This window comes from Strigops habroptila, chromosome 2 (genome assembly GCF_004027225.2).
Source record: "Strigops habroptila isolate Jane chromosome 2, bStrHab1.2.pri, whole genome shotgun sequence".
Classification (NCBI taxonomy): Eukaryota; Metazoa; Chordata; class Aves; order Psittaciformes; family Psittacidae; genus Strigops; species Strigops habroptila.
The window spans coordinates 84898683-86052115 of NC_044278.2; the positions used below are offsets into that span (position 1 = coordinate 84898683).

A 1153433-nucleotide genomic window follows, 5' to 3' on the forward strand; every position below is an offset into this window, starting at 1 on the left:
ACGAGGATGATAGAGGGCTGGAGCACCTCCCGTATGAAGACAGGCTGAGGAAGTTGGGGCTGTTCAGCCTGGAGAAGAGAAAGCTGTGTGGAGACCTCATAGCAGCCTTCCAGCATCTGAAGGGGGCCTATAAGGACACTGGGGAGGGACTCTTCCTTAGGGACTGTGGTGGTAGGACAAGGGGTAATGGGTTCAAACTTTAAAAGGAGAAGTTAGATCAGATATAAGGAAGAAGTTTTTTACAGTGAGGATGGTGAAGCACGGGGAATGGGTTGCCAAGGAACTTCTGAATGCTCCATCCCTGGCGGTGTTCAAGGCCAGGGCTGGACAGAGCCTTGGGCGACATGGTTTAGGGTGAGGCGTCCCTGCCTGTGGCAGGGAGTTGGAACTAGATGATCTTAAGGTCCTTTCCAACCCTTACTATTCTATGATTCTATGATTCTATGATTCTATGATCTAGATTATCCACATGTACCCAACACATTCTGTCAGAAAAGTATAGAGCTGGCCACACACACATTCAGTAAATGGAAGTATTATGGTATTAATCCTTAGCATTTGCAGTTTTCGATTATCAAGTTACATGAAGCTGTACATACCTTTCAGCATTAAAAAAAAAAAAAAAGCTAACTGAATTTTCTGACTGCCTTTTATAAAATTTATGATGCCCTGGAGACCCTTCCATCCATAAATGAAGAAAGAAAGAACACACAGAATATTTGTAGCTGTAACCGATCCCCAAAATATGACACATTATAAAAAAATAAAATATTTTTCTATGTCTAAACATGAAGATATTAAACACTGTCGTGGTTTAAGCCCAGCCAGTAACTCAGAACCACGCAGCCGCTTGCTCACTGCCCCCCTTCTTCTTCCCCCTGCTCCCAGAGGAATGGGGAGGAGAATCGAAAGAATGTAACTTCCATGGGTTGAGATAAGAACAGTCCAGTAACTAAGGTATAATACAAACCACTACTGCTACCACCAATGATAATAATGATTACTGAAATAACAAGGGGAGAGGATACAATTGCTCACCACCCGCCGACCGATACCCAGCCCGACCCGAGCAGCGATCTGCCCCTTCCGGGTAACTCCCCCCGCTTTGTATACTGGGCATGACGTGCTGTGGTATGGAATACCCCTTTGGCTAGTTTGGGTCAGGTGTCCTGTCTCTGCTTCCTCCCGGCTTCCCCTCCTCCCTGGCAGAGCATGAGACTGAGAAAGTCCTTTGTCAGAGTAAACATTACTTAGCAACAACTAAAAACATCGCTGTTATCAGCATTGTTCCCAGGCTGAAAGTCAAAAACACAGCACTGCACAGCTACTAAGGAGAAAAAATGACTGCTACAGCTGAACCCAGGACAAACACTGTGACAAAATATCAAGGGTAGAAGTGTAAAAGCAGGTATATTATTGATACTATATTATGCTTTAGTAAAATATGGCATTAGAACATAACAATTTACAATGAATTGCACCATACATGAGGTAGGTTGTAGGGACTTTCATAGTGTACAGTGTCACGCTAAGTAAGGCAACAGGGACTGGAGTTATCTCAGAGAAAGTTAGGCAACTTTATTTTTCAGTCATATTAAGCTGGAGCCCTAGTTCTTCAGAACATAACTGACTTTACTGTGAGGATGGTGAAGCACTGGAACAGGTTGCCCCTAAGAAGTGATAAATGCTCCATCCCTGGCAGTGTTCAAGGCAGACTGGAATTAGATGATCTTAAGGTCCTTTCCAGTCCTAATTATACTATGATTCTATGATTCTATGACATTGTGATAAAATCATAGGGGTCTTATTCTAGACTCCAAACACAATGTCATATTATGTATGAGTTCCTTTCAAAAACCTGATCTCTGAATTAATGCTCACCCAGAGATTCAAGTACCACTTACTGAGTCAACAGCACCATTTCTTGTCAATATGTTAGCTTTTTTTATTCTTTGAATTTTCCAAGAACATTCTACTAGTGAGCAATTTTGATGTTAGCTAACCTACATAACTGACAGAAATGAACCAAGACGGAAGTGTTAAAGCTGTGATTCTTTAGAGCTGATCACTACGTCTTTGAAACCCTAACCAAAGTCTGAATTCCCATTTAGATGCTTCATTATAAAAGTATGTCCTGAACCAAACAGGACACTGAATTAAAACCTGCACTGCTTAAGAGTCTAATGTTAATCCGCAAAAAATAAAATAATAATAATTAAAAAAAAAAAACCAAAAACCAAAAAAACCCAAACCACTACTATTAATTTCAAGCCCATTTCTGGACCAGATCTAAGAAGCATAACTTCTCCCTTTTACAAACAAGAAGTGGTTCTTCATGCAGCAGTTTAGTTCATGAGCTTCAGTGAAAAGCTCTGAATGAGCAAAATGTTATCCTATCTCGATCATGGCCAGTTTGTTATCCAGCAGGGCCCCTGGGTCCAGATATAAATGATAGGACAATATTTCACATTACAATAATCTTGTTTCAAGTTTTGGGCAGGCACTGATTTTTTAGAAAATTCTTACCTGCATTAAGTATGTGCAAAGTTCTTAATTTTCATTCCAGTTGGAAACTAATAAATTCCACCAAGGAGCAGATGTCTTGTCTTTCAGCCTGTGGAGCATTTCAATCATAGAAAGCTCATCAAATTCATATATTTGAATGAGACAATAATATCTCCAAGGGTGTAACTGGTCTGTTTTCCATTAGACATATCTGAACGTTTTGATTTGACTAGTCAATAGGAAGAAACAAGGAAATCTGGGCACAGCAGTTTCATCTATTGAAAATAACCATGAGGCAGATGTCTACTTAGGTACCTCTAAGCATCTGTCATGGGTGAGGACAGAGTAAGTGGCAACCCACCATGGGTATAGATCCTGAGGTTTATTTAAGAACCAAGCAGATTAGAGCTTTTACTCCACTTCTACTCACTCACACATCCACTCACTCCTCTCCAGTGTTATGTTCAATAGGTCTTGACATCACTTTGCTGCAGGGAGTTCACTGCTGGTCCAGGAAGATTGGGCAGAAAGTCATGTTTGTTCTTGCCATGCTGCTGCTCACAGTCACCAGCCTCATGTATTACTGCCCAGCATTCCTGGCCATCCTCCATCATTTGTCTTCACACAGCTCTCTGACCTCTAGGATCTTCCCTGTCATGGTTTAAGATCAACATTGTGATGAGTGACTATTAATCCAAAACAATGAATGCTTATCACAAATACGATTAGACACACTCTGGTCAGATCTGTTGTTACCTCAACCCTTCGAGCCCCATGGTGGGCACCACAAAGAACTGTCGTGGTTTAAGCCCAGCCAGTAACTCGGAACCACGCAGCCGCTTGCTCACTGCCCCCCTTCTTCCTCTCCCCGCTCCCGGAGGGATGGGGAGGAGAATCAAAAGAATGTAACTTCCATGGGTTGAGATAAGAACAGTCCAGTAACTAAGGTATAATACAAAACCACTACTGCTACCACCAATAACAATAATGATAAGGGAAATGACAAGGGGAGAGGATACAATTGTTTACCACCTGCCGACCGATACCCAGCCCGACCCGAGCAGCGATCTGCCCCTTCTGGGTAACTCCCCCCGCTTTATACACTGGGCATGACGTGCTGTGGTATGGAATACCCCTTTGGCTAGTTTGGGTCAGGTGTCCTGTCTCTGCTTCCTCCCGGCTTCCCCTCCTCCCTGGCAGAGCATGAGACTGAGAAAGTCCTTTGTCAGAGTAAACATTACTTAGCAACAACTAAAAACATCAGTGTTATCAGCATTGTTCCCAGGCTGAAAGTCAAAAACACAGCACTGCACCAGCTACCAAGAAGGAGAAAAAATGACTGCTGTAGCTGAACCCAGGACATTCCCCAACTTCCCAGATCTTTCTTTCAGACAAGATCTTCACCTTCTTTCAGAGAGCACTTCTTCCTAAACCTAAACAGTTGGTGTGCAGAAGCACAATATGTGATCAGCCTCCTGACTAGTAGTTCTGTCTCATGTCGTCAAGTGGAAGACTCAGGACGTGCCACTTCTGTTCAGTCCAAGGTCTGGCAAAATTTTCAGACACACATACACTCAATTATCTGCCATGTTAGCATTCACATTTTAAGCTGGTTTTTCACCATGTGGACAGGGCCTTAGAAGAATATTAGGGTTTTCACAGTCTCAGATTATAATATGCTATGAACAGTTCTGAAAGAAATGCCAGTATTCTGGGTGATTCCTCTATCTTCAGAATGTTGTTTTTTCTGATTAAATTTTTGCTCTGTCTCTGCAAACGTTGCCTTTGGCAGAATACATATTATTTTCTAAAACCTGGATTTCACAATGCAAGTAATTTCTGAGTCTTCATATTGTTTGCCATCACTTTTTGCCTATGCCAGATGATGCAGTAATATAGTTGTAACGAGACAATTTATCAAAGTGAAAGCCATTAACTCATTTCAGTATCTAATCACCAAATAAAAATTGACTAAGCAAAGCAGCAGTCAAAAAAAAAAAAAAAAAAAGTAAAAAAGTAAGTTACTTAGATTCAATAAAATGGCTATGTCTGGAAGCCAAGACTGAGGCTATAACTTGTACTGAAGTGCTTAACCTTTTCATAAGAGCCCTGCAGGGCACTATTCTAACAATAATCATTCTAGAATTCCAGATACCAAGAGCTATAACTAAACCTGTGTGTTAAGGTTCGGGGTTACATAGGAATGGTTTTATGATAAAACAAATGTCAGCTTAAGACCTATTTATAAATTTAAATGCCATCATGACAAATTTACAAGATATTACAAAATACTGCATGACAGAGCAGCTGAATTTTACAAAATTTTATGTTACTAAGGCTAGAGTGTTCCGAAATCTAGACAAAAAGCAGTACCATTTTGCCTCTCAATTTCTAGTTCGTCACATTCTAGCACCCCAAATGTTCTGGATGCCAAGACCCAAGTCATTATATGGCTGATTGGCCTAAGGGTGAAAAATTCTGCCTGCAGAAAACACAGGTAATCCATGAAGCAGTACTGAAAACAAGAGTCAGAGAAGGGCTGGCGGATGGTTAATTTGTTTGATGAGGCTCAGTGCAGGTCAAATAGACTTGTGTGTATTCGGTGATCATAATTTCTCTGAAGCAAACAGGCATCTCTCTGCTTGTTTTTTTATCTTCTTAAGGAGACCTGAATAGAGAATATGTACTGTCCAGCTTAGAATAAAATGTGCTTTCTGTACCCTGTGATCATGTATTGGAAATGAGCAGGATGATTTTAGTTGCAAGGTCACTTGAAACATCCAGCCAATACAAGGAAAGTTCAGGGAAACAGTTTTGCTTCTCTGTTCTCTACATTGCACAGCTACAGAATTTCGGTATTCTTGCTTTATTAGTCACATTTATAGATAAGGACATAACAAATATTTCTTCTTACAACTGCCACAGCCTTTCTCATTGCAGAAGAATCACAAATGATCACTCAGCTTAACTGATACGTACACTAACAGCTGTGTTTGAATCCTTCCTCCCTTCTTCTAAAGTTTTTGAAACTACCAGACTGGCCCTTCAAAAAATTAAAGGTATTTTTAGGCATAGCTATATCATTTATTCCTTTTATGTTTAGTGTTGATAATGCAGAGGTCTGGTAACCTTCAAGGGGTGGAGGAAAGCACATATCGGGTACTAGCAGCGTCTCACAGAAAACTATTAAGGTTGTGCTGTTGCAGCATTTCTCTGCAATTCAAACTGCACTCTTCAACAGTAGTTTAGCTGGCAGAATTTTCAACTGAAATGAATTACCACTGTAAACCAAATTGATTTTCAGTTTGTAAACATATGTCACAAATATTTCACACTTTCAAGTGATGGGCATTTTTAGTGGATTATTATAATGAATATTGATTATTACTAACATAAGCCAGATAAAATTAGTTTAGAAATGTTTAATGCAGAGCAGATAGAATTGCTAGTGTTTTATTTTTTATACATCTTTTATATTCTAGCATTATATTTTTATCTAGAAGTGTATGACTTATATTAGCTCCTGGATATATATATGCTGGCGGCTTGAATGCTTATACCCCCTCTGCAAAACCCTCTTTTCTTCTCAAAGGAGTTTATTAGCTGACTGAGAAATTAAAGTCTACACTGTCAGCTGAAAATGAGACAGAAACAGATCTTCGTGTTGAAGAAACAGATCTTTGTGTTGGAGTGTTCATTTACCTTATTACATATATGCCTCATTCATGTCGTGTTCTTGCTATCGAGAAGTACATTTTACATTTCAATTTTCAAGATCTATTTGTTGACGAAATATTTTAAAATCAATATTGTCTTGAGTGTTTCTACCTCTCTTCAATTCCTGGTGGCTTTGCTATTGGATTTCAAGAATTAGAAGGTGCAATATATTGGATGACACTGTCAGCCTTGTCAAATACATTCAGCTTTGAAGGGCATCTGTAACATTGCAGATTGGAATAGATTTAAACTCAAATAACATTTTAGTATGTAAGTGGATGGATCAGATCAAAGAAAATAAGAGGCTCACATCTGAGACAAACTAAATCTGTAAAAGGATTTCATTCACTTCGGTCTAATTTCATACAATTTTTTTTTATACACTCTCTTGTTTTCAGGGTATGTTTCTTTGGCCCTTTGTGAGAGGGGCATTTGTATGCTTCACTTTCTGATGAATGGATATTGCATGGAAAAAGCACCAAAAATATGCACAAAAAAAACCCCAAACCACAAACACAGGTTTTATTAGCCTAATTTCTGTGCAGTAACATATAAAGAAAAACAGCACCAGAAAACATTGTGCAGGGCTATACTGACAACAGTGGTCAAAAAGCAGAATCACAAAATTAGTATCACATATAAAAGCTGTAGCAAGTTTAAAATTGTATTCGGAGCGGGGGGAGAAAGAAAAGAAAGATTTCACAGCTCCACCCAGTAAAGTGATGATCACTGTTTAAATCATGTGTAACTTTTAAATTAAGGACTTACAATAATGCTTAGTTAAATCTGATCTTGAAAGCATAGCTTCTTCTCAGTTCAAGTCCTTAAATGACACAAATTGTTTCATATAAGAATTCTGAGAAAAAACCTGTAACATAAGAGTGGACCTGTCCACATGTAAATATGCTTTAACCTCCAAAAAAGTGAACTAGAAGAGTAAATCATAGACCCATAGAATCAGCTCAGTTGAAAAAGACCTTTAAGATCATCAAGTCCAACCACTAACGCAGGACTGACAAGTCCACCACTAAAGCATGTCATTGGGGGCCTCATCTACATGGTTTTTGAACACTTCCAGGGATGGTGATTCCACCACTTCCCTGGGCAGCCTGTTCCAATGCCTGAACACCCTCTCGGTGAAGAAATTTTTCCTAATATCCAATCTAAACCTCCCCTGGCACAACCTGAGGCAATTATCTCTTGTTCTATCACTTGTTACTTGGGAAAAGAGACGAACCCCCTTCAAGAAACTTCACTACAACCTCCTTTCAGGTAGTTGTAGAGCACGCTAAGGTCCCCCCTGAACCTTCTCTTCTCCAGACTAAACCACCCCAGTTTCCTCAGCCGTTCCTTGTAAGACTTATTCTTCAGACTCTTCACCAGCTTCGTTGCCCTTCTCTGGACCCGCTCCAGCATCTCAATGTCCTTCTTGTAGTGAGGGGCCCAGAATTGAACACAGGATTTGAGGTGCGGCCTCACCAGTGCCCAGTACAGCGGATGATCACTGCCCTGGCCCTATTTCTGCTGTTTCTGACACAGGCCAGGATGCCCTTGGCCACCTTGGCTGCCTGGGCACAAGCTGGCTCATGTTCAGTGGCTGTCAATCAGCCCCCCCAGGTCCTTTTCCACTGAGCAGCTTTCCAGCCACTCTTCCCCGAGCCTGTAGCATTGCATGGGGTTGTTGTAGCGCAAGTGCAGGACCCAGCACTTTGCCTTGTTGAACCTCATACCACTGGCTACAGCCCATCAATCCAGCCCGTCCAGATCCCTCTGCAGAGCCGCCTTATCCTTCAGCACATCAACACTCCTAGCCAACTTGGTGTCGTCCGCAAATTTAGGGTGTTCTTGATCCCCTCATCCAGATCATCAATGAAGATATTAAACAACACTGGCCCTAACACCGAGCCCTGAGGGACACCACTAATGACTGGTCGCCAACTAGATGTGATACCATTTACCACCACTCTTTGGGCTCGGCCATCCAGCCAGTTTCCAACCCAGTGAAGAATCTACCTATCCAGGCCACTGAGGAGCCAATTTCTCCAGGAGAACACCATGGGAGACAGTGTCAAATCCTTTACTGAAGTCCAAATAGACAAGGTCCACAGCCTTTCCCTCATCAAATGGGTGAGTCACATCACCCACCAGTCCTCTGTTTGTGAACAGCAAATCTAGTCAGGCATCTCCCCTAGCTGGCTCACTAACCAACTAGGTTAGGAAGTTATCTTCCACACCCTCCAAGAACCTCCTGGATTGTTCCTTCTCTGCTGTACTGTTCCTCCAACAGACATCTAGTAGGTCGAAGTCCCCCAGGAGAACAAGGGCAATTGATCATGAAACTTCTCCCAGTCGTCTGAAGAACACTTCATCTGTAGCTTCCTCCTGGCTAGGTGGCCTATAACAGACTCCTATCAGGATATCTGCTTGGTTGGCCGTCCCCTTGATCTTCACCCACATTCAGCCTTCCCATTCACAACATTGATTTCAAGGCAGTTGATGCACTCCCTGACATGCAACACAACCCCACCATCTCTTTTTTCCTGCCTGTCCCTTCTGAAGATCCTGTAGCCATCCATTGCAGCACTCCAGTCATGTGAATCATTCCATGATGTTTCTGTGATGGCAATTATGTCATGATTTCCCTGCTGCACAACGGCTTCCAGCTCCTACTCACAATCACAGATTGTTCACTATGTAAAATTCATTTCATGCATCATACAACATACATTTCATACAATCAATACAAGATGTGAACTCAAAATAAGTTTTTATATGAATATATTAATAGGGTAAGTTTTCATAGAGCTGGCAATGCCAGTGCTCTACAAAGACCAAAACAGAAAAGGTCTGTATGAAAGAAACAAACTGTTTTGCAAAAAGCTTCTTAAAATTGATAAACCATGAGGGGAAATAATAGCCCATTTTTGCTATTGATTACTAATAGATTTTTCATTATTTAGATTTCTATAAATTTGTTAATTTTAATTGTTCGACAGACAATATATGTGAACAACTGCAGCCTGGGGATTTTTTCCCATAGCTACTCAAAATATGCTGTATGTGATTAGTCATCACATCACATGGTATTGTTTCTGCTCTTGGTATAGTTGACTGTAAAGAGAACAGTAGAGAATAGCAAACAGTGAATAAAAAATACCTATGTCCGTCTACGAATGTCTTTCTTATATGAGTATCTACAGAAAAAATGGTATTCTGAAGCATTCTTACAAGCAAAAACTTGTTCCTGTAAATATTTAGTTTGCAAATAAAAGCAGCTTGAAAACAGTTAAAGCAAACACCCATCTGGAAGTTAAACGAATACTTGTAAACATTGTTTTAATACATTTCTCCCTATCTGTTTGCATACGTATCTTATGATCTTACACTTTTAAAATGCAGAGGAAAAAAAGAAACATATGAACCATGGAGCTTTTAAACCAAATTTTGTATTTTTTTTGTATTTATTTGCCTTATTCAGTATATGTAATAGAGCTAATGTTTTCTACAGATGAACCTTGATTTATTTTTTTTCACTCATTATCCTTATATTTTCAAAACCTGCAGCAAGTACATCATATCTCTCTGTGAACATTATTATTATATTTCCTGATTGTTGACTACAGAAAGTAATCAACTATCATTTTTTATAAAAATCACAAGACTGTCATATATGCTGTAAGAAAGCAATTTCCTGAATTCATTGGCCTTTCAATTGATATCATAACAGAGCATAATCAGTAGGCATTCAAATTAGCAATGTAACTCAACATAGACAGGTAACAGTGAAATCTCAAGGGTTTGTTGCCTGAACAAGATCACAACACTGCAGATAAAAGGGTAAATGTGCTTCACATTTAGGGATGACCTTTAAGTCCCACAGCTGCCTATCGTACATCTTGTTAATCAGCCCTATTTTATCTTTTTTTTGTGGGAGAAATTTGGGTTTTAGTCAGGTCTGTCACTTCTGCAGCACAGGTCTCGGTGCTTTATTTTATCTTAATCTAGGCTCACAGTCATCTGCCTGATGAAAATGCTCAGGCAATGAAAAATAAAATTTATTTAAAAAAACTTTATTTTTTAAATGAAATGTTCAAAACAGAGAGAGTTTAATAATGTTTCTTCTTTTGACTTTGATTAATAGTAGGATTCATCCAACAGAATTTTAACTTCCTTAAGGTTAAACATCTAACCTAGCTGCTTATAGTCTGAATAGCCAACAGAAAACCAGCACTCCTAACTTTTTCCAGATACTTTAGTACCTAATCAAAGATGAGGCAAAAGAATGTCTAAATAGAGGTGTCTCTCCCTTTCTGTACTGAGGATAGAGGGCATCAGTCTCTCTCGAGAAGGAAAACTTGACAAGCAAGGATAACTCCAGAACAAGCCTTTAGAATGGGTCATTTTTGAGTGAAGAATTAAAGGTTTATAATGTTTTGGTTTTAATAGTGCCTCTTCCATTTGTACTTAAGATCTGACTGAGGAGATGAAAGTCCACCTGCATGATTTCCTTTGTCTGGACCAGCAAAATTCAGCTTGGGAGCCTTTGAAATCATATATACCTGTGTACAGAGACTGGATATACCTGGTAGGATCATGGTTCAGATTTAATCATGTCCCATGAAAACAGAGGAGATTATTTAATTAAAAACAAAATTAAACCAAAACAAAGCAAATGATTGACTTAAGCAGTACTAAAGTCTATGAGGTCATATTCCACAGCCATTGACTGCAAAGGTTTTGGAAGCAGCCTAAGGAGGTTTGTTTGATGAAGGACTGGAAAATTTGATTCACTGCTGTCTGACACTGGTATCTGAAATGGGTTTGGGATTGCTTTCCAATCCTTAGCAGTCAAGTGCTCACACCACTGAAACACCCTTGGCACCGACAAGAGAGATGATGAGTGAATGTAAAAGGCAATTGAATAAACATTCTTATCCCGTAAGTCACCTCTTCTGGGCAATTCACAGCTATATTTTTGCTCCAGTTGAATTTCTGATGTCATTCCTGCTTTTTACAGAATGAATTCTGGAAATCTAAATGAAACCTATTTACTCACTATTACTACTGATTAGCTGACAAGCCCAACAAATCTGAGATGTACCAAAGTAATGTCCCACATCAGCTGAAAATACATGACACTTGCTAGCCTGAATAAACAGCACTACCAGAATGTTCCTCTTTGTAAAGGAACACAAGCTAAGTGATAAAATTTGAGTTAGCTTCCCTTTTAATTGGGGGAAGATCTACAGTTTTGTGTATACAAATCACTCTTGTTAATCTACTTTTTTCCCGCTCTAACGCAAACTTTTCTAAAATAAGCAGTAATTTTCAGCATTTATAACATTCATTATCCCCTCTGCTTATCTTGTGTAGCAGGTTTGTGCTTTTTAAAAGGACATTTTTCTTCTATTGCTGTTTACTTCTCACACAGTACGTTTACAGAGAAAATGTCACATTGTGAAGTCTCCAGGTAACCTCCACACAATGGTTTTTTAACCACAACTTTGTTTTACAAAAGGGCTTTTTAACAGCAAACCCAGTTCAAAACACTGAAGAGTTTGGAAACAAAGTTCCACAGTAAAGAAAAATCAATGATTTCAAATAAATCAAGATTAAGTCAAATCAAGCCAGCTTTAACAGAAGATTTTAAAGCCAAACAGTGACTTGGCTTACCTGATAGCCAGCCACAGGTATAGCAGATCAAATGAATATAAAGGCAGTAGTAAATGGCAGAACTCTCTATACCTATAACAACCTGTAACAACTAGATGTTATAAACAAAAAGATATTGAGTCAGCTCCTGTCACCTTTATCTACCATTGTCAAACACTTATTCACAGGATGCCTTATTTCAGTGGGACTGAACTTAAAATAAGATGTAGTTTTATATAAGGTGGCAGAAATTGGCTTTTATCATGAATCAGATATATCACTTTGAGTAACTGTGAAGTACTGAAAGTCAATAAACATTCAAAATTCCAATTAAATATTAAAACGGCTAAATTGAAATTCAGTAAGCTGTTCCAAAACATGCAGGCCTTAACTTCTGTTTGCACAAAACACATGCTAGATAATTCTTTAGAATACAGTGTCTAATTAAACACTATATTTATTCGTGAGGAGAAAGGTTTATAGCACAGACAGCAAGATGAGGAAAAATATTTGACTTGAACTTGTACATTTGTTCTTACACTGTAAGCGATTTTGTCATTTATAAACTGATTCTTTTTCTCTAAATCTCAGCTAAAATGCCAAGCTAGTCATCAGCCATCTATTTCCCTTTCATCAAAGTCTTCTGCCCAGTGTTGAACTTGACATGTTAGACAGTGTGGTGACATTTTGCATACATGCACAGCCTTGGTTTATTGTTTTAGTTGCCAGCTAAGCATGGCTAGTTTTGCACAAAATAGCACATCTGATTTGTCAGTTCAGTCATAAAATATAAAATGATCGCCATAACTGAAAGACATGAAGCTTCTTTTTAAGCTACCTCCAATGCTGCTGGCAGACAGGTAGCTCAAAATATTAAGTTCCAGCTCTCTGATGATAGTTCATAGTTTACGATCTCTCTTGGGTAGTCTAATGTTTCAAATGATCATGATCAGGGTTTATATCACAAGGGGGAAAAGAAGAGATAAGCCCACATTTCATTAATAAAATGCTACTCAAATGTTCCCAGTGAATTCATCAGCCTCCCTAAAAGCTGTCAAACAATGAAAAATAACTGGATATCTCTAGCCATACAAGAATTTAAAACAGAACATGGGATTCATCTCACTTATCTTCATTAACGTGAAAGTTAGGCATCTAAATTTGAGCTAGTCATTCACAACTATGCCTGGTACTGTTCCATGCAATGAAGAAAGAGGGCTTAGAATTTAGATAGCCGCTTTTTGCATACCAGAATGCAGGTAAGGATAAATATTTTCATTGACTACTGATATCAATAGATTTAGTAGGTATTTATGTCCACCTCACTGCAAAGTAACACCTCCAGTCTCATCTCAAAGTGCTGCTTTAGATTCTTCTCTCTGTACCTTATGGCCCTAGCACATATACACGTATTTTGTGGCATGGACTGTTTTGTTCCCCAGCTAGACGCTGATATCTATAAAACAAATTATCAAGTTAATTTTCAACTCATCTATATTCATTCATCTGTATGATTACTCCTCTTCAATAATTTCATCTGGTTAGTGCCCTAAAACAACAGAAGAACATATATGTCTTTACTGAGTATCAGGCATGATGGGTCTTTCCTTCTTGGTTTTGCTGTTCATGTAGTATTTTGAATCCTCACAAACCACTGTTTGTTCTTACTGACTTTTATAGTGCCTTTATGATGATTTGCTATGTGATTAGTGGTAACTTCAGAACAAACATACTAAACTTCTTGCAGAAAATACTGCTGAATACTGGTATTTTTCCCAAAGCTTCTGCTCACTGGTGGCTCTTTTCGGTTCAATTTTCCAATGCAGATCATCTTCACAACAGCTGCCCTAATAGCCAATACTCCATGCCAGGTCTTATTTTCTGATCCACAGAACACATTAAATCATTTTTACTCACTAGTTTGCCAATTAGGTTTTTCCATTGGATGACTTTTCTTCATCAATTAAAATTATTGGTGATCATCTAAAATAATTTCCTTAGTTCATTGCCACTATTTCTGTGCCACTATTAAAGCTGGCACATTATGCCTTTGCCAGCTGCCTTTAATCTGCCTATTGGTCTAAACAGACCAATGTTGATATTTAAGTTACAATGCTGGGTCTCAGTCTTGCACTCAGTAACGTTTTGGAATCCACTCAAAATTTACCTTTTTGTTCCCTTTATTTCTTCTGCTTGTTGGGTCCTTGCTTTTTCCACACCTTGGAACTTGTTTATCTTCTGTCACATTAACTTGATCAAACTCTTACCCTTTCTTGATTTTCACTGGCATGTTTACTGTGTAATACAGAGACAAATCTAAAACTTGTTTCATATAAATCTCATCTAGCAATTTCATGATATAAAAAACAGCATTACAAGCAAATATAAACAACCCAAAATCATTATTTCCCCTCACTTTTCTTTTTTACAAAGCTAGTACTCAAAAAAAGATTGAGGCATAATCATAATGTTAGTTGAGTAAATCTGAAATATATGTGACCAACCATTGAGGAATCTCTATTAATCAATCACAGAATATGAATACATGGAAAGTGTTGCTCCAGCCCCATTCCTATGCATGTTTTTGGTTTTCTGTTGTGTTTTGTTTGTTTGTTTTTCTCCTGAGTCACTTTCAATGTTTTCCCTATTTTAGCTTCCTTTTTTTTTCTAATTCTTTTTTAGGATTGCTGTATTTTCTTGGTGCTTCAGGAATTTGCAGAAATCTTGTTCAATGCCTGAAATGTGAGAAAAGACAGGAGAAGTATCGTTAGGCTATTCAGCACTGAAAAAGCAATCAAGCAATGTTGTTCATTATCCACTGCTTCTGAAATTCATAGTAAAACTATTCAAGAGTAAAAATTAAATGAGAGATTTAAAACTAACCTGATCCAAATTGCTTTAAATGAATAGTGACAATATCGACACCACAGGGCGGGTGTGCTTTACAGTCTTGGATCTATTAAGTATATGATCTGGAACCATCCCAGATGCATGCCAGAAAGACACCTGGGTAGGCATTCTGTCTCTGCACACTAAGGTTTCCTTTGGAAGGAAACTTGGGCACACAGAGAAAGAACCACAGTGTGTTCCAGTCTGGATGACTGGAAAAGCAGGTGCATGACAGGCAACATTTGCTCAGCAATATAGACAGCAATTGTGAATGCAAAACAAACAACTTTATCTAAACCCTCTACCAAAGTTACAGGTATCTTTCTTTTACCTTGCCTGGGATTCCAATTTTCTTTCCAAAAGAGAAGATAGTTGGCTCTGCCATTGACCAAGATATCTTTTTCTAATATATTACTATTTTCTAGTCACAAATAGAAATATTCAGGGGTGTGGGTGGTAGTCTTTGGCTTCAGTGCAATTTATAGTTTCTTTATCCCACAGTTGAAACTGCTAACATTGTTTGCAAAGTGTGCAAGAGCTGAAGCTGCTAATATTGCTTACAAAGTGTATATGAGTGAACTGAAAGTGTATTAAACCACAAATATTACTAGTGTCAACTTTCATTTTCATTAGGAAAGCATTACTTTTAGTGTAGACTAGGAGTTGCTAATAGCAGCACCAATCAATAATCTGATTCAGTTTAAAATATATACAAAAAATCATTTATGAAAACCCTTAAAATGAAAATTTTTAATGAAGTAGTTTAACTTCTCATGAAAGTGCTAAAGTTTCTCTTTCCTCCTTTCTCCTTTTTTTATATTTCATACTATTCAATGGCACCAGGAACACAGAGTAAAAATCATGGCATTGTCCCTCTTTTCCAATGACTGCTTACTTCTCCACTATTCCAAGTTTTGGAAAAGCACAACAGCAAAAGGAAAACATACTAAATAATACCAACAATGAAAAAACTTTTCTACTATACATATTGTTAGTAGCAGAACCAAGAATTTAGAATATTAAAAAAACCAAAACAATCAATTTTAATCCTCTAAATAGAATTCCATTTTTATGCATTGATTGAAAAAAAAAATTAATTTTTAAAGCGCTGTAGTCACAAACTTCTATTACAGCCAAGAAACTGAGATGCAAAACTTTCTACATGTTTGTAGGTCTAACTATAGGTGTTCACTGTCACATTCTCAGATCTGGAAATTGATTTAGCAATTTCAGTGAAGTTTCCTCTAAGACAATGACAAAGATCTTCTCCAAGTAAGACAGTTCTCTTTATCGGTGTCAAAACAGGTTGGCTACATATTTTTCTGATTTTTTTTTTTAATCAGAATGCTATCAATTTCTGGTTCAACAAGACAGAGTTCATCCTGAAACATATTTTATTTAAAAATAAGATACATAACAATATACCTCCTAAAGTAATGTAATTGTCTAGGGTAGCTGAAACTTCTTATGTTAGAAGAAACCACTGAGTCAGTTTTTATTAACCCAACCATAAATTTAAGATTAGACTGTAGTGGCTAACCTGCATGCGGTAGGTTGACCTTGGTTGGATGGCAGGTGCCCACCAGGCTGCTCTATTACTCCTCATCCTCAACTGGAAAGGGAGTAAAAATACAACAAAAGTCTTGCGGGTTGAGATGACAGGGAGAGACCACTCACCCATTACTGTCATTAACAAACCAGACTCAACTTGAGGAAATTGATTTATTACTAATCAAAACTCAGAGTAGGGTAATGAAAATAAAACCAAACCTTAAAACATTGTACTCCCCAACACCTGCCTTCTTCCTGGGCTTAACTTCACTCCTAATTTCTCTACCTCCCTCCCCCTTAGTGGCACAGGGGGATGGGGAATTGGGGTTGCAATCCGTTCATCACATCGTCTCTGGCACTCCTTCCTCCTCACTCCCTTCCCTGTGCCAATGTGGGATCACTCCCACAGCAGACAGTCCTCACTGAACTTCTCCAATGTGAGTCCTTCCCATGGGCCGCAGTTATTCATGAACTGCTCCAGCATGTGTCCCTTCCACAGGATGCAGTCCTTCAGGAACAGACTGCTCCAGTGTGGGTCCCCCACGGAGTCACAAGCAGCAAACCTGCTCCAGTGTGGGCTTCTCTCTCCATGGGCCACAGGTCCTGCCAGGAGCCTGCTCCAGTGTGGACTTTCCATGGGGTCACAGCCTCCTTTGGGCACTCACTTGCTCCAGTGTGGGGTCCTCCACAGGCTGCAGATGGGTATCTGCTCCACCATGGACCATCATGGGCTGCAGTAGAACAATGCCTGGAGCACCTACTCCCCCTCCTTAAAGAAGTAAACTTGATGTCTGGAGACAGGTTGTCTCACATTTACCCAGTCCTCTCTTCCAGATGCTCTTGTGCAGCATGTTATTCCCCTTCTTAAATACATTATCCCAGAGGTGCTACCACTGTTACTGATTGGTTCAGTTTTGTCCAGGGACTCTACTGGACATAGAGGAAGTTTCTCACATCTTCTAAAAGAAGCTCCCCTGTAGCTTCCTCTGCCCTCTCCCCCCCAAAAAAATCTCCTTACCATGCCAGCCAAACACAACACATTACTTCAGAGCAGAACAATTTTCTTCCATGCTTCTAAACAGAAAAATAAACACCCTTATTTTTCACTGCAGCTGAACACCAATAATGTAACATGATGTCACTCGAAGCCTTGAGTGTGAGCTCTCAGACTGTTACACAGGTATTGGGCCTCCATTCAAAAAACTGTATAAACACTAAGTCATTCAACAATGTAAGACCTAAAAAGTTACATGCCTCATCAGTAATGAAATATCAAACATTGAATTATGTACTTCCTTTCCATTTATATCAAATGCAATCTGGAATTCACAGCAGCCATCCAGGTAATACCCAACAGATCCCTAGCAAACAACAGTAGATGCACAAAAAGAAGTTGTCAGACCCCTCTCACATCAACTCTCACAGCTCACCAGAACATGCATTTTTTTATTCCTCTCAGACAGGGATTTAAAATTTAATGTTTCTTCAGGTGCCTAGGCACTGAAGTGATGCTTCTAGACTTGGGTAAATGGATCACTGTTTCTCTAAAATACAGTTCAGGATATACTCTTGCATTGTACTTCATGTTATACTTTTTGTAATATCTGCACATCATACTCTTAGCATTAGTTCAGTAAACTATTTTGTGACCTTATATTCATTTTATGCTAGATTATTATTAGTTTTTCATAGAATCATAGAATCACATAATGGGTTGTGTTGGAAGGGACCTTCAAAAGTCATCTAGTCTCACTACCTGCAATGAGCAAGGACATCTTCGACTAGATTAGGTTGCTCACAGTCCTGTCCAGTCTGACCTTTAATGTTTCAGTGTTTTTAGTATCTTTGATCCTATTTCTCCCTTCAGTGCCCTCATCTTTAGGTTAAATGTTGTGCAAACAATGTGAAAGAAAGTAATGAGGTTCTCCATTATTGCTCACTTCAATTTTTCAACACATAAATAGGATTAATCTTTCCCAGGATGATAAAAATAGCCCAAGAGTCTCAATAATTCTAAAGAAGAAATAGAAACGAAAACTGGAGCAGGAACAGGAAAATTTTCACACCATGACAAAGCTATTGCATATATCTGAGGTATTCTAAGAATATTGAGAATTTATTAGGTTGCCTTGTCATGTTGCACATTCCCAAAATGAAAGCATCATCAGCTGCCCGTTTCATTTTCTTGTAAAAATACTAAATTTGACTAGTTAATGATGTAGACCATTCAGTTTCCAAGCATTTTTAAAATGGAAAATGAAGGATGTCTTAGAGATGATGTCTCAGAATATATTGTTAAGCTACTCTGGGAAAGGAGAGTCTGGTCCTAGTATCGCAGATCAATTCAAACACTGCATATACTTTTTAACACTTCTCAAACTAAGAAAAACCCTGACCTGTATCAATTGACAAGCTTTATAAAGTCAAAAATTCTGCTGTAAGTCACTTAGTAAGCGTGTGGCAATTTCTTTCAGCAATTTCATAACAGAATACTTAATGATCACAGGCACAAATACTATCTGTTGCTACAATTTAGGATGCTTGGTCATCTTCTTTCTTAAAGAACATACACAATGATGAAGTCGACTGCTGGTCTGGATGCCAACAGCTTTAGTGTGAGAAAGGAAGTGATTTCATTTATAAACCAATCTGTTCTTGTAGTAACAGAGCAAGAAAAACAAAGATGATAAACCAAGGTGGTTGGTAGGGCGTTTAGGTCAGTGCAAAATAAATCCATGTATTTACAAAAACCGAATATTTAGTTATTTAAAAATACTAAAGGATATGATTTGACAGTAGTCAATTAACACAAATAGAAACAAGTTGTGTATTTGTGTGTGTGACTGACCAAGTAGATGATCTGCTACCTAAAATGCAAGCTCTGGGGCCTATTCTGGGAAAGAAAGAAAACAACAAGAAAAACGTTTATATTTCACATTCTCTCTTTTGACAATGTATTCATGGAGCAGATCCTCCTGGACACTATGCTAAGGTACATGGACAATATGGGGGTGGTTGGAGACAGCCAACACGGCTTCACTAAGGGCAAATCATGACCAAGAAATTTTGGTGGCCTTCCATGACAGGGACACAGCATTGGTGGATAAGGGAAGAGTGACTGGCATCATCTACCTGGACTTGTGCCAGGCATTTGACACTGTCCCGCATGACATCCTTGTCTCTAAGATGGAAAGGCATGGATTTTCAGATGGACCACCTGGCGGATACGGATTTGGCTGGGTGGACGCATGTAGAGAGTTGTAGTCAATGGCTCAAGGTCCAAGTGGAGATCAGTGATGACTGGTGTTCCTTAGGGGTTGGGGTTGGGACTGCGTGGTTTAACATCTTTGTCAGTGACAGGGACAGTGGGATTGAGCGCACCCTCAGCAAGTCTACTAATGACACCAAGTTGTGTGGTGCAGTGGACACACTGGGAGGAAGGGATGCCATCCAGAGGGACCTTGACATGCTTGAGAGGTGGACCCATGCAAACCTCAGTGAACTCAACAAGGCCAAGTGCAAGGTCCTGCACGTGGGTCGGGGCAATCCCAAGCACAGATACAGGCTGGGCGTAGAATGGACTGAGAGCAGCCCTGAGAAGAAGGACTTGGAGGTGTTGGTTGATGAGAAGCTGAAATTTTTTGAGTTGCAAGGCTGGCTACTTCTGACAGCTGTATTTCCAAAAGATGTGAATGATTCTCATGTTTTGACTAAGTGTGCACTAGTAGTGGATTGTAGTAGTCAAGCACCCACACAGTCACTCGCTTTCTTTCTGGCCCCCGCTCTGCCCAGCAGGAAAGGGATGAAAATATGAAGAGGAAGAGCCAGAGAACTCATGGGTCAAACCAGAAAGTACACATTCTCCAGTTACTTTCATTGGGCAAAACATTTAAAACATCTAATTACTAGTTCAGATCTCAGGAAACAAAGACAAACATTTAGACACTTAGGGAAAGCACCTTTCTTCCCTCAGCTTCACTCCAAACTCCCTGATGTCCCCTTCCCAACTTCTACTCTCCTCGTTAACATCACGGATTACAATCCGTCTCTTAGGTGAGGCAACAGGCAGCTCAGGAGGTTCAGGTTAGGGCACAGCAGTTTCTTTCTGCTGCTCCTTACCCCTTACTCTTTTCTTTCCTTCCTCCTTCCTCTTTACTCATTTTCTTTGCTCCAGCTTGAGTTACCCACATGCTGTAATCACTCTGAGGGTGAACCTGCTTTGCCATGGAGCACCACCTACTACTCTGGCCTCTTGGTCCTCTCTCTTGGCATTTTATACTCTCTCTTAAATATGTTTTCACAGAAGGGCCATAAACCCCTCCAGCTGATTTCGAGATGTGACCAACTTGACTGATGGGCTCACCTATATGTCCTGCAGTGGGTCTGTTGTAGAGCCAGCTGGAAACAGTTGTATCCAGCACAGGGCAGCACATGGCCTCTTCTCTCAGAAACCACCCTGACCCACCCTGGCTACAAAATCTTGCCACAGACACCAAGTACTGCTTTGTGGTAACCTTGTGTTAAATTATATTCTTCACAATTAGATAAAATTCCTTTTGCTTAGGCCATTTAAACTTCACGTCATGGAGTAAGCATGATTTCTAGGGACACGGTGAAAAAAGGAGAGCAGTGAATATCAGCTTTTGAGAAGGAAACTAAAAAACTGGAATTAATATTCCAATTTCTTCTATATACGAAAATAAACTTGTTGATTACCTCAGTAATCTAATATTAAATCTTACATTCTTAGATCTAACGTGATTGTACCTTTTTCACAAATAAGAACATAGAGGCACAAAAAAACAATAGAAATTATTACTGGGATAAACCCAGATGTCCAAGTCCCATCCTAGAAAACAAATCCCACAGATGTCACCAAACAGTTTAGTCACATGATGTCTCTTAACAATGAATAAAAAGAAAAGAACACTTTTTCTGAAGCAGCTATTATGAACAATTTTAATGCCTGCCTTACAATGAAATGAATCATGCCCTAGACTGCACTGACTACATCAATCAGATTTTATTGACTGGGAAGTAACACCTGCATGAAAAGCTTGGATAGACACATCCTAATTCTATACTTAGTGAGACAAATTCCACCTAAAGACTTAGAAATCACTATGCAATGTATTAAACACTTCTTAGCTTCATTCCTCTTCTCTAAAAAAAAATAAAATCATTGGAAGAAGTGTCTTTTTTTCTTGATCGATTTAGATTGCTGCGTTGCCTAGTGGTTTTTGCTGGATTTTTGGTTGGGCTTTGTTGGGTGGTTTTTTGGGGGGCTTTTTGGTTTTGGGTTTTTTTTTCTATTTTTACCAGGAGATTAGTAGCCTAAGAAAACCTAAAGCAAGAGATAGTATAGCAAGGCAATTTTTGATCTTTCAGTAAAAAGTGACATATTTTTCACTGGAACCACTTATAAAAATTATTTTAGCTTGTTGTATATTTGCTAGATAGTTATAACAACAAATTAATTTGATTATTACTGCTACTTACTCCTCTTTCTATATGCTTCGTTCCCCCTGTGGATTTCAATATATGCAAATATCAGCCTATAATTTCTTTATGCACCATAGAATTAGTACCTTGTGATGGAATGCTAATTTAACTGAACTTACTTCAACGTGGATGTTGAGTTGTCATTCCAAGCAAAGTTTCAATAAATCTTGTCTAAATCCTGTATAGTTCCTTAAGAATAATCTTTGCAAGCTCAGAAACCTCTTCATTAATTTATTTTTATAGGTTTAAACATCGCAAGAGAACTCATTGTATCAACCACTTGTACGAATATAAGTTGTCATGCTCCAACTCAACTATTCTGTTCTTTGGTTCAGTGTTTCCAAGAATATGAATGTTATAGAGTCAATGTGCATCTGCTACTGAGGTAGACGGATGAAGAAAAGTTTGTATTTCAGAACTAACTACTGTACCTGTTATTTGTGACTAGGCCTCTATAAGCCACTTATTCGAAAAAAAAAAATGAGCACAAATTGGACTCTCATGTTGTATGTTGATGGAAGAATGATTTCTTACTCTCCTGGTATCATTTTCTAGGACTGATTGGCTGGTTTTATCATTAAAGTATAACTGACTGACAGCACCAACTATTCATGAGTCTTGGAAAGGTCAACCAGATGTATCAGGAATACATATTTGCAATTGAACTTCTGCTTGAAAGGTGAATTAAAATGATGGAACTGTAAATAAGGAGGTGTAACAAAATATAAAGGAGAAAGAAACTCTGAAAGACACCTGAGAAGTTTCTTTAGTAGGACAAGAAAATTACTTGTATCTAAGGTACCTATACAAGCATTAATTTCCAAATTTTTCAAACTAAACCAAGCATCTGAAATATGGTGTTTATCTTTTCATCTTTTCTGCCATAGCAGCCATGAAATTTCCCTCCTATACTACACCTATAATTACAAGATTTTTCATGTTCAGTATTATTGCCCAAAATAGAGAAACCTGTAAGAATGAGAGATTTCATTTCCAAGCAATAAGAGAGAAATTCTCAGAATACATAGACTTCGTAACTGAAAGGCTACCATACTGAAGCTGAAAGTTTCTACCTTAAAGGGCAGTACTTTGTGCAGCATCTAGAGAGGCTGACATGAGAGGGATAATGGCAGCTTACAGACACTTCCAAGATAAATAGCCATTTCTGTACTTACAGTGATCCTCTAGCAAGTAGATCAGCATAAAATGAAATAAATTTTTGGGGTTGTTTGGGTTTGTGCCCAAAGAAACACAGTAAAGATGAGCTGGAAGCAGACTCGTGAGAAAGACTGAGCAATAGAAAAGAGGAAATAAAAAAAAAAAAGCTAGGAAAGTGCATTAGTATCATTATCACATAAAGTGGTAAGTGATGAGTCAGCCCTGACAGGACTTGAATCTGTGATCAAAGGGGGCACATAAACCAAAGTTATTAACGGTATAACTGAAGCAAATACAAGTAAATCTAAGTATTTCCCCAAGGATTTTACTGAAAAGAATACACAATGTCAAGTAATGCTTTCCAGCTATGAATATTCCAACCCCCCACAAAGACTCTATACTTGAGTAAAAGATTTATTCTGTGAACACCAGAATGTTGATGGCTCGGCTTGTGGTATTTTCATTGATTATTACTGTATCTTTGCACAAATATTTGAGAGTGACTGAAAAACAAATGAATATTTGAGTTCTGAAACCATGGTTATTATATGATATTATATGATATGCTATTATATGCTATGCTATGCATATTACATTATACTCACTGTATTTCTTGTAGTTATTATATTATTTAACACCATATATCTTTGTATGTGTGACATTTTTACATTATATGTGGACTAATATACACAAGAGATTTTTCTCCTACGTGTTGCAAACTATTCTTGAAATCCCAAATATATATATATTGTTTCAATGCATCAACCACCAAAGACTAACAAAGCTCCATTTAATTTTTGCTAGGTTCTTATTAGATGCCTGTAATTAAATTAAACTCAAGTCAGTGCTTCAGGAGAGCACAGATTTGGATTACTTTAGTGGAAATCTGAATGTCATATATTGATATACTTTTCATCAGCTCATTAAATATTGACACTACCTTACTCTGACATAAAGAGTTAAACTTTTCTAGGATACACTTACAAGTGACAGTTACATGTAACTGTAAAACGGAAATTTTCACCTGTGTCTAACCAGTGAAAATAAACACTGTATCCCATGGACCCAGTGCCATCACTTTTCAGATGATTACTCTCTTCTTGTCAGACTCTTCAGCCACCTTTCCAGTAATTCCAGCTCATTGCTATTTTTTTTTTTGGTCTATTTATACAAGTAAAGTTAAAAATGTTCATTTAATCAAAGTAATTATTAATATTACCTTAAGTAAAATTGTTGTGAGTGCTGCAATATATAGCTGTCTCATTACAAAACACAAATAATCTTTGTTTTAACTAAATACATTTCTGAAACTTCTTGGTATGTATACCTGAAAGTTCTTAGCAAGTCCAGAATTACTTTTCTTTTCTGATGATTTTTATTCATTGTAATGAATTATGAGACACTTTTCTTGACACCTACTCTTTTCCAGATTGTCTCCAACTGGTGCATAACTTTCTAGAGATATGGTAACTAAAATGAGACAAAACACCAAATTGAAAACTTGCCAATCCTGGTCATGTTAGCCAGTTATTTCACCTATTTTATAGATCATACTATTCATAGATCACAATATTAGGAAGGGGGTTTTTTCTGTGCAAGCATGATTTTTTCCCATGCGTGTTCAGATTGTGATCCCCAACAACCCCATTACGCTTTGCTGCAACGCATGGCATCAACTATCATTCTACGTTTTAGAGAAGGAATCACCAAGAACTAGATCTGCAGAGCTGTGACACATGTATACCACTGAAGTTATTAATAAAATTACTAAATTCTACCAGACCCGGGAGATACCATGCAGAATTCATCATAAGAATGTTAACCTTCAGATAACTCACAAAATGGTTAAGGTTGAACAGGACCTCTGGAGGTCATCTGGTCCAACCCTCTGCTCAAGCAGGGACACCTAGAGCAGAACCATGAGCAGATGGATTTTGAATACCTCCAAGAAATGAGACTCGCAAGCTTTCTAGGTAACCTGTGCCGGTGCTTGGTCATGCTCACAGTTTAAAAGTTTGCTGTCATTCAGAAGGAACCTCCTGTGTTTCAGGTTGTGCCGATTGTGCCTATTTCTTCTGGTCCTGTAACCGGGCACCACTGAAAAGACCTTGGCTCTGTCTTCCCTGCATACACCCTGCTGGTACTTTTATATATTAGCAAGAGACTCTCGAGGCTTCTCTTCTCTAGGCTAAATAGTCTCAGCTCTTTCAGCCTTTCCTCACACAAGAGATGATCTGTTTCAGTAATTATCTTTGTGGCCCTTCGTTACATTCTCTACAGTATGTCCGTATCTCTCTCGTACTGGTGAGGCCAGAACTGGACACACTATTCCAGGTGTGACCTCACCAGTGCTCAGCAGAGGGAAACGATCACCTCCCTCAACTTCCTGGAAATACTTTGCCTAATGCCGCCTAGGACACCATTAACCTTCTTTGCTAGCACCCTTCTAGCTCATGTTCAACTTGCGGCCCACCAGTCCTTTCCTGCCAAGCTGCTTCTCAGCTGGGTAGCCCCCAGCATATATTAGCGCATGGGTATTCCTCCTCATATGTACGACTTTGTACTTTTCCTTGTTGAACTTCATGAGAGTCCATCAGCCCATTTCTCCAGCCTGTCGAAATCCCTCTGGATGGGAGCATGAGCTCCTGGTGTTTTCTATCACTCTTCCCAGTTTCATGGCATCAGCAAACTTGCTAAAGGTAGACTCTGCCCCATCACCCAGATCATTAATGAAGATGTTAAACAAGACTAGACGTAGTACTGGTCCTTGAACTACTACCGACCTTCAACTACACTTGTTCCACTGATCACTACCCTCTGGGCCAATCCATTCCGCCAGTTTTCAGTCCAGCTCACAATATGCTCACCCAGGCCATACTTCAAAAGCTTCTTTATGAAGATCTTGTGGAAGAAAATGTCAAAGGCCTTACTGCAGTCCAGGTAGACAATAACCAGTACTGTCCAATGAATGGAAATTAACAGGTTGTAAAAAAAGGTTAGTATCAAACTGTGTTTGATACTAACTTATTACCTGTTGCATAGAGATACTGCATTCCACTGAATTCACAAATAAACATTGAATTTCATTGGAAATCCAGCTTCATTTTCCATCTTTAAAGCCACTGGTATGTGTAGTGCTTTTGGGTTTTTAAACAGATGTAGAAGGAAAATGAATCACACTGCTGAATTAACAAAATTAATAGAGAAATATAATCTCAGATTGAATTTAAATGGTAAACTAGCCATGTAGTGTACTCCATACAATTAAGCAAAAATAAGTACAAACTGTGATGGATTTGACCCTAAAATAGACACTAAAAATTGCACAACAGGAGAGCGATAGTAACAGAGATAAAATATTTCAAAAAGTAACAGTTTTGCATGTTTTGTAAAATATATAAATGGTAGATCAACTAAGAAACAGCATTTGGACTATATGTGCTTTGGTAGGGAAACAGTTGCAGCATATACACCTGGTTCATTTACCAAAGGATTTCTGAATAACCTTGCAAATGACAACACTCAGTCCACTGAAAAATTATAGCAGCTCTCCAGCTGTTTAATATAGGATAGGATAAATGGCATGCTGTTTGGATTTCTTTACAAGTAGAAAGGATGAGATTTAAAATCAAGCTGAATATCTATCTGCTCTTTCTGTAATTTCATAGGAAGGTTGTCAGAAACTCTTCAGTCTGGACTAGTTGAGGAGAAGTTCATTGCTGTTGGAAATAAGTATCTGTGAAGTAATATTTCATTTCAACCAGGAAGACAAATTGTTCTTTGTCTTATTCTTGAAATAATCACAGTAATGCCTATACAGAAAGGAGATAATATGTGAGAATATGCAGTTAAGTGTGCTATGTGATGTTATCCCTATGAAGCTTAATGCATTCATACAACATGAACTACATAAAAGACATTTGAGAACTGTGATTCATTCCTTAGCAACTGCTCTGCAATGGCAGGACTGATAAACCAATCGAGACTGTAACAAAATAAAGTCATGGCTTATAGCAAACAAAAGCATTTTTGCACTCTTGGGAATAGCAAACTGATTTTTTTTTTTTTTTTTTGTCATAATTTTATACCAATATGCAGTAATCATTACTATGTTTTACAAAAGCCTACAACATAAAGTCTATCCATATCTCTAGTCAGTTAACACCAAGAAGGGCATAGACAATCTGAAAGCAGGATATCTTTGAAGAAATTATATATGGAAGAGAAGTCTGGATTCACCATCTGTTAGAATGGAGATTGCACATCCTAGATATCTATTTCTAAACCAGAATGGTATGAGGTTTTTCACACCTAGAAGTAAAACCATTTTGAAGGGGTTGAAGAATTCTCTTTCCACCTTTATTAAAAGCTTTGTTTGGAAGTGTCAATGCCTGTTTTCACACAATGACTGCACTTTAACCCATCGAGAGCCAGCAGTTTGAATAATATTTATAATCACCATCTAAAATAGAGTTTATGTTTAGTATCTTTTCATTACCAACTGATAGATTCCAGATACTTTCACTCTTCATAGACTTACATGAGGCTATTTATGGGTATTGAGATGAAAAACTGGGTGATATTTTATGCTATTTTCAGATCTACTTCAAAACATCTGAAATTCTTGCCAAAGTAATAGAAAGGCACTTTCACAGGAATATGTTTCTGCTTGAAATGGTTGATTCCTAGCACTAAACAAATACACAGAGTAGCACAAATAATAGTGATTATTTGTCTCCATTCTTTATATTTTTGTGATCTTTGTATAAGGAGTACAAAATAATTAAACTCTAATTCTTTGATCCTTGATCCCGACCGCAACAGAGCCCAAGAACTAAAGAAAGAGTTTCTACTAGAACTAACAATTATGACATAAAGAAAGTGCAAGATTTCAGGAAAATTCTTATCTGCTCAATTAGAGCAGGTCATACTGTACTGCTGCAGGTGCTGGAAGAAGCATTACAGAAAAGATCTGTTTCATACGCTCAGAAATCAGATGGCTTCATTGCTTAAACCTGGCCAAGAAATAATAAAAACTGACTGCTAAGCACAGCAGCAATCATAGGTGCACATCTGGGTCTTACACAAATCCCAGTTATACCTACGTAAATTCGAAATAACTTGATCGAGGTCATTACATTTAGAGCAATTTAAAACCAATGTAAGGTTAGAATAAGGCCAGTCACTAAAAAAACCAGTAAAATTTATCTAGCGAGAGTATACACTGCATAGACTTTTTTCGTCTCTTCTTGACTCATTTCCTAAATATTAAAGATATGTTTGTGTAACATATATTAAATGGTGAATCTTTTGTTTGAAGCTCTCCAGTCCTAAACCAGCTCCACCACAACACATGCTTGGTTGCTCCTTTAAAACAGGTTAGAGTATTCCACAGCACAAAATTGTATACATGGTAATTTAAGCTCTAGATAAGACTTGCAATGAAAAGACATGTTAGAGGTCCGATACAGACAAAAATCCTGAGCCAGCAATAAAAAAAAAATAAATATTTCATTTCACCTGAAAAAGTATATTTATATTACACCTATGCTTCCACTCCTCACTTGAACACTATTCATGAAACAAAAAAAACCCCTGCTCTTAATGAGCAGCATGTGTTGGCAAGTCTGCACCACTTCCCATATCAATGTAGCCAGTATAGTCATACCAGCCTCCAAAACATGTGCGAGAAATGATGCAGTGGTCTGTATTTCAAAATACCCTTGCTCTATACAAAACAGCTATTTTGTATAATTATAGTTTTATAATTATAGTTTATATTTAGTTTATATATTTATATATTTATTATTTAGTTTATATATTTATAAATATAGTTTGTATAATTATAGATTTATATTGGCTAAGCTCTCTGGTAATTGAAGATTCTTTTTCTAATAAAAACACTGCACAACTTCAGAGAAAGCATCAACCATCCTTGTAGCCATGATCCCCCAGTTTCTGGGGGTCTTTTCAGGTGATATGTCCCGCCTTAGTCTTTCAACATGTGCACACAGACAATATTCAAATGCAAAACAATTTATCTCAACTCATTCACTCATTTGCTTAGCCTAAATCAGTTTAACAATCAATTGGTCTATTACCGAAGTGTAACTACAGTACAGTTGCAGTACACTAGAATCTGAATTGTAGTAAGGTACCTTACAAAGGCTACATCTCATCCCTCAGGCTGGGCATTACAAGACTAGAGATTCTTCCTATACGTAACATTTCATAAATGATTCAGAACATTGTTTAGTATTTTAGAAATAAAGAAAAAGTCATATCTTTTAAAAGCATACAGTTAGTATGCTTTTAGTATACAGTTCGTATAGCCAGTTCAGGGAAGACAAATTCTGTTTTTCTAACATCAACTGAAGCGTAGCCATGTGGCTTTCATTCAGGCTTCACCAATTGATTGTTATCTTTTCTGGAGTTGAAGTGCTTGCTATAATTAATGCTGCCCCCAGGTAGTTGTAAGTTTTACAACTAGCATTTACTCAGCATGTCATCATAGGTCTCACTGGCCATGACAGCAGCATGGGGTCACATTAATACACATTAAATGGTCTTGAAAAAGTTCTTCAGTATTAAATTTCTCTCTCCAGCTATTTTCTCTTACAAATACGTCTGTTGTAGAAATAGGAAAAGAAGAAAAAAACTCACTAAGTGCAAATAATGTTTGTCATCTTCCAATTGTCTTGAAATACCAAAGTGTTATTCATACCTATTCTTGTCTTTATTTTTTATGGATCAGGCTTCATCTTTGAAGTGCTGTAAATTCATAATAAGGTTTTTTAATGTAGTATTTAAAGTGCCTACACTAGAGTACACCATATTTAAGTGGCTGCTCACACAGCCAGAACACTTGTTGAACTGTCTTCTCGGTTTCAACAGTATGTACTTCACTATTCTTTCCAGTCCATCAAATCTCGTTTCAACCACAGCAATGTAAAATTCACAATGCTAACATTTCATTTGCTCTTTTTACTGTACCTGAAAGTACAAAGATGGGATAACGCATCTTGTTTTCACCCCGGTTACCCGATGAGAATTGAAGAGCTGGTGGGTATGTCTACAGTTTTGTGTCCTCCTGGAATAGCTGCAGAGGTTTGCCCAAGGCAAAAAGAAAGACACAGTACCAATAGAGTATATCCGAAATCTATCAAGACACAGCTGATGTCTATGAGCAGCTGTTGCTATTGAAATCTGTAATTTAAACCATGCCCAAATTTTACTAATAATCTAATTTAGTACTCCTAAACATCACTTCTTTAAAAATTAGCAGCTGCACTGCTTATTAAATAGTGATTTTTCATGGAAGTGGGATTTTACACTGTTGATAGTCACTGTACTCCAGCAAAAAATGGGACATTAAATCCACAGCAGTCATGGAGGCATCATTTCAGTAATGACTCATGCCATTGTTCTGGTGTTCTGACCTCACTGTGCCTCCCTAGATCAAGTCTGACATTATGACACTGATATCTTTAACACTAACAGCCCTCTTGAGACCAATTGAGGCAGCTTGAGATGATCTCAGAATATTCAGCATCCTGAATAACTTCTGATTCATGAGGAGGGTACTTCTGACAGTCAAGCACTCTCCTCCACAGTGAGCTCTAAGTCTCAGAGATGGTTAAAAAGCGAAAAAGGCAGTTAAAAGCCAGAAAAGATTGAGCCTTCTTTGTATGATACTTGGCCTGGTTAATGTTAGCAAGTATGTTACGGGCCAATAGAGCAGTCACTCACAAATTCACAATGCTTTGATTTCGAGTTCTTCCCATGAGGTTAGGATAACTTTGTTAGTTTAACTTAAAAAAAAAAAAATAAAAAAATAAAAAAAAAAAATGACAGGTGCCACTTAGGACACTCATTCATTGCACTGGTGGAGAGACACAAAATATGAGTTTTGCAACCTTCCTTTTATGTAGTTTGAGTCCTTGACCAAAATGAAAGCTGCAGTGTACTTGCCCTTGTACTAATAATGAAGACATTACAACTGAAATATTGAAAGCAGGATAAAATCAAGAGGTTTTGGGTTTTTTTTTTTCTTTTTGCAGGCAGATAAGAAGGTACAAAGTAAATAGCAGAAGGTTGGAAAAGATTTTGTCTCAGAGCCAGATACTCATTTTACAAATCTTATGCTAAATGAAACAAAAATGGGGCACAGGGGAGAATTCATCAGTACTCTGCCATAGAATATTCTTAGCTCATGGTGTTTAAAAGGACCAAGAGGTTAGTACAGGCTTCCCACTAGTTAGCTCTCTAGAACTTTAAATTATCTAATCACAATAATAAACTAAAGCTCAGTTTTAAGTGCTCCTATGGGAATGGATGCTTGAACGGATTATTATGAGTTTTGAAGACAGTGACCTCTTAGCCATCCATTTGAATCTAATTTGGCTAAGTAATAGCAATAAACTGTTACAGTCCAATGAATATTTAATGGCATAAACAAAATTACATGTGCATTGGTTTTTCTTTTTGATTAATGACCCGATTCTCCTTGACTCTTGTAAAAAATTGTCATACATTCATATTGCCATTTATATACAAATACATTTTAAAAGATAGGTCCATTCCATTCTAAATTAGACACAATAAAGGACTGCCTTAGAAGACATATGAAGGCAAAGAGATGGTGATACACCAAAGAGAAATGTGCTTCTTTCCTCTATACACCAATGTTTATAAGCAAGTGCTGTGAATGCTCTGCAACTTAGTAGTAAAGTCATAATCATTAACTCTTGCCTTTCCTCGAATTCTTTGAGATAGTTAACTTCCTAGAATGTAAATTCTAGGAAGTTTTGTGACAGAAGGAAAGAAAAAAATGAGGCAGCTACTTATTCTCCCTTCACCTACTCATCCAACTGAAAACAAACCTTAAATTAAACCCTATGAGTACATTTATCATATGGGCCATTTTAACTGTAGGTCCACTCTTGAAGAGGTTGTCTCTTGAAGATCAAAGGTTCCAGCTGCTATATCACTGTCCTTTTTAAACCGCATTGTTGCCTAGATGAGTTACTAAGCAAACATTTAATCCATGTGTTTATGGTTTTGACTGTGACAGTCAACAGAGACCTTCAAAGAACAGCAGTAATTATTGATCTGCATCTTCTCACTATGAAATTTCAATACCATTCACTGAGGTGATGAATAAAATCACATATCTATAACACTTATAAAAGTACTTCTGGGACCTGACTGGTGCTCCAGAAGATGTCTGCATAACAAAACAAAGCAAATGAATGCTATTCTCAGAAATCTGAGTAGATCAAAGATTTCCAGATGCTTCAAATCAGCTAAATCCCAAGGTCACTGCATGGCACTTCATAGAACCATAGAATGGTTAGGGTTGGAAAGGACCTGAAGGTCATCTAGTTCCAACACCCCTGCCATGGGCAGGGACACCTCACACTAGACCATGTCACCCAAGACTCTGTCCAGCACACTGCCAGGGATGGAGCACTTACCACTTCTTTGGGCAACCTGTTCCAGTGCTTCACCACCCTCACTGTAAAGAACTTCTTTCTTATATTTAACCTGAACTTCCCCTAGTGAAGTTTGAACCCATTACCCCTTGTCCTATCACTACAGTCCCTAATGAAGAGCCCCTGTCCAGGATGGCTGTAGGCCCCCTTCAGATACTGGAAGGCTGCTATGAGGTCTCCACGCAGCCTTCTCTTCTCCAGGCTGAACAGCCCCAACTTCCTCAGCCTGTCTTCATACGGGAGGTGCTCCAGCCCCCTTACCATCCTCGTGGCCCTCCTCTGGACTTGCTCCAACAGCTCCATGTCCTTTTTTTACTGAGGACACCAGAACTGTACACAGTACTCCAAGTGAGGTCTCACAAGAGCAGAGTAGAGGGGCAGGATCACCTCCTTCGACCTGCTGGTCACGCTTCTTTCCATGCAGCCCAGGATACGGTTGGCTTTCTGGGCTGCAAGCGCACACTGCCGGCTCATGTTCAGTTTCTCATCAACCAACACCCCCAAGTCCTTCTCTGCAGGGCTGCTCTGAATCTCTCCTCCGCCCAACCTGTAGCTGCGTCTGGGATTGCCCCGACCCAAGGTGTAGGACCGTACACTTGGCCTTGTTGAACTTCATGAGGTTGGCACTGGCCACCTCTCAAGCATGTCCAGGTCCCTCTGGATGGCATCCCTTCCCTCCAGTGTGCCAACCACAACACATATCTAATTGTCATTGGCAAACTTGCTGAGGGCGCGCTCAATCCCACTGTCCCTGTTGACGACGATGATGTTGAACAGGATCAGTCCCAACACAGACCCCTGAGGGACACCACTTGTCACCAGTCTCCAGTTCTACATTGAGCCATTAACCGCAACTCTTTGCATGCAGCCATCCAGCCAATTCTTTATCCACCAACTGGTACATCCATCAAATTGATGTCTCTTCATTTTAGACAAGGATGTCGTGCAGGACAGTCTCAAATGCTTTGCACAAGTCCAGGTAGATGCCTTAACTGCTTTGCCCCTGTCCACCAGTTTTGAAGCCCCATTATAGAAGGCCACCAAACTGGTCAGATAGGACCTCCCCTTATTGAAGCCATGGTGGCTGTCACCAACCACCTCCTTGTTTTTCATGTGCCCTAGCATGGTTTCCATGATCCTGCCAGGCACAGAGTTGAGACTGACTGGTCTGTACTTCCTCAGATCTTCCATCTTCCTCTTCTTGAAAATGGGGGTTCCTTAGTACTTTATTTGCGTAAGCAGAAGAGGCTTGGGGATTTGCTCATAGTCGTCACAAACAGAAATAAAACAATGGTGCCTCTTTTTTCTATATAGCACCTTTTTCAGAGGTTAGCAAAATGCATAAATAGTTGAGCAAATCAGCAAAACTACAACCTTTGCAGCAGTTTCTGAGAGCAGAATCATAGGACTTCAAGTGCTACAGCATACTGAGTACGAAATGTTGAACAGCAATGAATGAAATGGTATCTTGCACTGAGGTTTACCGCACATCCAGTGCTGCTGTACTCTGCCATATTACCTCATGTGTTTAAGTACGTATTACACATAAAGAATGCTTAAAACTGGGCAGAGTTTCTTCTTTGCTACTGTCATTGTGTGAACTTTAAAATGGGCATAAATATCTATGAGAATTATTACTGACTTTAGTGCAACATGAGAGACATCAGAAAACCTTATTTTTTTTCAGCAACTTCTAGATTTAACTTGGGCTCTGTTTGTGTAGTTCATGATTTCTGCCTAAGCTAATACCTTGTCTTGCTCCTAAGGAACATGCTTCTTTTAATTCAGGCAGTAAGATACAAAGGTGATCGGAAAAACAATGTTTAAAAAAAAATTAATTAATAATATTTGAAGTGGAAGCTAAATAGATTTTTATGTGCCTGTAACCAAAAGTCATGAAAAATAATGAAAGCACTGTACAAGGTGTTTTCTAGTTGTTTCCAAAAGGTTAGGTTGTCACTATTGTTTCAAAAATAGTTAAATACTGCTCTAGAAAATCAGAATCTATCATATCTCTACATTTAGGGTGGAAATCTATGCATTTATAGTGGAAGATGCTTGCCAACCCAATTTGAAATTCAGGAATGAATCCCAGAAATTGTCAGTAAGCAGCTTATGGTCAGTTTTAGCTACCCACTTTTCTCTAGAATTAAAGTGAAGCTTTTCATACCTAACACTAAGAACAGATTTATCTTCTTTATTTGAACACAATAGAACATAGTTGTTTAAATAATCCACGACATTTAGAACCAGCTATGATGAAACACTGGTTTTTAACATTCATGTATTACTGTAAGTTAAGGTATGACTGCAATGCAGTTGGAGCAGAAAGTCAGGTGTGTGGTAAAAAAATTCCCAAGCAGCTAACCTGCCACCATGGAGTCTGAGAGAATGTATTTTTCATTACAGCAAACACATATCCTTAGTTTTCTGTTTATCACAACAGTTCTAAAAGGCTATGGTTCACTAAGTTTTTGAACAATTACGTAATGCTATGCAATACTATGAAAGCATTTAAAAGAAATAAGTAATAATTATTTAAATTATTTAAATTCTTAGTTAGAACTTCTATCTCAGCTTTATTGGATAATTTTTTGGAGTAGCACTCTGGGGTTACTGATATAAACACAGAATTCCAGCATTTATTTTTACCATGAAGTATCCTTTCTTCTCTGCTATTGTAGGCATGCGGAGGATCAAAACAGTTTTACTGTCATCATATATTTCCAATAACAAGAGCTTAATAATATTTTTTTTTTTAGAATCAGCTGGTTGGAAAAGACCTTTGAGATCGTCAAGTACAGCCATTACCTCAGGACTCACAGGTCCACCACTAAACCATGTCACTAAGGGCCTTGTCTACACAGTTTTTGAATACATCCAGGGACGCTGATTCCACCACTTCCTTGGGCAGGCTGTTCCAATACCTGATCACCCCCTCTGTGAAGAAATTTCTTCCCAATATCCAATCTAAACCTCCCCTGGCACAACTTGAGGCCGTTACCTCTTGTTCTATCACTTGTTACTTGGGAAAAGAGACCAGTCACCTGCTTGGTCCATCCTCCTTTCAGGTAGTTGTAGAGAGTGATAAGGTTCCCCCCTGAGCCTTCTCTTCTCCAGACTAAACAACCCAGAAGCTATGGCTTTCTCCAAGACTGCCTGGAGTCTCTGGCCACACTCTTTTACTTTCACTTCTCAGAACAAAACATCACCTGCACAGAAATTACCTCTCCTTACACAATAAAACAAATCTGTCGCATTTCACAGCGATATGCAACCAGTGCTGAACATCATGCAGCAGTCAGAGGAAATGGTATTTTCCAAGAAACTATACAGTGTGCATAAACAGGAGGTCCATTTTTCTACGGTAATATGCTAGAACCTGGATGCCAAACAAATTAGAAAATACCTGGCATCAGCCTTCTCTCAAAACATTTTTCCTTTTCTAGGTATTTGGTTGTTTTGAGACTATCTATAGACTCAGTAACACATTATTATCTTCTTAATTTCTCTGTAATTTTGCATTTTTCCTATGGTTCGAAAACAGGAAATCATATGAAGTAATTATACATTTTCTCTTTTATCTCTGATATAAAGATTAAAACAAAATGTCCTCTTTAAACTCTTATGGCAAACTTTCCCAGAATCTTCATCTGTGCTGTCTGCATTCTCAGTGGTTTTACTTTCATTTATGTTGAAGTCAAGTGAGTGACCACATTTAATCTAATTATTTGTGGTATAGTTGCTGTTAAAAATTAAAAAGTACAACTTCCTCTATACATTGGCCCATATATTTGTCTTACACACATATATGTGGACAAAATAATCGGATTAAGACCCAAATAATTATCCCTCCTCATTTTTATTACTTATAGATCTTTTAACAGTACTAATGTCATTATTTCTGGCACCACACTGCCTTCTGTACCAATTTAAATTAGTACAGTTCTTACATATTTTTTCAGCCATTCCTTCACTGCTGTAACATCTTATAATTCTTCTGAACCAATGATACTTTATCCACTTTGTCAATAATGCACCTTCTGTTGCATTACTGCACCAGAATAATGTTGCAATAAGATACTTACAGTCTCTTATGGTCATGATCATTTCCTCTGTCTTTTCCCACATGTTAAGTGTTGACCTGGTCCTCTGCTGTGCAGAGTTTTGGATGGACTCCAGTTTTGAATTTCCTGTATCTTTCTCTTTCAATATCATTCTTCATAGTATATTCTTCAACACTTCAAGAATCCTACCCATTCTCAATCACACTGGGTTTTGTTTGGGTAATTTCCTTTGCTTACCAAATTCTGCTTATTTTGTTATCTACATTTTTTTTTTTTTTATGATTTTTTAATGTTTGGCTTGTGTTTTTGTGTTTTCTTGTGTTGGTTTTTTTGGGGTTTTTTTTTCATTGTATTTCTATTTGAGAATAGGGGTTTCCAATTACTACCCCTAATTGCAAGATGAGATCTTATCCATAGATGCATTACAAATTTCTCTCTGCTTTTAATAAACTCTGTTAAAAGCATCTTTCTATCTACTTTACATGAAGTGCAGTACTTCTCATTTGTATAATAGTTATATAGTTAGCCTCCTCTGCTTGACTTAACTGAGCAGTACTAAAATTAAGTAATCCTTCAGAAATAGCTGCTTTAGAAATAAGACTGCCTCTAAATGTCTTCTTTTCTGCTATCACCCATTTATTACACATTTCACGTGAAGTTTAAATCTTCCACATTTCCGAATACTTTGAAGTCTAGTGAAATATTTCATTACTCCAGTCTTCTTCTGCAGTTCTCATTTAAACATTTTTTTCTTGGATGCTGCGCATTGTTCAGTAAACACTGAAAAGCGAAGTGTCTGAGTGGTGGGGTAACTTGAGTCACGCCAGGTTTCTAACTGATCAGCATTGTGAAGCATGATCAGTAATCAATCAGAGGGTCATTGCATCTCATAACATTCAGTGACAACTAATTAAAGATTGCACACATTTTTCAAAAGGGTAGAAAGGAGGACCCTGGGAACTACTGACCTGTCAGCCTGGGAAGATCATGGTAGATCACAGATCCTTATAGAAGCTATGCTAAAGCACATGGAGGGCAGGCAGAAAATTCGAGACAGCCAGCATGGCTTCACCAAGGTCAAGTCCTGCCAGACCAATCTAGTAGCCTTCTATGACAGAGTGACTACACTGGTGGACAAGGGAAGAGCTACAGATGTCATCTATCTGGACTTCTATAAGGCCTTTGACATAGTTCCATACAAAACCCTTCTCTCTAAATTGGCAAAATTTGGATTTGATGGTTAGACTGTTCAATGGATAAGAAATTGATTGAATGGTTGCATCAAGAGGGTAGTGGTCAATGGCTCGATGTCCAGATGCAGATCAGTGACAAGTGGTGTCCCTCAGGGGCCCGTACTGGGACCAGTACTGTGCAATATCTTCATCAATGACATAATGGGATCAAGTGCACCCTCAGTAAGTTTGCAGATGGCACCAACCTGAGTGATGCCATCCAGAGGGAACTAGACAAGCTTGAGAAGTAGGCCCATGTGGAGCAAGTCCAGAAGAGGACCACAAGGATGATAATAGGGCTAGAGCACCTCCCACATGAAGATAAGATGAGCAAATTGGGACCGTTCAGCCTGGAGAAGAGAAGGCTGTGTGGAGAACTCAGAGCAGCCTCCCACTATCTGAAGGGGGCCTACAAGGATGCTAGAGAGTGACTCTTCGTTAGGGACTGTAGTGATAGGACAAGGGGTAATGGGTTTAAACTTCACCAGGGGAAGTTCAGGTTAGATATACGAAAGATGTTCTTTACTGTGAGGGTGGTGAGGCACTGGAACAGGTTGCTCAAGGAAGTTGTGAATGATCCATCCCCGGCAGTGTTCAAGGCTAGGTTGGACAGAGTCTTGGGTGACATGGTCTAGTGTGAGGTGTCCCTGCCCATGGCAGGGGGATTGGAACTAGGCGAACTTCAGGTCCTATCCAACCCTAACCATTCTATGATTCTATGTGAACCTCATGAGGTTCAACAACTCCAAGTGCAAGGTCCTGCACCTGGGTCAGGGCAACCCCCAGTATCAATACCATCTGAGGGATGAAGGGATTAAGAGCAGCCCTGTAGAGATGGACTTGGGGGTACGCATGGATGAAAAACTAGACATGAGCTGGCAGTGTGCACTCACAGCCTAGAAAGCCAACCATATCCTGGGCTGCATCAAAACGAGAATGAACAGCAGGTTGAGGGAGGTAATTCTACCCCTCTATACTGCTCTGGTGAGACACCACCTGGAGCACTGCATGCAGCTTTGGAGTCCTCAGCACAGAAGACACGGACCTGTTGGAGTGGGTCCAGAAGGATGGAGCACCTCTCCTATTATGAAAGGCTGAGAGAGTTGGAGTTGTTCAGCCTGAAGAAAAGGGTTCAGGGAGACCTTTTTGTGGCCTTTAAGTACTTAAAGGGGGCTTATAAGAAAGATGAGGATAAACATTTTAGCAGTGCCTGTTGCAATAGGACAAGGGGTAATGGTGTTAAACTAGAACAGGGTAGATTCAGACTAAATATAAGGAAGAAAGTTTTTATGATGAGGGTGGTGAAACTCTGTGTGGTGGCTTGACCCTGCCTGCACGCCAGGTGCCCACCAAGCTGCTCTATCGCTCCCCTCCTCAGCAGGACAGGGGGAGGGAAATAAGATGGAACAAAACCCTCATCAGTCAAGATAAAGGCAGTTTATTAAAGAAGCAGCGAAGGCCACATGCAGAAGCAAAGGAAAACAAAAGATTTTATTCTCTACTTCCCATCAGCAGGCAATGTCCAGCCACTTCACAGGAAGCATGGCTTCAGTACGCATAGGAGTTGCTCTGGAAGACAGAACTAAGTAACAAATGCTCTCCCCCCTGCCCACCCCTCAAATCTCCCCCTGCTCCTCTTTTCTCTTAGCTTTTATTGCTGAGCCGATGTCATACAGTATGGAAGTATGGAACATCCCTTCGGTCAGTTTGGGTCAGCTGTCCTGGCTGTGTCCCCTCTCAAGATCTTGCCCATCCCCAGCCTACTGGTGAGGGGGAATGTTGGAGACACATCCTGGATGCTGTGCAAGCACCGCTTAGCTGTGGCCAAAGCACTGGTGTGTTATCACCACCTTTCCAGCTACCAATACAAAGTTTGCCACTATGAGGGCTGCCATGGAGAAAATTAACTCCATCTCAGCCAGATCCAATACACACCAAAACAGGTTGTTCTGAGATTGTAGATATCCCATCCCTGGAAACACTGAAGGCCAGGCTGGATGGGGCTTTAAGCAAACTGCTCTAGTTGAAGATGTCCGTGCTTACTGCAGGGGAGGTTGGACTATATAACCTTTAAAGGTCCCTTCCAATCAAAACTCTTCTATGATTCTATGATTCTAAGATGGAATATTCTTCCATGGCATCCTAGTTTAAGCACGCACTTTTAACAACTACCTTAAAAAAAAATTAGGTATTTGGCCCCATGGGGGCAATTCAGTCTATGTAACATAAAGTTCTTTGTTGAGTCAATGAAGGAAATCCTTTAAAGACAAGCAGAAAGACATACAGTCCATCCACACACAGTGCTTGCCTTTTTTCATTGAATGTATAAAGAACCTTCAAATGAGTTCTTTCAAAAAGAAACTAATTTAATTAGGTCAGCTATCTAACTCTTTCTACTAGAGAGAAATTATAGGCAATTACTATCTCAAGTTTCTTGGAACTCAGTTCATCTACCCTCTTCACTATAAGCATGGAAAAAAGCACTTTTACCTAATAATCTATGAGTTTGAGCATGTACTCAAAGAGGTATTTGTGAGGGGACTTAAGCCATTTCCATAAAGGCAAAGGTGGGTTGCAACCACAATTACATGGACCATTGTTCTTCCCTCTATCATAATCATCTAGTATCATCTCTTCTGATTATGAAACCAAGCACACAAGCACTGTAAGACCAACCGGAGGAGAGACTCTGATTAATAATACATACAGCCGAGTGCAAAAAAGACTGATGGTTCCAAATTTGCTCTCAGGACCCTTTTTAAGGGCCTTCCAACTGTAGTTCGAAACGAAATTTTACAATTGGACAAAAATTGCCCATCTCAGTAGAAAACAAATCTCAAGCGCGAATTAATAAAAGTGGTATTTTTCTGCCAATCAACCAACCAACCGACTGACTTAAACATTCTTTTCAGTTTGAAAGACTTGGAATACTTGGCTAACAGTATTGTCTCTCTCGTTTTTATTCAGTAGTGTGACATCTGCTACATTTGACTATCTGCAAGTCATAACACTTTTTACCACTTCTGCATAATGTTTTTGGAACAATATGAAGCATCATTAGTGTATTTCAGTTCCCAACATTATTGTCTCATGTTGCTTTATTACCATAATAAACTTGTGAATCATAGTAACTAACCCAGTAGGGCTCCTATAGTGAATTCATTTTCATAACCTCTTTTGTTATCATAAATGTGATCCAGAAAACTGTAAAGTCAGCAGTTCTATACAGCTTATTAATAAAGCACATTACAGGGATGCATTAAAGCCTCAACAGCTGTATTATAATGAAACACTCTATTTATAATTACAATTATGCTAACACTTAATAATAATTAGGCCTCTGTGTAGCTCATTTGCTCAATAGGAGATTGGGCCTTGTCAGAAGTAGCCATTCCCTCAGCAGGTGACCTGGTTGCAAACATAACAGAGTTTAAACAGAGCATGAAGTTAGTAATGGCATGAAAAGGGCAGATCTGCAGGTGGTGTTACCATCTGTGAGAAGGAAAATGTGAAATAATGAGAGATATGGGTTTCTCTCTTCGTGGAGATCAGCTATCCAAGGGTGAAAAGAGGAGAAATAAAGATAATGGATGAGAGAGGGAACAAGGTAGACAGGTGAAGAAATATCCCGACATGTAATGCACAGCTTGCTACCATTAACAATATATAGGACTACAATGATAAGAGTAAACAACTAGTTACATATGTCCCATTAATGCTACCAACTTTCTTTCTGAGGTAGAAAATTAATTTGAGAAAACTAGGAGTTTATTGTTGAATCCCAACTTTCAGTTCAAGGGTGACAGCAGGGATCTTGGAGACAGATAGACTATTGTCCATTACAGCTTCTTGGTCTCCAGCAAGAAAGACACTGCTAAACTCTTATCTTAATCAAGAAACAGCAGCAGGAATCAAGCTGCAAAGCTATTCCTACTGTCTAGAGACATAGCTGTGTAGTCTGGAAACTCTTATGTTCCAGGTGGTAGCAGGTTATTCACAAGAGGCCAGCACTTCTCCAGAATGAAAAGGAGTGTTTTGCATCCAAGAATTTAAAGTAACAGAGACAACTCAACTTTGTATGCTTCATTATTAAAATCCCTACCAAATTACCAGAAGCAGACGTAGTGCACAGTCTTCCACTGTGAGGTGAAGCTGCAGTTCCTATTGCTGCACCAGCCCTTATCTAGATCAAGGCTGCACCTGCTTTTGCACTCATCATGGAAATATGAAGAAGATTCCTGGTTCCAGCACAAGAATCTTTACATGGGATTATCCTTTCCCTAGTATTATGAATAGGCTTGTTGTGTTTATTTTTTTTCAGAAATACACACATTGTGAACTCTTTCAGACAATGTGTGGAAATAGTGACTACACAAGCATGTCCTCCTGTACTATATTCTAAAATGACTGACCTGTTTAAGGAAGGTCTCTCCTATCTTGTGGAAGAGTGACTGAGAGTCACTGGAACATTATCAACTACTGGTCTACTGCTAATGGGACAAAAATGTCCCTTCCATAGTCATTCTCCAAGGTATAGTACATGTGGTCTCCTTAGAAGGTCTCACCTTCTCAGTGTGAGTGCATGGCATGGGAAGAGGAGCTTATCGCAAAACAGAATGTATCCTTTGCAGAATCTTCCACTGCAGTTAAAGACATGTTGGCAAGATGAAGAAGGAAAAATTCAGATCAGCCTGAAATACTGGTGAATCTCTGATTCATGAAAGGAGGGGAAGCTGACAGCTTGCTTGTAATTCTCAGTTGACTTAATAAAAAGTAGAAATAATTGAAATGGTGTTTTCTGCTCCTAACTTTACCTTTTCTTCCTGCCAAATTTTCTTGGAAAAGAAGATAAGAGAATATAACTCTTGAGAAAGATCTGAAAGAGAATGAGGAAGTAATGAGGGAGCTCAGGAGCTTTGAAGTACTTAATTTGAAGCATACAGAGGCTGGATCACTGAAGCAGCATCAGGCATATAACTTGAAGTCAGGATTGTCTATCAGAGAAGCAGAAACAAGAACAGTAATTTGCTTTAGCTTATGCATCTATCTTCAGCTAGGACGAACGCTTGTTTGTAGGTATGTATTCCTCTTCTTGGGGAGGTTTACATACCTCGCTTAGACTAATGTTCACCTGCCAAGGAGTACAGGAAATAAAACTCACTCCAGGCAAAATGCTGAAAGATGATAGAAGAAATAATCTCCAGAAAAGGAAAAATGCATGAAAAGTGATTTTCAGATACTGAAAAGACAGAAATGGGACCATACACACCCAGTATTGATTCTTCTCTCAACCTCTCAATGACATTCTGAATTAAATAATCCAAAAGTCTTTATGTCAGTCCATGCTGGCCTAAAATAAGTGTCTTAACACCTGTCGTGGTTTGAGCCCAGCCGGTAACTTGGAACCATGCAGCCGCTCGCTCACTGCCCCCCTTCTTCCTCCCCCCGCTCCTGGAGGGATGGGGAGGAGAATCGGAAGAATGTAACTCCCACGGGTTGAGATAAGAGCAGTCCCGCAACTAAGGTATAATACAAACCCACTATTGTTACCACCAATGATAATAATGATTAGTGAAATAACAAGTGGAGAGGATACAATTGCTCACCACCTGCCAACTAAATACCCAGCCCGACCCGAGCAGTGATCTGGGCCTTCTGGGTAACTCCCCCTGGTTTATATACTGGGCATGACGTGCTGTGGCATAGAATACCCCTTTGTCTATTTTAGGTCAGGTGTCCTGTCTCTGCTTCCTCCCGGCTTCCCCTGCTCCCTGGCAAAGCATGAGACTGAGAAAGTCCTTGATCGGAGTAAACATTGCTTAGCAACAACTAAAAACATCAGTGTTATCAGCGTTGTTCCCAGGCTGAAAGTTAAAAAACACAGCACTGTACCAGCTACTAAGGAGAAAAATGACTGCTATAGCTGAACCCAGGACAACACCCCAGGTATATCTATTCCTAGTGGAATATTTAGAGCTAGAGAGATCTGGGGTCTTTATTTAGTGAAGTGACTTAGGCACCTTTAAAAGATGAATCTGTACTCCTACATGATGTTCCTACCTAGAACTAAAGTTGTGAAGACACAGTTGGTGATCCCTCAGAATTACTCCTAAATGCTGTTCAATTAAGCCCACAGTACGCCTTTCTTAGGATATATGAATATCACGATTCAAAAAAGCATGCTGGTGATATGTTGCTTTGATGGAACTTTTGAGTCCATCACTATATACCGTCAAGTATTTTAATTTCTGTAAGGGGTGGATATAGCATAAGTGTCACACACCCATGCTGCTTTCAGTAGAAAATATTGACAGTGTAACACTAAGGAGCTGAGTAAACTGGCATATTTTGGATGGAATGAGTGTTCACTGTACTCTTGTTTGCTTATGGGGAAATAAACTAGAAAAAAAAACCCCAAACCTTTTTCGGCTGTTCTCTGGAAAGAGGTATCTGGACTTACTGAATAAAAATAGAAGGAGAGAATAACTTAATCTTCTATGGAGAAGTGAATAACGGGGTTTGTTTATAGAGAAAAGCTTTCAAAACATGGTCCCTATAAAATGCTGAATACAATTGTGGTTTTATGTCTTACCAATGTAATCTTTGATTCAGCTCTTAAGCATTCTTACGCTATCTGAGATATTTGTATTAAAAAAGTAACTACTAGATTGATGTCTGGTCTTCTTTTACCATATAATATCTGCCTTCACAAACTGTCCCACCTACTTCTGTGAAGTGTGTCATATAGTATTCACAGAATCACAATTTTTCTCATGTATCTTATGGTGCACTAAAGTCAATAACATCCTGCTACTCCAGGTCTTGTAGGGAGCTAAGTAAGCTCTCCTCATGAGATGTTCTCTAGACCCTTCCCCATCTTCACTGTGTTTCTAATTTGCTATTTCATCTGACTTAAGAAAGATAATTAAAATACCAAACCAAACCAAAACAAACAAAAAAATATTATATTTTTTCAAAAGACATTAGAAAGCATAATTACAACTACACATTAGTAAAGCATACACATTAATATATTTTTAATCAAATTATTTCTGTAACTAGTAGAATAATGTACATGTGATATTACAGAATCATAGAATACCTCCAGTTCAAAGGGACCTATAAGGATTCAACTCCCTGCTCCTCGCAGGACTACCCATATGACTAAGAACATTGTCCAGATGCTTCTTGAACTTTGACAAGGCTGGGTGCTGTGATCACTTCCCTGGGGAGCCTGTTCCAGTGAAGAACCTTTTCCTAATGTCCAATCTGAACTTCTACTGATGTAGCTTCATTCTATTTCCACGTATCCAGTCACTGGTCATCAGAGAGAGATCAGCATCTCTCCCTCCTCTGCCCACCTTGAGGAAGCTGTAGACTGCAATGAGGTCACTCCTCAGCCTTCTCTTCTCCAAGCTGAACAAACCAAGTGATCTCAGCTGCTCCTCCTGAGTCCTCAAGACCTTTGACTATCCTGGTTGTCCTCCTCTGGACACACTTTAATAGTTTGGTGTCTTCATACTGAGACACCCCAAAATGCACATAGTACTCCTGGTGCAGTGTGGGGTGGGACAATCAACTTCCTCAACCAGCTAGCTATGGTATGCTTGATGCACCACAAGACAGGTTGACCCTTTTGGCTGCCAGAACACACTGTTGCCTCATACTCAACTTGCCATCAACCCAAATGCCCATATATCTTTCCACAGGGTTGGTCTCCAGCCTCTCATTCCCAAATTTGTACATATAACCAGGATTACCCCATCCTAGGTGGACAAGTTGTTGCTTGCTCTTGTTAAATTTCATATGGTTGGTGATTGCCTAGCTCTCCAGGCTATCCAGATCTCCCTGTAAGGCCTCTCTGTCCTTCAAGAAGTCCACAGATCCTCCTAGTTTAGTATCAGCAGCAAACTTAAAATACACTTGATTCCTACATCCACATCATTTATAAAAACATTAAAGAGCACTGGCCCTAAAACTGAGCCCTGGGGAGCCACACTGGTGACTGGCTGCCAGCCTGATGTAACTCTGTTTACTATCACACTTTGAGCCGACCTGTCCGCCAATTGCTCACACAATGTATCACGGACTTGCCTAGCTGGACATTCTGTCCAGAAGGATACTGTGAGAGATTGCGTATATGAGAGACATCGATACATATAACACTGAAATATACTATTGGAATATATGTTCTAAATTTTCTTCATCTTGAGTATTTTCCCTAATGAACCAGTGAATGATGGGAATAGATTTGAACAGGATTACATGAAATGGTACTTGCTGTAATTAAATTTAGTCTAGTCAGGAAATAACGCTGTCATACAAATGTCTTTCATCTGATAATAATCATTTATCTTCAGGTTTGAATGATTAAGCCTGATTTACCATAACTGTAAGTGAACTGTTATATTTTGATTTTCAGGTATTAGGGAAATGTATTTGCAGATTTATATAACACTATATGACCTTATTTATGGATTTATAGATATTACAATGTTTAAATACATCCTTCACCTTTTTAGATTTAGGCTGACTTACTTTATATAAAGCCCTTCTTTGAAATATGCCAGTGTTCAGTTTTGATTGTTCCTTCAGTAGATTTAGCATTCAAGAAAACATTTTCTTATTAGCTAGACTCTTCACTTAAGAGTGCTGTAATTCCATATCAGAACTCTCAATATTACTACATCATTGTTCACACATTACTATTGATTATACAATTTAGGGGCAGATATGGCCCTTATGTTTTACATCTTCAGACTACATTGCCAAGCATTTCACTGTTATGATTGACATGTCTGCAATATGGTCAAATGCTATTACTTGAGTCCATCAAAACTCAGTACATTTTTATCCAGAACTGGTAATGGACTCTTCTGCCATTCCTTGAGGAAATGGAAAATTGTTAGCCAAATAAATAGCTTCTGGATTATTTTATAGCTGAAAACATCTGTCATTAAAATCTAAAAGGTTTCCTTTAATATATCATAATCTCTTCATGACAGTTCAATAGCTTGTAAAAAAAGAAAAAAAAAAGTAATACAAAGGAAAACAGTGCATGCATTCCACTGCTCAGCTTTCATATTGAAAATTAAAGCAAATTCTAGGGAAATTATCTACCAAATTCTACTGGATTTCAGGTTGCCATCCCATTGGATTTCAGGTTGTCATCCAATTACATCATAAAACTCTTTGTGCAAGAACTGGTGCACCCTCGGTGTCCTCACATTGCATAGAAACTTCACCCAATAGAAACTTCACCCAGAATAATTCAAACACCTTTTGTTTAACTTTCAGAATAATATATTATTCAGTACACATAAAAACATGAATGTTTAGGAGGTTAAAAAAATAAATAGTATTTTAAATGTCTAAGTCACTAAATAATATATAAAACTGGTTTCTAGCTCTTGAATTTTTTTCATTTTTTTCAGTTACTCGTTTTTAAAGAGTATCTATGTTCTTTCTATGTTACTAGAGACACCGTTGTATTTTCTTCTTAATAACTGTTGATGACATGGCTCTCACTTGTTTCCCCCTTTCACAGCTTGGAATGAAAGTTAAGTAATTAACACCAGCTAACTTTGTCAATTAATATACATATTTTAAACTCAAAAAGCATATTACAGCTACATTGCTGGAATATGTGCTACATTAGTAGAAACTTTAGGGGTTTTATGTTGTACAGGAACTGTCAGTATACAAAAAAAAAAAAAAAACAAGTCAGGAAAAACTGTGAAGAAGTACATAAAGAGATACCACTTCCCTCCATAGACCTTTTAATGCAAACAAGGTATGATGTGTAGAACTAGAACAATTTTGTAAAATAAGCTACTAGTCAGTAGCATTTTATTACAGTTTGAAGGAATTCTACTGTTTACAAATTAAAGGCTTTCAATAATAAAATCTAAAATTTTTATCATCATTTTTGTGAATTTAAATTGAAGTTTCATCTGCAATATGAAAGTCACATTTTACAATATAGTGTATCACTATAATGATTCCTAACTTTGTCATTATTCCTGAATAGTAAAATACATTATTTCGAGCTTACGGGTAGTAGTAATAATCAGTATATCAGTATTATTCTAAAAACCCCTATAAATATTACGTAAGGTTCATTTTCATGAATTCTCTGTTAAAATAGTGTCTTACAGAGAGAACATGGCTCTATAAAAGAACTATGATTTCACTGGTCAAGAGTGCCTGATAATGTACTTTTAACTTTCCCGTAAGGTATTCAGAAGACTTCAACTAAATATATCTAACCATGCAACATTCCAATGATATCACTAATATACATTTTGCAAAATACTCAGGATGATATTATATACAGCAAGTTAAAGTATGAGAAACATATTAAGAACATACCAAAATAAAAAGAAAAAAGTGAGATTTCATAATTTTAGGTGTTATCCCTTTAGATATTCAAGATTCTTCTGCACAGTGTCTGAAAACAGAAACACCTAAATTTGATAGTTCTTTTGATCATTTAACAAAAAAAAAGACTGTTTTTCAAGCATCACAGGTTTCTCTTAGAATTCAGCAGAAGCATAGGTAAACTCATAATAGCATTACATGATATGAATATATTACAATTATTATATTAACAGCCACTCTTGAATCAAAATTGAGGTTTTTCCACTTCAGTGAGAATATGAATTCTAATAAAATATGCATACTTAAGTATGTAAGACCTAATGAGCAATTTAACGCTACTCCAACACAAGTCACTTACTCTCTTACTTTTTTTGTGTTATCTAGATGTTCAAAAGACAACTTCAGAAATCTTTTAAGTAAATTTACTGTCATAATAAATGATCATGTTAATAGCAATTTTGTTTGGAACATGCTTTTTAAAGCTGCTTGTCTGACTCACAGTACGCTGTTCTCACAGGTTCTGAATTTTAGTATTTTATATTAAAAAAAGAAACATTAAAAAGTAAATACACATAGATTGTTATTTATAGCAGTTTCATATTAATTTTTTGGCTTAATCAATGAGTATTAAAACTGGACGTAGCAAAACAAGTTCGCACTTCTTTCTCCTTCCAAAACACAAACAGTAAATCATAAACACGCATAATTTCTGCTGTTATATATTAGAATCATAGAATAGAATCATAGAATCGTAAGGGTTGGAAAGGACCTTAAGATCATCTAGTTCCAACCCCCCTGCCATGGGCAGGGACACCTTGCCCTAAACCATGTGGCTCAAGGCTCTGTCCAACCTGGCCTTGAACACCGCCAGGGATGGAGCATCCACAACCTCCCTGGGCAACCCATTCCAGTGCTTCACCACCCTCACTGTAAAGAACTTCTTCCTTATATCTAATCTAAACTTCCTCTGTTTAAGTTTGAACCCATTACCCCTTGTCCTACCACTACAGTCCCTAAGGAAGAGTCCCTCCCCAGCATCCTGGGTAAAGGTTCTGTTTATACTATGAGCTGTGAATTAGATTAATGAGTTTTCTCAGCACCATAAACCTCCTCCACCAAAACAGGAGCTAAATTGCCATAAATCACTGTTTATGTTCACGTATTTATGGGACAGCAAAGATTTAGAGTTCCTCTATAGAGAAAACTACCCCAACACAAGAAGAAAAAAATTACAGCTTCTGTATTGCAAGGTGGATGAACAGGGGCAAAAGCATGAACGTTGTTTTCACCTCACTATAATAATGCCAATAATTTATTAAAAGCAATTTCTAGAGCAAAGCTTTTTGCCAATGCTTCAGCCAAAGTGACAATACTCCAACCCAGTATGTTTTCTCCTTTTGTGCCACAGATCAAAACTATTAAATTATACAACTTTTTACATTATTCTTGAAATAAATTTTTTGTCAAAAAATAGTGATGTTATAAATAAGCTGTATTCTTTATGAACTGCATACATTAAAAATTTCCTTACACGAGCTAGAACAGTATTATTTATTTCTACACATTTACATTCGTGATTTCAGACTACTGTGGCTGTGATTCCTAAATGTATTCCTCATACGAAAGTACTGAATTTTCTCCTTTTCTGCATTTTCCTACACTAGTCTTTCACTCCACATTTTCTTCAATTACCCAGAAAATTTTCTATTATCTGTCCAAAAGAACAATCTTATTAAGCCCTCTATAACTGTTTGGGGCTTTTTTGTTTGGTTGGTTTTAATATCTGGTCTTAAAAAACAAACAAACAAACATACATACATTTTCATTGGAATCTAACGCAAATACACCTACTTTCAAATGTCTATAGCAAGATTTTCTATTTATGGAGAAACATCTGAAATTACAAGAAGAATGTTTTGTAGAGTTACTATTTCTTCCAACAGCTTCAAACAGAGGAGCAGTTCAGTCCCCTGCCCAGGCATAAATCTTAAGTGCCAGCAATTAAATGTAGTTAACAACCACCCTTTAACATAAACACTTGCAGTCAAGTTTTCAAAACAACAAAGAAGGGGGACATTCTTATCACACCATGCATTGTTAAACTGTGGAACTGATTTTTATAGAATATAGCAGATGGCAAAAATTTATACAAAATACAAAAGTAATCTGATAAGTTCAAAAAAGAAAAAGATGCATGAAAAGGAAGCTCTGTTAAAGTGATATTTTGTGCTTCCTACATTACAGCTTTCTGTTCCAACACTCTTCTCTAAAGCATCTATTATTTGCTATCAACAGAGACGAAGTATGAAACTGTATGCTTCTTAATTTACGTAGTACGGTTTTTAACCATACAATGGTTCTTACAGCTCTTATCTTACATCCTTACACAATTGCAATGTCTTCTTCATTTGCTGCAGGAACCAATCTGCTGCCACCTCAGCTGAGAAACAGTAAAATGGTGGTAGTTACTGATTTTTTTATGTAACTGGGAAAGTGAATGCAAGACCTTTTCCTAGAAATAAAACCGCTAATTTTAAATTGAAGTGATGAGTTAATAGAAAGTAAGGTTCGAAGGAAAAACTGTTTAGTTTGGATTTATATGCAGAAGGTGGCACACAAAGAGACATGATACTGCAAAGGTGGATTTCATTTTCAAAACTTTGAGAACCACTGTATTCATGGAAACATGTTGCTATGCTATAGATACTATTTCAGGTTTGTAGCTTCTTAGGGACCAGACATGTCTTCTAAAGAAAATGAATTTCAAACCCTTAGAATCCATACTTTCTAAGAAGAAAGTAATTTTGTTGCCTAATGCAGTACATTTCTGCTGCTCTTCCTTCTCCCTTCAACCTCCTCAGCAAATTTACACATCATACTTATTTAAAAACACTGGAAAATGTCACTTATTTTTAGTCAATGAATTGAGATGTAAGATCTTCTGATCTCTGATGATCGTATACTTCAGGATGCTACAGCCATGACCTTACAAGTGCCTATTCTTCTTCACTGATGTAAAAGGAGCATAAACTCACTACCTCAAACATAGCTGTCTTCACAATGGGAGTCTACATGCAGTCAGATGACTGCCACCAGAGGAACAGTAACTCTTTAATACAAAATGAAGAAGCACAAGCATTTCTTTTGACAGGTAGAGGGTTGAAAGTAATTATGTCTATTCTAGAAGCAGAATGGCATGCTACGTAGTCTTATTCAGTTCAAAATTAACAAATAAAGCAGAGAAAAAATCCCCAGTTAAATCACCGCTTCCAAATGTCCTTATTCATGTCACTAACTCAGAGCAGTGTCTAGCACAGGTAGGTTTATGGCTACAGAGGAAGTCAGATAAAAGATTCAAGGGAGAGTTAATTCCTTAGACACACTACAATAAGTCATCTAATTGCAATATTCAGCTACTCCATCACTCTTACTGGGGCAGGGGAAGGGGAACGGTTACTGCTAAGACCCTGCACATCATAAAAAACCAGAGGAACAGTGGAATATTTTCTATTCAATAATTAATTATACTGTTGATCTGATTCATCAGGATCATTCTGAAAGATTGATACTTCTTAACAGTTTTTAAATTAATTTTCTCCTTGGAGATAGCTACCACGCTAAAAAACCATGTATGCAACTTGATGTAAGGGTCAAATTTACAGATCCCCGTTTGTACTGGGTAAACCACACTTCTTAAGCAGAGACCATCCTTACATTTTTAATCTATATGATATTGACCAAATGTTGCCACAGATGTCATAATTTCTATTCTACAGCTACTGTTCCCAGGTACAGCATGTACTTGTCTCAGACTCAGTTTTCATCAACATTGCTGACGAACATCCATCTCCTTATTGCTTAATTAAGATACCTCTCAGTCATCTGTATATGCCGATTAGTCATCTCTGCAGTTTTTCTGTAAGAGTTAACCACCCAAAATCTGTTTTTAACATATGTCACATGAGGGGGGGGGGGGATTTTCTTGACCCCTAGTGTTTAATATCTCAAAACCACCACTAAACCACATCACTGAGGGCCTTGTCTGCATGGTTTTTAAACACTTCCAGGGATGGTGACTCCACCACTTCCCTGGGCAGCCTGTTCCAATACCTGATCACCTTCTTGGTGAAGAAATTTTTCCTAATATCCTATCTAAACCTCCCCTGGAACAGCTTAAGGCCGTTACCTCTTGTCCCATCACTTGTTACTTGGGAGAAGAGACCAACTCCCCACCCCACCTTGGCTTTGAATATTATAATACTCACCTCCTTTCAGGCAGGTTCCATGCATGTCAACCGTCCTGAAAGTGGCAACTGTATTTAACCCTAGAAAGGTTTCTATAATACTACAACTTCTGTTACACCCCTGTTTTCTCTAATTTCCCCCACAGTTGATTTTCCCACAGCATATAAAGGCTTACAAATGTATCCATCTCGTTAAAAGCAAAATTTCAGGAATATTTATAGACTTATCAAATTTCCAAGCTGTGCTTTTTTTTTTCTCCTGGGATAAGCAATCGGTTATCGCATTTTCTGGCACCAGAAGAAGCCTTGACTAAGGCTTCTTTCAAACACTTTCGCAATTTTTTTCCAGTTCTTAATTGCTTTGTGCACGAATGCTGACCTGATTCCTAATAGTTTGGCTAACTAAAAAAGAAACATAAAACACAGTATAAGTGTAACTGTGCTGGCTGGTTTTGTGAAAATTTTTTTCTTTCTCCAAGTAAAATACAAATTTCATTTTTATTGTATTGCATAAGAGCAGTCTCTTCCATTATAAAGAAAACTAAGGAAAATACACTAATAGAGGGAAGAAAAACGTAAAAGTTATGTTTGTAGACTAAAATTTCATTAAGCTCCTTTGTATTTTGCTTTACTTTACTTGATAATCCTGCTGCTAAAGCTGTTATTAGTTACATCAAGTAAAAACATGTTAGACTTTCTCCAGCATAAAAAGTCCTCATTTTACAGTTCAGGTCACATGCAGAAGTGTTAAAATAAAGAGTAATTTAATTTCCATGGCAACATATACAGATATCTATACTTGATAAAACTCGTGTCATTTCAATGTAACTTAAGATCATGACACTGGTTTTCCTAGGTTTCTGCCCTTTAAAAAGCATTATGCTCAGAAAATATCTTGCATCCATTTCTCATGAGGAAATAAATAATTTTACAAGACAAAAGTTTCTTCCCTTATGTTCTTTTGTGTTTGCAAGTGTATCCCAGTTGCTATCTGGAGAAGTAGGTTGTTTCTCAGGGAATGGAAAACCACGTACAATTTAAATGTCCAGACTGTCTCACCAGATAACTGAGGTATTACACTAAAACCTAGATGTCATCTGACATATTTTATTATGATTTATGGACAATGACTAGCAGCTTGGTGTAGAATTGTAATGTACTGACGGGTAAATAGAAGGAAGGATAAACAGTCACAGGATGGCACTGCATATACAGAAGAGAAATTTCCAACTGAACGATAGTGACCATTCTCTACCCTACCCTTTATTACATAAAAAAAATAAGGAAACTGTGTAAAGTACTCTCTAGAGAACTGCAATTGGCTATGAAATTACTGATTATCTTATTGGATTTCTAAAAAGGGAAGTTCCTCTTTTTCTTTTTTTTTTTATTTATAGTTATTCACTATTTGGTGAATTAGTGCTATTAAGTCATGCATTAGCTTGAACTTGATCATAAATCTCTTTCTGATGTAAAATCTGTAAAAATATTAATAGTTAGTACAGTGAAACAATATGAAGCAGAGTCTGCCAAAATCATATTCAATTCATATATTGGAGGCTTTAATTACATAAAGTACTCTCAGAAAAACAGAACGTAGTGTTTACACCACAATCCTCTTTGTGAATGCTAGGATAAGAAAGTGGTTTACAATGTGCATTGTATAAAAAGATAATCACGGCTGCTGCAGTGCTGCAGTCATCTTTGGCCAAGAAAGGAACTTCGTGACATTGATTGTTACCAACAATGGCTTTTGAGTGGAATTGATTCCCTTTTCATTTTCTTCTAGTAAAACTTCTGGAAATAGCAACATTTAGGACCTATGTAAGAAGTACTATGAGGGCATTAGGTCATCTTTCAGCTGGTATTTTTGCTTTCACACCAGGTATAATCTCTAGCTGATCACTGTTTTGCTATTTTGAATTAACTGAGTCAGCTAATTACTCGACAGAAAGATTTTTGACATATTTGTGAGTTCTGGAAGCTGGAGGATTTTATCTCTCTCAACATTTCTTCCTACAACTAAACCACTTTCTAGCTATGTCTTTCTGGATTATCTGTTTTCCCATGGGGCACATTCTTCAGGGGTTATTCAGGGCTTCTGTTGTGTTACTCACTTTATTTATCACACATTTATTTTGGAAAAGGAATTATTAGACAATCTTGCCCATGGTCAGATTATAACAAGTATGATCAATTTATTGTAATGATTAACTTACTATAGCCCCCTTAACTTAGAATAACTATCTGAAAGATTAGACTTTGCATCTAAGCCATTTAGGTCACTCAGGAACCAGAGATAAACAAATATGAAAAAAAAGTTACTCAGCCCCTCTTAAAATAGGTGCCTAAATTGGATAACTCATTATCTATGTGGCCCTATCTTCCCCCATTAACCAAATACATGGAAACAAATTAAACACTTTGGAGCTTTCTGTAGAGTGCTATTTATACACCTCAGCATCCTGTTCCAACAAGTTTCTTGTAAGTATAAACCTAAACCAATAGATGAACCCGGTCTTGCTCTGAAACTGGACAAGAGGTAACGGCCTCAAGCTGCACTAGAGGAGGTTTAGGTTGGATATTAGGAAAAATTTCTTCAGCGAGAAGGTGATCAGGTATTGGAACAGGCTGCCCAGGGAAGTGGTGGAATCACCGTCCCTGGAAGTGTTCGAAAAATGTGTAGATGAGGCCCTCAGCGACATGGTTTAGTGCTGGTCTTAGCAGCCCTGGGGTAATGGTTGGACTTGATGATCTTAAAGGTCTTTTCCAACCTTATATTTTGATAGAAATGACAAATGTCATAAATAATATAGATGCTAGATTTGGCATTTCAAGTATTCTGTTCCAGGCTTTTTCTAACTCTGGGACTCCTGTTGTTTTAAATAATAAGCAGATAAGGTAACAGAAAAAGTAAAATACAAAGAGTACGAAATAATTGTACTAAAGAGATAGAAAATACCTATGTGTATCTATGAAAGGAGAATCTTAATTGTGACCTAGTTGGTTTTATTAGAGTTAATTAGGTCAGTGGAGCTGACCTAATTATTTAATTAATAAATTGATTCCAAAGAAACAGATGAAAATATTGCCAGACTTCCATAAACCAGGCAGGATAATTACATTGTAGTATAAAACCAATTTGTAACCACTAACTTTTCATTTGAGTAATTAATTAGGTTCTTCTTAAACAACAGTTTTAAACTACACCGTAGTGCAACTGTAGTGTAACTATAGTATAGATGGTACTGCTTATGGAATGTATATAAATGTAAACCAGCAAGTACACGTTTTTTTTCTCTCTCAAATTCTCTAGTCCATACTATCTGGGAAAAGTTTATAAACAGATAGGGTTTTTATACTGTTCCCATATATTACCACATAGAAAATGCAGATAATTTTATCAAGCAGAGGACATTATCAAAACTGTGGGTATATTTCCTGTATTTTTTTTCTAATAATACCCTACAATTAGTATACTTATTCTTTATACTCGATTCCTTTACTGTTATTTTAATTATTTTCATTTTTATATTGCCTTAGAGAAGATGAGGTATTCCCAATAATTAGATGGCATTTTAATTGGCTTTGAATACTATAAATCAATCAGCAAGGTTCTTCCCTGGGAAAAAAAAAATTGTAGACCTGATGAACTGTTTTATGGTCCCAAATGAATTCTGAACTCATTTAGGTTAAATTACTACTAAGATTAAACAATTTTTTTTTTTTTTTTTTATGCCTTACAATTTAAAAACTGGTTTTAAAGAAACTAACATACAGAAAAAAAAAGTTTGATAACATGAGTAAGAATGTTCATATTATACCATAACATCAGATCATTTTCTCTAGGGGAATATTTTAAAATGTGCAATGGCCGAGTAATCAGAAATCTTTTATTAGCACAAGATTTGAAGCCAGCTAATTTCTCGCTTCACCTACTCAGTCTCTGCTCCATCTAGTAAGGTCCATTGCAAGTTCTTACATAGTATGTAAAAGATAACACTTTATTATGTGATCTTTCTACACAGGAGAAGCTATATAATTCTGATTCTGCAATGCCTTATACAGGATCATCACCTGGGAACTCCAAGTTCACAAGTTTTTGAGCCTGATCTCTCAAATCCCATCACACAAAACCTCTGTTGACATCCTGGAATTTTAAGAAATACAGAATCTAATACTTAGATATGTATAAACTATTACATTCATTTCAATACTATTTAGAAATATCTAATTTTTGTACCTCCTAAGATTTGCCCTGCACTATCTTCAGAAAGCTACAAGAGATGTTGCCTGTAATATTTCTGCAAGACAAATACAGAGTCCAAAGACCAAGAACTCCACATTCACAGATAAATTAACATGTATTCATCATATTGTTTTGGTACACTAACTCTGCTAATAACTGAGATATGTAATAAGATAGGTATTTATTTGGATAAACAATTATTTTTAACAGTAAGAAACAATGATTTCTATATACGACATTCAATCATATATATTCTATATATGATATTCTGTATCATGGAGCATGATATAGTGGATGAAGCAATAGGTTCTGAGTCAGGAGAGAAATTCTATGTCACAGGCTGGCTGTTACCATACACAAAATGTTGACATCACTTCACTGCTCTGTGCCTTTGTTTCCTTTATTATAAACTGGAACTTGTTTGTGTAAACCACACTAAGATATTTTGGTATCTTAATCATTTATAATGTCCATTAATAGTTCCTGAGTTAGGGAAATGGTTGTGTGTTGAGACCTTGGTCAAGAACGAACAACCATTTCCAGAATGAGGGCATGCTCTAGCCTGTGCCCATCAATGCCTTCCCAGTTCTTCAGATTATCCTCCTGACACTCAAAAATGTCACTGGTACAGTTAGAAGTTATAATGCACAGTAATGTGGCAACAGGAATAAGGATTTTTAGACATATGCTATGAGTGAAACCTACCCAAAAGAACTACTCAGACAAAATGAATTTCGAACTCTAGCTGCCTGGTTCCAGCTCTTAAGATTGCTCCACCACCCACAGGGAAAAAGAAAGAAGCAATCACAGTTGTCATGGGCAAGCTTATCTGAAAGCCCTAACCTGGACTACACTGGCCCTGCTTTAATGGCTTAGATCTGCACAGAAAGACACACAGAAGCACGGGTTAACAGTTAACAACATTACTTCTTTGAAGAGAGACTTGCCAAAGTGAGTATCTCCAGAGAGGACGCCTTTAACACCGGAGCGGGGGGAAGCACAGCGTCCCGGAGCCTCAGGTCGGAGCGGCAAGAGCGACCGAGGGAGCCTCAAGTCCTCGACAGGCCTTGCCCAGGAGCCGGCAGCTCAGCTGATGCAAGCAGCTGACTCACAGGGAGCGGCGCCAGGAGTGACAGCACCAGCCCTCAGTGGGGAAAAACCCATCCCACAGAGTGCGAGCAACCAGAAGCGCAGCGAACAGGGTGTGGCACATCAGTCAGGGTGTGGCGCGGCAGTTTGCGCAGGCACGGCGCGCGGGCAGCGAGCGGGATGGTGAGCACTCGCCTCAGGACCAGGGCCCGCTCTGGGAGCTCTGCCCCGGCGGAGGCCAGCGTAGGCACCCAGACAGAGCCGATGAGAGGGGAGGCTGCGGCGCAGACCTCGGAGTGTAGAAAGTGCCTCGACTGGTCTCTTGAGGCGAGGGTGCACAATGGACAGGGCTGCACTCAGTGCGCCCTGGTGGAGGTCCTCCTGCAGCAGGTGGCTGAGCTGCGGGAGGCTGTTGGAGAGCTAAAAGATGCCAGGGAAGCTGAGAGGAAGCTGGGCTGCTTGCTCCAGGCCCAAATTGCGCAGGGGCTGCAAACGTCTAGCACTGCTCATATAGGAAAGAAGGAGGGCAGCAACCCAGGAAGCTGGGAATTAGTCACGAGAAAAACGAACAAAAAAAGGAGGAAGAGGACAATTAACGACAAGGGGCTTCCTCCTAAATCTGATGTCCCCAACCAGAACCGCTTCACGGTTCTGCAGGGGGCTAATGAGAAAGCACCCACCACACCTAATGAGCACCCTGCTGATGCACCAGTAAAGAGGATCGCTACTGGTGCCTCCAGGAAAAAGAGGAGTGTTATAGTAGTAGGGGCCTCTACTTTGGAAGGCACAGAGGCACTCATCTGCCGGCCTGATCCAGTCTCGAGGGAGGTGTGTTGCCTGCCGGGGGCTCGGATCAGGGATGTTGCTGAGAGGCTGCCTGCTCTAGTAAGTCCTGCTGACTATTACCCCCTCCTAGTGGTCCATGCGGGTGCTAGAGATATAGATAGCAGTAGCCTGGAGAACATTAAGAAGGACTACAGAGCCCTGGGAGAGGTGGTTAGGGGCTCTGGAGCTCAGATAGCTTTTTTCATCGATTCTCCAGGGCAAAGGGGAGGACCTTGAAAAAGCTAGGCGTGTTTGGCAGGTTAATACATGGTTAGAATGCTGGTGCCATAGTCAGGGGTTTGGCTATTTAGAACATGGGGCTCCATTTGGGAGGCCAGATCTAGTGGAGGCTGGTGGAGCTGGTCTGACAAAGAAGGGGAAGAGCTGTTTTGGTAGGAGGCTTGCCAGGCTGGTCAGGAAAGCTTTAAACTAGATGTGTTGGGGGAGGGGAGCATTGATCCATCCCAACATTCCTGGTCAGTTGCCAGCACCTATAATAAGTGCTTGGAGCGATGTAGAGATCTTCCAGCTGCCCCAGCCATTGAGTCGGCTTCATTTGGAGCTCAGCTAAGGTGCCTCTATACAAACGCCCGTAGTATGGGGAACAAGCAAGAGGAATTAGAGATGTGTGCAAGGCTATGGGAATATGATGTCATTGGTATCACAGAAACATGGTGGGATGGCTCCTATGACTGGAGTGTCGGAATGGAAGGTTACAGGCTGTTTAGAAAAGACAGGCCAGGCAGACGGGGAGGGGGTGTTGCTATCTATGTCAGTGATAGGCTAGAGAGTATGGAACTCTGTCTGGGGACGGGTGATGAGGTAACAGAGTGTTTGGGGGTCAGGATCAAAGGGAAAACAGCAATGGGGGACATTATGGTGGGGATCTGTTACAGGCCGCCTGATCAAGAGGACTCTGTGGATGAAGCGCTCTACAGACAGATAGGAGCAGCCTCACGCTCGCAGGCCCTGGTCCTCATGGGGGACTTCAACTATCCTGACATCTGTTGGAGGGATGGTACGGCCCGGCACAAGCAATCCAGGAGGTTCCTCAATTGTGTGGAAGACAACTTCCTCTTTCAAGCAGTAGAGGAGCCGATGAGGAGAGGTGCCATGCTGGACCTTGTGCTCACCAACAGGGAGGGACTGGTTGGAAATGTAACGCTCCAGGGCAGCCTTGGCTCTAGTGATCACGAGATGGTTGAGTTTGAGATCCTCAAGACAGTGAGAAGAGCGTGCAGCAAGCTCACTGCCCTGGACTTCAAGAAAGCAGACTTTGGCCTCTTCAGGAACCTCCTTAGTAAGGTTTCATGGGATACAGTCCTAGAGGGCAGGGGGGCCCAAGACTGCTGGTCGGTATTCAAGGATCACCTGCTACGTGCTCAAGAGTGTTGCATCCCGACTAGAAGAAAGTGCAGCAGGAGGGCCAGGAGACCTCCATGGATGGACAAGGAGCCGCTGAGGAAACTTAGAGGGGAAAAAAGAAGCTTATAGAAGGTGGAAGCGAGGGCAGGCGGCCTGGGAAGAATATAGGAGCATTGCCCGGGAAGCTAGGGACCAGGTTAGGAAAGCTAAGGCCCAGCTAGAATTAAGTTTGACAAGGGATGTAAAAGATAACAGGAAAGGATTCTATAGATACGTAGCAAATAAAAGACAGACTAGGGACAATGTAGGCCCTCTCCAGAAGCTATCAGTAGAACTGGCTACCATGGATTTGGAGAAGGCTGAGGTTTTTAATGACTTCTTTGCCTCAGTCTTCACCAGCAAATGCTCTGACCACACCACCCAAGTCTTGGAAAGCAAATGCAGGGACTGTGAGAACGAAGACCTTAGGCCCACTGTAGGAGAGGATCAGGTTCGAGACCATCTTAAGAACCTGAACGTGCACAAGTCCGTGGGACCTGACGAAATCCATCTGTGGGTCCTGAAGGAGCTGGTGAATGAAGTTGCTAAGCCACTGTCCATCATATTTGAAAAATCCTGGCAGTCAGGTGAAGTTCCCAATGACTGGAAGAAGGGTAATATAACCCCCATTTTCAAGAAGGGGAAGGTGGAAGACCCGGGGAACTACAGACCAGTCAGCCTCACCTCTGTGCGTGGCAAAATCGTGGAACAGTTTCTCCTGGAAAACATGCTAAGGCACATGAAAAACAACGAGGTGGTTGGTGACAGCCAACATGGCTTCACTAAGGGGAAATCCTGCCTGACCAATTTGGTGGCCTTCTATGATGGAGCCACGGAACTGATGGACAGGGGCAGAGCAGTTGACGTCATCTACCTGGACTTGTGCAAAGCGTTCGACACTGTCCCGCACAACATCCTTGTCTCTAAATTGGAGAGACATCAATTTGATAGATGGACCACTCAGTGGATAAAAAACTGGCTCGATGGCCGCACGCAAAGAGTTGTGGTAAGTGGCTCGATGTCCAGTTGGAAACCTGTAATGAGTGGTGTCCCTCAGGGATCGGTGTTGGGACCGGTCCTGTTCAACATCTTTGTCGGCGACATGGACAGTGGGATTGAGTGCGCCCTCAGCAAGTTTGCCGACGACACCAAGCTGTGTGGTTCGGTTGATATGCTGGAGGGAAGGGATGCCATCCAGAGGGACCTTGACATGCCTGTGAGGTGGGCCAATGCCAACCTTGTGAAGTTTAACCAAGCCAAGTGTAAGGTCCTACACCCGGGTCGGGGCAATCCCAGGCACTGCTACAGGCTGAGCAGAGAAGAGATTCAGAGCAGCCCTGCAGAAAAGGACTTGGGGGTGTTGGTTGATGAGAAATTTAACATGAGCCGGCAGTGTGCGCTTGCAGCCCAGAAAGCCAATCGTATCCTGGGCTGCATCAAAAGAAGCATGACCAGCAGGTTGAAGGAGGTGATCCTGCCCCTCTACTCTGCTCTTGTGAGACCTCACTTGGAGTACTGTGTACAGTTCTGGTGTCCTCAACATAAAAAGGACATGGAGCTGTTGGAGCAAGTCCAGAGGAGGGCCACGAGGATGATAAGAGGGCTGGAGCACCTCCCGTATGAAGACAGGCTGAGAGAGTTGGGGCTGTTCAGCCTGGAGAAGAGAAGGCTGCGTGGAGACCTCACAGCAGCCTTCCAGTATCTGAAGGGGGTCTACAAGGATGCTGGGGAGGGACTCTTCCTTAGGGACTGTAGTGGTAGGACAAGGGGTAATGGGTTCAAACTTCAACAGGGGAAGTTTAGACTAGATATAAGGCAGAAGTTCTTTACAGTGAGGGTGGTGAAGCACTGGAATGGGTTGCCCAGGGAGGTTGTGGATGCCCCATCCCTGGCGGTGTTCAAGGCCAGGTTGGACAGAGCCTTGAACCACGTGGTTTAGGGCAAGGTGTCCCTGCCCATGGCAGGGGGGTTGGAACTAGATGATCTTAAGGTCCCTTCCAACCCTTACGATTCTATGATTCTATGATTCTACAGTGTAACATCCATGTACAATTGCTTGATTGGCTTAACATACGGGACAAGTCAAGGAGATTGGCCTGAGGCCATGTGAGAGACCATTGGGGGCTTATCCGAAACAGTAAATAGTTACAGCATTAGATCCTTGGAAGGAACTCATCCGTGGATGTCCAACATCATGCATAAAGCTAAACTGGAGTGGGAACAGCTGCATGTAGGGGCCAGGTTGCCAGCAAGCCTCAAAACCCATCAAAAGGTCAGAGTGGGTGTCCTAGTCCACCAATTTTATAGTGCCAGATACAATGGGACCAAAGGAACAGGAGCCTTGGCTGGCATGAATACATTTGCACAGAGTGTATTCACTCTGTACAAATGTCCCAGGAATCCTAGACAACAAATTACTATACACCCACTATACCTATCCTGCTTAGTAAATAAATTTTAGATTTTATGTTTCTGAATGGTGTGGTTTGTTCTCATAGCCACTCCACTCTGTTCTCCTGTGATGGCATACTATTATGTGTTGCTGTGTACTATAAGTAACACTCCTGTACAGAAAGAGGCAACATGGCATTAAGTCCATATAACATATCAAAACTCCAACCTCATGGAAACTCTCCGTAGAGGTAGACAAACACGATTTAGAGGCAGAACAGTGTCTCCCAATTCCCAAATAAAGGATATTTATCATCATTGAAACCAAGAGCTGGTGTTACTACCAGGAAGCTTGACAGCACATATATTTATTACTTCAAAGTAAGCCCATGGTATAACTCCACTGACGATGACAAGACCACAGGTTCTTCCTGGGATTAACTGAGTTACAAAGGCACAGTGGGTCGACCCTGGCTGGACACCAGGTGCCCACCAAAGACACTCCATCATTCCTCCTGCTAAGCTGGACAGGAGAAGGAAAATACAATGAAGGACTTGTGGGTCAAGATAAGGACAGGGAGAGATCATTCACCAATGACCATCATGGGCAAACCAGACACGACTTGGGGAAAATTAATTACATTTATTCCCAACTGAATCAGAGTAGGATTATGAGAAATAAAAACTAAATCTTAAAACATCTTCCTCCCATCCCTCCCTTCTTCCCAGGCTTAACTTTACTCCTGATTTCTCTACCTCCTTCCCCAGGCAGTGCAGGAGGACGTGGAACAGGGGTTGCGGTCAATTCATCACACACTGTCTCCACTGCTCCTTCATCCTCAGGAGGAGGACACCTCACACTCTTCCCCTGCTCCAGTGTGGGGTCCCTCCACAGCAGACAGTCCTCACTGAACTTCTCCAATGTGAGTCCTTCCCATGGGCTGCAGTTATTCATGAACTGCTCCAGCGTGGGTCCCTTCCATGGGGTGCAGTCCTTCAGGAACAGACTGCTCCAGTGTGGGTCCCCCATGGGGTCACAAGTCCTGCAGCAAACCTGCTCCAGCATGGGCTCCTCTCTCCATGGAGCCATAAGTCCTGCCCAGAGCCTGCTCCAGCGCAGGCTTCCCACGGGGCCACAGCCTCCTTTGGGCACCCTCTGCTCCAGAGAGGAGTCCTCCACGGGCTGCAGGAAGATATCTGCTCCACTGTGCACCTCCATAGGTTGCAGGGGGAGAGCGTGCCTCACTACAGGCTGCAGCGGAGTATCTGCTCCGGCACTGGAGCACCTCCTCCTTCAACTTCTTCATTGACCTTGGTGTCTGCAGAGCTGTTTCGCTCACATATTTTCACTCATCTCTCCAGCTGCAATTGTGCAGCATGTTTTTCCCCTTTTTAACTATGTTATCCCAGAGGCGCTACCACTGTCACTGACGGGCTCAGCCTTGGCCAGCAGTGGGTCCATCTTGGATCTGGCTGGCATTGGCACTCTTGGACACCGTGGAAGCTTCTAGCAGCTTCTCACAGAAGCCACCCCTTTAGCCCCCCGCTACAAAAACCTTGCCATGCAAATGCACTATAAAAGGAGAACAAGCATGATGTAGGCTTTTCCTTAGAATCCTACCAACTTACTCGGGTTTCTTCAAGATAAGTATGTCCTTAGGGGAAAGTAAACTTATGTGGTAGGATGCTTTCTTTCATAAATCTCACTATGCTTACTAGTATCATTTTTTGCTACCTTCGCCCTGACTTCTGACTACATTACTCCCCAGCTGCCCTTTTCATGAACTTTAAATTTTATTCGTAACTCCTTAGTAACCGAAAACATCCCTAATCAACAACTAAATATGAAGTGGAGAATGAAATGTGAAAAGGTGAAAAGTAGAAGCAATGCTTTAAAAATTTAGCCGAATATGTTATCTTTCTAGCAATATGTTATCCTTCACTAGCTATCTATCCTACTTCTGTAACATTCTTAAGTGTAGTATTTTAGTTCTTTCCCATCCCTTCATTGTCAACTATCATAGCTTTTCATAAAAATTATAATTTTAAAATTATTCTTATACCGTGTGCTCTCTTCACACTTTGAAGACAATAAAGTTGCAAATTTCTTTCTGCATGGTGTACAGCTCACACTGTATGAAAACACAGGAAAACACAGGAAATCCTTTGCATTAATCTTGATAAAAACAAGAACTTCATCTTACCTGCCTGCGTATACTAATTACATCTGACTATTAGAAATAAATGGAATAGAACGTAAGTATGATGTGATAAGGCGTTATCATAGAGAATACTAACAAAAAAAGAAAGTGAGGGTTATTATGGGGGTAATAAAGGGTAATTTTGATGGGGAAAAGTCTCACAAAGTAGCTCAAAGTGTTCTTCCTAACCATGAACCAAGCCTCTTGAGGCTTTAAGCAGCTGGCCCAGTATTAAGGTCAGAAAGTCATAGCACACATTGGAAGAGAGACATACAGAGCATAGAGAAAGCAATCCTATTTCTACATAGTTGTGGGGTAAACTTCTATGGGAAAAGTTTAGAAATTATGGGGAAAGTAAGTAAATTATACATAGTATTCACAAATGTTAAGCTTGCTTTCTTCTTCTTTTTCCTTTCTTTTATATTCATGAATCTTGGGTGAACCACTAAATTAGGCGGTTTTTTTGCAAGAGTTTTTGCCATTCATAACCAACCACTAACATCAATGTGAAAGAGTTCACAGATGTCAAGCTCTGCTATGCCTGCTGTGGTAGTATGATCAGGAAATACGCGGCTCAGTGCAGAAATCCAGCCTACAAGTTCTGGAATGATACAGTGCCATGCAAAGAGGAATGAAGTGACAGAAAACCTTTCCCAAAGGAATATACTTTAGTGGAACTGAATTACTCTGAAGTTGTATCTGTACAGGAAATGGGATATGCTAATGTTGATTTCCTTGCTAGTACCACCTCATTTGTCCCTGCAGTGTTGAACAGCAACTGCCAAAATCAATGCCCCTTTTCAGTCACTGACAAAAAGCTCTTTCTTGAGCCAGTTTGTAGAACAATGGACCAAGGACGTCAGCAGCAACAAGAAGCTTAGAAACAACAGTGAGGAACTGAGTTCCTCCTTGTGTTGTTCTGCAACTCTTTTCATGTCTCTCTGACATGATGGGCACATTTTAAAAATACATAGATAATTTAGAAATCATGCAAAGACTCCAGCTGACTTGGGTACCCATGTACTCTCCCTCAATAGTAGGAACCTGAGCCCCCGATTCACAGAACAATAAGTTATTGTCCTCTAACCAAATTATTTATTATCCCCAGTGACAAGACAATTTAAAACACATGCAAGTCTACATAAGAGTTCTAATTGCTGTATTTGGCAACAAATTTAAAAAAAATATAATCTTTATCTCAAGTATACAGGATCAAGCAAACAAAAAAAACCAAAACAACAGAAAATCTCAAACCAAAACCACCACTGTTTTTAAAGAGAAACTGCAGGTTTTTACGCTATGCTTTATTACTCTGGCATTCTTTTTGTACTTTGCAGAGTAAAAATTCTTAAGGATTACCTTATTCATGGAACAATATATACTACAAATGAAACATCAAAAGAATACCTCTCTGTAGCAGATCATATTGTAATGCTTGCAAATACATTGCTGCAGCCTAAGATTTTTGTACCTCTATCTTAGTTTTACAGGCAAGGTTGATAATGACTGTGCATGTAATATATTTTATTTGGATTTGTAGCAAGTCTTTGATCAACTTTTACGTGACAGGCCTCAGCTTAAAACTACAAGCTTCAGAGATCCAGATTAAAACGCAGAAAAGGATAAAGAACTAGTTAAAAAATAGACTAGTGATTATGTGGTGGAAAAAAATAACTTACTGTGGTTTTATGTGGGTCACATTTGAAAGTGTTAACATCTGCAGAATGTGTGAGGTTGAGTAAGAACACCTAACTAAGTGCCCATAAATGCAAGGATGACACAGAGTAAATTGAGAAGTGGGTGGCAGCTTCCCACAGGAGAGGTTGTGTGAGGGGAGAAGGGGCACATTCCCCTCAGGAAGCACAGTTGACTCTTCTCAAGGTAATCTGGGTGGTACAGGTCCACTGTCGCACTCAGGGGTGCTAGCAAGTACATCTGGCATCCTTACTTTACGACTGGACAGCAGCTTATCAGTATGAAAAGCTGTTATCTCTGTACATGCTTAAAACATTTGCTTTCCTGCTCACTTTCTCATGACATGCATCACTGGCGTGGTCACTAGTGCTGTCCCATGTGCTCTGGCTGTCCCGTGTGCTCTGCCATGAGGCAAGGAGGGAGATAAGGATACGTTATGTCACTGAATTACCTCTTCTAGGTGAAAGTCCTTCAGAGAGCTGGATAAAGTCTGTTAATTTATGTTCACTAGTGCTCCCCACAGGCTTCTTTTATATGGGGGGAGGGACTTGGCTACCATTGCTCCTGAATGCACGGAGGTCTCGTCAGCCAATGTCACATGAGCTATAGCGTCCTAGCAGCTCTCTCCTGCCTCCTCCTAAGGTTTCCCTGGTTCAGAAAACTCCCCTGTGCACACTAGGCTGCTCCACTGGAGCTGTTCACCTCAGTGAATTGGGTTTACTACATTCAGAGAGCTTTGTATATATACGCTTAATTCTTTTTTAAGAAAGCATGTTAACTTCATTTAAATTTTCCAGCACAACTACATAATAAACACCGGAATAAAGATGGACTACAGATCTTTGTAGGTGTCTACCAATTTGTCAGACTAAAATATGTCCATGCATGCTACGTAGCTCAAGCACAGCGTCTCTCACCCAGCCAAGATGGTGTGCAATCTGCTGCCTACAGATAGACTGTTCATTCATAGCAAACCTTACGTGCCCTGAAAATCATTTACATGTTGTGGTGGGTAGGTCTTGGCCAGCTTCCAGACGCCCAGGCAGCTGCTCTTTCACTCCCCTCTCCTTAACAGAACAGGTGGGAGAAAGGAAGATGAGAAAGCTCATGAGTCAAGGTAGAGACAGAGAGACCACTTACCAATTACCATAATGGGCAAAAAAGACTTGACCTGGGGAAGATTAATTTAACGTATTGCCAACTACAACAGAGTCCAGTGGTGAGAAACAAAGAGAAGTAAAACAACACCTGTCCCCCAGCTCTTTCTTCATAGGCTCAACTTCACTCCCTTCTCAACAACTCTACTCCCAACCAGAAGGGTGCTGGGGAATGGGAAACAGGAGTTGTGGTCAGCTCATAACACTTTTTCTTTGCCGCTCCTTCCTCTTTATGCAGCTCCCCTGCTCCAGTGCGAGGTCCCTCCCTCAGCATACAATTCTTCACAAACTTCTCCACTGTGGGTACTTTCCATGGGGTGCAACTCTTCAAGAACTGCTCCCGCGTGGGCCCCTTCCATCGGGTGCAGTCCACAAACAGACTGCTCCCGTGTGGGTCCCACAAGGGCCAAGGTTCCTGCCAGAAAACTTGCTCCAGCATGGGCTCCTCTCCATGGGCTGCAACTCCTGCCAGTAGCTTGCTCCTGTGTGGGCTCCCACAGGCTGCAATTTCCTTTAAGGGCACATCCACCTGTTCCTGTGTGGGGTTCTCCACAGGCTGCAGGTGGATATCTGCTCCACCATGGACCTCCATGGCCTGCAGGGGCACAGCCTACCTCACCACGGTCTGCACTACAGGCTGCAAGGGAATCTCTGCTCCAGTGCTGTGGCAGGTGCACCTGATGCATACTATTTTGTTCATTCACTGAAGTGTGAATCTTTACACATTTTTTAATCCTATTACGCATTATTATTCATATAGTCCTTGTCTTAATACAAATGATATCTAATAGTGAGATTTATTCACCAGCTAGTACTTCCTCCTTGCACAGTGAAAAGTTATTTTCACTGCTTTTTAGTCTCGTTGCTCATCAGTCCTTGCATGTGAAAGCAGATCATACTTAAGAATTCAGTTTACTTTTCCTTTGTTGTTATTGTATGTGTTCCTCTTAATTAATTATCAGCCAAAACTGCACTGTCCCACTGTGCTTCTCAAATGTCTTCAGGTACATTTCTCTCTACCTTAGAATACTTGCACTTCATGCAAAGGATATATTACAATTTCTCTCGGAGAAATATCCCCATTTCTACTGAGGTTAATTACTTTATGTAAGTTTTCTCAGAAATTTGTTTTAGAGTATATTCTTTTGGATTTCTTTTAATCATAGAGCAGATACTTTCACCTCAGTTTCCATGTGATCAACATCCTCAATGCTCTTAAACCTAAAGGAACAGCAATATACCCACTTAAGCCCAGCATCTATGCTTATGATATCGCATGGAAGCCTGAGACATATACAATCATTCATATAATGGCTGACATTGCCCATTCTGCTTTAAAAAAAGAGAAGAAACTGCAGAATGCTCAATAGCATAGGCCACAGAATAGTGTTGTATTTCTACACATAACATAAATGGAGAAGGATCTTCTTAAAAAAAAAATAATACTGGGAGAACATTGTTAGAGGTTTGATTAAACCTCTCCAACCCAGTAGGATAAATTGCATCTTTTATCAAAAATAGCAGAAATTATTACACATACCAGGGAAGCCTCCAAATTGAAACAAAATAATTGTAGTCACTTAGCCACTTGAGATTTTTGGACAAAATACCTCTGGAATGCAATCTTAAAATTACAGAGGTCAGAAAGAATTGAGAATAGTAAAACACAGAACAGTAAAAAATGGGGGAAGAGAAGGAAAGAAGCAATCTAACCATCAGATTAAGTGTAATTCTTAAAAAGGACTACAAAGATTTTGTGGCAAAATGAGTAAAGAAAATATGTCTCAGTAAGCCAGGAAACAGTCACTTGTAATTTAATTTCTCACACTATTCAGTAAGTCAACATTTTGTACTGGTTTTTGGAAATACCTTAAGGCAGCACTGGATGCTCTCAACATGTTCTCCTCTTAACTGCAATAATCTACAACATCTCAAACCCCTTAGTGTCTCAAGTAAAAAGATATATTACAATTAAAAAAAAATAAAAATCAGGTGCTGTAATTTCTTTTCCTGAACACCATTCAAATGAGAACACTCTTATGGTCTTTGTTTGGATTTTCACTGGACTCCTTCCCTACCCATATTTACCAAAGTTAATGGAATGAGCACTAACAAGTTAAGGTTAACGTTTATTTAGGTGCAGAAAAAAAGAGTTCTAAAGTACAGACACATAGAAGCAGCACAGTGTGTTTTCATCCCAACAGAATCAGTAATAAGTGACAGACAACTAGAACTTCAAACCAGAGCACAAGAACTTTTCAGGAATTTGTCCACCAATCCAAGCCTCTGCACTGTGGCACGTGTCCTTCAGTCTCGCTCTCAGTCTAGAAACCATTCAGGTGCTCCATCCCACATAACAGTACTTCAGAAGACAAATGGCATCACTCTGAACATCCAACCCCACCCCTGCTTCTTTCTTCCCCCAGCTTTATAAGCTGAGCATGACACCATATGGTCTGGGATTCCCTTTGATCAGTTGGGGTCAGCTGTCCCGGTTGTGTCGCCTCCCAGCTTCTTGTGCACTCCCAGCCTACTTGCTGGTGTGGTGGGGTGAGAAGCAGAAAAGGCCTTGACACTGTGTAAGCACTGCTCAGCAACAACTGAAACATCACTTTGTTGTCAACACTGTTTTTGGCACAAATCCAATACACAGCCCCGTAACACCTACTGTGAAGAAAATTCACTCTATCCCAGCCAAAATGAGCACACCAAGGCCTCTGTGATCACCCATGTCTCTATTCCCACTTCTATTCTCAGCCTGCAGCCTGTCACAGGCAATAGCAATCATGTATTTACTGGGTTACGATGCTACAGATTTGCAGTAAAGGAATTTCTGGTCCAATTTCACATTGAGTAAAAATGTACTCGTCCACAAAAATAGTACAGTGCTTTGTCTCAAAGAGAAATATTGAACTGACATTGATTAAATAACATATTTACACTCCCAATGTCAACATCTTTTTCATCTAGATGACTCTAGTAGCTCAATAGTTTTTGACTAGAGATTTTAACCCGTTGAAAGAAAATTAAAAGAACTTTTGTCAATGGTATCCCATATAACTATTAAATAAAACTCCCAAAACTGAATGCCGTATTTCCTGATAACAATCGTATTTTTAGTGATTTTATTTAGCTCCTCACAAGTGTAAATATCCTATGATAAATGTATTTACTTAAAGTTTCTAAAATCTATAACCCTTGTTATGCTACCTCTTTTTTAGTTAGATTTAATGCCACTTTTATTGTCAATATTTAAATAGGCGTGAATTTTTAAATAAAAATTTTATTAACTTAAAATTCAGCAGATATTAACAACAAACATGGTATGCTTTATTCAATACTTCTGGTTTATACCATCTTTATGCTAATGTCCTTTTATCGATCACGACTACTCTTCAAGATATAAAAGCAGTTACTGGCTAACCATGATCTTTCCCACTGAATTAATGAAGCTGGTCACACTACCCGCTGTGGTTAGACAATGACATTGAGCACCAGAGTGGTAACTTTTGTGTAAACAGAAGTTAATTTAAGAAGTTTCAAGATAAAATGAAATAATTCTTCATTTTTTCCAGATCACCAGCAATACTATTTCAACAGCTCTATGCTTTCAAAAATGGATGCACTTTCAGAGAGGGTTTTTTTATCACTTTGCCATGGTGATAAAGAAAATCTTGAAGATTGCAATCCTTGGTTCAGAATATTATAGAGCCTCTGAAATAAGAAAGTCAATGCTTATTAGAAAAAGAGCTGACAGAAGAGAGAAAAAGCAAGAAACTAAAGATACGGGAAACAACAGGATGTTGCTTGTTGAGTCTAGTGACCTTATTTGCTGCTCTTAATATGCTAGCAATTGTGCCAATCACAGAAATAAAAGGGAAAAGAACTCCTTTTAAATTAAATTTTTCAGCACAGTGGTTGGATATTGTTGGGGTTTTGTTTCCTGCATCGGTTTTCAGCACTTTTATTTTTTCCCCTCAGGGTAATATTTTAAAATGCAACCTGTAAGCTGAAATGAAAAAAAAAACAAAACAAAAAACCACCCTGATTATACATCTGTAAGTTATTATTACTGACATGTATGCAAACTGCTAACTAGTGCTGTGTGCCCTTCTTTCAGCTTGCATTATTTCCTTGACAAGCAGCACCAAAATGACTTGGGAAGAGTGAAATACAGCCTTGAACTAGTCTCAGAGCTTATTAAATATTTAATAAGTAGTAAGAATCCATCAAAGGATGGACTTTACCTTACCTATGACAGCTGGAGGCAAGAACTGTTTTACAACTTGGCCTGAAAATTGATTCTCTATGAAAACGACATGAGCATAAGAGGCAGGAAACAGGAAAAACTATTCTACTGCTAGCATTTAAACACAGAGTAATCTATGAATAGCTGACTTACTGGCTTTACATTTATTATTATGAGGCCCCAGTAGCTAGGAGATATGACTGCAGACATAGTTATGTGCACTTACCTGTGAGTATGAGCTGAGTAACGGGGAAGGCTTTGATCCAGTTTCAGCTTAAGTTTCATCTTTCCTGCTTGGGCTACCAACTATACCAATATCTGAAGAGTTTTAGTGCTGTTACTTCACACCTAATTACGAAGGAATATGTAGTTCAGTTCTACTTTTGGTAAAACATACATATATTCAGCATTGCATATCACTACCCTTATCTTGAATAAGAAGCATAGAATTATAGAATGGTTTGGGTTGAAAGGGACCTTTAAAGGTCATATAGTCCAACCTCCCTGCAATATGCAGGGACATCTTCAACTAGATTAGGTTGCCCAGAGCCCATCCAACCTCACCTTGAGAATGTCTTCAGAGATGGGGCATCTACCACCTCTCTGGCAACCTGTTGCAGTGTTTCACTATCCACATCGTAAAAAATTTCTTCCTTACATCTATTCTAAATTTTCCCTCTTTTAGTTTAAAACCATTACCCCTCGTCCTATCGCAACAGGCCCTGCTAAAATGTTTGTGTCCAAAAAGCCTGGGTTTCAGTGAGTATGCTAAACTTAAGAGTTTCTTTCCCATAACTCCCGATCTTGTGCAAATCTGGACTACCAACTCGAAGAGCCTCTTAACACTTCTGCAGCATTGGAAACTGTTCCTTTAAACATTTTCGGCTGGAGGAGGTAAAAATCGAAAAAGATATGAAAGTTCCCATCGAATTACCAACTTCAAAATAGCTTGAAGTAGAGGACAGAGTGACTAAAAACTGTATCTATGCTGAAAAAATCTCTGAAAATGAAGAAGATATCCAGGTGCATTAGTGCTTCACCCAGGGTCTCTAACCAACAAGCACCAGTGCAGAAGAACACAAAGAAAGCAACATTACGCCATACAATTACAAGTCCCATTTGCATTTTTTCCCATTAAATCAGACAAGGGGTACTTTAATAAGCAAGACATTCTAGAATTCCAGCACTCTGCATATAATTAGGCATGTAGAAGACAGAGTATCAAACAGTGAAATTAAAAAAAAAGTGTAATAAAATTTTTGAATGTCATAACTCTTTAAGGCATGGAAGAAGTCATTTATCTCTTATAAGTGATAAGAATTCACCAAGTACTAGAAAGGGGTCTAAGAGATTCCTGAATTAAAATTAACCCTTAACAAAGTAGCTAAAAATTCATCAAGCAAATTAAAATATAATCAATAATTAAATCTATAGAAAGTACAGAAATACTCTGACAAGACTGAAAATTCTAATTTAGTGAATGGAATGAGAAAAACTAAGTATCAGAGTGTATATCTCATCAGGCAAACCTCTCCAGTTGTTAGGCACCCCAGTTCGGGATTAAAATAGAAATTCCAGCCTGCTTCTGGTTTGCATCCAGAACCTTGGATAGACCACTGTTCAGAACTAATACAGAATTCAGAAGATGAAATGCAAAAACAAATTATAGCCACTGATGAGCATTTACCTGACAGGAGTTTGGTCTCTGTGACTAACTTTATTTATTTTCTTAATTAGTCACCAGATAAAATGAGTTCTGTTGTTTGAAGTTGTCTAAAATAATTTTGGGCAGCTGAAATGTATTAAAGACAAAAAAAAAAAAAGTCAACTGCAAGAACTGGGGAGTTGACAGTAACTTCCAATAAGGGATAGAGAGTGGCCCTTTTTTACCATCACAGAGCTAGAAAAAGTTGTGAACTTTTGGTATGGAGAAGGACTGAGCACAACCTAGCCAGTTACACATGCAGCAAAGTGTCTGTTAAGAACCCTGAGAGTTCAGTAAATATTGATCACTACATATGGCTCCCACTGGACTTGAAAGCACTCTGAGCTTTCAATGTGTGACATTCATTGGGATAACTACAAAAGAAGGTATATAAGCAGTATGTTGCAGTTTTAGTGTCTAGTGATATAGGTAACTTTCTAGTGAAATTAGGAATACTTCACATCTTTGGCAGAGTTTTCCAGACGTCTCTGTGGTATTTCTATTGAAGGCAGAAAGATCCAGTGTTCTCATGAACTTTTTCACCTTTTATGTTGGAAAAGTGAATTTACATATCTCCAAGGGTAAAAAGGCTTAAGCAGCTCCAGGTAGTGCTGAAGAGAGAGCATACCAGGGATAAGTTCAACTTGTCTTTACTAGACCTAGACTGTTCTCGGACAGACGTTGTCCATAATTGACACCATTCTGATTGATAACTAGTTTAACAGGGTCCTAAGAGGCCCAAAGAAATAAGGAATTCCTCATCAATGTTTAGGCTTTTTTGTTAAAAAAGGTAACTGTCAATCTTGCCAAGATGATGACAAAGTAAAATTCTTGCGCTTTATCACAGATTATGCCTCATAGTGGTTTTCTTTCTGCTAAAAATGCATCATGGGTAGTGCTGTGTTAAAAAGCATTGCACATTTTCTGTGAAGTATACTAATTATTTAATATATTTCTTGGTAAAGCAGTGAATTTAGTATGATGTCTGTTGTTTAACTACCCAACAGCGAACAGCAAGTTAAACAGAAACTACTAACAAGTGCAAGGTACTTAGCAGTGTTTTCGTGGAGTAAAAAAAATGTTCTCTCAGCCATTCTATCTCAAATGCAGAACTGACTCGCTGAGCATAACTAATATCTTAGCTACAGAGTCTGAGATCTAGAACATTGCTAACATCTAAGCACATGATTTCAACTCACTTTAATGGGAGATACATACCTGAATGTTTCTTGAGATTTGGCCTGCTCGGCATACCCATAGTTACATAAAAAACCCACACTGGTAGATGGATGTTTCACATCCAAAACTTGTGCCCTAATAATTGAGCCTGACCTCAAAATTATTTTTAGATCTCTGAAAAATAAATTAACCATTTATAGTTAGACAAGTTTCTGCTGGAGAAATCAGTATGTGAGACAGACTGGAACAGAACTATCCTTTGTAGCCTTCACTACATGCTGGGGAATTACATTCAAGTGACTATCTTACTGCAAGAAAAAAGAAGAGATCGTGATGAAGATTGAACGGGCATTATTTTAACCGGTTGCTTCTTCACTATGCTTCCCTGATAAAGGTGTTAGCAAAGACAGCTGATAACATAAAGCTATATCCACACAATTTTGGCAATAAGATTTAAAGGGAGGAAAAAAAAATAAAAAAATCAGTGTTTAGTTTCTATTCCTTATACTAAATTTGGCAACAATTTCCAACAACAAAGCAACAACGTCTGAACAGATATTACATTTTGTATAAAATAAGGATAACGTTAACAAAAAGATTCCAGTAAACTGAACATTTATGTATTTCTGAAAATGTAAATTTCAGCAGTAAGAAGGGCAGTATTGTCCCCTTCTATGCTATTTTTACCTCTACAAAATAGCATCTTTCAATGTCAAGAACGAAGATGTTTGTTGTTTTCCCTTTGTTTTAACCATGCACCAAGGGCAATCTTTGTTAGAGAAGCAGGTGTGGTGTAAAGAATAAATAATGAATTCAGGAGGAAGGATTCACTGTGTACTTACAGTAAAAGGAACTTTCTTATTCAGTCTTTCAGGACCTGATCCAAGACTCACTGAAGTCAGTTTGATTCATTACTCTGATTATTCAGTACAGAATCAGCAGGGACAAAGTAAACAAGACACATCCTAGTAAGTTCCATAGGAGCTACCATCTTGTCTAAGGAAATCGATGCAACTTCTGTACCTGTTTCTCTCTCACTGTAGCCATTGTGCAATGAGTATCTTCTACCCTCTGGATTTAGACACTGAGAGCACTGATTTCATCTAGTCATCAGCGCATCAGTTCTCAAAATCCCTGCCTGCTGAGAAATCTCTAGTACAGCTGAACTTCACAACCTGCAGCCTTCCAACATTTTCTGCATCTTCGAGTTTCTGAGTTTCTGATCTCACAGAAAATGCAGAACTTCAGCGGATTCAGAAACATAACCCCTAGATACGTCAGTATCCAATTCCTTGGAATATGGCCTGCTAAGACTTATTGCCTTACGTTGCCCATTTATACCATGTTTGGCAACACCACGTAAACAGGTAAGTAAACGTGGTGGGTTGACTGTGTCCAGCAACCAAGCCCCCACCCAGTCATTCACTTAATTTCCCCTCAGTGGGATTGGGAAAAGAACCAGTATGACAGAAGTGAGCAAAACTTGAGAGAAGAAGAAGAGGGAAAGGAAGAGGGGACAGAAGAACAAGAGGGAAAGGGAGAGGAAAGGGAGAGGGAGAGGAAGAGGAGTAGACCAGCGCCCACACCTTCCAACTAATGGCAACTAATGGCAAAGACTACGCCCTGGTTTTACTGCTGAGCACATCACATGGTATGGAATACCCTTTTGGTCAGTTCGGGCCAGCTGTCACAACTGTGTCCCCTCCCAGGCTCTTGCCCATCCCTATTCTACATGGGGGCAGAGTGAGAAACAGAGAAGGCCTTGATGCTGTGCAAGTACTGCTCAGCACCAGCCAGAAAACTGATGTCTTATCAACCACATGTTGTTAACATAATCGTGTTTTATGTTTGAGAAAACATGTATCTAAGAAAACTACAGTCTGTACTTAGAGATTTCCCTTTCACAGGGCTATTTCTATATTTTAACATATATAAAAGACTGAACCAATCTTACACTTGTCAACCTATTTATTGACCAGTGAATCTTGAATTCTACGTGCAAAATAGCGCAGCTTTAGGCACTGTTTCTACCTGCAGAAACTGTGTACTGTTGTTTTAAGAATATGATCATGGGAGATGCACGCTGATAAACTGCACATAGTGGAAGTAATGTTTAACAGAAGAATCAAGAAAATTTGCCTTTAAAGAGGCAAATCTATACAATCAGAGTTTATCTACACAAACTGCAATTGGAACAGATATATCAGGTTTAATTTACTGCTGTATTTCAAGGTTAATCAAGGGATCCATCTTGTCTTGTAATGACGTAATTTGATAAAATATTTTGCTAATGAAGGCATAAGGGTCTTATCCTGAACTGAACCACTGCTCAGAAGCAAGAGAACTACAGAGTCTCTTAATTTTTTTTCTTTCTCTTTGAGCATGTATGAAAGATCCAAGGACAGTCTAACTCTTAATTCTTGTCTAGGTAATTACCTCCTAAATAAGTTAATCAGCTTTCTTACCTACTAAAAGGATGCATAAGTAAAAGGCAATTTTTGACACTAACACCTTGACATGAGGAATAATGCAAAGTGACTGATGGAACAACATATATAGCAATAAGCCACTAAGAAGATTCATTTTTTGGTTCTTGCAAATATGGTTTTAGATCATGAGCAGTTTCATTTCTTCAGCTACACTTTTTTTTGGCACTATAAAAACTTCTGAAGTACAACTTCTACATCTTTGACAGCTAGTGATGCTGTATGTTGTCTTTTGCTGCTAATTATCCAGCATAATTTTCCTGGTCTATTAAAACTATTTACAACTTCTTACTAAATCCCTGTTTCCAGTTACTTTTTTGTTATTTTTGGGTGCTGCATAGCACAAAGAACATTCAAAATGTTTACATACAGTAAACTTCATGAGTGGTTATCTGAGAGACCGTGTTCCTATCACAAAAGAGCTGATAGCTGCTGTGCTGAACCTTGACTGTACCTTGGCCTGGCTCTGAGGGACACCACTAAGCTGCAGCTGGCACACCTGGCAGCAGCACATCTGCTAAGCTGAGCAGGCTAATGAGAATATCTCACTCCAGCATGCTTTTCTTTATGGTAGATATTATACGTCTTCAGCAGGGGAAAAGTCCTTGTCCCTATCTGCAAAATCCAAATTATCTGCGTGGCTGCCACAAGCCTGTTCACTGCTTGCCCTGAAATGACAGCTGCACTTAGCATGCAGCACTGCATACTGAAACCCTGTATGTATTTATCTGCCTTCCAAATACTCTTTTTCAATTCTTTGTATATTTTTTTCATAGAATTCTAAAATACAGGTGTGTAAACTAAAACTAAAACTGTATGTCTCTCGCTACTCTACTTTCATAGGTACGAAATGTTATGAATATTCCCCTCAGGTAGCAAGTATACAGCTGGTCACCATGGATTATGAAAATGGTCAGTCAATATTTGCTCACTTTCATGTGAGGAAGGGGAGAATGGTTAAAAACTAAATGACTCCAGCAGACTTTTCCATGTCACTTGCTGATCAGCTCTGAAGAGCCATACACTGGCAAAGTCATACCATGTAAAGTGTCACAGACTCTGGAGAAAGTGGGGTTTTATAAAGAGCCTGTATATTATGTATGGATATATTTAACACAACAAACACTTTATTAAATATATATTGAATAAAATGTGTACTCATTTTTCATTTTCTGACAAACAACTACTGGTTAGTATTTTATTCTCTTCAAGAATAAACTATGGATCTCTAAGATTTCAGTTAACAAATGCCTGGGGTGCAACTATGTGAAAAAAGCTTCTCCAATGTTTTTTTTTTTATATATATTAGGATACCCTAGGTATTAGCTACTTACGTAAGTTTTGTCTATATGTTCCTTATTGTATATAATGATTTCTTATCATTACTCCTGTATCTGGTCTGTTATTAACTAACAAACCTTCCTCATATTGTCACTGAAAATTAACTATCAGAACAATTTATAAACTTTATTGAAAACGAGACAACATTGGAACTTACGCACAGAAACTTTGAATGATAGCTCTAGCAGAAAAGTAAATACAATGACTGTGTAAATAGAACTATTCAACATTTCCTTTTATATAATTCAACCTAATTAAACAGGCTTGTAATGTTAACTGTGTGTAACTGCCTGATACTTCACTTGTAGATTGATTAGGACACTGTTTTCATGAACACTCTGGAATTTTGCCCGTATCGGCTTGAGATATTTGTCTTTCTTTTATACTTTTCTAGCATTAGAAAGGTCTGAAGAGACAAAAATGTCTTAGTGATGGAAGTCAAAGTTTCATAACCTCCAAACTGCACTTTTTTTTTTCCCCCAGATACTCTGTAAAGAGGTAAGGGAGAAGTACAGATTTTAAAGGTTCTTATTAACATACATTAGCTGGCAATTACTGAGTTTAGAATGTCATTCTCTAAAGTGATACTCTGAAGTAACTTTGATGTCCTTCAACTTCTTAGATTGTTTCAAATCTGTACAAGTGTTATAAAGCTGATTATTAGTAATTTGGTAAGATAGATATTTACTTGAAAGTAATACTTTTCTTTCCACATCTCTGTGAACTCTAACAAAACTTATTTGAAGTTAAAATACATGTATTTGTACGGCTTTTACCCCACAAAATGATTTTCAGTTATAGTATTAAACAATAAGCTAGAAATTGGGTGACTTGTAAATAGTTACTCTAAACCTCTATCAAAAGAAAAAAAACCCACATGTACCTTGGAGTTCATGGAGTGCTCTGCTGCCTCAGACATTCTTCTCCCTAACTTTTTAAGATACTTAAATACTAATACTTTTGTATCATGTTTCAGGATATTTCTTGTAACAACCTGGACTGAAGAAAACATACTTCTTGTATATTTAGTATTCCCAAAGTTGCTTTGAATCATTGTGAAAATCTCACTGTGGCTGGAATGTAACTGTTCATACACTTGCTTGTACTTTTAGGACCTGACATCACCAATTGTACATCACTGTATTTCACTAAACAGAAAAACTACCACAGCATTTTGTGTCTCCTTGAAAAGCTAAGGAGCAAACCAACAATGATCATGTAAATTCATAACCAGACAATGCTTACATCAAAGATCCAGGTTGGATGCAGATTGCAGAAGTCACCAAGTTAGATCAGTTATTTCACTTAATCAATCATTTCAGTAATGTATTCAAAAAAAATACACTTCAATGATGTTTCAACCGAAGTTTTTACACATTATTTTAATATACAGCACAGAACTGTCATTCCCTGGCAAAGATCTCTACGAGCATATCGAGTTTATTGGTTTACTGAAACAGTGTCAGTGGCTGTCTTAAGCGAGGGGCTTGGGAGCACTGCCCTGAACCAATGCCTTCTTGCACATACCCAGAGGAGGTCAACATTTTATGAACATCTCTGTTCAGTCTCCTCTTTCTTGTTCTGCAGGTTATACCTGAGGAGGCTTGGGCACAAGTTAGGGAAGAACTTTAGGGCATTGCTTACATTGCACCAGTATCTCCATCTGAATTCAGTCAGCATAATATAGTTAAAAAACAAAGCAGAGAAAAAAAGAGTCATAACACAGTGATTCCTGAATCATCAAAAAGATGGAACTACTAATGGAAACATGCCAGCATTTTGAGAAAACTCAAAGACTTCCAGTAAATTTAAGTATTTTTAGAGCTGCCTTCCAAACTAGAAATAAACTTTGATCCTGAAGGCTTGGGTGAAATAGATGAAGTTTTATTTGTAACCCAAGACTTCCACCTCTCTGTAAGACAGTCTGAAAGGTTAGTTCATACCTGAAACAGGACTTTTAAAGGTGTCTATGCTATGATTAATTGAAGGTAAAAATAAGTATTTATTTCTTTTGTAAATGAGGGTTGGCCTTCCCCTGGGTGAACCAAAGTTTATTGAAAATGAAAATGGGTGATAAACAATGTCTTCTCCCTTATACCATTATAGAAAACCTTTCATTTCCCAAAGAGGAGAACAGAAGCTGCTTTAAAGAAAACACAGCATAGATGCAGTAATTTAGCTGTAGGCTATGCACAATTGAAGCTGGACCCAGTTCTGCTTACATTCATTCTCTAAGCATGCGATACAAGCTAAGAAAACGAATTTAAAGTGCTCCAGTCAGGGTCGCAAGGGAATAACAACAAAGCCACAGGTCAGCATATTCAAGATACTGCTTTACAGTATATGATATAAAAACCATACATGAACAGAGAAGCTTAGTGCTTCAAAAGCCGAGGCTGGTACTGGGTACACAGCTTTCAGCAGCTGTCTCAAACAGGCTGTTTCATTGGGAACCTGCCTATCACAGTGTGGTAGTAACTCAGGATTGCTCCGGCTCATGAGCTTGAAAGCATACAGAAAGCGTTGTTGAACAGCGATTGTCAGTGGAAGAAAATGAAAATCTAAATATTACTTTTCTGCATCTTACTGCATCCAGTAGGTGCACGTAATGCATCTGGGTCTGCTTCAACTGTACTTCAGGCTACTTCCCACTCACCTATGCACTTTCCTGTGAGAAAAGTGCAGCTTTGCTTACTCTGCTGATGACAGTACACACATTCCCTGCTATGTATGAGCCTATTAGCAAGTGGTGTCAGGAAAAATCTGGGCTCTATGGAAATCAATAACAAAGCTTTTCATTGATTACAATGAAGCTGGATTTCACATTACAAACCAGAATTCTTACACTTTAGCTTATTGCATATCTTTTCATTGGCGATCAGGAGCTGAAAGGATTGATCTCCTGACACCTTTTATTTTTAATTTACTTATGATGGAAAATTCTTTAATTAAAAGCCCTTCTTTGGCAAAGGAAGAATTGTGGAAACTTATTTATGAAATTAGATCTCTTCATATACACCCTGGCTTACTGGAAAAGCAGTTAGGACCTTTATGAATGTATTAAAACGTTAAATAAATTTCAAATCAGGCTGAAGACATGAAGCTACAAATACTTGCCTTGTCTTGCTTACTTTGAGCAGGTGTAAGGGATATATGATAAACAGACAAAATTACAACCACCACTGAAATATATCTCTCTTTTATTTAGTGTCCAAAGTGTTCAATGCAGACTCCCAAACCCTGCTTCATTCTTTAGAATAAAAGCCACAAATTTTCACATTTATTGTTGAACCGATGGCGTTAATTTCAACAGAGAAAAAAGAAAATTCTGGTTATTTAAATGCATTTTAAATAATTGATCTGTTTGACAAAGAAACAATAGAATGATATTGGAAAACTAGTATTTAGGACTGTAGAAGCTAATTTGTTCATTTGTTTCTTTCTTAGCATGTTCTATTACTTCACTGAAGATAATTCTAAATTTAAACAGAAATATAAACTTTTGAAATTAACAGTCAAAAGAAGAGTCCAAACACATTCATCCTAGACCATCAAAAGTGTTTCAAGTAATTTGATTTTTAAAAATCTTATTTCATGCTTTATTAACATAGATACCATTAATACTTTTACCAAGTATAAAAATTTACATTAAAATACAATCATCTACTCTGAAATCATGAGTTTTACTCCTTTATTGCTAGTGATAAACCATTATGAAATATTTATATTCATAAATGCATTTAAACTTAAGACTGTTCAATTTAAAATACTGGAGTCAAATCTTTTTAAAAATTATTAGATAGGAAAATGAAAGGAGCCAGTCTTGATCCTGGGTCTGATCCAAGACCAGGATACTTCCACTGATTCAGCAGTGGGTGCCATCACACAATGGGATGTCTTCTCAACTGATTCTGTCACCTACAACTTAGATACCTGGTTTGAGTTGGCTAGATCACACTCCCTTTGTAGTCAACTGACAGAAAAACAAAAATTTTAGGCTGTGATTCATGTGACCACAGCTGATGTGCTTTCTGCACAAATACCATAGGTCTTCACTGCTTCATTAGAAAGGGCAACAGACTTCACACCAGTGACCCACATGTGAAGGTATGGAGAGATACAGCATGGCAACAAATACCCTGCAGTGAATACATGAAGCTCTGAAGACAGACGGATCTTTATTTTCTGAAATACTGAGGATAGACTCCCAGGTTCTTAGAGCACTGGCTACCAACATATGATGCACTGAAGTGCAGAGCTGTATAAATGCTGCACAAAGTATGTCTTTTACACAGTGCTTCCCTCTGCTCCAAGATACACCAGGACAGAAAAGCCTGGCTGTTAGAGCACCATGGAATGAATACAGATCCTCAAAGGAAGTGACCCTCATTTGCAAACTGCCTGTTTGCATGTTTAACGTAATTTCTAGTTCAGTACTAAGGTCTGGAGAAGAATGATTCAGATTTTGCTCATGGGTTGGTTTTTTGTTGGTTTTTTTTCTTTTTGGATTTTTCTGGGGGGAGAAGAGGGGACATAGTACTTAGACCTGGTCGAAAATGAGATTGTTTTCAATGTACTAATAAGAAGGCAGGAAATTTGAGAGGAAGGAAGAATTTCAATGAGTTACACACATTTCCAGCCACATGGGTAAAAAGATCTTAAATACATCATCTAATCTACCCAAAGATTTTATTTTAGCTTTCCACATTTACAGTAACAGGCACCTTTCACTCAAAGCTTAAGTAATCTTAGCCTTAATAGCTTTTCACTGCAACATGAATCATACTTTCCTTTACTCATCCCCAGCAATGGAAATGTGAATTTGAATTACTGGAATTAGAAAATTATAGGTAATTTATATTTGTTGTAGTCCTGTTTCTACAATTTTGAGAGAAGATGGCCACAATCTGTAGCCCTGGTAACCCGTTACAGGGCACTGCAACATCCATTTGTCAAAGCTTATCCAAGAAACTGCTTGTCCCTCTGTATTTTAGTTGGAGGAAAAAATTAAAAAAGAAAGAAAATGAGATTAACTCATCATTTGGGAATTTCCTTGTTGTTATTGTTTAATTATTCAAATAGCATTCAACAATGAAATATCATAAAGGGATTTCATTAATAACTGCTTCTGCTGGAGCTATTTTTAAGTGACTCAATAGTAAAGAAAAAAATCATTCAAATAATGTTTCTGGAATATTCACATGATAACGCAACTATCCATTTAAAACCACTCTTGATTTCATCACATGCCTAATATCATCTATTCAGATTGTTATCTAAGAGCTGGTTAAACAATTAGGGTTGTGGTAAATCCAGACCAAACAGTGAGAGTAACTGCACATGACCTGAAAAAAATACCTACAATGACCCCAATTTTTTTATATGAAAGATCTGGATCATGATTCTCTATTCCCACTGTAGTAAACAGAAATCAAAGTTCTTTAAAGCCTACAAGAGGTGCTTAGTAACTTCTAGCATCTTGTCCTTGATCAGCATCAGTTTACAGCTGAAATATTGGTCTGTTAATTTAAATTGATTTGATGTGATGGAACAGACTGTGTTCTAAATGCTTTTTCCTAAATCACAGTCAATTAAATATAAAGCTTGTGATGTGTTGACGTGATATCAGTGCCCACAAGCTCTACAGTTTGTCTGTATTATATAAACTCTTCTTTTTAAAAACAAAACGTCGATCTCTGTACTCCTCTATGATATACCCTATGAATACCACTGTTGAAAGCATATCTATCCCCTGAAACATTCCCATTCTAATGACCACATTCCATTACACACCTTTTTTCACAAGCATGTTGTTCTGTCTGTGAATCTAGTGTACCTGTTACCCATCACCTCCCTGCATACATCCAATTTCACAGCCATTTTGCACAAAGTAGTGAATTCCATCCTGGAAGTCCATTTACCACGTATTTCTTCAGCTCTTAAATAAAACATTCAGTTGCCTAAGCAACTGTCACACCACTGAACTTTGCTAGCTAGAAGAAAACGCATGCACCTATGCACAACCCCTATACTCTTTTTTTTCTTTTTCTCAGGTAGACAAACAAAACTAAAACCCCTTTACTGATACAAAGATATGTCAAGACTATTTAATTCCACTCTATGCCACATCTGGATTAAATCACTGGATCCCATACATTTCTACATCTTCTAATCCTAGTTGCTGGCTGATCTTAAATTCCAGAAAACTTTCTTGGACATACTTCTTCAATGCAAAATCAAGTTAGATCCTCCTTATGTAACGGAACACCATATGGTCCTGCTGTTAACACTGTAAAACCTGTGTATCAGCCTCCTTGAGACACAGCTCTCTCTAAAAATCTGACTTGAAAATTCTGGACAAAAATTCCTGTGCTGCAGTGTAGTCCGATTTCATGATAGTAATATTAAGGGACAATGCACAAGAAAGGGAAGAACCACTGGCTCAGCTATGCAATTTCTCAAATATGTATATATACTTTCATACTGTACTGCGTACAGTTCTGGTGTCCTCAACATAAAAAGGACATGGAGCTGTAGGAGCGAGTCCAGAGGAGGGCCACGAGGATGATAAGAGGGCTGGAGCACCTCCCATATGAAGACAGGCTGAGAGAGTTGGGGCTGTTCAGCCTGGAGAAGAGAAGGCTGCATGGAGACCTCATAGCAGCCTTCCAGTATCTGAAGGGGGCCTATAGGGATGCTGGGGAGGGACTCTTCCTTAGGGACTGTGGTGGTAGACAAGGGGTAATGGCTTCAAACTTAAAGAGGAGAAGTTTAGATTAGATATAAGGAGGAAGTTCCTTACAGTGAGGGTGGTGAAGCACTGGAATGGGTTGCCCAGGGAGGTTGTGGATGCTCCATCCCTGGCAGTGTTCAAGGCCAGGTTGGACAGAGCCTTGGACCACATGGTTTAGGGCAAGGTGTCCCTGCCCATGGCAGGGGGGTTGGAACTAGATGATCTTAAGGTCCTTTCCAACCCTTACTATTCTATGATTCTATATTTAAAAAAATAAAGCACATCTATCTATACCTAAACATCCCAGAAAGCATTTACCATTCCTGTTCTTTTAGCAACAGAGTGGATTCAAGATTTAGGCTATATCTAAGAGGTAAACAAGACTGTGGCCTACTTGAACTGCTCACCTGGCTATGGAAGAAGAAAATTCCCTGTTTGCACAGAGAACTTTCCCCTTTTAAAACAGCCCGGGACTCCTTTCAACCCCCTGTGCTTATGCCGCAAATTTTCCAGCTCTGACACGAACATGCACCCTTTCAGCTTCCGAGTAGAGAGTTGTTCAAAGTCAATGGCCCTGCTGCTAGCAAGCCCATTGATCCACTGGTGTAGAGCCATTAAGTGTTGATGGCCCTTGATTGCTCTATCAAAGCTTCCCAGCTATAGTCTTTTCACTATGTGTCAACCTCCTGCTTTAGAATGAATGCCCCAAGCTGCACTTAATGTTACCTTCAAAAAGAAGTACAAAACACAACAGGGTATTCGCAAAAAACAAATAGGAATTATACAGTGACAGCGACATAACCCCAAACCCTCACAGCTTTTATTGCTAATTAAAAGAATGTCAATTACTCTTTTCGTCAATTAGAAGACTTTAAAATCTAACAAAGAAAAAGAGAAGAGCAGAGTTTGAAAGACTACTGCAAGTGTGAGAATGGAACAGAGAAGTGCTTCTCTGAGAAAATGCATGGATAATAGTGCTCTAACTTCACAGCAAAAAGAACGACCTCTTACCAGGGCTGATTTGAATGAAGGGCTATAAGACTCTTAAGTATTGTCAGTCATGTGGCTGAACTATCTTAGAGTCGAGTTTTATGTAAGAATCTTTAATGAGCTCAGCCCGACCCACTGTCTGGCACAGTTCATATGATGATTTGCACAGTAAATCGATGAGTAAATTCTTATACTAAATTATTGATTTATTTAATCCCATTTCACCCAGTCAGGCATGTAAGTACTCACAGTTCTTTAAAAACAAGGACTTCTTAAAATCCAAATAGGTATGTAATCACCAGTGCTTCTCAGATTAGTTTTAATCTCCTGACTAATAACATGTAGATTGATATTTCAACTCAAACAACCCCCTCTTCATTGAAAGAATATAGCTATACTGAAACAGCAAATGGATTTTATATTTTATCCTCTAAATAGATGCCAGACAGTCAGCTGGTGTCACCTGGTACAGCTCTATTAAAGGCAATGTCAATTTATACCAGCTGGTCCATGTGACTGCATGTCTAGGTGAAAGTGAAATTTTGTTATTGTACATAAAGTTCTTTCTTCCACTTACTTGATTCTTCTTTAACGATTAGAGTCAGCTGCATATGTTGTTTTGGTTTAAAAATAAAATGTACAGTGTAATGTTGCCTTTATATTTGTCAAAAGAGCTGCATTTCTAAATAATACCCAGAAAAGGACAGTTATTTCCCCCATGAGAAAGAGGGGCAGTTTTCAACTGAGTTAAAAAGGCAAGTGAAAAGAAACAGAACAAAACAAAACAAAACAACTGTGTGGGAGAGCACAGGAAACTCTAGAAGGACTAAAACTCAAGAGCAGGAAAGCTCACGCAAAAAGAGCTTCAGTAACAAGAAACTGCACTTACAATGAGCTGCAATTTCAGATGCTTCCATACACATTTTTTTCCCCTCTGTGTTTTCAAGAATTACATGAATATATACAATAGACCGGTCTATCCCAGTCCTATATATGAGGTTCGGTAGGTAGCTTCTTGTCACTGCTTTGCAGTTGTTATTTTCAAGCCTCTTTTATGTCTCAGTTTGATATGCAAGTAACAGAGGCTCAAATGTTAAATCACCTACTAAATAACATGACAATCTTTCTTCATTTTACCTTTCAAAACATCCTTTTCTGGTTTTGCTTTTTTAAAGGCAAAAATCTCTTCCATTCAGATAAGAAACAAGGCTCCGAACTAGGCAATGTAAACTAATGGGATGACACCAAGATAAAACCAAGTCAAGAATTTAAACACTTTAACAATATTTTTATAAACGGCAAGGTTTTCACAAAGCATAATTATAAATAGAAAAAAAAAAATATACAGCTAAGTGATCTAAACAGTGTAAGATTGCACTGAGACCAACCTTTCCTCAGACTCTAAAAGAGCTAAATCTCCTCAGTAGAATTTTTGTTCCCCTTGCTTTTAAGATATTATTTACATACACATACTGAGATTTATGGTAATGCATTTGTAAGTGTTGTGGCCAGAAGAGTAAAATAAATGCATCTGTTACCTACTCACATAAAAAAATACCACAAGACTGAATGCCGGCTAAGCAGAGAAGCCCTATACCAGTGTGAGAAACCACCCCTGAAATAAGGACTGAATGCAAGTGAAAAAGCTTTCATAGTATCAGCTGAAGTTGTGCTGCTGGGACAACCTCTTGAAAAACACTCTCAATATGACTCTCAATTAATAGTTCCACCAATGGAGGTAACAGAAGTCACCAAGAACTGGTGGCACCATCACAGGCTGACATGCCTGTGACTACATATATTCCATATATATGGAATATATATAGTCACATATACATACATATACACATATGTACATATGTACATACACACACACATATATACATATAGTCCTGTGACTATATATATTCTGCCCAGGAAATTCCTCAACAGTGTATGCTGAAAAATCATGTTCTCACAGCTGTTCTATATTGCCCTTTCATTTTTTAAGTGAGCACTAGACAACCCATCCTGCCCCAAAGAACTTTGGGTAACTAGGCAACAGAGACAGGCTAGTTATCAGTTATCTCACAATTTGCCAGTAATCACTGCCTATGACATCAAGGTTTCCTTCTTGTCCTTGAGTAGCTCACATATCACAGCATGCTACTAACTGGCAAATACTAAGGGCTTTCCTTTATGAGTAGGGGAATACAAACAAAGCCAGAGGCAATATTAAATTGGAAATAATTAGCCATGGCAGAACAACACTAACATAAACAAACCAAAACAAGTAAGGTCCAGCACCTCTAAAAAAGATCATGAGACATACCTGAAGGCACTCAGCAAACCATTCGGACAGAATAAGAAGACTAATACTTTATTCAGTTAAAACTAGCAAATGAACTTCAGGGGGCAGAAATCAATTACTTGATTTGGAATTTGGCTCGGCCACACCCTAGTTACGTGGCAGTAGTATATATCTTTTCTGGCCACAAACAGGTGAACTTAAATCTTACAGTTCACGGACCTCTACTGGGATCACAGTATCTGCTTAAAATTTTTGTGGGTACTTTATAGTCTATTTCAATGCTGAAATTGCAAAGCAACTTGAAGATCAGTACATTAAAATTTTATGAAAGTGGATCAAAAAGATTATTTTAAAAGTTCTTCTGGGAAATGCTTATTTGTACGTTCAACATTACAATATAAATTACTGTAAGTGAGTTAAAAGATTCTAAAAAAAGAGCATACCAAATGCTCAAAAAAAATTAATTTCCCTATATCATCACCTGTTCAGGAGGCATCTCTCCCTTGAGTTTTTAAGTGTAGTTGACAACTAGTGAAATATTGCACAACACAGGACCACCTGTGCTCTTCTGCCTAAAATAATCGGACTTCAACTGAAGTTGCCAAATTTACATCCACACTGTCCAGAGTAGAAACTGGACCTCAGATATCACAAAAGTTGTTAGAATTATTTTTTTTAAATATTATTTACTCTGAAGATTTGCAGACTTCCCAGTGGAGGAATTAAAAAAGAAAAATCTACTGCTAGACAACTCTGACAAGTATATACAAGATGTTTTTCTGTTACCATGCTATTATGTCTACCATGCATTGGACAGTATAATGTAGTCCATCGTGCCTGCAGCTCTCCTCAGCCTGCAATTTGTAATGTTCTCTGTGGTCCTGATTATACAGCCTGCAGCCACTAACAGCTGCTGAACATGGTTTGGAAGTTCAGTATTTGAGCCTTTCTTGCTCTCTGACAGACACTGAAAATGCTGTCTTTGGAGTCAGTCATTCAGTTAAAAGACGATGTAGATATATGTACCTATATATGTGGTACATATATAGGTTTTCTTGAGGTTTTCTTAGAAAGAGCATATTTATTTCAGAAGAAACCATACGCACTTCTCAGCTGGAGGGATAGAGTGGCTCAAGCTTGGGGGATAAGGAAATATTGGCAGAGAAGAGGCAGAAAGATATGTTTTGCAGATAGTTTGTTTTACGAAGTTTAACTGGGTGAACTATCTAACCTGACACTGTAAAATTTTGAAATGGGAGTATGTAATTAGGAAAATGATTCTACAATTCTATGAAACATAATCAGATCTGCCTGACATGAAAACTGCATGAGTCACCATTTTCTGTAAGCAATTAGTGCACATAGTATTTCAAATATAAAGTCTAAGGAGTGCATACACTGTCTGCAATATACATTAATGATTCTAATCTTCAAAATGGGTGTCCAGACATTAATGGGGGAGTAAATAAAACTGTAACAGGTAGTTGTCATTTTTCACAGCATTCTAGTTAGGGAGTGCAAATGTGGTATGACGACTGAGGAGCTGCCACTCATGGGAGTGGTTTTTTTTTAATGTTATACCGTACTAGAGTGCTTTTATTTTCTACTGCTTCACTGGACTGAGGTGAAAATTATATATAGCTTTAAGGGATGGAGGCTATCTGTAAATGAGTGTGCAAACGTTAAGGAGATCAGAATAAAAATAAAACACTTGATGTATTTGTGTGAGAGCAGTTAGGTCTGCAAAGCAGTATTTTTGCTAGCATTAATAGGTCAACATTAATGGTATGTCCTCTGCTCCAGAATTAAGCTCTCTGCTGTGGGAATATATACTCCTCCCTGATAATGTTTTTTCCCTCCTTGACTATAGATTATGTTCTTTGTCCAATGCACAGCAAATGGCTTTCGTCACTATAAATGTTGTATGTCTACTTTAAGATATGCATGATGATGAGTGTGTTTTATAACACAGATAAATTTTTGAAGAGGTATAAAATAAAAAGAATGATTGCTAATCATGCAGAAATCAAGATAGGGGTAATTAATTTTTCAGTTCCCATTTATCCGTAAAAATATTGTGTCTCTTATTAAAGCTCTTTTATGCACTTCAGAAAACTTATAATATGTTTATCGCTTGAATTGTGTTTAAGTTATGATCAGCAACATTTATTCTGAAGAGTCCACATTTATATGAACTCTTCTACATGCATCTTCTTGATGCAACTGCATGGGATTAAGTTTTCAGCTATACCTACTATTTATATAGAAACATTTATAAATATATTGAGAGAGAAATTCTGTGTCTCTAAAAGCAAACAGATGAGAAAATAAATGACCTGCAACTACCGACTTGGTAATCAAATCTATAGCATCATGTCTTGAAAGAGAATCACAGGATTGCATATTAAATACTTGACATTATTTTATTTTCTCCCAGAGAGAATATGACTTTCCTGTGCAAAGCATTCAGACTGTAGTTCGCGTCCTGTGCTCTCAGCCCTTCAAACTGTTTAAGACTTTAAAATTTAATCAAGGGATTTCTTAATGGAGGTGAAGGAAGACTAACATCAGAAATACATTTGACAAAAGGGTAACAAATTTCTACTTAATTATTTACAATGGCCCTATACTGCTACGTAGACACACAAAGTAGTCAGACTCCTGAGCATCAGATCCAACAGTCTGGAAGGACAAGGGCATCAATTCGTCCTCACATCATGCAAGCAGTTTTCAAGACTGCATTTTGTTGATCTTCATGAAATTACAAGTTTAGGATGCAGCATGCCAGTAATTTATGATCACAGGTCACTCCAAGCTGAATGTTTTCAGGGCACATCAAACCTACTTGTCATTTGCATGCAACTCATTTTATCACCTAAGAGATGTTTTTCATCAGACCACTGGGCAGACATTTGCAGTTCTGGCAGGCCTGCATTTAAAAAAAAAAATGACCTCTTTTCATCCATCACAACATTAAAACAAACATCAATGCAAGATGTAATATTAAAGCAATTAACCTATTATCTTCAGGTCAGGTGTTTGTTATTTTGCCATTTACAGAATGACAAACTCTTCCACTTGGCTGCTGCTGTTTGGACTGGGCCAGCTGTCTGTTCTTTCTAAATGCTGTTTCAGTTGATTATGTGACTATGAAGTGCCCTTCTTCCTGCCATTTGGGATTATTTCTAGTTAACTCTACAGCCAAGCAATTTTCCCTACATTGCTTATTCAAGGAAAAAAAAAAAAAAAAAAAAAGGCAAATTCTGCATCTATAATGTTACATTGTTCTCACCCTGCAATCTCTTGGACAGGTTTTCTTTTCCAGAGGAATCTGTCATGTTCCTATGTACTAGGTGGAAAAAAAATTAAATTCTTTGATATTGTTATTTCTAATGTTATGCCACTCACAGGGATCACAGGGTTCCTATAAGAATAATAACAATTTAGAAAAGGAAGGCAACATTTCTCAAGACATTTCAAAATTAAAAGCTAAATGATAGAAGCTCCATATAGACTTCATGGAGCAAGTTTAAATATTCGAATAATTCTGATTTTGGGGGGTGTGGGGAGGTGTGGAGAGGGGTTTGCAACAGGAATAGAATTTATTTGCACTTGCTTAGGCATCTTCAGTCTGTGTCTATGCTAGACATACTAGCTTTCCTTGTAAACAGCTCCAAAAGGGAATTCGTCCCACCCAATGATAGGCATCTAAGTTAAATCTGAATAAGAGCCTCTTAAGGGTTCCCGTTTCTGTCTAATGGGGGGAGAGAGGATGATTCATTCAGGTTCAGATACAGAATTGATGGGCCTCTGACATGATGATGGATGAATCCTGTATCAGGCTTATTCCTACTCTATGTGCAGATGGCCAAGTGGGTCAAATCTTTGGTGTGGCTTTGATGGTTTACCTCATCAGCTTTCATGTTTCAGGTACTGTAATAAGACAAGTATCTCTCCCTACCTTTTGCTATTTCATGTAATAAGGCAAACAGCTCAACCAAACTTTCTGTCATGTCATCTTGTTAATCTAAATAAAATAAGATGGGGAACAAAAGTATCTCCTTCGCTACCACTACCGAAACCACCACACAGACATCATATATAACCCAGGTCATGTAATTTTCTCCAGAACATTTTCTGCAACATTCACAGGAGATGAAAGGTGCAAAGACCATCCAAGGATGAATTGTCACCTATAGGAGGAATTCAAATTAGTCTTTCGAAAGTGTAAGGTTTGTTCCTAGTTCATATGTTTTCCGAGTGAAAGACCAAGTATGCTTGGACAAAGAAGTTACTTCTAACCTCCAGCAAATGCAAATAGGTATTATAAGGAAAAAATAAATAATTCTTGGTGTTCTATTTTCCTAAAATATATGCCTATCAAGCTCTGAGCAACAGTACCAATTAGACTAACTGCAAAAGTTTGGCATTTCATGTTGAAACAGATAATAAGGGAACACAAGTGAAACCTTTTTTAGGCAAGTGAGGAAACTGAACGAGTCACAGCACCTGGAAACATCCATTGACACTGTATGAGACTTAAAAAACAAACTGCATGAAGATTATAAAAATATAATTTTTTAATGGATGCAGAAACTTGGGTGCGGTGGTGCCATACATCTGTTTTATAGACTGCTGAATAATTTACTAATGAATTTTAAAATTAGAATACGTTATGAAGGGCTATTAATATTGCATGAAGCATTGTTGAATTACGTAGTATCAAAATTACATCTGTTATAGAGTTTTTCTTCCAGTAATGGTCAACTATGTTTATACACAGTCACTGCTTTTCTTAATTGTAAGTATTTTAGTGATGTTCTGGAGAGCGAAATCAACAGATGTTATATAGCATATAGCTCTTCCAGATGGCGAACACTCCTGCTTTAATAGGCTAAATCAGCCCCTTTTTTTATCATCAATACCAAAACCATCACTAGAAAACTCTGTTGTGTTTTTTTTTTGCAACTACTAAGTTGGAAAAAACTTGTCATAATTTTTTGAGTGTGCCCTCAGAAAGATGACAAACGCTGAAGTCTTAATCCTGTAAATTTCTACTTGATTATGGTACACATCTGATTTTTCTCTGACGTTCCCCAGGAAAAGTTTTAGAAAGTGTGAAAACTATTGCTGTTGAAGAGAAATAGGCCCTATTTCTTTCTGTACCTGACCAAGCGTCACCATCTTTACGTTTAAACTGCCATTCTTCTATGCTCTCAGACAAAACCACAAGGCTTTGTGAAACAGCAGAGAATAAAACTTCCTCTTTGTTGGTAAGATATAGAAGAAAGATGTCTTATACAGTAAATGACTTTCTACTAATATGATAGACAGGATCATTTTATAAGGATGATATTGGCCAGTCTTTATTGCTACTACTTATATTGATTAAAAGATCATTTCTCATATTCTTTTAGTGAATGCAGTCTTCATAACATGACATACATTACTCAAATAGTACTTCGAGATACTAATAGACTCTTTAATTAGCATTTGAGAAGTAATAAAAGTTTTTGCATCTGACCCTTTTGGTTCAGAAAGGCACAACCGTTGGCACAGCTACCACTACCTACTTTCCTTATTGAAGCCTAATTACAGAGATTTAAGTATCTGCCTTCCCAAATACAAACCTATATTCATTTTGCTGTAATATTACTGTCAATCTCATCACAGCTGTGAAATGTAACAACCCAGCTTGCTGTACTAATGAAGCAAAGAGCTTTATGTTTAAAAATTTCTAAGAATTATATTCAAGCCCAGCTTTTTTTGGTTGCTATTAAGGTAACTTCTATGCTTAGTCACTGGCTAACTATTTACTTCACCTCCTGCTTCTTTAAAGCTCACTGAATCAAGCTGACTTTGCAGGCTTCTAACTAGTTAGTTAGCATGGATGCATACTGTTTTCTTCTCCCACTCCTGCCTCAAAACACAATGTCATATCTCCATTCTTCTGCCCCTTGATGGGTACTCTCCAGACAAAATATGCTATGTAGCCATCTGTTTATTAACTACCAGCCTTCTGCAAAATGCATCTGTAAAAGAACCTAGATTTTTTTAGACACACCAACTAGCACTTTAGAAAAACTATTTCAGTTTTCTGCACCCCAGTCTTGTCAGTGAATTCCCTCTACCGTCTGCCTATTTCGACCTTCCTGACTGAGCAAACATTGATCTTTCCCTTTTCGCTTCTTGAGTGAATAGTGAATGTTCCTCCATTTCATGTATTTTGTCTCTGCTCCAAAGTCTTTGCTGACACAATTATTGTGGTAATGCATCCAAGACTTTCTGAAAGTTGTTTCTCCTGTCTGTGACTGAATGCATACTGAGTATAAATCATTAAAGAATTGCAGCGCTAACAGAGGTCCAATTTTGGAAACTAAACTGCCATCTTTGGGATACTGCAAAGGTTCTTCACTGATGCAAGAGGGTGGAAGGGAAAAACAGAACCACTTTTCCTTCTTTGTGACGTTACAATCCCCAAGATTGAATTTGTCCCCGTATTAAAAATGTAAGAGCTCCTTAGTCCATTTCTTCTTGGTCTGATATATGTATGTGTGTGTACAAACATATACAAAGAGAACAGTTGACTACAGGCAACAGAGTGTGTTCAGAGTTCAAATTCCTGGGCATGTTCCTTCAGCTGTTACTGCCTGTCATTCTGCAGTTCCCAGTATCATGGTTCATAGGTGCCCATCAGTTACTGTCTTTGACTGGAAGTAGATATACACCATACATTTTGGCAGTGGCAAAAGTTGGAGGGAGAAAAATGGTGGCCTTTTAGAGGGAGGGAGTGGAAACTTCCCAGGCATGATTCTTGTGCAGACAAGAGTTTTAGCAGTAACTTACAAGACTGTCTGTAAAAACAGATGAAGAGAAACAGATGAAGAAAAGTACTGTCACACCTCATTTGCTAGTAACTATATTATGTCTTTTGGGTTTTGGTTTTTTTTTATAAACAGATCATTAGGAGTCACTGCATTCTTCAACAACCTGAAAGTCTCAAATTTTAAGCAAGTGAGAGGGGGACTAACTTAAAAAATGTATGATTAATATTATAACCAGGTGTCCTGTTGATAGAAATAGGCATCTGTTGTAAGACAGGTGTTGAAGATCAGCAGTATTGCTAACTTCAGGGATCAGACCATAAAAATAGCTGACTGTGGAAGAGTTAAATAGACAATAAGCTATAGTGAATACACTGTGAGCTGCAGTTATATATAATACAGCAAACTAATTACCATGGCAGGTAAATTACTGACAATCCCATGTCTTACGTGTGTCAGAGTGTAGGTAAATGACCTGAAAAGGCTATTGAGGTATTCTATGAGTCATTTTAGTTAAGACTTGATGAGGAGAGAGAAGGTGGATGGTGCATGCTACAGATACTGACAAAATCCATTCTTACAGCTAATCCACAATTCAGTAACATCCTGAGTGTGAGTACTTCTATACTGAATCTTAAATTATCATGTAGTTATATAAACATATCATATAGCTATGTATCATACAGATTATACAATAATCATTATATCGCATTAAAAGCACCATAATCATGATACAAATGACCAAGCACTCCATTTTATTGCAACCCGTACCAATATTCAGTAGTTCTAAGCTGCAAGCCTCAGGAACAAAATATGATTTTCACCCAGATTATTCACACAGCCAGGGCCTAGCACTCTCAAAGGAACCTCTTGTGGACAGGGTCTATGTAGTACAGAATATAACTGAAATAAAATATATGAGAGCTCCAAGGAGAAATAAAAATGTCTTAAAACACCTCTAGGCACAGATATTTTTTACATGAAAAAAAATGCAGTAAAGGTCTATCAAACACTGCATGGAATGGCCTTAATTTTAATTCTTCTATGTTAAATTCTAAATGGAAAATACATCAGTAATGTGTGTACTCTTGTTTACTTAGTACAGGTCCATAGCCTTCATTACCTTCCAAAACATTATTTGCTGCTTTCTGGATTTGAATTAGCCTCTCAATCTTCCTCCAACAGAAATCTACCAGCTGTGACCATCAGCAATTCCTCCTTTTTGTCATAACAAAACATGTAGTGCCATATCCAGAGATAAATTAGTCTGGTGGGTTCAGAGATGGGAGTCAGCAAAATTAAAAAATGAATAAATTACCTAAGAGTAGAATAACAAGGTTGACAACAAACCCATGCTGAGAGTGTGTGGCACAGATAGATGTACAGTGTAATCAGCATAAAACAAATAAATGCTGTACTTTTAGCTGAAGAGACTCCAAAATTTCTGTCCAAACAATATAAATGAACACTGCTTCTTCAAGTTTCTGGACTTTTTCTAGTTTCTGACAAGTACCCGTTATTATTAAAATTATCTCAAATTTTAGCAGGCAATTCATTTTTTTTGTTTCCATTAAGCAAAATTGATACGTGCTTTGTATCCCTACAAGAAGAGATATCAGTTCATAAAAAATAATTGTGGTGTATTTAAGAGAAAACATGCTTTACACATCTGTCGCCACCTCAAATTTGATGCAGCTTCAGAGACTATGTCTTCACTGACAGAACTTACCTCAAAAACTGTTTCTGTAACGTAAAGATCTATTACTGACCATTGATCTGCAATTTTATAGACAGAAAGTTGATATAATGATGTCATTTGGTGGGAGAAAGCAAGATGACAAACCTCACAAGTCGAGATAAGGATGGGGAGATCCCTTACCAATTATCGCCACAGGCAAAACAGTCTTTTGACCTGGGGAAAAGTAATTTCACTTATTGCCAACTAAAATAGAGAAAACAAAACAAAACTGCACTAAAAACATACTAAGAATTTCATTTAAAACTGAGAAAGGAGCAGTGTGTCCATCGGTAACTCTGGAAGACACTGTGAGAAAGAGATGTTTTAAGAAACACACCCATGCTCCTCAGTTCCTCCAACAGAATGGTAAATTTCAGTTGGTCTGATCTAGCAGCAAACAGCAATTCCCTTTACAAGACAGAGCTGTCTTGGACACTGCACTGAGGAGTGCAGTTGACACTCAGCTTCCTTCCTACTCATGCCTCACCCGATTTAGGAGGGCAGGCACAGTGAAAAACGTTTATCCCAGCTAGTTGCAGGTACCTAACCAAACACTCTTCCCATCAGCTTTTCACATAGTCAGTGGAGATCTGAATCACTTTTGGCAGTTCTGGTCATTACTTCGGCACTTAAGTTAGGTGTATAAATTTAAATGAAATTAATGCAGACCTGACAACCTGCATTAATGGTTGCATAGAAGTGGTCTCCCAAGGACAAACTTCAGGCATAAGGCGTAGGAGGGAAACTTTACTCCCATGGGCAATGTTTTTGTCCAAGACATTCAGACGTGTTACTAAACAAATGAGCGTGCACTGTTATAAATATGGAGCTGTCCCAGCTAAGAAAAGTGCTGGTGCCTTAGCCAAAAACTGAAAAATAACTTTATTAACAGGTGAGTTAACACAGATTCTTTTATTGTATTTTGTCATGTGTCATGTAATTGAAAACAGAGTAACTGAGCTGGCTTTAGTAAACACAGTCCCCAAAGTACTTGAATTTCACTGATTTTCAACATAAATGTGGACAAGGTTTAGTTAGTCAGCATAATAGCGGTGTTTTTTCTTGATATGCAGTAAGTGGCAATATCAGCATAGTGATAAACACAGACCTATCTTGGCTAGTATTTTTGCCCCCATTTCTGAATACTCTGTCAGACATTCTGTCTAAAGCTTTCTGATTTTCTGAAATGGATGATATTATGGAGCTGTGGTAGTCATTCCATGGCTAAGGTTGTAAGTACCTTCCATTATAAGCTCAATTTGGCCCTTACATCAATTTTAACATCAGACTGTTCTATTAGAAATTTCTTTTGTGTGGTGTTCTGAAAGATTTTTTTCCCCCTAGAAAGTTTAAGAATAATTGGACAAGGCATTTTTGAGCTTTGAGAAGCTGTAAAATCAGTGGTAATTTGCATTTGTTACATTATCCTAATGTACTTCAGAACAGCAGATCTCCAAAACAGCATGTTACAGAAACAGCAAATGTGGCTTATTCTCTTGTCTTCAGTGAGGAGTTTACGAGCTTTACAGGACTATGAAGAACTATCAGGGCTAGGGAAGAAGCAGAGCGTAAAAGGTTCATAGGAGCCAGGCTGCTGTCAGAGCTTTTTTTTAGCAGGTACTCAGCAAAAGCAGGCCTTCGGAACATCTTCCTACGTGAGAACACTTTAAAAGATAGAATTAGGAATAAATAGAAATATGAGATAAGTTTTCTCTTACTAAAAATAACAAAATTCCTTTAAAAATCAGAGACACTAATTTTCAGAGATGTCACTCCATTAGTTTAGAAAAAAAACTTTATAGAACATTCTGCGTGAAATAAGAAATGTGAAAGTCAGCAAACTGTAGTATCCTAAAAGAAGGTTAATAAAACCTAAAGATCAGAAACTTTAACATTCTTATGTAAACTACCAATAACTCACTTATTTCTTTCTCCTAGCCTTGATCACCATCATGTAACTTTCACATATAGTTCAAATACCATATATTGACCTAGACTTTTAGCTCATGATCACTTTACTAAGTAATAAAATACAACTGCAAAAACATAATGTTAAAATAGAGGTACCATAAAGTACAGAAAAAAGTATCACAAATTTAAGCAAAAAGAAATCACACTTTTATGCAGTTCTATCCCCCTTTCTCTAGCTTATGAAGTATTCTCTGTTAAGCTCTTGGAACACACACATATATATATAAATTACATAGGCTAAGAAACATGGATTTAGAGCAAGTGCCATATTATAAGCCTGTAAACTGGGCAACAAAACATAGTCGTTATAAGTTGAAGACCAAAGCTGCCCTCCAATTTGCTTACAAATCAAAAGTTACAATATTATACACACTGTTCTTCATATTAGTATTTTACATACCTTACTGCAGGTTTAATGTACTGTATTACATATAATTTTCAGTATAATTAATGGAACATATAATTATACTACAGAGCAGAGGCTAGTATGGAAGCAAGTATGGAAGGCATGGAAAAGTAATTATTACACCTAATTTCAGTCACCATGTTCAAAGTAGTTGTCCCAAACTCTATCCCACGAAAACATGTAACACCTCCAGAAGGTAACTAATCCCCTTTGAAGAGTCAAAGACGAAATTTAGTTGCCTCAAAATAACAATTCTTTGAATCAAGTGTCCTAGGATACCTAAGACATCAAGATCTTCTTAGCAGACATGATCCCTTTGGAGATCCCTTTGCTGCTGCTGCTGAAAGTGAAACAAAGCATATCAAGATATTTAAAATATTACTAAATGTTTGGGGAACTGAATTCCATCCAGTTGTAAAGTTTAAACTAAATAAAAACTTTTCTTGGTGACTTAAATTAGGTAAGAGTATTGCCACCCACACTCGCAGACATAAACCTAACCCTAATGGGTGGGTTTGCTAGTCATGCGACTTTCTTTTAAATTGCATTACGTGGAAAGCAGTTAGTACGGGTCTGCCAATCTACGCTGCAGATGCAGTACAGTTGTACTGTCACAGAGATATAATGAAGGTATAATGAGTGACTTTTACACCAAGGAGAGCAAGCACAGAGAGTCCTTTGAGTCCTTAACTTGTGAAAATACCATCATTTAGCAAAATAATTAACCATGTTCTAAAAACATGTTTTTCAGTATCATCGACTTTAAGTATATCCTTGAACTTAGCAATTGCCAAGCTTTTTCTGAATGAGAGCTTAAAAGATAAACACAAGAGAGATAAAAAGAGATCGCTGGGAAAAAAAAAAACCTGAAGAAAGCTAAAAATATTTTCTCTTCTCTAGAGTAAAACATTTTCTTGGAAACACATAATGATCTAACTACAGTGATGCTCCTCTTACAATGAAAATTTATTCTTAAATGATTTAGCAATGGCAGTGTATGATGAATAAATTATACATGAAGATTACGTAAGGCAGCATTAGGGTGTTAATTGCAACTTTTTTTTTTTTTTTTAACAGAATTAAATGAGGGTTCTAACATTTGTAAAAGCTGTGAACAATCCAATAGCTCAAATGCATGAATCCAGTTTTACACAGACAATTTAGCAGTTCTAACCAGAACCGGTACTGTTTGATGCATCATATGGAAGGCATTCTGAAAAGAATTTAAGATAAGATGTTATTTTTTCTCATGAAGATAAAAATCTTGAGGTCTAGAAAGGCTCCTAGATTTTTTGCAGATTTTTGAGGTGCTCTGGGTGAATTTTACCAATCTATTCTTCCTCTTCATGTGTAAATGATGCCATATCAATATTTGAATATAATTATAGGAGTCTACACACTTAGTGGACTACTGGAGCACTCACTGCTAACCGGCTGATTTAGTCTAAAAGTTTCTGGTACCATGAAAGAAATCTGTGCAACGATTCGAAGTCCTATTTACAACTACCCTTCCAATTCAGTAATTCAGTAAACCATCTGACTCTTGTAGCTTTGTCATTTAAACACCGAATGAGTGATACGTAAGCTTCCTTGGTAGTCAGCGGGTGACAAGTGTATTTTCAGTTAATGGGATGCCCCGCATGCAAGCGTGAAAAATGTATTTTTTTAAAAATGCTTCTGTGTTCTTTAATGGTTTCCTAAATCAACATGGCAGGTTTTGTTCCGTAGCATCACTCATCTTTCTTCAAACAATTCTAATTACTATCTCCTACCAAAAGACTAACAAAGAGAACTCATCTCAGATCAATTTTTAATGACAGATGCTTTTAATGATTGCTATCCACAGTACACAGATTTTATTTGTTAAGCTGACACAGAAAATTAGCTCTACCTTTCCTTTAAAATCCTCTCCCACAAACAAATGACACTGAATATCAGATAGCAGAATAGTAAATATATCCTGGGAAACTGTGATTCTTTAAAACAATGTATATTTGATTGATAGGCATTAAAAAGATTATTAAATCCCTCTCCTTTTGCTATTTGGCATGACCAGACTAAGACATCTAATTTTACTATTTATTTTTTTTTTGTCTGTACACTAAATGAAACCAAAGAAATGGAGGACAGACAGCTCTTCATTCAGAGACTAATAAGCTCAATAAGCCATAAGCCCTGCCTCAAATGAGCTATCATATTTCACTTTTCTTAAACATCTGGGAGTCATTAACAAATTTTTCCTGGGAAGGGGACTTCTTTCCCTATCCAAAGGAATTATATTCTTTGTATAATGTCTAAATAACAAGCCACTTTACGTAAAGTATAAGCTGAGGAGCTTGTGTGATATAAGTGCTACATGCAGGTTATATGTGGGTAAAAGCCCACCCACGGTGAGAATTCTACCTCTCCAGTTTCCTCTAACTGCAGGAATCCTCGACATGGATAGAGATTCTGATGTCTTTCTGAAGTACTGTATGGTTGAGAATTTTGATCTTTTACTGTAAATCTTCACTTTGCAACATCATGCTACAAAGCGTTACATGGTCTGTGATACACAAGGTCATATAAAGTAGATGTGCTGTAGACCCTGTACAGGACACTTACCTACAGTTCGTAGGGTTTCAACTGAATTATTTCTAGGTCTTTTTCCACCCTATGACCCTACTATTCGACCTACACATGACAACATGTAAGATCTGTTCCAAAGGTGATACATTTCACCTCTAATACCCAGAAAATAGCTTTGTCCAAGTTTTCAGTCCTATCACTGCACCTGCACCATGCTTCTGAAGAAAATGGTAAATTCAAAGGGTTGAAACTTTGATGACTAGAGCTGAATCTGAGGAGAAAATCTGGTCCTGATACCTAGGAATGTGAAATTCCATGTCTGAGAAGGGCAAGTTTCTAGAAAGCTGGCTATCAATGCTGATTAAAAAGCATTTTTTACAACTAGACAAAGAACTGTGCTGCTCTACATTTCATTGCTATAGTCTGAACATTCACTTGGTTAAATAAAAAATAACATTCCCATTTATTTCAGCGATTGTCGGACTAAGCTCCCAAGAGGACCCTTGTCATACTCTTCAAATACAGGGCAAACCCTCGCAGCAGCACACACTTCCACTTACAGTTTTAAGAACACATTATGCCTTACAGAAATTACAAATCAAAGTTTTTTCTAGTTTGCCTTCTCCTGATACAGTTTAGTCTCAGAAATGATAATTGAGCCATACAGAGCAGAGAGTGGGTGAAAAGGAAATGCCACAGCAAGAATACAAAGGCTATCTGATACATGATGCCTTTCCCTCTGTCAAGGCCCTTGCGAAATACTGACTGGTACCTTAAGGAAATTAGTATGAATTACAGTCATGGGGAGCAGAGGAAAAGAAGGATGTTAAACTTGTCTTTCTTGCTTTAAAGGTTATTTCTAATCTTTCATTTAATCTCCTTAATGAGATGCCTGTTGTTGCCCTAGCCATACTTACCTACTTCAACAGGTGACAGATTGAACCCCAAACTTCAATTAATAGAAGGTAATAGCTAGAATCATACAGAAGAAACCCAAGTGTTCAGAGAATTTAAAATGTTCAGGAGTGACCCATTCCCGAGTTTTAAATGTTAATTTTATTCAGTGAATTTTCAAAATAAAAGCATATATGCTCCAGCATAAAGCATTACATGGATATTCAATAGCTTTACCAGTGAATACATGAGGATGTTAAGTTATTTACAGTTTATGGGCTATGATTCATATTCAGTACCAGTACTAAGTGTCAGATTGCAAAACATCACTTTGAACCTGGGCCTTGCATGCCTTCTGCTGACTTTTAGCTCAGCACTGAGCTAAATCCCACAGGTGGTGTAATGAGAAATACTTGCTTTTATCACAGAGCAGACAACAAGAGTCATTAAACTTTGATGACTTAAATGGGATAATGTTCAACAAAGAGATGCATGCAACCCAGAATATTTTTCTTTTAAGTTCGAGTGTGAAAGATAGCAATACTTGGTAACAAATTACCCTGTAAAGGCTTTGGTAACTTGTCTGAGAACTATGTGAAGAAGCTGGTTGACAATTATAGCAGAAAGGTTTACTGAGAGACTCTTCTCTCCAATATGGGCACACTCCATAATAAACCTCAGAGTCCATGCTCACCAGTTATCCATAGGAGGGGACCTGAAAAAAGAGCACAGGAGCTTTCTCTAGCCATCAACTTAACTTTCATCCACAACAACCAATGCGTTAGTGAAACAAGGGCATGCAGCCAGGCCTCCTTCCATTATGTACATGAGAATCTCTCCTGAGTTAGTCAGTTCACATACAGTCTTGTATGACTGGAGTGAGACAGACGGAAAAGAGAAAAGTCAGCTGCTGAAATGCAAGGATATTTCATGTCCTGGAAGAAATACTCCATGACAGAAGAAACTCAAGAAGGGTCTTGGGCTCTTTTACAAACTTCTACCCAAAATCTAAGAATGCTCACCAGTCATGATAAAACAAAGAGAAGCATGTGCAGGCATTTACTGGTTTACATGATCTGGTCCTTCATTAGCAAGGCATGACATGTTCATATGTGTCTCTGAAGATTGACTGTAAACCCAGAATGTACTTGTTATGTTTTTGTGGGAAAAGGTGTTTAAATGACACTGGAGGCTGAGCAGGAGTGATGACACCTAGCAATGTTGCATCCTACTTATGAGAAGCAGTAACAGTGAGAGAGACCAAGCCCTGAAAGGATGCCAGACGTTACATCTACACTGCTAAATGCACCCACCCCAAGGAGTGGACCCTGCCTACAGACCAAGAGGCAGAGAATAGTACTCCATACTGCTGAGCACTAATTCACTAAAGCAGACTGGCTATACCCACAATACCTACAAATCAGTGCTGGATCATGTCCAAGACTCATGTAAGCAAGATGATTTTTTTTCCCCCCTCCCTAGAGCAAAGTGAATAATGTGAAGATTCTACTGCAGCTCACCAAAGTGACCTTTTTACAGCATGAAAATGAGGCCATGTCTTGCATGCATGCCCAGGGGTGTGTGGTTAGGGCATGTATGAGGTTGGGATAATATTGCAGGGAAAAAACAGAGTGCTTCACTCTTGTCTACAATACCTTTAAAAAAAAAAAACCACCAAATCTGGCTATATTTGGGGGTCAGCTGCTTGATGCATTGTGAGCTTCAGCATGAATTGCCATTCATGCAATCTGGAGTGGCAGGGGACCTGTACATCGGAGGGAACTTGGAACTGAAACTGATTAACACCAGAGACATACTGTCGTGGTTTGAGCCCAGCCGGTAACTCAGAACCACACAGCCGCTCGCTCACTCCCCCCCCCCACCTTCTTCCTCCCCCCGCTCCCGGAGGGATGGGGAGGAGAATGGGAAGAATGTAACTCCCACGGGTTGAGATAAGAGCAGTCCCGCAACTAAGGTATAACACAAAACCACTACTGCTACCACCAATGATAATAACGATTAGTGAAATAACAAGGGGAGAGGATACAATTGCTCACCACCCGCCGACCGATACCCAGCCCGACCCGAGCAGTGATCAGGGCCTTCCGGGTAACTCCCCCCGGTTTATATACTGGGCATGACGTGCTGTGGTATGGAATACCCCTTTGGCTAGTTTGGGTCAGGTGTCCTGTCTCTGCTTCCTCCCGGCTTCCCCTCCTCCCTGGCAAAGCATGAGACTGAGAAAGTCCTTGGTTGGAATAAACATTACTTAGCAACAACTAAAAACATCGGTGTTATCAGCGTTGTTCCCAGGCTGAAAGTTAAAAAACACAGCACTGCACCAGCTACTAAGCAGGAGAAAAATGACTGCTATAGCTGAACCCAGGACAGACAGCAACAGACAATGTGGCTACTCCAAGCACCGCAGCCACACCAACCCCAGTGACAAGCACAGTAGCTACTCAAACCCCGACAGCAACAGACAATATAGCTACTCCAAGCACCACAGCTACACCAACCCCAGTGACATGCACAGTAGCTATTCAAACCCCGACAGCAACAGACAATATGGCTACTCCAAGCACCACAGCTACACCAACCCCAGTGACAAGCACAGTAGCTACTCAAACCCCTACAGCAACAGATAATGCAGCTGTTGGTGTTACTCAACTCCCAAGCACAACAGCTGCACCAACCCCAGCAATAGACATTGCAACCACTCCAATCCTAGTGGCAGACACTGCAGCCACTCCAACCACAGTGACAAACACTGCAGCTAAACCAAATGGCCAGTTTGTGACAATGTCTGTTGCCCCTGTAAGCAAAAGCAGACGAAAGGCACAAAGAGCAACCCGCGAAGCGAAGAAAGATGAAGACCCAGTGCCATTACTATATGCAACAGCACCTGAACAAGAGTTACTACTACGTGGGTCAGAGGAAGAGGAAGAAGAAGAAGAGGTCACTTCTCGACCCCGGACCTCAACCGAACTACGGAATATGCGAAAAGATTTCACCCGTCTTCCAGGGGAGCACATTGTCACCTGGTTGCTCCGGTGCTGGGACAATGGGGCCGACGGTCATGAACTAGAAGGTAGGGAAGCCAAGCAGCTGGGATCACTTGCTAAGGAAGGCGGAATTGACAAAGCGATTGCAAGAGAGAAGCGAGCCCTCAGTCTTTGGAGGCGGCTCCTGGCAGCTGTGAAGGAAAGGTTTCCCTACAAAGACGATATTACGAATCGCTCAGCCAACTGGACCACGATAGAGAAAGGCATCCAGTCCCTGAGGGAATCAGCCATTATAGAGATGATCTATCGTAGGCCGGATTCCAGGAACACATCCGTAGACCCAGATGAAGTCGAATGTACACGACCCATGTGGCGGAAACTTACACGGAGTGCGCCATCATCATATGCCCACACATTGGCATCAATGACCTGGAATGACGGAATATCACCAACATTGGATTTCCTGATTCGTCAACTCCGAGAGTTCGAAGACAATCTCACCCCTTCCATCATTTCAGCTGTGGAAAAACTGTCCCAGGAGTTCAAACAATTGAGAGACGATTTATCCGATCTATCCAGCTCTCCACGCGTACCAACCCATGTCTCAGCTATTAACAGAAGGCGCCCTACTGCTCGAGAAAGAAAATATAGGAGGTACACGCCACGGGCCACCCTATGGTTTTACCTGCGGGATCATGGAGAAGACATGAGAAAGTGGGATGGAAAACCTACTTCAGCTCTGGAGCAACGGGTGCGTGAACTGAAGAGGAGAACAATGGTCAAGAATGATCCTCCCAGGAAAGCTGCTGCTCCAGTCTCTGGCGAGCAGTTTCCCAGATGGAGCGAAAGAGCTGATTTTACTCCAGCTCCTGTGATAAGGAATACTAATCCCTTTCTACAAGACAGAAGTGGAGAATTTTGTGATCACTATTAGAGGGGCCCTGCCTCCAGCCAGGTGGAGGAGAGGGATAATCGGGTTTACTGGACTGTTTGGATCAGATGGCCTGGCACATCAGTCCCACAGAAGTATAAGGCTCTAGTAGATACCGGTGCACAGTGTACTCTGATGCCATCAAGGTATCAAGGGGTGAAACCCATTTCTATTTCTGGAGTGACAGGAGGATCCCAAGCGTTAACTATGCTGGAAGCTGAAATCAGCCTGACTGGGAGGAAGTGGCAAAAGCACCCCATTGTAACTGGTCCAGGGGCTCCATGCATCCTTGGCATAGACTATCTCAGGAGAGGGTATTTCAAAGACCCAAAAGGGTATAGATGGGCTTTTGGTATCGCTGCCTTGGAGACAGAGGAAATTAAGCAGCTGTCCACCTTACCCGGTCTCTCAGAGGATCCTTCTGTTGTGGGGTTGCTGAAGGTCGAAGAACAACAAGTGCCAATTGCGACCACAACAGTGCACCGGCGGCAATATCGCACCAACCGAGACTCCTTGATTCCCATCCATAAGCTGATCCGCAGACTGGAGAGCCAAGGAGTGATCAGCAGGACCCGCTCACCCTTTAATAGCCCCATATGGCCAGTGCAAAAGTCTAATGGAGAGTGGAGATTAACAGTAGACTATCGTGGCCTGAACGAAGTCACACCACCATTGAGTGCTGCCGTACCGGACATGTTAGAACTTCAGTATGAACTGGAGTCAAAGGCAGCCAAGTGGTATGCCACAATTGACATTGCCAATGCATTTTTCTCAATCCCTTTGGCAGCAGAATGCAGGCCACAGTTTGCTTTCACTTGGAGGGGCGTCCAGTACACTTGGAACCGACTGCCCCAGGGGTGGAAACGCAGCCCTACCATCTGCCATGGATTGATCCAGACTGCACTGGAACAGGGGCAAGCTCCAGAACACCTGCAATACATTGATGACATCATCGTGTGGGGTGATACAGCGGAAGAAGTTTTTGAGAAAGGGAGGAAAATAATCCAAATCCTGCTGAAGGCCGGTTTTGCCATAAAACGGAATAAGGTCAAGGGACCTGCACAGGAGATTCAATTTTTGGGAATAAAATGGCAAGATGGACGCCGCCAGATCCCCACAGACGTGATCAACAAGATAACAGCAATGTCTCCACCAACTAACAAGAAAGAAACACAAGCTTTCTTAGGTGTTGTGGGGTTCTGGAGAATGCACATCCCAAATTACAGTCTGATTGTAAGCCCTCTCTACCACGTGACCCGGAAGAAGAATGATTTCAAATGGGGCCCTGAGCAACAACAAGCCTTTGAACAAATTAAACGAGAAATAGTTCATGCAGTAGCCCTTGGACCAGTCCGGGCCGGGCCAGATGTGAAAAATGTGCTCTATACCGCAGCTGGGGAGAATGGTCCTACCTGGAGCCTCTGGCAGAAAGCTCCAGGGGAGACTCGAGGTCGACCCCTTGGCTTTTGGAGTCGGGGATATAAAGGATCCGAGGCCAGCTACACTCCCACTGAAAAAGAGATACTGGCAGCCTATGAAGGGGTTCGAGCTGCCTCAGAAGTGATCGGAACTGAAGCGCAGCTCCTCCTGGCACCCCGGTTGCCTGTGCTGGGCTGGATGTTCAAAGGCAGGGTCTCCTCTACACATCATGCAACTGATGCTACATGGAGTAAGTGGGCCGCACTAATTACACAACGAGCTCGAATAGGAAATCCCAGTCGTCCAGGAATTCTAGAAGTCATCATGGACTGGCCAGAGGGCAAAGATTTTGGGATGTCACCAGAAGAGGAGGTGACGCGTGCTGAAGAGGCCCCACCATATAATGAACTGTCAGAGAGTGAAAAGCAATATGCCTTGTTTACTGATGGGTCCTGCCGTATTGTGGGAAAGCATCAGAGATGGAAGGCAGCTGTGTGGAGTCCCCTGCGACAAGTTGCAGAAACTGCTGAGGGAGAGGGTGAATCGAGTCAATTTGCAGAGGTGAAAGCCATCCAGCTGGCCTTGGACATTGCTGAACGAGAAAAATGGCCAGTACTTTATCTCTATACTGACTCATGGATGGTGGCAAATGCCCTGTGGGGGTGGTTGCAGCAATGGAAGCAGAGCAACTGGCAACGCAGAAGTAAACCCATCTGGGCTGCTGCATTGTGGCAAGATATCGCTGCTCGGGTGCAGAACCTGGTGGTGAAGGTAAGCCACGTAGATGCTCATGTACCCAAGAGTCGGGCCACTGAGGAACACCAGAATAACCAGCAAGTGGATAAAGCTGCTAAGATTAAAGTGGCTCAGATGGACTTGGATTGGCAACATAAGGGTGAATTATTTTTAGCCCGGTGGGCCCATGACACCTCAGGCCATCAAGGCAGAGATGCAACATATAGATGGGCTCGTGATCGAGGGGTGGACTTAACGATGGACACTATTGCCCAGGTTATTCACGAATGTGAAACATGAGCTGCAATTAAGCAAGCCAAGCGGTTAAAGCCTCTCTGGTATGGAGGACGATGGCTGAAGTACAAATATGGGGAGGCCTGGCAGATTGACTATATCACACTCCCACCAACCCGCCAGGGCAAGCGCTATGTGCTTACCATGGTGGAAGCAACCACCGGCTGGCTGGAAACATACGCTGTGTCCCATGCCACTGCCCGGAACACTATCCTGGGCCTTGAGAAACAAGTCTTGTGGCGACACGGCACCCCAGAGAGAATTGAGTCAGACAATGGGACTCATTTCCGGAACAACCTCATAGACACTTGGGCCAAAGAGCATGGCATTGAGTGGGTATACCACACCCCCTACCATGCACCAGCCTCTGGGAAAATCGAACGGTACAATGGGCTGTTAAAAACTACACTGAGAGCAATGGGTGGTGGGACTTTCAAACACTGGGATACACATTTACCAAAAGCCACCTGGTTGGTCAACAGTAGGGGATCTGCCAACAGGGCTGGCCCAGCCCAATCAGAACTTTTACGTACTGTAGAGGGGGATAAAGTTCCTGTGGTGCACATAAAGAATTTGTTGGGGAAGACAGCCTGGGTTATTCCTGCTTCAGGTAAAGGCAAACCCACTCGTGGGGTTGCTTTTGCTCAGGGACCTGGATATACTTGGTGGGTAATGCGGGAAGATGGGGAAGTCCGATGTGTACCTCAAGGGGATTTGATATTGGGGGAAAACAGCCAATGAACTCAATTGTACGCTGTTGCCTGCTCTATAACACTTTTATAGCCCACCAGCTAGATATCTTCAGGTCGCCAGCCATTGACCCTGACTTCCCTCCGATCATCACCTCAACAAAGAATGAATTTTGAGGAAACCAGACGAGCTCAGCAGTGACCAGATGAGTTTGGCGGTATCATCAGCAGGCAACAACCCAACACTATGTACCGTCCCTCCTGGCCTGAAAGACTATTACAAGAGATGGAGCCTGACATCATGGACTGGATGAGTTCAGCAATTTTACAGGGATTGGTCCATGGACTAGGGAATGATATCTTTCTCTGTGTGTGGGTGTGGGTGTATATATATGTGTATATATGGGACAGGGGTGATGGTGTGCTGAGAGATGTGGGATCTGAGCATGACGTGAATGGTATGGAATAAGGGGTGGATACTGTCCTGGGTTCAGCTATAGCAGTCATTTTTCTCCTGCTTAGTAGCTGGTGCAGTGCTGTGTTTTTTAACTTTCAGCCTGGGAACAACGCTGATAACACCGATGTTTTTAGTTGTTGCTAAGTAATGTTTATTCCAACCAAGGACTTTCTCAGTCTCATGCTTTGCCAGGGAGGAGGGGAAGCCGGGAGGAAGCAGAGACAGGACACCTGACCCAAACTAGCCAAAGGGGTATTCCATACCACAGCACGTCATGCCCAGTATATAAACCAGGGGGAGTTACCCGGAAGGCCCAGATCACTGCTCGGGTTGGGCTGGGTATCGGTCGGCGGGTGGTGAGCAATTGTATCCTCTCCCCTTGTTATTTCACTAATCGTTATTATCATTGGTGGTAGCAGTAGTGGTTTTGTGTTATACCTTAGTTGCGGGACTGCTCTTATCTCAACCCGTGGGAGTTACATTCTTCCCATTCTCCTCCCCATCCCTCCGGGAGCGGGGGGAGGAAGAAGGCGGGGGGGGGGAGTGAGCGAGCGGCTGTGTGGTTCTGAGTTACCGGCTGGGCTCAAACCACGACACTGTTGGGGTTTGAGTAGCTGTTGTGCTTGTCACTGGGGTTGGTGTAACTGCTGTATTTGAAGTTGGAGTAGTTGCGTTGTCTGTTGTGGTCAGGGTTTGAGTAGCTGTTGTGCTTGTCACTGGGGTTGATGTAGCTGCTGTACTTGGAGTAGCTGTGTTGACTGTTGTGGTCAGGGTCTGAGTAGCTGCTGTGCTTGTAGTTGGCATAGCTGCGTTGTCTGTTGCTTTGCCATCAGATCCAGAGACATTTTTTTCCCTTTGAAGGTGCTGGATAGTGTTGAGCAGGGCTCTGTAGGCATAGGCCAAGCCCCAGCATGTTGCCATGATTTGTCCCTCTCTGGTATAACCAGGACGACAGCACACCTCGTTTAAGTGTTTTACTAGTTTTTCCGGATGTTGCACTTGTTCAGTGGTGAAGTTCCAAAGCACTGGAGGGGCCCACTGGCCTAGGTACTTGCCCATACTATCCCACACACCCTGCCACTCATAACTGTCCAGCCTCAGGGAAAATCTCCTGGTGGTCCTCCTATATCGTCGTCTAACCCTAGACCAGATTCGAACCTGATACTGCTGAATTTTTGACATTAAACGAAATAGGATGTTCCTACGACGGGATGGCCGTGGGTAAAACACACTCCGTATGTTTGCCAACATGCTGATCCCCAGCACAATCAGCAGGCAGGTTTGAAGGGTACTCAAAGGCCATCTAACACCTTCAGAACTCTCAACTGCTGTTGCAAATAGGCTGGTGGGGGAACGGGGGATGAAAGAGAATGCTTCCTTCGTAAGTTTACCCCCCGAGGAGAAAAAAAAAGATATGCAATTGCTAAAATATTTCATTATATACCTCCCAATGTATAGTGGTGATGGCCACGCTGGAAGCACAAACCAGACCAGTTTCATGATCAATGAGTCTATTGTATTACAAGTCATTACCATGAAGTACAGTGAAACAAGAACCTTAGTCCAGGCCCCCCAGCCAATAAACGCTAAAACAGCAAATAGTGGCTGTAAGTAAGGTACAACATGCTGAAATTCTGAGATCAAGCGCAACAAGTCTGAGAGCCAAATAATCACCATTGTGACGAGTAGTAACAATGAATGCTTATCACAAATATGATTAAACACACTCTGGTCAGATCTGTCGTTATCTCAACCTTTCGTGCCCCACGTTGGGCGCCAAAAAGAAATGTTGTGGTTTGAGCCCAGCCGGTAACTCAGAACCACACAGCCGCTCGCTCACTCCCCCCCCCACCTTCTTCCTCCCCCCGCTCCCGGAGGGATGGGGAGGAGAATGGGAAGAATGTAACTCCCACGGGTTGAGATAAGAGCAGTCCCGCAACTAAGGTATAACACAAAACCACTACTGCTACCACCAATGATAATAACGATTAGTGAAATAACAAGGGGAGAGGATACAATTGCTCACCACCCGCCGACCGATACCCAGCCCGACCCGAGCAGTGATCTGGGCCTTCCGGGTAACTCCCCCCGGTTTATATACTGGGCATGACGTGCTGTGGTATGGAATACCCCTTTGGCTAGTTTGGGTCAGGTGTCCTGTCTCTGCTTCCTCCCGGCTTCCCCTCCTCCCTGGCAAAGCATGAGACTGAGAAAGTCCTTGGTTGGAATAAACATTACTTAGCAACAACTAAAAACATCGGTGTTATCAGCGTTGTTCCCAGGCTGAAAGTTAAAAAACACAGCACTGCACCAGCTACTAAGCAGGAGAAAAATGACTGCTATAGCTGAACCCAGGACACATACCCACAGTAGGCAGTGAAGAAACATATTCAAGCTAAGAGAAGTTTAGGAGTACATATTCTCCTGTGTATCTCAGCAAAACGTACCTGGGATAGGTAATAGCTAATTATCCTTTCAACATGTATCCTTTCCTTTGAATTCAGTCTTACTTAATACTAAGTGATTTCATTTCCATGATGATATGAGGCAAAGTTTAATCCCACCAGAGCAGGTACAAATCTTTAGAGGGGAAATCTGAATGCAAGGAAATGGTGCTTATTATCACTTAAAATGTTTTATACCAATGTGCAAGAGCTTTCTGGATTTTATTTTTTTTTTTTAAACCTTGTAAAATTTCATGACATAGTAATTATACTTTCTCTCCTTGCCTTGTCGCCATATATTCAAACCTTCTCTCCAACCACCCATTAAGCATTTAGGTAGACGATGACCTTCAAAATTCAAAATCTATTTTGCTCCTTTTTTTTTTTAAGTACAGTCTCTGCACATTAGTGCTAAATAGAGATAGCCTCTTCTTACAGACAGTGCTCTGAGCAATACAAAATTCCTGTTTGTCAGCAGACAACCCTGCTACTTCAACGCTTATCACTAAAATGAGATAATAATAATAATAAACACCCCCCTTCTTTTTTAAGGATGACACACTCCTGTGGCATTGTACCCTCTGTTGGCACCATATGATCAGACCAAAAGAAGAGTGACTTGAGGGAGTGTGGAAGAGCAAATGATTCATAGTGAATAATTTAATAACATTTAGCCTCTTTTCCATGTGCCAAGTGCCCACAAGTAGCTTAATACTTTCTCAACTACATTCATTACCTGTGACCTATTTTCTCTCAATAACATGGATTTTAAATTTTTCATTTGAACTGTTTATTCAAATGCAGTATTGTTTTTCTTGACATACAAATTTTGTTCAATGAATGGATAAATGCAAATGAAATCAGGTATCTGGTGGAAATATCTTAGATTAACAATTCATAATTTACTCTCTCAAATATTTGCATGTGAGCAGTAAACATATTTCTAGTAGCAAGTTTTCACTAGAATGCCTGCAAATATTGTAAGTACAACTAGAAGACATTTAGTAACTATATTCTGCTTCTTAAGTTAGCCTCCTAGAATGGGAATGCAAATCAACAGAAAAGATTAACCCAATTCTTCCCCCACCCCCTAGAAAACACCCCAAAGCAAAATAATGCCAATATTAGAAAAAACAAGTCTGATATTAATTTCTCTCTTAAACCAGTTTTCTTCTGCATAGTCTTTAAGGTTTTGGGCTAAGCTGTGACGTCTGTTTTCCCTCTCTTTCTCAAAAGCACTCAGACACACACTGAGCAACCTTATCTGTGAAAAGCTAGCTATAACAGCATAGAGGATCAGCCTCATCCCTTGGCCAGGAGACCCTGGAGCAGTATTTTTAGAATTGTAATCTGGCCTCTTTTTTTACTAGCAAATGTGACAGCCCTTTGTCAAAACTCTCATAAGCCCTCTCCCTTCTCATTTTGAAGTGCTTTATTTATTACATGTTGCACAGTCTTTCTCTAAAAGCTAGTTCAGCAGGAATGATCAAAACAGATACTAAGGCAGTTCACCTGTTCTGTGCTCCTTGCAGCATTTCATGATGGCAACGAGGATTTTCATAGAAGATTACTGAGATGTTACAGTGTTTACTAGTACCTACCGCTTTTCAATCCTATTGCTTTTTTGCAACACGCAAAACCCATTGATCACTCATTTGCATTGTGCATGGACTCATTCAAGGATACACAAGGTTGAATTCCCCCAGCTGTTACTACTCTGCTTGACCATGAAGGAGAAACAGCTCATGCATGACCCTCCTTTTTGTAACAACTCTGATGTCTGTGGCATTATTTTTCTTTAATATCATCTGCAAAGAGGACCCAAAGTTTATTTTACCCAAAATGAAAAAATCACTGTAAATCTAGGTATGGATATCTGCAACTGATGGCCACAAGGTTAGTAAAGGGGTGAGGGGCTTAGAGGGGTCGTTCCTTTAAAGCCATTGTAGAGAGAAGGCAGCTGCTGCTGCTGCCACCTTGTGCACTGACAAAGGCTCTAACTGTTCCTCAATTTCCTTTTTGTAGCTATATTCACAACCTTTACATTGTTGAGACTTGGTCCCTCCTTTCTTTCATGCCTTTTATTTTATCCTTAACACTTCAGTATCTTAAGAGATTTGCACGCAGGTTATCACTGCAGCAGAATTCTCCACGTTTTTATTCTTATCATACCCATATCCTTCAAAACAGGAAATGCCTAGTTTTAGACCAGTAGAACAGGCCTGGCGATGACAACCAGGATCAGCAAAGAGTCCAGGTCCCCAGGCAAGTCTGTAAGGATAAGAAACATCCAAGGTCAAGCAGGGAGGCCAGATCTGGAGATGGAAAGAAGCATCAGACATAGCCCAGCGATTTCTGGGCAGGTTTACAGTGAAGACGTAGATCTGAGATCAAGCCAGAAATTCAAGTCTGCGGTATGCTGCATTTACTCCTGTTTTATTTAACTTTTTGTTCATTTGAGATTTACTCAAATTACAATCATCATCACCTATATTAATGAAGTGGGAACTCCAAACAAATAGCTTGACTCCCATAGACAATCTCTTTTTTTCTTACCACACGTCTAGCCATACTCAGTGGTAGCTACAATGAGAAAGAAAAGTGTGAACTTTCTCAACACCACCTTTTTCATAACATATTCACAAGGCAAACACTGCAAGGCTGTTTCCCTGCTAGCACCATGGTATTGCATTTTTTTCAGGTCTGTGTTTTGCCTGATTCATAGCCATATTCTGTTCTTTTTTCCCTAAGTATCTTCAGTATCATCCTGCTACTATCTATTCTGAAGCAAAGTCCCATCTTCTACTACCTCTCTAGTGAGGGGATATCACTCTGCTTCTTGTGCTATCGCCAAAGTCATTCTTTATTGCAGTTACTGTGTTTTATAAACAACAGATGCTTCATGCTCCTTGTCCATCTTAAACAATTGCTGTCAAGATGTAGCATCAGAATAGGCCACCTTGGCAACAAACAAACATAAAATCCTCGATTCCGAAGTCTCGACTACAGGTCATGCATTTCAGTGCTAACTGCTCTGGCTAGAGATGTAAAGACAATTCCAGCTCTTCTGCCTTTTCTCTGGGTTTAAAGAAACAGAGTTCCCAGAAGACTCATAATTCTAGCAGAAGAATTCATTTAATGAATTATGCTCCAACTAAACACAATCATACATGTAGTCAGTGTGTAAGATTCATACCCACAGCAATGCAAAAGAACAGCAGAAAGTAAAATAAACCCTTATACTTTTGAGTTAACTTTCTTCTCTTAATTCATCCCAGAATTGTTTTGGCCATGAACTGAAATAAAGAAAAAAAAATCTCCAGCATTAAGAACAGCAGTTTTCTATCTTTCACCACAGAAATTCAAGGGACTATATTTGGTTATTATAGGTCAAGCTTTAAGAAGGAATGCAAAGATAAATAAAGTTGTCTTACACCTAGTCTTACTGACTTATCCTTAGGTTCTGCTGGTAGTGTGGAAATTGGTACCGGTTTAATTTCTAGTTTTTCCCAGATTTTGATGATTTCTATTCTCAGACAAAATTTTAAAATATAATTGTGTTTTTCTCTTAAAAATCTACATTCCAGTTATGTACTTTTCAGCACATAGTTTACAGACACTTGCAAATTCAAGAAAGCTAGCTAAGGGAAGAAAGCTGTTTTGTTGGAGTTTTTAACTCTGGACTTTACATTTTCATTGTGAAAGTGTGCAACGGGCTGAAAATCATAAAAATGACTGTCACTTTATTCCCTCAGTTATATCTATTACAGCTGAATCAAAAATTATTTCAGAGTCCCATGGCCTCTGTTAAGTCCAGCAAGTTTAAGATGATCTTTTCTGGCCTCAGAAGGTATGAACCTATGAAATTACTTCTTTGTGATCTGTTGGGAAGTTAGACCAGTTTAAACCTTGTGCCAACAGAGTTTATTTTACATATAAGCTCACCCCTTTTTTTTTTTTTTTTTCTTTTGTACAGATACATAGTTGTGAGTTTCCTTTAAAGCAGACAGGAGAAAGCCAATTCGCATGAGTTAGCATGCCAAGGACCCCGAGGACAATACAGGTCAAACAGACTCCAAATTTACTTTAACTTACACCTTCTTCTGGCCTCCTGGCATAATGATTGCACCAATTTACAGTCCTTTATACATCAGCAGAATGAAAGCAAGTAAAAAAGATTCCAAGTGAGTTTAATGGGAAGGGCTCTAATTTAGAAGACCTTATGAATAATTTTTGGACTTTCCCCATAGAAATTAATGGTGTGGAATGTCTATTAATTCACCTATTCTATTCCCTACAGTACAATAAATCTACCCTTGCCTTATGTGGGTCTGTCTTAGAGGAGAAAATAATGAGAAGCTGTCTTAGAAAGCACCTACTTGGCCAATGATTTGGGAGAAATTTCTGACCACATAGGAGGGAAATATATGACAGATTAATTTAGACATATAACTCAAAAGTAATTTGCTGTTCAGGAATAAAATATACATAGCATTCAGAAAGCCGCCTGATCTGTCTAATTTTATTACGCCATTCATAACAGAGATTGCACACAAACTTTAGCCATGTACAATCATTTCTAATTTTCTAACAACCAGGTGCCACAGTGATTACACTTTGAAAATATTACTAAGATCTGTTCACTTCTTAAATGTTTTAGAACATGATATTTTATAAAGCAAGAAGTGGTCATTGTGATCATCTACCCTCCGAAATGTGGAATCTAGGAAGAGACTGAATTGTATAAGCTACTCCACCATTGCTGAATGTAGAGTGCAGTCCCAAAACCAACTCAGTATTGTCCTGCTTCTGTATGCAACATTCACACCAGTTCTTTCAGTTCAAGTGTCTTAAGGGAAGCTTAAACACAGCTGATGAACTCTACAAATAACTGAATCAATTCTTCTCCAGTCACATAGCTCTGAATATAATTTCTTATTTTCCAATTTATCCAGTGTGCCCACAGTTTGGGCTTGTTTCTAGTTTAGAAGCATCCATTTAACCTTCTAGTAAAAGTTATATGGATGGTTTATAGATTAGATCATTCTTTCCATTATTTAATACTTTCAGTTTCTTATCAGTCATGTTTTATTCTATATTGTAAAGGTACTGTGAGACAGATGCATGCAAAAATCAAAGACCGTATCTACACATCAGATGGCTAGGTGCAGATCTCCATTCTCCAAGCCAAGATTAACGCCAAGACTGCTTAAACATAGCTTCTTGTACAGCAGATTGGCTATATTCGCAGTCTGTGGTATCCCTCTGACCCCAAGGCATAACCACCATCACTACCTAGAGAAAAGAAAACCAGATAAGGTATCTGAAGTAATGTGAGAAATGTTTTGCACAGTCACTTGAGAAGGGGAATGGCTTAGTCAACAGCTGCACCCAGTTTGGTGGTCTTCTCCGACCTTCCAAACATACTAGTCATTATTGGGCGCTGCACTTTATTATTACATTTTAAAAAAGAAGCCAAGATCTACATTAGTTATGGTACACCACCCAAAAAACACTTCTACTTGCTATGTAAGCAGTCTGGTACCTTCTTTTCAAAGAGTACCTATTAAGATCATCATTGCATATATTTTTAATTGCAGCACAATCAGCAACTGTATCCATGTTTCTTCTAATTCCAGTCTATAGCTACTGCTTATTAGCAAGGAGATTTAAAAAACATTGACCATGTCTTCCAACGCTAAAAATTTACTGGAAGCTTTTAAAACTATCAGGTTTTTTGTAGCAAATGAAGTGTACTGCTTAGAGAAAGGTAAACGAAGCTAAACAGGTATTTGATATTAATTCAGTCTACAAAGCAGATGGCAACATGGATGCAAATAAAGTGCTTGTCCTTTTATTATTATTAGTTAATATTTACATCACTGGAATGCCCAGATGCCTCAGTCAGAAGCAGAGGCCCATTATGCTAGACACTACATAAATACACACCAGAACATTTTGTTCCAGTATCGTCTTTCTAATGCTGCACACTAAATTCATTGATGACTCATTTGTATTGCCCAGAGAGTCATTCAAGCATACAGAGGGTTGATTTCCTCCAGCTGCTCTGAAAACTTTATAACCTAAGCAGCAAAGGAAGGGAAGAAAACAAGCTTCCAAAACATAAAATTTCAAGTTTTTGCCTTGCATTTGTTCCAGCACAGATGTGTTGGAATACCCCTTCGCTTTCTTCTCAGATTCCCTCTTCAGTTTCCCACTGCTCCACTGTTCTACTCATTTTCTTAATCCTGTTTCCTTCCTTTTGCTGCATTCTCTATGCTTTTCCCCCACTGCTCTCATGGCATATACTTTTATCAGGACATCATCCTATATCCTCAAAGCCTAGTAACACACTAGGAGCTATATAAAAATAACGAAGTATACGGTGCATGGTATTCATTCGCTAACAAAGACATCTGTAATTACTAACTAAACTGGTGCATTTAATTTTCAAATTCAAAATGTTCCACTGTTTTCATGCAGAGTGCGATGTATTTTAATTATGGCAATTAATGTGTTGCTGTATTGTATATGATACAACTGATTATTATCATCATTTCTCCAAAGAAAAGCCTGTTTGGCAGTAAGTTTTTATCTGAGGACTATTTCTACCAGGTAACAGGAACAAGCACCCCAAATTCATCTTTGCCCTCAGCAGGTGCATCATTCTGTCTCTCACAATTAAGTCCTAGAATAGTTTGAAACTACATTTCAATCAACTAACTGCTCTCTGGTCGTGTGGATGGGTCTCAACTATATTGGTATACAAAGTTTTTTCATTCATCTTCTTGTGCTTTCTCACCTCTTGGAAAAATTGAAAGACTTTTTCAGAAGTCTACTACCTGTTTTGATATTGACGATTGAAACATGAACTCACTATTTAGCTCATTTCAAATATAGTAGAAATCCAACTACCTAAAAAAAATAGTTTTTAGGATTTTAAAATTGAAGAGAATCAGGCTTTGTATGGAAATTCTGTTGCAGCATAAACTACAATGTACTGTAGTTTACGATACAATAAATTTTTACTGTAAGTTAATTAGAAGTTTATGATATCATAAATCATGTTTTTTAGCTTACAAAAAATATCTTAAATGCAAAAAAGTATTCCTTTGCAAAATGAAAGCATTTAAAAATTCAATTAGTATTAAAGGAATATTATCAATATAATTTTGATGTCTTATAAGAAAATGATGAACTGTGGAAAAAAACTTAAGTATTGCTTAGCCCTAGTGTTAAGAATCTGTACTTCCCAAGGCAATTAAGTGTTCATTGCATTTGCAGTCAGTCATCATTAGGATTCAGAGTTAATACCCATAATGCTAACATATCTCTTCAAAAAAGTCACAGATGGTGATTTGTGCATACAGTGTCACAAAGCATTTATTTGATGAAATATTAATTAGTTTTATTGCTAGTAGCATCTTTCTTTAGTAACTGTTGTCGCTAAAAGTAAAACTATGACCAGTACAACTTAGTGTAAGACCAGTACAACTCCAAGATTAACTAAAAAACAGTAAGTATGTTTCTTTGGGAACTTTTGGCTAACATCAGGAAGCACTGAGGTCTGCTAACTGTTATTACTGAGGTGATCCTTTGACTCCTATTTTTGTAGAGAATAAGCCATTTTAGTAATATCAAACCTAGGGATAATTAATTACGCACAGTCTTCATCAGCTACTCTATGCAAGATTGGTAACACTGCCCCACTGTCCTACACTACTATTAATGTGCTGCACTATTACAGGAAATGAGAAGCACTACAATATTCCCACAGAGAAAAGAAGAATATGTTGTTCCATACAAATACTTCATTTGTACTGATACTACATTTTGTCAGGGGCTACTGCTTATAAAATATTTCTGGTAGGACTATTTAGTTAGCTGCATTTACTGCAAATCAAATAGAAACACTAGGTGAAGGTCTCACCTGGCAAATGGGACGGGGGGAAGTATTAACTGCCTATGTTTGATAAGTAGTAATTCCTGATTCTTTAGTAATAATTTTGATTTTTAAAAGAATGGGAAATAATGCAAAAATTAACCTAGAAGTTAAGATAATGGGAGGGGAAGGTTGATCTACAATGGAGTGGCAAATAATAGAACAATGTTATTTGTGAAAGTTCCCACCTACCTCAGGATGTTTTGATAACAGATACTGCCTCATGACTGTGAAGACATGTTGCTATTCAACCATTATCCATCAACTATCCTTCCTTCTATCTCCCACAGCTGATTGTCCAGTATTGGTAATACACATTTCGAACAAGAACACCTCTTGTCTGTCTGACACATGCTGCTCCAGAGGATCAAGCAAAATGATTATTGCTCTGTTTGGCAAGGTTGCCTACAGAGAGTTTTTTGGCTTCAAACAAAGCATTTCTAACTTATCTGAATATTGGCTTATAATACTGTCATCTTATTCAGGTCTAAAGACATTATAGTATCAAGTTGGAGACTGTAAATAGACACACAAGCAATACATGCCCTAATGAGCCAAATATTTCTCATTCATTATGGAATACAGCTTTGGATCAAATCCCACCAAGTAGCTCTAGTGGTACCAGTTACATGACTGGATTCTCTTTCCCAGTTCTTCAATTTTTCTTCAAGTTTGATGCAAGCAACAATTCTGGAATTCATTCCCAAGCCTTGATTTTTGTAATTAAACATGAATGTGGTGGTCTTGATGCACCAAAAATGCCTTAGAACATGTGCTGTGAACTACACATGTTCTCCAGAAGTCCCCAACACGAAAGCATTTTGGTATCACAGTGTGTTACAGTAATTACAACTCTACAGTCAGGAGCCTATTATCTATTTCAGAGGAATAATCTCAACTCTGTTCAGCTGGCATTTTTGGCAGTGGCACACGTCTTATCAGAAGTTCTTGCTCCCCAGCTCATGCCAACTATGGTAATGCCATAACCCCTCACCGACAGCCTTGATGACCTTCCTTTATAGGCAGTCCAATTGCACAAGGTAAAAAACGGGAATGACAAGAACGTTGTGTAAGGTCACAAATTCAGATACTAGCAGTAAATCATAGGCTTCAAATGCCAATAAAGCTAGAAATAATTGAATGCCACTGATAGCAATGAAAAAGTTATCTTTCATGTTTTTTGGAACAATTAAGTATGGTTTTAGAAAGTCAGACAAGCTTATTCATGTGATGCAGATAGCAGTAGCCTCTGCAGCAAGGAGGTCAGATTCTATTCTTGTTTATGTCAAGGACTCAAAACAGCATTCTAGGTTCACATTGGAGGCAAGGAAGAAAGAACATGATCCTTAAATGTCTCTATTAAAGACAGGACAATGAGTTTCTTGTCAAAGACAAGACTTATTTTCAACCTGTGTGTAGTTTAGCCTAATATTCTTATCATAGTTCTAGATTGCAGACATAAAAATACCACTCTTCTGAACTCCACTATGACTTATTTTAACTTTATTACAAACTATGTGTAATTAATGTTTATTTTACAGTACAGAAAAAGAACCTCAGATAATTTTTTGATGTATCTATCCTGTATTGAGCTTGATCTATAACACTGCTGGTTTTTTACCGACACCAATTCAAACAGATGAGTCACTCTTACTTTAGCCTAATCTATATAAAAGAACAAAGGTTCCAACAGTATGAAAAAGCAGATGTAAGGCAGACTTATGCTGCTAGTATGGGTTAGAGGAATTTTCTTACATATTTTGGCACTCCTTTTGCCAAAAAAAGTTTTAATATGTTTTGCTGCTGAAAAAGGGACGAAAGGCTATAGATTGTTTTCTGTTACGGTACTTTGTAAGCCACATATTTGCCATGTGTCACATTTGCCAAATAATGCTTATTAATCAAGACAGTCTTGAGATATTGGCTAATTCATCTGAAAATTCCTTAGCACCCACACATAATACAGCATTTCGTAAGCGCGAGCCATTCACTTAAACTAAGGATATGTTTATGGCAGTGTAAAACATTAATTAGTTATCAGTCTAAGAAGATTCCAGGAATGAATGTTCAAACTCCTTGAATTTTAACAGATGACAAAGATTAAGTCAAGTAATTAACCTTCATATGACAAAAAAATGTCAGAGAGAACAAGTCTTTAGTGTATCTGTTAAACAAAGAGAATGAGCATGTAATGCTGGCAAAAATCTAATCAGCAAAAAGAGATGCAGTTATTTCTACACAGAAATATATTTTACATTGGATGTCATCTGGGGTACTTCCAGCCTTCAGTCTATGATTCACATTGGTTGGGCAGCATGTGCCAATGCTGCAGCAAATTCATTCCTTAGATTATAGGCTGAAATAAAACAAATTTTATATTATGGTCATAGCTTACTAACCCATGTTAAGTAGTATGATGTAGTGACTCTGCATTGCCTTTCATTTTGATGACTGGCTTGTCCTTGGTTAAATAATGCCCTTGTAAAATTGCAAGGCAAAAAATAAACTGTTTTAACTAAACAGATAGCCTTGTGATGAGAAATTACTGAAAAGATGTGATTTGGGGAAATTACAGTTCCTTGCTTGGTATGTATTCTGCATGCCCTACAGCCTTCCCTAACCAGTACCTCCCAATTTCATTTAAATTGTAATGATTTCCTTTAAGGACAATTACGTTGCCTAAGAGCAATGCATGCATAATAATGCTGCTTTGGCATGGTTCGGTATAGAACAAGAGTAATAACTGTTTATTAATATGATAATTAACTGTTGATGCTTAGCAACCTAATTATATCTGTTAAATAACTTACATTTTTTAGCCAAATTCCAGCAAAAAGAATTCTATTAAAAATAATAAAAAGCTATGAATATTATAGCAAAGGCACAGTTACACTTTAAAGTGCTGGATTTTAACTTCATTTACATGAAACAAATTTTGAATTTCTACATACTGTGAACAAAAGTGGTTTTAAGGCCTTCCTTGTTCTAATAGGAAATAGCTCAATGCTAGATTTTTATGGTACTCATGGTTCATTGATGCACTCCCCGAAATAAGCCCCAAATTCTATGTAAAAAACTCTACAGAGTTACTAAAAGTTTAGAAAGGTAAGAACTCTTTTAGCAAGAGCTGCATATTTCTCCAGTGGTGATCTTTGTAAATTTTATTATTACTTTTCCTTTCTTTGGTGTAGCTAAAATAACTGCCTTGATAGTGAACAAACATATGGAGAAATACAGCCCTGGCAAGGTCATGGCTAGGAGCAATAGAATTTCAATGCCATACTTCAAAAACATGGATTAAGAGATCCCATTAGGAGTACTGTGTACAGTTCTCATGTCCCAACATAAGAAAGGCATCGAATTGTTGGGGCCACGAGGATAAGGGGGCTGAAGCACCTCCCATACAAAGGCAGGCTGAAAATCTAGGGGTTGTTCAGCCTGGAGAAGGCTGCATGGAGACCTCATATTAGCTTTCCAGTATCTGAAGAGGGCCTAAAAGGATACTAGAGAGGGACTCTTCATCAGGAATGCAGTGATAGGACAAGGGGTAATGGGCTTAAACTTCAACAGGGGAGATTTAGGTTAGATATAAGGAAGAAATTCTTTACAGTGAGGGTGGTGAGGCACTGGAACAGGCTGCCCAAGGAAGTTGTGAATGCCCCACCCCTGGAAGTGTTCAAGGCCAGGCTGGGCAGGGCTTTGAGCAACCTGGTCTACTGGAGGTGTCTTTTTCTCCAGAGCAGTATAATAGGGCTATCATTCCAAATTTACAAAATTTTAAGTAGTGGCCTATGAAGAGATTGTTTGCATTAATTTGGCCAATTGTTCTCTGAAGTACTATCACTGCACTTAAAATATCTGTGCCATTTGATTATCTCTCTTGCTATTCACTGCACGTGCAACCTGTGCAACAAAAGCTGCATTTTCACCTCTGTGGCTGTTAACTTTTTACAGTGTTCCTTCTCATTTCTTGACCATACAATGCTTAAAAACATGATGACTGCAACTTCCATTATCCCTGTTACATAGACTTTGGAATAAAATCTCAGGAAATAATTCACTTTGGAATATCTAGAAGCATGGATAAGAATGAATCTAGTTATCCCAAAGACAATGAAGTATCAGGGGATTCTGTTCTTTAGATAACCCATCCTGAAAACATTTGTTTTTGATGGAAGTGGAAATTCTCCACCTTACTTTGTTTCCTACAGCATCTTCTTTTGCCCCATAGTTTTGAGGACTATTATTTTTTCCCATGTGTAGGACTGACATGTAAAACAGATATTTGTCTCAACCATTGCTCTCCATGAACTTAGGACTGATACGTAAAACAGGTATTTCTCTCAACCATTGCTCTCTGTGAGGTATGAACTGTAGCGAGTGTGGCGAGACAGTTCACCCCTGAGAAAGTGACTTTATTGCTCTCTGAAACAATCTGTGCATTCGGCTCTATTGATTCAGCTGCTCGTCCCTGCACAGGGAGGAGGCTGAGATGTTTCAGTTCTGACAAGCGGACAGGAACATCCTGGCAAGAAACAAAAAGTGGACGGGAATGTCCTTGCAGGAACAAATTGTATGGTCAGCAGATAAAAAACCTGCTGAAACACGCTATTCACAGATGCAGCCCATGTCTGGTCACAGCTGTTGCACAATGATGGAGCAACGGCTATCCCACCAACATCCGGACACAATATGGTATAAAGGACCACATGACCACCGGGTAGTTGGAAGACTTCTCTCACCGATTTGGACGATGGGACGCCATACGACTCCGTGGTGGTAACTTAACTATTTGACTCTCTCTCTCTCTGCAAATCTGCTTCTGTCGGGTTTTTTGCTACTCTTCCTCTTTTCCTTCTTCTCTTTTATTCTCTTTTGGTTTATTTTTTACAATAGTTTTAGACAATAAATTGTATTATTTGGACATTTGACCTCGTTTGTGTCTTAACTTCACCCCGTGAGATCCGAATCCTCTTTGTACCGTCCACCTGGATGTGACCTTTTTTTTTTTTTTTTAAAATGTCCCACATTAAGCCTTCGTCCATAACTTTATATTATATTAAGCAGTCTTTTGGCAACCCTGACAAGCCCTAATAAAACTCAGTAAGAATTTTCCAGATGTTCCTTTCCCGAGCCCTTTTCTCTGCTCATCACTATTGAGTCAAAGAAGAATATAATGTAGAAAAGTTGTATGTGATCCTTTTGATCTCCTTTGGATAGGACTTTCATGGTTCTGAAACTGGTTTTACAACCTACCTCCTATCAGCTTCATTATCATAATCTGTAATTTCATTATTCAGGATAACAAAGCTGGATTCAGTATTTCAAATAAGTTCTCCCTGTGCGTGCAAACACAAGTCATTGAAGGTTTCAGTAATCAACAACAAGCATTTGAATTTAAATTTGTTCCAGAATTAAGACCAACTGTCATTTGCAGGATAGTGTCATACTAGCCAATGTCACATAGTTGGCAGATAGACACTTATTGAACCAGTACACTTTTTCTCTAGGCATCACTGGCATGCCAAGGTGACATGAACAGGCATGCTGAAGAATAAGAATGGTAGGTAATACAGGGACTGATTCAGAATCCACTGTAGTGATCCAGAAGTTTTATATTAACTCACTAGACACTAGATTGGGCTTTACAATATGGACATTAATAATGCAAAAAATAAAAATATATCTTAATAATGGTCATGTGAATCACAAAGATAATGGTAGGAGAACTGACTGACACAAAGTGTACTCTCAAATGTCTTATTAGCCCTAGAGAGTTTCATTTGTAAGAAATGAAGGATGCAATAAAGGAACACTGAAATTTGTGACCTTTCATCACAACTGGAATAAATCAACTCTAAAATGAAAGGGCATAACACTAGCACTCCGCATCCTCTACACTGAGGAGCCTCATCCATCTCTTAGAAGAGAAATGGATTCTTGGCAAACTGAGCTGGCTGACAGTGTTCTGACTTGTTTGAGCCAGCTATTTCAGGGTGATTCATTAAGATCTATTAACATAAAATTTAAGATCCCTGACTTTTCACTTTTTATTTCAGAATTAGAAATTCTGCTGCAGACAGGTCAATTAAACCCTGTATTATTACCAAGCTGAGAAAGTAAAAAAATACTTTTATTTTCCTTTAACTCATTTATGGATGGGGCAGGCCGATTACACTGAGTACTACAACTGTACTGCAGTAAGAATCGGGAAATTAGGGAATCACTGGACTTACGTCCATAGCTCTACAAAAAATACATACACAGAATATATATATGCATGAAATAACTATTATTAGCATGTATCACAGTACGATTTGAGTGTTTACCCCCTTCAGGGGAACTGTGCTTGTATCCCTTCAGTTCTTTGTGATACATCAAGAGAAAGAAGACAACAGTTGCTTAGAGGAATCTAAAGCACTTGATGCAGTTCTGGTTAGTGCCTATACAACATGATGACCTGACCCTACTCTGGGATGAGGTCTCACCTCATCCCAGAAACAGATACCTGGCCCTAACAGAGTGGCTCACAGACCCTAACTGAACCGTCTTCACAGACTATTTTGCAATTACTAGATATAGCCTGAGAAAGATGATCTACAAAAAAGTTCTGCATTTGTTAAAGTGCTGCGTAAAGCTAGTCAATAGGAAACACTCCATGCGTACTTCTGGATTCAGACTTCCCTTCTCAGAGACAAGAAGCCTCTGCTGATCCTGTTAAGTTCGGGGGTGTAACTGAGCAGGCTTATGTTCATTTAAGAGTAGTTATCAGCAGTGCTCTCTGACTGGATATGCTACCTTAGTGGCTAAGTGCTTTCACCCAAACAGTGAGGGACCTGTGCTGAGCTTGCAACTCGCCCTGCAATGCACATCTGCATTTTAGTCTGTGTGAATGAAACATTTGGCTTTCATGTGTAGCCAGATGACTGTGAAAAGGAATGCAGGACTCCTGGTGGCAGGTGGAGAAGAGGAGATGACTCAGCAATCAGGTTTTGAGTGTCTACTGCTTGGATGTGGAGGAAATAGCCTGCATTTCAGTGGAGCTGTCTATAGCTCTCCTCTCCAGAGAAGGTCCATACCCAGGGTGCGCTTGAGGAATCCTGCGAATACTGCTGTGGGGACAGGCTCACCCAAGGTGCCCATCTGTCACCAGTCCAGGTCATGATGGAGGTCAGTGCTGGTCACCTCACTCCCCAGGGGCCACTTCCACTGGGCACGTATGGGCACATATAAAACTTCACAGCTCAAAATTAAGGCATTAAACTAGAGTAAACGAGTGATTGTGTCCTTTTGGGATACATTTCCACATGTGCTGGGGTTTGTTTTCCTGGTGCTCACTCTTCCTGGTTTGCACCACATCAATAGCTTCTTAATCTCCAAGCATACAAAAAAAAAAAAAAAAAAAAAAAAAAAGCCACGGAAAAATCCAAACGGATAAAAGTGGCTCTCCCATCCTTCAGTCTCATTCTACCCAGAGGTCTAATGCTCTTCCTAACAAAACCAAGAAAAGATTTAATTGCATTATTCACAGATCACTGGTCACGTAATTTTTTTTGTAACCTGTCTGCAAAGCACCACTGGAGCGATATAAACAAGGAGAAAGTAAAAATGAAAATCACTCAGTGGTTGATATAACCCTTTCCACATTTTGTACCACTGAAAAACTTTTCTTGTCTCTCAGCAGTTTTTTTTTTCCTAAAAAATAGTACAACTGGAGAAAGCTTGGGCTGTCATATGTCAACCTCTCTAACAGACTTACTCAGTATCATTTAGTCAATCACACTGGACCCCACAAGTATCCCAGACAATATTCTCTCTTGTTATCTACCGTGTTGCTAAAGCCTGTATGCAGCAATGTGTAGATTACAAAATGCAAGGCTGCTTGGCACTCCTCAGCTGAGTGAGACAAAAATATCATCATATTCATAAATTAATACTAAAACACAAAAAAAGACATAGAAGTCCCAGCATAGAAAGAAAAAAAATAAAATCACTGCTTTATTTATTATTTTGCTCATAATGCTTTTCTGTCTTGACAAGAGTTTTCTTAGCACACAAAAATACTGACATGATTAAAATCATTGATGGCTTAAAAGGTGTAGGAATACAGGCATTGTGAAGGAGAAGACTATAACATGACCTGAAGAGATGGGGCAATAGGTTGCGGGAAAGGTACACAGAAGTAAAAGAAAATATATGGAAATGGAGGGTAAAATTACTTAAAGGCTTACAAAGTAAGATCCTTGCAAGAGACACATATTTATGTGGGGGGGGGGGGAATATGTACAGGAACTCCATGTAAACAGCAAAAATTAATACTGTGCCAATGTCCTCATCCATTTTATGCTGGTGAAGGATTTTAGAACAATAAAGCAGTATGTTCCTCAAATTTAGAAACAGTGCAATGTAACTACTGAGGCAGAATAAAGAGAAATCTATAGCTGGGGGGGGGGGGGGGGGGGGGGGAAGGGATTTCTTAGAGAAAGTACTTCCAGTCTGCAAAATGGCAGAGCAGACTGTTAAAAAAAAAAAAAAAAAAAAAGTTAAAATCAGTTAAATCCGTTTATAAATAAAAGTATTCATGATAATGTGTGGCTATATTAAAAATCTTGAGATGCTAACAAAATGTTCTCAGCATCTCATTGTTGTTAATTTTGTACCATCACTGTAAATTAGTTTTAAGCTCTTCTTAGAAAAAACAGTACCATAGGTAAGAGTGTGTGGAATAATTGTCTCTCCACAGCTGAAATTGACTTTATCATCGATCACTGTCACATTTTAGCCATAAATATTTGTACAATGTCACAGCTGTTATATGATGTCACAGCAACACATTACCATTATGAGAGCTGAGGGTCACCAAACAGTTTTGAGACTTTACATTTGCAGCACAACTTTTTGATCACTTGGGGCCATTTGGTACTATTTTCTCCTGATCCATCCATGAACAGAGAAATACATTTGGTAGCTGCACCTGAGCTAATCACACTCACTAGTCTTGCTTTAAAATCAGTGCAGAAACTTTCAGACCATCATTCATCTAATTTTAAAGTAAGCATCTAAAATAGGTCAGAAGTATTGTACCTTGAAAGGTCATATTTCTGTTCCTTGATTAGAAAGAGAGCCTACAAAGGCTACATCACATATAGATGTCTCCACTGTAGGTTTCTAAAGCTAAGTGAGATTAATTCCACTACTACATTTTAAATCTTTATTTTTGTGTCAAAAATTCTGGTTACATGTGTCCATACGTAAAGGTAAAGCTTCTGTGAGCACCAGCGCTCACTTTGCTTGTTTCACCAAGCCTCCCAAGATTCTGCCAAAGCAGCATATAATATTCCAAATATATGTACACTGCACCGTCTTTAACATTTTGGGTCTCAGTCAAAACGCTACTGTCTTCAAGGTAGTATTTTCTGAAGGGAATTAATTATTCATATCATCAGAAAATGTTATGATGAGGAAGAACAGCTTATGTCACTTAACTTCACACATCTAAAAGTTACAGATATAAGACTGAGCCAGTCACCCTAAGTTCCCTTGGCAGTCACTGGAAAGAAATCGGCACCTCCAAAGGGCAATCCATCTGACCTATCCTAGATACCACTCTTAGGATGAGATGAATCATTCCCTTGAGGTGCCCATTTCTCTTCATTGACTATAAAGAAAGAATAGGGTGAGTTACTTTTTTTTTTTTTTTTCTCCTTTTAATGCCTAAACTAGGGCAAAAATGTCAGGCTACTTTGTACAGAAAGTTCCTAAGAATGTAATGGGCCAAACTGAACTCTGTTCAAAACAGAGTTTTTACAGGCTAAATTTACCTGCACTCTCAGAGTAATAAATTAACTTTTCTGATACTGGTGTTATACCCATAGAAAAGATTAAAGCCAAAACCCACCCTGTACATAGGAGACTTTCAATAAAGAGACACAGGCTTAAAGCCAAACGCAGAACCTGATCTACAGTGAATGCAGATTTGGAAGCTAGTCAGGGTTGGGTGGAGAGGAATGGTAGGTTTGGAAGAAACTGACTGGAATATAAGAGGAATAACAATTTTTTGCTCAATTAATTCACGAGAACTATCCTATATCAATTAAATGTATATTTAAAACTTGTAATTGAAATTGTTCCTAAAATATGGAAATTGCTTGTAAAGTAGGAAAATTTATTTTGTCCTATCCTGAGTTTCCATTGCTCTAACTTGCCAAATTGGGCATGAAATGATTTAAAGCTTTTTGTCAGGGTTCTGTGGTTGTGGGGTTTTTTTAAATACTAGCTTAAAATATAAACATCACACCTTCATACAAAGTGCAAACAAAGCAAAAAAATCGTAGAACTTTTTTTTGTAACCACAGAAACAAAAAAAAGCCCTCCTCATATGATAATATTTAAAAATCTGTAATAAAGGCTAATGTATGGAGGAAAAAGAAGGAAGATTCCTCGCATTCTTCAGCTAGATACCGCATAAGGTCAGGCTGGAAGGGGCCCTGAGCAACCTCATCTAGCTGAAGATGTCCCTGCTCACTGCAGGAGGGACTGGACTAGACGATCTTTCAAGTTCCCTTCCAACCCAACCTATTCTATAATTCAATGATTTTCTAAGCTAGTATTTTCATAAATGTGTATGACTTTCTGTAGAACAAACATATCGAATAGCTGTCCTGAAGTCAGCAGCAACATTTCCAAAAAACTGGTTAGGGTCAGGCTTCCAAATGGCTTTGGGTGTATCGAGACTGTCTTTTACCCAGGCTATTGCACTACAGGTGTTCTCTTCCCTCACTCATTCTGTTCATTATAGTGACTCTCATTTGCGCAATGCAAATAGTGTATCTGACATTTTACTGGAGAAAGTCAAAACTTGCTTTGGCCAGGTGTCGGGCAGGAAAGAAGGGACATGCATGAGCACTAGGGATTGGGAGAGAATTAGGATAAAACCAAGGACAGATGAGTCTGTGCAAAGTAGCATCAACTGAAGTTTGTACATCAACTACAAGATTAGTATCATGAATACCTTGACATCTAAAAAACTTCGTTATCCCTGGTTTTAAAATACATTTGACTACATTTAGAATCATGATGCTGGGGAGGGACTCTTCATTAGGGACTGTAGTGGCAGGACAAGGGGTGACGGCTTCAAACTTAAACAGGGGAAGTTTAGATTAGATATAGGGAAGAAGTTCTTTACTGTGAGGTGGTGAGGCACTGGAATGGGTTGACCAAGGAAGTTGTGAATGCTCCATCCCTGGCGGTGTTCAAGGCCAGGTTGGACAGAGCCTTGGGTGACACGGTCTAGTGTGAGGTGTCCCTGCCCATGGCAGGGGGGTTGGAACCAGATGATCTTAAGGTCCTTTCCAACCCCAACTATTCTATTATTCTATGATTCTATGATATACCTGGGGTATCAACAACCTACACTGAAAAAAATATATTTTTTTTTTTTAATTCTGATTTTATAAACACATTTCTCTGATGGAAAGTTAATACTCTAAGTTGTTCTTGGAAATCTCATTAAATCATCTTTCTAAACTGTATTAGATAGGAACAACATCTACACTTCTCTCCTCCCTCCACCCCCCCACCCCCCCCCCCAGCAAAGTCAAGCTATCAAAAAATTTGTTTTTAAACCCTGGTGAACATAAGTACGCTTGCAAAAGGTTACCCAGAGTAAGAGTATATGGCCTGATGCATTGACAAAAGACACACAGAGAAGACTTTACCAAAACTTTGCATACAGAGACTAAAGCAAAGACAGCATTATACTATAATTCTGGGAGCACCACAGGGACACTGAACTATGTACAGTATGAAAGAGATGATGCAAGACTCTATTTTTTCACTTTAGAGTTTATCAAACATTATATCAATGCTAACTAAATGAGATTAGGAGTAAAATTTTCCATAGCAATAATCTTGTTTCATAATGGCTCTTTCTAAGTGTCCACAAGGGACACTAGAAGAAGGAGGCCAGGTCAGATAAGCCACAAGTCAGATACAATACAGTTATTTTAATGGTGTAATGAGGAAGACAAGAGATATGATCCAAAAGGTAGGAACTGAGCACAGAATTCCCATAGACCAGACTGGTGCAGGAGCTGAAAGAATAAGACAGAGAAAGCTGAAGGGAAAGAAGGATAAAGGATATATTTGGAAAACATTTCAACGTTAGACAGTTCAGCATTTAACTTTCAACACAGCACAGGTAGAGGCAAGTCCAGTCAGGAATATTTACCTACCTGAAAATACACACTTATATGCAAAATGTGCTTTTTTTTCTAACATCAGACTTAATGCAAGAATTCATCAACAGCATTAACACTTCCATTTTACAGATATCATTGCTTTCATGAATCTTTCTTTTACTTTTTACCTAAATACCGTATTCACAGAACTGTCCATGGTCTTTCATAATGCATAAGCACACAAAGGTCACAGACACAGGCTCCACACCCAGCTGAACGACTCCGCAGAAATGCAGCTGGACGTGGAAACCAGTTCTGTTAAATTCAGCAGGTGTCCCCCAAAGTCAGTAGCTGGGAACTACTTATTTGATGCAGACCAGTTTCTTTAATTTCATCCTTCCTGTGCACCACTGATTACAACAGGCCTCACAACCAACCTCCTATAACGGAGAAGGCTTAATGAGAAAATGAAGCCAATGTTCTGGATTAATGCCTTCCAAAGTCACAGGCTGTTAAGTAGATGCCCAGAACAATTTTCAGACACGTTCTGTAATCATCAAAAAGTCCTTAGTACCTAGGAAATAACCTCAAGCATGATTATATTAATGCTTATCATTAACTTATTGCTACTGCATCCAGGTTTTGAACAGAAAGTTGCTGCCAATCAGCCTTAAAATAAGCTTAAAAATTTTCCTACCTGTATGAATGTCAGTTAAACTGCTTATAATATTTGATGGCAGGTTTTGACTATGAAATTAGAAAAACATTGGATAATGATGTTCTAGTAAGCACAGGACATGATTATAATGATGGTATTTATTACCACAAATGCTAGGGTATACTATCAAACAGAAAAATTGAGGGCGAGAGCTTAAGAAGGAAAGATTTGAAGTATATTCTTTTCTTAAATAACATGCTTTCTTAAATGTAATACATGTTTCTCATGATCACTGTAGAGGAAGTTATTCTCTAAAGGAATCTGAATACATAAGAGCTGGTGGTTGAAGACTTGCTGACACTGGAGGAGATCTGAACACGAGGATTGGGTGGAAAAGAAGTAAGGAGAACAATAGAAGAAGGAATGAATTGGGTATGAAAGAGAAGCAAACTGGGGGCGATTAGTCTGGAACACTGCAGAGAGGCCACTGTTCCTGGCTAGGACATTTGCTGAGACTGCATATCACGTATTTATTTATTTCTGCTGATCTAGCCTTCTAAGTAATAAAGTGCTGCAAGGGCACAGACCAAGAACAGTAACATAATTCATCTGAAATTAAGTCACAGCAACCATCTCATAGATAAATAGATAAAGAGCTACATATTCTCCTGGCATAGATTAGATGCAACGTCATTGGAGTCAACGGAATTGTGTCATTTTACATCAGGAGAGAATTTGCTCTACAACACAGCAAGAGTTTTGGCAGTTATGTCCCATTTTCAGCAACACCAAAGCTACAGAAAAATCCCATTTGCAGCTTCTTGTTGATCTGTCTAGTAATTCTATCTAACAGCTGGAAAGGTCCCCCAAGAATTAAAAAAGAAATCAATTTCCCTGCTGGTGACATCTGAAGATAAAGTTATGGAATGAAATTCTGACACTATTTACACCTGGAAGTTTCACTGAGCTCAAAAGCACCATTTTATGACACAGAACTTTGGAACATTTTTTCCTATAGTTCTTTGTCATTTAAATGTCTGAATATTTGTGTAGCAATAAATACGATATCTGCACAAATGTAGATTCTTTGACACCTTTAGCACTGACATTTCCTCCACATAGAGCTTGATCAATAAAGGAGTTGGTACAACTTGTCCAGATTGAACATTTAAATAGGTTTATTCCTTAATGAAATTTCCATATTGTTTTTTTCTTTAAGCATTTAGAAATTATGTTGCAACTTGACAATAAAAATGCTTTATTTCACAAATGGCAGAATTTCACACAAATCCCAAAATGCTTCAAAAAATTAATTTAAATACTTTTCTCTGCTGAGGCACTGCAATTCTTTCTTGCTCATATTTTATGTGTTTGTTTCTTTCTTGTTATCATTTTTTGTTGTTGTTCATTCTGATGACTGGTCAAGTCTCTTATACTTGTGATCAGCATCACACAAAACGCTTTTATCCAGTAATTTAGTAGTCTCCTAGGACAGAGACTCTGAGAATTGAATCCTCACCTCTAACCTCAGCCTCCTTTGAAATAAGTACTCTATTACTACATTGAGAGTGGCTGGGACTTTTCTGTGGTCTTTCTTGTTCAGTTTTCATTTGCCAGGTTTTGGGTAGCAGTGTGTACAAGAGGTGTCTCAGGCTCTTACATAAGAGAATTCTTGTGTCAGAGAAATAACATCTTCCTGAGGAAGGGGTTGAGGTCCTACCCTTCAGTATTTTCAAAAAGCTTGACTATTTCATGTGAACACTCTTCAGCTTGCAAGTTTCTGTGACACCTCACTTTCCCCATGCACTGAAAAAGGAGAAAATACAGTTTGTCTGCAGAGCTCTCAGAAATTAGGTACTGCAGCACTTAGAATCTTCTGTGGATCCCTATCAATCTTTGATGACCTGGGAAAGAAGGAAAACATCCTGCATTTATATCCAGCACAGCATGTGAATTCCAACACATTACTATACTATAATTGCAGTTAGGTACACAGAGATGCAGATTCAAGATATCCATTTCTGATGTTCTTATATCCACACGAAGAGGTAATTGAAATGTCACAGCCGTGCAGAATATGCTTCCTCTTTATCAGTGACCAATATACAGTATTTTTAAGTATTAAAACATTTTATGTCCAGTCCTTCTCTAGGTAATGATGGTTTTCCAAGAATTTAATTCACCCTCTTTAAATGTGATAAAACCAGTGGAGTCTCACCAGGAATATATTTGATTTGTTAACAACCACAACAGCTTCTTTTATCTTTGTTTCATTAATATCAAAGAATCCAAACTCCTTTATAAACAAAGGAATGAGCTCAGATACTAATGAAATGCAATCATCCATAGGTGAAATGCAACAGATTTCCTCTAAAAAAAAAAAAAAAAAAAAAAAAAGAAAAAACAAACAAAAAAACCAGCAAAACAAAACTATTCAGCACTGGTAGTGGGAAAGAATCTCTGAGGTGAGAGAAATAGTCTTTAACTGATTTTTTCCTTTTTTTTTTTTTTTTTTTTTTTTTTTTAAACTCCCCTGAATACAGCAAAACAGCTTGTGAAGTTTCAGGTTGAACTACAGCCAGAGTTTTAGAAAAGAGGAAGGCTGAATTAGGCCCTTAACACAAACAAATGTATGAGAAAGATGACTTACAAACCACTGATCACTAACTGTCTCATCTATTTGAGAGATGCTCAATGAGCCACTTACTTGGGTAAGGACACATGACTTATTAACAGAAGTATATGTAAGGAAAGAAAAAGCATTCTCACAGTGGAAGGGTTTAAGATATAATATAAAGCACATTTACAGCAGTTACGTTAAGCAGTTAACTGTGATTCACAGTTCTAAAAGCAGAAGTCATTTAGCTTGCTAATTACAGTAACAGCTGCAAAATTGAAGTATTCTACAACTATTTATGAGGTACAAAGACAACGTGTGAAGATAAAGCATTAGAACATTTGAGATCTGACCATTAATGGTTTTCTACTAAAAGAGTCTCATCTGAGTCCAGCAGAGTCCCTCCAAAGGGACTTTAGAAGCATCTTCAGTCTTTCCTGCTTAGTCCCCATCTTGTATTACAATTTTAGATGCTGCTGGTCCTACAGTTGATTGCTTTAGCACATTGGCTGGGTGTTCAGCATGTGAGAGACCTCAACTGGATTTGTGAATTGAATTCTTATATGCCCGCAGAAAGTTTGATTCAGTGAAGTAACAAGTCGTTTTACAGGATGATCAGGCCACAAACCACAGATGTCTAAAATAATTCATCTGATCCCTGTGGCTTCTGACCCCTTCTTTTCTGCAGATATCACAACCATGAGAAAGTGGGCTATGACTTATACAGCAGCTCCTGGTGAACCATACCCAGGTCTATTTCTTCCTCCTTTCTTTTCTTCAATTCCCTCATTCTCTTCCATTTTCTCTACAGATATGATTCTGTTTTCAATCAGAATACATTCTACTATATAACCTAGAAGATAAACAGCCAGTTCTGTGGTGGCATAGATACATCTGGTCACGCCCCTACAAATACACCAGGAATGATCTGCACACAGTTTACGTTTATCAAGACTTTGAAAAATTCCTCATGTCTTTTCGCAGCAAGGGGGTTAAGGTTTCTTTCCAAGGAAACTTTAAAAGGGTCATTAATCTGTTTTTGAGGTACATCCAGATAGAAAAATTTAGGAAAGCTACCCTCTGCATAAGGAAGCAGCAGTTAAATACACAGTGAAGGAACTTGAAGACACTTTTACACAAAGCTGATCTGAGTCGATCTCACAGGATTACAAGTTATATTAAAAAGCAGTGCAGGGAAATGAAAGCCAAGGCACGATGTCCATCAAAGTAATGTAGCAAGGTATAGAAACAGCCCTTTGATAGCCATCAAGCACTGAACGACGCTGCAATGGCACTGGCACTAAACACAATAAAATCCTGTAGTGGTCATCCACAGTCATATGTTGGGCAGTTTCATGCTAAGTGGCATTGTGCATGCTGTGCTGTCCCTACGAAAATGAAATTAACTCTGGAGCCTTGTTCTTATTTCTCCTATGAAAAGTATTTCCAGGGGGAGCATATGATAGAAGCCACTCCTACAATTGTCTGGATAATACCTGAGAGTTACTCTTCTATGGAATAATTAAGGGAAAAGAAAGAGTTAGCTGGCAGATACTCCCTCTGTGCCTCCCAAGAGCACCTGGAAATCAGGTTTCACTCAATACATCTCCTGTTGCCTATCTGCCATCTTAGCATGTTTTTCTTAACAGCTATTACCTCTCATGCTTCCAGAATAAAGACTGTAATGAAATCCAACATCGGAAACAGTCCTTGTCCTTCCATTTTGCATCCTCATTGGTTAAACATTTTGGGGTAGGAAGGGCCCCTCTGAGTTCCTTTTCTGTCCACTGTCCATCTCTTTTCTGCCCACCTGCCAGTCTATCTACATGAGTAAAATCCACATTAAATATGCAATGGTGCTAGCAAAGATGTACTGGAGAACTTGCCACTAAGTAATGTCATTTAGCTAATTAAGTCAGACTGCTAACAAAGCTAATGATAGAAACAATAGTTTTGGCAACAAGAGCCAGGAACTGTGGAAGAGAAGGTGATTGCTACTTGGATCATATTCACCTTTTAAAGTGCCATTTTGATGTTCACAAAGCAAGCGCAGCTTGGTGGGAAAAGAGAGTGCTTTCAGAGCTGCACGGATCAGTAATAAGTACAGAATTGGGGGATTAAAAAGGCTGTTTAAGATTCTGGGTGTCTCTCACGCCAAGCTCTGCGTTCTCCAGAGAGTTCAGAAGCTTACAGTCGGCGTCTTCTGGAAATGTGTCACCTTCGGTTGCTATTGATCAGTAGCTACCTACTGTTGTGCTGGAGATTCAGCTCACCAGCAACAAAGTACTGCTGGCACCAAGGGTGCTACACAACAGTGCAGAGAGCCTTTTGATGACTGAAGTAAAGAAAAAGATACCTTTGAATAAGGTCAAAAATTACTCAGTGATAACATGTTTTCATGTTATCTGTGAAAGCATCACCACGGCTCAGTTGACAGAGGTGAGAGGCTTCTCCAAAACACTGAGAAACAATCACATAGGCTAACTTAGGGTTTTAATAGTGAAAAAAGGAGCTTCTTTCTCTTGTTTTTATCTTAACTTTTACCAAACGGAACCTGCACTATTTTACTTAATTTTTATGCACTAATAAGTTGTGAAAAGTGACTTAATATTTTCAAAAGGTGGTCTTTTTAAAGTACAAAAAAAAAAAAGTGCAGTAATTTCTATTAAAAAAATGAAGATTGTCTGATATGACTATAGATTAAAAAAGTTAAGCCTGAGCAAAAAAAGAACTAAAGATATGACAAATGAGATGCACACAAGTCACGAAAGTACACACCAGCACATCAGCTCAGTTTACAGTCTAGCCAACCTGTGGACTTTCTGCTCAACTCCTTCCCTGGAAACCTGGGGGCTGCAAGGTCCGGAGCTCGGCTGCAAGTGTCCGGCTGAAGGGGGAACTGATCTTTTACCACACTGTGTGGTTCGCAGAGAAGCCACGGGTCCTTCAGAGCTTGAAACATAAAACAACCATTAATTTTATTGTAAACTTCCCCAAAACTGCGTCAGCAGGAACAAAAGTCTTGGCAAGGCCTTATTCTTCGAAAAAATCAGAAGGAGAAAGGAAAGAAAACAAAGAAGCAGGCTCACCACTTCGTGGATCCAGCAACGTCGTCTTGGCCGTCGAGGTGAAACCCTTTCAGTGAGCTGAAATCCTTCCTGTTTCAGCCCGGACTCCCGCGGCGCAGGAGCTCGCACCACGCGGCTGCAGCGCAGCCGTTGCCCTTTCTACCGGGTCAGGCTCTGTCGGAGCCCTCCCGCAGCGCAGACTCATTCCCACGCCTGCACACGCGCCGCGAGTTGCTCTGGAACGTTCCAGGCGGTGCCGGGTCTGTGGAGAGCCCCGGGCCCGGTCACTCTGCCCTGAGGCGCAGGGCGGTGCCGGCAGCCGCGGGCTCTGTGCTGCTGGCGCCAGGCCTGTTGTTGCCGGGCGCGTTGATCTTCGCGGCCTCAGGGCAGACACCACAGGAAAACCATCCCCCACCTTCGTGGAGCCGATATGTGCTCTGCCCCTGACCAACAGCACGCTGCTCACCACCGGCAGGCGCCCAGCCTCCCTCAGCTCCTTCTGTCCTTTGAGTTGTTGAGACACACGCACAAGACAAGACACTATTATTTTTGTATCCTCAGAGGAGGGGAAAACCTGTGCAAGTTGCACCTCTCTATTCTTCTCTGCAGCTCCTAAGATCAGGCAAGGTTCTCGTCAGTCCTCTCGCGGGTGGTAGAAAAGGCCTTTTGAGACCATCAGTTACAATACTGAAGCAGAAGTCTGTCATGCTTTGAGTAATCGTGTCTTTTTTCCTTGAGGAATCCCTTACAAACCTATCACAGAGAGGCAAAGAGGAGGTTGTAGAAAAAGCAATGTTGAAGTCACAAGAGAAGACACCAGTGCTACTAGGTGCACACAGTAAAATGATGCATAGATACTTTATCTCAAGTCAGAATTGCAGTGGATTATTTTACGCATTGAATCATAGAATCACAGAATGGTTTGGGTTGGAAGGGACTTCAAAGCTCATGTACTTCCAACTCCCCTGCCTCAGGCAGGGACACCTACCTCTAAACCGGATTAGTGTGGACTTTTCTGAAGGATGTATCACCATGGATCCGATTATCTTTTGTCTAAGTTTCTGCAGTTATTTCCCATGTGTTTTACTCCAGCATTTACAGAAATCACATTCCAGTTAGGATAATGTTAGCATAGTCACTATCTAACTGGTTATACTTAACTTTGAGAGGGGCAAAGTTACTGAAAGGCAGTATTTTTCTTTCCTATAAGCCTCAGTTCTGTGACCAGCGACTGAAAGACTTCCTTTTACTTTTATAAGGGTATTTTCATGTTTATTCACTTTTCTAACTTTTCAATGGCAATTAGGAATGGTTGTATAAAATCTACATCAATGTCAGGCTATTAGTATGTAATTAGTAAAGGTGTTTGTGCTTAAAAGCACACATCTGTGGGAAACCAGGGAGTGAGGGGTAAGGTTCTTAAAGTCTGAGGTCCAGTCTTAAACATATGCTGTGTATTTAATGGGGGAAACACTGAATTATTTACAAAGCCTGGAAAGTTCTGCAGGCTGCTATTACAGGAGGCAATGTTTGCCAGTCTTAATAAAAAGATGTGCCCTTCAGACTGCTCTCAGTTTGTCCTATCATGTCTTTTTCTGTCTCCTGCCTTATAACATTTTCTATGCCTTGCAATCTGATAGGAATTCATTTCTCAGTGGTCATACACAGAGGTTAATAAGCTCCCAGCAACAGCTGACTTGGCACTAGAGAAGAAATACTCTCCCCTACATCCAGTTCAGAAGCATTACCTTCATATCCCCTTCCCTGTTTTGGGAAATAGTACTGACAGTAAGTCTTTTTCCACCTCAGTTCTTCTGGATATAGACGGGCAATGCAGTGAGCTTTTCCTCTTGTCCTGTAACTGAGAGACTGTTCATTGTCCGAATTGCTGGTCAGTATGATGTGACACTGAGTCAGCCAGAGCCATGAGGTAGGGGGTAGCGACATTATTCCCTATGTCAAACCACAAAATAGGGCTTTCAGTGTTAAAAATAATCGTTCATTAGGTCAAAGTGTAGGACAAATGTTACAATAGAGAAAAAGAAGATTTTGTAGGGGAAACACCTTAATTTAAACCGTTTAAACACCACCCTATCCACTGTGTCTGTCTTTCCTCATGACCTTGTTCTCCATCCAGCAGTTTTCACCTTGGCTTGCAGCAGACTCCTGTCTCAGAAAGTTTCCTTTCTGTGACCTCTGTCTGTGCTCTCTGCTTTCCCGCAGCTCGCACGCCAGCTGCAGGCTCCCTGCCTGCTCAGCCCTGCACTTGCCAAAGGTTTTCCAGCAAAGCCTCTAAGCTCACTCTCAGAGGTAACACCACCTCCCTCTCCCTTCAGAGGGTGCAAAATCCAGGACAAAACAAAGAGGCAGATTTTGACCTTGCTGCCCGGCACAGCCTTTCAACAAAACACGCTGCGCACAGAAACTGTGAACAAACAAATAACTCAGGCTGTGACAGGGTGGTGAACAGTAGGAAAGGCTAAAAGAATTTAAGGGATTATTGGAGGACAAGCAACTAATCCCATGTGTATTTCTTCCACATTTCTTACATCGTAAAATGTCATTCACTTCTGCAGGTAGGAAGCAGAGAGCTTGCTTGTTTAAGAAGAACAGACCAGGAAGGTACTGAGGATATTTATTACTCAGAAGGATTCCTTCTAAGGTGATAAAAGAACATAGTTATCTGTACTGGCACAAAAAGCAAGGCGTCTCTGCCTTGTAGTATTAGAGCCAAAATATGACACTTTCTGTGCCTTAAATTCCTTTCTTTTTTTTAATGCTCAGAAGACATGTACAAATCCCACCATAAAATAAATAGGGTTTTGCACTGAGTGCTGAGAATGTTAGAGGTTAAAAATATTTTCTACCTCCTGCCTCATCCATGCCCTGCCATCTCTATATATTTTCATACATATGCAAGTTTATGCTGTAAAATGTTCCTAGCAAGAGATTGCTGTTAAAAATGCTATGCATTATACCTGATAAAATGCTGAGATAAAATGGAATTACAAAAAGCTGTGAAATACACCTTGGACAGTGTACAATGCTGCACTGGGAATTGTACCTCACAGGAAACTACAAAACCTGTAACCTAAAGCATGGCACCAATCAAATCTATGAGGAAAACTAAAACGCGTGATGCCTGGGTTTCGTGTCCTCAGCAAGCATATTCACGTGATAAGGCTTTTTATCATTTCAGTATGCTGCACCAGAATGGAAAGAATAAAAAGTACACTTGTCACCAGTTTGGAATGAGGTCTGTAGCAGTCTGCTGGAAAGGAAGCAGACCATAAATGGGGGAGAGGGAGATGTCTAAATAGGCAAGGCTGTCTACGAAGAAAAACCAACACCTGGAAGAATGAAGACAATTGCTATAGATTATTCTTTTTGCTACATATTTTTTTAATTGTAATCCTCAAAAGATTCGGAGACAGTAATTAAGTAAATGTTGAAATGTCCTCAATTTACCTTCTTTTTATTTTTTTGCTCCTTGCAATTTGATACAATAATATGAGCAATGTTGATAAATTTTTTCCACCTTTTCCATTCTTCCAGATCCTTGGTTCCTTAAACAGTCATGAAAGCACCAAAAAAAATACTAAGCCCTGTAGTCTTTCTAGTCTGCCACTCTTCCAACACTCAATTTTTTTAAAGTTAAAGAATTCCTTCTTTCACTATTCTGAAGCTTTCATAGGTGCAAAGTTAAGAGTATAAAAATAAACCTTAACAGAAGTATAACTCAGTATATTGAAACAAATAGCAAAAATAGTGTAGGAAGACAAAGGACAAGTAAGGGAAGTAAAAAATAATAATAAAAAAAGTTAAAATACTTTTTTCAAATTAGCTGCTTTTAAAAATGCATATATATATGTATATTTTGCTTGTGTCCTTTCTTCTAGTTTGATCTTTATAGCACTGGAAGAACTGCAATACACCATTTATTTATGTTTTTGGCTTTGCACAAATGTTTCTTTGCTTTTCAATAAATTCTACTCATACCATGTAAATATCTGTGGCCAAGACTATCCCCCCGGAATGATACAGGATGCATTACTAAGCAACATTTTTTGAGTTTGCTTTGGTTTTGTCTTTTTGTTCTCTCTTGGAGTTCTTTTTGTTGTTTGCTGTTTACCATATGAATGCACAGGGAAGTTCCACCAGGGCTTTTCTGCACACAGGTATGCACACAGCTATGTAAAGACTTCAGATTTCAGATACCCCATGAAGAAGACCATGACATTTATTAACTAACTTTGAATCTGATGTTCAGAAGCAGAATCCCACCAGAATGTGGGAATAGAAATCTGGAATATTTCCACTCTATATTACCATTGCTCTCTAGATGGTTTGGTCTGCTGCAGGCTCACTCCACAGCATAAAATGATGAACTTCTTTTTCTTACTCAGCACTTTGCATTTTTTGAAACAGAAATCTGAGCACATAAACTAGAATGGAGCCACGAAGCACTCCAGCAAGATCCCTTAACTGGGTGATCAGCCATGACGACTTGAAGACATGCTAGATTATGCAGTCTTTGACCAACTCTTGGCACAATTTAAGCTTGTCTGAATCTCACGTAACTAAAGACAGAACACACATGCAACAGAGCTCCTCATATTATTGAAAAGCTAGTATGAGCCTGAAGGTCTAAAATGTGTATCTCTGTACTTAAAATGTTTGAAAACTATTAATGCACATATATGCTCTAAAATTACCAACTCAAACAGCAGAAATGTAAGCTCTCTTATGTTCATAGATCTGGATTGTACAAAGTGTTCCCAATACAGAGTACTCTGCCAAAAGCTAAAAAACGCAAAATCAAACTTTTTGGCAGTTTCCTTAAGGGGTGGGGAGAAGGGTACAAACTGCTTCTGAAGCTGCCATTTGAGGATATGAAGCTACTCAGTTTCTTAAATCATAACATATCTTCCTGCCTTGCTCTTTCATTGAGACCCACATTTTTGTTGATGCCAGTGTTAGGTATGACAGGGCATCGGTTTCAGATGGGTGTGCAATGGACCAGTAGCAATCAGAAAAGGTAAGTTTCCAGGTGTTTATGACAAAACGCATCTCTACAGACAAGGAAATCTTATATTGGTATGAGACCAGCAGCTCCAAGGCAACCTTGACATGAATTTTCAGCAAACATATTCCTGTCATTGCTAGCTGTGCTATCCTATCAATTCAGTGTGATTATCTAGTCCAATACCAGGAATCCACCTTTAATAGATGGTTCCAGCAGCAATCCTTTGACACCATCAGCTAAAGCTTGTTCTCACAATCTTCTTTACCCTCATCTTTATTGCTGTCTGCAAGACAGCTTCCCAGTTCCATGAATTGGTATGTAAGGGCAGGTATTTGCTTCATAAACTCCTGCTGTTTCTCAGCTGTTTGTTGCAATGGAAGATTTTCAGTACACCATGTAATTAACTATTACTGAGCAAGTAAAAACAGGAGTGAGAAGTGTTTGTTGTTGAAGTGTAGCAGAGAAAAATGTGATTTTTCAGGGTTGTTCTTTCCTACAGTTTTTAAATTGCACCATGTCTTTCCCAAAAACGAATTCGTGAAAGACTATGCTATTTTTACCAGTCATCTCTACTAGTGGAAATGGAAATGCCTGGCTGCCCTCCAGAACAATAAACTCTCTGTGAACAGAAACCACCCCCCAACACTGTAACAGGGCAGCAGTGCAGATGATTACAGGACACATAGGCATGGCAATAAACATGGACATCCCTACACATTTTAACACAAATATTCATTTGTAATGAGCTAGCAAAACTAATTTGGGACAAAAGTTACATTTTGGGAAGTAGTTACAATGTGAATTTTATTTTGAGGTTTCACACTTGGGGCAATTGTATCTCTGTGATCTTTTCAACTGAGCACAGAAACCCTTTTTGAGAGTGCTGAAGCTATTTGGTGGGGACGGTCTGAGACACTCTGGCAATGCCTTTCCCACTGAACTGTGTTGTCCTCTAAGGGCACCAGAGGTCAAGGCATTAGGCTACTGACAACTTGGTGACTGTACAACTTTACTGTGATACTATGAAATAACAGCATGTATTGCATGTAAATATTCATATTGAACTAGCAATTAAGCTTGAAAGTATGGTTGTATAATCACCAATTAAAAAATCTTGGTTTAATTATACTGAACTTACATAGATGCTGCTCTCTTTCTCTTTTTGTTTCCTAATTTATATCCTCTCTCATGGTGTTGCCTTTGTTTCTGCTTCATTCTTGGCCTTCCTGACTACAGCCTTTTCTTGTCAGAATACTCCCAACATCTTTTGCTACCTAGTGCTTCCTAAACGTCTATCATCTCTACAGCTAAACTGCATAAAGCATTACTTTGCTACCAAAAATATCTACTGTGAGGGATCTCATTTTGCTATTTGATGCTCCTATGGACCGTTTCCATTTCCCCAGCTATCTTGAGATAGGGAGACCAGCTGTTTGCTTTTTTCACTTCTTTCATTAGACTTCACACTTTACCTCTAGATACCCTGCTAGAGCAACTGTCTTCCTACACCAAAACCCTCTGGAGATGTAGAAACATTAGTGATCATGTTAGGAGTACTAACGTGCAGAAACTTACCCATATTGCATATGCTGCCTCTAGAGTTCTGCACAGGGAGCAGTCAGTCTCACAGTGCTCCTCCATCTGAAAATGAAAGAGTGGATGAAATAAGAAAGGTTCTGTGCAACTGCAGGAACATATTTGTTTTCTCCTTATAAACACATTTACCAGGCAGACATCCAAATCCAGCAGAGTTCTGCCTGACGAAGCACTCGTCTTTGCGGGGCCATGGTTGCTGTCTCTTCAGGAAGAAGCTTTGGATGCTTCTTCCCATCCACTTCTGTCCCTCCTAACTGGGTATGGTGTCAGCTCTGTGGTCTCTTCCTTACCTGAGAAATTAAGGTCTTTTGATTATGTAAATGTGAACTTTGATTACTGTTACTACTGTTACTTGATCACAAAGATTGTGGTCGTATCATCCTTGTCACCAAAGTTTGTGAGAGAGTCACTGAATAGAAAAAGCATCATCTGACACATATCCTCTTTCCTTTAGCTTCAACCCTGCGTTTGCAGCTTGTCTTGTCAGGCAATAAGGTGCTGGATGCAGTAGTGTTTTTAATTACTTCAGTCACCATTCTAATACTATCATTACTCCCATAATATGTACCCATATAAATGCAAGCTTACTGTTGAATGCGAGTGATGTCAACCTTCAAAATGGATGGTCTCTTTAATTATAACAGTATTATAAAAAGAAAATTGCTTTTTAGCCAATATTATCCTGTCAGAGATTTTATCTGTAACTAGTTAACTTGACAGCTTTACGGAAACTTTGTTATAATTAAATTTCTGTATCATGTAACTGTCTTGTTTGATTTTATTTCGTATTACAGTTTTTAATTCATTTAATTAACATTATAGCTTCATTAAGCAATGGTATGTTTTTAGTGCAGCTCATTTGTAAAACAGATATTAAGTTACATTGCAATGGACCCATGGCACTCAAGTTCTCTGCAGATTGCACCCTTGCCTGACCCATGACTGAAATTAGATACAGCCTGAGATATTTAAATTCCTGCAAAATAATATGAAACTGTGATAAGCAGGAGTGGATAACACTTGTAAGTCCTTCTTTGGCAAAGCAGGCATAGCAAAGAGTTGCAGGGTTTTTCTGTGGCCTAGTCAGATAAAAGTGCAACTCCCGTTAAGGCAAACAATAACACTTTTCCTAACAATTTGCTGCTTACATATATGTTTTTTGGTTGGTTGGTTAGTTGATAGTAGTTCTGGGGTTTTGGGGGTGTATTTTTTGGTTTTTGTTTGTTTGGGGTTTTTTTGGGGGGGGGGTGGGTGGTCGTGGGTTTTTTTGTTTGTTTGTTTGTCTTTGTTGTTGGATTTTGTTTTAATAAAGATTTTAGCCCAGAAAATGGCAGAACTGAAATATAAAAGAAGTGACAGGAAGACCTCTGTGACTCATCATCTGTTGATGGAAGGAGGCTTTGTTAATTGTTGCCACTCACTGCATCTAAAGTTGGAGATAGATACCTCATAGTAATGCCAAGTTGTCAATTTAAGATGACATTCAAAATGTGCCTCTCTTTTAAGCCCTTTCAAAGAGATTGTTTCCTACCATAGGTCCCATAGCATGGTTTGATGAGATAGATAAAAATTATTGTTTGTTGGGTTTAGTTAGGTTTTAGTAACATTTTTTATCAATTTCTTAGTGCAATTTGAATTACATTATATTAAGCAGTAAAGGCAATTATTTAAATATGTACTGGTCAAAACTACATGATAGTACACATTATTCCCTTATTTTCTCTTATGTTAATTTTATATAATAGATTGTTGCCTTAATTAAGCTAAAACAAAGATTCACAGTAATAGTGGATGTTAGCTTAATTCTTTACATGCCTATGATTAAATAAACAGCCTCTAGGAATCCAGGTATCTTCTTGTGACAGTGTATTAGTCTTTCTGGTGTCCTGAAAACAGAGTGCGTTCAATACTTCTTTTTTTAAATACAGAATTAGGAAAAAAAAAAAAAACCACACAAAAAAACCCCACCCAAAAAAAAGATAATTACTATCACAACTGTCTAGCTTCATCCTTTCTGTTTGCTTGTCAAAGTCTTCGTAGATGTTGTAGATGACATGCAGTACTTAAAAATATCCTCTAGATGACACTGTTTACTGCATTTAGAAGATGTGCAGGCGTTTTTAAGAAATAGCTGTAAATTGAACGAAATATATTTGACAAGTACTGTTTGAGCCTAAGCCTGCTCTCTTGACGTCTGTGGCCAAGATTTAAGCAGTTTCAGTGAAAACAAGAAGAGCGTCTATATTTATATATAAAACTAGACAAAAATCTTGTACTTTTCTTTCACAGAAAGGACTGCTCTTTAAAATACAATTAAAATAGTTTTCATTGCATCCTAAGCTATAAAATGTAACATAGAAATGCTTCCTAATTACTGAAACGTCTTCTTAGATACACATGGATACTTAATTATTCTTGATGGCTTTGTTTAAAAATGACACTGTATAAATATCAATCTTTTTTTCCAACTATTCTTTGTTCCATAATCTACATTCATTGTAGCACAGTAAATTTGAGTTCATTAGATCAGTTACTGCTATTTAGATGTAAATGTCTTCAAGGAGGATTAATTACTCTCTGATTCTGTTTTGGGTTTTGTTTTTTTTTTTTTTGGTTGGGTTTTTTTGGTTTTTTTTTAAAGTCAGGATAATGAAGACATTTTCTGACATTTCCCTGATTAAAAAAAAACCCAAAACAAAACAAAACCAAAAAACCAAAAACAAACCAAACAACTCCTCATCTACCTCCATATAATACAGTTCACAGTAGATAAAATTTTGGAAAGCATCTGTGTAATTTTTATGGTACTTGGCCTAGTAAATTAGGTTAGATTGATCTCTAGAAAGCCATTTAGTGGTTGAAATATCCATGCTCAAGTCGTGTGTTCCCCACAGGGGCACCTTGGTTGCCTCTACAACAGGTGAGAAGAGTGAAACATTCCAGAGTGCTGTCCTTCAAAAATGAATGAGGCCACTCTTTTCTTTAAACAAGTCAGAGAAGAAGGAACTGTGACACACATAGAGCATGTAGCTGTGCATGTTGCAGTAATATTTTGAAAAACTTTTCAATTTGCACATCTTTACAGATTCTCTTAAAGAACAAGAGAGCCCTGTTCAGAAAACGGAACGTATCTGTTAATAGGAATGCTTTTGAGCTACCTGTTATAGACCTTTTAGAAGTGGTAAATGAACAGCCAAGAGCTCTTGAGTCACAGGCTGGTAATTCCTGACAGTTCTTCAAGGAAGCACGAGAGCCAAGAGCTTTTTTCCCTCTGTCCTCTGTGATTCGAGCATGCACCACCCTTCCATTAGCAGAGTATCTTAACCTGCAACTCATTGCTTATTTGTGGAGGGTCAGGATTACTGACACTATACAGAGTTTTCTTAAATGATAGTTTCATGCAAGGGACATACACTTTCTATGGAGCAGGGAATGTAAGCCAAGACATTTGCTCCAGTCTTACCAACTATGCTCCAGAGTCAGCACATACACACACAGCCTGTCCCAGTAGGGCTTTAACCATCTTTTCAAAGGGCACAGCAGCATCAGGAGATGCAGCTAAGATGTTCCTCCAGAAATTAGGAATTGAGATACTGAGTCTATAAACACAGTAACTGATTAAGTGCCTTCTGGGCTAAAGAAATATTAAAACCATTTAAACACAAATTTCATGGTTAGGCTTAAAAATAAGGTAGAACAAAATGCATTATGTTTTACACAAAGATTGATTTTGTAAGCATGCACGGCTTTATCCAGTAAGAAGAGAAAAAGCATCTTATTCATAGGTCCTGGTAGGGCTTGATACATGTGTTGCTCAGACAGGCCAAGACTAAAAGGCTTTTGAACAGTCACAAAAGTACAAGTTTAGCTTCTCAGAAATTTTAACTATGTAAATTGAAGCAAGCTGTGGAGAAACTTCCTCCAGTTTGATGACATTTAAGTTCAGACTTTGAGGACTGTATTATGAGGCAGATGCCTATATACTGTCCATAATTTACTTCAGACAACTAAGATCTTTTAAAATCTGTTTTTTGAGTCTTTGCTTTTTTTACCACCTATCTTCTTAGTAGTCTTACAGTATTACGCAAGATTCACTTCACATCAGAACAAGCAGTATCAGTGTTAATAAGAACAGAATTTGTGCCACTATGCTCTAAATCAGAGCTGCCTTAGGCTATGTGGGAACACTGACATAATCATTTGTAATGGTAACTTAAAGAAAGAATGCAGTTAAAAAAAGAACTATGAAAATAAGCCTCATGTCTGTATTTTGTGGGTAGGAGCTGTGTTTTCAACATTACTTCCTCTTACTACTAGCAAGACATGCAGGTCCTGATATTGAAATGAGTTCCAAGCACCTTAAAACCCATGTTCAGGCACAGCACATTCCTGATCCAAGACCATTCCCCCCCAGCCTCCCATTTAGGAAAGCCGAAACATATGAGCTTCTGAAAGAGAACCAATTAGGTTCAATTTCTGTATTGAAACTGAATACTCGCATCTATTAAAAAAAAAAAAAAAGAAAGAAAGAAAAAAGAGAGAGATTAATCTTTAGCCATAGAATGCCAAGTTTTGCCAAAAGCTTTGATTTTTACCTTATAGCATTTTACATTAAATGCTTCCAAGTGACAGATGGGGCTGGCTGAAGAATACCTGGGTAGGTTTTCCATAGACAAAGTATGGGGCGCTGACCTACCACGGACCAAAGTGGGATAACAAACACTTTTATCAATGGAATGGGGGTTTTTATTCACATTGAAAGACTCAGATTCGAGACCAAATACTTAATGGGCAAGAAAATTGAAGGCTTACAACTCCACTGGTTCTCTTGTAGTAGCATAGGTATGTGTACAGAGAAAGATTCCTGCTATGCCATCTGTAAAAAATATGTATCTCTAGGGCTAGCAGAGACAGTCTCTTCATTCACTTAAATGTAATCATCTTAATAAGAATTTCATAGTTTCCAGATTAAAAAAATTCTTATTTCTGTCAGTAATGAACAGCATATTATTGTGCTGAATACAGCTGGCTACTCTCATTGTATATCCTGAAGTCCTCTGGCACTCACGCTGTAAGAAAAAAAATCCTCTTCAGTAAGACTCCCTACATTCCTCAGTTAAGGATCAGCTGAACAATAATGTAAATCAAGCAACAGCTGAAGTTCACCTCTGAAATGACTGGTGTTCAGAATATGAAGTTCAATAAATTGTGCAGGTGTTTTAGGGGATTGACAGCAGTGCAGCAGTGGGGGGAAAAAAAAAAGGCTTTGTAATTACTACTCCTCACTGGTATGGTAATAGCATGGGCAGGGTGGATCTGGTTTTATAGTGACTGACATACTTTGTAATGCCTGAGAGTAAACGAAATGAAATAAACTTACCATTTTTGTATTACACCTTCGTGTATCTTCTTCTAGCATCACATGCATTTCATCTGAGCGTTAAATCCAAGAAAATCTGTAGCTTTCTTTTTTTATTGCATAAACTTACTGTCTTTGGTGACAAACAGTTACATAGATATGTACCGTACAGAAAAAGATTGTCTAAACAGGACTTTGAATAAGCTTGAGCCACTGTTTTCCAAAATACTGTATCTTGGAAACAAGTATCCTCTCTTCATCACAGGCCTGAGGTTTGCAAGCACGGATATAAGCTAATCAGCCAGAAGGCCTTCAGTCTATCCGAGCTTTAAAAAGATAAAGGGGAAAGACAGAGATATGAAAGGGAATCTAAACAGTGATCCCCGTAAATCCATCTGAAAACAACAACTTTCTGGCCTATGACAGAACAAACTTTGCCAGGAAAAAATTATGGCACTTCCAAGTGATTCCTAATTTTGCATTTTTCCGATCCTAAGGCATCCTCCCTGGGTGGGAGGATTTTCACTGCTTATGCAACCTGAATCTGCCCAAGCCCAGTTGCTGCGCAGAGGAGATGGGTGCCTTGTTAGGCTTTGCTCTGGACCACTGTGGCACCCTCCTGCCTCTGTTAGGGCTAAAAGCAATCTAATCTACCTGTCTAGACAAGGCTTTGCTCTGGTCTGATCCCTCTACTTGGTGTTGCTTGTGACATCCAGAAATTTGACAAAGAAAGCAATTATTGATCAGTCTGAGGTGTGTTTTGCTGTGATAGTTGTCTAAGCATGACTGAGTGATGCCCTGGTAGATAGGTGCTTACTTATTTCCTGAGGCATGTTGTCCTCAAAGCAACAGAAACATTGATAAGGAAGAGGACAAAATTACTAACTTTGATGAAGTTTGCGTTGAAATATCTGCTGCTTGTCACCACAGGAGGCAGAGGCAGTGATTTATTAGTAATAAAAAAAGAAAACCGATGACACTCTCTTATTCTTCTCCTGAACTATTTTTCTGACTATGAATGCCCAGTGACCTCTCCTAAAGAGAAATTACTGCACCATTATTTGTGTATTTTTACTTTGCTTAAGTTATAACTTACCACATACATGATAACACATAGTTTACTTTAAGACTTTGAGTAACTTCTGCCTATTAAGGAACCTTGCCAGTAAAGTCACTGAACAGAACAGTGAATATCGATGGAAAAGTCAAATTGTGGTCATTTAGATTTGCTTTCTCTTGTTTAGAATCTAAATATTTTTAAGATACTGAACAGAATATAAATGAATGCAAAGATATTTGGTGACATTCCCTATTCCCTGAACCCATACCAAACACAGACCTTTAATTTGCCCTGCGGAGAAGGACTTGGGGGTGTTGGTTGATGAGAAATTTAACATGAGCCGGCAGTGTGCGCTCGCAACCCAGAAAGCCAACCGTATCCTGGGCTGCATCAAAAGAAGCGTGACTAGCAGGTCGAAGGAGGTGATCCTGCACCTCTACTCTGCTCTTGGGAGACCCCACTTGGAGTATTGTGTATAGTTCTGGTGTCCTCAATAAAAAAAGGACATGAAGCTGTTGGAGCAAGTCCAGAGAAGGGTCATGAGGATGATAAGGGAGCTGGAGCACCTCCTGTGTGAAGACAGGCTGAGGAAGTTGGGGCTGTTCAGCCTGGAGAAGAGAAGGCTGCATGGAGACCTCATGGCAGCCTTCCAGTACCTGAAGGGGGCCTACAAGAATGCCAGAGAGTGACTCTTCCTTAGGGACTGTAGTGATAGGACAAGGGGTAATGGGTTCAAACTTAAACAGGGGAAGTTTAGATTAGATATAAGGAAGAAGTTCTTTACAGTGAGGGTGGTGAGGCACTGGAATGGGTTGCCCAGGGAGGTTGTGGATGCTCCATCCCTGGCAGTGTTCAAGGCCAGGTTGGATGGAGTCTTGGGTGACGTGGTTTAGTGCGAGGTGTCCCTGCCCATGGCAGGGGGCTTGGAACTAGATGATCTCAAGGTCCTTTCCAACCCTAACTATTCTATGATTCTATGAATTTACCCCCATTGTTTTAATGAGAGTAATTTCATTTGGATTAATCCTTTTTTTCGGGCTCATCTCTGCATGGGCACTCTGCAGAATTCTGGCTTCCATATCAAAGGTGGCTCTAAGAGGAATTAGCCTCCAGAAAGCCAAAATGACATCAAAGTACTTCCCTAGAATATGGGGGCATGTACAGTGTTGGGGTACTGACACCTATAGGAGGAAGTCACACATCTTCTCTTTTACCGCTCTTGAGCCTTGAAGAACAAAGCTTCTTTAGAATCACAGCCATGCTACTGGGGCATGGAAGAGCGATGCAATTCATGAATCCATGCTCTTCCCTTCAGTGCATATGCATGGTAAATAGATGGGCATAATCTGATCTATGAAAGGGTGTCGCTCTTGACATATTTCTACCATGAGAACACAAAACATACCACCCCCAAAATACAAAACCTCAAAACCATCGATCCCTTGGTTTAACTGGAATCTTAAAAGCAGAAGTGGTAGAAATAAGAACCTATCATAACAGCACAATGCTTTTAAACAGAAATTAGTCATCTGTCTGCCTGCCTATCTGTAACTTAAAGAATGAAGCTATGTCTATGTCAAATGAGTATTTTTTTTCCCAGAGGACATAGAGTTTAATCAAGCTTCACTACCTTAGTAATCTTTTGTAAATGGTGAGGCATAACTGACTTCAGAGTAGGACTGAAAAACAGAAGATATTTAGGTTCAAATCTGGATGTAAAGATGTCAATCTCACTAACCCAAGTTAGTGTGGATATATATATTGATTTTAAATTGAGCATTTTCTATTTTCTGTGCAAGCAAGGAGCAGGTCAGAAGTTGAAAGCAGAAAAGCAAAGTAAATGCCTGAAGGAGGTCTCATTCCACGCTTTGGGTCTCATTCTGATCCTGTCAACATTTCATCAGCATAACTCCATCAGTCAGATTTACATTACCGTTTTGATGGAAATGAAAATGCTTCAGTAAAGCTTTCTTCAGACATTGTTTTGGTCTGAAAACCTTTAGACTTCCTTTCTTTTCCTGTCTTTTTCCTTCTCCCATTTTTAAACAATAAAGCATCAATAAGACATCAGGTTATTTGCAGGTCTTGGAATATTTTCACCTTACACAAAAGCACAGTGGTTGGAATCTGCCTCTATATTCTGATTCATCAGCTACTTCCATCATAATAAATAACATGAGGGTAGCAAAGAATGAAACATTTTTTTCTTTTTGTGCCACATGCAATTACACCTCTTTTAAGTGGTCCAATAATTGCATTTTAAATGGCACTTGTTTATTATTCTCTTTTTGCCATATCCAAATTGATTTTCATTGTTTTACTAAATACTAAAGCCCTGTGAGGGAGAAAAAAGCCCCACACAATTTCAAGCAAGCAATTCCAGTCTGTAAGTTAATCTGTACCTTTAAATAAACAGCAATAATTAATGGGTGTTCAGCACCTTGATGTACTGTGCAGTGACAGGGATTAAACACTGGCACTGCAAAAAAAACTTCAGTTTGTGCACTTGTAGACCCTTCAGACCATGAACTGACATCTGCAATCTTTGTCAGACCAAAAAAAAAAAAAAAAAAATGGAAAATCCTGTTAAATTTATTTCTGCCATTGAAATGGAATGAAGGTCATCACCTGCCCCTTCTGTGATCTGATTATCCAGGGACTGAGATTATTTTTCTAAAGAAAGACACAATAAAAGGGCCCGATTCTGCAACTGTTGCCCCATCTCAGCAGCTCTATTCGCTTAAATTATTCATCATTAACTGACTTAGCTATTGCTGTTTATTTAAGAGTGCAGATTAATATATAGTCCAGAACTGTTTGCTTAAGTGTTTTTCCTTTGCTAGAGCTCTCATAACCATTCTGAAAAACAATTAAATATATTTTGAAATTATAATAATGAGTATATTAAATAAATATAATTTATAATTCAATTACCTGGCTTTTTGAAATGCTGTAGTTATGTATGGTTTACATTACCCAAGATATTTTTATTGACTTCATTTAACTACTCATGTAAATAAAGACTCCAGGTTCAATCTCTACACCCAAGAGGAGAAGGAAACTCTGAAACAAGCTCCTGAAATCCAAACTATTAGGTGTATAAAGTCCGGACAAAAGCAGCATGCTTGTAAGGAGAAACATGCTTGTAAGGATATGCAGAAAACATGAGCTCCACAATCCTCTTTGTATGCTGATCCCACCTTTGTGACATTCTCATCTCTTGTATTCATAGACTCCCGAAGTTTTGGGGATAAAGAGGGTGATAAGCATCATTTTTTGGCCCAGTACTTCTTGTAAGTGGATTTTTCTGAGGTTACCCTGAGACTGAATTGTGGCAGGAGCCTGAGTCAAGGACAGAGCAACGCCAGTGCTAGTCTGAGCAGAGCAAATGTCTGTCTTGGGGAAGTGGACTACTTCGTGGATTAAATACTAGCCATAACAGGGGGAGTCCTCACTTTTTACCTGCCGCGCTGAACTCCAAAACTCCTCTCTTCACGGGGACAGTAACATCAGGAACAACCTGAAAGATCTCAGCAGAACTGGCAATTTGGCCTTGAGTATTTCCTACAGGAGATGGGACCAAGGCTGTATTTGCTAATGATTTAAGCAACATTTGAGACACAAGGCCTCCAGGGATAATATTAAGGATTGCTAAATAGCTAGCACATACCTCTATTTGAACACATAAGCAAATGTTTATAATGCATTTTTTCACTGTGCTGGACTGAAAGGTACATGCTATAGGTGCACCATAGGTCAGGTTCCAGCATTGCTGTGCGATGGCATGAAGTAAAAGAGCTCATTCATTAGCATATGAATCAGCTCTCCATAGAAAGTGGTAAAACTGCAGGAGAGGAAAAGCGATTTTGCTTTAATAATAACAGCCTGTAAGAGGCAATCCCAGGTACAAAATGATCAAGTGACCAGAGCCAGTTCAGTGAAGAATGACAGCATTTTATGCTCAACACTTCAAGATTAAAGTCTTTAGTTAGCTAAGCATAATGTGAATCAGTTTCATGTATAATGTATTGTGTGAGCCTGTAGCCAGTATGATACAATGTAAGCAATTCCATTTAGTGCAATTTGACTGTAGCTAGTACAGAATAATTGGAGTCAGTTTCTAGCATGCTAGAATTTGAATCAAATATGATATGGAAAAGAATTTGATACATAATAATATGGAGGCGAAGATAACAAGCAATGATGTGGATGAATAGTTAATATGCTATAATACAGAAGTCCTTTTAATAGGTTATGATGTGATTAGGAGTCCAGTGTTCTTATATGCAGGTGAAAGCCTAATACCTCATGGTAAAGAAAGGAGACTATTAAGGAACAGTATAAATAATGGTACATAGTTGCATTTGAAGAAAGCGCAACATCAAATACTGCAGTTTTCTCAAATGTAGAAGCGAGGGAGTAAATATTTACTGGAGGATAAAACATGGCTACTCAAGTGAACACGGGAAATGTTTCAGAGCAGTTCCTCACATTTCAGGGGCAGCGTAATGCGGCACTGGGTCATTCCAACTCCTGCTCAAAAACCTGGCCCTTTCTGTTCATTTTCTCCCATTATCAGAAGCAGTTCTGAGAGTGGTAACCCCTTTAATACTCTGGGCCTCTATTTTGCAGTCTGCTGTGCAAATACTACAGTCTAAAGACCTGATTCTTCCATGAGGTTAATAACATATGAGTAGTTAAAGAACTACAGCGCTTCATAGCAAGTACATAAACATTAACATGGCAGATCCACATGTAAATATCGTTAGCTTTCTAAAACAACTTCAGAAAAATGCAAAAAATATGCTGCTGTTTTGACTGTGTTGGGCTTAAATCCAACAGCCACTAGTTCGTTGAAATTTTACTTTTTTTCCCTCTTCCTAACTTTTCATGAGGCTAACCCTGTGTACATGGGAAGGGCTCATTTGTAAGCATGTGCTAATCAGTTCTGACTACAAGTTAAAGTCATCCCTGAGCAAACAGAAAACTATTCAGCTTAGCAATAAAGTTAAATAATTATTACCAGGCTATGTGATGTGACTACAATGTGACATTGAAATGACTATGGTGTGATTAGAATAAGAATGTTATATGTCTGGGATGTTACTAGAATGAGGCTATAAAATGTCTGTGATGCCATACTGCTGTGATATGACTAGTGTCAGGAAAAATGTGTGCATTATTAATGCATACATAAACATGCCATATTTCAGAAGCAGTCTGCATTACACAGAATGCTAGTAGTTCTAATTATCTTCGTTATTAATGGCTGTTCTGCTTTGGATTTTAAAAGACAAAAAGAATTGCATGCTTAATTCATTCACAGAATTCTTTGCCTAAGTGGTTTGGCAGTAAGGTTGCTCCTTCATGTCACTTGCTTGACTTTCAATGCTGGGGCTCTAGCCATCCTTCCTGTATTACATAATGAACATTTTTCTTGAACTATTATTAGATTCAGTTCCGTTTGCTACCATTACTTGATGTCATCAAAACCAGGATCAATTTTTCTATGTGTATCTGTAACAGGAATCTTTTGGACACAAATACAAAGCACAGCAGAACTGAGAGTGTTTAATCTTTACACATTGTGGGATTACAGGATGTGCAATGTTTTGCACATACAGCATCTGCATCTGCTCGACTAGCGAGAACACGTACATTTATCAGTATGTACCTCACAATACCAAGCCATGCAAATTACTGATCTCTGACAGATAACAAGCAGCTTCCACCATCAGTTAACAGTGTGTCATATGTGCAGACTCATATAGGAGCCTGAAGGTAGGAGCCTGCATCTGAAAACGTAAAATCTTGCAGGTAGAAACTCAGATCTTTACCTGGCCAATGTGATGGGCTGAAAATTAGTAAATTATCTGGATATAGTGCCACATACAGAAAAAGTCAAATGCCGATCTTATCTTTGTTTTTTGTATGCATGTATATTTGAAAGCAGCAAACAGAAGAAGCAACCAGCATGGCCATGTACCTGGGCATACTGAATTGGGTAAGTACTGTGTCACGCGGCTTGGAAGTTCAAGCTGAGAAAAGCTAGCAATAAAAGCACAATCAAACGAAGGTTCATTCATGCTTCAGAAAATATTGAAAAAGGCACTACATATAATGCACTAGATATAATGCACTATAATCATCATCTTCTTGTCACACTTTCGAGGTCACTCATATTGCAATACATTGGCATTTTATTACACTGTCTTCCAGACATGTGATGCTTCTTTGTAGCTAGCTGGGCAATTTACCTGTGTCATTTATGGGGAAGGCGAAACGATCACTTTTATTATTTATCAAACCGGAGAGAGGAAGGTTTCCCCGTTCATCGTTTAAGCAGACAAAACCCAAACCAGCAGAGCAGCTCTCCCCCTTCTTCGGCGCGCATATCGGCTGACCCTTCGGGAAGGGGAAGGAGGAAGGTGTGCGGCCGTAAATGGGAGCCGAGACGGGGCTGGAGTCAGAGCACTGTGAATTATAGATGAAAAGCCATGTATAAAACATAAACTCGCACCGCGCGGAGGAGGGCCGAGGCACGGTGCATCCTCCGGCCCTGCGCGGCGCCGGGCGGCGGACCCGCGCCAGGCCGCGGAGGATGCGCGGACACCAGAGCTCCGCGACGGACCTGCTTCCGCGCGCAAGGGGGACCCAGCACGCTCCAGATCACACGCACGCTCCCCCAAAACCCCCACCACCAACCCCAACCCGCATCGAACCCTTATTTCCAGGATCCCCCCGGGAGTACTCGCAAGCCCGACGACCCTTTGCGCCCACCGGGGTGGCACCGGACCCTGCGGCGCTCCCCTTTCAGTCTCCCCTCGCGGTCCGCGGCGCTGCGCCCCCGAGCGCGGAGCGCCCTCCCGCCGCGACACCAGCGCCGCGCCCGCCCCCGCGTACTCCCGTTTCCCTCCATTCCCTCCCTCCCCCCCCAGTTTCCGCGGCACGGCACCGCACGGCACCGCGCGGCACCGCGCACCTCCCCGCACCCTTCCGCGCGTCGCGGAGCCGCTGCGCCACCCGGCAGCCCCCCGCCGCCCGGCCGGCCCGGGGAGCGACGTGTCCTGCGGCCAATGGCAAGGCCGCGCTCCGCCTATGCCCCGCCCCGGACGGAGCGGACCAATGGAGCGCGGCGGGAGGGGAGGTCTGGCGCCTCTCACACCCTCCCTCTGGGCTTATTGAGAGTTATATCAAGAATTTCGGCTCAGAGAGAGGCGAGCGTGTTGTAGGGAGGGAGGGAGAGAGGCTGAGAGGCTGAGAGGGAGGAGGAGGAGGAAGAAGAGGAGGCGGCGGCGGGGGGAGAGCGCCTCGCTTCCTCCCGTCACTAGAGCAACAACCTATTAGGATTTCATTTTTTTTTTTTTTTTTTTTTTTTCTGAATTCGTGGGCAACTATCGCCCCAGAGATAAAGAGGGAGAAGAGAACCACCGCCAGACCAACTCTTGTCATTTCCAGTAAGAAGTTGCAGACTTCACGTAGCTGCCTCTTGCTCTGCTGAGAAGGGCATGGGAATTGCGTGCAGTGCAGAGTGGAAAATACCCCCGGTCTGAAGAAGTGCACGGGATTCTTTTTTTTCCTTCTTCCTCTCGCTGTTTGTTTGGGTTGTTGCGTTAAACACCCAAAGGATCGCCGCTTAACGGGAATGAAACGTGGGGAGGATGACTAACGACAGAACTGAGAATTTGTTCCCTGGAGTTGCTGCTTTGCCACCCCGAAGCAACACATACCTCGAGGAGGAAGCGTTTGGCTGCTGCTGATTTCTCCAAAACTGGTGGTTTACCAGATGCATTGTGCTGTATCTGCTGGAACAGATCACTGCTTAGCTGCAGCAGATCCTCAAAGGTAGACGACCAACGTAAGTGCAAAGTTACCCATACACCGTGCTGCATTTCATTTTAAGAAAGAGAAAAAAGAGAAAAAGCCACCATGCAGTATATTTATCTAGAGAAAGAATCAGTGTTTCGGATTCAGTTGAGGTTGGTGGTAAATGCTCACCTACTCGCTGTCTGCATCCCTGCCTGCATCACTCTGCTGGAAGTAATCACGGGCATCAGCTACTGTGCAGCTTAATGCAGATAAGATTAGCGCTTAGGGGCTGCCCCGTTCCGCCGAGCTGTAGGTGCTGGCAGCCTTGCACCCGGATAATTCGTGGTTAGCAGAGCATGCAAGCACAAGTCTGTCTGTCGCTTTCTCTTTTTTTTTTTTTCTTCTTTTTTTTTTTCTTTCCTTCACCTGCATTATTAGTCTGCAGTATTTATGTGTGGCAGCTGCTAATAACATCCTGAAGGGAGATCAGTGTCAATGGGGGAAGGCTGCACCTTTTTCTTCCTCTCATCATCAGAAAAGATAGTCCCCCCCGATCTGTAAACATGCTGACTGCTTCTAAGTTACATTTGGAATTTCCAGCCTCCAGATTTAGACTATGTTTAAAAACAACCAAATGAAGTTTAAGGTTATTAATCAGGGAGAGAAGTATCCAACATCTGGAGGGGAAACATTGAGCTGAGAGTGTAAGAAACTGTAAGTCCTGTTATTGTCTCATCAGTTAACAGGGATATGAAGTAGCCAGTGACGACTGCTGCAGCAGCAGCATGTCCGGGTGGTTATTTCCCAGTACGATAGCTATAGAGAGGCATGCAAGGCACAAGGAGCAGAGAAAAATCTGGTTAGCAAGAGCTAAAAAATACGTGTGGAAGCAAACAACAAATTACATTTGGCAGCTGACATAGCAGTTAAAATCCAGAAGTAGTGCGAGAAGATTTTTCACTTGCACCAAATGACTGGGTGGAGGAGGGTGGAGGGGGAATGCATGTTATGGATTACACGGTGTGCCAAGAAATTATTCAGAAAGTACGTGTCGAAACGGTAGCTACCCTTAAACCTGCAAGTAGTCATTTCCATCCTCACTCTGTGCAAATACAGCCGACAGGATATTGGTGCATTTGTCTGGAGGGATTGCTTGTAAAAGGGAGCAGTAGGAAAATGTACTGCTGCCAGTGTGCATTGCAAAAACAAGTAGTAGTTTGAGATTGTGGATTTGTCGTGCCTAAAAAAAACCAATAATGCTGTTCTGTGTGGTTGTGTTGACAGTGCTGTCTCCAAATAAGAAATGAGATGTAATGCATCCTGCAGTCCATGCATGCCTCCTCTTGCAAATCGCGCATCATTCCTCTCTGGAAACCTTTAAGTCCTAAAATCCGGGAAAAGAGAATAAAAACATTATCATGGACCTGAGGGATTTTTACCTGTTGGCCGCTTTGATTGCCTGTTTGAGGCTGGATTCTGCTATAGCTCAAGAACTTATTTACACTATTAGAGAGGAGCTGCCTGAAAACATACCCATAGGGAACATACCAAAGGACCTGAACATTTCTCATATCAATGCTGCCACGGGGACCAGTGCCAGCCTTGTCTACAGACTGGTGTCTAAAGCAGGGGATGCACCTCTGGTCAAAGTGTCCAGTAACACTGGGGAAATCTTTACAACATCTAACAGAATAGACAGAGAAAAACTCTGTGCTGGAGCTTCGTATGCAGAAGAAAATGAGTGTTTCTTTGAACTTGAAGTGGTGATTCTCCCCAATGACTTTTTTAGGCTGATCAAAATAAAAATCATTGTAAAGGATACTAATGACAATGCACCTATGTTTCCATCCCCTGTCATCAATATTTCCATCCCAGAAAACACTCTGATCAACAGTCGCTTTCCAATCCCATCAGCAACAGATCCTGACACAGGTTTCAATGGTGTGCAGCACTATGAGTTGTTAAACGGGCAGAGTGTCTTTGGACTGGATATTGTAGAAACTCCAGAAGGAGAGAAATGGCCTCAGCTGATCGTGCAGCAGAACTTGGACAGAGAGCAAAAGGACACCTATGTGATGAAAATCAAAGTGGAGGATGGAGGTACCCCCCAGAAATCCAGCACAGCCATCCTGCAAGTCACAGTAAGTGATGTCAATGATAACAGGCCAGTGTTTAAAGAGAGTCAAGTAGAGGTTCATATACCAGAGAATGCCCCTGTAGGCACCTCTGTAATTCAGCTTCATGCTACTGATGCAGATATAGGAAGCAATGCAGAAATCAGATACATTTTTGGTGCCCAAGTCGCCCCTGCAACCAAAAGATTTTTTGCTTTAAACAACACCACAGGGCTGATTACAGTTCAGAGGTCCTTAGATCGAGAAGAGACTGCTATTCACAAAGTGACAGTGCTCGCTAGCGATGGTAGCTCTACACCTGCCCGGGCCACTGTTACCATCAATGTCACTGATGTAAACGATAACCCTCCTAACATAGACCTCAGGTACATAATAAGTCCCATCAATGGCACAGTGTACTTATCTGAGAAAGATCCCATCAATACAAAGATTGCTCTAATTACAGTTTCAGATAAGGACACTGATGTGAATGGCAAAGTGATCTGTTTCATTGAGAGAGAGGTCCCCTTCCACTTGAAGGCGGTTTACGACAACCAGTACTTGTTAGAGACCTCTTCTTTGTTGGACTATGAGGGCACCAAAGAATTCAGCTTTAAAATTGTTGCTTCTGATTCTGGCAAGCCCAGTTTGAACCAGACTGCCTTGGTAAGAGTTAAACTGGAGGATGAAAATGACAACCCTCCGATTTTCAGCCAGCCTGTAATTGAGCTGTCAGTTTCTGAAAACAACCAGCGTGGTCTATACTTAACAACTATTAGTGCCACAGATGAAGACAGTGGGAAAAATGCAGACATTGTGTATCAGCTTGGCCCTAATGCCTCCTTTTTTGATCTGGATCGAAAGACAGGAGTTTTGACAGCCTCCAGAGTTTTTGACAGAGAAGAGCAGGAGCGTTTCATTTTCACTGTTACAGCCCGAGACAATGGCACCCCTCCTTTGCAGAGTCAAGCAGCCGTAATTGTTACTGTGTTGGACGAAAATGACAACAGTCCCAAATTTACTCATAACCACTTCCAGTTTTTCGTATCAGAGAACTTACCAAAATATAGCACAGTGGGGGTGATCACGGTGACTGATGCGGATGCTGGGGAAAATAAAGCAGTGACTCTTTCCATCCTGAATGACAATGAAAACTTTGTGCTGGATCCATACTCTGGAGTTATAAAGTCCAATGTTTCCTTTGATCGAGAACAGCAGAGCTCCTACACTTTTGATGTTAAGGCAGTGGATGGAGGGCAACCACCTCGCTCTTCTACGGCGAAAGTAACCATAAACATCATGGATGTTAACGATAACAGCCCTGTTGTCATCTACCCACCTTCTAACACTTCTTTTAAGCTAGTGCCACTCTCAGCAATTCCAGGATCTGTGGTAGCCGAAGTCTTTGCTGTAGATATAGACACTGGCATGAACGCTGAGCTTAAATACACAATCGTAAGTGGAAATAACAAGGGTCTGTTTCGGATTGATCCGGTGACAGGTAATATCACTCTGGAAGAAAAACCGACTCCTAATGATGTGGGGCTGCATCGCTTAGTTGTCAACATAAGTGATTTGGGTTATCCCAAATCCCTGCATACTCTTGTGCTTGTGTTTTTGTATGTAAATGATACTGCTGGAAATGCCTCTTATATTTATGACTTGATACGCAGGACTATGGAAACACCTTTGGACCGGAACATAGGAGACAGTAGCCAACCCTACCAAAATGAGGACTATCTCACGATCATGATCGCTATCGTGGCGGGTGCCATGGTTGTCATAGTGGTGATATTTGTCACTGTTCTCGTTCGCTGTCGCCATGCATCCAGATTCAAAGCCTCTCAGAGGAGCAAGCAAGGTGCTGAGTGGATGTCTCCCAATCAGGAGAACAAGCAAAACAAGAAAAAGAAAAGGAAGAAAAGGAAATCTCCGAAGAGCTCTCTTTTGAACTTTGTGACCATTGAGGAGTCCAAACCTGATGATGCAGTACATGAACCTATCAACGGGACAATAAGCCTTCCAGCGGAGCTGGAGGAGCAAAGTATAGGAAGATTTGATTGGGGCACAGCACCACCAACAACCTTTAAGCCTAACAGTCCTGATCTTGCCAAGCATTACAAATCTGCCTCTCCGCAGTCTGCTTTTCATCTCAAACCTGACACTCCAGTTTCAGTGAAAAAGCACCATGTGATTCAGGAACTCCCATTGGACAACACCTTTGTTGGTGGTTGTGACACCCTTTCCAAACGCTCTTCCACTAGTTCAGATCACTTCAGTGCCTCAGAGTGCAGTTCCCAAGGAGGCTTCAAGACAAAGGGCCCCTTACACACCAGACAGGTAAACGAGCACTTTTACTGGTCTATAAGTACTGCATACAAGTGCCCAGTCAACCAGTATTAAAAGTGCCACTGTGTTGTGGTTTGGTTTTTGTTTGTTTCAGTCTAATTTAACTTAGTTACATTGTGGGGGGAACAAAAAAGTCCAACAAAATAAAACCAAACAACCAAGCAAAATTGGCTCCTTTATCGTTTACCTGGGGCTTAACCATGCGTTTGTGAAATGCCTCTGATACCTTGGGTTTCGAAGAATACTGATCGTTAAAGGACTATTATGCGTCCATGCATGTGCACATAACATGTGCTTATGCAAAACTGAAAAATAAAAAGACTTTTTTTTTCTCCCCAGTATTTGTCCAAATGTAAAAGCTATTGAAGAAGAAAAACTGTTTCCTTATATGCTAAATTTCAGTCAGGAAATCTGACTATTTCAAGATTGAAGGGATATGTACCTTCAGTTTCAAATTTCAAAGTGAGTTGGCTTGAGTTTCTTTTACAGTCCAAGCTGATTTGGAACCTTGCTGAGTTAGTGTTACTAAAGGGGTTAAATTCCCCCCCCCCTCAATAAAGACAGCCAAATCTCCAAGCTACTTCATCTGTGAAGCACGTGGTTTGTTGGTAGAATATAACTAAGCCATACAGAAGTCTTCCTCTGTTCTGAGTTCAAAATGATTTTGTTGTAACAGGTGAAAGTTGGTATCGCATAGACAGTTTGTTGCATATTTTAAAAAATGGCCAAAGCATACTTTTGAAAGGAGCGCGTTCTCTGAATACATCTGAATTATGCAGGAAAAAAAAAAAGTTAGCCCATTGTAAATATTTTCTCATCTTAGTAATGCATAAGCAGTCTGTCATAGCTCATTTTAAACTGTGAAATGCACCATATGAAGAGGGATTAGGAGGCTGAGAAACTCATATTTCAACCAAATCCAGCATTAGGTGTCTTTTTCTTTTTTTTCCCTTCTCCTTAGTCTAATAATTCCTTGCTAATAAAGATTTAAACGCGGTGCTGTCTAATTTATTTTGTTGGTGCTTGTCTCTTGGCGCTGGGTCGTGGTGTCCGCTCAGCCTGTAGATGGCGCTGAGGTACCACGTCGCCAGCGCTGGCCCGGTGCCAGCCGTGCAGTAGCTGGGGAAGGGGGGTCGTAGGGGGAAGGGAAAGGAAAAGAAAGGAAGGATCAAGCCGATATTGCAGCCAAAGAACCTTTTATTTAATGAGAGTTGCACTGGAGCGGCCAGTAGTTAAGTTTGTGTGTTTGTAAGGCAGCATCCTCAGCGCTTCGCTTTGGCTTGCACCGACTTTGTAGGTGTTTGGAGCCGCGTTCATATTCCCACTGGTGCCGTACCCTCCAAGTGATGGTGATTTGTCTGAATTTATTAGCGATATGAATCCTAGAGAATCAAGTGAGACACATTTAGGCTTGTCTTTGCAAAAGGATTTTGACAGTAGCTAAGTTTAGGATAAAGTCATCCTCTTGCTGTTGCATTAGCCTTATCTGAGATGAATGTGACGTTCCCGGAACTGTCTCTTGACTTTGGGTTGTCTGTAAGGTGTCACACTAACAAGATGCTAAGAATGAAACAAGCACTTTTAAGGCAGTTCTCCTAAAGTAACTGCTCTAAAACAACTCGTACTTACAGTGAGACAGTGAAAACTTGCAGTAGATTCTCATGAAACCTTAACCTTTCTAAAGATTTTAAGGGTAGACTCTCTCAGCTGTTTTCAGGCTGTTACACAGCATCATACACATACAGTCAGCATAAGTTAAAAAAGAAGAACCAATTTAGAAAGATAATCCCAAAATTTGTAGAAGAGCTCTGCATAACCTGTGGATAATAGGCTGAAGCTTTCTCCCCAGTTTTACTTACAAAATGTTAACACCCTCAACCCACACTTCCCTTTTCTGTTCTTAAAGCTTAAATTAGGTTTCCAAGCTATATTAGGAATCTCAAACTTAATCCCCCACAACATCTACAGGCAGTTGAGACCCAAAAAATTATTTACCTGGCAGAATGTATAAACTCCACACAGTGCAATTGAATATGGGGGGGAGAAGGGGAGGGGAAAGCCAAACAAAAAATACTGAGAGTATTTTCAGATTTACCTGTGTTAATTACATTAACATGTACATGGTTTCAGTTTAATAATAGTGTCAGTCATCATACCTGTGTATGGACCTGATTCAAATTCCACTGAAGTCTTATAGAATCCCTTTTGAAGTCAGCAGATACTCATACAATTTAGATCACTCCCTGCAAAAACTTACTGAAAATATAACTCTTTCTTAGGTAGACACTTATCTAAACTGAGCTGCTGTATTTTTATTCTGTAGGGAAAGGAGATAGTGTCCTTATGTTACAGTACATAACATTTTTCTGCCCTCCTGTCACTTTTGGCTGGAGGAGTATAGCCAGCAATGGTAGCAGTCATTAGCAGCCTTCCTATTATTGCCTGTAATTCCTGAAATTAGGATGCATTTTAGTTAATATTCAGTTAGCAGAGGAGTTAAATATGCTTTCATAGGTGCTTTTGGGTTAGATTTGTGATAGAGTATGGCTTTAAGCAAAGTATTCAGACTTAAAAATCTTACTGAATAGTAGTGTGTGCTAATAACGTAATGTCTGAAAAACATTTTTAAAATTTCTTTAGGAAGAGCTGCTTAGTCCTGTGCCACTGTACTGTTTTCTTGAGATTTAATATAATTGATTTCTCTGTATCTAATGTTAGAAGTTGAACTAAGTTGCCTATATATTCAACAAGTTTTCTTTATGTGTTTTGCAAAGGGTGCAGGAATTGTGAAGGATGTTAAGATAGGGAAAGAAGAAACATAGGATTAATATATATCTAAGAAATACTAGCATCCTCCATTTTTGCTTAGTTTCTTTCAGTCCAAGGTAAATACACATGCAATGTATCTATTTTCCAGATACATTAATACTAATAGAGAGCTGAGACCTAAGTGAACACTTGGACTTCATTCAAGCAAAATCCCCTTACTTTTAATGGGAGATTGGCCCTAGAAATCTGTTAAAACTGGGTCTTAAGTCAAAAAGCTGTTAGAATTCACAAATAAATACTTCAATACAGATTTCTTAGTTGCTATTTGGAGGGGTTTTTTGGTTTGGGTTTTTGTGGGTTGGTTTTTTTGTTTTTGTTTGGTTTTGTTTTTGTTTTTGCTGGGCAATTTCTGTGCAATCATCAAATTTAGTGGAAATTCTATGGTTAAGTCTTCATATGTCACTTTGAATTGCACAGGCTGATGTTTCACAAGTACCCAGCATAAAAACCAAAGCCGCCTTCAAGTGCCTATCTTGCAGTAAACCTGGTGGATGCTCTGAAAAGAGCATTTTTGAATACTTGAACTTGGGATTGTTCTAAATGCTAATTCACATAATTAGGAGTATGGAAAGGATGTTGAACACCACCAGCTTTTATAGCTCAGTTTCCAAAATCAGTGTTATGACTCATAAAGAATACTGAAATCTATGCAGGCTTCTCAATCAGTGTTCTTTTCAGTATTTGATTGAATTTTAAAATGCATTTCAAATTAGTAAGTCACTACACCAAACAGCTACATAGAAATACAGTAGAAGACAACATGTTGTAGTCTTCTCTGTGAAAGACCTCTCTCTTATAAAAAGCAAATAAACAGGCAAAAAACTCTGACTCAGTGTCATTAGATTAACAATGGATTAAATGATAGAAGAAATTAGGCCCAATTTACTGTGGTTATCCCCATGTTAAATTTTAACAACTTCATTTAATCAGATTCAAAGTACAGCAGCGAACAAATAACACACACACACATGAAGTATCAGTATGAGTTATGAGCAAAACCTTCAGTCTTCATTCCGAATCAAATAGCATTTAGGCACGTGCTTAACTTTCATTTAAAGTGGTGGGACTGAAGCAGATCCTTAAAGTCCAAATGACTTCAGATGTTGTCTTCAAGAAAGACAGCCATAAGCACACTCTTAAGCACTTTTCTGAATCAAGATGATAGTTTATAAATTTGGGAAATGTGCACAGTTCTAGTAGGTTCAGGAAAGCTAAATATATGTTAACAGTGTCCTCTTATTTCTGTGCTCTGATGTCACAAATTAAGGATTTGGGGCTTGACTGACACATTAAATGTATTCCATACTAAGGTATATTTTTAATCATATAGTCAATAACATAACCTCTGTGGAGCTTGCTTTACTCCTTTTTCAGTCAGTGGACTTCTTGCTTGATCAAGGAACGAGTAGCCGGCTTCCCCTGATCAATGCACATCACTTAAGCTTTCTGTGGCAAATGTAATTGATGTTGTCCTACTCTGTAGTTTTCAAATTTATAACTTTGGGGTTTATGTAAGAGAAAAGACAAGCTGAAAACATTAATGACTCTTAATTTGATACACTTAGAGTGGCAATTTCAAAGTGCGTAAGTTGATGGAAATCTGCATTGGAACAGCAATGCAGAGCCTACGCCACCTGCAAATATTAAAATTCTGTAACCATAGCATTCCATAATTCTGTGTGTGGTATTATTTTTAGTGGCCTTGTTTTAACACTTAGTATATTAAGAAAGAGAAGATTCTGTTGTTTCTTTTTTATGCTTAATTTGTTTTATGTGTTAGCATGGATATTAGTCTTGGGTGAGGACTAGTCACCCAGAAAAACCTCTGCATGTGAAATTCAATTGTTTTCTAGTTCTGTATATTTATATATCTATATCTATACTAAAATATTAGAAATTGTGAAAATGTACAGTGTATTTTTCTATCCTTGTGTAGCTGAAAAATAGGTTAGCATATTTTGCTCAACTGTCTAAAGAAATTCATCTTTGAGTTGAGACCAAGCATGGAAAATTTCAGCTGAAAAGAAGAATTTTTCAGAAAGTTAAGAGCATGTGAAAACTGGGGGTTATAATGGAAATCTGAACATAACCTTAAGATATAATTCCGTTTTCAATAGTGACAGTAGAAATGCTAAACTACAGTAGGGAACATTTTGTGTATACAGATACAGACAGTAAAAGCTTAGCATGCTTCATTTCTCTTTAAATGTTTCCCATGCAAAAGATTTTTAGCAGAATCACTGGGGTCTCATCTGTCCTGAATGTGCAAAGCCAAAGTTTCACAAATGCTAATAAATTTGTGCCACACACAGGAGTGAGAAATGGATCTTGAGAGTTTAAGGCTATTGGAATTTTGTGATAATGTTCTTTTGTATATAGAAACAAGGGAGGATCTTTTTAGCTTCCATTTCAGATTTTCACTTCCAAAGAATCTGTTCTTCTAGCACAGCAAAACTGTATCAGCCACACTTTATTGACAGCAATTTTATTGTAGCTAGAGGCTTACAGTAAGCTGTTTATTGTTGTTCCCTAACTCAGTTGACAGCAATTTTCTTGCCCCTGGTGTGCTTTCTTGGGTATAAACAACAGATGTTAAAGATACAAAAACTGTGACCCATTTGCATTCAGCAACTCTTTACGGGCACAGTCTACCTGTCTGAAATGCAGGTTTCAAGTCGTAAGTAAGAGTGCTTCATCAGTTCTGGGATTCTCGGTTTTGCAGTAGAACTGCTCATTTATACATATTCTGCACAAGGGCAGATGCATAATACCTAATGGACCAATCTTCATCTAGGCAAATTCAGTTTAAGAATAGCTGAGTTCAAGTCTCATTTATTTCAGGAGATGCTGTATCTTCTTGCTCTACCATTTAATTGCACTGAGCATACAGAATATAACTAACAAAATGGACATACCATGTCCTGAAAGATCTAACAGGAATTACAGGTGGTATCTGAATTTTTGTTATCACTTCTCCCACGAAATATCATGGTTGTCTCTAAAATCTATACTTAAAAGTTTTCTCAGTTGCTACTGAAGTACAGCCATCTCACATGCGTTCTGTAGCGTCCGTGTCTTTGCTGAAGGAAAACCAAACAAACACATACAAAGTCATGTGTTACTTTTTTCTTTTATTACTGCGTTGACTTTCCAGCCTGTGGTGTAAGGTATGTAAAGCGATTTATCCCAATAGACTGATGTGGACATTTAATCAGTTCATTTCTGGTTTACATGAGATAACATTCCATTGACTGAAAAAAGATTTCCCAGGCTGTAGATAAGAAATAAATGGATCCTATAATAATTTAGTGAAGTATGGGGTGAGAGGGCATCTTCTATTCATTTCCATTGGTGTCTTTTAGCAAGACATTTAAAACATAAGGGGCTTTAGCTTCTTACCTAACTGAGATTTTAAAGGCCTGTCTAGATGCAAAATAAGTATCATCTTAACTGTTCCTTTAAAGTATCATACAAAAAAAGTTCCTTCTAAAATATTTGCAATAAATTTGTTGTAATGGATTGTGTTCTACTGAGCTATAAACACTCTCTGGAAACAGAACTAGCCATAACTGACAAAAGACACCTTAAATTGGTACTACTGCACTATTACATTGGTCCTGCAATTATGAAAACTTCAAATAAATGAATAAATGAGATGATTGTTTTGCATAGCAACACTGTTGTAGCCATACAAAATCATGTGTAGATTATTCCTCGTACTGAAGGATTCAGATAATTTTGATATTAAAGTCATATTCATCTTACTAAAAAAATCTGGACTTTCAAATCTTTGAAAGATTTGGCCTGCGTTATCAATTTAGTTTTCAGTTCTTGTTAGTATCATGAATCATGCATGATAATGCAGAGAAAGGTGATTAAATATCTGATTTGTAGACATACTAAGGTGTCTAAATTGTACCAGTCTCAAAAGTTGCCCATTCTTTGTTTCTTCTTGTTTCTTTTGCGGCTAGTGAGTTGCAAGGAGATTTGTTTTAAGGTCTTGGCATGGGTTGTCCTGCATCTTCTGTTGCACAGACGGAAAATTATGTAATTCAGTATTTGTCAGGATTTGTTGGTGTGTAGAATTCGTAGTTTTCTATGAGCTGATGTGTAGTTTTGCCATTTCTTTTGTGAAATGCCACACTGATTTTTTATCAGAAATATTAATATTATTACTTAAAAGTTGTTTTGGAATATGCACACTTCTTGCTACAAGAGAAATATAAGGAGCCCTTTTTTAGAGTAGTATTTGAAGCTAAATCCAAACCATGGTAAATCTGATTTGCACCATATGCAGCTCTTCCTGATGTTAACTTCTTCGTAAGAGCAATAGGATGATGTTGAGATAGTATTTCCAAAATCTAAAAATACATAAAATTAATTTGGAGTCAAGTGAATTAAAAATAATGTTATTCTGAGATGAATTAGGTAAAATGCGGAGGATCAGCTGTCAGATTTTTCTTCTTTCCTTGTTTCTTCTCCCAGGTTTGCAGAATCAAGATCTAGGTAGCATTTTAAAACAGCAACCTCTCCCCACTCCAAAAAAATTAAATCAGATATTCTCATTGGCTGATAGCTGAAAGAGGATTGCTATTGATATTGATTTGTAAAATACTTAGTAGCCTCAAACTGATACTCATCCATTCTCCCTCATTCCTTCCAGCCAAATTCTTAGATACAACTACTTTTATTTGTAATTTTGTAGGATATTCTTAATACCTCCTAGGCTTTCATGTGTTACTAGTAAGAAAACTCTGTGATTGGTTTTCTCAGTTGGTAAAAATTGTTAAATAACTGCCTATACAATATTTTTGATCAAATGAGCTACTTTAGCCTATGCCTTATATGGTCATATAGCCTTTAAAACATGGGGGGTGGGGGGGTGGGGGGTGGGAAGTAAGAGGAAGACCATGTTTCATTTGTTGAATGATATTTGCCAATGTTATAGCCTCTTGTTGATTGGTAGCTAGCAGAAATCTCTCTTAAATGGCTAAACCCGATAAATGTAAATTTCTGTCTCATAATGTGTGCTCCTTCAAAACACATAAGGTTATGGAGGAAATTATGTTTCTGGTATAAGGGCATCTATAGGATACATATGTTTCTATATGTGACCTATATGTCAGGTTATTATAGGGATTATTCACTCAGATTCCTTAAGAGAAATAAAGGATTTGCTATTGAACTTCATGGCGAAATACTTTAAACACTGAGGTTTATGTGGGTCTCTATCTTCTCCTACCAGTATTTTTTGGAAGAAAGTTTTAACAAAAGTTTGGTTTTACAGGAAGGGAGCCAGGAGCTCCAGAAAAGGGTGCGGACTCATGAATTTCGATTTAAGAGATCACGTCCTTCCTGCATAGAATAAGATGCAAAGCCTGAGAGGAAGTGATATTTAACATCTGGTTTTAGTAACTTTCCATTCAGTGGGGTAGGTGTTAGCAATACTGTTGTTATGCCAGTCCCTCTCCTTGTAGCACATAATGAATATACCTGAACATTATGGTTGCTTCAGGTGCCCAACTTCTGATTGAGGATCCAGTCTAATTTCTGGAAATGATGTTCACAAAGAGTGTAATTTGTATAATTTCCAACAGCATACTTAGCTGGTAGCACCTGTGCACAGAATACCTGATTTTGCTTCTCTTCACATTAGGGTGGTATTCATCTTGTGAGTTCTAATCTGCTTCACTGGGTTCATGATTTACTGCACCCTAAAGAAAATACGCTGGTTTAAACTGGTTGCCAAAGCTGATGGGTACAGTTGGGTGAGATGCATCCCACACCAGTGAAGAGTCTGATCCAGTGTGATCCATAATCTTCACTTTACCAGTGAAGAGCGTGATCCAGCCCAGTTTTCTCACTGAGGTCAAGAGAAGGGTTTTAAGAGTATGTATTTCTTTAAATAAAGGTGCTATTTGAATAGTGTATATGCACACAAAAATGTATAATGTGCACAGTTGCCTTTTGGAAAGTCTTTAGGTTATGGCTCAAATTCAAAAGCTCCTGAATCAGCAGAAAGACTCTTACTGACTTTCTAATAAATCATTATCTGTCCATTTGTACAGCTGTCTATTTTAGAAAGATGGTGCAATGAAAAACCAGGTTTTTTGTTTTGGTACTGTTCCGAGTATTTCTGGTTTTCCTCAGTGCTGCATGCTCCTTGGTACCTCATTCTGTGAAAGTGAATAGGGAAAAAAGGAAATTGTAAACTTTTGATCTCTACCCTCCGTCATATCTGGCCATTCGCATTATAGTGTAAAAGTGCTTCTTTTACCTCTCTGGTTTAGATATGTGTCTCTAGCAGTATGAATTTGCAGTCACTTGTCAGATTATTTTACTTTCACCATTTCAAAAATACAGGTCAAAATATCAGTGAAGTGCTAGTGTTACCAGTAAGAGAATTTGAAATTGCCTTCAGCTTGTGACAAGTGTCCTGAAATACAAATCACACTGAAGTCTCTGGCATTCAGAGCAGCAGGAGGTAGACTGTGCACCAATAGCAAAGCCCTAGTCGTCATCCATATTTTTAACAACTGCCAGATAAATTAAAAAAAAAAAAAAAAAAAAGAAATCTGCATCTGTCTAAGGACAGTAAACCTTGCCTGTTGAAATTTAATGTCTCCCCTGTACAGGAGATGGACTTTCCTACTTGAAATTTCATCAGTTTTGTTTCAGAAAGCTGTTACATCTGTCAAACATTTCGGTTTGAAATGAACGCCTGGTTTTTTTGCCTTTGTATGCTACAAGAGCACCAGGTTGTCAATCAGGAGAAATACAAAATAAGATAGGTGATCCACTACTGTGATTGGCATTTTATTTTTATTTTACAACATCTTTTTTCTTCCTCAAACTGCAGTGACTTAAAAATGGCAATGCTTGTCTATACTGTGGAATTGGATGAGAAACATGGATATAGTGAAGGGAAGCTACCCTTGGTACACCTCGATTCTGTTTGTTTTGACTTCTGATGGCCATCCTTTTGAGGGTACTGGTACAGTCCAGGTGGACAATGAAGCTGTAGGTGACTACTGGTATGAATTGTATGAATGTCAATCTCATGTAAATGAGATGAAAATATATTGTATGAATGAGATTTAAATAAATACACTTAGTTTTGCTTTCTTCTTAGCTATGGAATTAATACATTGCAACAAACCTCATGCAGTTTGTAATACTTAACAGGTAGAGTGGGACCACTTTTGGGTGGGCTGTGTAGGCTTTCAGAGTGCCTCCAGGCAAAGGAGTGGTCCAGAACCTCCAGCAAGTAATTTGTATCACCTAATATTTTTGTGGGGTGTTGTTTTTTGGGGTTTTCCTTCCCCCTTTTTTTTCCTTTTTAATCTGCTTCCCCTGATTACAAGTCAGAACTTTTGTTTCTTAATAGGATTTTTCAAATTCTGGACAAAGAAATTGTCAAACGATAGGCATTTTTCAAGAGTTTTAAGAAACTGATACACTTCTGTGGTTCTGTGACGTGTCTATTGATAGCATACGTGCTGAACGTCCCTGGAGTTCTCTACTACTCATCTTTGCTCAAATCTAGGCTTTGGCCACCTTCTATGCTTTAACAGTTGATTAAGAAATATTCTAATCCATCACAGAGTACCAAGAAACTAATGGTTTGTGGAGCATTTTAGTCGTCAAGCTTCCACTATAAATTATATGAAAAATCATAGTTACTTGGCTGATGCTTAAACATCTCTTTCTTTTATGAGAAATTGTCATTGTCCTTTCTTATTTCTCTTTTTAATCTCATCTTTCATTCTTTGAGCACATTCTTGTATGCACATATTAGAAATCTGAGATTTCACCTCAAATGAATACTACCACAGTAGAGAAGTGGCACATTTTGTGTATGATCTGCTGTAGCACACCAAACTCATAACCACACATTGCTGTAGGTAAGGACTTATAATGAACCAACTGGCTTCATTAAGATTCAAAGATCTGAAGCATTTGGAAGCATGTCTGGATAGAAGCATAATATTGGAAGTAAAACACATCTAAACTAGATAGGTACTTGCTTTGACTTATTCCAGCAGATTTAAAAGAATCAAATTAGAATGAATTATAGTTATTAATACAAATCTGAGAAGAAAATCCATTCCTGCAATGTGTAACACACATTTGCCCTCTGTATCTCAGTGGCATACTACATTTGAGTTGCAAAACTGAGCTGAAAGTTTGGCAGAGGAGAAACTAGGGCCTAACTTCATCACTGTGGATTTGCAGAGATGTTGGCTGGGACAGCTTCTTCTGGTTGTAACTAGAACTGAGGGAGTCAATGTATCTGGCCCTAAGCTGTACAGATATACAGCATGTCAGTGATCCTGGAGTCTGCTTTTTTAAAGCAGCATGCTGAGCACTTTTCAACAGAGTAGTTTTCATAGATGGTGCAGATCAGGTGCAGACAAAGTACTTCTTGTTGCCATTTATGATTTTTATCTGTCATAAATATGTCACAGAAGTAATTCTTCATTTCAGAACTTTCCTTCTTTGGATCAGTGGTGACCACATTAAAAAATATTCTGTATTTGCTAGCTTGCACTTGGTATTTTTTAACATTTTCATGTCCTAGTGCTGAATAGACAAGCCTAGCTGGTATTCAGTGTTGTTGAAGTTCATTTTGGGAAGCCTCTAGCTACTGTAGAGTGTTGTATCTATCTTACTTTCTTCTGTCCTCAGTAAAGATAGCTGGGGATCAGGATAGCCCTCTGCACTGTGTGCTACTTCTTGCTACTACTCATAACATTTGGAGTCTGACAGGGATGCTGTGATAGCACCTTCAATTAAAAGCCACAGGCCACGTAACAAAGAGAATCTTTAAGACTGCTTAGCATTATGCCATTGCCTTGACTAGAACAAAACCAGCACACGAGTAAATTTGCTATGTTAGTTTACCTAGGTGCTGCCCATGAGACCTTAGACCTGGCAGAAAACTCTAGATGGAATATGAAGGGGCTTTTTCTGAGATTGCTTAAATAGCGTATTTCTGTTAGAAAACACTAACACAATTCTATTCCAGTTTTAAAGCCTTAAGCTTTTGCTACCTGTTTTGGGTTTTCATTACTTTTACATGTATACAGTTACACAGATAATGACGAACTTACAAAATCTGCATATCACTGCATGTAACAACGCTTTGCAACTATTTACCACCTCGTTAGTTTTTTTGATAGCAAAGATAAGTTAGCATTCTGTCATGAAATTTGAACTGCCATCACATCCAGCTGAAGCTTATTATCACGGCATAATAACTTTCACAAAGTGCATTAAGTCTTGCACCAGAAGATGCAATCTTGCAAACACACACAAAAAAATTCATATGACTTTTTCTATATGTGAAGCAAATTTGTATGGCATTTTCTCCTGTAAATTTTTCTGCTCTTAGAAATCTTTTAAAACACAAAAGGAGAAATTTAGGTTTTGTGTTATTCTGCACAACTCAATTGGCTGAGCTGGACGATCTCATTTACATTTGGACTGTGCTGTGCACACATTACTTTTTAAACACGTGCCTTTTCTCATTTTTGTTAAGGCTCTATCCTCACTAAAAAAAAAATAAAAAATAAGAGGTGTGTTTTACATCAAGATTACTATGGTGAGGTATCTGTCTAAATGTAAAATCCTTGTGGAGACAAGAAGCAGGTATTACATACCTTGATGTAGCTGGTTGAGGTCAGTCCTGAACAATACACCTGGGTTTCATCTCAGCTGGCTGTGTACAGGTGAAACTACAATATCTTATCATTAGCAGGATTTTATACTGCACTACCTACTTCAGTGTAAAATCATGTTATACTACCTTGCAACGTAAAGATGCCTTTGAGGATATGAATTACATGTGTACTTATTCTAGGTCCTTTGACACTTCTAAAATGATGCAAAGTGAATCTCTGCCCTACTGCCTGGCAAAACCATACAATTTGGTCCCACGGCTGAATTAAAGTCCTTGCTAGACTTTTACATATATCCCTGGTGATCCTAGCAGTGATAACCCTAGTAGTTCCTGCCAGTAACGCAGTTCCTTGTGTTACTATCTGGTATAGTTCCAATGCATTTTCATACTTTCTTCAATGTTGGTGCTTCTGTTTTGCAAACTATGCATGATAGCATCAATGCAGCTGCATACAGTGGTTATAACTGTCATCCCCCAAAAGTGGAGGAATATGAAGCATCAAAAATCAAACATTAATTCAACATAGGCCATTAAGTTATGGTGGTGATAGTACAGATGTGCCTGTATTCAATTTTTACTTCAGTAAACCATAGCATTGTGGAGAAAACATGATCAAAATAAAACATTTAATTCACAGTCTACTCTATGTTGACAATAAATGAGTAGAATAGGATCAAATACCACTTCCTTTGTGAGCAAGGTGAGCAGTCCTGATCATGAGTTGCCTTCTCCATTTTTTTTTGTGCTGTAATTTGAGTCTGGCCACTCTTGAGAATGCACTTTTCAGTCTATGTGTCCCACGTTTGTTAGAGCATCTCTTGAAATTATCCATTGGTGCGTCAACTGAAGTGTTACCATTCCTTTAAAGCCACATTTAAGATGTGCTGTTTATTTTAGGTAAGCGATCTGGATAAACAGTTGTTTTACACCTCTTACAATGTTCCTCATATTCTGCAGAGATGCTTCACCTATCTAAGGATCCTCTCATTTTCAATATTCTTCTTGTTTCTTCTTATTTTCCCCTACAAACCTACCTGCAAGACCACATATTTGGTTCAGTCAGTAGTTACTCAGTGGGAGACATTTCCCATTCACATGTGATACCTCCTGGCTGCTGCTTCCAATTATGCCATATGCTGTAAAGCTGAGCTGTTGAAGTATTGGAGTTAATGTTACAATCAAACTAGTTAAGAGGGTAGCAGTGTGTCTCATGAAGGGTTCTGGACAATATCTGATTTCTGCCATAAGCAAAATACTGACACATCCTGCTTTGTTTTGCTGCTTTTTCAGGTGGTAAAGAGCTAGACATACATTCATTATATTGTGAAATCACAACCTTCGAGATCTTGCTGAATCTGCCCTACAGCTATTTATCACATGATTGCAGGGAATGAAAATAACATTTTTCCTTCTGCTAGGAATGTGTTGCTAACCTTGAGGCAAGATAGTGCATAATTTTATGTGTGCCTAGTCTTGCTGTTATATATAGAGCGTTTGGGGATGAAACAGTGTTATCGTTTCCCAGAATTTAGCACTCATGCTTTACCAGAGCCAAGGAGATTTCATATACTTAGGCTCTTGGCTGCAACAGTGACCAGGAATCCCAAGTCTGAGTCACATTTACACTAATACCATTTTATAGTCATGGAAAAAGGCCAAGAAGATGATAATATCATTTACTTCCAAGTTAAATTTTTATTGTTGATGTTAGAGTTGCATGTAGTAAGCTGCTCTGAGTAAAGGCTACCGGAGCCCAATTCTGATTTCACATCCCTTGATTTTGTATTTGTGAAATTGCAGCTATTTCACTGATGTTTTTGCTTGTAATCAAGAGTCGAATCTGTCTCCTCATGTCTGTGCGATAATCCTTCTTTCTTCCTCCCACAGCAACAGTCAGCAGGAGACTCAGAGATTTCTAAGACCTTTTTTTTTTCCCCTTCTAGAGGCACCAATCCTTCTCTTGCAGCTTCTTGAGTAATCTCTGTGGTTTTTTAGTACGAAGCATTAATTCACTTTAAATAGCAAGAATTAGGGAAACTGGAGCTTAGTCCCTCTCCACTGTTACCAGTTTAACCATCAAGTTGGCTGTGTGATGCTTTTATGGGCATAGCTCTACTGTAGCTGTGTACCTAGCACATAGCTCTGACTTCTTGGTTTACTTTGTCCGCAGAGTGACCTGCAGCAAGTAGTTTTAAGCACATTGAAATAATTTCTGATACTACATGGACACTTTCTGTCATGGCCCACTTCTGAGCTACTTATGCATGTAGACAGCATTTTTTTAGGTATTATCTAAAGATCAACATTTCTGGAATGCAATTTCCAAGATTTATAAATTGTGTTTCAGTTTCTAATACCTGTGATACTTTAACATCTGAAGAACAGCAGGGCATCATTAAATTAAATTTATAGAAAGAAAATTGAGGCATATGCTGATGAAAACAGTTGCATATGTAAATCAGGTGACATTCACAGTTTTAAGGAATAAAATACTTCTAATTGTTAGGATTGTCTGTGACCTTAACAGGAACTTGTACAGTTATAAAATAGATGTCATTATTTTCTAAGCACAGGGCACAAAAGAATCACATTTCTAGTTCATGGATCTGTGGTATTTTGAGGTAGCTTAACACAACAGTGAGATTCATTATACATAAACCAAACCCACTGGAGCTTCAGATTATGCTGTTCCAACTTGCTGTCTGAGTTTTCTTTAGGGAATTTCTAGTTGATAAGACTAGAAGGCTTGATAAGGCTTGATAAAAACAAACATCAGAAAGGGAGAAGTTTGTTTTTACTCTGTTCTGGATCGGGGTAACTGTCCAAAAATTTAGGTATGAAAGCAGCAATCCTCTTTTGCAGCCTAAACTGAGGCAAAAATATAATGGTAAATTCTGCAGAACATGGGCAAAATGCCTGTTTGTTTTATTGAGAATTTTGCCTGATTAAGACCTGTTTTCCCCTTATCTCTGAGTTTCTTGGACAAACTGTGTTGACTCTGATCCAGTAAAGCAGAACAAGCTTCTTAATCTGGCACATTAAATAAAAGCTCAGCTGGGAAAGGAATGGCGTATTTAGTCTTTGCATTTCAATTGAGTTGAAACTTCTCATTTTAAGCTTAGGCTATGAGAATCACCTCCGAGCAATGTAACATCATTTACAAAGTCAGGTGATAGACATTTGAACTGAATACAAGTATATGATGGGACACCTCTCTCCTGTTAATAAACACAAAAATAAATAAATGCAGCATTCAGTTCTTTGAAGCAGCTCCATTCTGACTTTGGCATCCCTGCTGTGGCAAGTCATGGACCTTTATTTTAACATGGACAGAGTATTATGCTAATCTGCATGCTGGGCAAAAGCCCAGTTGAGAGTAGCTGAAAGTCTAAAAGAGGTTTCACTTTTGACCACATCCCTGTTTTGAACCAAGATTGCTAATGTAGAAAGGCTTGCTACCTCTAGAGGTGTGGAGAGGGTCTTGCACCTCTTTCTTAAAACTCTGGTGTCCTTTTTTTGTTTCCTTTTTTTTTTTTCCTTTTCTCTGGGGAAATTACTCTTTATTTTGCCAGTGCAATAACAAAAAGAGTTGCACTGTTTATTTCTAAAGCAAACAAGCATTTTTTCCCCACTCTTACTGAGACTTTAATCTCTGCCAAAAACCTGAAAAGAAATCACCAACTGTTCTGTAACTCTTCAAGAAATTACCATTGTATACACACACTATGGTTTAAAATGCAGCAAGTACATAAAACTTCAGCAACCAAAATCTAGCATAGTCATAAACAAGTAACTGATGCAAGTACTAACATAAGTATTTTTGATGTTAATACATAAATTATGAAATACATGTACTTTGTCAGTAATCCCATGAGTGGTTTAGTGTATCATCTTATCATATGGTGAATGAGGGGAGGCTGCATTTACACTGAATGCTTGTAACGTACTTTATCTCCCAGGAATACTGAAAATACTGAGTTTAATAGCAGAAGTATTTGTTAAGAAGCTTACCAAAACAATATGGTAGGCCTAGACGAAGATCATACCAGAAGGTCCATCCTTCAGTTCTCTGAATCATAAGAAGTAACAGATTGTGTCAAATGGGAAGTGAGAAATAACATAATCTAACCAATCTGCACTTTGGCAGAGTCACTGTGGGTTAGCTGAGGTGTCTTGCCTCTTCTCAGTTTATGTGGGTATTTAACACAATACTGGAGAACTGACCATTTTAATTGTGAATGTGCTTTGCTCCAAAGCAAAAGTCTTAGGTTCGGAGGAGTCTTTCGCATTGGGCTAATTGCATAGTGCTTCTCAGGGTCAACCAGCAGGGTGAACCAGTTGGTTGCATCAGTACTGGCACTAACTCCCATTTGGGAACTGCAGTAGTTCCCAGAGAGAGAGACCAGGAAGAAATAGATACTTGCTTCCTTCACAGTTTTTACTGCTTCCCCTGAAGCCTCCTGTTCATGATTCCTGTTGATCTTTGAAGTCCACGAAATTTTCTTCTGGGGCTTGGGAACTATCACTGTTTAGAACTTTGTTGATGAAAGTTTTGTAAGTCCTGCTCTATTTTTCCTGAGGCTGCAGACTTAAATTTCCATCTCTTTAAGACACTTTGGCTTCTCTTCCTGTTGGCTAACCAAAGGTAACAAGAGTATTCTTACTTTTTAATCTCTCTCTTGCCCTGACTGCAGGCTTACTGTTTTTCACCGTTGCTTTATTTCACAGGAGAGTGAGCAGATATTCCCACAGAGTAACCGTTATTATGAAGTGAATCATATATCCTTTGCATGTTATTGGCTTGTGCTGTTCTAGCAACAGTTAGTATTAACTATGTAGGCTTAATTAACATATTTCATTTAAGAATCTTAAACTATAGAGCTTTCCTGTTTGGTAAAACAATCCATTTAATTCTGTATGAATGCCAGCTACTTAAACAGAACAGGCCAAAATACTTACATGGCATATAATGATGCATAGCTCCTAAAATAAAGAAATTTGTTTATATAAATGTAAATGTTCTAGACTAGAGAAATATCATTATTGCTATTTCAGTAGAGGGTAAACTGAGGTATAGAGAAACCATATCTTAAAGGCGACACTTATTTTCAAAGCCAAGAATAGAACATAAATTAAAGACTGTGTACATTACATGCAGTGGCCCTTATGCAGAATAGTTGTTGAATTAGATATTAAATTTTGATGTTTTCATGGAGGACAACATAACAGTTTTAGAAAGCTGAGAATGCCAGTACAACGTCAGCAGTTATTTGCATAGTATTGTCAGGGACAACTATTCTGGAGACAATTCAGTGAATTAGAGCTGTTCGATTAATCAAATCAAATCTCTATTGTAGCAATGCAAAGAGGTTATGTCTGCTGGCAGTCTGATTTGAAATCAAATGTTTATAGGTTAATGAACACAAGACAATTGCTTCTAAGCCTCTTTTCAAGCAAAATCTTAGGTCTTTAGAAATGTGGTTAAGTAGGGAATGATTAGCTGGGTCTGACAGCACAAGTGAGTATTTATCCCCTTGAACATACACTCTTTACAATTAAAGAAAATCCAAGCAATTAAAAGCAGCCAAAATAAAGCAAAGAACAAAATTTACAACTTGTGTTTGTTATTTTATTAACATATGGTAATGTAAGCAAATTGTAATCATAGTTACATTACATTCTAATTGAATGATAAACTTAACAGAGCTATATCATTTCATATCAACTAAGAGTGTGTCCCACAATCTGCTTTTTAAAAAGCAGTCCAGGCCTCATCTTCAGATGGCCGTTGCACTTTAATGTGTTGAAAAAAAAAATAAAATCATTCTTTCTTAGGAGTTGTTGTTCATTATATTATCTTTAAAAACTGTGAATAATGGGCATATTATAAAAGGCAACGTGTAATCCATTTGAGCATGAAAGAAAGTTCTTCTGCTTTTATAAGTATTGACTTAGAAATAATTCAGGTACAATTTTGTGTTCCTTTTGGTCTCTTTCTTCACTGAGAAGGCTCTCTGCTTTGGTTTAATACTAAATTAGTTCTATCAAATGCCGCCTTTATTTCTGCCCCCCCACTGAGCTTAACAGTTAATTTTCCAAGCTAGAATAAAGAAATCCTTGATTTCGTATTTTATCCCATCCCCATGGTGCAAGTACACCAATAAGAACCATATAGTTCTTACTGAGCTAAGAGAATAGGAGCACTTCTCTGAAGAAAATTGGCTGGCTTTCACATGCTGCATAAAAAAATCATCAATTAAAAACAGAAACAGCTGGAAATTAACATTTTCCTCTTGTTGAAGGTGAATATTAAACTGCTCCCTGATTTGACTTTCCCTTTATTTGTTTTAAGATGACCATCACTGTTGTGCAACAACTCTCTTACTTGCTAATATAACAGCAGTAGCATTATCTGCTTGAGCTTGTTTTTGGAAACCTTGACTGTGCATAACATTTGATCTACAAGTAGCTGTGCTGGCTTCTGTGCACAAGGTAGTGGAATCCTAAGCTCATAGGGGGATGAAATTTTTATCAGAACAGTTTAAGTTTAGCAAAAGACTCGCATTAAAATCTGTGGGAATTTTACAATTGATACTAAGTGCTTTTGAAAAGCCTACTGTTTTGCCTCATGTTAAACTCATGAGGTTCACAGAACTAAATCCTAAGGGTGTTGCCTGCTACTTCACCTGAGAGGTGATCTAATTTGGAGGTTAGAACATTTTAAATGGAAACATTAGTGATGACAGTAGTTAATCTGAGAAAAAAAAAAAAATAGCAAGACATCAGCCACACTGTCTTAAAACTGTAACAGGTAGGTGCTGTTTTTTACAAGGAGAAACTCCATGAACTGGCGACTTTACTCAAGTTTCATAGTATACATCCTCATCCCAGGGTCATGATTCTCTTAGTGTGTAATAGTGATTCATATTTTTTAGCTGCTTATTTTAGTTCTATCAATTTTGCTTGTTTGTTTTCGTTACTTTAGTTAGTTTAGTTTAGTTGCATTAGTTTAGCAAGGCCTAAAATAATTCAGTCAAGGAGAATATGATGTCACTTATCAAGTTGCCTTGTCAGTATGCATCAGCATGCATAGATATGTGTACAGATATACATGTACTTGTTTGTACAGGATTGTATATACTTACTGCAATATACTGAGGATTCTTCCTTAAAGAAAAGACACAATGCTAGCCAAAGGTAAATTATTCATGTTGCCTAAAGAACATGCACTGGTATATAGTTAATAGCTAAAGAGTCATAGGAAGGAAGTTCAAAGTAGTTTTCAACACTTCCAGAACTGCTTTGCATTTTTGAGTTGAGAAGTGAACAGAGTCTTCAGGTAGTAGTGTTTATGAAAACAGCTGAGGATCTAATTTAATGACCTGAAGATTTATTTTACAGGATAAAAACAGATGCCAATCATTACAGTGAACCATCTGAAAATCTAGTGCAGTTGAAGTCCAAATCATTGTGAATCTTATCCCAGATACCTATGGCATATAAACGTCAGAGGTGAATATATTCTGTAGGAGTGTCTTTAGACAAAAGCATGATAGAAGCCAGAAGAGATGAACAGTTTGTAACTGCCAGGCTCTTCCTTAGCAAGCACTTCCATGACTCTATCCCTTCTACGTACAGTCTGAATGAGAATTAAGCCAGCTAGGGTTTGTCATTAAGGCATCATCTAGCATGTGATTTTACTATTTGTTTCTTGATGTGAAAGTCTTGAGGATTGCAGCTGTATTGGTTCTGTACGAGCTGGGCAGATATTTTCAAAAATTCAGTCAGGGAAACACATGCTGGTACCAAGAGTGAGCTGTCAGGTATCACAGTTTCCATATGTGGGGCTGTAGCTCTCTTGCACTGTGCTAGAAGACAAAATTGTTGTCATCAGCATGGCTTCTGTGGTTGGTGGCATGGTTAGGTGCTGCCCGTGCTGATAAGAAGGCCTGTCCTGAACTTCTTCTTAGGCAAAGTCCATGTGTAAATGTAGTTTGGGCTAATGTTGGGCAGCAGTGCAGACTGGTGTGTCTTGTTTTGAAGTACATGGTAACTGCTGCTACTGGTATGACCTTTAGAGAGCTGATAGGGTAAGAATTAGACACCCAAACCTTCTTTTTCAGTCAGATTTCTCTATCAGATATTGAATGTGTATCATTGCTCAGCATGCATTAAGATCTCTTAAACTAATTGCATTGAGCCTTTTATTTTCATGTAAGAAATTGAATTTTGCTAAGTAAGTGTTTTACTGTAAGAGTATCCTGCTGTCTTGAACAGTGTTGCAAGGACACATGGCTGGTATTACTGGCAGATCATTTCTGATTATATTTAGTATTGTAAATGTTGAAATTCAATAGTGAAATCTCAACTATTTTTAAAACTAGTTATAGAAAATAATTCCAGTTAGCCTTTCAGTATAGAATGTGTTAAGCTTGGATTAGGCTTCAGTAGTCCCATCAAGCTTAAGTATGATTCTTCTGCACATATTTTCTATGTGCTATACTCTGTGTATATCAAAACAAACAAAACTAGCACAGTGATCTGGAAGCAGAATACACTGCATCCATGGGTGAGTAAGTCTGATTCATGTAACAGCTAAGAAACATAAGTGGTGTGTGGCAAGCATGTAGATCATGTAATCACACTCAGGACTGCTAGTCTATTAGATCTTGCTGGATTTCTGAAAGATGAGATAGTAGTGAAAGTACTTTGGAAGTACAATTCTTCCAAAAGATGAATCAGATCTGAGAAATAAAATGTTACAACTTTTAATATCTGAGATAACTAAGAAGAGATTTATTTTAAAATTTCCTCTATTTTGTGGATGATTGTGAAGCTTTGGCTGGTTTGTTTTTGTTTTTTGGTGATTTATTTGCTTGTTTATTTCCCTATTTTTTTTTTCAGAATTAAAATATCTAAATATTTAGTCAGCATTATTCTTAATTGAAGAGTGTTGTTGGATATGTCACTGAATACAGACCTTAGCACAACTAATAAGTAAACAAGCTTTTTTGCAGAGGCCTCACCAGATAATCAATCACAAATCCTGACTGGGAGCTTGTAGCTGTTGCTTTTTCATGTCAGTAGAATTCAACCAAGTTTACAGGTTTAAATTAATCAAGCTGATGAAAGACTGGGTTTTGATTATTTGTTTTCAAAACAAAACCAAAATGCTGAATTTGACTTCTGCCTATATAGGGAAAAGAGGAAAGATAGGGATACTCATACTTGGGATAGAAACCCTGCGTGTGTGCACATGTGCGTTTGTGCACTTTCATGTGAGAGAGAGAGAAGATCCAGATAAACAAATTACTTTGCAGTGTAAAATGTTGAATTAAAAAGAGAAATGCTGGTGTTTATAGAGAATCTTGTTTTTAGCAAGAGCAGCCCTGGAAAGAAATGCTCCCAGCAATCTCTCTTTAACTGACTAAAGTGGAAGAAAGCCAAGTTGTTCTGTTGCACAATAGTTGCAATCATGTGGGAGAGTTCCCAGTTGGGAGTTGAAAACTGAAAACCTGACATGCATAAGTGAATGAAGCTCCCCTACGTGATGTGTTGATTTAAGATTTTTTTCTTCCTCCTTAAAAATACAGCTGTGCTTCTGCCTTTGTCTGGGTACCGAGAAGGCAACACTGTGAGACACAAAATTAGTTTAAAATTGACATTTGGATGTCAGTGATAATTTGTCCTGACGTTATGTCTACTGGTTGTGATTGTGACAAGCAGGCTTGATCCAAGCGGGCACTGTAAGAGCCAAATTTGATAGACGACCATTGTGATTTTCTGCCTTGTGGATGGCAGAGACTTTCCAATGTTCCTTCCTCACAATAATCAGGGATTACTAAATAACAAGTCCACAGGATTGGGGGAGGATTGAAAGGATTAATGGAGTATGACAAAATTGCACCTGAGGAGGAAAATCTGTAGCGGTTTTTGTATGGTGATGTGGTACATCAGGCAAATTGGCAATTGCTACTGATCTTTACACATGCATGTCTTCAAATAAACTGTGTGAAAGTCAAGCAGATGCAACTATGTGGCTAAGGCTGTCATAAACATTCATATCATCAACTGCATAAATCACTTAATACTATCGTTTTAAGTATTTCGATGATCAACTATATTAAGCATCAGTGGATTGTAGGCACTGTACTAAATCATTTTCTTACTCCACTATAACCTCTTATCCTGCTAAACTAAATCCTAAAAAAAGATTAAAAATGGTGGTTAGTCCAACCTTTCTCTTCAAAGATAATTAAGGAATACAGTTCCTGTTTAGAAAGAGTGTTTCCAAGTTTTAGAACTTAAAAAAAAAAAAAAAAAAAAAAAAAAAAAGAGTGTGTGTGTGTATATCTATATATATAGATAGGTTTGCAGTCTGCATTTTTGTGCTGACCTGATGTTAAATGAACCCCCTCTATCCCTTTGGTAAATACCCATTTCAAAACAATAATAACAATCTTAGCCCCAAGTTCTTATGGGATATTAACAAGTTTTTAGTAAACTGTTTACCACTATGAAACATTAGCAGCTTGTTAACAGGTACATAGTTTCTTTTCACACTGGTTTAAACCAAGAATCCCACCACTGACGGCAGTGGATTTACATGAAACAGAAACAAGGAGAAGCCATAAGGGAGCTATTCAGCTTTATTTTTAAAACTCTAACTTTTCTTTGAAAAGAAAAACTTGGGAGTATTTTATTTACTTAAGTGGAAGTTTCAGATTTATGTTGTATTCATGATGATAGCTGAACTTAACCTTTACAGCAAAATACTTTTCCTTTCTTCCCAGTTTGGTATAAACACTTAGTCATGAGGGAAAATAGCAGCTGGTGCAAATGGCTAAACTTTTCTCTATAGTTCTGCAGAAGAGAGAGAAAATTAAAGAGGAAAAATCACAAACACATTTATAAGTTGCTCTCTGGGGTCATCTCTCATGTATTGTGAATTGTTTAACGAAACGCTTCTTCAGCAGCGTTAACTGAAGGTCCTGTTGTTATTTAGACTTTTGACTAGTGGAACAGCAAACGATTCATTAATTCCATTAGCCATTCTTTCTGCACACTGAGAAAAGCAAATGTAATTGTTAACTATTCCTACTGTATACTTAAGCTGTCAAGGATCCTGGAAGGCTTCAGTTATCCTCTTTGAAGGTATGGAAGGGGTGGGCTATTTTGTGTCTTTAAAACAGAAATAGGGAAAAAATGTGCCACATAATGTAAGCTAAAAGATTTCTTTTTAACCTAAAATGGCACTCTAATACAGAAACATTGGGCAAGTTTCTGACTGGTAAAGCTTCTGGTTATCATTAACTTTTTTTTTTTAAAGAAGTCTTAAACTACAGCCTGTCAGCATGCCATTAGTGTTGTCTCTAAACTTGTCTGCAGGAGCCACACCAGGGACTTCTCATTTCCCTTCCCTTTACGTTCCCAAGGCAATCCATAGGTCTCACCCTGCATGATGCTGCATGTGGTGGGCAGGCGAGTGTAGCATGACCAAAGTCAGTGGGCATGCTGCACTCTTCTTCCACAGACATTAGGCAAAATTGGGATACATATTTTTATAGCTTTTCACCATGAATGTACTAGTGGGTTAATGGACAGCAAAAATGAAAAACATCAGGTGGATGGGCAAAATTATTAGCATTTCTTCCTGCTGTTAGCAGGGATGACAGCTGAAAGCTTAGTCTACTACATTTAGCATGAAAAAGCAAAGAGGTTCCAAAAAAGCCAAAAGTGGATTACATGTGAATTAGAGTGTCTGCCCTCTAAGTGATCACTGCTGTTAGGTAGTTTTTTCAGAGAGACAGTAAAATTTTTCACCATAGAAGAGGCAGTTATATTGAAAAGTAAGTGGGGCTCTTTGTTGCAAGAGGCTTCATTTTAACTATGGTGAAGAAATCCAGCAAACATAGGTAAGCAAATCCATGTACAGGGGATTTATGTCCACCCTACCTGTGTGCTTAAAAGAAATAGCATGCTCTGTTCTGCAAATCTTAATGATGTCCCAGACATCCTTGGTGGTGGTTAAAAATCCACCATCGGTTATTACACACTTTAGAATATTCCTTTTATTTAGGCAATAATGAATGCAAAGCTGTCTTGTCCCTTGCAATGCTTTGAGCTGTTCAGATAACACATTGCAGAGTGGTTGGACACAAATCACATAACCCTACTGTGCTCTGTTTGAAAGGAAAGTACAAGTTTTAATTCATTATTGGCTAGCTAATTTTCTGGTATGATTTTCCCACAGTTTTGAGTGACAGTCCTACACCCCCAATATATGGTTTGTTTAATTGAGGTGCTGAAAACTTGAACTTTCTTTTTAAAGATATAATTTTACATCCTGATTGTAAAATAATTAATAGTTTGCTGCTTACTCTTCGATCCTGAAAAAGGAAGCACATTCTGCATACTTCGCAAGATATAACTTTGTCACTGTGTGATGATTTTTCTCTAAAATATGAAGAACTGTGGAAAAGGAGGTCCATCTGTTGGGAAAAGTTTTGCTCTATGTGTGATGTAATGAGTAATCATAAATGTAAAACATTTGTTGTGACAATTTCCTATATAATGATTATGCAATAGTTAATAGCCACAGTATACTATATTACTCCTGTTACGTATTTTAGAGGTGGACGCTATGGATTCATAATATGGTTTAACTTGTATAAGTAGTATCAGTCCATCTGAGGGATACTTTTCCCCTAGGTTGAGAATTATGAATTTACAGTGTTGATTTTTTGAATCTTATGAGCCACTACAGAGTGGAAAATATTTAAAGATAGCAGTGTATGTACTTTATATGTTACTGAGTGTTAAAATAAGCAATTGATTGTTGAATAAACTAATATATATATAATGCATTATATTTATGCAAAGAATAGCTGCAAAAATCAGGTGAAGTGTTTCACTTTTATTGTAGTAATAGGCACCATTGCTATGTATTTATCTATGCATAGTTTAGGAGAGAAGAAGATGCTGTCAATGATTCTGTAATATTTTCTTCATGTAGTGGCCATTGAGTTGAATAAGAGTTCACTGATATGTATAGTAACGAATCTTTAAAACTACCATTTCTAATCAGTGTTGGACACTGCAAACAAACAGCTGTCCTTTAAAAAATGGACCTTTGTACACTTTGAGTAAAGAACTACCTGAAAAGTATATAAAGTAGTTGTACATTCAAAATGTATTAAATTCAATTTTTTCCTTTGCTATATTTTGTAAAACATTTTCCTTGTAAACAGTATGCCTCTTATACATGTCAAATCAAAACTCTTTATTTTAAAAATATATACTTAATGTAATTGGAAGCTTATTGCACTCTCATGCAATGTATAAATTGTGACTTCAAAAAGTCTGTACTGAACTTTGCTTAAACTACTAGTATGTGGATTTCTTTCAAATTTATTTTAATAATGATATTAAGGATAAGATCCTTTCTAAAATGTACTTTAAAATTCACAATAAAGTTTCAGAAGTTGTTTTGTACAATGTTGAGGCTTTGTTGTTGAATTTTCTGTTTGAAATCTTTTTTAAAACTGGTATCTTGAATAAGTTCCACATTCCTCCAAGTATGTGTAAATCTGTGTTTAATATCATCCATGGTTTAAATCAGGTGTGCCATATCACAAAATACAATATCTCCACTTACTTAAGAGCTATCTTCATTAAATTAGGGATTGCTGCTTCATTGAACACAGCGTCTCCTGGAACTTCTGTAATATCTGCTGGCAATTCAGCCTAGATTCAAGAAACTCTCTGTATTGGACTGGAAGGGTGAGATAAAATGTATGCTCTATTTTGTGTGTCAGCTCAATCCAGGAGACAGTACAAAATGAGTTGGATGAAACTGTAGGGTAAACATAGAGAAAAACATGTTTATTTTAGAATATCTGAAAATCTGGTTTATAGCTCCCAATGGAAACAAAAAAAAAACTATGACAATATTGGAGAAAGATGCAGCAGTACAGTATACAGTCAAATCTATTGCAAGCTTTCATTTTTATTCTCTATGTCTTTTGGTTTTAATACTATTTTATTATTGGGTGATTCAGTAGTTACTGAGGTAAAAATGTTTGTGGCCTTAATGGGGAATTTGCCTAAGTAAATAGGTAATCAAGCTCTGTAGAGCTTGGAATAACAATTATTTTTCATGTCTGTCCTTCCCCATCTGGGAAAAAAGCGACAATTGTTTTGCCCAGAAATGGAAGTTTCTATTTAGCTATATGTTTAGCAATGACTGAAAAGGTTAAACAAGGGGATGGCATAATTTTTCTTTTGAGGATAAAAATAGTCTATTCCTCATGAAACTCACTACCACTTAGCTGTTTATTTAACCGGGAGAGGATTAGGCTTTTAATGTTACGAAGAAATTCAAAAAATTGAGCCTTGTCCTGTAGATGTCACTATAAAAATTGCTGGTGCAACAGTTATAGTTCATTTATATACGTTTGACAACCTGATATGGCATACCTGTATTATCATGAATTGTAGTTTTCCAAGATGCTTTCATTGGAACCGTAGATATGACAACATATATAGCTTGATAGTTCCCATTCAGAAATCCCAATATAGCTCCTTAAACCTATGGCTAGCTAGATTTTTGCACATTAAAAATGTTATTCTGATGTCAAGCAAATCTGAATTTGAGAATGAAACTACAAATCTATATGTCTTTCAAAAATCCCTTATTTAACTTGTCTGTTTAAATAGGTAAAACTCTTCCAGAAATTACTTCCCACTGCAGAGCTTCAACTAAGGTCCAAGGCAAAATTAGACCTAATTATCTCAATGGCAGATAATATCTCAGCTGAAACACTTTACTTAAGAAATGTCTTAAATTTAATGGTGCTATTCCTACAGAAAAACAGATCTTTCTTTCTGAGTGACTCCTTTCATAAAAGACTGAGGAACAGTTTTGAATTGCCTTCGGAAAAAAGAATTCTGAAATTCGGGCCTCTAAAAGAGAGCCCTCAGACTCTAAAGAGATTGATAGTATTCACCATACTGTGCTATTTTTTTTTCAGTCTTTAATAACATTTATCTTATTAAAGTTATCTGCAAATAAGGCTAACTCAACACTCAATTATGGTGAAGCACTGATACTTCAACGAGAGAACCATTTTCACTCTTAATTCTGGAAATGGAATGGATGTTCAAGTATTCTCATGTGAGGAACACTGAATGACCAAAAGGAGGTAGGATCATGTATTTTTTCTTGCAAATATAGCCAGAGACCAGAACAGTACACCAACATGATTGCACAACAGAATAAACAGAACACTCTCGTAGCCATCAGGAATGGAAGTCGGTGCATTGTCTCTTGCCTGGTTTGATGCTAGTCATCGCCTGCTCGGCTTGCTGGCATTTGAGACTCAATTGTCTCTTGATGTATGACTTTCTGTCTTTTTGCTAAGGTTCACATCTTCACCTTCTCCCATTATGAATTGTGGTTTGTTTTTTTTTTTACTGCAATACTAATGCCAAAGTTAAATGATTAGACTAAATTTAGAACCTGATTGTGTAACCCAGGCTCATGTTAACTGGCAGCTAAATCTGCAAGGGGCCCTGTTAGTTTCAGTATTGCACAGTGCACTCTTGCAATATTTCGCTCGTGCAAAAAACCCCTCGGCATGCCAGGGGTGGTGTCATCCAGTGCTGAATAGGTGGATTACCCTGAGCAGAATCTGACTTTAGCCAAGGTTGAGGGCCCCTTGCATTTATTTTTAACAATTTTATCTCCGTGACAGAAAAATTATTCCTGGTGCCCATAAGCAGAAGTCCCATCCTGAATTTCATTTTTAAATAGTTTTATAATACTGCAATATCTTGGTAAAATGGTGGTAAAACAAAAAGTGTAGTCAAATTAGGGTATGTTAACTTTCCTCAGGTAGACTTCTTGTATTTTTTTGTAAGATTTTTTGTAAGAAAGATCTACCTGTGAGACTGACAAGCACCAGTTTCTATGCAGTTATTCATACTGTATACTATACACCAACATAAACCTTGTCTAGCTTAATAAGATCCAGCTTCTGGAAAAAAAAAACCAAACAAAAAACAGATGGGAGCCATCTGTAGCAGGAAGTGGGGTAAGATGAACTAAAATCTCTTCCACTGATAGCCATCATCAAAGGAAAAAGAAAAACATAGTTTATTATGAACCCAGGGGAACAATTTAGTTTAGTTTTTGAACATAGATAAACTTGAAAACAATACCCTACAGAAAGAGCTCTAAATTAAATGTTATTTTGATCTTATGAACATTACATTTTTTTAGTGGTTGCAGGCTTTTATATATCAAGTGATATGACCAGTCCATGAAGTTAGCTATTAAAAGGCATTTAGCAGTCCGTCTCAGCCAGTTATTTCTATAGGCATGTATTTATTTCAATTTTATTTTCTTAATAGGAGTAATTATTTTGATGATGAAGTTTCAGGAAGTGCTCCAACATTTTTACTTTGCAGCTTTCTTGAAGAAAGCCAGTGTTGAAATATCTGATAAGAGTCTGCTTCATAAGAAATGGAGTAAAATGTTCTTGTCTGAAAAACTCTTCATCTCTATTTTTGATGGGGAGCAGATTTGCTGGAAGAACTTGTTCAATTTCCTTTCTGCATATTCACCTTGCATTAATACAAAATGTTTTCTTGCTTGCAACATGAAGCAGGATCTTGTCACTGCAACTGCAGAGGAAAATATGTAGTGGGCTTGGCATTCCCCTGACAATATGCTTTCATTAGAACTTTAAAAATGTAAATGTTGGAGGACACAGGTCATATCCCATCACAGAGTTTCACAGCTATTGCATTCATTGCCACTAGTATGTGGCAGAGTTGTTCTTCTTTTTATAGCTTGCTTCCCTTGTAAATGTAACTTATACAGTGAGTTATATTTGGGAGTGAATGTTTTGCCAACCTTAGCTAATCAATAGGAGTCTTAGTTCCAGCTCCATTAGATCATCAGCAGTTCAAATTAGTAACGAATGGTTAACAGATTTTTAACACCGCAATTTTTCTCCCCCCAAGTTCTTTCTCAAACTTCTTTGCAGCACTATTTTCAGGTCACCACTCAATGTCTTATCAAAAGGAGTGGGTGGATTAGAATTCAGATACATGAGAAATGTTAAATGGAAATTGCTCAGTACTGCTTTGACTATGGCCAGAAATATGTTAATTAAAAACAGTAGAGAACATAATCCTTTTCTGAATCCAAATGGCTATGACAGTTCCTACAGTTAGGAGGCATGGGACATGCTTTCACCAGTTACAAAGCTATTTAGATGGATAGAAAATATAATGTAGAAAGATTATACAAGTGAATCTAATTCCAGAAGTGTCACATCATCCCTCCTTTTGCTTTTAGTTTCTTATTTTAATGTTAACACTTGAAACATGATCTATCATTTGGAACATAATTTTAATTGCAGAATAACGTAAGAGCTCATTTTTCTGTCAGAAACATTACTTTTTGGTCTGATAGTACAGAGCAGTATGCTCAACAATTGCATTATCAGTGTTTTGGAAAGCTTATTTTGCTCCAGATTCTTTCAAACTAGCCCTTTCCAAAGGCATGTTCAGAGATCACAGAGACAAATCTTTTTCATCGCCAGAAAATCATACGTTCCTTAGTAAGAGAGGGTGACCATGGAGGCCAGTAGCAGAGCCTGTCTTTTAGGATATGTTTTTTTTTTGCAAACAGGAATGTCACTGCTCTGTCCTTTGTGGGCGATAGCAGTGGAAGGAGTTGGAGTTTTGTGTGTTTCAATGGCAGGGCTAGGAGACATCATTTTTGCAGCCAGTACACTTGGTGTTTATCTCCATGTGTACTTCTTAAACCATGGTTCCAAACTAATTATTTTTGCAATTTATGTGCTTCTTTTTATAGAAGTCTCTGATAGGAGACTTACAGCTCTGTGGTGCATACCTGCATACCATAGGGGTACAGTGAGAAAGCTTTGACAGGTTAAGTCTCCATGCTTCTTTGTGTTTTTATGCTTTATTTTAAAAAGTATTTGACATGGCTTTTTGTGGGCTTGTTTTGTTGGTTTGTTTTTTGGTTTTGGTTTGTTGTTCTTTTTTTTTTCCTTTATCTCTTCTCTTCTGCTAGCCTAGTCTTTCCAGACTTGCAAAATTATTGATTTTTTTTTCTTCTAATTAATATTCTTATTCAGACAGTTTCTTTTGCTGATATAGCTATTTTTTCAGGATGACAGAGTATTGTCTTCTTAGAGGCAAACCTAAAGATATACCTTTAAAAATGAAAATAGTATATTACTTTTCTGATCCTAATCACTATAAAAATACCATTGTAACATCTTTGCTATAGACCATGACAAGAATTAGGTACTCTGTCTTTGTAAGTGTGACAAGAATGTCAAGCTACAGTAGAAATAAATGGGAAATCAGAATTATTTAAGAGAAAAAATAACTCACTCTCATATCCAACAATAAGTGGTTGCGAAAGCAATATTTCACTTAGGGCTTTGAGCCTTCTTTAAACAGAGCTATTTTAAGGATTTTAAGAAAAACAACAAAATATTTAGATTTATCAATAAAATTACAAACTTCAATAAAATAATTTTAAAACCCTCTTTAAATATTTTCTCTAAAGAACTGGTGGCACAAAATGCTATGTAATAGGAATGGTTTCTGAGAAATAAATGCTGTCCTCTAGTATTATCAGCTTCTTGCTTCTGCAATTATCTTGGATTAAATTCCTCTGACTGAACAATCGAATCACCTAGACAGTGTTTATAGTTAGTGGAGAGAAACAAACAATTTGGAATTTGATTGATCTCATTTCATCCTGAAGTAGGTTCCCAAAATCAGTCCTGTGAATTTAACCCTAAATGCTAAGTAGCTCATGTGTAGACATGAACTCTGTAGAGATTTAAAGCTAGATGAGATCAGGTTTTTTCAGACCTCCTCTTTCTTTGAGTGTTCTGTCTGAGTATTTCCAATCTCAATATTTCTTTGTCCATGGCTGTGAGCTCAATATATAGAATAAAAGTCCTTACTTGCAATGAACTTCATTTAGAAATGTGTAAGGAATAGAATTAAATGAAGCTGAACGTTTTCAGTGATGCCAGGCTGAAGCCTCGATAGTCATTGTGATTGCAGTACCTTAACAAAAGCATAAGTGATGATCCTAGAATTTCAGTTATTCTTTTAAAAGTAATGTAAAGTAATATTTTATGCCAGCTTAATTACAAGTGATTTATGACAAGTGATTTATATGTTGGTCATTATGTCCTTTGAAGTGGGTGAAGGAGTTAATTCTTAGGCCATTTCTAAGACCAAGCCCTCTAACCACCAACTGCTTCTTTGACCTAACTTTTAGTTAAAGAAAAAAAAATGCTGAAAAGCATCTCTTTTAGCTTTGTCACCTGCAATCATTGTCTTGCAATGACAAGTCTGACTCGAGTCTAGCTTACTCCTATAAATTGGTATTTTTCTAATGGCCAGACCAGAAAACAGATCTGAATGATGGGCTAGAATTCTTTATTTCTTATGCATCATCACCAATTACATATGAGTCAGACTAAATTGCTCAATCAGGTTTATGTGTTTTTCTTATTCTCTGAGGAATTTGTGCCTCTGTAAGGCTTTCCTCACAGATTTCTTTTGTTTACTTTTTCTGAACTGGCGAGATTGGCTTCATCATTAAACCCTAGATACTGCGACTGGGATGGATGAAGCTTTATTGAAATAGTTCTGGAGTTTTCTTCCAAATTTCACCTTACTGGCACATTGCTCCACAGGGTATGGATTTTTATCTGTGAACCTCAATGGCAGCGCAGTCCTGCCCAAGCCCCATCTCTGTAACATCTTAAGGCACTTTACACCTTAGGCCTAGCTGGGTTTCTCTAGGTGTCAGGGATGCTTGGGACAGGGCTACCTTGGTTCTTGTATTGTTCTCAGCATTACAGCTTCAAATCCACTGCTTCCACTCTTTTTGTCTCCAGGGTGAAGAAGAGGATTTTAGCTTTTGATGACAGCAATAACCATAATGATAAAAGAAAAAAAAGAAAAAAGGAAGAGAAAACCAATTTCAAGCATAAATTATGAGAGATCATCAAGCTTATGGATATGTAATTTCAAAGACCTATAGATTTTCAATAAATGCACTAGCAAAATATTTACTTCACAGTAGGATATGATCAACAGCTTGGAATTTATAAGAGACTCTGAGCTCTCAATCCATTCTTTTTTTCCAGCTGTTCTGCTTTTGGGAGCAGTGGAGCAGTCTGGAAAAGACTGCAACAGATGAATCCAGAGAATCCTTTAGGAATGTAGCAATGAACAAAATATATCAGCATTTCTCTACTGACAATATGCAGTAGGTGATCTTTTTCAAAACTCTGTTACTCACACAGTATTAAAAAGACATTAAAAAGCTTAGTGTGCCCATGGGGCTTGGGAGTCAGATTATTTCTCTCAGTGAGTTCGCATCCGTAAGTTAAGGACTGTATTCTGGATGTTAGCTTTGTTGGTATAATAAAGTCTCATAGAAGAGAAATATATAAAACTAGATCCATTACCATGGAAATAGTGAAAGGTCATTTCCATGGAAACCATGGGAAACTCTCATACTATAATTTTGAAGAAGCCTGTCTTTGAAGCTACAATGCATTTATACGATGAGCCTTGTTTTAAATTAAATTAAATCTATACATGTAAAGTGATAGACATTTTGAAAATTCTAACTTAGTACAGCCATTTGCTGGAAAGGGAATGAATATCAAAGCCAGACATGTTACTCATTTTGGCTATGGGGAAGCTGTTTGGTATCTTTTTGTTCTCGTGTTGTAAATACCTGGGCTTTCTTACTGAGAACAGTAACCTTTTAGAATTCAGGACTCAGGTTTCTGTTTTCCATGGTTTAGTTTTCTGTCTAAGCCTGATGTCAAACTTCAGCCTCAGGTATATATACATATGTACTTTCCAGTATATATGTATATATTTGTAATTTGAGAACTCATTTAGGCACAGTGGTAAGACGATTTGCAAGGACCTGACTTTATGAAGATACTCTATAAAATTAGTAAAAAGAGCAGGGTTCTGTAGAAGTGTCTGTGAAATACTCTGTGAGCTAATTTACCCCAATTTTTTGTTCCTTATCATCCATAAGGTCCTTTCCAACCCTAACTATTCTATGATTCTATGATTACCACAATATGTTTAGATTTTTCTTTATACAGTTCTGTAGGTAGTCCTTTTCAGAGACTTTTGAATAACATTTCATAACAATTAAATAGACAATCAGTCTATAGATGTTTAAAAAAAACCTTGTATGAATAAGTAATCCTTCAATAATTCTGATTTTTTTTTTATAGTGAAAAAGAATTTACTGTTTCTCTAATTTAAGTATGGAAAGGTAGATGGAAAAAGAAGAACACTAGGGTTTTTAAAGGTTTTTTTTAGGATACTGGAACACACATATGCTTGCCTTCAGAGTGGATTTCCAAGCAAATACAAAGTTTGTGAAACCTTTGAAGGTTTGCTAAGCTAGCTTTTTATTTAAAAAAGTAATTCAACTTCAGTATCCTCGAGCACTGGAGGTTAAGAATCTTTACTTAAAATAATTTACATAAAAACATAATGAAGGTTGGAGCCAGACTACTTTCTTTTTCTCTTATCTCATCAGAATCACTGAAGCAAAAGTCAGGGCATCTACTTTTACATACCTGCTTTAGATTTGAGACAGTGGTAAGCTTTCAGACATCCTACTCCCCTGGGTTGCCTATGAAGTCAACGGAAAGAGTTAGTGATATCTAATGTTAAGGTAGGCTCTCCACTGCAGGTCCTGCCCACAGAAGTATTTAGGAGTCTATGCCCCATTAAAATCTTTGGAGTGCAGTCACTTAAATGCCTCCCCCAATCAGACTATGCAGTTACTTGATTAGAGAGGAAACCCAGTGCTGCAGCCTGAGAGGGCCACCTGAATCTCCCTTTATCTTAGAAATAATAGCAGTTATAGGGCTGTGACTGCACTTTTCTAGAAGAGCCTCTGGATATTATCCATACTTTCTTTCTTGTCAGGATTTCAAAATGCTTTCCAAACATTAAAACTTTTATCTTTCTATGTCTGAGGGAGTTAAGGATCAAAAGTGTAAGGCCAGCATTTCTAAGTTTCCACTAATTTGATGAAGATTTATTAGCACTCATTTTGAATAAGCTTTGGCCTGACTTCAGTCTAAGAGTCTAGGAGTCTAGGACAGGGCGTTCTTGCTCAAAATAGTGTCTGCTAGCATCTACATTAACTGAAAATCAATTTAAGTTGTTTATCAAAAGTTTTTTATCATTTACAAGTGGGAAGGAAGAAGTGATGTATGGATTTGATGCACTGGTCACTATGAAAAAGGTTTTCCTGATTTGACATCCTGACTTTCAAGGTGCTGTTAAACTGAAAGAGATAAATGAAAACTTTGTGAGTTTTCTGCATTATCTGTCATGTCAAGGGGAGAACCTTGGTTGGGGTCGCCATACAGTTTGTCACAAAATGTAGCACAGCCGTACACTTCAGACTTTGAAATCGGAGATTTCTCAATCAAAACATTTACATTTTTTAAAATTCATATTCAGTGAGGCAATTGCAATGCCAGATCTTGCCAGGAACCAGCTGGTGCCATTAAATACTCCAAATGCATAGAACATTTTTTTTTTTTTTTTTTTTGGTCATTGTATACATGTATGTAACTCCATCTGGGAAAGCAAATACTTGAACTCATTCAGAGCATGTGTTTAATTTATATTTATTCAGTTCAGTGATACTCTCCAGGATACCTCATCTTTTTGGCCAGTCCCAGATTGGCCAGATGAAAAGTTGTGGATGCTGTTATGTAGAAAGTCCACTTTGCTCCTTGATTGGCTGAAGGAGGTTTCTAAACATTGGAATAGTGTGGTTTTTTTCTTATTCTTCCTCACTGCTGCTAATTCTTCCTCACTTGCTGAGCAAAGATACAGATCTTGATAGCAGAAGATTCTTTTGACGTGAGACCACCACAGTCTCTCTGCTGAGTGACATTTAGGTTGGGAACGTTAAAAAGTTCTACTCACATCTCATCTTTATTCACTTGTCTTAGTTTAATGTATGATATAGAAGTCTCCTTTCATTTTTTTAATTAGTTGAGTTGTCACTATCATCCTATGGCATCTATCAGAAAGTGTCCTGCTCTACAAATTTTCTGGAAATCAAAAAAAATATTTTAAGAAGTAAGTCAGCAGCAAGTAAAAATCAGTCTATCTTTTTGTCCTAACTTTGGCTGGCATAGTGTTAATTTTCTTCCTAGCAGCTGGTGCAGTGCTGTGTTTTCAACTTTAGCCTGAGGACAATGCTGATAGCACACTGATGTTTTAATTGTTGCTCAGTAGTGCTTACCCTGATCAAGGACTCTTCAGTTTCCCATGCTCTGCCAGTGAGGAGGGGCGCAAGAAGCCGGGAGGAAGCAGAGACAGGACACCTGACCCAAACTAGCCAAAGGGGTATTCCATACCAGAGCACGTCATGCCCAGTATATAAACTGGGGGAGTTACCCAGAAGGGCAGATCGCTGCTCAAGTCGGGCTATGTATTGGTCAGTGGGTAGTAAGCAATTGTATAGTGCATTACTTGTGGGTTTTTTTTGAGGTTGCACTTTATTCCTTCCTACGCCTCTCTAGTATTATTATTGCTATTATTATTATCATCATCATCATGACCACCGCCATCATCATCATCATATTTTACTTTTATTTCTATGATTAAACTGTTCTTATCTCAACCCATGTTTTTTTACATTTTTTCTGATTCTCCTCCCCATCCCACTGGGGAGTGGGGGGCAGTGAGTGAGCAGTTGCATGATACTTAGTTGCCAGCTGGCAACTACAACACTTTTCTATCCAAGATCTTTTGCCTTAAGTCTTGCTTCTCCAGTTGTCCCCACTGGGAAGTTATGTTCAAAGTTCTAATTTTTTGGCAAGAAAGTTCCAAACTGCATGTAACAGAAAATGCATGTATGCTTTTAAATTATTTTATTTCATTTAACCATGTACTGTTGCCAAGGAATTCTAGTTATCTAGTATGTTTTCTTCACATTTGGCCAGATCCAGAGTAGAGTCAAGGGAAGACTTGGAGAAGTTTCGGTGGGCTTTGGAAGAAACTTGTTTCATTTGTATACCACTAGAAATATCATAAAGTAGTATTTGTCAGGGTTTCCACTGACATGAATCAATCCTAAGGTGAATATTGCAGTTAGAGCATTTCAGTTCATATTTGTTGCCTGTGAAAATAGCTTTGAAGTAAATTGAGGTGTAGTAAGTAGATGGGAAAAGACACACCAATGAGCATTTGTACAGGATTCCCTTTGTGTCCATGAACCAGCTTTTAAATATGTAGATGACTTTCTTATTTTGTGTAAATTATTATTATGCTACATCACAATTTGGCTACTTTAAACCTTCCCCACTTCCCCTCCCCCCATTTTTTTTTTCTCCAATTAGCTTTTTGAAAGACTAAATTTAGTACAGTGGGTCACCAGATAGATAGCAATGGTCAGTTGGCCCAAGCCTCCCCTGGCTTTTACAATTTCCACTGCTGTAAAAGTAGTATTCTTACATATTTCCCAGCCATTCAAATAAGGAATGAAGCAGAACCTGATTCACTTTGTCTAACTTTCTGGGCCCAATCCAAATCTTCTGCAGATTTTCTCAGTGACAATATTAATAGCATGATACACTTTTCAACTTTTGCATTTGGAAGTCCAAGATCTGGTCCTTTGTTTATTAATTTTTTAAAGCATATTATTAATAAACGCATAAAAATGGCTCTGCATTTCTAAAATAATCATTTGCATCAAAGGAAGTAGGATAAGTCATTTGATATCATTATAACTGATGGTATTTAATTGACATTTTTGAGATTAAAAGAAAAGGAAAATAGTTTTAAATTATTAAAATGGGTCAAATGGTAATTTGGTGTCTTTAGCTGAAGAATAAGAACCAGAACAGTATTTCTTCATGTATTTCCTACTCTTGATGATTTGAAAGTGGGAAATTGGAAAATATAAGTTTGATTTCTTTAGAGGATATTTATCTGCTGAAAGGTCAAACAAAAGGTTATCCTGAGATGACATTTTTGAGCATTATATGAAAAGAGGGATGATAAAGATTGTAGAAGGAGATGCAAAGAGTGAAGAAGCTTTATAAAAAGCATCAAAAGAGAAATTATCCACCATTTCAAATTTCCAAGAGAATATATGCTAAAATGTCAGAAGACGAATGTTTATTTTAATTATCAATTTATCAGTAAAAGAGATGACATACACCATCACCCATGATTATTATTGTCTGATTTAGTATTTTGATTACAGACACTGTTTATATAGACAATAACTTCAAAAGCATATTGTCACAGTCAGATCCCATGTGCCTTGCAGAATATCTTACAGCACTGATGCCAATTCTACAGACAATCACTTTTAGCAAATTAAAGAAAGTTGTGTGTATATGTGTTCCAAGATCAAGTCCCCAGTTGAGAAGTAACTCAGACAACCAGAGACAGAATTTTGAGTATGTCAGGTAATAAAAAAACAGTAGGAAGACACAGCTGGCAGAGAATTTTAGACTAAAAACTGCCCTCAGTCTGTTTTGTATATCGTATGAATGTCAAAAATTCTATAATTAGGGTGGAGATCAGAGAAGATTGGCCTTGAAACACAGAAGTTTATCGATGTTTTTGAGTTGAGGGCATAATAAAAACAACGAAACTATAGTCATGCCAACAGAAATGAAATCTAGCCTCATCCACTCTAATTTAATGTAATTTATCAATTGTGTTCATAATTTTTTTCCTGGTAAGAATAAATAAATATAAGTTGGGTGCATTTAAAGGCTAGCAGATGTGAAAACCAATATTCTATTCACAAAGAGCCAAAGAATCCCAAACAATTTTCTCCAGCTCAAAATGTGACACTGGTCTCCTGCTAGGTGTAGGAGAAGGGCAGAAGTGGGAGCACTCAACAGTAGAGGCCTCCATTCATCCTGGGCTTATGAAAAGCAAAGTGGCATGAATTTGAGCTGCCTACTATGCAGCTGAGGGGGCTGAGATCAAGGGACCAGGAACTTGTTTCTCATCACCTATCATATCTTCACAGGGCACAGGGAAGGATCAAAACCAAAGAGATTGTTTATTAGTACATGTAGTTACTGGCACTAGGCAGACCAACATTTATCTTTACCCAGTTCTCCTCTGACATAGTCTACTGCCCAGAGGTCTGACTGAAGTATAAACATGTATGCAAAATAAAAATCTACCAGCATTTCAAAGTTACCTATTAGCAGACAGTCATAGCATTGTCTGTGAAGATACATTTCTTGTTGCACTGCCAGTGCTAAAGGAAGTGTTATTAAGCATAAGACCATCATATCCTCAAGATATAAGGCCCACTTCTTCCATCACTGAAAAATCTGCTGAAGTTGATAAAACCATGCCTAGGTAAATTTGGCTTCTCTTGTCCTTTCACAATATGTAAATACTGGATACACAATGAGGTGTTACAGGATCCTAAGGATAAACTTCTGCCAAAGATCACTTTCATGTCTTTTATAAGTCACTAGCATTGCTGTGCATGAACTGTACAGTGCAGAATTTATTTTATTTAATGTTTGGTATAGTTTAGTTCTTCCTTTAATATATAATAACCAGAATAAGAACCATTTGAAAGTTTGTTTTGTGTGGTATCCCCTAATCTTTATATCTATTTCCACTTTAAGGGTTTTTTTAAAGTCTTTTTGTTTTTTAAATTCCTGTAATAATCCATTCATTTACAAGGTTTTATAGTTTTGGCATTACTAGCAAAGTGACTAAACATGGAGGAAATTAGAAATCCATATCTTATTTTTACATCATATATCCTTGTGTATAACAACCTTATGTATAACAACACCCTTTTAAAATCTGTGTGGGTGTGTGTGCATGTATTTTATAATTTAAGTAAGGTGATATATTTGGTTTGGCTTTACATTTTCCCCATCCAGGTAAGTAATTTACCTACCTTTTTGTTTCAAAAAATTGTTACGCAGTTTTGTGCGACCTCCTCTCATAAGGTTCCAGCTCATCTGAATGACCTTGCAGTTTTTGTTGTGCAGGCATTATCTCTATTTTATAAATACCAAAGACTTTAAACCCACTTTTTTTCCTGTTGTTTTTATTTGCAAAATGAAGTAACAACTGTCATGTTCCCACTGATAGTAATAGGGATTTTGTAAATGATTGCTGTGGGATCTGGCATACTGGTGTAACACATTTATCTATATCATCCAAATGGCATTCAGAATCCTGCCAGAGTTTGTTGCATCCATGTCCAATCCAAATTACACAGTGCAATCAGATGGTTATAACTACCTACGCTGGAGTCACTAAATTTGTGGAGCACTGACCTGATAAGTGCACCAAGAGCTAACATATCTTTGTAAATAAGCATTAGAATTACTGTGTTGAGGATATTTTACATCCTTCTGGATATTGGTTGTCATTTCCATCACTCCAAGTTGTACACAAATATTTTAGAGAGATAAGATTGCTGGTAATATGATCAGAAAAATGACTCTGAAAAACCTGTGAAGTCCTGTACTTCCTCTCAATGACTTTCCTATCAGTGCAGGTAGGAAGTCAAAAATGGCTTTTCTAATTGCCAGCTCTGCGAATACTATATCTGAAAATCCATGATTCTGACTTTCACATTTAGCTTACTAATAAAAATTCTGCAGTTCGGATTTAGATAAACAATTTTGCTGATGATGCATAAGAGAGAACATGAGAGATGCATAAGAGAGAACAGAAAGTCTGTCACTTGTAAATGAGGTCTAATTCTGATAGTAGTAAAAACTGGGTATTTATTGTTAAAGGAGACTTGCATGATTTTTAGAATGGCTGGGCTGATAGATCCTTATGAGGGGGAAGGGCAAGAATTTGTCAAACAGTGACATTCTTGAGTTTACTTTTGAATAGTGAATGTGAAAGACCTGACCTTCAGCCTACTGAAAAGACCCTCTCTAATTTTAGCAGGCTTTGAGTGTTGGACTGATTACAGATTATACATCACTTATTTCTTGGTTCTTGTAAATGCATTTATGAGAGTTTGTAAGGTTGTGCATGTACAATATGTATCATCTTAATACCCTGCTGAGACCAGACACTTTGAAGCTGTCCTCCATCATCCTGATTCTGACTATGCAGATGTGAGGCCCGGTTACCACCTGGCCTTGCCTTTTTCAACTTTAGAAACATCTTTATCATATTTTAGACTTAATATTTTATTATTCTGTGAGAAAATACTTTTTGAAATTAAATTTGCTAATTAAAGCACAAGATTTTTTCATGCCCTCAAGGAGTGGAACTTTGAATTGAGTGTACAAGGAAGGTATGAAAGGCAAAATACTCTTTATAAATAAACATCTGTGCTTCAAAAATAGTTTGATGGAATCAAACACTTCTTTGAAATAAAGCTCGAATATGCGTTTGATACAACAATTTCTAACGGCCAGAGTCCATGGGTGTCATGAGACCTTCCTTTTCCCACTTCTTGGCAGTTTATAGCAACTGATCCTGTGTAAGTCAAATCCATCAGAGGACACCTTTATCTGTCCTGCTGTTGCAGAGCTCCCTAGGGTCTTTAGAGAGACACGAGGAGAGATGCTTATTATGGGCTTTATTTATTGAAGAAAACAGCTCTTGCATTTAGTGGGAGGATCACAGAGACGCAGTGAAACTCAGAGAAGTCCCTCAGTTCTAGATTTTAAATCTTCCAAGCTTGTTTGTTCTTTTATTTGTCTGTCATTGTGCACAGAACAGCATGACCACTGTTTGCCTCCTGAGTCACAGCTGCCAGTGGGGGATAAGCAAGAGGCTCAGCACAGCAGAGGGGAGGCTGTTTATACAGACCCAGCCTGCCTGAAGTTTATGCAGGAGGAACTGCTATTGGAGATGTATAAAAATGTTAAAAGGGAGGATAGCTTGTCATCTAACATGGAACTTCCTTAACCTCTGCCTTGCTGTCCTTCTGCCTTGCAGGGCGAGGGATTCTCCACCCTCCTCCAGCTCCGCTGAATTTTCTTTAGGTGAAGCTGAACTGATGGGGAATCTGGTTAAGTGTTAAAACAAGCCAGGTCTGTGTTCCATTGGGCAGCTGAAGAGCTTTCTGCTCAGCATGGGCAGTGAGGGCTCATACTGCTCAGTTGCAGTCTCTCCCCACCCCTTCAGTAGTCTCTCCTCGGCCTTGTTTCTCCACCGGTGTTCAGGCTTCTCTGAAAATGCACCCCCCCCCCCACTCCTTTATCCCCTCTGTAGCTGCCGTTCCTTCATCACTGATGGTCACTACAGATTTTGCAGCAGTTACTAGCATGCAGCCTTCACACTGTGCACTTCAGTTTCTTGGGAGTGGCACACCTTTGAATACACATCCCAGGAGCCTGCGGGACACAGTGTCAGTCTCCAGAAAGGTGTAGTTCACTTCTCCTTAGTCACTCAGCAACTGCAGTGGGCTCTTATCATCCCTCCTGGACACCCAGCGGTGTAAATAAACAGCAATCTCTTTGCTCCCCTGCGATACTCTGATTACTGCCGTGGGTGCGCAAGGAAGAGGGAAAACCCTGCATGTGATCTCATGAGTGCTTCAGCTGCAGCTTAGCCTTTTGCTTCTTCAGATAACCGAACAGTATATGTATAATACATTTGTATTTTTTCTCTAATATGCTAATTTATGTAAGCATGCAAAATTCTACTCAGAGATTGTATCACCTGTTTATCGCCCCACCATGTTCAGGGTAGGCTTCATCCCAGCTAACCCCAATTGTCTACAACTTAGATATTGTATCTGAGCCCTGTATATATTTGTAAAGAAACAGGAAATAGCGTGTCTCATACTTGTTGTTTTTAGCATCACAATATGACCTACAATTCCTTATTTTGCTCCACTGCCTAAGCATACTAATGCTGTAGCATACTAATATTTCTTGCAGGATCAGATTATTTGGGTTTGATCTGTTTGATCAGAGAAGGGCGTGGTTCAGTGTAACACATGTATGTCATAACACATTCCCTGAGGGAATATTAATTGCATTTCTAAAAACAAGTTTAAAGTTGGTTTGGTGGTTTTTTTTAAAAGGTGTTTGTAATCTAGAGCAGCTATGTTGTATGGATACATTTTCATTTATGGCATGCATGATATTTAAAACTATGCTACTACAGTGGTTTTATAACCAAGCACAAGCTTTTCCTCAAATTGAATCACTTTTTTGTCTCCATTTCAAGCATGTTTATCTTTCATGCCAGTGTATTTTACTTGCCTATGGTTTCTTTCTCACTATTTTATCTGCCAGTCTAATCTGTCTAACCTATTTTAGGCCTTTATAGCGGGCTTATCACTACATGATCTAGGCATTAAATGCTTCAATGCGTTTCTGAAGGCTTTCATTTTACTTAAATGCATTTGAACACACTTAGGAAGTGTTATTAATTAGGATCAGCAGCCCAGTATAAATTCAGGTACTAATTAGACATTGCCCTTCCATAAATTTTTTAGAACTTTCCTACATACACAAGGTTTTAGCTAACTCAGTAATTTGGAGATGGAGAAAACTACTGTATGTGCTTTTGTCAATCTATACTGCATACACAAAGGATATGACCTGCATAGATTAGAGCTTTTTCATAGCAAGCAAACATAAATCTTAAAAATAAAGAAGTTTTGTGTTTCCAATTTGGATTCCTTCATGGGGGATTTAATGAAGACAGTGAACTTTAAAAGCAGTCATCCAATGACAGTTTAATTCGAACATTTTGTTTCCTTTTATGTTTGGTTTGATTTAAAGGGTTTGTTTGTTTATCTATCTCTTTTACCTCATAGAATTAACATTTAATCAACATTTCCTTCTTCAGAACAGTATGACTGTATTTATACAAGTCCTGTAATTTTCAAGCTGAAAACTCAATAGTGGAATGGTAAATATAATGTCCAACCTTAATGTGAGTATGACAAATTGTTCCATTCTTGGGTATTATGTCAGTGTTCCTAGCACAAAGCCCGGTTAGTAAAAGTTGAAATGCTTTAAACATCTCAGAAAAGATCTTACTGGGTATTGAAAGCTAGGCTACCACTGGGAACTAACTGAAGCTGTCGTTACTTCATTGGAAAGCAAAACTTCCTTTGCGCTGCTACAGCAGGTAGAGCTACAGAGCTTGGATGTGCCTTTTGCCACTCAGGGTCTGTATGAGTTACTGGCAGCGTAATGCTGTTGGACAAGTTTGCCTTACTCTTATTCTCACCTCTTGAGCTATATCTGAATCCTTTCCCCAGAGGTTCAGTGTCAGGGTTGTTACTAGTGATCCACTAGCTGTAATCACACTTTGCTGGCCTTCTCACCAAGATAAGGAATGGATAATAGTTTCTCCTGGTTGTGTTTGAATAAAAAAAGAAGTCAACTGTGAGAGACTTCAGTTACATGCATAAATGCTTTCCTTGGCATTTTTTTAATGTGGTGCAAGTACTTGCAGGACACTTCAACAGATCATGTGCAGTTAAGAAAATAAATTGGCCTAGTGTTATAAACTCAGTGGGGAAAAATACAATACATGTGATCTGCTTTAGGTCAGATTCCACACTAATGGGCTGGAAGAATAATTCCTCTGTCTTTTGTGCTGTAAATTTTGAATGCATTTTTTTAATTTTGAAATTGTTATGTTAGGAATGAAAATTGGATGTTAGGTGGAGTAAATGTGAGGCTGTTTATGACATGAGGCTAGAATAGATTTGCTTAACTGAAACAATAATCTTTTATTTGCACTGCATTAATCTTTACACCAGAACTCTATTTCTGCCTTGCTTATTTCTTTTCTGATATGAGCACTCAATATTGTTTCCCCCAAATAATTGTGTGAAAACCTGAGCCAGCTTGCTACATTTGGACATCATTCAGTTTCTTACGACCCATTTTTAAGACTTTTTTTTTTTTTTTTTAATAGGCCCTGTACTCCATGTACCTCATGAAGTCAGACAAAAGTGAGTTTATTCTATGATTAAATTTGCAGCTGGTATAGTTCAGCCTCTTGACACAAGTTTAAAATGAACAAGTTTTTAAAATTATTTTATTTTCCATTACTTAAGGAACAGAACAAGTAGATGTGCTCAGCTTATTCTCTTTCATGTATCAGCATTACAGTGAGGGATATCCCAGTGTTCAAGCTGAAGCAAAAAAATCCTTTCTAACAGTAGCACTTACTGGTCTTGAAAATCAAAGGAGATTCTTCCTACTATGTTCACTATGAAGAGTTCAAGAAATAAGCTTGCAAGACATTTACACTTTAATTAGATTTTGGCTAGAAATTCAGCACCAGCATTTGTCAAGGATGGACCCACAGTGTCTGCAGAGGCCAGACCAAATCATTGCCTTTGTTAAAACCATGCTTAAAATTGCATCTCTATAATACTTGAAATTAATTTATGAATCTCTGAGGAAAATGGTAGTGCACTTGAACACAACTGCAGAGCAACATGTCAGTTCTAAAGATGACTCTCTCCAGAAAGTTTTGTCTCAGCAGGCTGACTTCTTTACCTGAAAATAAAAGAATCATAGAAAGGCAGCACAGTGATTTATGAAATAAAACAGGAGCTGAACCTCAGATCTCAGAAATCTCCACATAACCTCTGCATGTCTACAGCTATTCCTGAAGTCATGATGCTGAATCCTAAAGAGCTAGGAAAGAAAGCAAGCTTTTGTCAGAAGCGGAGCCTTTGCAGTTCTTCAGGAAGGAAGCTTTTGTTCAGCTCAGTGCAGTGAGTTGCAGCTCAGCAGAACTTTTTGTACTTTTTTTTTTGGCTGACATTGGACTTCAGCTGTGATACAGATACCTTTTCAATGGATCTTTGCTGAACAAAATGGAGGTTGAGACAGGGCAAATACTTTTATGAGGTCCTCGGGGAAGTAGGATCCCTGGAGGAAAAGAAGTGATGATCATAAATCCACGTAGTAATCTGACATTCACAGTTCACCTGAAATCTGAACTTTAAACTGAAGGACATATAGGTCACATTTAGTACATGGAGTGTCATGACCACAGCATCTCTCTTCTCATTACTTCCAGTACAGCATACCATGTACACAGCAATTTAAGTGAATCACAGCTCCTTAGTCAGATTCTTATGAAATAGCTGCTCTTCTCCTAAATCATATCAGAATGAATTCTCTTGTCAGCAGACCACCAGCTTTACACTGTCATTCATACACGGAGACTTACATGAAGTAGTGATCTACAAGTCTGAACTGGGCATGTATCAGCCATTGTACAATGCATTGTGTGTGCTTCCAGTTGTGGTGTTTGACACCAAAGCACATATTACTTCTTCTGATGCTCAGAATACATACCAGTGCACAAAGAAATGCTGTTTGTGTCAATGTATACATTTAATGTATTTTGGTATGTATGTATGGTGTATATTTTGGTATGTATGCCTACATTTCTGATAAAATTCAACATTGTGGCTATGCTTTAAGAATGAATGTAAATTAGCTATACAAAATGAAAAAATCATCACATTATATAAACTGTAAACTTAGAAATACCCAACACATTTCCAGAAGAATACAGTTGTATGTGTTTTTTAAATACATGGAAACTTCTCTCACTTTACTGAAAAGTAGTGTTGGCTAACGACAACAGACATACAATGCAATCTGGGGAAAATTAGTTCTCTGGGGGTGAAAATTATGTGTCTAATCGGTAAGAAACTTCTCTTTCTTAAAATTGATTGCTTTATTTATTCAGTTTAGTAGAGCAAGTCTTTTTTGTGCAAATTGCATGCAAGTTGTTTGTTATGCCCTTTTTTATTCCGCACAGATTTCTCTTGGTTTTTAGCAGAAAAGACATTTTCGAAAGAAAAAAAAAAAGGAAAAGAAAAGTAATTCTACATTTAATCTGTTCCACCATAGTAGAGTAGTTTCTCTTGAGTGGAACTTTGAGTTTGGGTTGAAAGAATAAACCTTCCTTCATTTAAGAAAGCCATTTCAATTTTTAAGACGGATAATGTGAAAAATAGTTTTACAGGTCAATCAACATGCATCTCAGCATTGCAGGGTTGCTTTCCTTCGAGTGTGGATGAAATTCATTAGATTTTAATGGCAAATATGTTAGAAATGTAGGGGTTCAGTGACCTGTGCTTTGTTCAGGGCAAGTTACTTTTTTCCAGATCTCACAGGGATCAGTGAGAAGGATAACATGGATAAGCATTCTTTCAGAAACATACATTTTTATCCTCTCCATTCTGACTACTTTGCTCCTGGGTGTTGTAGTCCTTGTAAACAGATGTTTGCAAAATTTGAGATGAACATGACTGAGAAAGATTCCCTTTCTTCTCTGTGTAATAAATACCAGAAATTCCTACCAAAAGAATGTTTTTGTATTTCCTGTAGGCCTAGGTGACCACTGGTGTAATAGATATATCATTACTTAGGAAAAAGGGAACTTTCACCCTCTTCTGGTTTTTTTTCTTTAAAATTGTTTAAAAGACAGGTTTTTGTTTGTGATGACAGGAAGAATACACAATATTTTTCAAAGAAGTCTCACTGGAACTCTAAAACTTTCTGATGTCAATGATTTAAAAAACTCCAGCCAGTTCTCTGTTTATCTTGTCCAACATATAGAAGAAACAGCTTAAAACATCATTCCTACTGTCATACCTTCACCCAGCCCACCATCCACATAACTCTTTAGCATGAGAATTTGATGGCCAGAACACCTGGATGAAAAGCAGTAGCAAGTAGACTCCTGCTATGTCTCTCGGACATTCCCCAGATAATGTAGTATCTCTTGGTTGACATCATCCTAAAAATGCACCTTGGATGGATATATTTTTTTAAAGTGATAATTTCCTGTACAATCTGCTCCATCCTGGATCCAGTTCAGTATGGAGGAAGGTAATTTATCATTCTGCAGACTGATATCATAAAATGGCATGGGTTGGCTCCTGTGGAGTTAAATTACTGCAGTGTCTGTAAATACTAGCACCTGGGAGCGATGGCCTTGCAGTGATCTCATGCCTAGTGAATTAGGATTTCTAGAACTCTCCAAAGAACACTCATCTTCCAGTCCTCTTCCCAAAAACCTGAGCCTCAAAAGACAGTACCCTGCTGCCAAGGCAATAGCTGTGTTTGGAAAACTGGTCCAAACCAGACCCAGTGGCATCATGCTATTGCATCTTGATGGATAAGCGGTCACATCTACTGTTCTGGACCATCACTGTCAGGTCTCCACTTCCTCAGATGGAAAGACTGTCCTACAAAATGCCCAGGTTCTCTCTGTCCCCTGTTCAGTCTAGAAAGGAGGGAGCATGGCTGTGATAAAGCTGACTCTTTTAACGCCTGAGAAGGTCTGTCATCCTCAGTGGTTAGCAAAAGAAAGAGAATAAATGCTGTTATGTGATTAACGGTGGTTATGAAACATCTAAAAGATCCTTCTCCATAGATTTTCCTGCTCTCCAGTGGGAATTAGAAATGGTTGCTCACAGAGCTTTTCCTTATATGGCAGCAAAGCCATCACACATTTTGTTTCCCAACAATTTTGGCTTGTATCAAATGTGAAGCTGGCTCAGAAACAGCTTGTAAAAGAGAGAAAAGTAAGACTCTTAGCTCCAGTAAGTGCCTGAACAGTCTTTCTCATTAACTTGGCAGGAGTATGATGGTGTTTCAACTTGACATTGACATGAAAATTTCAATGGCCAGACAGTAAGCTCTCAGATAAAGCCATTGTCTGACTAGGAAACAAGGCTCTTTTACAGGGCAGCCTCTTTATAGCAGTTACAGTAAAAATTAACCTTTTTGAAGTTAAGTTTCTGTTTGAGGGACCAAAACAAGGACTGAAAGCAAGGATTAATTTCCCAGCAACAATCTAAAAGCCTTTCTTTTCAAATGAAGATAAAACTCAGATGGAATTTTATAAAAGATATTTAAATGCATGTGAAAATATCAGTCTTTTAATTTTTCTAATTAGGCTCTGCTTCAGATATGAACACAAACAGAGTCTTACCTGTGGAAACAACCCTTTCCAAACCTTTGGAAAATTCAAAGCAAAATAAAGAAGAAACCCACACAGAAAATAAGTTTTTTAGACTATGACAAGCTTGAATTTTTAGGAATAGACCTTGACAAGAGTTGCCTCATTATGCTTGGTATATTTTGGCTGGTAGTTTGAATATAGCACTCTTTCTGAGTACACTGCATAAAAACACAGCTTTGTATGGGTTAGAATGTCTGTTCCGTGGTTGTCTGTGTGTTTCTTAGTTTTGTATTAGTTGCCATTGTGTGTTTTTCCAAAATATGCATGCAAGTCCTTTCATCTGCCTCTGCTTCTTCCTGCTTTGTTTCCTTCCCTTTGGTTATAAGCATTTTATATCAGCCTTCTGGATCTATGTTACTATACTAGAGCAATGCCATAAAGTGATATCATCTGGAAGTTAAGTAGAGGCATTATATATTGAAATGATTCCTAAATCATATATTCCACATCAAGAAGAATCTGGGGAAATAAAATTTCTGTCATGGCTTGTACCTAATGTAACTAATATGCAAAAGACTTGCCCAGTACTGTCAGACAGTAAGTGATATCCACAATGAGAGTCCATCATATTTAGTTTATCAGTTTGCAGTCCTTTCAGTTATGCTTTTTCATTTGAATGTTTATTATCAGTTGCTGTACATTTACCCACTTATTTAGGTTTCAGTCTTCTTCTCTCTGAATGTATGATCTTAAACCATTTATTAATCTGAAGATCAATCTGCTTTTAAAGAGTACTTTTCCCCTCGATTAACATCAGGGCTAATAGCCTTATTTCTTTTGGTTTTAGATGAATGCAAATTGGTTTTGTTTGTACATGATGGCAAACTAGGACTTCTGCCAGTTCCCTTCATTGTTTTAGAGAAATTCCAGACAGCTAGAAAGTAGAAGCTCCTTAATGCATGTTTAGTATTTTAAGTCTCTCATTCATGGTGCATTAATAGCTGTCATCAGAAGTATCATCTAAAAATCTTGGTGTCAGCAGTGCTACACCTAATGGCAGTCTCCTTGTGAACAGACTACAGAGAGAGGTGAAAAAGGATAAATGATTGGTTTAGGCCCTTGTCCTTCATTTAGAGGAAAAGAGGGGTGAGACTGTCACTTTAAATAATAGTTTTCTACTTCAAGAGATAGTTTGTTAGTTATTCTTTCTTCATGTCAGGCCAAAGTTGATTTTTGTGTACTGAAGATAATAAATGTAATGCGGGAGCCTGATACATATTCATAATTTTGCTCTAAGGCTAAAGTGCTTTCCTTGTAAATTCATCTAGCTACAGATATTGTGAGCACCAAAAGCAATTACTTCACCCTGTCAGTGTGGTCGAAAAAAGAATAGCATTAAACTACTTGTTCTGTATTTATTGTTCTAACAGGAAACAAGAAGAACATTCTGCTGAGATACCCGTGCAAGAACCAAAATTAGGAGGCTTTTATTCAATTATATTTAACAAAGCTGGACACCTTTTTTTCCAATCTGTAATGTAGTAAATTTATGTACCTATCAAAAACAATTCATAGAGCTCTCCAGTGTTAAATTGTGGTAAAAAATTAAGGCTAGGCAAATTTAGAAAAATAACAGTATGCTTTCCATTTGCAAAAGAAGACATGAGACTATTTTTTCAAGTTGGTGTTTCTATTATCTGTTTTATCACTATATAACACCTAGAAACAAGAATCCACTGATTGGGTTCTGTACAGAGATAAAAAGGATGTGTCCTGCCTCCAACACTTACATGTAACACAATTAAAATTTTATGAAATCAAAGAGACAGTGAAAAATGAAAAAAAAAAAAGAGGAGTTATTTTATGGTAAAGGACAATTGCAAATGAAAATTTAAAAAAGAAGAATGGGCTAGCTTTCTAAGCGGGTAGCTAGGAGGCATTTCACAAGCTTGATACACATATAGAGAGGTATTTATTTGAAAGTGAATAGAAGGCAGAAACTGGGCTCACAGGAGCATCAGAGACAGTGGTCAGACTCTCAGTATGGAAGAAAAATTTATATTAGAATCATAGAATCGTAAGGGTTGGAAAGGACCTTAAGATCATCTAGTTCCAACCCCCCTGCCATGGGCAGGGACACCTTGCCCTAAACCACATGGTCCAAGGGTCTGTCCAACCTGGCCTTGAACACTGCCAGGGATGGAGCATCCACAACCTCCCTGGGCAACCCATTCCAGTGCTTCACCACCCTCACTGTAAAGAACTTCTTCCTTATATCTAATCTAAACTTCCTCTGTTTAAGTTTGAACCCATTACCCCTTGTCCTACCACTACAGTCCCTAAGGAAGAGTCGCTCCCCAGCATCCTTGTAGACCCCCTTCAGATGCTGGAAGGCTGCTATGAGGTCTCCATGCAGCCTTCTCTTCTCCAGGCTGAACAGCCCCAACTCTCTCAGCCTGTCTTCATACGGGAGGTGCTCTAGCCCTCTTATCATCCTCGTGGCCCTCCTCTGGACTTGCTCCAACAGCTCCATGTCCTTTTTATGTTGAGGACAGCAGAACTGTACACAATACTCCAAGTGGGGTCTCACGAGAGCAGAGTAGAGGGGCAGGATCACCTCCTTCGACCTGCTGGTCACGCTTCTTTTGATGCAGCCCAGGATACGGTTGGCTTTCTGGGCTGCAAGTGCACACTGCCGGCTCATGTTAAGCTTCTCGTCAACCAACACCCCCAAGTCCTTTTCTGCAGGGCTGCTCTGAATCTCTTCTCTGCCCAGCCTGTAGCAGTGCCTGGGATTGCCCCGACCCAGGTGTAGGACCTTACACTTGGCTTGGTTAAACTTCATAAGGTTGGCATCGGCCCACCTCACAAGCATGTCAAGGTCCCTCTGGATGGCATATTAAGGAGGAAGGTCAGATATAATAGCTCTTCAACATTAGAAATAATAATTTCTATGACAAAGTAAATGACACAGATGAGACAATCTTTAAAATGAGCACAAAACAAGGAATATGGTGAAAGCATCTGGCCAAATCAATTATCTTTTGCACAAGTATTTTTTATGACTGCTAGTGTGTCAATATCGCAGTTGTTGGTGCAAGGGGCGACTGTGAAAATGTGAGATGGGAGAAGCTGGATAATTCTTTTCTATGTGCTTTGAAAGATATGATGTACAGATGTTGGCCTGAAACTATCCTAATTCATGGAGCTGCCTACATTAATAACTTAGTGGTCACCGATTCACTAGTCAATGGACAGAAGCACCTCCAAAGCATCACCAGGCAGGCAAAGTAAATGAGATATTTCATTTTTCAGGAATTCATGGTTGGGTTGTTTAGGTTGTTTTTTTTGCTATAAAAGGCAATTTAATGACTACCCTAAGTTATAAACATCTTGTCATAACATTATGCAAAATGAATCTTACCAATAGTTGGGTGGTAAATGTAGACTTTTACTGCAGTACTGCCAGAAGGCTTCACACTATGTTAAAAGCTTGTTGTGCAGGTGCTGTAAAATAGACCACCTAAAAGATATGTGACGAAGAGTCACATATCTTTCTGTGCATGCATCATGCATCTTACTTGGAGACTTCTGAAGCAGGAGTCTTGTGGACCAGAGGCAGAAGCTTTATGAATTGAACCTCAAAGAGCTTTTGAAATGTTTCTAAGTTGAATGAATTGTGAGCAAAGATGTTTATAGGCCTTCTTTCTACTCCATTTGATGGTATAAATTTCGGAAACTGTTTTTCTATTTGGGAATGTAGATAATGTGAACTGCAGCAAAACAAATTGCATTAAATATATTTGTATACCATAGCAGATGAAATATATAATTAAAATTACATAGTTACCATGAAAAAAATGATAGTGAAAAAAGAAAATTGTTTTAAAAACTAATTTAACTGTTTTTTTTTTTTCTTTTTTTGAGTACTGCCAGTTTAGAGCTGGTGTATGCAGACTTAATATCTCCAGCTGTCTTTTTTTTAAAATGTGTTCTAAACAGTTTGAGAGTGTCTATGAGGGAGTATTTGTACCTAAATAAGAATTTAATACATGTGGAAAGAACATATTTCAAAGTATATACAAAGACAAACCCCTATTTTTACACACATTTTTATTTTTTCCTGCCTCAACACAAAAATATTTGCTATGGGGAATTAGAATTTTCATATTTAATTGTTTTATTGTTTTTAAAATTAACCTCTGGACAAAGTAGTTTCCTATGCAGCACTGGACTTCTAGGTTCACTTACTGCTGAGTAAGAAAGAGATTGTGTCACCTAGATCTATACCTCAAGAAAGGACTCTCCAGAGGTTGAGCTACGACGTGATGGTGAGGAATGGATGTATCATCTCGGTGGCGTCAGAAATGTGGTTAGAATATGTTGTTGCCGTATCACTGTACTATCTCCGCATGACAGTTTGAATTTAGCTGTTGTTGCTATCTTTTGTGAAATAGGAAGTTGTCCTTTCCTCTGAGCTAGCAAACATACTGGATTAGGTGATTTGGCCAAGGTAGCACAAGAAATTTGTAGCTATAGTAGAAAATAAACACATGCCTCCTTAAATCTATTCAGTTTCCTATCAAATCAGATCGTTAAAAAGAACCCAACACACACACACACACACACACACATTTTACTTGTTTTTCATTAAGACAGGTGTCTCAGCGGTGCACATAGAAAAAGACTTTGAACTTTGCTGAAGTTGGGCTTATATTCTCATAATTCCTAGAACCTAATAGCAGAGATACGATTTTATGAGACGGGTTAATTTAGGAGGAATGTTTCTACTTGGTGTGATAACTATGAAAAGGAAGACTTTCCTAACTATTAAGTAACTGGAAAGAGGAGCAGAGGGCCTCCTGTACTTCTGGAAACCCTTACAGTTAATCTAGGAGGGAACAGATGTATATCTTCATCTGTTTGTCATGGTTTGGTTCTTGTGGTTTGGTTTTTTGGTTTTGGGTTGGTGGTTTTTTTTTTTTGGGGGTTTTTTTTTGTTTGTTTTTGGTTTTTGTTTTGGTTTTTTTTTTTCTTTTTTTGGGTTTTCTGGGTGTTTTTTTTTTTTGTTTTTTGGGTTTTTTTTTGCTATTTAAAGTTATCATTTGGTTTTCTATGTCAGTTTTAAAAACATGATTTCAAATCCCGGTTGGCTTCTCTGTTCTTAACAAAGCTTCCCACCCAACACATTACCATCTCAACATGCTTTCTGCCTGGACACCCATTACAAGGTCTCCTTCACATGGCAGGATGCATTGCAAAAGATCTGTTCCCTCATGTGTCCACGTGCAAAAGGACTTTTTTTGCTGCAAATGCTTCTTGTTTTTTAAGCAAATTCTTGTTGGTGTGAAAAGGATCTGCCTGTGTCAAGGTGGGAATGAGAATTAGATTTGACTGTGAGTGTCCATCTGAAGTAGGTAATTTGAAGTTTTGCTTCTATTCATCAGCTGTACTGGCCATCCATTAGTATTCAGGAAATATTTTGGACATTAACCTCTGTTGCTTTAGTTACGTCTATACACTAATGAAAATTCCTGTAAAAATCGCAGGAAAAACTATCACTGGTAAATTTGTGATAGGAGAGCTTTCTATTCAGTGCTTCTAGTAAATTCAATAATATAAGAAATAAAAAAAAAAAAGTCTTTTCCATGAAGATGCTGTAGTGCAAATAGGATAGTTACAATGAGCTATTGCAGCCATTGTCAAAAGCCGTTTAAAATAAGATTAGATCATTTCATTCTTGTACCATTTTCAGTTGGCAAATTGCAACTTTGTTTTAGAAGGCCTATTTAATATACAAATTTCACTGGAACTTGAAGGAGCGAAGTAATAGTTGTGATCATTTAATATTAGAAGTGTTTGGATAAACACAGATTATAGTTGTAATATATCTGAATTGTCACCTGAGATTGCATAACCTGATTTATCATTTCACTGAAGAAATGCAGATAACAGTTTACAATATATTTTCATATGTGGTCTTGTCATTGTTTCCTTTAGTAAACTATGCTCCCCTGTATGACAGAAACAAGAGTTTTATTTTGTCCTGAGGCCATATAAGATTTATAGAAAACAGTTATTTTCTAGGTAGAAGAACTGATATTATTTGCTCATTCACTTTGATACAGGGAGGGGCAGTTATGATCTTCATGTACGTATTTATATTTAATGCATTTTGTTGCTTCTTCATGTTCTGGAGTTGGTAGAGTAACTGCATTTATGAAAACTTGCAGTTAATTTAATTTCCATTTGCCAAAGTTAATAAAACCACTCTAAGAATATTGCTCTTTGCCAACCTATTCTAATGGTGACTAGATAGGTCATGTCTCTTAGGTTCTGGAATCAGAGAGAGACAAGAAAGGACTCTGGTAGGAAAGTATAGTTTGTGCAGAAGTGGTTTTGAATAAGTATTTTTGCATAGATTTCCCAGCCAACTTTTCCAAACTTTATTATGAAAATTTAATGGCTTGTTTAACAAGGATTTTCTGTTTCAGTGGTCATGAGTCATAGTTATTTTCTATGCTCAAAGCAGCAGTTTGCTTGACAGCAGAGAGCTCTTTTTGCTGAACACATGATCACAGAGAGCGCTGCAGATGAACGAACATGCAGTCACTTTCCATCCTCCTGTGGAGTGCGTATAGCAGCACAAGGGCAAGGTTGCACCTTATTTTCCTCATTCACTCGGGCCTGTAGTCTTTTTATCAAGGGCACTGAAGTATGTCCAATTTTTATTTTCTGATGCAGTTTCCTGCTGACTGAGATCTAGGTCAAAACCTTGTGACCTTACTCCACGTGCAGTCTTTCTGCTTCTCAGCAGCCGTGCTGTTTGATGGTTGCACCAAGAGCTCTTAGATCGGCCACTGAGAGGCTCATGGCATCGAATGGTTTTGGCTGCGCCTGAAACCGTTGTTATAAACCTTTCTTAAGCAAGAGCTCAAGACTTAATTCGCTGCCTGTTTAAAAACATCATATTCCTCAGTGAGTGCTGAGGTATTTCAGTAGTGATCCAGCAGTATCTCCTAGAAGAGGAAAATACCTTTCTGGGGTCACAGCAAAGGTCTTGCTTCTGGCAATGGATGGCAGCGAGTGTCAAAGGAATGGTATGACAACGGGCAGATCACAGAGGTGACCTGAGGTAGGGGGTTATTTATTTCTTGCTGCTCCATTCACAGCAGTTAGCATTTAGTACAGGTAGGAATCAAATCTCCTTCGTTTGATAGAAGGGGAAGAGGGAGTTAACGCAAAGTAATGGGAAGTAGAACATGAATCAAGCAGGAGAAATATAGCTTGAGTATCAGAGAAACTACTTAGTGGTAAGCTGTATTACAGAATGAGGCAGCTTCCCAAGGAGAGATGACAGATTTGTATTGCTTGTGGTATTTAAAAGTGAGCTGCACACAGCACATGAAATGTGTTAAGAGGGATCTCACCGTCTCTAGCAGAATGAGAGATTAGATTAACATCTCTAGATACAAATGTGTTGCTACTCAGGAGAAGATTTAAATAATTTCCACGATAGCTTAAATAAACACAACAGAAATGAAATACATTAACTTTTCTTTGAGATTGTAAAAAATTTCAACTTTTTTTCCTGTTCCTCTTGCAGAAACTGCCTTCCTTCTGTGAACTACAGTTTTGCATGTATAGCTTCACTTTTATAACACTTGTTCAGTGTTATAAAGGTCATATAATAATCTGCATAGAATCACATGCTGCAAGATGTATTTAAAATGCATATGCATTTTTAGAGCACTGGGTGACTGAAAATATCTTGCATAATTTTTTTTTAACAAAACTAAATTGGTATGTACTGTATTCTAGCTAATGCCAAACAGTATCTTACACCAATCCTAGCTCCATGGAAGTAGCATACTGTTCTATCTAAATAACTGTATCATAACCTGGGCTTCCATTTTAACCAGCTGAATGCATCTGCCTTGTGTCTTTTAATGAATACTTTGTCCAGAATGTCATACACCCTCTCGTGAATTAAATTCTCCATAGTCTGAAGCATTTACTTTTAAAAATATTTAATATGCAGCTGCCAGCTAACATACGTAGCAAATCTCCATGTCAGGGTATTGAGTGGAAATAAGGTGCATAAAAACTTTGAGGCATCACAGAATTTTGCCACTGAAGGCAGTGTAAAGCTCTAGGCATTTAGGTAACTTAATCTTTATATGAGGGAAGAAAGAGACTTAGGCATTCAGAAGATGAAGTCAGAGTGCTGTGCCAGGTGTTTCAGCTGCAGGAAAGCTTAAAGCATGAAAGGAGCAATGTAGCAGCAAAGCAGACCTGCTGAAAAATTCATCACTGTCTTAAACACTTCTCCTGCTGTACCATTATTTAGGAAAGAATATTATATTGTTATTGATTACAGCACTTGCTGACACATTTCATTTGCTGGGAGGTGTGCGTGCATGCTTTGTATTTCCAACACTTCTACCACCTCCATAGAAACTTATGTATGAGCTTGATTAAAATTTAAGAGGCTGGATGTTATATGCACACATGCATGCACACACGCATGCACACACATACTCAGCATTTATCCCTAACACTCTCAGTTTGGGGAGGGAGAGCTTGTTTCATGTTTCAGCGGAACATCTTCCCACAGATAGTGTTTTTGAAGTGATGAAAAACGTTTCTTAAGGGCGTACAAGCAGCTTTGCCTTTACCATAACACCGCTGGGAAAGCGGTTCCTTCATTATACCAACCTGCCACCCTACAGCGGCACAGGAGCGTGCAGGAAAGGACCCAGAATCATCCTCTGATGCAAGAGCTGGCCCTGCTGTGCTGTGATCACGAACAGCGCCACTTATACAAGCCAAACCCCAAGGGTGCCCTTTACTTAGGCTGCTGCAGTTGCTGATACAAATAAACTTTCGCCTGTAGTTGGCTAAAGGCCAGAGAAACTTGATGGCTGCTGCAGCTAATACATGTTATTTGAACAATGAAATGAAATCCTGTTCCTTTCATGCTTGAAAACAAATATATATATATGCATGCATGTCTATATATAGAATTGAATATGTACATAGGATATGGATAGAAGTGTATACAAATATATACATATACACGCACACATATATATACACATATATGTGTGTATATATATACACACATATATATATACACAACCCTGGCAGTGTTCAAGGCCAGGCTGGGTGGGGCTTTAAGCAACCTGGTCTAGTGGAAGGTGTCCCTGCCCATGGCAGGGGGGTTGGAACTAGGTGATCTTTAAGGTCTCTTCCAATCCAAACCATTCTGTGATTCTGTAATAGATATAGGGCATTATTTATGCTTTCAGATTTATACTGGAGCGTTGAGACAGCTTTCATTTTTAGACGTCTGAAACAGTGAAGCGTATTTTCCCCAGTTGAAAAAAGGGGAAGGGAAGAAACAAACAAAAAATTTTTTTCTGATTTTGTTTTTGTTTGTTTGTTTAAGGGAAATCTGGTATAGATGAAAAAGGTATTGTGACAAAATCTAGATTATCTAAAAACAGTATTGAGAAGATGTCAAGTGGCTGTGATGAGCTTTCTCTCAAATGTTGAGCTTGTAGGGGATTCCGTCCCAAATTCTGAGCAGCACTGAAGGCTGATTGATAGAGAATAAATTGCCCGTATCCTAGAGGAAACTCTTTCCTTACCTCTTTTTGCATGTCCAAATCCATAAATAGCAAACCAAAACCCCAAAAAACCAAAACCAACAAAAAAAACCCAAACCAAACCAACAACAAAAAACCCACAAAACCCAACAAAAATCAACAACAACAAAAAAACCCCCAAACCCCACAACAACAACAAAAAAAACCTATAAAAAACAAACAAACAAAAAAACCAACAGAAAAAACCCACCCAAAACTATAAGCAGAAGACAAGGGACCCTGAATGCTTTACTGAAAGAATAATAAGGTTTTTTCCCCATGTTGAAAATGAACTTGGTGGAAATTAAATTCATTTTATACCACAGTATGATACCGATCTGTTGAAGCAAATGGATGCCCTCTCAATGATTTTGAGTGTCAGGGCTCTTTCCAGTTTTCTCAGGTGACAGTGATTAGATTCATAAGTATTTGTTCAATAAATATTTGCATCTGCTCAGATTTTGAAAGGGGCAGTTCACATTTAGCAGGTCCACAAGCTTAGCAGATTACATGGTCCCCCAACCCATCAGTCATATATACACAGCAGATACCTGTTTGATGTATACAAACTAATTTTGCAGAGTTTGGATGTTTTTAGTTCTCTAAATACTACATGAGGTCTACTCACTAAAATATTAAGTAATATGACTAGCAAGTGTTACTTTCAGGCTTGTTGTTTGGTTGTTTTTCTCCCCTTCTCTCTCTCTTTCCTTCTTTGCCAAGAGGAGAATTAGATGGACAGGTAATATTTGATTTTGTAGATCTGTTATTTTACTCCTTAAAAGGCAAGACTGAAGTAAAGCAGTGTGCTTGGAAGGGAAGATTTTAAATAGATTTCTCGTGGTTTGTGTTTGTAGGTGGCTCTGTGTGGATATTGGATCAATAGCTGAATAGAAATTTGTGAATATAATTTTACAAAACCATTCTTCAAAATGCTTGGCCTTTACTATGGCAAGAATGGCTGAATGCTGCAGATTTAGAAATAGGTGCTTCAAGGCTTTGATACTTTTGCATCAAAGACATCTCTTACTTCCACTATTTAGTTATTGTGCTTTACCTAGAAGAAATCCATACACAGATTTAGTGTTTTGATTCTTGGCAGATTTAGTCAGTGTTTTGATTCTTGGTAGCTAGTTAAAATAAAAAGCAATAAATCTCTGAAACATAATAAGAATGTTAAAAGGTACAACTTAATCGTTATTTATTGTCTAGAGCTTTTGGTATGTCTGATTAATTTTCAAGATAAGTGCCAAAATAAAGGAATGCAATGTATCTTTTACAAAATGTTCAGCAAACCTCACAATAATATGGTACTGATTAGTGCAGAGCAATGCTTACAGGAATCATATAGTACCAGTGATTATACTTCAGATCCCCTATGAAAACAAGCTGTTCCTGATGTGCTCCTCTAAAGCAGGACAAAATGTTCTCCATTAGTCTGTTGCTACTTAACATCTTTCTCTACGTCACGTCTTAATTTTTCTTTCATGCCATCTGCAGAAAAACATGTCTCTCAACCTTCTAGTTCCTGAGATGGCAATATTCAGAGCTGTAACTGGAATAAGGCCGTGTGAAAAGAGAATCTTGTCATGGTGGTGTAGAGCCTTTTAAAAATATACAGATAGAAAACAAAGTTGCCAGCACTGATTTTTTTCTTCAGTAAAAGTAATTGTACCATTATTCACATATAAAGCCAAATATAAATTCACACATAAAATTAAAATATAAATCATATTCTGTGATTTCAATCTATTTTTGCTGCCAAACTATACAAATGTTTACACCTTCAATCTTGGCCTTGGTCATTACGTTTTAGAGCAATGTGAGAACAAAAAACATTTTGGGGCCAGCTGAATGTATTTTATTTCTCTAGAAATGAAAATATTTCATAAAGAATTACATTAAAAAAAGTACTCATTGTGAAACGCATTTTCGTGTGTGTATATACTATTTATATTCCACAAAGAGGACTCCTACTAGGAAGGGAACATTGTGGGCCAATCTGACAATCTGTGTGTGCTCCCTTGCCAGCATGTCCTCTGCAGAAGAATGCTGATGAAATAAGCCTGGATGTAGGTGTCCTGCTGGACTGACACCATGGTGCTGAGCATCCCACCATCCCTGGCTGTCTCTAGGGGCTGTCTTGTACATTTTCGGCTGCTTTTATAGCAGGTGAAGAAAGAACAGGAGTGTGTTTTGGTAGTGGGGCAGCGCTGGGACCTCTCAGGACTGGTTGGTGATGAATGTGGAGTGGGAGCAGTGCGGGAAGGACTCGAGTACCACACCTAAATTTTCAGAAAGAGGAGCACCCGCGACCTAGTGACACAGTGAATGGTGGCATTTTTCGATAACATGCGTTGCTTCCTGACATGATAATGCCATCTGTGCCCTAAAAACTAATGCTGCTCAGTTACACTGAGCATCTTGGCTTAAGAAGCTCAAGGTATTATTCCATCTATGAGAAACAGGGCTGGTTTGGAAAAGATTAGAGGCCTTAGTGGAGCTCAAAATTGAACTCTGTAATACACTGACAAACTTGAAGCTTCACAGTGAATTATAACTGTCATGACTGTAAGGAAGCACCTACGGACAAAGAGTCAAGGCAGATGGAAAACTTTGAATGTCTTTGCTGAGTTGAGAGAGGGTGAAAAATAATGGGAGATGCAACTAAGGATCTTATGACAGGCGGAGACATGGTATGATGTGAACTTTTGTTGAAGTCAGTGACAATTGGTGGAGCTGAGCATTAAAGGAACATCTCACTCACCATGCATCCATGCGGCATGTGGCAAATCCCCGAGACTTTTAACACATACAGTGTTCTTCTTTGGCTCTTTTTCCTATTTCAGACATGCTACCTTTCTCTTTCCCATGCGCCTTTAGTTTTCTTTTTACAGTAAGTTTCTTCTTTTGCTTAACAGTGAATATTTGATTAGCAGCTACTCAAGTACTATCCGATTTCCACTCCAGGTAGCAACAGTCTTTTTTTCCTTTTTTTTTTTTGTGTCTTTCACACTGGCTTTTTATCCTGGGTGTTTTTATCAATGCTTCATTTTTGCAACTCTCACTGTCATCACCATTTTCTTTTTTCCTATTCTGTTTTACTTTCCATTCTATATTTCATTCAGTACTGAGAAGGAAGATTGGCAGGTAATTTATGCCAAAATTTAAAGGGTTGGAAACAAAGGGTTTTACAGAAGTGGATAAAATTATTTATTGCTGAAAAAAATCTCAGTGATCTTTTAAAATTAGTTGAAATACCTGCAGTACTAGAAGCCCAAATATCACAAGGTTATGAAAGAGCTTATCCTAAAGCAGACTGATGCCAATACAAGGATCACAAGTGACTTACAGCAAATTGATATTACAGCTGATTGGAATTGTGACACTTCTGTGAAAAAGATGTCCCTTTCTCTGGGATTAGCTAGCCTTAAATTATATTTACAGTCTGAATATAGCTGGTGTTGCCATACGATATGATTGCCTTTCATATTCTGAAATGTACTATGGCATGTACTATACTATATTATATAGCTTGAGTTTAAAGATTTTTCTGTTTTCCATTGTACAGTTAAGAAATGAGGCATGCACTGCTTCCATGGCTTGCTCAGGGTACCATGTGGAAGTCTGTTTCAGAGCAAGGACTTGAATTTCAATCTTATGAGTCAGTGCTTTATCACTCAAACGGTTGCTACTCTGACACTTCTCTAGTAATCAAAGACCAAAAAGTGGAGAAGGGTAAAATGCATATGGTATATCAGTCTTTATGTTGAACAAGAAATTGAGAGAAAGAATTAACCTAAAAAAACCCCCAATCCTTCTAAAATGTTCTTATTCTATTGAAACTGGGGCACTTGTGCACCCAGGGATTCAAGATTCATAGATTTAGGACAGCAAACACGAAGGTGCTTGGTTGTACATTGTAGTGGCAGAACAACTCTCCAGGGATACAGGAGTCTTAGAGATTTGCTCATTGCACTGTTCAGACATTTTGCATTAGAAAGTTGTTAGGTAAAGGAAAAGAAAGGAAGAATAATAGAAATTAATTTCCCCTCCTCCTCCTGAAATATGCTCAAGTTAAATTTTAGGGGTAAATGTAAGATTTATTCTGCATTGTTCTTGTGGAATGAAGATTCCTAAGACTGCTTGAATGAGAGCTTGCAGGTATGCTCAGAACAAATACCTAGAACTTGCTGTGATATATATTCTCTGTACAGATGAGACTGATCAATTTAAACATTTTTCATTATTTATGCAAATATTTTATTCTGCATTTGTCTTAAAGATGTTATTTGTGTTTGCTGTGCATAAACCACGTACAATTGTGTATCTGAATAACAGCTCTCTGCAGTTTACCACGTAACTACGCCTCTGAACATGATGGATAATGTATGCAGAGAGAAAATATGGTTGGCAATAATGCTGTCTCTTTAATTAATTTCACATCAGTACAAGTATATATGGACATGTGCCTTCATGGACATGATTCCCACATAAGAACTGTAGAACTATATAGGAAAAATGTTACAGCTTTAAATTCTACTGTCTTATAATAAATTAGACATGGTTAAACCCCTGGGATTAATCATGGATGTCCAGAACTCAAAGTCTGTGGATGCTAACTCAACTGCGGATCAGACCCAAAAGGGACACTTGGATATGGGGTAAAACAAGCATGACTGACCCTAGGACACCAGGTGTGTTTGAAAAGTTTTGAGAAAAAGTGGCCATACCTGAAGAATTAAAGTTAATATGCTTAATATGCACTGTCTGATAATTCTGAATGTATTGACAGGTCTAATTACAATAGTCACTGTTAAAAAACAGAGCTTTTTTTTTTTTTTTTCCGATAGCTACGTATATACATGCAGCCTGGATGCATTAGCTTGGTAGGAATCTTCAATGAGTGAAAAATAGTGAATAGCACATACCTATATATCCTCTGTATATATGTGTTTAGTTTTGAAAGGGGAAAGTGTTAGTCGCTTTCAGACATTGAGATGTTTTCTGTAATCTAATTGTATTCTTTTGTGGAGTGGTATTTCTTTTTCAGAGGTATCCCCTCTTTCTCTGTTTTCCTATCTTGTGTTACAAAAGACACCAGTATTCGCAACATATATTGCTGAATATTTTCTATGTACTTATGGCTACTTGCAAAATATTAATATCTATTAAAATCCTTATTAAAAAACTTACTATTTGTTCATAAGCACACATGCACGTTGATATAGAAACACACTATATATCTTCCTCCTTCCTTCCCTTCTTCCTTCCTGCCTGCCTTTCTTCCTTTCTTTAGACATAATGCTTGCAGATTGCTCTCCGGTCTTGCCATTCAGCAGGTGCATCAATCATTTTGAAGCTGAAGGTATTTTCAGGAAAATACTTGGGTCTTTTCATATTGAAAGAAGCTTGATTTAATCAGAGATTTGAAAACTTCTTTTACCTGTCCATGGAATCTATGAATTTGACTGCCCTTATGTTGTCACTGCAAAATAAAAGCAAAAAAAGGTCCGTGAAAAAGGCATTCCTTCAGTTTTGCTGTTTTATCGATAAAGCAGCTTGAATGGCACAGGATGGCTTCAGATACTAAGGGTACATAGCTCTGAAAAGTATATTGTTATTTTCATCATCTCAGAGAGAACCAGGCCTGGAATTCATTATTCCATTTTGGCACTGGAGCAGAGAATTAGGCTGGGGCTGGCATCTGCATCTACGTGGAGTCCTCCGAAAAGACTCAGGACTTCATGTTTGAAGCTAGCTGAAGGGTGATACTCTCAGCCCAAAAGAAGCAGAGTGTGTTTTTTAACTTTTGTGTATTTGGTTTGCTTACTTTTCTTCTGAATGTAACAGTGTCAAATAAGGCAGGCTCAGGAGGTTTCGAAGTTCTGTGGCATGGTGTGGCTCTTAAGTTTATCTATGATCATATTTACATAAACATGCTTAATTTTATCCAGCAAACATTAAATTCATATCCTGTTTGAAAAGACAGAGGGTCTAACTAGTTCTGTAGAAGTGACATGATATGACATCTGACGGCACCGTTAAGTCACCTAACTCAATACTAATGTGTAGTTTCTAGAAATACCTCCACTATTGACCTCTACATGCCTTTCTTCTTTTCTGACTGAACTCTTCCTGAAGTGAGATATTTTTCCAAAGTAGCATAAAGTCCCTCAGAAAAAATAGTTATGAAACCTTTAAAATTAAATCAAAACAGGATCCTGTCCAGCTAAGTAGTGTTTTTCCCACTGTTATTGTACATTATTGCCTTCTTGTTCTGTCTGTGTTGTGTTTCCAGACTCGAAACTTCTGGGGTGAAAAATCTGGTTTTGCTGTTACTGTCTCCTAAAAAAAAAAAAAAAAAAAAAGAGAAGGGAAAAAAAAAAAAAAGTAGCTTACAGTGAGCAATGATAAGTCATAATATTCACTGATTTAGAAAAAAACCCAAACAACCCTCTGTGATTCCACAGATTTGGGCAGACTGGTGTTATTAGATTGAAATCTTTACAATCATTTAATTGGTGGGATACCACAACATTTAATAGAAGTCTTATCCTTATTGCATTGAAGCCAGTTCACACTCTCAGTGACTGCTGCATGAACAGGATCAGCTTCTATGCATGCAACAAGCTACAACTACAGTGCTTTTTTTTTTTTTTTTTTTAAATAATGTTTACCTCTCTGATAAAACCAAAATTGAATTAATTCGCCCAGTTCTTTTCTGATACAGTAGTGGTGATAAGTCATGACTGTTACTGAAAGTCTATTTAAAAGCCAGTGACTACCAGCACTTTAATATCTCAGTTATCACAGAATTTCTAGGTTCATAAAGAAGCAAGGATACATGCTGCTCTCCTTGAGTCAGTGAGAACTTTGCATTGATTTTGAGGGAAGCAAGATGAAGGCCCAAGTGCGATAGCTTGGACTGTACATTCTGGTTATCAATGATAAATATTGACTTCTTTCATGGCAGGTACTAAAGAGTATTTTCCCCATTTTACAAGTGACAAAAATCAAAGCTGAGAGGTTAAATGCCTTGTGTTCAGCCACAGGTGAAGAACATGGAAGAACTCAGAGGCTCAGGGAGCTCTTGACAGTCAGCTCTGAACTGAATCTTCCAGAAATTTGGCAGATGATAGATAGAGCAGGCAGCAGATGAGAAAGGAGGCATATACTGACAGAAGGTCCAGGGAAATGCATGGAGATTCTTAGTGCATCAAGTGAAGCATGGACTAAAAAAAGGCCAAGAAACATATCCATGCATTCAAACTGCAGTATATGCTGTTCCTAATGAAGGTATGGAGGAGCCACTTCAAAGTCACAACTTCAAGGGTGTGGAACACCTGGCTGGGGATCCTGATCTTCATGTTCGCTATGTGGTGAGGTTTGACAAGGTCATGCTTTCTTCACTGGCACAGTGGGAAGTAAAGTTGCAATGTGCACATACAGAAGCACCAAGCAAGCCTGCCTGTCCGGTATACTGTGTTCAGGGAGGCTGAGATTGATTCAGACAGGTTTCTCTAGATGAGAAAGAGCTGAATGAGCAGGTTAGCGGCCCTTTTAACCTTAGAATATGAAACCTTTTGCACTGATGAACTTTTCCAGAAGACCTCCCAGTGAAAAAGAGTATTTCTTTAGTATTAAATGATGTAACTAGCAGGATGAACAGCCCAAGGGGGACGATTTTGTTAGCCTGTTGCCTAGAAGAGTTTTGCTGCCTGGAGTTTCTGCAGAAGGGAAAAGAGGAAATAAATAATGGCTATAGGAGCTACAAGTTGCACAAGCTAAATTGATATGTTTCAGATTTCTGTTTTTTTTTCATGAGGGTTCTAGATTACAGTAAAAATTATCTATCATATTAAAATAGGTGATAAAAGATTACTTACACAGAGCTAGAAAGAATATAGTGTGTTTGCTTCGTGTTTCCCATGACACATGTATCATCCTGTTACCTAGGAGAGGAAGGCATGTATGTTAGGTATAGAAATTAGAAGGAGATGGGAAATATCTATAATTGGTCCCTAACTGTCTGTGAAAAGAGGTGTTTCAAACAAGGAAAATGATCTTGTTAGGCAGTGGTTTTGCATCTTCATTAATAAAGGAGAAAAAAACCAACAGAAGTTACAATTCTTTAAAAAAAAAAGATCTGAATATACAGTCATCAGCCATAAAGTGTGATATGCATTTCACATGTATGTATATGCATCCATGTATAACTACTTATAAATTCTCAGTATCACTGAGAGCTACTGGGCTGCTGAAGACTTACATTAAAAAGATAGACTTGAATTTAAATGCTGATCTCAACTTTCCACTAGGGACCACTAAAAAGTCTTTCAGTAGAAAAGGCTGGGATCAGCAAAACATGAAATCATTATAGCTGCAGACTTTCTAGACCTGCTTTGTATTAAGCTTTTGAAAGGGACATTTGTTTAAGGACAAGATAGTTTTATCTCCCCTCAAATGCTTAATCTTCTTCTATGGCAGAATCCTGATGTTTTCACAGCAAGGTCACTGAACAAGGACTGGGGCACATACCTGTCCATCCCCTTCAAACTGAGACCTGGCACCTCCTACTGCAATCTGACTATTAAAGGATGCCTACACTAGGAAACCTGGAAGTCTTTGTCTTGATTCTATTGTTGTGTACATCATCATTTATCAAAACAGACCTGTCTTCAGATGTAACATGGATTTAAGACAGGTGAAGGGAAGCCAGGTGAGAATTTACTAGGGTGAGTGCCTTAGGGAATATGCCAGCTTTTTCCTTCTTCACTTTCTTTACAAGCAAAGCCAAGGTAATATGTCCACTGTTGTGCAGTTGGTGTGACTTTTTTAGGTTGTTAGGGTCTTTTTGAATTCCATTATAATTTGGGTCATACAATGATGTTGTCATTTCCCTGTGGCAGCAGAGTGAGGTGCTAGCATGAAGTGACCTGCAGCACAAGGGTGACCTGCTGTTAAATATATGAGTACATAGCTCCAGAGAGGAAGGAATGTCTGCCCGCCCTTAATTAAATTATGGGCAAAATAAAGTACCCATATTTGGGGTAGATAGTTTTTTTATTTGTACAATATGAAGCTTCACTGAAGCACAAAAGGAATCCCATACAATGTAATCCTGTGGAAATTTGGATAACGAATTGTAGATCATCTGGGCTTTACCTGTGAGTTGTTTTATCCTCCAGCTACACTCAGGTCCTTGGGAAGATTTGCAGACCTGGGTGGTCCATAGAGTCTGCATCCTATAGAAGACAGAGACAATTCTATGAAGAGACAGTTGGTAAGGTGATTTAGGATTTGCAGACATAAAAAACATTCAGAAAAGCTATAATATGAAAGTAAATACTGTTTAGAGTAACATTCCTCACCACCTCCAGTGTGTATTTTTGGAGTTAAAAAACCTCTTTGTCCTGACTTCTTGCTGCCCATCCTTTTCACCTGTCAAGAGATAGCTCCTCATTCTCTTCTCACTTCTTCACTTCTTCGTGGTTATTGAAGAGGTAGCACATTCCAACACACTTTTTTTTTTTTTATATTCATCACTTCTATTCATCCTTAATATTTGTCTTAGATGTCGAGTTCTTTGAAACAGGGATTTTCTCTGGATATCTTACCCCATCCAAATTCACCCATCCAAGACTCAGAAAAGTTTAAGTAGAAACCACAGCAATTACCATGACTTCATAAGCAAGCTGATTCTTGCTCAATTCTTCCAAAGTAAGAGTGGATGGACTTCTTCTGAAGTAAAAACTGTGAATAAGAATGACAGATATACTAAAGCAGGTGCTAAAGAAGAAAAACAACGATTGCATGTATGTAGTAAGCACAGATCTCAAAGAAAGAATCAGTTGTCTCATAATAGCCATATGTCACAATGTCTTTGATTTGTTCCTACACAAAACAAGACTAGGAATTCAACATGTTAAGAGTGTAAGAGATGAGCTTAAATTCAGTTGCTGGTTTAATACCTGCATGTATTAAAAATAGCCACATAGATGTTGATTGTTTAAGCTGCTCAGTGATGCATGCCATGTATCTGAGTCTATAATTTGGCATCTGGGTTATAAAAACTGTTCTCACTAGAAGATTTGCTTATAATCCAAGGATAAATGGCATAAGGAGTGTCTTTTCCTAGAAGTGAAGGGTGGCCAAGGAAACAAGCTCTGAAATCCTCAATCTCTTCCCCTTTTTTACAATAACTTTGAGTCCACTGAAGTATTCATGTACCTGACAAATGCTGAACAGGAACATTGTGACAGAAAGTGCACTACTTGGTAATCCAAATGCTTAGAGGTAGATTGCATCTCCTGAGATGCTGAATTTTAGCTGTGTGTAGGTGGAAAGTAACAGAGCAATGTCCATGTAGTTTGTGCACTAGTGTATAATTAGCCAAGCTTTTCTTTTTATTTATGGTCTTTTACATGTGATATGTAACGTTCTGTACATAAAAATGAGACAAAGTGCTCTCTACAATTCTTTCAGAGTATTTCCATTTATAGAGATGTCAAGAGAGCTTTTTTGTTATAATTCTGAGGAACATGAATATCTGAGCCTCTGAACTGATTAACATCTCATGCATGCAAATCCAACACAAAAGAATCTATTTACAGCTTGACTTCACAGCAGATTGCTACCATATTAGCAAGCACCTTTAAGAAATTTGAAAGAAGTGATTTGTTATTTCCTTTGGGCTGTGTATCTCTGAGTTGTATGTGGCTGTTTTTTTCTCTCTTTTTTAATGATGTCCGCATCACCACCACCACCACCCAAAAAAAAAAAAACAATTCTTTAATAGTTTCTCCCCTTGTTCCCCATGTTGATGGATAATATACACGAAAATCCTTTAAAGTGTGGCTTGGAAACCAATTACTTCAGTCTATCTGTGTTTGTCTTTAAGTTTTTACAGATGGCTGTAAGACAACTCATAGAATCTTAATTCAAATTAGAATTTCAATGTGAATATGACTGAGTATGAACAGTGTGTGTAACGAAATACATCAGAATAAATTACTAAATAAAACTGTTTTTAAAAGATTTTTAAAACAAGTTTCTGTTTAGCTGTCTCTGCTGTACATTCATTATCAATTTAATACTGGATCAATTCAATTTCTGCTGTATAGGTAAAAATGTATGTGCATCAATTAGCTTACAGACAACAATAAAAGGAAAGCTGAATGAGGGTTGAGACTATTTTACAATCTCGTGCCTAGGAGTGGTTATTTTGGGTCAAGGATATTGTGGAGGAGAGAGCAAGCAAGGACAAACAAGAAAGCTTGCTCACTGCTCCTATGTTGTGCCTGCTCTAAATTTGGCTGTTTTCAGGGAATTCAATCCTAGCATGTTCAAAAGCAGTGCTGAATGAACAAAAGCATGTCTGGGAAAAGGGGACCAGTTTCTTAGATGATCTAAGTTATCACAGCTGCATTGGCACCTATTAAGCTGCTGGTTGCAATATACAATGTAATAGGAAACACACACAATTGTATATTATATATATGTATATCTTTGAGCTAAGATATTTATATTAATGGAGAGGAAGAGGAGGAGGGAATCATAAATGTTTGCATTTGTAATGGGCACGGAGAGGAAACATACTCAAAGGTAACACAAAAATATTTTTATAGTTAAATATAGCCTTAGAAGTGGGAAAATAAAGACTACTAAATGTTTCATAATACAGTTGTAATGTAATAGAAATTTCACAGTGAAATAGAAGGAAGATTAGTTTTAAGACTCCGCTCTCAACTTTTATGAGCTGCTTCCAAGCTGTCCAAAACAATATGATGTGAGGAATTGTTTGGTGTAAGAGTACCTTAGCTAAAACCAATGCCTCTCTTGAAGAATCTGCTTACTCTTACTGATATAAAAATGATACTATAAAGAAAAAGTGAAAAAAATGTAAGAAAAATATGTATCACAAAATACATGTCATCGTCATCCTTCAGATGATCATCTTCCTTCAGATGATGATGGATGTGTATTTCCTTGTGTACCACCATTATGTCACTGACACAGTTGTGGTTTGGTGTTGGTATTGAGAATGCCCAAATGACAAAATAACATGTTGCGATACTGTCGTGTTATGGTGCTGTGACCATAACATGATGTATTGCTAAAATAAATTCATACAGCACAAATGGTGTAATATTTAAGTTCTAGGACTGATTCCTAGCCTAACTAAATGGAATACAGTGAAATTGGATGGTTGGATATTTAACTTACTGTTTTATTGGTCTGTCAAACCATATAGGAGCCTTAGTCTGGAGGTGGATTCAATTGCATTAAATGTTATCCAAGCACTGTTAAGGCCACACCTGAAGTACTGTATGCAGTTCTGGGCTCCCCAGTATGAAAGGCATGGACATTGAGTCCAGGGAAGGACCACTAAGACAATGAGGGACTTTGAGTGTCTCTACTGTGAAGAAGGGCTGAGAGAGCTAGAACTTCTCAGTTTGGACAAAAGAGGGCTTGGGGGGATCATACTAATGTAAATAATACCTGAGAGTGTGAAGAAGAGGGAGCCAGGCTCTTTTCAGTGGTACCCAGTGACAGAACAAGGGGCAATAGGCACAAACTGAAACGGGAAGTTCCTCCTGAACATGAGGAGACACTGTTTCACTGTGAGGGTGACCAAGCATTGACAAAGGTTGACCAGGGAGGTTGGAGATATTCAAAAGCTGTCTGAACATGGTCCTGAGCAACCACCTCTTGGTGTCCCTGCTTGAGCAGGGATGTTGGACTAAATGACCTCCAGACATTCCATCCAACCTCAGCCATTCTGTGATTCTAGGCAGATAACTGGTGAATTTTTGAAGGTTCAGAGCTCACTTTATGGTGCTGGATTCTTGCCACAGTATAAAATGTGAGGGCTATGTTAGGCATCCATCTGAATTTATCTATTAGAAGACTTTTGAAAACTGAAGGCAAATAAATGATTGTCTAATGCTAATGTGAGAACTAGTCTTATAACACTTTATGCACAGTGGAAATTATACTTGTGCAAATAGAAGTGTAAAAGATATAGCTGTGCTAACTAGCATGTTAATTCCTTTTTTGGTAGAAGAAACAAACCAGGTGAAAATGAAAGCTAAAATTAGAGACTTCACTTGAATGAAAAACATTGCAAGACTGGGAGGGAGCCAGTGTTTCTAAGAAGGATGTGAAATAGCCAGAACTGAAACTGAAGCTAATCTGTGCTTGAATTTGAACCTTACCATTCCTCCTTACATAAGAGGTCTGTTTCCAGTAGATAATGCCATTGAGACCATTCTATGGTAATAAGAAAATATAAAAACATTGTATCCTGGAAAACGGTCATATGTGTGAGATTTTACTGCCCTCTCCCATACTTCTACCCATGAAGTACCTTAAACTACGAAGTATGAAGAGTAGGATGGAAAGAGCAATCAGAGGGAGCAATGCTTGTGTGAGAGGCTGACATCACAGCTTTTTCAGGTATCTCTTGAAGAGACTGAATATGGAAGCGAAGAGCAGGTGTTCATTTGAAATAAGGTCACCAACGAACAGAATACCAGACACAGTTTCACTAAAATTGGGTCTGACTCATTTTGGAACAGTATGAAATTTTTTTTTTTTTTTCCTCAAAAGAACCAGTTCTTAAAAGGATTTTTCTTCAATGAGCTGGTTGGTCAATCCGCTTTTAGAACATCATATGAAGAGACGAGGAGTTGAGAAGTGTTGTCATTAAACCATTCAAGTTTTCATTATAAAATCTTTGCTCTTTCTGTCTTCATGAGAGTAGTGAAGGTTTGCTAGCATGACAAAATGATGCTCAAATATTTCGTCTTTTCAGTTCTATTATATTCTGTTCTGCCACACTTCAATCTATTGTATGCCTACAGAGCACTATAAATGTATCAGAATATAGTTTGCGGTTTATCATTGTCAAAACATAATGCAGCTGTGATTAGTACAATAAATGTTGAAAGCACTGAAACCCAGTAAATATTACCAAATCTTTAACAGAATTCCAAATTAAGATGTTCTAGTTGTTTACAAAATGTAACTGTGTGTTTATTGTCATACGCAAGAACGATGCTAAGCAATTTCTAACATGAACAGACCTTAATGATCGGAGATTTAACAAAGAAGGATATATTAGGCTGCCTTTTAAAAGATAATTTCTTCTCTGTGCCCATCTGAAAATTATAGCTATTACTCAGTCAGACATTTTGAGTAACCTAAACATTGGAGTAAGTCAGGGAACTGAGAAAATACGCTAGAGCATGGGAGGTAAAAGAGTTTGAACACCTTGTGGTACAGAGAAAATTGGTTAGGAGAGTTTGCAGTTATGACTAAGCAAACAGTTTCCTGTGAGGTCCTACTTCTGAATTCTTATCAATCATATCTGCTGATTTAATTTGCTGGCCTCTCATTCTTAATCCTTGTTCTCAATAAAGTCCTTCAAGATACTTAGATTAGGGTGTTGGATTTTTTTGTTTATTCTAGCCTAGTTAAGCTCAGATAGCTGTTTCTTATGTTGACCTGGCCCTCTATTTACCTCTTGTGCTCATAGTTTTAATTTTTTAGATTTGTATTCTGTTTCAGAAAATTGACTAATGCTTATTTAGCAGAGCAAAAGTTAATGGAGCATTTCAAAGCAATGCAGATAGCCTTTTTTTTTTTTTTTTAATTTTGGCAATATCAGATGACATGTTAAACAGCTCTTTAAAAATCTTGGTGTCACCTTTACTGACATTACTTTTAGCTGGTCTTGTTTTATTACTTGTTTCAAAATGGAAAAAGACCTCCTTTGAAGAACTTCAAAATTGGAACAGCAGAGATGGAAGGGAATCCATGTCTCTGCATTATTCTGCAAATCATAATTAGAAAAAAGAAAATGCTAACTCCGTTGACATCTTGATATATTTTACATTGAGACCATTTTTACATATCAATTTTACATTGATTTACATTCCACCCTCAATTTTGATTTTTTTTTAAGTATGTAAATTAGCTACTAATACAGTTATGCTATATTCATGAATATTTTCGGTTTTGTTGCTGCATGTTCAGTTACTGATAAATTATAAAGGAGATCATCCTAAGTATGATGTCTTTTACTTCTGATTAGAAAATGCAGCTGTATGTTTCCACTCAAATGAGATTAATATCTATATACTGTGCTAGGGAATTTTCTTGTTAGCATGTTGATGAAATCTGTTGAGTGTATAAGTCATTCATAAAGTTTCAGTGAGCTTTTGGATTATACCCATATTGAAGATTAATTTGCCTTATAAAAATACTAGAGACTATTCTTATTAAAGATGAAATTCCATTTCTAGCTATTGAAATACCTCAAATGTTCCATCTTAATTTAAAATTCTTAACCTCTTGCTACTTTAACTGATAATTAGTAATTTCATTACCTGTGTGAACCAGCAAATGGCAAACCAGCATTTCATGACTTTTCTTTTAAAATACAAAAATGCAAAAAGTGAGATGATATAACATTTGACTCTGTTTGCATTTGTATTTGAGAAGGTTGACTTAGAAGGTGAAACTGGATTTGTCAAAAGCATTTTGTCTCTCGTGGAATTCACTTAGAACATAAAAAGAATTTAGCTTGAACCATGAGTAAAATCCTAATCCATTGCAATAAATTCTAAGAGTGCTTTGGCTTTAGAGTTGACCACTAATTTATCCTGGTTGCCTAAAGAAAAATTTCCTGAGAACCATGAATGTAAACACTCCTAATTAATTTACATTGTGATGACAACTTAATCTGAACTAATCTTGTAGTTTGTATCATTTTCTTCACATACATATTTTGTGCTTTGACATTTCCCTTAAATCTCTTTGGTTTTAGGAGAGGACCTTTGTGGCTCGAGATACTTTCCTAAGAATGTCAAGGAGTTTTATTATGAACTTACTCAAAAATTTCAAGCATGATTTAGCATTTTGAATTCTTCTATTTGTCTTTGCTATTGTATTTCAGTCAGTCATGTCCTCAGCCTGGATTCTCTGTCAAGTCTATGGACTTTGGTTTCTACAGGGAGATACGGACTGTTAGAAAAAGCACTCAGCTGTATGCCAAAAGCTGCAGTTATTACTTGGAATTAACAATGTTGGAAATGCAGTGGTTGGGGTTTTTTCAGTACTTATTTTGGTTCTGTTTGAAGGCACAAGGCCAAAATCAGGAACAATATGAAAAGCTATAGTTCTATTGATGTCAGTATATTCAATCTTCTAACTCTGAGGCTAGATTGGCCCATTGCCTATGCATTTTAACTTTCAGAGGATCTGATCCCAGAGCAATGGACATTGAAAGCATTTGTCTGTCAGTCTTTTTCAGTTACTTGAGAGTCAGTATGGTATATTCTTCTATAGCTGTAATTATAGTTCTGAAGGGATAGTCAAGACACAGAGCTTTCCTTTCAGTCAATGCTTGTTGCCTCAGGGGGGAACAGTAAACATGCAGATAGACAGCCACTGCCACTCACAGTAGCTGTTCCTAGATGTACAGGATCATAATGCTGAGGAATTGTATGGTTTGTTGTAAGGATTCTTTTTATATAGATGTCAGCAGCCTCAAACTGCAAACTAGTCCAAAGACTGTATTCATTTATTAAACTAGTATCAATAGCTCATTGCAATGGTAAAGAGAGTCTCATAATAGGTTCACAAATATGCATACATTGCAAAATTAATTTCAAAGTTAGCCTTATCTGCCTGGCATTTCTCTTTAAATAAACACTTTTAGATTGGTAGGTATAGCCTGAAGGTGAGACATGGATTCTACTGAAGGTTCCCTTCTTCTGGGCCAAAACTTGCTCACACACTGGGTAGAGCATAAGCAAAGTCACCCAAAAAATGATGGCCCTATGGTGCCTTTCTACATTCCCCCTGATGATCAGTCACGATTGGCTAGGAATAAATGCTGGAACATCTTAGCACAGAGACTGATGGGCTCTGTCCTCATCAAATACAGCTGAGTGCAGAAACAAAAGACTCAGCTGTTAATGGAATCACTTTGCTGTAGGATGCTTGCATGCAAGCAAGGCAGGCCTGGATACTTGGTCTTGGGTGCCAGTCCATCAGCTTGCTGGCTACTGCAGATAAGACCTTGGTGCCAGAATGAGCTGCCCTCTCCATCTCCCTCTGTATGTGACAGTATGACCTGGCTACAGGAATCAGAGATAGAAATGGAAATGGTCTGTCATTCCTTGTCATAGGCAACTGCTGTTCAGAAAGGAGAAAAGAGGGTTATAATGTGGAGGCAAAAGTGCATTCCTATTATAATGTCATTTATTTAAATACCAGGATCACTGAAAGGGTATTTTATTCATTTTCTTGCTTTTGAAAAATTAAAGGAATATGCCTGAGAGTTTCACCTCAATGATTGCAGTACAGAAAGCTAGGAAAAAGATGTCAGCTGTTGGTTGTCGGTTTTCTCGTTACATTATACATCAGAAAATGAAGCTCTCTGTGATCTACAATTTGTGTTGTTTATTGCTTTCATCCAGTTTTGGAAAATCCATTTTTTAAAAATTAGGGTTAAAACCTGAGAATCCTTGATTCTGTCAGAATGTAAGTAAATTAGAAGAATTCATAATGAAATTTTTATGACTCCTGGTTCTGAAGGTACCTTGAGTACTGTTGCTAAGGCATTCTTTCAGGCAGTATAATGGTTATTAGTGCAATAGATTCTTTATCCAGTACATTTTGTTTAAGGTCTTTGTTCTTTTAACAAAGACAAGAATCTGAGAGACTGATTACTTGCATTGTCTTGGCTGGAAATTACTAAATGGATGACAGTTTTCAGAGGTGTGTTTGAATAGGTTTGGACTCCTGTCACAGAAGTCTACACCTTTTCCATTCACAGAAATCCCACAGAAGCAATGATCCTAGTAACTTCGACTCCTTAAAAATACTTGAATGACTCTGTGTTCAGGTTTGTCCTAAGATTTTACTGTGACCAACCAAGCCTCTGTGTGACTAGAGTGAAGGAAGACTGAAAGGTTTCTTGTGTCTTTTCTTCAAAGCAGTACATCTTCCTCTTCATGGGACTTTATGTGTATGCCTTTGTGTTCAGGACAGAAATGGTTTGAGGATGAATGCAAAGGAAAGAGGGATTGTCTGGAAGACCCATGTGGTCTACCTTTATAAAAATGATGACAAAAGTGATGACAGATGTGAAAAAAGGTTCAGGTATTTTTAGGGATGTATAATTGCTCTACTCACTCTTTCTATAGATATCTATGAATGAATAAGTAGAGAATTAGGTTTTGAAAATTCAGTATTGCAATTTTTCCAGTGTAAACATGCATCTGTGGGTTGTCCACTGTTCTTCTGTAGAGGCAAAGGAAGTAAGGGAAGGAGAACAAGTTAGAAGTCTGCTGTGAAAAATAATGAGCATAATATAGTTCTTCTCCAAATCTGTGTATGTAGTGCTGCATTGAATGTCCTTGTTTGAAAGATGAGATTTGGAACAGGAGAAGTTATTGTGGTCCACAGCTGAAAGGCAAGGGAGATCAAATTAGGGGCTCCTGAAAGAAATAGAAGTATCTGTTATCAAAATTAATCTGCATTGTTTAAGCCCAGAAGATAAAATTAACTCAGTCCTGCCTATAAGAAACATAGTGGATGGATTTAAGCTCAATTATTCTTAATTTCTGACACATTTTTAACTGGTGAGGACAGTAGAGCTTTGCTACCCGAGACCTCTTCACATCAGGTAAGTCACTGAAGGATCGAAGTATGTGGGAAAGAATCTAGTCTTATTATACTCATTGTTTATAAATTGTTCAGAGTATCTAGATGAATGTCTCATGCTCTTTAAAAGAAGGAGACTCACAGTTGCTTTTTTTTTATTATTTAACTGCTAAACAGTTAAATAAATAAATTCTGTATTTGTCTCTCAATTTTACTGTCAGACGGCACTCATGTGCCCCGATAAGAAAGAAGTAGAGTGATTTTAAAGATTAAACTTCTGAAATAAGACTTCAACTATGTACAATCAATAGTGTGCCTGCAAAGTTCAGGAGCCTTATTGATCATACGTAGTTTAAGTCCCATTTCAGAAGTTTCTCAGAATTACTTGTAAAGTATTTATGAACTACCATGGAACTAAAATACATAGAACTTAGACTAAATGTATCCTTTATTTTTGAATACCAATTTAAAGCACCTGGTAAAAAAATGAAAGAAAAAAATCTTTTCATATCAATAGAATTTTAAAATTTTGGTAGATGTTAGTTTTGATCATGAGTTTCTTTAATTGTTTTTAATATTTTTTAATATTAAAATTAAATTTTGAAATTATATCATTTAGATAACACCAGAACTCAACTAGTTGGCCAGTCCCTTAGCTTTCTAGGAGTTTGGTTTTGGTGCATTCATTTGCACCTCTCCTTCATGGATTACTGTCCATAACTAACTTCCTTCACTTCGGTACAAATAAAATAAACTGCTTTGTTCCCCCAAGTCGATAGCTATGTAACCGCATGCCTTCTCCTCATATTTATCTGACTGTCGATCAGAGGGCCGGAGCACCTCTTCTATGAAGGCACGCTGAGAGACTTGAGGTTGTCCAGTCTGGAGAAGAGAAGGCTTCAGGGAGACTTTTTAGCAGCTTTTCAGTACCTAAAGGGGGCCTACAGAACAGCTGGATTGGGACTTTTTACAAGGGCATGTAGTAATAGGACAAGGGGGAACTGCTTTATACTGAAAGAGGGGAGATTTAGATTAGATATTAGCAATAAATTCTTTACTATGGGGGTGGTGAGACACTGGAATAGGTTGTCCGGAGGAATTCTGGCTGCCCTATCCCTGGAAATGTTCTAGGCCAGGCTGGATGGGGCTTTGAGCAATCTGGTCTAGTGGAAGTTGTCCCTGACTATTCTATGATTCTATGACTCTACATATTGTTTTACCCAGAAAATACCAGCTTTATATGCTTATCTATATCAGCTCACATATATTTTTGTTTTGTTCTCCTGAGTCTTAAGCCATATATGTAATTTTTTTTCTTAGAAACCATCTCCCAGAGAGAACTAGTTTCTTTAACGGTTGCCCCTTTCAAGGTGACCCACTGCAGACAGACTCAGCGACTTGACTTTAATTTATCTTTGACTTCCCCAGGCAAAGCAGAGATCACAATTCAGTAGTCTGCTGGCAAGAAAAACAGACAGTGACAACCTCAAGCACTTCTCAGAGAGCATTCAGTGTATAAAAATAACCAAGTTCATATTTATTTTGTTTGCCTTTTGGTTTTAGAACATTGTGAGTCCACTTGGGTGATATTTTCAAATTCTTCCCTGCAACTAGGGGGCTGCATGTATATTTTATTTACAAGCCACATGGCCTTCTTCCCTCAAAATGATCATGCATTCTTATGGTGAAGAGCCAAAAAGCACAGAAAAGGCTACAAAATATATGATAGATCCTGGAAGCTGATCCAAAGCAAATTTGAATTGCACAACATCCCTTGGCTTTCGTATTCCTTCCCCTTATTGAGGAGGGAGAAAAAAAGAGGGGAGCATATTTGCAGTCCTTTACTCTGTCATTTTATTCTCAATTCTGCTCCAGCAAAGGTGAGAAAAAGGACAGTTTATCACAACAAATAATCTGTTGTTAGAAAAGGAAGCTTTACTTGTTTCAATTAGTCATATATACAAAACAGAAATTGAAGTTCCCCTGTGCAGATATCCTCATTGTATGATTCTTTCTTTTTTTTTCACTTCAGAATTGAGCCTGAAATAAATAAATCCAGTGTGAGTGAGTATAGTGTAACAGAGGACCACAATATGCTTATAGTAAATGGAAGAAAATTCTAGAAAAAAAGACTCTCTACTTTCCTATTGCAGGTAAAACTGAAGCTGAGAGAGTTGCAGTGGTTGCAGTGATGCTACCTCTGGCATTGCAGAATGGGGAATTGGCAGGGGGAGAGGAGAAGGGAGAGGGGTGTGACATGACAGAAAAGCAAAATAATTTGAAGTCCCTTTAGACAGCAGAGGCTATGAAAGCCAGCATAACAGGATGGAACTGTACAGGCATTTCAAATTGTGCAGCCCTCTAGTGTTTTAAGATCAAATACTGTGAATAGTGGGACTTAACAGCTTTCTCCAGCTAAGGGAGCTTTCTGCTGAGCCAAACAACTTTTGCATTTTCATTATTAGCTGAAGTGTAAAAATAAAGAGATCTGATTCAAGTAAATTACTCACGCATCAGCAGTTTGCATGTATGTTACTTATTTGGAACAAGTTCCAAGTTCCAGCAGCTTTTATAATCAGTGCAGCAGCTCACTGAAGAAGACATACTTTGTGCAGACAGATTTTGTCATTTATTCTGTCAGTCGCATAGTTGCCAGATATGGTATACCACATAAGATCTCTTTCTATTATGGTACTTTACTATAATCCTGAATTTTGTTGCATTTTATTGAAAGCAATAGAATTGTGCTCTTTTACTTTCAATATGAATTTGACCCATTGATCTAATTTGGTCCATTCTGTTTCATCAGCCACTTCATGTACCAACTTTCTGAGGCAAAACATTTCCATAAGGTGCCTGTGCACACATTATGGAAACTTTACAAAAGATAACACAACAACCCCACCACCACCACCACAAAGCCCACACAATACAGAATTTTACCTACTTAAAAGCACACAATGAAAACAGTAAAACAGTTAAGAAAACTGGCATGACACATTTTCTTTTTTGCCTCAGAGTGGAAAGGACATATTCTCAGGGCAGAGCCTGTATCTCTGAGGGCAATATTTAAAGCATTGTGTATGGTTAGGGTATTATGTGCTTTAAATAAACCTGAACTGAAAAATAAACAAAAGGAGATTTATAGGTAACAAATTAGAAAGTTATAATTTAATGCAAATTTACAAATAATGAAAAATTAGTGGAATTACCTAAATACACATACAGAGATAATAATTTCCTCAGTTTAAAAATTTCTTTGGAATCTTTGTCTTTGTAGAATAACTAACTTTGAGTTCCTAATTTTAAAAGTTTTTTTTTTACTTATACTACCAAAAAGTGGTGAATCCATAGCTACTGTTTTAGTCTCATATGGCACAGTAACAAGGTATGTTTGAAAAAGATATGATAAACCAATACACTAAGACTGCTTTGTTTCAAACATTTATTTGTAAATCTGTGGTTGAAAAACATTTTATACATCATATTACTGTGAATGAAAAAGAGATGTTGAAAATGCCAGGGAGAGAAAAAACAAAGCAGTTTTGGCTTTTCTCTGAGTCGAGCTAAGAAACCAGAACCCTCTCAAGCTCCTGAGCGTGTCTATGTGTTGGCTCTGTGTGTGGGGTGTTTTATCTGTGATGTTGGTAACCTCATGGCAAATATCATAAAAGCTGTACCAAAAAAATGAAAATGAAATTGTTGGCAGGGCATATGTAGTCACCCAGAGCAACAGAGGGGATTGTTCTAGGAGAATGACAGTTTCTCCTGGTATATACTGATTGGGAAATAGATACATCAATGCATTTGCCACCTTGTGTGTAATAAAATACCCTTCCAGCCAAAGAAACAAATAAATGCTTCCTTCCTCATTCCCTCTCCAGATAATAAGCAAAACTGAAGTCAAACTCATTTTTTGTCTCCCAGCAATCCCTCAAATAAGCAGCAGAGTCCTGTAATTTGATTCGGTTAAAAACTACCCTCCATTCCTTTATTCAGAATGTCAAATCTAAGGTTACAGGAGAAGGATTTTGAGTGAGGGTGGTTTTTTACATGGGTAAGGTTTCTCTTGATTTTACGCACAACGTAATCTAAAAACAGGCGCAGTGGATCTGTAGCCAGTGCGTGACCTGCGTATGTGGGTTTGCATCTCCACATGGTGTGCACAGTATGTGCAGCCCATACAACAGGGTGCAGTCACACATTAGCAAACAATACATTAATTGAGTACTCACTTCAGAGAGTACTCCTTAAGTGAGTGTCCAGCAAAGCTACAAATTCAACTTCATATTCCGACATAACCCTCTGTAGTGGAAGCTACTGTAGCACTGGACAGACAACGCCCTTGTCTTGGTCTGGGCCATCTGTCTCTTGGAGTTTATTACTCCTGGCATAGAGGAATTTATGCAAAGACAGTTTGTGAGTTTCTCAGCGTTGCCACATTGAGCTTCCATCTGTTTTATTCCTGTACAAGAACACATGTTAGTGCTACCCCAGTGAGTATAGGTAACTCTGAGTTCAGCCTGGTTCTTCAGATGTGCCTTATGGGAAGTGTCTAGCTGTGCTGAGGTTACCTCAGTTAGTTCATTTCCATATTGCTCTGTTTAAAGAAACTTGGTGGAATTTGGTGCATAAGAGTTAAGCAATACACACTATTTTTTTTATTTAATTTAGGTTTTGGGGCTTTTGCAGTCATTGGCAGTGCTAACAAAACATATGTAGTATAAACTAGTCTCAAAAATTGTGTTCTCTATAAAAGATTTGTATGAAGGATCACTCCGAGCTTCAAAAGCTTCAAAAGCTCTTTATTTTTAAGACAATCCTGTTTTCTCTTGATCAGAAAAGTGTAACTAGAAGCCATTTTGCTGTATGCTTAAATTAAAAAAAAAAAAAAGAGCTGGAAGAGCTAGAAGAGAACTGTTCTGATTGTTGCCAATCATTTATTCTTATGTTCTCTTTTTTTTTTTTTTTTTTTTGGTGGGTAATTAACTTTTTTTTTTTTTTTGTGGGTAACTTCTGTTTCTTTTTGGAAATCTAGTTCAGTTAATCTGTGAAAGTAAAGACAGGGGAAAAAAAAAATCATAAATATCTGTTTTCTTCAGGAGATAAATTTTGCTTTTCCAGTTATGACTTGTTATTTGACAGTGTCTTAGTTCAGAGTGTTGCATCTTGAAAGCTCTACAGTCATTTTAGACCTTTGAAATCTCTTCATGAATACTTAATTCTGCATTTGTAGAAGAGTCTGTGCTGGAGAGATCTGTAGTACTGTTCAATCTGTTGCCACTAGCTCTCAGTGCAGATTGTGCAAGGCTGCAGAATAAATTAGTATTATTTTGAAACATCGTTTGTCCACCAGAATGTCACCCCTTCAGATCCTTGCATGGAGCACACAAAATAGCACCAGATGCAGAGTGACGTGTGTTCCACTCTGGTTCTTCCAGTTATCATCATGAAGCTCTCTTGCCTGCATTTATGTTTTGTTAGAAGAACAGAGAACAGCGCTGGTTCCGAATGCATGTGTGTGATGGATGGCATTTATTGTTGTTTCTTTATTCCTCTAAAAAAGGAGCGACTAGGTAGGATGGAGGTATCTTTGTTTTCTTGCATAGGGGAGATCCCAGAGCATGTGGCATGAGGCAGCGGGAACCTGCAGCATGGACAGAAGGCAGGGAGCTGAAGAAGAATGCAGAGAGCACATGTGCTGCAGAAGGGCAGATGTGATGGAAAGAAAACTTTTGAGGGACCTAGAGGGTACTGCACCAAGTGTGCTGCAACCCAAATTGAGTCATTTGGTCTGAAACAAAGCTTAGAGAGAAGGAATTGCTTTCAAACATATGATTTAGGATACACTGGAGGGAACATTCTTTATAATCCTGTTTTATTTCTGTTTTTTTACTTAGCTGATTCTGAGTTTTCTCCAGTAAAAAATATTTGGTCTAGTCTTAGTTGAAATACAAACTTGTTTTAATGATTAAGAACCTGTTGGAGTTTTTTGGGTACTTCTTATATAGAAAGGGATTACCATTTCAATGTAAGTAAAGGGAGTACTTTGAAGGTCTGGCTGCCTTTGGCTCTTGTCACAATAGATTGAATTTTTCAGATCAGAAATGCATATTTTTTATTTTTTAAACAACCACCCTGAATTATTTGCTCTAAAAATGGATTCTGTAATCATTGAGCTATCAGGGTTGGGCAGATGTAAATCAAGAATGGCATAACCTCTGCCCTAGATTTTTTTCCTCTTCTCCTCCTCTATTTTGCTTTTAACTATCTAGAATTTTTCCAAAAGAAGAAAAAGGGGCAAAAAACCAAACAACAAAACAAAACAAAACCAAACAAACAAACAATCAAAAAACTCAAAAAAAAAAAAAAAAGGAAAAAACCCCCAAACCACCCGAAGAGTCTAAATAAACACCAAAACCTGGTTAATGTGCAAGGTGTTGCTCTTTATGTCTGTTAGAATTTGTGCCTTGAAGACCCTAATCTGCTTCTGGAAACTGTAAAAATAAGCAGTAAGGAACAAAAAAATGTATTAAATCATTTCCTCTTTTTCATAACTTCCAACAGAATTCACTTGTTTGAGCTATGCATGTATGGCATCCTTAATGTACTGAATGCCATGCTGTTTAGGCAAACCAGAACCCATAATAAAACAATTCAATTAGACAAAACACGTAACCACTTTACCCTTAAGTGTAAACTGATATGTGAACTCGGCGGAATTTTCCCACTGAGTTCTGTTGTGCTGGAATAGATAAGATGTTATTGGTTTGTGTACACGTCTTAAAAGTGAGGGGGTTTGACACACGCTACAGCAATTCTGGAAAACATTCCCTCTCACCCTCTTTTTTTACTTTTGAATTTCCTGAGGGTCCTAGTTAATAAAGTTAGTAAGAAAAGCAGTCACAGTCTATCAGTGTCCCTAATGGCCTTCCATTAGAAGGGAGGCCAACTTCTTGCCTGTTTCTGATCCTCAGTATATTGGCTACAATGTCTGGTTTGGATCTGAAACCTTTATTTTCTTTCAAGATTTCTGTAATAATAAATTCCTTGCCAGACAACTCAATTTTCTGAATTTCATACTGAGTTATGATGTCTTTACAACAATGTCTTTTTTGGGAGGGTAAAAGTTAGGGGGCTGTGTGGTCACAAATCTTCTCTTGGGTTGCAACTAAACAGTTAGCTTCTTAGCCAGAGCACCTAAGAGATGCAGAAACCAATATATTTACACAAAATGCTGGCTATGCATAACTATAAAATAACAGTTCATGAGCAGAGCTCAAGTATAACCTTGGGGTTGGCTCTGTAAGAATGGCTTGTTTAAAACCTCATAGTAATTAAATAATAATAAATACTTAGTTCTAACTTTGGCATTTATTTGAGTAGATTTAAAAGCTTTTTGTAGGAGGTAACCTTAACTAACCATGTTTTACAGATAGGAAGAGAAGGCTGCAGCTCTCCTAACTTTGCTGAACAAACCAATAGCAAAGTTACAATTAGAAATTCAGGGCTTCAGGCTGCGTGTCAGGGCCATCTATGCAAGGTCCCACTTATAGGCAATAACGTAAAATGAAAGTTGTCTTGGCGCTTATTCTGAATTCACTATTATTAGTGTTGTGTATTTACAGAGGTTTGCGTCCTTTGAAATTTACACACAGGAGTCACAGTTTGCAATAGGTGCATAATGTAACACCAGCAACACTAAAACAAATGCAAATGACTGGAAACTAATGGGGTTTATGGCAAAGACACTTGGGTGGCTCTTGTTCCTGCTTCATTAACCATTGAAAGAGAGAGGGAAAAATGCAGCATGGAAGAAGGCAGAAAATTGACAGTTATTGATAAGGGTAAAGAGCAATTGGCAGAAATTCTGGAGGAGTGTAAGTAGACATCCAGGAGTGTGAGGGGCAAAGTCCAAAGTTTAAGTAGTCATAGACAGAGGGGAAGTACATTGACACAGCAGTATTATTTGAGTAACAAGAGGGAGGAGGTCAGAACGGAACAGTGACATGGCCACTCTGGTTTAACTCAAATGAAGATTGAAAAGCTAAAGGCAACAACTGGTATTTTCCTAATAAAGCTATGTGGCATTCCTGGCTAATTTTAATATGAATGAGAGTAGATCCCATGGTCAAGGTTTTCCATGTAACTTTTACCTAAATCAGTGTTAAATTTAAGTTCAGTTATGATAATTTTTCTGTACATAGCAAGAAGAGCACACATCAGGGCACTCCTGCCCCAAAACCAAGCAGTGAGGAAGGACCTCTAGCAGATTGGATAAGACAGTGGAGTTTAATCTTATGGCCAAACTGGGGACTGAACGTGAATCTAGCAAGCCAGATTCAGAGTATTGGGTGCAACACAGCGTGCAGCCAGTTGCTGGCAGCCCTCTGGGCTCCATCTCTTGAGGGGAAGACCAAGCACTCTGCAGTGGAAGGGAGAGATGATTTACTACGGAGGCTTAAAACTGTATTCAGTTTAGGTTCCATTTAACATCCAGGACCTTTGTGAAGACAAGAGGCACAGAAAATAAGGAGTGAATAAAGAGAGAAGGGAAAGGAAGGATAACTGAGTCAAAAGTGGATATAGGATAAAATGAGTAGGACAGTAGAGAGGATGAAGTGGGAGAAGGATGGCAAGGAGGAGAGAGGGGACCCTTTTGTGCTAGGGGAGAAATGCAGAAGTTTCCTTTTGGAAGTTTTCCACCCAGCAACATCTAAGGCCCACAATAAAGATTTCATTATTCATCCTACTTTTAGTAGTACTAAAACCTAACTATAGCATCTGGGCTTGAGCTTGCCCTGCTGCACAGTGTCCATGTGGTGAGCAGTGGGTGAAGGTGGCTGCCCCCCTGCACCTCGTCCCTGCCTAGTGTAGGCAGTTTGCCCTAGGCTGCAGGCACAGTGCAGCAGGAATGTGACCCAGGCACCGCAGGGCTGTGAACTGAGGGTGGGGCTGGGACTCTGTGCGGAAGTGGCAGCGAGCCAGGGCTCTTGCCGTGGTGGGATGCTGGGGCACTTCTCAGAGGTGCCATTCAGAGGTGGAAAGGAAGCAGAAATGGCTGCTAGTTGAGTGACTCAGAGGAGCTCCGCCCTTTCTCTCAGCTGAGGAGCTGTCATATTTTTAACCATCTTCACTATTTTGCTGCTTCACTCTGGATGGACTCTTTTTTTCTTTTCTTTTCTTTTCTTTTTTCTTTTTTTTTTTTTAATTCTGCTTTTTGAGGCAAGGCAAGAACATAGACTATTTAAGGTCACTGTATTTAAAGGCTTTATTTTCATTATTGTTCTCTCTTTTAGTACTCTGAATTCTTCAGGCCTTAATAATATTGTTCGGCTTTTTGACTTCTGTTGTGCATGGAACAAATGGTTTTATTGAACTGCCCAAAATACTTTTCACATCTTTTTCTCTGAATAGGTACACTTAATTTAGAACCCATTTGTACATAGGGGCAATTCACATTGTTTCATCCAGTGTGTATTGCCTCTTGTATACACTGAATTTTATCTCTTGAGTTTCTTAAATGCATAACTTTGTTCAGCTCTTCTGAAGTTCTCCTTGGCCTTCTCTAATCTTGAGTAACCTGAGCCACTTTCAAAGTGAGTTTTAAAAGTTCCATTAATACTTTAAGCAGTTTTTAATTTTTTGTTTTGTTTTGGAATTGGCAAGGCAGTATCAGAGGTACATTGAGAATACCTTTGTTCAGCAGAGCTGCAGTAATTGCTTCTGTCTCTTGTAGTTTGAAGAAAGTGAAACAAAGTGAAAATACCCATTCGTAACAAGAAAATGTAAAGTCAAATAAGCACAAAGTTTTTAATATTTAATTTTCCACATTATAAAGCAGACTCTTCTTCTCCACTTTCCCATAAATGCAGAAATGGATAGGATTAATTAAACATTAAACCATTATTTTTCCTAAAATAAAAGTCCTTGCTGGTCATGTTTGATATAATATATTCCCAAGATGATCTTTCCCGCATATGAAGTTTCCCCATCAGTGGTTTTAAAAAATAATTAATAATAAAGAAATAAATATTTTGTTATAATACTTCTCTTATCTTTTCACTGAAGGAGAAAGGGGTATTATATGGTAAGTCTTCCTTTAATTAAATAATTGACTGGAGGACTGATTCCATAATGGAAATGTGTGACATTCAATACAGGCAGTGATTTAGAAATGAGACAGTGAATCTGCAGAAGTAAAAAGGTTTCTAGGTCCTTAGGCTTTAAGGAAGAAGCATATTTACTTTATAGACTGTTTGCCTTCTAGAAAAGAGACGGAGCAGGGAATGAAACGAACAGAATACAGCCACTAGCATTTTTAGCTAATGCTATTCAGTGTCAAGAAGATGCTATTTTGTATCTATCTGTGAGGTATTGCTGTGGGCTGACAGAATAAGAAAACAGAAACATATGAAGTAAACTGAAGAAAGCAAAAATATGCCATCCAGGAAGAAAATGAACCAAAGAATTCTCTCTTTTTTTTTTTTTTTTTTGTATAAAAGTAAGTCATGCTTGCTTAAATTACTTAAGGATTGCATTTTGCTACTATGAGCATATGAACATAACTATTGCATTGTCTATATCCTGTATTCTTTAATTTATCTCTATTACTAACTTTGTTATTTTGCAGAGTGTGCTTAGGCTAAATGGATAGTTCTGGATACATTTCAGCCATAATAGCACTGAAGAAAAATGATAGTTACTAACATATTTACACAAATTAATGGGAAAAAATAGTCTCTATAGACCTACAAAATTAGGGCGTTGGTAGGGTGGTAAAAGAAGGAGATATGTACATGTAATAATTTCCTGAGGTGATACTGGTAAATAATGAATTGGCAGGAACTCTCTGGATTTAGGGAGATATAAACTCTAAGAAACAGTTAAATATTTACCTACTCTCTTTATTACTCCATGGAAGCTCGGAGGACTTCTGATATTTTAACTCAGACTTTACCTACTCTCTTTGGAGCAATAGTTATACAATTTGTAGCACTTTATTTTTATGTCCCAGTAGTATATTTACTACCTTAGATCATATGTTAACAGCACAGTGAGTCCCAGTGGAGGAAAAGGAAGACCTATTGTCTCTCAGATGTGTGACACCTTCTCTCAGATGACATTCATCAGTATCTTTCTAAAATTAAACTAAAAGAAGAGTGACAAATGATACAAACTTCAGGTGCAAATGTCAGTGGAAGAGGAAGTGAAAAGCAGAGAATGGACCAATCACTGCTGTGACTACAAGAATTGAACCCAAGGTAGGGTCTTTCTAGCTCCCAACTGCCATAACTTTGATTAACCTTGCAGTGTTTCAGCACAAGGTCATGCTATCCCGTTGACACTTTTCCTTTGAGATGTCAGTCACATTTCAATAACTTCCTGGTGTGGGCTTGTAAGTCCTGTCTCTCCATTGACTTTGAATGAGGCAGATTGCTTATGAATGCAGCTAGAAGCGTCACTCAGATATTCTTGCATTGTGTTATCTTTGATTGACTTGCCTGGAGTAGTGAAAAATTCAGGGTATCTAACTGCCCCTCTTTTGACAGTGAGGACGCTCCATATTTTTATATTTTTATTTTTATTTTTATTTTTTAATTCCTGTGACTCTTTCACCCTTCTGATGATAATGAGATTTGGAACTGCTTCTTTCTTTATGCTATTAACAAGCACAGGAGAGTCCTATCCTGCATGTAACATCTTAGCATTTCTGTCTGGAGTTTAGGTTCTCACAGCGTGGAAAGCGTAAGCTCCACTAATGGAAGATAATACGTTAATGATAGTAGAAGAAGCACCGGTTCAGGAAAGGGCATAAAAGAAATTCGTATTGGTTTAGCCTTCAAGATAGCTTTTAGTTTATGTCTGGCTGTGTAATTCCTAAGAGTTAGGCCCAAAGCTATTTAAAAAGGGCCAGCAGGAAGGAAGAAAAAGCATTTCTAGTTTTTCAATGTTTATTATTAGCAACATAGACTGTAGCTGTTTTGTGCAAGTTTTGCTGTGTAGTAGAAGGCTGTGTCCCAGAACAGTGATTATTCCAAGGCTATGTTATTCAATAAACTGATTTATAACATATGATGCCAGTTATAATCCAAGAGTTTCTCCATTTGTTTTAAACAAAATAAATATTTCTCTGCTGTAGCCACTTGAGGTTTATAATCTTGCTTTCAGGAGTGCCCTGGTTCACATAAATAGACTTAGGCCCCTTCCAGTGCTAACAGAAAATGCAGGATCTGTGGTGGAGGAGGGGAAAATTCTGTAATATAAAATAGTTTGTATCTGTTTCATAGTGTTTCATAAATCTGGTTCTCAGGCAGTAGAGGAAAATGAATAAGAAGCGGTTTTGTATTTTTTCAAGCTACTACTATTGCTTTTTTTCCCAGCTGGATGGAAAGAAGTGTATAAAAACAGCTAGTGCTGGAAACTAGATGTAAAACAATAGCAAACAAAAAACTCTTTAACAAGCATAATCTGTTGTCAGTGAAAGGCAAAGACATCATTAAATTCACAACAGTGCTTATTTATCTAATGTAAGTTATGGCGGAAGCAGTCATGCTGAGATGTGAAAAAGGAAGCAAGGGCTGTATCCTGAGCATTGCCATGCCAAACTCTTGCATGCATGTCCATCTCCGAGGTCGAATCTTGGGTAGATCTGGGGCCACCCATGTAGTGCAGGGAGACTGCCTCGTCTGGGGTGGAATACACAAAATTTACTCCAATGAGGAGAGAGCTATTTAAGCAAGCTAACAGCAGGGAGAAGGCAGCATCTTATGAATCATCATGTATGGATTCAGGAGCAGGAATGAAAATACCCCACCATAGCTCATACTCTGATGGTTATGGCACTTTGCTTGGCTATAGAAGTTGGAATACTCTTGAAAGACAATTGAACTTTATCCTCTCACATGTTACATCAGCGCTTGAACTACTGGAAAATTTGGACCAATGGTCCTTCCTGCAGCTAGGTTTAATTTTTTAAGTGGTGCTTACAGTGGAACTCTGTATAGACCTTAATCTGCTATAGGTGCTTGAGAGTGCGTGTAAGATCAAGCCCTCAGAAAAAAGAGGCAGAAGAACATAGAATCATAGAATGGTTTGTGTTGGAAGGGACCTGCAAGGTCATCTATTTCCAACCCCTCTGCTGTGGGCAGGGACAACTTCCACTAGACCAGGCTGCTCAAAGCCCCACCCAACCTGGCCTTGAACGCTTCCAGGGATGGGGCAGCCACAGCTTCTCTAGACAACCTGGTCCAGTGCCTCATCCTCATAGTGAAGAATTTCACCCTCATAGTGAAGAATTTATTGCTAATATCTAATCTAAATCTACCTTCTTTCAGTTTAAAGTCCTTACCCCTTATCCTATCACTACTTGCTTTTATAAAAAGTCCCAATCCAGCTGTCTTATAGGCCCCCTTTAGGTATTGGAATGTTGCTCAAAGGTCTCCCTGGAGTCTTCTCTTCTCCAGGCTGAACAACCCCAACTTTCTCGACTTGTAGGAGAGGTGCTTCAGCCCTCTGATTATCTTTGTAGCCCTCTTCTGGACTCGCTCCAACACGTCCATCTTTTTCTTATGTTGGGGGCCCCAGAACTGAATGCAGGGGTCTGATGAGAGTGGGAGAGAGGGGAGAATCACGTCCCTTGAGCTGCTGGACACTCTTGTTTTGGTGCAGCCCAAGATATGGTTCACTTTCTGGGCTGCAAGTGCATGTTGCTGGATCACATTGAGCTTCTCATCAACCAATACCCCCAAGTCCTTCTCCTCAGGGTTGCTCTCAATCCATTCTCCACCCAGCCTGTATTTGTGCTTGGGATTGCCCCGACCCATGTGTAGGACCTTGCACTTGGCCTTGTTGAACTTCATGAGGTTGGCATTGGTCTACCTCTCAAGCATGTCAAGGTCCCTCTGGATGGCATCCCCTCCCTCCAGCATGTCAACCACAGCAGATAGCTTGGTGTCACTGGCAAACTTACTGACGGTGCACTCAGTCTCACTGTCCATGTCGCCGACAAAGATGTTAAAACAGCACCAGAAGCAATACCAACTGTGGAGAATTGACACTTGTCACTGGTATTCACTTGAATATTGAGCTGTTTACCGCAATTTTCTGCATGCAACCATCCAGCCAATTCCTTTTCCACCAAGTGATCCATGTGTCAAACCCATGTCTCTCCTATTTAGAGACAAGGATGTTATGTGAGACAGTGTCAAACACTTTGCACATGTCCAGATAGACAATATCAGTTGCTCTTCCCTAATCCACCAAGGCTGTAACCCCATCATAGAAGGCCACCAAATTTGTCAGACACGATTCGCCCTTAGTGAAGCTGTATGCCTTATCATAGTTTGCAGGAGGATCTGCTCCAAGATCTTGCCAGATACAGAGGTGAGACTGACTAGCCTGTAGTTCCTCAGGTCTTTCTTTTTTCCCTTTCAAATATGAGGGTTATGTTTCCCCTTTTCCTGTCAGTGGGAACTTCATCAGACTGCCACAACTTCTCAAATTTGATTGCTAGTGGCTTAGTGACTTCATCTGTCAGTTCCTTCAGGATCTGTGCATGCATCTCATCAGGTCCCAAGGACTTGTGCACCTTCAGGTTCCTTTGATGGTCTCACACCTGATCTTCCGTGTCTAGCATGGGGCAGCCCTGGTCTCACTTCATAGAGGATGCCCCTGCAGCCCTCCAATATCAAAGCCTTGGCACATACACCCAACATGCCAACATACGGCACCTGAGAAAGATAAATAGTAAAAACGTAGGTAGTAGAAGTGTTCACAGATACTGTAGAAACTGGGTTTTCAGGATTGTTATTTTGTCTTAACTACCTTTAAAAAATTATCCAAATTCTGTCTTGAGGTCAGGGGAATCCCAGCCTGAATTTGTAAGAAATAAGAAGACACTATGTTAATTAACATACGTTTAACTTACTATAAAATACTGAGCTAATAATTTAAAAATTCTACCCAGAAGTTCCTCTTCTCTTTCTCTCTATATTTTCTTTAATATTTACCAGAGGAAGTTCATGAATCTTAATTAATCTTGCAAAAGCTTTGAGAACTTTGGGAGAACCAGTAAGTTCAAATTTGACCAAAACCTAGTCCTTTGAGTGGAAATGCCACCTTCTTGTAAAACACATTGCAAGCAGATGTTATTTTTTAGTATGTGTCACTTAATGGTACCAAGATTAACCTTAGTATCCTTTCCTTATGGCTTACACACAAACTGATCTACGAAAATGTAACAGGTACATATGGACATTAGTCCATCGGCTGGCTTGGCATCATCGTTTTTAGGCGAAAAGCAGATAGATGCATTCACAAATACCTAGATGCCCTTGCTAGTAATTATTTTTTATGGTGATTTCATTTCCAAGAGTAATTACACATTAAATTTTTTAATACTCTGATGCCTCTTTAAACACTTTGGGAAATAATGTTTGCATGTTTTCCTTGCAAGTACCTTATTTTGATTTTTATTTGTGTATTTTTATATAACACACTGCATCTAATGTTAGTGCAAAAATATGTAGTCATGCATATGTGTTCATTTGATGTGTGTGGTATAATATGCATAATATAATGAAAGCACTCTTTCAGCAGCACCATTATGGCCACCTCAGTGACAGGAGCTAATACGCTCAAGAAGAGACCTTTCTAAAACATACTGAACCTCCATGTGATACTGACTTCAATCTTCATTCACGTGTCTTGAAATGTAGCAGAGCAATAAGAAAATAAAAAAAGGTGGGGGAAAAAAAGTGTTTCCCAATGGATAGCCATGAGGAAAAAGACAGAAAGCTGTGACATGACTCAAGATATCACATTGGGGGCCTTTGTCTAACTGCTTAGGTCTGTGTATTATCACAATAAATGACTGTGGAAAGCCTTTTAGTTATCTTTCTGAAAGAGGTATTCAGGAGCAATTTTCTAATGTCACCATCTAATTTGTGCTTTAATATTCGATACCTACTCAACCTTATGTGCCTGTATTTTAATGCAGTCACAGAAGAGATTTAAGGTGTGTAAGCAGGCAGAATCTCTCTGTAGGCCTATGAAGGCACATAACTTCTCTTCATTGCTAAGTTAAGTTGCTCCTAAAAGCCACTTAACATTCTTTAAGAAGTTGGATTTGTCAGATACTCATGATGTAGGTGTACATAAGTTGTTAAGTTAGGTTGAGTGCTAAGGATTGCATTTAACTAGCATAGTCAAGTACATAATGAATACTAAGTACAGGAAAAAAAAAAAGAAGGGAGAGACTAGATTTTTATGTTAGTCTCTGAGTGGGAACATAACTTTTCGTTTTTATTTATTAGGAAGAATTTTCTAGGACTTCAACTTTTTAGAATTGTACAATTTCACCAGGAGATTTAGCTTATATCAGGATGAAAAGAAAGATATTAGAAGACATCTGTCTGTATCCAGTACTTTTTACTCTTTGCAGCTCCCTGCTTTCTAGCAGTTTGACTAGTTTGTCTGTGTTTAAGCCATTCTTGTCAGGACATCACCTTCAAGTCTGGCAGACTTGGTATCGTTAGGATGTCTTCCCTAATATTTTGCCAGCAGGGCTCTACTGAGGCTAGCAGGATAGATCTGTAGCTATGGGACTGTACAACTGTACTACAAACAAACAGTTGCAAGGTGGTACACAATTCTGGGGTAATGGCAACAAATACTTCCTGATAATTTTGGAAATGAGTGAATATTTTTCCTTTCCTTTCCTTTCCTTTCCTTTCCTTTCCTTTCCTTTCCTTTCCTTTCCTTTCCTTTCCTTTCCTTTCCTTTCCTTTCCTTTCCTTTCCTTTCCTTTCCTTTCCTTTCCTTTCCTTCTCTTTTCTTCTCTTTACTCTTTTCTCTTCTTTTCTTTCTTTTCTTTCTTTTCTTTTCTTTCTTTTCTTTTCTTTTCTTTTCTTTTCTTTTCTTTTCTTTTCTTTTCTTTTCTTTTCTTTTCTTTTCTTTTCTTTTCTTTTCTTTCTTTTCTTTCTTTCTTTCTTTTCTTTCTTCTTTCTCTTCTTTTCTTTTCTTTTCTCTTCTTTTCTCTTCTTTTCTCTTCCCTTCTTTTCTCTTCTCTTCTTTTCTCTTTTCTTTTCTTTTCTTTTCTTTTCTCTTCTTTTCTCTTCTTTTCTTTTCTTTTCTTTTCTTTTCTTTTCTTTTCTTTTCTTTTCTTTTCTTTTCTTTTCTTTTCTTTTCTTTTCTTTTCTTTTCTTTTCTTTTCTTTTCTTTTCTTTTCTTTTCTTTTCTTTTCTTTTCTTTCTTTTCTCTTCTCTTCTTTTCTTTTCTTTCCTTTTCTTTCCTTTTCTTTCCTTTTTTTCATGATTGTACCTGAGAGTATGCAAATGCTCTTTGACCACTGGCTGTCATCTCTGAATTCATAACTCTGGACCATTAGCCTACTTTTCCAACCACCTCTTACTTGTGCTGTTTGTTGGATGCAGCAATGATGTAGTAGTGAAATGCTACTATTAGGTTAAGCTTTTCTTAGTTTAATTCCACTTTACTTCACTGTATAGGTTCTATAACTTATGCATGAATATCTCTCTGGGAGAGTATGAAACACTCATCATTTCGATTCCCATCACAAAAAATGGCTTCTGCCCAGTTCACAGTATGTGCCCTGACCTGTTAGATGAAACAGCAACAACTATTTGTGCACAGTACCAGATTTGTTAGATGTGATCCAGGAGTGCTTACTACCCAAGCTCATCTAGCAAGCCTCCTTAGTGAATCTGGATGGAGTAGAGACAGAAGCACTAAATCCTGAGAAGTCAAGGGAATGGATTTCATGCCCAGATTTGACATGTGGCTGAGTTATAGAAGGTTCATGGTCACTGCATATCCTCTGAGCTTCAATAGCAGACTCTGTGAGTACTCTTAGCCAATGTTAATTGAAGTGTAGTTTTAGACATGATCCATTGATGTAGCTCAGCTCATGTGTGGTATATCTTTATACTAAGGTCACTTTAGAGTGCAAGTAAGACAACTTAGATAAGAAAAAAATACTGATTTAAAATAGAAGGAAGGCTTTTTAGATTAGATATTTAGAAAACTCTTCTGTGGCAAAGATGGTTAAACAGCAGAACTGCTTTGTTATATTGCTGTCACTGTGGATCTGGAAGACATGAACATGTTAAACATAGAGAGAATTTTTTTCTTATGGGAAGAGGTTACTTCCAGTTCTAGGACTAAAAGGCCCAGAAGAGAATTTGCTTGCCCTAACCCATTTAGAAGAAGTTATATGGTAAGCCTGGGGTGGAAGAGGGAGCCTAATTGTTGTTTCCCAAACCCTGACTTTCATTTGAACAGAATCTTTGGTCTATAGCTTTTATTTATAATTTTTTAGATATTTTTTCAACCTGTCTGACAGTATTTGTATTTCTATCCCATATACACATACTTCTTTCTGATTTATATTGGTTACTTAGAGGTTATCCATCCAAATTCTGAGCTATGATGGTTTTGCTAAATTGTGGTTGCCAGAAGAACTGTGAGAATAGGATACATATTTTGTTCTAGTTCCTTCATTTAATCTTGAGGGTAAATAAAAGTATTTGCCTCTGATTTCAAGAAATGTTCAGTGTTTTAAGCAGCAACTGTTGTTCTTACCTTCCAGAGGCACATATGCCTCTGGAAAGAATAGCTCTGAGAAGTACCTTTTTCTGGAAGTCCCAAAGATTATTCTGGCTGGAGTCTAAGTGCTATAATCACTTATGGCTTGATTCTCACAATGCATTTACCCTAGGGCAAATATGGTTTCAATTTCAATAGCATTTGCTTTTTGTTAATTTCACTTCATTGTATATTTTCACTTTAATTTGGTTTGGGCTTTCTTTTCCTACAGAAAAGTTGTGTAGAAACTAGAAAATAAATTTAAAAAGAATCACTGACACACTAGGAGACACACAGCTCAATAACTCATTAAGGTTTAGAGATGCTTACTACATATATTCTCAATTTTCATTCGCAACATGCAAAGTGCAAACTCCATCTCTCTTTTGATACATTTTACTGTTGGTAAAATGTATTACATATTTTCCTTACACAGGATATATTGTCTATTGAGATCTATGAAAATAAAAACAATAAAAATTCCAATGAATTGTTACTGTACAGAGCAAGTCGTTGCTTTTAAAGTCTCGCTATGTCAGCTGCATTAATTGTAAAAGCTACAGAGTTCAATATTTTTTTGAGGAAAAAATTAGGAACTTGTTTGAATTATTCATGTTTTGAAAATGGCCTGTATGACAGCTATTTTCATAAGTCATTTTTACTGCAAGTTTAGTATAGACCAAAACTCCCACTGAATTGAGAAATTAGGATAGTTATGATTTTACCTAAAGTATAAAAAATATATTTTCATGCTTTCTTTTAAAGAAATAGCTTCCTTACTGTTTATGCTTCATATAGTCATGAATGGGGAGCTACAGACCTATGTCCTGGGTTCAGCTATAGCAGTCATTTTTCTCCTTCTTAGTAGCTGTTACAGTGCTGTGTTTTTTAACTTTCAGCCTGGGAACAACGCTGATAACGCTGATGTTTTTAGTTGTTGCTAAGTAATGTTTACTCCAACCAAGGACTTTCTCAGTCTCATGCTTTGCCAGGGAGGAGGGGAAGCTGGGAGGAAGCAGAGACAGGACACCTGACCCAAACTAGCCAAAGGGGTATTCCATACCACAGCACATCATGCTCCGTATATAAACCGGGGGGAGTTACCCGGAAAGCCCAGATCACTGCTCGGGTCAGGCTGGGTATCGGTCGGCGGGTGGTGAGCAATTGTATCCTCTCCACTTGTTATTTCACTAATCATTATTATCATTGGTGGTAGCGGTAGTGGTTTTGTATTATACCTTAGTTGCGGGACTGCTCTTATCTCAACCCGTGGGAGTTACATTCTTCCGATTCTCCTCCCCATCCCTCCGGGAGTGGGGGGAGGAAGGAGGGGGGAGTGAGCGAGCGGCTGTGTGGTTCTGAGTTACCGGCTGGGCTCAAACCACAACAGTTCTTTTTGGCGCCCAACGTGGGGCACAAAAGGTTGAGATAACGACAGATCTGACCAGAGTGTGTCTAATCATATTTGTGATAAACATTCATTGTTACTACTCATCACAATGGTGATTATATGGCTCTCAGACTTGTTGCGCTTGATCTCAGAATTTCAGCATGTTGTACCTTACTTACAGCCACTATTTGCTGTTTTAGCGTTTATCGGCTGGGGGGCCTGGGCTAAGGTTCTTGTTTCACTGTACTTCATGGTAATGACTTGTAATACAATAGACTCATTGATCATGAAACTGGTCTGGTTTGTGCTTCCAGCGTGGCCATCACCTCTATACATTGGGAGGTATATAATGAAATATTTTAGCAATTGCATATCTTTTTTTTCTCCTCGGGGGGTAAACTTATGAAGGAAGCATTCTCTTTCACCCGCCATTCCCCCACCAGCCTATTTGCAACAGCAGTTGAGAGTTCTGAAGGTTTTAGGTGGCCTTTGAATACCCTTGAAACCTGCCTGCTGATTGTGCTGGGGATCAGCATGTTGGCAAACATACGGAGTGTGTTTTACCCACGGCCATCCCGTCCTGGGAACATCCTATTTCGTTTAATCTCAAAAATTCAGCAGTATCAGGTTTGAATCTGGTCTAGGATTAGACGACGATATAGGAGGACCACCAAGAGATTTTCCCTGAGGCTGGACAGTTATGAGTGGCAGGGTGTGTGGGATAGTATGGGCAAGTACCTAGGCCAGTGGGCCCCTCCAGTGCTTTGGAACTTCACCACTGAACAAGTGCAACATCCGGAAAAACTAGTAAAACACTTAAACGAGGTGTGCTGTCGTCCTGGTTATACCAGAGAGGGACAAATCATGGCAACGTGCTGGGGCTTGGCCTACGCCTACAGAGCCCTGCTCAACACTATCCAGCACCTTCAAAGGGAAAAAAATGTCTCTGGATCTGATGGCAAAGCAACAGACAACGCAGCTATGCCAACTACAAGCACAGCAGCTACTCAGACCCTGACCACAACAGTCAACACAGCTACTCCAAGTACAGCAGCTACACCAACCCCAGTGACAAGCACAACAGCTACTCAAACCCCGACAGCAACAGACAATGTGGCTACTCCAAGCACCGCAGCCACACCAACCCCAGTGACAAGCACAGTAGCTACCCAAACCCCGACAGCAACAGACAATACGACTACTTCAAGCACCGCAGCTACACCAACCCCAGTGACATGCACAGTAGCTATTCAAACCCCGACAGCAACAGACAATATGGCTACTCCAAGCACCGCAGCTACACCAACCCCAGTGACAAGCACAGTAGCTACTCAAACCCCGACAGCAACAGACAATGCAGCTGTTGGTGTTACTCAACTCCCAAGCACAACAGCTGCACCAACCCCAGCAATAGACATTGCAACCACTCCAATCCTAGTGGCAGACACTGCAGCCACTCCAACCACAGTGACAAACACTGCAGCTAAACCAAATGGCCAGTTTGTGACAATGTCTGTTGCCCCTGTAAGCAAAAGCAGACGAGAGGCACAAAGAGCAACCCGCGAAGCGAAGAAAGATGAAGACCCAATGCCATTACTACATGCAACAGCATTTGAACAAGAGTTACTACTACGTGGGTCAGAGGAAGAGGAAGAAGAGGTCACTTCTCGACCCCGGACCTCAACCAAACTGCGGAATATGCGAAAAGATTTCACCCGTCTTCCAGGGGAGCACATTGTCACCTGGTTGCTCCGATGCTGGGACAATGGGGCCGACGGTCATGAACTAGAAGGTAGGGAAGCCAAGCAGCTGGGATCACTTGCTAAGGAAGGAGGAATTGACAAAGCGATTGCAAGAGAGAAGCAAGCCCTCAGTCTTTGGAGGCGGCTCCTGGCAGCTGTGAAGGAAAGGTTTCCCTACAAAGACGATATTACGAGTCGCTCAGCCAACTGGACCACGATAGAGAAAGGCATCCAGTCCCTGAGGGAATCAGCCATTATAGAGATGATCTGTCATAGGCCGGATTCCAGGAACACATCCGTAGACCCAGATGAAGTCGAATGTACATGACCCATGTGGCGGAAACTTACACGGAGTGCACCATCATCATATGCCCACACATTGGCATCAATGACCTGGAATGACGGAATATCACCAAAGGTGGATTGCCTGATTCGTCAACTCCGAGAGTTCGAAGACAATCTCACCCCTTGCATCATTTCAGCTGTGGAAAAACTGTCCCAGGAGTTCAAACAATTGAGAGACGATTTATCCGATCTATCCAGCTCCCCACGCGTACCAACCCATGTCTCAGCTATTAACAGAGGGCGCCCTACTGCTCGAGAAAGAAAATATAGGAGGTACATGCCACGGGCCACCCTATGGTTTTACCTGCGGGATCACGGAGAAGACATGAGAAAGTGGGATGGAAAACCTACTTCAGCTCTGGAGCAACGGGTGCGTGAACTGAAGAGGAGAACAATGGTCAAGGATGATCCTCCCAGGAAAGCTGCTGCTCCAGTCTCTGGCGAGCAGTTTCCCAGATGGAGTGGAAGAGCTGATTTTACTCCAGCTCCTGTGATAAGGAATACTAATCCTTTTCCACAAGACAGAAGTGGAGAATTTTATGATCACTATTAGAGGGGCCCTGCCTCCAGCCAGGTGGAGGAGAGGGATAATCGGGTTTACTGGACTGTGTGGATCAGATGGCCTGGCACATCAGTCCCACAGAAGTATAAGGCTCTAGTAGATACCGGTGCATAGTGTACTCTGATGCCATCAAGGTATCAAGGGGTGAAACCCATTTCTATTTCTGGAGTGACAGGAGGATCCCAAGCGTTAACTATGCTGGAAGCTGAAATCAGCCTGACTGGGAGGAAGTGGCAAAAGCACCCCATTGTAACTGGTCCAGGGGCTCCATGCATCCTTGGCATAGACTATCTCAGGAGAGGGTACTTCAAAGACCCAAAAGGGTATAAATGGGCTTTTAGTATCACTGCCTTGGAGACAGAGGAAATTAAGCAGCTGTCCACCTTACCCGGTCTCTCAGAGGATCCTTCTGTTGTGGGGTTGCTGAAGGTCAAAGAACAACAAGTGCCAATTGCAACCACAACAGTGCACCGGCAGCAATGTCGCACCAACCGAGACTCCTTGATTCCCATCCATAAGCTGATCCGCAGACTGGAGAGCCAAGGAGTGATCAGCAGGACCCGCTCACCCTTTAATAGCCCCATATGGCCAGTGCAAAAGTCTAATGGAGAGTGGAGATTAACAGTAGACTATCGTGGCCTGAACGAAGTCACACCACCATTGAGTGCTGCTGTACCGGACATGCTAGAACTTCAATATGAACTGGAGTCAAAAGCAGCCAAGTGGTATACCACAATTGACATTGCCAATGCATTTTTCTCAATCCCTTTGGCAGCAGAATGCAGGCCACAGTTTGCTTTCACTTGGAGGGGCGTCCAGTACACTTGGAACCGACTGCCCCAGGGGTGGAAACACAGCCCTACCATCTGCCATGGATTGATCCAGACTGCACTGGAACAGGGGCAAGCTCCAGAACACCTGCAATACATTGATGACATCATCGTGTGGGGTGATACAGCGGAAGAAGTTTTTGAGAAAGGGAGGAAGATAATCCAAATCCTGCTGAAGGCCGGTTTTGCCATAAAACGGAATAAGGTCAAGGGACCTGCACAGGAGATTCATAAAACGGAATAAGGTCAAGGGACCTGCACAGGAGATTCAATTTTTGGGAATAAAATGGCAAGATGGACGTCGCCAGATCCCCACAGACGTGATCAACAAGATAACAGCAATATCTCCACCAACTAACAAGAAAGAAACACAAGCTTTCTTAGGTGTTGTGGGGTTCTGGAGAATGCACATCCCAAATTACAGTCTGATTGTAAGCCCTCTCTACCACGTGACCCGGAAGAAGAATGATTTCAAATGGGGCCCTGAGCAACAACAAGCCTTTGAACAAATTAACAGAGAAATAGTTCATGCAGTAGCCCTTGGACCAGTCCGGGCCGGGCCAGATGTGAAAAATGTGCTCTATACTGCAGCTGGGGAGAATGGTCCTACCTGGAGCCTCTGGCAGAAAGCTCCAGGGGAGACTCGAGGTCGATCCCTTGGCTTTTGGAGTCGGGGATATAAAGGATCCGAGGCCAGCTATACTCCCACTGAAAAAGAGATTACTGGCAGCCTATGAAGGGGTTCGAGCTGCCTCAGAAGTGATCGGAACTGAAGCGCAGCTCCTCCTAGCACCCCGGTTGCCTGTGCTGGGCTGGATGTTCAAAGGCAGGGTCTCCTCTACGCATCATGCAACTGATGCTACATGGAGTAAGTGGGCCGCACTAATTACACAACGAGCTCGAATAGGAAATCCCAGTCGTCCAGGAATTCTAGAAGTCATCATGGACTGGCCAGAGGGCAAAGATTTTGGGATGTCACCAGAAGAGGAGGTGACGCGTGCTGAAGAGGCCCCACCATATAATGAACTGTCAGAGAGTGAAAAGCAATATGCCGTGTTTACTGATGGGTCCTGCCGTATTGTGGGAAAGCATCGGAGATGGAAGGCAGCTGTGTGGAGTCCCCTGCAACAAGTTGCAGAAACTGCTGAGGGAGAGGGTGAATCAAGTCAGTTTGCAGAGGTGAAAGCCATCCAGCTGGCCTTGGATGTTGCTGAATGAGAAAAATGGCCAGTAGTTTATCTCTATACAGACTCATGGATGGTGGCAAATGCCCTGTGGGGGTGGTTGCAGCAATGGAAGCAGAGCAACTGGCAACGCAGAAGTAAACCCATCTGGGCTGCTGCATTGTGGCAAGATATCGCTGCTCGGGTGCAGAACCTGGTGGTGAAGGTACGCCACGTAGATGCTCATGTACCCAAGAGTCGGGCCACTGAGGAACACCAGAATAACCAGCAAGTGGATAAAGCTGCTAAGATTAAAGTGGCTCAGATGGACTTGGATTGGCAACATAAGGGTGAATTATTTTTAGCCCGGTGGGCCCATGACACCTCAGGCCATCAAGGCAGAGATGCAACATATAGATGGGCTCGTGATCGAGGGGTGGACTTAACGATGGACACTATTGCCCAGGTTATTCACGAATGTGAAACATGTGCTGCAATTAAGCAAGCCAAGCGGTTAAAGCCTCTCTGGTATGGAGGACGATGGCTGAAGTACAAGTATGGGGAGGCCTGGCAGATTGACTATATCACACTCCCACCAACCCGCCAAGGCAAGTGCTATGTGCTTACCATGATGGAAGCAACCACCGGCTGGCTGGAAACATACGCTGTGTCCCATGCCACTGCCCGGAACACTATCCTGGGCCTTGAGAAACAAGTCTTGTGGCGACACGGCACCCCAGAGAGAATTGAGTCAGACAATGGGACTCATTTCCGGAACAACCTCACAGACACTTGGGCCAAAGAGCGTGGCATTGAGTGGGTATATCACATCCCCTACCATGCACCAGCCTCTGGGAAAATCGAACGGTACAATGGGCTGTTAAAAACTACACTGAGAGCAATGGGTGGTGGGACTTTCAAACACTGGGATACACATTTACCAAAAGCCACCTGGTTGGTCAACACTAGGGGATCTGCCAACAGGGCTGGCCCAGCCCAATCAGAACTTTTACGTACCGTAGAGGGGGATAAAGTTCCTGTGGTGCACATAAAGAATTTGTTGGGGAAGACAGTCTGGGTTATTCCTGCTTCAGGTAAAGGCAAACCCACTCGTGGGGTTGCTTTTGCTCAGGGACCTGGATATACTTGGTGGGTAATGCGGGAAGATGGGGAAGTCCGATGTGTACCTCAAGGGGATTTGATTTTGGGGGAAAACAGCCAATGAACTCAATTGTACGCTGTTGCCTGCTCTATAACACTTTTATAGACCACCAGCTAGATATCTTCAGGTCACCAGCAATTGACCCTGACTTCCCTCCGATCATCACCTCAACAAAGAATGAATTTTGAGGAAACCAGACGAGCTCAGCAGTGACCAGACGAGTTTGGCGGTATCATCAGCAGGCAACAACCCAACACTACACACCATCCCTCCTGGCCTGAAAGACTATTACAAGAGATGGAGCCTGACATCATGGACTGGATGAGTTCAGCAATTTTACAGGGATTGGTCCATGGACTAGGGAATGATATCTTTCTCTGTGTGTGGGTGTGGGTGTATATATATGTGTATATATGGGACAGGGGTGATGGTGTGTTGAGAGATGTGGGATCTGAGCATGACGTGAATGGTATGGAATAAGGGGTGGATACTGTCCTGGGTTCAGCTATAGCAGTCATTTTTCTCCTTCTTAGTAGCTGGTGCAGTGCTGTGTTTTTTAACTTTCAGCCTGGGAACAACGCTGATAACGCTGATGTTTTTAGTTGTTGCTAAGTAATGTTTATTCCAACCAAGGACTTTCTCAGTCTCATGCTTTGCCAGGGAGGAGGGGAAGCCGGGAGGAAGCAGAGACAGGACACCTGACCCAAACTAGCCAAAGGGGTATTCCATACCACAGCATGTCATGCCCAGTATATAAACCGGGGGGAGTTACCCGGAAAGCCCAGATCACTGCTCGGGTCGGGCTGGGTATCGGTCGGTGGGTGGTGAGCAATTGTATCCTCTCCACTTGTTATTTCACTAATCATTATTATCATTGGTGGTAGCAGTAGTGGTTTTGTATTATACCTTAGTTGTGGGACTGCTCTTATCTCAACCCATGGGAGTTACATTCTTCCGATTCTCCTCCCCATCCCTCCGGGAGAGGAAGGGAGAGAAGAATGGGGGAAGTGAGCGAGCGGCTGTGTGGTTCTGAGTTACCGGCTGGGCTCAAGCCACGACAACCTATGAGATCACGTAATGCTTTTCCTAAATTCATCTGTAATGTTTTCTCCTTCTTAGCATTATGAGGATAGGTTTATAATTAAAAGATTTTTGATCTACTTTTCTCTGCAATGCAGGGAAAACCTAGACACCCATGTAAATGGTAGTTACATAATACAAGAGGAAACTACTAGCAAAAAGAGCAATATTAAACCTGAGGTAATTGTTCTGGTTTTGGTTTGTAGAAGGGGAGCGTTAGAAACTGAAAGCTGTCTCACTCTCCTGTCTCTGTTCTCCCTCCTTAAACCACATGGAAATAATTAGGGAAGGAGTCTTGATAAACTTGGGTACAAAGAGGGAGAAAGAACTGAGGGGCAAGGTTTTTTTCTTTTGGGACCCAAGTTACCTGATACATGCAGATTAGACTGGATCTTGGTTCATGCTTCTCACAGCCTGAATCCAAACACTTAAGTTAGCAGCTGGAACCCTAATATCCTCCTTGGAAGAATGACGCTAGATCGGTATTTATTCAGCACCTTTTTAAGAATCTCATTTATGCAATCAAAAAGGATATTTTACTTCCAGCTTGCCACTCTGCTGTTGCAGCAGCAATGTTTTTATCCCTGAGTACAGCCAAATTAATAATTTCTTGATATATGCCAGGTTATATTGCTCTTTCCTGACCAAATAAACTGATTTAAATATGTTGCTTGTTCTACACTTGGAGGCTGACCCTAGTAAATTGTGGTGACATCCAGAAAATTACTCATTAGGAAGAGGTATTTAGAACAAATGAGCTGTAGATCGAAGGAGCAAATGCGCTATAAATCTCATTTTTTAATGTGTTTGACTTAATTTACAGTCCTGGTTCTGGTCCATCTTCATCTGGATATTGCTTTCTCATTAAAAGGAATTTGCACAAAATATACATCCACCTAGCAGGATATTAGGAATATGTGCTTACCTTTGAGAGACCCTAGGCTTTAAAGGAAAGTAAGAAAAGCATGTTTGCCCTAATGAAGGGACTTTTTTAAATAAAAGAAACCCCCTTATTTCTAATGAAAAACTGCTAAACACTAAAAAGGGAAAAAAAAAGAAAAAGGAAAGAGAATAATGTGCCATATGGCAATTATGCCAAAAGATTGAATTTATTACCAAATAAAACTGTTGGCTTGTGCATTTCACAGTTTCCTCCATTCTCAACCAGTGTGTTTTTAGAGGCTTTATGTAGGGTTAGTTGCCCAGACTTCTGCAAAAACAACAGTTTGTCCTTATTGCAAGAGGTGTTAGGAAATCAAATTCAATTGGAGCACTGAATGAAATTACAGACTGGTTTTGTCCCAGTTGCATGACACATGCCAAGAGCTGATTTTTTCAGTGCAGACATTTAAAGAAATGAATACAGAATTCTATTTGTTCTCCTACTGAATGAATTATCCTTATTGTGTTTTTCATACTTCAGTATACTATTTTATATTTCAGCAAAGTCCCTGTTTGCTTTCACCTCAGTGAAAATGTTTTTACATGTCATGTGTTCTTTTAATAAGTGATCTTTTAAAGAAATAAAAAAGTAACAATCTATGTAAAACTTGAGTTTGATTACTGAATAATGTTTGTGTGTGACAGACTTTTTGTATCAGTGGTAGCCAGATGATGGCCATAATGACTTATAACAACTTCAGATGTGACATGTTTCATTGTTGCTGTTGTTTTATTGAATGACATATTTTCTACCAAAAAACCCACCTATGGGATTTCAGAATGATTCAATTACTGGCATTACAGAAATTTCCTGTGAAATTTCTTCTAATGTTCCCTGGTTTCTCAGAGCCTGCTGATGAATACTCACATCCCAACATGATTTTGAATCTTTAAAAATATGTGTTTAATATCTGAACCTCTGTGCTGTCAATTTCCTTTATAATCTACGGTTTTAATTAGGTAACATTATGGAAAGTATTTCCCTGCTTCCTCCCCCTCCCACCTACTGCAGCCGTTCATCTGTGAAAGTGGACATTTGCATTGGCACCTCAGATAAGATTTATAGAACCCTGAAGTTCTGAGGCTGAGATGCAGTTAGCATGCATATTTAGACCACATGCATGTAGATTGCACCCAAATTGCATGTGAACCGACATTTTTACTTTTTTTGTGCAGGCACCTACTGAATGAATGTTCTTAATGTGTTCAGCAGTGCTTACTGCTTTCAAATTCTATTGCTGAAAGAGGGTGAAGGGATAAATTTGAAGACGTGAGATCTCACTTCCACTTGGGCGTGCAGTGTGACTCTCACAACTAAGTTGACAGAGATCCTTGAGATATGAAAGGGAATTCTTCAGCAAGGACAACGGTGTTTTTATTTGGCAGTAGGAAAAGATGCAAGGGAACACAATTAAGCTCCATACTCCTGCGCTAAATGGCTTAATTCAGCTATGTTTGTTCACCAATATTTCACTCCTGTTCCTCTGATTGGCATGCGGAGGAATACAGGAAAATGAGTCCACAAAAGCTCTGTTCACAAAGACAACTTACTTATCTATAACCTGACAAATCCACCAACAGCTGATGTCAGTGTGTTCAACCCTTTCTGAACATACTTGCACAGTTTGTTCATCAGGTTAGTTCTCTGAAAAGAACTCATCCTTGAATCTCTCCCGTTTCTCAGGCCTCTCCTAATTTGCCGTCTTTGACATTTAACGTCAAGGAAATAGTATAATGTGAATTTGTGAAATATATTTTCAGCAAGTTCATGCTGATATAGAATTTCCCTGAGAGGCAACATTAATAATGGGTTGGCACAACACATTTGCTGGAATGGATTTGATGCCTTGATTGAGCTTCTGTGGTGCGTTTGTTGTTGCTTTGGGGAACATGCGGATATTGGGTTCAACAGACCATAGAATTCTGAATTAACCTCTTTTTTTCTCTTCATGAGTATAATGGCTTTGCAATCTGTTCTTTCTTTGGCCTTTTATTTAAGGGAAAAAAAGAAGCTTTGATTTAAAAAAAAAATCTGCCATTTTTGAGAGCATTATGAGGAAAAATAAATATATGTAAGGAAACATTGATTCTTAAGAATACTTTTAGCTACTTCCCCACAAGACTTTCCAACACTGACTCTCTACAGGATATTCAGTTTAGCTCTAACATGCAAAAGATGAAAACCATTAGCACAAAGTTCAGATGTGGCAGCTCCAGTTATGTCCTTTGTTTAGGAAAAGCCTATGATGACTTTCAAGGGTCCTGTTAAACACTGTCAGGGGTCTCATTTTAGGTTATTTCTTTTTTCCTGGGAGTCATAATTGAATAATGTAATTTTACAAGGTGAAGACTGAAAAAAAAAAAAATAGAGAAATCAAAAAGAAATAAAAACTAAAAAAAAAAATAGCTTGTGATAATATTACTATTTAAGTTTTCAGTTTTATTTTAAAGAAAACCTGATATGAACAGTTTTTCAAGTTTACTAGTTTACCTCTACCTCAACAGAAAGCCATTGGCATATTCCTGAATGTTCTTTCCATCTCAGTACTGGCCATGATTACAAAGAATTAATAAAGCTGTTTCATACTTTAGCAATTTGTTTCCTGAGATCCTCATTCAAAGTTGTATGGGTTTTAGAGAGTGAGTTAAATTAGGGAAAATTAAATTAACCTTCGGGACAGCCTGTCTGGTAGCCCATACTTGCAGTAAATAATTCGGGTGAAATTTATTTACTCTAGGTATTAGCTGAAATCATGCTGACCATAGTTTAGCTCCTAAGAAAGTGGTGTTTAAGGCTTTTAACACGCCTTCTTTTTCTCCACACCCCCCCCCCCCCCCAACAGAAAGGCCCAAAAGTGGCAGATTGCTCCTTTTGTTTATAAAACACTACAGAAAGCATAAAAAGGCTTTCATTGGCTATTGTAAGCATCAGGATTTTTTCAAAATTTTTTTGTTCTCACTATTTTAGCTCCATTTTTGGTAACAGAGAGGAAAGCAAGAATCAGATAAATAGGTCTTTGCAACAAGACAAGCTCAAAGTAGTGTAAGCATAAGGTGAAGCTGGAGGAGTAGGGGGCACTGTGTTATTACCAACTGGCTTAACATTCCTGCTCTTTTGCACTTGCCTTTGCCCCTACCACCTCCACAGCCTAGAGTCAGAATTAGTTGTTGAATGCACCTGATTTTCTGAATGGCCAGCACCTGTTACTCTAAGTAGGGTACAGAGAACTTAGAATCCCAGCAATCCTGAAAAAAGATAATAAACATTTCTTAAATACTGTCTTTTCCACTATTTTTCCCTCTATGGGGCTCAACTGTACAGTGACAAAGGAAAACTTTAGCAAAAGTTGTCATGATGTTGCCAATCCCACAAAACTGCACTTGATTTGGTAATCCAACTTCTTGCACAACACAAAATGTGGGCAGTTTTGATATCAGAAGATCATGTTGCTTTTTTACACTGAAATAGAAGGCACTTAGCTTGTCACCATATGGAGCAAAAGTAATTACTGAGAATGAAAGGAAAGGCAAGACAATTAGCAAGCTTCTTGTTTGTCAAGAAACAACCTTCTACATCTCAAAATGCTGTAATTCAGGTTTCATGATGAGGATTTTTGGGAATGCACCAGAAGAAGTGATTTGAAAGATTTATTCATTTATTGCAGTGACAAATGCAATGGGAACCTGTTCAGAGGCTTGCTTTATACTCAATTGCTTCTTGTAACTGATTCATTTATCAGATATTTGACTGGGAGAAACTCAGTGTAGCATTATATTGATGTAGATCAGTGTAGAACAAAATATGTTGAATTTCATAGGCTTGCCTATGCAACAGAGGTAATTATAAGCTCTATCTTAAATATCAGGTATTTTTTTTAATAGGATTTGCCACCTGTTGAGCATGATTTTTGTGTAATAGTCTTATGGCATGGTAATTTATAATTATAAATATAAAGAAATTTTAGATACATAGAAACAATGTAAAGAGGTTGCTCCTAATTTCCTGATTTCTCTCATGTAATTTCTGTCAAGGATACAAGATGAGGTATCCTTTTTGCCTTGGCAGAATATTGAAAAGTGAATGTGCTTTAGAGCGTATTTTCACATGTTCTCTGATCTAGATTCAGCAAGACCAGTTCATCTACATAGGATAATCCAACTTTACAGTCACATTATTCCTTCACTTGTTTTCTTCTTCAGGGAAGCTTCAGCTCTTACAATCATGATCTCAGCAAAAGTTGCAGCAGAAGAGTTTGTAACTGGCCACACAGAGAGAACAGGTTATCTGGCTGCAGTCCTCATGATCTATATTGGGTGCATTGATGCAACTCTGAGAATTAGGGACTCTCTTAAACCCTCTGCTACTGCAGGTTCTTCAATCCTCAATGAAAAAGAAAAAAGTTGTTAACCTGATATGAAACTCTCTTTTATTTGGGCTGAAGTCTACCCTTTTCACCCTGCTCAGGAAATGCCCTGGCATTTTCTCCACCTGCTGTGGTACATTGCTTCCTTTTAGGAAGGAGTAGGGATAAAGAATCTAGGGGCAATAAGAAATCAGGAATCCAGTGAATGTCTTTACCTATTTCAGAAATTTCCATGTCACATTTGTAGGATTTATAGGTACTTTTTTCTGAATAATCCTTTCTAATTTTGGGGTAGTGAATATTCAAGCCATGTGTTTAGATGACTGTACTATTTTACTTTGTTTCCCTTTTCTTGTTACAATTTTTTTCTTAAATGTAAGGTTGCATTATATTCCCCTGTGAATGTTTCATATATGTAAAAATAAGAAGGAGGAGAATTAGACAGAAATCAACCTTTTTGAGCCTTTCTTACTGAGCAGAACATTTTAATAAATTATATGGAGCATACTTATAAAATATTATCTGCTAATTATGAAATTATTGAAATATTCTGAAAACAGATATTATGCACTGAAGTTAAAAAATTAAGAATGTGATTATTACCTTTAATAAAAAATACCAAACTCGATTGAAAAAAAAAATTAAAGCAGAAATTTTGTTGTATTCAATTAGTGTTCTGAAATGGCATGCTGTACCATCACGTACAAATCTGGTTCAACCCATTTGTATGCCTGCATGTGTGTATAGCTATTACTTATGCAGTTTTTATAATACTGGAGTTATGACGAGAAAATGAAGCCAGAGAGCATAGGTTACACACACAAAAGGATTATTTTGTAGTTGACCTAGATGATGTAACTGTTGGTACGCTAGTTGCCAACAGAGCCACAGTACGTTTTTGATTGACTTGCATGGGAATAGCGGCAACTTTTCCAAGGCTTGTGTTTTTGTTTTCCTTTTGTATTTCAAAGATAGCAGCCTTAATTAAGATTTGTGTGATGACTTTAGCTGAATTTTTCTTCACTTAGTCAAAGCCTTTAAATTTCTTAATAGTGCTGTTTATAGTATGCTAATTTGAGTTAATTTTACTGCACTAGATGATACACTGATTTAGAAATGCATGTAATAATCCAATTTTGAGTGGAAGGAAACCCTTTCTTGCTTTCTTCTTGTAGGCACGTATTGCCTGCTCTGAACTGCAATTCATGTAATAAATCATTTTTAACACTCGCATAGGTGTCCTTTTGAGTTTAAGTATGCTTTCCGTTCATATTGTCTGCTATATTTTTTTCTGATGTATGGCTCATTATCACATCATTCTGTGTGCAAGTATTTTTATAGCATCAGCTTTTGTAGCTGTTTCTAGTTTCATAGCTGAATTTCCTATACTCATTTTTGAGTTTCGTATTCAAACTGTATGCAGGAGCTTTGAAATACCGTACTTGAATCATTCTTATAATTTTTCAGGGAAATTTGAATCTGTCTCAGCCTGATTTATTCTTCAGTCTGAAAATAAATGGTCTGATCAAGTAATGGTTGAGAAAGTATGTCGTGGTTTGAGCCCAGCCGGTAACTCAGAACCACACAGCCGCTCGCTCACTCCCCCCCTTCCTCCCCCCGCTCCCGGAGGGATGGGGAGGAGAATCGGAAGAATGTAACTCCCATGGGTTGAGATAAGAGCAGTCCCGCAACTAAGGTATAATACAAAAACCACTACCGCTACCACCAATGATAATAATGATTAGTGAAACAACAAGTGGAGAGGATACAATTGCTCACCACCCGCCAACCGATACCCAGCCCGACCCGAGCAGTGATCTGGGCCTTCCGGGTAACTCCCCCCGGTTTATATACTGGGCATGACATGCTGTGGTATGGAATACCCCTTTGGCTAGTTTGGGTCAGGTGTCCTGTCTCTGCTTCCTCCCGGCTTCCCCTCCTCCCTGGCAAAGCATGAGACTGAGAAAGTCCTTGGTTGGAATAAACATTACTTAGCAACAACTAAAAACATCAGCGTTATCAGCGTTGTTCCCAGGCTGAAAGTTAAAAAACACAGCACTGCACCAGCTACTAAGAAGGAGAAAAATGACTGCTATAGCTGAACCCAGGACAAAGTAGCAAAGAATTCCAGAGTTCTCGATAAATTCAGATATAGATAGCTACCTATGGCATTGCAGCAGTGAGGGCTTGACTCTGCAGAAATGATTTATAGTAGTTCTTAAACATACAGGTAGTATTTCTGGCAGGCTGTGTTTTTACAGGACTACAGGACTTTCTCTAAGAAAAGTAATTTATGTTTTTTTCCTTCAATTTGAACTGGAAAAAAAAAAATCACAAAAAATATTATGGTTGATGATCCTGTCCCTTCCAGTGCAAGAGCAACTATACCTAGGTCATTCTTAAGGTCCTTTCCAACCCTAACTGTTCTATGATTCTATGATTCCTCACAGATGTTTGTTTCTTAAAGACACCCAACTGTGGGAACTCCGAAGCTTGATTAGCAACCTCTTTTAGTGTTTCAGTAATTTTCCTTATGGTTAGAAAGATTTTTCAGCACCTTGCTAGAATTTAATTTCATTAATTCTTTATCATGGACAGGCATTCCTCTTCAGAGCTACCTTTCATATATTAAAAGATTGTTATCATCTTTATCTTCGGCCTCCTCCTCTTTAGCTTTAACAATCTCAGGTGGTTAAATCTCAGACCTTTCCATGTTGGTCAGACTCATGGTAGTTCTCCTTTGGACTTTTTCCTGTTGGCTCATCTCTCTTTGAGCTTCCCAAAATAGGAAAAAAACAGTCCATCTCAGGTTTTCCCCAAACTGCAGCAAAGCAGATTTCTCTCTTTTGTATCCTGTAGGTAGTTTTCAGTTTTACATATCCAAGGATATGTTTCTTGCAACAGGAAGACACTTTTGATTTATTTCCACATTGGATCTCCAGATCCTTCCCTGAGAAACCTCCACACACCCAATTTTTCTGTATCTTGCATTTGTACAGATTTATTTCTGCATTTTAGAATTTTGCATTCCAAATGACCTTCCAACACACCGGCAGGCCCAATCATGTGTCTTCTTTAAATGCAGTAAGCACTCTCTTCATCACTCACATGATTACTAAAACTTTAAACAGGCCTGCTAGAGAGAAAAAAAAAAAAAGTAAAAGAAATCAATTTTTACAAATAGATTAGTCATGATTGCACTGTATGTACAGTTATCTAATCAGTTTTACACCCATACTATATTAGTACCACTTATACAAGCTTTCCCTTTTTTTTCTTTTTAATATGTTTGAGAATTTTCTATAAGGCAAGAGCTACATAAATGACCTTGCTTGCAACTCATGTCTCCACAAGGTCTGTTACCATTTTATGGAGAGATTTAATTCTGTTGACATGATTTGTTCTTAAAGGATTGACTATTTCTTAACTAATTGATTTTGCCTGTTCCTTACCTCCTTTCCATATTTCCAGCTACTTACAAATTATGTTGTTCATTTATTCCAGTACTTTTCTGAGACTTAATAGCTAATGGAAACATTTGTTATGCCTAAGCTCCTGCTTCCTTAGTTTTTTAAAGGTGGTTATTGTGTTTTCATGTTTTCCATTTTATTGGTACCTCATGTGTCCTTCAAAGACTGCTTTCTGATGGCAACACAGTTCTGAGATGACTTTACCAGTTCTCTAAATACCCTAGAAAGAATTTCATCAGGCACATCTGTTCTGAAAACCAATTTGCTTAAGTACTCTTTAACCTTTTCTGTCTGTTTTTTTAATTGAAAACATTCCTTTGTTGTTTGTATTAATTATGCTAGTCACCTCCTCATTGTTGAACTTTTTAATTATAACAAATGCAAAAAAGACATTAAATGCTTAGGCCTTCACAGTGTCATCTGTCAGTAACTTTTTTTCTCTATTGGATAGCAAAACAACGCCTTTCTTTGTCCTTCCCTTAGTCTGAGTAGATTCAGTTTGATTAGTGAAGGATATGGATATTTTAATTAAGTTTTATCCTCCCAGTAGGTCAGTCTAAATTTCCACAGAAGGGATTTTTGTTTTTCATTGACCTTCCTGTGTCCATGTTCATGCCAGAAGTCAAATCGCTGGTATTCCTGGAAAGTTTTATACATGTAAATACAAATTATTTAAAAAAAAAAAAAAAACAAAAAATTCAAGCCAAAATCAGGAAAAGTCAAACTCCAGAGACTTCACAGTTTCATTTGGTGAGTGACACATTCAGCCCCTCATTATTCACACACAATGAAAGTGAACACTTCAGCAACTGGAAATCACTTTGGCATGATCAGTCAGTCAGAGTCTTTGATGGCGTGAACATTCCCAATTCTCTAGTAACTACAGAGGACTTTTTATATGCTGGAATGCATCCAGCAATTTTCAGTCATTACTGTTCTACCACGAGATATGAGAATATCAGGAAACATGATATTAACACGAAAGTATTAAAAAGAAACAAGAATAAAAATACCACAATCTTATCTCTTTCAAAATTAACTTGAACTAATTCTCCTTCACTTGTTTAAATCTCATGATTTGTTAATGTCATCCCTTTCCTGATATTGTTTAAAAAAAAAAAAAAAAATACTGAGAAGATGTTTTTCTTTGTAGCCAGTGATAAGACATGTGAGAATGGTTCAAACCTGTGCCGGGGGAGGTTCAACTGGACATCAGGAAACATTTCTTCACCAAGAGGGTGTTCAAACACTGGAACAGGCTTCCTATAGAGGTGGTCGATGCTTCAGGCCATCTGCAATTGAATTAATACAGATCTTAATAAACAGTATGTTACTGTATATACGTTTCTCTTCCTCACATTGTCACTCCACGGCATGTTCTCAGAATTTACATTAAAATCTTACTAGTAGAATTAAAAATAAACAAATAAAAATGGATTTAGTAATAGCTGTGACAACACTTTCTGTAACACTTCAATAGCATCTGTTTGACCTTCTAGAAACAACTGTTCCTTATGGCACAGTAGCATTACTACAAAGATGGCTGAAGATGGTTTAAAGCAGTTGAGTGGGGACACTTAGGGAATATTCAAGAGTCCTTCAAAAATTTCTTTACCACCTGAAGCAGAATGAGCTTTTACTATTGTATGTGCAATTTGCAGGCTGCCTATGAGCTGAAGAATGGGAAGGTTGACAACCAAGAGGATATATTCCTGGATCCTTTTTACTTCAGATGGGATGATAGTATTGAACATGATGATATAGACTCTGTAACTATCCATATTTACTATTAGTCACTGAAGAGGAGTTTCCTGACTAGAGGACTCAGTGCTGAAAATGTATTAAATCTGCCCTGGTAACTTAAAGGAAGACTCCACAGCTAAAGGAGAAATCATTTTTTTGAGTGTGTATGGGAGGGAAATTACTGTGGAAGAATATATGTAAGAGTTAAGTCGAATCTTTCAACTTATAATATATGTTCTTCAGGATGAATATATCAAGAGGCTTTTATTAGATATATAAGTAAAAGGACATAGAGCATCAGATACTCACGTAAAATACTCTGTTATCAGGTCACAGGAGATTTCAGGATGTTTTTGTTGTAACTAGACAACTTGGAAGAAAAACTTGCCCTTTGTTATAATACGGGTTGTCAGTGATGCCAGGGCTGCTAATGTACCATAAGCACTTACAGGCAATTTAATAAAGCTCTGATAACTAAATTTCATGCCAAAGATATCTGAATTATTTGTGAGATTTTAACAGTCTAAAATGTAGCTACAATATGTTCTAAGGAATTAAAAATAAGAGATTTTATTTTGCAGTGACGGTAAATTTAGTCTAAGAGGGTGAAAAAATTAATTCAGCAGTATCTGAGTAGCATAATATTATTGCCACCAGGGTGGAGCTTTATTTTTATTTTATTTTGTTGGTTGAATCCTATTAACTGCTTGCTACTGCTTGGTTAGGTATGTAAGGTGCTAACTTGCTGTAGGCAGCACAGCAAGTGAAATGAGTGAAATGCTGTTACAGCCTAGGGCACCAAACATCCATGCTGTTTATTAGCATCATCACACAGGTAATTCTAAGTGTAGATGATATTAACTTATCATAGTCCCACATATCACAAAGGTGAAATCAGTCTCTCCAAGCTAATCCTGAAAGAGTGGACAACATATGCTAGAGTATGTGTTGAAGCTTTTAGCATTCTGTACATCAAATACCATTTTGAATAGTTTAGAAAGCAAACAAAAACCAATCAACTAATAATAAAATAACCCCCAGTTTATTTTACTTCCTGGTGTTGTATTTCAGAAAGCATACTGTATTAATCCCTGCATTGTAGTCAGATTTACAACATTCTTTCATTATCTTCCAGAAAATTTCTAACTTTTCCACTAAATTCAAGAACTGAGTGGAGGCAACAGTCCCATCAGCCTCATAACTGAAGACAATCTACCCCACCTAAACAAGGTCTCAGATTTCATTGTTTATTTGGGGGCAGTGTAGCATAAGAAGACATTTCGCAAATCCTCCATTCTTCTTAAAACTTGCTTGTGCCTCTACACTCCCAGGTCCTGTTCACCTAACACCCATCCCCACAGCAGTTACGTTACAACAGAATTTTTAAAATTTAACATAGTTTGTGCCTTTTGCTTCTGGAGGCTTTTGCATTTCTTTAGTCTCTGTTTGATATTGTACCTTTCCAAGGTAATTCTGAGTAAGAAATAAAATAAACCAAACTGTATGTACAATTACATTAGATATTGAACATGCTATGTGTAAAATTACCAGTGCATAGATCATCATCTTAAGAAGATTTTATTTGCATAGGCCAGAATTTAGTGAAGTAAACTTCAGCACTTTGAATGGTGGAGCATTAAGACCTGCTACCCATATTGAGAAATCCTGCCTTGTACTGATTTTATTTTTCTTGGAGAAAAATAGTAATAAAAATGCATTCTAGAATAAATTTAATTTGCAGGTTTATTCCTTTTCTGCATAAAAACATCCATTTTTAACTGTTAAAAAGCTGGCCGTCTTATCCATATTTCTGAAAGAGAACACTCTGCTGTTAAATTGCAGCTAAATCTCTGGTATAACTGTATTTTTATGGAGGTAAAAGACAGCTAGCTGAATTGGAAATGAGAGAACATTTCTTTCTTTCTTTGTTGATATAAAGGACTCATTAAATCTCATATCAAGCTTGCAGGCACTGCAGAAGGACAGACATTTCAGAGATCTTCAACCTCTTAGGAAGTTTGGAAGCTAATGAGCCATCCCATAGTTATTATTTTGTGTTTTATCAGGGGTTTGCTCTGGGCTTTTATTTGATTTTCAGATTGTAGTGTGATCTCCTGTGTGTGAGGGCTGAATGACATCAGCTCTAGAAAAGCTATGTTTTCCAGTAATGATGGGCTATACCAAAATCTTTTAATGCTATTTGAATTTTTTATGATCCTCCAAGTATCTCAACACCATTAAACATTTCAGACAAGAATCAATAGGGCTTTGTGGAGTTCTTGAGACACGCAAGGTGAAGTCTGTAGCACTAGGATCTGCCAGCTGTATTGGGACCTCCAAATATTCTGGTATCTAGCCATAGCATTAATAATGCTTCATCTCCTTCAAAGCACCCAGGCAACCTCTGGTCCCATGCTTGTCTCAGAAGTGCCCTGTCAGAGTCATACTGATATCAGGATGAAGGGCAACCAGTTAATATAGGGAGGAGGACATAGCTGCCTCCACTTCCTCACCCTTGTCCCCAGCAGTCTGGGTTAAAAAAAAAAAAAAAAAAAAAAAAAGAGACTTCTACTGAATGTTATAAGACTATCACATTATTGTTCTAAAAAAAGCTTCCATTAAAGAACTATATCAGAAGATATTTAAACATCTGACAAACGTGAACCCACCTCCTCTACGGCTTAGAGCACCGCTACAGTCTCTGGTGTTACACCATTAGTGTAGCTTGATTTATTCAACCTGCTTATGTAGACCCGTAAAGCACAGCAGTGGTATCACCATTAGAAATGATGATTTGCCTTGCTCATGTTATATGTTTGAACTAGCAGGTGTATGTCAGAGAAAACTGAAGTTCATTCCTGGATTAATCCAGGTCCTTTAGACATAACACTTAGAAGTCAGTATGAATCTTTCCATCTCCTACTTTGAGCTTTTCATCAGAAAATCAGGGTCGATTTTCTTCAGCTAGAAGCATCCTTTTGGAGAATTTCAAACAAAACTCAAAACTATTCCTCTTCACACATTCTTTCTACTACACTGCAGAAGTCTGTCCTTTTTTCAGAGACTTGTATTCAAGTTTCTCATCTGACTGGTTTTGGTTACTTAAATAAAACCAGAAAAACAGAACAACCATGCTTTTTCTGAAAATATATTTCTCTTTTGAGGTAAAATGAGTACTGGAGTTCATTATCTTTTGAACCTAAGTAAGAAGTTAAAGAATGAGAGTCAGATGAGTGAACATTTTTATTTTTTTCTTGGGGTGGGAGGGTTGGGGGCTGTGTAAGGAGGTGAGGAACTAAAAAGACATTTGTTTTATAGCAATCAGGCCTTCTCATGCTGACATGCAGTGTTTTTCCACTCCAGTTGACATGGTTAGACATCCTCTGACACCCTGGGCGATGTAAATCAGAGACTGAGAATTTTAGACTTTTTACTCTCTGGCGATATGTACCCGTATTTTAATGATTATTTATTTTTCCCAACCGTATATTTGCTAACATGCATGTGGGTTTAAATATGCATAAATATATAACCCCTCTCAAATCTTCAGAAGACAACAAACTTTAGCCTGTATAGCTTATCATTTTCCTATACATTTTCCAGAGGTGTACTAGGAACAGCCTGATGTACAGCTGTTCTTCTCCAGCTGAACAGGTTCATAGGGAATGAAGAGCTTAAAGCAATTTGTAGGCAACGAAGCAAAAAGAAAAATCCACAAAGAAGGAGCTGATGTTAGCAGCTTTTAAAGAGACTGAAAGAAAGCTGAAAGAATAGGGAGTCAAATGTAGAACAGAAAGAAAGAACATGGTTTTGGAAGAAATCTGAACTACTATTTTTCAAAACCAAGGAGAAGCTACAGTGCTTACCTTATAAGCCATACTTTATCCTTTCATGCTTTTTACTGCTTGCTGAACGATATCTATGCTTAGAATATGCAGACATTAATCCAACTCTTTACCTGAGTTGCACAAATAGCTAGGAGCTGGAGACTGGCAGCCAAAGTTTTGTTTTATAGCTATGTCACTGACACACACCTAGGCCTCAGTCAGGAAAGTGGTTAGAATGTGTTAAATTTTAAGCACATGGTTAAATACCACTACTTGCAGTAATACTTCTCTGGAATGAAACCTGCATATGAAAGTCTGCAAACCAATCTTGCAATGCCTGTTTTCCTATTTGTAAGCTGGGAATAATACCACCTAGTTTCTCTGTGTGTTTTGTAGCTTAACTCAGGGCATGTACACCATGCTAAACAAAACTCTTCACATCAGAGAATTGTGGTTTATTACTATATTTTATGATCATTAATAGGAATTGTGATATGTGTGTATTTCAAAGAGATAAACCTCTAATTTTTCATGGCATTACACAATACTGAGAATTTTAAAGGGAAGACTGTCAATAGTAATTGTTGTTAAATCAGTATCACAGAGTCAAGTTCAGCTTCTTAGCTTACATCAAATCACATGGGGATTACTTCAACAGATACTTCAGTGCTTTTTTTTTTTCTTTAGTTATTTACTCACATGTAAAGTGAGTGTGAGATAGTAACAATAAAAATCAATATAGAGTTTACTTTCCAGAGAGGCCTATGAACTAAGGAAAGCAGGATTGAGGTGAGAAAACCTAGGGACAAGATGTAAAAGCAGCTGTGAGAATACTAGATATTTTTATTTAGGTGTTTTCATACAGACATTATTTAGAAAGCAAATGAATACTTCATGATGTACAGATAATTTGATAAATCATTAAAGAGCAAAAAAAACCAAAACTGTGAGAGGAAGAAGGAAGAGAAATACTTCAAAATATTGTGGCTGCTGCAATTTTTAAAACACACATCAGTGATTTTTAATTCTCCATAAGAGTGCATTTGATATTTGTGAGGTATGTAATAGATGTGATGCAGTGTCCTGGTTCAGAGGGACCCATTATTATATTGCATTGGTTCCTTTATTACCTGAGGGTTAGCATGAGCAATAGAACAAGGTGTCAAACTTACTTTTAACCTTTGATCTTAGAAGAAGCTAAATGAACGGTTTAAGAGTATTTTAAGTTATTATCCTCAGAATTGTATCTCTCTCTCTCTGTTTGCAACTGGTGAACATGAAAGTTACCCAAATTGTAGTGTCAGCCCTTTATATTGCATTCCACTTAGACCTGTTGTTTTCACCACAGGTCCCTTCATGCTTTTTCCTCTGCTTTGTGTGACAAGCTATAGATTGTGTCAGATAACTTCAACATGATTCCTGCTTAGGGAGAAAAAAATGTAAAAAAAGAGAGAAATGTTTCACTTTTGGGTGATGGTAAAAAAGCATGAGACTGGCATATTTTTTTGAAACATACCCAGGTCATAGATCAGACAGAGGAGTGTAGCAGCCATTGTTCGAAGGAGGTATAGACTGTTTTTAGATACTGGAGGATAAAAAAACCTAGAGAAAATGGCAGAATATCCTTCTACTGCAGAAGTATTCTGGGTGTATTTTAGTACTTGCAATGTTGCTAAAGCTTGTTCCTGAGTGAGCTTTAGATATAAACTGTGAAGGTCAGACAGAGGGCAAACCAGCCTAAATCATGCCTCTGCTTTAAAGGTGGCACATGTACAGTGGGCCAGGAGAGCAGGAAAATTAATTTTACTGTAAATTTGGAATGTAATCAGAATTATGTATTTTCTTCCACTTCCCCATCTGCATACCCTTCTCACAGTCTCCAGTCATCAAATGTGAAAAGTAATGATGGAGGCTGACGGATCAGGGACCACAGTGCTGATAGCTCTCTTCTCTGAGAAATTTGTGTTTCACAGTAAGATATTAATGTGAGGATGTTAGTGTCTCTTAAAAACAAAAAATAAGAGAGAATAATGTACAGAAAAATAATGCGGAAGACATTTTTTTAGCAGCTTTAAGGTTTAAGGAGCAGTTTCAGAATCCATTATTATAAGCCAAGGAGACCTCTTCTGTGTTGGGCAAAAAAAAATACATAAGATCCTCCTATAACTTTGATGTTAGAAAGCACTGAAGGTGCTCATAGCACTGAGAAAAGTGATAATAAATATTTTACTACTGCTAATTGCTTAATTCAAATTCATATTTTAGTATTTAGATTCATTATTTTATTTTCCTTGACTGACCGTTGGTTTGGGGTAATGAAGAATGGAAAGTGCTGAAGTCTCTCCTCACTGAAACTGATATCATTAAGTGTCCTAGCCTTTACTCCATACACATAATTCTGCCTATAGTTTTGTTAAAGTAAAGCCAGCTCAGCAACAAAGACAATTATTTTGAGAGAACAGCTCTTTATTTTACTGCCGAGGGTTCTCTGTGTTTAGTGACTCCATCTTGGGAATCCACCTAATTTCTTGTATGCAATGACCTTTATGTATATAATGTTTTATCAGTTTCCAAGCAGTCAGTTGAAGGTGAATGCAGTAGTATTAATATATTTATCATCAATTCACATAACCTGAACATAATTCCTTATCCCCTCCTAGACCCTTTCTATTTTAAGCAATCCTGTAATGCATTTTGTTGAAATCTAGGGGAAGTATTAGGTGCATTGCTTTTCAGATAGATATGAGGTTTTATGATTTTAGTCTTCTATTGTAAATGTATCAGTTTGCCCTTTCTATTGTTGTACACTATTTTTTCCCCACTAGTATTTTGAACTCATCTAATATCTGTTGATCATATCGTTGTGTTACTGTTTCATCCTTAATACTAAAATGAGTAATACAGTATTCTGGTTTTTCTTAATGTTTTTCAACTGCAGATCTGAGAGTACTTTACAAAGGAGTTCAATATTTTAGCCACAGTTTACATATTGGGAAAGTGAGATACAGGAAGGGAAATGACTTGCCTCAAATTAAACTAAGAAAGCTAAGACAGAACTGGGTATAGAGGCCACATTTCCTAACACTCATTACCTTCTTCTCTTTCCAAATCATTTGTGTTAGTATGTTCCCATGCAGATAAAGAAAAAAGAACCATTTAAACCACTTCCCTTTCCTTAATTTTGTCTCTCAGTAGGATAGAGTATCCTTGCTTATTTCTAAGGAGATCAACTTCAGGTTATTTAAAAAAAAAAAATTATATTTGTATGGATTTCTCCAAATATTAACACACACTGGACAATAAGCAGTGTTTTAACTTTGTTTTCATTTGTGTCTGGCTTTTTGCTTCTTTAATGGGGTAAAGATGAACTGGAATAAGGCCTTTGCTATGCAGGCCTATCTGAGAATGTACCTTGTGTATTGTCTAAATAGCATTTTACAACACAAAAAAGAAAAAGAAAAGGATATTTAAAATCAGCTGCAAAAAGCATACACACCTCTGTTTGATGTGGCAGCGCCTCTGAAGCATTATCTTATATTGCTAATCCTTTAAAAACAATATAATTTCATTTTTAAAAAAACAGTCAGTTTACTAGAGATATTTAAATGGATTAGTGCCATGTTGTCTCTGTGATATATTATGGTTGTCAAAGTTTAACAAGAAATCACATACCAAAACACAATCCGTGTTTGAAACAGAACGAGGTTTTGGTAATAATTTAGTAAAATTACATTTAGTTCACTAAAAGCTTGTTTATATGGAGACTTGCAGGAAAATTAATCTGTAAAAACGGATTTAAAGTGGATTAGTTAAACCTAATTAAGTCCCTGTATAGATGTTCATTCAGAATAAAAATTGCCTTGATTTGGTTTAACTGAACTCCCTTCCAAATGAATTACAACTACCAGAGATTTAATGTAGTTTAAATAATCTACTTTAAAAATTAAATGCAGAATAATTTTGCTGCATGTCTCTGTGTAGACAAGGTCCCTGGGAGAAATCTGTCTGTCTGACCCTTTCCTAGATGTTAACATAGGCGTAGACATTAACTGCATTCCAAAGGTAGTCCAAAGTCTTGCAAAAGGTATTCAATCACTCTGAATTCGGAAATGATCTTTTAGAAAAGGACAAGATACAGGCGAATAAGCTGTTTAACAGGTACGAACTCATGATAGGAGGAAAGGAATATCTTCTGATGATGCCTGCTTCCAGTAACTGGGGAAAGTCTAGACTTCAGCTTTCAGGTCAACTTTCAGTGGGGTGAACATGACTTCTGTCCCTGAGAAGAAATAAATTGGATAGGGTCATCCTGTATAGGACGACAAGAAGTTAGAACTTGTCTGGTAGTTATCATAGTTATCTGTCATCTGTTTAGAACATGATAGCTTCCTTATTGCGAGATTCCTGTTTGGGTACCTCCTGGTAATAATCCTGAATAACTGATAAAGTATTTCTATGGTTCTTTGGCTATGTGTTTTTTAAAAGGCTGGCATTTCTTTCAAAATTTTAGTGTCACCACATACCACAGTTTCTGAATGACAAATTACTTAAGCAAATGTAAGGCCAGATAGATTACTAAAGAAAAATAACACCCATTTCTTCCATAGCTGTGTGGTGCTTAAATGAGCATGGAAGCGTAGAGAAACATATAGGCACGGTCAAAATGAGTTTTGAAAGACGTCTCCCATGAATGAGCTTCTTAGTGTTTAAAAATAAAGTCTCTTATGGGCAGAAAGACTTTCATAGCTTTTGTGTAGATGATTTCATTAACTCTTTTGGAACACTGTAGGTAACTTCTTCCTGTCTTAGTTTTTCTCTGCCAGTTGTGCAAGATGTTGCATGATTCCAATACATTTCCTGCAGTTGTAGTGGATTTTATTTTTTCACAAGGGACTTAGGAACCAGCATGATTTCAGGTTAAAATGTTTTGATCAGTGGCAGATGATCTCCCCTTACTTAAAGCAACAGAAAGAACGATGCTTCCTATAAGACCTCAACTTGGCAAACTTCCCAGTACATTGAAGATGTTACCATGTTATTAGAACCACTGTAAATTAAAAATATGAGGTGGGGGGAAGAGGGTAATTATTGAAACTTAACAGAAAGACTGGCAGTTGTGTGTATACGGTAAGTACACGATGATTCCAGATATAGGTGATTTCATTTTCTAAACATCAGCAGTATTATTGTTCCCTTGAATTGATTTTTTCATGGAACAGTTTAAAAGCTGGGTTTGTTTGTCTTCACTTACTTAGTAAAAAAATCAGCAGAGAGCAAACTTCCAATCACTATAATGAGATGTGTCACTGAAATGCTCATTTCAACACTGCTAACTTTACACACTGATTGCACTATTGGATTTTGAAAGAAGAAGGAAAACCAAAATATGGAATAGTAATACAAGGAGAAAACAGAACGATTTTGAGAATTGAGAACTACCTGGTAATATCCTTCATGTTTCACCTTTATGTGAAATAAACCACAAAACTGTAATAAAAGCCATTATTGGTGCATAAATGTACTTCTTCACACATGCAGACCAACTCTGGAGTAACTGAAAAAAATTATAATGGGAAAACTCAAAGTTAAACTGTGCAACTGTGCAACTGCAAACAAACTTGACGCTTTCAGAAGGGGTCAGTCCCTGGCAGTATGAACCCGCAAAACGTGCCCTGCAGAGGTACCTCCTCCATCGCCCTCAGGTACAAGTCCCCATCCTCTGCTCTGTTTGACCTCTGTGAGCTGTTGCTGCTTGAAATGTCCGCAGAAAACAAACCATACTGAAACAAAGTAAGTAATTTTTTTTCTGGTTGTGAGGGCTATATATGCTTCTTGGAGGTCAGGTGAACACTGCTATTTGCAGATGGAGAAGAGTGGGAAAACCTGCCCTGAGTGAAAGGAGAAAGGCCAAAGGGCAGTTTAAGCTGCTTTGGAGTATAACTGAACATTGAGTTTTGGTACAAATATGAAAATGTTTGTTGTCTATATAGGTAGATATTTTTATTGTTCTTACATAATCATGCAATACATCTGAAGTGATATATGTGGTTACTTCACATTTGTAACTTCGGAGTTGAAAATACTTCTCTTGGGTTTGGGGTTTTTTTTTTTGTTTTAGTTTTTACTTTTGTTTTAGTTCAGCATCTACAGTAAATATCTCTTTGCTAAATATTTTCTGAAATACTGAATTATTAAGGCATAAATTAGATGATTTAAGAGCAGAACATTGTTTATAAAAGTGTGCTTGTCAGTGTTCAGTTGGTAAAAATGAATAATCCTACCATGACAGTAGTCCCTCGGGAAGACCTTACCTTCCTGATAGGATCCATGTTTCTGGTGGTTCAGAACACTTGTTAAGCTGAAAGAGGGGAAGAAAAGTGCATGACATTTAGACTTCTTGTAACATAAACCATTTTTTATCTCTCCCCTCAGTCCCTCTCCTCTGTCTCCCTTCTGTCGTCTCCATTTACAATTTCACTATCCCTCCTGCCTCCTGGGACTGTAACCTTAGTGTAATTTTTGTTCTTTTTGCTTCTGTCTGCATATCTAAGACAAACTGTTTCTATTTTTTTTTCCTAAGTCTCAAAAAATATCCACAGTTCTTTCTGCCAGAAGCCTTGTTCGTTCTTTTTGTGTTTTCAGACTGAATCTCCTATCTCATCTTTCTTCTTCACAATTCCCATATTAGCCATCCCATGGGGCTAAAATCACAGGTGGCACTACCAGTGCTACCTGCTAGTTCTAGTTTGGATGGGATTTTTTTGTTATAAAGTGGGTATTGTGCCATCTGATTGTAGAACTGAACTCCTCTATTTCTTTTCTTTTTCCAAAAAGACAACCTGAGAGATATTTAATTATGCCAAAAAGCACTGTTCTTCCAACCTGGACTGGTTTTATCAACTTCTCAAATATTCATCAGCCTTTTTACTTACATTTGTTAGCATATTTCATGATTTTCATATTAATTAGACATTTGGCGGTATAGGTTTTCATTTTTCAAATACCCAAGTGAGCAAAAAGTTGTTTGTCAGGATTTTCCCAGAAGTACTGCTGTCTTGGAAGAGCAGTCCAACTTGCACTTTACCCTATTTAGATTTACAAAGTAAGCATTCTTGTACCTAAATCCCATGGAGGTCCAGTCTGGGTAGGTGCTCTGCAAGGGAGTTAAACACACACAGACAGCAGTGAGTTTAGCTGCAAGTAGTCATGACCACAGACACTTTCACTGAAAACACATTTAGAATGTAAAGTGGTGCTGTCTTTCTTTTGGAGCATTTCCCCAAGTGACGGACTTGGGAAGACCTGCATGTTGTTAACTTCCTTTATGGATTTCACCCTCAATTCTGTTGCTTCACTTCTTTAAAAGAATAGGAACAACAATAGTTCATATTTTGCAGTGTCTTAAGATCTTCCATGAAAGAGAACTCTTTAAAAATATATACAGATTTTAAAAGAAGTTTTGAAGTGTCCATAGTTTTGTGTTAGTAGTTCTGTATTAATGGTTTTGAGGTTCAAATTAATGCTGTTATAAATGGCACCACTTAGATATGCCTTGTATGTTCCTAACTTTGCAGTCACCAAGCAAATGCAGTAGTTAGATATGGCAATTCTATGTGGGAGAACAACTAGAAGTATGAAGTTAATGCAGCTAAATTAAGGACCATTAAGCTTCTATATGGAAACTTTTATTGAGAAGTAGAGTGCTTAAGGGAGGATTAAACTACAAAAAATAAAGGCATTTTAATTTAGAATGAGAACATCTACATATAGTTTAATGTGTTTTAATTTCTCTGCATTAACTTCATAGTTTTAGTCGATTCATTTTAACCATCCCAACTGCAGGCAGTCCCAAGCGATACTATTTTTTTGCAAAAGTACATCTGTGGAAGTCTTCTCTTCAAAATTTTATATCCTTCTATCCCACTCCTTGCAACTAACCCAGGAAAATTCTTGTTTAAAAAATAAATAAAGAAGAATAATAATATGCATTATGTCATCAACTGATTATGGCAGCAGACCTGACCATTGGAGTGAGAAACTACTTTACCATATTAAAAGAAATATATAAGCTAAATGTAATCTCATATTTTACAAGTGGAGGTTAAAAGCTTAAGGGGAATTCAAAAGTTCAAGAATGATGGACACAATGGAAAATCACGGAAAACAGCAAAAGAAAGACCAAGATACTAAAAGGCATCACATACCTGCCTGCTGAAACTGAATGTTCAAACCTGATGATTACGGTTGAAGTGAAAATACAGATGTCTGTGTGTTTGGCACAGCCCGTGGTAAAGAAGCACATGAAGCTGTGCTATGCCAAAGCTGGGATTCATCCTGTTGCTCCATGCAACTTGTTCCCGAAAGAATATTTACCTTTATTTCTATGGTGTCTCCTCAAGCTTTACTAACTTTTAAGGGATTCAGCCTGGCTGCTTGGTTGTCATTTTATTATGTCTTAATTAGAAATACCAGCTCTGTGTAAAGAAGTATGTAAAACTGCCAAATAAACCATCCCACATCTTATACTCCATAGTCAATAGAAAGTTCTTCTCAGTCATTAACTTAAGAATTCTGTAACCTTTTCAGCCCTAATAAGGCTGCACCATGGACATGAGTATTAATAACTCTGTCCACTGGAATCAACACTATTTGGATTAGAATTTAAATAATTAAATTTTGGTCCTATTTTTAAGTGGCTTCCAAAGACTAGATTTCCAATTTATTCCCTTCCGCAGCATAATTTGTAAAAGTTTATGGACATGAACAGAAGTGTGGTCATGCCTACTGGCAGAGTAGGTGGTTCTAGTTACATTCTTCACTGACATTCATGTTATGCTGGTTATGAAACTTAAGTAAATAGAAAAACAACCATAATGGTGGCAAAATACAGAGACATCAATATCTCACATAGAAAGCAAGCAGAGTATTTTCTAATTCTAAAAGTTACTAGATCTGTGTAGGACGAAAGCCCTGCTGGTTGCTATTGCGGGTTTTAGATCCTAAAGGACCTTGCTAACATCACTTTAATGTATTAGAATGCCATTGATTTTTAAAAATAATAGCCTATGCAGTTAAGAAGATTAGAAAATGCAAATCTTCTGTAGTTACTAGAGAGGTTTCTTATCATAAAGTATTGATATGGTTGATGCCAAGTAGATTTATGTAACTTTTTCACTATTATTTTTAAATATTTAATTAGATATTAACAGTAGGCAGTAGGGAATAATATTTGACAGCAGCACAGCATTTCAGTTCATCATCACATAATTAAATTTCAGTGAAGATCTTTAAAAAAGTGTCCTGCTACAACAGTCTTCATAGAGAAATGCCAAATCCTGTGCATTTACTTTATCATGAGTTACAGTGAATGGCCAGTCCTGGGGCTAGTATTTTTCCTTGTTCATCCATGCATTTTGTTGTTAGAGTTTGTAGACTTGCATGCTCCATTCAGAGAAATCAATGCTTCCTTCCATCCCCCTTTTTCTCCCTACCATTTTTCTTGTCAGTTTGCTTTCCCCATTTCGGTTGAGCAGCTTATGAGAAATAAACCACTGAGGCACATCAAACCTTATAAGGCGGCCAGGGCAGTAATTCAGTGGCTGAGTTTTTCCAATCCATTCTCTTCAAGTGTCTTGTTTAAAAGTAAACAACAGAAATGAAACCTTACAGTGCCTCTTGTTCATATTTAAGAAAACTATAGAAAGACCTTTTGCCTTATTAATGCCAGTGACATGCATTTTGTTTAGCTTTCTAATTATTTATTTATAGTTGACATGAAAATGCTTCCCACTAGACATCACTAACTGCATGAAACCCAGTTGTGTATTGGTTTTGTGAGACTTTCCTTATTATAGCATGATTAAAATAGTACATTAATTATGCATCCCGCTATAAAACTGGATATAGCAGAAGAAATAAATATATATTAATAATACACTAGTTGTTAATCTGTATATTTGTCATTTGAATGAGATGCAAACTGCTACATCTTTAGTTCCTGAAGACCACCACTGCTCTGTATTTAGGTCCACTTACATCACATTACCATAGAAGGACAAGTTTTTGTAAAAGGTCACCTTGTGCTACAAATGAGTAGTCCTAAGATTAAGTAGCCAAAACAGCTATGTTACAAAGTGAAAATTTTACGTAACTGTGAGACCTGGTGGCAGCGTAATAACCAGGTTGTCCACTAGGCTGGACCATGTGCAGTCAACTTTTAATCATTGAAAGTGTTAGAATTCATGGTCATTACAAAGGAGACACCTTTCTGAGCCAACAAGAGTGATTTTGACTTTCTATTCAGAAGTGTCCTTGTACTGCTGGAAAGGAAACTTTTATACTAAAGGGAAACCAGCTACAGTTTGCTGAATTGGTGAAAAATATTGTAAACATGGGTATTTAAAAAACAGTAGGTCTTCTGAAGTACATCATGTGATTGGATTGCCTTAACAGAAGATGGTAAGGCTGTGTGTGGACAACTCAAATGTGAGGAAGTTGCACCTATATAGCAGTAACACAAAGGGTTCCTAAATCTTTGCACATCAAGCTGTCACTTAGTTAAAGGGCAAAGCCAACAGGTTATGGAGTAAAATTGAAGCCAATTAGCTGCAGCAAACTTTTATTAAGAGAAATCATTTGCTTTCTTTTTGGCTCAAGCTAGAATGAAAATTAGTTTATTTAATGTAAGAGCTGCTTGGCAAGATTTGCACTAGGAAATTAAATGTGCCTGTGACTGTTGAAGCCAATGAGGTCAACTGTCATGGAGTGACCCATGTCTGTACTATTAAAATTTGCTAGTCTACAAAAGAAGTGAGAGCAAGCAAATTGACTGTGGAGAATCCTGTTAACTCCTAAAGCTTGCCTAGAATATATTTTAGGAGAGGCCTAGCTGGCCAGAAATAAAACTATGCTGGAGAGTATTTGTGTAATTTAATAGGTGGTTGAGTTTCAGTCCCTTGGTACATTTGCTAGCACTAGTTTTTTTCCTGGTAGTAGTAGTGTTGTTGAATGAATGCCCAGAATATAGAGTTGTCCAAAGATATGTTTTCGTTCAAGATCTTAGTTCCATCATTAAATGGCACATGTATGATTTCCATATTGCTAAGAGGTTTTAGATATATTTTAATTATAGGGCTAATGCATGTGAAGGAGATATTAAATACTTATGCTGAGGCTAAATTACAAATAGACATAAAATCCTCAAACTGTCAGCTACATTATGGCTATGTTTTCACATTGTCTTAATATTGAATAAAGACAAATAGAAAACTTCACCATGGGCGTGCAGTTTTAAAAGTTGTTTGATCAGCTTTATTTAAAAGTTGAGTTAGCGAAGACAGGTTAAAATAATTAATACTAATATTAGTAATAGCAATACAAGAACAACAATAATAATATGTAGCTCTTACTTGAGATTTGCACCTAGAAGCACATGAATGATAAAGTATTATTTTGTGGACTGTGAAAGTGCGACAAAGTCAAGTGGATTGTCTTGAGCAGAATCGCCTTTTAGGTCATGGGCAGCATCAGGAATAGCAGGAATAGAATGTAGATCTCTTGAATCCTGCACTAAAATGCTGTTCACTGTAATGACACCTGTGGTTCAACACATAGGTTTAAATTTTTTCTAGATAAATTCTGAAGAAGGTTCTGAGCAATGCTACATGGACAAGGCATCTTTAAGTGTAGATATTCAGAACAATATGTGAATTTTTATTACTTAAAAAAGGGCTTTCTCTATTCCTGTCTCTCCTTTCTTGTATTTTTATATCTGCTTAGTTATCTCTGACAGAAGACAGAAAGGATCACGCAGTCAAGAAAGCTGTCTGCCAAAAGACAGATTCACCTGTCTATAAACCCTTCCAGATAAATATTTTATACAGAGTTTTTGAAAAATTTCCAGTGGGAGAAAATAATGGTCTCTTTTTATGTAATGTTTTTAGTGTTTCATTATCCTTACTCTTGAAAAGCAGGATTTTTTTTTGTGTTAGTGTCTAACCAACATTTCCTTTGCTTTGAGCCCACAGTATCTTCTTCGTAACTGGCTCTCTGCCTTCCCTTTTATAACAACTCTTGATATATTTGAAAACTATTAGTGATCTTAAGTATGGAAAAAACCTGACTACTGAGTATACCAAAGAGTGGATCTGTTCCTTCTTTCACCATTATTTGCAAACCTCTCCATCATTTTCATTAGAATATTCAGGAAATATCTTAGTATTTTGCCTTGAAAATGTTGTTATCTATCTATCTTCTTCCCTTCTAAAAACACTCTGTTTACTACAGCGTAGACCCCTCTAGTAAATGAAAACACATGAATACTGGTGAATACCAGCTTACCAAAAAAAAAAAAAGCAAGCTGAAAAAACCCAACACATGGATGTTGTAACCATTCAGCTGTTTTACTGCTGAAGTTCCTTAATTTTAAAACAATGTTGCACAATTATATATTCACTGTTTGCTTTGTTTTGTAAAAACCCTAGAGTGATTTCTGTGAGAGGAAATGAGATGATCTGGCTGGCTGCTGAATGCTTTGGCTGCTTTAGGGCACTTTGGTAGAAGTGGTTTTGCATTAACTATTTGTATTCTTTTTTTTTCCCTTCTTTATTCTTTTCCTTTCCTTTTTTTTTTTTTTTTTTTTTTTTGGAAGGGCAAGTCATAAATAATTATACTCCAAAAACTTGATACCAGAGTATTTCTATAAGAATCATGTCCTGCTCTTTGCTAACTTTGTATAGCAACAGTTCATTCATTCAACTAGCTTACAGGGGTGCTTTGGCAGTGCTGTATTTTCATAAATGCATGCAAATCCTCCTGTTTAAAGCACTAGGCTTTCTTAACTTCTTCAAATACTCTAATGGTGGTGTAGCTGACAGAGCACAAAAAAAATCAAACAATATCAGAAGAGTTATCCCTGAATTCCCACGCTGTTACAGGGATGTTTTTATTGTTTAAACTAACTGTTTACTTGTGTTTACTTTGGTAATGTTTATATTTATGATTAAAGCCCCTCCCAGTTTTTCTGCAAGTTGTTGATTATTCTGCAGTCATCCATCAAGATTGGTTAACAGTAGAGAAAAAAAAGTTACACTCCTATTGGTGTAGGAGAGGAAGTTGGAGCCATTTCCCTGGGGCTTTATGACATTCCATTAGTTCCAGAAATCCATATATGTCCTTCAGTTAGACCATTTCTCTGGAGCTATCGCCAAGGGTTGCTGTCTATATGTACAGCCATTTCAAGATGCGGGGAAATGAGCAAAGAAAAACAACACGTGTCTCAAACAAACTTGAAACCTCTCTCTAATTTCAAATAGAAAGTGTTCCAGTTGTATCTCAAGACAGCACAGCTTTGATAAATCTTTTCAAAATCCAGTTTGAGGGGAAGTTCTGTGGCACCTCTTTAAAATTTGCTCGGATGACGATGCTGAAAAGTCTGCAAAATAATCTGTAGGGCCTGGATAGACTAATTACAAATTCTTTGTAAAGCTAGAGGGAGAGGGACTGGAGTTTGACAGGCTTCCTGCCTTATGCACTGATTTGAATGATATGATACTTGTTTTAGAATACAGAGCAGCAACATAACCTTCAGGAGTTGAAGGTTAGGTGGTGGTCATATATGGGATATGAACTTAAGGAATATATTTTCCTGAGGATTTGGAGCGGTTGTTGCCCTTCCTGCCTGCCTCTGCAGCGAGTTAGATTTCTTTCTTGATACCATCTGTGGCTTCTAGGTTTTATGTGCCTGGTAAGGTCACAGACATTTTTGGCTGGGCATCATTGTTACATGTACACACATACATGCAGACACACATGCACACACTCTCTGTGCCTAGGAACCACAGAAGAGATGCCCAGTTGGTCTAGTGATAAAATAAAAATGCTATACAAGTGAAACTACTGCTTTGTGGTTTCTTCATACTAATGCTTTGACCACATGCCAAGGCATTGCAACTCAAGCCTGAGATACAAACAAATTCTGGAGTGAAAAAGGAAGGGGAAAAAATAACAATGTAACACTGAAGTGAGCTGAATGTTATTCTAAGAGGTGCTAGCAGCCAAGAAAGGAAACAACAGTACAATATTCCTCTTTTATTTTTCATTTTTGCTTGTTATCTTTCTGTTTGCTTAGAACCCCTTTTTATGAGTGAGATATGCTCTGGTAAAGGAAGCGATGATACATGAAGTAGTGCTGTGACAAAGCGTCAGTGCCCTCACTTATCCTCGCTGTACTTTCACACTGTTAATAGTGTAACTAAAAAAGACTTACTCTTCAGATCTCACTTTTGTGCTTTCTGCAGTAGTGCCATACTTGAAGAGTGACAGCCCCTGGTAATGCACTGCAAAATATTAGGTAATTCTCATAACATCACTCTAACCAGATGCATCTTACTATTTCCCATTGTGTAGAAAGGTTAAATGACTTGTTTCAGCTCAAACAATAAGTCAGTGGTGATCAGGAATTCGTATACTTATTTTGGTACTTAGTTTACTTAAAATGCCTTTATAACATTAACAAACATAAAAAAATAACTCTGCATATTTGGCAGTCGAGGCAAATTACCAGACTGTGATAACTAATTTTAGAATTTTTTACATAAGCAATTCACTTATCTATGTAAAAAATTTTAATTCTCTTTCTGCTAATACCGAGATTTCTTTTTCTGTTGCCTTCTCTTCATTCTCTTTGGTCTGTTGTTTTGTTGTTGGGTTTTTTTCCCCTCAAAATTCTTTCATCCCTTTATCCAGGATCTGCTCCAAAGTACTTTGCTTTCAACAAGAGACTGTCTTTTTGTAGTAGACACCAGTTCCAGTCAGTGGGATTGCAAACAGAAAGCACCTATGACAACTGATTCATCCCCCACAGAGACCATACATTGTACCTAGAAAATGTCTGCACTTAAAAGAGTGGATCCTATCTCCAGCTCAGGTTTGCGAATCAAAGTGCCAGAACAGGTGCCAGGAGCATTTATTTTGGCTTGAACTTCATGAATAAGCTAAGGTGTGATGAGGAATGCACTCTCCATTGACGTTGCTACCTGTGTTCTGGCTACTTAAAGAACAGAGGAGCAAGCTTCAGTCCACAATGTGTGATCATTTCCCTCAATACCTGATTTAATATAGGACTCATTTCTACTTACACCATGTCTTCCTTTTGAGAAGCTCACACTCTACAAACATAAATTAATTAAGCTTTATACTCCCTATGTGCAGCACAGGTAGACTCAGGAATAGAGTAGTTCAACATTATACTTCTGTGTCAGTTGGGAAATACCAGAAATCTAGTTTTCTTACTTTCCACATGCCCAGGGGCATATTCAATGAGTGCCTTAAATACAAGGTTATAAGAAGACTATGAGGAATGTGGTATTGATAGTGCCACTAGGCTTACAGTTTAAGACGAGGAGCCCTGCTTGGAAGAGCTGGAGTGTGTGTTTGGCAGTGAAGCAAAGGATGATTCCTTGTGAAAAGGTGTATGCCAAATCCTGCTGAGGTACACAGCCTTTCCAGTTGTCCTTGAAGAGACTATCTGTTGTAGTGGTCTGTACAGTTCTGCCTTGTTGCTTTCTCTCAACTCAAACCAAGTAAATTAGAGATACATCTTCATTATGATGGTTTCCCTAAGATCAAGGTTGTGGCTGTGTGCAGTTATGAGTTTCCTGGTGGGACTGAAAGAGTGAGAGCACTTCCATTTGGCATCACCTGCTATGGCACATACTCCTCAGGTATGTGACAGCTGTAAACGACCTGGTCAGTCAGAATGGTACTGTGCATACCCCCTGGTATGTGACACAGAACAGCCAGTTGAGCTTAGGAATCCTGTCTCCCAGTTTTGTTACTATTAAAATTTGTCTAATAAATACCCCCCCCCCCCCCCCCCCCCCCCCCCCCCCCCCCCCACTTTTGAAGCCCTATTTTTTTATGTGCAGCAACTTTTGGTTTTGTTTTCCAGAATAGCAGCTCTGCACTGTACAAATTATTACCTGAGGCACTAGGACACTGTTGCTAAGAAAGCAAAAAGAGACTGTAAATGGGTGTGAGAAAGAGAGGGTTTCTGCATTTTAAGAGTAATGGCTAGAAGACAATTAAGGCCTAGCTTTTAAATCATAGGGCTAGGCCAATGTATATTGGGACTGCAAATTGGAATTGTTGCATTATTTTTAAGTGGCTGAATACCTACTGCAGCATCCATAACAACTGTTACTTCTCTAAAGCTGCATAACTTACTGCAGTGAAAAAAGGAATGAAATTTAATCTACCTAAAGAGAATATATCTTGACATTTACCCACCGTTAAGCATACATCCTAATCCCATGCTATCTGTACACTTTGATTTACAAACAAATGACTCAATTAATGTCTCTTAAAGCCTTCTGGGAGTGAGACTGGAGGACATGCACTGCTTGAGCAATGGTTGTTGAAGGCATTTTGATTACTTATGCTTGGAATAAGCATCATATCGCAGCGTGGGGGGTCCTTATGCCCTGGCAGCGCTTTCTCTTCTCCTTCTGGAAAGTGTTTGCTGCAGTAACTCAGGCTGTTTACTAATGCCCAGAGGGAGGCTGTGGCAAAGCTGCCACCCAAGAAGATAAAAGCTCCTTAGGTCACCCAATACCTAGGGAACATGAGGTCCTCTCCTCCCTTTTGTGCCTACCCAGTGTCCCCATACATACATCTCTTTCCTCTAAAGTACAAGGGGCAGCAGAGGCCTTTTTTTTTTTTTTTAAACAAAACTGAATAAAATCAAGTTGTTTGATTGTTTTAGCCATTACAAGTCATCAGAGATTAAATTCCTGGAACTAGCATTGATCCTGAGCTAGCATTTCAGAGCTGGAAACCACTGGTTTCTGAATCATAGAAATGGGTTCCAATCCTACTTTCTCTCACTTCCCAGGTGAAGCTGCCCATCTGCTTTTAGGAGGCTTTTTAAAGTCTGACAAGCAGCAGAAAGTTGTTCATTATTGTTTGCAGAAGTGTCTCCTCTACTGGTGGCCAGTTTGATGCTCCAGTTGGCCAGTTATTTGTTGTTAGGCTGCCTGTGTCTGTTCTATTACTCCCTCCAGCTGGCAGAAGGAACATCCAGTGATGTGAAACCTCTCTTTAAAAGCTCCAGTATGCGTCTAGCACAGTTATCCAGGATTACAGAGTCCCATTGTACAGTATAGGTCAGGCTATGTCTAAATTCTTTTTGCAGTTCAGGTCTAGCCGGAACTTCACGACAGACTTAAGGAGGTAAAAAACTGAGTCACTCTACCATCAAAGTCAGTTTGCCCATCCAACATTACTATAAAAGTGATTGGACTTGTCAGTATGCTTTGTAGGGGTTCTGCTACTGGCATGCACCAGCTTGTCCTAAATGGAGATCACTGGCCTAAATCAGCATATGTAGAGTTTTAATATCAACTATTCCTTCTGTCACAGAATGAATCCTCCAAGGGAAGCAGAACTCAGAGAGGAAATGTGTTTGAAGTCTTCTATTATACATGTGATCGCTGCAAACTCCTTGAACAACACAAGAAGAATCTTTCTAGAACCCTTCGAAAATTCTAGTCATGGTTTTACTAAAACTATTTCTTCACACTTCCAGAGGTTCTTGAGCAAGGGATTCCATGTAATACCTACCAGACTGCTTTTTAGTGTATGCAAATTCACTGACATAGATGGTTGGTAGCTGAAAAAAAAAAAAAAAAAAAGTAAAATCTTTTAGAGTTTGATTTCTTCAAGTTACTTCTGAGTTAAAGTTGCTACAGTCTGGGCATCTCTGCTCAGTTAGTTTCCTGTTTTGGTAGGCAATAGTGTTAGGAGGAGATGCTTTCATTTGTCAGAAAGTAAATCTAGTGTTGTAACTATGCCATGCTGAGGTGGACTGAAGCGGTACAAAATGAAAGGGAAAAAACAGAAAAATAAGACTTTATGATGTCAAATTCCCAAACTGATTTTGAATTAGAAGCAGAAATATGCTTTGTTTTATAACCATGATTCAATTGCACCACCCCAGTCCCCACACCAAAGAAGATTGTATTCATTCTGTTGAAATATGGAAAAGTGGAAATTCATTTTGATATTGTAAGAGGAAATAAAAGGGCTGAAAGATTAATAATAGAATGTCACTGTATAGATGTAATCCATATTTGAACCTGAGGGCAGTCCTTTCAAGGAGTTGAATGACATCTGTGTGTAATTTAATAAAGAACTATTATAACACAAGTGGAGAAGCTCTCAAGCACATTGTTTTTGTGTTGATTGCTCAGTTCAATTACTGTAAACAAATAATGTAACATTATAATAGTCACTGAAATAAATCTAGCCTAAAAGGGTTGGAAAAAGGTTGGAAATATCAAAGCTACGTTCATCCATAATTCAATGATTTGATGCCAGACTCACCTAAAAATAAAAGGCCATCCTTCTACAAGTATATCAGTGGCAAGGTTACCAATTTCTAGAGCTTAATGACAACTTTTAGCTGATGGTTCAAATAGTTATTTTTTCCAGCATAAAATTGAACATGTTACTATAGACATGTATACACTTAGCAACAGGTAGACATTAAATGTATTAATTGGTAGGCTTTTCCTTCTATTTACAGGCACGCCAATAAACATCATTATTTACAAAGAAAAGATAAATGAACTAAACGGTAATTTAAAACTAAGCATTTTTGTTTGTTTGTTTTAATTTGAAATAACCAGGTGGTTCATTAGATAATAAACCAAATTCCAAGTCCAATTTCCACTTAACACAGCGCTCCAAAATAATCTTTTCCCATTCTTCTTTTGCCACAGACTACCAGCTTTATTGTTTTGTTTTTAAAAGGTTTTATTTTGTTCAGTAGATCTCCATGTGCCTGAATTTTTCATGCCCTTTCACCCCAGAGTTTTCCTAAACCTCTTGCATAATTTGGTTACTTCATATCCCCCAGCAGCAGCCTTCCATCCTTCTCACAAGCTAGCCCTACCCAGAGCAATGCGTTAAGGCTGAGAGGACAGGATGCAGCTGCCTCTAAAAGCCTGTCAATGATGCTTCTTTTTAAGCCACTGGAGAACTGCTAGCACAGCTGCATAGTGAGGTGGATTACACTTTATACTTCCTCCTCCTCCCCCATATGAGAATTTTCAAAAGCTGTGGTAGAATAATGAGTTAACTGGCTGATGCGTGAAGGCAAATGAAGACACTGCCTTATGTTTAATGGACAGCCCAGCTTTTTCGATATAGTTTTTCTGGGTAGACATTGTCTAGGTCAGTTGCTGGTGTTATTCTTTACAGGGAATTTGAGGTGATTCTTAACTTCAGATGTGACAGTCCTGGAATAGGAACAAATTTAACTTTGTTCAATCTACAGCTTGTATCTTATTTTCTTTGAGCACAAAATTGCTTCAATCTTGATGGCTCATGCAGTACCAGTAGACTGCAGCAAAGCAGTTAATTCTGGGCTCTAATTTATGAGTTATGATGCATTTTAACATCAGAATTATTTTTATACAGAGCAGTAGCTGGTGGCCTTAGTGACCAGTGTGCCCCCCCTTTCCCTGCACTCCTCTTTTCCCTGCAGGCTCCATTAGTGACTAGCTTCATCCACTCTGAGAAAAGCAAAAGGCAAGGGAGCAAGCCTGGCAAGGCTGCAAGCTATGTTTCTTTGCCTGCTTGCTTCCACTTTCCCTTTTTCTGTTTATTAAGGCTGTAGCTGTCATCCACATGGCAGCTGTGCCTGGCTGGAGAAGGACAGCGAGGGCAAAGGAAGACCCAGGCAGTAACAGCAACGAGAGTGGATGCCACTGGATGTTTGTTGCAGTGGTTAAAAATTCCAAATTAAAAACACATCGTAACATGGCAAACAAAAATAAGTCTTTCTGTAATTTCCAGCTGGGCTGGTTACAAAAGAATCAAACGTACCTTTGATGTGATAAAGAGCTTCTGTCCAAATGACAGGAAAAGTGGGTGTACGGTTTGGTACTGACTGACCTAATGAGTTGAACAGTATCTGACTCAGATATATAGGAAGAGGCTTGAGTTGCCCCTGCCCACATTTATTCAAAACTGAAGCCAGGTCTTCAAAACTGAATTCTGATCTTAAAAAAAATAACAAATTACAGGCATGTGAGTGAGTTTTTCAAGGAACTGCAAGCAAAGGATTGTATTTAAATTATCTTAATTCTACAACATTATTACTGTAAGAGAATCTATTCAGATTTCTGTTTACAAAGTTCTGTTTAATACAATAATGTTTTTCAATATGCGTAATGTTAATTTTTTTCATTATTTGTGTTCTTGTGCTACTGCTTGCGACAGAGGAAGTTGCCACCTTTAAAAGGGGATAACGATTTCATTAAAAAAATCTCCTATTGCAGAGATCAAACCCTTTGCCTTGTAAACAGACTGGAGAAACATTCTCAAGATGATTAAAAGGTCTTTGAAAATGTAATTCTAACAATCAAAACCAAATTAACTACCAGTTAACATGATTATGTGGCATTAAAAGTGAACTAGAAAGTGTGAAACCAGCAGCTTCATATGATGATAAGTTCATAAAAAGGAGACATTAAAGAAATCCACAACTATAAAATATTAACAAAATATTTGGAAAATTAACTTAAGGTTATACTGTAGGTGGTTTGAATTAATTTAAAAATTATTTAAAAAGAGATGTTCTGACTTGATTTTAATGAAAACACTTGCTTTAGTGGCTTCAATAAACTGGGATTAGTTGGTAAGAAAACATGAAATGTCAGATGCTCCAACATTATAGAAAATATCACCTTTCAAACACCCAGTGGAATTTCAGAGTAGCTACCAATCTGTTACTTTGCTAGTGCTGGGAAGTGATTGCTGAATTTCCAAATGTCATCAGAGTAGTTTGAGTCATGCCATGCACAAGTAAATTTCTGAATATTCTTATGAACTCTTTTAAACAACTGAGTTCCTCTGGCTTTGGCAATTCTCAAACCCATTTTTTAAACACCCCGCAAAGTGAGCATTTTGGTCTAAAGGACTTTAGCCACTTAAATCACAGATTATGTGGGTACCTTCAGCACTTAGGTGGGAATGGAATTCTGAAGATTCTTGATAGCTACAATTGTGTTGAAGTCTTTGTGTGCCAAAATACCCGCTGATAAAACCTCCAACACTGCTGCATCAATATATACAGCTGTTCTTGTACTGAAGATTTTGGCTTGCTAAAAGCCCTGCCTTTTGCATGTGGTATTCTCTTGTCTTTTCTTATCCTGACCCCCTTCCTATCAGCTGTCTTAGGATAAGAAGACAGACTAAACCTCTACTCACTTGTCCAGAGAATGTGTCAACTAGAGCGGCTGCTCAGGACGCGGTATGCATGCTTGCATGGAAAAGGAGAAGTAGCAAGGACAGGTAACATTTCCTGTTCCTTAGCTTTGCTTAAGAATTAAAGACATGACTTGACTCCTACTCCCTTTGGAGCACTTGACTCCAGAAGGGGGAGGGAGTGTGCTAGGAGGCACTACAACCTCATGTTAGGTGACATGCTACCTGAGAGGTGGGATTTACTGATCCCTTTCCCCTTCTGCATCTCCTTGTTCAGGCTGCTGGCTTTTGCAATGCTATTCTCAAGCACGACAAGTGCAAGAAGAACCTGACAATGTAACACAGATCTATCCAGTCCTTCAACTGGGTGCCAGACAGATATGTCACTGCTGAGTATTGAAAAGGCTTAGTCCTTCTTTCTTTTATCCTGAGCTAATTAGCAATATAATTAGAAGAGTGACTGCAGGCCATGACTTGCACTGCTGTTACTAGTGATGGAGTTAGACCAATATAATAAGAGAAAGTATATTCTTCACCATTAAACCTCCTGTGAAAAAGGCAGATTTTACTGGCATGTGAGTAAAAAACCCCAGTGCCCCTTTCATGGAACAGCGCTGCGTGTTGTTCTGGCAATGTTATATCAGATAGTGCACCTGCTGAGAAAGCACTGGATAGGATTTGTTGGGGCAGCTGCCTTATAGAACTACCCAGCTTTAAGGGAAATGGTTAAATCTCTCAGCTTTGGTACACAGGATTCCCAGAAGCAGCCAGCACTAGGAAAAAGGCTTAAGGTTCATATACAGCAGTATTAATTTTGGATTGCTCTTTTTATTAATAAATTAGGTGCTCAGTAGGGTGAAGGTTTTTTTTCTGTCAAGAAGCTGGCATGTACTTTTGTTTGGAACAGATTAGCAATGTGATTTCACAGAGGAAATGTAATCTCATCTTAAATATTTACAGAATGCTAATTTTATGCTTATATGTTGGCAGAAAAACAGAATAGCATGAATTAGTCTGAATTATTTTCTAACAGAAACATGTTCTCTCCCTTTGGCTAGGAGTATATTAGTAAAAAACCCAACTTCTTTGGCCCTCAGATAATGCAACACAGTTTGCATCCATATGTTTAATTTCTTCCCAGTTCTTCAGCCCTCCTCTAAAAGAGGATGCCCTGCTTTGTACTGCCAGGTGGAAATTGCTACTGGTTTCTTCTATTTCACCTAAAACACTTAAGCACTACCTAGGAGATGCTATTTGGCATGACTAAAGGAGTACTGATAATGAGTGCCAATGCTTGACCCCATGTGTTTTATATTGTAACTGTAGAGAGAGCCTGTGGCAGATGCCTTATGACCAGCACACAGAGCTAATACTGAAGGAATAGCTAAATACTTCTTTTGAACCCAGAACTTCCTTCACTGACTGCCTACATAAATGTTAGATAAAATAGAGCATTATATCATACTTTTAACTAAAAAGATTCTCCAAGTATTGAGATGGGTTACACAGGAGGCTGTGAAATGCCTACTTCTGCAAGTTTTAAAGTATAGGTTAGGCAGATATCTACTAGGCATCCTGCCTCACGTTAAGGAGATGGACAAGCTGATGTCCTGAGGTTCTAACAGCGGTAGCTTTCTATAATGCTGTGATGTTAGGATGCTTCTTTGCTGGAAGTTATGGTATGTGTGGAAAAAAATTTGCAAGTCTCTCTTGTACTGAGTAAGCAGTTCCTAGGGTTTTTATGCTCATTGGCATGGACTTACAAAATAGTGATTTTTTTCGTTTTGGTTTTTTTCATCTCAGAAATACTGCTGTTACAAGAGATTCCTTCATGTATTTTGATACTGAGACTTGCTCTATATCTATAGCCATGGATACAGATTAATTTTTAAATAGCAAAAAAGAAATTTAGAACTTCATGTGTGCATTTTTCTTTGATAACTTAAGTCTGCCCAAGGGAATACTTCCTATTCACATAAAATTCTTAAAAAGGTAAAATGGTTGATGGATCCCTTACAAGGAAAAGCCATATAAACAATCGAGTTCATACATATTTGATATAAATGTTTCTGATCCATAAACCAAAATCTCTTCATGTTAATCTCCTATTTCTTCTTCCTACTTCCCCCCCTCTCCACACACATATAAGCTTTCACACAGGACTGTCTCAGGATACACAATGCTAGGAATCAGAAGTGTTGCTCTTCCCTGTAAAATTATCAGTATTTTGGGATACAGCTGATATGTAATAAGTCACACTTTTTGGTTAACCATCATGATTTATGTTTTCCTGTTTTACAGAAAGATTGCTTTAAAACTCAGTTGTAGGTTTAGTGAAAAAAATGAGCCCTGGAATCCTAAGCACAAAAATCTTACCCAAAATCAACATTAAAAATGAACTTTAATTTTTGTGTTAGTTAAACATCTGATACATTTTATTGCAGTTTTCCTTTTGTGAGCATAAAATGTTAGAAGCTTCTCAGATGGTGTTTAGTGTTCATAATGCATTTGTCTGGGCAGATGTGCCAGTAAAATTACCAAACCATGCAAAGTTATAATCAGTTCAAATAAAGCTTGCTTCATCTATGTGAAGGAGACCGATACCTTCCTCTCCGGGCTTCCTAGAACACAAACATTATTACTGCAGTTTAATGGATACCACTGTTGCATGTGGATTGTGACTGCTTGTTCTCGCTGCTTTTTTTTGTTCCTTGGTATGTTTATTTGTAGGGGAGTTATGAGACTGTGATTGAAGTTAGAAAAGACTGTCCCCTTGGGCTTCAAAAGTGACTGACCCCAATCAGCAGGGCTTGTTGTCAGTGATGCTGGAATCTCTTCATGAGTGAGTGGAAAGTAGTTTCCTGTCAAGTTTAGTTAGGATTGGGTTTTTTCTTTTCTTTTCTTTTCTTTTCTTTTCTTTTCTTTTCTTTTCTTTTCTTTCTTTTCTTTTCTTTTCTTTTCTTTTCTTTTCTTTTCTTTTCTTTTCTTTTCTTTTCTTTTCTTTTCTTTCTTTCTTTTCTTTTCTTTCTTTCCTTTCCTTTCCTTTCCTTTCCTTTCCTTTCCTTTCCTTTCCTTTTCTTTTCTTTTCTTTTCTTTTCTTTTCTTTTCTTTTCTTTTCTTTTCTTTTCTTTTCTTTTCTTTTCTTTTCTTTTCTTTTCTTTTCTTTTCTTTTCTTTTCTTTCCTTTCTTTTCCTTTTCTTTTCTTTTCCTTTCCTTTCCTTTCCTTTCCTTTTCTTTTCTTTTCTTTTCTTTTCTTTTCTTTCTTTTCTTTTCTTTTCTTTTCTTTTCTTTTCTTTTCTTTTCTTTTCTTTTCTTTTCTTTTCTTTTCTTTTCTTTTCTTTTCTTTTCTTTTCTTTCTTTTCTTTTCTTTTCTTTCCTTTCCTTTCCTTTCCTTTTCCTTTTCTTTTCTTTTCTTTCCTTTTCCTTTTCTTTTCCTTTTCTTTTCTTTTTTTTCTTCCCCTCCAACATAAACAATCTTTGGGTTTGTGTACAGTGTGATTCCTGTACTGCCTTAAAGATATGAAGAAGAAAGCTCTGTTTGAAATAGAGAGACTATTACAGCTAAATTTTGGTTCAATGGAGTTGTCACGTAAGAGCTTTCTATGCATCAAGAGATAGATTTCTCTAGCAGCGAGTCCTGTCAGGGACCCTTAAAAAGTAGAAACTTATGATTGAGTTTCTCATCACAGTCTGGTCTGCTTTATCTTCTGCCTCTGCAGTTTGAAACTAACTTTAATTGTGTCTTTGCACGATATATTGTAGAGGTGATATGTAAGGCTACACAGGTAGAAAGCAGAGATGTGTCTGATGATGCTGTGGTTGGATAAAGGAGTAAAGAACATGCCTCTGAAGAGGGACATTTTCTTCATTTTCCAGTGAAGCAGCTGAAAGGAAAGGGGAAAAATATCCAACAACCCACCATGCAAAAAAACAAACAAAAAATCCCAAACAAATAAAAAACCCCTTCAGTTTTCCACACTGTGGAAATTGGAATTGTTTCCAATTAAAAAATGTGAATTTAGGGTTGTGGTTTGCTTTTTTTTATTTATCTGTTAAATAAGTTTACAAAAAAGATGTACTTGAGTTGAGGGGGTTGGATCCATGCTTGACAAGACATTATTACCTCCTTCTGAGAGTGATTTCTAATTTCCTTTCCACACTCCTTCTGTAAAAAACCATTTTCCTTTGAAATATTTTTCTCAGTATGATGGTCTGGCATTGACCCTTTACATTTGGCAGAACCAAGCAGGTACAGTTCTCAAGTAGCCATTTTATTTCTGGATGTTACTGGCTATTGTTCCTTTCATTGTTCCAGTTGTGAATGACTTAACTCCTGTAATTTTCCCACTCTAGCTTCTGGTTTGGGGGCGGGGTGGGGGGAAGGAGAGAGAGAGAAAAGGAAATGACTGAGGGAGAATGACATTTTTCACACTTACTTACTTTTGATGGTCAGAGAATTTATTGAAGTGCTGTTCTTGACAGGATGGTTTCAACTGCAATTCAAGCCTAGCCTCATATCTGAGTCAGAGACTGGATCTGATTAGGACAGAGTGGGTTTTGCTTAAAACTACAATCATAGTTTCCTTTTTCTGAAGTTTTTGAAGTTTTTGAAGATTGTTGTCAGACTTGGCTGTTAGACTCAAGTGCTCCAAGACAAATGGTGTTCTGTTTAGAAGTGCCAAGTGTTATTAATTATTAGTAAAAGTATTTAATTAGATATCACCAAGTGATCATCCAAGAGGCAGTCTCTGAAACGGTTGGTACGTAAGTGATTTGAAGCTTTTTTTTGCAGGATTTTGGCCCATTGTCACCAGGAATTTTGCTGCCGTATGAAAAACCAAAAATGCTACAGTATGTTAGAGGTTTGCTTTTGTTTCCTGCACATCTCGAAGCAACTGCTTCCCTCACCCTTTGCTACATTTTGACATGCTTACAGTGAAGATTGATTGAATATCTGATTAACATCACATAAGGAGCATTTTTCCCAGTTTTCTGACGAGATGCTGAACCAGCCCAAATCCCTTGAGTCTTATGCAGGAGGTAATCCCACGATCCAATGTCAGCATAATCCCCTCAAGACAGCTTAAATACTTGTAGTTCTTTCTTAAATCAAGAAATCCCTTGCGGTTTATACCAATCCCAATTTAAAAAATGACTTGACCTGAAAACCCTGGAGGAATGTTTGAATGAGGTTGTCTTGCCTCTGGTTTCTTGGCCAACTTGCTCCAATGAAATATGAATAAGATACACAAGTTCATAATTTATAACATGATATGAAAATTATGCATCCAGGGAAAGGCTAGGGGGAAAAATGAAGGATGGCAATAGTGGCAAAGACAGCATTTATTGTGATTACTAGAAAGGGGCCTTAGTGGGTTGGGATTATTGTACTTTAAGTGAAATTGATTTTGTTCATGATTTGATTTTAATCTAGTTTAGATGAATCAAATTCTACAAGGAGCAGATATTTAATTTAGTATATTAGGATGAAAAGGACATCAGTTCAGAGACATTTAATGCATATGATGTGATAAAAGCAGTATCTGATTATGAGAGGGTTTTTTGTAGTAATTCCTTGTTATTTCATTACTTCTTGGATATTTTTTTTCTCTCCACATAATATTTTTTATTAAATCCAGCCAAGATTCTAGTCTCCTTAATGATATTTAGGCCGATTGCCTGAGCGAAAAAAATAATAATACTAAAAATTGGAGGAGGACAGGGAGGCAGACAGAATTCCAGACTTATCACATTGATTTTTGCTAGAGATCTACTACTGGAACAAACAGAAGGTACTCACTTGCCTCCTGGGCACATGCTGCAGGCAAGCTCCTTTGCAGAATGAGTCCTAGGTGTCTTCTTACAGAGTGCAGTTGTAAACAGAGAGTCTGTAGAAACCAATCTCCTGCAATTTTCCAGTCTACTGTTTTCTAATCTAGGGGAGGTGGAATGCTTTGCAATTTGGAAGAAGTTGGTTGCTGTTGAACAGAGGTCTCCTGCACTTTAGCAGTCAGGACCAGATGGATCTCTTTCTTTTCTTAGGTTAACACTAGAGCTGGGAAAGCCATCCGTGCTGAGAATGCAGATAAAGTTCAGCTGATGTGTGCATATATATCTATATCTATATCTATATCTATATATCTATATCTCTATGTATCTGTGTGTATGTGTGTGTATATATATGTATAGCTTTGTTTTTCTTACAGAATAATTAATGTGAAAATATTCCTATTTCTTTCTTCCCTGATATCCGATTACTAGCAGCCTCTTCTTGTAAGAAGGAAATACTGTGGGTTCACTGGCTTCCTTGCACCTTTTTAGCACTGATGAATCAGCAAACAAGTTTCCTCACTGAGAAATGTTTTCTGTTTGGATGTTTCATGAACAAATCTTTGTATGTTAGGAAAATATTTGCTCTGACAAAAGGGCCTTTCTATCACCATCTACATTTACAAAGATCGGCGTGGGTCATGGTGATCTACATGGGAATATAATAAAAATGAATAATGAAGGAGGATTATATCAGAGATGCAGAGCAGGAGTTGGCAGAAAAGCATTTTAATACATCAGTCTGGGAATCCTTGGTTATGTGTCACCTTGCTGTGCTTGCTTGTCTTAAAATAAATTAAGAGTACTTTGACTCTCTTTGTAAAAAATATGATTAAGATTTTTCATTTGCTGAAATGTTTCTCAGCAAAGGCAAAAAATGGAAGAGGAGGAAGGAAAAAAAAAAATTGCTATATGGGTCTGACATTCTGTGTCCAGAAGATGGAATCATCACTTTCAATGCTTAAATCTAATCATGTGTCTCAGGCAAAACTACAATCCCCTTCCATATAATAAGTTGTTCCAATTTAAAATGAATTTGGTTAAACTGGGACACTGGTAGATAATTGTCAGATGCCTCCTATTTGGAGGCAGAATTCGCTCTAGAGAAATCTCTGGAGATGGGTTTATATTGACATAAATGAAATTAAGATTTTTAAAGAGTGCACACTATCTGTAAAGAATGCATTGGGTTTCCCCCTTATTATACTGTTTTAAAGCTAGTACCTACCACCTATTGCCCTGGTCCAAGAGCTGCGGTCATTGTGGTTCCCCATCAGAGGCTGAGAGCCACCATAGAAGCCATTTAAAGGACACATGGAGAATGTGGTCTGGCATGACAGACAAACACTGTCTCCCTTTCTGGTTTGGAGGCTTGGCTCCTTGGAATATCCAGTAAATAACACTCCCTGAGAGTCTGATGAATCAGCACACTAGATATTTTATGGTTTAGTATCTTATACAGACACTGTGCCAATGAGTAAATGTATTGTTTCTGTCCTTAAATACTTGTGTGTTGTAGGCAACAACTGCAGTTTTAGCTTGTTGGTTTAAAGTATAATGCCTTTATCCATCTAGATTGTTTTCTTTTCTGTAATTGACGAACTGACATCGGCAAACAAGGCTGTATAGTTTTGCTTCACCTGAGGTTTTAATGAAGTATGATTTTGTGGTTCACCTGAGGTTTGAATGAAGTTGTGTTAGACATGGTAAGAGATAGAGCGCTGACTTTGCTGTGTGCCTAATCTTGGATTTCTACCAACTGCAACAACTATAGTTTCACTTCATCTCTTGCTTTTTCCTTGAGATGCTGGGAGTAATGAGAATTTTGTTGTCGTTACTGACTATAAGTCCTGTACTGAGATTGCATCAGTTCATTTAGCAAAAGCTTTTCAGGGACCTACTGGCAGGAATTGATTTCCTTATTTTGGTCCTTCCATTTTGTGGATTCAACCCAAAAAAAGCAGTTTTCAGTGAAAGAGGTTCTAGTTTTATATATATTTAAAAAATTACCAGAACATGTTATGCTAGGGAATCCAAGTTTCTTTCTATGCAAGTGTATTTTAAATTTGCTGAATGCATTAAAACATTTTATTTCCCACTGCAATGCTATCTATTGTGTCTTTAGGAAGAGAAGGGTAGAAGGGAGCAACGTAAACATGCAAATCTGGACATTGCATTGAGGAGATAAAATAATCTGGTGCAGTTGAAAACCTGAGCATATTCTTATTTTTATAGTATCATATTTCCTAGCTCTTACTAGGCTTTAAACTGCCTGAAACCATGAAAGGCTATATTCAATGTCACAGATGTGTGCAGGAGAATGCAAACGGGTTGACATGTACTTGTCAGTGTCAGCTGAGAAAAGAGCTGGCATGGGTTGTTCAGTGGAACAATGAAGGAGGTGGTGTCTCTGGGACAATAGCATTAGCTGGCAGAGCAGATGGACTGCTAGCTTGGGAGGTCTAACTAATCCTCTGTCAGAATAAAGAACAAGAGTTTATGCTTTACTTGGCTAAACTCCACTAAAGTGAAACAGAAATGTGGATGTATCAGGAATCCTGAGTTAGGGCCATCAAGCGCAATCATTTTGCCTGTAAACAGCCTGTAAAGGCTGTTTGAAATGTTGCAGAATGAGTGTATGTGTCAGCACAGGGATTCATTACCATTAAGAAAATCCAGAAATTTTAGCCATATGAGCAAACTGTTATAGGTGAAGTAGTAACATAATTTCTTGAATGAAGGACCTTTCATTAGGAGACTGTCTTCAGTTCTTTATAACTTTGCCAAAATTAAGTTACCTGACATTTTCCTTTGCCAAGATCTGCCTAGGCTCAGACATTTTAAAATGTCTAGAGGCAAAATATATTACTAAAATAAAATTAAAACACAAGCAACCTTCTTGTAACTATTTACTAGAGGAAATTCAGTACCTCTGTACTTTAGAAAATGAACCTGAAATTGGTAAGAATGTATCTTTTGCTCTTTCTTTGGGAAACCCACCCACATTTAGTCCACTCATACACATTTGGGAATACCTCGGTTTGCCCTGGCTCAGTAGCAACATTAGCATTTGGCAGCTAAAGTCTGTGATTTGTGTCTAAATTGAGCTTGCTTTATCTCTCAGAAATCACTGGTGTGACCTGACTGCACATGAACCATCCCTAAATAGCTATATCCATGTATACCAGGGTGAGCAGCTCTTTTCTTCCAGTATGGTATTCGCAGAGGGCTTTTGGCTTCCACAGGGAGATTCTCTTCCATGCTTTCAGTATTTGTCCATTTGATGTCCAAACAGAACTAGGAATTGCAGTCTAGCTTGGTTGCAGTGTCGTGAGGAACAGACATGTAGTAGACATATGAGGAACTTGGAAGGAAGACATACTTTGGTGAGCAGGAAGAAGAGATGGCAGGAGCCGCTTGAGAGGCATAGGGTGGCCCAGGGGTGCTGCTGACTGCAGCTGCAGGTAGGCAGGAATGTGAAAACTGGAGGTAAGAACAAGGGTGACAAATTATACTGGCAAGTTAAACAGGGTTTATGAATCCAGGAGAGCAGCAGCAGAGACTGGACAGGAACAGCTACTGAAGAAAATGTAGGTAGACAGGTCGATGAGAAGCTCAGAGCTGGAAAAGAACTATGAATTAGAAACTCAGAGTTAGAAAATATTCATGAGGGCTAATTGGAAGGCTAGAAGCTTGCTTCAGTAGGATCACTTTGATGGTGAGAAAGCCAGATAGGCTGCCTGTGCCAGATATGCTAAGTTGCCCTCTCCATTGGCTAGAAAGGAAATTTAGGAAAGAGAACTCTTTTTATGCCCGAAGTTAGGCTGGTGACACATGACTTAAATGAAGCTTTCATTTCAGCAAAGGCTTGCTTGCTGTGCTTTTCTTATTACCTGTGAGACAGCCTGCCATGCACTGAATCTGCTGTGCAGAATGCCCTGCATTTGCCCTGGCGGCTGAGGCTGAGGGGTATCTGTTCAGAGACTGTGGGAGGCTGTGCAGTGCCAACCACTGGAAAAAGCAAGGCCATGGAGCTCTGAAACTTATTTCACACATCTCTGTTTCTGGTTTCAGCAGATGCACATGAGCTTTCCTTCATGAAATATGCCCAGCAATGCTACTGAATATTGCACAGTGAAGTTGTGCAGCTAAATCTGTTAATATTTAAAAAGAACTAAAAAGCTATAGTAAGAGAATCAAGAACTCTTGAGGAAGTTAGTATTTTGATATCAAGTCATGATTTGAACAACATGCTGGAAAGGGTGTATGGTGTATTCATTAAATAGTGAGCATAAAATAAGCACAGATTAGTCGCTATTTAACAAGCAGTGCCTCATCTGTGCACTCAATGAGAAGCAGGAGATGTCATTTACAATATTTATGTACAGAGAGGGGAAAAGAAAACAGAGCAATTGTTATTCTGGTGTTCCCTAATTTCTGGTTACCTGATTTTGAGGTGTTAACAATCTGATGTATTATTTCAGCAGTGCAGCTTTCACTAATGTTCAGGATAGGCCTACCTACTCATCTTCCTTACTTCAGAAAGCTCTTAAAAAAACCCCCATAAACCTACCACAAAAATCCATGTGTGCTGGGAAGGGGTTAAATAACACAAGCCTTTTTTCTGTCTACTTTGCTAATCTGGACACCGTGTTAGATTCACAATTGCCTATAAGGTTATCTACCCTGTAGAAGCTCAGAAGAATTTTCAGTGATGCTCATTTGTAGTAATACCTGTTGGGGGAAAGAAAGAGCTTGTGCAATTACAGCTTCTCTTATAGCCATTGCTTATCTGAGTCTGCCTCCGAGTCAGGAAGCCTTTTTTGGCTTGAGCAGTGTAGTGAAGAATGACTCTGCTGCCAGCAGAATGGAAACTCAAAACAAGATTGAGTTTAAATCCACAGCTGGGACTTGAACACTTGGCACCAAGGATCATAAGGTCATTGCAGTAAGACAGTGAACGTTCATGCTTAGTGTGTAAGAAACACACAGGCTTGCCAGTCCTCACTGCAGATTTTCACTATCCGGTATATGTGTGCTGTACAATAGATGCCCATCTTTTCAACCTGAAAAAAACCCCAAACCTCTGTATGGATTTTTTCTTTTTTATGGCCAGACAAAAATATTTACCTGCAGTAAATATTTATTTATTAGAGTTGTCACTTCCAACACAATGGAAAATGGATTTCCATATTCTTTTTGACAAATAAAAGATATAAGGTGTCCTATGAAATATGATTACATTGCTCAGGATATCAAAACTCACATAACTGAAAGCAATTGTTCTTTCTTTTTTTGTAAAACATTGTTTGGGATTTGTGTGTATCTTTTAATGCCTTGCACATTCAAGATTACATGGCCACTAAAGTTATTAATAATATTAAATTCAGAAAAAAAACCTAGCCAAACAAGGGTTGTTTGCAAAAGTAAAGCTATAGTAATGGATAGCTACGGTCTTATAGATTTTCTTTTCGCTGTTTATTCCAGGTTAGGTGTATTCTCTTGCACAATTCTTGATAAATTCAAATGACCAAAAGAGAAAGTTCTTCTTTTTAAAAAGCCACTGTGACCTCTGAAACTAGAGGTGCATATTAATCTTATAGACAATAATCCTGCCTGAAAAATACATAAAATGAATTTTAATAGAATCAGAGGTAATAATTTCTTGCTGTGAAGGAAAGGTGAAAGCTTTGCTGAAACAGAAAGCAGAAACCAGTCTGGCTTCAAGGACTTAGAGTAAAGCTTGGTACAGTACAGGGGAACAGGCACAGGAGCAGATTTGGGTATCAATAGAGGACTGAGTTTGTAGGAATAGAGTTGTCTGGTAAGAATTATTAATGGAAAACCCCCAAATATTTAGTTGACATGATTTCTAAGCTCTTTATAATTTTTGTAATTACTAATGCACTAATCTCTTAGACACTGAACATATTTTATCTGTCTTCTGATAAATATAACAAATTTGTCAGAGGTTAGATGAAGGTACTTCATACAGTATATAAGCTATACCTTCAGACATCCAAATCCTTACAGGAGAGAACTGTTGAACCTCCTAAGCTTTGAAAATTAGAGTTTTCATGGAGTAATTGAAATGCCAGACATAAAGCCATATTAAAATGGGCTTCATTGGTTAAGCCTCTCGCAGAGCTACATATGCTGTATAAAACCTAACTTTTGCTTTCAAATGATGATTGATAGGTTTTTATGGTAAATGAGGAATAACTAGGAGCTAATAATGCAAATATTACACACCAAAGACGGACTAAATGTATGAAGAAAACCATAAGCACTACAAAAGGTGGAGCTGAAACCTCTATCATTTGATTTAAATAACCTCTAACACTATTAAGGAAAGGAGTCCAGATTTGGGAATCTTGTGGTTTGAGGAAAAACTTCAGTCTGAACTCAATGAAAAACAAACACTTTTGCAATTTGCTGAATAAAAAAAAAAAAAAAAAAAAGGAGTTTCAGGAGTGCTGGAACATAGAGTTTTGAATTTAAATAGGCTCCCTGAAGTTGATCAGTGAAGCTGGCATTCTTGACAGACCAGCAACTTCTGTTTAATGATCAGCTACTTTGGGTTTTAGGATCTGTGGCTCTGATAGGAATTAGGATACTTGAGGCTGCCCCACTGCAGAATGAGAGATAAATACACTGAGATTTGGACCTCTCAGCGCTTTCAGTCTCCAGGCTCCTTCACAGAGGACCCCGGCATGACTAAATGCCCTGATGGGAGCCCTTAAAACTCTCTTTTGGTTTCATCAGCAGTTCATCTATTGCAGTAAGCATGGACCCCAATATTTTTTGGGATCAATGAGTACACGGTCAGAGGAACCCCTTGGGGAAGCTGAATAGAACTTGCAGTAATAGGAAAAATGTCACATTTCAGCAACTTTCCTGTCATTCTTTTTCTGTTTTACAGTAGTGTCTTCTTTACTCCCCTGGACAAAGCTTCCCATCTAGTCTAAAACTATTCAAACTTTAATTTACACTGAAACCTTTTTGAATGACAAATGCAGAGTTTATTTAGTAAGATGAAACTTTTCTGGCCATTCTATGTCCTCTCTTCTTTTTTTTTTTTTTTTTTTTTTATTTTTCCTCTTGGCAGGACAGCTCTTCTGGCTATGGCTTTTCTTGCTTGTCAAAATGGTAATTAAAGACTCACAGCTCAGATACTGATTTACTGTTGAAAGGTCACACTCCCTTATTTCAATTAGGTGGTTTATCCATTCCTTATCACTGGATGCGGTCATGTATATGTAAGTTTCTCACCCTGCTTCCACTTAGATCTGTGTTGCATCACTCACTGTCAACCAAGAACCCTCTAAATAAATAAGTAACTCTGTTTAACCTTCACTTTACACAGTGTTCTTACAAAATGTGCTTTGTTATTTTAAGGGTTGTTCTGCCAAGTGAATAACACCCAAAATTTTCTTAAGTAAGTCTTAAGGCTAGAAATATGGACTCTTGTTTACTTGGCACTACATTTACCTTGGCAAAATGAAGATCAGGTTCTTAAAATATGATAGGACAATAACCGTTTAGCTCCAACCTCCTAACCTTTCATTCTGGCTTTCCATCTTTATGTAATAACCACAATGCTTTCTTTCATTCTGATTTATTTTTATTGTACTTTTCCAGCAGGCTTGCAATAATGCCGCTTTCTGTGGCTTCTGTGTGCAAAACATACACTTTTGCAGTAATCCAAATTTTGTTTATTCCATTTCAGGAGCAAGCAGATTTGAAGTACCATGATGGCTAATTCTCCATAGTTTTATCTCACATCAGGTTGCATATAATCTTTCACTGCTATTGTAGTCAGAAGTAAACTGTAATGACAGAAAAGTACTGTTGTATGAAGGAATCCATTAACTACTTGTGGCTGTGATTTTTCTCATCTATGATGTGCACATTTCAATATCTATTCTGCTGAACAAACCCATAGCTCATGCACACAAAACACTTTCCGATGGTTTCACTCATACAGAATACTTTTGCCTGCTAAAACTACCATGGAATTATGCTGCTGACATTTCAGCCATTGAAAGTGGCCTTTATTTGCTCTAATGAGGCAGCTGAGACTGTCAGCTTTTTCTATGGAGTGAAATTTCTATGAGATTTATGGTGGCTTCTTCTTCAAGAGGAGCTAGGTGAGAAGAAAAACTTGCCACTATATGAACTGTTCAGGTTGTGCTCGAAAGTGTGAGGATTTCTGCTAAAAACACTGGTGCAGGGTGGATAGTTGGTGTGGCTTTGCCCAGCCAGTACAGGCAGGGTAATTTCACAAAGTCTTCAAACACTGGTTGTATACATCCCAGGCTTGTCCTGTGAATACAACAGTCAGGGCTACATTTGGCAGCACTGTGGGGACTTTCATGACCATTGGCAGGATATACTCTCTAGACTGCAGTTAGTCATTGTATGGAATAGGCTTCTTTTTGGTGCTTTTCTGGGGTCTGAGGTAAAAGGCTCTTCACAGCCCCTTCCTTCTCTGAAGCACTGCATCTGTCCACCACATGGCGGGATTTGCTAGGTCTCAGCCTCTTGGGTACTGTGATATTGCTGGACAGTATAAAGAAGGAAGGAAAGCGTTAATCTGCTGAATTCCCCCAAATACCTCGTCTCCTATTTGCTTCACTTCGAGTCAAGTTTTTACAATTGTTGAAAGAACAAAGCCTGATAAAGTTTTCAATTAAAATAGACAGCAGGGTGGTATACTAGCAGGAGTTGTTATTTTGTTACTGATAAGGAAAATGCAAAAGTGATGTATATGAAAATCAGAGCTCAGAGTGTATAGTGTATGTAGTACTACAAGACTTACCGTGCAACATATGTTTCTACTTGTCAGTGAGACTGAATATTTAGGTGCAGATGATTTGATATTTAAAACAAGACAACTTGCCAAAGTCATTACTTTAGTATCTTCTTGTAGATACACTCCCTGTTCAAATCAATAAAATACCCATCCTCAGCTTTCATTAAGCATGAACCAAATATCACCATCTCCTGGAGCTCTGCTCCAAGATTGCAGTATGTAGCTGCCTTCTGCTTATACATGAGTAAGCTTGTGATAAATTCACTTTAAACCAAATTTTCTTCTTTTTCTTCCTTGGCTCCTCACCCTCCTTTCCTTTTTTTCCCCTTGCTTGTAAGGGTTTAATTTTCACTAGCTTGTCAAAAGCATAATTATACTTGCTGCATATAAATACTCAGTGGAGATCAGAAGAGAAGACAGGGAAAGTAATTTTTAGAATTCTAAAAAAAATTGCAAATGTAAACTCAAAGTGCCAACAGGATTGGAAGTGTGTGGGATGGAACACTAATTTCCACTAGGGTAGGTTTCATTCAAGGGGAAAATGTGGTTAAATTAGACACACTTAGGTAATGAATTACTGCATATCTCTAATGAGCACTTCAGATTACCTAATATTAGAATTCTAGTACACCCAACCTAAATTTGGATGGGATACTGCCTACACAATTCTCAATTTCAGGAAAAAGAATTTCATTTACTTTTTAGTATACTGGCATTTCATTTGACTTAAGATGTTATGTGTCTTAATCTAAAATGCTGTCGTTTTATGTAGGAATTAACTATACATAAGCACAGAAAATACAGGCTACATTACGTGAAGAGTCCTTGCTCTTTGTGTTAAATTGTGATTCCCTGACTTCCCATGAGGCAACTTTAGCGGATTGAAATAGCAACATCCCAATAACTTTTAGCATGCTCTGCTTGCGGATCCGTGTTTGGAAAAGAACAGAGTAGTTCTATACATTAGTACATGCTAATTTTAAAGTTGTCGGAGCATTCATTTATCACTTTGACCTTTTGCAGAAGGTATGGACTGTAGATTGGACAATGAAATTGCAGATACACAGTTTACGTTATTTGAAGTTATGATGATGTTTTGACACAGCTGTATTCCTGTTAGCATGGCTTAAAGACAAAGAAAATGACTTCAGATCTTCAAGGTGAAATTCATATGATCTGATCAGAAATTCCCTGTAATCAATGAAAAGACTCCTGTCAATGCAAACAGACTTCATATTGGACTGAAAACCACCTCCTTCAAAGCTCTTCCCAGCTCTGCAGCCACATATTTTTATAGATTGCTTTTTCTTGATTTCTCTTTCCTACACAGTGTCTCTTACTGTTTTCTATTTTGTCCTAAAACCTTTCTCCTTCTGGGCTTCTATTCTGGATCTCACTATTAACTTTTGTAGACTTCTATTCATGAGTTAAATCACTGTCTTTTGTCTTCATTGAAATAACTATTCAAAACTCATCCCTTTTATGGAGCCTTTAGGGAGAAACCATTGACTTAAAGAAATCTGAAATGCAAATAATATACTCTGGCAAATTTACAATATAGTTAATCACTTTCAGTGGAAAGCTATGGTTTTCCAGCATACTTAGGAATATTCTTATTTCCCATGTGGTTTTTCCATATGCCACTTTTTTTGCATTCCCCATTAGTTTTTTGTTCATTTTTGTAAAAGAACTTCTGCATCTGGTTTACTATAACTAACATTTTAAAATTTTTACACAAAGTTCCTGACCTTATTTCCCTAGAATGTGTATGATTCACACATGGGGCTAATATATCTAAGTATATAGAAACCTGTTAGATCTTATGCTTAAAAATGTTCTGCTGCTGAGGTACTTTCATACTTTGTTTTTATCAAGCCATCATATTTTAAAAACACATATGCAAATTTGCATGAATGTCTGACCAAGGTCAGAAGTAAAATACATGTTAACATTGCAAACATTAATAAATTGTTCTGTAATATTTTCTGATTTTTTGAATGTTTGTTCGATGTTGCTCCATGAAAGCATAATGAAACTTTTCCATTACCTTCTATGAATATTGCCAAAGGGTTCATTAGAAGAACACTGACAGGAGGATAGGAATACATTTTAAACGTCTCTGAATATACAAAAGATGAATAAACTAGTTGAAGATAAAATGTTTCTCTAGCCTTCTTGTATGCTTTAAAATGCATGTCAACCTTTCCCTGTCTGTGTCGGGTCATAAGTGGCATTTGAACAGTAATTTTTGTTCATATGTGGCATATCTAGGCTGTCTCTGGATTTCTGTTTAAAAATAAGAACAACTTCCCGCCCTCCACCAAACTTACAAACCCAGAACAACTCCATAATATGCCATTTCCAAAGCCCTTTGTGTCGCCACTAGAGGCAAATATACAAGTGATTCTTTGTTATATAGAATCAATATTGTGCAAGAATTTTTGCATGTATATAAAGATCATTTTGTAAGAAACAAAGATTACCAGCATCCTTTTAATGCTAAAATGTTTCAAATATATTTTTTCTATTATCATCAGAATAATATCATCTCAGTCTTTCAATTTTTAACAAATACAGTTATAGGTTAGCTATTGGTTTATACCTTATGATACCATCACAGAAAGAAAAAAACTACTAATTTGCACTAAGATCCTTTTTTTTGCTTATAATGCTTTAATATTAAGTAACTCTTTTCTACTGATACATTGCAACCAAAGTTAAAAGTAATAAACATAGAAAACAAATGAAATCTAGAAATATTTGAAATATTTCAGGCTCAGACCTTCTTCAGCTGGGTTAGAACTTAGAGTTAAATACAAAGGGGTAATTATGAATCTGCTTACTGATAACTATGATTATCACAAATGAAAAGAATTATTGTTATATTTGTTTTGCATATGGGTCCTCACAAGAAAAGCTTGTTATCTCAGGGCCCATGTGCAAAGCCAATATAACTGGGTAGTTATTCTAATAAGGCCTACTCCAGCAACCTTATTCTTTATGAAATGTGTGAAACCAAACTCTTATCTATGAAGAAAATATAATGAGAAGAAAAAGTAGGGCTGCTTGGCATAAGATAATATTAAATGCAAGGCGCATGATGTTCTCTTCAAGATCAGAAACTTGTTGGTTATTGGGTAAGTTTCAACAGGAGGTCTGTTTTTTATTTTTGTCTTGAGAGATGTTTCTCTTTACAGTTGACATCAGGCTTTCACATCAAACCTTCACACGTATAAAGAAGATCAAAAGTTTTGAAAAACTTTAAATTCCTCAGTCAGCATCTCTTTTTATGAGCTCAGTCATAATGTTACTCTACACAGTATGGTATGCCTGTTTTCCCTGATTCCTTTTAGTTATTTTTCATAACCATGTGAAAACATTAATGGTGTTGCAACTTGAGAAATGGAACAGCATCAGAAAATGGGGTAAAAGAATGGTCTGGATCAAAAGGCCTGTGTGTAAAAGTATAACTTTCATGGATTGATAAGGAATAGACAAAATGATTTGGATTGTCGTACCCTGCTGCTTTTCAGTTCTCAAACTGCTGTGTTTTTTAAGTTAAAAAACAGTGGATCATCATGTCTAAACCTGCATCTTGGGTAATCTATGCAAAATCAAAGCTAGAGGCAGGGGGATCAGCAGCAGGGGTGCTCCTGGCAGGCAAAGGAAGTGGGCTGTAAGGGATTGACATGAAAGATACTAAGGAAGGGGAGTTTTTATGTTAAATTCTTCTTGCACAATCACACATTGCTACTTTGCAGAATCCCTCATTTTGTTTTAGTTTACTTTTTTTATAGATAACCACAAGATCAGAAAAAGAAAAAATCAGTAAACCTTTACAAATTCTATGATGTTTTCTGAATACAATGTGGTCTAGTCTGTCATTGAAGAGCCAGCCTTTTTGCTGGTGTGAGCCAGTATGGTTCCACCAACCTTATGGAGTCACTGGCAGCATCAGCAACAGTGGAATTCCAGGGATTTACATCAATTAAAACTGGATTTGGAACTGAATTCCTTAGGTTTGTTTTACTTCATTTTGCCTTAATCTGTACAGAAGCTGTTTTAAGTACGATTGTATATTTCTTCCCCGTGACTGTCACGTTTGTCTGACCTCAAATAGTTAAAGCTGACACCCAGATAGGATTTTCCTAGTGCACAAGGCATAGTGATATGTGTTTAGGCGTTTTCTGTTTCCATTTTACTAACTTGCTGTATAGTTCATCTCATTTTTCTGAGTTGAGCTGAAAGTCTTGTATCAGGAGCTGTAGCTATCAGTGGAAGTAAATGAGTTGCCACTAGTTACAACACTTTTTTTTGCCCCTTCAGCAGCAGTAGTCAGGAAGCCTGGGACATGATAAAAAAAAATCAAAATAATTGGATGTAAGAAATCTGAAGGTACAGCAGAGACATCATTTTTTTTTACAGGTAACTGTAGAATTTGAATAATTTAACCTTTAAAATATTGTTTATTCTGTTATGATCAAGAGGAAAAAATGTCACTCCTTTCTTTTGCTGATGCCATTTACAGGGTATGATTAGAGATGCATGGTGTAGGTGCTTGTGTACAAGGAGCCTTCATCTCAGTAAGGAGCTTTGCTGTGCGAAACATATCAACTAGAACAATTAAAAAAGAAAAAAGGAAAATCGCACTTGGATTTACCTAGCATCACTCTGGGCAATTACAAGGTGAAGAGTTTGGCTTGTGAAACCATATAAGAAAAATCTGGCATAAACTAAGATCTTTTAGGTTTATCACCAAAATCATGACCACTTCTTTGCTTTGTTAAATAGCTATTTGTGTTCAGCCCATCTCTTGTCCTCTGGAATTGGTGCTGCCTGAGTACTACATGGGACAGTGGCTCCCTCTGGGCTGGGGCTGACAGCTGGGGATCTCCCCGTGGGGTTGCAGGGCAGGGCCCCACTTCCCCATGAGCTGGACAGCTGGGAGACAACAGGCACAGCCCCAGCCCCGGGCACTGGGCATCTCCCTCAGGGCTGGCTGAGGCCAGGCTGGGAGTCAGGCCAAGGTCTGGGCCAGCAGGAGGAGAACTGGGTGCAGGCAGGGCTCTTGACGTAAATGGTGATGATGAGTGGTAGCACCTGCTCTTCACAACATGTTGTGCCCCACTTGTGCGTCCTTTCCTGTGTGCGCAGTGATGCACACCATTGAAATAGCAGAGGTGACCAAAAATACATTGGGATGACTGGTTTCAGGCGCTATAAAGTAGCCTGGTTTACATTTTGCAGTCCCCTGAAGTTGGAAAGTCAGTATTCTCTTGCCTTTCCTTAAGGAGACACACTTCAGACTATCATTGTCTGTCACACTGCATAGTAGCAGTGCTAAGTGCTGCCTGGTACTAGTCATTGCAGAGCTGGGAAGATCTTTACTACAAAGACCCTTATTCATAGAGTCATACCCATATGCGCTTTGCTAGCACTACTTCACCAATGGTGGGGAGATGGTGGTGTGCTGGCTGTCTTTAATATTCCTGTGCTGGGAAAGCCAACAGAAATCTGTTCATGCAAGAGTGCAAATAAATCAAAGAACTTTGTAGTAGAACTTGTGCACTTTAAAACACCACTGATAGACTCTGAAAAATGGCCTCCCGATGTGTTATCCTTGTGCCTTTCAGAAAAAAAAAAACTTATTTTCTGGAACATATTGCTTCACCATGTCTAAAATATATTTTGTTACGTTCTGTGCCACTGCAGGTAGTCCACTGAAACTACTTTGCTTGCCTTATGAAGCATGGCCTGTAGCATGCCTTAGGGCATGGCACTTGTGGGGCTCAAGTGATAGCTAAGTTACTGTATACGTCCTGTATAGTTGCTTAAACTTACTTCAACATAAAACAGCACATTTACACATTAGACAAGCACAAAATGGTCCATGTGGAACTACTTTCACTTGAGGCAAAGTGTCCTTGTAGACGTTTGAAGTGTGAAGTGAATTTTATCGTTTTAAATTGTACAAATAAGCAGAAAAGAAAGTTAATTTGGTTTTTGTTTTGATTTTTTTTTTCCTGATTTAGGGCAGTCAAGGGGAAGGTTTTCCTCTTTTTTTTTTTTTGGGGGGGGGGGAGGGGTAGGAGAGATAAGCCAAATTATCTTTTCCTTAAGGATGTAAGCCAATTTCCAGGGAATATAAAATATAATAAAGAATGTGGGAGAGCAAGCCACTCGAAACTGACTTGGCATGTGTGATGAGTAAACTTATTTTGTGTTTTATTATGTGGAGCTCTTTGTTTAGATGAGTGGAAAGTAAAAAAAGAAAAAATTGTGTTGAGTTCATGGTCTATCGAAAAAAGTCCTATGCATTTCTCTTTCCCTGGGAAAGCCCTAGCCATTGGACATACCAGTTGTGTATATGAATATATTTCCAGATGAATCTTACAGGTTGTATCATTTGCATCTTACTTGAAACACTGGCATATGCAAAGGGGTAGTGCAGTGTGGCATTTAGCCCCTTACCTTACAGTTTTTTGGGCAGGCTTGCTGTTCCTGGGAGTTTTTACAGTCTTTTTCACATTTTACGATCCAGTTCTTTTCATTCGAAATTGTATTTTTCCCTGAGGAGCTTTCTGAGAGATGCTCACCAAAACATAGTAAACAATTTGAATTACTTGGATTTAGTGATTCAGGTGGAAGTGTCACCAATGTACATTGAAAGATCTGAGAAGACTGTGATACATGAACAGTAGCAGAGATTCAGAGACCAAAATCTGGTCCTTTGAACTTGGATTTTGTCAATGCACTATGACTTGCAGAGAAGCAAAACTGAAATCTCTCCATGGAAGGCATTGGAACTACATCTAAGAGTGAAGCCACTACATCCCAGTCATCATACTACAATAGTATGCTGCACGTAAAATGCCTGCTGAAACAGCTGAGGAGTCTTCTTTTCACCGTGACTATGAAAGCTTTGGCAGTTGCCTTTTCAAACCTACAGTGTCTGAGTTTCATGGAGAGCTCAGGAGTGCTTAACGAGGGGTGGTCTCTACAGCTGCCTAGGCCTGAATAGACGGGGCAGTCTGGAAATTAGCCTCTCTAGTATGTAGTTCACCATGTGTTAAGCCCCCGTTTTAATTTATAGTCTGTAATATAGTTTCTTTGGCAGGGATTCGTAAATCTCCATTTCATCTGTACGACTGCTGCATGATAATGGAGTTTTTTCTGGTACTGCCTCTATCTCCATGAAGCCTGCCTCTTAGGACATGCAGAATTCAGCAGTAGGAATATCACCCTATGCCAGTCCTCACAGATGCCTAGCATTATTGAAAATGTGCTGGTACCTCACATTGCTATGCAGGTCCATGGTCATTAAAATTTTATAAACCCTGCCATCTGCACCAAAGAGGAATTGAGAGCCTTAGCAGACAATGATCATGTATTTTATCAGAATCTTCTGAAAGGGAAAAAACAGCAAGTTCAGAGCAGGAAGGAACCAGAATAACATTCTCTTTAATTTAAATATAACATAATGTCAAAACCCTTGAAATTGACATCTGTCTACTGTAGTTCATTTGAACTTTTTCCCCAGAGTGGCTCAGTGCCCCGTGGTTGCACAACAGTTCAAACCAGTTGCACATGATGTAATTTTCATATGTTTCTCCTGCAAGGCAGATATTCATCAAAGCATGCAATAGACAGCTAAAGCAAAAGGCAGCAAGCTATAGATTATAACATCGATTTATCAGGGGTCAGACTGTCAGATTAGTAGGTTTAGAGGCTAGGCCACTTGTGATTCCTAGCACCGATGAAGATAGAAACTGGAAGGCAGATAATTAGGCAGAATATTTTTCAGGTAAGACAACTATGAAGTTTCAATTTAAAAAAAAAAAAAAAAAAAAGAATTAGCTAAGTCATTTATTGCCCAAGTTCTTTTGGTTTCTTGTTAGTGAAGGATCAAATGAAAGAATTTTGGACTGCTTGTGGTTTTACCAGGATTCTTTTTTATTATCATAGAATCGTAGAATCATAGAATGGTTTAAGTTGGAAAGGACCTTCAGATTATCCAGTTCCAATCCCCCTGCCATGGGCAGGGACACCTTCCACCAGACCAGGTTGCTTAAGGGCTTGTTCTTAATATTTTTCTTGTGTATGTACACTTTCTTTTCCAGTTAAAATTAAAAAGAGATTAGAGAAAGAACATTAGAAAATTAATTACTTCTTAAATATATAGGAAATATTTAGGAAATGCTTATTCTGGATTAACTAGGAACTAGGGGAACATTTTGAAATTTGACAAAGGCAAGTGCAAAGTCCTGCACCTGGGGAGGAACGACCCCATGCACCACTATATGGCTGACCTCCAGGACAGTTGCTCTGCGGAGGCAGATCTGGGAATTCTGGTGGACAAGAATTGTCCATGAGCCAGCAATGTGCCGTTGTGACCAAGAAAGCCAATGGTATCCTGGCCTGCATTAAGAACATTGCCAGCAGATCAAGGGAGGTAATTCTCTCTCTCTACTCAATCCTGGTAAGGCCTCACCTAGAGTGCTGGGTCCAGTTCTGGCTTCCCAGGACAAGAGAGACATAGAGCTCCCGCAGCAAGTCCAGCAAAAGGCAATTAGAATGATTAAGGGTCTAGAGCATCTCTCATATGAGGAAAGGCTGAGGGAGGTGGGCCTGTTCAGCCTAGAAAAGACAAGGCTCAGGGGGAGTTTGAACAATGTGTATAAGTATTTGAAGGGAAGGCGTCAAGAGAATGCGGACAGACTTTTAGCAGTGCCAGGTGATAGGACATAAACAAGCATAAACTGAAACCTAGTTCTCCCTGAACATGAGGAAGGACATCTTTCCTGTGAGGGTGACTGAGCATTGGAATAGATTTCCCAGAGAGGTTCTGGAGCCTCCTTCCCTGGAGATATTCAAGAAGCACCTGGGCACAGTCCTGAGTAATGTGCTCTTGGTGACCCTGCTTGAGCAGGGATGTTGGATAGGATGACCCCCAATGGTCCCTTCCAAACTCAACAAATCTGTGATTCTGTGAAATATGTGAAAAAGTTGAATGTGAGCTAATTTTTGGTAAGTGATAATCCTTTCTTTTTTTTTTTTTTTTCCCAATCTGAATACATATCTTGAGATGATGGATATACAGAAACTACACCTAGTTCCCATTTAAGACAGAGAGTCTTTCTGAGTTTCTCAGCATGTCTTGTATTAATATCTAGTTCCCACAGAAAGAGTACTCAAAATGTAACACTTTTTGAATCCACAGCCTGTTGGCAAATTTCAGATTCACTGGTTTGCCCCTAATGAGAGTTAAGGTCCATAAACAAGAGTTTCTGGATGATAACCTGTATTTAGGTAAATAAAATATACTTCTTTATAAAGCAGAAAATACATATTCATTTACAAGGGCCTGTAGGGATAGGAAAAGGCAGGGTGGCTTTGAACTAGAAGAGGGTAGACTTAGATTAGATACTAGGGAGAGGTTCTTTACTGTGTGGTTTGTGAGGCACTGGAATAGGTTGCCCAGGGAAGCTGTGGATGCCCCATCCCTGGGAGTGTTGAAGGCCAGGCTGGAGCTTTGAGCAACCTGATCTTAGTGGAAGGTGTTCCTGGTCATGGCAGGGGGGTTGGAGCTTGATGATCTTTAAGGTCCCTTTCAACCCTAACCGTTGTATGATTCTGTGAAAGACAAGCACAGATCTACTACAGCTAAAAAGTATTTCCATTCTCATATTTCATGCATACACGAACTATTTCAGTGTTAGGTGGACTTCAAAGACTAACGAATTCAGCAAAGGCAAATTGCAATTTTCCTAGAAGACGACTGGCATCTAACTGTTTTTGCTTTAAAAGCTGAAGAGGGGACATTTTTCTCTAAAGCATTAGGACTAGTGCCAAACACTTCAAAGGTACTTAAAAGAAGCACAAGTGTTTTCATTATTTAATGAAATTAAGGAGCAAAAAAAAAAAAGTATTTTCTTAATGACGAGTTAATGTTTATCCTTAGAATTAACAACTGTGAGTATTACATGAATGTTTCTTCTGGATTTCTTCAAACTCTTCAATGTACCATTGGCTTTAGATCAGATGGCTAGCTAGCAAGTTCTTACCTTACCTTCATAAATGTACATATAATCACACTGGTTTTATTTCACTTAGGAGTTAAAAGTTCTTGTTTTTTTCCAGCTCTTAGTTATCTTCTCTATCTCTTTTTTTTTTTTTTAATAGATGAGTGCACCTTTGTTTATTTCTATGTCAGGCTAGCTTTGTGTCTTGGTTTTGGCTGGGATAGAGTTAATTTTCTTCCTAGTAGCTGGTACAGTGCTGTTTTGGCTTTAGTCTGTAAGTAATGCTGATAACACACTGATGGTTTAATTGTTGCTAAGTAATGCTTACCCTGATCAAGGACTTTTCAGTCTCATGCTCTGCCAGTGAGGAGGGGCACAAGAAGCTGGGAGGGAGCAGATACAGGATACCTGACCCAAACTAGCCAAAGGGGTATTCCATACCACAGCATGTCATGTCCAGTATATAAACTGGGGGGAGTCACCCAGAAGGGATCTATTGCTGCTCTGAGATGGGCTGCACATCAGTCAGCAGGTGGTGAGCAATTGTATTGTGCATCACTTGTGCTTCTTAGTTTTATTTTTCTGTCTTTTTCCTTTCATCATCATCAGCATCATCGTCATCATCTTACTATAATTATTGTTATTATGGTTTACTTTATTTCAGTTATTAAACTGTTCTTATCTCAAGCCCTGAGTTTTATTTTTTTCAGATTCTCTTCCCTGTCCCACAAAATGTGGGGGAAGTAAGCAAGCAGCTGCTTAGTATTTAGTTGCTGGTTCAGGTTAAACCACGACGCTCTGTTTAAATAAAAGTACTTTTTTATGTTGGCTTGCCCAAGGTTTTTTTATGACTTAAGCAAAAACTTATGTCATGGAGGGCCTGGCACAACAGTGAGCAAATGCTGGGAAAATACAGACAAGGAAATATATGTTGATGTTCAAAAAACTATCTGTCCTATCAGAACAACTTTATATTCTGAGCTGTGGGGGTTTTTTCTTTCATATTTTTTTTTAAGTGGGTGATTCTGCACATGTGAGAATTACTCACACTTTTACGATTCTCTTGAAGCTCTCGATAGAGGATGCAAGTGGCAAAAGGACTGTGGAGTCACCATCTGTGAAAAGAGGAACTGCTTCTTCCAGTGTGAAAATCTCCATAGCTTCATCTTTGTCCACCTTCTACAATAGAGGCCCTCTGAGAAAGGAGGGTGGCAGATAGACCAAAGGCTTGAAAAACTTCAGAGGAACTGGTTGGCTTCCATGAGGGCCTGCTTCTGGTATCATTATTGCAGACCACTGAACTTATATGTATGAGTTCAAATGCATTAGAAATAAATGATCAAGGAATTCTGCATGAGAGATTTCTGTTTACTTTTCATCTTTTACTGTGCTTTGTATGATCTAGCTTTTCATAGGGATAGTAATTATCTAGGTGAGTATTACGAATCACCTAATGAAAGTAAAAAGTTGCTCTTATCTGTTAAAAAAATATCTGCTATCCTTCCTAAATATGAAAAAAACAGAAGAAATTCTACCATATGCCTATTCTCTATAAAAATCAGCTAGATAATGATACCTCTGCTCTCTGATTAGTATTTGTTGACAGAGTTGCTATCAAGTGATTTAAATCTGAAATTTGCAAATATTTTGTCACTGTCAAGGTTACTCTCCAAATATTTGGAACATTTTTTTTCTTGCTCGTGCTTGTAGAAATGTTTCATGTACTCATAGCTGAGGTCCTTACCAAAAAAGATATGCCATATTTTTTTGAATGCATATATAACCTTTTGAAACTTGTAACTTGATGAAACCTATTTGGACTTGTTTTCATGGGTCTAGCAAAATGGAGTTCTGTGGTCTTGGTACTTCTTTGCTTAGTATCAGACTGTAGCTAAAGCCTTCATAAGGCTCTTCAAAGAAAGTATTAGAAGAATTCTCACTATGAGAATTTACAAGTTGCATAATTCCAGTGAATTTTTTTTAGCTAAATGACTTGGTTCTTATTTGTTTCATTTTCAAAACCACCACCAACAACAAAAAAATCACTGGAATATTTTGTAAATCAAGTCAACACAAACCGTCAATTAATAAAATTCCTGAACCAGTCTGATTCAGATGACAGGCATAATTTTGGTTTCATACACTAAAAGTTTCATTAAAGTGTAAGTAAATGAGAACACAGCTCTCTCTATGTTCTAGGAAACTTGGCATCCTTCACTAGGGGCATTTCTACCAGCTATAATCATATTATTATTATTATTTCTTGCATTCCCTTAGCTGTGGGAAACATGATGAGTAAGAGCAGTCTTATAATGTATGTTGATCTTCCAAGTATTAATCTACTCAAACAATATTTACCATTCACTTAGCACTTTTCATTTCTTTAAACATTAAAGCACTTTTAAAAGTCTGAGTAGGTCTTTATTTTTCCATTTTACTTACGGAGAAAACCAAGCAGAGCATGTCTAAGTGACTTTCCTGAGTCATGACCTCAGAAAGGTGAAGTGACTTGGGCGCTCACGCTCCCAGGGCTGGAAGAGGGGACAATCTTGGCCAATTTCTCAAACCATGGTTGTGCCTGCTGTTTCTGTGAAAGCACATTCTGTGTAAATGCCTCTCTAGATTTTATTCTCTGAAAATAACGGCTTCTTCCAAGCTTGTTCTATCTCTCAGGTCTTTTGTTTCTACCCATCTTCGTGCCATTTCTGGGCTTGAAAAATACATGCACACAAATCAATCATTGAAGATTTCTAGGGCTGAATACGAGGTTTTCTTGTTCATCCTCTTGATTGTGGCATACAGTCAATCTTAGGAAAAAGTGCTTGTGAGGAAGTCTAGTTCAGCACTTCAGCTTTACCAGAGGTAGTACTTCATTTTTATCTCTTTCAGCCAGTACTCCAGCAGGAGTTTTCCAGGGGGCTGGGACAATGTTTTGCACTAGATAAGATAATATAGTGCACACACACTGATTCCTAAAAAGTGTGCTTTCTAGCATATGATGTTGATAGCACAGCAAGTAAAAAACAATAACTACCTCTCTGGCATATAATTCCGCAGCTATCGCTAAGGGACACTGCCATCCAAAACCTTTTCTTTGCACAGCTGGGCATGGGCACTGTGATTTATGGTCCACTGACTGCAGTTCCAGCTCTGCAGTTCCAGCTAGCCTCCTTTGAACCAAATTTTGCTTTTAAAACGACCAGTCTCTGCTTTGTTCTTTGTTTGGGGGGGGAAGAAAAAAAAAATCAACCAAGTTTTCCACCAGATTTCTAAAGTTCCAAATCCTTTTGTTTCAGTGACAAATACTTCTTCCATTGAGTCCTTTTACATGTCAGGGTGGAACCATCTCCAGGCGGATTTAAAGGCAAAAGACAGAAATGGGCCACTCCAGGCTTGCTGTAAACATTCAGAGGAGAACAATGTGCTAACAGTTCCATGCAGTTTTCAGAGGCGTCTGATTTGCTGGATTGCTGAGTCACTGACAAGCTGTCGCGTGAACGAGACAATAATTTCTTTCAATTAGAAACTCATACAGGCAAAAATATCCTTCAAAGAAGAATGGTAAAATGAAAATTTGGCTCCATTTTTGGAAACAGATTCCTCTGCTGCAGTAGAACAAGCAGCAGATGATGGAACCATGTATCTACTTGCAGACATCAAACTTCTTTCCTTCTTTTCTTTTTCTTTCTTCCTTTCAGCATTTCCTAACTATCTTTTCTAAATTCATTTTACTGTTGGCTGACTGTCACCGGTTACCATAGCAACAACCTCTGGTAGCAGCAAGTCTGGGATGCCCGGTGTGAGCATCTTCACATTTGAGCCTTGCCAATGCTAGCTATTAATCCAGGGTTATATATTGGCTCAACACTGTAAGATTGCTCTATTTTTCCCCTTTAGTTGGCTGCTGGTATGCTTTTCCTGAGTTGGTTACTTCTCTTTCCTCACATACCTACTGGACAATCTGGTGTTAATTTTCAATTTTTGATCTTTCCATGTTGGTTGTTTTGGAGGACTGCTTAGCTTAAATATCTTTTAACAAAATAACATACAACAAGGTTGCATTAAAGAATCTTCTTTTCAGTATGTTTTTTAAAGAAAAAGAAGGATTTAAGGTAATATTGTTCTTTGGACAAATATTCACAGTTTATGTGAACAAATTTCACTTGCAACCCATTTAAATGCTTTGCATGGTGTAACAATGTTTAGTTTTTTTATTAGGGTAAGGGGAAGAGAAATATATTTAATGGTAGCGTGTTTGGAGACAGGCAAGTAGTATGGAGCAGATGTGAATGATGCAGCACTTAATGGCATGCATAGACTGGTATGACAGTCTTTAAAATTTTTTAACCCCCCATATCCTTACCATAAAACAACCCCTAATAGAAGTTCAAACCTTCCTGTAAAGCAGAAGTAGCTAAGTGGTTAAGAGTACTTGGTTGGGAAATGAGAGCTGAAAGAGAAAACTGCAGTGCAGTGATTGGTTTGATTTGCTGAATAAATTGCTATGTTCAGATTCAATTTGTATCAATAAGCAAAGCACTGTACACCTGCAGAGCCTGTCACACTTCGTATCCAAAACTCTGACACAGTTGGTCTTAAACAATCTTTTTATTGTTGTCAGTAATTAAAGCCAACCCTAAACCACCCCACCAAAACAACAACTACTAAGCTTACAGTATTTTCATTTTTATTCCATATACATGAAAAAAAAAAAAAGTAATGTTTCTTTGGGGTATTTCCTTAAAGAAACACAATACTTCTTATACATACATGGAATATTGCAGTATTCTCAATGGATTATTTTAAAAGTAGCCAAGGGGTACTGCTCATTCAGTAGAAGGATTTCTCTTTATTAAACCTGACTGAAAGCTAGAAGCATAATATGCTGTCTCCTTAATACAGTGGAAATTGCACTTTGATAATTTGCAGCTACAATGTAAAATGGGTAAATGTGAAGGCTTTTACATTTGCACCCAGGCAATTGATGTTTATCACTGTCTGCAATCCTTGTAGCTTTTCAGGATTGAGAATAGCTGGTTTCTAGGGAGTGCTTTTCTTGTTTTTTGTTTTGGTTTATTTCATTGTTTTGGTCTTCAACCCCTTTGGACATGTTCTGAAATGAGCAATTCATTCAAATATGAACTCTCCATTTTTTGGTTTGGGTGTTTTGGGGTTTTATTTTTTGTTTTTTGGGGGTTTTGGGGTTTTTTGGATTGGGTTTTTTTGGTTGGTTTTTTTTTGTGTGTGTGCATGTGTGTGTTTGCAAAAATCCCTGCAGCTTTCTTTAGAAGTTTGAGTTCAAACTGCTGTGATGGGAGTTTTCAGGAGAAACAGGACTGAACTCTTATAAATGATTGATGTAGAATAATATTTCTGGATAAAGAGGAAGGATGGATCTTGAGAGGAAGTGTAATGGCTCCAAGGTGTAAGGTTATTTGGACCAAGCCTAGTAGATTTTTGGGGAATTCCTCAGGTATTTAGAAAGTTGCAGACCTGACCGAGAGGTGTATCAGCTTAATATTTTCTATTAGGGAATTCCATTTATTTCTAGGAGTATAGAAAAAGGGTAAAATAATTCTTTGTTTGAGAGAGTAAGTAGGCTGAGTTGATGCTCAGCACCTTTTGTCCTGACATTTTGTGCTGCTACACTCATACCTGATTTTAGTCACAATCTTGCAGATTCTGTTTCTTATTGTAGACATGCATCTTTTTGTGCAGCCCAGCACTACACACAAACTTTGAAATGTTGCTTATTAATTACAGTTCACATTTGTGAGCTTAGGGTCAGGCTACTTTTTGAAAAAAATGCCTGTATGGCAAATTTCAAAAAGCGTTTTTGGCAGTTGCAACCCAAAAGACTTATGGACAGTTCTATAAACTTGTTTTCAGCCTTCCTTAATACTAGTTTAACACTCCAATATTTAATCAAAGTGTTTGATATTTAAATATTAAACATTGCCATTTTCCTCTGGACACTTCATATTAATATTAAACCAATATTAAAACAGAGTGAACATAGTGAGCATCTTGTTTAACTATTGTTAATGGTCCAGGCAAATTCCAAGAATGAAATACCAGCAGTTATTACACATCTAAAGGAAGTGTGACTCTATTTATTCTTGGTGACAGATATTTTCAACAGGTGAACTTAAAATACTTTGAGCAGCTGTAGCCATCTTCAGTAGATAATTCCTTTACACTGGAGGGAAGTGTGGTGTCAGGATGAAAATGATGCTCAGTTTTCGATGACTGGCAAAAAGAAGGTCTCCTTCCTAACATAGATAGGAGTGACAGTCTGAATTCAGGAGGATATTATCAATTTGGACTAATTTTAAAGAATTTTTTAAAGAAAGACATGTAGTTCTACCCTGCACATAGTAGGTTAATAGTTTCAAAAATACCCAAAATATTATGTAAAATTAGTCTTAGAAATTTGTACTTCCATGCAAAAAAAATATATTTTAAAGGCCATATATAACTACTTGGATTTACTGGATCTTCTGCATTAGTGGGGGAAAAAAAGTGAACAAAAAGAGAAAATACAGGAGAATAAAAATAAAAAAACCCCCAACAACTTGGTTTTCAGCAGTGGAAGAAATCCAGAAGGCAGTAAAAAAAGGTATAGAGGAAAGATCTTTGGCAGTGGGTCTGACCAATCTGTTAAAATGTATTAAATTAAGTTCTTTAACCTCAGTCTCTAATTTTGTTCACAGACCTAGTTAAATTGGTGATTAGACTAGCTTACCGTATTTCCTTCAGGCTACACAGAAGTGACAATTAAACACTCTTTTATGTAGTCACTGCTGGAAACAGTAGAATTGTGCCACAAAGTGGCCGCAGCAGAACTTGTACCTATCCACCTGAAGAAAAAAAAGGTATTTCTGAAATAGAAGTTCAGAGGCCAGTGGATTTACTGGCTGCAGCTGTGAAGGTGAGTGGCTGAAAACAGAAGCAGTAGACATGGCCATTTGGCTGTGAAGTTGCCAGAAAGGAAGAAAAAAGGAAAAAAAAAGGCAAAGCTCTTTTAGTGTTCTAGGGATTTTGATGTTGGGTTTGGTTTTTTTTCTGGTAATGTTTATTTCCGAGCATGAAAGCTGCATTTTGTATCCAGTTTTTAGACAAAGTCAGATGTCCTGACATTTTCTGTAAGTAAACAGGATAGTGTGAAGGAAATATTTGATGACTCCTTTGTTTCCCCTAAGAGAAACAGCAAACAAGTTCTCTAGTAATGGCAAAACATTCAAGATAAAATATGCATGACAGTATTAATTGCTGCAGTATATTAAAACCTAGATGGATTGTTGTACTTGTGTCATGTTTCAAAAGAATGATCTTCTCTTACACCGTTTCTTATACATGGTTTTGTCAGAAATGCCATGGATATGCAGCACTTGCTGTACAAAGAGGCGTTTGCCTGAGTTCCTGTCAAATCTCTGTTCATTTACAGAAATATTTAGGGCACTTTAGCCAAAAGGAATTTGGTCTTATGGTGCCAGTATGTGCTGCCAGCTTTTATTGTTCTACTATTATACCTATGTTCTTCATGAATAGGCAGTTCTCTGTCATCCTCTGCTTTTAGGGAGCTTTGCTGCTTTCAACTGTGTTGTTAATGAAGGTGAGAAATCTCTTCCTACACATCTTTATTGACTCTCAGGCTTTGGAGCAGAGTAGAGTCCTGAGTTTTGATTTCTTGTTTTTAGAACAAGCAGACAAGAAGTATTGACTTATTGAACAAAAGAGATCAGACTTAGATGATGATGCAAATGATGATTCGGAAGAGGTTTTAAATGAAATGCCAATAAATATGATCACAGGTCATACCAACTCAGCTATTTCTTGATCAGTTGGCATAGGTCTGTATGTGTTTGCTACCCAAAGCCATTAAACAATTTGTTTGCAATGAAGACAGTTAAACTGTAGAAGCCAAATGCCTGAAACAGAATTAGTATGCTATTCATGCAAATATTCCTTGGTGTACAGAGACAGACAGCTTCCTGCGGCTGTGGCTTCTTGATAGGTGGGTAAAGACCTACAAGTCCAGAAGAAATTGAGAGGATATTCAAGGATCTTTCTGTTTTTCTTGTTTGTGAGGGAAAGGATAAATAATGAATAACAGCAAAATAAGTCTAGTAGTAAGAGGTGAGTGGCTTTTTTTTGCCAAGAGACAAACATTTGCTTCATTCATGCATCATAAGTCTGCAGCTAGTTGCCAGTGTTTTCGAGTCTTCCAGTACAGAACCCTGAAGCATACTCACACTACTTGTTCTTGGAAGTATATTGAAATAATGACTGAGATTCACGCAGCAGAGAGTGAAAAAGGGAGGGACTTCTAGTTTGTAGTGACTAGGTAAGTACTGTTCATGAGCTGGCATTTACTTGCTCTTTGCTAAGATTTTCCTTTTGTTGGTATTGCATTTTCCCAAGGTGCTACTCTGTGTCTGCTGCTTTTTATTTTAAACCAGAGAGAGACATTTCCATCACAGGGAGTTTATGAGGAACAACTCTTGCAACCTGATTTGCTACTAGCTTTCTTAAACACTAATAGATCAAAATAGTAGTATTTGCATTGCCAAACAAAAAAGCAAAACCCCAAGCATTAATGTAAGCATTTTCTCATTAACCTTCCTGGACAATAGAAGATGCATCAGTTCTTGCAGAGACTGGGATGTGTGGTGCCGGAGGGAGTTTACCTAGGGTTTCAACATGTCTGGTCAGTGAATTGGTGAGCTTTCTGAGGCGGATGGCTTATACCTATGAGAGGGATGTGTTTGCTTTCTCCCAGTTGTTGGATTTGGGAATGGTTGCAGACGTTGGCCTTCCTCTAAATTCTGCTCCCCTAGACGGCTGATACTGCTGCTGTGCAAAACTCCAGTTGCACTTTCTTTATCACAGGAATTTTGGGATGGAGTCACCTGGTAATTCTCATTGACTTCCAAAGAGCTCATTTGCAACACACGGTCGTTTTAGGTACTTGACAATGATTTGATTGGTTATTATTTTGTTTCAATCAGATCACATATTGCATGTTACAGCAAATTGAAAAGATTTTATAAACACCTGTTCCAAATTGTGGGTTTATGAGTTAAATTTAGATAAAATATTTTTTTAACCATGATTTTTTATCATCTTTGGTCTTTTTTCTTCTTCTTGTTTCTTAATGGGATTTTTTTTCCCCCTTTAATTTGCACTGTTGGGTTCTTTCTAAATTCCCATTAAATACATAGGATTTTAATACAAATTGAGAAATAGAAATGAGCTACTTGTTTATGAGTGTTAGTGATCTCAGGTGATGGTCACCTGATTTTTTTTTTTACATTATGTTCTTTTTAGTTTTAATTTTATTTCACTCTATATCTTTAATTGCCAGATAACATTATTTGCAATAAGTGATGAAGGCAGTGGGTCCCACTAGTGGCCGTTACCTGCCACTTGTGCCCAGTCCACATTCTAATCCATTACTAACAAGTGATGTTATAGGTTAATTTACATTAAAATGTATTTTGAGATTTGTAGTCCAGTAAGATATGCCACTTTAGAGAATGTAGAGGTTTACAAAATTCCATGTTTTAAAAATAAAGGGAGAAGCTTTCCAAGTTCTTTTCAAGCAACTCTTTGCAGAGTGAAAGCAAACTACATACACATCAAGAAAGCAGCATATGATAGACATCAAGGAAAACCTGGAACATTTCTGGGGTTTTTTTCATCAGATAGTTTGAAAATGTCACATAAAGGCTATGTTGTTCTTTTCATTTTAACTGGAAAATTCTCAGCAATACCTAGGTAGCAGGAAGAAAATGTTCATGGGTTATGTTATAGTCACAGTTTCTTTCATTTCCCAAAATGCACAGCTGCTGTGCCATTTAAAGATTTAGAAGTCATCGCATTTACGTTTTAACGATCAATGGCAGCTGTTGATCTGAGTCATTAATGAGATTTTGACTGCATCTGCATTTAAACCTTGTATATTCTGCAAGAGACGGAGTATGCTTGGAAAATGAGATTTCTGTCATGGTAATAATGAAGAGTTTTACATGCTCGAGCTGAGAGGATTCAATCCTCTGCGCTACCCTGCGGAAGGTTACACAGTACAAACTTTCTGTTAAATGAGAAGGGGCAGAAGGAGAATTCTTGCTAGGATTTCAAGTAGAGCCCCTTGGTCTACAGGCATATAGAAAATGGTCCCTAAGTGAAGGTACCTGCCACTGCCATGGTAAGAGTAAAGTAATAGGAAAGTCTCCTCAAAGTGAATTATGATTTTGTAGCTCACTTGTTTATTAAAGTGCTATCTATTACTTCCTTTGAGGGCAGCAGAATACCTTGATAATGACAGACTGAGTGTGTACAGTGTCACTTAGGGGATGTCTAATATAATGTTATAGATATTTGGGTATAGTTAAACTGTTCTTAAAAATTGCGAATAATGACCTTCTCAAACAATGTCCAAATTGTAATTCTATTCCCTAAAATCTCTCCTTATAATCAAGTGTTCTTGTATTATTATTTTTTAAGGTTGTAAGAATCAGTTTCTGCATTAGTAATAACTTGCTTACAGGTTAGCAGAGAAAAAATATAAATCCTTTTCAAACTACAGAGTGAATTTCTAACAGGGCTTGCCTTCTTGCACACTGCCTTCTCTGTTGTATATATTTTATTAACGTTTCTATCCTTTCAACTCAGAGACTTCTGTTTACTTCAAATCCTTGGGAAATTCATCTGGTTAATTTCTCCTTGCCAATAGGGTAAATGAAATCCCCAATATAATAAAAAGACAGAATTTTCCAAATTAGGAGTTGGGGAATATGTGCAAAAAACCAGAGTGAACCATGATAAACTTTTGTAGAAGTGCTATGATGTTATATTTAGTCCTACTGAACAAGGAGTAGTTATAGGGCCTCACTGGGTCCTTAGTATAAAGCTCTATCTTTTTCAGGCAATTGGTAATTAGAGCCTAACCAGGCCAATTACTGCTGCAAAGCCTGAAGTACTGTCCATAACACATGTGAGAAGTAGCTCAGAAGAGCTATAGAAAGATGCTGACATGTAATTGTTTGCAGAATGTTGGGACCAGTCTACTATTTCAAATATCTCACTCTCATGAAGACTAAATCTGTAAATTGCCCCAAATGTTAAGTAGAGAGGTAGCAACACAGCAAAGTCACAAATCAACTAAATACTAGCTTTCTTTCAGACAATATATACCTGCTACTGCTTCGTGGTAAGGCAAAGAGTCAGTCATAACCATCACTTTAGAAAAAAATTTGCTAAAACATCCTAAGTCACAAATAATGGTTGCGTTATAGGTTACTGATTATTTGGAGTTAACTTTGGCTGGCATGGACATTTTAGGAACAGATAGTACTTCTAATCTGCCCAGAGAAATTAAGGACAATGAGAGATAATCTTAAGGTTGACAAGAACAATAACATCTTTTTGTCGTCTCTTTCAAAAATTATCCACTGCTGATTAAGATCCTTTCTTTGTTGCATTTGTCCTATACAAATCTTCAATTTGGCCACATGCCAGCTCTCAGTTCTTCAGCATCATCATCTCGTTTACAGCAAACAGCTTATCCTTTGGCTTTTGACATTCTACGTTGCAATTGAAGTCTCTGTTGGCACTAAATCTTGCCGCTTGGGCACTGCAGAACTTAATAACTAGTGAGAATTAAATAATTTCATACAAATAACTACAATTGTAGCAGACTCATTCCCTTGGAGAATTTATGACTATGTGATTGCGAGTCTCACTTCATTATGAGCTTGGGAAGAGGACAAAATATCCATAGCCCGAATGTACCTCACCTCAAAAATCCAGATATTAAAAAATTTGGACTGTAACGTGTTTAAGACTTTTTCCATCTCTACTCTTTCATTCCATGTCAGGAGTTCATAGAATCATTTAGGTTGGAAAGGACATTTAAGATCATTAAGTGCCATATCTACATGTCATCCAGGGATGGTGATGCCACCACTTCCCTGGGAAGCCTGTTCCAATACCTGATTACCCTCTCTGTGGAGAAATTTTTCTAATATCCAGTCTAAACCTCCCCTAGCACAACTTGAGGGTGTTTCCTCTCGTCCTTTGTCTTGTAACTTTGGAGAAGAGACTGACGCCCACCTTGCTACAACCTCCTTTCAAGTAGTTGTAGAGAGCGATAAAGTCTCCCTTGAGCCTCCTTTCCTCCAGGCTAAACAACCCCAGTTGCCTCAGCTGCTCCTTGTAAGAATTGTGCTCTAGATAATTCACGAGCTTTGTTGCCCTTCTTTGGGCCTGCTCCAGCAATTCAATGCCTGTCTTGTAGTGAGGGACCCAGAACTGAACACAGTATTTGCAGTGCAGCCTCACCAGGGACAAGTACAGGGGGACGATCACTTCGCTAGTCCTGCTGGCCACACTATTTCTGATACAAGCCAGAATACTGTCCTGGGTTTGGCTGTAACAGTTATTTTTCTCCTTCTTAGCAGCTGGTGCAGTGCTGTGTTTTCGACTTTAGTCTGAGAACAATGCTGATAACACACCGATGTTTTAGTCGTTGCTAAGTAATGCTTACCCTGATCAAGGACTTTTCAGTCTCATGTTCTGCCACTGAGGAGGGGCACGGGAGGCTGGGAGGAAGCAGAGACAGGACACCTGACCCAAACTAGCCAAAGGGATATTCCACACCACAGCATGTCATGCCCTGTATATAAACTGGGGGAAGTTACCCGGAAGGCCCAAACCACTGCTCAGGTCAGGCTGGGTATTGGTTGGCGGGTGGTGAGCAATTGTATTGTGCATCACTTGTGCTTATTGTTTCCTTTTTTAACTTTCTCCTTTTAGTTTTATATTCTCTCCCCTTGTTATTTCCCTTATCATTATTATTATTAGTGGTAGTAGTAGTGGTTTTATATTATACTTTAGCTACTGGACTGTTCTTATCTCAGCCCATGGGATTTACATGCTTTTGATTCTCCTCTCCATCCCCTCCAGGAGTGGGGCGGAAGAAGGGAGGGGAGTGAGTGAGCAGCTGCGTGGTTCTGAGTTACCAGCTGGGCTTAAGCCACAACAGTCCTTCTTGGCTGCCTGGGTACTAGCTGGCTCATATTCAGCCAGCTGTCAAACACCACACCCAGGTCCTTTTCTGCCAGGCAGGTTTTCAACCACTCTTCCCTAAGCCTGCAGCATTGCACGGGGTTGTTGTGACCCAAGCGCAGGACCCAGCACTTTGCTTCACTGAACTTCATACCGCTGGCCACAGCCCATCAATCCATCCTGTCCAGATGCCTCTGCAGAGCCTTTCTGCAATCAAGCAGATCAACACTCCAGTCCAACTTGGTGTCTTCTGCAAACTTACTGAGACTGCACTTGATCCCTTTGTCCAGATCATTGAGAAAGACATCAAACAGATCTGACCCCAATACTGAGCCTTGGTGAACACCACTTGTGACCATCAGCCAACTAGATTTAACTCTACTCACCACCACTATTTGGGTCCAGCCATGCAGCCGTTTTTTTACCCAGTGAGGCATACACCCTTCCAAGGTGTGATCAGCCTGATTTTCCAGGAGAATCCTGTGGGAAATGATGTCAAAGACTTCAGTCAAAGACTGAAGTCCAGGTAGGCAACATCCACAGCCTTTACCTAAGGTGACCACTAAGCAGGTCATCTTGCCATACAAGGAGATCAGGTGAGTCAAGCAGAACATGACGTTCATAAGCCGATGATGACTGGGCCTGATCACCTGGTTGTGCTGTACGTGCTACATGGTGGTGCTCAATGTGATCTGCTTCATAACCTTCCCTGGCACCGAGGTCAGACTGATAATCCTGTTGTTCCACAGATCCTCCTTCTGGCCATTCTTGTAGATGGATGCCATGTTTGCTAACCTCCAGTCAACTGGGACCTCCCCGATTAGCCAGACTGCTGATAAATGACTGAAAGTAGCTTGGCAAGCACTTTTGCCAGCTCCCTCAGTATCCTTGGGTGTACCTCATCTGGCTCTATAGACTTATCTGTGTCTAAGTGGTGTAGCAGGTCACAATACCCTTGGATTATGGAGGCTTTGTTCTTCTCCCCATCCCTGTCTTCCAGCTCAGGAAGCTGGGTAACTGGAGGACAACTGGAAAGGCTGAGGTAAAGAAGGCATTTAGTACCTCAGGAGTTACACTGAGAAGTCACAGAAACCTCTTGTGATAATGGTGTCCACTTGCATCCTCTTCTGGTGAGATAATGGCTGCTTTCTACTTTGAGATCATTTGAAAGAAGCGAGTGAGCCAAAAAACCTGTTCTTATGTCTGTACACTAACAGTTTTGGAGGCTAGGAGATTAGAGAAATGAGTTTTGAGTTCAAGAGATAGCTTTGGTTACCATAAACTGAAAATCCAATTAATTTCACCAACTAATTAAAAGAATGATCCAGAATGTCTATCTCAGCAGTGGTTCAACAAAGTCATATTGCCCCAGAGATTGCTTTGTTTTTTTTCATAATTCCTTACTAGCAATGATAATGACAGGGAAAAGAAATAAACAAACAAGAAAACAAACATCCGATGTAGTAACTGTCCACTACATAACAGAAGATGATCACTCTGTAATGCCCCTTATAAACTTAGAGCTTAGAAAACTGACCTTCCTTGTTAAACAACTACTGGCTGAAAGCAAAATCATTATTTCAGACCTCATCCTACAAACACCTTACACATGTAAATAGTGAATATCATGAAATTAACTATATGGGTAAGGTTTGCACATCTGGGCCCTTGGATGCTTAGGCATGCTGAATAAAGGATGATTTTGAGACATGAGGAGGTTTGTGGAAGTCATTACAAATCTGATATTACCTACATTTTAATACTGGAAAATTTTAATGTTCATTCCATATCAAACAGAAGATGTGTACAAAGGAAATAGTAATAGATCATATTTTGTGCAATAATACCCAGAATTAAATTTATGCTGGGACAGTAGAAGCAGAGAATTTGTTATTATCTTTGCTATTCCTGGGACCATATGGTTTATTTTAGAATTAAAAAAAAAAAAAAAAGAAAAAGGTTGTATGAATAAACCATATATTTATATTAAGTATAAGTTACATTTATAAATATACTTGAGTATTAGCTATGTTTAGACTTGTATTAAGTATGTTTAAGCATTGCCAATTGTTAACCATTTTCATAGAAAAGTAGCTTATGTTCTGATAAAACCTGCAAAATAAAAAAGCTGTCCTTTAACATTGGTATCTTCCAATCACACCATTCCTGATTGAAATGTCTGAGAAAAAGGAGCTTTTCAGCCTTAGGAAAACCAATTCAGAACCATTAAGTATAGCTCAATCTCCTGTACTGAGGGGGGAAAAGAAGTCACTTTTGGATTGAGGATAAAGTGTAGCATATGCCAAATCCCAAATAATGTGTAGAGAAAGCTATGAGCAAATGAAAGTGTTCTGCATAGAATTGAATATGATTGTGTATACTATATAGATAAAGTTGTAATAGACTGGAGAGCTTAAAATTCAGTAGGCCTTTGTTTCAGTATGCCTAAGAGCATCCCTAAGTTTTACCTTTGGTACTGAAGCCTAACTTGTAATTGTGTGGCATCTCCAGGTCTGCAAGGTTCACTTTTAAAAAGTGCTGAGTGAGGTCTTGCAACATTTCTCACACTCACTTTTTTGTAATTTAAAATAGGCATGAATTCCTTTTTCTGTTTTAAGAAGGTATTTGCTATAATGGAAGCAGATGTGATATACTTCTCATTGGTACTTCTTCCAAAATTCATTTCAAATATACAGTGACACAAAACAGAACAGTGTGCCCTTTCTCCAGCTAAGATGCTAAAATCTATCCCATCCATATTTCATTCCAACCACAATTCTACCTAATCTAATTGGATCTAAACTTCTAATATGAGAAGATTATTTTAATGGTAAGAGAAGTATATTTATTTGTCCATACCAGGCACAATATATAACAAAATAACACATTCCTCATACAGGAAAAAAAGCACAATATTTTGTTTAGATTTAATATGCAAAACAAGAAGATAGCATGCATTTGTGTAACATGAATGAGGTAATGTGGGAAACCTAATTTTGCATAGCCATAATGAAATACTGTATCTTTTATTTTAATAGTTGACTGACATTTATGCTTCTTTGCTAAGAAAGGGAAACTAAATTAGTTGGAATAGCTTTCAGTAATTGTGTAGGTTTCTCATATGAAAATAATATTTTACTTCAGGCCATGCTTTTTAACTGATGACAAAATTTAGAACAGAGAACTTGACTTGAAAAGGTAAGCTGGTGTCATGGTTTAACCCCAGCTGGCAATTAAGTACCACTTAGCTGCTTATTCTTTTTCTCTTGGTGGGATGGTGGAAAGAATTGGAAGAGTAAAAGTGAGAAAACTTGTGAGTTGAAATAAAGACAGTTTAACAGGTAAATCAAAAGTCATGCATACAAGCAAAACAAAACAAGGAATTAATTCACCACTTTCCCATGGGCAGGCAGGTGTTCAGCCGTCTCCAGGAAAGCAGGGCTCCGTCACTGTAAAGGTTACCTAGGAAGACAAACGCCATCACTCCAAACATCCTCCCCCATTGTTATTCTTACTCCAGCTTTATATGCTGGGCATGACACCATATGGTATGCAATATCTCTTTGGTCAGTTGGGGTCAGCCGTCCCAGCTGTGTCCTCTTCCAAATTCTTGTGCACTCCCAGCCTACTCACTGTTGTGGTGGTGTGAGAAGCGGAAAAGGCCTTGACTTCATGTAAGCACTGCTAAGCAGTAACCAAAACATCCCTGTGTTATCAACACTGTTTTCATCACAAATCCTGCCAAAACAAAGACAGCTGGCAGACTTGACAAGGTAACATGCGCATCTAGGTGAAAATTTTTTGTTGCAAACCAGTGATCATTTAGCTAAATCTGCTCTTCCCGATTCTTTCATGATATGAAATATTAAGAAAGAAACTAGCTTAAAATTAAGTGGTTGTTAATAAAAATTAAATGGCCAAAATAGAGCTGGAATACAGTATTTATGCAGCATTAGGGTGTATTTTTTGCATTTGTGTAGTACTTCATAAAAAATATAGTACACTCTTTTCCCAGTAGATGGCTTTAAAATTACAGGTATTTAATTGTTTCATGATTGTGGAATTTTTATCAATGAGTATTAAGTCTCAATAAAAAAGTAAAAGGTGAAGAACAATACACATACCAATTATTTTGAGCTCATGTTTGTAAATACTCATAGGCTGGAAACACCTTTCACATTCCTGTGAGACCAACAGTATTACTAGTTTTTATTATTGCATGTAATATAGGATCCATTTCTTCTAGGCTTTTAAAATTAAATTCCTTGTTGCTGGTAATCAGCTCCTCCTCTTTTGCTATTGAACGTTGTACTACAATAGCATATTTATGCGAGAATGTGTTCAGTGCATGTCCTGTAGACTGGATTCAGCCTAAAACCAGTCTTGCAGACTAACTGTAAACCCTCAGACATATCTAAACCATATGGTGAGTGCAATGTGGATGTCTGAAAAGAGAGCACTGACACAAATGTGTAATCCACATGGTGCTTTGTTGTGTTGTGCAGGATAGGATACACCAGCTTAAGATGGCAAGGGTAGAACATACACTTTTTATGCTACTTTAATATTTTTTTCCCAGAAAAAAAGAGAAAATAATGATAGGACCACCTCTGGTTAGTGAGGCATGCATCTGAAAGTTATGAAAAATAAACAGTTTGAAAAAAGAGCCAATTTGTAGAGTCACAGAACAGCTTAGGTTGGAAGGGACCTAAAAGGTTACCAACCTTTTGTTGGGGAAAAAGGAGCCTTGATGAGATTACCTAGCACTCTGTCCAATTGTGTCTTGAAAACCTCTGGTGAGAGAAATCGTGGGGAAGGAGGGAAGAAAAAGCACACCACATCCTTCTTTGCAGTAGCTAGTCCCATCTTAGCTAGAGTTGGGGCTGCCCATCTTCTCTCAAATGTTATGCCTGGGTCAGGTATCTTCACTGTCTCTCTACAGTGTCCATTTCATGAGCATTGTCTGAATTCAGCTTTTCTTCAACGCAGTTACAGCCCTCCAGTGTTTTGTTCACCCAGCTAGCCCTACAAAGGCAGCTGATCTATGTGCCCTCACACCCAATATCTTCACTTACTTTCTAGTGAAGCTCAGACCTCCACAGAACTTACCAAGTTTCGTAGTGGGTAGGTGTCAGATGAAGCAATGGTAGGAGTTAATTGAACCTGTATAAAGATACCAGTATGGCTTATCTCCCTGCTATCTGGCTTAATAGCTTCTGTTGAATGAGGCCTCTGACAAGTCAGTTGAATTCAAATCTTTGAAAATTGTAGGTGATTTTAATGCTATATAATTAAATTGGCTTTCAGTATAATACCAATGATAATAAATAGACTACTACCATTTTCCTTCAAAACCTCTACCAGATGATACTTAAAATACTTCAAAGTTTTCTTCTCCCCACCCCCTGGCTTTGAGAATGTAATCAAATTAATAACAGTGGAAGGAAGAATTATTTGAGAATACTGCTCAAAATCAACAATCCTGATTCTACCAAGTATCTTTCACACTATCTTTCTGATTCAGTTGTCAGTTAATGCATTTGACTTGAGGAAAAGCTTTTTTATGCTTGTGCCTGTCATTATTTACTTGCACTGAAAGTCTTCGTATAGGAAAGAGCTGGGTAGAGAAAAGCTAATGAATTAGAAAAGAAATGGTTTAAGAACAAAAGAGGGAAGAAGAATACCTTATCTCTGAGCAGCAAGACAGGCAAAAGGGAGAAAAAAATGTGGTAAGGAAACTGGAGAATAAGAAGAATAAGAAGCAAACTGGAGACATTGCATATGTCTTCCAGCTGCAGGATGTGAAGCAAGATGTCAATAGCATAGCTGAAGGTTAAGGTAGGGCTTGAAGAAAATTGAGACACATGGAATCAATTGCATAGCTGTCACAGCAAAAATATGTTTGGTTCTGCGTCTAGAAATATCACAGTTGCTTCTAACACATGCATAGTGCTATATAGCTTACGACAATGGTTGTACTAATTGACAATGGGTGACAAACCCAGTCAGCTAACTATAACAGAGTGGAGTGGAATACAGTGGAACATAGGACAACTATTCTGCAAAAGGGAAGACTAAAGTACTAATCCTAGGATTTCATCGGAGATACTAAGATACTAGTGTAGTACTAAGATAATAGTAAATGAAGCAGAATAGTGATTCATTATTACACAGTCTCCCTCCAAGACTGCCCAGATGTCTCCAGAGAAAATGCAAACAAAACAAGCAGAGCAAAGAACAAAATAATCAGATAGCCAGACATGGGAAAATCCACTTCCATGGAACTTTTATCCAAATTCTTTCTAAAAGTATTGTCTTTTAAATCATGAAACATGGCACATAACCTTTCTTTCAAAACTTTTTAACTGTTAGTCCGCATGAGATTCCCAAGAATATCAAGAGTTGTAAGTGCCAACTCTTTGAATCTTGGTGAGGTCTTGACATCAGTGACATCCTGTAGCATTGAGTTCTATAATCTAATTATGTACTGCATTAGAAAGTACGTCCTTTTATCAGATTTGGAACTGATGCTTTTCACTTTCACTTGGTGTCCTTTTGTTCTTGAATTACAAAATGCAGGATTACAGAAGCTCCTGATCTATTTTCTCTTTGCCACTTACCATTTTTATACTTTCATCATATCCTTCTTTATTCATCTTTTTTTATTCTAAGGTTAATAATTCCATTTTTTTTTAGTCTTTTCATGTGAAGGCTTCTCTATAAGCCTAATTATTGCAATCGCTCTTCTCTGAATACCTTCTAATTCAGTAATATCCTTTTTGTGATGGGGTGACCAGTACTTCAGACTATTCCAGAGGAAGGAAAACTATTGATTCATGTAATGACATTATCTTTTCTTTCTTATTCCCCAACTCATTTCTTATGCATCTTAACATTTTACTTGCTTTTTTGACTGCAGCTGCACATCAAGCAGGGCTCTTCATTGAGCTATCTCCAGTGAGACCCAGGTGTTTTTCCTAAGTTGGCACTTTTAATTTGGATCTCTGGTAAAGAAAGTGATTTTTTTACAGGCTAGTTTGGGGTGGTTTTTGTTGTCATTGTTGGGGGTTTTTTTGTTTGATTTGTTTTGCGTTTTGTTTTGTTTTGGTTTGGTTTTTTCCCCTACCAAAGTGCATTACTTTGCATTTAAATAAATGATTTTCACCTATTTTAAGATGGCTCATCCATCTAGCTTGGTCACTTACCTCTTACCTCTGAAGTTTCCTGTCTTCTTCAGACTTGATTAACAGAATTTTTTTTGTGTGATCTGCAAATTTTGACACATTGCTGTCCACTTTTTTTTTCACATTAATTAATATATTTTGAACAGTTGCTCCTTGTATGGTGCCTTGAAGCACCCTGCTGTGAACTTTTTGCTATAATGAAAATTGACAATATATGCACGTTTTTTTATCTTCCAGAAGTTTTGCTTCATTTTGCATCCCATCCCAAAATGACTTAGTCTCTGACTGAAGTAGAGACTGAGTCAGTCTCTTGAGAGGAACATTGTTCTCGCCACATTTATTCAGTTACTCTAACAAGGTTAAGAGCCGGATACCCTCACAATTAAATCTAAATCTTTGAGAGACAACTCTGCTCTTTGTGACCACAAGTAAGGAAATTTAGGACAGATGATGGAAAAGTAGTTAATTCATTCAGTATGTTGGGCAGACGTATTCAAAATTAAAATGGGAGCAAGCTTTCAACATAGCAGTTCTTAACACTGTCTTGGTAATTCCTAAAACCCAGGAATATAGTCAGTCTAAACAGACAGGAGTATAAGAGTCTACTTCTCACACCTAAGACTTTGTGTGAAAATAAGGCTTAAAAGAAAACTAGTGATAAACTTTGGGCAGCTGTTAAGTTTTCAGACTTCCTTTCAAAATCTGATATGAATCAAGATATTTTAAGATTTGGAATCCCCAAAGTTCTTGTGGAAAAGGGGAAAGGCAAACTTATTTTGAGGCTTTATATGTCCTGACATCCCCTAGGCCTGCTTATTTCCTGGTTTCTCTCTCTCTTTCTCTCAAGTGTTCTCCATCCTCCCCCTGAGAGAGTCTATGTCTGCTTCATCAACCCTGACTGCCTACCGTATGCAATAGACTCCACCACCTTTCTTCACAAGGAAGATTGCTTGCACAGAGAAGGGCTCCTCCGACTGCTTGGGACACCTTGCACAGGTGCATATCCCTGCCTTGAATTCAGAATGGACACTAAAAGAGATTCTGAATATATTGGTGGAAATGTGACCAGTCAGCTGCAACTCAGACGCTACCTGTTTGATAAAGGAACTAAAAGGACAACTAGAACTTCTCGTGATACTCACAAAGTTTTATTGGAAGGAAATACAATATTTTCCATACCATAGTCCACCTAACCCTAAACCAAACTGTTCTGGGTGGAATAGAGGTTGACAACAGGTATCAAGTCTTTCTTTTCTGAACAAGCCTATTAAAATGCTAGTAACTCCTCTACAACTAATACTGGAGCCTAATTTGAGGACAGAACATGGAATATAACCTATGGGTATCTGTGGACCAATTATAAATACATATATTCACACACACATATATTTCTGTCTGTCTATATGACTATATATACACTATATATATTCTTATTTCTTGAGCAAGCTATTTTGATATAGTCAAATATAGGATGCTAAATTATGAGAGTTACAGTAAAACTTGCCACCTTGACCTTTTTTCACCCATATCAACACAAAAATTATCAGTATAATAATAGCACAATCAAAAATATAAGCAGAGTTTCTTATTTAAAGAAAGAATGGGAAGAAAACTTGGTGCTTTTCACTTAATTTTGGAAGGTTCTAAAATACCACAGTGCTTGTGCAGCCTAAGAAAGTGGCAGGGGTAGAACATAAGTTATAAAGTCCCACCTGTTAATCAACATAATGTTATATTAATGACACTTTTGCATCAAATATAAGAACAGAAACTGTACTGTGTTCCATTTAGTAAATTTAGAGAAAAAAACACATGTATACCAAAAATATGAGCTCACTGCAGTGAACAATGCAAAGCTGAATGCTTTTCAAAGTATATTTGCAAAATAAGCAGCAACCTAATAAAATGTTTCATAAGTGTGTAGAGTTTGCCAGCCGAACCTAAGAAGATGACTTAGCATTAAGTGATTGAAGGCTGAGTTTTGCAGAAACAATGCATATGGAAAACAATGAGAATACTGTGCCTGCTGCTGGCTTCATACTAAAAATATCCATGCTTTGCATTTGCTTTGGGTTAATATATCTCTTGAAATGTGTGTGTATTCAGATAGTAGTAAGAGATAAATACATACCTTTTTAATGGCGCATTGCCGTTTGGGAGAACATCACAGAATACTTTTCAGCATCTCTAGGTGGTTGTCATTTATTAAATGGAACCTGTAGCCCACTATATTTCATGTAAACCCACCATGATAAAATGTATCAATAAAGAAGAATTAAAATGCTATCCGAAATAAATCTGTATCCTGATAATATTGCAGAGCAAAATTGCCATATTTTTTTCACAGATTTTTTTTCCTGTCTTCTTCTCTAGAACCTATATTAAAATTAATATGAATATAGAATAGATTTATCAGTGCTTTACAGGCAGGCTTCTTGGTTCTCTGCTTCCCTTAAAACACTGTGCATCCACCTGTGATCTCCATACTTTAGCAGGGTATTAGAACCCACAAGAGATGCTGCATTTTTCAACGAAATGTTTTAATAACTTCCCTCCCTGCATCCTCTTAGTCCCCGTTAATGACTTGTTCTTGGGAAACAGTATCAATGGTTATAATTTTAATGTACAGGATAGTAAGCGAAGCAACACAGTGGGAATAAACTGTGAAGGATTATATTGGCTAATATAGCTATTAATTTAGAACATCCTGTTTCATATCCTTACATCTGTGAAAAGAAACCCATCAGCTTCAGGCCATGAGAGTTTCTGTAACTATTGGGAGCAGGCTTGGGTGGTGTTTTAGTACCTCTGCATTTCATCAAAATCATAATGTTGGTTTTTTTTACACTAAGCAACCTAATAGGATTATAATGCACAAAACGTAACCTTTCTGAATTTCAGCTGCTTTTCTTTTTTTGCCACTCTCCCTCCCCCCTCCCCGAGATTCACAGCTGTAAAGAAGCTTCTGTGTAAGAGCCTTACTCAGCTATCCTATCCTTAACCAAGAACCGGGACAATGTACTGTTGCTGCCCTTACTGGGGATTTTCCGCATGTATACAATCATAGAGACATAAAGATGCAATTGTTCTATTCAGTTCTTACAAATTCACTTGAAGGTAAAAATTGTATCAGTAAAAGTCAATAGGACTTTTTTTTTTTTTTTACTTGAGTGGAACTCAGATTTCATCCAAATGTGACAGATATAGTTGAAAAATGTTCAGTTGTTTTTTATGAACACTCTCCAATCACTTGTGATTTCACTTTTTTTTTTTTGTGATGGCACTCTATTTTTCAAAGACATTGACTTTTTTCCTGACACTTTTAATTATACTTGTCTATGTAAGACAAACTGTGATCTTCAAACCATCCAGTGAAAACTCTCAAAGCAGAATTATATATGGTTCCCAGAAGGGAACAACTGAAAACACTAAAGCTAGATGGACAGATACATTAATTATTTTATTAACATCAAGGTTTTTTTTTTTCCATACTGATTCCACTTTGAGAAATGGAGAATCTACCAAATCAAGTATTTGACAGGTAATGTACAAAATGTCATGCCATTTATCTGTCAGAGAAGAAAATACTCTCCTGACTGAATCTTACTAAAAGATACTTCGTCTTCATACTTACACAGATTTCATAAGATACTTAAGCCTTGAATATGCACAAGATGTGCATATTCTATTCATCCGTATTATTATATTAGTGTATTGTGTATTATATTAGAAACGTGAACGTCAGCAGGTGTTAATGTTGCCCACCCCTAGAGTAGATTGCCTTTTGAAAACATAAATATCAGAGTGCTTCCTTTAAATTTTTCTAATTGATATGGAACCCAGGGCTGAATTAGAGGAAACATTTAAGCCTTTCCTATAACTATTAAATATAGTGTTGCAAATTCTTATGATATATTCCCAAACTCTTACTGACTCTTACTAACCATTCATTGTGAAAGCATATCAAAAGAGTACACTAAAATTCAAGATGTTCTAGTTTGAAGTATTAAAAGTATTTATATTTTCAGTTTTGTAAGCAGGATGCTGCCCTATGAATAGTAACTTTATTTTAGAGATGAGTCTTTATTGTGTAACTTCACAGAAGTTAACTGCCTTTTTATTTAATAGCAATGGTCACTGCCATTGTTTCTCTCTCTAATTTGTTTTTCACTGTTCATCTGTTTTTTGTTTAATTTCAGATGTCACTGATTTTGAACAATGAAATCAGATTGGTTTTAACTTTTAGGTTCCATTTCATATTCCATTGAGCAGGTGTAACACAGTGCCACTCATGGAATAGTAAGGGCTACAGAAGCAGGGAGGGAGAGGAGAATAACCCAAAATATCAATGTAATAAATTTGGTACTGTCTTTTTCCTTAAAATATAAAATTATATTCGTTCAATTAACTTCTTTCATAATGTCAAATATTCAAGGTACTGGAAATTTTTGTCCCAGACTGATTTTAGGAAAGCAATTTAAAGATTTAGGGTACAGCCAGAAGTGTTGATAATAGTATTAATGTTGCATCTTAGCTTGCTATTGTACAATATATTTTTTCTCACCAAAAGAAAAAACAAACAAACAAACAAAAAAAACCCCACAAACCTGAAAAACCATAGTACTATAGTACTTAATTTACAAAGGAAATGACTGGTAAAGAAACTTTTTTAATCCCATGCCTAACTGTCAAAGAAGAATTTTAATGAAGCAGTAGATAGTTTGCATGCAAACATCTCTTAACTGCCTTGTAATTTTTAGCCAATGTTTGAAGTTTGTCCATAACATAAGAAATGTGAGGTTTAAAATAAGGTTTTTTATATAAATTCTTCCCACCTTCCAGGAATTGGTAAATCCAAGTAAGTAGCTGTATTATAACTGTCAGTCTGTATGCCTTTATACAGATTCAATTTAAAATACTTATACTTAAATCTGCTTGGTCAGATCTTGCAGTTCTCCCTAGATGGTCAATTCCTAGTAATTACTGTGGTGGAAAGCAGATCTGATTAGGAAAGAAAAACAATGTTGTGTTCAGTAAATCTAATTCCACTAATTTTAATTAAACTTTTCATAAATAGGAATTAATAGCAATTGCTAGATGTACATTTTTTTGTAAATTTAAAGAACCGCGGCTAGAAATGCCTTATTTCTTTCAAAATCATTCTTTGTATGCCTATGTCAGCTAGATAATTTCCTGTACACTTTATATGATATCGTCTATGAGATCACCAATATGTCTCCTTTTAATGAACGTTCTAATATAATCCCATAGTCTTTTCCCTACCGTTAGTACACAGCACACTGCTTTTTTAGACTGTGGACAGTCCATATTCAGTTATACATTGTTTTCATCTTGCCTCTATAAGTTTTGTCTAACATTGCACTTATTTTGCAACTGAGGTAGAAAAAAAAATTATTTTCTTCCTATTCTGTCTCTCATCACCTTATTACCTTTAATACTCTTTCTTTAACTAAATGAATTGATACATATGTTGATCACAAGCCTTTTCTTATGGCTTGGTTGAAGGGGAGGCTTTCAGAAGCTGGTCTTGAATACCTGGCTTGCTGCTCTCAATATGCTGAATTAGGATGTGTAATATATGGCTGACTTAATTAGTTGTCATATGTGGAAACAAATAGTTTTAACATTAAAGTTTGATATAAAAGAACTTAATAATTCTTAGATCCCTTAATTTGTGTGAGAGATGATAAACTAAAAAAACCCAAGGATGTACCAGGAAATCATTCAGCCATTTACAGTATAAGCTTTTCTGTGTCTCAAGAGATCAAAAGAAAAGTATGCGAGTGGTGCACTCACTTGCTTCTCACCTTGAGACTTACCAAAGTAGTTGTCAGTTGAAGATGTGTGTTTAGCCAATCAGCAATCCAGTGTTAAGCAAAATGTATGATCTTTGTCCCCTTGGTAACAGTTGTGTTTAGCACAACAGAAAATGTGTTGCTCTAATCATTGCTCTAATTGGCACCTTTGTTGACAGTCTCAGAAAAAAGGTCAAGATGGTTAGGCATGGGACTGATGTACTGCCTTACACACAGCTGCAGCCTCCTTGGCTGAATGCTGCAATTTATGGAGCCACCATGTGCTTTTAAAATTCTACTAATGATTTAGTGAATTCCATGGGTAAATACCATATGCATTTAATCTTTTTATTTTCGTTTTTTCTCTTATGCTTTCGTTCAGATAGCGTTCTTACTGTGTTAAATCTAGGTGAGAAAAAAGGAAAGCGAGGTGCTAAGCTAGTGAGAGAATATATGCAACCCAAACACTTCATAAAATCACTTACTGTTGACAAGCAGGGTTTTATACAGTGGAATATTAACACCACCTAGGCAAAGCTACTTTGGGTATGTGAAGAAAGTACATATTAGAACACCTAAGTTTAAAAATGTCTATTCCATATATAGTCATATTCTATGAGGTTGACACTCCTAGAGGGTGATTCAGAGCCCTAAATTAGTTGACTAAAGTTAGACGGTGTGAATACCTCCCACAGTAGCAATATGTTGCAGAGGGACAGAAAGGAGACGAGTGAAAGGAGAAAGGGAGGAACGGAGTGATAAGGACTATAAATGAAGTGAGTTTATAGTGAACTTTAGGAACTGCTAGAAATGAGTACAAGTTTTTTGACAAAAGGGAGATCAGTTTGCTTGGTATAGCACATACTCCAAACCGAGTAGCATCTTCACAGGTAACTGTAACAACAGCATAAATACGACACCTTCAACTGTGAATATCCATTCATACATTTATTAGATCTGTATTACAGTTGTTTCTGGAGTCCCCAGTCAATACTGGAGGACTAAACTACATACATATAAATAATTCCTGCTTCAAAGAGTTCATAAAAAAAATAGGATTCATGGGTGAAGAACAGGAAGGCAAAGGGGTGAAAGAAGAAAGAAATTACCTGCCCAAAGTCACCAAGGGTAGTAATTCTTTCTTACTATAACATGGACTATAATCTATAACCCCCATAATTTCTATGTGTGAAAGCATTCATAATACACACAACTTTTCGGAATTCATTTGTTCAAAAAATGTTTGCTTTTAGTAAAAGAGAAAGTATTTATACTCATGTGTAATGGTACCAAACAGTCTAATTTATGTTCATAAGGGTAGGGTAGAGCTCTTGAAAACCCAGTATTTATGGCTCTTCTGGTTTTGCTCAAAATAATTCATCTGGGTTGTAGGCACCTTTTTAAAGAGAAATCAAGAATTCTGCATCCATTTTTCTGTAAATTTATTAGCTCATTAGTCACTGTACAAGTGGATGGCAAATCTCAATTTTTCATCCTCAAAACCAAAGTTAACTAAAGGACAGACATCCTGCATGTCACAAACTTTTGATCTTTTAATTTGTATTTAACATCCATTAGAAGTCTTTTTGGCATTTAATGGGATTGCCAAGGAGCTTTCTAGTCATGGGTGGACATATATGCACACACATACTAATACTTTGTATCTATCCATTTGCCTATCTACCTATCCATCTCTTAAGCTGTGTAGGGTAAAAACATTTGACGTGTCATCATCTATTGAGAGCCATATATTGCTGAGAAATTTTCCGTTAGACACTGTCATTATTGTGCACAAGATAAAAAAAAGCTATTGTGGTTTGGGGAGAAATGGGAAGCAAATTCTTCAATTAAAATTGGTAAAGCCATTATTTCACTTGCTGTTCTCTTTGATGGACTTTCACTTTGCTGACTCACTGTAAATTGGCTCAGTAGCTAAACTATTGACAGTTCATATCTTTAGTTTTGCTAAAACTAATATGCAAGTCATAGGTTGCAGATTCAGGGGTTTCCATTTTGAAGTACTGATAGTACAGACAGTCTGATATCAACCTGTGTCTAGAGACTACTCTTACAGAAGTACACTTTATTGGAGTAGAGCAATAAATTCTTAATGGTATGTGGATTTCCTAAGCTGCATCATATATTAGATTTGGGGTTAGATTTGGCCTGGACCAACTGTTGTAGACATAATTGTACTATATATATTATAGTGTGGATGAAATTGAGCATCCTATGCTTGGTGTTATAAGTCTATTTGATCTTACTGGACAGAAGGCTTCAGCTGGATACTAGCAGAGAAATACAAATTTCAGCTTGCATTCTTTCATTTGGTAACAGGCAAGAAAAATTTAGGCAAGTTATCTGCTGCCTGAAAATATTGAAATTAATTTATATGGCCATTTATCCTATTCAACAAGAATATGTGATCTTTTGGTTGGCTACAGAAAATGCACAGGCTGTATTTGGTATCTGATAGCTATAGGTTTCTTTAGACAGACTCACATATTTTGCCTCAGTAGAGAGAAATTGAACTAACACATGTTACAGTGTCACATATTTAGCAATGTGAGCTTTATAACTACTGAATATTGAGATTTTTACAGTTCTAGAAAAAGTGCTAAATGTTAAAGCACTAGAAAAAGATTAAGATGCACTTATTATTGTAACTATCGCTTTTTAATCCCTCCCTTGCCTAACTTCCCATACTTTTTTGTCAGTTTAACAGAGTATTCAGATAAATTGGATTGCGAGTGTATCCTTGGGTAACAACTGCTGCAATCAGTCACTTTTTCTTTGTTCTGGACTAGAGAGATAAGCCCTTTCATTCCACCACTATCAAACTTCTCTTCACTCTGGAGCAGGAGCCAGACACTACGAATATATCTATAGCATTGGACATATCAGTCCTGCAAATTTCCAAGTCAGGGAGCACATTCCCAACAGGGTGCAAAGTTCATATTTTGGCAACAGAAGGGCATCTGCCATATCCCTCTTCTCAGTGTCCTGATAAACCTGGAAAGGAAAACAGGACACATGAACTGGGCAGAAGATGAAGTCATGTTCCAATAGAGTAAGTTTACACGCAGCTGGAACATTTTGAGCTATTTATGCTGTGCTTGATTTTCTGCTGGGTCAGTTGAGGTCAGCTGTCCCAGCTGTGTCCCCTCCCAGGTTCTTATGTACCCCCGGCCTACTTGCTGATGAAGCAGTGTGAGAAATAGAAAAGGCTTTGAGGCTGTGCAACCACTGTTCAGAAATAGTTAAAACATCTGTGTGTTATCAATAGGGTTTTGGTGACAAATCCAAAGCACAGCACCATAGAGGCTACTATGAAGAAATATCCAAGCCAAAACCAGCACAAAACTAAACTTCAAAATGTTAGTAATCTCATTTAATTGTTGAACCCTGTGTATTCTTCACGTAAATATGTACAGCATAATAGTTTCAAAATCAGCTTCTCTTCTTGAATCCAGTGCTGTACACTTCAGGAAAGCCCACTAATGTCTAAGTTATTATCTTCACAGAATGAAACAGAAAAAAAGGACATTTCTGTCTCATACCTTTTCCTTCACATTTTGAATACCAAAATAAAATTTCTGTATAAATATGCAGTTTCTGGTTTTGATGAATAAAGTCCTCCTAATTTTCTCTCACATCAGCTATGGGACTCAGAAGTGGGGTGGCAAATGTTATGTAGTTAGATCAAGAGTACAATGTATTTAGAACTTACAAGAACAATTGTGGGCTTTGTTTTGTTATTCACTTTCTTTTTTATTGTTTACATGCTGGTAATTTGCTTCCTGGCTTTCTGGAAAAATGCCAGGTTCAAAGGAAGTTTTTCTTCCTCTTCCTTTTTACCTTCTTGCTCAAATGCTCTTGTGCATTTAGTGGGAGGATGCCAGCTGCATGAATTCGAGAAGCGCAAACTGCAGAAGACATTTTCAGCATAACTCCATGCTCTCTGCAGCTTTGCATGTTGCATATTGGAACCTGTTGTTCTTATGCTGGCTGACAGCGTAACGTGTGGCAATGTGAGATAGATAGCTATTGAATACCAACATTTTAAAGTCCTGTGAAAAAAAAGCATGCTAAGTATATTTTTTTAATTATTATTCACAAGTGGAGGGAAGGGTTTCTTTCTGGCAGTTCTAACAGTCATTCACAATAATTTAGTTTAGCATCTATAGAAATATATAGCACAGCTCAATTATGCTGTGAAAGCCTTTCATTGCTTTAGTGGTAGTTTTGAGCTGTCCTGCCTTATGTAAGCCAAATGTTTTCAAAATGGAGATGCTTGCAGAAATCTTAGGATGTCTCTGGAGGGATATGCCAGGGCAGGAGCATATTAGTTTTGACTAAGGAACTTGTAACCATTTTTGCTAGCCAAATTATATATTCCTAATGACAGCAGTTCTACAGGGAAACGCAAGTGAAGGTGCTGTAGATAACTGCAGAGGAGGGAGAGAATATATCATCTCCCTGCCTTTTATTTTCAAAGTCTAGCCTTAGAAAATTAAGGGACAGGAGAAAAATAAATTATTAACACTGCTTATGAAATTTTAAACGTACAAACGTATCCTGAAATATAGTAGCAGGAGGGTGATAAGCCCACACCCTTTCCACTTTTTTTCAGTGGTGGACACGTTTGTACAAGAGCCCTCATGCACAGCTTCTCACTGCAGGTGCTTTTCCCATTTTGGGAGTTCACTGCCCTTGTTTTGTTAGCCTCAGCATTTTGAAAGTGTTGGCTCACCCGCAGTGCTTGCAAGTATATCACTGTCCATGCTGCCTTTGCTCTTTGTATTTACTGGTGTCTTATGCTTCAGGGTTTCAGATGCCCTTGAGAGGCTGTGACCATTTTTTACATCTGAAAGAGTGCCAATTCATTTATTAAGATGGAGTGAGGCCTGGATAAATTTATTCTATCTAACATTTAATAAAACATTAAATTAAAAATGTGACTTATGCTCTGACATACTCAGCGCTATCCTTCCAAGGTTTATATTTGAGTGTTGTAAGGCCCCACTCTCCAGAAAGTAACATGCTATCAATCTAGCACTGAGGTGACAAGGCCACTGATGTTTTCCTGTGGTGGTTGTTTAATAATTAATTTTTTATTGCTAGTGTGTTCAATGAATAGATTGCAACATTTAAGACCAGTTTAATAGGTGTATAGGTTCCTTATAAATTCCGATAATGATAATAGTTAAGAAGAGAATAATGAATTTGTGCACAAAGATCTCAGTATCAATCAAGCAAATTAAGTCTGGCCTACGCCTAAGTTGTGGCTGCTGGGGTGGATTTTTTGTTTGTTTGTTTAGGGTTTTTTTAACTGTAAAATGTACCCAGTGTGGATAAGCCTATCTGGTGATTTGTTGAATTTCTTAGTGTTTCATTTGTCATATTAATTTAAATCTTTAATCTGAGGACGTGGCAAGCATATGAAGTGGTGCATTAAATCAATATTATATTGCAGACGATGTCTCTGAAGACGTTGGCATTGTGTAGGGGAATGCAGTAATAGGAATAATAAAAAGAAATTGCATTTTGATCTTTCCACATATGTTATTACAATGCTGTTTACCCATTTAAAAAAACATACAGCTCTGCTTGTAAAGGCAATCCCTTGCACAGTGCTTTGTCACATACTCAAAATGCAAAGTAAAAAAAGAAAAAAAGAACAAAACAGAGAGTCCAGATGGGGAAGTCTTGCCAATTGCTATTAGGATTTGAGAGCATCAGCCTTACGAAGAGGGAGTCTGTTGCTTAACAGGCGTTTGCTTGGCATTTAAAATAGATGGGTTTTGGTCTCATTAGAGTTCCTGATAGTCAGAGATAACCTCATTAAGAAAGTTAATAAAGGAGGAAGGTACATTTGTTTTATCTACTTGCTTTATGTCTCATCCAGGACTTGATTTTCCACTTCTTTTCAAACTTTTCTATATAATCGCTTGAACTGGGGTGATTTTGTTGTTTCACAGCCAACTCCACAGCTCTTTATTACTGAACACACAGTGGAAAGGGATTCAAAGCACTGTTATCCATTCCTGGCTCTGCAGCTATCTTACTGAGCACCCATTCACTTCATTACCCATTTTCTACACCTGTAAATTATGAATCAAGCTCATGACCTCAGTAAAATGTTTGGATTAAAAATGCTGGGTAAGAGCATATTATGTGAGATACAAAACAGTGGGAAATTAGGGCATTTATTTTTATAGAACTTTAGGATCTGACTTAACACAGTTTTTTGCCAGTTCTTTTTTTTAAAAATAAGTCTGCTTAGACAGGTCCAAAATCTGTGGTATAACCTGAAAAGCATGGGTGGAGAAAAAACCCAAACATGACAATCACATCTATTATTATCTAGATTCTAAAAATATAAACCTTAGGAAAACCTACATATTTAAACCAGCCCCTGGGACCCAATAATTCATGTGACATATCAAGGCATTTCTTTGGCCTTCCTCATTTTTGCCATAAACCAAGGGTACCATGTCTCAAGCTTGAAGGCAAGGAAAAGACAGTGAGGTAGCAACTAATCATTGTCTGGGCAGGAGTTAGCTGTGGCTGCTGCTCGAGTTTATCGGCTGAACAACTTTTAGAGATCCTAGGCTGGGTACCCTTATGTAAGTGGAGGAAAGAAGAAAAGAGCTTGGAAAATGCAGCTGTTGTGGTTATTGCAGATAAAAAGATATGCAGCTGGAAAATTATGTTGCACTACTGAAGACAGAGTAAGAGTGGGAGGATACTGCAGCAAAATGTTGGAGAAAACTCAGGCGTGGGGGTGTCATAAGATGATAAAAAGAGGTGAATGGCTGACAAACCTCCATTGCTACAAAAGAATTATTTAGGCTTGATTAGTGGGGACTCCATGTATTTAGAACAGATACTACTTATCATTAACTGGTAATAGCCTGTTTCCTGTTACAAAAGTAAATATTTTACTACTGTGCTGCAAACAGGATTTGCCATGCCACAACTCATCAGTGCCACGAACCATTATTACAGTATTTGCCATTTTCAAATTTGGACACACAATAACTGCTTATCCTGTGGCAAGAGATCATTGCTGACCCATTTCTGCACACTGAATTTGCCAGTCAGTTACTGGCAGTGACCTTTTTCTCCCAATGGTGAACAGTCATCACTGAGAAGCAATGGGCACTGACCAGTGCATGCAAATTGCACTTAACTGCCATAGCAGCTAACTGTCAGGGTATATTCTGTATAGGATATATTATCTGGGGGCAAGGAGCTGCAGAAAGCAGTTACTGTTTCCTGCCAGCTATAAGTCCCTAATTAGTTTCTGCAGTGACTTTGTGATTCACGGCAGGCGATGAGCAGTGATAGTTTACTAGTGGAGTATGTAGTGGCTTTGGATAAGAAGCCTGAGGCTGAGGAGATAGGAAATATAGTAGGAAAATGGGATTATTGTAACTAGAATGGAATCAGGTAGCACTTTTTTTTTTTTTTTTTGTAAGACTGAAGATGTAACAAACAAACTAGTTAAAATTTTGAAATAGGAGGAGAGAAGAAAGGAGGCAGGAAGAGGGATTACAGCATGGACATCTTAGGTTGAAATTTGAAGTGGCTCTCCCTTTCATTTGCCTCATGCACTCTCATTTAATCTAACAAATGTCTTGATATTGCTGTGGCCGAAATCCACTTAATATTTGTTCTCTGAAGACCCATGCAATTTCAGTGAAGTCATTCCTGGAACCCAGTGGAAGATTCAAAGTCAGTGCATGTGTGTCTACAGAACAGTCGCTAAATCCCAAGAAATGCTATTTTCTGATGGATGGAAGGAGCGGTGGTGGGTGGCCTGACTGAAGATAAGCATTCAGAATAGACATGATAATGAGATATCTCCTTGATGTACGATAAGTGCATAGAAAGAATGGCAACCACAAACCTATCAAGTTTGAAATATTTAGGGGAAAATCAGAACTTTTAGCAACTATTCTCTCTCCCAGAAACTGCAAGAAACATTATTAAAAGAAGAATCTTTCTGATGGCTCCATATAGGCAAATGGGAGAGCATAGTAATTTGTTTAGCATTTCTTTTTTGCCTTCAGTTTATGAGGTTAGCAATAACACTACAGTGATGCAGAATGATATGTGCAAATGTTTGCATGAATTAATGGCCCTTTAAAATTTATCCTGATCCTACAGAAGGCAGGCAGGAATTTATCACATTATTCCTTATTACTGAAGAGAATTTTACTTGGTGAGAAAGATATCTGTTTTGTAGCCCCAAATAAATTTTGAAGAGGGGATGAGTAAGAAGTTGTATTTCCTCACCTGTTAGAACTGAAATGAAATAACTCAGAAGAAATCAGCAAGGTGTGAGTTTTATTTAAATTGTACACTCAGTTTATTCCCATTCCCTAGATACAGGATAATAGAATAATAGAATGATTAGGGTTGGAAAGGACCTTAAGATCATCTAGTTCCAACACCCTGACATGGACAGGGATGCCTCACACTAGACCTTGTTGCCCAAGGCTCTGTCCAGCTTGGCCTTGAACATTGCCAGGGATGGAGCATTTACCACTTCTTTGGGCAGCCTGTTCCAGTGCCTCACCAGGCTCACAGTAAAGAACTTCTTCCTTATATCTGACCTGAACTTCTCCTGTTCAAGTTTAAACCCATTCCCCTTTGTCCTATCGCTACAGTATGTGCAATTAACATCAGCTCAATTACAGTATGGTCACTTTTAACATTCTTTCTCTTGGAGCTAGTTATTTTAGTGAATCTGGGAGTGACAAATCCTATTCCTTGCTCTCTGCCCAACACTGAGATCTGTGCAGGAAATCTTTGCTGCTACTGACTGAGAGTCCTTCTTAGTCTATACAAAGTACATTTTTCCCTTAGGGCTCTCAGCCTGATATAATTTTACTTTCTCCAAGTTGATGTTAATATTCATTCATTTAGGATATGGAGTCTTATGTCTCTCCTTAAATACCTTCCATGGTTGGACATGCTATTTAAAAACCTGGGCTTGTTGTTAATAAAGTATGGTATGTTAGGTCTCAGTTCATTCTATTTTAAGATTATGAAAAATACCATTTCAGATCTACAGTGTTGTACATTTGAAAAATGCTGACTTGTTAAAGATAACCATTGCATATTTCAGCAGAGAATGCTTTGAGGACATTTGCTTTTAGAAAAAAATCAGGTTTTAGGCAGACGAAATAGTTCTTCTAACTCCATGTAAATTATTTCTTCCATGTCAGTGCTGCTTTCAGCAGACTCTGAAGGTGTTTAAATGCCCACATAATAAATCTGATGTGCGTTATTGGTGCCCCACTTTAAACTAGGGATCAACAAAACACTTTTTATTTTTCAACAATAAATTTGCAAATAAGATATAGCAGTTAGTTAGGTTTTTGTTCACTGACTGGATTCATTGATTTTCAGGCCATGCCATGGAGGATCAGAGTGGTACTCGATCTGCGTCCTATTTTAACAGTAGACCATGTCAGAGGGAAATTAAGGGAACTACACAAAGCTCTAAAATGGAAATGTATCAACATTTCCACTGAGCCTGTTTCTATCCCACATTTCTAGTAGCAGAATTATGCACTGAAATATAAGAGTGTATTTTCTTACAAAAAAGAATATATACTGTCCAGTGTAGCAGTTGCTGGTCTTGTTATAAATATCTAAACCTCCTTTGAATCTTTCTTAGCTTTGGTGATGTCTTGAAGGAATGTTATAAAACATGTTTCCTGACACCAACTTTCTCTTCTTTTGGGAATGAGCTACTCATTATTATGAGAAGGTGTTCACCATGGTCTGGCTCTGACAGACCTGATCAAATACCTTTCTACCAAAAGTGGCCAGCCTCTTATTCCCTGGGACGGAAAAAATGTGCTTCTCCCTCTCCACTCTATTAATAGTGTTTAGATACTAATGGATTGGTCTTGTGAAATTGAATTCATACCTGCTGACAGCTACCAGCTCAGGCTTGATTCAGTCAGCCATATAGATCATTTATAGACCATGGACAGATTCAGGGCAGTGCTTCTTCAAAAATAAGTAAGAAAGTATGGTATGAACTCTGTATAAATCCACATCAGACTTACAACAGGTGTGTTGAAGTAAAAGTAATTTAGAAGAAAGATTGGTGTACATTGCAGGAATATGCAGATTAATGAAGTAATAAGGACAGAAGGCCAGATCCTCAGGGTGTTGTAAATCATCATCACTTAGCTGAAGTTACCGAAGCTATGCTGATTTACGACACCTACAGAATTGATCCAGTAGCAAATTCTTAGTGATAATGTTGGTGTTTTCTCCTGGTAACGGAACTGCAGGCATCAGGGATGACAGTTGGTTTGTGGGGCAAGTTTAGAACAGAATATAGAGAAAAGACAACATGCATAATTACAGCATGTGTGGAGCTTAAGGCTGGAGAAGACCTTCTGGAGTTTCTATGTTCAGTTCCTTTTTTTCTGGTGCAAGCAATGACATCTAATCATCCCATTCAATTTTTTTCTTAGAAAGGAAGTGGTTAGTCAAGGCAGAATGATATTTTAAGCACAGCTTTACTCTGAAAAACAGATTGAATAGAACTTTTATCACATGCTGCCCTCTGGTTTCTTTTATGATCACTTTTGCATCTTTCATTTGAAGAAAAGAAAGAAATCTTATAGTAGAAGTGGAGTTGTTTGTGTTTTGTTTTGGATTTTTTTTTTTCCTTTGCTGTGGTGCTTTTTCTGTTATTGTGGGGTTTGGGTTTTTTGGGTTTTTGAGTTTTTTTGTTTTTTTCCTCCTTAATGCTATTGTTACCCCTGTAAAGCTGGGGGAGTTGTGGAAAAGCAAAGTGGATGGTCTTCCACTTCATTCATTTTTCAGGATGTTAATAATGTTCTCTTTTCAGAACACATTTTTGTAAAGGCTGCAAGACCTATATACACTGGCTAAGTTGCTAGAACTGGTAGCACTGAAGAACACAGTATGAATGTGCTAGTGACTTGATCCTGCTTTGTACTGCAGCATGGAGCTGCACTGAATTTACCATCTGAATTATCTGTTAATCTGGGAATGTCCAGCCACCCCAGTCCACTGTGCGGTGTCTACTGAGTGAGGAATTTTGTCTGCCAAATCTTTAGTGCTGGCAGCAATATATGAAGCCAGAAGGACAACAGCTTGGCTTACAAGTAGCATGCTGAGTCTGCAAGGACTAGGTAGATTGAAAGACTTGTCCCTTGACTTGTAAATTAGAATATTTGATAGTGAATCCTGTGGCATACTGAAAATGCAAAAGTGTTGTATGTTGTTTATGAATCTAATTTACAGAATAGGATTACACTTTAGGTGAACATCAGCTTTTTATGCAAAAGTTTTGAATAAACTCTGAAATTTTTTTACTAGCAATGAAGTATAACCTCAGCTCCAAAACCATTTGATATTGTGTGTTGCTGTTTTTACCTAGAGATTTTTATTTGCTTGCGACAGTTGCTAGAGGAGTGCATACATGATGATGTCATGTGGCGTAGGGGGGAGATGTGAGAGAAGAAGAGAAAGGAGGACTTTTTTAATTTTCCAAAATGCAGTTCCTGATGATAACTGATACACCATATAGCATGGATAATCATTTGATGTTCACTTCCTAAGCTCAATCTATTGTATTTGATTTTATCAAAGTTTTCTTATCTCCAGGGAAGAATGAAAATTAATATTTTGCTGAGAAATCTTTTATGATATTTCTAGGTGGGTTTGTGGGTTGTTTTTGTTTGTTTGTTTGTTTGTCCTGGTTAGCTTTGAGAGCCTCTGGGGTGTCTTTTCCTGATGTTTACCAAATGTAGTCAAGGTACTATCAAACCTCTGCAAAGAAACACATACAGAAATTGGCTGCTATGTGACACTAATAAAAGTTATCAAGCTTGTTGTCCTTCCAAAACCCTGTGTTCTTATTTTCCTGATCAAATACAGCATATTGTCAATGGGAGCTGCTTTATTTATTCAACTAAATTGTTTTGAAACAACAACAATAAGAAAATATTTCTGTGAAATGTTTTGCTGGAAATCTATATTTACTCCTTCTAGGAAAAAACTGGGTCTCCAGCAGAGGAATAGTTATCAGCTGTTTAAGGTTTGGAGATAAAGTGTACTGACATTGAAGATAGCATCCCTGTGGTAAATGGGTTAAAATATCTTCATATTTAACTGCTGAGTTTGTTTGTTTGTTTGTTTGGTTTTTTTTTTTTTGAAAGGGAAGGTGGTTTTTTGTTAGTTTCTTGGGGTTTTTTGTAACAATAGGCCAGGGAATTGGGGTCGTGAGGATGTTCAGAGCAATAACTGCTATATCAAGAGTTTTAGACAGGTCACTGTGTCATATGTAGGAATAACATAAATTCAAACGATATTTTAAGTATTGGTAGTAGTGCACATGTTCACTGGCTCGGTATTCCTGAAGAGGGTGCACCAGAGCAGACAAACTAATCTAAGTATTTGGGAAAGTGGCAGTGTGAAGGAGTTTCAGAGGGATATGGGCTATTTATAAAGTGCTACTTCCATTATCAGACAGTTGCATTCATTACTAGAAAAAATTAGTTGAGGAATGAATTGCATAGTTGTTTAAAGAGATTACACATATGAAAATACAATTTGAATAATGAAATCTAAATTTTGGAATCTGTTCACTAGCTGTACAATTTAACTAATGGAAAATGGAAAATGGAAATCATCAGCAACAGAAACACCCAATAGTTATTTTAGGATATTGCCCAATAAAGGGCACTTTTTAGACTTATGCAATTAAAGTGGTTAATTGAACCAAATTGACTACACCAAGGCAAATGAGATTAAATTGGTAAACTTGACTATTGCATAGATATGTGAATAGGCTCGTTATTATAGACTGAAATTCCCTTTTTATAGTACATTGCACTAATGTGAACCTGTCCTAGTCTGCAGGGTGATGTACAAATTGTCTTCAATTCCCCTGGCTAGTACCCACCAATGAGAGTCTGTCTGTGAAGGTGTTTCTGTCTGTGGCTTCTACTGCGCAAGACAGCAGTGGAAATGGGTCTGCTGTACTTTTGTATGGTACAGAAGTTTTGATACTGTAAATACCAACAATTCATTTGGAACAACACAATCCACATACATATGGAAAATATTAGATGCTTGTTCCAGTTGTTCTGTGATTATCTTGATAAAAAAAAAAAAATATGTAATTAATTAGCCAGTATAAAACCAGTGCTACAGATATGCTTAGAAACATCTGAGAAAAACAGGCAAACAAGTTAAAATCTCCGAAGAATTAAATTAGGATAACACAAAAAAAAAAAAAAAGAGATTAATTCAGTTCATTGATTCTACAGCTTAATAGAATATAATCTTGTAGATCTGTGATTTTAGTATCATGATTAGTAGGACATTTAAAACAAGTTATATGATAGAGTCGCTGTAGTAAATGGTGCTATTAAAAGCACTATAAAGATATAAAGAAAAATAAAAATCTGGAAGAATCCTTAAACTAAATTTCCATTTAAAAGTCCTTGTGATAGAATATTTCTGTTTTATTTATTTTTTGCAATTCACCATAGTATATTTCTTTGAAAAGCTAGCAACTAGGCAGTCGAGAAAAAGACTTGCTTTGCATTGATCTGGCCTTTGCACTTTGGTTCAGGTGAGCATCTGCAAAGATAGTTTACCCCTTTATCCCTTTGCTGGGAGCAGCCGGGCATTGAGTAGGAGGAGAGAAGGAACAGGAAAGTGAAAACGAAGAAAGGAATTTGCCATGCAACAGACACCTAGAGTTTGCTGGGCAGAGCAGGGAACAGAGGTGTGGTCAAGTTGTAGGAGCGATGGAGGGAAAGGTTGCTCTGTTTTTTTCCTTTTTATTTTCTTCCCTAAGGGTCAGCCACTTCTACAGAGATTTTTGTAATATGGCAAGCTGTTGCAAGATAGCTGACCTGAGAGGAAAGCATGAGGAAGAGACAGAGCAGGCAAGAGAGAAATTTGTCTGTACTCTTTTCTTATTTCTGTTACATTATGAGTTTTTTCCAGTCAGTGTATTTGTTTTTCCAACTTGTTTTCTAACACAGCCCACTCTAGAGAAAAAAAGAAAAAGAAAAAGAAGAAAAAGGAAAAAGAGAAAAAAAAAGAAAAAAGAAAAGAAAAGAAAAAAGAAAAGAAAAGAAAAGAAAAGAAAAGAAAAGAAAAGAAAAGAAAAGAAAAGAAAAGAAAAGAAAAGAAAAGAAAAGAAAGAAAGAAAAGAAAAAAGAGAAAGGAAAAAGAAACCTTGTTTTGCACTGCATTTAGAGGTCACCTGAAGGAAAATGAATGGGCAAGCTTAATTCCAAACTGTTAATGACTGAAGTCTAGTCATAGTAAAAAAATCCCACAAAACAAATGCAAAAAATTCCAGATGGTGAAGCCTTGGGAGGTTTTATCCTGATTACAAGCAGTATGGATAGCTGACTCTGATAGTTACCAAGACACCGGCCACCATATCTGGTGACTTACTTTCTTCCTTACCCTCAAATGGGTTTGTTGTAGATGTAGGTGGAGAAGGGAACCAGGCTTACTGCCAGTGCCAGTGTTCTGGGGGATTGCATGTTTCCCCCAGAGAACTGACCACTTAAGGATTTCTTTTCTTTTATAAATGGATTTTCACCTGGCACTCTGGGTTGGTGAGTTGGGATGGTGTCAGGATATTGTCTTGGAACTTATTGTCAAAAATCCAAATGCTGTGTTAGTCAGTTTGGTGCTATGTACAGTGCATGAGTTAATTGGGAGCAACCAGCCATGTCTGGTGACATTAAGAAGCATGATAACTTGGAAGGTGTCTTCCGCATGTGACATTCCAGTATTTTGGGTAGATTAATATCCTAAGAATAGGACTGTAGAGTCAGCACGCATATGGATGTCTGTCTTTCTCTCTTTCCATAAATGATGGATTTAGGGTAGTTTTCTCAGGGTTATTCTTCCACTGGAACTGACCTTTTTAAGTCTGAAACAGAACAGAAAAATACCGTACTCTTTATACCTCCCCGTGCACGCCAGTCAGTTCATAAGGGCAGGCTACTCTTTGAGAGGCATTCGAAGTAACAGCATTATTTGTCCCAGGTATTTACATGAATTCTAAAGCACTAAATCAAGAGTGGATTTTATGTATTTTTATTAGAAATGTAATTATATCTTCATTTAGATATAGACTTGTAATTAATGGGAATGAAAATGAAGGATGATTTTATATAATTTGCAGCTAGACAATTCAGGGAGTTGAGTAGGGGAGGATATGTTCTCCATTTTTTCTGTGCAAAGGGTATTAAGTCCCAAATAGGTTCATGGTTTAAAGCCTTTTCCTGCCGTCTATGAACAGCAATTTTCATTCGCTGTGATTAGGACTGAATTTGATATGATATCAGCAGCAGATTCACTAAGTTGTTTGACCTCCTTTCAACCTCTTATTTCAACACTGAATCCTGTCGTTTTTATCTTTTGCACTATCAGATGCATTCACATCTCTGTTATGCTTAGAGGCTTTTATACAACTTTGTGGTTTTGTTTAGTCAACAGTGCTCCCTTCTATATATGTATGTATGTCTATAAATAAACGTGTGTATTTACAAAAAGTTAATTCTCTTGTGACATAATACTTTGTATATTAACTGACATTTTGTCTCTAGAAGGTAAAGATAGTGTTTCCCACGGAAAAGCCAAGCTCAGGTCCCACAGGTGTCTCTTATGGTGTGCATGCATCTATGCTAAATCGCTTGATAGTTACAAGGAATCCAGAACCTTTCTTGCAGGCTCTGTGCAGCCTCAACCCTATAAAAGAATTGTGACAAACTCAAAATTTATGTATTACAGAAAATTTGTCAAATTGACTTTCTATTTGAATTCTGGATAGGTAAGAGGGCATTTTTGTTTGTTTGTTTTTCTCCAATTTCATTTTATCTTATTTTATTTTATTTTATTTTGTTTTATTTTATTTTATTTTATATATTTTGGGAAGATTGAAATGAAATTTTTAAATGGCTGACAGCATTAGGGAAATCTGGCACTTTACCAGTCAGCGTAGATTTCATACTTTTTCTTTCTGGATGTTATAACATTTTTGACCAAAGCTACACGTAAATAAGCATTACAGGTCTTGTTCTTCCAGTTTACTTTCTTTATAGTTTGTGATGCTTGGAAGTGTGGTAGTGTGCATATAAGGATTTTACTTTGGATATTCAAAGTCTTGATTGTCTGGGCAGATTTTTGCTCTGTAAAATTGGTCTTGCTGAAGTCAATAGGAGTACTTGTATAAAGGTAATTGTTGTATTCTTTTTCTTTTTTTATTACATATATATTATAGTATTAACGAATATAATTTAAGTTATTGAACCTGTTAATTCTTTGGGTGAGTTCACAAAAAGGGCACATTGGACTGAATGAAAAGTTGTAAAACTTTAAAGTAATCAATAAACCAATTAATGTATCAACCGTATACACTATTAGACAGCAGTGCAGTAATACTAATCATACAGCAGTCTGTAAAGTTTATTCTGGATGATGAATAAGATATTACTGTTCTTGTTTGTGCTGCTAATTCTTTTTAAAATAAATTGATGTGAGAGTAGTGGAAGGTAAGAACAAGTTTCTTTGAATTGCTCTGTTTGAATAAATTGCTTTTTAATAGGTCCTAGATTAAAAAACAACAAATATAAACAATGAAAATAGTGTAATTTAAGAGATTGCTCCAGCTTCTTAAACCGCGGTTTGTTTAGGAAATTAAATGCCTATTATAATATTCTGAGTGCTATCAATGGAATTAAGTGAAGTTTTTATTTTCAGTAAATGACAAGCTGTGTAGCAGACTATGCCACACCCTGCAGTTTGTCTCCCCCTCTATTTTAAGATTAAGAGCCTCAAGTATCATTAACAATCAAGGCAGGCTTTCCTACAAGAACAGTATCATTACAAGTAAGTAGCTTAACACTCTGTGCACGTTAATGCACAGCACAAATCCTAGCACTGATTTGCTAGCACTAAAACCCATTAGAACACTGGCCCCAAAAGGGGCACATCACTGAAAATGTGCTAATTATGAGTAGGCACTTCAGGAAGATTTTGGGCCAGCGCCAGGCATTATTAAGATTTTCAGTAAGTTTAGGCTGTTTTCTGTTTGGTTCTCTGAAAGAAACTTGTAGGTAGAGAAGTTGTTTTGTGCATATGTAAATTGAAACCGTATGGAGTTATGGAAGTTTTTGTGTTAAAATAAAATCCCCATCTAGTGAGTTCCAGTGTACTGCTGGGATAGGAAGTGCTAGCACACTGTGGCATCTCTGAAACCTATATTCAGCCTGTGTTTGGGTCTTGAACCTGACCCAGCTTATATCACCATTGTTACTTGCCTGTCCTCTGTCAGAAAGCTGAAAAGCAGTCAGCATAAAATAATAAATGAGCAAGTGTTTATGCCGGTGTCATGGCTGGTGCACTGCAGACTGTCTGGGGAGGGGAGCTTGTCTGTGAAAAATGGACAATGTGTGAATTTATGGTTCTGTCAAGTCATTTTCATGGCTAAGGGAATGGGTATAGTGTTATTGACCAGCAGAGAATTTATATCTAGGATTGACTATCGTTGGTGAGTACAATGGATAGTTTCTCACATGTCTCATAAATAATGTGCAGCTTTTCATTCAAACTGACGAGTATTCTAAAAAGGTGTATTTTCTGCTTTCCCTCTGTGTGCTGTTGAAAGAGTGATGACATCTTGCCACCTTCTTCTGCTGCTTTTACATGTATGAAGCCTGGGAGATAAAAGAAGATAAATAGCTATAGAAGCGCCTACTAGCTATTTTTTTTTTTTAAGCAGTCAGAAGCCATCTGTTGGAGGATGTGTACTGACACTGTCTCTCATCCCTGGCTGAGTCAGTGGTGGGACTCAGTTCTCCACACTTTGGCATCACAAGATGAAAATGTTCCAGGAAGGTGGTAGAAATTGAAGTTTCTACTAAGTAAATGGGACATTCATTGGCTTCAATGAAACTTAATTCATTTTACAGCGCAGGATAGCCTGACAGGGTCTTTAAAGCACATATTCCTTCAAATAAGCAGAGAAAAATCATCCTATAACTGTTTAGCCATGTATGAACTGATAAAAGCCATCATGGTCAGGTAAACTCATGCTACCTAACTTGAATAATTCATCATTTACCCTTTCAGTTAGAGGACCGTAGTCCATACTACTGTTCCTTTCAGCTACATTCATGGGAGCAGGTGAGAATGGGAGGAGACAGGGAATGCTTCAATTAGTCGTAAAAATTTAGTGTAGGCTTTTCCAGCCTATGTTTTTAATTTGCGAGCAGCTTACACGCAGGTAGTGGCGGAAAATGTGGACCACAAAAACTGTAGCTTTCATGGATTAATGGCAAAATCAGATGTCAGTGCTAGGTATTTGGAGCTTCTCCTGGTGTGACTGGCCCTCTGTCCTCTTCAGAGCCAAGGTAGTATTAACTCCTTTTCTCTGCTAAGCCACTCAGATCCCAGATCTACCTTCCCACTTAGTGCTTGTCTAGCAACTGCGTACCGTGGCGGGCCACCTCTGTGGAGATACAGCAGCTTAAACATTCCCAATTAGCTTGAAGTGAGCCAGCTTTGCTTTTGCTAGCAACACAGCCATGAGCACCACAGTGGGAGGTATTTGCTGAAGTGCTTACTCAGCATCTGCTAGGTGGGGCAGTCCTTAATGGACTGATATAATGGATACACCATTATGTAAAAATGCGAGTGGTATCAGTTGTGGCATAGTTTACACCACAGTGGTAGTATGTCTTGTGGGAATTTACACCTCAAAATGCACTGAAAGATGTGTAGAGATTTTGCAGTTGGTTGGGTTTTTTTGTGGGTTTTGTTTGGTTGGGGCTTTTTGGCTTTGTTTTGTTTGCTTTTCCCTTCAGCTTCATTCTCACTCAGAACAAAGACATACCCATTCTTAATATGTAAAGCTGTATCCTGTTGTGTTTCTCTCAGGAGGAAAATTCCTTTCTACCAATTTCTAATTCTTTACCTGTATTACTGTACCAATGAAAGTACTGCATGTGTTTATGTTAGAAGGCATTCCTCTTGATAATAAAACCAAGTTTGATTAAAGAAGGTGTGAAGTAGATAAACAAATAGTTTTTTTCCTAGTGCTTTATTATAATTTATTTTAGTATTCTTCAAATGTGTTTTAACTGCTATGTATTAATTTGGATTATTTTTTTTCCATACATCTTTTTGAAGGTAGTTTGTCGTTGCAGTTGCAGTAGATCACCAATCAACACTAAAATGTTTTCCCTGATTTTCGAATTCTTAATTTTGGAGCTAAGAAATAGTTGGATCTGCTTTTGTTTGAATTATTTCTTCCTGCTGTTTGAGGAAAATACAGTTAAGGTTGAAATAAGATCTTTTTTGCTTAATAAAGGGAGAACAGTGTGTTCAATGTATGTATCTTTAGTCTCAGAGTCTCAGAAGTGAATTAATTGAAAGGGAAACTAAACTAATGATTCAGTGACAAAGCAGCATGCTTCCACATGGAAGATTTTTTTTATTATTATTATTTACTCAAATTTACGTCTTTTTCTTCATGTTTTGAGGTAGCTGTTACTAAGGACACATACTGTAATTTTGTCACGAGTGGAGTCATGCACTTTACTTGCAAGAGAAAAGCAACAATATACTTTATTGGTATAACAAAGTTCAATGGTAAATACAACAGTGGTGTAATGAGATTTGATGGCAAGGTACACTTGATTATTTACTGCATAAAGGACAGGGTCAGACAAAACTGTCAGGAAGACCCTCTCACTGAGTCGTGGGGTTCAGAAAGGACCCTTTTGCTTTCTAAACTCCTTCTTAGTGCAGCCAGATCCACTCATAGTCCCAGGCTTGGTCAGCGGTTTGTATCAAAAAGATTATATGTGCACAGTAAATCACTTTATATCACTTAGCTGCTGAAACCTATCCAGGAGTTCGTGCACCAAGCATCTGCTGTCCCATGGCAAGGGATCATGCTTATAGAGATGCTGCAGAAGTGCAGGGTGAAACTATTTCTGAATGCGTGTTCAATGTTAGCTATGTAAGGCATTTTTATATTTGGATTTGTGGTTTGGTTTTATTGTATTTTCACTCGAAAAGAGAACTTAACTGTAGCTGAACCATAATACTTCACTAGGCTTTGCTTGCTATAGCCAGCCAGACATAGTTCCCTTGGGAACAGCAAACTTCCCTCAAATGCCTTTGAACAGCGAAGATTTCTTTTCCTTGACCTATGAATTTGATCCCAACTGACAGAAATCCCAGGACACCAATGATACTCTTGCCCTTGATCCATCTGGAAGCAAATCCTGCTGCTATACAGCTGGTAGTCTTAGGCAATGTACACACATAGAAAGGCTCAAATAAAAGTCACCATTGACCTTGTTTGCTTATTTTAGCATGATCTTTTGTTGTCCATTATGAAACTGATATCAAATGCACAGTAGTGCTGAAAGCGGAAGGTTTGTCATAGACAACCAAGGGGATGTGTGTCCAGTGATGATTATCAGTAAAAGAGCTGCATCTTGCTGATGTGATACGGAGTTAAATATGCCTCAAGATCCCATATATTTGAGTGACAAAGAGGCCGTGCCATCCTTTAATAAGCCTGATCCTTTACGAATTGGTATGCTTTTGCTCAGTGTAGTACTTCCTTGCTGTATCCCCTCTGCCAGTGTAAATTTTGCGTTTAATCCCCTGGATTCTATCCATGTGTCTAAAATGCATCCCATAAGCTCTGTGAGAGCTTACATCCAGTATTTTGAATAAGCAAGTAGGATTTCTTGACTAGTACTTCATTTGTAAGAATGTCCATGCACGGTTCTGTGGTCAGAATTGTGTTGATAGCATACAAATTTCTGAAGAGAAGAAAGATTATGTGTTCATGATTTATACAGAAAAATGATTCTTCTCTCTCTTGATATTTACCTGTGGATTGTTTGCTTGTTTGTTTGTTTGTTTGTTTTCCAATAGAATAGGTTGTCAATTTAGAAGAGGCTGCAAGTATGTGTATTTTTAATAGTATAATAGATTTGATATTGTGCCACTCAGAAAAAGGATATGCTGATAAAGCACTGGGCTGAGATCTGGTTTTCAGTCTCTAACTTCTTTAAAGATTTTTAATAACCCTTGGTAACTCACTTATCTCTGCAATTAATTTCACATCTGTGAAATAAAACAGATTCTTACTTTTTCTATTCCTTATATATTTCACTATTAAGGTTTATGACAGAATTTTTTTTTAAAACATGTTTCTATTGAACAAATTGAGCTAGCTGTATCTTATCTGGGTTTTTCAGTTAATCATCTAATTTAGTCAAAGGAGAATATTAAAAATAAGAATTAGTCCCTTTTCACTGTTGTGAAGCACAAAGGAGAAATATAGTCTTTTGAAGTATAAGACAAGTAGGAATGATTATTATGATTGTTTTTTTTAATTTATTTTTTTTTTTTTAAGAAAGTTTTATTCCTGCATCAGGGTGAGGACAAATCTTACTCTTACTCCAAAGTCAAACCCACTTTTCTATTTGTATCCATTGATCAGTTTGGGTTTTTTACACATAAAAGAGTATTGCTCACTAAGATTAATGTGTATTTGCATTATATAGAACAACATATACATTTTTAATGCCTTGCATTCAAATTCTAGCTTAGACTATTTTTATAGCCTTACTGTGAAACTCATATGCCATTTCACCCAGTGGCTGATCCAGTCTCTGAAGTCTGGTGAAGAAAATTAACATCTAATGGCACAATCAACAACAATGTTGTACCTTTCAGAACGGCAATCTTATCCTTAAATCTAAAGTTTGTCTTCAGAGGACTTGATATAAAATAGTGCATTGTATTTCAGTCCTGGAGCATATTGTTACTAAAATGAGCATTCGGGCGGCTTAGTAATGAGTAAGAGAAAAGCAAAGATCTAGCATGTTGTCCCAAACCTAGCAAGTAAGTCCCTAAATAATCAAATACTGGGGTAGATCTGGGAATAACTAATGATCTCTAAAATGAAGGTTCGGCCACACCTGCATAACATGGACACTTTCAGTGTTTGACTCTATCTGGGAAGACATTTTTAAAATTGTACTTTTGTACACAGGCACCTAACTTTTACTTTAAAAATGTACTTTACTTATTTAGGTACAAAACCCACTTCAGCTTCAAACATAGTCTGCAAATAAGCATTTATCTCCAACATACATTTTCTTTTGCCTTTGAATATGTGGTGTGTCTGAGCAAAAGTGCTTTCAGTGACTTTAACTGTTGGAATTATGCCAAAGTAAGGTTTGGATTATTATATAATTTCTTGATATTAGTCTGAGAGCCAAGTTAAAATGCAAGAGCTAAACTTTCTAAGATCTTACATCCTATTTGGCAATAGCATATATATATATATGCTTCAACTTCTAAATCTTTGTGCAAAATTGGAATTTGATAATCCTGTATGACAAGCATCTATTCTGTATGCTTAGTGATCAACATTATTACTGCTGTGCCTGCAACAATTATTACTTATGCTACTATTATTTTAAAATAAACATTATGGAACAGAATAGTTCAGTTGGAAAAGACTCACAACGATAATCTAGTTCAACTGCCTGCTGGACTTGGCTCTTTGATATAACTCAGGCTGATGTTGACAGAACTAGGTAAATACTTAAAATACGTAAAAATCTTTATTTAAAAAGTAAATATTAATACAGTTATAGAGATCAAATATGTGTGGATGGTATTTGCAAATGATGCATTTCATACTCAAAATTCAGAGCATCTCCAGAAGCTACCTGTTGGCAAGGCCAAATTGCACAAACAAACAACTTCAAGCTAATTGGAAAAGAGGAACAAGTCCAACTGCAAACTGTTTACCTTGCACAGATCACTTAGTTACTCAGCTAAAGGCAGTGAAATATTTTTTGGCACATACTGGTATAAAGATTCCCTGAAGTTAGGCAAAGGTTTGAAAACTAGATCTAGATTTTTTGGGTTTTGCTTTTGGTGGATTTTAATTGTGTAATTGCCAGCATCTCAAAATTCCTATTGTTTGTTATAGAAGATCAGTCCTTGGCTTGCAACTATTCTGATTTCATGCGTATTACAACCTTTCAACACACGTTGGAGACTGCAAGTCCAATATCACCATCAGCAAAATTGGAGTCCTTTTTACTTTCAATTTCTTTCTCTTATAGTAACTGCTATGTATTTGAATACTGAGCCTTTTATCTCTGGCAACATTTGGGATAGATAGAAAGCATAACATCATGTCAAAAGCAAGTGGGAAATTTTAGAACATGCTTGCAAGTCCTGGCTCACCAAGTGCCTAAGTCATTATCTGGAGATAATGGAGCTGTGGATATGGAGGATAGATGTGTTGGTGCACACTGAGAAGCTGTACAATCATAGAAGTTCTAGTCCCTGGTCCCTAGATGAGAAGTTACATAGCTTTATAACCATACAATTGCACTTTTTGTTTTGTGTCATGTTTCAATCAGTTTTAAGAATTCGATATATTTCACAGATGTGATTTTTTCAGCATCAGTGATCTTCCATACATGGCCAACCTTAAACTAGCTATTACACTGGTTTGATGGACAGGAACACAATAGGAAAACTTAGGTTAGCTTGGAATTTGCAATTAAATAGTACATCAGCTAACTTTAAGGCCAGTGACATCAAGCCAGTGCTGTATTAGGAGGAGTGACTTCAAAAAATATGTGATATCTTGTTTCAAATTGTTTCCCCAGTGTCCAAGAAGATCATCTTCTCTATGATTGCATATGTTGAGTAAAATTTGAGTCCCCAGATAGTTTGTCATTATTAATTCTCATGGAAACTATTGAAACTACTATTTCTTTTTAAATATCTGATCTTGCACAGTTTAGCTGTGCTCTGTTTTTATCACTACTATATTTTGGTTTGGTTTTGTTGGTTTTTTGGGGTTTTTTTTTTACTGATATACTTTATTCTTATTCTTCAGTTACTCTGTAAATGATGGATTTCAGAACTTTTTTGAAAAATGAAAACTTAAAATTGTTCTTTGGAGAGTTAATTAATGCTTCTGTCCCTGTGTCCTCTCTACCATGCATAGTCTGAGATTTATTTTTGCAATACGACACTTGAAAGTATTGCTATGGGGCTCATACCATGCTGCCTGTTCCTCCTCTGTCTGTGGGAAGTCCTGGTTAGGCCTCAGGCTTGTCACACATGCACCAAATTGTCATTTAGAACAAGAACACAATGTGTTCCTATTGCTCAAGTGTTAGCTTACATTTTAGCATCCTTCAGTTGGAGGTGCTTTAATTCCTGCTAACTCAGTGGGCATTTTTTTGTAGGACCTTAGAAATCAGGCTTCATAAAAGCCTATGGGATTTTGTAGCATCAACCTCTACTATAACAAGAATTTTCTAGACCGATTTGAAAACGTGAAATCCCACATCAAGCAGCTTCTGCCTTTCACCTTACTAGATTGGGTTTTCTGTGGTTGAAATCTCTTTTTTTTTTTTTAACCTTTGTTTCCTTGCTTGATTCTTATAGTTACCCTTCAAACAGATTTTTTTAGGTATCTATCTTAACTATTTTCTTGGGGTTTTAAGCCCTCACCTTAGAGGCTGGTATTGCAAAGCAACATATTAACAAGAACTGAAAACAATTAAATATTGGAATGCTTGGAATAGGGATGAGGTATAATTTTCCTGACTTCAGGAGAACTTAATATTACCAATAAAAGTAGTATGCACATGTATTTTAACACATAAAAAGTTTTATTCAAAAAACCATATATGCTTTCACAATATATATTAAGTAGTATGTAAAACTGTCAGCTACTAGTGGATATTTTAAAGTTGTCATATATTTTGAATTTTCTAGTGCTGATGAAATGAGATAATTGATGAGACAATTTGTGGTACAGCACAAATATATAGCATTCATGAGATAAAAATGGTTGCTGAGGAATTATACCATATTTAGTAGCATTAACTTTTTTGCCCTTTATATAATGGAATAGAAATGCTTCTGGAATGAAAATGGGTCTTTCCTTGAAATATATCCTCCACTAATATTGCTTGTAATTTCTGTTATGTATCACCAATTTTATCTTGGCACTTTGCCTATCATAGTGGATATGCTGTTACAGTTGCAAAACTGTTTCATCTAGAAGACCTGGTGGCCTGGAACAGTGCATTACATTTACAATGCAGAGAGAGGATTTAGGGAGAAATGCAATTTTCCAGAAACTCTTGCTAATGGGGGTTTGATGCCTACCAGAAACGATGCTAAGGAGATCTGAGGTAAGAGAAAGACAGAGAGAGAGACCTTCCGCTCAGTTGCCATTCAAGCTGTAACCTGCGATGACAGTTGTCAACACTGCCCTTTCTGATTTCTCCCAGTTGTAATCCATTTATTATATGCACTTCAAAGAGATGCCTGCTGGGGAATCCAGAGGAGAGTCACTGCAGGAGTCTGGCTAACAGATTTAGTCAAAAGTATCTTTGCCTCCTGCTATGAGCAATAATTTAGCAAGCATTTCAAAAGAACAATATCAAAATACGTAAGCCGCTTGCTTTCAGTAGGGGGAACAGGTGAGAAGAGTGGGCTTCCAAAATGTATCCTGTGTTTCTGCAGCTGGGATCTGGGCTGCTATCTATCTTTTGCCTTCTAACAGTTAGCAGAGGGCAGAAGTTAGTTAAAAGTTTGACCTGCTTTACAGGATGCATAATGTTTGAAAGCAGACAAACACTGCAAGGTTTTCTTACTGGTTCCCCCAAGCCAGTGTGTATATAAATATATGTGTATTCTCTTTGAAAATGAAAAAGATGTGAGAAGGACTGTTTCTGAGCAGTTTTGTGTAATCTTGAAGGGAAGATGCATGTTACTAAAGCAATAGGCAAAGGGTAAGATAGAAATATCAAAACTGTTTTGTGGAATATCAGGTAAAAATGAGTGGAATAAACCAATACAAGTCCTGCAGAGTGTGGGAGAGGTGTTTAAATAAAGTTAGTAATTCTACTTACAGGGTATCTGAGTGGCTTACTCTGGTTAAGAGAGAGGATCCTTGTACCCTCTTACCAGTACAACCTCTTGCAACTCCATTTTGCTAGAGCTGAAAAAAATACATAGCCAAAGAATCACAAAACATTCTTTAGAAAAAAGCAATTTCTTGTCTGAGAGCAGCTGAGCATGACTGTCTGTGGTACTTGTATGGGGGAGCAATGTTGGTCCTTCATTTAAAAAGACACCTCTGAAAAGTACATTTTAACTTCAGTTGAAGCAGTGGAGCTTTACGGTGCAGTAATTTTCCAATATTGTGCAATAGTTGTTCAAATTCAGGTAAAACAACTAAATGACTTCTAAAAGAAATTCACAAAATGTGCATGAGCATCAGCAGAATCACCCAGTGGAGTACCAGGAAAATAGCATTGCTTGGTGAAGGGCTATGTAGCTTTGCAGTGAAAAGTTATTTGCATACAGGAATTGTTATTTATTTACATATCTAGTTAATTGTCTAAAATACGAACACATATCAATACCTGGCACACATTTCACAGGCACACACTTAATCATTTAACTTTTGAGCCAGAAAATTATCCTTGTATTAATATCCTATATACTCGTTATAGACCAGTGCCTGTTCTTTAGGTTATTCATTAAAGTTTACAAAATTTGTTGTTCTATGATCCTAATGTAGTTTCTTTTTGAAGAGAAACTGTAGGAGGCCATCACCTCCTATCACTAATATGGGGCAAGCTGTTACTAATACCAAATCAGAAGTCATTAAAACACGGTGTTGGAGATACCAGTCCATTATTAAAGTCAGGTTATGCCAGTGCATTTCTGTCAATGAAGAAGGTGAATAGTTCACTTAGGGTTACTAGTGCAGTTGCTCATTATTACCCTACAGGATGTTGAAAGTCAGTTTGTTATATCTTCAGACTATTTATGCCCCGGGGGCCTGAAAATTCAGTTTAACATATCATATAATGGACCTTCCTATTATGTTCCACCTTGTTTGTTTCCTCTTTTCTCTCTTTCTTCCAGTGCAGAAGGAAATCTCTTCTTTAGTTACTTATCAAAATGCCTCTTTTAATTCAAAACAGCATTACTGAAATGAACTTGATCAATCTCATTTTCTCACTTTTTCTGCGTCCTACTATGACTTTTCAGCTTCACAGAGAACAGACAGCTGGCTTTATATCTTGAAGGAGTGTGGATATCATTGAGGTCTAGATAACATTAATGTGACTGGGAGTTAATTTGCTTGTCTACATGCTCTGAATTGTGGGGTACATCTTTAGGTTAAACAGTGGTGCTGGAAAAGCTTTCTGCCTTCAGAGCTGGGTAGTATGAATAAGAGGAGATAAGAGGATTCACAGCCGGAGTAATTTCTTAGTGATGCTGTTATACCTTGATTTAGGATATTTCTGCACAGCTTGGCCCATGCTCGCGAAATGAAACTGGTGGACTGTGCTGAGATCATAGACAGTGATTAAACATTTATAGTTAACCGTAGTATACTATGGTATTGCTGCTGCCCAGAGGCAAAGCATTGTAATGCAGATTCAGTATCGCTGCTGCAAGATCTCTAAAACAAAAGGGGACCTAGAGTCTCTTCTGCAGTATTGGCTCCTGGCTGTTCTCAAAACCATGTATTTCTGCTCTATTCTTCTTTATTTTAGTAGGGGGGAATGGAAAAGTAAGTGGAAGCTGCTACTAATGCTTCAAAACCGGCAGCTTCTATCCTTCGTCTGCCTTCTGCTTAAAGTTTACTCTTGTGTATGTTAGGTTACTCTGTTTTTATAAACTGGTTTATGCAATTAAATTCTCTAATCCTAATGCAAGTATGTGGCTGTGTTCTGTTGCTCAGTTGCAAGGTAGATTAATTAGAATGACTGCTTGCGGAGGGCCACCATTTGTTAACAATATGGGTGTAGACGTTTGTATTTTAAATGCATTCCTGTCATAGCTGTGAACCCTTTAGGTGTGTATATGACAATCATGTTTAAAAGAGGGGGGTGGAGGGTCTTGTTTGGTGTTAAGTGATTATATGAAATGATTTCTTGACTGCCAGCAGCAGCTGCTATTATTCAAGAGTTCCGTGTTTTGCTATGTTTGTATTTATTTGCATACCAGAGACTACTGTTTGCATAATAAGACCATTTTTCATTTAAGTCCCTGTACGCATGATTGCACACACATCGTAATGTGGTAGTTTTTTATGGTATGTTGAGATCCAGTTCAGCTTTCTGTCTTAGAAAGTGTTGACTTGTATATGTTCCCCGTATCCGAAGGAAATAGTAGGCTCATAGCAACATACTTTTGATTGTAAGTGTCGTAATTGGTATACTGTGAATTTCCTGATGCTGGCAAGTTGGTGGAAGAGGGAGAGAGAATGGGACTTAAAAGATGTAGATAATCACATCTCCATTATGCACATGTAGCAGTTCAGATAAACAAGTGCTAGTTTACTGCAACAAAAGGCACTGAGGAAAGAAAAATGGTTGTCTGCTAAAGTCTCTTAGAGGAGGAAATTCTAAGATGAGTTCTTGTGGGATATACAGAAAATACTTAAACCTGTTTTAGTCTGCATTTACTGCTACCACATTGGAATTATACTTTTAAAATAACTTGTAAGCATGTATACGATGTTCTTAAAGAGGAATTTTATGATGAAATTCCATAACCTGTGATATAATTAGCTAGTACCACACTTGGGCCTAATAATGGATGTGATTTTAAAAGAAGAACCTGCTGGGAAAGCATCTACTGGGGGGGAAATTGTGCATCAGTAAGTTCTTAATTCACATGCAGCTGAATGTAAGTATGTCTGAAAGCTGAGCCTGAGCTTTTCTCTGAAAAGGATTGGGGATTTCAGCTGATTTCTTTGAGGAAAACATGGTCTGATTGGCCCCTGTATCAGACAAATGGCACCATCTCATGGAAGAGGTATTGCTGCTATCCTTTCTGGTGTTTGTATTTTCTATGGAATTTAGTTGCCCTAAGAATTCCTCGAGTGGCAATGGTGTTTCATAAGCGCTTGACTCAGGTCAGCATTTGAAAAAAGGAAAAAGTACATAGGTCTTGGCAAAAAAGAAAAAAAAAGGCAATATAAGGCAACATGTTGTTTTAATGCAGTGTTTTGAAAACAGGGATGACCTTTCAAAGTTGTATTGTCTTTTTGTTAACTTATGACAGAATCTATACAAGCCTGATTTGTCACAGCACACTGTCATCCATTGAGGAGAATTGTGGAATTGCTTGGTGTTGCTTGTCTTGCTCTTTTTCATCTTTCTTATTTCTTTCTGCTTGTGTGTTCACCTTTTCGTTCAACATAAAGACACCTTAAGGTTTATCCACTGGGAGGAAAAGCAAAGAAGACATGTAAAACCACATCTGTATGAACATCAGCATGTCAGAAAATTGGACGTTTATGTGAGAAGAGGGTTAATGTCTCTTTTCTAGCACCTGAGGAATAGGAAAAAGAGAGATGGAGCAATGCATAGAAAAATAAATGAGGGCCTTTACTGATAATGCTATTGCAAAGTGTGGGTGTGGCTCAAGTGTTAAGTCAGGGGTTTGAGAATTAGGTCTCCTTGAGACATGAGTTTCTTCAATTGACTTACCATTGACCTTAGGTGACTTTTTTGAAGCTTGACTAGATAATATGGGGTTGTTTGTTTTGTGGATGTGGAGGGAATTGATGGCTTGAAAAATGCTTTGAAATTCTCGGGTGGAGCCAAGTGACTCTTAGTGGAGGCAGTTTGCAACATTTTTATACTTGTGTTCTGCTGAAAAATGGCAAAGGGCAGGTAAAAAGTAACGCCTTTCAAACCTGACTTTCACTGCCTTGTGATGTGTGGAATCGTTTACTGTGGTGTAAAGTGAGTGTAAAAATGCTACTGAACTAGAAGAAAACAGCATTTTATGCTCATTTTATCCAGATACAAATCACAACACAATGATCAAGACAGTAGCAAATCAGGCTTTCGTGGTAGATATAGGATAACCATGCTCAACAGGGTATGCTGCTATGCCTGCAAATTCCCCTGAGAAACCCTCTATCTCCTCGAAGAAGATGTTTCTCATGGATAGTTTCTAAGCAATTGGACAACAACTTGTCCTCTTTCTGTACAGTCCACCTCAGTGATGGCTTGAGACCTCATCCTGAAGGTGGAGCAGGAGAACATGTCATAATTTATGAGCTAACGGTTCCTGAATTAGCACTGGTTGTGAATCTGATTTATTGCCTCCTCCTTGGTGTGTGCTGTATCTGGTGGAAACGCTAGGTTAGGGTCTGTGATGAACAGTATGCGCTATGATGAACAGTAAACCTGTGCTTTCCATTTCTTGCAGAGCTCCAGACTCTCTTCTCCAGGTGAAATGACTATAAAAATGTGGTCTGACAAAAGAGGCAGCGCTTTCATGCATCTCCTTCATTGCATAATGATGTGGGAGCAAACTAATTGCATTCTTTTATCAGCTAGAATCTGTAAGTCAGTTTGGTCTCTATACAGCATGGCTGGAAACAGGCCCAGAGAGGTGGAAGGCTACAGAGTTAGCAGAGTCTAGAAAAGAAACCATTATTTTCAAATATTAGTCCCACATTATTTTTTTTTTTGGGTGGGGAGGTGTGGTCTGGTTGGTTGGTTGGTTCGTTTGGGGTGGAGTTGGGTTGATTGGTTATGGGGTTTGGTTTTTTTGGTTCAGTTTGGTTTGGCTTGATTTTAGTTTGGTTGTGTTGTTAGTTTGGTTTGTTTTTTTTTTTCATGATTGTAACCTACTGTCTATATGTAGTGATCTATAAACTGTGAAGACATGGCTCCAAATATATGGAAAATTGCCTATGGCATGAAGTTTTAATTCTCCAGTAACATTATCAAATAGCACCTGTGATTTTATAAGTTAAGGTGGGCTAGTTCCCTTGAAACTCCTTCAATATAAGAAGTTGTTAAAGACAAACTGTGTCTTAACCTAACATCATAGTGTGTTCTTCAGGAAATGCAAATTTCAAAAGCTTTCCAGGTGTATTTCAACCCAATAGTCAATATTTAGAGCGAATGCCTATTCTATAATTGATTGTGGTGGGGTTTTTTTGGGTGTTTTGTTTATATGACAAATAGTAGAACTATGTTGGGAGAAAGAGATGATGGATGCTGTTGATCAAAGCACTGATATTTACATAAGTCTTCTCTGTAAAGGACTCTGAAGTTACTCTGCATTCTAATTCATTCACCGCTTTCCTTAGAAGACAGCTTTGAGAATGGCAGTGTTTTACTTATTGGTGAACAATATTTTGTTCGGTTATCACTGGATCTCAAACACGATAGGATCCCAGCCCTGGAGGTCAGATTTCTTTGGCTGATAGCTGACTCTGGTTGACTGCTTTCTGCTGTGATTCTGTGAACCATATCAGTATTGATCAGAATAAAACTGCTTTCATGTCTGTGATCTCTGACTGTGCTGTAGAATAACATTACTTTAGTCAAATTGTGCTTAGGTGGTTTGCCAAAAAAGTTTTTCTGTTTTTTTAAAATCTTGCTTTTCATAGAATCATCATAGAATCGTAGAATAGTTTGGGTTGGAAGGGACCTTAAAGATCATCTGGTTCTAACTCCCCTGCCACGGGCAAGGATAAACCAATAAACGTGGTTGATCAAAACCCAATCCAGCCTGGCCTTGAACACTTCCAGGGATGAGGCATGATATCTATATTGATATTTTATATATGTATGATATTTTATCTGTATGATATTTTGTATGATATCTGGTGATATAGGCTATATTATTTGCATAAATGGGCAGCATTTTCTCCTCACCAGTAGGCTGAGGGTCTTGGGAGGGTACACAGCCAGGACAGCTGACCCAAACTGACAAAAGGGATGTTCCATGCTTCCATACTGTATGACATCGGCTCAACAATAAAAAATTAGAGCAAAGAGGAGAGGGGCGGGGCATTTGTTATTATGACATTTGTCTTCCAGAGCAACCACTACGCATACTGAAGCCCTGCTTCCTAGGAAGTAGCTGGACATCACCTGCTGATAGGAAGTAGAATAGTCTTTTGTTTTCTTTTGCTTCCTCATGAGGCTTTTGCTTTTGCTTTATTAAAATACGTTTTTCTTGACCCATGAGATTTTTTCCATCTAATTTTCTTCACCCATGTGCTGCTGAGGATGGTAGTGACAGAGTGGCTTGGTGGGCACCTGGCGTTCAGCCATGGTCAACCCACTATAGTCATTGGTGGGTGCCCAGTTGTCCACACTCTGTAAGGATGTTTTGGAAAATTCTGTTGAAAGAAAAAGGTTGCACTTTCAGGCATGTTTTTTAGTGTCTTTGGAAAGATACATATGCCAAAATGACCTGTTGTGAGTATTGGCATGAAGAGAAAGGAAAAAAATAACGTTAGTGAGTGTAAATCCCCACAGTACAATGCTTAGGGAGTACAACGCAATGTTTAAGGAAATGTTTCATGGGTCATCTCACTCTCTGGGATAGCAGGTTAACCAGTGAAAGTTGGGGTCAGATTCTGAGGTGATCAGTGAAGCTTTCCGACTGTCCGTGAGAGGAGCACATGGCATCATACTTTTGCTTACCTGAGTCCCAGTATTACTGCCTGGGCTGGAACTGCACAGTTTTTCAGTGGCAGATAGTGAGATGGCAAGTTTAAATAAGGATGTGAGGCTTGATTATGAAAAAGTGCTCCTTAGGAAATAATTGAAAATTTGGATAGTGAGAAGTCTTCAGATGGAAAATGGTTGTCAGTAGCTACAGGGATGTTTTAGAAATCATCTGTGCCATGTTTAATGAATCTCTCTGAGATCTCTGCCTGGGAAGATCAGAACTAAAAAAAAGAGAATTACTCAAAATAGGAGGCAGAAGAGCCAGGGCAAACCTGCTGTAGTTGTTCAGATAAAGCTTTCTGACTAATTTATTTTATTTCTTCAATAGGTGTAAAGGAACAGTTTGGGGATCTGCTAGACCAATTAAGATGAATGTACACATGTTATCTGTATTCTAATGGTGTATGGTTAACTGTGTTATGAGCAAATTCTTTTTCTTTGATTTTTTTTTTCTTTTCAAGAAAGTCTAGGGGATACAACCCAGGTGAGCTTTACTTATTTATTAAAAAAACATAAAATTGAGAAGATACCTATTTAAAACAAGCAGCATGACTATATAAAAAATAACCAACTTAAGAAATGGGGTCAGTTATTTAAAGGTGAGATAATGAATAAATAGATACAAGACTTGATATTGAAATAACAAAGATAAACAAAACATTGTCCTTACTCAAGCATCAGCAATCTCTGAACAAATTATAATTTTTCTTGGTTCTCTATTGAAAAATGTTGTTCTCTAAGCAGTGTGCTACATGGTTTACAGCTCACAGGTAATAGCAGCATCCTTCTTGCTGTAGAGCAGAGATCTGTTTTTTACAGCCCTAAGTAGAGCAAATGGCAACTATAGGCAGCAGTAAAACAGGCAAGGGTGGTATTTTTTTCCAACAAGAATGACTTTTTAACTTTATATTGATAAAAAATGCGCTTTCACATAATATTAATGCTGGAATGTTTTTTTTGGCCAATAGATGGAAGGGGATTATGAATGAATGTTAATGAAACTATTACAGGCCATTATTAACATCTCCATGACAAAGTATGTATTATTGTAACTGTACTGTATATACACTGGATTTGTTTCAAAAGCTTCTTTGCCTTTGTAGAGGTGTAATGGTCTGTGCATGTTGCTAGTTGAGAATCTTATCCTTAGGTATGCAGTTCATTTAACAAGAAGCGAAGTACTCACTTATGCACGTGGATGTGACACAAGTACATATCTACTTTGTATATGAGGTTTTCTAAAGACATATACAAAATTTCACTGTTTATTCTTTTCTGCTTAAAAAGTGATCGTGAGAGGATCTTGTCTCCCAGTGTTTCTTCACTATTTATTTATTTATTTTACTATTTTCTTCTGAGGGTAGTAAGCTAGGAGATGCATACTGTGTACCATGCTGTGTTTTCAGTTGTCACTTCGTGATGATCTCCAGACAGTAAGGTCAGACGAAGAGCATATGCCAAATGGGCCAGACAGAAGGAAGCTGGTCAAATGAATTAAAACCAGAATACATAGATAAATATTCCAGACTTGTAAAGTGGTTGTCTTTCATCTCTCAACCTTCTTTATTGCTTTTCTTCTCCTCACATACATAATTCTTTTGAGCTAGCAGGTATACTGCACAGTATAAGAAGTTTTCATTGAGGCATCAGTTAAGATTTATTTCTAAATCTTAGAAATATCAGTATGTTCATAACTTTATTATTTTACACGTTAAAGATTTTTTTTATATTTTTTGAATTTTAGCAAAAAAAAAAAATTTTATTTGTGCTTTGTATCATTTGAATAAAAGATGTGCTCAAAGATTCCTTAATTAGTTAATCTGAAAATCTCTCACTTTTTCAGAGATGAATAGCTATTCCTACCTAAACATTTCAGCTACCTCATACTAGGAAAAATGTATTATACATCCACAAAAAAAAAATCCAATTTTTCTCTAACTCTGCATATCTAGGACGCATGCATACTAAAGAGTGTAAAGATGAAACTTAAATTTAAAATATAGCCATCCATATATCTATTTTTCTATCTTTTCCTTTTTTTTTTTTTTTTCACCTCAATGGTTATGGTACCAAAGCAGCTTCAGCTATTACTGAATTCCAGGCCCAAACTGCGCAGGGGCTGCAAACCTCTAGCACTGCTCATATAGGAAAGAAGGAGGGCAGCAACCCAGGAAGCTGAGAATTAGTCACGAGAAAAATGAACAAAAAAAGGAGGAAGAGGACAATTAACGACAAGGGGCTTCCTCCTAAATCTGATGTCCCCACCCAGAACCGCTTCGCGGTTCTGCAGGTGGCTAATGAGAAAGCACCCACCACACCTAATGAGCACCCTGCTGATGCACCAGTAAAGAGGATCACTACTGGTGCCTCCAGGAAAAAGAGGAGGGTCATATAGTAGTAGGGGACTCTACTTTGAAAGGCACAGAGGCACTCATCTGCCGGCCTGATCCAGTCTTGAGGGAGGTATGTTACCTGCCAGGGGCTCGGATCAGGGATGTTGCTGAGAGGCTGCCTGCTCTAGTAAGTCCTGCTGACTATTACCCCCTCCTAGTGGTCCATGTGGGTGCTAGAGATATAGATAGCAGTAGCCTGGATAACATTAAGAAGGACTACAGAGCCCTGGGAGAGGTGGTTAGGGGCTCTGGAGCTCAGATAGTTTTTTCATCGATTCTCCGGGGCGAAGGGGAGGACCTTAAAAAAGCTAGGCGTGTCTGGCAGGTTAATAAATGGTTAGAATGGTGGTGCCATAGTCAGGGGTTTAGCTATTTAGAACATGGGGCTCCATTTGGGAGGCCAGATCTACTGGAGGCTGGTGGAGCTGGTCTGACAAAGAAGGGGAAGAGCTGTTTTGGTAGGAGGCTTGCCAGGCTGGTCAGGAAAGCTTTAAACTAGATGTTTTGGGGGAGGGGAGCATTGATCCATCCCAACATTCCTGGTCAGTTGCCAGCACCTGTAATAAGTGCTTGGAGCGATGTAGAGATGTTCCAGCTGCCCCAGCCATTGAGTCGGCTTCATTTGGAGCTCGGCTAAGGTGCCTCTATACAAACGCCCGTAGTATGGGGAACAAGCAAGAGGAATTAGAGATGTGTGCAAGGCTACGGGAATATGATGTCATTGGTATCACAGAAACGTGGTGGGATGGCTCCTATGACTGGAATGTCGGAATGGAAGGTTACAAGCTGTTTAGAAAAGACAGGCCAGGCAGACGGGGAGGGGGCGTTGCTATCATGTCAGTGATTGATAGGCTAGAGAGTATGGAACTCAGTCTGGGGACGGGTGATGAGGTAACAGAGTGTTTGTGGGTCAGGATCAAAGGGAAAACAGCAACAGGGGACATTACAGTGGGGATCTGTTACAGGCCGCCTGCTCAAGAGGACTCTGTGGAGGAAGCGCTCTACAGACAGATAGGAGCAGCCTCACGCTCGCAGGCCCTGGTCCTCATGGGGGACTTCAGCTATCCTGACATCTGTTGGAGGGACGGTACGGCCCGGCACAAGCAATCCAGGAGGTTCCTTGATTGTGTGGAAGACAACTTCCTCTTTCAAGCAGTAGAGGAGCCGACGAGGAGAGGTGCCATGCTGGACCTTGTGCTCACCAACAGGGAGGGACTGGTTGGAAATGTGACGCTCCAGGGCAGCCTTGGCTCTAGTGATCACGAGATGGTTGAGTTTGAGATCCTCAGGACGGTGAGAAGAGCGTGCAGCAAGCTCACTGCCCTGGACTTCAAGAAAGCAGACTTTGGCCTCTTCAGGAACCTCCTTAGTAAGGTTTCATGGGATACAGTCCTAGAGGGCAGGGGGGCCCAAGACTGCTGGTCGGTATTCAAGGATCACCTGCTACGTGCTCAGGAGTGTTGCATCCCAACTAGAAGAAAGTGCAGCAGGAGGGCCAGGAGACCTCCATGGATGGACAAGGAGCTGCTGAGGAAACTTAGAGGGAAAAAAGAAGCTTATAGAAGGTGGAAGCGAGGACAGGCCACCTGGGAAGAATATAGGAGCATTGCCTGAGAAGCTAGGGACCAGGTTAGGAAAGCTAAGGCCCAGCTAGAATTAAGTTTGGCAAGGGATGTAAAAGATAACAGGAAAGGATTCTGTAGATACATAGCAAATAAAAGACAGACTAGGGACAATGTAGGCCCTCTCCAGAAGCTATCAGGAGAACTGGCTACCATGGATTTGGAGAAGGCTGAGGTTCTTAATGACTTCCTTGCCTCAGTCTTCACTAGCAAGTGCTCTGACCACACCACAAAAGTCTTGGAAAGCAAATGCAGGGACTGTGAGAATGAAGACCTTAGGCCCACTGTAGGAGAGGATCAGGTTCGAGACCATCTTAAGAACCTGAAAGTGCACAAGTCCATGGGACCTGATGAAATCCATCCACGGGTCCTGAAGGAGCTGGCGAATGAAGTTGCTAAGCCACTGTCCATCATATTCGAAAAATCCTGGCAGTCAGGTGAAGTTCCCGATGACTGGAAGAAGGGCAATATAACCCCCATTTTCAAAAAGGGGAAGGTGGAAGACCTGGGGAACTACAGACCAGTCAGCCTCACCTCTGTGCCTGGCAAAATCTTGGAACAGTTTCTCCTGGAAAGCATGCTAAGGCACATGAAAAACAATGAGGTGGTTGGTGACAGCCAACATGGCTTCACTAAGGGGAAATCCTGCCTGACCAATTTGCTGGCCTTCTATGATGGAGCCACGGAACCGATGGACGGGGGCAGAGCAGTTGATGTCATCTACCTGGACTTGTGCAAAGCGTTCGACACTGTCCTGCACGACATCCTTGTCTCTAAATTGGAGAGACATCAATTTGATAGATGGACCACTCGGTGGATAAAAAACTGGCTCGATGGCCGCACGCAAAGAGTTGTGGTAAACGGCTCGATGTCCAGTTGGAAACCTGTAACGAGTGGTGTCCCTCAGGGATCGGTGTTGGGACCTGTCTTCTTCAACATCTTTGTCGGCGACATGGACAGTGGGATTGAGTGCGCCCTCAGCAAGTTTGCCGACGACACCAAGCTGTGTGGTTCGGTTGATACGCTGGAGGGAAGGGATGCCATCCAGAGGGACCTTGACATGCTTGTGAGGTGGGCCAATGCCAACCTTATGAAGTTTAATCAAGCCAAGTGTAAGGTTCTACACCTGGGTCGGGGCAATCCCAGGCACTGCTACAGGTTGGGCAGAGAAGAGATTCAGAGCAGCCCTGCAGAGAAGGACTTGGGGGTGTTGGTTGACGAGAAGCTTAACACGAGCCGGCAGTGTGCGCTTGCAGCCCAGAAAGCCAACCGTATCCTGGTCTGCATCAAAAGAAGCGTGACCAGCAGGTCTAAGGAGGTGATCCTGCCCCTCTACTCTGCTCTCGTGAGACCTCACTTGGAGTACTGTGTACAGTTCTGGTGTCCTCAACATAAAAAGGACATGGAGCTGTTGGAGCGAGTCCAGAGGAGGGCCACGAGGATGATAAGAGGGCTGGAGCACCTCCCGTATGAAGACAGGCTGAGAGAGTTGGGGCTGTTCAGCCTGGAGAAGAGAAGGCTGCTTGGTGGCCTCATAGCAGCCTTCCAGTATCTGAAGGGGGTCTACAAGGATGGTGGGGAGGGACCCTTCTTTAGGGACTGTAGTGGTAGGACAAGGGGTAATGGGTTCAAACTTATACAAGGGAAGTTTAGACTAGATATGAGGAAGAAGTTCTTTACAGTGAGGGTGGTGAAGCACTGGAATGGGTTGCCCAGGGAGGTTGTGGATGCTCCATCCCTGGCGGTGTTCAAGGCCAGGTTGGACAGAGCCTTGAGCCACGTGGTTTAGGGCAAGGTGTCCCTGCCCATGGCAGGGGGTTGGAACTAGATGATCTTAAGGTCCTTTCCAACCCTTACGATTCTATGATTCTATGATTCTATGAATTTACAAAATGACGTAATCCGACATCTGTCACCCAAGCCACGCTGTGAATGCTACCTCATGTAGTAGTGTTTGTTTTATTGCACAGGGAGCATCCCTGGTCATTCGCTCAGATCCACAGGGCAATGTAAATGTGTTTATGCCAATGCCTTCAGCATGGCAACAAACGGAAAGAGCTGGAAGCCATTGTGCAGCAGGGAAATCATGACATAATTGCCATCACAGAAACATGGTGGAATGATTCACATGGTTGGAGTGCTGCAATGGATGGCTATAGGCCCTTCAGAAGGGATGGATAGGCAAGGAAATAGAGGTGGTGGGGCTGTGTTGTATGTCAGGGAGTGCATCAGTTGCCTTGAACTCAATGTTGTGAGTGAGAAGGTTGAATGTTTGTGAAGGGTAATCAGGTATTGGAACAGGCTTCCCAGGGGAAGTGGTGGAATCACCATCCCTGGAAGTGTTCAAAAACTGTGTAGATGAGGCCTTCAATGGCATGGTTTAGTGGTGGTCTTGACAGTCCTAGGGTAATGGTTGGACTTGAAGATCTTAAAGGTCTTTTCCAACCTGGTTGATTCTATGATTCTATGTTGTATATCTGAACACGTTGACAGAATTTCTTCACAAGGAGTTAAGTATCTCAATTCTGAAAGTATACAATGATCAGCTTCCCATCAGAGAAAATAGCCTAATTATGATATTTTCATATGGTCTGCATAAATGAAACATCAGCAGCAGGAGTAAAACTCACAATCTGCAGCAGCTAAGGGTTAAACACATGTCCAGACAAGAATAAAGTTATCCTCCAATGCTCCTATTGCAAGTGGGCTCCTGCCTCTCATCCTTCATAGTCTGCCCCCTCTACTACAATGACCCCTTCTGCTGTGATTAATTTGTTTTTTTAGTAAGTAGGTTATCTGAAGTGCTGGTTGTAAAGAAAATTGTATTTTTTTAAGATAAGGGGGTCATAAACTGTAAAACATTGCGCAGTTCTAGCAGTTGTTTGTCTGTTTGTTTTTTCTTTATAATGAATTTGTTTCTCAGAGGATAAATTAAATTCTCTACTATGTAAGTATAGAAGAATACATATGAAATATGTTGTTTACAACCCTTACAAGTGCGATGCCACTATCTTGACAAAAAGAAGCCTTCCTTACAAACAGAATACCGTTCATACTGCTTTCCTTCCTAAATTCTGGTTTGACACGTTTATTCTCCCTTCTGGATTAGAGTTAGATTTTACATAAAATGAAACAGATTTATATTTATAGGTTAAATGAAGATAGGCCTATCTGGAGTTTCAGATTTTAAGACTAGTCAGAATGAATATCCAGCAGAACCTGCTTCTCTTTTGTTTTAGCAGCACTACAAAGGAGAATAACAATTCATTTTAAAACTGCAGCACTAAACTATCATCTTTAAAGTTCATATTTTATTTGATTTAACAAAAGCAGAAGACTGCTTTGCTTTCAAGCTCATGTCAGCTTTTGTTTTCTCTTATAGAGCAGAAACCTAAGTGGTTAAACATCACCAGTTTCTACAGTTCATTGTTTTTTGTGAACAGTGGAATGAAACTCTCTCACCTGCCTTAAATGTAGGACACTAAGACTCTATGCTGTAAATTTTAGACCAACAGCATTCAAACATCCTTGAGTTGTATCATTATTAGAAGATAAGTCTAACATCTATTTATGAGATATATGGAGACACAGGAGTATGGCAAAAGTCCTCAAATGCTCAGTTTCCTTAGGTGAGAGGAGGATGCCTTTCAAGCAGGCTGTCATCTCCCCACCAGATAATGTAAATGGCATTTATTTTAGATTCCACTGCTATAATAATTCATTCCTTTGTCATTATAATGTAGACACTTTTAAAGATATCTGAAGAGGTTATCATTCAGGAAACTTTCCTCATTTCTTAAGTTTTTAGAGATGCATGTTCCACTATGGAATTGAACATGAAGAAAACTGAGAAGTGTGTGTTTTTGCTGGAATCCACCACTTCATACAAAATCCACACATTGTGCTGTTCACAGTTGTGTAAACAGGAGTGCTCAGAATGTGGTCAGGGGGCTTCTGGAGTGTAGTAAAAATTATTTTCTCTCCAGTCATGTTTGCCTCAGTTTGACCCTTAATGTGTCAGCAAGTTTTTGAAATCACGGAAACTTAGTCTGAGGAAAAAGGAGAAGGTCAAAGAGCAAAAATTTGAGCGAGATAGGATATAGAAAAGCCACAAGAAGTAGAACTGATAGAACATATTAAATATTTATAGGAATTTCTTAATTATCATACAGTCACTCTTTTACAGACTTTCCTGTACGCAGCTCTTGATGTGTAAAAACTTGGGAACGCGCGTTCATTAACCTGCTTGTGTTCATAATGGTAAACAGGTGAAGTTTCTCAAAGGCAAAAGTCTTGAAGGTTTGAATAGTTTTCAGCTGCTGATGGTAGCAGAAACTCTGGTGAGGTAGAAAATAGAAGTTATGACTGTTGCTATCTAACTACCACAAATGCACCGGTATGACAAGGTGCTTTCACTTGAAATGTATACTTGTATTTATTCTTTACCAATTTATCTCTTCTTTAGAGCACAGTCAGTTTTCAAACTTCTTTTCTCACTTATTAACTTGATTAATTTAACTACATTAAGTACATTTCAAAACACAGCTTTGGAGATGGAGATGTTTTAGTTGTCTGTGGAAGTCAGAAGTTGAGGGAGTACTGAATATTAAATATTGAATGTAGTGTTGTTCTGGCATACTGGAGCTAGAAATCTTACTCTTGTCTTCCTCATGAAATGTTAATAATCTACAATTAGTACATGACATTTTTTTGTCACCTTTTACTTTTTAAGTAAAGTCAGAACTGGTCTGTGAGGGGATGTCATCCTTCAGTGGAAGGGTCATGTATGAGTAATGAAAACTTTAGAAACAGAAGTTTAAATAGCCCAGTTTAAAACCTGAAATACATATTCAGCTGATAGCCCAGTCTGGTAAATGGGCTGCTTTAAATATACTGAATTTATTTCTCAAAGAATAAATTAAATTCTTTACTATGGAAGTATAGAAGAAAAACATATGTGATATGAACGTGAATCAGGGCTGGTGCTCTCGGATGGATTGTTAATTAATTTTTAGCACACAATTACGCATGCAGTATTACGGTTAAAGTTCCCCAAATACACTGCCCAAATTCCTTTTAAAGTGACAGTCGGTATTTCATTTACTGTGATGTAATTAATAAATAAATAAGCAACCCTCCCATCTCTTTTTTTCCTTGTCTGGAATCCCGTTCCTGACATAAGAATCCAGTGACAGTAAAAGGTGATATTCAATATTCATGTAAACTGTTTCACAGGGGAAAGACTAGTACAAATACTTGGTAAAGAGGAGGAGTCCAAGCAACAGTGGCTAGAAAAGCCATAAATTCTACAAAGAAAAAGCGAGGAAAGCTTTTATATTGCTGTGCTCTCTCATCTGTTACTCTCCACCCTTCTTAGGGCAGGATGTCAGAACGATTTATTTCTAGAAATTTATGGTTAATAGATTGAGATGCTTCGAGATAAAGATAGACTCTTTTTGGAACAGATATACTTAAATCTTCAACTGTAGGCTTGTAATCAAATTCACATCGATGGGAGCTGGAGAAAATACCTCTTCAGATAGTAATGCTTTTCACTGTTTATTAAAAAAAAAAAAAAAAAGAAAGAAAAAATCAGAATTGTTAACCTGTTCCATAGCACAGCTGTATGCTCTGGTTCAGGAGCTTCAAACAGTCATCTTGATTTCTTGCAGAGCACAAAGTTAAGTATGTGACTGAGCTATTGCTGGGGTAGAGTCTTAGCTCCAGCTGCTTCAGGAGATGAACTGTATGTTCTTATGAATTTTTACCTAAAATATCTTTTTTCCTCTTTAGCTGTTAGCTGCTTTCCAAGAAATTCATCTGCTTTTTTATCAGACTGAAAGCTTGTGAGGCTTCATTTGGTGTTAACCAGTAAGGTCTCTTAGATAAATAACCAACTTTTTACTGTAGTAAATTCTATGAAAATAATAATTTTCTTTCTGGAAGGGGAAAGAAAATAATCATTTTCTTTCTGGAAGGGGAAACAGTATCTTCAATATCATCTTTGTATGTTAGTTGTAAAGAAACTGTTATACATTAGAAATTCACGACTCCAGGAATTTTCCACTTTTTTCTGCTGAAGATAGATAATTAAAATTCGTGTAACCAGACCTACTGTGAAAACAGCGTAAAGTCTGAATAACACAGATCTTCTTTTACAATAACAATGTTGTTGCATGTATAAAAATCAAGGTCTCATTTTAGTATTAAAAGGCAGAAAACTACCAAGTATTAATGTTCCCAACAGTCTGTCAGTAATGGTTTCTAATAAAGCAAATGACTATGTATATAACCGCATACTTTCCCTTTACATATTAGGCAGTGAATGGGAAGTGTTAGCTTGGAAGGATTTATTGCTCATCAGTTCACAAGTTAAACACAGGGATTTGATTAAACTGCTTAAGACAATGTTGTCTAAAGCCAGTAACTTCCTTAGCTCTTCTGCATGGTTTTCTGGAAGGCTATGCATTATAGTTGCAAAAAGATTGTTTCTGACAGCAATGTTCTTCATATTGGAGCATTGTCAAAACAGGTGTATACATAAGGACAAGAAACAGCTGAAATATATAGCTTGCTGAATATACTGCTGGGCATGCTCAATCTGGCTGTGCAACTGCATAGCAAAGCTCAAAGCAGTTACACAACAGATGTAGTGACTTTGGGTGGTGAATCTATACCATTGGAATTTATTTTTTTTTTTCCGCAATAACTTTCAGTGAGGCTTGAAATATGTAGTTCATATTTGGGTTAAGTAGGAGAAATTAATCTTATTCACATTAATTCACATTCAGCTTTCATATTTTGACCAGAATTGTTGCTCTGTACATGCTAAATGATGGTGGAAGTGTAAAAAAACAAAGAGGAAGTAGCCTTTCTTACATTTAATTTCTGAATTGATTTTGTAACTTTCCCATGTAGCCATTGAGTCACATATTTACAGCATGGCTGCTTGAGGATTTACATTCATTATCATGCTGATTAGACAACAAAGAGGCAGGATTGAGTTAGCATAATTGTCATATACCATCCAGGTACTTATTATCGCTGACTGAAGTGAGGATAGAAACCTGTTTTTCATCAATAATAGAGGAGGGACTTGTTTTAGATTTCTCTCTGAACTGCTTCTGACTGTTCACACTCAACTGGGAATCTAGACCAATCATTCTTTTTGTCTCACAAAACTTGACCTTGTCACTTGAGCGTGTTGTCTTTAACTTCTGCTCCAGGAAAAACATCTTAACATTTTTATAGTCAGGTTTAGTAGCCAGCAGAGAGATAAAATTCTAAGACAATCTCATCTTGACAGAAACTTTTGAACATTTGCTAGACATGTTTTGCTTAGGAAGCCAGTTTTTTCCTCTCTAGGAGGGTAATAATAATTAACAATATATGTAGAGATTAAATGGACTTTGGCAGTGTAGGCAGTGTCTCCAATACCAACTGCAAATATGTCTAATATGGAAATGCTTTAGTTTGCGCCTGAGAAAGCCTAATAAATGTGAGTCCTTATCTCAGGCCTATAGAAGTACACGTGTGAACATTAAGTTTTTGGATTTCTGAATGCCCAGAACACTCTTCTAATCTGTACCTTGATCTTTTCGTGCCTCAGTTTACAGGTCTGAAGTATCGGTAGTAGTAACAACTCTAGGTTGTTTTGAAGCATAGTTAAGGAGGCATAGAAAGGAAAGATTACTCATTACTAGACAGGATCTATGTGCCCTATTTAACATGTAAAGGAACAACCTGTGTTCTTTCTTGGATCTGATGAGTTGGGAACTGCAATGGCAAAAATAGACAGCCTGGCTTAAGTGATTCTGTTCCTACCTCTCCAGTACAGACCCTTCTCTATTGCAGACCCTCACTGCCATTTCTCTTCCTACCTCAGTTGTATCCAGGCAAAAATAGTTGAGCCACCTGGCATGGCATATCTGCAAGAATCAGTTTTCATTTCCCACCGGCACGTGAGCATCCGCTCGCAAGGTGAGTCAGTGAAACCAGCTGCTCCTCTGTTTGAAGCAGTGCATGAATTGCAAAGTATTACTGCTGTGTTGTGAAGTGGGGGGAGCAGGTTCATGTAAGTATCAAAAATGTCCATTTTGCAAGCAGTGCTACTGTAGTTAGCAAAAAGTCACATTAAAGTGCAATAGAGCGATCTGTATCCCTGATTTTCCAGCCTGTGAAGTGCATTGTGCTTTACTCAGTAAGAAAGGATAGTATGGTACAGCCACCTGTCAGCAGCCTGCTACTGCACATGAGAGTAGCTGGTAGAGCTAGTATTCATCTGTGAAAACATCTGTGTAATTAAGATGAATGCTGAAGAGTATGAGAGTTCAGATGACAGCAGAAAGCTTCAAATATACCCTTAGATACACAGATTTGGTTATCACGTGGTTTTCCCAGACTTGGCTACGTAGCTCAGTAGGCGTTGATAAATTGATAGGTATATATGGCAAATGCATTAAGAAATGTTACATCATAGAATCATAGAATCATAGAATCCTAGAATAGTAAGGGTTGGAAAGGACCTTAAGATCATCTAGTTCCAACCCCCCTGCCATGGGCAGGGACACCTTGCCCTAAACCACGTGGTCCAAGGCTCTGTCCAACCTGGCCTTGAACACCGCCAGGGATGGAGCATCCACAACCTCCCTGGGCAACCCATTCCAGTGCTTCACCACCCTCACTGTAAAGAACTTCTTCCTCATATCTAATCTAAACTTCCCCTGTTGAAGTTTGAACCCATTACCCCTTGTCCTACCACTACAGTCCCTAAGGAAGAGTCCCTCCCCAGCATCCTTATAGACCCCCTTCAGATACTGGAAGGCTGCTACGAGGTCTCCACGCAGCCTTCTCTTCTCCAGGCTGAACAGTCCCAACTCTCTCAGCCTGTCTTCATACGGGAGGTGCTCCAGCCACCTTATCATCCTCATGGCCCTCCTCTGGACTCGCTCCAACAGCTCCATGTCCTTTTTATGTTGAGGACACCAGAACTGTACACAGTACTCCAAGTGAGGTCTCACGAGAGCAGAGTAGAGGGGCAGGATCACCTCCTTAGACCTGCTGGTCACGCTTCTTTTGATGCAGACCAGGATACGGTTGGCTTTCTGGGCTGCAAGCGCACACTGCCGGCTCGTGTTAAGCTTCTCGTCAACCAACACCCCCAAGTCCTTTTCTGCAGAGCTGCTCTGAATCTCTTCTCTGCCCAACCTGTAGCTGTGCCTGGGATTGCCCTGACCTAGGTGTAGGACCTTACACTTGGCTTGGTTAAACTTCATAAGGTTGGCATTGGCCCACCTCACGAGCATGTCAAGGTCCCTCTGGATGGCATCCCTTCCCTCCAGCGTATCAACCGAACCACACAGCTTGGTGTCATCGGCAAACTTGCTGAGGGCGCACTCAATCCCACTGTCCATGTCGCCGACAAAGATGTTGAACAGGACCGGTCCCAACACCGATCCCTGAGGGACACCACTTGTTACTGTTTTCCAACTGGACATCGAGCCATTTACCGCAACTCTTTGCGTGCGGCCATCGAGCCAGATTTTTATCCACCGAGTGGTCCATCTATCAAATTGATGTCTCTCCAATTTAGAGACAAGGATGTCGTGCGGGACAGTGTCAAACGCTTTGCACAAGTCCACGTAGATGACGTCAACTGCTCTGCCCCCGTCCATCGGTTCCGTGGCTCCATCATAGAAGGCCAGCAAATTGGTCAGGCAGGATTTCCCCTTAGTGAAGCCATGTTGGTTGTCACCAACCACCTCGTTGTTTTTCATGTGCCTTAGCATGCTTTCCAGGAGAAACTGTTCCAAGATTTTGCCAGGCACAGAGGTGAGACTGACTGGTCTGTAGTTCCCTGGGTCTTCCACCTTCCCCTTCTTGAAAATGGGGGTTATATTACCCTTCTTCCAGTCATTGGGAACTTCACCTGACTGCCAGGATTTTTCGAATATGATGGACAGTGGCTTAGCAACTTCATTCGCCAGCTCCTTCAGGACCCGTGGATGGATTTCATCAGGTCCCATGGAAAAACATCAGGTCCCATGGTCTAACATCGAAGTTAGAATAAAGAGAGAAAGAAGTATTCTCTTTAACAAATACTTTACTGAAAATATACGTCATCCTTAGCTTCTGTTGAAATGAGAATTATGTGGCTTTCTACTTTTTGTTCCCGGTTGCAATTAAAAAAAAAAAAAAGTATATGATTTGTGGTATAAAATAAGGATTCCATTAAAATAATACTGTTTAATCTTACAAATAAAAGTGTTCTCAAGCAAAAAATATTATTCCAACTGCACTAATAACTTGCAGGTGGTGCATACTCTCACTATATCTGTATTAAGTGAAGTATCGGTATGGTGTGCATAAGATAAGAATACCAGTGTGTATGATGTGTGATTGCAATATGTTGGGTTTTGCGGAATGTAACTTTCTATAAAATACCTACAGATGTTTTAAAAGAAACATGATTCTCAGAACACATGCTTTCCTGAAGATTAAAAGTGCATACAGCTGTTTGGGCTTGTTTTTATTTTTCCTTTTAAATCACAGTTACATTTTAAGGAATTGTGAAAGTCTTACTTTAAGGATTAAGCCGAGCTGAATATTAACTGAGAGTTGTTGTTTTCTTAAAAAAAAAAAAAAAAAAACAAACCACCAACCAAACCCGCAGATTTTTGTCTAAAATAACGAATTTTAACTCTCTTATAATGTATCAGATTCAGCTGGGAAGTTAGTGAATATGAGCAGATGTGAGATGAGGTTTGTGCTACTCTGAAGTTTTGCTGGGAACTTTCAATAGGACCCCATTTAGGAGAAAGGCTACATAATTATTCATTTATTGCTTTTTTTTTTGTAACATATTGCAATGATACTATTCATGTTACAATTCAATTTCTCCTATTCACATTTTAACCTCTGAATATAGTCAAGTTTGCTATTGAAGAGAACTGTGTAGTGTTCCAGTAACTCATCTGCTAACATCGTTGCTTGGTTTTGATGAATGGGCTCAGTCTAAAGGATTCTCTACTATGATGTGTGATACCTCAAACAAATAGAAATGTGTCTTTCATCAGCAGATTGGAAGGAATCACTTACATTGTCACATATGAATGACTTGTTATAGAATGTTGTGTTTCCTCTGTTATATTGAGCTGCTCATTTGAAGTGTGTAGAGAGAGCTTACTGGGTAAAAACTGTTGTTCAGCTAGGTAATGATATCCCCAAATATGTAAAGCAAATCAATCTTGTATGATATGGTGTTTGTTTGTTGGTTGGTTTTGTTTGTTTGTTTTTTGTTTTTCTCTTTTTTATGGAAATGACAGTTCTGTTTCTACTGGCATTCTGAGTGGTGTTGAAAACTAAGAACAGTGGCCTATCTTTTAACATTACACGTTAAATCAGTATTAAAACTTAGATACTTTGACATGCAGAACAGGCAAATACCTGTGGTTTCTACTTTAAATATATGAACATCAGAATGAATGTCTGAACTCAGAGATATGTGTTAATTAGCAATGTTGAGGATCACTTTTTTTATAAAGGCTTATCTTGACCTCGGAAATATATTTATAATGTAAAAATGTTTGTGTCTGTATTTCTTTTGTCAGTGGGAGAAAAGCCTGATGTATGCAAACAGTATTCCTTGTGCAATTAATTAATTTCCTATTCTTTTTGTTAGGTAGAATTTCTTAAAAACATGCACACACACACTCATCTGGTTTGCATTTCATTTTGATACTTGCATAAAAATTTTCTAGGCTTTCTGATCTTCTCTTTTACATAATTAGTTTTCCTCAGATGCTGAGAAGGTACTGTGTTGAGGGAGTCAACTGTCACAATGACCGCAATTAATGATAAACCTTCCCTTGTCGTTCTTTCTCTGCATCGTTGTAGACATTTATGAGTAAAGTTGAACATAGTGTAACTGTGCTTTGGATGTAAAATCCACCACTTCACCTTTTCGTCCAGGGAGAAGACATGTAGTTGAAGGGACAGACCAGGACAACCGATGTCACTAAGAAATTCACAGAAACCTTGCTGCTTTTCTTTTTCTCTCTCATATTGATTTATTTTTAGTTGTGGGGTTCTTTTTTGTTTGGTTGTTGGTTTTTTTGTTGTTTTACTATAATATTTGCTCATAATTAACAAAAGCATTTGTAATATTGTAGTTTGAGTCCTCTTGGGGATTTTTTTTGAACGGGATGGTGTGAATAAGCCTTCACATGCATTTAGATACTACAACTGATGTCAACATGGTATCACAATACAGTTGGCTAAATAATGCTAAATGCAGGCTTATAATGTTTGGGGTGGTTGTTAAATGTTTGCTTGAAGATCCTGTACAGCAAGGTGGTACATTTCCTCAACATTTCCTCTTATAAACATGAAGAAATTTTTTTAGGATTGATCTGATTGATGTTAGCGTGGTGTGTATGTTCTGTGCTTCACAGAAAAGCTCCGAATGACTCCTGTGCAGAGAAAGATTTTGATTAATGTTTAGGGCTCTATGTAATGCTTCTTGCATTGGTCATGTTGCCTCGTACCAATCAAGTTCCAGATTCAAAATCCAGTGAAGTCAGTAAAATACTTTCTTCTTGCTTCAGGACATTTTTCAACTAGTATACTCTGATTTTAATGCTACTTCTAGGGTTATAATTTGAGCCTCTAAACCAAGACTTAAAAAATATCTAGAGAGCCTTTAAGGTGAAAAGAGATTTCTTACATTCTAGCAGCTATCACGGCTTACAGTTAATTAGCACTGGCTTTCAGATTTTCAGTGAAGAGAAGAAAATAAAATTAATCTTCTGATTCAAGGTAAAGAAAAGAGTGCATGGACATAGTATATTCTAACTCTGATTCTCTGCTGCAAATTATAACAATGGCCGGTAGAAGGACCTTTCCCAACTGTAGAATGTGGTTTTCGTACAACATGATTTTGTTTATCATTGAGTCAATGGCATGTAGTCCTCTATGCAGGAAGTTTTTTACCTTTAGAGAAGAGGGACTGTGTCTTAATGATTTGCAATTATGTGGTGGTGCTGACAAAAGAAAAGAACTGTTACTAGAAGCATAGTATGACTTGTCAAAAGATTCATTTTCAGTAGATTTAGTAGATTTCTTGACTGAAATCTTGACAGATGCTGGCTCTATGAAATTACTAATGTAACCTAGTTGGTACCTGGGTGTGTTATACAGGCTGTGAGGCAAAAGAACTATGACAAAAGGAAGCCTGTAAGAAAACAACATCACTGAGACTTATATTTTCTGGAAAAAAAATATACTGTTTTGCAAAATACAGGTTGTGACATACGCAGTGGGTAGCTTTCACACATAACAATCACGTTCAATATAAATAGAGGACAAGGTGTTAATACCTGATGAATCAGTCTTCACATTGTAACAGTTCAGGATACTAGGATATAACATTTTAAAATTATTTATTTCTAAACATTTTATAAAATCTAGAATATATTAAGCCACATTCAGATTGCCTACTATACATGTCTAAATTTATATTGAATAAATATGTAGGGACCATCATGGATGGTGATTTCAGTGACTTGCTCTTTTGAACTGAGTATCTGCTAGTGGAAATAATACCTGAGTACCATACCTATCACTTTCAGTGTCTTGTCTAGCCATATAATCCTGTTAGAACATTAAGTAGTTGGTTTTAAAAGATGTCCCTACCCCATGGTTGTTTTGTGCATGTTTAGAAAAGCTTCTGTGGAACCTGTTTTTTATCTGTATTAAATTCTGTTGTATTTTTCCACTGGAGCGTTGTTTGCCGGTTGGTTACTACCACAACCATTTATGGTTATGAACTATCAATCAGAAAACACTGTAAAAAGGGGAAATAAAAAGCAAACAATACAGCAGAACTGGATGTGTGCAAAACCTATGGCCTTTTTTGTACTGTGGAAAGGACACCTATCAGAATGCCCTCATTTGTTTGGATGCAACTGAGCTTCAAAAGGGCAAGACAAATGTGGTATTTTCAGGAATCTTAATTTATTGTGTGACACAGTTCATAAACCAGCAGCTAAATGTAAGAACAGAATGCATTTTAGGGCCTGCTCAATGCATATTTACTTTCTCTAGAAATGAAAATATTTCTTTTTTTTTCATGCTCCTAACCTTCCACACTTGAGATGCTGTGACATCACAGCAGAGTGGAGAGCTTTTTCTGAACGATGTGCCAGGATGCTGTCTGCTTGGCTGGGGTAGCTCAGCACTTCAAAAAGCTGGATAGATGGGGTGCCATCTCATGAGAGGTAGCATGCTGTTGGGCTTCAAAGCAGTTAAGAATTGAAGGTGTGTCCAGTTGACATACCAGTTCTGCTGCTAGCTTGTGTTACAGGAGATGAGAAGATGATGGCACCAAAAAAAAAAAAAAAAAAAAAGAAGAAAAAGAAGAAAAGGTATGCCTGTTGTGTTCTGTCTCTCAAATCTTTATACTAACAGTTTTAACAGGTAGGACAAGTTTTGGAATAGACCTTTACTTCTTCCATTGTCCTACTTTCTCTGTCTGGTCCTACACTTTCTGAGTGCAAATGTCCAAACTAATACAGAAAGAACTTTCTCAATCCTGAATATCTGAGAATCTGTTTCATTTTTGTGTTTTCATTACTATTCCTATAAAATCCTGATGTAGTTTCCCATTTATGTGACCTTTATTGAAACATGAGCTGTGGTTCCTATACTTCTTCATTCTTTCTGTACTATTCACCAGCACAGCTTTTCCGCTTTTTAAAGCATTTGTATAGAAAGTAATCAGCTGCATACAAATGGATCTGCAGTGATGTACCTTCTGCTTGCAAACAGCATAAGGCAGCCAAACTTCTACAAGAGATCAAAGAGTTAGGTTACATGGGTAAAGGTGCGCACTGGAGACAGAGCAGCTGCTCCAGAGTCTTTTGAACTTTTATTTACTATATCTCCCCCTTCATGAGCATGGTATCATGGCAGCAGTATTTCACAGCTGTCAGAGACTGAATTCTTTCTGTTACCAGATCTTTGATATAAGACCTATGGCACATGCTTGTGCTGTATAATTGCAATTAAGCATGTTTAGGGCTTACGCAGGTTAAAGTACTGAGGCCCAAAGTTAACTCCAAGTGAAGTCACTGGAAGCAGGTAGTGTTCCTGTATGCGGAAATGGCTCACTGTTCATTTGCTTAGCTAAAAATCAATCACTTCTTCCATTCATACCCTGGTATAGTAGTTCTGAGTTGTCTGAAGGAAGAGATATTAAAAAATAACACTTTGTATTTTAAGAAGTTATTTCATTTTCTTTCCTTGGTTGCAATTTGGAAAAAACCTGGGAGGCTGTTTGCTCTTTCCTGAGCGACTTGTGCCTACAGCACAGTCCAGTGGCCCTCTGCTGATGTGGGGCAGTGCACACAGCTGATTGTGACTGGAAATGAAGATGACTTTGTCTCTTCTGTCATGTTGAATTCCAGGACTGGCATTTAAGAAGCCCTTTTGAATGAGTAGCTTCAAATTGATCCAGTTTGTTGAAAAGCTTGAGGCCCACTGAATTGAAAAATAGCATTTGGATTGGAAAAAAATGATAGATTTCAAGTCACTATGCAAGCTTTGTGAGACTGAGATTTTGCATTACAGCAGTCATTTAGAGTGTGCAACTGCTTGTTTCAGCATTCTTTTAATTTAGTGACTTTTCCCCCACTAAACTTAGAACAGAAAAATATTTCTGTATGTGTATATGTATATACGTGTCTTTGTGTGTGCATGTGCATGTTAGTAACAGCTATGTATAAGAAATAATTTTGAAATATCTCCTAACATTGAAAAAGAGTTAGAAGCTATTTCAATGCATTTTCTGAGCATGTTGTACTTGTGAATACTATGTATTATGTATGGCCTTATGCACATCTGTAGAAGTTGCATTATGTGGTAGAAACTCATGGTTATAAACCAAAATGCTGAATTATTAGATCTGTAGATAATCAATTCCTGTGGATTACAAATGTATTAAGACATTAGGAATGTATCAGCTGTTAATAAATTCATAAATTATTAATAGTGTCATGTGAACACACAGTATGATAATTTCATTTCTAGCTTTACTATTTTTCCTTTATGGAAATCTTGTGACTAGAATTTTGCATATTTTTTTCTAATAGTAACATCATGAATCAGCAATTAGCCTTCTGTTTGCAGAAAAGCTTCAAGCTGTGCACTTCAAAATTAGATGTGGAAATTTTTCAGTAAGGCTGCACAGTGCGTTTATTCTCTTTTTTGAAAAAAATCTAGGTATGACAGGGACAGTTAAGGCTTACTGCTTAAACATTAATTTAAAGTCTGTATTTCCATGTGTTGTCCATTTCACTAGAATTTGTTGGGTTTTATTAGAAGTTAACAAAAGGATTTGGAAAATTCCCTTCTTCAAGTGTCATAGCACTGATCACAGCCATACACCTAAATATTTATTGTCCATCTTCCCTGTCTGTCTGTTCTCCCTCCCCAGAAAAGGTTGCCTGCTGGGAAAGCAGTCTCAGGCCATACTGTTGTCTTGAAGTGCTTTAAGGGATTGTAAGAAGTTTTCACAGTCCAAACAACGGACAGTTTACAAGCTAGTGAATGGTTTGACCATGTGAACAGATATGTGCCAGAGATCAAGGCTGTGACCTGCTGCTGTTCAGATTACTTGGATAAACGTAGCCACTGGGACCAAGATTAGCAATTTAATTAGAACACCACGTAAAATTAATGTCACCTGCTGAACCTATATCATTGTATATCTGTTATATCACAGTTAAAGGAAAAGGAAAGTCAAATTGTATTTATATAAACAATATAATTAGAATAGTTTTGTGGGTATCACATCATAACCTTCAGGTTTTATAATTTGCATGTCTTGCCTGTGTTTAATCACAGCAACACACTCCAGGATGAAATGCTTTCATGGAAAACAGTAACAATTTGGCACTGTCATGTATTACAGTTTGACATCATAAAAACAAAATGAACCCTTAGAAAGTTTGTAGACATTTAAGAGAAGAGCAAGGATATCAATCATCACGATAAGTAATGCTAGCAAGAGTAATATTAGGGATAATATTCCTTATTTCAAAGTTTAAGCTAACTCCTCACAATTAAAAAATAGAATGAAAATATGGCAGGGGTGAGATGGCCTCAAAGGTGCCTAATTGGTACAATGGGTTTATTCTGCATGATACTGGCAGCAGCTTGGAACAAGGTGCTGCATTTAAATGACACATCCATTTCCCTGAAATTTTCTTACCAGTTGTTAAATTCCAGAATGAAGCTGAATTTTGTTTTCTAAGGTGGGCCAGTACATTTTATAGCCTACAGACTGCTGTCATAGGTAACTCTGTTAACTACCAAGGCTCTCCAGACTTCCAGCTGCTAATGACGGGTAAAGCTTTTGCCTGTCCTCAAACAGTGACGCTTGGTCCAGAGTGATCCTTGTACAGAAGGGAGACACATAGTAGGACCACGGGGAAGAAAATGCAATAGTTGTGTCAAAGAAGAAGTTTACTATGGCTGCAGAAGGTGCTGTCCTGCAAAGATTTTAACTAGTTGCTTTACACTTTTTGCATTTATAGCTGCAATATGCCTGAGAAGCTGATCAAGGGAATGAGTTGCAATCTTGTGACATTTGTTGGCTATACTTAAATAGAATAGTTTGCTCCTAAGTGTCATACTTAAAATTTGATATTTTTCTTTTCAAAATGAAAGAAGCCTTTGGCATAAAATTTATGCAGGGTCACATTTCACCCATAACCTGTTTTTTTTTCTTTTTCAAGCCTGTACCTAGTTACACTTTAATATTTGCAGTCTCTCTAGATTGTCAACATCATTGTATAATAACCAATTTATTATAGAAAGCAGCAAATGCCATGCTGCCAATCACTTGTCCATCACACTAACAGGTACACTGCCATTGTCAGTGTCAGGCTGAATGCTTGGGATCAGTTAGACAGGTGAAGTAATTTAGTCATCTTGTAGTGGCAGAAGGGGACACCTTATCAAGGAAAAGAGAGAAGCATCTTCCCTTGGTGCATTTGGTATGTGGCTATATAATTTGGGTTTATAGTCTCTGTGTGGAAACCGATGCACAGACTAAATTTTACTCTAAAGGTGGGGGGAGTTCTTTTAGGTATCATGAAAGAATATTTGTTTTTCCTTTCTGTTCACTTTATCCACTGTCATTCTCACCCTCTCCCTTCGACCCCGTCTTGAAACTTTTACTATTGTCAGCTTAACAGACTGCTAGATGTTAAATCCTTAAGAGATCTGTCAGTCTATTGGAATAAAAAGAAAATCAAACCTCAAACATCAATGAGAATGGTCAATTCTGTGCATTTAAATATTTCCTACTGCCATTGTTTTGGCAGTGTTTGGAAGAGAGATAGCCAGAGCATGCTTTACCATTTCATCCGAAGAAGAATAAATGTAAGAGTTATTATAGCAGTACTGACGTCAGTCTTCACCCATCCTGATCTCTGTAGCCATGACAGCTGCTGGTTAATACCTGGAAGTTTCTGGGGACAGTGGAGAAAGAAGTTGCTTTATTTACCTGTCTTTGTCTGTTACCATCAGTGCACTGGACAAATTTTCCAGTATCATCTGTGATGTCCTGACTGGAGCTTTAAACAGGAGAGCTAAGCTTGGTGTGTTTGTACTTGTAGCTTCTGACTAAAGCCATCTGTGGTCAGGTACAACCAGTAATGGCCCAGGCTAGGGAATAAAGCTATTACTAATAACAGGGATCTATGAGTCTTCAAAGTAGGAACAGTAGAGGCAGCCTCATACTGAATGGTGGAAAGGAAGAATTCCTGGCAATGGTTTTGAAACCTCACTTTTATTGCAGCACAGAGAACAGTGTCTGGTTGATAGAGAAGACAGACTGGAGGTTAATTCTAATTTATTCACAGAGGAATTGGCAGGAGTACATGTATGCTTACACTAGAAAATTTGGGGTTTAAACAAACTTCAGCTTGCTAAAGTGTCAATTTTCTTTAGGATACTGCTAATAATAGGCTAGACCTGTGGGTTGACAAGGCAATTTGTGGTGCATTGACTCTCATAATCTGCAATTCCATCATCTAGATATATAGTTCATCAATTCTTGTAAACAGCAGAGCTTTCCCTTCTTCTCGTCTCTGTCTACCAAAATGTAATGGACAGTGCTGAAACTTCAGATGGCCTTGGGCATAGTATCACATTATACCTAATCTGATGTAACTACAGGCTGCTGCCAACAAGGATGCTCCCAGCCCTTATGCCCTTGTGCTTCCTGTTGCTTATCTTGTATTCCTTAAAAGGAAGAAAAAAAGCTGTTTTCCACTAATCGGAAAGAACCAACTATCTCCCAGCTGCAGGAGTGCTGAGAGATGAAGAGGATTAGGATTATCTTTTTCAGTGGCAGGCAACAATTAGGTAGAGGGTGAAACTGCACCTGTGCAGTCCTTTCCAGCTGTGCATGCAACCCTGTGGCTAGACACCTAAAACTTCCCTCTGTTTAATTTGCCATTATTCCTTATAAAGTGATATAGGCCCATTACCACCATGTGTAACTTCTGAGATTTTTTGGACAGCACTGTAATGTTATCTCTGTTTAACTCATATGATGTTTACTGGTATTAAAAAGAATTTTTTTTTTTTTTTTTATTTTTATTTTTAGTGTCATTTATGAAGTTCAGAGTCATTGACAAATTTGAAGAAGTTGATCCAGAGCTTTTTCTTTTAGGCTATTAATTTGAAATTCAAGTTGCTCTACAGGAAGAACAGGAGGCCATTTTGCATAGATGGAAAAATAAAACAAAAGACAAACAATGTTGAAAATAGCTCTTACAGTGGACACTTAAAGGAAACATTTGGTTTTCTCTTATACCCATTTTGTATTTTAAGTTGATATTCTTGCACTGTATTAGAAAACTGGACTCAGAAACAGATCAAGGTCAGGCCCTGAAAATGAGTCTGAGGCTTTAGCTGCACAATGCCCCAAAGCTGGATGCATGTATTGACTGGTCACATTCTGACTCTCCAACAAAAGCAAGCCCTGCATACTCGAAGCTTTTGCTCTTTGTAACCCCTTTCTTCTGAGAGAAAGGAAGCATCGGTGCATACCCTGAGTGGATGCTAATCTGTATGATAATTTTATAAATTGTGCCCCTGAGGCATACTTAAATGCATGCAGCCACAAAATTTCCATCAGCATTGGGACTTCTGTCTCTGCATCAAGAAAACCAGAAGCCAGGTGATCCCCAGCTCCAGGTGGTTTGCACAACAGGGCTGTCAACATGGAACTGAAGTTCAGTAGAACACAAGACTTAGAAACAGGAGAAATTTGGTTTCGTTTAAGTGCCATTTTGGAAAAATAGATGTTTTAGCACTTCTGTTTGTTTGAGAAAGTATTTGAGAAAGTATCTGAAACACTAAGAACACCCTCTAAAGGTTTAGATCAGGAAAAAAAATAAATTGCTGTTTATTAATAATAAAATGTTCAACAACAAAATTACTACAAATATTTAAATTAGATAAGGAACCTCCACAATGACAAAGACTGAAGATTTAGATTTGGAGTCTCCTGTACATGTTTTCCTCACTCACTTGAATGGAGATTGCAAAGATTATTTCAGTTATCACAGCTATATTAACTTTCTTTTCATCTTCAGAGGTACTTTTAAAGGTAAATTAGGCTATTCACTGACAATAAGCATTCTAGTGTTCTTTGCTGCTTGCAGTTCTCTCTGTAGACAAAAACTGTCTCTGAAGCTGGCAGTCCAGCTCTTTTCATGACAGCTAAATTCCCCTTTTCTCTCTCAATCTTACAGTTCAGTTTCGCAAAAAAACCCCACACCACACCATCTCTTTTTCAATGCCTTTTAAATATTTCTTCTATTTCTGCTATGTAGTACAATCTAAAAGGAACACAGTCTTTCACCAGTTCTGATATTACGGTTTCCCACCCAGTGATACAATTTTGTCTGAACTATAACCAAAGCTTTCAGATCCAGTGTGTAAAGCTAAGTGTCTGCACCCATAGTGAATTGAATAAAAATTGCAGTTAAATATACCCCACATGGATTCAAGAGCTGAGCCGTTAAGTGTCAGGTCTGAAAATGTTGGTCTGCGTGTTCTGTAGCAGTGAGGGGGAGAAGGAAAGGATAACATTCAGGAAAAATAGTAAGGATTTTTTTTTTTTTCTTTTTTTTTTTTCTTTTTCTATTTTTTTTTTAAATCAGAATACCTTTATGATGCTGTCATCAAAGTGTGCATGTGGAAGAGTCTCTTTAGAAAAACCGAATTCTTTAACTACATGCTGCTGCTTCAGTAGCAAAGCTGCACTGTAAAATCCTAGGAAAATCTTCATCACTGGATTGCTTTTATATATTCATAAAAGCTCTAATAATAACTTTATTTTTTGAGCTCAGTACACATTGTGGGATTCAGGTGGTGCTTACCACAGTTCAGAGGAGCTGTATATAGCATGGCATGTTAAGGCACGGTTTTGTGCGTGGTTTTTGTTTTATTTGTTTGATAGAGCAATGAATAGAGACACCAAATTTCAAAGGGTTTCTGGTTTAAAGAGTGAATACCTTTTCCTACCTGGAAATTTATATTCAGAAATCTCTCTGGCATGATAGGGAAAGTAAAACACTTAGGATATGTAACTGTTCTGATCAAGATATACCCTGAAAACTTAATCTGGTGGTTAAAGCACAGAAGGCTGAAATTTTGCTTATATAGCTAAGATTGTTACAAGATTGAAAGCCCATAGGTCAGCTCCAGAGAGGACCATGAACTCAGCTTATGTATGTGTGGTGCTTCATTTTTAAACATATTTTTCAATAATTCTCCATTTAGATGTTATGACACGAAGAAAGGCACAGGGGATTTCTTATTTTCTGTTGGTAACTTGAGGTGCCATACTGGCAACTGCATGTGGAAATGTACTTTTTTCCTTTTTATTTATTTATTTATTTTAGAACTCAGCTCCCTGCTCTTAGAATACGTTTTAAAAGAGGTGTCTCGGTTGCAGTTTTTTGGGGGAATGCTTGTATTGCTGCCAGCTTACATGTCCCACTGGGAGCCACTGTGGAGCAGGGATTACCTCGAATAGGTTTTAGCAGATTAAACAAGCCACCAAGAAATCTTGTCTTCATTTTTTTCTTCCTCTCTCTCTACAAATAACACGGTAGGCAGGAGGGGATGAATTACAATTTAGTGTGTCAACCATAACCAGCCTGTATCTCAAGAGGTTTTTTTTCCAACTTTACTGAATAAAGTATCATTTGAAAACTCTTCAAAATTATAGCAAATATATATATGATATCAAACTTGTAGGAACATGCAGATTTTGCTAAGTTCCTGCACTGTGGCTACATTGTAATTTTGCATTTCTATTCTCAGGCAAATTTTCTCTTGTTTTGCCCCTGCTTTCTGGGACAGAAAGACATTTAAATTTTGAAGCAGTTTATACTGACACAAATCAGGTATACTAAACAAGATTTTTGCTGAACAACAGGTTTTACTTGCTTTTACAGTGAAGTAAAGGTCTTTTCTTTTTATTTCATTGGGAAAAAAAGAGTAAAGTTTGTGCCTGGATGCATGGGCTGTGGTTCTGTAGATGCAGTTGTGATTCCTGTTCATTTGTCTCCAAGGGCTGCTGAAGCCAGCTGATGTTTTTTCGTTTAAGTTGATCAATGAGTTTCAAGACTGAGAAAATGTTGCGCATATGTACTTGGAGCACACCTTCACCTGGTGTAGAGAAATGTAATCCATATTGTCTCTCATGGTGTACAGTCACAGATCACTGCTGAGTTTCTATCCTTAAATGTTGCTCTGTGTGAATAAAGCAGATGTGGCAGAGCATCTTTGAAATTCTACTTGGAGAGTAAAAGTAAAATTTTATTTGAAAATAGATCACATGCAAAAGATTTTATCTTGTTAAATTGTTGACTTGTGTCCTATCTGTGTGTAACCGCAGGCATTTTTCCACATCATAATATTAGCTTCTCTGTTCTAGCTGATTCCCTGTTAGAATCTGTAATCAGTTTCACATTTGTCTCCAACAGAAATCTCTTCTTCAGCAACTCCAGTCATTAAAGCGGAAGTGATGCAGCTGGCTTCACTGATGTGTGATTGCAAATTAATTATACAATACAAATTCGTATTGTTGAAGACACTATAGGATTGCTTGCATTTCCCCCCTAAGTTAATCAAGGATGGGTATCTTCTGTTTCTTCCACAAGCTTCATGAACAAATTATAAAAAAATAAATATTCCTAAGCCTTTCAGAAAAAAATATCATTCAACTAATAAAAATATTTCCTGTTTCTAAAGAAGTAAAAGGTTTAAAATGTATGCTTAAGGTCTAGTTAAAGATTCTCACAAATTTTTTTGCAAGGGAAAAGCAATCACTTAATGCTTTCCAATCCTGAATTACTATAACAAGTGCCCTGCAAACAATATCAGTTTCTCTCAACCTTTGTATTTGTGCACTCCACATATTTTATAATAACATTCTTTATGCTGCTGTTGGTGATATTTTATATTTTAAGTAAGAACAAGTGTAAAGCATGATTGCTAGTAAAGACTGAACTGGCGAAAAGGAGAAAACCATTTAATTTTCCCCAAAACTTGGCCTAAGGTTCTGAAAATTTTGTTTTTAAAAAAGTTCCTTCATATTATTTGGAAATTAAATTAATCTCTACAGCAGTGTTGTTTATTGTGGATGATTGATAATGGGGTTAATGCTCATACACAGAAAGCATGACACTGTAAATCATGTCATTCTTGAAATGAAGTTACAGTCAAAAGGTAACTATGTGAAAATGACTGTATGGAGTTCCATATTTATGCTTTCTCAATGACTTCCCAATTAAATGTGTTTAGCTTGCAAGTCAAAAAATACCTTTTTCTAACTGCCAGCTGTTCACACTGGGTTCGAGATCTTAAAGCTGTCTCTCATCTCTTACCCACAGAATAGAATTTACTTGTTGAAACTTCCTTTTTGGTGATGGATCAGGCAGAATAGGGCCTTGCTCGTTCTTCCATGTGGTAGCTGGCGTGACATTACAATTGAATTTTCATACTTAGTATGAAAACTTTGGTACATGAGGAAACAGATGCAACTCTGTAAATAGAAGCTGTTACGTGAACTAGAAATATGTCATTTTTACATCTTACATTTTGTTTGTGCATACCAAAGCAAATACAGGTGTCGTTATATTTCCTTTATAAGGAGAGAAAATACAGCTGGGAGGTAGGAAGCTAGGTTATCCAAAACCACACAGACTTTTCATAGTCTAATATGTATCACTTTAAGACTGATTTGCTTATCTCTATGTCTAGTGATAAGCAAATATTTTACCTTTCTGAGTAGTTGCCTTTCAAGATAGAGCAGCTGTAAATTGAAGGGTTGTCAAATGGTACTTGCTTGTCTGGGAAGCGTATCTTTATACTCATTTTTATATGCACTGGGGTCTTTTCTATCACTTTCCCTTTCCAGTCCTTCTTAGTTTTCCCCCAAAACAGAAACCATACCATATCAATCTCTTTCATCTTGTCTTCCCTAGAGCAGCCAAAGCCTTCAGGTCTGAGTATGACTAGAATTATGGAATTTTGTAGTTTTAACAAGCTGGTACAGCATCCATCATGTTTTGTAGGCTCCTTTTCTCTCTGTCACTTATCTTATTTTCCCGGTAGCACAACTGGGCCAGTATTTGATTCAGTAAAACATAAAACTTCCAGTCCACACTTTTCCTAAATATTTTGCTTGGCAGAAGCTTCATTACACAATAAATGTGTCTTTTGGAAACAGGCAACTGCTTCATATGAAGCAAACTCCTGTTCCTTTATTGCTTTCGTGGGAGAACAATGAAAATTCACTGCTACTGGCCACATCAACCTGAATGAAAGCCAAATAGGAAAATTGAAAATGATTGTCAAGTTCATAATATCTAATACAATAGAGGCAAATTAGAGTTATCTGCAGCAGCAGAAGTAGCAGCAGATTGCATTATAAATCATCATATCATTGACAGTCAATTACATTCAAAACTTTTCAAGCATGAGGCAGCGGCAGTGTTTATCTACTAACAAACTTATTCAAGCCAAAAAACACAGTGTGGGTGCATAAGAAAAATTTCTTGGGGGTCTGAAGGGTTGTGTTAAAAAACAGAATTTCAGCAAAAATATATTTCATGAAGGGTAGAAAGGATGAAGCCTGGTTTGTTGCAAAATTACATCTTTAAACCCAGTCTGCCTTTCTTCTTCCACTGCAGTAAATCCAGATTTGCCTGTTGTCTGGGAGAGCCCTCCAGTAATGACAATTTCTCTCCAGTCTTCTCTGCTTCATTACCACTTCTGCTTTCACAATACTTCTAGGTCCCTTCTGAGTTTCCAGCATTTGCCCCCTTCCCTTGTCCTTTTGTTTGTTTGTTTCTTTGCAATTTAAAGTACATTTTTAGTCTGTCTCCTTCAGGAACCACAAACTTTCTGTAAGCTATTGAAAGTAAGTAATCTTGGATTTTGAGGAATCAGTGACTCACGTAATGGATAATGTGATTTAAATTAAAATAAATTCTAATCAAATAGATTATATAAAAATTAATATTAGTTAAAAGAAAAGCCCTGACGGTATTTTACCAGCCAGTTTATTGTACAAACTCTGAGAATTGGACTGAAGTCTTAGGATTAAATGCATTTTTTTCTCTACTGGAAGTTGCAATGCTTATACTTTCTGTCTGTTTCTATGGGCACCAGATAGAGCACAGAGCAGGAGTAAAAACTTCAGGCCCTGAGTGGAGGGTCTAGAATTTTGCTATAGTGGAAAAGAAGGGGAGAATGCTCCGTATGATGGTCTGTCTACTTTTTTGGTAAGCATAGAAAGCCCTGAAGCAGTAACAGCATGTAATGCAGGATTAGTATTGATCTTATATCCACACACCTGTGTGGGGTGGGAAAGGTTGCTGGGGTTTGGGAAGAAGGTCTTTAGATTATATTTATTTTTTGTAATTGAATCTGAATAAACCTCCAGAGGCTCTTGTTTACAATCAAGTCTCCATATTTTCAGAGTGATTTGAGAAAACTATCATGCAAAAAAGCAATGAATTGCTCTAACATTAAATTGGGTAAAGAGTTGAGGTTGAGAGCTGCGCTGCTGTTTTGCAGAATAAATATTTCATTTTTAATAAGAAATAAGAGACTTCAGGTCTGAGGTCTTCCTGCTGCAAGAGCTCTCCTTTGTGCTCTGAATGCCACTGTCTCCATCCCACCAGTCATCTGACTCAAATCATATCGCATAGAGACAAGCCTGTGATTTATTCTCAATTTCAGCCCTAAACCACCAAGCAACTTTTATCATTAGCCACCCAGCCCTTCATGTATCTGAGATAAGAGGAGCATGAAGGTGAAGAACCAGCTTATTACAGTTGCCACATATCTCTGCTCAGTCTTAGTTTTGCCACAACTGAGAAATTATCTGTGGGTCTCTCTAAAATTAAGTAGCTAGCTGAAGTTGCTAACTTAGCATTTCTTGGATAGTTAAAAGGAAAATAGTAGTAACTGCAGAAGGTGGTTTAGATATTAAGTGTGATAAATCATGCTGAGAATCTAGAACAAAAAAGGAGTTAATGTAGGTACCATAGTTAGTTGCCTGAAGATATGTAGGATGAACCTATTAAGGGTAAGATCAGAATGAACACAAATAGAAATTGTTATGCTGGCATTATTTTAAAGCGCTAATACATTAGCTGAACAGGTAGGAAAAAAAGGCTTGTGCATAATAGTGAAATCAAAAGTGTGTGTGCAATTTTGCATGTCTGGAAACAGTAAAAAATTCTCTTAGCTATTTGAGTATCAGAGAAGTAAGGAATAAAAATGTGGGTGCTTTGGGTGGTAATCAGATGCCTGAACATAGTTGTCTCATGCAGCTTGGGATGCTCAAGCATACTATGAGTATAATTCTCTTCTAGAATAGTGTAGCTGACCTAGCAGTCCTGTGCTCGATCTGCGTTATGACACAGCAGATATGTCGTAATCTGCCGTGTCAGGTTGTCTCTGAGGCATTTTGTATGGCATTAGACATTTCTGTTCAGGTAACTGAATCTCACCTTGTTTTTGGACTGTTGTCACATTAAAAAATGCCAACTAAAGAAATAGAAAAAAAAAATAATTATGCAGTCAGTGCAGCTGTTTGCTTTTGTTTTAGTAGATGTTTCATTCAATCTGGCCTGAAACCTAAATTTTTGTGGGTTAGAAAAGTTTAGCATATTTTCAAAGATTTTCAGTTTTAGTAAGTACTTCATACAATTCCAACTGTAAATCATATCTTTATTTATCAATCTTCTCTGCCTCTTTTAGCTTTTTATGAAACACTCCTGCACCCACTACTGAAATACAGCGTACTATATTTAGCATGTAGGTGGTTTTGTACAGGACTATTTTCCATATTCTTACCATATTAAGAAACTGTGGTTTTGGCTTGCTTGTTTGCTTTAAAAATTCTTGACAGCTGAGGTATGACAAAAAAGCTTTTCTGTATGCTTGTTCTGAAATTTTTTGGGCTTACATTATCCACTAGCCATAAATAAGCCCTATTGAACTAGGTTATTTTACATTTGCTTTCACAAATTTCACATACTGAGTTCTGCTGTGTGCTTTATTCCGAAGGAATAGGCCATGGTTATATCTCTGTGGGTAATATTCTGAGAATTGTTTACACCAGAAATACTTGATTATGTTTACAAACATGTATTTCAGTAACCATCATGAATAAAATACTAGATTTCAAATTATGTTTTTGATTACTTGAAATTGAAAGTTATTACCATTTTGTTATCAGAAATACAAAAGCAAACTTGTGATAAGAACATTATTTAGGATCAAGAGTAGTGATTTGAGCTCAACAGCATAAAAGTCTATTCAAATCACAGTTTGTTTGTTGTGGGTGTTTTTTTCCCTTTTAAATCCATTGTTCAATTTCATTAATCTTTTGGGATAGTTTTTCAGTGGTTTTCTTTTTAGCCATGCTCATAGAAAATAAATAATGTCCATTTTTTCACCTGTACTGAGCTACATGATCCTTCTAGTATTGACTGAAATTAGTAGGATACCTATCTTGCTTAATGCTGTATATGACCCCTTATTTAAATACTGGAATTGGTTTTGGAAACCCAATTTTCTGCTTACTAGTTTTGAATGTTTAGTTTGATTTAATGTTCTGAGCAGATGCAGACAGGGCTTTTACAAAGCAGTTCTGACATATTGTTAAGTAGTATTTAGATTGTAGGAACCCGTTTGATACTTTGTTCTTGCTCTTATTGAAGTTTATATACTTCCAACTTGGGATTATGTTCAAACTCTTGAACATATCAAGCCCTGAAGCCCATCCCATTTCAAATTAATGCATCCTGCCTTATCATAAGACTTTGTATTACAACATCTTTCCTATAGTTACAGGCCCTCAATGTCCATCTTTACTAAATGCGACATGACCCAATTCCTGTGCTTCCAAGGAAAAGTTTAAGAAAAATCTTCAGTTTTGTAAAGTGATGCCATCTTTGTGAGTTCATTTTGGATTTCTTGGTGGATTGGTGTCACAGTGGGGTGGGGATAACTACCTGTCCTTATTTTTAACTGCTTCCCAGTGGGAAACATCTTATCTGTAAAAAGTCCAATTGCAAGCTACAGAAATGCATATGTTCTCAGAAGTCTGTAGTGTGTAGACAAGATGCACAATTTATGTAATACATTTTGGATCTGCACCTTCTTTCTATTATTTCATAGGAAGGACAATGATGGATTGTCAAATCATGCTACATGTTTTAATTTTTGATAGAAAGAGCAAATGTGTTTATACGAGGTCACTCAGCTCCTGTAAAAAAGGTTAGTAATGTGAGAAATTATTTGCTGAGGTAAACCACCTTTGTTAGACAGCAAAATTCATCACTCCAGTCTTGTTTAGGCGTGTACAAAATACACTGTAAACTTTAAAAATTCTAGGGAATTAATGTTTTATACAAAATACTTTCAGGCTATCCTAATAGTAATGCTGGGGATCCAGGAGAACTGGTTTAGATCATGTTGACACAAACAGTTCCTCCAATATGATCCAAGGTTTAGGTTGCCAGATGTCAGCTACTCTATGGTGACATGTAGTTGAGTGTGCAGTGACCCCATGGAATGTATTTACCCTCCTCCCATTCACAAAGGAGTAAGACCAGACTTGCAGGTAGTTAATGTGAAGTAGGTAACAAGAAAATGTACCTTATAAGACAAATTATTTGCCTTCTAATAATGCAAGATTTCTAGTATACTTATGATTTTTCTTGTTTTTCTTTAGATAAATTTGCCTTTCATGTTGTGCTTGTATTTTAAAACACTTTGTAGTTTGTCTGGCACCCAAGTCAGTCATCTGGAGTTCCATTATATTAGTATTCATCTTGTTCCATATATTGGGTTCTCAGTAGTTTAAGGAAAACAATGTTGGGGTTTTTTCCCAGATGCTAACAAGTATGAATACTTGTTTCCCAGAACTCCTAAATTCAAATTGCAAGTGAAGCTTGTTCAGGATGGTGGTCACAGAACAGGATGCCAACCGTGTCTACTTATCAAATGTTTTTCCCTTTAGATAATACAGTACCAGTACTTACACTAGTCAGTTTTTGAATGCTCAGCCATTAGTATTGAAAGGGGTGAAGGTTATTCTGTGACACATGGACTTCCTGAAAAAGAGCCAAATTTTTGCAAATTAAGAATTGGTGAGATAGGGTGTGGGAGTATCATTCTGACATTCTGAAGATCTGAGTTTATGATATGAGCATGACAAATGTTCTGACCCTGTCCAACTGCCTAAGACCCAAATTTTAAAACATGTTTGAATAATATGTTGAATAAATGTTGGAATCTGCCTTCATTCTTCTTCCTCTCAGAGAGGAAGATGTCTAACAGTAGAATGTGTACAATGGACTTTGACAAATTTAGGGAACAGATACATAGGCTCCTTGAGGAAAGATCATCTTGAGGTATATTGAGAACTGGAGACACAGACTCTGGTGGAAATACAGCTGCGAACTGTTTTGAGATGTGCAAAGGGACAGGAAACACCGTATAATACTGTTTTGACTGCATCAGAAGCTCTTTGATAACCTGAACCAGAAATAATAATATAAAAATGGAGGAAAGTTATACATAACTAGACATAAGAATTGGAAAAAACACTGGAAATAAAGATAAAATGTATTAGTGCAAAATTAAAACTATATTTTATTTAGAAAAGTTTTTTGGTAAATTTTACATTCAGAAAGGAGAAATTAAATACACCAAGCTGAAAATATCTGGCTAATCAGGTCATAGTCAGTCAGAAATGAAACATGAATTAACAATGTGATCCTGTAGAATATATGAACAGGATTCCTATGTACAAGATGTGGAAAATAACTATTCAGGTCAGTGCTTCTGAGCCATATCTGATATGTTGTTTAGTTTTGGTCATCATGGTTTAAGGAAGAGCTGAGCAGATAAAGAAAGTTCAAAAGAGAAGAGTAAGAATGATGAGGGGTTTTGAAGACATAACCTGTAAAGAAATGTTGGATAGAATTGTTTATTTAATCTAGACAAGACTCCAGAGAAAATATGAGGTCTCTGTTATGCAAAAATTTGTTGCAAAACAGGACAATGATCATATGGCTTTTTCTTGGCTACTGAAATGAAAGAAGAATAAATTTGGGTTAATCTATGAAATTAAAGGTTAGAGTAAAAGACATAAAAATTATCAGGCAATAACCCAGTGGAATAAATTAGCAATAGGTATTTTTTTCCTGGAGTTTTCCTGAAGTTTGACAAATGTCTGACAAATGAGTTAAGTATAAATGGCTTTTCTTTCATTTTATTTAGTGGAAGTAGATGTTCTGTGAGATCCATTTCCCATTACAAATAATAGTATGGATCAATAAAATTTATAATTTTTTGTATAAGTTTTCATTTTTATTTTTTTTTTGCATTTTTGTGTCTCAGTTCTTAGCCTTAAAATACAATAATATTTTTTCTGCATTTGGTAGTCATAGTGGGAGTATATGTACATGAAATATGAGATTGCTTGCATACTGAGACAATGGAAGCCATATTACGTTTACACTGTAGAGTGATAGACAGCTACTCTATGAAGTCATTGTGAAAATTACATTTTTTTGCCTTGAATTCTTGCTTTCTGTTTCTGGAGATTGGAAGATAAGTGGCTTCACAAAGTTGTAAAGGAAGTATCTAACCTCAGTTGTGCCTCTTGGGACCCTTTGGACAATTTTTGGAGAAGTGTTATTGCATATCTCAAATCAACTCTTTGGCAAGTACGGGAAAATTTCCCAGCTGCCAGTTTTGACAGCCACAATTCTGGCAGCTGTTAGTCTTGAAGAGGAAAGAGGAAAAGAAAGTAATAGCTTTGGTATTTTTGTAGATCTTGGGTGACATTTAATATTACCTGCTGAAAATAATAAAAAAAAAAAGGCATATGAATGAGAAGGAGAGAAAAGGGTTCCAACTCATGGAGCAGAAAATAGTAATTTAGTATTTTAAAGCAACTCCTTGACTATTTCATCTCTGCACAGTTCCACTTTCAGTTTGTTAAATTGAAAGTGGAAATAAGAAATTACAGGCTGAAGGAATGGAGTTAAAAATAATCCTCAAGTGGGCTGCAACTGCCAACTTCTTGGGGAAAAGTAGTTAGCTAATGTCAGTTTTCTATTGTAATTTTCACAAGAAAATGTCTGGTACTGTTAAGTATTTCTCAAAAGGGAAGTTACTTTAATATAAAGGTAAAAATGTATAATAATGATTATATAGAATAAATATTTTTTTGTTGTTTGAAGGATTTAGACACAAAACTTTATGAAAGAGAGACACTGGTTTGTATACTTTATTTTTACTTGCAATATTTGATTGTACTTCTAAACAATAAATGAGACTTTTAAACTTTTCAATTAACTGAAGTGTAATTTAAAAGAGAGATCACGATGTGGCTTGGCACTATTTTTAGTGGGATGTGTATTTTCATTCTCTAGGAGACTACAGTCTTTGAATGCAAAACTGATATTATAAGAAATTTTGCTTGAGTAGTAACCACATAATTTGACCTGGAGGTCAAATTAGATTTTCTCTTGTATTGAAGTATCATGGATAGTATTAATCTGTATTTGTCTTTTGTTTTCTTCTGTATGTTATCATGATGCATTACCATTATAATAACAAATAGCCTGTCAACACATTTACTGGACCGCAACCCTCTTGGGATAATCACTGAATTTGCATCAAGACTGCAATGATTAGTGTTTCTGATTATGATAATCAAATAACTAATTAGCTATCATGTTTCAGAAAAGACATAAAATTAAAAATATTTTCAGAATGTGTGAAGACTTAAGTTTTTTATCTATTTCTGCTTGGGTTTTTTTTGGTTTTGTCATTGTTCTGTAGAGTTTTGTTTTGTTTTGTTTTCTGGAAAGCTTAGAGCATGTAGGAAGAATTGGAAGTTGCTAATTTTTATTGAAAAGGAGCCGAGCTGTTTCTCACTCTGTCCTGCTATGGAAAGACCTGTATGCATGTTCCTTCCCAGTATTTTTGAGCAAAGCTGATTAAAAAATATGATGAAATAACTACTGGACTACATAACACAACACATTTTGTTTCTGGGGTTTGTATGTTTCTTTTCCCTTTATGTTTTGCGGCCTTTTTTTTTTTTATTGGTGAATTTTCAGAAATGTTAAAGTCTGATTAGACATCAGTGTAGAGGCAGAAAGAGATCTCATCTTCACAGATTGCCTCACAGCAGTGCTGCATTGTGGTGCTGAGATGGTGGTGTTCTCACCTTTATGTGTGCTTTCTCTTTTTGTATTTGTACATGGTGAAAGCTTGTGGTGGTGTTTCGTTCAGGTTTCCTGCCTTCAGGAGTGAGTGTCTGACTAGAATTTCTGCAGTTTGTCTTTTCTGCTTTGTTTTGCTTAGTGGTATAACAGAGAAAGAAGGCAAGACAAAGAATGCTGGAGTTTGTTAAAGGATTCATTACATGCAGTTTGAGTTCCTTGCTCATTCTCAGAACTATTGTTGGATCCAGATACTTGTAATTGCATTATTTTCCACACTGTCCTTCATCTGGTCTCATTTTAATGTCACAGAGAGAGGTGGCGACATTATGCTAATTTGTAATGGATTCCAGTGTTACATTGCCCCATTTTTTTGACCTCAGCAAAGAGCACTTGCTGAGAAGAACAGAGGATGATTACCACCCCTCTGAGCATGAACTAGCTGCTATGGCTACATGACCTTGGATTTAAAAAATAGACTCTAAAATTGCTGGGCAGAGGTTGTACAGGTTTTGTGCCTAAAACAAAAAAAAAAAGATTTCGAAGAGATTTTTTTTCCTCTCTGTGGCTGAATTTATAGATTCTTCCTTATACGGTGTATGTCTCATTCAAAAATTCCCTCATCTAAGTTTGTGAGCTCAGTTTTCAGTGGATATGAAAGGAAATGTGGCTCACATATATTTAGGATATACTGTTTAAGAGATACCAAGCTTTTATAGGGGAATTAGATGAAAGGCTAAGTATTGCAGTTTATTATGAGTTTGTGGCTGGAGTTAGACTGTACCTGTATCAAGATAAGAATCTTGCCTGAAAGATTGCTGTGGTTTGATCCTCCTGCAGCCTAAATGCAGGAATTATTGAGCTCCCAACAACAAAAAGACTCTCAAAGCAGCCCTTGAAACTATATCAATTCTATACTGCTAGAATATAAAAAAAATGGTGGCAGGATCAAAGGCATTGTTCAGCCATTACTGCTCCTTTTAAAAGAGAACTGAACAGGGTCATCTGAGAGGACCCTATGAATGGTGGAATTGAAGGAAGATTTCAATCTCCCTTTGAAAATACACTGGCATTAATATGATTTTGAAGAGCATGAATAAGAAAGTGTACAGTCAAAGCACTGCTGGAGGAACAGGTTTTTGGCCTTTTTTATATCAGCTACAATTACACTGGAGCTCCAAATAAGAGGTGAGTCAAGCCTGAGGACATGATTCTGCATTCATTCCTCACCCAAAACTCCCCCTCATGCTCAGTAGGGGCATGAGGGGGAGTTTTGTGTTATGCGACACTGCTTCACTACTTGATTTTGGTTCAGAGTGAAAGATACATCCATTGTACAACTTCCTTATTTCTCCTGAATCAAATAAATCAAAACCAAAGAGAAAAATCCAGCAAGCAGATCATAATTCCTTTTGGGAAAAATACTCTGGCTTTCTCCAGATGTGTCTGGTACTTTGATTTTAAAAGATTAGGTACTTCACACTTGGTGAAAATCAGAAGCTATTGAGCTCTGTCCAAGGGATAACTGACATTTTAATTTGATATTTTAATTTAATACCTTTGATTTTGTGTCTTGACACTTGTTATTTTATTTTCTGTTGATGATTATCAGATTGTTAATGGTGGTGAACTGAAATCTCGAAGACTATCAATAACCTGATGGATTTGATTTTTTTCTGTCAGCAGAATAGGAAAAGTAGAATTGTGCTGTGAACAGATGCAGAATGAATGTCACTTGTAAGTTACTGTAGCATTTTTCTTTCCATCTTAAAGACAGATTTTATTTGTCCTTGAGGAAATAGACCTTAGCTTTGGTACCCCTTTGGGCTTCATAGATTTTAAAATTTCAGAGCAGGTTAGACTGTTTTGTGGATTGACATGAGGGAAAGAACAGTTATCTTAGCAAAAAGACCCAAGCTTTTCTGTCACACTGAATGTCTTCCTGTCTTCATATTTAGTATCCTTTTCCCCCCTTGTAATGCAAGCTTGCTTGCAATTGTTTGTTCTGCTAAGTTCGCAGAGAAGAAAGCTTAAGACAGTATAGAAAGATGATTTTAATGTTCATTACATTGTAATGTTATAACCCAGGTTCATGAATCACCTTATTTCAAAATGTCATCTTTATCCTGATCTTATCACACTCCATGTCCTAAGATCCAAATAAAGAATATGTTCTCTATCTAAAATCTAAAATGAACACTTTTGTGGGTGTGCATATGTATTTGTGTAGGTAATGAATGGAGGAGTGGTTTTGTGTGCTCAGAACATCTCTAATTTTAAGACCCGAATACATTATTAAAATCTACTAAAGAAAATCATACTTCTGTTAGCTTTCTTTTCCCATAAATTTCTAAACTTATTTAAAGAAAAACTGTAGTTTAAATTGTTTGCTTACATGTGCAATCATATATATAACAGCTGCTGAAATGCATCTGCTTTTGAGTGGATAGTGGTGGGTGCTTAGAAAGGTATCTTCCATTTAAATTGTATTACAATTTTTATAATGAGAGGTAAATTTGAACTCTCAGCTAAAATACAGCTAGTTTCCATATTTAGACAGGCAATCACTTATCTTAATCAGATACCAGTATTACAGTGTTGTACTTCACCTGTTTCAGAAGTAAATTTCTGTTGAAATATACTGCACAGGAGGTTGTTTTTTTTTTTTTTAGCATTGCAGTAAAGTCATATTTCATATTAAATATGTAAAAGGAGTTAATTCTGAAGTGTAAAGATAAGTTCATAAAATTGTACAATGTGAATGGTATGTTCACTATACTTATAATGCTTCAGTTCTTTAGTAGAGTCAGTCTACGTAGCAGCAAATGGAATGAATTCTTTTAGCTATTAATGAAAATATCTGACGTATTATTCCTAAGGCAGTCTTTGGACCAAAATGGCATTTATATTCATCTGATTCTAAAGTTACAAATGCCTACATTTCTTGTCTCAGCTTATTTAAAGCATAATGTTGAGGAAATCACAGTGGCCTGTAATGAAGATCTGTAGAGCCAGTCCAGCATGTTATCTTATTGTAATTTGAAACCTTTCATTGCATTTTCCTTCTACGAAATAATTTTTTTTGCAAGACTATAACTGTATGTGAGCAAGTAGCAAGGCAGATCCCATTACTGTTCAAAGTATATTTTGATGAGAATTTTTCTTAAATGCATATCCATAGCAACTTGGTTAGACCAGGGCTGTAATATTCAAATATAGTAGTTACAAACCATTTATACCAGAGAAACAGGCACAGGACATCTGAAAAGTGTGATCCATACCAGTGTTTCTGCATTCCTTCTGTTCTCAGAATAATGATTTGAAATTGCGTCTAGTTTGGATATAGTAAGATGGAGAGATGGACAGTAATTGAATGGGAACAATCTTTGCAGATGGACTTTGAAATGCAGGATTGGCTTTCCTAAGTGCAAAATTTTGCTTACTATTCTCCAATCACTTGTTTTTCTGCACTTTTTTCCTTGGTACACTTAATGCTTTGTTGGATTTTAGCTGAAATAGTATCACTTGTATATTACAGATCATTTACTAGGAACCTGCTGGGTTACTTTCAGAAAGGGTGCTGTTCTTAAGTTCTTAGTTAAATCACCAACAATTCAATTGTAATTGTACATTTAATGTATTATTTGTAAACTTTTGTCAGACGATTTTCAATGGATAACTGAAATAGTGGTTTATTTTGTATTTCTGCAGTGTGATGGCTGTTACATGTGCAATAAACACAGCTGAACTTGAGTCAGTTCTAATTAAAGCATTACCTGGTAAAATTAGTTGATTTTTTTTTCTCTTTTCTTACTCACTTGAAAAAAAATTAAAAATAGCTCTGGTTTAAGAGTAATTTTCTCTAATATTTTTAGGTATGTTTAGTTATGAACATATGCTGCGAAGCTAAATGTTCTAAAAGTATTCTGATTAGAATACAAAATGCAGTGGAAAAGCCATTATCAGTATTTGACATCTTTATGTCTCAATTCAGTTTTACTATCACCATTTCAGAGTTAAAGGAATAGAATTATTCTTATTATGACAAATATCCCTCACTCAGTCCTCCTCTAGTGCTGGTTGTTGCTTTCCACTCTGAACACTGTCCCTCTTCCCAGAGGCCTGAAGGCCCTTGTTGGTGAAGACTTGGGCAAAGAAAGCAATGAGTGCCTCAGCTTTGCTTGTGGCTGCTGTCAGTAAAAAACCTGCACTATTTAGTAACAGTCCCACATTTTCCTTGTTCACCCTTTTACTATTAGCATGGTAGGAGCAATTCTTCTTGTTGCCCTTGATGTCCATTGCAAGTGTCAGTTTTAGGTGGACTTTTGGTCTCCTAACACCAGCACTTTGTGCTCTAGAAGTGTTTCTAAATTGCTCCTTTTGTAATTCCCTCCTGCTTTCACCTCTTGTAAATTGCTTTCTTTTACATTGGAGCAATACAGTCTTGTACAACTGTATAAAGTTATGCAATACTTAATTATACAAGTTTATGATAATAAATGTATTTATTTGGGGTGGGATTCTGCTGGTAAAATTGCGTTAGGCCAAAAGGTAAAGGCAAATTTTGACTGACATTTGGTTGCTTCGCTTCACTTCACTTTGGTGATAAATTCTTTCAAATAATTTTCCAAACAGATATACTACTTATTTTTAAATGTCCTTTAGTGATACACTATTTAAAAATACCAGTCATTTTGCATAATGGAATAAGTAAGTTTTTATGACAACAGGTACAGTTGCAAGTTTGACAGGTTTAATTGTAAGGAAAATGTATGCTATTCTTCTGTGATTCATCCTATTTCTGTCAGTGTATCTTCTTTCTGAGACTATCTTTCCAGCTTTAAGAAAACCTTGAATGCTCGTTTTAGCACAGTGTTAAGCATCTTTCCAGAGTGTGAAATAACAAACTTGCTACTACAAAAAAAAAAAGGGAACTCACTGCCAACAAACACTGTGAGTTTGTTCCTGTACACCTAGCAATTCTTGAAACATTCAGTAGACCACCTGACAGCTTCCTTAAATCATCGTGTTTTACATAATTGCAGGAATTTTTTTTTGCCTTCTACCCAATAATAATCTCATAGCCTTAAGGATTTATAGACGTGTTTGTGCATACTTAATGCTTCTCTGATCTACAAGGCATTGATAACAATTCTTAATAAGACAACATTCTACAGACCATACGTGCAGATATGTAACACTTCTAGTATATGATACTAAAAATAAATTACAGCTTTGAAAATATTCTGCCTCTTGGGCTATTATTATGCTGTGATATTTGCAACGATGTAAGTCAGAGCATGTTTACTTATATTTGTTTATTTAGTGTTATGGTCCAATAGCCTTTCGTGGTATACTTCAGTCTTTGTCTTAGTAATTGTGTGCTTACTGAGATTGGTTGGGATGTATTCCAAGAGTATTTAACATGAACCAAACTTGGCTGAGTGCGCATCAGGCGTAGTGGATGAGAGTCCATATCTTTTTACAGATAAACACATAACCTGGGAACTTTGTAAGAATTGTTACTGACAAAAGTTATTACATAACCAAAATGGAAATCACAGTCTTCCATCTTAAGGTTTCAGTCCTGCAAAAATTTAAAGGTCAGTTATGTGATTTGCAGGAGAAAGTTGACTATTAATGTTAGTAAGATCCTTTTCAGGTGTAAAACTATATAAACATATACATATGGGGTGGTGTGTGTGCATGTATATATTTATATATAAACATACATAAATGGTTATTTGATTCACTTCCTCCTCCCACAAAAGAAAGCTCTATTTTGATGTCAATTTAATTTTGAAGAGATTTCCCACTTTGTTTTAGAAGGGAACTTGAGGTATATTCCTTACCTATTCACTCCACCCAATGTTCTTTAAACTCTGTTTCTTCACCAAAGGAAGAAATACATTTCCTGCAGGGCTCTTAAATTTAGACCATGGAGTTCTTAATGAGTGAGTAGAAATCAGTGGTGCTTGAAGCAAATAAATAAATAAAACATGGTTTAGTGAGGAATAACTTGTGTAGCTGAGACAGTGCTAACTCAGTTCTAATACCTGTTGGTAGTTTAATGAGTCCTGCAGCATAAATATAAGACTTCTGCCTCCTTAATTATACCAAACACATTTTACAATGGTTCTACTGGTCTTTTGTGAACAATGTTGATCTTGTAAGAAGGATAGGTGGAGCAACTAAATAACAACATACACTGCTATTGCTTTCCAGCAGGCTAGTGGCACTGAAGTTCTTCTTAAACAAAAATGTTCAATTATTAGTGTAATTGATGTAGAATGTGTTTTCAATATTCTAAAAAGTAAGTGAATATCATTCTCAATTTCATAACTTGGGCTGTTATCAGCTTCTGTCATTCACAGGAAATTACATCCTAAAATCTCAAAAGATAACATGTAGCTGCTGTAAAAGTTAGTGAGATGAGGTAATGCTATAGGTATATAGATGAGGTAGGCAGTACAGATTGTCCCTGATTGAATACAGATTGAATATAGCACTTGGAAAAACTTTTGCCAATCATTGAAAATAGTCATTACATAATTAAAATTAAAGAAATGCCTTCCTGGCTTGAAAGACTTTTTTTTTATAAGGAAACTAATTAGTGATCTTAAAATAACAATGAATTTCAAAGTTGAGTAAACGCTTGCAGAAAAGTGGTAGCAAGGATCATTAAGTGCAATCAAATTCAAGCTATTCTACTTTTCTTTCAATCACTATCAACATCTTTTTCTCCCAGAAATGCTCAGTTCCGGTGCTGACAAGGAAATCTCTGAATTTGGTTAGAGAAACAGTTCTTTGTATTAAGCTATTTTGAATTACTTATTAGATATAATAGTTAATCCTGAGATACAAACCATAGAGCTCTATAATTTTTTTTTCTGGTTTTGCATACTATATTTTCTTATTTAAGGAGAGTTTGGAAACACAAGCTGACTGCATAAACTGTCAAATATCTCATTCCAAGAGACAGACAAAATCCTTCTGACATTACTCACAAGGGGTAGTTTTGCATAATTCAATGAAACTGGAAAGAGTATTTGATAATAAGAATAAAGGTCAGAAGCATGGGAGAGAAAAATATCTCCCTTTTGCAAACAAAAAGCAGAAGTACATTATGTGCCAAATATCATGCGTCATTGGATAGGGGAATGAATTGTGTGGGATCTGACAAGTTTCCAGCACTGTCTAATGGTATTTTAAAACCTCATGTTTTATTGTGACTTTTCAGAAATACTGTTTGTTACAATTTAAGCAGATCCTTCAGAGAAATTACATGGTCTTCAGGAAAATGAGCAGTTGTAACAGGCAAGAATACTTGCTTGTACTATTGAGGCCTCTGAATTCATTCTGTCTCTCACAAGATAGAAAAGCAGCAGCATTTCAAAAGAAAACATTTAGTTTTATAATAATGCTGTAAAAGCACACTTGACTGGTGACAAAGTAGAACCTAAGGGTCCTATTCAGTGACCTTTAATGCAAAGCAAACCCTACTGAAGCTGGTAAATAATTTTTGAGTGTATTTATCATTATGGAGTATTCTTACATTATTGTAGCTATTGTTAAAAATTCTCTATCACAAGAAAAAAATGCTGCAAAACCCATGAAGACTGACAAAAAGTAGGTAGACTGGTGATCAAGATACCATTTTAGGAGAAATTTGATCTGTGTCTGGCACGGGCTTATTCATTCTAAATGAGAAGGGATTTTTATGGTGTCCTTTCTTTCGGTCTCCAAAGTCTTTGCTGCAGTTGTTAACTGAGAATAGGAATTGTTTATAAGTTTGCCATAAACTAGTGGGGAGGATATAAGTCCTAACTGTGTTCTCTTCAATGCTGAGTCACACTTCTGTTGATGCATGTTGAGTTCTTGTCTGCCAATAATTTGGACTACTGTAGGGTCAAAACTGTCATCTTGGCCTTGTGTCCTGCCTGTTGTGACAGGCCATGACCCAACTATATATTATCTCTCATATTTTTGAGATTCATATTATTTGTGGGTTTAAAGATTGCTGCCATCTGAATAGAAGTCAGTAACTGATGTAAATAGGTCATCAAATGCTGATAGGTTTTGGATGGAGAACAAAGCCTTGCCTTTTCAGCAAGATAGAAATAGGAAGGAACAGAATATGTGAGATGTTTGGGTTTATGTATTCACTCATTTTCTTGGGAATCAGGCAGTAACATTTTGTACTAGTGCAAGAATTGCAACATATAGCACTGTATATGGTAAATAACAATAATCTAGTTGGACTGTTTTAAAGGTACATGATTTCCTAGATATTTGGCAGTGAAGAATTTGTGCATAGTCAGTATATAGTAATGCAGGAAGGACTAGGCAGAACTCTAACAGAGATCCATAATCTAAAGCTGAGCTTTTATGAACAATTCAGCTTTCTTGTGTAAAATTGTAAGGCTTTCTGACTTACAGATATGCTCAGTGATTTCTGTGGCTTGCTTTATCTGGAGCACTTGATGTTATTTTTTTCTGCAGTGAAGCTCGTTATTGATAATCACCTTGAGCTGTGAGTAGCTGACTAGTTTTTCCCAATCATTTGGCAATCAAATGTGGTACAACTCAGCCTAGCTAAGTTGACAATATTTTTCTCACAACTGTGCATGAAATCCCAATGTGATAATTTCTCATTCACAGAAAACTAGAAAAAGATATTATGAGATATTTTTCTAGGGAGTCTTCATGTTTGTGTCACTGACTTTCACCTTGATCACTTGGAGTGTTCTCTTTTATGTTGCTGTTTCCTCATTAAGTTTCCTGCCATTTTCAACCATCAGTTTTTTGCAGATTTTTTATTTTTTGTGTTTGTGTGTGTGCTTGAGATTTTTTTTTTTAATGATGTTTCTGTACACTATTACTTTATTCATACTGGTTATATAAAACTAAACAAGGGAAAAATATTTTACATTACTGCCATGGGGTAAAATCGTCCTGAAAACATGCTGCAGAAATACTGCTTTTCAGGCAAACAGTTCTAGGTACTGATTAAACTAGATTTAGATTTATTAGATTCCATAGTTGGAAATTTCTTGCAGAGGTAGGTTAGTGCTTTTTTATTTTATTTCCACTTTATTCAGGTTTTAGGTTTTTTTGTTTGTTTTGTTTTTCTATTTAGCTCAGTAATCTGATTTCCCGAACACTCTGACAAATGACCACTGAACATGTCCAGGCCAGCTCCACATTACATGATCAACAAACACATTGGGCTCACAGTACTTGTCATTGAAGGAATGGGATAGTCTTCATTTACACAATAATTTTAAATGTTTATTTAGACTGTACAGTTTATTGGCACATGCAGTATAGGTCTTTCATAAGACCTCCCAACATTAGCAGATTTGCCAGTAGTAACAAAATCAGTTATCTCATAAAATATTACTGTTACCCTTTCTTGGTGTTCTTATGTCATTTCATTAAAGACTTATCCTTGAATTCCAAGTGCTTCCCAAATCTCAGTCAAAGTTTACTTATTTAACACAAGATAGGACAAAGGGGAATGGCTTTAAACTGAAAAAGTGTAGTTTTAGATTAGATATTAGGAAAAAAAAATCTTCACTATGAGGGTAGTAAGACATTGGAACAGGTTGACCAAAGAAGTTGTGGCTTCCCCATTCCTGGAAGTGTTCAAGGCCAGATTGGGTGGGATTTTTGAGCAACCTGGTCTAGTGGAAGGTGTCCCTGCCCATGGCAGGGGAGTGGAACTAGATTATATTTAAGGTCCCTTCCAAATCAAAGCATTCTATGATTCTATGAAGATGGAGGTATCTCTATTTAGCTTTTTTTCTTATTGGAGAAACTACTAATGTAATGTGTTACTTAATCCATAAAGGTGTCAGAGCAAGGTCATTCTTACCTATAATTTCCACAACTTCAAATGTGTTGTGACAAACCTCTAAGTTTCAAATTTAGTGTGGCAATAGTGTCAGTGTAAACCACCATAATCCAACTGTAAAGAGAGTCTGTGTCAGCAGGCTTGGAATTTCAGAATATACAGATTAATTTAACTTTTCAATTTTTTTCACTTCCTTTAATTTAATCAAGTAGTTCAGTCTTAGTTTATCATTTGGCATTTTCAGGTTTTTTTATGCTTATAAACATGTCTTACCACAAAAAGTTTTTCTTTTATGCAGCTCTTTTGGTCCACAAAAGACATTCAAACATGAAAGGCTGGAAACCTGGAGATAAAAATATCCAGCACAAACCTGAAAGTAATATGAGTTCTGACTCCCCTGGACTAATTTGAGCTTCCGGAGTTCATCTACGCATACATGTCCAAAAGTAGTTTATATCTCTGTAACTAGGATTTTTTAGAAATGCTTAACTGGGCATTACACAGATCATACAGATCACCATGGTGATCTCAGCAATGGCAGCAAAGGAATGGGATGAAAAATACATTATAGATTAATTTGGGGATTGGGTTTGTCTGTTACCATTGCAGTTACAGGAGTATGAGGGACACAGTTTGAGTATAGATTAGCCTTCCCCACTCCGTCTCATGTTGGAGGAAGAATAAATAAACAGCCCATACACCAAGGGTGGTATCTCAGGTTGATCTTATACCTCAGTCCAACAATATGGTTGCAGCATATACATGCATGCCTGATCAAGTAGCTATCAGTTTAGCTATGGCAATGTTTGGTTCATTTTGAGCTGAAATATTCTCACCCCTCATCCTTTGGCAGCTTGGGTAGACCAGTCTTGCAGCTCGACTGATAGAAAACACAAAAGGACTTCTTTTTGTGTGTATTTTCTGTTTGATTAGTATAAGTGTGTTAAATGCTCACTAGTTTAGAATTTCCAGAAAAATTAAGATCTGTTTCTGTTTACTCAAAACCTGAAGTACACTCTATGAAATACAGATTATAAGCCACACATGCACATGCACATACTTTCTCTGAAAATTTGAAAAAAATTCCTCTGCCTCTCAGAAGTTAGTCTTTTCTTGTATTTTCTCACCTTTGTACAACATTACGTTAGTGCAGTTGTCTTATCCCCCTTTACTACATTATTAAATATTCTTCTCAGCAAACCCTATTTGGCAACAGGTTCTACTGCATGCTAAAATAAAAACCAGTATGGAACAGCATATGAACACAGTATAATATCTTAAAGTGTGAGTTAGAAACCTTCAAACTGAGTTTGTTGCCTTGCCATTTATGGAAATATACATAGAGATCCTATTTTAATTGATGACACTGTTTGCTTCTCTTACACGCTTACATAGTGAATAAAGTATAAAAAAATGGATTTCTAAGGAGATCTGTCCTGTAATAAAATATAAGGTTTTGCAATAATGACCAGTAAAAATATGTTTCCTTTTCATTTTCTTTCCAACTCAAAGTTATACAAGTCTTCTATTTAATATACTGTTAATATTTAATAAAACTGTTACAGGATATTTGCCTTTTGCTGATATGGCATCTAGGCAATAGTAATTACAGATTAAATATTTCATCTTTTGAATATTGAGTTCTTATTACTTTGCAGTTGAGTATGTATCATTAAACACCATGCCTTAGAAAAAAAGTGTGAATGTTTATTGTTGTTCTTTTATTTTAAACTAATTACTTCCATGAAGGGTTTTCTTTTTCATTTTTTTAAAGAAAACATTGCATTGATCTTCTGTTTTGTACAAACTTTTAACAAAATGAATTTTGTAATAAAAAAAAATTTAATTTTTATTTATCTCAACCAGATAAACAAGGAGTCTGATGATCATGATTAATTACCACCAGTCTGAGTTAAGAATTCATTTTGAATTCCATTTCCTTGAATCACTATTCAGAAACACGACTTAGAGATTTTCTCGGGGAAAAAAAAATAATTAAAAAATCACCGTACCAGTTTTGCCAGTGAAATAGATGACACTGTCTAAATTTATATACATGGGATACTTCCAGTTTGGAGAACATTTGGCTGTATCTCATTTCTCTCAAAGGACAGGACCTCAGTAGCTGCACATACAGTTTGCTAGGAGACCAGCACACATTTTACAGCCTCAACACAGTGAATCTTTCTATGAACGACAATTTCTTCTGTGTTTGAAGGGGGCTAAATCAATTCCTTACGATTGGAAGAAATAGGAGACACAATTCAGAGGAACTGAAACTAGATCATTATAAGCTGAGTGGGAGCTCTATGTAAGTTTAAGCACTTATGTAAATGTTTGCCATAATGGGGCATAATCAGGAGAGTCAAACAAAGTGTGGAGATCATAAAATTAAAAATCCAACATCAAAAGGGTTCAGAATTCATCCTGTGAACTCCAGAAGTGCTTTAATTCTTTTTGTAATGTCAAGTGGTCTGTTCTTTATCTAAGAATGTACTTTTAATTAGGGATCACATCACTGTAGTAGCTGGGTGAATCACAAGTATTCAAAAATAGAAATCCTTGCAGATTTATAGAATAATGTTTATTTTCAGGAAGCTTAAAGGTATGTGAAAATTAATGTAGTTCTCTTTACATCTGCGAACAAATAGAATTTGAATGCAGTGTAAAACTGGTTGGAAAATGGGGAAAAAATACTATTCTACTCCCCTCACACCCTTTAAGTGGGATTCTTTTTTTTATTTAATGGCCATTTCTAAAGCTTCCTCTTCTTCTCTTCGCTTCACAGAATACATTATGTATCTATTCTCCTCACTCCTCTTTTTGTCAGAACAATCGTATTTTTGGTTTTCCAGTAATTGTTCCTTGGTTCAGCCTGTGTCCTCTGGCAGTTGCCACAATCTTTGTATTTTCAGAAGATTCAAAAACACAGTTGTAGTGCTTCTTCCATAACTGCTACCTCATTCTGTTGAATTTTAAAAAGGCACTTTAGAAATATGATGAGCAAATATTTTAGTTTTCCCCATCACAACACATTCTTTATCATTGAAGATATCAATGAAAGCATGAAAATTTATGTTAACTAAAATAACTTAATTAATCTTGGTATCCATCTCTTTTGATTGATCTATTAGCATACGTAAGAATGGCAAGGCAGAACTTTGGCCAATAGTTGATCTAGCCTATTAGGTGGCCTTCAATAAGAACAAAACAGACCCCTGGAAGACCTAGAAGGTCAGGACAAACATATTATGTATGTATCACCTATATTTGTTTGTGTAGAGATTTTTGTTTCTCTGGTTTTTTTTTAACCTTTTTAATCTGTGGTTTAAGTGCCTGACGGATCAGGGGCTCTATTTTAGTTTTGTATTCTGTGGATCTGGATGGACTTCCATTCTACATTTACATGTGGAAAAAGACTTCATTTTCTTGTTTTGTTTTTCTGTGCATTTAGACATACGAAATCTTACGTTACGTTTCACTAAATTCAGCTGACAGCTGAAGTAAAATAGTTGTTTCTCTGCTATTTCTGTATTTCTGAATTGTTAATTTTCATCTGGGAGGTAAAATACATGCACTTCATTTGTTTTCTGAGGTACTTTTATGAATAACAACTGAGCAGTATATCCTGAGAGTATGTAACATCATACCATTAGGGTTTTTTTGACAAAGCTTTTAAATCGGCTATTTGATAACTGTGTTGAAATAAAAGACAAAATATAGAACAATTTTATACTGTCCATGTTAGGCAAACATTTTGAACTCAAAGTGAGTAACGTTAGGTAAAATACTCCACTTTTCCCAAAGGCAGTGATCTTAATTAAAATCCCACTGGAAGTCACATTAGGCTGTGTTTCAATGGAAGTAGCTGTTCCTTGTCACTGTCTTTGATGCTTCAGGGAAAGCAGTTTTACCAAGTCATCCACTGTGCAGTGTATGAGTGTCTCTGATAAGACATTTTCCTTGTAGGGATAAAATCAAGAAAATCAATGTCAGATGGAAATCAAAGTTCTCAAGGTTTGAAGGATTGATGGAAAGAGATTTTAATGAGTGAGAATTTCAAGCTTTACCTTCATAAATTTGGCAGAAAGGGCAAGCATGAAATTCCTGGGTGCAGATGCCTGGGAGAGAGTTTTGAAAATAAGGAGGTTAAAAAAAAGTTTAAATGAAAATCATTTTGATGGAAAGATAGAAATATTTTTTCTGTATTTTGTGTGAAAATGTAAGTCAAATGTTGAGGAAATTAAGTATATGCTTGTATGTTCATGAAACTGGATGATAACCACATTCCAATTACCTCTCAGTAATAAGCATAAAACTTAATTACTTCTATTCAAGTAGCTATTTCTTCTAATTTAAAACAAACAAAAAAATCCCACCAACCAGAACAGGGTAACTGAAGACACAGCCAAGTTGACTGATTGAAGTCAGTTGGCTGATTAAAAGTAGAAGACTCAAACAAGTGAAAAATATTTCTGGGAGATAAGGGAATTTAACCTACTTTATTTTAATCCTTTGTCTTTTTTTTTTTTTTTCCTTTTTTTTTTAATTTCAGTATGGCATCACACAAAATATTCTGAAAGCCAATGTTAATTTTGTCAGTGAGCAATTATAGCCATGAGGAAATTAAACTCTTTAATTGGTAGTTCTGCTGAATCCATATTTTTTAATACAAAACATATTTTTTAATAGTTCTATTTTGATATTCTCCTGTTCAACCCAGTCCAATTTTTCTTTGCTAAAAATTGTGTACTTGTGCCATACACTGGATATTGGCATTTGAGGAGCTAATCTTAAACTGTGCTAGGCAAATAATTCAAGTGAAAATGAAGGTAGTTGCTCTTTCTTCAGGTAACTGTATCAAATGAAAAATGAGTAATAAAATCAAAGGAGAGAAGTAAATGGGAAGCTTATTTATCACAACAGTTGGGTTCCATAGCTGCCAATTCCAAACCTGAGATTTGCTGCTTTCAAATATTTACTCTGAAATAAAAAAGTGATTAAGAAACAAATGGGGGAAAAGAGTTTAACAAAATTGCTGCAATGAGAAAACCTATTTGGAGCAGGGTATATGCTCTACTGAAGTAGGACCTTGATCTTTTTGATATTCTGGATATTTATTTTTTTTCTGTAAATGTTGCATTGAAAACACATAGACTTAGCACAGTTTTCAGAAGTCTGTGATAAAGATGTCCCTTTCTCACATGAACTTGGGCAACAGCTATGCCTGTTTTGTTAATAAAAGGACTTCACAGATAGTGAGGGTTTGAAAAAAACTCTGCATGCCACAGGCGTATTCTTTTCCCAGGTGTGACTTGAAAGAAGAGGCATTTTGTACTCAGCTGCACGAAGCTAAAACTGGCAATGGAGAATCTTCATCCTTGGAGATTCCCAACACTTGACTAGACAAAGCCCTGAGCAACCTGGTCTTGCTCTGAATTTAGTCTCTGCTTTGACTGGTTAGAGTAGATGATTTCCCAAGTTCTAAATTATTTTACAGTTCTAAACTGTACTATATTTTAGTATTTGTCATAATGGCTGTGTTCAGATTGCATCTTCCCTATGTGACAGCACCAGGCCCGCACTAATGGCCATAGCTAAATATTATGCTTTACCTCTGGCAGTTCAAATGTCTAAAACCCATTGAAATTAAATAAGGCAGCTCCCCATGGACATCCCAGAACCTTATGCTTTACAGTGACATAATCAAAGATTTACTTTCTTTTCTTGTTCCCGTCTACATTTTTGTCTTCTTAAAAAAATGCTCCTGCAGCCCACAGCTTGTCATTTTGACTGGACTTCGGCTTCAGCTAATTAATTACATGTGCTTGTAGTCCTCAGTGTATACTCAGTAAACTTTGCCGGGGAAGTTAAAAAAAAAATTTGTATGCTCTTAGTTGTTATTTACTGGAAATACGATTTTGGGGGAAGGGAGATTAATAGTCTTGTAGGATAGTTTCCAAAAAATGTGATCACAAATATAATGCCAATTACAGGTGTATTAGCCTCTCTTTCTACAAATAAATTAGTCTATCCCACCTTTGCATTTTGTGTCTTGTTTTGCTAACACAATTGTGAACTGTTAGTAAAGGAGCTAACTAGAAGAGACAAAGCATATGCATAGAAAGGGTGTTAATAGGTATGAAACACTGGCAGAGCCTGACCCTCCACTTTCTACTACCCATACTCCACCATCTTTCCTTAGCCATGAAAAGAGGCTTTGCCAGCCCCCCTAAATGAGGAACCAAACATGACAGCTGAGCTGATGGTGTTGACATTGGCAGCAGACTTGATGGACAGCACCAAACCTTGCTGTGGCCTATCTCCTGCTAATTAGCTGTTCGAAAGAACTCTGTGTGCCACAGGCACAGTCTTACTGGAAAAGGACATCTTTGCTGCTCACCCTGACAGCTGTGATGCAGCTGTTCATGGAATGAATTGAGCATGGAGGGGGAGGGTAAGAGGTGGAGGAGGAGGATTTAGAACAAGTGACAGCTCCAGTATCTTGCACGGAAGCCATCTTGAGCTATAACAAACAACTGGAATGGAGAAGTGGGAAGACAGGAATCGAAATTTATAAAATGGGAACATAGGTTAGTCATGGAACAAGAGGAGGAGTGAGAGGAAGAGACCATGACTGCCCCATGAGAGTTCTGTAAGGCAACTGGAGCTGTATGCTCTTGTGATTAATGCAGGCTGGAGGATTTAACATACAAACGTTTGCGATTTCTATAGGTTGTGTGCATGTCTGTGGATAGTAATGGGGATTGGTGCCAAGAAGTCCCACAAGTGAACAAGATGGGGAGCAGCATAGGCCTGACTAATTTATTGAGGTGCTATAGATCTGATGGCTTTAGAGACAGACTGAGGGATAAAAATAAAAAGTGCTCTGAGTGATTACGAATGAGGAATAAGAAAGTCTGAAAAAGTGATCCTACTGCTTTTCAAAACAAATACCCTTCCTGGTGCAGAAACTCTAAGTGGAAAAATACCCTGTTGTAACTTTCTTATTCAAGCTTGTAATGTGTAGCCTATTGACACTTTTGAAGACATGTCTCGCTTAGTTGAATGTTAACTAGATAGTACAGAAGTAAAGGTGCAGATTTAAGGATGTAGAAAATTCATTTGAAACAGTGGCATTTTAACTAATGTATTTTTGTTAGTTCCCATGAAGTTTTATTTTCTAGTAGTCCATTTTTTAAAGGAGAGAGTGAGACCAGACTTGAATCTTTTGGGATGATAAACTATCAGTTTTAAATTTACTAATTGTTTTATAATGTAACTTGAGAGGGCCAACAGAGTGCATGTTTTGCAATTAATTTTTCAGATTGAAGTGAGTTTGCAACTTTTCAAAAAGTTGATCTCATTTGGAAGGTAAAACAATAGTTTAGATTAAATAAGTGAAATAAGGTTGAGAGCAACATTCCCTTCCCCAGAACTCAAACTAAACATGTTTTAATGCTGTGCTTAAAAAAAAAAAAAAAAAAAAAAAAAAAAAAAAAGGTTATTACAGCATCAATTGATTTTCCTCTATGTTTTCTAGAAGCAGAAAGATTAAGACAAATATTTTGCTTGCAATATATCTGTCCTATGCAAAGGAGTGTTAGCTTGCCTGGGAAAACTTGCTTGTAAAAAGCTTCTGGTATAATTTTACAATTGAGTGGATTAGATAGTGATAGCATTGAGATTTGGGATGTTCCTGCAAACTAATTCGTTGTAAGGTTTTCTCTTTTTACTGCTGATTACCTATGGGGTTTACTACAGGCAACTTCTCTTTTCTCTACTGACATATAGATAAAATAGCTAACAGTGTGCTGTAGTCAGTAGCCAAAAATTTCCCAAAGCAAATGTTTCTATTGTTACAGCAAAGAAACCACACATATGCTTATACACATCATCAATACTTTGTTTTTACATTTACTACCATGCTTGCTATTACCTCTTATCATGCACATCTTTAGTTGGCCCAAAAAAAGTAACTCATAGACTTAGTATATATATCAAAGATTATTTTCTGTATTTATACGTATGTATAAAACCAAACCAAAATGCTTAGAGAAGAGAGAAGGTGAACTTATACGTCAGGGACTTTGTCAATCAAAAAAATACTGATTCTTACTCTACTTTGTAGCAGGACTGCTCCTATAATTTTTATTCATGTGTTTATAATGTCTCTTGTACCATATTTACAGAGACATGCAATGTCTTATGGTGACATTTTATTTTTGCTCCTGACTTGTAAGGTAATCCCAATTATCATACTGAAAACTTTAGATAGTCTTCATAAATATTTGATGTGCCCACATAACCTGAAGTTTATCTTTCAGATGTTATAACAATCTAATGACAAATGAGTAATACATTTTTAGTGAAAGTGATTTTGCTCAGTAAAAAAAATAAATAATTCAAGTGTTTAAATTTAACTCTAAATAGTTTGTCCATTATTTCTGGTATTTTGTTATGTTTTTTAATTTTTAAAGAATGCAGAATACCATTTACAAGTGAGTGGCTGTTTATATTTCTCCCACCAGTACTTTTTAAAATTGTACAAGATTAGTGGTATTGAGTGTTTAGGTTTTGACGTCTGTTCTGTGTAAATGATCACTCACCTTAATAACTTTATTAGTAAATCTTATATCAGTATCTGTTCATAATGGATTTAAGTGTTCATTGTGCAACTTGAGATTTGGAAAATGCTTAATTTTATGTATTTTTCAGATTTAGTAGTAAGATTTAGAGGTCTGCATGTACTATCATACTACTACTACTTCCTGTGTTCTGAATTGTTGGAGTTTGCCCTTGCACAGAAAATTGGTGTTTTTGTAGAGGGGATTTTTTTTTGTATCTCTATGTTACTGGTCTAGTTCACTGAAAGTAGACTAATTTTGCATCTAATTATTTTTGCTATGGCTATTTTTTTTTCTTTTCTGTGGGAAAATTGTTTTATATTCATCTATTTTTCAGTTGTTGATATAATGCAATTTTGTGGCTTGTGCATGGATGGCCACAGCTGAACCTTTGCACACTGTGCTGTATCAACAACATAAAATTAGACTTATTGTTCTTAATGGGTAATTCTTGTACAGGAGATAATGATATGTTTCACTTTTATTTGGTTTATGCAGAAGCCAAGACAATATTCATAGGTTCTTCAGAGGTATACCTTCACATATCTTGTGAACTGAGAATGTGTTTGATATTGAACAAACTTAGAAGCTGGGAATGTTAACTAAATCAAAAAAACCCAACAAGCTAGCCTTAAGGTTTATGCAGAGTTGGGCCCAGAAGATGAATACAACCTTCTAGTCATAAAAAGATGACTTAGAACAGCCTTTTAAGGTTAATGTGTTTAATAGTCTTGTTGCATGAGAGCATGAGCAGTGTGGCAAAAAGAGGAGGTTGCGAATTTTTAGCTTTGTTATACTGTATAAATGACAAACCAGTGAGGTGAAAGGAGTATGACAGTTCCTTTCGTTCTGTTTCTACCACCAAAACAGTTTCTTTACTGCTGATGTGACTGAAAGGCAGCAGAAAGACATCCTTCTAGATACTGGCTATTAGCCATACTTAGGAAAAACAAATACATCAGTACAAAATCTGGTTGGTTGGTTAGTTGGTTGGTTGGTTTGTTTAGCATTCTTATAGTAGCTAGTTTTGTTTTAATCTTGCATCTTTTTATTGGAGATATTATGATAATCCACAAACCACTGATGTCTACCACAGTCATAAACTTTCAGATTTCTTCTTTCTCGGAAATTAAAATGGTGCCTCTGGATGCTGCAGATACAATCAATTTGTTGGCATGTCTATGAGTTTCAAAGATATGAACAGGAAGTTGTTCAGAGAAGCACAGATTTTCATCTAATACATCAGATATAGCCAGCGTCCATTTCAAAATCATATGTATTTTCAGTGTAGTTAATAGATATATATTAGGAATGCAGTTACCAGAAACACTAAAATGCTTTTTTTTCTGAATAACATTGTAAATAGTAATAAGCCGCAGAGGGAAGTTTCTGTGTCTTTTTCAGGAAGGGATTTTCCATGTTTGGTTTCTCCTCATTTATTTTCCTTTGTCTTCCTTGTGCTCTTATTTGCTCTCAGTCTCACTTTCTTTCACATGTTGCTCTGCACTATTCCTGTCACACCTGTTGCATGCGATGTTATATGCTCACATGCTTGCTCGCTCTCACTCTCACTTTCTCAAGCACACTCAAGCAGACTTTCATGTGCTGTCTTGCATGTGCTTTCCTCACTCAGTGTCTTGCTTGCTCATTCTTGCACACTCACTTTCTTGTTCACTTTCTCTGGCTTTCTCTTCCTCTTTCTCTCTCACATGCACCCTCCCATGCCCACTCTCACTTTCTCACTTTCTCTTGTGTGCACTCTTTACCTTATGCTCACTCCCTATCTCGCTCATCCCTTTGTATTCTTATTCTCTTTCTTGCTCCTGTGCACTGTCTCTCTCTCTCTCTCTGTCTTTTGTTCTCTGACTCCTCTCAAACTTATTGTATCTTATTTTTTCTAGGGTAAATATGTCCTTTTTGTTACCTAGCAAGTGGTCAGGGATTAGCAACACAAGATAGTTCAATGACCAGGGATAATACTGCCTTATGAACCTTCTTAACTGAATTCATGACCACAATTTTTTTTTCCCTTTAGGGTGTCCCCTCCCGCCCTTCCTTCCACCCCCTCCCTCTTTCAATCACATCATTGCTTGGAGGCAAGAGAGCATGGGGAGAGGGGAGAGAAGCTCATTTAGCAGCCCTGGTAGACATAGGCATCACAGTACCCATCTATCAACACACATGCTTTCCCACTGAGACTGCCCTGTGACCTTGAGGAGTGTGACAAATGACTTAGAGGACAGAGCAGACAGAAGGTTTGTGATAAATCAAAAAATTATGTTCTTCTGGACGATGAAGAAAAATAAAAATGAAGAGTGAGGGTAGATAGATACATGATTTGAACAAGACTCGATAAATTCTGTTACTACCTTTTGCTGTATTGGCTGTGGTTAGAGGAGTTTACTGTCATGGTAATCAAGACTTCTTCAATAAGCCTCACTGCAGTGTTTACAGTACTTTTTTGTTCAGTACTGCAGTACTTTACGGCTCTGAGTCCTCAACTGTGGCTGGAGGTTGTAGCAGTTATTGATAACACATTCCAGAGAAAATATCTCATCAAATTCATGTTGAGGGAAAATAAGCAGCAGAGTGAATCACTTAACCTGGATTGACTTGACACATTATGAAATCTGCAGCATGTTAACTCAGTCCTGAGAAGGTTATTATTAATTACAAATGTTTGATGCATTAATAAGTGCAGCAACTTACAGTCTGGCTGCAGATACACTTTCAGCAGATTTTTAAAAAATAATTTTTACATACATTGTATTTTTTTATTTTTTTAATAGAGCAGCTGGTGTCAGCAATCTTTATATATCTATTATGTATCTTTATCTAGTGTAATATGGGAGAAGGGGTGCATTTTCTTGCACCCATCAATGTGTCCTCAATTACTGATTCCTACTTGTTCCACTTTTCTCTAGTTCTAGTTCCTCTGACCCCTATCAACATGACTGTCTGTATTCATCCCATGTTAAGTCCCTAGTAACAGCGGTCACTATTGCATATTTCAGCCAGCCAAACCACTGATACTCCTGGTTCTATACTTAGATTTCTCTTCCTTGCAGCTCGATTAAAAAGAAGTGGTGACCTTCTTGTTGAAAAGCAGACTGCCAAATATACATCAGAGGTCAGCAACACTTGTTCTCCACAGTTGTCATTGCATTCAAATCCACACAGAACACAAACCTGCCTTTCTAATCTCTTTGGCAGAGTTTAGAAAGCTATTTCCATTCTGACTTCCTTTACTTGTTCAGGGAAAAAGAGGTCTGTTGTAAAAAAATTTGGAGAATATATCTTTTCTAATGACAGGATACACTTCCCAATGCAAGAAAAGGTATTTTAGTTCATTCAGCTCAGTATCAGTGCTAGTAAACCAAAGGCTAAATGAAAGGAGGTGGCATGTGTTTGGAGAAGCAGGCAGTAAAGTGCCATCATCCTTCTAATGATATTGAAGACGGTCAGATTTGCTGGTAAAATGCCCAGATCTCCCTTGTAGCAGCCATAACCCAGAATATGTCTAATGTTTTATAGTGCCAGATTTGCAAATCAGAAAAAAATGACACATTACCTCGCGGAGAGTTGAAATAATTTAGAGAAATATAATCCACTTTAAGGAGGAGTGAATGACAATCACTACAAGGTGACTAGAAAATTGCAGGAGAAAACAGTCTGTTACTGTTTCAAAAGACTTGTGTTAAATTTACCAACAAGGGATGTGCTATCAGAGGGCAGCAGACACATATCAGGGGAAAATTCAGGAAGCTGATTGTTCCTGGGGCTTTTAATGAGGTCAGTAACCCGGTCCTATAGAACAATTAATTTCTTCAGCATCTTGCTGAATGTAATTCTGTTTTGAAAGTGCTATGCTCTTGTCCCTCAGCATATTTAGCTTCACTTTTCGTTCAGGTAAAGTCAAATTGGTACTGTGTAACTTTGCTGTCCCTCATTTGCTCTAATGAGGGCCTTCAGAGTGGATCTGACAATGGAAAATGACAGACAAGTAGGATTATAGATTAGTCTGAGAAAAAAAAAGTAGAGAAGGGTTTAGGTTGTCAGCCGTTAAGTATGAATTGTATTGACTAGATGCTATGCTCTATTAATATGAGTAACTATTCAGAAATGTAGAAAGCAAGACTTTGTAGCTTTCTATCCAGTAGATGTTTCAAATTCAAGGTATTTTACCTGAAAATATTAAATTTCGTTAAATTAAATTTTCATTAAATGGTTTTCAAGAGCTTCTGCTTTTCCAAGAAAGCTGGTTTTTTGGTATTTTTTGTGGTTTTTTGTCTTCCACCCCCCCCCCCCCCCACACACACACACACTGGATATTACGTTGAAATGTTGTCCACTTGGAATTAATTTATTTTAGTTGGATCAAGTCTGTGTCTACCAAAAGTAGTTAACTTAAAAAAAAAAACACCTTGAAAGTATCTTCAAGGACAGGGAAACATGAGTGTCTGGGTATTTTTATTAGTTTGGTAACACAAGTCATGTAGCTATGTGTCTCAAAGAGATAAGGAAAATAGAACAGAGACTTGAACCCAGGTCATTAAAGCCCTAAGATAACACTTTAATCATTGTACCTATCCATCCTTTGGAAAAAGATTATTAATGCAAGTGTTTTCATCTTTTGCTTTTAAAAGTTAGTTTTCTCATAAAATAGCAATACACCTCAGTGGAGAGTTTCTGCAGCTCCTGCCTGAATTTAATACAAATTAAATAATAGGTTCTTTGTGTTATCAATGCCAAAAGCTTTCAGACTGCCTTGTGTTTTGGTTTATCCCTAAAAAGAGAGGTTAGCACATTTGAGAACAGAGTACGTATTTCTTTATAAAATTTGTATTTATATAGCAGAAATATAGATCCACTTGGCTCATTCAATTTACTGTTGAAGGCATGAAATACTAGAGGCCAAGTTTTGAGACACCTATATAGTCTATTTAATGTAAACGCACAATTTTGCAGGGTGAATGCAAAGTCTGAATTTGGCTTTAAAACTAACAGTAACTCTGGGAATTTTTAATTATGCTTTTACTGAAAAAGAAACACAATTTTTTAGGTTTTTTTTGGTAGGGGGGATAAAATAGAAGTTGTGAGAGGAAAGCACAGGTAAACCAGTGCTTAATAGACTAATCCTGTTCTTAGTGCTGTTGAACAAAACTGTATGCACATCCATTTACACAGATAAACTTCACTGTAGCGAGATTTAGTTCATAGGAACATTATGAATCATAGTGATGCAATGTTTGTTAGAATGTGGTATTTTAGGTATAATCTAATTTTGTGTGTCAGTTATGCTTCTCATAGATTTATAACTGTGAAAAACTGCTATATGTGGCAACATAGAACCAAAGCAAACAAAGACATTCGTGATTTCTGGTATCAGAAATCAGATTTTGTGTTTTTCTTTTTTCCCTCCAGTGAATACGTCCAGTGACAAGGGATTCTGTTTGGTGCTTAGTAACATTTAGATGATTATTAAGCTAGAATCACCATGGCTGGGTAAGGGTAAATGGGTAAATAACGAGGAACCGAGAAAGAAGAAGCCAATATATTATCCAATCAATGCTGACATTGATTCTGAATAGAATTTCTTAAAATAGGTGCTCAGAAGAAAGCACGTACTGGTGTCATTGCCAGCAAATTTAAATCTAAGATATCAGTTATCTTGTTAATAACAGATTTAAAGAAAACCATAAAAAAGGTTTGTGATCTATGTTCATGAGTCAAACCTTTAAGAAAGAAAAGAAAAAGAAAGACTCTCAAACTGTAATGAAATGAATTTTATTTTGCAGGCATTGGGCCCATGCCATTTCATTTCACTACCAGGACACGCTGAGCAGCCTGGAATTAGCAAGAACTACAGGCAATGCAAGCTGATGATAAGCATTTCATCATTGCCCTAAACATATTAAATTTTTAGCTATAAATTTTATCAACAGCATCTACATGGCTGGATAGCATTTCCCCCCTTCTTTCTTCACCTGCACCCCTGTTCTCTTTTGCTCTGCAAATACAACTTGTACTTGGCTGTTCTAAAAACAAATTTAAAGAAATCAATAAGTGAAAATACATCTACAGTTTCGAGCTTACTCGTCCAGTAATTATCATTCACGCTATCTTCTGTACTTACTGAAAATGGGAAAAGAAAGTTACAGCATGAAAAAGGTAACAATAGAAGAACCTCATTAGGTTTTGTGACAGTCTAAAGAAGATTTCTTCCTAAAACTGATGGCATATCCCAGGGGAATATTTTTCAGTTGAAGACCTCATTCCCAGATATTTGGCCTTTATAAAATACTGATAAAGAAATAAAAGGTATAAATCTAAAAGAAAAGGTTGTAGATTTGATATTTCTAATAATATAGTCAATAAAATTTTACCAATTTCAGCTGGCTGTAATGGTTAAAGGAAGTATACAGAAGTATACAATAATTTTTTTAATTAAATGTTCCTAAGGATAAGGACCAGGAGAAAACCTAATCCTCTGCATTACTAGGTGATATCCCAGTAATCAATGACAGAAAAAAGGGAACATAGAACTGTGAAACAGAGGAAGCACGTGATCATTTTGGTTTAGTCTGGAAATGGGCTGGTCTTCATAAGCAGTACTCTGGCTAACTGTAGTAGCATTTTTAATGATAAGAGAAAGAAAGGTGCATATTTGGGAACTCTCAAGGCGTAACAACCCTGGGACTGGTTAGAGACTAATTAGTTTCAGAAGTGAAGGCCCTAGAGTAGCTGAGGGAAATTCTAATTGTATTAATAACAATTTCTGTTCTTACATAGTGCTATAGTATGGTTCATCATCGGAAATGTGGTTTTAAACAAACACGTTCTTTAAGTTATGCCTGATAGATAATACCAACTGAGTGGTCTGCTGGGGAAGATCACACTCACAGATACATTGACTGCTAAAGCCATCATGTCCAATATCCTGACGTGACTCAGGAAAACCCGAAAACTCAGTACATTGCTCCTCCACTAAGCTGTATAAACTTGTTTTGAAGCTTGTAGTACAAGAATATAGGGGTCAAGAAATAGGTAGGAATGATAATTACAGAAGCAGCTCATTGGTCATGTAGACATTCAGGGAGTAAGTAAGGAAAATGCTTCGAGATCCTAAAGAGGTTTGTAACAAGTGTGTACAGCTTCTCCTTTTTCTTGTTCTCATCCTTTATAAGGAATTAATCCTCTCCTCTATCTGGTATTTCTGGTTCCTATTTTTACTGTTAAAAAAACCCCAAAACCTGCTTGCCTGTGAGCAAGTAAGGGCTGATAAGCAGTGACAATTGGAAAAATTGGTAGGCATACCTGGATTTTGCTTAGGAAAACACCTTGTAGTTTGAGAAAAACTATTTTACATTAGGCCTGGAAATATGGCTAGAGCAGCCTTTTCTGATAATACCTACACTGTATTAATGTAATCATTTCTTACAGTCAAAAGTAAAAAAGTTGCATTGTTAATGGAAAAAAAAAAAACCAACCAGAATATTAATATTTGTCTTTAAATAATGTATTATTAATTTTGGGATGTTTTTTTTGTGTTATATAATATAGCTTTTTTGCTAGATTTTATTGGTACAGCTCATCCTGTGCATATTGCTATGCCTGATGTAGGGGACATTTGTACAGGTTGTTTTGCAAAAACTTCAGGAAATAGCAGTTGCCATTACAATTCTTACAAGTGGGCAAATTATTCTTGAAAGAAAGTAAGGAACCTATCTACCTTCTAATATGGTTTCATCATTGCGGTATCCAAGTGTTTCATACAAGTAAAGACAACAATAAAGGTTTTTCTCCTTCTTCCTTTCCTAGTGGGAAAAATACAGCAATAGCTTTGTGGGATATCTGTCACAACAAATAGTAAATGATTAGAGCAGTGTCTATCCAATGAGTTTATCAGGCATTGGATCAGGCCCAATGTGGCTGCATCACATTTGTCTCTATGCGGGAAGTTTAGCATGTAAAAGGCTACTGTAAATAGGGAAGGAATAGCCTGTTCTCTATGTCCGGGGTGGATATAAGAAGCAATTAGCTTAACCTGGAGCACTGAATACTCAGGTTAAAACATTCTTCCTATAATAGTAGTGAAGCATTATCTGAAAATAGATTATCTGAAGGGACAGACTTGTCATCATTGGAGGTTTATTAGGGACAGAGTTGGTAAATATCAGTTAAGAACACCACTGAGAGTTTGTCATGTCCTGGAGCAGGAAGAAAGGGGATGGTGTCCTGCAATTCATTCTACCCTTTTAATTTCAGGACTCATCATAACCACTAACTCCCTCCTACCTGTATTATAAATTCAAAGATTTTTTTTTTTCTTTTTTTCACCCACTAGCTATTCAATCAAAAAATTCAAGAGCAGTAACCATCAGGTTACTCAGAAATACTACCTCTCAGTGTCCTAGCTTATTAACAGGTTTCAGCTTCATGGCCAAACTATCTCAAAAGAAGAGGCAGCAGAATTTAAAAGACTGTTTCTTTCATAAAAATATTTTGTGTTTTCCTTTCACCTGTGGCATATTAATAAATACTTGAGCTGTGTCTTTTTCCTACTCTTTGAAGCATCAACAAGGAAAAATTTCTTCCAGTACACAGGAAAGCTTTTTGAAAAATAGGTGAAAGTTTCAGGCAAATGGAAGGTGCTTCAATTTAGACAGTGGCCAGGGCAAAATGAAAAATTATGTAACTCTATCTAATAATTTATTTGTTAGTCTTGTTTCAGAGGCAGGTAAGATCTTTATTGCACATGTCCTTTGATTTTACTGGAATGCTTTTCAATTGAAAAACAGATGAAGTCTTGTGTGTTCCCTATCTTGTATTGAACTCTTGACATATATAAAACTGCAATTAGTAATATAGAAAACAAAAGAAAAAGTAAATAATATTTTTAATGAGAAAATTCTTAAGAAACTGAAAGTGATTATTTGGTTAAAGAATATTTAAAAAAATAATCTATATGAGAAAATAGTTTTGCATTCTAAGATGTGAAAACCCTAAGTTTGCCTTAGGCTAGCCTGATCTTTGTCATTCATTCAACCTCTTCCTAAACTCGTCTGTCCTTCTTTCTTTTTGCTTTAGTAATATCCTGGCCCAGCATTCATTTCTCCTTTCTGTTATTTCTGTAATTTTCAAAAGGCAAATTAAATCTAGTGCATGACAGCCTTATGTGACAGTTCAGTAGTTTCACAATTCGAACAAATATTCCAAGTCTATTGCTGTCATAAGTGATGCTCTTCTGTGTGACTTTCAGAGAGCAAAAGCTTTTTATAGGTGGCTGTGTTAGTTGTCCTAGTTTCAGTTCTTCAAGTGAGCACAGTGGAAGAATTCTGTTCTGGTATGCCAAAACTCCACAAGAAATCAACTCATGCCCATCATGGATTTTACACCTCCTTATGTTGTGCAATCCAAATCATCTCTTCAATTTCCACATGTTTCTGCTGTGCCTTTTGTCTCAGAACTTGTTTGGTTTTATTTACAAAAAATTGGGGTTTGATGCCTTCAAAGCAAGGCATCTAAGCGTACCTGCAGTTGAATGAATTTCTTATTATTATCTCACATTTACTTCTTTTCTCTTAGGAATAGCTTTTTTTTTCTGTGTTACTGATGTTAACATTCTAATAAGTATATATTTTTAAGTAAATGACTAGAGTTAGATTTTTTGAGGACAATTTCAGTTTCCCCTGTTTTTATTGCTTTTTAGTGATATAGTTATCCATATGCAATTTTTAAATATACAAAGCTACCTGGCAAATATAATTTCTAATTTGTCCTGCTCAAGTTAGAGAAGGACTAATTAGGCTATTCGCATCAATGTCATTTGTTGAGTTATATAGAAGTATCATTTCACGGAATAAAACAGCATTAAACATATGAAACTCCTTTGCCACTCTCCAGATGCTGTTGTTGTTCACTTCTAATGAAAGCACTTTGAGTTGTGGAAAGGAAAGATGAAGTTATGGAAACAAAGTACAATAGATGGTGGCAAACCAAATCATCATCTTGCAGGCTGTCAACCATCCATATTTTATCTGAAAATTTAGGAAATGTTGGCTTCTCTCTCTGTGAAACTAATTTTTAGATCAAAATAACTATTTTTAGGTCATAAGTCCTAAAACAGTTGTTACCAGACTTCACTGGTTTATTAGTAATTCTGCTCCCCTTCTGTACCCCCCTGCCTTCAATATCCCCTTTGCCCCAAAAAACCACAGAGATGCAAATTACTACATATATGAACTACAAGCCTCCTGTCAGTATGATTATGTGGTATTTTCAGTTTAACTGTCTATCTATCTAGCTAGCTAGCTAGCTATTTAGCTAGCTATCTTCTATCTATTCATCCTTATACATCCATGTCCTGGAGTTTCTAAAATAGTAGTGTAAGATACTGACAGTGTTGTTAGATGTTGAGAGATGCCATATAGACACAACAAGCATTTTTATTGGCCCTCAAACATGACTTAAAATGTGATTACCATCTATGTGTCATACAGCAGTGACTGAATATCTATTACCTATTTTTACCCTTTCTGAATAATACCTTTTTAAAAACTGAGTGATAATACTAATGTAAAAATGTAATAATAATAATAATATGTTAATAATATTAACAATACATGAGTCTTGACATGACCTATTGCAATCTCCTGAGTTTTTCAACATCCCTACTGATGCAATCTCAACAATACTGAGTAAAGGAGGATAGTAACTTGTAGCTATAGTGCTCCTAATGTATGCAGTTTGCCTTATTTACCATGAGATGCACCTTCCGCCTGACATCAGCCATAAAATTCGGATCCCTTTTAGCAGAGCTGTTATTCAGCCAAACACTTTCCAGTTTGCATGGGGTTTTTTCTTAGAGCTTTACATTTTCCTTTGTTGAGACTCGTAAGTTTTCTGTTGGTCCAGTCCTCAATTTTATCCAGGTTCTTCTGGATCAAGTCTCTTTCATTTGACATGTCAAGCACTTGCCCAACATTACTGCCATCTTCGAACTTGTTGAGGATGTAGTCTTCGTCATAGTCCAGTCTGTAAATTAAGGTTTTGAAAAATATGGGAACAGATAGCAAGCACTAGGATAATCTGCATGTAACCAGCTATTAGCCAGATGCCTGCCTTTTGTTTCATGGTAGTGCAACCAACTTTTGTCCCACCTAAAAACCCTTTTTTCTAGTCCATGCGTCTTCAGCTTTCATTTGAAGAAAGTGTGGGATGTTAAATCTGCAGGCTTACTAAAGTCAAGATAGGTTACATCCGCTGTTCTTTGATACCAGACATTTCATCAGAGCTATTAGATTGGTCAAGCATGACTAAATATTGAAAAATCCATGTTGCACGTTCCGGATTATTTCTTTTCCTCATGTGCTTGAAAAAGGATTCCAAGGAGACATATCCCATGATGTTTCTATTGTCAGGGGCCTAGCTGAGGCTCATATCATTATTCTCTGGGTCATTTTCCTTGCCTTGGATGAATGTAATGATAGCATTTTTACAGCCATCAGGAACCTCATATAATTGCCATGCAAGTTATTGACAATGAACTACAGTCACATCAGCCAGCTTTTACAGCAATCTTAGGAGAATCCTGTCAGGTCTTATGGATTTGGATACATCCAACTTGTCAATATTGTCCATAAACTTTTATAAGTTTTTCTTTTGGTGTAATACATAATTTCTCGCTTGTTAATTATGTCATAACTTCCCCTTCTTTTGAATTTGATAAAACTGATTTTTTTCTGTATTGAGGTAAATTGTTCTTAGCAATTCATTTTCACAATAAAACTGTTATCTTGAATGCTATTGGAACTAATGTTCTGGATTCAAGAAACTGTCTCTACTACACAGCATTGCATGCAAAAATAATGTCATTCATGTGATTTTTTTTTCATGTGCAGGGTCTCCTCCTGTTATACTATTCTTTTGTCCTTCTTACTTTCCCCCTCCCACCCAAAGGCTGTTGTCTTTTGTCACCCTGTTTGTAGTATTGAAACATCAACCTAGGCTGAGAACTCGGGATTCTGCAGTAACCCAGCGCTGTTAATAGATCAAACGGCCTGGATTATTAGGTCATTGTTCTCAAATCTCATATATTCTCTGGAAAGTCAATGTTTATATTCTTCCGCTTTTTTCTTATTATTTTCAAAAAGTCAGTCAAATGACAGGCAGAGTTGATTAGTCTGAAGTAGCCTGAAGTGTACTCTTTCCCCTACTCCATTACAATTAATAATTTGCTAGGACACACATGCTACAAATTACATCTTTTGCCTCATAGGTATGAAAACATATGGCAGTACATTTTAAAAGTACACTTTTAATTCTGAAAATTTCTCAGAAAAATCTGATTTAAGACACATTCACATCTGAACTTTGAACCCTTCCAGTTTTGATGCCCAAAGTGTAGATTACCAAGCATTGCATTTCATATGTAAAATTTGATTAACACAGTTGATAGTTTATAGTAAATCATCTCATCAAATGCTTTGCAAAGTTTGTTATGGTTTGCAATGAGGAATTTTGTAAACATTGTCAATCCTGGATTGCTTTTTTTCTTCCTCTCACATTTCCATTGAAGTACAGACATTTGCTTTTATAGTTACATGGAATAAAAATACTTTTACCATCAGGACTTTTACCATCTCATCTATGGTAGGTGCTTGCTTCTCTTGAATTGACAATACAGAGACTACAGGACTTGTTTTGCTGCAAATGGCCCACAATATAGGTATGGCCAGAAACCAGACAAATGCCGTCCATACCAATTTAATTAAATGGTCTCAGATGTTAGTAACTTCTTAAATTCTCTTAGTTAAATGTTACAGTTCAATAATCCAGTGTTCAGAGGTCAAACTCAAGGTGGTAATTTTGGATTAAATGTTACTCGTTCTGGTTTGCTCTTCTTACGGCTAGCAAAATAGAATTGATTGATTTGCAAAGCAAGGTGGTAAGATTTCATGTCTCTGGCATAGATGCAATAAGCAGATTTCCTAGATGTCTGAAGAGACAGAGCATAATATGAAGAGAAATTGAAAACTGAGAAGTAGGTTCATTTCACTGGAACAAAAAGGGAAGTCATATAAGGGGGGCATGAGAAAAGTTAGAACCCAAAACTATTAGGATAAAGATAGTGCATAATAATATAAATAAAAAATCACTCTGAAAATCTCATAATTTCATTCTTTCTTCACCACTCCCTCTACCCCCAATATTCTTCATAGGAACCCTTGACAGTCATGGCAAAACTTTCGTTCTGGCCAACACTTGGACATTTTCAGTGTATTTCAGCATTGCTGGCATCTTTCCTGAAAGTGAAAACTGTGACATTTTTATAACAAGACAAAAATAAAAGAGGAAAAAAGTATCCTATTCACCCATTTCTCTGTGTGGAGGTTTCACATTTGCGGTTTTAATGCAATTAATCAAAGACCAAATGCGTTTGTATTCTCTGAACAGTTTGGGAATACTTTCATATATTCTCAGTGCAGCAGTGTGAAATGGTGCGGGATGCCAATGGTAATAGTTCTGGGAAAGCTATCTTTCATGCTAGGACAGTTCTTATGGGTTTTATTTTAGATGATGGATTGCAAGTTCTCGTCATTTGCAAGCCACAGGCTTTACATGTGCTGTCTACATCATCAAATTTCTCACACAGTTTGAAAACCACAGCATTTTAATTGGAAGGAATGCCAGACCTTCCTGCCATATCATTGTAGAAAGGTTCTTAGACTCTGAGAAATAACCTTCCCACTTCAGAAAAATGAAAATATACCATGCAAATGTTTTTACCTTAGTAATCAATGGGGCTGAAAGGTGAGTTGGCACACATTCAAGTGCAAAATATCAAACAGTGAACCCTGTGCTACAAGGAACTCTTTTTAAATTCACTGACTTGGAAGATATTGAATATCTGAGGGCTTAGTTAGTCTAACAATGGTGTCAGTCTCCCTAGAACTGCCATAGAAAATACTTTCTCCTTTGAGGCTAGTTTCAGTGTACAATGGAGATTACTGTTCTGTTTCAGTAAGAGAAGGGATCAGAACAAGAGAATTGGTCATTTGTACAGCAGAAGCTCTAAAATCAGATTAGTGCAGTTCATCAAATGGTGGAGTTTAATTTAGCTCAGAATATCACACTTAAAAAAACCCCACCTCAGTAAGAAGTGAATGCTTTATGGCCTTGACACTGTGAAATGTCTTAAGATAAGCAGAATGTAGGATTTCAGAATAAAATAGGGTCTCTATTTGCATCCACACTGCCTTTTCCAGTGTTGGAAAATACTGCCTTTTTCAGTGGTTGGAAAGTTACTTCTAGAATGGCAACGTATACATAGTTTATACAATGTTTAGGCATAACTACTGATTTACGGGTTTGTAGGTAATGAATGTAACTTCACAGGCTGCTGCTCATGTTCTGGCTCCCCACTTCTAATCCATGTTCTGAGGACATACCTTTGACAAGTTATTTTTATACCCACTTTTGGAAAAGCCAAAGCTTATTTCAGTTGAGAAAGAAGATCTGTGAGGATCTCTGGAAATATGAAAGCATTATTTAAATGTTTATTTTTCAGATACATTTATTACTTGATTATACATTAATGTTTCTAGAGTATATTCAGTGTTTGTCAAAGAAATGTTTATGGCATTTATTAAGACATTAATTTAATAATTGTGTGAACAATAAGGCTGACACTGAATTAGGGAGAATGACTAAAAATGAGATTGAAACACATCTGGAAAAGTTTCAGGTTTTGCATCTTCAGGTAAATAATACCTACTATTGTAAAATTTGACTTTCTAATAAAAAAAATATTTAAAATAGACGTCTAAATCAGAAGGTTTGACAGCTGTTTGCAGGTGCAATCTGAAGTCTTATAAAACGTAGAAATGTACACACCTTGTAAGTTCAGCTGTAAGATTGTTTTGATGCAAATGTCTCTTTCTGGAAAGAAAGACTATAGTATGCCTCCGCCTCCAAGCACTTATTTGAAGAAGTGGTTTACTGATCCTGTTCAGTAAATATTCAAGGTAAACAGTTAAATTTGCGGTGTTTCAATTAAGTAAATTTTCCAGAAGTACACTTCCAATAATTGTCAGGGGTGGACCACTGATAGGAAAAATAATGACCTTTTGTTCCCAAAGGTTCTTTGCCATGTTCTGCTTGAATCAGGATTGGTATTAAATGGCTTATCTATTGCCTTAATAGAGACATATTTTCATTTTAATTCTTCATGATTTTTCTCCCATTAATGTGAAATTAGAAGTCATCTAGTAGACCTGAAGAGCGAGCACTTTGTTTTGGTTCTTTTCTTTAAATGCAATATAGGTACCTTTTATGGGCTTTATTGTGGGAGATGTTTGATGAACCTTTTCTCTAATAGCTCCCAAAGGAACAGCAAAGTGAATTCTTTGGCAGGTGCTCCTGACCAAATCCTCTGGTTCTGGGGCTACTTGTTCTTTTAAAGAACTTGTTTTCCTAAGTTTTAAAAAGTCAAGATCCCCTTGTGGAATGATACCTTAGCTTCCAATACTGTAAATCATCAGATCATTATTCCAGATAGTGGATGGACTGGTGTTATCGGAGTGTATAATAAATCTAGTTCTAATGGGAATTCATGTTCGTCGCATGCTCTCCCAGTTCAGGAGAAGAATACAGAATGAGATAGAGGTCCTGTCACATAATATTCTAGCTTTCTCTTTGATCTCTTAGCATCAGTTTTGACCAAACTACTGCCAAAAAGGCAAGTCATGCTCTTTTGCCTGTCTCTAGCTGTCTGTTCCTGCCATCTCTCTTGTGTCAGCACTAGTGATTGTTCAGCTGTTCTGGGAAAAATAATAATTTGGGGAGGCAGGTCTAGTTTTTAGTCAGTTCAAAGGACTGACATAACTGGTGAGCTATGTGATTTAAGTAAGTACTGATAGCAAAGGTTGTGTCCAGCTAAAGAGAAGAAACTGAGGACTGTCTTTCTGGTGGCAGTGCAGGCTAAGATCACACAAATCTCAATGCAAGTTTACAGAATGCAAGAAATTCCCTTAAAAAAGCTTTGGATGGAATTTGTGAATGTCTGCTAAACTCTGGAGTTTAGCAAATGGCAGCTGCTTAATTCTGTTGGTATCTGCCACTTGTTTTCAGTCTTAGTGTTATCTGAAGATTTCTGTTAGAACAAGTCAGTTAAGCAGTCAGGTTTGGGGTTTTTTTTATATTTATCAATGTAAGCTGATTCAATTCTTGATTCATTGGTATGTAGGAATTTGCAAGAGAAAACTAAGATTTTGCTTTAAGTTCTGAAAATGCTGAAGCTCAATTTTTCTGGTGAAGTCAACAGAAGGAAGAATGGAAATTCTTTTTAATACTCTTGATGCCTTCTGGTGGTACAGTTTGCTTTCAGAGGAGCCTGGTTGTCATGGGAGACACAGTGGGAAATGTAGTGTTTGAGGACATTCTGTAGCATCTATCTGTAGCATCTGTAACATCTATCTGTCGAACTCTGTAATAGTGACAATATCACTGTATAACAATACTAAATTAATATCAACTGGACTTATTAAAATCATTATTTGTTTGGGTTTTTTGTTACTAAATGCTAAAGAGTAATACTTAAGAGTGAAATGTACAGTTTGAGTCATTAAGTAGTAGCCATTATTACAGACAGAATTAGAAACAGACAAATAAAAAAACGTACCCTTGAGCCTCACAGTTGCCTGTATAAGCCAATTCAGCTTTAGCTGATTTTTTTCTACTCATATGATCACTTTTATCAGTTGTTGAAGAAATTATCCTGCATAAGTATGAAATATTGAGAAAAGTTGTGGGTTTCTAAATATCTATCAATCAATCAGGCTGATTTTCAAATAATCAGAAGCTGAGAGAAAGCCTGAGGGATGCTTGCTTTTCTTTTGATTTTTATAGTGACAGCATGAATTGTTTGTTGTAAATTATGGGTTTGGGTCTGTTTTCTGACATGAAGAACTGTCTGTTCTTTTTTTTCTATAGAAGAAGAACCATTGCTGCATAATGTATGCACACAAGAAATTACACATTTATTTTAGACCTGTGAAGGGATAAATCTGCTGTAGATCCAGATATGTGAGTGTTCTTAAGTTTGTACTCAAGTAATTTCACAAAAGTTGCCAAGATGGTTGGAGACAAGATACTGAGCCAGGCAGGACCTTGGCCTGAACCAGCATGGCTGTGCCTCTGGAGATAATCTGATCCAACAATCCACTACCTGTCATGTGGAACATTCAAATATTTATAGCTATTGTGGGGGGGATTTGTGTTGATTTTGTTTGATTTTAATTTTCTTCTATTTTGTTTTCCTTCTAGTTGGGGATACTGAGGGAGAAACGTGATGAGATGGGGTTGTGTTAGTCATGGCACTCAGTTATGTTGCACATGCCTGAATCTTGAAGCCAGGCAGTTCAACTAATTTCTGCAATTCTGAAAAAGCTTGACTGACTCAGTCATAATTAGGATCGTAGTACTTACTATAAATTACGTAATCTAATGCTAACGCAGTAAATAAGTGATGTTGGCTTGAAAAGCCACACTAGAAAATTTTGAAAGTGAGAGGGTCATCATCTTTTTTACCTAATCTTCACAGAGGATTTTAAAGACTCAGGCAGTTTAATGTGGATCATTAGCTCAAATTGTGAAGTCTTGCTTTCAACTATTGAGGCTTTCCTTCAGTCACTAACATATTGGAGGCCAGGAATTTTATTTCTTCCTCCTACTTATCCAAGTACAGATGAATAAGTAATATATGTATATAAAAGAGAGAAAACATAGGTTGAACTGCTTCTTATAACACTTGAAATAAAAGCTATGTATAGAAAAAAAAAACTTAAACACTTGGTGATTAGAATTTTTTGGGAGTAAAACAATTAGTTGAATTATCCATATAATTAATTGGAAGAACTGCAGCAAATGCTTTTTAGTAGAACATGCTAGACAAAATTTATGCAATTAAAAAAGTTAACCTATATATTTCTCTTCCGTCTTTAACTTCTAACATGATTTTCACAGTTTTTTTCAGACCTCATCAAACTATTTTCTTTTAGCACATTTGTATTTTAAGTTAAGGATTTCAAAAACTTCATTTTCCTAAATTCAGAACTTCTTAGAAGATTCTGTGCAAGGAAACATAGGAGCTGTGTCATAACACTAACTGCAATCTACCTTTGCAAAATCTGACGTAAGTGATTATCATGGTAAAATGGATTCTAAATTCATCAGAGTGTTAATATTTTCTTAAGATGATATTGAATTTTATGAAAATAATGAAAAAGTTATGTTAGATTTCAGAGTTAATAAAAGCTTTGAATATGTTGCTATGTTATCAGCTGCTATATTACATCAGAGGATTCTGTATCACATCAAGGAATATTGGATTTGCAATAGGACACTAAATGTCAATGTAATACAAAATTTGCACAACTGATATTTTTTCAAGTTGTTAATATAATAGACTAATCGAGTGAATGATTTTTATATTTTGTCAGTAGCTTAAAAATAATGAAGAGGCTCATCTTGCCTGCTTAAGCTGAAACTGAGTCACAGAATAGTATCGTCCTGGTCAGTCCAGTTCTATACAATTGCCTTAAGCAAACGAAGGGAAAGGAAGACTCATACATTGTCTCTCTGTATTTTCATGTCAGCTACCATAGAAATGAAAGATGTAATAGATGTCTGATTTTCACAGGCTAAATGATCCTTACATAGTGGGGATCTTGAAGGATTTTTTTTCTCCTTTTTAGGTGGAATACCTCACTATAGGAGGGATGACTTAATGATGACCCTGAATTCAAGGATTATAATTGTTGCTCATTTTAGCAAAGTATTACTACCTGTTAAGCATCAGCCATTTAAAATATAAAAATGTTAAATGAAATCAAAGCAGGACAAGCAGCAGTAAAATTTCAACTCAGCCCCAGAAGTGGAAACAGATGATTGATCTATCTATGTAAGTGTAGGAGAACGTTATTTGAAGGTAAAGGAAAGGATTCTGTTTAGGATGGCTCACCCTTCTTTTTCATTTCCTCGGTTTCCCAAGCAAGACATAAAATTTGAAAGTCAGAAGTTGTGAGTTTTGTTTCTCAAGATTATGACTTCAGTAAAATGATTGTGAAGGTACTGATAAGTGGGAACATATAAAATATTTAATACAGCCATGTAACATGAAATTTCCTTCAGAGAAACTGTGTCAGTATACCCATGAATGTAAACTTCCATTAATAATAGCCATAGCTAAGATTGTGCGTGCTTTCAAAGAAAATCCTAGAAATCACCACTACAACAACTATCCAACACCACCCCCAAAAAACCCCCAACCCCACACGTTCATATCTTTGCTTGCAGTACCAAACTGTAAAAATTTAGACTGAAATATTCCATGAAAATGTTGACATAAAAACATTTGAAGAACACCAAGTTTAGATGGTTCCACTGTTTCTAAAACAGAAGATTAGAGAAAAATCTGGTTTCCATCTCTATATAATTTAACCTGACAAAACAGACTTTTATCTAACCTCGTATGTATCATGCAACATGGTCTAGGGTGAGGCATCCCTGCCCATGGCAGGGGGGTTGGAACTAGATGATCTTAAGGTCCTTTCCAACCTTATCCATTCTATGATTCTATGATTCTGTATCATAGTGTTAAGGATACCTACTGTCTTATTAAGCTAATAGTTCCATACAAAATGGAAAGTGAATAAAATCAGCCAACTGATTGATGGTATGGAAAATGTCTTTGAAAAGTGATGATAAGATTCCTCTTGCTGAACTTCCCAACAGCAAAATGATAGACACTGAAGTTCAAACACTTATGCTGGACTCCGTCTATGTGAAAAGGAGTAGCACTTCCAGAGGGCAGATTAGCATAATGCAAATGGGAAAATTGAGTTACAGATCATAGAATCATAGAATCATAGAATCATAAGGGTTGGAAAGGACCTTAAGATCATCTAGTTCCAACCCCCCTGCCATGGGCAGGGACACCTTGCCCTAAACCATGTGGCTCAAGGCTCTGTCCAACCTGGCCTTGAACACTGCCAGGGATGGAGCATCCACAACCTCCCTGGGCAACCCATTCCAGTGCTTCACCACCCTCACTGTAAAGAACTTCTTCCTTATATCTAATCTAAACTTCCTCTGTTTAAGTTTGAACCCATCACCCCTTGTCCTACCACTACAGTCCCTAAGGAAGAGTCCCTCCCCAGCATCCTTGTAGACCCCCTTCAGATACTGGAAGGCTGCTATGAGGTCACCACGCAGCCTTCTCTTCTCCAGGCTGAACAGCCCCAGCTTTCTCAGCCTGTCTTCATATGGGAGGTGCTCCAGCCCTCTTATCATCCTCGTGGCCCTCCTCTGGACTCGCTCCAACAGCTCCATGTCCTTTTTATGTTGAGGACACCAGAACTGTTAGTGTTTCTATCATCACCAAAAATGTAGCATTTGATGTAGGGAGTTGGGTACCCACAAATTTTGGTAGGATATGCAGCAAAAATACTTTAATTTCATTTTGGATTTGGTTTACATGGGTTTTTTGGGGGTATGTGTGTTCTTTTTTAATTATTGGTGGACTTTAGATGCTTTGGATCAGACCTACGATGTCTATCCTATGTATTTGCTAAACTGCTCTGTTTTCATTCCAACAGACCCTGTTGAAATGCTGTCAAAATGAGGTTTTGTGCCATTCAGAGAGTTTCCCCCTTTGAAAATAAAAAGCATTCACTGCACTGTTTGTTAGAAATTTTTTAAAGAAGAAATTCATTTGATGGTGTGGTACCTACAACCCGAGCCCAGCCAGCATTAAATACAGACTATTGAACATATGCTTGCCTGGCTAGCAGTCAGACTTCTTTAGCAGCGATTCTTTTACGCACACACTCCCTTTGAGCTAATGGAATAGTGACAACATGTTTTCTAAAGAAAACCTGTGTATGAAAAAATTGCTTAGACATGCATAATCTTTTTTCAAGAAGCTGTCAAGGATTTGTATTGACGCTTGATGGTATGTTATTAACATGCTTACAAAAATAATTTAAAGGCAGTAGAGCAGGGCTGTTTATACTATTTGTGGTAATATTGCCATTACTAATTACATTATATAGTTATACTCACTGATACAAATCAAGTGCTGGCAATGCCAGGATTAGCGGGGGATGGTGTAACAACCCAAGATTTTAGACCTTTGAGTTTAGTTTGGCGTTCTCTTGTAGAAAAATGCTTTTTTTAATCTTATTCACTAACATGAGTGGGACATATTTGCTATCCAAATTACTGCAAAGACAGCATTATTTTGTTGACTTCTGTTTTCCCTTTAAGCTTGGCTTTTGTAGAATTAAAAAATTGTAGAGATGGAAGATTATATTGTTTATTTTTAAAAGGAGTCATGTTTACCTATTAGAAGCACAATAGTGACGGTGTTACTTCTTTTCTTAATATGGAGATAATAGATGACAATGGGATCAATACAGATCAGTAAAGATATCTTAGGGTATGAAGAGCTTAGGGAATATCTTAAGGTATGACATCTTAGAGAAAAAAAGAAAAACCTGGGGAGCTGCAGGCCAGTCAGTATCACTCCTGTGCCTGGCAAGATCTTGGAGCAGATCCTCCTGGAAACTGTACTAAGGCACATGGAAAATTAAGCAGTGATTTGTGGCAGCCAACATGCATTCACTAAGGGGAAATCATGCCTGACACATTTGGGGGCTTTCTACAATGGAGTTACAACATTGTTGGTTAAGGGAAGAAGAAATGATGTCATCTACCAGGACTTGTGCAAACCTTCTCATACTGTCCTGCACAACATCCTTGTCTCTAAACCAGAGAGACATTGACTTCACAGATGGACCACTTGGTGGATAAGGAATTGGCTGGATAATCATAGAATCATAGAATAGTAAGGGTTGGGAAGGACCTTAAGATCATCTAGTTCCAACCCCCCTGCCATGGGCAGGAACAACTCACACTAAACCATGTGGCCCAAGGCCCTGTCCAACCTGGCCTTGAACACTGCCAGGGATGGAGCATCCACAACCTCCCTGGGCAACCCATTCCAGTGCTTCACCACCCTCACTGTAAAGAACTTCTTCCTTATCTCTAATCTAAACTTCCCCTGTTGAAGTTTGAACCATTCCCCCTTGCCCTACCACTACAGTCCCTAAGGAAGAGTCCCTCCCCAGCATCCTTATAGGCCCCCTTCAGATATTGGAAGGCTGCTATGAGGTCTCCACGCAGTCTTCTCTTCTCCAGGCTGAGCAGCCCCAACTCTCTCAGCCTGTCTTCATACGGGAGGTGCTCTAGCCCTCTTATCATCCTCGTGGCCCTCCTCTGGACTTGCTCCAACAGCTCCATGTCCTTTTTATGGTGAGGACACCAGAACTGTACACAATACTCCAAGTGAGGTCTCACAAGAGCAGAGTAGAGGGGCAGGATCACCTCCTTCGACCTGCTGGTCACGCTTCTTTTGATGCAGCCCAGGATACGGTTGGCTTTCTGGGCTGCAAGCGCACACTGCTGGCTCATGTTAAGCTTCTCAACAACCAACACCCCCAAGTCCTTCTCTGCAGAGCTGCTCTGAATCTCTTCTCTGCCCAACCTGTAGCTGTGCCTGGGATTGCCCTGACCCAGGTGTAGGACCTTACACTTGGCTTGGTTAAACTTCATAAGGTTGGCATCAGCCCACCTCACAAGCACGTCAAGGTCCCTCTGGACAGCATCCCTTCCCTCCAGTGTATCAACTGAGCCACACAGCTTGATATCGTCATCAAACTTGCTGAGGGTGCACTCAATCCCACTGTCCATGTCGCCGACAAAGATGTTGAACAGGACCGGTCCCAACACCGATCCCTGAGGAACACCACTCATTACAGGTTTCCAACTGGACATCAAGCCGTTTACCACAACTCTTTGTGTGCAGCCATTGAGCCACTTCTTTGTCCACTGAGTGGTCCATCTATCAAATTGTTGTCTCTCCAATTTAGAGACAAGGATGTCATGTGGGACAGTGTCGAACGCTTTGCACAAGTCCAGGTAGATGACGTCAACTGCTCTGCCCCTCTCCATCAGTTCCGTGGCTCCATCATAGAAGGCCAGCAAATTGGTCAGGCAGGATTTCCCCTTAGTGAAGCCATGTTGGCTGTCACCAACCACCTCGTTGTTTTTCATGTGCCTTAGCATGTTTTCCAGGAGAAACTGTTCCAAGATTTTGCCAGGCACAGAGGTGAGACTGACTGGTCTGTGGTTCCCTGTGTCTTCCATCTTCCCCTTCTTGAAAATGGGGGTTATATTACCCTTCTTCCAGTCATCGGGAACTTCACCTGACTGCCAGGATTTTTCAAATATGACGGACAGTGGCTTAGCAACTTCATTCGCCAGCTCCTTCAGGACCCGCGGGTGAATTTCATCAGGTCCCATGGACTTGTGCACGGTCAGGTTCTTAAGATGGTCTCGAACCTGATCCTCTCCTACAATGGGCCTAAGGTCTTCATTCTCACAGTCCCTGCATTTGCTTTCCAAGACTTGGGTGGTGTAGTCAGAGCATTTGCTAGTGAAGACTGAGGCAAAGAAGTCATTAAGAACCTCAGCCTTCTCCAAACCCAGGGCAGCCAATTCTCCCGAAAGCTTCGGAAGTGGGCCCACGTTGTCCCTAGTCTGTCTTTTATTTGCTATGTACCTATAGAATCCTTTCCTGTTATCTTTCACATCCCTTGCCAGATTTAATTCTAACTAGGCTTTAGCTTTCCTAACCTGGTCCCTAGCTTCCCGGACAATGCTCCTATATTCTTCCCAGGCTGCCTGTCCTCACTTCCACCTTCTATAAGCTTCTTTTTCCCCTCTAAGTTTCCTCAGCAGCTCCTTGTCCATCCATGGAGGTCACCTGGCCCTCCTGCCACACTTCTTTCTAGTCGGGATGCAACACTCCTGAGCACGCAGCAGGTTATCCTTGAATATCGACCAGCAGTCTTAGGCCCCCCTGCCTTCTAGGACTATATCCCATGGAACCTTACTAAGCAGGTCCTTGAAGAGGCCAAAGTCTGCATTCTTGAAGTCCAGGGCAGTGAGCTTGCTGCATGCTCTTCTCACTGTCCTGAGGATCTCAAACTCAGCCATCTTGTGATCACTACAGCCAAGGCTGCCCTGGAGGGTCACATTTCCAAACAGCCTCTCCCTGTTGGTGAGCACGAGGTCAAGCAAGGCAGCTCTCCTTGTTGGCTCCTCTATTACTTGAAAGAGGAAGTTGTCTTCCACACAACCGAGGAACCTCCTGGAGTGCTTCTGCCAGGCCGTACCATCCCTCTAACAGGTGTCAGGATGGTTGAAGTCCCCCATGAGGACAAGGGCCTGCAAGCGTGAGGCTGCTCCTATCTATCTAGAGAGAGTTCATCCACAGAGTCCTCTTGATCAGGCGGCCTGTAACAGATCCCCACCGTAATGTCCCCCATCACTGTTCTCCCTTTGGTCCTGACCCACAAACACTTTGTTAACTCATCACCCGTCCTCAGACAGAGTTCCATACTCTCCAGCCTATCACTGACATAAATAGCAACTCCCCCTCCCCATCTGCCTGGCCTGTCTTTTCCAAAGAGCCTGTAACCTTCCATTCCAACACTCCAGTCATAGGAGCCATCCCACCATTTTTCTGTGATACCAATGATATCATATCCATGTAGCTGTGCACACATCTCTAATTCCGCTTGCTTGTTCCCCATACTACGGGTGTTTCTATAGAGGCATCTGAGCCAAGCTCCAAATGAAGCTGACTCAATGGCTGGGCCAGCTGAAACATCTCTACATCGCCCCAAGCACTTATTACAGGTGCTGGCAACTGACCAGGAGTGTTGGGATGGATCAATGCCCCCCTCCCCCAACACATCTAGTTTAAAGCTTTCTTGACCAGCCTGGCAAGCCTCCTACCAAAACAGCTCTTTTCATACCAGCTCCACTAGCCTCCAGTAGACCTGGCCTCCCAAATCGAGTCCCATGTTCTAAATAGCCAAACCCCTGACTATGGCACCAGCGTTCTAACCATCTATTAACCTGCCAAATGCGCCTAGCTTTTTTAAGGTCCTCCCCTTTCTCCTGGAGAGTTGATGAAAAAACTACCTGAGCTCCAGAGCCCCTAACCACCTCTCCCAGGGCTCTGTAGTCCTTCTTAATGTTATCCAGGCTACTGCTATCTATATCTCTAGCACCCACATGGACCACTAGAAGGGGGTAATAGTCAGCAGGACTTACTAGAGCAGGCAGCCTCTCAGCAACATCCCTGATCCGAGCCCCTGGCAAGCAACACACCTCCCTCGAGACTGGATCAGGCTGGCAGATGGGTGCCTCTGTGCCTTTCCAAGTAGATTCCCCTACTACTGTGACCTGCTGCTTTTTCCTGGAGGCACCAGTAGTGATCCTCTTTACTGGTGTATCAGCAGGACATTCATTAGGTGCGGTGGGTGCTTTCTCGTTAGCCCTCTGAAGAACTGCGAAGCTGTTCTGGGTGAGGACATCAGATTTAGGAGGAAGCCCCTTGTTGTTAATTGTCCTCTTCCTCCTTTTTTTGTTAGTTTTTCTCGTGACTAATTCCCAGCTTCCTGGGTTGCTGCCCTCCTTCTTTCGTATATGAGCAATGATGGACGCTTGTGGCCCCTGTACAGTTTGGGCCTGGAGCAAGCAGCCCAGCTTCCTCTCAGCTTCCCTGGCATCTTTTAGCTCACCAACAGCCTCCCGCAGCTCAGCCACCTGCTGCAGGAGGACGTCTACTAGGGCACAGCAAGTGCAGCCCTGCCCATTGTGCACCTTGCCTCAAGAGACCAGTCGAGGCACTTTCTACACCTCCGAGGTCTGCACCGCAGCCTCCCCTCCCATCGGATCTGTCTGGGTGCCTACGTTGGCCACCACCGGCGCAGCTGGAGCAGAGCTCCCAGAGCAGGCCCTGGTCCTGAGGCGAGTGCTCACCATCCCGCTCGCTGTCCACGCAAACTGCCGCGCCACGCCCTGACTGACATGCCACGCCCTGTTCGCTGCACACCCTGGGGCGGGTTTTTACCCACTGAGGGCTGGTGCCTTCAATCCTGGCACCGCCCCCTGTGAGTCAGCTGCTCGCGTCAGCGGAGCTGCAGAGTCCTGGGAAAGTCCTGTCGAGGCCTTGAGGCTCCCTCGGTCGCTCTTGCCTCTCTGAAGTGAGGCTCCTGGACGCTGTGCTTCCCCCCATTCCGGTGTTAAAGACGTCCTCTCTGGAGATACTCACCTTGGCAATTCACTTAAAGAACTTAAAAGAAGAGTACTTAAAGAAGAGTTGTGGTCAAAAGCTTAATATCTAAATGGAAGCCAGTGAGAGACGAATGGTGTCCTTCAGGGGCTGGTTTTGGGACTGGCACAGTTCAACATCTTTGTCGGTGACATGGACAGTGGGATTGAATGCATCCTCAGCAAGTTTGCTGGCAATGCCAAGCTGTGTGGTGCAATCAATATACTGGAGGGAAGGGATGCCATCTAGAGGGACCATGACAGGACTGAGGTGGACCCATGTGAACCTCATGAAGTTCCTCAAGGCCAAGTGCAAAGTCCTGCACCCGGGTCGGGGCAATCCCAAGCACAAATCCAGACTGGGTGGGAGTGGATTGAGAACAGCTCTGCGGAGAAGGACTTGGGCATGCTGGTTGACAAGAAACCCATCATGACACAGCAGTGTACATCCGCAGTCCAGAAAGTGAACTGTAACCTGGGCTACATCAGAAGAAGTGTGACCAGTAGGTCGAGGGAGGTGATTCTTTCCCTCTGCTCCACTCTCATTAGACCCCACCTGCAGTACTGCATACAGCTCTGGGGCCCCCAACACAAGAAGGATATGAACCTGTTGGAACAAGTCCAGAGGAGGGCCACAAAAATTATTAGAGAGCTGGAGAATCTCTCCTATGAAGACAGACTGAGAGAGTTGGGGTTGTTCAGCCTACTGAAGAGGAGGCTCAGGGGTGACCTTATAGCAGCCTTCCAGTATCTAAAGGGGGCCTACAAGAAATCTGGAGAGGGACTTTTTACAAGGGTCTGTAGGGATAAGACAACAGGGAATGGATTTAAACTGGAAGAGGGTAGGTTTAGATTAATTAATAGTAAGACATTCTTCACTATGAGATTGGCCAGGCACTGGAAAAGGTGGCCTCAACAACCTGCGGATGCCCCATCCCTGGAAGTGTTCAAGGCCAGGTTGGATGGGGCTTTGAGCAACCTGGTCTAGTGGAAGGTGTCCCTGCCCATAGCAGGGGAGTTGGAACTAGATGATCTTTCACGTCCCTTCCAATTCAAACCATTCTGTGATTCTATGATTCTAATCAGCCTTTCACAGATAAGGTAGGCAGCTGTGTTAATTGCATTACTAAGTATGTAATGGGTTAAACCTCCCAGCAACCCCTTCCTCTCATAATATTAAAATCAGTGTAAAAGAACTGGGATAAGATTTATGACATTCAGACAGAAGAAAAAACCAGATTAGACTTACTAGAAACAAGATATATGAATAATTGAATAGGAATGTTTGTAACAATGTAGGTTCTTTATGTAAATCTTGACTTTTTTTTTCGTTTTATGAAAGGGAAAAGTTACTAACTGGGCTCCGTCAATCATATCCTAGGCATTGTAATCAGGGTTACTTCGAAAGTTTCTTTCAAGCATTGCTTTGTTTCTTTGATATCCTGATGGTCTTCATTACTTTATCACTATTCTTTATGGTGAAAAAAATAAACTGATCACAATAAACTCTTTCTGACTTTCTTCTGATTATTGTCAGAAGTTTACACTTACTTTCTTTGAATAGCATCAATAATTAACTGTACCACTCTTCCTCAACCAGAGGCTGCTTTGCTCTTCATAGTTTGTTCACTTCATAACAGAGAGATGCCCTGCTACCTGTGCAAATCATTACCAGAAAGTCTCAGTGTATATTTATTCCCGGCATGGATTTGAGCTTATACAATTCACAGGTTTTGAATCAAAGCATAAAATTGGGAAAAAATTAATACATTGAGTCATAGTACCAATTTGAAAACTGAATAACATCTACCTTTGGGATTTTAGTAAAACGTAGCTTTGCATGACTAAGAGTCTTCCCACCAGACTAAAGTCCCCTTCTGAGGTGCGAAGGATTGTCCTTTGCAATATAATATGCTGCCTTTGAGAGAAGAGAAAAGGTAAGAGAGATTTTATTGCTTTCAAAAAGAGATTCTATCTCACTTTTCTTTTTTCCTTTTTTCTTTTTTTTTTTGTTTATGTAGCATACTGTCACTTAGCATTTAGAAATACCTGAAGAGTAAAAAAAAGTGTGATTTTTTTTTTCACTTGCATATAGTTTGCTAACTTTGTGCTGCAGCTGCTAAAACAATCTGTCCCCTAGATGTTGCTACCCTTTCATATAATTGACCCTTCTGTAGTTTCACCTGAAGAGACTGTCAGTTGTAAGAGGTGATATATAGACCTTTATCATCCATTTTTGTCTCAGTGTATCAACAGAATAGGTGCAGTGCAGTGAACAGTACTGCAAAGAGCCAGTCAACTGTTGGTCAGGTAGTGGTTTGAATCTTTGATCTTTTTGACCTTAGAGTTACCAATGAGTATTCTACTTGTGGTTTTTTCATAGATAAGTCATATCTACTTTGAGCTAAATTGAAACCACCAATGTATTTCATGTAGGAGTAATCCACACAAGCCTAAATAGTGGTCGTCAGTTTCTCAAGAACCACACATTATTCTTTGTCTTACATGACCATGTCTTTCCTTTGCTCTTAGGATGATGGTGGAAGTCTTCACAGTTGGATTATGTTGTCCTTATTTGTGGATTGCAGTTAGATGTCTATGTTCAAAATAAGCAAAGTCTTCTGTTGAAATTATATATTCAACACCCTACATGTGGTAAAGTTTTATACCTTTCAAATGGCCTCACGTAAGGATATCAGCTTTAATTAGACATTACATAGACCATAAATAGACAAAAGCAATGAATTTGCTATAGAATATGAAAGATGAACCTGCTGCTATGTTTGCACTGTCTTTACATCTCATTTTAACAGTTATTAGTCAAATACCAGAGACTTATTTAGCAAACGAGTGTAGGACAAAGGCAGGGAATATAGGTCTGTGAGGCAAAGGTTACTAAGAGATATGACTCTAACAGTAAAATTTTGATAGTATAGCATATTATACTGCAAGTACAGAGGTTGCATGGGGGAATGCACATTCTTTAAGAATAGAAATTGAATTATGAAGACTCTTTCTGCTTTCTTCTGATGGAGTAGAATTTCTCTGTGATCTCCAAGACATTCCTCTTACTAGATTTTGTGTGTTCGGTATTCACTGCTAACACCAGTACGGGTAAATTTTAAAGCAGTTTAAAAAAAAACCCAAAACCCAAACAAGTTGGTTTCTATATCTAACGAAATGTTCATTTGTCTTTTTAAAACATAGTTAATTGCTAATACAGGAAAATAATCGTATGTCTTGTAAACCTTTCAGTTCTAACACTGACATTATATTCTTACTTTCATTCTTTTTAATAAATTACAATTTGCATTTCAAGGTTTTATTTCATCCTTTAGGAAGTGACTGTGCCTATGTGGGGTTTTCTGCTGGTTTTGGTTTTGAAAAATAGCAAAATTGCTTCTGTCTGTAACTGATGTAGTTGCTGCTTTTACTTTCTGGTGGTTTTTCCCTCTTCCATGATGAGCAACCATCACCGTAGGTATTATTTATTTAATATTTTTCTGTGTGTTTTTAAGTCCTGTAAATTATAGCATTTAAAAATAAAGGCAAGCTGTAGGCAAAAGAATGCTGGAGTCAATTTAAACCATGCCAGCTGGCAAGAAGAGAACCCAGTGAGCTGGCAAGGACTTATCTGGTGCTGCTTCTTCAACTGAATGTTTATTGTGGAGGTGTTTTGTGTGTGTATTAGTGTGTCAAAATGCAAATCAGTCCATCATCTTTATTCTTCCTTGTTTCTATCATCTGCTAGATCTTTTATTTCTTCACTGTAATTAAAAGATCAGTAGTTCATTATGCTTGAATTCATCATAAATAAAGGCAGTATTACAGTATCTTCACAGGATATTGCAGCATCTTCACAGGAAGGTATAATCCTATGTAAGAATCTGTGCAGAACTGTATCCTTTCTAGACTGTATGCCAGTACAGTACACTCACAGGCTCTCTAAATGAGCAATTAAATGCTGTGCTGTCCTGTCAGTTCTCTCATATATATACACTACGTTGCTGTTGAAGTGTAAAAATGAACAAAAGAAATTACCCTTGCTAAGGTCTATTAATGACCAGCCATAAACAAGTCTCATACTTTTTCTTAGGACACTGTTATTAGTACTACCTGATCTGACAGGTTACAGTGTATTTTATTTTTATTTCTGTGCAAGAGCTTCCTATACTAATTCAGTGGAAGAAAATTGAGAATTATGGTCCAGTAATGATGCTACTGTATTACAGCCAATAAGACAGTAAATTCTTTTGAATACAGAAATTTCTTGGTAGCTTTTGTTGTGGTGGTGTTGGGTTTTTTTATAACTCTATAAGAATTGTCATTTTCGTGAAATGAGTAACCAACAGTCTGCAAATCAAAGTGATTTATGAAGACATACAAAGAAAGATTTAATTTTATTCTTTTTAGGCAATATCTGGCATATGTTGCAGGTTGTGTGAGTCTATGTGGGAGAAATGGGCATTGAACCTCAGGCCCCTAACTCCTTATTTGCTGGGAGTGAGAGACGAGGTTGTTCAGACTCTCTCATGGTTTGGTCTATTAGTTGCAGAGAGGTTTGCCTGATGAGAAAGTTTGTGTACACACATTTCAGTTGTGTAATTCAGACAGCTTAACTTCCCCAGGCACTGTGCAACACATCTCTATGAAAGAGGCCAAAATTAAGTATTAGGAGTTCAGGTAACCAAAGTTCTTCAGAATCAGGGTTTTACTTGTGAAATTAAGCTAAGCTTTTGAGGATAACAAAGTACAGAGGCTTTCTTTCTCAGGGAGGGTTATGATTTCTGGTGTCTGAATTTCCTCATATACAATTCTAGCAGGAAGGGAGAGCAAAAAATGAAGAAGTTTGATTAATGGAAGAAGCTTACAAAGAACTGTTCAAGGACTGATCTTAGGCTGGGAAAAATGTCCCATGAATTTTACTGGGAGTTTTGACTGCATAAGGACTTTCAAGATCAAGTGCTTTCTTGTTCATTAAAGGATAGAAGGTAATTAGAAATAAAGCACAGGAAAGATTTTGTATAATACTGCTTTTGTCAGCTGAAAAAAAATCCATATTATTGTAGGAGTTTTAGGCTAATCTCTCTCCCTTTCTTGCACAAAATGATGACAGTAGGTTGTTTGCATTGCACTTTGAGGTCTGTGGTTCTATCTGTTCATTTTATTGGGAAAAAACAATTGGCAAGTTTTTTTCTGTGTTATCTTCCTTGCTGTTGGATTGCAATCTCATCTATGATGCTGACTTTGTCATTTCCCTCCTCCATCCAAACTGTTTAGCTCTAGATATTCCCACATTTTTGTTTGTAAATGTTGGATGATAAATGAAATAAAAAAACAGTATGCATTTTGGTTGAAGGATTTTGCCAATGTCAGCTCATGAAATAGAAGAACAATTGGAAAGAAAAAGATAAAACTGTACTAAGTTTTACAGAAACAAATCTTACATGTTTTACAATACTTTAAATTAGGTTGACTTTTTAACACCTTTTGGGGAAGAAGCTATATATACTTTAAGACCTCTTGAATCCAACCCTAAATTTTAAATCTATGGCAGTAATGAGCCATTTCAGGAATCATGAATTTAGGTCATCAACTCGTCAGAGTACTTTCTACACTGACCTCAGGGACAAGCGACTTATCTCCTGTTAGGACTTCAAACCATTTTTTGTAATACTTAAAAATGCTTTTCATGTTACCTGTTCTTACAGCTACTTTATTTCTTCCTCCTCCTACCTACCCTCATCAGAACCTTTTTTTTTTTTTTTTTGCCTCAGCCTCTAGCTGTAATTATTTGGGTGAAGAGTATGGTCCAAGTTTAATTCCAGCTGAAATTGCCACTGGTTGCAAGACTGAGAGCAGGATCCACTTTCTTTACAACTTTCTACCATATGCTGGTGGGCATAGGGAAGCTGTAGAAGGATGGGGAGCCAGAGAGGCTGTTGTGAAGCTGTTGCTTCCCTGGTTCTCCTTGCTTGCCTTGCAGTACATAATGATCTTCAGCATTCCCAAAAGCAAGGGAAAGTGAGAAAGGCATATTTACCTTCTGATGTGGCAGTAGTCTGCTTTTTGAGAAAGAAACTATGTAGAAAAAAGGCATCATATTTAATGATGCCATGCATTTGTCTTTTCAAGCTGCAATTGTTTATATGAATGAGGTTTTATTCCTGCTCAATCGTTTTGCTTTGACAGTCTCCCTAAGCTTTCAACCAGCAAATATGATATGGAAAATACTCATGGTTTGTTGTTATTGAAATTACTCTTGTGATTCCTTTCCAATTATTTTCAGGAAACAATACTTCTTATTTCTGTGAAGGTGACTTATTTTTGCAAAGGTGACTTTCTAACAAATAAGAATGTTGTTCGGTAATTGGAGTCTGCCTTTAAAAACTCATCACTTTATCAAAGTAGATAATATTGTGCAGCAATACATCCTAAAGAGAGCTTAATCCACAGGGACTCCTTCTTTGCTTTACTTACTAGTTTTAATTCTATTGCCTTTGGGTGTATTGCTCTTCATTTGTACTCATGTAAATGAGGAAAACCATCATATGTAGATATCAGAGGAGATATAGGCAAATTTTAAAATGAGCATTCTCAGTGGCTTTTACCTTTCTGTTAAACTACCACTTACTAATCTCCATGGATTTTTGAAAGTGCTTTTTCATTCAGAGTGTAAGACCAAGTACTAGTGTAAAGCATTTGGTTTGGGGTTTTTTTTGTTTTCGGAGGAATTTTAGATGACAAAGAAGGGACTTCCTGAAGTTAGTTGGAATGTGACTTCAGATACCAGAGGAGAATAATTTTGGTAGATAAAATACTTTAGACGACTTTTTGCTTTCAAGGAGATTTCTTGAAAAAGCGTTCAGAACTGTGAAATAATTCTCCAAGAACACAGAACTTGTTGAGAGATATCAGAGGTAACTGTTGGGGGTACTTTGGAAGAAACATGTGTTTTCCGTTGTGAGTAAAACTATTCACGTGTGAGGTAAAGTTTTCTGAGGATTTGCTCACTATGCAAATGGTAAAGAAGTAGATAAACCACTCCATACAGAATACTAATGTCCTTTCTGGACATGGTGCACAGAGTGCTTGTTTGCAATTTGGACATATTACTCTACAGAGAATGGATTTTAAATTGTCCAACTTTCCAGAAACATTCCTCTTAATGTAATTTTCTCTCTCTGGGAAGCTTTCTTTTCTCAAATAAAATAGAACAGTATCAAGGCCTGGTGCTGGGTTGATACCTGAGTTTCGGACTGTCCTTCCAAATGCATGTGTTGTTGGCTTAGATTTTTTGGAACGGTTGTGGTACTATTCTGCTGTCAAGTTGGATAACCAATTCAGTTTCCTCTAGGAACAGCAGGTTTGAAGGTTCTGCAAACTTGGTAACCTACCGAACTTTCCCTCCACAGTTCTCTTAGAGTCACATATACACCGGGTCCTTATGACTGGAGTCCTTGGAGAAATGGTATTTTGGGATGTCTGAGTATTATGCTTAGGAGGGAACCGGAAGTACATAGTGCTATTTATATGCAGCAGTTAGTGACAGAGCATGAATATTCATTAATGCTCCCACATTAAACACAGTTTTAATTGCAGTTTTAAGGATATGCTGGTTTTGCTTTTTAGAGTCTCAGGGTTGATTAATAATATCTTAATAAAAAACTTAATAGTGCATTAAACTAAAAAAAAACCAACCAGTGTCTTATTATAAGACAGCGATTTCACTTGGTAGTTCCCTAAGGAGAACAATAAAAACACATCTGAAAATCTGTTGCCTGGCTGCAGCAAAATGTTGTACAATCAGCCTTCAGAAAACAAACTGATGTTTCATGTAGCATTTTAAATGTTACCATGCATACGTTTGGTAACACTAGGCTATGGCCTCTGAAGTTTGGGAACTCTCTTAAAAAGTTATTTATCTATCTATCTTCAGCAGAAATTTGTTCACATTTCTCTTCTATATTACAATATGGGGCCACTGGGGAGGTGGGTTATCTGAAGATCTCTAGTAAGAGTTACACATCTTTTTTATTTAAATATTATTGCTTTTTAGGCACTGAATTTTGGAGATATGCCGAAGTACTTGTGGGAGATTTGGGTACCTGACAAACCATGGGTGGTAAGATACCAGATCCACTAAAATAAATAAAATAAACATGTAATTTTAAGACAGGCATTTTGGGCCCTGCTGTCACTGAATTCAATGGGCAAAACTCCTACAGGGCTCTTTAGAAGTGCATTACTGCAAATTTATGCAAGTGTGTTTTCATTCTTTTCAATATTGTCACACTGGTGTGAAGTTGAAGTGATGCCTGTAGTGAACTAGAAATGTGTGGTAGTATCTGACAGGGGGAAGAGAGAACTGCTCAGCAAAAGGTTATAAGAAGACCTTTTCTCTTATCTTTACTCAGACAAACAAGTGGTTAGCTATTGCCCATCAGAGCAATTCATGGTTCACAGCTGGGCCTACTGAATAATACCTTTCTCCAGGTATCCTCTTGTTAGTCTTATTTAATGCTTCCTCTGGACTCCAACATAGTAAGCCAAGGAAAACAAAAGTCCTCTTGAGCACCATGTGAACTTCTCAGAAAATTAACCTGGTAGATGCTGTCTGTCCTCCGCTTTCAGAGGCAGTCATCAGAGAAGAACCAAGGTTCAATATTTTGGTTTCTAAAGCTCTGCAGTAAGGAGAAGCCATGGTCTATTTAGATGCATTTCTTCTTCTCAGTGCAGAACTCTAGTCGATTGGTTTCAATGCTACTTTTTTGTGTGAAAAAGGACTGTCCACTCTCTGTGCTTTCTGAAGAGAGTCTCTCCAAAATTAATAACAGAAAACTTCATATAGAAGTTCAAACTTTCAAGTCTTTTAAAGGTTAAAAGTAATAAATTCAATTTAAATTTAGCTGCATCTTATGATATATTTAGTTACGTTTGTTCAACTATTCAAACTGCAAGATTACAGTAAAAAGTTGTTTACCTTTGTAAGTCTTTCCCCAAACTTAAGCACTTCTGGCACTTGCTTTTAAACTACATTAGAAGAAGCGAATTCCTAGAAACAGGAGTTTTCAGTATCAGACTTTACATTTAAAACTGTAATTCCTAACTACTTACTGGGTAGTCTACTCTATTCTACTTCCATTCTACTCTACTCTACTCTACTCTACTCTGCTTTACTGTACTGTACTCTACTCTGTTCCGTTCCATTCCATTCTGTTCACTAGAAATTCAGGTGCCTATATCTATATATAAATTATTATTTAAGGTAATGGAGAATGGTTAGACCACACTGGATTCAGGCAGTGGAGTGCCATATGAGACTAAACATGCGCTTCAGCTCTTAGCTCAATTTTGGGATTTTTTTTTTTTGTTTCAGTACTAGAATGTAGTGTTTTAGCAGAAGCTGTCACATCTAATATTTTATTTCATTGGATATTAATTATAAAACAAAGAGTTCTGATGTACTGTTATTTAAAGCTCTAAGAACAATATATATGTAACGCTTCATGGTCAAGTCCATTTTTTTTTGAGGGAAAGTATATTATTCTATACCTTATGTTGTAAAAGCTGATCTTTCAAGAGTTACAGGTGTTAAGGAAATCTTTTTCATGGAAGTTGGATGTTAATTATTAGAAAGTAATATCTAAAGTAACTAAGCAGGAAGTTCCAGACTGTTAAGCTGATTTCTAGAAGATTTTATGGAACTCTCTCAGCTTTTCCCTAAGAACTGTTGTCTCTGTGAGACAAACCTTTTCAGCTAGGGGCAATACTTCAAGAGAGTTAAACAAATGGGTAAAGGATTCCCCATACCTGCTTTAGGTTTTAAAAAATATAAAAATTTATTTTCCTTTCTCTGCAAGATGATACTGGGCATGGAAAACTTTGGGCTTTTTTTCTAGCTGACAACAGCAGCCTGGGTAATCAGTTTAATTAAAGCTTCTTTTCCTTGCATGTGAACGTTAGGCTTTGAAAAAATCGTCTAACCCTTTACTTTTGGAAAGCATTTTGAGTGTTTTATTTTTATCATTTTAGTATTAATAGATCTTCACAGTCTGAGCAATAACTAAAGAGTGTTGATGGTCTGTAGAATGAATAAGGACTGCTCATTTTGCAATGCATTGTTGAGTATGAATAAAGATGTATTGTTTTTAAAAAACAGTTGAACTACCTGTGAGTTCTTTGCTCATCTAAATAGCAATTACAGTCTCTTTCTAAAGGATTCTTGGCAAAGCAAATTTCCATTAACATGGTATGTAATAGAATCTAGAAAACTCTTAAAAACAAGTTTCAGACCTAATGGATTTTCTATTTCTTGAAGTTAAATTTTAGTCATCACTTTTTATGCTGGTGGTAACTGGACCTAAAGATTAGATGCAAGAGTATTTATGTAAGTGTCTGGTGTACCTGATTAAGCAGTAGATCAGACAGCACGATTTTGTGGGGGAACTGGGCTGGGGTGGGATGGATGCAGGAATGGAAACACAGCACTCAGTGATGAATAATCTGAAATGTATTTAGCATGTGGGAGGGATGGTAGCACGTGGATAGCAATTTCTCTTTTAAGAAACCTGTTTTACAACATTGAGGTTTCTATCACTGTGGTTTCCCAACCCAAATGTGTTACAGAAATGTGAAGCCAGCAACAATCATATGATGGAGTTCAGCTAGTGCAGCTTTGTTTTCCATCTCATACCAGGTTAATTTAGTTATTTGCAGATGGGCAGATGTAGTCATGGTCTCATTTATCTGAACAATGCTTTTGGTTAGACTCTATCTTGTGATGTGTGATCAACATGATCCCTTCTAGGAATATAATGGTACTTTGGCATCAATAACATTAACATCTGTTCCTCTGGGGTGGAAACATCCCCTCCCACCCCAACTCATGAACAAACAAATCTGAGAATATGCATATATAAGAAGGAGAAAACCTGCATAGAATAATCAAAAGCATGAGGCAGATTTGTGAAGGATATATTGTGAGAATGAAGCTTATGACTGAGCTTGTCCTAAAGTAACGTAATCCTTCTTCAAGGGAGGAAAGATGCAGAGCTGTAGGAAATGGTCTAAGGTTAAATGAAAGAATCTGAGACTAATCAAATATCTCATCTGAGTATGTTCCATACAAATGACTTGGTTTTCTCTTGTGGGTTGATCCCGGCTAGATGCCAAGTGCTCACCAAAGCCACTCTATCACTTCCCCTCCCAAACTGGACAGGGGAAGAAAATAAAACAAGAGGCTTGAGGGTCAAGATAACAACAGGGAGATCACTCAGCTATTAGCATCGTGGGGACATCACTGGGGAAATTAGTTTGATGTATTACAATCAAATCAGAGTAGGATAATGAGAAATAAATCCAGATTTTAATACCACGTTCTCCCCACCCCTCCCTTCTTCCTGGGCCTAACTTTACTCCTGATTTCTCTTCCTCCTCCTCGAAGCAGCAAAGGGGGATGAGGAATGGGGATTGCTGTCAGTTCATCACATTGTCTGTGCTGCTCTTTCCTCCTCAGGAGAGGACTCACACTCTTACCCTGCTCCAGTGTGGGTCACTTCCATGGGGTACAGTCCTTCAGGAACAGACTGCTCCAGCGTGGGTCCCCTATGGGGTCACAAGTCCTGCACAAACCTGCTCCAGCATGGGCTCCTCTCCCCATGGAGCCACAGGTCCTGCCAGGAGCCTGCTCCAGCACAGGCTTCCCATGGGGTCACAGCCTCTTTTGGGCATCCTCCTGCACTGTTGTGGTGTTCTCCATGGGCTGCAGGTGGGTATCTGCTCCACTGTGGACCTCTATGGGCTGCAGGGGGACAGCCTGCCTCTCTACAGGCTGCACCGCAGGGAATCTGCTGCAGGGGAATCTCTGCTCTGGTGCTTGAAGCACCTCCTTCCCACCTTTACTGACCTTGGTGTCTGCAGAGCTGTTTCTCTCACATATTCTCACTCCTTTCTCCAGATGCAGTTGCTTCTGTGCAGTAACTTTCTTCCCTTTTTTAAATACGTTATCCTGGAGGTGCTACCACAGTTGCTGATGGGCTTGGCCTTGGACAGCGGTGCGTCCCTTTTGGATCTGGCTGGCATTGGCTCTACCAAACACAGAGGAAGCTTCTAGCAGCTTCTCACAGAAGCCACCTCTGTAGCTCCTCCGCTACCAAAACCTTGCCATGCAAAGCCAGTGCATTTTCAAACAGTAGGTAATGTAGGAATATTTTTCTTCTGTAAAAAGCAAGAAAAAAAAAAGGAAAATAGACATGGCTTTTTCTCTGCTGTTCAAGATAGATGATAATAATTGCTTCATTCAGGATTCTGAGAAGAGGAATGCCCTGTACATTTTATTTTTTGGAGTCTGCATATATAGATATTGTCATTAATCCTAGCAGAAGTTCTTACAATATGCATTTTGTGCTGATCATAATTCTCTGTGCCATTAACTGATAAATGAAGTCTCTTAACTTGGATGTAATTCAGGGATGTTGGATGAACACTGATCTTCTTTGTAATTAGATTTTATTATGACTTTGTTTTCAAAAGTAAGCCACTTTTTAGTTTAGAATCATCATTAAAATTATTTGTGAAGCAGCTCATTTTCAAATGAGTCAAAATAGATGCTGGTCAATGAGGTACTATTGTCTCAAATGTAGTTGAAGTGAAACAGAGCAACTTCAGGTTTATATGAAAATAAATGTTTACAAATATATCTTGACTTCATTTTTCTCTCTAATTAGTAGCATGCAATGTACCATTCTGATTTTTGATTCACCCCTTTGGTGCCTGTGCCTCTCCTTAGGGATCCCAGCTGTTTTCCTCTCCTGCTGTAATTGAAATCAAACTTGTTGCAGCCTGTAATTGATAGTCAATCTAACCATCTAATGTTTTCTACGAGATAGATGCACAGCAGAAGCACATGAAGCAGCATATGGAAAAACAAGCGTCCTACCAGGGTGAAGATAGATCCACTGTTGTTTTGTTATACAATATTCCAATACTTTAATCAACTAGTTCACCTACAATTTAGTAAATTGAGTGTGAAATTCAGAGTATATATGATGTATTAATTGAAATTATAAGGACAAGTCTCTCTGTCTTTATGAAGGACTGCGCCTCCAGACTGCTCTTCCATATTATCCTCTTTGCCTGCTCTTTTCTCTTGAGGTGTTAGGAAAAAGTATTCTATTGTCTGCCTGAGTGTTGTTATGACAGGTCTAATGTCTCATACGGGATTGTAAATCTAGATGTTCTCTCACCCTTGTTTTGGCATCTAGTGCAAATCATAATCTTGTGTAAAGAGTGCATATTTTTGTCTCCAGATGAAGACATTTGCTAAGAATCTGCCATTGGAAGCAGGATGCTGCTGTCTGTCAGTACTTCAATATATACCTGTTTTTCTTTCTCTCTTAAACAATATAATGCTTCCATTCTTCAGGAATAAAAGCAGATGTTCCTCAATCCTATAGTTCTCTGTCTCACTCTCTGTACGTAGTATGCAAAAGGAAAGAGCACCAGTCATGAATTTTTATATGTAAGTAATGTATTAATATTTAAAATGTGGGGTTTTGGTTGTTTGGTTGGTTTTTTGTTGTTATTGTTTGGTTTTTTGTTTTTTGGTTTTTTTTTCTTCTCTGTTTGTAATCTACTCTAGTTCCTACACTAGAAGGGTTATATAGTTTTAATAGAATTCTTCTACCTCTAGCTGATAACACAATATTCAGTAATTAGATATAGAACTAAAGAGAAGTCGTAGGTTAATAATAGCTTCAATGGCTGCTGGATTTCTTGAGATATTTTTGAGGCATATTTTCTTAGCAGAAATAGTGTAATAGTCCCCTGTGTGGATTTCCTCATATCTAGTTTTGAAAGGAGCCTTATGTGTTCCTTCTAGTGCTACCGATAGCGAGGTTGTTATCCATACATCTGAGTCAGGCAGATTTAGGCTTTGAGTGATTGCATCTGCAACTATATCTGAGACCTAGCTTAAATCAAAAATCACACTTATTCTGTACTGTTCTTGACTCTAAATATGGTTGCCCTGTGTAAAGTTCAGCAGGATTTCTCCTGGGGTAGCAAAGTTCCTTTGGGTATATCTAAATAAATATTAGCTTTCTGGTGAGTACTTATAAAGAGATTTGGAGGAAAGCTAGTTATTCTGTAACTCCTTAGATTATACCTGGTTTCTCAGGGACTTGAAAAAAAAAGAGGAGAAATTAACTTTGCACTGTTCAAAATCACAGTGGAGATTATTCTTATTAAATATTTATCCATCATGGAGGAGGAAAAGAGTTGAGTAATCAAACAGTTGGTGTTAATTTAAATGTCATAACCACAATTAGAAAAAAAAACATCCTTGCAATCCTTGCAATCAAATTTTATTGTGGTTTCCCAATCTGTGTCCTGAAAATACGCTTCACTCAAGGATTTCCACTGTGAAGGAAGAGAGTACAATATGGGTTTGACTCAAGTTTCCAGAACTTTTTTCCTCTTTCTCGGAATTCCAGACACTTTCTGTGTTTCAGTGATCCCTTTATAAGATGTACTGGGTTAACATGGGGTTGTCAGTTGTTTCCTGCAAATAGATTTGCCTCTAACTTTATCACCCTGTACTCTGAAAGAATAATCTGATGCCACTACTTGTACTTTCTATGTGACCTTAATGAAACCAATACAAGAGAGATCAGAGGGAGAAGTTGGTGTGTTTTTATAATTGATTGTCATTGTCATTGTTTGTTGTGGGTTTTCTTAGGATTTGTTTGTTTATTTTTGTGGAGATGAAGCTCATGTACCCAGAAGGAAGTTTTTTGATGTTATTACCAAATCAACTAATTTCATACTTTCTCTGTCAGATTATTTATCTGATGCTATTTCTAATAGCATTATCAGAACAGTTTAAGTAGTTAAAAATAGTTCTAATATTAAAATGTGCAATGTGTAAATAGATTAGCTTTGATGTATGATTAGCTTTTTTGTATATTACACAGAAAAAGATGATTTATGATCCACTGAAATATTATATAAATATGAGAAGTGCTAAATCTATTAAGGCTAGGCATGTGATTATTCTTAATACTTTTGCTATATGCATGGGGTACTGTTCTATTAGCATGGAGTAATCAAAGTTGGAATGGACCTTCAGAGGCCATTTGATACAATGTCTTACATGAAGAGGGCTAATTTCACATAAGTTTTTACAGGGCCTTGCCCAGTCAAGTTTTGAATATCTCCAAGGCTATGTCCAATGCTTGCCATGGCCTCACTGGGCAGCCTGTTCTAGTGTTTGATCATCCTTGTCATAATATTTTCCTTTCTATCAAATTAGAATTTTGCTTATTCCAACTTGCCTCTGTTGCTTCTCATCCTACCACTGTGCAAAAAAAGTCTGGCTCCATGTTGTCCAGACCCACCCACTAAGTGTCTAAAACTGCAATAACTTTTGTATGTTGAGGATGAGCACATGCTCTCAGAGGCCTACTTGATACTCTCCACCCCCTGAGGCCGTGTCCAGTCTTCTACTACTGAATGTGCCTAGATGTAAGTTCCAGAAGGATTTGCTGAGTAGGAGGGTAGACTAACTGGCCTGCAGTTCCTGCAATGATCCTTCTCCTTCTCTTCAAAAATGGGCAATTTTTCCAGTCATCAGAAACATACCCCAATCACCCAGACTTTTGTAAGACTGTAAACAGTGTCCTTGACATTGTCTGGCTTCCTCGGCACTGCTGGAGGCATCCCATCTTGTTCTATGTCCAATTTACTTAACTGGTTTCTACCTCGATCTTCTACTGTGGGTAATTCTTCAGTCTCCCAGATCCTGGCATAGGGTCAGGGGACTTGGGAGGCTTGAGGCAGTACTTTCCAGTAGAAGCTGAGGCAAAGAAGACATCTAGTACCTCAGATATTTCCATTTCCTTTGGCACTAGGTTTCCTACCACTTTGAGTGGCAGTCCCACGTTTTCTTTTGTCTTTCTTTTGCTAACAGTGTAACTTTATGCTTCACAGTCCTCACTCGTATCAACTCCAAGAGAGTATTGGCTTTTGTACTTTAGCCGAGCTCAGTCAGGATTTCTCCATTAACATGCTGAGCTTATGCTTTGCTTGTTTGACTTCCTGGGCATCATATTGGACTTTTCCTGAACCTTGAGGAAATTGTTGCTGATGATCAGTTGGTTCTAGTGAGCTCCTTTACCCTCCAGGGTCATCTCCCATCAAGCAGATCTCTGAAAAGGTTTAAATTTGCCTTTCTGAAGTCCAGGGGGTTTTATTTGTTGGGGGTTTTTTTATTATTATTATCATTTAATTTTATTGGGAGGTAGGGGGCAAATAGGTCCAACTGAGTATCTCCTCAGGTCAGTTTGTCAGCCACCTGTACACCTTTATCAAATAAATTGATTCTTGATGCTTCACAGAAATCTCTTGAAATGTTTGTACTCCACCATTTTGCCCTTTCAGACAATATTGGGGTTGTTCATATCCCACCTGACAAACACCCTTGTGATTGTGAGGCTTCCACTGGCCTTCTAAAGGAGGCTTCATTTCCTCTTCTTGATCAATCAGTCTTTATCAGACACTCGTCACTACACCCACCCTGATCTTGACCCATCTGCTCTGGACCGGTTGGTCACCTCCTCCAGTGCAAAGCTCCATGAATTCAAATTGTCCTTTTCCATAGAGCACAACCTCTCCTCCTCACTCGCCCCACCAGCTGTGCTGTCTTTGCAAAGGACATTCCCTGTGTGTCATGCTTGCTCCTGGGAACTTTCTCACTTTCTCTTATCCCTCCTCTAAGTCTCAGATCTTATGTCTACCATCTCCAGATGTTGAAAGCCCCTTTCACTAGATCAGCAAGCTTCTCTGCAAGGCTGGGTCTTGGCCCACTTTATTAAATATACCATAACATAAAAATATTTTCATATATATGTTTAATATATGTTTAACATGTACGTACAAAATATCTATGTTTGTATTTAGTGTGTGACAGTGCTTAAATTTTGTATGCAAGTTCAGGAAGAGAACAAGCACTTTGTATATATTGCTATGAGTTTTTGTACAGCAAGAGAAAGAAGAGAATGTGAGAAACTTCTAAAAGTACTGAATAATTATCTTTTTGTCTGGGAGTATTGTCTTTAGCTCTTTATCTCCTACATGCTTTACTGGCACTCTTGTCTTTCAGTCTGATTTTTCAAATGGTACAATGTGTTTTTGGTTTTTGGTTTTTTGAGTATCACTGAAGTGTGAAACAGAAAATGGTCATATATGCCTGGTCAATTTGGTGGTGATGGTTTATTCTTCTTTGTAAAGAAGGTGTTGTAACCTTTTGGAAAAGCTGGTCCTGTATAGGGATTTAAAACACAAAAGTTAAAGAGATGCAACAATTTTCATGTTCTTTATTCCAGAACTATAATAATACATAAAATAAATTTTAAAAATCATCAGCATATATTGTTATAAACATATTTGAACCATAGTACTGAATTATACTATCAGAAAAGACATTTTAAATACTCCCACAGATTTATTTTATTTAAAAGCTGTTTTTCTTGGGGGGGAAAAAAAAAGATCATCTTCATGTATCTGAGTATTTTAAGGAAGATATAACTACTATTTAATGTTACTAAGATGCCAGTCTTTTTTTGTCAAGGGGGGTGCCACAGAGGTTATCCAAGTGGTTTGGGGTTTTTTTTGATAGTATATTTGTATGAGAAGTCTCTGGGACATTCCTGTTTGTATACCATTGCTTAGGCTATTTTGTTTTCTTAAACCAATAATTATCATTGTAGGTGACAGAAGTGAGAAAGTATGCATGAGAACAGTTTTTCACAAATTTTCTTCATCTGTTCTATACCTATTAAAATAAATTTACATTTCATACTGAAGGAAATGCTTTTAGTTGCATTTTCCGTTGGAAGAGGAGAGAATTAAAAAGAACATTATGTTCCATAATTGAAAGGTTTTAAGACCTAACATTGAATGCAAAGGTGGAGTAGGATAAAAAAAAGGTATAATTGTGATTCATAGCATCAATTTTACTTTGGTTTTTTTTTGGGGGGGTGAGGGGGGGTGGGTGGGGTGCATTTCCTTTGGTTGAAAAATTATGGTGTCACAATTTTTTTTTTTCCTGTTGATATTTACATGTTGATATTTACATTGTTGATATGTTGTTTCTTCGGTATCCTATCTGATATTGAACCCAGGACAATGCTTCTAAATGGGTAGTTGACTTTATTAGCGAGCGTGCAGCATTCTTTATAGTATCATAAATATTAGCGGACCCCGTGTTTAGACAACTGAATGAAGTCTTCGTACTTCATTGCCTCAACTGGAACTTAAAAACCTATATTGTGGATGCCTAACTTGGGGTGTCCAAGCCTAGAGTTGAAACACCAGTCTTCAAATTCGTCCTTTTTTTGTTTTGGTTTCTGGGGTTTTTTTTGTTTGTTTGGGTTTGTTGTTGTTTTTTCCAAATCATATCCAGTAAATTTGTTAAAAAAAATGGGTAAAACTCTGCTAACAGATATTGAAGTGGTGTATGGATGCCTAACATTTTTTGTCCATCTTTTTTGTGCCATGTGATATCAGACCACGTCCTCAGCAAGACCTATAAGACAACAGTTCACATGGTTGTCACTGAGGACAGAATGTGATAAGCTTTCAAATGCAGAAATTGAATAAGGACATGAAATGTCAAAATAGGCTAGCACGAGTGTCTTGTGGGATAAACAGAAGTGATACGTACAATGTAATTCAGCACTATCTTCGTCAATGACTGTAGAAGCATAGATAAGGATATGTTTATCCTGATTAAAGTCAGCGAACGTTTGCCAGTGACCTTCATAATGCTTCTGTATTTTACCCACTCTATCTGACTGAACTGAAAGTTGGCCAAGTGTGTGCTGGTGATTCCTCCCATCTGTAGAAATTTAGTCTGTTCTGGTAAAAGCTTTGTTACTATTCCCTTCATCAGGGTGAGATTCACAGACATCACTTAATAGCTTTAAAAAGATTTCCTCATTTGTGATGATTCACCTGATTTGAGCAGAGTAGGATCAAACATTTGCAGTGAATTTAGTGGCCTCTGAGGATCCAAAATATGAATAAGAAAGAGGTTTTGAATTTTTTTGCATGCATGATGTATCAGATGATTAATTGTTTCTAGTTTAGGATTAATGAGGCTTCATGGATAGGGATAGAGTCAGTGATCTTTGTAGGAAATAATGGAAAGTATTTTATTCTGAAATGTTTCAACAGTGCTGATTCTTTTAAATCCATTTTCTGGGTTTCATACAGTGCCGTTTTGAGCTGTCATATTTCTTATGTATTGCAGCACTGTAAATGCTCACATCCTGGACCTTCCTTTAGAAGATTGGATATATACGCTTGGGTACGTCAATGTAGCAATCAGGAAACAACACAAAGTGAAATGGCTGTTACTGCGTGTTCTTCAGCATGACAATGTAATGCAGATCACAGGGATTTATTACATGAGGGTTTCTTTTGCTTTGTTTTGGTTTTCTCTTGGTTTTTTTTTTCATCTTCAGATGATCTCCACTGTGCTGTTTTTTGGGTTTGGTTTTTTTTTTGTTACACCGTTCAATTGTCAGAAGCAGTAAATCCACTAATAACTACACTTCATTCACTAACTAGTTCCTTAACATAGAGTAAAATAAAATTAAATTTTGAGTAAAATAAATCATTACATTTTGGTTGATACTCCTGTTTCCCCTCCTCCCAAAAAACAACCTAACCACAACCAACTTCTGTTAAGCCCAGAATCAGAGGCTTTGCAAAGATGAAAGCTGCCAAGTATATTTGCTAGCATTTCATTTGTACACTTTTCAATTTACAGAACCAGCCCTCAGTCTCAGTTTTTAATTTGGTGCTTTAGATGAAATCCTATTTGGGAAAATCAATGAGAGGTTAACCAAATCCTAGGCAGCTGCAGTGGTTAGAAGTCAACAGCTTTGATTACATGCCAAACTGACATCTAAGTTCAGTTTTTCTATTTTATTTATTCCTCATTCTCCAGCCTCTTGCCATATCATATGACATTATTATATTAAGCTTTGCTACTGGGAGGAGACAATTAGTATGCTTAACAGAGCTTTGCTTGTTACCTCATACTGTAATTCAACAAAGTTGGAAATATCAAATAAAAAAAAAGAATATACAGCAAAAATTGATATTTAAGACAGAATTTCTGACAAGGTTCCAGCCACTACACCTGTTACTCTGACACCCTTCACTGCTGCTGATTTCAATGAGGCGAGTGATTAAATCATATCATAGGTGAAAGGTAAAAGGCCAAAAATGAATTTATACAACACAAAATAGTACATACAAAAATATATTATTCATATACACTGCAACTGTCCAAATTAATGTTGGACAGTTCATGTTTTTCACAGAATTTCATTACCTCCTTTCTGTTAAAAAAAAAATTTAAAATGTTCTTGATGATAAATTAATATGGTAGTTAAACTGAATGTTAGCAATGAAATTAAGAAATTAACGTAACGTGATGTAAATTTTCCTCTTCCATCTTACTAATAGATTTAAGGGGAGGAAAGAAAAAAACTAAAACAAATAAAGACAGTTCTCAGCTATAGTGTTATCTACATATAGCCATGTATAGAAGTTATTATTGTATATGTTATTACTCATGTAAAAGATAGTATGCTGAGATCAGTTGAGAAAGTGAGCAAAGTGTCCCAGATACTCACTAATAGGCCTGATAACAGAACCCAAATTTTCTGTGAGTCTTACAGTGCCCATACCCATTTTACCATGTAATTCCAGCCTCCAGATGTCCGTGGTACAGAAAACCAGGCACTGTAAACAGCGTCTAACAGAGCAGCTTTTATCAGCGTTACAGTGACAGAAAGCAAAGGCTAGTGAGACAAAAATCAGATGCTGGGAGAAGGTGGGAGCAATGGATGCCTGCTTGTATCAAAGATCCTTCACTAACTTGCATGAAGGCCCCTGACAGATGTGCAGCACAATACTCATTGCAGCCATGGGTTATGAAATACAGCTTTGTGTCGAAGGCAAACACTTTTGATAACACTGTTCCGTTACGGGTACAACTAACATTAAAGGCTCTTTCAGGGAACCTCTTACATCATGCTTTTATTTTATTCCAGTTGGCTGAATCTTTCTAGCTGAAAGTAGGTCTGAAGGAAGAGTAGGTGTTTGATCTTGCTCTGATTAAAGTCAATGCAAAACTGGTTTTGGGTTTAACAGCATGAGTTCAGTCTATAGAGAGAAAGCATTTAAGCCCTTCCAGCACATTTAAAATATTTCCAATGCAAAATGGGAACTCAAAAAGTGAAAGCTTACGATTTTTTACCTAAACTTCCTTTTTGCTAGGCATTCTTTAAGCAACCAGAGAATGCTTTGATATGCTATTATTCACTGTAAGTTTGGAGTTAGTGGAATGAAAAGCCAGGAGCAGCAGATACTGTATTTCTTACTGTACTTTAAATACTACCTCAATATTAATTCTCTTTAAGATAAGACCGTAGTGTGGTTTTCAAATGGTAGCCTATATACTGCTGGTGACCCACTGTTTCAAAAGTATGCAAAGGGTAAAACTCTAAGAGGTTAAGTTAATTATATAAATATTGAAATTACTCATCATTGTGGCTACAGCTGGCTGTGCTTTCCCATAGTTTTGTCAAAGAAGTTAAGAATTGATATTAAGTACAGTATCAGCAAGAAGCTTTTCTTTAGTTTTGGGGGCTGGGGTTTCTGGGTTTTTTTCCATGAACATAACAAATCTAGGGTGATTTCTCCTTTAAAAAATTACCTAGTTATCTTAAATTATTATCTTCCACCATATTTGTGGTTTGGTTTGGTTTTGTTTTTAATGACAACAGAATGTACATTCATGTAAGCAGAGAACTGCTTATATTCATCAAAGTAGTAACTGCTTGGCATGAAAATTTGCCTTTCATCTGAGGTTGGAAGTATGACTAAAAGTTGGAAAGACTATAGAAACAGTGAGAGCACAAATTTCCAGATGAAAATTGATCTTTAAAGAGGTTAGCATCTAAGCTGTAGAAGGCAATTTAAAGGAAAACCAAAACAAACTACTTTATAAAATCTATGCTGGAGAGTCTGTAAGTACGTAAGGTTTTTTAGGTAAAGTTTCTATATCTGTCGTGGTTTGAGCCCAGCCGGTAACTCAGAACCACACAGCCGCTCGCTCACTCCCCCCCTTCTCCTCCCCCAGCTCCCGGAGGGATGGGGAGGAGAATCGGAAGAATGTAACTCCCACGGGTTGAGATAAGAGCAGTCCCGCAACTAAGGTATAATACAAAACCACTACTGCTACCACCAATGATAATAATGATTAGTGAAATAACAAGGGGAGAGGATACAATTGCTCACCACCCGCCGACCAGTACCCAGCCCGACCCAAGTAGTGATCTGGGCTTTCCGGGTAACTCCCCCCGGTTTATATACTGGCCATGACGTGCTGTGGTATGAAATACCCCTTTGGCCAGTTTGGGTCAGGTGTCCTGTCTCTGCTTCCTCCCGGCTTCCCCTCCTCCCTGGCAGAGCATGAGACTGAGAAAGTCCTTGGTTGGAATAAACATTACTTAGCAACAACTAAAAACATCAGTGTTATCAGTGTTGTTCTCAGGCTGAAAGTTAAAAAACACAGCACTGCACTAGCTACTAAGAAGGAGAAAAATGACTGCTATAGCTGAACCCAGGACAATATCTAAAAATCTGTCAATGTGGATGCACAGAGGAAACACCCAAATTGCTGAACTAAATATTTTATTGTCAAACTTGTGAATTCCACATATGTTTAGGCACAAAGTGGTCACCCCTGTGAATGATTCCTATGAGAACATATATCATCCAGCAAGTGGATTTTGGGAATGTGTAGCATGTGCTGTCTGCACTGAGTACAGCAAGAAGCTGTACCAGCCATCACCATTTTGCTTGGAGATATAGATGAAAGCAGACCCCATGTGCAATAAAGGACTCCAGCACGGTGGTGTGCAGCATTCTATTGGGACAGAGCAGAGCACTGTCCAGGGAGGACATGACCTGTCACATAGAATGATCATAGTGCACATCCTTTTACTTCGTATGTGAAGAATTACAGTTTTGAACCTATTGTATTTATTCAGTGAAATTGTATTGGGCAATGGATCTGGCGTCACAGATGCTTAGTGCCTTTCCTTGAAGCTAATGCAGTTCCTGTATGACAAGGAACCCAAGGTTTGTGGTGTAAGAAAAGAGGGAGAGCTCAAACAAAAATAAAAGGAATCATGGCTTAGTAGCACATTATCAGTCATTCTGGCATGTGTGTGCTCTTCATTTTCTGGGTTCAGTTCCAGTACTGTTACTTGCCCAAAGATTCTATTGCAAAACCAGTTTTAAGATTGGAGGTATGATGAAGTCCAGGAGAGAAAGATGCATCTATTGGGTGTTTCCTATTGATCGACATAACTCTTCTCCTCCATGACTAGCACTATCTGCCTGTCCCATCGCACAGCTGCAAATTCCATCCCAAGAAGTTCAATATATTACAGAATGTGGGTGTGCAGTTTCTTCATGAAGTCTGCCTCAGGAGTAGGTACCTACACAGCTAATGTCCTTTATAGGTCTTTACTGAGATCTATCGCAAATTTAGAAACACATTTCTCATTTGTCAGATTACAAATTTCTATTTTAATGCTACTTAAAGATGCAGAAGCATGGCATTAGGAAGCCTTTGAACAAAACAAACTAAAAAAATGAGTATTGTTTTTTCTTATTAAAGAGCCTAGAATCTCTGCAGTTAGGATACTCCCAAGTATTTAATTCTTATCTAATAAGTAATACTGATTATGAAATCAATTTGATAAGTTGAAATAAAGCATTAATCATTCTGAAGATTGTTTTACACTGCTATTGCAGTGACTACACTGACATTTACAACTGACAGAAAATTACGAAGCACATGAACCTGCCCCAGATCTTTATCCTGATACTGCAACATTCAGAGGGCCTGAAATGACTGTCTGCAGATTATATGCAACTTCCACTAGGTCAATAGCAATTTTTGACATGCTGTGTAATGACACCCAGATGTACAACTTCAATTCTGCATATACTTTGTTATATTGTATTATGTGATATTTCATGATTCTTTTCTTGGAACTAGCTGCTTTCTTATTCTATTTGTACAGGTCATGCTGTGTGATCCACAAAGATTCTGTTTTCTTTGCTTCTGTGAGGAAAATATAAATTAGTTAGTTGTGAAACCAAAATACAGCTCTTAAGATGCATTCTGAATTACAAGTGTTAATGATGTTAGGTTTACAAACACTGGAAGATATGTTGAGAGAATGACTGCTTGGGGTCTCTGAAACTAGTTATTGAACTCCAGAATGCTAGCATGAAATCCATGGAAGATTTATCATGGTTTTTATAGAATGTCAGATTGTGCCTGAAGAAAGATGGACAGCTGTAACTCATAAGCACCATAGTAACAGATAAATTGCAAGGTCAAATTTCATTCTGGAGTAAGACACTAAGATGATTTTTATTTTTTTTTTAACTCCACCTAAAGATTAAAAAATAATGAAATTAGATTTTCAAGCTTATGTAGGAATGTCCATAAAGTGTAAGGGCCTTCTCAGAAGTCTTCTTTATGTCAGTGTTTCTAAGTGTTGAGTCTTTGTGGGAATATAAATGAAGATGACTTAGGAGAGTAAAACTTCTGGGAATGGTGAACATCTGTAATTTTAAAGGAATGGAATTCATGACCAATTTTCTTGCAAGTTTTCATGTGCAAAATTTAAACTCATACATCGGTTGTACAGAATATATTTACAACAGCTCTATCAACCTGCTCTCTCTTGAAAAACAAAATCCATAAAAATTATATCAGCTGCATACAGGGTGTCACCACAAAAGAGTTATATTATATTTAATCCCTTAATACAAGGGTGAGTAATGAACTAAGTAATCACCATCAGATACTTCTGCAAGTTTAGATTAAATGATCTGACCTCCATTTAAGTCCCAGAAAATACGATATTCTTACTGCCCTTTTGTTCATTTTGGCAACTTCTGACAGGCCAAATGAATAAATTCAAATATTCCTCCATCCTTCAGATCCCATTTCAGGAATGCTGAATCTCGTGCTTGATCCATCTGTTTGGGGCTTGGCACAGGATCTGGATAAGGACAGCTTTTCAATTCACTTGATCTGTCAGCTGATCTTGAATCAAAAGCAATCAAAGGAATTGCTTTGTGACTGGGTCATCTCTGAGCATGAAAGGAAATTGCTTGCCATTTCAGGTATTCTATTCTGTATTATTCACAGGCTTTCTCTATAGTAGGCGTAAACTTTCAGGGAGTGTTTCTTTGCTTCTTTGGTAGGTTCTTGAAGATAACTGAAGTGCTCCAGGAGTGTACTTGTTTCTAGCACAAAGTCCAGCTTTTGAATGTCTCAGGTCAGCTAAATCTCAGCCTGAAAAATTAATTTAAAACAATAAATGGTAAATGCAGTGTAACTGATTTTAATACAGAGTTGCTGTCTTTGTCACTCGCAAGTGAGAGAGAGGTATGGAAGTAGCAGAAAAACTGAACCAAGTCAAACACTAGCCTCTAAACCAATTTTAAAATAAAATAAACATAGTTTTGCAAAATGTACTCTTAGAGATTATATGATAGAATTTCTGGTGTCATTATTAAATGAGGTTACTAATTTGTTAGTCATAGAATCATAGAATGGTTTGGGTTGGAATGAACCTTCAAAGGTCATCTAGTCCAACTGCCCTGCAATGAGCAGGGACATCTTCAAGTAAATCAGATTGCTCAGAGCCCCATCCAGCCTGACCTTGAATGTTTCCTGGGATTGGGCATCTACTACCTCTCTGGAAACCTGTTCCAGTGTTTCATCACCCTCATAGTAAAAAATTTCTTCCTTATATCTGTTCTGAATATATCCTCTATTAGTTTAAAACCATTGCCCATTGCTCTGTCACAACAGGTCCTGCTAAAAAGACTATCTTTCTTATAAGTCCCCTTTCAGTACTGAAAGGCCACCACTGAAAGGTCTGAAACTAGATTAGACAAAGTTCTCAATAATGCCCTGTGGGAAATAATTTCCTTTAGAAGAATAAGAGCTAAATGTCAATATTTATTTGTATACTATTCTGTGGCACTTAAAATTAAAAATCTGTGTCTTTCTTACAGTTGAATCTCAGGCAAAAGGTGAAACTGTTGTGAGAACTAAAAACCATATCACATTTCATTCCAGGTCAGAATATTAACTGTCCCTTAAATAGCAATTTAGGGAGATCACTCAGTTCATTTTTGATTGTTCTTTTGATATGATACTTTCCAAAGCACTGTGTATTACATGCTCAAGACATTAAATATCTGCATAGATATTTAGATATAAAGACATATCTGCCCAGAATTTCTTTAATTTATTGAATGGCAATTTGTTGAATGTCGCTTGTTCTTTACACTGGTAAATGTCATCATGTATGTCCTTTTCTTTCAGGTCTGTGGTTAGGCTAACTGTAGCATACATTCACAGGTCTGTAAGGCAAATGCATGTCTTACATTGTGTCTAAATCTACCTCACTGGCTGATATTTTGGAGTAATGTTTGGGCTAAGATTCAGAGAAGTAGTAGCTATACTTGTGAAACTGTTGTTCCGGTGTCACTCTTTTTATAAAAACAAACTTTCTGAAGTTCCAAACAGTTACCTCTGTGGAGGTTTTATATATTCAGGCTTTTTTGGCTGTGACTTAAGGCCCCGTTAACAAGATTTCTTCCAATCTCTATTGCTGCATCTGGCACAGATAAAGAAGTATCTTCCAAGGAAGGTAAAATCTAAGCCGTGAAGGTCCTCAAAGATTGAAATCAACAACTTCAATTATTCTTCACACTAGTTCAGAGTTAAGTGTAGTTTAATCCTTGTGACTACCTCCTCTTAACAAGTGAGTCACACATTTTGTATCACATGAAAGCTATGAGCATTCTTAAGTGTAGCTGAGGCTGAAGCCATCATATATATCTAGTTCAGCTGGACATCAGTATGACTAGTTTTTATGTTGAATTAGTGCACAAGATTTTTGCATGATTTCAGAAAAAAAGAAAAAGTTTATTTAGTAAAAATAAAAATTTGGTTTGGTTTTCTTTCAGTTTAGAAGTTTTTTTTTAACATACTGACCATGCCTGTAGTGTTATTTAAGAGTATACATGGTTAGCTATCCAGCTTTGACACTGAGTGGTTCATGGCAACAGCACTTATGCCTACAGCCTTCTGTGGCAGATCTGCATGTAAAGAGATTGTTGAAACTGTTTAGAAGAGATTCAAAATGTAATATAGAAATGTAATTGATTCAGGGTCTAGTATTGGAGGCTGCTTTTATTTGTTATACAAATACATTGTTATGCAACATGATAAATGGTTATAAATTCTTGAATAACAACTGTATTGAACTATATTTCAATAATTAATACATGAAAGATTAAACATTAAGCATTTGATAATTTGTATTTAGCAGATCCTTTTTTTTTTAACCTTGTTGTTAATATAGCACTTAACCCATGTACATTTCATTTCACTTACAAGTTCAGCCTTCCAGAGGTACTTATGCCTGGCCATTGACTGAAAAGGAGATTAGTCGACTAGTCATCTGCCTTAAGTAAGAAAGGCTGAATACATAAATTAGTACTTTTGCTCTTTTCCCTTTCAGAGTCTTCTCCCATCATCCAGACCCTTCTGTTATACAGAGAACTGTTAACTTTTACTTCTTTGACAATACAGAGAAAGTAATTTTTGCAGAAGCTATAAGTGGAATGACTCCCATGCAGCAATGTGTTCAGCACCTTATAAGAAAACCTCATTCCAAGCATACTAATTACCAAACAGATCATGTAAACATATTTGTCTGATTCCCTCAGTATAGCTGCAAATGCTTAGTCCCCTATCTAAGCAGCTAGAGCTGGACTAATATATTGGCAGATGGCATGCTGGTCCTTTTCCAGTAGAGTCTGCCAGCTCCCATGGCTACCACCCACTCCCTTCCTCTTTCCCCCACCTTACACCTCCTGTATCTTTTTGATACCCTTGCATCTCCCCAGAGCTCTTGGAAGGTGGTATATTTAGAGAAAGGACAATTTCATGTTCCAGAAGAATTTAAAACTGTAGCCAGTTATGGCATAGCTGGCATGCTGCAGTTTGCAGGAGCATCTGTCTATAAAATATTCTGACTCTACATCTTACTGATCTCTGTTGAAGGCTTTGAGGGAAAGCTTGCAGTTCTTGTTCTACAAACTAAAAAAAAAGAAAAAAAAGAAAAAACCCCCAAAACCTAACTAAAAAAAAAATAAATCTTTAAAGTACTTGAAACTTAATAGAAAACATATTTTTCTGGTACCAAAAAAGACAGCTGCAAGGCTACTACTCTATCTTCTTTCTCCCACACACCATGATTTATTCTAAGAATTTGTGCCCTCAACGGAAAATTTGGAATAGACTCTTTTCAGGATGAAGGCTCTGGGAATAAAGACTGTTTAATATGTGAAGTAAGAGTAACACTTTTACTGTCCAAAAGTGGATATATAAAAATTTAGAAAGAAAACATGGGCAAAAATTTGGTGTCAGGAAGTTTTGTTATTCTCAGTTAAAACCATTAAAAAAAAAAAAAAAATAAGGCTTTATTTTTAAAAGTATTTACCAGCTATTAAAGAAACTTTTGGGCATCTCTATCAAATGTAACAACAATTTTTATAGGCAGAATAGGTTTGGTGTTTTTACGTTTTAGTTTATGGTGCTCCTAAACTTCATCCACTATTTGCGTGAAAAAATGTATCATTACATGAAGGTAATTAGGTATCTGTCATTGCCAGATGCTGTTCCCTTTTAAAGATGGTGACATTTCAGCACTGAATAATGGCTGGATTTTGAAAAGGGAGTTACAACAGACCTTCTATACGCTACTGTGTTATCATACAGAACACTGTTCCTAAGTAATTGTAATTTTCTTCTTACCATTTGCAAGGACTTTTGTTTAGGGTGGAAAATGGAACTCAGAGTTTTTGAGGAAAGATGGTGCTTTAAAGGTGGCACAAATTAAAGCTGCAGTTATGGCTGAAAGTTGACAGAGATATACTATGGAGTAGTTTGCTCCAGCATGTCTATCCCTGCAAGATTGGCTTCATTATTGGCCAGCAAAGGAGTAAATGCAGTGAAGTATTAATCAAAGCAATAATCTTATCTTCCTTTACTTAGAATTTTTCAGTGAATAAATGCAAGAAATCATATGAAAAATGTGATGATCACTGCTTTGGTGAATTCCTGTATTTAAACACAGGTTGCCTGACCAGGTGGGGCTTTTCTTAGGGAAAAACTGCTAACTTACTCCTTTGTGTTTCAGTGAAACCCAAGATCTTGTAAGCAGGTTATATTTTCTGTGTCTATGGAAGCAGAGATCAAAGAAATATTCTTCATCATCTCTATGCTCCATTTGAAAAGTTGATGAGCTATAAAATATCTTTTTGTTTTGGTTGGTCTCCACGGCAGAGTCTTAGCTGGGCATTTGCTTCATGTGACATTAACAGTTCCTGTAGGCAATGTTTTAAATCCTAGAGACTTTGAAATAAGATACCCAAAATGAAGGTGGTGTGTTTGCTGTTTTGTTTTGGTTTTTACGGCATGCAACTGAATAAAACGTGGCAAACAGAAGACTGGGATGAATGACTAATACATCTATTGACTTAGCATTTCTAGTTTTCATATATTGAATCCAAAAGACACTTGGTTCTACTTATATCAAATTATCATGATATGTCTCTCAGTCATTTTCTGGCACGATTTCCACTGTTGTCGTAAAATTGTTAGCAATGTGTAGGGTTCATATAGTAATATCTTCAAAAATAATTAGTGGCTTTGAGTTCAGTTGTCAATATTTGCTTTTTAAGCCTGTTTCTTTTTTTGAGTGACTGTGGTATAGTACTATATTTTCACAGGTGCATAGACGGTAAAAGTAAACACCTAAAGAGAAAAGTCCTATAAACTGTACGTAGTTGCTTGCACTCTGCACCCTCACATCTTGTAGTCACTGCTGGCTCTGTGGGTTTCTAACCACCTTCTAATTGCAGCTGCCTTCCTGAACAGCTTTTTCTCTTCATGATGCAGGTGAAATTCAGGCCTTCACCACAACTCCAAACTGTCTTTCTTAGGCTAGGTGTTGAATTTGGGAAAGCTTTTTTGTATATCACTGCAGTTCTAACAGTTATGTTACCCTAGTTACAGATTTTCAGGTATTGCTGAAAAAGAAGTTAATGCATGAATTTGTTTTTAGCTCTGTCTCTTTTAAAACAGCAACCGTACAAAAGTGTAGTGAGTGCAGTAGTAGACACAGTTTCACCAGGTCCATCACAGGATGTGAAGTTTGCTGTTTGACATCATATCTTTATTAAAATGCAAATGTTGGCATTTTCCCAAGCTGGCAAATCCTTTCCACTCAACAGTGTGAAGCAATAAAACCCACAGAGCTGTATTCAGAGAGAATGTAACATTGCCAGGGCAATTTGCTAAAACCAGTAAAAATTTCAAACATGGATAAAGAAAAATCATCAGAGTATTCTAAAGGGAAAGAAATGAAATCATAATCTGGTTTTCAGCATTGTCATTCACCTACCTCTCTTACTCCTCAACCAGTATTTTCTCAGTATTTCTACTGTTCAGTATTGACCTGCATGTTTTGCAACTATTCTTCAGAACAAAATGACTCAAATAATGTCCTAATAATTTTTGACAACAGCTTACCAGTGTTCTAGCTCATATATACTTGAATATGGGTTACATAAATCGAAAGAAATTGTACAGTTACATTGTGAATTGTACAACAGAAGGAAAACGGGAAACGTTTCAGTAAAAAGGAGTGGTGTTTGACTAACTGGATGGCCACTGAGGAATTCAGCATGCTATATGGAAGGAAACAGAAAGCGCATTGAATTACATTCCCTTGAATCAATTAATATCTCTGTTATCAAAACCTTTTTTTTTTAATTCAACTGGCAGAATTGGCTTAATAGCATCTAACAAGCAGTTTACTATTAAAAAAAATTTACTATCATTAAATAACTACACAAGTCATGTATTTACTATCATTAAATAACTACACTACATCATGACACAAGTGTGAAGAGTTACACAAGTTAGAGAATATCTAGCTAGTCTTGAAGAAATGAGATTGCATTTAGCTTAAGTAGAGACAGAGGAATAGTTACTGGTCAGAAGGTCTCTAGTTTACAAAGGAGTGAAAAAGAACTAGAGGGAAGTTCTTAATGCTTCTTAACCTGTGCATGTGGAGTACAGTACCACAAATGAACAGGAAATTAGTCCTCAGTCTGGGCATTATGTGCTATGATAAGATATAAAGTAATGCTAATTAATTATAGGTAAGACTGGGCTAAATTGGTTGGCATGCTCTGCTGCAATTTATACAGGCGAGTCAAAATATTATTATAATGCTAGAATCACCCAAAGCTGTTAAAATCTTATTTAATAACCGAAAAGAAACATTAGAGCTCTTTTATAGGATGCATTTGTTACAAGGCACGCTGGATTGTTTAAAAAATATTATAGACACACCCTTGCTTTGTTTCTGACTTGTTTTAGAATCAGATGTTTGTGCGATTTACAGTTACCAACATGTGTATTGTTGGATTCTGGTAAACTCTTCTGAAAATGGAGACTGAATGGAAGGACTACCTTTTCTCATTAAGACCAAAAGGATGAAATGAGTAGTGTCTTGGCTGTGTTTCTCTTGGCAAAGAGACAAACAGGGTTCTTAGAGAGTTAGGATGATGTATGAAGAACAAGAAATAACATTTTAACTAAACATGTAACATGCAAAAAGGATTACCCTGTATCTCCAGTGACTGCTTTTACATTTTTACAGCCAGACGAGACAGATGGAGAAAGAAGCTGATTTAAGGACTTTAGTCTTTATTTCAGTCAGGATAAACCAGACTTTCACTTCAGTGGAAGGGCTAAACTTTCCTGTGCAACAGCTTAACATTGAGGGTGAAATAAATCACTGCACTTTTAATAATCGGAAACTGGCAGATGAATAGAACTGTTGCAGGCTTCACCTAATAAAGAGAAGAATACCCTAATCATATCCTCATAGAGTCCAAAACATTTAACAGGCATTAAAATTTTCAGCTCATTAGATTCTTTCAAATTGGGTTGTAGGAGTACTGGAGACTATACTTCATGCTTATTCCCACCTTCAGGAAAACAACACATGCCCTTGAATAAATGTGCTGTTAAAAATCTTAGAAAATGGAACAATTCAGCATTAAGCTGTTTTGATGAAGCAGTCTGATGGTGTGATAATGGCATTTAATTTCCATTTTCAGGACAGTGGTTGTCAATATAGTCTACAAATACATATATTTAAAGTATAAGGTTATCTTTGATGAGGTCGGCTCAATGTTTCAAGATCTTTCAAATAGAAATTGTATACAGAAATCTAAGACATTTGTATTGTGACACAAAGCCAAGCGGTATAGTGGCAGGTTAATCTTCATTGCCATGGAAGATTACACTTGGATTACATAATGACTGGATTTCTATAAGTGGAACAAAACATACCTAAAACCCCACCTGTGTAAAATGTAAAGTCTAATCATCACATGATAAGTCTGCAAAACACAGGGACTAGTCAGGTATAGAAAAGTTATTTTATTAGGAGAAGAAATAAGCGATTACCAAGAAAATGGGTAAGAGAACCAAAGGGAAACAAAACCAAGACATTTAATCTCCAATTGGCAGTACTGACATCAAATCCTAAGAAATTTTTAAGGTATTTAAAGTAAAACTATAAACCCACTAACTAGAATTTCAAGTCCTTCTCTACTGAAAAATAAAACTGAAAATTCTTTTTCTCTCACTTTTATCAAGACTCCAGACTTTGATATTCCAAGCTTCATGTTTCTAACATGCATACATCTTTCAAAAGTTGACAGAACAACAGAATTAATCAAGACTGGTGTGCCCTCCTTTCATCTAGTTCCTTGTAATCCATCAAAAGTGTTTCTGTAAAGATTGAATTAGGCTAGAGGGAATCCTAAAAAGCTGCAATTCATAAAGACCATGTGCTTGAACTACCAAAGTTTAAAAAATTATGCATATATACATAAAAAAAAAAAAACAAAACAAATTTTTGGAGATGAGATATTATACCTTTGGTGATTTTATTAAATCAGTTATAATTTTATTAATCTGCTATAATTCTTTAAAGTTATTACAAAGTAGTGATCCTTTATATTTATTGTTTTAGGACGTGAACAAAACAAACTTCAGGTTTGAGTGTTATAGTTCTTTTTTGAAGTCCACACCCATCTTCCTTATTTCATCTCTTACTCAGTTCCAGTTTTCTCTATACTACCATCTTAGATTTTAACACAAGAAAAGAAATTACTCCTCAATATTACAGTTTTAAGAACAGAAAAAAAACCCAAAACAAAACAAAACTAAAATTGTGTTCCTGAATGTAACTGTTAATTAGTTTGTGCACATGTACTAATCATGCTTCTTCTTAAGAGCCATATATGCAGTAAATTTATTTTGTCATTTCTACTTTCATGTATTCTGTACAGAATGATATTATATCTATTATGTTATATCTATTTTTGTTATATCTATTTTTCATTTATACTGTACAGAATGATGGCAGTGGGAGATTCCAGTATCAGTTTCTGTCATTATTCATGTTTGTAATTCAGATTTTTTCTTCTTCCTCCTCTGTAGTCACCCAAATAGCTACTGCCTATCCCTATGACCCTTTTCTTCCCTTATGATTTTTCTTTCTTAGTTATATTTTATGATAGTTTACTTGAAATTATTTTTATAATTTTTAATTCACACAATCTTCTTTTTGTTTGTTCATCTCAGAGATATTAAGGCTTGTGTCATGAATATATCTTCCACAAGAACAGAAAAAATGTTATTATTTTCCATTCAACTCATTTATAAGGATATTTGCAGATTTTTTTTCTGCCTCCCTTTCTATAACCCAGCAGAAAGTTTGTGGATTGTTATCATAAAGTATATATTAGTCTCAAGAAACGGAGAAAAGGAATTAGGAAGTATGGAACATTTTAATGCGTTTTAGTGTGGAACATTTTAGCTGTACAGGAAGGCAATGAGCATTATTATGAAGGTTAAACGAGAAAAAAGCCTTAAAAAGAAACCGTCTCTTAATCAGTATTTTCCCAGATGATAAAAAGAAAGCCAAAGAGATGAAATTGACAAATGTAGCATATAATGGTCCTCCTTGGAGCAGTACTACAGGGGCCTCATTAGTAGACATTTTAGTACAATCATTTTTACCCCTGTGGCTGTCACTTCAGACTACTCAGAAAAGGTGGCTGTAGGAGCTAATCACAGCAATGCCTTTCTCAATTTTGTTTTCCTTGTAAAAATGAGGCACAAGAGAGCTAGTAAGTTCTAATTGAAATCAGAATTATCACTGCCATGGATGCATGCTGTTTCTGTAGAGTATGTTTGTACCAGTGGACATTTTCCTTTCTCCACATAAAGTTTGTGGGCTTTAGACTTAAATGTAAAGAAGTGCTGAAGTCAATATTAGCACACATTTATTCTGCTATTTTCAAGAATCTTTCCATCTTGCTGAGGAGTACAGTTGTCCATTTATGTTTAACATTACTAACTATGGTTGATAAGGGGAGGGACAGACTTCAAGGAGTTGTGCCATTTACATTGCACTTTAAAGTTTAAATGGGCTCTCTCTAGCATGTAATTACTTTTCCTTCAATATTCCTCAATTTCTCTTACAAAAATAACTTGCAGTTTAATTGTCACCTTGACAGACACTGCAAGATCTCCATTGCTCAAGAAATTGTGTAAGGCCAAGGCAAAGTATTGTAACAACAGTGTTTAAAAATGGGGGAAAAATCTCCATTTTATTCAGCTTCAGAGAAGTATCATCCTGTAATGGTCCATCATGCAAATACCAGTGAAAAAAACCCAACATAACACCCCCCAAAATTCCTGAAATTCTATTTCTCCACGATTGAGTTTATATGCTAGTGATTCAGCAATAATCACTTGCTGTAGCAAGTATTCAAAAATTTTCACCCCTTCTTCTCTCGGAAAATTGGAATTTATTAGAAAGCGAAACAGAGAAAGAAAAATTGGTTTAGAAACTTTTGAGCTCCATTGAAAATGTCTTTTAATCTCTGTTCATGTCCTACAAATTTCTTGTTTTGGAGGACTTTCTAGTTTTGAGGGACTGACACATCTACATCCTAAAAGGAAGGAAAAAGGAAGATTCCCGTCTTACTGTATAAATAACTGATGATGAAATGTAAACAAAACCTTGCAGCATTTCTCTCTGAAAGAGGATGATACCACAGTTAAAAATAGATGAGTCTCTATGAAAACACAGGTTAGATAAATTGAACCTTGCTTTGTTTTTAGTACAGTCTTTTGATAATTGAGAAAATGAAGATTAGACCTCAGAGACCTTTCCACTCAAAATTTTGTGTGTGTGTGTGTTTAATCCAGTTTAACCTATCTTCTAATATCTGAAAATGTGATTTAGAAGTTACGAAGATTTTATTCTATGTTGTTATTCCTTCTGGAATTAATCGTTAAATGTTGTCATAACTAAACATCTGAAAGTAAAACCACATGATTAACCACATGATTGTCCTCTAAGTTTTAGAAATCGGAAAACTTTCAGTAATTTAATGAACTGTGATTTTTTGATATAAGGGTAAAGAAAACACTATGGCACATGTCATGGTTTAAGCCCAGCCAGTAACTCAGAACCACGCAGCCACTCGCTCACTTCCCTCCATTTCTTCCCCCAAACCCAGCTCCCAGAGGGATGGGGAGGAGAATTGAAAGAATGTAAACCCCATGGGTTGAAATAAGAACAGTCCAGTAACTAAGGTATAATACAAAACTACTACTGCTACCACCGATAATAGTTATGATAAAGGAAATAACAAGGAGAGAGAACACAAAACTAAAAGGGGAAAAGAAAACAATAAACACAAGTGATGCGCAATACAATTGCTCACCACCTGTCAACCGATACCCAGCCCAACCTGAGCAGCGATCTGGGCCTTCTGGGTAACTCCCCACAGTTTATACTCTGGGCATGATGTGCTGTGGTATGGAATACCCCTTTGGCTAGTTTGAGTCAGGTGTCCTGTCTCTGCTTCCTCTCGGCTTCTTGTGCTCCTCCTTACTGGCAGAGCATGAGACTGAAAAGTCTTTGCTTGAGGTAAGCACTACCAAGTAACAACTAAACCATTGATGTGTTATCAGCATTGTTCTCAGACTAAAATTGAAAACACAGCACTGCACTAGCTACTAAGAAGGAGAAAAATAACTGTTACAGCTGAATCCAGGACAGCACAGCAGTTAAGTGACATTGCTATCAAGCAAAGCTTGTTTAAAAAATGAAAAAACATGAGGACAGAAATTCTGACAGTATGCCATCAGTAAAACGGATATTCACTGCACGTGGTTCTTGCTAAGGCTGACAGTTGAAGAGAAAGGCTGAAGCTCTTGATGAAAGTTGCCATCAGAATTATAACTAAACATGAGCCTTTTAGACGTCACTTAAAATCATAGACTCATAGAATAGTTAGGGTTGGAAAGGACCTTAAGATCATCTAGTTCCAACCCTCCCTGCCATGTGGCTACTTTATCCATGATCTCTCCATCTTTGGTGAAGGAAACAAAATTCTGTTATGGAGTAATAACTATGGTAGAGCAGAGTTTTTCTGAATGCTTCTAATTATCCAGAGTGCTGTTGAGGCAACGATAAGCAGAGAGTGTGAAAGCAACTAGCTGTAGAAGGAAACTATTTTTCAACTTTAACTGAAACAGGCAGTATTACATGCTTTTTGTGATACTGACTTTTGTGGAAGTGAGCATCAGGAGTGATTAACCCAAGAGGTTATACTGACAGAGCTTAAATTAAGGTCAAAAGAAGTGCAATATATCTGTATGTTTCATAAACGTCTACGTCCAAGCACAGATATTCTTAGCGGTTTTATTTGTGACCAACAGAACTTTTAGAACTCTTTTTTTTGGGGGGGGTGGGGCAAGAAATATTGTAGTGATGATTTCCTAATGTTTTACATGTTTGGGGGAGCTGAGAGAAGTAATTATAAAGCTGATGTCTATAGGGATAAACACAGCTTCCAAAAAACCTGTTGTAATTAAGACATAATTATTTGTGTGCCTAATCTACCTGGACAAAAGAATTTAGCTAACAGGAAATCATGTAAATTAAATTTATTTATGAATTGTAGACTTCTTAACCAATCTGTTACATAATTTTATAACTGCTATATATTTAAAAGTAGAAACATTCTGTTACAAAAACGCTTGTGTGTCTAACTACTTATTATGACTGAAGATCTCTGTCCAGATTTTGGCTGGGACAGAGTTAATTTTGTTCCTAGTAGCTGTTGCAGTGCTGTTTTGGGTTTAGTCTAATGGTGATAGCACACCAATGTTTTAGTTCTTGCTGAGTAGTGCTTACCCTGATCGAGGGCTTTCCAGTCTCTCGTGCTCTGCCAATGCAGAGGGGCACAAGAAGCTGGGAGAAAGCAGAGACAGGGCACCTGACCCAAACTATCCAAAGGGGTATTCCATGCCATAGCATGTCATGCTCAGCATATAAACTGGGGAGTTGGCTGAGAGCCACCGATCACTGCTTGTGATGGGCTGGGTATTGGTCAGTGGGTGGTGAGATATATTACTGTGCATCACTTCGGGTTTTTTGGTTTTTACTCCTCTCTCTCTCTTCCCTATTATTATTCTATATTTAAAATAATATAATACATATTATATATAATGTAGTATGTAATATTATATATCTATTATATATAATTCCAATTATTAAACTGCTAGAGGTGGGGGTAAGCAAGTGGCTGTGTGGCACTTAGTTTCTGGTTAGGGTTAAACCATGACAATTTCTCAAGTAATTGAGAAATTTCTTATAAAGCCAAAACTGATTGCCTAAAGCTGGTATAAAGGCCTATTCATGGTGTCAACTATATATCAACAGAATTTTATTAACAAACAAAACATTAAGAATGGAAAATTCAGTTCTAAGGCATGGGAGGAACAAGTGGGAGTGCTTTTGTTACTATTAAACTTCAACGATACTTTTAAGAAGTGTTTAAGTCAGAGTTAGAAATAGTAAAAGGTACTGTAAGCAAGATAAGTTGGTACTTCAGGAATTAGAAATGAGAGACAGACTTCTTGTTCTCTTTTCACATCAATATGAAAAAAGTATCAGAAAATGATCCAAAAGATGTAGGAATAGTCTATGTGTTGAGGAAGCTTTGGGTGTCATAGAAGGAGCTGGAATGAAGAAATCAACACAGAACCCTGCTAATACTGTTTCACTTTTATTGATATTATGGATGATGATATCAGTGCTCAACTGACTTTCTAGTCATCTGGGTTTTGTGTCTGAAAAACTAAATAGCATTCAGACTAATTTGGTCCATTTATCTGCCTAATCAATTGTCTGGTTCCTTCACTCAGTGCAGGGAAATAGCGTTTGTATTTTTTTCCATTTGAGATCTAAGCCTTGTAGCATGGAACACTCTTATTATCCTTCCATTCCCTGTTCTTCTATGAAGATGGACATGGTGAGAAAAGTGTTTGAAGCAGTTCTGTTATGGATAATAAATTATGTTTCCTACTGCCTCCTTCCCCTAAATCCTGTTGTCCATGTGCTAACCTGAAAGCATGAATAATTAAGAAGTCAAGTACTACAATGCTGGTAAGAATTGATTACAAAATTTTTTTGTAGGAAGAAACTACATAGTTTACAGATGTAAATCTTCAAAACCAAAATGTCTTTCTCTTGAATTTCCTTTTAGGTTTTGTATTAAATTGTTGTTCTTTACAGAATAACAGAAAATGCTAAAATGTCACCAGCATTATATTTCTGTAATGAATTTTTTTAAGAAAATTTTGTGTTGTGATATAAAGTTATATTTACATATAGCAGAGTCATGGTAAAGATATGGGGCACAGATACCATGAGCGTTGCATTGGAGGAGCCAAGCAGATTCTTCCCACATTCTTGTTCCCAAGTTGCATTCAGTGTCTCTTCGTGTGCTTTATTTTGCATGCTTAAACACATTTGTAAGTAGGACAGATCTCCGTGTGGGCTTACATAGAAGATTTTAATGATTTTTTCCCCTCTCATAATAATTTCTTACTGGAGGAATGTTCGTGGAGCAGTTTGGGAATATTCTTTATCCAGAAAGTAGGTATTTCCTCCCTTTCTCTTTCTTTAGTTTTAAGGCAAATAATGTTAATAAATTATGCTTGTATCACACAGCCATGAATATCAGGAAGGGCTCTGTACTTCATAGCAATTCCAGTTTGTTTCAGAGACTATGTAAGTTTCAAGCGTCATTCCTCAGCCTTTGGATAAACAACCACAGCATGTAATGTGTATTATTAATGATGCTCTCATATGCTGTCTCTCTTGAAAAAAAAAAGGAAAATTCTCAGTTATCAGAATCACATTAAAAGTGAAGGAAGGGAGGGCAGCAAAGGACAAAGAGCTATACTCCACACTACAACTCTATATTCTGTTAATGCAGATGCTGTAATTCATCTTTCAAGTCAATTATCATGCTGGTGGCTTATGGGGAGAGCATATACATTAATATTTCCAATAAAACTGATTGTAGTCAGATGAAATTTCAAACAGTTTTCAAGCAGGAAAAGAAATTAGGTCAGGAGAAATAGCCACTACAACTTAACAAGCCCACTGATAGCCTCACCATTATCATCGCTATTTCCAAAAACTATTCCAATGATGTAGAGTTAAATATCAGACACTATTTCACTGAGTGAATAAGGAGAAAATATAGCATTTATATCTAGGGTTTTTTAGTTTCTTTTAATACACTGGAATACAGGTGGAAAAGCAGTATATGTTTAATGTTGCTTCTTGCTCTACTGTGATGAATCATTAAGTATTTAGAAAATTTTGTGAAAGTCTCATGAAAATTTAGAATGTAAACATAACATTGCAACTGAATATAGGTAGGTAGACAAATATACACAAGGAAGAGAGTTGTGTGATGGGAACGTGATGGAAGAAGATTCCAAAGCCAGCCAGCTTCAAGTTTCAAAATGACTCCTGACTGGACTGACTGGATTCATTAACAAAGTACATTGCAAGTTGTTAGCTCGTAATCACTAACAATCATCCATAACAACCTTAAATTAGTTGCAAGTGTACAATGCCACTGAAATGATGCAGGTTTATTTCATACTGGTAGCTATAATTCATCAGTCCAAAGAACAATTTCAGAGGGAAAGCCAGAAGAGAGTCTGCACCTTCATTCCTACCCATCCTTCCCCATAAAACACCGTTGATGTTCTGTGCTCCTCTGCCTCCTCCCCAGAAGAAAATTGGGTGATCTCAGCTTCTCTTGATATTTATTTTTGGGATGAGGACTTGTTCTGGTTTTGCATATTCTGCAGGATTATTCTGGTTCAATCAGACACCCTGCCTGCCTGCTCTGCAGGATTATTTTGGTTTTACCAGACATGATTCTTGCCTACTCTGCATCCTTAGTTCCTATCTTGCAGAGTTAATACTTGCACATTTTTTATACACCCTGTTTGTGCCACTGTATCACAACTCCATCTACTCCTTTGCAATTAAGGCTATTATTTATATATTAAAGCTGAGCTTCATTGCAAGATGTTATGTTTTTACAGTGTTAAGATATGCTTATACACTGTACCTGTTTATGCTATTTTAGTGTGCTTATCTCTGTGCTGTCAGTAGATACTTTTCTTGCTTAGTAGACATCTAATTACTGCATGCAACAGGCCTTCTTTTTGGCTACAGCATGTCATGGTTTAAGCCCAGCCAGTAGCTCAGAACCACGCAGCTGCTTGCTCACTCCTCTCCTTCTTCCCCTCCCCGCTCCCAGGGGGATGGGGAGGAGAATCAAAAGAATGTAAATCCCATGGGTTGAGATAAGAGCAGTCCAGTAACTAAGGTATAATACAAAACTAGTACTGCTACCACCGATAATAATTATGATAAGAGAAATAACAAGGGGAGAGAACACAAAACTAAAAGGGGAAAGGACAAAAACCGATCAACGCAAGTGATGCACAATTCAATTGCTCGCCACCTGTCAGCTGATACCCAGCCCAACCTGAGCAGCGATCTGGGCCTTCTGGGTAACTCCCCACAGTTTATACTCTGGGCATGATGTGCTGTGGTATGGAATACCCCTTTGGCTAGTTTGAGTCAGGTGTCCTGTCTCTGCTTCCTCTCGGCTTCTTGTGCTCCTCCTTACTGGCAGAGCATGAGACTGAAAAGTTCTTGCTTGAGGTAAACACTACCAAGCAACAACTAAACCATTGATGTGTTATCAGCATTGTTCTCAGAATAAAGTAGAAAACACAGCAGTGCACCAGCTACTAGGAAGAAGAAAAATAACTGTTACAGCTGAACTCAGGACACAGTAAAACCAAGTCACAGTTTGGCGGCAAGAATATTTTAATTTAGGTTGAAACTCAATCCCATACATGTATCAAACAAAGGTTTAATCACTAATAAAGTTCTAATTAAACTCAATATATATTAAAAGGAGTGTCACATCATAACTTACTCAAGTTTCAATAGGACCTAGGTGGTGTATTTAGCAGACACAGACTGAACGTCTCCTATATTCTGAAACCGTAAGCAGGTATGAACTTTCTTCACCATGCTAGAGCATGAAGTCTAGATGGCAATGACTGAGTTTAAAACAGAACCCTCTTTCCCTAAGCAACAATTCAAAATCATGAGAGGCTGAGAGAGTTGGGGCTGTTCAGCCTGGAGAAGAGAAGGCTGCATGGAGACCTCATAGCAGCCTTCCAGTATCTGAAGGGGGTCTATAAGGATGCTGGGGAGGGACTCTTCCTTAGGGACTGCAGTGGTAGGACAAGGGGTAATGGGTTCAAACTTCAACAGGGGAAGTTTAGATTAGATATGAGGAAGAAGTTCTTTACAGTGAGGGTGGTGAAGCACTGGAATGGGTTGCCCAGAGAGGTTGTGGATGCTCCATCCCTGGCGGTGTTCAAGGCCAGGTTGGACAGAGCCTTGGACCACATGGTTTAGTGCAAGGTGTCCCTGCCCATGGCAGGGGGGTTGGAACTAGATGATCTTAAGGTCCTTTCCAAGCCTTACTATTCTATGATTCTATGATTCTAATCAGAAGCAAGTAGGAATAGCTATTCTGAATATTACTCTAAAAACTGTGTTAACACCTTTTTTTCTTTTTTCTTAATAACTGTTTATCTAAAAGGGTAATTTTTAATTCCCACAGATCATTTACTTGGACAATCGAGGGAGAGACTTGGAAAAATGTTGTTATTGGAAGAAATGGGGAAACTGTTGTTAATAGTAAGCAACTTGTGGTTTTGAACACGCTGACTCTCCTGTAGAGATTCTCCTGTAACCTTGCAGAAATTGTGTGCATAAGTTAAATGGATATGCTTAGGAGACAACTTACAATCACTTGAGGCAGCCGAGCATCAGATCACCTTTGGCTGTTACTGTGTTTGGCTGTATTAGCATGTCATATCTGCACATAGATATTCAAGCTGATTTTTTTTCTTTTCTACAACTAGCATTGGGCACATGCAGGCTTTCTTTCTCATTTCGTTTTCCCTTCCCCCCCCTTTCTTCCTCTCTATTTTCTTTATTTTAATATGGCAGATATGTAGAGTTTTACCTTTTAACTTTTTTATTAGGATAATGTAGGTAACTTGTAAGGGCTCTCACGTGAACACAGATCAAGGTAAGCAGCTAACAGTGCAGTACATCCTGATTCAGAATGGAAAATTAAACTGTTGGTTTCAAATTATGCAAACAGAAATTTGGAAATCAGCTGCAAATCACATTAGAAAAGCTGTAGTTATTTTAGAAAAGTATTTAAGGTTTCTCTGCATGTTTTGTGTTCAAAGTGGAGACTGTTCAATATACAGTGAATGCTTGAATTGCCAACCAACCTTCTGATCTGTGATACTCTGCTGCTCATTGTAAGACAAATCTTTTACTTACAACATTACTTGTTAGAGGCAGCTCAGTCCAAGCTACCTGAATTCTTAGAGGTGTTTTTTACACCCAGCTAAGTGACAGAAACCCTTGAAGGATTTTCCTGTTCTTTTTCACTGTTTCAGGCTACAAACAATTGAGCATCTTGGAACATCAGTTTGAAGATGTGTAAAATAAAAGCTTAGAATCATAATTAATTTCATTGTAACACTGAGATGCCCATACAGAAGAGTGTTGGAAAATTTTTGTAAGAAGTGTGACGGTCAGGGCTTGGAATCATAAGTTTTTTTTCATTATACTGCCAAGGCCAATTAGGAAGGAGAGGAAAATTTGCCCCCGTATGCCAAATGACACAGGGAACATGAAAGATCTGCTTGACCAGCAAACTACATGACACTTACAGTTTTATAGACAAGTAAACTCAAAAATATTTATAATTATTATTCTTACATCACATTTATACCATAGGGAAATATAAATATCCTTGTATTATAGAGGTCATATATTGGAGAATTGGCTTCACTGGAATAAAGGTAAAAAAATCTACCAATTTCAGTGAAACCAAGACTTGAGGAAAGCTTATCAGTGCCATGTTGTAAGTGAAATTTCAAGGAAAAAGAAATTCTTGTCATCCCTGGATGCTTTGTCCTTTTCTTAGACCAACATGTTGGGATTTTACATGCTTTGAGCAAATCTCCATGCTCTGCGAGATATAAAGTGAAAAATGAAAAGACACAAGAAATAATACTTGAATAGAAACATTTAACTTGTGGAATTTTTCTAGCTTTAGTAGCATAGAATTTTATGTAAGACATATTATTTTTCTCCAGAAGTAATTTCAGTTTTAGGGAGAATAAGGTTGATTGTTGTTACTGTGCCATGAGTCTATTCAGAAAACATATTCCTAAAACATGTTTCCATTATTAAAAAGTACAGAGGAGATGCTGAAAATAACACTTTGAACACTGGTATTGGAAGATGTTTTCCAGCTTCCTTTCACTGGCAATAAATTCTTTCAACTAATTTCAAGAATATGTATAATTACCTGTATGAGATGTGACTTTTTGTGGCAGGTTTTCCTAGAAAAATAGGGTTGCATCAGGTAGGAAGGACTGGTGAAATTGCTGGAAAATCTTTCCAGTTCAGATTTAAGAATTCACGTTTGAGGAATCACAATTTGTATACTTTGTTTGAGTAAAACAATTTGATATCTGCATTGAAATGTATTTTCAGTTAGTCTTTGTCTGGAGGGCAGTGGAGTGCTGTGAATGTTGAATGTTTTTTGGGTAAAACACCAAGTACACACCACAGCCATTCCTGCTGGGAAAAAGATACATACTCTGAAGTTAAAATAGTCAGAACAGGTCCCCTACTTGATAACAGCTGAGTGCTGTAGTCAAATACAGCTATTGCAGTGAGATTCTATTGATTTATACTGGACAAAACTGGTGCTTTTATCAAACGGTTTTGTGGCTACTCAGCAGTCTGTGTCAAGCCATAGGCAAAGATTTTCAGGAAGTTCCTGGCATCCAGTGAGACAGAGAAAACTGGTTATTATACCAAGCAAATCTCTCAAATCATTTATCAGCGTGGCTGCCTCAGTCAGATGGAAAGCACATTCACATTATTTGGATTATATTGCAAGCTAGCACAGCAGAAAGATTAGGCCTCATAATTTTCCAGGTAGTGTTTAAAATCTTTTCCCCAGCTAAAGGATATAGCTGACAGTTCACACTCCAGAGTCAAGTTAATCTGTAACATTATCCACTCATTTTGCACTGAGCAGTCCCCAAAGCAGTTTGTAATATGCTTATGAACTGAACCATTGTTGTGATCAAATTTTAAATACCCTTGTGAAATGGGAAAAAAGGAAAGATAAAATAAAACCCTGCTGCTCTTATACTGAAGATTGACAGCTAAAGGAGAAATATTGCTTCATTGAGTGCATGGCTCTGGCTACAGTGGCTGCATTAAGTTGCTGGTGGGACTTCCAGTCCCTCCTCTAATGCATGGCTAATAGCTCTACATTAACTCTGTAGAGGTAGGAGATGAAGCTTTTCTATTTCAGAATATTATGAAGTTGCACTGGTGTGAAATTAGAGTGATAGTTATCATAAATTTGTTTTGAACAAGGGTACTTGGTTAATATAGCTCATGAATGTAGTTTTGTGTGGTTGATGTTTCACAGTAGCTCACTACTGCAGCAGCAACACTGCGAAGCAATAGCAATATATATTACATTTTCTGAATTCTATAGAATAATTTTAAAATTATTTCTTGTATTAGGGATCACACATCTGTTTGTTTGAAAACGAGAAGAGAAATGGAGCACAAGGAAAAAAATGCCATTATGGCAGAAGGTAGAAAACAACACATCCTTGTTCGGTCTTTTGCTGGCATAATGCCCTTTCCTAGAGTGGTTGACGCTATAATTAATTACATCCATTTCATAGTAGTGAAATTCACTCCTGACTTTACTGTGTGCTCAGAATTTATCTCATTGGTAAAACTATATAATTCACTTTAATAACTTCAACACCATCAGCATGCCATGAGATTAGTAAAAGTTTCTGTACTTTATGACTATCTTGTTAAAGTAAAGAGCTCTTTGTTAGTGTATTCTCCAGTATACAGGGTGAATTAAAACCAGTAAAGCCAGAATTTGTATTATTGTTGTTAATATTTTAGTTCCTTATCTGACTTTGTAGCAGTTCAGTTTACTTCTTCTTATTGTTACCTTTACTATGGGTTATTCTCCCAAAATGAAAGTTAGAAGAGGATTATTTTTCTCTCTTTACATTACGTGAGATTGGTAAAACACAAGTATGTATCCAGGTTTCCCCGCTGAGCAACAGAGAAACCTAAGACATGTTTCCTCCAACTTTCCTAAATTATATTTAAAGTACTATTATGAAAAATTATGTCTCTGTTATTTGACAGACTGTTTTAGGAGCATGTTGAAACAATTTTGCAATTATAACAGAGAACTGATGTATGATTTTACTTTGTAGAACCAATACTGATTATTCAGTATTAAGATGATTTTATAACAGTTTCTTTTTTCCCAAGACTTCATTGGAAATACAAGCACGTTCAACTTTTGGTCCTGCAAGTTACTTGTATAAACATCACATAAACAATTAAAAAAAAGCTTATAATTTCTGGAAAAGGGATGCAAGCAGTGGTGTAGCTTCTACTGACTATTACCTGATCTTAGGCTTGGTGATATAAAATGTATGATGAAGTCAACAAAAATATTCAGTATCAGTTTGCTTTGAACTGATAAATTAGAATTATCTATGATATGACTAACATGAGTTGTTACGAATTCCAAACCAAATCCAAATGCAGTTTCTAGAGGTAAAATTGTAGGATACTACTGAGTTTTCATAATCATTAGAAATTGGTCTGAAAAAATAGTGTTGCCTAGTTGTGCAAAGCCGTTACTTTAGGATTTTGTGGCATGTGTCTTAATTGATTTACTCAATATTGTGAAAGTCTTTTTTATGCTAATATTCATGTATTTTATCTTAAAATAAATAAAAACTTTGTTTTGCCTTTAGATGGAAATTTGTTAGAGTGCAAATATAACTGTGTATAATTGTATTAATCAGTCCCAAAGAGTATTTGAGGTTACAACATACATTGTTATCTTATTTTTGACCTATAGTGGCACAATATGAAATTACTATCATGTCAGAGAATGGGTTTTCTAATATTCCTAACATCCTGCTCTACAAATACAGTTAGAAGCAACTGGGTTATTTTGTGAAGACTGTTACCTTTGTTGTTATCTATCTGAGTTATGAATTCAGAAGAATTTTCCCTACTATTTTCTGTTTGAAATATGGGAAAAGAGAGGGAGAAGGACATAAAGAAATTACTTTTGAGAGAGAGAATTAAACTTTGAGAGATATATTTTCAGAGCAACATTTGATCACTCCGAATTTTGGGGTTCTTTATTTGACTATGAATATAAACCTTATTTATTTTGCTTTTAAACAAGGTAATTCTGTATGCACTTATACAGGTGATAATGAATGGAGTTGCATGCCATGTATTTATATTAACATGTGCTTATGTACATGTATTTATATTAAGCTTAAACTAACTCACTTTCTAAGTGAAAGTGGGCAAGTGAGTCCCTGAAGCTTGTGATAATACGGATTTCTTGACTTTTCATAGGTTCAGTGGGAAATGTACAGTGTGAAAGAATGGTAAGCTAATATAAACCAAACATGATACTTGAAAGGGTTCTTCTAACAACTTGCTAATGACCTGTATTCTATGATTCTAAAATATGCCAATATAATGCTGAACCTGCTGCGTATTGAAGATGCATTGGACTTTGCCACTGCAGCTAGTATTTACCCTTGTCTCTTACCTTATAATTGTAGAATCAGAGAATCACTTCGGTTGGAAAAGACCTTTAAGATAATTGAGTCCAACCATTAATCTAATGCTGTGAGGTCTACCACTAAACCTTGTCCCTAAATACCACATCTACACATCTTTTAAATACTTCCAGGGATTGGGCCTCAACTGCTTCCCTGGGTAGCCTTTTTAATGCCTTTTTAATGCTTTAAAGCCTTACTATGAAGAAATTTTTCCTAATATCCAAACTAAACCTCCCTTGGTGCAACTTGAGGCAGTTTCCTCTTGTGCTGTATTGTTTCTGGATTGTCAGGAGAAAACAGAAAATTAAGAGAGAGCAAAAGGTACATATACTGCAGAAACGTGGGTATCACCAAAAACAATTTGGGAGATCAGCAAGTAGGGATACTTGCAGTTCTCAGCAGTTCTTCCTGGAAGATTACCACCTGCTGAGAAGAAGAAAGACTTGTATCACTGTAGGAGGACATCATGGAAGTAGGTCAAATGCCCGCACGTGACTGACCAATATGGTTATGTAAATACATGGATCATGCTCATACATTTTCTTTCTGTTTGTTAGGGACTTCGGTTTCTGGGTTTTGTTTTGGGGTTTTTTTGGTTTGGGGTTTTTTGTTTTTTTTTTTTTTTTGCGAGTGTCTTAATAGTAGGGTCCTTACAGCTTGCTAGCCATCTGTCATTTAGGAGAAGTCTTGATAGCAGACTACTTGCAGTATGCTAATCCCTGCTTGTTATTCAATCCAAGTACTCTATTACTTGACCTTTAGTAGTAAAAACTACATACAGTATTTTCACATGAAAGGACAAGCTGAAGAAGTCTTGTTTGAAAATTATATTTCATGTTAGACAAGTTAGCTGGAATACCAGACTTGTCAAATGAGGATTATTGTTATTGAAGCCATAAGAAAATGATAGCTGCAAAGGTTATTTTTATTATATCAAGATATCTTGCAAAGGTAATTTCAATCACTGAACTGTTACAGATGTAGTTCCTTAATAGCTTGTATAAATTCTAGCACTCCAGTTATGATTAACTGGAGCAGCTCATTTAGAAAGAACTGATCAAAAGAATGTAGGATTTTTCAATAGAATAAACAATGGAAGCAGTGGTGGAGTTTATGTACACTCTGATGTTTAACAGCCATAAGCTTTCAGTTTCATGTGGAAGAAACAAAACAGCAAAATAATTGCAGCACAAATACAGATAAGAATTATGTTCTCAGATCCAAAGTATACAGGTTACATTAAGCTTTTACTGTCATCTGGTTTCAAGCTTTTTGATTCTGTATTCAAGATGGTAGAAATGCAGTTCTTAGCCATTATTTTGGACACTCAAAAGTTTGTAGTGTTTTTTAAAATCTAAAATCTCATGTTGATTTAACACAGAGGAAAACTTTGATCTTGTCTGATCATATCTCAGCACCAGCTGTTTAGGGGATCCCTTGTACAGATATAGCACCCAAATCTCTTTTTCTATCAATAAATGAGATTCCATTTAACATCAGTTCAGCTATGCCTATCTATTTTCATAGACGATTTGCCCCACAAGAGTCATCAGAGGAACTTCAGTTTTGCATTTCTGTTATCGCTCAAGCTAGAGAATTCTTTTTTCTGCATAGGTGAATTGGATTTCACCTGTGGAAGGCAGAACTGGTTTTTACAGCTGACCTTTCAAATCTGTTCTGATATGTCCAGTTATAAAAAAGGAGCTCTCATAGCACTGTTCCTTAATTCGAACCTGTCCCATTGTATATAACTTCTCTAACTAACAAAAAAAAGAATAAGATAAACCAGGAGGAACTCTGTGAAGTGGCACTCCAGAAATCGTGTCATATTAACACTGTCATTTGTGTATCACGAAAATCTCCCTAATCTTTTCCAGTGCCATTTGCTTACCTGAAAATTAATTGTATAATATTTTCAAACAAGTCTATGCCCTTGTCCTCTTTTCCTTTTTACAGCCAATGAGCGTGATAGTGAACAGTAGGTTTCCCCAGTTTACTTTCCAAACAGGAGATAAGTTTGACTTGGCAATGCTGCCAACAGCTAGGGCAGGCTGGTGGCACAGCTTAACTGACTGTCACTAATTGAAGGGAGAAGACTAATGGCTACATGTAATATTTCCACAGTAATGAGACCACTGCGCTGACACTGCTGTGTTTTTCTGTGAGAGTCTAAAATGTTTTACAGGGATGGCAAGGCAGAACCACTCTCAACCCCCTCCACCCACACAGCCTAAATGTCATAATGTAGTGAACAAGCTGACTTGGCTGAGGAATTTCAGGCTGCTTCTTTTCCAATTCAAAATGCGAAGAAAATTGGGCCTAGTGGAAAAACACTGGCCACCTACAGCTCAATGCCAGGAGTGCTGCTTAACAAATATCTAATGACAACCAAAAAAATGTCCCCACGCAGACCACAGCGATTACAGAGTCCTAGCGATGTCATGTTAACACGATTGCTTAAATTACTTTTGAAGGTATGCCGCACTGGTGACAGAGACATGATTTCACCAATAAGTAACCAATGCAGTAAATTCAGTGTGAAGAGGAAGAGAGGAAAAACCTGCCCCAATAGGTTCAGTGTACAAGGTAAAGGCTGGACAGCATCCACTATCTCCCATCAAAGAAATGAATAGGTTACGTATTCAGGAAGCTGAAACAAATCACTACAATATAGCAGGGAGGGAGGAGGGGGTAGAATGGGAGGGGAGAATTGTCTCTTTAGGCTCTCCAAAAGGTACTGTTTAAAAGCTTCGGTCTACACTGAGATTTACTATAAAGTATTTTTTCTCAATTGTACACTATAGTCTGGCTTAGAAATTAATTTTGTCAACATAAGCATGTTTACTGTTGCTTTCAGACTCTCTACCTAACTGGCTTGGCAGACGGGCAGTTCAGCTATTGAGAAATATGGGACAGTAGCTGCATCTGCCTGCCTGCTTTATAAAAAGAAAGGAGGAGACTTCATCTGAAACTTTATAGCTGCTCAGGGCATTCTCACTGATCATTGTCCACCCTTACACATGTCCTGTTCTAAGAAAAGTAATGAAGAGAATAATAAGGTGTGAATGGTATATTATGATGCATGAGTTAGGAAAAATGAGGAGGTTGTGTTATTCCAGGTAATTTGGACAGGGTTATACATTTAGATATCTATCAGGAAGATATTCAGCTAGCAGAAAATTTACCTTCATAATCTATATTCTCATTGTGTTTCTTTAGCCCTGAAGACATTAATCTTTTAACAACCAACACATTACCATTAGAAACCCCTTGCCAGGATTTTAAAATAGAAAGGTATTTGTAATGTTCATTTGGCCCTCTCTGGTCGTAGAACTGATTGAGTGCTAATTCCAGGATAAGGAGAAGTTGTAGCTGACATAAATGCTTCTTAATTAATGCCTTAACATCAGAGAAAGTATAAACCAATGTTTATGTACCAAAGAATAGTCAAGGTCATATTGTTTGTGGAAGAATTTGGATATCAAATCCCACAAGGGTACTTGCATGATATTATCTCCTCCAGTTGGTCCTACTGCAAGACTTGAACCTGCCTCATATTTTAGGATTATATAGGTCCCCAGTTGAGGGAAACATTTGAACATGCTTTAAATGCTGTTCTAAAGGAAAATATTTTTCTATCTGCTACTCCAACTTGAAGGCCACCAACTTATACATTTTCTCACAGCAGTATTGAGATGTCACCCCTACGTCAAAATCTATTATCTCTTCTGAGTTTGGTCCTGTATTCTGTAAAAAAAATTCTTAGATGTATTGGTTCATAAAAGACATATAATATGGTCTGTGGCACTATTTATCTTTTTTTTTTTTTTTTTTTTTTAATGAGAAGTAGAGATTAATAAATTGTACTTTCTTGGAAAAATATTTTTTAAAATCTTTAAAATAACCCCATTTTTGTTAACTAATAGATAAATTAAACCTGCATTTTTATACTATATGCATTTGTTATTAATCTGTTTGCCATATTATCTGATTAACAGCTTTATCAATGAAATCTAATTTAGAATTAGTGATGGTGTTAGTCCTGTCTCTCGAGATTAGAAGTAAGCTGCCTGTAGGTTTGGACATAGTGCAAGGGTTGATGTTTATATGCATGCAGTTTTTGCTCAGTGTACAACATGCAGACATTTGTTTGACAATTATTTGCTGTAACACTTTGAAGAAGTGGTAGGATGCTACTGACAAAAAAATTTGCATGATGGACAGTTACTGAATACATGTAGGATGAGGTATTCTCAGATTTAAGCTTAAAGGACACCGAGAATGAGCTGGAAGTGATGGGATACCCCTAGCTGTTCGTCAATGTGGTCTACACTTAGCTCTAAAAGACTGATAGAACCTCTGGAGGGGCTGGATGATAGTGGTGACTGTTATCCTAAAAAACAGATGGCAAAGTGAGTGACACCTATAAATGCGCAGGCTGTGTTACTTCGCTGACAAGATGCTAAGCCCTTCTGGCACTAAAGTAAAAAGACAGGTGTTTCTGACACAAAAAAGTAGTATTGAAACTATGCCTCAAGCCATGTGGAGAGTTGGAGCCAATTTTTCAAGTAAAAGTAACTAAAAATCTAAATTGGGGTATACATGTAAAAGCACGACAGCTTCAGACCTTTCCCATCGATAAATTTTTGACGAGTGCTAGTGCCTGTCTCATGCCTGTAGAATTAGCCGATCGCCTTTCAAATAAAACTTTAATTTTCAAGGTTTGAATAGATAGTAGCTTTGCTCTGCAAATCTTGTGCAACTCATTTCCAAGTGAGTGAAATGGCAAGCAGTATTTTTGGGCTTTTGTGATAACACCCTTTAAGTTTGGTGGTAGAATCCCTGAATTACCTTTATGTCTGCCTTAAATATAGTATGAAGTTAATTAAGTGTTCACATACCACATATCATAATTGAAATTATCAATGTCAGGTTTAGAGATTCATGTGGCCAATAGGGAAACCACAATAGTGTAAAACTCTATGTAATGAGTATATTTACTTTAAGATCCATTATCACTTGTTTAACAGATTACTTTGTTTAAAAACGTAGTAAAGTTAATAGCATTTATCTACTTGCTGGAATGTAGTAGTATTTTTCAAAAACCAATGAAAATAAAGCTTCAATAATAGAGCACTACCAGATGGTAAAATCTCCAGTGAAATTCTTTCTCAGAGAAATTAGGCTTTTATCTTTATTTCTGCTTTCAAATTTAAAACACCTATTTATGTTTATGGATGACAGGAAGCTGTTAAGTAATAAAAACTGCCTTAGGTATTCACCAAAATAAAATCCAGTGGAACACACTTGGAAAAAAAAAAAAAAAAAAGGAGAAAAGAAAAGGCATAAAAAAATAATAAAAAAGAAAAGGCAAATGTGCCTTCTGCTTCTTGCCATGAAGTGAAATTAGTTACATCCAGTAGTTAAAAAGCTTTTCCGCATTTGTATGACAAGGCTTTTACGTATCCTGTGGTCTGCTTCTTGTTTTCTACAAGTGCAATGTCCAGTAGAGTATACTAAAATAATCAGTGCCAGAATATCCTGTTCTACTTCGCTCTTGTCTGTTACCTTCATTTAGCCAGTGTAGTTGTCTTCTTGGCAAATAGTCTCCTTGCACATTTAGATTTGTTCCAGCTGGATGATTATTATTACAGTTGTGGTGAAAACTCTATGCCCAGTCTCTGTGTGTTACTGACAGCAGGGACACTTTGGCAATGTATTGTATTTTGCTAAGAGAATTAAATGAAATTGTGATTAGTGGGTATCGCTATTTCAGTGGCAGGTACAGAGCAACACATGCAGTGAATGATATGCTGGTGACCATTTGCACATTAAAATAAATCTCATGTTCTCATCCAATGTCAATATGATAGAAAAGTGACATTTAATGCAAAGAAGATTTATGGGTCCAAAAGAACACAACAGAAGAGAAAGCATGGCTCCATTGTCTTCTGTTGGGATTACTAAGAGGGGGAAATTCATTCAAGGCTGGGGCATGAGGGGGGTTTGGTTTGGTTTGGTTTTTTTTTGAACTTCTATTTGAACGGCACTGGATAAAAATCTGGGGAGTAGGGACTACAGCCCCAAATAGAGCAATTCTGCATTCTTGATTTTACAAGAGCTTTCTATAGGAAGAGTAGAGAATACTTATATTCTAGCCTAGTGATCAGGATGTCCTTCAGGACTACAGTATAGACTGGTAGGACCAAGTTTCCTGTTTCTTGAGTAACTCTCATAACCACATAATTACCATGCTGAAGCCATCATAACCACCTCAATTTTGTGATAGCCATGTTAAAACAAAATAAAACAAAACAAAACAAAACAAAACAAAACAAAACTGGATTTTTGCTTGGGATGACTGTAATTTAGTGCATCTCATCTACTGAAATTCAAATGAATGAGTATTCTAAGAAACAATTTTATTTTCACAGCCAAAAGTTTATATATGGTGAAACTAACCTGCTTTTACTGCCATTACTAATACCAGTAAGTCTCTTTCCTGATTGTTTTTTACATCTTTCTTTTTACTATTTCTGTACTTCTGTTACCCACAATAATGTTTCTGTTGAGTGTTTGAAGCTTTATATACTACCCAACTCATCACAGAATATCTTTCAGTTTGAACATGTTTTTGTTTGCTTCTTCAAAGAGTGCATAATATATTGATATGTTTGAAAGATCAGTACCCTTCTAGCCCTCAGATAGTTTATTTCCTAATAGTACCCCAGCCAGTAAGTGTCAAAAATGTAGTATTCCTCATGAAAAAGTTATTTCCTTTTCATGTCTTATAATTTTTTCCTAACAACAACAACATGGAACAAGAGACTTGTTTCTCAGCCATCATCTCTTGTAAGACTGAGATCTTCATATGGATGTCTTTTGGATTAATGTTAAATTTGAAGTATTCTGTGATGCTAGTTTCTTTTTCAGTAGTTGCAGACTTTCATCTGTATTATCATTCATGGCATTCCAAGACTAACTAGAGGGAAATACAGCTTTTCAAAATGCGAAATTTTAATTTGACCAGAAAGAACACTGGAATGCTTCTTCATCTGTCTTCTGTACTTCACCTAATTTGGCTTGGTAGACCCAGCTCTTAGTGAATGTACTAGTTACCTGTACGTCAAGACTTTGGTGTGAAATTAAGTCCTTCATTGTGTGAAAAGTCACATTGTCTATAATACTACAAGTTTCTAAGATTTCAAGCAAATGTGTAAGCTTTAAAATATAAAATTCTCTCTGAATTTTATTCTGAACAGATCTGGCAGAAATATGCATAAGTAGCAGTCATAAAACCATAAAATATTTTAGTTTGGAAGGGTTATCTAGAGATCCAAAGTGCAGCTCAAAACGAAGAGCCTGAAACTGGACATTGTTCCAGATAAGGCCTCACAAGTGCTGAAAAGAGGGAGGGAATCCCTACCCTATTCAAGCTGATTACATTTTTGATAATACAGCCCATTATGCAGTTGGTCTTCCACGTTGCAAGGCCACACTGCCAAGCTATATTTAACATATTTTCTTGGAGCTCCCCTCAGCTTTTTTTGCCAAGTCACTTTCGATTCAGTTGGCCCCTGCCTGCATTGCTGCATGAGGTTATTCCTTCCATGGGCAGAACTTTGAGTTTGACATTGCTGCACTTCTCAAGGCACCTGTTGCCCATTTATCTAGCCTGTCAAGCTCCTTCTGAATAGAGGCCTGTCCTAGCATGCAGAGCACTTGTCCCCAGCTTGGTCTCATCTGTGTACTTGCAGAGGATGCACTCTGCCTCAGCTTATTAGTCAAGATATCGGATGCAAAGGCACCATTGGCCCCATTATCCAACCCTATTAACCAGTTGCCTATTGGACTGTACACGTCTGAGCTCAACCCTTTGAACCTTGCAGCCCAAGAAGTTTTTCCAGGCACTGATAGTCCACCAATCCAAACTTTTTCTGACCAATTTATCTGTAAGAATACTGTGGGTAACAGTGTCAAAAGCCTTGCTATCATCACTGTACACCTTTTTCACCAAGGTAGCCACCTCATCACAGAAGACAATCAGGTTGGTCAAGCACATTTTGTCATTGGTAAATGCATGTAGGCTATTTCCAGTCTCCTCCTCCTATTGTAGATGCCTGGATGTGGCTTCCAGGAGGATTTGCCAAGTAGTGATGCTATGTTGACAGGCCTGTAGTTCCCCTGATGATCTTCCTCCTCCTTGAAAATGGGCAGGAGTGATGCCTTTTTTTTTTTTGTCAAGAACTCTGTCATGAGTGGGCTGCATTAACTTACGGAGGATTCTTGTTTCTTGGAAAGATGTGTATGTTAAACCTGAAACCCCAGTTGACTTTTATGCTCTGAAATGTACATGGGATTTTTTTAATTGACTAGTATTAAAAAAAAATAAAACAGGTAATTCATATGTACTTGTTTTTGTCTAGAAAAGAAAGGCACTTTTTGTCTAAAATTCAGCCTTGAAGTGTCTTTTTGTGAAAGGGGAGAACAGAGGCTTGGATTAATCTCACAGTTATTTAAACTTCCTCTGTAATTACGGTAATGATGCAAGTGGATCTCAGATAAATTCTAACAGGTTAGGTGGTGGTTTACTTCTGGAACTGTGTGTTTTTTCTCCAAAGTCTAGCTAAGGATATTACCTAAGTAATAGATAATAGCTTACACTAGGTGTCTTAGGTTGTGACATCTAAAATAAATTAAACAAAGACTATGTTTGAAGTTTATTTTATTTCACTGACTCTGGTCTTTCTCTATTCTAAAGATATTAAACTGCATTTTCTAGTGTTTCTGTAGGAAGCAGCAATGCTTCATTAAGGGTAAGAATTTTGTAGAAATTATTAATATTTTTTTATAATTAATTCCCAGCTGCTATGTCAATGGGCAGTCTATACAGTAATTGATTGTGTTGTCAGATAAATAGAAGTTTGGGGATGTCTGAGTTGAGCAAAATTTAATTACTAAAAATGAAGTTTGCAAAGGTCACCAAGTCTAACACTGATAGTACTTTTTATATGGGGAAATATTTCATGAGATTTTAAGCAATCCCCAGTGATCTGGATCTTGATTTTCTTTCTTATTTGAGAGATGACACATTAGCATTACACTCCACTGTCTATCATTGTTCATTTCTGAGCATGTTGTCACCTTGCAACTTTCTTTTAGACAAAGAGGTAGATACCAATGAAATATAACATAGCCTCCTGGATCACCCGTATTTCCACTGAGAGTCTTCCATCCTAGTATTTGCTGATCTGCATGGCATATAATTTAAGGTCTGACTCCCTATGCAGATAAAGTATATTCTCTTTAAATGCTGTGTTTTGAATCTCTTGGTGATAAGACTATTAACCTACCATTTGTATTCCTCAATAAGGAAGTAATATATTTTTATAAACGTATTTTATAATTGCATTGTCTTTACACACTATAAATTATTTACAAATAAATTATGCCGAAATCAACCTCGGAAATGAAAAATTCTAGTTGCATTTCATTCGATTGTTCTGTAGAGTAGAATGAAGTCATTGCATATATTGACTAAAGTGTTACCTTCAATTTATTTAAAAAATGGAATAACACCTGTGTATCACTATTACCTTTTAAGGAATGTAGATCATGACATGTGCACAGACATTATGTAGCCATTATGTACGTCAATATTTCACCAAATAAATTTACTAAGATATTGGTGATATGCTATATCAATGGGCGGTCTATAGAGTAACTGATTGTGCTGTCAGATAAATGTAAATTTGGGATGTCTGAGTTGAGCAAACCTATGTTATCTTATTTTCTTCGTATTCACTTCTGCCTTATTTTTTGTGTCTACATCCCTACAGATACGTATTACTTTGCTTTGAATCAGAATGAAGTTGACGTCTACAACCTGTTCTTTTCTCTTTTTTTTTTTATGAAAAAGCCCAAACTATTTATAGAATATTTTTGCCTTTTTGTCTGCTTTGACTATTCTACCATGCCAGTCACACCGTGATGCTTTTAAATTGAATGTCTACTTCTTAAAGATGTTTTCCCTTCTGTTCTAAGTTACATTGTAAAAGGAATACTACTGTCTTTCTTGATCATTGTATCTTTTGGATTCCAGTAAAACATTTTTCCCTTTACCTGAATCTGATCCGTTTAAAGGTATCTATCTACTGTCTATATGGTGTTACGTATGCAATGAGCATGTGCTATGCTCATAGCAGAACTGAGTTTTTAGCATGGAAGACAAACTAGAATTTTGGACAATTAATATCTCTTATGCATAGCAGGGAAAGATCATAGATCTTCAGAAGAGCATATTATGAACAAAATATTCAGCACAAAGCTCTGCATAAAATTATGGTGCAGCTTCCAGTGCATTAGGCCAGCCTGTTCCTGATTCACCCTCACAAAACTGTCCCAAACTCAGTATATATGAAGTGATTGCAGAGGCACTTATGATACCTTATTTCTTCCCTCAATGACCCCAAACTTATAATAATAAAGATGAAGAAAAGGTTAGCGCTCTTAGCATAAAGATCGCATTGTCTCTACAGCTTTCCACTCTTGCAAACAAGAGCACAGGAAGCTGTAACAATCACAGTTATTCATGACCTCTTTTATTATTATGTCATTTCCAAAACACAGTTTAGAACATTTGGCATCATGATAGTAAATTGGCATAGTATTCCAGGAAGTGATGAATACTGTAACCTGTTCAGTCTAGTATGATAATTCAGTTAACTTTTTTAGGCATAAAAACGTGAGTTTATAATAAAAGTGCTCAAAAGCATACCGTTAAGTGTGTATAAAGCTATCCTGATATATGCAGGATTTTTTTTTTAACTGCTGCTCTGGTTGCCACTGATCACAAGCTGCTGCTCCATTTGTTCTGCCTCTATATGGTCAAAAGTGTTATGTCATGCTTTTGGCTGATTTCAGTGAGTATTGCATCAGGTATAACAGTTGAGTTAGATATTTGTAAGACTGTGTATATTTTTAAGAGATAGAAAACAGTTATCATAGTTAGTCTGCTATGTGTTTCCCTCTGCAAACCATTTTTCACACACCAGAGACAAAATTTATGTTCTGAACTAGTAAGTCCTTAAGAGATAGAGTCCTAATTCTAATTTCCAGTGCTGCTTTTTTATTCTTTTGTAGTGTCACTAGCCATTTTAACACCTTGTCAGGCAATCAGGAACTTCCATCTGTGCAGCCTAGAGCATTTGTGAAATAAACCCATCTGTACAGCTGATTAAAAGTTGGATGTAGTCCATGTTTTGTCTTTATCCTAAAAGAGACAGTATTGCTGCAGCAGTTGTTGATGTAGGGCCTGAATACAGAGTGGAATGCACAAAGCTAATGGAGCAAAATAGCTTTTAGTGTTTTCATTTGTATTTAATAATTGTTTAAAATAAAATCAGAACAAATTAAGTGTGACAAGCAAGACCAATTAAAAAGCTGCAGAGTTCAAGTCTGTAGTTAGATGCAGGAAGCAACTCTAGAATTACTGTCTTTTCAAGTATGTGTTAAACAGCAAGGTGAATCCAAGCAGACTGGAACTTCATGTACTCTTCTTACTCCCCTGCAAACATACTTAAACTTATTCTAGAGTGCATGTGTTTTCTTCATTGGTGTGGTAGGCAGTTTCAGCTGCATGCTTTTAGAAAGGTGGAGGAATGCACAATTCCTTACTTGCAAAACTAGGTCAGTAGAATAACTGCGTTTGACTACTTGATTTGCATCTATATTTGGTAATCAAAGATACCACCTCTTATGTTTCTATTAATAACTTAATGTCACTGCGAAGAGTTTTATGGATGCAAAGTTGTACCTTCAAAAGGTTTTAAGGAGCATCTCATCTTTATAAAAACAAAAAGAAACAATGAAAAGCCACCCAGTCAAACAGGTTACTAAAAATTTCAGATGAGAGGACATGGATAGGGAGTAAATTATCCTCTCAAATGGGCATATGGAAAACAAAAAGGAAGAGAAGGAGAAAGAGAGGGTAGTTTAAGAGACAGAATGAGAATTTTTGTCTTGTAGTTTTCCAGTATCCTCAGGACAATAGTTATCACACATCTTTCTCCTCTAGCATAGAAATGCACACCTACTTTTGAATGTCAGGAGAGGTATAACAGAAGATACTAGTTCCACACTGAACTAGGATGAAAGTAACATAATGACATAGGTTCTCACATAGGGATCTGTGAACTAATGTTAATGCAAGCAAATAAATCTGCATCAGATGGCACATCACCATGCAAATGTACTAGGTCATATTTCACTGGTGCAATGCCAAGGACCTCTTTCCTCAGCATTGCATAAATGCGTCTATGTTGCTAATTTTTCCAAAGGTATTTCAGACAATGCTAGCTCAAGGATATATGTCATGTGTTTGCTTATGTTGTATAGGCAGGCTCATCAATGCTCTCTAAATGACAGGGGGTATAATATAGTGATAAAGTAGTATTCATCACTGGATGCTCAATTTACTGTGAGACCCTTTAATCCTATTACACCAATAAAGAATACCGCATGGTCTTATATATGAAACCACATCTAAACTTTCTGAGCTATGAGTAGGTCTCTTGCCCCTTATTCCAGCATAAGTATAGGGTTTATATCCATTCTACCTTTCTACGAGGACTTCCAAAGCCTGTAGACTGAGAGAATTTTTCTGGTTACACAAGTATAATTAAAAATGACACAGCCTTAGGTGTTTAGGTAAGAAATATGGAGGGGTTTAGCTAGCTAAAGATTCCAACAATACTGCATAAAATGGCATAACTCTTAAACTGGAGCACCACAGTCTCTTATACTGCTAAAATAAAAGATAAGAGTAAGGGCTTTTTGCTTTTTTTTCAAGGCATTTATAGTAAACAACAGAGAAACATGACCTTAATTACCATGTAGATGCAGCTGATAATTATATTTGGTAGCGGTGTCATATATTCAAAAACCAAAACAAAAGAAACGCCAAACCTCAAACCCCAGAGTTACTCTAGAAAGGAGGGAAAATCCAGATGTTTCAATGAAAGAGTACTATACGCGGTATTTATTCAAAGAATCAAGATAACGAATTGTTTAAATATTAACGCTAACCTCTTTAGGTGTTTTGAGGGGTGGAGAAATGTGGGTTTGATGTTTAGTTGTTGTTGTTGAAGTTGAAAAGTGAAAACACATTTAATCCTGGGGTGGGAAACAGCAACTATAATTATACACTGCAGAATTTCTGCCCACTGAGTACTGTTTTGTTGAATATGGTTCACTTTTGGTGATAATAACAATACGTCATTTGGTGAATTGTGAATTCCCTCAAGGAATTTATGATACAACGCTGGACCTGAACAAATCCCAAGTGTGGGTGTCTGAGTTAAACTAGGTAAATGCAGCTGCTTCGTATTTAGGACAAATGTCACTAAAATATTTTAAAAATACTGTGTCTAGAATTTCAGTTTCGGGTTGTCCTGTTAAATTGTCTTGAACTCACTTTAAGTTTTATTTTGTATTTTCTTTTCTCCCAAGGGCATAGTTTAGTAATCTGTAGGTGAAAAATGATAGACATGGTTTTCCTCTCCCTTTTCAAACACTTTTTTTGATCTACACAGTGCTGAGCCATCAGCTTCAGTTGTATCATCTGTAACTTCTAATAGGTGCAGAAGGCGACTCATTCAGGTATAATCTAATCATTACCATTATTTGAGGAAGTTTTCCTTAAAGTCAAGGTACATGAATGGTGACTCATATTCTGGTTCCTTTAATAGACTAATATACAGAAATCTTTCTCATTGTGAACTGAATGACTAAAGGTGCTCCAGGGAAGTACTGTACTGAAGACAACAGAAAGAAATAATTTAAGCAATGTCATATGTAAATCCCCATTGCCTTGTCACACCAGAATGCTAATTCTAGGGATATGTGACCCCACTGGAGATTGTGTCAGTCTCAGGCAGGATAATATAGAGGTATAACACAACTGAGGGAATAACTTTTAGATTTGAATAACGCTGACTTCAATATAATATTGACAAATTCACCAGTGGTTTACAATGGTGTAACATAAGATATCATGTGGGTTGTGAATTGTATAATAGAGAAGAACTTGTCCCCATGTTTTTGCATGAAAGATAAAGACGGCAGTTTTGTATACAGTGTAATTTATTCAGTTCAGTGTCAAATTAAGCTGAACATAAAAAAAGCTTTTGGGCATCCCGTTTGCAATCGACTAAATTTAAAGGGCTAAAACTTAACATTTATGTTCGCCTTCCTCAATATACTTCCTGAGCAGACATCTCTTTTAGCCAAAGTATTTGAGGAGCTGATCCAAACTCATTAATGTAACAGTATTTCAGCAAAAGTCATGCTGATAGCTATTGGTTCATTAGTGCCTGAATCCAGAAGGCACATAGAAATAGAATCAACTGACAATCTTGGCTTCAAATGCAATGCACTTATAAATAGCTTAATGATGTTTTGGAGATTTTTGCCTGTGTTTTGAGAGATCAAAATTAGTTGCCACTTATCAATGATGTGTTTATTGTTATCTTACTAAGTCATGGTATTATACAAACTTTAGCACACAATTTCATTGACTAAAACGACATCAGTAGTTAAGTCAATTGCTCCATGGTGTAGTTCTAATAAAATGAAGCTGTAGACTGTTTTGGAGCTAGAAAAGATCATTAACAAGAAAAGTTGTAAAGTATGCCAATCCAAAGGGCAAATTGTGAACATAGAGGCCAGAAGAATCAACAGAGAAGTAGGGGAACCAAGAAGTCTGCCAGTCTGTATGACGTGATGATGGGATGCCATTGGTCTGAACAGCTTCTTCCACCCCTGTTTGATCTTCATCCTAGATTCCTGTTACTAGATGGAGTTTAAAATAAAGAAAAGGGAGGACCCTGAGCTATAACATCAGGAGAGAGGAGATATGGTAAAACAGACAAGAATCAAGGCACATCCAAGCAGCATCTCAAACAAAGAGCAGTGAGTGAAATTCCCTAAGATGCTGGTTAGCTGAGGTAGCCATATCAGGCTTGTAGGATAGTTCTTAGTCTTCAAGAAACTCATCATGCCTAAATGGATAACTACAGATTAATTATGCAGGTAGAGCCTGACAGCTGGAGCTTGACAGCTTGACAAAGACTGGGACAAGATAAAAGGAACGTGAATCAATTTCACCAAAGGAATCTTAGGCTTTTTTTTTTTTTATTCTAATCCTAGAACGGCTTGAGACCTCCTGAAAATACTTTAGTAAATTGAACCGATGGCCACAGACCATACCATGTGTATTCAGAGAGGCAGCTTGTAACATGCTTACAACCCACTGAAATACACATCTCAGAAACAGTCTTCATACTTTTCTAGGTTAGATTTTTAGGGGTGATTAATTACACTGATTACTGTCTGGATTCCTATGGACACATAAGTTGTTTTACATCAAAATTATATCACAGTAAATCCCATCCCATGTGTACTTCATGGTATTTTAAAACATTTACAGAATTCAACTTTCCCATCTATTGTATATAATCTCAAAAATAGAGATGATGACTTAGTATTGAAATCAGTTATTTCACATGCAAATAAAATTTATAATTGAAAAGAAATTGTATTTATTTTGAATGCTATAATTTAGGAAGGAACATACAGTGTTTCTCAAAAATATGTAATTTCTTGCATCTTCAGGTGTTTCCTAACCCAAAAGGGGAATGAAAGTGGGAACTCTGACCACCTTTCATGTGGTATTAGTAAAGATTTCCTACTCTGCTTTCCAAGTTGTCTAATGGACACACAATTCCTCAGCTGGATGACAAAGTTTCTATGACACTTGTAATATGGCATTAAATTGTTTCTGTTTCAAATGGTTTAACTAAAATTAGTTCTTGGAGCAATTCTGAGGAGCAGTTATTCTTTGCAGCAGTTTACCAGGTCTTTAAATTCTTCTTTCTTCCTTTTTTTTTTTTTCCTTTTTTCTCTTTAATTTAGTGTAGTAGTCTTGGGGTAGATTTCTCTTGAAGGACATGGTTCTACTTCAGAAACTATCATGGTGTATGGATGTGTTAAAATAAGAGCTCATTTAAACTGTAATCACAGAGGGTGAAACCATATTTGAACTACTAATGTACAGAGTAGCTATATGTGGTTTATAGGTCAAAGTATAACAGTGTGAGCATTTTTTGATTGGTACAAATTGTAACCACGGTTGTCAACTTGGCTCCAAGAATCCCATGCACTTGGGGAAAAATAATAATGTGGTTTTTAACGATGCCAAAGTACTTCAGGATATTGCTTCACCAAATATTAATTCTTCTGTGCAAGTTCCACTTTCCTCTTAGTGCTGCCCCCAATTAAAGCTTTAAGCACTTAACCTGTAGTTGTGAAAAAAGCAGTTTATGATGGGTGTAATCTTACTCCCAGAGGTCTAATTATCTCAGTTGGTTCCCAATTAATCCATGAAGTTGTTAGGTCTTCCTTTTAATTAGATCTGTTCTTCCTGAAGAACAGTTTTATTTTTCATATTTCATTTTATTATTTCCTTCACTGGAACCCTGCAGGGTGGGAATTCTACTTTGAAATGTTCTTATTTGTTTGATTGCTGGTTGATGCTTAATGAAGATGATGTTCTTTACCCACAGCTTTCATTAAAGTTCAGTTTGGAGTCCTTTAAGCATGAAAATTAAATGTAAATATGTACCAACTGAGAGAGTGAACACTTCCTTTGTTCTAACATGTTCTAAAGCCATTCTTTTAAGTGATTTTTTTTTTTTTCCTGTTAAGGCACAATTATCTTTGGTCAAATCTCATAAAATTGAAATATTACTGAATTTTCTACATTTCACTGTGGTTTTGTGTTGTGAGGGGTTTTTTTCTACTTGGCTTTGTTTTGGTTTGGTTTTGTATTTCATTAATGAATATATTTAAGAGCATGCATATTGAGAAAGTTGGCTATAAAGCCATATTTTCCTTCTTACTTTCACCTGCAGGGATCTGCAGGCAGGAATAGAAGCTTCATTAAGTAGTGACAAAAACATCCAGTAAGTGGAATATTATCTCAAGACTGACGGGAATTTTATTTACCCCTCCACTCCTGTGTCAGTTTTGCATTGGTTTATCTGACAGTGTCCTTTCCTTTGTTGTGTCTCAGTGATATTCCCTCACTGTATTCCATAAAAAAAACCCAGTTTACCCTCTGGAACTGTGACACAATTCTAAGGAAAAAGTGGTCATCTGTGGTCTTCTTAGCTGTGGAATTTAGCCAGTCAATGAGACTCAATTTCATGTATGTGTTATGACTGAAATATTATCTTACCATGATACACAAGTTCTGTTCTGAAACCTGCATCAGTTTGGTAGCTGTTTATTTTTGTATTAGTTTTACAGATAGTGAAATAACTGTCCATTCAGAATTAACTATACCATTTAAGTTGGTCATTAACTATACCATTAACTATACCATTAAGATTACTTAATAATCAGTTGGTATTCTTTACGTGAAGTTCAAAGAAGAAATCAATATTCAGGAAGACAGGAATGAAAATAATAACCAAAATAGAATCATAATTATTGTTCATAGATTACATTCACCTCCACAGACATGCATTTTAATGAAATTACATAGGCTACATAAATGAAAATTAGAAATAATTGTTATAGAGAGAAGATAGATATATTTTCTACAGTAGTTGGTGGTAGTGTAGTGTAGTAGCGAAGTAGTCATCATTTTGTGTTTTTAGGAGGAAAAGTGTAAAAAAATACTGGTTTAGCGTATGCCTGGTTCTTAGAAACAAACGAAATGTTTTTTTCTTTAATCAGAAATTAAGAGTAAAAAATAATTTATAACTCCCTCAGATTTCATTGTAACCTTTTACACCTCAGCCTTTGCAGAGACCCTTTATCAGGTGTTGTCCGTATAGAGAAGGTGGTGGTATTTAAGTGACTAGAGAGAACAGCAAGGAAGAGCCAAGAAACGTACGTTGTCCTCTTCCTGGCCACTGGATATTAGTTAAGGGGTGGAAATCTGAAATATTGTTTCTACTTTTTATGTTTTGTGTAGGTCTGTAACAGCTTCTGTGACTTCCATAGAGATTGCAGTCATTCTGGCAATATCTAGCTAAGTTTCTAAAGGAGAAAATGATTATAATCCTGATTTGAACAATCACCATGAAAATCACCATGATTTAAAAAAATTAAAAATTAATAATAATAATAAAAATTAATAGTTAATTTTCTGCTGATGTGATCTGCCTTTCTGCTTTGTGCAAAAATTACTTTATTCTTAAAAACAAACCAAGCAAGTAACAAAACAAAACAACCAACCAAAAAAAAAAAAAAAAGGACAACAAAACCTCCTAAGCCCTACTTACCTTCCTTTTTTGTTTTATTTTGTTTTGTTTTGTTTGTTAGGGTTTTGGGGTTTTTTTAGGAGCTCAAGTTTGCTATTTTACTCTTTCCCAAAGTATGTGGGCTACATCTAATATTATCAAGTAGGGTGACACAATAGACCACCTTAGAGAGAGCACCTTATGCTGAGGCATTGAAACCTATAACCTATAAATTTTTGGAATTTTGCTAGGTCTGTCTCCTGTCTGGTCCTGTGCTGGACTTCCTGGATACAGGAGCACATTTTACCATTCGGCTGAATTCACCAGAAAGCTAGTCTCTACAATTCCAAACCTCCACACACTGTAAACCAAGGCTCAGTCAGTGAACACAAGATGTATGTCCATTTCTAAAACTCGCTCCTGATTCAACCCAAAATGCTTACATAGGTGAGCCCCTAGACACATGCAGATTTCAACTTATCTAAATATAATGTGGATTTCTGGCAGTCCAAAAACATTTAGTATGGTTCAACTGTCGGTACCACATCGTTAGTTTTCTTAAAAGCTGTATGTTACCTGATATTCCTGCTAATGTGTAGTTAGTTGAACACTCTGCAAGTAAAGTAACTTTTTAGTTTATAAGGTGAATTTTTTAAATAAACATTAAAAATAAAGATAAAAAAGAAGTTTTATGGGCAGATGGAACTGTGTCAGAAAATCGAATATTGTTTTAGCTACATTCTGAGGAATAAAAGCACGATATCACACTGCATTGCTGTGAAACAGTACCTAAATGTTTAAAAGGAAAAGGTAGTAAAATTCCCCAACATTTTTTCCTGTTGAATTTCACATATTTTAGTGGCTGAACATTTTAAAGAACAACTATACTAAATATTATAATCAGGTTAATTAATGTGCGCAACATAGGTGTATGAATATTCTGCTAAACTCCCCAGAAGTCAAATTTAATATAACATGAGGAGAATGAAGGGGGCAAAAAGCTGGCAGTGTAATAGAGACTGCTGATACTGGACCTTGCTAATATCTAATCCCTGGTCTTTTGACATTATGGGAAGGCCTTCCGTTCTTTTCATCTACTCTAATCTTAAACTTTCACCCTGTTATCATGATCTCAGGTCTTTAGGCTAGCAGTAATACAGAAGTATTTTAGGTAGTGCCACTGGTGTACAAAGCAGGTGGCACAAGGGATAAAATAGGACCAGCTGTTACAGTTTCTGTCTCCATTAGAAATAATATCTTTACTGATACTGCTGCTGAGAAAACTTTGAGGGAAAAATGAAGCTTATAGAAGGTGGAAGTGAGGACAGGCGGCCTGGGACGAATACAGGAATGTTGTCCAGGAAGCTAGGGGCCAAGGTGAGAAAGCTAAGGCCCAGTTAGTTAGAATTAAATCTGGCAAGGGATGTGAAAGATAACAGGAAAGGATTCTATAGGTACGTAGCAAATAAAAGACAGACTAGGGACAACATGGGCCCTCTCTGGAAGCTATCGGGAGAACTGGCTACCATGGATTTGGAGAAGGCTGAGGTTCTTAATGACTTCTTTGCCTTAACGAGCAAATGTTCTGACCACACCACCCAAGTCCTGGAAAGCAAATGCAGGGACTGTGAAAATGAAGACCTTAGGCCCACTGTAGGAGAAGATCAGGTTCGAGACCATCTTAAGAACCTGAACGTGCACAAGTCCATGGGACCTGATGAAATCCACCTGCGGGTCCTGAAGGAGCTGGCGAATGAAGTTGCTAAACCACTGTCCATCATATTTGAAAAATCATGGCAGTCAGGTGAAGTTCCCGATGACTGGAAGAAGGGTCATATAACCCCCATTTTCAAGAAGGGGAAGGTGGAAGACCCGGGGAACTACAGACTAGTCAGTCCCACCTCTGTGCCTGGCAAAATCTTGGAGCAGATTCTCCTGGAAAGCATGCTAAGGCACATGAAAAACAACGAGGTGGTTGGTGACAGCCAACATGGCTTCACTAAGGGGAAATCCTGCCTGACCAATTTGGTGGCCTTCTATAATGGAGCCACGGAACTGATGGAGAGGGGCAGAGCAGTTGACATCATCTACCTGGACTTGTGCAAAGCGTTCGACACTGTCCAGCACAACATCCTTGTCTCTAAATTGGAGAGACATCAATTTGATAGATGGACCACTCGGTGGATAAAGAACTGGCTCAATGGCCGCACGCAAAGAGTTGTGGCAAACGGCTCGATGTCCAGTTGGAAACCTGTAATGAGTGGTGTCCCTCAGGGATCGGTGTTGGGACCTGTCTTGTTCAACATCTTTGTCGGCAACATGGACCGTGGGCGTGAGTGCACCCTCAACACGTTTGCTGACGACACCAAGCTGTGTGGTTCGGTGGATACGCTGGAGGGAAGGGGTGCCATCCAGAGGGACCTTGACACGCCTGTGAGGTGGGCCGATGCCAACCTTATGAAGTTTAACCAAGCCAAGTGTAAGGTCCTACACCTGGGTTGGGGCAATCCCAGGCACAGCTACAGGTTGGGCAGAGAAGAGATTCAGAGCAGCTCTGCAGAGAAGGACTTGGGGGTGTTGGTTGTTGAGAAGCTTAACATGAGCTGGCAGTGTGTGCTTGCAGCCCAGAAAGCCAACCGTATCCTGGGCTGCATCAAAAGAAGCGTGACCAGCAGGTCAAAGGAGGTGATCCTGCCCCTCTACTCTGCTCTCATGAGACCCCACTTGGAGTATTGTGTACAGTTCTGCTGTCCTCACCATAAAAAGGACATGGAGCTGTTGGAGCATTTCCAGAGGAGGGCCACGAGGATGATAAGGGGGCTAGGGCATCTCCTGTATGAAGGCAGGCTGAGAGAGTTGGGGCTGTTCAGCCTGGAGAAGAGAAGGCTGCATGGAGACCTCATAGCAGCCTTCCAGTATCTGAAGGGGGTCTATAAGGATGCTGGGGAGGGACTCTTCCTTAGCGACTGCAGTGGTAGGACAAGGGGTAATGGGTTCAAACTTCAACAGAGGAAGTTTAGATTAGAGATAAGGAAGAAGTTCTTTACAGTGAGGGTGGTGAGACACTTCAGTGGGTTGCCCAAGGAAGTTGTGAATGCTCCATCCCTGGTGGTGTTCAAGGCCAGGTTGGACAGAGCCTTGGGTGACATGATTTAGTGCGAGGTGTCCCTGCCCATGGCAGGGGGGTTGGAACTAGATGATCTTAAGGTCCTTTCCGACCCTAACTATTGTATTCTATGATTCTCTGATACCTATGCAATTGGAAATATTGGAAAAAAAATAATTTAGTTTGAATAAGCATTGGAGTTTTCTAAGACAAATCATTGGATTTTGTTTCATATAAGCCTGGATGTGAAACTTGCCAGTAGATGGCATGACCCTGCCCCTCACTTATCAGTGCTCCCTAAAGTAAATGAAATATGAAAACAAGTTCAGCCCCAGAGCGATGATCCGTGAAAATTAAGTACGCTTCAGGGACAATATGATAAAGCTGAGGTTTTGGCTGTTGGCAGGTAGATTAAAAGAAAATGGAGAAAATAGCAATTTTGTATAACTAGAAGAATTTATACAAATATTTAAAAAAACCCAGGTAACTTAAAAATATAATTTTGTGGTGTGTATGATTTCTATTACATGTGAAATTTTTAGGTTGATTTTTATTAAAATGGGGTTCCTAGTTGTGGAGCCTAACCTCTGAAATTGCTCTAACAGACCTTTGTTCATTAGGCAGTAATTAGAAAGGCACCATTAGCATCTATGCTGTGAACTTTTCAGTGTAGTTCAGGACACATGGTAGTATAGCCAATTAAAACAAAAACATTTAAGTGGATAAGAAAAATATTAAAGCCAGCTCATTAGACCTGCATATTTTGGGGTCAGTGGTACAGAACATGCACATCAAAGCAGAAAAAGCTTGAGTTGCTAATATGCCCCAAAGCATTGAAGTGAGCAGCATTGCAGATTGTGAATTTGAGAGGTAGGGCAGCCTTAGGGTACTGATTACATTGATGAGGATATGGTAATGACTTAAGCAGCTGTCAAGAGTTACAGAGACCAAAATCCACAAGGATGTGTGGCTAAGTAACAGATGCCTTTAAAACTGCCTGTTTTGTTACTGTTCAGTAACTTACAGCAAAACTTTAATGAGGTGACCTCTACAGCATTTTGCACGTAGATTAGGGGGTTTTTAGTTTTTGGAAGCCAGGTTTCTTACAGCAGTGGGTGAGCTCGGAAAGTTCTGATTTTAAGAGCTACCAATACTTATGTCAGATCAGAGAGCAGAAACAGGGGAAGAAGGTGATTTGGAAGAATGCTGAATAGTAAATTAATTCAATCAATACAGGGCCTTTTCAATGACTATTCAAATCCAGCTGAGATTTGAGAGCAGACAGCAGCGATCCTTGAAGATTTCTTTTAAGGCCAGCGTTATGCTGGACAAATGTGGTCAGGTTGGTCTAATGTCCAGTCATACTGCAGATACCTCTGACAATCTGAACAAAGCCTGCAGACCAAGAATCAGACATAGAAGCAGGTTGTTCAACAACTTAAAAGAATCTAATGACTGAAATTATAATTGGTTTTCAGAGTAATTTTCTCTCAGAAAAATTAGCCATCTAAAAGTTAGGTGCTAGGTCCAAACTAGTCATCCTACGTGTGTCTATGGTCAGTGCAGAAAAGCAAGCATCTCAAGGGGGTGAATCATGCTGTCCAGGGCATCTAATTTCTGATGTTTGAATTATTCTCTGGAGGATCATTCTCTTTTGTCTATAGAGGTGGACTGGATGAGTAATTTAAATTGGATGCTTAGCTTTCAGAAGGCTAAAATAACAGACAGTGGAAAAGGAATTAAATAATACTGTGCCTGTGACAAAATATCCAGTTAGTATGACTGTATAACTATCTGCACATATCCTACCCATTTTGCTATATTCACATATTCCAGTACTTGCAGACTACGTATTAAATATATAGAGTCAACTGTCTTTTTTTTTCCCCCCATGTTGCAGTTCCTACAAATGTTCCACCAGTAAAACTGAATTGTGCTATTTGGACGGTATTGTCGGTAGTGGGGTGCAAAGTGATATTGGCCTCATGATACGTGTGGGGAATCACTGACATCTGACCTCAGTTAAGCTTATACAAAGTGCTGAAAAAAACTCATACTGGTTGTAATAATTCTTCAGGGATCACCATCCTTCCCTCCTGCAGCTCATGTGCAGCTCTTTTAATGAGCAGCTCAGTGGTCTTATCCACAGTGAGGATAGAAGTGAAGAAAGTTGAGAACCAATCAGCAATGTGATTAATCACTGTTAACATAAGAGCAGGATACTGCTGACTGTTGGTATGCACTGTTTGGTTTGAATGCATTTATCTGGGGAGGTAGAAGTCTCTCTTGACTCTGACTGAAGTGACCCCGCTGCTTCCAACAGCTGCTGAAATCAGGCATGTTTCATTGCTATTAATTCAACACAAGAAATCATTATCATTGTCCTGAGGTGCTGTACACCTGTTATTCTTTCTTGTCTGAATTCTAAAGTCAAATTAATAGGATTCATAAAATTTTACTAGGTAAATGGTTTTGTCCTGGTCAGAGTTCAGTATGGCAAAATGATGCAGGAGGTATTCAAACTAGTAAGACTCAAGAGTAAATTAATAAGTGTGTAGTTCTTTATATCAGATGTGAATAGCCCTCTATGCTGACACACTGTGCGATAAAAATCAAGGATTTACCTATCATTCTTGCATCTCAAAATTACATTGCCTTTTCACTGCTTTTTTTTTTTGTCAGAATATCATTAAGATTTTTTTTTTTTTTTTTAATGCTTTGAATCCTCATTGAAGATGGTGGATTGTTACTTCCTTTTACTGTCAGCTAGCCAGTGAAAAACTATTTGAGAGGAGAATATAGGACCAAGCTCCTTTCCATTTCATGGAGTCTTAGACTTTTGACTGTGAAAGCAAGCATTAAATCTACCCTAACCTATTTACTGTAGGCTGCTGTCCATCACCCTGGTGTACGAGTGCTGTTTAAATTAAATAAACGGCAGTAAAGAGTCCATAGCTAAATGATAGCAATCTCCCTGTTTGAGATAATTAAAAACCCCACCATGGTCACAGAACGTTTTTATTGTTTGTGGAATGATTTGCTTTCCCCTCCCCCATATTATTAAAATCTAGATTTTTGGTATTAAATTCCATTTGTATACTGAAAAGCCTTTCCAGACAATCAGTTTGTAGAATTTTATTTTGAAGAATTTTATGAACTAAAGATATTCAATCTTTATATTTCTGTGTTCTTATGAGAACCTCTTTCATAGCCACCCAGTTTCCAAATGGTATTTTGGACTTATACCCACTGTCATAATTTGGGTGTACCAATCACAAGCAACGACTTACATCATTATGTGTTTTGGTGTTGGGTCGGGGGTTTTTTTGTTTGTTTGTTTGTTTCTTATCATGAGACAATGAATTAAAGTAAAATAAACCAAGCTTTGTGCTAATTCATGCAAATATTACTTTAGAACAAAATGGAGAGTTTGCTAATTTGCTAATTTTTTATTGCTATTTTGACTTGAATTTTTTTATAGCTTGGAAGCTTATACTTTTGTTCCTGAATAATTAAAATCTATAAGGTGGTTATTGTTACTGTTGCTTTTATTATTATTGTTCTTGTCCTTGTTTTTCTCCTTTAAAATAAATGCTGTTAATTTAAATTATCATATAGGTGGCATCTGTACTCTCAACTGACTAAAGAATATTGCTGAGGTAACAGTTTTGTTTGCATATTCAGGGGAATATCATCAGGCTGCATGCAAAAACTTGTTCTGCCTTCTGCTTTTGATAGTATGTAAAAACCAGGAATATTTGATTTATACAGATATTTTATGGTTTTTATTTATAATTTCAGTTCATTAATTCTTGTCTTTATACTTTTCCTTCATGTGGTATTAGCCACAGAATCCACAAAATTTTGACTGTTTCGGGTGAATGGTGTCTTTAACCAGTTATCTGTAGATTGAAAGATGTTTTTCTATTATTTTATCCCACCTCACCCCTTTCTTAAAGTGTGACACTGAGTAATCTATGCAGAAAAGTAGAATATAGAAAACATTATAGAAATTCAAATATAGTTTTTTACATTCTTAAAGCAGAAACTTAAGAAGCCCAGCTATCCTGAATACCCTAAATAGAAAAGTGAATATAAACATTCATCAATGTGTATCTGAAGTTTTATGTATATATGTTTTGCCTGCAATATTTACTTGCCTGCAACACATACCCATTGCTGGTATTTCTTGCATGTCCCATGTCCATTTTCTACTGTGTCTATAGCCATTTAAGTTGTTTCGTTTGGTGCTCTGGCAGTTTAGAACAAATAATATGAAATGTTAATGAAGTAGGTAGTAACAATAATAGGATAACTGTTTGTACTTTGATTGACAGATCAGTATATGAAATAAAGGAAGTCTCAGTCAATAAATTCACAGCCATTTGTCTGGCGTAAGAAAACACAGTCTATTAATGCTTCCAATATTTCTTAGAACACCAGTACCAGACTAGTAAGTACCTTGTAAACAAAAATATGACATATAATGGAACGTTGGCCTGTTTTCATGAAAACTCAAGCACGCTGCATTTGTGGACTGCTTAAATGAACTGATTCAGCAAACGAAGATCATAAATAGTAATTATATTGGGGGTTACTGGTAGTATCCATCCAGAGCATCAGCAACCAATACCAAGAATGGTTTGAAAGAAAGTTTTTGATATTATAAGGGCAAACAATCGGTGTTGCAAGAGGTAACCAACCTGTTTTCATAAAACCTAGGCTGCAATGTCTCTGTTGTAACTCTGCTTAGAAGATGCACTTAATTCAGATGGCGAAGTCAAAATTAGATGTCCAGGATAATATTTTTTAAGGATTAGGAAGTTAGATTTCATTTCTAAAGGTAAGCTTGGAGTCTTGGTCTCCTTAATACTGGCACTGTGTGATTGAGTTCAAAATGCTGTGAATCACCCTGTGTCTGAGTTCCCTTTAAGACTCTGCTGACTTGACCACAGTCAAGTCACGATACAGAATAGTGTGTGGCACTTCGGATAGCTGATGAGCTTTGGCTGAAGTATGGCTAGAGTCTTCATTTAAAATAACATTACAAGTAACATGTGGTAAAAATGAGATTCTCAAAGTTGAGTGTAGTTTTCAACTCATTTAATTTTTACCAGCTTTTGAAAATGTGTTTCTTGTGGTTTAATTTTCAAAATTATGCTCAAAAAAGGAATTATTCAGTATCTTTTAAACCAGCAGTTTTATGTAATCATCTAAATCTGAACTTTAGAGAATACTGAAAATGTTTGCTACCTGATCATGAAAATGTTGTCCTTTCTTTTAATTTCATTTTGCAAATTAGAAACGAAAAGAAGAACAGCCTGTTTCTAATTGAGTATATGTATTCCAAAAGAATATTATAAACAATTATTAGAAAAGCATTTGTATTTCTTTTTCTTTTTTTTCTTGTTTGTTATCAAGGAAAACTTTTGAAAGCCATAACCTTAGTTATGCAAGTTTTCCTAATTCTGGGGGATTCTTCCTGATAATTTGAAATAGCTATATGGCGATTCCTAAATTACTTTCATGTTTTAAATCAATCCATCCATTTCTCATTCTCTGTTACAAGTTTTCAGTTACAGTGCATACTAAAGAGCTGAATCTTGGGATGTTATTAAAACACCCCTTCAGAAACTGTTACTGTATTTAGCTTTGATTTGACAAATGTTATCTCCTGACATCTTGAGGTTTGTCAATAACTCCTTGCATCCTGGAATGTACAACATGCTTAAGAACTGCGACTATTTAATGATGCTTCATTAATTTCAGTGGAATGCTGGGAGGCATATTTTCAAAATGACATACTGATATCACTGTTCTGGGAATACATCATGTTTTGCAACAATTACAACATCCACAGGGCAATAAATCTGTTAACGATACTTCTCTAGGCCCAGAAAATGAGTTAAATTGCTGTTTCAGAAACAACTTTTCCCAAGCTCATTTAAAATAAGGACAGTTGTAAAGGAATCATCAGTACAGGAATAAATGGAAAGGCCAAGTGAGGTATATATAGGTACAATAGAATTGCATCATGGGGACTGTGAGCAGGATTTTTTCTTTAACAGTATGCAGCTAGAGATAATTACAAAAATGTGCTGTAAATAATGTATAACTATGAAGAAAACTGAAATAAGAAAATAAAATAGGTATTTATGTTCTCTGTATTTTGATGAAGATAATGTCTTCAGTGTTCTTCCAGCTGTAGGGGTAGAAGGAAAAATAAAACCAAATACCCTGGTCAAAAATTCTTTTAACTCCCGATGCCCCCTCTGTCCATGATATTTTCTACATTTGTATCTGTTTAAAGGTTTATAATCTCTGTGAAATACTGCAACATCCTGAAAAAAAAAAATCATTGAGTATCAAGGAATATTAAAAAAAACAACTCCTTGATTATTCAAACACACACACACACACACATATATCCACACATACATATACATATATATGTATCATGGACATGCGTGTTTGTGTATATATATAATTGTATAGGGTTTTTTACTAGTTTTTCCCAAAACTTTCATGTAACTCTGCTTAATGTAAAATTAATTGCCAGGTAGTTAAAAAAAGAAAAATAACCCATTTAAATAGGAACCATTGTAAGCTTAGAACAACAATCTTTAGTGTGAGATAATGCATCATAATTAGTATGTATTATAATAGTATTATAACAGTATTATAATATAACAGTAAAGTAATATAACAGTATTAGAATGCATGATAATACTGTTCTGCTTGTGAATCTTGGGGCTTTTATTTATTGTGGGGTATGTGCGTGTGTGTGTGCATATACATATCTATAAATGTATATGTATATTTATAGATGTGAATATATATACACACACATATATAGCTATCTATATATATAACTTGCTGAAGTTCATTAAGGCTGCCATCTTAGAAAGTCATACTTTAACCACATTTGTGCATCCACACACAAATACAGAAAGCTCCTAAATTTTATTAACCTAGGGACAGGGACTCTTGTTAAGTAATTTAGTATCTCACAGGCAACAGAATTACATATAATATGCAGGAAATATGTCCAGGGCCTGCTTCACCTTTTATTGTTAAGTAAGCAAAAAGCTGTGAAATTAAATAAGTTTCATAGGTGTAAAACCAAGATATCGGTACAATTGTCCACTGTATTTAAAATACAGGAAAAAACTGGAGCATAAACAACTGAAAATGGTATAAATAAAGTGCATATTTCCAGTTTAGTGGGCTGATAGTGGAGACTGGGAAATGTATCTGCAAAAATATTGACAATTTGCTGCAGTTCTGAAGACTGGGTAAACTGCAAATATTTCTTCTAAAATAGGACACAGAAATAGATGTGGGATGAGCAACATCAACATTTCATTGTTTAGTTGGACTTAACGAAACTGTTAACATGATGGAATCTCCAAAGTACCTGTGTTTCCAAATTTACTATATTTACTGATACAGTGAGAAATCCATTTTATCTCTATTTAGCTAATTTAGCTCTTGGGGAGGACAAGTTAATATATTTCAATAAGTCCTTTTCATATGTGAAGCTGCTTGCAGACCTGTTAACTAGTCCCTGGAGTTATTGATCCCTTTATAGGCATGTCAGGAGTGCTGCCAAAGGGAAGACTCCTTTGAAATATTCAACCAAACTTTCAATTCATTCATTCAGTACTGGGTGTGATAAGACCTACATAATCTTGCAAAATATGTGCTTATGCTAGGTTCCCTGTTACCATAGTGTGTAAGTCTGCCGGATATAATTAACAAAGTACACCTATGCAATTCTATGCATATAGCACATGCAAACTGCAATGACACCTTTGGTAGAAGAATACACACACCTGTCTTCCCCCAAACTGCATGTGTATAATACATAGAATCATAGAATAGTTTGGGTTGGAAGGGACCTTCAAAGGTCATCTAGTCCAAACCCCCTGCAATGAGCAGGGACATCTTCAACTAAATCAGGTTGTCCAGAACCACATCCAGCCTGGCCTTGAATGTCTCCAGGGATGGCACATCCACCACCTCTCTGGGCAACCTGTGCCAGTATTTTACCACCCTCACTCTAAAAAAATTTTTCCTCATGTCCAACCTAAGCTAATGGTTTTAGTTTAAAACCATTACCCCTAGTCTTATCACAAATGTAAGTATGTATACACTAAAAATTCGCCATGAAATATTACAGATTTTTTCTTTCTGTTTTCCTAGCTATTCTGCCCTTCTCTTCATGTGAAATTAATTCATCATCTTAAATTAGCCTACTTGGAAAATATTATTAGAATTAAATATATATAAAAGTGCATGTGTTCAGGCACTGTCTGTCAGTTAATTTAAAAAAAAAATAAATTATTGTTTGTGAAAAAATACATAATTTGGAGCTTCTTACTGATTGGTACATTTCAGTCATTAGAAGTGTTGCTGCTATACTGTCCTTAATGCAACCAAGACTTGAGTCCTTGTAGGACTTTGTGTCAATCTGCAGTAATAACCCAGACTGTGGTACATGTAGAAGTGCATTTTCTTCTTCTAATCTGGGAAATGCTGGCCATTACAGGTTTTCTGTACAAAGACTGGGTTTACAGAGCATGCATTTGATTTCTGATATTAGATAATTGAAAGGATGAGGCTCAATTGGTGACAATCCAGAGTAGAAAGACATGGACCAGTTGAAAAGAGTTCACTGCAGGTGAGCTGTGAGAATGATCAGATGTCTAAAGAAAAATACAATCCATGAGCAAAGTTGTAGAGAACAGCAGTTGCTCAATCTAGACAATACCAAACTTGTGTGGGCATAACAAATAAAGACTAAAATCAGCAAGGAACGTTTAGATTAGACACTAGGCAATATCTTGTAATGGTAAGGTTGCCTAAGCACCAGGTTAGAGGTTTGAGGAAGGTTTTGAAAACTTCACTGATAAGAGTTTTTGAAATTAGACTGACATCAGCTAGGATAGAAACAAGGGTTAGTTTTTTTCTATAGAGGAGAAAAGGGATAGAAAATATGAACTTTTGAACTTTGTAATAGCCTTTTTTCTTGTGTGAATATATAGTCTGCAACTCCTCAGGATTGCTTTCAGTTCACTGAATTAAGTAAAATATAGAGGATTTTCTTTGTTAGAGGGAGAGGAAATGATTTATTTGGTGTTTTTACAAAGAAACTAATGTTCTATATGTAGCATTGTCACCTCGTGTCTATTGTTACCTCATGTCATTCACAAATGGAAGACTGGACAAAACTATGACACTTAAAAAATTACTTTGGGTAAGTGTATAAACTAATTTATTCATTGCTGTTCTAATGAAATTTGCAGGTAGCTGTATTCTGCCTTCTATTATCCTTTCCTTGCTGCTTTTCTTATAGTTAGGAGAGATGTACTTTTGATCTGGTTTCTTTTTTTTTTTTTTTTTTGAGCTGGTATTTTTATTTCTTCCTCCGGGTTCATGATAATGAAGTGTACATGAAAATAAATGTTTGGGCATTTGAAGTGGTTAGCTATGAAAAAAGATATTGAAGATGTGACTGAAATTCTATTGGTACTTTGAAAAAACCAGAAATTGATAATGATGGTGTTTTGCAGCAGAATTCCCTTGAAATTCCTCATGGACAGAGCTGACTTAGCAGTGCGGGCAGTTCAGTTGGATCTGAACTGTTGAACAATATGGTACATCTAGGATGAGAAACATGAACCAGCAGCAGGATAGCTGCTTTTTATCTTTCCCACCCTTGTAGTAATTCCTAGTCAAAATGCTGCAGGAAGAAATATGGTTTATATGTAGTGGGTAGTAGAACCAGCCTGTGGCTGAATAAGAAAGAAGTAACTTAAACAGGGAAGCTGAGAAGGGGCTTTTGTGACCTGAGTTGGATATTGGGAGGTTAAAGGGCTAGAAATTGAATGAAAGACTGTAAATACTGATTTGACAATGGATTGACAGTGGTCTGCAGGTTACAATTTTGGAACAAATAACTTACTGATTTTTTAAATGGGATTTTATGTTATGCAGACATCCTTTCACTGATGTCTGCATTTTTCCCAGTCAAATAATATTCTGCATTAATGTGGCATGTCTGTTTTGATTTGGTTTTAAGGGAGCTATGCTAGGGATTTAAATCGAGCAGTGAAATTGCTCCTGTGCTGTACGCAAGTTTGTAAAAGTGATTAGTAAATAATATAAATACCTATTTCTTTCAGTTAATTGACACAAGTATAAGGTTATACAATTGCAGAGACAGAAAAAACCTCAAGCAAACCAAATGTACCAGGTAATTATTTTTCCAGAGAGGTAGATTATGTCTGAACAGCAAGAAAGTAGATAGAGGAGACTTGTCAAGACAGAGGGGAAAACCGTCCCAAGTGGCTGAATGATCACAGAAAATAAAGGTTCTACAAAAATAATGAGATTGTGTGAAAGGATGGAGATGCACCTTAGTTGGTGGAAAGATGAGAGATAATCAGAAAATTTAATTTAGACCAAGTCATGAGGTTTTTATTTGTTGATTGGTTTTAAGGAGTTGTGTTTTAATTTCAGCCTTTCTCCCTTACAAATAATTAAGACTGAGTGCTCTAATGCTTTTATGGTAAGCAAAATTTTAACTTCTGAATTTAATAATTTTTCAGTTTATGTAAGTTAAACTGTATTTCTCCATCTTACAGAAAAGATTGGCCTATTAATAGCATCCTTTTCAACATATGGTATTATATTCTGTCAGTACTTAAACAGGACATGGTTCTTTTTTTATCCTGAATCGCACTTGTACTTCTAAACTGATGATATAGAGTTATCAGCGTTAAATTTGTTACAGAAATCTTGCCAGATCTTTCTCATCGCCTGATTATCTGTACTGTAGCTTGTATTCTGTCAGTTTCCCAGAATTCAGTGTTCTTTTAACCCTATTGAGTGATTTATTTTTGCACTCAGCAGGCTCTGAATATTCATTTTTTTTATATTACAGAATTGGATTTTTACATGAGTCCTTTTTTGCCATTTTTTTAAAGAAATAGAAATATGTACAGCCTCTTTTAGACTGTTTATGGTCTTTTTGCAGAAATCCTCCACATCCCCTCTGATTCCATCACAGGAAGGATGGAAAGTGTGTCTAAACAAGTTGCAAACCGTGATTTTTATATTTACTTGGCTTCTTTTAAATAAAAATATAAAAATAAAAATTTATAAAATTAAAAACCACAAATAAAAATGAAAATTAACATTAAAACAAAAATGAAAATGAGACTAAAGCTAAAACAAAAATAAAATAAAAATAAATATTTCTTGTTTCTTGAGCTAATTGTATTTTCACAACATTTAGGAAATTATGCTTCCTCAAGAACATTCATCCCGTTCCTGCATCATCACTATCTTGCTAGTTTTGACAGTCAGGCCAATAAACTGTTAAGTTAAAGGCCTATGGCTAATTCTTGTAAAATTCTGTTGAAGGTTTATATATAATGCATAAGCATGCTGGTGAGGAAAAAATCATGTAGCTTACACAAGCAAATGCTGATAAATTTATATGGAGCTAATTAATGCACGTATGGTAGTGTCAGTCCAATATGTGATGGATAAAGAATAAATACAGACTAATTCATTTACTAGTACATGGGGAAATAGAAAAGCCTAGGTATGGAGGGGTTTATTTGGTTGGGGTTTTCTCTGTAAATCCAAAAACTTCTCTGCAGATGATCAGGAACTAAGGCAGAGGGCTTTTTAAAATATTTGAGATAATAGGAGAAAAGAATCTTAGGATCTTCCATTATTTTTAAATAAACAAGTTGATGAGTCCAAATAAAAGTTCAGTATTGGAAGAGTTTGAGTACTTGGTAGTAGAATGTTAAGAGTTTTGCTGGGAAAAGAATATCCTTAAAATAAGCCTGAAGATGATATGATAATGCCATTTCTTATAATTCAGTTTGCCAGATGTAAATTGCTTGGTGTTTCAAGGGAGGTGCTGTTCAGAGCAAGAAGAGTAACTGATGTAAACTTTTAACATTCTTATTCTGTTATAGATACTTAAAGAAATTTACCTGGAGTTATGAATATCTAAAATTAAACAACCTAGTGTGCCTGATAATAGCTAAGGGAATCAAAACAGAAGTCACGCTTTTGATACAGTATTGTTACGACAAGTTCACCAATACAAGGTTAGCAGTAGCTTTACAGTGTTCATGTTTCTACTGACTAATCTTTATGCCAGGTTATGAGCACCGTGGTTCCTGATATGGGAGACTCAGAAGTGTAGATATTGTAGGGTTTTTTGAGATTAGTAAGACAGCCTTGACCTATGCTTTTGGAAAGTAAAAAAATATAGAAAAACCTCAAAGGTGTGATTTTTGCAATTTATACAGATACTGTCCCTGTGATTAAAATCTCTGTGGAACTTGCTCTAGTTTCTTCCTGAAGATGAGAAGTAATCTTACTCCATCAAAATACTCTAAAATATTATTCACGGTAGAGGTAGGATATGAATTCACAATTATAGGAATCAACAGTAATTTATAATAAATGTACCATTAGTATTTGGCACTTCCAGATATTAAAAAATCCTCCAAAACTCTTAATCCCAAATCAACTGAAATCAAATGAACTACCATGATTTTAGTGAGCTTCTCTTGCACCCATAATACACCACATTACAAATTGAAATCCTATTCTGTTGCATTTAAAAGCAGTTCAGTATCTTTGCTACAGCATGCTGGAACATGGTTTTGTTCCTTTGAAGTGAAACATATTTTCAAAGCCCTTTTTGTCTTCTACAGCAGTTCACGCAAAAATCGTGTGATTTCTTGTCTGTATCAAAAATGTTAGATTTTTTTCTTACATGCCCACTAGGATCTTGGTCACAAACAATCAGGATTATACAAAACTACTAAAGAACAGATAAGCACAAAACAAAAAGTAAAAATAGTAATACATATGAACATCAAAATCACTGGTGATTCAGTTTGCAAAGAATTCTTAAAATAAAATCAGCCTTTACTTCTCCAAGACTCCAATGCATCTAATGTAATTACAGTATCTCTTTTCAGTGGATAAGATGATCAAATTCTAATTTTGATGTTGTGAGTGAGGAATTGATTTGTATTAATCAATGAAGTACTTTCAACAGGGTGCTCTGTGGTAGGGATTAATGTATTTTTGTATAGAAAACAAGCAGTTTTCCTAACTTTTGCATAGCAGTCACTTTTCCTAACTTTACCTTTGTTCTGCTTTCAACATTACTTTTATTCTACAACTTTTTTTTAGTAGCTACTAAGCAGGAGAAAAATGACTGCTATAGCTGAACCCAGGACATGAGCCCACCTACAGTATTTGTCCCTCTCAGCCTCCAACTGTCAATACAACTATGGGATTCAAGGTTTTCCGTCCTGAAGTATACCTTAAAATAGCTTGACTATTTGATAAAGATCATGGCAAAATAAACAAAATTGAGTCTTGGAAATGCATGGAAGTTGGCATGAATCTATCAGATTTTGACAGATCAGGATTAGATGACTGACTTTTAAAAGGGATTTGTTCTTCTCATCACAACTATTTCCAGTTGTCAGGTTATATTCCTGGTAGATTACAATTCTGAGTTGTTCTGATGTTTCAAAAGAATGGAAAATAAAATCTCTACTATATATTTCATATGCTTTATTGTTATCTTTTACCAGCTTGTAGTTCAGAAAAAATTCTGTTTATGGAGAAGAGCTATCTACCCCTATTTAATTTTATTTTATTGACTGGTTGCTTTTTGGGTTTGCCTGAGTGTTTAGCTGAATGTTTTCTTTTGGCTTTGGCTCCTCTGTGGAGTCTAAATAGCTCCAAATTGTGTTTAGAACTATTACTTGTGCAAAGCAAGTGTAGAATTACAAATAGACACAAATAATTATCCTAAGCCTGTAGAATACAAGAAAGTTTTCATCTCTTGTATTTGATATAAGTGAATTGTGTAAGCCTCTTATATTTTAGGTAATTTAAATAGATACTCAGTTTTAAATGTGCCAATTTTCTTCGGTGGACTAGTGAGCTTCCTTTTAGGATCAAAGATGTATGGAAAATAGAAATACATAATTTTAAAAGCTGAGAGGAAATACATTATTGAAGACATACAAAGAGATAGAAATTACCTTACTCCAGAGGCAAATTAAAAAAAAAAGAAACCTGGATAACTTGGAGGCCTCTGTTTCTAGATATTGGAGAAGGTCTTTCACAACAATTTTAGGAGAATATACTGCCTTGGGCTGAAAATGTCTGAAAAGCATAGGTGGTTTGAGATAGAGTGACAAATAGTGTTCTAAGAAGAGTTTAATTTAAAAATTCACCCTAAATAATTATTAAAATTCCTTGATTAAGAAGTACATAAAAAGATTCTCTTCTATTGTATTTTCCCCTTACATCTTCATCATAATGACATTTAAAGCCTCATTATGTTTTTAAAGAGAACAACTTTGTCTTAAGATGTATGAGCATGACAGAATGATGCTGTAAGATTTTCCTTTGAAGTTTGAAAAGATTTTTCTCATCACATTATGCGACAATTTCTTGATGAGAAGATGTTGGTGGAGTAGAAGCTCAATGATTTTCTGTGTGAGCGGCAAGGGTTTCCTTTGAGTTAAAAAGAACTGTGAAAGCAAACTGTAATGTTCATATTGATCTAGACACTATCTATAGATGTCTTTATTACATTTGCTCATTTTGCCATGATTTATTTAGGACTAAATTACTTGGTGGAGTCTCAGGAAGACCAAAAAAGGATTTTTTTATTAAAAAAAACCAACCCACAAACAAAACCACAAAATCCTTCTCCAAAACTTTTTTTAGTTGTTAAAAGCTTTACTTGTATAAGAGGAAATTCAAAGGGGTAAAAAGAGTGGTTATGAAAACTATGGTATGTAAAAGACCTGCCTCAGCGTAAGACACAGTTAGCAATTGGTTTACTTAGGAACAGATTATAAAATTTTATCTTGTTCTAATGAAATCTTATCATTACTGAATTATTTATACTTTAGTTTGAAAAGTAAATAGATACTGAGGGCCTCATACTTTTCTCTTTCTTCTGAAAAGACAAATATAATCTCCTGCTATCAAAAGCTCTGTATCATGTATGAACTAGATTTCAGCCAGGTTTGTTTTAAAATAAATTGTTTAATATATTTTATACACAATCTGGAGACCAATGCAGGAAAATAAGTAATCAGTTATTCACTGTTTCACTGGAAAAATCCAGCTTTATATTATCAAAAAAAAAAAAAAAAAAAAAAAAAAGTCATTTGGGCCTAAGCTCTTCCCATTCAGCTTTATGGTAATTCTTAAAGACAGTATAGAGCTGCAGATCCTGGAGTTACAGTGTATTATGATGGGCAGATGTTGATACTAGCACTTGACACAGTATTGGGCCCTTCATGAACAAATACCAATTCCCTCTTCTGCAAAACCACACTATAGTTAAATGTTTTGACATGGTCTATCCAAGCAGCCTTTCTGTGAGGTTCTGGGGCTTGCTAGGCTTGGTCTGTTTGATTACCATTGGACTCTTCTTTGCTCTGCCAAGTTAGGCACACCTGTGCAAAGCAGCTGAGATTGTCTCAGGAGCAGATCTTCTGCTCACAGTAAATTATCACAGTGCTATTGACTTCACAGTAGCTATGATAACAGTCGCTGCCTTGTTTGACTACTGTCTTGTTTGAGAGGATAATCTAATTTAGCAGTGATTTACATTGTCTTTGCAGGAGTGTAAACGATTGCTCAAGCTAAAACACCACAGAGGATCAAGTCTCACTTCGTGAGAAAGCTACATTGATGAGAAAGGCTTTTTTGACACACACGGTGGAATTTAATACATAAACAAATGCCTTTCCGATGTACATGCTTTCCAATTAGTTTTTATCAGAGTTTCACAAATAACTTTTTTCGTGATCACATATGATAAAAACCTGCAACAAAAGGAGGAAAATTTTCACTGTACAATATCTTTTCCAAAATAAGTACTTTTTTCCTCATTACATGAGGCTTCAATTTGTATTACTTAAAGCTACTTACTGGGCGGTCAAAGACATAAGGTGAAAATTTCATTAGGACACTTTACACTATAGCTAAACACCCTGCTATTTTGTTTCTGATTTTCACATTTTCACTGCAGTTCCTCATTGCTTTGGTGAGCTGTGAAATTATTCTTTATTCCTATAAAATGAGGTAATTTACTATAGTTGTTAAATGGGAGATATTTTTCTAAGTTCTGATTTCAAAGTTCGGTGTTTACACTGCTGTTTATGTTTAAAAATAGTCTTATTTCTACTTTACAACAAAATAAATTAATAGATGTCATCATTCCACTACTTATGCCACTCTGGTTGAAGTGCATTCCCTCTGGTGTCAACCTGGTTGAAGTAATGAATGAGTCTAACCTGCAGTCTCAGAATGTGCCCATTAACCAGAAGATCCCCTCTAAAGGTCTAAATCACACAAACAAACAAACAAAAACAGAAGTCCAATAAGCTAACCTACAAAGTAGCTTATTTTAGAGTTTGCACTACTGCCTGCAGGGTAACAATTTTCTACAAAGATTAGCTTTTAAAATCCTAGCAAACCTTCCAAACTCTGGGTTGGTGCTTAGTCTGTTTTTTTCCTTTGGAGGTCTGTAGAACTAATTTTTTGATGTGGTTTAAATCAAAAGTTACTAAAGATAAGGGGACACTTTAAAAGGAAAGCAAAGAAAATAAAAGCAATGAAAAAAAGAAACCTATCCAACACTGTACATTACAAAGTTGACTTTGCATCAGTTTCCCTCTAGCAAAGAGGAGATATCATTTCTCTAGAAATTAGTTGCCTCTGATTATCCTGGGTAGGATTTAACTCATGTCAGTTGTCTAAGAATTGTTGTCAAACTGTAAACTGGACATGTAGCTCCTCCTATGGTTGGTGGAAAGAAATTGACACAAAATGATAAATACCCTTCAATATCAGGTCTCTGAGAGTGGTGGGAATTGTCTGGAAGTCTTTGGACTAGGTAGAAAAGGAGCCTTTATATGTAGATAAGCCTTAGATGACTAATTTTAGATGAGTAAGGCTGAAATGCTTTTTTGTCAATTAAATGTAATACATCCCTTGCTGCATATGCAGTATGTCATATTTAAGATATTTAGCAAGTACTTGGTATTAGAACTCAGTATCATTTTGCAATTGGGCTGCAGGACTAATTCAGAAATCTATTTTAGAATACCTAATGGAGGAGACGTCAAGTATTTTTCCTTTCTTTCCTAAAGTATCTCTAAGAAGTTTGCCACTTTACCTCATGTTCAGAATTTTAAAGGAAATTTTGCCTTCTCCTTCCTATCAATGGGGTGTGGGTGTGTGGGTTTTTTGGGTTTTGGTTTTGTTTTGGGGGGGGTGTTTTATTTTATCTGTACTTGGGATTTTTGGTAATCATATGCTTACGTTGGGAATATCTGTTTTCAGATTCAATTGGTCATAGAGTATTCATATCTGTCATATCAATTTTCCCCATTAAAAAGTATAAATAATGGATTCAAATGCCTTTGCCACATAGATATTTGAATATTGCCATGATAAAGATATTTACCATTGTATAAAGTATTCATAGTTTTTGCTAAGGAATACTTGAAAAAACACAGGTTTGAAGGGGAAGGAAAGATAAGGACGCTAACTTCATAGAGGTAATATACTTTTACACACTAACAGTTGAGAGCAATTCAAGAATTGCTATATTGTCATAGAAGTGATACACCTGTATTTAATTTCACTGTTGTGGTGGGAGAGCCTTGGCTAGGGGCAGACTCCCATCCAACTGCTCAGTCACTACTCTTTCTTTGTGGGATGAGGAGAAAATCATCTAAGAAAGCTGGTAGATTGAGATGAACACTGGGAGGTTGCTTACCAATTACTGTCTTGGGGAAGATTTAAACTTTTGCCAATTAAAATAGATTTGGGCAGTAATAAACAAAACCAAATATTAAACCAACACCTTCACTCCCCCTTTATTCATGTACAACTTCACTCTTGGCTCTGCTACTTTACCCTGCTACCATGTAACACGCAACACAGAATTAGGAATGGGGCGTGGTGGTCAGTGCCTAACAGCTCCTTTCTACCACTCCTTCCTCCTCGCACTCTTCCTCTCCTCCAGTTTGGTCCTTCTCATGGGCTGCAGTTCCTTTAGGACAAATCTGCTCCAGCGTAGGCTTTTCTACCGACTGTAGGGGAATATCTGCTTAGCTGCCTGAAGCATCTCCCCTCCCACCTTCTTCTCTCACTTTCGATGTTCATAGGGCTGTTTTGCACACTTGCCCCCGACCCCCTACTCTCTTGTCCAGTGTTTTGCCTTTCTTAAACATGTTTTTCTCAAGGCACCACCAGGTTGGCTGATGGGTTCAGCTATGTCCTGTGGTAGGTCCATTCAGAGGCAGCCGGAACTGGCTGCATCTGCCACAAGGCAGCCCACCACTACCAAAGCTTTGCCATTTGCAGCCTGTCCATGGGAAAAATTATGCCATGCATAACTACTTTAAGTATTGAGAAAGTTCTGAGTGAGATACCCTTGTTGTAGCAAATGGACCCCTCCTGGCATGAAAAAAAATTAAGAGTGAGGTTGAAACAAAGGCAGCATGCATTTCTCAGTGCATTTGTAGTATGAATTTAGAATTCAGTCCTGTTAAATTCTCAGAGTAACAAATTACTCTTTCATCAAAAAGACCTGAATTTAGGATGAAGATAAGGCTGTAAAGTATTTTCAGGTTTTGCAGTCATTTGTGGGTTTGGGGTTTTTTTTTTTTTTTTTTTTTTGTTTATTTGTTTGTTTTTTCTGTTTTAGATAGTTATCTCTGTGTATGCAAAGAATTAAAGTCTCTGATCCCTGTAAGTAATTTTTCACTCCATTGCTGGAAGAAATGTTGAAGTAATTGCAGTTTCGGTAATAGTATTGGGTATTTGTTATTGCAAGCTTTGTGACTACTACATAGAACCATATATTAACCAGTATATAGAACAACATTCATATTTACCTGGTCATATATTTAAGAAATTATGGAGTCCCTCAGTCACATTTAAAGACTCTGCAAAACCAGCCGCAGTTAACATACTCCCCATCCCCCCAATAAAGAAGAAAAGAACAGTAGTACTATGACTATTTAAATGGGGCAAAGGGCATAATTTACATTCATTAACCTGATTGGGGTTGGGCAATTAATTGTAGCCGTCGTAAATGTTGTCTTTTACAGAAAGAAATTTTCGGTTTGCACATGTTGTAAGATTGTGTTACTGTATTGCTGGGTAACTTTTTTTCTTTCTCTTACACTTATGTTATAAAAAATATTCTATGATTCTATGTTACAAAAAGATTGTGAATCTAATAGTTGAAGAAGAAGTGACTCTTTGTTATTCATCTCAGAGACAAAAGAAATCTCCTTGCCCTTGCCTGTCCCTCTGAAAGCAAGTCTAGCCTAATCATGTATATTTAAGGTGGGTGACTCATGTGCAGTTGACATTTATAATGGTACGTCTTAAAAGCACAAGTCTTTTCCAAACTGACTTAGTCAAGATTATAATGAAAGTAGTAACATGATTAGACCTGATATTAACATCATCAGCAACAACATCTTAGAAATGGTTTAATTGTTGGTGATAATAGGAAACCTTTGTCTAAATCTTAAAACATCTCCACGTTCAAAACTATGTAATTAAGGCAGTGACAAAACATTTATAGCTATTCCATAGGTATAAACTGTATTTAAATGCAGATCATTCTCCAAGTCTTGTGGAATGGTTTTTTTTCTTCATTTGTACAAGTTGTTTTAGATGGACAGCCAGATGAATTGAAGAAGAAGAGAGTGAGACATGGAAAACAACCAAGGTATTTTCCCTTTCCTAGGTAACCTTTCTAAAATCATGCTTGATCTTCAGAAACAAAATGAAAAGTGTTCTCTTCCATTAATATTGAGAAAATATTTCCCTTGGTATACAAGAAGTAGTGATAGATTTAAATAACATTGTGCATAAAAGAATTCTCTGTGGGAAGCTTTTATTTCTTCTTGCAAGTAGCTAGTATATTATCTCCTCGGTAACTATAATGGCTAAGTAAGTAATCCATACACATGCACAGCGTTTTTAGAAGGTGTGAGCCAGTCCATTCACAGAACAGAAAGAGCACACTTGAGGCCCAGATTCATGTCACTTAATATGAGGCACTAACTGAGACAGATGAAACATGAGCGCAGGTGCTCCAAGTTTCAGTGGTCAGAGTGTGACTGAGAACTGAATTGACTCATCGAGATACCTCCCTGTCCTTACTGGCTAACCAGGAATCCAAGGAGGAAAAACTTTAGTATTTTTAAAGGCTCTGCTTTGATGTTTCCCATTCCAGTGATTTTTGGCTTTTGCTAAAAATATCAGGAATAGAATGCACTATGATTTTGTTTTCCCCTAACCATCTGATATTGTCGACTTAACAACAAAAATAACAATAACTGTGTTTGAGTTAATCTCAAGGAAGTGAGTCTGAGAGCTGTATCTCCAAAACCTCTTTAGTTAAAGGTTAATGTTCATTAGCGTGGAGTCAACAGCACTCTGATAAACCTCTTAGTTTAAATTAAATGACAGAATAAGAGCTAGTAGTACTCTAGTGAGCATTACAGTAAAACATGATGCATTGCATTTATAGAAATAAAAGCAATAGACTTTAGAAAGCTGGATGATGCTTATATTTGCTATATTACAAGTGGAGTTTTACTCACATTTCTTCTTGCAGTCTTATATGCAACATTTCTGATGCTTAAATTATATAATAAATGAGTACTGGATTTCATTGTTTAAGATCAAAATATGAGACCCGGGTGGATAAAGGTCAGGAAATGCATAGGTTAGCTCACAGTAGCCTGTGAAAGAGTGGTAGGTTTGGAGAGGGGGAAGAGACAGCGTGTGGTACATTTTCTCAGTTCTGTAGGAATACACGACTGACTTGCCAAATGCAGGCTATTTGGCAGATCTGCTCTAGCGGTGATTTAAAGCAAGACAGGAACTAACTCTAGGAAGAACAAAGCAAATGTTCTCTACACTGAAAAAAGTATCAATTTAAACTAAGTGTGAGCAAAGACTAATGTTTTTCAAATCTGAATGTGAGCATTTTTTCTAGACAGTTACTGGGATCTGAACCCCAGATCAAAAATAACTTTTAGACTGAAACTAGCCAGCATTTACTATAGCTAGTCAGCATGATAACATTTTCTTGAATTACCTTACTAAAAATCTAAAAGCACAGCAATCATTTTCAGAGGTTCAGCATGGAATAGGAATGAAAAATAAGAAAGACTCTGAGAAATAAGAATGGCCTAGGTCTGAACTTAAAATTGGTTCTGGATTTCCATCTAGGACAGCTCAAGTTTTATTCCTGTTTTAATACTTCAGAACTATAATTGGTTAAACAATAAAGTTCTAATTCATAAGTGAGGTGATTTTTTTTATCATGACTCCTGTAACTCATGAAGGAGATTATAACGAAAAACAGTTCTTTCATGAGATGGAAAGGGATCATGAGAAGTGGGAGCTAAGAAACAGGTACAAAGATAAAATAAAGCTGTTGCTTTGGTAGTTTGGATGAAATCTCACACATATCTAGCTGTTCACAAGCAGAGGTTAAGTGCCTATTCCAACTCCTGAAATAATCAATAACAACAAATATTGCACTCAACTTTCTGTAATAGCTTCAGACATTTCAAACCAAAAGTACACATAACAGAACTCTAAATATTTTTAAACACATTGCAAGTAAAGTAGTATTTGTTGATTATTTGTGTGTCCAGTAGAAGGGACTTGAATGGTTCATTTGAATAGTACATTTATTTGAAATAACAGTTTTAAATATCACAGATTATTTTTTGATTAATAGTTGAAGCCCCTCAATGCCTTTTCACTTGAAAACCTGAAGAAGTAGAAAATTTCCTCATGAATCCCATTCAGCTTTTAAGGAGCTCCCACAAACTGCTGCTGTATTTTTATGGCTGATCTCCTTTGATTTCTTTCACCCAGTGTGCTATATTGAAGACTTTGGATTCCTTTCTCATTTTAGTAATTTAACCTCACATTTTTACTCCTTGTTCAAACAAATTTTTAAAGCTGAAAGCATGCGAAGGCCTACTTCCTCTCTAAAAGACAACAGTGTACCAACAAAAAAAGGAGGAAGAGGACAATTAACAACACGGGGCTTCCTCCTAAATCTGATGTCCCCACTCAGAACTGCTTCGCAGTTCTGCAGGGGGCTAATGAGAAAGCACCCACCACACCTAATGGGCATCCTGCTGATGCACCAGTAAAGAGGATCACTACTGGTGCCTCCAGGAAAAAGCGGAGGGTCATAGTAGTAGGGGACTCTGAAAGGAACAGAGGCACCCATCTGCTGGCCTGATCCAGTCTCGAGGGAGGTGTGTTGCCTGCCAGGAGCTCGGATCAGGGATGTTGCTGAGAGGCTGCCTGCTCTACTAAGTCCTGCTGACTATTACCCCCTTCTAGTGGTCCATGTGGGTGCTAGAAATATAGATAGCAGTGGCCTGGAGAACATTAAGAAGGACTACAGAGCCCTGGGAGAGGTGGTTAGGGGCTCTGGATCTCAGATAGTTTTTTCATCGACTCTCCAGGAGAAAGGGGAGGACCTTAAAAAAGCTAGGCACATTTGGCAGGTTAATAAATGGTTAGAATGGTGGTGCCATAGTCAGGGGTTTGGCTATTTAGAACATGGGACTTGATTTGGGAGGCCAGGTCTACTGGAGGCTGGTGGAGATGGTCTGACAAAGAAGGGGAAGAGCTGTTTTGGTAGGAGGCTTGCCAGGCTGGTCAAGAAAGCTTTAAACTAGGTGTGTTGGGGGAGGGGAGCATTGATCCCTCCCAACACTCCTGGTCAATTGCCAGCACCTGTAATAAGTGCTTGGGGTGATGTAGAGATGTTTCAGCTGGCCCAGCCATTGAGTCAGCTTCATTTGGAGCTTGGCTCAGATGCCTCTATACAAACGCCCATAGTACGGGGAACAAGCAAGAGGAATTAGAGATGTGTGCAAGGCTACAGGAATATGATGTCATTGGTACCACAGAAACATGGTGGGATGGCTCCTATGTCTGGAGTGTCGGAAGGGAAGGTTACAGGCTGTTTAGAAAAGACAGGCCAAGCAGATGGGGAGGGGGCGTTGCTATTTATGTCAGTGATAGGCTGGAGAGTATGGAACTCTGGGGACGGGTGATGAGTTAACAGAGTGTTTGTGGGTCAGGATCAAAGGGAGAAGAGCGATGGGGGACATTACGGTGGGGATCTGTTACAGGCCACCTGATCAAGAGGACTCTGTGGATGAAGCGCTCTACAGATAGGAGTAGCCTCACGCTCGTAGGCCCTTGTCCTCGTGGGGGACTTCAACCATCCTGACATCTGTTGGAGGGACGGTATGGCCCAGCAGAAGCAATCCAGGAGGTTCCTCAATTGTGTGGAAGACAACTTCCTCTTTCAAGCAATAGAGAAGCCAACATGACAGGTGCCATGCTTGACGTCGTGCTCACCAACAGGGAGGGACTGGTTGGAAATGTGACGCTCCAGGGCAGCCTTGGCTCTAGTGATCACGAGATGGTTGAGTTTGAGATCCTCAGGACAGTGAGAAGAGCATGCAGCAAGCTCACTGCCCTGGACTTCAAGAAAGCAGACTTTGGCCTCTTCAGGGACCTCCTTAGTAAGGTTCCATGGGATATAGTCCTAGAGGGCAGGGGGGCCTAAGATGCTGGTCGATATTCAAGGATCACCTGCTACGTGCTCAGGAGTGTTGCATCCCAACTAGAAGGAAGTGCAGCAGGAGGGCCAGGAGACCTCCATGGATTGACAAGGAGCTGCTGAGGAAACTTAGAGGGAAAAAAGAAGCTTATAGAAGGTGGAAGCGAGGACAGGTGGTCTGGGAAGAATATAGGAGCATTGTCCGGGAAGCTAGGGACCAGGTTAGGAAAGCTAAAGCCTAGTTAGAATTAAGTCTGGCAAGGGATGTGAAAGATAACAGGAAAGGATTCTACAGGTACATAGCAAATAAAAGACAGACTAGGGACAAAGTGGGCCCTCTCCGGAATCTATTCGGAGAACTGACTACCATGGATTTGGTGAAGGCTGAGGTTCTCAATGGCTTCTTTGCCTCAGTCTTCACTAGCAAATGCTCTGACCACACCACCCAAGTCTTGGAAAGCAAATGCAGGGATGTGAGAATGAAGACCTTAGGCCTGTTGTTGGAGAGGATCAGGTTCGAGACCATCTTAAGAACCTGAACGTGCACAAGTCCATGGGACCTGATGAAATCCACCTGCGGGTCCTGAAGGAGCTGGCGAATGAAGTTGCTAAACCACTGTCCATCATATTTGAAAAATCATGGCAGTCAGGTGAAGTTCCCGATGACTGGAAGAAGGGTCATATAACCCCCATTTTCAAGAAGGGGAAGGTGGAAGACCCGGGGAACTACAGACCAGTCAGTCCCACCTCTGTGCCTGGCAAAATCTTGGAGCAGATTCTCCTGGAAAGCATGCTAAGGCACATGAAAAACAACGAGGTGGTTGGTGACAGCCAACATGGCTTCACTAAGGGGAAATCCTGCCTGACCAATTTGGTGGCCTTCTATAATGGAGCCACGGAACTGATGGAGAGGGGCAGAGCAGTTGACATCATCTACCTGGACTTGTGCAAAGCGTTCGACACTGTCCAGCACAACATCCTTGTCTCTAAATTGGAGAGACATCAATTTGATAGATGGACCACTCGGTGGATAAAGAACTGGCTCAATGGCCGCACGCAAAGAGTTGTGGTAAACGGCTCGATGTCCAGTTGGAAACCTGTAACAAGTGGTGTCCCTCGGGGATCGGTGTTGGGACCTGTCTTGTTCAACATCTTTGTCGGCAACATGGACCGTGGGCGTGAGTGCACCCTCAGCACGTTTGCTGACGACACCAAGATGTGTGGTTTGGTTGATACACTGGAGGGAAGGGATGCCATGCAGAGGGACCTTGACACGCTGGTGAGGTGGGCCGATGCCAACCTTATGAAGTTTAACCAAGCCAAGTGTAAGGTCCTACACCTGGGTCGGAACAATCCCAGGCACAGCTACAGGTTGGGCAGAGAAGAGATTCAGAGCAGCTCTGCAGAGAAGGACTTGGGGGTGTTAGTTGTTGAGAAGCTTAACATGAGCTGGCAGTGTGTGCTTGCAGCCCAGAAAGCCAACCGTATCCTGGGCTGCATCAAAAGAAGCGTGACCAGCAGGTCAAAGGAGGTGATCCTGCCCCTCTACTCTGCTCTCATGAGACCCCACTTGGAGTATTGTGTACAGTTCTGCTGTCCTCACCATAAAAAGGACATGGAGCTGTTGGAGCAAGTCCAGAGGAGGGCCACGAGGATGATAAGAGGGCTGGAGCACCTCCCATATGAAGACAGGCTGAGACAGTTGGGGCTGTTCAGCCTGGAGAAGAGAAGGCTGCATGGAGACCTCATAGCAGCCTTCCAGTATCTGAAGGGGGTCTATAAGGATGCTGAGGAGGGACTCTTCCTTAGGGACTGTAGTGGTAGGACAAGGGGTAATGGGTTCAAACTTAAACAGGAGAAGTTTAGATTAGATATAAGGAAGAAGTTCTTTACAGTGAAGGTGGCGAAGCACTGGAATGGGTTGCCCAGGGAAGGCTGTGGATGCTCCATCCCTGGCAGTGTTCAAGGCCAGGTTGGGCAGGGTCTTGGGCCACATGGTTTAGTGCGAGGTGTCCCTGCCCATGGCAGGGGGGTTGGAACTAGATGATCTTAAGGTCCTTTCCAACCCTTACTCTTCTATGATTCTATGATTCTTTATTGTCTCTCTTCCTTATTTTAAGGAAATAACCCAAACCGGTACACAACAGAACTCTAATACAAGACTGGTTTTGGGGTGGGTTTGGTTTCTTTTGGGTTTTTTTTTTTTTTTTTTTTTTTTTTCCATTAGGAACTGTGTAGAACAGTATAAGAGGATATTGTCTCAGCTTCAGGAGTGAGGAGCATTGAAGAGTCAGTGTATGACAAGTATTTTGGTGCTGAGTTCCTTCGAAGATGAGAATTAGTTGGTCTTTCAATCGCTTTTCATTTCTTTGTTGTTGTAGTGGAATTGTAATTGGTTTCTGTAGGCCTCTCTTATGCTGCAACATTGCCTTGCACATATAAAGGCAATGTACCTGTTAATATAAAAATAAATGTAAACACACTCCAAAAGTCTTTTTATTAAGTACTTCCAATAAGTAGAGCCAAATGTTATATCATTCTTTCTCTGTATATATTTATATATTTTATAAATACATAAGAAGTAATTCTTTGTATACCTCTGTATCTCACAGCAACAGCAATTGGCAACCAAGCATTATTTGTGTACAGTAAAACTGTCCTTAAAACTTAAGCTGTTCTTAAAACTGAATGGTTTAAGTAAAGACTCTACTGACTAGAATAAGTTAATTTTAATTGGATCACCTATCATCAGTGACACACAATAGCATTTTCTGAATGTGGAGATACTTTTTTTAAGTAAGTGTTTTATGATGTTCTATCCTCTGAAAATAATATCTGAAACACATTTCCCTCTGATGTTGAGACATTCCACTTCCATGGGTATATAAGAGCATATGTGTGTGCATGTGTATATTCATGTATAAGACACTGGTATTTCTAATTTTGTATATTAATTGATTTTTTTCAGTCAGTCAGTGGGAAAAATTAGATTCTATAAACATCATTTGTAGAATGTTCAAACCTAAATTGGTATGTTTTCTTAAAAGGGAAACTCATCTTGTTGATTTGCGCACTCTGAGAGTTCCTCTGTTTAACCAGTATGGGCTTTTTTTTCAAATTTTTATTTCTTTTTTGATGTGTGTCTAATACTGGAGCATGCATAGCAAATCAAGGCAGTTAGACTTTTGCAACTGGAAAAACCTAAGTATATCACTCACAACACTTCCCGCTGATACTTACTTTGTATGTTCTGAGCTTTGCTGAAAGCAAGTAAGTTCTTACACTAATCTTGCAAGATTGTTCCAAAAACAAATTAATTGTCAGCAATTCATTTCCTGGTGTTTGTTTTCTTCAATAATATTTACCTGCTAGTTTTACTAAATGCAGCATGTTGCATTTCCATAATAATTTCAGTATTCCTTTTGCTTTTATATAGGCTTTTACATAGGTTTAAAATTCTATATACACTATAGGCACCTCTCCGTTCTGTGAGCTTCCTTTCAAGAAAAGGATGATGAACATAAAACTGAGCTACAGTCATAGTAAGCTAGAATGGAAAAGAGAATATTTTCTTTGTATTCCATAGTGCTTTTGTTACCAGAGTCTAAGCAGTATTCTGATCTTCTATTACAATAAGGTCATCTGCGATTTTTGTTACCTACTTACAAGGATAGTACAAAATGTTATAAACCCCCACACTGTTCTGAACAAGAGGAAATATTGAGCTGTTATTACCCAAAGCTGTCCTTTCTTCAACTATACTTCTGTTGCTAACTCAAATGACACCAAAACATATTTATCTTCCAAATATAATTGTTTTCATGTGTTTCCTCACAGGACCTTTGCTGTCCCACCTTCTGGTTTCTTTTCTCTGTTTAAACATTAGAGCAGCTCTCACGTTCAAAGAGGTATTAATAAGGGGCACCTGCCACTGTGACTCATTTAAAATGTCTCTGTACAGTCTAAGATGAGAGATAATAAATATGTCCAGGCCATGGGGATCAGAGAGGAGCCATGAGACAGTATTGGTCAGCATGATGGGCAGTGGTCTCAGCATGAGAGCAGCTTAACCTTATGCTCCGTTATTCCTCTGTGTAAACGCTCAGCAGATGTCACAATCCCATCCATACACCCTAAGCAGTTTGTGGCAGGTACCACATGCTGTTGTAGGTCTTCACATAGCCACTGCATTGTTACCTTTTAGCAAACACTTCTTGTTACCTCCCAAAACATTTCTGAACAGTTGCCAAAGTACCTTTTACCAAAAAGATCTTGGCGCTTCTTTTGTATATTTTTGATATAAAGTTAGACTTGCTTTTATTCTTGAAGGAGAATGGATATGCCTCTCCCTGCTGTATTTTTTACAATATTTATTCATTCAGTCATACTGCTAGCTCTAAGCATCCCTAGCTAAATTACTTCAGCTACTGTTCCTTCTATATGTTCAGTGCTTTTTCTGGAAAAGTTTTCACAACATTTTCTCTTTGATGATAATACATGTTACCCCTTCAATATACAAATTTTATTTACTTTAATCTAGCATGCAGATAAGGAGGATACAAACAAGCAGTGGATAAAGTTTTGTAAAATCTTTATTTACTGAAGGGCATGGGGAAGGCACTTGTTTTCGCAAATGGAGGACATGTGTCTGTTTCTCACTGAAATTTCATTATGTATCCAAAAATTATAAAAAAAAAGTAAAATAAAATCAGAACTATTGTTTAACAATAATGAACTAAAACCCCCAAATAAATAAAATTAAACAAACCCAATACCCACCATAATTGGAAAACACTCTGAGAAAAAATGAGTGCTGCTGTAAAATGAAATAATTTTTATTCTTTTAATAAAATGCAGTAAATAATATGGAATATTTTCTGAAGTCTTAGATTGAACTTTCTAGTTGATTTTCTGGGGGTCTGATGTATGCCTTCTATTTATTGTAGTATATTTCTTCTGAAGTTTTGTAAAGTTCCTTTCCAAATGCTCTTGGCGTTAGAAACAAATTTGGAGAATAGAAATCTGAAATAAAGTAATATGATATCTTAATCAATCCTGAATTTATAAAACATAGGCCACACAGCAAAGTCACTGCCATAGGAAGGAATAGTTCTTAAGTTCAAAACACTTCCTACTTCTCCATATCAACTTCCAGAGAGCAAGGATTCAAAAAGGGCATCAAATTCAGTCTGACTTACACCATCGAATAAATTTTCTTTTTTTTGTGCAATGTGAAAATTACATTCCTGTAGAAATTCTGCCAACTTTGCTTAGATGAAACACTGAATTGGCAATAGCTGCAAATTAAGTAGTGTGGTATGATATATATTAGTGACACTGCTCATATAGTAGATAAAATTCTTCTTCTCCTCAATTTGAGTGCTAGGAATGCTATTAGCCTTAGAAGTATTATCTGTCCTTTGTGAAGTCTGTCTGACTGTAAAGTAAATGTTGGTTTTATTCTACTCTTCTCAGGCAATCATCTTCTACTTTCTATACCTCTTTCTTTAGGATGTCACTCATCATTTGGAAATGATCAGAAACATTCCTTGCTGCTAACCCAACCCAGCCTAACACTTTTAGAACTTCCTTCTGTGCCTCTGGAGAGCTAGCAGATAATTTGGGTTATTCAAGTACCCTGATTCAATGACTGAGTGTGGGTGTTCATTCCTTTCTTACCAATAAATGCAAAGATGGTGTTTACCCATTAGGAAAAATGTCTTTGTCAAGTGGCCATATAGGACATTTCAGGTGAAATGTTATTTAACATCTTAGGCAGGCTGTGGTAAAAGGGGCACGTTACCAGTAAGACATTTTGTGGTATTTTCCTACTTCATTATATATTGGTTAGGAAAGAAAGGAAGGCAGTGGGGATTTTGTTTGTTTGCAGCTTCAGCTTGTCAGGGAAGTACAGTGGAAGTGAAGTGTAGTAAGGGTCTCATGTAGCAGAAAAAGATAGAAGAAAAGGATCTCAGAGTTATTCTATATGTTAAGTGCCTGTGACTGAGATGCAGTTAAAGAGCAATTGCATCGTTTCCGACCAGAACTACTTAGAAGGTTTTTGTCACCAATCCATTGCTTCAGAATAAGCCTTCTTTTCCTGAAACAGTATATAAGTTGTCAAATGCTATGATCAACCAGCTCATCCAGGCTTATGGAAAAATTAAAAAGCCCATGGGATTTTCTTATGGCTAAAAGATTCTGTGTCACTTTTGATCACATCCCAGAATATACTGCGACCTCTTAAGTTGTGACAAGGCTGCTTCTACTTTGTCAGTTTGTGGGATTATGATTGACTTCTCAACCCAACCACCATAAATTTAGTTGGGGATAAGTTTCAGTCAGCAAGCTTAGTTTCACTGAAGCATGTTGAGTCCTGCATGGTCTCACTAGAGGCGGCAGATGCCAGAGTTTTAGCTGTAAGGTAGAGTTTTCTGTATATAGGAGACTGCATCCTTCCCACTTGGATGTGGTGCCCACAACATAATTCTAGGTTAGTTATCCCCAAGGTATTTTTCATTTTAACACACGTTTTTCCATACTGTCTGCTTGTGTATGAGTGTATTCTTCAGTACATACAATGTGTGTGTATATTAAGTTCATGAGCCTGTGTCTACCCACATAGATAAATTGCCACATAGGAAGCACTGTTTACTCTTCTTTCACATCTTCTGAAGTTTCATTGCCAATAGAAGTGACTTAAAAATATCATGTTCACAAAAATGATCAAATAAAGTTGAAAACAGTTTAAATATTTGTCCATTAAAACAAATGCTTCCACTGTATTTGCTTTCTATGAACATTAATCTCTTTGATTTCCTGTACTTAGACTGTTTGACTCTTTTGCTATGCCAAACAAACACCTCTCAAAAAAGGCAAGGGGAACGCAATTTGAAAAGGAAAAGGTACATAGGCTGTGTAGAAATCAGAGCTGGTGTAGAAATGCTAAACAATTGTTCTTATGACACATCCAGTATGATGAGACTACATTTTCTTTTGGTCTTAATATTAGCATGATTCTCAGAGATATCCAGTATATAGTCTTTACAGAAATCTGCCTCAGACATGTCTTGGCTAGGTATTTTTATTTGGGTGAAAAATAATTCCTCCCCACAGATAAGCAGAGAGACTATTTGAGACAACTGTCTATATATAGCAACTTCTGTTCCTCTGCCAGCATTTGATGGTTGCACATCCCTGTGTAATTGTTTGTAGTGTTTCATGAAAAGCCTATTAATCCCTATGGGTTGTGTAAAGTGATTCCCTGTGGATGATCAAATTGAAGCAATTAAGGTGGGTTTATCATCACTGTTTAGTAACTGGACCCATAGCCTTCCTGTGGTATTCTCAGATTGAAAAAAAAAATGCTGGCTAGAAAAAGTGATAGGTATTTCTTCTTTACAAGTGTGAAGAAAATTAAATAGTATCAAAACAAAGCTGATAATCGGGTGAGTCAGGGGTTAATTTGCAATTAGAAGGTTTTCAAACATATTAGCTAATTATCTCTTAATTTAGTTTCTGTTGAAGGTCAGTTTTTGCCTTGATGTTCTCTTTATTTTATCTGTTAAAAACCCATGGGTCTGATAAAAGGTTTTACTGAAATCCAGAGCAGAGCACAGGGAAGACTTAAGGGAGCATATTAGCATGTAGAGGTGAGGGATTCATCTCCAAGGTGACAAATTTCATAAAGTGTTGTATATTCAACGAAGTCAGTGATAAATGGGCCCATGCTGATTAGGCATACAATGCATCACAGCTGTAGTACTGTGGTACTGCCCATGGCCTACGGCCTTAGAGGGACTGCTAACATGAAACTGGACACCTTGGTGCCACTTGCTCCTTTAAGCTTTACTGGTACTATTTTGTTAGGTTAACTATCAGGTATATTGATATCAGAAGTCGCTTTTTATCCAGTAAATATATGTCTGTGATAACACACAGTTCTTGTCTTAATATTTTGTCTTTCCATTTTTAATTTAGATTGCCTCTCCACAACAAATGCATTAATAATATGTCAGTAAGAGTCAGTAGGAATGAGTTCCTAACATCCCTTCCCTGGTCCTTTTGTCAAAATCGGGAGCCTAGGCTGTCACACAAAACTTTTTGGATGATTAAATCTAATTACCTGCATATAATACTGAGTTAAATGCAGTCTTCAGCCTAATAGACACAGAATGTTTTAGCTCATTGAACTATTATGAAGGCCTTGCAATTTTTGGTAGGCTCTAATGCACTCTTGACTCTTTTTAATCTCAAAATGCTATTGAAAACAGTGTATTTATAGTGTGCTGAACTAACTGCAGAGCCACTTTGCCTGTGAATAGCCAAGAACTACTTTTAAAAGCTTGACCCCTAACTAAGACACATCTGTATTCAGGGTCATGTTTTCCAGGGTCTGTATTTCTTCAGGGACATGTTTTCTATTGGAAAAAAACCCCAACCAAACAGTACAAAAGCTCTTAGCATGTTGAACAAGTTTTGATTTTTTGAATTGCACTTAGCCTTGCACAATATTAGACTTTTCTTTTTTTCCAGCTTAATTGAAAGAAATTTTCGTCCTATTTGCAGTTCGTTACATAAATGTAAATCATCAATAGCTGCACTACTGTCAGAGAAGTTATTCCATATTAACAGTTTGTAGTCAAGAGAGAGAATTTGGCCTCTAACTGGATTTTTTTTGTGCTCTTAAAGACCTTCAAGATACAGGAGAAATTGCTAGTCTGAAACAATTAAAATGGACACATCTCATTAATGTTTTTAGTCAACTTTTGTAGCATCAGTCCTCTCTTGATTTATCTGGGAAAAAAACAAAGATCTTGAGTAGGGATTGTCAGAAAGATGTGCAACTTTTTGTCTTTTAAACAGAGAATACCGACAGCTGATATAATTTTCTTAAATCTCTGACTGAACCTCCTTGGAATTACAGTTAGGGGCAAAATTAGAATAAAAAAACCCTTTTACTATAAACCACTCCTACTCCCGTTGCTCTCTGAAACTGCAGGTGTGAAAGGAGGGGAACAGTAAAATGCCCATAGCTATACTATTTTCAGAAATGTAAGACTTTGGAAACCAGCCTGGCTGTAGCTGGTCCCAAAAGAGTTCTTGTGTGAACATCAGAGGGTGTGTGTGCTAGATGTCAAGCTTCATCTATGAGCAGTTTTCACTACCCTCACTCTTAGTGATGGCAGCAAGCCAGAGCTGTTTACCTTCTGGCTTTCTCTTACAGGTTTACTCCTGCCCCTGTTGCAGGATGATCAAAATGTTTGTCTTTCATGCTAAGGGCAGTAAAAATTAAATTTCACCTGATATCCTGAGAAGTGTTTAGATTGCTCTTGTTAGCTTACAGTGTTCGGCTGGTATGGTGCTGGGTCCATGTGAACTCATGGAGATAGGTGGAGATGTTCTCTTGTGTTTTGCATAAGTGCTCTCAGGCACTACACAAATGAGCACAAAATGTGCAATAGAGACCACCACTGCAGATCAGAACTTTGCAGCAGCATTGAGGAAGAGATTTTTACCTTTACAGATAACTTTCCCTTCCATCCAAACCCCCCCTACATTATCTCTGTTTTGACCAGGAAAGAAACAGTGAAATAACTTACACAGACTGTCAAGCCTGCTGTTACTTAATGCAGCTAAAACAGTGCATTCTGATAAATCTTTTAAATAATATAAAAGCAATTCTGTATGTGTTGCTTTTTTTAAAGTGATGCTGAGCATTCATAACAGCGTTGGAGCAGAGAAACTTTGATGTCTTTTCTGTGAAGTATAATTCTAGAAACTTGATATAACATAGTCAAATCTATTGTTTTACAGCTCTGAATCTCTGTTGACCTAGCTAAACACTGTTTATCCAGGTTTCAGACTGTAGTCAGTTTTTGATTCAATTTTTCTTGTAATATTGAATGACTGTATATAGCTTCTGTGTGCTGTTCCTAGCTTTCATGTGCTGTGCAGCCATTTCAGCAATAGGTGGTTTCCTCTCTTTCTGTATTTGCAAGGCAGAGTTTCTGAATTAAAAGTAAAAACACAACAAAATATTGTAGAATGTGAAGGTATAATATTGTGAAAGAAACAGAAGCAGAATAAGAGATTATTTTGAAAATCTTCATTGACTAATGGGATTAAGATACATCAGATAGTCTGTATGAGATTTTGATTGCAAAGTTTAGGTTTTACACATTCTGTGTGCAAATAAATTTTCAAAAAAGTTGTGAATCTATTCAAAGATTGATCCTTTCTCACTTTCTCACTAAGTTTCCTTACCTGAACTTAGACATCCAAATGTGAGCCAAATGACCCAATCCATGTAAAGAAGTAGGTGCCTACCAACCACAATTCGTCTCATTTTAAGATCAGTCAATTAAATTGCAGGAATCATCATCTGGACACACCTGCAAAAGAAGGCAAGCTGGCTAGCTTGCATTGAAACACACCTTCTAGACATTTAAAGTTAGGTGTATTGTATCAAAGTATTGCAAGAATGTAGGTACATATGAAATGTGTATGAAATTTGTGTTTTAAAAACTTAGTGATTATTCAACGGTCTTTACTGGTCTTCTTTGGTCACATTGAGTATCCTGAATTTTAAGGATATTTGATGGAACCAGTATGATGTACAGCTGGAAAAAAAACCCAAAACCACTGGAAAAGATGTCATTTTATTAAATATACCTTCCAAGTTGTACATAAAAATCTGCCACATGCTGCTACTTGTCAAGGCCACTGCTATCATACTAGGCCAGTAATTCCCTACATCATCATGTTAGAGGCATAAATATCTCATTCCGTTTAGAATCATAGAATCACAGAATCATAGGTTAGGGCTGGAAAGGACCTTAGGATCATATAGTTCCAGCCCCCCTGCTATGGACAGGGACTCCTCACTCTAGACTGTGTTGCCCAAGACTCTGTCCAATCTGGTCTTGAACACTACCAGGGATGGAGTATTTACCACTTTTTCGGGCAACCTCTTCCAGTGCCTCACCACCCTCACTGTAAAGAACTCCTTCCTTATACTCAACCTGAACTTCCCCTGTTTAAGTCTAAACCCATTACCCCTAGTCCTATCACTACAGTCCCGGATGAAAAGGCCCTCCCCAGCATCTTTGTAAGCCCCCTTCAGATACTGGAAGGCTGCTATGAGGTCTCCACTCAGCCTTCTCTTTCCAGGCTGAACAGGCCCAGCTTTCTCAGCCTATCTTCATACAGGAGGTGCTCTAATTCCTTGTTAATGTTTTCATGCAAATGCATTGTTCTACCATACAAAGACACACAAAAGTAATACAGATTAGCCATAGCAACCTGTCTAACTAGAGAAATTGCTGTTACAATTCAACCAAGTTAAACAAAGCTGCAGGTCCAGGAAAGCTCAGACAGACCTCACGTGACAAGCCAGGTTGGACAGAGCCTTGGGCGACATGGTTTAGTGCAAGGTGGCCCTGCCCATGGCAGTGGGGTTGGAACTAGATGATCTTAAGGTCCTTTCCAACCCTAACTATTCTATGATTCTATGATTCTATGAAGCCACAGTCCAGAGGCCTTGCAGATTTAGTACAAAGCTTACTCCTGTTGCTGTCAATGACAATACTGTATTACTGGCCTATACAGTTACATGCAAATGAGAATGATTAAATGAAATTATGGTAAATAAGGGAAAATAATGACTAATGCGTATTTGATTGCAAAAGAACATTCACCCCATTCATTTTATTGCTTTACAAAAATATCTGCTTACTACATTCCATTTGCAGCATAGATTTTTTTTTTTTTTTACATAATTTTATGTGTTTTTTTGATGTAAGTCTGTACAAAATCCACAAGGAATTGTCTGTAACAAAGGCTCCTAAGCTTTTGGTATAACAAAATATTGACTATGGTGCCACTGTCTTACCAAGGAAAATGGAGTTGCTTATTTTTGGCTAATAAATCAGATTGCATTCTTGCAATTTGAACGGCTGTACAAGAAAAAGTTATATGTTTAAAAACTTTACCATTAATGTTGCTATTCTGCTACTGGTTTCCTTTTTAAATGTTACAGTGATGACATTGAACGTGATTCTTTTCTCACACAATTGTAATAATAATATTGATTTCAGTGGAATTATTATTCATTTGCCCAGTGCAGAGAATCAGATTAATTCACAAAAATTATTTTCTTGCCATGTTATAGGAGCTTATTACTTTTCCCCTTCAGACATTATCGTAATGATTTTAGTAGGGAATAGGTTAAAATAATCTTCATCTAGTTGGGCAAATAGAGTCAGCCTGCTGCTGTGTTATATAGCCCGTCTGTTCTGCCAACTTATGTTTTATGATCTTCTTAGAAATAGCTGCTTTTATGCCAGTGACTTAGGGTAGGATTGTCTGTAATTATGCTCTTAGTAACATTGCAAGTATAAAGAAAGAAGGCAAAAAAAAAAGACATAGGTCTTTTATGGGACCTCTTGTAGGCTTCTGTCTCATTATGTTAACAATCTGCCTAGAGAATGGTGTCAGATTTAGAGAGCAGACAAGATTGATTTACTTTCCAGGCCCTTCTACCCAGCCTAATTATTGTGTTACAAATGGCGAGTCTTTCACCCCTCTGAAGGAGCACTTTGATTAGTGTCTACAATGCAGGTGCCAGGGCTTCATACGGTAAGTGCATGTCAACTAGTTTCTTTCATCACATAGTCAAACTGTAAAAAACAGCCATTGCACACAGGAGCTGATACATGGTTTTACCATAGCTTACATGAGCTTAAAATTGATAGAGATAGAACAGCTATGAAATTTGCCATCTTGTTTTGTTTAATGGTTTCTTTTGTTATTCTAGTAAACACAGGAATAACGGGTAGATGTGAAATAGAAACAAAATTAGTGTGACTAGATACTTTACCATTGTAGAATTTTATTTAAAATTCAGATCAGATTTCTCCCTTCTCCCTGCTTGATTGAATGGTTCTTCTCACAAATTAAGGTACAGTTTCAATATTACAGGCCCTTTTCTTTGCTCATGTAGTCGGTGTCTTGGCTTATTGGAATAGTTTTGTTACCAAGCAATAGTCGAATGATGTTATTTTTAGTTGGTTAAAGATTCATTTATAAATAGCTTTTTTTTTTTTTTTAGCAGTTGACAATGACTAGATAAATATGGGCTTGGAAGTAAACAGAAACACAGGATTTTATAGTTAACTCTAATTACTTTAAGAATTAAGAATCAACATTCATGCCAAATTCACAGGATTCACATCAGACACTAGACTTCCCATTGACTTATTACTGTGTTTGTCGCTTGTTTGATATGGTACCTCATTTACCAGAGAAAGTTGTATTTTTTTTTCACTTTCTGCATACTAACAGAGAAAAATGTAGATGATAAACAGTGTAAGATTCTTTCCTAAATAATATTAAATAAGCTAGTACTACAAATCATGGGAAAATTGTAGGAATGCTGCTATTCTGAGTGGCACACAGAGGTGAGTCTTTTGAGATCACTGAAGATAGTATGATGTTTTTCATACACCTGTGCATCTAAGTTTTTGACTCAGAGAACACCAGCTTCTTCCTGAGTGACTACATTCCCCTTGGATCCTTATTACGAATTCTTGTCAGTTCTCATCCCACGTTTAACTAGCATTGCATGTTAATAGGTGCAGGCGTGTTAATCATTTACACCTCAAACGACTTCTCCATGTTCAATCTAATACATGTTCCTTTTGAATTATGTCTTAATATGTTCTGAATTATGCAAAAATTGTTGAGTCTGCTTCTTAGCTGTTTGGTGTGCAATGTATTTAGCGTAATTATCAGGAACTGTATCAGTAATCATTGCAATATTCATTACTTATATAACAAATATATCCAATGCCCATTAATAATGCTTGATCATAAATTCTGCGATGGATCATCATATGGCATGTACCTGGCAGAACTAGTATTTGTATTATAGTAACACAATTTTTCTAGTTTTAATAAAATAAATGGAAAATGCAAATATCAAAAGTTTAATCAAAAATATACAACCTGTTGCCTTAATAAATTGTCCAATCGGGCTAAGATCTCACACAATATACCTGTATATTGTTGGCAATTCAGTAATTGATTTTAATGTATCCAATAAAAATTTTGTGTTTTCTTAATTAAAATAAACCAATAAGATTATGTTTTCATATCTGAACTCACTGTAGTCACCTGTGTTAAACACAATACGGTCTTAATGTACATGTATAGACTTGTTGAAACCAGACATTAGTGATGAGTAAGAATATAAGAATTTAGAAATGAGAGTAAGTATTTACAGAAAAGTATTCCTGCCCACCCATATTTTAAAATTAGGCTACCCTAGCAATTTCTTATTTGGTTACAGTAATATTGACTCCAAGAGTTGTACTTCTATGTTAATCTATTAAAAATTTATTTGCATTTTCTCCAATATCTAGATCTCATCAAATTGCATTTTTTAAACCTGGAGTATAGCTGTTCATCCTTCTGTAAAACATCTCCTTTAAGCCATGAAAGCCTGACTTCATCCTCTTCAACTTTTAAATTTTTTTCCCCTGCATCGAGATCATTACCAAATCATGAGGCAACTTTCTTATGGAACTTTTTTTCCTAAGAGTTCTTCCCATTTAGCTACACATTTGAAACATTTTACATGTTATCTCTGACCTCATCTCTAAATCCACTTTTGATCACCATGCTCCACTGGGCTGTGACGTTCCATTTCACCCAGATGTGTAGCACAACCTGTTTGCACAATTAAATGGACAGCAGTGAATCTGAATTCTCAATCACTGCAAATAAGAGTACACTAAATTATTTAGTTGGGATCTTGTGTAAAAACTTTATATGTTGTTGTAAGACTTAGCATCAACTGTATTATCACTAGTTATTTTTCTGTTTTTATGGTATTTTATTTTATTTTAAATGTCTGCACAACTAGATAATGCTGTATCTTTAGCTCTCAGCCTGTTCCTGTGCACTGAATAAATATGGTCTAAAAGAATTCCAGAAGTGACAGGTGAATTTAAGACTCTATATTGCTAAATAAAAGAGACACAGAGACTAATCATGGCCCAGAGGCTGAGTCAACATTTGAACTGTGTAAGGGTATTCCTTTTCTACAGCAGATTTCTCTTGGAGATCCAATAAATTTGGATTTTTCAAAAATAAGACAGCAAATGGTGCCTGTTTTGAATGCTTCTTGTAAAATCCTGGAAGGTGATTGCAAGGTACTTCGCAGATTTTGGGGGTTCTCTTTAAGCTTTTCTTTTTGTTATGTTCCAGAAATCCTTAAAACTTGACAATTTTTGTTCTGGATAAAAGTTACGGAATAAAACATGATATTATAAAATATGCCTTTCATAAAGGAATTCAGTACTTTGATAAGCATGAAGGAATTAAATCTTTCACAAACATATCAGAGGCTTTTAATGTACTTTTGCAGGCTGGAAAGAGAAGCAGATCAATGTGATCTGAACACCAGATAGTTAAAGGGCTATTTAAATGGTAACAGTATACAGAGGTCAAAATTTGTCATCCACTTTAAAAAAACAAACAAACAAACAAAACAAACAAAAAACAAAAACAAAAAAACAAGCAGAAACAGGAATATAGGAGATACAGAGTAAATGCAAAAAAAGTGACAATTAAAAGATTAGGAAGTTGGACGGAGTCTTGGGGGACATGGTGTAGTGTGTGGTGTCCCTGCCCATGGCAGGGGGGTTGGAACCAGATGATCTTAAGGTCCTTTCCAACACTAACTATTCTGTGATTCTATGTGGGCTACTGGACATTAACTCTCCTAAATTTCGCTAGTAAAATGGTAACTGTAACCTTATCCTTTTGCTACTTTTTACTGCGCTGACTCACTAAGTCATATGTAGTCTATGATGTAGATAGTTTTAGCTTTTGGGGATGGTGTTTATGCTCAGAGTGTTTGCAGAATGTGTGTCATATACTTGAGTATAATTTATAAAAAACAATCATAAAGGGGCAGTGCCATTCTGACATGTGCATCTAGCAGCAGAATGAGTTTGAAATTTGGTTTCATAATCCCTTAATGAAGTAGTAGTCAGGAATTTTGATAGACTACACATTCTCACATATACTGAAGAAACCTTACAGTAACAGAATATAATTTGACTGTGTATTTTCAGCATTTTAACTAACGAAATAAGAAAATCCAGCTTAATCTCCAGACTTGTGAATTTTAATTCAAACCTTTGATTCAGATTAGGCAGTTGCTATCTTCTCAAATTAAAGTATGAGGAGTTTCAAAGCTATAGCAACATATTATCATGCTTGCAACACTAATTACAACGTAGCTTTTTTCAACAGCATGAGATCATCTGTGTCATCATTCTTGCTTGATGCATAATTATGACCCAGTGCTTTAATTTGAATTGTCCAAAGGAAGGTTGAATTAACTTCCTTGCTGGTAAATACAACAGCTGGGATTCTGTTAGTTCCCTCCAGAGATCTCCAGGCAATAGTTATCAGAAATTTCAAGTGCAAAATAAACTGTTGTGCTACAGCAGTCAGTCTGCACAGTGTTATGTGTACAGCTGTAATAAGTGGCAATATACAGTTAAACAGTGTGAATTCGATCCTGTTACACTTCTCCTATCAGTAATTCTTGCACATTTCAAGTGTTGTGATGCACAAACCTTTCTCTCATACATACAATTTTTATGGGAGTGTGTAGCTGTAACTTTCTCCTCCTGTAGAAACCAACTATGTATCATGAAGTTCTTTCCAAAAAAAGGAGTTAATGATGGTAACAGAAACATTGATGCTTGATTATCTCTGTCTTCATTATATAATTTCTGATTTGCATTTTTATTCACCTGTTCAGATTTGTTAATGTGCTTTCCTGTTCTTATTTTAAGTATACCTTGAAGGTTGGCCAGAGAGTCTTGCTCTGGCTTTCTAAGGTTAGGAGGTTTGAAATGGTACTCTTTCAGTCCTGCAGAGACACTTAAAAGTAATAACAACAGCAACAACTACAATGACATTATTATTATTAATAATAAATTAATATAATAATAATAATAATAGCAGCAGCGGAGCTGTAGAAGCGAGCTGCGGCTCTGTGGCGCTCTGTGCCAGCCCAGCTCATCTCCAGTGAGTTGAACTGTTTTGTCAACAGCTCCATCTGCAGCCCATGGGCAGCCGAGTGCAGCGCACTGCCATCCTGGGATGTGCTCGCTGAACACTGTTGTCTGTTAAAATTATATTTGAAAGGCAACACCTTTAAACACCTTTTTGCGGTTGAAATTTGGCACTGTCAGGTTTTATATGATTTCTGAGAGTATAGCCGTAGGCTCTGTCAACGGAAACTCGCTGGGAAAGAAGCAGGGAGGGAGCAAAAGGAGAAATGAGCTATTGCTCTTGCTGAAGGCTTGCAATCAGGCTTGCAATGCAGTCAGCTGTTTAAATATGTACGCCACAAATTAACCTGAATCTTCGATATTGCTTTTTTTTTCCTCTTTCCTTTCTGTGAATATGCTTTTATTTGCAAAGACTACTTTTAAGCTTTTGGCCACTTGGTGCCATCTCCCTTGTGATGTGAGAGTGCGAGCGGTGTGACTCATTCTGCCAGAGCTGTGACTTCAGTTGTTCAAACAACTTGTGTGCCCAGCAGTGGCAAAGTCAGCAGGGTTTCCTTCAGGGTGGGGGGCAGAAATTAGTGTTGCTTTGGTCTATTTTTAGCCAGGGTCTGTAGTTTGGCAACACTAGAGGGCTGTAGAAGTCTTTTCTAGTCACCTACAGGTGACAGGTTTTTTGGTTTGATTTAATTTGTGGTTGTTTATGGGGTTTTTTTTAGGGAGGGGGAAAGTGGTGGTGCTAATGAAAGTGCTTGTGCAGGGCAGGAGACATAAATGCGCATGCTAAACAAGTTTCGAACCAGCATTATTTTTAAATGTCTTTAAATTATCAGAATGAAAGTTTAGTTATCAGTGCAATTAGAACTATCTTTTTATGTCCTGACTTTTAATAATGTAATTATTGTCAGTACTTTATAGAATCATTCAGCATAAAATTTGCCTCTTCCTTACTTTATTTCATACTTTGATTAATAGGAAGCGAGTGTGGGCTTGTGGGGTTTTTTTGTGGGGGGGAGGAGGTAGGTTCACTTTCATACACCAAGCTATTTCTAATGCTACCGTCTCTGTATATATAGTGTTAATACTCTGCATGTTGTCTTCAGAACACCTTCAGATATCTTTTTTGACCTATTGGTGCTCTTGACAAATTAAAATGCCATTCACGATGGACAGGAACATTAGTCAGTAGGCAACAATAGTTCCCTGGCCTCAGAAAACAGTACACAGAAAACCTTCCCTTCCCCTTTTCACTTTTCATGACAGCAATCCTACCTACATGTCTGTATAGATGAATGGGGTTTTGGTATATTCTAAAGATTAACAAATTTAGATCACTTCAGGTAGGTGTGGAAGTGAATTTTGCAGTGAAAAAACACTCGTATACTTTGTCATTGGTTCTCTACCTTTCACTCAAAGGTGCTTCAGTGCTGTCAGTAATCTTAACACATGGGGAGTGAGTCAGTCTCTCAAAAAACAAGCTTCAAGTCATTTTGGGCTTTATAGGTCAAAACCAGCACTTCAAACTCCACTTGAAAAACAACAGGCAGCCAGAGCAGAATTGGAGAGCAGATGTCAAATGCTCATAAAGGGATACAAAGCATATCAAGCAGACTGGCACCTTCCTAGAACAGATTGCTTCCAGGTTGATTTAAGGTGCAACCCAATGTAGAGCTCATATAAGTAGCCAGATTAGTTACTTCCAAAAGACATGTTTGCAAATGCTATGTTATGATAGCATTTTATAACACAGAAATATAATTATACTTTAAAAGAAGCGTTAATTCTCATCCTTTTGTGTCATGTAAGATTGCATTCAGAAGGGAGCAATACTCCTCAGTATACTTCAATTTCACCTCAAAGAAAAGCACCAAAACCCCACTCAGTTGGCATTGTTATTGCCATTGTCTCTTTGGGAAAGGTTCAATGATTGTAATATACTTCCTGGGAGATCTCAAATAAGACTGGAAGAAGTCAGGAGCAGAAAAAATGATTCCTACATGTTCTTCTGATCTTAAAGACTTATTCAAGTATTTGCAGAGTTGCAAGTTTATGTGTATTGTAAGTAGAACTGTTTTTTTCTGGGAACAATGGCCCTTAGTTTCAAAGGTATAGAACTTAAAAATAACTATTCCATTTCAAACATTAGATTTTGAGATCACTTAATAACATGCTATATGAACAGTACTGGTGTATTCGGATTCTTTTCTCTAGATCAATCCTTCATTTTAAATGCAAATGTATTTTTTTCCCTTTGTATCCCTTTATTGTTGCAATAGATTTCGTTTAATTTTATACATCCGTGGAATTTTTGGAAACTGCAACAGTGTGCTTGGTTTGGTTAGATTTCTAAGGACATACGAACCATGGACAATTTTCAGAGCACCTTTCCTAAGAGGCCCTAGTATGTTTTATAAACTCAGACAACCCGTGCTTATATTATTTGTGATGCCATTTTACACCATGATGAAAGCCAGATATCTATCAAGAAGAGAGTGTCAGGTCTTACGAATGTATATTGATGTTATGCGACAGTTTAAAATAGGAAGTAAAGAATGCAGCATCCAGTCTGCAATATGTCCAGTATGTCTTACTATGGTCAGCTTGTTAACAATGTTTTTTTCTTTTGTGGATTAAAATCAAATGGATTTTGTTTTATACTAGCATATAATAGCAAAGATTTTGCCACTGTTTCCAACTGTCAAAATACAGTGCTAGGATTTGTTATCCACTATTGCTGCCAGGTATTCATTACAAGAAAGGAAAAAAGTAGGTACTCAATCTGAGCAAAGGGGGAGAAAAAGAAAATCTTACAAAGCTGGTAGCATAAATCAGAGTTAGTGCTATCCCAACAATTCTCTGTATTTTCTTCCTGTTAGGAAAACACTGTAAAATTTCAGAAAAGGGCTAGTTAGAAATGTATAATAGATTCCCACTATCACTGCAGCTAAAAGGAAATCTGGGGACAAATGAATCAGGAAGGCATTTGTGCTGCATGAGGGAAATTGGTTCTTGTTTCTCTGTTCCTTTGTGTGTTGAGGAATTAAATCATAAACTCAGTGATGATAGTTTTCTGGTGCCACATAAGGTTGGTAAGTGATTGGTAATAAAGACATAAATGGCTAATTCTGATCAAAATTGTTAAACTGATATGAATTCCACTGTGAGCACTGTAAAATCCTAGGAAGATGGACCATATTTACAGATGGGAAACTACTGCTTCAGGAAAGCAGTCAATTTCACAAAGTGAAAAGTTTGCAGAGAGAAATACTGGATAAACAATGGAATGTAAGCTCACAAAAGTGAAAGGGTTTTAGAGATGTGGCTATGCAAATATTGAATAAGACCTAACAGATTATATTGCCCCAGTTCTTGGCATTAGTATGGCTATTTCATAAATATTGTGTCCTAGTCTGGTGCCATCAGTTAGGAAACCAAAACACTAAATGTTAAAGAAGCACAAAGAAATGATTGAACAGACTGGAACATGTGCTTTGCAATTAAAAGCTGAGCTAACACTGAAAAAAAAAAAAAAAAGGAAAAGAAAAGAAAAAAGCTATAAATAACTACATGGAGAACAAAAATTTGTTAATGCTGGTCTATTAAGTCTGTAGGCAGGAAAATGTTGAAGTGTAATGGCTAAAAGCAGAACATCGACCAAATCAAACTAAAAATAAACTGGATATTTTAACTAATCCTGGAAACTACTTTCTGATGCAACTGATAGATTTTCTGTCACTGGAAATAAAAATGTGATCTTTATTCATTTTCTTCTCTTAAAGATATAGTCTAGATCAAGCTTAAATATTGAATTAGAAGCAGAAATAATTAAGGTGTAGTATCTATAACGTACAGGAAGTCAAATAGCCACAATAGTATATCCTGTCCTTAGAAGTGCATTAACCTAAAATAGAAAGCATGCACACTTTCTGTTACTTTTAATTTCCTTTCTATATCCTAACTGTTAAACTACGTGCCAATTTGTTGTCTACTGCTGAAAATACTGTGTGTAGAGAGCTTCCATTTACGTCAATAAGATTAGGGGATATAAGGGTCATACCCTTATATAAAATATGATTTATTTGGATATTGGCTATCTTCAAGTTGACACCATAACAAATTCTACTTACCTGAAAGCACACAGATTTTTTTTCCCACTCAAGAATGTATAGCATTGCACAATTTACCAAGTATATTATGGGAGAAGTTCATCTTTCTATAGAGGATGAAGTACTACCCTTCCCCAGAGGCAGAATGCCAGACTGATTTGATGGACCAGTTTACCATAGCAAATTGCATATTCCAGAAGCACTTTCGACCAAGAGTTACTGTCTGTAGTGTACCATCTGTTAAATGTCTGATATCTCTAAATTTAGATGATCGGTGCAGTCAATTTGGATAGTAAATTATTCATTTAAACATTGTAGTGGACACTTCACCACATGAAAGCCTGCTTCTGCTTCTTCTAAAATTTTAGTTAAGTAGGATAGAAAACTGGTGGATAAAAGCAAATACATTCTTAGTACTTTGAACCTATACAATTACTTACATCCATAGAAACCCATGTGTCAGTAGAATTGTAATTATAATATGAATACACTAATTTGACACTCAGCACAGTAAGTTGAGTAATGAAAAATGAACTCAGGCAGTGCAAACTAATGGCACTGTGACTACATTACTTTGGGATGACAGTTTATAGGATGCAACATCACACCATGTATATCTTTTAAACTGTTCTACCCTGAGAGCAGGGGAAAGCAACACAGAATGTGCAGCTGCAGATTTTTTCAGTTTTTCTTCTCTATTACCTATTTGTTCTTGTATCCGATGGGGTGTCGTGTAACTCCTTTGAGAAAAATGAGTGGCGACAAGCCTGACTTGCTGGTTAAGCAGTGTAAATTGACAGTGTGTCTGGGCTAGACTGGTGCTAGACCAGTAGTTTGTGACTGCCCGTTGGGAGAAAAATACAAATTGAATGTGTCTCATAGCCTTGCCATCAAAACTGAAGTTTTCTTGATTGTGGGATTTGCAGACAGTCCACTCCTATACTGCAACATCCTAAACCCAAGTTTAAATGACAGCTGCAGACTGACCTAACAAGTTAGCAGTTTCCACAGGTACTATGGGTTTTGCTGGTAACATTTTTCTAACATTTGGTTTCTAAATAGGCTATGCACCAACAAATTAGAGCAGACCAGGAATAGTGAGTTGGGTGTTTTATTTCATTTTGTTTCTTCTACACTTCCTCTTGACAGCTCTTGAGACAGGATGGACTGCACCCTCTCATGTTCTCTCTCAGCATTTCAGAGTTTGCCTTTTCCAGCTCTCCGAAATGGGCTTTACTGGTACTGTGGAGACATACATAATGCCTATCAGCAGCTTCAAACCCTTTGTAAGCCTCATGTCTAAGTAAAGGTGGCATTTCTAAGTAACTTTGAAAGGTAGAATTAAAACACATGTAGTACATTAGGAAATTCCAGTGCTGTTTCAGATACAATTCATGCTGAGGAATTAAGGAAGTAGCTCAGAGCTGATGATATTTTTCAGTATCAACCACAGGACCAGTGATAGTTTGTTACTCAGACATATGCATGAAAGCAGGATAGGCAATACTTTTAGTTAGTGTGATAGAGACAGTAGCTCCATATCACATAATGTACAGCATTCACAGGCTTGACTGCCTGTTCAACAGTCTTGCACTACAATTCGCTATTTTTAAAAAATTCCTGCTATTAATGACTGTGTCACCTGTACGGTAGTATAATATATTGCTAGTATGGTGTGCTGGATCTGGACTCTATTGCTGGGGAGAAATTTCTCTGAGAGAATTTTCAACTTAGGAGTGGCGATAGTTTTAAACTAAAACTGTGCTAGTAAGAGGTTTTGTTTGAAGTGATGTGGTGAATACACTGGAATATCAGCTGCTGATTTGGATACATGTGTCACTGATAGCTAATAAATGCGAATTTTCCCAAAGGTGCTAAACAAAAATGTAAAGATAATGTACACAGAGTTCAAGCAATCATAAAAGCATAAGTCAGAATTCTGTAATGTTTAATTTGTGTGGGTGCTTTTCTGTTTTCTTTCCTTACAGATTAATGATGAAAAATATTGGTCAAATAAGAAATTTTCTTATTTAGATTAAAAATGAAAATAACGATAATATGTGGCTTGTGGTGGGGGTTGTTTTTGGTTTTTTTGGTTTTTTGTTTTTTTTTAAAGTACCTAAAGACTGCATGTACATAATTATGGAACACTAATTACTTAAAGGTCACAGAAAGAGTTTCCTTTTTTTATATATCCCATGGTTTCCTTTTTATAAAGCATAGTAATTAAATTCCCTACCAACCAATTTCACATGGTGTTATTTCACTGCATTATTCTAAATGGAAATATGCAGAATTCATGCTGATATAGGATTTCTTATTCTGTTATTTACTCTTTTTACTGATTGACACATGTCTAGAAGACACCTTAAGAAACAATATAATTAGTCTATTTGCATTACCTGGAATTAGGTAACCTTTGGTTTTGGCAGTAATTAGACTATCCCTGCTGTACACTGTTGCTTGCTGGTAGTCACTAACCAGGCAGAAAAGGAGTCCAAGCAGCTCATTTACTGAGCCACAAAAGCTTTTCAAATGTCATTAAAATGAATGGGAAATTATAATTAATAGTGCAGTATCATCTTTTGAAGGTGTCCCACAAAAAAAACCATGGCTGGAAGCAGCTATGTACTTAGCCAAAAAAAACCCTAAAAAAATTAAACCAGTATTTTATTGGGTACAATTTCTGTAGCCTCTAATTCTACAGTTCTCCAGTGCTACCAGCACCTAAGAGCATGTGCCCGTTCTGAATGTTTTCTTCTTATTGTGTATGTAGGCATACATACGGAGCCTAATTTTTACCAAAGGTGTTTATAACTGGTTCTCTAAGGCTACTCAAAAATTTATGTACCTGTGTATATTATTTATGTAATCCAATGCTACATCTCTTTCATAATATTTCAATGTCATTAATTTTTTTCAGAGAAGATATTAAAAGGCAATGTGGTAAATTTTGGAATAATATTATTTTACACTATTCACAAAGGCTCAGAAAAATCACTAAGAACCAAATTTCCAGGTACTTGAATGCTTGATCATATACGGATGATAACTTCCTGTATGAATCCAGCCCTGCAATAAGATAAATCTGGATTGCCATTACAAGAAATTGAAGGTTCATGCTTTCATTTCTAGCAGTTAATTGAGGCACCCAAGTTGATAGCCTAGATTAAATAGACTCCTAGATTAGGCCTTGCTTCTGTGCTTCAAGTTGCATGGTAGAATGAATCAAGATTGTAAGATTCCCATAATAAATGACTCACCAGAACTGAATTTTACACAGAATATCAGGACTGTGTCGAAGATTTACCAGTAAGTAATGACTGCATTTCATCACCTGGTTAAAATAATTGATCTATGCATTTTTGTGATTGGCTTGTAGTACTGTAGCATTAGAAGACATATGAGGCATATTGACAGGACAGTATTAAACTACGTAAATTACCATAGCCAACCAACTTCCATGATATGCTCTCCCCTCATTAATCATAATGCATGTAAGTTAAAAGTTCTATAAATTCAGGAATGCTGAATACCAACAAAGAAGATTCTGGGTTGGGGTTGGGGGTTTTTTTCAGAGGATAATTGAAACCTTTTCTGAGGGGGTTTAAAAACATTAATCCTTAAATTATTTTTTTTTTGTATGCATTATCTATTTTTATACATGTCAAAAGAGTTATTCTGTATTAGCTGAGTGCACTGTATGTATATATAGTTTTGCACACAATTTTAATGTCTCTGTTTTCATAAATATGCACCGGATGTTGAAAATGTCTTTTAAATTCAAAATAGTTAATATAAAATTATATACTTTTGAATTAAGCAATTTTTAAATCTAAAGTAGCAGATATGGTTTTCACTGCTGCCACCACTGCTTCAAATACTCAACCTGTAAGTGGTGTGGAAAGGTGAGCAAGGTGATTTTTCTTTCTAGGAATAAAAAAAGGAAAATTCCACTTTACTTTAAACATTTAAGCCCTACACCTTAGAAGAGTCATCTTTATGTGGTCAGAGAAGATAAAATAGATGCACTGTTTCCTAGAGATGCCTATTCCTCTAACTACTTTTGCCTCTGAATAAAAACTTAAGGCAAAGTTATCCAGGATGTCTAATTTCAACTTAAACATCTTATTCTTATATTTCAAGACTGAAATACATTGATCACACTGTTCTCTAAACTTTGACAGCTGTGTCTGAGTATCATCAAAGAACTCAGCTGAAAGAAAAGTTAACTTCAGTACCTTACATTGCTGTTCTGTCGTTAAACCCCCCACCGAGTTCACTGAGAGAAGGCTAGAGACCCTTATTACCATGCTACCCTTGTCTTTCACTTGTTTGGGGATTTTTTTCCTGCCTCTTCAAGAAGCCACTTTATTAGAAGTATGGGCACACATGTTCTTGGCTTGCTTGTCTGAAAGAGTTAGAACCTTACAGTGTCACAGCTAAGATTTCTGAGCACTCAGAGAACCTCAATCAGTTTTGACAGTAACAGTAGGCAGGTGGCCACAAAAATGAATAAATTCATTTAAAACATTCAGGATTTGCTGTTAAAAACAGAAGATTGACAACTTGCAAACTTTTTTTCTCAGGCTTGAGAAAAATCTTACTCTTGACATTTCGTAGTCTTTTGAAACACTAGTTCAGTGAGATGTCAAACCTGTAAACGTAATTTTCAGTACAAAGTGGTTATTTTCACTTTTTTTTCTGAGTTAGCAAATTTGATTTCTTAAAAATACTTATCACAGAAACATCCAGTTATCAATAAAATTACATCATGTGGATGCCCACATAGAACACTGTTGGCAGACAGCTAGCCTTTAATAGATTCAACTGTCTGAAAAATTAGACACCTTACAATTGTCTGATGAAGTAGAAAGATATAGGCACCTTCACAGGCTGCTTAATCTCACCCATTTTAGATATATTTGTATCTAAATACAAATACATCATAAACTTTGCTAATTTTTAATCATTTTTTTGACAATGTGTATCAGTTACATTGAATTAGGTTTGGATGATTATCTGAAATCAGAGCCTTAATTTTAATACCTATTGTTAGCTGAGATGCATGCCACTCCAGAAGTTTCACATTGTTTAGCTGCCAGTGGTAAAATGTGTGAAATTTTGTCTCTCATTCAAAGTATAAGAATGGAAATCAGCCTTATACAATGTGATTCATCCTAGCGACAGTGACATTTGGTTATAGCATTTCATTAGTTGCAAAAAATATTCATCAATCTCTATACTGAAACAAACCTGAAATTCTTAACTGAGGACTGCTCTGAATGATTTCCTCTGACCAGATCTGGACAAACAGCCACTACTTGGCTGAAAAACAAAACACAGATTTTTTTTTTCTTTCATTTTAGTAAATTAATAATACCTCTCAAGTTATGTTAGGAACTTTCACTATCCAGCTACACTGTTTTAGTTTATAAATTGCCAAACATGGTGGTGATGTTTCATTTTTGTAGTACAAAGTTATACAGTGCAGAAGTGAAGGGCAGGGAGTAAAACTTTAGATTAACTGACTGAACACCATGTCTTGTGACTTTCCTTCATGAACAGATTTTTATGTATGTTTGTCATTTCAAGTTTACTTAATCCCTCATTTCATGAGCTGCTGAGCAAGGTAAATGATGTTGATTTGCCGACTTTAAAACAAAGTTATTAAAAAAAACCCAGAAAATATTTGGCTACCTGAATGTTAAAATATTACAAACTGTTACGCTTTTCTATCTATATTATTATTCTTGCAGTGTTCCCTGTATCTGTGTGTAAATGAAAAGAAACACCCACTCCATCACCTACCCTTTTTACAGAAGCCAAAACTGTCATTTCAGTACCTTCCCTGGGTAATGAAACACAAATATAGTACTGTATGAATATTTTGTATAATATAAAATATTTGTGCACATTTCTGAAGTATAGTCTGTTTATCTACCTATCCATCCACATGTTTACAAAGACGTTTAAATACACAGATGTGCTGTGCAGGCACAGATATATTGTCTGTGAAACTGAAGTATTTTTTCAAGTGTATTTTAGGTCAGATTTTTTTGTGAAGTTGTGAATAAAAGCTATCTAGATGTAATTAGAAAAATTTTTTATATATATATGCACAGTGAAACAAACTTTAAAAATTTTGAATTTTACATGTATAGTTAAGAAGGGTTTGAAGGATATTTTTGGTTCTTGTTTGCTTGGTTTTTGGGAAAGAGCTTATTATCCATGAACAACTCACTGGAATCGTCTGATGTTGATGTCACAGTTATATTAATGCCACACCTGTTAAACCCATCAAGATAACAGGTGCAGACTGGCAATTTGATGAGCATCAAAGGTGTTTGCATTTCATGCGCGCAGCATTTATATTTAAGTTCAAAATTGCTTCTGGGATAATTCACATACAATTAACATTCAGTATTTCAAATTCATAAAGAGCAAAAGATACTTTCTATTCAGTACTTTTAGTTCAAAATGTTTCTAATTTATTTTCTTAATCAACATCTTAAGATATAATCTTCTTGTTTATAAAATAAGGTGAAATTGTCTCTAACTATAGCCCACAAAAGGTTCTGAATGTTAAAATTACTAGAAAACTACACAAAGTCCTATCTACAGAGAATGGCCTTTTCAATTTCTTTATATTTCAGAATTGTTACAGGAGAAGCAGTAATGGGATATGCTTTTATATAGAAGTCCTAGATGTACTGCAAAGATAGTTGTAGGAAATGATCACAAAATTGGAATTTTTCTGTGCATAAGTGACGTGAAAAATTTCCCCCCCAAAAAATGGATGAAAAAAAATCTGGTTTCAATGATACTTAGAATGACACTAAGTTCATCTTGCTTTAATCATTAAAAAGAAAAAAAATTAGTTTCAAAAGTAATGTGAGTCAGTGGGAAGTGTAAAGGAAAAGCTTTGTGTTATGCTATGAGTTTTCTAGTACTCTAGAAATACCCACAAATGCATTTGTGAGACTGTCTTTAGCTCAGAAGTATTTGTAAATTATAAACCTGTGAAATTAGGAGTTTAGGAAAAAAAAGCACTTACTGACCCTTAGCTACTAAGGTATCTAAATCCTTTATAAAATTCATTCGTAGCATTATAGGCTCTGGAACTGCTGAGAAGACTATTATGGCCATATTTTGGCTCAGGATCAGTTTTTGAAGTAATGATGTACTAGCATTATCTGAAAGGTGTTGCAACTTCCCCAAGCCCTGCAAAACAAAACAAGAAGTCAATATCGAACATAGTATTATCCTCAGATTTTAGTATCTTTATTCCTAACAATGAGTGGAATTTGCTCTAGCTAAAACATGGATCCGTACAAGCTATCAATTCTATTTAAATTAGACATGGAGATAGAGTACTTCATCTGCAAACATTTTTCCCTTCAATATTTCTCATTTCTCTAGCAAGCAAGAAACAGAATACTTACTTAGAAGTTCTTTGGGAGTTATTAAAACAAAGTGTCATCGACAGCCTAAGATGTTAAAATAGAAAGTTGTCACTGACATTTTATCTATGCAAAAAAGATTTTTAATCTCAAGATGTGGAGGTAAAAATGACAGATAAATGGTAAATAGAAGTACAGTATAAAGGTGTCACTTCTTTTTTGCATCTCCAGCTGCTTTCCTTCTCAGCCTTATTCAAATTTATTGTTGATTTTTCTCAAGGCTATAAAATCTTGGAGTGTAACACAACCACACATAATGCTTCCCTCAACTTTTATAGCAGAGGTATGATTTACCATTGCAATAAAACTCTGCTATCAAGTATTTTCTAACTGCTTTTATCTCTTCTGTTGTTGAATAAAATGTAAAATGAGATTCCCATATGAATATATAATTTAAGACAAAGTTACTTATTGCAGACTACTTTGGGAAGCGAGATAGATTTAGGTGTTAGTTTAACACTGACACAAAAATGTCTCACAATGCATAATTCTTATCTTTGATACCCAGCAGCCTCAGAATTTATGCAGACTGGTAAAACCTACAGGACTTCGACTCTGGAATCACAGAGGCATACAGTAATTTCTGTGTTTGACTTCTGTATCAAACAATTGGATCATTACTGCCGTTCTGATAACAGAGTTCAAATCTGATCCAAAAGCAATATTACTCAAGCTGTTTCTATATATTTCAGTTATGCTTCACTATTTTTGATCAAGAATTACATTTCTAAATGCTAGAATTCTGAATTCTTTGCAAAGAAAAAAGACGTAAAACATTTTATTAATACAAAATATTGTCATGTACCAACAAGCATAATAGATTTTACACTTCCTCACTTTCTTTTTTGTTCATTACTTATTAGCTTTGCAATACCCTTCTCAGTTGCATGAAGATAAACATAGAAGAATAAAATGAAGCAAAAATAAAAATAGAGAACAATATTGCATGTTTCCTCCAGATGTGAGTGCTTTAAATGCCACATCTTAGAAGCTTTGGCATCCATTAAACATTGCTGCCCCCTGTGGCTTAAAAGGAAGTTTGGTTGATCTTAAATTCAATGAGTTTTTTTCACAGGCCTGTATGGTGGAGTTGCAGTTTAGCATAAAAGAACAGCATGCAGTCCAAACTATGAGGCATGAAGAAACTGTCAGATGCACAATGTAGACACAGAGAATGGAGTATGTTCTAACTTCTTTGTGCAGGGATTTCTTCATGGAACTAACCCAGGCACGAATAGAGATGGTAGCATACCATGCTGAGTTGACTTTTGTGCTTTTATTGCAGTGCGCATACTAGACTTACATACTGTTTCTCTGCTGGTTTCTCTTCTCAGATGAACAGTGGAAACTGCGCTTACTATTTGCTACCAATTCTTCTGTTTGCTGCTTTGTCAGATTTATTTGGAAAAATTTTCTGAGCAGTGGAAAAATGCTATAAGAAGGCTGCCATTTAAAAGAAACATTTTTTTAATTAGTTTTTTTTAAGGCCTTTTTTTGATTTCAATGATCCCAAGTTTTTGAAATGTGTCTTCATTCTGAATTGGAACTAAATCTGAAAATTCGTAAAAATGGATTTTGAAAAAAGTATTTTCAGACTAATCACTTTTACTTAAATTCTATTTTGTACTGTAATACACAGAATAATATAAATAGAAAATAGAACAGGATGACATTTTATGGCTGCCTATGACAGCATGGTTTTGGATTTGCTAACCTAGTAGATCTCTTTCAATTCTATGAATAGTAATTTCAGAAGAAAGGATTAAAGACAGTTGACACCATCAACTTTTTGCTTCTTAGAAACAAAATTTCAGCAAAATTGCAACAGTGTGAGCCATTTCACTGTTCTAGTAGAAAATGCCTCCAACATTTTCTCAAAATACATTAGATGTCTAACATTGTTTTAAAAAGTTACTCATAGAAGTAATTAGACTGCCATTTTGTAAGTAAGGCATATGCAGAACAGCACTTATGTTTTCTGCTGGCTTTTTACTTCAGTGTGAATTACTAGAAGGTGAAATTGTGCTTCTGAACTTGAATGCTCTTATCATAACTCAGTAATCCTATGACAATCCTCTACCTGCATTTTTCTTCCCCTTCCTATGGAGTTTTATTTTAGATTGAATGAATGGACGATCTCATTCTTGGTGTCATTTTTTAGTCAACTGTGACATTAGCAGACAGAAAAGGCAAGATGCAGAACCAGAGGACTACTGTCTTGTGGCACAGTGGACCTAGCAGAAAATAGCAAACAGCAATGCTATACTAAAGCATTGTGCCACTCAGACTTTTCCTAAGCATTACTTAAAGACAAGAGGTTTCCATAAGTACTTAAGAAGTCTATCTCATGAGCAGTGTAATAATAACCTTTTAGAAAGGAAATTTTAATTAGAACTATTTCAGAAATTAGAACCTGGGGCAAAGGGGAAGGTGCTTGTCTGAATCCAGCAACCAGAGCAGGGTATAAAATTCATGTTTCCCAATTTTTAGCCACTACTGTGAATGCTTTCTTAACACCAGAGAAGGTGTGTATAAATCACTTATCTCACTTAATCAATTGTCTGCCATTGCAGAAGAGTTTGGATTGGTAGCATCTGTTTTTCTCATTTTCTCTCCGCCTTTGGCAAAAAGCTTAGTCTTCTGAGAACTGGAGTGCTAACTAAAGTCTTTGGGCTTAATTTAAGAGCTTGTGGGTGAAGCTTAATGGCTTAAGATATATGGAAGGTCAGAGCAGATGATCAAATAGTCCCCTCTCACCTTAAACCATATGAAACCATGTGGATTCCTGAAATATGATAAAGCTAGTGCCAGTGTCACAGATCACTGTGATAAATGCTGAACTAAACCTTCTGCTTGGCTGCAGCCTGAGAAAAAGACTGACAATGAGCATCCTAGTGCTGTGAAGAGACTCAGCCTGCTGCTGTATGCCAGAGAAGAGCAGCAGTGAAGGAATCTGAAATAGCTGTACCTCATGTTATATCTGGCATGTTTCGTGAAAGAATCAAAACTGTTGGAAAGTAAACTCATACTTGAAAGAAGTATGCCAAACTACATTTGAGAGTGTGGCTCACCTAAATGAAAAGCTCACAGTTGTTTATTTTGTTTTGATTTGGTTTGGTTTGATTTGATTTGGTTGGCTTTTTTTTCCATGGAAATGAGAACGGTTATATATGGAGGGCACTAATTCTTTGTTGCAGAGTCTTTTGGTTTAGCTACGTATGCTTTGAACAGGTTCTCTTGAAAGAGGTTACTACTGAATCCCTCATGGTCAATGTGAGTGGGTTTCCAGAAGGATCTGAACCTGTTTTCGTGTTACCCTGCACCCTACATGTACCAGTGAAAAGTGCTGCTTGAGAAAAGGATTGCTTGTCCTTGATGACAGGTTGAAGAGTGTGTTTCAGTCACAGCTGGCTGGAAGTTGGAGGCATCATTGAAGATTAGTGAAAAATTGCTGTGGAATAGAAGCTGATTAGAAAATGTCTCAGGGATGGGATAATTTTGATTTGTGTGGAAATATGCCTCCTTTCTGTATGCATATTCCAGACAGGAAAACAACTGCCACTTTCAGATGTGTAGAGACAAAATAAAGAGAACTGAAAAACAGACCTAGCTCCTGAAATACGTACAGATGCAGCAGTATTGCATTTCACTCCAGTTGTTGTCATCCTTTTCCCCATGCCCTCTCCTTCAGTGAGCAGAGTGACTGCTTTTGCTATTGCTTTGAAGGTTTACTCAGCAGGTAGGTCTTGTGATGTGGGATGCTGCACTGCTAGCTCTGCTGCCCCTGTGCAGTGAGAAGGGCCTAATACTTTATGAAGATCAACAGGCATGCATTTAGGTGAGAAGAATTTTATGGATAAGCTTTATTATTTTCTTCTCATTTTAATTCAAATTCTCATTTATTTTCATTAAAGCATAGGTAGGGATAATGCAGTTAAATGATATTTGTGATAGTATTCTAAATGAAAATGAATGGACCAGGACTTCATCTTAGAAAGTGTGAGGAAGAGATGTTGCTATAATCAAGGCATAAGATAAAGAGATGGATAGGGATTTTTAGTTGTGCAGACATAGCTGAGAAATGTCTTTTTAAATGTCAGACACAGAGTCCTTACATTTAGGCAGTATTTGGATGTTAAAAACCCAGAGAAAGGAATCTAAAGAGAAACATTACCCAGAAGATCATTATTTTAAGTGACACAATAAAAATAAGGAAAGCAATCAGAAAATTGCAAAATAACAAGAAACTAGCAAATTCATTTCCCCATAGGTCAGTTCCTACATGCAAATGCAAACTCTGAATGTACAGAATTCTTCATATGGAGATTATAATATTCTTAAGAACTAGAGATTGAAAAAGGATATTGTCCTACCCAGAAAAAAAGTTGTTTAAGAAAAAAACAAAACAAAACAAAAAACCATTACACATTTATGTAATGAAACACAAGTAAATGTCTTTCAGGAACACAATACTTTCCCTGAACACCCATATTGACTGAGAGACTGTAGATCTCTTAGTCTCAGAAACCAACTAAAAATATAAAAGCAGCTTCATGGAATAAATTCTCAACTGGCAAAACTGGGATTTTGATGGGTTTTCAACAACATATGCTTGGCTGACATAAATATATTCTATAGAAAATTTTCTTCATCTTACTCAGAGTTTGTGCCTAACCAGATCTTTAGTATCTTGTTGTCCAGCTTCTTCCTTTCCAGTCTCAGTGCAGATGAAGACCTGTGCCATCTGTGATCTCATTGTGACTCTGCAGGTCGGTTAAAATCTGCTTGGAGGTGCTAATACACCTTCTGGCTATATTAGAAACGGATAATTGAAACAGTAAAATTAAACTGGCTAGTATGGTGCAAAACCACTCTCCTTATTGTCATATGGGTCTGTTACAAGTATTTTATTTAAAGAATGACAATGCTGTGAAAGGTGAGGATTTAGGGAGTCTTTGGGTTTTGGGTTTTTTGGGTTTTGTTTGTTTGTTTGCTTTTTGCAGGCAATTCATCATTATTCCTATTTGTCACTATCCAAAAAGGAAGAAAAATATCTACATAAAATTGCACATAAAAATTGAAGACTAAACCACATTTTTTTTACCTAAGCATTAAACCTAGTGTTGACTTCTATTTATATAAGTGTACTGTAGTGCAGATAGAGAAATCTTATGCTTATATAGAGAGAAATCTTATTCAGCTAAAGAAAACAAGTATCATTGAAGGGCACATTAAAGCTCCTTTTGCTTTTTAGCGTCACTAAATATTTACCAGGGGTTTTAAGGGTTTCCCTAGCAATGTCACCCTAGCTAAGGGAACCACATCCCTCCCTAATCAAACACCATCAATACAATAAGTCTGTCTTGCCATGATTTTGTGGAAGTTACTCAGCCCAAGACTCCCTCTTAGATTCCAGGAAGAGTGATTTCCCTGTCAGCTTTTCTGATGATGAGGGGTTTTTCTCACTCTCTGTATTTAGCAGCCATCAGGCAACAAAATGACTTCTTACGTATGTAGTTGGGATTCACTTTTTGTGTCAGCATTATGGCACTTCAGTGTGTCTTCACTGAAGCGGTTTTGGGGTGTATGTGACTTTTATATCCAATCCCACCTTACATTTATAAGAATTAAACCTCACTGAGGCATCCTATAAGTGTAAATCAGTTGTTATACAAACGAATTTTTGTGAAAAATTTTCTCTTGCTTCCCCATAAACATGATTTTACATTTACTGATAGTCCTTTGCAATTTTCTGCCCAGACAGCATATTAGATTTCCTTCTCATGATTGCTGACTGCAAAGAAATTGTTAAGCCAATGTGGAGATACTAATTTCCAGCTATAGAGGTAGAGTCTGAACCATGGAGTATAGCTTCTTTATTCATAGGAACATGTATTTTGTGTAAACATGCATATATTGACAATCACTGGTTATGCATGTAAGTTATTATAGGATTTTGGCTAAAATAACACATCCTGGTATCTGAGCACTTTGAGGTAATGGTGGGCCTTCACTCAGAAGAAGATAACAAAAAATTTCATTAGATTTATTTCTGGGTATGACACAAACACTAATGGTCTTGCGTTGATAACAAAAGACAACCCCTGTTTTATACAGAGTGTGTTGCATTTGTTCGGTGCCTCATATATTATTAATCAAGAGGTAGACATGGAATCTGACAGGGGCAGATGAAGTTGTTCTGGAGATATTCTGTTTCTTCCTTGCCGGGATGAGATACCAGGTAGCAGAGAACAATTGCTCACCCTCCATGAAGGTCCTCTTGCACATGGGTTGACTTAATTAACTTTCCTGCTTAATATTTGAGGTGATGTAGTGAGTTGATTGAACAGGTGGTACCTCTTAACAGATGGATAGTGCATGCTATCTGCCTTTAAACAACTGAAGTGGTGATTTTGATTTGCTTATCTAGTATCTTGCAGTAACTGGGTTTTGAATGAGGTCATCGTAATTATGAGTCATTTCACAGCTGACTGACTTTATTCTACTCTTAGTAAGAGTGATACTAGTCCTCCTTATTCACAGGTATGTCTGTTACTGCCAGCAACTGTCCTTTCTTCCACTCCAATAGTTAAGGTCTTTCTTTCTAGCTGCTATTTGTTTGAGCACAGTAAACAGAATAAAACAGCCTCTGCTTACTATGTGTGGGGGAGGAGGCAGAGGAGAGAGTAGGAGCTCTGTGTGCATAGGTGAATTTCAGCCTTATCCACATGCAAGAAACATATTCTTCCCAGCACTGGATATTGGGAATTCAATGCGAATTGGTTGATACCTTTATTTCCCCAGTCTAAAGAGAGCATGGAATAGTATACAGGGCAAATAATTCTGCTGGTTCGTGTAAGATTAGAAGTTTGTGAAAAGTAGGTATGATTTTATAGTTTACCATAAAATTCAATTGCATTTACTGGTGGGTAAAAATGTTGCGAACTAATTTCACCAGTTCATTTCAGACCTTTTCATTTAAACTGACAGAAGCAAATTATGGTGCTATAGCTCATTCACCCATGATTTCATGCTCCTGCACTGTAGGAAACAAGAGGCAAATCTCAGTGGGTTTCACCGTGGTAAAACATTTTTAATTAGTAAATAATTCTGAAGCTACAAATTGAAAACAAACCCTCACAAAGCAAGCCATATTGTCACTTCCAATGACAGCACTTTCAGATTTCTCAGTGACTGCATACATAGGTTCACTTTTCACAGCAGCTTTTTCTCCAAAGAGTGTCCTGAACGCTGTTGTTTCTTGCCAGTTAGACTAGCATACAAATTGAGCCAAGTATGCCTTTGTGGAAGCACTTCAGTCTGCAATCCATGAAACTTATAAATAGAAACTAAACAGTGAGTGTTGAAAAATGTGAGGGAATCTCAAAGAAATATGCATTTGGCTTAATGCAAGTATGGTCAAAACCAGTGTTTTCTGGTGATGGCTTTAACAGGCAGAGTGAAAAACAGAAACTTGAATGTCTTTGTAATGTCAGTTTGGTTTTAATTCATAAAGAAGCAATTAAAACTCCTGGTCTAGGATAAAGAGGATATAAATAAAACAAACAGGGAAATACTGAACCGTGTTTCCAAAAGATTTAAAAAGACCTGGCAAAGATGAGTGAAAAAAAAAAATGTGTAGCAGACTTAGATTTTGTTTCCAATTACTTTGATCTTCTTAGCTCTAAAAGGACTATATCTCATACTGTGTGGATGTCTAGGAAAGACATCCTCTCTCCCTACCTGTTTTCAAGTTGCTGTGGTATATCCAGTAAGAACAAAGTATATTTAATCATCATTTTAATGTTGCAGATTCTAGCCAGCATTAATGTTGCTACTCGAAACTCCATTCAGCCCCCCTGTATGTAGGAATTAAAACGCAGACTTTAATTACCTCATCATATATCAGTCATTATTTCCAAAGAATCTTGATCCTATTCAGTGTGCAAAATATTCAGTTCAAGTTAATGAGCTAATCTCAGTATTTCCTTTCCTTCTTGTTGTTCACTATATGTTGATGTTATTTGTTGCAGTCTTCATATCCTGTTTTCAAGAGAGCTATTAGCTTTCTCATGGAATTTGCTATGACATTTATCATTATTGTATCTGAATGCTTTGCAAATATTAACATATTTATTCTTCAGTGCAAAATCAAAAGGGTGTTAGTACCCTTTGAGGCTATGAAGAAGTGGAGCATAAGCCACTGTTGCACGCATGGTCTCAACTCTCAGACCCTAAATTAAACATTCAGGAAATAAAGAATGGAAACTAAAGGTAAAATTACCTGACTTCAGTAACATTTCATCTTATTTAGAGGGGGTCTTGTAGACATTGGTTTTAGTAATGGAAAGTAAGTGGCACTGACGGGAAGTGATTTAAACCATCTTAACGATGATGTCTTAAACATGGCATCCTTGGCAAATGCCCACTTCTCTCCACTGACTTGAAAAGAAATACATTCTTTTCACCCTAATTGGTCATTTGTAGAGAGGGTAACAACTTACTAGTATCATATACACATTTTGTAGGGAAAAAACAAGGTTGAAACCTAATTCAGAGTGGGATTCATCATATAGCTTTTCTAGAGGACATTTTTTAATCCTTTAGTCTCTATATTGTAACACATAGATTTGAAACACATTATCAATTTCTGATCACTGTACTACTATTCACTGCTAAATTTTGGTTTATTCCCAGGAGAGTTTTGTCCTATTGCACTCAGACAGGGAGCGTTTTCTTGTAGACAGTTTCTTTTCTCAGTGGATTTCTCCATGTTGCTTCCATCCATTTCCTAGTCCTAAATGTGCAGGCCAGCTAGAGGCTTTTCTCCCAATTCTTTGCCTGCTTCCTTTCACCAGCTTCCTCTTCTCCACTGGTAAATGAGAACTGATATCTATTCTTGTTTTGTCCTTGGATTGCCATAAAGCCTTGGTCTTATCTACTATCTTTGTGCTGCCTTTCATTTTATTCTTCTGTCCTACTTAACAAGTTTCAAACTGTTTCCTTGATTCCTAACCTCCTCTTTCAGTCCAGTTTCAGTCATCCTCTGGTACATTCTTATTTCTAGACTCAGCTTCCTTGCCACTTCCCTGGTCACAAGGTACATGCCTTGCCTCCTTTACGGAGGTCTAGCTCATGTCCCCATGACAGTCTAACTATTGCTTCTTACATCTTGTTCCAAAAGACAAAAGAAAGCATTTCTCCACAAATGACTATACTCTGGAAAAATGTAATGCATCAAAAATGACATTCAGGTGTTTTTTGGTTTGTGGCTTTTTTTCGCCCCTGGATTTTTACTGTTCAAATGAGAGAAATCAAGAAGTTAAAATCAAAAAACAAAAAAAAAACCCCAACTAAACAAAAAAACCCAAATCCCACATTTAAAGACATTATGAACTCTGGTTGATAGAGTAGCTGCCTTGCTAACTCATGTCCCCCAGATGCTGCAATATACAGGAACAAAGCATTCTTATACTGTTTACTTTCTTCAGGCTTCCATAGTCTAAACTGCTGCAGAGCAAAATTAACATCCTTCTCGTCAGTCTCCTACTGCTGAGAGAGTTTTGAATAGCAGCAGGAAAATATGACAAAAGGCACTTGTCAGTTTTAACTCTGCTGTAGCCTGTCAAATCTTTGGGTTACAGCAGTGGCACTCCAGCTGTCAGTCTGCTGATTTGGAAAGCAAGCACCGCATTGCCTTCATTCAGTTCATAGTTTTGAGACCTTCTTTTCAGAATTTTTAAAAAAAGCTTAGGTTCTGCAGAAGCTGATAAGGGCCTGGAAGGAATAAATATATTCACTAATAACTCAGAGCAAATTTCCAAGTTGACATTAATTTGATTCACCCATATAAGTGGACTCAAATTTAAGTACTACATCGCATTTTGATATCCTGATATTTCTTTACGATGAATATCTCACAGAGTGTAATGAAATTAACCCAAGTACTAGAAACATCACAAGAAAGTGATCCTGCTGAGTGTTCAACTGAATGAACACAGATAGGCAAATGGGCTCTTTTAACATCTGAGTGTGTCTCAAAGGAATTATGTAGGCGAGTATTGGCATGTAGGAAGCTAAAGCATTAAGCACTTTCAAAATACACTGCTTCTAAGATTTTCAAAAGATTTTTTCTTTTTCTGCCTGTACACAGTTATGGTTTGTATTATTGACATCACTTGGAGGATTGCATACAATGATGCTTCATGTGACTATCAGGTAGAATCCTCATCTTGAAATCCTCTATTGCCTGTAACTTTCTTGTCACTTCAAAACAAAATGGCAAGTGGAGGAAGATCTTTACCCTGTCAGGCTTCACTAATGTATTGCAGCTCCTGTAGCGTTCTACTAAAGTGTCAGAATGCTGTGCTGAATGTCAGCACCATAAAAAAAAAATCAGCTAGTTCACTAACCCCCACACCTATCCTTTACTTTAAAGCATTTTAGAAATAAGCTGTTGTGTTGGAATTGCTTTGCACAAGTCCTTTAAAGACAACAGTTGCAAAGAAATCAAACTGCCGTCTCTCTCCTTGGCCTGGAAAGACCTGAATATTCTAGCTGTCTCTGCAGCCGGCTCTGCTGGAATTTGAAGAATTTCTTCAAAGTTTGATTGTCGGTATCCCAACCCCTGTTAAACTCTGGACAATGCTTAGGGAATTAATTTCAGAGCAATTTTTAGGGTCTAAAGGAGCATGTCTGTTTAATCTGGCAAAAGCCATCTCAGCAGTATTATTAAGCCACTGAGGGAATTTTCAAATGCTGGTTTCTTTGTTCTTCTTTATTCTGGTGTCGGTCCTGAATTGCTCCCAGATCAGAGAGATGTGAAAGTCCCTTGTGATTAAGGGTCTTTTTGTGAGACTGTATGAGTGGTCCTGTGCCAGACCGCTGCCTTTCATTTTTGTAAAACCCCTCACCTACAGATGACAGTACAGTGACTGAGTGATAGTTGTTAGAAGAAAGGTGAAAGAGAGAAAGCTGTCATCGGAGTGTTGGCAGATTCACAAATATGTGGCTATTCTTCCATGCTTATCCCAGGCAAGATAGTGTCCATTGAACTGGATATTGCTTTGCAAAATCACTGCCATTTAGGCACTGGAAGATAGAAAAACTTTTAGGCATCTCAGCTCATCTGCCTTAGTTAGAAGCTATCCTTGCTATTTTGCTCTGCTGGTGCACAGGGTGCTGCAACTTGCTGTTTTCGAGTGTTGGCAAAGAAAATTTGAGAATAGATGATGCTATTGACTATAGCAAATAGGGCAATGATTGAAGCTTCTGACATTCTACCAGTTCTGTACTCAGCCAGCTCTACAAGAAATTGAAATGACACTGTTGGATTCATAGATTTTCATGCGGGCATCTGTATACTGTATACTGTACGCTATATAATTAATACATCTTGTACTTGGTAGAAATCACTTGTCTGGGGAAAAAAAAAAAAAGAGAAAAAAAAGAACAGCAAGGTTTAGAACAATGTTTAGATACCCTTACTTTTAACATATTTGTCTGGTTCTAAGTCATCATTGCCTTCCATTGCAACGCATGGAAGCTGACATATTATGCATTTCATTCCCAAAATATGCCTAAAAGATAGGAAACCTATTTCTGGAGTTTACAGGGAAATTATTACTAGGCAAAAGGATTAGGAGTTTGCAAAATATTTTTGGTCCATAAATGCCTGTGTTTCAGCTCAATCCTGTTTCTTGTCAATCTTTTAAAAAGTGTTATTTGTATAAGGTTTTCAGAGATACCTGTGAACTAAACCTTCCATCTCTTGCATTATCTATTCTCTAGGTGGGTTTTTTTACAAAAACAGGTGATGCTTACTGGTTCATAAGTGAGAATCTTTCCTGATTTGCTTTAAAAACAATCAGACCTGTATTTTCAATACAGTTTCTAATCTAGAAGTTTTAGGGAGTTTGATCAAGATCCTCGTGTGGAACTCCTGTATAAAGTTGTAGAAACTATGGTTTTTGTATAGAACTGTGCCAAAATCATTGAAATTAGGTACACAGATGGTTTAGTTACAGTTATTGGTAAAAAATCCCAGAGAAAACAAACCACAAACCACAAACCACAAAAGATTGTGTTAGACGGTATGCAAAAAAATAATCAAATTTTCCTCGAGGGCAATCTTGAAAGGAGTTTACTGATGTAGTACTGTTTATGAACCATATTTTCACTTGAAAGGTGATTTAAACATACAATTTTCATTTAGATTATATTCTTGCGAGTGGATACACTTGCTTCTTTGACATAATTGTGATTCTGTAGATGTGCGTGTGTGTAGCCATAGTCTTGATCAACACATTATTTGTAAGTGCACGCAGTGCTGTGCTGTGTAAGCACTTTTGAATTCAGGACTCTCTCCATCATGGAGAATAGACTTGTTACGGAAAGGAAAAAAAAATATTTCTAATTAATAGAAATAAAAATAAATCTGGTTGTTTCTCCAAATCAAAGCATAATTGCTGAGAATAGTAAGTGTTCTAATTGTAATTCCAGAAACCTCTCATGGTATTTCTTATTTATTTATGTAGCAAAATGCATGTGAAAATTTCAACTCCCTGATCTAATTAATTCTGCTTACTAAGATTCTGATTGGCAAGTCTTCTCCAGGCTGAGCTTTTGTGGTTTTGCTGTTCATATTTCTTAATTATTTTGGCCAAAAAACTCTCTCTATGCTCATTTGCCTCAATTAATTTCACTCAGTTACGACTGGATCCCAAGCAAAAGTCTTTTAAGAAGAATTTTAAACTAGTTTTTGCTTTTTTACCCTCTAGACTCTTTCACTGGTTTTGCCAACATGTCTGCTTTTTTGGCATACCTGCTTTTGTTGCCTAGATTGTGTTAGTTCTTCTCTCAGAATCAATCGTGAGCAGCTTGCAACCAGATGCCTGATTAAAAAGTTAGCAGACCTTGAGTGCAATTACTTCTGCTCTATGGCATTCATGCATTAAACCCAGTGTTAATTGTTTCCCATTTTTGTAACGATCCTTATAATAGGATAAAACCAGAAGAGATCATTTCTTGAAGTTAAACTAGCAGAAAATAAAGACATTTACTCTGATTAATCATTTCGATATGAAATTAAACATAATCACAAGTAAACATAGAAGGTCTTCATGTTAGATACCAGTGAAATTTGACATTTTTACAGTTTGAAGTATTTATTCACCAAATTTATTATTTGTTATATTTGAAAACAGGATTGAGTAAAGTAGTTTTTGAATTGCTGGTTTGAAGGAGTTTCACACCATTATTATATAAGCAATATTTGTATATTATCATAGATAAACATCCATATCGTGTACTGTTTATAAATGTTCATAATTTTTCCAGAAATGAATAGATTTATGGTTTCACTTGGACTACTCATGTATGGTATTGCATGACTTTAGTAATGATTTTTGTATTTTTGGAGAAATCCTAGTTAAAAATATCTTTGAAGTGACAATAAAGGATAACCTGGAAACACAGTTAGCTGAGTAGTATCACAGAATAATGACCTCTTTTAAGATTAAAGCAACTCCTGTAATTATTGGAAAACTTACATTTAGGTATTTTCAGAGCAATTTAATAGAAATTTTTATGCAGAGTATCGTCTTCTTGCTGTTATTTTATAGTGGGTCTTGCTATGTTTATTTTGCCAAGGATGCCCTACCTATTTGCAGGTAAAATACCACCAGATTTTACAAGGAAATATGAAAAAGGGGGAGGAAGAAATGTAATTTCTATTTACGATTGTTTTAAAAATCAAAGCCTGAAAAGGCTTACTGTGAAAGTAGTCTTTACCATAAAATTAAAATTAGGAGATTAAAGAAAAGAAGCCAAGGAAAATCTGCTGCTTTTTGGTTGGGTTTTTTTTTAAGAAGGAGAGTACCCAGAAAAAAACAGAAAGCATAACGATTATGATCCATCAAGCAGGACACAATCACCAACCATAGAACTCATGTGGAGCTGTTCCTGCTACCTTTGTTATTTCCCTATGGCACTCTTGTTGTCTTTACTTCATCCAGTCTTCAATCAGATTGTAAATTTTCTGAGGAAACAGCATTCTTTCCTATTTGAGTGTTTTCACTCCTATTTGAGTGTTATTTCTCATAGAGCCAGTCTTCTGTTTTTTCTTCCACCCTTCCCCTGCTAAGTGTTAAGCTTTTTACAATCAGCTAAATTAAAATTATAAATTTATTTCTTCCATCTCAAATTATAAAATAATAAAATATTTATGTTTTGGATAGCATTTGCCATCTGAGCATCTTAAATTCATTTGCAAATATCATGTTAGCTTTCATAAGCATCATGCCTAACTGAAAAAAAGAAGGCAATGATCTTTCCCACATACCAATAAGCAAAAATGTTGAGTGTTTCACATCACTGGCAGATGACAGCAGCTGGCCACTGTCAGGAGGTTCTCCGTACCTGGAAGATAGACCCCAGGTACCTGATTCTGAGTCTGATTGGAAACTTTTGATTGATTACAGAGACTTACATGAAATCTGTCGCGGAGTCAGTCTTCTAATGCCATGTCCTGTACTTTAACCACATGATCACCTTCCATCTCCAGGGTGAGAATGACTAGTTATATCCTCTCACATTAGCTTCTCTGTCATTTTCAGTTTTGCTTAGAAACTCAGTATCATGAATTCTTTAAGATGCTACTTGTCTGACCTGGCCCCTGATTTTAATTGTTAAGATTCAGGCTAGCATTCCATATGGTGCCCTCTGCAAGGGCTGCACGAACTGGACCTGGTTGGTGTTTTGCCATTTCTAAGGAAAGTGCCAGCTGTTAGTCATTTTGCTTGTTACTGCATATCATTTGAGATGATACTAGTGGGCAAAGACCTAAAGGATATTTGGCCTTACTGCTCTGGTGAATATCTGAAGCCAGTGTTATTGAGTAAAGAGTTTCATCTATGCTTGAAATCTTATTGGGGAAAAAAAAAAAGATGAAAGAAAAAGAAATCAAGAAATTAGAGCACATCTGTCTTTCTTTTCCTTCCATCTGTCAATGCAGGACATGTACCATATCATTTTTTTCCTAGTGTGGAAAACATTTGGCTTCCTCATTATGAAGTTATCTACGTACAGTTTGATGTTGGATTATTTTTGTTACTTTTGCTGTTGTTGTTAGGACTGCTATTGAAAATACATTATCCAGAGGGTTTCTAGTTCCAATTCCACAGATTTTGAACTATGTATTTTCCTAAGAAATAATGATAAATAACCTTGCCTCTACAGAGCAAAGCCCATACCCTCTGGCCTTTTTCAAAGTGCAAATAAGGCATTTCTCTAATCTGTTATACATACATGTTTTAGGCTCTTGTTTGCATTAGATGCAGAATTAATTATTTAATCTTTTTAATTGTTTTCCTTTCAATAAAACTAGTTACAATAAATGTTATCTATGACTATTCCCATAGAAAAAAGTAATTTTGTGTTGAGCACTTACCCAAATCTAGTTTTACCTGCTTTTTTTCCTAATTCTAGGAAATATTTCAGAGAAATGCCTGATACCAAAGACTGATCTAATTAGCTTACCTGCTGTTTTATTTCATTACATTATTATAGCTGTTGTCACTTTGCGTTGGTGCAACGTCTGTGCTGTTTTACGGAGCAAAGGTAATACATCTGTGCCAAGTGGGACTTCTATGGCTACTCTGTGACCTGCATATATATGTGGGGAATGGTCTGACCAAATGTGATGCATGCTTAACACTTTAGTAGTTTGGCAAGTCTGTCATTGTGTAATGGAAGTTTTAATTGAATAATTACCTGTCAGTAAAATCAGCGATCCTTACTGCAGTGCAAGGCCTCCATTACCTTCTGAAGAATAGCTGCAGGATTTGGCCTTTAATGAAACCTGCTGTCGTTTCATACTGAAATCAAGATCTCACTTTGATTGCAACATAATTTCTGACTATGTTTTTTTTGGCCATTGTGTAATTTGGAAGTTGAGGGGATGCTTCATATATGGTTGATTAATTGCACATAAGAATTTGATCTCCATTTAGAAACTAGAAAGATAAGACATTAAAAGGCTATATATTTCATTGATTCTAGGAAGTTCAAGCACAAGAATCTGCACACGCAGAGAAAACATTGACACACAAACCACAATGTCAAATCTAAGTGATAATTTAATATGCTTAAAGCTTGTTTAAGAAGCCATAATCAGATTTAATTTTTTATATCCAAAGAACACTTATTAGCATATACTGGAAAAGAAAATCCAACGCTGCAAGGCAAAAAAGTAGATTATGTATGATGAGTGTCTTCAGTACAAAAGATAGTATCTGTGAGTGACGTGATTTAGATTAAAAGGGTTGGTAAAGTCAGAGATATTCAGAACAATGACTGTTAAATGACAAGAAAAACTTGGGATTTTATTAGCTTTAATGTTAGTGAAAGTGCTAATAAACAAATCCTAACCCGTTGATATCAGTGGGAAACTTTCCAGTACCGTTACTAGGTTCTAGGTTAGGCCCATGTTTATTCCTTCTACAAATGAAATTCAAAGTTCTGTGAACAAGTATTGAAGTCTCTATTTCAGAAAATTTTCTCAGCCTTGAAGTTGTTTTGCCTGCTCTTTTCACTGCTTTTTTATATTATTAGTAACTGTAATGTAATAATGACAACTTCTTCCTCTGCTCATTCTCTCTGAAAAAACCAAATCAAAACAAAAAATAAAAACCAAACAAAAAAAAAAAAACCCCCAAAAACCAAAACAAAACAACTTTCCATTTTCAGATTTTTGCTGAAGTAGACGTGGTTATCTGCCATTTTTGACTAGTTATAACCCTACTTGCGGTTCCTGTGGAAATACATCAGACTTACATATCTTTGATCTGTCAACAATAGAGCTCAAACCAAGGGGTTGAGATGCATTCTTTATATGCCTTGTCAACTCGTGAAGACTGAGATAAGGTGGCTTCCACAGGTACTGAGTTCTGTGATGTATTCTGTAGTTTGATAACACTTTAAATCTCCAAGTACCACCATGCATTTTATTCCATCTGTCACAGTAGCTCATATCAGAAAGGATCCTGACCTACAGCTATATGAGAAATTGGTATTAAACCAATAATGTAACTCGGTTCAATTTGCCAATAGATATCATTTATTTAGTAATTGTTCTAATGCTGAATTCTCATTCAGAAATGTGTCCTATCTGTTCTGTAGATAGCTAGTAATGTAACACAGAATGTATCATGACATAACAGCAATACTCCTGAACTATTGGTTTAGGTTTAGATAAAACATCTTTGGACTTCTTTTTTTGTTATTCAATGAAAACCAAAGAAACACAGGCCATATGCATATACAATATTCTTGTAAAGTGCAATTTCATTCCTTTGTGGCTCTGTTTTTCATGCCTTTATTTAGATTAGTACTGATGCATGAAATAAAACAGAAAGAGAAACATAAGGTTTGTGCTTGTCAGTTTGCTTACTGAAAAGCTGTAATTTGCAAAATAAATATGAAATACCCTTGAAATATTAGTGAATGTTGGACCTAAAAGTCATCAGTCTTTGGCTATCTGTATTAATAGAAGTAGTCACGTGCTCCAGTTGTAAAGTGCATAAATAAGTCCATCACTTTTAAACACTGGGATCAAAAGTGATGGCATCCAACAAATTATATGAAATGAGAACTTGCTAGTATGTACATTTGGAAAAAATATGCACTAATCACTAAATGGTTTACATTCAAAATAACTGTCCAGTGTCCTGCTTTCTTCATTTTGTAAGCAGATAATGTTAGAAAAGTCACAGGGCAAGATCATTCGAAAGTCTGTGGTTTCGACTATTTGACTTGAATCTATTTCCAACAGAAGCTAAGCAGAAGTAAATGGTTATTACCACCAGTCGATGTAACTTGAAAGACTTCTGTGAAGTGATTATTTTAGACCACTAAAAGAAAGAAAGAAATTCAGCAGTGTGAGTTCACTTTACTAACACTAAACTCATCTGGCACAAATTAAGTTAGATCATCGATACCAAAACATGAACACAGACTATCAAAATTACCTTTTGGCTTGCTTATTCTAAGAGGACTCAGGGCATTGGCAACATTTTTTAAAACTATTCGTATGATTGTTAGAGTTGTTGTTTTCCCTGTAACTTTTAATGTGGCAAGAGCATGCCAGATGTAGTTTGTGGAAAATACTGAAAGTTGGATGAAGTCAAATAATAATAGTGATTCTTGTCAGCTTTCATTTAGCTTCTACCTGAGGCCAGCAGAAATTATATTTCTAACTACTCTCACAGTAAGAAACCTATGAGAGTATCTGCTGTTTTGATAGTACAGTAGTAGCACTGTCTTCTCTGTGTAGCTGATTTCCATTAAGTCCTTACTTTTTCCGCTTTCTTTTTTTGTCTTGTTTGTTAAAAAATGAGGTTTTAGCTTTCTAACTGGCTAAGCTGCTGAAGCATATTTTATATTTTTTTCTAGAAGTCTCTGTGTGGAATTACCTTAATATGCTTATTCTTCATTATGCATCTGTAGCAGAGATTTGGTCCAACAGTCAACATAGCATAGGAGTGAAAGACCCGTTAGCAAAACAAAAAAGCCTACTCAACCACTGAAAGTCCTAACATTCTCTGTGGATTTAGTTTTTTGAGCGTAGACATCATAAGATATTACCAGGCAGATGATGTATGTGGTGGAAGAAGAATTTGTGGTTGGTTTTTGTAATACGTGTTGTTCTCTACAGAATCCTAAGTGAAAAGCTGGGGATTTGGTTTTGTTGCTTTGGGTTGGGTTTTTTTTCATTTTCTTTAGCACACTTTTACATATGCAAGATGAAAACCCCAAAGCTTTTGGAGTTCAAATAAGAAAAAAAAAAAAAAATAATTAGAAAACTGCACTTAGGAAAGCAGTTCTTAAAGACATTCTGTTCAAGTAACAAAATATAGGTAATACATTATTGCCTAGTTCCTTTTCTAGTAGAGATGCAGATATTTTTTTGCAGGGGTGTTTTATTAACTTATAGCATGTGCAATCGATTGGGATAATAATATTAGTTTCAAAATTAAAATATTATAGAAATTGCATCTTTCCCAGGATGCACCAGCTTAACTGTATTATCCTTGACAATTGTGTCCACTTTCAGCTCTTCCAATGTGGATCCGTTTATCTAATGTGACAGGTATAGTGTCCTTTTTGTTAATAGATGTACAACTGCTTTCTAGACTCACAGCATGTAAAAGGTCTTATCTTCAAATGGCAATGCTGCTGCTGTTTCTGCTTTCCCTGCTTGTAGGAGAAGACATGACTGCTGACTCAGAATTAATTGTAACCAGTGAGCTGTCGGTGACAGATACCCATTACACACCCTAGTACTAGTTCAGAAGGTGATGTTCTAAAGTACTATTCTCCCTACAGCATCCCTGCATTGAGAGCCTCCTTCCTTCCTTGCCTTCCTTCCACCCCCATGCTAATACAGGATATCCTTATAATCTTTATGAGAATTCATTTTCTTTTCTGCATATTTTAATCCTTGCTTTATTGAGGAGCAATATCATCTTCTTAATTGAATTTCCTCTAATTCACATAAATATGTGTGAAGATTAACATCACAATGTCACTAAGAGTACTGGCTGTTTCAAAGTGTGATCATTTAAAGGGCTTCAAATTTTTCTTTTTTTCTTTTTCTTTTTTTCTTTTTGTTTTTCTTTTAAAACGCTGTTAATCTGACTACCTCTAAAGCCCTATGATACAAATCTTCCTAATGGACAGCTGGTTGTTTGCTCCTAAATGTGTGGATTTTGAAGTATGATTTTCTTCCTTTTATATACACAGTTAAAACCAAGGTATTCAAATCCTGAGGTTAGTTCTAATACAGAGTGAGAGCTGCATCACCCCATACAAAAGATTACTACCTTTACACAAAAGCTGTGGCCTACTCGATTTCCGATGTCATATGCCATACTAAAGGAATGGAAGAGAATGCGAAAGTGGTCTTTACATATCTTTCTTTTTCCTGAAAATCACTGAAAACTTTCCTTTTTCTTGGTACTCTGCTTATCTGCTGTAGTGACGGAAAGTGATGAAAGCATAAATATACAGCACTTCTGTAACAAAATAATTATTAGGTTTGACAATAAGATGCAGTATCAAGAATGATTATTGACATGGTGCCACATCTATCAGTTTAGTCAATACAATTAAAAAATTTTAGTTGATGTGATAGTTCTGTAAGTCATTAAATATTATAAAAATAATTTAACATTATAAATAGGATTGCAAATATAACAGTCAGTATTTTCATAGATAAAAATACTAGGGTTATTTTTTTAAGCAGCCTCCAGATAATGCATATTCCTCAGATGGGAAATATTCTCAATTGTTTTTTCTCATATTAAGAATGTAATTTATCATTAAAAGAAAGTCCCTGAAACTTTATTACAATGTTCACACTACTGAAGCCAGATGAGTTTTAGAGAATGTAAATCAGGACAAATTTATTATTATAATCAAACTTGTAAAATTTCAGCAACCGCTGTTTCTGCATTTTAGTTGTTAACATACATTATTGATCAACACATGCTTTTTACTAATGTAAAACTTCTCAGAGTGTAGAGAAGTTATGCTGGTTATTGTTATAATTGGTATAGTGCTTCTGCAATGCTTCTTCAATTGAGTGCACTTGTAATCTGCATTATCTGTCTTGCAAGGAGGAGCTCATCACCAAAATCAAACTAAACAAAACAATTGAAGTTCACTGAAGTCTTTAAGTTACTAAAGATCACATAAAATATAATTCTATTACAACTGAATTGTTTATATGTCAGCTTCTTTGCATGCTGTAATACAAACAAGCTCTTAGAAAATGTGCCAGAGCAACAGGTAAATCAGTGTAGTATCTTTTTGACAGTGAGATATGTTTCTTCAGTTTCTTGTATCCTAAATACTTAATGGCAGCTACAATTTCAAGTGTGGCATGTCTAAAGTCAGGTGCCTGAATAGTTAGGAGCGGAGTACAAGATCTACCTTTACTCACTAGTAGGACAACTTTGGGCATTTAAATTTTTTAGATTTTCATGTCTCTCTATTGTCAAGCAGTATATCAGCACAATTGTCAAAGAAATTAATGTCTTAAGTCTTCTAATATGTAAGTTTACCTAGTCATCTCTAGTCAATGAGTACAGACATCCCAAAAAGGCATTTTACTGTTATTTTACGAACATGTGTCTTTTTAGGATGGAACAAATGTTCACTAGAGCTGCCTGTCTTTCTCCATTAACCACAATGTGTTTAGAAAACTATCCCACATATAACACTAATTTTTAATAGGTATCTACAAATAATTGCGTTTTCAATTAATCCCTTCTCAGTGTTATTTTCCACAGAGTTTCTGGTAAGAGACATGCACTAATATAAGAAACTGTAGTTTACTAATGTCTAGCCATTTGGGTGAATAATGTTTCTGAACATTAGCTTAGTTGTTTACCAGTAGCACACCTAGCTATTTTCTTTTATGTTTTATTGTGCACAGCATTTTCCATCTCTTCCCCCCACTTGCCTTTCCATGTATCTGAGATAATAATTTGCATAACTGTAGGCTTAGAACTCATTTCCTGAGTCTCAGACAATTAATTCAGGAGAAAGGGGGCTAAGACTCAAAATGTTGAAAATTTATTAGTATTTTACCAGACTTCCATGTTGAATAAGGTAACGCTCTGATTTAGACTAGATTAAGTTGTAACACTCTGCTTTCCTCTTAAGTCATGTTTACCTTGCAATCAGGATGATCATACATAGGTAACAATGCCCATCAGAAAAAGGAGTATTTGCCTTCTAAGTGGATATTAGGAAGGAAAAACTTAAAATAAAATATATGATAGCCCTGTGTTTATTGTCTTTAGCTAGAGGTTTGTCAGTATTCAGTCTCCAATTAAAAAAAACCAAACCAAACCAAACCAAAACCAAAAACCAAAACAACAACAAAACCCAAACCCAACCAAACAAAAAAACCCCCTCAAAACATAAAATCTAGTAAAACTCAGGAATACTTTATGGCACAAAGAGTACAGTTTCGTGAAATAAAATGAAGGAATATCACCACAAAAGCAAAAAAAAAAAAATGTTATTACAAAAGAAAATTACTAAAACTATAGGATTTGACTGATTTCAGTGAATGAACTCTTCATTCACTGTCTCTGCAAAACCAAAACAACACCCCAACCAGAGAGGCTGTTTGTTCTCCACATTTAAATGCACTTGGGACCAGCAGGCAGTCATTTCCTCCCCAGTCAGTGAGTAGATTGTAATTGTAGTGTTGTAATAGTTGATTATATTTATGTGTCCTTTTAATATATTACAGAGTAATTTACTGATTTATATGAAATTTTAGTATTGCAAAACTAAGCAGAAGAAATCAAACGATTGTCTGGTATAACAAAAATTTACATTCTGAGATCAGTAACAACATCGTGACCTTAGGGGGGAAAACAAGTAAATACCTATCCACTCCAGCTATTTATATGGGTAGCATAGTATGAAGATGTAGCATGAAGATACAGTAGGAATTGCTTTTTCTTTTTTCGTTCTTAGTTTAGCCTGAGAGATTGATGGAAACCTTATCTATCTCCATTATCTTGGTTCTGTGGGGAAGATATCAAGATGGGCATGGAGAATGGATTATCATGTGATGCAAGTAGGATCCTTGAATAAGGACTGTCATGGGGACTGCATGAGGGAGTTCAGTTTCCATGCAGCCAAAAAAAAAAAACAAACCCATTTTGCTTAGTAAATTGCAGGGATCTACAGCACAATTTGTACATAACACAAAGTTGAGCCAGGATTACTGGGAGAAGCAAGAGAGGCTTTTACAAAGAAAGTAGAATGATTTTGTCTTGGATTCATATTCTTTTGTAAGACAGAGATATAGATAGTAACCTGGAGAACATTAAGAAGGACTACAGAGCCCTGGGAGAGATGGTTAGGGGCTCTGGATCTCAGATATAGTTTTTTCATCGATTCTCCAGGACAAAGGGGAGGATGTTAAAAAAGCTAGGCACATTTGGCAGGTTAATAAATGGTTAGAATGGTGGTGCCATAGTCAGGGGTTTGGCTATTTAGAACATGGGACTCGATTTGGGAGGCCAGGTCTACTGGAGGCTGGTGGAGATGGTCTGACAAAGAAGGGGAAGAGCTGTTTTGGTAGGAGGCTTGCCAGGCTGGTCAAGAAAGCTTTAAACTAGATGTGTTGGGGGAGGGGAGCATTGATCCCTCCCAACATTCCTGGTCAGCTGCCAGCATCTGTAATAAGTGCTTGGAGCGATGTAGAGATGTTTCAGCTGGCCCAGCCATTGAGTCAGCTTCATTTGGAACTCGGCTCAGATGCCTCTATACAAACGCCCATAGTACGGGGAACAAGCAAGAGGAATTAGAGATGTGTGCAAGGCTACAGGAATATGATGTCATTGGTATCACAGAAACATGGTGGGATGGCTCCTATGACTGGAGTGTTGGAAGGGAAGGTTACAGGCTGTTTAGAAAAGACAGGCCAGCCAGATGGGGAGGGGGCGTTGCTATTTATGACAGTGACAGGCTAGAGAGTATGGAACTCTGTCTGGGGACGGGTGATTAGGTAACAGAGTGTTTGTGGGTCAGGATCAAAGGGAGAAGAGCGATGGGGGACATTACGGTGGGGATCTGTTACAGGCCACCTGATCAAGAGGACTCTGTGGATGAAGCGCTCTACAGATAGGAGTAGCCTCACGCTCGTAGGCCCTTGTCCTCGTGGGGGACTTCAACCATCCTGACATCTGTTGGAGGGACGGTATGGCCCAGCAGAAGCAATCCAGGAGGTTCCTCGATTGTGTGGAAGACAACTTCCTCTTTCAAGCAATAGAGGAGCCAACAAGGAGAGCTGCCTTGCTTGACGTCGTGCTTACCAACAGGGAGGGACTGGTTGGAAATGTAACGCTCCAGGGCAGCCTTGGCTCTAGTGATCACGAGATGGTTGAGTTTGAGATCCTCAGGACAGTGAGAAGAGCATGCAGCAAGCTCACTGCCCTGGACTTCAAGAAAGCAGACTTTGGCCTCTTCAGGGACCTCCTTAGTAAGGTTCCATGGGGTATAGTCCTAGAGGGCAGGGCGGCCTAAGACTGCTGATTGATATTCAAGGATCACCTGCTACGTGCTCAGGAGTGTTGCATCCCAACTAGAAGGAAGTGCAGCAGGAGGGCCAGGAGACCTCCATGGATGGACAAGGAGCTGCTGAGGAAACTTAGAGGGAAAAAAGAAGCTTATGGAAGGTGGAAGCGAGGACAGGCAGCCTGGGAAGAATATAGAAGCATTGCCCGAGAAGCTAGGGACCAGGTTAGGAAAGCTAAGGCCCAGCTAGAATTAAGTTTGGCAAGGGATGTAAAAGATAACAGGAAAGGATTCTATAGATACATAGCAAATAAAAGACAGACTAGGGACAATGTGGGCCCTCTCCGGAATCTATCAGGAGAACTGGCTACCATGGATTTGGAGAAGGCTGAGGTTCTTAATGACTTCTTTGCCTCAGTCTTCACTAGCAAATGCTCTGACCACACCACCCAAGTCTTGGAAAGCAGATGCAGGGTTGTGAGAATGAAGACCTTAGGCCCACTGTAGGAGAGGATCAGGTTCGAGACCATCTTAAGAACCTGACCGTGCACAAGTCCATGGGACCTGATGAAATCCATCCACAGGTCCTGAAGGAGCTGGCGAATGAAGTTGCTAAACCACTGTCCATCATATTTGAAAAATCCTGGCAGTCAGGTGAAATTCCTGATGACTGGAAGAAGGGTAATATAACCCCATTTTCAAGAAGGGGAAGGTGGAAGACCCGAGAAACTACAGACCAGTCAGCCTCACCTCTGTGCCTGGCAAAATCTTGGAGCAGATTCTCCTGGAAAACATGCTAAGGCACATGAAAAACAACGAGGTGGTTGGTGACAGCCAACATGGCTTCACTAAGGGGAAATCCTGCCTGACCAATTTGGTGGCCTTCTATGATGGAGCCACGGAACTGATGGACAGGGGCAGAGCAGTTGACGTCATCTACCTGGGCTTGTGCAAAGCGTTTGACACTGTCCCGCACGACATCCTTGTCTCTACATTGGAGAGACATCAATTTGATAGATGGACCACTCGGTGGATAAAAAACTGGCTCGATGGCCGCACGCAAAGAGTTGTGGTAAATGGCTCGATGTCCAGTTGGAAACCTGTAACGAGTGGTGTCCCTCAGGGATCGGCTTTGGGACTGGTCCTGTTCAACATCTTTGTCGGTGACATGAACAGTGGGATTGAGTGTGTGCTCAGCACGTTTGCCAACGACACCAAGCTGTGTGGTTTGGTTGATGCGCTGGAGGGAAGGGATGCCATGCAGAGGGACCTTGACACGCTTGTGAGGTGGGCCGATGCCAACCTTATGAAGTTTAACCAAGCCAAGTGTAAGGTCCTACACCTGTGTCGGGGCAATCCCAGGCACAGCTACAGGTTGGGCAGAGAAGAGATTTAGAGCAGCCCTGCAGAGAAGGACTTGGGGGTGTTGGTTGACAAGAAGCTTAACATGAGCCGGCAGTGTGCGCTTGCAGCCCAGAAAGCCAACTGTATCCTGGGCTGCATCAAAAGAAGCATGACCAGCAGGTCGAAGGAGGTGATCCTGCCCCTCTACTCTGCTCTTGTGAGACCTCGCTTGGAGTATTGTGTACAGTTCTGGTGTCCTCAACATAAAAAGGACATGGAGCTGTTGGAGCGAGTCCAGAGGAGGGCCACGAGGATGATAAGAGGGCTGGAGCACCTCCTGTATGAAGACAGGCTGAGCAAATTGGGGCTGTTCAGCCTGGAGAAGAGAAGGCTGCTTGGTGACCTCCTAGCAGCCTTCCAGTATCTGAAGGGGACCTACAAGGATGCTGGGGAGGGACTCTTCCTTAGGGACTGTAGTGGTAGGACAAGGGGTAATGGGTTCAAACTTCAACAGGGGAAGTTTAGATTAGATATAAGGAAGAAGTTCTTTACAGTGAGGGTGGTGAAGCACTGGAATGGGTTGCCCAGGGAGGTAGTGGATGCTCCATCCCTGGCGGTGTTCAAGGCCAGGTTGGACCGAGCCTTAGACCACAGGGTTTAGGGCAAGATGTCCCTGCCCATGGCAGGGGGGTTGGAACTAGATGATCTTAAGGTCCTTTCCAACCCTTACTATTCTATGATTCTATGATTCTATGAAACATGAAAGGAGTGTACAAGTGATCTTTAAGCTAAATTATGCAAAGCCCTGTTTAAGGTGCTTTGTGTCCTTTCTGCAAGATACATTACAACTACACACTTTGAAAGAAACTCACAGTCCAGAAGTACATTTTCATTAATCTTTCCAATTTGGAAAATAGAAGGTAGATTGTAGATTTTAGAGTTTTCATTAAGTCAGTCAGAATTGAAAAAAATATGTAACAAACTGTTATTTATAAAACAAAGTAATAAACAACATGTTATTTCAAACACCTTGCCAGTTCTTTCTACGGAGCAAATGCATAGATATTTTCTGTGTAAGTTTCCTATTGTATTTTACTTTAAAAGGTGTTTCCTTATCCCAGATCACACTCTTGCCACATTAAAAGATGCACTGTTTGTGCTTCCAAAATAGGGATTTAAGAGAAAAATGTGGTTTATCTTGTGAAAAAAGAATGCTTTAAACTATAGTGTACTTGGTTGGGGTTTAAACTATAGTTGAAAGCTTGGTGGTGCCCAGCATATCTTTCCTCTTCCCCTCTGAAACTGTTATTAGTTGTCATTTTGTGGCTTGACTTCTATTTACAAGCTTGATCTCACAAAAAAATAAATATATCCATGTTTTAGTACATGAACCAAGAGACTTTGTTTTGATCCTGTGAGGAACAAACTTTATCAAACAGACATCTTCCACAGAGGATCTCCAATAAAGCATATTTTTTTTCTTGTGTCCTGACAACATTGTCTTAAACTTGTGCACAAACATAATTTCAGGGTGTTTATCTACTGGATTTTTTAAAATAAGTTTCTTCTCTGAAGAACTAGAGTGGGTTTTAAGTTTCAGTAAAGTATTTCATGTATAGACTCTTCGTTTATCTTCCATAAAGGTAAATTGTTTTCTCAAGTTTCTCTTTTAAGCCTCCATTTCAACATTCTTTCCACAAGGGAAATATTCCCAGAATGTTGTGGCTTTGGTTTTTTTTTTTGTCTTTGTTTTTCCTGCATAATATTCCTTTGTCATCTTACACAAAGTATGGCATAGTTGTTCAGTAAGGAAAGCGAAACAATTTTTGTTGAAGAAAAATCTCCCTATCTGAAATAAAAGATGTGTCATGCTTGAATATATATTCTGATATGCAAGAGCATGGACCATTCTGTAAAGCTTAATTTGACTTTCTGTGAATTAGGTGTTTTGGTGACTTCTGCCTGTCTGGAAAATCAAGGACAAAAACCAAGGCTCTTAACTTACAACTATAACAAGTGGAGGAGAGGGCATTTTGTTTAAAGTACTGATTTGTAAACTCAGAAGCCAGCTCAGCTGATTGATTAAAATTCAGCAGGTTCTATTTGCAACAACCCAGTGTAGAAATGTTTTTTTAATTATAGCTTGTTTTATAACAATGGATAGGATCTGTAGCCAAATCTGCCCCTGTGAGACATTCAGCAATGGAACAGTAGTATAATTATTTCTTGGATCCCTGATTAGCAAAAACAATACAACAGTTGTACGAAGCTTGAATGTCTGGTTTTCAGAATAAAACAATCTCACCATGCAAAAGCTCCTCTTAATGCTGATTTCTGTAACTTGTGGTTAGATTCAAACCCATAACAGGAAGTAAAATGCATTTTAGAAGCTAGCATACAATGGAAAGCACTGAAGAGTTTTTGAAAACCTGTATTTATATTTCCTACGTGAAAGTTCTCTTTCCAACACAACTTGTAACTCGTCTGCTGTAGGATATTTCAAACACTCAATATCACATGGCATGATCTTTCCTCTACCTTAGAAGTTCAGCACTCAGGACCACAACATAATTTACTCTATTTACAGCCCAATTTCTGCCTGTGTATGAGGGTTTCTGGGAAAATAAGGCAGCAAAAAGCTTTCTCACAAGCAGTGTCCAAACCTCACTGGTACTGGTCCACCTTCTCTAGAAATCCATGCTGTGGTAAAATTCCTACCAATTATTTTGCTTAAGTAAGGATTTCATAATTGTATCTTTAATGCTCTATGCCACTTTCCAAAGCAATAGATTTGTATGGAATGAATTACAAATTCTGGTATCAGAATACACTTCATGCAACTATGATTGTCCGAAATACTTTGGTACAAAACTTTTTTCAGCACTCAAAAATTGTGAAACTGCTTCAGATGTTTCTAGATTTTTCCTTTAATTTTCAATTAGAATTCAGAGAATCATAGAATCACTGAATTAAATTAAAATTGGTAGAAAGTACTAGGTATGCATTCGGTTTCATTGTAGCACAAAAGAAGCAGCTAGATCAGTTTCATGTGTGGTTGATTTGATATAATTTGGTTGTTACTATGATTAAAGAAAGTATCAGCTGGCTGACCACTGGTATGAAAAGAAAAAAAAAAAACCCACGTTCCTATTATGCTTGGACTGTCCTTTTATCAGCACCAGTTTGCTATCCTTTATCACTATCTAAGATTCAGAATTAATTCTTCTCTATACCTCTTGTGGGTGTGAAGTCATGCTTCACCTGGATGAGCTCTATAGAATCTGCTGAATTGGTGATTGAAAGAGCGATTCCATGTAACTGGTACCAGTTGTGGTCCTGATTTCTAAACTCAGCCCAGCTTCAAAACCATACTGAGTCAAATTGTTCTGAATTATATATTGAAATTACTTTGACACAGATTAAAGACCTATTATTTTGACTGAATTTTCCTTTCTATTTTGGGCTTCATACAACAATGATGTGATATTTCCTGATTAAAAATAAAGACTGAATGTTTTTCAGGACCTGAAGAAAACCCTTCTTTTTCCCCCTCTAAATGATGTTTTATGATTGAATATGCTACAGATCTTAGATTTGAATTTTGGCCAAGTGTTGCGGACCTGAACCATAACCCCACCTCATGCTGTATATAATCCTGCATATGTTGCAGCATAATGAAGATTGTAATTACTTGTTATCGTTTGTACCAGTATTGTACCAACTCATTACTCAGAATAACTTGATCCCATCTTTAGGTTAAAAAAAAATTCGAAGCTGCATTTGGTTGCAAAAGGAAGAAGATAAATACAGGCATAGTCTAAGCATGCTGTAGGATTCCCTTCTGAAAGAAGAATCCCTGATACTATAGTAGAGACAAGAAATTCAGTGTAAAAGTGAGGGGCTCAGCGCTGGATCAGGACCATGGGTCACAGCCTGACATTCAGCCTGTGTGCTGAATGCCAGCTGCTGGGGGCGTGCGTCTGTACCCTCCCCAGACCAGGTGTGCATGGTGCGTGAGAGTGAATTCACTGGCAAACTCCAAGCTGCACCAGCCAGCGAGTAGGAGGCGCTGGGTCTGGGCAGGGCTATCAGGCGGGTGGAGGGTCTGTGCTGGTATCTGAGGGGAGCTGTGACTGTAGGGTGCCTCTGGGACAGGTGTGTGAGTGCTGTGTGTGCAGCAACCACCCAGCTGGACCAGCTGGAGAGTCAGGGACCCAAGGGGCAGGTAAGGGTGGCTGGGATCTGGGCAGTGGTGCTGGGCAGGCAGAGGGGCTGTGCTGACACTTGGGTGATCCAAAAATGTGGATGTGCTGGTGAACCTGGGGAGTGTGGTGTGCGAGCTGCACTAGTGACCTTCTGCCTCTGCCAGCCCAAGAGGAGGAGGGGATGTGGCTGTCTGTGCTGAGTCTGGTGTGAGTCCTGAATGTGAGTGCTGCTGAAAGCAGTGCCTGGTCTGTGGCGCTGTGTTTCATGTGTGTGTGTTTCATGTGTGTGTCTGGGATACATGCTGTTTTGGTGCTGCAGCAGCTTTGCTAGCTCAAAGGGGAAAGTGGCAGACATATTCCTCAGCCTGGGCAGAAACTTGGGTCCCTGGCCATTGGGCTGGGCTCCAGTGGCCAGGCAGGAGGATCCTGGACCAGGCAGCCAGAGGAGGTGGCTGTATATCATATAACTTAACACCATCATAAGCTCTCAGTAGGTTGAGTGACAGTCTTCCCTTGTAATTAATGTATATGCCTAAGCCTAAGTATTTGCTTCTAGTGTCTCTTTGTAGAAGGCTTTTTCCCCCCCATTGCTTTGATGGCATAGCTTAGTCTAAAGTTTCTTGGTGGACTTGCTGTCCATTCATCACCTCTGGAACTGGATCACTGTTTACTTGACCTTTAGATTTATAGTTTAAAGTATGGATTTAAAAATTTATAGCACCATCAGCAAAGAAGTTGCCAGTATTGGTGTTAGGCCTGTGTCACTTTACTGGCTGACTGGTCCCTGTCAGTGTAGAGTCAGAGCAGATTTTGACGAGTATGAGGATCTTTTGTTACCCAAGATCATTATTTTTAATACATAACTCATGAAACTAGCCATTTTTGTAATTATGTCTTTTTCTTTTTGTTTAGGTGGTCAATTAATTATAGGGGTTAATTATTTTGCAGAATCTTAAACTGAAATGTTCACAACCTCCCTTACTTTAAGGATTTATTTTCTCAGTCATAATTTCTCATAGAGTTTTTTTAGTGAAAAAAGTAAAAGAAAATAATCTCCTTTTCCTGTGCCTTTTACTGATTTTCCTAGTGACAGAAGGTCTTACTTTGGAAAAACAGATCTCTAAATTTGGGTTACTGAAAATAAATGCAGAAAGAGAAGATTTTAAGCTCTGTAGTTAGCTATATTTCTATTTTGTTCATATTAAAAGGAAAATGCCTGCTAGCAATTCCAATAAAATTGTTCAGGGTGGCAATTCTAGAATGAAAAAGCTGTAAGAAGGTAAGAAAGCAAAAGTTTGCTTAGTGATAGTATATAAAGTGACGGTATATAAAGCGATAGTATATGAAGCTAGGACCTCTGTTGATGTAAATGAATACAACTCAATGACTGAGAGTATCTATTTGGTTTTGCTACCACTGGATTCTAATCCTAAAGCTAGAAAAGGAACTTAAACGAAAAATGCTAATTATAAAACCACAGCCCAGAGCAAGTAGTATGACATTTATTTCTATACTGAATTACACAGTAATCCAGAATTGACTTAATCAACTATCTATGTCCACCCAAGGGAGATGAATAAAAAGAAACCTGGTAGAGGATATTGATCATCATATAAAATGGTAGCAATTACCATTAACAAATGGTTTTTAATAAGCAAACAGACAGTTAGTACTATTAACTTGAGGTTTTCCTCATCACAAGAAAAAAAAAAAAAGTGAGGAAAAAAAAGAGTCAGGGCCTGATGCTTTTTCCATTAATTTCAGGAAAACTTACTTGAATTTTGGATGGCTACAAGACACCTGATTTTAATTTCTTTAAAAATGGTAACTAGTGGAAGATATCCGTATCTTCCTAATGCTCTTTTCTCTAGTGACTTTGTAGAAATCTTGAATGTTTAGCTTAGATATAACCCTTAACTTTCAGATAGCTGATATTGATAAGAAAGCAACCACTAAACTAAACAGTTATTAAGCTGAAGGCAAACTTTATGAATCTCTTCTTTATTCTAAAACGATCTAGCTAACCAGACCACCCAGGCTCCCTGCTGCTGAAGCTGATTTTTGTGGGAAGATGTGCTTAACTTAATTTAACCACTCTCTTGAGATACTCTTGAACTAGTTGTTTCCACTGCTTCAGAGTTGCAGTGCTTTGATCCATGAAGACCTATAATATTCTTTTCATGAATCCCACAGTTGTGGTTGCTAAACAATTCTCAGCAGTGCTATCGGCTCTGGAGCTCATGGGGAATCACTGTATCGTTATGTGGCTACAATTCACAAAGTCAGGTTATTTCTCCAGATGAGACAGGTTCAGATCAATAACAGTTAACTAATCCAAGTGTATACTGCAGGTTCTTTTTTTTTTTTTTTTTTCTTTTGAGATGACTGTGGGTTTGGTTTTTTTAAAATAAGTTCAGGAAAATTTGTAATTCTGTCTCTCATTCATAGTGGTTTTTGAACAAAGTATGCACTGCTTATTTTTCTTTCTCTTACAAGAGTGAAAATTACTTATTCCATCATTGCATTCTATGATTCTTTGCTGACCATTGTAATTGCACAGATATATTATCAAACCGAAATGTTTATTTTAGTTTGATAATTGATATCAGTTAAATTTCCTTATAGATATGCATTTAGATATCCTCCTATTCCTGCAAGATGACAAAATTTTTTATTGGTTTGTTTAACTTTGCGAACTTTTTTTTCCTGTATGAATAGTGATAGTACAGGTTTTAACCTCAGAAATATATTCTTATTACATTTTCTGATATAATTAGCTTTTCATAACATAGTTTGCAACAGCTTCTGGTTCTTAAAGAGAGTTTTTATAGATCATACCTTTAAAATGATGAAAAATATACCTAAATACTGATAATTTTCTTATGAGAAGCTTACTTCACAGATGAGCATGTGCAGACCTTTGAAATTTGGCTTTCCTGCCTGCCATCTTCCCTGGGTTGCTGTGAAAGCAAGTTAAAAGAAAAAATAAAACAAGCAAATATGATATTAACAATTGCCTCATATGCGTTAACAGGAATCTATTTGTATGTCAAAAGCTAAAAAAAAACCAACCAACCAATCAAAAAAAAAAAAAAAAAGGAAAAAAGTCAGGAGAACAGAAGAGCACTAATCAGTGTGTCCTATGCTCTTCTTTGTAGTCCCAGCGCCGTGTTACATTTCACCTCCCTGATGGCTCCCAGGAAAGCTGCAGTGACAGTGGTCTGGGAGACCACGAGCCGGTGGGTGGTGGAACCCTGATCTCACACCCTCTCCCTCTGGTTCCGCCGCAGGACGAATTCTACGACCAGGCTTCACCGGACAAGAGGACTGAAGCTGATGGCAACTCCGACCCCAACTCGGGTGAGTCACTATCAGTGCTCTGCTTATCTGAGTTGCTTTAGTAACTGGGTTACTTTCTTTTTTATCCCTTTGAGCTCTGCAATGCTAAAGATGTTTTTAAGCATGTGCATGAATATTTGGTCTTGTCAGCTCATAATGATTGTTAGGAAATAATGTAGTTTACCTGAAATGCCTCATGTTGTAGTTTAACTGTAGAAACAAAAGTATATCCAGTAAGAAAAAAAACCTCCATACTAATTGCACAGTAAGCGAGAACAGCTGGGAAGAAGGGCCTCCTACAAGGTAGCGGGTTTTTCTTGGTGAATGCAATGCCGTTGCTATTTAGCACTGGACTTTGTGTTAGGAAAGTCTTCTAAACACAAATTTAAAGAGCAAGGAAACAGAGGTGACACTATCTGTTAGACTAACATAGAAAAGAGTAGATCAGTGAAGCACTGAAAAATTTCAAGAATCCAGATTTCTACTACACACCTACAATTCTCCCTTCTAGCAACAAGAAACACAGGGTTTCTTTGTTGGATTGGAATGGCATGATGTTCTGTTGGAATGTGGAGACTTGAACATGCTGAAAACTGGCGGTGGGGAGATGTGGACGGGGGGACAGTAACACTGCCCTTAAACCTCTTGTTTTCCCTCTAGAATATGGAGACAAAGGTTAAAAGTTTTATCTATGCTCTTGGAAAGTAATAGAACTTGAGTTCTCTTGCACCCCAGGAACTATGATCTTAAACCCTAAATCTTTAGAAATACAAAGAACTATAAAAGAATAACAACCGTGAATGGGCTGACTTTTGAGCAAGAATGTATGTCTACTTAAGCAAGTGAGAAGCTTAAGTGGAATTATCCTGTTAATTCTCTGACCATGTATGAGACGTGTGAAAGATTTAACAAAATCAGAGAGGAATTTTAAGGCAGCATGGCATGTTGGCACTGTCACATTGGCTTCACTGACTGAATTGCACATCTCTTCAAAATGTGATATGAAAATCCTCCAGGAGTTAGGAAAAATGGTCTGAGTCAACTTTATACCAAGTTATTAAAAATGTGGTTTTTAGAAATTTTGTCAAGTACATTGTGCAAATATAGTATATAAATAATGATTATCTATTCGTACCTGATACAGAGACTAATAGAAGATTAGGCAGAGTGAATAAGTGTTCTTAAAAGCTATATGAAAATTTTTAATATGTCTGTGGTTACACCTGGTTTAGCATTGGGGATGCTAAATTCATGGCAAATTCATGAAAATCTAACCATCGAGCTGTACTGATGATCAGTGAATTATTGAATTATAGTCTTTTCCACATTCATCAGACTGAATTAGGACAGACGTTGAAATAATGCATTCCAGATCTCATCAAGTCTCACAAACTAAGAAGGGAATGATATGTCCGTTACTGTGACAGAAATCGTCCTAGGAAAACCTAAGCTAGGAAGAGAGTGATGGCACCCATTAGATGCATTTGCTTTTTATATCTTACTCAGTATCAAGCTATTGCCTAGGCATTGTGTCAAAAGTTATTTTGCTACTGGAGGCACAAATTTTTGGAAGAGATGTGAAATGGAGTTTAAAGCAGTTTATGGTTATTGACAATCCTGTGCCGATTTTCAGAAGAGAATAATGCTATCTGGTAATTGGGAAAAATTACTTCATGGATATTTATATATGTTCATGGTTAAAATAACTGATGTAGTATCATTTCAACATTGTATTCTTTGACACTTATAAACTGCATTTCTAGTTCTATTTCAGTGAAATGTTAAATGGGTGTATTTAATGGTAGAGGTAGTTTCGTTTCAGTGGCTGTTTAAGGATTGCTGTTTATGAAAGTACTTGGGGCATGCTGAGGTAAAAGATACAGCTATAAAGTAAGGAATAAGTCTTAATGGAGAGTCATAGTGTTACCATGTACATGTACTACTGCTACTTTTGGATTATAAATGTGGCAGAACATTTTTATTTTAAATGTTTTAAGTGAAGAGAAAGAAAAGTGCTTATGGGAACATTTTCTAATGATCTTCAAGAAAAAAATCTACACTAAAAATGAGATTTGTCCCACTGTATTTTTATGAAAGTTCATTCTAAGTAAAAGTTTGTTTCAGCTCACGGGAATATGATATTAATCTTTATAGTAAAGTCTTTGCCTCATGGTGAGAGCAATTTTGGTTAATGGCTTTAATGCTCGGTGAATTGTGCAATTTATTATTGTACACTGTGAAGTTATATGAATAAAAATGCAGCCATTGTTTCTCAATATTAGTATGCTGCTATTTTAGTTATATTTGAAGAGTAATCAAGGGCCAGGTCTTCAAAACCTGAAACAGGGGGGAAAAAAAAAAGCTAAAAATCTTGATAACTTATTACACAAAGGTATGAGAAACCTTGTTGCCATATTTTCTTGCAATCATTAGCTTCTACAGAGACTGAAGAGCTACAATTACATGATTTAATGAAAGATATGTACACAGCGAGAGTACATTCATCTAACTAATCTTAAAATAGTGAGATCTCTAACTTGAAGAAACTGAAGTGAAGAGAGGTACCAATGACACTAGTATTGTCAGCCACACACCTTCACTGTGGTTTTGAAGGAAAGGTAACAAGGTAGAAATATGAAGTAAAAAATAAAATTTATATGAACTTTTAGAATCACATGTGTAGTCCAAGTTTGGTTTGTATCACTCAAAATTGTCTTCATTGTCAGAGGACTATGATGTTAACCTGCCAGTTAGTTGCAACTTCCTTGTATTTCAGCTTTGTCTCATTTACACCCTGATGCACTTTACAAAAATTCTTCCATCAGTGAGCAACAATTCACCGTGTTTAAAAACAATATAACATTACAGAGTGACACCAGCACTGAGGTTTTGTTATGCATTATTAAGTGATAACAACAAGTAATTCAAATTTACTACAGGAAGTCTCATTATTCAAGAGTCATGGTTATGATGATTTAATTTTGCATAAAATATTGATTTGTAAGGCAAGCTTTGTGTATATTACAACATCTTATTGCATTTAAATGCAGTGATTAACAACCTTAGTCTTGTCTTGCTGACCATGACTTTGCCAAATGCATGGGTCAATAGGAAGAGAAAGCAGCATGACATACCTGGCTACGCTGTCACAATGATGACAAAAAAAAGTTTGTAAATATTATAGTGTTGAGAGTCTGTAAACAAACAAACAAAACAAGGCGCATGCTAAAAAGGAGATTCTATCATTTTCTGGAAACTAATGGCTTTGAATACTCTGAACTGTGCCTTGGTGTATGGAATGCTGACCTTACGTGTTCTCCAAAGGAACACCATCTTTTGCATTTGAAAGGCTTGTATATAACACTTTCTATGAAAACTAAAGGAAGATAGCAGCTGATTAAAGTTCTTTACCTTTTGGTGTGTCAGTTAAGAACACAGAAAACATAAAGTTTCTTTAGGATCTAAAAAAAAAAGGTCACTGTAAGATGGCATGACTTCATAGACTGTCTTATTACCAAAATTCCTGCTTTTCAATGATTTTAAATGTGCATATTAAGAAATGAACATTTAACACAAACATCTTTATCATCAGTTACAGCAGAAGTGTACAGCTGTCTGATGTATTCTAGTGTGGATTATTTCTTTAGTAATCACACAAAACTGTGTTTTTCTTTGCCAACAGTCAGGCTCAGAGTGTTATTTTTCACTATTATATGTGTGTTTTCTGTAGACATAAAAAAAACAACCCACCTTATTAGTGAAGAATTTAACTGTGGCTTAGTAAAGGTTGTCAGGGACTTAAATTTAAATTGGAATTGTTAAAGTATCTAAGGATTTCATGCAGCAGAGCTGTGCGATAGAACTGTATGAAGGAAAAATGTGCCTCCTAGTGTAAAGAAGGGGAAAAATGCAGTTTAATGAAAAAGCTTGATAAATCACATTTTTATAGCTGCAAGCTGTGGATGTGATTCATTTTTCTTCAAAGAGATAAAGAGGAATAGCATATATTTAGTAGAGTGTTAGACCTGCTCTAGGGAGAAAGCCTCCTATACACTGTGGATGAATCTATGCAATAATTCCAATGGTTTAAAACCAGACAGGAATACAATATTTATGTCTTCTGTTGTTTATAGAACTAAGTAAATGCTTGCCTAATTTCTACACTTCATTAATAAGTATTATCAATATATGTTACATAACACAAAATAATAGCTTTATAAAAATAAGGAGCTGTAGAAAAAATTGTAACAAAAACACTTAGTAAAAAGGATGACCTTCAAATTAAGTAGAATATTCCATTATGTCCTAAATTATTAATTACAAATTACAAAGCAATTCCATATTCTTGGAAATCATTTTATTATGCTGCCTATCAATAATATTGTTTGTGGATAGCTTTTTCATTTCCAGTACATTGAAAATTTTATGGATAAATGTGGCTGATAAATACCTGAATTCCCACATTTTAATAAACCCAATACTATGGTAGTTTATCCAAGTGATGTCAGGGGTATTAAATCATACTATAATTCCAGTAATAAGCAGGAATATGTCTGTGGCAGTGGTTTAATTATGATTAAAGTTCAGAGTAAAGGCAAGACTGTCTTGTATTACACTTGGTCATATGATAGGGTCCCATGTGGAGAAGCTAAGCCTTTCATGCAGAGAGCTTTGGTTTTACAGTGTCACAATCATTACACCCAGTGGCTGATGATGATTTAACCTTGCAGGCATACCCTCTGCTTAATCCTGCCTTTCATTTTATTGCCTCAGAAGTTTCACGTCTTACTTGGCAATATTGGAGTCCATAGCTGAACATCCTAAGGTGTAGGAAGAAATGTTACTTTGTCAATGCTTAGCTCTAGATAAATCACTGTCCATAGTTATTCTTGTGTTTTTATAATATGAGACTCTATGTATGTGAACTAAAATAGGAACATTTGCCTTTGAGTCATTTCCTCCATTTCATTAAACACAAGTTCATACCTCACACAGAATCTAACACTGTCACATTTAGCTGCAGGCAAGTAGGAGTAAGAACAACTGGAGTCAAGTTGTGAATTAGCCTACTGAAGAGCTATAAAATAGTCTGAATTCAATCTTAGCTCATGCCCTTATTTCTTTAAAAAGATAAATAAAATCTGAAAGATACAAGAGGTATTGCTATCTCTTTACATCTCTTTGTTGCCTCATTACAATGAGGATTTTAAAACTGTCCTGGTTTAGAAAAGCCACTGTTACATCTATTCATGTTTTACTCTCTTTCCCCCCTTACCCCAAAGCTAATTGGAGCATAAATCAGGATGGCATAGACACTGAATGGGCAGCAAGATGAGAACTTGTCCCATCACTTCTCTAAGATGTACACCTAATGTGTCTGAACTTTCCATCTGCTGCTGCTGCCATCCAAGATGAGGTGGTCCTCAGGTCCTCAGCAGTGAGCTGAAAAGGCTAGATGGGGCATTTGGACTATGTAAGACTTGTAAGAGAAAATTAGAAGGGTTAATAGGGTTACTTTGCTTAGTATTTGTGAGACAAATTTGAAGTGCCAAGTCCAGTGCTTGGCTTCCCAGTATGGAAGAGAAATGGAAATATGGAGCGAGTCCAGCAAAGGCCCACAAAGGTGATTAAAGTATTAGAGTATCTGTCACTTGAAGAGATGCTGAGAGAAATGGCACTGTTCATCCTGGAGAAGAGAAGGCTTAGAAAGGATCTTATTAAAGTGTAAAAATCATGATGGTGTGCGGGGAAGGAGAATAGAGATAGAGGCAGACTTTTCTCAGTGGTATACCAAATGAAAGAAGGGGCAATAGGGAAAAACTGAAATACAAAGCGATTCTCTTTAAACATAATGAAAAAAACCCCACTCACACTTTCTTACTATCGGGGCAATAGAACTCTGTACCAGGTTTGCCAGAGAGATTGTAGAGTCTCCATCCTTGGGTATTTTGAAAACTGAAGTGGCTCTGGTTGACCCTGATTTGAGCAGGGAGGTTGTACTAAACAATTTCCAGATGTCCTTTCCAATCTCAAACATTCTGTGATTCTAAAATCATAGAATAGACTCATAGAATCATAGAATAGTTAGGGTTGGAAAGGACCTTGAGATCATCTAGTTACAACCCCTCTGCACACAGTACTCCAAGTGGGGTCTCATAAGAGCAGAGGGGCAGGATCACCTCCTTTGACCTGCTGGTCACACTTCTTTTGATGCAGCCCAGGATATGGTTGGCTTTCTGGGCTGCAAGCACACACTGCCAGCTCATGCTAAGCTTCGCATCAACCAACACCCCCAAATTCTTCTCTGCAGGTCTCTGAACCACTTCCCCACCCAACCTGTAGCTGTGCCTGGGATCGCCCCAACCCAGGTGCAGGACCTTGCACTTGGCTTGGATGAACTTCATGAGGTTGGCAGTGGCCACCTCTCAAGTGTATCAAGGTCCCTCTGGATTGCATCCCTTCCCTTCAGCGTATCAACCAAACCACACAGCTTAGTGTCGTCGGCAAACTTGCTGAGGGCGCACTCAATCCCACTGTCCATGTCACCGAAAAAGATGTTGAACAGGACTGGTCCCAACACCGATCGCTGAGGGACACCAGTTGTTACCCATCTCCATTTGGACATTGAGCCGTTGACTGCAACTCTCTGCGTGCGACCATCCAGCCAATGCAATACAGATGTGAAGAAAGAGGGAAAGAAAAATCTGTATTCACCAAGCTACTGGTTTCTGATGCATTTGCCTAAACATAACAACGTAGTGCCATTTGTGATAACATAAGGTGCAAATACATCCATAACTGACATACATGCCACAGGAGCTATTTTCTATAGGAAACCAGGCAACGTAACAAAAAGATATCTGAAATTACACCAAAAGCAATTATAAGGCAACTATATTGAGACTCAATATCTATGCTAGTTTGCCTAAACACTCTTTATAGAAAAATATAGACCCTGCTAGGCTTGATAAGAACGTAATAAAGGAATAAGACCAATGGTCTGTCTTGCACCATACTTTGTGTGGGCAGTGGGAGGGGCTATATATGAGAAGTACTTTTAGCTCCTAAGTTAGGTATCGGAACTTCATCAAGCAGATTTCATAGAGAAGTTCCTATGTCCCACCACAGGTTATGAATGAAGGCTCTAGTAAGCAGCCAACAGGTACAAGTGTTAGTTCCAGACATTAATGATGGAGCTCAGCTCCATATTATAGTTTCCTGAATTTGAATGCTTACATGTAGAAATCTAAAACTTTATCCTAAGTGTCTAAGCTCCCTTTTTAATTTCTTGATCAATAAAGCTTTAATTTCATCTTAGAGCAGGTTCCTAAAAAAAGGTTGGCTAAATTTCACTCTAGAGTCCATTTACCATATTTCTACTGTGAAATAGGAGTGTAATAGGAGCTCAAATACCAAACTCATATATAGACATTTGGGATTAATTTAGCTCCAGAATGTAGATGCTACTTAAAATACCCAAGGTTGCCTACCTGTTGTTAACTGCACTGCCTTCTTTCACTTTTGATATCCACATGCAAACACCTTAAGCACCCCAGGATATTTTTAAACTGGTCTTGCACACCAATTGTTAGGCAGCAGCAGTGGGGTTTAGGTTGAGATTCATTCAAGAAGTTAGCAAATTTAGTTAACTAAGTGCAGGTGTTATATATGTAACCTCTCTGTGTACCTATAAGTCATTCAGACATGAGTTAGGTAGTCTGAGCTCCAATTGTAGTCAGTGAAGACCTAGTCAGTATCATAATTGAGTCTAGACACCCACTCAGTTGGGTGTCTAATTCAATGTGAGAGGCATAGTTTTCCAGACTGTATTGACTAGATTGTCATTGTGCATAGGGGAAGCTTAGACACCTAAATTTAGCTGATTCCATCAAATCCAACCTTTTGTGTGAAATGAATCCCAGCTATTCTTGTTGCTAAGGGAATACTCTTATCTTTTGGGAGATTTAACAGTCTTTCTTACCTACCTGCACATAACATTATTCAAAAGAAAATGAATTTTTTTAATTTCTTGCCTCATTTTTACAGTACTAATTGAATACAAATACCAATTTGCATACTTTCCTTTTCCTCTTTTTTGGTATAACTGAAGTTAAAACATCATATATTTTAATGCATAGTCCTAAAGAAAAATTTCTAATAATATTTTTGTTCTATAATCAGTTTTTCTTCCACCAAACAACCACCAAATATTGTGTGGTAAACAGTATAAGTCTCATGCCATTTTGAAAAATAGCACATCTTGAAGTGAAGATTTTGCATTTTGACTGTCTCTTTAAGAATGTCCTTATGGGACATTCATAAAAACCAGTCATGGAATATTGAGTTCCTTCCTTAAAGTAAATGGCTTGGTAAGATTTTGCTTTCCAAGAAGGAAACCTAGTCCTTCAGTAGAAAAAAATGTGTTATCTCAAGAAACATCATTAGATTTCAGTGTCTTCAGATTTGACTTAGTCTTGTCCAGAGACTAGGTATTAATTTTGTTTATTATGCTTATTTTATGGCTTTGCAATTTTGTTTTTATCAGATTTTATGTTTGCTTCGTTGTAAATCTAAGGAGATATCCATGCATATGAAGGGAGGTTCCCTGAATAAGATCTGAGAGTTACCTGTTATATAGATAATGAATATTCTCTTTTCTTTCAAATATTTATCTTCCCATGGAATGCTTAATGTTTCTCTGCATAGACTTCATCCGTTTGTCTTAAACAAGAGGAGAAGGGGAAGGAAAAATGAATGAAGTAGATTGAAAACAAATAAGGGATGACATTTACAGTCTAAAACATATATAAGTAAACCTTCTAGAAATAGGAATAACAGTCAAATCTTTTCTTAGTCTAAAGCTTTATCCCCTTTCATACTTATGCAGGTAAATACATGTTAGAATAAGACATGTAGGGAGAATGAAAATAGTAAAAGAATACTTATTTTGTTCACCCTGCACAGCATGTTACATTTGTTTATTCTTTGGTTGCAAGGTGAAGGCATGCCTTCCAGAGAGAAGTCATCCATAAGCGAGCTAACTTAGGACACATTTACCTTTGGCAAGGAAAGGGAAAAGGGAAAGAAGGGAAAGCCTGAAACCTTGGGGTTTTTCCCATCTGCGATAAAATACATAAATAAAGACATAAATAATACTTTCACTCTCACGAAGGTTAGAATATTTTTGCAGCTTTAGCAAAAAGATTTTCAATATAAAACCCATGTTACATCACCACAAAAATTTTAAAAATATTATTCTTTGCGTAGTAACGTCTGGTCATCTTTAGGAAAAAGTAGAAATAAATATTTTCTTGCTTACACCTACATAGTATTTTTATACCTTAATAAGTGTGGTTATAACTACATTAGCAAATAATATACAGAACAGTAAGAACAGACCTGAGTGTGAAGCAGCTGGTGCTGAGGTGTTTACTGTGTATATTCCTGTAGGGTTTACTCTGAATGTGTGTGGTCCCATGGACTGAATGCCCATTAATTACTGAGGAATAATTCTGGTTTCATTTCATCCAAAAGGAATCCCATCCTTGTGCTCCAAAGGGGTTCCACAACACAAAGCCAAATGTTTCAAGTGGAGATGACTGGGAAATTCTTGTCAGATGTACACTCCCAAAAGTCAATGTAGCCATACTGTTTAGTAACATATTTCTTTCCCAATGGGCCTACTCTCCTATCATTTTAAAGAAATCTAATTACTGAACTATCATCTAAATACTGCATGCTTAAATATTCTCAGCATATTTATGGTGATTTTAAAGTTCTTCACCCTGAAAAAAAACCACAAAAACGTCATTTTCAAGATAAAACTTGGAATTAAATTCTATGTGCCTACTATTTAGGAGAAGGATTCTTTTTGCTTGCTTGGTGATATGCCCAATTACTCTTTTAGATTAGATCTGTGTTATCTTCAAGGTCTAAAGAAAATTTTTAAGTTCACTGAAAAAGATTGAATAACTTCTTCCTTTTACTTTAGCCCTATGAAACAGTACTGAAGTATTTTATAGCATAGCTGCATTTATGGAAAAATGTCATGGAGATAGCTATTGAAGGCGTACTTTAATATCAAGTAAAAGCACCAGTTACAAATGATTCATCCATCTAAAGTAACTGAAAAAATATGAAAAACTTCTTAACATTATAATCATTGCATATTTCTCAATCCAAAAAACTCATGGTGTGCATGTATATCGTTTTACATGTCCTTTATTTTTTCTTATGTAAAATATATGTATGAATGACTGACATTACAGTGTGATGGAATAATTGACCAGTTTTGATGTTTAGCTTTTACTGAATATTAACAAATCTTTTTCTGTTAAACAGCAGTGGTCAATTACTGAATTTAAGGGAAAGCAATTTGGTAGTCAAAGCACATAAGTTGTTGCAATTTAAAATGTATTTTAAATATGCAAACACATATTTCAATATTGCCAAAGACTTATACTGTAACACAACAAAGGCATAAAAAATTTATTTTCTTTTCAGTAGGTAAACCAATACAATTTGGGTGTTTTAGGGTTTTCTTTTTTTTTTTTACATATTGGGTTTGCAAAACTATAACAAAAGAGGCTGGTTTTAATTGGTAGTGTTATTGTAAGGCTCCTGAAAACCCAGCCACTTACTAGTTGTGAGTTTGTATGTGATCTGGCAAGCACAGCATAGTCATAAACTAATGGATTGTAGCTAAAGTTGTTCAGTAAAAATGTGTAGGTGGCTAGTAGTACTGTAGTGTTACCAGCAATTTTAAAGTCATTTGTAGGTTAGCTTGTGAAATTAAAAGTCTAATAAAAAATTTCCCTGCACTGCTGCCTTTTTCAGCTGATTTAACTGCAGATTCCTTGAATCACTCAGAAAAAGAACCAAATGACTCAAAAATAATCATCCATACCACAGTGAATTCATTGTTTGAATGATAGTTTCACAGTTTATATATTTATTTTAATGAGAAATTAAAAGAATAGTATGAGGTAATTCGTTTGTGCCATTACTCCAGGTGTTTGTTTGGTTTTTTTTTTTATACTATGCACATCCTTTATTATTGCTTCATTATGAATGGAAATCATACATTTTCAGTTGTAAGTAGACAGTTAATAATATAAATCTTTATTTGCATGAGCGACTACACTGTTTAGAGACACATGAAAAACACTTTTTTCAGAAGACTGAAAGTATCTAACATGTTACAGATGAATATAGGTCACTGTGCCAGGTGTAAAAGATAAATATAAGATAAATATATGGATATCTATGCATACTGATATGCATTGTTTTAACACATTGAGCTAGGGTAATGAGATGTTCAGGTAATCTAGATGTTTACTAATGATACTGACCTTTGGCTACCCAACTTCCCTTCAGCATTTAAAGAGATATCATGACTGATCTTAAAGATGGATATAGTTAAAAATAGCCTAATGCATCGGTGCTTATGTTCTCTTGATACTCTGTGCAGTTTAATCAGACTCTTATGGTCACTTTTTCAAGAAATTCTATGTAGGAGCCCAAGCTCACGAGCTCTATTTATGAATAAATGGACTTCTGCGTTAGGCATAGGATGTCTGTGCAGTTAATCTCCCAGAAACCTAAAAAAAAAAAAAAAAATTTTTACACATGCTTGATTCTCTAGCCTATAATATGAGTCATGCCTTCCAACAGAACAAAATACTTTGGTGTTAAAGAATGTATTTAATACTCACCTTCTGTCCTGAAAGTCAAACAGCATTTTTGAGCTACTTTCTGTGTAAATGGCAAAAGACGTCATATCAAAAGAGGGAGACAGAATGAAAAAGACAACTTTAGAGAAACTTGTGAGTTTATCCATATTATTTTGCAAACAATGACAATGTTATTATAAAAAAGTTATAGCTTGCAAAAAGTCTGGTTAAACAAAAAATAATGAAGAATCCTAGAATAGCCAAATAGCAAGCTGTTTTTCATGCTTTATTAGCTTTTGGGCTTAAGATCATCAGGTGATTCCACAAAAACACCTGAATAAATAAATCTTTATAAAAACACAATGCAAGTTAAAGAAACATTTAAGAAATAAAAGCATGATCTATTGGAAGATATCTTAGCACAAAAGAGACTCATGGGCCAGAGTCTTCCATTTTTGGAGGAACGTTTTCTGTGACCTTTTATAAATTGGTATCTCTCGCTTGCTTGTTTGACCAAAATTATATTCCACTCTTCTGTCTAATTTACTTCAACTGCTGTGAGTCATCACACACTAAAAGACTAAATCCTGGGGGCACTGTATGTTGATATCTGTCTATATCTCATTTCTTTCATTTAGAAATCAATTATGTTTGGGTTGGTGATAAGATAGAGTGTATTTGTCAATGGAACAAGTCCAAAAGTGATTGTTGCCTACTCTGTTGCACAAGTGCAGGGAAAGAAATGGAGAGAGATTAGACTAGGATTACTCAAAAGGCAGAGAAAGGAATGTCTTGAAAGGTGATAGTAAGCTGCCAGCTGGATATATTATGCACAACAATGTAGGCATGGTATATGGGAAATGGAGTGCAGGGGTAATAACATTGGTACAGGTAATTTTTCCATCTGCATTGAAACACTTTACAACTGCTCTGTGCTGCTCAGAAAGCTGCTCTATTTATGGCTCAAAAATGTCCATGAATCATTCTGTCAGCTGAAAAATCTTCAAGGGAAGAATGCTTGTCCTCAGAAGACTGCAAAATTCCAGAACAAACTAGAAAACAACCCAAATTGAGAAAGAGAGCACTTAGCTGGGGGAAAAGATGAGTGCCATATTGCTTCATTCAGCCTCCCTCCTTTTTGGTCTTGTCAAATGTATGCTTATAACAAGATGCCAACCTATTCAGTGTTGTATTCTGCTACAAGGTATGTGGCATCTCATAAATCTGGCAGTTCACTGACAGCAGTGTTCTACTTTTCTATCTTGCCCATTAAAATCTATTTAATTAGGTTGAGGCTATTAGATCTGAGGAGCATGTCTAGACTAGCCAATGGTGTTAAACTGTCATGGTGCCAGATGTAATGCTTAAGAGCAGATAGAACTGACCTCTAAAATATTGAGGAAATACTTGCACATTGTATGTCTCTCCTAAGCTAACAGTAGTGTAAGAACAGTGTTTTGGTTTTATTTTGTGGGTTGGTTTTTTTTTTTTTTCTTTATATATATGTGGTATTACTTCCTCAAAAGTCTACAATTTCTATACATTATGTTCAGTGCATCTGAAATTAAAGTATAATTCATAAGCAAATAAATCTCTAATGTGGCAAGCGTAGAGTGGTATATTCAGTCTCCGGAAAATATGATAAAGATTCAAAAATACTGTTGTGGCTTCTTTTAATAAATTTGGCATATCTTACTTCTTAGCCCAGATTAAATAATTGGATCATGTAAATTATCTTAGGGAATGAAAAAAGTTCAAATCTCTTTTCCACTGGAACAGATACTTGACTATAAACTGGAGCTTAGTGTCTACCTAAGTCATTAGGAGTGTTTCTATTTTGATGGAGTTTATTCCACAGCTTTGATAATTTGAATCAGCCAGTCACAATCAAAAAGCGTGGATTGGTATAGCTAATTTATGTTCCTGGATGATACTCCAGTAACATCCCAGTTTAAAATAGCTGAGAGGCAACCAAGTGAAAAAAAAAAAAAAAAAATTGAAAATAATCTTGAGCTTCTTCCTATAGTTGAGGATCAGCTTTACTGATAATCTGCCTTCTGAAAGGTTTGTCAGACTAGGCCATTGATCTGTGTATTAAAGGGCCAAACTGCAGGCAACTTGAAAATAGTGCTTTCTATTGTAATAGTTGGTTGTTCTCAATAATAGAAACTGGACATTTTTAAAGGGGAGAGAAAAGCAGAGATTTTCATCATTGGGGGTTTGTTTGTTTTTTTCAAGGTGCTGCCTGTTCAGGCAACACGTGAGAAAAGTTGTCCTTAGTTATCATCATAAGCACATTTGTTTGATGGTCAGGAATGAAAACTTAATTAGTGTAGACATCTAAACTTCCAGCCATGTGTGCACAGACATACATGGATTTTTCTCCTTCTGTAACAAATGCCTTTTAAGGAAGCACCAGAATTATCAGCTAATTTTGAAGCACTATGTTTATTTCTAAGTCTGTTTTGCATAGTATGTTCTTTGATACACTGTACTAATAAAGTAATTTCTATTCAACCATACAAAGTGTAATAAAGAATGAGTATCTTATCTAATGCTATCTCTTGTTTGCTCAAATCTTTTCATTAAAGTCTCTTATAAAACTTTACCACTTACTGTCATTTCAACTCTTTCCAAGTAACACTTTTATACCATAAGGGTAAAGACATACCAGTTTTATCTTCATTAACATGTTATGTGGTAAACAAATTTGGCATGCAAGAATTTCTCTGTGTTAAGACTAATTCAATCATTAGACTTACTTTTGCTGCACTACAAATACACATTTCAACCTATTGAATTTATTATCTAATATCTGTGGATAGCGATTAGCAGTTTTGCTCATTATCAGTCTGAATCTGCTACATAAATCCTGGCCTTAAATTGTTAGCGTGATTGATCTCTGAACTTTTTTTAACCTTTCTGGCTCAAGTGTTTCAACTAGATTTTTAAAAGATAAATATTTCATTTTTCATGTGTAAGCTTAACTGTAAATCAGAAAAATATATGAAAGATTCTCTGCAACTGCATAGAAAGATCGTGTCTCTTTACTCAGCCTGGCTTTATTTATGAAACAAGTGTGTACATTTTTTATTTCATTAAATACTCATATTTTTCAACCTAATTCACCTAATATTTTTTGCCCTTCCCTCCTCCTCCCTTCCCCCCTCCCTTCTTTTAACTATATTGGATGTGGTGTCCAGGATTGTAGGGAGATGTATTTGGTGCAGGTGCCCAAGCGCTGGCAGTGGGGGCTTCAGGGTGACATCTATGAGGAAAGGCTGGGGCTTCCCCGTGCTGGACACAGCTGGTCCCAGCCGGCTCCAACCAACCCACCACTGGGCATGGCTGAGCCCCACAGGCAAGGAGGTCACATCTCAGGGAAAGTGTGTTTGAGAAAGGGTAAAAAATATTCTCTGGTGATGAAAAGTAAGGAAAGGAAAAATGTGAAAGAAACATCCCTGCAAACATCTCAGTGACAGAAGGAGGGAAAAAGGTGCTCCAGGCACCGGATTAGAGACTTCCCTGCAGCCCCTGGAGAAGACCACACCACAGCAGTTATGTCCACACATTAGGAATGAAGGACTGAAGTTGAGCCTGGAAAAAAGTGGGGAGTGAGACAAAGGTGTTACTTTTTTTTTTTCCTCTCTCCTTTTTCCTCACCACCCAGCTCTATTTTCGTTGCTAATAAATACATTAATTTTCCCCAAATCAAGCCTATTTTACCCATAACAGTAATTGTTAAGCAGTCTTCTCATCTTTGTCTCAACCCACGAGCGTTTCTGTCGTATTTTCTCTCCGATCTTGTTGAGGAGGGGGAGTGAGAGAGCGGCTGAGTAGGCATCTGGCAGCCTGGCAAGGTCAAGCCACCACAGGTGGTAGTTTATGCTAGTTGCCTAGGAAAATACCCTCAAAGTTTAGAGAAAAGTATTATACTTTTTTAATATAAAAGTATTATGAGAAGTACTCATCTTTGCCAGAGAAGATCCCAGCTAAAACATTATGACCAGTTTTTAATCTATACCACATTCTTTTAATTTCTAGCTTTCCACTGTCTCAGTTTCTGTTTTATTTTCCTGAGGATGCTCTAGTCTGTCTAATCCATACTTACATGTAAGAAAAATTTGTCATATACTACCTCTGTGACATTACCATGCTTATATATGTGAGGAATTTTGGCAGAAAATGTCACAACTCTTCTTAGTCACACATAACAAACTTTTGAGTAACTAATGTTTTGAATGTATATGTATTTGGATTTCAGAGAAGGATTCTGTCATGTCACTGAGGCTACTCTCATAAATATAAAATTTCAGAACAGGATCTATGCTGAAAGTATTGTTCTCTCCCTGCTTCCACTTGAGGTTTTGTTCAAGCCTTTGCTTCCGCAACAAAATCTTTCCATGTGGAACATGGAAAATTTCTCCTAAAATAGCTGTATTATTCTGTGTTTCCATCTAAGAAGACAAGCTTCCTTAGTGACATACGAGAATATTATTGGAGTCATAAAGCCAAAGATAATAAGCTGTGCCTCACCTATGTTATGGTCAGCAGAGAGAGGCAGCAGCAAGAAACCAGAATCTGTTAAACACAGATTGTTTTCCTGATTTCTTATATGAAGAAGCCATAGAAAGTCTAAGACAGTCTGCCATTCCAGCTCCTTAAAAGGGCTGTAACCATACCATCCAAATAAAACACGTCCACAGTATAAGGTTTTGCTTTCCATACAAGCAAAAGTGAGCTTGGGAAGAAAACCCATAGCATTTGCCAGTCCAATTCTGCTCAACAGACGCTCTTACAGGTTCCAAATGACCTGTGCTGTTCTGTCACTCACCTCATTTACACTGTGTCCCAGAGATTTTGAAGACAGCTTTGCAGAGTGATAGAGTATAATAATGCTTTGAATATTCATATTATTTTTTAAACGATGTTTTTCCTTTCAGTTCTTACAAAACAACAGCTATAAACAAAATAAATACATGGTCACCAAAAGGTATCTGAAACATTTAACAGTGCTACTTTTTTTGATTGACATCTAGCTTTATCTTAAATACACTACGGTAAGAACCTCACAGATCAGAACAAAAATGTTGGGTTTTCATACTTGTGGCTTTTTTTCTGGAAACAGAGCAGGAGACGCTGCAGATGCTTTGTACTGTATTCCATTTCCCTCCTTCCCCTCTCAGCTATAATATATTGCCATTCTGAACAGCTTATTCAGAAACTATGAAAATGAATTCTGAATATTAAATTATGTATATCTAAACCTGAAAAATGTGTTTTAGGAAACCCAAGGGTTAGAGTCTCTCAATTCACATTGCACAAAACTTTTTTTAACCCAACAATACCATTATCATTTATTTCCAGGTGAGTATATTTTACTGAATGATGTCTGTATTTGAAAAAGCTTTTTTTCTTTTCCCCCCCCTAAAATTACTGCCCTGACATACAACTGTGAACAGCTTAAAAGGAAAAAACTATAAATAACTGTCACAGAATACGTTGATGTTTCACAAGGCTTTGCTTGCAATCATTTTTTCAAAATACTGTTTGAGACTCTGCTTATGTTTCCATTATAGAGAGACTCATTCTCTGCTAAATAGTGTGTGGATCTTTTGTCCCTGGTGCTTGATTATTTCATCCTTTGGATCTCGTTGAATAGTCAACTATGTAACATGATTTCAGATAACCTTTGAAAATGGTTTTTCCTGATGTTTGCTATGCAAGACCTGTTCTGCAAATGCAACCAGTAGCACTCTTGAGATGGGTTTTGGTTTGTTTTATTTTGGCTTTCTTTGATTCCCAACCCCCCCCCCCCCCGCCTTTTTTTTTTTCCTTATCTGACTACAAGGCATGTTTAGGAGTGTAAGCCCACAATTGCTTATATCACTTCCACCTTCTGTCTGTACAACTGGAAATCCAGATGTAGAATACAGTGACCAGAATAAAGACATGAAAAAAAACCCCAACAAACCAACCCAAAACAGTGAATAAGAGGTAAATGGAGCAGGCGACCAGGTTTCCTGATGTTAAGAGAAAGCCTCGACTCATAATGTTGTAATGCATCCTATGGGTCAGTGTCTCAATTTTTATGCAAACTCTCTTGGTACCTAGTCACCTATTGATCAGGAGTATCTTTTAAGCATATATATATAAAGTTGAACTCCACAACAGTGTTTTTATTAATACCATAGTGTAGCTAACCTGGAAGATGTTTTCTGTCTCTCCAGAAAAAATCTTCAGAGGCAAATTCCTAAATGTATAATCTTTCAGAAAGGTTCTGTTTAGCTGTTTGAGCTTTCTAGGTAGCTTATGAACTCTCAAGATATCTCCTTTCCTATCAACTGAACCTATTCCTGTTAAATAATTTCTTAGGATATAATACTGTAACTAAAAATAATATTACATCTGTCATAAATGCAGTTGAAATTCTAATTTGCTTGTGCTTTCAGGATTTGGTGAACTTGTTGCTTGATTACTATGTCAGTTCTGTTTTTACATGAGGTGTTTCTGTAGCCAAGGAGAGTTCTGCCATGACAGGCTAACTTCTGGTAGAAGATTGACTGCACCTTTTGATCTTCATGGTATTCCTCAAAAAAGATAAATTCTAAGCCTTACAGGTAGAATAGTTTCTGACTCCCAGCAAGCAGTTAAAATTGGATAATAGCTTATCTAGGTCTGATACATGATGATGACTACATAATTCCCTAATTAGAATTACTTAGAGTGTGGGCTTAAATTAAGTTCAATATTCATTTCAGTTAAAAATGCTATTAAAATAGAACAGAATCTAGAAGTCAGTAATTTGAAAATCATGATTCTTGAAACTAAGCTTTCTAAATTGTTGTTTATTGCTTCATCTGTTTGAAATTTAGCTACAAAGGAGGGGCACTAGATTCTAGGTTACTTAGCAAAGAAAATTTTTTTCACATCCTGCTGCTTCTTTACAGAATTTTGTAAAGTACAGTGTTGTCTTCATTGAGACCAGAAACATCCTAACCATTGAAGATGGATGATAGTGTCAGTTGAATTGTGGTGCGTGAAAAGTACTTCTTTAACCACTCAAAAGCATTATATAGAAACATAGCTCATGATGCTAAGAAACAGCATGCTTGCCTTTGTGGTAAGCGCTAATGATCAAAACGAGAGTCCTGAAGATAATAAAGATACTATATCTGTGACTACAAGTTATGTGAAATTTCTGTATTTAGGATATGTTGAGGAGAATGTGTCATATGTTTTATTCCATTCTGATTTTAAGTTTGTCCTTCTCCCTCACCACCCCAACATTGCATGTGTGTGTGCGTATGTATGTATTCCTGAGGTTCGCTCCTTTGAGTATAAAATAAAATAAAAAGTAATAACACTGAAAAGCCGATGGGCAAAAATTGATTCATAAATGAGAAGGTGGCATTCATCTCGGCGCTCTTATTGGAAACCTAAATCTCAGTAAATTTGTAGCCTAAGGATACAATGGGCTTAAAGGATTTCTGTCTCTGAAGAAAAATTAGAACGCCTTTGAAGTAAGGTAAATGGAAAAGGTTGTTTGGGCAAACGTAGAGCTCTAGCACTATTAAATGTTAAGCACCATCAGGGGGTATCTCAGTCATTAACAAGAATGGCATGTTGAAGATTGTTTCAAGCAGGAGAAGAGTTATGGATGGCTATGTGGAGGTGGCACAATGCCACAGGGAAATTATGTCAAGCAAAAACAAGACTTTTTTTTAAACTTATTGTGGGGAAAAAAAAGTACTGAAATAATGTCCTTTCTTTAGGTACTTTAGAATCTTTTCCCAAAAATAATCCTATGTTGTCTTTTAAATTAAGCAAATCTAACTTTGAAGTTCATGTACAACCTTATGCATACTAGTCCTGCTTGATCTTTGGCATATTTTGTGTTCACTTGCCGTGTAACTTAAGCACCTACTTAATCCAAACATAAGCATGCTCACTTCAAATCCAAGTTGTTAGCACTCTTGACTGACTTGGAAGTGTTTTATGGACCTTGTGTGTTAGTTTTGTATATAATTAAAAGGGATCTCAGGGGTTCTGGAGGCAGCCAGTAAGTTAAGCTATCTGGTGTGAGAATAATGTGTTGCTATCTAGGGAAGGAGAGATTTAGGAGCCAAGCTAGGATCCCTGTTTCAAGCCAACAGAGCTTGAGAAGTGAGCAGACATGAAGTGTTATATCTCTAGGCAGTAGTTACCAGCTTTCTCATTACGCTAGCACATCCTCCTGTCTGCTCTGCAAAATGGCCCTGAGATTAGAAGCTCTGCAGGAAGCCAACTGTGTTCTCACAGTTGGAAATATGTTGTTAGGGTGACAGCAGTTACATGGAAAATGGGTATTAAGATAGTCTTCAGCATCAAGAATATTTTGCTTTCCCAGTTTGCCTTAAGGTATTGCTTAGAGAGAATATCAGGTAGTGTGGCCTGTGTTGTAATCCTATTTGAGAATAAATAGTGAGAAATGCCATTTGAAGTTTATCTTCTAATGTGTAGTGTACAATAAATTTTACTGTGGGACATTGAATTGTACTGTGGGAGGATATTTTGCTCGTAGAGTGATCTTTAGTTTAATACGGAAATACTCTTCCATATCTTCACCACTTCCTATATAATTTGATATCACATAATATCCTTGCAGCTACTTGTATTGGGCTTATGTGGAAAAGTTTGCTACTTGGGGCGGCTGCAGATGTGGCTTCTGTGAGAAGATGCCAGAGGCCTCCACCATGTCAGGCAAAGCCAGTTCCAGCTGGCAACAAGAGGAATACCACTGACTAAGTCTGAGCCAATCAGTGACATTGGTAGTGCCTCTGTGTTAATGTTTAAGAAAAGGTAAAAAAAGCTGTGCAACAGAACCTGGAGAGAGGAGTGAGAATATGTGACAGGAACAGCTCTGCAGACGCCAAGGTCAGTGAAGGAGGAGGGAAGGAGGTGCTTCAGGTGCCAGAGCAGAGACTCCTCTGCAGCCCATGGTGCAGATCATAGTGAGGCAGGCTGTGCCCTGCAGCCCATGGACATCCACAGTGGAGCAGATATCTACCTGTAGCCTGAGGAGGACCCCATACTGGAGCAAGTGGGTTTTCCCTGAAGGAGCTGCAGCCTGTGGAGACCTCATGCTAGAGCAGACTCATGCTGCACCGGCTACTAAGAAGGAGAAAAAATGACTGCTGTAGCTGAACCCAAGACAGAATCCACCCCTTATTCCATACCATTCATGTCATGCTCAGATCCCACATTTTTCAATATACCATCGATTTTGTCTCATATATATATGTACACCCACACCCACACACAAAGAGAGAGATATCATTCCTTAGTCCATGGACCAATCCCTATAAAGTTGCTGAATTCATCCAGTCCATGATGTCAGGCTCCATCTCTTGTAACAGTCTTTCAGGGTAGCGTTGGATTATTGCCTGCTGATGACACCACCAAACTCGTCTGGTCACTGCTGAGCTTCTCTGGTTTCGTCAAAATTCATTCTTTGTTGGGGTGATGATTGGAGGGAAGTCAGGGTCTGTTGCTGGTGACCTGAAAATATCTAGCTGGTGGGCTATAAAAGTGTTTTAAATCCCCTTGACGTACACATCGGACTTCCCCATCTTCCCGCATTACCCACCCAATTATATCCAGGTCCCTGAGCAAAAGCGACCCCACAAGTGGGTTTGCCTTTACCTGAAGAAGGAATAACCCAGACTGTCTACCCCAACAAAATTCTTTATGTGCACCACAGGAACTTTATCCTCCTCTACAGTACGTAAAAATTCTGGCCCAGCCCTGTTGGCACATCCCCTCGTGTTGACCAACCAAGTGGCTTTTGGTAAATGTGTATCCCAGTGTTTGAAAGTCCCACCACCCATTGCTCTCAGTGTAGTTTTTAACAGCCCATTGTACCGTTCGATTTTCCCAGAGGCTGGTGCATGGTAGGGGATGTGATATACCACGTTACAAGGTCTTGTTTTTATCTTGCTGTTACTGTACACTGGGATTTTAACTGTTTGTTTGGGGTTTTTTTCATAATCCTTACTTTGGATCCTACCTAAAATATAATTGTGGTACCTTTTATAGTATTCTGGGGTATGTTCAATCCCGGAGATTTCATCATCCCCTTAGCTCTTGTCTACCCTTCTCCATCACTTTTTATCTGAAGCAAAATGGGAAACTATTCTTACCTTTTCTTGTCTTTGACCCACTTGTACTTTACAGATACTTTAGACCAGATTATGGATACAGTTCTAGGTACAAATTCCGAGATTACCATTTTTTCTACAGTGCTAACACCATTTGACAATAAGAGAGCTGTTAATAGAAACAAAATCACACTGTTACGCTGACTGAAGTATGATCTATCATAAAGCACAGACGCAGTGGTTCCAGGTCTGCCTGAGACTTAACTAATGTCAACAGCAGAAACATCAGTCCTGAAACAGGTTACAGACAAAAGGAGAAAAGTGCTGGAGTCTGACCCAGATTACCACACATTATCAATTTTATCAGATGAGGTGCAACTACATGTATCTTGATACCTTCTCTACTAAATAAGCACCTTATTATTGATAGTTGTTATTTAGAGATTTAATTTATGTAATTTTCATTGCCAACTAAGACTATAGAACTGAATTTAAAGTCCTGTTGAGAAATGTGAATAAATTAATGAAAAGAAATTATCATTGTGTTTAATTTATATTGATACCTCAATTCTATCATGGTCTTTTAATAGTATTAAGGAAGGAAAGAATCCTCTTGGGATACAAGTAGGAAAAAACTCATTAACAACATTATTATTGAATGTTACACGTGTTAAGAATATGTAAACCCCTGGTCAGAGTAATACATGAAGGGTTAATACAACTTGCAGTGTAGTGGCAAGATGCTGGGTGGGTAAATGGGACTTCATTGACTCATTTTTCATCTAACTTTGTTCAGAAGAAATTCCATTTCAAGGAATGGACGCAATCTCAGAAACTGATAACATAGCAAATCTATGTAATCATGCATATAGAAAACTAATGTAGTACTTTACTGGATTTGCTAAGCTCTTTTTGGTGACAAAGTCACTCTACAATTCTTAACCAGCTTGTTCAGGGTATTTAATGTCTTTAAAACTCGTTATTCCTATTTCATATTTAATACAAGCCTTAGAGTTCAGACACTAAAAAGCTCTGGAAGAAAAAGATCAGTTTCAGACTAATATGTTACTCCACTAATCTTACAAAAAGAGATCCAGGTGATATGAACTTTTATACAGTTTGCACTTAAATATCCACTTGGCAAGAGGAATTAAAGATAAAGAAATGTGTGTAAAGCCCTGAAGTGTTGGGTTCATTCCTTAACTAGAAGTTTTAGGCTACAGATTTAATGCATAGCTTCTGAAAATGTTAACTATCATACATATGAAGGCTACTTAATTCAGATTTAACAGTAGGAGTTTTGGAGGCCTGCCACATACAAAGTAAAGTGAGAGAGGTAAGCACTCCCTGATGTTAGGAGGAGCCATCACTCAAAATCATTTCAGCCTAATTTAAAACCATAGATTTGCACACTGAAATCTTATGGAAGATTTGTGTTTCAGTCAAAAGTTTTCATTAAACCCAGAATAAATCTTCCCAGTTACAGTATCTATGTATCAGCATGAGAGATTTTTTGCTTTGTGTTTTCAGAGTTTAAATAAAAATGCCTGGTAAAAACCAATTGAGGCCATTGCCCCTTATGGGATTTTGTTAAACTGTGGTTTTTGAATGTAAAGGATAGCAATATGAAGACGTTATAACAACGTAATATCTGTTTCTTCCAAGCAAGTATGATATTGATTGACAATGAAGAGCTGTAGAGCAAATTTTGAATTATTTATTACGAGTGTGACAAAATTAATTTTTTAAGGGATAAATTTTGTCATCATTTATAGTATTGAAGTTCTCTGGAATTGGACATACTCAATAATGGCAAAATGAAACTGTCAATGTAAAAGTTTCACATGGTTCATGTTTTGAATAATGAAGATATTCTTGTGAATAGAGTTTAAAACATAGATCATGTGTACAGGAATCAGACACCACAATTTTTTTGAACAGTTACACTGAGATCAATCTTTAGGTAGTTGATCTAGGAATAAACAAACAAAAAGGAAAATTTAGGCACATGTATTTGATGGGAGGGTACATGATTATGCCATTTACAGTTCAGTTTTCCCAGGTTTGGATATAGACAGCAGTTGGAGCGTTCCACGGTTCTGTTACTCTCTCCTGTCTTGTATATCATAAATCTCGTTATGTGGCTAACCATTAGCTAACACAGCTGTTGCCCTGCCGAGAACTTAGGAAACAGCTAAGACATATACCTGAGCCCAGAAAATGAGTATCCACAAACTGTATGTATCTCATACTAACAAAGAACAGTATTCAAGAAGTTGGTATGCTAAGAAAAAGTATGTCCAAGATCATGAATGGTCAGAAAAAAGATTTTGCATGTCACTAGACTTAATAATGTCAATTTGTGATTCAGATTAAATCTGAGGCTGCAATTCACAATTGAAAATAGAGTTCTAAGATTAAAAGTAAATAGCTTCTGTGGACTTGAACAACTATCTGGAGCATTAATAATGGTGAGGAAAGAAAGTAAGGAATGTTTGCTTTTCAGGCTTTTACAAATAATAGTCCAAAAGAAGTGGGATATTAGAGTCTTGTCCTACCCCAGGAAACCACCTCTGCCTTCTGTGGCCTTAGAAAGACCACTGAATACATTAAAACCATAAAATATAATATAGAAAGAAAAGCTTTAATAGAAGCACCATCCTGTCCTTTTCCTGCTCCTGGAATATTTTCCTGCTTCAATGTTTATCACTGCATGTGGAAATCTGTAAAGCAGAGAGGAAGAATAATGGAAGGAACTGGTCACGTATAGTAGAGAACAAATGCTTTCAACTACATAAGTGGAGAGAACTGGTGCAATCTTCTCTGAGTGCAGAGAAGATGCAGCAATTGTAGAAAAAGGGACTTTTATAGTGTACCTTCTTGGAACATATATTGGACAACCCACTGACAGCAGTTCCACACATTTATGGCAAATGAATGATAAAGCCTAGTTATTAGTCTTGGTCTGAATTCAGCCTGTTGACAGGTTTGGTGCACTAGGGAGAGTGATAAAGCAAAAATGATAGGAAGTAGTCAGTACAAAGAAGAAACCAAAAACATAGTTAACGATTAGGCTTGGCCACAGAATCCATGGGTATATTAGCAAATTGTTGTGCACCAACCCAAAGAGACACAGCAAGACCTTAGTGCTGTGCCAAATAATTTCAGAGTTCGACTAACCAGGAGAAACTGGACTAACAAATAGGCAGCATTGCCTTAGAACCTATGTGAACTGGCTCGGGATAAGAATCAAGCAAAAAATAGCACAATTCAAGGATGCAAACTGAAAAGGCAGGATTGAATGAGAACCAAGATCTTAATAGGCAGAAAACACAACACAAGGCAGTCTACAGCTTTCAAGTTGTGCTTGTAGCTTGGTCTTGGAGGCATCCAACTGGTCATGAGGAGTAACAGACATGAGTGAACCAGAATTTTTGTCTTGTGTGTATAGCATCCAGGTACTGCCCGGGGAATGATTGTCCCCTCTAGCCTTCTGTATGCAGGCAGGCAATGTTGTCACAAGTTAAACAGTTCAAATAAACAGAATTGAAATGTTTCTTGGCTGTTTCAACTGTTTCTGTTCTGACCACACCAAATTCCTCTCTGGGCTTCATTACACCAAGAGGAACAGTGAGGATGTTCACTATTCCCATTGTAAATATGACTTTTAGGGTAAAGGACAGGTTTGTAGTTGGTGTAGAAACCTGCCAAGGAGGTCAGACATAGAGTTCAAAGTAATCCATCACCCTGGTTTTGCTATTTATATTTGGGGAGAAAATGAAAGTGTTTAGTCATCAAACTAAAATCTTGTTAAGGAACAATTTGATAAAAATTCTGTGCAGAAAGCCTTAAGATTTTAATTCATTCACTTGATTTTGCACAGTTTCCCTTGGGAAAGCTCGGGATTATTATGCCATCACCTTATAATTGTGTCATTTACTTCCTTTTGGTGGTTTTTTGGGGTTTTTTTGGTTTTGGGTTGGTTTTTTTTTTGTTTGTTTGTTTGTTTTGGTTTTGGTTTTGGTTTGGTTTGGTGTGGGCTTTTTTTGTTTGGTTCATTAGGTTTGATGTTCCTATTCTCTGGTTCAGATTCATGGTCACTCTTCCTCTTTCAAAGAAATTTCATCACTAAGGCTTATTAACTTAATAACTTAATATGCAATCATATCATCTTCTTTTGATTATTTGCCGCTAAAACTGATACCTTACTGGGCATCAGCAAAAGATGCTGAGTGTCATACATCTAAGTTTATAGGGAGTCAAAACTTTTACTCTGTAAACTTTTTTTTTTTTAAAGTAAGAAGTCATCCACTACTATACAACTCAAGTGGAACACCCAATCTTAGTAAAATATGAAAGCAATCTTCTGTTGCTAGAACAGGCTGCTTCTATTTCAGTTGCTATGGAGCTTTACAAGTAATCAAAATGCAGACATGAGCTATGACACACTGAACCTCATGTCTTACATTGATAGAGACTAGGGACCCCAAGTCAGTGAAACATGTATACAGTGATATTAGATTCCCATATAGGCAAACCCTAACTTTCAAGCAAGTATTAAAGTTAACCTTAAAAAAAGTACTTGCATTGAATTTTCATACTATGGGCAATATACTTTCATGATTGTAAAAAAATTCAACATGAGTTCAGTAAAACCAATCCCAACAGTGCTTACAGTGTTTTTTACTTAGTGAGATTTAGTTACAGAAGGTCAAATATTGCAGAAGAACAAGTGATGCAAGCATACATAATGATACACTTTTATGTTATTCATATGATTAGATGCAAATTTCCAAAGTTATTTCAATGCTTCCTCATGTGGTTTATGTAACAGCAAGTTTCTACCAAAGTTTTCTCAGAAAGTTAAAGATTTTTGTTGCACTTTGTAAGTACTAAGGTAGTTGTATATTTTTCTATTTTCTTTCCTCATTTAACCTGTTGTATTTATAATTTTCGTTGACTTTTTTGTTAGAAATTTAAGCCAAAAGATTAGAGGCAATTTTTTTTTTTTTTAAGCATGTAAATTGTATAACATAGTTGATATTTACTACTTCTGTATAGACATGTTCTTGAAATTAAACCAAAAATACAGGTTAAAAATTAAATGCAATATGAACACACAGAAGATATTCATCATTTAAAATCTAAAAATTAGCTCAAAGAGTGGTTTTACAGTATGTCAAGATGGAATCATTTAGTTATTCCTGAACATGAGCAATATATTTATAAATGTAAATCACATTTTAATTTTGCCATTTTAAATGAGCTTATAAGAAAAAAAATCTTTGCATTATTAGAAAAGACTCTGACTAATATTTTAGCAGTAGTAATTGTCCAGTAAATTAGATTTTTCTCTAAGGTTTTTGGTAAAGATTTAGAAACATAATCAGAAGTATTTAAGATGGTAAAAATCCAAACAAAGAAACATAATTAAGAAGCAAGAGGAGATATTTTGTAGTAATAACATGATTTTCATTGAACATTCCCCTAATAAAGTGTCTCTTTTTAATTATATGTAGCGATTCTTTCTGACATCCATGATACATTTGCCTTGCATTTTTTATTTCTACAGTTCCTTTTCTCCAAGTATTTAATGCCACTCAACAAAGGAAAATTGAAAAGGAGTTAGGCTGTGGCAAAATAATTGATGTCCCTTTAGGTTTGCCCCATGAGGATGCTCACATAATAGCCCAAATCCCCCTGATTTAGGCTTCACAGTTTAACTTGTCAATACGTAATTATGGTTCCAAAACAAAACAGATTACTTCTCAGTTTTAGCGTAGTTTCAACCGTGCAGAATGGAGTAGAAACACCCAAGTTTGGTAAAAAGGATTGTCCCATTAGTAGTTTTTTATATAATGACTCATGGGTACTGGCACTATACTTTTGTACATCAGTTCAACTGTTTGAAACAAGAAACCTTTTCAGATCCCCCAATCAATCTCAAAGAACTGGAACTTTATTTTTCATTACTGCTAATGGATTTACAAAGCAATGGCATATTTTTCACATACTTATTGTTTATCTTTCTTTAACAGTTGTTGGAAATATCTTCCGAGGCAGACTAGCCGAATAACTTCGTACAGATGACATTTTTGTCACATCAGACCATTTCCTGTTACAGATTGTAATTGATTTTTTTAAACAGTTTTATGATGGCTTAGCATTGGAATGGATATCAGTAGCAGTGCAATTCCCCTCACATAGTAAAGGGGATCATTCAAGGTAACACCTCTTCTGTTAATTTATTTTTAGCAGCTCCACAAACAACATGGAAAATGCTCATGCTTTCTTAATTCTTATTGCTCTGTCAGCCATTAATCCCTACCTCCAGTTTGGCAACTGGAGCTCTTTAATCCCAGCAAAGAGAAGTTACTCATTAAAATGATTATACTTAGTGAAGTAGACAAGGGTTCCTCTTTGCTGTGCTTTGATAGATTACATGAGTCTGTGGGCATTCTGTTAAACCAGTGTATTTTAAAAAACAATAACTACAGCAGTGAAAGGCAATTAGATATACACTTTTCTATGCAATATCAACGTAATCATTATAGGTTCATTTTAATCCATCTGAGGAGCTGGCTCTGGTTTGATCATCAGTGGGACTATATTCCCTCCACCAATCTCTTCTAACGGAACCACAGCTTTCATGTTGAGGAATCCAAGTTTTTCTGATTGATAGAAAGAAAATTCCTGCTCTTACTGATTGTATTCCCTCCTGCAGTTTCTTCCAATGGAACCGCAACTTTTCACGCTAAGGAATCCAGGAGTTTCTGATAGGAGGAAAATTCTTGCTATTATCCCCTGCCTAATTTGAATACCAGTGACAAGCATCAGCCATACACATAAAAATCAAGAATGTATGTATGTCATTAAACTTGCAATTGTGTCATTGGCATTGCTGAGATTGACTCGTGAGTGGTTGTCTTCAGGCAGCTTGACAAGCAATAGCTTCAGCTAGCAAATGACTGATTAGCAGAGTGTGCCCAAGGAAAGTCTGTCAGAGCAGGTAGACTGTAAAGGGAAGTGTCAGGCATATCTAACCCTATTTTGACCAACCTTCATTAAAAACAAGCAAACCATGACCTTCTAGTTACATAAATTCACTGACTAACTGCTCAAGTGTTTGTGGCTTAATTTTGACATTTTGTTTTACCTCAAAGTTTCACAGTTTTTACTACCCTACAAATTCCTGTAATATTCAAATGAGCACAGGACAATTTCAGGCTTGCTGCCACTGATATTAAACAATAACAACATATAAATGAACTAAAACATGCATTAAATAAGAGAAATGCAAAACATCTGTGCTACATTTTAATGGAATAAATCTTTAGGAAGGAGAAAAAGTTATATGGTGAATGCTGCCATTTAAAAAATTGTTTTTATTTAGGGACTAGATTGGTTTTATATGTAAGTACAGATATTAGAACCAGGACCAAAGGTTTTTCTAATGGCTTTCTAGTAATTAAGAGAATCATGCCAGCAATTCAGTTTAACTGGATATCCCTGTGTTCTTTGCTCATATAGAAAATGCTTTGCTCATATAGAAAATGCTTTCTATATATTGATATTCCATAAGCACCTTTTTTTAATCTCATATTGTGCTTAAGTTGTTGCATTTTTCCCTGTACATACAACTCACTAGTTTTCATTTGTACAAATATAATTATGTATACACTGAAGCCAGAATGATTTGGACAGGCAAAGAAACAGGAAGGAAAATATCCTTTTTAAAATATAGGTCTCATAATAGGTTAGTAAATGTGATTTTTTTTTAAGCAAATGCTTAAGTTTAATAGGCAAAGTACAGTAAACACCATGTTGTGTTTGGTTGCCTTGGTAATAGCTTTATGCCAGCAGCATATCAAAACACGTAATTCAGTTACTGGGTAGCTATGAAACTTGCTAGGAAGTGCATGATAGTAAATATTCAGGTATAAATTGTAAGTTCACTTTAATAATACCTCCTTTCCAAGTTCTTTAAAACTATTGTATTTATGCTTATCCTGTATACATTTTCTTTGAGTTCCCTACCTCCACTTCCCTTGTTTTTTGAAAGAGGTGACATATACTAATATATTAAAAATGGTGTGGGGTTTTTTTTTTGTTCAGTTAGGAAGAAAAAGCTACATTAAGAGAATTTGGAGAAAAAAAGACAGTGGAATTAATGTTTATTCCCTCTACTGTCATCAGCTCTCATGTTTGGTAGTTTTTATAGTCTTTAAGCAAATTGACTGCATCTTGACAGCGACATCAAGTACAATGTTAATGTTAATAAATTTTGAAATCTGTTATTACGTTCAATAGAACCCTATCTCATGGAAATTCATACTATTTTCAGGAGATGAATCAAGGGAAATTTCCAGAATCTGTGAAGAAGATGTTACTTAAACAGTTTTCATCTGCAATTCTCAGTCTTTTCAAAGAGGGAATAAGCACCACTAATCAGCTAACAGTGTGATCGCAATACAGATATTTACTTTAAAAGTTATATAACCTTTTGTTTTCTTTTCTTAAGAAATAAACTTATAAGAAGTATTTATGCCAATGGAATTCTGGTTTTGAACATGGTTTCAGGAAATACTATTGAAAGCATACATTATATTTCATTGGATTGGATCACTTTAAAATTCTTAAATTTTGACCAAAAAGCTATCAGACTTTTCTTATATGACTAGTGCTCTGTAAACCATATAGTTCTCATACTTCCATTATCCTCTGAGTCCTTTTCTTAGGATTTTTACATCGTCTTGCTAGAGATCTGCACCCGTATCACCCCTCCCAAAATGATCACTTTCTGAAATTTGTATCACACTTTGTGTTTTCAGATAGTTCCTCCTACTGCCTTCTCTCTAGAATAATGTGATTGGTAATGTAATTACAACACAAATGCATTTTTATTAAGTCACTGACTTTTAAGTGTTCCATGATTAATATATCAGTGTACTCAAATAGTAGTTTAGATCTTTGTGTTCTTGAGATATGACAAAATGCAAAGAATGTATGCATAATTGGTAAAATAAGTCCTCATAAGCTTTGATTTAATCCCCTTTTCTACTTTCTGTGCAGTTCCTGTCTTGGGGCACCAATAGATATTAAATGCCTACTTTGCTTAAGAAATCTAGTAATGGGCACTGCAGTTAATTTATTTGTGAAAAACTACTAACAGGGACATAGAACGGAGAATTACCACTCCTGCCCTCTTGCTGGGGGCACACAAAGGCAATGCGAGTGACAGCATGCTCAGTGGTAGTGAGAGGTTTCAGTCTGTTCTCATAAGTGGTCTCCTCTCAAAACCCGGAGTGTGCAGAACAGGCACAGAGAAGCACAACTGCCAAGTAACTGGACCTGTCAGCGTCTATATAATGGAAACATCTCAAAAAAACTTCTTCAGTGAAGGTGATTTTAGAGTAATACACAAAATATTATACAGTTATATTAATTCCAAGTGCTTTTGTTTGCACTTGTTTGGGTTGGGTTGGGTTTTTTAAGGAAAGACTTGTGCCTTTGCAATTAAATGTCTGATCTTATGTAGCTGTTCCATATACCTGGAACTGTCTTTTCTGACTTCTGTAAGCCATCTAGAAGTCCACGGTTTGAACCAGCCAGAAATTTGGTGCCTGTGAGAGTATGGAAATCTAGATAGTTTCTTTGAACAATATATAAGTTATTTTGCTTTCAATATTATAATTTACATGGGAACTTTCATATTAGATAATGTGTTGCTTTTTTACAGCTTTTGGGTGTTTTTTGCATCATTGTCTTATTGAGAGATTTCTCTGTAATCCTTAACACAAAATTAAAATCGACTTGTAAACTGAAACAAGTGTTAAGCACTCAATTCATCACTCACTAACAACATTTCTTTCTCCCCTTCCTTTATAACAATACAAATATTCCTTCCTAAGTACTTTGGTGAAATTATAAAATTCTTCAACATTAGACTGTAAAGATAGGTTAGTTTATAACTTGGTATCTCCATAGCTAACTCCTACCCTGATATTTAACTTTGTGGGAGGGAGAGAGAAGGAGACCTGTTGATTTGCAGCACTGAAATAAACTTTTGCTTCTATAGTAGCTGCAATATATAAAATTCTTAAATAAAAACAATATCATCTCTGCTGCTAGCCCGTAATTTCTGTGAAGTACAGTCTGATTTCTCCTAGAAATCTTCTCCCCTTATAGGGAGATATCTTAAATCTATGCTGGCCCTGCTAGGCCTCCTGTGCTCCCCGATTAACCTCTGTGTATCTATATTGGTACTGTGTAAATAAAGCCAGAATGAGAGAAACATCTAAGAAAATAAAAATAGGTGATTCAATACTGGACACTCCTGTGAAAGCTCTGAAAAGTGAAGAGACAGACCTAGACTGCAGAAAGGTTCACAAAGATCAAATTGGGACAGGTTTTTTTTCTGCTTTCCAAAGGAATAGTCTCTCAATAGAATACAACCATACGTGGCATCCAAGCTTCATGAATTTGAAGGTGGTTGAGCAATTCAGTCCTAGCTAGCTTGCCATGTGGAGTTGGTGATCTACCATAAAGACCAAACACAGAAGTATAGATTATTTAAAATCCTTTTATTTCTATAAGAAATTTGATGTAATATGATGATACTTTGGCTAAAGATGCAAGATGCACTTCCTTAATTTTTCTTTTATTCACAATTAAAATAAACAAACAAAAAATAAAAGACCTTCCTGCCTGCTGCCTTTTTTATCAGAGTAAAACTGTGGTTTTGAAGTTTTAATAAATATTCTCAAAATTGAGTAATTATTATAATTTTAAATATTTATTTAAATTTATTTTTCACAAGTAATTTAAAGGAATAAGGTTTTCTTTCAATACATACCGCATGTTTGCTAGTGGGTGGCATATGCAAATTTTTTATATAGAAAAATGTATAGAATTATGGCCACTTATATTTTAGCAAATATTAGCTTTTAGGTCAATTATTGATTCAAAGTGAATGAAATTTCTGGCAGATCCAAGGCAGAACACCATTAGTGAATAACTTTTTGTTGTTGTTTTTATTCAGATACTTAACTTATGAAATATTAGCCCATGAAACAATAGAGTAAATGCTTGAATAAAACCACACTTTTTGTATAACCTCTGAGAATTATCATTATGTAAGAATATATCTAATCATTTTCATGATTTAAAATGATAGAGTAAATTATAAGAAAATGACTGCATAATAAAATCCAGATGGAAGCTTTTTGTATCATCAGAATTTTCTGCCATTCCCTCTGTTATGCCACCAAGCCATTCTAGAAATTTCAATTTACAAAAGATGCTAAGAGTAATATGGTGAGCTTAATTCAGTAAACAACCTACAAAGACCTAATTTAATCCAGAGGAAAAAAGGTCTTTCAATATTTTATGTTTTTGTTGGTCTTAAGTTCAGAAAAAGAAGTTGATTTTTTAAATCTTCGGTAAAATATTTTTAAAAGCTATCTGCAGATTTCAAATACTCATTTGCCTAGTGTAAAATCCTACCAGATTTTTATGGTTTAGTGTGGCTTTTGTTCTTAGCCTCTCAGTTTCTGATGCAGACAGAAATGTAATGGTATGCTGAAGAAAGCCACTATCAGATCTTGCAAGGGTTTTCACTGAGTTGCCTGTAATTTATATTCACTTATCCCTCAGCCTCAAGTTTTAGATTAAGAAATTTTCCTTGGAAAAATAATCCTTGGTTTCTTCTTTCCCCTCTCTACTCAGCGCTTCTCAGTAATTTTATAAACAAAGAAATAAATAATTCCTATTGTAAAATACCCACTAGTATTATAATATCAGTGTTTACAAAGGAAAGTATTGATACTTTAGTTAGAGGAGAGTAGTGTCAATAATTGAACTGCATGCCATGGTGGAAGAATTTACAAAGGTTCATCATCACATCAAATTGAGCACAGGAGAAAAGGTTTTCTGTACAGGAAGGAAACCTCAGATGATGGACTCTCTTACTATTAGAGTCTAAAAAGAAGATTTTAAAGACAAACTGGTTACATTTGTTGCCAGCTGTAAGTACTTTTGCATTCTCCAATGCAGGAATACATTACATTTTAAAATATATAGCATCATTTATTTGCATGGCATCAGAATCAAGACTGTATTTTGGTAAAGCAAGGGGTAACTACAATGATGAAAGCAAGGACAAAGGTGTTGTGCAGATTGGTTGGGTCTTTTGTACTTTTTCCTTTTAAGATATTATGTTTTATGTTATTGTGTCTGGTTGCAGTGGATTAAGCAAGTAATAAAAGGAAGTTACATCCTCTGTTTGCTAGCATTATTATTTTTTGTGTTTCAAAAAGTTGTTAAAATTCCAAATCCTTTGTTCTGTCTTCCTTCTAGTACTACCTAGAAAAAGCAGTGGACAAATTAAAACGTTAAGAAAAAAAAAATAAAAAATGCTTAGAAAGTTTTATTAAAAACTTCCAGTGATATTCACCTTCTCTTCTCATCAGTCCCTAATTTTTGTTTTGGGCAAAGTATTCCTGTCAAGCCGGTACAGATGATATAGCTTCCACCATTAAAATGTCATGCTTGTTAGGAAAACTTTTCTAGAACACCTGAAACAGTTTCACGTGGCTTTGAATACACTTCATTACAACAGCTTTGAAATGGCTTTGAAATATACTTCTTTACAACAACTTATAGCCCCTAGTGAGTCAGAGGGTATGGCAAACAATAGTAATAATGAGGGCCAGTTTGTTATGAAAGACAGAAAAGATCAATGATGAAAACAGTGTTTCAAGCTTATGTGGAGAACAGTGGCAGCTCCAGAAGGCAATGCCTTCTTAGAACCTCTGTTTCTCTGCTTTCGGTTAAATTGGATTGAGAAAACTGATTCAGATAGTTCCATAAGGTGTACTGAGACTGAGGAAATACTGCATTTTTTAATTCTGAGTAATTACATAGTCCTGTATGATTCTAGACAGCTTCACTTTCTAAAATGACCACTTAAGTGTTATATTAGCTTAGGTAGCTTAAACAAAGCAATGTAAAGCCAATTATTTATGTGTATTGATAGATCAATTGCAGAAGAGTATTCAAAAGTATTGGTTATTTTCTATGTCTTAGTACTGTTACAATTGTCATCTCTGTGACATGTTATAGGAGCAGCTTCTCTATTTTGATCTTAAAGACTCATTATTTTTTTCTTCTATCAAATTAAATTATTTTGTATTCTAATGTATTTCAGCCTGATGGTATACTGCACTGAGTGAATATATACAAAGTTCTGCAGCTCTGCTGGTCAATAGAAATTAAACATTTCATGCATATTTACAGCTAGATAGGTGGAGAGATATAGATAGATAGACAGACAGACAGACATAAAACATCAGCTGAATCTTAGCAGAGATTTGCATTTACTTCAGGAGAACCTAGATTTCCATTATCACAAAGATGGTGAGAATGTGTGGGAGCAATAAGGCTATCAAATAGGCATTTTCCTGATACTTTTCATTTCCAGTACTGTTATTTTTGTGTTGCCTTTATATTAGTCACGTGGAAATAACTTGAACACTAATATTTAAGACCTTTGATATATTTAGATAGTTTACTAATTCAACTGGGCTCCTGCCTAGTTACAGAAGAAAAAAAATAAAATAAATCTTGGAAAATCTATTTGGATGTTTGGTCTGAAAACTCATGGCTAGTATGAAGTTGAACAAAAAAGAAAATATATGGACTTACGTCAGTAATTATTTAAGCTGTTGCCATAAGAAATGTAGATGCATGAGGGAATGTTGTACAAAAAGTCATTTTGGGGTGTGGAGGTTTTTGTGTTGTTTCTTTTTTTTGTTTGTTTTGGTTTGGTTTTTTTTCCCCCAGTTTAGGTAATGAAAAAAAATTTCTTTGTGTATGCATGCAAAATGAAAATATTTTAAGTTAAATAACTTAGCAGTAAAATATCTGTTCTCGCACCTATTTTAACTCATGATTGAGCTGAATGTAATCCCAAAAGAAGTGATTAGTAAGAAAACCCAGACTCTTTTATGAGTTTCATTAGGGTTTTTTACTTATTTTACCAAAATTTCTGTGGGAAGACCCTTGTGACTGAAAGGTACCCAAGGGTAGGAGCCTTTCCCACCTCCCTCATTGTAAGAGTTAGTATGATAGCAGGATACAATGTTTGGTTTGCTTATTTAAATGATTAATTTTAAAACATGGCCTTAAACTGATGGATCAGAGTAATTTTTTGAATGACAGCATTTGAATGTAGAAGCACTTTTGTTACAGGAATAATTTCTTCGCAGTGGATGAACTGTTTTCTTCATTCATGTAAAAAAAAAAAAAAAATCCTCTATTTCAGGAGAAGGCACTCAAGAGGTTAACTAAACCTCATTTCTATGGTGAGAAAAATAATTGGTATTGATTAGCAGTTGGTGCAACATTGCTGGGAGGGTTATTAAAGCCCTAAAGTACAGTACAAAATGATACTGAAAGCATCATGTACTCCCTAGACTGTCCTATACTAACCATTCCTGCGTTTGAGATGTCCTCCTGACTTTGCTTATGATTCTCAGGAGCTTTGTTATACTTAGTGATTTCAAATTCTAAAGCACATTTAATTAGTTAAATGGGGGCTAGGGTGAAGGGGAATTACCCAGATGTAGAGGCTGCTGTCTTTCTCCTCAAACAGAACTTGAGAGCTATTTCATTAAGAAAGAAATCATTAAAGAATTGAATCTTATAGCCATATCCTTTACGCAGCTACACTGTAAGTGATAACAAAGTGGCAGCAAGGGACTGGAAAGTACACGTTTCTTTCTTTCCTTGTGCAGCAATTTTATATTTTCAGTCAATGTATCCTCATAGTAAGCTAAGAATACACTGGACTTTGCCTAAATTGTATCCCAGATAATTTACTCATATTTGTCACTTGTATTTTAAGAATACTGATTGTCAAGAAATTCTTTAAATTAGTAGCTCAAGGAAAACTCGCATTAAATTTAGAACAGAAGTTGCATATCATGAGTTTAAATTTCTTTTCACTTAGATTGATGCTAATCCATTTTTTCTGTATATCAAACTGAATATACTCATCGTGATAGTTTCTGAGTGTTTCAGCAAAAATAAATGTAGTTCAGTAAAAATGTCAAGTGCAGTTAAGTGTTTTAGGGCCTTATTTAGACACTAGGTAGTGACTTAGAACAGTGTGGTTGGACTCTGTCTTGTGCCTGGGTCTGACTCAAGACATGCTTCTCCTGCACTACCAGGTGCATGTGACAGGTCAAGGAACAGCAAAGGGAAACTGAAACTGGGGGGAGTCTGAGGGTGATATTGCATGGTCCATGTGGAGGTCCCAAAGGGAGGTTCTAATCCCTATGGCTTCTACACTTGGATTATCTTTGTTTAGAAGATGCTCAACTGCTAAAAGATAAACTGCAATTTCATTGAAAGGTTTAGTGGTATTTTTGTAAGTTCTCTGGTAGTAAACCACTTAATCTTCTAGCAGTACAATTGTTCCAACCTCAGTAAATTTTTCCCAGGACTTAGCAAAAACAGCTGCTAAAATGGACTCTTCTAGCAGAAGCTGAGCAAGCAAAGAATTGCTGTGGCAAAGCTCCACATTTTTCTTCTATTTCTCATGAACTTCAGTGTACTATGTCACCCAGTCTGCACGAAGAGGTTGGGATTAGAAAAATTTGTTCCAACATCTAGATTTGTACAAAGTAGATATAAATGTAGTGATAGAATGTGTACCCGTGCTATTTATGTGAGTATATGTACATTGTTGCTATTAGTAAAAATGGTATCTTTTTCTCACTAGTATAAAACTGCATATCTATTTTAAGTTATTAGTAAAAGAATCTTCAATTTTAAATTTTGTTCTAAGGAATAAAGTGAATCTATCATAACAGCATTTTTGCTTAACATAACTGAAGATTAAAACTTGTAATGTACTGTTTAGGAGATACAGGATAGAACACTAACTTTTATAGATAAATGAATGTTACTCCATAACGCAGTACGTCAAAGAATAGCTATGTAATTTAATTCCTTCTTGCCAGATATGTTGGGAGGCACTTGATTGCCTATAGTAACACACTCCAAACTACCCAGATTATCTGGTTCACCTGCCAAAGATTTTAATGGAGTAAAAATTTGAAATAGCCAATCAGCGCTAAAAAGCTGCACTATCTTGAATTAAATCCTTCCAAGTTAGTCTTCCACCATGAAACAGAAAGCTTCACAAACACAGAGAGCCAAGTCTGTTGGTGGTTTTATGGAGACACACCCGAGTTTTAAGTTACTGTATAAAGGTAATATTTATTTGCAAAAGCTTACTCCAAAATAATACGGTGGTTTCTAATTTGGTAAGTGAGGCAGTGCTTATTCTGTCCTTTGTAGTGATTACTATTGACTATTTAAAGTTTCTTTTTACAGTTTTACTTTTACCTGGTGACACACTGCAATATTTTCATTATCATTATGGTATTATCCTTCAATTTTAGTGTACAACATGAAAAAACAAATGCTATGATTGCTGGATATTCACAGCCCATTGGGATTAATATATGAATAATGCAAATAGGTATCTTCTGAAAACATTGTTTTACTCTATTTTTCTCCTGTTCTCTCTCTTCAACTGTGCTACCTAATACTCATTTATTGCAGCTCAATTCTCCAGGTATTCCCAGAGTTCCCTCTATTTTAAAAAGAAACCCAAATATTGTACTTTACAGACAATCTAAACTTGCATTCAGTGATGAAAGAAACTGCTGTACAATGTTGAAAGAACTTAGCAGTAACTTGAACAACAGAGTTGCCCACTTCACATTATATGGTGACAAATTACACTGAGTACTGAGGTAAAGTATTTCAAAAACATCTGCTAAATAAAGACACAGGTAATGATAAACTAATCAAATTCATTTGTGGATGACTGTCATCCAGCTTTACCTAAGAACAGACAAGCTGTCAAATCAAGCTAGTCATTGTTAAGAACTACTCAAGAAAGACTGAAGAAAGCAGTTCATTTGAATCTGTTTCATGTAAAATAATATCTTTTCTACCAATTATTTGATCTGAAAACTGCCTAAGTAGAAATGCATTAATCCTGGATACATGTATTTCATTGCCATGAAAATACTCCTGTAAAATTTCTTGAGAAAACATCTGTCTTCAGTCCCAATGTTGGACAGTTCACACAGAACCTTTACTGTTACCTTTGGTGAAAAAAGAATCCACCATATTCACATGTTTATAAAACTTCTTACATGTGTCCATTCCTTAGTGAATAATAGTTTTCAGGCCTATGGTTCCTGTGGTCTATTTGGAGTAATGTGCAGAGCAGAAGTTTATTTTGCATTACAGTAGAGAATTTAGCAAATATGTGCAAATAGATATGCCTGTTCTGGTCAATATGATTATTAGGAAATTACACTGCCTAAACCTTAATTGATAGTAACAGTACACATAGTGGCCTTACAAAAGAGTGTAATTCACTGTCATGTCGGTATTCTGTCCCATGGGGAATATCTTTGACCATTTAAATGTGAAAGGGTTAGGTGCACAATATAAAATTGGGAGGAAACATTGAAAATAAGCTATCTCAACTTACTGATTTGCATGAAATGAAGGAGTTTATTATATTTTTCTTTGGAGCTATTTATACTTTTCCTTCTTGTAAAGTGAACTGCCCAAATCCAGCTTCTTAACAGTAGTAAAAATACCATGTTGAAATGGAATCCCATTGAACTATGTTTGTTACAGCTGATGAAAGAATTTTGCAAGACTTAATAAAAACAGGAACATTTTGTTACTTCATGGCTGCCCGGCATCTGGTTTCACTAGAACCTTAATGCTACAAGAATAATAATAATAAACCAAAGCAAATACAAGCTCATTTCAACTAGCTTTGTCTCCTAGTCTTTAAGTTTTTGTTGGAAGACGTAAGATTATGTCTGGTGAAACTCTGCTTTTGCTCAGGAATAAGTTGGGTTATTGTGTGCTCTTTACCTTGGCTGCTCAAATGACTAAGTTCACAACTATAATGGTGATATTCTTTCTATACATTATATCTTTCTATGGTGAATTCTTTTTTCTTTGCAACTTATGACTTCTGAAAGATGTGAAATGATTTAATCAAATAGATAGAAAGAAAGATAGGGAAAAACTGTGATAAGCATGAAGTGCAATGTAAGATGTAATTTTCCACCAATTTGGTGTCTACCTTCAAACGATATAGTAGGGTAAAGGTTGAGGTTGGAAAAAAGTAGTTTTGTTGTCTGTGTTTGCAGGGTGAATTGGAGCACAATCAAAACAAATGATGTTTCTTGTAAAACCACATTAAAGCAATATCTAGAAGAAAATTGTGGAAAAGCAAGACATTTTGCTATTGGTGCACAGGTCTCAGAAATTTACAGTTGAAAATATTAATGATTTTTCATTAGTTTTAACTCCAGGAGATTAAGTCCTTTTTGACTGAGAAATGAAATGGCAAAATGTGCCTTCTTAAACCATATACTAATGAGATTTGTATAGCTTTCTGTAATTTCAGTTGAGTTTTATTATGTTTCCCCTAAGATCTGTAAGCCAGCTCTTCATCATTATAAGACATCTGTGGAAAAATTGCGTAAGTCATTACCAGTTCTTTTTATTGTTTCTTTTAATGGGGAAACTGATCTCATGTAGTCTCTGGCTAGCGTCTCAGTGAACATAGTAAAATAAATAAGAACACAGTGATACTGCAGGACAATGGAGGGGGAAATTATATCATTTAAGTAATGCAAACAAAGCTATGAAAATAACTGTTTGGTTTTTTTTAAAAAAAAAGGGGGGAGAATATTCCTCTCTGTTAATTTTCATAGTTTTAAAAAAGGGGAGAATATTCCTCTCTGATAATTTTCATAATTTTAGAAGCATATGCAGAACTTTTTTCACCCTTGGCCTTATTCTTCTATCTGAAAAAACACTGTTTCATGTTAAAGAAATGAGTCTTAAATTAAAGTCAGCCTCCAAATATTGCTGGTCTGCCTCCTGCTGCTTCCCAAGAAAGGTAGATGTGAGGCACCACATGTGGTAGAGAAATTCTGCATTATGGCTGGATTGGAGGAGCAGCAGTGACAGGGACAGCACCAGGACACGGAGTATGACTACTGCTATTTTACTGTTTTACGTTTGTCTCTTCTGATGTTTGTCTAGTGCTGAAAGAAGATAGGAACAATTGAAGTGATGTGACCTATCACCTCATATGTGCTGTGGTGGTTCTGTCTGTGTGCTATGGACCCAATCACTCCCTGGGTAGCATAACATAATTTCCATTGATTTTGGTGGGAGTCGAACAGGGGCAAGTAAGGGCAAAATTTGGTTTTTTGGCCGCTGCGATTCTGCGCTTGAAGATTGCATACGCAAATAAAGGTCTGTGTGATTCCATTCCTTCTGAGTAAACTACTGTGTGAAAAAGACTAAAAAAACAGAAACTTGCTGCAATGTCATTATCGGTTTGAAGCCCCAGCTTGTGTCACAGTAAAAAAGAAGGGGAACATAAGCCAAGTTTTTGAAAATGTCAAGAATTATCTCTGCTTTGTCAGATTTGAGAGTGGCATCATGGGGCTTAATTAGACATCGTGTAATAGAAAATGCAGGGGTGTTAGTCAGTAGTGAGTGCCTTTCACAGAGATATAAACATTCATGCTGCTACATTATTCGACATCTTTCCAGTGAGCTTGTGAATGACCTAAAATATAAAGAAGGATTATTCCTCTCTGAAATATCAGTCTGATGCTCAGGTATAAATTCTTCCCTCTTTGTTTCTAAAAGGTTTCTCTAAATCTACTAAAGGAACCAACTGCAATGATTAGGATTTTAAAATATAAAATCTTGGAATTCTCTACCTGGTGTTTTGTTAGGGGAAGAAATTAAAAATCCACTGAGTAATTCTGGCAATATTGTTTTACTTTTTTTTTTTGTTTGTTTGAGAGAGAGGTTTTTAATTTGTAGGAGGCTGAAACTACTGTATTCACAGAGTTCAGCTATGCTTTTCTGAAAGTGTATGTGCACGAGCCTCATAAAAAGTCCTAATACAATTAGATACAAAAGTTTTGCTGTCCTTTGTGTTTTGGGCATATTGTTGAAGAAACTTAGCTTTAGGGACATGACATCTCTGAAAATTACAAGAAATACTAAATTTAAAATTCAATAAGTCCAAGTCCCAGTACCAGAGGTTTTTTGCATTATTTTGGTGGGGAGTAGTGGGATGGGCTTTTTTGGGTTTGGTTTTTTTTCATATCCAAGTTATTAGAGCCTTAGATAATACCAAAAGACTGAATTATCAACAATTCCAGAGGGGACACGCAGAGCTAATCATATTGGATTATCTGGCTTTTAATAGAAGGTAACAACAGATGAACCTTTGCAAAATTCTGCCTAAGATTCATGGTTGTAATAATACACTTTCCCTATTGTGATGCTTGAATGGCTACTAAACTGTGAGAAATTTACAACAGATTGTGATAAGATGCATAATAAGTGGGCTTATTATCTTTTTTGCAATAATCATAGAAGTAATAATTAATAAAAAGGTTCCCTCCCAAAGGTGGGATTGCATTGATGTAAAACTATGATGTGAAAGAAGCCTCTTTCACAGTACTTGAAAATCTATTTCCCTTACAGATACATTGGTTTACAGAGTGACTCTTTCTTCTGTATATCAGCAGTTTCTATTTTCCTTCAGAAATTTCTTTTTTTCATTTTTTTTCAGGTGCTATTTTTTGAGAAACCTGAAATTACACTTCTTATTTAACAGGTGGATGTAATAAAAGCATCTTGCATCCTCACTGATATCAAGGGACTAGAACAGCTTTTATACAGTGTGGTGTTCTGATGATTGATCAGAGAATAAAAAAAAATTCTTCCTGTGGGCCCATATATTTGCATACTGCTTCACTTCACTTGGTGTATGGAAATATAAATGATTGATAGAAATACAGAAACCTATAATGATGGACACCATTGTAGCTCTATGGAGAACTGCATGACAGTGTCTGTTATGACATCTACTTCTGGGTTAAAAACCCAACAAAATAAGTCCATCTGAAAAATCTGGAAAAGTACAATTTATACCTCGTTTTATTAACCTTGACCTATCCAACAATTAATGCAGTCATATATTAGTCATGCAAAACTTCTTACTAATATACCACTCTGTCACATTTTGCCATCACTGAAATGGAAAAATACGTATTTTATATAAATATATGTACATATCTAGATATATATGTACATATATGTGTGTGTATAAATACACACACATGTGTATGTATACACATATATATATGCGTACATTTTGGTTATTTATGTTATCCTATTTGTGGTGGGTTTTTTTAGCTTTGTAGTGGAAAACTTCCAAAACCTTTCTTCTGCTTTGTCAAACTTATGCAGGTGGGATCTTCCAAAAGAGTATGAAGTCATGGTCTTCTGAATGTTCAGCAATTAGGTTTCCTATAGATATTTTTACCAATATGTATATTGAAATACAGTGTTTTATACTGTGTCTGTTGTGCTGAAAGGTAAGTGATACATTTATTGATATTTTTAGTGCCTTAAGCTCAGTGTTGTTGCCAATTCCATGACACGTTATATTCCAAGCCATTCAAATTTTTAGAAAAAAAAAAGAATCTAGGAATAATATACCAAGGTATATAGTGAAATTATACTTTATTAATATATAATCTTAACACATAATACATATTCTCATATCCTTTTTTTCACCTGATTTTTGTAGTACCCATATTCCTACAATATCAAAATACCTTGCCGTAGTGGAAGAGTATCATAGGTATAAGAATATAATGAAGAAGTTCCTGCTATTGGAATAATTTCCTAAATAATTCAGATCTAAGTCTTTCCACTGCTCCCCTTTCTCTCTGTGGAATTTCTAAGGGTGAATCAGACTTCAGAGACTATTTCTGTGGCTGATTGAAAACCTGTGTATGAAGGCCTCTTTTTTTTTTTTCCCTCTGTCTGTTATTTGAAGCCCAAATTGAGCACCGTAAATCAAAAGACAATAATAAAAGTAAAAACTACCAAGTGTATAGGCTTTTAAATGTCCAAGCAGAAATACTTCATCAAGCCCTGTGAAATTTAGTTGCAAGCTTTCTTTTTTGTTGCTGAAGATGGTATATATCTCTTAAAAATTAACAGTAGTCCTTAAAAAAAACCCAACAACCCAAACCCTACGAAGCCAAACAAGGTAAAAGGCAAGAGCTGTAGCTCTATCCATTCAAAGTAGTTGACCATAGGTTTTATTTGGTTTTATTCCCTATTTTTGTAATCACAGAGATATGCTTCAGCCTAGCTGGAGTTTATCTGAGGAAAATGGACAAAGCACCATCACTGTAACATGCACAGGTTTTCCTTTTGCTGGCTCATTAGAGGAAATATCTGCTTAGCGATCCCATCTCTAACTGTTTACACCTTTTAAACATTTGCTGTATGCGAAGGAATCCCTAGCTCTTACATTAAAGTTGAATTATGCTTATCAAAATAAAACCTGCCAGCTTCAGGCTTTCTTCTGCAGGGGTTAAAAAAATAAAAAACCAAAACCAACCTAAAAACCCCACACAGATAAAAATAACACAAAACAGACAAACCAAATCAACAAGGAAAACGCCACCAGACAAAGAAACCTTAGACATCTTCAACAACCAATTTCATAACAACTGCCTTTTTCCCAATTTTCCAAATAAAGTGTTACATTGTAACCTGTCACATTAGATTCTATCCATCATGTAGCACTATAACACCTGACTTGACATAATGGGATGTGAAGGCAAGTATTAAATAAGGTGAGAAGAGCTTTATAAATGTTGAGGATGCATTTGTGTGTTTGCGTATCATCACTTATCTTACTATCAATGCATAAAAGCCACATTTTACTCATGTTAAGGGTTTTGCTTCAACCCACTATACCAAAGTCATTTTGAGTGCAGAATAAAGCCGTGTCCTTAGCTCATCCTGCCCTACTACAACATAGTAGTGTTTCTGTTACACAACACCAGTCATTCTTTCAAAGTCTTGTGTGTCAACATCCAAGTGATTTAAAGGTACTTCGATCTGAAAAGAAAAATAAATAAATAAAGGTGGGGGGTGTGCTTTTTTTCCCCACTTTGTATCATCTGGGCTTCTTTTGTGTGTGTACTTATGAACAGGGTGGTTTTTCAGCCCTAAGCAAAACTTGTGAGTCTTAAAAGTACTTTTAATTTATTTTCGTTCTCCATCATTTGTTATAAGTAGTAATAGACTAACAGGGTAATTTGTGCTCAAAGGAATCTCTGGACATCATCTAGCCTAGCCTCTTCAAAACAAGGCTAACTTCAGAGTTAGATCTGGTAATACAATCTTTTGCTTTTTGATGTGTAAGCATTTTATTACCATAGTTGGTGGCTACCATACAGATCATGTAACAAAATCCATATTTTTTACTCTATAAGGAGTGCTTTCTTTTTCTAAGCTAGGGGCTTGTATTTGTGTTTTGTGCAACATAAGCAAGACATTATGCCTGAGCAAATAAAATATTAATAAAATGAACTAATAAAATTTATTAAGAAAATTATACATTAAAATAATTTACTGTGTTATCAAACAGGAACACTGGTTTATGTGTAATAACAAAAAAAGATCATCTTTGTCTTAATGATGACATTGGGTCAAATCATGAATTGAACTGATTTTGGTTTTGTTCCTTAGATTCTGTAGTTTAGAACTTCCTGAGAACTATTCCCAACCATAGGTAAGGCTGAAGGTAAGTGCTTCAGAAAGCTAGCCAAATGCTGTCTTCCCTTAATGAGGAAGACATGCAGCTTTTATTTTAGCGGTGCAGGACATGGTGTCCCTGCTTTACTTAAAATTCAGTCTACCTGGCCAAGTAGTCTCAGCATCTTTCTATTTTAGTATTTATTCCTACTGTTCTCCAAGACACATTACATATTTCCATCTACAGGAGGATGCATATCTGCATTACAAAAATGCAGTTTGGAAGACACCTCAGGAGGTTGTGGAGTTCAGCCTCCACAATGAGGTCAAGAAGCAGGACTCGAATAGTGACTATATCAAGTTACCTATGGTTATCTATACCTGAGTCTTGAAGATCTCCAAACGTGGAGATCACTTCTCTGCATGACCTGATCCAGTGCTATACAAAAGTTTTTCCTAATGCCAAATGTAAACCTCCCAAGTCACAGCTTATAGCGGTTGCACCTTGTTTTATAATTTGGCATTGCCAAGAGTTTGACAGTTAATGTCGCAGATGTCCTTCAAGTATTTGTAGGCTTATCCTCCTCTTAGCCATCTCTTCAACAGACTGAACAAACCCATCTATTTCCTCTGACAAGTAGGTATCTCATTACCTTGGTTGTGTTCCACTGAGCATTTCCCAGTTTTCAGCACCTTTCTTGAACTAAGACACAAAATTGGACACATATTCCAAATGCAGACTTACTGGGACTAAGTTGAAGAACATAATAATTAACCTCTATCTGCTGACCACAGTTTGTCTTATGTAGCCCTGTATGTGGTTTGCCTCACTTGCAATGAGACCATACAGTTCGATCCTACTTAACCTGCCATTCTCTGTAACAATCAGATCATTTTCTGGTGGTCCGGTACTCAGCCTGCTGAAACCAGACTGCTGTGCAATTTGTGTCAGCACATGAGTGCATTCTGTCCTAGCTACATACTACTGCACTTTTCTTTGCTGAACTTCATGAGATTCCTGTTAGCTAAGTCCTCAGCTTTGCAGTCAGTCACATAAGCAACCTCTTCTAATATCCTCAGGTGAATCTCATCCAGTCTCATGTATTAGGCCCACATTTGTGAGCTCTAGGATATACAAAAAATCTGAGGACAAATGTAAACCCAAAGTACAGGTTTCAGAGTGTGAGGAATATGGCAGCTTTTTTCAGCAATAGGCAATAGCTTTTCACTATACCCTTGCCCTCACACCTTCCTCCTGTGAGCTACCTGTGTGTTTGGGTTTTTCCACCCCCTTTTTATTTTTTCTTTCTGATCAAAGCACAAGTGCTATGTGGACTTTCCCTGATTAAAATGGAAAGACAAAACTTTTTCATTTAAATTACTTTGACTAGTAAATAATTCCAAAACATAGAAAAAGCAGAAACAGATCACTTTGGAAATTCTATCAGATTTATTTATTTTTTAACCATAGTATGAAAGTTGAATCTGTAAAAATACTGTTGCTTCAGAAAAGGAAAATAAGTAAGCATAGTTTTCTATGAATAGGGAGAAGATTGCTGAAATTCTTTCTGATCTGTGTTTTTGGTGCATATAGCAATGACAGTTAATACCAAATTCTAAAATAGGTGATGTATTTTCACTGTATAACAGAATTCAGAGTCTTGAATGGAGAATAAGCTATGACAAATAATTAGTAAAAAAACCTAATAAAAACTAACTAATGGTAAGTCAGGTGTTTATAACCACTTTCTATTGATACCTGTCATGACATGAGTATCATAAACAATACACAATTGAATGTTATGGGTAGTAGTACAGTGGATTCAACTTATTCATTACTAAACAAACAAATCTGTATTTTTGATGTGTCATAGCTTATGTAGTTTCCTTCTTCAGTTACAATCACTGTTGCTTTTTCTTTTTCATATAATCCTTTCTTCTACCTGTAATGTTGACTGCATCTTTTGTGGGACTTTATTTCCTTAGTTAACCTCAAATAACCACCAAGAAATTCAGGGGAAGAAAATAATGACAGCACCAAGCAGATTGAAACTAAATTTTTATGAATGTTGCACTATTTTTATACCTCTAGAAATTTGGATTGGTGATGTTCTGTTAGCAAGACTGGTACAAAATTTTACTGCCAGATGTGATTAGAATTGTTGTGGGTTAATGAATCATCATATAATATTTTGACAAATTCTGATGGACAAATTATGTACACTTTTCGCTTACTGCCTGATAACTTTAGTGATCTAGAGGAATGTATCAGTGTTTCTAGAATTTGATGTACAATTGATTTCCCCATTCCCTTATGCCATTCCCTTAGAAAAAGCATTATGTAAAATGAGAAAGCAGAAAGAAGGAAACCTTTTTCCCTGAAAACTCGGCCATATATACTGTTTATAGCACTTTGTAAATATATTCCTTGACATCAAAAAGTGACTCTTTCTATTGTTTATGTTCAGTAATATATTCAAGATAAGCTACCAATACAACACATAAGGAACTGAGTGTTGAATAAAAACTAAATGCACCACCAAACAACTACTGACTTTTTTTCTTGTCTTTTACTACCTAAACCAGAAACCGTTTCCAGTATCGTGCTGTTGCAACGTTATCCTTGGACTATGCACTTTTGCTAATAAGTATTGAGATGGCCATTTCTGAATTGCTTTAGTTTTACTTCTACATGTTTTTCTGTTTCTCAAATAGTGAAAACCGAAAAAGAGACCATTATTCTATTGAGAAAAACGGATCATTAACAATTATTTGAAAGACATTCATTACCGAGTTTCTTTGACAATATAGGATTATAACTAAAGGAATATTCTGGTGACCCAGCAATAGTCCATTATCAATAAATTTGGTTTATTTTTAATGTTGTTAATATCCTTGTAACACCGCAATGCTTACTGCTCTGACAGGTTATTAAAAGAAGCATATAATTATACATAGTGACGTGAAATATTGTCACAGCTCAAATATTGGATAAAACAGGATGCAAAGAAAAAATTCTGCACTATTTTTATTTTATGGGAAAATTCTGCAATGTGGCTGAGTTCAGGTTCTCTACTTTGTCTTTTAATTTTTTCAGCTTTGTTTTAAATATCCATATTAATAGCCTGAAAATACAGAGAGTAATCAGGTAGCTATATTTGCAGATGACATATTTAACATCAAAGAGATGTTAATTTAGGATCAGAGAAATCATAGGGAGATCCAAGGGAGCTGAAATTAATGGTAAATGAAATGTAATACAATACATTCAAATTGTTGGAAAAATAGCTTATAGTTGAATTCTATCACATTATTTATAGTATTCTAAATTGCATATGATGTAGTAAAAAAAAAAGTGGGAAAGTTCTGTTGAAAGAAACTGAAACTACTACAAAAGAAAGTAAGTGAGGAATATTATAATAGTTTTTCTGATGTATGTTATAAATCACATATTTCCACGTGGCAAATTTTACCCATCTCTGAACAATACAAAAAGAGGACAGTAAATTAAAATTAAGAGTTGTGCAATACCAAAATGCTTATAGGTTTACTATTGTTTTTCATGCACATGGAATCTAAGGAACACATGTTAATGGATTATAGGGCTCATTAAGACAAGACATGGTTTAGGTCAAATATCAAGGTAGTTTTTTTCAAAAAAGAAATAATGACATTGGCAACACATTAACTGCTTGTAGCAAATTGTAAGCCATTGTTTTTAAATGAGTATTTCAATCTTAAGTTTAAAGTATTCTTGAATATCCCTACCTTGGATAACCCTAGATCTGACTGTTGTAGGTTTCTTATATCTTCCTCTGTCAGAGACAGGATATTGAACTGAATAGATCTTGGAATCATTCCAAAGTATCAGTTTTCAGAAGGGAAAAAGAGACAGGAATGAAGCCAAGGAAGTTTTTGATGAAGTGAAATAAGAGATAAATGAAATTATATAGATTGAAGGTATACAGAATTTATCAGTACAAGGTCAGGCAGAGGAACAGTATGAGACATTCAACTTTTATTTAGCTTGATCTGGTCTTCAGTTAAATACCTAATAATTAAAGCAAGACACTTCCAGCTTCGAATCATATTTGCGTCCTTCTCCATAGAGAAGAGAAGGTACTAAGTCAGAGGCTGAGTTTGTGGCAGTTTTAGATGCAAAGCTAATTCCTAGCTCTGATTTCACTTAGTTATACATGTCACAAGTATTTGGAATTGTATTAAAAAGATAGCTTGTTTGAACTCTTTTCCTAGTCTGAATAGTTTTGCCCCACTCAGTCCTCAAGGTCGCATTATCCAGCTGGTAGAATTTGTCATCCCTGAATAGTTCATCTATCTGATATATCAGATAGACCTCTGTTCAATTGCCACATTTTGAGAAGATAAGATAATGTCTTGGCAGCTTTATAGTTCAGATTTGTCAGGCCTTTATTTTCAGTCTGGCACAAACTCACAGACTGCAAAACTTTCATAAACATTTCTGATCAACCACTCTAATTGCCTTGCTAGTAGTTGACATTGGATTTGGTGTCCTCCGAATTTTAATTTTCAGATTTATTCTGTTATAGGCCTTCTGGTCATTATCAAGGTAGACAATTAGGAGCTAATTTGCCTGTTACTCAGCCATCAGTGAGTGCTGAAGAGTCACTAGCTTCATAACAAAAGAATGACTTCATCCTTCACGCATAGTTAAGAACTTGCAGCTGACTTGACTCTGTTTTGGGCTCACTGGATAAAAGAGTCCATTTAATCATTAACTGTTAAGAGTCCATTAAATCATTAACTTTCTTTCTGGATATAAGTTTTTTTAATAACATGATTACAGGGATCGATGACCAAGAACATCTGTCCTATTGTTCCTGTACCAATACCAAAACAAATCTATGCCAAAAGTTGCTGGATAGGATATTCCATAATCTTAGCAGGCCTGATACTAGAAAATGCATTCCCTCCTTTTTTCTAGGACCTTTAGTTCTTTTGGTCTGTCTCCAAAATATTTTAATATAAAGGAAGTTTTCTTTTCATAATCAAAATATTTGTTCTTTCCAAAGTGTTCATCCTGACAAAAAAATTCTACGCCTGAAAGTAACATAGAAGTTACTGAATCATAACAATTATAATAATTTCCATTATTTAAAAAAATGTTAGTTACCTGACCTTAGGGCTATCATCATCTTCTTCCTGTTCTTCATGTCCCTTCCCCTCATCCTGCAGCAAATCCTGAATGTAACTGTTAGATGAACTGGGATTCCTAGTGCCCTTAAAGATTCTGAGCTAGTATTTACCAGGATACCAAGTAACTTACCAGTATATCTGGCTAATTTGTGCACCATGTATGCTGAAAATTTATTCTAATTTATTCTGTGAATTTCATGAAGTCTGATTTAAACCTTAGCTACCTTAATTTTATTCTTAACCTTAGTTCTCTTCCCTAGTATTTGCCCTAAAAGCACTCTTACTTCACAGGAAAATTTCTGTCCCAGTTTTAGTAGGTTTTGCCTTGAGAAAGTCTACCCATTTTTTTGGGAGGGCACTCAGAAAGAGAACCTTCTTTCACTTACGTTGGTTTTGGTTTTTAAAGTTTTGATTATTTTTTCAAGTCTTTCAAGGACAGGGTGATTTTCTCTTCCTTCTGGTATGGAAGACAGAGAATCTGAGAAGAAGAAGGAAGAGAATCTCCAGTTTCCTTATCTATTCTTGAATCATAAGCCTTTTTCTCTCAGTCTTTTCCTTCTTACAGGTACTCTATTTAATTATTACTTCCTTGATTAATTACCCGTCTAATTGAAACAAGAGGGAAAAACACATAGCTTTGAGATTCTGTCATATTTGTGATTTATTTGAATGTCAGGCTAATTTTAGAAAGCTGTAGGAGAATTAAATGAACTATTCATTTTTATGGTTTTAAAGGGAAGAAAAGATAAGACTTTAAAGTAGAATGAAATACTAAATTAAAAAAAAATGCATAAGAAAATGTTTACTATTTGAAAAGCATATGAAGGTCTTGGTAATATATCTATTATAGACATATTTATTGCGGTTTACATAAAAACTGTGATTTAAATTAATTTAACATAAAATAACTACTTTTATGTTCAGACTGAATATAGTGTGTTAGAAAAAAGTGAACAGAACACAAAGATTTGCAATACCTGGACATTGCCAGTACAGTACACAATGCCTAGTGAGAGCTATTGAGTGTTGCTTACATAGAATTTTATCAACTTAACTAACATAATAGGCAGCACAGAAATACTACCAGCAAAGTATGAGTTCATACATCCCACCAATTTCAGTAGAACCTCTAATGCTGATTTTGGAGAGGTAAATAAGATTGTAATACTAGGTTCTTACACAAAATCCCTCTGGTTTTATCCAGAATCTATTGCTGAGATTGTGGAATTTATCTGCTAAGGAGAAGTTAAATAGCTGAGCATTTTACTTAATAAATGGTGCACAATAATCTCGTATGCCAGACATCTATAACCAAAGACTCATTAAGGCAAGCTTAATTAAATAAAAACAGAAGCCAAATAATTAAGATGAAAGTCATGACCTGTAATAACCCCAGGTCCTGTCTATGACACAGGAATTAATCTTTAATCATGCCTAATGGCTGCTTGCATATTTAAATGCCTCCCTACAGTTACTAATCCTCCTCAAAGGGAATCCACAGTTTCTTCTTTCAGCGGTTCTTTGGGAATATGCGTTAATTGCTCTTACAGAAAAACAAAAGTAGTTTGAGTTTTCAGAAGCTTTTCCTTAATCTACAGATGTTTTTGAATAATGGGGGATTTTGTTGCTAATCTTGTTGTTTTGTCCTGTTCTGAGTAGCAGGAGATTGATCACCAGGCTTTGTAGGTTTTTTTCTGATATTTAGACCATTCTTCAATTATATTTAATTTGTTTTAAGAGTTGTAGATATCTCAAAGGAAGAATATCCCCTATGAATATTTTCATAGGCTCTCATACTGTTAATGATGTTTCTAAACTCCCAGAATGCTTCTCCCCATCACTGCTGCAGAGAAAGATAGGTATCATGAACTTCGTTTAACTAGACTGCAGCCTTTCCAGGGTAACATACATTTAACTAAACTATGATAAATTTGTCCTTTCTTGCAATCACTTCCACCTCTTGAAGGGCTACTGTCTCTAGGAAAAAAGTGCCAGAGAGCTGGGAAAAAGAGGTTGTCTTCTTTTAAAACACAAACCTTTTTAAAGGAGAATCTTCTATTCTGCTTCCAGTTATCTGAAAAAAAAAAAAAAAAAAAAAAAGGAACAAAAAAGAAGAAGACTTCTGAGTCACCATTACTAAGCACCTGTTCAGTTATGACAACTTGATAATCTATTGGACTTACTAAATTCTTGACTGTGGAAGAGAAAGAGACTGCCCTGGGGAACAGAAGAAAGCTGTATCACAAGGCTCAAAAACACTAGCAAAATATTAGATGGTACCTTAAACCACCAAAATTTTTGTGTTATGTATATCCAGATAGCGGTTAGGAAGGTTTTTTCCCTCTCAGTATTTTGTGATCTCTTTGATGGTGGGAAAGTTATAGATACGTTTCTGCGGCCATTAACTTTGTTCTGCACCCTCCTTATGTGATTTGCCATTCAGCTGTTTCTCTTCAGCTCAGCCTGTAACGGAGCCATGAGATTTCCTTTGTCTGCATGCCTAAAATCAGGTAATCATACTTTTTATCTAAAATTTTATTTTTTCATTGATAAAGAGAAGGGACTTTAACAATAAGTAAACTTCATTATCATCCTAATTCAATAAATCATTTAAGCATGTGCTTAGTCTTCTATATCTTGTGGACTTCACATATCAGATATTTAGCTAATGTAAATTAACATAATTCAACTCGCAACTGAAACCACTTTGCTTTACAGCATCTTCATAATTGGCTTAGCTTCTCTGTCAAGATCTGCAGGTGGTTACTGAAGAGACTTGAATTTATTGCTTATTATGAAGTGTCAGAGTCCAATACTGCCTGATAAAGTTCTTCAGATATAGGAAGTTGTAGTATTTGCACCATTTAAACCTGTGAATCCAGCAACTTCATGTTTTTGCTCTGTTCACTTATTGTCCCGAGTCATGATATTAATCGTCACAGATTATTTAAATCCAGAAAGGAGGAAAAAGTCAAATTTTGACAGAACCATTGAGATGCGTCAGCCCATTACAGAAGTACTGAATAACCATAGCACCAGCACAGAATGAAACACAACTAAGCATTATGAAGCTAAACTAGAACAGATCAAAGGATCTGCACATCTATATCTATACAGAAAGAGTAAGATGTTCAAAGTACCCCACATCATTGTTTTAGAGTGCTTATTGTTTTATTTGCGTGGCTTTCAGTCCCCCCTTCTTTTGGGCAGTGTGGATTGCCGATTGCACTAGCAAGCACCTGATGTGTATGAGGCAGGTCAAAGAGTTCAGAAATCCAGTGATGGTACTGTCACTTTGGGTGAATTCCTGAATTCATACTATATAAATATTTCTTAACATCTGGGCTGGAAGATACACTTCCAAAAGACAGGTAGTCTTCACATAGTAATGGTGAGCTATGGTCACAACACGAGACCTCTTGCAAGTCCTTACCGTGGTCCTGTTATCCACTGATTACTCATCCACACAGCTGGGAAAATAAAGACTTGTTTCAAGGTTGAATTTGCCTAAATTCAGATTCAAGCATTTTGATATTGTTTTCAGTCTGGAAGACTGAAACTTGCTGCTTATCAGAGTTCTCGCTCTGGATATGCAAGTACTCGCAAACAACAAACACTCACTTTTCTCATAGATGACCTTGAGCTGGCTCCTGTGTTTGGTTGGTGTTTACTGAAGTGTACAGGCCTGGTTGAGTTTTTATCATCTCAACCAGTGTTAAGTCTGCAAAGTTTAAAATACCTCCTTCACTTATAGTAGTGAAAGCAATTTTTTATGTTGATTCCCAAAGACTTGTTGAGGTATCAAGTGGGCTCAGGGCTCCTGAAGCCAGGAACAGTTGGGGTCTTCCCTTGGGGTCCATCAGGGCAGGACCTGGCAGACAGGACCTGTCCCCCCCCCTAGTCAGGGGCAAGGCAGCTGGGGAGCACTGGGAAAGCCCCAGGCCCAGGCATTGGGCACCTCACTGGGGACAGGTCGAGGCCAGGCCAGGCCAGGCTGTGGGCTCATGGGTAAGCCTGGCTCAGAGGGGCCCATGGCCAGGCAGGGCAGGGCTGTGGGGAGCTGGAGACTCCCAGTGTAGCTCAGGCAGGGGCTGATATGCTTGTGGGGCTGAAATGGGGTCCTGAAAGGGGGTCCTGAAATGGGGGCCAAGGGCAGGGTATGGGGAGGCCCTGAGAGCCTGGACAGGACACCAAGTCCCTGTTTGTGGCCTCAGGGCCTTCACAATCCTTTTCCAAGCCATTGCTTTCTAAAGCTCCTAATTTTTAAGTAAAGTTTGAATTGTTAATTCCCAGGTGCATTAGCTTTTATTTGCTCTATTAAAATGCATTTTGTTCAATGGAAACTTTGAGCTCAGTGATCTACATCGTTGTGTAAAAGTAACGTATCTTTGGTATTTATTACTCCATCATTCTTTGTGTCATCTGCAAACTTCACTTGTAAAAATGCTAAATTATCCAGTAAGGTACTGGGAAAAGGTAGAGGAGTTGTGTTGGACTTACAAAACCTCTCTTCAGGACCACAGCAGGACTCAAGTCAGTAGACCAGCACTGGCGACAAGAGAAGTAAGGAAAGAAAACAAAAACCCTTCTCCTTCCTTTTGTTGTTTCAAGAAAGATACTGTGTGGTATTCACAGTGAGAGGGAGTCGTTTGCCGCAGATTCCTCTGTCCTCAGATTTTGGGACTTTTAAGGACATACAATCCATTGTGACAAATGGAGGCTGAAAGCCAGAGTGCTTAGTAGTTGTAGTCTGGAGTGGTAACAATGCATGGCTTTGTGTTTTGTTACGTGTTTTGAAGCAGTGCATCAATACTGGTGAACTTGTGGAATGATAAAGTGATTGATGATGATGATGAAGCAGTGTCAAGGAGGTCTCTCCACAGTTTATAGTTTCTGGATGACTGTGTCTGCAAGGTCAAATTGTGGTATGCTTTGACCATTCTGTATAATGATCTAGGAAAAATTTCTTTTTTCATTATTAGCTACAAGATTTTATTATATTTTGTGAACTCCTCTGTCAGACGCCTAGCACCTGCTCACTGCAAGTCATTCTGTTGCCAGGACTTTGTAAAACCTATAGGGGTTTTGAAGGATGATAGGCTTTCTTATTTTAGTTTTTTAAAGCTATTAAAGCTTCTTTAAAATACTGGCCCTATTTGATAAGAAGTCCTGCTGTCACATGTTTTTGCTTTTTCTAAATCAAATAGAACACACAGAGATGAGCTGTACTTGGGGACTGAAAGAACAAACAGATCATCTTGTGATCTGAAATGTCTGCTATGAAAACGTCAGCATCTTCAAGACACAATAAAGGGCTAGCAGTGGTGGAACATTAAAATGTATGTGAGTTTATGTAACTGTTCACCTCTGTCTCTTCCTATTCTTGCTCTTTGAAGGTGGATAGGAAAGTAAGCACACAAAAGTGACTTAGTGAAAAGCATGGGTAGGACATTTGCGTTGTCTACTCATGTGTCATTAGGATGGAAAGCTTTATTTAAGTGCACCTTTGTCTCTTACCTAGACAAGTAGAATAAATCTAATGAGTGTGAGCAGCCATTGCTTGTAGCCATATAAACCCTATGTATGCCTTTTGTAAGGCAGAAAAATAATGCCAAAAAGGAGAGAAGATTAGCCTTTGACAGGGACAATTCCCTATAAAAGTCTTAACAGTCATTGATGGTGTTTAATGTAGAACTGTACTGGATAACATTTACCTTTACAATGAAACTGCATAAAGAAACAAAAACATTGGCTTAACAGGTTTTACTGTAGTTGGACATTATATGCTACAGAAATCCCAGCAGAGCCTGCTGTTCGAAGACTTCATTTTTATTCAGTTTGTTAACATGACAATGATCAAAGATATCCAGGCTAAACCACCCATTTATTCTAATAAAAATAACTGTTCCAATCTGTCATAGGTTTTATCCTTATAGTGTGTATACCTAGCAAAAGAGTAATTGGTAACCTTAAAATGCTACAGAGAAGGGCATAGCGAATTCTGTCTCCAGGGCCCGGTAATTTGATGCAAAAGGACCAGAGTTTTTAAGAGCAGTCCATTTTTGCTTCATCTCAGTTTTAATAAAAACATTGGTCATTTACTGAGAGGTAGGTTCCTGGCTGTCAACCAGGTATCATGACATTTTATTTCATATTACAGTTGAAAATATGACGATAAGAAATGGCACTAAGCTGCCTGATTTATACCTAATTAATTTTTCTTTTGTTTCAGAAAAGCATGCAAAGGCAGGCTTTATGTGATAGTCCAATTGAGTTGTTTGAATCAGAAAAAACTCTGTGGTAGATTGATTCTTGGTACATTTTATTTGCCATATCCTGTAAATTATTGGTATTTAATTTAAACTACCTGAACTTCTAGAATTGCGAATAATTGTCTTCTTTACAGTGAGAGAGATGGGCTGGCACTGAACTGATCAGCCTGCTCAGCAGTTTGAAGATCATCAAAATATTCAACCGAATGCTTAAAAATAAAGAACGGATGAGTATGCATATTCTTTGCCATTTTATACCAGCTCTTACACCACTTTCATCTCAGAACCCACCTCAAGAGCTGTAATTAGGTTTGAGAATGATAAGTGATACTGTCTGCCTTCTTTAGGAACCTAATTCAAGTTGTATGATTAAAGTTATGTGCTGTTAAGTGTCCTGGTCTTAAATCTTTACCTTTGGTTAGGCAAGACTACTGAATTATCATCTGCTGTGCCCAAATGACAGTTACTGGACAGAGCAAGGACAAGTTAAGGTGGGGATTCTTTTAGTGGGGAGGTAGAACTGAAGCTGTCATTACCATTGTAAAAGTTTTCTAGTTTTCTTGCCTTTACTCAGCAGGAACCACCAGACCAACTGTCCTCTAAGAGTCAATGCAACTCTCTCCATCTTGCAGAGAAAGCAGCACTAGTATAGTATTCATGAATAGTTATCAGCACTGGTTCACACCTGAGATATGCATTCCAGTGCTCAGTGCATGCATTACTTAGGAAGTGCAGCTGGGCACCAAGCTCAGCTGGGAAACTGTACTTATACCTGCCACCTCCAATGTATGAAGTAAAGCAGGAATACTTATGTACTCAGGCTCTGGACTCAGCTGTGAAGCAGCAATTACAATCTGTGATGGCTACAAGCAGATTTCCAACTGCTGTTGCCTGTAACCTGCCGTTCTGTCTTCTTGATGTATTGGAATTCAGGAGGCTTTTCTTTAAGCCTAGTGAGTATCCAGAGATGATTCCATAGTCTGGAATTAAAAAAGTATGTTCAGTTGGTGAATCAGAGCACAGACTTGAGACAAATGCTATGCCATAGCCTATTTCCTGTCCTTGATGACATTGAGAACCAGCCATGAATAATCAGCAGAATTGCTATAGCTGTCTAAAATGCAAGTGTCACTGTAACTGAATTTGAAGACTGGATTGTTTCATTGCCCTTTTTTAATGCTTTTTTTGTTGTTGTTAACAAAGAGTTAATGAATTTTTCTTGTTTCTTCAGGAAGGAAAGTCTGGTTGACATGTTACTTCTCTGCTGAGATTATGTGTCTTTCCTCACAATGAATTGTCTAAATGCTAAACTACACTTCCATATTTATATAACCAAGGTCAAAGCAGCTGCTTGTTGTATTTGTCGTAATGAGGTTTGTAGGAGAAAAGTGTGTCTAACAATTTAACAGCGTAAACTTTCCTTTTATCTCTAAAATCCCAATTGTTTTTTCATACAGTCACTCCCTACCTGCCTTGCCCCACCCTGCCCCAGCCCCACATAGTTTTATAGTCATGTTAAGTGAGTATTGGGGTTTTTCTTGAGACCAAAGTATAAATAATGATTTTATTACATACATGAAGTGCCTCTGAGGACAACTTGAGCACAGCCTAACTAGATAGAACTTAGTAAGTTACTAGTAACTAGAACTTAGTAGTTACTTAGTAACTAGAAATTGCTTCAGTGGAATCTTATAGCAGTGAAAAGTTGAATGCCTTATTTTTAGCTAAATGTGTGAAACAAAGAAGATGTTCTTTGTAACAGACATTTTTGCTCCTCAAACTTTATCTCTCTGTCCATATTCATGCATAGAACATAGCTGTGAAATAGTATTTATGTTCAATTTTCCTTCCTGCAGTGGCATAACTCTGTCTTGTAGTTTTTGTCACAACAGCTGGTGGGGAAAAAAAAAAAAGAAGACAAAAAGGCATACAAACACAAGAAAAGCTTCAAGAACTGAAAATACACCAGAATAAAAAATATAGAAATATTATTTATTTTTACAGTATACTGTGATATGATAAACTGACTAAGTTATGAATGAAGGGGATAGGAACTATAAATTAAGTAAGGACAGGAACAGTTAAAAACACTGTTTTCTTTCTGTCAGAAGCCAAATCAGGCTTATTTTCCTGACTTTTTCGATTTGTATCCCTTTCTTCTTTCTCTCCCTCACCACTTAAGCTTTCCACCCTGTCAGTTAGGCCAAGAGCTGAATCAGCTATTGGTGGAGATAAACATTAAGTGAGCGAATGAAACCTAGCAGTGAGCAGGAGCTCAGTGGCTGGGCACAGAGGTATGAGTAGATAAGTAGCAATCTCTTAAAATTATAATGAGAGGTAAAGTGTTTTGTAAAGTCATTAATATTATCATGGGGAGGTGCTTATGATTTTACAGCTCCCATTGACAGCTTGGTGTTCAGCCTCCCTACTTGGAACGTACTATGCCAGAACACCTTGGAACTGTCCAGCCTGAGGTCCTTAGCATTTTTTCTACATGATTTTGCACTGTTATTCTTAAAACATAAAACTAGCCACCCAGCTGTCAAAGAGAAAGGATTAAAGTGGTCGCAGAAGAATACTAATTCTGTCTCCTCTACAACACTGACTTGCCAGTTCTGAATCTGGAGCTGTCTTGGGTTCAGAATCCAGAAGAGGATCACAAAGAATGATTAGAGGCCTCAAGCACCTCTCCTATGAGGCAAGCTGAGAGAGTTGGGGTTATTCAGCCTGGAGAAGAGAAGGCTCTAAGAAGATCTTATAACAGTCTTCCAGTACCTAAAAGGGACCTACAAGAAAGCTGGAGAGAGACTTTTACAAGGGCATGTAGTGCTAGGGCAAGGGGGAATGGTTTTAAACTGAAAGAGGGTAGATTTAGATTAGATATTAGAAGAAAATCTTCACTGTGAGGAGGCGAGATACTGGAACAGGTTGTCTAGAGAAGCTGTGGATGCCCCATCCCTGTCAGTGTTCAAGGCCAGGTTGGATGTGTCGTAATTTCATCCAAGAATTCTCTGTGCTGCAAGATAAAGAGCAGTGAATGGAAAGTTCAAGAGATTCCCTTCACAATTGCACTCCTGATCAAAACTGAAATGCTAGTGTAGATCTTCCCTACTTAAAACATGTAATTAGACTGTATGAATACTTAATAGTTAAATCTTGACTAATATTGAAAACTATTTAACTTAATAAATAGTCCCATTAAAATCAATAATGAGGCTGCTTCACAGTGAAGTGCTACCCAATATGACTAAGAACATTAAAATCTATCTTAAAGTAGTAATAACAGTGTTCAGGATCCATAATTCATGGACTAATTTGCAGAATAGAATTAACATATGAGCTTTTGTCATACTGAAAGAGAGAAATTTAAGCTGTTTCAATGTATGCTTTATAGCTTTTATTCATAGATTTTCTGGACTGTGATTGTTTACTTACCTACGGTTAATATAAACTTTAGTAAAAATCAGTCATTCGAGTATTAAACATTCATGGCAGTGGCTGGTAACTGACAGCAGTTAATATACTAGTGATTAAAGAGCACTTTGAAGGTACGTTCTCCAAAGCAGAATGTTTAGGACATTTAAGTTTAAAGGAAATAGCCAATGGCAAATAAAAGATTTATCTTATAACAAGATTTCTAAAATCACTAGTCAACGCCAAGCAAGGTTGACAAGAATAATAATGCATAATTCCTTTTTAAAAAAGTAACCCCAAAACTCAGGTGTTTAATTACTGATCCAAGTAATATTTTCCTTTCAAACTCATCCAGGGGCCAAAAGCCATTACTCAAAGCATCTGACAGAAACTCTTCGTAAAGGATTAATGAAATGAACTCTTTAGCAGTTCGCAAAAAAGGATTTTTACACTAGTAGATTAAAGAAAACAGACATGTGAAGCATACTGATTCACTTAGAAAGAATAATAATTACACTAAGGTTTCTTCCATTTCTCCTTTTCCTGTACACCACTTCTGAGTGATAAGTGGTACATTAGTCTAATCCAAATGCTAATTAATGTTGCATGTGAAAACAAAATCATTTTCAGGTGAAGTCTGCTACCTTTATTCATACTTTATTACTTTACCACCCAGTATGTCTGATATATAAATAAGATTTTATAATAACTGATTGTTCATTTTAAGGGAAGATACCATAATTACAGACCTAATTGTCACTGTCTTTCTAGTCATGTGACTGTTTAGATGCTTGTGAATTATGTGTACCTAAATATTTCAGTGTTCAATGTCTTTAAGGCATGTGTAAGGTATGAAGTTTTGTTATGGCCATCTTAGAAATATGTATCTTTTCCCCCATTCTGTGAAGTCAGCACAGAACTTAGAATTAGATACCTTACATTCTTTTTGAAAAATCTGATCTGGCACCTGTCTATATTTCTTGAAGCCTAACACTTTTAAAAAATTGAGTCCAAAGTGGACTTTGCCAAGATATTACTGGAAGAGAAAGGACTTTAACATGGATCCTAGGTTTTATGCCCCAGCCCTTGGATCACTTCCTTACAATAGTTTGATCATTCTTTGTGCAGTCACAATTCTTATAAATGTCAATAGCAGCAAAATTACTAATATTGGAGTTATGAGCCAAGAGGGGGGAAAAGCCTACTTAGATAAATTTTATTTTGGCACTCTTTCAAAGCCGTTTTTCAATAATCCACTTTATGGTCCTCTACACCCTGTTGAATTGTGGGATAAAAAGTACAGCTGACATAATTCACCGCTGAGCACCTAAAGGCAGATTCTCATTTTTAGAGTGGTGAAGTAAGAAGACAAAATTAAATTGGTTTATTTTAAGCCTTAGGAGCTGTAATGCTGGCCTATGCCATTTTACCTAAACAAGTATTTTCAGTGTTTTGCGTAGAATCAAAAAGCATGCATTGGAATTCCTATCTATTGTAAAATTAAATACACGTTTTCACTTGGGTGTACACCAGGAGCAAAATTACGGCCCCATTCAATCTGATGGAATTTTTTGCAATTGACTTCAGTGGGACTAGGACTTCACCCCAGGAGTGTACTTTTAGGCTTGCTAACATCTTTTTTAATGTACCCCCTACATAGCCTATTAAATATTCTTGTCATTACAGAATACAGAGGAGACCATTTTCCAATTTGTCACGCTCTGACGAGCACTGTTTCATAGAGCTCTCCTCAACCCCTGTTGTTTCCTACTTACTAGTTAGAGCATGAAAAAGCCAGTGGGTCAGAGGTTGCCTTCTCAGTCATCACATATACTTTATAGCAGCTAACGGGGTATGAAGGCTTCCTAACGGGCAACCTGAATTTAGTTAGAGGTTTTTGACATACCTGGTCCATCTTTTATTTGAAGATTTTTATTATAGGCATGGTTTAGTAAAAAAACATGATTTGAAACAGCTGGCCTGTGGAAGTCATACGGAGAGAAAGCACCATGGGAAAGAACAGAAAAAAATATTTCTGAGCATCTCTTATGCAACCACAAAAGAAAGAAAAATGATGCTGGGTCTTAATGACTACATCTTTTGTCACTTCTTACAAAAAATCCATTTTTAAATTTGTGCTGCATTTCAAGAACTCTGAAAACAGATTACCTTGGTAGATTACCATGGCAGGGGGGTTGGAACTAGATGATCTTAAGGTGCTTTCCAACCCTTACGATTCTATGATTCTATGATTCTATGATTTGTAGGAGCACCTTAGAGTCCATGAGTACCGATGTATGCTGCCATCTCTGCAACTGTGTTGTGGCCATTGCTGCTCCACAACGCTGCCTGCAGCTAAATGGAGTGCAAGGGTGAAGGAAAGACACATAAACCCAGTTATTTTCCCCCAACAATGTTTACTAAGGGATGCAGGTGGGTTGGACTTCGTTACAATTTAATTTGAGAAGGTAAAAATATGACAACTGAAATAACACTGAAACAGACTGCAGGTTTCCTTGTGAAGGATCTAAAATGCCTGGAGCTCAAAGCAATTTGCTTTGGATTTGATGGGAAAACTTAGGAGCCTCACCTGATGTAGTTAGTTTAATGAGCATTTACCTTCTATTCAGTTATTTATATTTAAGAAATTATTCCATTTCTTTGTGTAAATAGAATGAAAATTAAAATCTTAACGATAAATTCAGGGTTGCCAAAAATCTGAATTAGCTATCTGTTTACTTCATTGTTACTGAGAAAATACATGGTCGGCTGTTCTGATTATACAAAATATATGAAGACCATATAAATTAACAAAAATAATAATGGATACACTCTCATGAGGGCATAATTATTTGCTTCATTTTTATAGACATATTCAGAAACCTAATCCCATGTTATAAAATACCAGGAATTAAATTAAATTCTCTGGTTTTCATTTCAATTATTTTAATGTTCAGAACAGATTTTCAGCTGTTAATAAAAATGTATTTGAAGGAATATAAATAGAAAAAAATTGTGGGTTTAAATCTCAGATCTTCTATATTCTTTTTAATTTATTTTAAATTATTTCTTGTATTTGTTTCCTTAGAACACTGTGTTAACCATATGCTTTCACCATAGTGTTTTCTTCAAAATCAGTCACAATATACTGCTCCAAATTTTCTCTGATACGAATAAGTGCAGGCCTACACTTTATTTTACTGCTGGTGTAGATTAAAAGCTCTGCTTAGGATTTATCTTCAAAGCATTCTACAAACAAAGCATTCTCCTAACTGTGCTTAAGTGTGCAATCATTTTTCGAGCCTGAAGTGATTCTTGCTTAATTTGAGAAGGTTTAGGGACTTATTATGTATAATAGATATGGTTAATATAAAGCTCTGATATGGTCCTGATCTAACAAAAGGATTAAAAAACCTTCTATGCCCTGCATATCTAATGCACTTGACAGTTTTCAAGCTGATTTACTCAACATATTGTGTTGTTGCTATGGTTACCCTACATCATACTATCTCAGACATGGCCAATATACATGTAAAGGTAAAGACCACTACATCCTTACATCAGAGGATTTCATACAGTTATTTTTTGGGATGTTCTAATTCACTGCTTGAAAACTTACTGGTGTGTATGTACAGTACTTATGAAGAAAATGAAAGAAAGTCCTTTCTTTATTTGTATTTGAGAATCACAAGAAACCTCAAATGCTATTGCAACCCTGTCGTGCGAGGGGCTATAAAAAATACATAGAATCACAGAATGGTTTGGGTTGGAAGGAACTTTAAAGTTCATCCAGTTCCAGCTCCCCTGCCATGGGCAGGAATACCTTCCACTAGACCAGGTTGCTCGAAGCCCCACCCAGCCTGTCCTTGAACACTCCAGGGATGGGAGTGTTCTCAACTTCTCTGGGCATCCTGTTCCAGTGCTTCATCACCCTCATGGTGAAGAACTTCTTCCTAATATCTAATCTAAATCTACTCTCTTTCAGTTCAAAACCATTCCCTACACTACCTGCTCTTGTAAGAAGTCTCTCTCCTGTTTTCTTGTGGGTCTCCTTTAGGTACTGGAAGGATATAGTAAACCTTTTATTTATCATTTTTTTAAACAGTAAAAAACAAAAAAGTAAAAATCATAGGAGTGTTTACATCCTCCTTTTACAGTCAAGGAGTACTGTGGAGGACTGGGTCATTCAATCCGATACCTTATTAAAAGTGCGTTAGAACTGTTCACTTTTGTTCCCAAATACAGCTACCAGAAAAGTGGACTAGTAAACTGGGGGTGTGATTGAATGGATGTTTGGGATTTTTAAAATTTATTTTAATTCTAGACTCTTATCCAGTATACTCTGTTACACCTGATTTTATAATACAAATCAACCATGTATTTATTTATGTTTTGCCTTTAAAAATCAAAATAAAAATGTCTGGGAACAAGCTCTCAATCAGGTTCAGTCTGAGCACTTTTCAAGGACCTTGTTTTAGCAACTCCAATCCTTTTTTTTTTTTTTTTTATTATTTATCACATTTTATATAAATGCAGATGGTGGGATAAATTAAAGATAACACCAGAGTGATTCTCCATCCAAAGGGCAGTATTTAAAATCTTGAACTGAGATACTTTGTTGGCAATGATTGCAGGTCAGTCTCTGCCTGTATTGTCTGTTTAATGTCTGTGTAGTTAATTAACTGGTTTTATCATAATTTAAAAGAAATAAGACTAATTCTATTGCTGTTTTTAAAGTAAAAATAGAACTGACCAGGTTGAATGTATTGATGGGTGACTATCTCACAGTACTGAAAGACAGATGGGACCAGAAAGGCACAGGGAAATATTTCTAAGCCATGCAAAGCCATCCTTTAGCACTGGGAGCTAAAAATGGGATTTGCCTCTCCAGTAGTCAGTCATCCTTCACCTTTTGCACAGATTTATTTGTATATATCCACATTCACAAGAGTTAATGTGACTGAACATAAGTGGGTAGGAAAGAGAATGTAATTAATCTGTTCTTTGGATATGCAAATTGTACATAACCATAGATTTAAAAGGACTTTGAGCCATTCACAGAGACTTCTACTTATCTTTCAGTGCTACAGAAACAAATGTGCCATCAGAGCTTACACAGGTCTTAGTTGCACCACCTCTGTAGCAGTTATCATTGGTTTAAGTCAAGTAAAACTGTTTTATTTACAACCTACTGAGCTAGTTTTATGCCTCCTTTGGTTCACCAGTACATTTAGTCTCAGATTTTCAGTATTGCTAACTAACTGGTAGAAGCGTTAGTTAATGGGATAAAAACAATAAAGGAATCTATTTAAAAAATCAGCAATCTCAGAGGGGGTTGGATATCAGCCTAGTTAAAAACATCTTTAATGTGTATTCTTGAGAGATTTCTACTGGTGGTTTAAACTGCAGCCAAGCAAGTTCGCATTCTCACACCATTTCTTGTATACCTTAAATGCACAAAAGGGAAGGACAAGCATTTTCCATCCATCCATAGCTCTTTCCAAAGCTATATTACCTCTGTTGTCCCTTTAAAACCTCTGCAATCATTGCAATGAAGATATGGCAAGTAATGAGGCATGTGAACCACAAAGAGTAGGATACTGAGCCTTTCCAGGGAGAAGTGCAACCTCCAGTCTGAGAAATTAGAATACACTTAGAGGTCTAGAAATATTTTTAGTAGGTTGTGGAACAATAAATGCAAAAGAATAATTGAATATTCTCACGGAGGTTGTAGTAACTTTCTGCTTAATCAGAATAATTCATCTACCCTACTTCCTATATTGCATTGCCATCTAGCTCTCTAATATGTACATTCAAAGAAGGCAAAGGGAACAGGGAGGCTAGATCTTCGATCCTGACAAATGAGGGGGTTTTTCCCATCTTTACTGGTATATTATGGGAAAAGAGATGTCATTTTTCACTGTCTTGTTTTCTCAGAGGTAAAATTACTGTATTAACAAAGAACTAGAGATCTATGGATGGAAAGATAAGTAAGAATCATAATTACTAAAACTGTATATTTTTTTAGTATCTTTGTTGCAAGTTGAAATTTAAAGATATTACTGTTTTAAGGATAGGGTGATAACCTCATACATGTAGCGTTAAAATTATTTTGTAATTTTTACCCTTTCCATAATATTTATGGAAAATATTTAGCATTGCACTTGGACTAAATTCCGTGAGTTTAATATCACCAAAGCTAAATTTTTTTTATGATTACGATGTGCACATCAGCAGCCAAAAATCTAGCAGAGTTTCGCATTCTGAAAGTAGGACTGAAGAGAGAAATAATTTAATGAATATTTCTATTTTTTTCCCCATATCCAGGTGTACAGGAATATGTTAAGGAAGAGAAACCAATGTTTGCTGTCCTCACTTAGGACATTAGAAATTACTTTCAATTGCGTAAATATGCTGTATGACCTAATCCACCCCAAATATCATGTGTTACTGTGGATATGTCATTAAAACAGCTTTCAAGAGCTGAGTATTAGTGTTTGTCATCAACTTCCCAACATCACCTCCCCTAAGGTTAATTGTCATCAGCCCCCCAAAGGTTAGATACCTTTCTGCCTCTAAGTGACTATGCTAGTATCTCCAGCTGTATCTGTATTGCAAGGTGAGAAGAGGGCTTCCCTTTACCAACTCAGGGCACCCATTACTTCTGACCATATTGTTTTTCTATAGCAGAGCTGTGGCAAAGTCTCGAAACACTCCTACAATATTTAGGAATTCCTGTACAGTCTGGGTTGTTGTGTGCTTGGCTGTGGTCATACTTGGTCAACACAATTATACAAACATGCTAATGTGCTCAGAACATTTAGGAGCTTGGGCCATGTGCATGTCTGAACATATCCTTGAGGGTTTCTAATGTAAATAGGGGGAAAGTCTAGCCTTAAAGTTGGCATATATGCTCATTTAACTACTGGCAGTTGCCATACGTCTGAGTTCCGCTTTCTAAAATGCGGTATGTTAAAGAAAGTAATTCAATACTTAGAATTGCAACAAAAGTCATAGCTAGGACCTTCAAACTACTTTCACCTAAAACTGTGGGTAAAAAACTTTCTAGTTTATTTGCTTTGTCTAAAGAGTGGTGTGGTCCAGACAAAGCATCTGCACTAGACAAGGACAAACAGTGAGAGGAAGCAAAAGTGATAACCAAGGACATTCTGTCTATTATGATATTATATGGAACTGTCAGGAAAAATTAAATCAAAAGGTTGTCTGATCTCAGAGGAGATTTGTACAGAACTTTAGCTAACATTATATGCTATTCTGCCTTATTTTTACTTTTAGTCTACTCCCTTTTACTTCTGTGCTCACAATTTTCAGTGTTAGTCAGGACTGACAAATGGGCAAACATGACAAAGACGCCATTCCAAAGAATGCGAGGCAGGATAAAATCTGTTCAGAAGGGGACATTAGGCATAATCATTTGCTCAATTTTGGGTTTACTGCTAGATTAGAGAGAGAAGGTATATGTCTTGTCCAGAGAAGGGATGCCATCCAGACTGACCTTGACAGGCTTGAGAGGTGGGCCAATGCAAACCTCGTGAAGTCCGATAAAGTCAAGTGCAAGGTCCTACACCTGGGTTGGGGCAATCCCAAGCACAAATACAGGCTGGTGGGGAATGGATAGAGAACGGCCCTGAGGAGAAGGACTTGGGGGGTGCAGGTTAACAAGAAGCTCAACATGACCCGGCAGTGTGCGCTTGCAGCCCAGAAAGCCAACTGTATGCTGGGCTGCATCAAAAGGAACATGGCCAGCAGGTCAAGAGAGGTGATTTTCTCTCTCTACTCCGCTCTTGTGAGACCCTACCTGGAGTGCTGTGTTCAGCTCTGGGGTCCCCAGCACAAGAGGGATGTGGACCTGCTTGAGCAAGTCCAGAAGTGGGCCATGAAGATGATTGGAGGGCTCAAGCACCTCTCCTACGAAGACAGGCTGAGACAGTTGGGGTTGGGGAGACATTATAGCAGCCTTCCAGTCCCTAAAGGGAGCCTACAAGAAAGCTGGAGAGGGACCTTTTACCAGGGCATGTAGCGCTAAGACAAGGGGGAATGGCTTTAAACAGAAAAAGGGTAGATTTAGATTAGATGTGAGAAAGAAAAAGCTTACTATGAGAGTGGTGAGACAGTGGCACAGGTTGCCTAGAGAAGTTGAGGCTACCCCATACCTGGAAGTGTTCAAGGCCAGTCTGGATGGGGCTTCAAGCAAGCAGGTCTAGTGGAAAGTGTCCCTGCCCATGGCAGAGGGTTGGAACTAGATGATCTTTAAAGTCCCTTCCAACCCAAACCATTCTATGAATCTACGATTATTCTATGATATCACAACTGAACTATATTCACAATACAATTATTAGTGAGGGAATGTTCCAATACAAAATACTTGTATGAATTTTTAAAAGCTGTATTAATCCAGTAAAAAATATAAAATGTTACCTTGGAGAGTGTTAGGCATACAGATGGTATTTCAATGAAATATATCTAATAGACATAACTGAGTCCTATAAATCGTTGGTTTAGAACTTCAGAAAGTCAAAATTTGAGAAAGATTAAATATTGATCTAGGAAGATATCTAAAGTGCAGTTTTTCTAGTTTGAGTAGTGCCAGCAAAGGTGCCCTCTTCAAAATCAAGAAGCTTTAAATGGCTGTTTTAGGATGGAAGAGATGGTATTTGAAAATGCACATGGCTACTTTCTGAATTTTACGCGATACTTCTGTGTTTGAATGCTGCTATATCTTCCCACTGGTACCATCCTCATTCTGTATTCCCAGTAATGTTGCAGTATTATTTTGTACTTTGTTGATGTCCGATTGCAAACAACCATTGCTAATCGGCTTACTCCAGCTTCCCCATATAACTTATAAAGAGCTTATGAAGGTAACCCTTTGAGATTAAGGAGGGATAAGCCTCATTGTTTTCAGGTACCTGACAGGGAGGTGGAAACAAACCCACCTTCCAATAAAGTGCAGCAAAACTAGAGCAGCTTTCGATCAGTAATTCTTATTTATCTTGAGTGTGTCAGATTCAGTGCTTTATCATCAAACTCACTTCCTTATCACTGCCTAGTCTTGTATCAGGAATACGCCAAGAATTGAGTTGCAAGAGGTTCAGAGGTTGAATATTTCGTTCAATATGTAGCAGTACATTTTTTTCCACAGTGATGTAAGGTTGTCCTTCATGAAGTTTAAAGAAAAATTTTAGAATAGTAATAAATATTTAGAAAACAAATGTGAAGTTAAAGAGAAAAACAATGTTTCCTATAGAGACAGTGTGGAAGTACTGAAGATGAGTGAGGAAAAAACAAAAACCTCTTGTAAAAGTCAGAGCATCCATAATGGTTAAACAAATACTTCAAAAGAAAAAGTGATTAGTAAAGTATTTCAAAGTCATGTTTAATAGTTTCTACCCAGTATATGTAAGATCTTTCAGATTACAGTGCAAGAAAACAGCACTGAGATTGTAGCATTTCACTGCTTAAAACATGCAACATTTCAAATTTTTTTAAAAAAAGTTTTCAAATATAAAATAGTTATACTGAAATGACACTTTGTACAGCTGAAGACACATACGCATTTCTGAAAACAGACATTTCTTAGTTCCTTTATCTTATTCCCAATTGTGCATTTTCTCTGCAAATGGTAGTATTTAAAAAGCTAGTACATAGAATCATAGAATCATAGAATCATAAGGGTTGGAAAGGACCTTAAGATATCTAGTTCCAACCCCCCTGCCATGGGCAGGGACACCTTGCCCTAAACCACGTGGCTCAAGGCTCTGTCCAACCTGGCCTTGAACACCGCCAGGGATGGAGCATCCACAACCTCCCTGGGCAACCCATTCCAGTGCTTCACCACCCTCACTGTAAAGAACTTCTTCCTTATATCTAATCTAAACTTCCTCTGTTTAAGTTTGAACCCATTACCCCTTGTCCTACCACTACAGTCCCTAAGGAAGAGTCCCTCCCCAGCATCCTTGTAGACCCCCTTCAGATACTGGAAGGCTGCTATGAGGTCACCACGCAGCCTTCTCTTCTCCAGGCTGAACAGCCCCAACTCTCTCAGCCTGTCTTCATATGGGAGGTGCTCCAGCCCTCTTATCATCCTCGTGGCCCTCCTCTGGACTCGCTCCAACAGCTCCATGTCCTTTTTATGTTGAGGACACCAGAACTGTACACAATACTCCAAGTGAGGTCTCACGAGAGCAGAGTAGAGGGGCAGGATCACCTCCTTCGACCTGCTGGTCACGCTTCTTTTGATGCAGCCCAGGATGCGGTTGGCTTTCTGGGCTGCAAGCGCACACTGCCGGCTCATGTTAAGCTTCTCGTCAACCAACACCCCCAAGTCCTTTTCTGCAGGGCTGCTCTGAATCTCTTCTCTGCCCAGCCTGTAGCAGTGCCTGGGGTTGCCCCGACCCAGGTGTAGGACCTTGCACTTGGCTTGGTTAAACTTCATAAGGTTGGCATCGGCCCACCTCACAAGCGTGTCAAGGTCCCTCTGGATGGCATCCCTTCCCTCCAGCATATCAACCGAACCACACAGCTTGGTGTCGTCGGCAAACTTGCTGAGGGTGCACTCAATCCCACTGTCCATGTCGCCGACAAAGATGTTGAACAGGACCGGTCCCAACACCGATCCCTGAGGGACACCACTTGTTACAGGTTTCCAACTGGACATCGAGCCATTTACCACAACTCCTTGCGTGCGGCCATCGAGCCAGTTTTTTATCCACCAAGTGGTCCATCTATCAAATTGATGTCTCTCCAATTTAGAGACAAGGATGTCATGTGGGACAGTGTCGAATGCTTTGCACAAGTCCAGGTAGATGACATCAACTGCTCTGCCCCTGTCCATCAGTTCCGTGGCTCCATCATAGAAGGCCACCAAATTGGTCAGGCAGGATTTCCCCTTAGTGAAGCCATGTTGGCTGTCACCAACCACCTCGTTGTTTTTCATGTGCCTTAGCATGTTTTCCAGGAGAAACTGTTCCAAGATTTTGCCAGGCACAGAGGTGAGGCTGACTGGTCTGTAGCTCCCCGGGTCTTCCACCTTCCCCTTCTTGAAAATGGGGGTTATATTACCCTTCTTCCAGTCATCGGGAACTTCACCTGACTGCCAGGATTTTTCGAATATGATGGACAGTGGCTTAGCAACTTCATTCGCCAGCTCCTTCAGGACCCGTGGATGGATTTCATCAGGTCCCATGGACTTGTGCACGTTCAGGTTCTTAAGATGGTCTCGAACCTGATCCTCTCCTACAGTGGGCCTAAGGTCTTCATTCTCACAGTCCCTGCATTTGCTTTCCAAGACTTGGGTTGTGTGGTCAGAGCATTTGCTGGTGAAGACTGAGGCAAAGAAGTCATTAAGAACCTCAGCCTTCTCCAAATCCATGGTAGCCAGTTCTCCTGATAGCTTCTGGAGAGGGCCTACATTGTCCCTAGTCTGTCTTTTATTTGCTACGTATCTATAGAATCCTTTCCTGTTATCTTTTACATCCCTTGCCAAACTTAATTCTAGCTGGGCCTTAGCTTTCCTAACCTGGTCCCTAGCTTCTCGGGCAATGCTCCTGTATTCTTCCCAGGCCGCCTGTCCTTGCTTCCACCTTCTATAAGCTTCTTTTTTCCCCTCTAAGTTTCCTCAGCAGCTCTTTGTCCATCCATGGAGGTCTCCTGGCCCTCCTGCTGCACTTTCTTCTAGTCGGGATGCAACACTCCTGAGCCCGTAGCAGGTGATCCTTGAATACCGACCAGCAGTCTTGGGCCCCCCTGCCCTCTAGGACTGTATCCCATGAAACCTTACTAAGGAGGTTCCTGAAGAGGCCAAAGTCTGCTTTCTTGAAGTCCAGGGCAGTGAGCTTGCTGCATGCTCTTCTCACCGTCCTGAGGATCTCAAACTCAACCATCTCGTGATCACTAGAGCCAAGGCTGCCCTGGAGCGTTACATTTCCAACCAGTCCCTCCCTGTTGGTGAGCACAAGGTCCAGCATGGCACCTCTCCTCGTCGGCTCCTCTACTGCTTGAAAGAGGAAGTTGTCTTCCACACAATCGAGGAACCTCCTGGATTGCTTCTGCCGGGCCGTACCATCCCTCCAACAGATGTCAGGATAGTTGAAGTCCCCCATGAGGACCAGGGCCTGCGAGTGTGAGGCTGCTCCTATCTGTCTGCAGAGCGCTTCATCCACAGAGTCCTCTTGATCAGGCGGCCTGTAACAGATCCCCACCGTAGTGTCTCCCATTGCTGTTTTCCCTTTGATCCTGACCCACAAACACTCTGTTACCTCATCACCCGTCCCCAGACAGAGTTCCATACTCTCTAGCCTATCACTGACATAGATAGCAACACCCCCTCCCCGTCTGCCTGGCCTGTCTTTTCTAAACAGCCTGTAACCTTCCATTCCGACATTCCAGTCATAGGAGCCATCCCACCATGTTTCTGTGATACCAATGACATCATATTCCCGTAGCTTTGCACACATCTCTAATTCCTCTTGCTTGTTCCCCATACTACGGGCGTTTGTATAGAGGCACCTTAGCCGAGCTCCAAATGAAGCCGACTCAATGGCTGGGGCAGCTGGAACATCTCTACATCGCTCCAAGCACTTATTACAGGTGCTGGCAACTGACCAGGAATGTTGGGATGGATCAATGCTCCCCTCCCCCAACACACCTAGTTTAAAGCTTTCTTGACCAGCCTGGCAAGCCTCCTACCAAAACAGCTCTTCCCCTTCTTTGTCAGACCAGCTCCACCAGCCTCCAGTAGATCTGGCCTCCCAAATGGAGCCCCATGTTCTAAATAGCCAAACCCCTGACTATGGCACCAGCATTCTAACCATTTATTAACCTGCCAGACACGCCTAGCTTTTTTAAGGTCCTCCCCTTTCTCCTGGAGAGTCCATGGAAAAACTATCTGAGATCCAGAGCCCCTAACTACCTCTCCCAGGGCTCTGTAGTCCTTCTTAATGTTCTCCAGGCTACTGTTATCTATATCTCTAGCACCCACATGGACCACTAGGAGGGGGTAATAGTCAGCAGGACTTACTAGAGCAGGCAGCCTCTCAGCAACATCCCTGATCCGAGCCCCTGGCAGGCAACACACTTCCCTCGAGACTGGATCAGGCCAGCAGATGAGCACCTCTGTGCCTTTCAAAGTAGAGTCCCCTACTACTATGACCCTCCGCTTTTTCCTGGAGGCACCAGTAGTGATCCTCTTTACTGGTGCATCAGCAGGGTGCTCATTAGGTGTGGTGGATGCTTTCTCATTAGCCCCCTGCAGAACCGTGAAGCGGTTCTGGGTGGGGACATCAGATTTAGGAGGAAGCCCCTTGCCGTTAATTGTCCTCTTCCTCCTTTTTTTGTTAGTTTTTCTCGTGACTAATTCCCAGCTTCCTGGGTTGCTGCCCTCCTTCTTTCCTACATGAGCAATGCTGGACCTTTGCAGCCCCTGGGCAGTTTGGGCCTGGAGCAAGCAGCCCAGCTTCCTCTCAGCTTCCCTGGCATCTTTTAGCTCTCCAACAGCCTCCCGCAGCTCAGCCACCTGCTGCAGGAGGACCTCCACCAGGGCGAACCGAGTGCAGCCCTGTCCATCGTGCACCCCCGCCTCACGAGACCGGTCGAGGCACTTTCTACACTCCGAGGTCTGCGCCGCAGCCTCCCCTCTCATCGGCTCTGTCTGGGTGCCTACGCTGGCCACCGCCGGGGCAGAGCTCCCAGAGCGGGCCCTGCTCCTGAGGCGAGTGCTCACCATCCCGCTCGCTGCCCGTTCGCCCTGCCTGCGCAAACTGCCGCGCCACGCCTTGGTCGCTCGCGCTCCCTGGGATGGGTTTTACCCACTGAGGGCTGGTGCCGTCACTCCTGGCGCCGCCCCCTGTGAGTCAGCTGCTCGCGTCAGCTGAGCTGCCGGCTCCTGGGCAAGTCCTGTCGAGGACTTGAGGCTCCCTCGGTTGCTCTTGCCGCTCCGAACTGAGGCTCTGGGACGCTGTGCTTCCCCCCGCTCCGGTGTTAAAGGCGTCCTCTCTGGAGATACTCACCTCGGCAATTGATGTACCTGGCAATTACATGTACTGCTCTCATTTGCATTTCCTTGGTGGCAAGATATTTTGCCAGAAAAATATTTTAAATACATAAATATAAAAATACGTTTAGGATTTAATATGATATTGCTGGGCTTTGATCTTGTAAATATATATAATTGTGTAGATGTCCATCTTCAATATAATTAAGAGGAAATACTGGTTCTCAGAAATCTTAAATTGGTGCATTTGAGCATAAAAATGAGCTATTTTGTACTGCATTAAAAATGTCATTTTTCTTAATGTCTTCAGGTTTTCAACAGAAATTAGAATTAAAAACATTCCCCCCCCCCATAGTTTTTAAGTTAGTCTTTAAGTGGCAATAATATATTGCCATTGACTCAATGTGTTGTTACTGTTTCAGGCTTGTATATACATAATCAGGCTAACTGACATGCTAGCCATGTTAGCACAAAGCTCAGAGCAAACTCATCTGCCACCTTCTTTTCAGTGTCCTTCCTCTGTCTAACCAATCAACATCAGAGTAAAACATGAAGTATATGAATGCATCAAAGTAGGTTATTCCTGTCTTTCCTATCCTCTCAAGTTTGAGGTGCAGACAGTGACATTCAGGTGCTCTGAAATGATGATAGAAATTTGGGTTTGGAAAACCAAAACTCCAGAAAGTTATTAAAAAGGGGTAAGAGTAATATAAAGATTCTAGTTTCTAGTACACACACACACACATATATAGTATAATGTCCACTGAATGTGCCCATCTATCTGTTCACATATAGTAGTCACTGGTCTAAATTTTCAGTTTTCCATCTTTGCTGCAACAACTGTAATACTACCTGTATCATCTGTCGTATCTGCGACGTGTCATTTTTTGTGCTATGCTGAAAAGAAAAAAACTGTGTTAGCTTTACATAAGCACATACAGCAGACTAACAAAATTAAACTTTTTAAGAACTTATGGAAACACAGATAGCAGGAATGAAGTTTTAATTTCTCATCTCAACACTCATCCTTGCATGTTGATTAAGCCTAAGGAGATAATAAAACATGGCTGCATGAAAGTAATGTTTTGATATCTGATTGTTTCTAAGATATCATGAAAGGAAAATTATTTTTCCTCAGTAGATTTTTTTTTTTTGTTACGTAAATAAATGCCTTCCTCTTTATCTGATCAAATCCAATTACCTCAGATCCTCCGATGCCCAAGAGCTTTTTGGTTTTGAATGTTTCTCAGTAGTAAAACATTCTAACTCTTGGGCAAATATCTCCTGTTTTCTGCTTTTAAAAAATCTAGAAGTTCCACTGCTGAACTAAAATCTTTAATCCAAACCTTTTGAGCCTAGATGTGCTTTATTTCAGGTAGCTAAAGAAACTCTAGGCCAGAGATTTCAGTTCTCCTTTTCCTCTCTTATGATATTATCTCTCCTGATGTAACTAGTCTTGTAGCCCCTGCTGAGAAGTCTAAGCAATAAAGAGAAGCCCCGGTATCCAAATTTAATTTCAAAAGTCACTGCAATTTTTTAAAGGTCATATTTTTAAACAACTAACTGAAAAGTTCTTGATTTTGATCTTTTTCTTTTTATTTTTTTGCACTTTCACTTAAAATACCTCATCAGGTTATCAGCTGTGTACTGCTGATGGTGTCTTGAATTGCAGGCAAGACCTCAGTGCTGCCCTGTAGATATGTGAGATGACTGTAACTGCTATGGGAGAACCTAAGAAATATGTGAAAATGTATGTCTCATGCTAAATATATGAGTCTTGGCAAGTTCTATAACTATTTAGGCTAAAACTTTCCGTGCTGGCTAGTTACCTCAGGACGACATACTGAAAAAATCCACCAAAACGTTTCAGCTGTTCTCAGCAGCTAGACTGGAGAAAAATGTGTTGTTTTTCAAAGCTAGGTTGTAAGTGACCTTGAAATTTGGCAGAGGAGTGACATTTGTGTCATGGATGTTTCTTATGCTATCATGTGACAATCCAAGCAAATTTAACCAAGTTGAAAAAGCACGTATGTTCAGTAGATACCAACCAGGACTTCACTACTATTATCTCTAAAAAAAGTCACTGAGCATGTTTTGGTCTCTTACAGCTCCTATTACTGCCCAGATGATGAGATGTTATGTTCAAGTATGACAAAATTACTTCATTTGGGTTAGAGCTGCAAGGGTGGAACTAATCACACCTGATGTGGTCTGCTTTGAGCAAAGGCTAGCTAGGAACTTAAATGGGAACACGGGAATTCATCTGTCTTTCCCAGATCCTTTTCTCATGTCCCTCTACAACGTGGCTGAAAAAGTCAGCTAGCTCAGGTACATGACATTTAAGCAGCCAGAGAGATATGCTGGTAATCGGAGTTTGGGGAGGGCTTTGCCGGATAAGGAACAATCGAGAGCAGCTGGGGAAAGAGATAGCAAGTGAACTGAATTAAACTGAATGAGGAATTCTGGGACTCAGAAGCATACAGTTGCAGAGCAGGTGGAAAGCAGGGAGGGTATAAAAAAGAAAGAGAAGGTTTAAATAACATGTAGTAATGATACTTGACATAAGAAGCTGCAGCTCCATGGTATTTCTCTCCAGAAAGTGGTTGCTTTAAGTACAGTGTTTCCTCTAAATTATTCCTGTTGTTGCCGTAAAGCTAAACTATATAGCAGAAATTTTCCATTTTTCTTAAGTGGGGTATTGGTTTTTTTTTTTTTTTTTTTTTTTTTTTGTGAAGAAATGATGCATTTCAATCCCTCTCAGTCTGTTTGAGAAGTCATTAACTTAGTTTCCTTTTTTCTCTGCCTTTCAAAATCAGACATGGATTTATCCCACATCTCCCAGAGGCTTCTGTGTGCAATTAGCCATTGGATTCACTGAGTAATTACTTCATTTTTCATGTAAAATGTGCTTGATTTATTGTCTACTTGGGAGGGGATGGCAGAGATAGGTCAACAATAGTTAGAGGAGATAGCACAGAGATCCTCTGCCTCTGTGGTAGCAATCAATCCCTAGGGAAGCTGACTGCATGGGAGCAGTGCCACTCAATCCCTGGCAATGGAGCACCATCTGACTTTGTCACTCCTCTGTGGAATTAATGTGAGTGACTGCCAGGCATATTTTAATCCCTACCTAGATATAGAAGCCAGCAGATTGTGGAAATGATGGAGGTTGTTAAAGAATGTGTTTGGAAAAAAGCAGATTCTTTTTTCTCAATGGGAGTTGAGAGCTGTTTTAGAAGCAACCTGCCAGGCAGAGTAGCTAGAATGTACTGGGGGGAAAATGTAGACTGTCGTATCTTTTCAGATAGGTATTATTTGCACTCGCTGTTCTGGGTTAATGGTTTTTTAAATAGTGTTTGCAAAATAGTTATGCTATAAAAATGATATGGAATAATGAGACTTTTTTTTTTTTTCTGAAAAGCAAAAAGCATGGAGGGACTTCTTAACAAGAAGCATGAACTGCTGAATATATATATACATAGTAGATTAAATTCTGATAAATCATATAATGAAAATAAAAATATAATGAACTCTACAAAAAGTGCAGTTGTTCTGGAACACCCCATATTTACTGTGCTTTACCAACCAGTACAATATCACTCTTTAAAATCTGTGAAAGGTTATAAAAATTATTTTTATTAAAAAAATTACGTATTTTTACATACAGAAGTATGTATGAAAAATAGATTGGTAGGTGAATTTCTACTGCTTTTGTATATGAGATCCAATAAGTGACCAAAATACTACTATTTAGCTTTATTAATCTACTTGGACAGTCCTTATCTGCTAAGCTTGTGCTGTCAAGCCTGTCTTTCAGTATTCCTTTTATGAGAAACTAGTCAGAAATATAAGATTATGATGGTAGATGTTTATACGTTTCTGAAGATAAGATTATTTATTATTTTATTTTTTCCTTTGGAACATACCTAATTTTTTACTTTAATTCTATCAATTAACTTTATATTTTTGATCAATGTCAATGTATAAAAAGTTCATTGCACTCAGAAGGATTTTGGTAATCACATGATATTTGTGATACACAAAAAGCTTGGCGTGTATATATAAACTCAATATTCTACAAAAGCTCAAAGTAAGCCTTGAGAAATGAGAAATATATTTGTACCAATTATAAAGATGCAGTATGACCATATGATGTTAAAACAGAGAACAGTTCAACACAGTTCAAGTATTTAACTAGCTTATACTCCAAAAATAAAGAGCAATTTACTGTCCCAAGGACCGTCCGTCCTCCCCTCCCTAAGAAACAACCAGTAATCACAGTGGTTTTCTTCCATTTGTATAAGAGGATAACCAACTAAATCTCTCACTAACACTGGCTTGCAGTACTTTGGGAGTAATTACAACTTGTACAGGATTCATAGAATTACATAACCAAAGTTTAAAGTAATCATATATTTCCTGAAAGTTTGCCAGTACTGTGAAGCGATTCTGTCAGAAAAGCTTTGTTGTGGATTAGTGGGTGTCAGTGCTGGCATACAGACATGAAGCAGTCCTCTTTTGGCCTGAGTAAATCCTATGCATATCTACAGTCAAATTGATGTGTTGCATTTTCAGTGCATAACTTTATTTTCTTTCTTCTCTATTTTTTTTTTTTTATTTCTGTTTTTCTTCATTAATATTGTACAGTATGTTTTCTTTTAAGGGTTTTGGTTTCATAATTGCTGTGTATACCTGATTTTATTTCCAACAAATCACAGAGTTAAAGCTCCTTTTTCCTTCTTCCCTTTATTCTCATTCCAAACGTAAAAAAGGGAAAGGAAAAAAAAGGCTCCCAATTGCTATGACATAAAACATATAATATATAAGATTGCTAAGTGATGTCAGTAAGACTCTATGAGTATAATTTCTGACATGCTGATGGTGTTTGAATGTCTGATTTATGTGCAGCAAATCCAGACAAGTGATTAAAGTGCAAATCTACCCATTTCTTACAATTTTGGAACTTTACAATATTTCCTGTAGAACAGGAAGGTGAAAACCGAATTCCCATTAGTAGTGAAAAACAGAAAAATGTCTTCAAACTCTGAACTGTGAATCGTGTGTAGAACTGCTTGCTTGGACATTGTCATTGTAAGATTTGAAAAATGTCCATCAGGAAAAAAAAAAATTGTCCCTTAAAATAATTTTATGAATTCAGCACTGATCAATAATTGTGGCTCTCTGGTATCAAAGTTATGGTTACCAAGTTTTTTCCATGCAATTAAAGTGGGCACAGTCTGTGATATCATCATGGCAATGTTTAGTAAATATTATATTTTGTATGCCTTTGCTTTTATTCAGGAAACATAAGGTGTGTGCTTGACTTATATGCTGAGAAGAGAGAAAGGAAAAAAAAAAAGTCCAGCATTCAAATTATTGTGATTATTGTAGACCTAATCTTTTTGTCAGCTTTAAGTCAGCTTTGCTGGAGGTGCTCTGTCTTGAAATCCACCCTTAACTTTAGCGAGGATGTCTTAAAATTGATGCCAATTTTTGGCTAGTCTGAGTTTGCCCAGTTTGATCTGACAATACAGAAATCACCTAGATGCCCACATTCTCTATTTCATAACAAAAGACTGAATAGTGTTCCAGCAGCTGATACAAAATACTGATAGTAAATGTGCATAACAGAGACAGGATTGGATATTTGTAGCTAATATACAGGTTTTCTGTTAGGCCAGTTCTGAAGTATGTGTTTCTAAGGTTTGCTAAGCAATTCAATAACTGGTAAGATAAAGTTACCTTTAGCTACTTAGTGTTTTCTTGTAACATTTTTCAGAAATAAGAAGCTAATAAAAAGAATCCCATCTCTGGCGGAGGAGGGAAACCACCCTCTTATTCATAAGGGAATTAAGAATCAAAGAAATAAACAAAAACCAACCCCACTCCCCCCTTTTTACTCCCCCCATTACATTAACGGTTAGTTATCTTCCATATTTAATATTTCCTTAATTATGTTGTTTGCTTTTATTTAACCTTAGCTTTCACTGGACTGAAGTGCCATTTAGGAGGAAAGTGAGCTACAAAGTATGTTTGTTTTCTGTCCTTTGTGATCGTTGGCTGGCTTTGTGATAGGTATCGGCTATCCAGTATTCTTAGTGCACATTGGAGAGGCATCAAAGAACACCTGATGACGTTGATTGCAAGAGTGTACACATGTCAACATCGTGATCTTAATGGAGATGTATTCCTTCATGAGGAACCTAGTGGAACTACATTGTTGCTATAGTACCTGAAAATGGGGTAGCCAGCCAGTGTGTTCTAATTAATCTTTATTCCACCACCAATATAATGTTTGCTGTAGGGTAACTGTAGAGCTGAATCTAAGATTTCCCTTTCCTTTGTATTTTCTCAGATTGTCTTCTCTGGAGCAGAATGAGATTTTCTCAATGATTATTATGTTCAATTTTGTGTTTCTATTGTCATGGCACTATTTGCAAATTTCAGGTAACATTTAATGATTATCTTGATCTGCAAATGATGTAACTTTCCTTTTACATGAAGCTTCAGGGGCTAAACTTTTTGACAAGGAACAGAGAGCGAGATCCAGTCTGTGTTTGAGGAGCTTTAAATTACCATTTTTCTTTTTTAAGAACAGGTCCCTAAATATTACAGTCTAAGGATTTTAGACTTGTATTTTATGCAGTACATCCTGCTGCAGACACTCTGCTCAGTATAGGAAGTTATTCAAACACTTATAGGACCCAAGAGTGAAAATGTTGCTATTGCCTGATGATTAGAGCATGCAGCCAGGAGATAAACCTGAAGCTTTCTCTTTATCTTCCTGTTAATATTTAATTGTTTATATGAAGTAGATTGACATGACCTCCCAGAAATGTTTCTTACATATCCTTTTGTGAAGAAGATTTAAAAAGACTCACAGTGCTTCAGGCAAACAAGTCAAACCCATGTTCTTGAAAGACTGGGTTGTTTCTAACTCTCTTCCTCCTTCTCTTCTGCCAATTTTGAAAACTCTGTGGTTTACCCCTTAATTTATTCTGTTTTTCTGCATATAAATGTTGAATTTTACAATTTTTTAAAGATTTTATATCAAAGAATATGAAATGTATTACGTTTCAGTAACACAGGCATAAATTGTTTTATCTTTTTTGTTTCTTTCTTTCTTCTGTTGTCTGCATATTCTATTCTGACTTTTATAATCCTGTGTAAAAATATCAGCATCTCTGCAATTACTAGAATATCCAACATCTTGATTTACACTTTTTCAAAGTAAGAGCTTTACCAGATATTTTCGGGGTTGATTACTCATTTTCAGAATTGTTTAGAAGATTAATCTGTATAATACTTTTTGTATAGATCGCTTCTGATTTCCTAAATGTAGCCTTTTGATTTTTTTCCTCAACTGATGTCAAATCGATTAGACACTAATGCTCTAGTATGTCCCTAGACCCCTGGACTGTTTTAATCAGAGAAACACAAGCTTTTCAAAAGCTTACTTATGACTGTCTCCCTATTTATGGCTCCTATTTCTTGTTTACATATCTAAATAATGATGAATAAATCAATTGCTATCAGTAGCTTATGAAGGGAAAACTTAAGCTACCAGTAATAAGCATTTCATATGGTAAGCTATATGAAATATCCCAAATTACTCACTTTCAGGAAGATTTGTGGTAGTCTTCCAGCATATGGTATTTTCCAAGAAAGCACTAAAAAACCTATGCAATACAGAGATATTTTTTTCTCCTTTTGCAGCATGTATGTTCTGAAACTAGACATATACAGAAAACCATTCAAGAAACTAGAGGTGGGAAGGATGCTGGCACATACAACATTAAAGTGTCAAGATACTAAGATGCTGTCTCTTGGCTTCTCTTTGGTCATGGCTACAGAAAAGTCCTCTCACTTTTTTTTTTTTCCCCCCTGCAATCACATATCTAGAAACAGCTGAGCTAGTTTGGTACAGAAACTCCTGAGCTGGCATATCTTGGGTCTAGAAGAATGAAAACTGGTTTTGCACAGCTCTGTGCCTGATAACTCCTGGCAGGAAAATAAGCACCGATATGGAGTTTCTGTATCCCAACTCTGCTGGCAGAATGAACACAGATATAATATTCCAGCTCAGAGATCCATTACCCAATCTGAGTGAGCAATGTATGATCCAGGTTTGATTGATTATATCAGGATTATAAAAGATTTTTAATAATGATAGATATTCTAATGACATTATTTAGCTAGCAACACCTAAGCAAAAAAATCTCAGATTTTTATTAATTTCACTGAAATTTCATCTATCTTGAATTTAAGAACAATTGCATTGTAAAAATTAAATATATGTATGTAATAAATGTATGTTTGCTTAAAAAAAAATCAATGTCAATAGATTTTATATGAATATATGGAAAGTATTAGGAAAAGTTAATCATATAATAATGATTTTCCCAAATAGGAAAAAGGCAGAGTTCTGAAGGCTACTGTATTTTGTATAACGTTAAGCACATTGTCAATACTAAATATATTAAATCAGTTCACGTATTTTCCACCAGCTCAGAAGTGCCTCCTCTTATCTATTTCACAAAGCTCAAGAGTGTGCTTTCAGATAACAGCTGAACTCCACAATAGGTAGCGTATTTTATCTAACCACTATCACCTGGTTGACCTGTAATAGCTGAATCGTAATTCAGTTGTGGTATGTTCTAATTTTCACAGGTGGGTTTTTTCATTGAATAAAATGCCTTTCATTGGAAGTTTCTTTAGATATACTACTATAAAACAAACCTACCTCTACATTTTACCATCAACTTCTTATACAAAAGAAGGTGCAAAAATTATAAGAATGATATAATGCTGCATTTTGGATTTTGGTTTGGTTTTTTTTTCACATTTCATTTAGTTTTTTTGGGTTTTTTTTAATCTGAAAACTTAATTTTGGTTTGGTTTTTTTTTTTGAAATGTGCTGGAAAATGAGAAGGAAAAATCTAGGTCTGAATGTCAGAGTGGCACATGATGTGACTGCTATTCAGTATCAAAATGGCTACTACTGTTGTGATAATTTATTTTCTGACTCTTACCAAACCACATTACATCTTAATCCTATTTATTCTGTGATTCATTGTACATTAATTAATCTCAACATATTTAGAATTTTAACAGATTTAAACTTAGCAGAATTATCTTCTGTGATTTTGCTCTTCATCAGTACAAAGAAAAAAGTAAAAAACAAAATTTGGTGGTACATATCACTGATTTCTTATAGTAGATACATACATGTGCAATAAACTGTGTATGTACGAAATGAGGCAAATTCACGCTGGGAGGAGGAAATTACACAGCAAATAAACATGTTCTGAAAGTTTTCTTATAGGGTAACTTTTGCATCTCTGATGTCTTTGGCAGTCTTTAAGGTGTCTTTAATTCCCACTTCATGGTTTTTTTAGGCTGGAATTAAGGAAGGAGGAAGGGAAAGAGGAGGCAGTTAGGAAGTTAGAACATCAGTGTGTAAGAAATTGATTTCTATTAGTTCTGCCATCTGCCCTAAGGCAGTCATGTTTAGAATGGTATTCTTACCTACACCACCTTTACTTAGTCTAATCTAAAAACTGTTTTGGTGCTTACAATATGTAACTACCGTTGCATGCTTGTATGCATGTGCACCTAACACCTAACTATCATTACTGTGCTCTGTATCAGTACTTAGAAACTGAACTGGTACAGAGGTAGAGGTGCAGAATTACAGGGGCTGCACAGGCACAAATAACTTGTTATTTACTGAGGTACTGAAACGCCCTCAATGACACTTCTTCACATTGTTCACTATACTATTTGTTTCATGCTACCCGAATGCTCTTTCAACAGTTGAAACCTGAGCTCAATATGAAAGTGGCATGTCAGAACAGTTGTGAGTCTCACAGTTCTAACACTTCTGTTCCAGTTTCAAAATGGGATTGTATAGTTTCTAGAAATGACAGAGAGGAACCTTCTCTTTATAGCCTTGTACAGAGGCAGCAAACCTCATCACAGTCCATTTCCTTTCAAAGTGCTTGGGAAAATAAAAGCTTAAAAATGTGAAGAAATTGCTAAAGAAATGATTTTTCACTCTGCTAATAATGTTTTACAACACACAAAGACAAATACTGCATTTTATCTTTGTGAGTGTAATTGAAATTCAGATTTGTAAAGGGTGTGAGGGGAAAAAATATAAACATGGTTTAATTTAGAACTGATTGCTCATTAATTTTTTGAATAGTTACCCAAGCTGTCTTCCAACTGCAGGGGAGGCAATTGGCTGCTATCATCAAACCCTGCTGTGCAGTATTCAGTTCTTCTTTGGTACAATATTTAGCCCTTTGTTCAATGTTTACATACAAAAAATTATTGAGAAAATATTGCTTAATGAGCTACAGTAGTTGGATCAAAGGAGTTAGACATTCAGTGTCTGCAAGTGGGTAGCCGGTGTGAACCCACTTGAGTTGTTAGATGTAAAGCATGATAGTTTCACACTTTTGATTTGGTGAGGCAGAAACCTCAGACTCCATAGAAATTGAGGAACTGCTTGAGCTGCTGATTCAAAACCAGAGATAAGATGTGTAAAGACTAGATTTAATTGTGAGTTACTATTTTGTGCCTCACTGAACCATAAGAATTTGATTTTTCTCTTCTATGGTGTAAAGAAGCAACACTTTGTAGCTCTGGACTGAAAGATTCTGTATTGTTGTTAGGCCTATTTTAGCTTTTGGCTTTTCCTGGTGGCTATATCAGCTGGCAATGTGGACATGATAAAATCCGATGTGTCTTTTCCAGTAAGCAGGAAAAGAATCAGCAAGAGTGATTTCCAATCAGGTTGTGCATTATATGTTTGCTTGAGTGGGTGGGAACCTTTTTTTGGCTCATTTGAACAAGACAGGCTGTTTGGTGACCCATATAATTCTTTCTGTGTCGACTGAGGTTCTTCCTTAGTTTGAGCGACACAGACTGAATTCTTTGAAGGTCACATAAAGTGTTGAATGATGTAATGTTGGTCACATTAGAAACCAGACCATGCATCTGAGAGCAGAGCTGCTAACTGTCCAATTCCATTGGTGACCTTGGTTCAATATCATGGGGTTTTTTATCTTAAAAGTATCACGGAATAGCTCAAGTTCATCAGCTTTTACCTTGGCAAGGAAATAAAAAACAGTAGAAAAATGGTAGTATAACGTGTTGAATGACAAAAAAATCTATTTTTAGATGGGTGTCTGATATGAAAGAGTAGTTCTGTGTACATGCAGAAATGTCAATAAATAACTGTTGTTAGTGAATTATCAAGCAGAATGGTATTTATTTTTGAAAAATTAAAGCATCTAAATGTTAGCATTATGATTAGAAAACAGCATACTAGTAAAGCCTAAATAAAGATTACATATGAATTTCAGGACTGCTGTCCTCCAAGTAATTTCAAGGAGCCTGAGGACAAGGACTTTTTATGTTATGTTCCTTTTTATATCCCTATTTTGGCAGCAAAGGACAAATTGAGTAACAGGAAACTCATGCCAGTCAAAACCATTTTATTTAGTGTAATCCCTTGTCAGGCTAATGTAAAAGCATATATCTTATTTTAATGGGACTGCCACTGATCTGTCAAATAAAAAGAGTAAGTTTTGCAGCTTAAACATGTTAGTTGTTCTGCCTTGAAAAGACACCCAAATGGGAGCTATGGCTGCTGTCTACAACCATATCACTAAAGCATCTGACAATGGTCAGAGAAATTAAAACAGATGGCCTACCATGCAACCAAGTCAGAATTAAAAGAGTTTTACCTGTTGTGAGCCCTATTATTATAAAACAAATAGTTTTAAAGGAAGGAATATTCCATAACAGTATAAAACAGAATAACCATAACAGGTACTTTCAACATGGATTGTACTTTCAAAATGTATAGAATTCTAGTTACTATTACATAAATATAGATCTATGAATTTTGTAGTATTGTACCGCATTAGTTGTCTATCCCATTTGGTATATAAGGCATACCATTTTGAGAAATAAATATCATATTTGTGTTTCACTGGTGAAATAGTTAATCAAATTTTGAGCACGTTATAAATGGTAGAAACAGACAACCTCTTACCTGTTTCATTCCAGTCCCCTATTATCTTTGAGCCTTGTTATGCTCCTACCATATGTAGCTTCTTACAGATTAATTCTTCGAATCTGAATGGCTAGCACCGATTCAGAAAAGAAAATATTGACATCTGGTTTTTTTTCTTTCTAAATAATGCCAGCAGACCAGCCACATCTTTTTCAACTCTGTACTATTCCCAAAGTATCACTATACTATGCTCTACCCATGGCTGTCAGAGTAGATGCATGAAGCCATGTTTACAGCTATTACCGATATATGTGAAAACATGCTAAGCCCTTGTTTTGAAGTACTGTAACTTTACCACCCCAGAGATGTAATTGGGATATTGGGATAGTCTTTAAAAATCACATATTTGGGCGCTTCTCTTGTCCTGTGAACACTGAGAAGTGACATGACACCTTCACCCAATGAATTATTTTAGTCTGCAGGTTTGTCCACACGATCTTAGCTAAATATGAAACTTCTTGTGCAGAGAGTAATTTTAAATTAAAACATAAATTCTTTTTTATAGCTTCAGATATTCCCAAACTAGTAGCGAGAGGTCTTTTTATTTATTTATTTATTTATTTTTAATTTTATTTTTTTACTGACCAGCCATAAAAGGGGGCATTCCAGGTGGGACAGAAATAAAGGACATCTGTCAAAAGTCTCTTTGAAGATAAAATTAGAACACTTAATGTGGAAAAGGTAGTGGGTCAAAGGCTTCAATGCGGTGATTTAACGGCATGTTTAGGGAGACAAAGTAATAACTATAACCTATTAAATAGTTAGGCACACATTTTAAAATTTTACTGGATTGTTGCTGATCAGAAGTGAATTTTCGAGTCTGATATTTGTGACTATCTCATGTCCCAGGCAAGCACTCTGTAACTGTCATGACTGTTTCTCACCACCAGACACCACAGCCTGAAAAACTTATTTCATCTTTCATTTTCTACAATCAGTGTTTCAACTCTCATTGCTTGGCTTCTGTCTGTGCTCCTGCATGTGACTGACTGAGCCAGTGATCCCTGCTCTTCCAATGTGTTGCTGCTTAGATAGATTATTTCATTGTTCATCCCACTTGAAAGGATAACTCTCAGTGTTAACAAAGTCTGTGCTGACTGGAGATTAGTGTCAAACATTATTTCAGTGTTATGATTACAGGGAAGACTTCTACCACACTCCTCTGTGGACAGCATTTCTCTACTGTACTCAACATTTCAATATTTCTATAAATAAACAATGCATCATATATGGAAACAACATTTTAACCTAAACCACAACTTTTATTCTAACTTGGATTAATATTCAAATACTGATGAGAAGAAATAGGTGAAACTGTAGAACCAGTAACAATAAAGATAGTCTTCAGGTATCACAAAAGACCTGGCGTACCAGTAATGCTATTATACTCTATTATTAGATGGGTTAAACAAGGAATATTTCATAAAACATGAAATCAACTATAGAAATATAGTCTAATCATGAACAAATGGCAAACGGAATAAGGTTTCTGGTATTAACAAAATAGCACAGGCAGTGTGTCTGTTTTCTCATTAGTATCTTAGACAATAAAATGTAGAACAGCAGCTGAACATACCACTTTGGGAATTATCAATAGTTTCAATCATAGCAGATAAAGAAGTCCCTCAGCTTTGCCTCAGGGTCCATTATTTTCCTAAGCAGTACAAAGTGATGATAGAAACGCTTCTGTTTCGGGTCTTCTCACTTAATTATAACCACTATGTACCATATGTATTGTGCTGTCTCCAGCTAGGTGTTATTAATACAGAAGCTCCACATGTGTTATCCGTTGAATTGCACTTCTTCAGGGAAATATAAATTAAATTGAATTATTACATACTTCCTTAGGTTCGTAATAAATGAGAGAGAAAAGAGAATTCCTTTTAAAACAGGGGGATTCAAATCACATTAGGATGACATGGAAAGAATTCTTATATTAAAAAGATATTTTCTTAGCCTTAGCAAGGATCAGTTAATTTCTTCTAATACCATCCATTAATTTCTTTTAATACCATCCTGTTTTGCCATATATTATATTCAATTTAGCAGCAATAACCCCACAGAATCTAGGAGTAAAAAATTGTAAGTTATATAATCCACTAGATACACCTGATTAACCAGGAAATCCTTTAAAAAAAGAAAAAAAAAAAAATTGAGTGCAAAAGGGAACATTAAGTGTCTATTTCTTTAAGCACAGTATTGTGGATTTGGATTGGTGCTGGTGTATTGTCAAAAAGCTTTCGTGACAAAGAAGTTGTCTTGTGAGGTTAGATGTCTGTTAGTATTGGAAAGTGATGGACTGCATCTTTGCCTGGAACTTGCGTTTTAAATGTCTATATTTCATTTTAAGTAGGAGTGAGGTATATTGGTTCCTAACTACAAGTTTTTTTAACATGAGGTGCTGAAATATTTATTGCCAGGCTGTGTTATAGACCAATTAATTTGCACAGAACTTTAGAGGACTTGCTTAGAGTAGGATTTTGCTTTTTACTGTGAATTTTGAGGAGGATGTACTCATACTAATCTAAAGGATGACTCTTCCACAATTCATAAGATTATGACTCACATAGAAGCAACCATTCAAATACAAGGCTGGCTAGATGCTCAATAAACTTGTAGTGCTTGTGCTTTTGAAGGTCTTTTTCCTTCAAAACCTTTACTCAAAATGAGTTAAATCTGCTGCAAATGTACAGTACTGTATCCGCCTTGCAATAATGCAAAATTTTGATGGGTTTACATATATAGAATATATTGTTTGTACATATTTTATATGCATTCTATGTACATATGCATTCAAACTCATGTATTTTATGAGGTAGGTAGATAGACAGATACAAATATATAATTCTTGTGGGTTAATCCTGATAGGGAGGAGCGGGCTGATGCGGACCTCATGAGTTTCAACAAGGCCAAGTGTAAGGTCCTGCAGCTGAGTCAGGGCAACCCTCAGTATCAGTACAGACTGGGGAATGCATGGATTGGGTCCTTCACAATCTCATTCCATCACCAGCTCTGCAAAGAAGGACTTGGTACTGGTGGATGGAAAAATTAGGTATGAGTCAACAATGTGTGCTTGCAGTCCAGAAAGCCAATCATATCCTGGCCTACACAGAAAAAAGCTGTCGTAGTTTAAGCCCAGCTGGTAACTCAGAACCATGCAGCCACTCACTCACTCCCCCACTTCTTCCCCCTTCCTCTGGGGAGGTTGGGGACGAGAATTGAAAGAGTGTAAACCCCACAGGTTGAGATAAAAACAGTCAAATAACTAAAGTACAATGTAAAACTACTATTACTAATAATAATTATGATAATGATAAGGGAAATAATAAGGGGAGAGAATATAAAACTAAAAGGGGAAAGGGAAAAAAAAAATAAACACAAATTATACACAACACAATTGCTCACCACCTGCTGACCTGAGGAGTGATCTGGGCCTTCTGGGTAACTCCCCCCAGTTTATATACTGAGCATGACATGCTGTGGTATGGAATACCCCTTTGACTAGTTTGGGTCAGGTGTCCTGTCTCTGCTTCCTGTCAGCTTCTTGTGCCTCTCCTCACTGGCAGAGCATGAGTGACTGAAAAGACCTCTGCAGAAGGAACTGTTCACTTTGCAGTATCTTAAACTCTTCTATAAAGTTGATAGCAACATCTACCTGAAGCAGCATACTCGGAAAAATTCTACATAGACTTTAGAAGAGGGATTTCCACCAAATAGCATTTGAAGAGTTCAAATTGTGGATTTCACATATACTGGAAACAAAGCTATGCTGGGTGACCTGTACCTCTAGATGTAGAGGCAAGGTGGTACAGAGTTGACACCACCAGGTCAGGGTGAGATCTGATCTAAGTCAGATTTGCAATATAGCTGTCAGAACCTTTCAGGAGATATTGTTCCATCTTGTCTGTGAACCATTCCTGGAATTTTCCCTCTCTTCATCTTAGTAAGTTTTGTGCTAGTTATATTGCTTCAGTCACTGCTAAGAAGAAGAATTTAATTTGTGATATCACAGAAAGGATCTTGCTCCTTTCAAAGATAACATCCACAATTTGGTATTTCTCATTGCAATCAATGACTATATCTGCCTTTTTTGTAAAGGGTGGTATATAGTTCAGCCAGCATGATTCCAGTTCACATACGCATTATTTAGAGAGCATACTTTGATCAAATTGGATCTGTTCTTGTAGTTTTGCCCTCTCTATAGTGTCTGAGTTTATTTTTAGAGATGCATCTCTGCCAGCAGTGCGAATATGTCCAAAGAGTCTGCATCCCTCTCTGAGAGTGAAACTGAACAAATGGTCATGGGCCATCCCATATTAACATAGAAACTTTTCTAATTTTAGTAAATCAATAGCAAGGCATGACCCAGGTTTTGTTTGCAAAATAGTACAGCTGCAATTAGCTGAGAAATGTTACTGCTGTCTTGCAGGGCTTCTTTAAAAACATCTTATTTGTGGGATACGTCTCTTTCAGTTCTACAGATAGAAGCTGGTAAAGGTTTTTCATTTTTTCTTTTTTTTTTTTACCTTCCCTTAGGCCGTTGTGCCTCTGGTTTTCTTTTTTTTTTTTTTTTTTTTTTTTATGTTTTCTTTCCTATTGGGAGAAAATTAATTGTTTTGTGAGGGAGTAGATTAGATCCTTGCAAAAAACTTACAAAATGGAATTTTCTAGTTGTTATTTCAGGCTGTGTGAGTGTAAAAGGACAGAGAGAAATTAAGTGGGGCATCAGGTCCAGAATGTGAAGGCTGAAAAAATCCTCTGTATTAGCAGGGTCTGAATGCCATATTCATTTTTTTTTAATATATATTTTAGGCTTGAAAGACTGAACAATGAATTTAGGTTTTGTTAGTGTTTTTCCAAATGTCTAAAATGTAGTGTGTTGAAACTTGTGGGTAGAAATAAAAATATGTAATTCCATTAATAGAGGACTCCTGGTTTACTTAAGGATATACAGTAACAAAAGCCACTTAGGCAATTACAATTTGTTATATACTGGATAGAGGCAGCAGAGAAAGTCTTCTATAGCACCAGGTTCTCTAAATTAAATCCTCAGTTTATTAAATTAAGTCCACATGTGATTAGATATTTTTATTTAATTTTGGAGCTGTGAGAACAACCTTTTCTTTGGGCTTTGTGGGCAGGAAGGTAAAAATCCTGACTTCCACAATTTCAAGGACAAAGCAAAGCATAGTCTTTTCATTTTCAGGATATTTTTAAGCTAAAGAGGGTCACATCATTTGTATGCTGACATCTTTCCTATTGTTTTCATTAAAGAAAGAAGAATGAGAGTCTGGAAATCTTGAGCTGCACCTGATAAGAAATTTTTAAAAGATGACCCCAACCTGTGAAGAATGATTTATGAAATCATGGTTTTCATTATTAGACTTTGTGCTGACTCTGGTTTTTTTGATTGATGTGCCTGGAGTTCATGGGCTTCTTTTTTTTGCCTAAAGCAAAGAGCAAGGGCATTGGAATTTTCGTGGAGAACAAAGTTATGTAAAAGACATCCAGGTGCTGGAACAGGTATCACTGAGGATAAAAGGGCTGCAGAGAAAAAATATTCATATTTTTAAAATTACTATGCAAGACACGTAAAGTTTAAATTTTAAACAAAACTTTAGGGATAACAATATTGAAAAAAAAGAACAATTTACTTTTCCATATACAATCACTGAATGTAAAATATTCCAGATAATTTGAATCCCATCTGTATGTCTGTTACTACAAGCAAAAAGATAACAAAAAAATCCCCTTAAAATCCAAGCTGGAAAAAATCCAGCTGCATAAACTGCAAGAAAAAATAGTATAGTAGACATATTTACTCATATTGGCATATATGTGGTGCATAAACTGACAAAATTTGGTATACCTCTTCTACTGGGTTTACAGAACTATATGACTGCAGTTTAAGATACTGAAGATGTCTAAACTGAGTTGACAGAGTATGTCCTACATTAAGATATAGTTTAAATTTCATAGATAGCTCACCCATCCCATTATCAATGTCCAGGTAAATGACGCTGTAATTTTTCTCTCATTTTTAAAAGTCTAAATTGTCAGACGAATAGTTCGCGGGGTGGGGGTGGGGGGGCAGGGAAGTGCCAAATTCAAAGTAGAGAGAGAGAAGGTTACTTTCTTAGGACAGCTAAGGGAACAAAATGATTAATGCATTTTTATGAAATGAAATTATTGACTGAGAATAAAATATATTTATGGAAAACAAGACAGGAACATGTACTCCAATAATATTTACTATGGTTGATATTATAGTCCTGTTTGCTGAGAGTTCTTGTGCAAGTTAAATTATGGAGGACAATAACACTCTGAAAGAATTATGATACTGTAGCTCACCTATCAGGGTCCAAAATATATTATTAATATTTTGTTTACTTGTGATACTTAGGTTCACAAGTGCTGATATACATGGCACCTATTACTAAGCATCGTAGCAGCTGAGGCAAAGAACACTGGAGTGTTCAACCTCATCTACTTGCAGTAAAAAAACCCCAACACTTTACTGCAGAACCTATTGGAAATGAGCAATGAGGACAATTAAGCTAGATGCAGCACGAAACTACTACTGCAGCCAGAACACGTTATCATGCATCAGTTGCACTGCAGTAACTGACAATGAACTTTAAATGTATGAATACCTGCATTTGCTGTGGGCTAAGAACATGCAGATAGTTACCACACACGTGTTTCAACTCACTGGTGTTTGTAATACCTTACTTGCTTGATCATATGCCTTAGCCCTAAGACCCATTGCAGCAGTAAAAGTTAAGGTGCATATACCCACCTGAAAAAGAAGAGAAGAGGATGAGGGAGATGTGGAAAGATTAAGAATGGAAAAGAGGTTCTTCTGACGAGAGGGTTCTAATTCTCTTCTTTACTTATACCCTTTGTGCATATGTCTGAATACTATGTACATAGTGGCTTTTAGACACCAAACCACTAATAATTCTGTTATTAACATATATGGTGCAATGATAGCTTCATGCTGTAAGTTGAAAGCTAATAAACCACAATTTGAGCTACTGATTTTTTGGAAAATACTGTAGACATTAGTTGCACTCTACACTGTACATATGCATACAGTGTCACTCCTGTTACAGTAAATTTCAGTATGAATACAAGAATCCTAGTGTATTTTTAGTATGCGAAAATTTTATACTTTTGAGAGGTTCAGGTTTTGTTAAACTAGCATGAGGAAATGGCTACTCTGAAATGTCACTGATAATAATTAGACTATTGCATAAATCGCTTTGTGCAACCGTCTCTTTTTAGCACAGATTCCAAACAGTGCCCATAATTGCAGTGCTAAGCATAGTAGAAAATAGTCATTATAGAGTAGTCGTGTGAGTGGGGCATTGATGAACTTCAAGAAACTGAAGATGTGTTCTTGACAGCTCAATTAAACATCAGGAATATTTTAGGTCATTAGAATGATGAAATGCACCATTCTTCTAGTGCCTATTTGGGTTTTATTGATTCAGTGGTTTGCAACAATTACTTAAAAATAAACAGACACATATTCAGTTGTGTATTTTTGTTCTGTTCTGTTTATATGCATGAATTTTCTTTTAGCAGGTTAAGTATACAGTCCAGAAAACTTATTTCAGTAAGGTTTTGGATTTTTTCTGTTTGTGTTTTTTGGTTTTTTTTTTTTTTAATTGGAACAAGCTATACTGAACTGTATTCAGTATTGGTTAGTACAAGTTTCAACTTTATTATAATCTACAGTTTGATCGATGGATAAAATGTTTGGGGACCATAAGAAGGTAGCTTGCTTGATGGTTAGCTCCTAATATAAAACTGTCTCTGGACTGGAAAATCTACTCCATTCCTTTTAAAGTAATTGAGTATGCAATTTTGCTAATTCTTAAACAATATCTCTCAAAAATATTCCTTCTAATACCAAAGTCACAACCCACAGATTTTTAATCTCATAAAGGTTTATACGCAGGAATTTAGACAGACCCATTTATAAGATAACTTCTTTCTGCTACGGAACAATTTACTTAGGCAAAAGATGTTCTATTAGCAGGGTTTAGGGAATTTGGCTGGTTCATTAATCCCCATCTACATTTTTTTTTTTTTTTTTTTTGCGTGAAGCAGGCTCTTACTTGTGTTTTCATTAGACATGAATGTTCCACCACATTCCAGGAAAAGGAAAGCCTCTTTTTTAACAATTCAAATAACAGCTCTGTCTAGTCCTAGTAGAAAAATGTGCTTTTAGAGATGACAGGCACAGGTTTTTTTTCCATGTTCTTTTGTGAATTCATACATTATTTATTTTAATGTTTAAAGAATTATAAAATACAATACATAAAGCCAAACACACCTTGTTTAGGGCAGTCAATCTTCTTCTAAGTCCAAGAATTGTTGCATGGTTTCTGTGAGTTCTCATGTAACTCTCATCTGTGTAGATGAGTTCATACCATTTCATACATACCTTGGTTTACCCTTTTTTAAAAGCCATAATACTAATTTCAGTAACTTAACTGATTTCAGTAGTGTTCTTAAGGTAAAACAGTGACATTTTGGTGTAAATGGATGAGATTGCACTACTTTTTCATTATTTTCTCTATCTAGTATTTCAGAAAATTGCATTACATATCTGACGCAACTGAAAATCTATACTTTTTTTGTCACATTTATAACATTCAAGAAAAAAAAACATGTTGTATTAGGAAAAATGTTTTATACATCCTGGGGTAGTTTGGACTACATTAATTTAGAATTCTTACATTTAGCTGTCATCCATAGAACAAGACCATACTTCTGCTAGGTGAAATGACATCGGCATCATGAGTGTGATGAGTGTGATGCTTCTGATCTGTTAGATGACTCTGTAAGACATCTCTGTACTCTTCTCTGATTCTCTGATTCTGATTTCTGATCATAAAGGACACTGACATGACTATTGCACACTTACAAGTGTAACTTTTGAGATTCTAAATTTAAGTGTGAGGATTATCTCTTTATGTCCTAAATTATTACTTTAAACTAATGGAAGCTCAGTAACTCTTCCAAGAAAGCAGAGAATCCATTTGTTCATGAGTTTAATTTTTGATCTACAGATTTGTAAAACAGCAGCACATGTATTAATTTTCCATCATGGAAAAAAAGTATTTCTCAATTTATTCTGAACATGAAATATACCAAAAGATAAAATAAACCCATCCAAAAAGATATAATAATTATTTTTTCAAAGGGTATAGATTTTTTTTTTTTTCCACATAATTTGGTTTAACTTTTTTTTAAGGAACTTGCTAGGACCTTCAAAATTTAGTTTAAGGTTGTTCTAGAGTTGAGAAAGATATGGTCACTATGCAAAACATCGATAAATTGTATGTCTTTATAATACCTAGGTAGCCAGCTTTCTTCACCACTGGGTTGGAACATAGTATCTTCTGGGTCTTCTAAAAGATTGGAAATAGAAGGTGGTTCCATAAGTCAAGGAAAGTGTGTCCATTTTTAAAGACTATTTATGAAATTCAGAAACACTGAATCACTTCATATTTTATGAAGTTACAATTGTTAAAGTGCCATTCTGTGCTGAATCTGTTGGAGGAAAACTATAAGTAGTGACTTAATAAACCAGTAATCTTTCATCCAAGTACCTATCTTGAGATGCTTTAGACTAAGCCCCAGATGAGGGAATTAATTTGTCTGGCATGTGAAATAGGCATTTAATAGCTAGATGTTGTTGCTTTTATTATTTCACCTTGGAGATGAAAAATCTATTGGGACTTCAGGTATACACACAGCTTAGGAGAATGTACTAATGATTTAGGGACAAAGTCTTAGCTGTTATTTGGGGACAATTCATGATGACAGGGGATAAAAATTCAATCAAGTTCCTGATACTTGCATCCTCTTCAAGTAGTTTCCTTTTCTTTAAGTAGGAGCTTTGATCCATGAGGAACCACGAACAATATCTTTGTTCTACTTATGAATATAAATTAAAAGACAAAAAAAAAGTATCTTTAATGAAAGATAAGTTTTCAATCCCTGGAATATTATATTTTTTTTTTGTATATACTTATGGTAAACATAATTAAAGAATAATTAAATATTTCTAGTTGTGCTGTTCATCAAAAAGAAGCAGAGATAAAATATGTGTTTTCTTCAATTAGTTATTTGAGTTAGTCTTTTCATAATTTGGTTCTGACATCTGCTTAAGCAGAAGCCAAGTGTAATCTAGAAGTAATTTTCCTATACAGTACTTTGCACTGGCAAGAAAAGCATGAGACCAAGACCTTCTTTCATATAGATGAGGAGCCTAGGGAGAGAAATACTGTTACATCATACCAGGAAGATAAGCATGAATGTCACAGATTTAAACATAAGCCTGTCTGGCATTTTAAAATCTCAGAAAAGCAGAACTCTTATGTACAATCGGATCAAAGACAATACGGATCAAAGACAAAGCAGGTTATTATTTTAATAGAAGTTAGAAATTCCTGCAAAAATGGGAATGTAATCTAGAATAGTATTGCTGATCATGCTGTATTACTGGGATGGAATTCTACCTGCAAATTGAATGCTATGTAATCATACTGAGTCCTTCATTAAAAAAAGAAGTACAGTAGTACAGTCCCATACCTGACAAGTTGACCCAAAGACTCCTAGACTAGGTTTCAATGCTTTTCTTAGTCTTCTTGACCAAACAAGAGAAACTGAAAAAAACACATTTTAATATTTGGAGAAATCTCTCAATGCTGAAGTCCAATGTTCCAAACCAAGGGTTAGAATTTGTATAGAATAGCTTGAATCAAGCTGTTGGCTGATGTGTTCTTGACATTTTTATATTTTTTTTAATTGAAAGTTGGGATTTTACTCTAAAGATAAAGCATTAAAGGAAACAACTAGGCATTATAGCCAGTGGTTCTCTTTTAAATCCAGTACCAGCTTGAGCTTTGAATATGTGTCATATATGTTTGCTCATTTTCCAGAAATATGTTTCCACTTTTATTGTCTTTCTACTGGCAGTTATTTTATATACTGCCTCAATCTTTACATCTTATCTGTGGTAAAGCAAGGAGGAACCCCATAAAACATGTCCAGAAGTAGCTTTAACATAAAACACAAAGTTATCTTGCACAAAGGGAAAGAAATGCTATGCTAATGAATTTTAAAGGAGAAAGCCCTTCTACTTTGGATATCTGAGATGACTGTAATTCTTAGAAAAAAATGAATGTATAAACATTTGCACTTCTGCTTGCTTCTGTCATATACTTCTGAATTTTTCTGCTTTCACAGTTCTTTCAAACTCATAGAATCATAGAATCATAGAATGGTTTGCATTGGAAAGGACCTTAAGATCATCCAATTCCAACCCCCTGCCATGGGCAGGGACACCTCACACTAGACTGTGTCCAAGGCTCTGTCCAACCTGTCCTTGAACACTGCCAGGGATGGAGCATTCATGACTTCCTCGGGTAACCCATTCCAGTGCCGCACCACCCTCACTGTAAAGAATTTCTTCCTTATATCTAATCTAAACTTCCCCTGTTTAAGTTTGAAGCCATTATGCCTTGTCCTGCCACTACAGTCCCTAATGAAGAGTCCTTTCCCAGCATCCTTGTAGGTCCCCTTCAGATACTGGAAGGCTGCTATGAGGTCTCCACGCAGCCTTCTCTTCTCCAGGCTGAACAGCCCCAGCTTTCTCAGCCTGTCTTCATACGGGAGGTGCTCCAGCTCCCTTATTATCCTCGTGGCCCTCCTCTGGACTTGCTCCAACAGCTCCATGTGCTTTTTATGGTGAGGACACCAGAACTGTACACAATACTCCAAGTGAGGTCTCACGAGAGCAGAGTAGAGGGGCAGGATTACCTCCTTCGTCCTGCTGGTCACGCTTCTTTTGATGCAGCCCAGGATACGGTTGGCTTTCTGGGCTGTGAGCACACACTGCCAGCTCATGTTAAGCTTCTCATCAACCAACACCCCCAAGTACTTCTCTGCAGGGCTGCTCTGAATCTCTTCTCTGCCCAGACTGTAGCTGTGCCTGGGATTGCCCTGGTCAGGTATTTGTTTATTAGAATTTTGACTACATGATGATAGTAGTGAAAGGAGGGAAGATAGTAAATATTGCCATTTATACTTATTTCTCAGTGTCATTTGAGAGTGGTCATGGTGAGACAGACATGAACTAAGTAATCCTTCTGCGTCGCCTCTGTACTGCTGCCTGGATAGGGTTGGTCTTGGGTTGCCTGGAATTTACTATCTTGCTAAGTCTCTTGACATCTTTGCCCATGTTGGTATCTGCAGTATCTGGCTCATTTCTTGCTGTGTGAGTATATATGTCTTTGGAACACAGTATATATAACATTTGGAATCCAAAATATAATATATCTCTGAGCATAATTTAGTAATATGGCATTAAAAATGACCAAATCTTACACTAGATTTCCAGTGTTAGAGCAAAAATACTGAGAATAAACCAAGAAACTTTAAATAAAACAGTGTTTCCCAGCTGAGCTCTGTAAATGAGCCAGATTTCAAGTCTGTGCACCATTTTTCATTAATCTGACTACAACTGCCTAAAAAGGAATTTCCCTTGTAAGGAAATATCTTTTTTTTTTTTTTTTTTTTTTAATACATTCTGGATCAGTGAATTTTTCCACTTTTTGTATTCAGGGGAAATCTTGTCTAAGGATGAATGTAAGATTTTATCTTGATTTACTCAGACCTTTTTGGTTCCAGAGTCAGTAAACCCTGAAGAGAATCTGTAAATTGGAAGCTGAGTTAAGTCTCAAGACATTACATCCATCTGAAGATTTAACTGGACTTTAGTCATTACTGTAATCACTTATTTGCAAAAGTAATTTGCCTTAATTTCAACGGTCTGCGGAAATGCTGACTGTTGTAAGGATGTTCAGTTAGTCCAAACTTAAGTTTTTCCACAGTTTATTGTAATTTTGTCTGAAAAGCTACATGTTGCTGGGACCAGCCCAGATGTTCAGTGTGCTAAAAGTAATCCATGTTGGAGAAGGAATTTACCTAGTTAAAATAATTAAAAATGTGCTGCAAAGCAGGGAAAAGAATATCTGTGTACAAAGAAAGGTTCGAGAAAAATTGTTATTTGGCTGTCCAGCCCTGATAAATAGACATCCTGAATTTTTAAAACTGAAAAAAATCTTCTATGACTGAAGTACATTTTGCCTTGAGGAACTTCAGTCAGTTTGAACCTGAAATGCAGTCCAGGGATGAATATTTAATTTCCCCTTCCATATAAGTGAAGTTGAATCACTTCTACAAGTATGTGTGTGACAGCTTCAAATTTCAGCTCAGGCAGGCAATTATCAGAGAATAACATTACAGCAGGGCAAAAAGTTGGTGACTCAGTAATGACATTTTAATATTACAGAGCAGTAGTAAAGAGATCTGCAGTCCCTTGTGAAAGCTTCTGTTGACTTACTAATCAATATCATGATAACAAGCAGCATATGTAAAATTGTACAACGAGCCAGCGCCTGAGGATAATGGAGAAATGCGTTCCCCACATTTTCCTGGGTTTGCAGTTTATGGCTTTTTCTCTTTGAATGATTCAGAGCAGTTCTTCTTCAAACTGCAGCTCAGATACAAGCTGAAGACCCTGTGATCCACTTTTGGGTCTTTCACACTTGTGGTCAGAATTACTCATATTTATCTCAAACCCAAATTAGTTTTCTCTGGGGTATCTCCTTACCTATTCTAGGGTTAGAGTCAGAACATGGTTGACCACCATATTGTTGCAATTAGTATAGTGGAACCTGCTAGCCAAGCACTGGTCTTCACTGCTATCTTCAAAGTCTGAAACTTCATTAACCATGTCTGCGTTCTAGATCTAGAAAAGAGTGGTGCAAAGAAAAGGGACCTGTGACTGCGGGCAAAAAAGATAAATGAAAACAAATGAATTTGAACTGAAGCAGTGCAAGAACATACTCATAGTGTCATACAGTCATAGAATCATAGAATCATTGAATGGTTTGGGTTGGAAGGGACCTTTAAAGGTCATTTTGTCCAATCCTCCTGCAGCTGAGCAGGGGCATCTTCAACTAGATCAGACTGCTTAGAGCCCCATCCAACCCGACCTTGAATGTTTCCAGGGATGAGGCATCTGCAATCACTTTGTTCAACCTGTTACAGTGTTTCACCACTGTCATAGTAAAAGATTTCTTCCTTTCATCCCGTCCTGGTTTTGGCTGGGAAAAAGTTAATTTTCTTCCTAATAGCTGGTACAGTGCTGTATGTTGGATTTAGTCTGAGAATAATGCTGGTAACACACCAGTGTTTTAGTTGTTGCAAAGTAGCACTTATCCTGATCAAGGACTTTTCAGTCTCTCACTCTCTGCCAGTAAGGAGGGGCACAAGAAGCCAGAAGGAAGCAGAGACAGGATACCTGACCAAAACTAGCCAAAGGGATATTCCATACCACAGCATGTCATGCCCAGTATAGAAACTTGGGGGAGTTACAAGGAAGAGGCTGGTCACTGCTTGGGTCAAGCTGAGTATTGGTCAGTGGGTGGCACATTGATGGTGGGTGGTTGCATTGTGCATCACTTGTGTTTATTGTTTGATTTTCTTTCCTTTCCCCTTTTAGTTTTATGTTATCTCCCCTAGTTATTTCCTTTTCATTATGATTATTATTAGTAATATTATTAATAGTATATTGTACTTTAGTTATTAAACTGTTCTTAAAACCTGTGGGTTTTACATTCTTTCTATTCTCCTCCCCATCCCACATGGGGAGGGGGTATTTGGCGGGGTGAGCAAGTGGCTGCGTGGTACGTGGTTACTGGCTGGATTTAAACCGTGACATATTCAATCTAAATATAACCTCTTTAAGTTTAAAACCATCACCCCTTGCCCTATCACAACAGGATCTACTAAAAAGTCTGTCCCTATCATCCTTGTAAGCTCCCTTTAGGTATTGAAAGTCCACAATAAAGTCTTCCCACAGACTTCTCTTTTCTAGGCTGAACAATCCCAACTTTCTCAGCCTTTTCTCATAGGAGAGGTATTCCAGCCCTCTGAACAGTTTTGTGTCTCTCCTCTGGGCAGGCTCATGCTTTTCTTGTACAAAGGGCCTCAGAGCTGAATGTGGTATTCTAGGTGGAGTCTCATGAGAGTGGATTAGAGGGGCAAAATCGCCTCTCAACCTGCCGGCTATGCTTCTTTTGATGCAGTCCAGGAAAGTTGGCTTTCTTGGCTGCAAATGCCCATTTCTGGCTTATGTTGAGCTTTCCATCCACCAGTACCCTCAAGTTTTTCTCAGGGCTTCTCTCAATCCATTATCTCCCAGCCTATATTGATACCGGGGGTTGCCCTGACCCAGGTGCAGGACTTTGCACTTGGCCTTTTTGAACCTCATGAGGTTATCATAGGCCCACTTCTTGAGCTTATCCAGGTCCTTCCGGTTGGCATCCCAGCCTTCTGATGTGTCAACTGCACCACTCAGCTTGGTGTCATCTGCAAACTTGCTGAGAGTGCACTCAATCCCACTGTGTCATTGATGAAGATATTAAACAGTACTGGTCCCAGTACAGACCCCCGAGGTACACCACTTGTCATTTGAATTTTAAAACCTTTCATGAGTTTTCAATGTTTCATTGTGATGAACAAAAATAAGAGACAAAACTGAGTCCTGATGGTGCAATATCATGGCATAAATCTAACAATGACAAGTTGTTATGGCAAAATAATTACATAATAGTTATTCAGCTGCAATGTTGCAATGCATCTTGAACAATCACAAAAGTGCATAAATGTTATTTGTGGTTAATAAAATAACAATGAACTTATATCTTGTGAGTTGTTATAAAATAATATTTCTATCTAAAACAATGAAAACTCAATAAATCACGTTTTTAAAATTTATTTAGAAATGCATCTTTGAATAGTTTTAGATTAGTATCTCACTGCCAGCTTAGTTCCGTTTGGTTTCATAAACAGTATCTTGCCTGAATACAGATAGTGGCATATAGAGACGTGTGTGTGTATGTGTACATGTGTGTGTTGGGGTGTAAGCCTATGTGCAGTTTTCTTTAATATTTTCCAGGGGATAGTTTGCCCACTTTTCCTGTAAGATTTCTAATAAGATGAATGACTTTACCATCTGGATTTCAGAAATGAGTAGGCGCAATTAAATAGAGGAATAAAAACCAGAAAGCAAAAAAAGGACAAACTAGTATTTTAAAATAGTGAGCCTCATACTTTTTCGTAACTGTTCGTATTAGTTTGCTTCCTATACTATGGAATAGAAATTAACATAACAGTAATGATTAGGCATATATACTTGGGAGAGGGAGCATCATCACTCTTTCACTACTTTGAAGGAGAGTAAGATGTGCTTTTTTTTTTTTTTCTCCCCAGGTTGATTCTAGTAGATTTATTCCTGTACCTTAACTAAGATCAGTGGATCTCCTCACATATTCTGCATCTAAATATTAAGTGCTTTGCTGGATATGGTCCTAATCACTTAGCAGTCTCTGTAAAACTGAACTTTGATTAAAATCAGCAAGCAGGTCTGAGTGAAAACAAACAAACAAAACAAGCCCACTCCAATAATTTTACTTGTGATTTTAGAACAATTTCTGAATATTTTTTTGGTTTAACAGGGGTCTTTGAAATACTCGTTTAGAGAAAACTTCTAATGTGTGGAGTTTGCTGGCTCATCCAATGATAAGGTGGCTTCCTAATTAAGATACCGAATGCAGACTGTGTTGTCAATACAATAGATCTTGTGTGCTTCACAGTAAGGGAAAATGCATGTAACCTATAAGGGAAACAGCAGAAATTAAATGCTAGTGTTAATTTTAATGTTTTTCAACAAATGTGGGAGATGGCAGTCTTCAGAATAAAAAATCCTTTTCAGGTTATAAAAGAAGTTTCAACACAGCATTAGTTTTAACACTAACATGAAGGTGAATACATATGTAAATCTAGGGAGGCTTTTAAATATAATCATTGATGTGATTTATAATTCCTTTTGATATTTCTTACTAAATCCTGTTGGTCAATTTTGTACTTCAAAAAGTCAGGTCTCCTCTTAATAAATGTATTGAGATCATGCTCTGTGTTACCTCTTTGAAGGACAAGTGTCTAAATAAAGAAAACAAAATGGAATATCATTTTTGTCAAAGGGATGAAGGAAGGCAGAGTCTTCTTGATGTGGTAATAACTAAACAGTCACTAAAGGGTGAATACTATTTGCACTGAAGTGAACATAGTAAAATATTGGTAACATATCCTTGAAATACATACTGCAGGGACATAGATAAAATATAATTTTAGAATGAATTAATAAAGAAGATGATAATTATTTAGACTTTTGATCTTTAGTATGTTTCTACACATTTTCTTCTACTGAGGTTAAGAGGAGCTTCAAACAATATTTTGTACCTTCAAAAATCTTTTTGCTATCAGGAAATTTGTATTAATATTGGCATTTTCTGGGACTATGCTGGTGCAGCTGGAAATTCAGCATTCCAATCTCCTTTGTCTTCAGATTAAAAAGTATGTGCTATTAGGCTTTTTCTATTCTATTTCTTTCTTTTGTTTTACTTTGCCACTTTATTTTTATTTTCTAGTCAGGTATCAGATACATATACTATGTATCTGTACTCAACAACATAGAAATCTGTTGCATTTCCTCAATTGTTGGATTGCTTGAAAATGGCTTTTTGAGCTTCTGCCATAAAGTAATCAGGAATAAAATCCAAGTCAGATAAACCTTTACCATTTCGGAAGCTGTGGGTTTGTGGGTAACAGGTGAACTGCTGTATGCAATTTTTTAAACTTAATATTTATGATAGTCTGCTCTTAATTTTTTTAGCTTTACTGATAGAATGCTCTTGTGCCCCAATGAATACCATACATTTGTGTTGTGTTAGGAGCTGCAATATCTGAACGTATTTTAGAAACAAATTGAGTGCAAATATCATCCAGGTATTGATCCTGATCTCACCCCACTGAAACTATTGATGTAATTTTCACTGATTTTGGTTGAAGAATACTGACCAAGATTCTTATTTTGATCTATACTTTTGCACAAGAAAGGATTAGCTAGTATAAAACAGGCAAATCTTTTGCATAAAAAAAAAAGGCGGAAATAATTAGCTTATGTAAATGGGAGTATTGCCAGAAAACAGTATTTTATTCCTAGCTAGTCTCTTTAATTGAATTTTATTTTTCCATCCAAGAAAATTGAATTGAATTAGTACATATTACATGTTTGCATTATATTAACATACATATATATGTGTATCTATCTCAGCTATAAGTAATTGTTTTGTTGTTTTGTGCTTCCACCAAATCCCCACGTACACTCACGATTACCCTAATCTGAAAGGTACTGATATCAAGTAGGATTTTGAAAAAAAAAACCAACAAACCTTTGTGTAAAAATGGTGTTACCATAAGTTCCTTGTAGTGCAGAAGTCTGTAGCATGGAATATGAGTATCAGTACCCAGGATATGTCTTAAAAGACACTAAATTTTATTTTTATTTTTCTTCAAGCAAGGAATGTGCATGTCCTCACTAAAACTGGAAGCAAGAAAAATCAGTAGCATATTATGCTAAATAATGTTCTTGATTTTGCATGCATCTGTTATCAGTATCTGTTATGAAACTAGTTGGAATAGAAATTATAGGAAACAAATAATTATCTCAAAGGTTAGGTAATGAATCTTGAGAATTTTGTGTGGCATTCCAAAAAAGTTTCTCAGCCAATGCTATGTGTTAATTTAACAGTTTTAGCTATGGTCTGTTATCAGCAACAATAAAGAGCATATGCAAAATTCAGTAGATGTACGTTTGTCATATGGAATGTCACTTATTTCTTGTCAGAATGAGATCAGAATGAGAAAGTTGTGTATCTGTCTGCCCTGCAAAGCTGTGTATTATGTCTGTAAGAGAGCTATAAACAAATTCATAACATCTCCTATCCCAGATTCAGTTGACATAAAGGCAGTTCTGAAGTGCAAAGTAACTGGTCTGGTTCTGTTGCCTTGAAGTTTTGCATTTTTGAAAGTGCCCAGCCTTACCATGGGCCCTGAAGCAAACATTTCTGTGTCTGTAGTAACTATGTTTTGCTTTACGGCTGGCCAGTTCTGTTGGGAAAAGCAAAGGAAATGAAAATCTCTTGTGCACCACAGGAGGGGGACAGCTTGTTTCCATAGTCTCTTGACCTTCCAGTCTGATCTTGCGTTTTCAGCCTTTTCAGAGCAATTTATGCTTTCAAGGCATTTGCATAGCCGGCCTCCTGCAGACCACTATCCCTGATTTCTGATCTGGATGTGTTCTGCTAGTCTGAGCACTAAACATCTTAAAATTTACTAATTCTGACAAGCAACTAGTGACATTATGATGGAAAGTATATTTTTACAGCTATTAAGTACTTACTGTGTACATATCCTATATTTCACTTATCATTTGACAGCAAAATAATTGCAAAATGAACATTTAGTTTGGATTGAGGACACCATAAGCTAGAACAGCTGTGGGTGGGAAGAAAGACAGGCTTGGTGGTACATACTTTCCAGTATGTCAAAATAAATAAATAAAGTTTACCATGCTGACAGTATGCACAAGGTAACAGTGGTACTTTCTTGTTAAATCTTTGTGCCTGACCTTTTATAGCACTCGCTGTATGACAAGTCTCTGAGACTTGGGTGACCGAAAACACCCTTTGGAGTATTAGTCAGAGTATATGCTATTCATTGATCATTGAATAGACTGAACAGTAGCTGTATCCCACCCTACATCCCTTAGTTAAGTTTCTAAAATTTGTGTTAGTTAGATGACTTATTTGAGCATGAGCTTAAGTATTTTGCTGAATCAGCAGCACAAATATTTATCAATTATTGAATTATATTATGTAATAGAAATGTCACAGATATTTATGAATAACATTTCCTGCAAGCCTTCATTTAATACCAGTTTGTGAATACATATGTTTGTCATATGGCCAGTTTTATTTAAAGAAAATAGTCAGGGATGTTGTTGGGATTATACAAAACAAAGAAAATCACTAACAGTCTTTTGAGTTGCCCGGAAAAGAAGACTCAGAAACCATTATAAGCAGTCAACCCCAAGCTTATTTTTAGCTTGAATATTAGATTTTGCACAAAATATTTCTCAATTAAAATATTTTGAAATTACTATATCCCAAAATATTTCTGTATGCCTTATGTATTTCTTACCTAAATGTAAATTTTACTGTTTTGCCAGTTTTAGTGTCAAATGTAAACTTAAAAAATATTGTTTCTTTTAATTTCAGGTCTGAGTAGTTCAGCTCCTTCTAATGAGGTGGGCTATGTACCTCATTAATGTAATTGCATTGCTATTCTGCATTATTATCTTCAGCACTAGGCTGTTTTCCAGCAACAGTTGTTATACAAGTCATACTAATTTGTACATTTTCAATGCCCTAATATTCCACTGAGATACTCCTTTAATTAAAACATGACCTTATTAGTCATAACTAAATGTGAAGCATAACCTTTTATCCTCAAGGAGTGTCATCAAAGGTTGCATCTTAGTTCTGCATCCGATCAATGACTGTCATGCAGGATGAAGCTCCTATCATCTGTGAATGGCACCTGATGGTAATTTATAACATTACCTGCCAACTCATTTATCTTTAGAGACACACTGCAGTCATTCTCAACCTGCCACAGATGCTTTCATTTAGCACTGCCTAACCATCACTCCACAATGATAGTCAGGAGACAATCCCTAAAATCAGAGTGTATTACCATGTTTATATGTATCTGAGTGTGAAAGGTAGTAAGCAAGTCTCTGAAGGCTCAAATAAGTTTGTATATGCTGTACCATCAATTTGGTTTGTTATTGCACCCGGAGGGGAACTACTTTTGTTTTAAAAGGTGAGCAGTTCTGCTTCAGAGTTAGGAGACTGTGAAGCAAAACTGAATGGTCGGATCTAAGAGGAAGAGTGAATAGAACACCCTGCAATAAAAATAGCTAGCGTCAGTTCAGTATAAAAATTCATTACCATAGTAATCTAATATACAGTAAGAAAAATAACAAATGAAGTACATACTGTCATATATGAATGTTAAGTAAGGTTTTTTTTTACCAACAAAAGAGACTTTTCCAAGAATTAAAGCTATTAACTGGAAACCCCTACCTTTTCCATAGATGATATCACTATATGCATCACTGTATGTGGTCCATTCAACAGGTAGTTCTGCTAAAAAAAAAAGGTGATTTAATGAAATAATTTTGTTTGCTTGTTTTGCTCATTGTTTAGTACCAATTGATTACTGTTGTAACATTTAATAAGACTAGGTCTAATCAAAAGGTCAACTGACAATTACTATTACTCTCTGGTACTGTTTGACTCGTATGGCAGAACACATGCAGCTATGGAGCTAAGCATTTCAGTAACTTTTGCAGCTGTGACGGCATTCTTAGTTTTTTCCCAGTACTCACCATTTCTGTAGGACCATCTAGAATGAAATGGTGTTTTGCTTTTTCGTAGCACAATTAAATAATATTACAGAAACTTCAGATTTATACACTTGCAAGGGAATAAAGTTTTAATGTTGGAGGATTAGTATAATTAGAGGGTAAATTACATGTTGTGGAATATCTAAACCAACTTTAAATTGACTGAAACTACAGAAAGAAAACAAGAACATGTGCTAATAAAAATAACTGAGATTTTCTGTTGCAAATTAAATGAATTTTCATAAAAATCCATTAATTTTAAAATAAAGTTTCAAAAATTGCAATGAAAGAAACATTGCATTCCAAATAATTAAAAATAAGATTTGCTTTTTCTATTCATCTCAAAAAAAGGAAAAAATTCTATTTCAATTCAGTAATTCATATAATATGCATTATACCAGCTACACAAGAAGCTGTTTCCAAATTTTCCAAAGTATTTCTCTTTTTCCTTTCTGCCTTTGGTTTTTGGAAGTTCAGTCATTGGCATTTCATTTCTTACACAGCCTCCCACTGTTAAAAAGCATTCAATGGTACTAGTATAGCATCATTCCCTAAGAAAAAAAAAAAAAAAAAAAGGAAAATGAAAACAAAACCAGGCCCAGAAAGCTCTACATAGGTAGACATTAATAAAAAGGAGAAATCATGTATTTAAATAATTAGTATTTTTATTGTACAGCTTAGAAATGCTTTATTAAATTCTTTGTACGGGAGTTAAAACAGGTTAATTCTGCTGTAAGAATGACCTATGGATTAGTATTATGCACTGTAACACTGAACTTTGCATTACCTTTGTTTAGCTTTCTTTTAATCTTCAAAGTATAACTTACACACAATATTTCACATTGCTTTTATTGAATCTGTTTCAGACTATTTTGCTAGTTAAGAAAGAAAGTATTTTTTCTTTCTTCAAGGCAGAAGTTTTCTAAATCTTAGGAGCATGTAATTTTGACAATGTACTTCAGAACAGAAAAATAGTAATAAAGCATGTTCATGTCCTAAGAACTGGCTTTAAAAGTGCTGTGTCAAGTTCCATGGATTTTTTATTATTTTTTTTAGTCAACTCAGTAATTTTACTTAATTTTAAAGTGAAAAATACGTATATATTTCCTGGTTTATGACCTTGAATGATCAGTATGAGCTTTAATTTTGGTGGTGAAGATGCCAGACATTAACCTAGGGTTCCATTCTTGACTGATGTCTCTGATAGCACGACAGTAAAATAGTCAGAAAGAATAATAAATATTTGCTAAAGAATGCTTAGTCTCCAGTCCATCAGGATTTAAGGTCCTATTCATCAGAGCTGCTACCAAGCCAGTCCATCTGTACCAGCACAGGTGGTTTTGCCTTTGTAGATGCAGGTCTATGACCTATAATTTCCTGATGTTCCTGGAAGCCCATTCTTCTAGCCTGTAGAAATCCTTCTGAATGACAGTCACATCCTCCAACATATTGATTGCTACTCCCAGTTTGGTGTCATCCACAAACTTGATGAGAATGCACATCTTACTTGTTTGGACTTACTGTTGTTTACCTGTGACAGATATAATTAAGTCATATAATCATAGAATAGTTTGGGTTGAAAGGAACCTTAGGATCGTCCGGTTCCAATCCCTCTGCCATGGGCAGGGACACCTGCCACCAGACCAGGTTGCTCAAAGCCCCATCCAACCTGGCCTTGAACACCGACAGGGATGGGGCAGCCACAGCTTTTCTTGGCAGCTTGTTCCAGTGCTTCACCACCCTCACAGTGAAGAATTTCTTCCTTATATCTAATCTAAATCTCCCCTTTTTCAGTTTAAAGCCCTTCCCCTTTGTCCTGTCACTACACGCCCTGATAAAAAGTCCCTCTCCAGCTTCCTTGTAGTCCCCTTTTACGGACTAGAATGCTTCTCTAAGATCTCAAAAAAGCAACCTTTAGAGGGGGAGAGGTGTGTGTGTGTGCATGTTTGTACATATTTTTAGAATTCTTTGGTTGTTTGAGGTTAACTAACAAACAGAACATTTAAGAGGCAACATTTATTAAATTTTTTTTCTCAAAAAACTTTTAGAAATTAAAGGATCATTTAAAATTAAAGGAGACTTCCAACATATGCCATTCAGATTGCAGTTACACATTGCAATGCAGTTTTTCCACCTACACAGCAGAAATCAGTGCTTTACAGGTCAGCTATCCCTTTTCCTAGATGAAATTGTTGGTCAATTACAGACATTAACTAGTACCTTATCTAAGCTTTTTGTTCGTTTGTTTGTTAGAGCATGAATCTATGAACAAAATGGGGTTTTTTTCTGAGTTTTCAGAGAAGTCAGGAGCTTTTTTGATATAAACTACCTTTCTTCTTTTTTGCTCACTACATCCTGCCTAAATATAGCATATCAGTGATGTTAACATTCTGCTCATGCAAATCTTTCCACCAGGTCTCAGAAATACCGACTACATCATAAAACAGCAATTCCAATTCCAATTTCTCTTTTTTATTACCCAGGTTTCTAGCATTCATATATAGGCAACTAAAGCATTTCTGTTCAAGCTTCTTGGTGCCTTGATTAATTTTATTCTTGACATCTTGATTTTGTGCTAAATGAGTGTTCATTTGTTTCTCCTTTACACCCTCCTTGGTAGTTGTTAGTTTAATATCCTTTGACTGGCTGAGTCAGCTGATTCCCCAGAAGTTCTGTAGATTCAGATGGATAAATGACACTTTTTTTGAAATGGATCACCACCAATAAATTCTTGTGCAGTGACTAGAAATATATAAATAATCTTGTATTTATGCTGTGGATAATATTTATTTTAGTAATGTAAGCCAGGCATCTGATCTAAGCTGTTCTATAGGCTTTCTCTGTAGTCAGTGGAGGAAGGTATCTCCATTTTCCAAATTTAGAGGCACTCTTAAAATGATATTAGTAATGATGTGGAATCTTTTTGCTGGTGGAAGAAACAGCCTGGATAAAGTCTCATTAACTGGAATACCATCTCTCATGTTCAGGGTTAGGACTCATTTAAAGATTAGATGACTCATCTGGAAATGGTTATTTCTTTTCATTCACTAGACATTCCAACACATTGCTGACATTCCTAAGTAAAGGCAATCGAATCCCACCCAAAGAAGGAAAAAAAAAATCCATTCTATTATGTGTCAGTTAATGCAGGGAACTCTTTGTATCCTCAGTAATGAGTCCTTGAAGAAAATATTTTTACTCTTTCTCCAGCTCATTATGTTCTTTCTGTTTGAGAGCAGCTATGGTTATCCTGCAAGACTAACCAGGCAACTGTTTTCAGCTATTTTCTGTTCCTTCCCATGAAATAGAATTTATTTCTTACAGGAGGGCTCTCCACATGTGGAGTTTTCCCTGGACCTCTAAACCTGGGTTTCTCTTGTCTTGTTCTTTTTCCTCTCTCTCTTACCATCTAGAATATTTCCATATCTTCTAACCTGTAAGGATGAGTTGGCACCCTCTTCCTCTGTTTTCCACATTTTGTTCAGTATCAAGTGGGCATAATTCTTAAATCAGATTATCAAATTCTCCTTCTTTGTGGTTCTCTTTCTTGTTAGAAGATATATATTCTAACCCTAATCTCCACAAACCACCCATTTTTATTTTGCAACATAGCCACCTGTTTTTACAAAGAAAAGTCCTTTCAACTTCAGAAAAGAACTAAAATAAAGCATAAAAACCTCTTCTAAGTCATACCCTGTGTTTCAGTGCTGACCAGTGTGCTAAGAAATAAATGACCATACGTACAAAATGTATCTGTCTTCCTCTTTTGGATATTTGTTTGCCTTTTATTGATAGAAAGTGTCCTGCATCTCAAATTTCTTTCGTGTCATTTCTGTAAACACTTAACAGCTTCACATCTTCAGTAAGATTACACACCCGTGCTATTGTGCACCAGGGTTATTCTGATTTTACGCTTAAATCACAAAACTGTTCTTATGCGAGCTACTGCTTTGAAACATTTCTTTCAGGCTTTGGAGGATGGAGAGAGGGGAGCATGTACTGTGATTAAATTGAAGTTTATGATATGATTAAAGAAGTGGTTACTACAGTCTAGGGTCATAGTGAGGAAAAATACCCGGGACACCATTTCAGTGGCGGTACTGGTTGATTTCATTATGTCTATGTTAAAAATTGCTTGTTGAACAAAAAGTCTTTAAATGCACTGGAACAAGACATTTAAAATAGATTCTTCTATTCTCTACCAGTTCTTAGTCAGCTAACAGCATACTGAGAAGAAACTGCATCGAGTCGGCACCCACTACGGGCCTTTGTAACACTTTTATTTCAATTAAACAGTTGGAGCCTCCTGGAATAAAAAAATTATGAAAAAAGAAAACTTAATAACCTGTTTTGCAGACATTGAAGTTCAATCTTTTAAGTTCTTTCAGTGCCTCAGTTTCTCCATCCATAAACCAAAGATAATTACGTCTCTGTTTAAAATGTATTGAATTATGTTGTTAAGGGAAAGCTATAGGAGAGCCAAGCATTATTATCATCTCTGTTACTGTTACATTTATAGACTGTAATCTGCATAGTGACTCATGATACAAAAGCAATTGCTTTGCATAGGGTCTTATGACTGAAAGTACAATATGGTATTGAAGACAAACATGTACAGTTATAGATTGCCAGCACACCAAAATAACAAAAAAAAAAAAAAAACGAAAAAAACCCCAATCTACCGAACCATAGAAATGTCCTTCCTTTGCAAATAATATATGACACAAAGTTTGCTTTTCCCCTGATAGTTCAGTGCTGGAGCTTTACCAGTCTCCAGGGGAAATGGAGATCTGCATTTAAAGATATTAATAACCAGAGCTATGTTTTAAGGTACTGTGTATAAAAAAGCATGTGAAATGAATACCAAATGACATTCCAAATATTCTGAAGAGTTTATCTTTTGTCATTTATCACATCTTGTACAGTAAATTATAGGTTATATTGTAGGAAGTTTAATAAATGAATTATTCAGGAGTTATTGGTGGAATTCTGTTAAAGCAACTGATATTTAACTTCAGTGTTTATTGCTAGGACTGCTTATCCACTAAGAGGTGGCATGTATTCATTAAGGCTTGCCACCATTACAAAAGAGAGAAACAGAAAAAAAATCCCCCCCTCAAAAGAAAAAACCAACAAAACAACCCAACAAACTCTCACCAAGACAATTTTATTGGTGGAAGCAAGCAGCTGTGTAATTTAGTCTTGGAATAAATGTTTAATGTGAAATAAGAGTAACAGTCTTCTGAAGATTATGTAAAGGTTAGGTTAAGGAGACTTTGGAGTATTATGGAAACAAAAATCTGCTTCCAGAATTTAGTGTGAGGAATAAGAAGCAAGAAGTGTTGCAGTGGTAGAGGGCTGTAGGGTGGTGAGCAGTGGTCAGATCCCTGTGCTATACGTCCATGATTATCTTTCTTTGTGGGAAGTCCTCAAGAAGTGTGACATCTTTCTGAGTGTTAATAGGATGCACTAAGTTAGTTTCTATCTTTACATCTAATCTCTTTCCTTAATAGCACAGGACATTGTGCTGCACTTAGGCCTCATTGCAAGTTACAAAGTAAAGAACTTTACTCTTAACTAAATCTTGTTTCATACTTCCTTGCTGACAGTTTTGAAATTCCTATGCCTTTTTACCCTTCTAGAACTGTAAGTCTTTTTTTATTTTTTTTTTAATAGTACTTTGAAATCATAATTTTTTAAGGTGGCTATGAAAGATGTCATTTCTACTTTTAGACTGCATAACTCTGTTCTGTCCAAGAAAAAAAGTACTGCCAGGGATTTAATTCTCAACAATACACAGTCAGCATATTTCCTCCTAATTTTTGCTTACAAATACTATTTCCATCTGTGTGGACTGGGAAACTGAGAACAATCCAAAAATCAAATTGTTTATATTCCGTCAACTTACTATGCCTTTTGATTTCTCGTTGTTTAAAGTATATAAATCTTTTCAAAGCTTTGCTGTTTAAGATTGGCTTCTCAAGACAATGTCCAGCAGTGCAAGTACACTGAGGCAATTGTACTTCATGCTGTGTTTAATCTGCTTTGGATCACACAAAAAAAAAAAAAAAAAAGGTGAAATAGCTGACTCAGATGCTGACTACATTCCCCTGGCTCTGGCTGGGCTGCCTTGGAGGTCAGCAAGGGTCTCTTTTTTAATGGGTTGAAATGCCCTGCTGGAGTTTTCACCTTCCAGCAGTGGTTGCTGCTGATCAGGTGAAGTAATAAGCAGATGATGGTCTTTATAAGTTTTCTCTTTCAGCTGCAGAGGCTGGTGCAGGAGCAAATGGCTCCCATCCTTCTCAGCACTACTCCTTGTTTCAGCTGTTTGAGCTGGCCAAGAGGAAGAGAATGGTGGGTATTTTCCTGTATTTCAGCTTCAAATCCCATGTGCAGTACCAGAAACATTCCGGAAATGTTGGGAAAAATATAATACTTTAATATTGAAATCAGGGATTTAGATCATGCAGGAAATGCATTATATAAGAAACCGATTTTTTTAAACAGAGTAATAAAATTTTGAAGGATCTCCATTTCATCAGGACCTTGCTTTACTGGTGTTCTTTCCATAGAAGTAAACATGGAAATACCTGTAATCTAAGACAGATACTAGTACAGTTTAGTATATAGTAAATCTGGTTTCAGCTGAGTTTTCTTATATACCTTTCGTGTTTCTCAGGCAAATACTGCTCCAATACATATTAATTGCAGTCAGGATGCTTGCATAAGATGTCAGTACATGCAGAATCAGGTCTTGTCTTTGGCCTGGCCTTGTCCCTGTGGAGTTGGCTCTAATGGAAACAAACTGCAGATAGCAATTATTTTTTTTATTCTCGAATATTTTGCCACTATTAAAATTGTGACAAAAATGAATTAAAGAATACTGTCACTTTAGTGGTTAAAGTAGTAGCTGAAAGTAGAGAAATACTTACTCATTCACACATGAGGGGGAGGAATGGCTGAAAGTATTTGAAGCTTTGTCTTTCTTAAGTTATGATCCTTCTTTTCTTTAGTGAACCTGTACATAAAAGAGCAACCTCTGATGTGTAATATTCATAAATAAAATGACAGTAGAAAAAAATACATTTGTCATATTTTTACTTTATATTATTATGCTCTCAGTAGTTTTTTCTGCAGCACTTTCATTGTGAGACAACATAATGTGCTTTTGTCGACGCGCAATGTTTCTTTGTGCTGAAAACAGGTATATTGCTTTCCTCGTTAAAATAAATTAAATAGTCAACCACAACGATATACCTAATTATTTGATTTGCTGGCTTTTTCTAAAGAGATGTGGTGAATGGGAAATATTTATAAATCTGAGTGAAATCCTTCTTTCCAGTCTTTCAGTAGCTGGAAATGCTGAACGACCAGTAAGAAAGCAAAGATAAGGAAGGGGTATGGGGAAGAAACAATGAAGAGATTGAAAATTAGGGGGAAAATGGTTAATAGAGGAAAACATTCTGAAACGTAGATAATGAATATCTTGTGAGCAGAGAGGAAACAAAGTTGTACGATGTCCGTAATGATAAGCTCTACTGGGACAACCAGCTGAGTTTTGGTTCTGTGTGGTCTGCTGTCAAACCCGATGTTTTTTCTAGTATACAGCTGGAACTGTAATAACTGAGTTTTTTGAGAAAGAGAGGGTTTTTTTAGAAAACACAAATTATGCAAAATCATAGTTTGTTCAAAAACATACCAGTTCCCGTGAAGACTGTCCCAAGAAATATTTCTCATGTCTATTGATCATTTTCAGAAAAGAGAGGAAATACCTACTCTGTAACATTCGGTAACTGTCAATCACTGGGGTGTAGAGAAAAGTTCGTGCCCCTGCTTTGCCTCATTAGTGTAACGGACTTGAACAGAGACCTCCTGGGGGACACATGGCTCTGGTCCCTGCTGGTCTTTTCTCACCTGTTGTTTGGAATTCTGAAGTGGATGTAGCTGTCTCCCTACTCTTGAGAAACTTTAAAGGGCCTTTGTTTGTTCAATTGTGGTATGAGAAAGTTTCTGAAAACTTACAAAGTAAATCTCAATGGGAAAATTATTTGCTAGGCAGCATTATTTGTTGTGGTCAAGTCTGGTTCACTGCCACACTTAACAGTATGACCCTATCTCAGGTCAGAGCTTGCTCCCAGTAAATGATCAATAAGCCTTGGATTCTTTATAGAAGAAGTTTAGAGTTTTGGACATAATATGAAAAATATTTATTTCTCTCTGCTGTTACTTTGTGCAATTTTGTGATGTTCTGCTAAATGCGAGTTGCTCCTCATTACATTATTTTTGGCTTGTTTTCTGCTGTTCATTCACATGTTTATTTATAAACAAATTGCTATATATGATAGCAATTACAATGTCAGTAAGAATAATAATCCAGCAAAGCAAAGCCAATAATCGTTGCAAAAAAGTATATGGGAAAGGCTAAATTAATACCAGAAAAGTGTAGTCACACTATGGTGAAAAAATACCCACTTTGGATACTGTGCTTATAACAAAGTCTCTAAAGCATTAATAACTACATGCTCACAACAGGAAAATTTGATAGCTGAAGGAAAGGAGTACTAAATACCTATTATTACAGCAATGCATATTATTAATGAACATAATAAAATATGTGAATTAATAATACAAAGGAGAATAGCATATGAAGACAACTTAATGCTAATAGTCTTACAGGGGAGGAGGTGGAAGCCCCATTGCTTGAGTTATTTAAAATGGGAGAAAATGCACTATTTTAAAGAAATAGCCTGTGCTGCAAGTTTGTTCACCAGATTCAATGCTATACTGATCTCCCTTGCCTTCCCTTGCCTTCCCTTGCCTTCCCTTGCCTCCCCTATCAGTGCTAATAAATGGCAGACAGACATGCTTTCCCAGAGACTGTACCCATTTCGCTTTTGAAATGCCCTTAAGGTGATTCTGTTACTCCAATGGCTGAACAGAGAAGGCATAGCAACCTAGGTGCATTTCTTTAAAATTATCTGAACGCTTTGTGTGTCCAGCAGAATTTGGAATTTGGAAATGGGTTTGGGCCCTTATAAATCTTGGCTGATTGACATAGCTTCTGTTGCTATGTGGGAATAACAGAAGAAATAAAATTGGTCATCAGATTGTGTGGGTTTACAACACACGTTTTCTCTCCTTTCAAGCGATAATGTTTGATACTGTTTCCTAGGGAAAAGTGATATAGAATATTAATTTTTCACAGGTTCTCAGGGACTATAATGAATAGCATTAGATGAGGCTTGCATACACAAATATATGCTTACTTTGTAATATAGTCAATTTGTATTAAATTACTGGTTTTCAAAACAATTTTGTTTCAGCTTGAACTGACATTTTCAGAGTCAAAGCAATTTAAATTTACCAACTTGACTGTACTTCTTAATTCAAGTGCACGTTTGAAAAGATTGAAAGAACTCTTACAATAGCTTAACTCTATCTCAACAATTTGAAAGCCAAGAGTAATGGAGAGTTGATGTCATTCCCCTCTCAGAACAGGCCGCTAAAATAATCTGAGGATTAAATCTAAAACTTTGGAGACACACCAAAAATATAGAACTAATAATTTTGCTGCCTGACCAATTCTTTAGTGGAACAACTGGACTTCCACGTTCTTCCAGTAAAACATAAGTAAGGTCTTAATGCATTCACAAGAAAACTCTGGAAAGGTTTGTTTTGTTTGGTTCATTGGGGTATTTTTTTTAGTTTTAACAGGAGGAAGACTGAAAAACAGAAGAAAAAAACCCAAACTTTCTTGTACCCCTTGTAATAATTACTTTTTGTAAAAATTACCTCTGGTAATAATTTTCTGGACTGTCCTAGTCACATCCAAATAGGATTTTTGTGAACGAAGCTGAGGAAAAACAAAACCCAAAACCTATAGTCGAAATTGCTGTAACTCTGTTTTGTAGCATCATTAGATGTCTACAAAGTTCCAGATGTAAAAAAAAAAGCCATCTAGAGATGGACTTGATTGATAGAATACTAGACTTGGGAAAAGCCTATCAAATTCTGTTTTGCAGGCTGTACTTCTTGCATTGCGTGATGTGTTAGGCAGTGCTCTCAATCTATGGTACACAGGGAAAATCTTGTCTTTACTGTAGCTCATGCTCACTGAATATTGATAAAATAAAGTGGGAAGCAAAAGAAAGAACATAGTATGTGGCAGATTCTTCTTACAGAAAATCATTGCCCACAGACCTGCCAAGGTAGGGGACTATAGCTTTAGGACTGATGCTAACCCACTCATTATCCTTCTCTTCACTTTCACACATTGCAAAGCCTGCCTATATTAATTATTTATTTTCTGATCTTTAAATTTAAATTTAAAATATATTTTTTATTTTCTGATTTTAAAAATAAAACTTTTGGGTTTTTTTTTCAAAATTTACTGCTTAATGATTTTAAAAGTTCACTTCAACCTAAATAAAGGTAAGGTATACTGATAAAAAAGCTGTGAGTATCTTCATAGTTGAATTATACAATAGTGAATTGTTCATTGATATACATGAATTAAGGCGTCCTTACTGCTTTTCAGAATTCTGGCTCTCGCATCAAGATCAAAACAAACATAATTGAAACAATGCTAACAATGCTATAAAATAGAGAAAATTGAGAGATGGAAAGCCCAGTCCGTTCAGGTTGTAGCAGAACAAATCTTGAAAAATGAGTGCTTTCGCAGCTACTTAAAAATCAAATAGAGGAAGCTCTGCAGAATATTTTGACACTTTATCAGAAATTCAGTGTGTCTAGGAGGAATTCAGGAAATCTATTTACATTCCTGCTAACTTTAATACATTAAAAGTTTGAAATATAGAAACATATGTGTGGTGGCAAGAAGCTGTGCAGTTTAATAGTGGCTCACCTTAGTCTTTTACCCTACAGATATGTATAATATGCATTTTCTATCCATCACAAAAAAACCTGAGAATTAATTTGGAGTTATTCTGATCTGAAATATCTGTTTTTGTGGACTTCTGTCCTTCTGTTTGAGAATCTCAGAATTATTAATTAATTTACTTATCAAATTTTCATGAGCAAATGTTACTGATTTTTCAGCAGATATCACCTGTGGCATGGAAGGATTTGAGTCCACCTCTTTCTTTGGTGTAAATTGCAAGAAAGCCTATGATGTTTGCTCAAGGAAATTTCTAGACATATCAGGAACAAGGGCCCAGATATTTCAACTCTCTCAGTAAGGAGACATCTGTCTGTCTTTGGCTATTTCAAAGTTGAGATGCAATGCAAGAGTAAATCCCATTTCATAGCTTAGGCTACATGACATATAGTCATGTCCTGATTTTTCTCTAGGATGAATTCTGAGCTATTTGCTCCTGCTCCTTCATAAGTAGACCTGGGTTTCTATGTTAAAAGAAACTGTGTTGCTTTCCTGTGTGTTATCTGAGAGGAATGAGTGGGAAACCAGGTGTATCGATCAGTGTTGAAGTGCACCTGCCATGTAGAATACAATATCTGTATATCCTTCTTGACTTCTGTGGTTATATTTTTTTTCTTGTTGTTGATAGAATATAAGCTGGGAAATATAACATTGTCAAACTTGCTCTTCATAGGAAAAGACACTGAAGTGTTTCATGGTATCTTTTGCTTTGTTATTGTCACTGATTTAAGGTTAACTGCATTTGTGTGCCATCTGGAGACAGAAATCTGTCTACAAATCTATCAGAAGGCAGCAATTCCTTCGGGAAGTAAGTAAGGGTTAGAGAAAAATTAATGAGTAAGAGACTATGCTCTGGCAAGTCTCTGAACACTAAATCTTTCCTGAGATGCCCATCAGAGGACAGAATTTGACCCTTAGCAACAAACCTGAATAAATATAGAGGATGTGAGAGTGTTCACTTACTTTCTTCTCATATTATGGCTGGGTTTATTTAGGTTAAGAACAGGGAGAATAAAAATCTATTTCTAAATATTTAGGGGGGTTGTGATGACTTCTCACTTAAAAAAAATCAATTATCTCCACTTTTGTACAAAGGACATTGATCTGTTACAGTGGTCTCAGTTAACAACAAGTATGCTGCTGGGTTTCAGAACTTGTGTCATTGTTCAAGATTTTGTGTCTTTCTTCTATGGTTTACTTTCACTGTAATATAAAAACAGTGTTTCCTTGGTGTTTTATAAAGACAGAAATTTTGTTTTGTTCGTACAGGAAAAAAAGCAGTGAAAACTTGCAAACAGAAAAATGCCCTTCAGTTAAAAATACATTTGTTCACTAAAAACTGTTACTTTTGAAAAATCTACAGCACTTACTTCCCTAAAATACTTTCCCATATCATTCAATCCTATGTCTCCTCCTACTGTGGATGGGGTCTGTGTTTTTTCATGGAGGTCTCTAGGAATCTTCTGTGTTTTCAGTAATTATCTGAAGTTAAGCTGGCTAAACTGAGTCTTCATCTCTATGCAAAGTGACCGTGGATGGGCAGATTTGGAGATTTAGTTTAAAGAGGGAAATAGCAATGCAAGTTTCTCTGCAGTGCCTAGCCAGCGTACAACAATCCTGAGGCCATGGCTATACATGAGGCCATGGCTACGCATGGCTAAGCACTGAATGCTTGCTCATTTGATGCTTGACACTACTGCTCAGACTGCCAAGAAATGTCACAGTTCTCCTGGATGTTTTATAAGAAGGACAGGCTTAGCCACAAGGAAGTTAGTTAACTAAAAGACAACTTCGTTTCAAGATGGGAGAAAAAAGAAGCATCAAGGAATTAACTTCAGTCCAATGAATAGTGGACTATTGCTAAGCTGATAAAAAGGCCAACTTCTGCAACAGAACAGTTTAATTTGGGTGTGTGCATTCAAATTAGTTTAACGTTACTCTGTATTTTGTAAAATGCGTGAGAAAATCTTATAAAAACAGGTTGTTATTTAATCTGTCTTTATTCATAAAGAAACTTGTGGGAGTTCCTTCAACTGACTCAGTCTTGAAAAGGAGTAGCCAAGGCTTGTCTGTCTTTTAGGAAGAAATGTTGAATATCAATTTTGTTTAACAAGTTTAATAATGAAGTATTCAATACAATTTCAACAAAAGTCTGGGTTTAGTTAATAAAAATATATGTAATTAAATTACTAAATAATAAATTCTATGTAATTAAATTCTATGTAAAATATCATGTCATATTTCTAATTCGGTTTTATCTTTATTGTTGGTTCTAACTTCAAGAAGTCCTTCTGCTCAAAAGCAAATCAAAAATAATATGTTTTGATAAAAAAGGCTAAAAAAAAAAATCCGTCAGAAATGGAATGAAAATATGAAAGAGAGAGCCTGGACAACAATCAGCATGAATATAGAGTGTCAATAAATTTGTACTTTTTATCAGATTCAAAAGTATAGATATTAAGGTGTTTATTCACATCCCATTAATGAGGTAGAGCTGAAACACTGCCCATCTTCCAATTTCATGGAATTTAGACATTAGCAAAATGAACCCTGGAGAATGGCTATGTTAAACTCATAATCAGTCTTCCATGTCTTTGTATATGGTTAGATTTTATTTCAAAATCATTCCATTTTACAAAAATTAGAAAAATCACCCAGGAAAGCCTCTGTGTAGTCCCCCCTTAATTGTCTGACGGGATGCATCCTGCATTTGCTGTTGAATAGAACACTTCCTCAAATTATCTCCTTGCAGCTTCTCAGCAGCACAGTGTTCTGATATGTACTAGTATTTCTATCAATAAGCTAATACATATCAAAGATGCAGAATGCCTACTCATATTTATGATCACAAAATATATCTAGTGAGTTCAAAATTTATGCAAAATTGGGTGTGTGCTTCAGAATTTCCCCAATCTTTACTTATATGTATGAAATGACAGAAGTGGGCACATGTCCTGGTTTCGGCTGGGATAGCATTCATTTTCTTCCTAGTAGCTGGTGCAGTGCTGTGTTTTGGCTTTAGTCTGAGAAAAATGGTGATAACACACCAATGTTTTTAGTTCTTGCTCAGTAGCACTTACCCTGATCAAGGACTTTTCAGTCTCATGCTCTGCCGGTGAGGAGGGGCACAAGAAGCCAGGAGGGAGAAGAGGCAGGACACCTGACCCAAACTAGCAGCACTTATTTTTTTGGGGTTTCATTTCTCTCTCTCTCTTCCCTATTATTATTATTGGTGGTGGTGGTTTTGTTGTTGTTATTATAATTATTATAATATTTCACTTTATTTCAATTATTGAACTGCTCTTATCTCAACCCATGGGGTTTACCTTTTTCTGATTCCCCTCCCCATCCTACCATGTGGGGTGGGGTGGGGGGGTGAGCAAGCAGCTGTGTGGTACTTAGTTGCCAGCTGGGGTTAAACTACAACAGCATGTTAAAACCTTACCTTGGGTCACCACTGTTTACTGAGTAGATCATATCCTGCCTATTTATTACCAGGACTTTAATCCATAGAATCATAGAATACCAAGTTGGAAAGGGCCTTAAGAATCATCTGGACCAACCTTTCTTGACAGAAGTACCCAGAATTTTTGGAGATCTTCTAGAGGTCTATTTGAATAAGCAGTTGTAGTGTTTATTTCTCTTTTCATTAACATATTTTACATTAAAGTTTTTTGTCTACATTTACCCATGTTGGTGGTTAATTCACATGAAGTAATGTAGAAAATACGGAAAATTGAGCTTATCACTTATGATTTCTCTCATAATCTTTTTCTGGGTATATACAATAGGGAAACGTGTTGAAGTAATAACTTATTTTACAAACAAAAATGTGCAAATCAAAACTGAGTACCAGAGAAATCAATTACTTTTATTCTTTTTCATCTAAGCATGGCATAAGGCTGTTCCTCATTATAAAGCTTGGAAGGCTAACCTCAGCCTTTCAAATCTGTGGTATTTGGCATGTGACTTTTTTTATGGACATCACTGTTGAATGAAATTGCATGGGTTTTATTCATTGCAGTAAACCACAAAACTATTGATGTGGACAATTAAGTGTTTTGTAAGTAATGGTAATTTATGATTTTTTTTTATGAGTGTAAGGTCTATAATCGGCTTACTTAAAGTACAATTTACCACTGTGCGGCTGTAAAGTGACTACAGTGAATTCTGTCTCCCAATCATATATAAGTGAGTTTTGTTTACAGATTTTTTTTTTTAATCTACATATAGCAAGATGACAGGAAGATAAAGTAAATTTGACTTTTTTACTTAATTTTTCTTATTTCTTTGTTCTGGTCAGAGTCAATAATTATTACCAATGGAAGGCAGGGGAAAAATTCTTATTTTTCTTTATTTCCATTTTCTAGATTTGATAGCCTTTCTAGTTAATCAGAGAAAGGTGAGTGATTTCATTACATTATGAACATGCGGCTAGTACTTTATTTATTTATTTTAATATTTAGTAACTTTTACCAGTTTTAGTACAAATCAAGTATACAGAGATGCATGCACTTTCCAATACCACACTGAAACATGGAAATACAATATTGGAAATGTTAATAGTTATAAGGCTAGCTCTATAAAGAGACAGTGGTTCACTTAAATAACACTTGTGCAAAGTGTTCAACACTGTCCCACACGACATCTTTGTCTCTAAACTGGAAAGACATAAATTTGATGGATGGACCACCGGTGGATAAGGAATTGGCTGGATGGCCGCTCTCAGTGAGTTGCAGTCAACAGCTCAGTGTCCAAGTGGAGATCCCTCAGAGGGACAAGTGGTGTCCCTCAGAGGTCAGTGTTGGGACCAATCCTTTTCAACATCTTTGTTGGTGACATGAACAGAGGGATTGAGTGCATCCTCAGCAAGTTTGCCGATGACACCAAGCTGTGTGGTTTGGTTGCTACACTGGAGGGAAGGGATGCCATTCCGAGGGACCTTGACACGCTTGTGAGGTGGGCCAATGCTAACCTCATGAAGTTCAACAAAGCAAAGTGCAAGGTCCTACACCTGGATGGGGCAATCCCAGGCACAGCTACAGGTTGGGCAGAGAAGAGATTCAGAGCAGCCCTGCGGAAAAGAACTTGGGGGTGCTGGTCGATGAGAAACTGAACATGAGCCGGCTTCAGTGTGCGCTCGCAGCCCAGAAAGCCAACTGTATCCTGGGCTGCATCAAAACAAGCATGACCAGCAGGTTGAAGAAGGTGATTCTACCCCTCTACTCTGCTCTCATGAAACCCCACTTGGAGTACTGTGTGCAGTTCTGGTGTCCTGAAAATAAGAAGGACATGGAGCTGTTGGAGCGAGTCCAGAGGAGGGCCACGAGGATTACCGGGGGGCTGGAGCACCTCCTGTATGAAGACAGGCTGAGAAAGTTGGGACTGTTCAGCCTGGAAAAGAGAAGGCTGTGTGGAGACCTCATACCAGCACTTCCAGTATCGGAAGGGGGCCTACAAGTACAGGGGAGAGGGACTTGTCCTCAGGAAGTGTAGCAACAGGACAAGAGGTGGTGGGTTTAAAGAAGTTCAGGTTAGATGTAAGGAAGAAGTTCTTTACTGTGAGGGTGGGAAGGCACTGGAACAGGTTGCCCAAAGAAGTGGTAAAAGCTCCATCCCTGGCAGTGTTCAAAGTCAGGTTGGATGGAGTCTTGGGTGACATGGCCTAGTGTGTGGTGTCCCTGCCCATGGCAGGGGGGTTGGAACTAAGATGATCTTAAGGTCCTTTCCAACCCTAACTATTCTATGATTCTGTGATGATCCTTATTCTCCAAGTATCTAGATATTCTGTGTAAGCTTGGTGCATTACCTATGCCACAGAAGGAAGAAGGAGTAGTTTTTAAAGAGTGTGATTCACAAAAACTTGAAACATTAATTTTTGTACCTATTTAGTAGCTTATTGTCCACTTGGCATTTTCTACTGAGTAGCTTGAGTGCACAGATTTACTCAGGGAAAGAGGATAGAGGAGCAACAAACTCAGTGAATTCACAGGCTCTTAAATATAGCTTGGGGTTGCATCAAGCACTGAGAGGAGTGTCCTTCAAGCGTGACCTTTGCAACAGTATTGTCTCTCCTACTGGATTCACAGGTAAACATGTCCTGAAAACAGGGATTCAAGCCAAACTCTTCACACAAAATGCAGAATAACAAGGTTCTTAACATTTTTTTCTAAGAGTTAACTGATTAAAGGACTTTTCAATGTATGAGAAACTTTTCTTTAGATCCTTTTCGTGCTTGATGAAACTTGCATGTGTGTTTTCTACGAGACTGCATGAAGTACTGGGCTACAGATATATAGATGTATTCTGAATAAAGTTTTCATCAATCTGTTTTCTTCTTTATCTGCTGTACTTTTATGACCTCTTTAAATATTTGCTGGAAAATAAAAGAAAAAAAGATGAGGCAGGATCTTATTTCATAAACTGAAAGGGCTGAAGACTTATCCACAAAGATGTCATATACGATTTATAATCTTCTTCTTTTTGGTATTGCTGACATTCTTGAGCTTTGAGCATGAACTGCCATGATTTCAAAGTGAAAGAGAGGCTTGAATCAACAGGACATATTCCCTGGCAAGGCCTTCTACTTCTGCACTAATTTACAACCACAGGCAGTTACAGGGTCTGAAATGGAGGTGTTAACTTAAGGTAGATATTTCCAGGATTTGACTTCAGAAGTCATTTTCAAAATCCTGTCTTTGGCACCAAAGTGGGAGATCAGCATCTCTTCCCTGACATTTATTTTTGATCTAGCTTATTATTCTTTAATAGTTGATGAAAATGTTCTCATTTCACCAGCTGAAGATATGCATTAGGCATGCACTTAGTTTGGACCGTTGCATGTTATCACAATGAATGTTCACCTAAGCATAGTGTGTATTTAGTGCACTATGGCTCATGATAAAATAGGAACCCTGGCATTAATTACTAATTATTAAATGATTGTAATAATAATTGCCTTCTAACTGTGAGTGTAATTGAGTGAAAGTGATGGCTGTACCTTTCCAGCTACTGTGGTTTTTTGGGTTGAACTTGATTAGTAAAGCAGATCCTAATGCAGGAACAGAGCATTTGCAGGTTGCTCCCACATGTCTTGAGGGCTACCACTCAAGCAAACAGAATATTGAGTTTGGTAACACTGACAACAGAACAAGTTTTAAATGGGATGAAAATTGCGATATGAGAATAAGAGCTTCTGGGGGATATGTTGTGGTTGGAATGCAGGGAGAAAAGTAGGGTTGAAGATGCAGGTAATGCTGACTTTCCTTTCTAAGCAGCAGTTCAGATAAATGTGCTCTGAGAATTCCTCGTTCTGAATCTCAGCTTAACTATCGCCATTGAAATTTTCTTTTTCCTAAGCTTGTTTTCCTAACTCTGCCTGCCATCATATCTTCTAATTGCTACTTTAGAAGGGTACTGCTGCCAATCAATCTGTATTGGAAAACTATAGATAAGTCTTCAGTATGGGTTCCTTGGGTTATAATCACTTCAGGCAGGTAAAGCCTTTCAGGTGTTCCTAGCAGCTCTGTAACTGGATCCTACCATTAATTTCTATAACTATATGGCAATTCTCCTTCCCTTTTCTCTTTCTGCATATTACATTTAGTTCCCTTAGGTAGGCTTATAGACAATCTAGATTTTTCTTGTTTGTTGTTTAATCCAGTTTTGGTATTGCTTTTTTTGATATATGCATCTCCATTACAAATATTTAAAAAATACACTTCAGAAATTTTTGTGTGATGACTACGGTACATTTTTCACTGAGTCTCAAAAAATTTAGAATGCCACGCATAGTGAAAGAAAAAAAAAGAAAAAAAAAACAATGAAAAGTTAAGTGATTAAATTTAAGAATGCTAGAATATCTAATTTAATGGCAAAATTATTTTTCAGACTAACTTACTGACTTGTAAAATACATATCTCGTAGCCAAGAGATTTTCAGGACAATTTAATGTCAAATTCAGGTTGCAGCTGCATTACATGACAAAAAAAAATAGAACATCAGAAGATACACACATTTATACCTTCTTCACTCCTTTTTCTTATCTTCCCTTGTTTATGCAAATTTTTACTATCTGCAGATACCACACTTTGGCATAAAGTGTGTGATACTGAATTTAAATTGAAACATAACAAGAAGATATTTATGAATTGCTGCAATACTAAATACATGAATATCTGAAATAATTTTATGCTAGATGAAAATATTAGTATAAAAAAGAGATGAACTTGTATTGAAACTGACGAATAGTGACACAATAATTAATTTTAAATTTTTAGATACACATCTATGTATCCACGTACTAGTTCTATTACTGTAAATGGTAGTCTGTTCTATAGGGTTATTTACCTAATTCCTGAATTTCATACTGAGGAGAGTAGCTGTCAGAACTGCAACAATGGCTGGACATTTCTAGATTTTTCTTGCCATTTTAAAAATTCAGGGCTTTTGATCATGTCAGAATCTATCAGTATGAACAGCTACGGAGGTATCACCAAAAAGCTATGTATTTTGTCTTCAAGTCATACACGGTACCATTAATTATTTAATTTGCCTTTTCATTCGTTCCTCTCTGCTCTTATGTACTTGCTGACAGCTGTACTTAGTGGGGTGACACACAGCCTTCCCTGGAGCAGAGCCCTTTGAGCATGTGCATTATTGTGTTGCTCAGCTGGATGGAATCTATTGCTCTAGGTCAGCTCATCCACACAGGCAGCCACTTAAAGGAGACTGATTCACTTCTACCCAGGATGTAGCAGGACCCGAAATTTGTGCTGGCAGCATTCTGGGTACAAAGTAGAGAAAGCTCTGTGGCAAAAAAGTGTGAAGATCAGAATGCTTTCCTGCTACTCCTTACATATTATTAGCTACAATAATAGAAGAATATTGCTTTAGTTTCACATTCTGTTACTGCATAAATAAAATGTCAGGGGTTTGACAATAGGTGTTACAAGTCATCATCTGAAGCACAGACTGTTCAGATATTGTTGGTATTTTGAAGATTTCTTTTGGCAATGATTTACATAAGAGAGTATATACTAGGTGAGTTCTTTGTTAAGTTGATCTAATGAATGCAGTCCTAGTACATATAAGCCATGTCACTGTTATGGGGAGGGTACATTGACTGATCATCTGCTGTACAAAATAGAATTGTGCTTCTGGCAAGCCATGATGTACTCAGTGCAAAAGGTCATAGAATCATAGAATCATAGAATCGTAAGGGTTGGAAAGGACCTTAAGATCATCTAGTTCCAACCCCCCTGCCATGGGCAGGGACACCTTGCCCTAAACCACGTGGTCCAAGGCTCTGTCCAACCTGGCCTTGAACACCGCCAGGGATGGAGCATCCACAACCTCCCTGGGCAACCCATTCCAGTGCTTCACCACCCTCACTATAAAGAACTTCTTCCTTATATCTAGTCTAAACTTCCTCTGTTTAAGTTTGAAGCCATTATGCCCTGTCCTACCACTACAGTCCCTAAGGAAGAGTCCCTCCCCAGCATCCTTGTAGACCCCCTTCAGATACTGGAAGGCTGCTATGAGGTCTCCACCAGCCTTCTCTTCTCCAGGCTGAGCAGCCCCAACTCTCTCAGCCTGTCTTCATACGGGAGGTGCTCCAGCCCTCTTATCATCCTCGTGGCCCTCCTCTGGACTCGCTCCAACAGCTCCATGTCCTTTCTGTATTGAGGACACCAGAACTGTACGCAGTACTCCAAGTGAGGTCTCAGGAGAGCAGAGTAGAGGGGCAGGATCACCTCCTTCGACCTGCTGGTCACACTTCTTTTGATGCAGCTCAGGATACGGTTGGCTTTCTGGGTTGCAAGTGCACACTGCCGGCTCATGTTAAGCTTCTCGTCAACCAACACCCCCAAGTCCGTTTCTGCAGGGCTGCTCTGAATCTCTTCCCCACCCAACCTGTAGCAGTGCCTGGGATTGCCCCGAACCAAGTGTAGGACCTTACACTTGGCTTGGTTAAACTTCATAAGGTTGGCATCGGCCCACCTCACAAGCGTGTCAAGGTCCCTCTGGATGGCATCCCTTCCCTCCAGCGCATCAACCGAACCACACAGCTTGGTGTCGTCGGCAAACTTGCTGAGCAAGCACTCAATCCCACTGTCCATGTCGCCAACAAAGATGTTGAACAGGGCCGGTCCCAACACCGATCCCTGAGGGACACCACTCGCTACAGTTTTCCAACTGGACATCGAGCCATTTACCACAACTCTTTGCGTGCGGCCATCGAGCCAGTTTTTTATCCACCGAGTGGTCCATCTATCAAATTGATGTCTCTCCAATTTAGAGACAAGGATGTCATGCAGGACAGTGTCGAACGCAGGTCTTCAGATAATATTCCAGGGTGAAGTTTTGCCAGTTTTTCCTGTTGATGCAGTTTTGTTGTGTTCAAATGGCTTTTCATTTCAAATGATGTAAGTACTTACTTACTCATCTCTTACCTCTTGTTCAGCAGGAGGGTGGAAAGAAACAAAGTGAGATGGTAGCCAAACCACAGAAACTATAAGTATGTTTTCTACCGCAATTTATAAACAAAGAAATCAGAGTCTATCTAAAATGAATAATCTTATTTTTATGCTTACATCTCTGCTTCCGAGGCATGAAAGCAAGGTAATAGATAATGATGCCCTTTTTCTGTGATGTGATAGCTTAATTGGAGTACTGTGTACAGTTCTGGTGTCCTCAACATAAAAAGGACATGGAGCTGTTGGAGCGAGTCCAGAGGAGGGCCACGAGGATGATAAGAGGGCTGGAGCACCTCCCGTATGAAGACAGGCTGAGAGAGTTGGGGCTGCTCAGCCTGGAGAAGAGAAGGCTGCGTGGTGACCTCATAGCAGCCTTCCAGTATCTGAAGGGGGTCTACAAGGATGCTGGGGAGGGACTCTTCCTTAGGGACTGTAGTGGTAGGACAAGGGGGAATGGTTCAAACTTCAACAGGGGAAGTTTAGATTAGAGATAAGGAAGAAGTTCTTTATAGTGAGGGTGGTGAAGCACTGGAATGGGTTGCCCAGGGAGGTTGTGGATGCTCCATCCCTGGCGGTGTTCAAGGCCAGGTTGGACAGAGCCTTGAGCCACATGGTTTAGGGCAAGGTGTCCCTGCCCATGGCAGGGGGGTCGGAACTAGATGATCTTAAGGTCCTTTCCAACCCTTACGATTCTATGATTCTATGATTCTATGATTCTAATTATCTTGCTGCTTAGTACTGCCATGAATAACATTTTGAATGCGTCATCATTAAATCTGTTTTGGTTTCTGTGTGGTAGTCTATAAGAGGAGAGCTAGTAATGTAGCAAGAACAAGTTAAAACCTGATTATGTGTCTGCAACAGCTGGTTTTTTGAAGTCTCATTAGAATGGTCAGAGGGTGACAGAGCTGAAACATTCGTTCTGTACTGTCTGCTCATTGCCAGGACTGGGGAAGAAAAGACTTCTTTTCAGTACTTCTTAAGATAAATGCATACTTCTATCGAGAACAGTGAATATTTCTGGAATTACTATGTCTTCCTCTGTGCCATAAAGAAACATGGCACAATGGACGTCAAACATCACAACTTGGTCAAAAATTTGCTAGAAAATATGTACTCTGATAACTGTACAAAATCAAGAGAAAATAGAAAAGCTCCAAGAGGTTTATGCTGAGTACTCTGTTGTCTTACAACAAAACTGTATTTTAAAATGGGTAAATGCAATAAAAATGTATTTTCAGATTCCCATGTCTCTGGCAGATGAGCACAAATTAATTTTTGCAAGCTTCTGAATCCTTCACTGAATTTTACCAAGGGCAAATAACTACTATCAAAGTATTTTCATGCTTCCATAGCTGTGCAACTAAACAGAACTCTTTTACAATATTAGCCAATGCAAATCAAAATTGTCAATATTCTGTAAGCAGAAGGAAAAAGATATTATTGGTCTGTATGTTTGCATGAATCCATGTGTGAGAAGGTGTTGCAAAGGCATTTGATTTTCTGCCTTAAGTTTGTGTTTCCTTTCAGTAAAGCAATTGATTCACAGATCTATACAATAATTGAAAATTTCAGAATGATCAACTTCTTTTCATATGTCTGGCTATTTAAATTGGGTTTGTAACTTCTTTACCAACAGGAGAATGGACTTTGCAAACACTTCAATTTTCATTAACAGTCATTTCTTCCTCTTGATCCTGCAGTTTTTACTGAAGCAAAACACCAATTCTCACTAAAATAAGGGCTACAGAGCCCTCTGTCCTTGCCAACAATTTTATCCAGTGAAAAGAACTGATTGCACAATGTAAACCCTCTAAACTATGGCTAAGAAATCTTGAATTCTCTTAATAAATCTGCCACTGAATACTATAGGATTTAGGAAAGTTCATTTAACCTCTGTTTCCATCTATCTTCCCATTTTTTGACTTTTGTTTATGTAGGTAATACTAGCCAATGGCTTGTGTCCTCACAAGTTTGCAAAAAAATCTTGGATATCTGATCTCAGTCAAGAAGTTTGGAAAAATGCTATCATGCAAAGAAATAATAAATCAAATCTACAGAAGGCTTGATAAATGGCAATATTTATTTTTACGGGTGTCAAATAAATTAGACATGCAGTCCACTTGGGCAAATCTGCATCAAAAGACTTCTGCTTACCTTTAATTTCTGCTCAACCTTTACTTTTTAATTTATTTTTCTGCTTAATAAAAGTATTTTTTTATCCACACACTCCCACTCCCACTCTCTGCAATTAGTCAGAGACTATGGAAAATTTGCTTAATGTTGCATTTAACTGTCTTTCCAGTAGCGCATATCCTTTAAGATCTGTGTTTCCTGACAATACAGTAAGCAAATGTGTGAAGGTTAAGCAGAGAAGTTAAACAAAAGTAACCCTCCTACATGTTCTCCCAAGGGCACCACCAGCAGATTACCAGGACAGGAGGATGGGAGTCTGACATTAGGTGAGTAAGTGTTCTCTGGTTCAGTCAAACTGAGAGATACACAGGAAATATATATTTCTTTTTTTTTTCCCCCCTCTCTTCACAAATATGCCAATGCTCCTTATTGGCATTTTGCATACGGTAGTTATGTCTTTCTAACAAGCAATACTTACAATTTACTATTTTATGAAGAACAAAGATTGATGGCAGTATGTCTTAAGGCATACTATATTTACTTCAGAGGGGGAAAATAGCATTCTTTTACATAAATTCATGATCTTGAAACACAGAATGTAGGATTAATAAACCAGATGACCCATGCGGTATTCATTCTTTCATTTGCCAAATTCTTTAGCAATATAGAATAAAGAACTATTTCATAGTAATGTCGTGGTATGAAGGTTCAGTTACAGGACCTATTAATCTGGTACACTAGGACAGAGTATATTTTTGAGGAAAACAAAAACCTTGTGTTTGTAGTTTGGCCCTAACTTGTTAAAATACTGAGGTCTAAATTGCTTTCATAAAAATAAAGAACTCTGTAAAACTCAGAAGGATAATTGTAAAGGAAGAAATGTATGTTGTTAACCATTTCATTACTAGTATTTGTGGTGAATATTTGAAGAAAGGTACCTGCTACCTTGAGGGCACTTCTGTAACATGCTTGTGTAAAAAAGACTTATTAACATACTTAGTCCTTATTAGTATACTTCGTTCTGCTAAGGACCACATTGTAAAACAATAGGACCTTCAGCTAAAGTTATTCATAATAGCAAACAATAAGACAGAATACTTTGTCTGTTTCTAGGAAATGAATAAACAGGCTGTTGTTAACCAAGGAAGAGGAAATTATTTCAACAACTAGGGAAATTGTAGCACTCTGTTACTAAATCCGAAAGGAATAAATCCAGATGCATTAGAAAAAGTTCTGCATTTTTAAGTCAGCTGTAGCAACATATCAAAAGTTATTAACAGAGAGGAAAGACAAAGGGACCCAATACCTTAATCGTTATTTTGTTACTAAATACTTTTTTCTTATAAACTATTATTTACAAAGGCTTGCCTTGATGCATTTTGAATCTCTTTTCCTTGCACTAATTACTTGCATCTTTATTTACTACCCAGGTCAGCCCAGTGCTTACATATGAAATTTAGGTTAAATCAAACTCCCTAGAAAAGTATAGCTTTCAAATAATAGAATCATAGAATGGTTATGGTTGGAAAGGACCTGAAGATCATCTAGTTCCAACTCCCCTGCCATGGGCAGGGACACCTTACAATGTTTGCATTTCTTTTAAAATACTATTCAACTATTATTTTTTTAAAGAGAAGGGTCTTAGTATTAACTTTCTGTGTAACTGATAATTAAGATATCACATAAGTGGTAAGGAAGTATGTTCATTTTCACATCTATGAGAATGAATTTATTCTATATCTCTAATATTACTAAGTCTCATTTTAGTGCAGATGTTTAGCTGTCTTTAGGAAAAGCCCAAACAAGTGAACTGTGAGAAAAGAGGATATAGAAAATAAATCCATCACCTTTTTTTTTTACTTTAATTAAAATTATATTGCTCTTGATTCAAGCAGTTGCTGTAGCGTTATTTAATAAACCTTTCCTCATTGGCAATACTATTACATTTAAAAGGGTTTTCAGCTAGGCAACACATTTCTCTGTAATGCTCTTTTGTATCATCGCCATATCATCTCATGCAAGAGTGGGTAATGGAAATATTGTAGTGATACCCAGTGACACTAATTGGACTAGCTTACTTCACTATTGTTGAGATAAGAGGATTGTCTAAAATTTGTTTAGAGGACTTGCAGGAGAAAGAAATACAATGCATTGTGTATGCATGTGTCTGAGCTACTAAGTATTTACTTGGATTTGCAGAACATTATTAAAATACCTAAGTATATGGTGCATAAAATTACATTTTGTATAGACTTGAAGAGAAACAAAAAGAGCCAAAGGAATAATGAGAAAGGCATAAAAGTGGAGGTGTAGAAATATGAATGGATCATCACCACATGAGAGAAAAACATCTGCATCAGCTTGAGTGGCACACACTTAAAAGTACCTTTCCTCATTGTAATTGCTTCTTGAAAATGCTTGCCAATTTGCAGAAGATTTACTAGTTATATTTAAATTTGTCTTTTCCATTTACCATAGTCAAGAAATAAATAATCTTCCCTGGATACACCTAAAGGAATCACCTAATAAGATACTAGATAGACCATTTTATTTGCTACTGATTCTATTGTCAGCTAAATCATGCCTGCAGGTAATCCTGCTAAATTATAGTTTGTGTAAAGTAAACATGTCTCTGGCCAGTGATATCCATATGGTCGTTTAAGTGGGCTTCTAGGACTTGAAACAGCACTTAAGGTAATATAATTCTTTTAAATATATATGTACCTACTGTGTATTCAAGTTTAGTCTCAAGCTGTTAATAGGATCCTTTATTCATTCATAGTCTGCAGAAAAAAAGCTATTATGCATTTGTTACAAGACAGATGCTGGGAATGCTTATATTTGTAGTAGCATATAGTTTTATTTTTTCATAAGGTGTGAGTGAAACAGCTCCAGGCATTTTTACCCAAAGGCTTTTTCTCAAGGTACAGAAGCTATTTCATTCCTCATTCAGATTACAGTAACGTTAATTGGGATTGCAATACCCTCAACTTCCCATCCTCCTAAAGAATTGGTAGGTTCTTGAATTTGGTTCTTTTCCGCAGATATTTGGAATAAAGGCTGTAGGCTGAGTTTCGGAGTCCTAGATGCTCACAATAGCCAAATTATGTCAATTTCCAAGTCACATAATGTTTGGGTTTGGTTTTCTTTGAATTGCTTCCTGCACCACCCCTGTGCGGTTTTTTTAACGACTTTGTAACTCTACCATCATTTTGCTGTAGTAACTGAGCTTCGTTAAAGCTAGGCTTTTATTTTGGTCTGCGTTATGCTTGAACTAAAGAGGATGAGAGATTGTGCATGCATTCACTCCAGTGCACAGCCCCTAGGAAACTTGCATAAAAGTAAAAATACTGGAACTTCGAGTAAATAAAAAATCAGAAAACCAGATTAACATCCTGTGACTGCTAAGCCTTGGGGAACCAGGTCACAAAGAGGCAGAGCTATTATAATTGAAGTAATGGTGTTACATACGGTAAACATAGACCAATGGGACCGTAAAAATGACTGTCTATTGCAAATATCCCTTGTACTGCAATTGTGAAGAGGTTAAATGTAGATTTTCCTTTTGCTATGATTGTGTGAGTATATGTACAGCATGATTGGAGTTAGTCAAATTTAGCACAAAAGATTATTCATAGTTTATAGTTCATGCATTTTGAAGTTTTTATGTGTGAAAAAGAAAGCTGCCACTTTCTAAATGTTAAGCATATAAGCAAGGGGTAAGAGCACTGTTACTATATGTATTTCTGGTAGTAGCTGGAAACATCTGCTTTGTGGTGTCTCTTGCAATAAGAACGCCGTGAGCCAGTCTCGCACTGTCAGTGCTCAGACTTTCACACTACATAGAGCTAAAAGACCATGTCATGGCAGGAAGGATGATAGACACCAAAAAAATCACCTGTGCATTATCTCTTGAACTTACTGTCAATGAATTCACACCTCATGGATTTGGAACTGCTTTTAGAATGAGTTCACATGCTTATCAGAGTTGACAAAGTGACAGGAGAATGAAAAATAATTCCCTGCTGTTTCCTTGATTTGCTTTCCTGTCCCTTGGACTAAGATTTCATGGGATCAATGTGGAAATAGGGCTTTCTTTGAGATTTCAGAGAAATCAACAAACCAGTGAAAGAAAGAAAACTAATGCTTTCAGTAAAGTATTTGATTTCTTTTTAAAAAATTATTAACCACTTAATTTACTTTTAATAACAGTTTTAACATTATTTATGCTCCATAATTCTGCAGAAAATATACTCCTAGCCTGCTAACCTATCAAGCATATCTTACTGAATGATTATTACTTGCTGCAAACATACTTGAGTGTTACATGAATACTGCAAGTTCATCATATCACCCTGTGCTCAGCATCTGGGGTGAGGTGGATCCACTTCTTCTAATTATTCCTCAAATATTTTTCCTTCTGGGACAATTTTTTATAATTCAGTATAATAATTTCTTAGCTTAAATTGCCCAAGATAGGAATCTTCTAGATGCTAGGGACAAAGCCTTAGAAGACCACATTCAAGAATAGCATGACATTATCTGTGTTTATAGAGTGAGTTTTGTCTTCTAAGGAGCAAATGATTAGGTGGGAAAATATTTTGAAGTCTGCTTTAGTACTGATCCTAAGAATGGCTTTCTAATGATTGTAAAACTTTACTGAAGTGTGGCTATTTTTACCCTGTAAAGTAAAAGCAGAATGCACTGTACTGTTGTCATTTTGCAACACTTTAGATAAATAGTGAATCAAGCTCTTCTTACTGTAATAAAAAGGTCTTCTCCCCTCCCGCAGTGTTAAGAGGAAGTCATATAATCTGTTTTGGACATCTATCTTGAAAATAAAGAATTGTCCTCTGGAAATACATCACTGTATGTGGAGTGGGTCTGAGGCAGTAGTGTATAGCAGATGCACAGCTTTTAGGTGGATAAATCTAAGGGACATGCATCTCACTTTTGGTTTTCTCACAAAAAAGTCTAGCAACCATTATATGAACAGGAAAACCTTGCCCCTTTTTTTATGATATACTAATAGCTCACAAACATCAAATTTGACACACTTTGCTGGCGAGTGGTAACTCAAACCAGTTAGTTACATTTTGATTTTTCCCTTCTCTTTCCTTCACTTCACTTTCTTCCCTTCTTGAACAAAGGTTGCTGTGCTTCTTACTCCGCCTGATATTTTCCCTATTAAAAAAAAAGCCACAGGCACACACAAAAACATTAGCCAGAAGCCACCTCTACAGTGATCTCAGTGGTGTCCCTCTATCAGACATAAGGTCCCTTAGGGATCTCAGGTGCGGGTCCATTTCTGACGTTCAAATGGGCTTCAAGTGAGAAACTCAGATTCTGAAATGCTCAGATTAAGTAAAGTAGCCTCTAGGGTAGCCCCTGAGTCTGAGCAATAGCAGAATTTGAGGCAGGTATAAGCTTTCCTGACAAAACCTATAAGTACCTGGATTAGTATCAGCTTTCCTTGCTTTTCTTGCTTAAGGTACATCCTATTTACACCAGACTTTGTGTACTATTTGTGTAGTCTGTATCTGCCTAAATTTTCTACCTCTGAAATATGAATTTTAATGCTTTATTACTAAAGAAAGATATTGCAGGGCTAAAATTATTAAAAAGTCTAAAGCAATCTGGGTCTACGGTGGCAGAGTTCATCTATTTATTAGCTTGTAGTACCTAGTTAAAAGAAAGCATTTATATTTTAATCTGTTGCCTTAGCTGCATGAAAGGAATACAAAACTCTGCATATGACCCTCAAGTACTCAACATGAATGACATAACTGAAGGATACTGATATGAGGGCTGGAGTTTTTGTAGAAACTGTTACAAATACAACATTTTAATTGATTCAGTACCTTTCCAATAATAAAAATGTTATTTATTGAGTTTCTGGGAGGAGTGAAAGCCAGTTCTTCATCATCTACTTTGCAGTTTATGCTGTTATGTCAAAAAAAGCAATGCCGTTGTTCATATTTCTAAAGCTGGTGATTCTGGGAAAGCCTGGAGTGATAAACTATGCATAAGTACTTTTGCACTGATTTTTCTGCTGGGCATAGGAACATGTGTTCCTATGAGCTTATATTTAGAACATAAATAGCCAGCCTTCAGGAGTTCTGAAGAAGAGAAATTATTTTCAGTATTAGAATGCAGAAGTGAAATATAATGATATATATAACACTATATTACGAAGAACAAAAGAACACAAATCAAAGTGTGGTGGAGATGTCATTCTTGAAAGAAAGGGAAAGAAAGTGAAAGAAAGGAAGGCATAAGGACAGAAGTTGCACCTGGCTAGGATAACTTTCTTCATAGTGGCCCATATGATGCTGTGTTTTAGATTTCTGACCAAAACATTACAGGTGAGTCACTTCCGTTCTACCTTTGCTAGCATCAAGGCATTCTCTGTTTCTCACTGTGACCCCCTAGCGTAAAGACTGGAAGTTGCACAAGACGCTGGGAGCTGACACAACCATGCAGATGACTCGAACTAATCAGAAATACTCCATACTGTTTAATGTCATGATTAGCAATAAAAGGGAAAAGAGGAGGTTTTAGGAAGGTTAGCCATCTTTTGCTAGGAAACTCGCTGGGCATTTGTCTAACCTTAGGAGGTGGTGAATGATTTTCTTTGCATCACTTGTTTTGTTGTTTTCATTTCTCTTCTTCCACTTAACCTTCACTTTTTTTCTTTTCTATATAATCTTAACACCGAAGTTTTCTTGCTTTTATTCTTCCTTTCTTCTTATCCCATCCCCCTGGGGCCTGGGGGAGAAGTCAGCTAACCTCTGTGTGGTGTTTAGCTGCCCACCAGAGTTTACCAACAACATAATGGAATGGGAAAGGGAAGGAAAAAGAATCGTGCTAATTTCTGATGCTCATTATGCTAGGGTATATGGATTTTTCATTCATAGCATATTAAATAATGTGTGAGTGAAAAAAAAAGAGCAGTGAATTACACTGGTTATTAACAAGTACTTCAAGATTACAATTTCAAGGAAGAAAAAAAGTCTGGTTTTGAGAAGGCATAGCTTTGTACTCTGAGTTATACAAAACTATATTAATCTTGAAACTGTAAGTGTTCCATTGTGTAAGGGTTTGAATTATGAAACTGCTTTTACAATCCTAACTATTTTCAGGTTCTTTTGACTACTTAATAGCACCACAAAGCAGTTATCATTTTTTAAATTATTGAGCTCTGTGGCTATTCACATAGTTGCTCTTAGGAAAGCAGATCATATTCTTATTCAAATGCCTACTGCATCTTTTTATACATAAACTAAACTTAGGAGGTTTCACTGAGAGGAACAGATGCTCTTGCAGTTTGTCCCCCATGTATAAACACACCTTTCTTTCTGAACTGCATTAAAGAGATTGTCTTCTGGTTTAATTTCTTTATATTAGGCTCCCAGTCCTCAGACAGAAAGCTGGATAAATGATAGAAATTGAAAATAGGTCTGTATGATAGACTAAACAACAAGTGTGACTGACTTCCAGTGACAGCCTGCAAGACAAGATTTTTTGAAGTGTTTTTCTTTAAACAATATTACTTTATTGTACTTCTAGACGAAATCTGTTAACTTATTTGCAATGGACAATTACTTTAAAACAAAATCACATAGGAACTAATCCTTTCTAATACATTGCTGCCTCCACAAATGTATCTATCTGGTACTTACTTAAATAACTTTTTTTTCATATCCCTATTTCCAAACATTGATTTCCCTTTGGCTACCATACTCTACTGGTTTCTTAAGTCTTGGTCAAGCTTATTTTTTTTCAGTCCCATTTATGCTTCTTTAACCATTTTCTTTGAAGTGCCCTTATCTGAACTAAATATGAATTTGTCTACATTGCTGAGAGCCAGCATATATAATTTTTCCTTTTTTAACTTCAAGGTTTCTAAACTGTCTTCATAACTATTTCCCCTTAACATAGGGACAGGCATCATTAGGATTTTTTCTTGCAGGATTACTTCTGCTACGTGTAGTAAACAGTAAAACTTTCATGACTTTCTCTGCCTTCAGAAGCCAAAGAGTACTTCATCAGAGCAAGCTATACTCACAGGAAGCAGAACCTTATTGGCTGGAAAGGAGGTCCTCAGACTAACCCCTGTCAAGGGAGGTCCAATTAGAGAGAGTTGCTCAGGGACAAGTCTGATAGCATTTTGAATGTCTTGGTGTCCCTTTTAGGTAATGTCTTCGGGTGTTTGCCCACACTTAATGTGTAAAAAAAAAAAAAAAACTAAACAAAAAACTAAACCAAAACCAAAAATCAACCCAACAAACAAATACATCCTCATTGAAGAATCTCCCATTCTCAAATTTGTGTCTATTGCCACCAGACCAGCCATCATGTACTTCCAAGAAGACTGGCTCCATCTTCTTTGTGCCCTCCCACAAGGTATGTGAAGACAGCAATGAGGCCTCCTTTGAGCCCTCTCTTCTAAACTCTGGAAAGTGCTTACAACCTCTCCTTGCACACCACATGCTCCGACTCCCTCTCTAGCTTTATGACCTTTGCTGGACCCACTCAGTGTACCTGTGTCTTTCTTGTGCTGAGGAGCCTAAAACTGGACACAGCACTCAAGATGTAGTCTCACAACTGCCAATCAGAGAAGGATTGCTTTCCTGGACCTGCTGAAGTGTAGAAGACTACCCTTCTGCCAATGCTTCTCAGGTTGTAGTTGTCTGTCTTTGCTGCAAGGGTGTGTTAGCGACTCATATTCAATTTGTCCATCAGAACCCTCAGATACTTTTCTGTCAAGCAGCTTTCCAGCCAGCCAGCCCCCAGCCCATTATATTACATAAGGTTATTCCCTCCCAGATGCAGGATTTTACACTTTGTTGAACTGCATGATGTTGTTGTCAGCCCATTCCTCACACATGTCCAGGTCCCTCTGAATAGCAGCCCTGCCCTCAAGCACATCATCTGTTCCTCCCCATTTTCTATCATCTGCAAATGTGCTGGGAGTATCCTCTTTCACAGTCTCCAGGTTGTTAATAAAGTCGTTGAACAATATTTGCCCTGGTAGTATCGCTAGTTGGCTTTTTAATTGCTAATCACCAACAGTCCATCCAATTTTTCTCCCACTTTGTTGTACACTTACACAGTCCATAGCTAATGAATTTGGCTATAAGGATACAATGAGAGAGACTGACAGATGTGTTGCTAAAATCAAAGTATGCCACATCAACCATTCTCCTCTCACGCACAGTTCTCTCATCATAGAAGTCAGCCAGGTTGGTCAGGCTCAATTTGCCTGCAAGGGGAACTCAGTGATTATCGGCATGTTTCCTGTCATAATACAAATGGCTGGTCTGAGGCTGGCTTTGTTGTAGGCTAAATTGTGGAAAGGAGTGTTATGCTCAAAGAGCAGAGGTGGAAGAGGCCTTTGGTTCCCGATATTGTCTGTGTGAACATAATGACGTAGAAGGATCGCTTGTCAAGTCTCAGTACATGTTGCATATGATACAGGTCATGATACAGGCTTACATTAATCTGAGTCTCCTGCCCCCATTCAAGCATCTTCAGTAGTGATCAGCCAACCCTATGAAAGATAGATGCTCCTGCACTAAACCAGGTGATATACTTTGCCTTTTTTTTCCCTCCAGTTACACGTCTTGTGAGATTCAGCTCACCTAACTTTACCTTGTTACCTAGATTATCTCCTTACTTATTGAAAAGAAGTAGGCTTTTCTAGGATATGATTGAACTAATTTATTACAAACACCTGGTGGATAAATGAGATCATACTCTAAAAATACTAGTTCTTGTTACTGAGTATCAGGTACTCTGTCTTAATCGTAGATTTAATCAGATAAATCTCACATAGAAACATTTCATTTGAATTTTCCCAAGATATTTCTACTACAATTCATTTGTTATTAAATGGATAGGAGAAAGTAGAAATCTAGATTTTCCTCACTTCTAAAATATTCCAGTCCAGAGGTCCTTGAAGATTGTGTGTAGTGTATGGTACGTTGTGTCTCACACTAATAAATATATAACTGAGTTTTCTTTTGATGCTGTTATCTGTGTTTTATTTGCAACATCAGAACAATCTGTTTCCTTTTGCTGCTGCTAGCCATTGTTTAGGTATTTTGGAAACATGTCATTTTTTTAAAGGGATCCAGTCTTGCCTGAGTCAAAAATAATGGAGTTTTGTTCTTGCCTTCTATAAATGCAGAATCAGGTCTTCAGTCTTCTTACTCTAATGTGATTCTGATTACATTCCACTTTTGTCCTTCTTCTATGCTTTCCCTTGCAATGTTAAACTTCATTTGTTAATTACTTAACATTTGCAAATTACAAAGCAAATTGGGAACTCATTTTATTTCCTTTGCTGCTTGCTCTATGTCTTCCCTCTTAAAAAAAAATTGAGTGATAAGCATATGACTATTGTTTGCTAAACTCTGTGTCTTTTATTCAAGCGTGGTGTACAGTGGTCCCTCCTTATAGTCTTGCCAGTTTACCTTATACAAGTGACTTTAACTTTGCCCTGATTCAGAGAGATGCACAAGGTTGCAACTATCTGCAGCTGTGTTGGGAATAATATTGGTTTTAATGAGTCTCCTCATGATGAAGATTGGTCTTGTCTGTAATTACTATTTGGTAGTAGGGCCTGCTTTCAGAAAAATCTATTCAAAAGATAAAAGCATTTATGAAACATTGTAACTACTGGAATAACCATTTGCCTAATGCAAAAATGACATCTAAAAAAAGTAAGTTTTGAATAATGGAAGTTATTTAAATGCAGAGTTCCATCTTTTAAATGTATTTCTTGAAATATTGCTGAGCACCATATTTCTATTGAGGAATGTACTACTGTCAATCTGAGATTAGCTACAAAGAATGTCTTTTCAAAGATTATTCAAAGTCCTATATTGAAAAAGCCAACCAAACAAACTGTTTTCTGCAGGAAATCAAAATCTCTTTACAGGTTTTCTCTACCTCTGCTCTATTTATGGTGCTCTTTATACTGTTAACAAGAATGTTAGTTGTAATGCAGATATCTGTCCAACAGGAAGCGAACTGAGACCATAGGATCATTTTTCAAAAGCAATTGAATAGTCATCAGTCAGTAATGATGTTTTGTTTGGATGTATTGATGAACTGGACCACATACAAACTAATGGTCTGTCAGAAGTTGGAAGGTCATAGTCCTCTTACCAGTCTTTATACCCTTTAGTACTCTGAAATTTTTTTTTTCATTTTAGTTTTTGTTTTTTCTCTCAACTTATTTTTTATAATATTCCTTTCTAACTGTCTTCTGAGACTTGTCTTAAAGCATTATTTTTCACATTATATTTTTATAGTCCAGGTTTATATTGTATATCAGGCACATTTAGGTCCTGAAATATGACTGGATTTCTTGGGCATTAAAGTAGTAAAATTGATTGTAAACAACAACTTCATCTCCAGGCAAAATTAGACCTGATAAATGGAAGTAGCAGTGCTTGCTTCTCCACAATCATCAGAAAGATCTTTTAACTCTTCATAGCTTCCAAATGCACTGTCTTGGATGTTCAGATCTCAGATCATATTTGGAAGATTTCCAGGCTTGGAGTCTTGTCTCTGCAGCAGGAATTCTCTGATGCTCCAAGAATCCTTACTGTAATTGCAATGCTGAAGAGCTTGACTTAAGCCAAGGATTTTGGGCTCCTTCTTCCAAGAACAGAGAGCAGTGAGGATCTGGCAGCCCTGCATCCACAGGTCTGGGACTTGAGAAATCCTTCTGCAGGGCCTTCCACCTGCCAGCATCTGCCTGCAGCCCCACAGCTTAAACCTCTGCCCATCTCCTCACTGCAGAGCATGCTCGTTGTGTGCACTCACTGATCAGTTATGCTCCATGAACTAGAATTATGTTTACATTTCCCATAGTATTTTTAGGAAACTGACTTCTAACTATATTCTGGCCTGTTCCATTACTTCTGGCATGAATTTTAGTAGTCTTAAACTTCATATAGTATCAAACCTGAAAAAAATAGAGGTCTGCAATATTTCAGTCTTTCTTCTGTCCTTTCATGGGGATTTCTACAGTCATTACTGGAATGAAATGTTGCATTATCATTGCCTTTTGTCATTTCCTGTTATTGACTACATGTCTTACTGTGAGGATCATAGTTTCAAAGATAAATCTCTGATTTTGGGTATGTACATGTATACAAGTACAAACCCCACATATATGTACAGCTATACCTGTTCATTAAATAAAAATTATTGCAGTCAGGTGTGTACACAAGGCCTATAGGCTGAAAATTCAAGTTTGAGCTACAGCTGCCAAATGTGTCACCCTAGAGCCTCATCAAATATGAGTTCTTTCTCTCCATTCAGCCTTATCCTACGTCTTTCTCACCTGCAAAATAAACTCCATGTAATGAGCTCTTGGTTATTCCCTTCTTCTCCCCCCTTCTCTCAAGCCTGTCTATCTAGAGCTTCCAGGAATACTTACTGTAAGTGTACCACCATCCTTTGAATTTAGCTGTGCTGTGGTAAATGTAGGCATATATAGTAAGTTTCAGCTGCCTTCTTTTCAAGTTTAATTCATATTCTAAACATGCATCAACCAACTCCTGAGTTTGCCACTAAAAACAGGATTAAGTATTCATTTGGCATGCTTATCGTAAGCTGGCTACTTCTATGCCAAAGGAACCAGCTGGACTGTGGAATAAAAATCTCATATTGGATTTTACCAAGGACTTTTTCTTTAAAGAAGCAAATAGAAATAATCAGAAAAAAAAACCAACAATACAAATATATTGTTGTATATACAAATATATTAATTTGTATATACAATACAAATGTGTCATATAAGTTGGAAATTGTGTTTGTCTTTGCTACTGGAATCACCTATCTTCACATTTAAGCCTACTAATTTCAAAGATGTATGATTTATTCTGACATAAAATTCCTAAGACCTGCAGCAGTTTGAGCTGCTCCCATTAGCACATGAAACACTGACTAAAAGTCTCAGTGTTGTATAACAGGTGCATCTTAACTGTAGTTCATTGTATTTAATTTCTTTTATAAAAATCATCTAATTCATGACACTCTTACCTCAAAAAAACCCAATCAAACAAAAAAAAAAAAAAAAACCAAACCACCCCAAAATACTCCCAAAGGCTGCAGCTATTAGAAGAGGAGACTGCAATTTCTTTACTTATGGAAGCCCTCCAATAGTTAAAACTGTCTTCTTTTTATGCCTCTGAGCTACAGTATGTAAAAGTCAGTCCTACTAAGATATAATTGGAAGTGCAGGGTAATTCTAATGCTGGTTTACAACTGATGAAATCTGCTTCAGCTCTGTCTACCACCTGATTACAATGGAAACCATTGCTGGCCAACAGAGTAATTCTGATCAAAAGGAATTATTATTAATCTTCCCAGTCGAGGGTGGATGGAGATTTGGACAGCTTATGTTAAAGTTTCTGATACAGGCTGAAAGGTTCAGTAAGGGTACATATTAATTCTTAGCGTGTTTGTTAGAAAACAAGAGTGTTTTGTTATGATTCAAGCACAACTGGCTCTCCAAAATCAGACATTAGCAGATTGCCATATCAGCTGTGCAGTATCCAGAAAGCGAACATAAATAAAGGTAGTTTTCTGAATGATAAGGAGCTATGAGAAAAGTTGACAGGAGAACATTAACTGTCTGTTTCAAGGATAGTCAAATGCTAGTTTGAAAACTAGAGCTGGAAGGAAAAAGTAGTAAGAATGTCCTACACAGGTAAGTGTTTAGACAGGCAAATAGCTATTTTGCCCAAATATACTCAGTTAGAAAAATTGCTTTAGTTTTTCTTTAAAAAAAAAAAAAAAAAAAGATATACAGAGACAATAGCCATGGTTTGTAATAAACTTTGAGATCTAAATATTTTACAGAGGCTTGAGAGGAGGTCATAGAAACATATCAAACTTCCTCTATTTGAACAAACAGCATTCCTTCTTAATAGTAAAACTCTGAAGAAAGAAGCAAGGCTACCTTTTCCGAGGAATTCCCTGTCTCTTGAAACAGGTGGTGCAAATTGATCAGCATTTGTTTTTAGTAGACTTGAGAAGTTTTTCAGTTCACAATTGATGTTTATACCAGACACCAGTGCCACCCGAAACATGATACTTGTACATTAAAACTACAATTCCAATTTTCCTGTGGTTCATATCCCAGAAAGGCTAAAAAGAAAAGATCCAAAAAGCCAGCAAACATTACAAAGTTGGAGTGAGAAAACAATGTATTAGGAGTCTATATGGAAAAATAATTGTAGTAGTTTTGTTCTGCTTTATGTAGTACAAAAATGTATTTTTACCTGTTTATTATTAAACTGTTATTTTACCTCTTTCCTCTCTCCTTTAATGGAGGAAAGACAATTATGCACTTGGTTCCTGGTGAACTCAGTTACATAGATACTTAGCAGTTAGCTGCCTCAGTCAAGCTATTCTGACAGGCTGTTTCTATAGACGAGGGAGATAGATAGGTATCTTCAGGCAGTGATTTAATTCCATCTTAAAATGGAGTTAAATTTTAAAGTGTCTTTTTATTTCCTTTAACTATAAAGGCAGCATGGATGATATATTCAACTTGCTTTTGGAAAACAAACCTAGATGAATGAATCTTGCACTTAAGCATCTTCACAAATTACTAAGTAATTTGGTGGTTAACTGCTTGTTCTCTTTGTCTGATATTGCCCCATCAACTTTTGCAAAAGCACAGGCCACTGGTTTAAGCATTCAGTAGCTTATAGTTTTCTCTGTAGAACAGATTGGAAGATTAATACCAGGCTTGGATGGAAAGCTGTTGGGAATGACAAGGAATGGATCATTGTTAGCATAGCCACATACTAAAGCCATGCTAGCAGGAGGGTTGGTTTTGGGGCTGCTTTTTGCTTTATTGTGTGTGTGTATGTGACTGGATTAATATTGACTCCATGAACATAGTTATTTTCCTGGATTTTGTATTAAAAAAAAAAGCAAAGAAGGAAACATTTTGCTTAGTTTAATGATTTGAAAGAAGAGAGGAAGTACTGATACACTGGAAGCCAAAACCATAGAGGGATTCTGGAAATCACTGTTAGACTTTATAATCTTAGGCTCTGTTTCCCAATGGGGAATAAAACAGGGTTTCTTTCTTTTTGTCTTCAGCCTTGGTGGCCAATTAACAGCCTTTTTGGTTCCAGCTGAAGATTTGGCAGGTCTACTGTTTTGGCTGCAATGTGGTGAGGAGTGTAATGAAAGTTAAAGTTAAGTTAGAGTTCAGCACCTGTAGCTAGCTTGGCTCTGTGTTCACGTTTGGCACTAAGCCACGGCAGACCCAGAGTGAGAATCTTCTTATGTTGTTTCTTGCCAGTCAAAGTCAGCTTAAATGTCAGTCAATAGATTTATCTTCTCTCCTTTATATAGTTAGCTCTAATGCTTTGACTTCCATCTTGCTCAAAGGGACAAACAAGGACCTTGATATGTTTCTGTTATTATAGGTTTGGATGAAGGAGTTACACAGATTGTATTTACTTTCTAAATGACAAAAATGAAACTATAGCAGTTATTTAACTTCATTGTGAGACACACTTCTTGTTTTCTTAAAATCTTTTTTGATCTCCTATTTGAATGGGTGTCGCGGTTTAACCCCAGCTGACAACTAAGCATCACACAACCACTCACTCAGTCCTACCAACAGAATGAGTGAGAGAATCAGAAGAGTAAAAGTGAAAACCAGTGGGCTGGGATAAAGACAGTTTAATAGGTAATTAAAAGCCGTGCATGTAAGCAAAGGAAAACAAGGAATTCATTCACAGAATCATAGACTGGTTAGGGTTGGAAGATCATCTAGTTCCACTCCCCCTGCCATGGGCAGGGGCACATCCAACTAGACCAGGTTCCTCATGGCCCTGTCCGAACTGGTCTTAACATTGCCAGAGTCAGAGCATTCACAACTTCTTTGGGCAACCTGTTCCAGTGCCTCACCTCTCTCACAGTAAAGTATTTCTTCCTTATATCTAACCTAAATCTCACCTGTTTAAGTTTGAAGCCATTACCCTCATCCTGTCACTGCAGTGCCTGATGAAGAGACAACCACATTCCATCACCAGGCAGGTGTTCAGCCATCTCCAGGAAAGGAGGGCTCCATCACATGTAGAAGTCACTAGGAAAAACAAATGCCATCACTCTGAATGTCCCTTTCTTCCTTCTTCCCCCAGATTTATATGCCGAGCATGATGCCATATGGTATGGAATATCCCTTTGGTCAGTTGGGGTCAGCTGTCACGGCTGTGTCCCCTCCCAGCTTCTTGTGCACCCCCAGACTACTCACTGGTGGAATGGTGTGAGAAGCAGAAAAGGCCTTGACTCTGTGTAAGTGCTGCTCAGCGATAACTAAAATATCACTATTTCCAGCACAAATCCGAAACATAGCCTCGTACCTGCAACTAAAATTAACTCTATCCCAGCCAAAACCAGCAAAACAGGAAATTATTTTTCTATTTTGTGAAGATGTTTTAAGTTTTGTGATCTAATAAAACTAAGACTTTTGAAACTCTTCAAGAAGAAAGCAAGACCTGTTTGCCTCAGCAGAGCCATTTTTCGGAGGACTACTATACTTCCAGAGAATGAGTAATAACTGTTTTTTCAAAATTGTCGTGAATGAGGCTAAGCAAACACCCAGACCTGTCTCTCTCAAGTAAGTAAAACAAATCCATTTATTGACTCTTCTGACTTGGATTTCTCTCAGTCTCATTGTGGTTGTCCCTCTTTAAACTTTTTATTAAATAGGCACCGGAACAGGATCTTTATTCTTTATCAGGAGAGAGTACTCTAAATCCTTCATTTTATGTAAACCAATATGGCAAAAAAAATGAAGAAGGTACACTTATAGAGTAAAAGGGATGGTATTTATCCTACAGGCAGCATCTAGGTCTGGACTCTGATTACAGAAGAAAAAGGCAGATCTAGGTGTAGTTCGTCTTATCCTAAAGCAGATATCTAAGAGATCAAATAAATTTCATGCTACATCTGTTTCTCTCCATTGATTATAAAAGAAATTAGACTGATTAGCTTTGTTGCCTACATTGTAGTTTTGTTTCAAGTAGATAAGATTAATTGTACCCATGCTGTCTCAATGGTCTAACGTTTTGACTATTCATCTGGAAACAGATGGGGAGTCCCAGCCCCCTCAGAAAGACTGTAACAGGATCAAATACTGTGCTGATACTTTACAGAGAGATTACATTAACAGTAGAAAATGGCTGGGGTAGCCAAGTATAGTGACCTCAGCAAGGTGTGGTCCTGAGGGCAAGGGTTTAGAGTACATGTTTGGGAAAACACAGTACCTTTAATTTTCTCTTAGTGAAATACATGTAATTCTTGAAAAAAAAAAAATTAAAGCTAAAACTATACATTTAATCATTTACCTTTTTAAGTATTACTCTTATTTTCTTACCAGATTTGTGTAAATACGTGGCCTATTAAAAATTGTTAGTTAATTTTTTGTTCTTTCCATACCTCTGTTGCTTTCAGTTCTAACGATGGTTACATTACAGAAATGATATGTGAGCAGTAATAGATTTGTACAATACTGTCCTTTGACAGTATGAAAATAAACCATTGTTGTTAGTGGAATACAAGCATTTAAGTATTTATGAATTCATATATAAACACATAATTATAGGTTAAGTGTATGCATAGGTATGTGTTTGTATATATCTTTCCTTCTTAGAAATGGGACCCGTAGTACTAGTCAAGACAAATGTTCTCATATCACAATAGAAAGATTACAGGTTACATGCTTATTTTCCATGATTATATAATTTTGATCTTCAGCTCAGCCTCTTTCTAAGTGCGTCACTACCAATATAAATTGGGAAGTTGTTTATTTTATTTCTATTTTATTTTTTGGGGTGGTTGGTTTTGGTTGTTTACTGGAGGTTTTTGTGGGGGGAGTTTTTGTTCTGGTTTTTTATCCATTGATTTCCAGGTTACTGCTGGGGAGTATCTGTTAGCATTTGTTAGAACTCCTACTTCAAGGTGTTTTTCTTAGCAAAATAAATGTTAAACCCAAAATTAACAAACCTGGTCTAACTGGAGGAAACAAAGGCAGTATAAACTTATTTAAATAGGAAATCTGGGGCACCATAATGTAAGTCATGCCTAAAACATGTGTTGAGGCACAGTTCTGCTTTCATTCATATTCAAATATTATGTATTTGAAAGGGAGGGAATCATAGGTGGTTTATTACGTATTAAGATTTATCTATCTGTCCTGTTATAGCTACAATCCAGAGGTTGGAATGTTACAGAAAAGGTCTATCAACACAGCTGACTAAAAAAAAGGAATTTAGTATTGAAACTTTGGATAATGGGTCACTGCCACAGTTTTCAAGACTGTAATTTGATCTGCAACACTATACTTCTATTACAGCTTCTGCTGAAGAAATACTGAAGTGAAATTTTGCCTCTAGAAAGAGGTGCAATTCTTGCTATTCAGGAGTAGAGAGCTGAGACCAGACTGCACTTTAGAAAATCCTAGCTGTCATTTTTAATACCCTTTTTCCTAAAGGAAAGTAAACTATGCCAGCTGTGGATACCTGATTCAGTGCTTCTTTCTGAACTAACTCAGCTGTGCTAGCCATTTCCACGTGACATCTGAGTAAAAGCCCTGAGTGTGTCCCCATTGACACATTCCCAACTTTCCCAAATTTTCAGAAAAGGTTGAAGCCCATAGAGAAAGCTCTTATAAATGCCTTTAGGTTCATTTTACACTTTTCTGGCCTGCATGCTAATGCAGATAATAGCAGATAGCGGTCTTGTCTGCAGATTCAAAAGTTGAATACAGATCATTCCATGAATACAGTGACACGTAGGAGGGGTACCTGTGCAGAGGTAATGCTTAGATAAATAAATTTGGTGTACACGCTATTGGCAATAGGCAATTCTATAGATAATTCCTCTGTGGACACATGCTATTCCCTGTGAAATGTATTGATGAAGGAAATGCACCTTATGAAGCACTGGGAATTTACTGATTGTTTAATCTATATTTGAACTGTCTAGTCAAAATAAAACCAAAGTTATTATTACTCAAATTCCAGTGCTCCTAACATCTATAGTCAGTTTTATTAAAATACTGCTAATTCCCAGTAATAAAACAGTGAGCACTGATGCATACATATTTTCTCATATCCATCTGCTGTTGCACGTTATGGTCACCCTCACAGTGCTCTGCTGGATCTCCAGGTAAACAGCATCGCATTCCCATGAGGAGAGTGGGAGGCCATTTCCATTATGCGCCATTTGTGTTAGGAATGACATAAAGCATTCTGCATACTCAGTTATGAGAATTCCCTCTTTGGAAATTTCCCCTCAACTTTCTTAATGAATAGAGATGTGTTTGTGTGAGGAAATATGGCAACTTCTATCTTTTAAAAAATGTTGTTTCATTTTAAATTGGTGTTACCCCAACTTGGATTTTTTTTCTTATCTAAATGAGTAAACCACAACTGCAAAGCCACGTTTATATTCTTTGTCAGTGATTGGATCAGCTCCAACATTAATATACTCCTTAATTAATATACAATGCCAGTATGTTAGTTAACAGAGAGCAACCAACTGGAAATACAGGAAAAGGACTGAGGACATCACGACCCCTTTGTGCAGTAGTCATGCATCAGTAGATGTATTCCAGGAACCTGACTTATTACAGTGGCTGCACTGTGAAGAGAGAACGCTAAGACTGCCTTTCATTTGACAGTTACACGAAATGTAATCATCATCATATTAATAATATGAAGGGAATATTGTCAGTAGAAATGCCTTCTGTGATCTACTGTAATAAAATACAAGCCTGTATCCTTAGGAAGTTACTTAAACAGTGAGACCTTTATATCCTGTCTTTGGCCTGCCTTTTGTCTTAACGATTTCACTTAAACTAATATACTTGACAATATATGATTTGAGTACTCTACTGTGCTGGTGAAAAAGGAGGCAGCTAATCTCATGAAAGTTGTTAATAAGTCTTGAAGTATTATCAACGTTTTAACATATTATTCATTTTTGTATGCTATGAGGGAGAGGGGAGTTTGCGAATGTGATAAGAAACCAATTACTATGATACAGAGGCAAGTATATGATAAGACCTTTGTTCAGAATATTGCCGCCTTTGATAAAACCTCCCACACAGTCATTCAACAGTTTCTTCAACCGTGATAGTTTTTCTTAATGTCCACCACAGAAGAACATAGGGATTTGCTTGTTGCTCTTTTTACAGCTTGTAGCATTATCAGTGATGAAGTAACAATTTGGAAAATATTAGATTACCTCTTTCTCTGAGAACATTTCAATTACTATCCCACAGCTAAAACTCATGGGTAACTGACACTTTTTAATGGTATCTGGAATATTCAGCTCAAATGTTATTCCTTCCATTACCTTTTTGTGTAACCATTTTGAATATTGCAATTATTATCCCCCTAAAATACAAATATTTTATAATTTAACCTGGAGTAAAAGAAGTGTCTGATTGAATGCTTCTCTTATGAACCACATGATAATCTTTTTTTTTTTTTGACAGATGAGGAGCTCAAGTAGTTCAAATAATATGCGTATTTATAGGCACTAGCTATGCTTCAGTAAACACACAAGCTTGAACACATACTTTAAATACAAATCCTAAAAAAATCTTATGTACTACTGGATGTTCTTATATTCATGTTCTGTGTTCATGTTCAGCAGTCTATACTTTTACAAACAGCTTCCCGATAAATAAGAACAAAAATAATTGAATATGTCTTTTTTATTAATGCTGTATGCAATATGGTGATTCAGTGATTTCTAAGTGCATGATTAATACTCCTATAGAGTTTAACAGTAATGAAATTTGAAAGGTTAGGTTGGTAGATTTTCCTTTATTTTTTATTCTCTTTCATGTGCTGCTATTTAACATTTTATTATACATAATGGTTAATTTTTCCTGACTACAGATGTTGGTTTCCTCATATATTGTTAAGTCATTTTGGAGTCCTATGTCTTTTAAACATGCAATAAATCCTACTTTGAAGCAATGTTGGAAGTATTTTGACAAGAATTTGTCATTTATGATTGCGATTTGTCTGGGATCTCTGGAAGTTTGTCATGCTGTGTCACTATAAAACTATAGTATGTAAGACAGTATATATATCCATTTCTGATTTTTTCACATTAAGACAAGCCAGTTAAAGGCTGATTAAAAAAAAAAAAAAAAAAAAAAAAAGAATTAAAAGAGAAAAGAAAAAAGTGGAAGAGTAAAAAAAAAAGAGAGATAGTTAAAGAGCAATACAAGAGAAAGAAAAAAGAGGAAACAAGCAGTGCAGAGCATGTGAATAAGGAAGCTTGAGTCTTTCAATCTCATAACACAGATAGGCAAGCCATTAAAAAGAAATGAACAGTGGAAAGTCTAAAGCTAATGAAAGAAAGCTAAAATTACTTCTTCTGTACACAAAGTGCATTTTGCTTAATTTCTTTCTGATCATAAGTTTGGCACCCTGTGCTGGAAGAGAGTAGGACTAGCAGATGCTGCCTTCTAAGGCATGTTCAAATATGTTCTCAGCTTGAATTCAGGAGACACAGCTGACTTGATTTTAAAATTGGGGGAAAAAGATTAATGCGAGATTTAAAACCTGGGAGACAGCAGTTAAAGGAAGCTAATCATATTTTTAGTTCACAATTTTTTGAATTGGTTGCCAAAAGAAAGTTGTTAAACACTCATTTGCTTTTTCAAAGTAAAGAATTAAAGCCTTCATCAATGTTTCTTTTCTTTCTTCCCTCTCCCCACAAATGAGATGAAGTCTCCCTTTCTGAAATAGATGTTGAACTCAAAGAGCCTTGAGATTAAAGCATTGCTATGTGTATTTTAATTTTATTTTAATTACACTATCTTAAATATTTTCTTTTCATTGTTCTTTTGTGATTTGCTTTTTCAGTTCACTAGGTTCTATTCTAAACATCACTGAGCTTGTAATTGTTTGAGGCACAAATAATAAAAGCTAATTTGTTGACATTCCCTGAAGCATCAAGGAATCCAGCCGAGACTTAATGGATTTCTCTATCCCTTCCTTAAGAGGCAGTTTCAAGTCTAATTCCTTCTCTGGCAAAGTATGTTTCACTGATGCGTAAATGCAGGAATCTAAAGGTTATGAATATAGCTCTTTGCTGTCCTATTTTTTCATCCAGGGTCATGAAAGCTCAGCTGGAGATACTGATATCTTTTTAATCTTCAAGACAAAAATAGAGAATACAGTAAACATAATGAATTAATTTCTCTGTGTAAATGCCAAACACATTCGTTAGTATTGTTTACTACTTTTAAAAATTTGAGACACTATGAGTAGGACCTCTCAAATAATCCAAATACCTGACTATTGTCATATTAAATATGCAAAATTTTAAAAGCTAAATAAGCTCTTTCTCTGGATCTTCCAAAGGTTTGTATCTTCCTGTGCTATATTCTTTTTTTAAAAAAAGTTTCCCTGATAAGTTCATACATTATTTAGCTCACAAGCTGCTTAATAATATTATTCAACAGCATAATTGCTAGCTCTGATTGTTGTAATGATATTTCCCCTGGAACATCTCAAAGTCTTTTACTTATTTTAGTTGCTGCATTTTGTAATGCTTCAAGTTTCTAGGCACAAAGTGGATTTTTTTAATTTTTTTTTTATTGTAATATATATAATGTGACTAGTTGGGACTGATACAACTGTATGAGAAAACTGTAAGAAAAAATGTTAATGTCTTATTGACTGATCTTTAAATGTTTCAATCACTGACACTGTAACTATCACTGAATTTGTGATTCCTAGGAATTTTTTTTATTTTTTTATAATTTTTTAAAATTATTCTTTTTACCTGTGGTTAATACTCCTCTGTCTTGTCTTCATGTAAAAAGTGACAGTTAAGAACATTCTGAATGGAAATGAGGAATTTGGTGTTTCTAAGGGAACAAGCTTAATTTTATCTTTCTTAAATATATAACGGCAAAGAGCAGGAGTGCTGAAATCAAGCCTGGAGTGGCAATGTTCCATTCAATTCTCTATCCCATGTTGCTGCTGCCAACTGAACTGAGGAAAAAATTTTGAGGGGCAAACCCAGAGATTACAATTCATAGGAAATAGAAACCTCTCAAAGTACGTATACATACATGAAAAACACCAAGTTCTTTAAATTTGATGCCAACAACAGAGACAGGAGTGAAAGCTCCCATTATAGTCAGTGGAGATCTAGCCATAGTAAGCTTGATTTAGCTGCTCTCACAAAGGTGCACGATACTACACATAATAGAAATCTGCATCGGTCAGACATGTAAGACAGATGTGCCAGCTTTGATGGAAATTTTCTTGATAAATTCCACTAAAATTTTTTTTTTAATCATGTTTTGTTATTCATTGCTTATTACTCTTCTTATTATTAATAATCAATTTCCATGCTGGCATAAAGCCCTTGGCTTTCACTCCCCTAATTTATCCTGTTGGGAGCCATAAAAGTGCCTTGCAAAGCTAAAAGTTCATTTCATCGTTCTTTAATTGCACATTAATTTCATGTAACTTTTAGATGAACGTTGTTGAAAAGCAAGATAATTTGACCTATTCTTTTATAATTAAAGAACTACAAAAGCAAAAAAAAAAAAAAAGAGCTGAAATTCGTTTTATATTCCTGATTAAGCTTTTAATCAATGATTATACATTTAAATTGCCATTTAAAACTATTATAATTATAGGTTAACTTTTTAATTTAGTTGATAATCTGGTAATTTTCATTTAATAAATGTATTAATTAAAATATATAGTGCTTTATCTTTATTTCTGTGTGACAGCTATCAACCTAAGTTGATAATTTATGCAGTACAAAACTAGAGAACATTCAGAATAAGTATTTCATTCTGTGTATGGTTTAGAGCCATCATAAAGGGAGGCTTGCAGACATGATGGCTAAGATTAAAATATTAAACTATGCTTCTTTCAGTAATTTATTAATCTGTAAAAATTTAACCTAAAAATGCATTCAAGCTATAGTTAGTCTGTGTCTACAGGGCTTTCCTTTGCTTCCCAACCTCCCAGCACCCCACAAAAAGGACTGAACTTGAGTTTGAATTCAGATGTTTTAAAATCTGAATGTCTCTGGAAAATTTGTTAAATATAGCCTTGAAACTCCTGTTTAAAATGGAAGCTTTATTGATGTTGAAGGGAAATACCCAATAATATGTTCTGCTTTAAATTAATTTACTTTATTAACTCTCAATATTGCGTATGTATACTGGGCATGGCTACACTAGAGTTAACTTTCTTCATAGCAATCATATGGTGCTGTGTTTTAGGTTTCTGACCAAAACAATACTGATAAGACACGAATATTCTAGCTTTTGTTGAATAGCGTTTGAATGCATCAAGGTCACCTTTGCTTCTCACTCTGCTCCTCTCTCTGCTCCCCCAGTGAATACACTGGGAGGGTGCGCGGTACTTTGGGAGTTGACACAGCCATGCCGATAACCTTAACTAGCCAAAGAGATACTCAATACCATGTCAAGCTCAGAAATAAAAGGGAAGAAAGGAGGTTTTAGGAGGGTCAGCCGCCTTTTGCTTGGGAGCTGCCTGGGCATCTGTTTACCCTTGGGAGGTGGCAAGTGATTGCCTTTACTTTATTTATTCTCTTCTTTTTCCCTTCCCTTCCCTTCCCTTCCCTTCCCTTCCCTTCCCTTCCCTTCCCTTCCCTTCCCTTCCCTTCCTTTCCCTTCCCTTCCCTTCCCTTCCTTTCCCTTCCCTTCCCTTCCTTTCATGTTGTGCAGTAGACACAACATGTCCCTTAAACTATTAAATTCATATGAAAACTGATGGAGTAAGGACCCTCTTGGCTAGTACCCTTGTGGGCCGTAATCTCTTTAGTGTATTTCTATCCAAATTGCTGAATGCTGTGAATAATATTTTCAGTGCTGCTTTTCTCCAGCAGCAGTGGGAGCTGTGCACATATTCGTGTAAGTATCAGGCAACACAAAGCAGGTAAGAGATGGTAGAAGCCAATTTGAGCTCCTTATATTGAAAGCAAAAAGCGTGCTTTAGGATATTTACTGCATGAAATAGTGGGGTTTTTCTGGAAGCTGTACCTGGAAAAAAACCAAAACAAAACCCCACATGCTAAATTAACCACCAGGTAGAATCACCAATCCTAATTCACTTTCTAAGTACACAATCGTTTTAAGGTAAGCCCCCTATGGATGGAAATAAAAGCACTCAGTAAAGTTAGTTACTTTTTCATAGCTTTTTTAATTTCACAGAAATATCAGTCTAAAGTCTCAAGTTTACCATATCCGGCATACATTACATATTTTCAGTATCTAGGTGCCATACGGTTTTGTTAAAACATTAATACATTTCTAAAATGTATTTAGGAAAACAGATTGTAACAAATGCTTCATATGACACAAGGTTAGTGTTTTATGCCTGTAATGAAGTATCTGGATCATATAAAGACACAAACATTGAAATCTGATGCAAGATAGTAGGACAACTGTTTGCAACCTCTACACAGAGAAGAAAATGAGTTTTTCTTTAGTAAACAATATTCATATAATTATATAATGACTACTAGAGCAGAACGTTTGGGGACAATTATTTCCCAGGTCTTCCTAAATCACCTTGTTGTTGAGAAGTGATCATAATATAATATTTGAGAAGATTAAAATATTGGTTCTTCTGGACACTGCACAGTAAGAAATGTAGTAAAGAAAATATTGCTTTGAAGGCAGTGTAGGTCCACATGTTTCGTAGAAAGAAAGCAAACCTCATCTATCATGTTTGCAAAAATTCCCCAAACATGGTCTTCTGCAGTGATCCTAGCTAGCCCAGTTGTATTGCAATATTGTACTGTTATTAGCTGCTGGTATCAGACTTCATCTCTCTGGAGCCTGTAAATAAGCTTTGTTCTTGTACGAACACAACAGTTACACTGCAGGTAGTTGTGTTCTGTTTTCTGCTATGTGATAATGGTTTGGCATATGGACATGTTCATTTGGTCCCTATTCCATGTGATTTCCTATCACTGAAACCAAGAATGTGCATTTGACATTGCACTTTCTTTCTGCAAAAGGGCACAGAAATTAAATGTTGGTTAGATCTGTTTAGTAGCTTATCAGACATAATGGATTTAGGTGTTACTAGGAGCATAAATTCATAACATTACACAATATGGTTTTGTTTATTTAATCCTATCGTTTTAATCTGTGTACTAGTGGGAGCTGATGTCCATGAAATTTAATGAAATCCTGATCTTGCTAGTGTCAAAGGAATTTTACGATTTTCTTTGAAATAAGGAATTTGCACAAGGTGTTCAGGACCTCAGTGAATTCAGATTTCTCTCCTCTGTTTCATTTAAAAAAATATTGTTTAAATAATGCTTCATCTACTAATTTTTGCTCATAAATGAAGAAAATGGCTTCTTTCTTCATGTCTGCTCCTTAACAGTTTATACTTCTATGGTCATTCTTTGCCACATCTCTCAAAAGCATTTAAAAAAAAAAGAAAAATAAATCTTGTCAAAGACAGTAACTTCATAAAAAAAAGACATGCTCCGAAAAGTTACTTTTAAAAAATTATGTTTGTGGTTAACATCAGTCTAGCTGGTGATGACAAATATTTCAACTCTTGTGTGTAAAATTTTCATGTAAAATTAGAGTCTCGGCAATAGTTAAATAAGATGTTAAAAATATAATTAATTCTTGAGACATTCAAAACAAAAAGCTGGACATTGAAATTAACAGTGTCTCTCCCATCTTGGTCTTTTTTAGGCCTGTGTTACAATGAAAATGTGAAACTTAGGGACAAGTGAGTTGTATGTATGATATTATTTGTGCAATACTAATGCTAAAAACTATCAGACTGGGCAGCTGCTCAGCTCCTTGCAGAACCATGCCATATCATTCCAACTAATGATTTATCCAGCCTTTGCAGTAGCATCTGCAATGACAGTGCATTGACCAGATGCCCTTGAGGAGCTTATTTCTGCTACCATTCGTCTTAAGACCTTTTTCTTATTTACTGCCACCACTTTTCTGTTCTTTGCTTTTGGCCAATGCACCCTGTCCTTACCATTGTCTAGACTAAATATGTCCCTTTATTCCTTTATTTATTATTACCCTGAAGGTATTTGAAGAGACTGATCATGCCCCTAGAGTTTCCAGTTTGGTAGTAGACACTCGGTCATTTAGTGTACCTTCACATGGTTTATTTTCTGATTGTTGTGTTTCATTTTTGCTATTGATCCTTGTATTCCTTTAGTTTGTTCAATGTGACTCATTAGCTGTGAGAAACAGCACTGCAGATACTGGGCAACAGACTCATGGTCAGGACATGCAGCAGTAAAAGTGCTTCCGTTAATGCTCAATGTAGTCACTGTGCTGGGAGGTGCTGGTGTCATAAAAGACTGATCCGTGGTGTATGTCAGATAGTACAGTCCCCAGTGAAGGGAGAGGCACAAAACCAAGTAACACTCCATTTAAACTTTGGGAATCGTTTTGTGAGTTTTGCCGTGATCTATACTGAGGGATGAAAGCTGTGCCATAGATGGCACAGAGTTATCAAGGAATGGCAAGGGAAAGATTCACTCATCATGCTCATACTACAAAATGCCAGTCATCTTTTGTTTGCAGATTCAGACTGGTGCCAGACACAGTCTACAAGCTTTCATCTTCTTTTTAATTCTGTAGTGATACTCTTCCATTCTAGTGAACTCCATGTCTAATTTTATACAAACCCTTAAGGAAAGTCAGGCAAATCATTTCTACCTGGGCTACTTACGTGTCTCTTTTCAGCACGTCACATTTTAGCATTCCTTCAGTGATGAGACAGTCACTGCTTCTAAAAGTGAATGAGCCTGGAGAAACCAGGCCTGATATACTTCATGCACCCCCCAGCTGATAGTTTTATAAGTGCCTTGAGGATGGGATTGGTAAGTTTACATTGTCTCTGTGTTTGTAGGTGCTTATAGACATACTCTCCTCACATACCATTGGCATATAGACAATGGTGAAATAACCTCCAACATGTCTTATAAATCTCAGCTGCAGTGCAATACAGTAGACCTTGGGTTTTATGCACTCGTTTTGTTTTGTTATCTTTCTCTGAGTGCATGCGGCTGAGGTGTTGACTACAAGCGTGAATATTTACATCTAAACAGAAAATAATCTCCAGAATTTCAAAGAAGATTTAAGGCTTTCATGGTACTATTATGAAGAGAGCAGGTAGCAGAACTATGGTATCAGCTGCTACACTTTCTAGTTCTGTTTTCACCTTGGATTCGTTTTTAGGAGTTGACTGCACCTGCACCCACCCCAAGGGGCTGATCCCATGCCAAGTAGTGCAGAATAGGTCATGTGCAAAGCATCACTCAGGGCTATCCGTCTCAGGCCAGACTCGCTTCATCCACGCTACATAGCACACAGTCCTGGCTCTCTGTAGTGCCTATCTCACTGTAAGACAAAGCAATCATTTCTTGTGTGCTTTCTCGATTCAGGGTGTCTGAAATAGTACTAAAGGTGTGCTGAAATCCTCAGCATGAGAATTTCAAAGCACAAAAGAGGGTGTGAGGGTGGCCTCTCCTTTGATATGGCCTGAAGGCAGGCAGGAATGCTTGCAGGTAGGCAACCTGTGGGAAGCGTGTTATAGGACTGTGGTAGGGCAAAGAAAGCAAATGTGATTTATTTGTGTCCATGTGAATGGTCCCTGGAGCAAGCTATCATCAGAGTTATACACAGCGTTTCTTTTGGAAAAAAAAAAAGAAATTAATTTACTCTAGGAATTTAGGAATGAACTGAGATTTGTGTAGCAGTGAAAATTAGGGAACAAGGACATAGAAGTAAACTGGGCAACAAAGATATTTAGCTTACATAAAGTATTTGTTTTGTGTGGTTTAAGATGTTAGTTTTTCATTCCTTATCTCTCATAAAATTGTATTCCATAGTTTTCTCAGTTGTAGATTGGGTTGCTGAATATAGTTTCACATGTATGAAACCATTTTACCTTGTGGATAAGGCAACAATGCATTTTGCCCTGGATATCTCTGAGCAGTGGTATTTGATGATCAGCCAGCCTTGTTCAAATGAATTATCAATTACTTTAACAACAGATACAAAATTCCAGAGAAAAATAATATTTTAAACAAACAAATGATCTATGTGTGGGTGTGTCTCAGCCAACATTTATTATCCTTTATGGCAACTCAGGCAATTAAAAATATGTTGCTTCCTACCTCAGTGTGTCAGCTGGTTCTTCTGAAGAATGTCCATTCTCTACAGAAAAATCACATATCGTTAATGTCACCATAGTTCTTCCATTTTTATATATTTTGCATAACATTCCTGTGCAGATTTAAAAGCAGTTTTGGAGGTTGGCATTAGGAAGAATTAATCTGATGATTTCAACATTGCCCCTTCGCAAATCTTTAGCTGTTTATTTACGTATGGGGGGTTTTTCTTGAATAATTGTTTTCTCCCTAGTTGTAATCCATTTAACACAGCAGAACTGTAGTGTGACAGCTAAAATGTTGTAATGACTCCTATGTATTAGTTATTAATTGTGGTTTATTGCCTGCTGAAAGGAATATATGATGAGATTTTGGGGTTCTTGTTGAGACTTTCTGTGGAGAAAAGTATCTTAAATATGTATTTTCTATTTCACTATAAGAATCATACCAAGGACAAAGTGAATCTTTTATTCTTAGAATATTTCTAACTGTGTTTATTTGCACTATAAATACTCATCTCTCTTTCCCAGTGCCTAAAGAAGCTCTCTGTAACAAGACTTGTCAGGCATGATAAAAAAGGTGAAAATAACAAAAGCTAAAGATGGCCCCAGTTGTTCCTATGGAAGACAGTTCTCCAAGCACCAAGGGTTCTTCTGGTTCACCAAATGTACCTGAGTGTCGTGGTTTGAGCCCAGCCGGTAACTCAGAACCACACAGCCGCTCGCTCACTCCCCCTCCCCCCCTTCCTCCCCCTGCTCCCGGAGGGATGGGGAGGAGAATGGGAAGAATGTAACTCCCACGGGTTGAGATAAGAGCAGTCCCGCAACGAAGGTATAATACAAAACCACTACTGCTACCACCAATGATAATAACGATTAGTGAAATAACAAGGGGAGAGGATACAATTGCTCACCACCCGCCGACCGATACCCAGCCCGACCCGAGCAGTGATCTGGGCCTTCCGGGTAACTCCCCCCGGTTTATATACTGGGCATGACGTGCTGTGGTATGGAATACCCCTTTGGCCAGTTTGGGTCAGGTGTCCTGTCTCTGCTTCCTCCCGGCTTCCCCTCCTCCCTGGCAAAGCATGAGACTGAGAAAGTCCTTGGTTGGAATAAACATTACTTAGCAACAACTAAAAACATCAGTGTTATCAGCGTTGTTCCCGGGCTGAAAGTTAAAAAACACAGCACTGCACCAGCTACTAAGAAGGAGAAAAATGACTGCTATAGCTGAACCCAGGACACTGAGGTACAAGTTCCTGCATCAGTTGCTCTGCCCAGTATCACTGCAGTACCATACATCAGAAGAAAACTTCATGGATGAATCCAGTGTCAGTCTAACTTCCAACCTGAGACTAGCAGTACAGTGCTGCACCCTCTTGTGAGGCTGTATTTTGAAATAGATGCTGAGAATTTGATCTAATGATCAGTTGACTTCTTCATGTCTTCAAAGGCTTTGCACCTTGCTGTTGTGAATTTCATTCCCTACCTCATTGCCCAGTTGTCCTGGGTTCAGCTATAGCAGTCATTTTTCTCCTTCTTAGTAGCTGGTGCAGTGCTGTGTTTTTTAACTTTCAGCCCGGGAACAACGCTGATAACACTGATGTTTTTAGTTGTTGCTAAGTAATGTTTATTCCAACCAAGGACTTTCTCAGTCTCATGCTTTGCCAGGGAGGAGGGGAAGCCGGGCGGAAGCAGAGACAGGACACCTGACCCAAACTGGCCAAAGGGGTATTCCATACCACAGCACGTCATGCCCAGTATACAAACCGGGGGGAGTTACCTGGAAGGCCCAGATCACTGCTCGGGTCGGGCTGGGTATCGATCGGCGGGTGGTGAGCAATTGTATCCTCTCCACTTGTTATTTCACTAATCATTATTATCACTGGTGGTAGCAGTAGTGGTTTTGTATTATACCTTCGTTGCGGGACTGCTCTTATCTCAACCCGTGGGAGTTACATTCTTCCCATTCTCCTCCCCATCCCTCCGGGAGCGGGGGGAGGAAGGGGGGGAGTGAGCGAGCGGCTGTGTGGTTCTGAGTTACCGGCTGGGCTCAAACCACGACACCAGTAGTACAAATATTAGTTTTACAGACCCATATATGTCAGTTCAGCCACAGTTTGTGAATTGGGTATATATTTAGGACTATGTAGAGATATATTCCTCAGCAAAGAAAGGAGCAGTCCGTGATATCAGTTGAAGGCTTGCTTAGGCCACAAGAGAAAGAATATGACCTGGGATTTAATACATAACCTATTTTATTTTTAGCATTTAAAATGGATATGATTATACATGGAATATTACTGAAAAAAAAATATTTTAAGAGTTGTATACCAAATTCTAGGAAATATATTGGGAAATTTAGAAAGGAAAATATTTTAAGGCTCAACACAGTGCAGTGAAAATATGCTTTTCTGAGAACTAAATTATTGGATTTTGTGTTTCTTTTTCTACACTCTGCCATTCTTTTTCTTCTCACTGAGAGCCATCTTTTCTTCTTCCCCATAGCAACTTCTTGCTTTTACTTCCTGACAGCTACACAAGTCAAAAGTAATGCCCACTTTAAAGTTTTATATATTGGTTTCAAGATCAACAGATCCAATAAATTAATGAGTAGTATGGATCTCCTCTTTGACTTACTGCCTAAGACCATCTTCAGACACAAAAAGAAAGGTTTTGATTCCTAACTGGAAAGATTCTGTTAAAACCAAAAAATAGTAGAAAGATAATTCTGAATGTTTTAAGTAAATGGCAAAACTTTCAATTGACATCAGCAAAGGCCAGGTTCACCCATTCTTCTTTGTGAGATTTCAACAAAACATGAAGAAAACAAACCACAGGATACAGGCCAGGTCTGCCTCCTTGGTTGTATTTGTCGGCCATGCGTTCCCACATCTCAGTTAGAAAATTGCAACTATAACTCCTGTGCTTCCTTAGCCATAAATATTCTGTAGCGGAAACACTGATTCAGCAGTGCTTTAGCACTTGTGAGTGTGTCTTTCTCTCTCACTGACTTGAAATTTTTATAGGTTCTTCATTGTGACTTGGAATTTGAGCAGATGTACAGAAAGACGAACACATCATTACTGAATTCTTAGGGATTTTTCACATCAATGCATTCTAAGCTACTTAACTAGATGGCTTTTTAGTCTTAGAAAAAAAAAGAGAAAAAAGAGAAGAACATGAAGTGTAAGCCTAGGAAGTCTGTCATATCTGTACTGATATATCTATACTTTCAGGTCATAAAACCAGAGTTTTATATGTGCTTTCAAGGGAATTGTAGAGGTTCTACACCCAAGAGATAAGACAGTAGTGTAAGATAAATAAAGCAGGGTAAAAGTCATTTCTGGACAAAGTATTCCATGAATTTAGGAGAGTTACATCTGTCCTTATCATGAGGTCTAAACACCAAAGAAAATTATAATTACAGAACTGTAAATATACATAGTACTTGAGTCACAAATAGTAAGTCAAGGTTACCCTCTCCAGTCAATTTTTAATGTATCAAGAGACCTAACTACAAAAGTGCCTGTTTCCCCTTCAGCTGACTAAAGGCAGCACAAAAATATCCACTTCCACTGTTCATTCCTTGTCCTAATCTCCTTCACAATCAACTCAACTTAGTGGAAGGAGGAATTCTGTAAAAGGTTTCAAACATTTACAAGATAAAGGGTGACACAAGATAAAAGGAGATGCACTACATTTGTGTACTGAGAATGATCTCTATTTTTAGATACTTTAATTTGCTTAATTTCAAAATTAATTAAATCATTAATCCTACCCTGGTAAGGCCCTCAGATTATTATCCATGATTGATTTTTCAGGTAGGCAGTGATGAAGTTGCTACAAGAATTCTGAGGGAGAGACTTCATGGCCTTGGTATGACTGGTTAAGGGATCAGGAGCACAAGTAGAGTGCTCCTCTATCCTTCCAGTGGCAGAAAATGATGAGGGAAGAAACAGGAAGAGCCAACAGATCAATACCTGGCTCTGAGCCTGGTGCCACCAGCAGAATTTTGGCTTTTTGATCATGGTTCGGTTTACACAACACCAGACCTCCTGGCAACATACAGGGTACGCCTGTCTCAAAGTGAGAAAAGGATCTTTTGATGTGTTAGAAACCATGGTCACATAGGAATTAGGACTTCTTCCCTCAAACTCTTCAGAAGGGATAGGTAAGGAGGGAGAGGCAGTGAGGTAGCCCTATATGTTAGGGAGTATTTTGATTGTCTGAAGCTTAATGATGATGACGAGAGGGTTGAGTGTTTATGGGTAAGAATCAGGGGGATGGCCAACAAGGCAGGTATCATGGAAGGAGTCGGTTATAGACCCCCAACGAGGATGAAGAGGCAGATTAAATATTCTATAAGCAGCTGTGAGAAGCCTAACAGTCATAGAATCGTAGAATCATAGAATCAACTAGTTGTTTCTCAATGTTAATTAATTTTGAGTAAAGATAGAGATATTTACTGTCATGTCATATATTACTTATTATCCCACATAAAATCTGAATTGAATAATGCAGAAATTATGTGATTATAATGCTAAGCAAACCTTTGTTAATGAAGTAAGACTGAACTAAGTCCTTTACTAACATTAGCATACGTAATTGACTGTTTTGCAACTTAATTACTGGAGTTTTGTTGGCTTCTTTTTGCTTGTTATTATACGTGTTAATACACTTCTTCACTTCATAATGTCACCTGTGAGGGGAATCAGATTTACCAAAATCATGTAGTTCCAAGAGTCTGCTTTCATTAGTTTTCTGCTTGTATTATGGAAAGCTGAAACACATTTCACTGTGCCTAGTGATTCATGGAATTTTACTTTACGGATGTTAGAATCTTAAAGTTCAGAGTAAATCTTGCTGGCTGCAGTTGAGAAGTGCAGTAATCATACAATTGAATTAGGACTGAATGGTGCCTAGGAAAAACCATACATTTGTTATAGTGAGGTTTTAAAAATAGAATGTAAAATCTATTTGCCTATAACATATTCAATTTTATAAATTCAATTTTATAAACAACTATGAAGTTAAAAGTATATTTTAAAGTGGTATAGACAAAAATGCCAAAACAGGATGGCAATTTATAAAATATGTTCAATGTCGTGTAAAGTTTATAAACATATTTGCAGAGATTTTCAGTGATTAACAGTGGCATATTCAGTAATCTCTGCTATTTCAGGTGTATATTCTTTGTACGTAGCTGTCTATAAGTGCATACTACTATTTTAATCTGAAAAGCTAACACTGAGGACCAAGATCTTGCATTAGACGAACCTGGGAAACTCCCTTGGAGTCAAAAAGAGTGAAAATATTTGAGTGCTGACCAAGTCTAAAGGCTCTTCCTTGAAATTCTCTAAGAAATTTAAGGTTAAAGTCATTTAACTCATTGAGGTTTCAATAGTGTATGAAAATGATAATGTGATGATAGGCTTAACAATTATTTTTACTTCATCAGAAGCCCTATAGTCAGTATCTCACCCCTCATACCACAAGTGTTAGCCAGCTGTAAGTTTAAAACATGACTTTGTGGGACTTAATTGCCTCTTCTAGCAATAATAGGATAAACATGAAAAACTAATCCCATGTGTCCTGAAACACATGTCTTTGTACACATAATGACTCTTGCAGGAGAAAAGTTATTACATGGTTTTTATTTGATACCACATCACTGTGACTGGGACAAAGGATAGAAGTACAGCTATTTCTACTTTTGTTTTTTACAAACGTACTTACTGAAGTTGTCGTTCACTTACACCCCCCTCGTCACACCCACAATACATTTTATAATCATTTATTGCTTAATCATTCATTTAAAAATGGTTTAAGGCATGAAGTTTAATTTATCAGTTGTGTAAGATTCTCCTCCTCCTTCTTTCTTTTTCTCTAAAGTAGGGTTAGGTACTTTTTGTGCAGCGATGCGAAGGTAAAAACTGAAGTGTTGTTTTATGTATTTCCTTAGGCTCTCTTTTTACATCAAGAGTTTATTTATTTATTTTAAAGAAGTAGAAACGTAATCCTTTAAAATGCTTTATGGTGGAATACTCTCATCTCTTTTCCTGCGGAAGCAAGCCAAATTGTGGTGCATAATGATTAATTTCAGTTTCCTTGCTCTTAGAAGCATCTAAAGGACTGTATTCTGATTAATATGAAATAAAACATGTGAAGTAAGTAAAAAATGAGATACACAATCTGACCATTATCTGAAAAATCAAACTCTTGCATATGTATATGCTCTGAACTTCTTGAGAGTTTTTGCTTGCTGAGTTTTTGGGTTTTGTAGGTTGCAGGGAAAAAGCATAATGTGGTAATATATGGGAATGAAGATAAAACTGCTTGTCTTGAAGTTTCTCATAGATTTCCAGCAAAAATAAGAAAAGAAGGTTTATTGGAAATGTGTATAAAACAGAAATATTAAAATTTTCTACAGCATTTCATGAACTTTGTGCTGGTGGTCTTGCTTTCAGTTTACCATCTAAACGTATATTTTTTCTCATAGCCACGTGTTGAGAAAAAAGATCACAGTAGTTCACTTAACCAGTTTATAAGGGCGTTTTGTCCTTCCACAGACTATCAACACCTCACTGTATTGTTCAGCATTTCAAACATAAATTTTGTCCTCCTCTGCTCTTCTGTTACATTTCTTCTCACACATTCACACTCACTTGCTCTCTCAAGCTTTCAGTTCTCCAGGTTTCAGAAGCTTCTTACATAAGTTTAGGCACTTAACTAGCAGACCTTAACTTTCCTGAGGAAATATGGGGCTATGCCAGGCTCTTTCCACTGCTTAGGAAGAGTAACTCAAGGCCCCCTAATCTATTTGTCTGAAATAAGGACCTAAAACTAAGCAGTAACCCAGATTCAGTTGCCCCAACTTTTTGTGTCTCTAGTTCCTTTTTTTTTTTTACGTTACCACTGAGTTATGTAGGAAATGTAGTAAATAGTACTTTTACTAATGTTTGTGAACAACTAGATTCTCTATCACATGTCCACATGTGAATAAATACATTATTTATATACAAAAAGTGCTGCAGCATGGTTCATACCTGCATTATTTGGGACTGTGACACTGGAGCAGAATGGCTCTAGTCCATACAGCATCATCCATAGCTTTCCTTAAAGGCCCAGCTGATACTCCTGTATGAGGCATTAGTACCAGTTCAGAATATTTTGAACTGATGTAAAGGCTGTCTTGTAAACCATCTAAGCAAGGTTTTTATAGCGTGAAGCAGAGGATGCATGTTATGTTTCAGGTAGGGCAGATAAGAACATCAAGGCTTTTTTAGACTGACAACATTAGCCTACTGGGACGGTGCTGATAGAGAGCAACACAGGGTGAATGGGTCCAAAACTGCTATGGTTAAGTCCATACCGAACTTTAGGAAGGGTCTCTGACATGAACAGCCCTGTGAACTGTGCTGAGAATGAATCCTGGCGAGAACTGGTTAGAATGCTGCAAACGCTTCTGCAGTCACGATGGCTAGTGCTCCAGTTTGCTGCCTAGTCTCACTTATTTAACAGTATAGGTACAGTTTGTGTTTATTTCTTCTTATCTATGTATTCCTATAGCACTACTGAACAGTCGCATCACTGTTGTTAAGGCTGATCCAATCTTTGGCATTTAACTGACTTTCTTCTATGTTCTGCAGGAAGATATATCTATATATATACACAAACAAACCCAGATAAAACCATGTTTTCTGTGCTTTCAGATATCTTTCCATGAAGTGAAAAAAATAACCTCATACTTAGTATTTAGAACTATATCAGTATTTCTTTGCTGTAGTTAGGGGTTTCTTTTCTTTCTTATAACATTTCTCCCACCAGCTCCAAAAACTTTTGAAGTATTTGCCTAACCCTCAAATATCTGTTTGTACTGTTTCCTGACTTCATTCGTCAGATTTAAAACAAAACATAAAGCAGATATTTTACAAACTATAAAACAAACTGCAGTACTGGGTTTATTTTGGTGAAAAGACTCTTAGTACTCTAACAATTTTTCCTTTATAAGCAATGCCCTTATTGTGCTGTGGGTGCCAAAAACATCACTTGCTTCTTAATCTCTTTAGTAGCCCCTAAATTTTAGTTGTGATTTATAGCTTCTGAGTAACTAGTTTCTATTTTCATACTCAGCAGTATCATAGTCCTCAAGTTGCTGACCTGTTCAGCAAGCAGTTTAGCAGGAAAATTGTGGTACTTGGCTGGTTTCCAAGTGTGCCCAGACCTCCATTACTCTGGAACTCTAGGGTTCAATTATTTCAAACCAAAGCAACTTATCTAGAAAACTGAAATTATAATTAAGAAAAAAAGGTGCAAGTGAATTTGAAAAAACAAAAAACAACAAAACCTAATTTACTCCTAAGTACGCTGATCAGTATTTGGGATACTGTCTAACAGGTCATCAATGTGGTATTTATGCCTTCTATGTATGTATTGTGTCAGCCATGTCAAAGCTGGCTTGAAGAAAAATGCAATGTGAAACTTTTTTTTAAAAAGCTGACTGTGCTTTTCAAGATCTTGACTTTTTTTTTTTTTTGTATGAATGTAATTTAGAAATAGAACTATGATTTTCAAATCATAGGTTACGACTACATTACAGGAAGAACAAAAACTAAAAAAAAAAAAGCCTTTTTTTTAAGTACTTATTTTGATATTATAATTACTTTTTTTTTTAATTACTGTCACTTGATCAGGGGCTAAAATTGAAATCTAAAACTGATGGGGCGGATATGCTGAGTTTAAACTCATTTCTCTTGAAAGACAAATTACTTGTGTAAAAGTGCCTGTTCTTTACTGATTATCTGCTTTATTACTTCATTTTTTTAACATCTTCACCTAGCTGGCTTCAGGAAAACCATTGTGCAATGTATTAACACTGCGCATGATTTTGTAGAAGATGTTAATACTGAGATGTCCGAGACAGATTTGGCCAAAGTGTCAAGGAATCTCAGGTTCCTTTTTAATGCCAAAAAAAGTTAGATTCAGTTTTCAGTGCTGACTTCTTCTGTGGTAGATCTTCACTGCTGCAAAAGATCTGTAATGAGTTTCTTCTGAATGGTAGGTGTCCACCTGTAGTCACTCTCTATATTGCCAGTGGAGATAAATAGGCACTTTTAAGGAACAATTCATGTGACTTGGTTTAGATATCCCTTTCAGTACAAGATGAATCACATCCAGGAATTTTCTGTTACTCTTAAATTACTATAAAGGTGCTTAACTTGTCTTTAGATGTGGATACCTCTGTATCATAGATATGTGAAGTTATTTGATAGAAATCCTACCCCTTCAGTCTGCTAAGTCTTCAAATTTATCAATAAAAAAGTATTTTTAATCTGGGAAACCACACTGGTATGGATTTGACATTCAAATAACATGAAAAATCCCAGCAGAGAAAATGAAAGTGCCAAAGTTTTAACCTTATTGTAAAGATTTGTACATGTAGTTTACTTACTCGATAGTAATCAACCCATGATTAATATTTACTGCCAACAGTCGCAGCAACCTCAGGGAAACTATTTTTTTACTACCAAATCTAGAAATCTTAGTCACCTCGTATCAGGAAATGTTAAACAGTTTTTCCTTTGTGAGTCTTTCCCCCCCCAAAAGCCACAGTAGCTTTGTACAGGCATTGCCTGCTTCTTGTGCACTAGTTACTCTTTATGGCAATACCCCATCTTTCTCATAAGTGGATGTGTTTTGCCATCCAAACTGGATGAGTTTTGCCATTAAGGAGAATGCTCAGATTCTGCTTTCTTCTTGCCAGTCTCTCAATCTTTTTGTTTGTTAACCACACCCTTTTAATTAATCAATTTCTCTCCATTACACAAAGGAAAAGTGAATACATTCAAAGAATATTCGTGTCGAGCCATGTATATAATTTAGGGGTCTTCTGTGAACTTGTGCCCCAGGAATCAGAGACCACCAGCCTTGATAGGATTTGTAAGACTCAAAAGCTGGTGCATGAACAACCCTTTTATATGGGGAAAAAAAAAAAAAAAAGCGCTACTTAAGAATCCATTCCTTTCACTTTATTTGTCTATAACTCTGTTAGCTGACACTATGCTTGAAAGCATTCTTTAATGAGGGGTTAAATGAGGGGTTGGGTTTGGGTGGGTGAGTGGATGTTTTGACGTTTGTTATTTTCCCAGAGCATAAAGAAACATTGTTTACTGTCCTGCAAAATAATAATTGGAAATGTTGGCATGCAAACTGCAGTAGATGGTCAGCAGGTTCAGATAAGTAAATTTCTGCTCTGATAGCTGATAAAGGCAAGCACTTTCAGCTTCTGTTTTACTTCTAAGAATCAGTGTGAATCTTGTTAGAGATTCAACTGAAACTGTTTGCATGCAACGAGTAAAGGTAAATCTTTCATATAAGAGATCAGCTATGGCTGTAGGGAGCTTACTTGATTATTTTGGTACCAGGCATAATGAAAATAAACAGTTCTTTCTATGAAATTAATAAGTTATAATCAAATGGTTAAGGCTGTGATGTGTGGCAAAGTTCTGAATTATGTTTTCCCTAGATTGGGATCACATGTGAGGCAGCAGCAGATTTCTCTGTGGCTATTTTCATTAGCTGAAAGCTGCTTGAGGGCATGGCAGTAGAATCGGCTTCCATTGCTTACACAGTTATATAATGTATTTGGAATGGAAAAAGGGTGCTTCTCCATTAGACAATCCAAAAAGCTCTGTCCCTTACTGAACCCACTATTTAATATGCAGGGGAGAGCATTGAGAGAGGGAAGGAAGGGGGTCAGTGAGCTGTAACAGTGCTTTTACATAGCTTCATAGCAGTTTGGGTGTTTGTTGATTTGTTGGGGGTTTTTTCTTTCCCTCTGCTGTGCCTGAGCATACTACTTGCTTCTTTACCTCTTCCTTCTTAGTTCTGCAAGTGCTTCAAACAATGTACTGTGCATAATGCTGAAAATGTGAGGGTCATCTGGTAGTACAGCACTGCTTAGCAGGAAGGTTTTACCCTCTAGTATTTTTTACACATGGTATTTTCAGTTATAGCAGTACTGTGTATTTAACCTTTTACTTGAATGGATGGTCTGTTTCCAAGGGACATCTTTTCCTTTTGTTATTTTGTTGGGTGATCTTTTTTTTCTAACTGGTGTGTGTAAGTTATGTGAATTGTGGCCAGAAGTTTTCCTTGGAAGCCTTGGCTTGAATTTATTTGAATGAGGAGCCCAGGCACCGTTCTGTAAGAATGCCTTTATGAAAGGTCCATTGAAATTTTTGAACAGTGGAGAATATATTAGTGCAATCCAGAGATATAAAGTTACTGTAAAAATGATACTATGGCACTATGTATTTGTGTTTCCTTTACTTTTTCTCAGACAGGCTCAATTATGAGTCAGGAAAAAAAAAAAAATCTCTCCCAAATGTGAGGTCAACAAAATCAGCCTAGAATCAGACAGCCAAGCTAATGTGTTTTCTGATGATACTTATTTGTGCTTGTAACCTAATTAAAATCTTTGTTGACATCATCTACCTGGACTTGTGCAAAGTGTTAGACACTGTCCCTCACGTTCTTGTTGCTAAATTGGAGAGACATCAATTTGATAGATGGACTATTCAGTGGATAAAAACTGGCTGGATGGCCGCATGCAAAGACTTGTGGTAAACGGCTCAATGTCCAGTTGGAAAACGGTAACGAGTGGTGTCCCTCAGGGATTGGTGTTGGGACCTGTCTTGTTCAACATCTTTGTCAGCAACATGGACAGTGGGATTGAATGCACCCTCAGCAAATTTAACGATGATGCCAAGCTGTGTGGTTCGGTTGATACGCTGGAGGGAAGGGATGCCATCCAGAGGGACTTTGACACGCTTGTGAGGTGGGCTGATGCCAACCTTATGAAGTTTAACCAAGCCAAGTGCAAGGTCCTACGCCTGGGTCAGGGCAATCCCAGGCACTGCTACAGGTTGGGTGGAGAAGAGATTCAGAGCAGCCCTGTGGAGAACGACTTGGGGGTGTTGGTTGACGAGAAGCTTAACATGAGCCGGCTTCAGTGTGCGCTTGCAGCCCAGAAAGCCAACTGTATCCTGAGCTGCATCAAAACAAGCATGACCAGCAGGTCAAAGGAGGTGATTCTACCCCTCTACTCTGCTCTCATGAAATTCCACTTGGAGTATTGTGTGCAGTTCTGGTGTCCTCACCATAAAAAGGACATGGAGCTATTGGAGCAAGTCCAGAGGAGGGCCACGAGGATGATAAGAGGGCTGGAGCACCTCCCGTATGAAGACAGGCTGAGAGAGTTGGGGCTGTTCAGCCTGGAGAAGACAAGGCTGCGTGGTGACCTCATAGCAGCCTTCCAGTATCTGAAGGGGGTCTACAAGGATGCTGGGGAGGGACTCTTCCTTAGGGACTGTAGTGGCAGGACAAGGCATAATGGGTTCAAACTTAAACAGGGGAAGTTTAGATTAGATATAAGGAAGAAGTTCTTTACAGTGAGGGTGGTGAAGCACTGGAATGGGTTGCCCAGGGAGGTTGTGGGTGCTCCATCCCTGGCGGTGTTCAAGGCCAGGTTGGACAGAGCCTTGGGTGACATGGTTTAGTGCGAGGTGTCCCTGCCCATGGCAGGGGGGTTGGAACTAGATGATCTTAAGGTCCTTTCCAACTCTAACTATTCTATGATTCTGTGATTTGTTGCTGTTTGAATTTGAAAAGATATTGCGCTCATTTTCTTGTATGTGATGACTGAGAGTGGCAAATTCACTTTTCTACAGAAAAAGAAAAAAAGCCTGTGGGAAATAGAAACAGTAGTCATTAATAAGATCTAGGTTTACCCTTGTCATTGATTTGACCTTCTATCCGCTTAGAGTCACTGTCCCTGGTGTGCCTTCTAAAAGAATTTTAATTCACAAGACCCACATAAAATATGAGTGCTAGGTATTGAAGAAGATCAAGCATTTGCACTTATTATTCTGATCTATTAGCTGTCAATGATATACAGGTGTTTTGAATAGATACAGGTACATTTTATTATAGTAGTTATAAAGAATACCTATAAATGGTCTGCCTATAAATCACCTGCTGTACCACGGCTACATCAAAATGGCATGATCTTGAGGACATCAAATCATGAAGGCTTTGACAATGAATATAAATAGTGTACTTTACAAACCTAGTTTGTATTTAGTTTCTCCTAATTTGTTTCATTGATAGAATATTAATATTGGCAAGTCTGAGATACATTGTCTTTCTCTTCGTTATAATTCTAAGTTTTGGTGTTCTAATGCTTTAAGTCCATTTTTTATAGAATCATAGAATGGCTAGGGTTGGAAAGGACCTTAAGAACATCAAACATGATACGGATTTAAAGTGCTACAAATGAAGCATTTTAGCATAGGTGAGCTTAACATAGTACGTTTTTCATGACATGTCAGCATTAATAGGAACTCTAATTTATAACGACATGAATAGTGACATCTACGCACCATCCATTAAGAAGATTTAGTAAATCAAGAAATTAGGTCAATCAACAACAATATTGCAAATAATTATAAGTTTCAAGTACTTAAATTAAGAGAACAAATATTAATGGTTAAATTAAATTACACTGGCATATACAATTTATCAGTACAAAGCACAACAGAAAAATCTGCATTCATTTAAAAGATTCAAAATACTGGATTTTTTTTAGCCTGAAAATAAAGTTTTGGCATACTTATTATGAAGTAGCTGGACTGCTGAGTAACTCTTATAGCTCTATTTGCCCTGAATTTTCAGTTCATGGCTTTGCTCTTCAGAGCTAAAATTGCTCCTCTGATGGTGCAGTTTTCCCATATGTAGTAAGCAAGAATACAATTAATTTACTGTATATGTCTGTTGCTGAACAGCTGAACAGCTGCTAATCTGGTATTAGAAGTAGGCTGTCACACACAACGTCCTTTAATTGGTTTCTAGTTTTGCAGTATGTTAGTTTTCTGGTTTTATTTTCACTTATCTGTCCTTGGGGCTACCTTTTTTTCCCGTTTGCTTACAACATTTGGATTTATAATATGGCTTGTTTTGGCAATAGCTGGCATGTGTAACCAAATACTATCAACAGGTGTGTAATCATAAATATTTATGCTTTCCTTTATGCAGAAATACTTCTGTGTTAAAATTACACAAAGGCTATTTACTGATTTTATATCAGCATGATAATAATTAAGTGATTCCTAAAACATATTCACATTTGTTAACACTGTATTTTTATACCAAAATATATCCCTCTATACATCCATCTGGCATTAATTAGCAATAGGTAAATTCTGTAGTTTTAGCACAAAAGAAAGAAATATGGCAACTAATGTACTGCATAGTATTGCTGTATCCACGTACCTTTCACCACAGATTTCACACACAGGGGTATACTCAATGTAAGAAATTTTATCTTTACTAACATTCAGTTTTGTTAGCATAGCTCTAATATTTTTGATTGAGCTATACATTTAAATATAAATTCTTAGACATACATATGTATGAATTAGCCAAAGATCATTCTTAGTAGCTATATTTATAGATATATGGATATAGATACACACACCTACACACACATATGCACTAAGCAATGTATAAATACAGTAATTCTAAGAATAATCCTCATATCTTAGAAACAGATTTTTTTTGTTCTGAAAAGCCTCTATTGTTAAAAAAGTGAACATACCAACCGTAAGTAAAAAGAATACATTAAAGAAACAAAGGAGTTAGAGTTGGGACAGAGGGAGAAGTGAGTTGTCAGTGATTACAGAAGTTTTTCACAATAGGGAAACTGGATTCAGATCTCCACACTTTTAGTAAGCACCTTAACCACACATTTTCTGTATACATTTCCTTCCCACACAAAAAGAGTTCACCAAAATTAACTAAGTTCAGTATGTCGTAAATGGGAAATAAATAGATGAAGTTTCCACTTAATTAAATTAGATTAAATAATGAGCTCTGAGGTGTTTGGTTTGTTTTTTCAGTTTGGTTTTTTTTTTTTTTTCCTCCTGAAAGCTCATTCATTTACTCTTCAGCTTATTAAAAAAAAACCAAAACAAAACAAAAAAAAAACCCACAAGAGTTTTCAGGCAAAAAAGTGTATTCAAATTTGTAAATATCCCTTGTTCTGGAATAGAAGACGTCAGTCAGTATCATACAGACTGACACTGAAGGGCAGTACAGGTTACAGTGAGCCAACAGACTATTTCCTTTTAAACAGAGATACAGGTCCAAGACAATGACCATACATGCAAAAGGAAAGTGATGATTTGTCTGAATCAGACCTTTATCTGGCCAGGTGGTAACAGCCAGCACCAGCTGCAGTGGGATGGATGGACTGGATCATCCAGCAACTCTGCCTCAGTCACAGGAGAACATGGACCCATGTAGTGACATGTAGTGCCAGAATGACTAACATCAGTAAAATTTTATGATCCAATACAGGTTGGTTTTTTTGTACAAGGTTGGTGGAACTTTTGGCTAATAAGGAACTTACTTAGTTGACCAGTTGGCAAGTGGCTAGTAAATTGAAAAATACCTATATTCATATAGAAACAGAATGAAGAATTTGCATGGTTCATAGAAATGAAATGTGCAAAGTGTTTTGTTCACACTTTAGAGTGGATATGCTTCACATCATTTATGAAAATTTAATAATAAATATATATTTACACAAATAGAATATCACATCACAGAACCCCAAAATACACATTTTCACATGCGTAATGATTAAAATAAATAAACCTACTAAGTGTGACAGATAATTTTTCATTCAAATATTAAGAAATACTAGGCTTAAGTTTTTCCAAGCAACCTGAATTTGATCTGTGTGGCTGAGGTACCTTTTGAAGGTAAGATTTGGTACCTGTGGAGCAAAAAATAATTCAAGTGCTGTGTTTTGAGGGGAAATACAATTGGAATCCAAAACAAAATGAATCTCGTGTTTGTTTCTGCACCAGGTTGTGGGTTTTTTCCAATGTTTTTAGTGTAACATGAGGTTTTTTTATGTTGATGAAAGAATCAAGGCCTCATTGGTGTCAAATATATTTAAATCCTACCAGAATTTTATCTGTATCTAGCATGTGATTTTTCACAGATGGATCCAGTCCTTGGTTAGGCAGGAAAGCCTTTGGTATAACTTGAGATTGGTATCATAGAATCGTAGAATGGTTTCTGTTGGAAGGGACCTTAAAGATCACCTAGTTCCAACTCCCCTGCATTGGGCAGGGACACCTTCCCTAGACCAGGTTGCTCAAAGACCCATCCAACCTGGCCTCGGACACTTCCAGGGGTGCGGCACCCACAGCCACAGCCCACAGGAAGTGGGCAACCTGTTCCAGTGTATCATCACCATCATAATAAAGAATACCCTGGAGGAGTTCTCCAGGCTGCTCTCAATCCAGTCTCCTCCCAGCCTGTAGTTGTGCTTGTAAAAATTATCTTTACATTCCTCAAGTTTTCAGTTGTTTGGATTCTAGGCTGCTTCTTGACAGGTATCTTTTCTTGCTTCAGTGCTGTAGTTTTATCATGGTTTTGGTGATTTAGTTCAGTTATCATTTTTCCAACTTATTTCAGCCAAGTCTATTTTTATAATCTTTCAAGTCTGGTTTGAGTTCTAATCTTATTTTGGACATTTGCCTTAACGTTTTCTCATCAAAAACATTTTTTTCAGGACTGGGGTTTTTTTTCATAAAACCATGGGGTTGTTGTTTGAGGTGCTTTGAATTTTTTTCAAAGTAATACAATATGACACCTTTTAAAGTAAATAGCATTAACACAAAATAGTGCTTCCTGATAGTTTGCAAAAGAGTTATTTAAAGCTTGTTTACAAACAGTTCTTTGCATCTATATCATGTAGTAAGTGCATTAATAGATTTGTTATTTTTACCTTTGCAATAAATTACAAACGTGCTATTATTTTGTCACTATATACATTTCTATTGTATTCTCTAAACACAATGGGCTTTGTCTAGTGGGTAGCTTCAGTGCGGAAAGAACTTACCACTTTTTTTAGTGTTAGTTTCATTAACATGTTAATTAACTTTTTTCCATCAACATTATTATGAATTAATGTATTGCTTCTACTTTCTCTGAAAAAAAATAATAAAAATGTGAAAAAACTTAATCAAAGATTATGCAAGTGGAAAAAGTCTGTTCTATGCAGACATATAGATTTAATTATTTAAATACTTAAATAATAAATATGTATGTAGGGTTATTTAATAATAAATCATTTAAAAATATTAAATAAGCAATATATTGCTATTAGTTTTTCATTCTAGATACTTTCTTAGTCTTCATCTCCTCATTATCTAATCACCGTATTTAGCTCTAATATATTTCCAACATATGGTTTCACCCAGGTAAAGCAAATTAATCTTATTTATTTAATGTCATAATTTACAGTTTTAATTTCCTCCCACTGAGACTGTATTATACATATATCATGATAGTGAATTACTAGCTTTCTGAGCCATTGTTTTACCTGCTTCTTTAGCTGTTTCTGAGAACAAAAATAGAATTATGTAATATTTCAAATCTAGAAAATTGTTTTATTTTTTATTAGCAGTGTTTTCTACTCTGTCTGAATATACTGACAAGATTATCCATTTTCCTGTCATTTCTGTTTGTCCATATGTCACACTGACATTATCTTTAGCGCATTTGCAAGCAACTTTTATATGAATTCTCCATATTTTTATTTTAGTAGAATCTCTAACCAGGCTAACCTTACAGAGTTTGTTTTAGCATTCATAAATAATCCTGGTCAGTAAGCTCCTGGCAAAAAAAAATGGAAATCCCATGAACCCAATGGAAATAGAGGCACCAGAATGCACTTTTGTAGTTGTATGTCCTCACACACAGAGCAGCGTTCTTTACTTCCTTTAAGGCCCCAAGTCGAAATAACCCAATATAGTAAGGAAGAAGATAGTAAGGAAGAGATATGGCTGCTATGAAAGAAAGAAAAATACTTTGATCAAAACCAGAATCTGTTGAATATAAATATGACTTGTATCTAGAAAGTTTAAGAGGCTCTCTAGTTCCCAGCTAACAAATATGTTTTCTAAATGTCCAGAGTAGCTGTTTGCTCTCACAATTGTGCAAATACCATGGGACTTGGAGCAAGAATATTTGTATGCATGCTGGTATCTTGTTGGCAAATCCAAACTCTCAATATGCATTTCTACACAGCATATGACAAATTATTCTGCAGATTAATTCTGTTGTTCATAGGTTGCTGTAGGCCACTCATGAAGTCATGAGCATGGTCATTCAAATACAGAACACTTACAAATTTTAGCATCAAAGAATATAGATAAAGTTCTTGCCATGCAACACTAACTTGAAACACTCAACCTGAATATTAATATCTGTGATAGGTGTTGTGAAATAAGTTGGTTTTTTCTTATGAAAGCAATGAAACATGTGACTGTAACTGACAATTCTTGTTGATGCCAATGTGCTTGAAACATTTACTATTTTCACATAACAAAAGAGAGATGACAGCAATTTCTGGACCTAGGAAAATTATTAAAATAAACCATAGTGGTAGTTTAAAGAAATCACACATGTGGTGAAAATTGTAGGCTCTTGTTGTGGAAGATGATGAAATTTTGAACTGATCATATCTCCTTCCTTTAGTGCACTTAGATCCAAAAAATTCTTGAAGATTTTTTTTTGTCATTTTAAATGCTATAAATATATGCTCTTCAGTTCTTAAGCACTACGTGCTATGTTTAGCTGAGAGTGATTCTTTATGAGTAATAACACCCTGACAAGAATGGAAGCGCTGGCAATCCCTTTATTTAAGTGTGGTGAAGATGATGGCTGTTATACAGGGCTTTATTTTAAGTAGGAGTCCCTCTCTGTCTGACTGTGATGCTGCTAAGAGCAGTGAGATGCTGGGGTATCTTGTGACTGGTTAGGAGGGGTCTGTGAATTTAAAAAGGACACGCTCCGTGTTAAGTGCAGCAAGTCAAGATGCAATTTAAAGTATGTTTATCAAAGCCTCTATGCTTCGACTTAGGCTTGAGCTGTAAATTAATTGTGAATTAAACTTTATTATAATGAGGATAAAATGTTTTGTTGTTTGATCTGGAGTGCAGTTGTGATTTAAAATCTGTCTTTAATGAATTTTTTCAGTTCATTAATTCTAGCGACTTTTTGAGTAGTCACATGTTTTCTACAGAGAGAGGAATACTTGCACAGTAAGAATAGAGATAGAAGCAAACAAACAGGCCATTCAGAAAGTACCTATGCTGCTCTTCCAACAGGATCTCAATAAGGGCATTTGAATTCAGTGATTGAAGCACTAAGATCTCCCAGCAAGGAGCTCACACGCACTTAGTGACTCCCTTTTAAAAATCCATTTGTAAGAAATTATTTCATGGCATTCCTTTAATTATTTACAATACCAAATGGTCATTCAACATTCTGACTCATGGCTTGATCTACTTAGATACGCAGAGCTATGTACTGAATGGCTTTTAAATGTGCTAAGCATTTTTACTTTACTCATGCCTGGTTTAAAATGCCATACAAACTGCAAGCAGAGGCCAAAACTGATTAGCTCGTTCAAAATCTTAGCCATAACTTCAGACTGTAGCATTAAAAGTATGCCTATTATATATATATATGTATGTATGTGTATTAAAGTAGCTATACTGTGATCATAATGTTTGTTTTAAATAAATTCATTTTTTTTTATAGAATCACAGAATCATAGAATCGTAAAGCTTGGATTAGACCTTAAGATCATCTAGTTCCAACCCCCCTGCCATGGGCAGGGACACCTCGCACTAAACCATGTCACCCAAGGCTCTGTCCAACCTGGCCTTGAACACCGCCAGGGATGGAGCATCCACAACCTCCCTGGGCAACCCATTCCAGTGCTTCACCACCCTCACTGTAAAGAACTTCTTCCTTATATCTAATCTAAACTTCCCCTGTTTAAGTTTGAACCCATTACCCCTTGTCCTACCACTACAGTCCCTAAGGAAGAGTCCCTCCCCAGCATCCTTATAGACCCCCTTCAGATACTGGAAGGCTGCTATGAGGTCTCCACGTAGCCTTCTCTTCTCCAGGCTGAACAGCCCCAACTTTCTCAGCCTGTCTTCATACGGGAGGTGCTCCAGCCCTCTTACCATCCTCGTGGCCCTCCTCTGGACTTGCTCCAATAGCTCCATGTCCTTTTTATGGTGAGGACACCAGAACTGTATGCAGTACTCCAAGTGAGGTCTCGCGAGAGCGGGATAGAGTAGCAGGATCACCTCCTTTGGCCTGCTGGTCACACTTCTTTTGATGCAGCCCAGGATACAGTTGGCTTTCTGGGCTGCAAGTGCACACTGCCGGCTCATGTTAAGCTTTTTATCAACCAACACTCCCAAGTCCTTCTCCACAGGGCTACTCTGAATCTCTTCTCCGCCCAACCTGTAGCAGTGCCACTCTTTTAAGATTTTTTTTTTGTTGCTCATTCTCCTTAAACATACTTGATTAAAATTCCATACTATGATTAAAACATAAAATAATACATTCATGATAAAATCAATACTGCTAGCATAACCAGGGAGGTTGCATTCAGATATTTATCTCTCTCTTGGGAATTGAGCTATGGAGGGCTACCAGGACAGTCTTCTGCAACAGTTAATAAACCATCCAGTAAATTGTGGTCTATTTTGAAGAAATTGTTCATTCAGAATGGAAATGGACCTGCTTGCAACATTGGAGTGTATCCTGGGATATGCAGCTTTGAGGTGAAGAAACACAATTTCTTTGTTATGTAGAAAACTAGCTAGCATCATTAGAGTCTTCAAATATGACAGTGACAATTGAGATGAACATCTGGTAGCATTTGATAATGGTCTACCACTGGAAATAAGGTAATATATTTCTCCATAATTGTTCCCTGCCTACAGTGCTCATTTATGAGTGAAACAAGATGACCATTTATTTTCCCAGTTGGGCAATGTTGCAGATTTGTGTTCTGCTCCTTTTCGTGAAGATCTGAAATGGCTATTAGAGATATATCATTGCAAACTAAGTGCATTGCTTTCAAATACTCTGTATGACAGTTCCTTGATGTAATTGTGTTTTAATGTCAAACACTTCGCAGATATATTCACATAGGAATATATCTGAATGTGCAGAACCCAGCTCTTTCCTCCTTACTACAAATACATGCTTTCTGCACTCAAAGGGTAAAAGCATAAATTTTCTTTTTTATGCTGGAGGAAAGCTGTGAATTGTGCTCTTTTAACAATGTAAAAATCAGCTTAAAGCTGATTCATATGCAATTAAAGCAGAGCCTTTGTTTCTGACACCTCTGCAGTAGAAAATGCCACCAAACTTATCTGAGGGAATGTTGCTGAAATATGCACATTTAGGAGCTAGTCTTAGTTATGAATCCAATGTTGCTTTTTTTTCAGTTTCATCAGTGGTGTGTTTCTGGGTGTAGCAGGAATTCACAACTGTTTGGGTGAACATCTCATGTCACTCTAGGTCACGATCTGGTGCTTCTAGACTTCCTGTATAGATCCCAGAGAAAGCAGGCACGTTTCCACACTGCAGAAGTAGCTGGCTTAGCTCTCAGACTCCTTGTGTTGTCATAAAATTATGACAGCTTTGTTAAAAGCTTTCTTCTCTTGTCTCATTTCTAGTGTGTGGAGAGGAGAAGCTAAGTAATTCCGGCTCTCTATAAGAACATCTGTGTTGAAGTGCCAGCTAGGACCAAGACAGTGTGCCAAGAAAGACTAGCAAGTAGTGACCATTTGTCATTGCAGTAGTCTGGATTTGATGATTTAGAAGATCACTTCTGCTGTGCTTTTCCTAGCTAAGATACCGTGCAGAAGTCTGGAGACTTTATATGATCACTGAGAGTGTAACGTACTTTGCTGAAGAAAGTGGTAGTGTATGCTACTCCTGCTTTTTCTGTTAAAAAGATCTTTTTCTTTTTTTAAGCATGTGTGTGAGTATGTGGGGAGGGTGAAGGGTGAAGGACAGTAAGCTCGTTCATGATAAATGAGCTACTGCAGCAAAAGGCATTGTACTGCTTGCTATGTCTATTTGTTGTTAAGGGGAAATACAGTTGTAACAGCATTTCAGTTTCTGCATTACATGTATTTAAGTGCCTGTCTACGAAGAACGCCTGTTTCCACTGATTCAAGACACGAAAGCTGGCATATTATTCCCCAGCGCTCTAAACTCGATGCTGGCTTCTATTAAATGCTGCCAGACAGGCAGAAAAATATTTGAAACAAGACTGAACTAAAATGTAATTGGACTCATTTAAAGTCTTATTACAATGAAATCTGACTTCCTCCTTGTAATTTGACTTGTAGAAACCTCTCAAAAACATTACCTTTTGCCACAGGCTGTAGATTTAAATTCTGCACTAGGTAAGCATAATGAGAAAGGAAAGTTCTGACATGGCTGGAGATCATATCAGCTCTGGCTTGATTAATTATTTCCACAAGATCAATCAACACCTTATTTAGATAACTGGAGGCACTCACTACTTAATTTGTGAGAGTAGAACAACGAGGGCAAGAATTTATATGGTCAGTCAATACTCCAATTAGTGTTAGAAAGTCAAATGTGGGTTTGAAAATAGCTAGTAGAAGAAAAGGGACTGAAATAACAGTTCCCTCTCTGTTCTTAGATATATTCCTTTCTATGATCACATTGCGGTGACTCCACTCACCCTCCTCAAAAGTATTTGCCTAGTCTTTCCAGTCATCTACTTCATGGGGGGGGGGGGGGGGGGAAGAAAGGATTCTAGAAGTTTCTTTATACATTTAAAACTAGTTACAATCAATACCAATGCTGAATTCACATAACAGTCTCAAATTTGCAGCTGTATATCTATTCACTCAGTTTCTACCTTAACAGGACTTACTTTCACCTGCAAGGCAGTAGTTCTGGGAGGTAAAATCCAGGAGGGAAAACTGCACTTTAAAACTGCGAAACTATGCAAGGCATAAGTTACAAAAAGGATTGGTTACTGCTCCATGTACTGCCTGGTGCAGGGATTAATTAGCCTGAGATATGTGATGGCCAAATCTGTGGACTAACTTCTGCATTCAGAATAAACTCCCTGGCTATGGTGTCAGACACAGGGTGACAAACTGACAGAGGTTTAGGACAAACATTGCCCAAAATTACATTGCTTGTTGTTCCCCATAGTATCTAAGCACTGGCAAAAGCCTGTAGATAAGAAAAAGAGAAATAACCATTTTATATAACGTCATATTTCCCCACCTTCTGCTTCAGAAAGGAAACAAGCCAAATTCAGAATCTGACATTTCAACTAAACCATTTTATCAACATCAGACTGATTTTGACAGAATCTTTTATGGGGGGAAAAAGTATAGAAAATTCACAAAACTTTTTTTAAGGAAAAAAACCTGAAGTTTTGAAATATTTAAATATGCATAACATTATTATTGATGTTATTTTTTTATTTTTCTATATAATCTAATGTCATTTGAACCAACTCATTATGGCATAAAATTTTCTAAGCAACATTATTACATTTCTACAAGATATTAAATAAGACAAAGTTTGGAAGAAGAATTTTGGTTATGAGACTGATGGAAGAAACAGGCAATCTTTTCTCACACGCATTTCTTAGGTGACGACATTATCATTACTATTCTTAGATTTCTACAAAATGGGATAGTAACATATTCTATTACTTTTATAATTAATATCACTTTTTATCTTTAAAATCATGTCTTCGTAACATCAAGCAGAGGCTACTTTAGATGAGAAGCCATCATAAAAATCACCACCACAGTTGCAATTCGTAAGTACTTTCATAAATGTAAGTACAAGGATCATATGGAGAAGGAAAAAATAAAAAAAGAAAAAAAAATTGGGTTGCCTCAAAAGCCCTCAGTTAATCAGTTCAAAATGAATCTGAGGACCCTCATTGTTAGACCATTGAATTAGCTTCCACAGCAATGAATTTTGCTATTGTGTGTTCTTGGTATTGCCAATCTCTGAGGGAGAACAGTGCATCACTGTAACATAAATAATTTATTTATCTAAAATTGCACATTAACATGTAAACAAAAAAATGTTTGCATGCTTCAGTACTGTAAAAACTGAATTGGTTTATTGCTTTGTTCAGTACTGCTGTCCAGTGGAAGTTGTCTGTTTCTTGGCAGACTTTTGAATCATTTGCTAAATGAAATTTTCAGATCTAATGTTCATGTTGATGATCTAAGAGATGATCCAGTTCAGAAATCCTTAGTCTTGTGCAACATTGGGCAGGTAGGTGATAGATGGGAATTAATTAGATGTTTTTATCAGAGCTGTAATTGTTCTAAATTGTAAATGCAACAAATGTGGCAGGGAAGAACTACTCAGCTCATTTGGGTTAAACCGAATCAGGATCAGTGATTCATTGATTTTTGAATTATATGTAATTAATGGGCCAATTGGTGAACTATTCTTTGGCATTAGCAATACAATGGATAAAGCATAATACTGGACACCTACAAAACCTGAGTGTATCCCTACACATTTCTAACTGCCCTCCAATAGTCCCAGGAAGATCTAACTGCACACATATACAACCACATGGCTATATGGACACCCTATCTCATCCATGAGTGTGGGTTCCCCTCTTGATACACACCTCCTGGTAGGGTGGCAAGTGTGCTGGCTTTATGTGTAATCTGTACCCATGCTACTCCCTACAAGCTACTGGTGGTGCAAAAGGTCCATTGGGCTCACAGAGGTACTCCAAGGTGTGGGTCCCAGCATAGGGCACCCTTGCAGCGCCATCCCTCTAGCTGGAGTGCAGCTGCCTATGCTGTCAAAAGGAGAGAAGACCCCATTAGGCCAAGACAGACGTTAGGATGGATGTGGGCTGGCTTCCAGTGTCTTGTTGGAGTTTGGCTGCTCCTCTGTTACCACTTTTCTGTTCCAAGGTGTCTCCGCCATCACAAAATGTCCTGCTTCTTTATTCTTCTGGTCAAACAAGTTCATTTTCTCAAAAGCCCCTTTGCAATTATCTGATTATTGTGTAATCTAAGTGATGGTAATTTCATGCAAAGTGTTGCCATTGATAATTTCCTCTTTAGGGGTCTCTGGTTTGGGGCAACATCACCTCAGAATGTGATACTCCATTCACACACACTGTTAAAACTCACTTTCCTATCCATTGTTATCAGTCATTGTTAACCTGGGGAGGTGTGTTAACAAGAGAAGGCATTGTAGATTCCTCAGCAACAACTCATCTAACAAAGGTTAAGGATAAGAGCTTCCAAGAAAAGTAGAGGAATCTCAGGAAATCTGTTAATACCTGGATTTGGATACACACCCTAATATTGAGTACCTTTGGTCTGTTAGCATGGCTATACCTTGCTTGTAGACGAAGTATATAAAGTAGAATTTGGTTAAGCTTCCTCTGACAAAGGAAAAAATTATTTATAAGATAAAAAATAGCTGAAGGGGTATGAACAGCCAGAATAAGAAGGAGTGGTTGTATCTTTTACTGTGTCTCATCTGTACCCTCTTCAGACTGATTCTCTTCCAGCAACTCCTGCAGAAACTGCTGAAGTGCTAATGTATGCCCTTTGCACATGGCTGTATGCCAAGCCGTAGGATTTTGTTATAATTCTCCTTTCCTGCACCTCTTACCATATTGAATTTGTCCTTGGAATGGATGGCATCATTAGGAGTGAAGATTTAATTATTGCCACTTAGAGACAACTTAAGAACTGTTGTTTAGTTTACTGCAATTTTAAAGTGGAAGCTAGCTAGATGGTAGTTTGGAAATTCAGCAGTTTTAAAACACTGACACATAAGAGACTTAGTCAAAGGTTTCTGTAGCACAATTTCACTCTCAAGAAGTGAAATGAGTAAGGCCTCTCAGACTAAATTTTTTTTTTTTTTTGGTAAAGCACCAATGGATATACCTAAGGGTAATCTGAGCAAATCTTTTCAACATACTGCATTTTTACGACCTATGATCTACTGGTGCCTTAGCTAGTCATTTTTACTAGGATTTATCTTGCCTAGCTTTGGGCGTTTACAGTACACACATCTGCATCAGAGGATGGTTAACGTTTACATTTATGACAAAGATGTCCATTTTAGGGCATAATTAATTTGACCTGTTCTAGATGGCTTTTTTTAGGTAAAAATGAATCATATGCTAGATAAACCTATTTTCCATTCGTTACAAAAGGTGCCTAGGGTGATTAGCTCAGATGTGCCTATTTAGCTTTGTTATAATGAATTCCATTCCAGTTTTCTTATAAACCATAAAGCATTTGCTTCTATTTAAAATACATGTCTATGGGGTTTTTTATATCTGACAGTGTCTAATTGAATCTTACTACTTGACTGTCTATAGTTCCAGGCTTTCTTTTCCAGTCTCTATACACATGAATTTGAAAATGTACATCATCTGTCATATTACTGAAAACATGGTAAACTGTCAACCTATGCCAGTTATCAGTTCAGATTGAAATGTATTATTTCAGAGTGATTATTGTTAAAGTTTGTTGTTGTCATCATCATTTTTCTCTGTGCAAGGAGATCCTGCTGGGCAGTCAAATATCTCCAGGGATTTGATTACTTGTTCAGTAACTTGAATTAATTACAAGTTCTCCGCTTCCCTTTATATACAAAGAACAGAGCAACGTCACACAATGTACTTCTACCTTAATACAGAGTAAGATTTCCAGACCGCTATTGGGCCCGTATGTGTTTCACCATTTGAAATCACATCCGTAGCATTTTTAGGAACATTGCCACTGCAACCAGATAAATTCCAACTCCAAAATATTCAGCACAGAGAAAGAAAAAAAATTAAACAAAATCCCTGTGGCTTGGAAATAAAGAGTTGATTTTGAGTTGGCGTGTACCATGCCTTCTTTAGGTAAGATCTGGCTGGTAAATGTGCTTCATGATGTCATATTTCACATTATTTTCTTATTCAGTCATTTATATCCACATAGAAGAAATACATTTCTATCAAGAAGAAATACATTTCTATAGCTGACCTTACATTAGGTTGTTGGCTTCTCTAAGTGACTGCTATTGGCAGTTTTGGCGCCAGTACAAATTTTGTTTCCAGTTTCCCCTAGCAGCAGGTTAGCACAGAAATGGACTTCCCAGCCTTCCACAAGCCTAAAAGCTTCTGTGTGGGCACGTCAGAGAGTAAAGTAGGTAAGATCAGATCCTGAAGACCATGAAGGAAATGTTACAATGTGAATTACAGAGGTTTTCCAGTTTGTTGATTTGTTTCAGTATATTTTATATAACAGGATGCTGCACTATCTCTGGGTTACAAGGTTAAATTCAGCCCAAAAATTAATAAGGTGGCAGAACATGGACTTTTTTCCATGCTTCGCCTCAGATGAGTGGTGAGCCTCGTGCAGATCTGAAAGACAGGAAAGCACATTTCATGGCTTTGCACAGCATTTTACCTTCTCTATAGTTTTCTGCGGCTGGCGTACTGATGTCTTGAGCTACTTGCAGGAGCTGTGGAAGGGCTAAGTCAGAAGTTAAGAGGAAAGAGAGTTTTGTGCTGTGAACATTTGCTTACTGTTGCTGGGGAGATGGTCATGAATGGGAAACAAAATTTCCTTACCCTTCTTCAGCCTCTTGTTGCTGCCCTTGCCCTGCTTAGCATAATGTTGACATATAATATTACTAGTAAGAATACTATACAGTTTAATTAAAGTTGCTAGCTCCTTCAAAAAAGGTATATTCTTTTTTTGGTTTCAAGCGATCTATTCTTGATATAATGTTGGTGATAGTTCTCAGACCACCTTTGCATTTGTTCTTTAATGATACCTACAAGAAAGTATTAACTTGATACCTAATGTTGTAATGGCAATTAAAATATTCCCTAACCATACTGCTTTTTCCCTTTTAAAATGTTTTATTATAATCAATCGATCAATCTTTATTTCGGGCCTTTCATATGGATAACCACCTTTCAACAACAATAACATTAATTATGAAAAAAATGTTTTATTTTAAGGGGTACTGAAGAAAATGAGTATTTCCCTTAACACTGAATGTATTTTTTTTTTTTTTGCTTGCATATACATTTCCACAGCTCTCACAATTCTCACTGCTCTCAATTATTTTTAGCTTTGACTTAGTATTAACTGCTGCATATTATCAGTTTTAATGCATTTCAATATATCTTTGCTTTATGAACTTCATTTCATAACTCCTTATGCATATAATTGAAATTAATTTAAATCTCAGCCTTAACAGAAATTTTATTTAAGGGGCTTCTACAATCTGCTCATCTGTTTATATAAGAAAAATCTTTTCCCGTTTGATGTAAAGTAAATTCAACAAGTTTTAAAGAAATTAAAAAAGCTGGAATTTTAAGATAAAGCATTAGACTATTTCTACTATTTCTTAACAACATTTCTGAAGCATGTAAACACACAATCCAGTATGTTTGATTATTCTACATGATACTCTGTTTTGTTTTTTTTTTTTTTTGCCAAACTTTGCCATGCATGCAGAATCTACAAATTTTTTAGTTTCTTTTTTCATTTTCCTTTAGTTGTTTTCCAGAAAAATTAACTGAATCAGGATGTAGTAATTTTATTTCCTGAAAGCAAGACTTAAGTCAGTTAATTGAGTGTGATTGTCTTTACAATTCTTTTACTTTTTTTTTCCTGCTTTGCCCTGGGGTGTTTTTAGATAAAAGTTACGTTTATAACCAGATTAATTATCATTGGTTCTTTGTTGTCGGGTAATCTTTCAGTGATGCCAGAAACCTGAGTACGTACACAATCAAATTTCTCTAATTTAGAAGCTGTATCATAAAAAGTTTTAGTACATGCTAAAATACCTGAAAGTACTATTTAGTTGCTGACAAAGGTCTTTTTGTCACCTATAAAGAACTTAAAAGTTACAGCTGAGCAGCCAACCTCTTTTTACAATAGTAACTTTTAATAGCTAGAAAATTTGCAAACTTCCTTTTAAGTGTAAGTTACAAAGAAGACTGGGATCCTACCTCAACATCCCTGTGTATTCACATCTGATAGAGTGGAATGTCTCCTCTTGTTCTTAAACTAATTTGGTAGATGAGAATAAGTTGTTTCCTATTTTCATTACATAACCCTAAAGAAGGCATGATGGCTTGCACATAGTCACGTTTCCTGTATTACTTTGAGAGTTGACCAGTTATGTAGAAGCAAATTTTTACTTTCTTTTGCCATTTATTTATAGACCTGTGGTATCTCCTGGAAGTAACAGCACTAGCAGTTGCAGATAGGTGTACATTGGATCACTGAGTGAATTACATTTACACATTTTCAAATATTCTGAATTTTTAACAGGGGATTACTTGTTCACACCTAAAATCTCAAGTCATGAGCACATGGAGCCTGGAGAGCCACTGCCTGGAGAGCAAGTGATATCACACCGTATATTCAGTTCATGTGGTATACAGTTTGCATGCATACTAGTGAGACTAGATTTTCTGAGCAAATAGTTTAGAATGATCTCTGTATATTTGGTAGTGAGTACGTATGGATAGAAGAAGAAACATTTGCACTATGAAGAAAGTCGGGTGCAGGAATAAGCTGCCTGGGGGTCTCTGAAGCCTCCATCCCTAGAGGTTCTTCAGACTGGGTAAAGCCATGAGCAATCTTTGCTAATCCTACAGCTGATGCTTCTGAGGATGAGCTATTCCTACAGCTGAGCACAAGGGTGGACTAGAGATCTCCTGAAATCCCTCCCAACTTGAACTCTTTGACTACTCGATTGTTTTGTGTGGCAGATGTGCTGTGCCCAAGACTTGCTTTCTACCATCATTTATATGTCCAGAGAAGGTCTAGTTAGTAACAGGCAAAATAAATATTATCAGCTGATATTAAAATAACTGATCAAAAGGAGATACTTGCCAGCTCAAGCACTTTGTCAGTGGGGAAACATCAAGGACTGCCTCTGCAGCTCTGGAAGTCATTGTGTTCATCCTCATGACCTCATTTCACTGCTTTCCAGCTAGCAGCTGCAGATTTGAGGGGGAAGCCTCAGGTAATATAACCACTTTGATTGAACATGTGCTGTCCCATTTATTTTCTGGAAATTAAAAGAGGTCAAAACAGAATTTCTGCATGTCCTATAGCACAGCAATAAGAGGACAAAGTGGCCAAGGACTTGTTACTTTTCTTCATTCTGTAAATAGAAAGGGTGCTTTCACAGTTTTTTCTGTAAAATTCACAAGATATTTTATTTTTCAAAGAAAGAAATTAAATATTTATATGAAAGTAGTCTTAGATTAGATTAGTTGTCAGATTTTTTTTTTTTTTTTTTTGTTTCGTTATGTTTTGGAGAAAGTGAAAAAAAAAAAGGAGTTTCCAGATTTGTACCTATTTGTCTGGAATTAAGGCAGCAAACCACTTTTCTTTTTATTAAATCCTCTGGTTATAATGCCATTCCACAAGTAATCAAGTTGACTTTCCTCTTTTTTTTTTTTTTTTTTTTTGCTTTGTGGTTTTATTATCTGTATAGGGCCTCCTGATGGTATTTTACAATGTTGAGTGTTACTTTTATCAGATCCTTGTTTATGATTTTTCATCAACTTGGAAGTTTCCTTATCAGTGAAAAAAATGTTCATAGATGGATTTTATTCTAGTAATGTTTTTTATTTGGTGCATAAATTCTATCATAGATAAAAGTCTTAAGAGGTTTTTTTTTTAATAATTTGATAAAATTTCTATTTAATACATTTTATTTTGGACATGCCTAAGAAGCCTGTAGACTACCCTGTAAACACAGACATGTTGCTATATTTGCTATGTTTGGTAATACTGCTGCCAGTGTGTCACTTTATACCTTAAAGTAATTGCCTCTGAAGCTAGAGGGTTTTTTTGTTTGTTTCTGAAAGCATACAGCTTAGGATACCTTGAATTCAGAAATTATTGATTTACAGGCACATTTCTAAAGTAAAGTTGAATATTTATAATATATAATCAATATAAAAATAATAAATTATTGAAGATATTATTTTAAATACGATGGCTTTCTTACTATATAACTTAATAAACCTGGAAAGCTTTATTTTGTGCATTTTATACGAGTAGAGGCTTCAAGCGCTTTTTCCTGATTGCATTCTATAAAGAGCTATTGCTCCATAAGAAGTGAAATCTGTTCAATGCTTTCCTAAGAGATCTGTCTTTTATATTAAGGCTTTATACTGTCATTCATAAACATGACTTTGAAATACCTGCCACATAACTTGCCTATCAATAGCTAATCTCCAGTGCCAACTTAGCCAATATTTATACAAAATAAAAGAGCTCCAAGGAATGTTTCCAGCCACTGGAACTGGTTTTGTCCACACTGTTAAATGTCAGATTTGTCCCTTGCATGGTTTTGGCCCAGGCCAAGTGAGACTTCTACAGGCAGCTCCTGGGCACAGTCCAGTAGTCAGAGCAGACCAGAGACCATCCCCAGAAGGCAGTTCAGATGTGCTTTGTCCTGACCCGATTGTTTCAGAGAGTAATAGAGTTAATAGCAGCAGCACAAGCTTTTCCAAGCTGGTGATCTCAGTGCCAGAGAACAGTCCCAGGATATTTAAGTCATAGCCTTAGAGGCTTATTGTAGTGTCTTCTGTATCAAATATGTCCTAGTGAAGATCTTTAATTCTTTTTTTTATTTTTGTTTGTAATATGATTTCCTCATTATTTTGGAGGTCTTTCGAGGTTTTGGTTTTAGCACACTTTAGAGCTACCTGTAACTAACAGGGTCAAATGAATCTATTGAAATGTTATTGGCAAAGTATTCTGCAAGAAGGTCTTTATCAAAACTGGGTATTTTGCACAATATATGCTAGTTTTCTGCTTTTTCCCAATTTCTTCTGGATCAAGTATTTTCTAAATATAAACCAGTCAACTTTTCATCACCAGTCTATGTTCCGTCTTGAGCTCTGTGGACTATTTTGTTCTAGGAATAATACAGTGTAGGTATTTCACATGAAAAGGATTTGAACCAGTCATTGCTATGTAAAGTTATGTCATGTCCTTAATCGAGTCATAGGAGACTGACACATGAGTGAAATATTGATGTATAATGGTTGTATAACCATGTGGTAAATTATGTCAATAAAGCACATGCATAGCAGGAGTTTATTTTTATTTTAATACCACATTATAAAGTGGGTAAGTGCTAGAGAATGAGGTTCATTCTTAATATGCAAGTTCTGTTTTCTTTTGCTCTCTTATATATTTGAATATATTTAGATTAGTTGCAGCAGAACACGGGTATTTGAGTTGAGGCAAAGTTATTGTGTAAAGGAAAAACAGAGATTTCACACTGATCAGCTCTTAAAGCTGGATATAACGATATTGTTTCTTGATGCCAGAAATAAGAAACAAGCATAGTGTACTTACATCTGAACTCTATAAGCTAACAACTGTTATATGAATCAGAGACAGATTATTCCTTTACTGGAGGATCTGTAAAATCTCTATAAAATATTATCATATTGCCAAAGTGTTGAATGACAACAATTCCAATATTTCATGTTTAAATCCCTTTTCATTTAAACACACAGTTTTGTGCTCTACTTTCTCCTTGGGGCTTTTCAGCAAAGTTATTTCCATAATAATTCCTGTAAAGAGGACTTAAAAATGTAGCCCAGAAACACGTTTTGAATTAGTATTTCTATTTCTGTGTAATTCAGCTTTCTTGGGAAGTATATTTTTAATATCTGGCCACTTTTGCTTGTACAGAGAGAAAGAATGTAACATCATTTACAGTTTTGTTCCCAGGAAGGTCCATTTTCACTATCCCTCCAGCAGCAATTACTCACAGAACTATTAATATTGCTCTGAAACAACTTCTGAAGCACTTGCAAGTGTCTGGAGAAAGATGGAGTTTCATATGACTTAACTCTTCTGAAAAACTGTGAGGTCCTGTTGCTACCAATTAGTCTAATTTTTTTTTTTTTTTTTTTGCTGTAAGTTTGCCATAATGTGCAGCTCTAGGAATGTAATATTGGATTAATGAAGACTATTTTCCAGAACTTTTTTTTCCCTAGGTTTTGAGAGAAATAACTAATTCTTTATAAATAATTGTTAATAGATTCCTATTAGTAGATCCCTAATAATCTCCTAATTCCATGCTTTAGGACAACTCTAAGCACAGTTTCCATACACTGGTTTCTAAACCCTGTTTTGAAATGTGATTTATTTGAGGTTTTCCTCTGTTATCTCATCATACCTTACCGGTACAAAGTAACCACTACTTCTCAGACCTCTGAGCAGTCTACCATTTTTTCACTGTGATTGCGTTTGTTAGCTGCTGTTTGAGAAGTGTATGGTCTGTGGTAATCATGTGCATACTGATGACATTTTACCTGTTGACATATGTAGGAGAGTAACATAAAATGTGAACAAGTTCTTATAAATTTCCACATTTAACCTACAGCCTTTCAGAAGCCTAGTCATGGTTACTGTTTACTGCAGACGTCTGCAACTTAAGGTGTACTCTGGGAGATGGTCGGAGTTTTGGTTGTTTGTTTTTTGTTTTCTTCCATATAATATGCATACTGTTGTATTTTGGTTTTATTTGACTTTTTAAATGCTGTTCGTTAGAAAAATATATACTAAGCAATGGAGAATATGTGGTTATGTGTGATAATTTAAAGAATCGTTTCCATAAATATTCAAAAGACATTACTGGAAATAGAAGTGCTCAGAGGTCCTGCTAAAATGAACATTCAGACATACATGGTTTCTGCCCAAAGGTGCTGTCTAATCTAAGACCAGATGAAATGTTTGAATGTGATGAACAAGGGCATGGTGAGGAAGGATCATCATGCCAAAGCAAACAGCATATGATGGATGTTACTTGCAGTGACTAGGACTTCACTGGAAGTGCTTATATATGACAGAGAAAAGCAAAATATAAAAATGTACCCAGAATAGCCATCAGCAATAACTGATTCAGAAAGAAGTTAGGAGACTGATTTAATGGGAAATTCTTTAAAATATCTGCTACTAAATCCAGTGCTATGCTTTCACTGATCTTACGTTACAATAGATGTTAGAATTTATCTATCATTGCAGGTAGCTGTATATTGTTTGAACATGCCAGTAATATGTTTCAAATAGGTTTTTACCTAATTTTTCTTTTTAAAGTTGTGCAAAATGTTCTGACAAGTTTTGGACAGGTTTTATTATTATATAATAGTGTTTTGAATTTTAAGTTCTTGTGAATCAGCAAGTGTTGAGAAGTAATTTTAAAAACACCAAAAAGCCTAAACAGTGGAAATCAGTGTACCCAAAATTTTGTAAAAAAAAATGCTTGCTGGACTCAAAGGTATGGATTATTTCTAGCTAAATGTTTGTATGTTGTAAATGCTTTGTACAGCTTCAGCAGGGGACATTCTCCAGCAGGGGAAAATGGAAGCTACTTTCCATTCTTTTCGAATTGTATTTTAAGCAGCAGAGATAAGATCTCTACATTCAAATTAAATTCCAGTGCTAAAGCAGATTAACTACTGGAGGACAATTTCTTCATTAGGTCACATATTTTTGGAGTTCTATGCAAAATGCTATTCATTGCCAGAGGAGAGGAAAGAGAGCAAAAGGGTGAAAATAATTAGGAGATGCAGATTAGAAAGCAGTACAGTTAGGAATATATGTGATGATGAATGCATTACAGTATTTTAGATGGGTTAGTATCAGTGTTAGGTTTTTTGAGGAGAGCTTCAGAATGCAGTGAAAAGAGTGAACATGGTTAGTACTTCCCTAGAATTTTTTAGGAGTGAAAGTATGGTGATGGACAAAAAGTTTCTGTCCTCTCTCTGTTAGTCATACTAGATCTAACTAGTTTAAGATGGATTCCTTCTCCAAGCCATAGTTTTGTTTGGTTATAAATTTCTCAATTTGTGCACTTCATTTACTTTTTGCATGGGTATGAGTAGCCAGGATAGTAACCAAGGTTCTCCTTCCTACTAAAAAGCTGAGCACATAGCATACTTCAGATTTTGCCAACCAGAATTTGCTAATAATATGTTACAGAGAGATATTTACCAGCTAGGAATTTGTGATTTAAAGAGTTCATTAGGCTGAAAGCTAACAGTTAACTGAATTCAAAACTAAACTAATTCAGACTACTTTATGTAATGCTTTAGGCCATGTCTCTATTATGTGTAGGAAGAATTTAAAAAAGCCTGGCTTTTCATTATGAAAATTTTGAACTATCATTTTCAGAAAAGGAAAATTAAGTTTGTGGTTAGCTTATTTTCAGCGAAGCCTCTTAGAGTGGATTAGAAATTGTCTACAGATAGGATTGTCTATACAATTAGGCTTAGATTCATCCTATTACGTGATACCTTGTCAGGTGCCTCACTAGAATTTTGCTAACTGATAGCTCACAGGTTTGTAACAGAAGATACTGCCTGCAGAGGGTGATCCAGATTTAAGGTATGCAGAACACAGCGTGCTCATCTTTGGCTGTACTTGCTCTTAGATGCATCACTCTCCTGAAGTGTTAGTGTTGTAAGTCTAATCAGCAGATTCTGGACAGGTGAACATAAATTTGTGCAAGTAAATCAGATTTCTAAACTATTTTAATCTGGTGGTTTTGCTGTGATGTTTTAATCTGCCTTCCTACAGAAATATGCCGTGTTCCTTGTTGAGCCCTAGTTCTAATTTAGCTATGATCTGGTCTAAATTAATCAACTGAATGACTGTGTACAATGGAAAAAATTCCAAAACAGCTGAGTTTTCTAAGGTCCTTAAACTACAGAAGTGTGAGATTCATCTTATCTAGCTCTGGTCATGTAAATGTTTGTTACCTAAGTTTAACCTAGTCAGGATCCATCTATCATCAAAAGAAATAGGCATTTTCAGGGGAAATTGATGCTGCCTGTCTTTGAAAATAGTTTTGAAAAGGAAGGAACTGCCATTTGAAGGTAACAGTTGCTTTGAAGTGACTATGCACTAACTGATATCACTGTTACACACATAAATTTAGGTGAGATGAATCCCATTGATATCTAAAATTCTGAATTACTGTACTCTTCTCCTGTTAGTCATGCACTCTTGTATTAATCCACATAGAGCAGCTCGTGACCAGAATGTTCATGTTTAGCAGTTTAACGCTGCATACAATATTCTTTCCAAATATGAATTTTCTGTATTTATTTTTATTTTTAATTTGGGATTGTAAATATGTTTCCTGACATACAGACTGATCATCTTTGCCATATATTTCAAAAGTCTTTTCTAGGAAGTGTGCACACAATTTATCTTCTGAATTGCTCAGTTCACTCAGCAAAGCCATTACTAAAAAGTCTAATTTTTAACTCAGTTTATTTTTGTTTCTATTTTTACTTTCACCATTACAATTAGTATCTCTGGTTCTTTGCATGTTTTTATTAAGTATTTTTTTTCCTCTTTTCTTTTGGTTTACAATATTTACATATGTTTATAGATTTACTGATTTATTTTTACCATTTTGTAAAAACTTTGATGCCTATTTTTCCTCTAATTTTAAAATTTTATTTGTATCTATCTTTGTTTTATTCTGAAAAATCCTTTTTTTTTTCCCCCCCCCCCTAAGAAAAATGGTTCAGTCTTTGCAGCTAACTGGGGATTCTGTTGGTGTTCAATTTCCTACTTCAGATAGATTTCCAGTGCGACTTTGGACAACTCATTTGTCTTGGCAGTTCATTTCCTACTCCTGTGCAGAGGACAAATACATTAACCTTCTGCAGATCTCATACACAACTCCAGTATGATCCAGGGATAATTGTAGGGTCTTCTGCTGTTCTCAATATCAATCCCAAAACAAAAATACTGGTCATGACTGGCTAGTCATGTCTTGCTAAATTTTCTTTCCTACCTTTGCTGTTCTCAAAGCCACTGGGCATTCTTTTCACAGTCTTCACCACCTTTGTGTTGTTCCAAGCTGACAACTTTTTTTTATTCCTGAGAGAAAGAAAACTTTAGTAGGTCTTTCAAGGAGGTATACACTAGGTTTACCAGGTTCATTCTTTCCTGAGAGCCATTAGGAAACCACAGTGCAATCAGGGTCTTCAACATGGCAACAAAAGTGGGAGAATCATTTTATTCCTGCCTATAACAACTGATGAATAAAATGAGACAGGAATCTGGAAACAGGAAAACACTTAGGAATCTGTGGGACTTGGTTATTAAAGGCAAAATCTTTACACTTTAATATGCCATAAATTCTGCTTTAGTAGCTGCTGTTTTCTATTCTGCTTTTTATGCATCATGCTACCAATACCATTTTAATGTTCTTCTCTCATTTCTAGAATTCTCTCAATTTGACCACTTGCAGGTACAAGAAAAAGACACCCTTTCAGAGAAGCATCTCTATTCTACATTTAAAGGTTGGACCAGATGATCCTTGAGATCCCTTCCAACCTAGTGTTCTATGATTCTATAATTCAATACAGAACTTTAATTACATGATTACATTTTCAAGTTTGTGTTAAAGTTTCACAGAAGTCAATGGCTCTTAAAGCACATGCTTGAAGATTAACATGTGCTAAAGAGCTTCTTTAAATGGATATAGATTTAAACATATGCTTAAATGCTTTCCCAGCTTAGGGATCAAATTATAACCAGGTAGCTCTAGTAAGATTAATGTAGCATACACAGCTTTTCATGTTAATTCATTCTTTATATCTTAGACACTGTTTCCTCTAGCATTTCCCATTTGATTCTTTAGTATTATTTATACTCTTTTAAAATTAAGACTGTATGAATTTGCAATCTTTTTTTTTTTAATTAATCACACTTTGCTGAAATTATGGAATCATGGATCACAGCATGTTATCTCACTCTCTGATTTCTCATAACACTGTCACATAAAGCTGTCTTTCATTCCTACCCCACACAGTATAAGCAAGATGTGTTAATGGAAACCACTCTGGAGTTTCATTCCTTATTACAAAATAAATCACTCAGGTAACTGTTATCTACATTGGATATAGAAATAGGTGGAGAGAAGAATGGAGGTGGTAAAAAAATAAAAGAGCATTCTTGGATAGTATGCTTTAGTTACAACTTGTGTTGAATGTTTTAAAGAAAAGGAAAACAGGAAAGAAGGTTTGAGGGCCGAGACATGAATAAATTCTCATTCGTTCTAGATGAAACATGGACTAACTTCACTGCTATCCAGGGGAATACGACTTTAACATGCACAGCTAATGCTAGCATTAGAGTCAAAGCATTGGGAATGCCCTATGTGTTACACTTATTAAAAGTAATTCATCACATTTCCTTATTCTATCTGAATCCTGTATGCTTAAGCATACTTCTCCCACCAATCTAAGTTATTCACAAAACAGTCACTTTGCTAATGGTATTTTTTTAAAAATCTGGCTGCTGGCCAGTATTACATACTTTTCTGCCAGAATGACTTCTATATATGCCCACTCTATAGAACTGCACAGTCAAAATCATGTTGGAAAAAAGCTTTTGTGGTTTTGTTTATTTTTGTGCTGTAAGTGAAGCTGCTTATCTATTTAGAAAGTACCTCTGAAAACTCAAAGCTTACATGAGGCTTTTCACTCATATTCAGTGCCTCTGGCTTACAAGCAAGTGTCATATGGTTGCAATTAAAAGGATGTCACAAAAACTTCATTGTAAGTAGGGTAACATATGCTCTTAAAGGGTTTGTTTCAGTTTCCAGTGCTTTGAGTCTTGCTGGGGTTGGGAGTCACATCTTTCACAGCTAGTCAGTCTTCCTGCTTCAGATATGTCAGCTGACAGGGTGCCAGTTAAAACATCTTCCGGAAATGTTGACAAGTATCTGAAGGGAGAAAGTTGACTGCTCCAAATAAACAGAGATGACTGAGGAATAGGAGAGGCAGTTTTGCTCCAGAGATGATACATCTGTGAATGAAGCAGACTATGGGTGGCATTTGGGAAACGTTTCTTGTTGAGGGATAGGGGTGAGAAGGGTTTTCAGCAATTCTACCTTCCTCTTTGGGAACTGCCACATGCTTGCCAAACAAGAGCCAGAAACAGGGACAGCAAGTAATTAAAAAACTCAAACAAACAAAAAACAAACAAACAAACGACGCTGATAGCACAGAGATGAGAGAAATATAAGGAGATGTGTGACATTCCTGCTTATCACAGAAGGCTAAAGCTGCATAAATTCAGTCACGTTAGATGAACAAACTGAATTAGTGAGGGAGACTCATCCTGCATGCCTATACTCTTAAAATGCATAGCTGCAAAATTAGTTGGATGTGTTTGCAAAGAAATGTCTTGCAGAGCTATTTTCTCATTATGAATTTGTTAGAACAGGGACAGGCATTTGACTCAAGTTCTCAATTCACTTTGGCACATGTACAATCAAATTTTCCTAGATTTCAGCATAATCTTTACATCTACTATGCAAAGAGAGCAGGGAAATCAATCTGCAAATTGCACGTTTGAAAGCTATAACAACATATTGCCATTTGGTTTCTCTTTGTGCAAATTTTTTTCCCCTGACAGAGATTTTTTTTCCCCTTTCATCTTAATCCTTTATTTGGCAACTGTGCTTTCCTTCCCATACAGCTCATATCTCAATGTACACTAGTAATTCAGCTCCGGCTGTCAAAAAATTTAGCAATTTAATGCACTGGGCAGAAAGTACCTATTCTTAATTATTTTCCCATATAACACAAATATATTCTTTCAGTTATGAACATTGGGGGGGGGGAGGGGCGGAAATCCTGCTGCAAAAAAGATCCTATTTCAGTCTGTTGTATGACTGAACTCATCATTACTTCCATAAAAGCCTTGAACATATTCTCTTCACCATCTGTGTTAAACTTATTATAAGGCAGGAGGTGCTAAGATTCCAGCTGATGTTCTTATCAACTAATATTTTAGCTTTGCTGCAAAAAAACTTTATTCAGTTACTTGGCAGTGATGAAGATCATTACTAGGTCAGATTTTTGACAATGGTATCTCCACAACTTATAGTAGAGTAAAATAAAAATAAAATAAAAATCCTTAGCAATTCATAGCAATGGGAAGAAAATATTTTTCTGAAACTAATGAACTTCTTCCCTAGTGAATTCTGCTCTTATACAGGGGGAATTCTGTTTAGAATAGAGAAGTTTAAGATTGCTTCTGCTTTACTGTCTGTCTTAAATGTGACATAGGGCATAATGTTCAAAGTTTTAAATATACAAGTAGGATCAAGGGTATTTACAATTTCTGGCTGATGTGCTTTTTTTTTTTTCTGAATATGGCCGAAAATTTAACAAATTTATTTTGTCCTGTTAATTGTTGTCAGTTAAATTGTTTGACTTCACTCTGCCTAAACCATACTCATTCTTTCTGACTTTAAAATATCCTTACAATGTCACATCCTTCTATAGTTGTACTAATCTGTTTTAAAAATGCAAAAAACAAAAATCCCCAGAAAAGCAAAAAACCTACCACCCAAACCACTCCCCCATCCCCACTGAGATGAGGAGAACAAAACATATGTCTGAGGAAGACTTAGACTAGAAAAGTTCAGAAACTGACCATATAGACATGTTTTTTAGAAACAACATTGATATTCATTAACAAAAGTAGTTGTGTCTTAATGGGGTGATTTTAAAAAGGGTAAGAGCAGAGTAATTTTAAATAGTGCAAAAGCAGTGTCAACATTTGACTTGCAATGGCCTTAGTCAGAAGAAGGGTCCCTCTTCTCACTCAGTTTAATGACTTCCAGTGCTTTGTGAGGGTATGACCACATCATATATTTGAGGCAGGAGAGGAAGTTTGGGCCCTCTGTATGTAATGTATGAGGTTATGGGACAGGGACCTGCTCTGATTCAGGACATGACATTAAGCCTGTTGTAATCTACTTTCTCTCTCAAGAAAATCTGGCACTGCATTGCTAGATTTGTATACCTTTAAATGCCTTGAGCAAAAGAGGAATGAGAATAAACTATCCAAAGTACATTCTGTGTTTATAACTTAGTCTCAGAGAACTATGTGTAAATTTGTGTTTTCCACTAGTAGCTCGCCTCAAAATAAGCTTTGTTTCCGAAGTCTTCTTGGGATGCTTTCATACTAAAAGTATAAATGTACAACAGTAGAAATGGTCATAGCTGACAGAGGTCTATATTTTCAAGCAATATGTGTCATATTCACAGAACTAGAAAAGATGAAAAAAAGAAATACAGTGTTTTGCTTTTACATTGGTTACATTGAATTTTATTATTTCTCTTGAGAAGGTGTCCTGATTAATAATGTTGAACTGGATAGTTGCTCAGTAGTGTGGAATGTGTAATACTACCACCCAGAACCTCCAGCTTAGAAGTGGTTTACAGTTACTGTTCTGTTGCGGTCATTATTAATTTTTTTTTTTTTTCCACAGATGAAGAAAAAAAAAAAAACAAAAACCAAGGGCAATTCTTATGGATAGATACATCTGCATTAGTATTTTGGTTTGGATCAGTTGTACTGTTTCAAAGCAAATCCTGTTTTCCCTAGGATAAGACACCTGAACTAAACTCTGGACATCTGGGGAACTTCAAGTAATACTCATGGCAGGAATGTTAAGTCCAGGGAGCCAGATAGAATATATATCAAAACAACCATCCTCCCCCACCAAGAAGCTTTTGTAAGAGCCTTACTACTAGCTGGTATGATTAACCAAACTATTCCTATTGCTGCAAATTACTTGCCATTGTGGGCATAGCCAGTGGTAACAGACTGGACTTCAGAAGCTGAAAGGGAGATACCCCATCCATTATGACAAAATAAGCCTAGCCATGAAAGGATTGAAACTTACAGTTTACTTCAGTGAAAATCCAGCATAAAAGGCATTAAAACATCTATTCCAAATTTACAACTTTTTTCAAGAAGTATGTTTTCTGGGGGAGGAGTCAGAACTGTAATTATCAATTCCAGTGTTCTGAATCCTATCTGAGCACATTTAGTAACACAGGCTCAAAGGGCGTATAAGAACTTACAGCTTCTAAGTAGGCGTTTTCTCAAATTTGGGGTTGTAAAATGATATTTTTAGTAACTAAAATGAACGGCAAATTCTATTACAGAAAAATCATCTGCACAATTCTCGTTTATCTATTAAATTCAAACCACTGATTCTTGTGCAGTCTATTTCCATTTATGTAGAGGAAAGACTGGTTTGAAGTATACACATTTACTGTTAAAATGCAAAACTTGGAACAAGTGGAGGACTCTAGGAGTGAAATTATGAGATTAGCACACAACTCTTCACATCAGTTGAGAAACTTGTGAGAGTGCAGGTTCTATCTGCTTAATACATGCTGGTTGTGCTTTTGTGTAGATTGAGAGTTGTATTGATTCAGTAGAAACACATAGTGGGAGCATGTTATTATGTAGATTATCTCATCAGTTAGCCAGTATAGGAATACAGAAGAACTTCACTTGAGTATTTGAGAAAGCAGAGTAGTACCCCATTTGAATGAATTGTCTTCAGCTTGCTCTCAGACTCTCTGATAAGAGATTGTACTATCAAAGAATTGGCTTACATTATGGGTATGTTACAAATAAAGATTTTCAATTTCAAGAAAAAAGCCCTTTGATAGAGCTGGGACAATTGTTTGAGGTGTCTGGATCAAGTTGACTGAGAATACAAATTCAACATCTATGTCCGTAAGGTAAAATTAGAGAGGATGATATCAGATTCTATAATTCATATTAATGAGTTTTTACATGCGAAGAATCCAAGGTAATTTGAGTATTATTCAAGTACATGAGTTAACACTATTTACAGTGTATTTTCAAGTCACCCAAGATTATTAGTTTGAAATACATATTTTAAATTTACAAAAGATTGGATTTTTCCTCATTCCTTTGTGGTATAGATTTGTGAGTTCTCTATACGGAAACCACTGCTTTAAAAAAATAATGTCAAAAGTGTGCTATGTCAAGTAGAATGACAATGCACCTGGTTTTGCAATCAGCATTTGCTCAGCGTTTGCAAGATCTACTTACTGTATGGCAGACATGCAGGTGATAACCCCTTATAAACACCACATCTTGGGACTAATAAACACTCTCCTGGTTTCAGCATCTGGAGTGCGAGTTCCATTTTGCATAGGATGACCTTGGTTGAAGCAACAAAACAGAAGTGTGTGTTACCAAATTTATAACTTGCCATTAATACCAGCTACCAGGAAATAACATGCCTCACTGTTTTCTGCTTTCTTACTTTATCAATATTACTTTAGAGCGTTATTCATCCAGGAGATATACAAAAGAGCATCTTTACCTCTGTTGCTCTCAGTGCTATTTTTTTTAAGATAAAAGAACTCTCTGAAAAATGCCTTCATGCCATCCTTTTTGTTCTAGGGCCAAATTCAGTAGCTGCTGATGTCAGCTGGAAGATACATATTGGATTCGTTGAGGGCATAGTCTTTATTAGCCTTTATCCAACATGTGATAGATAGTCACCATAGGTAACCTACTGCAATAGACAGCTGGCAAGAGGTAGCATGCTAGTAACTTCTCACTGTTGTATGTGTTGGCTTTCTGAGTTCGTATGCTTCCACACTGGGTCTTCTGGATGTTTCCTTTTCAATGCAATTCATCTTCATCAGTTCTGTACTGACAGACAAGAACCTGTTTAACAATGTTATAGTTAGGAATATTTTTACTGTTGTTCAGAAAAGACTCCTTGGGCGCGACTGTTTTATTTTTTTAAGGTAACACTGTTTTCACGATTGTGAATGATGACTTTGCTTTACAACTGGAAAAATTTTAACTGTCATGTGTTTTTATAGATTGCCCAAGTATTTTGATTTATTTAGTAGTACCTTTCAAACTAACCTGGAGAAGGACAGGGGTGGTATCCATTCTATGTGTACAGTGATTCTTAGCTGCTATTCATAGAATCTTTAGAGTAGGTATAATAGATCCATGGTCCTTCAAAACTGGCTGGCCTACAGGCAGCAATGTTAAGGAAATAATAAGCTGTGAGAAGAAACATTTTTTTATACTTTTGGATTTCAGTTTTCTTTTTAATTCTTCTGAGGCAATAAACAGAATCCTATTAGAATCCTGTTAGAAATCCTATAAGGCAACATGTTGCCTAAGAGCCAAAGGTGGGGGACCTTTAGAATTTGCATCCTGATGGTATAAGAATAATATTCTGAAGAACCAAAATTGACCCTGGTTTATATGACATGATGGAGTTATACACACACAAAAAGAAATAATTAAAAAAAAATTAAATTCATTCTCAATGAAATAATGATTAGCAAAAGAACAGCATGAGACGGATAGATGTTTTCAGATACAGGGCCTGATTATTTCTCAGTGAAGGTTTTCTTCAAGTAGTTTGTAGCCAGTGAATGCTTTCTGATTCATAACATGACTTAGAGATTTCCATCTGTTGAATTGAAGTATTCCACATGGAAAGTTTAATAAAATAGCTGAGTAGCACACTTCAGAACCTAGTCACATAATGAAGCCACATAGCTGTGAATTTTGAGACCATCTGTATTGTGAATATAGCAACAAGTCATTCACATCATTTACCATACAATAACAGTCAGGGAGCTATTTTAGGAGCAATGGTCCTTACATTGCAGACATCTAGCAAGGAACTACAAAATACAATTTATTTACTTCAGTGCTTCACAAAGATTAACTTTATCCTTGGGAGGCTAATAACCCTAGGCTCCCTCAATAGTCCATGGAAAGAAATAAGCTCTTTCAGTTGATTCTGAGCAGAATGCTGACTTGAAGAATGCAGACCATTTGGAAAGAGCACAGAAGAGATCAAGAGATTTCAAAACAATGATCTGCTTGTAAAGACTGTAGATAGTAGACTTGTCATGAAGGGGAGATGGCGGGGGATGTGAACATTTTAAAATACAGAACAGACTGGTGCGAAGTCTGTTCTCCATGTAGCTAGTGAATAAGACAAAGCAATAATGCAGCAAGGAAGATTTACTTTGAACAATAGGAAAAATCTTCCTGCAGTACAGATAGGGAAGCACACTGAAAGAAATTCTCTGAGTAGATTACAAAATCTCTCTTAGTAGTAAGCAGTACACACATCTGTCAGGAATGCCATAATACAACTGATTCTACCTGCAGAAAGGAATAGACTAGATAGATGATCTCTGGAGATTTCTTAAAGTAATATAATATTTTGGCTTTCTGAAGAATGGGCCTATTTTATGTGATGATTAGGGAGATTTGCCTTTAAATGAACTTTAACTTGTAACCATTCCTTGTTTAGTGTGCAAGAATATCCACTGGAAAGTTGTCAGGATGCTGTGTTCCTCCCCAAGAGAGCTCATCAGCCCATACATTCTTGATCATCATAATGTGCTTGACATTATATCATCTTCTTACACTACACACACGTATTAAAGAACTTGATTTCATTACCTTCAGTATTGACGATTCTATTTTTACTATCATTATTCAGTTTACTAATCAAGTGTTCTGAACTGTGAGTCAAGTTTTACACCCAATTTTCATTCTAATACTTAGAGCTTTTCCGATCAAGTCTTCATTTACTACTCCTACTGAAAAACTACTGAAAAAGTACCGGCTTCAATGATACCTTCTCAATGCAATGAATTTATTCCTGTCTTTGATATTACTATACACATATATGTGTATATATATGTGTAGAGTAGATAACATATTGGATTTATTTCTCTCTTCATTTTTACCAATGAAGGAGAAAATAATTTTTATGAACTAAGGTCACTTATTGCAGATTTGTAATTCAATACTATTTGTCTCCCTTGTTTGCTTACAAACAGGTTTGTGGTTTTGGTTCTACAAGATATGTTAGTATGTCCACCCTTTAGGTGCAAACGGTGATAAATATTAAAAAAGTGAGAAACAGAAATTTTGGAAGAAAAGGTATGTAGCTATTTTCATGTTTTAAATTGATACAGATAGCATTATTTTCTTTAATTAGCAATTACTGCAAGTTCTTTAGTATTTCCCCCGACTTGAAATTCTGAAGAAGTGTTTAGAAATAAGATCTTAAATTTCCTTTTTTTATATATATTAAAATTAAACATAAAATTTTTACAATCAATTTAATTATTATGTATACATAAGATTGATTATTTTTTTTAATTGGACTATTAGTCATAGCAACACCAAGTGTATTGCTGTGTAACAATTTTTCAGTAGGTACAAACCCAATGAATTTCTGCCCCACCTTCTGTTCTTCTGTTACAACATTTCAACTCTCCCAAGCATTTTAATTCACGTGTTTTATCAAAGCCTATCAGTAAAGCACAGTAAGTACTGACAAGTGTATTGTGCTAGAGAACTATTAAATAGGGACTTATTAAAATGTTCACATACTTGCCCTCTGTAGATCTGACCCTACAATCACATTTTCAAGTTATTAATATTGTATTTAAAGGAAAGTTCATGAATTCAATAAAAGTACACAAATGTGAATGCAACTGTAGCGATTTAAAATTATATTATCTTCCTACAATAATAGTTTAAGATCATCCTAATCTTGCTTCATTATACTTTAAATCATACTTGGCAAAACTATATGTAAGTGTTAAGCAGCATGACTTTCTATTTCTTTTTATTTCATTTATTTTCTTTCTATAAATGACAAAGAGCAGTTAATCTTCTTTCCTTCCCCACCCCACCACTCCCCACAGCCCCCCACATATAACAGTACAATAGGTACAATTTAAAAAGCCTGCTCATCCCCCAGCTCCGTTGAGGTGTTATTCTGCTACTGGAAGTACACAACAATTATACATCATATAGCAGCTGAATAATAATAATAATTAAAAAAAAATGGCTTGGATAATTATGTGGTAAAGCCGTTTACAAGAAAATCTGTTATATTTTCTTAATAGTAGTAGAGGGCCCAGCAAACGAGAATGGTAAATAATTCTCATGCAAAACGCTAGCAAGTTGCATAATGTCCAATAGCACAAAGGACATAAATTTGCAATAGCATGGACAAGAGAATATAAAATACCATAGTACTGTGCGAAGGAACTGCAGGCCACCTTTCCTGTCGTTCTGCTCAGCAGTTTCCTGTTTTGTTCTGTGGGCATATTTTGCTAAGAGAAGTTAGATGATTTGAATTCAGGCCTCAGTATGTAAATCTGTATAATGTTGCAGAGATTTGTATTTTTAAAAATCTTTAGTCTGTTGAAAATTCTCCTGTGAGCACTTTATTTCTGGGTATTTTCTACAAGAGAGGAGCAGTGCCAGTTCTTTAGGTTTACATGTTCATAAGCTTGGAAACTTTTTTTTTTCTTAAAAGTCCAGAATGACGAGAATATGCGTGAGCATATAACCCTTTATTACAAAAATAAACAAATGGCTAGTAATTGTGATCTGAGGAAGAAACCTGGAAATGAAAAGTTAATCTTGAAAACTGCAAGAAAGAAAAAAAAAATCAAAAGGTGTTTCTAGCCAAATATGTTTGGTTTGGGTTTTTTGGGGTGGTTGTTTTGTTTGGGTATTTTTTTGTAAGCTAGCATGAATTTTGATCCTGGTCTCAGGGTTTTAAATGTTTGAGGTTGGCAGTGCTTCATGTGCATAGTCTTCTTGGGAGAAATTTTCTTTCAGCTAGTACATGAACCATGAAATTGCTGAAATCAAATAGAGTTTCAGGATTGTACATAGAGAACAGGCAGTTTTTCTTTGTTTACAGCAGTGGATAAAACAATGTGCTTGATGAGTTAAGCCAAGGAGAAACATTTCTGCAAAGATAGGTTGGGGTTTTTTGTTTTGTTTCTTTTTTTTTCACTTGGATTGAATCAGTGAACCAAATTCTCTGCTGCTATAAATTGTTGCAGATTACAGTTTTGTTAAAGGATTGCTAGCGTGTAGTCTGTGCGTCTTCCATTTACTTTCCTGTGCTTACTCTCCTATAATTCTAGCCAGGGTTCACTCAGAATTAAATTTACCATTGATATATCTGATTTCCTCAACAAAGACAATCTTGGGTCACTGAGGACTTCAGAACTGGCATTGGACTACACAGTTTAGCAAAGGAAGAAAATTTCTTTTGCATGCATTCCTCTAAAGGAAATAATTATAGGGAAAAACACCCAAAACCCAACAGATTGGAATTGCTTTGGGATAGAATTAAGTATCTGATGGAAAAGCTAAGTCGTTGTCATTCGCAGAAAGATACTGATAGGCTTTCTGAAGAATTAACTGATATTAAACTATGTCTCTAGCATGAATAATTACACCTTGTAAATGATGATCTTCCTAATCCCCACAAACAATAACAATCCACAGGAGGTGCTGTAATACTAATGATAATTATGTAAAAAGTGTATTGAAATTGCAATTATTAGAAATTTTTCTTTTTCCCTAAGATGCTTTATCTGTTTTGGAAATTCAATCTAATTAAATTTTTACAGGTTAGAAGGTAGTTTTTTTAATCAACTTGGTTAAATGACTGTGGTAGTTCAAACAATAATAACTATCAAGGTCATACTTTTCCCTTTCTGTTGTTCATCATATCCTACAGAATGAGGATTTTTCTTTGGGGGAATTTGCAGAAAAAAACTGTCATTTTGACTCTTTTTTTCTTCTGTTTTTTCTTTTTTCTTTTTTTTTTTTTTTTAACATATGAACTAACTGTAATTTGCATGGCAACCAGGAACTGTTTTGATTAGTGTAGAGAAATGTCCTCTTAAAAAAATAAAAGAAGTCCATAAGATTTGGGAGACTAATACTATAGCTTCAGAAGACCCAAAAAGAATTAGTCGCATAAACTGGAGTGCATTCACTTACATGTTCATTAACATAATAAATAATTATCAAGGATTTGCACATGTGCTAATGTTTATTTTACTCATAGTAAGTAGTGTCACTGAGTTAAAAAAATGTGTTTAATTCCATTTTCAAATCTTTTCAGAGCCAGCTTCTAACTGCAAGTGCTACAGTATAATCTTTAGTGTCCATACAGGAATGAATGTAACGTGGTGAAGAAAAAGAACATGAGTTTTGCATTCGGCTTTCCTTTAAAGAAAAAAAAAAAAAAAAAGCAGGTGTTTAACAGGTGCTTAGGGATTTGAAACATTCAAAGTGGTCCCAATGGAATAGAATTTGTAAGACAAGCACAGGTGAGATGATGGATGGTAAATGCAATTTAATTTTATGCAATCTAATTTTAAGCCTGTGGAGTTTATTGCACGTGTCTCATCATATCCGATTTAGCTGGGGTACCTACTCATATTTGACTTTATACTCGATGTCCTATTTCTTGCAAATCATCCTTTGTTGTTATATTTAAGGTTGCCAAAATGGACTATCCCACTGCCATTGTTTTGGGCTTGAAACAGGCATGGTGAGAGGGTAACAGAGCAGGACTTCAGCATAGCGGTTCATGTACAATGCTGCTCAGTGTCACCTGCTGTAAAACTGCTGTAAAACTTCTAACATAAGACCACAGTTCTGGTGGCATACAAGCTCTGCTGATCCTAGTTTGATTTTTCTCCTTTATATTCTTTCCTGTTAAGACAAAAAGGAGAAAAGCGGTAAATAACAAAAGTCACTCGAGTTTTACACTCACTTCAAAAGGTATCTTGCATAAAAGGAGGTGTTTGGAAGAATAAACTTTTTGGGCAAAAAATTTCAAGCCAAATATTTTCTAGCCAAGGGTCAAGTATCTTAATTTGTAAATATGGGCTGGTACCTCAAAACACCTGCAATGCATATTCGTGATGCTCCTTCCTGTAGTTTGACCTTCCCGAATGGATTTTCATCTGCAGTAACCTTTCTTCCCTTTTAGAAATGGCAGACACTTACATCATGAAAAGTTCTGTTTTCTCTTGGAAAAAAACCTCACATTTTTATGGAAAATTTTCAGTTACACCTAGCACATCTGTTACAAAATTTATGCTTTTTTCATGCTAGCTCAGGCAATCAATTTCTCACTTCAGTTTCTGTTCGACCTATAGAAAAGTCAGACACAAATACATAGACAGGTAGGATGTGTATGCTGTAGGAACAGATGACATTAAAGGGCACCAGCATATTTGGCAAGCTATAGTAGTTTGCATTTTATATAGAGCTTAAAGTACATTTTAAAAGTATTATCTGTTTTGGTCTATGTCATCCTATAAAAAAGTACGAGTTTCTTCTTTAATAAAACCAGGACATAACTTTTCTTATTCTTCTTTTGCTATGGGTTGAGGAAAAAAGCAAACAAACAAACAACAAAAAAAAAAAATCCAAACAACCACCCAAACAACCAAACAACAACCAAACAACAAAGAAGTAAAAATATAATCAGGCAAATTATAACAGTTTACATTAGTGAGACAGGGAAAACTAGAGAGAAATTGCTAAACACCATCAAAGCCATTGACTAAGATAAATATTTTGTTTCACTCTTAAATGTGAGTCAGATGCACTGCTGGATTCTAATAAGTGGATTTTCCATTTAACCAGTTGTTTCTCTTCACAATATTCAGCCACCTAGTGACTGATTTGTGGTAGGTGGCATTTCTCCAAATACATGATATTTCCATGTCTCTGTTTCCAGATTTCTGGAGACAGACAGATTAAAATACACCAGCATATCATTCTACCTGTGGATAGATGAGAATGCATATGAGACTGAGACTAATTTAATAGCAGCCTTAAAATGCAGTAGAAAGCAAGATTTTGTTAATGATTTTAGGGTAAATTGAAATTGGTATTAGAAAGCTAGAGAAAAACTCTAAAATGTTACATGTGTTTGAAAAAGGAAAATATGCAAACCAGAAGGATGGCTCTATACCAAATATAATAAATCACATTATTGTAAAAGCATAAAATAAGTAACACTGTTAACCCCCCTCATTATTAGTGTTCATAGCAGCTTATAGTGAACTTTAAATAACTAATTCATTACAGTCAGCTGCTTGAAGCAAAAGAAGGCACTAGATGACTGTCAGATTGACAGACCTCTCTTAGTGATTTTGAATCACAGAACCCAGATGTTTGGTGTAGTATACATTTAGTCCCTACCAGTTTGGAGCTTCAAAGGTAAATCTCCCACACAGAACTGCAGAAAGGCAAAGAAATCAAGGTTTCCTGTTTCCTTCTACTGTGCTGAAGACTCCCATTATTCAGGGACTTGATGTAGGGCATATCTGGCCACTGTGAAACTTCAAAGGGACTTTGTGCTCAGAGAGTAAGTGTCTTACAAGAAAAAAAGCTTGGAGGTGGTCTCCTTACCAACTGGGAAGAAATATTTTCATTCCCCTTTTTTTAGTGGGTCTAAAATAGGAGTCACATGGTGATACTACAAAGGTTTTGCGAGGGAAGACTAAAGATCTTAGCTACTTTGCAGACAAGATGTCCCAGAAGATTGTGTAAGAAGAATGATGCATGAGAATTTGCCTTTTATATGAATTTGGTCAAGAATAAAAGGATTAGAAAAATGATGAACAGGCTTTTATTGCAAACAGTTTTGCATCTGAGTAATTTTTGTGGTACTTAATATTTCTGCTTTCCAAACTATGAAAGCTACTTCTCACTGAAGATTTTTATAGTGGCTGAAGAACAAAGAACAAGAAAGTAGTGCATAGCATACTTAACCTGTAGTTGGTATCTTGGGCTTTTGTGTATATTACAACAGGACTAGACTGTAGCAGAACTTTAGCATGTTCAAGGCATAGAAAGGTATTCATTAAAAGTACCTTACTCTTGCTTCTTATACTGTTTTAGACTCCCTCTCCACTGTCCAAAGAGGAAGCCTAAAATTAGCTTTCGTTAGTATTACGCACTTACTAAAACACAGTTGTTTGGTATTTTTTAGAAAGGTTCATGGGATTGTCAAACTCTGCTGTTTAAAAGCTGTAGAAGTTAGACCACTAGTGGTTTTGAAAAATATGTTTTCCTCTTTGTTTTTCAGTCTCCAAGGTTTTGTAGCAGTATTGATCTTCAGGTCAATGCATCATTATGTTGTTCTGTGAGACCACTCATATCCTATTGCTATGTAAGTGCAGCCACCAAAAAAAAAAAACCTGTGTTTTTAAGGAAATAATACTTGGATTACAAGCAAAATCAAAAGAAGGAAAAGCCACAAAAGGAATTTCACTGGAATCTACAATCAATAATATTTGACCTTATCCAGCGTTTAATTGGTTGGTTCTTCGAGTCTTTACAATGGTGGACTACTTGCCCTGGTTATTGGAGCTGTTTTACAGCAACTATGTACCTTTGTATTGATCAGGCTTGGTTGTGATTGCACTGTAATGGATAGTTCAATTGGAAGAATTTACTTGAGCATTGTTACTTTTTAATAAGTCGCTACATGTTCACAGAGTGGTGCAAATCTTCAGTTCTATTCCAGAATGCAAAGGTGCTGAAGCAATAATGTGAGATACAATTTATAAGGCACTGTTATCAAACTATAAAGATTAAAGTTGAAGTAGAAAGGGCTTGCAAGCTGTGAAGTTTGATGAAGTTCAAGAAAGAGCTGTCAATACTTTTTCTTAGCTATAGCTTTCTCTTTAAATTTATTTATTGCTATATGGATGTTTACATGTGTAGAAAGACATGTTTATGCACACACATATGTGCCTGCACAACTTTCAATATGTCCTGTAAGTAGAATTATGATCAAGCAATTATATGAATACATAGAATGATAGAATCATAGAATAGTAAGGGTTGGAAAGGACCTTAAGATCATCTAGTTCCAACCCCCCTGCCATGGGCAGGGACACCTCGCACTAAACCATGTCACCCAAGGCTCTGTCCAACCTGGCCTTGAACACCGCCAGGGATGGAGCATCCACAACCTCCCTGAGCAACCCATTCCAGTGCTTTACCACCCTCACTGTAAAGAACTTCTTCCTTATATCTAATCTAAACTTCCCCTGTTTAAGTTTGAACCCATTACCCCTTGTCCTACCACTACAGTCCCTAAGGAAGAGTCCCTCCCCAGCATCCTTATAGACCCCCTTCAGATACTGGAAGGCTGCTATGAGGTCTCCACGTAGGACACCAGAACTGTATGCAGTACTCCAAGTGAGGTCTCACAAGAGCAGAGTAGAGGGGCAGGATCACCTCCTTTGACCTGCTGGTCACACTTCTTTTGATGCAGCCCAGGATACGGTTGGCTTTCTGGGTTGCAAGCGCACACTGAAGCCGGCTCATGTTAAGCTTCTCGTCAACCAACACCCCCAAGTCCTTCTCTGCAGAGCTGCTCTGAATCTCTTCCCCACCCAACCTGTAGCAGTGCCTGGGATTGCCCCAACCCAGGTGTAGGACCTTACACTTGGCTTGGTTAAACTTCATAAGGTTAGCATTGGCCCACCTCCCAAGAGTATCAAGGTCCCTCTGGATGGCATCCCTTCCCTCCAGCGTATCAACCGAACCACACAGCTTGGTGTCGTTGGCAAACTTGCTGAGGGCGCACTCAATCCCACTGTCCATATCGCTGACAAAGATGTTGAACAGGACAGGTCCCAACACCGATCCCTGAGGGACACCACTCGTTACAGGTTTCCAACTGGACATCAAGCCATTTACCACAACTCTGCGTGCGGCCATCGAGCCAGTTTTTTATCCACCGAGTGGTCCATCTATCAAATTGATGTCTCTCCAATTTAGAGACAAGGATGTCATGTGGGACAGTGTCGAACGCTTTGCACAAGCCCAGGTAGATGACGTCAACTGCTCTGCCCCTGTCCATCAGTTCCATGGCTCCATCATAGAAGGCCACCAAATTGGTCAGGCAGGATTTCCCCTTAGTGAAGCCATGTTGGCTGTCACCAACCACCTCGTTGTTTTTCATGTGCCTTAGCATGCTTTCCAGGAGAATCTGCTCCAAGATTTTGCCAGGCACAGAGGTGAGACTGACTGGTCTGTAGTTTCCCAGGTCTTCCACCTTCCCCTTCTTGAAAATGGGGGTTATATTACCCTTCTTCCAGTCATCAGGAACTTCACCTGACTGCCAGGATTTTTCAAATATGATGGACAGTGGCTTAGCAACTTCATTTGCCAGCTCCTTCAGGACCCATGGATGGATTTCATCAGGTCCCATGGACTTGTGCACGTTCAGGTTCTTAAGATGGTCTCGAACCTGATCCTCTCCTACAGTGGGCCTAAGGTCTTCATTCTCAAAACCCTGCATTTGCTTTCCAAGACTTGGGTTGTGTGGTCAGAGCATTTGCTGGTGAAGACTGAGGCAAAGAAGTCATTAAGAACCTCAGCCTTCTCCAAATCCATGGTAGCCAGTTCTCCTGATAGCTTCTGGAGAGGGCCCACGTTGTCCCTAGTCTGTCTTTTATTTGCTCCGTATCTACAGAATCCTTTCCTGTTATCTTTTACATCCCTTGCCAAACTTAATTCTAGCTGGGCCTTAGCTTTCCTAACCTGGTCCCTAGCTTCCCGGGCAATGCTCCTATATTCTTCCCAGGCCGCCTGTCCTCGCTTCCACCTTCTATAAGCTTCTTTTTTCCCTCTAAGTTTCCTCAGCAGCTCCTTGTCCATCCATGGAGGTCTCCTGGCCCTCCTGCTGCACTTTCTTCTAGTCGGGATGCAACACTCCTGAGCACGTAGCAGGTGATCCTTGAATACCGACCAGCAGTCTTGGGGCCCCCTGCCCTCTAGGACTATATCCCATGAAACCTTACTAAGGAGGTTCCTGAAGAGGCCAAATTCTGCTTTCTTGAAGTCCAGGGCAGTGAGCTTGCTGCATGCTCTTCTCACTGTCCTGAGGATCTCAAACTCAACCATCTGGTGATCACTACAACCAAGGCTGCCCTGGAGCATCACATTTCCAAACAGTCCCTCCCTGTTGGTGAGCACGAGGTCAAGCATGGCACCTCTCCTTGTTGGCTCCTCTACTGCTTGAAAGAGGAAGTTGTCTTCCACACAATCGAGGAACCTCCTGGATTGCTTCTGCCGGGCCGTACTGTCCCTCCAACAGATGTCAGGATGGTTGAAGTCCCCCATGAGGACAAGGGCCTGCGAGTGTGAGGCTGCTCCTATCTGTCTGTAGAGCGCCTCATCCACAGAGTCCTCTTGATCAGGCGGCCTGTAACAGATCCCCACCGTAGTGTCTCCCATTGCTGTTTTCCCTTTGATCCTGACCCACAAACACTCTGTTACCTCATCACCCGTCCCCAGACAGAGTTCCATACTCTCTAGCCTATCACTGACATAGATAGCAACGCCCCCTCCCCATCTGCCTGGCCTGTCTTTTCTAAACAGCCTGTAACCTTCCCTTCCAACACTCCAGTCATAGGAGCCATCCCACCATGTTTCTGTGATACCAATGACATCATATTCCTGTAGCCTTGCACACATCTCTAATTCCTCTTGCTTGTTCCTGTGTTTTATGTGGTCTTCAATAAAGAGGGAATATATTTTCCTTTCTTATTTAATTCTCATTCTAGGTCTTATGCTAGTTTTAATTGTATCCTTGCTATAATTTAGGACTTCAGTTAAAGGTGGATGATTACCAGCTACTGACAACAGATACTTAGCAGTTAGAGATACTTTGCCCAAAAGAACTAAGATACTTACTATATATTATTTTGTTAATTTTCTTTACTGCATGAAATTTAAGTATATTTCTTTGGCTCTGTGAAATGTAATCATTTAATTTAAAAGCTCTTTGGACTTCTCATAAGCCAGTTTTACCTTCAGAGTATGTATTTTTATTATCATTAACAAGAATTGCTCTACTTATTAAATCTCCAGCTTCAGGAGGATTCCAGTAACATTACAGCCAAGTATAGAAATCCTAAAAAGAACTCATTATCTAAATTTTGTGGCCTTATATCTTTATGAAAATCATTCAGAAAAACTCTTGTTATCATTAAACAATCAACGCTCCTGTACACTGGTACGCAACTATGAGGACTTCAGCTGAGAAGATATTTAATGTTGCAGTGCATAAAATAAACAGAACTGTTGACGTGACATATTTAGGACAAAAAGAAGCATATATACAGTATTTAAAAGAAAAATTGCATGGTGAATATTTCTGGGTTTGAGATACTGTGCAATTTGTTCTTATAAATCCTTTGCAGAGTTTCGGTTGGAAATTCAGAGCATAACCCTACGGCACATTCTCATGCAGGAGCAACTAATTGAGGCAATTCTTGCTATTATTTGTAGACTTTGTATTAGCTTAAAATTCCTCATATTTCACAAACAGTTTCTTTAGGATGGAGGAGCAGAACCTGGAGCTAGATTCTCCGGTTAGATTCAGTTAAATACATTTAACCTTACTACTTCTCAGCCTATGTAACAACACTGGTTTTATCTGAAGAAAATGTTTCTCCTAGCTGAGAGAGTATGCTGCATCTTTTAATGGAATTATTGTTCACTGCAAACATGGTGGGACAGCAATTACAGCAAAGAATGGATATAATGGTGTATGGATTGCAAAGCATATGAGGCAAGAGTAGAGGGAGCTTTAAAGATAGCTGATTACTCAAGACTGTCTTTGTAGATTGTGGATTCATACCATAATCAATGTTCACAGTGAAACTGAGTAGATTCATCTGGAAAAAAATATGTTGTCTCAAGTAAAAAATTATTTACAACAAAAAGCCTGATTATCTGCATGTGCATATGAAGGAAGCGAATAAGAGATTTATATGTGGATATTTTTCACTGGAAAGACTGTGTTTTAACAGTGAAATCTGCATATTTGAACAGTGAAAAACTCGTTTTCTTAATCTAAATAATAAGTATTGCAATTTTTTTGTCCTACAACTATCATTTTCTTTACCAGACATACCTCTTTGGTTCAGAGGACATTTTTCTTCTAGGTGACCTTTCAAGCAATCATCTGTAAGCAGACAAGTGTAATGAATCATCTTCTGTTTTCACTTTTCAGTTCCACTAGGTATTTCTGACAGGGTAGTTCATTACAGTCTTTTCTTCTGGAAGTTGCCTCAAACTTTTTTTCTAATGAAGGACTTGTTTAAAAAAAAAAAAAAAATGACACTGGCCAGGATACTATTTGTGGCAGTAACATTTAATGTAGGAAATACATTTACAGATATATAGGTTTTCAAATGCAGACTAAAATCTGCTCATAGTCCAAGTTTATTAACTGAAAATTTTTTAATGGTATTATATTATTTGTATTATTTTTAATTTTTAATGGCTCACATATACGAGACAACTAAAATTAGATTTTTTTATTAACAAAGAAAAAAGTTACAACAAAGTATTTTATGTATTTTATTGGCTTTGCTATAGATTCCCTATACAATAAATATGCTTAAGACTATGTCAAGGCAATGAGACCAACTGGACAACACAGCCTGAATCTACATGAGTCAATCTCTGAAGCAGCGTGGCTGCATACCATTTGCCTTCTTGTTGGAAATGATTCCTCCTCATGCTCTCATCCCCACCACACCTGAGAGACGTTGTTCCAGAAGGAAGCCATCCGAGGCACAATCTTACTCAGGCAGCGCGGTTTTTTCATTCACTGACTCTGAGCCACTGAAATAGCTGCTAAGTTACCTTAGGTGGGTTAGCCTTCTAAGCTATTTGACTGGATTACCTAAAATAAAAGGGAAAACAATAATCTCAAATCTAAAACAATCTCTATTATACACATATATATGGTTTGACATGAAATTACACCATTTTCAGTCATACATATTTCTCTCATATAAAGAATCTTATCAAATGATTCATAAAGGCTAATTGAAGGTTTTGCAGTGATGCCCGTCAGTAGAATGCAAGGTACTGCTTGAAAGTATTCCTCCACTAATCAACATTGTGAATTAAAAAAAGAAAAAAAAAAGGCGAAAGTATGTTTTCTTTTAATAATGATAACTAAGATCTAGACTGTAAACCCAAACAATTAAGTTAAAACTAATTAGATTATAATTTAGATTATTTTCACAAACTGAATTTGAACAAACTCCAAATTATACAGAATTTTACCTGCATTATTGGAGGCTATACTCTGAAAAATAATAATTTTGTTTTTTACTCTAAAGTAGTATTAGAATCATAAGCTCTTTCCATCAGTTTATTTAGAAACACTTTATTTAATAGTCATTGCTCTGCAAAAGTTTTATAATTTCTGTGATTTGATTTAATTATCTTTTCTGTGCTTAGCATGTTCAATAAGGAGGGGGAGAAATATTCTGTGTGAATTTTGTCTCAGAATTCACAATTCTAGTTTAATACAGGAATAAAAATCAGTTTCTTTGGGTTTATTTTTAAACCTATAAATGTTGTTTTATGGTTGATATTCTGGTATTTTTTTAAGTTGTGAAATAGGTTTGACAGCACTTGCAAGAGTACTTATGTGTACCACATAATTAAAAATCTGCATCAGAATTTTGACTGTTTTTCTTTATAATGGATTCATGTCCTTAAGAAGTTATCTTTAAACAGCGTTCTTTCTTATTTAACATTTATAATCTGATTTCTTTTTCTGAATACCATTTATGCTAAGAGGTGAAAGTGTAATAGAGGAAATTATATATGAAAATTTCAGCTTGAAAATATCTAAAAAACACATGGATATACTCCAGTGATTAGGTTTAAAATTTGTTCAGAAATATCTTGCCTAGCAAACATTTCATTTGCTATATTTATTACTGGACTTTGCAGTCAAAAATATCATGGTATTAAGCAGGAAAAATGTTGTTAGAAATATTAATTGGCAGTTAAAGCCAGGGATTGTGTTAATAATCACAATCTGAACTTGAAATAATGTCAGTGGAGCTCTTACCAGTTTGAGTTCATTATCAGGTTATGGCTAGGAACAGACAGTAACTCAGATAAGCACCTGAGAATAACCTTTCTTTAAAACACATTTTCATGAATGCTTCAGAGGAGACAAACAAAGAAGGGGGCCAGCTGCAGCTTTCTTCAGATAGCAGAGAGCACGGAAAGTGCCATTCTCATTCTTTATTCATTATTTAACCCTTATTATTTCTTCACTGCATTTTCAAAAGATCTGTATCATCAGTTGCTTTGAAAAATACAAGTATTTGAAATCTTTTGAGTACAGATTGCCAGGAGTGTAGCTTTCCATGTGTCTACTTTACATATCTAATTTGGCCTTAGACAATCTAAAGAGGCACCTCACAGGTCTTTTTGGTTAGCATTTAATTAGCATGTTTCCAGTATGTGAAAGTGCTGTGTTTTTTCTCTTCTGCTTTGAATACTAAACGCTCAACTGGATAAAAGAGCTTACTTTGGGACAGTGGAAATCCTCCAAGGAAATCCTGTGATTCAAAAAAAATTCTGTTCATACAAGAGCTATATAAACCTGACCCTCATGACTACACCACCAAAAATTCAAATTAAATCTTATATAAACTGGCATTGGGTCATAGCAGAAGATACAGTTGTTATTGCTGTGCAGTGATAGATGAACTTATATAATAATGTCAAAACCTGATATTGATTCATGAAAGTTCTGCATCTTTCAAAATAAGCAACCTTCATCTTGCTTTCAAAATTGGGGGGAGAGGGAGGGCAGGGAACAGTTTCCCTTTCCTGGTCTAGATAGGCACTTCAAAAGCTTATTCTCTAACACTTGTTATATTCACAAACTACTTGTGCTAGCTGTTTGCATGATTTACAGCAGAAGGGATTCAGTTTACATGGGAAATCATTGTCTGGAATAAATAGTACAGTGGTGGTATGCTCAGCATAGAAGACAACCTGAGGTGAGCAGTGGCCAAGAGGGTGTGATGCAACTTAAGTTACGTATGCTTTACTTACAACTATTTTACATCCCTTTGTGATGTGTAGATGACATGATGCACACTGTGAATGTTAAACATTTACATTTCTGTTCCAGCTTCAAGGAGGGAGAAATACTGTTGTGTATTAATTGGATATCTTTGGCTCAAGCTTTTAAGTGTGACAAATGGAGATGTGCCAAGCTGCCTGAAAGTAATTCGGGCTGTCAGTGAACCACAGTGGCTGCCAGTTTGCAGACAATTTCTAGTCTTCTTGGGTCTGTCACATCTCTTTCACACTACCTATTTACCATCTGAATAGAAAGCCAGCACTCTGCGACATAAATAAATGTATTTGTCTTTTATATGAAAGTGTTTCTGTGAGGGAGTTCTATTACACTGAACCACACATCATAAACCAACCTGAACTTCTGCGATGAAACAAATTGCAGACAGGTCTCCTCAAGCAAGCAACAATGAAAGTGCTGCTGGAAGCCAAAGAATGTAATTAATAAGCAGGCAACTTTGAGGTTGCCACATAATTTTCTCATGTTGGAATGATGTTTGTGTTAGATTAGCTCTCTCTCTCCAGGACACCTGAAAGTATATTTGAGATAGAACAACCAACCTACCCCTGTGGATGCAACAGCAGAAGGCTTTGTTGCTTTATGAGTCTGGTCCAAAGCTGCCTTATGCTCCTTAGTTTACAGGAAATCCAGGGTAAACCTTTTATTTACAAATACAGAACACTTGCCGGAACAGAATAAAAAAGCAGCTGATTAATCAGCATGCAGTTTTCTTCTTGAAGGGCCTAGCTGCCTGGGCCTTTTTGACATTTGGAAGATTAGTCTTGATGAGAGAAATGTTGTGTGGAAATGCCTTTGGTAGCTCTGTGATTAAGTCTATCATGCTTTGGAAAGGGGATAGTACCAGGTTTGAACAAGTCTGCAAGATAGAACAGAGAATGTTCATGGCTGGGGGAAAAAATTACCTTGTTATAGTTCTGTACTGCTGCCCTTTGAAGAAAAATGAGAGGAAAGCTTGCTCTGATACTTCAGCTGATAACATCCACTTTCTGGAACATGACCAAGTCTCAACATATATCATCTGCAAGAACCAAAGCAGATAAAGGATTGTATTCCTAAATAGGCTTGGAATATCTTGGCGACTGCTAAGAAAACACAAATAAGAAACAGTGCCCTGCTAGTTCGACCCATAAATTATGCAGCTGTTCATTACCAGAATTATATATCTCATGCTGCCCTTTGGAAAGAAGGCATGGTGCACAGAGCTGGAACAATTACTGAATTATAATGCAATAACAAAGACCTCCTGAAGTGTCACATGCATGTAGAGGAAGATAAGAAAGGCCAGCTTAAGTTCTTGGCATTTTAAAGAAGGCAATCAAGAAACCCTTTGAATTCTTTGGTTTTCTTTCCGTGCAGTTCATCTACATTTTTATGCAAGTCTGACAAAGCATCCCATTCACGTGTCAGCACTCTTGTCTCTGGATGCATTAGTGTTTATTACAGGCTGAATTTGCAGATGCTGCCATTTGAAAACAGTAATAGAGCCAGTTGTGTGGCCTTAATATTTATATAATTACTAATGATTTCATGCTTCCCTCCCCGGTGCTTCTGAAATAAAAACAGCAACATTAGCATGGTCAAGCATAACAGTGCTCGATAAAATCCTGTAAGCCTAAATTGTTTTGCCAGAACAGGCTTTGAATTTCACTCTGAAATAAAATATGTTGTGTTAATCAGCTTACCATTAATGAATGATATAAGTGACACATTTGGCATATATTTGCACATTTAGCTATGATCTGATTTTTTTTTTTTTTTAAATTTAAATCATACATAAATCTATGCTCTGAAGAGTGTGCTGGAGTGTCTTGAATCTTTGTATTTGTTGATCTGAAAATAATGTGTTTTATTTTTCATCTCCCAAAAGCTTATCCAGGACTATGGTCTGGAAATTAGACTAATAAAATATTTTTTGTAGTCCTCATAGTTTCAAATATTGTGTCTTTTCATGCATTTAAATCGTACTGAGAATATCCATAATTATACCCATTCTTTTGATGAAGCAGAAGTAATGCAATATTTATTGTTAAGGTATTACTTATCCAGAAATCAAGCCTGTTCTATTAAGTACACATATTGACCTATTTTAAGTACATATATACATATACACATATATTAAGTACAATGGTGTTCAATATGTCTGTGTATTAAATCCTTCCTCATATAGAGAAGAATAAAGAAAGGCAATTTTAAAATACATCAGGTTTTCTACTGTATTTCATTTGTTAGGACTAGGAAATTTCAGTTATTTCTATGTTTTGAAATTAAAAAAAGAATTCATAGATATTGGTAGACTAGAACAGCATTTAAGAATGCATATTTTGTTGTTCATCTGTTGTTCTTCATTCTATTATTTTGTCCAGCAGTTTGAAGGAGATGGGTTCAGTAAATCTCTGTAAATCAGGATCTGTAAAAATTCTGTACGAATATACAAAGGAATTATTAAGAAAGATAAATGTTTCAGAATCTGTCCCTCTGTTGTGTAAATATTAACATGACTTAAGAAAAAGTAAAAGCAAAGCAAAACCTTTTGATTGTAAAGATGAAAAAAGGAATTACTCGACCCTTAGAGGATCCACCTAACAGGGTCTGTATGTCTGGAGTTTGGGAAGGATGTGTGAGCGCAGAGAAAGCTGTGATAGGCTTACAGCATTGCTATTCCTAAGAAACAGATCCCCATTATCAGAGCTGAAAGACACTTTTATCGCTTTTATCTCAGATGCTCTGTAACTATGTTCACAGAGTAGCTTTACCAGAACTTCTAGGGATTGTGTCAGAGGGTTCTTGTGTGTTTTGTCTTATGTTCCATTTACTTTGCTCCGCTGTAATCTAGTCATTAAAAGCTTGTATCACTGTTAATTTCAATAAAATCTCTGTTGTGTAGACTGGGCAGAAGTCACTTCTCCCTGTGCTGCTTTCTCAGTGACCCAAGAATAGGACACTTGAGAGGGCAAATAATTAACAAAGTCATTAATGCTTGTCACCGGCTACTTGAACAAGCACCTAATCACTGCTCAAGTAGTAAAGTGCTTACATTACAATGGAAGTTGTAACTGTCTTCTGCAAAGACAGCTTAAAAGTCTTTTAAATATAAAGGGCTTTTAATTAAGTCTTCAAGACATCTGTCCATCTTCTACTCAGTTTCCAAAACTTAACCAGAAGCAAAGCCATATGAAAATCCACCATCAAGAGCGTAACAGTAATTCTCTCTTTGTCAAAACCACACTATGGTGGAGAAGGCCTGCAGGGAGCTCATGTGCTGGCTTCTAGTCTCAGGGCCACATACTCACCATGCATGTAACACATGGACACCACTGTGCCTGCACAGCTCCTATTTTGACTGGTGTTGAGTTGTGAGTGGACTTGCTGTTTATATAGCCAGGGATCTGGTTTAGGACTTCTGTGAGCTGTTCTATTACATGAAAGTTACATTCATTTTGTGATTCTTTCTTCCTATGGAAATTGGAGACCATTTTCTATCAGATGAATTTCATATCTCTTAAGAATGAAGTTCAGGCACTATGGGAGAACAAAAGAGAGCATTCCTAAGCAGGAAGAGTGCTTTCAGCCCAGACACGGAAAACATGACACCCCCCCCACAGGTCTGGCTTGCTGGAGGGGTTACTAGTCTGACATCCCTAGCACAGTTATCTCAGTACTTCTTTGGAGCAACATAAGACTCAAATTCAGGCCTGTGAGCTGCAGATAACTTTTCCTGAGATCATACAAAGAAAAGAATGTCTATTTTGGTTTTAAACATTAGATTGTAAATATAGTGCTGTTGTTCTTACTATTGACAAGTAGTTCTTTGTACCTATTTCTCTGCACTCTCCAAAGACTATCATCAGCCATTAGCTTCAGACAACCTAACAGGAGATTCTTTTATTTGCGACAACTCTGAATGCTTGCCTTCTCTTTATGGCTGCTGCTGCTGTTAAAATATTTATATCCTTGATTTTAAATAAATAAGGCCTCCATGTTTCTCTAAATCAATGTGGTTAAAAAACCCTTTCTCCCAGGGAATTCTGGATGAATGTCAATTTAGCCTTACTATAAAAAGGCACTTTCCTGCTGGATATTTTTAAGCTCTAGCTGAAATATGAGGATGATTCTGACAATGATTCTAGTGTAAATTAGGAGCAATTCAGCTGGTAAATTGGTATTGGTGTAGATGAGATAAAAACCAGCCTTTGCATATATGAAACAATCACGTATCACAAGAGTCATAATATAACACTAGAAATGTGTTGCAATGAAATTTTCACTAAAGATTTGAAGCCTGGCAAACATTCCCCTGATAGCTGTCTTAAAAGAGGACAAATTCAAAAAGATGTATCATGTATTAGTGGGCAATAAACACAAAGGATTCTTTTGTTGATGCAGCAATTGTTTACTTGAATCATGAGACAAATGGAACAGCTTGTGACAAAAGAGAGAAACATATCCTGTGTGAATTTTCTTATCCAAGAGGGAGGGATACCCCTTCTTTCAAAACCATCACTGTTATTGTTATGATTAATCATAGCGTACTTTGCATGAACCCCGTCCTTCAATGACGCTTTGCTTCAGGGACTTGTCAAATGGGCCTCTGTGAAAAGAAATTCGTTTGCGGGTTTTACTGTTTGTTCTTCTTGGTTTCCTCATTTAGCAGTCCAGAAGAGGCTTAAGTACTTATAGGGCATTCATTGCCATGGTATCAGAGAGCCATGTAATCCGCAACCCACTGCATTGCCCTGTAAGTTACAGAAATTCTATTATCCTCATTTTGTAGATGAACAGTAAAGGCACAAAGGAACTAAATGACATAGCTAAGGTCACACACATTGTCTTTGATTTAGTAGATATTTTGAAAGATCTGTCTTCTGTTGCTTCAGCTGTAGAAGCTAAGGATCACACGTACCATCTGATCTAGGCACTTTGGGTAATTTAGTAATCAGCAGGGAGAAGTAGACACTTTCAGGGCACGATTCATCTCATCATAAAGTAAAACCTAACGGAGTTCAGATGAATCACATTGTAAAAGAACCCATTTAAAGAATCCAGATGATCAGCTGAAAGGTGTTCTTCAATTACAAATGCCGATATTTCATCAGATCACTCCTACTTTTAGTACCTTCTTTTACTAGATGAGATTTTTTGAAAGGATGTGAATGCCGGACAAAAATTCCCCCTTCTTGCTAACAATTCTTATTCTTAATGGTGTATATTCTCTCTGTAAGGAATTCTAAATCTTTTAATCTATCTTGTATTAGAAACTGTACATTGCGACTATAGTGTCAATACTTTATTACAGTGCAAACTTCTGCTGTACATGGGCTGCCATAACTATAGGTCAGACATTAAGAAATTAAATGTAAGAGTATAAACTTCCACTAATATTCAAAATAAAACTAAGTCCACCTTTTCTTCATGGGGAATTTTACTAATATAAGAATCTAAATATTGGGAAGCGGTCCAGTAGTCTGCTATCATAGACACCATGTCACCATATTTAGTCTCTTGACAACACTATCAATTTACAAAGTTGTTTTACATCTCTAACTGTTTAGCATACATTCTAGCTAAACTAAAATAATTTCTTATACAGCACTTCATCACATGCTTTACAGAATTCCAGAGAGATGAGTTTTACTCAATTTTCTTTGCTTCTAAAAATGAAGTAATTTACCATGGTAATCTCACATTATCTACCATTCTTTAAATGTATGTGGCAGAGCTTCCTGTTTATCAGTTGTCATGGTGTTATTTTTTGCTTTTAATTCTGTTTAATTCCTTCAGATTAATTCTTATATATTTGTGGTAACTTGTGCTTGCTTTTCTCTCCTCTAAGATTGGCTGCACACTTACGACATCCCTGTCAGGTAGTGCTCATCTTATACTTCTCAAATTTTATAAATTTGTTGGTGTTGAATTTAGGTTTTTTCCTCCAATTAATTGTGCCTGTTTGTGTGTAGTAAATGCCTGCCCAGTAAACAGCAGGTATCAGATAAAAGTACATCAGGTATGGACAGAGAACCTTAGGTTATATGCAGCACACTTAGCATGAAGTTTAAGCAAGTATTTCTAGTTGTTGCTGTGACTGCTGCAGGCCATGCTGAGGTGGGCATTTGTGCAGACAACTGTTGCAGTCTTACTTCATCAACCTTGTCAACAAGGAGATCTTACTAACCTCTATCGTTTATCTGTAAAATAGTAGTAGCCTGAAGGTTTGCTTAGTAAACTAACATAGACCCAGAGAATACACTGTCGATGCATAACGGTTAGGACTGTTTTTAATGTTAAGGCTTTCTGGAAAAAGAGCACTGTGGAAGGGATATGCAAGCCAGCAGTGAACAAATTACCCAGATGTTTATGTCATTCCCATGTTCTTTGACAATACAGGTATAGAAACTGACAGAGCGTAAAGTTCCTTTGAAAGTCAGACTACTGAGAAGCTGCAAAGTGATTGCCTGAGACTGTGAAATAGATTAATTAACAAAGAAAAAAATGCAGTGCTTAATAAAAGCTTTCATATTCAAGATGTCTGCCAGGTGTTTTCTGCTTTCAGTGCTATTTTTCTCCCCACAGCAGGGAACAACATGTTCTGTTTTAATCAGGAATACTGCTAGCACAGAATGCCTGAATGGGGAACCAAATGCAACTTACGATGTAACCCATCTTTTCAAACTTTCTTGAAGGGTTTGTCATCTCACTTGCACTCCACAAAGCTAATAACATTAGTTGAATTTTGACGTTGTTTGGTTTTCAGTTTTATTGGCCTGGGCCACTGTCCTAGAGCTACAGCTTTGGTCCCTTAAAACTGCAGAAATCCATACTGCTATGGTGACAGAGATCTGAAATACTGTGAAAGTCAGTGCTGTCCCTGGTATTTCTATGAAATTCCATTCTATTTTTGTGTCACAGTGCAGAAAAAATGAAAATTTTCTCTAGAGAAGTCGTGAGAAACTTTTCAGCATGTGCTTTCAGACCACCTGAAAGCCTTGCTAGAGTAGGGGCTCTGTCTGTCCAGATGAAACCTACTCACAAATAACAGAGCTCAGGAAAAATTAATTACTTCAATGGGCTTTATTTTGTAAGTAAAAAAGTCATCGGTCTGATATAGCAATTAGTTTTAAAGAAATAACTAATTTCATAAGGGAAGGTTTCCTAATCTGTGTGCACACACTAGGAGATGAAAGTAATGAAGTGCTATGGCAAAGCCAAGGGTAGGACATAGTTCCAGATTCAAATGCTAAATTTAGCTATCTACAATGAAGGTGTGTAAATAACAGTTAGGAGCATTAACTAACTTCTCCATGTAGTTAATGGAGATCTAGTCAAATCAGTATAATACAGAGAGCTGTTCAGATTCACTTCTGTACATTAGCTTTGGTGAATTACTATATTGTATTAACAAGACCAATACGATTGACAGGATCTCTGCTAATTAAAATGAGAGATTAGAAAATACATGTATCTCTGATTCCCACGTAGATATATAAATAGTAGATAGCTGAATTTTGAATCTGAATCTGAATCTCAGTCTTATACTTGTCTCCTCTGTAGCACTTCAGATTGATCTTCTAAGTTACAAACATACCAGATGAAACCTTCTCTGCATAAGTTGTTCAGATGATTGTCTCTAGAGCTGAACTCTAGGGTGGAATGAATCCCATTTTATGACTCTGTATTTAAGTAACCTTAAGTTTTATACCTAAATGAAGTACAAAAAGAAGCCCCTCACTCATGTTAAGTGAAATCTGGTAACTAAAATCACTGTTACAAATGTGTAAGAGAAGAACTTACCATCCAGGCAGTTGAGAAGGTGGTGGGAGGAAATATTTTTTTTGAGAAAAAAACACAGGAATACTGATGAGACCTGAGTTGAAAACATGTCAAAAAGAGAGTAAGCAGAACTATATGTAGACAACTTGGAAAAAGTAAAGTCTTCAGCTGAAGAAATTGTAAAGGAAGAATTGGTATAGTATATAGGGAAGCTAAATGCTAAAGGAATGACTTGTAGTTCACAAGGGAATTGATCTGTTTCCTTCAGTGCATGTTTTCCTAAAAATTAATTTGGTGTTCTAGAGAGACAAAAGACACAGTTTTACACCCAGTGAAGGCAGTAGCAGAACTCCAACCTATTTCAAAGGAGAAGAGGTATGCGTCTAATGAATGTGTGGAGAAATGGTTGCCTGTCTGTTATCCCACTGAATAAATTGGCCTGGAACACTTCTGTTTGTCTACCGATAAATTATTCTGGCATCTCAGATAGGTCATTGTGCTCTTAAGTGTTTGGCATTGTTTCTAAATGACTCGCTGCCTCTGAAGTTACCATTTAATAAATTAACTCGCTTGATACAAGGTTAATAATCTTCTTAAATGTGACTGTTAATTCCCTCATAACTACAGTTTTATAGTAGTTCTTATTCTAAAGCTACATTGTTGGCTCGAAGCCATGCATTACAAGCTGGGCTTTGCAGGGAAAGACAGTGTGTCCTAACCAAGTGTCAGTGATCCTTTTCAGTGTCCTTCAGCTCAAATCAGTCATTGAACTCAAGCTCGGGACAAAGTCATTAACAGAACAATAATTCTTAGGTGTTTCGACAAGGCATTCTATAAATGGTAATTAACATCTGCACTGCAGTTCCTGCCAGGGAGGTGAAGCAGTGGAAATGTTATGTGAACTAAATCCGGCAACTGGAATTCTTCAGTTGATTTTTCATATTTTTGTAAATCAGCACTTTTTTATACAGGAAGGAATATGTATTATTTCATCCAGGTTGTTAATCTGAGTTCCTTCATAGTTTTTCAATTCTACAACACATTGAGTAAGCACAAAGCTGTTTATATTGCCCGTTATTTTAGAAGTTTGAATGTGACAAGGCTATGACCCACCTCACTAAGTATGAGCCCAAAATTATATTATGCATTAATTTTTTCTTTTTTTTCTTTTTATTTTTTAATAATTATTATTATAAGGTGGAAAATAAAACCAGTAAATTCAAATATATGAAATTACAGTTTACCTTTATGTTTCAAACTGGAACCAAAAAGAAACTCCAGTGAATTGCCAAGTATTTGCAACTCTCATGTTATAGAAATTGTCAGATTCTTACATGATTGGGCAAGGAGTATAAGTTTCTAAGGAGGTAAGCCGTCTTAAATCTTGTCTTTTGGTATTATACGAAAACAGTGGTTTAAGGAAACTAAAACAACAGTTTTTCTTGGTATGCTCCTGCCCACAAATTGCTTTCTATGTAAACAAAATTTCCCAAACTTTCAATGAGTGTTTTTTTGATTACTTGAGAAACCAGGCTGCATACAATCATAAATGAGAATGTAAAGAAGTTGTTACCTTCGTAAGCGTTCATGATCTGTGCTCATTGGAACAATTTTCCTTTAGTATCTCTTTCAAACCATTTTGATCCATTTAAAAATAAAGAATATTTTTGCTGTTTGTTCGATTAAAAAAGTTCAGGCACCTAGAGATGCCATCCAGGATATTCCTCTAAATGTGTTAATGGAGAGCTACCATATGTGTACTTTCAGCACTAATTTCAGACAATCTTTATATTATGTACTTAGATTTGGATGCAAATTAAAAAGGCCTACTTTAGAGCTTCTCTTGCATGAATAAATATAACACAGTAAAAAATAAATGTAAGAGGTCCGGAAGGCTTGGTTTGCTGAGATGTTTCGTTAAATAGAAAAAAAAGACAAAGTTTTCAGCCTCCATTAAATGTGGATTCACTTTTCATGTGAGATATGGTTTGATTTTCTCTTTAGAATCCCAAAATTATTTCTTTTTCAGTCTTTCAAGTAAGATTTGAAAGCCTGGAAGTATAGCTCTTGCCAAGGATTACAATAGGACTGTGCAACTAATCAAAAGTATTCAGAAAATAGTGTGTACAGGCATTGTTTCTGTATTAATTTTCAGGATGTTGCATGTCATGACTAAATGCAACATAGTTTAATTTTCAAGCATGTTTTGATAAAATTTACGTGTTTTCACTCAGGAACATTTGTTTAGTGGGAGTTTTACTGTAAATTATGTAAGTTCATGTCCTGGGTTCAGCTATAGCAATCATTTTTCTCCTGCTTAGTAGCTGGTGCAGTGCTGTGTTTTTTTAACTTTCAGCCTGGGAACAACGCTGATAACACCAATGTTTTTAGTTGTTGCTAAGTAATGTTTATTCCAACCAAGGACTTTCTCAGTCTCATGCTTTGCCAGGGAGGAGGGGAAGCCGGGAGGAAGCAGAGACAGGACACCTGACCCAAACTAGCCAAAGGGGTATTCCATACCACAGCACGTCATGCCCAGTATATAAACCGGGGGGAGTTACCCGGAAGGCCAGATCACTGCTCGGGTCGGGCTGGGTATCGGTCGGCGGGTGGTGAGCAATTGTATCCTCTCCCCTTGTTATTTCACTAATCGTTATTATCATTGGTGGTAGCAGTAGTGGTTTTGTGTTATACCTTAGTTGCGGGACTGCTCTTATCTCAACCCGTGGGAGTTACATTCTTCCCATTCTCCTCCCCATCCCTCCGGGAGCGGGGGGAGGAAGAAGGGGGGGGGGGGAGTGAGCGAGCGGCTGTGTGGTTCTGAGTTACCGGCTGGGCTCAAACCACGACAGTTCTTTTTGGCGCCCAACGTGGGGCATGAAAGGTTGAGATAACGACAGATCTGACCAGAGTGTGTTTAATCATATTTGTGATAAGCATTCATTGTTACTACTCGTCACAATGGTGATTATTTGGCTCTCAGACGTGTTGCGCTTGATCTCAGAGTTTCAGCATATTGTACCTTACTTACAGCCACTATTTGCTGTTTTAGCGTTTATCGGCTGGGGGGCCTGGGCTAAGGTTCTTGTTTCACTGTACTTCATGGTAATGACTTGTAATACAATAGACTCATTGATCATGAAACTGGTCTGGTTTGTGCTTCCAGCGTGGCCATCACCACTATACATTGGGAGGTATATAATGAAATATTTTAGCAATTGCATATCTTTTTTTTTCTCCTCGGGGGGTAAACTTACGAAGGAAGCATTCTCTTTCACCCCCCGTTCCCCCACCAGCCTATTTGCAACAGCAATTGAGAGTTCTGAAGGTTCTAGATGGCCTTTGAGTACCCTTGAAACCTGCCTGCTGATTGTGCTGGGGATCAGCATGTTGGCAAACATACGGAGTGTGTTTTACCCACGGCCATCCCGTCGTAGGAACATCCTATTTCGTTTAATGTCAAAAATTCAGCAGTATCAGGTTCGAATCTGGTCTAGGGTTAGACGACGATATAGGAGGACCACCAGGAGATTTTCCCTGAGGCTGGACAGTTATGAGTGGCAGGGTGTGTGGGATAGTATGGGCAAGTACCTAGGCCAGTGGGCCCCTCCAGTGCTTTGGAACTTCACCACTGAACAAGTGCAACATCCGGAAAAACTAGTAAAACACTTAAACGAGGTGTGCTGTCGTCCTGGTTATACCAGAGAGGGACGTGCTGGGGCTTGGCCTATGCCTACAGAGCCCTGCTCAACACTATCCAGCACCTTCAAAGGGAAAAAAATGTCTCTGGATCTGATGGCAAAGCAACAGACAACGCAGCTATGCCAACTACAAGCACAGCAGCTACTCAGACCCTGACCACAACAGTCAACACAGCTACTCCAAGTACAGCAGCTACATCAACCCCAGTGACAAGCACAACAGCTACTCAAACCCTGACCACAACAGACAACGCAACTACTCCAACTTCAAATACAGCAGTTACACCAACCCCAGTGACAAGCACAACAGCTACTCAAACCCCGACAACAACAGACAATGTGGCTACTCCAAGCACCACAGCCACACCAACCCCAGTGACAAGCACAGTAGCTACTCAAACCCCGACAGCAACAGACAATATAGCTACTCCAAGCACCACAGCTACACCAACCCCAGTGACATGCACAGTAGCTATTCAAACCCCGACAGCAACAGACAATATGGCTACTCCAAGCACCGCAGCTACACCAACCCCAGTGACAAGCACAGTAGCTACTCAAACCCCGACAGCAACAGATAATGCAGCTGTTGGTGTTACTCAACTCCCAAGCACAACAGCTGCACTAACCCCAGCAATAGACATTGCAACCACTCCAATCCTAGTGGCAGGCACTGCAGCCACTCCAACCACAGTGACAAACACTGCAGCTAAACCAAATGTCCAGTTTGTGACAATGTCTGTTGCCCCTGTAAGCAAAAGCAAACGAAAGGCACAAAGAGCAACCCGCGAAGCGAAGAAAGATGAAGACCCAGTGCCATTACTATATGCAACAGCACCTGAACAAGAGTTACTACTACGTGGGTCAGAGGAAGAGGAAGAAGAAGAAGAGGTCACTTCTCGACCCCGGACCTCAACCGAACTACGGAATATGCGAAAAGATTTCACCCGTCTTCCAGGGGAGCACATTGTCACCTGGTTGCTCCGGTGCTGGGACAATGGGGCCGACGGTCATGAACTAGAAGGTAGGGAAGCCAAGCAGCTGGGATCACTTGCTAAGGAAGGCGGAATTGACAAAGCGATTGCAAGAGAGAAGCGAGCCCTCAGTCTTTGGAGGCGGCTCCTGGCAGCTGTGAAGGAAAGGTTTCCCTACAAAGATGATATTACGAATCGCTCAGCCAACTGGACCACGATAGAGAAAGGCATCCAGTCCCTGAGGGAATCAGCCATTCTAGAGATGATCTATCGTAGGCCGGATTCCAGGAACACATCCGTAGACCCAGATGAAGTCGAATGTACACGACCCATGTGGCGGAAACTTACACGGAGTGCGCCATCATCGTATGCCCACACATTGGCATCAATGACCTGGAATGACGGAGTATCACCAACAGTGGATTTCCTGATTCGTCAACTCCGAGAGTTCGAAGACAATCTCACCCCTTCCATCATTTCAGCTGTGGAAAAACTGTCCCAGGAGTTCAAACAATTGAGAGACGATTTATCCGATCTATCCAGCTCTCCACGCGTACCAACCCATGTCTCAGCTATCAACAGAAGGCGCCCTACTGCTCGAGAAAGAAAATATACGAGGTACACGCCACGGGCCACCCTATGGTTTTACCTGCGGGATCATGGAGAAGACATGAGAAAGTGGGATGGAAAACCTACTTCAGCTCTGGAGCAACGGGTACGTGAACTGAAGAGGAGAACAATGGTCAAGGATGATCCTCCCAGGAAAGCTGCTGCTCCAGTCTCTGGCGAGCAGTTTCCCAGATGGAGCGAAAGAGCTGATTTTACTCCAGCTCCTGTGATAAGGAATACTAATCCCTTTCTACAAGACAGAAGTGGAGAATTTTGTGATCACTATTAGAGGGGCCCTGCCTCCAGCCAGGTGGAGGAGAGGGATAATCGGGTTTACTGGACTGTGTGGATCAGATGGCCTGGCACATCAGTCCCACAGAAGTATAAGGCTCTAGTAGATACCGGTGCACAGTGTACTCTGATGCCATCAAGGTATCAAGGGGTGAAACCCATTTCTATTTCTGGAGTGACAGGAGGATCCCAAGCGTTAACTATGCTGGAAGCTGAAATCAGCCTGACTGGGAGGAAGTGGCAAAAGCACCCCATTGTAACTGGTCCAGGGGCTCCATGCATCCTTGGCATAGACTATCTCAGGAGAGGGTATTTCAAAGACCCAAAAGGGTATAGATGGGGTTTTGGTATCGCTGCCTTGGAGACAGAGGAAATTAAGCAGCTGTCCACCTTACCCGGTCTCTCAGAGGATCCTTCGGTTGTGGGGTTGCTGAAGGTCGAAGAACAACAAGTGCCAATTGCGACCACAACAGTGCACCGGCGGCAATATCGCACCAACCGAGACTCCTTGATTCCCATCCATAAGCTGATCCGCAGACTGGAGAGCCAAGGAGTGATCAGCAGGACCCGCTCACCCTTTAATAGCCCCATATGGCCAGTGCAAAAGTCTAATGGAGAGTGGAGATTAACAGTAGACTATCGTGGCCTGAACGAAGTCACACCACCATTGAGTGCTGCCGTACCGGACATGTTAGAACTTCAGTATGAACTGGAGTCAAAGGCAGCCAAGTGGTATGCCACAATTGACATTGCCAATGCATTTTTCTCAATCCCTTTGGCAGCAGAATGCAGGCCACAGTTTGCTTTCACTTGGAGGGGCGTCCAGTACACTTGGAACCGACTGCCCCAGGGGTGGAAACACAGCCCTACCATCTGCCATGGGTTGATCCAGACTGCACTGGAACAGGGGCAAGCTCCAGAACACCTGCAATACATTGATGACATCATCGTGTGGGGTGATACAGCGGAAGAAGTTTTTGAGAAAGGGAGGAAAATAATCCAAATCCTGCTGAAGGCCGGTTTTGCCATAAAACGGAATAAGGTCAAGGGACCTGCACAGGAGATTCAATTTTTGGGAATAAAATGGCAAGATGGACGCCGCCAGATCCCCACAGACGTGATCAACAAGATAACAGCAATGTCTCCACCAACTAACAAGAAAGAAACACAAGCTTTCTTAGGTGTTGTGGGGTTCTGGAGAATGCACATCCCAAATTACAGTCTGATTGTAAGCCCTCTCTACCACGTGACCCAGAAGAAGAATGATTTCAAATGGGGCCCTGAGCAACAACAAGCCTTTGAACAAATTAAACGTGAAATAGTTCATGCAGTAGCCCTTGGACCAGTCCGGGCCGGGCCAGATGTGAAAAATGTGCTCTATACCGCAGCTGGGGAGAATGGTCCTACCTGGAGCCTCTGGCAGAAAGCTCCAGGGGAGACTCGAGGTCGACCCCTTGGCTTTTGGAGTCGGGGATATAAAGGATCCGAGGCCAGCTACACTCCCACTGAAAAAGAGATACTGGCAGCCTATGAAGGGGTTCGAGCTGCCTCAGAAGTGATTGGAACTGAAGCGCAGCTCCTCCTGGCACCCCGGTTGCCTGTGCTGGGCTGGATGTTCAAAGGCAGGGTCTCCTCTACACATCATGCAACTGATGCTACATGGAGTAAGTGGGCCGCACTAATTACACAACGAGCTCGAATAGGAAATCCCAGTCGTCCAGGAATTCTAGAAGTCATCATGGACTGGCCAGAGGGCAAAGATTTTGGGATGTCACCAGAAGAGGAGGTGACGCGTGCTGAAGAGGCCCCACCATATAATGAACTGTCAGAGAGTGAAAAGCAATATGCCTTGTTTACTGATGGGTCCTGCCGTATTGTGGGAAAGCATCGGAGATGGAAGGCAGCTGTGTGGAGTCCCCTGCGACAAGTTGCAGAAACTGCTGAGGGAGAGGGTGAATCGAGTCAATTTGCAGAGGTGAAAGCCATCCAGCTGGCCTTGGACATTGCTGAATGAGAAAAATGGCCAGTACTTTATCTCTATACTGACTCATGGATGGTGGCAAATGCCCTGTGGGGGTGGTTGCAGCAATGGAAGCAGAGCAACTGGCAACGCAGAAGTAAACCCATCTGGGCTGCTGCATTGTGGCAAGATATCGCTGCTCGGGTGCAGAACCTGGTGGTGAAGGTACGCCACGTAGATGCTCATGTACCCAAGAGTCGGGCCACTGAGGAACACCAGAATAACCAGCAAGTGGATAAAGCTGCTAAGATTAAAGTGGCTCAGATGGACTTGGATTGGCAACATAAGGGTGAATTATTTTTAGCCCGGTGGGCCCATGACACCTCAGGCCATCAAGGCAGAGATGCAACATATAGATGGGCTCGTGATCGAGGGGTGGACTTAACGATGGACACTATTGCCCAGGTTATTCACGAATGTGAAACATGTGCTGCAATTAAGCAAGCCAAGCGGTTAAAGCCTCTCTGGTATGGAGGACGATGGCTGAAGTACAAATATGGGGAGGCCTGGCAGATTGACTATATCACACTCCCACCAACCCACCAGGGCAAGCGCTATGTGCTTACCATGGTGGAAGCAACCACCGGCTGGCTGGAAACATACGCTGTGTCCCATGCAACTGCCCGGAACACTATCCTGGGCCTTGAGAAACAAGTCTTGTGGCGACACGGCACCCCAGAGAGAATTGAGTCAGACAATGGGACTCATTTCCGGAACAACCTCATAGACACTTGGGCCAAAGAGCGTGGCATTGAGTGGGTATACCACATCCCCTACCATGCACCAGCCTCTGGGAAAATCGAACGGTACAATGGGCTGTTAAAAACTACACTGAGAGCAATGGGTGGTGGGACTTTCAAACACTGGGATACACATTTACCAAAAGCCACCTGGTTGGTCAACAGTAGGGGATCTGCCAACAGGGCTGGCCCAGCCCAATCAGAACTTTTACGTACCGTAGAGGGGGATAAAGTTCCTGTGGTGCACATAAAGAATTTGTTGGGGAAGACAGTCTGGGTTATTCCTGCTTCAGGTAACGGCAAACCCACTCGTGGGGTTGCTTTTGCTCAGGGACCTGGATATACTTGGTGGGTAATGCGGGAAGATGGGGAAGTCCGATGTGTACCTCAAGGGGATTTGATTTTGGGGGAAAACAGCCAATGAACTCAATTGTACGCTGTTGCCTGCTCTATAACACTTTTACAGCCCACCAGCTAGATATCTTCAGGTCACCAGCCATTGACCCTGACTTCCCTCCGATCATCACCTCAACAAAGAATGAATTTTGAGGAAACCAGACGAGCTCAGCAGTGACCAGATGAGTTTGGCGATATCATCAGCAGGCAACAACCCAACACTATGTACCGTCCCTCCTGCCCTGAAAGACTATTACAAGAGATGGAACCATCATGGACTGGATGAGTTCAGCAATTTTAACAGGGATTGGTCCATGGACTAGAGAACGATATCTTTCTCTGTGTGTGGGTGTGGGTGTATATATATGTGTATATATGGGACAGGGGTGATGGTGTGCTGAGAGATGTGGGATCTGAGCATGACGTGAATGGTATGGAATAAGGGGTGGATACTGTCCTGGGTTCAGCTATAGCAGTCATTTTTCTCCTGTTTAGTAGCTGGTGCAGTGCTGTGTTTTTTTAACTTTCAGCCTGGGAACAACGCTGATAACACCAATGTTTTTAGTTGTTGCTAAGTAATGTTTATTCCAACCAAGGACTTTCTCAGTCTCATGCTTTGCCAGGGAGGAGGGGAAGCCGGGAGGAAGCAGAGACAGGACACCTGACCCAAACTAGCCAAAGGGGTATTCCATACCACAGCACGTCATGCCCAGTATATAAACCGGGGGGAGTTACCCGGAAGGCCAGATCACTGCTCGGGTCGGGCTGGGTATCGGTCGGCGGGTGGTGAGCAATTGTATCCTCTCCCCTTGTTATTTCACTAATCGTTATTATCATTGGTGGTAGCAGTAGTGGTTTTGTGTTATACCTTAGTTGCGGGACTGCTCTTATCTCAACCCGTGGGAGTTGCATTCTTCCCATTCTCCTCCCCATCCCTCCGGGAGCGGGGGGAGGAAGAAGGGGGGGGGGGGAGTGAGCGAGCGGCTGTGTGGTTCTGAGTTACCGGCTGGGCTCAAACCACGACAGTTCATTAAGACACTTATGGATATGTCTTCTGAAAAAAGATGTAAAAGAAAATAGTTTTTAAAGGAACTCTAGCATAGGTGTAGCTCAGAGATAATGAAGGAAAGCACTTTCTAGTATTCTGTGTGTTATATGCCTACAGTTCTGACAACTCAGCTGGCACTGAGCTGAATTTTACAAAATGAACTAAATGAGATGCCATTATTCAAGCAGAATTAGGAAATGGTTCTTTCATCTTTGGACTAGTTTAATGGCATCTCTGACATGTGTCCTGTGAAATTTATCAAGCATACATTTCTGTTTAGAATGGAAGACAAAATCATCAATACAATCAACCTTTCTTGGCACCTCATTTAAGCACTTTCTTCTGTTATGTACTTCAGTTATTCAGATTCATGTAGCCTAAGGTAGGAGAAGGAGTTGCCAGATTTAGGTCCTAAATCTGCAACAAGAAGTGTACTTCAAAAGGTCTTTTCAAGTCAGTTAAACAACTTATTTACATAATAGCACTTACACATAAGGCATCTGCCACAAATTTACAACAAATTCAGTTTAACCTAAATTCAATTTTGTCCTGAATTGTACTTAAGGAAAATAGGAAAACACAAAATTGAAGAACTGAAACATACATAGTAATAGGGCTTCATAAAAAAAAGATGCATTTCAACTTAAATTTAATGTTTGATTAGATAGCTGTAATTAACCTCATTACAGGATGCATTTTCTATTTCTGTGCAAAAATAGTCTTCATTGTATTTTTTAATTTGCATTGCATTTTTAAACACCATAATACATGTCCGCATTTTTATTTTGCTCTTTGTTGAACTGTTGTCTGGAGTATAAGATTTGTAACTTTTTGATATTGCCTCCTTTCCCTGTTCCCCCCTCCCCCCCCCATTTTTCATTTATTGATTAAAGTAGACAATTGATTTTTTCCTCTTTTATTTATTCAAAACTCATGGGGAAAATGTTTACTTTGACACTTTCTGCTGTACAGAGGTTAATCAAGTGCTGAGAAATAGTACTTAGGAAAAAAGGCTGAATGTTCAAAAATACAACTAAGTGATAGAATTTGAAATGAAGCTACGCTGATTGTTCTTGGTGGTATTTTTATGTTATAAATTTGATAAAGGTCCTGGAGTTAATAATGTGGAATTACTTTTGTTGAGATAAAACCTCAGACTTGCTACCTTTGGAGAGAAACAAACTGACAACCCCAGCCTGACAAACTGACAACCCAGGAATGCCTCAAAAAATCTGTGGTCTGTTTGATTTAAGAAAAAGCAAAACTTACAGGAATGCAGAAATATACTGAAATCTGGGACCAAATTCCTGGAAGTCTGGAAAGGTGGTAAGACAGCGAAGTAAGTCGTACACTTATGGTAAAATAACCTTTTCCATCAAAGTTATTTTTAATGAAGAATACTACTCTTTCTGATTAAATAAGTGAACTCTTGCTGTGGTCCCTATCCTGTTTTCTTCTTTACACATTTCTGTGGTGGATAATAAGAGCAGTAAGGTTATGTTTTAGAGATTCTGTAGTTCTGCAGTCTTTTTCATCAAGTTCTGTTGGACACAGCCTGCTGCTATTTCTAGAACTTGCTTGAAAGAACAAAGTTTTATGCAATCTTAAAATATGGAGTCCTTTTAAAAAAAGAAGTTATATTTCATTAGAATACAATACCTCGTATTTAAAAAAACCCCAACTTGCAATAGAAATAAAGAAACCCTTTTTCTTTAGCTATCAAGTATATATTAAACTAATGGCAGAATATTATTGTTAGTGGTATTTCAAGACTACAGGAAAATTGGCAGTGCTTGGGGCTTACTTACAAGAGAACTGGAGATATTGGGGTGAATTACTGAGTGACTCATCAAAGAAGATCAATATAAACTAGCAACTACTAAAATTTAATAGGTTATTTGGGTTTCATTAACCCTAAGGATGGGCTGAGGAAATCGTGGAGCTAAGTACAGTAAATAAAACTATATGCATCTCTGCTTGAATATAAAGTTTTTCCCTAATTTAAAACTCAAATACATTTGTGGTGCAGTACATAACTTAAACCACAAGACTTACAAAGACACCTTTCCAAATCTGGCCCATAAATTTTATAATTTTCTCTTTTTTGCAGTTACATGTTTTCCAGGCTTTTAACTGTATGATCTGTCCTACTTTCCAGACTTCAGGAAACTTTAACAATCGCAGTCTTCTCCCTCTTATAAATAGCAGCATTTCAGGGTCTTCCACTTATTTCAAAGTGTGGAGAACTAGAATAATTTCGAAGTATTCATTTTCTGAAAGATAACTTGACTATAGCAGGCTCCCTCCAATAAGCCTCTTCCAGGCTTCACAGAATCTCCCTTCCTGAGCATGCTTGAGATGCACTGCCATTTGGATGTTTTGGATAGTGTAGTCGTCTACTGTTTTATTCACTGGCTGCTGGAACTGTTTTATTTGTAATGGAAAACTTTATGCAAGTGTATTTTCAGATATCAAAGTGAATTAATCTAACATCTCCTGGAATGGTGGCAAAGATCTGGACTCATCATATCAGTTTTAAATACATAGAGCTAGACACAATTGCCACCCATTGATTCCTTTTTTATGAATGGACAGAAACTCACACCTCCAAAAAGTGAATGAGGTCTTCAGAGAGCTGAATCACTTTGTGCAAACGCTTCTCTCTCTATTGATAACAGAAGGAGGTAAGGACGACTGCATACCCAACTTGAGCACAGAAATGAAGTTGCTCATTTTGTGAGTGATTCCATTCACTTGAATGTACATCACTTTATTAATTGCATTGTTATTAAATGAAGATGAAGGACTTAGATGGTTAGATAGAACATATATATAAAATATGTATAAAAGTAAAAAATATAGAAAGTGTATGTGATATATATATCTATACATATAAAACACATTATATATAGTTGTACAGATAGCACAGTTCTTCATATATATGTATATGACAATGAATTGTGCTTTTATTCAGTTATGGATTAGGAAAGCTAATATCCTTACTTTGATAAAATCACAAGGTATCATGCCTACCCTCAAGGCATTATCTGTATTTATCACAAGTCAGAAGGTCAGGCTTTTACTGTAAGTTAGAAAACGATCAGGAAAACCAACTCTTTAATTTAGACTCCTCTTAAAAAGCATAAAAATCAAATTAAATTAATGTTGACTGGTTTTATTTTTTCTGCTCTGAGTTATTAGTTAGGCATTATCAGCTGCAAAAAAAAGTTTATAAAATTGTACAGTGTTGAAATAAATATTGTTCAGCTTAGTTTCACAGCATTCTGCCAGTTTCTCTCATTTTGAATAATACCTTTTTTCCACCTTGAATACTGCTTTTTATCACATGCAATTTGTAGAATTTACTCACCATAATTTGATTTTATGATGAACAGTTGACGGAATCTTCCAAATTGAGACTTAAGTTGTTTTTGACTGACACCAGCTTTGGAGCATATTAATAGATCGGAAAATGTGACCATGTCAAAAGTGGTGCTGTCTCAGCAGGTTGCCTGTAAACCAATTCAACACAATATTTTGATCAAGTACCATAAATACTTAGGTGTAAGAGAAAAAAGATTGTAAACGATTCTGACCATGGGGTGATTTATAAATATTTTATCACCATCCATCATCACCTTTTGGGATGTCATGGTGAATAAATAATTTTTTTAGGCAGCAAAATGAAGAGCTACATAATGAAAAAAGTTTAGTGCTGAAAATTAATATTATTTCAAGTATTTGAACACTCTCTGTGCTTTGGTCTCATTAAGTGATCCAATCAAATTTAGAAAGTTCATTTGAATTCTCTGTGGCATTTTGATTTGCTAGATTGTCCTGCTAAAATTAAATGTATGGCAGGGAAAAAAAATGCTTATTTTGAGAAAATAACATTAGATGAGATAGCATTCTTCGTAGAAGTAGCTTCAACAGATGAGAAGATGGATGAGTTCCATGCCATGCTAAAGATGGGTGCAAATTTATAAAGATATGCTGGCCGTTCTTTGTGTGCCATAAAGTCTGTCTAAATAACAATATCCTCTCAGGGAGAGAATCTGCTGTTCTGGCTGCCCATGTATTATTGTATTTGGACTATCTCCATTTGCAAATGTTGACTTTTCATCTGTGACCAAAGAATGAAATCTGTGTGAGAGATGTGTAAAACATTTAATCTTTATTTATTTGTTAACAAAACAGGTTTTTGCCAAATCCTGTTTGCATTTCTTTTCTCCTGCTCTCCCTGGAAGGTGACTGACTGCATCCGCAATGTGACACTTAAGCTGAGAATACAAATTGCAGGAGTTTGTGGGGGTTTTTTTGTTTGCTTGGGTTTTGTTTGTTTGGGTTTATTTTTTGGTTTTTGGTTTTTGTTTTTTTAATGACAAAGTGCATTAAACCAGAATAACAATCCCATATATTATTTTGCATCTTCTCTAATTCTAAAGGGTATGCTACAATTTGCTACATTTGTCAGGGAAAGTTTATACAGAATACAGTTTTATGTTAGTATTTGCTGATACATAAAATTTTAATACCAGAAAAAACCACTAGATTATGTAGTGAACCTACAGTTTTCTACTTCAAGGTATAAAGTTTTACCCAGTTAAATTCTGGGGGGAGTTGGAGGCGGGGGAAAGAAAATGGCACAGAGATCTGAACATAGGCAATGTGCAATCCATCAATCCATGATAGGTAGCAGAGCTGGATTTTTATCACCAGTGAAGAGCACTGAATTATCCAGGTTTGGGCTGTTCAGTGGGAGCTCAGACCATGACTGCTTTGGAAAGCCTTCTGTGGCATCTTCCTACACCCTTGTTTGCATGGACCATGCCCTTGTGATTTCAGAGAGTGTAAGTTTCCTCTAGAATGGTCACAAGCCTAACATTAGTCAATTCATCTATCTATCCATAAAGACTAGACAGCACTAAACAAACTTGAACCTTAGTATCTCACAAGCTCAGCAGTGACATAGGGTGTATTCAGTATTGATCACAAAATGGCTTGCTTGCTATCTTCTTTGGACAACTGAGAGAATCTGGTTAAATCCCTGTGATTTTTCAAGCAACCAAGAGGAACTGCCACTACATTATAAAAATGTATTTTGTACTCTGAGATGTCACTAAGCGTTAAGTCCTAAATAAATTCAGTATTGAATAATTTCTGTTATAAAAACCACAGAACTAAACCAGAAATGTAGTAACATATAGCTGAACTAATTCCAGCGGGGTGTTTAGATGGCAGGAGCAGATGTAAATACGGCCTGCCTATAGACTGAATTTTCTATTTCCAAACAAACTGGTTTGGAAGACTTCATGGGACTATTAACAACTCAAAAATACTAAACACTGCTGAAATTCCTAATATTCTCTACATGTATTTGCTTAGGCATAGCAACATGCAAACTTAGTCTTGTGCCACCTGCTCTGCATCTAGCTGGAGAGTAGATAACGTAGCCTATTTGTCCTCATCTGCAGAAACAGGCCACAAAAATCCTTCCAAGGAATGTCTAGGTAAGCAGGTCTAGGGAAATCAAAGCTTTATTTATTCTCAAGGGCATTGTAAAATGAAGTCCACGTCTTGGAAGGTGTCTTGCCTTGGAAAATGCAAGGAACTGAAATTTTCTCTAGGCTGCCAGTGCTTCAAAGACTTTGTGGTACATAAGTACTTCCTGAATATGCACACATTGAAATGCGTAGAGGTTTATATACATGTATGTCAATGCAGAGAAAGTAACTGGAAGTAGGCACTGAATATTAGGCCAGATAAAAATAACATATTGACAACAAAGCCATTACTGATGGAGGTGCAACTTGTAAATAGTAAGGGTATTAAATTTCTAGGAAGGATACCAGAAAAAAAGAAATTAAATACAACAACCTAAGTACAATCTCTTTCATTCTAACTTTTGTAATGAAGCAGCCATAGGTGAAAGGAACTTGGAACAAGAAATATAGAATACTTTCTACGTGATTATGGTGTTAACAGCTACCTTTTCTATAGTAGATTAGTAATTTCAGTATTTCCTGGGTGTGTAAGAATTCCCCTTCTTTGCAGGGTTTCAGAATAATTTCTCATTTCTCAGAAGAGCACTTGTTACCAAAATCAAGGTTGATTCTTGTACATCTATAGGAGGGAAGGACCAGAATCTATTAGGAAAAAAAGGGAGCTGGAGCTGAGCCTTCCAGAAATGTTCTAACCACAAGTGGCCTCTACACAATGTTTGAAACAAAAGGCAGGTGCTCTATCTGTAATCAACCTATAGGTATAAACTGGAGGAGAAAAAAATCCAGGCTACTGCATTACTATATTGTTCAAAGCTACAACCTGTTGGCATATGCTAGTTGTGCTCTTAAAATGGCAAACACATTTAGATATTCAAGATATAAAGGGAAGTAAATACTTTTTTTAACTCTAAAAAGATTTAGACATGAAGCAATCTCAGTCATCAGAAGACTGAGGCAGTTCTGTGTAGAAACAGAATTTCAAGTAGTTGAATAGTGTTGCATTTCAAAATGTAGCTGTCCTTGGAGTCAAAATTTTTGAAATTATAGCTTGGATCTTAAACACCTACATTCTGTGGAACCCATCTGGATCACTTAAGTGCTTCACAGAATTGTGTAGAAAATCTTGTTCTTCCAGGTTTCCCTGTCTTCTGAAAATACTTTAGTTGCTGCATTTCTGTATTCTGGGCAGTAGCTTGCACCCATTTTTATGCCCCTGCTTCCTGTCCTGCCTGTTACTGTGCTAATTAAGGATTCTCGCAGCTTATCTCTGCTAAGCAATGCAGATATAAGCTAACCTTATGGTATTATTTAGTTCAGTGGTGATGAAAAAGAAGCTTGAGTGTGATGAAAAAGAAGCTTGAGCCAAGACAGAGAACAGGAACTAGCAGGGGTTTCTTGATCTGTACATGAGTAGAGAGGATGCAATTCCAGGAAGGGAAGAGTGAAGCAGCAGGTTACAAGGTGATGGTGGTAAGTCTACCAAAACTGGCAGCGGCAATGGTAGGAATCCAGGGACCTTGGAACAAGGTAATTTGGGTACAGAATGTGATTTTATCAGCACTGGCTGTGCCAGGTGGAATGACATGGAATGAGCTGCTAAAAATATATTTTTAGTAGTCACTGAATCTTGCAGTTAATTAATAATACCAAGAAAACACATTCAGCACAGCATGTATGTGGCTTTGTAGTCTTGGATTATATTTTTTCTACAGACTAGAAATAAAGAACAGTCTCAGTTTTTTTGTCTGATATTTAAGAACAAAAAAAAAAAGTGAAAAGAATCTTTTTGATTATAAGCTATTTTGCAGGTTTTATATTTAATATATACAGCAGTTGCAAAACCTCTGTGAAATGTCATGATGTCACTTTAGTTCCAATATATGTGGGGAAGGCTGTAAAACAATGTGGTCTCAGAAAAGGTCACTCAGTAAAGTAGCCCATGAAAGCTTAAAAACGCTTTCTGTATTTGAGGTTAAATAGAACCGAAAATGTTGCTGTTGTTTTCTTTTTTGTTTTTAAAGTACAATATGAAAAGTTATAAATAAATATGATTGCCTGAAACACAACTGTGGCCATATTCAAATCCACTATACTTTACGTTAGTATCCCTCAGGCAAAGAGTACCTATTCTTTTTTTTTTTTTTTTGAGACCAAAAAGTCTCACTGAGTGGAACTTATCCTGTGGTCTTGACTTTCAGAATTGAAAAATGAATTTTCTGGCATAAAGCAAGAGAGTTTTAGAGAAGCAGGTTGAAAAGCAGCTGGTCAACACACCAGAAGCTAGTTGCTAATTGCAGCAGTAAGTTAATCAATGAAATAGCAGTTTAGCCTCTGGATATAATAAAAACAGATTAAAAGACCACACAGAAATTCCGGCATTAGGGTATGACCGACTCTTGAGTGGTATACATTATTTTCCTTCTTACACCTGTCTGCTTTTGAGTAGGCAAGTCATGCATCTGCTTGACAGCTATTAACAGAATAAAATAACAACAAAAAAGCATTTTTTTGGTAAGATCTGATATAAATATTTACAAAGACAATTTAAGGGAGTGTTTGTTATGCACTTTTGTGTTTGCTTTCAAAATATTTAACTCCAGAGACAGATGGCTCATACAGTTTTGTCAGCACTTGTGTCATTATATATTCAAGCAGCCAAGACTGATAACCAGCCTCATGGACTATGGATTGTTCAGAGAACAAATACTTAAAAAAAAAAAAAGAAAACAACACACATATCAACAAAGTACTTCAGTGTGGAAAAACTTGATACAGAAAATTCAGTGACATTTTTATGAAGAGAAAGGAAACAAACTAATGCAATTATAAAATTAAAGCAGCAGGAACAGGTTTTTAAGTGGTGTCATTGTATGTGGTAAGAAACAACTTTTGAAAATTGGGTGAAAACCATTGTTCAGCCATGGTGGAGGAGAGAGATAATTACCATTAAGGCAGCATTACACTTTCTCAGTACAAAGCAGCCAACTCTTCAGTGCAAGCTACCCCCAGAAGATTTCTCTTCCACCATACTGCTCATGATCATTTCACTTTATGCTACTAAATAGCAACCTGAAAAAAATAAGAAGTCTTAAAAAAGAATAAACTGTCTATATTTCATAACATAATTACACAGATTTTTTTTTTTTTTTTTGTAGGTGAGATCCTTTTTTTCCCAAATCTTTTTTTCATTTTTTTCCTGTGTTTTACAGTAGGACATTTATAGAGTCCCTTAAATGATGATCACCATCATTATTAGCAATAATATTTACAAAAACATCATGCTTGTATCTGAAGGCCTTAACTGGAGATCGGGCGTGATAGGCATCACGTACATTATGAATGAAGCTGCCTTTTTCCTGAGTCAGTTAGCATGATCATTCCTTGTACTAGCTCAACAGTAAAATATATTTTAACAATCTTCATTTCTAAAAAAAAAAAAAAAACTTTGCGGATTTCTTTTTCTCTTGTGATTAAAACAATAATTGTTGGTTATATATTAGATGAAGTCTTGCAATGTGTTTTGTAAACCTAAGCCTCACAATATTTTAATAAGACAAATAATAGCCCCTTTTCTTACAGATTGGAAAGCATGAGTCAGAGCACTGGAAAATATGCACACTCACTTGAGTAGGAGTCTGAACCTATTCTCAATTCTGGACATGCATCTTACAGATTTTTGCATATAGGCATATGTAGAAGTGTGTGCAGACTTACACTATACCTCACAGCTATTTGAACACTTATACAGCTAAAGGTCTCCTACAGTCCTCTCCTTCTGCCTCACTCTGACTGTCACTTGGTGTGACCTACATCCATACAAAAATTGTAATTGGCCAGCCACAGAGACTGCCGTAGTCTTGCCTTTGGCTGAAATCTTTGCATAGGGGAGGTTGACTGGAGGAGGGCTTGCACACAATAATTAATTTTTGAAGTCTTAGTGGGACAGTGGTATTTTGTTAAAACAAAAAAGCCCAAGGAGCAGTTCCTCCTGAACAGGTGATCATCTCAGCATTGTTACCCCATTCCTGTCTGCTTCTCACAGTAACAGATATCTAAATACTCCAATGCTCTCCAGGAAGTTTATCAACTTAAAGATGGCTAAAGCAAAGGATGTTTAAAATCCATTCTGAGTTTTACAGTATTAACTGCCTAGAACTGTTACTACAGAACACAAAACAGAGAAAGTAAATCTTCCCAAAGAGTTTGACATGTAGCTTATAGGGCCACGTGCATATTTAGTCTGAAGTAAAACCATCTTATTATACATTTAAATTTTAAATGGAAATGAATGTCTTTTATCTCTTGAAATTTATTTAACTAAACAGAAAAAGTAACTTATCCCCTTCAGAACTAAAGTACTGAAATCTCTCTCGTTAACCTTTTTTTTCCACTGTAGATTGGAAGCACAGAGTGTATGCACCATATTTCTTGAAATGTGTCATTCTGTGGTGAAAGGTTTTCTTTGTGTTTTGAAAGTTTTAATCCCTGTCATACCTTTTCTCCTTGGTCAGCAAGACAGTATTGTACTTTGAGAGCAGGCAGGTTGAAAATAGTTCTGCCACTTCCCATTTTCCTCTGAAAATGGGGAAAAACTAATCAAAATTAAATTTCTGTTGTCAGTAAAAAAAAAAATTTAAAAAAAAATAATCAACTTTTAACCTGTAGATTAACGTTTGGAAATGTTAAGAATGTACCATGAGTACTTCCTTATTATTGGGGGTTTTTTTACTAAGTACCTGCCTCAGTTTGATTATTACTTCATACTAGAGGATTCAAATCAGGGCTTTATAGAAAAAAGAATCTCTCTCTTCCAGGGAAATATCACCGTTCTCATTTTAGAATCAAGGTTCACTGAAATTTCTGCTAAACTCCTACTTACAGTTGCTTTTTCTTTTGTTTTCCTAATGGTTCTGGCTTAATTATTTCACCTTGTATTGATCTAAGTGGAAGGCAGCACTGATTCTGTACATTGTTCATGCTCTAGTTGTCAGCAATAGGACACTTTCTTATACAGGGAATGCAGAAGCAACTTTAATTACGGTTTATTATACTCTGTCACATCAACAGTGTACTGTATATTCTCTAGATATTCAAAGAGGAGCTACTCAGAGATAAGATTAGCTAATTACATTGTAACATACAGAAATATACCTGATTGCATTTTCTACATGTGTATGTAAAAGCAATGCATTGATAATCTCTGGAATTTATTACGTGTCAGTTAAAAAAACTAAGTAACACAAACCCATGACAAAAACTAGGAAAGAAAAGCAAATTCCATAAAATTAAAATAAATTGGAATAATTTCAATATTCAGAAAAAGATCTGTTACTAAGGGTAATTCATTGTATATGCACGGAGTACAAAAGAGTGAAATATTCTTCGGCATAACACAGAAATCTTTGTTAGAGTGTCCTCACTTAGAATTTTGAGTCTCAATTATATTATTACAAAGATACGCCTTTTTTTTGCTGGTATACCACTGACATTTTTCTTCTGATAAGTACTGCTTTTTAAAATGCTTCGTAAGTTCACTATTCATGTCTACCTGCTAACATTCTTTCTCAAAAATCAATCTATAATTTCCTTACTGTCACTGGGCTGTTTAATCAAGAAAATATATCTATCTTTTTAACTCTTCAGATATCTACAGCACTACCCAGCTGTTTGAAGTCAAGAAAAGGCATCTCAAAATTCTTGCTCAGAATTATGATACAATTAGTAAAGAATCATGACAAAGCATATTGCAGATATTGATAAATATCTAACAACACAAAAATTTACTTTTCTGCCTTTTGCCTTGTTTGTCCTTCATCATACACACAGTCTAATCAGATGAGCAAATTAAGCCATTTCAAAATGAAGTAAGACTGAAAGGAATTTAGTGCTGCTGAAGACATGGGTGACCTGTCTGCTTAATTGCAAGACGCCTGCAGCTGGCCAGCTGTGTCCTCAGTAGTGTGTGAAAAATTATGTGGATATTTAATATGCATAGTAATTCAGCAGATTTCATTTCTGTCTCCTGTGGTCTCATATTCCTGAGTTGCAAAGAATTATGAGAACAGCACAAGATTTACATAAGCCTTCTTTTATTTATTTACCTGATGATTTTTATGGTTGCACAGCAGCTATCTGAGATGTGTTTAATGGTCTTAAAGAAGAATTACAGATTTTGTTCTCTTTCCTGTTGCAATGTTTGAAGTGTTTCATGGTTTCATGGTTTCATATTCAATCCAGCAAAGTTTAACTTCTCTCTTGCTTGTTGGGAGCGTGCATCAGAGTTTTATCCACTGGGTAGATGTCTAGAACTATGCATCCACCCAAGTCTGTAAAACTAGTAGACATTAGAATAATTCCACATAGAAAGCATTCCTTTGGGCAAGCCCATTTTTGGGTAGTATAGCTGTTTCCCAGTTTGCGGTAGGCTGTTAGTTCACCAAGGCTCTGCAGCCATCAAGGGAGTTGAAAACAGAAGGGAATACATTCAAACTGCAGGATTTAACAAGCAGTATTAATTCTCACACAGAATCTGCAAGGGTATGTTTATTTCCTCTGACATTTTCCCCTACTTAGCTCTATTTTCTTAGTGTGACTGCGAGAGTTAAGATTATTCACAGTAGGTTCTGAGACAGGTATCTTAGGGCTAATTGAACTGTATTTCCACTTTTGGACACTAAGTAGGGCATATACTCCCTGTATATATTTCTGGTGGTGTATTTACCCGTGGGGCATATACTCCTTGTATATATTTATGGTGATGGATGAAAGGGAAAGCTGTTTGTTTGTAATCCTTGATCAAATTATCTGTAGTCTGTCATTTAATGAGTAGCAGCTGACCTTGATCTAAGCTGGAATATACAGAGGAAATTCTACAGGAGCAAAATACAATACATAAAATCCATGTATATGACCTACAAAGCAACTACTTTCCAACAGAATTAAAATGTATCTAGGATTTACCAACACAATATTTTGTTGCAGAATCATTCCTAATGTTCTTATGAGGTGTATGTATAAATTTAATGCCAAATATCGCAATCTAATATTATGTTGTTTTGGATTTTTTTTTTTTTTTTTCCCTCCCTCTTTGTTCTTTTTGTTTCTTTTTTTTTTTTTTTTTCTTACAGATGGGCCTCTTGGGCCACGAGGATTAGCTGAAGCTACAGAGATGTGTACTCAAGAATGCCTGGTTTTGGGTCACTCAGACAACTGTTGGATGCCTCCCAGCTTGGGCCCATACCAACAGCCAAAGTCTCCTCTCTCCACCTTTGCACCTCAGAAAGAATGGGTTAAGAAGGACAAACTAGTTAACGGACACACATTGACCAGGACCTGGAAAGAAGATAGCAACAGAAACCAGTTCAGTGACCGAAAGCAGTATGGTTCCAGTGAGGGCCATTTCAACACTGGCAACCACATGACTGATATTCCTCTGGCCAACTTAAAGTCTTATAAACAGGCCTCAGGAGCTGTTGAGAGTCCAAAGGAGCACCAGCTATAAGAAATGGTTACTTTGGACCAATGACTTTAGCCTATTTAGACTTGCTAATACTATGTGTGTGTCAGAGCTTTATGTGCTGGGTAGACCTCTAGAACTATGTTTCACCTAGCAGAGATATGCATATCTTTATGTTAGCAGCGTGGAAGGTATGATGTCCTGCAACATGAAAGAGTGTTTCTACTAGTTGTGTGCTTTTGTTAAATAGACGTGATTAAAATCTGATCTCTCCAGTTTGCAAATATCTGTTTTTAATTTGTTTGGTTTTTGACCCTGGACTGCTGCTATGAACAGAAGATGCACTTGGAGAGTGAGAGAGCAAGAAAGTTCAGTGGATTGCAATGATTGAAAAGCATATCCAGTTAGAAAATTGTGCTTTTGTTGTCATTGATCTATGCCTGGGACCATTATACTTGAGATCATATTGCAAACAAAACAACTGAAACTGTAAACATTAAACCTATTGTGCTATTAACAATGTTAGTGGACACTTATAAGCCAATCAGTGTTCAAATACTTGTAAATAGAAACAATTATTACTTACAATTTTTGTGTACTTATAACGTTCACTTGAAAAGATACTGTAGCATATTTCTGTGTTTCACAGTTGCTTTTTACTTCCTTTCATTTGCTTCCTATTGCTTTGCTTTTATTTTCAGTGATGGTGTTTCTGTGTTAGTAGTCTGTCTGACACACAATGTTCCAAGGAACTCAAAACACTTGTGTTAAAAGATTAAAAAAGGAGTGATGGGGTGGGAAGGAAGGTTGGTTATAGAAAGGAAAAAAGAAAATATATTTCATTCTATGTAGCAGCAAATGATGCCATCATTCAGGTAGAATTTCTTCTTTTTTTTTTTCCTTTTTTTTTTTTTTTTACTATTCAGAAATGAAAGGACTTGTGTAAGGGCTTAAAAATTTAGCTTTTTTTTTTTAATTCCATTATGTTTCATAAAATAGGGAAACTGCAAAACAAAAAAAAGAATATTTAAATTATGGTGGAGGGTGAGAGGGGAAGCTGTTTGTAATCCTTGATCAAATTAGCTGCAGTCTGCCATTTAATGAATAGCAGCTGACCTTGCTCTCAACTGGAAAATACAGAGGAAATTCTACAGGAGCAAAATACAATGATAATGTTTTTTTCCAATTGGGCAGGTGTGTGTCTATACCTAAGAGAGTTTGTATTGCTGAAACAGCAACATTTGTGTTGATCTTCATCTGTGTTAACGTTGTAGTAACACAAGTGTTTTTAGACCATAGCCACAGAATATTTAATGTGTTGTGCCTTCATGATGTAACAGAGCATTCTCCTGGTAGGCTAGTTGGGGGAACTAAAGGGTTAAATCTCTAATTATTGCTGTTTAACTGTTTGTTATCATAGTTGGTCAATGCCTGGCAGGTACCAGTATCATGTCACCTCAGTCAAACTAGCAGAGTGACTCCTAATGTTAATAAAATCTAAGTTGCACGCAAAGCAAATCCAAATCCAAACATTTTAGATGGTTTTTGTTAAGGCATGACAGATGACCTACACAACTAAATAGCATGCAAAAAAAAAAAAAAAAAGAAAAAAAAAGTCCTTACAGAGAAACAAAAGTTACTTACGCCACAGTGAAATATCAGTCTTAAAGTAAAAAACTTAGTAATCTGAAGGTGACTTTATTCTTACCAAAAACACAAGCTTTTTTTCTTCTTTATTCTTTTGTGTATAGCCGTTCACTTTTTTCTTCTTTTTTTTTTTTTTTTTTACTTTTTTTTTCCTTCACAATATAAAAGGCATAAAAATGGGTTAGGGGTGCATTGCTTATTGCAGTACTTATGTCAGTTTGTGAGGGGTGTTTGATGACTTTGACAGAATAAATATCTAACCAGTTATCCTTGTTACTGCTTTGCCAGTTCAACATTATTTAGTTATTCAGCTCTTGCAATAAATGTTCTGAATTCCTTATTGTGTTGTGTTAGTTCTTGGGCAGATGCCTAAGGGATTTTATTCCTGTAAGTTTCTTTCTTTCTGTTATTGTTGGTTGGCTCATTTCTTTGTTTCATTCTGAATTTCCAGTTATTTTTCTAAGCATATCATGGTCCATTTGGTTCACATAGATATGTATGAGAATGGAATATACAACAAATGATAAATCCTGAGGGCCATATTCTGTCATTCCTATGGTAAGTAGGAACTTGTTCAAAATTAGTTACTTGAACTGGGTAAAGTTTTACTTACCCAGCACAAAGGTGACAGAATCTAGCGCAGATTTGTTAGGTATACTTAAGCACATGTAATAAACATCCTTGCATGAGTTTTTGTAACAGTACAGTGGTAGCATATAGAAAAGTCAGCACTTACCACACCTCAGTCTTTCTTTTGAGAGTAGAATAAAGTTATATTGAAATACAGTAAACACTTTGTTACAAGGAAAATTTGTGTGGTTTATATAATCACTTTTGTTGCAGCACATTTAAAAAAAAAAAAAAAAAAAGGAAAAAAAAAAAAAAGCCCTGAAAAACCTGGAAAAAGATGTATCAATATAAATAACTTATTTTTCACCATGCTCAGTTTCAAAGCAGAGATACCTTGAGTTCTATATTAAAACCAGAAATACAATAATTGTCTGAAAACCTAAATAGCGCTATTTCAAATTAAAAGTGCCTTTTAAACAGAATGTATTTGAAAAAAAATCCTATCACAACAGAAAGTAAATGATGTGGCTATTGCTACAGAAAGAGAACTATATTCTGCTCTAACGTTCATTACTTTGTGCCGCCACCACCTTTGCAGAAGGAGCACAAATAAATATGATTTAGATATCTAGCAGGTGGAATATTTATTTTTTAGGAGGACAGAAGGAAGGAAGGACTTTATCTTAATCCCATTTAAACCAAAGGAATATTTTCCAGAGGTTTCCAAGGAATCTGGATTTGGCCCTAAACATGTAGTCATTAAGTGCCCATCCATTAACAACCGTTTGGTTTGCTCAGTCAGTAATACTAGCACTGCTGTCTAAAACTCACAAATTTAAATAAAAAAATAAAAAGATAAAAAAGGAAAAGAAAAATTCTGACATGAAATCAGTGCTATGCCAAATGAAGAGATTTTTAAAGAAAAAAAAAAATCCCACTGCACAGAATGAGAAGGCAGCTGGATGTTGGAAACTATTCAAGTTTACTAGCTATGAGGCTAAATATTACTTAAAAGTATTGATAACCAGGCATGATATGGATGCCTCTCTGATGCCAGTTCTGGCTTTTTTTTTCTTCAGCTAGGAAGACTGGGTGCCATTTATTTATTGATTTATTAATGCACACATTTGAAGGACTGCTAAAAAGATAAACCAAAGGTTTTTTTAATAGTCCTTTATTTTTACTGTCACTGACCAAAGCCCTTTGTCCAAATAGAAAATGGAAAACCTGCATAAATATAGTTATTTAACGCTACTTAACCCTAAGCTGTGCCAGCTCTTACTAAACATACAGCATTCAGGACCTTTCCCAAGGAACTGTCTCAAGGCAGACAAAGAAATACATGGAGCAGAATTAAGGAGAATGCAGAAACATATGCCAATTCTAGCAAATAGATAGGAAGAAAATTAAATTCACATTACTTGCTTAATATGATTCTTGCTTTTTAGGAAGTTATTAATAGGAATCATGGTCAGAAAGAATCTTAAGGACTTGAGTATGGAGTTGACTAAACTCTAAGGGAGGAACTCAGGAAGCTTTGGATATATAAATGGCATAAAAGCAAGAGATGTACATCTGTGAGAGGAAAGAACAAGAGTGATAAAGACTGAAAACAAATACATAGGGAAAAGAGGATCACAACATTGATCAGAAGTGTAATCTTCACATGTTGTGAACAAAGGAAGGCACTAGTAGCTTTAACAAAAGAGGACACAATGAGAATCACTGGACATGGCAATAGGTGATGTCAGGAGATCCATGGGACTCATGACATGACAAAAGGCATAGGGATAGGGTCTAATAGCCTTAGGTAGCAGCATCTGACACCTTAAAATAAGTTGCAAAAGTATTCCTACTGGCATGAGAGCTCATATCCAGTTCAGACAGAAGAACAAGTAATCTGTGATGACTGATTTCAAGTGATCACAAACTATTTAGCTGATTCAGCTGGTAAAACTTCTTTATGGGATGTATCCTTGCCACAAAGTAAAATAAGCAGGGAGAGTTCTCTACAGCACGTGTGGTCACATATGCCAATTCAGACAGTGAAAGCAACCGAGTACTCAATGGCATCATCTCTGAATGCTCAATTCTTTCCTATTTAATACACTTCTTCAATAGAACTGTGTTCCAAAGTCTCGACTTTAATTTACATGCTTGCAGTCCTTGCTACTGTGATGAAAAGCATCAAAATGGAAACCAATTCTAGAGCAGAGCAAGATGTTTTAGTATACTGAAAACATGATACACTGTCACCCAGAGGTGTGAATCAGCTCAGTGTATCATGTATAGTTAAGCTCTAACTCTATTACTATTAGTTTTATTCACTTTCACCTCTGATAACCTTAGTGGACACCCCATAATCCAAAACAACCTTTGACTTTTCCTCTTGTTCAAAAAAACCTCTCACTGGTAGATGCTTCCTTGTAAAATTATAAAGTATCCTTTTTCATATATTACTTGAGTGGATTCATTTTTTCCAGTTTGGCTTCTCTGAAATATGGTAGCTTATATAACACAGCTTCTTATATCATAAACTGCTTTTCTTGTGAGATCCCATTCTGTACTTTGTTTTCAACCACTTGCACATAGTAAGATCATAACATAGAGGGACAGGTTCTGAGCCTTCAGGCCTCACTGAACCCCTTACAAAGCAAAATATCAGGGCCTGTCCCATAATTAGTAACAGAAATAACAAGTCCTTTATATACAGTGGACTAGCAAATGCTTGGAACAAAGCGAATTTGTAATTTCCAGGTTTTCAAAACACAACGTAGTTTATTTATAATCTGAAAATAATGCTAATAAATGCAAAATTAGGGGGATGTTTTTGTTTTTATTTTGTTTTCTTAATTGATATAAACACATCACTTCACTGGAACTTACGTGCTGATATGTATCCTCATCCTGCCAAATGCTGTGCAGCTCTTTTGAGACACTAAGTGCACTTTATTTCCTTAGAACACTGCAGTAAGCATCCTCTTCTAGGAGCAGCTCAGTGTTTCACAGGACTAGGTCCATAATGAGGAGAATATCACAGACATGCATGTCATATACCAAGTTTTCAAGCAAGAATTGTTCAAATGCAGCATTTCATGGCTCTAACTATAGCTTTAAGTTTATACTGTTATCTAAATTGTACAATAGTGAAAGTATGTCTTTAACTTCCAGAAAGTATCCAAATTCTCACTGTATATTATGAAAAGAAAGAATTGAATGTCTCTCATTTTCAAAAATAAGTTGTTCATTTTTACCACAGCCATTCTTAAATCTACCTGTTGTGCCTAGGTATTGCAACACATTCTAATACTGCATGGCATGTAAATAGATACCTTAATTACTCGTAATAATATGATTATATACACACATATACATATATAGATTATATATATACTTAAATATTATCAAACACGTAATTACTCAGTATTATTTAATGGAATTTTGGGACTGTGGATTTTGTTGTTTGATGTACTTTAAACCGTATGAAGCAGCATATTCTTAAGACTACCCTCACCAATGCTTTTGATTATTTATTCATTAAGTAAATTGCTTTCTTTTGCTTGTTATAATCCTGTTTGTACAACCATGTGATAATGTTAAAATGGGTAAGTACTGTATGGGAATTATAACTGTTTCTTTCTTGTCTAAATATATACTTACAACAATATTTATTAGTGATCTGAGTTTTAAGAATGTGTCTTTTTATGTGCTTACTATCTCCTTACACATGGTACAAATTTAAAGGAAAGCTGAGATAAGATTTCTTCATGCAACTCTGAATGCCCCAATGGCTTTTAAATGTCTTTTTGCCTTTATTCACAAGTGAAATTGCAATGAGAGCTGTGCTTTAAATCAGCCATAAAATAAATACATAATACAGTACTTAGGGTTTGTTTATTGTAGCTATCATAAGTGAACCTACATTTTTCATTTCTCAGGTAAAGAAATATTAAGCCTCAGATGGGGGAGGGAGAGACTCTGCACTCAGAGAATAATATTTAGAATAGCTGATTTAACAGAAGATGTATCAGAAATCCTGTACACTAGAGAGTGGGTTTTTTCCATATTTCACAGTCAGCTTCCATCTTTGTCTAGGGTCAACTAGAACGTGTGCCTCTTTGAGGAGCTCAAACTTTTACTGTTGATAAAACTGACAACTACTTTTTTTAACTCCTAGTAATATTAAAGTCAATGGGAATTCTCTTGATTAGTTCAAAAAGCTAGTATTTCACTGACATTTAAATGTGTATTTGTTAAAAGAAAACTTATCTTCTGCTTTTTTCCACTCACTAGAATATTCCATAGAAAAATTCTTTCCTCCCGTCCCTTCCCATCCCCTTCCCTTTCACCCACCTTATTGTCTTGGATGTTTTCTGGAGAGGTAAGTGCTCCAGCACCACGAAATGGTAGACCAAACTTGAGGCAGTTAAGAGTTCCTAGTGTCTGCCCACATTGGACAGTTAATTTAGGTTCCTTGGTTACATTTTATGTAATGCCAGATGGGCACTATTTCCACCAGGCATTTCCTAAGGCTCCCTCTTACAATTTGCTATTTCTCACATCGCTTGAGAACCCACCTGTGCTCCTCAAAGATTTTGACATTAAGCTGAAACTGTTACTATGTTATATTTACCTGTACCACATCCTTCATAAGGTATATAGTTTTCAGTTTCTTTTCAGGTAAGGAATTGAAAGTGGGATCTGTGGTCCTGCAGCTATACAGACATTTTTGACATCTTGTCATGTGGGTACTAATAAAAAAGCAGGCTCACTTCTTGACCTCACTGCTTTCAGAATGGAGAACAGGAAAGCAAGTGCAGCAGAAAGACAGGAAAGGGAGGTGACAGCAGAAGGCCATATGTGTTATGGAAGCAGTAAACTATGGTAGCAATGAAAAGAATACATTTTAATTTAATGAGGAAAACTACTGTGTGTTCTAGGTCTTTGTATCTCTGTGACACCATAAAAATTGACCTTCTTACCTGTACAGGTTTCTGTACACACAGCATATTTAACAGCATTTTCTTATGAAAAAGGAGTATCCAGAATTACGGCAAGGCTGTACCATTCTTCTGCTGAATTTCTTCCATTTGATATTCACATTCCTTCTAAAAAAAAGGTTTTCTTGAGACATTGCTTTTCTGCGTTCCAAATGAATATAGGGACCAGAAATGATACCACTCAGTGACTGAGCACTGAATTTGACTAGTGAATTTTTTATATCAAATGCTTATAAAATCATTAGCTACAGATAGCTTGTAAATAAACCATAAGCCTAAACGAATAAAGAATTACCTGTTGCAAATTAGGAAAGAGAAAAAAAAAATAAAAATGACAGTGCACAAAGGATTATACTCCTGATAAACAATTCAGACACTTCTACACCCTCCCCCCAAAAAAGAGCACAGCTGATAAAGATACATGCTTAATGCCATAATACGATCAGTAGATTTCTTTTCATGTGCAACATCCTGTACAAAGCTCTGGGTTGTGGAGATGTTTGTGTTTTCATCTGATATTTAAATTAAATAAACATGAGACTAAAGAACTTCAGTTACATAAAATGAAAAACACAATATCACATTAATAGAAAAATTAATTAATTACCTTTTTCTATTACAAGTCACTATTTAATCGTCGTGTTACAAGCACTATATCCTTCTTAGTAGTGGCTAAAGAGATTCTTTAAAGAGAGTATTCTACAGGTTTATATGTATTATGTTTTATTTTTTAAAATTCAAGTTTATAAATTGTTTTCTTTTGGGAAGAGAAAGTCTGAATTCTGTTTATAGTGCTTGTACTTTTGATTTTTTTTTCTTTTTCTTTTCTTTTTTTTTTTTTTTTTAATTTTTTCAGGAGTATTGTTTACTACAGGGAGCAGCATAGGCCTGTGTTTTCACTCCATGATCTTGTACTCCTAGGACACTTAAGCTATCTTCAATAGGAAGTTCTTCTACATTATTGATAAAGATCATGCATAATTACTGTCCAACATGCGGTGTTAAGCCCCCGAGAGAAAAAAAAGTAAAGAAAGCAGCCACATAAAGACAATTGTTTTATTCACACACACACAAAAAAAAAACCCCAAACCTGTACTGCATTATGAAATCAAAATTAACACACGCCAGAGCTACCTAGTTACGGATGATGACTGATTCAGCAACACACTGTTTGTTTCCTTCTTCAGGAACCACACCAAATGAAATTGTGAACAGTTATGCCTCATGGTGAGTCTAAACTTCATTCTGAAAATTATTTGAAACACGAAGGGTTTCTGGATATATGGATTTGGAGGGAATGCAGTCTTAGGTAGGTCTCTAGCAGGTCTCTAGGTGCATAGTGGAGCAACCTTTTAAAATTACCTCAAGTTCCCTAACATATAAACAGCTACGTTTGAAGATGTTCAGAAAGAAACCTTTTACTCCCAAGTTTAGACACAGTAGCTCTCTGCTTTATGGAGAATCAGAGTGCAGAACCTATTCCAAACTTTGCAGCAGTCAGCTGCAAAGTCTCTGGATACTTTACCATGTCAAATTACTCATCACCAATATTGAAAATCTGAAAACTTGTAAGAACAGTGAAAGAGAGATCGCAGCTAATATGTGCTTTTAGCCCCTGGTTAAAAAGGAAAGCAAATTAATTTTGTTGAAGGATGAGGGAAAGACACATTCAAGATTTTTAGATTCTTTTTTTTTTCTTTGTGAAACCTGTAGCTGCAGGAAATTATATTGTTAATACTGCATTTTCTTTGGATGCCTTACTATATATGGTTCTATTACCATGTTAAAGTCTAAAGTCAATAACTGTAAAAGCAATAATTCTACACAAATACACATTCAGTTAATCTACGGTTCTTGTATGGGAAGTACAAAGAAATTGAGTTTCTCTGCATTTCTAGAATATCAAATGCATGATTACTATTTATAATAAGCTTGCAGTCACATACTCTGGAATTCTTTGGTCCTGAACAATTGCATAATTACTAATTCAACTACATTAGCATTGGGAGTAGACATGGATTATTTCAAAAGGGGTACTACTGATTTAATGAGGCCTCAGTCTGTGCATTTCCAAAATTACAGAAATTCTGTTTAACACCCATTGGTGCTTTTGGGTATTTGAACCAATAAATCAACCAACTGCCAACCAAAAGAAGCAGTAAAAAATGAAAACAAACAGAAACAAAAATGAAATAGCATTTTTTATGATATGCAGCTACCAAATACTATTTTCTGACACGTTTCCAGCAGTCTGGCTGGCTGTACTATGGACTTGTAGCTGCTGAATCTACTGAATACCTAAAGCTGCCATTTTTGACAGTGTTTTTGTATTTTGAGTGTTTATGGCATTGTGATTATGCTAGAATAAACATGACAATAGGCCATGGACACAGAGGAGCTATTCTGTATTCATTGCCCTTCTCTTGCATTTGCCACCTCATTTTCTTTCTGTGGTAGGCAGCAGCTGATCAGATCCTGAGGTTGTGGAGCTGGTATTTTGCCAGAAGCAAATAGTTGGCAGTTCTGTCTAGAGAGGAATTTGTAAAATTTTGTGAAACTTGCCTCTTTTTTTTTTCCTTGAAGGTGTCTTTATTCTGCAAAGGCCCCTGTATTAAAAACTCCCTTTGATTTCACTGGGAGATAGATTAGCTCAAGCAGTAGTTTTCATGTCAGCGGTCATTACACCATATAGGGATGAACGGATATGTAATCAGAGACACTGTAAAATCCTTAAACTCATATGCCCCCAAGTAATCCCGCTGTGTAACCAACAATTACTTTACGCAGAGGAGTAAAGGGGAACAAGGATCTTAACATAGAAAGATTTAGATTGCCTAAATTACAGCATGTAGTCGCAGATCTACCACACAGCACCCAACTGAAGATCCTCCTATTGGCACTAAAATTAATGGTTGACCTCTATCAGTTTTAATGGGGTTTTTAGGGCTTACAGAGTAGGCTCTGCACATGCTCATAAATTCCTCACACGTCTCTATTCAACAAGCTGTCAATGGACTTAGGCGAATGCTGGCTTCATTAACATGCTCACTGGATAAAATCAATTGGATTCCCATTCTCAAAACAGGACACCTGAGCCCGAGTTGCAAGTGAATGAGGACATCTTCATCTCTTCCTAAGCAGTGGAGAATGGTGAGAGCTAAATCACATTTGCCTTCCAGCCAACAGACATTCTGAAAATCAGGCTGAGCACTATGAACTGAGTGTCCTCAGCTTGCTTTTTAGCCTTGTCTAAGAACAAATGTAGGTAATATGGGTGGCAAGAACCCTTTACAACTTTCTTTTGCATTGCACAGAAGTGTTATGCTATAATAGTCCCCAAATGGTAAGCTTACAATAGGCTATTTGTTACATGAGCTCCAGCTGCAGAGGGCTGTCGTGTAGTTGCCATGTGTCAGGGGCAATGTGGAAGGACCTCCCCTGACTTCTAGCCCATCTTTGATCATTAACACAGCTGTGCCGAAGGGACCTCTCTACAGTCCCACTACTGAGGGACCTCTCAGCACCTCCACTACTACTACTGGGGACACCTGACCCCTTTAGACATCCTGGGAGAGACCTACGATCGCTATCAAAGAGCTAGGATGAACACAGAAGTGCAAACTGATGTCCTCTTCAAGCCAGAGCACTCTACTTCCATGACGAGTGCTTAATAAAAGTGTGAAATAAGCACATTTATTTTTGTATATGATCTGCCTGCTTGTACCCAGTCTTATTCTAGTAGCATTTCAGCTTTCTGGCAGCAAGAAATGGATGTCAATGTTCTTGTGTAGTCTCTCACTGTTCCTACCTATCTTTGCTCTACTCAAAATCTCCTAAAATATCCAGCATGAGTGACACACATTAGCAAATCATAAATCTTCTAATCCTGCAGGACCCACTTCTCTCTGAAACTTTCTAACATTGGTAGAAAGGCCACTCCTTTTCCTCCTTTAAACCCTCAGGCAATCTTGATTGTCCATGATTTCAAAGTTTTGCACAACAAAGTATGCCCCAAAGGTGACTTTGACTTGCCATAAGACTTGCTGCAGATTACCCTTGCATCAATGCAGGCAGTACCTCTATAGTTTGAAAGGAAAATCCTGCTTTTCAGGAGTGTCACAGGGTGTATACTTGCTTAATTGTGCAGAGCAGCTGCTTTCACTGAGTGTGAAGGTTTATGAAATGAGCAAGAAGCCAGGATAGGATAGGATGAGCTTGACTGTCTGTAAAGAAAGGGAAAGAGAAAAGAGAAAGAAAGATGTTATACTTGATGTAGCCAGGATCAGGATGGCTGTCTTCTCAGAGAATGCGTCCTGTGATGTCTGAGGCTATTATGCATGACACAGGAGATGCGGTATTAGACCTTGTAAGTGTTGATGCAGATGTTAATAGTCTTTCCCCCAAAAAAGTGGGGAAGAGGAGAGAACTAGCTGCTAAGATGAAGGAATATGCAGTCCAGTCCTGGGCTGTCAGACCTATGGAGCGGGTGGACTGCCATGTATACACCATAAGTGAAGCTCTTCCACAGAAATATGAGAGGTTGCTTGGTGACCTTGCTGGAAGGAGCTAGAACTATCATGGTAGTTCTAACTGAAGCTTAGAAGGGAGGTGATAATATGCTGGCAGGCTTTCAGTTACAGAAGTATTTCTTGACTTCAACACTGGTCTCAAAACTTGTGAGTTCCAGTGGAGTCTGAGGAAGTCAGGATGTCTTGAGTGCAACAATGCTCCAACACAACAACCACCAAACAGGGTGATGGACATCCTGTTATACTTGGATCACAACTTTTCTAACCTCTGAACTGCAACTTGTCTCTCCTTTCTTGCCCATAAGCAGTACTTCCTCATTTTGTTGTCCAAACTTTGCCCTGTCTGACCGTAGATCCCCACACAAGCTCCTGTCTAACTAATCACATTAGCCATGTGCTGTTAGGCTCTATCCTGAATTTCTGTTAAAGCCTGACATTATCTGCAAGTTATCATCTAATCTGTCACTTTTCTGTGGCATCTAACTCCACTTTCCCCAAAACCCATGTTCTGTTTGTTAAGGTACTTAAAATATCACTGTAAGATATCAAGATAGGCATGCATCAGAACCTGAGTGTCTCCCCAAAGGCTTTAGTTTGGACAGTCTTGATTGGTACTCACAGTCCAGGCAAAACTGAAGTAATGAGTGTGTAGCCAGTGAGAGTCTATTATAAGTACATCTAGAAGTGAGATGTCAATTGTAATGTATGTTAGAAGGCTGGATTGCAGGTGTTGATGTTTCTTAAATCTTAATGTCTAACTGAAGATGCCTTCTGACTATAGGCGTATTTTGTGTGTGTGTGTGTGCATGTGAGTATGAGGAAGACGCACTGGTGAGTACTAGAACATCTGTAACGCTCAAGGACATTTACTATGAGTCAGATGAGCCACCCCTACTGTGAGTATTACTTTGAAAGAAAATTAAGAAGTAGATTTTACTTTTTTTAAATTTATTTAGTCATAGAACTAATGATTTCTTATGTTTACCAATCTCTGATAAATGTTTTCACAATGAGAATTTCGAAGCAAAGAGTATAAGTAACAAATAAATAAATATAATACATTTGTACGTTCTATATTCCTGTACTGGCTAATCTAATATTCTTTAAATGCCAGAGAAAATTTTTATTTTACATATTATATTGAAGACTTATATTGAAAATCTAGAATGCAGTTGAGGGCATACTTAATTCCAGGAATTCAGAGATATTGAAAGCCTGATCTCAAATCTACTGAAGTTAATTAAGCCTTTCCTATCATCCCTTAGAAATCAAAATAATTTTGTGAGCTAATTCATTAGTTTATTTAAGAATAAAATTTGATACTTGTTTTATTAAAGTGAAGCTTTGAAATTAGTATCTAAGTATTTAATTTCTGTTGCTTCAACTGCAATTAATGCAGGTGTTTAAGACTGAGTTTCTCACCAACCTAATTGCAGGACAATGCCTACTAGCTGGTTCTCAGAAAAGAATCCCTTCTCTGACATTTACCAAATTCTTTTTGTTACATTGTCCTTCATGAGTGAAGAGAATACATCTCATGGTATCGTTCTGAAATAATATCAAGGAGTGGAAAAGAAAAAAGCCAAACAAACAACAAATTAATACAAAACAAACCCCCAAACCAAACACAGTGCATTACTGGGATGTCCTCTTCTCATTGTTTTCATGTGTAATCGAAAGGGTTGCTGATTTTTTTTTTTTTTTTTTCCTTTGATGTGTTCTTTCTTTACTATGGATGCAATAATTGGGCTCAGATGGGCAGGATCATGAGCATCAAAAATGCCTCCAAGTTGCCAAGTTCATGTTTGCATTCTGCCTCCACAGGGTATCCAGATCCAGACATATTAGCCTCTCCCACCTGCACTCTGTAAGAAAACCAAACACAGAGGTCAGCAGGGAACAATAACGACCTCTTAACTGGAGACCTCTGTCCTTGACAATGTGTTAGGAAGACTATGGATGCTTCTGCTAGTGCATTTATGTTCAACTGAGTCTCTTCAACCTGAACTTTGATGTATCAATCCTACCCATCTGCTGTCTTATCAATTTTTACCACATGAAGTTGTATTTCAGTGTATCCTTGAAGTGGTTCCTCTGTCTGTCCTGGTTACATGCCGTTTCTTCAAGTCTGCAACACACCAGCTGCTGCAGGATACCAGTGTCTTCTATCCTAGATGTGTGACCAACCCAGTGCAGCTGTTCTATGATGATCATGGCTACAGTCCCTGGAACATAGAACTGCTCTGAAACTTTCTTATTGAAAATTTTATCCTGCCATCTGATGCACAATATAGTCCACAGATGGTGCAGATGACATTTGTCTAGGAGTCATACACGTCGTCATTAGTCCATGTCTTCAAACTATTCAGCAAATTGGATAACAGTGCTACTTCACAGACTCACAATGTGATCTACCATTTCACATTGAGCTATTTGACCTCAGAGTAGCTTGCATCCTGAACCTCGTTGTGCAGTAAAAATGTTGTATTTCTTGTGGACTTTTTAGAAGGTCCACAAAAAGAAAAAGAAAATAGTAGATGAATGTTTTCTTCTAAATATTATTGGTTTCTTCTAACGATTTTTTTAGGATTCTTTTTTAATCTGGTTTCCATTGTTTAAAATAGGAAGTATTCTACTTACCTACTTCACCTATCTATTAAGAGTCAGTACTTAACAGGTACAGCACACTTGTGCTTTTTATTTATTGCTATAAACCACTAAGTGCCTCATGTAAGGGCCAGACTTTGATCACAGCAGGCAGCAGTGAGTTAAATGTCTTGAGCATTTGAGTGTATAGATAAATAAATAGGCTGACACTGACAGAGGACATCTGCTTATATGTAACAAATGCTAAATATACCTAAGGTTACCTAATATACCTAAGTTCATCTCTCATGTTCGTATAGTCTGGGACAATAAAAAGAAAAAAAGGAAAATTAAAAAACAAACAAAAAATCCACCACAAGCTAACTTATCAGATTTTCCCTCTTTGATCTATGGAGAGAACATAAGTGGAGCACTCCATCTCAACATTACCTTTCTTCTATTCCCTAGTCTTCAAGGAAAAGGCAACCAGTAAAAGTTCAAGATTGCATGGAGCTAGGCTTCAAAACCTTTATTTCATTGTCACTGCCTGGCTTTAGATAGCAGATATAGTGAGCCCTTTGCCAGCCAGATGGATGAAGAGCAGTTACTTCTGCAGTGAAAATCAATTCTGCAGTGAGCTTTTTTGTGGACCCACCATCCTGAAAAGAAAGAGAGAAAAAAGTCTGGAGAATCTGACCTTGCCTTTCTATAGCCTGCTGGAATGAAAAGTTGAATATTATTTATGGATGATGGAATTGATCTTTATCTATTTTAATGGAAAAGAGTGAAAGAGGGCTCCTAACTTTAAATTATGCTATACTGATTCATTACTGACATAGAGGGTACCTTTTCCTTTCCAGTCTATTACAAAATATACAGTGCTAGGCTTTTAAATTTCCATTTTGAAAATTCCTTCTGGGTAGCTGCATTGTCTTCTTTCGGAGTTTTTTTTTTTTTTCTCTTTTTTTTTATATGGTTATAATCCATATGACTGTGGATGATCAGAGCTGACTGATGTGCTAGGTGATAGCACTGTTAAACCACATACTGCTTCCATAGTACTTTTTCTTTTGCAATATTTCCTATTTTTAGATTTCTTTCTAAAAAAAAAAGAAAAAAAAAAAGAAAATCTAAATTACAAACTGAACATATGTTTCCAGTGTGCTTCCCAGGTGTTTAGCCTCAGCAACTACAGTTAATTTAGAACCCAGAAACATATATGAGTAATTCAACTCCAATTATTCCTTATGATGTGTTTTGCCTATAATGTACCTTATCTTTCATTCACTGAATCTCCTCCTCATTTCTCTAAACTTATTAGCTCCCATTGAAGTTCTCATCTTTTGTATTACTCTCTGAGGATGTAAGCTTACAACTCAATGTATTTTATTAAATTGATTTAACAAGTGTATGGGATCAATTAGGTTCCCACTGGTTTTCATACTTGGTTTTCCTTGAATATGAGTATACCATAGTCTTAACAGTCTGCATGTGTTCCTCAGAGGTGGGCATCAGACTGTTTCCCATGTTGTCCAGACCATAATGCTAGTGCTAACAATGCCCAGTGTAAGCCAATTTCCAGTCTGACAATGGATCTTTTTCCACCCTCTGAGGTTTTACCTCCTAAACAGAACATTATTGACAATAGCCTTTAATCCTCATCCTAATTATGTCTTCTTAAAGGCTTCATAGACAGTCCACAAAATGGTGTCCTGAAACCCTGAAGGAAGTATATGTACTAGTTTGTCTTTATTATTTTGTTGGCATAGCTAGAAACATTCAACTCACTTTGTACTCTCTGCAAAATCTAAAGTGAGTTGACAGAAAAAAAGAAGAAACAAAGTGCTTCCTAAGAAACAAAATAAATCATTAACTGCTTACTCCAGCAGAGACCAAAGTGACTTACAGGATTTTTCTCCTTTCATGGCTACACAAACGAAATTAAGTTCTATCCATTAAGTTCTATCCTCTGTATTCCACTCTCCATTAAATATTCCTATTATAGAGTGGTGAGTCTGTTTCTCCTAAGTAACGAATAAAAGTGTTTGTAAATAACCTTTCACTTCCTCTCCTATCCATTCTCCTAGGACCAAAACAAGCAGTGAGTGAAAGGACATCCAAACGTAATATTTCAGATTAGTTGAAATCCTTCTTCTAAGTATGCAACAAGTCTGTTTTTCCCCTAAGGATTTATTAATTTTAAATTTCTGTGTATATCTTGTTTGTTTCAAATTCTAAAGTATCCTCAGAGGATGTGCCAGAAATGTACAGCACAAATAGAATGTGCTATAGGGGAACTGCAATGTTAACTGCAGAGTATCACAGGTCATCTACATAGGTTTAACAAATACATCTCTGATGCTTGATCTATGTCAAGAAAAAGCCAGAGCTTAATCACTTCATGGCATATCTGTGTAGACATAAGCAAAGGTCTAGCTGGTACTTCTTTGGGGTATTATGACTGACTGCTCTCCAAAATTCTTCAAGTCGTTTTTTTTTATATACTTCTGTTTCAGAGCAAGGATTAAGTTTTTAAAGGTAAAATACAGCATAGGTATTCAAAAGTCACAGTCATCATAACACTACTAACTCAGCTATGTTACACATTCCTATTTGTTTCTAGTTATCTCATGAATATTACAGTAAATTTATTCTAGATGGCTTGTGCATATTTTTTAACTAATGCAAACTTCAAATATCAAGTTCCATAGTTTCTTTCTCCTCCAGAAACCAAGAAAAATTGTACCCTTGGAAAATTAAACAGTTGTTTCAGGAGGAAGGGAAGTACTGAAGCCTAATTCTCCAGAGATTTGCATCTGTTTTTCCCTAAGCCTTCTTCCTCTATCCCCTATGACAGACCTATGAGGCAAAAGATAGTACATCTGGAACTGAGCTTGTGCTGATTGACTATGCAATAGACTCGACAGTTCGGCTAGTTTACACTAAGTGAAGAGGGTTTGCTTTCCTCAGAGAGGGGAGGAGCACCTCCAGTTTAAAGGACTTGAAATTATGTTTACAGTTGCGTATTTAATATATTTTATATATCTCAACAGACTTTTCTGAGTGTATTGAAGCTGGGCATTTCTCCCCAATCGTAACATTCTGAAATTAAGATTTTCAGAGAAGACAGATACTCTTTTCATTTAAACAACTTTCAAGACTCAGGCAATTCAAATAAGAATTTCAAATATCTCATTGAGTCACTTTGCCAATTCTTTCATTGCCTGAAGATGATAAAAATCCTGACTCATTTGAGTTTCATTTTTAAGGCAGTTTTTAAAAGTATGATGATAGATTACTGTCATTGCATGGTGTTTCTAGGGGTTTAGTGATGTGATTTTTGTCTTGTTCGGTAAGGGTGCTGCATGTTTACTGATAATTTGAGTAATCTTATAAAGCTCCCATCACCCCCACCCCCATTTGCTGAATATTTCCCAATAACTGAAGGTTTCTATAGGACTTTTGCCATGGTAGTTTGTTAATCTTTATTCCACTGGGACAGCATTTCCAAATGACTTATCGATTTTTTATTTTGCCATGGCAGGCTTTTCTAGTTGGTTGGGATTTTTTTTTTTTTTTTCCTGGTTTGTTTTGTTAGGGTTTTTTTGTTGTGGTTTATTTTGGTTTTAGGGGTTTTTTTTAAAGCAGTAGATAGATAATTTTTTAAACACTTTTACATCTGAAAAGCCTTTTGTTCTGCTTTTAACCTGGTCTTTTGAAGAGAAGCAGATTCACACAAGCAAAAATTCTATAACTGAAAATTTAAACACCTGTTTATTTTTTCTATGATGTCAATCCATTATTTTTTTATTATTTTTGAGAGAAAAATCACAGGGAAGTTCCATTAGTTATAGAAATGAGATAAGATTTTATTAGGGTGACTGTTACTTGCTCTGACTGATAGGAAATACAAAATGCCTGTAGGTTTTTAATGTAAAAAAGGTACATTTTAGGAAATGCCGTTGCGGAAATAAACTTTTCACAGATTCAAGAAAGGCATGACACGTTTTATTTCCTGTAGGTCATGTTGCTACAGTGGTGGGGAAATGTTGATCCTTATCCTTATCTTTATTGTTTCAACAAGAACTAAAGGTATTTTCCTGGGCCAGTTCTGCTATTTGGTACATGCCTGAAACATTCGCCCTAAAGCAGCCCAGACAATCCAACCACCCTACAGTTATGAAGGTGCATAATGAAGGATTCTCTTTCAGGAGCACATTTCAGTCCCCATGTTGGCTTTTCCTGTTCAGCAGGAATGGAGTTAAAACTAAATCATGTGTTCAATCTTACATTGCTGGAAGAGGTGCAGGCCCAGGAGAGTGCCTTGTTTGACGATCAGATGCTTTTCTCTCTTCTTGCTGTTCCTTTTATGTATACGTATAGACCAACAAGATGCCCCAGCACCAATATGCCTAGCAGTTTTATATTTTAACATTTAATGTACTTTCTTGGGTGGAACTGAGACCTTTCTTCCAAGTACAAAACCACTGTATTCATTTTATGTCATAAAATGTTGCAATAGTCCTATGAGCCAGGATCTGAGCCATACAATTTTGTGTGCACATGTAAGATACAGGTATTAAGTTTGATTCTTTTCTCAGCGGGTTATTACAAGGATTAAGACTTGTTCAATTCAAACATATACTCCTGGTCTTTACTACAGAAAAAAACCAAACCAAAACAAAGCCCAAAAAACAAATGAACAAAAAAACCGCCAACCAAACACAAACACACCACCAAGAGAATAAATGCTAAGAATGCCAATTTCTGTTCTGCTAAAAGAACCTTACAAATGCCGAAGCTCCAGAAGCATTAGCAGACTACTCCTCCAACTCCCTATGCCATCTTCAGTCAGAAGTCCTGTCTAAAAATTCTTCTGCTGAGAAAGGAAAGGGAAGTAGAGCTGTCAGGCAGTAAAGTCAAAATGCTCAGCCATTTAGAAGGATTGCTGAGGCCTCAACCAAACCCTCTCCCTGTTTGTAAGCAGGCACCATCTTCTACAGGAGTTATTGCAAGAGCTGAAGAGCAACTGTGAGCTGCAGTGGAAAAAGATTTTTATCTCCTTCACTGGTGTATAAAACCAGCTCTCCATTATGTTTTTGTTCCATTTCTCACACAGAGCAGCATTCATATTTTGAGAAGTGGCAACTGAGCTCTACATACCCAGCTTTATACACTATCTACATCTGATGAATTCTGCATATTCACATGCCTTGATCATTAAACTTTCTTCAGTATCTTTATCTTATATAGCCTTTAAAATATCATACAGCTCAGTTGCCTTAGGTTTGGGGGATTATTTTTCCCAACATGCTGTTTTCTGGGAACAGAAAATCTTTTTTCCTGGGGCTGATTAGAAAGTATTGTTGGTAAACAGTGTTTGTGACCTAAACTGACACTGCCAGCAGGAAATCACTGGGACAGAATAACTGTCTCAGTGGGACACATGGTTTGGGGGGCAAGCAGCAATGTTGTATCACACTGTTGTAGCTTAATGAGACTGTAGAGAGAATAAGGACATGTGATAATTTTTTCTCTCTTCTGAGATTTCTTGTAAAAATTCTGTAACATAAAGTTGTGACCTAGCAGGGTAGAACAGGGAGTTTAGAACAGCTTTTTTAATAAGAAAGTGCTTTAATTTTAAGTGAAGAAGCACTATGGTTTTCATTGGTAAGGCTGAAAGCAAGTATCAGCATTTCTACATCGCAGTAACCCTGACCATAACTGTGTTGGAAAAAGAAACTGTAAGACTGCTTGCAATGGCAATCATGCAGAGAGACTCTGCAGGCAAACTTCTGGACTTACTCCAGTCATTACACATTTGGAAAGCGCTTCACACAAAGGTATTTTGTGCATGAATAGTCCAGAGGAATAGGTTTCTGGACCAACTGGTGTGTAGCTAATTTTAAAAAGTCGGTTTACCATAACAATTATTTTATGGGCTGTAAAGCAGACCTCATTTAGGTGGGGAGAGAATCATAAATTTAAAGAGAACCAAACATTAATATGTCTAATACTTCCTCTTCTTAACGGAAACATTACAAATGGTAATGAGGACGCTGTTCATATTCATGGCAGATGGAAGCAAATATGGTAAAAATAGACAAGTGTTATACTCTCATGCACAATTTTCTGATGTTATTTCTTCTTTACTTTTTTTTTCTATGATACCACATAGCACCTTTTTTGTACTCAGACACCCCTCTGTTGTCATCCTAATTATTTTCTTAGGTTATTTTCTTATTATCACATTACTTTCTGCTTTTTAGAAATGAGTATATATAAGTTAACCATAGCACTTCATTCTCATCACTATCCATTCTCTCACTTATCTTGAATTTTTGTTGGGTTTTTTTATTTTTCATTTTTCTGTAAGTCTAAAAACATCTAGGCTCATCTAGTTGTGTATAACAAGTATACGTGTATGTATGTTGGTACATTCACAAGCTACTTTAGCTAATCAGATAAAAAGGCATTAAAAAAACAAAATGAGAGATATTTTTTTCCTATGAATTCAAATGCATACTTCTTTCTAGGAAGTTTATAAAGTGGATCCAGTATCCAGAAACACTACAATCATAGGTAAAAATTTGAGATTCACTCTAGGAACACAGTAAATCGCTATTTAGAAAACTGAAGATCACTGTATCTGCTTCAATGTGGTCAGTAACTGAATTGTTAAGCTTTAATTTTACATTTTTCCTTGCAGCTAGAACATGAAGGGCTTAATTCAGCTGCCTAGACACAGAGGGCAACTACTGTTTTTTGAAATACTCTAGGTTACCTGAGATATCCCCACAGGGATAAAAAATACAGCATTGTTTTCAGATGTAATATATTTTTGCAGATTTGTCTATATTAAAAGGGCTGAGTTTTTTTACTTTTAAGTATTAGAAAGTGTCTTTTTTCTTTGTTTTCAAGTGCTAAATTTATTCATTTAACTTTAACTTCCAAAAAAAATGTGCATTTTGTACACCAATTGCATATAAAAGCCAGAAATCTTTTTCTAATGCTTTGCTATTCAACTTGTATTATTCCAACTTCAGCAGTAAATATTAAAGAACAACAGTAGTAATCAGTGGGAGTTCTCCCATTGACTTCAATGAAATTATACTTAGATCTGAGCTGAGTATGTTTGAAAAACTCACCCATTATTAAGCAATACTGAAAAATGCCACAGGGGTGCCTACGAATCATCATTTGCAATACAAAAGGGAAAAAACTCTTCTTACCCCTTTTTAATAATGGTAATAATGACTGTTTCTTTCATCCTGCTTTATCAGTCAGTCTTGGACCTCTGTGCAGAGGGTTTCATACTTCCCACTTCATGGATAGAGAGATGGAGGTACAGTGTGGGAAGTGACTCTTTCACCTCAGCATTTGTGCAGATTTTCAATACTGATCTAAGACCCAAGGTGATTTAGCAGAAGACTGGTCCTTAAACAAAAAACAAAAAGGAAAAACCAAAAAAAAACGAAAAAAAAAAACCCCAAAAAAAACACAAGAAAAAAAAAAAAAAAACAAACCCAAAAACCAACAAAAACAAAACAAAACAAACAAAAAAAACCCAAACAAAAAAAACCCCAAAAAAATAAAAAAACATCACTGTAAGCAGACTTAGACTGGCTTTCCCATGAGTCCATATGTCTTTGGTGCACTCTGGGTTTGCTTATGCCTAAGAAGTATAAAATTTAAAAATAAAGATACCCCTTAAGTTACTTTGAAACAACACCATAGTTTTCATTGTTAGATTGAGAGCAGTGTTGACTTTTCTACTTTATAGTGATCCTGAAGATAACTTTGTCAAGAAAGGAAACTGTAAACCTACATTTTTGATTTTTTTTTTTTGTTTGTTTTTGTGATCTTTCTCATCTTCACTGTATTTCTGTCTCTACCTGTAGGTGCTAGTATGTTAGCTAGTGTGTACAGTATCTAGTACAAATTTTGACAATGAAAATAGGCACAAAATAAAAGCTGGACCTGAGCTCCAAACAGCCATCTTTTAGGTTTCTGTTTGTCTGTGATATGCAGAATAAATGTCAAAGCTTTCATTATTGCCAGTAGAGTCTAGAAAGAAATTTAGCATGGGACTTGATTCAATTACCTAAACATAAATCTTTAGCACTAATTTGAGACTTCCAAAGATAATCAAGGCTGCATGGGTCTGCATATATGACACAAGATCTAAAGAAACCCTGCACGACCCTGAAATGTCAGATAGATGCTAGCCAGAGCATTCTCAGAGCTCAAATGGCAGTGAATAGACATACATGGGCAGCTGAAAATGAGCTGATTATTGAACATAATGTAAGCTTATAACTTCAATATGTAGATGTAGCTACCTTTATTAAGGTTTATTAATTAAAAATGTAATTTTATCTCCTAGAGTGGTTATAGTACACAAGCTTGCAGAAATCACATTGATGAAGAAGGTCAAGTAGTATTCTGTATTTATTTTTTTTGTTTAAAAGAAGAAAATTAAGAATAAATTCAGCATATGTAATCTAGCCAATTTACCTGAAAAGAATGCAGACAAGAATTCACAGAGCCATAGAGCCAATGAGCTAACAGAGTTCAGTTCAATTCAAAAGATCAGCAGCTAATGTCATGCAAGCTGCCCTATGCAGCCTACTTTGACTTCTAATGTCTTTCCCAGAGAGTATGATACTCTTATAGATGCTATGCTGTATTTTTTATCCCTGTGGGGATATCTCAGGTAACCTAGAGTATTTCAAAAAACAGTAGTTGCCCTCTGCGTCTAGGCAGCTGAATTAAGCCCTTCATGTTCTAGCTGCAAGGAAAAATAAATAATATTGGTGTCTGAGTTTCTTCAGAAATTATGCTAGAAGTAGCAGAAAAGAAAAGGTAGCATGCAATAATAAGCATAAGCATACACTTACCTAGACTTTTGCTAGAAAGTGTTACAAAAGAAAAAAGATTTAAAAAAAAAATGCGCAGAAGATGACAATATTAACCAGGAGAATTGTGCCTGGCCGAAGGACAAAGTGCAAACTTCAACAAGTTGGCTAGTTGATGGTTCGTAAAGTACAAGCCAATTTATGTCTTATATATGCTGTAATATTTTTAAGAAAAATAAAGACAAGGGCATCCATAAATGCTTAGGATCAGAAGAATACTTTCATGTAGAATTAATATAATCTCTTTGTATTCCTATAGCATAAACACCTAAATCTAAGCTAACAACTTCAATCATAGTTTATTGTCAATGGAGAGAAACAGACACTTTCACAAAGCCAGTAAGCCAGTCTCTTTTAGACATCAGTAGTAAGAATAGATTAATCTTGCTTTAGAACTGTTTCTCTCCACTGATTAAACTGACAAATTTCCTCTTCTTACTTTCATGAGGAAAAGCAGGTCTCAGAAAACACTATTTGATATCCTTTAGTACATAGAGCTTTCGTTTATACAGTCCTGTAAAAACTATCTCTGTAGTATCTATTTTATATGTAGGAAAGAATAATTGAAAAACAACTGGCACTGTAAGTTTAATTGACATGAGCATCCTGAGCGTTACCAGACACATAGTTTTATTCTCTGAGATGTGGCCGCATCAATGACAATATATGTAAGAATCTGAATGAGTGTCAGTAGAATGATCCTCAAATGAGTAAAGCATAAGTAATAGCTATAGGAAGAATAGGATGTTCATTATGGCTTCTAGTAAAGAAAAGATGCTGACTGGTGAAGTCAAGGAAGGGAGGAAAAGTAAGATCCACTTTATATACTTGCAACTTTTCTCCATTATCCTGTTGTACTAGTGTAAAAACAATCAATCATTGACATTATTCAATGAAAAGAGATACACATCTCTTAGAAAAAACATATAAGTGGCATTGTTCAAAAAAGTATTAATTGTTTCATTGGGGAATCTGGACACTACAATAACAAAATAGTAGACTGTTTAGCTGACAGAAAGGCAGAAAGAAGGTAAAACTGTGCTTTAGTATTAGCTCACAGGGACCAAAAAGGCGAGGACTGGATTCTGTTCTTGACTCCCTCACAGCCAAAATATATTAGCAGACTGTGGTTTGATTAACATAAATAGGCTTATAAGAATTTGACCCTTACACGGATTATTCTTTAAAACCTATTCTGAGGCTGACCTAACATTTAAATACTCTGATATCCTAACAAGGAAAGTATTGAAAAAATGATAAATATGGTTTTGGTTTGGTTTGGTTGATTTTTTGGGGGGGGGGTTTAGTTTTCTGTTGTGTTGGGTTTTGGTTTTGGTGGGTTTTTTTCACTAGACAGGAGATGGTCAAAAGAAGAAGCTATAAAGAATTAAAAACTACATGGTCTGAAAGCTAAATGAAAAGACATAACAGTTTCCAATGATAGCAAAAAAAATCAATAATAGGTTACTAGCTGTCTTCACATTTGCATGTTGGGCAAGATTTCTGAAAAGAAAATTCATTTGAACTGAAGCTAGACAAATCATGTATGTAACTTAAAGATCTATAACAAAAAAAAAAAAGAAAAAGAAAGTAACAATGCTGAGTCTCTGCTTTCTCCCGATATTGTTTGTTGTTTTTTTTTAAATCATGATTTAGTGATATTATTGAATTATTTTGCAAATTTATCTGTCTTGTTCTGCTGGAGGAAAAATTTATATGGTTATAAAAGGCAAAAAACGAGCTTAGTTACACAGGTAAAGCCAGAACATTAAATTCACCTAATATAAATGCATAGTTATAGCCTATTTTGTTGTAATGCTGGATACACAATGTACAGCTGCCATTTCAAAATTACACACTATTTTCCTTCAGCACTATTCCTTAAGAGAAATTGCTCCGAATAAATGTTAACACATGTTCAATGTCAAAAATTGTCCAAATATTATTGCATATTTTTTCCTGTAAAGAAGAGAAAAGCTTATAATCCATATGGTAAAGGCTGAACTGGTTACAGATCTTACTGTAGCATGACTCTTGAGCATTTACTTATTTTAAATTGCAAGAAGAAAATTAAACTGAACTTCCTTCCTCAATGTTGATTGTGTTTCCTGACCTCTGCTAGGGCCAGAAGTACTGCTGTGTGATGCTGTCACTTCCTTCACAGTTATAACCTGGCACTGTGGCTATCGTCCCTTCAGCAGGGATCCCTTGATTTAGTGGAAGATCAGAAAGCATCACCTGTGTCTGGCATATTTATAAACTAACATATATTGCTATGATTCTGAATCTTGACTGTCCAGGGCAATAGAAAGAAAAATAACAGATATTATACATACCCACATGTATACTTGGTTGTGAAATAGCCCACTATTAATTCAAGTCTACTCCTTGATTCATTCATAACTCTTTGTTCAAAATCTTGCTCAAACTTGATTTAAACAAGCAGCTGAAGAACTGCATTTAAATTTTATTTCTTGTCTCATACTTGTTCTGATTTGCACTAACTTTCTTCTAGAATAAATCTGCTGTCTGCAGCGATTCTAGACACTTAAAATGTGTAACTCAAAGCAAAATATGACCCTTAAAATATTTACTGCACTTTTGTTACTTTTGTGCAGTTCTGTCATCTAATCTGATGAGACACAACATAGGAAACAACAATGCACATTTTTACTTGTGTATCACACTTCGGAATGTAACTTTTTAAAATTACAAACAAAATAAACTGTTATATTTAGTTTATGAACTGCCATTTAGTAAGAGAACAGTATTCACAATTGTGTTTCAATTCGCTTTTGCTTCATTTCATTGTATGTTTGCCCAATGTGTTTAAAATATAACTCTTGCTACTACTGTTATATATCATATCTTCTGCAACAAATACAATAGGATAAGCATTACTTCTATTAGTAATGGGTGCTTGCACCTGTAAAAGTCAGTATAGGGGCAAAATTGCAAGATTAACGCTTCCATAGTACTTTTTTTCTTTCGTATCAGAAATTGCAAGAAATTGCAATTACTTGTTAGACGTAATTTCATGATGGCAGTATGATAGTATGAGACAGTATATCACTGTATTGTTGTCTTATTATCACTTTCCTCATCAAAAGTTTGCTAATGAATCCAGAAAAGAAATATTGATAAATATGTATGAGTCTATATGCTTTCAACTTTACATCAAATCACATTGGCTGAAATACTACTGTAACCAGTAAGGTAGCCACCTACCTGTTTTCACTTTTGCTTTGAAAAATGAAGGCTTGTTAAAAATATATACTATATTTTAAATTGCAGAGTTGCTTTTTCCACAACATTACTATTTCTGAATCCAAACTGCCAAAGATCAGCTCTACGAGCCTCTTCAAGCTGTCTATTTTTTTTTTTCTTCACTTATAAATAGAAAAGGGTGTGGGAAAATGCATTTCTATTCAAATGAATCTATTCCTACATAATAAAACAAATGTTGCAATGTGATCCCTTTCAGGCAAACAGCTCAGGAAAGCAACCGCAAGCTTTTTCTTACTTCACTGTTATGCTTTATTGCTGAAGTAAAACACTTCAGGGAGGTATTAAATATGCATGCTATTCTTTTTTCTAATTTTAGTGTGAGAATTACCCTCAGAACTGTGTTTATACAGTATGCAGAATATAGCAGATCTGTGGCAGAGTTAAGAAACCCATGAGGAGGTATCAAAGTTTATGCATCTTACTTCAAATTAAATCTCTGCATCAGCAGGGTGTTTTCCTCTTATCTTTTATAGAGGCAGAGATGGGTTGAGAAATGTGTTAGGTGCCTTGTGCTTCATTGTCATTTTTATCCTTTACTTTCTAAAACAAAAGAGACCCGTTAAAACAGTTCATGAAAAGCTCTAAAATGTTTTTTGGTATCATTTGTTTTTACAGTTCTGTGAGGTACTTTGCTTTTTCTAGGAGTCCTGACTTGGGATAATTTTTAGTATCTGCATCAACAAAAAAAAATAAAAAATCATGCCTTACAGAGCCACCTTTTGTGAGTTTTTAAGCTTTTATCTTAACTAAAATATTCAGTCTGAAGTCCAATTTTGCAAAAACTTTATGTTTCATTAGGACTTGATTCTTTTTGTGAGGTTAATAATATATGTTAATGATACATTAGCTATTTACTTCTTCATTTGAAATTGCAAGATGAAAGTAATGTAATCTTAAACAACAAATAATCTAAAAATGGCACTCAATGACTTAATTTGGGGAAGCATACAAGCACCTGCTTCAAACTGATTACTTAATTTGAGTACCATCAAAGTCAGTGGGAGTTAAGTACCTCCTTAAATTTAAACAAACATTAATATGCCTACAAACAATGTCTGCAAATACATAGTTGGAGGAATAGAGCATTAATTTGCTCATTTGATGACACTGCAGAACTGTCACCAAATGAGAGCCAGTGAACTCCCTGCAACACAGCCCCAGTAGTTTATTAAGGAGACTTAACTAGGTTGTAGGATACTGATGATCAAGCTTTCAGTTTTAGTCATGGGTAACCTTGAGAAAATAGATATTTAATTACTCAGTTAAGTGCTCTGAACTGTTAGGTTTTTATGATAATGCAACAAGAGATACCTGCATGAATCCCAGAGTGACTCATTTGGGCTTAAGGTTCTGCTAACATCTGCATACATAAAAGCTAAATGATGAAGTACCTAATGGTCATCTCTTCTTGAAGGTCTGATCTCAATTCTATTAGAAACATTGGAAAACTTCCCACTCATTTCAGTCACCACTGGAGTCTGCTTTTACAGCTTTCACTCAGACAATACTCCCAGGGAACTCAGTGTCAGATGTGCATGTGCAAGACCTAGATAAAAAGAAAGTAACTTGGGCAACAGACTTAGAGTAATTGAATGTATTTTCTATTTGTTATATTAACATATAGTCTTTCACAAGGTGAGATTACACATACATGTCTTTTACCCAAACTGACAGAAAATCCATTTGATAAAACAATTCTGTTCCATTGTCTCTCTTCATGGTGTTGTGTACAATCATACAAAGTTGGAAGATGTGAGATAGACTCACTATGAAACAGCTTAATCAAGTATGTCAGCATCATATATCTGCATTAGCAATACAAATCTAATATGCTTTTAGCATATCTGCCATTATCAATCCACTGCTGGTCACAGGACTCCCTGTGTCTTGCACCCTCTGCCATATCTGGTTAGTCTGTTTGCATGCTGTTCTCAATGACCTACCAGGTTCTGTCTCTCTGCAATTTTGTTTAGCCTCTTCTGCTGGGATTACCAGGCTTTGGCAACCATTCCAGAACCATCTTTATCAATCTATCATCTTATCTTTTGATGACACTCTGGTACATTTCCATTGCTACTCTGGACCTTCAACACATGTCACTTCGCATTACTGTCCAATCCACTGCATTTGCTGCTTAAATATTACCATAATACTTATTAATAATTTATTTAATTCTTTGTGGAGCAACACATATTTTGGTTTATTTTCAGTTGTGGAAATAACTAGATTGTGCATTATTAAAAAGGAAATTGTACCAATTATATAAACTTTCTTCTGGATGGATAAATGTACTGATGTGCATACAGTCAGCACAAGACTATGTACTATTTAGATCTCATTTACAGTTTCAAAAAAGGTTTTTAGTAAGGTTCTTACACTTTTTACCATAAGAATGAGATCTGCATTCAAATCCCTGTCATGTAGAAGAGGATATTTTCCAAATCCAAATTCAAAATTACATAATGCTAGCACTGATTAATGGCTAGCATTATGTACATGTTAATTTTTATTTGATTGTTTTGTCTTATGTGTCTCCTTTTTACTTGTTTTGGGTTTCAAGTGTATTCCATGAACGTTATCTGTATTTGCACACCAGAACTGTTTGAAAAAATCAACTGCTTCAATGAAAAATTCACAAATGTTGCTGAATTTTTACTGAAAGACTTTCTATTTCTCTATAGAAATGACAGGCAAATAATCTGTTTTGTAACCAGTGGTTGGAAGAGTGGACTCTTGATAATTTGGTACTGGCAGTGGTCTACAGAAAAAAAATCATAAAAAGTGGGTTTTGTTCTCCACACCTTTGAAAAATATATAACCAAAGCATAGCCATCAGCATAGTTCATTTAGCATTACATACCCATACCCATTATAAAAAAAGCAATTGCTTTGTTAAAATAATAATGCTTAGGTTTATGAGATTAAACGTAATAGAAGACTGGTGTCCAGTCCCACCCAGCAGGCGAGGGGCCACCTCTTTACCAGAAATATATTGATGAAATGAAAAGAATGAAGCAACTAAAGTGGTCGGGGAATTAAGATGATTTGACTTCAGAAGAGATTAAAAGAATGTTAGCATTCACAGATTTGCTAAAAGCAAAAAAAAATCATGATAATCCCCTGGCTATTGGTCGAAGATGTACATACCAAAGCGACAAATGGAAAGGATCACAGAAAAATGTATATGTAACGGGAAAACAATACAATGAAATTAAAACAGTTAAAGATGATATGAAGATCAGAAATTTCCAAGACTGAGATCTCATGTATTAGGCTATAGTTGTAGTAGGAAAAAGCTGTATCAGTGTATTTGTGTGTAAATCAAACTGGACAAAGTATAAATATATTGGATAACTGTGCAGACAAGAAAGGCAGCAAAAAATAGCCATTTGATAAGAAAGCACTTCTAATCTCTTGATTTCATGACATAGATGCTAGAGACGGCGGAAGAATGAATCCAGAATCAAGTATATGTTAAGGGTGAATTATGTAAGAAATACAGGGTGCTTAGATTGTCTTGCAATTCCAAATAAGAGGACAAGATTGCCCATGCCATGGAGTTTAATCAATAATCCCCACTAATTGGAATCTAGTCACCTATAACCCTCTTTAGTGCCACATAGCATTTCAGTCTGCCTACTCTCTTGGACTGCTTTACCCTGAAATTCATTACTTTTCTCGTTAGTCAGAACGACCACTTGCCAATGACAGTTAATTTGTCATGCCTGCTCAAAAGTGCCTGTTTTGAGTGAACAGGTACATCTCTTTAGGTTGGAACTCGAGTGTGACTCAGATGCATGATCCAAGTCCACTGAGAAACCTCAAAACACACACATGATTTGCCACTGTCAAGTTTGTGTATAAACATCTCGTCTCATTTGATAGCTGTGATGTAGCTCAAACATGACGTAGGAATTTGTAAGCTTGCTTTTTTGACCCTGTCCTAGGACGCTGCTGTGACAACCAATCTGTGGAGTATCCTCACTAGGAGACCTTACATTTTTTTGAAGCTAGATCACTGTGCAGTTGTTAGAAATCATAACGTTTGATTAACAGAAGTTTAATCAAGTTTTAATCAATATATACCTATATAGTATTTAGCCTTACTGATTTGGTTGATTTGTGTTTTGTTAAGTTTGTTACTAGGTCAGAAAGGCCTAGTACCTAGGATATGGACATAGATTTATGAGACTATTCAAGCGATATCCTTATAAGGTGGTGGTTTGGTAGGAAGAGTACTTTAAAGATTATTCAAGTAGAACTTTTAATTATGCTAACAAACAAAGTTGTATACTAAGAACCAGTCAAGGAGAGAGAGAAGAATGCTGGCGCAAGCACAATCGCTGGGATTTATCCAGGACTCTAAAAGGTAAAAAGGACATAGTGAGGAAGACGTCTTACTTCATCTGAGGAAGACTACTTACTTCATCCTGACGACCACCAGAAGGGGGCTGCTCAAGCGCAGAAACAACTGATGATGTAATCAGGAGATGATGCAATTTATAAATACATATGTATGAGAGGAGGATGTAACCTGTTGAATATACATTAGATTGTGAAATCTTCGTAGGATAAATTGCGGGCGCGTTGTGACAGTCTTTGGAACCAGATTTGGGTGGGTACCCCTGGTTCCCGGGGCCTCGAAATAAAGCACCACATATAACCTCCTTAGAGTGGTTATGTGTTCTTCTCTCAGCTAACACAGTCATGGATGAGAGTGTAATGGAGTTAGAAGGAATGCAAACTAATATTACACAACAGTTAGGGCTCACATGTAGGGATAAGGCTATATGTAGAGAGATTACAAAAACCATGGTAGGCTCAGATACTATTTTCAACTTATGTTTTGTTTTGGTTTTGGGTTGGGTTTGGTTTTTTTTTTTTCTATTAGACAGAAAAATCCCTATTTGATTAACTCTTATCCTCTGAAGGTGATGAGAAAAACTGATTTCAGTAGGTGAACATGGTGTGTATGCCTAGCATTTCTTACCAGTTCTTGTGCAGAAATTAGACCCTGTCTCTTCATTGCCTCTGTAGGGAATTTGATTACTCCTCATCTCACAGGCATCTAAATTTTTGCTACAATAGTTTTTAAATTGTGTACCTAAATTAGAAGGTGTTCTACTTACAGTGGTATTTCATTAACTGAAGGAACTGAGGAAAATCAACATGCATTACATAGTAAATATGTAATCGTTTGCCTGAGCTGAAAATGTATTAATACATGGCATCCATTGAGATATATTGACATGTATCAATACATGTAATTGAAGAAATTGGGAAAATGGCCATATCTGGCTCATATTACAGTATGGTAGAACATTACTTATGAAATTTGTCAAATAGTCAAAAAGCAAATAATTTAACCCTTCTGAAGTAGGGAATAAGAGTTTTGCCTGTGCTAAAAAAAAGGTACCTTACAGATGAAAACAGAAGAGTAAAAATTATGGGACAAAAAAATGTACTAGAGAAACAGAATACTGTAGGTATCAAACACAGTAATAATCACAAATACTACAAGTAGAAATGGTGAATGTGGCAAAAAAACCCCAACCCCAACATACTAACAAAATCACACTAACATTGCTTTCTGTTTATTCTTTGCTCTTTAAGTTATATAGTAGCCCTAACACTGTAGTTCATAGAACATCACTCCTCTGAACTGCAGCACATTTTGTCCTTGAATTCTTCTTCATACATCTGTCATATTAGATAGTAATCAGTAAGAACATTCTTAGCAGGATGAATTCTTTATAAAAATACCTAACCTGTTTTGGAAAACAGATGTGAGTTTTCTGGGATAAGAATGACAGAAATAAATGGAATTATGTAGTATTAATGGTGAATATTAGTTGATTACTTGAGAAATTCAAAGTTGAACAATAGTTTTGAAAAGGATTGCCTCATTTCAGCTTCCTAAATCTGTATTTAGACCCTTGTAATTTAGCAGTCAGAACCTGGTTGCTCCTACTACTTCATAAAAGCTTGTATAAAATCTGGAAGGTCATGCCAGTGACACAGTTTTGACTGGCCCCAAGCTGCTGCTTGTTTTGTAGGCTCTGTTTAATTCTCTCTTGTTTTCAAGAAAGTCATGTGTGCCTGCAAACGATGTGTAATGTTTGTTATTTCTGGATGAATGCACTTAATTATCTCTAAAAATCATTTAATCAACAGATGTCTCCTCCTCCTCCCTTTATACTAATCATTCTCCACATTTGCAAATCTTTTCTGAGTCCTTGTGTTCCCTTTCTTCTTATCTCTGAAGGATTTCTCCTCCGGGGCAAAGCTCTTTCTCAAAACCAAAGATGTGTAGCTGTTTAAAGCACACCATAAAAGCTTTGCAAACATTCCCCAGTGCATGTTTGAATACATCAATGAGATCTGTCCAGACAGCTTAAAAGAAAAAAAGAGGGAAAAAAAAAAAATTAAAAGCACACAATTTTAGTAATTGCTGCAGTGTGTTGTAACAACTAATGCTCCAAAATAGCCCACAGAACTGTTAGTACTATGTTATGGGTAAGAGATCAAAAATGTTGAGACTTCACAAATCAGGAGGTGTAGAAAGGGAAAGCTACCCTTGCAAGGTTAACAGCACAATGAACAGCAGTTAAGTTTTCTGGCAAATCTTAATGACTATATGGGTAAAAACATTTCCATATTTCAAAGTGGAAAGAGAAACATAAAGTATTGCTTCTGCAAGATGAATGTTGATATTGTGGAATCAACTTCAAATTTTTATACAATCAACTTCTTAAGTGCTGATACTGCAATATTTTAATCTATTGTTATTATACTACCTGTGAAATGAATAGAAGTACTACTAATGAAAAACAGGCGTGTTTTGTTTATATAGTGTGAAACAAAGCATTGTCAGCTAAAAATAAGTCTTCTTTTATGCTTCAGAGAAGCACAGGGCTCTGACAAAATTACTTCTTTCATAAGAAATCCGGGAAAAAAGTTACCTAGGACTGCTTAAAAAGATATAATTCTCCAATTTAAGAGAATTATTTCCATGCTTGTGGCCAAATATAAAGCCAAAATGATGATCTAGTATGAAAGACAAAGCAATGACAGTTTTCAAAACTACATTTCTTTTTAGAATCTGTTTATACAGAGAAATGCCCCATAGGCTTGTTGACATAGAAAACAGTTTCTTAAAGAAATACAGAAATAATGTTACAGAAATAGCAGTCTTTGACAGAAAATCCTAGTAAGTGTTTTTCAGCCCCATGACCAAGAAAATTGTTCTACACTCTTTTTTTTCTCTTAGTATGTCATTTATCCATTTCTATAAATTCATATAACAACCATATCCACTCATCTCAATGAGAATTTCAGGCAGCTTCTTACATGATTTATGGAGGCTTATTTTTCCTGGATCCTGCATCACAGTATATATTACAGAAGAGAATGCTTTTCCATACCTATTCATTTTAGTATTAGTACTACTTATCACTGTACAATTATTAACCACAGTCCCTAAAAACATTTGCCATGGATCAAGACTTTTTTGGTTTTCACATGGTACACATACTGAGACAATTGTTCTTTCTTTACAGAGCTGACATGAGTACAGAATATGGGGATATAATGTTTGTTACAAGGTATGTACATCATATGATACAATACATTCGTACTCCAGTATAAGTGGCTTTGTGGAGTTAGTCTCCCGTCATAGTCAGTGAAGAGAAATAGGCACTCTTAAATTGCAAACCTAATTTAGAGATCTAAACCAAATATAAGGTATTGCAACATGTGCATGGCTATTTCCCTTCTTTAAATACAAAAGGATGGCAGGGATACGAGCTCAGAGACTTCTGCAGTGTAGACGGTATTAAGTTACATGAAATAAATCCAAGTCATGGAAAGACCTAATGACGACAAGTTAAAAATAGCATTATTTAGCATTACATAGCTTAAATATTTTAATATTTTACATCATGATTTTAGTAGAAAATATCTGTACCATAATCTAAAGAGTAAATTCATTCCTAGACTACACTGCATAATTTTGTTAGTACATCCATTTTGGAGCAAAATCCTGGAGCTGTTAAAACCAGATATTTTATTCATTTAACTGATAGTACATGGGGAAACTGTGCAAATTTGCTCATAGAAAAAGTCCTTTTTGGCATATGGTTTTTGTACACATGGATTCTGCTAATATAGCTATGGTTTTATTGCTATTATGGCAGTAGACAGGCTGTAGAACATTCAAGCCTCTCAGGGAAACAATTGCAGAAATCATTAAGGAAATCTAATTTGCATGGGCCCCAAGTTCTCTAAACATGGTTCCCCTGTTAAGAGTCCATTTGAAACAGAGTCTGGTGCTAGTTAACTTTGAATACAAGTGTTATGTCTTACAGAATAAAGGCTACTATCAAGGAATGGATGCAACATATTTATTACGTATTGAAACATCAGTGCGATACAGTTATCTTCAAGACATAGGAAAAATAGCTTTCAATGATTAACTCTTCGTCTGGTAATATACTTGGTAACAAAAACGCTACCTGGGGCAAAGTTTAAATTATCCTGTAGTAATAGCACTATTGCACATTTACCTGACTATTGAGACATTGGACAAATGATGTGATTATACAAGGTTTTTAGCCTTTTTATGGATGCTAGGGAGCATCACACATAGGAAACTACTTACTGAACTGCTGAGCAACTATCTTTAACTATTAAAGACAGAGAACATTACGGTTAGATTCTTGTCATCATCAGTCGGATTTTCACCATCTAAATATTCTGTGTATAGCAATCTCATCTAATCTTTTACCACCATCAACAGAGAAATAATGGCATCTTTACGGAGTATAGACCATCAGAATAGGAAGAAAGGTAGGTCATATATTAAGGAGAAAATAGTAATCTTCTCATAGCTAGTCTCCTAAGTACTGCTTTTGTAATGATCTTATTGTTTCGCACAATGTGGGAAGGGTTTGGGGCCCTTCTCAAAAGATTTACCTTTAAGCTGACTGCAGGTCTTGTTTCTCAGGTACTTGTCCTGAATGTAAGGTCACTTACAATCCTGAAAAAACATTTATCTGTCTCTTCTGTTGAGGTTGAAGCACCAGCTAGAAGAAATTGGGGAAAAAGCTGAGCAAGGAAGAGTCTAACTCTTGGAATAAAAACATGGTTATGGAAGGAAGTTAGCATGAGATCAGATCATTAGACACAAACATGTATAAATATGACCGTCTGGTCACTGTGAGAACTGTCTTTTGACATACTTAGGAACGTTGGGGACTTTTTTTTAGGTCTAGCATTTGTGTCACTAAACTCAGCCTCCTGAGAGAGAGAACACACTGTGTGTTAATTTAAGAGGGGTTTGGACCAGTATTTATTTATTTGATCATATTGTCCTTAGGGAAAGGAATATTAGTGCCAGAACCCAGCCAGATTTGAAGTATATCATTAGAAGTTGAGAGAAGGCACCTCCTCAAGCTGCCCCTGCCCAGGACCCTTCTCCCAGCTGCTGGAGCCCAGGCTGGTGCCTGAGGACCCAGGGTCTCTGCCCAGGCTGAGGGACAAAGCCCAGAGGAGGGCCACAAGGATGATAAGGGAGCTGGAGCACCTCCCATACGAAGTCAGGCTAAGAAAATTGGGGCTGTTCAGCCTGGAGAAGAGATGGCTGCATGGAGATCTCATAGCAGCCTTCTGGTACCTGAAGGGGACTTATGAGGGTGCCAGAGAGGGACTATTCATCAGGGACTGTAGCGGTAGGACAAGAGGTAATGGGTTCAAACTGAAACAGGGCAGATTTAGGGTGGATATAAGGAAGAAATTCTTTACTGTGAGGGTGGCAAGACACTGGAACAGGCTGCCCTAGGATGTTGTGAATGCTCTATCCCTGGCAGTGTTCAAGGCCAGATGGAACTAGATGATCTTAAGGTCCTTTCCAATCCTAACCATTCTATGATTCTATGACATGGCTGTTGCTTTCCCCTTTACACTTTTGAAGCTGCTGCAGCACAAGACAGCGTGTATCCCAGACACACACGCAGACAAACACATGGACACATACACACTCAGAGAGGACACTGCCACAGCCATGACTGCAGTTACACAGACAGCCACAGACCAGGCGCTGCTTTCAGCAGCACCCACATTCAGGACTCACAACAGACACGCACAGACAGCCACATCCCCTCTTCCTGTGGGGGAGGGTGAAGGTCACTAGTGACCACAATCCCCACATTCAGAAGCATGCTCCCATTTGTGGACACCTTGAGTGAGCACAGCACCCCTACCTGCTTGGCACCCCTGTCTGGATCCCAGCCCCCCTTACCAATCCCATGACTGGTTCAGACTGGAGTTTGACAGTGAATCAAGCAGGCAAGCATACTGATGGGCCGCTTTTTGCACCCAACCAGCCTCTTTTATACTTTTTCCTGTCTGTTCCTGCTTTGTTCCTCCCTTATCCCTCTCCCCTGCACCAGCTGGCACAGTCTTACTGATCCACACACCCCCACCCTCAATATCCCAGACCTTCAAGTTTTCATCCTTACCAGCTGCAAAGTCTCAGTTTGCCTACGGTTTCTTGATGTCCCATCAGTTACTGTGACTGGCCAGATTTGGTTTTTTTCTTTGTCTCCATTATGTTTGCAGGTTTGTATCTATGTACACTTTGTTTACGCCTTCCTCATTTTCCCTAGCAAACCACTAGATAATGATCAGACAACCTTAATGAAATAAACATTTTCACAATCCCACATACCTTCATCAATTAGTTTGACTGACCAGGTTTGGTCCACGGCAAATAGTCCATGGCAAAACATCCATGGCAAATGTTTTTAGGCTCTGCTATGGACCCTCTTATCACTTGTCAGTGAGGTTTGTGCTCTGTAAGTTCTTACTTATGGCTTCCTTCTTTATTTTTTATCCCGGGCTGCATTGAAAAGGTTGTTGCCTAGACACCCTTAAAAGAGTAGATGCTCCTTCCGTATACATTTCCAACATAATTGTTACTCAGAGGAATATAACAAGGGCTTGGTATATGGATAATTACATGAGGCTATCTTAGGTTTATAAGATGTGGATAGACAGAAACTGAAGGGATGCTTCCATGGCGGGGGGGGGGAGGGGGGAGGAAGAGGAGGGGTGGGGAGGAAAAGGCCATAGGAGCTTATAGGAAAGGTAGGGAGAAACTTTTTACCAAGACCTGTAGTGATAGGATAAGGGGCAATGGTTTTAGACTGAAAGAGTGTAGATTTAGATAGGATATAAGGAAGGAATTTTTTACAGCGAAGGTGGAACTTCATTGTAAAGGAAGGAACTGGAACAGGTTGCCCAGAGAAGCTGTGGATGGCCAGCGTTCAAGGCCAGGTTGGACAGAGCTTTGAGCAACCTGGTCTGGTGGAAGATGTCCCTTCCCAATGCAGGGACGTTGGATTAGATGAACTCTAAAAGACCCTTCCAACCTAAATCATTCTATGATTCTCTGATTCTGTGAGTATATGTCCTGGATTCAGCTATAGCAGTCATTTTTCTCCTTCTTACTAGCTGGTGCAGTGCTGTGTTTTCGACTTTAGTCTGGGAACAGTGCTGATAAAACACCAATGTTTTTAGTTGTTGCTAAGTAATGTTTACTCCAATCAAGGACTTTTCAGTCTCAGGCTCTGCCAGTGAGGAGGGGCACAGGAAGCTGGGAGGAAGCAGAGACAGGACACCTGACCCAAGCTAGCCAAAGGGGTATTCCACACCACAGCACGTCATGCCCAGTATATAAACCAGGGGGAGTTACCTGAAGGGCCAGATCGCTACTTGGGTCAGGCTAGGTGTTGGTCGGTGGTGGTGAGCAATTATATTCTCTCCCCTTGTTATTTCCTTTATCATTATTATTTTTGGTGGTAGCAGTAGTGGTTTTGTGTTGTACCTTAGTTACTGGACTGTTCTTATCTCAACCCATGGGAGTTACATTCTTCCGATTCTCCTCCCCATCCCTCTGGGAGGGGGGGGGAGGAAGAAAGGGGGGAGTGAGTGAGCGGCCGCGTGGTTCTGAGTTACCGGTTGGGCTCAAACCACGACAGTATAGTATTCCAAATGGAACATGTAAAGAACCAGCAAATATATGAAAAGGCTTCAGACCAGAAATTTTAAGTACACTTTTAAAATCATCTATTTAGTTAACATATGAAGAGATATGAACTGCACAAAATTAGTTCTGAAGGTAACAACATCTAGTTTAAAACTCTACGAAACTTTTTATTGCTATCTATACTGTTAACAGTTGTGGGTTTCAAGTGTAGGAACCCTGTGTTTTGGGTTCATTCTTGTTTCCAATACCCACAAATCTTCCGATGCAATTATTATAGCACCGTTTTTATGGAATTTAATAATCTCTGAACACCAACTTTAGCTTCCTTTGCTAGGGCTCTGCCACTTTGAACTTCCTAGCACTGTGGTCTGTTCACATTATCTAAGGACAGTAATTATTTAAATGACTTTTTCATCTTAGTTCCTATTCACCTTGTACTTACTTAACAAAGGCAAAGATAATTACAATTGCTGAAAACTGATGGAGAATCCACCCCAACTGCTTCCATTTACGTCTACATGATGCGAGTATAACACACAGCGTGCAAGGCAATTGAATAGAACAGAAAATGCTGGCCTATCTTTCATAGAGTTAATAATAAAGTGCTTTCTTCTCTACTTTTCTGCCTTCCAAAGCTGTACATATAAAGAGGAATGGAAGGAGGAATTTTATTCTGGGTTTTCTCTATTATTAATGTAGGGGAAAAAGAGAAATATAGTCTATGTCAGGCATGCAAGCTATCAATGAAAATTAAGTAGGTCTAATTCTGATTCAGATTGTGTACTGCCTTGAAAGAGCTTTGGTCCTCATCTTGATTCTTTTGTGCTCATTTTTGGAATAGAGAGCATTATGCCCAGTTGTGCAATAGAAACAATTTGTTCCAGGGTCCTTAGCCAGTAGTGTTCCAGAAACAAGACAAATGACAAAACAATTCTCCTAACACGTTTGTCAGAACAATGTGATACATGCCCAAGTGCAATAGCAGCAACAAAGCACTGGTGATATTTCTAAAGCACGACTTAATTAAGTCTTTGTTCATGCAGTAAACACAACATCAGACTCCTAGGCATGTCCTACTGTGTTGAGGGACATTAGAGTTACATAGCAGAAATTGGAAACAAGGACATGCTTCAGGCATAATGAAGAAACCTTGAGGGGAAAAAAAAATCCAAGCAAATGAGGAAACAAAAAGAACCTATGAGAAATAATGCGGTAAAAGATATTGGATCAAAAGCTATTGTTATTTCTTTTTATGTAAATTAAATTTCTAAGGAAATTTTCTGCAATAGAAATGAGCGGGCTGAGGATTGTAAACCAAGAAAAATACAGTAGCAAAAATAAACAAAAATGTGAATGAAACTAAACTAAACCAAACCAAACCAAACCAAACCAAACTCAACTCAACTCAACTCAACTCAACTCAACTCAACTAAACTCAAGTAAACTAAAACTTTCATTTCCCATGATAAGAAAAAATTTTGTAGTTACAAACAACTATTGGAATTAGAAAGGACTAAATAGCTTTACTTTCTTGGCTATTACCAAACCAGATTATTTCTCTGTTTTGATAGACCTATTCAAAAGGAAAGGGTATTCCAGACATTGTTTTTACTATCCTTTTAAACTTCTAAATCATAAATCCAGTTATATGAGAGACATGGGGAAAAGTTAATTTGTTTATGATGTTAGCACTTAATAACTTGTGTTAAATTGTGGTGCAAAATAGCACTTCATGGAAATACTAATGAGAATTCTACTTAAGTCTTTATTGCTCTTTGAAGGACTAAGAATGGTTTATTGGAAGAAAAAGTCCACTGTATTTGCAAATACATTTCTCAGCTTCCAGGCTTATCTGAGTATAAAAACTGTAGCAGTTCTTTCTGCAACACTTTGAGCAGGTACTGGTTATGTCTCGCTGTTCTACTACAGTGATGCTATGGACTAACATATTCCTGATCATGTTATTTAAGTAGAATATCCAGCATAGGTATGCCTGTCTTTGCCTGCCTCTGCTTGATTTCATAGGTAAGGAGACTGTGGAAGAACATCTGCCATTAGTTTGGCCTTTTTCCTGCCTATTTGCCTGAAGGAAATAAAAATCAGAAAAGCTGGCTTTAGAAATCGTATCTTTTTATATGTGCTGCCTGACAGTTTAAAGCATTTGATTGCCTGGAAAAGTATCATCTAATAATTTCATTATTTATGTCCTTCATCCTAGATTGTAATGGAAGTGATCAATGAACAGCATAAATTTGTCATGTATCAAGTAATATTTTAGTAAATCTACATTCCAGTTTACAATTGAATATTTTTAATGACAGAATATTTTTTCTAATCTGAGTATAGTTTTAGCCATAAGCATAGTTTGTGTTTTCTTGACCTCTGCTTGAAATCACATCAGTCTGTTTCCTCTGCTGATAGCATTAAATTGTAAATTAAAACCTTTTCAGAAAACAGGATTAAGCAGTGCTGAGAATGGCCTGAAGAGGTACTGTATACAGAAGGACACTAATATTCCACTTACCTCAATCCCTGTGGAAGTGCGGCCGATTTACTAGTTGCTACTAGGGGCTGAGAGTGGAACTGGATGGTTGTAGTAACATGGAAAAGAAAAGATCATAGAATCACAGAATGGTTTGGGTCAGAAGGGACCTTAAAGACAATCTAGTTCCAACCCCCCTCCATTGGGTAGGGGCACCTTCCACTAGACCAGGTTGCTCGAAGATCCCTCCATTCTGGCCTTGAACACTGCCAGGGATGAGGCATCCACAATTTCTCTGGGCAACTTGTTCCAATGTCTCACCACCCTCACAGTAAATAATTTCTCCCTTATATCTAATATACATCTAAACTCTTTCAGTTTACAGCCATTACCCCTTGCCCTATCACTACTTGCCCTTGTAAAAAGTGCCTCTCCAGATTTCTTGTAGGCCCCCTTTGGGGACTGAAAGGCTGCTAAGGTCTCCCTGGAGCCTTCTCTTCTCCAGGTTGAACAACCCAAACTCTCTCAGACTGTCCTCATGGCCTTCCTCTGGACTCGCTCTAGCAGGTCCATGCCCTTCTTATGCTGGAGGTCCTAGAACTGAACAAAGTACTCCAGGTGGGGTCTCATGAGAGCAGAATAGAGGAGGACAACCACTTCCCTCGACCTGCTGGTTACACTCTTTTTTAATTCAGCCCAGGATACAGTTGGCTTTCTGGGCAGCAAGCGCACACTGACAGCTCATGTTGAGCTTATCACTAACCAACACTCCCAAGTCTTTCTCCTCAGGGCTGCTCTCAGTCCATTGTCTGCCCAGCCTGTATGTGTACTTGGGATGTGCTTGAAAAGGTGGCTTCAAGAGAAGGATTAGAATGAGAGGAAGAAAAGCAAACATAAGTTAAAAGGAACTAATGTGGCTTTTTTTTCTCTTTGCTATTGTTTGTCCCAGAGAGCACAACAGGTTGATCGATGTAAACACGATTAAATATGTACCTGTTATTTTCCTAATGTTATTTTTAATCTATACAGGGGTGGTTGTTTTTTTTCTTGCTACTGTATTTTTACAAATTATTTTTTGAGATAAACCCTATATTCTGATAATAAAATTGCCATGTACAGTGTTTGCAGAAGTAAAGAGTATACAGTATTGATAAAGCACCAAATGGAATCTTGTATTTTAAAATTATTTTGTTTTGTAGCATTGCTTTAACAAGTAGATCCATGGGCCCTATAACTAACAAAGACAACTGTCCTATGCATCTGGAGCACTGGCCAAAGCATTTCCTTAGAATGAAACATTTATAACATTACATTCAAAGTCTTTTAGGTTCAGATCTCATTGAAGAGGGACACACACATAGACAGCTGGATAAATAGGATCTGAACACAAATTACACAAGCTGCATTATGATTTGCTAAGTTTCAGTATCCTGGAGATCCATCCGAAGAAAAAAAATCAGATTCTCTGATACAACAGTGTTTACCAAATTCTAAGAAAATGATTACATACTTTCAGGTTGTACAATTTGGATATTGAACAGTTAAGCTATTAAACTTCTTTAAAAAAATTATATTTGAAAGTTTAAATTTTGAAAGTTCACCTTTAAATTAAATTGTCTATTAAAAGATATAAGTGGTTTGTATTATTTTGGGATTTTGTATGTGTACTACAGCTTACCACACAGACATATCATGGAAAGGCATTATTTTGGAAATAGTATCATCCTAAATCTCCCAGTCATTGTAATATATTTAACAACACTGATATATGAAATCATAACAAACAGCACTTCTAGGCACAGCACAGTCTTTTATAACCACATTGTTTTACACATTGCTTTGTGTCTATTTGCATTAATTTTTGGCACACTTACCAGTTTTATGTTTTCTATAACTAACTTAATCTCTCAACATTGAACTCTTAGGCCACTACTTTCTGAAGAACTACAGTGACTTTTCATCTGATAAGTTATATAGTAACTAACTCCAGATAAAAAGGTAATGTTACACTTCTTTATAGCTCCTATCTTCTGTAGAAAGTCTGGAACAGCTTCACGGAGATCTCTGCAGGATGATTTCTCTTTTTGCTTTGAGGAATTTCAAAGTTGTTTTCCTTCAAATAGGAAATTTCTGTATTTCTGTGAGACTTTCACCATGAGAGCAATGTGCCACAGTCACACATGACAGAGAGCACTATAACATGCTTACGCATAAGATATTATATGCCACTATTGCGGTTAATCCTTTGGTATTTTCAGATAGCACTTAAAATATTTGACTGAAGAACTCACTCATGTTTCTTTTTACCCAGTGCTTCCAAATAAACCTTCAAGTTCTGCATTAGTCTGAAATAGACCTAAAAGCACCTTTTAGATATAGAAAATAGAAAATCTTGGATTTCATTTGTGCCAGATTTTTTTTCAGTAATTCATTTTACAACTATTTTTTTCCAAATATTTAGAACTACAAAATAGGTGAATTATTACCTGACTAGACAAATTCTCAAGATCAAGCTTTCATGAGCTATGTATCAAAATGAACCTACTTTCTTTAGCAAGCTTTTGACACATATAATTAATTAAATCACTAGCAGTTTCAAGTACATTTACAAATGAAAATGCATCCCAGTAAATAACATATTTCTGTTTCTAATAAAAGGCAGTAGTGTTTGTACTGACTTGAAGTTCAAAACTCTTCTGACCTGATCTTGGCTGAGCTAGTTTTATCTTGTTGTAACAATTCCTTAGCGGTAAGGGAATCCCTGGCTCAGTTCTTCGCAGTACAGACATGGTCTACCAGACAAGCTACAAGGAGTTGAGAGAAATCTGTCTGACATGCAGGGAAGATAGATAGTATCTGAACCTCATGGTAGGCTATGGACAGTGAGGGGAGCAAGGCAAGATTGTGTTCAGCTCAGAACTGAAGAAGGAACATTCCGGCTTTTTAGGTAAGAAGGATAGTAAGGGAGAAGTGGCTCAAGTTACAACGGGATGAAATCAGGCTGAAGTAAGGACAGAAGCAATGTACAAGTGGCTATTCTTTCCATAAGAGGAAAAAGAGTTCAGTCAAGGCACGAAATAGGATCCCAGGTTTGTTAGTCCTATAAATTTTCTTATAACAAGCAATATTAAACCCTTAAGATGATAAACCTCATATAAAAAAATTGCTTTTTCTGAGGATACAGTTTGGTTTTTGATAACTGTATAGAATGATGAAGTGTGATACTGAAGTTGTATATGATGGATTTGTTCATGCATAACTTCAGTGACAGTGGTATGAAACTTGATTAATTCAGGACTGGATTGGAAATAGGTGCATATAACCAAGATGTAGAACATGCTTTTCTGAAAATTTCTCAGCTTTCTGGAAATGGGACTACTCAAACAACTCCAAAGCAACCAGTCCTAGGACACATGCAGCATCTTCTAACCCAACAGTTGAACACTTTCTTAGAATACATGAATAAAGATGGAGCTGACAGAGGGTGAAACAGAAGCTGATACCTCTATGTGCTTTGTTAAAAGCCTAATTTAGAGTTAAAAATGTCTACATTTACAAATAAATAACTTAATTAAGCCAGATAGCACCTTTAATTTTTGATGTCCTATGTTCAATGCTCCTTTAAAGATTTAATGATGGTCTGCTGCAAACACAGCAGACCAAGTTGATATAACAGACTAACCACATAGATGGGAGCAATAGAGATGCATTTATATTTCTCAGAATAACAACAGCAATGATACTTTTATTGGTTACTGTATGGGGTAACTACAGGGGTAGACACTAAGAGAAAACAGGTGGAATGAAAAAAGTCTTTCATAACTTCACAAAAAAAATTAACCCTCCAGTGTAAGCTAGTTGTCTAGACTCCTGCTATATTCCGGGGTGCAAATTACACCCTTAAATATAATCTTTTGGTAATAGACTTTATCTTATTGGCTTAATACTTCCTGATCTAAAACAAACAAACAAACAAACAAACAAACAAACAAAATCCCCAAACAAGCAACACAAAACCACAAAAAAACCCCCTCAAACCCACCCAACGCCCCCTCCCCCCCCCCCCAAAAAAAGCCCCCAAAAAATCACCAAAGAAACATGCAAAAAACCTACCAGAAAACCTAACACTAGATGAATGACTGTCTGGAGGTGCTAATTTCTGTCCACCAAGCGCAGGGAGAGTCTGGATAACAGCTTTTTGACCACAGGACTAACACTGAAGATAAGCTTTTTTAGATTCACTCTACCTGTACTTGTACACTGAAAATATGATATAATTTTGAGTAATCACATATTCTAGAAGAGAATTGTTCTAAAAGAACAGCAGGATTAATACTGGCAGAGGAGCAGATGACTCCTCCATGTCAACAGATATACAAAACGTTGATTACACCAGTGATTTGTTGCAGTACAGTCAAGCTTCACCTGTTAAAGGTTCATTCACTAGATAAGATCTTTCACTGAGGCTGATGTGGAGAAGGACACATCAGTTGGCATGGGTTTTTTTGGTGTGGTACATTCAGATACTTCAATATTTACCAAATAGGAAATTTACAGTGGTATGTCTTTGCCCAGCTTGGAGAGAATGACACACTCATGAGAGTTTGCTGCCAAGTTATTCCAGATTCAATCACAATGTAAACCTAAACAAGATAAAAGAGATGTTGTACTGGATCTGGCTGGGAAAGTGTTCATTTTCTTTATCACAGCCCATATGGTACTGTATTTTGGAATTTTGACTAGAAAGGTGTTGATAACACATCAGTGTTTTGGCTGTTGCCGAACAATGCTTGCACAGCATCAATTTTTTTTTTCTTTTTCCACACTGCCTCACACTGCCAGTGGGGTGTAGTGAATAAATTACCTCTTTTCTTTGCTTGCATATGCAGCTCTTGCTTCACCTATTAAACTGTCATTGTCTCAATCCATATTGCTTCCTACCTTCTGCTTTCTCCTCATCCTATAGGAAAGGGGAACGAGCAAGCAGCTGTGTGGGTGCTTAGCTGCAGGGTGGTATACAACCCTGCCCAGATGCACATATAGAAAAGGAGACAATAAAGCAGATTAAATATTTTTTCAATGTGAGACTTCTTTACTTCCATGATTATTTTCATAAGCATATGCTTGTTTTATTCTTGATGGTATTGCAGTCATGCTTGCTCTCAGTATGTTTGGTAAATGAGAACCTGTCTTTAGTTCAAACTGAATTAGGCGTTGGCTGGACCAGGAGAAGATAGCAATGTAAAACTAGGAAGGGAGAGAAGACAGAGCTCAGAAGTATGTACAGTTCAAGGTAGCAAAAAAGAACAAGCATTTTGTAATGTAAATTCTTCTATCCCAAACAGGGCAGAACAGTCCCTGCTGTCAATAAATCCTAAGGGAGAAACAAGAGATGTTACCTGAAAAATCCTGCTAAAAACCTGAGAGGAAAATACGACACCACTTTTTTCTTACAACATCTTAAAAAGATTCTTTAAGTGGAGATTTTTAGTGAATCAAGAAATGAAGTTTTAGTAGTTACAAATTCCTAAGTGTTTTTTTTTTTTTTGATACACTCTTTAGGCATACTAGTTTGTGCTAATCACTTTCATGAACACATTATGCCAAATAAGTCAAGTTGCAGTCTAGTACTTGGCCACTGTTTTACTATGATCTGTCACAAAATACAACTTTTTATGTATTTTTCCTCCTTTTCCTTTGAGAAATACTAATATTTATTTTAAGGTTCTTTTAAAGTATCATTAACCATAAAATTAAGTAAAAAAGCTAACTGTGAAAAAATGAAAATGCAAAATGTGCGTGTGTGCAATCACTAAGCCAGGACACAAGTGTTGTGTAGATACTTGTGTTTTTTCATTCTACTCAGAATTTGCAGCTGCATCTGGTTAGGTTAGTTTTCAGATGTTAAATGACCAAGGAAGTTCTCACAGGAAAGTTACTTTTTTGCAGTCTTTGCACCTTTGAAATTTCACTCACAGATTATTCTTCTCTAAACTTCCTTCCAGTAAATTTACCAGTATCTTATTACTTTTACTCACACCTCGTCTCTTTGTAACAAAAGACATAGAAGGCACCCACTGATTTTTTTACCATCTACTGCAGACTCTGCAGACATTTTTTCCATTATCTGGAAAATCACATCTCTGGTGCGATGAAGGAACACCAGTTCTGTAGCTGGGACAGCAATTTTTAGGAGCCTTAGTTTTTATCTTGTATCAGACTTCTCTTTTCCTTTGATTTAGAAGGTAAATACAGGTTTCTGAAAATAAATTCTAACCCGACTCAGCTCTACCCGTTACGCATTATTAAGCTTAAACTTTAAAAGGCGCCATGATCTGAGAACACAAACCTTATCTGTTATTTCAGCTCCATTCGACTAGATACAAGTATCTTATAAAGTGCAGAACACTGAACAGTTTGGTGTTAAGTATTTATTAAGAGTAAGAGCTCAATTTTTATTCAAGTCATTTTATTACTGAAAAATATTACTGATGATCTACTCTAAATAAGAACTAGCAAAACAGAGTTAAAAGACTTTTCAGATATCCAGTCTTTGGAGAGTTATATGTCATCTAAAGTACATGGAGGCCATTCTCCACAACCTGTTTCCTGAATTCTTTTTCTGTATCTCAGCGTCTGTTTCAAAGTGTCATTGAAATCATCATTTTACAGTTTTAAATAGCTTACTTATCTTCTAGTTATAATTTGAAAAAGAATCCCTGTTGTCCAGGAAAGCCAGAAGTCATTTTGAACTAGTTGTCAATTAGCAGAGTGCTGACAGCAGCATGAAAAATAGTATAGCGAAAAACTTTTCACTTCACCTGTTCCCTCCTGGGATGATCAGCAAGAACTCATAAATGGAACTTTCCACATTATGCTGTTAATGTGTTGCTCCAATAGACTATGTTGAGGTTTTAAGAGGACTTTCATCTAAAAAGAAAAGATGCTTGAGAGATTAATAGTATAAGTTCTTATTTTATTCAGTGTAACCATGCTATAATGCAAGGTTTATGTGACATACAAACTGTGTGTTCTTTAATATAAGGAGAGTATGCTATTATAGTTTTGCTGAAGGGATGGAAATATGTTTCATGGGTATGGCCAAAATACCATAGCCAGACGGCACATGCTTCGCTACAGTCAGTGGCGTTACTAAATGCTTACTTAAAATCTGTGGGAATTTTAAACAAATATGGTTAACAAGACATAACTGAGCTGAGTCAGCCATGTCAAAAGATGGGTCAATAAGATGATGTAGAAGCAGTTTTTGTTTAATTGATAGCTTGGATTCAAGGCCAGATCAAGGACAGAGTGTAAATGTTCCAAGGTTTTAGGATTTGTCACACAGCTTAGCCACAGGGTCTAGAAACTTCAAAAGATTTTCTCTTGTCTTGAAGCTATCAACATCCTGGATTAAAATTTTATTATTATGGATATTGGCACTCTGATTTTCACCTGTGTGGAAACAGAAGCTGAAGAGATACTCCAGTCAGCTTTGGACCTAATCCCAAATCATAAATTGAAGAAAGAGTTTCAGCTGAAGAAATCAAATGGGAATTTTATTTTGTATGTTTCAAGTCATGTTCTTGAAATTTTTATTTCAGTTAACTCTTTTAGAATGCAGCTATCTGGTTCAACGATGGAGCAGGACTAACACTTTTATATCTGCCTTAAAGACTGTTAGCTCTTTTAATACACTTCCCTTAAAAAACACAACTCTAAGAAAAAACCCATTTTGTGATCCAAATTTAAAGAAGGTCTTGTGCTTGTTCTTAAAACTTTGTTATGACTTCTCAAATGTGGCAGAATATATCCGGTATGTCCATATATGACTAGGACTGATCAAAATACTTGAAATACACATTTAAAGATCTGTGTGTGTTTAAACTACAGCTACATTAGCTTGCTCAAATGAAATATTGATATAACTAGTCAATGCACTGCAACAAAACCATCTGTGCCACTGAAACTGCAAAACCACACGTTTTTCAGTGGTAAGTTTATTAGTTGTGCGTGTAGAAACACAGTCATTTTCTGTTAAGCTAAGTTTAGTTACCACAGTGCTGTGCAATTTCTTCCAGGATTATTAGTAGCTCATTGATCTATTACATAAAAAGAAAAAAAGATTCAAAGATTTTCAATTACTGAGATTGGTGCTTCAAGAAGCCACTCAAAAATCTTTGCAATTACAGCCTCTAAGAGGAACTTTACATTTTTAGATATGATCTGTAACTGCATTCTCCAACACAAACTTCTGAAAACCACACTTTAGACATACTCAAGTTATGCGTAACTGCATGAAATTTATATATATATTGTACAGAAGGTTAAACTAGATATTCTAATGATCCTTTCTGGCAAGATAATTGATGAATAGGTGAACCTTCTCTGAGGTTTGAATTTCAGTCTCCATTACAAAACTACAGTCTGGAAAAGCACTGAAAAAGCATTGATAGCAGTAAATAATATATATCTTCCTAATTTTTAAGAAAACCTTTAGAACAGTATTTTTGTTACTTGGTAGGTAAGAACATTTGTATGTTTCTAGCTAAATTATTCTAGACTTTTTATACATTTTAAAGAAAATTACTCTTTTTTTTTTTTTCCCCAAGAGCATTTTATATCCATTATCCAAATTTGGTTGACAGTTTTAGGAAATGCGTAAGAGTTTAAGCTCTTTAATGATGCTGGAATTTGTGGTGTGATCTTTGAAAGAGGAAAATTAACAGTAGAATGTGATGAATTTTACATAGTAATTATTCTATGTGCTATGACAGACAGATTTAGGCGAACAGACTGGGATTCAACTTGGGTAATAATAGCAGATAGTTATATAATTAGGATGTTAGCTACTCAGATCCCATAATCCAGTTAGAAAATATCACTAATGTGGGAATTATACATGGGAGCTAAAAAGTTCAAATGTGTGCGTTATAAACTTCTGTGATTCTGATGCGGTTGGTGGGTGCTTCAGATTTGTAGCTAATTGTGATCTTTGTTATTTATGCTTTCTTATATCCAGCTTGCCAGCCATATGAGAACAGCAGAACAATCTGCCTGTGAAAATGCAGTATGCAGATAACTCTGCTATGTACCTACTTAAATGTAATGGCCATTGATTTCCTGTATGAGAATCCCTGGGTTTTTTTATAACACATGTAAAGTACATTGTCAATTCTGTAGTTATTTAAAGCCCTATGCCAAAACTACAGACCATCCTGAATAGATTGCTAGCTCAATACCTTGTCAAAACTGTATTTAGAGCAGGAAAATTTAGCTGATTGAGACCTTACTTGTACAACCCCATGAGTCCAAGGCAAGCAGAAAGTCATTCTTAAGGATAACTATCCTCTGTTAACATATTCAGCAAAACCAATAAACCAAGTCCTCAGTGCCTACAGAAATAAACAACTGAATACTGTCAGGGTTACATTCCCCTCCCCTCACATTTTTCCCCCTCTTTCTTTAGTTATAAAAGAAGTTGAGCTGCAAAGAAAAATTTAGCATCTTTCTGAAACACGTTATTCCATTAAATTAAAAAAAAAAAAAAGGGGGGGAAGGAACTTTTCTCTAAGTGGGAAAGGCATGGATTTGACGGATGGACCACTCAGTGGATAAGGAATTGTCTGGATGGTCACAAGGTCCTGCACCCGGGCCAGGGCAATCCCAAGCAAAATGCACACTGAGCAGAGACTGGATAGAGAGCAATCCTGAGGAGAATAACTTGGGGGTGTCGGTCAATGAGAAGCTCAACATGAGCTGTCAATGTATGTTTGCAGCCCAAAAAGCCAACTATATCCTGGGCTGCATCAAAAGAAGGGTGACCAGCAGGTCAAGGGAGGTGATTCTTCCCCTTCACTCCACTCTCATGAGACCCCACCTGGAGTACTTTGTTCAGCTCTGGGGCCCCCAACATAAAAAGGATGTGGATCTGTTGGAGCGAGTCCAGAGGAGGGCCAGGAAGATGATCAGACAGCTCAAGAACCTCTCATAAGAAGACAGGGTGAGAGAGCCTGGAGAAGAGAAGATTCCAGGGAGACCTTAGAGTTGCCCTCCAGTCCCAAAAGGGGGCTTACAAGAAACCTGGAAAGGGACATTTTAAAAGGTCATGAAGGGATAGGACAAGAGGGAATGTCTTTAAACTGAAATACCATAGATTTAGATTAGATATAAGGAAGAAGTTCTTTACTGTGATGGTGGTGAGGCACTGGAACAGGTTGCCCACATCTCTGGAAGTATTCAAGCCCACGTTGGATGGAGCTTGAGCAACCTGGTCTAGTGGAAGATGTACCCGCTCATGGGGTTGGAACTAGATGATCTTTAAGGTCACTTCCAACTTAAACCACTCTGATTCTACGATTCTACGACTGGAGCAATATTAATGGAAGAAATAGATGTTAGACTGAGTCCACAGGGGGAAAAATCTCAAATTATTGCATGATATAGTGAGCCAATAATCCTGTTTATAAACATATTTATCTACAATTTAGACCGCTGACACTGTAAAATGAAATGCATTTGAGTTTCTTAATACAATCCATATATCACACTACAAGCCACTGGACTTCTAAAAGTAAGTTACAGACCTACTTTCCTTTTGCTTTCTTTCTCTTAAGAAACTAGTTTATTGCAGTCTGGAAGCAAGCATGCTTTATTTTCAAGATTTTTCTTATTACATTTTGCTGTTGACATAATGGAGGATGCTGTGGATGGCTGCAAAGCTTGTGCTTACTTCTCTGTGGGGAAAAAAAAGGGTCCTTAGCCACTTTCAGCAATTCTTTTATTCTCCAAATTGGTTATTATGATAACTACTTAAATCAGTGATGCCACCTGTGTCATAATTCTGAACTTCTTATTACTTGTAATGTAAAAATAGTTTACTAAAGTAATATTTTAAAAATCTAATGCATTAAAAAAAACACAACACAAAAAACCCCGAAATATTTGTGGTTAGGTCTTTGGCTATTTGCATTTATAAAGCTTTGGTCTTTTACTCCTTCCAAGTAATTGAAAACCATTTCTGAAGCATATTTTATTCGTGGTTTGCTGCAGCCATACAAGTACATGCCAAAAGTACGAGGCACAAGGCAAACCTCTGTACAGGTTCGATTTCAAAGAAGTTGTGTAGGTTTTAAGTCATACTAAAAGTGTCAATCACTGCAGACCTCCATGATGAGAATGTGGAGATGCAGTTTTGTCCTCTAATCTATAGTCATCATGCTAGATTTTCCTTATATGATCAGAATGTCCAATCACACTAGTAGAAGAGGTTGGTGCAAGGAAGCAAAGTCATAATTCATAACTCAGCTTAGCTTTCCTTGAGGCAATGACAATCTGTGAGGATGCCTCAGTCACAGTCTTTTGACAGTGATTCGTATTGAACTGCCCAGAATGGAAGATTACCTGGAAGACAGAAGTCTCCAATCTTTCCTCCTGGTGGTGATTTCTAGTGAAGATCTCTAAATTAGGGGCGACACTTGCCCATTCCAACAGCCTATGAATTCCTAAGCATCAAGGCAACTCCAATCTGGGGATTTATAAGACTAAAGTAATAAACTTATTACAATGCAAGAAAAGTTAAAAGAAAGGTAAATGGCATGTGGGAGATAGGAGAAGATATGGCAGAAAGCTTGGTGTTACCAGACTGTTTTGTACAGAGCGGATACGTGTAAGTGTCAGAACAGGTTTTATGACATGTAGCTTCATTTCTGGTTACAGAATACCAATTCCCTTTCCTAAAGTGTCTCACTATTTTGCATGTCAGCTGTATTCTTAGAACTGAAACTCAATCTTGGCAATTTATGGCATATTTCCAGCAACATCCTGTACATTCACCCACAGTACCTGACTTGGCCGTCTGTGCCACTAGAGTAAATATCTCAAATGCATAAAATGTGAATGCATTTTAAGATTAATACTGCAGATTTGTATGACTTTGGTGAATTAAATGTAATAGACATTGACATCATCCATATTAGCATTCCCTCTGGAGCAGTTTTTTTTCTGTAAAATGTCAATGTGGATTAAGAATAATGTGGTTTATACATGGAGCCTGCTGAAATCAATGCTACATTGCCAGAATCATACACACATAATACAATAAATTATGAAAAAGTTATGTAAATTCACAACAGCTATTTTTTAATATTAAAATTTAACTGCACACATTCATCAGAATATGCAACACATTTTAAGATTAAGTCACAAAGTTTTTTAGATGCTTTTCACTCTTCAGTTGATGTTGACATCCTTAGTGCCACCACTGAGCCGCCGTATGGACTGGTCAGTATCTAAAACCTTCATTAGCAAGTTGCTATCTACTATAACCCATATTTGTAACTGTCAGATGTCAGGTGTGCTTCCTGGCTTTAATCAAATCATTGCCATTAAACACTGCACTAATTAGCTATTCACATCACACCAGATCCCAATCCATATAGCTTATATTGAGAAATATCCCCCTACTATTTGGATACTCTCTTCAAAATAGTGTTGAAATTCTTGGTGATGCATGCATAGTTCAGATTGATTCCAATTATAAGTTACCACATCCAAAACTTCAGAATGCTGGATAATTATGCTGTTTAAAGATGAAAGTCATCCTTAGAAGTCATCCTTGTCATCCTCAAGACACGTTGAAAGAAATAAAATATTTATAACAAAATCTTAAACATATGATGTACAGCCAGGTGGCAGATATGATAGAAATAAATTTTAAAATACACATAGTCTTCTCCAAATAAGATCTAATTCTAAAGCTCTCACTTCCTTTCCTTGTACACAACTGATGGATTGTGGATGCTTACCCAAATACATTATGCAAATGCCCCTGGGTTGCAATTACAGACTTTTGGTAAATTGGACTTACTTCTGTGCTGCAACCCTTTATTGAGGTTCTATTGATATCTTCCTCTTAAAAAAAAAAATTGTCTTTTACTTATTTAGTACCTTTGATACCACGTCAGGTTGTGTACTGTCCTAACCACTTTAGAAATTCTAAGAGCTCTTTGGTAGACCAACTGTCATATCTTAAATGACTCGGTTATTAGGAAATCATTATCCATTGAAAGATAAATACTTTCCTGTCTGGAGAAGCCATGAGCTACTCTCATTGTGAAGCCTCTCTGTATACAGAATTATGTGGTAATATGTGAATTGACAAGAATACTTGAATTAAACGTGGAAATGGAGTCAATGCATCATACTGATGCTAACTCCTGATTGAGTCCAGAGAAAAAGGCTTTGTCTATACTTCAAAATAAAAGAGTCAAGGAGCAATCTTTGTCTCAGAGCTCATGTGGAAATTACTGACTTTCATCAAAAATGCTTAGAGCATATTGTCACAGAGCTAAAACAAACGATATATTAGAGCTTATTCGATTCAGTCTGGGTGTCCTTTGGATCCCAGCTGAAGCTCACACATCCATAAGACTCTATTTTGTGCATAGTGTTTTTACATAAAATATTTATAATAATGCAGTTCAATAAAGTGGTATTTTTATGATATGAAACTGAACTTATATGCTGCATGCAAAGCCTCCTGAAATAATTTTGGAAGAGTGTGTCACACTAAGGGAGCCAAACCCTGTTCCAATCCTTGAAAATGATCCCTTGCAGTTGATATCCCTTGATCAGAGCTTTGGCTGTGGTTCTGGGAGCTCTTGTTGACAGGAGCAAAACTGTGCTTACCAGTTAACGCAGCTAACATTGGCTGAGTACTGTGGATTATCAGTCCTTGAACCGTAACTTTCTCTAAAGTACAGGTGTAGCAAATAACAGTAGATCACTTTTGGTTTATTATGAGTTTGCAGAGATCAGCTTTGGGATATCAAATAGTGATGATTTTAGAATAATGGTATCCCACCTATCTTTGCAGATGAACATGACTCCTTAGACAATAACATCTTCCGAACAAATTTACGTCAGATGTAATTTCCTAATTTATCCAGATGTAGCAACGCAATACAGCTAGACGAGCTCTTTTCCAGTATTGACTATCTTAGGAATATGTGAGTGGTTAAACATTTCACTCTCCAGAGTCACTTACTGGGAAAAGCACTCAGCTTCAGTTGAGTGTTGTTAGCCATGAAGCACTCCACTGAGTGCTCTGTAGTAATTGTCTCTCATTGACTGCTATTTGAAGTATGGCGCATTAAAAACATAATTAAATATCAACAAAGTAGATTGTCTGTATTCCAGGGTTGTCTTTTTCCCCATTTTAGGTTAATGCCATAGCAACTGAACTATAAAATAAAAGTGGGAATCAGTCCATGTAATACCATCTGCACTGGGACATATGTGTCTAGGTCTGTCTAGCCTTGTAGTCATTTGAAGGACATCTAACCTATATTAGGAAGGATTAGACTGAGTCATCCTCTGGTGTCCAAGCCTTAATATGCGTATAATGAAAAGAGGTAAGCAGCTGACTAAGATGTCCTGGATTTCACTTTGCAGGTCTACAAAATGCACATGCTTTATTGAAAACTTAGAAACTTACTTTACATGTCCTGGATTGCCTTGCTGCCAAATTAGGTGAAGTAGATTTCACTCTCATTATCTTGACTCTAATGCTTCATTCTGTTTGGAATCAAAATCTAAAAGTGGTCTCACTTGCTTTCTGCAAAATGACCATGAACTGACCCTTAATACTGAATTTAAATGTGCTAACCTTATTCACAATCATTTTAAATAACAAAATGGTACAAAAAAGCAATTAACATAAATTAAAACATAAATTTTAAACAGCCAGCTCTTAAAAAAATTCTAATCGGACACCTACTGACTCAAGATCTAATTTTGCTGACACTGAAGTCAGATCATATATTATTTTAATTTCTTCTAGCTAGCTTGCTAGTTCCTAGTTCTTATAATAGCATATATCACTGCAGCATTTAAGTGTCACTGAGGAAATAGTAACTGCTGCTTTAACAACTGGCCAGTGATCCAATTTTTCTTCTCTACTTCTCTTACAGCAGTTAGACCTAGGAATATGTTTTTATTTATTGTGTTTTAAACCACGTTATCTCTTTCTTTTGGTCTTCTGTTTTAACTTCTCTTCCATTCCTCAGTGTTTCCATCTTCAGTGACATTTGGAGAAGTTTATATTCTATTGAAAGGGTGTTAAATTTAGGTTTATTTTAGTCTGGTCAGATAAAGCTTTGGTCCTGTTGTTGAGAAAGTGCTGTACTACTGTGGGTTTTTTTATTTCCCCACTGTAGCAACACTGACAGTTCTTACAGAAAACAATGGTATGTGCAAGTCATCATTGTGAAGATAGTCATACTCTATGAGAGATCTCAGGCATTAGAGATCAAGAGAGATTAATTTTGAAGGTAGCTGGTATGGGATGACTGCTTCAGGAGTCATTCCCTTAAGCACTGTTCTCGTGGGTTTGTTTTTGGTTTTGTTTTTTTAATAAGGAGATGCCCATATTCTGAAATTGCTGAATTTTGTATTGTTATTATGCTGATACCACAAAGTCAAATCTTAACAAGATTCCAGGAGAATGCCAAAATGTGATGATCTATCACTACTACAGTGGGATGAAAGGGTATCTTTTATTAGTCACTACTGAAAAGAATAAATAATTCTCAGTAAAGAAAGACTCATCTGGCTGTCTTGCCTGAAAGAAAATGAAAGAAAACTGGTAGCTCACCTGAAATCCACAAATTTAAGACATTTTATTAACAAATTAAACAGGATATAACTGGCGGAAGATAGCACCAGAAAGTTATACCAAAGAATCTGCAAAGAAGAGAAAGGCACAAACAAAAAATGCTTTCAGCTTAGTTTAAGGATAATAAAACAAATAGGCTGCTCAACCATGAAAAATACATAAATTCTGCATGTACTAATTAGGACCAGTGATACCTTGAGTCTCCTGTTTATGTACATTGCACTATCCACAGCACAATTTAGATTCTCACAGCTGTTGCCAAAAGTCAGTCTTAGTCCATTACTTTAATTAATCTGTGCTCATTATCAGGATGTCAGTCTTTCTGTAAACAGAAAGTCAAAGGAGAAGATGTATCATTAGTGAAGTTTTTAGAGTAATTTGCAGTAAACTGAGACATTAAATATTTTCTACCCCTAGTGCAGTTCTTTGATCTGTAACAATAACAATGACATTTCTAAATACAACCTTGAAATAAATACTTGAGTGCTTGCAAATCTAGCACATAACAGAAAATGTCATTCACACTAATCAGCTGCTTTCTTGCTTCTTAATAAATTAAGGGGTGTTACCTAGAACATATGGCTTTATGATGATCTAAATATTCTTCCAAGATTATGAGAAAATACCTCTTGTTAGAAAAGAAATATGTAATTACAGCAACTTATTAAAAAAAAACAACAAACAAGTAGGAAAAAAGGTAGCTATACGGGTAAGGTTTGAAATTAGTTCATTCTGTTGAAGAAAACCTGCACAACCTACTTGATACAGGATTTACAGTTGTCTCTCCCTTTCTCTCCCTCTTCCTCTCTCAGTGTATACTGTATAGCTGCATAAGATATATAGCATGAAAATATATGCTGTGTTTACCTCTATTTTCTTATGGTGAAAATATGTTATTTACCAGTATTCTGTCAAAAAGTTAAAAGTACCTAAATGAAAACCACATTAAATCTGAATTAAAATTAGATATGTAAGATATAACCAAATAGAACTTGTAACTGGAACATTTAGTAAGCATAAGCGCATATATTACAACTCCAGAAAATAAATTCAAAATGTTGTACTTGAAAAAAGCCACACCAAAATCTGTAAACCTGTGCATATCCTCTACTAAAGGAACAAATGATGATTGCATCTCTCCAATAACTAAATAATTCTGAAAAATACACACCAAAATATTTATATTACTTTCCAGTTTAGAATGGACAATGAAATGCAAATCAAAGAGGACAGCACAAAGAACTGCAAAAATCCAAGATAAGAGCATGTAAAAGGTATGTTTTTCTTTTTTTTTTTTTCTGTTAAACAGGCAAGAAAATAAGGCCCTCATCAGCTCATTTATTTCCTATCAACAGAACAATGAATACAACCTTTAAGAAGTACTAATTTCCCTCCCAAACGTATCAATAATATGTACCTGCCACCCCTGTGCCTAAAGTATTTCTAATTCTTTCCCTCAGTGATCACATGATAAAATTTAAAAATGGGCTAGAATATGATTAGAATCTGGTCTATTTAAACTCAAATTGTTATGGCAGAAGAGCTTAATATTGCTCTGTATAGGATTCCTTCTTGGGTTGGATTAAGTGATATGCTGAATGTCTTCATATATTTAATACATCTTTTGGTCTGGAAGGATGGGTATTGCAATTGTAACAAAACCAGTCAATAATAATATTCACAAGGAGCTAGCAATGTATGTTACTGGGTAATACTGCAGAAACAAAGCTAAAGTGGATGCCTAACAAGTAATCAATATTTTTAAGAATGGGAAAACCTGATGTATATCAATCTGTTCTATACTAATAATAGTTATATTAGGCATCATTATGAAATGTGTATGGACTCTTAGAGTAGAGAGGGGCCAAATGAACATTTATGAAAAATAATACTGCTACTATGAATTATGCTGTAAAGATGCTACCTTCAGCATGTCACATGCATGAAAAAAAAAAGAAAAAAGAAAACTAAAAAGAAAACATTGAGTTATGGAAAGGCTTCCATAAAAGATAAAATTTTAAAAATTACAGCAAAGACTGTTAGCATTGGATTCTGATGGTGGACACATCAGGTTGTGTGCCCACTATCAGGGCATTAAAGTGACCAGATTTTAAATTGCCACCCAACACTTGAAGTCTCCAACATTCATCGCATTTTCAAAGCAACTTGGATTAATAGCATGTTGCTTGAAGAGTAATGCATAATTCAAATGCTCCTGCTAACTTGGTCACTGCTGAGATCACAGATTTTTTTAGTTGAGGACATAAATGGTAGTACATCCCAGTAAGTATAATTTTGCCATTAGTAGTAGAAGGTTATAGACTTTGCACTGACCTGACTGCAGGGTCTCAGCACTTGTCTGAGCTTGTCCTGTCCTAGCTGGTTTTACCTCATCAGTACAGCCAGTGGACTTCAGAGAGCAATTGATCTCACCCTAAAGTAGTCATTTACGTTTGACCAGTTGATTCTTGGTTGCTTTAATTATATTATTACAGATTTCCCCCACGTACTGTAGATGTGTCCCACTACTCTCTTTCTGATTTGGCAGCTTGCCTGGGTCAATTGTCCTTGTGACAGCGTAACATAGCTGGTGTTGAGAGATAGATAGAGACCATCTAAATCCTTCCTAGGCAGATCTCAAAGTTTCCTGATCAAAGAATGGGGAGAAGTTGTAGGTAGCATGAACCTAGCCTGAGCTCAATCTACCCAAAAAGACAATATAACACATTGAGCCAGGTCGGGCAAACCTCAGCCTTTAGGCTTTTAGGATTTGCCAATTCAGATAAGTGCAGATATGAATAGTAACACCTTCCAGAGCATAGAGCTTTAATATATCTTTAAAAATATCTTTGAGATGTGCTATAATCTTGCTATTAACATGCATCTTTCCAGTTTTGTGGTCTACAAATGTTTATGTTCTGAAAAATGTAAAAGAATAATTTGTAATTTAATGCCTATTAAGTTTATTATCCCAGAAAGGCGAAAATAAAAAGATAAAAGCAAGAGAATCTACAATAACTCAAAAAGAAGCATAAAATATAAAACCCAATATCAATTATTTAGGTGGATACAAATTTTGTTTAGACATATGTTTACAAAGTTATACATAAATTTTACATGTAAAAGTAACACTGCTGGATGTACCACTAACAGTCCTGCACATTCAGGTATCTACTTGTTATGCTTGTTATAATTGTCTATTTTATAAGGTATAATCCTGAGTTCACTAAAAATGAAAGACCAGACATTAATAAAGAAGTCAAATATACACATGTACCTTATTATTAATAAAATGAATGAGCTTAACTTTACACAGTTAAAAAATACACCTGTGGAATAACTCCATTAAACATTTACAAAGGTATAGTTTTACTGAATAAGAAGGATCTCTAGATACATAAATCTATGGGTCAGATCCTATAATTTGTAATAGCTCTGCTAAAGTCAGTGGAATAATATTTTTCACTAAATGAAAATTAAATTTTAAATATTTTTATTCTCTGTTATCATATTCTTTGCTTGTTGTCTTAATCTTACCTAAAAGTTTCTGTCTTATTTCTAATTATATAGAATTGGTTTGTGTGTGGTCTGAGTTTTGTTGAACTATTTGCCATACAATAACTTCCAACAACAGCTATGCTTTTAAATCTACCCAATGAGTTGTACCTATGTGAGTTCCATTAAAGTCAACGTGAAATGCATTTCTAAAATCCTTGTTTGCCACTTCGAAAATTTGTGAGCAACAAAGAAAATAAAAAAGTTCAATGGCTACAAAAAGAGTCTTTGCCTGCTGTTAAACTTGTTCAGTATTCAGTGGCACAACTTGCTGAGCTGCAACCTGCGTGCCTCACTGGACACTGTAGTTTCATAATTGGCACTGCTGGTTACTTCTAAAACTGTCATCCACCAATTCATGGGTCCCGTGATAATACGAAATGGGCCTCAATGTGCACAGTTGCTTTCAAATTAGGAAGGAAAATACAAAGAAAGAGAAGGATACATCATTAAAAACACCTTAAAAAAAAAAAAGGGGGGGAAAGAAAGAAACCTCCATTGTGTTCTGGACGTTCCTTTTAATCTCCAGCCAAAAACAAGTCTAAGGCTACTTTGCAGCATACAATGTATTTTTGTTTACTTGTCAGAAATCCAAGGAATGAGAAATATAGAATAATGAAAAAACAAACAAAGCAAAACAAAACAAACAAACAAAACCAAAACCAAGTACACAATCTTTTTATTTTTTCTTGACGTATATAATCACTAAAAGAGGCAGCATGCTTGTACTAAAGAGGCACCATGTGAAAGCATTACTTGGCAAAGAAAGTACTCAGCACAGCAAAGGATGTTCTCTCTTTTATAATACTAAGACATGAAAACCAAAGAATGCAAAGCTTGAAGCCATTTCAAAAGTTAAGTTAGAAGCATTAGACTACAAAACACTCATATATTATTAAGTACCTCAGCTGTGGCATCTGAGTACTTTTTCATTCTCCTTTCCACTGAAATAAAAATTTTATTTGTTAATCACTAAATGGAAGAATAATTCTTTAAAAAAAAAAAAAAAAGAAAAAGAACAAAATCCAAACATTTGTGAATACAACAAGTTTTGAGAAAATAAAATCTCAGATATAGACCCAATACTTTACTATTTTGGAGTAATCTCTAGGGTGTGTTAGTACTTCAGGGGTCTAGCTCGTGTACACCACATACTCAGGGTCTTGATTTTGGTATAGCATGTTAAAATGTATCTGGGGGCTGGATATGTATGGAAGAAGTGTGAAGAGACAGAAGGGAAAAGGCAGGCGTGTGTGGTAACCTGCACATTTACATCAAGAAGGAGAGATACTGGAGTGAGACTTTGACAATATAATTTCTTTAAGACATTACCATATACATGCTCTCCTCATGATTTACATTCATCTTGTGGGTTGTAGTAAATAACTTTCTTGGCCACCTGTCTGTTTGTCACTTGTGAGCAATGACAACACTTCTGTTTTGAGGTGTAAAAGAAAGTCTGCTGGAAAGTCTGCTGATTTTCAGTTTTCCTCCATCAACACTTGGCCCAACAACAAGCGTCTTGCTGCTTCATTGACACCACCCTTATTCCGCTAGTTTGCATTTTTAATTAGATAATTTTGTCAATACGCTAGTGTTGGTTTATTTAACACTGTTAGCTGAACATTGAAATTTTATTAATTTTGGAAAGGTAGCCCTGGGTCCATGATAGTGTTAGGGCACTGACAGGCCTCACTGTCCCTGCCCACCCTCCCCAGGGCTCCCCCAACTTGCCCAGGAGCCCATTCCAATCCCAGGGGCTGTCAGTCCCTGCCCCAGTGGTGCTACACCAGGGCCAGTTTCAAGCTCCCCACAGCCCTGTCCCAGTTGGCCATGGGCCCCATGACCTGGCCCAGCCTTGGCCTGTCCCCATCCCCAGGGAGGTGCCTGCTGCCTGGCATCTGGGGCTTTCTCTGGGGCTCCCTGCCTGCCCTGCTCCTGCCAACCCAGCCCACAGAGAACAGCTGGCTAGTGCAGCGTCCTGACAATAGCCAGCTTGAAATTGCCCAGATTCATGTACGGACTATCCTGGAATACTATCCAGCAATGAGCCACCCACAGTTCTAGAATATTTCATTTAATGTAAGAACTTACCCCAGCATGAACCATCCTCTGGGCACACCTCTGTAGATTAGCAAGGCTCTTAGCCAAAGTGGGTCAGTTATTAAGATGTTATCAGAAAAACACTTTTCTTGTTTTCTTTGACATCCTTATGGGCATGGAAACTGTGCTAAATATACCTATGACTTATATTATTAGATGGGATCTCAGTATCTGTATATCACACACAAACTCCCTTACAGAACACCTATAGCTATAGCTCCTCAGGTGCTGAAGTACATCAAAATGAACAAAAATTGTCAAGGAATGAAGTTAAAGTCAAGAGAGTTTCCAATGGCACATATTTCCAGTAATACATCTCTCTTGATCACTGGCTTCCCCCAGGTCTTCAAGTTTGCAAGCAGTTAGAAGTAAAAATCATGCACCACATGGCAAGAAGAACTGAACAGAGTGAAATCCTAATAATTGCCACTGGCTTGGTTTCATTTGCTGCTTGCTCAGTGGTACCAACCTCTGTGAAAAGTTTTTTGAACATAAATATATTTCTGCTGTTTGCTAGTTCAGAGGTATTCCACCTTTTCGAGTGTAAAACGTGCAGTGATTTAGGGATCCTATGCAGTGCAGATACCACGCAGCAAATGTTCAAGGTGCCTGTTTCTGTACTTTCAGCATCTCACGTAAAACAGACAATAAATAAGCCTCATCTATATCTATGAGATAATGTGAATAAACTCAATAGGCAGCACTTAGTAAAAATATATCCTTGGAAATATAATGCAATATCCTAAGGTAATTGCATAAATGTGAGTCAACTAATACAACTATAATTTTATAACATGCCATTTCAGAGGCAAAAAATCTTCACGCATTATTAAGTAACAAACTTTGTCTGAGCATACTGAGGATTTTTAAAATTGCATCACTCCTTTTATTTCAGTTTCTTCTTCAGATATAAGATGAGCTTTATATAGCCTTATCTTCAGTTTTTAATTTTCTAGGTAGTGTTCACATTCTCTCTCAAGGAAGACATGAAACAGAATTGAGAACACTAATGCATAGAAATCTCTTTCTTTCTTCAAAGACTATGAACAATACACTTTTAGGTTTAGTGATGTAGCTTTCACTGACATAATTCCTCATTATTCGTGACATTTTGTCCATTATAGCATGAGATTCCTTGGAAGATAGAAATAATCATCCAAAAGTAGAGTCTAGCTAATTATCTATTGTCTGAGAAATTGAGTTGGCATAATGGATGAAACGTCAGTTATAGCAATTGGTGGTGTCTACTGACAGAAGAAATGCATCTTTGAAATTACAGTACCAGAAATCTCAGAAATCTTCACAGTCTTCTTTACCTGCCTTCTCTACATCGGAAGAACAGCTTGTTTGCAGCAGGAAAAAAAAAAAATATATATATATATATGTATCTGTACACACATATAAAAAAATTAATGCTCAAGAAGTAATTATGGGACATTACATAAAAATTACTTTTGTAGAATGTACAAGCTATTGCCTTATTTCTTACTGTTTTCACAGAGTAATTAGTGACTCTGTAAGAGCTTAGGAGATACAATATTGATAGTAGGAATATATGTTTTATAAGTTTCACTTTAGTCCATTTTTTTAAACATATACTATTAAAAAATTGGTTTTGCTTTGTCTGTTTGTTTAAATACACAAAATACTTCAACTGTATTCAATTGAAACCTATGATAGCATTATGACTGCTTAGTAACTTTTTAAGTCCTAGGGCAGCTGAAAACATTGATAATTAAAATGAACAAGCAAGTAATAGGGAAATTTAGACACTTGGGATTCCATAAAGAGGAACTCTGACATTCGTACTAGAGACTTCTAGGACAGCTGGAAAAAACCAAGAAGGACAAGAAAATGGTCTAGGAAGTCAAGGAACAGATGAAAAGAAACCATGTACACAGATGTTAGAAATGGACAATGAAAATAACAGAATTAGATAGGGGCAAAGTGCCAGAGTCAGAGCATTCACGTGAAAAGATAGAAGTTCAGACAATTTATAAAAAACCTGATTTTGATAGCATTTGAGAAATAAGACCTGAGGAGAAAAGGAGATGTCCTACATCACATGCGAACAAATTCTACTCCAAGAAATTTGAACCTGAGTTCTGCTTTCAGATGAACTACAGCAAGAGATGTATATATATATAGATATATATGTATATAGCATAGAGGCAGGATTTGGCCCTTTTTCTTTACCATTTTAAGGTGCTTGAAAATAAAGAGACGTCAGAATAAAAGAAGATAGCTGGAGGATTATAGTCATAGTCTCTTTTCTCTATAGTCTGTTCTTACTTCCTTTAATCCATTTTGATTTCTGCTTCATTTGCTGTGTCTGGAAAGGTTACAAGCTGGCATTCTCATAGGAAGCTAAACTCTGTTCTCAGAGCTGGAAAGCAAAGGGAGGTGAGTGCTTAGGTACTAATCACAGATATAGATATGGTAGTAGTTTTCTGATGGAATGGTGCCAAAGAATATTTGAATTGAATCAGTTTTCTGTGTGCCTGTCTTGCATCGTATCATGGTGGAGGTCTTAACTGGCTAAATTTTTTTCTTTTTCCAAAACAATATTTAACTAGAATTTTTTGCAACACTGGCTTTTCTATTTGCAAGTATTATCCACATAGGGGGGAAAAAAAAAGAAAACCAAACAGTTCATCTACAAAATTAAAGTATTACATACGAAAGTCTTTTTTGTTTTGAGAGAGTTCAAGGGACTTGTATTTGTGAGTTTCTGTGGGTTTAGACCTTTGCTTAGTTCATGAGTTGGAGAGTACTTTTATGAGAAATTATCTCCTCTTCCCTAAAACAAAAGTAATGAATTACTGTAAGACATACATACATTCTGAACAGCAAGTGACAGCATGAAGATTCAGCAACCAAATATCAGTTTCTGTAAGAAATAAAAACATGTATTTAAATCTAATCTAAAAGCTAAACATTTTCCCCATAAAATCTAGAAAAACATAGTATCTTAGGTCTGTTCTAGAGGCATTATTGGTTAAGGAAAACCATCTATATCTCACCTAATCACCTAATACTCTTTAGAGTGTTCTCTAATAGTAGAGTTTCCCAAGAAAGATTGGTTTTGCTCAGGTTTTATTGTACTATTACAAGTTAGGAAAAAGTAAGCACATGAAGAAATGAATTGACATCTTTAGAAGATAAGCTAGCTTATACATAGGAGTATTGAAGTGGTACTAAGACAGGTACAACATACAATGAACCTCCAAGGACAGGAGAAAGAAACGCAAATGAAAACTCATATGAAGAAATAAGAAGGGCAAGTTAGGTTAACAAGATTGTGCTTATGGATGATTTGATATCAACCTGTTTCAACCTCCCCCGTATTAATTAGGAAATCTGTGAGGCATGCTATAGAATAGAGACAAAGTTGAAAGATTTAGGATTCAGTAAATGATTGCTTTCCTAAACCACTGTTTAGCCCAATATGGAATAGTTTTTGCCTAATCTAGATTGAATTTTAGCCAATGACTAAGGCAACAGTGGTAAATTATTGAAATAATAGAAGACAATTAAGTCAACTGTCCACAGTACACTTATTTTGTTGGAATTTTTAAATAGTGTTACTGCATACAGAAACGGCAGGTACACAAGAAATTGTAAGAATGGAATAAGAAAGCATCTGTAAATAGCAAAGGGAGGAGCAATAGATGCTATGACCAAGGACACAGTAAATTGTAATATAATATGGATTGCTTGTTAATATGTTGAAACAAATAAAATATGATCATGACATTTTGTCCATTAGAGCATGAGATTCCTTGGAAGATAGAAATAATCATCCAAAAGTAGAGTCTAGCTAATTATCTATTGTCTGAGAAATTGAGTTGGCATAATGGATGAAATGTCAGTTATAGCAATTGGTGGTGTCTACTGACAGAAGAAATGCATCTTTGAAATTACAGTACCAGAAATCTCAGAAATCTTCACAGTCTTCCTTACCTGCATTCTCTAGATGGGAACAAAAGCTTGTTTGCAGCATAAAATTTTATATATATACATACACATATAAAGAAATCTACCTATAAGCCATTGATTTAAAAGGGCTGTGACATACATAGAATTCTAAAATGTATTTGATGTACATGAAATCTTAAATGGTGTAGACAATGTCAACCTTAGTTACTGTGTTCAGTCTACCATGCACAATAGTACAAGGAGGTATAAATGGATATGAAAGGAAGTGTGATTGGACCATTGTTATCTACAAGAAATGATTGGACCTGTTGTGTCATTTACACAATATACTTCACATACTATTTTTACAAATAGCACTGTAAAAAAAAAAAAAAAAGCAACAACCAAAACCAACCAAACAAAACCCAAACAAACCCTTACTGTATAGCTTTAGAACCGGTTTATGATCTTTCTAAAAGTAGTAAGATAAAAGACCACAGAACCTTTAAAATCTTTACTGGGTCACATTGACTGAAGAAAGTAAAATTGTAAAATTCTGCAAATTAATGAGCATTGACATAAAGAATGTTTGTCTATATTTGCTAAAAGTTCTACAGATATTTTCTTACTCAAGAGGCATAGTTCCTTGCTGAAGATCAAATTAATGACTTGTTTGAGATACAATTCTATATATGAAGATTTGTCGTTCTGTAGTACGGCTTCTGGAGTCCTTTTCCTGACTGAGGTTTCATTCTGTATGTCTAGATAAGTTAAAATATTTGTAAGATTGAAAAGAAAAAGCAATAGCTTTGCAAAATTAGTAATATTTACAGAGAGATTTTTAGTACAGCAACTGAACCCTGCTACTGGTATTGGATAGTGGTAATATATTTGGTGCAGGTATGAGATGATTAGGGGGAAAAAAAAAGTATTTTCATCATAAATACAGATGGTCAGAAAAAAATGAATCTATAGATCTGGTATACGCATATATTATTCCAAAAGAAGGATGGTCATACAGTCAAAGTGCTCTGATCTTTAAGATTCTTGGACTTAGTTCATGGCAGATACCACTTACATAATCTAATGACTATGCTTTATTTCTTTAACTGCAAATAAGATAATAGTTACTCTATACTTTACCTACCTTGTCTTTGTAAAAGTTAAGTTCTTCTGATTGAGATATTTCTCATCTTATAACTGTATCTATAGTTGTAACACAGTGAGAGCCTGAATTTGGTAAGCATCTCTGAATGTTATTATAAAAATAACACAAAGTATGTCTTTCAGAAAGTCACGTATCTAGAACATCAACACAAACACCTACTTTGATAAGCTAAATAATTAATACTTAATGTAATACACTGAATAGTCATTAGAACAGGGACTAGAACTTATTGTTAAGCAGCAGCAAGAGAAGGAGAGCTGCTCTGCAAAGACAAACCAGGAGGTGGAGGGTGACCTCAGAATAGAAAGAAGTAGTGACCTCACCGATGAGGGCACATTCCCAAACTAACTGAGGGGTTATCAGTAAATTTAAGGTTACAATTTTCCCGAAACTTAAGGCTATGATATGGAAAAGTGTGTTGGATTTAATGATTTACAAACCAGTTTAGGTTAGTAAAGAAATAGGATTTGGCAACTAGATAGATTAAAACAAGATAGGGTCATGATTTTGGCACTCGTGCTCGTACGGGGCCATTTATTGCCAGGAGCTCCAGTAGACTTTGCACAGCATTTATAACACAAAATTACTTTTTATCTGTCACTGGTGTATCTGTTTTAATACCAAAGCACCTGAATTGTGAATATTTTCAGGAGTATTTTAATGTGCATTTCAATAAGGAAAAAAGCCAACTTTTTTTTTTTTTTTTTTTTTTTAAACCTTCCATCTTTTTCAATGAAAAATCTTCTGGGAACTGTAATATATGCAAGATGAAATACCATCTCAAAACTGGAGATAAAGAGTGGAACCAAGTTTGTTCAAGAACAACAACCCCTTCCAATAATAATAAATAGTAATAATAATAATAACAAAAATAACAACTGCCTGAGAAATTTTCACCATTAAAACCAAATCTAGGTGCCTTCCCTTGTTCCAGACAGACAATGGAAGACACCTAGTTTTAGGTACAGTGAGGTCTTTGACCTGTCTCACATCCCAAGGGAGAATTCTAACCAAAAGCGTGTAAGGCAACCTTCCAAAGTATATAGACTTCTAAGAAAGTGAAAGCCTACTTTCCTTGTAAATCCTACTAATACCTGTGCAGCTCTTCTCTGTTCTTACTCTGGTGAATACAAATTATTCAGTCTTCAAAGAAATGTCAAAACTAGACTGAGTCAACCCAGTCTCTAACTGATTAGAAATGTATTTGTGCTGACAATGCCTTTTAAAAGTATGAAAAGGAATTCATCTTTTAAATAGCATGTAGGACCTGTTATTGCTAAGTAATAAATTAAAAAAAGGATTGAATATTGATACAGAAAGTCTTTTTTGTATTGCTGCCTTGTCCTACTAGGTAGACATTTGCCTAATGAGGAAATTAAAAAAAAAACCCCAACCAAATAAAAACCCCACAACTGATGCCATTTATCAGTTGTTTATAGGTTAATATTTACTAAAAAAATGGTGCAGAAATGAGTGTTAATGATGAAGTCCGACATGATTTGCTTCAAAAGATTGCTTTCAGACACATTTATATTTTTCAGTGCTACTAAGTGGGAAAAAGAAAAAAAAAAAGAAAACACAGTCAGGTAGTATAAGGCATTTTTCCTAGTAACGTAAGTGTTACCCCTATGTTTCCTATTCTTGTAACTTCAAGGAATGTTACTTTCCATCTCTTTATGCCTCTGGATATTTACATTATATTACATTATGCAAAATTTTAAACTTCATGTCATACATTTTATTAACTTATTTTAAAAGGAAGACTACATGACATTCAATGATTTTATCTTTATATAGCATGTTTCTTTTCCCTGTATCCATGTGAATTTTTAAAAAAATCTTAAAAAGAGATAAAGCAATCTGATGATTGACAATACATTTTTGCCAGATTAAATAAGTGTTAAAGCACGTGAGGCAAAAAACATTTCTAAGTCACTGATTCTCATAAATTGTGGCAATTAACATTTCTCATAGAGAAACAAATGGTTATGTCTGTGTTAAATGTAATGAAATTATCTGTTGTTGTTATTCGTTAATGTTCTAACCATTTTCCCCTAAGAAATATTTAGTAATCTAAGAAGGAGCATATGTCTGTGCAAATTATATTCTCCCTTAAGATTTTGTGAGAAGCTCATGATAATAAGCAATTATAAGGTACTTCTTTAGCTTAAACTTTTAGATTAATCACGGAAAGGTTTTGTACATAATCTTTTTTGCAAGAACATGCTTTAATATGTCAGGTTTATCCTCAATTAGGTTTTGCTAAAGAGTCTTCTTTGTACTATTATGCATGTTTTGGTTTAGTACAAAGATAGTGGATTCTCTTTACAGATATATTAATCTAAAATATATTCTGTTGAGCATACTGCTTTTAGTGAATAATTAATTTGATAAAACTATTTTTTTCTGATTGGTTTCTTCTGTGTGCACAGCTTAGCTTTTGAGGATGAAGATGACAAGATATATAATATCATCAAGCAAACACTGTAACCAACAGGTAAGCCTTGTGCTGCACATTGAAGAAATACATCTTTTGTAGTTTTATCTTACTGTTTGTAGATATCAGCTAAACCCTATTTAATGTTTTTTCTCACAAATAATTTGCATGTTTGAATGGTTCCATGCCTTTAGGTTGAGAGAGAAGAAAAAAAGTCTAACTACAAATTCCAGTCTTCTGTACTTTTATTTGACATTATCAAAATGTACCACAGAGGCAATATGTCATGTTATGTCATAATATAAAATGACAAGCTCTGTACAAACATATGAACAGCAAATCTTTTATCTGGTATTAGTAAAATAAGTAGCAAAGGTGTAAATGTCTTGATTTACAAAGGGACCAGATACTGTAGTTCAAGTGAAACCTTTTAAAAGAATCTTTTAAATGACTATGCTCATAAGGTAACATGGGAGAATTCGAATGTGAATGTTCTTTACAATAAAACAGATGGTATCACCATTTAAGCAGTTGCTTTTTCTTTCATAACTGTAGGTTCCTTTCACATTGACTGAGCATTCCCACTTGACTAAGTGGCACAAAACAAAGGGGATTTCTGGTGTGCCCGGAGCACAAAAGAGAGCTTTCCAGTGGCAGGGTGTACTTTACCGGATAGTGGATCACTATGAGAATATACTTAGCATTGCAAGCTGATCACTGGTGAATTCTCAAGAGAAGACTGATAGTTGTGAATAAGCTTTTCCAGCTGTGTTCTGAAGACAGATGTGCTCAGTAGCAATTTTTGCAATATGGAGAAAGAAATGAAGTATTACAGTACAGAAAGCAGTGGGATATGACCTGTAGTCTCACAGAGGTTGGAGTAAGAATACGAAGGGTTGCAGTAACATAGGTACCACTTGGAAATGAAGATATTCCTCAGGATGACAGTACGAGAACTCAGATAAAGATGATCTTCATCCACGAAATTTTCCACAGATAGTCATAAATCTGGTGCTGAAGTATCAATGCCACTAACAACACAGAATAGTCATTGCAGGAAAAATGGAGTGGTTAGTCACTTGAAATTCTGTGCAAATAAATGATCATTGTGATCAGGTATGACCAAGGGTCAACATGAGTTCTGCAAAAATATTCTAAGACTTTGACATAGCTTGATCAAGCTCATCTAAAACACTCCATCTGCAGCAATTAGCTTCACTTTAGGGGCTGGCTTGGGTTCTTTTTATCAGTGGTTTTGCACTACTGCATTATTATTTGTTTGGTTTTGTTGGTTTGTTTGTTTGTTTTTCACAGAGCCTCAGATATTCAAGACATTAACTAAAGAGACAACTATATGAGCTATATGAGCTTTCTTTACAAGGATAGTGTGTCAAATGAACCTTCTAGTGGTGGTGTGTGGATGAGAGACAAAGTTTGAATAAGAGTTACAGAGTTTAATTCAGTGTGGTAGCACTATTTACTAGATGCAAATTGGACACTAAAAGATAGTGAAAAGAAAACTTAGATGACAACTACCACACGTTGACAACTTCTCTACCTATAAAGTGTGTTGAATGTTATCCAGCTATGAAAAAATAGAAAAGTAAGGATTTTTTTAATTTTCTTTTTTAGAAGTGCTGTTCCTGGTCTGAGCAGAAACTACAAGAGCTGAAAATATCTGCGAAAACTCTGTCATAAGATTAATATTTCAGATTGAAGAGCCAAAATTATAGCTTTTTACTTCTGTTAATAATGCTAAGAATAGTTCCAGTGCTTTGCATATTATTTTTTTCTGATAGTTCTAAGAAGTTCCTGATTATAAATACTGATATTAAATTTGATTTTTTGACACTGTTGATTTACTGTCATGTTGCTGTCAGAAGAAGGCATTGATACGGTCTTTTAGACCATGGTGCTTTTTCATCCTTTTCATTTTACACCTACTACTCTTCAATAAACATTTTATCCTGTGCAGGCAGATGAAGCCATATGGGTAGACATCAAGCTTAAACTGACATAGCAGAATATACTCCAAATGCTATGTGAGCTTAGGCTGAAGTTGTAAACAAGAAGAGTTTTCTGTGTTGCATGTAAGTATACTGTAATTTGAATTGATATCAGGTGATGTTCCAAATTTGGCAGTAAACAAAGGTTACATACTGTAGCAGTAAAACTCACTTCTTATTGTGCTTTGAGGACCTAAACTATAACACAAAAGAATTAGGGTCAAGTTTTTTCCCCAGGTTTTCCGATACACTCATATTTCTCACTTGTGCATGCTCAGTACATAGGAGAACTACTCCTTTTCTAAAGATCCTTTCTATTTACCTGATACCTGTTCAGGTTTAATACCACCTGCTAACAGCAAATGGAAGCTTTAAGGCAAAGAATGTCAAACTGTTAAAATATTTTACACTGTAATTTTCAATTTTACATTTCAAACTACTGTAATCTTCAAATAAGTTATCCCCTGCTTTATATTTGAAGTTTTCATATCATTAAGATGGATACTGCTTGAATATTATTCATTCAAATGTAATTAAAAAAAAAACCACAACAAACTCTCAAAATATTCCTTAAGTTGAGGGGGACAGTGGAGTTAGAAGCCCAAGTCTTAAAATTACTAACTAAAGTTAATAACTATTCAAAATGAAAGCAACGTTTTGGGTCTTGTCACGAAACCATTCCTGCAACCAGGTTGATATTACTCCTTTTTTAGAAGCCTCTATGAGAAACAAAGGGGAAATGCTTTACTCCCTAGGGGCCAAGTCATTTGCCTGCAGCACTAGCAGAAGTATTCAAGTCATACTAAAAATGGATAACCAAGAATCCCATAATCATCATCAATCATAAAGGATCACACCCTGTTGAATTAGGAACAAAGACTGAAATACACAAAATTAGGATCTGGGTGAATCTAAATAAAAAACTATATGACATTCGGTAAACTGGTTAAAGTTCATTTCTAAATAAGCTTAATAAATCAGACTTTTTTTTTTTTTTAATGTGTCCCATCTTAGCTCCCTCTTTCTGATGACTTAGATAGCTTATCTCATAAGTTTACAGAATTGTCAGAATAAAGCAAAAATCCTCTTATGGCAGAGAAGTAAGAGAACTTACACCTGGACTGATTTGTTCTTCAGATTACCTATCACCCATACCAGAAACATATTGGCATTGGACCCTACACAGCAATGTATTTTATTCAGTGTTTTACTTACAAACAATGCTATCCTGTGTGATTGTCAGCAGTCAGGATTTTTAGCAGGTCCTGCATAGATATATAAGGGAGAATAGTCATCTTCTGAATGTCTCATTGTCTTTACTATCTGCTGTCTGGTCCTCTAGAATGTAAATCAGAAGAGCAGATGTGAAATTTGGGAATGTCTACATGTACTAAATATTGAGTATGTTTTGTTTTGGCACAGTTTATGTAGAAACCTACAGTCTTCCTGGCCTCTGCTTCTCATTTGCCAATTACATGGCTTCCCCTTTTGCAAACAGACATTTTATCATGTGCATGCTCTTTCAAGTGAGCCAAATGGTAAAATCTGGAAATAAAATTTATAGAAAGCAAAGTTTCCTACATGAGTATATTATTAATATAACCTGAAAAAGGCCATAGAGAAAATAAGCCAGACCCTGTAAACTGCCTTCTGTGCTTGGCACTAAAGGCAAGAAGAGCTGATGAAAACTGCTACAGGAAGCAGGGATACTGCTTCCATCTTCTGCTGTTGACTTTTACCAGAGAAAAAGGTGCTTGAAACAAAAAGACTTTTTAAAAAGAAAAAAATAAAAAAAAATTATTCCTTTTTGTAAGAAATAAGCAGTTTTATCTGCCCAGAATTTACCAGGTTTTGGGAAGAGGAGGATCTTGGGTTACAGCATGCTTAAGGTATAAGAAAATTTCACTCCAGGATTGTAAGCAATACAGAGCAGAGGTGAAGGCCTGAGGCAGAAAACGTTTTAAGTGGGACATACAAAAAGCAGATAAATCTGTAGAACTGAATGTCAAAAAAAAAAAAAAAAAAAAAATTTGCAAGAACAATGTATTGATTTTGGTATTTGTGTGAAAAATACCAGATGACTGACTCAGCTTCCTAGGGAAAAGATGGTGTGAGGGCAGAACTTCCACATTTTTTCATATCTCTTCAAGCACTGCAGATACATAAGCATTTCTCTAGCATAGTTGTAGGCTAAATTTGTCTTATATATTATACTATTTGTGTGTGTGTGTGTGTTGCTAGCACCTTTCCAGACTTTTTCTTTTCTTCTGGATAATACTGACACCGATTCTACTTTGAGAATTTAAAAGTACTTGTTCCTAAAATCTGCAACAATTTACCTAGATAAAAGGTTTGAATGGAAGAATAGAAGAATAAGATAGTACTTTCAGGAAAGGGAAGGGGGTGGGGGAGAGGGAGATTAAGAACATATTGAGATAAACAGAAACTTCTCATTTACGTTCTTCTTTACAAATTCATGCAACTATTTAAGCTCATGTTATTAATTTGCTGTTTCTATCCTAAAAGCTAAATTGAATGGCAACACTCAGTCTTATTATCAACAGTTTCATCGAACATAGATTCTGCAGATGCTTTGCCAAGTAGCTTTTCTGTAGACAGTCTTAAAATAATAAAGTATGAGTTGCAAAGCCTCAAAGATATTCTGTGTCTACTGAATGCGTGACATGAATTTTGTTTACCAAGCCTTAGCAAGCTTTGTGATTAATTTGATGGTAATGGTAAATAAATTTCTATCTTTCATCTTTTTGAGAGTGTATACAGAAAACAGGTGGAGAAGTAGTCAGGATTCTGAGGTGGAGACAGAAATGATGGTACAGTAGAGACATTGAAATGTTCAAAGGTAATGCAGCTGGATAAAAGTATTAGCTGGACCTCAGTGGTTAGGATACAAAAGTGAGTGCAAAGAAGATCCTGAGGTGAAAGGAGCAAAAGGAGAGGCAACGCTAGGACAACAGAAGCAGAGGTTACTTGAGAACTCTACAAAACCTGAGACTCAGTGAAAGGAAAGGAAGGAATTGAAGAGGAGAGGCATTTCAATTGCTGTGACTGACTAAGGTGGAAACTCTACTGCTTGCCACAGATGCTTGTTGAATAGTAGAGCTCCAGCGTCAAGATGATTTGGAAATCCACGACTACCACTTCCTTTACTGTCTACTATTATCTAGACATCAGACAGATGGGCTACAAATTAAATGGAATCTTCATTACATGGTCTGCTTCTTGTTTGTATCATCAGCCATTTAGCCATTGAGCTACTTTTCTTAGTGTCATTTTTCTTTCCCAACTCAATGGTATTTACTTGTAAAATGACATTTACTTATAAAGTGACACTCTTCTTCACCCTCAAGTGACATTTCTATGGCACACTGCGCAAATATTTGGCAAAGATTTGCTGGATCGATTAGAAGAAACAAAGGAAAAACACACAACAGATGTTGATTTTCTTGTTGCTGTGACTATTGTTTTAAAACACTGACATGAAATTTTTAGGTTTTTCTGTCTTCTTGGCAGCAGTATTAAAAAGCTTGTCCAACTGCAACACACATACTTTCACCTTCATTAAACTGTCTCTACAGACTCCTAATGAAGGAGGCTGCACATCGTCTTTCACAAGATGAGCTGTTCTGAAAATAGAAACCACTACAGGACAGTCACTCACTAGCCATGGAATTGGATGTACTAGCTTGCATGTATAAAGCTGACCTTACAGATGTCTTTTCGCTATCATCATAATGGTGAAAGAGCCATTTCCCCAACCGGTTCCTTTTTTTAACTATTGCATTCATTTTTAAGAAAAATTAGATTTGAAACAAATCCTGGAACTGGTGAAATACTCTCATTTTAAAGTATCACTTTTCCATTCCTCTGGTAGTGAAAATTTTTTTAAGAAGTGGATACATGAATGAAGAAATGTGTTTATTACATCAGGTGACCTTCAGGAACTGTTTGACACATGTTCTTTTGGATTTGTGCTTTTTCTTCTTCATTGAAGAAACAAGAAAGAATTCATCTGTTCTTAGCAAAAAATCAGTCATCGAAGACTCTGTGCTTTTGGCTGAATCTTTAGTTTAGTTAATTTGGCACCCTTAGATTGTAATTTTTAAGCTCAATTTTAAAGAAAACAGAGTAGAAAAGTACCAAGTTTCCTAATATTTTTAAATAAAATTTAAAATCCATGGGAATAGAAGTGCCTAGATGTTTTTGCTAAACAAAGAAAACAGTCATCTAAAATGAGAGATTCCATTTAACTGTTTAACCATAGTCACCTAGAGTCATTTTACATGTCTAAAAATGTCAGGGACAGCTGCACAGGATTTGCAAGAGAAATCACAGACCCTTGTGACATACCCAAAGGCTTCCAAAGCAGCAATTTGTTGCCAAAAGCAATACTTTAAGGTATCTTGAATGGCACTGAACTCTTTAAGTCCAAGATGCTTGATTTTCTTTTTTCCGCGGGTGTTGGTTTTTTTTGTTTGTTTGTTTTTTTTTTGTGGGTTTTTTTTTGTGAGAGTGAAATTCATTGCCTAGATTTCTGCTTCAGACCAAATATCGGACCGGTTTCACAGTTGCATTGAGAGTTTTTTCCTCAGTTTACTCAGTTTCTTCTTTGTAATGAAGAATTTCTAATCAGATCCTTTAAGTATTCAAAAATCACTACTTAGACAAAAATCACTACTTAGGCCCCTCAGAAAGGATAAGCCAACTAGATGTTAAACTATACAGGCAGACTTAAATTAGTCAGGTCCCAGACTTACCCCACCTAATTACGTTCAGTTAGTGCCTTACTTCAGAGGTTAACTGATCCACAGTTTTGAGTCTAACCCTAATTTAGTTTGGGACTCTCAGTGTCTCATGTGACATAGAAGTGTATGTCATGGTAGTGCTCAGTCCAAAGACATTCAGCTAAAAATATCCAGAGAGTAAAAAATTACTATCTAAGATCTGCCCTGTCTCTTGAAAGGAAATCAGTCTTCCCTTACTTTAAATGGAGCTTTCAGGAAGTATAATTCTTAGTTCATTGTATGTAGATGGAACGAATCTAGCTTTTACAGCAGTTTTCAGAGCACTGCTTTCATATACCCTTAAGTAGAGGCTCCATTCAATAGGTAAGCTGTTGCATGTAGCTTATTTCATTTTCCTGTGGTCAGGTATGGTCAGGGTATGGTCAGGCCCTTCTATCAGACACAATGATAATTAAATTTGAGAAAAAACAACCTATCAGACATAACGCCAAGAAGAGCTGACTATTACTGAAGGATGCCCATCCACCAGCAGCTGGGAGTCTGGGGAAAACTTTAAATTAGAGCACCAGTAATGAGAATAGGCATATTCACTCATTTAAAGATGCTAATATAAATTCTGAAAATATTTCCAGGTGTTTTCCCCAGCTCACCAGTATCATGCCAGTTTGGTCTGAGCTGTGTTTCAGACAGATTTCTTTCATTCATGGACTATTCTTGATTAAATAACATTTCAGATACTGAATCATGTTATAAAATATCCTTTTATCCTGTTACTCCTATTACCAAGCCTTTATGCAAAACATGACTTCTTACGCAACTTTATGTAATATATGCAATATATTCAATTCTTTAGTAATCTGGTTCTTGTCATATGGTTTAGTTACATTTCTTGAGTTTCTTGAATTCTGATTATGGGTATGGGTACTTGATTTCTTTTCTTTCACATGCTTGGATGGATGCCTTCATTTTGGATTTCATGAAGTGTGGTCCCTTCTTGTCTTAACCTCAGGAAGGCACTGAAAGTCATTTTTAATGATGGAAAAATAAGTAAAACGATGAAATTACAACTAAGACCAATGCTCTGAATTGCTACAATCCTGTGAGTATGGTTACCTCTGAATTGTTTTCTATGTTGGCTATGAATTCATGAAATGTGAAGCTGAAGTGAAAAAGCAATTTACATAATGAAAATGTTAGATTTTGAAATTAAACACAGCAGGCTGGACAATGCTGAATAGATTTTAAAAGGAATTGCTGCCCACACACTAACACACATTCACATTCCTATCAGCATCAAATTATAGTTTATATTAGTTTTACCCTATGTGCTATATATATTCTTTGAATCAATATATATTAAAATACTTTTATAGTAAGTGAATACACAGACTTTCCATGCTCATTTATCTTAATGGTATGAATATTTTTAATATGTTAAAGCCACATGTAGAATGTATATATCAGATAGATTTCCTCTGAGGAGCTGTGTGCATTACTAGGATATTACTTAATTAGGTCTACCTTTAAGAAATATTCTGTAAGTGTTTCATCTTTCACCGCCATTGAATTTCCTAAATGTATTGTATGTATTTGTACAAGTAGTAATAATGTCTATATTATCTTTCAGGAAACTACCTGAAAATAAATTGCATTGCATTTTAAATCTATTTATGGAGATAAAATATGTATTATATAAGGTTATATTAAATATCAAAGAGTGGTAGTTACAGATAGTAATGAAATACAGAAATAGGACACCATATGTTCTGATAGAGCGGGAAATGAGTATAATCTAAAGTAAATAAAGAAAGAAACACCCAGAAATGGAAACTCTCTCTTCCCCAGTCCTTAGCTTCCTCAAATACTTATTATTATAAGTCTTATTATTTCTGTCTTATTATTATAAGACAGAAATAGTGATCGGAGGCATCAGTTAGTTGGAGAATTAGATTCCCTAAGCTGGTATGGAAAAATAAACCGTTTCTTAAAAGCCCATCACAATAAGAATTACAAAGACTAGTGACAGTCCTCGGGGGAAAAAAAAAAAAAAAAAAAAAAAAAGGAAAAATCCCTGAGTAATTAAAATTCAAACATATATTGGGGGGGGGAGAGGAAGAAAACTAACGAAAATAGTGAAAATGCTTTTGCAGTATGAAAAAACGGAACAACCTAATCAAGGTGCAAAGTACAAATTCCTGTTAACAGGAAAAGAGGCATTATTGAATCTTATATTGTGTAGGCAGATGCTAATGATATAATAGCTGCTAATGCAGTGAATATTATTTTATTTTAAGTTTTGTACCAAGGTTTGATATGATGATAAACCTATTCAGATTTAATATACTTATATGGTGGCGTATTTGACCACATGAAGTTTCAGATACATATAATACAGAACACTAAGGGTGTGATTAATCAATTCAGTTGTGCTATAAGAGTTCCAGTCCATTCCCTTCATTATTATTTTTTTTTTTTCAGTTTCATCTCAAGTCTCTGAGCACTGTTGAGGATTGCTATCAGTGGATGTTATAGTACTAGTGTTAACTGCAGTCTGTTAACAGGTGTTTGTTTAGTTATGCTTTGGAGTGAAATATTTCTCCTGAGACTAGAGTTTGAAGGAACTAATTTACTAGATAATTTCCTACAAGGGTGTATATTTTATTTTATTCCATTAATGTAGTAGAAACTAGATCTAGGTTTTAATGACCTTGAGTTAGATAACACACAGGCAAAGACACAGACTGAGATAACAATACTACTTATATAAAGATATTGTCAGCCATAGACAATCATTGCCTAACAATCTGTGGTCAGTGCTCCAAGTCACATGATTAAATTCTGGCCTTTTCTGTCAGACAGAGATTGATCTTGAGGTTAAAGAGCAAACACTGCACTTATTTTTTCTAATATAACTCCAAGGTAGCCCTTTCCTTCTGTAAGCTGGAAGGGCTGGCCTTGCTTCACCTTTTTTTTAATCCTTTCAACCTGATACTTGAGACCCCTCAGGCACTCAGGTAATTGGCAAGGATACAGGGTGAATTTATAATAAACATGTGTCTTTGAAGGTCTTGTAGGAAGACGAAAGAAAAGAAGAAGGAATAAAAGTCAGATAAGACAACACTTTCGTGAGAAATTGTTACGTATATGAATCATTGGAAAGTAACACCAAAGTTGCTTTTCCACGCCAGATGACATAAACCAGTTGGTACTCAAGATTTCCTTGGAATTTCCTTGGCCAACTTTTTTTTTCCCCCCTTTCAATCATCACGTATTTTTCTATTTATTGCAGTTTGGTTCTGGATCCCAACACACTCCAGCAAAAGTAAATGTCCCAGATTGTTGATGTATTTAGAAACAAGATAGGAAAAAATATCTGACACAAGTATTGCAAAAGTTAAAGATTAGGTGCTTATCTGTAGAAGAGAACTAGTTGGAAGGCTATTTTGGAAAAATTGGACACCACCACTTCTTATTTTGGCAGCATTTTTGGAAGGAACAGACTCTGAGAGCTGTACTTTTCGTGGTTCCATGTTTGGCTCCATCAATTTTTTTATTCCAAATTAACTACTTTTGGGGGCATATGCCTCTGGGCATGAACAACAGCTGTGTTCTCTAGAATAAAAGTTTCTGAAGGAGGAGTTGTAACAATCAGGGATGGTGCTACTGAGACTATGTTACGCATCAATAAGGAACAATTTAACTAATCTGTTTCCATTTTAATGATAAATCTCTGGTAAGTGTAGAAAATTTAAGACTCCCAAAACAAGGCTTCTTTGGAATGGAATGGAATGATAAAGAACATCACCACCCAGATCCTACAGTGGTACAGTAGCAATTAAATTTTATTTCCAAGAATTGTGAATTGCAAAATGTCTTTTATCCAAGAATAGATGGAAAGTATATCTATTCGCTACTCATTTAAATTACAGACATTTCACAGGCTTGCCTACTCTGTAATGCTGGTTTTGACCTATGCCTCTTTTTCTTTTCCTCAAGAGTGTGATATTGCATCCATACTGGTCAGGCCAAATAATTAATGAGTATTTTTTACTGCAATTCCAAAAAGCAGCTTTAAAAGGAAGCCCCAAAGTACGCAAGATCTGAATGTGCCCTGGAGATGGACCTTCTCAGACCTTGCAGAATTACTGGAGTCTGACATGGGTCATCATACTGAAAGAATAATTATTAAAAGGATTTAGTGTTTAAAAACTATTCAGAGTTTCTTTTTATGTTTGCTGTGAATTTAACACCAAAATTTCTCTCACATATTACAGACATTCACAGAAACTAGGCAGTTTATATATGTATGTGTATATATATATATACACATATACACAAAGGCATTAGAGAAATGAACTTGTAAAATTAGGAACCATTGATGAAAAAGTTATGATGAGAAATAAGTTAAATTTGCAAGTACTGGTTTGACTGTATTAATCTAGCCAAATTTTATTTTGTCATGTTAAAACCACCAGTAAGTCTGTGTGAGCCATTCCAGATCTGAAAACGCCCAAGCTAATATTTCTGAGGGAAAATAACCTTTTCATAAATAAATCTAATTTAAGATAAGGTTTTTAAAGACAAACCTCATCTCTAGGTCTGCCTGTTATATGGTAGGCACCTTAAACAGCATATTTGCATCTGAAACTGATTTTCAGATTGTAATGCACTTGTTCATGGTTTTCATAAACTACGTTTAAACTGTTTTATGGGAAGAATATAAAAAAACCCCAGACTCCTTGCATGCTTACAACTACACCCATGCATATGCAGAATGGCAATGGAGTGAACCACTGCTCACCTTGGCTTTATTTACACCAAGAGTAATCTTGGTTTTGGCATTACACATGCTACACAGTAATTGCAGGTGTACCTTGCTCAACACCGTCAGATTGAAAGGGCACTCACGATCTACCAAAGGGACTAGCTCACCAGGGAACACTCAGTGGACTCACTATTCAGTGCTTATAAGGAACTGACAAAAGCCATCCTCACACTGACGGTGAACAGCTATTGCAGCTTATCGTAAGATTCTCAAGCAGATGCAGAATAACAGACCATACCACCAACCAACTAATATGGGACTACACCAGCTATACATCTCATCTATTACAAATAAGCAAAGCTTATTTTTGATTGCCTTCTTTCTTCCGTTTTCTTCACCATTCTGCTGTCTTCGATCTTTATCCTTAATAGGCTGCTAGTTACCACACAAAACCAATTTCATTTGTCCAGTCAGGGGTCTTGCCCTGCCTGCCTCAGTATTGATCCTTATTTCTCCTGTCTTATGGTTTTGACATCTGTCACCTCGCCTGCTCTTTCTTTCTACCTTTTTTCTTTTTGATCTTTGAACAGGCTTACTTTGGTCTATATTAGCACTGTGTTAGACTGAATACAAATCACACTGAACTATTACAGGGACAGCTATTCCTCCTAGGACTTTCCCTGGACTCTTTCCAACAGGTTATTTTGGGGTCTACACAAAGGCAAACCAGAAGATGCAGTGGGAACCAGTATGCCTCCCACTGTGAAGAACCGTGAGAATGAGATTATAGAAGTTGCAGGAGAATGCCTGCCATGACATTTAGACATTATCCCTAAGAAACAAGTGATTGGATAGCTGGACAGGCAGGTGGCCCATGAAAAAGCCTTCTGTTGTGAGACGGTCAGTGAAACGGAGAGGAGGAAAAATAATGAAATAAAGTATATGTTCCAACTATTTCCCACTTAGATTGGGAGACCACTTCAGACTCACAAATATAAATACATACAGTATACGGGCCCTTATAGAAGATATGTGTCTAAGCTCCCACTTTAATCAGCCAATACAGCCAACAAAGATTAAAGAGAAATTTCATCTGAATGCAGACACCAAAGGTTCCGTTCAGTTGCTTTAATTGTCTACTATCAGCTGAGAAGTCCATTTCTGTATGTCTTTAGTTTCTGGTTCATAAGGGTGCAGCTCTCTTGCATGTCCTGTGTCAAATATAATAACCCTATATAGCAATTTTGCTACCCTAGTATGTCTCAAAAAGCACTCCATGCTCACGTTTAGACATCTGAATCAATCTGTATGTCTAAATATTTTATATAGTTTAAATGTGATGTAGTAAAATTACAAAATCATAAAGACAGGTGTGATGGTCAGAGACCCTTTTCGTATGTGTCACAACAACTCAAAGGAGAGAAGGAGCAGAGGAAGACTGGGCGCCTGCCGGTGGTCAGCAGCGTGCTGTTGGTCAGGGGCAGAGCAGGGATCGGCTCCACGAAGGTGGGGGATGGTTTTCCTGTGGTGTCTGCCCTGAGGCTTCGAGGATCAACGGGCCCGGCAACAAGGGGCCCGGCAACAAGGGGCCCGGCAACAAGGGGCCCGGCAACAAGGGGTCCGGCACCACCGGCACAGAGCCCGCGGCTGCCAGCACCGCGCTGCGCCTCACGTCACAGACTAACCGGACCCGAAGCCCTCCACAGACCCGGCACCGCCTGGAACGTTCCAGAGCAGCTCACGGCGCGTGCGCAGGCGTGAGAATGAGTCTGCGCTGCGGGAGGGCTCCAACAGAGCCTGACCCGGTAGAAAGGGCAACGGCTGCGCTACAGCCGCGTGGTGCGACCCCCTGCGCGGCGGGAGCCGGTGGGTGGCAAAAAGAAGGGCTGCAAGAAGGGACGCTCATGGAGAAGATGCCGCTGGATCCACGGGGTGGTGAGCCTTTTTTTTTATTTTCGTTCCTTTGTTCTTCCCTTTTTCCTTTCTTAACTTCGTATGTAAGAACTTGCCAAGACTGCTGTTTCTCTTGACACAGTTTTGGGGAAGTTTACAATAAAATTAATGGTGGTTTCATGTTTCAGTCTCTGGAGGACCTGTGGTGTCTCTCGCGAATCGCGCAGTGCGGTACAAGATCAGCTACCCCCTCACCCGCCGGGCGGAACGGGACAAAAGCCTTCTGTGCCAGTGTCATTACTGGGGGAAAATTGGTACAGACATTCATGAGTCTGACCAGGGATCCTTTTGGTTATATAAGATTAGCTAAATTGAAACGGGGTTTATCATCTAGATTACTTAGTTAATAGAAGTATAAAAAAATACTCTCAACAGACCGAAGTACTTGATAAAGCACGGTGGTGCACAGTCAACGTGACTACGTGCGCACCCAGTAGACACTTAAGCATTTTACTGTTTGAAGAGCAAACAGAACCTTGCAGGAGAACTAATTGCTTTCCATGCAAGAATGAGAATCAGTGTGTCTGGCATAGCGCTGATGATCTGCTTTTGCCAAAATAATCATCTATTGAGAAACGGGAGGACTTGTCAGAATAAGAGGTTTTTGGAAGAAGAGAGTATTGTTAACAAATTTGTTTGATTTTTAATTTTATGAGACTGTTAGAATTGGGGTTGTCATGAAAAGGGGACATTTGTTTTAAAATTCACACACCATTTTAGATGAATTATAATCAACAGAACAGGCCAGGATTTTTCATCTTTGAAAAACATTTCTGGAGGCATGCAAGGCCAGGCTGCATGTGATTGTGGGCAACCTGACCTAGTTGAAGATAACCTTCCTTGCTCATTGCACGGGGTTGGACTAGATGGCCTTTGAGGTCCCTTCAAACCCAAACTGTTCTATGATTCTGATTTCAGATGTCCATAGTCAACTGTAGGCTGCTTCTGCAAAGGCAGCTACAACCAGTTAACAGATGATAAACTGCCTCTCCCTGGCAAATGTTGCTGAGCCATGTCGTCTTTTATCATTTACTCCTTCATAGATTTCTAGATGTAGCTAAGGGTTTAAGCTAAACTGAGTCACAAATTATGTGTACTAGGATATTCTGTGCATATTTTTCTGTTTTTTGTTATCTCTCTCCTTTGCCACAGTTAAAATTTAACCACAGAGCTTTGTAAGATTTGTCTTTTTCATTCCTTCCCTCCCCCTGACTTCCATCATTCCTAAATAATGTAAAGATAGTGGCATGTACCATCTTTGACAAGTCAGAATGATTATTTCTAGAGTCCTGTCAGGTTAGATAAGCTTTCCATCCTGTGTTAAAGCCTGAGTTGGAGTGTTTTAATTCTAACACAACCTTCCAGAGTCTGACAGCATGACACTAGGAATCTACTGGTACGTGGAGGAAGTACATCTGGAAATTGAATGATTAATTGAACTTTTGGAGTATGTATTCCTCAGCAATGTTCAAAATTTATTAACATAGTTAATGTTAAATGGTAGTATGAGGCTTCATAGGATTTAAACTTGTACATGATATAATACACATGTATGTGTATGTATATTTGCGTAAGCAGAGACATAGCACTGTGTAAGCTTTAGTTATGTGCATTACTTATTGTAAAATCATTATTTGAAACATGTTGTGGAAAGTGGTTTTAGCATAATTTTTTTTGTTTGTTTCTTTTTTAAAAATACATTATTTCATTGGTGGGTTTCTGTTTCTGTTGGTACTGGAGTTTTGTTTTGTATCTGGTTTAGCTTTCTCAGATTTTGTCAGCTGAAGGTCATTTTCTTAATGGTATAGACATGGAAATGCAGGTGGCATACCCCTGTACCTAGAAGGACAAGTTGGCCACAAACTTAAATTAATGGCAAAACAAGTGATTTACTTAACTCCACAGCTATAAATGACTGAAAAGAGGTGACTAGGTCACAGTTACTTTTTTAATACTTAGCACCATTCTTATGATCTGAATAATACATGAATTCTCAATAAAAACCCCAACCCAAAGTAACAGATGAAAAATTACTGATATTTTTAAAACTGATTTGGAGAAAAAGACTGAAGATGATCAGTGTATTTAATCCTTAAAAGACAGGCTGATTACACTCCATTAATACCTAACCTGAAAAAAAATTTCTAAGGTACTCTTTTTTTTTTTTTTTTTGAGATAGTAAGGAAAAGATTTCTAAGATCCATTAGTGGGAAGCAAACCTAGATAAATTCAGAATGGAATTAAATGACAATTGTTTAATAGTTACAGGTTTTAATAATCAAAACAGTGTACCCTTGGATGTGCAGGTTTCTCTTTCACTTCAAATCTTTCACCCAAGAAAGCCAGTTATTCACTGAAAATTGTCTCATTGCAACGCTATGAACTCAAAAGAGGAATTTGCATTCCAATGGGATTGATTGTATAAGAAGTCATAATAGATCGGGACAAATCTGTAAGTCAGTACAAACTTCTATAAGAGTTCTCAATTTGTGGCTTTTCTTCCTTTTTTTTTTTTTTTTTTGACTTTACTGAAACTCTCCTTGGGAAAGGAAAGTGGCATTAACTTTCTATTTTGTTGATACCTCAGAAAGTACTCTCTGGCATGTCATAGCTAGGGAGTGAATCATATGAAAAGAAAACTGAAGAGAAAAGAACATGGAGACAAAATGCAAACCAGCTAGTGCTTTCTAGATTTGAGTGCAGTGACAAGTGAAACAGCAAGTTTTCTTTGTTTTGTGTTTGGTTGTAGATTTCTATGAAACAAGACAAAAATTACAATGTATTTAGGAAAAAAAAAAATCCAGTTGATTTCACCCATCTATCTGTCTTGCCACAAAATAAATTGGAATGGGGTTTTTGTATATTGGTACAATGAGGAATGTATATATATATATATATATATAACATTGAAAGAAAGCACTGCCTACCTATTGCAGTTCCTTATACCTAAGGATTTAAAAATAAATCCTCCCTTACTTCTTCCGTTCCCACCCGTCTATTGTACCTGTCTCAACCTCTACAAATTCCTCATTCCTTGATGGGCAGTTAGATACACCTTGGCACATTTCCATCTAGTGGTGTGCAATGGAGAATTCTCTAGGGCTCTGATTTGTAGCTTTAATCAATTGCTGTGTCGGACATGTTTCAATTAATGTGATTACCTTTATATAGGTAAAGGTGCCCTGTCTAGGAATATAGGACAGAATTCTCGCATTGAATGAGGTTGAAATTCCAGAAGTTGTTTTATGTTTCAAAGTATAGTGACTTTCTTGCAGTTTCTAGTTTCTTGCAGTTCAGGACTGCTTTCTGAATGTTACTGGTAAAATGCAAGGTTAGATCTAGCAGTTATTTTGTAAAAGTGCAACATTTCTGCTGGTGAATATCCAGATATGAGAGCAGAGAATCACACATGTTTTTAAAATATTTTAAATATTTTCTTCCTATGTCATCCAGTTTCTCCTGATCTTTTTAATATTCAACCCAGTATATGTTATTATTGTATTTTACATGTTAGAAACCTTCTGCTAGACTGGAGGATAAAACCTGTGGTTTGAAAAAAGTCCACTTAATTTTCTTGTTCCCTTGTCATAGAATATTAATGTTGGTTATTTAAAGGTTTTTAAAAGAAATTCTGCATGACTGATATTGCAAACTACAGCATTTATTACATGGAAATTGTCCTAGTAGTTAGATATTTTTCATTGAAGTTACTATATATTACTTAGACTCCTGGGTAATAAATAGAGCAAATGAGCATGTCTTTTAGCAGAGATCAATGGCTTTATGTAATAAGGATGTGAGGATTTGGAAAATTGGTTCCTGTAGTATCTAGGCTTTTGTTCTGGTGCAGGATTCACATTTCTGATTTAGGTGCCTAAACACCTATGCAGAATACCAGGACAGCCAGGTACCTTAAGATGGGATCAGGAAAACAATATTCATGAAAGAAAAGATAGAGGCAGAGGTATATCTCTTCCTAAGTTGTTGCCAACAGGACTGTCACTTGGAATTGACAGTCTGGAGTTGTTTCAGTGAAAGTAAACCAAAAGTCAGTTCTCTATCTCTGACAGAATATAACCTCTATTAAATTATGCTGCCTGGGAACATGTCCTGACTTGACTGTAACATGCACTGAAATAATGTCCTTTTGGTCCAATCTTGCTGGGTAATTTTTAAGTTCTGAATGATACTTTTGGCTTTGATCTATTCAGACTTGTAAGTCTGAGAGGTATGCAGAGCTGCAGCTTTAATAATGAGATGAGCTGCACAGGTGAAAGGAAAGTACTAGCAAAAGTTAAATGACTTTGACTTGAGAGGACAGATGCTCAGGAACTAACAAGGTTAGCCTGTGATGTCTAAATTCTGAATTCCAACTCCAAGGATCTGTGGTTGCTTGTTGCCTCTAAGATATGTTGTGTCTTTTCACCTGTTGTGGATACCACTGTCACAGAAAATTACTCTTCAATAAAAATAATAAAATAAAAATACATTTTAAAAGTAAAGTACCATGTACATTAGAAACTAATTGCATCTCTTCAGGATATCACTAACTACAGTTAGTTACCATTGGAGGATGTAGATTGCCAATTTGCTGTTTGTATAATCAAGGTTTAGTCTCCTTGAATTCGATTTGTCTGTAACCGTGATTTGGTATTTATAGTATTTTAAGATAACATACCTTTTTTCATGGTGTTAAAAATGCTTAGCGGGAAAACCCCTTAGGCCTCAATATCGTCAGTTTTGAGGCTCTAGTTTCTAATGAGAGTTTTTCAGTGTGGCTCTTTCAGGCAATTGTCATGATCTCATCTGTGACCTTCAAACATTCTGAAAGGAGATACTGAGGTGATACCATTTCTACTTTTAGTGTGCCTGTTTTATGTACATTGCCTGTTTCTCTAAATGGAAATAAGGAGGACAAGAAGGGATCAGTGTCAGTAAAGTATTTGTTGCTTTAACCAGATATCTTCCCCCCACTCCTCCCAGCAGTAACTGTTTCTGAAGGACCATTTTTCTATTCTGTGTCTTATATCCTTCATCTGGGTATGGTTTCATGAGGATCTTGTCAGAGAAGGCGATTAGAAAGGATGGACAAACTGAAATGATTGGCAACAATGACCTTTCAGTAGTGATTGCCATACAGAGCTGGATTTATCCAGACACTGACAAGACTGGGCTGCAGGAAGTTCTGCAGGTTATTTCAGCTCATGCTCACAATGGCTATTGCATTAGCTGTGAACATTAATTAGGTTAGCCAAATATGAGAAGGACGGCAAGAAAAGCATGATTAGAATGTTTGTGGGTATCTTCCCATAAAAAGGCTGATGAAAAACTTTTAAAGCAAACAAAGCATAGAATCACAGAATGGTTTGAGTTGGAAAGGACCTTAAGATCATCTAGTTCCAACCTCCCTGCCATGGGCAGGGATGCCTCACCCCAGACCGTGTTGCCCAAGACTCTGTCCAGCTTGGCCTTGAACACTGCCAGGGATGGAGTATTTACCACTTCTTTTGGAAACCTGTTCTGATACGTCACCACCCGCACAGTAAAGAACTTCTTCCTTATACCTAACCTGAACTTCCCCTGCTTAGGTTTGAACCCGTTACCCCTCGTCCTAGTGCTCCAGTCCCTGATGAAGAGTCTCTCTCTGGCATTGTTGTAGGCCCTCTTCAGATATTGGAAATGGTAGTCGTTAGCTAGGAAACAAGAGATCGGGAAACGGAAGAAAAATTATCCTGGAAATACAACAATATTCCCCACTTTCATTTTGCCTAGTAAAGGCGTAAGCATGAATGCATTGTACCATGTTGGTATAGCATACACTTATTACCGTAGACCTTAGAGCTGAGATGCCTGTCTAGCTGATATTTTGTAAATTCACTCACATCAAAGATATAAAGTAGTTTTGATATGGTGGAAAAAATCCATTGAACTCAGTGTGACATTTGAACAGCAAGACCTTGTTCCTTCAAGGACCACGCTGGTGAAGAATTGAGAGTATCAACTGTCTTATCCGTGGGCATATAAACACCCTTCTTCAGACAAATATGTATACTTTAGCAAAGAGCAGTAGAGTACCCTGCTGTTATCTTTGTAATTTATGAAACAAAAATGGCATGAACTATGTATTCAAGGTGAAAAACACAAACATTCTGATAGCTGATGACTTTACTGGTCTGGTCACAGAGTAAAATTTATGCTTTTTAAAAAATTACATACTGGGTATGTGTTTATTGCCTCCAATATCACAAATATCAGTAAGCAAGCTTTGAAAATTAATTGCTGATTAAAACAATTCTTATATATGATTTGACCTTGGATGTTAAGGAAATAAAGGTAACTAATTCCTTAATTCCAGATTTTTGAAAATTAAAAAATACAATTACTAGCGGCAGTAACACCTCTTCTAGATCTAAGTGTTGTCTTGTTCCCAGAAAGACAGGTTGGAAAAACAATGGCTGCATCTTCATTATCTTCAGTAATGAAAGAAGAATCCATTGCATTTATTGACTGAAAGTTCTTCAAAAACTTCAAATATTTATGGAATTTGGAATGGGGCAGAAGGATAATAATTTCGCTACTTAAATGATTAAAGATTCATCGTATCCTTGATTAGGGAGAAGCATTAGTGCTGAAAGTCTGAAGATCCATTCTATTAGATAGTAGGCAGCTCCTATAAGATGTTTGAGTAATATCTTTATCTTTCAAATTTGAAAAGTTGCCATCTGGAGCTATATTCCCACTTTTTGCTGAGTAGCACTCTCTTGGCTGAGAAGCAAAGTCATATGTTCTTTCTGGGATAGCTTATTTATCTACTCCTGAGCTTTCCCTCACCAAGCAATTTTCAGTGCTAGTCAATCTTCCAAGAATGGGGATTTGCAGAGGCAAATCTCCACAGAAATTGAGAGGCTTTTCATGTGGAATGGTTTGGGTATATCACTTCTGCATAGACAGTTAATGCACCATCTTTTCTTTTTCAGAGTTTTTGGTTGGTATTTTATGTATACTGATAGGAGAAAAAAACTGAAGGAGATGGGAGCCGTAGTCTGTTGTGGAAACTGATGTAACGCAGTGGGATTTGAGATAGACTGCACTTGCAGCACAAGCAGTCACTGCGTTCTGGTTGTCTGTGCATGTGACATTGCTGAAGTACATACTTCCAAAAAAAATACGGTTTTCCAGAGGCAACATACTGGCAAAACACTTGTTTTCAGGCCAACAGATACAGTATATGAATAGCAAATCTGAAAAGCACAGTGTGGCACATCTAATTTGCATTCACTATTAGAGTGCAGACCAAGATAAAGCACTAAACTATCTTTAATCTCAGAGGGCTTTTGGAGTTTATATAGTTTTTGTTTCTCATCTTATTTTTCTTAAATCAGGCCATACTGTTTTTTGTGGCATACAATTAAGTCTAGAAATAAGAATCATTGCTGTATTCCTGACATTAGTAAAGTTGCATACATCTGGCAATATGGGGTAGTAGATATTTTTGAAACGAAGAAGAATCTTTGCTGTGTTTGTGCTAGAAAAGATCTTTAGCCTACAGCTATTTCCTAGCAGTATTAGTGTCCAAGATCTGAGAGCAGTGGAATACATCTTGCTTGCTTGTGGACTTTTGTTGTTATTTTTGCATGGAAAAATCAGCAGAAAGAAAGTCTGTAGAGTCCTTCTATTCAAACATTCATGGCATTTTGGGAATAATACCAAGCATAATCTATTGTACATTATTACTTACTTTCCACAACCACTCCTTTTTTGCTTGGCCTCTTTTTCTCTAAGTAGCCGTGATGCAGTGGAATCCAAAGGAGCACAAGCTCAACTGATATCTATCTCAATTGATTAACTGTCTGGAAGATTTGATTTTCAGAATAGATACTCGAGAGAGCTCCAATTCATTAGTGGTTGTCCAGATGTGATTAGAAACTGTGGGAGGGATAACCCCCTCTTTTAATTGATCCAATTTCATATTCCTTGTGGTCAGTAAGTGTGTTAATGGTAACTTAGCACCTGCATTAAGAAACCAACGTAACAACATCCTTTAAATGACTTTAAGTCAGCAGGTGCCAAATTTACAGGAAAAAAAATGACATGGTTGCTGCTTTAATGTTACTGCAGGAGGGATATGAAGTAATAAAATGTAGCAGTTGTTTAATCCATCACAATCAAGCAGTCATCATTTGACAATAACATGATTGTTATATTATTACAATCCTTTGTTACTGATTGCCCGTTCTTCACTCAAGGGTATCATTCCTGTTTTATGTTAATAACTACACTTTCATTTATACTACTTTGTAAGGAAGTGAAACTTCCCACTTTTCTTCACTATAATGAGTTTGTAGATAGCAGGCTGTTTAGTTATAGGTGTGCCAGAAAAGCTATCAGATTTTCTTATTCTTGTGCTGTATTTATGTGGACATTTTGCATGAGAAATCTTTCTGTATGAAAGATTTGTATGAAAGGAGGTTCTCACTCTAACATGATAGTTCTAATGTTTTCTGGTTCCAGCAAGATTTGCAGTACTTTAAAAAGAAGTTCTGAATGCTGCACAACATAGATTTTTTTGGAGGGATTATACTGAATTTTTCATTGTTACCTTTTTCTTTTTTTTTTTTAAATGAGGGGAGTAAGAGTTCCATTTTGAGTTTAGAAAGATTATCCAAAATTTTCTCCTTTTTTCCCCCCAGTATGCAGGTGCAAGATGACTGCTACCTAAATTTTGGGGTATGGCTAAGTTCCATAAATGCAAATCCTAGAATTGTACCTCTTCACATGCAAAACCTGCCCCATTCTGAGCAGCGACATGCCTAAACCCTGTTGGTTTCCAGAAATGAACCAGAGAAATGTCTGTGTTCCCTGGAGGGTTCAATCTGTGAAGCGTTTTGTGCGTGCATTTAGCATGCATCTATTGGACTAGGTTGTCATACAAAATGGAATTACTCTAGGCTTTGTTACTGCACAACAGAGTAATTGGTAATAATTTCCCATTATATCTGAAGCATTGGTTTTGAGAGCGAAGGGGGAATGGTCTGTTTTAAGCTGGATACCCCATACAGTTAAGACAGAAGGGAATACCAGGATGAGAACTATTCCTTGGAATTGGTTAGTGCTTAAAAGAATTTAAGGAGGAGAATGTGAAAGATACAGGTAAGGGGAAGAAAGTAATAGAGAAGGTGAGAAGGAAAGAGAAAGGTTTAGGGTGAATGGCTGGCAGGATAACAAGCATCTTCCTCTTAGAAAAATGGATGAATGTTACAGAAGATCAGCCTCATTGGCTTCTGGGCAGAGCCATAATATACAAATTAAGTAAGAACTTGAAAACAAGCACTCTTCAGAAAAGAAAAGAAGGGATGATTTGAAACAAAGATATACAAATACGGAAATATATTTCTGCTTTGCATTAACAAGTTGTTAAAATTTTAACAGTTGCACACCGCACGTATGTTGTGCCACTACCTGTAAAATGCTAGGCCCTAGATATATCCTAGGTAGTTCATTAAAACACTGGAACAGATAGGGTCAAAAAGGAGCCATTGTAATGTACAGGAACAAAAACATATCTGAGAAAATAATTGGGATGCCTGGTTGCTCTCAGTGGCTATTTCCTAGATGAATATGGAGCTCTACTGACAGTGCACCTCTTTTCTTCCTTTCCTGGAAAGCAGCAAGCACTCCTTTTGGTTGTGAAGGTGATTTTCTATTACCCTGCTGAAATGGTGGAGAAGAGTTTTTTTCCTCCAGCTGAACTCTGTGCTTATTTGAGAAGTGCCATCTGGGATGCAGTGTTACTGTCACTTCTTAAAGGAGACCAAGACTGTCTCCCTCAGAGAGGAGGAAGTGAGCTCTTTGGGTGTTGAGCTCAACCAGAGGCTCCTTGTTCTTTTACTTTATATGAGTCATATTTCCTATGACACATCCTTTGCTTACTAATTTTTCAGGAGTCAGAATTCTTCAGGTAATTGGCTTTAAAAAGAATAATTAATAAAATTTGAGTCTCATAAATATTTACATATATGTTTATGCATACATGCTTATATAATGATATTAAATTTGTGTAATTAGTTCAGCTGAACTAACAGATTGTCATGACTGGCATAATGGTGTGTAATCAGCAAGTTGTTGTGTCAAAGCCCAGAGTTCAAATTTAATATGCAAGGGAAATGTAGCACTCTTTATGCTTATGTTTGATGCCACACTATTTTTCTCTTGGGAACTGACAATATGAATATAGTTGGTTCAGGAAGGTGTAAAATATGATTCTATTAATATTGCCTTACACAGTAAGTTTATATAATCCTTATACTCCCATCTGTGTCACATCTTTATGCAGAACAGAAATGTTGCAAGACATTCTTCAATTATGTAGTTAAAGGAAAAAGTATTGGAGCCATCTGTAAAATCGCACTGTAAAGAAATTCTGTTTTGTATATTTATGCTTTTTGACAAAAATCCAAGAAATAGCAACCGTAACTCTAGAGAAAAGTATAAGCAACAATCTGAGGAGAAGAATAAGATCATGAATTTTGGTCACAGTGATTGGGCCAATAGGTGGGCATTTAGCTTCATCTAGTAACGGGAACGAGAATGATATAGGTACAGGCCTAAAAGCTTTCATGAGACTTGGAGAACAGCTAAGTAAAACTCCCCGAAATGTGTTGGCTTGTTTTTTTGTTTGTTTGGGTTTTTTTTTTCTGTGTTGTTTTTTTTTTTTTCCCTGGCTTCCTGTTCGATTTTCTGATTGTTGTGCAAACTTACAGAGGCTGAAGTGGTAGAAATAATTAATAATTATCCTGCCCTAGCCTTTAGGAAAACATAAATCTATTGAAACTTTTCATTAGTATTTCCTTGCTTGTCTCTTTAATACTTGATGAGTTTCCCATGGGAGGAAAAAATCATTATTAACTGACTAATGAATATGTGGGTCATAAATACAAATTATGAAGATTCTGTAGACAACTGTTAGGTACAAAGTGAAGCATTTAATTCTTCATTAACTCCTTACAGTGAACATTCTATTATCTTGCCAAGTGTTGGTTTTATTAGTAAATTTAATGCTTATAATAGAATATCAAAAGATATGAAAACAGTCACATAAAAACCTGTGTAAATAGTTCTTAGAGAATTCCAGCCAGATTCTCAGTTAGTGTAAACTGATTTTCCTCTAACAGAGTAATTGATAAAATGCCTGTTTATGGCAGTTGAGGGCTCGGCTTTTGATATCATAGAAGCTGTATCTGTTTTGAGATCCTACTTGACTTTGCCTTTGCAGATTGCTACAAACCTGGTGCATTGATATCCTGCTGAGAACAATTCAGACTGGAATTTTTTTATTTGAGTGCAAAATAGGAAATTTAGTCTACAATGAGAGAGCCTAGAAACGCACAACCTTAATTAGAGCTATACAATGAATAATTGGGAATGTATGGTAACTTCAGCTGATGTAGAAAAACACATTCTGATTGTTCTCGTTTCAAAAAGCATTGCTTTATTCTAAGCAATGGAAGATTTCTGATGCATGAAAACTGATGAAGACAACTGTCTTTGTACTGTATACTTAAGATAAACTTCCTTAGGTCACCATTTAAGTATCTATGTAGTCCTACACCTGGGTCAGGGCAATCCCAGGCACAGCTACAGGTTGGGCAGAGAAGAGATTCAGAGCAGCCCTGCAGAAAAGGACTTGGGGGTGTTGGTTGACGAGAAGCTTAACATGAGCCAGCAGTGTGCACTCGCAGCCCAGAAAGCCGACTGTATCCTGGGCCGCATCAAAAGAAGCATGACCAGCAGGTCGAAGAAAGTGATCCTACCCCTCTACTCTGCTTTCGTGAGACCCCGCTTGGAGTATTGTGTACAGTTCTGGTGTCCTCAACATAAAAAGGACATGGAGCTGTTGGAGCGAGTCCAGAGGAGGGCCACGAGGATGGTAAGAGGGCTGGAGCACCTCCCGTATGAAGACAGGCTGAGAGAGTTGGGGCTGTTCAGCCTGGAGAAGAGAAGGCTGCGTGGAGACCTCATAGCAGCCTTCCAGTATCTGAAGGGGGCTTATAAGGATGCTGGGGAGCGACTCTTCCTTAGGGACTGTAGTGGTAGGACAAGGCGTAAAGAGTTCAAACTTACACAGGGGAAGTTTAGATTAGATATAAGGAAGAAGTTCTTCACAGTGAGGGTGGTGAGGCACTGGAATAGGTTGCCCAGGGAGGTTGTGGATGCTCCATCCCTGGCGGTGTTCAAGGCCAGGTTGGACAGAGCCTTGGGTGACATGGTTTAGTGCAAGGTGTCCCTGCCCATGGCAGGGGGGTTGGAACTAGATGATCTTAAGGTCCTTTCCAACCCTAATTATTCTATGATTCTATGATTCTATGATTCTAGTCAATAATTACTTAGAATATTTGTGATGAGCAGTGGAGAAAGCAGAAAATTGTTTTATTTTACCTGGTTGCAGGACTTTGACTCAGCTGAAATGCTCCACAGGAGAGAGAAGAGTGCTCTAGAGCTCTGGATAGGGCAAGCAGTGGTTGGGAAATGCAACATAAGCATGTGTGCATTTGTCAGCACATATGGAGACACCAAAATTCAGGTGTTTTATAGGAGTAGAATACAGTAGAAGATTAATTTGGCAAAAATTTCCCCCCAGCAGAGCAGCTTGCTTGACTGGCTTCTGGACTCAGACAGGATTCTGAAATGGATTCCAGGTTCCCTGAAGGACTCGGGCTCAGGGGTTGCGTGCTTTGCCTGAATTCTGCTTGAGTTAGCCTGCTTTGTTAAAAACTTCTTATTTAGGCAACATTGGTAGCAGTGATCAAAAATTTAAAATTTTTCTTGCATTCACGTAGAAGCAGTTCCACTATGAGTAAATACTTAAGTGCTGGGTGGGTCCTCAGTAGGGCTTTGCGCCAAGCCAGGAAAGCAAGGTCAGCTAATGGGTCAGTTTAGTTTCCTTAGGACTGTAGGGACTTGGAAACCTCCACAGTCTCTCTAGATAAACAGCTCCACTGGTTGACTGCTTACCTTGTCATGAAGAAGTTCTTGCTTCTAGCAAATCCAGTCCTTTCTTGGTTTAGCTTGTGTCCACTGCATTTTACATTGTGCTTACATGATGTATTGGTGTGTGTATGTTTGGAGCTGTTTTCTTTTCAGTAATTTCACATGTTTCTTTTAGAGTACTGTCAAATAATTGCATAGGTAGACCTGAAAGGTGGCACCAGTTTCCTTATCTGGGCACAAAACAATAACGAATTTCTTATGTTGGCTCTGTCAAAAATGAGGCTATAGTCTTCTAATAATTGCAAGTACACACAGACATCTCAGTGCCTTTACAGTGGTCATTCCTAATGGCTGCCTTTAGTTACCATTTTACCTTTTTCTGTGCCAGAATTTTTCACCAGAATGCCAGACTCCTTTTAAAACTTTTATTTATTAACTGTTTTTATGAAGGGTTTTGCATTCTCAGGCTATGTAGTGGTTGTCCTACTCTCTAACCTGTTAGGAATTTAATAAAGTTAGGGAGACTCCTTTCTTCAAGCTTTTACATTCACAGTGGAATACACAGATTGGAAAACATAAACTGCAAATGAGCATCAGTGCCCCGAAAGTTAAAATGAAATCCTAGTTTCCACAGTTCCCTTAGACTTGCTGTGCCAGAAGATGAGATTCTTGTTACACTAAGTAACCTCCATGTCTGCAAATGCAGTTCTGCAATGTCATTTGTGGTGTGTCTGATAGTGTTCTGCTTACCTGAGAGTTTTGTTATCTTTGCCTTTGTTTTTTTAACGTATTTCAACCTTTTCTGTTGTCTTATAAGAGTACGTACAATTTACTGGGACTTCTAACTGAAGTGAAAGGCACTTGTTTGCACTTAAAAACAGCTTTCGGTGAATTTGTCATGTACTGTTAGTAGAAGAACCATCTTTTAGTTATTAGCACTGCGGAATAAACCTATGGTTAATACCTTATTTACGCAAACTGAAGACTTCTGTATCTGTTTGGCGACCTTGAAGCTGCATTGTGTTCAGTGCCCTTTTTATAACCTTAATTACCAGAGAATACAGAGCTTTAAAGAAAGACTAACATTTCACTTTAACATCCACAATAATCTATTATAAAGCCAGCTAAGCCAGTCCCCAAATACAGAGAAATGTTATTACATGCTCAGCTAGCTGCCAAGGGGCCATGGGTCAGTGGCTTACAGTTATCAAAAGTAACAAGGTTGTTCAGAATTACCTCCAACAAAGCCAGCCAGCTTATGAAGGGATTAAGCTCTCTTTGATTAGAACAACTGGAACACATCCTGCCCTTTTAATTAGCATTCCCTTTTGCTTGGTTTAGGCTGGTAATTTGACGCTGTTACTAGCCAATGCAAGGAAAGACTTGCATTTTTGGCCTATCCATGACTATTAGTATATTATTAGTGTGCACTAGCTAAAATGTGAGCCATCTTGGAGATCATTTTCAGAAACTTGAAAATCCTAAAGGCATAACATCAACAGACACAGAGTAATAATATATGAATTCAGTGTGTGACAGCAGACTCCATGAGCCTTTAGGCACAGTATATTGCCCTGAGGCCACAATCTTTCTATCTTTTATCCTAGACAACCAAAAAGGTTTTATGTCAGCTTTATTGATATTTCAGAGGTTTACATTTTAATTTCAAACTTAAGACAGGTCAGTCATAGCTACCTCTATTTGCACTGGAGAAGAAATGAGTGAAAAACATGTTCAAAAAATGAAGTGTTGATATGAAGACAGCTTGGTGTGGAAACTTGTCATGTTGAAAAGAAAGAGAAAAGGGTATTTTATTGGAACACAAGCACTGGTCTCTTAATTTTGCCCTCACCTTTTCCCTGTTCGCCCTCTCACTGCCCTGGTACCTGGTTTGCTTGGTATTTGCTAAAGAGTAAGTAAACTACAGGTGACCAGCGTGCTCTCCAAACTTCAGTTAGTTATGTGAAAGTCTGAGTGTTACACTGAATAATTACAGAGTGAAGTGTTTGTTAGTGTTTTGCAAGTTACCTACTTTCTCTGGTAACTTCTGTTGACATGGATTTAAAACAAAACCCACTGTATGTTGCTGCTCTTTGCCTCAGATCAGCTGCTTAAATGTGTACTTGAGAATGACCTGCTCTCTCCCACATCCTGTCCTTCCCTCCTTTCTTCTGTCCTTCCTTCTATACAATATTAAGTGGAAAAAAACCAAACCAGTTTGGTGGTGGTGTTGACAGTCTAGCTAAGGCTGTCTCCTGTTTCAAGAGCAGCTGCTCATCTCCTACTCTCCACCCACCAGACATTACCCAACCTTCAGATCTGCCCTGTGATCTGCTTGTGTAATCACTCCCTAACTCAGTTAAATCAAAATTATCTGTTAGAGAAGTTCTAACTTTTAGAGAGTTTGAGCCAACCAAACTCTTGAAATAAAGCACTCAACATTACATAAACTCACTGTTTCAATTTATTTTGAAAATGGGTAATAAAATTAAATACTCAAATTTTACTTTTTATTTTCTGTATTTATTCTTAAAAGTAGAAAAGTAGCATAGGGTCTGATTTATTATGTAATCTTGTGCTAAAGCATGAAAAATTAATTTGAAAATATGGAACTTCTTAAAAAATAAAATACTTGAAACATTTGATTTGTGTAGATCAACAGGAATTAGGTTTAATGTATTGCCTCCTAAACCTGTTACTATGTCTCCTATCAGCTCTTTGTTGTCCTGCAGTGGAGGATTGAACTAGAAAATACAGGCCGTATTTTTATAGATATTTAGACATTCAGTTTCAATTCACCAAGATTTTGGGCTCACTAGAAATGCATGAGGAAACTTAATTACTACCCGTATCAAATTCTGTAAATTGGTGCTGTTTTCTATGGGCATCAGACCTGATTATTTGATGTCTCATGGCAGTATTAGATTTAACAGACTGCTGGGAATGACATAGAGTAGCCAGGGTTTTGTCCATTGGCCTTTTACTTTCAAGGTTGCTATTAGGTAACTAGACTGCCTACAGGCAGGAAGCAGTATAAATTACTGTAGAAATCAGTAGCTGAAACAGCTCTTCTCTTAGTGCAGCTCTTGCTCCTTCCCACAGTCCACATTTTTGTGTGACCCAGTCCATTCTGCCTGACAGAAATATTCAAAGGATATACTCAAAGTTTGGTTTGCAGACTTCTACAATGTCCTAAACCATTTTATAAGTTAAAATGTCTATGCTTAAGTCTGTATTCTAACAGACAAATCCAATCCATTTTCAGGGATAAAAAAGTTCAATATGGAGAATATTTCTGGAGATGAAAATGCCCTTGAGAATTAATAACCGGCAGAGAACTGATCAGTGTAGTTTTTTGATTTAAGAAGAATTTCTGCTTTCATGAAAGAATTCTGTTTCAGATTGCCTGTCAAAAGTAAGATTCCTTATAATGATGTATGAAATTCCTACACAATGATTTTTCTCCTGGATGTGTATTTTTAAAATATGACAGGCATGTTTTGGTTTGAGCATAATAATTTAAGTCATGTACAGCATTGTGGTCTTTTGTAACTTCACTTCCTGTTTGCTTTCCAGTTTTACTTTTGTTTTTAACGTATCTGGGGATGTAAAAATTTAAAAATGATAAACAACTCAATTTCAGATAAGACATGTTCAAAAAGCTTTCTTGAAAGACAAGGTATAATGAAGTTAAGGAATGTTTCTTTTTTTATAGAGACTCTTAAGACATTTAATGTTCTATGAAATAATATTTTTTATGTTGTGGTTCTCTAATATACTCATAACATAGAATTAAAGTAATTCGGTGGAAGATATAAAGTAGCCATCTTGTTTCAAGAATATTATGTAGAAAAAATGTGGATAAGTTGTATGAAATATGAAACTAGTAATAGGTTACATAATTTTGTAACTGGAAAAATGGCAAACAAAAAATACTTATGGATATCTTCAGAATGTGAGGAGAGGCAGAAAAAAGACAGCATATGAATGTGTTTTATGTAGTTTCTCAGACATTTAAATTCTTCCATACAACAGGATTCTGCACATTGAAATACTGTGAAAAATACTGTTTTATTTCTCTTACGTGTGCCATGAACACCTAATAAAGAACTAGTTACATGAAAAGGGAGGATGCACTTGTCATTTTCTGGTATGATTAGAATAATGCTTTGATTTCATCTGTAAGTCTATACACATCAGATGATTAAAAAAAAGGTGGAGTAACATCTAGTAAACAAATTACCTGGGAACAATTCAATTGCTAGGATATTTTGCTTCTGTCCCACACAACCACGTGGACCTGTAGCACAGACGTAGTGTCTGCACAGACATGCATACATTTTTGTGTTTGTGATCGCACACACACAAAGCAAGAAAAATATAAGGACACTCTTCACTACAGGTGGAAATATTTGTATATCTTGCCAGATATCTACTTGTGCTCAGCTGTTCTCAGAAACAAACATACACTACAAAACTCTGGAATATGTTCATTTGATGGAAATGGAGGGATATAAAAGAAAAGGGCTGGCATTAGAGCCATGTCTAATGACTGCTAAATAAAGGAGAAAGGAATGCCACTTAAAGACAAAACAATATATCCCTGCTTAAGCACAAGTAACACAAATAACACCATTTTTTTAGTGCAGTTCATAACGTGATTAATTTTTTGGTGTACTTATTTATTGATGTACTCATTTATTGTACATTGCATGTACAATAAATAATGCTAATTAAATTATGCCTGATCAAATTAATTTGATCTGGGAGGGAGGGAACTGAAGTTACTTTCTTGGAAATGCTATAAAAGCTCTGCAGAATAAAAAAACAAACCAAAACAAAAGAAACTAACCAAATAAAACAAAAACCCAAAAGAATCCCTCCCCCTGCTTTTTATTTAGGCTGAGTAGAGAAGGCCTTTCCTATTACTAAGTTCAAAGCCAAGTTTGTTACAGAAGATCATTCTTTCTACTTGTAGAGGGTATTGATACTGATAAAGGATGTGAATAAGAAGTCAATATTTCAAAGGAATGCCTCATTACAAAATAGTCTGGAAATTAATAATAATACAGATGCAAACTGGGAAATGCATACTACATTAATGAGACTGTTGAAGGGCCCTGTAAGTTACTGAGAATTCCAGCTATGGTTAGCTCTGTATGAATATTTAAAGACACACAAATATGTTTGGATTACATTACAAAGTGTTTTTATTAGCCACTCATCATCTATTTTCATCCTTCATGAAAATAGATACAATTGTTTCTTTAAATTTTCTTCCTTTATCTGATGCTTACCTTGCTGGTATTCCATAGGTGCTAAGATGAGCTGTTGTATCTCTCATATTGTAAATTGTAACCTTCACAGTTTGTGTTTCTGTATGCCAATTAATTAAAAAAAAAAAAAATAAAAAGGCTAAGAAAAGTAAAGACTATTTTTAAGTACCTAGAAAATGCCATCTGAGCATAACAGCAGACTTCTCATGATAATTGTTCACCACAAAATTTAGAGATCTAATTTTTGCAAACTGCAGTCAGTTCAAATAAAAGGACAATTAATTCTGCTGTAGTTGAGAAATTCAATCATATAATGATTACATTATTCTTCCTGTTACTCAGTTTAGTGATAAATTGTGTAGAAAGCTGTGTAAGTGTAGTAGACTGGTGGACTTGTTGAGCTAATTTTGACCAAAAAAAAAAAAAAAAAAGGAATGCTTTGCAAACAAATATCATGCAAACTCTTTTTTGAAACCTCAAATACATATTGATAGAATTCATTCCACTTACGTAAAACACTCCTGCTAGCTATGAATTTGGTAAGAATCTGGACTGCCCAGGTACTACTTCAGGAAATACTCCTGTGATACTGGTTGTCTGGCAGTAAAAGAGAACTACAAAGCTCATGAGCTGATGTTTTGTCTGACCATAGACGTTTGAAGTTCTGCCTAATCATAGGTATTCACAGGTCAAGTCCATAGTTTGTGAGCTGTGCCGTGGCATGCCTCAGGGTACTAGCCATTCAGACTGGCCATCTTTGGGTGCTGTAGCTCTTTTTAGCCTCAGCACATCTAGCAACCTTAAGAAAACCATGCATATATGTGGCAGAGAGGAATCTAGTGCATTGGAAAAATCCTTCCATTGAGGAGTGGGAAAGGGAAAGAAGCTGGGAAGCATTTTTGAGTTCCCTAATCTAGATGCAGTGCCATTTCATTTTAGGCCTACAGTTTACCTTAAGGCACCGTTGATAACAGTACAATATAACTCGAAATTGAGCACTTTGGTATCACATTGAATATACATTGAATTCTTATTGAATATACGTTTTGTCTGCCACTGACTGCAGAGATACATTATACAGAGCTGGAAAATTTGGCCCGGCAGGCAGGTATTTTGGATAAGACTCTTATTACAAATCTGTATTTTTCAGCACTTTTCTAAACTGAAAATTCTCTATATATCATTACTTGTATTATTCAGATGACATTTTTTAATTATTGTTATTTTTCTGAGACAGACTTCTATTTGTCAAAGCAGCTGCAACACTATTCATAATTGCAAGTCACAGTATACAAGAATAGTACATGCAATAATACAATGTATGAAACAAGGTCGAATTACAGCTCTTAAGTTTCTCTTTACTAGAATTAGTTATCCAGCAGAATTAGTTCTCTACTAAGTGGCTAGTGAAGGCAAAACATCCTACTGATGAGCTGACAGACATCTTTCTGCAAAGTATTAAGCATTAAATTTGAAATAGGCTGCAGACAAATTTGGCATCTTATGGCTTTGGAGGAATGAGACCTATGACTATGGTAGTAAAATAAAAATGGCATGGTTCTTTGGCCCTAGAACATGGGAATAATTTAATCCATACAGTTACAATCTCTCCCTCTGCAAAATTAACTGTCTCTGAAGTAGATAGGAACAAAAACATCTTAGCAGTAGGACTTTGTTGTGCTAAATCTCAGGAAGACCTGAGTTTTTTTACGAGAAAACACTGGACCAAAGCTATGCTAACCGTTGTGTAGTTTGGACTTGTGCCCTGGCCAGCTCATCACTCCTAGTAAAGGCGTAGCTGACTGGTATACAGTCCATACACACATACACTGTACAGTGAAAGAAACAGGCAGGATTTCTATAAAAAACCACACATGAACATCCATAATTTTCTTTGTTATTAAAACAGACAACCCAGAACATAACCCCTAAACCTCAACAAAAACAATAAACAAAAAATCCCAAACACACACCCCTCTCTGCACTGCCCCCCACCCCAAAAAGGACCACCAAACCCTCACTGCTTGGCCAGTGTTTTTCTTTCCGGGTAGGCCTGTCTATCTGATAACTGTGGCCAACAGCTAAATGGGGTGTTTCAGTTTATATATTTCTTAAATGAAATATGTTTCCGACAGATTTATGTTCTAACCTTAAATTATGTGTTTCCATTTTCTCTCTTTTAAAAGGCTTAATTCATTGTTTGTATCTTTGGGAAGAAAACAGCTGTAGTTGTCAGTATTTCAGTCTTTTGTGAAGTTCTATGAAAATCCTAAGTGTTACACTGATGTGCTGATAAACTGCACACCAGCTGAAGTCCACATTGGTTCTCTTACTTATGCCAGGATAGTAGCGTTGGCAAGATGTGAAGCAGGAGCACTGGCTGTCATTGAATATCTGCTTTATCAGATTGTGGCCAATTCAGTATTACCTAAAACAGCTCTGCCATTTTCAGGAAGCATTTGAATTTTTCTGTTGTCAGAAATATGATTAATAAACATAGTACCTCCTTTATTCCTGGCAGCTTTTCAGCATCAAAAGGCCAATTCCTTCTTCAGCAAGTGTCAAATGCATGTCTTATTTAGTTTTAGTTATTCAGCTTCATATACCTAAATATACTACTAAACTGGAAGAAAAAATTTAGGTCTGTCGCCAAAGATTTATGAAACTTGTAGCTGTTTCAAATTTTCAGTATTTAATATTCATATCTGAGATTTTAATAATAAAAAAAGAAAATCATATTTTTAAAGCAGCACCATTAAAGTTACTGAAATCTTTATTTTGTATGTGGTTGCATATTCCAAATGTAGTGTATGTCTTCAAGATCATTCCTTCGTAAGTTTAAAAAAAAAAAAAAGTAACTATGAGTACCATTTTATAATCGTGTTTCTCAGTTTTCTTAATGTGTCTTTTTGCTCTTCAGCTGAAATGGTATCCATTTAAAATGTGTTGGGATTATACTTTATGCTGCTCTAAAGAACTTTACTTTGCAAGTACCCTGGTTGTACTAAATGATGATTAAAACTCAGGGTTGAAGATAGAAGACAGAAACACTGATGGTAGGAAATGAACATAAAAAGAGGCTTTTTAGTTCTGAATACAGCCAGGTACATTGGCTTCACAGTGATACTGATACTCACTGTGCCATTTGGGGCGTTTCTTAGGAAACAAGATGGTAAAGGAAGTACTCCAGGAAGTGGGAGTAAAGCTGCACATTCAGTACATGTGTAAAAGTCAGTTTAGATAGTAGATGAATTTAGGGAGTCCTTCATATGCATGAGTCAAGGATTCCATTCCCTGAGTGAAAACTATCTCGAAGTGTCTAGCTATTTTATAACTTCTCTGATTTACCTCATATTAGGAATATTTTCCTCGTATGTCAAACATTTCTCTTCATTTAAACATTTTAATTTTTTTCTTTTTCCCAAGAAGATCCCTTCCTCTGACTTCTTTCCAAACAGACATGATAGATTTGAAAGAGATACCACCCTGGTGTATTACACTTTTTGCACTGTTTGCTGAAGATTAATGTAGATTTGTCTCTACTTGCCAGGGCTTGATGATACTCACAGGCTTCAGTGCTGCTTCTGAGCCCCTCAGGGGCTCCCCCCACCCTGGCACAGGACCCCGTATCAGCCTCCTTGGGCTGTTTCTTAGTTTTTCAGAAGCTTTGTGAATGTACCATGCAATGAATGTGGATTCGGTTAAAAAAGGTGGTTTATTTGTAGACTTAGAGAGGGAAAATCCCATTCACTCCAGCTAAACTCGGGAGGACATTATCTCTTTCTGGGAGCCATCAGAGGTCTTTTTCCACTAATTTCTAAAAACCTTCACACTTGGTTTAGAATGACTGGGAACCCAAAGTTTAGATAGACTGGATCCGTGGTAAAGCTGCACAGTAGTTTTAATGGTAAAAAAGTGGCACACTGAATGGTGTAGCATAACAGGATAGGAGAGGAAGTTGTAATAGGACAAGATACGATAGGGAATCTCAGATAACTATAGATGCCTGTGTTCAGAGACCTGACATTCAGAAGCGAATTTCATCATGTCTTTGACTCACCTCTCGTCATCATCGGCTACCCTAGGGACATGGCATTTCCTCTGTATATCTTCTGTGCATCCCCCAAAGATTTGGGAAACTGAATCATTTATACTGAATCATAGAAAGCTGTCTAAATCTGCATGGAACAGACTATTATTTTAGCTGTGATAGGGCAGTATGCAGTTCAGGCTCCAGTTAAACCCCAAATCCATTCAGAAAATAAGGACACTAATTGAAAAATGGCTGTAACTTCTGTTTCACATTTTTTAAAAACTGGCAGGACTCTCAAGGGTTTTTTGGTACTAGAAGGTGGGCCTTGGCTGATCATAAAGTTCAGAAAAAATGCACTGACTGTAAAGGACTACTTAACTATATACAGGGTATTTTTGTTGCTAGGGAAAATAAACAAAAATTGAACAAATACTTCAGATAATCCTGAATAATGGAATGGTTTGGTTTTGCAAAACTGCATGCTTCTTTGTTATATATATTCAGTTGATGAATTTACTGTCTGGAATTTGTGTTGAAATACCCTATTCTGGACAAGTAGTAGAGAATATGCCTAGACTGTGAAGTGTGAACTCATAAATGTGAACTATTGTACTTAAAGCTATTTCTTATTCTCTTGAGCTGTGTTCATGCTTTGAGCACTGTTAGCTAATGTTACTATTCATAATAAAATACTCAGTATCACTTAATTCACTACTATTTCTGCCCTAATAATTACTTGCTCCACAGATCAAACATCAAATTATAATGTCATGGTTACAGAAAGTGTGAACATTAAGGTATTCTAGCTCTAGCTCTTCAAATATGAAAGCAAACTTCAGAGCCAGCAGGGCCAACACCTGACCAGTGTTTTCTGCTAACTTGAACTATGAAAACTGCAGGTTAAGAACCCCAAAGGAAATTGTCTACTGCAGCTCAAAATGGAAGAAATTAAAAAAATCCCACTCAAGATTGGAGTTAACTGTATAGGCTAATGACAACTGCTTTAGTCCTGCTAAAAAATCTCTGAAGCATAGCTCATGAATCATTGCTGTATGCACCCATCTTGCTGTTGTTGAACTACTAACTTACCTATGAGAAGAAGGGAAAGGTCAATTTGATGAATTTTCTTTCACCATCATCATATAAAAGAATGGTGGTTCACACTTTGAAAATTCCTTTGCAGGACTGGATTTACACCATGGGATTCAAGAATTATGCAATAAATTAGTAATATCAGTTGAGAGGGGCCCATGAGAGTCATCTGACTATTTCCTTCTTAACTAGATTTGACTCTGAAGTTAGAGCATGTGCATCAGAATCTTTGTGTTTTGGGTATCTCCAAGAATGGAGATCCATCAGCAATTCTGAGCAACCTTTTCCAGACTTCAACTGCTCTCATTGTGAAAAAAATTTTCCTAATACCTAACTATTTGAAACTTTGTCCACTGGCAAATTCTGAAGGCTGTGATACTGTTTTTCGCTTAAATGCTTTTCAAGCAACTGATGACACCAGTTGGATTCCTCCTAGCCTTTTGTGTATTTACATGTTGTGCTTCAGGCCCCTAATTCTCATGGTGCCTCTCCATTGGATTCACTACTCTAGATGCATTCTCACAGTTGCCAAAAAATAACCACATTTGTTGACTAGCTGGGTAGACTCTTACTAACACCTGCCAGTTTGTTGTTGGGTCTTTGCTACAACAGCACACTTCCCTCATGTTCAACTTACTCTCCACCAGAATGTGTAAATTTGCTTTCTAGCCAGATGGTGCCTGACTTGTATTGTTTCATCAAGTTATTCCATCCCAGGTACAGGACTTTGCATCTGTTTTTCTTGAACTTCATAAGGTTTCTTTTCACATTCTTTTCACAGTATCTTCAACCTGTTGAGGTCCCTCTGGTGATCAGCCTTAGTCTCTAGGATATTAACAGTTAGCAATTTGGTGTCATTTGTGTAAGCAGATGGGACTTTTTTTGGGGGGGGGGGTTAACAGTTATGACACAAAACCTTCAGAAAAGTATGAGCCCTTTGGTACCAGTAGAAGTGCATCAGGGCGAGTTCCCTATGTCACCCAGACACTTGTGTCTAAGCACCTGAAATGAGTAACTATAGTAAAGTAGTCCCCATGCACATCTTGACATGTGAGCTGTCTAGGCTGGCATTGTAGTCTGTGGGGATCTGGAAATTTGTTCACTTGCCACATACAGGTGTTTGGTGTCAGATAAGATCTTTAATGATGTCCAAGGTGTCTGTGTGGAGCTAGCAGCTACAACAGCAGATACAACTTTCGTGCAAGACCTGTATAGTCCTGTATTGGCACTTGAGGTCTAACCGGGTGTCTAATAAAGCATTTCAAATGGATTGTGTGCCTATTTTGGAAAAAAGAATAGAGTCTATAATAAACTGGAGCTGAGGAATTCTAAGGAATTACTCAGTTCAACCTTTAGGAGACAGATAAATTTAGTCAGCTGAACAGCTTTCTAGTCTGGACAGGCTTAATTCGATTGTCTAAATATAGGCTCTTGGTGCCATTTGAGATATGCTAGGATATCCAAGACATACACAGAGAAATGACATATGGGACATAAAGCAGACCTATATCTTCTTGTAGATGCAGCTGGAGGGTTTGCAAATGGCATGAGATGAACACATCTAAACAAATTGTTTGAGTCTGTGACTGTATTAACCATAAATGTAACCAGTTGACTTAAATGTAAGCACCTACTGCAATTTCCCTTGCCCTAGGGTATACAAGCTGTCTCACAGGTGTGGTACTTAGGCCACAATGCTTTCAGGAGACCTATATAGTTCTGAAACAGAAACTGAAGGGCAGACAAAAAAAAGTCCAACACTAAAAATGACACTAGTAGTGTGTTTGGGCAGCTGAACTGAACCCTGCTTTATGTGTGTGGCTCTGAATTCTACCTCCATATATGATAATAAAATATACAGGAAAGAAAAGACTCATTAGAGAACAACCCAAGTGAATACAATATTGATGTGTTTTTCACTAATAAATACATAATTATGCATTGTGAGCCTTACATAACACAGAATAAACATTGCGATATGTTTATGAGGCAAGAAAAATAGAGAAAAAATAACCATTTAAAAGTCTATAATATAGCAGTATTTAAGCAAACTTTTTTTTCTCCCCACATAAAATTTCAGAGCAATAAGAAGCAAATAATTTTTTCACCTGGCTTACTACGCACTAAAATGGTAAAATCTCCAAGACTTTTCTGAAATGATATCCCTAACAGATATACCAGGTGTGGTTTACAAGAGCGTAAATCTTCCATCTGCTACATATACAAGCATCTCTGCCTTCGCATTTCTGCTGAAAATGATCCCAAACTCTTATGAAAACAGCTAAAATGATGGGTTAGGTACACTGGGAGAAGAAAAAAATGCTCTCTTTTCAGATAAATGCTGTTAAAACTCTGTAACTTGTGAATGTGTGTACTTTCAGGGGGTCACTGCTGAAAGCAGGTGGTATAAAATACTTGCTTCTGAATTTATACATTATACTGAGTATTATAATGCTGCCACTCATAACTCACCTGTAATCAAGTCTGCAACAATTTTACATTAATAGAAAATAAATAATTATGTTATTAAATAATTGTATGTACGTTCAGAACCACAGAAGAATTAAGTTAATTATCAGATCTGAAATTAATTTTAGTCACCTACAAGCAACATTCTGGAGAACTTGCCCCCTGTCCTATAACTTAATTAAAGGTTTATTGCCACTTTACTCTTTTTGTCTGTGTAGTGCAAATTGGTGTCACTTGTACCTCTGTCTAATTCTTGAACTTTTTTCCACTTTAGTTTTCTCATGTTGATGGAAGAAAGAATTTGTATTATTGACTAAAAAAAAATCATAATTTTCTGTTCTTACATATTTATTCTTGAAAGTGTATCTTCAGATTTATTGCCATCTCATCAGAGCTGGGAATAATCCTGATAACAACCGAAGGTTATAATACAATAATGTGATGTTCGAACATCATATATAAATCATAACTTTAATTTATTCTCTGGCTAGCTGGTTGGATTTCATACCATCATTTCTCCCATCCAATGCATGGAATTTTCCAATCTCCCATCTTATTTGGAATTTTCATAATCCATGTTCATCAGGCTCATTGCTTTCTTGTAGTTGTTGCTGTCCAGTTTGCTGACAGTAAAATAGTGTCCTATTTCTTTGGTTAGGAATGAAGATAGGAAAGAATAGGAAAGAGGACAATAAGAACTTTAGGAAAAAAAATATCAGGTTTTCAGGTATCATGTTTAAATAATACATCAAAATTATAATGGAGAGGATGGATGACAAAAAAAGAACCATGATGGTTCGTTAATCTTGAAGGTATATGACACAATGAAGGAACATCAAGATACTCAATAATTCTGAAAGAAAAGATCATTTTAAATGTAAGTTTTACTTTGTGAAGCAGGGGTGTTTAGGCAGTTGAGCAGCAAAAGGAAGTACAGCTTAGCTTGTTGCTTTATATTTCTGTGTGTGTATGTATCTGACATTGTGTTCCTAAATTGACATCTGAGGCTGTTTGAAGGAGGTACACTTTAAAGACATGTAGGGGTAGGTTTTATTTTAATTGTCTGTTCAGAGAATTGAGTGAAGGTCAAAGTTAAACACTAATGGAATTCTGAGAAAACTTTATTACAGAAGAGGACTTTTGAGAACATTATTCCTATATTTTCTAGTAAATATGTTCTGTGAAATAAAGTTAGTACTGAAAATTATCATTCTGTAAGCTTGCATTAAGTCATCCGGACATCTTCTGTATCTCAAATTTCTTATGTAATGTAAGTATGTAGTTAGAAGAGCTGCCACAGTATCTTCTAGCATTTGATGTACTTCTTACTCCCAGCCCAGTATTTTAACTTGTATATCTTGGTTTGAAGGATGTTTCTTGTAGCATTTCCCACACACCCTCACCCATCCTCCATTTTCTTTTCCCCAGGCAGAACAATCAGTTTTGTTCTAGATTTGCTCAGGGTCCACATACGTCTTACAAGGTAGCATCCTGGTTTACTTTATTTTGCCTTGTTCTGCTAGCCGCCTATGTATTTCTGCCAACACAGTTTGTCCTATGTTATTCTACAGGGGAGATGATAGGATTATTATACCATAATTTGGTGTATGAAGTCTCAGTAAGCTGTAAACATGAGTGCGGCCTAGGAATCAAATTCAAGAATTTCATTGGTCTTTTGATGATTTGAAGTCTTGACGGGTCTAATCCATTGAAGACCGGCTACCACAAGACAAGCACTCACATAAGGTCTAGTTGACATATGAAAACCAATGCATGCATGAATACCACTGGTAATTATAACATGAAGTGCAATATATATATCTGTGAGATACAATGCTACAGTTTAAAGAAGGCAAAATATAATGATGATCTATTGTTGATATCAGAATTCTTTACATGAATTAATCTGAGATTGTTGAGCAGAAATTCAAGCAGAAGGACAATTCAGTCCATCTCCCTAGAATATTAGATCAATTAATAGTTATATTTCAAGGCACAGTAAAACAAGAATGGGTCTAGAAGATATCATTCTAAACGTCATAAATTCTCTGCATTTCAGAGATTTTTATGAATTGTTTAATTTTGAATCTTTGTATATTTCTTCTGCGAATATCTCCTAAGTATTTTCTTGTCATGAAGAAGTATTAATACTGTGCTTTCATGTTACACATCCATCTATGGGGCAACCTGTCTGAAAGAGGAATTAATAAATTCTTAGGAATGCTGAATATTCATTGAAGCATATATTAACTGGAGTCAGTAGGATATTCTTTAGTATGCTGCATAATAGTGAGACGGTTTCACGCTCCGCTCATTTAGATAAGTAGGACTTCTACGCTTTGTACAGAAGCATTTACAGACCTGCGTAAGAGTAATCATTTATTTTTGTTTAATTTCAGTGGATAATTCAATTTCTTTTTTATAAATAATGAACACTGGCTATGATTGTAATTTAAAAATAGATGCCTCAGTATCTGTAATTTCAACATGTCAGTGATGTCTGCAACAATAACAGTGTGTTTCCAAACTCCTGTTTAACACAGGATATTGTGACACGTTTGTCCAATAATGTAGGACTCTTCCTTTGTTATCTAGGAAGAAGATGTGTTTTCCTTTCAAACTCGGAGTAATAATCTGATACCCAAGTTCAGGGACTGCATTTTCAAACCATCATATTTTAGTGCCAGCTACTGACAAGCTGAAATATGTAAAACATGAAAGACACTATCAACAAAAGTGAATCCAAAGGACCTTTAAAAGTAACCTTAAACTGAGTAACTGAGTGTGAGCTTATGATATTGGAATTGCTCACAGCTGTCTCTTAAAAGATGTCTGTAGGCTTCACGTACATTTCATAACAGCCTAAGTAAAGCAGTCTAACCCAATTTTTGCAGTATCAATCAGACTTGCCAAAGCACCCAGATGATCTGTGCAATCATATGGATTTATGATCTAGGAAAAGTAGAAATTCCATGAGGGGAAAGTAATAAAGAGAGAAGCACTGAAAGAAATACCAGTTTCACACAGAAAATAAGAATCAGTTTGTGATAAGTACTTTCAATTCAGATGTGTTCATACTTTCAGAACTGTTTCTTTTATAGTGAGCATCTTACTAGGCTTCCTAAACCAGTTATAAAATAGATGCTGTTTCCCTATTAGATGACAAGATCAGCCTAATGGAAGAATGGAGTTAATTTTTATCCTGGGCTTTTAGTGACTTAAGGATATTGTGGCAGTTTGCTTCAGTTCACCATGCAGTGGAAATTCACTGGCTAAGCACCACATCAAAGAACTACAGTACTATTCAAAGTGCTACGAGCTGCAGGCTGACTTCCAGGGACATGAAAGGAAAAGGAAGGAAAAGGCAAAGTAGTAAGGAATGGGACAAATTAGTTAAAGTTATAGCCTAGTGGCAAAGCCCATTGATACAATGAAAAAAGCAAATAACAAAGCCACACTATAACTCTCCAGTAGGAGTTTTCTTTTCATTCCTATGGGAGAAAAATAAACTCTTAACAGTGCTATTGGAGAGGCCAGGTCATGAAAGAACTTCGGCTAGAACACTTTCCTGGAAGATGGGACTATTTGGTATAACTATCTTTTCTGAATCTGCAAACCCATTGATATGAACTTCAGAAAACCCAGGAAAAAAATCTTGTCAGGTGACTGCTGTAACAACCAAGCTACAGAGTACTTTATAGTCAGCAATAAAGAAGCTTGTCCTTTTCCAGTGTGGGCATTTTAATACAGCAAATTATGTTTTTCACAAACAAATTTAACAGTCTGAAGTTAAAGTATTTAGATTACAGTAGTTGTATTGGTCATTCTTTTGCAGGTAGTAAAAAGGTGGCCATTTGCAGGTGTGATGGGTAAAACTGTCTTGTAATGTTGACTATCTATTTTTAAAGTGATTATTTTTGACTGGTCTCTTCAGTTTTACATGGTTGGAGTCAGATTGGAATTTCAGTGTGAAGGATTATTTTAAATTCTTAATTTCAAGAAGGGGGAAAAAAGTCTAAATGTATGATTTTATGGTTCAGTTCCAAACAGTTTTATTTTCTTGATTTTCTTAGTTTATATACAAAATTTTGTGAATTACAAGGGAATGTTCATGTGCTAGAAGGCTGGCAAAAAAATGTAACTGTTTAAGAGTAGTGACCCCATGATGATGATGATGGCAGTAGTGACTGTAACCTTTCTTGCCCAGAGTATTTCAAATTCCATGACCCAGAAGAGTGTGTTGAGAAACCGTATACACTCTAGGACAGTGAGCTAACTGACATCTTGTAGCTTTTTATGGTCTGATGAAAACTTCTATTAGTCTGCAGAATTACTGTAGGGCTTTAGCCATACCAGCAATTTGGATTCAAACTATGTTTCCAGTGGGTGCTGGTGTGGAATCTCTTAATGGAATTGTTACATCTAATGTCACATGCTGTTGTCTAGCATGCTTCAAATCTTGGTATACAATAAAAATGTGCAGTTTAAAAAAAAATCACATGGGAATAAACTGTGTACTAAGGCAAAAGAAGGAAAGCATATTTTTAGCTTGCAGGTATATTGAAACAGAAACTTAATAACTTCAACTAAAATCTAGAACATTTTGCAGGAATTACAAGTAAAATACGTGTAATTGAGTTGTGTCCCACAGGAGACATTCACCTCAAAGTTAGTACTTGATGAAATAATTGCTACAAAACTATGGTAATGCTGTTGACACCACTAAACTTAGGGAAAAAGGAAAATAAATTAAAAGGAGAAGAGGAAAGGAAAGGAAAAGAAAAAAATAAAAGAAAAAATGAAATGAAAGGAAAAGAAAGGAAAGAAAAGAAAAACAAAGGAAGCAAAACCCCCTGAGTCTGAAAAGTTCCAGACTCATTTGATAAAAGAAACCTGTTATTTTGCTGGGGAGATCTGGTCTCTAAATTAATTTAGATAAATTTGTTCGGGTTTGGATGTTTTTTGCCCTATACAGACAAGCAGGTTGTGGTTAATTTTGCTGCAGGTCCAGCCATCTTGAAACTGCAAAACTGCAAAACTTGCAGACATCGATATCTAAAAAATAAAATGCATGAAACTTGTTTATTGGCACTTCCCTACTTTCAACAGATATCTGTGATACAAGCATTATTATCTGTCTACATTAATTTCTGTTTCAAATTATGACAAAGCTTCAGGATGGACTGAGGCACTATATTCCTGTGTTAGGCTGTCAGTCCATCACAGTTCTTTATTTCCATTTGCTCGATTTATTTAAATGTTAGGATGGTGTCTCAGGCTACAGAATGCATGCTAGTGATCTGTATCAGAACAGTCAAAAACAGTCAGGAAACATGTTAATGACATTATTGCATGTAGATGGCAAGGTGCTGGCAGCGGGGGCTGCAGGGTGACCTCTGTGAGGAGAGTCCGGGGCTGCCCTGTGCCAGACACAGCTGTTTCTAGCCGGCCCACCGCACGGCATGACTGAGTCCCACAGACAGGGAGGTGGCACCTTGGGGAAAACGTAGTTAAGAAAGATTAGAAATACTGCACAGGTAGTGAGGAGTGAGGAAAAAAGTGAGAAACAATCCTGCGGACACCAAGGTGAGAGAAGAAGGTGTGTGTGCGGGGGAGTAGGTGCTCCAGGTGGCGGAGCAGAGATTTCCTTGCAGCCCATGAGGACCAGGTGGAGCAGATACCCACACTGCATCCCATGAGGGACCCCATGCTGCAGCACATGAATATGCCCTGAAAAAGGCTGCAGCCCATGGGAAAGTCATACAGTGAAGCAGGGGAAAAGTATGAGGAGGAAGGAACAGCAGAGAGAAACTGTTATGCACAACTCTCCATTCCCCCGCTGCCCTGTGCCCCTTAAGGGGAGGCAGAGGATTCAGTAATAAAGGAGTGAAGCTGAACCTGGGAAGGTGTGCATGTAGAAGGTGTTTTAGTTTTTGTCTTTGTCTGTCACCATCCTACTCTGTTTTAAGCTAGCAATAAGTTAAATTAATATTCCTGAAATCAAGTCTGTTTTGCCTGTTAGAGTAACTGGCAAGCAATCTCCTTTATCTCGACTTACGAGCTTTTTCCTCTTATTTTCTCCTCTTGCCATGTTGAAGAGGTATGAAGTGAGAGAGCAGCTGGATGGGCATCTGGCAGCTAGCCAACATCACTCCACCACCAAAATGAAGCAGGGTGGCTGATCAGTAGTCCAGAACATGAATTCTTACACTGCCCTTCTTTAACTTAAAAGTAATGTTATAACCAAAGATAGAAGTTAGAAGAACATGCCGATCTCTTTCTTAAGGTCTGAAGAGAAAAAGCTGTCAGTGCGAACTCAAAGCTTACCTGTAGAATAAGAAGTATTTTTTGGAAGCTACAGTTGTATTCCGTAAAAGGGAACAACATCTCTTTTTGATGATTCAGAAAATTTATGGTCATTCAGTCTGACCTCTTGTATAACATTCAGTGTATTCTGCAATTAGTCTTCAGCCAAGGAATCCTATCTTGACTTTTTGACTTTTCCTGATTCATGTCTACTCTTGACCATTAGTGTTTATAGGGTAACTTGTATTTTATTAGAAATAAATACTAGCTGGTGAGATTTAAAACTTCTGGAAATTGTTCCTTTAAGCCTCGCTTATCATCGTCCTTTTTTATTATTCTTAGATGATTAGTTCTTTGGTGCCACAGAGATACCTGCCTATATGTTGCTAGTGACCTCCTCCTTCTTGTAGTCTCTTGGTAATGTTGTTATTTCATTCCCGCCAATCCAGATACCGGTGCCTGATTTAGCCTACCATTTAAAATGCCAGCGTATAAAAATGCCAGCACCTACTATATTATTGTGGAATTTGAAAGACTGGAGTAATATTTAGGTACTAAAACTTACTATTTTGGAAGAGTATGATATAATAAAGCATGGTAAGAGTGAGTAACATTTTCTAATAGACCGAATATATACAGAGTGCAGATCCACTGCCGTCGGAAGAAAACTTGCCAAAGTTACTGACTACACTAAATTGCTGATCCTATCAAAATAAGCTGTCCCCAACTGCAAGCTGCATAAGTCTTCATGTTATAAAAGCAGAAGCACATTGTTCCCATACCATTCTAGAATTCCTAATTCCAGCGTATAGTGTTTTTCTTCCTTGTGTAAAGAACTCTTAATGGGTAGATCAGGAGAATAAAAGAGTAAGCAAATGAAAAACACGATCCCCAGGCTTAGTAGCAGAATTTGAGCAGCCACGAAAGATACTCTGTGCATGCCCATATACACACAGTGAAGGCTGTGGGTGGTAAATTCATTGACAAAACAGTTAAAAATGAAAGTCAAAGCCACCTTGGTTAATTGCTCATATTGCCTGCTTTCACAGTTGGCATTTTCTCAAATGAAAATTAAGTACTCTTTTCCAATGTAGACTTTTAGGACAATAAAAATCTTCAGCTGTTTACAAGCATAGTAAACCATTTCCGGAAATGTGGCAACTAGACTGTTTTTAACTTTGAGGTGTAACATGGGAGAAGAACAATAAGAGTCACCATCAGTTTTAAAACTTTAGGTGAATATGTATAAATTTATTCAAAGTTCATGAGGATCAGTGTCTCTGTACAGTGACACCTTCAAGGTGCAAAACAAAGTTACTGTATGATGGGATGAAAACTCTAAATTGCTTCACTGCTGTCCAATGAGCAATCTACAGTTATTTATTTACTGAAAAGTTATTTCGCACATTCTGTAATGAGAGCAGCTGTGGTTCTTTTAAGACAAAATTGGTGAGTGGACCAAAACTCAAAACTATTTCCTCAATTAATTAGCCTGATTGGTGAGTAACAGCAGCCCTCACATGGTATGCAGCTGGTGAATAATGTATTCCAAGTGCTTCTTTTTCTCCACTGACTAATTGAATCTTTGAATGACACAGTCAGATTTCTTAGTCTGCATTGTTGATTTCAACAGCTGGATAAGATGAATCCCCTGGCCATACTGATCCACAAATTCTTAGAAGGCTTTAATAACAATTTAGTTGTACAGAAGGTGTAGAAAACATCTTGAGGATGTGCTAGTAATTAATAGATTTTATTCTAATTAATAGAGAAGAACTGATTGGGAATATCAGTCCCAATAGGAGGTGGGATGTAGCTAGGAAGACTATGAAATGGTTACATAAATAGCCTTCAGAGTAGGAGAGAGGAAATGCAATAGAACAGAAAAAGAAGGTAGACTTGAAGAGGAATAGGTATTTGTATAAAAATTTCCCAGAAGCTGTGTCACTTTGTGGAGGATAATTTAAAGTGTTACAAGTAGTAAAGATGGTTGAAGTGCATCTTTGTACTGATCTTGAACAAAAGAAGAAAACATTTAGAAAATTGAACCTGTCTTGTTGATACAAAAATAAGCACACAGAACAAAAATGAAGAAATGAAATTAAATAAAAGACTAACTGCTAACTCCAGTGAGCTAGCAACTGTTCTCTGGTTTCCACTAACTAGCTGGCCAAATGAGCAATATGCTCTGGATCTAATACAATACAGGGACTCTGTTGCGGTGGGAAATTGAGGCTCTATCTACACCACCAGCGTAAACCTGGCCAGAAACATGTCCTGACACTGATGCCAGCTAACACAACACAGTTTATGTATATCTCGCAAACTGAACTTCCAAAGCTGTGACTGCAGGCAAATTCTCTACCAGAGGTGGCCCTAGCAAAGTTACAACTCCCCAGCTGTGATCAGGAACGACCACTGCTAGCTGAAATGTGCCATAACCCTGCTATGAGAGTCTCTGGCAGTTTGTGAGCGCAGAGAATTGTGTACCTGTGCTTGAGACTGGTCCTGTGTGTATCTGAATCTATAGACATAATCTGAACATATCCACTGTTGGCTGCAGTGTATGGCTTGAAGGTATGTGGTGGGTATGGACAGTGTAAAGCTTGCTGCAGTAGTTTTGCAACTGAGGGGTTATGGCGCTTCAGTGTTGTAACTGGTACCCCGTAGTTTGCAAACCAAGTCTGATACAGTCCTGTTCAAATTATTAAATTTTACCTTTGTATTGCCTTGCTCAATATGAGGTTTAGCAAGCGAGACCAGTGCCAAACTACATGTAAACAATTATCAGTATGAACAGTAGATGTTCCATGCCATTTAGTACCAGAGATGTGGCTGGAACGCTGTAGAGGCTTCTGTTTATTTTAACAAAAAAGGTAATCTGTCATCAAGTGTTTAATGTAGTTTTTCAATAATGTCAGCACAAGCTCAGATCTCGTTGAACCAGAAAGAACAGGTTAGAGCTTTAACAAATCAGAGGTTTTCAAATTGAGACTGCTGAATATACTATCTGAAGGAAAGTGATCTCATCTTCAAAAGAGGAAAGTAGCCAGTTATAGATCTGCCACCTTAACTTTGACATGCAAGACAAATACTGAAAGAAATTATTGAAGTTGCCTAAGCAAAACCAAGGAGGTGAATTACAGCCAACATGGATTTACAAGGAGTCAACCAGTTTCTGTTTATAAAATGATAGAGAAATTGTAATCAGAAGACCAACAAGGGTAACATTTATCTTGATTTTAGTAAAGTCTTAGTCAAATTGGGCAAGACCATTAAAAGAAATACACAAGCACAATAGGTGGACATAACCAGGAATTACAACCTGGAAGATAGGAATTAATCTATCTACTCTGCTCAGTGCTTTACAATCTCAGTAGGACTCCTACTTCTAGTTTTGGGCACCATATTTCTAGAAATACTTGGGCAACTGTGAATAGCCAGGACAGAGTTAAAAGAACTACACATCAAATGTTCATTTTACACAATCAAAAGAGGAAACCTCAATAAATTAGTATGTGCAGTTCAAAAAGAGAAAAGGGAGACTGAGGAATGAATGCAGTAAGCAGCTGTATATGGATAGAGGCATCTGTAAGAGAGAACACAATAATTTTCTGTTCTTTATTCCAAACAACATAGTCCAAGACATAGTGAAGTGTAATAGCACCAAGGAAAACTGGACAGCAGGAAAAATGACAAATCTGAATGAGCACACAGCGGATGAAATGAGGACAGATAGGTTACTGACGTAAGCAAGAAATCTTCATAGGCCTTGAAAAAGTACACAACTAGGATGACTATCAGATAATGACTTACAGACACATACGTTCAGGAATGCATAACCTTATTGACAAAGTATTTACAATTGATAATAGATTTGTGATTTTTTTGAAAGATCCCTGCCTATCACTTCTTTGCTTGTCAAAACAGCTCTTGAATTTTTCAACTGTTTCTAATTTTCTAATGAAAAGATTTTTTTCTTTTAATGTAAGAATCTTCTTTTCCCTGGATTTATTTTACTACAAGAAAAACAGCAGGCTACCTCACTTTTGATTATTCCTTCATAAACAGAAGAATTTAGAATATATTTGGTGGAATATGCTTTTGAAGCAGAAGTACTTAGCAGAAAGCTGATGGTTTCAACCAAAACCAAGAATGTTCCACTTTTCTTTGTAAGATACTGGGCAATAATGATGAAAACTAGCATTACAGCTGTACTCGGCATGACTCAAATTGACCTGGGATGGTGAAAACATAGCTGAATGAGATACTACAAGGAGTTGAGCTCAGTTATGTAGACTGAGGGAGGCTCAGGTAGATGTTTTATAACATGGCATGTTATATTGATAATATTGAATACTGATGCTAAAATTCTGAAAGTTTATGCACTTTATGACAAAACTATTTTGTTGTGTGTTCCCCCCCCCCCCCCCCTTCTGGTAGGGGGAGGTGTTGGTGGTTTTGTTTGTTTTTTTCCCAGCATGTGATTAACCACGTATTTCTAGGAAAATGGAGTTGACTTTTTCTAGTCAGCACTACTTTCTGGTGCTATTTTTAAAGTAAGTTCCAAGTATTGATTTTTTTTTTTTTTTTTTTTTTGCCTTAAAAGGCTCATTTTAAGTTGTTTTGAATACCTACACTCCTAAATTGTTTTCCATCACTTTGAGGACTTTATATATATATATCTGCCAACTCACCAGCTCATGACTGCAAGATATCTTTCGCTATAGCTGTTGAAATCAGAAATAAAGCTTTCTTGACATGATTTCTCATTCAAAAAGTGAAATGTGGCTATCTTCTGAATCAATAAACTTCTTTATCCCATGTCATCTTCAGTCTTTACAGTTCCGGCCTCTGGCCCCAGTGTAGTTTCACTGCTTGCACATTTGATAGCTATACAATATTTCATGCCAGAGAAGAAATGAAAAAAAAAAAAAAAAAAAAAAAAAAAGCTTTCTGCCCTACTTTTATGTTCTACTACTGTCACTAACTCTTACAAAACAAGCATCTTACAGTCTGCACATAGGTCTTGTAAAAGAAAAAAATTGAGTTAACCTGTAAATATTGTAGGTAGTTGCTGCCTTCTGCTCCAGCTACACATGCTGAAGGAAACTTGCTTACAAACTGTCCTTGAAAGTTGCACAAGAAAATGTGCCTCTTAAAAAGCCAAAATAAAGATGTACAAATACTGAAAACATTCTATTCTTGAAAATATTATGAAATCTTCTGCACAGATGGACTGAGAGTTTAATTACAGCAACCTCTGAGTGTCGTAGACATCACTGTTCTCTTGGAGTTGGAGACAGAGCAACAAAAATATCCATCAGGGGCTAGTTTGACAGATCTATATCAGTTATGATTGCAACCAGATGCTATTTCATTTGTCACCCAAACATCCAAAAATGTTGTAATATCCTTATTACTATAGGGATATCTATGTTTAGATACCTAATGGGACATTTCAAATACAGCAGCAAAAAAAGTCAATATACAAAGGCCTAATTAATGATGTAGTTTACTTACAATGATACTCTGAATACTCGCTTTTTGGCACATATGTGGAAACATACACACCACTGAATTCTCATTTGAGAATCCCCACTGTTGAGATGCCACATCTCAACTGAAGAGCTCTTCTGCAGTACTGTTCTAGTTAATAGTCTATGGTCATGTATGCAGAACTGCAGTATATTGCCACATTTTTTTCTGATAAAGGGCCAAGTGTGCTGTCAAAAGTGGAATAAATCTTACTATGGTGAATATGAATATAAATGAGGTAGTATTCCTTTTGTTTTGATTTTTTCTTACCACATACAAAACTCTCTATGTTTGCTATTAAAAAAGAAAATCTAAAAAAATGGGTACTAATGACATTGTTCATAATGGGAAATATCTTTCTGAAAACCATAGCTGGTGAATAATAACCTAAGTAGGCAGCACTGTGCCACAGTGGAGCAAAACAATAACTGTTGTGAAGAAAAGCACTCAATAGAGTAAATATCATTCTACTGAGTTCATGGACTAATACGTCTAATGTCACAGCAGGTGGCATTTTAATTATCCTCAAAATAATATGCAACATACTATCTTTTGGCCTAATCATATGACAGTACTTACTTGTAGGTCCTGCTTATAAATATGTGGGTCCTGCTTGTATTACAAGAATCAGTGGGGATTTGTACCTCCCTTCAGCTTCTACCATATCTTACAATAATTAGGAAATGTTTAAATGGATGAATGTAGACAGGCTGAATTTATTCCATTAGTGCTTAGGGGTGGCTGGATGTGAGACAGGTATAGTGTAGAAGCCAGTTATTTTTATACGGCACCATGCATGAGCTAGTATACCCTATGTACAGTATAACAGAAATGTTGACCCGCCATCAGCATTTGTTCACAGAGTGACTTAGAATTGGGATGAAATGCTCAGTTTCTGAGGAAAATATGAAGACAGTTGTGTTTTCAGATGCTGATGAAAATTCAAATTACATTGATTAGTTTATGCTATTCATAATAACTTAAACTGAGCAGAAGGAAGACAAACTTCCCACTGTAGTTTCTACTTTAACTTTTGGCAAATTTCTTAATCTAGAAAAAACACTGAAATCTGCATGTAAATCTTGACAATATGACAAAAACAAGTCTGATTGAGTTACTGAACAGAAGTGGAGCTGAATAAGTGCTTCATGTTCAGCATGTATGCTTGCACAAGGACCCTTTCCTGCGCTTCTGAAGACACATTATTTTTAAACGTAGATGTTTTGTAAAGTTTGTAATTTTTAGGCTTTGGTATTTTCATTTTTCTATCCCATTTAAAAGGATACTAGTGGAAGGATTTGACATAATTATTACATCTCCCTTGCGTTTTATGGAGAGGACTTATATAGCCAGGTGCTTCTTGTAACCACTTTAATCATTCATTTCTAAAAAGGCAATTATAAATTCCCTATCCATGGTAAACATTTAACCTCTCATGTCAGCAGGGCCTATCTTGTTTTCCTAAAGAGATTTTAGCTGTGAAGTGCAGATGGATTGAATTAAGTGTTTCAGCTCCCTGGAAATTATATGAGCATTCTACCAACATCAGTCTAATCAGAACACTGTTTCCACTCTTCTGCATTAAATAGCTTCTGTCCAGGATGTGTATAGGGAGGGGAAGAATTGCTTTAACAGATTTCACTACCAACTGTTCCTCAAATGGTACAGAGTGACATTGCTAGTGAATAGAAGGTGCTGACTGTTATCTGTGGTTAATAACATCACTCACTAGCACCCATTCAGCTGCCAGTTAGCACAAAGCCGTATCTACATGACTTTTAAAGGGTCTGCTTTAATACACCCAGCCAATCAATGGTTTCTGCCCCTTCCACAAGGACACTGGTTTGTTACCACAGCTAGATGCTGTCAACAGAAAATGACACAGGAGTCACAAAAGGTAAAATGGTGTCAATTTAATCAGAGAGCAGACAAAAGGCAAACAATGCTGCCCTGGAAAGGAGTATAGCAAGGAGACTCAGAGGTTGGTGTAAAATACTCTCGGCAGGTCCCAGTGAAACCAGATTGAAATTCAGTGATACAAAATCCAGCAATGTGACACTGAGGATGAGAGCTGTTGTTTCCATTCAATTAAAATCAGTGACTGCTGCTGGCGTAAAACAAATTTGACAAAATACCAAGAGAATCTGTATTGTAGGTCAAACTATTTTCCTTCTAAACTGAAAGAAAGTAACAGTGGTAAATGAGTTAGTGAAACTGTTGTCTAAATTACACAAAATAATGATAAAAAAAGTCCTCCTGCAATTTCCTGTTCTCTGTGAAGTTAAACAAAACTCTACTGATTGAGATGATTCTGCTGTAAAAACTAAGCAATTTAAAATGTTTACATACTTATGAAAATGGGCTGTAAGAAGTTTAAGATTCTTCCTTTTGGAATTCCTACTGTGCACGTAATGTCTCAAAAACTTGTTTATTTTCAAGGATTTATAAGAAAGTAACGTTATATCTGTTCATGTTTGTGTGGAAAATTGAATATATGGGTTGTTATCTGGCCACATAGGGCTTTACATCCTGTCTGGTTCTGCATTTGCTTAATGTGGGTGTCCTGTACTGTCAGGATACTGTAACCTGACTGTATGTCAACACAAAGTGTGCAGCTTTCTTCCTCTCCGTGATCTTTCTTGTAAGGAAATCTTGGTGCTTAGTCAGGAATCGATCCAGATAGTGTCTGATCTGGTCTACCTCGGTTAGGAGAACAAATCTCACCTGTCAGGAGAATGAATCTTACATGCCCTGTAGCCTAGATGCAGGTTTGCATACATTTAGGCTCAAGGATTTTGTGTCTAATGTTGAGTACCAAGAAAGAATTCTTATGTTTATTTTTTAGGTTATCTAAATCCAAAGGGCTATTTGATCTTCTGAAGCTCTGGACCAATTAGAGATGCTGTGTCTCTTTCCACTGAGCCTACATAAGAAATGGAAAGCTTAGTTTTCTCATACTAGATGGGATAACTTTAGTCCTTCATGTGTGTACATAAAAACCAATCCTGTGACCAACTATAGATATAATTGTTAGGGTTCAGAAAACTTCCCAGATTCTTCTGTGTTCCATGTAAACTATAAAGATGAAAAGAGATTAGAAATAAAAAAATCTTTATTTGGTTGTAAATATACACTTTAAAAATTAAGATTGCAAGCTGCTCAAGTTGATATAAAAATTCATGGTCAGGTGAACAAGCTGGTTTATTAATTACTGGTAATATATGAAAGCCTGTATTAATGAACTCTGACTAATCTCTCTGTTAGACTTCCCTGGTCTCTTTTACTTGTTATTTGTTGAGGTATAACAAGGATTTTTTAGTATTCATGAAGAGTTTTATCTATGTATAATTTTTCTTGACCTACATAGTATGACTAGAATGGCATTGAGTATTCTGGAGACCTTTCTGGTTGTCTGCTTATTATTTCTGCATGTAAGCTACTTCAAAATAAATGAAAGTAACTGTAATCAAAATGACTTTGTAAGATGGAGAGTGATGAGGGCAGGTGGTGGTCTGATAATAGCTCTGCAGTAATATGGCATCCTACTGTGAAAAACAGCTGGACTGTGATTTATGAATGAGGATTCGTTAAAAAAAACATTAGTATAAACTTGCATGGACAACTAATCTGGTGGGAAGCCACCTAAACTTGGATCCAGTGTAAGACTGCTGCTTTTCTGAAAGAGCATGGTTACTCTCCTTGATGAGGAAGTAATGTGTGTTGTAAGCAGTCACAAGTAAGTAGAGTGTGACACTAGTTGAAGATATAACTGCCTTAATCTAATGAGTTTTTCAAAACAGGTCACTTATCTTTGGCATTATCTATCCTAACATCAGGTACCTGAAAGTTACCATAAACTAGGTGTCTGTACCTCCTATAAAACAGATGTCAAAAAAATGTCTCTAGGAAGACAGACACATGCCATACTAAAACTTTGGATGGGATCCTTTGTGCCTTGGAAGCGCTTGTTTTTCTCTGTTGACAGATGTTTTGTTTTTTAGCCTACGCTCCTTATTTTCAGGAGCTTTAAAGTTAGATAACCTGAAATGGAAGCCTAATTTAATTATCTGAATTTCTGAGCAGCATCAAGGTTTATACAAAAACGTGATTTTAAAAAGCTGCTTCAGTGATCGTTAATACTGTAACATACCAGAAAATACGTTTGGAAATTAGTCATGGTGATGAAAACATTACTGAGAGTAAGAAAAAGAAAATTTATAGAAAGTTTTTCCATCTTCCAGTGTACAATCATTTGATCTCATATGTGACAGAAATTTTTTACTTACTCTATTTTAAGCAGTATCTTTTCTATGGAGTGTGATTCAAATTGGTTTGGGTAATATTACTTTCACTGGATCTGGGAAGCAAGAAAAAATATTCAGCATTGATTTTTAATGCAAATTGATTTACATAAATAGGGAATTAATTTTACTACATAATGATACATACATGATAAATGTAGTGTGGTTTTATTAGCCTATATGTAACATGTAAAATTAAAAATTTTGCACTCTATTTTAAATGGTTTAAATGGTGGTTATATACAAAGCAGTAAACATCTTAAAAATTGCACGAACCTCCCTCTAATTATTTTGTGATGTTTTTTATTGGGTTTTTGTTGGGCGTGTGAGTGTGTGTTTGTGAATGGATCCCAAATGTAGCCACTGCAGGCACCGTTCTGGTTTTGTCATGAGTCTGGATTCAGGACTTTGTTCAGACAGCATATTTCCCTCACTCTTGTGATAGAAGTTCAAGATATGTCAAGTTGAATATATCCTGAAAATTCCTACTTCTCTTCTTGAATTTTTAGGGGGGTCTAGATGATTAGTTCATATGGGCATCTACCTAGCAGTAGTCTAAAGTTATTAAGGTTAATCCCATCCTATGCATATGTTTGAGGGAGAAGTTACACTTGGTTTCAATGCATACATCAGCAAAATCTTGCATATGGAGCTCCAACAGAGGGTCACAGAAATTCTGTGATTGACTTCTAGACTTCTTTATACTATATTATTATTGTTTTATTTGCGCTATGTTGAAATCCATAGAATGGCATTTGTTGCATTTTTGGAGTAAAGCATTAACTGTTTAATATAGCTTGGACATTCAACACCTTAAGAGAAAGCATTCTGATCTAGTTACTGATCTGATCCTTCCATAGAATTTTTGTAGACTCTAGGATTTTTGACCAGAAAAGTGTATTAAAATGTCAGAAAAAGAAACGACATTTTAAAACCAATAATAGATGACATATTTTGACTATTTTCAGAAGAAAATCTGCCCATTATTGATGTAGTAAGAGGTTTTCACTTTGAATGGATTTGTTTCTCAACTTCACTGACAACTTACAGGGAAAGAGAATAATATGCAGGCATGCTTAAGCGATAAAGCATCAAACTTTAAAATACAAGGAGACTGGGATAACCCAGCCACTTGCAACAACTGGGATAACCCAGCCGCTTCTCTGTGGCTATGCTAGATAGAAGTTTGTGCTCATTCATTAATCTGCAGAACTAAAGAGAAAAAAGAGAGTTCAGGAGATGTTTCTGGTAGTTGTATAGCTCACATACACAGTGCTGGTATCCCTAGTTATGTCCAAGCCTATTTTATAGCTATTTTGTAGTTCTAGTATTAAACTTTACAAATTATAATTTTCTGTAACTTCATTCAATGAAAAATGTTGTTTAACTAGGTTCAGTTGTAAATAACTTTCTATTTGATCAAAGAGGGGTGTAATTTAGTACAGGACTGCAGCTGAATATCCTGGCTGGGTAAAGCCCCGAGTAACTGATAGATCTCATAGCTGACCCTGTTTTCAGCCAGAGGCTTCCTGAGGTCCTTCCAGCCTGAACTATCATACAATCCTATTGACTTCTCATCATCACAGTACTTTTTTATTCCTCCTCCTTCCAAGAATTACATAGGATTTCTAGAGTTCAAAAGTACCTTTTTTTTCCTCTGTACACTGTGTCATAAGACGCGCATGCCGTGTTCTGCCTCTGCAATGTAAACTGTCAGACATATAAACAGAATCATCACTGAAATACACAAATCTGCAACTGTAAACATCGCTATATTTTCTACATGACAAACAATCAGGTATTTTCCTTCTCAGGAAACCATCCTGTATTTTATTCTTGCATTTACTTTTCCAAACCTTCGAGAACTCTTATACAATAGTTGCCTCAGGGAAGTTAAGAGTTTGGGAATGTTACAGCAAAAGTGAAGGAGAATTACAGAGAACTGTAAGTTAAGAATTATTCAATGTTATGAATATACCTTGAAATCTTTACAAGAATGAAAATGTAAGAATTCAAGGAAATAAAAAAGGGTCAAGCTGAGGGCTGTGTGAGGATTCTTCACCCATACATGAGAGAAACAGGTCCTGAAACATGCACATGTGGAGGACAACAGCAGTATTTTCAAGAGGCAAAAAGAATATTGTTGTAGACAACCTAAACACCTCTATTTCTAGAGAATCTGTGTGTGGAAAGAGGAGCCGAGGTGAACCCTGAGAGACAGAAAGGCATAACTCAGTTTGGATGGAAGAAAAGAGCTACTTAAACCACGTAATTTTATGTTGACCTTAAAATCTGTACTCAGTTGTTTCTGCTGTGTTGAGATTCTCTTTATTTGTGATTATGATGTCTAAAAAGAGGAAAAGAAGTTTGAAAGTGGTGGCAATATGTTCAATGCAAAAGAAACAATTCTGCCACTTATGGGGTATTCCGGTATCAGTGCTGGCTTTGGGCCATTCATTTCTTTGAGTGGATTGCCTGCATACCCTCCACTTGTACTGCTGACCCAAAAGGAGTGAACGAACTTTTCTTTAGTAGATGCAGCAGGCACATCTTTATTCTGGCTTTCTGATACTGCAGAATATTGCACTCTGCCACTGAATTTTTCCCGACTAGGATCAGGGTGATACCATTTTTAAACTGTTGACTGACATCTGATGCAATTCATGAGAAGCAGTTGACTTCTGTTCTTTGTGATGACGATGTACAAAAACTGCTAGAGTCAGGATCTAGTACTTCCATATGTTCATACCCTTCTCTTTGAAGATGACAGAAAATCAGGTGATTTTTACACCCAGCTTTTGTTTTTCAGAAATATTGTAATTAGCTTCTGTTTTTCCAAGTGCATGAAGGAACAGATCATCTCTCTAAGACAAAGTTTAAAAGCATCTCAGACTTGAAAGAGTTTATCAGGTCACTTGATCACATACAGCCAGGACCTTCCATCAAGCTAACTTACGTTTTGCAGATACAGAAAGGGGAAAAATGGCGCTTTCTCCAGGATGCTTACTCTGGTTTCAGATGCCTGATGCAAAAAAAGAGTTTTTAGACAGTATCTATCTATTTTAAGACTGTATTCATCCCAAGGTATTTATACGGTCTCTGAAAAACTGTATCATATTCTTACAAGAGATTTAGTCCACCACTGACCATCATTTCTGAAAGATTTTTTCTCTTTCTCTCTGGGCAAAAATATGACTTGGGTTCTAATTTGAAGTATTTCTCCAGTTATACAGAAGGAATCTGGGTACAAACCTGAAGTATCTTCTTCAAAAGCTAGGTAACCAGAAAGAAGAAATATTAAAGAGCAGATTTTGGCATACTTCTAAATCCCTCATATCTCATATATAGTCATTAGAATGGTTTATACTTTCATGTCCTGTTCGTCCTGAGATATTCCTGTAAATAGGTTACAACTTCCGTCAAAGCTTGTTGCTTTGTACTAAATGTGTGTCAGTAAATGTAATTTAAAAGCACATTCAGAGACAGAACATTACCATCTCTGGACTCCCTGAGAAACATTTCTGTCTTTGATACTATCAAACTGTGGGTTCATACTATCCTCTCCATGTCCCCCTGCCAGGTCCCAGTTTCCCTATGCCTTTGTTCTAGAAGTGCAGATGTAGATCAGTTTAATAGGCTTGTCCTGAACTCTGTCTTCAAATGAAGATGTATTGGGCTTGCATGGCAAGGTTTTGGTAGCAGGACGGGCTACAGGGGTGACTTCTGTGAGAAGCTGCCAGAAGCTTCCCCTGTATCTGGCAGAGCCAATGCCAGCTGGCTCCCAGCGGACCCACCGCTGGCCAAGGCCAAGTCCGAGTCCATCAGCAACTCTAGTAGCGCCTCTGCGATAACATATTTAAGAGGGGGAAAAGGTTACTGCACAAGAACAACAGCACTTGGAGAGAGGAGTGAGAATATATGAGAGAAACAGCTCTGCAGACACCAAGGTCGATGAAGGAGGGTGGGAGGTGCTGCAGCCACTAGAGCAGAGAGATTCCCCTGTAGCCTGTGGTGCAGCCTGTGGTGAGTCAGGCTGTGCCCCTGCAGCCCATGGAGGTCCACCGTGGAGCAGATACCCACCTGCAGCCCATGGAGTACCCCACACTGGAGCAGGGGGATGCCAGAAGGAGTTTGTGACCCCATGGGAAGCCTGTGCTGGAGCAGGCTTCTCGCAGGACCTGTGGCTCCATGGAGAGAGGAGCCCATGCTGGGGCAGATTTGCTGGCAGGACTTATGACACCATATGGGACCTGCACTGGAGCAGCCTGTTCCTGAAGGACTGCACCCCATGGAAGGGACATATGCTGGAGCAGTTCATGAAGATCTGCAGCCAGTGGGAAGGACCCATATTGGAGAAGTTCATGGAGAACTGTCTGCTGTGGGAGGGACCCCACACTGGAGAAGAGTATAAGGAGTCTTTCCTTAGAGGAACATGTGATGAGCTGACTGCAACCCCCATCCCCCTGCGATGCTGAGTGGGAGGAAGTAGGGAAATTTGGAGTAAAGTTGAGCCTGGGAAGAACGGGCTGGGGAGTGGGGGGGAGGAAGGTGTTTAAAGTTTTGGGTTTATTTCTCATTATCCTACTCTGATTTGATTAGTAATAAATGAAATTAATTTCTCCAAGTCAAGTCTGTTTTGCCCATGACAGTAATTGGCGAGTGATCTCTTCCCTGTCTTTATCTCAACCCATGAGCCTCTAGTTGTATATTTTCTCTCACCTTTCCAGTTGAGAAAGGGAGTGGTAAGAGTGGCTTTGGTGGACGCCTGGCATCCAGCCAGGGTCAGCCCACCACAGGAGATAATCTAACGCCTGCTGAATGAATGGTGTACTGGTTACCAGAGTTGGAATTAGTCTGGACTTGAAGGAAAAAGAATAGTTTTCTTAGAATAACTACTGCCTTAAGCTTTCTTCCACCTTCTTGTTTTATTTGTGATGTACTAAGCAGTATGAAAGTCTTCCTATATGGTGGAAATTGTTATTCATGAGGAACGCACTCTTGGATAGATGGACAAACAGCACAGACTTTAAGAAAATGTTCTGAAGAATCATATCTGCTATAGGGGAAGCAATTTTTAGCCCTGTTGAAGAAAGCACTGTTTTGTGCTTAAGGTTGTTGTATATTGAATGAAGCATTGAAAGAACTCTGAAAGATCTTTCTCATCTCCCACTACTATGCATGGGTGGGCAAAATCAGTCAAGCTAAGAAAACACAGAGATAATGAGAAACTAAGCATCTATTTACATTCCCAAGTGGCTGTATTTGTTCAGATGTGATAGTTCCTCTGTATCTTTAGAGGTTAAAAGGAGGATTTCACCTGATGTCTTGGATGGAGGATTATTGATCCAGAAGAAAGGAAAAATAAGAAAGATAGCAAGATAACCTTCTTTCCCAGGGGGACAAAAAGTATAAAATTTGATTATTTTTTTTATCTAAAGCTCTCCATCCAAAACAAGAAATAAAAACCACCAACCAAAAAAGAAGACCAAAACCCAACCCCAAAACAAAACAACAAAAACCAAACAAACAACAAAACACAAAAGAAAAACAAACCAAACAAAACCTGGGATATATAAGAAGTTGTCAGTGCATAAGATAGATCCTGTCCTGTCGATGTACATTTTTTTTCTGGACAAATAAATAAACTGACAGATACTTAAAAACTTCTGTGTGCATGGATAAAACAAGAGCTTGCTATTCTAAAGGAATAAAGGGGTTGGAGGTTTTTCAGAGTTACGGAGTATCTTATTTCTATTTTAGAGATAAAAGCATTCTTTTAAAAAAAACCCCAAAACCAAAAGCTAAACCAGATCAAAAGTTACTAATTATTCTTTTTCAAACAAAAGTGCACAGAATATCCTGGTAGGTTATTTAAGTACTCTTACATTCACAGGCAGTCCCTGCAGCTACTAGTCAAATATATGGGGAACTAGCACCTGAACTTGAATGAATACAATTACATATTTTAAATAAATACCTAAATACCTCCTGTATTTATTCCAGTATGCTTTTATTTGTTGTGATCTTTCTAAATGCTGAGGTAAAAGCTTCTGCTGCTTATGTTGTTTTTGCAAAACCCTTTGTTAACCACTTCATGTCATATCAGTGATTATCATTGAAGACTATGCTGAAGCTTACTGACATAATTTGTGAATAAGAGTAGAGAACTTGGAAGAATTTGTACTTGTTCTTATCTAATGTCAGTGTTAAGTGGAGGTGGGCAGACCAAATTTATATATTAGAACACAATGCTCAGAACACCGAAGTTGGCATATGACTGCTTCAGTTAGATAACAGAGATGCATACAGTGTCAGGCGCGTAGCGCAGAGGGGCAGTTTTTATTCTTTCACTGGCCAGTCATCTTCTGATGTTTGGTCCAAATCAACTCCTTGCCTGGCTTTTAAAACAACTGAACTTCTCAGTTTTCAAAAGCCTTTAATTTCATCATTGTTTCTTCAACTTACTGGAAAAAGTGAATGGTGATGTGTCTATTCTGTACAGCTGTACAGGAGCTATTACAGTATGCATTTGCCATAGAGTCTTGCTAATTGAAACATAAAGGGCAGATTAGGAACATCAAAAGCACCTTTCCAGTGGCTAAATTAATCTGTGTCATTCAGAGTACAAACACAGTACTAGTGGTTCCTTTAAGAAGTTTGGCTTTCTAGTTCAGTTAAACATCAAACACCCCTACACACAAAGTGCCTTCATAATAAACAAAATGTGCTACTCAATTTTATGTGTTCTGCATGTTATGGAAACTTCCTGTAAACACTTGGGTGACGCCTCGTGGAAGACTCTGAAAATTCTTTTTTCAAGTAATTCTACAAATATTATCAAGTATTTGTTTGTCCTTTCTCATTGTGAGATGCATTATCTAAGATAACAGCTGTTGTATCTCGTTATGAGTCTCTCTCTCTCTAAAGGTAATAACCCTTTATTTGCGCATGATACCTATTCTGAGTCATGATATATACCACCATTCCTTTTACTATTTAAGGTCAAGAAGGGTGCCTTAATGGCAGTATTTCCATTCTTGTCACTGTAGTTCTGAAAGTCCTTGTGCTCTGGTTTTGGCTGGGAGAGTTAATTTTCTTCCTAGTAGCTGGTGCAGTGCTGTGTTTTGGCTTCAGTCTGAGAACAATGCTGATAACACACCGATGTTCTAGTTGTTGCTCAGTAGCACTTACCCTGATGAAGGACTTTTCAGTCTCTCCTGCTCTGCCAGTGAGGAGGGGCACAAGAAGTCAGGAGGGAGCAGAGACAGGACACCTGACCCAAACTAGCCAAAGGGGTATTCCATACCACAGCATGTCATACCCAGTATAGAAACTGGGGGGAGTTTGTCGGGACCCGCTCAACACTGTTCAGGGACAGGCTGGGCATCAGTTAGTGAGTGGTAAGCAATTGTATTGTGCGTCAGTTGTGTTTCTTGAGTTTTATTTCTCTCACTTTTTTCTTATTATTATTATTTCTACTATATTCTACTTTATTTCAGTTATTAAACTGTTCTTATCTCAACTCTTGGGTTTTAACTCATTCCAGTTCTCCTCCCCATCCCATCAGGGAAGAGGGAGGGAGTGAGTGGCTGTATGGTACTTAGTTACCAGCTGGAGTTGAACCACAGCAGCACGTAATTTTGTTCAGAGTTAAATTCTTTCCAATCACATCTAAACAGCCCACTCCCACCCCCACAAGCCTTTACCCTTTCTTTTCATCAGTTAACTGTCATCTAAGAGAAGTATAATTAACAGAGAGATATGAAGACAGTGTACAGCACAGAGAGTAAAATGCTTAAGCATAAACAGGAATTGTGCCACATCTGATGTTTAGCCCCCATATATAGAGATTGTATTACTGGATTAGCTGTACTGTAGAATGATAAACTTATTTCATAACATGGGGTGAGTGGGATAAGAAAATATCATTGTTGTAGTCCTCTAGGGATGCCTTAGCCTAGGTAAATTGCTTTAGGACTGACAGGGTATTGTGGTTTAACCCCAGTCAGCAGCAAAGTACCATGCTGCCTCTTGCTCACTCCCCTCCCCCTCCCCCCAGTGGGATGAAAGGAAGAGAAAGGCGAATTTAAGATAAAATCAATATTTTTTTTCTTTCTAGCCAGAAAAGGGGAGCATTCAATTGAAACAGAATTCTATATGTTGTCTCTTTCTTTTTCTCTAAGCATCCTTTACTGGATACTATCAGAAGTAAAATTTGGGTTGGACTGCAGTTTACGGCTGCAGTATGGATGCTCATGTTTTCTTATCTGGATTTGTTTAGACAGGAGAATACATGGTTCTATGAAAGATTTTATGTGAAATCTAGATACAATAATACAATGTTTGTAAAATGCAAATGAACTACACACCTGGTTTTTGGTCTTTTCCGCTCCTCCCCTGTGCCCATTCCCAATCAGTGAAAAAAAGGAAGGAAAGAGAGCAGAAAGGCATTGACAATGGCTTCATGATTAAGGCCAGTTTTGAACTTAAAGCAGAAATTTAATTGTTATGTTTGAAGTACACCATATACTCCCCTAAATTACGCTGTTTACCAACCAGCATTTACTATTTGAGATTTTGAGTATGGATAGAATTTTCTTAAAATTCACAAATAAATCTGTTTCTTAGTATATGAGTTAATTTGAAAGTAATTTTTAAAATTTTGCACTTTCTATCATGATTTTTCACAGATCTTCTAAATAATAGTTTTTCAGACCTGCTGTTGGCAAAATCTTATTGAATGTTGGTACACAGGCAAGACCTATTATCTGAATACTTTAGGATTTTTTTTCCCCTAGTATTAGGCATAAGTGATACCAGTGACGTGGAAGACTTCTTTTTTTTTTTCAAAATGGCACTTAATTTTATTTTTGGACACAAGATCAGAGCTATTTTTGAGAAGATGAGTAGGCATAATTTTATTTACTTTAAAATTGTTACTGATTATGCTACTTCCTATTCTCTTTTCTTCTTTCAGATACCTTCCCTGATTCTACTTTTTTGATGCATTAAAGAAAGAGAACTCTACTTAGTACATCTCTTTTCTGTCCTTAAAGCAGAAGAACAAAGCAGAAGAACAAGTGTTATACACCCCCAGATTTTAATTTAATTACCTTAGATGTTCATTATCCAGGACTTGGAAGGCTAGAACCTTTATCCTGTTGATTTCAAAGATTCCAGAATTTCAACAACTTCCTGCTTTTGCATAAATAAGTAAAAATGAGAAAACTCTATTCCAGTCAGAAGTTCAAAGATAGCTGATTTGGTTTTCAAGAGCAACGAAACTAGCAATGTCAGTCTGTGAGCTCATTTCAAGTGCCTTCTGACGAAAGCACCAAGGTTAACTGAGTAGAATAGAAGTGGTAAGAATAAAGTTATCATTCGTATTATCCGTTTGTTATTCTTACCTGTTGTCTGCCACAGATTGCTAATAGCAGGAACTTCACCAAAAAGAAAAAAAAAAAAAAAAAGCAAAGGCATAGTAAAGCTAAACCCCTTCAGTATTTCGGGTAGAACTTCAGTAGAACTGTTCACCTAATTAATGGTTTCTTGGTTCAGGTTATTGTAGGTAATGCAGTGGAACACACAAGCATTTTCATATGAGTTTTCAGAGTACTGTAGTTAGAAACATTAGCTTTTTTATGCGGGGGTATCAGTGGCCATGTCCCGTTCTCTGTCGAGAGATACTGCAGAGTAACTTTCCAGAATCAATAAGGATACCTGATGTCATTCCCATTCTTGACTGTAGATACACTCTTTAGGTCTTTGGCATACTGAGAATTTAGTAAACTTGAAAAAAAAGTGTTATTTGGAAGTCTTGTGGGATGTCATTTCCATATATCATTAGGTTTCAACACGTTTTCAACGCTGTTATCATCCGTGATTCTGATGCTACTCATTTTCATATCAAAAGTGTTAATTAAAATTATAACAACACTTGGTGGAAAGGTTTAATCTTATAAAATGTTATTAATAATTTCTTCATTACATCTAAAACCATCTCAGATTGATTACTCTTCCTTTTCTTCTTGTATGTCTACAAATGAATCTTTTAAGTTGTTTTAGTGCATGTATTCATAAAAAGCTTCTAATTAAATGTTCTAATAAAATTATTATGAGTAGTACATTTTTTGGTGATTTGACAAAACTGAAGGTATATCTTAATGATGCTTATATATGATCATTTTTATCTTTAGCTTTGCATTAGTTTTCTACATCTGTCTCATGTAGAGATGCTTTGTAATAGGCTGGAAATCCTCTACAGTTAACAGTAATAAAAAAACCTCACAGTTTTAGGTGATCTAGTTAATGTTGGTAGCAATAATGAGTTAAGCAACTTTCCTGGATAAAAAGATTGGTTGAATTAAAGACCGAGGAGTCTGCTTCAGCAATGTGAAGCCTGATTAAAATACAGGCATTCCTGTAACACTTAAAAGACACTACCAAACCTAGTCTTCATCAAGAAACTGGGGAAAATCGTTGTCTCCCTAAAGTACAAATATGCACGTTTATATGCATGCGTGTCGTGCATAAATGTTTTCACTTGTAAGCATAGTGCTCATGTAAAACAAGAAAAAAACCACCCCAAAACCCAACAAACTCCAGAACAGGAAAAGGAGCAGGGAATAATGCACTGAATTTTGCAAATCCAAAATTAATAAACAAAGCCAATATGTGTGTGCATGTCTGTGTGTGTTTTCAAATGAAACTCATCTTTAGCACTGTCATAGCACAGTCAGGTTCCATACAGAGAGTGAGAATGCAGTGATGCAAATTTCTTTTCATAGTCAGTTTTGACTTTCTCCTTCAGTTGTTTGTTCATTGTACATACAAACGTAGGAAAGCTTAGAGCTTAGAAAAGTCTTTTTTAGATGTGCAGCAGAAGTATTGCTTGTATTTCCTGGGAACATTGCCACCCAACTTGGTTATGAGATTTTATCTTTTAGTACTTACTAAATTTTCTCAGCAGTTTATGTTCTCCAGGCTCAGCAACAGCCTGCTCTTCACTTCCATAAAACAACATCTAAGCTCCACAAAGGATCCATTGTCCATAGAATCCTAAATATAGTCCTTACATAGAGGAAGCACTCTCATCACATGCTGCCTGATAAAAACATCATAGGAACATAATCTGTTCCTCTGGCAGAGGTGGTTCGTATCTTTAGCATAGTCCTGTAGAACTGTGATAATTGAGGTCTCCCAGCCTGGTCACAGTCAGTGTCTTTATTCTGCAGTTTGTTAGCCAGTGGGAATAATACACCAAAATAATGCACCGAAAGTCAAATTGTAACAAAACGTAAAGAAGTATCACTCAGGAAATACGTCTGATGTTTTGTTCATCTACTCATTTCTTCTTGCTGCTAATAACTGTCGTCAGAGATTTATTTCACCTTCCTTCTAACCTTTTTCCACTTTAGCTTGTTAAGACTTTTTACTTTTTTCTTTTTTGACAAAATACACTTCTTTGTGGAGGTCAGAAGTTTCATGGAAAGCACTGGTTATGATAAAACTTCCTAGGCTTCAGGGTGAAATTATTACTTACAGAAGACCACTCCACAGAATAGCCACAGGCTTAGAGTTTCAGTTAATCATCTCAACAGTGAGGCAATTTAAATGTCTATGCTGTTATTTAAAGCGAGAATTGAGTTTGGCTCTTCCTGAAGTCAAGCAAGTACCCTACATGCCTCCATGTCTCTGAGGAAATGTTTGCTTTATGATTGATTTCTGTTTTATGCTTGTAGAAAATAAAAATAAATTTCAACCACTTCGCATTATATATGTGAAACAGAATTCTTTTTTACCAAACACTGATGAAATTTCCTTATTTACTTCCCACATCCCCAGCCTATTGTGATCTCATGGCATTCTGACAGCTCAAAACCATACATGTTCTTCTTTACGCTACAATAATTCAAATAACATTGTTCTGGGATTGAAATCTAGTGCAGTCCATAGTTCTTTTCTGTTTATGTAAACATTCACAAAGACTCCTTTTCTTTGAATTGAGATAAAAAGTGATATTCACAACATTCTCAGAGTACAATAGAAAAACAGAAATGGAAGAATACTTGACTTAAGCACATGAAATACCAGATTCTGTCTAAACATATCTAAGGCATAAATCCTGTGGTTCAGCTGACAGTTATATTTCATCCTCGTTTTCCCCAAATGAAGGGAAACTGTACAGGTTGGGCAAGTAGGACATAAAGAAGGTTCATTTCCTTTGCACAAACGTACTACCATTGGGCAAACAGCATCCCCGATAGTCACTAGCTACTACTCCACAAGTCTCCCATGGTTTGTGTATTTATATTCGCCAGTTTCTTATGCCTTGGATATGTCAGAGGAACTCAGATGACATTTCAAGCTTCTGCTTGGGCTACTGACTCGAGTTTTGTATACTTATTCTTTTTGACCAAGGATGATATATAAATAGAAGCATGGAATACAATTCTTTACTACCACAGGTAACTAGATTGTGTAAATTTTTCATGTACTCCTCAAAAAAGCAGTTTCATTCTGTAAATGTTACTATGATGTAAAGTTACAGTAAGCAGAGGATGGTTATTTCATATTTTGATTATTTTTAAGTGCAATTAATAATTCTACTAGTAATTATGCAATCTTGTAGTCACAATAACATACTTTGAAACTACCTTTGATATTTACATGTACATTTTTAAAGTTGGTAATTTAAACCAAAATTATTAGTTAGCATTTGAAAGTTAAGTAAACAGGCATGATTTCATATTTAAATAACAGTAGCAATTTACATGGCATCTGAGCATTCAGGAAGCCTTCAATTCTTAAAATGAGTTCCTAATGCCAAAAGGAAAGTGCAATTTATAGCTGCTGGAACGTAAAGCATCTACGTTCTTTTTCCCTATTAGTTCTTTCTTTCTATCAGATACAAAAGCAGGGTTTTAAACATCATTCTTGCCTAGCTTTGTGGTTCAGAAAACTATACTTAGGAATTGCTTAGCTTTGTCGTTCTCTTGCTTTACAAAGAGGACTCCACAGAATTTCTTTTTGAAGTATCTTTTAAGCCACAATATAAATTTCCTGTGTTGCCTGGGAAACCGCTTTAGGTAAACCAGAAAGCGACACTTTGGTATAAAAATGTTGACATGGAGAATTACACTTGTGTAAGTTCAGAATTTTAAGTATGCTGGCATATATTACGCTGGTGCAACTGGTAAAATTTCTGCAGACATGGATTGTTATTGTTCGTAATGGGCATCTCTATATTATGAAGCTTTCTGGTAGGCCATTTGCCAGAAGAACATGAAATAACAGTATGGACTCGGTAGACAGTTGCCAAGAAATTTTCTTCAGACAGTTTGTGAACTGATAATGGATCCTTCATAGGCTACAGACAAGTTCAAAGGGATCATTACTTAGAGGAGAACTGAGGCAAAAGCTTCAAGTATCTGCCTTTAAAAAAGCATCAAGATCAAATGAATCATAAACTCATCAGTTAACACAGCTCCAGACAGAGCACTGTGAATCTAGTAGGTGCCATAGAATCGTAGAATGGTTAGGGGTGGAAAGGACCTTGAGATCGTCTAGTTCCTGGCTTATACCAGGTTGCTCAAGGCTCTGTCCAACCTGGCCTTGAACACTGCTACGGAGGGAGCATTCACAGGTTCCTTGGGCAGCCTGTTCCTCAGTGCCTCACCACTCTCAGTGAAAAATTTCTTCTTTATATCTAACCTAAATCTCCTCTGTTTAAGTTTGAACCCATTACTCCTTGTCCTATCACTACAGTCCCTGATGAAGAGTCCCTCTCTGGCATCCTTGTAGGCCCCCATCAGAATTTGTTTGGTTTACAATCTCAGGTACTTTTCTCAGGATACACTTGCTGGACTGTTACCATCCAGTGTCCTTTAAAATGCTCTGAATCGTACCTCCTGTAACCTCCTGTGTTATTTGCCTGCCTGTTTGTATGTCCTAATTACTCTAGGGCATTTCATGCCTGGTTCCAGGAGAGGACTAAGACTGGTGAAATATGGCAACCTCTACCTACCAGTGGTAAAGTATAGGTGGGTATAATTTCACATGCATCATGGTCCTCACTCTTCCCTGCTGTGTGAATTACATTTTGAGAATATCTGAAAGCACTATATTATGGATGTGTGCAGATAGATGCACGTTTCTCTACACTCTGATGAGTCTGTATGCTTGGCTGTTTTGGCTATAGGCCTTCTAAAGTGGAGCTGGTTCATAGCCAACTGGTGTGGAGCATATGTAGAGCAAGTGTACCTACACCGTCTTCTTTTTTATAAATAGGAGAGTTCTAATTATCAGTTCAATTATTTATGAAAAAATGAGGTTTGAAAAGAAAGCATGAACTAATATGAGACATTCTCAGGAAGTTCTTCTAAAAATAGAGAATGAATCCATAAAAGGCATAATGCTGAATCCCTTTGAACGTGTTTTGATAGATGTAGGTGGTGTTGAAACCTTTGGGAGGAAATGCACAATTTCTATACAAAGAGTTACTAGTTTTACTTAATCTTTTTGATGGCTGCGTCACATCAAATGATTTGTCTCTTCTGTTTTAGAGTATTTTCATGATACCAAATAATAAAAAAAAACTTCAAGAAAACATCAAAATACTATAAAAGTATTAAAAGCCACTAATGGTTGCCTTGGTCTGGGTTTTTTTTTTTCCACTTTTTTTTTTAATTTGTATGTTCAGTCATTAGTTTCAATACGAACATTTTTTACTCTTCTTGCAAAGCAGTCTGTGTTGGAGTGTGTGTAGTGTGTCTTTGTGTGTCAGAGGACTAGAGGAAAGGAATACAAACAACCTTTGAACACATTACTTTTGTGAAAATTAGCAAAATAATGCATTTTTTGGTGACCAGGCTGACAGCTGGATATAACATCTTGGTACTCACCAGAGATGCATAAATTTTTTTAAATTATCTCAATAACAATTTTTTTGTGTTCTATCTTTTTAGTATGTTAAAATCATGAAGTCCAGAAACAGTCATCTTACGTGATATTAATTATGTCCATAAAGACCCCTATGGGAGAGACAACCCTGATTTAAGTATTTTCAGCACTGTTAGCTATAATAAATCTGATATACAATTGAATTATTATTTTTATATATACAATTATAGGCTTGGAGTTTTGAACGCCTTTAAAAAAATTGTTAGATTTTTATTGGTTAGTGTGCACGTTAGCACTGTGCACTTTATGGTGAACTCTAAAGATACCCAGAAATTCTGTAAACTTACTTTTATCATAGCTGCCAAGATGTTTTCCTGGTATACATAGGTCTGTAAGAGAATATTAGTCACGTAGCTTAGGGACAAACCAGGTCACAGATAATTTTCAGGGTGAGGATAAATTTCCACTCCACTACCAAGAACAGATTGAGTCTTTCATCAATATTTTATTGAATGAATTAATTGACGAATAGTAACAATGTTGTCAGAGAAGGAAACTAGGAAGAATTTTTGGTTATATAGCAATTGTACTGCAATAGAACTGCAACACCTAGAAGGGTCTAGCTAAATTCGGTGTCCTGGGTTCAGCTGTAACAGTTATTTTTCTCCTTCCTAGTAGCTGGTGCAGTGCTGTGTTTTTGGCTTTAGTCTGAGAACAGTGCTGATAACACACTGTTGTTTTTAGTTGTTACTAAGTAATGCTTACTCCAATCAAGGACTTTTCAGTCTCATGCTCTGGCAGTGATGAGGGGCGTGGGAAGCCGGGAAGAAGCAGAGACAGGACACCTGACCCAAACTAGCTAAAGGAGTATTCCATACCACAGCACGTCATGCCCAGTATAGAAACTGGGGAGAGTTATGCGGGAGGCCCAGGTCGCTGCTCAGGTCAGGCTGGGTATTGGTTGGCGGGTGTTGAGCAATTGTATTGTGCATCCCTTGTGTTTATTGTTTTTTTTTTCCCTTTTTAGTTTTATATTCTCTCCCCTTGTTATTTCCCTTATCATTATTATTATTAGTGGTAGCAGTAGTAGTTTTACATTATACTTTAGTCTTAGACTGTTCTTATCTCAGCCCATGGGATTTACATTCTTTCAATTCTCCTCCCTGTCCCACCTCGAGAAAGGTGGGAAGGGGGAAGTGAGTGAGTGGCTGTGTGGTTCTGAGTTACCGACTGGGCTTAAACCACAGCATTAGCTCAGAGTTAAATTCAGAGGTCTTGACAAAGCAGTAATAGACAATTCCTATAGAACTTGCAGTTTAGATTGCTCCCTAGCCCTCTTTTAGATAGCAAGGCATACCAAGGTAATAGTTTCTTTTTCCATACAGACCAAAGTATATGATGTGCTTGCCAATATATATGCATAGAGATACAAACATTAGAAGAAAACGGAAAACCTGTAAGAAGTATTTCTATGGTTAGTGAAGGCTTTCATCTAAGTAAAAGTACATGTTTCTGGAATTTCTTGAGACCTGATTCACCTTTTGGAGGTTTATATCTGTTTAGGTAGACTAAATAAGGTGATTTCAATTACACATATTTGTTACCTGGGATTAGATGAGATCAGTTAAGGTCAACAAGTAAAACTGAAGATATGAATCACCAGCTGTGCACAGTGTATATGTACAGCTAGAGTGAACCTTCTCTTCATGTTTTTTTCAAAAAACTTACTTTAAAATACATATCATAAGTTATTTATCCTTGTTTTGTGAAAATTAACACTCCTTAGCTTTCATGAGACCTGCCCTGTGCATTGGTTTGCAGCAGTTTGCTTTGTCTTTTGTTTAGCTTAAGTAACTTTGACAGCTCAGACTGTTTCTTTCTTTGTAGAGCATAGCACATGATGCAGTTTCATATAAATGATTGTTAGTAATAATGATATAGCTGTATTTTCTATTAATGTTAATATTTACCAAGGGTGAAATTTCCCTGTTCCTTAGAGAGTCTGAGTGATGGGCTTTTGTATAAAGCACATGATGAGAGTATACATAAATATGACATGTTATTAATAGATAATTCAGATATTTTGAATTTTGCTGAGAATAAGTCAAAGTAATACATTTACCTTCATTAATGTCTAATCCTAGTGTTCAGGTAGGTTCAGCGTTCTTAGGAAAGTAGGTCGTTTATTCTTAGCATTAGAGCTTCAGGAAGAACTGTTGTCCTTGGTTGTCTGTTCAGTCTTGAAAGTCTATAGCTGCAAACACAGATGAGCAGGCCGAGTGTGTAGAAGGGCACAAAGACTTCTTACAAAAAGCAACATATAAATAAATTGATATCAGAAACATGACAGTCCTTGAGGACAGTAGAGAAATCATAACAGGAATAGTGTTGTATTGAACAATATTTGTTTCCTGTGCCTTGGGCAGAATAATTTTGCTGCTGATTTGCTCAGTGAGAGAGACAATATGATCTTTTCAAGATCTTTCACTTGTAATATAAGACTTCTGGTGGTTTTCCAACCAAAATTACCCAAATACAGCAAATAATGATACAGTAATAATTTCATTTTAAATAAAGTTCAAATTAATAAGCTGCCTGCCATGGCAGGATACTGTAAACTGTTAGTATGCATCTGTTGTCTTGTTTTTAACTATCAGGGCTTTTAAAAAAGTGCTTTGGAAGCAGTCTATGGTATATATTTGGCCTGAGCAGCTAGTCAAAGTTCAGGATTCAGTGCATTGTTTCCAGTAGGAGAAGAAATTGATTAAATTGAATCATGAGTTTCTGATGAAATTTTGATTGTTTATAAAAGAGATGGAAAAGGTTTTTTTATCCCTGAACACAAAATGACTCAAACAACAAAAGACTTAACTTCTATTTCCTGTATCTGTTCTACAGATCAGTATAGAGTTCTGCAAAAGCCTCCCTCTGCCTAAAATTCTGCTGCAGCTACCTGGTTTCCGCACTTATCCATCATTATTTCTCTTCTTTATCTCTCTGCTGGTGCTTCTACTCATGTACTTTCAGATAAACTCAGGGATGCTCTCATTCCATTTTGGTCATATTCTTAAGCAGATTTCATGTACCTTTGCTAACCACAGGCTTTTGCCTGCTGAGTTTCAGAAAGGTTATTGTTTCTATAGTATTAAATGAAGGACATTGATTATAACCACTAGTTTCAACAGTATTTTCTTTGTCATAAAGAGAGCTTTCTTCACATTTCTACAACTGAGTTACCAACTACAGCTGGGCTTACTAGCATGTGACTGGGACAAATAATCGGGGGGCTACATAAAGCAGACTCAAAGCATTAGCTCAATCATTATAAAGCTTCTGGGAAGAAACGGCCTGTTTCACTTAGCACTTTTCTAGAAAATACCTTGGCATGGTTCCTAACAGTGCCTTTCAGGTACTGTTAATACTAAAAATAAGTGGATGTTTGGTTACTCACTATAAGGGGCAAATGGAAGGAGAGCCAAATCTGATCATGCAATCTGGACCATGTCACTTAGTGAAAAATTATCTCTGTTTTGTTTTGTCTTATTTAGACATGAAGGTGTGAATATATAGCTATGTATAGCTCTTATAAATAACTCACTTAGGACTGATCACAATATTGTGGAGTTTGGGATCTGAGTATGCTGAAGGTTAGTACTGAGACAAAGTTTTTAGATTTTAGAAGAGCAACCTTCAGCTTTCTCAGAGCTCCATGGGAGGGATCCCATGGGAAGCTTCTGTAGAGGATAAAGGAGCTAGTGAGTGCTGAGAGATTTTCAAGAGTGTTGTCCTGGAAGCACAAAACCTGTTCATCCCCTTTAAAGGTAAGGGAAGTAGGTGGAGCAAGAGACCTCCTTGTCTTAACTGCAAGCTTCTGAGTCTGCTCTAAACCAGAAGAGGAGATGGAAAAGTGTGCAAATGCCTATCGAGAACTACAAGGGCATTGCCAGGGTGTGCAGAGACACAGTCAGAAAAGCAAAAGCTCAGCTCAAATTGATATTGGCCAGAAATGTCAAACACTACAAGCATGGGATCTTCAGGTACGTAAACAATAAGCAGACACAGAAGGAAAGTATTGTTCTGCTGTTAAGCAGGAGAGGGGAATTAGTTACCAACAACACTGAAAAAGCAGAGGTTCTCAGCCTTTTCTTCACCTCTTTTACCAGCACTGCTGAGCCCCAGGCCTGGTCCATCTTGTCCAGAGCGTGCTTTTCCTAAGCAAGGTTAGACCAGATGGTCCTTGAGGTCCCTTCCAACCTGGTATTTCTACGATTCTGTGACTAGAAATGGCAGCCTATATCTGTAAGATGTAGTGCTGTTCACAACTTTTTTTCTGTTGGTTTACCTACAGAAAGTGAATCCTCACCTCTGTTCTTTATCTTTTCCACCCCACATGCAAATGGTATCTGTACTTAGAGCTGTTCTGAGTGGTATGAAGCTGGCGAAAGTGGGAGAGTCAAGTGGCTATGAAATGCCACTTTCATTAGTTCTCACTAAGGTCTGAAATGCCATTAGTTCTCACTTTCACTTAGTTCTCACTAAGGTCTGAAATGCCTTTTGAACTGAAACCTGTCATCCCGTCCACTGTATTGTTCATTCCAGTACTCAGATTTAGCCCTTATGGGACTGTGGGACAACCTAGCACAAACATTTTATATGCATGATCCTCTTTATCACAGTCCCTGTTACAGTCCTGTCTATACTGTGAGCACTAAGATTAGCTAATCAGTCACCACATATTTTGATGTGTCTGAAGCGGCCAGTCTCAAATTGAGTAGCTAGCTGTCTGTGGGGTCATCCCTATACAGCATAATTGTCTACATGACAGCATTTTAGGCAGTCTCAGTCTAGGCTATCAATGTAAAATTGTAAATACCCCCTACTTAGCTACAGATGTACTATAAAGGCAGTCGGGATATGAATTTCTGGTTTGGACCTTTCCTTACATCTATAACTTGGCAGTGCTGACGTGCTTCATTTCCTCCTAGTCTACCTGTATGACATATGGTCCCGTTACTCACTTTCCACCCTTTACTTTGTACTTGGCGGCATCAATCACTTAAGCAAACAGAATTGATTATACTTAATTGAAAAGTCATTGTGACGTATCTTGTGAAGGAGTTTGTAGAAGTATAATAGATAAGGGACCTTCTGTAATGAATAATTAGACATCTTGCTCATACTTACACATTTCAGACAGTGCTGAGTTCAGCTGATCAAACTAGGCATCTACTGCCATTCAAGATGCTATTGGCGTAGCTCTTCTGTTCTTCAGACATAGAAAACAGGTTTTCAGCTGGTGGTGGTTTGTGTCTAGCAGCTCCATGAAGATGTCTCAGACATCGTTGGGTACTGTAAATGTATAGAGAAATAAATTCCTAGAGTTCCTAAATTTAGATGAAGTGAATGTTACTCAGGATGATCCAACTGTCCTTTGATTTAACTTGGTTTGGTTTGGTTTTGAATGAACGATTTCCCCAAGACTTCCTTTATTCTCTTTTTTAATGCTGCTTGTTTATGGATTGTCATTGATGTCTGCATATTTTCTTAAGCTAAATAAACAGAAGGAGTATTCTATAAAATTGTGTAAATAGCAGGCACTTGTGAAAATTAGAAATGTACAAATATGTTAATTAACAGACAATTAGATAAATATATTAAATGTACGCCCAATAAATTGCTTGAGCTTCTAATTCAACTTTAAAGGAATCTATGCTGACTGCAAAGAAATTCTCCCTTTGTGGAAAGGATCAGCAAGTGAAGGATCAGCAAGGTATACCTGATCTAGAATATGTAACACAGGCTTACCACTTACCAATATGCTAATTTCTGAACCTTAATACTAGGTGAACTTTCTTTGTTCTGTGCATGCTTCTATAAATACTGCAAAAGGTAGGGGAACAAAAGTATCATTTTTTTTCTTAGGTTAGTTGCATTCTCTTGTGGTTCTGCCGAGTGATAGAAGTTTCATATAAAGATCAATGACACTGAAAACTGGTTTATAACTCAGTTTGACAGCTAGTATGGTCTCTGAATTGCTCTGCTGTAATCTACCCTGTCTTCCTTGGTTAGCAAACGTTATCCCAATTACGGCTATGGCAAATATAGGCAGAACAGATGCTCTTCATAGCCAACAACTAATTTCCAACAGCAAATTTATAAATATCAAAACACTGATTGCCAATTCAAAGTGCATCACGTCAATGGTTAAAAGAGAAAAGAGAAATATGTCTGTTAGACTATAATGTGGTCTCATCAAAGCCAAAATCTTTATTGATATTTCTGTGGAAATGGGATTACACTGATAGGGCCAGGTAAAGATTAATCTAAAAGGTGGAGGAAATCCTGACAGAATCCATTCAGATAGAATTTTGGTTCCAGTTTTCTCTGATGGAGAAAGATATATTGAACAGAACAGTTGCAGTAGATGTAGAGTTATAAAATAAATTAATACCTACTGAACAGAGTATAACTGTAATCTCCACAGAAGTTAATCACAAACAATTTTGCAAAGCTGTCAAGTTAGACATGTGGGAAAAAAAAAGGTAAAAAATACATTCTTGCTGCTATGAATGCTATCCTTTGGGTATTGGCAGTAGTGCATTCAGAAAGAGGAAAAGTATTTATTGTGGAACTGTAAGAACAGTTGTACCAGATATCTAACCCATTATCATGGTATTAAATATGCTTAATAGTGGATGTCTAGCAAACTGAGAAGAATATAGCATTCTATATAGATTCTTCTAACAGTTTACTTTTCTATGTAATACCAGTATGGCCACAAACACTCTAGATAGAGGCTGTTTAAGGTTCTTGATCTGAATTAGAAAAGTAAATGTTTCTTTATTAGCTGAAGCAATTATGAAAAGACTATAAACCCATAAAGGTTTAAGGAGAAAAGAGAGGGAAATGCCAATATGCCAGATTTATCATAGATACTGACAGCTAAGTTTTCATTTCTATGGGAATTGGCTGTATTTGTCTTCGGTTTCCCAGTCAGCCTGTATGACCGGAAAAGAAAACAGATTGTTGTTTTTAATTTGAAAGCTTTATTAATTGAATGAACAGCATAGCTTTCTTTACTTTTCATTACTACAGGTTGCTCAGAAGCATGTAATGAATTAACTTGTTGATTCTTGCCACTGGCTTTAAGCTTGATGTGAGAAACATGAGTGAACATTCTCATATTAAGAAGGAGATTGAGGCTGTATCTTCCAGTTTCTGAATGAGTAAAAATTGATGTTTAATAAAGATAACTATATTTTCATTTTTTCAATCCTCCCGTATTTTTCAGTTACAGTAACAGTGGTTGCTGAATGTTTTGACCTGATTTTTTTGAGTGTTTTAGCGGTACTAAAGAATACATGCTGTTCCAACTGAGGTCTTGAGCAAAGCATGACTATGCGGATTACTAATGGGGCTAAGTATCAAACAAGTGTATAGTAGCTCAGCCATGCCAGGATGGCAACAATCCGGCCATTCATGGCAGCAGCGTGTTACGCATATTGGGAATTTTCCTAGGGCAGTCTTAGTGTCAGAAATCTCTTCTCAGGATTATTGAGGATTATAGACTTGAACTTCGGTACTTGCATTACTTCTGAGTGCCACATTTGGTGTCCAGGAGGCTCGCATCTGTGAACCAAAGCTTAGATTAGAATTTTTGGCTGCTTTCATGTTTCTTAACTTCAAGTTGCTCTTTTTATGATTTTTAGTTGCAGATACTTCAGAAGTGTAGAATATTCAGAGACTGTTGCATAACTCTTCATTATGACAGATATATTTTTATTTGCTTCCAATTGTATTTCTTCCTAAATGGTTCAGACAAAGGATATTTTCAGGAATAAAGTCACTGATGGGGCAGTTAATACAAGGTCCCAAGTCTGGATTAATGAAATTTATTTCTTTGAAGTTTTACAGCCAATGGGAATAACATTTTATTCTTTATAATGATCAGGAAGATTGGTAACACAAAGAACCTGAAGCTGCATTAAGAGGCAGCACTGACTTACAGACAGGACAGATCACACTTAATTCAAGAAATGATGTAGGGCTCTGACCAAGACAACAAACTGTTTTAGCCCTGTCTGTACTGATTGGTTAAAACTAAGTTTATGAAGTAGACATTGTTTATTGTGCACAGGGTGCTTGGTGTAAGTCTTCACAAATCAAGCACCCCAATGATTGTAACTTTAAGCTATTTATACATTTTGACAAGCAAACAAATCAGTAGCCATTGGTTGAGAGTTACACAATTTGTTCATTAATTAGTATTCCACCCCTTATTGGTTAAAGGTCCCTCTCGCCTTTCATGCTAATCAGACACTCATGCTCAGTCTTTTTCTTCGAGTCAGTGGGTTTCTTTGTGTCCATAGACCGTGAGTCCGTGCTTGCGCTGCCCCCTGCCAGAATTACCTTTTACTGACCATTTTCTTCTGGGTAGTCATCTGTCCTGGTTTCAGCTGTAGCAGTCATTTTTCTCCTTCTTAGTAGCTGGTGCAGTGCTGTGGTTTTTTAACTTTCAGCCTGGGAACAACGCTGATAACACCGATGTTTTTAGTTGTTGCTAAGTAATGTTTACTCCAACCAAGGACTTTCTCAGTCTCATGCTTTGCCAGGGAGGAGGGGAAGCTGAGAAAAAGCAGAGACAGGACACCTGACCCAAACTGGCCAAAGGGGTATTCTATACCACAGCACGTCATGCCCAGTATATAAACCGGGGGGGAGTTACCCGGAAGGCCCAGATCACTGCTCGGGTCGGGCTGGGTATCGGTCAGCAGGTGGCGAGCAATTGTATCCTCTCCCCTTGTTATTTCCCTTATCATTATTATTATTGGTGGTAGCAGTAGTGGTTTTGTATTATACCTTAGTTACTGGACTGTTCTTATCTCAACCCATGGGAGTTACATTCTTTTGATTCTCCTCCCTATCCCTCTGGGAGCAGGGGGAGGAAAAAAGGGGAGAGTGAGCGATCAGCTACGTGATTCTGAGTTAGCAGCTGGGCTTAAACCACGGCAACATCCAAGGGTTGGGGCCTGAGAGTATACATAAATATGACATGCTATTAATAGATAATTAATATTATCTATTATTATAGATACCAGTTCTGACTCATCACCCAGGGAAGCACCATGGGCACTCTTTGCTTAGAGAAGTCTTCGTATGTTGTCTTGGTTGTCTAGCAGACCTACTGATTGGATTAGCATTGTTTCACAAGATGCTGCAAGCATCAGTATGAATGTTTACATTCAGTTTTGTTGTTATTGTTTGTTACATTAAATTCTGTTTACATAAAATTCTGTTTACATTAAATTGACACAGATTCAGTTGAACCCTTTCCATGGTTTCATCTGTACTGATTTCAATAACAATAGTGTAAAAGCCCAGATAGAAAGAATAATTTCATCTCAGATGATGAAAAGTAACATTTTAAAGATTTCAGTCAGGATTATATATGGTCCTCTGATCATTTTTTCTGCTTCTGTATGGGGAAACGATCTTAGTTTTTGTACTATCTCATCTTAAATTATTTATGTATTACCTAGCATAAGAAAATTCAGCAGTCAGATTGGAGTACTGGGTTCCATTGCAGTACACATTACAACATTTAGAAGTGAAATTGTAAAAATACCTTTTATACTGGTTTGCTTGATTTTCTGGGGCAGTAATGAGCCATACCACAGCAGAGAATTTTACAGTCAATGAATTACCAGAGCTGTGCATCTCTGTAGTGACAGTTAAATGTTATGAATATGATCACTTGGGATCATTCAAGGTCTGAAGTGTGGAAATGCTAACTATACTACTTCACTGAATTTCAGCTTGAACACACATAATTCAATGTGCCCTGTATTAAACCATGATCTCCACTAAGGAGATCATGTGGGAATAATTAGTTGATCTAAAGCTGAAATGATCTCTTCTACACCAAAGCGCCAGTATCTCCCAACGTGGATCCTCCTGGAGGTTAACAGAACAAAGAGAAGCTAAGAATGCAAGACAGATTCCTGGACTAATAAAAGAGGTTGCTGAGGGATAAAGTCGAGCAAAGATGATTATGAGGACATACTCATGGTTATTCTATATAATCCTATGCTTCTGCGGAAATAAGTTCTTCATTTCCCTATGCTACTTCTCCTGTTGCCTTTTTTTTTTTTTCCCCTTTTTTCCCAAATAGTGAAATGTTGCTTAACAGTTCAACTCCTTTTGGCTGTACTGGGAAATACACACAGATCTCCCGCGCATAGTGTTAGGATGATTCCTGGGAAATGGAGCTTAGTGGATAAGCTTGTCAGGAGAGAAAAATAATACACAAAGTGAGGATGGTTCAAGGATCTGTGACGTAACTGGTCTTTTCTATCATCAGTATGGAGCTAGAATATTTTTCTTAGCTACTGAACAAGGCCGATTATGTGAATCTGTTACTGATAGAGATCTTTTTGAAAAAAAACCAAAACAAGAAAACATGCAGTTTCTAGCATTAGTTAGAGTGCCCCGTCCTTTCTTTAAGGTTAGAATGTGCAGTTTATTTTAAATACAACTTAAGGAAAATATTTTGCAAGAGACACAAAGGAACAACGACATTCAGTCTTTAAGAGTGTTTTGAAACTGTTAAACTTTCATCTACAAAAAAGGATCCTGGCTCACAGAGGGAAGTATTATTCCTATCAAGGAATACTTATTTGGACAATGTGAGCTATTAATGTTATTATTCAGTAACACTGATAATACAGACTTAAGCTAAGGTAGAAAGACAATTATTTACTGTTGTCATTTAGATTACTTTCCCTCCTTAACACAGAAGATGATTAAACATAATCAGTTGCAGCTGGAAACACCTCTGTGCTTCACCAAGGACAAGTTCACAAATTAAATTTTACCTGTTAAATATTAATTTAATATGCTTTATTAAAAAAAACCCAGCCAGTTAAAAGGAATGTAATTAATGTTCCTTATTATAAAATGCTTTGATAGTTTTTTGTAAGGAAAAGTATTTTCATATCAAAATGTCAATAGTTATGTGAAAGGAATATATATTTATTTTTCTGAAATCAATGTATTTGGGACATTATATGTAAAATATTTAGGGTGGGGTTTTCCTTTTTTTTTTTTTTTTTTTTATTTTTATACAATTCAGTAAGAAAAATACAGTATTTACTTACCAGAACTATGAGTATAATAAAATGTGAAGATACTATAGTGCTGGATGTCAAAATTTTGGTCAGTTTTTCACACTGGCTTTGAAAAATCATTATGTTAGTAATTCTGAAAGTACTTTGAACTTGTAAATAAATGTCTAAATATGGATTTAGAAGACCAACATTATGTTTCCAGATTTGCAGTGAACACTGTGAGTGTTCATACCAGCTGTTTTTCTATGTCATATTCCTTTCTATTTTCTGACTCTTTTTTTTCAGAGAATTTATGTTTGAATACCCATTTTAAATATATTTTGGTGACCAGAACAATCTGTTTCAACAAACTCTAAAGAAAATAAAAGCTTCATTTCAATTTTCCCTTCTTTCCTGGGATCAGCTAGAAATGATTGGTTAATAGGATGGGGTTTTGTGAATTAGTATAACAAATTTTTTGTTTCAGACTCTTCTGTAATTAAACCTTTTGAAAACTGTTCATGGAGATTTCATTGAAAATTCACTACACAGAGACTTTAACATACTCTCCATCTTTAATTCGTTAAGGCCTGTTAAGGATTCCATATCTTATCATAATACTAACCCTGATATATCCATGTGTTGCTTAGCATAACAACAGCAGATTTATATTTTTTTATTTTTATGAGCTTACTGGTTATTTTTGTAACGTTTGTAAGGGTGGGAGACCTGTAGGAGTGTGTTTGGCTGGTAGAAATAATCCAAACATTTTCTTAGGTTGTGCTTAGTGCTACATATCTCTGGCTGTCCTACAGTACTGGGACCTGAAGGATGGCCAAGATCTTCCCCTGCTTGCCTTCTTTTCAGTTACAGTAGGTGAAGATCTCTTAGAAATCGGGATCTGCTTTAGAAGTGTGGAGTTATAGAGAGATTAGCACTGTTATTTTTTGCAAAGTAAAACAGGCAAACCTTTTAAAATGTGCCAGTTCTAACAGCTTCTGCCATGTAAGATGCAATGTACTGATCATAACCACATAAATGTACGTGGGAAATGTCATTCCATTAGGACAACAGTCACATTTTTCCCATTACAACCAACACACACTTAAAGGCTTTTAAGATAAAAAGAGAGGCACAATATAATTCCCTAATACCATACTGAATTCTTTTCCCTAGGATGGCTGAATAGTTCAAAACAACAGTTAACTTGAAAATAAATGACTATGCTGAAAGGAGAATTAATTAATTCAGATAAACTAAATAAACTCTGCAAACTGACTAATGTAGCAGAAATTACTGGGTGCTGATACTGCTGTTTTAATTATTAAGTCCACGTTAATTAATTTCAAAGCTACCTTTTTTGACTAACATTCAGAGTATGAAACATGCCAAGAGCCAAATTTTGCTTAGTAACACTTTTGCAAGGGCTGGAACTGAGGCTTCATATAGCCAGATGTGATGAACGTTAAAAGAAAGTGACAGTTTCAATTAACAACATAGGATCCAAATAATTGTGTGGTACTTGCTTGACCACAAACTGAGAAACAGAATTTGTTTTTGGCAACTTGTTTCTTTCACAGAAGGAGCTAGGCTTTTTGTTAATTGTCAGTATGGTTCTAAATATAAAGGGAATTTAATGTCTCTTTGAGAGCTGCAGTAGAATGAGTGATCATGGCTACCCATGACTTTGCACAGCTACTGGACACAGTGAGATTCAGCCATGATCCACTGTGAGATCTGAACCTCATTGAACCTGAGCTTTGCATGCTCTCTGCTTCATATTCCTCAGCTGTCCATTTTGCTGGTAGTGGATTTTTTAAACTATTGTTTTATTTTTAAAACCTTGAAAGATTGTGGATTTCATCCAAAATTATTTCTCAATAGGTGGATTTTGCAATCCTTTCATTTTATCTATTGAAGCAGTTACTTATGGTCCCAAATGCCTACCAACGAATGGATACCTACCAACATTATGCGTTACGTTACATTTAGTAGTTAGTGTTGATGGTTCTTGTACATCAGGACATAAGTAGCCTAAAATTTATTTCTACTATATTTTATTCCTTAACACTTACCATGTGTGAAGGACTGTTTCAGATACTGCAAGGATTAAAGTACGTATTACATACTTCTGTTTGGGAATGTTCAGAAGGGATTTTACTATTTATGCATTACTCTATAAAGAGACAGAAAGGAAAATATTGTATATTTCAGCCTGTCTGTCATAGTGATCAGTTCCATAAATTACTAAAGAAAGATACAGCCATCAAATTTACATCTGCTGCATCACACAGCAGACAGCAGTAACATCAATACAGTAACTAAAAGATACAGTCCCACAAGGATTGTGTTCTCTAAGCCCTCATCATTTTGTTTCATTCTTAAAATGAAAACACCTGTAGCAATAATTTCTCCTGACAAGCTGAAAGGCATCAAACAGGGAACAAGTTTAATAAAACACTTTAATTACCATCTTTAGTGTACCGTCACTGTGTATCAACACCTCTTATGAACATCTTAATCAAACTTGCTTTTTCTTGTTTTCACTTGAATCAAATTTAAATTTTTTTAAGAACTCTACATACAACTTCAAGGACCAGGAAAGATTGTCTTTGAGAAAACTACAGACAAAATAGCTGGAATAAAAACTCTCATCAACACTTAATATCATGTACTTGAATTAGAAACATTTAAGGGCAGAACTAAGTTTAACAAACTTTTGAAAGCAAGCTTTTCTGCAGTGAGGTTGCTTTATCAGGCTATTCCTTCTGAGACTGTCTACTACAAAATTGCCATATTAAAAGCAGTTTCTCATTAAAAAATCCCAGATAAATAAATGACATCCTTAATATCATTACTTACACCACAAGCATTTAAAAAATACCTTTTTGTGTACCTTGAAAGAAAGAAGTTACCGTTTCTGCAGTGTCTCCTAGTGATCAGTTTGGCAGTTTTCTGCTCAGCATGCTGCCAGCTGGGATCCTTCTTGAGAGTGTTTTGTATTTTCGCTGTATTGTACTGGGAGCACAGGGATGTTGCTCTAGTGGGTGGATTCCCCTCTGAGAGTGAGGCATTGCAGAGCTCAGTGTTACAGTACTTATGCCATTTTGCCGGTCTAGCACTATGATCATGCTTGAGAAATTAATATTAGTAGTCACACTACAAGAGCTTCATGCGACATCAGCATTGCCATTACAGCCTAAGAACCGTATGCTTAGTTTCAGCTCAGAAAGAATCTTTAATGCCATGTTACTCTAATCCTCTGAATGTAGAGATTTTACAATGGGAATGTTGGCACACTCTTAATCATGACAGTGCACGCATCCTGCTGCATGAGCTACCGAGGCTGATGCAGGAAGCAATTTAGAAGTCTACATATTGCCTAGCATTTCCCAAATGCAGCATTGTGGGTTTACCTCGGCTGGCTGCCAGATGCCCACCCAGCTCTTCTTCTCACTCCTCCTCCTCGACAGAGCAAGGGGACAAAAGAAGACAATAAGTCATGGTTGAGATAGAAACAGGGAGATTGCTTACCAGTTACCATCACAGGCAAAACAGACTTGACTTGGGGAAAATAATTTAATTTATTGCCAATTAAAAAGAATAGGATTGTGAGAAACAAAGGCAAAATATCCAACCCCAGAACACTAAAACACTTTTCTCCCACCCTTCCTCCCAGGCTCAACGTTACTCCATTATTCCTGAATCCTTTACTTCCCTTTCTTGAGCGGTGCAGGGGAATGGAGGATTGTGGCCAATCCATAACTTTCTCTCTGACATGCTTTCTTCCTCACACTATTTCCCTGCACCACCATGGGTCTTTCCCATGGTCTGCAGTGTGGATGTTCGTTCTACCATAGTGTCTCCACAGGCTGCAGGGGAATGGTTTGCATTGGAAAGGACCTTTAAAGATCATCTAATTCCAACACCCTTGCTGTGAACAGAGACATCTTTCACTACATCAGGTTGCTGAATGCTCCTCCAGTCTGACCTTGAACTCTTCCAGGGATGATGCATCCACAATTTCTCTGGGCAGCCTATTGCAGTGTCTCACCCCCTGCCTGGAGTTCACATTGACTCACCTCTCAAGCCTGTCAAGGTCCCTCTAGATGGTATCCCTTCCCTCAAGCATATCAACTGCACCACTCAGCTTGGTGTCATCCACAAGCTTCTGGAGGGTGCACTCAATCCCACTGTCTATGTCATTATAAAGATACTGAGGACAATATAAAGATACTAAAGGACACCACTTGTTACTGATCTTCATTTGGATGTAAAGCCATTGACTGCAACTCTTTGGATGTGGCCACCCAGCCAATTTCTTATCCATCAAATGATCTATCCATCAAACTCATAACTCTCCAACTTTGCCACATGGATTTTGCATGGGACCTTATCACATGTCTTACAGAAGTCCAGGTGATGGCATCAGTTGCTCTTCCCTTATCCACCAGTGCAGTCATGCCATTGTAGGAAGCCATCAAAATCAGAGATTAGTCAGGCACAATTTTCCCGTTGTGAAGCCATGTTGGCTGTCTCACATTTTTGTGCAATGTTTTCTGCCTTTTCTTAACTGTCTTCCCAGAGGCCACATCATCTTGGCTGAAGGGCTCAGCTGTGTCCATTGGAGACATCTCCAACTTGCCGTGTCCAGCAATGGGGCAGCTCCTGCCTTTCCTCGCAGAGGCCACCCCTGCAGCACTCTGCTACTAGCACCCAGGCACAGACACCCAATAGAGTGATATTCGTGATTGTTTTAGAGTAGCATAGTCTACACAAGTCTGACAAATAAATCAGTCATTAAACATAGATTCTACTAAAGATGTTAATGTAATTTGTATTATTTCTCTGCTTTTCCCACTTCAACTACTTATTTTGTTTTTTCGTTTTGATATAATGAGTAGCAGGTGGTTTTTTTCCCCTCCTTCCATCTGTGGTTTTGCTGTCCTCCTGAAAGAGTTTGCTCCAGTATGCCTTATTGTCATATAAATCTTTAAAATTATAACATTAGAATTTTAAACATAGATTTTAAAATAAATTGGCTCTTTTGAATAAGATTAAATTTTAGTTGTGAAAATATTTTGGAAAGTTGCTGTCATCCAAAAAAAAATCTGTGTTGCTACTAAAAAAACCCCATTGTTTTCTTCTAATTCAAGCAAAACATTTGGTTCAAGTAGGAAAATTCTGTAATAAAATCAAATTATAATAAACTTTAAAAAACAAAAAGTATAAAAAGTTTCTTTTTGAAAATTTTGTCATAGTATATTTTGGCAACATGAAGAAAAAAACCCGTAGTTATATTTCTGCTGGTAGACATTTGTTTTATGCCAAAAATGCATTTAAAAGAAACCTGATGTCTATCATTTTGTTCTAAGCTTTAGACACAATGATCTTTTCTATCCTTGAAAGGCTAGCTCTTAAAATGTAGGAGCTACCCTGTGATTTTAATAAATGTCCCTCAGCTAAAAAGCTTGGAGGCACATGAATCCAAAAGAAACATGAACCTGACCCTAAGAAATGTTTCCTGGAATTCCCCAGTGCCATATGAATATAGCTGTCATCCTCATTTCCAAGGGTGCAGCATGTGTTCTAACTCACAGAGCTCTAGCATAGAAAAAAGTGTCACAGGCAGCTTATCTGCTACTTGATTTTTCTTCTGCTTAGCCTTTAGTATTAGTCCAGTGGAAATTAGATAATTTTCACTTCTAAAATTATTTCCCCTTCCTATACGTTTTAATTTATACTTGACTGTATACAGGAATATGTTCCTCCTCTAGGTGCTGGAACATAGCAACTTGCAATTTCCCAGAGGGAAGTTCTCAACAGCTGAGTTTCTGCTGTTTGCTTCCTGGTACAAGAAAAGGCATTTGTAGATCAAGCAAGCAGCAGATGGAGAACAATTGGAGTATATAATTATTCGGCCTGGGCTGCTTTTAAATGGGTAGGCTGAACTCTATCTGTCTGGCTGGGAAGACAGAGGAATAGAGTGGCACATGGTAGATAAACCTTCCAAAGATTCTTTAAAATAAATCTAGGCAAATATGTGAAATAACTTCATCAGTTATAGAGTCTCTTTTTCTGTGAACTCCAAAATCTGGCAAGTCACTGTCAGTCTGCTTTTGAAGGTTGATATTTATACACAGCCTACCCAAACACTTCTGTATTAATAAACTACATTGATTTCAGTATGTTACCTGAGGACTCCATCTGGTGAGTCTTCTTTACTTTGCCAGATTTTGAAAAGCTGCAGCCTTACTGTGATCTATTGCCAAAATATAAAATCCACCATAGCAAAGTATTAACACATTGTGGTTCTTGCTCTGTGGAAGTGAATAATTGAATTGTGTGACTTTTTGAAACTGCCCTCATAGGAGCATTACATTTTGTAAGCTGACAGCTAACAGTAAGACTGCATGCCAAAGTCAGTGTCTAGAGAGTTATGATTACTTTCATTAATTATTCAAGATTAAATGGACATATGAAGGAAAATGCATAGGACATCGAAACAGGAGTAATAAAGTATTATGAGAAAATAAGCTAATGAGAAGAATTAAAATACCAACAAAATGTGAAATCAGAAACAAATAGAGGACAGTAAAATATGCCAGAGGGCAAGTGGGAAGCATCATACCTTCTTAACATCTCTAAACTGCTCTCTGAAACTACATATTCAAATTATAAATTACTAATATTTTCCCTAAAAAAGGTTTCATACCAAAGAAAGACTAACAGGACAGAGAAAAATGGATGGAGCATTTGTTTCTGCTAAGAAAAATAGAGATTAGAATTACAGCTACATGTAATAAAATTTACTTTTGTTTAGAAAATTGATGCTAAAAAATAAAATAGATATAATGACTGAAGAAAATCTTAGGAGTTACTAAAGTTTTTGTTGTGCTAAAATCTAGGAAAAATTGGGACTAAAGCTAGCTATTTGAAGTGAAAGAAACTAGGAATATGAAGAGTGGTTAAGCAGGAATGAAACTGTACTTGAAATGCTACATACTTTGTCCTATTTTTTGGTTTCTATCTTCCACCTTATCTGAAGTTCTAAAAGTTCATTCTTTGCTATGAAACTGTGACAAGAAAAATCTAAAACCTTACTGCTTCCTTAACTCATGTTCCTCACATGTTTAAAAACTGCTGTGGATCTCAGTGAGAATTCAGATTAAAAATATTACATGAAAGACAAATATCTATGCAAGGTAAACACATCTTATGTGCAGTTAAACCTTTCACCTTTTTATCTCTTGACTAAAATAATGTTGATAACAAATATTTAAGCATATGCAACATTGCAATCATATGCAAGATTGCCAGAGGTGTATTGGTTTTCGAAGTAATTCAGGAAATTTAAATCAAGCTAAATCTTTCACATGCGCTCCAGAAAAAGTCTCACTGCAATTCAGTGTAGAATGACGAAGCAAAATTAGATTACTGACTCCTAAATTAAGAGTCAAATATATGTACAAATTACATTTATTTAGCATAATATGTAGTCATTTGACAACATTCTTAAGATCTTACTATTTGTGCACATCACCATTTTTAGGAATGAAAAATAGATTTCATACCCACAGTTTTGGCTTTTAGATAGCCAAAATGTATCTTTTAAAAATCTTTCCTGAAAAGTGAATCTCTTTTTGTGGGGTTGGGGATTCACATACACTGGAAGGTAGGTTATAACCACAGTGAATTAATCTTTTGTTCACTTTTGAGCTTTTCTTCATTTTAGAGATCCTGTTTTACACAGTTAAATCTTAGAATCATAGCATAGTTAGGGTTGAAAAAGACCTTAAGATCACCTAGTTCCCACCCCCCTGCCATGGGGAGGGACACCTCACACTACACCATGTCACCCAAGGCTCTGTCCAGCCTGGCCTTGAACACTGCCAGGGATGGAGCACTTACCACTGCTCTGGGCAACCCATTCCAGTGCCTCACTACCCTCACTGTAAAGAACATCTTCCTTAGATCTAACCTAAACTTCCCCTGTTTAAGTTTGAACCCATTACGCCTTGTCCTATTGCTCCAGTCCCTGATGAAGAGTCCCTTTCTGGCATCCTTGTAGGCCCCCTTCAGGTACTGGAAGGCTGCTATGAGGTCTCCATGCAGCCTTCTCTTCTCCAGGCTGAACAGCCCCAACTTTCTCAGCCTGTCTTCAGCTCCAACTCAAAAACTAAACAAGAATACACATGCAAATAGCAAATCTGTACTTCACTGAAAGGCAGCGAAATTGTGATCTAGATTATTTTGTATTTTCTTTCTAAAAAGAGGAATGGGTATTATTTTGCTTCCGCCAAGCTGCCATGGGTACATATACACACTATTGCATACAGGCATGTTGGCACATACACAACTGCACATGCAGACACACATTGGGGCAAGCTCTGAACAAGAATAACATGTTAATACACTATCCTTCTGAGTCAAAATGCTGGCATTTTTTAAGTAGCCTTAACAAAGTGATTACGTGTGGTATATAGTTAATAGTCTTTACTACTATCAGCACGACTAGGATTTGTATCCCTTGTGCATTAATCGTAATTACTGGTGGGTAAGAATTGTTCTACGAGAATTAAAATTCTGTTAATTGGATTTTATATATTAAATACACTCTCGAGTATGTAGAATATACACAGCAGAAATACATTTTTTTCAGAATATTTAGTAGACAAAGGGAGAGAAGCTCATAAATAAACTTAAAAAGTTAATCTCGAACAGATGCCTATCCATGGTTTACAACTGAGTGTGAGAATTTTAGCCTGGTTATTGAATTTTACCTGACTTAAATTACAATAATGAAAACCCACTATGTTTTCTAGCCAGAATCATTCATAGTCTATGTAGGTATAGTATGCACTAAGTTACTGTAGTTGTACTAACAGAAGAATGCAATCCTTTCAACCTGCCACAGAGAGTGCAGTTTCTTAGTTTTTGCCACAACAATGTTATGGCTATTTTTGCATATAACAATAACTGTATTGCGCCGAGGATCATCCTCTGCTATTTTGCTGTTTTCATTATTTTACTTTTTTTTTTTAGGGGGAAAAGGGGGGGGCTGGTGGTGTATGATTTGTGTGTATGTTTATAATTCAGAAAAGTACAATACATCATTGAAAGAAACACAACAAACTGAAGTTATCTTAAATTTTGTGCTACTGAGGCCAGAGATTAAACTAGCTCATACGGAGCAGAAGAAGCAGGGTTTAAAGGAGAGATGTTACATGACAGTCAAATATGTAGAGAAAAAAAATGTGGTGATTAATGTTAGTCATGAATCTGGCTGATGACTGTTATTCAAACATTCTTCTCTCTCTATAAAAGAAGCAGTAGCCGGTATGAAGTGGCTGCGTTAAGCACTTACCATGCACGTAAAAGCACTGGTCCACATTTTTACACACACCTTGTGTCTACACCTGTTACTATCACAATAAAACGTTAGTATGAACTAAGTCATCTGTGATCACTATTTGCAGAAGAAAATGAAATGTATCTAATGACTGTGATTACTGATTCTTCAGCTGATGGGACTCATGGACCTACATCCTCTGCTGTGGAGATGAAAGAGTAGGGTTTGAGTACTGTTGTTTGACTGTACCATAGCATGTTTGTATTTATTCTGTTTTTAAATCACTCACGTACCAGTCATCCCCTACTTCAACTATACTAATATCCTGAAATTGGGAAAGGAAGGAGTTTAGAATGAATATTGAAACAGAGGAGTAACACTGCTGTATTTCTTGTTTCTATGGTTATAGCTAAAGAAGGCAACATTTTGATGTCTATTCACTGTGGAGGTTAAAACTAGTAAAAGACAAGCAAATTCGGATGATTTGTCACACTAGGTAAAAAGGAACAGATTCCTCTGTCAGTCAGTGAGTTCTTCCTTTTATTTATACAGAATTTTGGAACACATGGTTTTGTCTTGCAAGAGTCTCTCAATATATACGGATAGCCAAAAGCTTTAGGACAAAGAGAAAGTCGTTTTGCTTGAAGATGCCTGAAGGTAACTTTACAGGTGTACTAGTTCTGAAGGCCAAACAAACAAACAAACATACAATGATCACTATTGATTTTTACTAGGGATCATCTTGTTTAATGATAGAACTATCCAGACACACTTCTTCCTGCAGCACAGTCCATATATAGGCTTGCTTTGATTCTTATTCTGCCTTTTTTTTTTTCTCCACTGATATTCTTGATTTGTATACCATATTTCTTTAGTTTTCTTTTGCTGTTCCATGCACTGCTCTTGAGAGGACTGCTTCAGTAGTCTGAAGATGCCATACTGGAGCTTCAGTATGAATAGCTTGGATGTTGGAATAGAGAATATTTACATATAATACCATGCTCAGGAGAGAATGCAAGTGTCTTGGAGGACAGTAAGAGAATTCAAAATACTTTTGACAGATTGGAAGTAGGTTTGAAGTAATAGCATGTGATTCAATAGGGACAACTGAAAGATACTCGCTTAGGCAGAAATAATACATTTCATACATACAAATAAGGGAACAACTGTCTAGGTAAAAGTTCTGCAGGTCTACAAGTTAGAGAGCACCCCAAGATAAGCATGAATTAACAACATCATGGTATTGGTAAAAAAAAAAAAAAAAGGATTATTATGCTAAAACATTCCTTGTGGCCTACAAGATGCATGCGGTTATCCTTCAATTCAACATTCATGAATAAATTTTATTAAATTCAACATGCATAGTATGTGAAGTTTTTTTTCTAGCAGGCTTTATAGTGAGTAGGTACCAAGTGGTGACAGTGCCAACTGGAGTAGAAATCCTGATTGAAGATCCTGAGATTATAACCTGCAGGGAAAGATAGAATAAATAAAACATTTAGGAAGTACATGATAATAAATTTCAGGAAAAATAAAAGACTATTTCAGAGAAAGGAATAATAGGCTCTCTGTATCAGAAAAGAAGTAATCGGCTTCACTTGCAAGAAAAAATAATTTATTGTCTAGTATAAGGAGATACTAGAAAACACTTTTGGATGGAAAAGAACTGGAAAGTTTGCCCCATAAACCTGTCAACCTTGTGTCATCAAAGGTACTTTCAAGCAAATGAGACAAATGTCTGTCAAGAGTGGATTAGCCTTCCAAAATCTTTTTCATACTTACGATAGTAAGAGGAATTTGGACTAACTTCAAATGAAAACACTTTATTGTTCGTTCTTCAGTCTTTGATATTTCTGAGATGCTTCTTGTTATTTTTTTAAATTCCTGACGATATTTAAGCACTAAGAACACATAAATTCAGGTCATATTCTTACTTCCCTTTTTTTTAAAAAAAAATTTTAAGTATTTTATTTTTCTTTTTCCTGTTTTGTTGTGGCTTTTTTTTCCTTCTTTCCAGAACACCGTGTAGTTTCCTGCATAGCTGGAGCCATATTGCATATTTACACTCACTGTCATATCAGTGCGGATTCTAAAGCAGTACAGTACTAAATTTCTATGAACTTTACTTCTCACCTTGTTATCTTCAGCCTTCTCTCTGTTTCTGTGCAGTACTCAGAAAAGATAAATAATATCTGTAATACAGCTCAAAAGTTACCATAGAAAAAACAGATGGCATCTGAATATCTCCAAGGATGGTGATGCCACAACCTCTCTAGGCAACTTGTACCAATGTTTAGTCGCTGTAGGGAGTTGGAATTAGATGATCTTTATAGTCCCTTCCAACCCAAACTATCCTATGATTCTACAATTTTGTAGATAGCCTATAGCTAATATTCACATTCACACTTTTCATATATCCTCTTATTTACCTTCCTATCACTTTTATATCACCTCCATTTGTTGTAATCATTGTGCATACTGAGATTTGTATGAACTGACATATTCAATTAAATTGTACTGTGAATTTACAAAGTGCTGCAGCAAGTTTAGATTTGCTGGAATTGTCTAGAACTGACAAAACAAACAGGAACGAAACAGGAAACAAAACATGCAAATGATAATGAGTTATGTTTCAAAACAGATTTGTAACACAACCAAAACCGGTAAACTCTGGTTCTCTCCCTTGTTTTTTTTTTTTTTCCTCAAGAAAAATAAAATCAACCAACTTTCCCTTTTCCACAGTATAAATATTAAGCACAATCTTATAAGCAAAAATTTTTAATACTCAGCAAAAAGAACAATTTTTTGCACTTAAATGGAAAGTATAAATACAAGTTAAAATACACTCTTGACTCCATGTCTTATTTACATGCTAAACGTAGTGTTTAAAGTTGGATTTGTAAATGAACAGAAGGAGAAAGGAAAATACCTGCAGTTTGCTGATCTGTGTATTCTGTGAAACACGTCAGTCTGATGATACTTCTGGTGAAGGCTCAAGGTGTGAAGTCTGGATATATGCTCTCTATTTAGTTACCAACTGATGCACTAATTTCTATAACAGAAGTAGGCGGTTGGTTAATATTTGTGATAGTAGATTTAATGGCTTTTCACATGAGAAAAGATCTGCTGAAAAAGTAGAAATAAATTTGTAATAAATAATTTTTAAATAATTTTAAAATAATTTAAATGTTTTTAACATTTTTAAGTTTTTAAAAGTTTTTAAAATATATAAATTTTTTAAGTTTTAAAAATATATAAATATATGTAAGTATATATAAATATATATTAAAATTTAAATTTATAAATGTAAATTTATATATACTTATGTAAATGTATATATTTTAAAAATTTATAAATATATTGCTAAAGGAGAATATTGCAGAAGAGTTTTAGCAGCATATCTGCAGGGAAGTGTGTATGTTCATGCATGTGTACAGTCATGTTAATGGAAGTGAAGCAAAAATAATCAGGTAAACAGGTTATGGTTCATTAATAATTGTCAAGTAAAATAAAAAAAAAAAAAAAAAGAGAAGTCATACACTTCCACTACTGAATTCATCCTGATCTCTGAAATAAAACAGCTCACAGAATCTCAGAATGGTTCAGGTTGGAAGAGTCCTCTGGAGATAGCCCTTAGTTCAAACAGAACACCTAGAGCCAGTCACCCAGGACCATGTCCAGATAGCATCTGAGTAACCCCAAGGATGATGATGCCACAGCCTCTCTAGGCAACATGTACCAATGCTTGGTCACTATCGCTGTGAAAAAGGTTTCTTCCTGTTCAGCTTGAACCTCCCATGTTTTGATTTATGCTCACTGCTTCAGGTCCTGTCACTGGATGCCTCTTGAGAGACTCTGTCTTCCTCACAAATTCCTTTCAGCTGTCTCTACATGTTGATGAGATCCCCATTAAGTCTTCTCTTGTCTAGGCTAAACAGGCTCAGGTCTCTCAGCCTTTCTTCCTATGGGAGAGGCTCCAGCCCCTTTGTCATCTGCATGGCCCTTTGCTGGATTTTCTTCAGTAGTTCCATCTCTTGTACTCTTGCAGCCTAGAACTGGACACAGTACTCCAGGGATGTCTTTAGCAGTGCTGAGGAGAGGGGAAGGATCATCTCCCTTTGCCTGCTCTCAGGACTGCTCCTTATGCAGCCCAGAATACTGGTGGCCGCCTTTGCTGCAAGGGCACAATGTTGGCTCACTCTCAGCTTGCTGTCTGCCTTTTGCCACAGCCCAAGTCCACTTTGCCGATCTTCCCCCAGCATGTACTGGTGCATCGGGTTATTCCTCCCCGGGTGCAGGACTTTGCACTTTCCTTTGCTGAATTTCACGAGATGCCTTATAGCACATTTCTCCAGCCCAATGAGACTTCTCTGGATGGCAGCACAACGCTTTGGTGTATCAGCCCCTCCTTCCAGATTCGTGTCATCAGCAAACTTGCCAAGGGTACACTCTGCCCCATCATGCAGACCGTCGATGAACATGTTGAAAAGGGTTGGATCCCTCTGCTCTTGGTGTTTCTCCACAGGTCCCATGCTCCCTGCTGAGGGGTCATAGTCAGTGGGCCTTCAGCACAGGCTGTAGTGCCGCCGCAAGGATCTTCTTCAGATCCTGGCTGTGTACCTCACAGACAAGCCAACCATGTATTCCTTGTAGTGATCGTCTTCTCTTGTGTGCAGCGCTAGCTCAAAGGGCTGCTTGCCGAGTGGGCAGGCATCTCTCCCTCTGGCCCACTGCTGGATATACAGGTAAAGCAGAAACGATGTAGACAGGCCACATAGGCTGCGTGTTCAGTGTCACCCAGGGTGATTTGCTGCTCTGTCTGATGGCCCTGCCAGGGTAGCTGGCTTGTGCCAGCCCTTGCAGCAGAGCTTCCGTCCTCCAGAGCTTCCTCAGTGCCTCACACCTTGTTCTGCCAAGAGAAACACGCAAAGTGCCTGACCTTTTCGGGCACTAGGAGTGAAAAAGCAAGGAAAGCCCAAACAAGCTGTAGGAGAGGAGAGGTGAGGGTTTGCCCAGGAGTCACTTTATGGGCTGAAAGTGTGAGCGGTTCTGGGTACTGAGGGAACAATCCTTAATAAAATTGCTAGTGATCTGGTTTTGGTGGTTTTGGTGGAATGAGGGTAAAGTTCCTTTCCGAAGTTTCATTACTCAAAATTTCTTGGCAACTCGTGTATGTGTGTAGACTGAGGGTGTGACCATCCCAACTAAAGGCTAGATAATTTCTTTGGTCTACAAAATATATTAACAAAACACTGAGGTTTTGTTTCCTTACAATTGTCTCAGGCAGACCAAGCAAGAAAAATGAAACATGGTAACTTTTTTACCTCTTTCAGGTCTGATTTAAATCCCTCCCCAAACCTGGCTGTAAACCCAGTGTTGTTGCTCATATTTTATCTTCTATATTGTCTCTTAGCTTTATCTTTTTTCTCTCTCCCCCAACCCCCTATAAAACTGTGACCTAATTAGGGTTTTTTTGCAGAAGTGCATTAATGAAAAGGCAACCTTAAATCTAGAAGACAAAGTCATCAGGCAGATACAGATGCTTAAATGTGTTTTAGCACTGAGTTTCAACACCCAGGTGTGATTTAAATTTGTAACATTTTACCTCTGCTTCCAAATTCTGCAAATTGATATATGCTTCTCACCTAAAGCTTTATGTTGGTGAAACCTCATGGATGTTTTTGCATCTGCTGCTGAGCATGCATATAGAAGCTTACCATCAGTTCTTTAGTGCTGTTTCCCCCTTTTCTTCCTAGCCAGTAGGCATGCTTGAAGCTTTCTTGAAATACTTTCCCTTCTCTCTTCCCCTTTGAAAAGCAAAACTAGTTAGTCAATGACTTCTGTGTGCTGCTGGCACTACCTGCTATTATTCCACAGCTGAATAGCTGTAACACACACAGAAGATGATGAAGACTTCTTAAATTTTCTTTACATATTCAAGTATTTAAGCCCCTTTTTGTCACTTTGGAAATGCTCTAACTGGAAAATAGAATATTTACAAATATGTATGAGGCTCCTTTACTCAAACTAATTTAAGTTAATTCAGGAAAAGCAGATGGTTTCTTCACCTGTGCATCACAAGCAATCTGACAGTGTGCTTGTTCCTTGCACTGACATCAAGACTTAAAGAGTGCTCGCATGGCCTAATTTCTAGATGCAAGTCAGGCTTGGACGCTGAGGCATTTACCTGGCCAAAACTGAGATGTGATACTTTAAGATACAGATGTGTAACTATGTGCCTGGAAACTTTTGAAAGTAAGCAGCGAAGTACCTATGGAATTTAGGCAAAGAAACTGACAGCTGATACAAGGTTTTCAATGACTGGGATGGCTCACATTACTCACTGTTACACCTCATTCAGCTAAGTCCATTTACGGTCTAGCCTAGATGCATAACTCCATTTCAACAGAGCCTAAATAAGAATGGTTTCATAAACTCTAATGAAGAAAATGATACATGATTCCTTTGCATGTATTAGTAATGAGCACACCTAGGTGGTCATACTGGTTTTTGTAGATCACATTTTCAGCAACCTAATTCCTCACAAGTAATGTAAATTTTAACAAGCATCAGGCATCCTGTTAGATACATCATACAAGATGAAGCATAAAACCACCCTTTTGAGTCTATTCCCCAGCCTGAAGCCCTGACAGTTAACTGTACTGAAACTGATTTTTCTGGCACCCAGAATATTCCTGAAGTATTTACCCTGATTAGTGTGTTTGTTAATTCTTTAATGCTCTATGAGTGTAATTTTTCTGCTCTAGAAAATTTTAATTTGACAAAACAATATAAATAAAAAGTAGATATTTCAGAAGTGTAAATTAATGAGGTATACCGAAAGTTGTCAGGAGGATCATGATCAAAGTCACAGTGCTGAATTTAACTCCAGTTCTATTTGTGTGAATAAGGGGTGTTAGGATGTTAAGCGCAGGTCCTAATTAATTTGCCAGTAAATTTTTGTAAGTCAATCTAAAGTCATGAGATGTCAATGATAGTGTAACCAAAAAGTAATTCTGAAGTTAAGTAACTGCTTAATAATCTAGGTAAAGTACCCCTAAAATTTGTTTTCTCAGGCTTGCTATGTATTTACGGTACTTTTCCAGTCAGTCATGTCAATTTACATAGATACCTCTATGTAAGATACCATCTTCTATCTCTGTTAGCATAAATACGACTTATTTATTCATCTGAAATCTAACAAATTCATTAACATAAGCCATCATTATGCCAGCAAAATAGGCTGGATTGCACATTAATTTTGTACATACAGCTGTGTATTTGTAAACTTAAATTATTGATTTCCTATATGTACAAATCAATATTAGAATCCTTGTAGACATCAATTTAACGATAAGTCCTTTCAACATGGGGATGAACCAGATGATTAAAATTTATGCCATTTTTTAGTAGAAGATAAGATAGGCAGATTTTCATGGGAAGTATTGGAGTATCAGTCATAGATACTGTTGATCAAAGGCTACCAACCTTGTAAACTATTTTGTTATAAAAATGAGTAGAGGAATGCTGGAATCACTTAGGGGTTCCAGTTCATAACAGAAGTCACATAAATAATTGTTCTGAGATTATTTTTTCATGGTTTGATATCACAACTGTGTTTTTTAGAGGGAATCTCAGAGTTGAGTTGGGTGGGGATTTTTTCTATTGTTTTTCTTCCAGTATAAATAAACTTGTCAGATCTCTCACACAGCTATAAGATGACAACTTCTAATTTTAGTACATACATCTGCAAGCTAGCACCAGATGAGAATATAATCCAAATTATGTATCTATAGGCATAGATACAGATGTGGTTTTGACCTTGAAAAGCAGCTACAGAGTGTACCCTTCCCACCCCCCAGCATGATACAGAAGGTGCAACTCATCTGGATGTACACATCCAAAAATGAAGCCAGACACCTCTTCCCAAACAGACATCATTCAATACATAAGGGATTTCTTTCCTGAAGCAGTTCAGTTCTTGCGATGAAGCAGGAGAGCTTTTTTGCAGGAGTCATGGTTGAAGGACAGAGAGGAAAAAGGACTGAAGAGATACTAGTACAGACTGCCTATATGCTTCTTTCAGCATCTCCAGCGGTCAGGCTTGAGGACCCAAAGACTTTCTGCACACAGGTAGATGCTGTTCGTAAATAGCAATCAAATACCTCAGAACAGATTTTTTTTTTTTTTTGCATATTATGCATTTTGCTTGTTTGTATTTCTTAAAAAAATGTTGCTACATTTTCATTAAGCTGCATAGAACAGACATTTAGAATGACTGAACATGTGAACTGATCAGGTTCTGGACATGTTTTCTGCAGTGCAAAAACCAGCTCTGTTTCAGTTTCACAATTTGGGTGAGTTTGTGCACTACAGTTCTAGTCTTCTTTGGAGATAAATCCACTGAGAAGCAGTCCACAGAGAATGCAGAAGATAGGTACGTCTGCAGTGGGGTCCTTGTAGAGAGGAGAAAACACAGAGCTGTCTGTACTTCTTTCCTGCATCTGTGATGCATCTGGTTGAGGTAATAAATCAGTTCGAACATTTGCATAAGCTAAATTAAGAACTCTTACCTTGCTGTCCTCATAAAAGAGCAGGTATGGATTTTAAGAGTCAAAACAAAACTAAAACCCTACTTGAGCATTGCTGCTCACTGAAGGGTCTCCTATTCAAATGGTAAAACTGAAGTACATCCAGGGTGGAGATAAAATCTGTGACCTGTTTTCCCAGAATGAAAATAAAACAAAAATATGTGAAGAAACCAGCAATAAAATCAGATCAATGTAAATTAAAAAAAAGAGGATCTGGTCTGTGCTTTCATTAATTAAAACCTCATGGCACATCAAAAGTACACTGAAATCAGAGCATATCAGCACAGTCCATTTATGTCAATAAAGCTATCTGAATATTCATGCTATCTGAGAATCATTTTAGATTAATTCATTTAGTTTTGAAAGATTTATTCAAAAAGTCAATTAACAGTCAGTGAAGAATGACTCGGAACCCTTTCTGTTCTCAGTGTCTCCATCCATTGATGTCTGAATATACTTTCACACAATGCCAGATGGCCTGATGATTAGGTCACACATTGGAGATACGGGCACGGTTCTCTTAGGAGAACCAACATTTGCCACAAACTGGTATAAAACTATAGTACTTGTAGTGAAGCTGATGATGTCTTCCTCCATACTCTTACAACTCTGCAACCCCATGGCATAGATAACAATTAGTATGCATATGACCTAGTAATGGTTAGCTCAAGGTAATAATGGAATCGTATCCTTATACCCTCCAGTAAGTACTGAGCTCAGTTTATATGTTACGTGTAGTACGAAGCATCATTATCAGACTGAACTGAATAAGCAAGAGAGGTAAACAAGCATCTAATTTTTGGATCATGATGGAATTTGAAAGATACAAGCTACTTAGCATTTTACAAACATTTCAGGCATGCCCACATGCCATTCATTGCAAATACTTTCATAACTACATGGCAACATTGTGGAGTTTTTTAGGATTTCAGTTTGAGTTTTTGGTGCTTGTAGTGTGTCATTTAGATGACAAACGTGAGCTAAATCCTTTCTCTTGTCCTGGCTGGTGAACTTTATTAAGAAAGAAAAAACAGAAGTTGCAAATTTAGGGCAGAGACTAATTTTGGTGGGCATAAACCACAAATGCCTGTCAGTTGCTACACTGCGAATGATACTTTGCTCTTCAAGCTAATTATAAAGTGAGCAACTGAAGATGAGATTTTCTCAACCTTTATGACTAATGTATCTGAACATTTTTAGTCCTTTTGTGCTGCACCAGGACTCTGACCTCTCTGTGCCTTCAGTCAGTTTTACAAGCAACTGATGAGATGTCAGTCTTTGTCAACACAGAAATAATCTGGTTCTTGACATTGGAGTTTTCTCATTGATTAAATTGTCATGGTGTATTCACAGCCTAAATGCTGCCTTCTGGTCACTGTCCTTTTCTTGTGTGGAAAGTGACCTTTGTGAATAATTACATGCCCCAGATGTGTCAAAATAAGGAGGACGCAGCAATCCAGAGCAGTAGCACTGTAGGAACTATTTGTCCCTTGACTCTTGTAAACTCGGGGGGGGGGGGGGGGACGACAGTAAAAAACCCAAAGTACCTGAAATGTTTTTTACCAGTGTATTGCTGGAAGGTAATTTAAGGTGCATTTAGGAAATTTTATTTGTACTTTGTGTTCTGCTTTAGAATATTTTAATGATTGACTTGTATTGCTTGTAAAGGTAAGTCTAGGTAATCTTTTAAGTCAGAGGTCCAGTCACTGAAACAGTAGGTCTGTTTTTTAACTACCTTTAAGCAATTTCGGGACTACTGTATTTTCTATCAGTATGGAAACATCCCTAAAAGTCATTATGATGGGTGGGGATTTCTGGAGTGTAGTGTATTCTGGCTGCAGTCCAGCATGCTCCAGTTTATTATCTGTGCTGTACGACTTAAATGGGATGCCACTAAAATGATACAAAAGTTCTTCCTGTACCTTGCTGAATTGTCCAAAGACAGAACTGAGCAAAACTTTACAACTAACAGTACTTCTCTGAAAATAGTTACTCTGATTGAATTAAAGGCCTTCCTTGCAACTTTGTTGACTTAACAGAAACTTATCAAAAACAAAGCAGATGGGTAGGTTGGAAGGCTTGCATGAATGCCTGTTTTCCTGTCAACTCACATACCAGTCAAATAACTGACACGTGGCTTCCCTGGCTCCTGAAATCCCACCTGTTTGGGTGTGGGCTGCCCAAGTGCCTGGGAGCTCTGGCTAACTTACAGAACAACTGGTAGGATACAGGAATGCCATGGCTCTATGGGTAACTTAGAGTGCATGGTTTTCTGGTAGGACCGTTTCTTGGCTGACTGTCTATTTCTCTGGATCTCTGCCCAGAAAACAGGCATGGTCCCAGTTCCCCAAGCAAGTTGGGCAGACCTAGATTGCTGGCCTGTGAATTGATAGAAAATACGCACTTTGCCTTCTCTGAAACAAGTTTTTCTCAGAATGGTGTATTTGCTATAAATCCACCCTTTGCATTCTTCATTCTGATTCATAATGAAAAAAATACCCCAAATTCTAAAATTTCTTCAGGATGAAAACTCCAGTTCCAGATTCAAGTGGCATTTCAAAGAATAAAGTAATTGACTGCAAGAGGCAAAAGTTAGTTAGAATCAAACAAGTAACCAAATACAGCTGAAAATTAAAGACATTTTTATTGAGACATGGAAATCACAATCCTACATATGTGGAGGAAAAAGTCAGAAATGTAAACTAACTGTAACTGCAAAGAATCCCATGGTAACTCTGTACTGACAGTTCACAGGTCTTACTTGTAGTGGCTTCTCCAGAGGATGGTATGACCATTCCTCAGAATCATTCTCAGAACACAATTTTGTATGCAGCTGTGAAGCAGAAATATATTAACTAGATACGAGCTCCATTTCCTGAAGTCAGTATCACTTCTTGTCTCATATGTCTTTCCTTGTCTCATAACCAAGCAATATATGAGATCCAATTGCCTCAGCCTAACATTGCATGGCTGAATTGGGGATTCTGCAGTTGTTTTGTGCATTTGTGCTTTGCTCTTCCTGTCTTTCAATGGATAGCAAATTCTTACCTATAAATAATGCTAAGATCCTGTTAAAAGAATATTGTTCACAACAGTTCAAATAGAATTTTAAGCCATCATCTGTGCACGCAGAGAAAAAGATTTTTTTTCATCATTTGTTTAGAACAAACCACTAACTCCTCAAATTTGTATGGCTCTATATTTATATCGATATGGATATTGGTTTGTGTATGTCAATGTAGAGCTAAATAAAGAAATACATATTACGTTAACAGAAGCAGACTGATAAGTTTTTAAAACATCTATGAACAATTTCTTCATATGCACATCGTGCCTTTGGTTGTACATACCACAGACACACATACACATGCCACTGTCACATGGATCAAACACCAGTAAGGTAATTCTTTCTATTCTTTCATAAATCTTAGGCCAGTCTCAGTACTTACTTCTCAGAGAATAATGTAGGTCACAGAACATCTTAAGAATTTACCTCATTCAGAATCCAAGACAGAAAGCAACCCTCCAGCTTATTTGGAAGTAATATCTGCTTGAAGGATACATGGCAAACCTAACAACAATAGGCAGAACATGTCCCTAAACTCTAATATTTCTTTGAATAATTTAAGAGAAAAAAAGGAATATGTCATGAAACAACTGAATGACAAAAGGTATTATAATATGTTTTTATTTTGCAGATCTTCTGATTGCTAGCTAAATTTGTAAATAAATGTGCTTCTCATAAATAAAAGTTTTGGGGATAAAACCCGAAATAATTAAAGTTGAGGTGTTGTCTTATTGATTTTTCAGTCCATGGTCCACTGAATGAGGAAATGTGTTCAGTCAGTCAAGCACAAATGACAAGGACATATGTATGCTATTATGTTAGTATGAACTCTGAATTTTACTAGGGTCCCAGGTGTTCTATATTGTCTGTCTGGCATATAAATTAATTCATGCAGTTTTCATCGTGTGAAATGGAGGAGTTACACTGATGAGAAAACTAACTCAGTCTTGTGGACAGAGCCTCTTAGACCTCTTCATGGGCATGCAGTTTTCTGATCCAGACCTGGCTCCCAGGGACGACAACGCAGCATACACTGTTTCCAGACTTGACTAGCTGTGGACACACTTGCCCTCAGGGTGGGGGAGGGGAGTGGGACTCAGCATCGTCTGTTCCAAGGCTACCATCAGCGTAAGGCTTCAGACCCTGCCGGATGGATAAAGATAGTGAAAAGTTTTTATTGACTAGCTTGTATCAGGGACTGAAGCTCAGAGATTAGTTGAACTGGAGGACAGGACAGTGAAACACTAGTTTTGGAAACGGATGCATCAGGATTACGGACAAAGAGAAAGGGGGCAAGACTGTGAGCCAGTAGGTGCAATTCACAGGTGTCTGAATCCTCATGTGCCTGAAGACTTTGAGTTGCCTGCCTCCACATTAAGCACCCCTAAGGACATGCAGGACCTGGCTGTCTGTGTAGCTTACTACTTAGGTTACCAAAAGCATAGTAAGTATCAGCAATTTATTTGTAACTTACATGCATTTCCTGGAAGTTTTGAGTTAGTTTTAAAAAACTGATTTTATGGTGAAAGTGCTATGTTCTTTCCTGCCCTTCTGAATATTGCTGGTTTGGCCACACTTGTCCTCTGTGTGACAACAGGTAGATGCTGTGGAAGAAGAATACTAGATGTATTGTTCCAGTCATTACTGGAATATGGATCTAAATGAACAATGTGTACGTGAAATAAACTGAGCAGCAATTCTAGAATGGCTTTATCTGTGGAAAAGTACCACCATTGGGTAGGTAGCCTTCATGAGAATAAATGATTGCCTCTGTTAGTTATGTCTGAGCCCACAACATGAAAAATAACAGTCTTTGTCATCTAGTGGCTTGTGGTGGGCAGACAGGAAAAGGTGCTACATTTGTAAGGACAGAGAGAAAATAATCATGGATGTGCATACAGATCTAGATGGTTTAATTCTATGTATGTGATATTGTGATAGAGAAGTCTATAGTGCCAAGCACAACTACCTTATTTGAGATTGCCTGACTCCCTCCCATAAAGGGGTTATTCTGTGGTCCTCTTCAGTCCAAACCTATAGAAAGAACAGCAAAGAGCAACCATTGCTGTGCAATGATTGCAACATGCGTACTGAACGGATCTGGGCATGTCTTTCAGGAAGCAAGTAGGAAGCAGACAAATCCAAGGAAGATTTGTGGTGTTGAAACATACAGAATGATGTGATGATGTTTGTACAGCAGTGGCAGTCTGTCCAGTGTGCAGAATGGACACAGCTACCTACTCCAAAAGGTCTCAACACTCTGGAGTATTGCATGCACATATGCTTTGTTGAAGTGAGTGTTTGTCCAGGAAACTATGTGTTGAGCACAACTGCCTAAGATTGTAAAGATGTAGTCAAAGTCATCTAGGAAAAAAGTCAAAAGAAGAAGGGTCATAGGATCATAGAGTGGTTAGGGTTGGAAGGGACCTTAAAGATCATCCAGTTCCAAACCCCCTGCAACAGGCAGGGACACCTTCCACTAGAGCAGGTTGCTCAAAGCCCCATTCAGTCTGGCCTTTAACACTACCAGGGATGGGGCATCCACAGCTTCTCTAAGCAGAGTTCTCTGCCAGCAGAATGTCCAGCAAGGCTAACTTAGGTCACCTGTGCATTCAGGCCATTCTGTTCATGATGATCCAGTCTGACCTACTCTCTCCTGAGAAGACTGTAGTCATGATGTTGATAACTCTGCAAAAAGTAGCATTAGTATCACAGTAATTCTGTGCTCCTGACATGATGTGACATGGAGTTCAGTCAACTATCCACATAAATGTGAACTGCAGCAGGACACTGAAGTCCATGTTACCAGAATGCGTAGCTCTGCACACCTTGTGCATTGACAAAGCATTAGCCACCCAAGCAACATTTTCACTAATCAGGGATGCAGCTAAGGAATAGAACATTTACAGAGTAGACATTCCCAGGTATATTTGGACTTGATTGTTATGAAGTAGGAATTTTTTAAGGACCTAAATTGCCCACTTATGCAGGATATGGCTAGATCAGGTTCAGTCATCTCTTTACTCATATTTAGCTGGCAGAACTCATAGAATTAAAGCCTTATCAGAAAAAGCGAAAACTAAAATGCTAAGAAAAAAGGATGAACTTGTACATGTGATGTAATTGGGGGAATAAAAGAGGGAAAAAGCCCAGCTTGTTTGAAAGTAATAGCCATCTAACATAGATACCGTGAAGAAAAAATACATTTACTGGAATTATTAGAGGTTATATGTAAAGGTCAAATTAATCTTATGAAGCTTTCTGTAATCCAATTGTATTCAGTTCTGTAGCAAATACAGTATTTGTCCAGCTTTGAATGCAGATCAAATATTATGGTTGAAGCACTATTAAGTGAAATGGTATTTTGACAATCAAAGAAGATCTGTAAATATTATTTTCTGTGGGTTGCATGCATGGATATAACACATGCTAGTCTACTTATCAATTGGACATTAAAATACTGGGGTCAGCTAACATTTTTTTAGTAGAAAATGATGTTGTAAGCTCAAGTTCTAGCTTTAGCTCTATGCTTATAATTTACCTATTCACAAGAAATGTAAAGTTATTAAATTCTGTAGTTGAACCCTCAGAAAATTAAATGGAACTTTCATAAAAGTCATTTGTTGCTAGAAGTCATTTATTGGAGTCTTAAAAGACTAAAAGCTTTTCTTACTGATTATGTGCATATGCTGCATATAAACTATATAAACATGAAACACTTCAAATACACTTGATGGTCTTCTTCCAGAAAAAAGTATGTGTATTGGGGTACTGTGACTGAGGAAGACAAAAATACTTGTGCTCTCATTTGCATGTCTGCAATTTGGCAGCAGCTCTAGCATTAATGCTTTAAAAATTATGTGCAAGTAATTCATTGCTTCCTCTTCCTGTGCATTTTAATATATTCCAAAGGTTCTAATTCATCTTAATGCCTATCAATAAATATTTGATTAAATGTAAATGCAAATGCTGCATTAGCAACTATGTGCTTTTACCACATCTGTACTTTGAGCGTAGAAGAGCTGAACTGTTTGGGTGGCATCCAGGTACGACAATCTGCAGCTTCAGTAGGTTACTCTTATTTCATAGAGGCTGAGAACAATACTTCTTGTTTTCAAAGGAGATTGGTTTTTAGTCTTCCATTAGTATCCTAACTGGTATTTATTTTATTATTACATTCCCTAAATGCCACTGTTTTCCTCCATTCCTTCCCATATCCCTGAATCCTATAATAAATGAAACAAGACACATTCTTTAGAAATTACCTTTACAGGAATAAGCTTTCATGCTGGAATATTTCAAGAGCAGTGTTTCTTTTTTGATTCTTATTTTATATTCTTTTATATTCTGAACCAATTAAAATCTCATCTTTATCAACATTCAGAGAAATCTTGATTATAATATTTTGCTCAGAATTCATTTGTTTTCCTCTTCAGAAGGTCATAAACAAGCTAGAGGTGAGAAACTCAGATTTCATGGCTACTTCCTAGAGGCATAATGAACTGATTGTAATATCTCTTGTCATACCGACATAAGAGAGAAAACAAAAGGGAAAAAGGTAGTTTTGTAATGGAGAAGGGAGTAGATGGAGTACATAGATGGGAGACTGTTTTTTATTGTGAGGGTCAAATTTGGCTTCAAAACACATTTGTTGGTCTACATAATAACAAATAACACTAAACCAAACTACCAACCAACCAAAAAACCCTAAGTGAAACAACAATAACAACTGTAATAAATATAATCCAAAATCTTAAAGATGTGAATTTTCACTTGAGTTGCTAATGTGATTAAGTTTTTAGACTGCATTTAGCATATGGAATACAAGTTGCAAATAGATGACTGGATTTCTTTGTGAGGAAGTCTGTCTTGACATATGGGTCTTCTGCTTTGCAGTGACTATTGTTCCTGGAGGAAGTTTAGCATATAGTGTGGATTTTTTGTGTCCTTCACAGAGGGCACTGTTCCCTCTGAGCAATGAAAATCTTTAAAATCACCCTCATAATGGGAAAACTGTGAGAGTTAGAAGGATTGTGATTCGGTGGTGTGGTAGACTTCAGATGACAAGTTTAGTCACAGCAAATGGCTTAAGTCCCTTCCTTGCATTACCTTTGAGTTTTCTTGCACATGGGGCTATGCCATATGACTATTCTTACTACATCTTTGTGATGTGCATTTCCTGTTCTTATCAGCATGATGGCAGTTATCATTGCTGAAAGTCATGTAGGGCAGTATTTGTGAATAAGAAACTAGCTGACGATATATTAACCAAAGAAAAGAAAGTGTTCTCTCACTACACAGGAAAAGCAGAAGCATTTAGCTGAATTGACAGCTACAGTTTGCATCCAACTTTTACTACTTCAAGAGACTCAATAAAGTACTAAAATGTTGTACAACATAATTTCATATATCCATTAAAATTGTCTCTCCTTTTTCAATCATGTATTTTTAATAAAGTATGTTAAAAGAAACTCAGATAAATATTGAAAAGCCATAGGGGTAGAGAAAGCAACTGTTCACAAATGAGCAGAATGAAGACTTCCGAAAAATAAGAAAAATTAGTACTATCTGATATTCAAAATGTGAATGCCATGCTTTATTCACGGTTTCAAAGACAGTGGAAATCTTTAGTGGCTTAACAGTGAGCCCTCCGGCTTCTAGCTGTGCCAGTTAAAACAGAAGAAGCAAGCATCCTTTTATCACTAGTAGGTATTGGCACAAAAAGTAAAACCAGCTGATTTAAGGCTCTGCTGGATATTCAACAATGCACATCACAACTGTAAGGATATATAATGTCCTAGAGGCAAGATGTTCAGAACAACTTAGTGGAACTCATAAAACATAAGTGGATGGCATATCTGGAAGGCATGCTCCTGTAAAATGCAATGCAGGAGGATATTTATTGATCCCTAATTTGGTTTAGGCACCATAATTACTTCAGTGTTGTATTACCCTATTTCATCTTTGACGAACATGCCATAGCCTGAATCTTATTTTTGCTAAGGTGCTGTTACTCTGCTGTGTCCATAAAAATGGAACTTCAAGTGGGTGTGGACGTAATTCACTGTGAAAGAGCATTATAACCTCACATGCAGAAACACAGAGCAGTAGTGATGTCATTAATTTTTTTTTTTTTTTGAAGGACAAACATACTGACATATAAAAGAAGAGATTGAATTTGTCTGCTCCTTACCAGAGAAGAGAAATCGTACCGAAATGGACTATTTTCATTCACCGTTGATAAATTATTTGAGTTTCAGTACCTGATAAACAAGAGTAACTGATCTGAAGCTGTCTGCTGTTTCTCACAATTTATCATTTGGTTCATTCATGGCCATCACATTTTATATTGTTTCTGAACTAAAAACATTTATATAACTTTGGGTTGATATTCAGGATATCTACTGTAACATCGTAAAATATCCAGAAAAAGTAAGTAGCTCTTTTCTATCATAACATGCATCAAAACAATGTAATTAATGTTGTCATTCAATACTTAATAGAAGCACAGTGTTTAAATGATAATTCATGAGAATAGAAGACCTGTTAATCTTTCATTGTGACTCATCAAGGATGACAGTTAATGCCTACTTTTATAGGACAAGATTATTAAAAAAACACCCAAATTAAAGATCTTCCTAGAAAAGTTTGGTTAACAAACCCATTAGATTAAACAATGAGAGAACAATTGTGAAACATAGAATTGAAAATAGTCAGCAAAACTCATTTTGTCCCTATAGTACTTGCACCCTTAATTTTAAAATCATTCAAAACCTTCCATTTATGACACAATTTGTTAAAATGATACCTCTATTTTATACACTAGTGAAAATACACACTCTAAAATGTTCTTAATGTAATACTGTCAAATGTTGTTCAGTATTTCTCTACCTTTCTGTCTTTCTTCATTGTTCTTATGAAGATCTGAGAATTTGGAAGTTATCATTTGCACATTTTGGACATTGCAATTCAACATCACACGAGCATAACCTCAGGAAAGTTAAAAAAGTTACATATTCAAAAGTGCATGTATCTCAGAAAAGTTTACAAACTTGTATATTAAAAAATGCATACTTTCGAAGATTATTTGAACTTTGCTATTTATATCTTTACAGGTTAATTCTTAGAAGATACATGAAAAAATATTCCTTGGTTATGTCAAGTTGTGCTAATATTACAAACACTTTACAGCACTTTGAGGGCCTGTGGGTATCTGAAACTAAAGCAGAACATCTAAATAATTAATAAAGCATCAAAATACTCAAAATGCTCTGCTCTAGCCTAATGGTAGATAGTGGATGGAAAGGTTACTGAACTGAAGATAAGAAAGAATGAAATGAATATAAATTAACTTCATGATGCTGAAAAGCAGCTTGATTACTAAGATTCTGTTCAGAAGCTATGTAACAAAGACTAATAAAAGTCGAAGGCTGGAGTCCAGCTTTTTGAAGTTTGAAACAGAAAGCAACATTTGACAGCTGAATAATTAAAAAAAAAAATAAAAAATTCATTTGTACCAAGAAAAAAATGCATTTAAGTACTTTGTTTCATTATCATTTAAGAATTGTTTTATGTCTTTCTCTCTATTATTACAATGATGGACATTAAAAAAGGCTCACAGGTATGAGGAATGAAATGAAGTCCAGCTGTCCCCTTTCTTTTGTTCTTTTTGTTTCTGGGATGATTTTGACTAATAGAGATGTGCAGGAAAATTGTTACTGCTTTGTATAGTGACTAGAGCTCTTTTTCTTTCTGATACCTCTGTTTTAGATGTGATGGTCAAGTATCTGTTTTACTTTGAGTATGCAAGGAATGGTGTTAATGTAGGCATGGGCAGATCACATAAACTGTGGACATAAAGCTGAAGGCCTCTGATGGTACAATGTATGCACTTGCTATTAAACAGAAGGAGCTAGCTTAAAATGTCAAGGTTTTGGCAGAATGGCAGGAAATAAATCTTTATATTGTGATGCCTTTAAAATAGTTATAGGGTGAGAGAAACTATTCAAGTGATTTTGATAGAAACTCAGGAGAACGAACTAGGGCAATTTTTGCTTTCATTTACACCAACATAAATCTGGAGTGCCTCCACTGAAACAGATAGCTAATCCTGAACATACTCAAACGTAATTTAAATTCATCAGAAAATAAGCAATAATAATTGTTGTAAGTTATAGTTTTGTGGCCTAATGGATTTTGCTCAGGGCTTCTCTTTGGAGTAGAATTTATTGAGAATCTGCATTTAGCTATTATAATAGATGATGTGCCCTTTTAAATTCCTTTATTTCATCTGGCCACTTCTCCTTGAACCCTACAGCTAATTCTTTTGTGATCTCAAGTAGGGTTTTATTGTTAGAGAGCGACACTGAGGCACCAGCTGACATATCCCCTTCTCCCAGACTGGGCTACAAGGCAATCTGTAAATAAGGCTGTCTGTGTATCTGACTTAAGGGTATGATCCCGCCCCATGTTGTTGTCATTCAGGTTATACAATGTTCACTCTCCAGTTAGCACAATGCATAAGAGACATGACACCTGCCCCAAGCAGTTTACAATCTAAAATTAGGTATGCTACAGTGAGTAACAAATAATGATTTTTGTTGCAGTTTAAGAGCTGGTGGGCTCGTAAAAGAAAAAAAGGGATGAAGAAGTTATTATAATAAGTTTGCATGAATTTTCAACTTCCAGACCAATGGTAGTTATAGGCATTGTATTAGCTAGTCAAAAGGCTTCCAATAGCTAAGGTAATTTATCTGGACTAGAGATTGTGGATGCAAATTAAAGAGCATAAGAGGATACCGGAGCAAGAAGTACAACTTATCAGCACCATTAGATCATTTTAATTACTGTAGAGGACATGATATAGTTTTAACTGTCTTAGCTGCATAGCATAGGATGATGGCTAATTTAGGAAGTCAGTGAAATATCTGGAAAGACTTTCTAAGGCAGTACCCTGCAATAAACGAGATGATACAATTAAAGCTGGTGTCAGTGGTATTTTTTATTTGATGTTCCATAAAAAAATGCTCTCTAGCATATTCCAAATTCATTGCATTGACATGTTAAGTGGCTTGCTAGAGACAATATCAGAGGAAGATAAACAAAAGATCTGTATTTTTAGTGTTTATGTTGAAATTGAATAATTACATTGATCCCAGCGTTAAGCTTAACTGGCTGGTATGTGAACAATATTTTGGAAATGTAAACAGTGGTGTGTTTGTGCACAAGGGACTATTATTATCATGTGCTCCTTCAGGAAGGATCCACTTGGTTCTTTAGTCAGAGTTAAGAGAAGTCTGAAAAAGGGATGCAAACAGTATCTCTTAAGTGACCCATGTAGTATATTCATTTTAGTTCTCATTGGCTTCTATGTCAACTTTTGCATGTTAGATAGCATGAAGTCTATTTAGTTCATGTGCCATCAAACTGAACATGTGAAAGGACTCACGGGAAGAGGATAAATTTGCAGTATGCTTTTTCTTGCACTTCAGATTCTCTAACAGTCTATTCTATCTGTTACGATTACTCTTTGCTGTGGAAGATTACCTCTGTCCTGAGGCCAAACTGCAAATGCCCAGTTCAATTCCGTTTCAGGGTATTTTGGAACAGCATTTATCAAAAGTAATATTTTATAAACCCCATTTCTATTTTTTATTATTTATGGAATTTTCAGGAATTCTTCCTTTCCTATAGCCCTTAAAATCTGCGTAGTAGTCAAAGGGACTTTATAACATTCAAATTAATTTATTTATTTTTTTGGAAGGAATAGAGTTATGGAAAGGTAATAACCTCCCTCTCTCTAGGCAGTGGGGGTACTATAGAAATTCATGGCACAATGGAGCCCGTGGGTGAAGTAAGTACTGGTGAAAAAAGGACTGAAAGGCTTTGAGACATGAGGAGACATATTTTGATCTTCTAAAGAATTTCTAGGTTCTCCTCCTTTTGAATCAGACATGCAGATTTCTGCTTCCTTGACACTGTTTCTCCAATTAGAGACTGCATGTGTAACTTGGAGATAAGTCTAATTTAAACTCATAAAAACTTCATCTTCTGAAATCTCTGTGATCTTCATTTGAGTTTTAGGTAGTACATAAATAGCCTTAACCAGTCTCTCTTCAGATGTACAGCTACTTATTTATTACTCTTTTCATTTTTGTTGCACTGCTTTTTGTAAGATTTGATTTTAAACTACTGTCTACTAGAACAAACAATTATGCAAATGAAAAATTAGATCCTTCAACACTTCAGAGAACTGCTACACATTTAATTGCTACAAGGAACCAAAAAGAATAAGTTAATTCCAGAATAATTCAACAGCTGCTAGCAAATTTAAAGAAGATACTGAATTTATTGTAGATCTGTAAATACTCTGTAACTTGGCAGGTGGTATTTTTATGGAGCAGAGAACAAAATGGGAAAAAAACCCCAAAGCAACAAAGACAAACCTAATCTTCCTGGGTAAGGGACATTGCTGTAGCATATATGTATATAAAATATTATAACCTTTTACACTTGGGAAGGTTTTTTTCATTGCTGTTGATATACTTCTTTAAAGATTCTATTACAACTTTGGAGCTTATTTCATTTGGTGTTACATATGGAATCGTCTGGGCTAAATTTGCTGTCTCAGTGATTCAGGTATCACATTTCTGACATATTGCAGAAAACATCAGGCAGTTTATTTCCATGGGACGTTTAAAAGGGTGTTACAGTCACAGCAGAGCCTGAAGAAAGAATCTCATGGAATCTAATGGAAGGCTGCTGATCTCTACCAAGTTCAGTTTATGTTGCAAAGAATGACATGTGAAACCTTTGCTTGAAAGTGTCATCTGAGCTGGCACAATTGTCACATGACAAGAAGCTGCATATTGAGTACAGATAGCTGAGAGACATAACTACAAGGCAGGATCACTTGGGATCACAGATGGTAATTCCTGAAACAGTTAATTTATAAGGATGAGCTTTTTAACTTTGATTCTCAGTTTGCTATCATCTTAAGGCTATAAGGGTTGAGCCAAATAGTCTTTGAAGTCTGAAATCAAAATTAAAAGCTTTCAAATATTAAAAATTATATTTAAAATATTTCTTACAGCTGATCCAGTAAAATATTAAAAATGTGATCACTTCTATAAAACACATTGAGGCTGAATTGTTTTTCCCAGTAAAAGGATATAGCTAGTGACCATGGACAGATGTCTTCCATTTTCTGTGAATATAAATGATTTCCTAATGTTATACCTGTCTGTGCAAATGACTAACACTGAGTCATAGACAAAATGGACTTTAAAAATAGGCAAAGAAATCAGTGGTCTGTGGCAGGAAAAAAAATGGATAAAGGGTGCCTATGATCGTGTTGCTTATTTGCCTTTTCCTAAATTTGTTTGCATTAGGCAGAAGGGGAAGGAGGATGAAGACACAGTGGCTGAGAACAGTTGCTGGTAGCGTGCAGCCCTTTATTAACCTTAAGAGGACTCAGTGAAGCATCAGAAGGATCAGAGAGATATAAAGAAAATGGCAGCTTAAATTTATGAATTGCTGGGGATTTTTGGTCCATTTAACTTTCCCTCATACTCTTGGTGTCACCTACAGAAAAGTAATTTGAAAACAAATCTCTATGGTAATCTTACTGAATCAAAGTGGAGATTAATTCTTGGAAGTCTTTAAAATGAAAAACTATTAAAAAAACCCTAGAATTTAGCTCAAAGTCAGTTATTGTTAATGTTTGACAATGATGAAGACTTTCAGATACTCATATATGGTCAGGAACACATAAGAGATTGATTTAATCACATATCACAATTAGGATTTCTCTTTTTTTAAATCATTAGCCAGATGATAGCTAAATAAATATTAGCCAGGTCTTTGGCTATACCCCTATTAGAATACAAGACTAATTAGGTTGTATGCAGTAGGGTTCTTAAAATATTAATTTCTTTAACTATTGTTTCTGTTCATTCTTATTCCATTTTCTCATTATGCACATGGAACATTTTTCTGTGGCACTCTGAAGTCTCTCAAAAACAAATCTTGAACAAAGGTACTGTCATTTCAGTGTGAGACAGAAATTCCCAACTGCTACTCCCTTTATTCTTTGGAATACGTTGTATCTATTTAGAAAAGAACTCTGCTTATACCTGCTTCCTAAAATGTGAGATGATGAGATACTTTCCAGCTTACATATCAAAATGCACTGATAAAAAGGTCTACAGTGTGCAAATGCCAACTGTCTTTGGAGTTAGGTTATGAACTGAAAAGAAATTCCATTGAAGATAGCACATATCTGGGGGGAAATATTGAACTTCATCCATTTATAACTATCAGCATTGTAATTTAGAGTAATCAATGTCCTACCAAGATGTGAAAAGAAATTCCATACTTATTGTTGCTAAATATTTAACTTTTAAATTTATAATGAAAATAGTTCTGGTTAAACAAAACAAAGTGACCATCCAAGTTAAAGACCTGTCAAGCTGAGGAGTAGTGTTTGGACTTAAATATTATGCAAATAATGATACCACTAATGATCCGTTGTAGGTAGAATAGTGTCAGAGGCGGTTTGTTTGTACTGGCTTTCTAGCATGCTGTGCCAATGAAGAGTTCCCTGAATAAGCACAGTTCTAATGGCAAAGCTCTACTGTGGACATATATTGCTATAGATGTAAGCATTTATGTATATTTATACTGCAATAGAAGTTTAAATAGAGAAAGCAAGCAATACAGTTAGTTAAAGCTCTTTTAGTATGAGCTGATCTGTCTTCATACCTCTGATGGAAATAGCAATGCTGACAGAAAACTGACATGAAGGCCCACTCTTAAGTATATTTATCTAACTTCCAACTTTTGTCACATACAATTTTAGACTAACGCTGATGGTTTTAGTTTTTACAGAAGTTTGATGGTATATTGTAAGATCGCAACATTTTGAAACTGATCTCACATGTAATTCCAGTTGACATCGCTCACTACTGCAGGATCTAGAGTTTCTTTCTGTCACAAGGGAAAATGATTAGCAATATTTAACCTTGGTGCTAACTTATGCAACCATACTGAATGTGCAGAATCAAAATGTAAAGCCTTTCACTGGCATTTGTTGTATATAATGATTTAAACATAAATCACCCATACCAGACTAGTAATACAGAAGACACAACTACAGCATAGATTCTCAGAAAAAAATCTGAATAGCCATACGCACATGTATAGATAAATACGTTTCTAAAACAGCTTGTCTTTGCAAGGCAAATCTGATATAAAACCCAGAAATCTTTGGAGAGAGTCAGAGTATACCATGGAATTGTCAGATTAGATCAGTGTAAGGAATTTATTTTTCCCTATATTCAAACACAGTTTAAGTGCATAATCTTTGTAGATTATCAAGCATAGTTTTAAATTGCATAATGAAACTTCACAGCAAAATTGTGAGTTTCTTCAAATGCTATTCTCATAGAAGACTTAGATTTGCAGATTATGACATTTAAAACTATGCTTATGAATATGTGTGGTGGATCTGGTATATATTTCATTATTATTGTCACTAAAAAATGCATGACCAAGTTGATTCCTTTTAGTCATTATAGTGTCATTTTCATGTTGTGTTACTTTGGTATTTGAAAAGAGTCGCAACCTTTCCATTATTTAGCTGTAGTTAGCTAAGTAAACAAAAATGAAAGTTGAATCTTGTAGCATAGCAGCTTTTACCTAACAATTTGGTATCTGGAAAATTGTTCTCTGTGAAACAATAACAATAAACCCTTTATACATTGACTGAAGAACATTTTTTATCATTAATAACTTCAATTCTACTGAGGATCAGGAAACTTTTAAAAAATACTATATTGGGTTTTTTTACATATTTTCCAAAGATTTCTTGCTACAGAAGGTGGTAAAACATTAATCTTATATCCTGGTTAAGAATAATTTCCTTAAACTCAAAAAATGTACTTTCATATTTAAGCTATGCCTTGTACAGGATGACAGAAAAAAATCTACAATGATTTTTACCTCCTTGTAGTGTATAACTTTCATAAATATTTACAGAGCAAATTACCTATCTTTAAAAAAAAAAAACCACCTTAAAATATTGTTGAAAATTACTTTCTATAAAATTTATTATTGTGTATAATCTTAAGATCTGTAAAAACTTTCAGATAATATATTGGAGGCTACAGTCTGATAAAAAGAGGATTTGTCTCTTATCATACTTTTATCTGAACACTGAATTAGAATAAAACAACAAATAACCCTTGGCAATACAAGGTGCCATTGCAGATTCCCACTCTATCATGAAGATGTGGGTTATGTTTTGCATAAGAATTACTCGAGGCCTTTTTCTCATCTGGAAATCAGAAACTGAGTATGTTAGTATAGTGGTTGCACATATGCAGTGTCAAGCTTTCTGGGATGGGCCTTTTTTGTTTCCCTCAGAATAAATTTTGTCCTGTGGCCCTGGATGTAAATTGCAAATAACACATTTCAGATCTTGTGTATTTACTGATAATACTGTAGAGCCTTCTTTCTCTCAGACTTGACTTAGGCTGGGCACGCTTTGACATGATCCTGAGCAAGAATAAAACATCAGCTGCATCTTAGAAGACAGTTAGTTGCAAGTAAGCAAGGCATTGTTCCAGGTATCGTGTTCTCTCCTCCTCCTCCTCTTTTCTTAGCTAAACACCTCTCATAGTCTCAAGGTCATTGACTGGGGGTGAGCATGCAGGACCCCTGTCACATTAGGGAAGAGGGAATGATGGTCCTATGGCTGTATAGGGACAGTGAGGGTGAATTGGTGCCACTCTGTATTCTCTTTTTACTGCTCTCCACTCTCCAAGCTGTTTGCTAGAGCTCTTGCAGTGACAAGGCCAAAGCAGACTTCCAGTTTCAGATGAGGAAAATGTTTTGGGGTTTTTATTTTTCTTCCGTACAGCAAAATTGCTAAATGTATGTGGTCTTTTTAGGTGAGTTGGGGTAGATCTAATTAACACTGAAGACATTCCTTTATTTTCCCATTCATTTATAATTCCTGGGCTTTCAAGTTTGGAAAAGGATGGACTTAAAGCCTCTGTGAACCACTGACATCCAACCATCCAAGTTAAAGACCTGTGAAGCTGAGTAGTAGTGTTTGGACTTAAATATTATGGAACTAATGATACCACCAATGATGCATTGTGGGTGGAATAGTATCATTAAAAAAAAAATAAAAATCAAGATACATCTGTTTAGTTCACTTTTCTGAATACAGACACTTAAAGGATGTCTATATTCAGAAAAGATGTCTCTCCTGGCGCAGGGAGAGATGTTGTCATTCAGATACTTATTTTTCTTAGCTTCTATTTTTTTCCAGACTTGTGAAGATAATGGATTTAGAGGAAGAACAGAGAGATTGCAGCTGCTGCTTTGTGGTGTTTTGGGGGTTTGATATGCTCTGTTCCGTTTGTTTCATTTGCTTTTATTTCCTGCAGTTATCCAGAATACAGGTAATTGAAGCCTTCAATTACTTGGTTTCCATGGTCTAATGTTTTAAATGGTCTGTATTGGCCAATGCTTTATAATTTGTACTCTGTGTCCTATGCTGGTAAGAGTTCAGCAACTTGGCAATGGCGAGGTTCCCCTTGGACAGTATTAACTGAAGGAGCAGATGCAATGGAATAGTCAGAATTTCCTTGAGATTGAAGATTCTGTTCTAGCCCTCCAGACATGCTCTGCAAGAAAAAGAAGAAAAGGAGCTCAGGGATGAAATAGCCCATCTACTAAATGGGGTTTATAGCCTCTTCTTAAAGGCAACTTTGTCCCACATGCTTGAGTTAGACAGGATGATTGATGACTGTAACACAGTGCGTTCTTAGATCTGGGAAAACACAAACCTCGTCAGTGGAGAGCTGTGTTCGATAAATTAGTAGGAAGTATAATAAAAGATATAATCAGTAGATGGCTGGATAAATATGATACATTGAGGAAAAAAACCCAAACCCCACAACTTTGTTATAGAGAAATCATGTCTTAAAGTGTTTTAGAATTCTTTGAGACGATCATGCAGGTAAAGATCTGGGTTGATATAATCTGTTTCTATTTCACACAGAGATTAAACATAGCTTCTTACCAAATGTCCTTGAAGAAGCTAAGCAAGTAAGGGACAAGAGATGTTATGATGGTCAGGAAATCCTTGTGTGTGTCACAACTCGAGGAGAGAAGGAGCTGAGGGAGGCTCAGCGCCTGCTGGTGGTGAGCAGCGTGCTGTTGGTCAGGGGCAGAGCAGGGATCGGCTCCACGAATGTGGGGGATGATTTTCCTGTGGTGTCTGCCCTGAGGCCGCGAAGATCAACGGCCCCCGCAACAGCGGGCCCAGCGCCAGCGGCACAGAGCCCGCGGCTGCCGGCACCGCGCTGCGCCTCAGGGCACAGAGTGACCGGGCCCGGGGCTCTCCACAGACCTGGCACCGCCTGGAACGTTCCAGAGCAGCTCACGGCGCGTGTGCAGGCGTGGGAATGAGTCTGCGCTGCGGGAGGGCTCCGACAGAGCCTGACCCGGTAGAAAGGGCAACGGCCGCGCTGCAGCCGCGTGGTGCGAGCCCCTGCGCAGCGGGAGCCCGAGCTGAAACAGGAAGGGCTGCAACCACTGAAAGGCTTTCACCTCGACGGCCAAGACGACGTCGCTGGATCCACGAAGTGGTGAGCCTGCTTCTTTGTTTTCTTTCCTTTCTCCTTCTGTTTCGGATTTTTTCCGAAAACTAGACATTGTTAAAAACTAAAGACAACAAACAACAACATAATAGCAAATGCCCTTCCCTCAAAACACAGACAAAAACCCTTAAGCCAAACCTCTCAGAATCATGTCACTTCACAAGTTGCTCTTGGGCTTGCATGTTGAATATTGTGTGCAATCCTGGGCCTGGTATCTTGAAAAGGATATGGTAGAACAGGAAAAAGTTCAGATAAGACAACAAATGGTTGGAGTCTGAGAAAGAGTTGTGCTTTGCCTTTTAACTATGATTTTTTTTAGCTATATTTAGAGACACGTATGAACAGCATGGATCTTTGGCCTCCTCTACTCCGTTTATTCTCAAATGATTATGAAAATATGTATGGTGACAATTTATCAGTGTTCTTATCATTGTTTTCTAATGTTTCCTAGCATTTTGTTTTCTGTTCCCTTATGATACTTATCTTGCAGTCTCTCCTTGAAAGCTTTGGTTTACTTGATTTTTAAAATAAAGTGGTTAAGTTTAGGATGAAATCTTAAAAAAGTTATAATGGGAATGTTGGAATCGGAGAAGACAGTGCAAGAATTCTAATATTAAGAAGTAGGTAGAAAAATATAGAACAAAGAATTGATCAAATGTTGTAAGATATCTATCTAAGAATCACAGGACAATTTTATATTGAAAAAAAGATTAGGTTTATTGAAAGTTATACTCAATTAAGAGAATCCAGATGGTATAGCTGAGGTGTTATTTTTACTTATCACAAATTGTCTAATGAATGACTTGGTTTCACTTGGATCACAATAAACTATGGTATCATCAAATCAGTTCTTATTAGCTGCCTCAAAATAAGCAGGACTTGTTAACTTCTATGTCCAGGAGGGACATGAATAAATGAATGCCTGAAGTTTCTGAGAACAGTTTCACTGCACAGATTAGTGAACCAAAAGGATTATGCACATTCAAATTGAACTGTAGTAAAAATGAATAAAAAGCCATCACCCCGTAATGCAGGCTTCCTAACTAATCATTGTTAAGACACATCAGTTAATGAGAATATTTAAAGAGGTCGTTAATAATAAATGTTTTTTAAGAGAACCCGCTGATCTTTACAATAAAAAAGTGATGAATTTTATACACTATGTATTTTTATTTTTTATAAGCCACATAACTTTTAGTAAACAAAATAATCCAGATTCTTCAAAATAACATCAGGATGCCCTCAGGCTATTAAAATAGTAACTCACCAACTGCATGCTTTCCCCTTTTCTACAGAAGGTTTATTTAAGTTTCTTCTACATGATAATGATAATTTCAGTAGTTTTGCACAATTGATCACAGCTGGCTTCAAGATATTCATTAATTATCTAAGCAGTTTCAATGGGTAACTGACCTGTTTTAAACAGCTGAACTGTGGCAGGGGCTGTTATTTTGTGTTTTTACAAATACATCACTGAGGTTTTTGGCAATATCATCTAATATTAACAGCACTCTGAAATTACAAAATATGAAATACCGATTGTTTATCCTCCCTTATAAACAGTGTATGAATGGTTCCTCAAATTGAATAAAATTAGAGTGTGTGTTTATTACTGCTCAAGATTCTTTGTTTTCTTCTGGCTGACATATGGCCATCTTCCAGTTCTCTTAATTTTCAGGGCTGGTGGGACATAGTCACTGAAGGTGACATGTAGCATGTGTCACAATTATACCTTTGAGGTCCAACAGATGTTCCAGTAAGTCTTTCCTATCTTTTGAGTTTATTCCTTAATTCTTCAATTTAATTTTGAAGGAGGCTTGTAAGTATGCTTAGGTGTATAATGCCCGCTGCTATCACTCTCAGAAATCTGGCCTTATTCAATGGAATATATGTATATAAATGTAACTCAAATTTCAGCAAATAATTCTACTTCAATGATTATGAAAAAAGAAATGATTGTTTAGTTTGAAAGGGATATTAATTTATCTGCACAGTAATGACTACATAGTCAGAAATGGCAAATGCCACAACTTGACCCAGACTTTTAAAAGAGGTTAGCTTCCATAAAATCGGCAACAAATAGGAGGGAGGAATGTGCTTTAGAAGACCAAGCATTACTCTAGTGCCCACATAGGACTGGTTCCAAATTTGGCTATTCTCTCTGTTTTGTCCCAGATGTCTAGGAACATGCATATGACCACTGAACAATCCTCCCCCTGCCCTGAAAAATAAAATGTGTTAGTGAAAAATTATATGAATTAGTATCTGTTGGCCTGGTAAGAACAGTTACTAACTAAAACATAACCTTTCAAAACTTACTTTACATTAGTGTCTTAGCAGCAAAATTTAAAACTGTGAAATCTTTAGAGTAATGATAAACTGTGGCAGTAAGAAAGAGCCATCTGTGAATAAAATACTCAACTTGTTTATCAGCAAGTGCTATATAATCACATTTTAAGAAAAATGTACTGCAAAAAACCACTCGGGCACAGCAGCTGAACAGTGAGCACTACTGAAGCTGGATGTTAGGAGCAGAGAATGGCATATGTGAAATATGAAAATTTTGGGACCTAGAGGCAAGGTCAAATTGTCTATAATGTCTCTAACCATAAGAAGCTCTCAGCTTGCAGCCTCTGAACAGTGAAATCTTCTGTGTCATATTTCTTACCAATTCCCATATTTCTCGCTTTGTCTGCAAGATAACCTGTGGTTATTGTGGTATGTTGTTTTGAGATGAGCACTGTCAACAATATGCACTGGCTGTAAGCATCTGTGCTGTTCGTCTCAATTCACTATAAACTGCTCTCTTCAGGCTCTTAATTCAAACTCCGCTGTTGATTATCTCATATAACATGTAGTCTATTTATTGAAAAAAATGAATACCCAGCTCAGCAAAACAAAGTATTTAATCAACTGCCAGTTTTGCAGGTATAAAAGCAGGTGGTTTTCTGTCATTCATGCATATTTTGCAATTAAGCTAGATTTCAGTGGTTGTTACACTTCACATTACTGTTTTGACTCTGTGCATTTTAATCATAATAAAGAGTTCAAGAGTTTTGTTTGCATGTACATAAAGCAAACAAAGAAACCCCCTAGAAAACTAGATATTTTTTTGCAAGTGAAATGTGAGAACATTGTTTAAAACCTGAGAATCTGACCAGTGAAGTAAATTACTTGTAACAGGACCTGATCCTGTCCCTCCTCAGTCTAGCAATTCTTTTCCAGTTGTCAGTATTTAGTAAGTGTTTCAAGATGCTGTTTTTCCACGTAAGTAGCTGATAAAATTTTCTTGTGGGTTAACATAGCAGGCAGCTCAGCCCCAAACAGCTGCTCACTCACTCCCCCACAGTGGGATGAGGGAGAGAATCAGGAGGGTAAAAGTGAGAAAACCCATGGGTTGAGATAGAGACACTTTTAATAGGTAAAGCAAAAGCTGTGCATGCAAGCTGAACAAAAAACAAAACAAAACCAAACCCAAAATACTCATTGACTGATTTCCATCAGCAGGCAGATGTTTAGCCATTTCCAGGAAAGTAGGGCTTCCTCACGTGTGGCAGCTACTTGGGAAGACAGACATCATAAACCTGAATGTTCCATCTTCCTCCTTCTTTCCCTGAGCTTTCATTGCTGAGTTCAACACCATATGGCATATCCCTCTGGTCAGTTGGGGTCAGCAGTCTCAGCTGTGTCCCCTCCCAGCTTCTTGTGCACACGCAGCATACTTGCTGACTGGGCACTGTGAGAAAAACAGATAAGGACTTGCTTCACACTGTTACAAGCACTTTCATCAACAACTAAAACATAAATGTGTTATCAACACTGTTCTGTTCACAAATCCAAAACGTAACACCTTATGAGCTACTTGGATAATTCTATCCCCACCAAAACCAGTACAATCTCCATTCCGTATTCCATACAGTTTGTCATGAACAGTACATCCTCATTAGGTACTTCTTCCCTTCCCATCTTTTGATACATACATAGACATCGTTATCCTAGTCTATGGACCATTCCTATAAAGTGTCCATAAAATATCTCTTGAGTTCATGTATCCCATCATTTTGGTTATGTCTGTTACGGTGGCCACTCAGGACAGGAGTGTGTTGCATGGACTTCTTGGGCACCAAAGCCAGCTCAGGTCAGGTCACTGCTGCACTTGCATTGATTTTTGTGAGGCCTGTCTTCCATTGCTTCATGTGTTTGTTGCTACAGTACTTTCTATAACATGCAACACAAATCATGGCTTAAAATAGTTTAAATATACATCCATTAAACAAATAATTTTATGTTTATTTCCAAGAACTGTACTTCTGCTGCTGTTTCATAAGGAAATGAATGTTACATTTTTAGGATAAAATAAAAACTTGGCATTCCATTATGCACATATATAGAAAATTCCCCTGCTTTGACTGGAGATTGATTTTCAGGTCGATTGGAAACAAGCAGTAGGTAAATAGAAGCATCACAGAAATTAATTCAACTCTCTCTGTACAGCTGAGAATTTGCCCCACAAAATAATTCAAGTAACAAAAATTGGGTAAAAAAACTGTATTTAAAATGAAAGCAGAGAGTCAAGCAAGTCTAATTCAGACCGAAAGTGTCAAGACAGTACACAAAATTAGAGTAACCTTATCTGCTTTTGTGTTTTTTTGTTTTTTTTTTTTTCCCCCCTTGCCTTTCTAGCTGTGATACAGATTGCAGGCCAATCATCAAGACTAATAAAGATATGCAAATATAAGAAAAAATGTGTATCATCTCTGTAGCTTTCATTGAACAGATTGGTGGGAATACACTTCAAACATGATTCTAGAAGTTAATTATCCTGGCAAGAAAGAGAAATAACAATGTGTCTTATTTGTGTGATAAAACTAACCAAGCTACAGCTCTTCAGATCTCAGTAGGAAATGGTCATGACAAGCTGTTTATCATCCAAGGAGACTATCAAGCAACTGTGTAACCCTAAACTCATTAGATTGTTTTAAAATATAACTCGCATAATTAGAGAAACAACTGTATTCCTACTCTAGCCTAACCAGCTGTATAACCGCTAGCTGTGGGCTACCTGTAGTTGTAAACAGGTGTGGTGAGTTGACCCTGGCTGGATGTCAGGTGGCCACCAAAGCTGGTCTATCACTGCCCCCCCTCAGCTGGACAGGGGCATAAAAAACACAATGAAAGGCTCATGGGTCAAGATAAGAACAGGGAGAGATCACTCACCAGTTACTGTTGCGGGCAAAACACACTCAACTCTGGGAACTCGGTTTGATTTATTAACAGTCAAATCAGACTAGGGTAATGAGAAATAAAACCAAATCTTAAAACACTGTCCCCTACCCCACCATTCCACAGGGTGCAGTCCTTCAGGAACAGACTGCTCCAGCATGGGTCCCCTGCATGACCACAAGTCCTGCCAGCAAACCTGCTCTTGTGTGGGCTTCCCATGGGGTCACAGCCTCTTCTAGGCATTCACTTGCTCCACCTCCATGGGCTACAGGTGGGTATCTGCTCCACTGTAGACCTCAATGGGCTGCAGGAGAAGAGCCTGCCTCACTGTGGTCTGCACCACAGGATGCAAGGGAATCTGCTCAGGTGCCTGTAGCACTTCTTCCCTCTCCTCCTTCACTGAGCTTGGTGTCTGTAGAGCTGTTTCTATCACATATTCTCACTCCTTTCTCTGGCTGCAGTTGCATAGCAGATTTTTTTTTTCCCCTTCTTAAATACGTTATCTCAGAAGCACTACCACCATTGCTGATAGCCTTAGCCTTGGCCAGCAGTAGGTCATCTTTGATCTGGCTGGCATTGGCTCTGTCAGACACAGTGGAAGTTTCTAGCAGTTTCTCACAGAAGCCACCCCTGTAGCCTCCCCACTACCGAAATCTTGCCATGCAAACCCAATACAACAGGAGAGTGCAGTGGTCAAGTTCACTGAGAAGCTTGATTGACAGACATCTTAACCTAATACAATGAACCCTTGCCAATAAGCAGTCACAATTACTTCATTTAAAAACTAACAAAAGACCTCCTCCCCCAGAAAAAAAAAAACAACCCAAAACCCTGAAGAAGAGCTGAAAACTTCCTTTTAGACAATAAAATTCATGATGTGTGATGGGGGAAGGAGACGTAAGTATTTTATTGTATCTAATTCCCCAGAGTAAAGTTCTTTAAGGGAAAAAAAGACTAAAGTAAACTTTTAACTGAGCGCCCCTCAAAGCCCACTTAGGAAGACTTAGATACCTTGTGTCTAAACTTTCATCTTAGTTATGAGTCAGAAACAGAGGAAAAACATTGTATTAATTTACCTTGAGCATTAAGAGCTTTATTGGCATGGCAAGATGAGGATATGCTGATTGAATTTTGACTTTATAGAGATCCAAGTCCTGCTTCGGACTGTAGGACTTGGGTACAGAGGATGACAGATTGTCATAGGTGATTCTTCCTAATTATGAAAAACTGAAGGAATTTTATGCAGAAATCATGTCTGGATAGTTGTCCGTGGGACATATGGCAGAATGCTAATGAATATGTACTTTACACTTACACATATATTCAACAGAGAACAGTTACTGACAGGCAGTATAACACACATACTGAGTAAGGACCTTGTGATTGTAGATTACATTTTTAAACATTTGCCAAACCAGATTTGTTTGTGTGTTTTGATTACCTGGTGTGTAAAGAGACTACGTTATCACTGGTACAGCTAGGTAGATAAAATATTGTACTCACTACACACAACAATGATGTTCTCTGTAATTGTTACCATAATATAAAATCAAATCTAAAGTGATGAGAATAAATTGAACATATTTATGTAAACTTACAATTTGCAGACAAAAACAGGTTTTTACACTCAACATGGGGAAGTTGCAGTAATCTGTTTTGTGTCCTCTTTGTCAAAGATAGCTGGAAGAAATAAAACATTCAACCACCTAGGCATAATCAGACCGCCTGCTCAGCAAAATAGCTTCTGAGATGACCCTATCTGGAGAATACATGATCTATTCTATGGCTTGCAGTCTGGGGTTTAGAAAGCCGTCCATTTGACTCTCCACCTGCAACTATCTTTGTCCCAACTATCTTTGCCCCATTTGACTCCCCACCTGCAACTGTCTTTGCCCCTAAAGATAGTTTAGGGAAAAACTATCTTTTTTCCCCACTGGAGAAGGGGAAAAAAGAAATTCCAATACGTCTCTAAAATTATTCATGAGCAGTAACTGAGGTCACATTTTAAAAAGTTACCTCTATGTCAGAGGTTTTTACCTTTTCAAACCTCTGGAGTAAACTCTCAATGGTTTCTGCCACTGTAAGATACTTTTCATATACTCTTCATATTGACAGTATTTCTTTGCAGAATGGTACTAACTTTGTAAAAATTACTTTAATGAAGAATAGTTGCCATCAACTCTGTAGCACTGTATGCTAGCTGGGTATTATGCAAGTTACCCCTGAAAAATCTTACATGTTTCGTCCACATTGGTACTATCATAGAATGGTTTGGGTTGGAAAGGACCTTAAGATCATTTAGTTCCAACCCCCCTGCCATGTGCAGGGACACCTCGCACTAGACCATGTTACCCAAGGTTCTGTCCAACTTGGCCTTTAGCACTTCCAGGGACGGAGCATTTACCACTTCTTTTGGCAACCTGTTCCAGTGCCTCCCCACCCTCACAGTAAAGAACATCTTCCTTATATCTAATGTGAACTTTCCCTGTTGAAGTTTGAACCCATTACCCCTTGTCCTGTCACTACAGTCCCTGATGAAGAGTCCCTCCCCAGCATCCTTATAGGCCCCCTTCAGGAGGGTTGCTATGAGGTCTCCACACAGCGTTCTCTTCTCCAACCCCAACTTTCTCAGCCTGTCTTCATACAGGAGGTGCTCCAGCCCTGACAGAATCCTAGAATCAACTAGGTTGGAAAAGACCTTCAAGATCATTGAGTACAACTGTCACCCAGGACTGCCAAGTCCACCACTAAACCGTGTCACTAAGGGCCTTGTTTACACAGTTTTTGAATACTTCCAGGGATGGTGATTCCACCACTTCCCTGGGTACAACCTGTTCTCTGCATGCAGCAGATCCCACACTATGTTCCCTTCTACACATAGGGTGACCCAAGGTCACACTAGCATGACAGCTAATGCCTTCTGCCCAGAGGAACCCATAAAAAGGTACACAGAATATCTTATGAATGCTTCTGTCAATGGAGAACCTCCTTCTCTCTGGCCAGAAGATTACTCAGGGACTCCCAGGTAACTTATTTCCTCCTCTGGGTGAACCGTATGTGATATACAGTCTATAGATTTAATATGTTTTGTAGTCATAAATGACAAACTGGTTTCAGAGGAAATAGTTCTTTTGAAGTTCTTAAAAGCCTGCTACCCTCGCACAGCCCTGTAGCATTAAACGGCTGTTTGTGAAAACTCTTTCAGTGAGAAATGCAGTCCTGCTGAATAATGGCCTGTGCATATGGGTGTCCAGCATAAAATGTTCATGGCAGAAAAACAGCTAATTGTGGAAAATAGAGAATTTTTTTTAATTGTAATCTTTATAAATTCATGAGATCACTTGTGAACCAAGCCTTCATCACCTCAGACATGGTACCTGTCAGAAAGGGGAGGGAAGCTCTAGGTATATGGTATTCAAACACATACCCAGGGAGAAACACTGGCTTTTACAACTTCTGTCTGCTTTCTTTTACCAAATCTTAGAGAAGTAAGAAAATGAGGATTTCACCTTTGTAAAAGGAAAACAAATCTGGTGATGCACAAACATACTTCCAAATAAATTAAAAATTAGGTTGGTGGTTTTTTTTTTTTTTGGGGTTTTTTTTGGGTTTTTTTGTTTGAAGTGTGTATTGAAAATATATGATTAGAGGTAGCAGCTTAGCTATGGAACATTCTGGCTTGTAAAAAAATACAGTAGTACAACTGAAAGGGAGAAACGTTAAACATTTATTTGAGAGGGAAACCAATAGCCTATAGGGGATAGAGTCTGAAGAAGTTAAATAGAGGAAGAGAAAATGGAACTGGTTTTCTTATAAAAACATAAAATAGAATAACAGATACCTGTGAAAGCCAAGAGTGAAGGAATGTACTCCCCCCCCCCCTTTTTTTTTTATTTGGAGGTGTAAGTGTAAAGCATATTTATCTTTCAGAATACTTGTGGTAGGGCCAATCCACTCAAAGAAAATTTTCAGCCCTCTCTGATATCGAAGTCTAGTAAACCAAAGAGCTAAAATAGAGAAAGACAGACCGTGAAATGTAAGTGTGCATAAGTACAGTAACATTTTTGCATAAGATACAGAGACTTTTGCATATGAAGAAATCTCAGTCTAAACTAGACAAGAGAAGCTTCTTTGTTAATGTTTTGAGCACTACAAAGTGACTGTCCATACTAAGTTATGCTTTTAGATGAAAGATGTTTTGCTTTTTGTAGGGAAAAATATAATACAGTTAATGTAAAATATTATGTTTTAAATGCATATTTTTTTGTTCTGAATAAATAAATTTAAAAGTAAGTAGAGTGCTTCCAGAAAAAAATGCATTTAAAAAATTGTAATTTCTTTATTGAAGTATATTTAGCATCATAAGACAACCTAAGACCAGAAGGACTCTCTGGGCAAGTGCAGAGTGTTATTATTACATACTTTCTTGTCATACAAACTTAAACACTTACTGTGTTACTTCTTAGATCTAAGTAGTTATTCACAGCAGCATTACTTATGTAGAAACTCATTCTTTTAGGGGTTGAATGCTTTCTAATTGCCTCATAATCGCCTTTTACCCATATATTAATGAATGAACATTGTATTTAAATGCAAAGTTGCTCTACCTATGAGCTGTTACTATAGATGCTGTAATACTGGTGAAGACTCAGTTGTGGGATAAAGCTATAAAACTAATATTGTTTCTAGGATTTCTGGAGACATTCTATAAAATAATAATGAGAAAAATTGTATCTTTGGAGTTCACTAGGGTGGCTCAGATATATAAAGAATTCTCTATAAATATTTTCTCTGCCGAATACCTGTGTATGATTTGTCCATAAATTCCAGGTTCTTTCTGCCACATTGAAGGCTCAAAGTATCCATAAACTGAAGTTGAATGACCATTTAAGACTCTTCTAATAAATTTGTGTTCGCTGAATCGACACAAAGCAACTAAAGCATATTTGTAATTCTGTTCATGAGGGCTTTAAAATAAGTCTGTTTACTATCCTATAACAATTCTGAAGAATTATATTGAGTTTGTATGTGTAAAGATCTACAGGAATTTTCAGTTGGAGCTAAAGACGTGTGTAACCTTTCTTTCACAGTTCTGTTTAGCATGATTATTTCAAAATATGTTGAATGCTGAATGGCTTTTTTATGAGGATTCAGGTAATACATATTTTTTTCAAGCACTGTATATTAACTATTATGTTAAAAAATAATTTGGTTCCACATATAAATTATGAACTCAAGAGTTTATTTTGTTTCAGTAGAGTAGATCGCAAAAGTTAGCTTCAGTATTTGCACAATTTTTTCTCCTAACTTCTAGTATTTAACATGTTGTCTCGCTTGAGAATGAAGAAAAGTCAAATAGAAGTGATCCCATTATTTAACTCAGGGTAGGCTTTAGCTGTGTCCTTACAGCTAGTTTGGTGAAAATGCCATTTCAATCCTCAGTACAGGTGAAGAAAACAAATTTTACTGTTAAGAAGGACATACAGAAGAAAATAACACCTGTATAATCATGTCACTACTTAGAAATCTATGACCTGTCAGCATCTTGAATACGTTCTACAGTTCTGATCTCCCAAAAGATAAAGCCCTCAAGAACTGGGATAAAAAGAAAGTGGTCAAATGCACAACCAAGCAAATGACCATTCAGCCTGAAAAGCAAACATCTGGGAATGAATAAGAAAGAAGTTGTAAAATCATAATAACATGGAAGAAATAGAAGGATAAGAATTGTTCATGATGAGCTGTTACCATGTTGGCTATTAGCACTGGGAACAGTGTAGTGTTCAAAGTAATAGTTTCCTCCTCCTCAGTCCTGGGCTCTGCTTGGATCTGGTTTTAATAGTTTCCTGTTGCAGTGTGCTTCATTGTTGTGGGATTTCAGCTAAAGTTTGAATGCTGCATGACAGCTTCTTCACAGAACTGGAAAGGGAAACGGTAGAAGGGAGGAGATCTTTTCTGTTGCATGACAATTACTTGTTAGAAGGATTTCTGCCTTTCATAGACTTTATACCTGTGGACTTGTTTAATTTGTGTTCAACAATGACAATTCATTTATGGACAATAATGTTAGTAGGTAAAATGTTACCTAGATATAATAGATCCAATCAATATAGTGGATCTCAGTAACTACTGGATCTTTGTAAACTGCAGAAGATTATGATGATTTTTCTGTCTTATTTGTAACTTGCTTGACAGAAAATGGCCATGTCATTCACTAACAAACCTTTTTTACTATTACATGGCATAACTATGCACCATAGCAGTTGATGTGAGTTTTGTCAATAACTTCAAAAGTCAATTGGAGGGTTAATTCTTTTTTTCTCATAGATATTGTCTTCCACCACATTTTCCCACTCCCAAACAAAATATTCAAAGATATGCATATATACTTACAAGTACTGTAATTTAGCAACTGTAGTGATAACTCAATCAAGAACTCTGTGTTCAGTTTTCTATTAAAAGTCTATCTTGGATCATAAGTGCTAGTAGAAAGAAGAGGATGGGAAAAAGAAAAGAAGAAATATAATCTTTTCTCATCAGGATCCAAAATGTTTCCATGGAGCATGTCCAGAACAGTAAATCTATTGTCCGTTAGTTCCTCATTCCTTCCTATTATGCTGCAACCACATCTGTGGTAAACATAAAATGTGGGCACCACCTTGGTTGTGAAAATGCTGTTGACTGAGTTCATTGCTGTACATATATTAAAAAAAAAAACATCCTCTAGTGAATATCCACTAGCACATCTGGCTTAGTGGTTTTACTTCTTGTTTGCTCCTGTCATGAAAACCCCTGTTCTTATTGTTAGAGAGGATACATTTGTATCTCTTTAATGGTATCTTCACTGTATTCACTAAAACATCAAGTAAGTATTGCTCCAAACTGTGTCACAGATAATAGTGGGTGCTTTTGTCTGCCGTGATATTCTGTTCCTCATTATGCTCGCGCTTGGCACAATACTACGGTGTTACTAAGACACAAGATAGATAGGGAAAAACTCGCTGGTTGACAGTTCTAAGCTAAGCTGAGTGGAAATTTGAAGAAGCCTCAGGGAAGTAGGATATTAAATATCAAACCAATATTTGCAGACAGGTTTTGGCATGGCAGAAGGAAGAGAGTGGTAAGTTTACTGAAGAGAAAAACAAAAACTGAATCAAGGAATAGAAATGGAATTAGTAGAGGACATGTCAGTAAACATGAAATGAGAAATATCTTTTGTTGTCTCCATGCTCTACAAAGTAAGTGATTATAAGAACACGTGTTTTTCTTGAAACCCTCAGGTGATTATACTGGCACAGCTTTAATGCGTACATTTGAAGGCCTTCCATTATGGGTTAGAGGAGGAGTTGAGTAACTTCGAAAACTTGGTAACTGAGTAACTTGGTAACTGAGAAATGGACACAATGAACAAAATTAACTGTGATAAAAACTAAATCTTGTAACTTACTCCAAATGAGAATAACTGTGATTCTGCAGATTACATGGTGTTCAGCCTGTGAGCAGCTGCTGCTATATAAGCTTAACTATTTATTTATTTATTTATTTATTAATTTGTGGCAAGTCACTTAGGGTAATGTCACTATTTCCTTTTTTTTTTAATTAAACACTATTGCAGCAGGATTTAACATTTATGTTATCCAACTAACTTCTCCCTTCTATGACACATAACCACTGAATGGTAAGTTTCAAGCTCTTGTTTCCTGGTCAGAAATACTCTTTAAGTTCTGTCACAGTCAGTTGGAATCCCCCAGTTTCAAATGTCATTAGAAGTTGAGTCAGTGTAAAGCATTATTCTGGAAAAGGAAAACTTGAAAAGTATCTTTTTATGTAAACCTGCATATTCTAGCTGAATTTGAGCATTTGTCAGGAGAAATATATAACAGGAATTTCTGGAATTCCATTCATTCTCATACAAACCACATAGCACAAGCTGCTAAACGTTGTTGCATTGTTTGAAGACTTAGAGATAGAATCATAGAATCGTAAGGGTTGGAAAGGACCTTAAGATCATCTAGTTCCAACCCCCCTGCCATGGGCAAGGACACCTTGCCCTAAACCATGTGGCTCAAGGCTCTGTCCAACCTAGCCTTGAACACCGCCAGGGATGGAGCATCCATAACCTCCCTGGGCAACCCATTCCAGTGCTTCACCACCCTCACTGTAAAGAACTTCTTCCTTATATCTAATCTAAACTTCCTCTGTTTAAGTTTGAACCCATTACCCCTTGTCCTACCACTACAGTCCCTAAGGAAGAGTCCCTCCCCAGCATCCTTGTAGACCCCCTTCAGATACTGGAAGGCTGCTATGAGGTCACCACGCAGCCTTCTCTTCTCCAGGCTGAACAGCCCCAACTTTCTCAGCCTGTCTTCATATGGGAGGTGCTCCAGCCCTCTTATCATCCTCGTGGCCCTCCTCTGGACTCGCTCCAACAGCTCCATGTCATTTTTATGTTGAGGACACCAGAACTGTACGCAGTACTCCAAGTGGGGTCTCACAAGAGCAGAGTAGAGGGGCAGGATCACCTCCTTCGACCTGCTGGTCATGCTTCTTTTGATGCAGCCCAGGATACGGTTGGCTTTCTGGGCTGCAAGCGCACACTGCCGGCTCATGTTAAGTTTCTCGTCAACCAACACCCCCAAGTCCTTTTCTGCAGGGCTGCTCTGAATCTCTTCTCTGCCCAGCCTGTAGCAGTGCCTGGGGTTGCCCCGACCCAGGTGTAGGACCTTGCACTTGGCTTGGTTAAACTTCATAAGGTTGGCATCGGCCCACCTCACAAGCGTGTCAAGGTCCCTCTGGATGGCATCCCTTCCCTCCAGCGTATCAACCGAACCACACAGCTTGGTGTCATCGGCAAACTTGCTGAGGGCGCACTCAATCCCACTGTCCATGTCACCGACAAAGATGTTGAACAGGACCAGTCCCAACACCGATCCCTGAGGGACACCACTCGTTACAGGTTTCCAACTGGACATCGAGCCATTTACCACAACTCTTTGCGTGCGGCCATCGAGCCAGTTTTTTATCCACCGAGTGGTCCATCTATCAAATTGATGTCTCTCCAATTTAGAGACAAGGATGTCATGTGGGACAGTGTCGAATGCTTTGCACAAGTCCAGGTAGATGACATCAACTGCTCTGCCGCTGTCCATCAGTTCCGTGGCTCCATCATAGAAGGCCACCAAATTGGTCAGGCAGGATTTCCCCTTAGTGAAGCCATGTTGGCTGTCACCAACCACCTCGTTGTTTTTCATGTGCCTTAGCATGTTTTCCAGGAGAAACTGTTCCAAGATTTTGCCAGGCACAGAGGTGAGGCTGACTGGTCTGTAGTTCCCCGGGTCTTCCACCTTCCCCTTGTTGAAAATGGGGGTTATATTACCCTTCTTCCAGTCATCAGGAACTTCACCTGACTGCCAGGATTTTTCGAATATGACGGACAGTGGCTTAGCAACTTCATTCGCCAGCTCCTTCAGGACCCGTGGATGGATTTCATCAGGTCCCATGGACTTGTGCACGTTCAGGTTCTTAAGATGGTCTCGAACCTGATCCTCTCCTACAGTGGGCCTAAGGTCTTCGTTCTCACAGTCCCTGCATTTGCTTTCCAAGACTTGGGTGGTGTGGTCAGAGCATTTGCTGGTGAAGACTGAGGCAAAGAAGTCATTAAGAACCTCAGCCTTCTCCAAATCCATGGTAGCCAGTTCTCCTGATAGCTTCCGGAGAGGGCCTACATTGTCCCTAGCCTGTCTTTTATTTGCTACGTATCTATAGAATCCTTTCCTGTTATCTTTTACATCCCTTGCCAAACTTAATTCTAGCTGGGCCTTAGCTTTCCTAACCTGGTCCCTAGCTTCTCGGGCAATGCTCCTGTATTCTTCCCAGGCCGCCTGTCCTTGCTTCCACCTTCTATAAGCTTCTTTTTTCCCCTCTAAGTTTCCTCAGCAGCTCCTTGTCCATCCATGGAGGTCTCCTGGCCCTCCTGCTGCACTTTCTTCTAGTCGGGATGCAACACTCTTGAGCACGTAGCAGGTGATCCTTGAATACCGACCAGCAGTCTTGGGCCCCCCTGCCCTCTAGGACTGTATCCATGAAACCTTACTAAGGAGGTTCCTGAAGAGGCCAAAGTCTGCTTTCTTGAAGTCCAGGGCAGTGAGCTTGCTGCACGCTCTTCTCACTGTCCTGAGGATCTCAAACTCAACCATCTCATGATCACTAGAGCCAAGGCTGCCCTGGAGCGTTACATTTCCAACCAGTCCCTCCCTGTTGGTGAGCACAAGGTCCAGCATGGCACCTCTCCTCGTCGGCTCCTCTACTGCTTGAAAGAGGAAGTTGTCTTCCACACAATCGAGGAACCTCCTGGATTGCTTGTGCCGGGCCGTACCGTCCCTCCAACAGATGTCAGGATGGTTGAAGTCCCCCATGAGGACCAGGGCCTGCGAGCGTTAGGCTGCTCCTATCTGTCTGTAGAGCGCTTCATCCAGAGAGTCCTCTTGATCAGGCGGCCTGTAACAGATCCCCACCGTAATGTCCCCTATTGCTGTTTTCCCTTTGATCCTGACCCACAAACACTCTGTTACCTCATCACCCATCCCCAGACAGAGTTCCATACTCTCTAGCCTATCACTGACATAGATAGCAACGCCCCCTCCCCGTCTGCCTGGCCTGTCTTTTCTAAACAGCCTGTAACCTTCCATTCCGACATTCCAGTCATAGGAGCCATCCCACCATGTTTCTGTGATACCAATGACATCATATTCCCGTAACCTTGCACACATCTCTAATTCCTCTTGCTTGTTCCCCATACTATGAGCGTTTGTATAGAGGCACCTTAGTCGAGCTCCAAATGAAGCCGACTCAATGGCTGGGGCAGCCGGAACATCTCTACATCGCTCCAAGCACTTATTACAGGTGCTGGCAACTGACCAGGAATGTTGGGATGGATCAATGCTCCCCTCCCCCAACACATCTAGTTTAAAGCTTTCTTGACCAGCCTGGCAAGCCTCCTACCAAAACAGCTCTTCCCCTTCGTCAGACCAGCTCCACCAGCCTCCAGTAGACCTGGCCTCCCAAATGGAGCCCCATGTTCTAAATAGCCAAACCCCTGACTATGGCACCAGCTTTCTAACCATTTATTAACCTGCCAGACACGCCTAGCTTTTTTAAGGTCCTCCCCTTTGCCCTGGAGAATTGATGAAAAAACTATCTGAGCTCCAGAGCCCCTAACCACCTCTCCCAGGGCTCTGTAGTCCTTCTTAATGTCCTCCAGGCAACTGCTGTCTATATCTCTAGCACCCACATGGACCACTAGAAGGGGGTAATAGTCAGCAGGACTTACTAGAGCAGGCAGCCTCTCAGCAACATCCCTGATCCGAGCCCCCGGCAGGCAGCACACCTCCCTTGAGACTGGATCAGGCCGGCAGATGAGCGCCTCTGTGCCTTTCAAAGTAGAGTCCCCTACTACTATGACCCTCCTCTTTTTCCTGGAGGCACCAGTAGTGATCCTCTTTACTAGTGCATCAGCAGGGTGCTCATTAGGTGTGGTGGGTGCTTTCTCATTAGTCTCCTGCAGAACCGCGAAGCGGTTCTGTGTGGGGACATCAGATTTAGGAGGAAGCCCCTTGTCGTTAATTGTCCTCTTCCTCCTTTTTTTGTTAGTTTTTCTCGTGACTAATTCCCAGCTTCCTGGGTTGCTGCCCTCCTTCTTTCCTATACGAGCAATGCTGGATGTTTGCAGCCCCTGCGCAGTTTGGGCCTGGAGCAAGCAGCCCAGCTTCCTCTCAGCTTCCCTGGCGTCTTTTAGCTCTCCAACAGCCTCCCGCAGCTCAGCCACCTGCTGCAGGAGGACCTCCACCAGGGCGAACCGAGTGCAGCCCTGTCCATCGCGCACCCCCGCCTCACGAGACCAGTCGAGGCACTTTCCACACTCCGAGGTCTGCGCCGCAGCCTCCCCTTTCATCGGCTCTGTCTGGGTGCCTACGCTGGCCACCGCCGGGGCAGAGCTCCCAAAGCGGGCCCTGCTCCTGAGGCGAGTGCTCACCATCCCGCTCACTGCCCGCTCGCCCTGCCTGCGCGAACTGCCGCGCAAACTGCCGCGCAAACTGCCGCGCAAACTGCCGCGCAAACTGCCGCGCCACGCCCTGTTTGCCCGCCCTGGTCGCCGCGCTCCTGGTCGCTCGCGCTCCCTGGGATGGGTTTTCCCCACTGAGGGCTGGTGCCGTCACTCCTGGCACCGCCCCCTGTGAGTCAGCTGCTCGCGTCAGCTGAGCTGCCGGCTCCTGGGCAAGTCCTGTCGAGGACTTGAGGCTCCCTCGGTCGCTCTTGCCGCTCCGAACTGAGGCTCCGGGACGCTGTGCTTCCCCCCGCTCCGGTGTTAAAGGCGTCCTCTCTGGAGATACCTCGGCAATTCAATGATGATAGATGCTTGCACTGATTGAAAGACTTAATCACTGCTAGCTGTCAAACATTAAAAGCTATGGAGTGATGCATTATTGTCATTTGCTTTTATGACTTCCCTTTTTAAGGGAAAAAAAATACAGAGCATATTTTAGGGCAAAGGAAATTTCCCAAGGCAACAGAACCCAATTTCCAGCATTTGCATACTAAAGGACAACGTTTAGTCTTCAGATGAACACTTGTGAGACTTGTATTAAAGCCTAAGGGCCAGCTCTGATTCCTGATTAGAAATAGTTGAAGGGATACGTGTCTATACATTTATAGAGAATTTTGCTGTTTTGTCTAGAGACCTTAATGAAAGTCACTTTGTAAATTGAAATACTCACACACATATGTAGGTACAACCCCACACATCCCGATGAGTTTAAATCTTTAGCTGTTAGCCTCTAGTCAGTGTTCAAGAGGAAAATTAAATATTGCAAACAGGGCTCACTTTATAGTACTTAACTCTTCCATCTGGGTTTGAATTTTATTAATTATGCTGCTTCTGTCTCTTTCCTTGCCCTTTTCATTTTGTTTTCGATCTGTGTGAAGCTTCTTTCTGGCTGGGCCCACTCCATGTTTATTCCGTTGTAGTTCTCTCACGACTTCCTTTGTTCCAAACCCCAGGTCAAGGTTTACATTACTTTTCACTCATTCAGAATACCCTTTCCTAAATTTCAGAAAGAAAACATTAACTGAAAACAGAGAGAACAGGAATTCAGTCTGCTTTATGTGAATAGCAATAAAAAGGTGAAGTTTCTTTCCTTAAAATGTGCCAGACCTTGTGAGACTGTAAGGAAACAAGGAGGTGATCAAGAATATAAATGCAACTGATGCAGTCGTAATTGCATCAAACTGTTGAGTATGCGAAAGTCTAGAATGAAAAAATCAGGTACATGTTCGTACAAATACACCTGAAAATATATTTTTAATGAAAAGGGGGATCTAAAATGAGACACTCCTGATGAAATACTGAAAATCAATTATTTTCTATCAATCAGGGAGCCACCACATGGCATGAGGGTGTTGGGGTAGTGTGGCCACAAAAGCAGAACTACACTGTTCAGTGACATATAATACAGACCTTGCTGCAACACACACACTCCACATAACACGTATCAGTCAAGGTCCCTGGCCCTCCAGTCCAGTTTAGACCAGCACAATTAACTCAGCCTAGTAGGATGCTCACTCTCTTGAGTAGATGTGTCCTTGTTCTGAGTGGCATCATGGTTTCTACATGTAGCAGTTTCATCTCATCTCAGCCTTTTCCGCTGTCTGACAACCATGTGTGTATTCACCTGACCAAGTAGCTGTTCTTTTAATTACTGTTTTCTAAATTAGTTTAGACCTTGAAGGCCTTACTAAACACATAGCTGTGGGTCCATCTCTTTGGCCAGTCACTGATTACTAAAGGATTTCCTAACATGTTCTGGTCTCCTGCCCCAAATATGTGATATCAGTGTGAGTTTAGAAAGAGCTATACATCAAAGTTTGTCAGCCAGGAAAGTGTAATGAAGGTCACGCTTATCTGAGCAGTCTTTCTGGGTAGGCTTTATGCGGTGATGCCATACCATTCACCAGCCACTTTCCTTATATTTCCAATAGGTTCACTTAGGTACTCACCTTCAGAATATCTTATTTTTGTGCCTCCCTAGAAAGGAGAAGAGGGCAGTGGAATGCGAAGTGACATTAAATAGCGTTAACATACACACACTATTTCCAAAGCTTGACTTCAGTTACTGGGCTGACTAATGATAGCTGCAGGAAAGATTTTGTCTTTACTTTCCTACTAAGGTGAATAATGGTGTATATGCTCTGGTGTTCTGAGTTCCAGCATTCAAGTCAGGCATTTCTCAAGAGTGTGTGTAGGATGTGTTCAGTTATTTTCTGTGAAAATAACATAGCAGGAGGAAAGCAAATAAGGAAATTACCATATGTGCAGTTTTGTGCTTGTATGGATGACACTCTCGGGTACCATATCCAGAGATGGCCAAAAAATGTAAAAGAAACCCTGCAAGAAAGTGTGTGAGAGGCTTTGCAGATCAGTATATACAGAAAAGCAGTCTTACATTGTGAGAAAGAATGCTCCTGCTGATATTTTAATACTTCATATTAACTTGTATGAAATAAACAAATTCAAAGTAATAAAGAGAACCCTAAAAAAAAGTAAAAATGCCTCTATAGACTTTTTATCCTAAAAAAAAAAAAGAAAAAATTGCCAAACTTCTATACTCACTACATTGATGTACTTCAGTTTTAAAAATAACAATCAACAATGAATGACAAACTTATGCTGTCATCTTGAAAAATACTTGACCTTGTGCCAACTCTGAGAATTTAAATAAGTGGATTTATGTTATCGAAGAGGAGATTGTTTTCTCACAATGTTAAAACCAGAAAAAAAATTGTATAATAAAAATATGACACCAGGCTTGAACTTGAGCAGTTTGTTTACCATGGACTCCTCATGTGCTTCATTTGTGATAGCATCATGATAAATTGCCTCATTTTATCTCAGAAATAATCTTGGACCCGAGAAATACTAATCTGGTTGATCAGTCTAAGTACTTAGGAGAACACAGAATTCTGTATTCCTGCCTACTTCTCTGTTTTTAAACATGTGCAACAGAAAATACAGATCTCATTATCCAATTGGTCACATTCTTCTGGTGGGTTTCGTTTATTCGACTATGCAAGTTTCTTCCATGTGATACCACTTAGCGCTGAGACTAGGTAAACAGTGCACAACTTCCCCATGGTATTGATGACTAAACTACTTGGATTGATTGGCTAGCATTTGGTGCAATACATAACTCTGATGGGTTATGTCTGTAAAAGAGTAGGACCTGGGTAGGCAATTAGACTCACAGGATGTAGAGAAGCAGGATGAGATCCAAACTTCAGAGGTCAAAAACCCAAGGAGATTTTCAGAAGGACTCAGAAGAGACTTCATAGTGTTCATTTCAATCCAGGAAACTGAAAGGTTTTGAACAAGGAAAAAATAATGGACCTTCAAGAGACCTGTAGGAAGAAAATAATCTTTTAATGTTTTACTGAATAATATAGAACCTGTGCTGGCAGATCTAAGTCCTCTCAATTTTAAAATGGTCTTATTTTAGTTTCTGTTCTAATGGAGACCAAAAAAGCTTTTATCATGTCTACCTGAAAGAAGAGGGGGAAGCTAATCAGTCAAAGGCTGTAGGTAGCTCAGGCTCCTGCCATAACCATCTTAAATAGATTGGTAAGGAAATACTCAGACTTTAAAGGAACCTAGAATTGCGGTAGCTTTAGGAGTTAGATGAAAAAAATAGCATAGTTACAAGTTGTTTTTAAGCAAGCAGGTTCTGGTGAATCAAAACTCATTACCCAAAAGTGTAGCAACCTGAGATACTGGAAGTTCATATTATTGTGTTTAAAGGTACATGGTTGGGCCAGCTTGGTTTTTTGTCAGCCAGACGATCTCTGCACTGTGCTCCTTTTTCTGGTCTAAGGTTACGAAAAGCCGTATTTTCAATGACTGGTTAGAGAGATGCCTGAGTAAGGATAAGATAACCTTACTGATGGGCTCAAAAATTAGCTATTTCAGATTCAGGGGAAATAACAAAATGGTTTCTGGAACCATTTTTTTTCAGAGTAGTGAATCAGGAGAAAAAGTCACTATATTCATTAAGTGATACTTTTTTCTGAACATTCGTTTTTATAAATAAACATAGTTCAAGCTCTATACCTGTTAAAAAATCTGGAGGTATAGCTGGGGATGCTGTTATCTCTTCACAACACAATGAAATAGAAGTTAAACAACGAGCAATAGGTGCTGTCATCCACCTCTTAGTAAAGATCTGGATAAATACACACATTATTACAGGGGGTGTCACTGCCATTTTTCAAGCTGTATTGCACTGAATAATACACAGTGAAAAGGAAAAGAAATTATTCCCCTCTGTGATCCCCGTAGTCAACAGGTATTTTGTTGATCTAGTATCAGTCAGACAAAAAAGGTGTTTGATCTTAACATGAGCATGCGCCCAAAGGCCTTTAATCTGTCATAGTCATTAATGCCGATGGTATTTTCACTGACCTTCTATAATCCTTTAACTCTTTCCAGACAATGTTTTGTGACATATCCTTCCTTCCAATTAAATCTCATGATCACCTGGTTGAGTGAGTATTCTCAGGAGCAAAGTCTTTTAAGTTACAGATCATGACGATTGCCACATGACAATTAGCAAAATACTGGGTGGAATGCATTTTGTAATTTAGCTTCCTACTGACCTTTTTCTTAAAGGAGCCAGTGATGTGTAGGTTAGTACGGCACTAAATATATCAGGAGAGCTAGAAAGAGACTAAATTTTGCAGTTTATACTTGTAAAGATTTACAAAAATGATTGCATGATGGAAATAAAATTTTGTAGTTGCAATTCTCCTTAATGTTTTAATGGCAGACATGTTCATTTAGCAGTCAGAGAATTATTTTTTCTTGCAGCATGTGTACAAAGCTATAAATAAATTATGTATCATTTAGGATGTTTATATTGACAAATCTCTAGAACATGAAAATAAAGACATTTTTACTGTTTGTTAAATGGCCAAAATTCACTAAAACTAAACACTGAGGAAGAGATTTTTACATATCTTTATTATACAAGCTTTGAGGCTTCCAGTAAGAAAAACTCAGACGTGTTCTGTCTCCTTGTAGGTTTATGTGAAAATTTCTCTACCGTGTAAACAGACTAGGCACAGAATGACTTATTTTGACCACTATCCTCAGCAACATCACACTGCTGTGCAGACAAAGCTTCTGAAAGGTTCAGTGTTAGGTATTAGGGAGACAGATGGGATTTGCAGGCAGCCTGCATTCCAGATAACCTTACAACAATGGCACCGAGAGTCATGAAGTTAGTGAGTTTGTACAGCTGTTGAACTGGACATACAGCTGTCATCTGGCATCATTCTGAGCCACAGTATACAGAAATTTAAGCCATTTTTATTCACAAGGTTAGGTACAACTTCCTGATGGTTTTGGAGATGGCAGCCCTCCATCTTGTAGGTTTTGTACCAGAATGCTATACTAGAGCAGAGGTGTACAAATAAACCTTTGCCTTCCACAACTATATAGTAAAAAGGGAAATAAGACATACATAAGCTTTTATAGGTTTGCATCCTCTTACATTTTCATTACTGTTGCAGGTATGTAGAGACAGATACTACAAGGGGAATAAAGGTACTCTGTCCAATTGCCATTTTCACAGCTATATGGATGACCTTTCTATTTCTTAAGTTAATATTTTCAGATCGCCTTGCCCCATGTTGTCATGTCAAAGTCAGAATGAAACTGAAGCAGGATCCCCAAAGCCAGATTTTAAATCCAGGCAGAAGAATGTGTGTCTTATTGAAGGCCAGTGTTGTAAGCTCTATCCTGTCCTCATGTCTGCCAAGTTCAACAGGATGAGAGCCAGACAGTTGACTAATGAGTGGCAGATCTCTTGTCCAGAAGACAAGAAAATTTATAGAGAAAAATAAGGAAAGTATAAAAGTTGAAATATGAAAACAGAGTTATTTTCAATTGTTAGGGTATGATGTACTAAACTTCTATATCATGCTGTGTGCTTAGGAGAGAGGAAGGGTCATGGCTTCAAGGGAAGCATTAACTTCAACGCAGTCATTCATTGGTGCCCTGTAGAAATCCTTCCTCATCTAATGGATCCTCCTTTCTTCAGGATGCCTGTGCACGAGTGCAAGTGTCTACAAAATGCAATGCAGTAGAAGATGAAACTCAGTAGTACAGGCATTTCCATCTGTTTCTCTTTCCCCAGTTAATGATTTAGGGAAAGCTCTTTACTCACTAGTTCCTCATTAAGGACTGTATCATGACATTTTGTCTCAAATAAAGCATCTGCTTCTAGTAAGGCTATCATGGTACAACTACCATTGTTCCTGAGGCTTCTGTTACCCTACAAGCCTTAGGTATTTGACACAGGATCACAGACAGCAAGCAAACAAAATCAAGCAATGAAAAAAGTAGGCAAAGCCAGGCCAGGCTACTTGCTGGATAATCAGTAGAAAAGCCAATCTTACCACATCACAATGACAGGGAAGAAGGCAAAAGGGATTCGGTCCCAGTTATATTGAAATTAGGCTATCAATTCTGGTGATGGGAGGTCTACCCAGCCTTCTCTGTTTAAGTGTCTGTCAAGCATAGTATGAAACACATATATGCACAGCTAGATGACCCGCTGGAGCTTCTGACATCTTCTCAGCATGATGTGCAAATGCTTCTACGCTCTGTTAATCTAAATCTCTGTGAAGTATGAGAAAAGTAATGTTCCGTATACTGCAGTAATAGACATATGATCCGAATCTTGCATTCAACCCGCTGTATGAAATATTTAAATGTTATCTTGGGCATTTCCCAAGTCTGAGGAAAGATGATGAAGAATAAAAGGAATCTGCATGGGATTTTGTTTATCTGCTGAATTCTGAAATGGAAAAGAGCAGTCTGACAGCTATCCTTTGCAAAATTAGCAGAAGACTGTTCTAGATTCTTTAGATTAGTTGACAAACTGTTCTCTGATTTGAGTCTTTTACTTAATCAGTATGCAGAAGCAACATAGCACATTGGCGTGTCTACCCCAGGACTGACTTTTAGCTGCCACTGCATTATAAATCATTAATAAGCACTAAATTCATAATGACCCTTACATTAAACTCACTGAATAGATTATAGTACATTTAATGGCCCATGCCCACACTTTTTTCTTTGTAGATTAATGATGCTTATAGTTGGAGACTTGTTATTTCTGCAGTTTTCTCTGTAAGTGGATTGTATTGCTTTTCACCTTGTTGTATGTTCATGGCTTTAGGTAGTAGGTTTTTGTAGGTTTTCTTTTTAAAGGACAAAAGCTCACCCTCCCCGTCATTATTTCTCCTTTGATTTCTCATGGAAAAAAAGGCTTTCAAACACTCTCCTCTCCTTCTCTGAACATAAAAACAACAAAGAACAAGATGAAAATACACCAACTCCCTTTCCCCAATATTAGCCTTCCTTGCCTTCAGTAAACCTTAGTGGTTTGAACTAACATTAAAAGGAATTTGTTTTTCTTACTCTTTAAGCCTTCCCTATTAAGTGAGAGTTCTGCAGATCACACAGCTACAAGTCAGTTGCAGAATATATGTTGCAGTAAGTAGAATTAACCTCTTGACCTTCAGCTCTCCTCTCCTGTGATGTGCACAGATATTTCTCTTACCATGAAGAAGTTTTTGCAAACAAAGGATGTCTTTTTACCAGTATTTCTCAGTGAAAATCTAGCTAGAAGTCTTCAGATTTCAAGTTAAAACATTTTTCATCCTAGGCTATTTTAGTTGTATTTAGTGAAATTACTGATGTACATTTCTACTAAATATCTTATCTGTTCAATGGCAAAAATGCCAAGTTGGCTTGGGAAAATTAAATGGAGTATTTATATTTAAAAAAACCCTAACAAAACAAAACAAGAACACCTAACGAATTGTAGTACTTACTCATTAGTTCTTGTAAAAGTGTATTTGCAAGTGGCTGCACATTTTTCTCAATGATTTTTTTAAAAGTATACCCATGAATTTGCAGAGGATAGGTGGAAATGAAGCTGTGACTGTCAACAAGAAACAACTGCAATCTGTTTGAAAAAAATCGTAAAAGAGAAAAAATTATTTGGCTGGCTCTGCTAGGAATCGTTCTGCAATATTCTGAGATCCAGCTGAATGCAGTAAAGCTTGACAGTACTCTGAACCTTACGTAATTCAACCAGAATATTTCAGGAGAAGAACTCAGTATGTTTTCTGAAATGGAAGCATCACTGTAGTGAATCACAGATGCAAAGAAAAGCTATTTTCTTGTTGATAGCATTAGAACGAAGAATTACATCTTTACAGTGTAAATTAAGATGTATGCCAAACTTTTACAGCAAAGACAATGGGGGATTAAAGTGTATGTGTAATTTCAAAAATATTTCTCAACTGAGTGAGAAAGAAAGTAGTACCAACTAATCAGAATGAAATATTTTTCAGGATAAGTTTCTGGCCAATTAAGGGAACAGTTACTTCTCTTGAATATTTAAAAATCTGTGTATAAAATACTCAAAATATTAGGTGCTGTGTGACCATAGGACTAAAAAAATACAAAGTCTTGAGTCACAGAACTGTGATGAATTGATTTATCTGAATTCTAAATCTTCAGTGTGAATGAGACTGTAGCCATTTTAGGGATTTCTCAAATACAGAATTGAAAATGGACATTTAACTCAAAAAAGTTTTGGACCTCAATCATCAAAAGGACTTACATGTCTAAGTGGCATTTGAATGCAATGTGAACACCTTAGTCTAAAATAATGATCCTGCAAACACTTTGAGCTGCCTCTAAATGCAAATATTTATAAATGTCATGGGTTTTTTTTTTTAATTGCAGTTTGCACAAAGACCTAAAATCTTGTGTCTGTATGTTCCGAGAACTCTCCTTATCTTGATAGGACTGAGCAATCCTTAGCTCATACCTGTCTGTAGGTACCAGGTATCCCTCTGCTTGAAGACTCTGAGAATGCTACTCTATCATCAGATCTGTTAACTGAAGTTCTGTCATTTACCGAGAAGACTGCAGGCCCTAAGTAATGGATTTGTGCCTGGCATTTAACAAAAGAACGGAACAGAATTGTTACAGAAGTATAAATGAAAGTGTTCTTTTTGTTCCTTTCCTAGTCTGAAGGTGGTTGCATGCAGTGTGCTGCCTGCTTTAGTGGTAACCTGATTTAGCTGCATGGAATGCAGAAAGACCTAATAAAAAGCTCTGTATTCATCACTAGGTGTCTTGGTTTTTATTACTTAGGTTTTATGTTAATACAGTTTACATACACAGAGGGCTGTAACAAGAAATTTGCAAAGCATGTGTGATGAAATAGTGAAATTTAATTTTATGGTCTAGGGTCAGTTCTTTAGTTACAAGTCATACAGCTGTCCTCATGTCACTGGAACCGCAAGAAATTATTGTATTCGTTACATGGATATAAGCAGAGCAGCCAACACTTACACACCTGATTTGCTTTACTCCAAAAAAGAGTAAACGAGGAGAACCTTTTTATTAGAAAAAAAGCTCCAGGTATGGATTCTTTTCCATATATGACCCAAATAAGTTATATAGTTTTCCCTATAGATTCTGATGTCCTTTCTCTGGAGTAGACAAGCAAAATGACTTCCATTTGTTACTTGGATGTTTGACTCCTACATAAGATCTTGAAGATCCAGATATTTGAAGTTAGTGTAGAGATATTTATGTTAGAAAAAGCTACAGATTTTGATAAATGGAAATAGTCTTCACTGTCTTTTTTTTCTTAGCATGGGATTTTTCAAGAGAAGATTTTGTTTCAAAACCTAAAGTTACGTGGCAGTCTATAAAAAAGGTAGATCTTTGACTTTGGGGTTTTCTAGGAGGTGATGAAGGCTTTTGGAACTAGAGAATATTGGAAATAATTTAAATTGTTTAAGCAGTCTAACTTGTATAAATCTTCCAGGGAGCTTTCTGTGCATTTCTCTTTATTTCAGTACCTCAGCTGAAAGTATATAGTTTCATTTTCACTTTTTCCTTTTTTTTTTTTTGTTTTTGGAAAACATATATATTATTTGATTTACTTAGGAAAGCAATAAGCATTATTGTGTAAAAGTCTCCTGCCTCTGACAGTGTCTTGCCAAAGCAGATGGACATATGAATCCTGGGGATGGGGTGGGGTATTTTTTACTTTTTGCAGTAACATATCTTACTTGTGAACATAACTATAAAACAAAAAATCCTCAGACTGTGCTGGTACAACAGGACACAATTTGTGCCTTTGTAAAACTGTCATGCATTCTTTTGATTCCTGGATGTATAATTACAAACTTTTCTAAAGTGGTATATGTGTGCATCTGCTGGAAAGATGCATGTACTTTAAAGAAACCAAGTTTTGCAGTGCAGGCAAATCCTGGAAGGTCTTTGGGCTCTTCATTATATGACACACTTGTGCTTTGTAAGGCTTTAAATACTGCACGGAAAGAGTTCTGTTCTCATAGAATGGTTACAACTAGTGGAATGGTTTCCTAATCCGGTTAACAGGTCCTGACGATTTTCCATGTTAACTCTGTTGTGTTATTTGTTCAAGTACATGTTCTTAGCTCAAGAGAATGAGAAGTAACCTAACTTCAGCCTCTGATGAACAGCACGAACTGGCTTACTGCTGTTGCCATGTTCTGTAACAATGATTTCTATTATTCGTAGTAATGTATTGTAACTTAGTACGCTTCTGCAGCTTGTGAAAGTTGTGAAAGTGATTTTGAAGTACTCATTTTAGAGTGATGTCCGCATAGGTCAAGCAAGGGATGCTTTTTACGTAAGGTTAGTATATATGAAATTTCTTAAGATGAGAGAAAAGCCCTATCAAGATATGGATGAACATATTTGAGCAATCAAATGTTATATAATTCAATTAAAGGGGTATTCAGGTGAAACTAAGTGGTTTTATGTCAGTCATGCAACAGTTGCAAAACAGTACGTTCCCTGTATTTTGCAGGCATTGTGTTGCTTGGGGCAAAAAACATGACTAGAAAGTGTTACAGTAGCCTCACTTTGTTTCTCTCAAGGAAAACTGGTGGTTGTTTCTTATGCTAAGACCACTGAATGCACAGGGGAAATGGAGCTTGCCTGGAGAGATCGTCTCTCATGAACACAAAGGTACATGTGGGCCTAGATACATATATAGAGTAAGAAATTGTGCCACTTGGTGTTCTCTTGGTAACACAGCAAATGTGAGACTGAACAAGAGATTTGAAGGGCAAGAAAAATTGTTTTTACAAATCCTGTTAGGATTCTTACTTTCCTGTAAGGGCAGGAACAGAAGAAAACACAAAGTCTCATACTGGCACATATATTTCTATTCCCAGGAAGCTGAAAGGGATAATCAGCTGGACCAGTAAGTCTTGAGTAACTTACTTGGAGAGTTGATGGTATGTTTTTCTCAAATGACCAATAATGAGAGCTCTTTGAACTTAAAGCTATATTGAGACTTTGATAAGAAAAAACCTACTAAATCTTAAACACAAAGTCTCATACTGGCACATATATTTCTATTCCCAGGAAGCTGAAAGGGATAATCAGCTGGACCAGTAAGTCTTGAGTAACTTACCTGGAGAGTTGATGGTATGTTTTTCTCAAATGACCAATAATGAGAGCTCTTTGAACTTAAAGCTATATTGAGACTTTGATAAGAAAAAACCTACTAAATCTTAAACATGTCAGTCATTATAGTAATTAGCTTGTAAGAAAGAGATCTGTATTTCCCTGTCAGACTTCTTGTTTATGAATAGTAATAGTGAAAAGCAGTTCAACTAGCATTGACTGAAGTTCCGATAATTATAATTTTGCAGCCTGAACCAGTTAGAGGATCAGTAACTCATTTGTTTTCTCTAAAGGGGGAAAACTTGTAGTTGTATCATTAAAGCAACATATACATCCGCAGTTCTAAATTGGCTATTGAACTGATGTCTTCTTCTCTGAGCTCTCAGGATAGTCTCATGGGGTTTTACTCTACACTTCTCTTTCAGTAATTTTCTACTCTGCTCAGTCCTTTAGATTCTGTCCGGCCTACTGGCTGTTGTGTGAAATAAGCTGCTCTGAAATTTGAGATAGAGAATTCACCTTTTTCAGTCCTCTCTTAAAAGTTAAAACATCTGAAAGCATGCAGGCTTTGGACCCAGCTATCACCACCCGTTTGGAGTAATTTGAAGCCAGATAGATTAGACAAGCTGTTCTCATATGACAAATTCGAAGTGTCAGACTTGCTGTTGTTGTACAGATGACTCTGTGATACAGAATACTTGTAGGCATGGCAGATGCCAAGTATGACAACAAGACATGACATCTTTGACATGTCTTAAGCTGGAGGTGTTACCTCTTCTTTCCCATAAGTCTGTTTATGTTTAAGAATCATGGGAATAGACACAACTGTCCTGAGACACTGCTCTAGAATAAACTGTCGTTTGGCAGCAAAGTTTTTCTTTCATATCACCTTCTATCATTGTATTGCTAAACTTGAATTCTGTGTACCATTTATAAGTTCTTACCATGCCAACTTTTTATTTTATTTTTTTTTTTTAATGGTATTGGAATATTGTTGGGTAATCTGAATTTTAATCTTTTGTCAAATATTTCAGCTGATGACAAACCCAGTTTCAAAGGGTGCTTTCGTACCAGTTTAGATGCCAGACATCTGAATTAGACTTTTCATTATTTTCAAACTTTCTTTTAACATAAAGTTATTTGCAACATGTTCTGTGAGTTGTTGATAACAGGGCTGTAAATAACTTTTTCAGTTACATTTTTGGGGGAAGAAAAAAAAAATTCTCCTGATACTTGTCTGAATTCTTGGAAATTTTATTTTCTCTCTAATTACTATATAGAAGCTTGATTCTTTTCCTTTTATGTTCATTCTTCTATAATCTTTTCAAGAATGTTTTTTACTGCTCATATGTACTGACTGTGGGAGCAGTTTCATCACTAAATGGTCTAAGCATTTCTAAGCATTGTATGTCAACGTGCAACATGACTGGATTTTCTTCATAGCATTAAGTTTAGATAACACTCTGACCTCTGTGACAGCATGCAGTTCTGCGGTAATAGTCTTTTATTTGTTCTAAAGCCTATGATGACTCTAGACACTGTAAGATACTTGCAAGATAAAGTTGTGGTAACACTGTATTTGTAAGTTTTGTGCTGTTGAGGTAATATAAAGGAAATATTGAACAAGCAAAATCATGTGTTGCCATTATATTACAGGGTAAATGGCCACAGCTTGTTCTGAATATAGAACATGTATAATTTTGGGAGGTGAAAAAGGTATGCCTGTGTTTTCTGTTCAGGACTTGTTTTCGCAAGATGAAGCATTTAACATCTGTAATTCATCTTACTGCCAAGCCAAGAAAATTATGAGAGTAAATAAGTATAGATTTTGCTTTGTGAAAATGCGTTTGTGATTTTTATCAAGAAAGAACGGTAAATGTGTATCTATCTTGTTTGTTTGTTGTATACAAATATAAAATATTTTTAGTGTAATGTTAATCTATTTGGTCTGTTTAGAAAGACAGGCTTCATAAAGGAGTAGTGTTTAGCTGACCCATCTTTAGTAGTTACAGCTGTCCATCTGCTTTCATTGTTTTCTATAACATGATAAATTCTGTTTGCTGCTTTTAAGTTCAAATCAGAGTTTCAAAATAATGAGTCCGTAACTCTGAAACCACAGCTTACCTTACTGCCTTGCGTTATTATAAATGCTTCCAAAACTGCTTTCTCATTTTGAGTTCTTACATGAAAACACTATCTTCCCAAACCTTCACTTCTGTTAGAAGTACAGTATTTCCCCAAATCTAGTAACAGAGTCTGATAACTGGTTCGGTTTTTATAAACTAACTCCAGACTACTAAAACTAGTGCCTCTTCATGTGTATTGTGTAAGTTCACATTCTGACAAAAACGAAAAAAAAACCAAAACTCGAAAAAAAAGACAACCAAAGAAACAAAAAACCACCACCACCAACAAAACCCACCTAGCCAGGATGAAGCTACAGATGAAGTGTTCTTCGAACAGCTGGGAGAAGTTTCATGATTGCTTGCCCTTGTTCTCATGGGGAACTCGAACCTACCAGATGTCTGCTGGAAGTACAGCACAGCAGAGAAGAAACAATCCAGGAGGTTCTTGGAGAGTGTGGAAGATAACTTCCTAACCTAATTGGTTAGTGAGCCAACTAGGGGAGATGCCTGACTACATTTGCTGTTCATAGACAGAGAAGGACTGGTGGGTGATGTGATGGTTGGAGGTGGTTTTGGGCAAAGTGATCATGAAATGATTGAATTCTCAGTCCTTGGAGAAGGCAGGAAGCAGGTCAGCAAAACTTCCACTTTAGACTTCTGGAGGGCTGACTTTGGCTTGTTTAAGATGCTGGTTGGCAGAATTGCTTGGGAAACATTACTGAAGGACAAAGGAGTCCAGGAAAGCTGGACACTCTACAAGAATGAAATCCTTAAGGTGCAGGAGCAGGTGGTCTCTATGTGCTGAAAATCAAACCGGCGGGGAGGAAACCAGTCTGGCTGAACAGGAAGGTATTGCTTGAACTTAGGGAAAAAGGGCAATTTATCACCTGTGAAAGAAGGGACAGTCAGCCCATGGAAAGTATAAGGATGTTGTTAGGTTATGTAAGGAATAAGTTAGAAAGGTGAAGGTACAGCTGGAACTTAATCTGGCCACTGCTAAAAAAGATAATAAAAAGCACTTTTACAAATATTTTAGCAATAAAAGGACGGCCAAGGAGAACCTCCATCCTCTCCTGGATACTAGGGGAGACCTAGTGACTGAGGATGAGGAAAATGCTGAGGTATTAACGCTGCCTTTGTCTCAGTCTTTAATAGTCAAACCAGCCATCCTCAGGGTACTCAGTTCCCTGAGCTGGATGGCAGAGAGTCTCAGTCTTTAATAGTCAAACCAGCCATCCTCAGGGTACTCAGTTCCCTGAGCTGGATGGCAGAGATGGGGAGCTGATTGAAGTCCCCGTAATTCAGGAAGAAATGGTTAGAGACCTCGTGCTCCACTTAGAGGTACACAAGTCTATGGGGCTGGATGGGTTACACCCAAGAGTGTTGAAGGAGCTGACAGAGGAGCTTGCTAAGCCATTCTCCATAATTTATCAGCAGTTCTGGTCTAATGGGCAGGTCCCAGATGATTGGAGGTTGGCCAATGACACTTCTCTACAAAAAGGGCAGGAAGGAAGATCCTGGAACCTCCGTCAGCCTGAGCTCAGTGCCAGAGAAGGTCATGGAGCAGATCATCCTAAGTGACATCATGAAGCACGTGCAGGAAAACAGAGGCATCAGGCCTGGTTAGCATGGATTCATGAAGGGCAGGTCCTGCTTTGCCAGCCTGATCTCCTACTATGACAAGGTGACCTGCCTGATTGATGAGGGAAAGGCTGTGGACATTGTCTCTTTGGCCTTTAGTGAAGCATTTGACATTGTCTCCCACAGTGTTCTCTTGGAGAAACTGGATGCTCATGTCGTGGATAGGTGGATTCTTCACTGGGTTGGAAACTGGCTGGATGGTTGAGCCCAGAGGGCATTGGGAAATGGCATCACATCTAGTTGGTGAATGGTCACTAGTGGTGTCCCTCAGGGCTTGGTGTTAGGGCTGGTGTTGTTTAATATCTTCATTGATGATCTGGATGAGGGGATCGAGTACACCCTCAGTAAATTTGTGGATGACGCCAAGTTGGCTGGGAGTGTTGATCTGCTGAAGGATAGGAAGGCTCTGCAGAGGGATCTGGACAGGCTGGATCCATGGGCTGTGGCCAGTGGTATGAGGTTAAACTAGGCAAAGTGCCGGGTCCTGCCCTTCGGCCACAACAACCCCATGCAACGCTACAGGCTTGGGGAAGAGTGTCTGGAAAGCTGCTCAATGGAAAAGGACAAGGGGGTGCTGATTGACGGCCACTGAACATGAGCCAGCTTATGCCCAAGCAGTCACGAAGGCCAGTGGCATCCTGGCCTGTATCAGGAATAGCAGAAATAGGGCCAGGGCAGTGATCGTCCCCTATACTGGACACTGGTGAGGCCACACTTAGAATCCTGTGTTCAGTTCTGGGCCCCTCAATACAAGAAAGACATTGAGGTGCTGGAGCAGGTCCAGAAAAGGGTAACAAAGCTGGTGAAGGGTCTTGGAGAGTAAGTCTTACAAGGAATGTCTGAGGGAACCGGGGGTGTTTAGTCTGGAGAAGAGAAGGCTCAGGGGGACCTTATCACTCTCTACCACTGCCTGAAGTGAGGTCGTAGTGAGGTGGGGGTTGGTCTCTTTCCCAAGTAACAAGTGATAGGACAAGAGGTAATGCCTTCAAGCTGCATCAGGGAAGGTTTAGAGTGGATATTGGGAAAAATTTCTTCACAGAGGATGATCAGGCCTGTGATTGGAACAGGCTGCCCAGGGAAGTGGTGGAATCACTGTTCCTGGAAGTGTTCAAAAACTGTCAATGAGGCCCTCAGTGATACGGTTTAGTGGTGGTCTTGGCAGTCCTGGGGGATTGGTTGGACTTGATCATAAAGGCCTTTTCCAACATAGTTGATTCTGTGAGTCTGAAGGGTTTAAAACAAAAGCTGAAACTATTTACCTATTTGTGTTCAAGATACAGGTAACACAGGCTGTAGTGTATGCAGTTCATACATTCTTACATATATTTCGGCTCTGTAGAGAAGTTAATAATTACATGACTTTTATGACAATATGACTGTTGAGTAGTTATTTTATGGCACACCACTTGAAAACCTAATTAGAATAAAGGAAGAAATAAGTGTGCAAAGCAAACAAGGAAGATAAGAATGAAAATGCATAGATTTCTTCTTGACACAAGGTTGCTTTCTGTTTGGATAAAATGCAAACTAATTGCAGAAAGCAGCAGAACTACAAAAGGTCGTCTTTTACATTTCACATTTTTACGGTATAAAAACGAAGCAAAAAAACACTAAGGAAGTAAAGCACTTTCAATTTCATCATAGAAGTATTATCTAGTATATTCTACTTATTTTTTCTTGCATTCAAATTTTCCTGGATATCCAGGAAAATTATTTCAAATAAGCTATTATTTCTGTTGACATTCTGTAAGAAGAAATGCCTCTTGTGCCACTCTAACACGACCACAGCCTGATAGAAGTTCCGGTAGCACAAATTGTAATTCTATTTACTTCAGCTAATTTACATGCATTTAAAATCAAATGCAACTTGCACTTTAAATGAAAGCCCTTTCCAAGTCCAACCAAAAGTATCAGCACTCCATAAGAGCTATTCACTTTTCAGAATCAATTAACAAGATTGGGTCCTAAGAATAATAAAATAATAGAAAGACACTGAAAGAAAAGAAGGAGAAGAAATGCTAAGCATTCCTGGAGGTGTATTATGAACATTTGTGTAATAACTGTTTGTATAAAGGACATGCTTTATTACCATTTGTTAAACTAACACACTGTTTATGTGAATATATGTTACTTTGTATAATAGCATAATAAAATTGCAGTGGATAGATATGTAATGAATGAGTATTGCTCCAGTGTGCATGTCCAACTTATAGAATGCTAATGCAGCTGAGTAACATTTTTTTGGTTAGCGATTTAGACTATCAGCATCTGAAGCCATCTCAATGATAATGCTTTTGTCTATTTCACTGTTTAAAATATCATGGGTTAAGGAAATATTTACATGTATGCTAAGTATTGATATAACAAATTCTGAATTTTTTTTTTCCATTTTTGCTTTCTATATCTTTATTGCCAGATTAATCCTAACAATTTATTTGTGGAATTATAGTGTAAATTATTGGAATAATTATTGCAAGTACAGTGTAGAGAACTGAGCTCCTTAGGGGTTTCCCTTGTTTGGTTTGTGGTGAGTTTGGGATTTTTGTTGGGTGGGGTTTGTTTATGTGGGTTTTCTAGTTCTTGGATTTGTTTTTTTTTACACGTATACTAAAGTGCTCCTCATGTTGATGTTCATTTTGCCTTTTTGAGGGGATACATTTGCCTTTTTGAGGGGATACAGGATACAAAAAGGGGATCCCCTTTTTGAGGGGATACTAACCATCACTGGTAACAAGGTCTTGAGGAATATCTACGAAAATACATGGTATGATTACTGGCAAACTAAACTGCCTTGACAGACCTGATTCAGAAGCTGTATACTTGTGCTAGTGGGTCTCTTACTAGCTTAGGTGTAGTTCTATATTCTTTGGACCTACATTGTGACTGAACAGCTTGAATAGAGAAGCTAGGACTTCATGCATCTGTTTTACAGATACGGCATTGATTTCTGCAGTGTTGATTGTGTAATTGCGTTAAATTAAGCATTTGAGCTCCTCATACATTCAGAAAATTGAGCACCAGGACCAAAAAGAAACACCAAAGCAGGCAACAGATGAGTAATCTACCCTTTCAAAAAGATGGGAATTCCAATATCTTTTCCAGACAATATTTAATTACTATAATTCAACCATGAATTCTCACCTCCCCATAAAAGATGCAGACCTATTTCAAATGTATTTAGATTAATACTGAGGACATCAGACAGGAGGGTTCAAGCTCTTCTGAAAATAACAGAGGGAGTGCTTTTGGTAAACTGTTAATCTCTGGGGCACTGTTTTGAAGTGGTATTGCAACTCTTACTGTGACTTCTGTGACACCAGATTTTTCTAGGTGTTATTTTGGGAACACAGATTTAGGTTTACTCTGTGTAGTGACTGAAGTTGGAAGATTTCCATCGCCTCCAAACTAGAATTGGTTTGTATTGACAAGACATCGTTATTTTTTACAAGCCACACGTTATTTAGCTTCCTTTAGCCACCATCTGAGTCACAAATCCATTTACTACATCAAATTGGACTGTGCCAAATGCAAGCCGCCCCGCAAGTTATGAATCTCAGAGGGAGAATTCAATACGATTTAGATTACTAGCTGTTTTCAAGCCTCAGAAACTTAAATGCTTAAAAACCCAACATGCCAGAAATACCTGTTTGGATTTCTAGGAAAATCCTGTAAAGTTAGAGACTCTTGGCACAAGTAGTAAAGAGTAATTCTCATTTCCGTTGTGAACACAGACAGGTAGAGTGGGGGAGAATTAGGCACCTGTTTTTTTTTATGTGTGCAAGGTGAAGTTTTCCGAAGCATTTGCAGATATAAAGAGTGTTAAATACCTGTCCCAGTTTTATAAAGGAAAAAAAAAAAAAAAGATTTTTTGTGAGATTGAAATTCAGCAGCTCTATGAAATATTATAGTCTAACACAGCTGAAATCTAATACTGGGGGTTTTAGGTAAAAGAAGTACACTAATTGAGATTAATTTCCAACTTAAGATGTCTGCATATGTATGTTGATCTCCGTTTTTAAATTTTATTAAAAGTCGGGAATTTCTCCCAAATCCTTCAAGGCCATAAAGGTTAAATATAAATTTTTAAAGACGTTTAGTTACTGTGTATTCAGTCAGTGCCCTCATCCTCTTATTTCTGCATTTCTTCACCTACAAAATGAGGAAGATACATTTCTCATTTCACAGGAATGTAATGAAAGTAGCGTGGCATGATGTTTGAATTCTTTTGGAGGGGTGTGGGCCAGACTCGAAGGAATTCTGATATTAATGAACAAATTTACTTGGTGTGCAAACAGGCTGTGATTATTTCTAATTTCAGCTGGAACCTACTCCTAAATTATTCTGGCTTGTTTGAAAAAAATAATTCACAGTTCAAACAGGAGTGGAATTTACCTTCTGTTTTGTTAAACAGTGATTCCTGTGTTTTAAAATACAACTAAGATTAAGAAAATGTTGCATATTGTTTGGTTTGGTTTTTCTTTTTTAAGTCAATTATTTTAAGATGTTACAGTTTTCTGTCTTTTTTCCTGTTTTCCTTTCTCTTTCCTTTTCTTTCCCCCTTCCCACCCCTTCTCCCCTTTCCTCCCCTTCTCCCTTTTCCTCCTCCTTCCCCTTCTTTTGGCCCCCTTTTCCCCTCCTTTTCCCCTCTTTTGCTCCCCTTTCTCTCCCTTTCACCTTTTCTCCCCTTTTAGCTTTTCTCCCTTTTTTCCCCCCCTTTCATTTTTCCTCCATCTTTCTTCTGTATCCCTGCAGGCATTATGTTCCTTGAGTATGACCAAAGACAGTCTGGAGGGACATGGGAAAATAGTTCAGGTGACAAAACCTGTCAATTAGGAAGGTGTAGTCTTTGACTCTTGCACATTTTTACTTTGCTGTTACAAATTGTCAACCCTTGAAATGTGCTCAGCTAGATATGAAAAAATGCATGACAATAACAAATCAATAAATTTTCAGCAATGGTTATGCCGTTGTATGTCCTGTGGTTTTTAACTGTAACACAAGTATAGGTACATGGAATGTTCAGACTAGCATTTTTTTGTCATGATTATTTACTTCTGTAAAAAGTTTTAAAATATTTTTCTAAAATTACTTATTTTATGCAGACATTTTTCTGAGCACTGTTATGAAGAAAAGTAATGATTTTCATTCAGAGTGATTCCCAAACCCTTCAACAGCTTTTCAAACAAATGCAGTATCTGTAAACATTAACCAGAAGATCAGTGGTATTGTCTTCAAAGTTAAATGAGTTTTCAAGTAATATTTCTACAATCACAAGCACGAAATGCCCAAAAACTTAGTTTTAAAAAATTAAGTAGTAACATTTTATGATTTCTGGTGATTTTTTCGGTTGTTTCGTGGGTTTTTGGGGAGGTTGGTGGTTTGTTTTTCAGTAGCACTTTCTTACAAGGTTTAGAGGTATTTCTCCTTGTCCTGGGTTCAGCTATAGCAGTCATTTTTCTCCTGCTTAGTAGCTGGTGCAGTGCTGTGTTTTTTAACTTTCAGCCTGGGAACAACGCTGATAACACCGATGTTTTTAGTTGTTGCTAAGTAATGTTTATTCCAACCAAGGACTTTCTCAGTCTCATGCTTTGCCAGGGAGGAGGGGAAGCCGGGAGGAAGCAGAGCCAGGACACCTGACCCAAACTAGCCAAAGGGGTATTCCATACCACAGCACGTCATGCCCAGTATATAAACCGGGGGGAGTTACCCGGAAGGCCCTGATCACTGCTCGGGTCGGGCTGGGTATCGGTCGGCGGGTGGTGAGCAATTGTATCCTCTCCCCTTGTTATTTCACTAATTGTTATTATCATTGGTGGTAGCAGTAGTGGTTTTGTGTTATACCTTAGTTGCGGGACTGCTCTTATCTCAACCCGTGGGAGTTACATTCTTCCCATTCTCCTCCCCATCCCTCCAGGAGCGGGGGGAGGAAGAAGGGGGGGGGGGGGGGAGTGAGCGAGCGGCTGTGTGGTTCTGAGTTACCGGCTGGGCTCAAACCACGACACTCCTCTACCTATGTACTTATGCCCCCCTCTCCATTCTTTACTTTAAAATACACGCTCATTGTATCCATTAGAGACTAATGTATACACATCTCTGATGCAAATTGTGCCTTGGAATGGGATATGTAAGCTTTTAATCCCTTCTTGCTTTATAAAGGTAATTTAGAAGTCAGCAAAACAACTCGGCATGCTGTATGCTACTATTGTTTTCAGTATATGACTCCAGAGAAAAAGTTTGAGAAATCATGGAAATTACATATTTATTAATTAGACCACATATTTTGCACATACTGTTAATACTGTACTTGAATCATGACCATAACTTAAAATTTCTTGATTTAAAAATACAGACCTGATAAGCAATAGATTGGTAGAGGAGGCAAAAATACTGAAGATGTGGCATTTATTGACAATAAAACTTTATTTTAGAACAAAAGGAACAGGAAGAAAGTACTTGACATTTTCCTAGGCTATTTCACTACTTAACATATGAAATTTGTGATGAGTGTAAAAAAGATGAAAGTGTTCATCACTGTCCAGTCTTCACTGCCACAGTAGCAGGGAACTTAGTAACCAGTGGCAGGAAATTGAGTAACTTCTGTCCATGAACATTTTCTTCATATTTCAGTAGGTATATAGCGATCAAGTCACTTTGCATAGGATTTTGCGTGGCAAGGTTTTGGTAGCAATGGTGAATACAGGGGTGGCTTCTGTGAGAAGCTGCCTGAAGTTTCCCCTGTATCCAAGAGAGCCAAAGCCAGCTGGCTCCACTGCTGGCCAAGGCTGAGACCATCAGTGATGGTGCTAGTGGCTCTGAGATAATGTATTTAAGAAGGTGGGGAAAAAAACTGCTATGCAACTGCAGCCGGAGAAAGGACTGAGCATGTGTGAGAGAAACAGCTCTATAGACACCAAGATCATTGAAGAAGGAGGGGGAGAAGATAAGCAGAGATTCCCCTGCAGCCTGTAGTGCAAACTGTGGTGGCGCAGGCTGTCCCCCCGTAGGCCGTGGAGGCCCGAGGTGGGGCAGATACCTACCTGCAGCCCATGGAGGACCCCATGCTGGAGCAGGTGGATGCCTGAAGGAGGCTGTGACCCAAGGGAAGCCCACACTGGAGCAGGCTCCTGGCAGGCTTTGGTTTATATTTCATTATCCCACTTTGATTTGATTTGTAATATATGAAAATAATTTCCCCAATTCAAGTCTGGTTTGCCTGTGATGGTAATTGGTGAATGATCTCTCCCTGTTCTTATGTCAACCCACAAGCCTTTCCTTACATTTTCTCTCTCCTGCCCAGTTGAGGAAGGGGATTCATAAGGCAGCTTTTGCAGGCCCCTGGTGTGCAGTTAGGGTCAATCCATCACACACCTTCTTAACTTTTACATAAGCTGAAAATTGTGAATTTTTAAAGACTTTTGTTATAAAGCTTATTTTCAAGCTTCTGAATAATTTCTGTACACATCCCTTTAACTTCCTTCAGTACGTCAGCATTTTTCTTGGAAGTGGACACTGGTATGGAAGAAGATATACAAGTAGCAGTTTTATGTACGTAATAGCAGACATGTAGTCTAGGATTCATTAAACAATAGGGGTTAAAAAAATAATAATCATATCAGTTGTTCATTTTGGGCTACTTTTCAGAGCCAAGAAGTTGTATCTAGAAGACACTTCATTTGCCCTGTGTTAAATAACTAAACCAGATATGAGAAGAATTGCCCTCTTGGAGGTCCAGTGACTAGAAAAGGAAACATCTGGTTTTCAGATGGTCAGATAAGGAATTTGAATCTCAACTTGAGATCTCTCTCCTGAAAAGCTGGATGTTACAAGCTTCACAAATGTGGAGCTAGGCTATTTTAATCGGTTTGTGGGACAAAAAGCAATTAACTGGGTATCTTCCTTGTTCCCTAAAATTCATGTAAAAACACCTTAAAAGGTATTTGTGGAAACATGTATGAATTTCATACTTTTTTTTTTTTCTAACTTACTTAGTTCATGATATCTTTGTCTGTTGGAGCATAAATTGATGATGGTGGTGCAATATCAGATAGATACTCTCTGACTTGAAAATAATAATATAAATATTAGAAAGACCCAACATAAACATGCTTGAATATATGCAAACACATTCACACATTATTTTAGCTAGAGCTGTCATGCACTTACAGCTTCCTGTATTAATTAATTATGTGTATTTTGTGTTTTAAGTTCTATCTTCATCATGACAGACCTAGATATTACAGTTGACATTTAAAGTATACTCTCAATCCTCTTAGTGCATCTTTATTAGTAGAATTGCCTCAGACATTTTGCTTCTTTTTACCCAATGTCCAAATACATGGTGTTTTTTACCTCCAATAACATCTTCTGTTTAATACACCCAAGCAGGTTTCATAATATTTTTAGAGGAAAATCTTCAGGTTTTGAGAAATTTTCAACCTATTCTTTGATCATTTCATATAAATTCACATACATGAGCTATTACTGCAAGTCAAAGCCAAGCAGATGTTGAGTTGAATGACACATCTGTTGGCTTGAGAAGAAATTATATGTATGCCAAATTGGATTTGCCCTTTATTTTTCTCAGGAGACTGAATCTCATAACTGAAGCAGGCACAACATAACAATTAAAATAATTGCTTTTAAGTAATCAGTTCCATTGCAAATACATATTTTAATGATGTTATTTTTTGTAATTTTTTAAATTGCATTAAAGAACATTTAACTTAGAGATTAACTGTACTTTGAGATACACAACTGGGTTAGAAAAATTATTATTGGATGTATTTAATGGCATATTAACAGTCGGTATAAAGTACAGGATTGGTTCGTGTCATCAGGCAAATTATTTTTGTAAGCAGTATAGTAATTAACATCAGTTTATGACTACATACCTAAACATTTTACTATTATTAAATAAATGGCTCAATCTATTTCTAAACAGCATTAAGTACTATATCCACTGTAACTTCTAAACAATAAAGACAAACATTTTACACTAAAAGGAACTGAGCAGGCAGCTTAGAAGAGAAAATCCTCAACATTCAAATCATAAAAGGGTTTTGTCCTGCTGAGGGACAAGTGAGAGTAATATTTATTCAGCTGTACTGAAAAAGATCTTGTTACAGAGATGATAATGCATACTAAACACATAATAATGAAATATCTTGCACTTAAATAACACTTACTGCTGAAAGGAGATGTACAGAAATCCATAATATAGGAGCAAAGACACACTGAATGAAATTGCAACAAATTTGAAATTGATGAAAGAGAGTACATTTTTACACAATACATAATTAACTTGCAGTTTTCATTACCACATGATATCCCTGAGACAAGTGCTTAGTTAGACTGATAAAGGATTAGACACTTCTGTAGGTAAAGTCTCATAGCCATATTGGGGGGGGGAGGGGAGAGAGAATCTAACCACTAACTGAAAGAGCTTGTAAAAATTCTGCATTTTGCAAGTTATTTCATAACAGTTTATTCCTAAGTTTTTTGTAACTTTAATCAGAAACATGCATTCTTCAAGGACAGGTGTCCCCTAATCTGCTTTTTCTTTCTCCTTTTTGCTGGGAGATGCAAAATGTTGGTGTTAATGGCTGCTTCCTCCTCCTCAGTCTTCGATCAGATTTGGTTTATTTTTATATATTTTCTCAATGGAATCTGCTTCTATGTTCCTTGGTTCCCTGTTACTCAGTTTTACTGTTCTCTTTGTTATCTTTGTTTTTGCTGAACAATATAAGCTCACAGTCCTTTAGTGATGATCGACCACCACAGTTTCTGTTTACAGTCTGGAATCTCTGGTATCATTTTACATTTGCATTATTCCACTCCACAATTTATTCTAAAGGCACAAGTAATTCAATTAACCAAACGTAGCTGCTCCCTACCAGTTTAATTAAAGTTTGGCTTAAACTGATTTAAATAATGGTTTCCTGTTACTTGACCATTGTTATGCCACTTAAACTAAACTTCTCATTTCTACAGAAATCCAGTCAATTTCCAAGACCTTTCCCAAGTCAATTCTATTGCACTGTTGGGGCAATAGAAAGTCTATAACCTTTCATTAGTAAAGGCAAAAAATCATGTTTACTGGGAAACTCAATATTAGCACCAGGCTTCTAAATGTATCTTCTTCCCATTTATGGTTAAGTAACATTTCTTTTTTTGCATCTTTCTTCTCATGTAGGGATTCACTGAAGTTATCTCAATACTCTGGTGCTGAAGCAAGAATTAAGTCACAGGATAAACAGAGAAACAGAATAGTTTGGTTTGGTAAGGATCTCTGGAGGTCATCTGGTCCAACCCACTGCTGAAAGATCATGTTACAAAAGGTCTTGGCCAGCTGAACTTTGAACATCTCCAGCAATGGAGATTTCATGGTCCTGGGAAACCTGTTTCTTTACTTCACTACTGTCCCTCTTAAGATTATCTGAAGGGGGCCTACAAGGGTGCCGGAAAGGGACTCTTCATCGGGGACTGTAGTGGTGGGACAAGGGGTAATGGGTTCAAACTTAAACAGGGGAAGTTCAGGTTTAGATATAAGGAAGTTCTTTACTGTGTGGGTGGTGAGGCACTGGAACAGGTTGTCCAAAGAAGTGGTAAATGCTCCATCCCTGGCGGTGTTCAAGGCCGGGTTGAACAGAGCCTTGGGTGACATCGTCTAGGGTGAGGTGTCCCATGGCAGAGGGTTCGGAACTAAATGATTTTAAGGTCCTTTCCAACCCTAACTATTCTATGATTCTATGATTCTGTTTATGGTAAGAATTCTTGATGCTGCAGTTTGTGTACACTAATTGTTATCCTTTTGCTTTTCACTTCAGAAGAGTGCATCTTCTCTGTAATTATCTTCCAGGTCACTGAAGAAAGCCACTGTCTCCGACCTTAACCAAATCAACTTCCTTTGCCTTTTCTCACATGTCTTTCCCATACAGTTTAGTGGGGTACTGAAGGACACATAGCTAAGTTGTTGCAAATGTTTGCATCGCTTTTTTCAAAATGTGACAGTGTTTTTTAATTAGATACAAATGGTCTTATTTCTTCTTGTATCCAAATGGCACATGAAATGGACATACTGGACTGTTGGAGAAACTGGCTAAGTATGGACAGCGAAATAATAGAGAAATGCTAGGACTAGTTTTAAATGAGTTATCTAACTAATTGAACTTTATGTTGCTGATGTTAGACTGTATCCATTACCTGACCTCTTAAAGCTGTCTCTGAATCTTTATTCTGTGCTGAAACGTGCAGTACAGTTGTACATTAAGTGATGTTTGGAAGTATTCTAGCCAACATTATACATCAGTTGACCTTAAAATTTCATGTCATTCCTTCTGTTGGAAATCATGAGATGAACTTTTCAAAGACCAACACAAAGCGCTATGACTGAAGAAATAATAGAACTTCACCCTAAAACTATAGCTGCTCAAAATCACAGCAAAAGCAGAGTAAGCAGATCAAAGGAAATAAAAAAGACCAGAGTTGCGAACGCAGTCAAGATAGGTGTCTTTTAAGAAATGAGTTTGAAAGTGACCTTGTTTCATTATCAGAGACTGAAGTTCACATTCTGTGAATAACATCAATCTTGGATGTAAAACCAAGTAAAGTAAAATAATTGAGCTATGCAAACAAAAAACAGTCTACGTAACAGCTATATAGAATATGATAGAATTTACCTGTATTCTTGTTGAAGATTAGAAAAGCATTAAGTAATATTGCGTGAAAAGCCAAAACCTTACATTTCATTTAGTAATAGTGTTTGAACAGACTCAAACATAACATTTAAAAAAAAAGAAAAAAGCAAAACCACTTGTTATACAAAATGTTTTGTACAATAGAAAATAACATTCAAAAATCTAAAGAAAAAAGTTGATTTTAATGCTCTTAAAGATCACTTTTAAAAGAAAATTTGCTGAATTATTTTTACCAAATTTATGAGGGAAAACATGAAACAGCTAATCAGCTCTTTACCAAATGCTTTTTTTTCTGTTAGTAGTATAATAGAAAAAAAAAATCTCATTCTTCTCCCTGTTAGCAAGTCTATTCTGTTTTACAGTTCCAGGATCAGATGGCAAATGGTTGTCTATGGAGAACCATTCAGAATGGCAGATTCTGCTGGATTTTTATCCCATAATGTGATGTACTCCATCAGTGGCATAAAATGCTTCATGAAAATATCTCATTAAAACACAGGAGAATATTTTTCAGAAAATTGTCAGTTTACTCCTGATGTAACAATCCTGAACTTAAGTGAGATATGCAAAATACTTCAAAAGCTGAGCCTGGGAACTGAAATTATTAATTCTCCTATATATTAAAAATCACAAACTTGGCAGAAGTAGTCTTTTTATGGATTACTGTAATTTTTCATGTTGTCTCTTCCTGGTATGCAAGTGCTAATAACTGGTTCCCTCTTCCCTGTTCCACAGGGAATAACTATCCCTTCCTTTTAAGTGCTCTGACTCAGTAACATAATCACATTATAGAGTAACTGTGTTTAATGCATTTTAGGTTAATTTTCCTGTTTTTTGTCTTGCTTGCTTGAAAGTTTTTCTTTTACTCTCTACTTGGTGGTGTAAAAACCTTTCCCTATGAACTTTGCTTCTCATGTCTCTCTCTGAAAATTAGAAACTGATTGATCTAGAGTCTCTATGATCAGCAATCTAGATGGTAGCAGACTGAATGACATTTTAGCAGTGACTTTCTCTTTCCAGTGACTAAATTTCTAAAAGTGACTCTCCAATTTTAAACAGAAATATTATGTGAAAAGGGTGAGGTCCAAGATAGTTGTCTGGCTATGTTTTTATAGTTATAATAATTCCCCTCTTTTTCAATTAAAGGCTATTTTCTCTCAAAGCAGAGTACTGAAATTGTTCCGTTAAGCTCAGCATCTGGGGCAGACCACTCTAAACACAGTTCAGCACTCCATAAAAGGAATAGCAGATATGATTAATCACACTGACATTTCATGTAAAGGGAGAGAAACATGCAAGAGAATGTTTCTGTTTCTCCTACCTAATAACTTACAAAACCTGCCTGTGATTAGGGTGTTAGATCTGGTGAGAGCATAGCCTGAGTGGGCAGTATACTAGGAGAAAAGTAGCCCTGCCGAGTTTTGTACCTGAAAGTTAGATGCCAGGTCTAATTTATGAAAGGGATTGAAGAGAAATGTGATCCACTGAAACTGGAAAATATGACTCCAGATCTGTTTCCAAGTTGCTGTGCTGATTTAGGCAAGCCATACATTCTCTCTACAGTTCATTTGTCCATTTGGATATAAGGAAGAAGTTTTTTACAGTGAGGGTGGTGAAGCACTGGAATGGGTTGCCCAGGGAGGTTGTGAATGCTCCATCCCTGGCGGTGTTCAAGGCCAGGTTGGACAGAGCCTTGAGCCACATCGTTTAGTGCGAGGTGTCCCTGCCCATGGCAGGGGGGTTGGAACTAGATGATCTTAAGGTCCTTTCCAACCCTTACTATTCTATGATTCTATGATTCTATTACTAATAGAGAGATTTGCCTTAATGGGCAGGATTTGTGCTAGTGTGTTCTTTAAAAATATAAGGCATTGCTAAGTGCTATAACTTGTAATTCTTTATTCTCTCTTCTTATTATTTTCATGACTTTTTTACCTTGCCACTTTGTATTAAGGCCATTCCAGTAAGTCTTCTAATTCGACATCTAGGATTCTTTTTCCTATGTGCTTGCAACATCTGGACCATGTGTGTCTTTATCTTTCTATTAATATGCTTATTTTTTCATATTTTCTTCCATATTCTAGATAGAAAACCCAGCCCATCACTTACTGATTCAGAACAAAGGAAATCCATAAGCTACTCAGTTCTTTCTTCATTATGAAATAGAGACAGCACTGTTCGTCCAATCTACTGATGCTAAGCCTTTCCAGTTTTAGTTCCAACTCAGGTGTTGTAACTTTCTTATTCATGCTTATATACTTAATTTTCATATTTAACTTCCACATTCTTTTCAGTAGCACTCCTGCCTTGGTCCCAGGCTGAATGTTTTCTCAACGCTGTTTTGTTTGTTTGTTTGTTTGTTGTGATATTTTACTGTACTGCTAAAATATTTTATTCCACTGTTTTTAAATGTATCTTGCCTGAATTAATACAGTAGTTCTTGTATAGTATTTGGTTGTTCCTGTAATATCCATTGTCTTTAGTTTCAAGACCAGTGTGTCTAATTTTAGTCTCAAGACTGCATCTTGTAACCTTGCTCCTGAAAGGAACTGCCACCTTCTGTTCTTCTTGTGCTTGAAAAACAAGCCTCGTTTTTCTTCCTGGTACAAAGCCCACATTGAGAGAGACACGCCTGTTGTGAGTATTTGCTACGTATGTCAAGTGCATTTTGTCCTTTATGCCGTATTCTCTTGGTTAGCAGATGATCTTGTCTTGTGTTTGCTCTCACAGTTACCTGTATACCATCCCTATTTGTCTTAGAGCTCTGATCCTTCTTTACGTTTTTTCATCATAGGTTTTCATCACTGGCTTTCTATATCAGGAATTCCTGTAGAATATATCAGTATTCTGTAATGCGCTGTGTTGATTTCTTAGATCTATCATGTCACTATTTTCTCCTTACAGTGCAGAAAATATTGCAGTGTCTTATCAGCATCTCTTGCAAAAAGACTGTAGCTGCTCATGGAATAGAAAGCCCCAAAGTACCACAGTACTTGTGAATTTTCAGGTTTCACATTTAATTTAAGGCCTTCCCTTCCTTCAGACAATCTGAGGCTAAAATATCAATTTCTCTCAGAAGTGTATGTATGTCTATTTTGTGATAAATCTTAGGGATTTATTGTCTTTTAAAAATACTTCTGGTCATTCTTATAAATGATTAATTGTATGCTGGAATTTGTGAGTTCAGTTTTCAAGGAAAAGGCAAACTGCATTATTTTTTTATATTCTTTCTGTAGCAAGAATCCTAACCACAGCATCCATGTTTCAAGGCTTTGGTATTAGAGAATTACCACAGAGACGATGAAAAAGGAATTCCCTAGTATACTCCAGTATGCAAATTATCTATTTAATCTAAATTATAGTGCAGTAGAAATGTGTGAAAAATTACCAATAAACATACATGGTTAAGATCTTTATCTTACTAAGTTTATTTTGTAACTGTTGAAAACATGAAAAATTTGTTCTGAAAAGCTTTGAACCAGTATTTCTACCTCAGCAGTGTGGTATCTGTGTATTGTATAAATAGAAGGTATGTCTTTTGTATGCATTATGAAACACTATGAGAAGGATATTTGATGTAGTTATGTCAGATTGTTTGCATCCTGTGGGAATGAAGTGAGGAACAAAGGTAAGGAGCATCTGCCATTTAACATGTCAAACTTACAGGGGCCAGTGGAGGTGACAAACATTGAAGAAAGCGTGTTTTGCAATTTATAAGGATTAGAATACTCATTTCCCCCGCATTTGTAACTCTTACAAGACATGCATAAGCTGCAGTCTTACTGAATATTTCTGAGGTTGCTGGTGTAATCAGTAAAATAGCTAACCTAAAAGTGTTTTTTTTGTGAATTTAGTGTTTGAGGTGAAATCAATTACAGTACTCCTCTTAACTGTCATGACAAATATATCGTAGTCCAACATGTGACAGAACAAGAAGTATGGGCAGTGTAATTTTCTCTCTGAAAATAGTCACAAGGGAATGAACAGTGACTTAAAAGTCAGTTATGTGGCTTTGAGTGACTAAATGTTAACTGCAGACAGCAGATGTCTTGCTACGATAATGAGAATTTCTATTAACTAAAATTATAGAATTCAAACATGGAATGCAGTATATGTTTGCAGACCTGAAAGTACTTGGAGAAATCTGTGAATGTTATGGCAAGTGTAAAAAAAAAGAAAGAAGAAGGAATGTATCTGGTAAGAAAATACCTGAACAAGTAAGTCACTGTCCTTCATCTCTGCAGGTCTGTGGCTGTTGTTTTACAGCAAAACTATGACAGTACTCAACTATTGACAAAGATATGAACTAGAGTATGAAATGAAAGTAAGTTTTTTAATTATTTTTCATTTTTTAATTAAAAATATAACAAATATCATACTATCAGTTTATATCACATTACTCTTAAAACATGATTTCGTTTCTCTGGATGTAATGATTTTGCATTCCTTCTTTCAGTGCAGGGAAAATATATCTAATGAAACAAGACCCCTCACTTCTAGAATTTGCATGTGCAAAACTTCAGTGTACATGAAGAATACAGATTATGCTTTATGAAAATTATCAATGAAACTGCTACTATTAACAGCTAGATACCAATTCAGTGTCACAGATATATCCATCCTATTGGTGCAAAAAAGCTTAAGTCTTTCATCTGGCTCTCGTCTTCCAAACTTTTATAATAACAGGGAAAAGCTTACTTATTTTTCATTAAATTAATGTAACATAAAGTCATTGCAATTTAATCCCTGTCAACATAAAAATGATAAATTTTAACTGTATCTTATTAGCTTCAAGTCTTATCAGTTCACTTTCCTGCAATTACAAAACCAAGATGGATAAAGATAGCAAAATGCTTTGTATGTATTACCTGATAAGTAATGGGAAAGTAATAAGAAATGTTGAGGTGTTTTATACAGATCACAGGAACAATCTATTAAAATGAGAAAAAGCAAGGAAAAAATGTTGCAGAATGGAAATAAAACTGAGAAGCTGATTGCTTCCAAGATATTTTAGGGTCAGTGCTCTTTAATGTTTTTATAAATTATCTGGACACAGGAGTTCAATGTCCATTAAGCAAGTTTGCTGATGATACTAAACTAGGAGGAGCTGTGGACTCCCGTGAGGATAGAAAGGCCTTACAGAGAGATCTGGATAGACCAGTGAAGTGGGCCATCACCAACCTTATGAAATTTAACAAGAGCAAGTGCCAGATTCTGAAGCTGGGACAGGGTAATCCTGGTTATATGTGCAAACTGGGAGACAAAAAGCTGGTGAGCAACCCTGCAGAAAGAGCTCTAGGGGTTTTGGTTGATATCAAGTTGAATATAAGTCAACAGCGTGCCCTGAATTTTGGAATTCTGTTCCACAAAAAGCTCTCATTTTCAAAGTAGCTGTAATTAAACTTCACAGAACTGTAGAAGTTAATACACAGTACCTTCTGGATCAGCAAGAAAGGTAAGCTTCCTTGACAATGAAGTCCCTTATTGTAGTTGAAAAACATTTAGGGGTGGCTCTGCAAAGGGTCTTCAGCTACATGTACTGACAAAAGACATTCCTCTTTGAATGCCACTGAGGATAAAACTACCTGTCTTAACTTCTGTGCTTTAACATAGCAGAATCTTACTCTGAAAGCTTTCTATGATAATTACCTCTTTTCAGGTAAGGCCATCTGGGCCCTTACATTCTGACCACTGTGATTTTAAAAATCAGATTCATATTATGTGCCTAGATTAAATGGCCTATTTCTCAGTTCATAAGGTTTAATAAATTCTACAGTCCTGATTTATCTACCTGGCTTCACAAACACAAAGTATCTAAGCTCTGTGGTTTTATCTCCCAGCTTCATCAAGTCACTGTTTACCTGTGGTCCCATCTTTTGCTCTCAGAGTGTTACTTGTGCTGCTCATACCAGATAGGCCCATTTCCTTTACTTTGTGACCCGCAGTTTCATTCTTTTACTGTATTTTAACCTTTGCTTTCTAGCATTTAGCTTTCATTATTCTTTCATCCTTACTCAGCCAGCTCCTCTGTTTGTTTCATGTCAGGTCATGTACTGCGGACACTATGATGGTAGCTTGCAGATTGCTGCTTGGTGGTTGCTGTTGTCCAACAAAGCAGGAAACCTGAAATGGTTTTAGACTCCAAAAGTAGTGCTATCTATTCCAAACTTCTGGGCAATAGCCAAGTGTAACAGCCCTCGTCTTCAAGTATGTGCTAATTACATACATTGGAATAACAGGGATTATACAAACAATATTATCTTTGGTTTCATAAATAGAAAAAAAAAAAGCCACGAAATGTGTAATGAGTATGCTGTTTAGAAAAACACAGTATAAATCATATGCTTGTATAAAGCAAATCATATGATTTAATGCTTAGAATCTACAGAGGCTGTGCTGTAGAAATACTGAAGAGACATGAAAATGCAGGTTTTGAATAAAACATCAAAACAATGGTGACAGGGTGGATGTGTCATTTTATGTACTTGATTCAATGTCTTTTATAAAACCAGATGTCTTTTATAAAATGCAGAAGATTTAACATGATTAATTATTTTCTCAGCTAAGGATCCTTTCAGAATTACATGGGGTGCTATCATAATTTTTAACAGAGGAGAGAATTCTTTCTGTGGGGAGAGCTGGAATTTTCCCAGCGTTTCTCATGGCTCTATTCCTTTTAGAATTCTTCAGATTTCAGTTGCAATAGTTTTCAGAGGGTTTGTATCAACTTTTTCTTCCATGTTGATTCTCCTTCCCACTCTCTTGGTTTTTCTTTGAGTCAAACCTGTCAACTTTCACTTGATTTTGCTTTTTTAGGTTGATAATCTGCTCCTTCTGCCATAATTAAACCTATGGGAACTTTTACCATAGAGTTGAAAAATCCATTAACCCTTTTTTTTAAATAATTTTAAAAGCCCTCAGGGATGACATAGTAAATACAGCATTATTACATCAAAGAAGAATGAGGGGAGGAAGCTTTTCTCCTGAAGGAGAGAGGGGAGAGGGAGACAGAGGGTTGTGCATATACGTATATATGTTTGTATGTTAATAATAAAGTACTGAAGGCAGTATTTAGCCCTGTCTTAACAACAGCTCTCTTTGTGCACCTCAGTTTTAAAACTTAACATTTAACCTTGTGTCTGCAAGCAGCTGTGGAACAAATTGCAAATAATTTAAATACCCAACACTTCATTTTAGAGGCTTCAGGGATGCATCAAATGATAACATGTAGCTCTGTCAGTGGCCTGATGCGTGATCTGAAGTAAATTGCTTTGCCACTCTGGGTCTGCCTTTCTTTATTTTTAAAACACAATTCAGGATTTCTCTGTCCTTCACAATGTTCTCTGAGCTCTGAACAGCTTTTACTAACTGCAAAAAAAGAAAACATTAAAATGGCAAGCAACTTGAGGGCTGCTGGACATGTTCCATGCACTTTTTTTCTTTTCTTTCCTTTTTTTTCATTGTTTTATTTTTAAAAAGTTTAGGAACAGACAATCATCTGATAAACATGAGTTGTAGCATAGTCACAGAAGGAACTGTGGTATGTTCGTGTTCATTCATTTCATTACTGTTATTACATTTATTTGACGAAGTTTAATTGATTTGTGGTATTCATGATCACAATTTAAAACTTGAAGTAACTGCCTAAGTTTATCACTAAAGTAAACAATTTGGAACACAAGACTGAAAGCCTACCATCTACTAATGAAGCTAAGGCTTACTTCTGCATAACTTCATAAAGAAAATTTACATTTCTCTCTGAAGTAGAGGATAGAGATGGAGTTAGTGTCAGGGATGTATTTCTAGATTAATATAGCACCGACTTAATCTATGTTGTTTTCATTATTAGTAGTTATCTTTGCAGTCAAGATATCCTCAAATTAAAAAAATATAATGTCTTGAAGAAAGAGAAGTGATTAGACAACAATTCCTGTGTACTGCACGGTGTGTTTATTTCTGTGCAGCCTGTGTATTTGAGTAGAGTATTTATTGACCATACAATATTATTTAAAACATGGCATATCTGGACTGCCTGGAAAATACTTTTTTCAAGTGTTTCATAAATTGCCTGTGAAATCTATCAAATGTGTCAAACCATACAAGGACTTCAGCAAGGGAAAACAAAATTGCTCTCTGCTGGTGCTACTTTCAGTGTCTGTGCTGTTAGCTCTGTCACAGGGCAGATATCACCGTACAGTTAAGTGAGACTTTGCCTACATTTACCCAGTGCAGAACTTACTAGATGATTTTGGTGTGTACTGGGAAAACAGAAGAAAGACACGAAGGGAAGGCTTACTGACTGATGACCTCTGGACTAGACATGCCTCCTCTAATGGTTTAGATATGCATGAAAAAGAAACAAGGAAACACAGAGCAAATAACAAGTTCATACCCTTTTCACACATTTGGGGCAGGAAGCCAGAATGTGATAGTAACCTGGGTAATGGCCAATAAATTGCTTTGGATATGTGCAAAATCAAAGTGATTGGCCTGCATGAGGCCATTGGTTGTTCATGCTTACCACTGAAATCAGAAAGCACTATGTACAAAAGCAATATCCCTTGGAGGAACATATCCATGGAAGCCCAGGACCAAACAGAAGCCTGGGCCCAAGGTGGAACTGCTGTATCTAACACCCAGGGTGCCCTTGGTCAGGATCAGAATGCCAGAGGGGTGGCAGCTCCCCTGGGGTCTTTCAGGGAAGGGCCTGTCAGCCAGGTCCTGTCCCACCATCCCAGCCAGGAGCAGGACAGCCAGGGAGGCACCAGACCCAGGCATCGCGCAACTCCTTAGGGTCAGGGACAGGCCAAGGCTCGGCTGGAACATAGGATCGGTGGCTGGGCGATGGAGAGCTGGAGGCCTGCCCAGAAGCCGATGGCCCTGAGGTGCTGAAATGAGGTCCTTAGCCATTGGCAGAGAAGGGAAATCCCCAGGAGAGGGGGTCAGTGCCAACAAGGCTAGTATTAGCCTTAGAGCCCTGAAGGACAGCTCGCTCAGAGTGTTGTGTTTCCCCAAGTCAAGGCACTGGTTGCAGCTGAACCAGGCACATAATTGCTGTGCATGTGCTCTTTATAGAGCATGTACGTGTGTGCTTGCTAGAAATTAAATCATTATCCATTCACTATTATACTGATCTTGCTTAGTTGATAACTATTTGCTGTTATGTAACTGAGTGGTATAATTCTGTTCTTCTAACTACCTCTTTAAAAATTCCTTCTGTGAAAGTCTCATCCTAAGGCTGGTATTTGGTCCTGCCAGAAGGTGGACCATGTTTCCGCACTAACGCAAAAGGAACTTTATAGATGTACTGTTGTGTCTGCTCCAGCCTATGGGCTTCTATTCTGTGACATCTATAAAACTGTTTTGTTGACTGGGAAATGTTGGATAGATGTGCATATTACTTACCCACTGAAAACAAAAGCCAAACACATGAAGTTCATAAGCTTCATAAGTTTAGTGTAAGAATAAGTGAGCCGCTGTTGCCTTTTGCTGAAGTTAGTGGAGAGTAAAAGTCATGTCATTAGGAAATTAAGTTATTTTTCATTGCTTAAATCAGCTTCTAGAAATTCCTACTGCCATTTCAGAGGCCCTGGAGTACCCTGCATGGCTTCCCACTGCCATTCCAGAAAGGTCCAGTTCTGTATTAAGTCTAATGCTTTATCTGTCACTCCTGGCAGACATCCAAGATACACTAGAGTCTCAAATAAGTTTAGATACCTGTATTCACATAACTGAACAGCTCCTAGTGATATCTGGAAAGCTACTTAGTTGACCAGATGTTGATGTCTGTTCTAGGATGAGCAGAACAGTTCTATGTGCCTGGATTTAGTTGCTCACAGTTAAATGATTTGTGCCATTTTTAGATTACTAGTGTATCTATGTGGAACTGGCAGATATGACATAAGATAGAACTTGAGCTCTTCTAGAGTGACAGCTGGAGGTCAGATTAGATTATTTAAGGTGTCTTAAATGGCACTAGATGCCTACATTTATACAACCAAATAAATCTGCTAGTTCCCAGTGTGTACCAAAATTATCACTGTATTTGATTCTTCTGGATCACTGTTTCCCTAAGAAAGGAATGTTCTTGGGTATCTGATCTTGGCAATAGGTCTAGTAAAAAAGAAATACTGTGAAAGGAAAATTCCCTACCACTAGGCTAGATGGGGTAAGAAACTGCACAATAATTCGTGCTGGAAATTACAGTACTCTTTAAAACAAAGAGATAAAACAGCAAATAAACAACGAAATGAATAAGAATTACTAGTAAAAATCAACATTCAGTGGAAGAGATTACTTAAAAATGTAGTAAATTTTTCAGCACTTGATGCCTTTACAGAAAGACCATTCTTCCTTCTGAAAGATCCATTTGCACCTAATCATATTTAGCTGAAGTAAAAGATGGAAGTAATGTGAAGAGCTCCATGACCTTTGCATTAACAAAGATGGATTATCATATCAAATCATAAGTGATTCCTCATGCCCCTAAAATCTGTTAATCTACTGGACAGAAAGTTACACTGTAGAAGCCTGTATCTTTAATAGAAATTTTAATCACTGTAAAATTGGATTGTTACCTTGGGCAAAGAACAGTCTTTTTCCCCAAGGGAACTCTTGCAATGGGAAGTGTTTAATTTCACTACCTAGTGAAGATGCATTTATTTTCTTTTCAGAGAACAGGATCAGTCTGGATTGTATTGTGGTGTTATTTATCCTTAAAGGGCCAGCATAATTTTAATTTCAAAATTTCTGTTTGAAAATAATTTAAAAGATTTAATGGCTGGAATGTTTATAATTTCTTTTAAACACAGACAATTTTCTGTAGCTTAGTATGAGAACCTGATTAAGTAGTAGATTTCTGAATGGCAGGAAGCTTGCCTTGGATGAAAACATGAGGGCAGACTCCAAGCTAGTAGAAGAACTGTATTAATACCAAGCTTGATTCATCTATTCTGAATTTTAAGCACTTAAAAGTACGCCTTTCTCTCAAATTACTATGTGTGCAAGGAAAAAAAAAAAAATTGTTACCTTCTTTCAACCCAAACAGAAGGGCTATCAGTTATTTACAGTATTGGTAGAAATGCTGAAGGAAGTGTCTGTGAGGCTGAAGGAAGCTGCACTCCTGAAAGTGAAATACCTAGTTGATCAATTTAAATGTAAGATTTAGTTGAGGTGCACTTTCTGCCTTTAATACAGATCTGTAAATTTAACATACAACCTTAAGTTAAGAGTCCCCCAAACAGAAACAACTTTCACTCGCTAATAGGCCAAAATCAAAATATCCCACAATATTTTCCAAGTACCTCAACTGAGTAATTTTAATCACCAACTGAGAAGGCAAACAGTAGTGTTTATTACTGAGATGAGTTTCTTCAACAAAGATTATCAGACTTGGGCCAAGTATTTTCATTATCACCCAGCATTTCACCACAGTCACACGTTAAAACATGCCGCGGTGCTAGTTTGTTGTACGTTGAAACAAACTGTAGCCAAGGCTAGCTGTGAATTTGGAATGATGTCACACGGCAATACTGTGTTGCCTATGGAGCAGTTGTGCTCGCAGCATTCCTGTACAGTTGTGAGACATGGATCATCTTCTGTTATCATGTCAGCATATTTGATCATTTCTATCTACTGGTTTTGTTCTGCTAAGAAGATTCAATATCATAACCAAATTCAGCTACTAACCACCATAAATTCTGTTGATGTTTATCACTGTCTTCTGGACTGGCTCAAGTTTATCTATGTCTTTTTGTACTGTGTGACTAAAATTGGGTGAAGTATTCCTGATTCAGGCTAATGAATGCCGAGGAGAAAAATCACTACCATCTATCTACTGTTTACATTTATGTTGATGCAGCATAGTAAGCTGTTAGGATTCATTGCTGCCAGGGCATGAGGAACCTTAAAATGACCTCTAAGCCTTTTCCAGTATAACTACTATCAAATGAGGCAGTCGGCAACCTGTACCAATATGGTGCTGGCACGTGCAAGTGCAGAACTTTGCATTTTGTTATCATGTAGTTCCCGTTGTCCCATTCAACCAACCTGTTTAGGTCCCTCTGGATGGCAGCTGTGCCCTCATGCATAATGACTGCACACAAGTATACACACACACAAACCCACAGTTTGGAGTCATCCACAAACTTGGTTAGGATGTGGTTTGTCTCTTCCCCCTCCAGGTGATTGGAAAAGGTATTAAACAGGATAGGACCCAAGATAGACTCATGAGGAATCCCACTTATAAATGGCCTCTAAGCAGAGTACAATCAATCATTCTTTTCTCAAAGATCTGAATCACCTTTTGTTCTTGTCTCTTCACAGACTGTGGAAAATCCCAGTGGTAGCAAGGTTCGTATAGTAGATGCTGCAATTATATAATGAATTCTGTATAAGATGAATTTTGGCAAATGTGAACTTTTTTTTTTTTAATATCCTTTGGCATTTTAGGTATGCAGGGTGTATATTACTGTTTCAAAATATTTCCTCTGTATAAGAAGAAGATAAAATAATTCCTAAATCAGTCAGGAGCTGGCTATCTGTCTTTCTTGTGGATTTGGTATCCGCAATTCACAGTTGATTGATAGGAAAGCAGAGTTCAGTAATGAAGATATCACGAATTCTTTCATATTTTACATTTTATTCCATTTGCTGCCAAAATGAATACATTTATGGCAAACTGCCTTTGCCAAAACGCTGAACACATGCATATTCACTCCTACGCTTCCCACACTGACAGCTGAGGTACCATCTTGTTACAAGTTTTTAGTGACCATCTTTATATTAATTGATTTCTTCAGTTTTGAGTTTTATCTCATACTTAGTTATTTATTGCCTTTGCAGAGTAACATACTGAATTATCTTAGGTAAGTTTTCTCATAAATAACTAATTAGTAAGTAACAGTCAAATGTAGCAACTGATGGCCAGTTTTGATGGTGGATATGGGAGGAACATAAGAATGTCTTAGAAAGTTGGTGACAAACTGCTGATAAAATTATTCACAGAGTTAAGAATGGTAGCATCTGCAGTGAATTGCATTTATATATGCAGTGTACTTATCACCAAAGAAGGGAAGAAACACTAGTGAATCAATATAAATGTGTGATGCACCCACACTGAGGCAACTACAATTAGCTTTTGGGTCTCAATTTCAAAAAAGTAGAACTAAAGGAGTTAAAGAGATGAGTAGCAAAGTTGCTACTGAAAGGAGTAAAGCAGATTCCACTCTAGAAATAATTAAGGAACCGACTTTTCAATCAAATGAGATGATTTTCAAGAAGAGATGAGAGATTTGCTTTAAAATCCATGAAATTATTAGTAACATGAAAAAAAAAAAAGAATGGAGAATATTACAGTTTCTCATTAGAGAAAAAAATAAAAATCTTAGGTTCAAAGAAGACAGGACAGTATTTGAATAAAACAAGACACATATATAAAGCAAAGTTAAGCTATGAAACTCACTGATAAGAATGTTTTGGAAATGAAAAGCTTATATGAAGTCAAAAAGCAAATACAAAACACATGGTGTTGCGGGGCAAAGTATTAATCTTCATTAAGAACAAACAAATCATCTTTGTCTTGGGATGTTTTTGAGCTGCTGATCACAAGGAGGAAAACCAAGGACATATATAATGAGTTTCTTACACTTTTTCTGCTATATCTGAATACATCTGGCTACTGAATGAGAGGATAGCGAATGAAGTGGACCTCTGATAGGACTGTTCTCACAATACAGTTTCTTGACAGTCCATCATACTTTTACACTGTTCCTGTTCTTCTGCTTTATTGAATTGCATGGATTAATTTAAGTCATTGACAAAATTTGATATGCCTTCCTATTGCTGTGATTACACTACATACCCCAGTCAGGGAACCTAATAAGCTGCAAAAATGCTAGCTTCTAGTTTCACTTGTATAGCAAATCTTTATATTTCCTTATGGCCTTTGTAGTTTTGTGGAACAGATTTCGTTCTCTTCCTGAGTATAGATTAAGCCAGGTTCTGTAAAAATCAGGACTGCTCAGTGGTGGGAAAAAGATGCTATTAAGGGATTTAAGATGTGTTAGGATTAAAACTAATGCCACAGATATAAAGGTTTTGTGTTGGATTTTTGGGGTTGCTTTTTGGAGGGGTTGGTGGTGTTTGATTTTGGGGGAGCGGAGTTGTTTTTGTTTGTTTGGGGTTTTTTTTGTTTGGTTTTGGGTTTTGTTTTTGTTTTTTGTTTGTTATTTCCTAAGGACAAATTATATATGCATCTATAATTTTGTTAGATTTTTAGACTCTCTGTCCTTTATAGGTGTACATATTCTGCTAAGTTGTTTGGAACCATTACAAAAATTCATCCTTGTTCTTAAAATCTGTCAACTGATAGCACTGAGCATTTTCGTAAGGCAAGGGTAGCTTGTACTGAATAATTAAATTATTTCTATTAAGATGTTACATTGTAATAAGAATCTCTTGTAAGCTCCAGTCTGTGTCATCCTGTTCTGCTCCGAAAGACCAGAACTCCCCATTCCAAAGTAAAACATGATGTTTTTTCTCTGCAGATATTTGCCACAGTGTTGCAAAGGGAAGCTGCTTTCTGTGCCCTTGATGAGGCCTGATTTTTTTTCAGTTGGTTTCCATATAATTAATTGGGATGTAGGAAAGAAATATGTGATGAGATACCAGAAATATATAATGATATACAATATTGTAATGGTGAGAGCAACAAAAGTGCTAATGAGAAACTTCTTTTAATTTCCTGTCTGTTACTTTATGCTATGGATCAAGGCCACCCAAAACCCCTCTGAGTGTTCAATGTACTTTGAATACCAGTGCATACAGAAGCACAGTACTTCAGCTGCATTATGCATAAAGAGAGATACTGACTCTTTGCTTACAAAGTCAATCAGTTAAAAATTTCTGAAGGAAGCTGTTCTAATTCTGCATATATGCCATGAATGAGGTATATAATTACTGACAGGTGAGGGGAAGGGCCAACAGTGGAAGCTAAAAGGAACATTAACTTCTTCTGTCCCTATTAATGAGTAATATGTATTCTCTGTCATATGACGGGCAATCTATGCTTCTCCACAGTGTTCATACCTCCTTCCTAATCAGTACTGCACCTGAACTGAACCCTGCAGTGAACAAGCCTCTGAAGTAAAGATCTGTAATATTCAGAATAAGTTATAAAATAGAACATTTGTTGCACTAAGAAGTACAATATTTTGTGAGGTTTTGATTCTGTATTAAAAAAGTAAAATGGAATGGGAGTTTATTATAACATTGAATTAAAAGTGTCAAGTGTTGTCTTCTTTAGTTATTTCTTGTATACATGTGCATATGCATTTGAGAACCCATTAAAATTGCATTTATCATTGTGTAAATGTTTTACTGAACTTATATGGAAGATTTTAATCTGGTCCAAATGAAATTATGATGTTGAAATTAGAATAGAATCAATAAAAAAATTGACTTAATTTGGGGGGGAGGGAAAAAAGAAAAAAAGATTTTTTTTTCCTAGAAAATGTTTTGAATTTAACAAAACTCTTGCTAATAGGAAACTGTTCCTACTGTTCCATCCATATTTTTTTGAAAGAGCACCGCTTCTTTCCACATGGCCAGTAATCAAACCACACTTTAGCACCTCTGTTTATTATTGGCCTGACCAAGAGAATGTAGTCCAAGTAGTTAAGCAGCAGTAAATTTGCAGCAATATTAATATGCTCTAGCTCCATCTAGCTTTACTTTCAGGGTAACTCATATCAGACAAAAGTTCTTCGAAAATGGGGTGGCAGTTTTTTAGTCTGAACTGATTGTAGAATAGTATCAGCAGTAAACGTTGTGGTCACAATGAAACTTGAGAAGGAAGGTGGAACTTTCCTGCGTTCCCGTACAGGTTTGGCTCAGGGTCTTTAAACTGCTTTTCAATAGCAGACAAAAATGAAAAATGTAGATTCTTTCACATCTTACATTACCGGTATTTTTTATCTAACTATTATATTTTAAATTTCTTGTAAGCATTCTGATAGTGATACAAAGGCTCTAGCACTATTGTGCTGAAATTCAGATATAAATAACTAAATGTCATTTTACTCTTTCATGCGTTTGATAATCCCAAGGAAAAAAGTCCTTATCTTTACTTGTGTAATCAATATAGCTGACTTCAGTGAGGCTAGTCATGGGAGTATGCTAGTAGTTATCAAGAAAAAATATTTTTTAAAGTGAAAATACTATGTCATCCCTAAATGGCTGAGAAGGGCAAGGAAGCAACCCAATTGAGATCACACAGGATTAAGATTTGCCATACTATACATTGTCCCCAGCAGCCCAGCCTCCTCCTGTTCAGTGGAGCACCTTTTTGCCATTTTGTTGATACAGTGGAAGTTGGGACACTGCTCAAACAATGACTCCATTAAAAAGAAATAGTGAACTTTTTGTTGGGAGGAGGAGCTAGAGTGATTGACAAGGAACCTGAGCAGGTTAGAACACCTGATGCTGGTATTGTCAGAAAAAGGCCTTTTAATATCAGAGCATAGTCCGGTTTTCTTCTTATTTTCTTCTTATATTAGTACCATAATATTCTAACTTTACAAACCGCCTGCATGTTTACAAAACACCTGCATGTTTGTGCTTTCTAGATCAATCATCCGTAGCACTGTTAACTGTAGTCTATTTCCTAGATATAAATTTTCTCTCTTATTCCGATAGGAAATAGAGAATCTGAGGTACAGGCCAGTCATTTGTCTGCTGCACTTAATACAATAGAATCTGCAGAGCCTTTGTTTGTAAGAATCCAAGTCACCAAAACCTCTCTTCCCTTTCATGACTTTTTCATTATATTTGGAGATTATGAATTGAACTTTGCTTTTGCTTGAATTTAATTTTACATGAAGGCTAAAACTGACTTCAGTGGAATTCAGACCCTGTCAAAGTGTGCTGATGAAGGATGCTTGATAAGTTGTTTTTCTTATTTTTCAAGATGTTCTGAAAATGAAACAAAACCACTGAAATAAGCATAGTTCTCTGAATCCTTCCACTAACTTGACAGTGGGAGCACTGAGCATGTTAATGTGTTTACAATTTCACTTTAGGAATCCTTAAAGCCCTCAACTTCGTGGTGAAAAAATGTGGCTTTAACTTTGAAATGCTGTCATTCTTCTGGAATTTCAAAGGAAATAAAAGTCAGTGATAACACTAACATATCCCACAGAGCTAAGTTATAAATGTTTTTTGCAGTCTTTGCTCTGAGACTGAGAAATCTCTGTATTTATTTCAGTTTCATTTAACATATTTATAAAATAAAATATAAATTTACTGACTTACCTGTACTTCTCAGAAATAAACTAAAAATATGCCATTATAAATGTATTCCTTTATGCCATCAAAATACAAATATGGTTTATACCAAAACTATGAACTAAATAACAAGTCTAGGGAGGTGTGATATTTTTCTTAAGGCTCTGAATTCCAGTCATGTTAATAAAGCACACTTCCAAGACAAACATACTAAGACTCAGTATAATAGCAATAAAATGGTCTCTGACCAAGAAAAGAAACTAAACCACACACACACATATATAGGCATGTATTTATAATTTATGTTCCCAGTGTGGTAACTGATTCCGTCTCCTGTCCCTGCCTCCAGGGGTTTTCCGTCGACTTCTGAAAATTAACAGTTGACAGTGCATTAATATCTGCGTACATAAGCATTGCTTCATGACAGAATTCAAAATGTGTTGTAAAAAGATTTTAGTTAACAAAAAAAACCAAAACCAAGCTGTGAACTGACATATTCCTGCACACTTTCTGCAGTCAGAAAGAAGTGATCAAATTTGCAGCAGTATTTAGAGATTTTTGTTTAAATAATCCAAATTTCAATTCTATAGTTTTATTTTTAAAGAAAACCCAACATCTAAATTACAGAAAAAAAAAAAAGATGATGATACCTAATAGATTTCTACTACATTCAAACCTAGTTCAGTCAGGACATATATCGAAGTAATTCACATCAGATGCTGGCTCAGTATTGCTGAGCTATTTCTCTAAAGAAAGAAAACTCAAACTGAAACTCTAATGCAAATTAATCTAAAAAAAAAAAGTTATGATATAATTTAAATCTTTGTGACATAATGGACTGGTTTCTTTCTGTACCTTCATATTCCAAATGTGTACCTCACTATGATCTAGGGAAAAAGATATGTTTGTAGCTACTTTTTTCCCCTCTAGTGATGACTTTCACGTTTTTTTTAATTGGTGTCTCTTTCTTATGATTATGCCTATACAGTCACATCTTTCACATAAGTGGACTGCTACACTTCTGCCTCCTGAACACCAGCTGTGCTTCGCTGGTAGTTATTGTTGTAAGTCTAAAACAGAACAACTCAAAAACCATTCAGCTGACAAAACTCTGCTGTGCTGAAGCAGTAGGCCACCATCTGCATTTCTCTCCTGAACTTGTTTTTAACTAATATATTGTGTAACTGAACAATTCTACCCTCCACTTGGGGAGCTTATTCTCTTTTCCTTCATCATTTCCAAACAGCTCAGTTTTTTCCTTGTTATTATCTCCACAAGGCTGCAAATTCTACAGAGCTGCAGGTGACTTTTAACAGAAGTGAGGAATGGATACAATGGGTAATTTAAAGCAAGATAGACCTCAGCAGAAAGGAAAAGTTGCCCGCAGAGTGAATGTATCCGAATTCTAATGATGCTTTCTCTATTGGAGTTTCTGTCCTTCTCCATTTTGAAAGATGTAGTTTTTCTCCTGTACTTTATCTAATTTACCATTTCTGAACTCACTGCCAGATTTCCAGATCACCAAAATTATCATCTTAACATCTGCCCTTTTCTTCCTTTATATCACTGCAGATAGGATTAAAGTTTTTATCTGGTACATATCTTTGTTTTTTCTCTGCCTCTAACAGCTTGGTAAGCAGCTTCACATCATCATGTTTCAAATTTGCATTTGATGCCAAGTCCCTTTCTACAGATTATCTCAGCTGGAATGCCAGAGGGCCGTGGAGGAGGGGAAGGGTTTAGCAGTTATGTCCTGCAAAGGAAATCATCTGTTATTCAAAAGCAGTATGTGGTGTTCAGTTCTCAGAATCGCATACAGAACTGTGCTTTTTCTCTTACCCTCTGACCTTGAAAATACCAAAGGAAATGGAAAGCTGAGAAGTTAGCATATAAGAAAGAGTACCGCTCAGGTACAGAGATTTAAATGCAACTGTGGTTTGAGGATGGGCTTATTTTGTATCCAGGTTTTTATTTTAAAATGTAAACTCTCCTCAACCAGTCACAATCCTTGAGTTGGCTCAAGTCTGAAATTCACAAAAATGTAAATACTGGTATTCCGCAAAATGTCATGAGCAATGTTTATGGGGTGGACTTTTACCACCATAAACTTTCATATAATACAAAATGTCACTCCTAAAAAAAGAAAATCCTTACAGCTAATATAAACTGAGAGGTTAAGGAAGGGTTTGTATCTTACATTATTTTTCAGATATGGCTAGAAAGCAGCTCTCTTTCTGGTCATGCCAATAAGTTTCTGGATAAAGAGAGTTTAACCTCCAATATTGTTACGGGGATGGAGGGTAGTAACAGTACTCCAGGAAACAGGCCTGTGATAATTTTGACACCGATCAGTCAGGTGCATGGTGACTGCCTTGTTCTGTTCCACAATACATTTTATCCAGGAAGATCATGTATGACATTAATTGTCCATCCACTGTCTTCTAGATACTTCTGGATATGCTATAGAAAGCTGTGAAATAAAGGAGCAATTCAGGCACTGACACCTTTTTGCTACTGGTACAGGAAACACAGAATGGGTTTTAGGTACCACTTGGGTCACGGTTGGTTTTGAAATCTGCCTCAAGACAGAAATCTTGAATTAATGAACTAATCTCTTTGTCAGCATTAAAGATTAAAACAATGCTCTGAACTCTGAGAGAAAAAAGTTGTCACAGTGCCCCTTGAAATCCTTCTCCCGTGAAAGATGCAGACTGGTGGATTTGTTCCGGTGTACTTTTGCTTCTTCCCTGCCAATGTGGATAGGTTTCTGCATGAGAAAGAAGGGAAGAAAAATAATTTGGAAGGGAGTGTGGATTAATGTGTACTTAGGTTATAATGTGCGTAAAAACACAGGTAGGGAAGAACCTACCTGTGACTCTGGGACTCTGGGAGTCACGAAGTGTTCCTTCATGATCGTATTTACTTGCATTGTTATGCAGGTGTAAATGCTAAATTCAGAACTGACTGGGCTAATGAAAGGAAGTGTAGTAGAACTGTAATAATGTTTTGAGGAAGATTTGTGCTCTAGAGAAGATGTACGGTTGAAATTACTACATATTTAAATATTTAAAGGTTAAATGCAGGATAGCTGCATTGGATGAAGAAACATGTTTCACTGGGGCCTCTGTGGATTTGTACATGTAGCCCCACTCTTCTAGATGTTAAACTGCTTGTTTTACATGAGACTAACGGGACTACAGAAAAACGTGGGTAATCAACCATCTATGTAGATAAGTGAAGACATTGAAGCATCATCCATAAATTGTATTTGGTATCATTATCTTTTCTAGCTACTTTCTTGAGGGAGAAAAATGAATCAGCACTGCACTGTGAATTCAGAACTTGGGATTAATTACAATTTGAAGGAAGGTTTTCCTTGTTAAAATGTTGTCCTGGTTTCTGCTGGGAATAGAGTTAATTTTACATTCGATTTTTCTCCCCATCCTGTCTGGGCTGGGGAGAAAGGCAAAGGTGGGGTGAGTGAACAGCTTCATGGTACTTAGTTGCCAGCTGGGTTTAAACCACGACGAATGTGAAGCTGGTATTTTCAAGTAGATGGAGGTAATTTGACTGTCAGAGAGCAATTCAGTTGCCTGCTCGTACGTATCTGGTTCAATTTGCTGCATCTTAGGCGTCAGAGTCAATTTACCTGCTGCAGAAACAGTAGGAGATTTGTATCTATGTGGTGTGGCAGTTGCAGAGCAGTGGGGATACTTATGGGTGTTTAAAATGTCTCTGGATAGCAATGTTCTGGCACCTGTATTCCACTTTCAGGTCCAGAGCAAGCCAAAGGACTGTTGGGTTAAAGATCATAGACTAAAACTTACTTGGGAAGTCTATAATGAGTAATAAATTGTCTCAATAGTAGTGCTCAAAAAGGTATTAAAGAGACAACATCATGTAAAAAGGTTGTGAATTTTTTGCTTCTTCATGCAAGGCTGTACAAATATAAACTTTTAGGCCACACATTAACACACACTCTCCAACATTAAGAAACAAAAACAATGCCATAATGTGGAAAGAAATTAACTTCCAGGCTGCATCAATATCTCAGACTGCAAGTTTAGCATCAATTGTTTATATAAGAGAATGCTGGTTTTTAATGCAATTACATTCGATTATTCTGGTGGTTAGCTACACACATTTTCCTGTGACTTCCATAGGACTTGTACACTTAATGGGATTACCTTGTTCATTTAATTCATGATCCTACATTTTGCATTGCATAGCTGTCTGGGACAGAGGACTTAAAGGTTTTTTGAAAAGCTTGAGGATGAAGACTGTGGAAAGTTAGGTTAAACCTCTTGAAATAAAATACCTAGCTTAGCAATATAAGGAAACCAACATCTGTGGGAAGGTTTAAAGCGTGAAATGTATTACATGTATGACTTCTAAGTGCCATGAATGGTATCTCAACAGGTATTAAAATTCTCCTGTGACTATCAGATCAAGGCATTGCTGTCCACATCCTTTTTACTCTGATTAACATCAAATCATTCTTACTAGGAGTGATTCTATCATTTTTTATTTTTTAAGAGCTTCATGCAAATATGTTTTGTACAAAACAACAACCTTCTCAAATATTTTAAAATGTGGATTTGCATCACTGAGCAAATTGGAATATTCAAGCTTTGTAACAAATTGGGAATAAAATAAATCTTCGTTCTTATCAGGAAGCTATACTGGTTCTATCTTAGTGCTCCAGACTCGGTAGTTAATCACAAAGAGAAAAAACTGAATATGAGACATAATCCTGTATATTACAGAAGAAAATGTAACTTATTAAAGTGGTCAAATCCGAGATCATTAATTGCCAATAAAAATGCCAAAAAAAGTATAACCTTGAGGAAAAGGATGGAATTTCAGAAAAAGCTTCACAGTTCATGACAACCTAACAGTGTAGCCAGAAATGACAGCAAGAGGGAACTCTTTGAATTCTGTTTACTCTATCACCAGTCTTAATCATAACTCACACAAAAAGCCTGTTCATTCATTCTGACAATGTTTGGGCATCTACTTATGACAACATTACTACTGAAATTAAATTGATAACCATGACTTGTATTAGAATGCAGTGTTTAAAACTGGGAAAATACTATTAAAAGTACCTAAGTTAATTTGAAAGTAAAATAAATCCTATGTAAAGGTTTTATTCTCACTAGTCATCTTCAAGAACATCTGAGTGAACAAATCTGTAACTACAGTATACACTACAAAAGGAAATCGAGCCATAGTTATCTGTGCAAATATGTACTCTCATAGATATTCATAAAGATCAGTGCATAATAAAAAGCACATCAGCAATTCTGAAAACTGGACAGGTTTAGAACTCTGCAAACAGTCAACAAATATAACAGTACCTGACAATATCGAGCATTTGTGCATTACATTTAAGAAAGAATATTTATATAACTGGTAATTATTGAGCTTAACAAAGACATGACAAAATACATAATAGCAGGTTCAAGTGTATAAAAGTGTTCTGAGGTCTTAATTTCCTTTTTTAATCAGCTTTAGCTTGATAAATCATCATTACAGTGACACAGCCATGAAACTTTTAATAAAAAAATAGGCCAGGTTTTCACTTAAATGCACACATTCTCTCCTACTTCCAGCAGAACAGTGGACATCAAGTTGTATTTCTGACTATCCCATTTATACTTACTCCCTTTCAGTTATTTTTCTTATTGTATACACATTGCTTGTGCTATTCAAATTTACCTTTTGTTTCAGTAATTAACTGAAGACTTTTTATATCTTACTAAAAAAATCTCTACAGATCTTCCTTATGTATGAGGAGGTCAATGTGTATAAATGTACACATATATAATGAAACAATACACTCTCTACTGTTTATATTGTAGCATATAGACTCACAGAGTGCTTGCTAAAAAAGAAGGAAAAAAATAAAAGATACCTTATATAGAGTAATGGTCTCATTCGGAATCAGACATCGTCAGTGAGACAACCTGTAGCTGTCTGGATGGTTCCCACAGTCTGTGTTGCATGATTTGGGTGACAGACCCTGAACTTTTGCTGAATCTTTATAATCCAGCTTGCTCATGATCCTACATGCCCACTTCAGGGTATGCATGACCGATTTCTATTATCTTACACTGTGTATAAACACCTGCTATCTTATCTACATACAAAAAGCAGTCCTACGTGACCACTCCTGCATCTGCAGAAACGATTTCTACTGGCTGTTCACACTTCACTACATATAGTTTAATAAATTCGGCAATAGGAACTGACTTGGGGAGTTCTTAGGATAAAGGTGGTAGGTATAGTAGTATGAGTCAAGAGTCAACCCTCTTGCCTGAAGTTGGTCCACCATCTCAGATCTATTCTTTACCCCATCTACGCAGAGACTAGCTGCACAGCTGCTTGGGACCACCTAAGAAATTGGGTAAATGCACTTGGTTTGCACAGACACAGGTACACAGTTGTTATAAAGACAAACATTGATTTCATCTTTCTAACACAGTTACAACTTAAATTTCATAGACCTTGCCTTAATGTAGTCCCTGTAATTTTAGATGTATAAAGAAAACTGTTAGAATGAACAGAATTCTTGCATTGTTATCAATAGCAAAGTAGGAGCCAGTATTTAATACAATTAAAATCATTGTGAAATGAATAAAGAGGATCCTCCTGGGACTCAATCCGTATCATCCCTATACTGCTGATCATAATTCTGACAGGTTTTAAGAGATGTGTCTTACCTCTTGACTTCTGTAATATTACTATACTTTGAAGCTCTCTAGAAAACAGTCATACATTATTTAACCCAGATTAATATTTTAAATATTACTCAAAGTAGCTGCATAATGTGATAGTAGCAAATGCTATTATTCTTGTACAGTCAGGAGAAAAAAATCATGTGTGTGTGTAAAGATATTACAAACCTAAACTTCTCAAAAGATCTTTATTTTTTAGTGAGGGTCTTTTTCCGTGGCCTTAATAGAGATTTGAACACAGGTTTAATTGAGATGTTGGAATGTCATTTGCATACCAATAGAATGCAAACTATGTGGATTGCTTTGCTGTAAATGTTTTAAGATTCCCTGACAAGTGATGTCAATTCTATTATCATATTAATAGGTAGGTGATAAGGTTGGAAACAGAGAAGAGGTTTTATTCATCTCTCTGTTAGTTTTATAAGAAACAAATTGTCAAATCACATAGAAATATGGTGTTGCTTTTTATATATGTAGGAAATACTTTGAATGTTGCCAAGTTTGTGTAATACATATCCTATTATTTGCAAGCTAGGTATTACAAATTCTTTTGCATCTAAAAGTTGCTTTGTTGTAGAAATATTTAAGAAAATTATTCAATGTATTCATAGGACAAAATGCAACAGTTTGTAGTGTTACAAAAAAAAACATAGGTAAGGAGAAAATTTTTTTGTAGTCAAGTCAGTTCCCTGCAACAGCAGGCATCACTGCATACTTCATATTGAAACAGTAATTGCGTTTTTCCTTCTTGCCTTTACTGAAAGACTTTCCCAGAACCTTACATCTTTAAAGCTCCCAATTTAAAATCTGAATGTATGCATTTTACACCAGTTTCTCCTTGTGCCACTACTGTTCCTAAGAGCAGCTTTTCCCCACCATGTATTTCAACCCATGACAGCTTATAAACAATAATCATACTCATCTCAATCTTTGTTCTGTCCAGCTAAGTCAAAGGGTTATTACTTTCATAAAATAGATTCATTTACTAGCCCTCTTCACTTCCAGTTTATTTTCATTGTATACAGGTGAGCAGAGAGCGTAACTTAATGCAACTTACTCTAACCAGTAAATTGTGAAATGGCTTGAGAACTCTCTAAGTTAGTGGAACTATCTCGCTATTTGTCTCAGGCTTTTCTTTTTTAATGGATGCATCACATACAGGGTTTCCCATTGTACTGTGATGCCTTATGGTGACTGCCTATATTTACTTTTCCCATTGTCTCTAGCTGGTTGTTGGTTTTTCTTCTCCTGGTTTACAACAGAGGTTCCTGGGACCTTGCATTTTTTACTACTTTAATCTCATTTCTATTATCCAGGTGTTTAAAGTCATACATTTCTTTCTGTAAAAGACCTCAGGTGTTGCCTGATAAATTTTATCAGCGAATACTTGAGTGCAAGGTACCTGAGCATAAGAAATTAGGTGAGATGAAGAAATAAACCTTATATTCAAATCCAAGAATTTAACATTAGTCTAATTAGAACCTTAGCAGTCTAATCAAAGAATTATTAGTCCAGTTACAAGTATGCTAATGCTTCTACTCCATATTATCCAGTTATTACGTCTAGTTTCCAGTAATGCTATACAGAGACTTTGTAGCATTTACACCTTTCTTTGGTGTTATTCTGACCTCTACACGGCCCGTGTGTTCTGATTCTTTAGAGAGAAAATGGGTGAAATTGCAATGTCTTCACTATCCCAAGTTCTTTTCTGAGAGTAGGATGTTGTTGGCGTTGGTGGTTTCTTCCGCCTTACACAAGGTCTGCTTGAGGTTATTTCTGTGCTCGTTTAAAATGGTCTGCTTGCTTGCTCTTTCTACATGGTTTTTGAAATTGCTGAATTTTTTATATATATAATATATATATTGTTCTGTGTTTTCTTTGTTATTACTAAAACCAGTTTTACCCAGCACAAAAGCCTTCATTATCCAGTAATTGACCATCTGTGATTTGTGCACTTGGTGCCTTTGTTGTTTTCTTGCACTTTTATTTTTGGGGGACTCGTGTGTTTCACAGGTCTTCTTTGCATCACACCATCCTTTACAACCTATCATAATATTAGAAGACATTCAATAAATTTGTCTGAACAGAATGTGGGGTGTTTTTTTATCATGAAGCAAAGTGCCTGCTGGATAGTGTTAAAGAGGGAGGCAGCAGCTCAGAAAAGAAAAAGACCGATTTGGAAAAATCATTGTGACAGTCACAAAGTCTCCTCTTGTTTTTAGTTAAGAAGGGAAAAAAGGAAATTACTTCTTTTTCTACCAAGGCTAGAATATTCTTACTAAATAAATATGTTAATGTCATGGGTCTAATCTCAGCTGATTAATTTTCAACGTACATTTTATTCATCTGTATCCCTTTTGACCTGTTGCCTCAAAGCATATGTCACCAGTGACTGTCAGCAATTCTTTTTGCAGTGACTCTCATATATGGCCATACAATAATGGAATTAATGTTGTGCTGAAGAAGAGTTGTTTCCTATGTGGTTTTTGAGTGGTCTTGGGGATTAAATATGTATACATTATGATACTTCGTAAGATTTTTCTATGTAGCTATGCAAGTATGTGGTATTTTTTACCTGCGCCTTCACTGTTTTGGTTTTTCTGTATCACTTGTATCATTGGTTTTCATGGTCTTTGTGTTCTTTGAACTGGGTATCTAAGGAGCATTCTGTATATTAACTTTGTTGCTTGCTTACCACTCCTCTGGATTCATGCATAGCAAATGAAGTCAGCAAATGTCAATAAGTAACCTTTCTCAGAATTACCAGATTATACTAAAGCAGGTTAGATTAAAATAGACATTTCATACATTTCTTGTCACTAAAGGGTTCTTTATCAGAATTAGATGAGTCTGTTGTTTATATGGAATACTCCTATAGCAATCTTAAAAATATATGGCAGTACATTAGCCAATAATTATCTAAAATTACCTGGATTGATTATAAGAATGACAATTAAATTTTATTTAATGGACTAGAGAGTAGTAGAGGGCAAAAATACAACTATCACTTAGGGCTTTTATAAGACATAAAGACCAGCCAGGAACGCAATTCATATTGAAAGTAAATGAGAACTGGTAGCATAAAAGTGTTTATACCTTTGAAAGTCTCTTTCATATAATAGTTTGCCTCCAGTGATCAATCTTCACACTAGTTTTAGTGTAAAGGAACCATTTTTATCTTAATGAAATATGGATGTAATACCTTGCCTTGGTGATTCCTTGCATGTTGACAATCTTGACTAATGTTCCTCAATCTTTCTCATCCATTATTACAAGATCTAATACAAATTCTTGGGAGATATTACAGAATCAGATAGAGGGAACATAATGCTCTCTTGTCTCCTGCAGTTTTTTATTCCTGAGGAAAGTAGGTGTACACAACAGCAGATGAAGATAGTATATATTTTTCTTCCAGTTCACACTCATCTTCTGTAGATGCAAATAATCACAATTTGTTAGACACTGATGAATTAGGAACATTAGGTTATAAGATTAATGTATGAAAAAAGGTTTAAAAGGTTTGATGTGTTTCACAAACAAGTTTGAATTTTGCCAGTGTCTTCAAACAAAGTCACATGCTGAATAAATTCCTGATCACAAGTCTCGAGACTTGGAAATGAAAGGTCTTTCTCCCCTTGTACTGCGTACAGTAAAAATGTTATAGTGGGAAAAAGCAGTTGAAAGATGAGGCATTGGTTACTGATATATCCTGCTGGTTCCTAACACGCGAAGTAAGCTGCTCAAGAGCAGTCCATCCATACAAACCTGATTATTTTGTATATATTGTATTGTTGTACTAATATCAAACTCACAGTGGGGAGGGAAACACACTCGTGGCTAGCACGATTCCAACTGCCTGGCAGGAGTCAAGTATTGAACCCGTTCCTTATTTTTCTGGAGAAAAAAAAAAAAAAAGGTGATGTTATTCTTACCACCTTTTCATCTAATAGGTTCATGACGGCCATGACAGACTCACCTTGTTCTTGCATCCAGGGACCTGAGACTACATTTCCTAGACTACTGAGATAACTAATTATTAGACTGAAGGTTATTCAATAGAGAGGTATCCTCTCAATTCCTTCTGGCAAAGCTCCTCTCAATTCCTTCTGGCAAAGATGCTCCACTGTGCATAAAATAATTAAATATTAATGTGGCTTGTGAGTAATGTGGTGATGTAGTACAGAGAAATACAGGTCTGTTATGATAGAAAACTTGAAAAACAGGAACACAGAATGCTGTAAGGAGCAGTAGAGGCAAGAGATGATAATGCCAGAGACACAGGCTAGCATTCGAGATGCCATGCCTTTAAAAAGCTCACAGATAGCCGGTTCTATAATCTCATACTCAGAATTCGATGAAACATATTTCAGGGATAATCAATAGAACAAAGAACTGATGTGTGTTGCTAAACTTTTTCTGTATGTTAATATCAATTCCTTCTTTTATCTATCTATCTTTGTTCTGTAACAATTGAATCTGAAGTAATAATAATTATTTGGATGAACTATCAAAATTTCAATCATACGCAAAATACTTTCTTGGAATTTTTTTCCTGTTTGCCTACAAGATTTTCAGTGTAAGCAGTTTATAAGTAAAACAAAACCAGTGGTGACTCATGGACTGTTAACTTGAGTTAAAAAGCCCAGAAAACATCCTAGGATATTACAAATGGCTTTAAATGTTCATATTTGTGAGGAAATGAGTCAAGGCCCCTTTGAATGTACTAGAAACTCACTTCTAGATAGATGGCTAAGGCATGCACTGTTTTCTGATACTCACAATGACTCGTGCTATATTATCAGTGCCAAGAAAAAGAGTTATAGTAACACTAGTTTTAAACAGTGCTAGTTTGTTTATACTGTTTTCTTTTATATAAAGTAGTTCAAACTACTAAACCCCCTAGTAACATAATTTCCATTTTCATGATTTGGAGAAAGCATGTCAATTATGGAAATGAATGAACAATTCGTTGTTGAATAAATTGATCCCCACGGTATCCCTGTAAATTGACTAACACTAAATATATGTTCCAATTGATTAGATCTTAAGATGCAGGCACTTGGCAGTGGTGGAAAACTGCACACATCAGTGAGGGTGCCTATAGAAGTAACATTCATAAATTCATACATATATATGAATATATATATATGTATAGAAGTTTTGTTTCTTCTTTCTCCCTTCCTTCCACCTTCTCCCAGCCGTAATCTCCTCTGCAAGTCAGTACCTGAGTCAAACAGCAAAGACATGTTAGTGTATCCAATAGAAGTGCTGGACCTACCATTTTTTCAAATGTTACAGGTTTGGCTGCAGGGTGTGTGTTCATTCTGACTGTGACAGTAGATTTTAAAGTGGATGCAACAGACTTCCCTGGTACAACTAACTGAAAAAAGAAATATATACCTGTCCTACAGAAGCTAACATTGTATTCCCTTTTTGATGGGTGTAAATGATTATGTGAGTCATAAGGCCTTAAAAAAATCAGATCTTGCTTTTTTGAGGATTGCCTTATTCCCAGAATCTGCAAATAAAAGACTTTCAAAGGTTTTAAGAAAGTCTCAGAGTTGTATGGCTTCAAATGTGAAAACTATCTGATAAGAAAAAGAAAAAAAAAAAAACCTCCCTCAAATACTCTTCCTCAAGGAAGCTGCATGCATTCTTTTTCTTTTAAAATTACTAAGATTTTTATTTTAAAAAACAAAACAAAACTAACACCCCGAAAGAGAATAAACTTCAAAAGAATTGGAAATAAATAAGGAATAAATAAATAAGTATTCTGTATGTAAATAACCCACTCAAACGTTTATATGAATATCTCCCAGTCTACATGTAAAATAGTAGGTATTGGGTTTAGCAATGCTTTTTTTGAAAGAAGATTGCTAAAAAACACCTCTCCCATCTCAATATTTTCACGTGTTGTAAAGCATCTAAGTAATTCTATTAATGTTGGCAGGGGGAAGATCTAGCAAATGCTGTGTACAGTATCCCTTTGCTATTAAGCCTGAAGAGAGATGCTTACTTGTAATACTTTGTGCACTATTTATGGGGTCTTAAAACCAACACAATAATAATGATTAATTTTTAACTGAATAAAACTGTTCAATACAACTAATCTGATGCTCATCTAGATGCAGAAGTATCACAATCTAATGCGGAACATATTACAATAATTGTGCTTGAAAATATCTTTATCATAAAGCTAACCCTGGAAATATTTCTGGAGTATTTTCATGCAGGAAATTCTTTGTCTCTTTCAAAATGGAAATGAAGCACAATTGAAGAATATAAATTCATTTTGAGAGGTACAAAGTGCCATGAGAAGGAAAACCGAGATGTCTGTAAAATTGCCATGATGCAGGAATGTATGAAGTATTTCTTGGTTTGTGTTTAAAGCATTTGATTGTCCTTCAAAGTGATATGGTGTGCCTTTTTCTGTCCTGCCTTTCTCTTTCTCCTTTTTTAATTATATGATTTTGGACTACTTTTTCATGATTATGACAATTGTTATCAGTATTGATAAATAACTAATATTAGAATATAGTTTAGCTTTGAAAACTAATACATTACTTTTGCAGTGCTTCCTAATGTTGTATTTTGAGGGCATAGTAATACTGGAAATTTCAGCATATGTGCTCCACTAAGGGGTTAATTTTCCTCCTCGTTAGCCTTTTGGCACAATAGTGTTCAGTTAGCCCTCACACAGAGAAAGAAGTTTATCTTTAAAAAACATAAATAATACTATTGTTCTACTTAAACTTTGAGAGGTTTTACATAGAGATTATCATGGCTTAACACAAAAGCATCCTCTCTTTTCATGTACAGTCAGTTTAATTATGATTAATAAGTTGACACAGGGTCTGAAGTCTAATATGAAACATACCAGCTTACACACTTGTACTGAAGAGCCCCACTTGCTCTTGGCCTTGTGAATATTTGCCACTTAACCATCTTATGACTTATTACATTCATGCATCCTTAACTGACGCCTGTTCAGGCTGCCGGGTTATTTATGAGCCTACACAAAGTTTAAAGCAGATATGCGCACTTCTTCTCTAATTGTACCTAATTCTAGAAAGAAGGTTTTAGAAAAGAAAATCCTTCATTGTTCAAGTGGGACATACACAGAATTTAATTCTGTCCCAGGAAGATTCTGAGGTGAAAGTATGACATTTTTATGCCTAGAAAAGCTATGTAAGGCTATTTTTAGTTCCTTTTATAGCTCCCTCTGAGTCTTGTATGGCTTGGCTGAAGATAACTAAGGAAGCCTGGATTTTCAAGTGGAAGGATATAAAATTAGTCCCCATACTAGTTTTAATTCTCATAGTTATTATGATTCAACGTTTGAATTGTGGTAGTGCATAGAGTCCCCCGTCAGGGATTAGGCTAGTCGTGCTGAACACATTTGAAGAAAAGATGGTCTTTCTTCCCCAACGGATAAAAAATGTTTTGTTCTTATTTAAGATGACCAACATAAATAATTTTTAATTTAGCAGTGTGTTAATAGTTTTATCACTCAGATTCACAGAGATCATTTTATGGTTTCTAATTGAGAAATGCAGCTTGCAGCTAAAGCTGGGAAGCTGCATTTGGTTACTTTTCATTTTCCCTGTGGCCTGTCTTCTCTGCTGTGGTTCATTTCATCACATTATGGGCAAAGCAATAGAGAATCAGGCTTAAGATTTCATGTTACTTCTCCAAATCTGTTATGCACTAATTGTGCAGCCAGCTTTAAATGTTGCTCTTAAAACAGGTTAAAATTTGCCTTCGGGTGTGAGAGAGGAGTAGATGTCAGGAGAAACGTTTTTCTTGTGCCATGTAAATGTGCAGAAAGGTTTGGATTACTGTGTATAATATAAAACTGAGAGGAGGTATACGTAAATGCTTTCTTAATCTCTAGTACATGCATTTACCTACCCAGAAAGAGATCAAGCAGGCATACACACAAGAAGAGTGGAAATATACAGGTAGTCATTATGGCAGACTGTATGTGGTGGCATGGTGAGTTGACCTGGGCCATCTGCCAGACACCAGCCCAGCTGCTCTGTCACTCTTCCTGAGGATGACAAGGGGAGAAGATAAGATAAAAAAATCTTGTGGTTTGAGATGAAGATGGGGAGATCACTTAGAATTGTTATAGCTGGCAAAACAAATTTGACGTGGAGAAAATTGATTTAATTTGTTGACAATTAAAATAGATTTAAGTGGTAAGAAACAAAAATTAAACCACTTTCCTCCCACCTCCCTTTATTTCCAGGCTCAGGTTCTTACCCCCACCTCCTGCCCCACCACGTGTATAAGGCTCAACTTCATTTCTTCATGCAGTTCAAGGAGATGGGGCATAGGAGATGCCGTAAGTTCATAACAGATCCAGTCTCCTCACACTTTTTCTATGCTCCAGTGTTGGTTGTCTCCATGTACTGCAGGATAAGTCTGCTCCAGTGTGGACTCTCCTCGGGCTCTCTTTAGGGGTCCTTCAAGAACTGAAGTGTGAGTATGTGCTCTGCTGTGGTCCTCCGTGGGCTGCAGGGGAACAACCTGCTTCACTATGGTCTTCTCTATGGACTGCAGGGGAATCTCTGCTCTGTGGCACCTGTGGTATATCATCTCTTCTCCGCTGACCTTTTTGCCTCTGAATTTCTCCATCCTGCTTCCCTTTCTCATGGAGGGGTCTTCAGTGTCTCTTTGTTTCAGAATGGAGAGCAAAGAAATGGAGGTTCTCAACAAGGGTGGAGTACCTGTGCACAATATTAGGGGTGAAATATGATAGGGAACTTCCTTGAGCACTGAATTCTGACTGTCGTATTGGGTATAGCAGCAAGCTGTTGATGCCTATTTGGAAAATATATTTAAGAAGGGGCAAAATGCTTCACAGCAGTCTGAGTAGTGAGGAAAAAAAAAAGGAGAACTCCACAAACACCAAGGTCAGTGAAGGAGGAGAGGAGGTGCTCCAAGTATGGGAGAGAGATTCTCCTTCAGGCCTGTGGAGGAGACGATGATGGAAAGTATGTGCTTGATTTCCTTTTTCTTTTTTTTTTTTTTAGAAGTAGTGAGGCATTTGTATTGAATAGAGGCACACTGATTGTCACTGAAAAAGAAATCCTTATCTGAGGATAAATCAAGTTCTGACAACTTGAAGTAACTAATGATCTGCCCCATGGATCTACTTCAGCAGCTTTGAAGTCAGTATCTAATCCAAAGCTGAAGTCAGTACAAAAGTTCCAACTGTTACAAATGGCTTTGGACCAGATCCTTCTACTTGGAAGTGTATTTAGAGCTTCCTATTACACAAACAGAGTAACGTAAACATCATCTATCTTATTTACAATAATATTATTATATCACTACATATAATATGTTTACTGCTATGAGAAACTACCAATTGTATCAGTCTTTTTCATGATGATTTTACCTTTTCACTAGTTTCATTTAAATTCTGTTGATTTCCTTTTTATATGATAACTAAATTTTTTTATATTTTTTTTTTTTAAGATTTCACTTTTCTGTCCCCTGTCCTCTTGCTGTGGCTCAACTTGCAACACTAACGATTTTACTTCTTCATTCAGTTATTGGTCCTTTCCCCCCGCTTTTTTCCAGCACACATCAGCATTTCTTTCCTTTTTCTCAACACTTTGTACTTATCCTTTGATCCTTTTACTACAAATATTTTTACTGTCTTTCTAGTTTTCTGCTTTTTTCTACTTCCTCACTTGCCTTTGCAGTTGCATCACACCTCTTTTCACTCGTCCCATCTCATAGTTCTATCTTCTCATTTTCTTTCTCTTTTAAATCATTCATAAGGTGTGCCAAGAACTGATGACATAAAAAGATTAAAGCTAAAGTGCATTGGATTTTAGGAGGCTTTTTGCAGCCATCTGCTTTTCTGATAATTAATATGAAACTCTTTCCATCAGCTTTCTCAGTTTTATTTCATCTCTGGATTTACTCTTTGTGTGGTATGGGTGAAAATTAATTTAGGCCTTCATGTCGCTTTTTCATAACAAAAAAGGAGGGAAGGAGGGAAGGAAGGGACGGATAATGCTAAAGCTGAATCTCTTTGAGATCTTCATATTCAGTTTCAGTAGAAGGATGCAGTTTATTAACCCTGTGGAACCTAGGGATCCATAATGAAAGAAAACCAAAACTCTTTTCTCCATAGTGTTTTTCAAGGAGAATACATTCAATAAAGTATATGAACTGTTCTTGTGTTCTGTTGTTCACCTTCAGCAGGTGCTAACTAATTATTTTTCTGTGAATGTGGGATAAAAAGGAGTCATTAACATTGCTTAAGGAGCAGTTCTGGGGGGTGAACATTTTTTCCTACCTGCATGCATGCCTTTAAGAGGGTCAAATGGAGAGAAATCCACAGGGGAGAGCAGGAAGAAAGGAAGGGTAAGACTTACCTGAAGCTGTTCACTAATACATAGGTTGCAGCATAGTCCCTACACCAATTTACTTATTATCTTTACTGTGCTTCAAGCCCCTCCTATCAACTATAATTAAGTATATACTGTGCAAATTGGACATAGGAATGGGGTTTTAACCCCATTTAATGGGGTTTTAACAACTTGAAGTTGTTAAGGAGCTGCCTTATGGATTGTGCTTCAGCAGCTATATAAAATTGTAGAAAATATTAAGAAAGAGGTAGAAAAACTAGACCTCCAAAATATAAATGCTTCCTTTCAATCAATATTTAAAACAGAAATTTTATGGAAACTTTCTTATGGTTAATTAAAAGCTTTTTTCTTGCTTGTTTTCATTTCTTTCTGGAAATGTCTGATTTCCAATTAAAATGGAAACTGTTAATAATTGTACACCAGAACTAGGTGCTATGAGATATGAAGACACACTGAAGGGAAATGTTATGTCAGACATGGTCTTGGAGCTGGATATCCATCCATTTCTGATAAACAGAGGACATTTTCTCTGCTGCCTTGATGATTCTGTAGTTGTTTGCTTCCAAAGAAAGCAAAAGCTATAAAATATATAACAAAGCTTTATGTCTTTCTGGGTATCACTTTTATAGGAATGCATATCAATTGCATATAAGAAAGATTCTTCTAAAAAATATCATAGGTACATAGATAGATAATTTAAAGTACATAAGATCTAACTAACCCCACAAAACTAACCTAAAAACCCCAAAGGGCTAAGAGCTGCATTCTTTTCTGCCTTTATCCTGAACACTTCTATGTCACAGAACTAAGTAGGAGCAAAACCCTATTAAATCAAAAAAGCAGTATTCTGAATGAGATTTACATCTTCTTGGCCTAAATTAAAATGAATTAAGCTATGCATAGTAATAGAAAAGACTTTATTACTTGACTCCTTTTCATATTTTTTCATATAGAAGAAACAATGAAATCATAAGTTACATAACCACTTACAGAAACTGCAAGTGACCAAATTAGTGGTTGTTAAGCAGATGTGGTAGATCCCCCATGTTACCGCTTCATAAACATCATAGTAATAGAAATAATGTTATGATATTAAAAAGCAGCAGGGGTTAGTTCCCATAAACTTTCCCTGTGTTCTAGTGCTCTTGACTCCTAATTTTCTTGTGCTTTACTGTGGTGTTATTTGTCCTTGAAAGCATTCTGTCTGAATATAAAGGAAGCTTAAGTCCTTACCTCGTCAACACTAGACTTGAAAATTGCCCGAAAGGAGTGCTTCTTGCTGCATACTTGAGAACAAATTTCCTGACTTGCAATACTTTTTTGCCTCTGTCATATTCTTGTGAGTGTTGTGGAAGAAAACTTAGCTTATAGATCACACAGGAACCCCAAAACCTACAATTCCTTACAGACTCCTCTACTACACCTGAATAACAGGATTCGGGAATACTTTCATGTGGAATTGGCCTAGCAGATATTCCCATCACCCTGCCTTACCACCATGCATTAGTTCCCACATGCTGTCATTCACAGCATCTCTCTTAAAAGTCTCTTATATAGGCAATATACTCTGCTTCTTACCTATTCAGTTTTGAAACTACCTGATGAGAAATGAACACTGAGTACAAAGTTGCAAAGTGACTTAGGTCCACCCAGCAGTCACCTGTATCTTAATCCAGTTTATCACAATTACTCTTCCTGGCTATATTTTTTTAGGTAGAGAACTTCTGATTTCAGTAGCTCTTTTAAGCGTTATTTCTGGGAATAAGACTTAATACTTTTTTTATATTTTTTTGATATTTAGAAGTACTTGTTTTCAGCCTGTTATAATTACATTTTGAAAATAAAAATCAGGCTGGTGTCATGGTTTAAGCCCAGCCAGTAACTCGGAACCACGCAGCCGCTCACTCACTCCCCCTTCTTCCTCCCCCAGCTCCTGGAGGGATAGGGAGGAGAATCAAAAGAATGTAACAACTCCCACGGGCTGAGATAAAAACAGTCCAGTAACTAAAACCACTACTGCTACCACCAATAATAATAATGATAAGGGAAATAACAAGGGGAGAGAATACAGTTGCTCACCACCCGCCGACCGATACCGAGCCCGACCTGAGCAGCAGTCTGGGCCTTCCGGGTAACTGCCCCCATGGGCATGACATGCTGTGGTATGGAATACCCCTTTGGCTAGTTTGGGTCAGGTGTCCTGTCTCTGCTCCCACCCAGCTTCCCCTCCTCCCTGGCAGAGCATGAGACTGAGACAAAGTTCTTGGTTGAAGTAGACATAACTTAGCACCAACTGAAGTGTTACCAGCACTGTTCCCAGGCTGAAAGTAGAAAACACAGCACTGCACCAGCTAGTAAGAAGGAGAAAAATGACTGCTACAGCTGAACCCAGGATAGCTGGTCAAATAAATTGATATTTCTAGAAAAAAGTACTGGTGTCTTGATTTGATTTGATGCAGAAACTTTATTTTCCTGTTGAAAATTAATTCAAAAGCTTAAACAATATGCAGAATACTGTTCTTAAATGTACTATTATTTTATCACCAATTTAGTACCTAATTTCCTTTGACATGTCTCCCTAGACATTTTAAAATTACTGTTGATTTTACTGGTTTATTTTGAATATTATCATATGCAACTTTCTGTATTGCTCCAGAAATTCATAGTGTCATTTTTTTGGTAACCGTATAACCACAGCACTTTCCTTTTGCTGTGGTAGGTTCCTTAGCTTCATACATGTCCTAACTATTTTGAAGAGGGAAGTAAACAGACTGAATCCTGGTCTTACTGATCGTGGAAAAAACCTAAATGCTATTCTTGCCACAGCCAGTTTCTCAATAACACCAGACAACACCCTTCTAGAAGTTAGTCTGGAGACAAAGCTATACCGAAAATCTTGCTACAGGCCAAAGGGAAAGTGCAACTCAGATGAAGCCATGAATATTTGTAGCCTGCTTAGTGTTTAAGCAGTATAATATCCGAAATTGCCTAATTAATACAGGAAAAGCTTTATGTTTTTTATACAACATAACTGTTCACAGAGATTACCCTTTTTTCTTTGTTATGTTTGCCCTTTCAGTGTCACTCTGGATGCTAAAGCTGGCCCTCCAGTCTGCCTCAAGCAGGATGTAGGTATGTGGGTAATGACAAGTTTACAACACCTTGAGGTCCTCCCTGAGAAGAATATGTATTCACAAGGCCAGGAAAGGGTTGTTTCTTCATCCTCAGTGTGGTGGCATTGGCTTGAACTTAATGTCACATTTTTTCTTATCACACTCATTCCTTCTCGGGCACTCCTAGCTGAAGTTTAGAACCTATTAATTTAACAGCCTCTCCTGGCCTCAGCTGACAGAAGAGAGTCTTGGGGTTTGCATAGTGACCACTTTTCTGTGTGAGACTCTTACCATAATTGGTGTTCGCAGGGCTTCAGCTGTAACATCACGCGATAGTCACTTGGATCAACAGGAAACACTTAAAATAAGCTAAAATTAGCTCGGATCAAGCCAGAGCCAGACAAGTCTTGGTGCCCTGTAATGCCACATGAATATAAAGTCTACATCCTTGTAGTAGTAAAGGCAAAGATCATATTTACTGGACTATGCTGATAGTCCTGGGGACTCCACTGCAATTGAAGTACTTTGCTTCAGTCTTTACTGCTAAGGCCAGTCTTCAAGAATCCCAGATCCTGGAGGCAAGAGAGAAAGTCTGGAGAAAGGGATACCTTCCCTTCATTGAGGAGGATCAGGTTAGAGATCATTTAGGCAAACCTAATGCCCATAAATCTGTGGGCCCCAGTTTGTGCTGAGGGAATTGCCAGATGTTATTGCTAAGCCACTCTCCATGATCTTTGAAAGGTCATGGAGAACAGGAGATGTGCCTGAGGACTGGAGGAAAGCTAGTGTCACTCCAGCCTTCAAAAAGGGCAAGAAGAAGGACTCAAACATACAAAAACAAACAAATGAATGTTTTGACATAGAAAATGTGGCTTCCTGGAACAATACCTTAAGAATGACTTTTGAGCTCAATCAAAGGAATTTAGTTTTTTTAGTTCAAACTAGTATTTGCCTGGGACCAGGAGGCAATGATGAACATAAACCACTTCTTCCCTATAGCGAACATAGACCAGAAATAGGGCAAATCCTCTCCCCAGCATCCATGTTAAATTATGCCATGGTTTCCCAGAGTTCTTTCCCAGCTTCCGGAAACAGCTAGGATGCTGCAAGTCTTTTTTACAATGACCAGTCTTTATATCGGGCAGGCTAAGAATGGATGGTGACAGCGGGAAGACTGGGAGCATGTCCTTATTTTGTGTGCTCATTTTTTAAAGAAGCTTTTTAGGCACTTCAGATGCACGGGAAGTCAATCAAACCTGATTCAGGCTTTTTGTCTTAAAATTCAAAGGAAAATGTAAATGGCTGAAGGGTTGTCATGGACAAAATGGGTAATAAAATGAGTAGGTTGTACAGAAAGATGGTTTTCCTCTTAGATAATCTGTTATGGTGGTCCAAGTTAAATTACCCATCCCATTCATTCTGAGGCAATAGTGTGATGATTGTAGACTGCCTGGTGGTGTTTATGGATTGCCTTCAGCCATTATCCAGAGTTTTGAGAGAGTGATGTAATGCCTGGGGGTTGTTTGTGTTGCGAATGTTAGTATTCAGCTAAAAAAGTCTTTGCTGATCAGACCTTCAGATACGCTGCAACCTCTGGTAATGAATGATCTTGCCTGTCAGACTTTCCCAGTACATGTTCTGGCTGCTCCGGGTTGGTTGCAGGGTCTAGTTTTATCCAAGAAATAATAGTATCTTATTTGCTACACTCTGTAACACATTGTTCAGCATCTGTTACCTTCCCACATTATTAAAGTAGGTTATTGTACATTACCCTTGCTTAAATAAATATGCCACATTACAAAGAAAAATCTGCACTTAGATTAAAACATTAAAGCTATGTTTGCTATAGAATTGCAAAATATAGTCTTAAAGCGTTGTGTGGAAAAAAGCATCCACACAGTGGGGTTACTCCAGGGATGAATGCAAGTCTTTCCTTACATGATCATCGTCATGTGAATGTAATGAAGGCACTGTTGAGGGACCTCATTAAGGGTGATATTTTTTCTTTCAGCATTACTGTGAGGAACTTTAAAACTACATTATAAAATGGAGACTCAACCCTTTCATACACTTTGTGGGTTAAAGCAATCCAATAAGTGGGAACAGCTGTGACTTTAATCACATAAGAAATAAACCCTTCCATTATGCGCTGCTGAATGCAGAGACAGAATGCAATAACTAAACACCAAAAGGCAGGAGGCAATCAGTGGGGTATTTGTCTCCTTTTATTGTTACGTGATATGCTAATTTCTTTTAAAGTAATGTTCTTTTTTAAAAAAATTATTATTGACTTAGACACATTTAAGATTCACCAGCAAAATTCTAGTGAGTATTTTTAAGGCATATAAAGGTTAATGTCTTATTCTTCAGCAGGCTTTAAAAACTTATCTTGCCTTTAAATACTTTATACTTTAATTTAATCATTTTCCATACGCAGATTTGCGTTTTGTCAGTTACAATACATGAGCAGAAAAATCAATTGGAAATACAGTATGTTCTGTTGATTTCTTACTCTCCAAGCGTTGAGTAAGAATATAAACCTTTCCTTCATAAAGTTATCAAAAAGGAAATGAAATGTTTACCTATACAAAGCCCAAGTACAGATGTATTTTATTTTCTGCAGGTATGAAAGACCAGCCTTGCTACATTTAATGAGTTTTTTTAGATAAGTAAAGATCGTAAATTAAGGCACATAGCGATAAATGATGGAATTGCGCTGTGTAGTGGGGAAAAAATTAAAAATATCTTTCTTTTAAAGCTAGAAGAAACATGGCATAATGGAAGTTGAGGGGTTTTGGATGGTAGAAAATGAAAGAAGGAAATATTATGTGCTAGGAGGAAACTGTATATTTTATAATTAACTGCGATGTTTAGTAATTTGTATTGCTTTTTTTTTTCTAGTGCAGATCTCTAAAATGCTTTGCTTCTGTAATTGCACATGTGCCAAGTCTTAAAAATGAGGAAAGGAAAGCATAGAGACACATGCAGTGGCATTCATCCCAACTAACTTTGGATTGCTCTATCTGGGCTAGTTATCTTGGGGTTTTGATATGGACAGGTTCTCCTTATAGTGTCTTCAGTGCAGCACTAATGTTGAAGTTTGTACCTCAGGTTTAATCTTATTCTAAAACATTTGAAGATGTCTTAATTAGGTCAGGCAAATTGAGTTCTAAAGCAGTTATTTGTCTTCGTTTATGGAAATTGAACTCACAGAATCTAACTCAGGTAAATCACCCTCTCTGATTTTTATCAGCATCAGAAAGTAAGTCTCTGGCAATGCTAGGAAGAGACTAACTAGTCATTTATGTCCCAGTGCGAAATTTAAAGTAGGACATTGTACTGGAGAGTGAGATTTGAATGATGGGAAATTATATAAAAGTATCAAATATCTCAGAGCTTTCACATGAATTAAGCCTCTTCTGTTACCCATCCAAATTTAAATTTTAGAGTTAGATGCTGGAAAAAATTATCTCATGAAGTCCCTTCTGCCTGAGAAAGGCCATTATATGTTTTTAATGAGTTTTACACCTTGCAGATTAATTGACAATGCCTGTTTCAAATGAACTAACAATAAAAGCTTTAAGTGACTTAATACATAGGAACAGCAATGGTCAGAAATAATGAAGAGATCCATCAGCTTAAAAAAGTTCATGACTTTGTGGAGAGGCTATAGTAGAGCACATAATGGGAACATACATGATTGAGTGAGATTCATTTAATTTCGTTTCAAACACTTGCAGTATGTATTTTTGCTACCGCGCAAGATTTCTTTCATGTGTGCTGATGAGCCACAGATACTTTTAGGGAATATTTTATTATTATTTATGATTTTAATTATTATATTATTATTTATATTAATATTCTGTTAATATCTTGTTTTATAGGGAATATTTTACCTGATCTACATTAGAATGGACTGAATTGTTTCCTGGAGTATCATTAACTGTAAAGAGAGGCTGGTATGAGTAATTTGAATAGAGATGCCCTTGTTATGAATGTTTAATTTTGGCAACATGGATCCAAGCCATCAGTTTCCTCATTTGATAAAGTGTGAGTAAAGAATTTTCATCACCATAACAAGGCCAAGAAGACATCTCTAAAGTGAATTTTACCCATCATGGTTTAACAAGTCATACACATCAAAGGATATGACATCCTTCCAAAGTCCTTATAAAGTACATAAAATTCACATACCAGCCTGACTGATCTCCAGGTAGCATTCTTCTACTGTTTTCAAAAGCTTGAGGCGTACAGATGTCATCTGCCTTTGGATCTCATTTCTTCCTTTCAATAACTTTTGCCTATTCAGGTAACATACATAGCCGTCCTTCTTCCAAATCCTTGGATATTTGGCCTGCTTGAAGATTTGTATCTCCTTACTTTACGTCTTTCCATGTCCTTCTGAGTTATGCTAACAGACAAATTACTTGTTTAAGTATTAATTATTATATTATTATTAATTAATTATATCAAAGTGCTTAGTTCCCTTGTGTCCTTACAGTTTTAGGTCATTCATGTACAGTAGCTATATAATTGTTAATTTTCCATTCCTGATAGCCCATCTCCATAGTCCTCTTTTTTTTTTTTTTCAGAAAGTGGACACGAAGTGTATCAGTGAAAACTATATTTTTATAAACTCTATTAACAAATATTTTCAAGAAGACTGATTACTTTTAATGATTTTGTTGTTGTTGAAGAAATACTTCGTTAAATGTATGGAAATAAGAAATCCATGAAGGATTTCTAGGGTGAAATTTATCTGTTTGATAATTTATCGGTTAGTAAGTTTGTGGGGTTCTTTTTGTTTCTGTGTCAAATGATATCACTTTTTTTCTGCATGCTAGGTATCTACAGTGCTTTCAAGTAATTTGCAGTTTACTAAAGACATTTCTTTTAGCAGTTAGGAGTACTCTTTTATATATTTTTAAGTAAATACAATACAGGTTTTGTGAATGTTCGTTGTATTTCTTCTCTGTGACAGAAGACTTGAATGGAAGACAGTTAGTTCTCAGTTTACATTAACACACATTTGCAGTAGCAGCTTATGCCTCAGTGTGTGCATGAATATAATGAGAAATTGTGCCTGTCTTCTCACAGTGCCATGTCCTTCCACCAGATTCTTAGAACTAGCATGTAGGATCATGGCAAAGCAATGCTGCAGCACCAGGGATGTATGAGTTCTAAGTGATGCCTAGAGACATCTCTATGATGCAGGAAACAGCAGCAGTGCAATACAATGCAGGTGGGATGTCCTCTTTCTTGTAAATTTCTTCAGTAAATTTGAAATAACACAAGATCTTTGAGTACACACTCTATGGCTCAAAAGTAAATTGAGTTAGAAGATGAAGGTGCTGACTACGTTTATACTGAAGAAGATACTTGAAATGGAAAGACCTCTGACCTTTCTATTCTTCAGTCTCTCCAGCCTCGTACTAAAAAAAGCTGACTTCCAAATGACATGACTGATCCTTAGCATTTTAAAGTCAGCATGTCTCCACTGATTTAAAGGGAAATACACAGATTTACTAAAGATGAGATTTTTTCAGATGTTTAAAGTTTCATCCTGGAAACAGGTAGAATGTACCCGTCCTAGGAAAGGTAAACACGCCAACTACTCAGCTTATTATCTTTGCTGTTAACATCTCTGCAGAAGTTCAGTCAAAAGACCGTTACTTTTCCAGAGAGTTTTCTTCATTGCCAAAAAGCCTCTGTATGAAAAGCATGAAAGAAACTGTTAATGGTACAACTATGACAGGATCTTAAGGTTCTCGGCCAGATGCCATGTTCAACGGGCAAAACTACCTCTCAGCTTTCTTCTGTGTAGGCAGTATTGTGAACTATGAAGGATCAGATGAGACTTTGTTGTATGTTATCAATAATCGATATTTTTTCCTGATACAAAAAGGATGTATCAACTTCAAAAGTGTATCAGTATCAGAGTATCTGTAAACTTCAAGTATACAGACTGATGCTGTTAAGGAATAAAGCATGTTTCCAAGCCAGTTTCCTTAATGGAAGAAGGGAAACAGCTATGTGGATGTTATTATTCTCTGTTCTGGCATATTAAAGTAGTGGGATACTTCAGATATAAATAATCTTGCCAAACATGGATGTCTGTAACATAGATATCTAGAGCTAGGCTAGACCCTTTAAGGCTACCTTCAAGATTGATGGAGAGAAATAGGTACCCTTAGAGGCACGTTTATCTATTCTAATTTAAAACACCATTCAGACTTGCTTCTTCTCCAAAAATAGCTTTCTCTCCACTGATTATAAAAGGAAATAGTACTTAGAAATATGTAATGAGATATGTTCCTGCAACCTAGCTACATTGCATCACTAGACTTAATTAGTCATGAAAGCAAATAGACATGCAGGTTACATTTCTTCTAACAAAATTTTGTGCAAAAGTTTGAGATTACAAAAACTCTGAAGTGTAAGCAAGACTAATAACAATTGTTGCTGTTGAATTATGCTCTCCTTTATTGTGCATCAGTGAACTTCTTTTGAATTAAATGGGTTATACTACTTCAAGTTAACTCATGCTAAAGATAATCAACTTAAGGTAAAAAAAAATCTTAAAATATTAATTTGTTTAGGAATTTGTGTCTGCTTTTGGTTTTTGGGTGTATTTTCTTTTAAAGGACATAATGTTCCAAATCTTGAGTATACAGATTTTCCTTTAGGCTAAAGAAATCCATAGTCCATGAAGGAAGTTCTGCTTTACCACCATCAACTAAAGAGTGAACAAAAAAATGTAAGCCATCATTAGAACTCATTGGTTAGAAGCCAGTTCAGTACATTTAATTTTAGGTAACATTTAAAGAAGTTACTATTGCTAATTGAGGTATATATAAAAGAAATTGCATGCTACACTTCAAAGTAACCAAACAGCTTACTTTCCAATCAAAATAATTAAAACACAGCATTAGACCCACTCTTCAGCCAGCATAAATTTTATTATCTCTGTGGCAGTCTAGGAAGCTAGCTGAAGGTCTAGTCTAATCCTGTTAATATTCATGATTTACATCCCTGCTTTCTCTTATAACATTATTTGTAATCTTTTGAAATTCCTGGTTCTCCTGAGTCTCTTAAGATAGTAAGTAATCTCTCTGTAGCTTACCGAGCAAATGCTTCTCAGTTTCAGCTGATGGGTTTCCTTACTTTTCCTATGACTGGATCAGAATTTTTTCATATTTGTCATTTCATTGGAGCAAGGCAGTGTTATTTTTTCCCCCTTTTATTGTTTCGGTATTTGATGTAATTCAGAGGTTTTCCATAAATATAAAAATAGCTACCTATTTTCTAAAGTACTTACTCTAGGTTTCAATTAATGAAAATCCTGCAACAGAAATACATTCCTAGTTGCTGTTCAGATGCTGTCTATGCAAACAAACATCTTTTTCTTTGACTTGACTTTACAATTCATATAGAGCAAAGCTGCGAAATTCCAGGGGAGAGGAAGTGATAGGCTTGCCTCTGAAGAATAACATGCACCTAGCAGCATCTCTCTGTCTATTAGCTGGTTTAACTGTGTATGTTTAATGGTGTATGTTTAAGATCCTTCTGAGTGAATGTGTTCATTTCCATAAACATTCTGTCCTTTCCCATGGCTAGATTTGGCTCATCCCAGATAGTATCATCTCAGTGGAGTTATATAACAAAAGAAGATGCTATCCAAAGTGAGTAATATTCTCAGAAGTTGTCCCTGAACGTTCAGTTTCAACGGAGTTCCAAGTACTTTATTCATGTTAACAGGGCTTCTTATATGATGAACTACTGCTTTACTTAGGTACAGTATCAGAATCGATCTGAGTCATTGCAATTCTGGATGGATGGTGATTCTTGGTATTCAGTGAATAAAGATCTAACTTTTCTTTAGAAAAGTAAGATCCCAAATGTCTGATGTTTTAGAGAAAGGTCAGGATTCTTTCTTTTGTAAAACATTCTTTGTTGTAGCTAGAGTTAAAGAAAATGTTTATTAAGCTCCAGACATATGGCACAGATTAGAAAACTTCTAGGATGGAGCTCTGAGTGGTGGGTTAATTCTAACACGATAGATTAATCAATGTAAACAACATAGCTCAGTTGAAAGTGCTGTTCCAAATTGCCAATTTCATCCTCTTCCAGCAGAGAAAATGCCAACCTTTCTCTCTGCAGTAAAATCTTCTTGTTATAACAATGAAGCAACTCCAGAGTTACTGTTATTGTGAAACATCTGGTAACTACAAGATGTAGCTCCTGTGAGATAATCACATCCCTGTAAAATTAGAAGAACTTACTGAACTTTGTTGTGTTTCATGTTTTGTAATACCCCTGAGCATGGTTGGCTCGTAACTCTGTAATCACTTTACCTCTGCACCAGAAATGAAACCACAGATGCTACATTTTGCTATAATGGCCACCGCTTAACATAAATAAATGATCAAAATAACAGTATCGT

General features: G+C 37.4%; 1 protein-coding gene and 2 long non-coding RNA genes across 8 annotated transcripts; 2 read left to right on the top strand and 1 right to left on the bottom strand.

Moving 5' to 3' along the window:
• Positions 1-157809: 157809 nt before the first annotated feature.
• On the bottom strand, positions 157810-159317 carry LOC115603770. The gene is made up of 2 exons (XR_003989990.1): positions 159238-159317; positions 157810-158729 (listed from the first exon to the last, which is right to left on the bottom strand). It is a non-coding gene; the product is annotated as an uncharacterized LOC115603770 (long non-coding RNA).
• Positions 159318-159464: 147 nt separating this feature from the next.
• PCDH9 (protocadherin 9) lies at positions 159465-938838 on the top strand. 6 transcript variants are annotated; one of them, XR_003989991.1, is made up of 5 exons: positions 159465-160113; positions 161349-164518; positions 623000-623201; positions 932012-932090; positions 938815-938838. XR_003989991.1 is itself a non-coding variant. In XM_030476037.1 (4 exons), exons 2-4 carry the CDS (start codon positions 161483-161485, stop codon positions 874117-874119), a joined length of 3612 nt encoding a protein of 1203 aa, XP_030331897.1. In that variant the 5' UTR covers positions 159465-160113; positions 161349-161482; the 3' UTR covers positions 874120-876062. The 6 variants fall into 6 exon arrangements, 5 of the variants coding, with proteins under 5 accessions (XP_030331897.1, XP_030331898.1, XP_030331899.1 ...); XM_030476037.1 differs by lacking the exons at positions 932012-932090; positions 938815-938838 and adding an exon at positions 873746-876062; XM_030476038.1 differs by lacking the exons at positions 932012-932090; positions 938815-938838 and adding an exon at positions 873746-876062 and having other exon boundaries at positions 623132-623201.
• A 171078-nt stretch (positions 938839-1109916) lies between these two features.
• Positions 1109917-1113922, top strand: LOC115603772. The gene is made up of 3 exons (XR_003989992.1): positions 1109917-1110100; positions 1111708-1111787; positions 1113509-1113922. It is a non-coding gene; the product is annotated as an uncharacterized LOC115603772 (long non-coding RNA).
• The last annotated feature ends 39511 nt before the right edge of the window (positions 1113923-1153433 follow it).

Bases quoted from the DNA above. Each gene is read 5' to 3' on its own strand.
- PCDH9 (XM_030476037.1), top strand. From the start codon at position 161,483: ATGGACCTGAGGGATTTTTACCTGTTGGCCGCTTTGATTGCCTGTTTG. The intron at 164,519-622,999 runs GTAAACGAGCAC...TCTTCTTTGTAG, and splicing joins GCCCCTTACACACCAGACAG to TCCCAGCGCCGTGTTACATT. The intron at 623,202-873,745 runs GTGAGTCACTAT...TTTTTCTTACAG, and splicing joins CAACTCCGACCCCAACTCGG to ATGGGCCTCTTGGGCCACGA.